At 41.8% G+C, this 1,153,433-nt stretch overlaps 4 protein-coding genes, 1 long non-coding RNA gene and 2 pseudogenes across 5 annotated transcripts; 3 read left to right on the top strand and 4 right to left on the bottom strand.

The window, feature by feature from the left end:
- Window positions 1-111,962: 111,962 nt before the first annotated feature.
- Window positions 111,963-117,183, bottom strand: COXFA4 (cytochrome c oxidase associated subunit FA4). The gene is made up of 4 exons (XM_090046915.1): window positions 117,024-117,183; window positions 116,773-116,861; window positions 116,067-116,127; window positions 111,963-112,190 (listed from the first exon to the last, which is right to left on the bottom strand). The coding sequence occupies exons 1-4, from the start codon at window positions 117,063-117,065 to the stop codon at window positions 112,134-112,136; spliced, it is 249 nt and encodes an 82-aa protein (XP_089903041.1). The 5' UTR covers window positions 117,066-117,183; the 3' UTR covers window positions 111,963-112,133.
- A 32-nt stretch (window positions 117,184-117,215) lies between these two features.
- Window positions 117,216-143,494, top strand: LOC149864850 (uncharacterized). The gene is made up of 3 exons (XR_016442305.1): window positions 117,216-117,350; window positions 142,663-142,701; window positions 142,821-143,494. It is a non-coding gene; the product is annotated as an uncharacterized LOC149864850 (long non-coding RNA).
- Window positions 143,495-162,877: 19,383 nt separating this feature from the next.
- Window positions 162,878-452,830, top strand: PHF14 (PHD finger protein 14). Its single transcript, XM_090046914.1, has 20 exons — window positions 162,878-163,042; window positions 163,216-163,326; window positions 184,087-184,730; window positions 192,442-192,586; window positions 213,406-213,565; window positions 229,025-229,136; window positions 232,915-233,052; window positions 239,211-239,357; window positions 245,487-245,757; window positions 246,473-246,579; window positions 247,695-247,790; window positions 250,601-250,704; window positions 251,810-251,941; window positions 263,985-264,153; window positions 292,782-292,832; window positions 292,976-293,097; window positions 356,747-356,864; window positions 383,377-383,439; window positions 390,648-390,761; window positions 452,647-452,830. Coding segments are annotated over exons 1-20 (2,880 nt in total). The 5' UTR covers window positions 162,878-163,041; the 3' UTR covers window positions 452,722-452,830.
- A 112,073-nt stretch (window positions 452,831-564,903) lies between these two features.
- THSD7A (thrombospondin type 1 domain containing 7A) lies at window positions 564,904-1,093,643 on the bottom strand. Its single transcript, XM_090046913.1, has 32 exons — window positions 1,093,196-1,093,643; window positions 1,089,273-1,089,333; window positions 1,083,301-1,083,344; window positions 933,171-933,686; window positions 779,492-780,323; window positions 748,225-748,473; window positions 746,022-746,203; window positions 743,868-743,936; window positions 737,844-737,999; window positions 730,358-730,561; window positions 683,256-683,447; window positions 675,625-675,859; window positions 672,903-673,018; window positions 668,453-668,585; window positions 664,731-664,834; window positions 637,968-638,162; window positions 635,469-635,732; window positions 619,539-619,717; window positions 614,390-614,395; window positions 613,627-613,760; window positions 608,477-608,630; window positions 605,808-605,949; window positions 604,362-604,477; window positions 597,472-597,589; window positions 593,597-593,742; window positions 590,697-590,871; window positions 587,030-587,203; window positions 585,889-585,984; window positions 582,068-582,150; window positions 581,472-581,679; window positions 572,314-572,401; window positions 564,904-569,234 (listed from the first exon to the last, which is right to left on the bottom strand). The coding sequence occupies exons 4-32, from the start codon at window positions 933,325-933,327 to the stop codon at window positions 569,150-569,152; spliced, it is 4,992 nt and encodes a 1,663-aa protein (XP_089903039.1). The 5' UTR covers window positions 933,328-933,686; window positions 1,083,301-1,083,344; window positions 1,089,273-1,089,333; window positions 1,093,196-1,093,643; the 3' UTR covers window positions 564,904-569,149.
- LOC149864848 (U4 spliceosomal RNA) lies at window positions 668,648-668,813 on the bottom strand (annotated as a pseudogene).
- On the bottom strand, window positions 796,879-797,009 carry LOC149864847 (U2 spliceosomal RNA; annotated as a pseudogene).
- Window positions 1,093,644-1,109,711: 16,068 nt separating the features above from the next.
- LOC149864845 (uncharacterized) lies at window positions 1,109,712-1,153,167 on the top strand. Its single transcript, XM_090049804.1, has 3 exons — window positions 1,109,712-1,109,799; window positions 1,110,014-1,111,895; window positions 1,153,042-1,153,167. Exons 2-3 carry the CDS (start codon window positions 1,110,309-1,110,311, stop codon window positions 1,153,165-1,153,167), a joined length of 1,713 nt encoding a protein of 570 aa, XP_089905930.1. The 5' UTR covers window positions 1,109,712-1,109,799; window positions 1,110,014-1,110,308.
- Window positions 1,153,168-1,153,433: the final 266 nt, after the last annotated feature.

The following is a 1,153,433-nucleotide window of genomic DNA, read 5'->3' as shown; positions in this document are numbered from 1 at the left end:
AATTGCAAAGCCAACCATTTGGGGATGGTCTGAAACCTCAATTTAATGACCCTGATTAAGCCTAGGGAAGCCATTAACCCACATTTAATAATACATTAAACCCACATTTAATAACCTAGTGGCCAGAGCAGAGATGGTTGTCATGGGTGATCTAAACTATCCTGACATCTTCTGGGAGGAACAATCAGCCAAATCTCACCACTCACGTAGGTTCTTAACCTGCATACAGGACCTCCACCTAACACAGGAGAGATGCAATCCCACTAGGGGAAATGTCTTGCTGCACTTGGTGTTAGCTACCAGATTCCCCTGGTGGGGAATCTGCAGGTACAAGGTAACCTAGGGGATAGTGACCATCGATTGATTGAATTCACTATCTGGCAAAGGGTGTGTAAACTAACCAGCAAGGCTGAAGTGCTAGACTTCAGAAAGGCTAACTTCAGTGTGCTCAGGAGATTAGTTAGTGAGGCACTAAATCTTAAGAGCATTGGCAAAATGGGGGTCCAGGAAGAGTGGTCATTCCTCAAGGGAGTGATCCTACAGGCACAAATGGAGACAATCCCATTGCACATAAAAGTGGGCAATGGGGCCAAGAAGCCCTCTTGGCTGAACAGAGAAGTCCAGAAAAGCCTAAGGGCAAAGAAAGAGGTATACAGGCTGTGGAAACAGGGGGTAGCTACCAAGGAAGAGATCTACATCCCTGGCTCGCACCTGCAGGGAATCAGTTAGGAAGGCCAAAGGAGGATTATAATTTAGGCTGGAGACAAAAATTAAGGACAACAAAAAGTTCTTCTTCAGGTATATAGGGAGCAAAATAAAGGTGCAGAGTAGCATAGGACCCCTACAGGACAAATGAGGGCAATTGGTGACAGAGAGGGTGGACAAAGCTGAGCTCTTGAATGAGTTCTTTGCATCTGTATTCCTAGACACAGACCAAGACAAATCTTCCAGTAGGATCATAGCTAGACATAGGAGGGACACCAGCCCACCAACTATTAGTGCAGACTTAGTGAAGGGGCACTTAGAGGGGCTGGACGTGTTCAAATCAGCAGGCCTGGACGAACTTCATCCAATGGTGCTGAAGGAATTGTCAAGTGTCATAGCAGAGCCACTGGCACAGCTGTTTGAGCACTCATGGTGCTCCAGTCAGGTCCCAGAGGACTGGAAATGGGCCAATGTGGTCCCTATTTTCAAGAAGGGGAGGAGGGAGGAACCAGAAAACTATAGGCCAGTTAGTCTCACCTCTATCCTTGGGAAAACTCTGGAAAAAATTATTAAGGATCACATTTGTGAGAGCCCAGCAGGGGAAATAATGATGAAAGGAAATCAGCCTGAATTAATTGCAGGTAGATCCTGCCTGACTAAACTTGTTTGTTTTTATGACCAGGTCACAAAATGCTTAAACATAGGAGTCAAGGTAGATGTCATCTGCCTAGACTTTAATAAGGCCTTTGATATGGTATCTCATTTTGTTCTTGTAAATAAACTGACAAGCTGCAATATAGATGATTACACAGTCAGGTGGATGGCAAATTGGCTTAAGGGTTGCACCCAGAGAGTGGTGGTAGATGGGTCAATATCAGCCTAGAAAGATGTGGGCAGTAGAGTCCCATGAGGCTCAGCCCTCGGACCGGTGCTATTCAATGTCTTCATCAGCGACTTGGACGAGGGCATGGAGAGCACCTTGTCCACACATGATACCAAATTATGGGGCAAATTTAACACACCAGAGGGTAGGTAATGGATCCAGGCAGATCTGGACAGGTTGGAAAAATGGCCAGAACAAAATAGGATTCAGTTCAACAAAGACAAGTGCAAAGTGCTGCACCTGGGCAAAAAGAACCACCAACACACTTACAGGCTGAGGGATGAGCTTCTCAGCAGCACAGCAGTGGAAAGGGATCTTGAAGCGTTAGTGGACTCCAGGATGAACATGAGTCTTCAGTGTGACAGTGACCAACAAAGCTAACCACGCTTTATCATGCATTAGCAGATGCATGATGAACAGGTCCATGGAGGTGATGCTTCCCCTCTCTGCGGCACTGGTCAAGCCACAGCTGGAGTACTGCATCCAGTTTTGGGTGCCACGTTTCAAGAGAGATGCAGAAAATCTTGAGGGCCACTCTGACCATACAAGGCCTGCAGGCAAGGCCCTACGAGGAGAGACTGAGGGACCTAGATCTCTTCAGCCTTTGCAAGAGAAGGCTGGGAGATGATCTTGTGGCTGCCTATCAGAGGATGGCAGCAAGGAATAGGAGATGCTCTATTTACTATGGCACACCCTGCAGTAACTAGAAACAGTGGCCACAAATTGACGGAGAGCAGATTTAGGTTGAACATTAGAAAGAACTTCTTGACAGTAAGGGTTGCCAGAATCTGGAATGGGCTTCCAAGGGAGGTGGGGGTCTTCAAGAGGAAACTGGACAAGCACCTAGCTGGGGTCATCTGACCCCAGCACTCTTTCCTGCCTAGGGCAGGGGGTCAGAGTCAATAACCTACTGAGGTCCCTTCCGACCCTAACATCTATGAACATGAATTAATGACTTCCCCAAACTTAATGAGAATAATTAAGCCATGGTTTCAGGTCATGTGGCAATCTGTGGGGAGGGGTGGGCCTGCTGGAGTCCCTCAGCCAATCAGAGGCATGGGAGAACCCTACCACTCAGCCCACAAAAATGGCAAGTGGGATCTGCCTATGAAATCAGCCACCTGCCTCCTTGAGTTCAGGAGACTCCTACCTATAGGCATCTGTATGTAACTAATTTAGAAGCACCTAGGATTAGGCATCCGCCACATCTGTATCTAACTAATGCCCTACATTTTTTTTCTCTTTCTCCATACTTACCTTGTCTCTCCCTTTATTCTTGAAGCTAATTCTCTGTGTGAATACTAATGGTTTTTAAACTGTTGTGAGGGAGGGTCATTTTCAGATTTTTCTGTGAAGAACTCCAACATGGAGCATATTCCCTTCCAGAATTCCTTTTAAAATATCCACAGGCATAGTCACTATTAACCTAGGTAACTTGTCTTACACCTGCCTTTAACCATCCTGGTTACCTGCTGCCAGGATGTAAATCTTTGTAAATCAGTTCCAATCAACCATATATTATTCTCCCCTAGAATTGTCTCATGAGACTACTCTACTAAATTCCCAAGTGTCCAGTTCTTCTTGTTTTAAACAAAAATCTTAATAGTTCCTAAGAAGGCTCAAACTGCATAATAATTTATGATTTATAAAGTGTAAATAGTATTATATATACTTCACAAACATATAGGAGCATGGGGAACTTACTTCAAAGAGCTTACTCTTTAGGCAGAATACGATTCTCTGCTGGAGTAAATCAGAATAGGTCCATGGTTTTCAAAAGATACAGTACTTTATGCCTGATGGGTGTGTGACAAGCAACAAAATAATTGAGGACTCTGATTAGTGCCACAAACTTTCTTAGAAGACAATTTAGTGCCTACATTTTCTAATATTTTGTTAATATTTCACTGAGGAGAAAGCTAACATAGACTGTTAGGGAGAACTAAGTTTTAAACAGGGTCATATGAAGGGTGGATGGAAACATGGAAAACTGATTGGAGATCAAAACTTTAGACCTACGTGGCTATATGAAGGATGGATTAGATCTGAGAGGGACTAGATCTCAAAGCTGCCAGTTGTGCAGTTTTAGCAGAGCAGGATGGATATGGATTTATGAATGTTGTTTTTTCTGAATCTCAATTTAGATTCAATTTATTCCTTTCGTCCTTCTCCTCTTAGTCAGTACAAGATGAGCTACAGAATAATAAAAAGAAATAAATCCTCCTACTCATTTTCTATTTTGAATAAGAATTAATTAAATCAACTGGTTATTCTGCATAATATCTTTTTGTTTTTACTATTTTTCACCAGCATATACAGGTTTGATATACTATATTATTATCTCCCTTTGAAAATCTCAGAGCATACTATACTTGGCTCACTCTTTTTTAAAAATAATGAAAGCAGATAAAGGTCAACTATATTCATGAGGAAAATTGCTGAAACAGTAGGATTCCCTTATCTTAGACATGCCTTGTTCAATTACATCAATGCATATATACATATGTAAACACATCCACACACACAGAGACATATATATATGGAGAGGAGATAGCAGAACAGGCTCCACAAGCATGAGTTCAAGCCTTGCTTTTATGCCAACAGTCAAACCAATTGATTGGGTACTTGTTCATTCAGACTGGCAGTCAACAGGAGCTACTAGCTATATTACTCCTTTTTGTGCTGTTGGCTACAGAAACAGGCGTATCTTAACCACACTTCCCCGCTATGCTTAGGAGGAGTGCCCAAGCTACATGCATGGCAAAGAAAGGAATTGGGATGCCCATACTGCTAGTGGGTGATTCATGCAGCCAGGAGAGTGGGGGCAGGTGCTGCACACATGGCTAGGGGAAGCTAAGCTACCTGTATTTGGGGGGCAGACCAGCACCCCCACACCCCCTTCCCCAGTTGCGCATTCTAAGTGTGTAGCCCCCCAGCTCCTGCCTCAGTTGCATGCACTGCATGGGAGGAGCCAGGCTCCTGTGCTGTGGGGTGGGGAGGAGGGGGGAAGGAAGCGGAGGCTGCACACAAGGCAAGCACAGCAGAGTAGAACCAGGGGGCTGCTTGCCTACCCACGTGGCATGTGGTCTCTCAAATCTGTGGCCCATATGGCAGGTAGACCCTGGCTGCCCAGAAGTTGCCACTTTTTAAGCCACTTTTTTCTCTGTATTATATAATTTAAGATCCCATACTCCAAATAATTACTGAAGATATTGAACAATACTGCAACTAGGACAGAGCCCTGGGAAACACCACTCAAAATTTTCTCTCAATTAGACATCGAGCCATTGATGGCTACTGTTTGAGCATGATGATCCAAGCAGTTACATAACCACCTTAAAGTACCTCTAGCTTGTATTCCCTTAGTTCACTAATGAGAATGCCATCGGAGACAGTGGCCTTGCTAAAATCATAGTATATCACATCTCTGGCTCTCCCCCCATCCATGGATGTCATCACCTTGTAGCCTATATTATATATTTAAGACTTCATTCTTTTGTTTGGAATTGTGGACTCTGACTCATAACAGCACTCCTAGCTGACCTTTTGCAAAGAGACTTGGATTCTAATTCTTATGATGCTTTCCCAGCTCTTCCTTTACTAAGGTGTAGTAACTACTATGAGAGACTCCAATAATATTTATTGATTTTCTGGACCATTCTTTCACTCGCTGATTACATGAACATGGAAAAATTAATTGCTACCCGAGACCATCTTAGCAAAACTTTCGTTTGCTTTGTTGGATAGTCAAGCCTAACAAGAGTAGTGAGGGTGGTTAAGGTACATCACTTTCTGTAGGATAAAAAAGAGGGATGTTGCTACCACCACACCCGGCCACATCAGGCTTTTCTGCTCAAATGACTAAGTACCCAATTGAGAACAGGACTGACTGAGAATAGCTTTTAGCATGAGTCTGGATCACGGCTTGAACTACACCTTTAAAGAGGCAGCAAAATGTTTTAATTGTTCATCCACAACACTCCTTGATTAGATCAACTATTCTACTAAATTTAACAGCAACTGCAGAAATGCATATGGTGCATCAAGGAAGATAAGTGATGATCTATATGCTATTTTGCACCAATTTTAGAAAGACTATATTCTAATATTGATTTTAGTTAGTTCAGTGTAAATCTAAGTAAAAGTAATCAAAGTTATCTATGGGAATATACAGCTTTAAATTTGGACAAAATATTGTTTTGAAAACAAAAATTGCAACAAACACATTTAAATAAAGTAAAATCTTCCAACATGAAATGAAGTACTTTTATTTTTCTTTCTGAAATAGCTTTTCATTTCAAAATGTATTTTATTCCATACATTGTATATTCTTGAAAATCACAATTCAAGTAAAATTATCCAGATCTTTCAAATTCCAGGTCTTTCGGTGTGGATCAATTTTTGGGTTGATCCACACTGATTTTTTTCATGAATAGTTAATATCACATGAAATTTGTAATTGTTTCATGTTTTTTCCTGACTTAAAGAAAATCTAAATACCAGAAAATCACATAAATGAACATTCTTGAGTTTGACTAGTTTTATTGTGGAATCTTATTTCTGAATAAAAGTGGATAACAGTAATTTAGTTATAATCATTATGACATTATTTTAAGTAACCTGGTATTAGTCACTTATATTCTAAAATAAGACTCTCCATAAATATTCTTTTTCCAAAATAAATACATCAGTTTTAATTCATGCTTCTTATCATTTTAGTGCAAGAATTTTCTTGACCAACAATAAGTCTGAAGTATGGAAAGGGAAAAGAAGTAAAAAATTGAAGGCCATGTGGTCTGACAGATTGAGAATGTGGTCTTATGGTCATTTATCAGCAATTGAGAATTAGGGTTCCTGACTTCAGAAATATCAGAAATATTATACATAATCTTATAAAAACACAATACTGGAAGGGAGCTCATTGATAAGAGTCCAGTAACCATCCCCTTTCATAAACTAATAATGTAACCTTACTGTCCTTAAGTTTCTCTCCCCTTAAGTAGTGGATAATAAAGTTTGCAAAACTTTCAGATTTATTAAGTTTAATTATTATTATTTACAAAATGTTTGTGTTCTTCAGATTAAAGGTGCTAAAGAATTTTAGAGCATTTAGTAGCAATGACAGTCATGTATCTACCATTTTTCTCTCTTGTTCTTTATCCCAGAGTTGTCAACTGTCCATAAATTTATGCACAATCCATTTTAGAAAGCTAAAAATGATCATTTGTAAAGTCCACAAAAAATTGAGCAAGCCATAAAAAACTAAGAAACTGTGAGCTTGACTGAAGCTGGATCCAAGTGTTGATAGATAGCACAGGGCAGCACCATGCTTCTGAGCAGGGTTGCAGGTCAGTATCCTGCAAGGAACTCTCTATTAGGGCTTTGTGGCCCATGGGAGCCTTCATAGCCCCTCGCCCACACACACGCTGCCACTGCCTCCCAGCTGTCCCCTGCCTGTAATGGCTGGTTTTCTTGACGGTTGGCAGGGTCACGTGGCCTGGGCCAGTCTGAGGTACCAGGTCAGACAGGGAGAGGGAGTGTGTGGCTAAGATGAAGCTGTGGGGTTTAGAGGGGAGAAAGGCAGGAGGTGGCAGTCCATGACTGGCCAGGGACCACAAGGGGTCAGCAAAGGTTAGAGTAGGATGGAGGCAGAATGGTATGGAGTGCAGATGGGTGTACACAATAATGGAAGGGTATGGGGATGAGTAGGAGACCCCTCAGGTGGGGAATCAAGTAAGACTTTATTCTGGGTGGGGGTTCCAGCCAGATTTAGAAATCCTGGGGTGCTAAATCCCTAAATTTGAACCCAGCTCTAGCTACTGGTGTCCAAAGCCTGGCAGATATAATGTGTTAATATGAGTAATACTATATATATTACTAAGAAGGTTTGGTTGTCAGTAAAAAAGTTTGTAGATTGTCAGTTTAAAAAACTTTCTTAGGTTGGCAACCCTGTGTGATCCTATTAATTTTCATGATACTTCAGCACTTCACTTACTAAATAAACAAAAAGAAACAAAAAACCCAGATTTCTTCATATGCAGTATTTATAGTCTGAGACATAAGCTTTATAAACATTTCAGAGGCACTTACATACATCACATCTGGATGCCAAATTGGAAGAGAATCAAATTATGAAAAAGAAATGTAATTCAAATAAAACAGATTTGCCAGTGTATCTCATATACTTTTCAAGTCCCTTAGAATAAAGTCTTCAACTTAGCAAAGCACATGCATGTATGTTTAATTTCAATGGGAATTCAGCTCAAAATTAAAAACATACTCATCTGCATATGGATCAGGGCTCTAAAAGTATAATTTTTATCAAAGATAGTAAAATGTGGCAATATGTCAAGGTTTACCATTGCATTTATTAACCACAATGCATGTCTACATTCCAGTTAAAACCCCTTTAAAAACATTCTCTCATATTCTCAAGCATCTGAAGTCCAAAGGTATTGAGCAGAAGCCCAAATCCTGCCTACTTTGCTCATATGTGCAACCCCATTTACATAGATTGGAATGCTCGTGTGTAGGGTGAACAGGATTTGGCTTATGAACTTCACTTCACTACTGAAAATCTTCAGTACCTTACCCCATGCATTTTTTAGGAGGCAGCTTGGCTAACCCACAGGAAAGTTACAGAACTATTTGCCTCATTTTATTCATATGCTACATGTCACATTTATATATGCAAGTATATTTGCACAAATAGGAAAAAACGATGGTGCATGTTGTCACAACAGCAAAGGTACTAAAAGCCTTCTTTAATTCTCTCCAATGGCTATATTAAAATGCAGACAGTAAATGGCATAAGTATGCTTCTTGAAATAGAATAACACATCTGTAAGTGTTTAAAGTAAGTGTTCCTGAAATGAAATACTCATTTCATGTATACCAAACCTGTTTGTGAGGGTGGGGGAAAGCAAAAGGAAGAAGGAAGGGGTTTGCAGAGCAACATTTAGTCCGTTAAACACCATGATTTCTCATAATGTCATGCATCTCACTCACAATAATTCTTTCTTATTAACTGCTTAGGTACAATTTATTTTTCTCTCAGGCTATGAAGGCAAGTGCAAGTGTGGCAGACTCTGGTTGGAGCTGATAAGCCATCCTATAGAAGCAACACTGCTGGCATGATGAGATTTGTTAAGAAGACAATATCCCATTGGCTCATACAAACCATGCTGTATATCAAACCTATCAACAATAATATCTGCAAAACAATGCTTTTCTGTGTCTGCCAACTTTCACAGACAGCTCTGTGGTGTTCCTTTGGAAATGTAGTTTGATTATTTTTTCAGTGTCGACATAAAAAACAGCTGAAAGCTTACCTGGTCCCGTTTTTTTTAATATGTTATAGTCTACAAGAATATGTTTAAACCTTGCTTTTTGAAAACACACAATACAGGACCCTGTGGTAAAAAGATGAAAAGATGATCAGTTTCACTGCATTGGGATTATGTCCACTGTATGTAAAAAAAAAAAATAATTCAAAGTACTCTTAATGGAGAAAGAAGATATTAAAACACTCAGTTAGTACTCAGGCTAAAGGCATTACCTAGGTAAAAGTTATTGTAACTAAGTTGGATATTTTATATCACAAAAGCAAAGGAAAATCTTCCTAATCGCACTGTTGATGTGACTATGCCAAAGTACTATAGTAATATAATAATACACTATAGTATACTATAAAGTAATATACTATAGTAAAAGAATATTTTTATTGTTTTTGAAGCTCTACTTCCCTTTTGTTTTAAGTTGTCTTACTGATATCAGGGCCATTTGACCTCCTCCTTCTTTTTCATATGGAATGTCCTTCAAATTTAGTGGCAACTAGTATATGTTAAGCACAGGTGGTTTGGGCTCACAGAGCAACTGCTTAGGCAGTCCTGTTGAACACCATGACAGTTTTACTGGAGAAGGTATGTTTGGATCTGAGAACACACAGAAAAATATGTGACGATACTACAGATATATAATAATCAATCCACCATAGAAATAAAAGGGAAATCAAGATTTACAGAAAACTACAGGTTCAAGCCCACTCTATATAATGAATATTGTGTAGCAAATTGTGGCAAGACAAGTGAGGATCACATATAATTTCAGGAAGAATATTTCCTGTCAGCTGTCTTGGTTGCTGCCAAGTAGTGGTGCCTGAACAGTTCAATAATAGTTTGAGTGGCAATCTCTTGAACAATTCAGACAGGAATTCCATTTCACTTCTCACACATTTCATTAAAATATATTTCTGGGAAATCACTTCTTATTTGAGAGGCACAGTTCTACAGCTTAGATCATAAATGTTAGACTTCCTCCAGAGCTTAATTGGCTCAAAGATAAAATTCTCTCTGCAAATATTCCAAGCAGACGAGTCTCCAGGTTTAACACACATCTTTCCTATTTGTAAAATGAAGAGAATGACACTTCTCTAGCACAAAGGATAGTGGAAGGATAAATGCAATAAAAACTAACGTGTACAAATACTGTAGCAACAGCAGCCACATAATAAACATCAAAGAAAAACAGACAAGCATTTTTAGCTACAACATAAAGCTAGTCTCATGCCCTGTACCATTTTCTTCTTCAGGGCTGAATACAGACATTAACGGTACCCATACCTAAACTATGCTTGTAAACAAAGGAAAATGCATATTCAAGAAACCCACTCAATCATACGGGGAATATAAATGTATGGAAGAAGAGCTAACATAGATTCTGTCTCTACAACAACGGTCTAACATAGATTCTGTCTCTACAACAACTGTCTTGAAAGAGAAATCCACATTTAAAAAAATATCATAGGCATTTCCATGGTTACAATTATCTCTGTCATTCTTCTACCCTTGGCACTTTGAAGAGGAACAGTTTGAACCACCTCTGGTGTTTTTATCTTTACCTTTCTTCCAGCTTCAGACAAGCAGAGCTGTTTCACACAATGAAGGAAGATGTATATATGTATTTTTGCCTTGAGCTTAGCAAACATAAAGAAAGTTCCTTCTGTTGTGTTCACACTACTTTTTTATTCAGCTCTCACACACATGCAAAAAAAAATTGTTCATTTGAATGTCCTTAAACAACAGGGTTTGGGCCCACAGGCAAGATTCATTTAATCACAGAGGCTTTCAGTTAGAAGGGTATGTTGGGCTCACTGAGAAAAGGGAAAACAGTAAGGGGCACAATGGAGCTCTTTAATTATGACGGTTTTAGGTCACAACCTAAAAGTAGTTTGTGACATCCTTTTAAAGTTCATATCATACTTCCTCCCATGTTGCCATTCGCTTTTATTAACTCAAACATTTTCATATGATTACCAGAAAGTCAGCTTAGAAGGGACCTCATCTAGTCCAGCTGTCTGCTCAAAGAAGGATCATCCCTGTCTAAACCAGCCCAGCCAAGTATCTGTCCGACATACTCATGAACACTTCCAAGGGTGGAGATTCCACAGCTTCTCTAGGTAACCTGCTCCAAATACTTGACCACCCTTATAAACCCTCCTAACCTCCAACCTAAATTTCCCCTTCTGCAGCTCAAGGCCAGTGTCCATAACCTGGTTCCTTATGGCCGCAGAGAAAAACCCATTTCCCATTTAATCACCCTTCAAATATTTGAACACTGTTATCAAATCCTCCCTCAAGTTTCTCTTCTGCAGACTAAATAACACTAGTCTTTTCAACCTTTCCTCATAAGTCACACTTCCTGGGTACCTGCTTATTTTTGTCACTCTCCGCAAGACTGTCCAAACTGTTGACATGCTTCTTGAAGTGTGGGGCCTAAACTGGACACAGTGCTCTAAGTGATCCCCTACCTTCAGAGTGTCTGTAACTTCACCCAATTTGATGTCACCTGAAAATTTGCTAAGCATACACTATCATCCCATCATCTAAATCATTAACAAGGATGTTAAACAATATCAGATTCAGGAACAGACCCCTGGGGGAAGCCCACTTGATACTTCCCCCTAACTAGACACTGATAACTACTCACTGAGCACAATGATCCAACAAGTTATCCATCTTACAGTACTTTCATCTGACTGGTATTTCCTTAGTTTGTTAATGAGGATGCCATGGCAGACAGTGTGAAAGCCTTGCTAAAGTCAAAATATTTCACATCCACTGCTTTCCCCCCCCCCCCCCCCCCGTCACCTTATCATAGAAGGAAATAAGTTGTTCAGGCATGATTTGCTTTTGATGAATCCATACCACCTGTTTCTGATCACATTGTTCTCCTCAGGTGCTTCACAATGGACTATTTGAAGATCTGCTCCATAATCTTTCCAAAATCAAGGTCCAACTACTAGTCTGTAATCCCCCAGAACCTCCTTCTTCCCTTTCTTAAAGATGGGCACTATACTACCGTTTTCCCCAATCATTCCCTCAACTGACCTCCACGAGTTCTCAAATGTGATAACCAAAGGCTCTGAGATTCCTCCAGTATCTCAGGGTGTATCCCATCTGGCCCTGCTGACCAGAATGCGTCTAGCTTTGCCTAGTAATTCTTAACCTGTTCTTCCACTACTGTAGCCTGTTTTCTCCTTCCTAATCCTTGCTACCAACCACATTCATCTTTTGGTGGTTGCCCCTATTAGTGAACGCTGAAATAAAAAAGGCATTAAATACTTCAGCTTTCTATGCATCACCTATAATAAGACTGTAAAAAGCTTATGGTTTTTTGGTCTTCCTCTTACCTTTGACAGATATATGTTTTACGCCTTTTATGTCCCTTGTCAGTTGCAAATTGTGCCGTGGCCTCCCTTATTTCTCTCTTCATGCCTCTTTTAATCTGACCAACTTTTTGTAGGATTTATTTTTGAGTTTCAGTGGAAATGGAGTTATGGTTACATCTCTTCCCATGTCTCACTGATGAGATGTGTGTAGAGGAAACATTTCATTAGCAGTCCTTATGCTCCCTTGAGTATTTAAGCTATCATTCTGGACCTCTATTGCTTTCTTTTTGCAACTGACTATGGCAGGGGAATAAACCAGTCCAAAATAAAGGTCATTTTGTGCTTAAATTCTAAAATTCATTCATAAAAGTTTTAGGTATCAAAGCCAAAGTTCACCGAAGTATTTAGGCACTTCCTTAACTTTAATAAAACTTGCTCCTCCTTAGATGGAGGCTTAAGTTACACTTGCTTAGCTTCTGTATGTCTAAGTCACTAAACATGATCTTATCCACCACATGCCAAAATTCTGCTGAGGCACTGTGACAGGCTCACAACCATTGAGTCAATCAATGGGTGTGTCTTGCTGCCTTGGCTATGTCACACTAGGGCTGCTCACCTGCCATAGTTTGTTGTTCAGTGAACTTTACCTCTGGAAGATGTTCAGTAGTTCTTCTGTGCCCCGGGGAACTCTGCTGGTACATCTTCTATGGGGCTTCTCTTGCCCTACACCCAACCACTTTAAATCTGAACAACTTGGATGATGCGACTGATATGGCAATGGGGTCCTCTCCTCCTGTGCCAAGGCCTGGCACCAGGGACAGCTACAGGAGTTCTGGCTGTGACCCTGTAGACTTGGCAAAATTTACAACAAAACAAGAATCCAACCTAAAATAGCTCAGATGTGGCAGTGGGCAGGGCAATGATGCCCCTGAGCTGAGCGCTTTCTTTCAGCATGTGGGGATGGGCATTGCCGAGCGCTTTCTTTCAGCATGTGGGGATGATCCACTCAAGGATGCCCCTCTTCTGATCCTGCGTGCAGGACTGTGCTCCATCCAGCCTGGTACTACAGTGTCATGGGACACATCCCTCTGCACCTGCTGTCTGCTCACAGCTCTGCAAGTCCCCTTCTAGGGCACTCTGATTCCATACACATTCGCAGGGGTTGTGTGCAGCTAACAGGGTCCCATGCCAGCTTCTCTTTTTTGGAGGCCTCAGCTGTGCCAATCGTCACCCTCTCCCAGCCCCAGCTGACCTTCATGCTCTGGCAATGACTCTCCTGGGTGCTGTGAGATGTTATGGGGTCATTGCCACCCAACTCACCAGCTGCAGCAATCCAGCTGATGTTGAAGGCAATGTCTGGTTCTGCCTGGGCAACCTGGGCTTTACCCCCTTTTCCAGGTATTTGGCCCAAGGAGAGTTACGTGCTCCCTGCTGGCAGAGGGACTGACCTCCAGGTGCTCCCTTGACAACCCATCAGTGTCTTGAGCCCATGCTATTCCTTCAGTTTTTCCTCTCTCTCTCCAGGCTGTGTTTCTGGGCTTCCTTTAAGCCTGGTACCTTTTGGCACCAGACAAGCTGGCAACACACCTGGCTGTGTGGTGCCAGCTGGCTCGCCCTCAGCCCAACCAGGTGGATGACCACATGGTGGCAAGTGATTCAGGGGCCTGTCACAGGCACCTAGATACCTTATGTGCCTCCTTTTTGCCCTGAAAAAGAGCCCTATGTAACTATAACTGGCCTAAAGTAGGTCCTGAGAAATGATCCAATATGGCTACCTATGGGTACATACAAAGGTTACATTTATATCACCCTAAATAAGGTTCAGGCCATTTAGAATGTTCTAACTTTAGCTAAGGTGATCTAAAAGGTCCAGTATGCAAGTACTTACATGGCTTAAGTCACCCCCAAAAATGCCATGCCCAATCTAACGGTGAATAAAGGGTTAGCCAAATCTAGCAAAAGTTAACCCCACATAGTGAACACTTGCATATGTTCACAGCACAGCCCCAGAGCTGGGAAAAAACAGCCACTTGCCACAGTCCCAGAGCTGTGCTGTTCTTACCCACTTACAGGGCTATGTCCCTCTGCCTCCTCTCCCTCTCCCCACACCCCAACTACCCTCCTCACAATCCAGGCAGCCCTCCCCATAGACCCGCCAACTCTCCCCCTGCAACCCACCTGAACCTGCCACTACCCAGCCCCATCCACCTCAACTTATTTTCCTTCATCTGCTTGTACCTCCCCTGGCAAGTGACAAACACTTGCACATGCTGCTCATGGCTCCAAGTAAGCTATCTAAACTTGAGCCAGGTCCTACAAATATTTGTTCACACACTGTCTAATTCCACTTACAATGTACTGTGATACAATTCCATTGTGAATGTCATAAATTCTTCATAAGTTCCCATATCCTTAGGCAAGCAAAAAATAAGTGCCAAATATGGGGGCACTTAAGGGAGCCCACCCCTGCCCCAGCCCTGGTACAATCTGTGGGCAAGGCAAGAGCCCCCAAGGGCACACTTGCCTGCCTGTACACTAATGCCAGGGGCCTGGGCAACAAGCAGGACGAGCTCGTCCTCCTGCTCAGTGCAAAGAAATATGATGTCATTGGGATAACAGAGACCTGGTGGGACTCCACCCATGACTGGACCACGGGTATAGAGGGCTATACCCTATACAGGAGGGATCGTGTTGACAAAAGGGGTGGGGGTGTAGCTCTCTATGTGAAGGAAAGCTACATGTCCCTGCAAGCTGATGTTGGCGACCGGCATGGACAGCTAGAGACCCTCTGGGTAAAAATTCGTGGGGAATTCAGCACAGGGGACACAACGGTGGGAGTCTACTACAGACCTCCCACTCAAAGTCCCGAGCTTGACCAGGAGTTCGCCTGGGAACTGACTGCTCCAGGACCTTGGTTGTCATGGGTGACTTCAATTACCCAGACATCTCGTGGGAAGATCACTCAGCTAAATCTGAGCGGGCGCAAAGCTTTCTGTCGTGCGTGGATGACCTCTACCTGACTCAAGAAGTCTATGGGCCAACGAGAGGCAAAGCACTGCTCGACCTGGTACTGGCTACAGGGGACGACCTAATCGGCGACCTAGTGATTGATGGGAAGTTGGGTGACAGCGACCACGAGCTGATCACCTTCACCATCCGCCGTAAAGCTGGCAAGTCAGTCAGCAACACAGAAGTCCTTGACTTCAGAAAAGCTGACTTTGATAAGCTCAAGAGGCTAGTCGGTCAGGCCCTCAGGGACCATGACCCCAGGGAGATGGGAGTTCAAGAAGAGTGGTTGCTTCTCAAGGAAGCGATCCTCAGTGCACAAGCTAAATCTATTCCAACATGGAGGAAAGGCAGCAAGAAGGCACAGCAGCCCCCCTGGCTCTCCAGGGACCTCGCGGACCTACTGTGGCTAAAAAGGAAAGCCTACAAAGGATGGAGGATGGGATTCACCCCCAAGGAGGATTACTCCGCACTGGTCCAGTCCTGCAGGGACCAAACCAGGAAAGCCAAGGCTGCAACTGAACTCCAACTAGCTTCAACCATCAAGGAAAACAAAAAGTCCTTTTTCAGATATATGGGGAGCCGGAGGAAAAGCAAGGGCAATGTTGGACCCCTGCTAAACCAGATGGGGCAACTGACAACTGACGCCCAGGAAAAAGCCAACCTATTAAATAGGTACTTTGCGTCAGTCTTTCATCAGTCACACGGGATGCCCATGCCTGCTATGGGACAGGAAATCTGGGTGAGGGGGATCCCCTACCCTCCATCAATGCTGACCTCGTGAAGGAACACCTTGAGAAGCTGGATACCTTCAAGTCAGCTGGCCCTGACAATCTGCACCCCAGGGTACTCAAGGAGCTGGCGAGCATCATAGCCCAGCCCCTGGCACGGATCTTTGAAAACTCCTGGCACTTTGGTGTAGTGCCCGAAGACTGGAAGAAGGCCAATGTGGTGCCGATCTTCAAGAAAGGGAGGAGAGTGGATCTGGCTAACTACAGGCCCATTAGCCTGACTTCTATCCTGGGGAAGATCTTGGAAAAGCTTATTAAGGAGGCCATCCTTGAGGGACTGGCCCAGGCTAACATTCTAAGGGACAGCCAGCACGGGTTTGTTGCGGGTAGGTCTTGTTTGACCAATCTCATTTCCTTCTATGACCAGATGACCTATCACCTGGACAAGGGAGAAGAGATTGATGTCATATAACTTGACTTCAAAAAAGCTTTTGATCTGGTATCCCATGATCACCTCTTGGCCAAACTGGCCAGTTGTGGCCTTGGCTCCACCACGATCCGCTAGCTGGGAAATTGGCTTCGTGGTCAGACCCAGAGGGTTGTGATTGATGGCAGTCACTCATCATGGTGCCCTGTGACCAATGGGGTCCCTCAAGGCTCTGTCCTGGGACCCATACTGTTCAACATCTTCATTAACGATGTGGACATTGGATTCAGGAGTGGACTGGCCAAGTTCGCCGATGACACCAAACTTTGGGGCAAAGCATCCACGCCAGAAGATAGGCGGGTGATCCAGGCTGACCTGGACAAGCTCAGCAAATGGGCAGATGAGAACCTCATGGTGTTTAACACCAATAAATGCAAGGTTCTCCACCTTAGGAGGAAAAACCTGCAGCACCCTTATAGGCTCGGCAGTGCTACGTTGGATAGCACTACAGAAGAAAGAGACTTGGGGGTCATCGTTGACCACAAGATGAACAAGAGCCTGCAATGCAATGCTGCGGCTAGTAAAGCGACCAAAATGCTGGCGTGCATCCATAGATGCTTCTCGAGCAAATCCCAGGACGTCATTCTCCCCTTGTACTCGGCCTTGGTGAGGCCGCAGCTGGAGTACTGCGTCCAGTTTTGGGCTCCACAATTCAAAAAGGATGTGGAGAAGCTTGAGAGAGTCCAGAGGAGAGCCACGCGCATGATCAGAGGTCAGGAAAAGAGATCTTACGATGACAGGCTGAGAGCCACGGGACTCTTTAGCCTGGAAAAGCGCAGGCTCAGGAGTGATCTGATGGCCACCTATAAGTTTATCAGGGATGACCACCAGCATCTGGGGGAACGTTTGTTCACCAGAGCGCCCCAAGGGATGACGAGGTCGAACGGTCACAAACTCCTGCAAGACCGTTTCAGGCTGGACATAAGGAAGAATTTCTTTACTGTCCGAGCCCCCAAGGTCTGGAACAGTCTGCCAGCGGAGGTGGTTCAAGCACCTACATTGAACACCTTCAAGAGTAAATTGGATGCTTATCTTGATGGGATCCTATGACCCCAGCTGACTTCCTGCTCTTTGGGCAGGGGGCTGGACTCAATGATCTCCCAAGGTCCCTTCCAGCCCTAATGTCTATGAAATCTATGAACTCTATGGTGGGCATTGCCCTAGAAGGAAGTCCTGAATTCTGGACCCCAGTGTCAGTTCTAGTTATCAATTTTGTCCAAAGAGTATGCAGTGCAAAATGTCCTGGCCGCAAAACTGCTCTCTATCCCTAACTACTAGGTTACAGAGTCACACTTCCTTTTGCTTGCTCACTGGATTGTTCATACATTTTATATTAGACAGTCCTTGGTTAAAAAGAGAAATAATCTTGGCAGCCCTCTCGTGTGACAATGAGAAAATTGTCTTTAGGTCTATCATCAAGTACCCTTTTTGAAAGGGATTCTCTTATAAGTTTTAGTTTCTCTGCCTTTGCATAGAAAAAAAGCCTTGGAATTGTCAGACTAGGCCCTGCATTATATATGTTTTCACAGTGCATAATGATGTTGCCCTGTGGGGTCAGGCCAACTCTCAGGATCTCAATATTGCATTGTTAGACAGGAGTGTGTGATGCAATTGCACATATACAAACACACAAATCAAGTAGGTGCATATATACACACACTACCAAGTCAGGCACATACACATCAAAACTAGTATAGGCACATGCATACCTATCACCAATTCAAGCATGTACACTATACACCCCAAAAGTTAGTCAAAAACCAATTGTCCATACCTGCACACTCAGTACACATACACAGATTGCTAGTTCATGTATCATGCACACAATGTGTATATATATATACACACACACACTTACCAGTTCACACACATACCACCCACCAATGCTTAAGTTCCTAACTTGGATGGTACAGTGTGTATGTGTGGGCTTGGGGTACCTGAGAGAAGGTTAAGGTGAGAGAGAGAAAGTTAAAGTGACAGTTGCCAGAACTGGGATTAGAACCGGTGGACTAGAGCAAAGCTGGCTGAGGAACTGAGGCTTGGGATTACTTAAGGTAGACTGGGCCTGGAAACTGAGGTAGGTAGAGGGGCAGTATGAGTCACAGGTTACACAACCAGGCATGGGGATAAGATGGAGGTTTGACATTACAAGATGGAAACTTGACATGACTTATGCTAACTTACATATATAGGCCTAAAACAGTAATCACAATATATAAAAGCAGTAAAAAAAAATCAATACAAACATAATAATTATTACTCATAAAACAGCGGATATCTATATCAAAATAGCAAGGCACTTACTTGCAGAGGGGAGAGAAAAAAACCATACTACCTAAAATCAAATGTTAAAGCTTATCCTACTCTTAGCTTGCTTATACTTATCTATAGGGAACAGAGAGGGAGAGACAAAGTCAGAAATGGTTGGGGAAGGGGAGGGAATGCATTTTAAAAGAAAAGAAAAAGGAAAAAAAGAAAAACTGAGGGTTTTGCTACAAGGCTCTTTCAGATAATGCAGCCTGTCTGTTGGCAGCTGCATGTGCCCAGAAACCCTGTGTCTTAATTCTTGCTCTCCTTAGCAAGAATGAAATGTTTCCTTAGGTATCATGTCTTTGGCACGAATGTCAATAGTGCCACAGAGCCAGGTGACATCATCCTTGCATTACCTTCCTGAAGGAAGGACTTCCTGAAGAGGAAATTACACTTACTGTCATATTCAAGCTGCCTACCTAGCTGCAACTTTGATTCATGCTGAGATCTAGTAAACTGATATATCACATTGTTTGTAGGCATAATGCCATCTTGACAGATGGAAATAAGTTTAGGCAGCCAAGAGACTGAATTTAAGTATCAATTGTAAGTGTCAGATAGTCATCCAGGAGCATTGTAGCAGAATCTTGTTTTGAACTCCTATGCCTATGGCAATGGAGACATGCCATCGCTGCTTCAGCTCTGTACTAGATTGATTTAGAAAATGAATGCCAATCTTTCATAAACACACAACTTTGGCTCAGGTGATTCAGGATTAGCTCTCTACAAGGAAGTTGTATTCTCTTTTGAGTCTTTACCAACGGCTTCCATGGAATTGGCTGCAAAAACTCCCTCTTCAGAGCAGACTAAGAGGATGAGGAAGACTTGAGAGAGCCGGGAATTAACAAGCTCTTGATCAAAATGGGGCTTCAAAAAACTCTACAAAGTCTGATGCCATAATTGTGGTGCAACATACAATGCTTAGTACCTCACTGAATTGTATGTCAAACATTAGAAGAGTTATAGTAAATTTGTAGCAAACCTTTTCAAAAGGACATTGCTAGTCTGTATAACAAAATATCCTTTAATTTTTTTTCCAGACAGAACTGCATGAATTCCCATAAGTCAAGCTTTTTACTGGTATCTCCGAAGAGGGCGTAAAGGTGAGTATCATAATGCCAAGACACCTTCCTAGAAAGAATGCATTTCTTTCTTCACTGGTGACTATGCTAATTCTGGCCTTTGTGCATAAAAAGGTTTTGTGTACAATTGTGCCAAAATATGTAGTACTCGTGTATGATTTAACTTTTGGTCCACATGGGACCAGGCCAGAGCAACCAAAATAATTTCACTCAGGAGAATATGGATTCAGCTACCAAACAAAAACAAGCTATTGTGAAATATGTTTTGCTGAAAATTTCAGTAGAAAAAGATTAATCAAATGCAAAATGAAAAGGTCTAATGCCTCCTGCTAGTTAAGCATCATTGTTGTAGCTTCCACTACCTTGTCATCCTTCTCTTTCAAATTTTAACTGAAGACAATCAGCTGCTGTGTGCATTCTTACAAAATTATTCAATATATTTTTTCCACTTGAAGTTTAATTATAAGGGTAGGAAACAGACCATTATTTTTGCTGGTATTTGTATCACTATATTTTTTTTCAACAGACCCATACAAAGATATGGTCTCATGTTATTTTTCTCTTTTGGCTGTGAAGCTGCATTCTTCTCTTGAAGCAGAATTCAAGAACATTCTTTGTAAATGTGCTATTTTTATTTGATTCTTTGCAAGTGTGGATCTCTAGTTTGATGCTCTGCTCTGCTTTAAATGGGATCTACATCAAAAGATAAACACAGTAAGCTTACTTCTGCAATATCAGACAATAGAGTTGCTAAGGGATAACAATGCCCCTTGGGAAGGAGGTAAAAAATTCATTTCTAAATTCTTACGAATCACGGCGAAGTTGTAATGTTCTCTGTATTTGGAAGCAGAACAACTTCAAGAAGAAACCGTCAGAAAAAGAGCTGCTGATACCACAGAGAATGCAAGATACCTATGTCAGATGAGCAGAAAAGATGTTATTTCATTTGTTATACCTTCAAAACATTTCATTCAAAACATACAATTGCACAGGATTATAAGTACCGCTTAACAAGCTATTGGTTCCAAGAAACTGTTTTTTAACTATTTATGTCATGTTTCTCCTTCATAAATATATAATGTATAATTAGTGTACAAATGCAAATATACAGGTATGTCAAATTACTCAGAAAGCTGTAATATAATAATAATTCTGATCTTCTGCTTAGGGTGTAATATTTTGCCTTGGAACTGCAATGATTGTGGGATATATTGAAAGGGTTTTTTTGTGTTATTGTTTTATTATCCCTGTTCCAACTCATCTTCTTTCAATAGACATGGGTTAAGGGGGGGGAACTGTTTTGAAAATGAACCTAAAACTGCTAGAATTGTCATAAATTTCAATAATCCTTTACTTGTTCCCATGCTTTTAAACCTGGATGTCTTTTCTTTCCCCCCCCAGATGAAAAGAAATGCATTAAACCTGATTTCGTTTATGCTTTTTAAAATACTTCAGATTAAAAAAAAAAAAACATTGAAGCTGTGGGTATTGTGTTAAAGAAATATTTTTCTTTAGCCAAAAAAAAATTTTTCTTCTGTACCAGTCATGCAAAAACAGAAAAGCAGATGCACAAAGAGAAGGAAAGCATGAGTAAAGAGATTCTATTTTCTTTTTCTAAATTTCATTGGTAGTGAGTTTCATTATCACATACAGAAGTAATTTAGCTCTCAAACTGATGAAAATTACTATGTGAGGGTATGTGCAGAAATTACATTTAGATTGACCTAACTCAACTTAGGTCAATCTAAGTGCCTATCCATGCAGACATTTGGAGAGGTTAAATTAGGCAAAAAATGGCCAGCCTGATCTAAATTAGTTCACCTCAGGAGAGGAATTAAGTTAGATTGGAACGGATTAGCCCTATCTACCAAGCAACTGCACATGCTTGGAGCACTGTCCCAGAGCTGGGAAAGCCCAGCCATTCACCCTAGTGCTAGGGTTATACTCTTCCTACTGCCCTGACCAATTATTTTTAGGCTCCTGACTTCTCCTGCCTCTGGATGGACAAGCCTTCCTGCAGACCCACCGTCCCCCCACCCCACTCCACAGACTTAGCAACCTACCCAGATCCTGCCAACCCTCCCCTCCAAAATCCACCACCTGCCCCAATCCCACCCACCCCAACTTATTTAGATCACATTCCTGGCATGTCTCCCAGCAACAGTGAATATGTGCAAGCCACTCTTGATCTATGATCATGCACCTTAAAATAAGCTACATGATTGTAGACTGGGTGCAACAAACATCTGCACATACCCTGAGCTACTCAGTATTGTTATTATTATTATTTAAACAAATATTAGAAGACATTGCATATTAGGGCTGTGTGAAATTTTGCCAGCTGTTTCATTTTGACTCATTTGGAGCTCAAAACAGCAAAATTGCAATGAAATGAAGAACTTCAAAACAGCCTCAAAACAAAATGAGGTCAGCTGAAATGTTTTGAAAGTTTCAAAAGTTTTCACATTTTGAAGCAGCCAGCTAGCTGGTGGGAGACAGGGGAGAGCCAGGGCTCTCCCCACCTCCCACTGCCAGGCTGTGCTCTGTGAGGCTGGCAGAGTCAACTGGAGCACACCACCTCCTGCCACTGGGTTGCACTCAGTCAGCTCTGCCAGCCCCATGGAGCTCAGCCCAGTGGCGGAAGACAGGCAGAGACGGCACCTCCCACCACCGGGCTGAGTTCCATGGGGCTGCAAGCTGCTGGGAACTGAGCCCAGCTGGGAGAAGTGCCTCCCACCACTGGACTGAGTTCCCAGCCCCTCGCAGCTGGGGAACCCAGCCAGGCTGGAGGAAGCGCCTCCCTGAGTTGGGCTGGGGAACTCAGCCAAGCTGGAAGAAGCACTTCCCCCAGCCCAGCTGAGTTCCCCAGCACTGCAAGGGGTTGGGAACTCAACCCAGCTAGAGGAGGTGCTTCCCTCAGCCAGGCTCAGTTCCCCAACACTGGGTCCCAGGCAGCAGGAGCAGTGACCTGTGATTCGAAAGGCAGATTGGGGGCTGTCTGCACCTCCGAGAGGGCTGCGGGGGCTCTGACAAACTTTTCCCAGGGGTGCAGGCCCCCAGTCTACAGGCCCCCAGGGGTGCAGGCCCCCGGATCACAGGATGCTGCTCCTGCTCCCCAGCTCCTACTTGTCAGCAGCCTGAGGTACAGTTTCCTAGAAAGCCCTACACTGATCTCTTTCAAGCTTGGCAGGCTTCATGCCCTCAGATGGAGTTACCATCCCTGCAAGTTTCATTGGAATCAGGCAAGAAATGACAAAGTTATAGGCTGTGCTTCCCATTATAGCCTACGGGCAAAATCTCAAAACAGTATCAAAACAGCAAAACCATTTCAACAAAATGGAATGGAACAGTGATTCTGAAATGAAACAAAACTATAAATGAAACACTGTTCCATCAAAATGGAAGTCAAACCAGAATGCTGCTGTTTCACACAGCCCTATTGCACATGGGCAGATACACATACATTTTAAAGTTATACTGGCACCGTCATAAACCATATCTTGAAAAGGCAACTAGAGACTCAATACTTGGAAAATTCACTTAGCAACTAGCACATTTGAAACAAAAGCTGGAGTATTTGATTAGATAATCATTACCATGCTCTGGGAACTGTAACTGTAGTTTGTGCTGTCACACAAGAATTCTCAGTGTGGGAGAATCCTTACGTGGGACAGCTTGAATCAACCCTCCTCCTGGTGCTTGTGCACAAGCCATGGCCACAGAAAATGGAGTATAGTCAAGATACCTATGTATCCTGCTGAAATTCAGCTTCTAGAAATGCACTTGTAGGTAGTCATTATTACTACTTCTCCTTCTCCTCTTCCCATTGCTCTCTTTTGCTTTACAGATGCTAGAGGTCCTTGAACACTCTCATAATTTGTCCCTACTTTGTTGTGTCAAGGACATTTTTCCCCCACTGCTGGAACTTCATCTTAGGAGCTCTTAGTTCTTCTTGTTGAGTTATTATATTTCAACTCTTTAGGCTCAAAATATGTTTGGATTCTTTGGAAACCCACAAGATCTAACCCATAAGGGCCTGAGCAAAACCAAGGAAGTCATCCTCCCACTTTGCTTGGCCCTGGTGAGACTGCAGCTGGACTACTGCACCCAGTGTTGGGCCCCTCACTTCAGGAAGGATGTGGAGAAGCTAAAGCAAATCCAGAGGAGAGCCACTCATATGATCCAAGGCCTGGAGGGAAAGCCGTATGAGGAGAGGCTGAGGGACTTGGGACTCTTCAGTCTGGAGAACTGAAGGCTCAGGGAGGACTTGGTGGCAGCCTACAACTTCATTAGAGGGGTACATTAGGACCTGGGAGAACACCTGTTCACCAGAGCTCCCCAAGGAAGGCTGATTTAAACTAGATGCAAGAAAAAAACTTCCCCCACAGGTGGTGCAAGCACCTACTCTGGACTCCTTCAAAAACAGCTAGATTTATTTCTTGCTGGGGTCACTTGGTCCCAGCTGACTTCCTGCCTGTGGTGGGAGGAGCTGAACCCGATGACCTCATGACCCCCTAATGTCTATGAAAAATCTATGAAAACTTTTCAAGGCAGATAAATGGCATCACAAGGAAGCCATTGTATAATGTGCAGTTTGGGGCAGCTTTTGCCAGCATCTGTAGCTCCATTTAAATCACCTGCCCTGGCATGGTACAAATTTCCACCTGGATAGGTACTACTGGTAAAGGGACCATGGCCACTAGCATAAAGCTACATGCAATTTCTGTCATCAGCCAGATGTCTGGAATTTTGCCAGCAAATTTATGTAGTGTAGAGCAGGCCAAGAAAGGTTATATAGTATAGTCTTCCAAGAGACACTTATCTGGGTTCCCTTCTGTCATCTTAACCACATGTCCTGTCCAATGAAGTAATTGAAATTTCACTATTTATGCTAGGTGTGGCCCTCCTCTGGACCCTCTTGAGTCTATTAACATCCTTCCTGAAGTATAGCACCCAAAACTGGATGCAATATGCCAACTACATTCTGACCAATGCTGCATAGGGGGGAAGTATCACCTCCTTGGTTCTATTTGTCATGCATCTGCATGTCCTTAATGTCCTTCATTTTTCAATTGTTATTAGTGATTAATAGTCATTGATATTTCAATAGGCAAAGTTATTATATTAAAGTTAATATAAAATATTCCAACTGCTAGGTACCCTTGTCCAAGATCATCTTCTCAGTTTACAACCATGTTTTGGTTTTCTTTTGATTGATCTTGCATCCCATATTTCTTACCACTTCTTTCAAATCTCCAAATGTCCTTTGTACCATATATGTTCTGTCTCCCCTTTGGTATCCAAATTAACTGGGAGGAAAAACCTGAACCATGCTTATAGGCTCAGTAGTGCTATGCTGGTTAGCACTACAGATGAAAGGAACTTGGGGATCATGGTTGACCACAGGATGAACGTGAGCCTTCAGTGTGATGCTGCAGCTAGTAAAGCAAGCAAAACACTGGCTTGCATCCATAGATGCTTCTCAAGCAGATCCTGGGACATTATTCACTGCATCCAGTTTTGGGCTCCACAATTCAAAAGCGATGTGGAGAAGCTTGAGAGGGTACAGAGGAGAGCCATGTGCATTATCAGAGGTCAGGAAAACAGACCTTATGATGAGAGGCTGAGAGCAATGGGGCTATTCAGCCTGGAAAAGTGCAGGCTCAGGGGTGATCTGCTGGCCACCTATAAGTTTGCCAGGGGTGCTAATCAGGATCTGGGGGAATGACTGTTCACCAGAGCGCCCCAAGGGATAACAAGATCGAATGGTCACAAACCTCACTGTGACGGATTCAGGCTGGGCATAAGAAAGAACTTCTTCACTGTTGGAGCCCCCAAGGTTTGGAACAGACTGCCGCCGGAGGCAGTTCAGGCAGCCACTTTGAACACCTTCAAGACACATTTGGATGCTTATCTTGCTGGGATCCTATGATCCCTGCTGACTTCCTGCCCCTGGGCCAGGGGGCTGGACTTGATGATCCTCTCGGGTCCCTTCCAGCCCAAATGTCTACGAAATCTATTAAATCTTTTCCTGGAAGCCACACTAATGTTCCTTTAGTAGCTGCTCTATAAGGAGTAAGTCTAAATAAAAGTATCAGATACACGCACTTATAGGCCAGAATAAAGAGGGAAATGCTAAATATTTCAATTGCCTCTTGGATATTTTCAAACTCTGCTTTTTCTACAAGCATTACAATCATTTGTTGTTTATTACAAACTTATCATTAAGCGCTCATCAAAGTACTACCTCCATCTTTAATTTTATTCTTTATACCTAAAATTTCCATTTTTGTCTGTATCATATTTGCTAATGCTTGATATCCTTTCCTGTGTATATTAATATCCTGTAGAATAACCTCACTTTAGCAGTACTTCTCTCCTACTCCACCTTCTCTACAAAGCCATGCAAATATTTTTATTTGCATTGTTTTATCAGTCCCTTGGTATTTATTTTATCTTTATCATATTTTTCAACCTGAGACATTCAGATTCTCAAAACATGCAGTCCTTGCTATTGTCGCACTGCTGGCAGCTGGGGTAAGAATAATTAGCCTTTTGGCTGTTTCATTTTGTGCCTTGTGCTCACACAAGCAGGGAGCCACAGCAGTGGCTTTATTCTACATTTTGTCTCATCTCCCTCTAAATTTGCAGAGAAAATAAAAATCTTAAACAATTCAAAACATCTGAGCCTTTATCTTAACCATATTGTAAATAGATTCGAAAGCCCCTGAAATTAACCATGTTTTTAAACATCAACCTGGTGCAAACAAGTTTAAAAAATTGTATAGTAAATACACACACAAATATATATGTGGAAAGCAAGGCAGCAAAGTGTGTGAGTTTTGCCTGTACATTTCAAGAAGTGAAACAGTTGATACATTTTGTCCATTAGGTCTTTTCCCCATCCCAGTTCTACTGTAACTGTATTGTACTCAAAACCACTAATCACAGCCATTGAGTTTTTACCTTCTATCTGCAGTGCCTTTCAAATACATAGGTGTTGAACAACACCTGCTTTCCATTCTTCCCCTGTAGCACTGCCAGGTAATTAGATTCTGGAAGGATGTGGGTTTTCTACATGAATATGTAGGACAAAATCCTTATCACAGCATAGCTCCATTCACGTCAATATACATCAAGTGAGGATCTGGCCCATTGATTTTTTAGAGCCATATGAGAGTAGTCAATGTCATTTATATCTTGCTACTAAGTACTAATCCTTGTTTCACATAGCCTTTTTTTTTGTAATATTTCAATTGTTTTTGTTGTTTATTGAAAAAGGAAGCTTGCATTATTGATTTCAATGAGGCTTAGAGTACTGAGAATCCAAAAACAGGATTGCATGGGAAGAGACTTCAGAATATATGTTTGTTGCTGCATATAAAATAGCATTGCTTTGTGATTAATTTGGGGAAACTCTAGGGATGCTATCTGTACTTTTTATCACAGAGATTGTTTTATAAAAACTAAAAAGCCCTATACTCTCCTCCACAGGTCTGTTGTATCAGTCAAGATAGGCTGTGAAAAAATTACCAGTAAAATAATTTAATTAAAAAACATTTTTTAAAAAACATAATCACAAAGGTAGAATTATCCAGCTAGCAATACATGCAAATATTGAATGACAATTCATAGAAAGCTGTTTCTCAATAAGGATCAAGGAAATTCTAATCCAATCATTTTTTCACATAATCAGATGTAAAAGGCGGAGGTCAGATATCACTGATCAAACCTATCCTGGACTTTGATTTGCAGGAGCACCAGAAAGGATTAGCTGTGGTTTCACATGGTGATTAGAGCACTATGCACTAAGTTAGGTAGGTGCAAGTTTAAAACCCTCTGAATCAGGGCAACCTAGAACCCAGATGCCTGGCTTCTTAGGTGAGTGATCTAACTACTCAGCGGTTGGGGCTGAACCACAGTCTACCATCCTCTTTCTCTGCCATTTCTTTGTGACTTGCATGCTGATAGCTGTCCAGAACCTAGCCTACTATTCATACTCAAAGTATGGGCATGTGCAGACATGTGCGGGACTTGATCTACAATGACACAATTTACTTTAAGCCTTTTAATCATAGATAGGGTTCCTGCTTGTGCAAACATTTGCCAGTGGCCATCAGGTAGATGACTATAACATTGCTATATTGTGCACAAAAGCAAACAAAATTCCTCTTTACATGTGGAGACTTACAAGAGATAAAGGATGGTTGGGACTACTGTCTTCTCACTAATCCCATGGCTAAATATGTTGAGGGCTAAAGGATAGCTACCTCAAATATTGTGGTTTAGGTGGCTATCCTTTAGCCCTCAACACATTTAGCCATGGGATTAGTGAGAAAACAGTAGTCCCAACCATCCTTTATCAAATATTGTGGTTTAGGTGGCCAAAACAAACAGCGTGCAAAAGGTGTGTGAATTGCTCTATCCCTCCCCCGATGCAATGTTCCACTGAGTTTTTTGATTATTGACTGTAAGTAGCTAGGCTTACACTGTCTTCATTGGGTGTGCCTACATGAGATGCCTACTGAGCATGACTCTAATAACAGTGTGTGGCTGTTAAAAATCATGCTAATAGCCTACTACACAGTGTTATTAGCCTAATGCACAGTAAGCATGACAAAATAACTGTGTGCTGGCACTACTGTGCAGTAACTCTAGTTATTGTGCACTTAGTAGTTTCTGAAACAAGTACTAAACTAAATGCACAGTATATAAGGTGCATTAATGAACATGTAGATGCACCCACTGTGTCTGAGACGCTGAGCAGACATAATTTAGAATATTTTAAAGGGAAAGATTGCTTGCTGCTCAAAGCACACATCAGCTCCTGAGCAGCATCTGCATCTATACCGATGTAAGTGAGCTAAGCTGACCCACTTAAATTGCTATAGAAGCAGACAAACAGCAGTTACACTATAGTATAACTGTTACAGCTGTTCACACCCTTAGTCTTTTTCCCAGCAGTATCTATTAAATAGGATGCTTGCACAGTTTCTTTTAATGTGACTTTGAAAGACTGTAGCTAAATAGCTGGTAATGTAAGTTATCAGTTCAGGCTTACTAGTTGGTGAGCACTTAGACACTAGATACATCAAGCAATGTAAATGCCATATAAAATGTTTACCAATTGTCGGGGAAAACCGAAGGATCGGGCCCCAAGGTCACGGTGGGCCGGGGTGGCAATTAGATACGGACAGGTGGGATTAGCGGCGTAGAGTCTGGAGTTAGGGACTCGGAGCGGATTGAGGAAAACAGGTGAATTTATTTGACTTACGCTTCAGGCGTAGGCAGAAAGGTCTTCAGTTACAGTTGGAACACAAACAAACAATTAACAACAAAGGGGTCTGTTGGCCCACGAGGTTCAGTCCGAAGACCTAGTCCCAGGGCTGGTCAACAGCTCATAAATGGGGATCACAAACAACGAAACAAACAATAAAACGAACTGTAACACGGTGATGTCGAACCGCGTGACGCCAGTCCACAGCAATGGACGAATCAGGTGGTCGTATGAGAAAAGCCGAGGTCAGTAGCCAGAAGGTGATGCAGCGGAGACGTCAGTTGGAGGGATGAGCAGAGTCGTAGTTGGTGAGGAAAGCCGAGGTCGGTGATCCGGAACCGAGTTAAACAAAGTCCATAGGGTGATCCGAAATCGTAAGCCGTTAATCAGTTCGAAAGGTAAGTCAGGAAGCCAGATGAACGTAGTCAAAACCGTAATACAATAAGCAATAAGCCACCGAAGGAGGAGATCAATAGGCCCTGAAGCCTGACTCAATTTTCCGTGGCATCAACCTGCATCAACCGCTTCTTGCAGACAGGGTACGTCTCCGGATGATAATACATATCTGTGAGGCCATGCCCCCTGCACCTGAGCAGGTGTCAGATTTAGAGCTTGGTGGGCTGGGTTCCACATGGCGTATGAGGCTCCGATCACTGTATACACCAGCGCGGTAGCACTCGCACGATCCGCATGTCCCTCGTGCCAGGTGTGGATCTTCCTCTGAAGTGCCTCGGTAACCAGAGCTGGAATGGGTATTGGCCAATAATAGTTGGCCAGCACTGGCACCGGGTCCACTACTTTCGCTCGGCTCCAAGCTGAATTGCGCACGAGCTGCAAGGCTTCATCTTGGTTGATTGTCTCACTCCCTGCTTCTGCTACTAGACGTCCCAACCAGGCAATCGGTGTTTCATCGTTTCGTATGCCGGTTTCCTTCTTCAACTCATTCATCTCAGAGCGCGTTCTGGTTCGTGTCGTGATGGTCTGTCTTGTCTGACCCTGAGGATCAGTTACCCATTTTTGGACTGCAATGGGAAAAGCAGATACTAATTCTTCGGTGTAATCATTGTGTTGTTGGCTTGGTTTATTTCGAGTTACTCTTAGGAAGTCGTTCTCAGTTTCATCAGCACTTATGGTTTCGTTTGTATAATTCATCTTGGTTACTGGTTTAGTCATTTCTATTAATCCGTTGCTTGTGTTTGTTCCGATGGTACTCGTCTTAATCGTTAAGCTTCTTGTTGTTACATCATTCGTATTGGTTCCAATAGTATTCGTGCTCACTCTTGATTTCCTTATGGTTACGTTGTTAGTCTTATCTTCGCTTGTTGTTTCAGTTGTTTCCGTTCCTATGCTGTGCTTAATTACTTTGTTGCAGTCTTCGTTATCCGTTTGGGTGCAATTCTCCCGTACGTCCTCCTGGTGGCGCTGGCTGACGTACGGAGGTGGTGGCTTGCGTACAGCAGGTGGCGCTGTTGCGGGAGGCCGGCTCTCGGTGGGCGGAACCATAGACGGGGTTTTTCCGGAAGGCAGGCTCGGGATGGGTGGAGCTGGGCGTCGTGACGTCAGCATTGGTTTTGGCGCGCTGACAGTTTGGTCGGTGCCATCTTGTAATGGCCGCTCGGCCAATTTTTGTGTCACAGCTCTGGTTGCTGCCATGAGCTGGGCCCTAGTGTCAGTTAGCTCCCTCAGTAAGACAACATACTCCCGGAAAAGCACATTTATTATACGGCCTTTCTTCCACCGGGGTCCCGACCATTTTATTTTTCTGCCGTCCTTCTCCAGGCACTCTCGTAGTTGGACCAAGAGCTCATGCCCCCTAGACCCGATGGCAAGGGTCGGGCAGTTAAACCCGTCAGGAGGAGTATCCTCACCACCCTCCTTCACATACTTTATGCACCGGGCAAATTCTCGATCCGGGCCTGAGGTTGCCATGCCCGAAGGTTTCTTACGGGCCAGGGCTACGGTCCCGGTCTCCCCCCTTGGGCGGTAAACGGCCCGAGGATCCTGGATAATGCAACCCAGCGCACTTGGGGTGAGCCGAACGGCCCATTCTTCCCCACTTTCTCCCCGGAGGGACAGGTACCCGCTCACAGTTCCTTCAGCCGGTGCGGTCTGATGGAATGCTATGTGGTCCCATAAGTCCTCGGCACCGATGGTCTGCCGGACTCGGTTGCTCCATGGGCAACTCCTTATAATCTCCGACTCCAATACGCCTCCCATTGATCCTGTTCGTGACGCCATGTCGGGGAAAACCGAAGGATCGGGCCCCAAGGTCACGGTGGGCCAGGGTGGCAATTAGATACGGACAGGTGGGATTAGCGGCGTAGAGTCTGGAGTTAGGGACTCGGAGCGGATTGAGGAAAACAGGTGAATTTATTTGACTTACGCTTCAGGCGTAGGCAGAAAGGTCTTCAGTTACAGTTGGAACACAAACAAACAATTAACAACAAAGGGGTCTGTTGGCCCACGAGGTTCAGTCCGAAGACCTAGTCCCAGGGCTGGTCAACAGCTCATAAATGGGGATCACAAACAACGAAACAAACAATAAAACGAACTGTAACACGGTGATGTCGAACCGCGTGACGCCAGTCCACAGCAATGGACGAATCGGGTGGTCGTATGAGAAAAGCCGAGGTCAGTAGCCAGAAGGTGATGCAGCGGAGACGTCAGTTGGAGGGATGAGCAGAGTCGTAGTTGGTGAGGAAAGCCGAGGTTGGTGATCCGGAACCGAGTTAAACAAAGTCCATAGGGTGATCCGAAATCGTAAGCCGTTAATCAGTTCGAAAGGTAAGTCAGGAGCCAGATGAACGTAGTCAAAACCGTAATACAATAAGCAATAAGCCACCGAAGGAGGAGATCAATAGGCCCTGAAGCCTGACTCAGAGAACAGTCCCTGCAGCAGCAGCCTCTGTCTCTGGTCCACGCGATCTCCCCTCACACACCACCACACACACCACACCACCCCGAGGGAGGGGCTCACAGAACTTTTATATCAATTTAGTAGCCAATCAACGTGCTCTCCGCAGAGAAATTTCTAGTCCGATTACCTCATGTCAGGTTCTGACTGAGCATGCTCTCAGTCAGGAGCTGACACAATCTGAGCATGCGTCTGTGGGGAAAGTAGGTCAACAATGATTGACAGCTCCGCAGGTCACCCAGGGGGCAAGGACTGGGTGAGCCTTGGAAATTTCCACTCACAGCTTCAAACCGCGCATGTCAGTTTAACCTCTTCTGTACTGGCAGCATACACTTAAAAATTTCCATGACACCAATATTGATAGTCTGGCTTAAAATGAGAAACACAAGGAAGTCAGAAGATTCACTGCCACTTGCCCTTCAATGTATTCGTTTGTACTGGTTTTATAGCTCTTTTGTACCAATTTATTCTTTTGTGCCTGTGTCCTCTCCCAAAAACCAATGCAGTAGAACAGGGGTCAGCAACCATTTACAAAACATGGGGCAGAACAACCCAGCTCTGGTCCGACATGGGCAGGGTAGCTTCAGTGATATGTTAATAACAGGGAGCTTTTTGCCCTTCTGCACCCACTCCAGGCAGCTTGGAGCTGTGCCCACACCACTGCTGCTTCTCCCAGCCCCACCACTCCCTGGCTGCTGTTGGGCGCAGCTTCCAACTTGTGGGGAGCTGTATGGGCATCTGCAAACTGCATCCATCCTGCTGCCACTGCTCCCTAATCCTACTCTCCCCCCAGCCAGCTGTGGCACAGGCACAGCTGGAAACCACAGCTAAGGGGGATATGGAGGGTGGAGGGAACGGAGAAGAGGCGGCCATGTAGACACAATTTGTAGATGCCCAGGTCCAGTACAACTCTTTGCTACCCAACCCCAATGTAGACATGGGGGTGCAGGCACAGGGAAGCCTTCCAGCTGCACAAGACAGATCTGGTGGCATTGCAGGCCAGATCTGGCTCACAAGCCATATGTTGCTGCCCCCTGCAATAAAACATCAAAGATAAAGTTGTGGCCAGCATAAAACTTGGCATGCAAGCTTGATTTGCTGGAAACAAGGGTGGCTGGATATCTAACCTCATTAATACATCAAATCACCTCATTAATAACCAAACCTCTACTAATTAATTTAGAAGTATTTTTTTATGATGTAAACCATGGTGCATTATGTGTGTAAAGAGTTTGCATATATACACACCCACATGTTTATGATACAATACATGACACCTGTTTAAAACAGCTTTTAAATACTCCTCCAGGAACACTGGGCCGTTCTCTTTTGATTTAATAGAAATTTGTTACATTCAGTGAAGTACACTGAAGTAGAGAACCAGGTCCTTCTTTTAAATGTGGGAAAATACAAGGCCTGTTACCTTTACATTTTATGAGTTGCTTGCTCTTTAGTGTTTGGCAAGACAAATAGAATTACATACTGTGAGTGACTCAGAACAGAATTTCACTATCAATCATCTGTCTGGCTCTGCACAAATTCTGTAGGGCATTCAGGACATTTTGCTGTCTATGAATATTTTAGACAAGAAGAATCTCTGAAAGCTTCCTGATGGATTAATACAGGAAAGTGGGACTTTTTCTTGTTTTATAGCTGTTTGTCAAAGTACTATTGCCATTACTGCTCTGCAGTAGAAGTGTACTTCTTTAAACAAACAGGAGTTGCCCAATGGAACATTGCTCACTCCCTGTTTCACCAACTCATTTGAAAGTAATGATATTTAACAGATTAATATTGCATGAATTACACAGAAGATAATGGAATGTTGTATTAATTTCCAAACCTCCAAACGTAGCTATAATTAAAGCAAAATAAAGTGGATGCTTTTGTAAAGTCAAGTTCCTGGTGTTCACACAAGGGAGAAATTCTGATCTATAAACATCTTACTTTACCTAGGAATTAAAATAGTTTAGCTTTATTTTAACTACCATACTGGTTTGATTACTACAGATGTGCCTAACAAGCTTTCTGCAATTTAAGAGTATGCACTTGCCCTAAAATGTAGCCCTTTTGATGAGCTCAGGAAATTAAATGTACCCTTAGCTATCCCCTCATTTACAACATAAAAAGCCCTTACATGCTGGTGGAACTGTCCATATGTGGTTGGATTAAATATCTATCTATCCAACAAGGTGCTTATAAAATATGCGTTATCACAACGTCCGATTTCCTGGTCAATCTATACTAATCTACATCTTTGAAAGCTGGGTGCAACAGGAAGTGTGATGCCATGGCATTTTTATTAGGACCGCATGTGGTAACAGTAACTTCCAGATATCCAAAATGTTTTGACCTGTTTTTAGATGTGCTCCAGGAGGAGCGCACTTTAATTAAAGCAACTCCAAGAGCCACTTTATTAAAAGGCCCACAGTTACTCATGTATCAGAATCCCCATGTTTCAAAATGGTGGCAGGGACACTTTAAAGCTCACTGAACAAGCTTTAGTTAAGGCCCCCGCCCCCCACTGCCATTCTGAATTGCACGAATGCTGATACACAAGACATGGAGGTTGCTGGAGGCATGGGCAACTGGTGTCAACTTGGGGGGAGGCAGCATATGCCCCCTCCAGTGACCAGTCAGTAACTGTGGGCGGGGAGACCCCCCCAGTCTTTCTGACCAGCACTCCCACTCCCCGGCTGGTGATCGCAGGGTGGGCACCAGCCTTAAGTGACAAGCGCAGCCAGTCAGGGGGTGCACCAGCGCTGTAGGGGGTGCACCTGCACCCCCTATGTGTCACCACTGGCTATGGGTGCACTACTTAGCATGCTCCAGCAGTTTTGATTAATCAAGTCTGCTTTGACACACTGTAATTATACTGCAGTGGAGCAGCCTCCCCACATGTCTACAGGCTCCCTTTACTACTAAAATGTCCACCCTTTTTTCAGGTGAACATAGAATTCTTGTCTGTTTTCAGCTCAAAATAATGTCATTATGTCTGCTGAACAGCTACTACATGCCACTGCAGTACAGATTAAATGATCTTTTCATCTCCCTTGACTACTTCCAAGGGATGTTTTCAGTATTAATTAAATTGTACAAAGGATTTTGAGGCATTTGGCTGCCTGGTACTTTAGAAGTACAAGGGAGTGTTAATTATGATTTCTTATTTAAAATAGAAATTCAGAGAACTGAAGGAGTTCAAACCAAAATTATGTCCAACCATTCCAGAATTTGAGAAAAGTTTGAATAAAAAAATTAAAGTTTATGGGTTGGGCACACTTTCAGTCAAAACAGCAGTTTATACAGAAGAGAAAATTATCCACAAAGTATTCTAATGTTAAACTTTGTCAAATGACAGAATATTTTTCTTTATTAGCACAACTATTAAACAAGATCTGACTAGTTTCACTGCAGTACATCTGTTGTAGTAATGGATATGAATTTGCCAAGCTATTCTCTCATTTTGTTGTAGCAGGAATAAAAAAGGCCCAACCCATTAACAAGAGCTAGTAAATGATCTCACTCCATCATTTTCAAAGGGACTGATGGAATGTGAAATGAGTTTCATGGCAGTAAGCATCATGATGTTACAGAAATTATCTTATAGATAGATAGATAGATAGATAGATAGATATGCATGCATGTGTTTGTACGCATGCATGTGTTTGTGTAAATATAGTGAGACAGTTATATATTTGTACGCCTATATATTTATGCACCATTAATGCAAGTTATATTAGTCATATATTAGTGTTATTAGCCAGGTCTCGTTTAACACATATGTAGTTATACACCAGGTAGTCATCCTTAGTGAAAGTAAGTCGGAATAGCTCTGTTACCTATATCAGCAAAAGACACGGCCTTGTGTGCATACATGTACCCACATACACATACATTATAGTATAGTATAGTATAGTATAGTATAGTAGGGCTGTGCGAAACAGTACCATTCTGCTTTGACTTCTGTTTCAACAGAACAGAGTTTCGTTTCAAGTTTCATTTCACTTGGAAAGCACTGTTCCATTTTGTTTTGTCGAAACTGTTTGCTATTTTGATGCTGTTTCAACGTTTCACCCATAGGCTATTCTGCACCCAACACAGGGAAGATTGGTCCTGCTGCAGACCCCAGGCAGCAGCACCAGCCTTCTGTCATCTGGCAGGCAGATTGGGGGGCTCACCTGCATCCCTAGGAGGGCTGCAGGGGCTGTGCCAGACTGCTCCCCAGGGTGTGGGCCCCCAATCTGCCTGCCAGATGACAGGAGGCTGCTGCTGCCAGCTGGGACTGATGCTGAAGCCAAGTGGTTTTGAAACTCAGAATGTTTTGAAACTTTTGAAATATGCTGACTGCCCTTGTTTCATTTCAAAGCTGTTTCAAAGGCTTTTGTTTCATTTCAATTTTGCTGTTTTGAGCTCAAAACCTATCAAAACAGCTTCAAAACAAAACACTGGCCAAAATTTCGCACAGCTGTATAGTCTAGCCTATTCTAGTCTAGTCTCATATATAGGGGTGTCTGGGAGAGGTAGCACCTCCAGAGAAAGAGTACTTCATGCTTACCTGAGTGACTCTTCCCCTGTTGGTCCTCACCAGCACTCAACTCTCACCTGTGGCTCCAAGCAGCTGTTTGCATACATCAGCAGCCACATCCTGGTAAACTGCCTCGATGGGCAGGCTAAACCAGGTGAAAGTACCCAGTCGGTCTTTTGACCTCTAGGGAGATAGGGGCATGCCTGCTCCTGCTTGCAGAGTCTGACTCCAACTGACTGAGCCGATGAGCCCCTCATATGGTCCAATAGCCATGAAGGCAGTACAGCAATGTGCCATGGATTGCATAACACAAGACAAGGCACAAAAGGCATCCCTCATCTGGGCCAATCTCCAGCTGTCTTGACACTATCCTGCCACTGGTTACCAATTGTCTCAGATGAGAGTGAGGCCAATGCTGCACAATTCTTCCTCACTTAAATCCAAATCTTGCACAATTCACATCCAGCAACAAGTCCTATGGCAATGGGCCAGCAACAAAGCAACAGGTGTGGACACACTGGAATCCATAACCACAAACCTGCACATAGGTGTTTCAAGGCTTTAGGTTGCTTTCTTTTGAGAAGCAGCAGTAGAACTCAGCAGCCCCCTGAGTGACTGAGCAGCTCTATTCAGGACCACACTGCTCACCTCCTAGAGTAAGAAAGGAGTTAGAAAAAGTGCCCCAAACATTGCTTGCTTCACCTTACCCTGGCCAGAATACCATGGCTGGCAGGGGTCCCACTATAGCAGTTGAAAAGGAAAAGGAAAGAAATCAATCCCCCTCAAGCTGGGTGCGTGGAACGTTCATACACTGACCGACGGAAATACCAACAGACCTGAAAGGAGAGCTGCCCTCATCAGGAGAGAACTGGGCAGATATAGTGCCCAGATCACTGCTCTCAGGGAGACTCACCTACCCAATGAAGGACAGGACACAGAAGGAAAAGCTGGTAACACATTCTTCTGGAGTGGTCGTGGCAGTGAAGCCAAATGGGAAGCAGGTGTTGGCTTTGCTATGCACAACTACCTCATCAAGAAGCTCACCTACCTGCCAAAGGGCATGAATGACTGACTGATGGTGCTCAAGCTCCTCCTGCTAGCAAAAAGTGCATCATTATCATCAGTGCACATGCCTCTACCATAACCAACTCCAAAAAAGTCAAGAACCAGTTCTCCGATGACCTCCACTCTGTGATCACTGCTGTCTAACTTCCTCATTCTCCTTGGTGACTTCAACACCAGGATTCACTCTGACTACCAGCCATGAGATGGTGTCATTGGGAAGCATGGGATTGTAAGCTGCAATAGCAATGGTATTCTGTTCATACTATGTGCTGAATATGAGCTTCTGGTTATTAACACTATGTTCCGTCTCCCCAACCAGAAGAAGACATCATGGATGCACCCTCATTAAAGAACATAATAGTGCTGTCACAGGACACTCCCGTGCCCTGCTCCTAGTGAGTTGTGAACTTAAGGCGGGGGGAGGGTGTCACAGGGCACTGAAGTGCCCTGCTCCTAGGGAAAGGTACAGGTACCGGTTGCCAGGGCAACCGCAGTTCGGTCAGCTGACCGGAAGGGGGCAGGGCCTGGCTTATATAAACAGCCCAGGCTGAGGCCAAGCAGGCAGTTCCCTGCTAACATCCAAGGGAGAAGGAGCTCTGCTGGAGTATGCAGCATAGAGCAGCTTGGTGGCCTGAATAGCTTCAACTCAAGGATACTGGGAGGAAAAAGCCCTAGTAGGGATTTGAACGAAGATTAGCCAGGTGGCATAGAGGTTTATGTTTAGCCATGAGGCGTAGTTTGAGTTGTAGCTGATTGGCTTATGGTTTTGCTTTATTGTTACACCGGAGGACCGGGTGAGGCTGTAAGGGTTGGAGGTGACCTCATAGGGGCTCCACAGTGGTGTGGGGACCCCGGTGCCAGAGAGGGCACAGCATTGAGGGGTGCACTGACCCCAGCCCTGAGAAGGGGCACAGTGTATTGGGGGCCAGGTAAGGTCGAGGCCGCCTGAGCCCCACAGGAGTCGAGGAGTCCCAGGGAGGGCGCACAGATGAGGAGCCCCAGGGAGGGGAATTTGGGGGCCAGGCACAGCTACTGCCTCCTGAGCCCCAATTGCGAGACTAGGCCCCAGTGCGGGCAGGGAGCACGAGGCTAAGCCCATTTCATGCAGGGAGCATGGAAAAAGGCCCCAGTGCAGGCCACGAGAGTCGGACGAGCCCAGGGAGCACCCATGAGGGTGTGGGCAATTGGGACGAGCCCAGAGGGCGTCTGTGAGGACATGGGCTATATCAAGGCAAGCAAGGGGCCACCGTGAGGGCACAGTAAGGGATTTGCCTAGACAACAGCCAGTACATCTGCGAGGCTTGGGGTGTGGTATCAGGGGTGGTAGGAGCCACGCATAGCCCTTAAGGCTTTAGTGCATGGAGACAGCTAAGACGGGGCACAGACAGGGATACATCCGGGGTACCATGTCCAAGGGGTCAAAAAGGCAGCCTCCCATAACACTAATACCATCAAAGATGTGGCAGGAAAGAACAAGGGTGCATTGACACCGACTTGGCATGGTAGGGGACAATAGGAGAGTTCACGGCCACCCCTAGGACCCTGCCCTGTGACAAGTGCATATTCAGCTTATTGTCCACTGTAACCCCCCAGGTCCACTGCTGCTTAGCCAATCTGTCCCCAGCCTGTACCAGTGCATGGGGTTATTCTGTCCAAAGTGCAGGACTTTCCATTTGTCCTTATTAAACCACATGAGATTTCTTTTGGTCCAATCCTAGCCCTACCTTAAAGCATATCTACTACTCCCCTCCAGTTTGGTGTCATCTGCAAACTTGCTGAGGGTGCACTTCATCCCATTATCCAAGTAATCAATGAAGATATTGAACAGAACTGGCCCCAGGACTGACCCCAGGGCACTCCACTTGATACCAGCTGCCAACTAGACGTCGAATCATTGATTACAAGCCTTTGAACCCCACGATCCAGCCAGTTTTCTATCCACCTTACAGTCCACTCATACAACCTGAATAGATTGCTACATAAGAAAATTAGAGTTTCAGGCTTCAATCACGAGTTCCTTGAATACCTAAAACTCCCACCAAACTGAGTGAGATCTTTGGAGTATTCAAGATATCTGGTTATAATTAATTTGAAGAGACACTCAATTATAGAAAAATCTAATCAAAACTTAATAGCACTAAATAAGAATGTAAGAAGTTACAGCAGAATTTAATAGTTTCAAACTGAAAGAAAAATTATTATTTCTGACACACAAGCACCAATTCTCAAGAAGCCGAATATCATCTCCCAGGTGTAAATGTGAACTGATCCCCTATTTCCTAAAAATCCCAGCTATTCATTGCACCATATTTCATGCCACATAATGCATTTCAGAATGTTATGTAAAATAAACTTTTGAATACAAATTCTGAGGTTTAATGTGAAGGTGTGAAATTAGTTCTATACCAGTGCATGTTTTTGATTGTTGGGGATTTAGAAAATCCAGAAGCTTAGCTACCTAAGACATAATTGCTCAAGTTCTATTACATTAGAGTAACAGTAATCCATACAGTAAAAGAATAAAAATCAGAATAGATTTGTTATAGAATCTACCATGTAAAATTAAACAGCGATTTTAATGCAGTGCTGAATATACAATGCCTTTTAAGGAAACCTTGGACTTGAGCACTGAATAAAGGAGTTGTCCTACTCATTTCTCCTAATTTTTCCTCTGAGACTCCTTTATATTGCAGTTATCACAAATTCTCTATAATAACAAGATCATTTTGTTTGCAAAAGCATAATCTTGCAAAATATTTGCATCACTAATGTAATTAAGCACTTGTGAATATGCTAATGTGTTCTACCTAATCTTAGGTTAGCAAATTTTCATTTCTGTGCAAGGGCTAGAATTATAATTTTTCCTTTTAGAAAATGCTTCAGGGTTTAATGACAAAAAATTGGTTGGATGGTATTATTGTATGCTGAGATACAGAGAAATCTAGGCTGCAGGGAATTATCCATCTACAAACAAACAAATAAAAATAAACAAACTTTCAATTTAAATTTAAAAAACCAAAAATATTAAGGGTACAATAGTCTTTTTAAAAATTAAGCTCCGATGCTATTGCCAAGTATTATTTCATGTTCTGACCTTGCATTATATGAACCACAAAGTTACAAGGGGCCTGATTAAAAGTAGACTGAAGTCGATGGACTACACAGTGCTGACTCTGATTAGGCCTCATCTTGCAACTCCTAAGCAATTACTACTCATTTCAGAGAGGATGCTCAGCACATTTTCTGAATGGCCCCAAATATGGCTGTGTTGTATATGGCTAAAAAGGTTGTATTAGGAGGCACTGACTCATAAGACATGTTTTAGCTATTCCAAAAATGAAATAAAACTTGGTTTGGATTAGCAAATTCCTGGGACCAGCCAGGAATCTACATAAATTGGTGAAGTTTCAGATTGGTATCTATGGCACTGACAGTATGCCCTTGTTGCCAAGAAGGCTAAAGGCACTGACAGAAATGACATGTTTTTTGCACAATTTTTTACCTGGTTAAGCGAGGGTTACTTTTTCACTCAAACAGCCATTTTGGAAGCACTCTGGAGCCATGCACTTATGTTAGGTCATGGCTGTAGTGCTCTACAGCACTGGGGACCAACAGGTAATGTAGGAGCCATTATAGTGGCTCTGAGACATTCAGCGATGACTCTAGGCCAGGGGTGAGCAAAATGCAGCCCAGGGGCTGGATGCAGCCTGCCAGGCCATTCTATCCAGCCCATGGGGCCCCTAAAAAATTTAGAAAAGAAATATTTATCTGCCCTGGGCTGCCTGTCATGCAGCCCTCAATGACTTGCCAAAACTCAGTAAGTGGCCCTTTGCCCAAAATAATTGCCCACCCCTTCTCTAGGCAGACAGAATCTTCCACTGATTAACTAACTTAGCTTTAGAACCACTTTTCTCCACCAGAGAGATTTAAAGCAACTGATATGTGCCACAATGTGACCCAAGAGTATAATATGAGGGCCCAGTCTTACCTTAAATTCCTACTTGCTCAGTTTCAATAATAAACATTGTAACATTTATAGTTACTGTACAACTGTAATGCCAGTCCCTGCACATGGGAACATCTATTCATTTCTTTCAAGATGAAAAGCACTATAGACAGGCTAGAGCTAGTTCAAGACTACAAAAACAGTACTTAAAAATATTTATTGGGATTTCAAACAGCTGCTCAATTTAAGCAAATGTGTATCTTTTCCTTAGACATAGCTAGTGAGCATTTTGTGAACGTTCTGGGTGGAATTCTGTTACTGTGCGTGTGCCAGAATGGTAATCATCCAACCACATAAGTGGCCTCTTGGCTCTTACAGACACTATGCAATTCTATTACCAAGCATGCCTTCAGTAAGGCATGGAGTTTCCACATTTAACAAAGAAAATAAAGCAAAACATTGGATAGCTGTTTACTAATAGAATGAGTATATAACATGAATTACATCTTAATAATGTACACAGCACTGGTGACAACTGTTTAAAAAATCTTTAAAGTTATGTCTTCAGAATGGACTATCATCCAAAACATACCACTGTAAAACTAAGGGCTTTGTCCCAGTATTTGAATCCTGGTAATCAAAGAGTCCCTCATTCTAGTACAGGCATTAGCTCACACACAGTTTGCCTGTTTTTTCTTTGCCTTGCATCGTTCACTTTAATACTCTAATTGAAACAACAATGTTTAATCAAACTGGATTCAATTTGTACCACTCACCAATCTTGCAATTCTGTTCCCCAGCATCAGAGTTCCAGTCTTCTGTTCTGTGGAGTTATTTACCCTGCCTGGTTTCACCTCTCCTGGCTTCTTGCACATAATTGCACAAAAGCCCACAAACATAGAAAAGCAGAGTGACTGCAGTGGTTTCATAGTGAATCTTGAAAAACAAAAAAAAGAAAAGAAAGAGTAAGAAGTTGTACTGAAGAATTTATATAGGTACTGTAATAAGCAAGTACATACACTTACTATTGTATCATTATTTCCTCCACAACTGTGACATGAAAGTAAAAGCCAAGTTGCTTTGGTAAAATCTGTAACAGGCTTCTACTTAGTTCCAAAATTGTCTATATAGTTCATCACTGCCCTTCCCTTGACTAGCACCCTGGAGTGGGGGACAGATGTGGGCCAATCCCAGGTACAACCTTGACCGCCCAAATGGAGAGACAAGGACACAGCCAAACTGAAGCTTCTACAGACCTGGCAGGCCTCTCTGAGGTAGGCACCTTTGAGCTAGTACCATACAAGGCCACCCTTTGATATTGATCTTCAGCAATGATAGAAGAAAAGATGGAGGGGCTTCTTTTATTTCCCTGTTGTGGTCCTTTTGAATCATAAATAGGGACCTACTTAAATTGTGGCAGTGCCTTTAATCTCACCCTTTTAACCTCATGCCCTAAGCCCCCTCCCCACCTCCTGTTGCTGAGTGGCTGGGAGGCAATTAATGATGTGATATTTCCCCCTGAGCCACTCAGTGTGGGGAAGGGCACACAGCAAAAAAAAAAAAGTGAGATTAAAGGCACTATGAACTTCCCACAAACTTCCCTAGGTAGGTCCCAAATCATAGAATCATAGAAAGTAAGGGTTGGAAGGAACTTGAGGAAGTTGTCTAGTCCAACCCTCTGCTTAAAGCAGGACCATCCCCAAATATATCAACCCAGTCAAGGCTTTGTCTACCCAGGTCTTCAAAACCTCCAAGGATGGAAATTCCACAACCTCTTTGAGTAACGCACTTCAGTGTTTTTCTGCCCTCCTAGTAAAATTTTTTCCTTATAACTAACCTAAACTTCCCTTGTGGCAACTGAAGACCATTGCTCCTTGTTTTGTCATCTGAGAACAGTCTAGCTCCATCCTCTTTGTAACCACACTTCAGGTAGTTGAAGGCACTATTAAATCCCCGCTCTTCTCCAAACCAAATAACCCTAGTTCCTTCAGCCTCTCCTCATAAGTCATGTACCCCAGCTCCCTAAGCATTTTCATTGCTCTAGCTCTTGTACAAGACAATTGTACAAATGGCAACATATATTCTCAGTGAGAAAAGCATGAATGTCACTGATTCATCCAGGGAAACATATATCCTGTTGTTCCTTGCCCTCAGGACCATTCTTTATAAGAAGTAATTGAGGGAAAATAATTGCATAGGAAAGTATCTACGCATACGTCTTCACATCTTAACTGTTGCCCACCATTTCAGTAAACTGAATCAATGCATTTTAGTGTTACTCAGTTAACTTAGCCCCAATACCTAGTAAGCATAGTCATCAGGCCTACTATCTCACACTACCTTAGGTATCAAAGACTTTGACATTGATTTCTACACATGACAGTGATCAATACTCACACTAATGAAGTATGCCATTAAAAATATTAGCTTTCATTTGTAACATACTAGTTTTCATTTGTAGTTGTTGTTTTCATCTGCACCGTGCAACCTTCCCTTTGTACTGGATGTCTACATCACTTCTACAAACTAAAGATTAGGAATGATTTTTACCAGATGGCAGTAAGTAACAAAGGCTTGTTCATGCCTTGTGGCAGAGTATGGATAAAAACACTGAAGAGAATTTTTCTGAAACATGAAAAATGTCATGTTGTAGAGAACCTTGGGCTGTACTTGCACTTCCTTTCCTAGGAATGGCTAATTCCCCCTATTCCGCTAATTCACCTATTTTATAGCCTTGAGAGTCTTAGCTATGTTAGAATCAACCTACTGAAGAGATCCTGGGAATTCTTCTGATTGGTCTAGTAAAAGTATTGTTGCTAGACAGTGCTCAAGAATCTTTCTTGAAAGAGTAAAAAAAAACCCATTTTGTAATGGATGTAGATTTTGCAAAAATCTAGTTGGTCTAATAACAGCTATCACCTCTACAATGAGTCCTGATTCCTTTTTGCCTCTAGGCCAATTCAGCTACAACCTAGGTATCTGAAATATATGAAAGATATATGAAAGATATTGAATTTTAACCATTTTTTTTAATGAAATGTTCATAATTTTACAAGGAGGAAGCAAGTTTGACAACCCAAAACCTGAGACACTGCTCCTGCCTTTGTTCAAGGTAATTGCATCATCACAGAGCCTCAGCACAGAGCTCAGAGACACTTACCACATAAGAAATGCCTGCCCAGAAAAGCATTCAATCTCTTTACTTCTCTGTGAAAGATGAAACACCATAACCAGAAGGAAATGTGACTACATCCTGCTTTGGTGGCAGTAGGGGCCACCAAACAACTTTGAGGTAAACAGACTATTCCAAATTTTCTCTGAGCCTAATCTGCATCTAAAATGAACCATTCATAGTTTCATAGTTGGTAGGGTCGGAAAGGACCTGAGCAGATCATCAAGTCCGATGCCCTGCCATGGGCAGGAAAGGATGCTGGGGTCAAACAACACCGGCTAGGTGATTATCTAGCCTCCTTTTAAAGACCTCCAAGGTAGGAGTGAGCAACACTTTCATTGGAAGTTGGTTCCAGATCCTAGCCCTGACTGTGAAGTACTGCTTCCTGATGTCTAGCCTGAACCTACTCTCGATCAAATTGTGGCCATTATTCCTAGTTACTCTGGGTAGTGCTTGGGGGAACAGGGCCTCTTGCGTTCCCTGCTGGTCCCCCCTGGTAAGACAGCCACAAAATCCCCTGTTAGCCTTCTCTTGTGGAGGCTGAACAGGGTCATACCCCATAGCTTCTCCTCATAGGCCCTGCCCTGCAGCTCCCTGACCATGCAAGTGGCCCTCCTCTGGACCCTCTCAGTGCTGTCCACATCCCTCCTGAAGTGCAGCACCCAGAACTGGATGCAGAACTCCAACTGCCTGACTAATGTCGCATAGAGGGGGAGGATCACCTCCTTGGACCTGCTCATGATGCATCTGTGGATGCATGACGAGGTGCAGTTAGCCTTACTGACCGCATCCTCACATTGGTGGCTTATGTTCATCTTGGAATCAATAATGACTCCAAGATCCCTTTCTGCCTCTGGGATGATGAGAAGGGAGTTCCAGCCTATAGGTATGCTGCTGGTTCTTTCTCCCTAGGTGCAGTACCCTGCACTTGTCAGTATTGAATCCCATTGTATTCTCATCCACCCACCCCTGTAACCTGTCCAGATCTAGTTGTAGCCTGTCCCACCCTTCTAGCATGCCCATCACTCCCCACATCTTAGTGTCATCCACAAAGTTAAGCAAGGTGCTTTTCATGCCCTCATCCAAGTCACTGATAAAGATGTTGAACAGTAGGGGCCTGACGACCAAGCCCTGGGGTACCCCACTGCCCACATCCCTCCAGGTCGAAAATGACCCGTCCACTACCACTCTCTGGGTATGGGCCTCTATCCAGTTTGCGACCCATCCAACTGTGTAGGCATCAATGCCACAGTCACCTAGTTTTTTTAATGAGAATGGGGTGATTGACAGTGTCAAAGGCCTTCCTAAATTCTAGAAAGACTACATCTACCACAACACCTGCATCCAAGGATTTTGTGACCTGATCATAAAAGGCAACCAGGTTGGTCTGACAGGATCTCCCCCTAAAATTGGGTTCCAAACAGAAGATTTTACCACACCTTCAACTGTCTTATGAAATATGAACTTTCATTTCTACCCAGGAGAATCTTTTCTCCTATGCCTGAAAAAGGGCTTTTGTGCATGAAAACTTGCAATTAAAGACATTTTTAAAAATCTAGTTGGCCTAATAAAAGATATCACTTCTACCACAAGTCCTGATTCCTTTCAGTAAAAGGCTAGGGACAGACATTCAAAAAGCTTGAGCCTAAAGTGATTCAATCTTTGCAGGTTAGTCGAACCTGGCTAGGCTAAACCAGTTTGTAACTGTACAGACATCCCCTCTAGACTGAAAAAAATACAGGCACATGCCTGCAGTGGCTCAGGCTAGAAGCCAGGGGGATGCTAGAGCAGCCCTCCTTTCCCTTCTACAATGCTAGGCTGAGGGGGATGTGGCCCACCCCGGCAAAACACTCTGATTAGGGAAAGGTTCCCCTCCCTCCTGACCGGTACAGCATGGAATTGATAACAGTGTTTATCACCCCTAACTCAGTGTTTATCACCCCATTAAGAAAACAACAGAGGGATATTACCAGCTACCTATTGATTCTGCTTTTGTCCCATCTGCCACAGCATGGACCATAGCCAGCATGTGGTCTGCTAGATAATGTTGTATGTCTGTGTAAGCCAGGAGGGGTGGGGGAATCCCCACTTAGAGAAAAGGGAGTGGGGGGAGCAGGAGCCAGGCAAATGCCTGCAGTCTCTGCCGGAGCTGGAGCCAGGAAGAAGAGGGGAGGAGCCAGCTCTGTTGTGGGGCAGAGCCCCACCCAGACCAGAGAGCATGCCGGGTTGCTGGGGGAGTCTGATTTAACTTAAACAGCAAGGGGCCTGGGACAGACATTGCATAAACCAGTTTGACCCAAATTAGTCAAGTATGATACTACATTCAACTAGGTTTCTCTGTTTTTTCAGCCATTTTCAAACTGGTTTATGTGCACTAAACATCTATTCATTTACAGGTTTAAACCAGTTTCCAATCACTTAAACCAGCTTATGTGTAATGTCTGTCCCTAGCCAAAGAAAGCACTCATACAAATTGATGTATTATAGTAACAGCCACCTATTGCAGTCCTATGATACTACTTTACTCACAGATTCACTGAAGTTTATGGCTGGAAGAAACCTCATGAAACCGTTGGGTCCAGCTCCCCTGCTCGGGGCAGGAAAGACTGCTAGGGCCAAATAACCCCAGCAAGGCATGTGTCCAGTATCCTTCTGAAGATCTCCAGGGTAGGTGCCTGCACCACCCCTGCTGGGAATCTATTCCAGAGTCTGGTCATATGAACTGTGAAGAAGTGTTTCCTTCTACCCAGTCTGAAGCCTTCTTCTAGGAGTTTATGACCCTTGCTTCTGGTTTTCCCCTACTCATATGAGTAATCCCATTCATGTGATTTGGAATTGTCCTGGTCAGATCCTTGTTGAGCATCACAAATAACAAGGAGCTAAAAACCCTTCGTAAAATATTTCTTTTAATCTTGTGGTTTTCTTTGATTGCCACCTCTTTACAACTAAGGCTCTCTCTTCATATGTACTAGTACAATAACCCACTGATCTTGAATGAAGTCTCTGTGTACTACAAGATTATCAATATTAAATGATAGCACAAAAATAAATTCGTTTTAGAAAAGCACTTGGGAGAAACAATCACATTTCTCCAAAGCTAATATACAGTTTCCTGAGAACATAAGTATGTTAAAATTTCACCTTGACTTTCCAATTAACTTTACTATTTGTAGATTATTTGGAATCTATTAAATTGCAACAAAATTAACATTTATTATGACTGACACTACAAACTGACAACTCATTTTATATATTGGCTGTTAGCTACATTTTTTCATAAAAATTCCATCCTGCATCTCTTACACTGGTAAGAGAAGGATTTGACCCTTCTTGCAGAAGCTGGTAGAAACATATATAAACTGTAAAGAAAAAGCTGGTTGTTCAAATAAACATATAAAAGCTGATTTATATTTAATAGAACTGCAGTACTTTGGGGTTTAAATCATAGTAATGTAAAAGCATGTTTCCTAGACCATTAAAGCTTAAATTGTGCAGATTAATATACTACTGCTTCATTTTGGAGGGTAACCAAATTGAAAATTCAGTTCATTGTGAAATAAACGTATTTTTATGATAATCTTTGATACAAACGGTCTTGTTACTAGCAGTATATATAGCCATTGCAATTTGAGACAATTGCAACAAATGAAGGCATAGTAGGCCAGATAATATATAAGACTATTTCATTCCTTTGTATAATGTCAACTTTTATGACTTCAGTATCCAGAACAGAATAGAACATATATGGGTTTAGATAACCACAACCCACACCCCAATTCCATTTGTGGCTTGCAGCAACTCCTTGATCGGTGCCAATAGATTACTGTAGTATATTTTTAAAGAGCTCATCATTTATATAAAAAGACAAGAGTTGAAATGAAAATGTGTAGAAGAAAACAGCCCTCATAAAATGAAAGAAGCACGAGATTGCTGCAAGGTGACATAACATCTATCAGTAAAATGAAACAGCTGTCTCAGGCAACAAAGATAAAAAGTGAAAGCCTTCAAAAAAAAGAGAAGAAAATTCAAGACCAAGAATGGATTCTTCAAACTTAAAGAACCCTCATAATAAATAGAGGTATTGGAAGGATAAACATCCACCATAAAATCCTGACCCCACTAATGGCAACAGAAACCTCCCACTGACCTCAATAGGATTAGGATTTCATCCATCCCCCTCCATCCATTGTCAATAACCAAACAGTCCAATGAACTATGGAACATTTTTCCCACAAGGTCACTAAGTGAAATCTAACACAGGTAAGCAGTGACCCTGCTCACTGTTAGATCTATATATAAAACAAATGATAGCTAGAATTGGGTTCCCAGTAGACAGGCCTCCCTGCAGTTTGCAGGACACTTATATTTTACACAAACCAGTACCTTTGCTGGAACTCTCAGCAGAAATATGAGGCTTTAAATGGGCATGTTGACTAAACTGCAATGCAGGTCATATTTCCACTAAAATATAACATCAGCAGAGAAAGCAAAGCTTGCATTGATGCTGTGTGTGTTACACATTTTTGCTTAGTAAAAGATATTGGTCACCAGGGCTCTTGCATGTTTTAGTTGATGATGCAACAGTGATAGGTAAATATATTTATCTGTGTTTTAAACACATAAATCCTTATACTTAAGTGTAACAGGGGCTCAGGTAGGAGCACCCATTACTGGGATAGTCACAGAAGCGGTTAACAGGGTGCACAGGTGGAGGAGAGGTCACACCAGGAGCTAGTCAGGATAATTAGTCAGATGTGGCTGATAAACCCAGCGGTGAGCAAGCACAGTTCGCCTTTGGGCACAGAGAGGACAGACTTCAGACTACAAAGAAGAGGAGAGAGAGAGAGAACACGGATCTTTACTTAGAAAATCACCAGAACTACTGGTCCCAGACAGACAGACATCGAGGAGAAGAAGAGCTTACAGGCAATCACAACCAACCTGGTGAGTCTGGGGAAAGCGAGGAAGCAGCGGGCTGAGGGGAACACCAAGGGAAAATGCTCTAAGCTGAAGCCCCACAGCAGGAGCAGCACAGAGCCATCTGCCCCACTGAGACAGATACAAATGGAGCCCAGTCTTTGTTGGCAGTGACAAGGAGCACCAGAGGCAGCTCTCTATCAGGGATCCAGGAAGGTGCAGAGAACACGCCATGCTAATGAATCAATTAGCAGGGAGAACTCTACTGCTACAAAATAACCTAAGTTGTTTAGGATACTTGGGATTCCCACACTCCTTATCAGCCATGCCAATGTTCCCTTGCTAATGAAGTAATTAGCGAGGTGAGTGCTACTCTGTAACCTCATGAGGGGAAATAAAGCTTGCACTGTGAAAGCATATCACCTGGGTGGTATGTGGTGTTTCTCACCCCAAAATAACACTGAACATCTCTTCCTTTATTCAACCCAAGTCACGGCAGGCGAGTTAAGCGAGCAACTGAGCTAGACCTACCTCACACTCTCACACTAAGAATTTGAAATAGTTCACTGTTGAGATTACTAGCATGCCAATTAAATGAAAATTAGTGTCAATTCCTTAGTTTCCTTGAAATTAGGCAAGTGAACAAGAACTAATGTAATATAGTTTGCAAAGAAATATAATTTTTAATGCCTTGCAGTAGATCATGCAAAATAATCTCATTTCAAACATTATGTCATTAGAGTTGATCAGGATGATTAGTTTTGATTGGGCGAGAAATAGCCCAACACCAAAAGTAAATTATCTACTCAAATGGAAAAATGGAAAAAGATTTAATTTGATAATATATATATATATATATATATATATATATATATATATATATATATATATATATATATATAAATTGTTAGAAATTATTTTTAAACAAAGTGGAAATTATGCCCTCAAAACTATATTTTACGTGCCTCATTATTTGAAATATTATCTCTGCTAAATTGTTATGTGGGCTTAAATTTCATTGAATTTCAAATACCTAGCAGTTTACAGGATTGGCATAGGGCCTGGACATTGGAAGGGTTGGAAGTAAGTACATTCTAGTGCCAGGTAAAGATGTAATTAAAGATAGTGCTAACCAACTGAATGACTTTTTTTTTTAAAGTATTTTTGACTTACTGCAAGACATCACTAACACATCTCTACTTATCAGAGCATAAAAAACTCACGCACTTGGGCAAATAGATCATTGGCAGCATTAGTGAAGGGTAGAATGATTAGTTTATTTCAGCTTTGTTTATTCCTTACTGTCTTTATACTGAATTAAATCTGGACTGTCGAACTTACAAGAAGCTGGGGGCCACTCACTCCCTAGGACACACCAAATTGAGCCACAGGTACCCTAAGCCACACACCCCACAGATGCCCTCCCACTATCACTGTACTTCATGCCTGCAACCCATTGCTGCACTGCATACCCACAACCCCTACCATAGCTGACTGAATGCTTGTGAGGGGACCCTCTACTACACCCTGTGCCTCACTTCCCCAGCTGTACTGTGAGCCCGCAACTGCTCCCACTAGTGTACAGCAAACTTGCAGCCCCCCACTGCACTATGTTTCTCTGTGTTTGTGTGTCTCAGGCTCATCTTCAGGTCCCCATGCTGCTGCACTGTCCTGACCCATGGGTGGGAGCAGGAAGTATCGTCTGGTAGAGGAAATGAGAGCCTGGAGATTATTGTAGCTGGAGCCATGTGGGGTGTGGTGGTCTGGCAGGAGCCCAGGGACAACAAGTTAATTGTATATGGGCCATACATGGCCCACAGGCTGATAGCTGGACATCATAAATTAAACTGGTTTTTACAGTAAAAACAACTGCATTTCACATCTTGCAAGCACTGTCAGAAATCATGCTATAGTATCATATTTCAGCTGCTGCCTCATTAAATAATAATACTATTCATTTTCATCATCATTTAGTACCTTGAAGCCCTAATCCTGGACCAAAACTCCATTGGGCTAAGCAAGAAGGAAAAAGCATAGAGCAAAAAGGCAATCTCTGGTCTAGGCATCTTGCCATCTAAGACTAATTAAAGATAACACATATCTATAAACAGATGGATGGATACAAGGAAACAACAAAACAATATTGGTCAGTATTATAGAAAGAGTTTTTAGCATCATCATGATCAGGATTCATCACCACCACCACCTTCAAGGTTTTGGAGGGATTATGAAGAAGGAGTGCTAAAAGAAGGCCCTTGAAAGAGATCCTAGTCAAAGATGGCATCCTGATGATTGGCCTGGGTGACAGCTACAATGCTGTTGTTATATACAGTGATCAAATAAGGAAGTAGTGGGAGATGTTTGGTGACACAGAAATATGAGCTCTATCTTTAACCATGTTCACCTGGTGATAAGACATACCCAAGGAGAAATCAGAAAGAAAATCTATTATTTGGGGGGTGGAGGTGGGGCTGGAGGATGGCAGTAGTGTCTTGTAGTTATTTGGTTATTTCATGTTCATCTTTCAGTGTCTGTCTCTTTTCTTTAATTATAAACCCTTTAAGGCAACCGCTATTGTTTTGTTTCATAAGTTGTTCGTAACTGGGTCCTGATCCATATGTAGGACTCCTAGGCATTTCAGTGATACAAAGTTTAGAAAGAAGGAATCTGATCTAGAGCTTTACTATCTGCTTGGAGACTGCAGTTAAATTTGTTTCTGATAAGATTTCTCATAGACAACATTTAGACAGAGAAGAGAAAGGGACCAATGGCAGAGAAGAACTTGAAACAATTATTTCTGTTGGGTGACCATGATGATTTAGAAAAATCTCGTAGCATCAAAGTTCTACCTGAGTGTCACAAACCCCACCAAATCCTCAGGGGCCTCTGGGGCATCATGCAGGCTTTCTTATATTTATTGTCTGATACAGCATGTGTGATCTCATTGAAAAGTCCATGTTATGCTATATCTATTAACGTTGTTTTTATCACTGTATAGATTATATTATGCTGTTGGTATATATTTCTATGCTTTTGGACATGGTCCAGTCAAAGGAACTGTTGTTAAGGAAAAAGAAAAGGTAACAGGCAAAACTGCAGCAATCTAGGGGAAGGACAATTGCCACTCCCAGTTACTGACAGGAGCCATTATTAGGATGGGCAACCAAAGCATTATCTGTCCATAACAGGAAAAATGAACCCCTCTATAGCAAAGGCACCTGGGACAAATAGGCCATGAGATGGGGAATGCCATTTGCCCTGAAAAGGGAAATTTCTAAAGGATTCTGAGATGCTTGGGCAATAAAGATTGCTGTATGCTGAGATGATTGGGCAATAAAACAATGCTGATGGGCTGGAAAGCAAGGGGCACAAGGAAGTTAGCTAGGAGTTTTTAAAGGAACAGTATTAAAGATAGAGAGGGTCTTTGGATTTTCCCAGGATCAACAAGGGTCCAAGTCCCCAGTACTCAGGGCTGGCAAGAAGCCTGATCTCTGAATACACTGGCAAGACTTTCTGAAAGGACTAGGTGGTAGTCAAATGAGAGGGTAAGGAACTTCACTTGATATTTGTTCCATCTTCAAGCTTATGGTCAGTTTTTCTGTAAAAAAAAAAAAAATAAAAAAAAAAAAAAAAAAAATTCTCCTATATAATAAATCCTTTTACTTTTTTGTCTCATTACAGATTGCTATCTTTAAAATCAATCTCTGGGTGAGTGATGCTCCAGGCTACTCTGTTCTACAGAAAGGAAGACCTAACTTTTCGTTCACAACCCAATGGGAAGCCACAGAGATTCCCCTCCTACAAGTGAGCTATATGGGTACTGGAGCTGATGGCTTTGTCTAAAAGAAAAACAATTTTCTTTGTTGCAGGGGAGGTTTGGTGTCAAAAGGTTCAATAACTAGAGCAATCTTGAAGTACAGCAGTAGCCCTTCCTTTAGAAACTTAGGCTGTATGTAGACGAAATGAGGGGCATGCATGCACAACACTTTAAAGTGGGTTAAATGCTTTTGCACCACTTTGATTATGTCGGTGTTTGCATGCATCACTGGCATATTACACAGTAATTCCAGCTGCTGTAGCAAATTCAGTGGCATAATGTTCTTTAAATAACTCAGAGTGCGGCAAACTAAAACTCTTCTGAGGAGTTTTGTTTGCTGCCCTATGGCCATGGAGCAAAGCACCAGGCTCCGTGCAGCTCAGGGCCTCTGCAGGGAGCCCATGCAGCAGAGGCGACATGTAGGAGGTAAGAGTGCCGGTGCGCCCTCTGACCGCGCTTACTGCTTAGGCAATGGGGGGGGGGCAGGCAGGAGCACTGGTGCCCGCCCTGCAAGTACCAGCCAATTGCTGCACCTACTCCCAGAAACTGCCACAGCCACTCCCAAAAGTGGCTGCAGCAATTGACTGCAGTGATTGGCCGTCCCAGGATCAGCCCTGTGTACCTCAGGCAGCAAGATGGCCATGTGAGATGCCCCCCAGTTGGTGGGATCAGCTGCAGGAGGACCCCCCCCCCCCCGGTTGGAACTAGTCGCAGCGGGAGGCACAAGCCCCCCCCAACTAAGGCAGCACCAGTTGCCCATGCATGCAGGCAGCCTGGCAGTAGCCTAGGATGGCAGGCTCTTCCCAAGAAAAGAGGTGAGCCTGATCTCTTTCCACACCCCCACCCCCGCCGCCCCAGAGCCTGCCTGATTTGCACAGGGGCCCAGTGCTTCCCTCCGCAGCTTCAGTGCACCCCAGGACTGCCTGAGCCGGGTGCCTGTGGGTGGGTGCTGCCTGGGGGGGGGGGGGCAATGCTGTTGCAGAGGGAAGCACCAGCCCCCCCTGCAGCCCAGGGACTGCTCCACCCACCAGCAGCTCATCCTCTCCCCTCCCCGCCACCAGAGAGGTAAATTTGGGTGTGTGTACAACACAGGGATTTAAAGGGCCCTAAATTGAAGCGGTGTTTTTAAAAACCCACTGCTTCAATTTAGGGCCCCTGTTTCATCTACACACACCCTTAAAAAACAGTTTTCAATTTGTTACTGAATTTCAAACTTTTTCTATCAGATAAGAGACCATATATTTGCCATCATGTTGTTTGCTAATGTCTTTGATATGCTGAAGGACAATTCATTGTTTTAATGTGTAATGTAGTGTAATTTATCATGCAGCAAGAACAATACTAATCACCCCTTTTGCTTGAATCACCCATCACTCTTCAGTCCTATTGTATCTGAATCAATGTCAGTTCATTTATATTAATCATGACTTGTTTTTATAGAAAAAAGTGAACCACAAATAGTATGCATAGGTACTATAACACAAGACAATACACTAAACAAGGAGAGTCAAGCATTCCAGAAGTCAAAAAAAAAGGACAGGTTTTCTCCCTTCCCACCACTGAATCTGAAAAATACATGCACTGGTTAAGTAAGAACTCCACTATAAAACTTCAAAAGCAAAAATTTACAGCTGATTAAAAAAAAAAAGCTTTCAAATTTTTAAATTAGCCAAACTTCTTAAAAATGAACTGCTGTTGTGTCTTTTTACAGGATGGCTCGAGACAAGAACTTTGAAAAGTTGTGCATGAATTCATTTATAAACAGTGTCAAATGAACAGTGTCTAAGAGTGGTCTTCCAGGTAATACAAGCTGAACTTTTTCTTTATACTAATCCAGGCACGAAGGGTTTCTTACGTTATGCTTCAACCCTTGCAATAAAATGTTGCTGTTTATGTAAACATATTAAAGTGAATATCTGAGTTTGTTTAAGCATTAATTAAATGATTATGGACAACTTAGGTTTGTGATCAACTCTAAATATGAATAATATTGGTACTGATAAATGATAGGAACTAAACATATACAGTATTACCTCATAAATCCATGTTTCAAAATTCCAGAATTCTCAAAAATCTGGCAGTTTTTAAAATACACTACATCGGGGAGTAGCAGTGGCCACACACAGAGCAGCAGCATGGGGTGGTGGATGGTGGCGGCATCCACCTCGTGCAAGCTTCCCTCTCCATGTCCAGGGGGAGGGGAGGGGAGGTAGCAGCAGGTGGTTGCAGAGCGGGGGTGGAAGGGTGGGGGGAGTAGCAGCAGCCAGTCCTGGAGCAGTGGCCTCACACTGATTTATGAGGTTATACCTAAATTTAAGCATGTGTCACTGAAATCAAGTAGATTGATCTAAAATTAAGTATGTCTTTAAATACCTTGCCAATTCCTGGATGTTATGATTTTTCATGGTATAATATGGCACAACCTAGTATCTTTTATACAATTCACTGCAAAATAGTGTGATGTAATGTCTTTCATGTATTCCCCAAGACATAACACACATTAGCAAGATGCAAAAGGTGCCCAATCATTTGGAATTAAATGAGTAAAGAATTCATGTTTCAGCTTAGATATGAATGTTTATTAACTTGTCAGCTTGGATGCTGACCACAGCCGATTTCCATGTTTCTGTTTGCAACTAGTAGTTTTTGCTGTCCTCAACTTAAACTGTTTTAACTTCAGATGAATCCTAGAGTTAACTGAAGACAGCAATATTGCAAAACACACCTCTTACATTGTGAATATGTTCCCAAGGGTCTATTCTCCTTAAGGCTCATGCATACAATTGCTATATGGTTTAACAAAAGTTAGACATGTCTACCAAGGGGAGAATAATTTGAATATCAATACAATATTTAATAGGAAACCAATGCAATACATACAACAAACTGGAGTAACAATAGGCTCAGGTTTCTGGCTGTGCTGCAGCCACCTTGCACTGATTCACTGGAATAAAATAAGTCCTATAGCTGATGAATCTTTTAATGGCGCTAATGTACCACAGTTGCAATGCTGGCCTCTCACATCCAAGCACTGGGATAATTAAGTGGAGGAAAGGAGTGGCTTGGATTGAAATAAGCAACTGGCTAGCAGTTAGGCAACCCAGGAAAGGAGATGGAGCCTGAGCTCCCTGCTTCCTTGATGCATCTTATGCGTCTTGCAGCTCAAGGTTTATTTCCTTTTAAGACACTCCAAAATGTTAAGACTCTAAAACGTAACTTTCAATCTTCCAAGACCCATATATGTGATGTAATATGTGAAAAAGACCCAAAATAAGCATAAAAAGCTATTCATATTGGTATCTTAAAGCTCTGTATGGCTCACGTATTTAGTGTAAACAACACTATATTCTTAGATTCAGGGGGTTTTTTTAGGTAAGTATTTGCACCAAAATAAAAACAGTGAGACACTGCCATTGAATGCATAGAACAGGGGACTAAAAACAAAATAAAGGAAGTGGAGAGAGCGAATTCTAGTAGTTTACCATGATTTAGGATCATATGACTTTGATCCTACATGGATATTTTCAGAAAAACAGTAACAAAGGGATTTAAGACGCTGTAATATCCTAATCTAGATATTTCAGAAACATGAGTTGCTATCTGTATCAGACAGTTGAGAATAGTGTTCTTTTAGGCAGAGGCAAAATGTGATTCTATGTATGCAAAATTGAAAGAGGTTTGCTTTTAAAAACAATGCTATTGATACTTACTACTGAACAAAGAAAGGGCAAATCGCTACATATTAAAAGATATGAGAATGCCTTAAAAGGATGCATCCATCTGAAACAAGATTAGAAAAGTCTTACTCAAAACACTCTTTTCAAGTTGATTATATGTTTTGCAATATGATTTATGAAATCAGGGATCCATCATCCTTTTTTCCTATAGCTAAAAGGAAGTCTTTGAAATAGCAGTTTTCTTCTGAAATTAAGATTTATTGAAGAGATAATCAGGAAGATTAAACTTGTCAATGTCGGCTGGATGCATGAACTAAGCAATTCATTTTTCATTTTAAGCCGAACAGCCCTTTCAGTTGATAAGAAAGATTGTTTTAAAAGTGCTTTGCATGAAGGCTTATTTTGTTAAGTTTATGATGGGAGGAACATCTGGGTTGTTACCCACACTTTTAAAATATGTGAATATTTGTCCTGGGTTCCATGTTTCTTCTTCATTTGTTTCAATAGTTGTAAACTAAAAAACAGTGCCAGGTTCAATACTCTCTGTATTTATTCATTTTTAATCTGTTTCATTCTTGGTAGGGGAAAGGGGTAATGAGAAAAGAATATGCTATAACACTTACCTGGTTAAAAAAATTGTACTGGTAGATACACTATTCTATCTATTGTATTAGTTACTAAGCTTAGATTTACATCAATAGCCCTGAAACATGGCAGGGAAGTAAATTTCTCCATGCTATAAATGGTAGCACATTTACACAGTTGTGTAATCTTTTTTCCCCCTTCATCTGCAAATACATTGATATTCTACTCAGATGTTATTTATTCATGCATTCTGAATTGTATTTTGCCTATTAATATTAAAAACATGAGCTAATAGCCTACAGGAAGATTTCACTTCTTTGGTGCCTTAAGGCTAGGGACAAAAGTTACACATACAGTATAAGTGATGGGAAACCCGTTCAAATCTGTAACACAACAGAAGTTCAGTGCACAAAAACCTGATTTCAGAATGACAAAAAAATAGTTTAAGTAAAACCTAGATGGATGTAGTATCACTGATTTAGGTTACATCAGTTTATTGAACTTCTGTTCCAGATCCCCTCCAATTCAAGTTAACTCAGTCCTCCAGCATCCCAGGATGCTTTGCACCTCCCCCAGAAACCTCTCCCTCATAGGGTGTGTAAGCTTGCCATGGCCCAAGCTATCTAGCCAAGTACGGAGGCATGCTCTACAACCCCCTGGCTTCTAGCCTGAGCAGGCATGTGGCTGCATTTCTGGACTCTGAAAATGCCTGTTCACCTACTTATTGGTTCAGTCTATGCAGCTTAGATTAACTGGCAAAGACTGAATAGATTCAACCTTAGGAACTTTGACCACCTGTATTTAGCTTTTAAGTCCTTTCTTGCTAAGCTATATGGAAGGATCTATACCACTTACCATTCTGGAAGTGGCAGCAAAGAAAAGAGCAGGTGCTCTTTCTATTACCTGCTGCAATTTGCTTCAGTGCCCAGGTTCTTTGAGTCAGCTATATCATGTGAAAGAAAGACATTGTTACAGAAAAAGCTCTGTTATCTGGCACCCATGGGGAATGGAGGTTGCTGAATAACCAAATATACCTGTTACCTGAGAGGCACGACAAGGTGTCTTTGCCTGTTCAGGCCGCCGCCCCTCCCTGGTGTCAATGTACTGAGGGAGAGGAAGGGGAGTCCCATGCAGGCTGCTTTGCCCCAGCCTGTGGTCCAAAGTGGGACTCAGCGAAACCAGAAGTGGAACTTCGAGTTTCACTTTTGCTGTGTTGAGTGGCATGCCAGTTAATGGAGTATGCCAGTTAATAAAGTTCCAGATAATGCGGCTTTTACTGTATCTAGTTGGATCTTTCCCTATGAACTGAGAGTGAGATCCTTTCAGCTGAATATTTCTCAATCATAGCTTTATCTGTGAATGGGATTTTGGAAGTATAATCAGATATTTAATATCAGTGGAGTAGAGTGTAAACCTAGTCCCAGTGGTAGGACTGGAGATACTAGACTTGCTTCTCCCCAGCTGGGAGACAACAGTGCAAATTCCAGTATAAATTTCACTCCTTGCTCTATCTTACAGCAAATTGAATTCCAAGGGAGAACAAGGTCTATTTGCCCTGCTTGAGGGTTCTGTGAGAGAAGAATATATTTAAGTCTGTTCTAAGGCTCTTCTGAAGCCCTGCTGGCAGAGCAAATTCGAGGGATCCACTGAACTAGTGCACAGCTGCATCCCTGTGCCCTGCCCATGATGTTTTCTTCTGAGCTGCTCCTTTCAGCCCTTAGTCAAGAAAGGGAATTCGGAAGTCTTGCACCACAGCAGTCTTCTGCATGTGGACTTCTTGTTCCTTCTGTGCTGGGTAGAGTGAATGAAGAACACACATAGACCTCAGGGCCAAATTTTGCTTTTGTAAGTATACACGTAGCTATAGCAGGCCCCCTGCCCCATTACTAGTCCAAGCCTCAGGCCAGGGGAGGTAATCTGGCTGTGGAAGCTGCTGAGGATGGAACCCTCTCTGAGAGGTGTGAGGACTGAGGCCCAGACTGCAGTGAGGGGACTCAGGAGGCAGCCCCAAGTGAAGAGAAGCTGGGAAACAAGCTAAGTACCCCTGGGCACTTTCTGTTTTGTTTTTCTTTCTACTTGGAGCCTGGTCCAAGGGCTGTGGCAAACCCCATGAGGGACATCCTTTGAACCAAGACTGGTGCTTGCATTTAGTGGTTTCTGTTGTCCCCCAAAGGGCTGCATTATGACTGAAAGGGATGCAGAGGTCACTGAAAGGGGTGACTGGGGACACCCTGAACTTGAAATTCCATCAAGTGGACAGCGGATAAGAACTAGAGTATGTTCTGTGGCTGAATGAGGCTGAGCTTCCCTGGACTCTAAAGCCTGAGTATTAAAGTATGTTCTATAGCCATATGAGGCTGAGCTTGCCTAGACTAGAAAAACAGGACTCAAGGCCTCTAACTGCTTATGTAGCAGATGTTGTGGGTTCTGGAACCTGAGACCACAGGGACCAACTGGAGCTGAGCCAGGAGCTTGCAGCCCTGAACAGTTGGCCCGAGCTAGAAGACTCAGTGAGAGTAAAACTGGGACAAGGCCACAGGGAAGCTTCAGATGAGACAGGGACCTCCTCTTCAAAAGTGTGCCTTACACTCTGTGAAGCCTCCCCTGGTAATTCTGACATCAGGAAGTGGCAAGTGAGACCACCGAATAGAGGAAAGACCAGAGGTGGTAGACCACTAGAAGTGGATTCCCTGTAGCAGCATTTGTAAGCGGCCTACAGTAGCATCCACTTATTGCATGTGGAATTTGACTATACAGCAAGGAGCTTATAGAACAAACAGGAAAAGTAAGTGATCCAGAGCTGTCTGTGCCTTTGGCTTGCTGAATGTTTGTCTGGTGGGCTGTGTATGTTTGGGGCATGTGCTCTGAGAAGCTGGAAATGTTGCTAGCTGAGCGATTGCTGCCTATATCTAACAGAAGACCTAACGAGGGGGTGGAGCCAGTCCAGGTCCAGCAGGGTATAAAAGGGGACACCCCAGGTGGCATGGGAGGGAGGGAACAGGCAGAAAACAGGGCAAGCAGTTTGCAGGCAGTTTGCTGCCCTCCTCCACCCCATTTTGAGGGGACAGCATTTCATCTTGGTGTGAGGAAGCAGGGGAAAAAGAACCCTTTGGGGCCAAGGAACAGTAAACAGACCAGCTTTCAGGTGAGTTTCCTAGGGAAGGTACACATGGAAGAAGAGCAGTAAGAGAGAGGAGGCAGATAAAGAGACTCAGGAAAATGGCTGAAGCATGTCACAATGCCAGAGCCAATGCCTCTGCTTGCAACTGTGAGGTTTCTGTCCAGGCAGGACTGCTTACTATCAACGTGTCCACGCAGGTCCAAGTTTGGTGCTGTGAGGACTGTGGCTTGCAGGTTCCTTCTGGTGATAACCAGGTTGAGGAGTACCTATAGTGTGAGCAGTGCCTCCTGGCGGTATCTGTCAGGGAACAGGGAAGAGAGCTACAGGAGGAGGTGGTGAGGCTCCACAGCATACTCCATCATGAGGAGTTCATTGATTCAATACTGGAGGAGACCTCTGGGACTGTGGAGGAAGAACTGCCAGAAGCATTGCTAAAGAAGGGAGTGGACATGGACTCCCAGGAAGGTGGAATCTGGAATCTTGTGATCTCTGGCAGCAAGTAGAAATCTTCATCTCCACCTGCAGCAGTTCATCTGAAGAATAGCTATGGAGCCAGAGGATTGAGAACTGCCACCAAGAAGAAGCAATGGGTGGTGACAGTGGTTGGAGACTCCCTTGTGTAGGATGGAGGAATCCATCTGCTGACCTGACCTGTTGTCTCAGGAATCTGCTGTTTGCCCAGACCCAAGATGTCATGGAGGGATTACCAAGACTTATCTGGCCCTCTGACTACTACCCTATGCTGCTTATCCATGTGGGCACCAACGATACTTCCAGGGGAGATTCTGAGCAGACTAAAAGTGAAGGAAATGAGGGCTCAGGTGGTATTCTTTTTGACCCTTCTGGTCAAAGGAAAGGGCCCAGGCAGGAGTGGGGGCATCTTGCAAATCAATGCCTGGCTACACAAGTGGTGTCACCAGCAGGGCTTTGGCTGTTGACCATGGGATGATGTTCCAAGAAGGAGGATTGGGAAGAGATGAGATTCTCCTGATGAAGAAAGGGAAGAGCATCTTCACAGACAGGCTCGCTAACCTAATGAGGAGGGCTTTAAACTAGGTTCACTGGGGGATGGAGATCAAAGCGCTGAGCTAAGTGGAGAAGTCAGGAGCTTCAATGACTGAAGGACTGTCATGGATGGGTATAAACTATTCAGGAAGGAACAGGCAGGGAAGAAGGAGGAGGAGTTGCACTTCATGTAAAAGGGCCATATGCTTGCTTAGAGCTCCAGAATGAAACTGGAGATAGGCCTATCAAAAGCCTCTGGGTGGGGGTCAGAGGAGAGAGCAATAAGGGTGATGTCATGGTTGGGGTTTGCTATAGACTATCAGACCATGAGGAAGTGGTGGATAAGGCTTTCTTCAAATAGGTAGCAGAAATTTCCCAATCAGAGGCCCTGGATCTCATGGGGGACTTCAATCACCCTGACATCTGCTGGGAGGGCAATACAGCAGTGCATGGCCAATCCAGGAAGTTTTTGAAGGGTGCTGGGGTGGCACCCTCCAAAAACACTGCAGCCAAGTGCTGCAGTGGCTAACTAGGAGCCATGCTCTTCTTGCCTGCTGCTCACAAACAGGGAAGAATTGGTGGGGAATATGCTAGCAGATTGCAACTTGGACAGCAGTGACCATGAGATGACTGAGTTCAGGATCCTGAGGAAAGAAAGGATGGAGAGCAGCAGAGTAAGGACCCTGGACTTCCGAAAAGCAGACTTCAAGTTGCTCAGGGAACTCATGGGCAGGATTCCCTGGGAAACCAGTCTGACGGGGAGAGGAGTCCAAGACAGCTGGCTGTACTTTAAAGAAGCCCGAGAGTGCAGGAACAAATCATCCTGATGTGCATGAAAACTAGCAAGAAGTCTAGTTTGGCTTAGCAGGGAACTCTTCAGTAAACTAAATCACAAAAAGGAATCTTATAAGAAGTGGAAACTTGGAAAAAAACTACCGAGGGGTATAAGAGTTTAGGCATGCAGGAATGAAGTCAGGAAGGCCAAAGTGGAATTGAAGCTGCAGCTAGCAAATGATGTGAAGGGTAACAAGAAGGGGGTTTCTACAAGTATGTCAGTAACAAGAGGAAGATCAGGGAAAGTGTGGGTCCTTTACTGAAAGGGGGAGGCAGCCTAGTGACAGAGGATGCAGAAAAGGCTGAAGTATTCAATGCCTTTTTCACCTCAGTTTTTATAGGCAAGGTCAGCTCCCAGACTACTGAACCTGGCAGCAAAGTTTGAGGACTTGATGAGCAGCCAACAGGGGTAAAAGAACAGGTTAGGGACTATTTAGAAAAGCTGGACATATACAAGTCCATGGGGTCAGACAGGATGTAACTGAGAGTGCTGAGGGAATTGACTGCTGTGATTGCAGAGTCACTGGCCATCATCTTTGAAAACTCATGGTGACTGGAAGAGGTCCTGGACAATTGGAAAAGGGCAAACATAGTGCCCATATTTAAGACAGAGAAAAAGGAGGATCCAGGAAGCTACAGACCAATTAGCCTCACCTTAGTCCCTGGAAAAAATCCTGGAGTAGATCCCCAAGGAATCCATTTCTAAGTGAGTGGAGAAGGAGGTGATTAGGAACAGTCAGCATGGATTGACCAAGGACAAGTCATGCCTGACCAACCTGATTACCTTCTAACATGAGATGACTGGCTCTGTGGAAGCAGGGAGCAGTGACATACCGGGGACCCTGAAACCCCGAGGACAACACCTGTATTTTCACCCCACCCAAATAATCTGACCATGGTGTGGTGCTGAGGCAAATCGGCCTGTGCAGAGCCGCACCTCCCACCCAATGGCATGTCCATGGGGGAATTACCAGTGCAGCACACCGGCCATGGGGGTAGGCATGCCAGCCAGAGTTTCTGGCTGAAATGGCAGGACAAGCCCACAACCCACCAAGCAGATGGGAGGTCCACACAGCAAATGCAGAAGGTACCCCAGTCTCTCCAGCTTGCATCCCGCTCCCAGGCCGGTGCCCAAAGTCCATAGCCCCTCCCCCACTAGTATGCCCATGACAGGTAGAACAACGGATGTAGTGTATCTTGACTTTAGCAAGGCTTTTGATACAGTCTCCCATAACATTCTCACAGGCAAGTTAAGGAAGTATGACCTGGATGACTACACTGTAAGGTAGATAGAAAACTGGCTGGAGCATCAGGATCAGAGGGTAGTAATCAATGGCTTGATGTCTAGCTGGCAACCAGTATCAAATGGAGTGCCCCAGGGATTGGTCCTGGTGCCACTTTGGTTCAATATCTTTATCAACAGCCTGGAAGATGGCAACGTGCACCCTCAGCAAGTCTGCACATAACACCAAGCTGAGGGGAGTAGTAGATATGCTGGAAGGTAGAGCTAGGATTCAGAGTGGCCTAAACTAATTGGAGCACTGGGCCGAAAGGAATCTCATGAGGCTGAACAAGGACATGTGCAAATTCCTGCACTTCAGACCAAACAGTCCCATGTACCAATACAGGCTGGGGACTAACTGGCTGGACATTAGCTCTACAGAAAAGGACCTGGAGATTACAGTGGACAATAAACTGAATATGAGCCAGCAGTGTGCCCTTGTTACCCAGAAGGTTAACATGCATTGGTAGGTGTATTGCCAGTAGGTCAAGGGAAGTGATTCTTCCCCTCTGTTCAACACTGGTGAGGTCACATCTGGAGTATTGTGTACAGTGTAGACTCCCCACTACAGAAAGGATGTGGACAAATTAAAGAGAGTCCAGCAGAGGGCAACAAAAATGGTGAGGGGCTGGGGGCACATGATTTCTGAGGACAGATTGAGGGAACTGGGCTTATTTAAACTAGAGAAGAGGATACCAAGAGGGGATTTAATAGCAGCCTTCAACTTCCTGAAGCAGGTTCAAAAGAGGATGGATCTAGACAGTTATCAGTGGTGACAGGTGACAGAACAAGAAGCAATGGTTTCAAGATGCAGCAAGGGAAGTTTAGGTTAGATATTAGGAAAAACTTTGTCATAAAGGTAGTAAAACACTGGTACAGGTTACCCAAAGAGGTTGTAGACTCTCTATCCTTGGGAGGTCTTTAAGACCTGGCTAGACAAAGCTTGGCTGGGATGATCTAGTTGGGGCTGGCCCTGCTTTGAGCAGGGTTTACACTGGATGAGATCCTGAGGTCTCTTCCAACCCTAATTTTCTATGGTTCTATTTTTCTATGAAAATACACACCTATTTACCAATTTCTTTTCTAATCTCTTTAAGCACCCTGTATTCATGAGTACACCCTAAATCTTTTTTATTACAGTTTTAACCCATACCCCCCCTCTGAAAACCCACCTTAAAAACACAGCAGAGACACCCCATGCCTGAAGAAGGGTGACTGCACTCAAAAGCTTGCCAAGAATTTTTTTTCCAACTACTCAGTTGGTCTAATAAAAAATATCACATCTACTCAAAGAACCTTGCCTACCTTAAAAAACACATTTCTTTCAGAAACTTATAAACACAAGTCCTCCCTTCTTTTAATTTTTAACCAAATCAACTGTTAACACTATAAACAAATAAAATTATGCAATGAACAAGATAAGTTAAACCAGCACCCTGGTCACTGTGTTTTTGTCATATCTGTTTTCGCATTCTTCATCTCTCTTTGTAGATTAAGAATTTATTGGGCTAGGGACCTTTTCTTTGTACTTGTCTACAAATGACTGACATTTTGGTGGTTATAAATAAATGTCCTTGTGTTGGTGTTATTTAGTATTTCTTAAGCGGGTAAAATTTGCTTCAATTCCAAGCACAAGGGAACACAGTCCCTGTTCAAAATAATCTAAATAATCATTAATATGATTTTGCTTCCCTGGAGAATGGGGTGTAAAACTTTTGTTCTGATCCAGGTTCAGAAAGGAGGAGGGAAAGGGGTAAATCTTCATCCGGTAGCTTCAAAGCCATGCTGATTTACACCAGATGAGGATCTTGACTACTGTTTTGGAGCAGAAGGTAAGTAACACACCATCTGTACTGCTTGGATTTCACCCAATTTCACTCCCTGGGTTTATGGGTATGCTCAGGGAATTGGAACCAATCACCTGTGATATAGAGCCTTATCCTTCATGACTGACTAAAGCTAGTGGAAAGGCATAAGGCACATTATTGATGAGGATTGTTAATAATTCTCCTCAAGAGGTCAAGCTGGAAGGCACACTAAAACAAGTAGCAAAGTCCTTGCCAAAGAAATCATCTTTAAATGTTAACATCCTCACCAGTTATTATTCCCTCTTGAATCTCCATTTTTTAGGAGAAGACAAAGAGATAGTAATGGATCATCTCCACGTATATTTAGATGGCACACATTTATTTTATCCCTTTAAGTCAAAGAGAAGGTCATTGTTTAGGACTGAAACTATATAGATATTTAAAATGTATATGCTTTTAGTAATAATGGATCAGAAGCTATTGTGATGATTTTATTAGATCTCTCAGTCGATTTGTTATCGTTGACTGAGGATGCTGTTATGGGTTACTTTTATAGCACTCTAAGTCTGTGGACTGCTAAGTGGTGCTAAAGTAAAAACAGTTTCAGAGCAGGTGTAGGGTAAGACTTAATACTATTTCTGACTTACACAACTCTGACTTGCCTTGAGTAAAGATATGGCCAGTAAGGCTGCGTGAAACAGCACCGTCTTGTTTTGATTTCTGTTTTGCCATTTTGAAGCATCTTGTTTCAACATTTCATTTCATTTCGAAGCACTGTTCCATTTCGTTTCATTGAAACTGTTTCGTTGTTTCGATGTTTTGCCCGCAGGCTATAATGGGGATTCATGAAAATGCTTATAACTTTGTCATTTCTTGGCTGATTTGAATGAAAACAGCAGGGATGGTAGCCCCTGCAGAGGCCACAAAACCTGTCAAGTTTCAAGAAGAAACTTGAAAGTAGGTACAGGCAGGGACATCCCCGGGGGGGTGTGAATCAGGGCAATCACCCCAGAACCCATGCTTTGGGGGGCCCCATGGAGTGGGGCAGAGCAGTGGCAGCACACAGCTGGGCGGAGCAGTAGCTCTGCATCTAGCTGCTCACTTACCACTGCCCCCCATGCTGCCAATGCTGCTGCTGCTGTTAATGGCAGTGGGAGCTTCTTTGGGTCAGGGGCCCATGGGATTGGAGTGGAGGTGGGGCCCCACATTAGCTGATTTGCCCTATGCCCTGCACCCTGCTCGGGTCAGTTCTGGGTGCAGGGGTTTCTGGGAAACTGCACCTCAAACTGTTGAGAGCAAAACTCGTGTCACTTGTCATTATGAAGGCACAGAGAAAGATCAGTTCAAACAATGGTTTTTATGCTGTTTTCGCATCCCCCACCCAGAGCCCTGGGATTGGAAGGGACCTCAGGGAAGGATCACAGTCACTGGCCAGCTACACAGTCAATATCAGAGTAGTCCTTCCCCTCCCTCTCCTCAGTTTCTCTTTAGCTCCAAGCAAGCCCAGCTTCAAAACATTTTGAAACTTCTGAAATGTTTCAACTACCCTCATTTTGTTTTGAGGCTGTTTTGAAGCCTTTCATTTCATTTTGATTTCACTGTTTCAAGCTTGAAGCAAGTTGAAACAGTGCTGAAACGAAACACCCAGCAAAATTTCACATAGCCCTAATGGCCAGGAGCCAGGACTCTATCTCTGTTCTGGAAACAGAGCCCTGGAGGTTAAGCATGACAAGAGTATGAAGCTCAGGAAGCATGCTCTCTGGCCTCCATGCTCTCCTGCACAGTCACGCTGCTTCCATTGTAGAGTTGCTAAAGGTTAACTGAGGTGACAGCATCCATCCCAAGGAAGCACACCTTGCTGGGCTCCATGCTCTTGCCACACTTGGCACTAGGAAACCCTTCCCCCACTTCTCTCCAGGAACACAGGAGGGCAGCCCCTTCCTTCCCCCCAGTACTTTTGGCTAGAGGACAGCTGCCCAGATGTGGCTTAGCCCTCTGGGAGGAGGACTGCATGCCTGGCTCTTGACCCAAGGCCCAGATCAGGTCTGCTGGGGTCTTCAGAGTTGTCAGCATGGTGTTGTGTTAGCTGGGGTCATATCCACTGGGGGCAGGTGTTGACTTGGGGCCAGTACCAACCCCTAGGCAGAAGAGCTTGGAAAGCTGAAAAGTTTGACATTGGTAGGAGGGCTGGGAACCATGCATGCAATGATGCTGGACGACTACAAATTGTTCATTTTATCTCTGTGGAGCAGACTAATTTAGCTTGAGCCAGGTAGAAGGGCTCAAAGATAACCCTGTCCCAAAATGACATGACTTTTAAATGCTTAGAAGGTACTTAGCAGTTTAACAACCTTTAATTGTGTGGATTATGGGAGTGCAGATGCTCCCATTTTAAAGGGTGAAGACCAAAGTGACAGTTTTTGCCTGATCTAGCCACAGAAAGCAATTTATAGCTGTAACCGGACACAAGTTCATGGCTGCAAACATTTTCATCCAGGTGGCCATTTCTTAAGTTCTGATCTCTCATTCTATGCCTTGCAAAACATAGTATCTTAAATAACTTGAATGTGCAGGGCTCCCAGCCAGTCAGTTTTCAGAATGAGTCAGGGAAGGGCGTGAAAGGAATTCACTTCCACTGGAGGTAGAAGTCCCCCTTCACCCCCAAGGTAGGAGGGCTCCAATTAGTTGACCCACCCCACCTTTCAGCACCAGCTGGGGAGCCCCAAGAATGAGCTCTCTTGGTTGCCTTTCCTCCCCTCTCCTATTCTAAAAACAGTGAGCACTGGCAGAGAGCCTGGCCATTGCTATGAGAACCTGGCTGCAGGTTGGGAGCTGGCAGCTAGATTCCCTTCCCCTCTGAAACCAACAGTGAACTTCTTTTTGATTTGGGATAATATTGTAACTCAGAATGCTTTGCAGAAATCCTTCTGAGCTACAGCTGGGAACCGCACTTCTGTCTTCACCCAAGTGCCTTTAGAATGGCTTACAGGGAACCTGTAACACCACCTTCACTCTTGCCAGATCTTGCAAAAGAGATAAGAATGCCCTTCAGCAGGTTATTTATTCATCTCCACAAGGTCAGTGCTAAAAAACTGTTTTTTTTCATAGCAAGTCTGTATATACAGGATACTTGCCACCTCTTCTGCTTAATATAATAATGAAGCCCAGAGCCAAACGTCCCTTCCCAGACTTCTTCCCAATACATATATAAGGAGCTGGATAAACCCAAACCAAACAAACACACACAAAAAACCAAGCTGCCTCTGACAGACTGGGGGGGGAAATGCAGAACTATTTGTAAATAAGAGCAAGTATACACAGGAATAGACAAAAATAAAGAATGCACACTCCTCTTCTGTCAGAAGGGTTTGCAGCCTCAGGATTCAACTGAACTGATTGCTGATTCTGGATTCTCATCAGCAGTGCCTGTAATAACTTTCACAGTGTATGACTGATCAGAGAAGCTTGTACTGATTCTTCTCTACAGAGGAGCTCACAAAGGTCCTCATCCTCCTCTCAGTACCATGCTTGTTACTGGAACAGCTTATATATAGTAGTTCACCAATCAGGGCAGAACACAGCTGCCATCCACCTGCATGACATTGGCTGCATAGGTGCTTAACACTGATGCTCGAGTGTCTGCATTGACTTTCCATCCATGGAAATCAGGGGGTTGGTTGTAATCTTCAAAGCTAATGACTTTCATATACAGTATACTTCAGTATCAGCACTGTACTGAAATGTCCCCTATTTCTGGGATGAGGAATTATCCAAGGAACAGATCTATCAAGGACAGTTTTTAAATTTTCTGGCCCATCTTCTATTTTTTCATTGATTTTTTTTCTGTGATTCTATTACCTCAGATGCAACTAACACCATCCTCTTTCAGAGAATGGGTTCAGTAGTTCCAATGAAATGGAGGCTAGAGTTATCAAGAACAAGGATACATTAATGGAGGACTCTCTCCATGTATCAAAAGCAGCGGGTAACTGAAAGAACCAAGAGGAATGATGTTAGAGAAATTGTTCTACCTGAGACCACAACACTATCAAGTTCTTTGAAATAATTTTGTTTACCTTGATGGGTATACAGGGTTCCCCCCCACCCCACTTCCTAGTATTGAATGACCCCACAATATCTTTAACAAGAGTGCAGGCTATGCTAGAAACTCCTGTACTGTCACAATTTTATTTTAATTTTGTGGCTAGGAGAGTTCTATGTGATGCTTTCAAGAAGCCCAACATATGGGACCATCAACCTAAATTATATTTTTTCCCAGAAGTTTTCAGTGTAGACTGAAAATGGAAAGAGTTTAGGAGGATCAAAAGTCCAGTGCTGCACAGAGAATGAACATTTATATATTTTTACCCTGCCAGACTCTGTAGACCACAAAGGCCAAAAACTTTGTGTGTGAAATAAGAAGAACTTTTATATAAAGCCGAATAAAGACAGAAATCCCTTGAACAAAATCCTCTATTTGCAGTCAGGTCACAAGTTGAACATCAGCTTTTTGGCAGTGAATTGATTTAAGAATAATTAACAAAATAATTCTCCTTGTACCAGTTTAAAATGCTGTGGAATACTCAATAATAATGAGCCTTGAAAAGCTTGTGAGGGTCCCTTGTGCTTAATTCTGTTTCCACATTAGTTTTAAATTGGTGCAACTCCAATTTCCTTGGGGTTACTCCTGATTTACTCATATATGACAAAGAGCAGAGCATACCCTCTTTCATACAAAGGTGTCTAACAGAATATGGATAATGTGAAGCTGAAAAAAGTTCTGAGACCAGATTGAATGATGTGCAAAGGTTGGGACATAATATTCCTTTGTAAAACACAAGAGTATCCTTTGGTAAATCCAAATCAATACAGCAGCAGAATCTAACACTTGCACAAACTTGGGAGTCTCTCCTTATCCCTCAAGAAACAGTTCACATTACTAAGACCCAGTAAGCTAGTTAGTATGCCTGCTGCTGTGTGAAAGGGCTTTGCTCCCTTAGGAGTTCTTCAGATTGTCCAAAGAATAATCCATAAGTAGGTTTGAAAGTCTGCAGCCTAGCTGTCTGCCTTTGCTCCCTTGGGAGCTTCACAGCCGGTCCCCACAACACCAATATATTTATACTGACAATATATATTTAATATATTCATTAACAAACTAGATTCAGGTGTCAAAAGAAGACTAGCTAAGTTTGTGAATGACACCAAACTATGGGGAAGCATGGTTACACTGGAGGACAAGCTGGTGATTCAGGCCAACCTGGACAAATTCACAAGGTGGGTGGATATAAATCTGATGTTCTTCAATGCAGAGAAATGTAAGGTGCTCATCATAGCTATAGACTTGGTAGTGCTTCACTCACCCCGGAGCCTGCTCCCCAAGGGTTAACCCTGGGGGTGCTCCCTGGCTTAGGCCTTCTATGATCAGATCACCAAACCATTAGATGCAGGGGTAGCAGTGGACATAGTCTTTCTGGACCTTTGGAAGGCCTTCGACACTGTCTCTCACCCTGTTCTCATTAAGAAACTGGGGGACTGTGGTGTCGACACCCATACAGTCAACTGAGTTGCCAACTGGCCGGAGGGCCGCACCCAGAGAGTGGTGGTAGATGGGTCATTTTCAGCCTGGAGGGCTGTGGGCAGTGGGATTCCACAGGGCTCCGTCCTCGGGCCCGCACTGTTCAATATCTTCATCAGTGACTTGGACGAGGGGGTAAAAAACACCCTGTTCAAATTTGCTGATGACACTAAGATGTGAGGGGATGTGGGCACTCTAGAAGGGAGCAATAGGCTACAATCAGACCTAAAACAAGGGTGGGTGGATGAGAACAGGATGGGATTCAACACTGACAAGTACAAAGTGATGCACCTGGGGAGGAACAACCAGCACCATACCTGGGTTGGGGAACTCCCTTCTTGTCAGTACAGAGGCAGAAAAGGATCTTGGAGTCATCACTGACTCCAAGATGAACATGGGCCGGCAGTGTGGGGATGCAGTCAGGAAGGCCAACCGCACCTTGGCATGCATCCACAGATGCATCTCAAGCAGGTCCAAGGAGGTGATCCTTCCCCTCTATGCAGCACTGGTCAGGCCGCAGCAGGAGTACTGTGTCCAGTTCTGGGCGCCGCACTTCAAGAGGGATGTGGACAACATGGAGAGGGTCCAGAGAAGGGCCACTCGTATGATCAGGGGACAACAGGGCAGGCCTTATGAGGAGAGGCTACAGGACCTGAACCTGTTCAGCCTCCACAAGAGAAGGCTGAGGGGGGATCTAGTGGCCTGTTACAAACTAGTCAGGGGGGATCAGCAGGCACTGAGGAAGTCCCTGTTCCCCCGAGCACTGCCAGGAGTGACCAGGAATAACCGTCACAAGCTGGTAGAGGGTAGATTTAGGCTAGAGATCAGGAGGCGCTACTTCATGGTCAGGGCGGCTAGGATCTGGAACCAACTTCCAAGAGAAGTGGTGCTGGCCCCTGCCCTGGGGGTCTTTAAGAGGAGGTTAGATGAAAACCTTGCTGGGGTCGTTTGACCCCAGTAATCTTTCCTGCCATGGCAGGGGGTCAGACTCGATGATCTACTCAGGTCCCTTCCAACCCCTGAAACTATGAAACTAGCTCTACATCAAATAGAGATTTGGGGGTCACGATTGACCACAAGATGAATGACCCACCAATGCGATGCTGCAGCCAGAAAAGCAAATAAAACCTTGGCTTTCATCTAGCAGTGAAACTCAAACAAGACCCAAGATGTAATGACCCACTTTTTTCAGCCTTGGTGAGGTCACAGCTGGAGTACTGCATCCAATTCTGGGCTCTGCACTTTTAAAAGAATGTGGAGAAGCTTGAGAGAGTCCAGAGGAGAGCCATGTGCATGATCACAGGTCAGGAGAGCAGGTCTTATGAGGAGAGGCTAAGAGGCATGGTACTCTCAGCTTGGAAAAATGTAGGCTCGGGGGGACCTGGTGGCAGCCTTAAGTACATCAGGGGTGTACATCAGGATCTGGGGGGAATGTCTGTTCACCAGGGCTTCCCTATGGAAAACAAGGTCCAATGGTCACAAACTGTTGGAAGACTGTCTTAGACTGGACATAAGGAAAACTTATTTACCATCCAAGGCTCCAGTCTGGAACAGACTTCCCCAAAAAGTGGTGCAAGCAGCTACTCTGGACATGTTCAAGATGTGTTTGGATGATTATCATGCTGGGGTCATCTGACCCAAGCTGACTTCCAGCCCTTTGGACAGGGGGCTGGACCAGATGATCTCACGAGGTCCCTTCCAGTCCTAATGTCTATGAAATACAAAAAGATACACCTTGGTCCAAACAAATGAGTAATGTGAACCTTTAGCAATTCTCTGGATGGTAGGAGAAGGCCCTTCAGCTCTGGCCCTTTCTATAGGCAAGCTCTGCTGGGTTTCAGTATGCTTCCTGCCCACAGACTGCTCCTTCCCCCAGTTCAAACTCTGCTTTTCTCCCTTTGAGCTTGTAATTGGCAGCTAATCACCCACAGCTGGGTTCCTACCCCGGAGCTGTCTGTCTCCCTTAAAAAGATACACTCCCTCCCCCCATTACAGACTCATTGCTACAAAAATATTTGCAAATGTTTACAATTACATTATAAATTATTATCATGAACAATTAAACTTGAGAACTTTTGAAAACAAATAAATAAAGCCTCGCTTTGTTGCCAATGTGCTAGGCTTGCCTGTTTTAGTTGGTTTATTCATATGCTTAGCAGTTGAAAAAGTGTTTTGCAGGTCTTGCATTAGTGACGGATATTTTCCCCTTTATTTAAATAGGAGTACTTTTTGTTAATTTACAGCACATAAAAGGCACCATTTTCAGTAGAAATATCAACAAGGCATCACCTCTTTAGGCAACTTCTTTTTTAACTCTGGGCTATCCAGCTGGTGGCCCACAAGGTGTTAAATTGTAGCCCCCAGGTTCCTACCTACAATAGCAGGCAGAGGCTCCAGGATCCCCCTCTCTCCTCTGGCTGATTGTTTTCTGCCCTCATCCTACTGAGCAAGGCAGTGCAGGAGCACAGGGAAGTGAGGGTGAGCCTTCAGCATGTGGTGCAGCATAGAGTAGGGGAGAATTTGGAGAGGGAGGGTTGTAGGCCTGCATATAGCAGTGGGACACCTACACACAGGCACACAGTGTAGTGGTGGGGGGTTGTAGGTATGCAGTCCAGTGGTGGAAGGAAAGTTAGAGGTGTGCAATTAGCAGGGGAAGTTGTAGGTATGCAGTGAAGCAGTGCAGGGAGGGTCAAGGGTTGGTGGGGAGTGTCTGTGCAGGCACACAGTGCAAGGGGCGGGGGGCGGGAAGAGTCATAGGCATACAGAATGGCAGGTGGGGGGAGGTTTGCAGACATGCAGTGCATTGGGGAGCTTCCAGTGCACAGGTCAGTGATGGGGAGAAGTATCCATGGGGTGTGTGGCCTGGGGCCCTGAAGGCTTGCCCTGCTGCAAGCTGTGGGTCGTGTGACTCCCCACAGCCACTTGAAAGCTGGACAGCCCCATTTTAGATGACTACCTCAATATCTCACAGAAGATAGAACTTACAGTTAATTACTTGACTTTACATGGGCATGCACATCCATGTCAAATCATTTGTAAGATCAGATTCTAACTCTTACTGCTCCAGACAAATCTTCAGGGACTTTCACAGTTCTTGTTGCAAGATCAGATCCTAGGAGAGACTAGGCAAACAAACAAAAGACTACACAGAAGACAACAGCTAAGAGAGGTTATCGCTGAAGACAACTGGGAAAGAAGTATTCCAATTCCTAAATTAAGTGGTTTTTAAAGGGCAGTATTGGAATAATGTTGAGCTTTAAGGGGTTACTTAAAAATGAAGGTTTTCATGTACCAATGATAAGAAATAACAGAGTCATTCAACAATGGAAAAGGAACATCTTAGAAAAAAAAGAAGGAAAACATCATTATTCTTTAATGTACTCTTTATGTTTCAGCTTCACAGTAGAGCTTCTGGCTATTACCTTTCCAAAAAACCTTGCCCTTCCTGGTTCTTGCAATAATATGAAGCCATACTGTCGGTTGGCAGGGAAGTCTTTTGGGATAAATTCTAAATTTACAAAGAAGAAAACTTTTCTTTAGTGGGATTGTCTTTAATTGCTGGCTGTTTCAAGCTACTTTAGGGCTTCTGCTCTAAAAGAAATCTTAGGGAGGTGGATTAGTTGGCAGAGGACAAATGAGGCACTTGGTGATGCATAACAAATTTATTTTCATATGGCCATTCATCATATGGCTGTGCAATTTATCACACAGATATAGCCTCCATGTATTTGACGTGCTTGTGTACATACATAGCAACCCTGATTGCTTGACTCATGACATTTCTGCCTAGTTGTCTTCTGAAATATGGAGACATTTAATGTCACTTCAAATATTTTCTGGTATGATCATTCATATTAGCAATATCAAAAATCCCCCATTTAAACCATTACACATTGAAAGGATTTAGGGAGACAGTTCCCATTGAGTTTAACAGGATTATTGAGAGTCTATTGTAGGCAATTCTTTGAAAATTTGGGTGGAACAGTTGAGCATTAATGACTATAATGGTTAACTGAAAGTAAATTGAACTGCACTATTAATATTGCCACAATGACCCCTTTGAATTTTATAAAAAGTTCTTTCTTTCTTTCCCATAAATAATATCTTACCGCAAAATTATGTGAAAATTCTCAAAATCTTCCAGTTTATTTCTCAGGGCTGATAGGAGACATCAGTTGCCATAGGAAGATTGTCTATAGAGCATTAGCACTCATCTAGTATTTGGGATGGAGCAAATCTGTTATTTTGTTTTATTTGATAATCTGTGACAAGTCTTTTACTGCTCTTAGAGCCTCTTATTTAAGTATGTGTTGTTGTGTCCTATACTGAGTTCCAAAGGAGGAGGTTATGTGTCTGGGTCTGGATCTGGGTCATCCTGAGCACTCAGAGGCCAGCTGAAATGTGGGAGAAATGGAAACCTCACAATGCAATAACGACATTGATGACAGCCTTTACTGGAAGCAGAATGGAGAATGCTCCTAGAGATAATGTATTAATTAACAATCCATTTATAAAACCAATGATACCAAATAAAGTAGGCAAACAAAAAGACAGACTCAAAACACAGCAAACAGAAAGAATCTGCAAAGGGACATATTTTGCCGATCTTAATAAAGAGGAATGATTAATTGTAAAAATAATGGTAAACATGATAAACTGTTCTCTATATCCACAGGGAACAGGACAGGAAGTAATAGTCTTAAATTGAAACAAAGGAAATTTAGATTAGATGTTAGGATAAACTTTCTAACTATGAAAGTGGGTGAACACTGGAATTGAGTACTCAGAGGTTGTGGATGTAGCATCACTGAAAGTTTTAAACTGCACATTAGGTCAGGGGTGGGCAATTATTTCATCTGGAGGGCCACTTAAAAGGTTTTGGTGAGCTGTTAAGTCTGCAAAGTAGCCCTTTCCTTTGATAAGTACCCCACCCCCTGGTTGCCATCTTGGGACCAGAAGTCCTGTCCCAACCCCTGACCTTTGGCACTGGAAGCCCCACCCCCCCACACCCCTCAACTCCCTTTGCCTCAGGAACTACTCCTTTTGGGAAGAGGAGTTTGCCATCTTGGAACTGAAAAAAAACCCAATTATATACTAAAAATAAAACAGCTACAATAACATATTTTAATTTTATATCAAAAATATTTTGTCCTGATTTGTGTGCATTTGCAGAGTGTACATAGAGGTATTGTATAACAGCTCAAAATGAAGTCTTACTCTGGTATATTGTAGGGGTTTGTGGAGGGGTTGAGGCGTGGGTGTGTGGGGAATTTGTGGGGGTGGGTGCATTTGGTTGGGTGGGTATTGATTTCTGGGGGCTGTGGGTATGTGGGGTGAGGGGGTAGGTGAATATGGGGTTCGAGGGAATGTGGAGAGGATGGGTATGGAGTCTGTGGGGGGAAGTGGGTGTGTGGGGGGCTGTGGGTGGGGGACCCACACAGAAACACCTCCCCATTGTGCACAGACCCTGCTGCCAGCAGCAGCAGCAGGCCATGGGCCCTCATGGCCCACAGCAGGTGAAAGCTCTGGCAGCACATGGTCCCAGTGAGACCCAGGACTGCACATGGTTGGGCCACCAGCTCCAGCACATGGGGTTCACATACTCAAGCCAGGGGGAGCCCATGCAATGAATCCAGTGGTGCAGGTCATGGGGCTCAGCCTAGGCAGTGTGGAGAGGGGCAGAGTCAGCCCATCTCTACAGCATGAAGCTCCCTACCTTTCCCCATGACCTGAACAAGGCAGTGAGTGCCTTCCCCACCATCCCCAGAGGCATGGATGGAAAACCCAGGAACTGCATGCGAGTCCTAGGAAGCCTTGCAAGATAGAGCCAGGTGGACCCCTGCTAGCCCAGGCTCCACACTCCTGCTGCCCTGCCCTAGGCCCCCACTGCCCTCAGACACTGACATCTAATGATAACTTAGAAAAGTTAGAAGCCAAACATAGGAAAAGCCATTAGATAGACCAGGGGCTGTAAACTGGTGGGTATGCATACCCTCAGGGCTACTTTGAAAGGGGCTAGGGGGCACACGCAGGTGAGGACGGAGCACTACCACCTACCACCCCATGTGGCCACCTCCCAGGAGCAGGGCTGTGGGGGCCAGGTCAGCAGCTCCCCACTGCAGGCCGCACAGGTGCCGCCCGGCCAACCAGACACGGGAGGATGGGGGTGGAAAACATGCACATGGTGGCCGCCACCACTATCCACCACCCTGTGCCTCTGCATGCAAGCCCCCCCACACACACACACTCTGTGTCCAGCTACTGCCAGACCCCACCCCTCTGCTTCACCAGAAGTGTACCCAGAAGAGGTATGCTCCTTAAAAAAAGGTTGAAAGGTGAAACAGTGTAAAGAGAAAGAAAAGATTGGGAAAGTGTACACAAATAGAGAACTGAGAACATATTTATCCCTTTCTTCTCCCCTCCAACACTCAGATTTATTTAATGGACTCCAATTCTAGCACAAGGGTTTGCTTAGGGAAAAAGGAGCTCAGACATACCTGTTCATGGCTCGAGCCAGAAACTTTGGTGCAGCCATGAACCCTTTTTCTAGCTGAGAGCAAATCCAAAGCGAGTAGATGAAGGAGGGAAGTAAATGTATCCCAGTGTACAGTTCCAAATTGCTCAAAAGTTCTGGGTTTCAGAGAACATTAAATATGTAAATGGCAAAAAGGACTAACTGAGGAGAAAACTAAAAATTCTATGTAGCATGGATGAATTTAAGAAAGGAAGTGATGCTCACCAAACACATCTAGACGAGCTGACTAATTAGCTCCATGGTAAATGTCCTTGCTTCTACATAAGCAGTCCTATTATGTTGCAGTACACTAATAAACTCCACCGCAGGCTAGTACTTGTAAATACAAGACACTTTTGATGCTGATGGGACTGGCTGGGGCACACAGGTGCTTCAGTGTGGGGGCTGCCTGCCAACTAGCTCCACACTAGAGCACCCTCATTCCCCGGCTAGCCCTTCTGCAGCACAACGAGCCAGGTCTGAGCAGCCCTGGACTGACAAGCTGATCCCCTAGGGTACCCTGCCAGCTGGGGCTGTTCCAACCTGGCTCAATGTGCTGCAGTTCCAGGTGCATGTTCAAACATGGCACCAAGCAGCAATAAACTCCAGTTCATATTGCTTCAAATTAATTGCACATATAGACGCGCCCACCTACATGTATTTAGAGTGTGTAAAGAGCAAGATGGAAACAATGAATTAGCACATTGCTCATTTTCTGACTTCCTCTCAATTACCACATCAAATTCAAGAGTTGAATCCTTGTCAATGCCTTACTCAGAAATGTCCCCAAATTTTGAGGGCTGCCTCACCCTGAAATATCATGAATTCACACAAACAACATACCCCACTGAAACATAGTACTGTAAGCCTCATGGGTAACATTTATGAAGGAGGAGGGCCCAACTCATTCCTGGAGGAGATCAAGAAAATTTACATACCATGGAGCTACATATAAATCTACTTCTTTGGTGAAGCCTTCCCAAAAAATCCCCCCATTACCATTAGATTGTAAAGCACTAATCATACATAAAACAAACAAATATTAAAGATACCCAGTTCCTGCTGAATGGAAGGAAAGGAAAGAAGGAACCAGAAAGAGTTTAAAGGTTATAAGTTTTGCTGCTATTTAGGTCACAAGAGCTAAGTACAGACAGCCAAGAAGCTCAAGGTTGAATCGATTCAATCTTTGCAGGTTAGTCTAAACTGCATGGATTGAACCCATAAGCAAGCAAAAAGAAATTCACTTTTGATTCCAGAAATACAGCCACATGCCTGCAGTGGCCCAGGCCAGAAGCAGGAGGGTGATAGGGCATGCTTCCCTGATGGTCTGGAGCAGACAACTTGGGCCAAGGCTAGCCTGCCTACCCTGAAATGAAGAGTTCACAGGAGAGGTGTAAAGCATCTTAGGATGCTGAGGGACTGTGAGTTAACTTGAATCTGGAGGGGATCAGGAATAGAAGTTCGATAATCTGATTTAACCTAAATCATCTAAATCTGATACTACATCCACCCAGGTTTATCTTAAACCAGTTTCAGCCATTTTGAAAGCAATTTATGTGCACTGAACTTCTGTTGTATTACAGATTTGAACTGGTTTCAGATCACTTATACTGGTTTATGTGTAATTTCTGTCCCTAGCCTGTGAGAGAGCAAAAATAGACAGTTGGAAGGGCGGAGGGAAGGATGAAGAGTAATAACAATGGAAGATGTTATCCTTTTCAATATTTCATATCTATGGGTCATAGACTTCAATCCTCTGCTCATGCCTGAGACCCACTAAAGTCATTTAGGGTCTGTGTAGGTGCAGCAGAGAACTCGCACACAATCAGTGGCAACACATAGGGGGTGCACAGGAGTACACATGCACCCCCTGAGAGCACCAGTGCACCCTGTCAGGCCATGCTCCCTGTTTAGCCGGTGCCCTCCCCTGCAAGCCCTGGCCAGGGTGTGGGGCCACCAGCAAAAGCGGCTGCACTGCTTCCAGAAGTGGCTGCAGGAGTTTCAGAAGCAGTGTGGCCGCTTTTATGGTGAGTGACCCTCCCCCCCCCAGCCAGCGGGATCGGCTGCCAGGGAACCCTCCCCCACCCGGTTGCTGACTGGTGTCGGGGGGGCACATGCCTGCCTTGGATCAAGAGGCACCATGCACACAATGAATCATCCTATGGCCACATGAGTAAATCCAAAGAATTACTTTTTCATATGTGAACTTCATCCATAACTTGCTTTATGCCAACAGATGTACTTGTCATATACAAGTAACTATGATAACGTATTAGCTGCAAACAGTTTCTGAATGTGCACAGTACCTATACTTTACAGGCTTGATCCCAGGAACATGCTTAGGTGGAAATAACTTTATTCATGCTTTTATCAAGTTATTCACATTGGCTTCAGTGGCACAGTTCATTTCAGTAAAGTGCACCTAGGTAAATGTTTTCAGTATGGAGCCCTGTTTTGCTCTGTCAATCAGTTCTTCCTTCCTTCCTCTCTCTCTCTCCTCCACCTCCCCAAATATGAAAGAGTCATTTTTTTTAAATGTTGCTTTTGGTTGTTCAAGCACACAACTCATTTAAAGCTAGTAAAAGCCTTTATTTATTTTTAAAGCAGATGCAACTTTAAAGTGGGTAACCTTCTATGTTTAATAAAAGAGTTAATTAAAATATCACTCCTGAACTGAGAACTTTTCTGTCACATTTCATCTTGATACAAATTTTTACAAATGAGTTATAAGCTCCTTGAATAGGGTTTTTAAAAGAAGTGCTGACACAACCTTAACTACAGGTATACAGACCTGATATTTTAATTGGTACAGATATATAGCCAGAAGGGTATCAGTTTCACTCCAGAGTAGTCACTTATACAGACAGCACGATTTATACACAAACTATATTATTTTTCCTTAAAACAGAGTTCTGTGGTGTAACATTTCATTTTAATTTGCACATACTTTATTTATCACTGATTAAATTTCTAAAATCATCTTTATTCTATCATCTCTGTTTATAGCTAGGCATAACTCACAAATTATTTTTGCTCAATTTACATCTTAAGTGTAGTGAAATATCATATCCCATAAGAAGCAGCTTTATTTTAATTACACTCCAAAGAGACTAACAGTCATGAAACCTGTTTCTCTGTTCAAATTAGCAACCGTTTTTTCTTTTTTTTTTTCTTTCTAGTTAAGTTAAATACACTGGTATTTCCACCTCTTCCCCATTCAGTTTATAAAGTCAACTATATGCATACACTCTTCAAATTCATTATTTACAGATAAGGTTTCTGTTTTTCTAAAAAAATATTTTCAGGACAATTTAGAGAATTTCTGCTGTTCTTCCCTATCTTAACTTCATTCAGCATACAATTTGGGCTAATTCAGTGACGATCTAGAGCACCAAATGGAAGCATATGACCACACTACAAGTTGTAGTTCTCCAAGTTAGATAGCTCTGGTTAAAATGATAGAGGGGTAAAGAGTATCAGGTTGAATTAACAGTTCAGCTTCAACTACAGACTCCCTATAAGCTGTAAATCAAGCAGTTAACCCTAATTGAAATTTGAGTTGCCTTGTCTTTGTTGTTTAACATAAGATGTCTAACTCAAGTTAATCAACCCCAGAAGAAAATATTTCTTTTTGCAAAGTAGATACACCCTAATGAGATCACTCATCATGAGGTAAATTCCTAAACTACTCATCCCAAACTAAAGAGCAACGGCCCGACATCACCTCTCTCCAAAAGGGTATTCCAGACACTGGTTAGTTACATGCTTTGATGTGAGAACTTTTGAGTTTAAACATCGCTGAACCTTTTATGTTGGCCTTGATAAAGCCTCCTTTGAACTAGTGCTGTTCTTGGTAGAAAGGAATCTGGAGTGTATTTGAGAAGCAAAAGGTTTGCAGCCAATTACAACAAAGAAGGAGATGTACTTCTGGAAATAGAAATGGTATATATAAAGAAGCAAGACAGAAAGTTATACACCTGAGTAGCTTTACTAGAAGAATGGAGCTTAGATTGATAAGGAACACAAAGTTTTACCTGGAGTGCCAATGTACCTAGGACTTACCTTTCATCCAGAGTTTAAACCAAATTAGATAAGGAATATAACCATCCATGTGTAAAGGAAAAGAGAGGCGTGTGCGCACGACACTTTAAAGTGAGTTAAATGCTTTTGCACCACTTTAGTGGTGTCATTGTTTACATGCCTGAGTGGTGTATTGCGCATTAATTCCAACTGCTGTAGGAAATCCGGCCTCGTAATGCACCTTAAATGACGGGGGGCAGCAAACTAAAACTCCTTCAAGGAGTTTTAGTTTGCCATCCCTACAGCTGCAGAGAGACGCACCGGGCTCTGTGCAGCTCCGTGGCTCTGTAGAAAGCCCTGCAGGCAGCCTGGCAGCATCCCGGGAAAGCAGCTCCACCCAAGAAAAGCAGCAAGCCTGATCTTCCCCACCCTCCTTCCATAGCCTGCCTGAGCTGCCCAGGGGCCCGGTGCTTCCCTCCATGGAGGTGGTGCCCTGTACTGCCCAAACTGGGTGTCTGCGGGCAGCCGCCACCGCTGCAGAGAAAGCACCAGCCCTGCCGCACCCCCCCAGTCCAGGGACTGCTCCACCCACCTGCAGCTCGCCCTCCCCTCCCTGCTGGAGAGACAGGTAAGTCAGCGGGGTGTGTGCATGACATAGGGGTTCAAATCAGCCCTAAATTAAAGCAGTGTTTTTTAAAACCCACCACTTCAATTTAGGGCCCATTTTTTTTCTCTACACACACTCCATGTTTGTACTAGAGGTGTATGAACCTGAAGAATTAAACGTCTTCCTTCTAATTACCCCCAAAACCTTTGTCCATTTAAAAAAAAAAAAAAAATCACCTGAGCTTTTTGTGAGGTTCTCAGATGCGCTAATGAGATTTTGTTCCATTGTTATATTCAGGTCCATTTCTAGCTTCTAGCTAAAGGCAGGATCCTGTGATTTTTCTAGAATCTTGCTATTCTGGAATCCTAACAAGAACCGAATTTCCCAACCCGAGTAACATCCTGAGCCGGGGTTTCAAGGAAAGAAGAGCACACTGGGGAGCAATTTTGTATAAATTTCCCACAGTACTAGTTAAATTTTGTAGCTGAAATCCAACAAACTAGATTTTCCAGGTTGATAAGTGTTGGTGTCAATGTGGGGACAGATTTTAATTAAGATAACTCCTTTTACTGACTTGAAGGAGAGCAAGCTTACTAATTTTAATGCCAGGTTCTATTTAGATCTACTTTTTCCTTGGATGGTATTTCTTAGCTCAAGACACTTAGCTCAAAACACCCAATTCACAGATTATTAATTCATCAAGAACCACGTAAGTATATAATCAGCTGATCATTGATCATCCATAGTTGCCACAAATGTTCTAGGGAAGAACTGAATATAAAATACATGTGCAGTTCAGATATTAACATAAAACCAATGTCAGAGCTATGTGGTAATACTAAGGAAAAAATATAAGTTGCCTGGATTCCTTATCACATTTACTTATAATCATCAGTTCTTTAGTTTCTACAATAGATTTATCACACTTAAAGTAATTCTTCAAAAAGTTAGGATGTACTGGCCGTAAGGTAATTTTAGGAATATAGTTCCTTTGTTTCTAATATATGTATGAAAAGGGCTAGTTTAAATCACAAAAGTAATTCCTTAAAGGTTTTTAAAGGTTTCTTTTACAAAGGAGAAACCTATGTTTCTTAATTAAAATCCACAGAAACATATTTTGGGGCCTCACTTTAAAAAATTTACACTCACCAAGGAACATCCAGGAACTTGTGTTAAAGAGCTCAAGGAGAAACACAATCTCCAAAATGAAATAAAATCTTTCTAGTTCTTTTGACCAGTCTCAGTTCCCCCAGGAGGAAGAGAGTCAATCCACCAGACCTGTTCTAGTGTTCAAGAGTGGCTTGAATCCCACAGTTTCTTTCGTAAATCCCCTAAACCGTTCTTCTTGATCCGCTAAGGAGGAAAAAGCTGTCGACATGGGCTCAGCAATCTCTAGGATCCCACCCAATGATCTCATTTTTATAGTCCCTGGTTCAGGGTTTGCTGAAGAGGTGATCCTTTTGATTTCTGTTCAACATATATCAAATGGCTCTCAGCTTTCAGTAATCACCTTTAAAATAGTGTGTAGCAAAACTGTTGGATCCTTTTCCTGTTGGAGGGGTTTTATGTTGTGTTCATTTCAAGAACTGCATTTCTCTTTATTGGCATTGCCTTCACTGCAAGCAATTTCTTTTAATATTTCAAATACCCTGGTTAAGCACTTATTGTTCCCTTTCTTCTTTGTGCCATACCATTTGTATTTCAGTAGTAGAAAGAAAACAAACAATTTCATACAGTGCCACTAAATTTTGTATATGCAATCTACACTTCTTTATTCTATATTTAATGCCTTCCATATCACATATTTTAGGGTTTGGAAATAGGATATGAAATACTGCAGTGGAAAAACAGGAATAACCTTAAACCTTCAGTTTTCCAGATCAACAATGTTCTTGCTCCCATCTCCAATATTTCATTCCCTGTAGTCAGCAAGATGAGAATTCTAACTACATGCAAATCATGAAAGATCTCTGCCTAAGAATATGACAATTGCTCAAAGACTGATAAGCACTGGAAATTTCATTCTTGGAAAACATAGGTTTAAAACTCAATTCAAAATATCTATGTTTAATTTCGCCTCTAGCTTTTGGGGAAAGAACTCATATCTGAAAGAAGGATTACTCAAATCTTGGTTTTCATGAACATGGAAAGAGAATAATTGATAGGCCTATAATAATGTTACCGAAAGTTATACATCTCATAATACATCATCACATAAAAGGAATAAGAGATGACTCTGGTGAATACTTTCCAGGAAGAGCATGTTGTATGCACTACAAACCCTTATTTCCCTTCAAACTTAATTTGCTTTCTCAAATCTCTTCTTACTTGTTTATGTGACAGCACATCTGTTTGGGATGAGACTTTGTTCAGTGTCTATGGTGTTACTGATAATCTGACTGTAGCTATTTTTTCACAGACCCATTTGCTTTAACATAATTTGGAAAAAAAAAATTCAGTTTTTAGCCCCCTTTTCCCTTATGTTCCATTGATTTGGTCTGTGTATATACTTTTTTCAATGTACCTTCCTTGTTCTTTTTATCCCCCATGTAACTGCATAGCTGAGTTTGAAGTAATTTTTGAATTTTTTTAATCAATGACAGTACTAAAAATAAATTGGGTCAACTTGATATTTTCAGCTTCAGGAGTCCATTAGTGGAATTTATAACCCACTGCACTATGGACCAGAGATTCAGTGAACTCTAAGCTTCTCCTCGGGCAGAGGAAACAACACTCATGCTTGTCAAGTAGATTAACAAGAAATCTGATTGAGTCAGGAAGACTATTGCTGCAGTGGATTACAAGTTTGATCTCCTTTTTTTCCTGGATAAACAACCTAGAGGGCTAGGACAGTGGCGGAGAAAAGCAGATAGCACCACTGGCTACAAAGAGAAAGCAGAACCAATGAAATGAAGGAGAAGTCAGTTAAATGTAATGATGAATGTAACATATTATTATTATTCATTGCTAATTTTGTATATTTTATGATTAATAATACATCGCTTCTCTTCTGTAGAAGACAGAATTTATCTATTTAGAGACTGCAAGCTCTTTGAGGTAGGTCCAGTCTCTTATAATGTGTATATATTGTGGCTAGCATAGCTGAGGCTTTGATGGAAAGGAGGGAAGGGAACTTTGTTGTGCTTGGAATGTAGTGTTGCAAGTGGGTTGCTTACCTTACTGCCTTAGACAGGTGAGCTAGCCCTGTTTCTCAAGCCAGTTTATTCTTCACCACGGCATCCTTAAATCCACAATAATCCAACCACAACTTTCTTTCCCTACATATAAAGAGGGCCAATTTGCTTCTCTCCTCTCAGCACTTCTTCCTGGGCTTTTTCCTCTGTTCCTTGAGGCTTCACCCTCATAACAGGTCATCACACCCAGGTGCCCCTCCTAACCACATAGGCTACTACCCACTGACCACCTGCAGCTGGGTTCTGAGCCCTTGAGTGAGCAGACATCTCCTTTCAGGTGCCAGTACCAAAAAGTCAGATTGAACTAGATCCATTTTAACATAGGAAAATAACTGGATGGATGTACCACCAAGATTTAAATATTTTCAACCACGGTGGAATTCATGAAAATGAATCTGTCAGAGGGTATTATGGAAGTTAAACGGGTAACATAGCTTCTGACATAAGAGTTAGGGTAATAATGATAGCCTGATTGGTTAATCTTTAAGACAAAGAGAATGTTCTGGAGAAGGAGATTTAATGTAAAACAACAGGGATTCTCACCAGGTAGAATATCTCCCTGTTGCTCTCTTGCTTCTTAAACAGAAGACCTTTCTAAATGGGAAAAACAGATATTGTTAAAATATATCTAGGCTCCACTGTATCTCTCTTTTTTTTTTTTGAAGAAATGATTTTTGTATTCAAGGGGCATAAAAAGAATGGGAGGGGAAGCACCAATCACCATACATATACATAGTGATCATCAAAACTAGGGCTACATACCTGCCCTAAGGTCATATAATATCACCTGGAAAGTAGATTACAATAACATTGTCTGAAAAATGTACATTTCCTTGAGAGCGCTTACATCTTACAATGAATGCAACTCCTGCCCTATTGAAGGCGGGAGTTGCGTTCAGTTGGAGGCACTGGATTCCCCCAGCAGGGGAGCATAGGGAGCGGGACTGCCAGCAGGCACTTCCAGAAAGACTGAGGCACCTGATTGGCTGATTGGGGCAGCAGCAGGAAATTCAAACCGTGGCCTTTAAAAGCCATGGTTTGACATAGCCCCTGACACTTGGGAGCCAGGAGCAGCGGGGAGAGGAGGGATCCAGGCACACGCATGTCCCTCATGCATGTGTGCTCCCTTACCAGACCTGAGGTGGAGGTGGACGCAGCAGCAGCAGGGGCTGCAGCAGCTGATCCCCCTAAGGTAAGTGGGCAGAGGGACTGGATGCAGCTGAGCCAGATCTGGAGGGGAAACTCCCTGAATCCCTCTTAGCTGAGCCAGTAGGGAGCCATGCTGCGTGAACAGAGCATGCAAACAGGCACACTCTCTAAGAGCATACCAGCATTTATGTCAGTGTTTGCGCCGGCGGGTGAGCAGGAAGGGCCAGGAGGGAGACTCCTACTACAGCCGGGCAAAGGCACTGCACAAAACTAAAAACAAGCAGCAACTTCTATGATGGTGTTGATGCGGAGTGCTGCCAGGACCCCTGCCTGGGGGAGCAGCCTACTTGGGGCTTGTCTGAGGCCTCCACCCAGACAGAGCCCATGGGGGAGCCAGCGTCCCCTCACCCCCTAGCCTGCGGGAGTTGCCCAGCAAGGCCCAGGTTGGCAGGGATTGGGGACCCCTACACCAGTCCCACAGGCACCCACCTTAGGGCCCTGGAGGCGCAGGTGAGGGAGCTCCAGGAGGAGGTTAGCAGGCTGAGGGGAATCAGGGAGGTGGAAGATGAAATTGAGGGCTATTTCCTTTCCCTGCAGGGCCACACACCCAAGGAAGAAGCACTTCAGGAAGTGCCCTCCACTGCAGAGTGGCAGATGGTCACCTCCAGAACCAGGGCTTCTCGTAACACAGCAGTACCAGTTCCTCCAGTCCGGCTGGAGAACTGGTATGAGGCCCTGGCAACACTGAAGGAGAGGGAGGGAGGGAGGGAGGCAACCGGAGAGAAGGCAACTCCACACTCTCCACACTCCGAACAGGCCGAAGGAGCTAAGCAGTCCCAGAGGAGAAAGCATCGAGTGATCGTCATAGGCGACTCCATCCTGAGAGGTACAGAGGGCCCCGTCTATTGCCAGGACCCCTCGAAACATGAGGTCTACTGCCTACCTGGAGCAAAGATTCAGGATGTGACGGGGATGTTCCAGACCGTGATCCAGCCCACTGATTACTACCCCATGATCCTAATCCATGTGGGTACTAATGATGCGGCCAGGAGAAGCCCTGATCACCTGACGGTGGACTACCACACTCTGGGGGGCATGCTGAAGGAGATAGGCACACAGTGGTATTCTCTTCTGTTCTACCAGTGAGTGGACATAGAAGATGGCATGAGATGTGCATCGCAGAGACCAACTGGGGGCTTCGGGAATGGTGTCTTGAGGCGGGCTTTGGCTTCCTTGACAATGACCTGGACATCAAGACGAGAGACCTGCTCGGGTGGGATGGGCTCCACCTTTCCCCTAAAGGTAAGCATGTGTTCTCTTCTAGGTTGGTGAATCTCCTCCAGCGGGCTTTAAACTAGGCTCACTGAGGGAAGGGGAAGATGAGAGAGGAGGAAGCCTTGGACCGCTAAACCAAGCAGCACTCACAAATACAGCCCAGCCTAGACCAATGAGCATAACATATACACAGGTAAGCAACAGGGGCCAAGGCTTCTGTGATTAGGGGGCCAGTGCACACATCCACAGGGGGCCTCAAATGCCTCTACACAAACACTGGTAGTATGGGAAACAAGCAGGAGGAACTTACCCTCCTGCTAGCTGACACCAACCAAGACATAGTGGGGCTCACTGAAACATGGTGGGACCCAATGCATGACTGGGTAGTGAATATCAAGGACTATAGGCTGTACAGGATACTCCCCATCTATGTGGCCCTGGTCAGGCCACAGCTGGAGTACTACATCCAGTTCTGGGTGCCACACTTCAAAAGGGATGTGGACAACATGGAGAGGGACCAGAGGAGGGCCACTCTCTCATGATCGGGGGCAGCAGAGCAGGCCCTATGAGGAGAGGCTACGGGACCTGAACTTGTTCAGCCTCCACAAGAGAAGGCTGAGGGGGGATCTAGTGGCCTGTTACAAACTAGTCAGAGGGGACCAGCAGGCATTGGAGGAGTCCCTGTTCCCCCAAGCACTTCCAGGAGTGACTAGGAATAACGGTCACAAGCTGGCAGAGGGTAGATTCAGACTAGACATTAGGAGGCGTTACTTCACTGTCAGAGTGGCTAGGATCTGGAACCAACTTCCAAGCGAAGTGGTGCTGGCTCCTACCTTGGGGGTCTTTAAGACATGGCTTGACAATCACCCTGCTGGGGTCGTTTAACCCAAGTTGTCTTTCTTGCCATGGCAGGGGTTCAGACTTGATGATCTGCTCAGGTCTCTTCTGACCCTACTAACTATGAAACTATGAATTACTTTTGAATGAGATTGTTGAGATGGATAAACCATAAATCTGTTTAAACCTTGTAACTTTTGTTTCTACCATGGATGCAGATCATCCAGCAAAGAGCTGCTGAGACATTTCCTGACAGTAACCTCATGCATGTTTCATAAATCTATCTTGCAGCTGAAAATATGCATTAAAAGGATGCAAATGCAACTTTACAAAGATGGACACTCATGATTTTAAAATAATCTAGGGTGAAATTTTGACTCCATTGAAGTCAAAAGTAAAACACCCAGAGCCTTTAATTTTTATTATTAATATTTCAAATGGGAAAAGTATGCAAATAAAATACTTTGTTACACAGATCTAATTACAAAATAGCAAACTTCTCTTAAAAGAAACTGTCCAAAGGTTGGTAATTTAAAAACTAAGTTTAAGACTGAATTAAATGCTTAGATAAAATTTATAACTGCCTATGGGATTATCTGTAGGATTTGGGTAGTGGCAAATTCTATGGCCCACTTCCAAGTCTCACTGTACAAAGGAGCTCACTCCTAGAATTCCTGTCTGTTGTTGGCACAATGCCTTTGGTTCTGCTATCAGAACTGGCTCTGCTAACCTTTCACACTCATGGCACAGGGAGCAGTATATATGCTGCAGATGTAACTGAAAACAAGAGCTGTGCAGTGCTCACTTACATGCTCCCAGCTTTGTATGAAACATATCTGAGTTCCACAATATTCAAGGAAATTATCATATGGGTGTAATATATTAAATCTGTTGACATGAAAATATGAAACGGTACCTACAGAAAATATTTATAAAAGTCTTCTTGCACAGGCTTGAAAAAAACTGCCTGCCTGATCAGTGTCTTTGTCCTCGTGTGATCCATCTCATGGCTGTTAAAAAACTTAACTATCAGGGTAAAATGCTGATGTCACTGAAGCCACCTACAATATTCTTGGATCTTAATAAGGCCAGTTTTATCCCACCTGTTTTTGTTCTTCTTTTTTGTGTGTCTGAAGACTAACAGGTTTGTATTACACTTAATGAGCCTGATTCGTAACTTCCTGGAGTTAACAGGAGTCTTTCCACTCATTTCCCTGAGTTTTGGGTCAGATTCTTTATAACATTCCACAATATCAGTCTGGAAAAAAGAGTATTTTTCTTAACCTCCACCCAAACCTTTCAACAAACCACAGCCCATCTTATGGCCTTGAAACTGTCATAGCTATTTATGCACCATAAAAAGGAAGGGCTCAAGCCTATTTTTACCTTTCTGCTTCCTTTTAAAGTCAAATCAGTTTTATTTAGCTATAATGAGGTAGCAAAATATGTATTCTAACAAGATTCATTCAGTGAAATGAGATTATTCAAAATTGGAATTCCTCAAAATGTATTGTGCTGGGTCCAGGATTTGTGCTATTTGTAATACAGATCAGCTTCCATGATACTCACTATTTTGAGGTCAGATAATTTTGAGTGCCCAGTCATTCATTTCAAATGTAAACAGAGCTTTACTTTAACTAACATATTTACTCAGATATGACACTTTATCTTTTTTCCCAAAATTGTCCTTTCAGAATTGACACTGACACTGTGACACTGTAAAGCTGCTACTTCTTTCACTTTTCTTTTATACTTGAGCCCTCCAGAGGCAGGATGCAGGGAGGGGCAGAGTCCAGCAAGGACTGATCCAAGGGAATGTAGTGGTGCTGTTCAGCATCCCTTTGATTCCTCCTCCACCCAAAGTCTAAAACTGACTGCCCAGCAGTAGCAGTGGCATTTTTATTCAGACAGTGTTGATGGAGTCAATTGATTTCATGGTTCATTGAAATTTACCTGATTTCTGCTAATCTCTCTTTATTCTACAAGTGTTAATAATCATCTCTCCTTTTTAATAGTCTTGATCAGGGGTAAGCAACCCTTTGGCACACATGCCAGAGGATAGTACACAAAGGCATTTGGCTTGACATGTGCACTTCAGGGAAGGGGCCCAGGTTGCATTGCCACAACAAGGATTGTGGGCCCCTTGTAGGCCCTCACTGTCTGCCCCTGGCATGCCAACATTTTACAAGTCAAGGTTGTGGGTGTTTTTGGGACTCTGCCCAAAAACATTGCCAACCTCTTGTCTTGATGTTCTCCTAATCAAGCTATCCTTTCTTTTACAATTGTGTTGTCTGTTAGCTACTTTTGATTTCTCTGCTCATGTTACACAGCCCTGAAGATTCGTTTTAGCTCTTTTTAAAATCCTAGATCTGCCCATGGAGTCCAGTCTTCAGTTTCAGCATTTGGCTGAGCAGCTAAGAGCTGCTGACAATTCAGCTGTGAAAACGTTAAAACTGTAGCTTTTGCCTGAGCAGAAAAGTGAGCTTAAGATTAGTCTCTGTCCTTGTTCTATGCAATCATAACTCTGGAAAAATCATCTTATTTGTAGGCATTAAATATGGTAGATCACGTTATTGCTTGTTAGAAATTTGATACTGGAACTGTAATGAGCTGCTGATGAGGAAAATACTAGTTTCTCTTTTTAACAAGCTAGATGCCAGAAAATTGGAAAACAACATAGCTTGGAAGAGAAATGCTACTGACAAGGAAATGTATGAGTAAAGAGGATTTCCTAGCCAAGTAAGCAGAAATCCCAGCTATCTACCTGAGAAAGGGATGAAAGAATAAAGACTGAAGACAAGAAAAATGGAGACCTTAGGCAACACATCTATACACATTTATATACTGCTGTCATTGATCTCTTCTCATTTTCAGTGCATGCAATATACAAACAAACAAAAATCCATCCAATTTCCAGTGTCGGCTTTAATGTACAAAAACATTTTCCTGTGACAATAATTTGTAATGGAGGAATTTATTACTCTTCTGCTGTATGTTTTACATCCTCCAGTTCCCTATGCTTGAGTGAATAGGTCCCTTCTCTCTCTCTCTCTCTCTCCCTCTCTCTATCTTTTCAGACTCCCTGCTTTGGACGTAACAAATCTTCTCTCTTTAAAACATCAAAAGAACATTCCTCTTTCTCAAAACCAGATCCCAAATGACAGGGGGATGTAGAAATATGTATATATAGAGAGAGATTTTTGGCCATAGCATTAGATTTATACTTTTATATAGCATAAGTTTCCATGCATATGTACTGTAGTTACGTTAAAGATTAAATAGTTCTATCAATTTTCAGTTTATGAGAAAAATCCATAATATGATGTAAATGAATACAATAGAAGAGGACTCGACTTGATGACCCAGAAAGTCTCTTCCAGCTCTATTTCTTATGTTCCTGTGGAAATCTGATCATTTCATGTATCAGCACAGGGTACATTTCCTCAGGAATCCAACCTTTTCCTTTGTTGAATAGTCCAACATTCTACAGTCACATTTTAATTTCTTCTCTGTCTTATTCATTATTAATTAAGGTAGGAGCAGTAAATTGTAAAATTTGATAAAAACTAAACTATATTTCAAATACTGGACTCTGACATTAGAGTAGCTTTTTTATTATTATTTTACATATACAAGGAAATCATTTAAAAAGCAGTTCAGTGTTTTTGGGCTAACTTGTACCACCCTAGTAGCACAAAGCAATTCTACTAGACCATAAAACTGAGCTTGTTATCTAGCTGTTTGAGAGAGCTCTGTTTCATAGATTTCATAGACATTAGGGCTGGAAAGGACCTCGTAAGTTCATTGTGTCCAGCCCCCTGCCCAAGGGACAGGAACTCAGCTAGGGTCAAAGGATCCCAGCAAGATAAGCATCCAAATGTTTCTTAAGTGTCCAGAGTACTTGCACCACCTGTGGGGGGGAGTCTGTCCAGGGCTTGGGGGCTCAGACAGTAAAGAAGTTTTTCCTTATGTCCAGCCTAAAATGATCTTATAGGAGTTTGTGACAGTTGGACCTTGTCATCCATTGGGGTGCTCTGGTGAACAGTCATTCCCCCAGATCCTGATGCACACCCCTTATGTACTTATAGACTGCCACCAAGTCACCTTTGAGCCTGTGCTTCTCCAGGCTGAAGAGTCCCATAGCTCACAGCCTCTCTTCATAAGGCCTGCTCTCTTGCCCTCTGATCCTGCAAGTGGTTCTCCTCTGGACTCTTTCAAGTTTCTCTACATCCTTCCTGAATTGTGGAGCCCAGAACTAGATGCAGTACTCCAGCTGCAGCCTCTCCAAGGCTGAGTACAGGAGGATAACATCCTGGGTCTTGTTTGATGCATCGGTAGATGCAAGCCAGAGTTTTGTTTGCTTTGCCAACTGCGGTATCACATTGGTGGCTCATGTTTTTCTTGTGATCGGCCATGACCCCTAAGTCTCTTTCGGCCATGACCCCCAAGTCTCTACTAGCAAGTGTAGCATTACTGAGCCTATAAGTGTGGTGTGGTGTGGTGTGGTGCGGGTCCCCCCCCATTCCCCTCCCCCCTGAGGTGGAGCACCTTACATTTCTCCATATGGAATGCCATCAGGTTTTAATGATTTCAGTAGCTTACCTTAGCCTCCCTCTGTAGCACAGTCGCTATCCAGAGCCCAAAGACCTGGGTTCAAGACAATTGGCTGGTATCCTCTCCTCAAAGCAGAGAAGAGAGGGCAGAGGAAGGAATAGGAGAGGAATCCCGAACTGCAGCCTACTCTCTGCTGCTGAAAGACTTGTAACTTCTGTAGACAAAACCCCATCAATAGCCATGGTAGAGATCAATTTTTAATCAAGAGGTTGAGCCACTGAGTGGCTTACCTTCGGTTAAGAAAGGCTAAAATTCTTCTCCCATACTTGGTCAAAACTGTCTGATGAATACATAAATCCAAAAAGCAAAACATGATCTATGAAAGTCAGCAAAAGTTTGTCATTGGTGGCCCAGATTACATCCCATAATAAATGTAATTTACTAGGTCAAATTATAGGCTTATCTATCCCAGTATCCTGCCTCACACAGTGCCCTCTATCAACTGGTAACCCGGGCAACTATGGGGCTATTTTCTCCCTCTTCATCTGTGCATGCCTCAGGGCAGGGTTTTGCTGGATAGTACCCATAGACTCCCTGGAATCATTAGAGGGGCAGTGGGTACTGCCCACACTGCTCTGCATGGTGTCCCCTCATGTAAGTCTTGTTATTAGCCTATGACCCACATTCCCATCCCTGTTTTTCTCACTTGTTGTCCCCAGAACTCAATTGTTATGCATCTAGTGGCCTCCACAGCTGAGTGTGACTTATAGTTATCTTAGGGCACCTACACTGAGGCTGCTGCAGACTCAATTAATCATGTCTGCTGGAGTGTGGTAATTACCACGCTCCAGCAGACTCCAGTGTCATGTATATCAATGTCCCTGTATTGAAAAAATGGCAGCAAGGGCGCTTAACTAAAGCTCATTCGACAAGCTTTAGTTAAAGTGCCCTGTGGCAGGGCACTGGTGGTGCTGCCACTTTAAGGGCTGAGCCAGGGCGGGGCAGGTGCCTGATGAGGGCAGCCATTTTAAGGCCCAGCTCCTTGAGCTGAGGGCAATTCATGGTTAGCCAGCAGAGGAGAAACATCCCTCTGCTGAGCTCTGCCAGGAACACCTCATAGGTAAGGGTGAGATTATGGGTATGGTTTGGAGGCCTCATTTGTCCAGGGCATAACCTAAAGCTACCAGGGGCAGGAAGGCCTGGTGGTGCAAGAGCCACCATACGAATGCCAGAAGTGATCACCTTCCCTGATGTAAGGCAGGTCGGGGCTCCTTAACCTCAGCCCCCACCTTTGGGTGGGTTATATAATGCAGAGAAGGCCAGGTAGGCTTCTTGAAGCACCTGAGCCTGCTGGGGTAAGTGATCCCATGGGGCCAGGCACACTTTGCAAAGCACCTGAGCTGGGAATGGGGAACCCCATGCACAGGCATGCAGCTTAGACCTGAACTGAGGGATCTTGACTGGTCCATGCTGGGGCCAGGAACCAAAGTTGGGGTCAAAGGACCAAGATGGCACCCCTTGTGATGGGCCCAGACTGGCCTGAGACAGAGACAGAGCCTATGGGGGAGCCAAAGGTCCCAGAGTGGGGAACACAGCTAATGAGATGAAGGGTATGGCTGAGTTAGTTGCCTGGGATGCTATCTGTGAGACTTGAGCTGCAGTGTAGGTGTGGAACGAAGCTGTAGGGGTTCAAAATAGGCAGCCGCCCGCCTGATTAACATCCCAATACCATCACATCAAGGTGTGGCAGGAGAGTGAGGTGGGTAGCTGGCCCATAGACAGGAGGCAGGCCAGCGCTTGCACCAGGTGTGAAAGCTTGCCCGTCATGTGCCCCTGCCACTATTTTTCAGTACGAGGACACTGATATACATGACACTCTAGGTGCTTTAAAGCTGCTCTCAGGGCCATTCTAATTAAAGCTTTCCCCTTCACATGTTCTAGAGCATGTGTATAGATGTCTAGAATAGCAAATAGGCCTGTTTGACACAGTAGCAGAACATGGTTGCCAGGGGAAAAAGTGAACACCTGACACATCCAGAACTTCGACTTCCTGCTTCTCTCCCTCTACAGCTTCCAGCAATCAGAGTTCGGATTTTGAGGCTGCATGCTACCTACCATGTTCAGTAGCTACTGATTGACCTTTCCTCTGAGAATTTGTACACCCCCTATTGAATCTGGTTAAGCACATTTGTCTAAGACTTTGATTAAGATCTTCTGGTAATGAGTTCCACAAGTTAATTATACATTGTGTGAAAAAATTTCCTCTTGTTCTTTTTAAACCTGTGACATAGTAGTTTCATTTTATGACCCCTAGTTGTAGTATTTTGAGAAATTAAATAATAAACCCATATTTACATCTACACACCATTTCATATGTTACAGACCTCTATCATGTCCCCACTCAACCCCCTCTTTTCTAAATTAAAACATCCTAGTCTAGGAGTTGGCAACACGCAGCCTGCAGGCTGGATCTGAACAATGGCATTTTGGTGGTATTCCAGCAGCAGGGGGCCCACCCAAACCTGTGCCAGGCAGCAGGGGCCTGTGCCCACACCACATCCAGGGAGCAGGGAGAAATGAAAGCAGGAAAAAGTGGCAGCAGCGGTGGCAGTTGGGTACGAATACAAGCCCACATGGGACTGGAGTCAGATTGTTCTGGCCTGCAACTCCAAAACATTGCTGACCATTGTACTAACCTATTTAATCTCCCCTCATGTGGAAGCCCTACCTGTAATGCTGATCATCTTTGTTGCCTTCTCTGTACTTTTTCTGGTTCTTTTATACTCTTTCTGAAGTGTGTGGACAAAAGCTCCCCTGTGTCTTTACATGGGATAATGTAGCAAAGCAGGGCTGTGGTTATTATTATGTAGGTATCATCACAGACAACTGTTCAGAGGAAAGCTGCCTGGCCTTGAGGATTAGCAACACTCTTTTCTACCTTGCAGTCTTTGATTCAGATTTTACAGATTAGATAACTAACAATAGATTTAAGATGAATAAATTACTTATCTTCAAAAATAACTTTGTAATGCAAAGATACAAGGCAATTGCATTCAGGGACTATGCTGATAAGTGGCAGCATAAAACTGCATGTCGGTACAGCGGTTTTTTGTGGAAGTATGTAACACAGTGTAAACATATACATAGCATCTGAATGTAATTAGTCTTGAAATTTTTTAATAGGTACGTCTGTGGTGAAAGTGTAAACATACCTGATGAAATTAATTTTAGTATTATATTAACTCGTTAATTGTATTAATCTTTGCTGATCTTGTAAAAATTAAGAAAGTGGCATTTTTACATTAAATTATACATAAATTACAATGATTTAATGTTGGCTATGTTTCTGAATAAATTTTTATTTAAGGATAATACGTAAAAAAAACCCAGCACTTGTTTTCAAACTGAATTGTAAAAACATTTTTAAATTTTCATTCATTTCACAGTTTTCCAAGAATGTAATTGGAATTTGTACTGCAAAGATTCTGAGTGCGTCTCACCACTCCCTTTCTTCAAATTAGTCTCCCACACCTTTCGGAGTTTTTATTTTTGAGAAATAAATTAAATCGGTTAGAATATTGCATTCTTCTTTCCCTCAACCTAATTCTCACTGCATCCTAATAAAAGATGAACAGTGGTTGTATCTAGGTATTATACATGAGTTTAAAATGGCTTTTGAATTTCTCATGAGCATGAACTGACAAATATAAGCAAAGCCTGACATACACAGCTTTTGTATTAAAAATGAAGAGTAACTTGTTTCAACTTAAATAACTAGTTATATTTTCTAGTGCTTTTTGGTGAACATGGTTAAAAATAAGAAGTAGGAATCAAGCCTATCCCTTTGCCAATGACAAAGAGATTTGGATGGTTGCACTACTTCACCTCTCTTGGGGTATAGCAACCTAGAGCGGGATGGCCAACCTATGGCACAAGTACCACAAGTAGCATGACAGTGAGTGGTGTAACAGGCCTGGGGTGTCTCTGCCAACCTGTCACCCCTTCCCCCCCCTCCCCAGAGGCCTGCTTAGTGCTCTCTGGCACCTGACAGAGCTTCTGACCTCACCTGCCATGCTTCAAATATAAATGTTATTCAAGTTATAAATGTTTGGTTTAGGAAAGGGGTGGGCAAAATATGGCCCACAGGCCAAATCTGGCCAGCCAGGCACTTTCATCTGGCCCACAGCACCCACCAGCTAATTATACCCTACCCAGCCCTTCTGCCCATGAGGCTGGGAGCAAGGTGCCCATGTATACATACCCTCTGCCAGCATACGCTACTGTGCCTCATTCCCATCCTTGTGGGCAGAAGGGCCTAGCCCAGCGTGAACAGTGTGTGCCCAGAGTGGCTTGGGGGGGTGGGGCACAGTTGAGCTGGCAGCAGTAGGAGTGTGGTGGCGGCAACGGGAACCGGGGAGTGGGGAGCTCTCACAGACGCCACCAGCACTGTCAGTAGTGGGGAGGGGAGGTGGCAAGTGCTGACCATGGGTTGGCAACCACCCGCATGCACCACTGGCAGCGGCCGGGGTGATCACAGACCATCCACAGATGCCGCCTCCAGTGCCACAGCAGTGTCTTTTTGCAGGGGGTACACCACCACATGCACCCCCTATGCATCGCCGCTGTGGCCCAGCCAGCACACAGCTTCCAGTTGGGGCTGCTGTTGGCACTGCTGCAGCTGCCAGGGCACCTACTTGGCTTCCCCAACATCCTGCTTATTCCAGGCAGCAGGTAGGGAAGCAGCAGGGGCAGGGGCAGAGGTAGAGGTGGTGGGGGAGCTGCAGCTGGGCAGGAACACAGAACTTGGGGCTTAGGCTGGCAGCAGTGTGGAATCCATGCCCGGGAGCAGCATCAGTGCAAAGCTCGGGAAGGCATGGTGTGGGTGCAAGGGAGGATAGGGGAGGTGGAGGGACCGCTCCCACTCTCCCCCCATGGAGCGCAGCCCCCACCGGTGGCAGCAGCAGTAGTGGTAGGCAGGGGTGCTCAGGGTGCTTGTGCCTGGCTCCGGCTAGTGCTGCACATCAGAGTGAGGAGTGCAGCCCAGGACTGCCCACGGCTCATGTAGAACTCCCACATTTTCGCACCACCGGAGGGAAGCTCCATGCACCGAAGCCAGCTGCCTTTGCTGCTCCCTGCTGTGCAGGACTCCATTGGAAGTGGAAAGGAGCCCCAGCCCCTGCTTCCCTGTGGAGTCCTGAGACCTGCACAGCAGGGAGCAGTGAAGGCAGCTTGTTCCAATGCATGGAGCTTCCCTCTGGTGCCATGTGACTGTAGGAGTTGCATGTGCCTGGTGGGGAGTCCCAGCAATAGAGGCAGCCCAGCCTGGCTGCACTCCTCACTCTGATGTGCAGCACTTGCTTGAGCCATGCGCCACCAGGAAGCAGTGCCTGTGCCAGGTGCAAGTTCCCTAATCGCCCCCACCTCCTGCTGCTGCTGCCTGCAGGGGCTGTGCACCGTGGGGAGACTGTGGGGGAGATCCCTACACCCCCCCATCATCCATCACACCCCACAAATGCCATGCACCCACACCCTGCCCCAACCCCCCTACATATACACCCTCCCATCATACCCTATTGGCCCACACACACACAGCCACACCTCCTCACAAAATCTCATACACCCTCCACCATACACCCCCCCACACACATGCATCCCCCACCCCACCATACACATACACCCCCCACACTCCACCATACACACACACACACACTCAGCCACACCTTCTACACAATATACAAGACTAAGACTTTATTTTTGAGTTATTATGCAATCACCCTATACACAGTATGCAAACACAAATCATAATAAAAATATTTTTTGTAATAAAATTAAAATCTTATAGTAGGTGTTTGACTTTAATGTATGATTTGGTTTTTTCCTGCATCCAAGATGGCAATCCCCACTCCCCAAAAGAGTATTTCTGGTGGGTAAAGGGAGGGACTTCTGGTGGCAGGGGTTAGGGGTTAGGACTAGGACTTCCCATGCCAAGATGGTGGCCAGGGCGCGGGGCAACTATCAAGGGGTGGGGTACACATGCAGCCCTTGAAAGCTCTCCAAACCTCATTAAGCAGCCCTCCATCAGAAAGAATTGCCCCCCCTCTAGTTTAGGAAGTTGCTCTCAACTGACCAGGTGCAAATCTTGGAACCCCTCTTCTCCTATCTCTCTCTTTCTCTCTTGTTTGCTCTCTCTTTGAGACCTGCCTAGAGTTGCCACAGTCCCCTACACAGTTTGTTGAGCTCTTGGGCAGTTAGCTCCCTTGGTCTCTGAGCCCCTGACCCCCTACCACAGTCTCTGGCCTTCTAGTTGCCCTCTACCTCTGTCTCAGGGCTTCTGGCACCCCATTTTCTCAGCTTTAGGAGTTCTAGGGTTGCACAACCAAGCACTCCATACCTTTCTGGTACTAAAACTGGCCTCCAGCCTCCCCCATAGCCACACCCATGCCTTATGGGTATAAAAAGTCAACAATATAAATAAAATATGAAACCTTATCACCTGTCTTCTGAGGAATCCCTTGCAGAGTCTTCTTCACTTCAGAGTCTGCAGGGCTTCTTTCTCTTCAGGGTTGGTGAGTTTTTCTCCTTCAGGTTTTGCAAAACACCTTCTTCCCAGGGCATATACAGTCCTGTTCCAGCCCAAAAAGGGTCCAAAACTGAGGCTCCCACCCCTGAAGCTGGCTTATACATGACTCTGTTCCTCCCCTTTCTGGCTACCTGACCTAACAGTTCTGCCTCCCTCTATTAGCAGTCTGTGGCTCATATCCTGCAGTCCACTATGCATACAGTGGAAACTGCAGCTCGTTTAGTTCTGATCCCTGGTGTTACTCCTGATAACAAGATTTGGGGAGTGACTCTCACAATGTTCTGGGGTCTGATATTCATTCCCCCCAGAGCTCTGAGCCTGGCAGTGCCCCCCGCACCCTTCACATTCTGAAGTCTGGCTTATATTTACAGTACAGTCTTCTTAAAGGTGCTGTGCCCCTCTCTGGCTTTCCCCCTCTCAGTAACAGCATAGGGGTCCTATTACAAAGACATCAAGTAGGACAGGTGAGGAACAGAAAGCAGAGCAGGAGATCAGGCAGGGAGCATGGGAAAGGAAGCAGAGGAGGAGACTGGCAGGGTAGGAGGTAGAGAAAAGAACAGCAGATGGGGCAGAGGAGGGGAATCTGAGTGGCACTCAGGGAGGGTGCAGAGCTAATTTGTGGCACACCTGCCAAAAAGGTTGGGCCCCAATGGGTAAGAGCATGTGTAGGGCAACCTTCACTTATACTTTTGCTGCTATTGATTTTTTAAGTCTTGTCTCAGCAGGGAGTCCCTGGTCAACTCCAGTGCACACTCCTACACACTGGCCACGTCTACATGAGATGCTGACTGCGCAGTAGCCCGCGCAGTAGCCTGCATTGCGTAGCAAAAACCATGACGCAGTACTACTGTGCAGTAGTATTAGGCTACTGCACAGTCAGCATCACAAAAAAGGCATTCATTAGCACTACTGTGCAGTAATTTGGGTTACTGCACAGTCCTTTAGTACTTGTACAAACAGTAATGTACTCCACAGTAATGACATCTCATGTAGATCTGGCCTGTCATTTCTTTCCTCTGGCCTGCCTATAGAACTAGAATGGTGATGCATATTTGGCAGAACTGACTTTACACTAGGATAGGGATGGCTTGCTTGATATAGGGCTAGCTTGTTTGATATAGGACCTCTGTATGCACAGATGGAACAACTTGGTTACATAGCAGTGGTGACTTTTCTTTTCCTAATGTTCCAGACCTGTCCCACTTACACTAGCTCAGAAACATGTGAGGCATGAGAACAATATCTGAAATAAATTCTTCTCTTAGTTATTCTAATGAAAACCCATAGACCAGGAATATCAAATTCAACCCACCTCCTGAGCTCAGTCTGAATCCAGATGCCACAGCCATGGGCAGGGGGGTGCAGCCACAGGGGACACAGTCATCTCTCAGCCCCTACTGCTGACACACATTGCCAGCAGAGCTCTGTGCCCCAGATTTCAGTAGCAAATGACAGCACTTCTCTTTTTCACTTTATTCCCAAATTCTCAGTCCCTCTCCAAGCCCTGAGGGCTAGACAACAGGTCCATGGGCCAAATCCAACCCAAGACCTAGAAGTTTGATATCCCTGCCATAAGCTATGAGATGTCACTGTTTTGACTTCAGAATTTGGCCCTCTGTAGTAGAACCTAGCATGAAATTCATCAAGTTTTCTTCACTATTGACAGCAAATCCTAGAGTTTTTCCTGTTGTTGGACCCAGGAATGGAGAATCAAGACTGGAGAAATATTAGCATGTTCCGCCCCATTTTTCAATGATTAAGTCCCAACTCTCCTCTGAGCTACAATGGAGCCTAAATACTAAATGGTAAGGGAGGGACAGCTGGAAGAGAATGAATGACAACCAGCTTTTTTACCATCTAGTCATCTTGTCTCATTACCTCCCCAGAAGCTTGTTTCATTTGCCTGCAGCAAGAAAACTAAAATTAGAAAACATTTTATGTTTATAGTTAGTTTATTCCCAATATGACAAAAACAAGCCTGTAAATTTGCTTATTGATCACACATTGTGCAGTTCCACTAAAAAAGTCCTTTTTACATTATATTGATAAACTGCATTTTTGTCCAGAGTAATTCAAAGTAATTATCTTAGAAATATTATTTGAGGTGCCTAAATTGTAAATCATTGTCAATACTCATGTATAATTCCAATTGGATTGCATTCCTATTTTATTTTATAATGAATGCTCTCTCAGGTATTTATAAAACAATTTTTGCCAGTCTTCCAACGCTAGTGCCATTGATATTTCTTTCTGAAATATCACTATTGATTCAAGACTCACATGGGTGTCAGACAAATGCAGCTCTCAGTCAAAAGTTTTGAAGCTGTGATTCTCATCCTGGCTCACGGATTCCTTAGCTGTCACTCCCAATTGTCAGAAGTGGTTAGAGCAGTTCAGTCTTGATCCTTTATGGCTGAAAACAGGAGGGAACAAATTATTCAGTGAATCCAAGAAGGGTGGAAGGAAGTAAGAGACAAGGAATGCAGATTGCTGTCAAGTCTTTGAACAGTCAAGTGAGATGGCCTCAGAGGATCCCGTTGGTAACTCTTGATAGTAACTGTCCTGTGATCATAGAAACTTTTTCTAAGTTTCTAATTGCTTGGTTATAGACATAAGTCTCCATCTTTTCATTTAGCTTGTATCATAGCTATACTATTTGTGGCAATAAGCAAGAATCTATACCCAGCTTTTTACTTCCAAGACGAACAGGCTAGCAGCTGTTCCTTAGCTATTGATTCTCTACTTAAAGAATTTTCAGTTCATAGATCATCCACCTAGTTACACAGGTCAAGACAAATGCCAGCGATGCCTCTTATTGTTTGTTTTCTTTTGCTCTGTTTGTATAGTAGAAAGATATATTCTTGACTTCCCATAGCCTAAGTTCTGTGCAAATAAATCTTTAATGACTTCAAATATCTGGAGTATTGAGGTCAGTCTGTATAGTTGATTGGTTTAAGGCACAAGGAAAAGGTTTTCTTTTATATTTAGGTGGAATTCCCGTTGAATAGAAAAATAATGCCTTTGTTTTTTAGATCGTAAATGCTTTCCAGGAGTAGCGATGGTATCTAGTTTCTGAATACAGAAACCCTTATGCAAGTTACAGACTAAAGAATGAGATTAAATAATGTGGATTTCATCAAAACATCTGATGACTAAATATTGATGTCAAGAACATTTCTAGGGAAATGTGGATTAATCATGTTCATAAGTCAAAGCAATACATAAAGCGAACCATAGATTTCTAAAATAATATTTAATAGAAAGCTCTTTCAGAAAAGTAATATACAGACATGCCATGACCTACGGAACTGAGGTGAGTATGTGGTTCCATTTTCCAGTTTTGATAGGCCTGACATGCTTCACTTCTCATTGTCCTAGGGGAAGTATCTTCCAGCTTACTCAGCTGCCTTACACTGATGGTTGTCACATCACTAAAAGGAAAAAAATATGATTCCTACATGCCCAATTGCATATATATCTCTGATTTTTTAAAATAACTGTTTTCATCCTTATATACACTGACACCCCCTCAAAGAAAATACTATAGTCCAGTCAGGATCAAACACAATTGCTAAGTTTTAAAAGTTAGTTGATAGCAATACAGTCAAACCATCTTTTACGCTTGAAGTCAAATGGGGAAAATATATTACAATGTGTTATTTGTCAAAAAGTCTTATGCAAAATTAAGATAATTTATTTCAATACCAAGCACAGATTTTAATTTGCATTTATTAATTTTACATTAATTATCACATCAAATAAATCCCTCTTATTTGCTCTACTATAAATACAATCACAAGAGCAGTAAATTTTAGTATATTACCTGGGATAAAGTTTTCAAAGGTAAAAATTTTGGGAAACCCCGATTTTTATCTGAGCTAGACAAAAGCAATTTAAAACTCGATCACCCTGCTGCTTATTGGGGTCACTGAATTAGGAGATAAAGATGTATTCCATTAGTAGCATGCTGATTATACCAGACGTAATGCTCTTGGCTCAAAGCATAATAGTCAACTTCTCACTCTGCAGCTCATTAACAATGCCTATAAGCCAGGTCTACCCGTATAATTCCAAAAACTGCTATCACAAGCACTAGTTCATTCCCATCAGTTTTTTCAAAGTTAGGAGCACAAGTGTGGGAGTGCCAGCTATTAACACTGTTTATGAGACAGTGTTCATGATACCTACTTTTGAGAAATATTATGATGGGATATTTTTAAATATTATCTAATAGCTCATTTATTCTAGGGCTCTCAGCTCCATGATTTAGACCTTGTTTAGAAAATATATAGCTTATAGAATAAAGAAGGAACAAGTGCCCACTCATTTGAAGATATTTGCTTTGGGGAAAAAAGTATATTGTTATTTGTGTATTATATAGCACCAAATATATTGCCAGCACAACAGCATGCACTTGAAATAGCCATAGTGTTAGCAGGCTTGCCCTTTGCTACCCAGTTTAACTACTTTAAAGTATTTCCTACTAAATATTTTTTACTTTAGCAATATTGATAAGAGCTGGTGATTTTCTCTTAAACTAGGTCAGGATAAAACGTTGAACACGTATGTGCTCAGTGCTACTGTGAATTGTCAAAAAGCACCATGGCCTTGTTTTGCTAGCAAGCAGGTTTATGAGTTCTAGCTATGGTGACCATATATATTATTTTTAAGGAAATATTGGACATTTCCTCCCTCCCCGCTGCAAGTCAGTGGCCAAACCAGTGGCCCCAATGCAATCCTACCACCCAAGGGGGCCAAAGCGATGGTGCCCAAGTTACACACCTGTTCTAGCTGCACAGGTGCAGGGCAAGAGGGGGGGTATGCTGGGGAAGGTCTAGGTGGGACAGAGCCAGCCAGGACCAAAGTCTCTGGGCAGAGCCTGGAGCCCACAGTCACCCTTCGCCCCAAACACAGGTCTCTGGCAGCTGGGTGGGCAGGAGGACCCCCAGTCCCCTCATGGCAAGGGTCTGAGCCAGCCCACCCCCACCTCTCTTGGGCAAGCCCTCCCCCCCATCTGGGATCCACATGGTGGCAGCTCTTCCCTGGTCCCGACTCTGCTGGGCTGCAAGTGGGTGAACTTGTTTGCTACACCCATGAGAGCAGCCTGCGCTTACAGCAGCACTCTCCCTCCACCCTGCCGCACCGCAGCTGATCCCTACCCCAGGCAGGAGGAGTGGTGCCAAACCCAGCCCACCCCCTGCCTCCAGCCACTGCTCAGGAAGAGCCAGGCTAGGCAGTGTAGGTGGGACGGTGACAATCCAAGACCTTTGGTTCAATTTTCAGGGCTGTCAGGACAGCCTACAAAATCCGGGACTGTCCCAGCCAAACTGGAACGTATGGTCACCCCAGTCCTGAGTAATAGTCTTTCTGTGGGCAGTGTAAGGGCATTTCTTGGATCAAGCAGGTCACATTTTATGTATAATAGTAGTAGGCACATTCTCTGTACTGTGTTATTTAAAGACTGGCAATCAAAACTGTAAGAGGTTATTAGAATGTTTCCTGGGTTTTTCATGGCATACTTGCTTTTGAAATTGAAAGACAAGCACGCTGTTGTGTCGGTTTGAAGTTCTGGTTGCGATTAAAAAAATAACAATGCTTTGATTCTGGTAGTAAAAGATTCTTTAGTTCCTGCAGTCATTCAGAAACATTGCAGAGTATTGAGGTCTGCAGTCCATGTGGCATGCAGCTCCTCACCCTCCAGAAGTTGGACAGCCATGGCCTCCCACAAAGAAGCTTATGAGAACACACAATGAGGATTTATGACATAAATTACCATATTTACTCGAACCTAAGATGACCCAGAATGTAAGACTGATAATTAGATTCTATACATGGAAAAATTATAAATTCTAATATAATAAAGGGCTTAGTCTGTCTGTGTGTCTGTCTGTCTATTACACTTTTGGCCAAGAGTTCATGTGCCGCCAAGATGGTGGGCGGCAAATGGCCGCTCGGGTCCAACTTGGAATCACTGTTGTGGAAGTTTGGGGTGGTGTCGGCAGCAAACACGCAGCAGATGACCAAACAATGGGGTTTCCCCATGCCACCCTGCCTGAGAGTGAAGGGGGCGATCATAGTGGCAGCACCCCACCACCGCCTGTCCCTGATGCTCCCCAGATCAACTGGCAGAGAGGGAGGGGATGTGAGTGGGGTGGGGAAAGGTAAAAGGGGGGGTCATGGTAGCAGCTGTTGTCAGGGCCAGGTGGTAGGCAGGGAGGGAAGGGAGAGGGAAGAAGGCCCCCAACAACAGCCACCAGGGAAGGGGAGGCAGCAGCAGGGAGGAGGCTGTGTGGGCCCAGATGGGGGGAGATGAAGGGGGGAGTCATGTTGGTGGCTCTTGCTGGGGCCAGGCATCACAGTGGCAGTGCCTCCTCTGTCTACCATCCAGCCCTGACAACAGCCAGCAGGGAGGGGGAGGCAGCAGGGAGGGGAAGGGAGGTTAGGGGGAATCCCTGCTGCAAGGCGGAGGCAGGCCAGAGGAGGGAGCCCCTGCGCCAGAGGCTAGAGAAGGAGGCAGTGGCAGGAGTCTTTACATGGCTGGCCCCAAAGGGTGAGCGATATAAACACTGAAATCCATCATTCCTGATGGGTAATTAGTCGGTTTGTTATAATTTTCCATGTATAGAATCTAATTACTGGTGGATCATCTGTAATTCTTCCTCCCCCATTGCTGCAGTGTGGCAGATAGGAAGATCATGCTTCTGTCTACTCCCTGCCTGCCCCTTCTCCCCTCTCCCTCAGTCTCTCCACTCTTCCCTCTCCCCAGCTTACCCTTGCTCTGTGCTGGCAGGCTCTGCCTCCATTCTAGCCTGGGGCACTGAGCACAGATGAGGCACTGAGCCTGGTCCCCATAGCACATGTGCAACCTGTACACCACTGCTATGAGTCTGGGCTGGGGCCATGCTCAGTGCCCCAGGCTACAGTGTGCATGGAGCCTGAGGGCAGAGTAAATGTAAGTGGGGGAAGGAGAGGAGCAGGTGGGAGAGCAGAGGCTGCATGGGGCTGGGGGAGATGGGGAGAACAGGTTGCAGTAGAAAGATGGCAGGGGTGTGGGGGAGCAGGCAGCAGCTGCAGCTGTAGCCCTGACCCCAGAAAGGGGCTGGAGTCACAGCAGCCACCTGCCCCACCTCCCACCCCACTGCCCTTGTACATAATTCTAAGACAAGAGGCATCCCCCAGTATTAAATGGGAGAAAAGCACCTCATCTTAGAATCAAGTAAATACAGTATATTAAAAAAGATAAGATTTTAGATTCTTGGAGAAATGCATCCAAGTGAAGCTAGCTTTCATAAGACAGGTGTGTTTATTTTTAATTATAAAAATTAAGTGAATGCTTACCTGTAACCTTGCCTTCCCACCATATACATACGCTTGAGTACCATTTATTTGTGAACTGCTTTTCAATTCAAGAGAATCCTAAGAATCATGCCCTTAAATCACATAAGAACTTCCACTTAAGACAATAGTAGGATGAAAATGCACTATACTCATTTACTAGATGCAGTTTCATTTCAGTGAAATGGCTCAGATTTTCTAAGTTTCAAATTAATATTAATTTCATCTCAATTTCCCCAAATTGTTAAGTTAGAATTAACCAGAATACCAATCAATTCCCATCCTCAGATGGGCAAGGCTTTTTTGTGCCATTGGGTGGCCTTCCTCATGGCCTTTGGAAGAGAACCTAAAGCCTGAAAGCTCATCCAACTTAAATCTCCTAACTATACAATTGGAACAGTAAGATTCAAAAAACCCTGCCTCTCACCATTCTCTACATTTCCTGGACCACCCCACCAATTAAGTACAATACAGTAAACTAGAGGCAATCCCTTCCCATCCACCAACTATTTTCCAGGTCACAAACTTCTCACAAACCCGTTTTAGTTTCTACTCCCATTATGTCCTTCACTTAGCAGTTTATCAGCTGTTATAAAGGATGGTTAAATTTTACTTCTCAAACATATTGTATTTACTTACATACCACACACAAACCTTTCCTCCCCAAAATCAGACCCCCACATTGGGTTTCATCTCTTCAGCAAGGAAGATGAGTTTCTGCCTGGAACAGAAGCATCTTACTTTGATACTTGCTCCAAAACCAACTGTCCAGCAGCAGCAGTGGCATTTCTATTCAGGCAGCTCAAGGAATCAATTGTCTTAATGTCTTATTGTTCTTCATTCCACAGATGTTACCCTTTATAATGGTCTTGATGTTCTGCTAATTAAGCTAACCTTTCTTCCAGCAATTTTGCTAGCTATTCCCTATCTCTCTTCTCCCATTTCAGCCTTACAGACTGTTCTTAGTTCCTTTCAAAATTGCAGATCCACCCATTCAGACTCGTCCTCAGCAGCAGCTAGGATTTCATGTTTTGCTTAAGCAGAAAAGGGAAGGTGATCGAAGATTAGGTTTAGTGCCTGCTCTGTGTGTGTACACAACTCTGGAACACTCCCCCCCCCCCCAAACACTGTTCTGCTTTCCCAAAAAAACAAGATCTCTTATTGGCAGCATGTGGTACGTGAGAAAATATGGTACTCAAAACATGGCTACCATTCTTTCACCCCCAAGTTTCACACTCAAAATTTTCTTGTGAGCATTAATTATGAGCTCACTGAAGCAGCTTTGGGCTCAGCTCACTGGCTTCTGTGGATCCATTTTTTGCATACCCAAGTCTCCCCAAACATTGCATCAGAGCCTAAATATTTATATTAGACTGTTAAGTCCATTAGGTAGTAAAGATTATGAACTACAAAACTAAGCTTAAGTCTATCTCAACTCTAACTCAGGGGCTAAGTACAGACGGCCAAAAAGCCCATGACTGAATTGATTCAATCTTCACAGGTTAGTCTAAACCATGTAGATTGAACTGATAAGTGAACAGACGTTGACTTTTAACTCAAAAAATGCAGCCACATGCCTGCAGCATGCCTCACTGCTTTTCTGGAGCAGACAGCTTGGGTCAAGGATAGCCCGACCACTCTGCAAGGAAGGGTTCCAAGGAGAGGTGCAAAGCATCCTGGAATGCTGAGGGACTGTGAGTTAACTTGAACCTGGAGGGGATCTGGGACAGAAGTTAAATAAACTGATTTAACCTAAACCAGTTCAGTTTGATACTGCCTGCATCCAGGTTCATCTTACATGGATTTTGACCATGCTGAAAACAGTTTATATGTACACTGAACTTCTGTTGTTATAAATTTGAACTGGTTTCAGATCATCACTTATACTGGTTTATGTGCAATTCCTAGCTCTAGCCTGGGTAATTTAACTTCTAACCCTATTCTTAGTAAACTCCTAGAGATGACAGCTGTTATACAGCAATGGTTAATTCATCCTACATGTAGCTGTTATAAGTAGCTATCAGGAAGAAAAACAATAATTGCTTGATGATGCAGGTAAGATATAATTTGAATATCCATTAGTAAGTTGCTTAAATGTAATTTAAATCAAATCTAATAGCAGTAATTTTATAAAAACATATGCTTAGCAAGTGCGATATTCCAGTATTATCACCAGGACTTAAGCCATTATGCTTCTCGGTTCTGCAGATCAAATTCACAAGTGTTTATCATAGTACATTCACAGTAAACTTAATCAAAGTCATTTTCATAATGAAATTAGGTAGTTTCACTGTTTTATGTATGCATCTAGGTGTATGAATTACCTGGCATACACTCTGAGTAGAGGAAATTTCTAATTATACTTACTATATTAATGCCATTATGCAATTTTCCATTATAATTTAAATACCTTAAAATAGTTCATGGAAATGGTTCATAAGACACAAAAAAATACATTAAAATAACTAATGCAGGTTATTAACTTTGAATCTAGACTTCTCTGTACAGGTCACAGCCGTATATATTGGTATGTTTCAACTTTAAAATTATTGGAAAACTGTAACAAATACTTCTCATTAGTAACTTTGATTAGGAGCTAAAACTAGCAATATGGTTTCTATTAGGTAGCATAAGTGTTCTTACCACACTATTCTAATTCATAAGGGTATATGAGTACCATCATTAGGGCTTGGCAAGGCTAGAACATGTCTCCCAAAAGGCATATAAAGATACATAGTTTAGCAAATTTAAGAGACTAGCAAGACATATTTCATATTATCTCCTTATAACATGTGCCAAAGGATGTGAACTGCAACAGGAATGTTTTCCTCTGAAGCGATTTAATAATTAAAGCTGTTTTGGAAACACTGTTTTGGAATGTCAACTAGCTTTCATCTTGTAACAATCCAATATTAAAATTAAAGCCCACAAACAAGTTGGATGTAAACATATAAAGATAGCACGTGGCCTGCACAACAAAAGGGAACAAATACCAATAACCTCTCTGGAAAACATATGGTGTTAACTCTTTCTCCACAAGAAAATAAATTCATACTAATCTGCTGTTGAAGGAAGCATCAAGTATAAAGTCTACTTTTTTGTGCACATTCACTAATAAAAATGTATTTAAGAGAATAAGAACCCCTTCCCCTCCCCATTCAATAGCCTAGGAACAAAGGACACTCAACTTTAGCCATACCCCATTCTAGAAAGCATAAAACTGAATTCCTAGTTCTAGGAATCTAACACACTCAGATCACAAACAATCCCAGCATTTCAGTGAAACCACCTACATATCTTCCTGGACTAGGGCTTGAGCCTTTAGAGAAACAGATCTACTGTAGATATGCAATATCTGGATATGAACCCAAGACTGAAGATTAAAGACCAAACATCTTTCTCACTTTCCTTGCTAAATTCTCTGTTGTTTGGTCAGCTTGTATGCGGTTACACGTGCTTATTTAGAAGTTTTAGTATACATATTTTGTCTTAGGAGTGAAATATATATCACAACTACTGCAAGAAACATGGAAATATTCTGAAATAATATGTGAATTCTGCATTTGTTGCAAGTGGTTTACAATAGAAGTACTTCATTGTTTTAAAATAGGATGACTATAAATATCCCAGGAAGAGTAAAATGTCTTCAAACAGCAACCTATTTTCAAATATTTGGATTTTTCACTAGAAAGAGAACCCCATGGGGCCTCTCCTGGCTCCTTTGATATAGAGCATACATGAACCATATTGTGGCAAACAAAAATGCTACCTATGAAGCCTAAATGTTAAGATTAAACAATGTTGGCTGGAGAAAACTGCCTTGACCACCGTTTATATTGTCAAAGCTCCAGAGTGGGTGAAATGCAAGCAACAAGCCTGGTATAAGGCTGCTGAAGTATGCAGGGAATAATACAAGGGTCAAGGACCCAAGTCATAGTACCATATCAGAGGTAAAAATGGCAAGACCCAATAATTGCAGAGCATTCAGAAGGACAAGTGCAGGTAGCTTTTAAGTACTGTAACTACAATCTAATGGAGATTCGTAAGAACCTTTTTGAAAGTGTCCACGGATTTTCAGGTCACACAAAGGAGAACTTTTAGTTAGAGAGGCCTTTTATATTTCTATAAAGTAGTAACAACATTCATCTGACAAATGCGACTGCCCTAAATGCATGATTGCAAGTTACATTTTCCTCTCTCACATTAGTGAGAGTCCAGAATAAGACAGTAAATAATATTCAGTCCAGATATCTGCACTGAAAACAGAGATTGAGTTTTTCACTAGTAAATAACACAAGAATATTCTATTGGCTGAGGACACAAAATTAAAAAAAGTGGTGTTTACGACAAAATTCAGTATTATTTAAGGCCCTATTATCCAGGAAGGGGGACTAAATAATTTTAAAGTAAACAGAAATGCAAGTTTTATGTTGCTGAACATTTGGAGCAAGCGACTGATATTAGCAGCAGGACTTTATTCCACAAAAGTAATGACATTAGACACTTCAAGTTTCAGACATTTATTAAGCCCCAACAAGCTACTCTCCAATACATGATTAAAGTGCAGTGTGAGGCAAACTTAATTAACATTTCCTGGATGATTAAGTATATCACTTGTGCGGACAGCTTCAGGAAGACCTCTGGTTCTGGGCAGCTTGTAAAGGGAGAATATCCTTCAGAAGTCAGGACGCTCCTTTTTCAGTTTACTGTAGTCAAGATTAACCGCGAGGAACTAAAAGAAAAAAAAGAGGAGGGTTCATCAGAAATTGACTTGACTGCACACACACTGAAAAGTTCAAATTAAAGCAAGAAGAGAGATTAGATATGTAAGCTATTACTCATTTCTTTAAAATATTTACTGTAGTCAAGTGGACAGATTTTTATTAGATCTTTGTGCTCTTAAATAAGCCTGTAATTTGGAAATCCTGAAGGTTTAGGTTTTCTTTTTTTAATCATTTCCTTGTTTTATTTTGCTACAAGAACCTTCAAATTATTTTACCTGGAAAAAAGCAAGCTAGTAGTTCTACAGTTGTGGCCTACTAAGAATCTCTAGAACCCACTCTTCCTGTCCCTAGGATTAAGGCCTTTGCAAATAAAAAATACAGCAAATTTGGAAGAGGTAGAAGGTTGTCTTGCTTTCCTTTATAAACATGCAAGGACGCAGCTAAAAAGATCCAATCAATTATTCAGGGGTTAACTTTAAATGGGGGAAATAATTTATTATTTCCTCCTTTTGAGATTTAAACTTATTGACAACTACTGTAAGTGTTTTTGTTAATGTATTATAAGCACATAAAACGAGGGATGATTTTTGTAATTGTAATATCCTTAATACATGTGAGGATTTGTTATGGAATGAAAATAAGGCAGGGAAAGAAGGAGGAAGGAATGGCTGGTACAGAAATCATTCGAAGCATGATTTAGAGAAGTTGTAAAACACAGGATGGTACCACACAGAAGTTTCATTTGGTCTTTCAGCTTCCATTATAAAGGCTAAATCCAGTAACAAGTCAGCCAAGCACAACAACTTCAGAGTTCTGGCCAAGTGCACCCTCCAGGTAAAACATGTTTAAGAATGTAAAACTGAGTTAGATAGTAAGCACATTTTATTGCAACTGAAAAAGTGAACAAGAGCAGCAGCAGTAACCCTTACAGTTAAAAGGGTATTATACTACTCATTCTGCACCTTGATATTATTCAACCTAAAATTACAGGTGAAGCCCTCCAGGCTTTTTCTTTGCCCAAAGGTTTTTTGTAAGAAGTCAGAATAAGTAATTCAGCTCTTGAGTACAAAAGTGAAAAGCTGCAACCAAAAAGACTTAATAGTCCTAGAACCTAAAAAAATGGGAATAAGAGCCAAAAATCTGAATAATATGTTAAGTTTTTTTTCAAACAAGAAAAAACATACTCAGCAATTTTTGTCAAAAGACTAAGTATCAAATCATGCTTCAGAGTCTTCACAGAGGTCTTGCCAATTATACAGACAGACTTGTGCCTGTGCAGAGCCCACTGATTTGGATGGCATGACTGAGGGTTCTGCCAGTTCAAATTAGCTCAGAGCAGGGGTCAGCAACAGAAGGCCCGCAGACCAAAATTGAGCCTGTGAAGAGCTTAGCTCCATCCACGAAGGCCTGATTTGGTGATGGCAGGAGGAAGCAGATTATAGCCTCATGTTCTGTACCTCACTGCTAACTTTGCTGGGCAAAGTTCATCAGGGTTTTAAGCAGCACCCAGTATGCTGGGGAAAGGGGGTGGGTTGGGGGGGGGGGGCAGAGCAGGGAAAAGACTGGAGTAGCAGGGGATTGGCAGTCCATGGCAGCAGCATGGTCACAAGCATCCAGTCTGCTGCTTTAAATGGTTACCAACCTCTGTCTTAACAGGACTGGGATCCATGGCTGATTTTTTAACTACATAGTTGTACATACACAATTCATTTTTGCAGTTTAAAAAGAAGAAGTGAAAAAGGTTAAGTCTGGAACTATAAAATATAAACTGAATGAAACCATTTTATCTATTGAAGTCATTTTTAAGCAGAAGCCAATCTTAGGAAATTAATGCTACATAAATACTGTAACTACAGCTTTCAGTTCTGCTTCTAGTATAATCTTTGAATTCTGCATCTTAATATTGCAGACATACAAACCTTCCTCAATCAATTTTCCTCAAGAACTGTTTTAAAGGAAAAAAATGTTTTTCTTTACATTGGCTAGTAAGTTCCTCACATAATTGCTAGTCAATATTATGCTATCACTCCCTCCTTCATTCAGTTTCCACAGTGCGCAGAATTGCTTTAGTTACACCACTGGAAAATACTGAGGGTAAACTAAACCAAATATGGTCAACATTGAAGTTTCTGTTGCTTGTACCAGGACAGGCTGGGAATACTATTCAAAGTCATGCTATTTAAAGAGAAGAACAACTTACGCCATGCTATTAATATCAAATAAAAAGAAAGCACATCTACACAAGATGTTTACTGCACAGTTGACTAATTAGCTCTGTGGTAAATATCTGGGTGTCTACATGTGTGCCTCTATTAGGCTGAAGTAAACTTAAATTTACGCTGCAGCAGGACAGTACTTGTAAATACAACTACCATGTACATACCTGCTGTGGGATAGAAAAAAGGCAGCAGTGCGCATGTAGACACCACTTAAGCTAATAGGTAGGTTATTGCTACATATTAATAGGCACCTGTAGACATGCCCAGGGAATGTGAGTTTGGTTCATCTAGAAGACAGTTATTAAGCACACGGATGATAAAGAATAATATAATGTTGAATGCAGTCATACAAAAGTTTCAATATTAGTTGTTTTCTTTTAGTAAGCATAGGAAAATGCTGAATGCTATACTGAAAATAGTGACCATATGCATTTGGTTCTGGTTAATTTAATTTCTGTTACCAGTCTTCATTACCCCTTAGTAAGTTAAATAGCCCCAGAATCCACTACTACTATCAAAGCAACCCTGAAGGAGAATGCCTTGTTTTCCAAAGCTTGTTTAGCTTTATCCCAACCACATAGCTGGCCCAATTAAAAAAGGATAACCCACAAAAATCCTTGCTTCACTACTATCATAAGGAACCTTCTAGATGCAAGTAAGCTAAGAAATAATATTTTGCATCTACAGGACAGTGCTGAAGGCACTTTATAAAACTAATCATAACACCTGTGCAAAATGAACATTCCAGACATTGTACTATTAGTTAAAGCTAGATTTATCTCATGCTATGCTTTGGGGATCCAAAGGAAAAAAAACCTGGTAACACCAAAAACTTTTGGGCCCATTCAACAACATAGGAAAGATTGAGAACTTTTCCTTCCAAGCATACTGCTTATCCCATCTAAGTGGCTTGTTTTGTAAATCTTGGGAATGCTTTACCTCCAAGCTATGCCTACAGTCCCAAAGTTCAAAAATAAAAGAAACGAGAGGTAGATATTACATGCAACATCATTAAATAAACTTTAATTTGTACAAAATATTGGGATCTTGGGTCCTTCAAAAAACCCCCTGAGAATACTGCAAAAGATTTCCTGTCCTCTGACAGAGTACATGCTGTATTGTTAAATCAAAATAGCACAGTTCAACTGTATGTACTTATTTATCAGCAACACTTTAAGACGGTTTTGGGGTCACTTTTAAGTTTAGTGAAACCTCTCTGCCTTGCCTAGAACTGGCACCTATTAAGTGCCAGTAATGTGCCCTCCCACCTCTCACAGGCATTTAGCCATTTGACCACTACTGTTCTGTGGGAGGAAACTGGAAACCTGTTAACAACAGCAAAGTAAACAAAGCAATACTTAAAACTCAACCTGCTCCAACCCTAAGCTTACTTTGTCCAAATAAACAAGGTAACATTCTGGCAGGGAGTCAGCCAGTCAGTCTGTCTTATTTTAATCCTTAATTTTGCCTAATTCAGCTTTCCAATTCAACCCGCTATTTGTTTTTAGGGCCAAACAAGCCCAGAACAGAAGAGTAAGTAAACTTCCTCCTCCTTAACCCATCTCTCTATAATTAATAGCTCAGTAATATCAGGGATCTCTGAAATAAATACCAGATGGCAGGTACCATGCATATGCAACATCCTGTTTTCTAAAAGCATCTTACTTTGTACTGGTCAGTGGGACCCAGTTTGTTCCAAGGTTCAGGGTTATTTTTTTTGTCCCAGCTGTCAGAAAGAGAGAGAAAAGTGTCAGAACATAGAGTGATCAGCCATGCCACTGTTAGAAGAAACAAGATCAAGATATGTTGATGATCACAATCATTTCTTTTGTTCGATGGCTGTGGAGCACAGTCACTGCTTTATCTTCATTGCAGCACCAGCCACCATCAGCACAACACGTTATTACGTCAACAGATCGTGTGGCTCCCAGAAGCAACCATCACAAGCTGTTTTGCCACCGTGGAAAACAGCCCATCTTTTGGCTCAGAGATCAAGTAAGATCAAGTGCAGGGGACATCCAACTCCCAAGACCTCCAGGCTTGGGACTACACGAAGGATGCCTGCCAACGGATTTGGAAGTATCTGAGAGTTTGGGATGGAGGCTGCTTGCCAGCTGTAGGGCCACACATGGTGCTTCGAACAATCGAGTTCTGCCAGCTCAATCCATACAGCTTTTGGAACTATCGTGTTCCGCTCAATCAGTTTGATTTAAAACCGATTTAGATAATTTGACCTGAAGCACAATATACAGTATAGGGGGGAGGAGTCTCCAAGGCAGGAACCCGACCCCTCCAGGCCAGGCCCAAAGCGGGCACAGCCTGCGGAGAAGGCGTGGAGCCTGGATGAGGGGGTGATACGTGCAGCACCTACCAGACGTCGGGACTGAAGACTGCCAGGCGCAGGAGGTAGAGGCCCGCGCCGACAGCCCCGGATCCGATGAACAGGAAGAGCGGGAGCAACTGGGACACGAGGGAAGGACACGTTAGTGGCCGGAGGCTCCGCCCCCCCGCCCAGAGGGCGCCATAGCAACAGACTAGGGGAGGGGAGGGGAGAGGCCGCAAGGCGCCCGCGGACCAGCCGCGCCCGGCCCCCGGGGGAGGCCACCGGGACCCACTACTCACGCTCGGGTGCCTGCGGGCGTGGCGGGCCATAAGGCTGAACATGGTGACGGCCTCGCGCTACACCGGAGTCAGTAGCCGTTACTCGCACGCTGTCACGTCCTCCTCCAGTCGCGGCCCAATGTCACCAGAGGCCCCCGACGCGCTCCGCCCCTGCAGCCGCCGCCCGGATGAAGCTGACTGTGGGGCTGCCTGCGCCGGGCCGCCGCCGCCAGACCCAACACCCGCACCGTCTGCGCTGGACTCGCTTGGGGTGGAACTCGGTTAGGCTGCCTCTGCGCAAGCTTGTCTTTCTGGGGCTTGCAGTCCTTATCGGGGAACAGGCACCAGGTGAGACACCCTCAGGCTGCGGGACGTAGGGCCCGAGGAGGAGACGGCGCGTGCCCGTGCCGGGGGAAGACGGGGTCGATGGCGCGTGTGCAGACTGAGTAGCGTGGTTGCGAGTGGGTACGAAGGGGGCCGCAAGGGAAGTAGTCGGAACTCGTTAGCGCAGCGCTGGGCTTAGAGTCTCCTGGTACTGTTGCTTCGTCTGTGTGTGTTTCTCCCCTTCTCCCTCGCTGTGCTTTACACTGGCAAAGAGGCAGTTAGCAGCCTTAGTCTGAAGGATTGGCTTCTAAGCTGCCTAAATCAGATGCAGGGTGCACCACAAATTTTGGGGCCCCCTCCAAGAGACATTTTGGGGGCCCCCCCACCCCTAAGAAGCTGGGGGTGGCAGAGGATGGTGAGCAGCACACGTAGGGGGCCTTTTAGCTGCTGGGCCCCCTGCGGCCACAAGTTTCACAGGATAGGACCCGCTCGCCCAGTTCAGATGCATCAGCTAGTGTGACCCCATGCTCACAGCTGTATCTGATGAAGCCACCTGCTGCTTACGAAAAAGCTCATACATCTCTGATGCAGTTTGTCTAGAAAGAGCATCTCAACTCTGTTCTTAACCTTTACAAGCCAATTAATCTCCCTCCCCCCCCAAGCTCTTAGTGGAAGGAATGGAGTAGGAAAACCCTAATCCTGCAAACACGTATACCCACACTTAGCATTTCTGCTGCCTATCCTGAGGTTCAAAAATCACCGAGTCTGCCCCAAAATCCCTTGTCCTAACAATCACAAGGGTTTGTTTGTTTATTTATTTCGTTAGCTCTGCAATAAATGAGAATTTCATTTTATTTTCCTATCTGGACCCTGAATCTGTAGGGTATGCTTGCGTCATACACAGTTCAATGACACTGGTCTCCGTGCAAGAGATGGTATCCACCTCGTGGGCAGAGGGAAAAAGTTCCTTGCCACAAGAAACGCTGACTTGCTGAAGTGGGCTTTAAACTAGACAAGCCCGAGGGAGAGAGGGAAGATTCCACTGCTGGGCATAAATCCTTTGACCAAGAGGACCCAGAGGAGGGTATATACATAGGGGACATCCAGATAACTACCAATGCCCACAGACACTTGCAGAAGGACAGAAGACCTGAGATGACTAGGGGTGAGCTCAGCTGTCTTTATGGGAATGCCAGAAGCGTGGGCAACAAACAGGATGTCACTCCTAGCAGATGAGGAATTTGACCTCATTGGATTGACAGGGACTTGCTGGGACAATACATATGACTTGGCAGTGGAGATTAAGGGCTACAGGTTTTATAGGAAGGACAGGGTTGGGAAGAAGGGTGGAGGGGTGGCTCTGCTTGCAGGTTACATTTGATGGCAGGGGGAAGTCCCTTGTGACCCTCTGGGGTGAGATACAAGGGGGCTTGGGAGAAGGGGATCTGATGGTAAGACTCTACTGTAGGCCTCCCTACCAAGAAGAGGACAGCAACCAGGTATTCTACAGCAACCTGACAGAAGCAGCCAGTACTAAAGACTTGATTGTCATGGGTGATTTCAACTACCCTGACATCTGTTGGGAAGACCATTCAGCCAGCTCCAGCAGATCAACCAACTTCTTAGCAACTATAGATGACCTATTCTTGACACAGGTTATGGAGGAGCCTAGGAGTAAAGCGACTCATAGATTTCATAGACATCAGGGACCTCGGGAGATCATCGAGTCCAGCCCCCTGCCCAAAGGGCAGGAAGTCAGCTGGGGTCATAGGATCCCAGCAAGATAAGCATCCAATTTACTCTTGAAGGTGTTCAATGTAGGTGCTGGAATCACCTCCGCTGGCAGACTGTTCCAGACCTTGGGGGCTCGGACAGTAAAGAAATTTTCCCTTATGTCCAGCCTGAAACGGTCTTGCAGGAGTTTGCGACCGTTTGACCTAGTCATCCCTTGGAGCGCTCTGGTGAACAGACGTTCCCCCAGATCCTGGTGGTCACCCCTGATAAACTTATAGGTGGCCATCAGATCACCCCTGAGCCTACACTTTTCCAGGCTAAAGAGTCCCATGTCTCTCAGCCTATCATCGTAAGATCTGTTTTCCTGACCTCTGATCACGCGCGTGGCTCTCCTCTGGACTCTTTCAAGCTTCTCCACATCCTTTTTGAATTGTGGAGCCCAAAACTGGACGCAGTACTCCAGCTGCGGCCTCACCAAGGCCGAGTACAAGGGGAGAATGACGTCCCGGGATTTGCTCAAGAAGCATCTATGGATGCAAGCCAGTGTTTTGGTTGCTTTACTAGCCGCAGCATCGCATTGCAGGCTCATGTTCATCTTGTGGTCAATGATGACCCCCAAGTCTCTTTCTTCTGTAGTGCTATCCAACGTAGCACTGCCGAGCCTATAAGGATGCTGCAGGTTTTTCCTCCCAGGGTGGAGAACCTTGCATTTTTCGGTGTTAAACACCATGAGGTTCTCGTCTGCCCATTTGCTGAGCTTGTCCAGGTCAGCCTGGATCACCTGCCTATCTTCTGGCATGGATGCTTTGCCCCAAAGTTTGGTGTTATCGGCGAACTTGGCCAGTCCACTCCTGACTCCAGTGTCCACATCGTTAATGAAGATGTTGAACAGTATGGGTCCCAGGAAAGAGCCTTGAGGGACCCCACTGGTCACAGGGCACCACGATGAGTGACTGCCATCAATTACAACCCTCTGGGTCTGACCACGGAGCCAATTTCCCAGCTAGCGGATCGTGGTGGAGCCAAGGCCACAACTGGCTAGTTTGGCCAAGAGGTGATCATGGGATACCAGATCAAAAGCTTTTTTGAAGTCAAGGTATATGACATCAATCTCTTCTCCCTCGTCCAGGTGATAGGTCACCTGGTTATAGAAGGAAATGAGATTGGTCAAACAAGACCTACCCACAACAAACCTGTGCTGGCTATCCCTTAGGATGTTAGCCTGGGCCAGTCCATCAAGGATGGCCTCCTTAATAAACTTTTCTAAGATCTTCCCCAAGATAGAAGTCAGGCTAATGGGCCTGTAGTTAGCCGGATCCACTCTCCTCCCTTTCTTGAAGATCGGCACCACATTGGCCTTCTTCCAGTCTTCGGGCACTACACCAGAGCGCCAGGAGTTTTCAAAGATCCGTGCCAGGGGCTGGGCTATGACGCTCGCCAGCTCCTTGAGTACCCTGGGGTGCAGATTGTCAGGGCCAGCTGACTTGAAGGTATCCAGCTTCTCAAGGTGTTCCTTCACGAGGTCAGCATTGATGGAGGGTAGGGGATCCCCATCACCCGGATCTCCCTGTCCCATAGCAGGCATGGACGTCCCATGGGACTGATGAAAGACTGACGCAAAGTACCTATTTAATAGGTTGGCTTTTTCCTGGACGTCAGTTGCCAGTTGCCCCATCTGGTTTAGCAGGGGTCCAACATTGCCCTTGCTTTTCCTCCGGCTCCCCACATATCTGAAAAAGGACTTTTTGTTGTCCTTGATGCTTGAAGCTGGTTGGAGTTCAGTTGCAGCCTTGGCTTTTCTGGTTTGCTCCCTGCAGGACCGGACCAGTGCAGAATAATCCTCCTTGGAGGTGAATCCCATCCTCCATCCTTTGTAGGCTTTCCTTTTTAGCCGCAGGAGATCCGCTAGGTCCCTAGAGAGCCAGGAAGGCTGCTGTGCCTTCTTGCTGCCTTTCCTCCGTGTTGGAATAGATTTAGCTTGTGCATTGAGGATCGCTTCCTTGAGAAGCAACCACTCTTCTTGAACTCCCATCTCCCTGGGGTCATGGTCCCTAAGGGCCTGACTGACAAGCCTCTTGAGCTTGTCAAAGTCGGCTTTTCTGAAGTCAAGGACTTCTGTGTTGCTGACTGACTTGCCAGCTTTACGGTGGATGGTGAAGGTGATCAGCTCGTGGTCGCTGTCACCCAGCTTCCCATCGATCACTAGGTCACCGATTAGGTCGTCCCCTGTAGCCAGTACCAGGTCAAGTAGCGCTTTGCCACTTATTGGCCCATAGACTTCTTGAGTCAGGTAGAGGTCATCCACGCATGAGAGAGAGCTTTGCGACCGCTCGGATTTTGCTGAGTGATCTTCCCACGAGATGTCCGGGTAATTGAAGTCACCCATGACAACCAAGGTCCTGGAGCAAGCGGCCTCAGTCAGTTCCTGGGCGAACTCCTGGTCAAGCTCAGGACTTTGAGTGGGAGGTCTGTAGTAGACTTCCACCGTTGTGTCCCCTGTGCCGTATTCCCCACGACTTTTTACCCAGAGGGTCTGTAGCTGTCCATGCCGGTCGCCAACATCAGCTTGCAGGGACATGTAGCTTTCCTTCACATAGAGAGCTACACCCCCGCCCCTTTTGTCAACATGATCCCTCCTGTACAGGGTATAGCCCTCTATACCCGTGGTCCAGTCATGGGTGGAGTCCCACTAGGTCTCTGTTATCCAAATGACGTCATAATTCTTTGCACTGAGCAGGAGGACGAGCTCCTCCTGCTTGTTGCCCAGGCTCCTGGCATTAGTGTACAGGCAGACAAGTGTCCCCTTGGGGGCTCTTGCCTTGCCCACAGATTGTGCCAGGGCTGGGGCAGGGGTGGGCTCCCTTAAGTGCCTTGGTCTGCTGGCTTTGCAAGGGTCGCTCAGTGGGCCAGCAGTGGCAGTAGTCCCCCCGTCCCCCAGCGGGCTTAGTTTAAATCCCGGTGGAGCAGGTCAGCCAGCCTGGCTGAGAAGAGCCTCCTCCCCAGGGGGGAGAGGCGGAGGCCATCTCTTCCCAGCAGCTCGCTGCCTCTCTCGCCAAAGAGTGGGCTGTGGTATTGGAAGCCAAAGCCTTCCCGATGACACCAGCTCCGCAGTCTTTGGTTCACTGTGTGGATCCTCCTCTCCCTCCTCAGCCCATAGCCCGAGACTGGGAGGATCGACGAAAACACCACCTGAGCTCCCAGACCCTTAAGCCCCACTCCCAAATCCCTGTAGCACCTTATGACCTGGCTGGGGTACTCCGAGCCGTGTCATTGTTGCCCACATGAATAAGGAGCATGGGATAGTGGTCTGTGGGCCGGAGGAGCTGTGGGATCCTCTACACAATGTCTTGGATGCGGGACCCCAGGAAGCAGCAGACTTCCCGGGCTAAGGGGTCTGGACTTGCTGCTGACCAAAAGGGAAGACATGGTAGGCGACCTGAAGATTGGACGTACTCCGGGTAACAGTGATCACAATAGTCAGTCTGACTTTAGTCCTGGAAAAATCTTTAAAAAAAAAAGGTCAAGGTCATCAACTACAAGCTTACAACTAGTCGGGTACTGAGAAACAACCAGCATGGTTTTGTTGAGGGGAGGTCATGCCTAACAAGCCTGGTATCGCTTTATGACCAGGTAACTAACCAGCTGGACATGGGACGGGAGGTGGACGTCATCTACCTAGATTTCAGCAAGGCCTTTGGTTCTGTTACCCATGAAACCCTCTCAGGTTAGAGAATACTGGCCTAGACCAGGCTACAGTGAGGTGGGTTAGCAACTGTCTCAGCGGCTGATCCCAGCAAGTGGTAATTGATGGGGTGGCCTCATCCTGGAGGGCCATCTTCAGTGGTGTCCCCCAGGGATCAGTGCTTGGGCCCATGCTCTTTAACATCTTTATCAATGACCTGGATGAGGGAGTGAAAAGCGCCATAATTAAACGTCTGCAGATGATACCTATGGGGACAAGCGGGCACTTTCAAGGACAGGACAAAGATCCAGGATGACCTTGACAGGCTGGTTCTATGGGCTGAACGCAATCAGATGAGGTTCAACAGGGACAAGTGCCAGGTCCTTCATCTGGATAGGAAGAACCCTCACCATATCTATATAATGGATGGTGGTCCACTGGCTGGCACTGCATCTGAAAGGGACCTGGGGGTGACAATTGACCAGAGGATGAATTTGACCCACCAGTGCAATGAAGTCACCAGCAGGGCAAATAGAACTCTGGCATGCATCAGCAGATGTCATCAGAAGATCCAGAGAGGTGCTCCTCCCTCTCTATTCGGCATTGGTGAGGCCACAGCTGATGGACTGTGTCCAGTTCTGGGCACCGTACTTCAAGAAGGATGTGGACAAGCTTGAAAGGGTGCAGAGAAGGGCCACCTACATGATCAAGGGCCTGGGGGATAGGCCTTATGGGGAGAGACTTTGGGATCTGGGTTTGTTCACTGAGTAAAAGAAAGCTGAGGGGTGACTTATAGCTATCTATATGTATGTCAAGGGAGAACACCAGGATCTGGGAGAGCAACTTTTCAGAAAAGTACCCCTTGGGAAGATAAAAACCAATGGGCACAAGCTAGTCAAGGAAAAGTTTTGGCTAAACATAAGGAAAAATTTCTTTTCCATATGGGTAACTAGAATTTGGAACACACTTATAGCAGAAGTGGTACAGTCGCCACCACTGATGGTGTTCAAAAGGAGGCTGGACAAGCACCTCATTGAGCTCATTTTAGCCCAGTTGCCTCCTGTCCATGGCAGGGGACCAGCCTTGAGGATCTTACAGGTCCCTTCCGGTGTTTTTTTCTATGATTCTATGATTTGTATTTTTTACACTTTCTCTACAACTGTTAGGGGTAAAAATGTAGACAGTGGGCTAAAGCAAATGTTTGGATGATCTGGGACTTTAAAAGAAACACAAAAAATGTTGAGAGACTACAGTTGTGTAAGTTGGGAATACTGCTTTCTCCATGTGAACAGTGGGACTGAAGTGTAGTTGTAGTTGTGATGGTCCAGGAAATACATGGCTTGCAAAGGTTTTTGGGTGGTATCTTTCATTAGACAAAGTATATAGTCAGGAGAAATATTAGACAACATTTGGAAACAGTGCCTTTTCTCAGGTCAGGAACTAAAATCAATGGGATGAGATGGTTGTATGAAGTTAGTCATATGCATATAGATTTGTGCCGTTAAGCCAGAGAACTTCACTATGGCTTCATTAATGCTTTAATTTCACTATAAGCCAGTACTTCCACGCAGGTATGCAATATGTAGGTAGCTTTGTGACTGCTCTGCTCTTTGAGTCCTCCACTACTTTGTGCTGCTGCTGCCTCTTGCACTGTTGGAGTGTTCTTGCAGCACAGTTAGAGTGAGGTATCTAGAACCCATGCACAGACATGCTGTTTGAAGGACCCCAAATACCTTCAAAGTGCTCCAAACAGCAAGGGTGCAGATGTTTGTGGACCAAAAAGTACTTCAGAATTGACCATTGAAAAAAGAGGAACATCTAAATAAAGCACTTCCTGAAACATCTACGTGTTTCAGCAGTCTTCCAGCAACCCACAGTGCTCTGCTTCCCATCCAGGAGGGGGAAGCAGGGCAGACAAGCTATTGAGTAGTTTTCGGTGCATTTAACTGTCCTCAGGAACCTTTGGAAACCAGCAACTGAGAGTTATGCAGGGATCCCTGCTCTCTAGCCCACTGCCTGGAAAGCAGTTCTGCTCTGAATATCTTGGCATTTATTTCGAAGTGATTTGCAAGTCATGGAGAGCAGGATTACATGAGGATGATGAATCATATTGAATTTCAAGGGCACCAGAATTCCATATTTGTCTATAGCCTTTTAGGTGCTAGCAGGAAGTCAGCTCATCCCATACCTGAGAACCAAACTGTAAAAATCCCCCTCTCACTATCTCTGCCTCTCACTATCCCATCATCTTTTCAGGTAACTAGAGACATTTTTAAACACCTAAATGCTCATTATAAATGAGACACTTTTCTCCTCTGCAATGCTAATAGTCAGCCATACTCGGTTTGTGCTGATGTATTTAATATGTCACTGGTGGATGGCTGCAGCTTTTCAAGACAACCTTTGGTTTACTGAGTGACTTGTTTCTGTTTTGGAGCAACCCAATTTTATCATTTGTGTTGCCACAAGGCCTCAGCTTATAACAGAAAGAGGTACTCCTCTGTAGAGCTCTAGGGCCAGAAAGCTATTGCTGAAGGTCTATCAACATTATGTTTTAGTATGGAAACATTCACAGTGCCAGGATTTTCAGGAACTCTATTTTACCGAAGAAAAACAGGGTGATTCATCAGCACAGCTAACAGTATAGACCAGAGGCTCTCAAACTGTGGTCCGCGGACCACCATTGGCCTGCAGAAAGATGACCTAAGGCTAAAGCTGACAAACATTACACCCGACTTCCCAAAAAAAAGTTTAAGTGGTCCGCCAAGATGCTCAGCAATTTTCAAGTGGTTCAGAAAAAAAAGTTTGAGAACCACTGGTATAGACAATAATAGTGTCTAAATTTCTACCTTTTCTCCTGAGAGACCATACGTATCCCTGTGGCTCACAAAGCCTTTCAATAGACTAGTGGTTCTCAACTAGGGAGTCCTAGCTCGCGCTCACCCCAGCCCTTGCTCCTGCCTGTGCCTCACTCCCTCCCTCACCACTGGGGCTTCAATCTTCCCCCCCATGGTGGTGAGGCTGGGGCTGGGGTAAGGGCAGGCACTGTGCAGCTGAGGTGGGGTGCGGGACAGAGCCACAAGTGTCTTGTCTGGGGGGTGCGGCTCCTGCTGCTATGTGTATCCCAGGAGGCATGGGGGGCATGTGCCCCAAGATACACTGACGCTGCGGGCTTGGGCCAGGGCTGCACCAGGCTATTCAGCCATCTGGCCAGGGACTGGCTGGGGTGGGCTGTGCTCGGAGCAGGCAGCAGTGGCTATGGAGGGATGGGGGGAGCTGCATCCACCCCAAAATTCACTGTAGCATCCCCAACCCCACTCCCAGCAATGCTACTGCCTGCCCTAAGCACACTCCAGCCCAGCCTCCCCCCCTGCCAGGAAGAGCCCAGTGCTTCTCTGGCTCCAGCCCGCAGTGGCAACCCTCCCCAGGCCTCATCCATATCTGGGGCTCACGACCCCCATGCCCTCCTGGGTTGCGCGTAGGGGCAGGAGCTGCCACCCCCCGGACCAGCCACTTATGGCTCCACCCTGCCCTTGCTGTGCAGTGCCTGCCCCAGCCCTAGCCCCACTCCCTCCCTCACCACTATGGGGGGGAGCGGACTGAGACCCCAGGGGTGAGGGAGGGAGCAGGGCACAGGCAGGAGCATGGGCTAGGGCATGGGCTAGGGCATGGGCTAGGGCTCTTGGGGCAGCAAGACTCTATCTGCAGGAGCAGTGGCCACTACCCTGTGCACAGATTGGGGGGAATGTGTCCCCTGGGTCTCTACTTGTCCCACTACCTGGCCCAGATGGGGACCCACTCACCCACCCCTGCTCCTGCCTGTGCTCTGCTCCCTCCCTCACCACTCAGGCCTCAATCTGCTCCCCCCCATGGCCCTTTCCCCATCTGTTCCTCCACAGATTTAGCTGTTGTGGCAGGGGGCGCATGTGCACAGCCCCCCCAAATAATTTTTTCTTCCTCTGCCTATGGTGCCATGAGACATTTTCAGGGGTGTTGCCCTATGCCTCCTGCAGAGCCAGATCAAGAAGTGTCTATGGCAGGAGAGGCTGCTATCATTGCAGCCCTTCCCAGTCCAACCACACTCAATGTCTCCTGGAAACAGAAGCATACAAGCAGGTGGAACTGACTTGGGCACCTCTGTTTCTGGGAGAAGCATGTGGGTATGGAACGAGAAGCTCTGCAGGAAAAGCAGGCATACCTTGCCACAGCAGTTTCCAAATCTAGTTCTGCAGAAGATGCACAGCACAGTTTCATACTTCTGTGATGGAGGCAGTGGCAGCAGCAGCACCCTGGCAGAGAACTGCTGCCCTAAGCCAGTGTTTACCAAACTTTTGATACCCAGGGCACACTTTTTCCCTGCATTAAAATTGGAAGCACACTTGACACACTGCTCTGTGGGTCCAATCTTTTGCACGATGTGGGCTTAGCTGGGGCCTGGTACGTCTGTATGGGGCTGACCCAGCTGGAGCCCTATCTTGCCATGCAGGACCATCTCAGCCAAAACCCCATCCCTCCATGTAGGTCTGGCTCAGCTGGGGCCTAATCCCTCTGCATGGAGCCAGCATGAGCAGGACACCATTCAGCCCATTTTTCATGGCACACTTCCGCCACTCTTGTGGCACAGCTCTTGGAAATCAGTGCCCTAAAGACAAGAGAATTCACTCATAGGCTGATAGAGCACATCATGGTATTTGTATGTTTATTATGGCAAGCTTTGTTCCTACTCAGACAGTCTTTTTAAAGATTTCACAACCTTACTTTCTGTAAATCCAAGAGGTGAAAATGTGTTACATAAGCTAGAACAAATCAAGTCAAATTGGCTAGGGACAGGAGTTGCACATAAACCCATTTAGGTGATCAGAAACTTGTAACAGAACAGATGCTCGGTGCATCTAAACCAGCTTTAAAAATAGCTGAAACTGGTTTAAGATGAACCTGGTTGAATGTAATATCAGACTTAACTGATTTGAATCAAACCAATTTATGAAACTTCTGTCCCAGACCTCTTCCTGGTTCAAGTTAAATCACAATCCCCCAGCATCCCATCAGGCTTTGCAGCCCTGGGCTGGGCTGTGCTGTCTGCTCCAGAGAGTAGGGCTGGCCCTGCCCCTCTGCTCCCTAGGTGGGGCAGCGAGGGCGGGCTAACAAGGGGGTGGGAGCCCAGTCAGGGCTGGGGGGAACTGCCTCCCCAGGCAAACTGCAGCTGGGGTTTGAGGCTGGGGGCAGTTGGGGTGAAACACCTCTTCCCCCACTCAAACATAACTGCTGGCTGCAACTGTGGACCACAAATCCCAGAGACACCTGGAAGCAGGAAGAGGAAGTGATGAGCAACCCTGCAGAGTGCCGCTGCTGTAATTCTGGACTGCAAATCCTAAAGCCCTCAGGGGCAGCAAGAAGAGGAAGTGGACATGCAGCCAAAGAGCTATGCTGTAGCACCCCCAGCTTCTGGGCTGAGCTGCTGCAGGCATGTGTCTGAATTTCCTGAATCAAAGGTAAATGTCTGTTCACTTGTGTTTCAATTTAATCTGTGCAGTTTAAATTAATCTGCAAAGACTGAATCAATTCAGCCTTAGCCTTTTGACTGCCTATACCTAGCCTTTAAATTAACTTTTACCTTTATTCCATTCACAAGAAACCCATTCATATTAATGGGAGTCTCTCACAAAAGCAAAAAAGTAGAATAGCACTTTATTTTTTTCCTAGCTAAGTTTAATTCCTATCTCAGTTAATGTGGTAGATATCAGGAATAATTCCATTGAAACTAATTGACAATGTGTTTTGTAAACAACAGAAAAATCAAATATCAGGCACGTGCAGGATTTTTTCAGGTTTTTTAATATGAATGTGGACAGGAACCAACAATTGCACTGTCGCTGTTTTGTGATGTTGTGGGAAAAGGGAAATGAGTCTAGTAAACTCCTTATTGAAAAAGGAGTTACCTTGTAAGTTGAGGCAGTACAACAGTGGTTCTTAGCAAGGATGCTGCCAAATTCAAGAAAATTATGGAGGGTTGGGAACAACTGCAATTGAATCATTTAACACAGGACTATTTTGCTATCAGCTAAGCAGCTGGAGGATCTTTTGGGAGACTGAAGGGGACATATTAGTTACTAACTGGAAGCCTTGAGGCAGCTAAAAAATACCTGCCTCAAATTAAAGCCATAGCTGTTCTGTATCACATCCATGGAAGCAAGGGAGAAAGCCTTGCTGAGGGCTGGGAAGCAGAGGTTCAGAGAGGCTGGAAGATAGGTTCAGAGAGTTCAGAACACTTTGGGTAGACTGCCTGATGCCTTCTCTTAGATGACAACTGCTAGGGACATGTTATTTGGGATGCTTTGCATACCAATTTTGAGGAATGAACACAATGTTTTTTATATGTATTTGGAGATTTTTTTTCTACAATGTTTTGATTTTGCTGACTTTATGAATTAATCTTTAATCACAGCATAGCTTTCATAGATTTTATAGACATTAGGGCTGGAAGGGACCTTGAAGATCATCAAGTCCAGCCCTCTGCCCCAGGAGAAAGAAGTCAGCTAGGGTCAAAGGATCCCAGCAGAGGATCCCAACATAACAGATGATCACAGGCAGTTTAGGTATAATCAATCTATAGAGTCTGTTTTGTGTACTTGGTGTATTTCCTTTATTCTGAAACCATGTGTACATTTAGCTTTTAGTGGCAGTGTAAATCCTTGGAACTGCAGGTCGAGTTTGCCTGGCTTTATATGTATAGAGGAGTTGTGCAGGCAACACATGAATTTTACAAACCACAATGCTTTGTCTGAGTCATGAAAATAATATACCCATGTAATTTAACATACGTTTAAAGACTTACTGTGCAACCAGTGCAAAGCACAATCTCTCAGGTAATATGGTACATAAGAGAAGAATTGCCATCTATCCTCCCTAAAAGTATTTACTCCCTTTTTGAGTCTTTCTTTACTACTAACCTTCATAACATCTAATGACAATGAATTCCTCGCATTAGTTATGGTAGTAGTCCAGCCACTACTTAAAGTGAAGTACTGTGATAAAAAATTAATGATGCTTAGAAATACCAGTTTAAACACCAACCACATACACACATTCAAATGACCTGGGAGAATTCTCTCAAGTTTGCCTTCCACCTAGAAAAACTTACCTGGGGTTGCTTGAACAGACATTTGAATGCTGGGCCCTTGAAGAGCAAAGAGCTTGCAGTATCGACACTGTATCCTTATGCGCACATCTCAGTGTGTTCTCCAGGCTCCCTCAGTCTGCCTACTGACAGATAACAGCAGTGCATAGGGCAGCCTTGATTGACTGACCCAGACTGCTTAGGGTCAGCCTGTGTCTCCCTGCAATGCAATGTGGGATTCAGAAGAGAATCTTGCGGGTGGGGAGAGAATGGGAGCAAAGCAGCCTTGAATGCTGGAAAACTGTACTGTGACTTCTCTGAGAAGGGTAAGTTGGACATACATTCACTCTCCTGGAACTGATTTTAACCCTGGTTCTTCTCAAGGCTTAGAGCAGCCATTTTTGCTCTGAGAGAAAAATCCTGAACATTTGTAAACTCATTTCTCCTCCTAGGGTAGCAACTCTTCCAGGAAAAACTGGAATGTCTCTTGCTATGTGGCCACAGTTTACTTGCTAAGGCTAGGGAAGCAGTAATGCTATTGTTATATTGATCTTATATGAAAAAAAGCAATTTTCTATTTCATTTCTAATGAAAGTATATTCTACTAGAGAGAGTAAATGCTAAATTAATCTACTGGATTTTACAGCAATATTAGCCATTTCCTTGCTGTCCAGTCCGAAAGTAAACACAATTATTTCTTTTTTAAAGTCTGGTGTATTTTATACTCGAGTCCATGAAATTAAATGTATGACACTTTAGTTAGGCTAGTTGTTCTCAAGGTTTATACAGTTTTAAAAAACAACATCCATAATCCTAACATTGTTTTGGCAAGGTTTTGTAATGAACCAGTCCATGAAGAACAGACCTGTAATAGTTCTCAGCACTTCTGAAAATCAGATTCATAGGTTTTCTAAGTTCTTTACCATTTGCTATTTTTTCCTCCTCCTCTTGTATTGTCCTGTATAATCACATCTTTTGCCTTTTCCTGCCTGTTGCTCAGTTCCCCTCCCTTTACTGGTAGTATATCTTGTTCTTATCCTCAGGCCCATTTGATCTTTTAGTTATGGTTCTCTTTTCAGAAGCCCTCATACTTTTTAACATCTATTTTTCATTCATGCTTTTTCATATATTCAAAGACAGCAGTGATGACATTGATCTTCAAACCAGACTAGATGGAGGCTTGTTCAATGTTGCAAGGTTTAGCGCAAAAACTAAGGTAAAAGAACTGGTACTGAGAGCCTTCCTGTTCGTGAATGATGCAAGATTCCAGTGAATCTTCCCTGGAAAATCTCTTGGGCAGATTTTCTGCATCATGCAAGAGCTTCAGGATGGCAAGAAGACTGTGATCATGTACCAAGGGATAGAAGAACCAATATCTGGCATCACTCTGGAGAATTAATCTTCATAGTTTCATAGTTTGTAGGGTCGGAAGGGACCTGAGCAGATCATTGAGTCCGACCCCCTGCCATGGGCAGGAAAGAGTACTGGAGTCAAACAACCTCAGCAAGGGGGTAATCTCGTGGTATCATTGACAGTTTTTGCTTCTTGGGTTCTATGATCAACAGGAATCTTGACTGTCAAACTGAACTGACTATCAGAATTGGAAAGCAGCTAAGAATTTCAGGCTATTACAGAAATGTGCATGGAATAACAGCAAAATATCAAAGGTGAAGATGTGAATCTATGAGACTTGTGTGTGGTCATCCCTGCTTTATGGTTCAGAAATGTGGACTGCTTATGGTATGCACATAAAGATACTGAACAGCTTCCACATGAGGTGTCTGTATAAGATCCTGAAAATAAAGTGGGAAGACAGAATACCAAACACAGAGGTATTGGAGCATGCAGGGCTTGACACACTTAGAAACCACTATCAAGAGCAGAAGGCTGTGGTGGATTGGCCATGTCAAGAGAATGGAAGAAGACCATATTCCTGAGAATATTTTTTATAGCAAGATTTGAGATGGCTGTAGGAAGTGGGGTCACCGTCTATGGTGGTACCACAGTGTATGCAAAAATGATATGAAGTCATTCAACATCAACATAGAAAAGTTGGGAGGAGTACGAAAAATCCCGTCCTATCTGGAGAGAACATCTGGCACTGGGTGCAGCTCAATATAAAACAGCTTTGATCCAGAGGATGGAAGCAAAGTGAGAAAGAAGAAGGCAGCATGCTGTCAACTTGGACTCCAACTCAGATAACATATGGATCTGTGAAACTTATAACAAGCTGTGTTACTTTTGAATTGGGCTTGTCAGCCACAAACAGATTTATCAGGCATCTGGCCAAACTTCTTACGTGTACACCATGATCCACAGGGTCAACAGTTATCTACTCTTTTTAGAAGCAATGTTCTCCTCCTTTGTCTTCCTGTTTCTAAAATTTTTCCATTCAGGCTGCCCTCCACTCTATGAATCACATAAACTGCAGATTTCTCCTACGTTTAATCTGTCATGCTTTGTTTTAAATGTTAGTTTCTATTAAAACAACGAGTTGTAACTAAAAGACAACTACGTGGCTGATTCCTGTAGACTTAGTGAACAGGGTTGTGAAGTCATATCTGAATCACAGTTCTCCTGAAGGAACACACTGCACATATTTGACAGGGTCAATCAGATCATATATTTTTAAAAGACATAATTCCAACCACTTTCAAAACCAGAGATATAAAACAAATAACTTATAAAAATAGAAATAAATGAAATATTAGACATGGAGACGTCCCTATTGTTCCTATAACTGTGAAATTAATGTATTCATTGCAGACTGGCCTTCAATCATCAGGGACATGTTTCTGTTAATCAAAGTGATGCATAAGCTGGGAATTCTCTGCAGGATATATCTGACTGAACGGTACAATAAACAGGAAAAAATTTTTAGTTAGATTTTTTTTTGCAAAGAAAATAAAAATAATTTTAAAAAAATCATAGGGAAAGCTCAAACCAATTCAAAATCTTGGATATATCAATGGATGTACACCCCAATATTTAGGCTAAAATATATCAATAATAAACATTTTAACAGTATTTAAAAATGGCTCACAGATGATTCTGTTTGGGGAAAAATATGTTGAAAGAGAATAAAATAAAAGCTTAAAGTACAGACACTATACATTTTATATTAAACATTGGCAAAACAATAAATATAAAGATAAAAGGGGTAACAATTAAATACTGGGCACATCTACACGAGATGCTATGTTGGTGTAGTGACAAGCTATAGCATCATTGCTCATCAGCGAGGTTCCACTGGCTCTAGGACACTGCTCCACTCCCTGGCCCTGACGCCACGTGCCCCCTCACTCCTCGAGGCCATGCGGGGGAGCGGAGCAGTGTCCCAGAGCCAGCAGAGCCTCACTGGGGCAGGCAGTGGCTTCTCCCCAAGGTGAGGCAAGGCAGGGATGGAGGGTGGCACGGGCTTCACCAGCTCTAGGGAAGTGCTGCACTCCCCGGCCCTGATGTGGGGGAGTGGAGCACTTCCCTGGAGCCTGAGGAGCCCATGCCAGGCTCCCACCCCAGCCTCTCCTTGAAAAAGCTGTGCATGACCACACTTTTAGTTGTGCGCGGCCGCACATGCACGCACCTTAGAGGGAACCTTGCTGTGCAGTAGCAGTAGCATCACAGTTCATGCCTGCTGATGCTACGTCACTGTAGTGATGAGCTATGACACTATAGCTTGTTGCTACACCAACATAGCATCTTGTGAAGATGTGCCTAGTATTTAATTGTTACCTCCTTTATCTTTATATTTATTGTTTTGCTGCACTCCCCGGCCCTGGTGCAGGGGAATGAAACACTTCCCCAGAGCCGGCACAGCCCACCCCAGCCCCTGGCCCCAGCCCCTAGCTCCAGCCTCTGGCTCCCAGCCTCTCTGCTCAAGCCCCTGGCCCCAGCCTCCAGTCCCTGGCCCCCAGCCTCTTCGCTCCGGCTCCTGGCCCCCAGCCCCCGGCCCCCAGCCTCTTCGCTCCTGCTGCCGGCCCCCAGCCCCTGGCCTTCAGGCCCCAGCCTCTGGCCCCCAGCCCCCCTTGATAAGTGTCCCACACCGGACCAAGGTGGCATGCTCACAGACTGCTGCTTCTTAGAGGGAACATAGCTGCATATAGCTTGTTGCTACTGTGCAGTGGAGTTGGAAATGACCCATGCGGTACCAAGACTGCACAGTACCAGTGGATACAGCAAGTATTAAATAAGTGCATAATACCAACTACACAGTGTGGCACATATGTAGATGTGCCCACAGAGTAGTAATTACATGTCAGGAATACCATTAAACAATTGAAGACTATAAAAAGGAATTTAAAAATATATAGTACTGAAGATTAAGGTATTTCAGTAACAGGCATGCTACATGCTGGCAGAATCATTTATCCTTGTAAAGTTTCAGTAGTGCTTGTAAACTGATGCATATCATATATTAATTTTTACATTACTTAAAATATTATGGCATTATGGTTCATCAATGGCTTGCTGTAATGTTTCCCCCCATCCCCCTTCAAAAGTTGGTGTTGCTGGTGTTGCAAATCCTTCCATGTGATGATCACAAAGAAAGTTGAGAAGTACGAAACACGAAAGACACACAACCCTACTAAGGCCACAGTAAGCCTAGAAGGTCAGGACATATTATGAAGAGTACTGGTGTCTTTGATGCTGATGGTAGTGAGCACTATACTCCATAGTGTTTTCAGGATCAAACACTTTGTTTTCCATCTTGCAGTTGGTACAAGACTTATGTTCCTATGCATAGCCTAACTGAAAACAAAGGGGCTGTTTCTTGACTCACGGAGTTGCAGGGCAGTAATCCAAGATGGACTGGCACCTTTGTCTGTAAGCTGTTTACAACAGGAACCTTGGTCCTCATTCTGTCCTCCAATACACCTGTCTAAAGCAGGGGTTGTCAACCAGGGGTATGCATACCCCTAGGGGTATTTTGAAAGGTCCCCACAGGTATACAGGGGTGGACAGGAATGGAGTGCTGCCACCCCATGCCACTGCCTCACAGGAGCAGGGCCAGGGCTGGGTGAAAGCAGGGCCGCACAGACACCGCGCTGACACCGCTCACCACCTACCTGCTCTGCATCCATCTGCTCACCACCCCTCTGTCCCACTTGGCATCTGGCTGCTCACCCCTTCCCCTGCACTTGGTGTTTGGCCACTTACCACCTCCCCGGGGTACACTTATTAAACAGGGGGATGCCGAGGGTACACTTACTAAAACAAAGTTGAAAACCCCTGGTCTAAAGTATAAGAAAACAAACCTCTTGTCTTCATATTTACCAGCAAAGCACGGGTATACTCTTAGCTCTTCATACATAATGATGTCAGTAATAAATCTAAGCTCAGCTGGTATCAAATTATACAAGCCCACGCGCGTTCACACACACACCCTACAGCAACCATACAAACAACATTTCTGATAAATAGGACCTTTAGAGATTTAGATCAGAAGACACAGTGATTATATGTTACTATTAATGTGTGACAGGAAATAAATGGTTTTCTGGAGGGGAATAATTTAATAAGTGAATCAAAGAATATAATTATATTCCTAAAAAGTGAGGACAGAGAGATTTTTTTTTTAATATAATTTTTGCATTTTTACATATACCTTATTTTTGGTAGCTAAATTGATACTACTTTTAACAAAAGTATAAATTATGCCTTTGATGGTTAATCAAGAGAGTGGTATCTGTAAACTTAAAGATATATATTTCAACTGAAAATATTTGGAATATAATTAGTTAATTACAGAATCTCTATTGGAAAGCCAAGGCTGCAACTGAACTCCAACTAGCTTCAACCATCAAGGAAAACAAAAAGTCCATTTTCAGATATGTGGAGAGCCGGAGGAAAAGCAAGGGCAACATTGGACACCTGCTGATGTCCAGGAAAAAGCCAACCTATTAAATGGGTACTTTGCGTCAGTCTTTCATCAGTCCCATGGGACGCCCATGCCCACCATGGGACAGGGAGGTCCAGGTGGGGGAGATCCCCTGCCCACCACTAATGCTGACCTCGTGAAGGCTGAGACCTTGAGAGGCTGGATACCTTCAAGTCAGCTGGCCCTGACAATCTACACCCCAGGGTACTCAAGAAGCTGGCTAGCATTATAGCCCAGCCTCTGGCACAGATCTTTAAAAACTCCTGGTGCTCTGGTGTAGTGCCCAAAGACTGAAAGAAGGCCAATGTGGTGCCTATCTTCAAGAAAGGGAGGAAAGTGGATCCGGCTAACTATAGGCCCATCAGCCTGACTTCTATCTTGGGGAAAGTCTTAGAAAAGTTAATTAAAGAGGCCATCCTTAATGGACTGGCAGATGCCAACATCCTGAGGGATAGCCAGCACAGGTTTGTTGCGGGTAGGTCTTGTTTGACCAATCTCATTACCTTCTATGACCAGGTGACCTATCACCTGGACGAGGGAGAAGAGATCGATGTCATATATCTTGATTTCAAAAAGCTTTTGATCTGGTATCCCATGATCACCTCTTAGCGAAACTGGCCAATTGTGGCCTTGGGTCTGCCACGATCTGCTGGCTGGGAAATTGGCTCCATGGTCGGACCCAGAGCTTGGTAATTGACAGAAGTCAATTGTCATGGTGCCCTGTGACCAGTGGGGTCCCCCAAGGCTCTGTCCTTGGACCCATATTGTTCAACATCTTCATTAATGATGTGGACACTGGAGTCAGAAGCATCCACACCAGAAGACAGGAGGGTGATCCAGGGTGACTTCGACAGGCTCAGCAAATGGGTGGACGAGAACCTGATGGTGTTTAATGCTGAAAAATGCAAGGTTCTCCACCTTGGGAGGAAAAACCTGCAGCTTCCTTATAGGCTCAGCAGTGCTACACTGGATAGCACTACAGAAGAAAGAAACTTGGGGGTCATTATTGACCACAAGATGAACATGAGCCTGCAATGTGATGCTGTGGCTAGTAAAGCAAACAAAATGCTGACTTGCATCCATAGATGCTTCTCAAGCAAATCCCGGAATGTCATTCTCCCCTTGTACTCAGCCTTGGTGAGGCTGCAGCTGGAGTACTGCAGCCAGTTTTGGGCCCCACAATTCAAAAAGGATGTGGAGGAGCTTGAGAGAGTCCAGAGAAGAGCCACACATATGATCAGAGGTCAGGAAAACAGACATTACGACGACAGACTGAGATCCATGAGGCTCTTTAGCCTGGAAAAGCGTAGGCTCAGGGGTGATCTGATGGCCACCTATTGGTTTATCAGGAGTGACTGTCAGTATCTGGGGGAACATTTGTTTACCAGAGCGCCCCAAGGGATGACAAGGTTGAACGGTTATAAACTACTGCAAGACTGTTTCAGGCTGGACATAAGGAAGAATTTCTCTACTGTCTGTACCCCCAAGGTCTGGAATAACCTGCCATTGGAGGTGGTTCAAGCACCTACATTGAACACCTTCAAGAGAAAATTGGATGCTTATCTTGCTGGGATCCTATGACCCCAGCTGACTTCCTGCCTTTTTGGGCGAGGGGGCTGGACTCGATGATCTTCCGAGGTCCCTTCCAGCCCTAATGTTTATGAAATCTATGAAAATAATGTGGCTCTAGCCCCGCGATGGACCTCATTCTGTGCCCACCTGGCATTCAGAACCCAACTGGATCTCTCCTTCTCAGGCCATTACTCTGCTCTCATTCTGGGTTGCCAAGTTCCCTGAACACTTTCCTTTTTGGCTGTGGCCTCCTCTGGGATCTTTGGCCACACAGGCCCTGGTCTCGCCTCTTAGGCCAGTCAGAACTCCAAGCCCCTGTCTTTGGGCATCCCTCACAGTGGGCACTCTGACCCTTTGACCATTCTGATCCTGGCCCCAGCATTGACTAGTTGGGGGTTTTTCTGCTCAAATTATTGAGCCACTTGTCCTTTCTCTCATACAGGTCTGCCTGCTCAGGCTCCTCCAAACCCAGGTCACTCAGTCTCTAATGCTGGCCTATGTGCAGTCCTTCAGGCCTGCCCATACAAACCCTACTCTACCTGGCCTTCTCACCAAATCGCTCTACTGCTTTCTCACTTGTTCTCTTACTGGGCCCACTACTCCACCCCCTCACTGGGACTCTTGGCCTTAGGGTCCTTGGGTCTCAGGCCTGATGACATTTCTGGACCCCTCACCTATTGCCTCAATGAGGTAACTCACCAGGTCATGGGGGCTGAGGCCCCATGCGGTGCCCCATACTCACCTTTCACTAGGGAGGCACTAGTGTGGCATTTCCTCAGGACCACTCTGCCACAGGCAGCCCCATCACACCATCCATCCCTAGCAAGGTATAGTTTTAGGTCATTCCCCAGAACCAGGAACCTCCTCTATCCCCTTAGTTCCTATCATTGACTTCCAGAAGTTCTTGGAGCAGCAGCTCCAGCTAGCCAGTGTTACACCTTTGGCTCCTTGCAGGAACTTGCAGTTCAGCTTTGAGAGCCTGGGTTTATATTGTGGCTGCTCAGCCCCGTCTTCCAATCCAGGAGTCCTCCCACAGTCATGTGACTGCCTTATTAGGCCACATTACACCTGCTGTTTGCTCCACAGCCTGCTCAAAAGTCTTAAAGTAGCAGCAAAGGTGCCCTGCCACAGTCACCAATAAATGTTGCATGCATGCATGCAGCTGCCATGTATGTGGCCAGGAATACAGCAGGGCAGCCTGAAGAGCAGCATCCGGCTGGTAAGTGTGTGGTAGGGAAGGGGTGTGGGTGAGGTTAGGAGTGTGGGGCAGAGGCTCTCACTGTGAGGAAGGGAGTGGGGTCGGGCAGGGGCAGGCACTGCCTAGCCTGTGGTGGGAGAGTAGGGGGCATTACTATGCTGAGCTACCCTCCTCACTATGCCTGACCAAACCCCCACTTTGGGTGTCTCCCCTGGGGTGCCTATATCCGGCCAATCCCTTTCCTGGATCACACCTGCAAGTCTGAGGTAATTGCTGCCACCACCCAGGCTCTGGTCTCTGTTAGGGCTCTGTGCAGTCCAGGGTACATAGACCCTGCATACTTTGGGGGTGCTTAGCACCACTGTGGTATCTTGGGTTGCTTCTGTTAACCTGAAGCACTCAAAAGTAACCTCCTCTACTGGAGGACAGTAAAAAGCCATGCCCACCTTAGGTAGTCGAGCAAAGAGAGCTGTAAAAGCTGTCTGGCCCCTCTCTCCTCTGGAATTCATGTGGCCAGTATGCCACATGCAGGTAGGTTTTGCTTTTATTAATTTGAGAGAGGGAGAATGGGAAAGGTGTACAAGATAGAAGAGTATTAGAAAAAATGCCTTGAGCAAAACTGAATATGCTTGTTGGCTCTTTTCACATGTGGCTAAAGATACATAACCCTAATTTACTGGCTAATTTCAGGTAAGCTACTTATGTATGCATCCAGAGAATTCTGGAGGCCCAAGTTTGTGTGTGTGTTTCCAAAATGCCTGCCAAAGAAAAACCCCAAAACCAGGTGACCTGACATTTAAATAACATTTTTGCCTTCATCACCTGGCTCCAACCAAAAGCAGGCATTATTTAAAACCAGCTGAGGCAGACCAGGCCTTTAAAAAAGTGGCCAGCAGTCCTTGGTGGAGTGACCCAAGTCACCAAACTGGTTCCACAGTTTACTTGGTGGGAAACTTAAGACGAGGGATCTGGACACTATAAGGGGGGAATGGGAGAAAGCAAAATGCACAGCTACCCAGAGGTAGTCACAAGGGGATTTCTTCACACAGCCAGGGTGGAGCACAGGGTAGAGCCACTGGCAGGTCATCCAGGCGGTGTGGGGAGCGGGGCAGCTTCCCCCTGTGCGCACCCCTGAAAAAGGCACAGGGGACATGTGCTCCCCAGATCTGTGCGTGGGGCAAAGGCAGGCTGCCATCTGTGGGCGCAAGGCCAGAGGCTGTGCTGGCCTCTTCCCAGTGGGGAGGCTGGGCCAGGGTTGTGCTTGGGGCAGATGGCGGCAGGGCTGAGAGGGGTGGCTATGGGGAATTTTGAGGGGTTCATAGCGCACCCTGTAGCCCACCGTCACTGCCATCCACCCCAAGCACAGCCCTGGCCCAGCTGCCCCACCAGGAAGAGGCCAGCACAACCTCTGGCTGTGCCTGCAATGGGCAGCCCACCCTTGCCTCATGCTCAAATCCAGGGGCTCATGCCTCCCCCAGGGGTGCACGCAGTGGGGTGGAGCTGCCACCACTCCCCACCTTCCCATGTCCCCTGGATGAGCTGCCTGTGGCTCCATCCCATGCTCTGCCTCACCACGGCTGGGCAGTGCCTGCCCCTGCCCCACTCCCTCCCTCACCATGGGGGCTTTAATCTGCACCCCCAATGCTCCTTTCCTCCCCTGTGCCTCTTCCCCACCCACAGACTTACCAGCAGGATGCTGGTCTCCAAGCTGCCAAGCTCTCAGATCACTATCAGCTGATATGGCTGGTTAATAATCGGCCATCAGTATTGGCCAATAAAATCTTCATCTGTGCATCCATACTAGTCTGGGGACCTAATGACCTGCCTTATAACTAGCTTCTATAACATGAAAAAAATGTTTAGAATTGATAGTGCCCCAGCTGTAGCCTACATAGGTAAGACTCAGTGTCCACAATGAATACTAAACATTTAAAAGCGTTATACAGTACTAATAGAGGAGCAAGAAAACACCATGTGTTTACGAAGTGTGGTTCTTACTGCTATGATATTACCTGCATGAGCTATGGCAACAAAGGATTATGCAGTTGGAAAAGTATAAATAGGTTTTGTATTCTCATTAATTTCTCTTATTTATTTTCTCTTTAATGAAAGATGCCAGTCTTTTAATGGAAACACAATTTATACAGAAAATAGAGCTCTTAGACTTAAAGCAACCAAAGGCCCACTCTTGTTCCCATTTAAGTTTGCGGTAAAAATGTCACTGCCTTCAGTGACAGCAGGACAAGACCTTGTTCTTTGACAGCATTATACTGTTTTCCAAAACAAAATTTATTAAGAAAAAATTCACCTGCTTTTTATCTAACATGACTCTGTCCACTGCATTCAAGAACTAAAGGTGATTTTCTTTTGGCAGCTTTTGGTTGCACTAAAAAAGCAGTTAGATGCTAAAATATAGACAGGTCCTTAAATATTGCAAGATTGTATTCAGTCACAAAAGGAATCAATTTGCCTTAGTTTAATGCTTCAGCTTTTACAGAGAGGTCAAGTGACAGGCTATTTGGCTCACTACAACAGTAGAAATTAGACAGGAGTTGCAAACCTGAGAAGGTTTGTTTGAGAAGGGACTGGGAAGAAAAAAATTTGAAAAATATGTTTAAAATCTCACATATTTCTGAGAGTGAGGCAAATAGGATGGTACTTAAGCCAAGGCATTTGCCTCTGACGATAAAACTAATTACAGTAGAACCAGATCATTTGTATCTGGGTGGTTCTCAACCTGCTTTCTTTGCAGTTGGTTGCTGAATTAAGAATGAACTGCTCAGGTGTTTGCTTCATTTTTTTTCTTCAAATAGCATCTTTTCTCCATTCAGTTGGAACTCATCAGTGGCCTCAAGCAGCTGATCAAAGAAGTGACACACTGAAATAAAAGCTTTGGCAAAAAAGCTAATAGTCCTGTGTAGCTTTGTCATTGTATCCCTCAGTTATTTTACAAACCTTCATCTTCACGGGGGGGAGGGGGGGCGTTAAGAATCTCACTCTATAAAGTATTCAGGATCTACTGTATTTCTTGTTTTGGAAATTTTCATATTAAGTGTTTGGTCTGGACAGAACTGGTAACAGAACCATGTCATCTTTTTTTGCTTGAGTTTTAGAGGATGACAAAGAGACTAGAGCTGCTAGGAGTCTATTGGGCTTGTGAGTTTTGACATGGGCTCCTCTGGGCCATTAATCCTATTGGAATTGCTTGTCCTTATGTCTGCGGGAGGATATGATGCCTACTTCTCTTACAGAAGCAGTTGGTAGATCCTCAAGCAATCATCTCTTTACACTCAAAGTTATCACATTCTCTTAAAACATCATTAACATGCAGAAAAGCTGCTTTGTACTAGGGTGTTTGGTACAGCAAACCCACTCTCAGCTGGGCCTTTTTTCACAGACTTGCACACAGGATAAACATGCTGTTTTCAGTCCACATTGGTGGCAGAAGACCCCTCATATTTTTGCCTGAATCTAGTTAGAAGAGTGGCATTCTTTGGCTTGTACTGCATTGGAATGCACAATACTAATTATGTCACAACTGGTAGAGCATTATTATAGAACCGGGTTTCAGCAGCACTTGCGTGAACTAGATCAAGGTTGTAAAAAATCTTAGTGTCCTTTCACTAAGCATATGGAATCCTAACATCAGTTCTAAATTTTAAGGGGGAAAGGTTCAGGGAATATGAAAAGAAGGAGAACTGAAGGAATTATTTGGGCTGCTCTTCATTTTAATTTGTGGATTTAGGAAATTTTCCTGTTCTATTAAGATATTAACAGGTATGGTATATCAATTATTTGTAGAATTTCCTCCCCTTTTCACTCAAATAATTTTTTTTGTCTTTAAAAACATTTTTGATTAAATGTAGGAGCTTGCATTACTATATTTCTGAAAGAACGATAATGGAATGTTTTGATGCGTTTACCAAGGCCTGTCTTCCATTTTTGAAGGATATATATAAGATGCCTGTAAAATTCACATTGTGTGATTGCATGTAATATATAACTGTGATAAGACTTCTGAGCCAGAGTTGCTTATCTTCATTTATTTGATCAACACTCTCTAGATTGAGGTGAAAATAATGTGAGAAGGAAAATGTAGCATATTTTGATATTGTACTTTCCTATATGTAATAAAACTTCAAATTTTCCTTGCAGGGAGGCTGAATGTGCAACGCAACACACTAAAATAAGCAGGTATTTGAAAAGTACTTGGGTATTATGGTAGCAAATGGAGTATTTATGTTATGTTGCACAAAAAAATCAGATGAATTAAAGGGAACAGACTGTTCTGTTTTGTTTACTTTCTGTTTCAGAGCATCGTCAACCCTCCCAGTTGATGCCATGAGACCTCCTGTCTTTCACTAACCTTATTTGCCTGACTAACTCACAAGCCTGTACACTTTCTGATGTTACTCTACTGATGCTGTCGCTGCCCATCTGTTTTTCCTCCTTGGGACTTGCCCCTTAAGAAACATCTCATCCAGACTGCCATCCCTCTTCAGTGAGACATGATCAAAACACCACTACTTGTCTGAAAGACCTGTCTAATAAACATCCATTACATTCCCAAACTGCTCAAGCACCCACTCCTCTCATCTTTCCTGCATGGAATGAAAAACAGATATGGGTAACTTAATGTAAAGAATAGATGTCTTTGTTTCATTGAGCATATCATTTTGACATGCTGGACTGCATATACCTTATGATATGCAATACTTGTTAAGGAAATAAATCAATAAAATACTACATTTTCCACAATCCTCTCTCTATCCCAATGAACAAATACATACATCATATACTGCAATTTAAGGAAGCCCTTCCAAACATGTACTACAATGATTTTTCAAAACTAAAAATAATGTAACCCCCGAGGTTTAAATCAGAAATCAATAGCCTACAGACCAGAACTTGCCTACAGGATCAGTGCATGGATCCCTACTGCAGTGCTCCCCTCCACTATGGAGCTTGCTGCTTTATCTCATCTGCGCTTTCCTTACTACAGTATGAATGAATACAGGCAGCTGGCTGCTGTAGGGGCAGCCTCTGCTCGCAAAAGGCTGCTGACCCCTGGTCTAAATGAGTTGTCTGCTAGGTCTCAACTCCGAACTGTTTAATAAATGGAGCTTGTACTAAAGCCAAAAACAATAGAAATTGTTCCAGAGATAATTAATTGTTTTAAGGTTCCAGCACAAACAGTTTAAAAGAAACAATAAACGTTCCTCTGAACTGTCTGACTAGAGTGTGGGTGGCTGTAACAGGGAACCCTAGCCCTGTTACCAGAAAGCAGGCCAGCCCCTTTAAGACCCGAACTTTCTGGGCACAGCCTGGTGGCAGGATAGGGGTTAAAGGCAGAGCCCTGCCAGCCTGGTCAGGTGACAGGAAGGGGGTAGGCCAGAACTATAAAAACCCTGGGCTGAGCCAGCCAAAGAGGCTCGGTTGCAGAGAGGTTGGACTCCTGATGACTCCCAAAGAAGCGTCGGCAGCGCCACAACAAGGAACACAGCAGATGGTGGGAAGCATAAGCACAGAGCCAAGGAAAACATGAGCTAGGAGATTGCCTTCCTTAACTTTATTTTGGTTATAGTCTAGGGGCTTACTATTTGTGTTTCATTGGTAATCCAGTGGTTTGTAGTTGAGGCTGTAGTAGAGGAGGAGGCCTCATTAGTGCCGTGGGGTGCAATCATAAAGGGTCACAGAGCCCAGTGCACTAGTGGGTGCATCTGTAGAGGGCCAGGGGCCCAGAGCTGACTGTGGAAAGACAGTTTGAAAAATTAGGTTGGCTTTTATGAAATTAGCAAGACCACTAAAGCTTACAAGAACTAAAATACTTACAGGAACACAGACTACACTCAGATTTGCAACCACATGTTGCAGCAATCATCCACTTCATCCCCCTTTACATCAACTTGAGGGGGCCGCAGGAAGATGAGAAGACACCACCCAAGCAAGACAGGTGACAAATGAAAGCAGTGCCCAGATAAGAAACAGGGGTCCAGACAGTCTCCCAAATCGGGGGGTGGCACATGCAGCTAGACAAAGCCTTAAATGCCTATATACCAATGCTCATAGTATGGGGAATAAACAGGAGGAACTTATCCTCAGAATAGCCAGTTCAGACCCAGACATAATAGGGCTTACAGAAACGTGGTGAGATTCATCCCACGACTGGGCAATTAGCATTAGGGGCTATAGGCTTTACAGGCGGGATAGAGAAGGACGGAGGGGATGGTGTGGCGCTCTATGTCAAAGACAATACCCATCCTCTGCCAGCAGAATGGGGTCAGAGGAGGGGAAGCTGAAGTCCTCTGGGTCAAGATATAAGGGGGCCATGGAGAAAGGGATCTAATGGTGGGAGTCTACTACAGACCCCTCCAACCAAGGGGAGGAGCTGAACCAGGAATTTTTGGGCCAGCTTGCAAAGGCACTTAAGGAAGGGATGTAGTTGTCATGGGTGATTTAAATTACCTGGACATCTGCTGGGAGGAACAGTCAGCCAGGTCAGACCATTCCAGGAGGTTCCTGGCTGAGATACAGGACCTCCACTTAATTCAGGAGGTGCACAGTCCCACCAGAGGAAACGCCCTGTTGGACCTGGTTCTGGTCACAGGCGGCGACCTGGTAAGGGGCCTCCAGGTTCTTGACCACCTGGGTGATAGCAATCATTGCTTGCTGGAATTCACCATCCAGCACAGGGTGTCAAGGGCCTGCAGCAAGGTGGTAGCCCTAGACTTCAAAAGGGCCAACTTCAACCAGTTGAGATTAGTGGGAGAGGCTCTGGGGTTCTCAAGAGCAAGGGAACTCTGCCCAAGATGAGTGGTTGTTCCTTAAGGAGACGATACTCAGGGACCAAGGGGTGACCATCCCAACAAGAAGCAAGGGGGGCAGGAGTGCCTGAAAGCCTCCCTGGATCACCAAGGGCATCCATGAATGCCTGATTGCCAAAAAGATGGCGTACAACCAGTGGAAGGGGGGTGCTATCTCCAAAGAGGAGTACACCTCCTTTGCTCGGGCCTGTAGAGGGCCTGTCAGGAAAGCTAAGGCGGACATAGAGCTAGGACTAGCGTCCAAGATCAAAGATAATAAAAAGTCCTTTTTTAAATATATAGGGAGGATGAAGGAAAAGGAGGAGGAAATGTGGGGCCCCTGCAAGATTCTCTGGGTAATCTGGTGGCTGCACTAGAGGAGAAAGCAGACCTCTTTGACCAATTCTTCACCTCAATTTTCTTGTGCAGGGACCAGGACTTCCCCACCATGATGCAAGCAAGACTGACTTGAGGGGAACACCTCCAGACCTCAGGTTGGGGAAGACCGGTTAGAGAGCTTCTGGAGGGGCTGGACATGTTCAAATCAGGAGGTCCAGATGCTCTCCACGCCAGGGTGTTGAGGGAGCTAGCAGGGGTTATTGCAGGGACCTTGGCATGGCTTTATGAGCACTCGTGGTGCTCGGGCCAGGTGCCAGATGATTGGAAGATAGCCAACGTGGTTCCCATCTTTAAAAAAGGGAGGAGGGACAACCCGGGCAACTATAAGTCCTTCAGTCTTACCTCTATCCTTGGGAAACTCTTTGAGAAGATCATCAAGGAGCACATCTGTGATGGGCTGGCTTCAGGGATGATCCTCATGGGCAACCAGCATGGTTTCATTAGGGGCAGGTCATGTCAGACCAACCTGACTGCCTTTTATGATCAGGTCACAAAAGCATTGGATGTAGATGTCGCCGTGGATGTAGTCTTTCTGGACTCCCACCCCATCCTCATTAAAAAACTAGGTGACTGTGGCATTGATGCCTACACAGTCAGATGAATTGCAGATTGGCTGAAGGGTTGTACTCAGAGGGTGGTGGTGGATGGGTCATATTCGACCTGGGGAGAAGTAGGCAGTGGAGTCCCCCAGGGCTCGGTCCTTGGGCCGGCGCTGTTCAATTTCTTTATCAGCGATTTGGACGACAGGGTAAAAAGCAACCTGTTTAAATTCACTGATGATACCAAAATTTGGGGTGAGGTGAGCACGCTAGTAGGGAGGGAAAGACTGCAGCAAGACTTGGATAGGTTACAGGGGTGGGCTAGCAAAAACAGGATGCGCTTCAACACTGACAAGTGCAGGGTTCTGCACTTGGGCAGTAGTAACCAGCAGGACACTTATAAAATGGGAAACTCCCTTCTTGAGAGCACGGAGGCAGAAAGGGATCTTGGAGTCATTACTGACTCCAAGATGAACATGGGCCGACAATGCGAGGTCACGGTTGGCAGGGCTAACCGGATCTTGTTGTGCATCCACAGGTGCATCTCAAGTTGGGCCAAGGAGGTGATCCTCCCCTTCTACGTGACACTGGTCAGGCCACAGCTGGAGTACCATGTCCAGTTCTGTGCATCCCACTTCAGGAGGGATGTGGACAACATGAAGGGTCCAGAGGAGGGCCACCCACATGATCCGGGGACAACAGGGCAGACCCTACAATGAGAGACCATGGGACCTGAACCTGTTCAGCCTTCACAAGCAAAGCCTGAGGGGGGACCTGGTGACCGTCTACAAACTCACTGGGGGGACCAGAAGTATTTGGGAGAGACCTTGTTTCCCCTAGTGCCCCCTGGCATAACAAGGAATAACGGCCATAAGTTGTTGGAGAGTAGGTTTAGATTAGACATCCATAAAAACTACTTCACAGTTAGGGCAGCTAGGATATGGAACCAACTTTCAAGGGAAGTGGTGCTGGCTCCTAACCTGTGGGTTTTTAAGAAGAGGCTTGATGCCTACCTGGCTGGAGTCATTTGAGCCCAGTTTTTCTCCTGCCCAGGAGGGGGGTCGGACTTGAAGATCTACAAGGTCCCCTCTGACTCTACTTCTATGATTCTATGAACTTAATTTTCAACAATTAACACTTGCTGCAAACTATGTGTGCAGCTATTGGCACAAAGATGACCTCTCAATATTTCAACCTCTTCATGAGCCACCTGGAAAAAGAACTTTTAGAAAACAGTGCCATCAAATCTGCCTTCTGTCTAAATTACATAAACCAGGAGCGCTCAAACTTTCAGCTCAAGAGCCAGATCTGGCCTCTGGCACCGTGTCATCCAGTCTGTGGGGAGCCATGGAGGCTGTGGCCCCTTGTACTAGATTGAGCATGCAGGGCAGTGATGCAGGCAGTGTGGGACCTGATCCTGGTGAGCAGCGGTGGCACAGGGCCCCAGGGTCCAATCCTGGTGAGTGGGATCTGGTGTAGTTTATGAACTGGCTCCATGCCACTCATCTGACATGCAGGGCCAAAAAGTTGAGCTCCAGTAATACAGACAAGATTTTCATCATTTATACTGAACAGCTCAACTCACTGACTCCCACTACACGTTGAACAACTCTCATCCCTTGATCAAACTTCCTCTGGAATATTCGCACATTAACATCAACTTTCCAGATACCATGATGCACATCTAGGTGACACCCTACAAACCACTGTATAAAAAACCCCGCAAACCACCACACTTGTGTCTACAAAACCAGCAATCATCCCTGGCATACCCAAAGAGCTGTAATCTACAATTAGGCTTTCAGATACTACCACATCTGCTCTGAGGAGAATAATCATGACAAGCACCTGGCCAGCCTGAAAACTGCCTTTATACAACAAGAATGCTCCATCAGAGAAAAGAATCACCGCCAAATCCTGCAGTAACCTGCTATAATATTAAAAGAAGCCCCACCCATGACTGCAGAAACTTGATGGTCACCTACCACCACCCCACACTGGAACCAACTAAAATAATCATTGAACAATTACAGTCTATACTCAACAAAGATCAGACCTTAAGAGAAATACTTCTAGCCCCTCCACTTCTGACTTTCAAACAACCCCATAACTTTGTCCAACTCATCATCAGAAGCAAACTCCCTACTGTTTCACAGACATCAAATGGGATGCAACCATGCATTAAAGACATAAAACCTGGCAGCACATCTCCACTTCTACAACAATCAACACCTCCCACAATGAACCCATCAGAATTCATGAATCCCATCCATGACTTGACCAAAATGTGATATATCTGATCTAATGCACCAAATGCTCTCATGGAAACTATGTGGGTGAAACTAGACAGAAACTATGCACCAGAATTAACTCTCACAGGAAAAATATAAAGGACAGAGACACACAAATGCTAGGTAAGAGCACATTTTTCACAGAACAGCTACTCTCTTTCTGACTTCACTATCCTTGTGCTCAAGGGAAATTTGCAGAACACCTTTCAAAGGTGAGCTTGGGAACAAAAAATATCATAAGCTGGCTGGACACACGGAACACTGATACCAACTTTATGGCATACTCTAATTGATCTGATTCATGAAATTCTTCTTTCATACTACAGTTGATAATGGCTTTCTCCCCCTTTGATAGGCCTTGATCTTCCATTAATCAAGCTTTTTTGTCAATTGTTTGTCTGCTACCTCTGGGAACCGACCTCTCCTGCAATTTCACAGCTCTTTACTCTTTTTTTAATCATCACTGTACCTGCTTCTCTCCTCAGATCTGATGAAGAATGCCTTGTATTCTTGCTTTGTTTGTCTGTCTTTATCCCAGCCATACAAGTGATCTAGTACAAGCTATCACCCACAAAGATTCTTGCCTTTCACATAATTCTGGGACCATTATCACTACAACATCACTCCAACACTATCAAGAACCTTGAAAAAGTCTTTTGTATTGCTTTTGCTGCCAGTTGAACTGACTTGAAACAATAACTACCAGAAAGGGAAACAAATGGAGTTAATTTGTTAGAATAAGAAAGAGAATGTTAAAAATTTAAAGATTGCATCTTAGCATCTATTTTCTGTCTGAAGTTTTTCCCCCAAATCGTTTCATAAAAGCCAAACCAGTTCAACGTTTGTCCATAAATATATATTGGTTATACAGAGAATGAAATACAGGACTGCAGAGAATAATTTGAATAGCTGAGGGTTGCATTTTCTCTACCAAGACGACTCACATAACTCTTGTAAAATTAATTCACTTTTTGAAAAATGAAAAAAGTCTATATAATAATTTTTATTAGCAGTGGCTGGTCTGCAGTTTTTCTGTTTGCAATGGAAGATGTTCTTTTGATTCCAGGTTTCTTCAGATCAATAGAAAATCCATCTGAACACTTTGTTGGATGAAGAACAGTGTTTATATACCAGTCAGGTACAACTTTATAAAAGCTTGAAACAAAGCCTAGTGAAGTCAGTAAAAGCCATTTAATTGAAGCATGGTTCCCATATCTTGTTAAGTGAAGGGTCTCCTTGGTACTTGGTAAAGAACATGAATATTTCCTTTAATAATACATTCCTATCATTAATTATTCTTCCTTGATTATACAGTCTCCTAAAATGCACATACAATACAAACAAAGAGAACATGTCTGACTTGAGGAGCTTATAATTGAAGGGCCAGCTGCTGCTGCTGATTGTTGTTATTATTAATATCTGCATTATAGTAGTGCCTAGAAGCTCAAGTCAAGAACTAGTGTCCTATCATGCTATATATCATACAAACACAATACAAAAAGACAGTCTACTGAAAATTCTTTAGGTCACAAAAGAACAAAACAAGAGACAACAGACTGATACTGACAGATGGGAGCATGCAGGGAAACAATGAGACATTATTGATTATCATAAATAACAGTGGCCAGAAGGCTCTATACATGCTACAGCCTGGGGCACTGAGCACAGTTTAAATTTTGTCAAGTTTTTTTTAGAAAGGTGAGGATTTTGGGGGGGTGATATATTTTATTGGACCAACTTCATAGTTGGGATAAAATTAGACAAGCTTTCAAATGCAAGACCTGAAGAAGCCTGAAGACCTAAAGAAGAATGCCTTGCATTCAAAATCTTGTCTAACTTTAACTGTGCAGTTAGTTCAAGAAAAGATGACACTTAAAAAAATCCTTGCCTCTTGCATAATTCCTGGACCATGATGGCTACATCACATTTTTTAGGCATCCTGGCAAAAGAGAATTTACAGGGAAGACAATGAAAGAGTTTCCAGATGTTTACTGTAACCTTCAAGTGTAAGAAATAACATGAAATAACACATAAAGGTGCTTTGAAAATGAGCCTGGGGTTCTTCTGCACCATCAAGATGAAATTTGGATTCCAACAGTCAGATGATTGTTAATTGGAGCTGGGTACCAAACTGGTACCAAGCCCCCACTGACAATCAGCTGATTGTCAGGACCTTACCAGGGTGGGAGGGGGAGATGGCAAAAGGACCCTGGGATCCCCGAGCTCTGGAGATGAGTAAAAACCCAAGTGCCACTCATCTGTGTGGCACACATGGTTTTATAGTTCCCTGTGGACCTATAAAACCATGTGTGCTACCCAGCTGGGCAACACACGGGGTTTGAACAGGTACTGATACTTGGAGAGTCTGGCACTGGGCTATGGAAGCTCAGTGTTGGGCTTTCTATGCACTGGAAGCCATGAAACCACATGTGCCACCCATTTGACTGTGTCAGCCCAGCTCACCCTCCACAGGGAACTATTCTAACTCTGTGTGCGGCCCAGCTGGATGGCACACAGGGTTTTTATCTACCCTCAATCATAGGGACTCTGGGATTTGGCTGTGGCAGCCCAGTCCCTGGGTCCCTCTGTGCTAGGATCTATAAAACTAGGCATGCTGCCCAGCTGGGCAGCACACAGTGTTTTGAAAGGTCCCAGGGTACGGGCGGCCATGTGTTCAATTTTAAGGAATGAAACAAATGATCCACAAAGTTATTCCACATTATATGTTAGAGATAAAGTTTGGGATATTTAAGGATAAAATGATATGGAATAACATTGTGGCTTATTTATTATCACACCTTAAATTGAATTTCATGTGTTAATCCTATATATAACGTGTCTATATATAACGTGTCAGACGCCTAAGATGATGCCTTGTTTGTGACTGTGTGTAACAAGTAGGGCCTAAGAAGATGAAAACATCTGTTTTACCCATATGGAGCTTGAATTAACACCTAGACATCCATGAAAAGATGCTGTTATTAATACTTACTCAAGTCAGAATATTTGTGTGAGTAAAAGGTTATGATGTTGGGACTTAACCTGACATGTCAATAGATAACTGCAAATATTGGGAAAAAAATGAATGGGATTATGAAGGTAATAGCAGGAATTTGTGTCTAATCAAAATTACCTGATAAAGAACTTGATTGCAATAAAAAATCAGCACTAATCCTATCAGTTACAGAGTTGTTATGTGGTGTTATTAATGGCACCAAGGGAAAACGACTCCTGAACCCCAAACTTTGCTGTTAAGGTAAACTTTTTTAAGGATTTAAATTTTGAAAAGATTTGATGGAAAGGCTGGACATTTCAGGCCTTATAAGTAATAGGCTTTGTTTCTTTCCTACATTGATTTTTAGGGTATGATTAAAGGTAACTTTGTTCAGCTCAGAGTCTCACAGAAGAAGCCCTGATGCAGTGAGAAAGTGACCATCAGCTGGTATTGTGTATAGCTAATTGCTGCCAGGTAGACAACTGTTACTGAGATACGGCTCACAGAAGAGAGCTATCTTGAATTCGTGCCTCCTTTACTCAGTCAAGATTTATCATAATGTTTTTACAGTGAAAGGCTGCTGGGTGCCATCTGTCTTTGATATGGCCATTCTATAATTACCCTCTGCTGTAGATGAGAAGATTGTCATGGCCAAAGAGACCTAATTTTCTTTCATTAGGCATTGAGAGACTGAATAACCACAACTTGCTGTCTGAAATAGGATGAAGGGATAACACCCAAGCCCCTTATTTCCAACCTTTGTATTTGAGAACTGTTATATATATCAGGGAGTGTGAGAAGGACGAGTGTCCCATTCTGCCTGTGATGTATCCATGGGTGAATCTAGAATTTTGAAAAGAGGGATACAGATGATGGGGTACATAATCACACATAACACAATACATATTTTTCTCCAATTTAAGAAAACCAGAAACTTTACTAAAAAGCTAGGGGCCTAAGGCTATATTATTCAGTATAAGATCAAAGCAGAAACAAATATAATTTTATTGGAATGTGCATTAATTTGCTGTATTACACATAATGTATAAAAACACAAACTAGGCAAAAAATACTTTAAAAATGTTGTTTTATTAGTCCTGTAATCATTAGAAATAAACATACATCTCTTTGACAGATTCATAAGACAAAATCCAGCCTTCTGAGCATCTCAACAAAGCATCCAATGCTTCACTGAAAGTTATTTCCACATCTAAGTTAATGTTCATCTGAGTTAAAGGTTTTCACACCTGAGTTAATGTTTAAGCTAAATATAAAAACAGTCTGCAGGGCTGTGAAATAGGAGCTACACGACTAGGAGCAGCTAACAGACAGTAGGACTGTAAAAGAAAGGCTTGATCATGGCTAGGCTTGATTAATGAAACATTAAGAGCATTTTAAAAAAATGAGAAGGAGTTGTTAACAACTGTAGAATGAAGCATTTAGAAAGAATCAGGTAAATTATAGTGAGCCATGAAGTAACTTGACTCCTTCACTGTTGTCTGACTAGAAATGTTGTTGCTGCCATTGCAGGGAGTTGGTTTTAAACTTTGAGTGGAACAGGAATCACAGGAGGGATGTAACTGCACCAGTGTACTTCCCTGGATCTACCCTTGGATGTTTCTTATTGTGGCAAATTCAAATCTCACAAATACATAAAATGCATAGTGCAAATGCAAATGTGATATACAGCTTATGCTGCAAGTGTTTACAATAATTTTGGACCTCTTTCTTCATCTGTAAGGAAATAGTATTATAATATATATGTGCGTAGGGTCAGAATGAATGTCGTTATCCTGGAAATACTTATGTTAACTGAAGTCAATGGGACTTCAAATACACATGTAAGTGTATTTAATGTTAAGGTTGAAGAATTCTGGTATTCTCTAACTTATAAATGTTTGACTTGGCATTCTATGAATATAGCTTGATTTGTAAGTAATAGATATATAGGGGGTTTAATTTGTTTTCAGGACTGTTTTATGTGTATCGCATAAACAAGCCAAGATGAATCACAATTAATAATCCGTCACTTAGAAAGGGCCGTGTGTCATCAGGGGCAACAAGAAATGTCTTATTTCATCATGGAAACATTCCACAGCAGCACTTAACTGCACTGGACTTTGTAGCAGTCTGAACTTTATTATTTCAGACTATTATTGTTAGGGACCATTGCTACTAGGTTCCAGCTCTTTGTAATTTAAAACATCAAAGACATCCGATTCAATTGTTCCCTCTCTGTACCATACAATAGAATAATAGGAAAAAGAGCAGAGATCACTCAAAAAGGTGCTTGCTGTAATGGTACAGTTAGAGTGTGAAAGCTGGAACAATTCCCTATGGGAAAATATTTGAAGAAGGTCAGCATGCCTACTACCACTGGTGATGTTTTGATGAGTAATAAAGGAGTTTGGTGTTTGGATTCAGAAAGGTAGGTCATGACTTTACAGTCTGCTCACTAACAGGAGAAAAATCCTTTAGATCTAAAATGTCTTATTGCTATTTTTGTATTCATAAATGATTGAAGGTTAAGAACATATTTATTTTCTGACTTCATTAGAGTTTTAGTTTCTCTGATTCTTTAAAATGAAGCCATATTTGAGGCTTTCTTTAAACTAAAAATGATATTTAGTTTGAAGGTAACTTGCAAAAGTACTACTGTGTCTTCTGCTGAATTGCTATTGTGTAACTCCCTTTACAAACGGTCTTTACCGAACCACAAAAAAACCCTATGCTTCTTGGAACATTAGTGCATTCAGAGGAATACCTCACCCCACCTTTTCTTCAGCAGTGAAAAAATATGACTGACATGGAGATCAGGACGCTCACTCTTTCAGTAGATTGTGCACTTGAAGTACAGACCTTAAAAGAATCACTGGAATGCTCAGATAATTGAACGACCTAATGTGCTGAATGTGACCTGATGTACTAAATATTCCAGGGCACTTTTTATATAGCTGTGCTGCTGTCAGGGCTATATGGACACTTTCATTCTAAATGATTATTTGAATCTGTTTATAACTTTATTACTAACAATGACACATCAAGATGAATTTCTTTCATTTTTGTATGGATTAAGTTCTTGGTAAAGATCATAAACTGAGAACACTTTCACCACAGAACAGGTAGAGCTTTGGCAGTAAGAGTGCATGGCTTTCCACACCGCCCCATCAATATCTCTGAACTTGTTGGAACAAGGGGACAGTATAGTATTCCAGTATTCTTAGTGGCTCTGCAAAAGCAATAAAAGAGAAAGATATTTTGGCAGGGCATTCTCTGTGAAGGCTCTTCTTTCCACCTCCTCTGAAAGTCCAGAGCTAGTGAAATGCAGGGAGGGCATGCTGCATAACTCAATCTTTAAAGGAGGCTTTTAGAAAGATACTGTCAAGGGATGACCATTAAGGAGCTATGGACAGTATATTTTCTGTGCCGTAAGGCTTTTATATGCATCACTATTTTGCTGGTAGTTCCGGGCAGCTAGACTATGAGATTAAAGGTGCCAACTCTGGATCTTATGGATCTAAGGAAACAAGAATGAAACGTGCCAGTTTCATTCTTGGAGTCTCAGAACAGCAGAGACTCCCTATGCCTGATGAAGGGTGACTGTGCCTGAAAACTTGCTAAGAACTCTTTTCCAACTACTCAGCTGGTCTAATAAAAGATATCACATCTACTCAAAGAACCTTATGTACCAGTTAGCACCAATTGTGGTGGGGGGGTTTTCTGATTCAGGACCTACTTACTAAGTACGAGATAGAAACCACCAAAATTATTTTATATGCCTCTGAACAAAGATCTTTATTAATTTGGCAGCATCAGAACACTTAATGGTGGGGAAGGGGCCAAAATCTGTTTTTAATTATGGCTAGTAGTCTGTAATACAAGTTTGAGGCTTCCTACTATCTCCTTTCAGAGCAATGTCCCACTGAGATCTGTGTGTGGCATATATAAGGAATAAGGGTAGAATATGGTTTCTATATTGTAATTAAACTTTTGATTAGTAAGAGGAAACTTGATTAAACCACAGTGAAAAATGAATGTTACTTCTCTATGAAAGAACAAGGGGACATGGTATCACTGTCCATGGTACCAGTATAGCACTGTCACTACTGTTGAAGTTGAGAACCAATTTCTGCTTAAAGGTAGATTTTTCTCCATGTTCTACAATCCATGAGCTTTGGCTTGCCATGAAATTTGGTGTGCATGCCAAGAATCCAGGGTAGAACTAATAAGCCATATTACTGTTATCTGAGCTAGGGATTTCTGAAATACAACTCTCCTGGTGAAGGGAGAATGACGTTTCCTCCCCACCACCACCACCAAAAAAGGTCAATGAATTCTACCCATGCTTTTTATACACACCTGGGGAATCAAAGTATGGCAGTGATTATACCCCAAATGGCTATAATTACTCAAAATTTATCCCAGATAGTTCTTACTGGAACTCACCTTTTTTAGAAAAGCACAAATTTTATACAGTATGCAAAAGGACTTAGCTCTCTAGAGGCATGCATCTAGTGGATTATACTGTGCATCTATGAATAGAGTGTCCAGAAGGGTTTCTAGCTTGGTATTTGTAACAGGGAACCCTAACCCTGTTACTAGAAGGGAGGTCGAGGGTTCAGAAAGACCCCAGACAAAAGAGAAGAGAGGGGGGTGTGTAACAGGGAACCTTAGCCCTATCACCAGAAGACAAGTCCACCCTTTTAAGGCCAGAACTTTCTGGGCATGGAATTCTGGTAAGGAAGAAGTTAAATACTGAGCCTGGCCAGCTAGTCAGCTGACCAGAAGGGGTAGGCCAGGGCTATAAAAACCCTGGGGAGAGCAGCAGTAAGGGCCAGCACCCAAAGGGGAAGGAATGCATCCCAGAGTTCCATGTAGAGGCCTGGTGAGCAGTATAAAGGCTGGAAGAGAGGACTATGGAAGCCCTGAGAGACAGCAGTCGCCCCAGAAGCCGATGATGGGAAACCAAAGCACTAACCTGGCATGTGGCTTTCTTTGATTACATTTTTTTTTCCCCTGGGGGCAGTTATTGCCCATGGATGGGGCTGTCCATATTTTTTTTGGTTATTGAATAATACTGGTGGTTTGGGTGAGGTTATTAAGGGAAGGAGGTGGCCTCATTTGGGGGCCTACTACATTGGGGACCCTGGTGCCAGCAAAAACATGGCTTTTTGGGGGTACATATGGCATCAGTGGGGGTGCAGGATTTTGGGGTGCACTAACCCCTGGTGCAAGAAAGCCACGACCTTAAAAGGCCAGGGTAGTCTGGTGCACCTAATGGTCAATTTTTATTTATTTATTTATTTTTAATTTTTTTTTGTGGCCCAGTTGGGGCTTTCCCCTGGCCTTGCACTTGCACTTGCACTTGCAGTGAGACTGGTGGCTGGACCTCTGGACCAGGAAGGCTGGGCTCCAGATTGGAGCAGGAAAGAGCCTCAAGACAACAACAAAAAAAGGCTAGAGCCTCAGAGTCAGACCCTGTTTGGTGGGTTTAGATGGGGAGGCTAGAAAAAGGCTGGGGTGAAAGCCTATGGAGGCTAAAGACCCCAACATAGGAAATACAATAGGCAGTCTCCCATTTTCAGGAACATCAGCATAATTTCCATCAAGACATGGCAGATGAAAGGGAAAGAGAAACCTTAAAGGGGACTCCAAGGGTGCCCCACATAGGGCATGGATAACAGGGAAGATGGCGCCGGAGAAGACAACCTGTTACAGTATTCCTGAGAGGTGGGTGTTATCTTAGTACAGCGGAAGTTTGTTGCTTTCTAAAAAGGAAAACAAGTCTGAATTTGATGGAAGGGGAAGAGAACAAGGTTGTGAAGGAGTTGCGGGGGGGAGGTAAAAGTAAAGAGGAGGGAGAAAAAATGGGGCCAGGAGAAAAGTCAAAAGGAGGCACAGGTTACTAGGAGTGGGAAGGGCAGGTTAAGGCACTAGAAGAAGACGTACGAGTGTGGAATAGGTGCTGCCTTGGAGGGGGCTACAGTACTCCCTAGGGCCATCCTATGCTTGCTCCCTTAGTTTACTTCCTCCTCTTGGGCCACCTCTACTCTTACCTGCCATGCCTTAATGTCAAAATTAACATATCATGTGAGGCTGCCTTCAGATGCCCACATTTTGGCTTTTGGTGCCTTGTCCCTCCTTGTCCATCATTAGGCTGTGAATCAGCTCATTTCCAACTAGGGTGACCATCATAGAGGATAGCCTGGCTGTCCTCTGTCAATAGAAAACCAGATGCCTTTCTTGAAGAGAAAAATAGAGGACATAAAGGCATGGGGTTTCATATCAAAACAGGACAGAGTAACAGAAAACCAGAATGTCCTCTATGATGGCCACTCTATTCCTAAACCCTGGTAAGGCTCTCTCCCTCTCCCTTTTAGCTCTAGCTGCCCACCAGGTCCCTAACACTAGCAGGACTCTCATTAGGCTTTAGTCCCTCACAATATGGGGGGGTTCTCTTGTGCACTCCCCCTGTGACCTCTTCTCTCTTGTCCTCTCAGATTCAACTGTCTGTGCCTGACCATCTGTCCTTGGCTCCAGGCACAGACTTCCCCCCCACCCAATGCCCAGCTGCTAGACCATGGGCATTGGCCTCTCAGCTGCTCCTGTACTTGACTGACTGTCAGCCCCTTGGCCCCTCAGGCACACGTCCCTCTAGGTCCCCTTCTCACTGGCAGTCCTAGACTGGCCACTCTTCAGAAGGCGTCATTGAGCTCCTGCCGGGGCCTTAGCCCTCTTGGCCTCAGCCCAGCTTACTCTGCCTGCCCCTTTTGCGGGGCTCAAAGCCCAGGTTGTCCCAGGCACCCTACTCAGTGACTTTTTTTTTTTTTCTTTTCCCCTACAGCCAGAACCTATTCCTCCAGTCTAACACATACCCCAAACAACTAAAACATAAAACTTACCTCCCACGTATGCAGCCTGTCTGTTGGTCTCCTTCTATATTGAGGGTCTAAGCTAATCTGACACTTGTGCTCCAAGTTCAGGCTTATATGGCCCTTGCTCATCCATCTTCTGGTCCCCTGACCTGGCTTGTTGCTATAGGGACCAGCTGCTGCTCATTCCCAATTCAAAAGGAAAGTGTGCTCATCTGTCTGCAATCTGCAAGCTGAATCCTGGAGCCTTCTCAACTAAGCTTCTTGCAGGCTGCACCCACTCTGCTCTTCCTTTGCCCACATAAGGTGGGGAAGGGTTCCATGTTGCAGAGTGAAAGAATAGGAATGGAACAGCTTGTCAGTCTCACATTCTCCCTTTCTATGTGTATCCTGAAATCTGATGGACCCTGTTCCTTTTCAGGGTCTAACTTTGGGGTCAGCAACCCCTGGCACATGTGCCATTAGTGGCATGTGGAGACATTTTTTTCCTGGCATGCCAGGAGATGCACAAAGAAATTTTTTGGTTGGTTGATTTGTTTGTTCTCTTTAAGTTCCTGCTCTGGGCTCTCCTGTGCAGCCACAATTCCCAGCACCATGGCAGGCCTATGCCCTCCAGCCTGACTGGCCCCTGGAGGGAGCTGCTCAGGCAGGCAGACACACTGTGCCACCCAGGGCAGCACTGAGGTGCCAAGTGCTGGGGCTGGGTGGTGGGGACAGGGCCTGGGCAGCGTGGGGGGAGGTGCTGTGGGCAACCCAGCCTGGTCGGGCCCTTTGGAAGGCAGGGTCTGGGCAGGAAGTGGGGGCTGCCATGGGGTTTTACGAGCTCAAGCTGTGGTGGGCAGGCAGGCAGGGATGCCCAGTGGCACCCGTGGTGGGGCCTGGCCTGCACAGCTCCGCAGGGATGGCCCACAGCCACCCTGCACACATGAGGATGCTGCCTCGCTAGGCAGGACACTGGGCTTTTAGGGGCTTCCCTCTCTGGGATCGGCCTCCCTGAACACTGGGCACAGCGTAAGCAGGGCAGAGCCGTGGGAGCCCCCTGGAGCGTGGGAATAGCCACGGCAGCTGCCTCAGCTTTTCCCACCCGCAGCTCCCTTGAAGGGCCCAGGGCTGGGGTAGGCACTGCACAGAGTTGCTGTGGTGCAGGCTCCTGGCTGGCTCGGACCTGAGCACCGTCTGCAGTGGCTGTTCCCAGAGCCTGGGGAACAGCCTGCGGCTGCAGCTCCCACTCAATGTACCTGGCTAGCACAGAGAGCAAGGGAGTTACCTGAGCCTGGCGTCCTGCCCCAGCCAGACAGTATCCCTTTGTGGGCAGGGTGGCTGTGCCCCATCTCTGCGGAGCTGTGTGGGCTGGCTGGGCCCCACCTCCAGTGCTGCTGAGCCCTCTGCTGTGGCCCAAGTAGTGGAGCCCTGGGGCAGCCCCACTCCCCATCTGACACCAGCTCTCCTCCAACTGCAGCCTTCCCGAGGGCCTGGCCAGGCCAGCCTGCCCGCAGTAATTCCCCCAGTGCCTGCTGCTCCCCTCTCCCCTTATCACAACATGCTTAACAACAAAAAAACCACAAGTACAAGGCAGTATATGAAGTTTTATTTATTGTCATCAGGTTTTGAATTTTTAGAAAGCCTGGTATTTATTGTAAATAAAGAGGGAAAAAAAGGGGGAGGGGCAACATTAATGATTATTAATTGTATTAAATATGCAGTGCATCCTGCCATGTACCCCCTCCACCCAGGCTTTGTTTTTGTGGTGCACTCTAGCACCTTACAAGGTAGACATCGTAGTTTTTTTCAGCACTCCGGCCAAAAAACATTGCCTACCCCTAGTCTAACTCCTCTGGTCCTCTCTCTGTTTCCAATTTAAGAGATCTAGGTAGGGCCTTTTCTCCTTGGTGATTAGGCCCCTCTCCCTGCCCCAGAGAGGGAATCTACCATATTTACTCAAATTCAAGATGAGTTCCCACATTCAGCATGGTGGGAGGACAGCCACTTGTCTTGGATTTGAGTACAAGGCTGGCCCTGACCTGGAATCGGGGTCAGAATCAGCTGCTCTTCCCCACAGGCTCAGCCCCCACCCCGCTCCTCTCCCACCACTTGTCTCCCCTTTCTCCCGCTGCCGCCACTTACCCTTAGTCGCAGATGCGGCCCTGCTCCAGGCCAGGGGTAGAGAGCACATGGTGACTATGCCCCACCCCTGTCTCCTGGCCAGGCCTTGGCTGCAGTCCCATGTATCAAATCTAATTATTAGGTCAGCTGAAATTTGCAGCTGTCTTGGATTCAGGTAAATACCATAGTTTCTGAGGGACTGCACTCTGTGCTGGCACTGGGGAGTATTGGAAGAAGGTCTGTAACCCTCTCCCTGCTTCATAGGTGAGCAAAAAATGTAGTGGGCTTTGTACCCCTGAAGAAACTGAAGCTCCTCTCTCTCTGACTTGCTGTTAGTTAGATAAGTCCTGAAGGTCATGAAAAATCCAACTTCTAAAACCAAGAAATTAAGGTACATATGGGTACTCCACAGCTTCCTGTGTGGTAGGCCAGAGTGGAGAAGGAGAATGGCTGAGCCTGGGGCACAGCTGAAAATGCCTGGCCAAAACAGGAACAGGAAATACAACAGCAGAGAGTTACAGGAACTTTGTAAGCCCGATGTGCAGCCCTCCAGTAAGCCAAAGCCTGTGTGATTGTCTGCAGTAATATTGCACACCAAGGAATATTTTTGTTCATTAGTGTCTAAATTAGGTGGTAAATAACAAGCTGGAAATACAGACAGGGAGCCAGGCTACCTGCTACTGGAAATGGAGAATGAGAGTACTTCTTTTTTTTTCCTCATGTCTGTAAAGGTTCTGAGACCACCATGCAATGAAACTTAAAACCTTTGTGACATAACCTTTGTTTGTGATTTCTCACTGGCTCTGTCATCAGCTATACATGCCAGACACTCCAAAGCACAACCACCCAAGTCCTTATTCTAGTGCATAGGAAGGAAAAGGAGTGTGGTTAACCTAGTGGAGATAATTCAGAGAGGGAGTTACAAATAGGGGCTTCTGTTCCTGGTTGAGTGATTGGGCTCTCAAGTTGACTTTGCAAGCCCTCTCATGTCTCTCATTGTCAAATGTGGCTAATGAAGCTATCCCTTGGAGCAGTGGTCTCCAAACTTTTTTGATCATGCACCCCTATCAGTAAAAAATTCTTGAGCACCCCCCCAATATATGTATATTTATATGAATAAAAATTCTAATATTTTCTTCCCACACCCCAATGGATCATCCCTGGGGACCACTGCCTTGGAGAACTACTGAACTACCAGTGTCCTAATGCAGGTCGGCATGACAACTACTTAAATGACCTGTAAAAACATGTTTTCAGCTACCAAGAGGAAATTAACTCACAAGTGCAGTTTCCATTTTCTTTCTGAATGCCTAGAAGACCAGATTTGATCATCTAAGGCCCCCTCTACCCAGGTGGATAAAGGGTATGATGAGATCTAATGTGATCCACACAATTGCCTCTCTTACCATGCCACACATGCATAGTAGGAGGTGATTGTGGGATCCCACATTAGATCCCCACATGTCCAACTGCTGGTGCAGGGGGAGCCCAATCTTGGGCTCCCCCTGCACAGGTAAAAAGAAGCTCTGGGAGCCCCTCAACTGGCTCTGTCATCAACTACACATGCCAACTATTATCCACTGAGGGGGCTCCCAGGCACAGGGGTGTTGTGCATGAAACCCCTGGGGATTGTAGTTGCCTCAATCCCTAGGGCTCAGGGGTATGTGAAACCCTTGGGGCTGAGGGATTGCAGCTGCCTCAATTCCCCAGGGCTCGGCAGCTTCACTCCTGAGGCTGAGAGCCCCTGCTACACATGCAAATTAAAACTAGATAGCAACCAGCTATAAAGTTAGCACACATTTCCAAGGTCTAACTTTATAGCTGGTTGGACCTTTTTATGGCCTGATGGCTACTTTGCATTTGTAGCTGGTGTTAAGGTGATTAACCAGTTACCTGTGCAATGTCCGTAATATGTAGAGGGGCCCTAAGTCCCCAAATGCCACTTATGCAAAGGTTGGCATTTTATTTCTGGGTGTGGGACCGCAGGACCACCCCGTGTGCACGGGAGGCCGAAGGCGTGGGGCTACCCATGTTGCCTCAGCAAGACTGTGCCGGTGCCTGGCAGACAACGAGACAAGCCAGTCCCAGAGCTGGGGACTGACCCGTGTTGCCAGCTATCTCACAGGTCTCTCTCTCAGCACGCGCTTTCTTTAATCTCCAGCTCCTGGAGTCACGGGCCTCGGCTGGGGGTCGGCGTTAGCCCCGGGTGGAGCAGGCATCTCACGTAAAGCAGCTTGGGCGCAGCGAAGCCCCCTTCACCGCCGCGCGGGCAGCAGCGCTCCGCCCAGACCCGACCCCGGGCAGGGAAAGGGCAGCGGCACCGCGGCAGCTTCCCTCTCCTACTGCGCAGGCCTGAGACTCGCGCAGGCGCAGCAGCTCCGCCGGCCCCGGCTCGCGGGCCGGGATTTGCATCCGGGGCACGGCTCTGCCCATTGTCTGGGTTCCCGGGCCCGGCGCCGGCGGGGCCTGCGGTGTAGCTGCCGCTGCTGGGGCCTGGACTGTGCCCCCGCCGCCCGGGCCGCCGCCGGCTCCAGTAAGTGGCTCCTGTCCCCGGCCACAGCCCGGGGCCGCCTCCCCGCCGGGCTCGTGGCTCTGGTCCCTGCCAGCCCCGGGGGTCCCCGCATGCTCCCTCCCCCCACACGTGCCGGCGGTGGTGGGAGCCGCCTGGCCCGGGCTAACGAGCGCGCCGTGTTTTTTTCCCCACAGTGGACCGCAGCTCGAAGAGGCGGCAAGTGAAGCCCTTGGCAGCTTCGCTGCTGGAAGCTTTAGATTATGATAGCTCAGATGACAGTGACTTTAAAGTGGGCGATGCCTCAGGTAAATGCCTCCCTTGTCTCCTCCTCCTCCACCTACCCCAGCTCTCACTTCCTTTTTTTGTTGCTTTCTCCCCCTCTGGCCCAGTGGGGTCGGCCCGGGTGCAGGCTGCCCCTCTGCTTGCCACTGGGGTGATGAACCGGGCTGGGACAGGGTCACCTGCAGCCCAGTCATCGTCTGATTGGCAAATTAGTAATCCCGGTGGGAGTGGGGGGAAAATAGAACCGCTGGGGGAAAAATAAAAGACTGTCCCCAAAATACTAGACCCCCTGTTACAACTTTCAAAGGTCCAATTTTATATAGATATGTCAAAGACTGGTAATTGACTGATTAAGTCTCTGTCACTGAAATGAGGAATGATATGGAGAGAGTCCAGTGGAGGGCAGCGAAAATGGTTTGGGGGCTGGGGTACATAATGTATGAGGAGAGGCTGAGGGAACCAGGCTTATTTAGTGTAGAGAAGAGGAGACTAAAGTGGGATTTAATAGCAGCCTTCAGCTACCTGAAGGGGGTTTCGGAAGAGACTAGAGTTGTTCTCAGTGGTGGCAGATGACAGAACAAGGAGCAACAGTCTCAAGTTGTAGCAAGGGAAGTTTAGGTTGGATATTAGGAATAACTTTCTCACTAGGAGGGTAGTAAAGCACTGGAATGGGTTACCTAGAGAGGTGGTGGAGTCTCCATCCTCGGAGGTTTTGAAGACCCAGCTAGACAGAGTCTTGGGTGGGATGATCTACTTGGGGCTAGTCCTGCTTTTAGCAGGGGGTTGGACTAGATGACCTCCTCAGGTCCCAACCCTAATTTTCTGTCATTCTATGTTAACAGTTGATTTCCCTCTGTGTATGGTGCCTTTCTTATGGCAAAAGGCTCTTATGGAAGTATACATTAGTTGTACTTCGGGAATAAGCCATTACCATTAGGCCATCATTTTATTCTGTATTCTGAAGACTACTTCATTCATTAAATTCTCCAAAGTGGATCTTTTCTAGACTAATTTCTCAAGCCTGGCTCCAGCTACAGATTGGGCAATTTGGGAGGAAAATCTATTCAGATTATAGATTTTTATGGCAGTAGCCAAATGCAGAGGCCTGATATGGAGTAGAGGCCTATTGTTCTGTCATCTGTACAAACTCCATGGTAAAACACATTCCCTTCTTCTAAGTATTTACCATCTAAAGCCTGAACCCTGTTATCTAATGCAGATGAATTGATCCCAGCACCTGTGTGGAACCTCCATTTACATCTGACATAAACCCAAACTCAGTAACTCATGTAAGAAACAAATAGGGAAGGTAGAAGTGGCAAAAATACATAGTTTGGGCCAGTGAATCTCGGCCAAAGTGTTGTGGCACATTGGGGTGCTGTGAGATCCTTTTAATGGTGCTGTGGGGTCCTGCACTGTTAGGTGTGCAAATACCTACACACAAACCCAGAGATTTCAAGTAGCAGTCTATAATGTCAAAAACATTCTGACATGCTGCAGATTTTCTGAGTTCATTGTGATAGGTGAAATGTTCTAGTGTTATTAAAAGCTGAAAGCTGGCATTTTCCTTGGGGTACTCAAATCTGAAAAGTTTGAGAACCAGTGGACTAAGCATTTCTGAGTGCACATAGGTCATTGTCAGCTTTCCAGGATAGGTGTTGAAACTAGGCATGGGATTGCAAATATACTGTTTCCTCCCTACTTTGTACCCAATTTTTAAAGATGCTGATATGGAAAGTTGTAGGATAGAACTTCAACAGCCCAAATGCTTTTCTTGTGAGTTTCTTTGCTAAGCGTCTTTGGAAGCAAGCACATTTCATCTTACAGAAACACTTGCTGTAGTAGGAGTTGAAGTAGCAGTGAAGCTAACTATATTATCAGTTTCCACTATTTAAATCATTTTTAATTTTTGTTCAATAGCATAAGGCAGGATTTGGGGGAAGATGAATATAAGCAGTATAAAGATAGTGTGAGGACCCAAATATTTGAAGAGAGAACTGGGGAAGGGACGAGGAGAGATTAAGGGATTAAACCATAATTTTAGGGTAATCATAACTTCAGTCACTAAAAGAAATTCAGAAATAAAGTTTTCCATCTAAAATATTGGCATTGGAACTTGGGGTTGAGATCCCACTGGACTATGTATGTTGTACTTGTGGAGATGTAGAGCTTGCTGTAAGTAACATACAAATGTTTAAATCTTTACTTCAGCGTAAGGAGCATGAATGGGGATTCCCTCAAGACACTTCTTTGAAATTGAAGCAGTTTGTGGTCTGTTATGGTGATGAAGAATTCATATTATGCAGTCAAATATTCGAATATTTTTGTGTTCAAGTGACTTGGATAACTTTGTTCTAAAACTTCAGAATTTGTATTCACTTGAAAGGGGAATGCTTACTTGGTTAAAACTGGAAAATAATTACACTTGAAATAAAGTTGTTAAGGTTTGGGGTAGGGAAAGGACATTTTTTTTAACACACAATTTGGCCTCTTAAAAAAACTAAGAACTGGAAGGGTAATGTAATAAATACTACTTCCCATGTTTCGTTATTTAAAAAAAAAAAAAAAAAGACAGTAGCCAGATGCTTGGCTGTTCTAGTTTGAATGCAACTGGTAATACTTAGCTTTCAGTTCAGGTTGTTGTAGGTCTGGTCTTTTTTTGATGGAAGAACTACAAAGGTAAATGGACTGAGTGGGACATGTGCATTATTCATGAGAGAGATACCAGTTTATTATTGTCTAACGTAGATTCCCCATTTGATCCCTCATAGTGTTGATCCTGCAGTGTATAGTGCATGGGTATTCATGCACAGGACCATTAAATTCAGTGGGACTTTGACCACAGGGGATCAGTCTGTGTACTGCTTGTTGCAGATTAGGGCCTGTACATAAAGACTTGAAATTCTGAATTCCAAAAGTTGTATGACACAGCTTCCTGTAGAAATAGATTTATCACAGATGTAGATAATCAGGTGGCTAAATGTAAATAGAGACTAGTCTTTCTGTGTTGTGTATTAAAGAAATTCAGAAGTATTTTTGGGTGGCTCTTGTATCTATGTATGTAAGGCTAAAGGTTGTTAAGAGATGTATAATATGAGATGTTAGATGCATCCAGGAGAACCTGTTTGATTTCCAAACCCTTATTGGTGCTCACAGTCCCACTGAAATCAGTGAAAGTATGTTTCAGTAAGGGTTTGTGAGCTTGGATTTGTGTTTCAAGGCAATATTTTAATTTTTGAATTTTGGGGTTCTGTAATATCTTTTCTTTAAGGAGGAAACAAAAAAACCCCATCCTTTTGTGTTTCAGTAGGTGCCTATAGTGGTTTGTTTCATTTATAGCAGTGTCTGTTACCTTGCTTGTAGGTTTCACGGTGGGTATAACCCACACATTAGTTAAGGTAAGAAGTTGGAGCCTTTTCTGTTTAGCTTTAAATGATTTTGAAACTTGGGAATTTGTAGGTATTCCCATTTTACCCATAAACCTAATCCTCAGCCTTAATGTTACATTTTCTTAGTTTTTTGTGATAAATGAAATAATTCTCTTACTTCACATGGTTGTTACCCCAAGTAGTGCCTCATATTATTGTTTTAAAGTTGCATTTATTATTCCAGTTCATATTTGTCTATTACACATAATTAAAAAATTGTTCCTGCCTGAAGGTTGGCATTATGAGGTCTTAGCTTGAAAACAATTTTAAGAAGAGTTGCTTTGGCCTTTTTATGTTATAGATGGAAAAGAACAAACAATGTTATAATTTGATTTTTTTTTTTTTTGGTACTCCATGCTGCCTTCAATTGAAGCTTTGCACTTTAGAGGTGATTTTTGAGCTTTGCTTTAAAAAGTAGCTAGAATATATTCTTATTTTTTAGTTTGAACTGATGCGTCCTAAGGAATGTTGATATCTAGACAGTGTTTATATGTTTTTCTCTACATGCACATACTTTCATAGACATCAGGGCTGGAAGGAACCTTGGGAGATCGAGTCCAGCCCCCTGCCCAAAGGGCAGGAAGTCAGCTGGGGTCAGCTTTATATGTGTATTCCATTTATTCTTCAGAATTTCAAACCTTATGGGCTTGTGGATGTGGGAGACTCACCTACCACTGAAAGCGAGCTGAGGGTCTGAGCCCAACACAATCCTTCGCATCAGGACTAGTGAAAAATAAATGTTGGGAAGAACATTACTTTTTTTCTATTGCACCTATGAGGAGAATTCTGAAACAAACTAGATGTAATCATCTACTTCAGAATTCATGACAACATGTTTAATATTCTTAGATTTTCTAATTTATTTTTCTCTAAAATTTCTAAACTGATGCTGATGGAGAATTACAGCATTGGCAGGAACTTAATGTGTCATTATCCAACCCTCTGCACAGATGCAGGCTACCCTGTTTCTGAACCATTTCCAATAGATGTCTGTCTAGCTTCTTTTTGGAAAAACTCCATGAAAAGAGGTTCTGCAAGTTCTCTAGGCAACTTGTTCTGTTGTCCTATGGTTATAACAATCATTAATTCTGAGATTTAATTAAAATATGCTTTGCTGCAGTTTAAACTTATTGCCTTGTGTCCTGTTTTCGTGGTGAAGGAGAACATAATATTTTGCAATACCTTTATGGCAGTCTTTCAAATAGTTGAAAACTATTGTCTTGTCGTCCTCCCCTTCCCCACACCCCCGAGTCTTCTTTCCTCCAAACTAAATTCCATCAATCTTTCTTCATGTTGCTTGCTTTCTAACAAGTAATAAGTCAGTAACAAGAGGCATATCAAGGTCCCTTACTGGATGAGGAAGGCAACCTAGTGATTGAGGATGCAGAAAAAAGGTTGAAGTACTCGATGGCTTTTTCACCTCAGTCTTCACAGGTGAGGTCAACTCCCAGACTATTGCAAATGGCAATACAGTTTGGGGAGGATGTTAGCAGCCAACTGTGGCAAAAGAACAGGTTACAGACAGTTTAGAAAAGCTGGATGTGTACAAGTCCATGGGGCTGGAGCGGATGCACCTGAGAGTGCTGAGGGAGTTGACTGATGTGATTGCAGAGCCACTGGCCATCATCTCTGAAAACTCATGGGGATCTGGAAAGAACCTGGACAACTAGAAAAAGGCAAATATAGTGCCCATATTTATGAAAGGGAGGATGAGGGAACTACGGACTGGTCAGCCTCACCTCAGTTGCTGGAAAAAACATGGAGCAGGTCCTCGAGGAATTCATTTCTGAGCGCTTGGAGGAGAAGGGGGTGATTAGGAACAACCGACATGGATTTTACCAAAGGCAAGCCATGCCTGACCAACCTGATTGCCTTCTCTGATGAGATGACTGGTTCTTTGGGTGTGAGGAGACCAGTGGATGTGATATAACTTGACTTTAGCAAGGCTTTTGATACTGTCTTGTGCAACATTATTGTAGTCAAGCTAAGGAAGTACTGGTTGGATGAATGTACTATAAGGTGAATAGAAAACCGGCTGGATCATCAGACTCAGGGTAGTAATTAATGGCTTGATGTTTTGTTGGCAGTAGGTATCAAGTGGAGTGCCCCAGGGGTCAGTCCTGAGGCTGGTTTTGCTCAATATCTTCACCAGTGATTTGGAAGACGGGATGGAGTGCACCTTCATCAGGTTTGCAGATGATACCAAGCTGGGGGAAATAGTTGATACACTGGAAGGTAGAGTTAGGATTCAGAGTGACCTAAGCAAATTGGAGGTTTGGGCCAAAAGAAATCTCATGAGGTTCAGTAAGGATAAATGCAAATTCCTGCACTTAAGATGAAACAATTCCATGTACCAAAACAGGCTGGGGGCTGACTGGCTGAGCAGCAGCTCTGCAGAACAAGACCTGGGGCTTACAGTAGGCAGTTCTGTTGTTCTGTTGTCCTATGGGTTGCATCAGTAAGAGTGTTACCAGTAGGTCAGGGGAAGGGATTCTTCCCCTCTATTCTGCACTGGTGAGACCACATCTGGAGCACCATGACCAGTTTTGGGCTCCCCACTGCAGGAGGGATGTAGCCAAATTGGAGACAGTCCAGCAGAGGGCAAGGGAAATGGTTAGGGGGCTAGAGCACATGACTTACAAGGAGAGATTGAAGGAACTGGGCTTATTTAGACTAGAGAAGAGCAGAATGGGGTGGGGACTTAATAGCAGCCTTCAACTAATTGCAGGGTGGCTCCAACGAGGATGGAGTTAGACTTTGATGATAGAACAAGGAGCAGTGGTCTCAAGTTGCAGCAAGGAAAGTTTAGGCCAGATATTAGGAAAAACTTTCTCACGAGGAAGGATGGAAAACACTGGAACAGGTTACCCAGACAGGTGTTGGAATCTCCGTCCTTGGAGGTTTTTAAGACCCAAGTAGTTAAAGCCTTGCCTGGGATGATCTAGTTGGGGATGGGCCTGCTTTGATCAGGGAGTGCTCCAGATGATCTGTGGGTCCCTTTCAACCCTAATTTTCTATGATTCTAAACTTTATCATCTATTGCCACAAAGAAGCCATTTATATAAAGAGAGTATACAACTGTTCAAGGGCTTGTTGCAGAAGAGAAGTGGCTCTTCTGAAAGAAGTTAGATCTGTTACTTATGGAGAAAGATTGCCCTCTTCCTGATCTAAATCTAGTTGCTGTTTGCTTCCTTCAGGTGTGGAGAACGCGTGGTATCCAACATTTGCATACTCTCCCAAGAGAGAGGGGGGAGGAAGGGAGAACATTGGGTCCCTAATAGCCCACCAAGGAGCAAGCCGTCAGGGATCCCTTTGGGGACACTGCATGGGACCCCCCCCCCCTTCCTTTTCCCACTAATAAGCTAATTGGTGAGATGGGGCATTCTTCTCTGGTGAGAATCTTCCTGGAGCCCCAGGAGGGTTGCTGCTGGGGAGACTGGTCCTGTGCCACTCTCCAGTTGGTCTGGAGGAGTTTGGGGAGCAACAGGTAGCTGTGCTGTGATGGCAAATCCCCTAGGGCTTCAGGAGGATTGCCTCCAAGGGAGAATGGTCCCCTGCCCCTGCATGTCTCCTGTTGCATTAGGGAGCTGGAGGGAGAGGAGCAGGATACAGCTGTGCCATGGCCGCAGGGATCTCCAGGCTCAGGCTTTCTCCACTCTACTTTGGCTCAGCCCAGTGTAGTGCAAGGAATGAGAACTGTTTTCCAGTTCCCACCGTTATTTTATGAGTTCTTACCACGGGATGATGGTCCCCTGTCCCACCAATCAGCTAATTGGCAGGATGGTGGGGGTGCAATCCTCTGGGCTGGTACCATCTCTGGGCTGTCTGACAGCTGCTGCTTTTCAGCAGCTGCAACTCCCAGCAGGGAAGAGGGCAGGTTGTCAGTTAAAGGCTTCCTAAAAGCAGGCGTGGCCAAGAGAGCCACCTTCTAATGTCCTGTGGCTGGAAAGCTCTAGGGTCTGGAATGTATATATGTACTAGCTCCTGGACTATTTTTCTAGAAACACCTCTCCATGCCTCTGTGTCACTTGCCTTTGTCTTCAGTTCCTGTATGTCCTTCAAATATAGTGTCCAAAACTGGACAAAGTACTCAAACTGAAATCTGAGCAGCACTGAGTAAAGTGGTACCACCACTTTCTGTAGCATGCATACAATGCTGCTGTTAATGCAATTCATATTATGGTGACAGAATTGCATAACTGATGGGCTGAATTTGTGATCCACTGAGATTCTTTTCAGCAGTACTGCTGTCAAGTCCTCTACCTCACTCCTTTTTTGTGCATTTCATTTTTAACCTACGTGTAGCAGTGTGTATTTATCTTAGAACTACATTTTGTTGTCTATAGGATTAAAAATTGCAAAAATGCTTCATCTTCCAAAACGCCGCCTCCCAGTTTTGAGTTGTCTATAGCTTGGACTCTTATATTCTCTACTAGGTCAAGTGTAGTTTGCTTGCTAGATTTTAACTGCTGTTTCCTTCATACCTACACTGAGCAATATTAGAGCAAAGCTAGGGGTGCACCGATAGATTTTTGCAGCCCATTTTTAAGGAGGCATATCAGCTGATACTGATCCATTTTCCAGTACCCAGCCCAGCACCATGGAAAGCTGCCTCTAGCTGGTAAGAAGGGGAGGGAAGAGAAGGGGCATGCAAGGGACAGATCAAGGCTCCTGTGGTGAGGAAGAGGCTGGGCCTGGGGCAGGTGCTGGGGCAAGTGCTACCCACCTGGGGCGGGGCGGGACGGGTGTGGCACAGAGCTGCGGGTGGCTCACCTGTGGGGTGCAGGAGGGGGGAGCGGCTTCTGCCAGGGGGCACACATCCCCCACCTACCTCCACCCCAGACAAGCAGTGAAAGCAGCGGCGGGAGCTGCCAGACGAGCAGGCAAGCACTGGATGAGCCACTGGACCAGCAGCCCCTGGACAAGTGGCACGCGGCAGCCAGAGCTGCTCTCCCACAAAGAGCTCCATGCTGTGCCTGCCCTACCTCGACTGGGTAGTGCTTGCCCCAGCCCCACACCCTCCCTCACTATGGGGGCCTTAATCTGCCCTCCCTTGCTCCTTTTCTCCCCCCTCCCCTTTCACCATACCAGACTTACCAGCTGGAGGCAGCTCTCCAAGCTTTCCAGCTGCACTCCTCGCCGCCTGTGCTGTGTTGCGACTGCATGCGTGCATGGGCCGTTTATTGGCCAAGTTATTGGCCTGATATGGCCGATTTTCAATACATTGGTCTGATATAAAAAAACTATATCTGCACCTCTAATCAAAGCAGTTATGCACACCACAGGCTGATGTGATATGTTGTCCCTTGGTTGCTACGGTTGGTGAACCTCTTAGTGGTAGTCCAGTGGAAGGCCTGCAGTTTGTCACTTGCTGGTGCAGGGGGAGCCTGGTGATTGTGGGATCTGGCCATGATCCTACAGTCAGCACCTCCTGCCGTGTATGTGTGGCATGGCAGGAAGTGTGTGTGTGGATTTGGCATCACATTCCATCTCTCCTTGACTTGCATGTCTGGAGGGGCCCCCAACTGACGAAAACCTAATCTTAATTTTAAACCACAGGCATAGTTCTCTTATTACTATGCTTATCGTTCTATTCACGACTGTTACAAGAACACTATCAAGACTGCAAAATCACGCATTGGAAAATTGGGAAATGTCAGCATGGAATATGTATATGTATTATGATACGTGTAGTATATGTATTATGATACATGCAGTAATTACAGGCTCGCATATTGCTTTTTCTACCTTACACGCTTTATTTGGTGTGCACTGGGGAGGGGGATGTGTACTGAAGGGTGTTTTTTGTCTGATGGAGCCCTACTACACCATCTCAGCATTTGGAAGGCATGAAGGTGGGATTCTAGGAGGAGAGGCTTGCATCATGGTTATGGCGGCTGAAAGCTGTTGTGTAGAATTGGGTTCTAGACCTACCTGTGCCTCAGATCCTGTCAGATTCCAGGAAAGTTCGAAACCAGACTTTTGATGAGCTCTAATTCTGGGTTCCTCATTTTCTGTTTGCCAGACTTGAGGCCCTAGTTGCAGAAATGCTGAGTATTTACAGCTGCAATTGAAGTCAAAGGGTGCCCTGTTCTAAGCATATAAAGTGTTGTGTTATCCTAAGTACTTTGACATATCTGGCCCTATGTATAGCCAAAATTAGCAGACTTTTAAAAATCTGTATCCTTATCACCTCCCATCTTTGAGTGGCATGCTACCACATTCACCTCAGGAGGGTGTTATGAAGATTAATATTTGTGAAACACTTAAAACTATATTGTATTTCCTATAAATGCCATACAAAAATCAGAGAAAATTAATACTTCTGTCTTCAAACAGAGTTTGAATCACATGATGTAGTAACGACATGGATTTATAAGTGCACACTGAGTAGGAAAAAACACTGAATAGCTTCTCATTAAGCAAATAATGTCAGTTCTGCTTGTGGAATAGAGGTGGGAGCCCTTTGTGGGGGAGAAAATATATGAACATATAATTAAAGGCCATATCCATAATGCATATGCACAAAAAAGCAAAATTATGTAGTAGAGGTATCTTTACTACATTTCCTGATGTTTCAGTGCTTGACTTCACAACTCATCACAATTTTTAATGGGGGTTTTTGGTGTAATTTCCTGTTGTTGTTTGGTTTTTTTGTTTGTTTTTTAAGTAAACTGAAAATATAGAAATTCCACCCTGGAACAGTATATTGATATCCCCATGGTTTGTCATCAGGATTGGAGCCTTTAGATCCATAGACTAGACCTCTGCTACTGGAGCTAATGGAGTAACCGATAGCATTAGATTGTTATCTGTTACTGAGGTTGATAGGGCTTTTTTAAGAAGTCACCAGAATGTTTTAATGTCAAATATGTATTTTTCTTTTGCCAAATTCTCAGAAACTTAAAAAAATCAATCTGGGGTGTAAGTGCAGCATATGATGCTTCTATGCAACTGGTTAACATTTGCAAATTAGTAAGAGCTGAAAACAGAGTCATACATTGGGAAGCATCAGGCAGACTTACTAGTTGGTACACCAGTTCCACCTTTAATGTTAAACACATTAATGTTATAGTAGTGCTTGACAGCTTCAGTCAGAATTGGTATCTTGTGCTTGACACGGTATAGTCATGAATAAATCACAATCCCTGCTTAGGATTCAAGGTCATTTACATAGTGGTAGCCCTGAAGTAGCAATATCCATTTACTAAATTATTAGTACTTCTGTTGCTCTTAGCATCCTCATAGTGACTAGACTAGATGCTTTTTATTTGACAGTTACAAAGGTAGGGGGGCTCTGGTTCAGTCATCACGGTTGCATTTTATGGCCTGTTCAAATCTGTATCTGCATTTGATAAAGGTCCTCAGATAATTCACTCACTGGCACTGGATGACAAAGTACTGCTTGTAATTAGTACAGTAATATTTTCTTGGGTTTTTGTTATACATTAACTGTGTCTCTCTTGGGTGGCAGCATTTTTTAAATTGAAGTGTATGGATTGAATCTTGAAAATATTATATTACTTATTCGTGAAACCTTCAAATTGTGCAAACGAAGTACAGGGAATAATTATGGCTATAAATAAAAGTGGCATTAGTCATTTAAAACTACGTCTGTAGTGGAAGGTTGCATAATAAAAGATACCATTTTTTTCCTTGTCATTTAAGATTGATTTACCCACTGTTATAACCAATATGCATAATTACAGATTGTGTCCTTATCTAATAGCAAAAAAGTGAACAAGGATTTGCTTCTAAAAAAGCATAAGTTACAATGACTTGAAAGTTTCTACTTTTCATATATTCAGATTGAAGCAGACTTCTTTGTCCTGGTTTGAACAACAAGCCATTGAAATGGTGGATTTCTAGTTCATTTAAAAAATATTTCTTCAGGATATTTCTAAAATTGTCCTTTAAAAATAAGAAAAAAAAGAGGTGCCCTGATATATTGGTACTATATCGGATTGGCACCAATAAAAGGAAAATTAACATTATTGGACTATTGGCTTTCTTTTGTTAGTGTAGCCAGTAATGTGACTGATGCATATAATATGCCATTTGGCTGTGGTCCCTGGGCACTGTGTGCATGTGTGCAGCAGCAGGTGCAGCATGCATGCTGCCAGGAGCACAACTGGGCACTGTGGAGAGCAGCTCCCTGCCGGTAAGTGTGTGGAGGGAAAGGGGCATGGGGGAGCAGATTGAGACCCCCATGGTGAGGGAAGGGGGTGGGACTGGGGGCACTGGCCAACCAGGGCAGTGAATGGGATAATGGGGTGGGGAGCAGGACAGAACTGTGACATGGGATCTTTGCTCCCTCAGATTTGTACGTTGGGCGGATGTGGGCTGCCTGCTGTGAGCTCAGGGCTTTCTGCTCTGCTGCCTTTGCCCTTGGAGCCATGCACTGGCTGTACGTTCCCTGCCCATTGGGCAGTGGTGGGGGTGATGAGTTGTCTTCTGGTGCTGGGCAGGATGGGGATGCATGGCCAGCGTGTGGCTCCCAAGGCAAAGATAGCAGAGGCAGCCTGCCTCTGCTCTCATCTCAGTCAGTTCAGCTCTGGTTAAAAGCGTCTTTGCACTTAAAAATGGTGGTGGCAGCGCTTGCACTAAAGCTCGTTTGACAACCATTAGTTCAAGCAATGCCGCCACCATATTTACGCACTGGGACACTGATCCCCTGGACCAACTGTCTGTGGCTCTGTCCCATTCCCTACCCCAGCCCCAGGGCTCCATTCACTGTCCTGGTTGGGCAGCACCCCCAGCCTCTGTCCCTGCCCACTCCCTCCCTCATTGTTGGGGCTTCCATCTGCCCCCCTCCCACCATGTTCCTCTCTTGTGCCCCTTCCCCTCCACTGACTGACTTGCCAGGTGCTGCTCTGCACAATGCTGGCCTGTGCTCCTGTAAACCTATCACCTTGTCGATATCAGCTGATATGCTTGGTGAATAGTTCACCATTAGCCAAGAAAATCTCTATTAGCAATGGGGGATGTTGGGGAGTGGCTTGCCACTGCTGCACATGTCCCTGGGGCAGGCATGGGTGATATGTGGCCCCCCAGATCTGTGCACAGGGCAAGGGTGGGATGCTTGGGGTCAGGGGATGCACTGACCTCTTCCTAGCTTGGTGGCTGGTCCAGGGCTGTGCTTTGATTGGACAGGGGTGGGGCAGGCTCAAGTGCCACAGAGCATGAGCCCTGAGCAGAGGCAGTGCTGGGGGAGGCTTGGGGGACTGTAGCCACCCCTTCCCATGCTGCCACTCACCCCTAGTGCAGCCCCAGTTCAACCTCTCCCTATCAGGAAGAGGTTAGCATAGCTCCTGGCCCTGAGTCTGCAATGGGCAGCCCGCCTTTGCTCTGTGCACAAATCTGGGGGGCACGTGCCCCCCCATGATTCACCTGAGGGGTTGCACAGCAGCAGGGAGTTGCCACCTGTGGTTCTGTCCCATGCCGCACCCTGGCTGGGCAGCGCCTACCTCTGCCCCATTCTGTCCCTCACTGTGGGTGACCTTGATCCCCGCCATGTGCTTCCCTCCCACAGATGTATTGGCTGGATGCTGCTCTCCAGACTGCTGGGTTGCATTCCTGGCCTCATGCGTGCTGTGGTTGTGCACATGCACGCAGCATCGGTCGGTGACATTGGCCAAAAAAAGTTGATTGCTGATAATGTTAATTTTCCTGTTATTGGTGCCAAGCCGATATGCCACTGATATATTGGTGCAGTTCTAAATAAAACTCTGTGTAAGCACCATCAGTATTAACTTGTTATGAATGTGTGTTCTATTATCATCATAAATTGCAGGCACAATACAGTACAGCCTCAGCATTGCTTAGTTTTAATAGCGTTTTAAAAATTGCTTTTGTGAAACTGCAACTGTATGAAACTATGATGATAGACTCTTTTTTTCTTTCATAATTATGGTGGCTGTAGTTCCTTTAACGGAAGGACTTGGTATATCTCAGGTCTTAAGCGGTCATTTTTCGCTTGCTACATTCTCAGTTCAAATTGCCCTGTATGTAAGGCATGCTTAAACTTGAATCCTGGAAAGACTTCTCACCCTGCTTCTTTTAAAGCAGGGGTGTCAAACTTGTCCAACCCCATGGTCTGGATCCAGATTGCAGGATTTCTTCTGGGCCAGATCTGGGCTGTGGGACAAGTGGTGGTAGCGGTCGAGTAAATGGTGCAGTGTTGTTTCTGTGAGCCCCAAGGATTAACACAGCCATTGCTTACCCTCCTGCTGCCAAAATGTCCTCAGTGGGGCTCTTTTCCGTGGATTTTGGTACTGGGCACTGGCCCTGCATACCCTATCCATGAATTACTTGCCCTTCCAGGAACCCTGCAGGGCAGATCCAACCTATGGGATGTATCTTGGACATTCCTCATTTAAAACATGTGAATACTTATTGACAGAATTAGGGGTTTATAAACTGTATTTAGTTGCATGCCCCCCGCACTGGTTTCCCTTAGACCATCCCTCCAAACTTGGAGTGCATATTTTAGGTAGTGAAGCTCATTTTTTGTTCTTCACTGGAATAGAAGCATGCAAACGCTGTATGTTAATGGCAGCCAAGGCGGCCACTTCTCTTTGGCCCCAGCAAACAGAAAAGACAGAATCCTATGTTAACCCTCTCACAGATGCTAAGGCACTTGTAGTACCTATTGGCAAGGGAGCTGCTGCATGCAGACTGTAGTATCTTGATGAGGCTTGTGTGTAACATCACTTTTTAATTTATGGAAACTTATATGAAGAACTATTTATAGTGAAGAAATAACAGTTTTGCCACTGCCCTTGAAAGGGTCTGGTGCCTAGAACTTGTGACTGTCTTGCCATATCAGAAAGTTCCTGCTGCTTCACCCAGACTGTCTTCCTGAGATGCCACACTTCCTGGACACTGTTTCCAGGAGGACTTACTTCATGCCACGCAGTTGGCCATGACTCTGGAAAAAAAAAAAAGTATTTTTCTACATTCTGCCTTCCAGTAATAAGGTGCGTGTCTTATTTTCTTGCATACCAGACATCCCTAAATATGATAGCTAAAGAAACTCTCCTGAATGGCGTTGACAGCTCTCTTCTATTTATCTTAAGCTTGATATGAATTGCTCCGTATAAGAAATTTATCCCAAAATGGAGTTTTTGAATTTATATTATTAGACAGTTGGTCTGTCAAAGAATAACCAAATAAAAATAAGCGAAAGGTAATTATGAATTTCTTACTCCACAGTTAAGCTGAAAACAATTCAGCCCCCAGATTGAGATTCAATTCTGTTAGTAAGGAAAGAACAGCATGTATGCTTCAAAATAACAGTATTCTGAGGACTGTATGAATTTTTTGAGAACTTTAATAGTCTATAAATATTGTGATGTGTTGAGCATATAAGGACTCATTTAAAATTTAATGTTAAGAAATATAACTTCTGGTGTTAGCCTTTTCTCTGACCGTAATGATTTTAATAAGATAATAGATGCTTCACACTTTTTGTATTAACACTCATTGAAATCTTGTGCACGCAATGTATTTGTAGAAACTTGTAGATTAATAGTCACTTTTCTACTACTTTTTACCACAAAGTTTTTCTTTCAGATAAGTGTGAGCCATGATATTTTGTTTCAGACAATTCTACAAAGCCCATATCAAATTCAATACCATACCCCATTGTGCTTGATGGGACTGAAACCACAGGCTGTACTGAGATAAATGGCACCTTTCACAAAATGTTTATTTCTCATATATGTTGTCAACAACTCTATGTGTTGCTCTGTGGATTCTGATAGCATATGTGGTCAGCATCTTTTCTGAAATCAGCTTGACTTCTGTCCCATAGGGAACAAGAGGAAATGGTGTAATTCTTCATGAGTTTCTTTGAAGGAGAAGATTTTATGCATCAGCTTCTGCTGACGGAAACTTTCACTTATGAAAAATAATGGCAAAAATGACTATTAACCCTAAATACTTTATAAAAGGCACCTATGGTATCAGATCTGTTCAACAGACAAGACTGAAAAGAAGGAAACGTGCAAGCATTTCAGAAATACTAAAATATTTTGGCTTGATACTAGCATTTATTGCAAGATGCTAGCTGTATAAAATCAATATAGTTCAATATGTAAGGGGAAGAATGTCAAGAGTTAGAGGAAGACCAAAGAAACCATAGATCCTTTATAGAATACAGAAGGGATCTAGATACAGATGATGCAGAAAAGATAGATGTTTGTCAGTGGTTGTCAACTGTGGGTTCAGGTACTCCTAAGGTTACTTAAAAAGATCCTAAGGGGTACACAGACCTAATGTGGCTGATAAATGCCGTGTATTAAAGCCGTACGATGCTTTGGTAGCTGATTCAATTAGAAGGAGATTCAGCCTGATTTGGCGGCCGAATCTCTGAAGTTCAGTCTAATTGGGAGACCAGTTAAAAGGTCTGAATTGAATCGGAAGCCTCTGAATTGATTCGGAAAAGATTCAGCGCCACTTCGGAGATTCGGCCATAGACTAAACAGGCAGCAGTCCTCACCATGCTAGACACAGCTGCCTCCAGCTGGTAAGTCTGATGGGGGGGGGTGGGGGGAGGGGAGGGGAGGGGCATGGCGGGTGCAGATCAACGCCCCCACAATGAGGGAGGGATTGGGGCTGGGGCAAGCTGCTCAGCTGGGGTGGGGGGGGGGGCGTGGGACTCAGGGAGGTGGGCAGGGGATGGTGCAGGATGTGGGCGCGGCAGCACTGGGAGAAGGGGCCCGCCCAGTGCAGATCCAGGGGCACACGGCCGCTCCCATGCCCTCCCAGACAGGTGGCACGCAATGGTGTGCAGTGGCGGGAGCCCCCCTCCCCGTGTCCCATGCCCCCCTGCTCCAGCTGGGGAGCTTGTTCCAGTCACAGTTGCTCCCTCTGGGGATGTTTCTGGGGATGTTTCATCTGCCCCTCCCCCTTCCGCCCACCACACCAGACTTACTGGCTGGAGGCAGCTGTGTCCAGCATGGTGGGAACTGCTATCTGTTTAGTCTATGGCCGAATCTCCAAAGTGGTGCTGAATCTTTGGATCCAATTCGGCCGTATCGAATCGGGACAGTGATTTGAATCTCCGAATCGAATCGCTGTCCCTCTGAATTGGCTGAATCTGAATCCGAAGTGAATACTTGCTGCTTTGCACTGGCCTACTGTGTATGTGCGTACAGCTACAGTACAGCATGCAGGTGGCCAGGAGAGCAGTTGGTAAGCATGTTGTGAGGTAAGGGGCCAGGGGAAGGGCAGATTGAGGCCCCAGCAGTTGGGGAGGGAGTAGGGCTGGGGCAGGAGCTGCTCAGCTGAGGTGGGGCACTGGCCTGAGCTGCTCCCACCACTGTGCACACCTCAGGAGGGCATGAGGGCGTGTACCCATGATCTGCAGATGAGGCAGGCTGCCACTGCAGGGTGGGCCTGGAGCAGTACCAGGCTCTTACCTGCAGGGGCTAGGTTGGGCTGTGCTCAGGGCAGGCAGCAGCGGCACTGTGAGGAGGGGCCACGGGAGGGGCTGCAGCCACTCCAGAATTTGCTGTAGACTCCTCCATAGCCCCCTCAGCATCACCACTGCCCACCCCAAGTACAGCCTGGGCCAGCCCCCCACCAGGAACAGCCCAGTGCTAGTCCCAGCCCACAGTGGCAGCTCACCCTTTCCTGTGTGCAGATCCAGGGGCACATGCCTCATGTCCTCCTGGAGTTCGTGCACTGGCATGAGCTGCCCCCTGCCCCCCTCTCCCCCCCGCCTCCCCCTGGGCAAGCTGCTCACAGCTCCATCCTGCTCTCTGCCCTGGCTGTGCAGCCCCATTCCCTCCCTCGCCGTGAAAGGGGCACATAAGCTGGAATTTTGAGAGAGAAGGGGTACACTTGTTAAAAAAGGTTGAAAACCCCTGATTTATGTGATGTTTATTTAGTTCAGTTTTCACAAATAGGTACTGGATAAGAGTTGGCAGCAAAGATAGGGAAGGAGCCAAACAGACTCGACTAGTGGAAGAATAAGTTAGGGATGCCTTAAGGAAGCCAAATCATTTCAGATAGACAGAGCTGGAGGGTATGTGTACCCTAGGGTATTGATGGAATTGGTTGAAGTAATTTTGGAGCCCTTGGCTATCATCTTTTGACAACTTGTGGAAGTTGGGGAAGGTCCCAGATGATTATAAAAAAGGCGAACAAAATGTCTATCGTTAAGAAAAGGAAGAAGGAGAATCTGGAGTATTACAGAATAGTCAGTCTTATCATGATTCCTGGAAAAGTCATGGAGTAGGTCCTCAAGGAATCTAGAGACCAAAATGATCATGAAGAGCCAGCATGGTTTTGCCAAGAGCAAGTCATGACTAATCAACCTGTTTCCTTCTGTAATAAGGTGACAGGCTGTGTGGATGGGGGGAGACCAGTAGATGTGATATTTTCTTACTTTAACAAGGCTTTTGGATTGCCTCTCATGACATTCTCATTAACAAACTGAGGAAGTACAGACTAGATGAAAGTACTGTAAGGTGGATACATAACTTTTTGAATTATTGTTCTCAGTTCATCAATGGCTCAGTGTCTAGTTGGGAGGAGGTATCAATCACCAGTGGTCTGCCCTGGTTCTGGTATTGTTTAATATCTTGATTAATGATTTAGATGATGGGGTGAATATGCTTAACAAATTTTCAGATGACACCAAGTTAGGTGAAGTTGGAGACACTCTGGAGGGTAGGGTGAGGTACTAGAATGACCTGGATAGACTGCAGAAATGGTCCACAGTCAACCAAATCTGATAACATTCTTCAGATACCTGAAGGGTGATTTTTAGAGAGGATGGCAAGTAGCTTTTCCTCTATGGAGGAAAAAGAGTAATGGCCTCAAGCTACAGCAGGGGAAATTTAGGCTGGAGATTAGGAGGAACTTCTTGACTGAGGGTAGTCAAGAATTTTTGGAACAGGCTATCTAGGGAAGCTGTGGTATCTCCATCTTTGGAAGTTTTCAAGAGTAGGTTGAACAGACATTTAGCTGGGATGATTTAGTCAGGGGTGATCCACCCTGCCTTGACCAGGGGACTGGGCTAGATGATCTTGTGTTGTGAGTTTCCTTCCAACCCTACTTTTCTGTGACCCTATCTCAATATCGGGGCCATCTGTCAGACAGCCTGTTACCTAATGCATGGTAAAGTGCACACGTATTGAATAAATAGGTAATTCACTCAACAGTGAAGCACAGGCCTGTCTGGGCTCCTGCCTAACCACCTCTCCCTATGTTGCTGTGGATTCTAGGAGGTTTAGGCTTCCCCTCCCTGCTTTGGATTACATTTTTGTCTCCTGCACCGTGGGACGGAGCAGTACAGCTAATAGCACAGAGCAGTGGAGGAGTTGAGGGTGGGTGCAAGTGGTGCAGTGGTTGCTTGCACACATGGAGCAGTAGAAGGCTGCACATGCACACAGTGTGTGGGGCAAATGCTGGCTAGTTGCCTGCGCCTTGCACTAATGTGGGCCCTGGTGGGGGGGGGACGGTTCCACGTCTTATGTGGGCCCCTGACTGCTTAGCATGGCTGGCAATAGCACAGCACGGGTGGCACAAACAGTGTTTCCTAGCTACACTGTGTTCTGGTTATTAGCAGTAGCGTAACTGATGAGCTTCCATCATTTTCAAGACTTTTAAAGCATCTCCAAAACTCCAAAGGACCTTGAAAATAATGGGTTCTAGTTGGTTTCAGACAGCAGTGAATGTAAACAGTGATTGGTAAACCCACAGGCTTTTCAGTTCAGACACTGTGGAGTCTTTCTTTAACTTGTTAATAGGTTTACCTAAGTTGGACATCCTTTCAGTCTCCCTAGATATTCTGAAAGGAATGATATTTTAAGATTGCAATTAAATGCAAGGCATGCTTGTAAGTGGTAGTAATGCTGTTATGTGTAGTAATGCCATTGAGTTGTTTGTTGCGCTGGATTCTGTGCCAGGGCTTAGTCATGTTTTGGTTTCTTGCTTGGCTCAGGTCTTGCCTAAGGGAGTATAATTATTTCTCTAGTAGTTACATGCAGTCCCAAAGAGACTGTAGACTGAAAATAAGGGAAGTGAGATATGGTGAGGGAGAAGCTGCTGAGAACTCTCCCATGCTGGGGAGAATTCTCAGTTGGAGAAATATTGCTGATCTAAGTCACTGCCTAGATCAGAGCAGTCAATGAATGTGCGCAGTGTACTGCTAAACGCTAACTTCTAAAGTGAATATATAGTTTTTCTCTACCTATGTCTGGATAAAGTTGGTCAGTAAATCTGCATAAGTGAATTAATGGCCACACCACATCCTAGCAAAATACTTAGGTACTTGGTGTACATGAATTACAGGGCCCCACTATGGTACTGATGTGGAGAACCACACTGTTTCCACTTACTGGCCTTACAGAAACATTATTATTACTGCGTGGCAAATAAAGTGCTTAAAGGCAGAGAAATATTTAAAAGAAAAATATCTATAAAATAGGGTTTATCTATTATGTGTGGCTGAAACAAAACATGATGGTTAGTGATTATTTGATGTCTCTGAATAAGTTAAATTACAACCTTTGCCTCTTTGGGTAAGGTGCACACCACAGGTGCCTTGCTTCATTAATTACATGTGTAAACTTTGCCTTTCATGCAGATGTTAGTCTTAATTACGTATTCATTTTTAACCTAACCTGTACTTCATATTGTGCAAGGTAGATGGTGAATGAAATAGGGGTCCAGGTCCTTGCCTTGTACAAATTGGACTGTTCGTAGCATTTGAGACAGGGAGCCACAGCTTGAAAATGGAAAGACAGTTTGGTCACTTGTGGTGACTGACTTGCATACTGAAGAGCTTATTCACTGATAAATAATAGTAAATTACATTGAAAATAAAAACTTTTACAGTGCCTAAATAGCAGGTGTCAGAATTCAGGTTATAGGAGCAACCTTACTTTGGAACTTGCTGACTTGTGATTGCATCATTTTATAAGTTAAAGAACAATAAAACCTATTGTAGTCTTGTTTTCAAGGCTTAGGAAGTAACTCCTATGATTTTAAAAAGGACAGTTAGTCATGTATAATAACCTCCCATGAAGACTATATCTATTTCTTACTGCTTTTTAAAAAAAAAATTCAACAATTCAGTGGAATTTTTAAGTTTCATTAAATGTATTTTTACCTTTTTTGTTTTTTGGGTTTTTTTTCTGTCATCTCACAACACTCTCATATTCAACAAGTTCTCAACAGTGCTACTTGGAGTAGAACTATTTGGAGACTAACTGACAAATAGGTTGATGGGAGGAACATACATCATTCTTTAGTTTAGCAATTTGTTGTTTCAGCAAGTTTTGGGGTTTTTGGGTACATTTGTTTCAGAACACTTTTTTTAAATTTTCATATGCTCAACAGATTCTGAAGGAAGTGGTCATGGGAGTGAAGATGCATCAAAGGACAGTGGTGAAGGTTCCTGTACTGAATCAGAAGAAAATATTTTGGAGGAAGTAGCAGCAGAACAAGAGAAAGTGGAAGAACAACCCAAAAGCTCTGCTGGAGAAGAGACACCAGCAACAGAGAAAGAGGCGATTAAGGCAGAAAAGAAAGATCAGGAGGAAGAGGATGAGAAGCCAAAAAAGAAAAAAGAGAAAGCCACTGAATCTGATGCTGTTGCTGATGAGCAATCAAATGAGCCAAAAAAGTGGAATTTGCGCCGCAATCGACCTCTTCTAGATTTTGTATCAATGGAAGAACTAAATGATATGGATGATTATGACAGTGAGGATGACAATGACTGGCGGCCTACTGCTGAAAAGAAGAAAGGAAAAAATGCATTGCGAAAGGAGGGAAGTGATGGAGATAATGAGGATGATGAAGACGATGGAAGTGGAAGTGATGATGATGACAATGATGAGGAGGGCAATGAGGATGATAACAGCAGCACTGCTAGTGATGGTGCATCCAAGAAGAAGAAAAATAAAGTTCTTAACAGGAGTAATGCTGATGATGAGGAGCTGACAAATGATAGCCTGGCTCTTTCACAAAGCAAGAGTAATGAGGTAGAGCAATCAACTTTCTATAATCTCTCTGAAAAATGGAAAATTCTCTGCGGTGCTGTTTTTTTTTAAATGAGTAATTTAAAAACTTAAACTGACAAATTGTTTGGTGTTTTGATTAATGAAGAAGCTGCAAAACTATGCTGAATGACGTGAAAACAAATGAAGTAAACTGGCCTTGGCTTTATGGTCCAATCCAACCCCTACTGTAGTCGATGGGAAGTCTTTTGTCGGCTTTGGTGGGTTTTGGATTAGCTCTTTAGCAAGTAGGCTAATCCATAGTGGAAACAAACCAAAACATGAATTTAGTTCTCTTATAGCATATATGCTATTAAACACAAGTCAGATTTGAAGTTATGATATAACTGTGACAGCCTAACAGATGCCAAAAAGATAGCAAGCCTTGATGTACCCCTGGACTGTAGCAGATATCATATAGAACAAACAAACATTACATTCACTGCTAACAACGTTCTTAATAGAAGGATGTGTATATGAGTTCATCTAGAATGTGTGTGTGGGGGGGTTCCTCCTTATATTTCTTTAGGGGAATTGATTGTAGTTTTTGAAGTGTAATGCTTTTTACATTGATTAAAAAGTGATCATGGGTAAGGATTAGTTATAGTAAATACCTTATCAGTTCAGAATGCAAATACTGTTTGATATTACACTGCTTCCCCAGACACTGTTCCACTGCTTTAAATAAGGTTTGCATCTGTGGAAGAATTGTTGTATTGGCTTGTTAAGATAGTTGGTTTCAGCAAACCTATTTGCAAAACTGCAATAAAAATCACTGGAAGTCTTTTTTTTTCGTAAATATTTGCAAGTAAACCCAGTGTTATAACAAGTGTGATTTCTGGATAAATCGTAGACGTATGTTGCACTATTTTAAGGTCTGCTGTTTCTGTTAAACCAATCTTCTGCTGATTCGCTTCTGCTGATTTTACTTTGTATTAAAAAAAACAATATTGAATTATGTTGGGCATTTTGGAATTTGGCAGAAATCTATTTCTGGGTTATATGGCATCTTGCATTTATGGATTTATTTTCTAATACAGGGGAGTGAAATTCATCTGGCCCTATGGGCCAGATATATGGCATGGGACCGGTCCATGGGCTAGATCTGGCCTACCGACTTTTTCCCCGCCTTATGCTAGATCCAGTGTCTGTGGCTCCTGCTCCAGGATATGCACTATACAAGATTCCTCCCCTTGCCCTGGCTGGTTTGGCAGGGAGAATGCCACATGGGCTCAATCTTTGACAACCTGTTCTAATACATTGGATATGGGCTGTGAAGATATTATTAACACTAATAGTGTCAGAAAAACAACTTGACAATTCTGGTCTATAGGTTTTACTCTTTTATGTGGGTCTTGGTTGTTTTTTTAAATCAAACAAGACAGTTTATTTGCTACATTATTTGCATTTTTATATGCTTAGTGATCTGGTGCTTCAGGGACAGTTATGTTCTGTGGTGAAAGAGACCAAAGTTGTACTTGGATGAATGTTTCATTTGAAACCAGAGGTGTCCGTCTCGCCACATTGCTGGTACAGTACTTGCAGTGTCACTGCAGACTGATCTTTTGATTTTTTTGATTGCCCAATCTTTAGGGATTGCCTTCATAAGTGAGAGGAGTCTATTTCCTATACATATTTAGTCCTTTGTCTCTATATCATTATCTTACTTGATGATATAACTGTGCTTTTTAACCTTTTGGTTGGTGAACTCAGGTACAGATTTTACAGATATTAATGCACTGACCTTACAGAACAGTATTCTAGGATAGGTAAGTGTTTTACAGTAGTTTCCTGCATTACAAATGGGGACTTAAAGGACATTAAAGAGATTAAGGTCTTGATGGTAAACTGTAACCCCAGTTTACAGTGATTTTAATGAGAATTGAAGATACTCAGTACCTTGACCTTGCAAGATCTGTCTTTGACTTCCAGGTTGAGCCACAGAATCTGTGACAGAGATTGGATTAAAACCTGATCTCCTTGTTTCATGTTTCAGGCATTCACCATGAGAGGATCATTCCTCATTTTCAAAATGCAATATCGTAACTGATTAAAAATCATCTTAATGACACTGTGCTTTAGAAACTAAGTATAACATTTTTAATTAAGCTACTTCTTTGTTTAGATCTTGGAGGAAACCCCAATATAAAGAAAGGTCATTGAATCTCTGAAAAGTGCCTTCATGGTTTTTAATTTTTTAAATCTAGTATTAACTTCTAAATTGACAATATACAAATCCAATTTCAGTTTTATGCTATTTGAAACCACCTGTTTTTTATAAAAGCGCTTCTGGCAGCACCACTGTAATAATTTTTCACTTTTAGTAAAAAATAGTTCCTTTAGAGTACAGCAGAATCTCATTACAATGCAGAAGCTGATGTCCTAGGAATACAGACTTCACAGTGCTTGATGAAAGGACAGAGTGTCTAAGCAACTAATTTTTAAGTAGCTACTCCTGAGGTCCTAAAGTTGTCTGGGTTATTTTTTTTGCTAGCTTTCAACCCTTTTTGCTCTTTTTTTTAACCCATTTTCATATTCCAAATATGGATTTCAGGACCTGATTATATAGTATTTGAACCTGTGTTGTAATGAAGTACCGTATGCTGTTCTACCGTATTAAGTGTAAGCAAACAAGCTTATGCTGTTACTGTTTCTGTCAAGTATCATCAATAGATAAATGATGCTGTTCATTTTTTATAATTGCTAGTACTTCAAAGCATTTTTTTCTTCCTCAATGGGGTCTCTTTAATTCCCATTAAATTATTAGCAGATGCATGTTTCAGTTTTATAGGTTGTAGCTGTGTTGGTCTAAGGACATAGGGAGGCGAGGTTCTTTGGGTAAATCCGATGTCTTTTTTTATTAGACCAACTCAAATAGTTGGAAAAATTCAAGTAAGTATTTGAGTTGATCTAATAAGAGATATCAGATTTACCCAAAGAACTTTGTCTGCCTAGTAGATGCACATGCATAGTTTGCGAGTTTCACTGCCTCCCACCCAAAGCTTGCATAACTAGATGATGATGACCATGATGTTAGAATCAGCCTCTCACCTGGCAGGATGTTCACAAGATGTGGACTGGAACGGTAGTTCTTGCTTCTGCATGAGGTTTCCTGGCCACCACCTAGACTATGGCACAATGACCCCTATTAAATAAGCACCCTCTCCCCTCAATCCCATCCCCCTAATAAACAAAGCCAAAGCCCCTAATCTTATTCAGCCAAATTTAACTCTCTTAGCACTGGTTAATTAACTGCTTTCTGCCTGTGTACATATACTTATTATGTATTGATAATGTCATATTAGTATAATTAATTTGCCCAGGGGATTTTTATTTGGAACCTGAAAGTAGCTACTTCTACAGTATTCCTTTTTATTTAAAATATGTAATCTTTTGTTGAAGTAAAATATGCATGTTACTCTTAGACTTCCTTCAGCAAAGATAAATAATCCTAAATTAATGGTTTTAACCAAATTGCTAGCTTTTTGTAGAACCTGTCCATTAGAAGTGCAGTTGTACTAGTACACAGTTAATTTACCTTACTTACGGATGTCTTTACTAATGTTTTCCTGTTTGTAATTTGGATGGGAAGCTAAAAGAATCTTTTTACTATTGATGGACTTTATTCGTAGGCGAAGTGCTCTAGTTACAAAATGTCCTTAAGTTAAAAAAAAAATTAAGTAAGGTATTAGGAGAGAGTCTCACGAACCCTGTACTAATTAGTACTGGAAAAAACTTAATATTCTTTTTTACTTCTATATTTATTTTCTGTATTTATTTTCTTTAAGCATAATACTTTACCTTAAAAGAAAACTATTTTATCCCTAGACTTCTTTTTATTGTCACCTTATGGCTCCTGACCTCTTGATTGTGAGAAGATGGATAGGAAATACGTTTAGATACCTTATCTTCACCGCTGAAAATTTTTTTTTTTCTTTGGGGCGGGGGGATTGTTTTCTTGTTTTTGTTTTAATATTTCAAAATATCTAATGCATTTGACCTATCTCAAGTAAAGGCAAATAACTACACAGCAAAGTTAACCCTATATTTCCCTCCTGTAGCTGATTATGTTTAGTTTAATCAGAAGTGCCTGGCCTTCACTGTGTTTTGGTTTAGGATAGCTTGCATGCATTGGGTATTTCAAGGCAAAATAGAATGCACTTTTTTTTTCTTAAAGCAGTGTTGGTAAGGTCATTGGGACAGTAGGATATAACGTTCTGAAATTTGCCTTCAACCTTGCCTTTGTGACATTTATAAATGCATAGTATGATTGTCTTGGGCAACAAGTATCAGTAGTCTTTTTGTAGAAATGAGAGGAGCAGCTGCAGTTTCTGATATGTAAAAACTTTGTTTGGATCCTCTCCTGTCTGCTCCTCTCCTCTGATTGAAAGAGTGATCATCCATCCACAGAAAAGATAAAAGCATCAAAAAAGACTTTGCCACATTTCTCCACCACACCTAGACTTCTGTGTCCAGTTTTAGAGTTGAGAAGATTATTAATTCTATGTGCCTTATTCCTTGGTCTGTCTGATCAGACTGCCAGCAGGGTGCCTACATTAATATTTTAATGCTGTTGATACCTGCAGCAGGATTGAGACCTATGGCCACAACTCCATATATACATACCACTGAACAGCCATCACAAAGCCATAAATTATGATCACTACCAACCATGGATAGATTTCGACTTGTAAGCTAGAAGGGAGAAAGTTAATATATTTATGACCTTATTAACAGTCTCCGTACCTGACCTTTTTTTCCTTGAACTTTACAAATGTAGCTGTCAAGTTTTCCATGTTTCACATACTGTTAGCAAGCTATTCACCCCCAAGAACATTTCATTTCTAACTTTTAATATACCATATTAGGTTTCTTTTTTAAAGGTGACTGAACTAGTCTTATTCCATGTACAGGTGTTCCATTTGTGCCAAGGGAAAAGCTTTCCTTCTGGCACAAACAGAGCTTTATAGAAAGTCAAGATTTCTTGCAGAAGCAAAATGGCTCTTCCACATGCAGTTAGACCAGGTGTCCATGAGGAAGATTTTCCTTTTCCTTATCTAAATTGAATGTCTGTATACTTTTTTCACTGAGGAGGATACATGATATCTTGTGGCCCTCTGCTCTCACTCCATCCCTCCAGAAGAGAGGGAGGAAAGAAGAGCCCTGGCTGCATGATACCAAGGTTGAGCTGTCAGGAAACCCCATGGGGACTCTGCCCTGAGGAATTGCTCTGCACCCTGCCAATCGATAGGGTGAGGCAGGCTGCCTTGCCATTTTTCAAAGTACCCCTGCATCCTCCTGTACTCCTTGGCTGCGTCCAGACAAGTGCAGATGTTTGGTTCCCTGGGGACAACTAGCAGTGATGCACCCTGTGCTGCCGCTAGTTGTCCCCAGGGAATGCCTGTGCCACGTGCTCTCTGGCGCACAGCAGGTTACCCTGGGTGTGGTAGGGGAGGCTGGGGTACGCGCTGGGCTGGCTCCAGCAGTCTGTCCTGGGGACCTCCTGGGGCTGCAGCAATGACTATCATGCCTCTTGGAGCCTGGCTAGCAACCACAGTGTGGCTCCAGCCAGCCAGGCTCCAGTTTTGAGTGGTATAGTCTGCCCCCACATGTGCCACTTCTCTTTTTTGCACAGATTTTTTAAATCCCTAGATATTTTATAATAAAATAATGTAGTAAGTTGGTTACTTTTGTGGAAACCAGGGTAGTTTACTTGTATGTAGATGTTGCATGTAGAGCTTTTTGTAAATATAGTTGAATTATAAATTTAAGTTGTTTATTTAAAATCACTCTATCTTGGTTGTAGTGTAGTAATGATTAATCCTTTTCCTTCATGTCTACAACAATCTAATTTTCAAAAAGTTTGAAATCTCCATGGCAGCTTTTTTGTCATAGGCTTGTTGACCTGCTGCTTAAAAAAAATTCTAGAAGGAGTAAATCCTCTAAAAATGAACTGCCATAGCAGGTGGGAAATGTTGACTCCATGGTATTACTCTCTGTCTAGTATTAAATTGCTTTTAACTATGGATAACATGATTTTTCAGTACATGATGCGAGGGTGGCAACTGACCCTCAGGCATCGGGTTATTAAGCAGAAAAAATGATTCTCAGTCTGGTCCATGTACCACAGCTGATCTGTGAAACTTTTTGGGGTGGGTAGCAGAAAAAACAAACACTTTGAGCCATGCTCCACAGGATTTGGAGACCCTGAGAAGACATAATGCATTCAGACCCTCTATTTAAGGTTGACATAATTCTTCTTTTTAAAAAAGGAACATTGTTTTTGTTAGCAGTAATGACAAACCAAGTCTCTAGGTGTTTAGGGTATAGTAATAGTTGGTGTGCTTGAAGCAATATCTTTTATTAGACCAACTAGACAGTTGCAAAACATTTTTTTTTCTTTATTTGTCAGCTTTCAAGCACATGTGCCCTTCCTCAGGTATAGGAGAATGCAAAAATTGTAAAATTTCTCCTAGGAAGAAATGAAAATTCATATTTCACAGGAGAGCTGGAGGGTGGTATAAGATCTCCTGGCTGGGTAAACTAGTGTGTGTTCGTTACTTTATTTAACCAGAAATGAGGGCTTTTGTTAGGAATAACATGTTTTAAAAGGGAGAGTTCTACCTCATTCATTTTCTGTTGCTGAAATGCACAACTGTAACATTTTGAGAGATGCTTAGCAAGCTAGTGGATTCATGTCAGATGTGAATTGCCAACCTATACTCTGAAACTGTTACAAGGGCTGTTTTAATCGGTCACTAGTGATGCTTTAATGTATCTAGTGCCTCATGTTTCCGTGTGCTTAGGTTTCATTGGTGAAGGCTGTCTAATTTTTGTCATTCTGTAGAAAAATAAAAAAATGCACTTAATGCATCCACAAATTTCTGCAGTCCAGAAACAGTGTAGATTTGTCATTATGGAGGTAATTTAAAAAAACACGCTAAATAGTAGTGCCACAGTATTTATTCCTTGCTCTGTATATCTGAAGTGTAAATGGCTTCCTGTTTTCTTCATGAAAAATTATTTGGTAAATTAAACAAAAGAATGCATCTATTTTATATGATGTCATTTTCCCTGCAGAATTTTAAAGCATTTTACAAGCTAAGTACTTGATTCTGCAAATCCTTATTCATATTAGTAGTCAAAAGAAAAGAAGTTCATACCAGACGTATGGTTTTTATATATACTGCATTGTATAGAATAGGGGAGCAGGCAGTTGCTCATAACGGTTCATTTGCAGGCTTAACAGTATGGGTTTTTGGAAAGGTGTAATGGTTGTCCAGTAGGTGCTGCATGATTTGTGGATGTTAGTAGGATTCCTGTAACACGCAGGTTTTTTGGTAAACCTTTGTGTATTTCTGGTGTATCATTTTTCTTTTAAACAGCACCAGGAGTTTAAATGAGGTTGCTGTATAAAGTTTGCAGGAAGAGAGACCTGTCCCAGCATGTCTTACAGTTTGCCCAGAGTGTCTCTGGTAAAGACTTTTTCAAGTCCTTAGGAGCAGAGGGGAAGGCTTTTATGAAAATGAAGCTCCTAAATGTTTCTGTATCCATAAAATTTTAAAGCATATACATATCTTTAATAAGGATAAATGGTTCTAAGGCTTAACTTATTTGGTTTCTTTCTTGTGGTAAAAATAAACATTTTTAGTGTGGTTCCTGGCTTACTCAATGCATCTTAATTTTTCAATTTTAGGACTCACTGATTCTTGAGAAGTCTCAGAACTGGAGTTCACAGAAAATGGACCATATTCTGATTTGCTGTGTTTGTCTTGGGGATAACAGTGAAGATGCTGATGAAATAATCCAGTGTGACAATTGCGGAATAACAGTGCATGAAGGTAATTCAGTCCGTTTTATTCTTTTTTCTTATTACCAGGAAGGAATATGTAAGAGTTGTCTTTATTTGTTACTGTGAAGTGAATAAATTGTTTGTTATGAGTGATCAACCATAAAAGCCTGATTTTAGTTTAAAGGATCTTTTAGTATCCAGTAGTATTCTGAAATGGTGAAACATTCACTGCAACAGAACAAAGGTGGCAGTTCAGTTTTTCCCTAGGCATCCATTTTATACTTTTGGAGATGAAAATTCAACGAATGTAGAGCAAGTTGATCAAGTAGCTTTAGCATGACTCTCATGTTGAAATTAAGTTTAGTATTTTCAAGTGTCCTTTTTGGAAGTTCTGGTCAAATGCTTCTGCTTCATAAATGAGGGCATAAAGTTAGGTTAACAGGATAGTAAGTGCAAATTTTAATAGCAATTGTTCATGGAGCTGGTTGGGAAGTAAGACTAGTTAGGGAAGGTTAAGTATATATGAAAGTTAGATTCCTTTTAGATACTGTGTCTGTGAGAATTGGTGAAATTACAAGGAATTTCAAACCTCTTTGAAGAGGGCAGTTTTAAAGCAGTAGTAGTAATACGCACATGGTACATCTTACTAATTGTTTTAAAAAAACTGTGTAGGGGAAGTCTTTTTGTACATTGTGGTAGGTGAGGAGGGAGCTCAGACATGTTTCTCATAGACACAGTTTGGTGCAGTTTTGGTAGCTACTGTGAACTGCCTGACACTGCCTACCTGCCTTGTGTAATTCTTGAAAATTTGTGGAGCTCAAATGCAGCTTACTGCTTAGTCTTCTCATTGAGAGTAATACCAGATTGGTCTTGTGGGTCTTTTTTGCTATGACTGCAAGATTTTCAGAAAAATATTGGCTGATTAAGTAAGCTTAAAGACAAACTTGTAAAAGGAAGAAAGTATGCAGTGTATTTGTTTTTCTTTCTAAAAACAGAGAACCTGATTTTTAAAATGAAGGGAAATTAATTTCTTTTTTTCCCTATTTTTCCAAGAATGCCTTTACTGAAAGGGAGAGACTGCGGGCGATTTGCTTCCCATTTGCCCCCGAAAGTTAAAACAGCTGGGCATTAAGTAACAAAAGTTATAGAATTTTAAATAGTTTGATTTGAAAGCAAAAGTGCTTTTTTATAATTGGACATTTTTTTTTTAATTTGGTTTCTGATGTCCTATTTTTATAATTTCTTCTCTTGTCCAGAATGTTTTCTGCTAAAACAAGGTATGTGACTTGAGTCTATAAGATGAAAAAGCAGGAGAAGAAATCCATATACTTCAGTAGCACAGAAAGGCAGTCTTATTTCCTTTGGAGGTTACTTTAAAAAAGGAGAATCTTGTTTATTTATTTTCAGTGTGGAAATGTTAACCTGTATAACTTTTTCTCATAAACAGTGACCAGGAGCTCAAGATAAAGTTAGCTCTTTGGAAGTTTATACTCTTTCTGACGAATTTCTAAACTCTGTGCTAGAAGCAAACTGATTTAAGATGGACAAGGCAAGGATTATTTGAGTTATTTAAATGACATAAATCTCATTTGGTCCATAAAATAAGTTTATGCCAAATAAATGGCATGCCTTCTTTGTTTCCCCTATGCTGGTAAGTAGCAAGCGACTGGGTCTGGGAGCCCCCTCAGCTGATGGGGCTCCAGCTGTGGAGGTGCGCCATGCATCCCTGCAGCTGGGAGTACGCAAGTTATGCAGACTTCTAGCCTCTGGGGCAAACCAGGCGTCCCCACAGCTGGAAGCCCAGTGGTCTCCTAGCTATAGACTTGCCTGGAGTGCCCCCGTAGCTGGGAGCCCACATCAACTGTGGGCTCCCAGGCTCATGGTGCATGTGGGGCTCCCAACCACAGGGGCCCCTGGTCATTCATTCAGTTAATGCTGTGATAGGCATAAGTCACAAAATTATTACACATTTTATGGAATAACTTTGGCTTATTTCTCCTTTTGTCATGGCATTAGTTGATTGAATGTTTGGCTAGGTGACACCATAAGATACAATTAACTGGTTCCATTTAGGGGTTCACCGATAGAGGTTTTTGGGGTCAATAATGATAGCCAGTTTTTAAGGAGGCATATCAGGCAATACCAATGCGATTTCCGATACACAGCCCAGCAGTTTGAAGTGCGGTGTCCAGCTGGTAAGTGTGTTGTGGTGGAAGTGGGGAGGGAGCAGATCCAGGTCCCTGCGGTGAAGGAGGGAGTGGGTCTGGGGCAAGTGCAGAATGGAGCTGTGGCTCATCTGGTTGGTGCAGGGAGGTGAGGAGAGCATGGTGTGCGTGTGCCCCCTGAATCTGGGTGGTGTGGGCTGCTGCTGAGGGCTGGGACTGCTCTGGGCTGTTCCTGGCAGGGGCTGGGTCAGGCTGCACTTGGGGCAGGCGGTGGTGGTGCTGCAAGAGGGGCTATTGCAGGGTGGCTGCAGTCACCCCAAAATTCACCACCACCTGGCCCAACCCCCTCTGGGAAGAGCCCAGCGCAAACCTGGCCTGCCCTGCCCGGATCCGTCAGACACATGCCCCCCATGCCCTCCACGGGTGCATGCAGCATTGGGAGCTGCCCCATCCTGCTCCAGCTGGGCAGCGCCTGCCCCAGTCCCACTCCCTCCCTCACCACGGGGACCTTGATCTGCCGACCTATGCCCCTTCCCTCTCCACTCCCCTTCTACCAGAACAGACTCACCAGCTGCACACAGCTCTTCAGGCTGCCGGACTGAGCTCCTCGCTGCCTATGTACTGAGCTGCACTGCAGCTGCACACATGCACAGGCTATTTATCAGCCACGTTATTGGCCACATCAGACCAATTTCCGATATTGTCAGTTTTCTTTATATAGGTGCCAGTCCAATATTGGACAGCTATATCAGTGCACCTCTAGTTACATTTTTCCAGACGTTGCATTTTTTTTTTCTTTTTCATTAATCACATCTTAAGTGTAACGTGGCAGGGACTTCAGACAAATCAGACACAACGCAGCAAGTTGGAATGTTTGTGATACTGTAGATTCCTATTTGAAATATCTTGGTTTATCTTGTGAATCATGTTTGCGCACTTGATGTTAACGTTGTATAGCACCCTTCCTTGAAAGGATCTCAAGGAACCCCAGGATGTCATGACATCCTGGTTGAGAATTACTGGCTTACAAATGTTGGTACAGGAGGGATATGCCAGTCACTCTGAAACACAGTTAGTTGCGTTACGGATTTCATAAGTTTTCTACAAATGTTATAGAGTGAATTTCTATGCCACCTGTCCAAAGATAAACTTTGGCAACACCAAAATATAACAGACAATGCAAATGAGAGGCTAGTTTGCTAATTCTCTCTGATATACAGTGGCTTCTGTTTTCATGTGCCTATATGAAAAACTGCAATACAGGCTTAGATTTTTTTCAGGTCTACAGGCAAAATCTTTTTGTTAGTTCTTGTTTCAATGGGCAAAACTAAAAAAGAAATCCCCTTATTTTAGAAATGAGGGGGGAAAAACCCTGCTTATTAGACTTATAACTATGTAATTACTTTTCAAAGTGCTCATTTCTAGATGTGCATAAATCCTATTTCCTTTTATAAAATCTTCTTTAGGCACTAATCTGTCACACTGCATAAAAGCTTTTGTGCTAAGAGCTCCTAACTGGCTTGTAATAGCAGGGCACCCCCAACTGTGATGTCAGTTTTTCTGACATATTGATTGCAGTGTGTCTGAAGAAAAATGTCTGGTACATATCATAGCATGTGACATAGCTGTAGGTAGTACACTTGCCAGTTATTGCCTTTGGGTTTAGTTGCTATAAATTAAATGAGATAACCTTTAGGCTTTCCCAGATCCTGCTTTTTTTTTTCTTTTTCATTGCTTGGTTTTGCTACTTTTGCTGTGATTCATGTAGTAGGGAACCAAACTTTTTAAGCTAAACACTGACATGTAGTCTTAAAGGCCTTTGATATGCACTAAATAATGTTAGTGTTGGGGCTTTGATTTATTATGATTTTTAAAAATTTTTTCCTAGTCTAGTGTTGGCTTTTTGCATAGAGTTTGCTTTGAGAAATTCTTATATTCATTTTCTGAAATAAAATAGGCATGCATTTGAATGTGTAGTAGGCCAATTGGTAGATAGGTATTTATGGGCAAAAAGAAGAACATGATTTTAAGGAAAATCTTTTACAGATTAAGATATCACAATCTCAGAATTTTTTGCATGTTCTTAATTTACTTAAAAGATTCTTTTTTTTAAATGTCTGATGGAATAAAAGCAGATGTGTTAGTGTTCAGTTACCATGGCTGACCAGAAAGCTTTTCTTTCAAAATGAGGCAGTCAACGTGGTAATGAATATGAGAGCTTAGTTGGAATAACTTCTGTGTTAGTGTTTTAAAACATATATCGTTTTCCATTTAAAAAAAAAAAAAAAGGAATTGCATGCAAAAACTATTCATATAATTTTATACAGTAATGTCAGGAAATGAGAGAGTTAGTTCTCATCGTAAAACCTTAGGTATTGTATACATTAAACAGTGTAGCTGTAGTCATAAAAAATTATAGGCATATAGTTAGTGAAAGAGTAAATGTTACTGAGAGAATGTTAACTTTTTATTTTCTGACCTTTGTGTGCTTTTAAACCATGACCTAGTAGTATAACATTTTATGTGAGAAGCATTTAAGGATGTGCTGGGCATGGAACTGCTGTGTAATATTCTAAGAATGCTCAGATATATAGCATTTTTGTGAGCACTGGAAGTGACCTAGTTGGTAGGTGAAATTATTGTTTATTGTGGGTTAAGGCTTCTCTATTGATCTAGTTTAATAGGGAGAGATGAGAGAAAGAAGCAGGAAAGCAGTGCAATAACATCAGACAAGAAAAACTCCAAAAGAATACTGGGGAGCAATTACAGAACAATAGGCTGGAGTACAGAAACAGGCTCAAATGACACAGATGTTTCTCCATCCTTATATGCTGGAAGTTGAAATGATGCTAAGAAGCCCTCTTAGGAGAGTTGGGAGCAGCTTGGTGATGTTGGTTGTCAGAAGCTCTTTGAGGGGGGTGGAGGTGGAAAGCTGACACAGAAGCTGGGAGTCTGAAGAAGTGGGGCCATCCAGTGGTAAGCCTTAGGAAGAGGTAAGCATGAGTATGGACTGTTTTTAAGTTCTGTTTTCTTCAAAGTGCTTTGGCTTTAATTAAATACTTTGCTTTAAGGAGGCTTCTTGTTTACTGGTTACTGTTTCTGGAGAGGAACACAACTGCAAAATCTAAGCTTGGTGAGAGGTAGCATCTGAACATTTAGCCTGCTAGCTTGTTCAGCATTTATCCTCTTGATTTCTAGGCACTCAGTGTATGAAAAAGACTAGTTACTAGAGCCCAGAAATATGCCGTTGTCCTATCATTGCCTTCTCTTCCCCCAGTGGTATTTGTGAAGTGTGCTTGCGTACAGCTATTATGTTGCTTTCCTGTTTGTTTTTTCCACAAGTTAGATGAATACATTTATTCAGGGGAGTCTTCAATGATAAATTCACCTGGCCAATCAGGTCATCTACAGTGTTCATAATTTTTTAAAATTTTTTACCATTTGTAAATTAATGTGGCAGCTCCATGTCTTCCACAATTTTTTGTAAGATGAATAAGAGTATGGGCAAATGCATGCTTAGAATGATTTCAAAAGGGGTGGGGGGGAACTACCTTTCTTACTGCACAGCAGTAATTACACTGCGATTGTTACATGTGCATGGGCCTATAGTGATACACTGGTGGTCTGGGAGTACCCAATGTCATCACTCTAGGGATGGGTAAAAGAAGAGATGCAAGAACACCTTGAAAGCCAGACTGAAGAAATGCTATATCAATATCTGGGAGACTCAGGCACTGAATCATCCACAATAGTACCATGATGTATGACAAGGCACGGACCATTTTGAACAAACTTGCCTCATTATGGAGGTGGATAGATGAGAGGAAACAAAGGAAAAGATATTGCCAGGATCTACTTCTTCCTCCCAGAGCTATTTGCCACATCTGTAATCGAACATGTGGATCAGTCTTCTCAGTCATCTATGGGCTTACTGATGACTTCCCATTTACTGGAGGACTGCCATCCTCACATTGAGGGACTGCTGACATTGATAGTGATACAAGTTTAACAAAACCACTCCAACTTAAACACCTGCTTCATCCAGGGTCAGTTTTACTCACTTGTATTGCTACAGGATCTTGCACGTGTTACAGAGCAGAGGTGTCAAACTTGCCTGGCTCTCCAAGGGTGAGATCCAGAAAAGGCAGTGGGATGAGAGCACTCATTTATGTTTCTGTTGCTTTAATTGCACCCTGCTGCCATTGGATGTCTGTGCCTGGATTTTGGTGAGGCCCCATCCAAAATTCCTGGCCTCTCTCTGAGCCCCATAGTCTCTGTGGGCTGGATCAGTCCATGGGTCATAAGTTGATACCCCAGAATTAGAGCATAAAAGATAGCTTTGCCTTTGAATGCAGCAACTTAACCCCTTCTCCTCCCACCATGTCCCAAGAATGCTGTTGTTCATACCCTAGGACAGCGGTTCTCAACCTTCTGCACCTTATATCCTACCAACCATTTTGTCAAAAAACTCAGGTCCCACCATGATAAAAACCCCACAAAACTGCACTGTTCAAGATATCTACTGATTCATCTATTTGAAGTGCAAACAACTGATTTTTTTCAATCGGGCAATGAGTTGAAGTCCTACATACACAACCTTCGTCCCACTGTTTGAGAAACACTGCCCTAGGACAGTGATGTGCAACCTTTTTCCCTGGTGGGCTGGATGGACAGTACTTGGCCCAAATCCTACTGGTGGTCCTGATCCAGCACTAAGGCTGTTGTGGTGGGCACTATATAGCCACAAGAAGAGGGGCAGGGGGCAGACCAGGCACATTCTAGCCCCATGCAGGGGAAAAAAGGGTTGGGGCTGTCCTGAGCAGGCACAGGCAGCCCCAGGTGGATTGTTAGCAGCTGCAGCACAGGTTGCCGGCAACGGGGCAGGCGAGGGGCCACTTTTCCCATGCGCAGCAACAGCTTGTAACCCGTTCCTGCTGGCAGCCTGGGCCTTGCACCGGCTCTAGGCTTGCCCATTGGGGCTGTGTGCGGTGGCAGCAGCTGCTCAGGATGGAGGAAAGCAGCTCCCCCACTTGCTGTGCCAGGCAGTGTTTGCTGCTGCTGCTGCCTGCCTGGAGCTTGTGCACTGGGCAGCACAGAGGCAGCAGCAGCAAACACTGTCCAGTGTGGCAAGTGTGGGGCCGCTTTTCTCCGTGCCGAGTAGCTGCTGCCACTGCAGCCCCAATGGGTGAGCCCGGAGCCGGTGCAGGGCCCAGGTTGGCGACAGGAGTGGGTTATAAGCTGGTGCTGAGTGTGGGAAAAGCAGTTCCTCGCCCGCCTCGTGACCGGTACCCCATGCTGTAACCTCTCACAGCCCACATGGAGCTGTCTGCCTGCTCAGGACTGCCCTGTGTGGGCTGCAAGCAGCTGCAGAAGGGAGCGCCGGCCATGGGGCGGGGGAGGGGCTGCTTTTCCCCGTGCTCAGCACCAGGTCCTTTCTTGCCAGCAAGCAGAGGGTTGGGGCTGCACGCTGCCCCCAGCCTGTACCGTGGGGCTGGGGGGGCACTGGGTGTGAGCGGGCACGGGAGTCAGCGGGAATATGGGGCCTGCACTGGTGTCCTAGAGCCAGTGCTGGTGGAGCCCAGAGCAGGGTGGCAGGAGCCCTATGAAGCCAGGTCAGGTTCTCCCTCTCCTTGCTGGTGTAGCTCAGCCCAGCTCTGCAGGCCCCTGCCAGCCTGTATCCTGCTCTGGGCCCTGATGGCTCTGGCCAGTGTCACATTTAAAAGGGTGATGATGAGCCAAACTCCACCTTGAGTCAACTAAACTGTAAGCATTTATTTGTTAAATTAAAAGGGCTCAACAGGAAACTCATGGACCTCCTATATCTAAAGACAGGCATATAATGGTTGGAGCAGAGGAAACACCATTAAGGAGGAGTATACTACACTGGTCCACACCTGCAGGAAGTGAACTAGAAAAACCAAGGCAGCATCTGAACTCCATCTGACTACACAAATCAAAGACAATAAGAAGTCCTTTGGATATGTGGGGAGTTGAAAGGAAAAAAAAAAGGCAACCTTGGACCCCTGCTAAAACAGCTGGGGTAGCTGACTACTGACACCCAGGAAAAAGCCAATCTGCTTAATGATTACTTCGTGACCGTTTTTCACCAGCCCAAAGGGACCATCCTGCCTAACATGATGTGGGATGACTGGGGGTGAAGATGGATTGGCATGGATCTTTTGAGGGAGCATCTTGAGAGGCTGGATCCCCCATAAATCAGCTGGTCCAGATAGGTTGCACCCAAGAGTGCTAAAGGAACTTGCAGATATCATAGTGCAGTCACTAGTGAGGATCTTGGAGAGCTTGTGGCACTTGGGCGAAGCACCTGAAGGTTGGAAGAAGGCCAGTGTGGTGCCCATCCAAAAGGGAGGAAACAAGACCCAGGAAACTACAGGTCAGTCAGTTTTACCTCAATCCCCAGGAAGATTTTGGAAAAAAAAATCAAAGAAACCATTCTTGACAAGCTAACAGAAGGCAACATACTGAGGGATAGCCGGCATGGTTTGTTGTGGGTAAGTCTTGCTTGACCAATCTCATTTCCTTCTATGACCAGGTGATGTATCATCTGGACAAAAGGGAAGAGATTGATGTCATATATTTGGACTTGAAAAAAAATTTTGACCTCGTATCCCATGATGTCCTCATGGAAAAATTGGGCAACTATGGCCTTGACTACTTCATAATTGGATAGCTGAGGAACTGGCTCTGAGGTCGAACGCAGAGAGTGGTAACTGATGGAACTGAATCAACATGGCACTTGGTGTTTAGTGGTATCTTCCAAGGCTCCGTTCTTGGACCTGTACTCCTTTAATGTCTTCATAAATGATCTGGAAACTGGTGTCAAAAGCAGACTGGCCAAGTTTGTTGACGACACCAAACTTTGGGCAAGAGTGTCCACCCTTGAGGATAGGTTGGTGATCCAGGCTGATCTCAATAGGCTTGCAAACCTTGCCAACCTCAGTAGGCTGGGTGGATGAAAACCTGATGGCATTCAATACAGAGAAATGCAATGTACTCCACCTCAGAAATAAAAACCCACATCATACTTATAGGCTCAGCAATGATACACTTGTTAGCACCATGACTGAAAGAGACTTTGGGGTCATGTTTGACCACTTCATAAATATGAGCCACCAAAGCAATACCACAGCTGACAAAATGAACAAAATTCTGGCTTGCATCTAATGATGCATCTTGAGCGAGACCCAGGATGTCATCCTCCCACTGTATTTGGCCTTGGTGAGGCCACAGCTGGAGTACTGCATCCAATTCTTGGCTCTACAATTTAGGAAGGATGTGGAGAAGCTTGAAAGAGTCCAGAGGAGAGCTATGCACATCATCAGAAGGCAAGAGAACAGGCCTTATGAAGAGAGGCTGTGAGCTATGGGACTCTTCAGCCTGGGGAAGTGCAGGTTCAGGGGTGACTTGGTGGCAGCCTGTAAGTACATAAGGGATGTGGATCAGGATTTGGGGGAACACCTGTTTACCAGAGCACTCGGGGGATGACAAGGTCCAATGGTCACAAACTCCTGCAAGACCATTTTAGGCTGGACATAATGAAAACTTTTTTATTGTCTGAGCCCCCAAGGCCTGGAACAAACTTCCCCCAGAGGTGGTACAAGCATCTACTCTGGTCGCTTTTCAGAAACATTTGGACGTTCATCTTGCTGAGATCCTTTGACCCTAGCTGACTTCCAGCCCCTTGGGCAGGGGGTAGACCTCACGATCTTATGAGGTCTGTTCCAGCCCTAATGTCTATTAAATCTGTGAAATTAGAGTGGTTGAATGTGCTTTAGTTCAAATGCCCCCGCCACCATTTTGAAGCACGGAGACACTGAATAGAAGTGATGGAAAGGCTGCCGGAGTGTGTTAATGTGCTCCAGCAGACTTGATTAATTGAGTCTGCTCCAGCATGTGCTAAATTGCACATGTTGGAACAGATGTCTGGCACATGTATAGGTGCTCTATGTGATCATTTGGGGTGAAGGTAGCCAGACATGATGCTAGCCATATCACTCCTTTGTGCTGTTGATTACAGGATTTGAACATGTTAACTGTGTTAGACCCATGGACAATCTAGGCTCGAGCAAAACCTTTTGACCTTTTTTGACAATGCTCTGCAGAAAATAGAGGTAGAATGTAAGGTTGTACAACTACAGTGGATGCTATGTTAATATAGTCTTGTAATATGCTTGGCCTTTGGTTCTTCAGTCTTTTTGTTATAAAATAAAATTTTAATAATTTTAAATTATTTTTTAAATCCCTGTTGATGAACCTAATGCAGGAATGGAGGTCTGTATTTCTTAAATAATTTCTATAACATTATTGCTTAGTGTTCTGAATTTAGTTTTAGGTTATTATGCAATATTTTACTTCTGTCACTAGAGGAGTTAGAGCACTATACTATTTTATACCAGTTAGTGGGTAATGAAGCACACTAACAAATTATGTTGCCATTTAATTGCAGAATTCAATAGTTTAACTGCTCAGCAAGCAAAAATGTTGACTGACCATTTTATTTGAAAAATAGCTGAATTCATTTTTAATAAGTCCTCTGTTTAAATATTGTGTCATTGTAATGCATAATATAGTTTTTTACTGAATAATTGGTAAATTTTCAAAGATAGACTTATCACGTACAAATGCAGTGTAGCCTTGAATTACTTTTGCTAGGCCAAACTTTCTTCCTAGTAGTAATAAGTAAGTTGAAATAACTGCTTGTTTTTTTTTCTTAAGTGGCACTTGCACTGTTCTAAAATTAAATTCTGTATAAAAAACTTGTGACACTAATTTAGCGTATGTTTAGGATTATCTCATTTTTTGATTGGAGGTAGCTTTACTATAGATTGTATGAAAATTACTGTAATATCAGCAAATTCTTAGGATAACTATCGTATTTACTGAATCCAAGACAAATATAAATCCAAGCTGACTCCCTCCCCCCCACCCCCAGTAATTGGATTCTATACATGGAAAATGTATACATTTGTTATAGTTTTGCATGCATAGAATCTAAATTCTGGAAGGCCGTCATAAATTCATCCCCACCCCACCAATGCAGCAGGGAAAACAGTGGCAGGATGGCAGGTGGTTAGCAGATGGTGGGGGTTGCTGTGGGGCAGGAGTTGGGAGGCTGGCAATTTGGGGGCAAAAGTTGGGAGGCAGCGTATGGGGTGGTGATAGGGGAGGTAAGCAGCCTGACCCGTGCCACCTGTTCTCCCTTTTCTTCTCCCCCCATCTTTGTACTCCCAGCCATCTGCCCTTCCCCGTGCCTTCCCCCATCTGTCTTCTTTCCTTCCCTCTGGCCCCTGCCTGCCACTTACTCTCCAGCTTTAGCAAGGCTCCACCCTACTCTAACCCAGTTGCTCCAGTTCCAGCCTGGTCCAGTAACAGCGGTGGCAACAGCTCTGATCTAGACTCTGAGGCCTGACTGCAGCTACTTCCACTGCAGTAGGTGTTCCTGGGCTAGGTAGGGGCAGGAGTGGGGCTAGAGCCATGCTTGATCTGCAGGGTAAGTGTCAGTGGAAAGTGGGGACAGAAGTGGCCATGGGGGCAAGGAAGAGCTGAGGCTGTTGGTGGTGAGGAGGGGGGTGGAGATGGAATAGCAATGGGGGCAGGCATCAGCTGAGGCTTCAGAGCCAAATCTGGAGTTGCAGCAACTGCCTGCACACCCCATTGGGTTTATACTCGAATCCAAGATAAGTCATTCCTGTGCATGTTCAATGGGGGTAGGGGAGTGAGGACAGACCTTATCTTGGATTATAGTTAATACAGTAAATTGTTCAAAATAAGCCCGGTGATCTTCTCACAGTCTATACCAAAGTAACTTTTATATTTCTATTTTCAGGGATTTCAATAGTCTGCTATAAAAACTGGTTTGGTTAAATTTTTGATTATTTTTGTTTTTTAGTGGTGTCCAGAAGTCCATAGATAAGCATGGCATTTTTCAGTGGCATCTTAGTTATCATCCTATAGATATTTTTGGAGGTACACTGATTTTTATGACCAGTTTATATAATAAATGCTTCAGAGCATGTACTGATTACATGCAAATCAAAGACTATTTGATGTCCTTTATTGAAAATAAATAAGTAAATAAAATGTATATCTTCCTGTGCAGGATCAGCCATAGGAAAATGGACATTATGGTAAAACGTGGAATCATATTTTGTTTAATTTAATGCGAATATTTTTACTTTGCTAGAAATTCAATTTATTAATCAAAACAGACTTATTTTGCAGTTATGCTTATGCTAATTCACTGAAATAATATTGTAATATTAACATTATGTTAAACTTGTTGATCTATAATAAAACTAGTTAAAGAATTAAATTACTTGCTATAATTAGCATTGCCTGCAAAATATTTTTTCACAAGGACACAGAAGAGGAAAGCAAGCATTACCTTTAAACCTTCCTTTAAGTCTTCATAATGATGTGGGTATATTTTATTTCTGCAACCATGTATTGAATTAGGCTTATGTACATTTATAGACTTGTCATGTGTTGGTTGTGCACTTACCTAACTTTAGAGTGATCTTTGACATTCTTCGGTTGCCAGTAAATTCTGTGCATGATTAGAGGGCAGAAAAACTATCCGCTACAGAAGCACTTTCTTCCTCTTGCTCATTCATTTCTGGTTGAATGAAAGTTTCAGCATGTTTTCCTATGTGCCATTCAGCTCTGGTTTACAGTGCCTTGTACTTGCATGTTACCCTCAACTTGAAATGACATTTTTTTTAAATTAAGCCCAAACATATTTTGAATATTGCACCTGCCTCCAAGTCTGTCTTTTGTTTTTTTTCATTTTTGCATTTATATTTCCTGTTTTGATACTTTCATACATAACAGCTGAGCATATGGGGGGAACTCAAAATGGTATTATGTGCAGAAAGTAGACTTAGAGATTTGTTTTTCCCCCCTAATGTTCCAGTTGTAATCTTAAACGGTACAAAATGGAGATATTTAAGTGATAGTATCTTTTTTAAAGGTAAATTTATTTTATGCCGAATGCTTTCTTTAAAAAAAAAATACAGCTTTTTGGGAGTATTCAGCAAGTTCCCTGTGAATTTCTGTGCTTTTATTGATAAAAACAGAATGGAAGGCTAAGTACTTTAATTGTGTATTGTAGTTTTCTGCTTCTAGTAGTTATCTGGATTTTGTGTGTGTTAATTAGACATACTTGTCCAAAGTCATTGGCAGGATGTGCAGAGCCTTTTTTTTTTTTATAGTTGTAAACTCCCTCCTCTTTTCCTTCTTATCAAATTGTCTTGAGATATTCTAGGATTTCACCTGTTTTCACAGATAAGAAATTACTCTTGCAACCAATTTGGACATGGACATAAGCTGTTCCATTGTTCTCGGATCTATATAAATGGGTAGGTTGCATAAGAAAATATAGTAATCTTTGCAAAACATTCCCAGTTATCATTTGCCTACAAATACATTTAAATAAATTTCATTTATATGTACAAGAAAATCTCCTTGATCCTGTTGAAAAACTTGTGGCAGTTTTGAAGCCCAACTGTTAACAACTTCAAATAAGACCTTTTGATTGCAAGCCAGTATTCTTAAGTGCTGTGTTTCAAGTTGCTTCTGTCTAATTTCAGTGAAATAGGAACTTACTTGAAATTCAAATTGTTGTAAGTAAACCAGCCATATTTCTCAACCTGCCCAAATCCAAATTTATGACAAAAACCAAAAATGAAAGACTTAATTCAGGAAGAAACATAGGAAAATCCAGAACATTTAGAAAAAAATATCATCTATCTAGACTCTGAGGCCAGGTTTTATCTTCTGGTACTACCTGGTAAGGTCCAAAATGGTTATAGGTAGTCTTTCCTTGTGCATCCAGTACATAGGTTAGGGATCACAATTTAATATCACTTTCATATTTATGAAGACAGTGCATAATTTGAATACTTGTTATTTGGACTGTATCTCTGGCTGTGAGGCTTCTTTCTCGCTGAAGTGTGCCCTCCAGTTTCCTCTTCATCCTGTCTCATTTGTTCAGGGATTTGGACCCGGCCATTCTGAACAGAGCTTCTGGGCTTGTGGTGGATACAGTACAGTGTTCTACTAGTTGAGCCCTCCTTGGAATAGTAGTAAATAGCATTATTAAAGTCATGAGCATTTGCTTTTCTTTGTGCATGAATGAGGGTTTGCCTAAGAGGCAGCTCTGGTTTAAGCCCTGAAGGTAGTATATGTAATTTTGTGGTTCTGCATTCAGCTGAAGTCACCAGGTGGACACAGCTGCTTTCTCTCATCATGGTTTCATTCGTTTTCTATCGTGTTGTTGTATCTGTGAGTCTTGTTTCTTTCCTGCTATCATATTTTTCTAACATGCACACATCCCTGAATATAATATACACCTTGTTTTTGTAAGGGAGAATAGAGAAAATAGATTTTTCTGGACTTATACTCCATAGAGCAGGGGCAGAGCCTGCTCTTCAGCTTGCTCACCCTACTTGAAACTTTAGTTTAGAGGTGGGTAAAATGGCAGATCTGGCCTGTATCCAGACTCGATTTCCCAGCAATCTCTGCCATGTGGCTGGGGCTGGTTTCCATGGAGACCCCAGCAGCAGTGGTGATAGCATGGGGCTGGAGTTTCTGTGGAGACCGGCTCCAACAGTGCTGGCAAGGTGTGCAGCAGGGCAGGAAGCTGCTTCAGAGCTGGGCTGGGATCTTGCAGTGGGGACAGTATGGTCTGGAGACAGGGCAGAGCTGTGATCTTCAGCCTGCGTATTCTTGGTAGGTGCGTACAGGCAGCAGATCGTGGCTGTACCCCAGCTCCAGACCACGCTTACTGTTGTAAAGAACCGGGGCAGAGCTGCAATCCGCTGCCTGCACACCCCTGCCTGGAGCATTCAGACTGTAGATCACAGCTCTAACTCGGCTCCGGACCACACTGTCACCACTACAAGATCCCAGCCCCATCCTGGAGCAACTCCCTGGCCTGCCATGTGCCCTGCCAGTGCTGCCGAGGGTTGTCTCCATGGAAAGCCTGGCTCTGTGTCATCACAGCACAGCTGCTGCTGGGGGTCTTCATTGGAACGGACCCCAGCCACGTGAGCAGGGCCTGCTGGGAAATGGAGTCCACTGCCAGCTGGATCCGGCCCATGGGCCAGACTTTGCCCTCTCCTGCCCTAGCTGCTGCTGAAGACTGGTCTGCATGGGCAGGTCTGTGACTTTGAAAAGAGCTACTCTTCAAGGTGGGAGCTGCTAGCAGAAAGCAAAATTGATCTAAGAAAGGTTATCTTGATAAGTAGAACATAAAGATCATTAAAATGGAGAGATGATTAACACTTCTGAAGTCAAGAGCAATTCAGTCAATTGACTCCTTCACCTGCCCGAACACTAATCAACACCAATAACACAATGGTGGTTGCACTGTGGAGTAGGAATCAAAGCAGAGTGCTTCTATTCTAGGCAAAATACCAGCTTTTTTGCTTAATGCGTGCAGCCCAATTTTGAGGCTGTGATTTGTTGGGGGAAAAGGTTTATATTGTATGCAAGAAAATATAGTGATTGGATGTCCTAACCTACTTTTTCTGTATAATGCATGACTTGAGCGGGTTTTTGTCACTGCTAACATTTGCTCTTTGCTGAAGGAAGTGTAGGAATGTGTTCTGGTTGGCAGAACCTTAGTCTTTTTTGTATTACTGTTCTTGGGAGTGTTTGCAGCCTGCAGATTCTCTGTACTGAAGTGCCCCTGCTAATTTTAATTGTAATTTTTTTTATAGACTGTCCAAGGTTGAAATTTGTTCAGATTAGAACTCTTGCAAAGTGTTTAGGGTACCATAGGGTGCTCTCTCACATAGGAAATCAAATAATAAAGAACTTTTAGAGGAATTTCTTCATCAGCGATTTGGACGACGGGGTGAAATGCAACCTGTTTAAATTCGCTGACGATACCAAAATTTGGGGTGAGGTGACCACACTAGTAGGGAGGGAAAGACTGCAACAAGACCTGGATAGGTTACAGGAGTGGGCTGACATAAACAAGATGCGTTTCAATACTGGCAAGTGCAGGGTGCTGCACCTAGGCAGTAGAAACCAGCAGCACACTTATAGAATGGGAAACTCCCTTCTTGAGAGCACAGAGGCAGAAAGGGATCTTGGAGTCATTACTGACTCCAAGATGAACGTGGGCCTACAATGCGAGGTCACAGTTGGCAGGGCTAACTGCACCTTGTCATGCATCCACAGGTGCGTCTCAAGTAGAGCCAGGGAGATGATCCTCCCCCTCTATGCGATGCTGGTCAGGCCATAGCTGGAGTACTGCGTCCAGTTCTGTGCACCCCACTTCAGGAGGGATGTGGACAACACTGAAAGGGTCCAGAGGAAGGCCACCTGCATGATCCAGGGACTACAGGGCAGACCCTACACTGAAAGACTGCGGGACCTAAACCTGTTCAGCCTTCACAAGAGAAGGCTGAGGGGGGACCTGGTGACTGTCTATAAACTCACTAGGGGGGACCAGAAGGGTTTAGGGGAGACGCTGTTTCCCCTAGCGCCCCCTGGTATGACAAGGATCAATGGACACAAGTTATTAGAGAGTAGATTTAGATTATACACCCGCAAGAACTACTTCACAGTTAGGGCAGCTAGGAGCTAGAACCAACTTCCTAGGGAAGTGGTGCTGGCTCTTACCCTGGGGATCTTTAAGAAGAGGCTTGATGCCTACCTGGCTGGACTCATTTGAGTCCAGTCTTTTTCTCCCACCCAGGTGGGGGGTCGGGCTTGAAGATCTACAAGGTCCCTTCTGTCCCTACTTGTATGATTTTATGATATGATTTTATGACTTCAGGGCCACTCTTACTGCAGACACTAAGTTTGTTACCAGACTATTCCAATTCTAAAATTCATCAGTTATGAATTCTTGCAACATTTCCTTAAGAGCTCTACAGATGTATTTTATTAGCTTATCTTTTTCTCCAGGTGATACATAGAGGTTGTTAATAATCATACAGGGGTACATTAATAACAATTTTTTGGGCTGGTACTGATGGCAGATTATTAACAAGCCATGATGGCGGATACCAGTCTGATTGCGATATGCAGCCTGGCAGACGAGAGGACAGACAAATAGTCTTAAGTTGTAGCATGGGAAGTTTAGGTTGGTGGTTAAGAACAACTTTCTCACTAGGAGGGGGAAGCGAAGCACTGGAATAGGTTACCCAGAGGGGTTGTGGAATCTCCATCTTCGGAGATTTTGAAGACCTGGCTAGACCCTTGTCTGGGATGTTCCGTTTGGGTCCTGCTTTGAATAAGGGGCTGGGCTAGATGACCTTCTGAGGTACCTTCCAACCCTAATTTTCTATTACTCTTTTCCCTTCTATCCTTTACATTCTGGCAGCCTTCCTCCTGGCATAATTATATTCTATGAAACGCTTCATCTGGGAGCCAAAAAGTCAGGACTGGAATAGGGAAAGATCTCCAGCCAATTCTTCCCCTCATGCTGATTCATTGCTCTGTCCCAGTTGCTTCACTTGAGAGACTAGCTAGACAGCCCCAATCTCAGACTATAGACAGATATTTTGTTTGAAGCACTCTGAACAGTGATGGTGTAGACATTTGTGACCAGAGTGCTTCAGAAATGGCCAGTGAGCTTCAGAAATGAGCCACAGAAAAGAGGTCCATCTTTGAAGCACTTCATTATGAAATGAAGTGAAATGTCTTCTGGCATCCTGCAATATTGTGCTACCCTCTTACCACCTCATTGATTCTTCAGAATTTCTGGAGACGGAAGGCCAAGAGGCAAGCAGGTACTTCTGTTCTCCAAGTGTTTCAAATGCAAGTCTGTGCATATTCTCAGACAAGCACCCACAGGCAAACTAAGCACCTGATCCAGGGCTACTCTAACAACTTTATTCTGGCCTTAATTTTGGTTGTGGAGTAGACCCAGATGTTCCTGTGAATGCAGTTTATATGTAAAAAAACAAACAAAAAAAAATTCCTTTCTGCAGAATTTCAGAAGTTATTGTGTATTCCAGTTCATAAGCTTCAATCTTCCAAGCCCATCACTTCTGTGTCACTTACTGTGACTAAACCAGAAGAAGTCATAGTTATAGTTATATTCTGTATTGGAACAATTGTAGTATTTGTAGTCTTTTCTACTGCTGGAATCTGTCAAGTTTAGAGAAGTTTTTCAAAATGCTATGGGCTAGACCCAGTGATCTGTGAGGTCCCTTCCAGCCCCTAACAATCTATGAATCTGTTCTGAGTATAAAATGCTTTAAACATTCAGATGAGAAGGAACAGCGGTGTAATGGACTGTGAACTTTATTATAATAATAAAGAGAGAGGTAGTACTATCACCTAACTTGGAGGTCTTCAAGAGGAGGCTAGATGGGCACCTGGCTGGGGTCATTTGACCTCGGTCCTCTGTCCTGCCTGGGGAAGGGGGTCGGACATGATGATCCTTCATGGTTCCTTCTGACTCTACAATCTACGAATCTATGAATATTTCTGTTTTAACATAATGTTATGCATCTCAGTTTCTCTGACTAACTTATAAAAGTGGGAAAAGATGGGGTTGTCTGGCAGACTGCTGTTCTACCTGGTAGAAGATGCATCCTTCCACAAAGATTTGAATATACTTGCTGAAATATTAACAGTGGAGTAGGAGGTGATGCCCAGGAGATTTCCAGGGAGACTGGAGGAAATAAGCATCACAATGGGCAGAGCAGCTGGAAAAAGAATGAATTGATGAGCTGGAGAATCTGGAGGGAGTCAAGAGAGCAAGTCAACTGCCAAGTTCATTTGAGGGCACTTTGAGACTGTGGGACTGAAGGGAGAACAGGTGAGCTAAATTTGGTGTGCTCAGAGTTGTGCAGGCTGGAGTTGCACTTAATTGAAGAGGGCAGAGTGTTTTTGCTTTAGCCTTTGCCCCAATATCCATCTTTATTGAAGAGAAACTGTTTGCTTTGCTGCTTGCATTTGGGGTGTACTCCTTTCCTCTAGCGGATAGGGGGTCAGGGACCGAAACGCCAGCGTCTCAGAGTTGGAAGAAGTCCGGGCTAGCATCAGGGCATACTTGGACAAGGTGGGGGCGGTCTGGAGTAACCACCCCTTGCAGATATCTGTGACATGTAGCTCATAACTAATTTAATTCTAGTATTCTTTTTTTTTATGTTAGAAGTCTGCAACTTCTGTAATATAACTGAATAGCAGGCATCCTCTATAAATTCTCTTAACAGTAAGAAAAATGTCTATTTTTTTCCCATAGCATATGCCTTGTGAGGTTTATTATATCTTTAATTGACTCCTTATTTGTCCCAGTATCAAGCACTCAAATGTCATTATGCTGTGACATGCTTCAGGGCTAGGTAAAAATTGGACTATGACTAGATTTTACTGACTTTAAAAATATTTTAGGATAACTTTAAGAGATTATATTATTCTTTCTGTGTTTTCATTAAAAACTGTGAGAATTTTGAGCAGACTTCTGTTATCTTGTAAGAAAAACATTGTATTCTTCATGAAAAAGAGGTTGTTGGGGAGCAGAAGAAGAAAAATACACTATTGGCTTACTGAATGATTGGGGAGACTGATAAGATACCATTGCATAATTACTATGTAGGGAGAAGACAGAAAAAGCTTTCTGTACGAAAAATTAGAGGTGTATTAGAAAAAGCGAAAGAGCTCTGTTTAGATTTCTGAGTGATAGTTGTGAAAATGGCACAAGAAGTTAGGATGAGTTTCAAAGGATGCCAATACGATATATTTCTCTGTGTGTTTTGCACTTTGATAAGGTTTTTGTTTTGTTTTATTTTCTTGCCGTGGTGATTAATGTTGTGGGTTTCTTCTTTTAACGTGTTGGTTTCTTGGTGGTGGGATAGAAGGGAACACTTCCATAACCTAGGTGCTTCTAATTGTATGGATGTAGACTAGCAAGACTACACCAAAAAATCCATCCTCTGTCCTGTTTAGGACTCATGACAGAACTCAATATCATCCTTGTTGCAATTTTTTAAATCCTGATTGAAAGAATCGTTGGCCCAATTATACTTCGGGAATATTATAAACAATGATATTTGTGTTCTCAGATGTCATTTTAAAGGAAAGGGGGAAATCTGCTTGTGCCCTTTCATTTATTTTTTGATCTGTAATGATGCAGAACTATCTAGGACCTGAATTTTTTAAAATTGTTTTGCTTTTTATACTAAAATTCTGTCAGGAAAACCATATAGAGCCTAATGCAATGTGACCAGCAAACCAGAATAGTGATTTTTTTTTTTTTTAAGTTCAGTTTAAACCTTCTTTTTAATATCAATTTAACTTCAGCTGCTAAAGTTTCGAATGAAGGCAGCTTTGTTATAAATTTCACACCCTCCATTATAGTTGAAATGTTAAGCCATTTTACTACCTCTCAGGTATTTTCTTAAGAAACCAGGGAAAACCCAACTTGACAGTTCCACATTAAAAATAGACAAACAAAACATCCTTTTTTAAAAAAAAAAAACCCTATGCCTTTTAGACCTCCTTGTTGAATTTTAAGAAGAGGGTTTAAAATACAACCCCTGCCCCCAATATTGCAGGTCACAGTTAAAGACCAAGAAGCTTGCCTTGTTTGTGTGGGTACAACTTTGTGCTTACAGCTATTTGCATCTGTAAAAAGCCTGTATAGATTAGTTGAAAATCTTTCCCTTTTAATGTTTCAAAACTCATATTATCTCCTTATTGTTTTCTATATCTTTAGGTTGCTATGGAGTTGATGGAGAGAGTGATTCTATTATGAGTTCAGCTTCAGAAAACTCCACTGAACCTTGGTTTTGTGATGCCTGTAAATGTGGTGTCACACCTAGCTGTGAACTATGTCCTAACCAAGATGGAATCTTTAAGGAGACTGATGCTGGCAGGTAAGATGTTAGAAATGATAATATGAATACTGAATTCAAATTATCTTAAATGTGTAAGTTAAATGTGTTTAAAAGGTGATCCCAGACCTATTCCTGTGTATTTCAGTAGGTGACAGGAACTTTGACCCTGGCACATGCTAAGTTTCTACCAGAAAAGTTGTTGCTTTCCCACTAGAAGCTACAGGTTTACAAGTGTTCCCTTAATTTCTTCCAAGGGAATCATGACCTCTGTGGGCAGAAGCATCTTCTAGGTGTTAACATAGATTTAACTTGAAAGAGAAACCTATGAAAGAATGTTTGTATGCTCCTCTTCCAACTTGGTTGGGGAGGGGAGTAGAACAGTGGGGCAAAAACCCTTGTCCTTTGCCCAGACTGGGGAGTTGGTGAGGAGCTTTGACTGCTCCATTTGCCTCTGAGACTGGCATGGGAGAGGAAGGGAACAAACAGCTGCTTCTTGCCCCTTGCCTGCTCCTCAGATCGCGGTCCACATTCTGGGGAGCAAACATGGGTTTTGTCTACTGCTACCTCACTATGCTCCTGGTGACAAGAGCAGAGTGGAGGAGAAGCTGCTCCTTACTCCCCTCATCTGTTTCACAAACTGGGCTGATCAGTCTGGAGAGCTAATGAGGATTTGCCTTGTTGCTTCATGTGGGCACTGGTGGTTAGGTGGGCTGATGGTGTGCCCTCTGTCCCTGGTGGCCTCGAGTTCCCCTCTTGGGTACCCTTTTCTGCTATGAAATCCCTGCTTTCTTATTCTTTCTCTCCTTTAACTCTTCATTCCTGGGCATCATTAATTGGTTTTCCTTGGTTGTCAGACTGTTTGCATTTTGTCCTGTTGGCATATTCCTTTATTCCAACATCCATCACGTGTACACATCTTCATTTGGTTATTTACCAGTCTTCCTAATTTGGTCTGGTCACCAAAGCCAGTAATCCCTAGGGCTCTGCAGTTTGGCACCGTGACCTGGCATCAATATTACAGAGTCCTTTATCTCTGTTTGGGTACATATTGTTCATGTTATAGAACAGTGTGGTACATGTCATCAGTTTCCCAGCCTGTGTATCTGCTGGTTTCAGACACAATGGGCCTTGAAAGAAACGTCACAGAGAGGCTTTTAGACGTCAATTAACTCTTGCCATTTCCCTGGATCATTGTTCTAATGCAATATTTACTTTACCTATAAGCCAGTTCCCAAAAGCAAATCTCTAAATACTACTTTCTAGCTATCACTTCAGCCTCCTCCTGAAACATTTCTTGCACCATTCTGGTCTGAGGGAATGGGTGCAGGTCGGTATGCATCCTTTCCTAGAAAGATTTTTAGTGATGGAAACTTCTCTGAAATTTCTGCAGGCAGAAATGAACACCTCTTTGAGGGCATGGATGAAATTTTATTAGTTGATCTCTTCTTATTTTGATTTGGAAGAGAGTTTGTATTGTCTAGTCTGACATTCAATTTTTGTGTACTCTTTTAACATCCTTCATGCCGTATATATTAAGAAGATGTTGACTTTGATGTATTTGAACATCAGGATTTATGGACCTGTGTGCTAAAGATTGACAGAGGTAACACAAAGACCAGTATTTCCCTAGGGGGTGATAAATCTTGATTGCTAAAATAGGAAGTCATCATACAGAGAAATATTCTGAATGTCTTGATTGGATATGCTAGGAACTCTTTTCTTCATAGCCCTGAACTGCTTGCTTGATGCAACTCTTTTCTGTAAAAATCTAATATTCTAAAGGGGAAATGAAGTTAAAGGTTCAGAAAGAGATTTGCTCCTTTTTAAAAATATGTATTTCAGGCTTTTCATCTGGGTTTACTACTAAGGCATCTGGAGTGAAGTTCACATTAAGATAAAAGCATTTCCCATGTACAGGAAGATAATATTAATGACTTAAAAAAGAAGCAAGAAACAACTTTAAATGACAGAACAAGATTAAATGAAGATTAAGTGGCCAGCTGGCCAACTGTTGTTGAAAACAATGGACAAAATATAATGTTGCTTCATGAACCTAGTCTTGGTTAATTTCTTGTGGCAAAGAAGTCCAAGGGAGAGGTCCTGCAAGTCACTTCGTTCCTTGAACCTCAGTCCTACAGTAATTAATCTCAGCTATTTTTGGCAAACAGTTTTTATGGCCAGTTGGAGGGGTCTTTCAGTAGCTGAAATAAAGAGAATTATTATCTCGATATTAACCAACACCTTGAATTTTACTTGCTAACCCCAACAATGTATTTTGGAACCGTTTTTGTGCCCTGCCCATCCTCTTCTCCTCTTAGTATTTTTTCTTTGTATGCATGGCAGCTTGATACTGAAGATCACGTTGACAGCTGACAAGCATATACCCTCATTTGAGGGACTGGTCAAAGATTTTATAATTTCTTCTGTGTATGACCTCAGTCTTTTCCAGACTGCTAGCTTTCATCTTCAACCTGATCTCTGCCAAATATCAAACATAGGAGGGCAAAGAAATATTTCAGTCTAAAAATCTGAGGAGCAGGTAACTAAGTAAGCTGGGTACCATCAGCCTCTTGAAATATTGTATCTCTGTCTTCTCCCAGTGGCTTTACATGTTAAGTGCAGTAACAAAATTTAACTAAAGTTGGATCTTGATCCTGACAGTGTTCAGACAAGCATAGAAGTTTCTTGTCAGTACTCTCGAGTCTTTGACAGGAATGAGCAGAACCATTCTAAAATGATTCCTTCTATCCCCATCAGACTCCACTAATAGATTAAGACACTGAATGGTTATGGTAATGAATTTTTTCTTTAAAAAATAGGATTAGTCTGACTTCTGTATAATGCCATTGGGATATCTTTCTCTGTATGCTTATACACATCTGAAACTTCTCATAGCCAAAAAAAACCAGGTAGGTTTTCATATTGCTGGGCATGTCATTAAATTTTCATCAAACTTCCTAGCAAAGATAGCCATTACAAATAGTTTGTCTGATGTAACATTACACAAGTTTCTGTCTTCAGTAAAGTAAATATAAGGTTAACAATGGCACTGATGGTTTTAATTCTGGCAGGTGAAATTGTGCTAGTGTCTTGAGTTAGGGGTATTTTCTTCATTAGCCTTTGATATTACCCTCACAGCTGTAGCTATTGGCTGAGCACTGTAGTTTGTGCTTGCAACAGCAAGCGCGCTGTTGGTAATATCCTGATGAGGCTTATAATGTGGAAACAACATTTAATTTACAGAAACTTATAATGAACTATTTTCCATAAGGAATTAACAGCCTTGTTACTGCCCCTGCAAGCACGTGGATCTAACCACGTGTGACAGAGAACATAAAAAGGTAAGAAGTACCATACTGGGTCTACCGTTTGTCCATTTAGTCCAGTATCCCTTCTCCAACAATGGCAGCATGGATGTTATAGAACATCGGAGTGGGGGAGGAGGGGCATGTGTGTAATATGGCCTGCAGTCCAGATCTGGTCCACCAATTGATTCTTTGTAGCCTGCTGCAGGTTCCTTGGCCCCATCTGGCCCAGGCTTGGGGAGGGCATCCCAGCCATGGCACATGCGGCTAGTCCCATTGGCCCCCTGGTGTTGAAGTGCTGCCTGGTGCAGAATGCATATCCTTGCATGTGGTTCTTGGGTATGCCAGGAACTGTATTCCACAGGGCTGGACAGCAGGGTGGCACGGTGGCTAGACTTGGGTTCTTGGTAGCCCCTGTGCCAGCAGTTTGTTCTGCCCTCACACTTCCGGCTGCTGCTGCCAGGCTCTCCCCAACCACAGCCCCGGACCTGCTGTCCATACACCCCACGCCCATTGTGGGCGAGTAGCGTCTCCATGGAGACCAGCCTGGGACTCCCAGGGGCAGGGTGTGCTCATCCAGGTAAATGGAATGGGGCTACAGTCGGGCAGAGAGTGGTGTCTGGGAGTTGGAGGGGTGAGTGGGGCCAGGTTCGGGGCTGGGATTATAGGGTGGTGACAGCATAGTGCCGGGGACCCATGACAGCTGCGATCCGCTCCCTGTACATCCCTGTGACGGACTCTGGTTCTATGGGCAGGCTGCTGCCCATGGAACCAATGGCCATCTCGGGGATGTGGGTGGAGCAGGTCATGGCTCTGCCCCAGCCCTGTCCCTGCCTCCTGCCCTAGTCCTGTATACTGCTCCCTGCCTGCTTGTGGTCCCATCCCATCTACCTGACTGAGGGCTCCCTACCCACAGGGGTCCCAGGTTGGTCTCTGTGGAGACCTCTCACACCCACCCATTCCATCTGGGGTGCTGGGTGCAGGGCTGATGAGCCTGGGGCTGGGATCAGTTGACATCTCCTTGCTCCCCCCAGATGTTGTAAAGAGCTGTGATAGAGGGCCAAGGTCAGGTCATTATTCTGCCCCCCCACCCAACAACTTACCAAAACTCCTTAAGAGGCTGTCTAGCCCAGATAATTCCCTCTCCTCCCCTGCCCCCACTGTAGAGTAGAGTAAGGATGCTCAACCTCCAGCTTTCAAGCCAGATCCAACCTGTAGCATAGTGTCATCAGGGCCACAGGGCTCCTCAAAGGTCCATAAATTTGGCAGAAAGGGAGTAGTGGCACCTGTGCTCTGCTGCCTGATCTTTGGATCTGTGAGGAGCCCCAGGTTCTCTGCTCTGGATCCAGCACTCAATCCCAGCGTGCATGGCCAGGTGAGGACAGTGATGTTCTCAGGACCCAGTCCCAATATGGGGACTGGCGGTGGGTGGTTGGTGGCATCAAGCATCCTGGACTCAGTCCCAGTGGGAGGGGATATTACCAGCCCCCTAAAACCCAATCACATTACTTACGGCATTGAAGGGGGTGGTACAACTCCCAGGGACCCAGTCCTTGCATGGGAGTGAGTGGTACAGTCTCCCCCCGGGACCTAATCCCAGTATGGGAGGAGGTGGTACTGGCCCCCCAGGACCTAATACTGGGGCAGGAGGGGGCAGTATTTGAATCCCAGGACCCAATCCTGGTGCGGGACGGGGCAATAGCAGTTCCTTAGAAATCTATCCTCTCTGGGCCCCAGTCCTGGTGTGCGGGGGCAGGAGGGAATGGTACTGGACCACCAGGACCCAATCCTGGCACACGGCACCACCCCCTCCCACCCTTCAGGATGTAGGGGAGTGGGAGGGGGTAGTGCCAGGCCCCATGGCCTGAAGACAGATTCTATGCCACTCATCTGGCCTGATGAGTAGTACAAAAGGTTGAGCGCTATTACTATAGAGGGAGTGCATTGAACTGGATATTTCTAGAGTAATCTGTTTCCTATTCAGTACCCTCCATTATTGGCTGAGAGATACCGGAGGAAACATCTTGAACCATTCTGTCGAATAACCATTAATAGATGTATCATCCATGAATTTATCTATCCCTGGGGTGGGTGCATAGTTCAGTTAGAGGGCTGCTTAACATCTTTTGGTGAGCTGTTGAGGGTTCCTGAGTGGCACGTGGCTCAGTCGCCTCTTCTCTTCACTGGTGCTTACTTGGCCAGGCCTGTGCTGACCTAAGTGTCACACCGCAAAGCTGACCCAGCTGCTGCTTTCCCCATGTGCTGCTTAGGCTGGGAGGGCACTGGCAAGGAGAAGCGGTGGCTGAGCTGCATGCTACTTGGGACCCACGGGCAGAGGTAAGGGAAGGCACGGCTGAGCTGTGTGCTGCTCTGACCAGACCATGCTGGTCCAGAGCGGCACTTGGCTCAGCCTTCTGAGCTTCTTTTCCTCACCGGTGCCAACCCGGCTGGGCCTGTCCCATCCCGTTTCATCTTGTTCTAAGTGGCATGCAGCAAAGCCAGCCCGGCTTTCTTGCATGCTGCTTGGGACAAGATGGGCCTGGGTAAATTGGCATCAGTGAGGAGAAGCAGCTGAGTGGTGTCCTCCTGCCACTCTGTGCAGCTCTCACTGCTTGCAGTGCCACTTCCCATTGCCCCCGTACCCCCTACTTCCAGCCTGACCCAGGAAGCAACACAGGGCTCTCAGCTATTGGGCTGTTCCAGCAGTCTCCCCCATACAATCTTAACTTATTTTGCGAGGCCAGAAGCTCCAGAGGCTTCTGGTTTGGGGCTGAGGGTTGGAGGGTTGACAGGCAGTGAGGGTCAAATAAAAATTAATTTTCTAAAGTTTTTAGAGGCTCCACAGGCTGGATAGAATGGGCTGGGCAGACTGTATTTTGCCTGCTCTTGTAATAGGCCTATCTGATAGTGAAAATTAAATATGCCATCTTTCATGTACCAGAATGGCGTTGTTCCATGTTGGGGATATTTTCCATACTACTGGTTCTCTATGTGGCAACATAAATAAGATTTTTCTTCCTGTTAGTAATTGTTTAAAGGAATGGACATTCCAGCTCATAAAATGTATACCATGGCAATTATAAATCAATGCAGAATAGGTCCAGGGCATAAAAGTTAACAAAGCATATTTTGATCCTGAATAAAAATGGGTGCCTGAAACACTAATCTGTTAGAAGCTGGAACAGGCTCCTGCAGACCAGTCTTTCAGATTTTTAAGGACTTACAGGGAGGGACTGTTTTGTGGTTTTTTTCAGTGCACTTCCTGATTGTGGCCTTAAGGTGTTACCACAAAATAACTGTTAATAACTAAATTCTTTTTATTCCACCCACTTGCACCTTTTAGAAGAAGTCTAGCTTTGTCAGATATGTAGCAGTGTTAAAATGTGAAAACACATATGACAAAATCTATTTGGTTTCTCTTCCAAATCAAGTCAGAATATTTTTTCTATTCCACCTACATGAAAGGTGAATAGTTATTCTAATGAGGTAGCTGTTTTCCAGAGACTCTTCTTTTGTGTTAACTGCTCAGTTTCATGAGCATAAATGTAAATTTATGAAACATTCTTTTCTTGAAGTGCCATTATTCTAGAATATGAATGTTGTCATTTTTTTGTTTGATTTTTTTCCCTTCTTCCCTAATCGGCATCTGTTATCATTGCTCCAAGCAAAATGGATGGTAAAGTAACAAGCAAGATTATTCTTCTTTGATTACCCAATTTGTCTTAATTACAAGGTTCTAAAACATGTTCAGCTAAAGAAATGAGCAGGAAAATATTTAGACCTGGTATAAAAAGCATCTGAAATTGCCTCAGCTGTGAGCTTGACTGACTTCTGTATGTTTTTTAATAAAGATTCAGGTTGGAGTTCGCGTATAGGTGGTTGAGGAAATGACACGTGTGCCAATCACACTGAAATGGCAGTTTAAATCTGTAATACTGTAATGCTTGCGTGACATGTACTAAAACATTTTGAGAAGGTCAGTATGAAGCAAGCAGCCAGCTGTTGGGTTTATCATAGATAAACTCCTACAGAGTGCAGCAGCATTTAATACACCAGTGGAGCATGAAAAAACTGTGCAAATTAAATTGAGAGGCAGCTGCTTGTTGAAGATGTGTATCTTTATATTGAACTCTGCAGGGTGCTTTTGGGAGGTTGTATTAAAACTTATATCAAAAATCTTAAACCAAAACCTTGGATTTTTTTAAACAGTAGTTGTGGCGATGTGCAACTATTTCTGCACATCCCTTGAAAAAAGTTGCTTTTAGTTTAACGCATTTTCAGTCAGTAGAATGTCAAAAGATGAAACCCACTGAATTCAGAATTCTTTTAGTAATGAAATTGAAGTTACTTTAAAAGAAATTCTAGGTTCTGCATCTTATTTTGCATATAGCCTTCTACTGAAAAATGTTACAAAGCTGAAACACTTGTGATGCACATAACAATTTTGACATCCATACATTGGAAATTTTTTGATCCTTTTAGAAAGGACAGGACACTTGCTTGGATTAAACAATATAATACAATTTTTAGATAAAATACTAGTTTAACTATGAGAATTCTTTGGGCTTGATTGTACCAGTGCACAGGACTGGCACCACAAAGGAGTAGAGGGAAACATCAGAGGCTGTAGGCATGCATTTAAATAATCTCCTGGGTGGGGGGAAAGGGGTGTATGTTGGAGGACCATGTTCTCTTGTGAGATAACAGACATAGATATTGGGTGTCTCAGGAGAAACTCTCCTAAGAGTGACTTAAACCTTGTTGTCTCCATGTTTTTCTTCTGGTGCAACCATTTTTACTTTGGAAGAAAAAGCCTGAAAGTCTTAACACTCATGGTTTCTCCTGGGAGAGCAGGGATTTCCCAGGAGAAACGGAACATTTGTACAGAGCCAGTGGCTTCTTACTTCCTGTCATAGTGCTGCTTCCTGTGCAGGGGAAGGAGATTTTATAGGGACAGTTCCAGTTGCCTTCCCAACAGGGAGTGAAAAGATTCTTGATTTTGTATGCCACCTGGCATTCAGCTATATAGTTATCCTGGTACATTTGGATGCTTGCACTGTGATGAATATGTTTGTGCAAATTTACACTTTATGGAGCAGTGGGAAAACTGGGAGGAACATTTGAGAGACCTAAATTTGTTTTAATCCTGGCTGCAACAGGACAGCATAACAATGCACTGTCCACTGCTGTGGCCAAGATCATAAGCTCCTTAATTAAAAAACATTAGAGCTGACCCTGATCAAGTTTTCAGTTTGCATTGGGCCTGTACATAATAATAGTTTATACACAAAATCGTGGAACCCAACTCCCATTTGTATGTACAGTGGGAGTTAGAAACAATGGAAAAACACATTTAGCTCACCAGAAAATACATTCACGTGTAATTATTTATCAGTTTTAAAACCAGATTTACTCATATTTTAAAGTTAAAGTTAATTTCTCTATTAAATTTAAGTAGCAGGAATGGTTACTGATCTGCTATCAAATAAAACTTTTCTAATTAATTACTGGCACAAGTGTGTTAATTTTGTTTGGCAAACTGAGTAATCTGTAAACATTCTGCTTTTCACTATTATCTTTTAGTACGTTTTCTATCTGATGTAAATACGACTATAAAATATATTGAATAGTAAGTGGGAAGTGATGAATATACTGTCTGATAATCTACTTTTTACACTGCATGTTCATTGCACTTGAATTGTAAAAAAGATGATTTTAATTTACTTCTGCCTCAGATTTCCAAGCCACACACTCAACATGATGGAATTTTTCTGTTTGGCTGTATGGCTATAATATGATAAATTTAGAACACACAAGTCCAAAATTTAGTAAATGTTCTAAGCATTATTGGGCCTATTGATCTTGGGTAAATGAGAAAGAGGGACACATGGAGCTCCTGACATCAGACTAATTTGTAGTCCATATTCTGTGTCAGTGATTTTCAACATTTTTAGATTCAAGGCATCCACCAAAAAGGGTCAGCTCCCAGTTTTCTTTCATTTTTTTGACTACAGAAAAATAATAGAACAGTTTTCTGTTGTGAAGAACTTGGAAAGACCACAGCAAATAATGTTTTTAACACTTTGATTTTGTATTTGAAATCCCAGGGTTTTTCTTGTGAATCATGTGTCCATGCCCAATAATGCCAACAGCTGTGGAACCCTGGTTGAGAATCACTGGGCATATCTAAATGAGACATTTACTCCAGACTTCTTAGCTCTGCAGTAAAAGTCTCATTATCTACACGTGTGGCCCTGTTAGGCTGCAGTAAACTAATAAACTCCACTGCAGGATAGTACTTATAAATGCAAGTACTATTCTGATGGTGGAGTTCTTTAGAGCACAGCACCTCATATGTGGATTTCATATTTTTTATAGACATTAGGGCTGAAAGGGACCTTGGAAGATCATTGAGTCCAGCCTCCCACCCAAAGGGCAGGAAGTCAGCTGGGGTCATAGGATCCCAGCAAGATAAGCATCCAATTTACTCTTGAAGGTGTTCAATGTAGGTGCTTGAACCATCTCCGATGGCAGGCTATTCCAGTCCTTGGGGGCTCGGACAGTAAAGAAATTCTTCCTTATGTCCAGCCTGAAACGGTTTTGCAGTAGTTTATGACCATTCAACCTTGTCATCCCTTGGGGCGCTCTGGTGAACAAACGTTCCCCCTGAAACTGGTGGTCACCCCGATAAACTTATAAGTGGCCATCAGATCACCCCTGAGCCTGTGCTTTTCTAGTCTAAAGAGCCTCATAACTCAGCCTGTCGTCGTAAGGTCTGTTTTCCTGACCTCTGATCATGCACATGGCTCTTCTCTGAACTTTCTCAAGCTTCTCCACTTCTTTTTTGAATTGTGGAGCCCAAAACTGGCTGCAATACTCCAGCTGCGGCCTCACGAAGGCCGAGTACAAGGGGAGAATGACGTCCCGGGATTTGCTGGAGAAGCATCTATGGATGCAAGCCAGCGTTTTGTTCACTTTACTAGCCGCAGCATCCCATTGGAGGCTCATGTTCATCTTGTGGTCAATAATGACCCCCAAGTCTCTTTCTTCTTTAGTGTTAGCTAGCGTAGCATTGCCGAGCCTATAAGGATGCTGCAGGTTTTTCCTCCCAAGGTGGAGAACTTTGCATTTTTTCAGTGTTAAACACTATCAAGTTCTCATCCGCCCGTTTCCTGAGCCTGTCCAGGTCACCCTGGATCACCCTCCTGTCTTCTGGTGTGGATGCTTTGCCCCAAAGTTTGGTGTCATCAGCGGACTTGGCCAGTCCACTTCTGACTCCAATGTCCACATCATTAATGAAGATGTTGAATAATATGGTTCCAAGGACAGAGACTTTGGGGGACCCCACTGGTCACAGGGCACCATGACGATTGACTTCCGTCAATTACCAACCTCTGGGTCCGACCGTGGAGCCAATTTCCCAGCCAGTGGATCGTGATAGACTGAAAAAAAATTTTCTGTGGGTGGGGAAGAGTGCAATGTAAACATTGACAGGGCTGGCTGGGGCATAAGGGTGCTTTATTGCAGGGGCTGTCTGCTGGCTAGCCCTGCATTTGAGCACCCTTGTGCCCCAGCCTGCCCCTCTGCAGCACGTTGAGCTGGGTCAGAGCAGCCCTGGGCTGGCGGGCTGACTCCCTCCTCCCCCTGCCCCTTTCCAGTTCCTTGCATGTGTAAAAATGCCCACTAGTTCATAGATCAGAGCAGGACTGTCCAACTTGTAATGCGTTGGGGATAAATTGCAACCCCTGGGCACCTGCCTGGCTGCTGCTCCCCCACATTGTTCTGGCTACAACAACAGCTAGAGCCTGTAGCATTTTTCTGGCTACAACAACAGCTAGGCATGTAGTGGGTGGGTGGAGGGAATGTCTGTGTGACGTGTGGCCTGCTGGCATGTGCTTCACCTTTTGCAGCCCATGTGGTATGTAACCCCTATGGCCCCCATGTGCTTAGAGGTTAGACAGCGCTAAGTTAGGGAACTAGTTGATGGCAGCCATTCACACTCATCCAACTCTGTATAAGTCACAGCTGAATGTAAATTGATGACCTCTTGGATGGAAGGGGGCAGAGATGTAATGATGAGTATGAAGGGTCCGTGGCATGGTGTAATTGGGGCAAAGTGACTTGCTGGTCAGTAGGGTGAGAGATGGAAACAAGTCATTGAAAATAAAGGATGTGGTAAGGTGGTCCACAGGGTATTTATGATAAAGCCTGGATGGATCAAAGATAATCTTTGTGTGTGCAGTGTATCTTGCCTACAAAGAAAAATCAATGATCAATGAAATGTGTGACTTGTACCAGTGATATACTTTGCAACGTGGAATTTTAACTATGGGGCAGAAATTGATGTGATGGATTAGTGATATTAAGGGCCCAAATGCAGAAGAAAAGTCCAGCTCCAACATTTACAGTGTTTAACTGTATCTGTATGATGTGCCATTTAGGACCCAGTAAGTCAGAAATGGTATCTAAAACTCTTTAAGCAAGCAAAAGATTTTGCAAGTTTTGATATCAGTTTAAGATATGTTGCTTAAAAAGAAGGCTGTTGTTTGCTGCAGTAGTTCAATTTTGGAATTGACTTAAGGTAGGTATTTAGCAGAGCACATTATAGTAGTTCAGACTTGTGAGACAGAGGCAGGTAAAAGATGATAGTAAGGGTCCACAGTTTAGAGCCTGTCACACTGCTGCAGATGGAAAATTGTCCTGTGCATCACTGCTGTATTATATTCTAGCAGGTGGGTGTCACAGTACATTATGAATTTGTCTGACAATTATAGATATAGCCCTTCAGTCAGACAGCCTGACACCATTATCATAGCCTCAGGTTATGCTGTGTTTGAGTCACTACCAGATACTAAGACTATGTCTTCACTGTAGTGAATATGGCTTGTGTAGCTTAACAGTAGTTAACCTGCGTGCTGCTGCCTATGTAGCAAAAGTTCAGTATAGGCTTGCAAAGCCTGTCCAAGAAGCTGGCTGAAGTTTCTGGCATTTAGTCTGAGCCGAACTTTATTGCTATGGGTTATACTGTTGGCATCAGTATCCAAACTCGTTAATTCGCTGCTCACATGGGTCTGTCTGTGATTGCCATGTTCATGTACCCTGAGCAAGACACTTAGCTGTATCCTAATTACCATATAAAATTGAGACAGAGAAATAGTTTCACGTCATCAGCAAATTAAAAACTCTTTACCCTCTACCCATTTGGGGGATGTTCCTGATGGTTTTCCATGCATGTCACTTTGGAGGTGTACTCACATACACAAGAGGGCCATTAAGACAGAAAAACAGCACCAGACTTGGAGCACAAGCCTGCTCTGCCCCAGACTTCTGGGTGACTTTTGGCTGTGTCACTAGATCCACAAATGTTTGCTATGCTGAACAATATGCATTGCTCTCAGCTTGAAATTCACAAGCTTTAGTTAGACACCAAGGGCATTTTTACACATTCCTGATGCAGTGCTGGGCACTTTTAATTAGCAAGCTGTGTTGGTTGAAGGTGTATAAGTGGTGCAGCATGCATCAGTTCTCAGAAAATGGTGGTGGTGTGGTTTGAACTAAAGCACATTGAATGTGTTTTAGTTCAAAGCGCACTGCCTGCCATTTTCTCAGTGCTGATGTGTGCTGCACTGCTTATACACCTGCACCTGATGCAACACCAGGCGCATTGATTACGTGCTCCAGCAGACTCAGTTAATCGAGTCTTCTCTGATGCACTGGATTTACAGCTCACATGCGTCAGTCTGTGATTGCCATGTAAGTGCCTCAAGGCTCCCAATATAAAGCAGGGGTAGACAAAATTGTGCCTTAAATCCTGCTTCTTTGGGGGACCTACTTAAGGCCTGGAAGAGGTGCTGCATACAGATGTTCAAATGATCTGGAAGAATGCTCCCTGTTTTGTCTCTTCTTTTTTTTTTTAACCAGTAGAAGCCTTACACAGAGATGTCTAAACAGATATTTGAATCTGGAGTCCTTGGAGAACAGAGAGCTTGCAGTGCTGATGCTGTGCATCCTGGGGGCCTCTGCGCATGTATGCTTTCTTGGCTCCCTTAGTCTGGTTAGGGACTATGAAAGAAAAAGACCCAGACTGCTCAGGATCACCTTGTCTCCCTGCAGCATAGTACAGGGATTGTGAAGGTGGTGTGTTCTGTTCCTAGCTCAGCTGGAGCAGTAGAATCTAGTGAGTAACACACCCTGGGGGGGAGGGTTGGGGGGAGAGCAAAACTCCCTGGCATACTGGAGCACTGTGTTGTGGCTTCTCTCAGAAGAGAACCCATATAGACATTCACTTTCCCGGGAATGATTTAATCCTGGTTGTCCCTGGCTTATTTTTCTCCTTGAGTAACTGCTTTTGCTCTGGGAGAAATATCCTGAACATCTGTACATGCAGGACTTCTGTTAAACGAGCTGTTCTCCCAGGAGAAAGAATGTCTGTATGGGAGGCAGGATTCTTTCTTGTGGCATTTGTCACTTTAACCTGATGAACGGGGTATGTGCCCTGCCTCTAGTAGTTCGGTGCTTAGAAAAAATCAACTCTTAGCTTTCACTGGATGTTTGACTACAGAAAAGTAGTAAACAAATTATTTTGTTGCAGAGAATTTAGAAATACCACAACAAGTTGGAATGTTTAAAACGGTATGGCTTCCCGTTTGAAATCTCTGGATTTATCTTGTAAATCATGTTTGCACTCCTAACAGTGCTAATGCTGCATGGTACCCACCAGCACCCCTGAAAGGGTCTCAAGGCACCTTAGGGTGCTGTGGCACCCTTGTTGAGTATCATTAATTAGCTTAGAAACAGGATTTCAGTGTTTGACAGTTGAGGGTTCAAACCAACTGCTCTGATCTCCCAGGGGACTGTCCCAGCCACCAAGCAATAGGCTATTTTGGGATTGAGTCACTCTCTATCTGTTCTCTTGGTTTTTTTGTTGGTTTTTTCACTTTGTAATAAAAGAATTCAAGATTTGCTGAAGTAGAGAGAGGGGAGTATTACTTTAACTTAGTGATTAGGGCATTCGCATAAGAGCTGAGATCTGGATTTTGATCTCTCTCTCCCCTCTCTGCTTCATGTAAAACTAAATTCTTGAATTGTAGGAAACCATCATGCCATTTATATAATAATACCATACTTACCCAAATCCAAGATGATTTAAAATATAAGATGATTCTATGCATGTAAAATTATAATTTTGTTATGGTTTTCCATATGTAGAATGTAATTATTAGAGGATTGTCTTAAATTCACACCCCACTGCTGTGGCAGGAGTGAGAGGCCAGAGCCCTGTTTTTTGAGGGTAAAATATACTTCATCTTGGATTTGGGTGAATACGGTGTATGTGAAATGATTTTCACCATATTCCTTTAATAGTCCTTATCAAGGAAAGGTATTCTATACTTTAATAAAAGATGTGATAAGTTGACATGTACTAGCTCTGAGAATATGGTTTCCTTCTGAATATAAATATTTCTTGCAACTTAATATAATTTTATTAAAAATAAAAAAATAATAAAATATTTATTTTTTGGGTCTTGTTCATTAAGCATTGGTTTCCAAAATTCAAATAACTTTAGGTTTAATACTTCTACTTTCTCCTCCTGCTAATCCTCCCTTTAATAAAGGAATAGAAACTCTGAGCCCTAGGATGCTTGTGTTATGTCTGTTTCATTTGTAGCAAATTGAGTAAAAATATACCATGTGGTGTTGCCTGTATCATTATTTGCTCAGTATTGTTGCTCTTGGGTCAGCAAATTTTGGGTGCCATTCATTGGAGAAAGGGAAGAGGAAGATAGGGTCTCTGTTGGTACTTTCAATACCTGATAAAATAACCTCTTTTTCTTTTTTTCTCTTTTTTTCTTTCATAGTTCCTTTCCTACACTGCTCACCAGAGCCAGCTTAAAAATTGTTCAGTGTTTGAAGTGAACAGAATTAGAGAGAGGGGGAGAGATTTATTTTACTTAGACAAGCAATGGATGAAAGACAATGTTGCCAGGACTTGTGTGTGAAGCGGTCTAAAAAAAATCGATAGGAGACAAGTGAATGAGTGCACAATACACCTCTACCTCTTGCTTGCCTTATGGGTAAAATGTGGATGCTATTTTCACTTCCTTCCAAAGCTGGGAGCTGTAAATGAGGAGCATAGTGTAAGAGCAAAGCATTGTTGATATTGGTGATAGCCAAATTTTATCTGCTGTTGTAGGTGGGTCCATATCGTTTGTGCCCTATATGTTCCAGGAGTGGCATTTGGAGACATTGACAAACTGCGGCCAGTAACACTTACAGAAATGAACTATTCTAAATATGGTGCCAAGGTAAGAGTAGAAAAAATATACTATGCATGGATAATTGTTCTTTCTTTACATACGATATCACATATTATATTTTCTTGCTTTTTGTAATTCCGTTGTTACAAATATAGTGGAATTCAGGATGAGAAATACAATAAGTTAGTTCTGTGTTGCTGCCTTTCTTCCCCTTCCTCCCTCCTCTTACTTCTCACTGGCTTGCCCCAGTTCCCTTGTTCTTTCTGAATATGCTAATTGCCTTTTTAAAAAATGTTTGTTAGTGGCAGTCTGCCAACGTGAATGTAAGGAAAAGAGGTTTGTATGGGAATCAGAATAGTGAAATGGAAAATGATGCGTAAAAAGAAAGGGGACAGATGTACATTCAGTGAGAACTATTTTAGGTTCTCTGGAATCCTAAATTAACAATGGATTTTCAAACAGATTGCTGCAAAGCACATTTTAGACAAAAATTGAAGGACATCAGGGCCCCACCTTGAACTGAACAACAGCCCTGTTTTTCAAAAGTAGACTTTTATGTGAAATGTAATTGTTCTTAGTCCAGTTCATAAGCGAACACATGTGAAAATCACACAATGTACCATCGTAATTGGCATAAAATGGTACTCAGCAGATACCAAAGAATTGCTATGTAGATGACCTATTCATTTTCTTACACTTGGGGAAGATTGTGGTGCTGCTGCTTTTCAGTGTTATGTGGTATGTAGAGGTAAGTTTCAAATAGGTACAAAGAATATGGAGATATTCTTAAGTGTCGGGTAACCTTTCAAAAGCAGGAACTTAAAAAAAACAAAAAACCTCTTCCCCTCCCCAACAATGCTCCCTCCAACATTTTGTGGTAGGCTGATATACAAAATTGTTTTATGTATTATAAGCGGTTCTCTAATGAGCTTACAGGGACCTGATTAACAAGAACAGAAGTAGGAATTTGGGCACGTTCTAAGGGTATAAAAAGGACCATAGTATAAGTAGACCGGAGTTATTAGCATTGTTAATAGCAATTGTTAATGGCTTAAAGCAGTGCAATATATTGACAGGATGAAACATTAACTATAGTACAAATATTTTTTGGGTCTCACATGCAAATTCTGATATGCGTAATTATATTTTGCCAAAGTTTCCTTTGCAGCTTCAGTAAATCACATGTTAAATGTATTGCCTAAGCATACTCTGTCAATCTTTGACTGTATCATTGTGCCTGCTGGGCATGGGTTCCTGTGTTTCTCGTAGTTCTACTGTACCATGGATTTTTTTTTCTTTAACTTCTTCTCAATAAAGCTCTTCAGGCTGTTCTTAGTCACTTTATTATTGCAGTGGAATTACTGTATGACAACAAATGTGTTACTCTCTAACAAAATATGTTACTCTAACAACAAATATAAGGCAGTTTCGGGTGAAGTAATTCCTACCTCATCTGAATAAGTCCTAAAGTTGCTGAAACTGTTGGATAATTTTCTAAATGAGCTATTGGACTTCATATGATTTATTGTGATTTTATTAGTTTTTCTGATTTTAAAATGGCAAAATACTTGGTCCCCATATGGTCATTTGTTGGAAATTCAGTGTATCAGTTTTTCCCTTAATTTGGAAAGGCATACTTAGTCACAAAGCAAAGTGACATGAGTATAACTTTGAACTTATCATGGCAAGGATACAGAAAAAAATAGCATTCCTGAAAAATTCCATTTGATAGATAATGATTTGTGTTCTACAAACTCATTTCTGTCTATATATTGCTGTAGAAATTGTGTAAGTACTTCTTTGTGAGTTATAGTTTAAAAAAAAATCCTGACATGAACTTTAAATCAGACTAGCTTGTTCATCTCCCATCTGTCATGTCTGACTCTTCCCTCTGTGTACCTAGTGTAGTCTAATTTTAAATGACTGCAGTGATCAAGGCTTTCATCATTTACTGTAGAAGACTATTTTACAACGTTTGGGAACTTTTTCTTATGCTTAAGCTAAATTTCTTTTCCTCAATTTCATTGACAAAGCTGAAGTGATCTTGAAGATTCAGTTGATGACCATCATAAACCTGTCTGCAGGAGCCCCACAGAGTCCCAAGTTAGTCTTCAATGTACCTCCACGTGCCCCTAGGAACATACTGAGGTTGCCCTGGGATAGCTTCCTACCCTGGCAAGCCTTAGCTCTGCTTCCTTAATACCAAACCCTGCAGGTGGTGAGGGACTTTCTGCTAGCCCCAGGTGGCCACATTGTTGGGTTATGAAAGAAATTATAGGTCCCCCTTCCTGTGGAAAAGATTAGCCTGGAGTTTCTCTTGCCCACAAAACATTCCTAGAGACAGTCAGTAAGGAGACAAAACCGCAAAAGGATTTATTTCATAGGATAAAAGAATTTCACAGGTTCTTCCAGTATTTCCAGAATTCAGCTTTCCTACAGATTCTGCCAGCTCTGACTGCTGGGGTCATTGAGCCCCCAAATCTTGAGATTCAAAGAGCTCTATTCTATCTGAACAGTTTTTAACCTGCAAGCCAGCTCCCTCATCAGCATTATTCCAATTGTCCATGAATCATCAGAACTCTTCAGAAGTTTCTGGCCTCCCTGGCTACCTGGCATTCCTCGGGCTGGAGAGGCCATCCTCTCAGATGCCTTTGCTTATAGAGGTTGATTACTTCATTACAGGCAGGCAGTGCCTTGGGACACATGTCTGGGCCTGGGAGTGCCAATTCTTCTTGCTCTAGAGTCACAATAGCAAGAGAGATTTAGCATTTCATCCATTCCCTTTCCTTGACAAGGAGAAACCCCCATATCCAAAACCATAAAGATGTATACAGGCAGCATAAAATAATATGTAATCTATAGTGATAACTGTTACATAAATGGATATAACATAGCATGGGCTTTCCAGTGAGATTATACGTGCCATGTGAATGACAAGAAAACATTCCTGCCACCTTGTGAACTTCACCCCCTCCCCAAAACATAATAGGGTTTGTGACAATGACATCTCTGTCTATAACTCTGGGGACACTGCATCTGATCAATGTAAACATTTCAAGGAATAGTCTCTGTATTAGTGACTCGAGTCTGTTCATTCTGATGCAAATTGAGACTCCAGAAAACTGATTGAGATGAAAAAAAAACAACCCATACAATGCTTAGTGCTTCAGACAAGAATTTCCTTGTTGCTGACTCCAAACATCAGAGGTAGTAATTTTACCTTGCTGTCCCCTTGGCTCTAACAGAAATGAGAGGGCATAACAAAACACCTGCAGGAAGCTATGAAGTATGTGGCCTATCATCTTAATGCTTGTTATTCATTGATCCATGACTTTCATATATTCTCAGTGCTAATATGTTTCAATTACAGCTTGATAGTTTGGACACATCCTCACTCCTTACTTGTCATTTAACTAAGAAGATATAGATTTAAATATTTTTTTAACATTCTAGTACTCTATAGAACACTGCTTGCTTATTTTTTCTTCTCTGAATTTTCTCTAGTTTGGGGGAAGTAACCAGTAACTCAGTGTTGTGTCAAACAAATCTAGGTCCTTGATGTGTTGACAGTGCAGTATGCATCAAGCACTGTTTCTGTTAAATAGTTAGGATGAAGAGGGAAGTGGGGCACAGTATCTATTTGAAAATTACCTCTGCATACCTCATAAGACTAAACTCATCTGTCAATAAAATTGAATACAAGTTTTGCCTGTGAAGAAATCATCTACATTATGTTTGCGTTATGCCAGATATCAAGTAAAATTATATTTGAGATCTATACTATACTGTTTACTCTGTACTTAAGTTTAGCTTTGTTTTGCTGTAGGAGTGCAGTTTCTGTGAAGATCCTCGCTTTGCCAGAACTGGTGTCTGTATTAGTTGTGATGCTGGGATGTGTAGAGCTTATTTTCACGTGACTTGTGCTCAGAAGGAAGGATTGTTGTCAGAAGCAGCAGCAGAGGAGGTAGGTTTATGTTGCACATTTTGTGGAAAAATATAAAATGTAAGTGTCGTAACAAAAGCTTGGGTGGGAAATTTAAAACTGTGTATTATTTTGGTTTCCAGGGGCTGATGCAGGGTTATCAACCCAGTAATTTTACTGACAACCATCCTTTTTAATGACACACATCTTTACTAATACGTTTTACGTAATGTAAATGTAATTCTGCCAGCTGCTGGATGGCATTTAGAAGGTTGCAATTTCAGTTTAAGGCTATAATAACAGAAAGCTTAGATGTCAGTAAATTTGCAGGTTGTCAGTAAAAAAATGTTAAAAAAATTCTTGCGTTGGCTGCCTGGACTCTGACATGACCAACCACAGATGCTATCCCCACTCTAGTCTACCCCCCAGCAGAGGCATAACAAGCTTTTCAGTGTCTGGGGATGGCAAGGTAATCCCTGAAGAATGAGCGGGGGAAGGAGAAAAGAAGAGGATTTTTCATAGTTGGTAGGGTTGGAAGAGATCCAAGGAGATCATCAAGTCTGACCCCCTGCCATGGCAGGAAAAAGTACTGGGGTCAAACGACCTCAGCAAGGTGTTTATCTAGCATCCTCTTAAAGACCCCTAGGGTAAGAGCCAGCACCACTTCTCTTGGAAGTTGGTTCCAGATTCTAGCTGCCCTGACAGTGAAGTAGCACCTCCTGATATCTAGTCTGAATCTACCCTTTGCCAGCTTGTGACCATTATATTTAGTCACTCCTGGTAGCGCTCGGGGGAACAGGGACTCCCCCATTACCTGCTGGTCCCCTCTAACTAGTTTGTAAATGGCCACTAGATCCCCCCTCAGCCTTCTCTTGTGGAGGCTGAACAGGTTCAGGTCCCATAGCCTCTTCTCCTAGGGCCTGCCCTGCTGCCCCCTGATTATGCAAGTGGCCCCCCTCTGACTGTTTAGGTGTACCTGCCGTGGTCTCCATTCTTTACTTCAAAGGCAGCTGCAGATGCTGCTATAACAGGAGGAACTCATGCTGCTGCTGCTGAGCCAGAGGCAGCAGTACAGGCTCTCTGACAGCTGCTTCTTGTGTCCTATTCACAAAGCCTTATAGGTCGGTGGAGGGTGTCACTCCATAGCCCGCTCCCCCTACTCCTTAGATACACTATGTGCCTTGGGGCTGTGTGTTATGGAGGCACTGGGGTGCTCCGTGCCTAAGAAGGAGATAAGGTGAGCTGTCAGTCACCAGGGCAGCTCAGGTGCTGATTGTCGGAGCTGCCAATCAACAGGGCAGTGCAGCTGCGGGTTGCTAGGGCAACCAGCCGGTCAGGTGGCCAGAAGGGGGCAGGGCCGGGCCTTTATAAATAGCCCAGGCCAGAGCCTGACTAGTAGTTCCCTTCTGGCAACCGCAGGAGCAGGAGCTCTGCGGCTGAGCTGAGCGGCCTGAATTGGTAGTGGCAGCATTGTGGTGCTGACTGGCTGCGATGATGCCGGGGATGAGAGCACCTTGACGAGAGGTATGGTTGGAAGCCCTGGGTGGGGGGGCTCAGTGTTTATGTTGTGAGCAGGAGGCTCTGTGTTTTGTGTGGAAGCCAGGTGGCTGGTGTTTTGGTTATAGTTACACCGGAGGACTGGGTGAGGCTGTAGGGGAGTGAGGAGGCCTCAGGGGGGCTCCCCAGCAGCTCGGGGGTTCCCGGTGCCCAGTAGGGGCATGGTGCCAGTGTAGCACTACAGTTTGCGCCGGAGAGGCACGGTGTTTGCCCAGTGGGGCAAAGGACCCAGAGAAGGGTCAAGGGGGCCAGGCACGGCTGTGGCCACCTGAGCCCCAAGCGCGAGGAGCACGGCATAGGCCCAGTAGGAGGGCAACCATGCGAGGAGCGCAGGCGTGGGCCCTAGAAAGGGCAAGGCCCCGGGCGGGGCAGAGAGCGCATGCAGAGAGCGCTGCGCAGGCCCAGAGGCAGGGCAACGGCTGCGGAGAGCGCGGCGTGGGCCCTAGAGAGGGCAAGGCTCCAGAGGGGGCAGAGAGCGTGTGCAAGGAGCGCAGGCGTGGGCCCTAGAAAGGGCAAGGCACCAGAGGGGGGCAGAGAGCACATGCAGAGAGGGCGGTGCAGGCCCAGAGGCAGGGCAACGGCCGTGGAGAGCGCGGTGTGGGCCCTAGAGAGGGCAAGGCTCCAGAGGGGGCAGAGAGTGCGTGCGAGGAGCGCAGGCGTGGGCCCAGAAGGGGGGCAACGGCCACAGATAGGGCGGCAGAGACCCAAGAGGGACGAGAGGCGCCGGAGGCGCGATAGAGGCCCTGAGAAGGGCGCAAAAGCCCAGACGTGGGCGATCCAGGCGCCGGTGACAGGGCGGCGGTGGAGAGCCAGGCCCAAGGGGCGCCGGTGACAGGGCAGCGGCGGAGAGCCAGGCCCAGGGGCGTCAGGCGGGTGATGAGCCCGGGGTGCTAGAGAGAGCACCAGAGGGCAAGGGACTGCACAACGTCCCACGCATACCCCTTAAGGGAGGGGTCCACAGAGGCACCCCATATGGAGTAGGGGCAGGACCATTACGTACCGTTCACCAGGGAGATAAAGGCAGCCTCCCATTTTAAACTCATTTAAGATCAAAGTCGCGGCGGCCGAGAATCTGAGGATGCTGAATACAGCCTTGAGTGACGGTAGGGGGGCGCTAGGGAGTTCACGGCCGCTCCTAGGCCCCACTCCCTCACACTGTGCAGGGCTTCTAGGGCTGGGCATCCTTAGCTGGTAGCTATGTTCAGGTCATACCTTATTCCTCCTTGTACCTTTAATGCAAGGGACTGTTAGAGGTGTCAGATGGGAAATGGGACCCAGTGGCAGCATGTGGCTCATGTTGGGGGAAGTGCTAAGAAGAGTTCCATACAGGGTGCTGGGTTGCCTTCAGACATCAAGTGGTGCTGCTATGCTCCGTCTTTTAACATTGCCTACATTTTTTTCCCTGGGACAGAGCTTAAAGCTCCAGTGGCTCCGGGTGTTCACGGAAGGCTTTTAATTGTTTATTTATTAACAGATGGTCATGGACAGGTGTTTTTAGGATGTTATCTTGTGGTGTCTGTAAATTTACTGTTATATGGCAACCCTGGTCTGATGAACATTTATTTTAAGATGCTGCTATGAGAATATAAGTGAGAGGCTTTTTTGGTAGTCTGAGAGTAGCACTAGGCATTTCGCCAGATTTCTCCTGTTTAGTTTCACCAGGAAAAATTTCAATCCGTCAAGGTTCCGATTTTAGGCTTGACATCTAGCTATGGTTTTAAAGAAACCATACACCAGCTGAGGCAGGGGAAATCCATTTGTCTGTCTTTTCATTTTGTCCCTCTCTTTCTGGAAGTGCCTCTGTGACAGGGATGAGAGAGAATGACATAGGTGTCAGATTTGGCAGTTTCATTGCAATTTGGAAGTCCCCCTGCTTTGTTGAATTTGCCAGTTTCAGCCAGATCCATCCCTTTGTGTTGTTTAAATTATATGAACAGCATCAAGCTGGGCCTGAGAATCTGGCCATGTTTCTATTCTAATATTTTGTGTATAAGTTTTTCAATAGAATATTTATAAGTGGCTATTTTTCATTGTTATGAACTGATTTCTGATTTTCCTTTAGACTCAACTTTTTCAAGTTAGCAATAATTTCATCCAGTTAAGGTACTGAAAGTCCATTCTCTGTACACACATTTAATCTTATTAGTTTTCTTCTTAATAATATGAACTAAGCACTCCGTATGACAAAATATTCTATTATATGATTTGTTCATTTGAAATATTTTTTTCTGTCGAGTGTCCTGGCCATAGTTTTGATATAGCAGTTCACATTTTTATTTATATAATATACACAACAGAAAATAAATTATGTATGAATGAGTGAGAGGTACACATGCATATACAGGCCTCTTTGCAATTCATTATTGACAACGAAATCTCTGCTTTTTATTTTCGGAAGAGCTGACCACTCGGACCATAATTTGCTTTCCATCAGAACTATTCACTAAAATAACTAGTTCCTGCAAGATGATGTTTTGGAAAGATAAATACTGTACTTTGAGCTAAAATGTGTTGGGAGTAATGGACTGGGTTTAACGATTATTAAAGAAGCCAATTGTGTGAATTCCCACCAGTTTTATGCCTTTGGCATCTTTTTCACCTAAAAATGTGTATATCTTTAAATAGCTAATTATAAACAAGTATACTTTGTTGAGGTTAATCTGAGAGAGCTGTTAATTCAAATTTCTGTGGAGGTAAACTGTGTCACTTATTATCCTACCTCTGAAATCTAAATATACAGATATATACATTTAAAACAAAATGGAATATTATACTTGTCTGTAATGACTAAGTAGGTGTTTCCTGACAGGCAAGAATAGTATTTTGTTTGTTCACTGCTGTAGAAATGGAGAATTAGCAAGGATGTGTGGGGGGCAGAGACAGGCATGGGATCTAGTGCCAGATTTTAATAAACCACAGTGACAAGTTTCTATCTTGAAAATAGCCTGGGTATGAAAGACTTTAGCATAAACTGTGAAGTTGCAGTCCATCTCAGTTTCAGCCAGTCTTAGTCTGCTCTTGCACTTTTCAGGCACTTAGGTCAGACTAAAAACATTTGAAGAAATTGAGAGAAAAATGAAACTGAAATAAAAATAAGTTATTTCCTTATAACTATAGCAAAGCATTATGTATAGAGTTTTACATAATGCCACTTTTCTTGGGAGTATCAGTGTCTGGGTTGTGATCGTCTTCTGTTCAGTATTTCTTCAAGAGAAGTTTGTGCATGCGTGCAGGTATGTGTGAAAGAAATATAGTTAAGGGTTTCCTTTCAGGACTTTTTCTGAAACGATCAAATATTCTGTTAAGCAGTTTGGGCACTAGAGTAGTCAATGGTTCTTGGAATTGATCAAACAGCAAGTAAGAACACTTTAGAAGGAATGAAGATGGTTTTTACATTAATCTTTAGTATTTAAAATATAACAGTAAACATATTTTTATGAATTGTTTCAAGGGAAAAAAAATCTGACATTAGATCTGAATGCCTAATCTTCATCAATTTCAGTACAGGAAATTGTCTCAGTTTTCTGATCCCTTCTTCATGACTAGTGAAATCATAATGCCATAAATGCTTTTTTGTGTGCTGCTTTATGTTGCTGTTTGAATTGCCGATAAAGCCTTTTGCATAGAAGTTTTCCTCTTGTTAACTTGCAGAATTGTAGAACAGCGACGTGCCTTGAATGTTGGTAACCAAGACTCAAAGCAGAGATGATATCTTTTATTAGACCAACAAGATTTTTGCAAAAGAATTCTTTAATTAAGAATGTTTTTGGCAAAAATCTTGTTGGTCTAATAAAAGATAGTATCTGTACTACGAGTCCTGATTGCCTTTTCCTTTAGACTAATACAGCTACAACCTGGATACCTGACACATTGAATGTTGGTAGGATCTTTCTCAGTGCTCTGTAACTGTGAGGCTTTAAACAACTTTTTTAAAATTGCATATGCAATGAATATGTTCCTAGAATAAATTTTGTATATAATTGATATTTGAATAGTATTTTAAAGTTTTTCACCTAAACTATCAATTGAGAGTATTTTATGTAAATAAATCTGTCTTTTAAAGTTAAACTTTTGAAGTTGACATTGACTTTTTAAAAACTGAACAGTCATTCTTTGTCTCCAACAGTTTAATAGGTGTACTTTTTGTGTGTGAAAACAAAGTAAACTTGAAACTATATAGTTTATGAATTTGGGAAGAAAACTAAAGTTTTGTAATAAGTTGTGGTGTTTCATAAACTGTGAAGTATGTAAAAAGGAAGTACTGAGCTTAAATAACAGTTCATTTAAACTAGTGCAGCTCTCTCACCTGCATACTCTTAAACTAATTTAAACCTGGCTTATATCAACTTAATTTGATTTCTTGATAAATTATGTAAAACCAGTATGCCCATTTAAAAATCTGAATGTCTATACAAGGGTTGCATCAGTTGAATTAAATTGTTAAACAATAAAAGAAAAATTAACAAAACTGATTGCAAGTTTGTGTAAGCGAGACCTAAAAATACTTATTTCTATTAAAATTATCTATTTGAATATGTGAAATGGTTTGCCAGAATGATGGCTATATATTCTATCGTATCCTTTTTTTTCTAACTAGAATTATTTTCTTTCCCCTCTCATCTCTCTCTTTGTTACTGAAACAGGATATAGCAGATCCTTTTTTTGCTTATTGTAAGCAGCATGCAGACAGACTAGACAGAAAATGGAAACGGAAGAACTATTTGGCTTTACAGTCTTATTGTAAAATGTCCTTGCAGGAAAGAGAGAAACAGCTCTCGCCAGAAGCACAGGTACTGTATTAATTCCAGAACTGCACATGTATGAATCTTCCACGTTTAATAAGAACATGAAAGGAGAAGGGTGGAATTGTTGTAATTAAAAATGAAATTTGGAATACACTTAATGGCATATGGTTAATGTGGCAGTAAATTATCTTTAGGTTATACACTCAAAAGAATTAATTCCTCCAAAATATAATATATGAAAGTCCTTTCAACTAAGCATCTGAATTGAAATAATCCTGACTAGTTTATTATAGTAGAACAACTTCTAATTCTCCTTTAATTCTGTATTTTTAAAGGAATCTTAAAATAAAAATTAGAGGAAATAAGTAAAAGCAGCGAGGAGTTGGATATTTTGCTATGTGCATGTTAAAGAAAATTCTTCAGTTTTTGTAGGTGGTAGCATAAGTACAGTTAAAGTTGCAGAACACTTTCTTATTGTAAGCCTTTTTTCACTTGCTGCAGAACTGGGTATGATTTTACTTGTGATTTCCTTACCCAGTATTCAGGGCATGCTGTGGGGCTTGGATCAAATTCAGAAGAAGGAAACTGTCTGGCTCTGTTCTGAGGTGGGGATGGCAGAGAAAGATTGCTGGCAGAGGGACAGCTGAGATGAACTGCAGGGAAGAGTAGGGGTGTTTGGGGAAAGAGAGAAGCTAAAGATGTATGTAAATAGTCACACACATTAGGAGCCTGTAACCAGTAGAAAACAGTGCCTCATAATCTGGAATAGAATCTGAAATCCTGAGCCTTAATACTGTGTTTTCAACTGCAAATTGACCAGCATGTTAAGTCAGCCCTACATTTTCTGACAGAATTTTAGGGAAAAGTTGAAGTGCTGTTGTTGTTACAAAATCCCACAAGTATCAGCTAACTGGGGGAAGAACCCAAAGGGATCAATATGAATCCCAGACCTGTGTGGTGTTGACAGTCTGGATCACTGAAAAATTGTGGCCCTTCCTTGCGTGAGCCGAACCATTCTTGCTACCATCATAACAGAGTAGATGACCCTGTATGGCACCTTTAGGGCCAGGCAGTGTGCCATGCAGGGTCATCTCCTCTGTATAGTATAGTTTTAGGTTGACAGCCCTTTGAGTGTGATTTTTTTATGTCCCTCTTTGGGAAATAAGTCTACTTATAATCGGCAAAATGGTATTTACTGTGCTGAGTAGCAGATTACCAGTGAGTTTCACAGTAAAGTGGTATTTTTTTGGTTGGTTCAGGTAATGAGTATCAATCTGCTACACCTATGAGGTAGCTTTATTAGCAAAGTTGATGCAAATCTGTATCTGAAGATAATTATGGAAACTGGTATACCTTTCATGTGATGAAACTTCTGGGTTTTTTTTGTTGTTTTCTAAAGACCTAGGAAATTATACTGAAGTCAAGCCCTCAAAAAGTAGGATGTGTCAGAATTTATGTTCCTTGTTCAGTCTTAGTTTGGCTGCATTGTACATGTACAGTGTAATCCAGTGTTTAATTACATGATTCCACATGGTATTTTTGAGTGCATCATATCATGCAGTCCATAGGGTGGGCTCTGATTTAGGAATGAATAAGGGCTGCAGAAGTTGGAAGAAGTTTAATGAGTGAGGTTGGATTGTAGCTAGAAAAAGGATGGTTTTATTGTTAAGGCAGTGAATGCTGTCCTGAAAAATTGGATTCAGCACCTGTCTCTCCCACAGAGTTTCTATCTGTAGTTTGGTGGGCAAATCATTAAAACTGAACTTTTTTTAGCTGGTCATTAATTGTGTTTTCCTGACATTTTCATTCAGGTTTGCAGAAGAGCTGAGCACCAACAAGCGTGCTTGAAATCGACAGGAGTGATTCACTATATAAGTAGCCAACAGTGCCTGACTATTTAGAATCCTGTATTCTAAATTCATCATTTGGAAAGTATACAGTAAATAGTATTTTGGGGCTAGGGACCATACAGACTGAATGAAGATCATAGAAGTGTGTGCTCATTGGGGCACAAGTCCTCTGGAAAAAAAATGGTGTGTGATCATATAATTATCCTAACATATGCACACAAGTGAGTAGAATGAAGGTTTAATGGACAGTTTTAATTCTGACATTTCCTAATTTTTGAGTAATAGACTTTAGTTTAACCTTAGTTTTCATTTACTTCAGGGCTTTTAATATTATTTTACATTACTGTAAAATTACAGGGGTTTTCAACTGGCAGCTTGTGAGCCTCCATTGGCAAATAAAGAGTTAACACCAGCCCAGAGACTCCCTGCCAGCTGCCACTCCTTCATTTTTTTTCTGCAGCTTCAGCAGCCAGGGTCTCTGGGTGGGGCAGGGCAGTATGGCAGGAGGGGGCCAGGAGAGCTCATGCCTGCATAGCAGGAGACCTGCATGGCAGTGGGTGATATTGCATTGCCTGTGCAGTGGGGGGCTTGGGGGTCCTGTTCAGTTGGAGGTCCCTGTGCTCAAATTTGGACATCCCTACTACAAATAATATCCTGCAGTTTTTTGGTATGAATTAAAATGAAATTGCTTTATAACTTTGTAACCTTTCTCAGAAATTTCTAACCCCTTTTAAAAGGAACTGTGTGGCTTTATAAGAACAGATCTTTTGAAACTATTGATTAATTGAAGAAAGTCATATTTAATATAGCAAATGGCCATGAGGAGCTTGTGTCAAAACCACTTAGAGATATGCTCAGAACTGAAGGGGTGGGTAGGGCTCACTAGAAGTGTCTGCATGTAGAGCTGGTATAGTAGTTAGTGTACTGTAAATTTACTCCCTAGCTTCCTTTAGGTTATTCTCTATGTAGACAAGTTGTAATCCTGTAAAGTTTTTTGGCTACTGTAGTTTTCTTGGTAGATTTTAACATTACAAAATTTCAAAACTACGATTATTGAGCTGGGGAAGGAATGAATTTCCTCGACTTATTCCCAGAATCCAAAGACTCAGTCTACATTGGATATATGTATACATTTTTGCACTTATAAAGATGCCCTGGTGCAGTACTTCCTTCACTTTCCCTTTCTCCCCCGACTCTAGAGTAAACCTAAGAGACATTGTGGTAAATATTGTAATAAATAAGAGTTAAGGGACCAAGGCAAGAGAAAACAAATCAATCCCCTGTATGTATAACTTCTCGTATCCATAATTTGATTCCAGTTCATTAACTTTTAAAAAAAAATTGGCAGTCTTCACTGACTCTTTCTTCCTATTATTAGTTAATATATTTCTAACTATAGACTGTACCCCTTCTAACTGGTAAAACTATTACATTTAAATTGGAGGCGTAATAAAAATAAATGTATTGATGACATGTTCTCCTGTCACACATGTCCCTCCATGTTTAGTGAGCACCTTACTTTCATTTTAATTCTTTTTACCCACTAACCCATTTGGAACTTGACCACCTCCTTTTTATCCCTCTCTTGGGGGTAATCTTTCCTTCCTTTTCTTGCCTCTCTCTGTCCTTCTCCCACTCTTTAATGTGATCTCTGTGCTTCTGGTTCCTGCTTCCTCTTTTTTCTTTTCTACTGCAGTATCCAGGCAGCTGCAGATGGATCCACTTATTTATTGCAGAGGGTGTTGTGGACTATAGAAAAGGTTTGCGGTGCCAGGTCATATCTGAAAGTCATGTGTTGGACATGCTCTAGATTTTGATGTACAGAAACTAGGCATGCACCGATAAAAATTTTTTGGGCCAGTGCTGATGGCAGATTATTGACCAACCATATCAGCTGACACTGATCCAATTGCTGATATGCAGCCTGGCAGCATGGAGAGCAACCTCTAGTTAGTAAGTCTATTTTGGGGGGAAGGGGCGTGGGGAAGGGAAGGGACATGGGTGGGCACATTGAGGCCCCCATGGTGAGGGAGGGCTTGGGCCTGGGATGCAGTCCCCACAGTGCCCTGCGCTGCACAGTCAGAGTGGGGTTGGGTGCCATGTTGGATGGAAACATGGCATAGCTTGTCCAGAGGACAAGAGAGGTGGCTTCCACTGCTGCACACCCTGGGGAGGGGCATGGAGGGCACGTCCCCCCAGATGTGTGTGTGGGGAGGGCTGCTAATGTGAGTTCAAGGCTGGGGGTTGTGCTGGGCTCTTCCTGGCAGGGAGGCTGGGCTGGGGCTGCACTTGGGGTGGGGAGGGTGGCGCTGATGCTGTGGGGGAGGCTACAGAGTGGGTTATAGCCACCCAAAAATTTGCCATAGCTCCCCTGTAACCTCTCCTTCCAGTGCTGCTGTCCACTCCAGCCTCCCCTCCTGCTGGGAAGAGGCTGGTGTAGCCCCAAGCCCTGAGCCTGAAGCAGCAGCCTACCCTTTCCCCATACACAGATCCAGGGGCCACATGGCCCCCATGCCTTCCCCAGGAGTGTGTGCAGTGGCGGGAACTGCCCAGCACCCCCTGGACGAGTTGTCTACAGCTCTGTCTTGTGCCCCACCCTGTCCTGGCTGTGCAGACCCTGCCCCAGCCCCAGCTCCACTCCCTCCCGCATCATGGGGGCCCTGAACAGCATCCCCCCAGACACCCCTCCCCGATGTCTCTTCCCCCCAACTTACTGATTGTCTCCAAGCTGGCGGGCTGTCCCCATGCATGCTGCTGCAGCACACAGCATTTATTGGTGACATTATCGGCCGCATCAGCCAAACAAGGCTGATTGCCAGTAATGTCAATTTTCCTTTTCTTGTTGCCAATATGATATGGACTGATTTATTGCTAAACGTCTGACAAATGCTAATGAGTCAGTGTGCAGAGTCAACTGTGTCTGTAATGTTACTATCAACAATGATGCATATAATTAAAGATGTGCGTCAAATGTAACCATGTACCTTATTCACCTGAATCGAAGATGTCTTTGAATTTAAGATGACTCCCCAATAATTAGATTCTGTACATAGAAAATTGTAAATTTTTTATTATTTTTCATGTAGAGAATCTAATTATTGGAGGGTCATCTTACATTTGTCCCTACAACCACTGTAGTAGGGGAGGGAGGGGGTTACCCCCCCCCCAGTGCTTGCCCTCCCTGCTGCTTGTCCCTCCCACAGTCGGGCTTCCTCCCCCCCTGGACACTTGTCCTTCTCCCTCACGCCCCTGTTCCATGTGCTGCCTTCCCTTCTACCACCTGCCTGCCACACTTTTGGGTGCCTCTGTTCTGGGTTGTGTGCCTCCCCAAGTGGATTCCTGCCGCCTCTTCTGTTTTTTCACTTGATACTTGATTCTGAAACGAGGCTTTGTTTTCCCCTTGAACAGGAAAAGAAAACCTCATATTGGAGTTGAGTAAATATGGTATATAAATACTGCTGCTTTTCTTTCATGGGTATCTTGTACCATGCGGTGTGGCAGTTGGATTAACGCCCTTTAGTTTAGTTTCGTTTTTATACAGGCAGGTACTCAAAATGCCAACTGGTATTCAGCTGGATTTATTCCTTTGAAAGTTTGTATGCTAGTGTCATTTTCTGCCAAAATTGCTGCTACACAGTATTCCTGCAGACAGTATTTCTGATTACCTGTTACAACTTGATCTTCTGGGACTGGTCTCCCAGATGGTCGCAGATACATAGATGCCATCTGCAATATATGCACTGTGCTTCTATTGTTGTTCCTGCTTTTGTTGAAATTGTCTTTGTGGCACATTAATATCAGCTAGTATACTAATTTATAAAGTGGAATGGCACTCTGGAAAGAATTTTTTTATCAAAAAACAGGGCAAAGGTGTCAGTATTTATGCTATACAATATGTATATCTGTTTTCTGAAGCACAAGCAACAGATTTTATCCACTTGTGAGCATAATACCATTTAACCTAGATATGACTGTTGCTACAGGTGATTGTTGGGAGCTGGCAGATTTATATTAACACTTTTGTTGAAGGCAGAGAGCTGTGACTGATAACAATTCTCTTACTGAGAATGAATTTTTAACCTAAGTTTAAGAAAATATACTGCTGCTGAATTGTAAAGTTTGGAAGTGAAATCAAATATATATCCATTTTTGTCTTTCCCTCTTGAGTACCAGATCCTAAAATGAGGAAAATGCTGATTAGAATGTGATTTTTTCATATTAAAAGTAATGCCTATGGTATACTTATTTCCAAGGGAGATTATATTTGCTGGCATAAATTACTTTGTTTTCTACTGTGTTTTGATTTATGGGATTTTGATTATAGGCTCGAATCAATGCTAGACTACAGCAGTATCGTGCTAAGGCAGAACTGGCTCGCACCACAAGGCCTCAGGCTTGGGTTCCAAGAGAGAAGCTGCCACGTCCACTCACTAGCAGCGCTTCGGCCATACGTAAACTGATGCGTAAAGCTGAATTAATGGGCATCAGTACAGACATTTTTCCTGTGGACACTTCAGATACCAGTTCCAGTGTGGATGGAAGGAGGAAACATAAGCAGCCAGCTCTCACTGCTGATTTTGTGAATTATTATCTTGGTAAGGAGGAGAACCTGATAGTCACGTTTCTAAAATTATATAGGAAATTCTGTACATATGCTTTGAGCTTTATGAAATTGATTTTTAAGAAAATATTTGATGAAAGAAAAATAGGAAGGCTTCATTTATAACAATCAGCTTTACACTTATGCATATATTATAATTCTATTTCCTTTTCTCACTGAAGAAAAAGCTAGCTATGATTTTGTATTCAAATGACTGCAGAGTTCAGCATTTCAAAGAATAAAAATGTTTGACTTCTTAACTTTTTTTTTTTTTTTTGGTAACACAAATTCCTTCAAATGTAGGGAGGAGAAGGGGAATTATGTTTTTTAGAGTGTAAGGTAGCTAGTTGGCATCTTTCTCTTTCTTCTTTGTACATGCTTTTTCCTCTTGACCTTAAGTCTTCTCTCAAAAGCAAAGGCTTTAGGAGCTCCTTTACTTTCTTCTATTTTTTTGTCTCAGACCAATGTGGACTATAAACTTTCCCCATGCATCAAAAGGACAGGCAGAACTGTGTTGTTGTTTTATTCCATTCCTAGGGTATTTAACAAGACTTTCGGTTGTCATTTGGCTACCTCTGTGTTTGTATTATAATAATTTTACATTTTAACTTTCTTGCTTAACACTTTAATATGTAGCACTTCTTTTAACAAATGTATAATCCCTAAAAATCCAGTTGAAGCTAGAGACTATTGGATTTTGTTTGTAATAGAGCGAAATATGCGCATGATTCAGATCCAGGAAAATATGACTGAACAAAAGAATATTAAAGATAAATTGGAAAATGAGCAAGAAAAGCTTCACGTGGAATATAATAAGGTAAGAAGTCTAATGCATACAACAGTGTACTGAATGTTGTATACTGATAGTGTTTTGCTATCCGGAGGGTTTTTTTTTTTTAAATGTGATATACAAAAGTTGTTTAAAATTGAAATAGCAGGGTAAAAATTTATACTTCAGATATCTTCCTTATATCTCATATGTAACTATAATTAAAACATTTAAAAAATATTGACTTGTTCCCATATCCTTCAAATGGCTTTATAGCTCTAGTAGGGTCCTGAATGGGCATAGACTTTTTGCATGGAACCACTTCCAGGGTTTGAGGCCTCTTTTATTGTAGTTTCTTTATTTTTGTTTGTGCCCTTTTTTTGGTTATTGTAACTTGATTTGTCTCATTCCTGATCTTGTTTTTGAGTAATTGCACTTTCTCTTCTCAGTGAAAATAGTTGTATTTCATTCCTTTGGTATGGAATGTGATTTTACCTAAGTTTGGGGGCCCATTCCTGTTCTGAAACAGAAACAGTTATAATTTTTCAGTGGATTATATCCATTTTTGCAGAATGGTCTAATACTTATGGTCTCTGTATTAGGCAGGTTAAAATTTATGAAACCATGGCATTTGAATCATGTTTTAAATTCATATTGTGAGAAATTCATACTGTTTGTTGAGGAATGCAGTTATTTTAAGAAGTGATACAGTATTATAACTGAGAATTACTTTTAAAAATACTCCTTTCTGCCAACATTGTCTTCTTTTAAGATTGCATTTATTTTGGAAGTAGAGGAGGGGACCAAACTTGATTTCCGGTATAGAAAAACTTGTCATAACTTTGCAGCTAGAAGTAGTAGTATATTCAACTCGTATGAAGTATTAGCATATTTTAATCTTGCTTTCTGATTGTACTTGTAGAACCTTATGCTGAATTACTTCAATCTGCTTTCTCAAAACAGATGGCTGCTCAGCTTTTCTTTGTAGTGCCGTTAAATGGCTGAATAATTCCATTGATCTTGGTGATATTGACATGACTATTGAGTTCTACTTTTTTTTAATTGTCTAATTCATAAAAGTTACAGGTAAAACACCTCCTGTAGATAGTAAATGTTAAGTAACTTCAGTGAATAAACTTTAACAGGGGCTTTTTACATTTCAGCTGTGCGAGTCTTTGGAAGAACTACAAAATATGAATGGAAAGCTACGAAATGAAGGACAAGGAATCTGGGCTCTATTGGGTAGAATCATTGGCCAGGTTTGTTTTTTTCCCTTTTTATTTTTTCACCTTATAGGCAGCCATGATATTCTGAGAATAGATTTTTCTGTTTGTATCTGTCACTTTTTGCAGTTGAGAAAAATCAATTTGATCAAATCCAAGCGTACTCTAGGGATAATGATTCCTGATTGAAATATATCTAGAGCTCTGCAAGTCACCCACTGGGAACCTGTGGCTTAATTTTGTTGTTGTAATAGCTATCTTGTTTGCAAAATTCTTTCATTTGCTGTAACTGATTGACCTGTCATTTGTGATGAAGCTAAACTTGAAGCATGAGTTAATCTTACCGTATTTTTTCACTTCTTTAGTAACTGTAGGTTTCAACCAGTATGATTGCTTGGGTTTGTAGTGACTGTTTATGAACACTTTATAAAGTGTACATGCATAAAACTGCACATTATTTGCAGCAGTGTTTAATTGTGTAGAGAAAAAGATTCACTACTTATATTTAGACATGAGTGCACAATATAAGTGACATGAGAAGGTTTTGATTATTTCAGCAATGGTTGCCTGTTCTTTTGCCATAGGCACATTTGAGCATACACTGTTTCATAGGCCTATGGGATTACAAAAACCAAAAACATACAGATTCTTTGAACATGTTCTTTGAAAGTCACTTAAGTTCAGCATGCAATATGGCAATGGACATTTACTTATTCAAAGATAAAGCTATTCCGAGTCATGGTTTTAAAGAAGGTTGAAGTTGCTTCTCAGTACTTGTATTGTTTTTACTCTGAGAATGTATTCATCAGTATGTAAATGCCTGGTTTTTTTGTTGGTTTTTTTTTTGGGGGTGGTGTTAAAGAAAAATCTAATAGGTCTCTATGGTAGTACCTCCCACACCCCCTGGGAAGTACCCAGATAACAGCCATTTTCAGGAAATAATACATTGGAAATTGATGTGCTATTGCATTCCTGAGAATTGTGGAGAATAAATATCATGAGGAATCAATATTTTTACAGGATATGAATAAAAGGACATTATACACCATATTTACTTAAATCCAAGACAAGGCTTTTTTCCCCCAGTAATCATGGGAGTGGGGGAGAAGTCTTGTCTTGGATTTAAGTACTGCCTTAGGCCCAGGGATGAAGCTGAAGCTGAAGCTGTGCCATTGCCTGCCTCAGGCCAGGATGACTGTTTTGGTGGGGGAGGGGGCTTGTGGCTGGGGGAGCGCTGGGGAGACTGCAGGTTGTGTCTTCTTTGTCTGCCCCCTCTTACTCTGCCCTGTTACCTTCTACTTTGGCTTGGGTCCAGCCTGCCTGAGAGTTGCCACTGCTTTTCCCAGGGCAGGCTGGGGTTGCTACAGCTTACTGCCCTGGAGCCAGAGCAGAGCTGCAGTAGAAGGTGTGGGGGGAGGGGTCACATGGGAGGGGCAGCCAGCAGGGGTCATGCACATTCACGGGAGGGCAGGAGGGCAAGGATACAAGGTGAATTGGGGTGAGGGGGCAGGCAGCAGAAGGTGGGTACTAGTACATGGGGGGCAGACACCAAGGGGATCAAGTGGTAGGGAGGCAGTCAGAGGGGGGCAAGGGGCAAGTAGGGCAGGCAGGCAAGGTAAGGGGTGGGGATATGGCCCCTTGCCTTCTATTGCTGCTTTCTCCACCACAACAGTGCGAGGGAGAAGAGGAGGAGAGGTGAATTCAGGATGACCTTCCACTAGTTAGAGTCTTTACATAGACAGTAACAACACATTCATAATTTTCCATGTATATAGAATCTAATTATTGTGGCGGGCGGGGTTCATCCTAAATTCTAAGCATCTTGGATTGAGGTAAATACAGTAGTTGAATCTTATAACCAACAATTTTTGATAGCCTTTGGTACTGCTTTTCTTGTAGTGTTGTGCTTAAAATGAGATTTAGCATTGAAATCCACCGTGATGTGTTTGTGGCTTAATTCTAGTGGGTCTCCAGGCTGACTTTTTTTTTCTTGGTTCCACTTATAAGCTTGTCATTTACAAACCCCCCCCCCCCCAAAAAAAACAAAAAACACACAAAAAAAACCAAACCACAACAAAAAAACCAAAACCTCTCTTCATAAGTTGAACCCGATTTGTCAGAAACAAGCATTTTACTTTTTTAAAATACTTTTTTTAAAAAGGAAAAGTTCAAAATGCATTTCTCAGTGTAAACATTACTAAATTAAAACAAAAAAGAAGCAAAAGTATAAGTAGAATTCATTTGCACAGCTTGCATGACACTTTTTTTCCAGTTGGTTGAACAGATGCAGGCCCACAGGGCCGCCGAGAAATGACTTTGATAGATGGTTGCTGTCTGAGAAGCTAGCATACTGCAGATTAGTAGAAACCCGAAGAGAATCTCGTCTGCTTTGTGGAGAGTTTGGTCCAATAAGATAATTTTTCTAATTAACCTACGGAGCACCAATGTAGCAGGGATGCTGAGGAAAATAAACTGCCTCAATATTCTTTTGTCAAATGCAGTGGGTTTTTTCTTTTTTCTTTCTTTTAGCTTTTTAAACCAACGTGTCCTTGTCTGTCTCTTAAAGCTTGGGAGGAAAAGTGAAAATGCCAGCACTTTACTGTTTGCATTTTTTTCAGTTTACGTTGAGAAATGTTAGCATGATTTTTGTTTTCTTGACATTAGTTTTGAAACAAAATTCTTGTCTGCAAAAATAGCTGGCTAAGCTGTTTTTTTTTTCTTGTAATCCTAATGTCCTCAGTGTGGTGAAACTTAACTGATTGTGAAGTGGTAAATAAGGGGATGGTGTATACTGTAATCCTCCTCCCTAAAACATGGATAAAACTGCATTTGTTCATATCCAATAGAAATTGAACATACCAGCAATTTTGCGAGCACCCAAGGAGAGGAAACCAAGTAAAAAAGAAGGAGGAACACAAAAGGCATCTGCACTCCCAGCAGTTCTTTATAGGCAAGTAGAATGGAGGTTCTGTATAATAGAATTAGGTTAACTCTGTAATATAAATGGATTAACTCTTATAATTGAAATGTACATTTCACAGAAATTGAGGAAAATATGCCTCACCTTTGTCTGGCTTGGTTTGGTGATAACCAAGATATCCTGCAATAATTTCCAGGCTAAGAAGCCAAGTCAGTTCTTTATTTTGGCTCACATATTTGCAGTTCTTTCTCTTAATTGACAGCGGTGCTTTAAAGGAAAAGTTACCCTCTATAGCTCATTTATCAGAATCTGTTATATCTGATACAGAAATTTAAAATCCAAGTTCTGGTCCTTAGAACTTAGCAGCCTATATAGCTATGGTGAGTTTGCTACCATTGTTTTTGTATGGTCTTACTGACCTGGTATACAAAATACTGTTTGAGGATTTTTACTCCTCGTCCTTATGACAGATCTTCAAGCTACTGTGAACAGACTTATTTTTACTTTTCTCTACCTACATATTTTTGTTTCTTTACATTATATGATTGATTAATACAAATTTGATATGTTTGAAACCGCCAGACTAAGATGAGAGTACAGGGACAGTAGCTCAATTAAAAAAACCTCCATAACCTGTATTTGTACATTGTCCAGTATAATTGGCATGTGGCCCTATTTATGGCATTGTAGTGTTACTGAAATACATCAATGGTTAATAGTAGTGGTAACATTTTTTGCATTACTATGTCATTCCAGAATGGAGTTAGTTTCATTAGTTCCTTTTCCCTCATGTGCTTGGTGTTGGGAGTCTCTGGATTCTAGCACCAAAAGGGTCATTGCAATCCTATTTTACTTAACTATAAATTTAAAGAGAATGGTAGATGTCAAGAAGAGAACATCATATTTAAAAGGTCATTATATGATGTGCCATTAATATTTTAGGATGCTCAGTTATAAGCTTCTTAAAATGCAATCTTGAAGTTGACTTAATGTACCCTGCAAAAATTGTACATCATCGTTAACCAATACTGCATTTCCTGTACTTCTGTTGTAACTAAGAAATACAGTTATGTATAGTTTATGCCTCACCATCTCAAATGTAATTTCATTACTTTTTTGCAACGTTCATTCAAAGTTGTGGAATTTGCAAGAAGAACCATGATCAGCATCTCCTCTTACTGTGTGATACTTGTAAACTCCATTACCATCTTGGTTGCCTGGACCCTCCTCTTACAAGGATGCCAAGGAAGACCAAGAACAGTTATTGGTAGGAACATTGTATAATACATAATTTTCTGCTACTGTTCTGCATAGCAAATAAGACATGTAAAAGCAGTTGTGAATTTTGAGTATTTAGACATTGGTAATACTGTGCAAATTAGGTTGTTTAACTTTAAGGTTGTTAATAGTAGGGACCAAAAATTAAGTTCGGGATTAGGATCGCATTTTTGCTGCATTTTCATCATCCCATGTCTTTCCGTAGAAAAGTAAAGGGAATTGAGCTCATGCCATTCACGCAAGATTCATATTTCATTCAGTTCCATATTTATTGAAGAACATTCGTGATATTTTTTTTAATCCCAAACATGTATGTTTAAAGAGAATTCAAACTAAACAGATAATTCTCTTTGAAACAGAGAAAATAATCATTTGACTATAGATTTTACTAAGTGCGTAGCTGAAATTCTTGTATTGAACAAAGTGTATTGGAGCTGTTATCTGTATTTGTGTGAAATATCATTTCTCAAAGTACCAAGTCTAGTAATTTGTAAAATTTTAATCCCCTGGCCATGGTCTCCAAAGGCTTTTAGCTCGAGTTCTAAAGCATGGGAGACCCATTACCAATATTTACAGTACTTCATATTGGTTTAATCTCAAAAGCAGGGCTATTTTAATGGAGGAGAGGAAAGCGTATGTTTAGAATTGATACAGATTATAGTTTAAGTATTTTTCAAAGTTAGTGTTACTGGGGGGGGGATCAGATTTCAGTGGATTTCATTGTTAGAACCTGGACGTGTTGTATCATTGCAGTTGCATATGCACTGGGATTCAATAGGGAAATGAATGATATTTTCAAATACCCATTGCTAGCTCCTATGTTACCAGTAATATTATAGCATTACTTTTATTAGAAATGTTCTCAGTCTTAAATTAATCTAATTAATTACAGTAGAGCAGTCTGACTCTCAGCCTCTCCCTCCCAAAGTGTTCCTACCTGGGCATCACTTCCTTCACAGATCTTTGATCACTATGTCCCCTCACTTTGCTGGCTGCTGCCTCTGGCCAGGTCTCCTAGTTCCTCCTGCCTCCTTCAGCTTCTGCTTCCTGCCTCAGCCTCTGGGGGCAGGGTAAGGCAGTATGTCCTGCATGGCACAAGGACCCCATGGCTCTAACACCATGGCAGACTGCAGAGTTGTTGATCCTTTTTTCCCCCTTCCATTTTCTCTTTCCCTTCTGCTTTTTTATTCTTTCCTTTTATGTATGCTAGATTGTTGGGTCTGACCTTTTTGACAGGTATGCCACAAATTAAGCCCTGTGCCCTGTCTGAGTGCCACTCAAATCCCTTTTCCATGTCTGATCTGCTGCTTTCCTTTCTGTTCCTGTGATGTGGTCCCTGCCACATCTGCTGCTCTGCTTTTTGCTGCCTGTCCCCTCCCTAAGCTGGTACATGCCACACGGAGACTGCCCATGGCAGTTTACCACCATACTTTAGATGTTTGCTGTGAACTTTCTGCAATACATGTAATCTAGATTCTAAGTTATTTTCTTAGATGTACCTCCCCTAATACCTTTAGCAAGATAGTTTAGTCTGATACACTTGTAGGCAGTATATTAATTTACTGCACTTAGAAAGTCAGTCGAGTTTTTACTTCATTCTTATGGCTGAAATCAGAAAATATTTATGCATGTGAATAAATTTACTTATTGGAATTAAATTAAATCTCCATTGAATTAAAAATATTTTTGTGTCAGTGGAGTGGAACAAAAGAGTGTGATGCTGTGGGAAAATGGGCCCATGGATATAAGTGCTGAGTGCTATAGTAGGATCAAATTTGTGAGAGCGCTTGTGTTCTTCATGGTCGCAAAATGCTCTGAAAAAATCTACTAATAATTTAATTATTTTCACCTGTTTCTCTTGTAAGAGGCTAATGTTAGAGTGTCCCTAGACAAGGGCTCTGAACATCTCAAGGATGAACCCTAATGCATCAAATTAGAGTATTGCAAGAACTGTTGCTGAATATAGATTTCCCCGTTTGGCTCGCATGATGGAAATGGAATTCCATCTTTTCCTTGCATGCCATGCTTAATTGTTCTTTCTGAAACTTTTTGGAAAGAGTTGTTAGGTCTTAATATAATTCTTTTTAAAAATTTATGTAAAAGATTGTGTGTGTTCCTTTTTTCTACTAGAAAATTTTGATAATTCTTTATTCAGCAGAGTAGTATCATAGAGTGATAGAGAAGTAGGGCTGGATGGAACCTAGTCCCACCCCCTGCCTGAAGTAGGATCATCTCTATCCAAACCATCCTATTCAGTTGTTCTAAACTTTGCCAGACTACCATGAATCCTGGCACAACTTCTGTTATAGATAAACACGGAAGTAATTTAGTGTTTATTCTTGGTCAGATCTTTAGTGATTTAAAATCGTTTTTTTCACTCCAGGAATTAATTTGTTAAATTAATAAGTAGAATATCCCTTTGAAAGATACAAACCTGTCAAAAGGTCCCACTACTACAAAATTATTTCTTTTCCACTTTAATATAGGGCAGCATCCTTAAATTATTTCTGTGTATTCTATGATATTGACCCTTTTTAATGATTTCTTGTAGCTTTTGAAACTCTTCATTTGAAATTCTGGAATGGCTAATTTAAATGGTTACATTACATAAAAGTAAATTTTATTTATTTATTTTTTATTGCCACATGCTTCCACAGGAACTTCCTGGTTTTGTTCTGCTTTTTAACCAGATTTAAAAGGCCTGCTAAAAGCCATTGGTACAGAAGGACATAGACTGTACTCCTCAGTGGGTGTTCAGGTAGAGTAGGTCAGGTAGATGGTAATGCTTTTATTTCAAAGTGCTAACTTATCTTTGCTGTGAATTTCACGCTTCAGTTACACCTCTGATCACAAACGGAGCTTTCACTTTTAATTAGCTCAGGCATATTCTGGGGGATAAGATTATAGCAGAGAAATTGAGCTGTATTGATTGCATTCTTTTCATCTTTGCCTGTGCCTTTGTATATTCTTTTCAAGTTCAGCAGAGAACATATAAAACAGGCCACTTCTCTAAGTTTGAAGTTCAACAGAAATTTTTCCCCTGCTGATCTGAATATATCTCCTATTTAAACATTTTTTCATTAACCCTTAAAACAGATTTTCCTTTTTTGATAGAAATATGTAATGAATTTACATGTAGTTGATTTGCATTTCAGATTTTGACTCCTTTCTTTAATGGGATTTAGTATGAAGCAATGCAAAAAAGACAAAGCAGAAAAAATATGAATGGCAGGAAGTTCTTTAGAATGTAAGAAAGAGCGGATTGATTTAAACCAAAGTGATTGTATAAAGTACTGGTTTTAATCTTAATTTAAATTAGCAAGCAGGAAGCCTTGATTTAAATAATAGATTTTTAATCTTGATTTGCATTTATACAAGAAATGTTGATTTTTCAGTGATTGATAACTAATAGCACAAGTTAACTTGCAGCAAAAGACATGCTTTATACTGAAGTTGGTATTTTTTCCCTAAGTAGAAAGAGATCCTTTATCTACACTCACTTATTAAAATAATCAGTGGTTTTTCATACATTCAGATTATGTTTTTACTGTTAGAGATGATGTATGAAGCATTTTATTTTTTTAGATGTTGATACATCTCAGTGTCAAACTACATTTGGAAACTAAAATGGACAAAATATTTTATACTTTTTCTTTAGTCTTCATGAGGCTATCTTGACTGTGTTGGAAATATAAGAAAATACCAAGTTTAGCAAATAGGTTTTGTATTTTAAAATAATTGATTTAGTGTATTAGACATGTTGCTTTATGATCAACATACCCATGCCTATTTTTGAACTAATAATTTGTACCTGATCAGAAAAAATAAATAAAACTTTCTTGGCTGTTCTCTCATTTTATGGAACATAGAAAGGTCCCTGTCCCTGTGTTTTCAACTTCCAATGAAATTCTCAGAGAGCTCAATTAACTGATTAATTCTGAAATGAAGAAATAGAAAGGAATAATTTCATCTGAATACAGAGAACAGAGAAAGGTGGAGGAAAGGAGTGTTAAACTGCTGAGAGAGGTAGGTTGAAGAGATAGTTGAGGAAATTTGAGAAATAATTCAGAAGGACCCAGAAGTAACAAGGTAGATCAGACCCTTGTGCCTGAATGGTAAGTAGGGTTTTTGATAAGAAAGTGACTGGTTAGTTAGTGTTTAGGACTTATTACTCTCCCAACAAGAAAGCATTGAGAGGTAATGATGCAGTAAAACTAAACATAAGGGATATTGGGATTTGTGGTAAACTGGAAGAGGGATAAGTAGATCCAGATACAGCAGGAGTTCAGCTGAGCTTTTGACTTTGCTACTGTTTTGTTTGACAAGTTTTCATATTGAGTTCTGATGAAGCAGTGTTACACAGCACTAGCAGCTTGGATTAAGGTATTTGCTGTGACAGGAAATGTTTGGTGAAATGGGGCTGCAAATCAGTCCTCCTAATGCAGGGGGGCTGGGCCTAATAAGGGGTACAACATTGTACTGCCAAATAGCAGAGACTGTGGTTAGATATTCAGGTTGCTGGATCTCTGCATAAATCTGGAAAGCTTACAAAATAGGTTGTTATATGCCTTGCTTTTGGGAAGCCTCTTCTATCAGCTTATCTTGGTAAGTCAGTGATCTGTCAAGATGATGCTGAAATAAACAAAATATATTTTGTGTTTCAGTGGGTGCTCATTGAGGGAGGAATTCAGTTCCCAAGTAAGAAAAGCATTATGGAGATGGAAAACTGACACAGCTGATTTTGACATTTTCAGCTGTAGGGTACAGATACAATTACCAACACAGAAATGATGATCTTACTGAGGGCAAAACAGGACCTGTTATTTGCTGCCAAGGAAAATGTCATTGGCATAAATGAACTTAAAATAGACCTTTGGACAAATCATTGCATTCTATGCATGGATCTTTATCAGGTTTTAATAGGGCAACAATCCTTGACTGGCATCACAGATTAGGAATTCTTACTCAAAGAATTATCATGTCAAATTGGACAAGCTAGGTTCAAGCATGGGGACCAAGTTGCTTCCATAGAATGGGTGGCATGGTGTCATTCTTCTAGGTCAGTATCATTTGCCAGGTCTTTTAGCACTTAATCATAAAGTTCATTAACTAAGGTAGCTTCAGGGCACTTCCAGTGCTTTATTGGCCACCGGACCAGGATTTAGAATGTTTTCTTCCAAATTTTGTTCTCATTTCCTTGGACAGATGGAAAGTGTGCCCCACGTATTCACAGAAAGCATGATGGGAAAGCTAATCAGTTGCCTTTCAAAACAAAACTGAATTCTGGATGATGGAGAAGCTTGAGAGAGTCCAGAGGAGAGCCATGCACATGATCAGAGGGCAGGAAAACAGGCCTTATGAAGAGAGGCTGAGAGCTGTGGGACTCTTCAGCCTGGAAAAGTACAGGCTCAGGGGTGACCTGGTGGTTACCTAAAAGTATATGAGGGGTATACATCAGCATCTGGTGGAACGCATGTTCACCAGAGCGCCCCAAAGGGATGATAAGGTCAAATGGTCACAAACTGCTCCAAGACCTGGAACAGACTGCCTCCAGAGGTGGTGTAAGCACCTATTCTGGACTCCTTTAAGAGACATTTGGACATTTATCTTGCTGGGATCCTTTGACCCCAGCTGACTTCATGCAGGGGGCTGGACTCGATGATCTTCCGAGGTCCCTTCCAGCCCTAAAGCCAATTAAATCTATGAATTCTGTCCAGGTTCTCTGTGAGTGCATTTCTAGGCATTAAGTTGATCCTCATGCTTCCCTGATAAAGAGAACATGGAAGTGTCATCAGGTGTGTTCACTTATGAGAAAAAAATGGTCCTTCTCCCCCTGTTTCTTTGTTACAAGTGAACTAAGTATATGGGGCATTCTGAGCAAAGTAGGAGCTTCTTAAATCTGTTACAATTGCTTGAGGGAGGAATGCTTCTACTCAAAAGATGTTTGGCTTGTCTTCTGTCCTGGCCACTGAAACTTTTCTTTCCTGACTGACTGAGAGGCTATACTACAGCTACTTAAGTATTTGCTGAGGCAGGTAGTTTCATTCTGTCATATTACAAGAACACTCTTTGAAATTTTAAAAGTATCACACTTGAAATTTTTCACACAAATGGTTTTAATCTATGAAGCTCTTGGTCTTGACAGTATCTTTTGACACACATTGGGATTGTGGAAAAAAGATTGGGTGTTTGTATGGCTGATGAGAATATGTAGAAGATGAGAATATGTAGAATTAAACAGTGTGATGAAAAAGAAAGAAGGCTAGAATTAAAATATAAACCCACATCTCTACAGTACATTCTTCTAGTGTGTACTGTAGAGATTTGGAAGAAGCTTTAAGTATGGGTAGCTTATTCCATAGTAGTTTTGTGACCATTCCTCTGAAGCATCTGATACCTGTCTTTTTTGACATAATTATCAATGAACATCAATGGACGGAAGGTGATTTTTGTAAGTGGGTTGCAGCCCTTATTTTATATTTCCACAAGGATTATAATCTAGTACTTAGTTAAAACAGTAAAAACTCATTAGGGAATAGCCGAAAGATCAGAGGAGCTCCTGTTCCTAAAAAATCATGTGAATCTCTTCTTTAATCCTGTCCCCTGCTTCTGTATGGAAGGAGACCTTTTCTTCCATTGTTTTGGGGATGGGGAAGAGACCGCTTTACTTCACAAGCTAACAGTGATGGCTATATAAAATACCTCTGCCTCTGAACATTTCAGAATTTCACAGACTGTCCTTTGGAAGAGTTCTGAGAGACCTTGTGTTGCCAAACAAAAGATTGTTAAAGCAGCAGTCTTTAAATGGTGACATGAAACCTATCAGCTGGGCATTGTCAAAAGGAGTGAAATTTGATAGATTCCAATCACTGTGTATAATGATGAGATTGCTACATCAGTTAAATTGTATTCTTAAGTCTTCTTCAGTCTATGGAGGTATCAGTATGCTCAGTTTTTCATAAAAGGCATGATAGGAACATACCACTAGTTCATCATGCTACTCAAACCTTTTTTCTCTTTGTGAAGCAATCATATCCCTGGAGTGTTGAATATATTGGTAGATCTGCACTTGACAACTAAACCCTGCTGCTTATTGCCACATTAGCATTGTTACAGGCTCCATATTACTTATGGGGGGGAGAGGGGACATTAACTGGTCCTAACATTTTCTCAAGAAGTAGCCTTATTCCGTCTCCTTCTCCTGAGAGGGGTCCCTGAATCCAGCTTCAGCATGGCTTTTTGAGGGGCAAGCCTCTGGCTTTGAGACTGTGGCTCTTCTCAGGCTTCCCTGACTTCCCTAGTGATCCATAACACCCCCATCTAAGAGCTGCTCCTTTTAAGTCAGCTTCCAGGAAGGAGCAGGTGTTTTCTTTAAAGAAGAGGGGTCAGACTATCCACAAACAGCACAACAGGCTCTGCTTTAAAACATTATTTGTGCCATCCCAGTTCCTTCTGCATTTCCCCAGATTCTACTTTGTCTTGCTCAAGTTAAGCTGTCATGAATAGGAGCATTCCTACAGCAGTGCCATGTCTTCTTTGTTCCTGCACTTCCTTGTGTATGTCTAGGGATGCATCTCTTGGCTCCTTATGCTGAGATCCTCTAGGATACAATTCCAGTTGTTTTGCTTTGGAGCATTTCCCTACCCCTTTTGCGGGGGAAGCTGTAAAGAGGGTTTTAGAGTGTTAGCACTTGATCTTGTCTTCTCTAGCCTAAGGTAAGCCCAGTCTACCTTTTAAAACATAATCTTTGCTCACAAGTAAGCAGAAATAAGCATGTGCTTTTGAGGGGTTGTTTTGTACGTGAACGGTAGGGGAGTTTGTGTAGAATCCAGTGTAAGAATATATACTATATCACTTACAGTGTAACATACTTAATATAATATGATACCCCCTCAGTAGAAAAAAATATTGTCTCTTAAGCTGCTCATTTTTGGGAAGGGTAAGAAGGAAATCAGCACATGCTACAACAACTTAAAAGAGATAAATGCAGCTATATTCCCAAACATTATACAATGTATACAAAAAGACTACCAAACATTTTATGCAACATCCATCCAACATAAGAAGAAATGGAACCAATTACTACAGGAACATCTTTTCCAGCCACAAAACAACCATCAGAGAAACAACACCAATATCTTACGACATTCCAACCTTATACTCGATGAAACTAAAGGAACCAGTCAACCCTCAAATATCTCCATGCACACTTACCAAAGCTGAAAAATTTGTCCTCTCTAAAAGCCTCAATTTCTGTCCAGAAAAATACCTTGTTAAGATACTACAATGCAGAGAACTATTAAAAATTTTCCAGCGCCTCCATTTCAAGGAATATTTTCACAACCAAAATGAATCCACTTCCAACAGTGCTTCATCCTATAACAATATTGAGAAAAAGATTAATGCCAAAAGAACTCAGATTGGGTACCTCACAATGGACGAAATCCAAATCTTGACCACTATATAGACTGCTTCAGGGAAAGAATGAATAATGAAATAATCAAAAACAAACACCACCATAACAACCTCTTCCTCTGAGAAAAGGGCCATAGACTCTCTAAGATCCAAACACAAAACAGTAATAAAACCTGCAGATAATGCTCCCTAAAATCCACAAATAAGGGAACCCAGGCAGACCTATAATATCCAACCATGGAACCCTAACAGGAAATATCAAGTTTTATCAAATGCATCCTAAAACTTCTTGTCACCCAGAGACTGAATTTTGTCCAAGACACAACAGGCTTTCTATGGAAAAAAAACATAAACCACCTTCCCAGCAAAACTTTCTTATCCACCATAGATGTAAGAGTTTTACCATCATCCCATATCACGATGGCATCCAAGCCAGCCTTATATATCTATCAGAGCAAGATTACAACTCAGAGTACTGCCTTCAAGAGATTACTGAACTTATACGTTCCATCCTTATGCACACCGACTTCAGTTTTAATAACCAACACTTCCTCCAGACCATGGACACAGCTGCGGGCACCAGAATGACCCCCACAATATGCCAAACTTTCTATGGCCCACCTGGAAGAATTCCTCAAGAACTGCATCATCAAACCCATGCTATACCTAATATATATTGATGACATCTTCATCATTTGGACTGAAAACCTGTATCTCTGATTGATTGATTTCCATCACAAATTCAGTAATTATCACCTCCCATCCGACATACTCCAGCATAAACATTTCTTTTTTAGACACTATGATCGATACCCAGAGTGGTAAAATACAAATCACCATATGCAAAAGAAACCCACAGACCAACGTACATATCTGTACAGAACCAGCAGTTATCCTAAGCACATCAAGAAAGCTGTAATTTGCAGCCAACCCCTCTGATACCATGAAATTTGCACTAAGGAGAATGCCTGCCATTGCCACGTTGCAGATCTCAAAAGAACTCTTACCCAAAAAGGACACATCTCCAGAGAGAGAGATCGCACTTCTGAGAGAGCCACCCAGATACCACATGAAGAATTGCTGCAGTACAACTGCAGTACAAAAAGAAAATCCCCATGAATCGCACACAGTTAGTTATAGCATATAATCCTTCCCTGGAACCTGTATGGAAAATCCTCAAAAATTGCAACCCATACTAGAAACAGACCCAATTCTCAAAGAGATCTTTCCAGAACCACCCATCCTAGCCTTTAATAAGCACTGAACCTTGCTAACCTCATCACCAGAAGCAAACTTCCTATGGCCCAAACCACACCCAATGAATCCAGACCGTGTCGGGATAAGAAATTTAAAACCTGCCAACACATCTCCACCACTCCCACAATAACTACCCCTCACAACAAGAATCTTCACTATTCCTGGTTCTTACACCTGCATCTCCAGAAATGTAATACATCTCATCTAGTGCACTAAATGCCCTGATGGAAACTATGTAAAGGAAACCAAGCAACCACATACCAGAATGAATGCACACTAAAACTCTGTCAAAGACAAAAATATCCAATAATCTGGGAGTGTGCACTTTTTGTAAAACAACTACTTTATCTCTCCAGTCTCTGTTCTAATCCTTGAAGGGAATTTACAAAACACCTTTAAAAGATGAGTCTACGAACTTCATATATCTACTGGATACAAAATATCATAGACACTGAATTTCTGATGCATTTATGACAAAAATAGACATTGAATTTATGGCACACTATAACCTGCCTGCCATCTGAGAACCCCAGGTAACCTCTCCACAGTTTACTAGCTGCATTCTGTCACCAAGTCAACATCCTCCTTTCTTCCACTTCCCATCCCCACACACTTATTGTGTACCTTACATTTGCTTCTTCATGGACCTGTATTTTTGTGTATTAGCTTCTCATCTACCCAGGAGAGCACCCAAACCAACAACAGACTCTCTCCAATGCCTGAAGAAGGATGTTTGTGCCTGAAAGCTTACAAAGAACAATTTTCTAACTATTTAGTTGATGTAATAGAAGATATCACATTTACCCAAAGAACTGTGTCTGCCTATGTCTTTAGACCAACAGGGCTACAACAGACATCCCTAAGGGACTCTTTGTAATGCAGCTTGGTTGACTTAAAAGAACTGTTGTTTGAATTGAAATAAATGTTTTACTGTTCACCAATCTGTTTCTCAAAACACAAGTGATAGCGCTGAATTTTTTCAGTCACTTACAATACTTAGTAATGGCTTGTTCACACTGAAATTCTAACAGGACAGCTATTTCTGTCCTATCTATTTCTTTTAGTGCTTAGCGTTATACATATTTTCTTTCCTTGTGCTAAAAAAGATCATTTGGAGTAATTTAACAAAAATCAATATTATTTTTAAAACATATTGTTAAGATAATTACATAGACACGTAAAATTTTAAATTTAGATTACACTATTCAGTATCTAGAACTGTTTGAAAGATGCTTATAGACAGCGCATTGGCATACCTTTTTGTCTCTGGAGTTCATAAGGATGTAGATATAAACGACTAAAACCACACATACTATATTTTTTTTGCTTTGCTGAAGCAAATTACGCTACCTTGTTTAAATGATTATCAATATATGTCTGTTAACTTAAAGTTCACTTCTGTTGTTAAATATTTGGCATGCTATTTTAGGCTGTTTTATAAACATAAAATAAGTGCTGGGGGTTGGAATTCGTTTGACAGAATTTATAGTGCAATACATTAACACTTAGCATTTAGTGTAATATTAAAATAATGTCTAAAAGTTATTATACTGCCTGTAACTAACAGGCTCCAAACTCAAATTTCTTTAACGTTTTAGAGTTTATGAGCAAACATCTTGGTATGGTGATTTGTTATATTCTGCAAATGCGAATATACTTAGACAGCATCTCATTTTGCTAATTTTCTTAGCAAAGTGAAGATTGTTAATGGCATGTGTCAGAGAAGTTCTGATGAATGTGTAATTTTTCAGAGGCACAACAGAGGTTTCTTATTTAACTGTAAAAAATCATTGTTAACATTTACTTCACAGCCTGCACATCCTTGGTTGTCTTTTAATGTCTTCCAGAACTTAAAGGGTGGCAGGACAGTTTTAGAAGTAGTATTTAAGTTTAATTGGTTGAATTATTGATATTTGTTTCCTTTTTAAATTAGGTAGTCTACCATCTTTAAAATGATCCATTGATTTCTCAGAGGCAACTTCTTTTTTAGGAATCTCTATCAGTAATTTGCTCAAGAAAGCAAATTCAGCACAGTGCTTCACTGGCAAGGATTACAAGTTGTAGCAGTTACAATGAACACATTTGAGCTCCATAAATACCTTTAAAAATAGGGCTACAGTAATACAAAAATAGTGAAATGGGAAGGAGAGTCTCTTTTTTTCTAATAGTGAAGCTACCTTCAATAGGTCTAGATTTCACTTAAATACTACTGAGAGAAATTTTAAAATAGGCTGTTCTGTCTGACCAGCTACTTACAGATCAATTACTTGACATTTTGGTGAGCTTGTTTAAATTTTTTACTTTAAAGTTGTTTTTGTTCTGTGGTTTATAATTTCAGTATACAATTTTTCTTTTTTTAGGCAGTGCTCTGAGTGTGACCAGGCAGGTAGCAGTGACATGGAAGCAGATATTGCCATGGAAACCTTACCAGATGGGACCAAGAGATCAAGGAGACAGATTAAAGAACCAGTAAAATTTGTTCCACAGGATGTCCCACCAGAACCGAAAAAAATCCCAATAAGAAATACGGTAAAGGATAACTTTTTTTTGGATATGATTTATACACAGATGAACATTTTGCTTAATGTAAAATGGGATATTCATGGAATTTGACATGAGAGATCTAAGTTATAGAACAGAAATAACAACCTGTGATATATTAATATGATATTGAAGATGATTTTCTTTAATTGTGGCATACTTTCTCATTTGTCTCAAATTATTCTGACCTCTGAAGAACATAAAATAATAATACTGGTAGCAATAATGTACCTAAAGGAATGGCAGTACAAAATTTAAAAGATTTTACAACTTGACTGATGTGGACTTTAAATGGGCAATTCTTATCGCCTAATTCAGTAGACTTGGTACCATAGAGCATTCCTGATTTGTGTGTTGGTGGTCTCAGTGGCTTATCATAGAGAAATGAACCATCTTTACCCCAGGGTAGTGGCTGCTCTGAGAAGATAAGGAAAGAGTGCACCCTTCCTACTTTCTCTTTTGTGGACACTTAAAGGCCCTATATATCCAGGATGGTCTCTTGGGTATATTTTGTACAGCTGATCTCCTAGTGAGCAAATATGAGAGGCAAGGACTTTTGTAGGTGATATGTTTATTGGGCGAACTGTATAATTTGGTGAAGCACTGGAACAGGTTACCCAGGGAGGTGGTGGAATTTCCATCCTTGGAGGTTTTTAAGGCCCAGCTCAATAAAACCCTGGCTGGAATGATCTAGTTGGAGATGGTCCTGCTTTGAGCAATAGGTCAGACTAGATGACCTTCTGAGGTCCCTTCCAACCCTAATTTTCTATGATTCTGTAGTTGGGAGGGGCCTAGACAAGCTTTCAGGCACCAAGTATCCTTCTGGTCTCTATTACAAACAAACACCCCCCCACTAATTAGCAGAAAAAAGCTTGTGTAAAACTCTTTGTGTAAATAAAAAAAATATATAAGAGACATTATGAGTTATCTCTAATGGGGAGATAACAGGTAAATAATACAGAAATGCTTGTCTATGTCTCTCCCAGCTAGATAAAAGATATCACCCACAAAAACCTTTGTGTTTTGTATTTTTCCAAGACCATGAAAGTTAACAGCATTATCCCAAAACTACTACAATAAGTAGTGAGGAAAACAGTTTTTTACAAATTGTTTTGAATTTGTTGTCCTTCAGAGTGCTACTAAGGAAAGAAGTGAGATACTTTGTTCTTGAAGTCTTGATATTTGTTACTCTACAAAAATAATCAAATAGACATTTCTGATTTCATTATTATAAAGTATTATTGACTTGTACAATGAATGATATTGTTTTTTCCTAATTAGTGCAGTGGACCTTTAAGAACTTTGGATGCGGGGATAAAAATAGAATTCCTTACATTTGGATTATGTTTAATAAATGTATAAAATAGTTATAATATTTATAATTTATATAAGTTGAACCTATGTATGTAATACTTAGCACAACTGTGTATGTGCTTCAGCATGGTTTAGATTGGGGTGGGCAAAGTAGGCCCACAGGCTGAATCTGGCCTGCCAACCGATTGTATCCTGTCTGCGTATGAGTGCCCACCAATTGATTATATCTGGCTTGCATATTTCCTTGCAGTGGTCTTCATGGGGTTGAGCCCCACCAGCTCCCACCTAGGGTAGCTCATGCTGTGTGCCTACCTGCACCCTCCCTGTGCTTGCCAGACAGCACTGCCCCAGCCCTGGCCAGTGCACACAGCTTTCCGGTGGGGCTGCTGCTGCAGCCACTTGGGTACTGCTTGTTTCCTTCCACCTCCAGCCTCTACTCTTCTTTCTTCTCCTATCCCTGCTGTGCCACTCTAGGCAGTAGATAATATGGAGAAACCATGGGAATGCATGCCAGGCAGCACATACCCAGCCAGGCAGGGGGAAGCTGCAGTTGGGCAGCTGTTGCCACAGCACCCAGGGCTCTGGCCCCAGTGCTCAATCACCTCCCACCCACGTTGCTGCACATATGATAAGCAGCCACCTGCTGAGTGGATGGAAGGTGGCCTGGAGCTGGAGCCCTGTGTGCTAGGGCAAAAGCTGCCTGGCTGCAGTGTACTCCCTGCCTGACTGGACATGTGTTGCCTGGCACACATCCCCACAGCTTCTTCACATTAGCTGCTGCCTAGAGTGGTGCAGTAGGAGGAAGGGGAGCCAAGCAATACCTGTGCACACTGTGGGAAGCTGTGCACACCCGGCAGGGCTGGGGTGGTGCTGTCTGGCAGGTGGGAGTGGGTTGTGGGCTGCCACAAATGTGAATGGGAGGGACTTGGCCCATGGGAGGACCACAGAGGCAGCCTTGGGCTGGATGGGGGTGGGGTTGGACTTTACCTTACATCTACTCTGCCCAGGTGAGTTCTGCTGCACATGCTTCTTGCTTGTCCCACACCCCTCTTGACTGGCTCCTGGAACCTAGCATGCAGGCAGCTCCTCATATGCTCTTGCCTACCCCCAACACACGACCACAACCACATGCACACCCCACACACACTCCCCTCCCCAAACCCCCCTCTTCCCCCCCCAGTACACCCCTCTCCCCCAGTATACAAGAATAAGACTTTATTCTAAGCTATACACTACTTAAAAAAAAATCAGGACAAATTATTTTTTGAAATAAAATTAAAGTATGTTATAGTAGATATTTGATTTTCAGTATATGATTTGTTTTTTTAATCCATAATTTGTTAAAATTATATCTTGTGAAAGACTTTGTGTGCTGTCTTCAACAGCTCACCAAAACTTGTTAAGTGGCTCTCCAGCTGAAATAATTGTCCACCCCAGTTTAGATTCTGCCTCCTAATGTTCTATTCTTCATTGCCTCCGTGCTCGCAGGGCATGGGTAGGAGAGGCTGTTGCCCCAAACTGACCCTGGCTGAAACAGCTTCCCTTTCCCTTGCTTAAAGTTGGAGCAGTTTTTTTGCTACATTTGTATTCCAGCTTGGGCATGCATAACTGGTAACAGCTGCTGTGTGCTCCTGAGCAGGAACTCTCTCTTTGAAACTGATCCAAGTGTACATTTGTGTAGTGTATTCAGATTTCACTTATTATTTTTGATAAATCTTAAATAAGACATCTTTAATGAATATAGATAGCTATTTCAGCTGCAAATGAGGACTTTGCTGACTTGCATCAGTGACATTCGCCATGCTGGAGAAGCCCAGATCTCTTACTCAGAGCTAGTACTGGAACACCTTCTATATCGTCAGAGGTGAAGACTGTTGCTTTGGTATATGTTTGCTTACTTGCTTTTCCCCCCACCCCAATCACTCTTACATTGGTTTGTACCCTGCATTCCAAGATAAAGTAAATTTTTTGAAAGTAGTGGTAGTGGTATAAATCTGAAAAATGTATAGGATTTGAGTTTGGGAGGCTTGTTTTCTGTTCCTGGCTTTTGCAGATGTCAGATCACTTAGTTGCTCTTTCTTAGTTTTCAGAGCTGAAAAATGTGACTAATGATAAACAACATTTAATTAGCAATTGTGGGGCAATTTGTGAATCTGAGTTTGAAAAATCTAAGTAAAAGGAGGATTGTATTGTATATTTTTCATTATTAATTAGCATCTCTTATTTTAATTTCCTGTCTTCTGTATCTTGATTATTTTTCGGTGAGATTTCAACAGAGTTGCTATTCAAATTAAACGTCATTTTTCAGTTAAATTCCTTGCTCTTTATTAAACATGTAATTTGTTTTCTTGACCAACCGAACTTGTTGTATGTAGACTGTTCCCTGTTGCGATTTATTATATTTTGCTGGACAGAATAAAATAATGGACTTAAGTTGCAACACCAGAGATGTAGTTTAAATATTAGTAAAATCTTTCTAGCTGTAAGAGTAGAGTTTGAGGAACCGATTGCCCAAAGAATTTATGAAATATGCGTAATTAGAAGCTTTTAAGTACAGGTTAGACATATTTGTCTAGGACAGGCATGATCCTGTTTTGAGAAGTGTATTGGATTAGATCAGGGCTGTCTAACTCAGACTGCAAGGGGTTAATTTGAAACCCCCAAGCTTCTAACTTGGCACCATTCCCCACACTGCTTCAGAGGCTGCTGCCCCAGGGTGTCCCCCTCCCTCCAACTTCTTGTTCCTACCTCTGGGGGTGGGGCAATGTGGCCACAGGTCCCAGTGCCCCCATACAGTGATGGCGGGGAAGACACCTGCATAGAGTAGTACAAAGGGAGGAGGGCACTGGGGGCCCACTGGCAGTGTGATTAACAGGGGAGGGACATTAGCAGTGTGGCAGGGGACCCCTAACATGTGCGACCCCCCCAGCACTCCAAGGTGGGGCAGCTGGGCTAAGTACAGACAGTCAAAAAGCCCAAAGCTGAAATGATTCAATCTTTGCAGGTTAGTCTAAACTGCATAGATTCAACTGATAACCAAGTGAACAGACATTCATTTTGATTCCAGAAAAGTACCCACATGTCATGATGCCATGGCTCAGGCCAGAAGGTGGTGGGTACTAGAGCACACCTCCCTGCTTGCCTGGAGTAGACAGCTTGATCCAAACCTAGCCTGCTCACCCTTCAAGGGCAGGGGAGGGGAAGGTTGCTAGGTAGGTGCAAAACATCCTGGAATGCTGGGGGTTTGTGAGTTAACTTAAATCTGCAGGGGATCTGGGACAGAAGTTCAATAAACCAATCTAACCTAAATCAGTTAAGCCTTACATCCATCCAGGTTTATTCTAAGCCTGTTTCAGCCATTTTGAAAGCGTTTTTATGTGCCCAGGACTTCTGTCGTGTTACATATCTGAACCAGTTTCTGGTCACTTATATTGGTTTATATGTAACTTCTGTCCCTAGCCCTCTAGGCTAGGTGATCTCTTGAGTTTCCTACTAGCCTTATTTTTCTATGATTCTGTGAACTATAAAAACATGCTGCTTATATTATTGCATTATATTTGCAAGCAGAGAAGAAGTAAGCATGTGGTAGGGAGCCGAAAAAAAATTATACTCAGTTCCTTTTTTTGTCCTTTTTTTACAGCAAACCTCTAAAATACAGGGCACAATTTACATCAGATTTCTAAAAAGATAGCTACTTTTGTATACATTTCCCAGATCCCATTTCTGTCTTTGTTCTGCTTAATTCCAGTTTTTTGTTAAATGTATATTTAGATTTTTCTTTAAAATTATTTGAAAGTTTCCTCTTCGTGTGATAGATTTAGACAAGTATATATGTCTCAAATTCTTGATGCGAAATCTAACAATTTACATGTAAAGTATGGGAGGAAAAATCTAGTCTGTTCTGTGGTTTTTGTTCCACCTAGTTAATTCCAGTGCTGTCACTCTTTTAAGGTACATAAAAATGATCTAACAGTATCTCAAGTCTGATTTTTATTCCTTTTATTTTGCACAGTTATTTCTCTTCATCTTGAGGCAAGAAATTTGTCATTATTGACCTTGGATGTTTAAGAAACACTGTTCTGTGATGCATTTAGTGTCTTTCACCACATGGCCAGTTTCACTATTTTATAATCTCTTCATTTTAAGACTTAATTGTTTCCCTTTTTCACACCTTTGGAGATGCCAATAATTCAGTAGCTATTCCTCCTACTCTGCTTTTGCTAATCTTCAGCTTTATCTCTCAGCACTTTCAGGTCTTTGAGTGCAGATTGTAATTTCTGATGCATGTCGACTCAATTCTTGGCCTCAGTGATTTGATCTTTAACTTACATGCTTTTGGATAAACCTTCTAGGGAGTCTAGTAAAGTGGAGACTGTCTTAAACTGAATCTGTGATTGTTGTGGAAGTGAATGCAAGATGTATGTATGTCTTTACCTTTTAAAATATAAGTCCCCAGACATCTCAGCCATCAAGGATGATTTTGTTCACTTTAATATAGAATAAAAGGATGTTTTCTTTGAACACGGAGATGGTGTATATTGAAAAATGTCCTTTAAATAAGGTCAATTAAATTCCTTTATGTAAATGTTTACTCTTTCCCATGTTTGTTCATGTTAACTAATTTTAAGTGCGACTTACACAAGAAGTAGGAAAAGTATCTGATTATGATGATTTATTAGATTTAATAATTGCTTGACTATTGAAGTGGGATTGCTTCTTATCTAATTGGATATAATTCTTAAACTATTTGACAGATCAAAAATAATGTACTTCATCTCCATCGGTGTTAAGGGGGATCTCCGTTTGTGTTAACTGGAGTTGATCATAGACAGTTTGGGGTAAAAAAGTCTTTTTACCATGTAGACAAGACCAGAAAGAGGATAATATTGAAATGTATGTCATTAGATTTCACTGTAATGATTCATCATATTTAACTCATTAATTAACTCTCTCTTTAGGTTCTCAATAGTTGTAACAATGTTTTCCAACAAAAAAAATAATCAACTGTTAAGTTATATACATTGGAAATACTCTATATTAGTGGCACGGGCTAGTCTGCCAGCCTAATGCAGTATAGGGTTAGTACACACAGTCAATCTGCAGGCTGGCCCAGCCCCATCTGGATCTGGTAAACGCCAAATACTGGTGTGATCCGAGGTGCAGGGCCATGTCATTCAGCCCCTGGAGCTTCTCACAGAAATTTGGCAGCAGGAAGCAGTGACAGGATTAATTGCTACAGCTGCTAGAGCTGTGACAGTTAATTCTGGTACCACTCCTTTGCCTCTGCAAGTGGATTCTGCCACCACTTCCCCACCATCAAATTTCCAGAAAAAGAAACTCAGGCTGGATGGTATGGCCAAAGGTTCAGCATGGCTGTTTAGTATACACATGGAATAACTGCATAACATGATGCCTAGTCCAGTTTTCCCAGCAACTGTTTATTAGGGTCGTGTAAAGCTTCGGTAGCTGATTCGATTCGGAGGAGATTCACCCCGATTCAGCAGCCAAATCTCTGAATTGAATTGGTAGACCAATTAAAAGATCCATATCGAATCAGAAGCCTCCGAATTGATTCGGAAAAGATTCAGCAATAGACTAAAAAGGCGGCAGTCCTCACCATGCTGAACATAGCTGCCTCCAGATAGTAAGTCTGTTGTGGTGGGTGGAGAGGGAAGGGAAGGGAGGGGTTGGGGCTGGGGCTGGGGCTGGGACAAGCTGCCTAGCTGGGGCAGGGAGATGCTGGACTCAGGGAGGGGGCAAGTAGGGGTGGAATGCAGGCATGGCAGTGCTGGGAGTGGGGGCTATGCCCTGCTGCCACTTGCCCAGCCAGGGAGAGGGTGGGGGGCGCAATTATTGCTTTCTTACAAGTTGCTATTTAATACAGTGCTGTTAAAAAGTTGTTTTTTTCATGTGCTGTCATCCTTGTTAAGTCCTTTCTTGCTGATTAGATCTGCTAGACATTCACAATTACCTTTTCAAAATATTTTGCAGGATATTTATTTCAATAAAATGGCTTTTTTGATTAATAATAATATAAAAAGGACATCTGTAGTAAATTCTGCTCATTAGGTTACGTTAGGAAGAGAATACTTGACCTATATATTACATTTTAAATTAAAAGTGGTACTTTGCTCGATTATTTTTACCCCGTATTGTTATGTACAACTCCAGAGTATTGTTATAATTGGAAAATTAGAAGGGTTGGGTTTTTTTTGCATTCTTTCAGTAAGTTTAATTTTGTACCTTGTGGCTGCAGTTTTTATGTATGGTATGTATTTTATGTTGTTTAACTGTTCCCTTCATGTGCTCAGACAACTTTGCCTGTCAGCATGTGTATTCCACATCACAACAATGATTGAAAAATTACCAAAAAAATGGACCAAGGGCCCCAGAGTCACATGTAGTATTTGAAACTACTTGTAACTTTTTTGCAAACACAAATGGGAGTAGCCATTGAACTCACTGAATTGCTTATGGCTGTGATTCAGGAAAACATCTGTAATTAGGAAGGATGCTTACAAATGCATTAAATCGTGATCTTACAATATGACCCTCCCACCCCCAGTGCTTATGTCTGCCCATGGCGGGGGGTCGGACTCGATCTGTCTAGGTCCCTTCTGACTCATTGATTCTATGATTCTGTGAATAAACACATACACAACTATTACCTTCAGTAAGGGTTGCATTTTAGTCCTTTGATGAATCAGGGTCCATGCAAGTAAAGCTATTCATGAGTATAAATGTGTAGCAGATTGGACCCTTAGTTTGTAAGCAGTTGTGGAAAGGGGTATATCATGCAGTGCCCAGAGCCTAACACATTGTTTATGCTACTGCAATTAAAATACTACTTAATTTTTTTTTTTTTTTGGAAAGTTTAATTTTGTATCCTTTTTGTACTGTTTGGAATATTGTAGAGTTCACTCATTTTCTAAACTTAGGAAATGGAAATAATAGTGGCCACAAATACAAGTGAGCTTTGCTTCTTGTACCTGCCAGTAATTTCCTTAAAAATAGAGGGAAATAGTTATAGTAAATATGTATATATCAGAACAATTTAAATGGAAAAATATTTAGACTGTATTTTACGTAATTGTATTTGCTGCTCAGCCATGTTTGACAGATTTGTTTTTCCTGGAAACCTTGATGATAAATGTTCAAAACACCATAACATTTTATATTTATTTGTTGAAAGGCATCCATATAGATAAAGATGGCTAATTCTTTATGACAGATTTTTTAAAATAAATTAGGTGCTCTAGATCCTAATTATCTCTTAGCTGCATATGCTCTTGTAATTATCTTGTGTTTATTAATGCTTAGTCCAGTTTAACCAAACAGAAATCACTCAAGAAGTTTGTCATTTTGCTTTGATCTCAAATTGAACACATCTAAATAATAATCTTTTTTCTCTACTATTTGATCATTCTCACTAAAATTATTCCTAGACTATATAAGTCTGTTCAGTAAGGTAATTCTATTAATCTGTCCTATTTTACTGAAAATAAACCCTTTATTTATATGAATAACAGGAAAGCATGGAACATTCTTTGTTCAGCGTATACTTTAATTACCTGGAAATGTAATTAAGAGAAATGAAGAAGACGCTTACTTTGAATAATACCACAATTAAGTCATGTTTTCTGAAACAGTGGTTTTATGCTCAGAACTTGTCTCGAGGAGAACTTCAGAGAAAATTTATATGCTGTGGGAAGTGGGTGAATGAGTTGGTAATACTTTTTCCCTGTCAGCATACCTCTCCACAGTGTGAAGAGATTAGCAACTGTGCTATTGGACATATAGTTCTGTAGTAAGCATTCTGGGCAGTCTTCGTGCATCCACATCAATCGCTTTGTGGGCTCACAACTTAGGTTCATGAATTTATTTTACAATCATTGTTTCTGATGCATTTCACTGGAAAGAAACCATCCATCCCATATTCAAGGAAAATGCTGATTGAAATAATTTGACAATTTAATAATTTGTTGAATATTTTAGATAAAAGATCAAATAATATATCACAATTAGATGATACTGGGTGTTTCTACATGTGCACCCAACTGTGCAGTTGTTACTTTAGCAAGTACTAAATTACTGCAGCAGTTACTGTGCAGTCATGAAGGTGCATGGGTTGTTTCCAGCCCTACTGTGGAGTAGCAATGAGCTGCTACTGCACAGTAGAGTCAGTGCCACGGTTTGTGCCCACTGATGCTGTGTCACTGTAGGTCATTGCTATGGGAACATAGCGTCCTGTGTAGATGCGCTCACTGTTTACAAATGAAAACCAGATAATTTATAGATTCATAGACATTAGGGCTGGAAGGGACCTTGGAAGATCGATTCCAGCCCCCTGCCCCAGGGGCAGGAAGTCAGCAGGGGTCATAGGATCCCAGCAAGATAAACATCCAAATTTTTCTTGAAGGTGTTCAAAGCAGGTGCTTGAAACCACCTTTGACAGCAGGCTGCTCCAGACCTTGGGGGCTCAGACACTAAAGAAGTTCTTCCTTATGTCCTGCTTGAAACAGTCATGGAGAAGTTTGTGACTGTTCAACCTTGTCACCCCTTGGGGCGCTCTGGTGAACAGACGTTCCCCTGGATCCTGGTGACTACCCCTGATAAACTTATAGGCAGCCACCAGATCACCCCTGAGCCTGTGCTTTTCTAGGCTGAAGAGCCCCATGGTGCTCAGCCTGTGGTCGTAAGGTCTGTTTTCCTGACCTTTGATCTTGTGCGTGGCTCTTCTCTGCACCCTCTCAAGCTTCTCCACATCCTTTTTGAGTTGTGGAGCCCAAAACTGGACGCAGTACTCCAGCTGTGGCCTTACCAAGGCCAAGTACAAGGGGAGAATGATGTCCTGGGATTTGCTTGAGAAGCATCTATGGATGCAAGCCAGCATGTTGCTTGCTTTTCTTTTTATGTAATTGAATTCTTTAAAAGCTCATTGAAAAAATAGCTTTTTTTAAAAAAAAGTCTGTTTTTCTTAAAAGAAAGCAAATTATTTTGTGAGTACTGGGCATTTGTTAGGACATGAGGAGGGAAGTCTTTGCCTCTGGAGGTCTACAGACTTAAGTAACTCAATTAAAAAAAACTAGACAAAATACCTGAGATCATGTATTATATTAATCATAGGAAGCATGGGTGGGTGGGTAGGTCATTGTTTATGGATTTCAAATGAAAACTGTTTTTCACATTGACATAATATCTTTTCCTTTTGTTTGGATTGTACAATAAAGAAGACAAAGGAAGAGAAGTAATTTCTTAAAAAATAAACTGGATTATTATCTTGATTCTTGTGGTATTTAACTGAAGTATTTCAAGCAAAACTCTTTCCACATATCCATTGTGTAACTTAATTATGTGATAATAGATATTATTTCTGAATAAACTAAATAATTAAGGAAGGAAACTAGTTAATCAGACTTCTTATAAATATAAGAATCAGTGCTTCTTGAATCCCTGGGGCCAATAATTCTTAAACATTTATCATTTGTTTTCAATTATTGATTTTCATATTGTATTTATCAATTATCATATGATAAAACTAAAAATAGACTTCATAAAATATTCAGGGTAATTGGCCACTTCATTTACATTGTTTTTTTGAACGAGTGTCTCAAACCAGTGGTGGCTAACCTGTGACATGCATGCTAGAAGTGACACAAAGCAGATCCACCAGGAAGCAAAGAGAACTGCGGCAGATAGGGTAGGGAAGACCAAGGGATGCAACAGACAGTGCAGGGAGGAGATGGTGGAGCAACAGCTCGGGCAGAGGTAGATGTTTGGACTGGTACTTGGGGAGGAGGTCAGGCCTTACTCTGTGACATGCAGAAGGGTTGGCCTTCTTGGTCTTAAAAGTATGAACAGAAATTGCATTTGTGCTGGAAGAAAGCCTGTTCTGAAATCTTACAGATGTACATATCCACTGTCCCACTTCAAGTCCCTCTGAAACTTGACAAATAAAATATAGTAACATTTTCCTGGGCTATCCTGTGTTACATCTCTATAGTTATTGTGGTTCATCAATGGACAAGCCTGTCATGCTACGCACTCTCCCTGGTCACCTACTGCACAGAAGCAGCAATGCAGCTTGGAAAGACAGCGCAGTCAGTGTGGTCAAATGAGATGTCTGTTTACAGCCTCAAAATCTTTAGTATAACTTTTGAATAGCTCTTTCTGTTTTTTCACTTTCTTTTTAATATTTAGTTGTTTAACAACTGATAGTACAACTCTGAGTAAAAATAATCAGCAGTATTTCCAAACTCAAAGGTTGTGGTTATTAATATGTAGTGGTAATTTTGAGGTTGCTATAAGGGACCACACCTGATGTGTGGATTCTGCTTTCCTCTCCCCTTTCACTATCGGAACTATGATTATAAGGGAAATAGAGACATTTTGAGGATTGATAGTACTCCGTCATTAGGCTTGTGAACAACTGCTCTAAAGCTTAGAAAGTTATTTAAGTATAAAAAACATGTTTTAAAAATTTGTTCATTTTTAGACAGTGAATATGATGCATCATGTATTATATTAGTCGTATTATATTATCTTTTTTTTTTTTATAGTATGAGGTCTGGATAATCTGGGAGACAAGTAAAAATGAAGGTTTGCTTTTCTAGCTACTAATGGTGATGGTATTATTAAAAGACATAACATGATGATTTGTAGCACCGTTTCTTTTGCTTTTAATATAGGCAGAAGCATGAAGAGAAAAAATGAAGTTGAAGTCATATACAAGTAAAAATGTGGAATGTATTAAGGGGAAAAAAAGCATTATTATTCTGTGAAAATCTTTCGTAAAATAATCATCCCCTTACCAACTCCTGAAAACTGCTTTTCTTCAGTGGTTTTGATTTTCCTCTTCCTGTATCTTCCAAATCCAGATCCTCTGGAGACCTTTTTTTAAATCCTTGTGGACCTCAAAAAATAATTTATTTTAATTCCCTGTAAATAAGACATTATTTTATTATTTGATTACTGAAAATATCTAAATCTTACAATTATGGGCAAAGGCAATATTCTAAAAATATGCTTTATCTTAATTATACAATTTCCAATGGGCATACTTGTAAAATTGACTTCCTTTACAGGGTGCACAAACCAGCATCTGCAACAAATATCACTAGTGGTTTAAAACCGACAAATCCAGCATATTAAAATCCTCTGCTGTTGGTTCACAAAAGAAAAGTTTAAGAATCTTAGAATTCTTGACAAATAAAAATGTTTCTAGTTAACACTGAGCTGGATGTCTATAATTAGTCCTGCTTAGTATTATGTTAGGAAAAATAACTCAAGTATTTCATTAAAGGGTCTTGGTTATAAACACATTCACACTAATCAGGGCTGGGAGGAGTTAATTTGTGGCCCTTGGGTTTCCCTGGGCAGCTGTTTCTTCTCTCTCCTCCCCCCACCCCCCCAACTTGTTGTTCTGGTTCCTCCTCCCTTCTTGGACTTTCACTTCCTGCCCCCCCTCCATGGGAACAGGACAAGGCAGTGGGGCTCAGTGCAGCCTGCAGTGATGGGAGCCCACGGCCAAGGGTGTAATGAAGGCAGCTAGCCAGCTCTCTGCCCACTCTGTGCAGTGGCAGGTGGGGCAGTGGGTGCCTGCCCACCCATGTGCATGGTGCAGCAATGGGAGGGAGCTTGCAGCTGAGGAGGTGAGGGGGAGGGGATGTAGTTCTGGCTGCTTAGAAGAAGGTGTACAGCCCTGTAGAGATGTATGATGGAACAGTGGAAGAAGATTGCAAAACTAATTTTGCTTTTCCACAAAGCCAAAATCCTCAAGAGGAAGAAACCAGGAAAAGTTTCTGTAATTCTCTATAATTAAGCTTTATGGCTCACTTGTTTTTCTTCCTAATCATATGTTGATGTCCTTACATTTGCTGGTATTTCTTTTTTTCTGGCACTTTCCTCTTTATTGATTGCTTTCTGGAAAATTAAAGAATTATTTTGGAGCCTTATTTTGAATAATACGGCCGGGTATATGGGTATATATTTTGATCAACAGCAAAGTAGTATTTTTTTTTTTTATCAGTACTGAACAAGTATGCCACCTGGTGTCTGTATTGCTGTCTTGCCTTCTCTTATAATACTTCCATTCTTGTGTGTTCACATTGGTAGAATATCTTTTTAATTTTAAACAAAATGAAACTTGTTTTTTTTTCTTAGGGCTGTTGAGGTGGCCTCATGGTTATAATCTATTTATCCTGAAAATAAACAGTTTTATAGTATTGAAATTATGAATGAGGAATTGCCATATTCTAGTGCCACAACATTTAGTAAGCACTTCAACTTTAAGGGAAGGGAGAGTACTTTATTTATATTATTTGCAAAATGCCAACTGTATCTGATTCTTCTCAGGCTTTTGAAAGCATGTAGTTTACTATGAGCATACTTAAGTATGTAACACTATTATTAGCATAGTCACTCCTTTGGTAATATTTGATTCTTTTTTGTACCTTGTTATAAAACTCTTTATATAGAATTCAGAACTACTTTTGAAAAGAGTCCCTGGTATTTATCCATGTTACCACTGGTATCAGATTGGTACAATGTCAGAATATATCTTATTTATCTGCAGCAGTATAAGGGTATTCTGACTGGTGCACCATATATTACACAGCAGTCAGTAGCTTACATGTATAATTCTGTCTGAAAAAAGTAACAAAAGCTTAACATTTGTCCTGTTATGGCATGACTGTCTGTGAGAGTCTGTTTCACGTTTTTCAATTTGTGGTTGAGAGAGTATTGTGTTTTGTAGACTCCAAGCTTTTATCTCATCCTCTTTCCTGCTGTACATTTTATGGTAATTTTTTTTATAATTGTACTTTTGTGATAAAATATACTTTTGTATTTTTTCATTAGGTTAGCACAGCTACATCTCAAGCTAACATTTCATTTGGCCACAGATTTATAAATATTTCTATAGGAAGTAATTTTTTTAGTAGCTATAAGACATTTAGGTTTGAAAAATACCAATTCTATACCCAAAAGAACAGCATTTCTTCTTCTTTATAATTATTTTGTATATCATCTACTTGTTCTAGATAAGTGTTCTAGCAGTGGTGTGCCAAAGACCCCTGTTCTGGCCCTCGTTCTAGATCATTTACTTGTTCTGGTATTCTCTGGGCTAGGTATTTTTCCTAATATTTCAGGATGGTTCCCGCTTTAGACAACCTCACATTCTAAGATTAAACAGTTAGGCCGAGTTCAGGGAAAGTGGAATAATAATGAGGAAGTTATTCAGGTCACCTCGTACTGCAGATAGCTATAACTGTAAGCTATAAAATCTAAATATCCAGACTTAGCAGATGAGTTTGAAGAGGTGGCACCCTATATAGATGCTTGTATTAGAAGTTGCTAATGGTTAGTTGCACCTGGCATGAACTAGAATGTTTATTAAGAAGTCAGACTGACAGAAAGAAAAGATGGGAAGGATTAAATTCTTAAAGCCTACTTACATTTAAAACAATATCAGATAAAAATCCATTAAAGAAATTTAGGAAAAGTTGAGATTATTCCAAAAAGCAAGAAAGACCAGTTTAGGAGTTCCATTTTGTATGGACTACAAGAGAAAAGTGTATTTTTTTTGTTTTTGCTTTTGTTTTGTGAGGATGGAGAGGAAGATATTGCAATAATCCAAGTCAAAGGCTATGAACAAGAGTTTGTTAGGGGGACATGGAGACAAAATTTTGGATCTTAAAAATGATGTTGAGAAATAAGCAGTAGGACTAGGAATGGCGTGGAATTTTAATTTACTCTAACTTTAATGTTTTCTTTCATGACAGCTGATTTTAAACATTTTAAATATAAACTTCTGCGGAAATCAGAGGTTTTCCTTTAAAGGAGCTAGAAAAGAAGATTGAATATTGGCACTTCATTCTTAATTCAATCTATTGTGCCAAGTTATTGTAAACAGAGTATCACTTGATTTTTGGATACAATTGCAGGGGAAGTTAGTTTTCTATAAATACCATAGAGTTGTTTATCGTTGAATTAAGTCAGCATCAAAAGTGCACTAAGTTCATTACAAAATTAAGATCTTGGGAGTTTGTCCTGGGATAAAGAATTTATATTCCACATTTATATCAGGATGTGGACCTAATTAGAAACATGAAATAGGACAAGGAAAGGAAAAAGAAAAGGATAGTGTAAAGGGAAGTAATGGCACTGCGTACAGAATAAGTGTGGAAGGTTAACTTTGGTTTACATTTTCAGGCTTTGATTTTTCCTTTGGGGATAAATGTAGGCCCTCTACTCAATGCAGGTCTTCATCTCAAATATGAACAAAAGACAAGGTGTAGAATAAAGCCTTCTGATCACTTTTTCCTAGCTTTCCATTAGTGGTGTTACCCAATTATTCAAATATAGGAGGTTTGTTGGTATTTGGTATGTCAAAATATTTTGTTTCTTAGCACGAATATAACCTCTTGTTATACTGCCACAATTCCTTTCATTTTATGGTGGTGTGCAGAAAATGGGCCTGGGTTTTAGTTTAACCTGGGAAAATTGAATTGATTAGGTTTTTAGAATGTTTTCTGATAAAATGTAAATATAGTTTGTTTCTTTTGAATCAAAAGCCAGATCAGTAAATTATGAGTTCGGATTGGTTCCTCAATCTTGATAAATTATCCAGAATACTGAGAGATGCCAGAGAACTGTATCTTTCCCATATCATTTCATAGAGCTTGAACATGTAACAGGAAGAACTTCATTTTGAAGCATTTCAGATATTACATTTGTGCATACCGTGCATCATTTGAGAGACCAGTTTGACTAATCTGTGACTTGACAAAGACTACTACTCTCTTCCTCCCCTCTCCAACATTATGAATTCAGACCTAGCCTTCCTGTGCCTCATTCTGGGTAGGAAACAATGACTGTATTAGTAAAAGATTGCAAGTAACAGTCAAAATTTGAACTTTCTGGGTTTTCCGCTGTATTTTAAAGAAGAATCACGTTAATCTCTTAAAAGCATGCATAGGAATGGCACCCTTGGTATTTTCCTAAAGTACATTAAGTGGTCACTGAAGTTAGTATATCTTCTGGATTAAATACATTCTTACTCAGAAGCTACAATTAGCTATCACTTGTATGCTAAGTCTAGAGAAAGATTTTGTGCTATTTTGTAAAGCAGTAGGGAGTAAAAACAACCACAACAAAATGCAAACACAGTGACACTTTTCTGAGAGAATTTTAAGTGTTATTTTAGTAGCAATAATTCCTTAAACCCTATGTCATGAAATAATTAGTCTCTGCTCCGGTCTAAGACTAGAAAAATATTTACACTCTATAGTTTCCTATGTACTTCTGCAGCTAGGTTGCATTGACCAGGGTCCTAGATTGGAAAGAATTTGGCTTCTCAAATTCTCCCATGTAAAGTTCACCTGAGCAGAAGGACTCTATGGTCTCACAAGCTTCAGGAATGTGAGTTTTTTTCTACAGCCAACTGCAAGGAAGTGGTGTGGCTATACTCCTGACTTCTTTTACACTCCAGCATGAATGAACCATTTAAAGCTGCGTAGGTTTTAGGAAGCAGGAAGCCTGTAGCCTTTGGCACAAGTCTAGAAGGAGGTTTGAATTTACACCTCTGGAACTGTAGCAGGACATCTTTACTGGTAGTACTCTACACCACCACTCTACCACTTCCACTACTGCTAATGCAAAGTAATTGCTTCTATTGATATCCTTACAATTCAAATTGATTACCCATTTTATTAATTTGATGCTTGAATAATGTGAACTTAATGGTTTAATTTTAATTGTAACAATACTCATGATATAGTTGCATTTTTAATTACTTAAGGTTTTATAATTGGGTTATATTAACTTGGTATGCTTGCAGCAATGCATATTTGTTGCATCTATTATAATAAAAATATCTAAAAATACCAACAGAATAGGTTTATTCTATCAAAATGCAGCATGGGTCATGAAATCTGAGGGCACAAATAAGTAACCTCAAGTGAAAGATTAGCAAGATGCTTGGTTTTGCTTCCAAATTAATATTTGAGTTGCAGTAGGAAGAGATGTTCTTGCATATAAAAACTTAAAAATAAGGATCTATTTGCTCTTCATGAGCACATAAATACCTCATAGGTGAGGTTCTTGCATTCTTCAAACTAGCTAAAATCCTGCTCGTCTCATTGTAGTCAAATGCACTGTATTCAGTCTGGCTACCATCCTCCATCATTAATGTGGTTTCCTTTCAATCCTGAAGTTAATTGTCATAAACCTTTTTAAAATTAGAAAAATATTTTGTGAATCTTTGCATTAAAAGGCATTACGTCAATGGAAGATGCTGCTGTTTGCTTTCCATATGCCTCCTGTTTTTTTATTAGGGAAAAAACTCCTAATTTTTTTATTTGAATTTGTAAGCTGTGCTGTGCTGTACTGTGTGTACACACCTCTTCTGTATTTGCATGCCTGTAACTGTAACTCAAAACAGACATTTCACTATGTTAATTTAACATGATGATATTTAAACTGACATGAAGTCTCTTTCTGGCCTCTTAGAACTCATCAGCATGGTTTTTTTTCCAATTAGTTCTTGGGGCAAAGTTTCAACACCTGGTATACTTTTTAATGTGTTATTTTCTTTTTATTTAAAATAAAATCTATGCACTGTATTTTTAATTAAAGTTGTATCATCAAATGTTTATTCATTGTTCTTTTGTTTATCCTGTGTTGCCTTTGGGATGTGCTGCTGATGAAATAAGACAACTTTTCCTGTGGTTCCATATCTGCTTCCAGGCTCACAGTTGGGGGGTAATGCCTCCACTGCAAGCCCCATCAGCTTCAGGTTTTGCAGCCGCAGGCGATAAGGCGCAAAGGGATCTAATGCATGATTACACAGTTGTGCATCTCGCTGTGGATGTGTGGCATGACAGGAGGTGCAGTTGTGTGGATCACACATTGAATCCTACTGTGTCTTTGCCTGCACATGTAGAGGGGCCCTAAGACACAAACAGCAGTGACCAGAAGGATCCACCCACCTCTGTGTTGATGGCTTTTCAGGGAGTCAGTCAGGTGGAAAGGGGATCACTTTAATGCTTAATATTTGGAATGGGATTTGGCCCCCAGTGCTTATGATTAGCCGGTGCTTGTTGGCAATTCAGTAATTAGAAACTTCTTTCTATAGTAAGTACTTAAACCAGTTTCTCAAAATGGTGCAAGTACTTGCTGTGCCTGGTGCAAGTATGGATGTTTTGCTGAGACCATAAATCCAGGCCCTGGTCATCATTTAGTATTAAAGATTCCAGGACCGTTTGTAAGAGGAGCGGCTAAGTTTCTGCTTGATTGATTTTATATACTTAACATAATCTGCCATGCAGAGAGAGCTCTTTGCTTCCTGCCCTAAGCTTTTGTGTTAAGTTGGCTGCTGCATTTTACCTCGTATATAGTTGTGTTTTAAGTCTGGCTGGGGTTATTCAGTTGGGGTGATGAACTGTTAAACAAACTTAGTCCTGCATGTTACTGTAGTATTGTTTTGCAGAATTTTTTATATTTATTTTTATTTATTAAAAACAACTGTTTCTGTACCTGATGTACTAGATGAAAATCACTCTACATTCTGACTGTTAAGCTCTCAGTTTATCAAAGTAGCATAATTTCAAATAAGCCTGAGACGGTTCTTGACCTTTAAATTTTTTTTCCCTGTAAGAATTTTTATATTTAATTATTACCTAAGAAATAAGCATAATAAGATGCTATATACTTTGAATCACTTTATTTCTTCAGTTCTCGGTTTTACCTCACTAGTTAGAAAAGTTACTCCAAATGTTTCATAAATGTAAATGTGGACATTTTTCAGTTATGCAGCCTTGAAACGAGGATGCAAAGCACCTTATGTTTTTCCGAACATTTTCTGTGAAGGTATGAGGTGTTTATTTTGGGGATTTCTGCATGTTTTTTCTGAAAATACACGTATAGCCTGAAAGGCTCATAAAGTGGAGGGTTTTTTTCAACTTTTTGTTATTTTCTACATTGTCATTTACAGCTGCTGACCCTGTGCTTCTCTATAAAGTAAATTAATGCAGTACTAACGCAATTTTCAGAAGTGAGTTAGCATTTTGGCACAGATTATGTGGATGTTTCAGAAAGGTTTTATCTGTCAAAAGGGATATGAAACGAATGTGAATTTAAGTTAAATATTTCATGTTTTATGGGTGTTTTAAAATATAATCATTCAGATATAAATACCAAAGACATTTTTTAGCAACATTGTTTAATTTAAGTTACTGGCAAAAGGCACATCTGTTGAGAAAACAATAATAAAGTAATTTCTTATTCCTGGAATACTTTGCTGACATGTATATGCAGTGTATATATTGGTATTTAGGTTTGAAGAGCAAATATTATCATCTTTCTTACAAACAGAAGTGGCACACTAATATTGATCTATCACAATAAACTTCTTATGTCTTCTGAAGTGTTGCTGCCAACTTGAAATTTAGTCCATTTCTGGTTCCTGGTTCCCTCCCCCGTTGACTCCTTTGTCAGTTTTGGTTGCAGTATTTTCCCTCTGTTTTGTACTAGTTTTTTTTCCTTTTATTCCTTTTTTTTCTCAGACACATTTGCCTTTAGAAAGACTCTCACAAATGGGAAAAATGAAGAAGACCCCAATACTAAAAATGTTGACATACACATGGATAACTTCACTCAGCTGACTTGCCTTGCTTGCAGTTTGGGACTGTTTACCAGCCTAGAGTTATCAAAGTATCTATGTATCTGCAGTAAACAGGACCTGAGTGACTTGTGATAGAAAGCTATGAAACTGTTGACCAATAAAATGTTGTCATATGAGTAAAGTAAATAAACTGAACAAATATTTTTTCCTAATTTCTGAATAGAAACAATAGAAAATTGTTAAGAGCTCAGTCCTTTAAAATTATAGATGAATTTTGGGAGGTTTCATAGACACGTGAAGCATTAATCAAATTCAGAAGTTGGCTTTCCTGGGCTCAACTTTCTGTTTTTCTCTTGAAGTATTGAAAGATTTAACTAACTCTTAGCTTCTTATTCTTAGAGTTATGCACCCAAGTAGCTAAGGTTAGGAGTTGTTTTTAAACTGATTTATGCTCTCCTCAGTTGCTTTCTGTTATGTTCATGTTTTGTAAATCACCACAGGAAGTATGAAAGGGCCCTTTTTCAAATTTACCTACTTTAGGCGACTGAAATTAAATCTAGTCTGCAATCCAGTTGGCTCCTGCTAATGGAGCTCCAAAAAAAGAAAAAAAAAAGGCTCAGGTCTGTAAGTGACTTACTTCTGCTATATGAACACTTCATCAAATTGATCTTCACAGCTGGGTTTGATTGCTGATGGGATAGATAAATGACAGCATCTAACCTTTTTTAAACCAACTTTTGTTTTGCTGTTTCATAACAAAGATTAGCTAGATATACTTTTCTTTTATAATTTACCTATAATTTATTTTTCAAGTCAAACTGAAGCACTTTGCTTTGAGAAGCAATATCATTGTAGGATCTGGTGGTAAATACAGTGCAGACAATAAAAATGGCCACGCTAATGGACATGTGGTAATAGCAAAAGCAGTTTCCCAGCAGAAATATGTGGCTACTACACTGTCTGATTTTTCCACATTCAAGGTTTATCATAAGTATTAAGGTCAACCCATTAGAGCTATTTAAACGTTTTGTTTCAGTTCACTTATCAAATCTAAAATAAGAGCATTTAGGTTGTATAATTAGACTGGGGATGTCAGTTAAAGGATATCAACAGTTTAGCAGGATGGTTCAAAGAAGGCATTTATATGGATGGCAAGATTCATCCAGGTTTATAATAGTTAATGCAAACAAGAATTTGGAAGGAATTTAAAAAAAAAAGTTTTTAAAGGTTTAAAGCAATATTTGCCTTTAGAAAGGTGCGTGGATTGTGTCCCTCTGGGAAGGTTATTTGGCTTATCTCTACCTTGGTATCCCTGCAGCTTCCTTGGAAGCAAATTTGGTTCTGGCAACCACCAGAAAAAGAATATTTGTATTAGGTGAACAAAAAGTTCTGACTAGGTATGGAAGTCCCTTTATCTGCATTGGTAAAAATAAACCTATTCTGATACCAGTGCCTGCTGTTGCTTTTCAGACAACCTCTCATGGAATACTTGAGTTACAAGTTATGTTAAGACAGAAGAAAATATGGAAAAATATCTTCTCACTAAGTCTAAGCAAAGTAATTCCTTCCTCTACAAAATAAAGTGTTTCAAATCAAATGTTAATATAAAGAAGTTGGTTAATATTGGATAGCATTGGTTAATATAAGAAGTCTGCATTTGCTTACCTACACTAAGCTGTGCTTCTATTCCAAGAAGAGATTCTATGAAATGCCTTTGTGCTGGTTTCCTAATTCCATTTCATTGTAAACTACATTTTTACAAATAAAAAAAACCTTTCCCCTGAGGCTAAATATAGATTGTCAAAAAGCCTGAGGCTGAATCGATTCATTGGTCACAGGTTAGTTGAAACTGTAGAATGAATTGATAAGCAAGTGAATAGACATTCCTTTTTGGCCCAGGGCAAAAGCTGGGGGATACTAGAGTGTCCCAGGGACGCAGAGCTTACCAAGGGGGAAGCCTCGTCCAGAGGCAGACCCCAGTTGAAAGCAAAAGAAGGAAAAAACCTACTTGTTGCAGGGGTCCAGAGAAGCGAGGAGGCACACCAGGGAAAACCACCCAAGCGTTTTATCAGCTGTGTCTATCTCCAGCTGGAGCCGGGTGATGTCACAAAGAGACGTTACCTAGTGAAGATATACACTGGCCCTGAGAGCATGGGAAAGCGGACTCTGAGTGCCAGAGGAGCAGCAGGGGACTGCCGAGAGGAGCGTATCCAGCTGCTGAGACCAGCAGCGGACCTGTGGGAGATCCCCATGCCGGGGAAGACCAGTGGGGATCAAAAGGGCTGGCAGTGAGGCTGGCAGTGGTGGCGGCAGCAGGAGCTGTGGGAGATTCCCACACTGGGGAAGACTGGCGGGGATCAGAGGAGCCAGCAGGGAGGCTGGCAGTGGCGACAGCAAGAGCCGATGCGGGAGCTCCTGCCGGAGGCGGCAGGTGCCATAACCCCAGGGTGGAGGCAGATCCTGGAGGGGATAAGAGGAACCCCAGCTGGAGTGAAGGTGTGACCCAGGGGACGCATCAGTGTAGGAGCAAAGGGAGCACGAGACTCTCCCCATGGTTGCTCCTCTTTTCTTTGTTTCTCCTCGTTGTCTCTTTCCACTTGTAGTCTTGTTTTTAATCCCTCTTCCTTTCACATTGGGTTGTTCCCATGGCGTGGGGTTTTCTGTTCATGTTTTTCTTTCTTAGTTGGATCTATTTTAATTCCCTATCTAGAGCAGGTTAGCCTAGCACACCACACCACACTTGGTGAATTAGAGACCCCATTTGGAAATGAAAGACCACGTGATAACGCGACGATGACCAACAGCATCGAGAATGTGCAGGGCATCGAGAGGGACAGCCCGAAAGGCAGAGTGCCACCAGACCCTCTGGGTCTGGCTAGAGCTCGAGGTGTCCGTCTGTGAGAGAGGACATGTGGGAACTGAGGAAGACATCAAAAGGGGCTAGCCACAAAAGATCCTGAGGTTCATCTCATAGGTTGGCGTATGGCTGGGGTTTAGGGAAGGTTGGAGCCCCATAGACATCCGCCACAGCGTGTGACAACTCTGGAGGTATCATCAGATGACCCCCTCCACTGAAGAACCATCCAAAGTCATGGCAGGCGAGTTTGGGGGATATCCAGAAGGTAATCGAGGTACCCTGCGGCATCTACACGAGGTTCCTTGGCAAATGAGATCAGCTGCCTGTGCAAAGGTGGCGCAGGATCTGGTCATCTAGCGGATATAGGCATATAGAGTACACCTCTCTATTCAGCATGGGCCAAGGCTAGCCTGACCACCATGCTAGGGGAGGTTTGCATAGCAGGTGCAAAGCATCCTGGGTTGCTGGGAGATTGTGAGTTAACTTGCATCTGGAGAGGATCTGGGAATCCTATAGCATTAACCCTGTTTGGTACTGTAGGGACAGCAGATGTACAAAAAGGCATTAAAAACTTATAAAAGTTCAATAAACAAATTTAACCTACATTAGTTGAATCTAATAGTACATCCATCCAGGCTTATCTTATATCAGTTTCAGCCATTTTGAAATTGTTTTATGTGCACTGAACTTCTGTTGTTGTCCTACAGATCTGAACTTGTTTTTGATCGCTTACACCAATTTATATGCAACTTCTGTCCCTGGCCCTGTTGTGTTATAGATTGGAACTAGTTCCAATTTTACCATATTTACTTGAATATAAGATGACCCTGAATATAAGACCCCTCCTCCCCCTAAAATTAGTTTCTATATATGGAAAATATATAAATAGTTATAATTTTCCAGGTATAAAATCTAAGTATTGGAGATTAGCCTTTAATGTTTTCCCTTCCCACTTCCACAGCAAATAAAATAAATCTCAGGCGGAGCGGGGGAGAGGGGTCAGGTGGCTCCTTGCCCTTTGCCCCCCCATAACCTCTTCCCCCCTCCCCCCACTTCATCCACTTCCTCTTCCTGGTTACTGTGACAGTCCCTGGTCTCCCTGAGCACACGAAAGTGAGGAGCAAATTTTCAAGTGCTGATTTTGAAATAAACATGCCTGTATTTTTGCATATAGGCAAATTATTTTGGGTACCCATAGACTTAGAACATCAAGAAAAGATGTTGTTTCCTTTTTTTGAAATTACTGCTGTGTTTAGCACAGGTGCCCCATAAACAAACATAATTTTATGTAGCATATTTGTATCTATTTACATATAGTACAAATTGTGATATTAGTTCAAAGCCAAAAGGCTCATGATTTTATATATGGTTTATTGAGCTGGGCCCCAGCAGAATCAACAGCATTTCAAAAGATGGTGACTCCACAGCTCAGCACTCCCTAGTATGAGTGCGTGCGTGCGCGCGCCAGATGACTTCTCTCTCTCCCCTCCAAGAATCTGTGTGCTAATTAGTCACCCACGCCTGACTGGAACCGCGTGTTCTTGTCATAAGCCCTAGGATCTTCCAAAATGTATATGCAGGTGAGGTTTAGGGCATACTGGTCTGGCGTTACCTCCTGGAGGGCACATAGGTGACAGGCAGAGATAGGGGGTGACAGGGATTTGGGGTGAACTGTTTAAATGATGCCAGTGATTTAAGATTTGTGAAGAAACGGTAATAATTGGAAATGGGAAAGAAAGGCACAGCTCAGATGCCGGGGTATTAAAGTAAAGGGGTAGTAAAATGTATTAATTGCAGTGGCTCACTAAGACTTGAAAAAGAGTCAGCACTGAGGGGGGTTGTGTGCAATGAGTAATACCATTCATCATATTTAGATGGGCTGCGCTAATCTAACGTTGTGGCAGGTTTTCATCAATCCGGGCCATGTGTTTTATAGTCATGCTTATTGTTGGCTTCATTTAATAAACTTTATAGTTGGTTTCCATTCCTGAGTACATGCTGATTTTTGGCAGCAGTTTAATTATAAATAATGAACTTAATGAGGTATGTGAATGTAAGATGAGAAGTTTGTTCCCTATGCTGATAGGAGGGGAAAAAAATTCATCTTATATTTGAGTAAATATGGTATGTAGCTGAAAAGAAATCAAGCATGGGATCAGAAAATTAAACAGATCTTTCCACCCATGTACATTCTTACTAGTAAAATTCTGCAGACCGTATTTACCATAGCATTTCCAGTTAGGCCTTTAATTATACCACTGTCTTCAGTGAGCTTTGACAGGAGTAACTCATTGAATCTTAAACACTTCAGGGGATGCACAAGTGGGCTAATGCTTTTAATTTCACATAGCATTAACCCTGTTTGGTACTGTAGGGACAGCAGATGTACAAAAAGGCATTAAAAACTTATTTGTCAATAAAGTGAGCAGAGCCAACTCTGCATACACACCTGATGAATTATATCTTATTTTCCCATACCAGTTAAACATCCTTACTTATTTAACTCTAGCTCATATCATTTTTTCATCTAAATGTCAGGTTCTGGGTTTCTGGTTTTTTAAATCCTGCTGTGCATGGTAGCACAACAGTTGCACTTGGAATGCTTCAGGAAGAAAAAATGTATCAGTTTGTCTTTCATAGATTTCATAGACATCAGGGCTGGAAGGGACCTCGGGAGATCATCGAGTCCAACCCCCTGCCCAAAGGGCAGGAAGTCAGCTGGGGTCATAGGATCCCAGCAAGATAAGCATCCAGTTTAATCTTGAAGGTGTTCAATGTAGGTGCTTGAACCACCTCCGCTGGCAGACTGTTCCAGACCTTGGGGGCTCAGACAGTAAAGAAATTCTTCCTTATGTCCAGCCTGAAACGGTCTTGCAGGAGTTTGTGACCGTTTGACCTAGTCATCCCTTGGGGCACTCTGGTGAAAAAACGTTCCCCCAGATCCTGGTGGTCACCCCTGATAAACTTATAGGTGGCCATCAGATCACCCCTGAGCCTACACTTTTCCAGGCTAAAGAGTCCCATGGCTCTCAGCCTGTCATCGTAAGATCTGTTTTCCTGATCTCTGATCATGCGCGTGGCTCTCCTCTGGACTCTCTCAAGCTTCTCCATATCCTTTTTGAATTGTGGAGCCCAAAACTGGATGCAGTACTCCAGCTGCAGCCTCACCAAGGCCGAGTACAAGGGGAGAATGACATCGCGGGATTTGCTCGAGAAGCATCTATAAAGCGTTTTGGTTGCTTTATTAGCCGCAGCATCGCATTGCAGGCTCATGTTCATCTTGTGGTCAATGATGACCCCCAAGTCTCTTTCTTCGGTAGTGTTATCCAACGTAGCACTGCCGAGCCTATAAGGATGCTGCAGGTTTTTCCTCCCAAGGTGGAGAACCTTGCATTTTTCAGTGTTAAACACCATCAGGTTCTCATTTGCCCATTTGCTGAGCTTGTCCAGGTCAGCCTGGATCACCCGCCTATCTTCTGGCGTGGATGCTTTGCCCCAAAGTTTGGTGTCATCGGCGAACTTGGCCAGTCCACTCCTGACTCCAATGTCCACATCATTAATGAAGATGTTGAACAGTATGGGTCCAAGGACAGAGCCTTGAGGGACCCCACTGGTCCCAGAGCACCATGATGAGTGACTGCCATTAATTACAACCCTCTGGGTCCGACCATGGAGCCAATTTCCCAGCCAGTGGATCGTGGTGGAGCCAAGGCCACAACTGGCCAGTTTGGCCAAGAGGTGATCGTGGGATACCAGATCAAAAGCTTTTTTGAAGTCAAGATATATGACATCAGTCTCTCTTCTCCCTCGTCCAGGTGCTAGGTCACCTGATCGTAGAAGGAAATGAGATTGGTCAAACAAGACCTACCCGCAACAAACCCGTGCTGGCTATCCCTTAGGATGTTAGCCTGGGCCAGTCCATCAAGGTTGGCCTCCTTAATAAACTTTTCTAAGATCTTCCCCAGGATAGAAGTCAGGCTAATGGGCCTGTAGTTAGCCGGATCCACTCTCCTCCCTTTCTTGGTCTTCCCAACCTATTATTCTTAAATCACCAAACCAACTTACCAAAAATAGCTGCACTTTTGGACTTAGACAAAGCATGAAGGATTACAATGAAAAAAGTTTCTAATTGAGTTATGAGCAACTGAAATTGGTATTAGCTTGAAAATTCTATACCAACCTTAACCATTTCATTGTTTTCTATGTTTGGCTGTTTGGGACGTGCTGGTGGATTCTGAAATTCTAGTCTGTATTTTTTTCAGCATTGATATACAGATTCATGAACCAAGTGAGACTGCAGCTAACCAGCAATGTGTTGAGACATTCTCTGTAACGTTAGTAGTGTCAAGCTATTGCTGATTAGTAGAATGATCACCACATTTCTCAACTTCATGTTCTATCCTTATATGGGTTTCAGTTATTGCTACTGTATGGGAAATAAAAAGGCTGTGACTCTCAAACTTGACTGCCATATGTGGCTTACTTGCATGAAAACCTTAAATAACACATTTTTGTTCCTGAAAATCTCTTAGTTTTCATTCATGTTTTTTTCCTCCTTGTCACAGTTAGAAACTAAATTAAATACATCACATTCTTCAGCCAGTTGGCAGTGCTGAATAGTTTTCACTTTTGATGATAACCATTCCATCTGTTGTGTGTTAGTAGCCAATGAAAACAGATGGCATTAAACTCACACTTTGCTTAAATATATTGCATGCACTTCTTTTTATATATTTGAGTGCTGGAGTTTATGATTTGTCTTCTGTATTTTGTTTCTTAATTTAAAGATGGTATCTTAGTCTTTCCATATGTATTTATTTATGTTGATATATAGTTTAATCCTTCGGTGTTAGAAACATCTGCCAAATAGCTATTGGCATCACTCCTTCCATGCGCTTCAGTCTACATAATTCTAAAGATGAGTAATTTGACAAAAGGTTTTAAGAGTTTGACTTAATTGTCCTAGTTAACACGGAATGGTTTGAATTTCTTTGCTGCAGAAGCATTTTCTTCACTTTGATATGTGTTGGATTAGGAGAGAAAAAATGTAAAGTATATGATTTACCTGTTAATATTTTCATAGTTAATTTGATAAAATGTTAATTAATTCTAGATGAGAGAAAATGCATATGCATAATCTCATTAGTAGACTTTTTATTCCCTATTCAGATCTAGAGTATTAAACTGTAGTATCTTTGAAGTGGGGGGGGGGAGGGGGGAGATTAAAAAAAACAAAACTCGGGTGTAACACACTTGCATGTAGTACATCATGTTATATGGGTTTGTAGATATAACAAAAGCAAAAAAACTTAAGTGCTTATGGAAGAAAACTTTATTATCACTTGCCATGCATAAAATATGTAGCTTGTAAGAGTGAAGTTAAGCTTTCAAAAAAAAAAGTAGTCCAAAGTTATAGACTTTTAAATTTACTTAAAGAAACATAATTGCTTATTTCATTGCTAAACTAGCCTCACTGGATTATCTTTGGAAATTAGGTTCTCACACAGGACTTAAGAACATGTCCAGACAAGCATGTATGTGCATTTTTCTGGGGACAAATAGCAGTGGCACATAGTTTTACCTGTAAGAGAGTCAGATTCCATCCCCTGAACACAAAAAAATAAAGACATGCATATTTTAGGTTATAGCTATATACAATATGGTGTCTAAAGTGATGTTTATAACAGTCATAATTACAATTGTACTGGTTCCATAGTTGTTTTAACACATTTCCTCAGGTATGTTGTTCCTCTTAAGAACAAAAGATAAATAGCGAAGACTTTGTGTTGCATAAAATTGATTTTTAAATGTATTTTCTTTTAGAGAACTAGAGGACGGAAAAGAAGCTTTGTTCCTGAAGAAGAAAAACCTGAGGTTGGGATAATAGCCTTTTTATTGTTCTGTTTATTTAATTTTTTAATCTAAGTTAAAACTCTAGGTGTGAAATGTTGCCTTCCGTACTGTAATTGAAAATATTTGCTTTCCCCACCCCCTTTCTTTTGCTGCTTCTCTGATAGGAACGTATTCCTAGAGAAAGAAGGCAAAGGCAGTCTGTTCTACAAAAGAAGCCCAAGTCAGAGGATTTAAGAACTGAATGTGCTACATGCAAGGGGACTGGAGACAATGAAAACCTAGTGAGGTAGGTTTGAGGTTGTGACCTTTTCCACATGGAATTAAAGTTCCATTTTCATCACTTTCTCATCATGGTTATAATGAAGAAAATCACAATACAGAATGATTTTAAAAAAATCTGATTTAGGGGAAATATTACTTTGGAAACATTGATTTGATTCACTTATTGACCTGCCACACACAGTTACTCTGTGGATTTAGATGTAAAATAAGCAAGATAATCTGTTTTTCTAACACAAGAGAATTAATTTTCTCTTTTCAGGGAGAATTGTCAATGCTTTATAACAACAGGTCAGAAAGATAAACAAACCAACAATTTGATAAGAGTATTTAAATACTAAAGTTACAGTACTCCCCCATATAAAATCTGTTAAATTAGTTAGCTATGTTAAAATTATTTTGAAATGAAGTGCATGTTATCTAGAAAAAAATACGTATTAAAAGTGTCAATAATACTTTTATCAGTGCACATATAATAATGGTTCTAATATGAAACAAAGGTTAAAAATGCTGCCCTTTGCATGTGATTTGGCAGGCACAGTATTATAATCAGGAGTCTAGACAACGTGGGAAATGATCTAACATTACAAGAGCCATTACTGACTGTCCACAAGGATGTGTTGACTTCGATTTTATATCTGGCATTTTGCCTTCATTGCCAAGCTGTGAAGACTGTATAGCGCTATTGTCCTGGGACAGAAATAATGGAGCTCAACTTTAGCTTAACTTTTATTTTAGTTAAATCAAGGGAAAACTCATTAAAATATCTCTTGGTAAACATAAATAAAAATAAGATGAACTTGTTTCAGTCTTACAACCTTAAATTGGGTCTTGTAACATAACCCTTTCATCAGCTTAGGCACAATTGGTGAAATTTTATGGGAATAAGAAAATAGAAGACTCACTGGTTTTGTAAGGAAATAGTTTAACTAGTCTGGGAATAAACACTATGTTTAGTCTAAACTTTCTGCATTGTTTTGGAATCGAATTTTAGTCTAAATATAGTTTTTACCTGACTAATATTTGTTTATTGCTCATTTAATTTGAATTTTGATACCTGAACTAGAGCATATTGTTTACATCATTATATATAAAGTTTATAATGTTGAGGTGATATTGTGGCCATGATGGTCCAGAAAATAGGCAAGAAACAAGAATTCTTGTGGGTGATCTTTTATTGGATCAACTGCATGGTTTGGATAGACATAGGCAAGCTTCCACGTGTCACAGTACCCTTTCTCAGGTCCGTCTCGTATATTTAGGCTTCAGTAAATTTGTGATTCCATATTTCATCACATTCAAGATGCACTTGGTAGAAATCCAGTACAAAAACCAGTGATGGGGATAGCAATGATCAAAAATCAGCCAGCTAGAAGACTAACTAGATTTAGGAAGGTTATTTATTGCGGAAGGAATCCTGGGGACCAGGGTTGTGCTTTACAGGCAAAAAGACAACAGATTTGCTTTGTATCTTCCAGATTCTGCATAAAGGTATGGAACTGATATATAACCAGTCTTCATTAAAGTTTTAAACCCTAGGTTTTGAGGGAACAAGATAAAAAAAAAAAATTATATAAAAGAGACTTTTGGTCAAACAGTTATAAATATAGTAGAGAACATATGGCATGCTTTATAAAGGGCATGAGAGAATCTGAAACCATACTTGTATAAACCCCAATACAAACAGTTCTCTGAAAACTGAATACTTTGATTCAACAATTGACTAGCAACATTGATGGTAGACAGTGAGAGAGACCTCAAACTTCTTGTCAATCTTTAGTTTTATTATTCCATTAAATCTTCACTAATAAACTTATGTTGTATTTCTGGGATCAGTTTTTACAAAAGATGCAAGTAATATATCTTGTTCAGATTATAGGGGTAGGCTGAAATATGGAAGATGCTACACCTGAAGTCTGGAAGTAGTATGCTTGAATTTTGAGAGAGACCTCATTTGTTGCTGACTGATGTATCTGGCTAGGAGAGTGAAAGCAAATGAATTTTTGAAAATATAACTAAAACTAGTTGCTCCTATCCTTTCTCAGCCCCAGTCACCAATAAAAGATTTCACATATTTGGGAGCTTTACTTCAGATATTTTTCTAAATGTACAAACCAAATATTCAAGTGAAAGGGAAAACCTATTAAGTTAAACAGAAACAGGCCTGTGCAAAGCAGCTAGTATTCACTTTGGATTTGGATTCGGCCGATTCGGGGAACAGTGATTCGATTAGGTGATTTGAATCACTGTCCCAAATCAATTCAACCAAATCTGATTTGGATACTTGGCTGCTGCTGAATCAACTGACTCTCCCAATCTAACAGGGCCCATCCCCCACCCAGCCCCAGCATCCTGGCACTTTAAAAAAATAAAATAAAAAGCCCTGCACTCACTGGCTCCTGCCAGGTGAGAGAGCGATACCTGCTGCTAACCACTGCCCTGCACTGTGTGGGGGCGGTCTGCCATGAGTCCTCAGAAGCCCTGATGGCTGCTGCAGCAGCCAGCGAGTGTGGGGCTTTTTTTTTTTTTTTTTACATGCCATGATGCTCAGGCCAGGCAGGGCAGCTATTGACGAGCTGACCAGCAGAGGGAGCAGGCAGGGGGTGGGGCCTAGCAGGGGTCCCCACATGGTCCCTTCCTCCCTCCTACAGCCACTCCCCCCACCCCCTACTTACCGGCATAGAGCCTGGGTCCAGCTCCCTGTGGCAGTGAGTGGGGACTGCCCAAATATCCAAAGCTTCTTGGAATCTTCTCCAAATTGATTCAGAGGCTTCAAATCGCTTCAGACCTTTTTATTGGTCTCCTAATTTGATTCAGATTCGGAGATTCAGCTGCTGAATCGGGCCAAATCTCCTCTGAATCATATCGTCAACCAAAGCTTAGCACAGCTGTAGAAACAAATGACCACTGAAACTGCAGAATTCAGTGGTGGAAATTCTTGAGGCTTTTGTTAGGTTTCTTAGTCTGACATTTGTCTCGCATGGAGCAGTTTCTAGTTCTTTACAGAAGTTTGTCTTTTGCTTTTTGTGGCTCTCCCACTTTGACTCATAAAAGACAGCCAACTAGAGGAGAAATACAGAAAAACACACAGACGCATTTCTCAAGGTTAGGCAGTGCAGCAGTGTCTAGTCTGAGGGTTTGTGGTTCATATCAGACATCTAGGTTGTCACGTATGGAGAGGTTTGAACCTCCATCCACTCTGTAGCATTCAATTTAGTGTCAAGCATCAGCTTTTCATTAGTAGCAGGTTTCAGAAGATCTTTACTGGTTGCAGTGATACAAATAAGTGGGTTAACTGTGGAAACTTGATGTTTTTCTTTCTCTTTTGTTCCTTTAGTTTTTTAAGGTGCCACCCTGCCTTTTGTCCTAGATCAGCAGTTCTCAACTTTTTAGACTCAGGGCACTCATAGTTAAATCCAAGACACCATTCCTTAACTTTTGTGAATTGAACAGCACCCCATTTTAAAAAATGGACTTGTTTATTAAAGTAGTTGCCAGCTTGCTGAGGAGCCAGACAGTGGGGTGGAAGGGCAGTCAGATAGGGAGCCTCTCCTTATTGGCACGCTTCACACTTTATTTATCTCCTCACATTTCCTGTGACATACTTCATATGATCTTCTGGCACCCCAAGGCTGCCTGTCACCCTGTTTGAGAATCACTACCCTAGACTTACCTTCCCTACAAGTCACTTTACATGTACTGCCATTAAGACTCTTGAGTTCTCTAAATTATGCAAAGGTACAGGCTCAACTTATGGTCTAGCATTTTAATTTGTTCCATTTGGTAACATAAGATCATAGTATAATAGAGCTGGAAGGGACCTCTTCAGGTCATCCAGTCCAACCTTCTGCTCAAGGCAGCTTCACTACAGGCAAGTGTCTATCTAACTTCCTCTTGAAACTGTTCAGGGGCAGAGATTCCACAGCCTCTCTGGGAAATCTGTTTAAAAGCTTAACTATACCTTCATAATAACAAAGTACTTATTCTCCAACCTAAATTTTCTCTGCTGCAGTTTGAAGACATAGTTCCTAGTCCTATCCCGTGTAGCCATAGAACAGTCAATCTCCACCTTGTTTTATAATCACCCTTCAGGTATCTGAAACCTGTTATCAAAGCCCCTCTCAGTCTTGTCTTCTGAATACTAAATAATCATAGTTTTTTTTCAATCTTTCCTCACAAGTCATGCTTTTGAGACCCCCCTCTCAGCTGAACTCTTTCCAGTCTGTCCCCATCCTTCTTGAAGTCTATGGTCCAAAACTGGACACAGTATTCCAAGCAAGGCCTTATCAGTGTTGAATACAGCAAAAGAAGCACTTCCCTTGATTTCCTACTGTTAATACAACCCAGTATACTCCTGCTTTTTGAGGGGGAATAGGGGAACAGGGAGGGGAGGAGTTTGTTTTGTTGTGTTTTTTGCAGCAAGACCTGTGGTCTAATAAGCTCATATAATGAGCTTATGGTTCTAGTAAACCACAGGTTGTTCTCCGAAGTACTACAGCCTAGTCAGTTGACTGTTTGGCTGTATTTGTGAAAGCATTTATTCTGTCTTTAGTTTATGACTTGTCCTAACTGATTTCATTTGGTTGATTTCAGACCATTTCTCGGGTTTATCCAGGTCATTCTGAATCCTCTGCTCTCCAGAATGTCTGCAGTTCCACTCAACTTGTCATCCAGAAATTTAAGTGTATACTTAGTCCATTCTCCAAATCATTAATAAAGTTGTTAAACAATCATGGACCCATGAAAGACCTGTGGGGAACCCCCTTTTATATCTTCTCTTAATTAGATATCAAGTCATGGATGATTACTCTTTGCGCATGATGATCCAGCACATTATGTTATTTACCTTACAGTACTTCATCTAGTCTGTATTCCTTTAGCTTATTTATGAGAATGTTGTAGCAGACAATGTTAAAAGTTTTGCTAAAGTTTAGTGCATCCACTGTCCTATACCCACTCCCACTGAGCCTGTCACCTTGTCACAGAAGAAAATCAGGTTGGCTTGGCATGACTCTTGGTTAATCCATGTTGGTTGTTGCTAATCACCTCATTCTCTTCCAGGCACTCCCGTATAGATCCCTTAATGACCTTTTCCAATGATCTTTCCAGGTACCAAGGTCAGACAGACATATCTGTACTTCCCCAGATCCCTCTTCCTCCCTTTCTTAAAGGTAAGTATTATATTTGCCCTTTTCCAGTCATCTGGGACGTCACCTGACCTCCATGAGTTCTCAAAGCCAGTTCTTTCAGTACTCCAGGATTTACTTCTCTGGCCCTGCCTACATGGAAGCATGTGGCTTCTCCAAGTAATCCATAACTTGTTTTTTCACTACCCTAGAGTTGTATGACTCCTTCTCTACCTGTCTTGCCAGCTGTACTCATCATCTTGAGAGGGAAAAGTGCCCCATAAGAACTATGTATTATTATTTTGTAGCTTCTGTTAATTGTTTAAACAGGGGCTTATCCATTTCTTCCTCCAGGTTCAGTGACCCATAACAGATGACCAGTGTGCCATCATCCCTACTACTCTTTTCCCTGACATCTACCCAGAGACTTTCAGCAGGCCTACCTCCTGCTTTATATTGTATGTTAGAATGCATGCACAGCATCTTTATACAAGGCAACACCTTCTCCTTTCTTCCCCTACCTGTCCTTCCTAAACAAAGTATGCCCATCCGTTATCCCAATTACAACACAAGTCTGTGATTGAACTAGGACCTCTAGTTTTTATTCCCTCTGCTTCTTGCATCAGTATATAAATATTTATGAAGTAATGACTTGGTTGTAATTTCTTCCTGAGAACATTCCAACATTACCTCTACTTTACATCTGCTCACTAGGTTCTTATCCAGGTCCTCTGGTTCACAGAATCATAGAAGATTAGACTTGGAAGGGACCTCAGGAGATCATATAGTCCAACCCCCAGTTCAAAGCATGATCATCCCCAACTATATCTTCCCAGTCAAGGCTTTGTCTAGTTGGGTCTTCAAAACCTCCAAGGATGGAGATTCCACAGCCTTTATAAGTAACCTGTTCCAGTGCTTTACTACCCTCCTAGTGAGAGAATTTTTGATCTCTAACCCACACTTCCTTTGCTGCAACTTGAGACCATTGCTCCTTGTTTTGTTATCTGCCATCAACGACAGCAGTTTAGCTCCATCCTCTTTGGAACCAACTTTCATATAGTTAAACCTGCTATTAACTTCCCATCCCTCCCCAGTCTTCACTTCTCCAAACTAAAGCTCAGTTCCTTCAGCCTTTTCTCATAAGTCATGTGCCCCATCCTTTAGCCATTTTTGTTGCCCTCTGCTGGACTCTCTAATTTGTCCACAATGTTTGTTGGGGGGGGACAAAAACTGGATACAGTACTCCAGATGTTGCCTCACTAGTGTCGAATAGAGGGGAATAATCACTTCCCTTGATCTGCTGGTAATGCTTTTGCTAATGCAGCTCAGTATGCTGTTAGCCTTCTTGGCAACAAGGGCACACCGTTGATTCATATTGAGCTTATTGTCCACTGTAACCCCAGGACCTTTTCGGCAGAGCTGCAGCTTAGCCAGTTGGTCCCCAGCCTGTAGTGGTGCATGGGATTGTTCTGTCCTGAGTGCAGGACTTTGCACTTGTCCATATTAAACCACCTGAGATTTCTTTTGGTCCAATCCTCCAGTTTGTTGAGGTCTCTTTGAATCCTAGCTCTACCCTCTAACGTATCTACTGCTCCCTCCCGCTTGGTGTAATCTGTAAACTTGCAGTGGGTACACTCCATCCAATCTTCCAGGTCGCTGATGAAGATATTGAATAAAACTGACCCTAGAACACCTCCTGGGACACTCCACTTTATACCAGCTGCTGACTAGACATCGAGGCATTCTAATCATTTGGGACCTCTCCTGTTCTCTGCAGGTTTTCAAAGCTAATGACCAGTTGCAATGCTATCACATCAGCCAACATACTCAGCAATCTTGGGTGCATCATGTCCAGCCCCATGGACTTGTACACATCCAGCTTTTCTAAATAGTTCCTAATCTTTTCTTTTGCCACTCTCAGTTGCTTGCCCCTTCCCCAGACTGTGCTTCCAGGTGCAGTAGTCTGGGTGTGAACCTTGCCTGTGAAGACTGAGGTAAAAAGACATTCAGTACTTCATCTTTTCCTAATTATATCTCACTAGGTTGCCCCTCCCATTCATTAAGGGACACTCACCTTCCCTGATCTTCTCACTGTTATCCTTCATGTCCTATGCTGGCTGCAGTTTCAGTCGTGCTTTGGTCTTCCTGATTTCATCCCTAGTTGTTTTCCCACATTTCCACTTCTGGTAAGCTTCTTTTTCGTGTTAGCTCATTGAAGAGTTTCCTGCTAAGTAGGGGTGCACTGATAAAGACTTTTTGAGCTGATACCAATGGCCAATTATTGACCAGCCATATCAGCTGATAATGATACAATTGCCAATATGCAGCCTGGCAGCTTGGAGAGCAGCATCTGGCTGGTAAGCTGGGGGGCCAGTGGTGGGCAGGGGGAACCAGGGAAGAAGGGTGGTTGGGGCCCCTTTTATCAGTGCTGATATGATATGGACAGCTCTATCAGTGAACTTCTACTGCTAAGCCAAGCTGATCTTTGCCATATTTTTTAGTCTTCCTGTGCATTGGGATGGTTCATTTCTGCATTCTGAGTAAGGTTTCTTTAAAGTAAAGCCAGCTCTCCTGGAGTCATCTTTCCCCTCAGACTGGCCTCCCTTGGGATCCTGCCCATCAGTTCCCTGAATGAGCCAAATTCTGCTTTTCCGAAGTCCAGGGCCCTTACTTATTCTTTACTTACCTTTCCTATATGTTTTTTTTTCTGCTGGAAGCATTTGTCCTTTCTAGAAAATGAATCCTTTAAAGACATGCAAATGAAACTTTTTAAGATAAATAGAATGAGTAAGAGTGATGACTTTCCTGTCCTAGTTAGTATTCCCTTTTGCAAACTAACAAGGCAGGTATGTGAGTTATTACTGAACTTGTTGTTTGCTAGCAGTCTTCTAGGCACTAATAATGAATGCGTCGTTTTATAAATTACAAAACAGATACTGTCCTATACAGAAATAGAGCGAAGCAATCAATATGCAGTTACAAAAAAACAATGTGAAGAAAAATAAACGGCAATTACTATATGTAGTAGGAATTGCTTTCTTGGCTTCTATCCAGCCTGTATGTAAGCTTGGACAAGTTTCCTAAATGCTTCATCTCAGCTTACTCATCTGTATAAAGGGTATTCTGCTTAATTTTTATGGATTTTAAGCTTTGAAAATTAGGTTGTGAAATGTAGTGCTTTGAAATACTTTATACTAATATACTAAAATGAAATGTTATGATAGTTGCATCTCTAAAATGTATCTTAATTGTTGTTTTGTCTGAAAAAATGTAATAAAATAGCAGAAAACTTGTAATTAATAGCTTTGTTTAAGGTAACATTTTGATGAAGCAACACTCTCTTTAATAGGTATGCTAGTATTGTCTGTACATACTGGTTATATGCATGTGATACGACTTTGTTTGACTTCATTTATTACTGTTGTCAGATTGTATAGATAGATAGCTTTATTGTTGTATGTTCCATTATCACTGAGAGGTTTCAGTGTTAGTCTAGTATTTCTAGTCATGTTTAGTATCTCTGTGTTTAGTCCTTTCATGTTTCTGGACTTAAGTGGTTTAAGAAGAATAGGAAGAGATTTCATAAATATGTTGATAGATAAAAATGCTTAATTGAATAAGTAAAAGACTGCCTATACCATTATAATATTTTTAAATTAACAAAATATGTCCTTTGGTTAAATTGAAGTAATGCTTTATAATAGCAATTCATTTTGGCAATGAGTGGTTCTAAGAAAAATAACATTTTAAGTATAGACTTATTTTATTGGTCACTTGAACTATTTAATTTTCTTGGGAATTAGCATTTTTTGGAACAAGTAGTTTTAGCACAGATAACTGGGATACTCTCAGCTTTCCAAAGAGTTAATTGCTTTGCTAAAAGTTATGAAGATGTCATTCTAATTTGCAATTATAATATTGAATGCAGAGGCTCTGTACTAGACAGCTCAGTCAGTTCAAAAGTAAGTAAGCATTAAAGTAAAGCAATAGCTATTTTGAGCTATTTAAAATAATAAAAAATTAAGAGGATTTTTAAAGTTCATAAGTCTTGACACAAAGACACAAGTTGTTCTTAAACTCCAAAAGAATGTTAACACGAGTAAAAGGGAGATTTGAGTGAGATGGGATGATTTTTACTTATTTATTTATTTATTATGAAATCATTGGTGAGTTTTGTAAAAGTAACAAATTCTAAAAGACAAAATACATTATACTGAATGATATTCTTTAAGGGTATAAGTAGTGTTCTTATATTTGTGTCCTATTTATAAAAGTTAAAGTGCATCTTAAGAAACTTGCTACAGTCTAGTAATACTTCATCATGAACTTATATGAATGGCTAAGTCGTGGATCCTGCCAAGGAATTGCGTGATTCGTAACTGTGTCCTTACCTTTTTATGAGGTCATAACTCACTAATGCACGTATTTAAAAAGTTCATTTCACCACAGTGTATAATAGCTATCTTGGGAATTTAACCATATCTTGTTGAAATGTGAGTCTAGATAAATTGAAATATCCTTAAGTGGCTTGATAAGCAATAAAAAAGTGCCTTCAGTTTAGCATAGTAGTCCAGAACCAATTACTACCAGGTTGTTAAGAGTATTCAATGCAATACATATAAGTGCTTTGATCCAACACAATATTGCTATCTCTTCTGATTAAAACCAAAAATCTCAGTGAACTATATGTTTCATTTGAATACATGTAACTAAGACTTTTTAAGAAAATTATCCGTGATACTCAAACATTAAACAATTAAAGCTAGGTTTCTAAATGACCAGTAAAATAAATGGCCTGATTTTGAGAATTACTGACCATCCAGCTGTTCCTGTGGTATTATTTAACATTAGTGTGGAGTATATTGGCTAACAAGATTGAAAGAAATAATACATTGGATAAAATATAGTGAGGAGGAAGATACCAACAGAGTGTTGTGGTAGGAAAATAGGGCATTTATACACATAAGTGTTTTAGTCCAAAAGCACACTGCTGCCATTTTCTCGGCACTGACGTGTATTTTGCCATTTATACAAATGTATGTGCAAGCATGTATACAAATGCCCATAATTATTTAGTACAAGAAAGCAATATGTCACTGGTTATATCATGTCAGTAAATAATTCTAGGTCTTCATAATCATTACCTGGTTTCTTTAAAGCACACATTTCAGAGCTAATCAATTATATAAAATTTAGCACAGTTGCATTTGTTTTATGGTTTATTTTATCTTACCTAATGTTTATCAGTTACCAAGATATATTAAGTGGTGCAAAACAACAGTGGAAACATCAGAATTAAAGATGAATTGACAAATTGTAAACTTCTGTTTATAAATACAAAATGCAAAGGAATCTAGAATATATATTTTTCAGCAGCATAGAATGTCAGTTTTAAAAGCAAATTACATATCACTAGGTTTTGGAACAAGTTATTTATATTGTATATAGTATTTGTTTCTAACAGTAGTGCCTGGCTCTTACGGTTACCAAGAGAGCAGATCTGAAAATAGTTGTTGAACCCGAACCAAATAAGACAAGTCTCAAACCAGTGTCACTTTCAGTTCATGAACCAAGCAGCCATGTGGGATGGAAAACAAGAAGAAAAGATGTTTTGGTAGGCATATTTTCATGGTTATTAATGGGAAAAAAATGTTGGAATATAGTTGTTGTTTCAATCATAGGCCAGATAGGCTGCTATGATGCATCTTTCATTTTGTGACCATTGTTTACTCCATTTTTTTCCTTATTTCCTTTCTTAGATTAATTTTACATTGGTTTTCCTTGCATCTGCTGTAGGAGGTGAGACTGTCTTCTCATTGAGGATTTGGATTCCATCTGTTTTCTATTGGCTGGGAATGAGCAATCCCACTGTTGTACTTTAGTTCAAATCTCTTCAAAAAACTAAAAGCAATCAAATTAGACTCTTTGATATGCATCTCAGCAAAATTAACTGTCCAGCATGGTGTACAAAATCCAGTTATTCTTAATAGATTTTGAAATTGCATCTAGGAGGTGCTAACAGAATAAGCATTAATTATAGTGTTACAAGAAAAAATTTTACATTTCAGCCAATATTTTCATGAAACTAATGTGTTATAGAGGATTACAATAACAATATTTTAATGGCCTTAAGTATGTAAGGGAGGTTTAATGCTCAATAATGTAATTAATTTTCAGTATATAATTTTCTAGGACTCATACTGTATCTTTTGATAGGTTCTCTACTGACAGTTTACCTGTTATAGCTGTAATTTTATCTCATTTAACTGGGTGTAAAACATGCATCTAGTTTTCATGTACAGTAAATATAGAATTAGAGTATTTTCTTCAAATTTGAAGAGCTTTTTCTTCATAGCTATTGAGTAACTGAAAGACATTGTGGCTTTTCAGATAAATTAGCACTGATGATCATGTACTAAATTATAGTACAAAATACTTTGCTTTGGAAAATTTTGCTTTGCAACAGGTCCTTTGATTTTATTTTTTTAAATTAACTGTCATGCTTGGTTCTAAATGGTTTGGTAGAGCTATATCATAACTGAGCCCGAGACAAACTCAATATGTGGATATTAAGCTATAGCATGAAAAGGAGAGCTTTTAGAATCCATTTGTCAGGATTGGAAGAACTATGTAGGGAGTTTTTTTTAAAGGGTATTTCTAGCTGAAGACAGTGTTTATTAATCCTTCTTTTTGGGAAGTAAAGTAAGTGACACTTTCATGGTGGCTTTCTTCAGTACATTTTATGATCCATTCCAAGTATAACTAAGGAAAGATCTGTTTTGGTTTTCTGGGGTAAGGCAGTATACTTCCCAACCAGAAGACTTTAATGTGGACTTTGGATATTTGCATTTATTAAAAACAAATGTGTACTCAGCAAGTTTTTGCTAAAAATGTGTATTGTTGTTGCACATTTGCCTTAGACATAAGATTCATTCTTGAATAACTCTTCACACTGACTTTTCACCAACTGCAAGCTGTCATCAGGCTTAAAGCTTAAAAGATGCTTCAGGTTGTAATGTATCAAAAACATGCCATTGGTCAATTTAAGTTCATTTCATTTGTCCTCTTTTTCCTTCTACTTTGCTGCAGTTTTTACTTCTACTGTTTGGCTCTTTCTTGATTTCCTCCCCCCCCCCCTTCCAATTCAGTGTGGAATTTGCATAAAGATTATCAGAAATCCTGAAATCTTCAGTAAAGCAGAGCACATTGGTTCTGTCTAAATATTTGGCCCAGTCTATAGGAGTTTTTCAGCTCTTTTTTAAACTTTTTCATACAGATTGAAACATTTGAAGTTGTTTGCTACAAAATATTTCCTGAGAATTCTAGGATAAAACTGGGGTTAAAATAATAACAAAATAGTCTATTAACCTTTTTGAATCACTTGTTGAACTAAATCGCTTCAGAATGGCATTTAAATGCATTATTAAAACCAGTGGGGGTCAGCCTTTTTGACAGGTATGCCACAGATTAAGACCTTGGCTCTTTCTGAGTACCATTCTGATCTGCTTCCTCTAGCTGATCTGATTTGCTTTGTGCTATGCCCTCCCCAATCTGTTGTGTATGTGCTAAACACAAAGACTGCCCATGCCACTTGTGGCAAGTGTGTTGCAGTTTGGCCATCACTGATTTAAACAAAGATTCAGTCGTTTTGCAAGACCTGAAGGGGAGATGATACATCCTGCCAGGAGCACATGGTGTTTATAAATGTGAACTTCATTGAAGGAATCACATGTTTGGTAATATTCCCTGATCATTTGTCTGTATAATATGCATTTTTCTGGTTGTCACATGATTTCACTCTTGACATTGCAACCTATAGGTGGCCCTCTCCAAACACAGGCTGTAGTAGGTAAACACTTACTCTGACAAGTGTTTGACCTTGACTGTTATTTTGATCATTATTGCAAAAGTTACTTTGATAGGAAATTGCCTCTTGCATATCTTAAAAGGTAGAGCTATATTTCATGGACCTAATGTGACTCTTGGCAGAAGAACATATTTTCCAGTACCTTTCCTGTTATCATTTCTAAGTCTATAATGTTCTCTTAAAATCTTTTTACAATACGTCTTGTGCCATTGATTAAGCCAATTTTCAGATTTGTATTTTGCAACAGAATCACAGTCATTCTCACCTTCAGCATGAGCCTGTGGGGAGGTAAACCACTTACTAACAAACTGAGGAAGTCAGTCAGTTATTGGTTATTCTCATTATTGTTTGTTGTGTATACCAATGAGGCCATGATAGCATACCAGAAATTAGCCCTAAACCCTCCCCAAGGGCCACTCCAATCTCTTTCCTTTACCTGATGTGCTGCTCGGCTTCTGCTCCCTATCCTATCTGCCACTGTGCTGATGGAACTGCAGTTCTGCTTTCTGTTTCTGCCCTATCTGCCCTGTGCTGCTTGTCCTCTTGCCAGTCTGCCTCATGCCAAAACATGAAGGCCACTTATGCCACTTTAAGCACCTAGGGAGGTTGGTCAACCATGATCTAAACTATCAGTGCTTAAGTATACTCTTTCTTCTCCAGTACTTTTGGCAATTAAATCCTCATTTATAGCATCACAGTGTTGATTTTTAGAGCACAGAATTTGAATTGCAGTGAATGACATCCTCTGAAAACTCACTACCATGGACCAACTTCAGTTGCTTTCTTTTCAAATGCAGGTTTCTGGTACTCTGATAATATCAGAGAAATCTTCATGTGTAATTTTAGCCCCTCTCTGATACTTTTGAAATAAGAAGCAAATTCCTTTGCTCCAGTCATTGGTCTAATGTTACAGTTAAGTTTCAATATTTTAAAATACTTCCACGTTGGTTGGCTCTTAAGATAGTTCTCAAATTATAGATGTGGGTAAGCTGCAAGGAACAACAGCCAAATCCCCTTCTAAAGCTCTGAATTTCCCTCCAAATGGCATTTTAATGTTTGTTATGTTGTGCAAAAATTGGTCAGTACATTGTGATATCAAAGCAGGAGCCACTGGAACCTTGTGCCAGAGGATGAGTTTACATTGACAGATAATGTTCACCTTTATGCTTTGGACTTCAATACTTGAAGTGGAAATTTCAATTAAATTCAACGGAATTGAAGCCCATCACTGCCTGCTAGGTTGCTTAAGAGTTTATTGGTGATGTGTGTGCATTCACTGTATTGTGTAATGCGTTTTCTATGGCTGCTTTTTTTTATTACTTTCTTGCATTTTTAAAATATTTTTTCACAATTGTTGAATTTTGTATAAATCTGTACCCCCTAAGGTTTAAAATGATAAATAATGTGTGGGTATACAATAACAACAGATACCTTTAAAGGTAGACTGTCTGCTCCTTAGTATATTAGATAATTGGTGAGATGTAGTTTTCCACATAGCTAGAAACAGAATGTGTCTGTCTGTCTGCCCTAAGGCAAATGCTCAGACAAACCTGTCTTCCACAATCTTAATATATGATCCTGGTAACTGATGACATTTCCCTTCTCAAGTGCTTTGTTGTTTTGTCACGAAATGGGCAGGTTAAAACTCCACAAAGGTTTTTTTTTCATCCACTTTGCCAAGCCTTTTGTGATGTACTGACTAGAAAAGAACTAATGCTGAGAAGGTGGGAACTTCATGAAAGCCTTCTCCATGATCAATAGTGTTCAAATCTAAGGTTTTATGTTGCATCTGTTTTCATTTACAGACTTTCTAGCAAGATATATTTCATAGCTTTGACATTTAGAAAGTTATTTATAAATATAAAAGCCAGTTTTTGGCAACATTACATTCATAGATTCATTAATGTTTGGGCTGCAAGGAACCTCAGCAGATCATCGAGTCCAGCCCCCTGCCCTGGGCAGGAAAGAGCTCTGGAGTCAAACGACCCCAGCCAGGTGCATATCTAGCCTCCTCTTAAAGACCCCCAAGGTAGGGGAGAGCACCATCTCCCTTGGAAACTCATTCCAGATTCTGGCAACCCTTACCCTACAGAAGTTCTACTTGACATCTAACCTAAATCTGCTCTGTCAGTTCGTGGCCATTGTTTCTAGTTACTCCAAGGGGTGCCCTGATAAACAGCATCTGCTATTCCTTGCTGCACCCCCGCCCCCCCCCCCGCCCCGTGGTGTAGGTGGCCACAAGATCACCTCAGCCTTCTCTTGCAGAGGCTGAATAGATCCAGGTCCCTCAGTCTCTCCTTGTAGGGCTTTGCCTGCAGGCCCCTAACCATACAAGTGGCCCTCCTCTGAACCCTCTTGAGGTTGTCCACATCCCTCTTGATGTGTGGCACCCAAAACTAGACTCAGTACTCCAGCTGCAGTCTGACCAATATCACATAGAGGGGAAGTATCACCTCCCTGGACCTGTTTGTTAAGCACCTGCTAATAATGCATGATAAAGTGTGGTTAGCTCTACTGATCGTTTCATCATACATTAAGTTTCTACTGGTTCTAAAAAAGAACATTTTAACAATTTTTTTAAGGGATGCATTGTTATTGTTTATTTGTTTGTTTTTCCTGTATTGTGTCCTGCTTGCTAAATTTGTGCTGCCATCCATATATTTATGCCTCATGGCCTGTCAGTATATTTGACAGTTGCCATCCATTCCTAAAATGGCTATGTACTTCAGGATTTATACATTGTTTTATCTGCCTGCCTTGAGGAATATATGCATCATTGTTCCACCCATCTTTTTCTTTTTAAAGAAATCCTGAGCTGCACAAAAATTAAGAAATTGCAGAATATATTGTTTTGCATCTTGTAATTATTAATTTTTAAATGAGAATAATAGGGAATTCTCAGAGAAGGTTTTTGAGTGGGATGCATCTTCAGACAGATTAAAGGTTAATTCTACAATATTGAAATGAAATAAAATGTAGAGAGCAAAAGTTTTTAATAAAGATATGACAACACAAAATGCTAATAGCAGACCAAACTTATTTCTTGGCCCAATCGCTTACAGCAGGTTACAAAGACTAAAATCTCTGTCATATGCCATGGGTCAGTAGCCTCTTACTCTAATGGATACTCTTTAAGATTTATTCCTTAAACCGTCAGCTGAGTATCAAATAACCCAATTCATTTGACATTTAAATAAATTAGACAGTGCATGATTGTAGCCAAATGGTTTTAGTCATTTGGATTGCAGCAAGGTTATCGCATAAGAGCATTTTGTAGTACAGTATCTTCATAAAACAAATGTCAAGTTCTTTATCAATTCAATTGTTTTGCATCATTAAGCTGAGCCATTCTTACAGCAGTCATGAAACTGAAACTTATACTTCAGAAATATATAACCTCAGAATGTTCTTGTTCAGATATTAAAATAATGCAGTGGTTTTAAAGGACCACAGGGAAAATAACCCTTGAAATGCTGTGCTACTTTAGCCATTATCATTTTAATACAGTAAAGTATGTTGTTGACTCCTGTATTTCTTAATTACGTACCTATGCAGACAGTTTTCTGAATGAAATACCTACCTGCATTTTCATTTGGATTGTGATAGACTATTGTAGTAAGTGATCCTAATATGCAATGCAGCAAATTCTTACACACCTGGCCAGACCTTTTACTAAGTCATTCATCTGTAAGTTATTCTATGAGGCCTAAGTCACGTATGTATCGGGGTTGGCAACATTTTCTGGCAGCAGGCTAGAATGACCCAGCTCAGCTCAAAGGTGAGCTGGTGCTAGGACCCAGCTTCTGCCATCCCCACTGCTTTTCTCTTTAGCCTACCCACAGTGCAGCATGGACAAAGCACCCAACTGCTGTGCAGCATAGCATAGCATAGTGTGCATGAAGGACTGTGGCCAAATGCCACCGGAGTCCTTTACTGCAGAAGCCCTCACTCCACAGGCCAGATTTAGCTAACATCCTATAAGTTGCTGATCCCTGGTATAGTGTGTTGTCCACATCCATTTTTCAAAAAGCTTTTGTTCTCAGCTTCACCTGACAGGACAGCATACATTTCTCCTGTGAGAGAGATCCAGCATGAAAAAGATGGCAGTAATAGCAATACAGGGAACTTAAAATGTAGTTGAGTCAGTTTCTATAATGTTTTTTCTAGTCTTAGCTTTATGATGTATGATGGCACCAATTTAAATTAATGAAAGTGAGAACAGCAGACTTTTTTGTGACTGGAACACAAATTGAATTTTAAATGAGCCTTACATACCATTCTTTTTACCATTCTTTTTACCGGCTTCTGCATGGCTGGACTGAGGCTGTGTTTGATGCCTCAGGCTACAGTGTGCAGAGAACCTGTCAGCACAGCTCAGAGGTAAAGGGAGGAGAGAGAGGGTCAGGTAGAGGAGCAGAGATTGCATGGTTGGGGGCAATGGGAGGAAGAAGCTGCAGGGGGAGATGGCAGGGTGCAGATGTGCCAGTTGGAGGGGGGAGGCAGCTGAAGCTGTGATCCCAACCCTGGGTAGGGGTTGGAGCCACAACAGCTGCCTCCTCCCCCACTGCTTCTGTACACAGTTCTAAGATGAGAAACTTCCCTCCTCCTGTGGTGGGGGGGGGAACTCATCTTGAATCAAGTATTGTAGGGAGGCAAGGAATTTTGGTTGTTTTATTGGGCTAGCTGCATGGTTGGTATGAAATTAGACAAGCTTTTGAATGCAAGGCATTCTTTATCAGGTCTGAAGAAAGTTACAGGCACAGGGATGAATAAAATCAGTGGATAGGGCTGTGAAAAGAGAGGGGAAAAATTCTCAGGGGTAGCAGACAAACCATTAGCAGAAGAAAAGCTTGATTAAGCGAAGATGAAAGCTATTAAAAGGGAGGAGTGTCATTATCATCCTTAGTGGGAAGGAAAAATTTCAGGAATTGGGTAAATTACAGTGTATGATAAAATCAATATTAGTGTTCCATCCTTGATTCTTAGTGTCCAGCCAACTTACAAATTTTTGGTCCCAAACTTGCCTCTTAAAAGTTTTTTTTTTTTTTTGGTAGATTTCCCTTGAGCACAAGGATAGTGAGGTTAGAAAGGGAGGGGTCATTCTATAAAAAAAACAAAACAAAAGTGTGCTCCTACTAGTGTTTGTGTGTCTGTCCTTTATGTTTTTCTTATGAGAGTTAGTTCTGGTGAAGTTTTGGTTCACTTTACCAATATAATTATCATGAGGGGATTTGATGCACTGGGTCAGGTATATCACATTTTGGGAAAGGCACGTGTAGAATCCATGGATTCTGATGGATTCATTGTGGGGAGGTATTGATTCTTGTAGCACTGGAGGTGTGTTGACAGGTTAAGCATTTGTTGTTAAGGCAAGTGTGTGGGGTTGGTAGATGACTATGTATGTCATGGGGTATGTAGTCATGGGGGCTGTTTCTTTTTGTACTGTAGCAGGTTACTGCAGTATATCTGGATGGCTTTTTCAAAGATAGTCTATTTACTGGAATGTACTTGTTGTATAAAGGCATATTTCAGGCTGCCCAAGTAGGCATCACAGGTGTTCTCAGAGGAGATGGGGTGGTACTGAAGGCTTGGCTGTAGATTACAGCTTTTTTGGAGTGCTTGGAGTGACTGCTGGTTTTGTGAACATATAGGTACTGTGGTCTGTGTGTTTCTTTTTATACGGTGATTTATAAGGTGCCATCCCAGATGTGCTTTGTGGTGTCTAGAAACTTAACGTTAGTATAGGAGTTATTCCATGGGTATTTTGGTCAAGGGATCATAGTTGTTAAAGTTGTGATGGAAGTCAGTAAGTAAGTAAGTCCAGATGCTCAATCTAGATGATGAAACACAGGGATAGTGAAGGTTTGATGGTGCAGTTTTCTAGAAATTCCTTCTCCGGGTGGTTTATGAAGATATTAGCATATTGAGAAGCCATGTTTGTTCCCATGTGTGGGCCAGTGGTTTGGAGGAATTTTTTAATATTCATGTCCTTCATCTTATTTTAATGAGCTTTGGTGACAAGGTTTTGCCATATTTTTGAGGGTTTTTTATCATTAATAAATTAAACTTTAGTTCTTACCCTAAGAAGGTATGAGGATTCTAAATTTTACTTGATAGAATGTCGCTTTATGTAATTTTCTAGATTGTTTTATCAATTGGAAGGATATTTAGTATATCTGATTTTCAGCATACCATTTAAAATTTCAAAGACAAAAGTGCATGTTAAAAAGGAACCAAGTATTACTTAATACAGTTAAGGTGGCAGAACTTTTCCTAACAGAAGCTTGTTTTTCTTTTTCTTGAACTTTCTAGGCTGTGTATACATCCTCTGTATTTGCTCTCAAAATTATTAACATTTTCTGTATTTGCTCTCTGAACGATTAACATTTTCTTTTTTTTAATGTGAACAAGTTCTCTTCTCGTATTTGGTATTGGAAGATGGGTTTTTCAGCTAAAATGTTTAACTTTTCACTTAGTGAATCCTATCAGGGACTGTACTTTATGCTTGTGTTTTCAGGAAGAGAGTGACTGACTATAAAGGAGAGGAAGACCAATAAAAATGTCTTTGAATTAGTCTCCTGACAAAGATTTTTAGCAGAATCTAATGTCAACCCGTTTCCTTCGTTATATTAGTGAACATGACATTGCAAGCAGCTATGAGTAAATTAATTTAGACTCTTTAGGCCCACTGGCTGCAGCTTTATTATATTTTTTTTTTCAAAGTTGATTCTTCAAGGCAAGTAGTTTCCACCTGAGAGATGGGGAAAAACTGTAGCTCATATCACCTTTCTGTTGCGGTTCCTCCCAAAATGTTCCATAAGAAAGGGGGATTATAGGTTAGTATTCTTGATTTTTAATGTTTTTGGGGTTTTATTTTTTAAAGAAAAATACCCTTTCCTTCAAAGATTATTTGAGACTTGACTTTTAATATATGTTAAAAGAGAATATCTTCCCTCCCCTCCAACCTCCCACAAAACCCTGGAACCACTAAACCATCATAAGCCAAGATTATGGTTCCAGTGCTGTTTCCTGTTTGTGTTTGGATAGCATGTTTCACCTGAGATGGAACCTCTTGGTACACCTAGAATATTAAAAAGTAGTGGAAATATTTAAAAGAACCCTCCCCCCCTGCATTTCACTCAGTTTGTCTTTGATAGTATTTTGTATACAGTCAGTGCCACTATTCTGTCTGTTATTTTGTGGTTTATGGACAGTTCAGGCAGAAGAAGTGAAACATTTTAAAATGTAATTGAAAACCACAAAAATGGTGTGAAGCACCTGAAAATTTATTAATCTTTCTCTCTCCCTGGAAGTTGACAACTTTCTTTCTCACAGTATTCTAGTTAGGTGCCATTTTATAAGAAACAGCTTGATGACTTTTTTTTTATGTTGATAGGGTCATGTCTTGTTACAAACTTGTCATAATTTTCAGCTACATTAAAACAACATCTTCAGTTTTTGAAACAGACTTACTTTTTTTGGAGGTCTAGGGACAAAGGTTTTTTTCTCCAGTTCCAAGTGACTTTGAAATCTGATGTAATGGCATCTTAGGGAAATATACAATAAAGAACAGAGTTGACATTGCAAGATGGTATGGTAACTGACTTTTACCATTGCACATAAACAGAGCAGTTATTCTAAATCATAGCATCACTTTCAGCCAGATAACCACTAAAATCACTGCACTGTGGTTTCCTGAAAATGCCATAATCCTTCAACTGCCACATTAAGCCCAGAGAGAACAACCATCAGTAGTGCCTGCACAGTTATATAGAGGGATGAGCCCTGAACCAAGTGAAAAGATGTTCTGGAAGAAAAGTAACCTTTCCCATGATGTGTGCATTTTCCATTACGTTTCTGACACAAAATGCTGTGAAATGATTTAATGGTGACATTTTGTTTTGCTGACTTTTCTTTTTCTCATTAAAAAGAAACAAAAGTTAGGTTAGGAAAGTAGAGGAAGAGTGACCAAGCATTTTAATTTACTACAGAAATTTCCATTCTTAAAAAGAAAAAAAGGAGGGGGGGGTGCAGGGAGGTAAAAATAAAAGTGTTTTTTTTTTTTAAAGGCAAATTATTTTCTGTGTTGAGCTTTACCTTTTTTTCTTTAAGTATATACCTACCCCCAGTGACAGTATCAAGCAGCTGTTATTTTAAGGTTAATTTATGTTGTTTCTTTGCAGTAATTGCAAGCAACAAGTATGATAAATCTGGAGAGTATTTTTTCTAATTAGCAGTCACTGAGACCTTACACATCAGATATACGAGAGCACAGATAGTACCCCATTTCTGCTTGTCATTTCTGATGTATATTACTGGATGCAGCTGTGAAAAGGAACAAAGTATAAGTAGACACAATACCCTGAAAGGTCACAGCTTGTCACTTGGAAGAAGATAAATTTTTATGGAGAGTGAAGACATAAAGCTACTACACATTAATATAGTATAGAAGCTTGTCTGCATCTAAAGTAATGCATTTAAGAGTGGTTGGACAGAAAAATTACTTAGCTAAAATGTGGTGTATGCATCCCTTGGCAGCATTAGAGTTTCTGTTTCAGAGCTAATGGAGAGCTTTGGTGTTTGTAGCATACTTGACAATTTTATCCTTTAAAAATACAGTCAGTTGTTTTAGGAGATGTACGGAGCGCTCCTTGATACCTAATTTCATGTTTCCCTTCTCCCCCTCTCCCCAGAACCCTCCATTCCCCATCTTTTAATTGCATTGGATGATATTTGTTGTCTCTGGTAACCAATATGTTTTGCCAGAGAGAATACGTAAATATGAAGAATTACTATATAGTTATAATTTGGAGTAATTTAGCTAAATTAGGGCTTTATTCTTAAGTAATATGTTAAGAGAGATGGAAACCTCATCCTTCCACCTTATAGAGAAGACTGAATGGAGTCATCCAACCCCATGAATGCAGGGAATTTGGGATTCATGTTTGACCCCTGAATAGTGCCTTGTTTGTCAAATAAAATTGTAGGTTGGCCTTTGATTGCAAATCAGAATATTCTCTTTTATTTCTGGACTCAAGAATCTTACTGTGTACAATTAATATCAAAGTGAGATTATAACGTGCATGTAACTAAAAATGTTATCTATTCATTTGAAAGTTAAAGGAGGATAAACAACCAAACTCCCCCATCTTCCTTAAAAGCTCATTCATACAATTGCAAATTTCTGGGTGTTGAGTAAGGTAAAGAAGACAATGTGGTATCTGATACATTTAACAAATGTAAGGTAGATACTTCTACTCTTTTAGGCTATTCAGAAACTCCAATGAAATGTAAATGCTTCTCTGCTGTTTTGTTTCTATCATTAAAGAAACAATTTGACACATTGCAACATTCAGTATAGTGCAGTGATCAAGTTTTAGTGAACAGGATAGCTTTATAAAATTTACAGTATAATTCAATTTTAGCTACAGTACACACATGCAGAGATTGTAGTGCCATGATAGCCAACCTCATAAATTGTGTTCCAATAAAAGCTTAAAATAATTGAAGAAATCCTAATGGCAGTAACCCAAATGACACAATTTGTTGACTTTTATTTGCCTATAATATATAAACAATGACTCCAAAGCAGTTTCTTACAAAAGGCTATTAAAAATGAAATAGGTGTGGTGAAATTGGTTTGGCAACCTTTAGCTGTTTGCTAACAATTTAATACAGCAATAAAAGCCAACAATAGCAGCACCAAAATTGCATAGCAGCAACCTCGATTATAATTTGGTAGGAAAATAGTGTGCAAATAAAAGACTGTGTGTTCTAGTAACTTCATCTAAGCTTTATCCTTGTATTTAAAAATGCTGTAAATCTGGTGAGATTTTTAAAGCATTCATATAACTAGAAGTCACAGAGAACCAGGTTGTGCCTGGCCCTAATCCAGTGTAATAAGGGAGAGGTATTAAATCCTCTGCAGATTGCACCTGCAAGCCTGGATGACATCTCTCTGCTTTGGTTGAAGGTGAGGAGAGATGGGAAGGACAGGAAGACAGTACTGCTGTCATGCACAGACATCTGGAATTCCCTGCATGAACAAATTAGTAAGGAAAGAGCAAAAGGGGACACTCAATGGAAAGAATCATGGTGAGATGCACAGTATTCTAGTCAGTATACCTGAACCAGTGCAAAAGGGTGCACTAAGTTCAGTATCCAGTAAAAAGCTATGGATTATTACCTCTCACTACTTCTGCCTTTCAAAAGGAGGAAGGAAGAAATGGGAAACAAACTCTGAATCTGGGTCACAAGTCCTCTCTAGGGTTTTTTTTTTTGTTGTGGGGGGAAGTGGGTGGAATGAAGCTAGACCAAATCTGGCCCATGACAGTGTGTCATCCAGCCCATGGGGCTCCCCACAGGTCTGGAAATTTGGTGGGGCAATAGACATCACTCTCTTGCTACAATATTTCCAAACCTTTTTGGAGTCCCAGACCCTGGACAATGCATCAGAGGCCCTATCCCAGTACACAGGACTGGTCAAAGGCAGTGCTAGACCCAAAGGCACTGGAAGTAGTGGTGCTGGGTGCCCCAGGACATGGCCCTGGTGGGAGGGGCTGGTCCTGGGCCCCAGGGCATAACCAACTCTCCTAGGAGAAACTGAATGTTTGTACATGGCCTAAAGGTGAGGGAGAGCAGAGCCATGTGGCTTATGGTGGATTCAGATTATAGCCAATATTCTTGACAGGGAATACAAAAAGGGTGGATGGGTTTAGAAAATTAACTAAAGGAATAACTTATAGAAATTAGTAACAGCCACCCTAAAAAACTAGGCATATAAAAATTGTTTGCTTGAGTAGTAAAGATAATTTTGGTGGTAAATGAAGGGAAGAATGACAAATTTTAAGTTAACCTATCTTGATGAGGACTAAATAGCAATTTGTCAAGCAGTGAGTATCTGAGAAGTTAAGTAATAGCAAATATAGAGAGACCTTACCCAGTTCAATATTTTTTTTTTCTGTTTGTAGCTTTTAATATAATACATGATTACACAATACATACCCTGTTATAAATACATATTTTATGTCATTAAAATGCACATGAATAGAATATAATCCAGATGGATAGGAATCAATCTAATATTTGTTTAATATTCCTATACATTTTGGAGAGAATAGATGAGTACTAATATAAATTTGGGTATTCTTGTGGGTAGGAAGAACCTTCACTATAGCTATAGGATAGGTGGCAGCCCACTGGCTGGCACAGCATCTGAACGGGATCTGGGGGTTACAGTCAACCAGAGGATGAATATGAGCCAGCAGTGCAGTGAAGTCACCAGCAGGGCAAATAGAACTCTGGTTTGCATCAGCCTATGTGTTGCCAACAGATCTGGGAAGGTGCGCTTCCCTCTACTCAGCGTCGGTGAGGCCCCAGCTGGAGTACTGTGCCCAGTTTTGGGTGCTGCACTCCAAGAAAGATGCAGACAAGCTCAAGAGGGTGCAGAGGAGAGCCACCCACATGATTAGATGCCTGGAGGATAGGCCCTACTAGGAGAGACTCTGGGAACTAGGCTTCTTCAGTCTGAGTGAGTAAGAGGAGGCTGAGAGGTGACTTAATAGCTGCCTACAAGTATGTCAGGGGAGTACACTAACGTCTGGGAGAGCAACTCTGCAGGAAAGCACCCCTTGGGAGGATGAGGACCAATGGACACAAACTAACAGAGGGAAAATTTAGACTGGGCGTAAGAGGGAACTTCTCCATAACTAGAACCTGGAACATACTCCCGGCAGAAGTGGTTTGGTCACCATCCTTGGAGGTGTCCAAGTTCAGCTGGATAAGCAACTCATTGAGTTAGTTTGAGCTCGCTAACCTGCCTACGGCAGGGGACCAAACTTGATGATCTTGCAGGTTCCTTCCAGTCCATTGATTTTTATGATTTCTGTAGAAATATAACAGTGGCTAAGCAACTGCTTACTTTCTTAATATAGCTACAAAACAAATAAAGGGGGGAGGGGCACTAAGTGTTATTTAAAAGTTTGCCTTAGTAAATATTTTCTAAATTTACATAGGAACAGCATGTTCTCTGCTAGTATCCATAGATGTTTCATGTAATTATTTGCTGTGAAAGAGTGGTATCTCTTTCCAAGGATAGAGGTTCCATAACTGACGCATTGTAGTACAGCCCAAATTTTACCCATTTGAAAAAAAATTTCCATTTCTCTTGATCAGTAGATTTTATGGACATTTAAGAACAATGGAAACTTTGTTTCAAATAGGTAAAATTTGGGCTGCATTACAATGTGCTAGTTATGGAATCTCCATCCTTGGAAATTTCCATGAGTATGTTGGACAGACATATGATTGGAATGGTTTAGTCTGGGAGGATCCTGCCTTGAGCAGGTTGACCTCATGGGGGGCCTTCCAGCCCTACTTTCCTATGATCCCACTCGCCTATATTTAAATTTTAAAATTTAAGTCATACACACAAAGTTAAAAATTCAGTTTTATGGTTGAAACTGATAAAGAATATAGGCAGCACAGTTATTTTCACCATAAATAGTTCTTTAATAAAATATTTAATATGCATTTTCTATTATAGGCTAATATTTCATATATAAGTGATAAGGTTTGAAGTATTTTTTACCTAATTAAGCTAAATCCATCCATTTAAAATGCATTACATTCATTAACTTAATGTATTGTTTGAAAGAAAGCAAAGGCAGCACTATTACTAAATACTACAATTTTCACATTTTACAGTATCTTCACTTGTACTGTTGTGTGTTCTATGCAATTCCCCAAACATTTTTTAAGACACATTATTTTTAATTTTGTTGAAATAAACCAAAGAAAACATTATAGCTGTAGACACCAAAAAATATTGTTTGATTAAAGTGTTCTGAATTTTTACTACCCCATGAAAAGATACAATTCTGCTCACAAACCTTAAAGAATCTTGGTAGGTTTTCTCCAAGAATGTGCCTGTCCCAGTCCTCACCCTACCTATCTCTGAAAAAGGGTTCTGTTTCACCAAGAATCCTGAGCCATGTGGAGTGCATTACTATACTTTATAGATGTCAAACTCAGTGCAGCCTTCTGGGCTGTATTGAGACCACAAAGAGCTTCACAGTCTAGACCTTGCCACTACTGAAATAGTTTCATAGTTTCTAGGGTCGGAAGGGACCTGAGCAGATCATCTAGTCCGACCCCCTGCCATGGCAGGAAAGAATACTGGGGTCAAATGACCCCAGCAAGATGTTCATCTAACCTCCTCTTAAACACCCCCAGGGTAGAAGCCTGCACCACTTCTCTTGGAAGTTGGTTCCAGACCCTAGCCGCCCTGACTGTGAAGTAGTGCCTCCTGATATCTAACCTAAACCTACCCTCTGCCAGCTTGTGACCGTTATTCCTGGTCACTCCTGGCGGTGCTCAGGGAAACAGTGACTTCCCCAATGCCTGCTGATCCCCCCTGACTAGTTTATAACAGGCCACAAGATCCCCCCTCAGCCTTCTCTTTTGGAGGCTGAACAGGTTCAGGTCCCGCAGCCTGTCCTCATAGGGCCTGCCCTGTTGTCCCCTGATCATACGAGTGGCACTCCTCTGGACCCTCTCCATGCTGTCGACATCCCTCTTGAAGTGCGGCACCCAGAACTGGATGCAGTACTCCAACTGTGGCCTGACCAGTGCTGCATAGGGGGGGAGGATCACCTCTCTGGACCTGCTTGAGATGCATCTGTGGATGCATGACAGCATGCAGTTGGCCTTCCTAACTGCCTCTCCACACTGCCAGCCCATGTTCATCTTGGAATCAATGATGACCCCCAGATCCTTTTCCGCCTCCGTGCTGACAAGAGGGGAGTTCCCTAACCTGTAGGTATGGAGCCGGTTGTTCCTCCCGAGGTGCATCACCTTGTACTTGTCTGTGTTGAAACCCATCCTATTCTCGTCCGCCCACTCTTGTAACGTGTCTAGGTCTGATTGTAGCCTGTTGCATCCTTCCAGTGTGCCCACGTCCCCCCACATCTTAGTGTCATCAGCAAATTTGAACAGGGTGCTTTTTACCCCCTTGTCCAAATCACTGATGAAGATGTTGAACAGTGCAGGCCCGAGAACCGAGCCCTGCAGAACCCCACTGCCCACGTCCTTCCAGGCTGAGAAGGACCCATCTACTACCACCCTTGGGGTGCAGCCCTCCAGCCAGTTGGCAACCCGTTTGACTGTGTGGGTGTCGACACCACGGCCCCCCGGTTTCTTAATGAGAATGGGGTGAGAGACAGTGTCAAAAGCCTTCCGGAATTCCAGGAAGACTATGTCCACTGCTACCCTTGCATCTAATGATCTGGTGAGGCTTTGTAGCCTGAAATTCAGTGGCAGGTTCTGCCCCTGCATTCCTGGCTACTCCAGGAGACCCAAGGGCCACAAGGCAGAGCTAGAAGTTTGACACCCCTGCTATATGCTAATAGACTGGGGTAGGGGGACTTGACTTGCTTTTATATAGCACAAAAATATACATGTACTTGAACATGCAAGTATTAAATGAAAACATTGCAATATATGCTTTATCTGGAGGTACATGCTCACTAACGGTAACAGTAAATTCAGGTAGGTGAAAGCACCATCTGTCAATAAGCTGGTATTATAAAAACAGGCATCCAGTTTTTTATGCTTTGCCATGTTTAGCTATTAGGACAGAAATTCTCCATGCTATATCTGACCATGGCTGAATATTCTGGGGAAATTTTCAGCAAAAAATTGTTCAGTTGGTTCTGAGGGTAGGGCAAGCATATCATTTTCCCATGTTTTAAGCATTCTGGTTATCCTTTCTATCTGAAGCTTTAGGGTTGCCATGTTTTTGAGAAGGAACTTGAAATTGGGCAGGGCGAATGTCTGTATCGTTCTGCCCAAAATTCTATCCATATTTCTCATTAGCCTTGAAAAAACATAATTAGCACATATTTAGTAGGGACTTAACCTGCTGTTGTGGTTCAGTCGTATAAACCTTGTTTGCTATGTGGTAGACCTGGGTTTGATTCCCAGATGTGCGTATAACTACGGGCACTGAACGTCTGGATTTAGGCTGGCCTTTGGATACTGTCCCAATGGTTTAAACGAGGGATGGAAGGTCTGGACAGCTTCCACTCCTCCATAACTCCTGCCTGTCTGTACACGTCAAAGGTCCTGGTGACCTCTCATGCATACACATGAGCCAGAAGGATTGATGGTTGCCTACTGTAGGGCTAACTTCCCTGATGGTTTTTTTGTATGAAGGACAGTTCAGCCTTGGGCTGAAGAGGGTATTTCCTGGAATTGTAGTTAGTTTTAATGAAGTAGGTTGCATTGTAAAGAAGACTGTGATAACCATACCTTGTTTGCTGCAAACACTGGAAGATGTGTAGGGAATGAGGCAGTAAATAAGTATAGGAAAAGAAAGGATGGTCTGATGTCTAGGGCAATTGAATATTTCTCTGTAGAATTTGAATTCTGTCAGTGGCTTTTGTATCATCTTACGCAAGTCATAATCCAAGCTTTTCATAGATTATAATAGGAGTCTACCTAAATCAGTGAGTGAAAGGGATTTTTGCAGGTTGCTTGTGGTGCACAGAGCCGATTTAGTGGCCTTTTTGCAGTAAGCCCATGCCTCACTGATGACTGGCCTAGGGCCCTGGTGGCCCCGCCGCTTGCCACTGATTGGCAGAGATAGGTGGACCTTCATGATGGGAAGCTGCCTCAGTCAGTCAGCAGCATTTGAGGGTGCATCTTGGTTGTTCCACTTTGTACTGGTGGCTTTTTCCTCCCTCCTTACCCCCACAGGCTGTAAGGCTGGGCTGCAGTGACTATGAGAACTGCTGGCTCCCACTGGGGAGCCAGAATTTTATTTTTAGTAAGCTTTTTTAATTTTTTAATTTTGCGCATTTCATGGACGATGCCCAATGTTGTGGGCAATATATATTTTTTCATTTTTTGTGAATTGGGTAGGTCCTTAATTATAAATAATGTTGCACTCATTTTGGTTATGTCTGATATAAGAACCCCTGGTTTGATTTTTCACACTTTTTTTCATTTGCATCCACAAGTAAAATGTGTAGGATCTATTCTCTGAATTTATAGTGTTACCTAATGCCAGGCCCTCCAAATAATCATGTCCTAGTTGTTTCAAATTCAGCAAGCAAAGTTAGTAGATACTTTTAACCTGTGTTCGTAGCTCTGAAAATTAATTTTTCTGAAACTCTTGTGTGTTATGGGAATGAGTGTATGAACCCAGAAAAATTTGAAGTGTTTGTGGATGTCATGCATGTTTTCTTGAGTCTTACTGTTACGGCGTGTATTCTTGTTCAAAAGCCAGTGTTATGTTGTATTTATGTTGCTGTATCATTTATGGATTATGCTGTGCTGTCTATATGTATCTTTATGCTTTGGGAAATGGTTTAGTTAGAGGAACTGAGGAATACAGAGGTAAGGAAAAGGAAATAGGTTAAATGGCTTGCCATTGTATTACAAGGGCATGAACAATTGCTGTACCCAAACAGGAACAGAAGAGGCTAAGATTGGTGGGATGGGGACCCAGGGTATTATGTGCCTGAAATGGGAACATCAAGTGTTCAATAGCAAAGGCATTTCAGAGAAATGGACCACTAACTAGAGGAATTTTGGCTGGGTCAGGAGGAAAAGAAATTTCTGGAGGATTCTGAGATTCATCAACTGGGATAATGCTGATGGGGATGATGGGTGGCTTGGAGGTATTTAGGCACTATCTATTAGAAAAGATCTTTGGATTATCCCAGGCTTTGCAGGAGTCCAAGTCTGTAGCAGCCAGGCCTCACAGGATCAGCAGGAAAGGTGATGTCTGAAAATACTGGCACAGCTCTGAGGAGCTAAATTGTAGCCGGATGATAGAGGAAGCAACTTCAGTTGTCTTTTTATTCTGTCTCCAAACTATATTGATAGTTTTTCTTGTCTAATTCTTTTCTTCTGTAGAATAAATCCTTTTATTGTTTTGTCATATTATTGATTGCTTATGGTAAAGCATGATCTTGGGGCAAGTGATAGCCCATGCTACAAAAAGGCAGGCCTACAACTTTTTTGCAATCAAAGGAAAAGCTACCTGCAACTGAGTGGTCTGGTATAAGGGCAGTGGATCTGAGGCTTGTGGAGATGAGGAATTATTCCAAGGGAAACCTTAGTCTGTTCCTTGGGAGAAGTAGCAGGATAACACAGAAAAACTTGGGGCTCCAGGGGTACCACACAGATAGGTTTGTGACAGTGAGCAACATAGAAAAACATCTGAGGAAATTAGTAATTTCCTCTGAAGAGCAGGGTTTGAATAGTGCGCAACGAATTGAACACATTGAATAGAAAGGATAGAACAGAATATTGAATACCGTATTTTCTTGCTTACAACACACTTCCCTCCCCCCACAAAACCAGCAGCTGGAAATTTTAGTCTGCATTATATGCAAGAAATATGGTAAGAACAGTTTTTGCTGGTTATGGGTAAAAATGAAAGTAGAGTCTGCACATTACATGCAGGGAGCAAAACAATGAGCTGGCTCAGCTCCATATCTGCTGCTACTGAGGCTAAGAGGAAGATCTTTTTTTCTTCATTTTGCCTTTCAGATATCAAGTGTGAATTAAATTCTGGGGCATGTTGTATGGAAGAAAATATGGTAATTTCCTATTAAGCAGAAATGTATCTATTTTGTTCATTAAATTGGGTGCAGGAAATGTAGCATACGACTGTGTAATTAAAGGCTATATCATAATGCTTATGCAAAGGAAGCTGAAACTGGGTTTCTTAATTCTGGCATTTCTGAGCTTTTGAATCCTTGACACCACAACCTTAATAATGTTCCTTAATGTAGTTCTGTGTTTGCACAGTGTGTGTTTTGGTATACTCAGTAAGAATGTTAAGAGACTTCAGAAGACAGTGATTACTTGTTGAAGTTTAGAAGTTGTAAGGACATTGAGAGTTGTGTTTTAGTGAATCACTTGAGAGAGGATATTCCAAACACATCTACTGCTATGAACAGGAGTTAAGATAGAAGTAGGAAGTTAAAGCATCATAACTGTTTTTGATTGGAATGGACATATTCCCTAAATAAGACATGAACATAAGGATCGCTGGGTGCTTTAATCGGCTATGATGAAATGAATTTAAAACAAAGGGTAGATTTAGTAAGTTTGAATATTTGCATATAAGCAATTCATAAAATGGCATATACGCAGTTCAGAAAAGCCTTTAAAATCAAAATTGCACCTCCCTTTCTACAGGTTATATGCTTACCTTACAAAATAATTATGTTCTTCAGTCTGAGAAGCTCACCTATTGATACTACCCTAAACTGATTACGTTCCATAGTTCTGCATATGCAATTGACTGGTCAATGATAGCGGAAAAAGGATGACCAGGCTCTTCCCTAATAGACTGAGCTGAATTCTTTCTAACATTATTGATCTGGGATAAATAGGATTTATTCTGTACTGTAGAATCTTCACTAATGGGCCAATTAAGTGATTGTACCAGTAACAAAATGTTATGTGGGCTGCTTATAATATTTCTCTAGATATTGAGAAAACATTTAAGTTTGTACACTTGTTATTTATGTTGGAAGTACTGGAGAGATTTGGACCTGGGAATACATTTATCATTAAGTGTAGTCACAGTCAGTTATCCCCACACATCATTACTTACCACCATAAATATTCTCAAGGGACTCTTCTCTTGTTAATGCCTTTCTTTTAATGTAATCTGAATACCAACAATGCGTGCAGCAGTGTAAAAGATGCATTAAATAAAGACTCTGCTGTAACCCACTTTCCAGCTAAAAGAAAAGCACAAAAGGCAAGCTGCACTGGGGACTTGGGAGAGGAAGTTAATCTGTATTTTTCATTTTGGCCCTTCTAGCATTATTGAAATCTCCCATAACCAACTTTGGGTGCTATCACTAAGCACCATGGTTTTGACTAATCTTGCTAACTAACTTTGCTAATTAAAACAAGAAAAAAAACACTGGATGGGCTCCTGCCTGGACAAAATGAATTGTTTTCATTTTTTAGCAAAATGGAATGCATTTAATACATAAAATAAATAATAAGCAAAATAATAAATCACGACTGGGGAAAATAAATTAAAAAACAACTAATGGGCTATAGGAAACATAAAGGCACCTTCTACATAGTTGATCTTTTTTTTTGTTGATATGTTGATATTTATTGATACAGTTTTATCAAGTTACTCATTCAGTGCCTGAGCTCATAAATATATGCTGGAAATTCACCAGAAATTCTGGATATACCCCTGCTCACTAATCAAAATTATGTGTGGAAGAACTGTCCCTACAGAGATTTTTTTTGGCTGAGCTCATCAGATGTTATACTAACTTAATGTTGTTTGTTTATCTTTTTGTACGAAACAGTAATTGTTGAATTATTATCAGTTGATTCCAGAATTGCAGGGAATGTTTTAGATGTCAGTGTTCAGAACTCGTATGATTTAGGGAAAAATTAGCCAATTAGAAGAGGGCCAGTGAGGGACATGTGGATCCCCTTACAGTTATCAGGGCTGATTCAAACATCTCTGAAATTGCTTGTAGATTAAAGAACCATTCACTTATCCATTCTCCCAATAGACTTCTAACATGTTGACCTCCTGACTTTATTTATTTTCTGTTTGAAAGAAATTATGGGATTGGAGTAGAAGAGCACAGAACTCATGTTTTGAATGGTGAAATTGATGGACCTTATTGGAGTGATTGGACAGGGGAAAGATTAGGACTCATGGACATCAGGTAGAAGGGGAAAAGAGAGATGGCCCCTAGCATGAGGGACAGGAAGTCGTAAATTGACACAAAGGAAGTTTGTGGGAGTGCAGAATAGAGGAACAAGCTCAGGCTACAGACACTGTGAAGTGTGTGATTTTTCTGTAGGCATATTGCTTTAGAATATAGTATATATCTGCACTACGAGCTGTTAGTTACAGTCCCTAATACAAACATCATTTACAAATCTCTGAATAATCCTAGCAGTAACCTGTCTTATTGCACCTCAGGGAATTATGCACAGAAAAATTCAACATTGTGCAAAATTAATTACTTTTTATTTTTTACAAGTTAAACTAAATATAATACTATTTGAACCTTCTTTAGAACTAAATCCAGTTACTTTGGGGGTGGAGGGGTTGGGCAGGTGTGGGGTGGGTGGGTTTTTGTGGGGGGGTGTATATGGGAGTATGTGAGGGTTTGTGGGTCTGGGTGGGTGGGTGGGTGTGGGGTTTGTGGATGGGTGTGTGCCCTTCTCCACCCCACATTTCCTACCCAGCATGGTGCACATCCGCCACCAGTGGTGGCTCAGGAGGCAGCTGACCCTCAGGGCACTCTGGCTGCAGCAGGCAGAGCCCCCAGCAGTGTGGGACTCTGGCTGAGTCCTGGGGGCTGCATGTGGTGGCACAGAACCAGCTGGTCCAGCTCTGGCTAGTTGATGCACACAAGACCAGTCTGGCTCAGTGCCATAATGTCAGGCTCACAACACTACAGGTGGGATACTCATGCCAGCAGGCCAGGCCGAGCTGGCTTCTTGCCTTCACATGGGGCTTTCAGCACTCCAGAGGGAAGGAACACATGGGAGCACGGTCAAGCACCATTGAGCTGGATGGGCTCCACATGTGGCTTCCTACTGGAGTGCTGGAAATCCCACATGGAGGTGGGATGGAGGCATGGAGCTAACCAACTTGGCCTGATGATGCATGGCCCACACCCACCCAAAAACCCACGTCTGCCCTACCTTTGCTCCCCCCTGTAGATGACTGGACAGGAGTTCCCTCCTCAGTTACTTCCTGTCCAGTCGTGCACCACTGTGCTCAGTGCCTTCACATGGGGCTCCCAGCTGGAGTGCTGGGAGCTCCGAAGAGGTAGAGGCACATAACCTGCCAGAGTTAAATTATGCAAAATTAGGCAATTATGCAAAAATGCATGGTTGCATAATTCTCTAGTGTGTATATTGTGCAGGCAGAAATATATAGGGCCTGAGCTGTATTTGGATCTCGTTCAGAATAGATGTGCTATAGAAGTTAGGCTTATATTGTGTGTGTGTGTGTGTGTGTGTGTGTGTGTGTGTGTGCGCGTGCGCGCGCGCGGTTCAAGGCATGAACAAATGTTCATTTCTACTGGTGCAAATTTCTGAGTGGACAGGGAGCAGCCTTCTCCATTCTGCTTCTGCTTTCTGGGAGCAGTGCAGAGTGAGTATTGGAGCACAGCCCTCAGCCACTTTCCTAAGCTGGAAAGTGCCCCATTTGGGAAAGAGACAGGAAGTAGTGGTGTCTGCTCCCCTCCTCCTGGATGAGTCCAAAAGGAGAGCAGTGAGGCAAAGCCCCTAGTTCTTTCCCTAAGTTGGGCAGTTCTTTGCTCTACTTCCCTCCTCTCCTGGGACCAGTTCAGGAGGGGAAGTGAGGAGTAAGGCAAAGCTCCCAGCTCCTTTTCCTTACATTGGGCACTGCCCAGCCTGGAGGAGGCAGGGAGCAGTGGCAGCTGCTCCTGTCCTGTCTTGTACCCTAGTCTGGGAAACAAGTGGGAAGCAGTTGCTTCTCTGCTTTGCCCTCAGTCTCAGGGAGCCTACCTGTTTCTCACTCCAGGGGCTAGAGTGAGAAGCAGGAAGGAGGTGGTACTGCTCTCTCTCTACTTTTGCATCTGGGCACTGGGAGCTGAGCAGACTGAGCTGTGTGGCAAAGTCCCTGCCTGCCTCAACACCTGGGACTGTAGTGTGAGAAGTGGGTGGGTGCTTTGCTCCATTATCCTGGGAGACCCACCCCATCCCTCCTGCCCCCATGCCTCTCAGGTGGACAGCACTTGCAGTGATTATAAAGATAGTGGCTAGGGACAGACATTACACATAAACCAGTTTAAATAATCAGAAACTGGTTTAAACTTGTACAAGAACAGATGTCCAATACACATAAACCAGTTTGAAAATGGCTGAAATTGGTTTAAGATAAACTTGGTTGAATGTAATATCACACTTAACTGATTTAGCTCAAACTGATTCCCCCTTGCTGGGGCAGGGGGCTGGACTCGATCTTCCAAGGTCCCTTCCAGCCCTAATGTCTGTTAAGATAAACCAGACACCCCCAGAATCCCAGCATGCTCCCTGGGCTGGATGAGGTGGGGCTCTCTGTTCTACAACAGGGCTGGCCCCTCCCCTCTGCTCCCTGGCTGGAGCTCTGGCAGAGACTAGTAGACATAGCAGGGTCTGCCTGGCTTCCCCCTGCCCTACCCTCCTCCCCCACCCCCACCCCCGTTGCTTGCTGCTTAAGCAGGAATCTGCCCCCTCCATCCCTCCATCCCTTCCATCTCCCATCACAGCAGAAACACCAGTTCCATGGTCCCTAGGCAGGTTGTATGCTAGCTAATGCTGAGAGGTGTCTGTGTGTGTGTCTCCAATTTCACTGGGACAGGCAGAAAGTGACTGCTTACAGCTATTTGGAGGTAATCAACAGGTCAGCCAGTAATCTGTTTAACGAGAGTGTGAAGTAATGGAGAGAGTCTATTGTTTTGCTGATGAGGTGATAATAACTGATTTCAGCCCCCTGCAGGTTTGTTCACCTGTCTGTTTGCTGCAGATGGTATAAAGAAGCATGGAGAGGGAGATTGAAAAGCTCCATATCATTAACGGATGCATGCACTGCACACACACCCAGAGTGCCTCAGAGTGGAAGCCCCTGAGGCCTGGCAACACTCCTGCCCCTTGAGCAGGCAGCGGGGAAAAGCCTGAGGTGGTGCAGGCAGACCTCCCTAATAAGAGGTCAGCTCAGTTCTGTTCAAGGGCAGGGAGGCCCCCCAGCTTCTAGCCTGAGCCACAGTAGGCATGTGCCTGAATTTCCTCAGTCCAGAGAGAATATATGTCCACTTGCAAACTGGTTCAGCCTCACCAGGTTAGATTAACCTGCAAAGATTGAATCAATTCAAGCTCAGGCTTTTTGAATGTCTGTCCCTAGTGGGGCCACAAACTGAGCTTGGGGAAACTTTCCTGACAACCAGTCCCAGGCCCATCACCTTTTAAACAGACACCCTGTCATGCAGATGGGCACTGGCAGGAGAGAAGGGAGGGGGTGGAGGTAGGCACAGAGGGGGCAAAGGGAAGCCAGAGGGAGCTGGTGAAATCCTTGCTTTTTCACCCAAGCAAGGACTGCCTGGTTTGGGGAAGAGGCAAGGAACGGTGGCTGCTGCTCTCTTCTTCTCATGGAGTGATCCAGTGAGGCAGGGGAGCAGTAAAGCAAAGCCCCCAACCTGCTTGCTCCAGGACAGTTCTGTTTTCTCTTGGGAGAATGGGGTTTCTCCCAGTTTGTGTGTGTGTGTGTGTATATATGTGTGTGTGTGTGTATATATATATATATATATATATGTGTGTGTGTGTATATATATATATGGGAGCAAGTGGACTTCTGGTTACTGTATTCTGTTAAATATGCTCTCACAATTTCTCAGTTTCTGCACTATATATTTGCTTTGGGTGTGCTGTTTTCGATATGTGCATATGTGTTTTTGGGATTCAAGCTGTGATTCTGGACATGCAGGCACAAAACATAATTGCAGTCAATATATTTACAGTTGCCATTTTCAAGTTACTGATTTTGCTGTGGTATTGTATCAGTTATGCTCATTGTATTGATTGTGCTTACCAAACCAAAGACCAATGGAAAAATGTTAGTGATGATGCATATTCTCCAGTGGCCTCAGACAAATATAGCTTTATATTTTGGAGGAGGAGGATGATGACACTTACAATAATATCGTATTGCCAAATCTAAGAAATGCAGAATATGTTTGTGTCTTTCTGTAATTCTTCATGTTTAAGACCCAGCAAGCATACCTTGAAGAAATAAACATACATGTGTCTGTTGAGGTTCAATAACCCAACATTACGTATGGAATAGAGTAATGTAAACAAAATGCAGATTGAATAAAATGTACTATTTCTTGTTTCCAAAATAAAATGTGTTTGAAGGGTGAAAAGGGTCCTCAGTTTTTAGATTTATTCAGAATAGTTCACATTATTCTTTGGACTGTTCCTCCTGTGAAACCTAAAGTTGTTATTTTTTTGTTCTGAGTGGAGGATTGTTCATTCGAGATTTTTCCATCCTTCTGACTTCACTGTCTAGTTAATTTTTTTCAGTATAGTTTGATTTAAGTGGTGTTGTATGTTTGCTTGCAATGTATTCAATTAAATTACTAAACTTCAAACTGAGACACATCTAGACAGGTTGGCAAACATTAGTGAACAGTAAATTCATGGCAGTATTCCTTTTGAAGTCTGTGATGCTGCCATGAATCTCTATGATGACTTATTTTAGTGTTAAGCTGGATCTTGTTTAGATAGGAGACTGACACCCAATAAATAGTATGATCTTCTGACTAGTTTGTTTCTTTTTATTTGACTGTAAGCAAGCACCTCTAAAAGAAAGATGCATGCCTTTTTTTGGTTTGTTTTTCAAATTTCATAAAAATTCTGACCAACTTTAAGGCTTCCCAAATGTATTCTTGCACAAGACTTGCACTAAATTTGAATACATAACATCCTCTATAGCAGAATTCTGTCCTATGACATTTAATAGCTTTAACATACAATAAATGCATGCAAGATGTCAGACTGAGTTTATTTTAATTCTCCCATGAGATAGTAAAATCCCTGTTTCCTACTAGCTGGCACACTCTATTAACTGGCACCACGCCATGCCACCACCATCCACCACTCCACACTGCCGTGTACAACCACCCTGCGCTGTTACCTCACCGCCATGTCCACCACCCTGCACTGCTGCCATGTGCAAGTCCCTCACTCCAGCTCCAGTATTTTTAGATAACTGGCATTTTTATGTTATCGGCACCCGGCATTCCCCACTCAGGCCGTATGACTGAGATTTTACTGTACCTCTCCTTTATTGTTGTGGTTGTGAATGAAAAAGAATGCTTTTTTGCACTGGAAAAGTTGGAAGCTTTTGTTGTACCCGTCTGTTTGTGCTGATTTCATTGCAATTGTTTCATTGCAATTTCTAGTCAGTATGACTATTCAGCACAAATTGTTTAGGTATAGGCAAAACATTCTTTTATATAACATTTTATTAACCCACTCTGCACACTTCTCTTTGTGTGCATCTTAACTGCTACCAGTGAAACTGATTGGTAGCTTACTGCACTTAATGTAATTTACCAGTGCTGCATTTTTCTATTCTAATTGAGGTTTTATAGATATGATTCCATGTAGTTCTTGTTGGATGTTTGATGTGCATAGAAAATTCCAGTAGCTGTGCTGTTGTTGTATCATGGTTCTATGGTATTCTTAAATAAAACAAAAAAACCTAGCTGTTGTGTCAAGGAAACTTACCTTTCAGTATTTTGAAATATACATGTGGAAGAAATAATTACCATTTAGCCAAGTTCTAATTGTGTGCAGAGAACTAATGCGTTGATTTAGCAGTCTAGAAGTTTTGTGTTGTCAGATTTACAACTTAGAAATAACATTCACTTCAAATCATGACAGGGAAGTTTTTATGTACAATAGATATTTGAATCATAACATTAAAATTTATTTATGTTCCATCGGCATAAATACTTTGTTTCATATATCGTTTATTCTGCCTTAGTCTTGGGATTGTTTGAGATGTTACCTTATTCCCTGGGATTTCTAAATTTGTGTTTTATGTTTCATTTTATTAATGTCCCTATTTCAACTGAAGAGTTTTGTGTAATTTTTCCCGTAAAAAAATCAGCAAAGGAAAAGAAATGAATTATGAAACTGCTGGGGAAAACTGGTGATATTTTGACCTTGGAAGTAAAGTAAATATATTTTGTAAGGCAGTTTTTCTATCCATTGTAATTTTATATTAACTGGTCCCTTCTGAAAAAGGTTTTTTGGCCTTGCAAGAAACGCTCTGTTAATTTGGATGCACTTACATTCCTGAATTTGAAAATATAAATGTGTCACATAAATAAGTGGGTTTGTACTTTTTCCATATGTTTCTTTTTTAACCTTTTATGTAGTCTTGTTTACAGATGTATCTAAGAAGGTTTAGTTAAGGGAATTTCACATGGTTTGCTATTTTTTATTGTAAATATAAGTAATATAAACAAATGTTGTTCCAATTGCTATAAAGAACTCAGTATGCTACTATTTACAGTGCCTGTGCTGGATAGGCTTTTGGCTTTTACTTGTAGTAAAATATATTCAGGAAAATGTAAAATCAGTTGTCAGCTAATGAAGGGACTTTATTAATAGCAGCTGTCCTGGATTGCAGGGTGACACCAAAGGGCAGGCTCACTAGAGTGGTGGTACTGGGGTATTTGCAAACAGTGGCACTATTATCTGTCAATTCTAGAACCAGCAAGCACTCTAGTACTTGCAGCTGAGGCACTGCTATACCGCACCAATCTGAAATCTTTCAGTGCAGGTGTTTCAATTTAACTTCTCTTTTTTCCCAGCATCCCCACCCTGAGAATAGAGATTAAGATTGTTGAGGCATAATGGTTGAACTGCAGATTATGCTTTTTTTTTTTTAGTAGCAGGTATAGAGATACAAATATGCTTTTGTTTCATCGCATGGTTCAGGGGTTCCCAAACAGTAGTCTCTGCAGGGCTCCAAGCCTTAACTAGCTTTAGGTTGGCTGGTGAAGTCAGTGTGTGAGTATATGTATATTTAAAAAACAAACAAACAAACAAAAAAGGTAGCCATGAGACAGGCCTTGGTATTTGTCTCCTTTATTGTGGCCATGATGAAGAATAATGTCATATTTATTGCTATTTCAGTACTCAGGACCCCATTTTGCTACATAGATAAGGTTATGTAGTCAGAAGCTAAATTCCGAGTGTTAACTTTACAGGGTTATGAAGTAAATAATGCAGTGACATTACACTACATGCTAACCATGGTAATGTCCTCTGGTGTCTGATGTAATGGCCATTTTCAGTTTGGGCAAAATACATAAGTAATGGCTAGGGACAGAAATGACATATAAAACACTTCAAGTGATCTGAAACTGGTTTAAACCTGTAACAGAACAGAAGTTCAGGGCATATAAACCACTTCCAAAATGGCCAAAACCTGTTTAAGATAAATCTGGTTGGATGTAGTATCAGACTTAACTGATTTAGGTCAAACCGTTTTATGGAACTGCTGTCCCAGATCCCTTACTGATTCAAGTTAACTCACAGTCCCTCAGCATCCTAGAATGCTTTACAGCTCTGGGCTATGCTGTCTGCTCCAGTGGAGCAGGGCTGACCACTTCCCCACTGATCACAGAGCTAAGGTACTAAAGCCTCAGCTCCCAGCCAACACCTGTCAACCCAGTGGGACGAGGGACCAAGGGAAGAGGCCCAGACCAGTGGGGGCTATTCATTCTTGCATCAGCCAGGTGAATGGGGTTGGCATTTGCTCAGCCCCACACCCTCCCCAGCCCCAGCCTGTGAGGGGGGATCCACACTGGCCTGGCCCTTCCCTGGCCAGGTTCTGCCCAGTGCAGTGTGGGGAAACCACCACCAAGAGCTTTTCACTCTCCACAGCCTGGCTTACCATGCTAGGATCCGATTCTGGGAGAGATTCTCAGTTGGCTCTCCCTTCCCTGTGGCTGACAGCAGGGGGGAGGAAAGGGGGACAACGTTTGCCGAGCAGCCAGTCAGGCCTGGGTTGCCACTAGGCTGGGTCCTGCAGCCTTAGGCAGCTGGCCATTGAGGGGTGGTGTGTGAGAGCACCCCTGTGTTTCTGACCTAGGCTAGTGCAGGCTTCTGTCTGTCTTGGCTACCCAAACACTGAACATTGCTTTACTTTGTAATAGGTTCAAGCTATGCGGCTTAGAAAAACGTGAAGATTGAACAGATTCCACCTCAGGCTTTTTGAACCTCTATTCTTAACATTAATGTTTTAAATTCTAGACTGACTCAAAGTCAAAGCAATTCACAAAATTAAAATCTCTTTGGGAAATACAACCTAGAAATATCCTGGAGCAAGAATTCCAGTTTTAAATTGTTACTTTCCCATTAATATTTAGATACAGACTTTATTTTGATTGATAAATAGATGTCACAGAAGTTCTAAATTTTGCAATTTTCAAGAAATTTACAAAACAATGTAGCATTTTTTTAAAACTTCCACTATTGAACAATCTGTTTAAACGGCTGAATGCTATTTCACCTATTAGATGACTAAATGAAATTGTATGCTACCTCGCTTGAGTCCTTGAAAAGCTGTTACTGCACAAGGTGGGTTGGGTCCCCTTCCTCCTTGCTGCTTTTTGTGACTTAGCTTTAAAGTTAGGATGAAGGCACATTTTTAAAAAGAACAACAAAGCAGCAAACAAAAACCGTATCCCACTTTTTCAAACTTTGTTTCTCTACAGTAAAGATATATCTTTAATTGCAAATTGTGACCTGTGTAAAGTCTTAATTCATTTCCTTCTGTGTCTTCAACAGAAAAAAGAAACAAAAAAATCCCAACTTTATTTAAGGCAGCGATTTTCAACCATCTTTTATTCAAGGCACCCCTGAGAAAATGCCTGCTCTTAGTTTTCACTCATTTTTTGACTACAGAAAAATAATAGAATAATTTGTCTGTTGCCGAGAACTCAGAAAAACCATAATGGGTCAGAATGTTTTAAACAGTAGTCCTATTTGATTCCTCTTTGAAATCTCTTCTTATATTTTCTGTATCCACTAATATGCATGAGGTTAAAAGGGCACATTATATCTTAGATAGAGTATTAAGTTCTTCTGAGGACCCCTTCCAGATGCTTCCCTAGTTGCAACATTTTTACAAAACTGAGACAATATTGAACAAAAAGGTGGTATGTGGCAGAAGCAGGATCCTGGGAGGTTGTCTAGAGTTGCTTAAATTCCACTGCTTCAATCAATTCAATTCCTGGGTCCATTTTATCTTCCTGACTTTATCACATGGTTACTTTTGGCTTAATTATACTTCTGTTCCTGTTCTAGTGATAAATCTTTCCTGTTATCACAGTAATTTAAAAGACAGTTGCTATTGATTAAAAGAGGAGATTGTAGCCAATTTATTATCACAATGTGAATGCCAAATACCATTCTAATTCTCAATTTTGTAATTTTAGATCAGGTGGATTTGACTCATAAGCACCCTAACTCTTAAACATAAACAGGAGCATCTTATCATCTTATAGAAATGTAAAGCAATAAGGTATATACAGGTGCCTTACTTCAGTGCAGTGGAATTATGTACTTAGGAAATACTGTGTGGCTGATTAATATTTTATAAATTACAGACACAAAATCTGACATTTTAAAGAAACTGTTGAAGGGATGATTTTATAAACTGTATCATTATTGATTTCTGTCCTATTAATACTATTTTATTGTATTGTATAGACATGTTGTATTACTTTGACATTTTATAAAAGAATACATGTATACTTGTTTGTGTATGCAGTGTTTCTGACTTATCTTTATAATGGGTTTCTTGTCACAATTTAATATACCCGACAGGCAGACAAAATATTTTATTAATTGTTTAAAACATCAACAGAAATCCTTTAAGTAAAAAGCAGCCTGATGCACACTTTAGTATAGACTTAGAAGAACTTTTTTCTGTAACATGCATAGTAGAAAAAAAGTACATTTTAAATAAAGTTATTATTCTCACATAAGGAAACCATACCCTGGCCATCTGGTATCAGACGAAAATTTTGTTTTTCTCTAGCATTCTCCCACAGTATTAAAACATTTGAGAGATGTTTTGCTTACTAGGAGGTTGTTGACATTTTTTAAGAGCCATTTTTAATATCTTTATTTGTTAAATGTTGGTTAATTCATATTTTAGCATAAGGGATAAATTAAGGAATATGGGAGGAAATAGAATAAGACATCATTGAAAGAGGTGCTTTCCACTCATCTGCTACACAGGATATGCCCAGTGGTGCATCCTATAGTAACCACATCCCAACACCATAAGAAACTTGTCTTTCTTTTCAATTCCTAGGTTTTGCCAGCATATGGAATTGTTATATTTTCCCAGATAACCAATTCCCAATCAGGCTATACAGTGTTTCACATGGACAGCACTTTCAGAGAAGCAATTAGAACTGGCTAGTTAGGGTTTGTGTTGCACTCTACTGCAACCTACTTTTTGCACTCTTGGAGAGGACAAGTTGCCACCTACTTAGGGCTGTTATAGTAAATGTTATTTCAGATTTGCATGACGCTTCTAAGGTAAGATATTGATGCTGTAGGCTCAGTTTCCAGGAGTCTGCAGATATCACACAACTTTGTTCACAACTTAGTGACATTTTGGTCACTCAACAATCCCAGTATCTAGACAAGTTTAGCACATGGTTGAGGGGCTGATTTTAAAACCTAATAAAACACAGATTATGCTGGATAGTAGCAGGAAGCAATTTAAGACTTTATGCTGTAGAATCAAGTGGTGAGGCTAGTTTGTAGGTTTAATTCCTTGTTTTCATCTAATTTTCATGCAGCTGCATCTATACAAAATAGGTTCAGCCATTTTTGGTTGGAGAGAGGGACAACTTGCCATCCGTGTGGTTGATAGTCATTGGCATCATTATTATGACCTTGGTCATATTTTGCTTATAATGCAAGGAAAAATATATTATAAAAGCAGATGGAATATTAAAATAAGATATGAAACAAATGATATCCCACCTTAGCCTTGTTTACTAAATGCTTGTCCAAACAAGGTGATCTTACTGTGTCCAGGCTCAGGCTCCAGCGGGTCTTCAGGGGGAGAACATTGCAAAGCTGAAGAGCAGCTACTGAAGATGACCTCTGACTAATCTCATTAGCATTAACCCTGAAGTAAGAAGGGTTATAATGGGAGTGCTTTCACCATATATATTTTTTCACTGTGTGATCATACAGGCCTCGCAGTTATAATAGTTTTACAAATAGTATCCTTTTATGTCTTGCATATCTAGCCACCCCCATCCAGTTAATGCAGCAGCTGAGTTCCAGCCTGTTTCAGGTCCTTCATATTGGCAGTCCCTTAGAGTTTTATCAGGGGGAGAAGCTGCTTTTGTAACTGAACTGTCTATGAGGAAAATGGACTTTTGGATCTGCCCTCTGGTTACTAATGAGGAATTTAAGCCCGAGTTCTTAAATCAGAGGATCTTACATATTCCTACTAGAGAGACAGTTACTTCATTCCTATTTCATCAGAAAAATCAGCCAAATAGACCTGATCCATTCTATTGGCATTTCTTGGCATAGTTCATTTAGGTTGCACCAAAGAGAAGTATTTGTTTAACCAAAAATTGACAACAATGTCTTGTCTGAGATGTTGTAGTAAAGGTTTTCTCACTCAGAGATAGTAAACTTTAAACATACTACTCTGAAAATTAATTTACCTTCTAAACAATTAATGTGTCAAATTTTGTAGAAAATTTGGCCATTACAAATAACTATAATATACAATCCATCCTGATCTAGAGACACACTGCTACCCTTTCATACCCCCTTAACACTGAGGAAGGAGTAACTGTGCCAGGCTTATAATCACTGCACATTATATGTACTGGCACTAAGTGGGCTGTACTATTTTGAAGGGGGTGTCTTGTAACTCACTACCATCTTGCATCACCACATGAGCTAGGGTATGATTCATTTCTAAAATATAACATTAACTATGGAGTTTCAACTTCAGTTGATGTTGCATGAATAAACCGTGTAAAAAATGCATTTATTTCATATTTGGATATCTTGCCTGTTTTTACAAAATATTTGCTAACATTGCTTTTCTCCCTTTGAATATATGCAAAGTCACTTTCAAGATTCAGCATTTCATAATGTGGAAGGAGGGCTGAGAATTAATTTCATATTATCATATATTGTTTATATTATAAACAGCCTAACCTGGTGTCTTTAAGGTACCAGTGAAATTTTCTTGTGGGTTTTTTTGTTGTTGTAATTATCACCATGTAATAAATAAACCACCAAATTTGGTAAGATTTAAAGAGTAGTATTCAGTTGAGCATACTTTTCCTTATAGTGAATACAGAGAGATTACATTTTAGAGATCTCTGATCCTCTCATAGTATGCTCATTCTAAATAATAGCAGGTGGAAGGAGGAGTTTTGCTTTCAGTGAAAATGGATAGGCAGTCCCGGCAATTGCACATTGAATCAGATAGACAGAGACAGCTGCAGAAGGAAGATATGCATAGCAAAAACCAGATCAATTGGATTCAGTCACATCCAAATGAAATTACATCAGTCAATAACCTTCCTTTCAAGTGACTGAAATCTTTCTGGCCCAAATTTTTCTTGTCAGGTTACTCAGTTTTGCCAATGATTAAAGTATCTTGAAATTGCTTCGATACCATCAAGGACCTTGTTGTGACAAGGTCTGTAAATGCAGTCTCTTAGAAGAGAAAGCTGGGCTTCATGTAGAGTATTGAGTGTATTGACTGAAATATTTTCTGTGAGTCTTTAGAAGCTCTTGTTCTCAAAGACATCATAGAATGGAGGAAAACTACACTTTTCATATTGAAAGAATTCAATTCCCTGGTCTGATATCTATATTTTATTCCATTCTATGTAAGTGGGTGTGTTTTGGGTTTTTTTTTGAAGAATCATGCATTTATGTTGAAGTGAAAATAGTGCAGTATAGTGTTTGAAATGCACAGTTCTATAGATCAATAGATGATCTTATTTTTAACTCAGTATGTTTATACAATGACCCATTTTAAAGGTCACCATTTTCTAATAATTAGCATAATGAATTAAAGCAGTTGCATTTTCTTCTGTCAGTACTTTATGAATGCTGGTATTTGATACTGTAAATAAGGTTTTTTCCCCCCGGTCTGATCACTCTGTGTGTGTGTGTGTGTGTGTGTGTGTGTGTGTGTGTGTGTGTGTGTGTACACATATGCATACACACACACACGTTGACATAAGATTTTTATATAAACAAAATCATCTAGATTGAGATTATATTATCAAATACAGTTTTGTACTAGTTAAGGCAGCATTTGTAACTGATTGCAACAGTTGTTTCTTAGTGAGACTTACTTCAGTATGCTGCCTAAGAAATATATTGTATATCATTGGGTTTTATGTATATGTGTATATATAAAAGATTTTGATTCTTGGAAGTGCTGAGTTTTCACAACAACCATGAATTCCACTAAGTATTATAAATACTTGTTACATCTTAGAATCAAGAGGCAAATATTGTTTAGACAGGAGAAAGTGAGCTTTTAAAAGATGATGTTGGCTAGTATTTTGGGCTACTTACCATCTAGCGTAGATACCTACCTAGGTAGTTTACTACCTTTAAAAACGTGTCAGTTTGTCATAGCCAGCTCTTTTGCTGTGGTTAATGGTTTCAATTCCATTCTTGTCCATTGTCCACTACTGTGATATCCCATCTAAATATTCTCTCCTCCACACCCCAGTACATCTTGAAATTTGTCAGAGTATGCAAGAGCTGGCTGCTGTACTTCAAGGGAGCAAAATTTACCTCTGTGAACCTTTATTACGCAAACCTGCTTAAATTTGCACACCTTATTCAAAGATTTTGCTTATGGTTGAAAGTTTATCTCCCATAAAATTCATCACTCCCCTTCCCAGTCCAAAACATTATTCTTCCAAAAAAAAAGTTAACATAGTATTTTAAAAAGTTTCTACAAATGAATAAGGATCCTTTCATTTTCCTACTAGCTTAAAACTTTATATAATATTAAACCCGCTGTTCTGTAAATGTTGTATGAAAAGATCAAATCAGAAGGGTCTGTGATCCATCCTCTCCAAAATCTCAAAATAAGTTGTTCCATCATCTGTTTCAAAATTATTTCAAAGGAGATTTTACATAAAAACTACCTATTGTTACCTGACTGAGGGAGAAGGGTATTGAAATAGCCAGAAGTGTGGGCTAGGGGGTAATGATTTTCACTGTGTGCTTCCTCCTGTCTCCCCAGAATATGTTCGAATATAAATTCAAACAACTTTGAATTTAAGATGACTGACACCCCCCCAATAACTAGTTTCTGTATGTGAAAAATTATAAATTCATTAAAATTTTCCATGCTTAGACTCAATTTAAATTTGCATTTTGCCCCCTGCCACCAGTCGTTATGGCAAGAAAAGCAGCCCTTTAGGGTAAGGGTCCAGACCCCTTCCCCCCTGCTCCTTGTCCCTGCCTCCCCATGCATGCCCCTTCTGCTGTCTGCCCCCCACCATGTGCCCCCCTGCCATATGTCCTATGCTGCCTGCCCCTCTGTGCCTCTGCCCACCCCTGCTGCCTGCACCTGCACCCTTGTCCCATGCCCATGCCTGCACCTGCCCCCAATTCCCTTCTTCCTCCACTTCTGCTTCCCACTGCAGCTTGCCCTCCTACCATTTTTGTGCCTATCCCTCCCTTCTTACCTTCTGCTGGAAGCAAAAACCTCATCTTAGATTTTAGTAAATATAGTAAGTGGGGATTTGTCTTCATTTCTGTCCTCGCTGGGAGAGAAGACAGAAGAATATAGTTCTTCCTTTAGAGGAACAAAAATGTATAAGAAACCTTTCTGGTTAAAATAACTTTCACCTTGCCTATTTCCACCCTATTCTATTCTCTGAGAGGAAAAACTTCAGAGCTCTTCCTCCTGTTTCTGTTTCAGATGCTGTTATCTAATAGGTCTCCCTTTAGCAAAGTTTAACGTTTTCTCTGAATCATAAAAAATTAGGGTTAGAAGGGACTTCAGGAGGTCATCTAGTTCATCCCCAACTACATCATCCCAGCCAAGGCTTTGTCTAGCTGGGCCTCCAAAGATGGAGATTCCCCAAGCTCTTTGGGTAACCTGTTCCATTGCTTTAGTACCCTCCTCATGAGAGAGTTTTTTCCTAATCTCTAACTTAAACTTTTGTTGCTACAACTTGAAACCATTGTTCGTTGTTTTGTTATCTGCCACTACTAAGAACAGTTTAGTTCAAGGGTTGGCAGGATTTTTGGTCCGAGTGCCAAAAACACCCCAACCTTGACTTTATAAAATGTTGGTGTGCCAGGTGTAGATGGAGGAGCTGTGAGGGACCCGATGCTTGTTGTGGCAGTGCTGCCCTGGCCCCTTTCCTGACATCTACCCAGAGGCACATGTGTACCTGCCACCAGCAACGAGCCAGGCCAGGCTCTTTGTAACCACTCTTCAGGTAGTTGAAGGCTGCTATTAAATCCCCTTTGTCCTCTCTTCTCCATAATAAATAACCCCAGTTTCCTCAGCTTTTCCTTACAAGTCATTTGCCTCAGCCCTCTAACCATTTTCATTGCTCCCCACTGGACTCTCTCCAATTTTTCCATATCCGGTCTGTACTGGGGCTCCAAAACTGGACACTACTCCAGATGTGGCCTCACCAGTGCTGAATAGACAGGAATAATCATTTCCTTCAATCTGCTGGTAATGCTTCTGCTAATGCAGCTCAGTATACTGTTAGCCTTCTTGGCAACAAGGGAACACTGTTGGTTTGTATTGAGCTTATTGTCCACTGTAATCCCCAGGTCCTTTTCTGCAGAGCTGCTGCTTAGTCAGTTGGCCCCCAGCCTGTACTTATGCATGGGGTTGTTCCATCCTAACGGCAGAATTTTGCACTTGTCCTTATTGGACCTCATGAGATTTCTTTTGGTCCAATCCTCCAGTCTGCCTGCCTTTGAATCCTAGGCCTACCCTCCAGCCTATCTACTACTCCCCCAGCTTGGTGTCATCTGCAAACTTACTGAGGGTGCACTCCATTGCATCTTTCTGGTTGTTGATGAAGATGTTGAACAAAACAGGCCAGACTGGCCCCTAGCCCAAACTGACTCCATTTGATATAAGCTGCCAACTAAACATTAAGCCACTGATTACTACCCTTTCAGCCTGACAATCCAGACATTTTTCTATCCACCTTACAGGCCATTCATCCAATCCATACTACCTTAACTTGCTTGTAAGAATGAAGTGGGAGGCCATATCAAAAGCCTAGCTAAAGTCAAGATATATCACATCTACTGCCCTTCCTGAATCCACAGAGCCAGTCATCTCAGCATAGAAAGCAGTCAGCTTGGTCAGGCTTGACTTGCCCTTGCTGTATCCATGCTGACTGTTCCTAATCACCTTTTCCTGCAAGTGCTTAGAAATCTATTCCTTGAGACTACCAGTCAGCTTTGAAAATTTTAAATAGGAAAAACTGGCTGCAGAATTGTATTTGGTGACAAAATTTCCTAGATACATCAAAATGAAAGACAAGAATGCACAAGGGAAAGTCATATCACTCAATATGATCAAACTACGGGCACGTGTTTTAATAGCAAAAGCAGAGAAGAAGCATATTGAGGTTCCACAAATCATTAAAGTCAGTAATCAGTTTCAGTTTGTGGATAAGAATGAGTTCTTGTTTGTATGTTTGTCTTCTGTTGACATGATTCATTTCATGTTTGGGTTACTTCTATATGTAGAGAAAATAGGGCTGTGTGAAGCTTCAGTCCCTGATTTGATTCAGTTGAGATTCAGCCTGATTCAGTGGCTGAATCTCTGAATCTGAATTGAATCAGAGGACCCTTTAATCTCTCCAAATCAAATTGGAACCCTCTGAATCAATTTGGAAAGATGCAGAGATTGAGACACAGACACGGCTTTAAACGTTTTTTCTACATACCTCTAGGTAGCAAGTGGCTCATGAATGCTGCAATGCTAGGTCACATGGAGCCCCCAGTGCTTCTGTGGGATGCTCTCCAGCATGCTTGGCAGCAGACCCAGAAGTGCACCAGAAGTGCTGCTGGTCCACTTCTGGGTCCACTAGGGAGTACGTGGGCCCCACTCCAGCTCAGTGACTGGTGCCTTCTGGGTCTGGAGGGGGTACCCAGGGTCCCCCTGCGGTTGATCGCCGAGCCGGGGAGGTGTGGGGGACTCCCCGCAGTGTGCTCCCTGGCAGACCTGGAAGTAAACTGGAAGTACTTCACTTCTGGGTTCACCGCTGACCACGTGGAGAGCCCCCTGCACCCCTGTGGGATGTTCCATGTGCCCCAGCATCACAGTGATCATGAGCTGTGCTGGTACCTCGAAGTATATTTTAAAAAAAACAACCCCTCTTAAAGCTGTGTCTATGTCTGAATTGCTGATTCTTCGAATCCTCATTGAATCTTCAGGTTCAGATTTGGCTGAATCGAATCAGGGACAGTGATCCAAATCAACAAATCAAATCACTGTCTGTGATTCAGGCCAAATCTGAATTGAATAAGGCCTGCTTCACACACCCCTAGTAGAAAGACATTTTTTTCTTCAAATAATCAGTTATCAAATAAGTGGGGGTTTTGTAAGAAATAAATAGTTGACACAGCCCAAGCTGTACATGTGAAATCAGAGTGTAGTTCGTTAATAATTTATTTTAAAGATGAAATTATTTCTTTTTTTAATATCAGTACCAAGGTAACAACAATAACAAATTTTCATCAAAAGTATGCAAGGCAGAGAAATGTTACTATAGATCCCATGTTGCTATTTTTATGCATATGCTGTTCATATTTTTTTACCTGTTACTGCTCCTCTTGCATGAATGTAGATTCTTCTACAGCTCATTAAAAATATACTTTCTTTATAGGCTTCCTGCAGTTCTAGAGCATTTATTCAGTACTGTTTCATTTGCGAGCTTATTATTAAGTCATAATTCAATATTAAATACTAAATTCAGTTCAGTGCACTTGATTTAAAGATCTAGCCACATCCAAGTTGATCAAGTTCAAATGAGATGGGAGAAGTGAAGTGGATTTACATGTTACCCCCCACCACCACCACAACCGCACATCAAAGAAATGGCCCCTTAAATCCAATATTATGTGAATATTGCTTCAAGCAAACTGCTAGTGAAATCTGTGGCAAAACATTCCTGTCAGGTTTTTTTCAGGGGCTAATTTTTCTTTGACCCTTGCCCGATAGCAGCTTCCAGACTCATTTTACTCCTTTCCATTTTTTAATTTAATTAAAATAGAATTGCAACATACAAATAAACTCTAAAGCTGTTATACTGGAATTTCCGTATAAAAATTGATATGAAACTGCTCTGAGAGCAGATTCAGAGAACACTAAATATCTGGTGAAAATCCCATAAAGTGGTCCATGTATTTGTATTTATTCATTAATCTCTTATAGTGCAATAGGTTCCTTTTTTTTGGAACGAGTATGGAAAATGAGGCTCACTAAAATTTACCAATGTCCATAGGGAAGTGAAGAAAATAAAGAAAATACTATCAAGAGTAAAGTTTAGCATATGTAGCATGCAGCTGTTAGTAGAGGGAGAGAATGCAAATAAAACTGTGAAGAAAACACAGATGAGCAAATAACAGAGGAACTGTGAGCCAGAAATCTTTTTAAATGGTTGGCTCAAAGAGGCAACCATGTTAAGAGTAGTTTAGATACCATAATATTTAATAAGCTGAGTAGAAGGAGTTGATTCTCTCTTGAGAGCGGAGCTACAATAAAAATTAAAGAAACTTATTTCTGAACCTCTTTCTATAAAGCAAGCATCTTCTCTCGTTTAAAACAAACCACCCAAAAAGCATAGACACTTGGTTATGGTTTCAAATATGAGGAAAATTATAACGTGTATGGTCATATCTGTCTGAATGCAGCCATTGCTTTTTTGATCAAAACCTTTTCTTTGATCAAAGTCTTTTCTCTACAGTTCTATGGGTAGCTTCTGTTTTTGACCTGTAGAAAAAGGCCCTTATGAGCATGTCATTAGTCTTCAACTGTCTATTTGGATCTGACCATACATATTAACTGCATCTAGTATGGTGTTAAAATGTTTCATAAGACAGAAAGCAGAGCTGCTATGATCTTTAAATGTTAATATTCTTTTCTTATCACTTTACTGTGTAGATACCCTTCATGAGACACCACTCTGCCACAACTCATCCTCAGAAGCAATCCTGGAAACCTCTTTAATAAATGTGATTTTTTAAAATGTGGATAAAATCCTCAATAGAGTACATAAAGTAAAGGAAAACAGCTATCTTGTCTTTTCCATAAGCTTATTATGACAAAAAGTTGAGTTTGCTTGTCAGGTTTGGATAGAATGTAATTGATTGGTTTGTTACTTGGACTGACAAGGCAGTTAATTTGCTTACATTTTTTTGCACTAATCAGGAACATTTGATATGTGCATTGTTGAAAAATACCGGATAAATGTCTTGTCAGAATTGTCCTATTAAGTAATGTCTTTTTCCCCTGTGTTTCCTTGGCAAATGATGATATACAGTACTTGGATTCAGTGAAGAGTGACAGAAGCCTATGGGACTTAAATGCTGTGTGTTCCTCTGTGGTGGTGGTGAATGAAAAAAGCAACGCTTTGCTATCAGCCTGCTGCTCTTCTTTTACGCAGTTTAATAAGACTATTCCTATTTTAAAAACTGCCTTATACATAGACATTTATTTAAAGGATTGTTTCCACTAAATGTTGAGTACAGTGGCAATGAGACGTGTAACACAGTTGATAATTTTTAATTTTGAAATAATAGACATGCTACAGAAGAACTGATTTTTTGCTTATTAGCATGAACTAATTGTTTCCACTTTCATCCATTCAAGTGTAAAAAAATATATCTATATTCCTTTCTGGATCACTGCAGAAACAATGAGGAAGACCTGAATATATACAGGCCTTATTTTGTTTGACTGACTTTTCCTGTGGTATTCAGGTCAAGTTTCCTTTCCACCTACCCCCATTTAAATTAGAGATTATATAAATTGGGGGAGGAATGAAGAACTGATCTCATAGCATGCCAGCTGAAAGATCTTCGTCTTCATCCATTTGTATCCAGATAGATACAGACATAATATTTTGATCTGCAAACTACATTGATCAAGTTCTTAAATCTACAACTACACTATATTGACATCACCGTCGTTTCAACTTGAACTTGCCAGGAGGTGGGGGGAGAATTCTGCTTAAGTAAAATCAATTTTATAACTTTGCAACGTATAATCCTGGAATTTCTTGGTACCTGGTGCAATTTTTGTCATCTATTATGATATAATTCTAACTGAAAAATGCTTTTAAACTTGAGAAAGCAAAAGAGGGAATAATATGCTGTATTAAGTCAGCCGAGAAACATCAGTTGGTGTTTACTAACCTGCAACTCGTGTCTTAATTGGGCATCATGCGTTCGGATATATTAAATAAAATTAACTTGATGTATAACAAGTTGTAGTGTTTAAAAAAAAAACACCTTATCAAATTCAGAAGTTCAAGCATAGATACTTAACATTCTGTAAGACATGCAACATTCTCCTTGAGATGATGAACTATATATTCTGAGAGAGGTAAATTTTCAAGTGCAAAAGTTTATTTTCCATAAGAGAGGACAGAGTTTTGATGCTTCTATTCTAGAATTCTGAAATACAGTTGACTAAAAAAAAAATTATATCTTCATAGGTAACATTGTGCAAGAAACTAGTTCCTATTTGTTATCTGGCTAGGAATAACTAATGATTTTTAAAATATATTTTACTAGAAAACCAAAGATGGTGTGACTTTTGGTCAATAATAACCTAGTGCTTTACTAGTTTTAGTCCTTAGTGAAGCTGTTAGGCTTTCCTTCTCCTTTGCATTAGTTAGGAGATCATCTGAGATAGAGAATGACAGTTCTTGTTTTTAAGTTACTATGTCAACTCTTCTGTTATATAGTAGTCTTTTCAATATCTAATAAAAAGAATGTCATTCTCCATTGTGTTATAGATACCCAGGTGCTTGGCCCTGGGGTGACTGTTGGTCAAGTAGTTTGTATTCAAGCCAGTGTCATATCCAGAATGGGTATGGTGGGGTGGTTGCACCGCGCTTTCAGACCATACCATGAGAGCTACATCTGTGGACATGTTTGAGTCCACAAATCAAGTAAGAATCCCCCTGCTTCCTTTCCATGTTTGGTGGCACTTCTTCCCTCCCCCTCCCAACGCCTGTTGCTGTCACTGTCCCCAGCTGACCCAGGGTAAAGTGAGCTCCAGAATGCTCCTGTTCCTGCTTCATTCCAGCTGGCTTGTGCAAGGAACCAGGATCACCTGGGGACAGTAACAACAGCAAAAGCAGGTTCCTCCTCCCTGCCTGGTCCCTCCACATATACCCTACAAGAGCAGGGACAGGCTCTGGGAGGGGCAACCTATACTCTACCACCACTGCCACTGTCCTTGGCTGAGCCCAGCCCAGCCCCCCCATGCATCCAAGCTGGAATGAGGCAGGGACAGGAATGATTCTGGAACTCCCTCTACCCCCATGTCAACCAGGGACAGCAACTGTGGCAAGTGCAGGAAACAGGAGGAGAAGAAAGGTACCACCATGCAAGGAGTGGAAGGGAGGGGGTGCCAAGAGTGGATGAGGGAAGATTCTTACCTGAATCTGGGAGGTTTAAAAAGTCACTGGCTGCTATACCTGCAGTGTGGTCTGCCTGTTTTAGTTTGGGAGTAATAGGGGGAAGGTGGGAGCAGGTTTGCCACCACCCCTGCAGTGCTGGTTGCTGCTCCCATACCCCCCTCTGCAGCCATGGAGGATGCAGGATTTTGTAATCATTTTATAATTTGTAGACACTGAACTGAAAAGTGTAGTAAGGGAACTTATGCATCAAGACAATGTTGAATATTTTCCAGCAAAATCAGACCTAAAAGAGTGAAAACTTGTAAGAAAGAATACTTAATGATTTATAAAATACAATTAAACTGTATTCTAGAATATGTATCAGAAAATACTGTAACATGAAAGTGTGAATGAGAATTTGGGAATAAGCAAACATGAAATATTAGAGGGTTGAATGATAACATTTTCTGCTTCACTAGCAAAATAAGCTCTGTGTAAAATGTTAAACTCATTTGAAGTATCTTTATCTTTCGTTCAGTGTGTTATTTCATTTGCTTTTTCCAATAGAAAACTGGATAAAAATATTGCATGTTTCACCTTTTGAAATGTATTTTCCAGTGACCTAATCCCTAGTGGACATTCACAGTAATCACTAATAGCACCCAATTCTGTACTGTTGTGTAGTAGTCTGAGCTCCTGAAAAACCAAAGCTGCTGGCTTGACCTGAATATTAGAGGTCATAATTGGAAGATATCTCTAGGGAGGTTAGTACAGTGCATGCTAATTGTTTGTCTGCAACTAACAAATGTTTCTAGATCCTAATTTTAATGGCTGTCCCCCATCTACCAAAAATAAACCTTCACTTTCCCCTGTCTCCAGCCCTTGAAAAGAAAAAATACTCTCTGTCTGTTTTACCTTGGTATCAATCTTTCTGGTACTCTTTTTTATAGAACTAGTGTAGGTGCGCAAGTAAAAATAATGTAAAAGCATGAAATATACTGAGTTTGTATATGTGCTTTATGCAATCTATAATCTTATATATGTTTGAGATTTACATATACACTGTAGATATCTATGTGTTTAATTTACTTTGTGCATGCATTTACTGAAAATTTATATGTAATATGTATAGCAACAAAAATGTATTTCAGAGTTTATGAAATACCATAACTGCTATGAGAAAAAGTAGTGAGTACATACTTTTGTTCTAGAAAAATGCTGTTGTGTTACATGTTTGTTGACATTTATTTCTTGAAAGTATTTATACATTTTATTTTGTAAACATTTAAAATAGTTTATTTTCTTTGCATTTGATTTCTGAAGCAGACAAAAGATTATTCTCAAATGACAGAGCTTAAAAGTATTATGTGAAGCCAGCCAGTATATATCAAGAAGTTTAGTTCTGAAAGTTGAAGATAAACTCTGCTTTGGGTTGGTTGTTTTGTTGCTGGTTTTGCTTGTTTTTGGTTGATGAAATTGGCTATCTAGATAGCTGACAGATATTTTAATTTTCTTTTGCTCATCTGTGGTAGGGATTACTGATCATTATAAGCTGCTTAGACACTGTGGTGATAAGCACACCTAAAAAAAAAAAAAAAAAAAAAAAAAAGAAAAAAGCTAGGATGCACTAAGTGCCTGATCTGAGTGAAAGACTAGGCAGGCGGGCTTTGCTTGCTTTGTTCTTAAATTACAGAATTGCATCTTCCTCCTTTAGCAGTTTTAGATGATTCTGGTATATCATGGATCGTCTTTTTTTTTTTTTTTTTTTTTTAATTGAAACAGAATACAATGAAAAATCTACACATGGAGCCTTAGTTTGAAGAAATACTTGGCTTTCTTGAGTACACATTTACAGTGTGACCATAACTGAAGGACTGGGGCCACAGACATTCAGTATCTACCAGAAAAATTGCCATTCTTCCAGTAGAAAACAAAAATTTGCAGATGTTCATACTTTTTTTTAGAGCTCAATTCAGCCTGGGGGTATGGAGGTGGCAATATAAAAGCCGGAGGGGCCAGGAGCCAGTTGCCAGTCTCAAGGAAAGCCTAACTCCCAGGCTCTCCAACTTCCCTTTGTTCCCCCTTGCTGCTCAGCTTGAGCAACAGGAATAGTGATTTAAAAGCCAGTGGGGGGGGGGGGGGGGGCTGGTGTGCAGAAGCTTTTCCCAGGCCTGGCTCACTGCCCTGCCAGGTTCCCATTGCCACCCAGCTAATCCAAAACAGAGCAGGACAAGGCAGCCTGCTGCTGTGCTGATTTGTCTGATTTGCTGCTGTGCCCCTGCAGCAGGGCTTCCAGAGCTTTCCCACCATAGCTGAGTGCTGCCTTCCCTTTCCCTGAACTGCTTCAGATCAGCCTGAAGTCTTGCAAGGAGCAGGTGCTGTTCTCATGCAGAGGAGAACCAGAAGGGTTCCTACCACAGGAGAATCTCCTTCCTCCTGTCTGCTTCCTGCGAAGCAGCTGATTGGTGGGGTGGGGATGCATTCTGGTGCACAAACCCTCCTTGGCTCTCTGTGGCAGGTGCTGTTTTTCAGCAGCTACCAGCTGCTACTTGACAGTGTACCCCTTTCCTAGGTACAGAAGAAGCCAGGCTGTCAATTAATGGAGCGCCCTAAGGGTGATGGGTGGCCCAGGGAACAGCCCTCTAGTGTCCCCAAACTGGAGAGCTTGCCTGCAAACTTCTCCAGCCACGGGGTTGGAAGAATATCTGTATAGTCCAGCTCCCAGGTTATTTTCCTATCAGAAACCATGTCTTCCAGTAGAAGTGAATGTACAGGTAAACATTTTTTCCAAAGCACTCAAGTACCAGTTTCAAAAACCACTTAGGCACTTTTGAGAATTCTTCTTATTTGTACTTACTTTACTACTTCACATCTTGGCATCTTGAAGGCATGAGCCTGTTATAAGGGTGGGGAAGGCATGTCTTCCCCACCCTTTGGTCCTGGTCAGAGCAGGGACTGTCTCTCACACATTTGGATTGTGCCTGAAGCTCTGGACACATTTGGGATCCCAACTTAATGCTGTAGTACAAAGAATTTTAATATTTTGCATTTAGTCCCCAAATTTGATATATAATTTTTAAAATATACCACGGGCCTTCCTGACAACTATTTATTAGTTATGATATCATATGAGACAGAGAATGACAGTTCTTGTTTTTAAGTTACTATGTCAACTCTTCTGTTATATAGTAGTTTTTTCAATATCTAATAAAAAGAATGTCATTCTCCATTGTGCTATAGACACCCAGGTGCTTGGCCCTGGGGTGACTGTTTTACTTAAACATGAAAATGTTAGTTCCTACTGTTTTTAACAGTCAGTTTACAATAAATGTTCCTTCATAAATTAGTAAATTTAAGGGCAGTCCCTCAGAGCGAGCTGGCCTCTAGCAATTGCGCAAAGGCTGCTTAAAATTATGCTGACAGCAGTGGTCCATTAGGATGGTTGTATGAATCAGACATGCAACCCACTTTGTATGCTTCTTATATTGTGGGGATAAAGAGAATTATAGGAGTCAGTGTAGAGGAAATCATTTCAGTTTTACAACATCATGAGATTCAGAAAAATAAGGGAAATCCATACATATCTATTCAAGACAGAGATCTTCCTGTCTAGTGCAAAGGAGCCCAACCAGGTGCTAAAGATCCATGTATATATTTTAGATTGTGCTGTGCTTAAACGCCAATTTATCTTCCATTTTCTTTGTGCTGTTTGTTAAATCTATACATTGAGTTACATAAATAGTTTTATTGTAATCTATAAGGTTGAATTGTACAATTAAAGTATGTGAAATACAGAAATCTTTCCATTTTACTTTGCAACAACTGCTTGGAGTGGGAGATGAGGTGGGGTGGGGAAGGTGAGCTCTCCTAAGAACAGCATATTTTCTCAATATTCCGTGGTGAAAGTGTTTTCATTTTTTTTCTGGCACTCTTCCTTTATGTAGGGAAAATAAACACGCAGGGTTTGGTTATGCTGTCTAGCAAGTTCAGCCTTTTCACCTCTGGATCCTAGCTTCAACTTCAGTTTCAATTAAGAGAAAAAAGAAATATGGCAGTTTTATTTGAATCACCTTTTGTACACTTCATAAATTTACCATTGATGTTCATAGTAGTTGTGTAGTACTGTTATAGGGACATGAGTTTGATTGATTTATGTCCTTGGCAGGATTGGCTGCCCAGTACTTCAGGGAGGAAATTTGCACGGTATTAAGAGCACCTTAAGAAGAAGTGAGCGCTAACTCTAGTCAGTAGTGCCAGGTTCTAGTTAAGAGAGTGTGGCAGTTATGTCCTCCTGTTGTTGGATTAGCAGGCATGTTGCACCTCTAAATTTAGGGTTGCACATTTCTGATTCTGACTGCATGTGTCCCCAACTCAGGCTAGCAATCTGTTTGATAGTATATTGTTTGTAAAGTTCTGTATGGGATCACTTGGAACTTTGCCAAAGGGGACTCTGTATGATAGAGTCCCGTAACTCAACAGATGATTTGTTTTGTCAGAAGGCAAGGTAGATACGCACCTTTATAGACTAACTAAATAATACCGAGAGAGAGCGAGCATAAGCATTCGTAGACCCATGTCCACTTCATCGGATTTGTTTTGTGTCATAGCAAAGTGCTATGAATCCTCTTCCTATAAAATGTATTTTCTTTCTAAGCTATTACAGTAAGCAGGGTGCCAGTATGTATATCTTTTTTAAATGAGCTGCAATTTTACATTTTTTTTAACATATAGTACCTTTTGGCATGGCATTGCAGACAATGTGCAGTGGTGTGTATATAAGTGAGAGAGATTTTTCCACAGCCTCTGAGGCATATTTGTGAAGTTGTATTTAAAGATTAGCTTATTAATGTTGTGTTTCAGGGACTTGAAGGTAATTACTTTTACAGCTATAGATGGGCACTGCTGTCTTATGAATGCAAAATAGGGTTGTTTTTTTCACTGTGCCTGAGTCAGCTCTTTGTGAATTTTCATGATATAAATGATGGTGACTTGGAAATATGTCTATGATGGCCATGCTTTGCTTCCACTATTTTTTTTATAAAGGCACAGGTCTTTTTCCCTAGTGCTACCTATAAGACTTCTGCAGGCCAGCTGATAAGACTCCCTCCTGCGCAGGTAGATGCAATGTAATGAAATTGGATGTGCGTGCTGGGCTTTGTAAATAAAATGAGATTGACCCCCCCAGCCATTATCTCATTTATCTGATTTACATTGTAAAATCAGGATCTACACTATTGATTAGAGCATAATTAGTTAATTATGAACAGGAAAATACAGAGTTATGTGAGGCTAGAACACAGCAGGCTGTACTGCTGAAAAAATTTCAAGGACATGAGCAGATGGAGATCACTTTATTAAAGAACAAAGCAGACATGTTTCAGGTATGGAAATATCTAATCAACCTTTCTTGCTGTGAAGACATGCTTGACCTCCATTTTATGCTTGCATCTGAACAATGTTTTCTTTCATCTGTTGTTAGCATTTTACTTGTTTAACTTATTAACCTAACTACTACAAATCTTGCCTGCCTTCCTCAATTTATCCACCTTTTTCATACAAAAGCAAGAAATCAGGTTCCTACCTTCCTTTTTGGAACCAGGGACAGAGCACTTCCTAATTTGGTATATGATGTGACTTTGAGAGTAGTTACATCTCTTTGGTTTTAAGCTAGTCTCATTCTCCAATTTCTTCTAATCAAAGTTCCAAAGCCAATAAGATGCCGGTCTACTTAACTGCCCCAAAGGTAATCTATCTGGACATCTCAATGGTGAATAAATCTCCCACAAATAATGACAGGTTCAAAATTACACTCATAAGCTATGAGTGCAAAAATGAAGGCTTGGTTTGAAAAGCTGGCCCTTTATGTGTACCATAAAGGTTTGAGCCAAATTAGTAAGATTAAAAATAGATAGAATGGAGTAATTTATTCTGATTTACTCTTTCCTATGATACAATTGCTAATTTCCTATCCAGAGTACTTTGTGGGAGAGAGGGGTGAATTCAGTATCTCTAGGAATTCGTGATGCAGCGTGGCTGCTTTTATCTATCGCTATTTCAAATACAGCTGGACCTCTTTAATATCGTATGAAAATCGCCAGCAAGGGATTGCAGAGTAAATAGTGGATTATAGAGTCACACATGGTCTTAACTATTAAAAATACATAATGTTAAACTTGTAGCATACTTGTATAACAGCATCACAATTTGTGCTAGTCAGCATGTTACCAACTTGACAGAAGACAAGAACTGACATGTTAATTTGCCTCTAGAAAACCTCTTAGTAGATTGTGACTGAAGTACATGATTCTGGGTGGAGAAGCCTGCCCTATCAGTGTGCAGACTTTGGCTAATCTACAAATATAAGTACTGTACAATGGTGGGACTTTCAATTTGGTGCCTTTCACTGTCACCAGATTAATTAAATTTTTAATGATTTGAAGTGATTGTATGGCTTACTTTGACGGTCCTGTTTTCTTGATCTCTCTGTACATCCTTACCACTTCTTTTGGCTGGGACTACAGAGCAGGAGAAGTGGTTCATCTTGCAGATCTTAATATGGACTTCGTCGGTTGCCATTGTAACCTAGCTGTCCAGCATAAGGCCACTGAAATTTTTTCCTCTGAAGCTGCTGCAAGTGCTCGACCGTAATTCATGAGAGGTGTAATCATTTTGTTTTCAGAGCTGAAATATATGTGAGCTACCCTTTTCTCCAAAAATTGTTCAGTCTTCTATATGTACTGCACAACAGTAATGCCGGAGAGTTGGTTCAGCATTAAATACTCTGTTTGATGGGTCCTGAATTTTGTTGTTAGACATTGTAACACACAGTTGTACAAGCCTGCTATGGTAGAAGGCAATGGCCAAATCCCATTGATTTTGATAGGAATAATATATAAAATCGCTATTTTAATTGATTTTTAGATTACATAGTGCATTTGTCATGTTGCTGTATTCCCCCTCTTCCCTTCCCCACCCCTGGATCACTCTAAATTCCTGTGTTGAAATCCCAGATGTAGGTTCTACTGTACAGAAATAATTTTATAAAAACAATACAAAAGCAGTCTTTCATGATGGTATAGATCTGGATTGTATAAAGACACAGCACTGGATACTTTTGACGCATTTTATTTGTGGTTATGTGCATGTGGACTAATGATACATGTATGTTCACCAGTTATATATACATATTTTAAATAAAAGACAAAATACCTTAGTCTTTGGAAACTTCCATATACAGGTTTTTAATTTGGTCTATGAATGATAACTTTGTGCTCAGACAAAATAAAATATTTTTTTTTTTAAGTTCTTTGAATACACAAACAAAACTTGGCTGTAGGGTCCTACATCGTGCATCTGTACTCATAATGTGTTGGTCATTCAATTCTAGTTTACATATACTTCTCTAATAGATATCTGAAACGTGGCTTCAGGTGAAATCAGAAAGTTGGGTATTCTAGAAGCGTAGAAAGGAGATTTCAAAGTGTGGTTTTGAAGAGTAAAGATTTTATTTTATTTAAGAGAATAATTGTGTTAATTATCTTTTTTTTCCAAGTGTTAAATGAGAGGTAAGTGCTTTGCTAACAGATTCCACTGTAGATTTTTAATGTAAAACTGAGTATAACTAGTATATATTAAAGTTGGATTGAAATGTAATGTTTGAGGATCTCTGAGTGTTTAAAAAAATGTGCTGTTAGAATATTTGAGTGTATGCTTTGCAGACTAAGTTTCAAGACATTGAATTCCTATTGGTTAGTAATACTACAGCCCTTCTCAATCCAAGGCAAAAGGCAGATAAATCACTTGCCTAAGGATGCAAAAGTTATTGACAGGAAAAGGGTGCATGAATCCAGGCTCTCATCTCCTGCCCTGCCTCTTTTTTGTAGTCCCTGCTTATGTAAGAACTTTCAATTCTTTGTATTCCTAGTTTTTCCTGGAATATTCACTTAGGAAATGACAATAACATATAAAGACATCACTGACAAGTGTCTTGGAGGGTCAGAGATTTCATTCTTAACATATGTCTATTAAGAAGTGGAGTCAACTCTAGTATGTGCACTCTTAACAGAAACGGTAGAGAAATCTTTGTTTAGGTTACTAAATACTGCCACAGACTGGTTATTTGTTCATGTGAAAATTATAGTTTAAAGACAAAGAATGTGAATGTTTTTCTTCTTAATAATGATTGTAAATTCTTTTTGTTTAATCCTTTGTCCATTATGTGCTCTGTGTTCTGTTAATAATGCATTAAATATTTTTATTCTTGGTGTGATAAGAAATGCACTGTACCTTTATTTTAATGCGTGTGTAAGGGGGCATTCTGCAAGTTGAAGTTACAATTTTAAACATTTTTAAAAATGTTTACTTTACAAGTTTTATTTTTGGATTTCTTGCCTTTTGAGTTCTTAATTCAAATATTTGAGACACCTAAATCAAATAGAGAGAATCTGACAAATTAATTTTAAAAAGCATTCCCTTTTGTATAAGAGGACATAGGGCAAATGCAACTAAAGTGAAGACAACTGCTTCAGTAAGATGAATGAATGTTCACAATCTGCTGTTAAATTTTTTCCCTGTTGAGCATGTTGCCTACTATAATTCTCTTTTCATGAAACACTGTAGTATATCTATTCAAATACTGTTTCAGTAGATGGAGAATGTCTGAGTAAAAAATAGCTGTGATGGATATTTCTGTCTGTTGTCTGACCTACATGTAGTAAAAAAATACTATCAAAAGGTTTGTTAGTAAGTCCAGAATTGTGGTTTTGTCAGTTATAATAAGGAAAAAGATGACAACAACATATATTTAAATAAACCTTTCCTAAGTAGAAAATCTAATTCTTACTGAATATATGTGCAAACTTTTATTTCTGCTAATTCATAAAATTGTGAACTGTGTATTATTTGGTTTACTAAATGTATGAGGCGATATTATGAAGGTTTGGCCAGGAAATGTGTAATGTAAAAAGTGCTGTAACTTGGAAAGCAAACTCTGTAAATTGTTGTTGCTTATACCATGGATTCTATACAACAACAATGTAGCTTGAAAGAAAAATCCTGAAAAATTTACAAATTGTCCTGCAATATTTTTGGTTGATCATATATTATAGCATTTGTTTGCAAAACTATTAAAAGACATATTTTCTACATCAATGGGTGTTTGATAAAAATGCAGAATATGTGCAGCTGTCTCCATGTTTTCTGCATCAGAATATTCCAAATTGAATAGAAAAATGTTTGAAATGTGTGACTTGTAAATGTAAATGGCCCTTCCTGAAAATGTTTTAAACCAAACCAGTGACCTTGAGATTTCGGGGTTCCATGTGTGAACAGCAGTTTACCCTAAAGTGCTTATAGAGAGGCTTGATCGAATTGGTGTAGAAATGCAATATGTTTTTCCACCTGCAGGTGTGATGAATGCAGGCTCTGCTACCATTTTGGTTGTCTGGACCCTCCTTTGAAAAAGTCTCCCAAACAGACTGGCTATGGATGGATTTGTCAAGAGTGTGATTCTACATCCTCCAAAGTAAGTTAATTCAGCCCGTGAAAACTCAGAGGAGGTACTCTGTTTTTGAGCAGCCTTTTCACATACACGCACGCACACCCCATCGCACATCTCTTCATTTTGCATTTGTGTTTGAATGCTATACATAAACCTGTGCTAAAAATCTTTGAATGTATGACAGTAAAAATCTCACTGTAAGGTTTTTATATTTGCGTTAAGTAAAGGAAGGAAAAATACAAACTGGAATTGTATTAATTGACAAAGGGTGGTTTATTTCTCAACATAATATTTTTATGAGATCAAAATTATGGTGGTTGCCTTCAAAATAAAATTAGTAAAATGCCATTTCATATACTGCTCATTAAAATATGGGAAAAAATTTTAAGTTTTTAATAATGCAGAAACCTTTAAAGATATGAATAGTAGATATTAAATAGTTGATATAAACATACTTATGAGTGTTGTGGAAAGAAACCTCTGTTTTTCCTTCAACATACATCATTTGCAAGGGGTATTATTAAGTTATGATACTGTATGTTTATAGGACAAAATCATAGCTTTTTTACTTAAAATTCTAATTATTCAAACTTTCTTGTACTAATGCTTACAATATTTGTCCACTTCTGCCATGTTAGGCCACAAAGGCCAGATGTTTTGTTTTTACATTTTCCTTCATAGTACCTGCTTTAGTGTTGCCATGGCTGCCAGTAACCTCTGCATCCTTTAAAAAGATGCTACCAAATTGATTTCTCTAATTGGTTAATTAAAAGAAATAAGTTTCTGATAGAAAATAATAGAGCTTTTAAAACTTATCTGAAATGTATAGGATTGTCTTTTGTCCTGATGAGGCAGGATGTTTTCAGAAAGGGAAAAACTCAAAAGCTGACTATACAGGGAAATGACTGCAAAAAAGTGTAGTCATGGAAATAAAGTTAAACAAAAAATAGAGCATCATTTTCAAGTTAACTTCTTTAGATTTTAATATTCTTTGGGAATGTTTTTTGTAAGCATAGTTGATATAAATTTTTGAGGCTTTGAGAAATAGGTTTTTTGGATTACTGGTATTCCTTTCCAGCAAGTAAAATAAGGCACTCTGCTTCACCAGGGGGTTAATCAAATCATTCTTTCTTAAGATACAAAGATAGACACTGGAAATTAGCTGTCTACTATGGTTTGGACATCAAGCAATCTTTCTTGAACACCACTTAAATACAATGGTCACTCCTAGAGTGAATTAAAATTGATATCGAATTCCTGTCAGCCTCTTAGACCAAAGGGTTTCTTTATAACATTAGTTAAAATGTTCTGTCTCCTATTTTTTTCAGAGTATTTCTACAAAGGAACTGTTATTGCAAAATGTGTATTTGGGGTACTTTGCCCAACTACATATTCAGATAAAATGTTGTGTTTTTCAAATAATTAACTGGGAATTGATTCAACTTCTATTGCATTTTCTGTAGTGAATCTATTCATTTTAAGATTTCTTTTGTAAAATACCAGGGTTTTGGTGGGGGGCATGGAAATAAATTTACCAGGTATAATGGCTGTGTATTCTCTCTGTTAGGAAAGGAATCATATTTGAAAACAATGCCTATTGGCAGAATAATTTTCATTTTTAATCCATAAGGGCCCATATTTAAAATTAAAGTTTAACAGGAAAAGTCTTTACTTTATTGTACTATTTTAAACAAAGTTTTAATTATTATTTGAATAACAAAGTAATGAATATCACGGGTACTGAAAAGTTGTCTTATGGGGACTCCTTGTGGTTTTGTTTAGTTACTTAACTAATTTCTTTTTTCTTGCAGAGCCATGCAGGGTAACTTATTTGAAATCCATGTTACTATCCATATTTAGAAAAGCCTTTATTATTAAATACACCACGTTTTTCTTTATTTAACACTTCATTGCATTGTAAAAATGTAGCAGTATCATGTTAATTGACTTAAACTTTTCTTATGGACTTCCTGTTATGTGAAGAAAAATTTTTAAAGGTCTATTTTTTTTTAAAAAATTTTTTTTCAGTGTCAATCTAGTGTGTGGCTCTATAGTATACATTGTACATCCAGTACCCTGCATGTATTCTCATTGCCAAGAAGAATTCAGAAAGTCTTTTTGGTCTCCTCCCTCCCCTGTGCTAGAGGGGCGGTTCCTTGAATTTGAATATAAATCCATTAAAAAGGAACAATGTGAGGAAACTTGCATTGTTTGCTGCACTCTGTCTGACCTATGGATGAATAGCAGACTTGGGCTAGCAGCATTGTCCATCTCTCACTCAGCCACTAAATCCAATTTTTGGTATGTCACAGCAAAGTTTCCTGTAAGGATTATGGCAGTGAAATAGGATTGTATTTTCAGCTTGTGCCAAGATGACTATTATGTAGCATCCTTCCCTTCAGTGGAGAAATCAAACTTTATAAAATAATATTTCTAACTGAAAATTAATAAAGAAAACTTATTTTATTCCTTTTGCTGTTCATCTTTTTTGATCCAATTTAAATAATTACCATAGTATGAATGTTAATATGAACCAGCTTTCCATATGTGTATTTTGCATAGCTATTTTAGCCCTAGAAAAAACTGACAGTTTATGTTGGGTGAATGGTCATTTATGGTATGGAAGCCAATACGTATTGTCCTAATAAAAGTGATTACATTCTCTGCTTTTCTAATTATAGTTTTCAGACTTAAAAGCCCAGTAATGCTTGCATAGTTTGCATACTTGTTTGCCTAATGAGTAAAATGATTTTTCAGATCTTACTTAAATGAGTGCAAATGGGAGAAATGAAGGAAATGTAGTGGTAGTAAACATATGTTATCTATCACAAGCACTGTGCAGGCTACTTCCATTTTGCTCATAATATGTCACAGGACTCTGCAGCAATCTTGTCAGTTATTTCCCCACCATTGTAACATATTCCCATATTACCCTGTCTGTCAAATAATAGACAGACAGTGACTTTGCTGGAGGGCATGAGGGCAACATCTTCTCTGCCGGTAATACTGCCTGTCACTTTTATGGAATGGGTGATGCTCACTACTAAGGTCTGACAAGCTTTCTCATCTCAAAAACATTGTAGTTTTTGTTACATCACATGAAACCTGAAATAAACCTATAAGCTAGCCATTTTCAATAACATTACCTACCTCCCTTGAAATTAGATTCCTCTGCACTTTCAATAATGACAAATATTTGTTCAAAATCATGAATTTTCCAATATTTTATAATCATAATAGTATAATATATTTGCATTCAACAGCAGCTTATGTCTGATTTATATATTAGTTTATTAAGGTGCAAGGTCTCTTTGTAAAGAGAAGATGGGGGATAGTGGGATACACTTAATATATTCCCTTCCCCTTCTTATTTTTTTTCCTAAATAAAAAAAAGTACTTTTTAAGTGCCTCCTCTCAATTTAAGTTTTTGTGAAGAACCAGGGCAGCAAAAGGTTTAAACATATATCATATTAGTTACGACGACTTTGCTACTTACTTTTCCATCCTTTCATCCTTGTTTAAGATCTACTTTGTGAAAAGCTGCAGTGTACATGACAGGTCATTATCTGACTGTTGCAAGATGAGCTGCCTTTGCCTAGAGACCTCTATTTAGTTCACTTTTATTTCATCTTTCTCCAGTACTGCACTTTTTTAGTGGAAATAAATTGTGAATGCATATGCATAGAACTCTCATCTAAATCCCTTATGGAATATTTTTTGAGCTACAAATCCATGATACACAAGCTATGGCAAATAATAGTTTTTGCTCATCTTCTTTGCTGGAAAGCAATCTTGGATGGTTTTGCCTATGTTCCAGTACTGAGTTGGACATTTCCTGCAATAAGTATCTTGCTTCAACACAATGAACAAGCAAGTTTAAATGGACGTTATGATATTGGAAATAGACTGACTAATCTTTTATGCATTATGAAGAATTAATTAGTATATTCATTTTATTGCAAATCTCTAACTTTTTCATAAAAACACTTTTTAAGAATTCAGCTATTTATATGGGATTTTCTTCTAATTAAAATTAAAATGGAGAGAGAAATGAAAATACTTAAAATATATAAAATGCAGCAAAAGGGAAACTAACTTCATGTCAGCTATTTTTATAAATTATACAAAATAGGGTAGGGTCTGTTACATAATAAATGAACAAGACTGCAAGCCTTTCTATAGGTGTTGGTAGAACTGAATACTGTTTAAAGTTAACACTTTCTTTCATAAGACTCATTTGCTTATGGCTCTACAAAGCTTTCAGTATTTGGTTATAATTGTTTTCTACTGCCTAACTCAAGGTGAGCTTTTTTTGGAAAATTTCAGCCAGAATGTTTGTGCCTCTAAGAACATTTTTTTTTTGCCCATATTAAAAAATATTTTGGCAGGCACTTCGAAAAGTTCTGGTGCTGCCATGCTTTGGAGCACGTACTTGATATTTGGCTGATTTATCTTGTGTTGCTCCTGTGAAACACTCTCATAATTTTACCAAGGAGTAAGCCTTTGAAAAATCAGAATTCACACCTGCTCAATAAAGACTTCTGTGCAACTAAAATCCATTGGAGCTGAGTAGGACTTGTTTTGTAATTGCAGAATCTTGTAGTTGTAGATGATTCTGCATCCGTCCCTAAGAAACATGTAAGCCTGAGCCTGGAATGTGTGGGCATGTTATAGGAACCAATGCGGCTTGAAAAAGGAGCCTGGAAGGCAATCCAAACATTGATCCAGGTGTTGAGAGTACTGGGACTGAAGGTGAAGTTGCTTGTTACTCTTCGACCATGTGAATGGAACTATAAAACAAAAGCGTCCACACATTAAAGCTCATTAGCCTGCACCCAGTACATTCTTAGTATCTCAAATAATGCCACTTCGGGCAAAGATTTACTCTGGGCCATGGTACCTAGCTTCTGCTAAGGTAACTTTTATCTGCTCCACAGAGATAAAATGAGCAATTTGCAATGCTACAGCATCCCAGGAGGCCCAGTTTTCCCTCTTCTCTTTCCCCCAGGGTAAGGATAGAGCTCACAGGTCCTGGCTTCTAGTCGCACCCCTGCTCACCAGCCTTCTAAAGGCAAGTTCAGACTGTACAGGCAAGGAACAGTTTTAACCCGTAACTGCTCACAGCACGTTCCACTTGTAACGCTGTTTAACATTCCACAGATTTAGTATAGTTTAAGTGTAATGTGTCGCTTCATCCTGAGACTGTTGTGTAAAGAGACTGGCCCAAGGGACTGATGTGGTGTTACGAGAATCCCAGATAGGGTGTCTGGGTCTCATAGCTAGAGGGATTGTGGGGGCATAGGCATAAGGATTGACTGAAGGACAAAGGAAAAGTAGGATAAATCAAATGTGCCTGAGGAAAAAGCTAGGACTGCCTGAGAAGACAGTGGAGGTTGGGATGAATTGCCAGAGTGGTAGATGCTGGGACTGGGACAAGGAGTCAGGTATGAGTCAGAGACACGAATGGCAGAGGGACAGGCTGATGGGAGGAAAAAAGGGCCAGAAGGGTCCAAGCTAGGAGGAAATGGCCAGAAAATCTGTCCATTAAACTGTGGTTCCCTTCAGAGGCTGAAAGATTCACTGATTTCACCACTCCTCTAGTGTCTGCAAACATTTGCATTTGGGGAAATTATATCTCATCTCCTAATGCTGATCCCCATGGGGAAACCAGTCCAGTACTTTTAGGTCTAATGGCAAAAGTCCTTGAGGTGAATCTAAAAGTTGTAGCCCAGTTTGTGCCAGTGGGCATGTCTACGTGAGATGTTTACTGTGGGGATGACTAATTAGCTGTGCAATAAAGCATCAGTGTTTGCACATGCAGTGCTATTAGGCCCATGTAAACTAATTAGCTCTGCAGTAGGATAGTACTACCCAATACAAGTAGTATCCTACAGTGGAGTTATTTACTCCACCACAGTGCAAGTGTAGATGCTGACCAGGTCTGGCTGGAACATGAGGGTGCTACAGTCCAGAGCTAGCCAGCAGGAAGCCCCACAGAGTAGCACCCTCATGCCCAGCCAGCCCCTCTGCAATATGTTGAGCTGAGTCAAAATTAAATTAAACATAAACCAGTATAAGTGATGGGAAACTGGTCATATCTGTTATACAACAGAAGTTGTGCACATAATCCAACCACACACAAACCACTTTCAGAACTGCCGATACTGGTTTAAGATAAACCTGGATGGATGTAATGTCAGACTTAAGTGATTTAGGATAAATTGAGTTATTGAACTTCTCTCCCAAATTCCCTCCAAATTCAAGTTAACCCTTAGTGTCCCAGCATCTCAGGGTGCTTTGTACCTCCCCTGTAGCAACCCCCCCCACACACACACGGGGAGGGTGGGGGCTAGTCTTGGCCCAAGCTGTCTGTTCCAGCCAAGCAGGGAAGCATACTGTAGTGCCCCCTGGTTTCTGGCCTGGGCCATTACAGGCATGTGACTGCATTTCCAGAATCAAAAGTGAATGTCTGTTCACTTGCTTATCAGTTCAATCTACACAGCTTAGACTAACCTGTGAAGAATGAATCAGTTCAGCCTCAGGCTTTTTTACTGTCTGTACTTAACCTTTAGGAGCATAAATCATGATTTAACAGTGTGTTATCTTAAATTGTATTTAAAAATTACCTTTTATAAAATAAGCAAAAGAAACATTATTGTTAAGACTTCAACATTCACTTTTACCCATACCAGTTTTGTTCTTTCAAAAAAACGCTGATTTACTGGTGAAAAGAACCTGTATTACAAGGAGTGTCCACAACAACCTGAAATGTAGTTTAAGAGTTTTTTTATAATTTTGCAGATTAAAATATATACAGCATATCCTAAATAGCCTTGGAAACTCTGAATTTGGAGTATAATGACAAAGGTGAGTACAGTATTTTTAAAGAAGCTATGGCCATAGGCATTGTGGTCTTACATCACAGAGAATGTTACATTAGAAAGTCTTCTTTTAAGGGCACAGAGTACAAGCCAATAAAATGATAAACAATATGCTTGCTCAGAGATGATAAAAGAAGACTGCAGATACCTTTGCTTGCTGATATAGGCAGAAAATACTATGATGGACAAGAGTGCCTTTTTTAGCTCTTTTCAAACTCAAGGTACTAGTATTTAAAAAACCTTTACAAAATAATGAGTTTGATAGTGTAAGGCAGAGACTGTTTGCAAAAGAAAGATCCATTCTGTGCTCAGTAATAGTTTGTCACAATCTTGGATATTATAGCCTATTTTATTAAATGGTGACAAGGGATAAGAAGCAAACCCCTCAAGAGAAAATCCTATATTTAAGCGGGTTAAGATTAAGAAAAAGTAGTGAAAGCACTATACAAAGTAGATTGGAAGTGTTTATTGGAGTTGGATTTCTCAGTATTAGCAAATGGAAAATGATTATTCAGGCAAGAGTAATTAAACTGAGGTAACTTTAGAGCCAAATCTTTCTTCCTAGATTATTTAGATTTTCCAAAATGCCCTTCCCCAAATGAGAAATTCAGAGTAAGTGTATACAAAATTCTGTTAGACCTCTAGGGCACAAGAACGGCCTTCTTAAATAAGAGAAAATGCTCAAAGTCTATAAGGCAGCATATAAAGGTAAAGTGTATTTCTGTATGAAAGCTGAGCACAGGTCATATAAACCACTTGCACTCTACTTGGAGGACTTCAGTAGACTTCTGGTGATCCTTTGATTGGGGATGAATTTCACTGTCAGGTTGCATCAGGAGAGAATTTCATGTAATCACTTGACTGAATAGTTAGAAATTACTTTTCAAAATTCTCTCTTCATTTGGTATTGATAAAAGTTAAATTGACGCACTTTTTATCTGGCAAAGAGTAGACATAGCTATGCATCTTTAATGAATAATTTGTCCACAAAAGGAGTTTTAAATAGTGCCAGTCTCAAAATTAACTTAATTCTGGAATTAATTTATGAATAGAAGATAAGCACACCATAAGATTGATTGATATTAAATACCAAAAATTGGTCAAGGTAGTCAGGTATACTTACAGCGTCTGACTAGAGAATTTCTATAGCAGAGGAAGGAAGTTCTGATTTCACTGAAAAACAGTTTGAACTTTGAAATAGAAGCAACAATTTTATTTAGAATATCTTGGTTTTACCAAAATCAAATCCTATTTGTTGCACCAATTCTAAATAAACCATAGTTAAAATATAAAATAATACAGGTTTCCTTCAATTTATGCTGTACATGCGTTCCCAGCGAATGACGCATATATCGAATTGGCATAAAGCAAACCCACTTTACAGTGTAACAAATAGAGCTAGGTTCCCATGGCGGTGAGGATGTGAGGCTGGGACTAGGGGAGGGGTGTTGTTCCCAGAGCTACACAAGGCAGTAAAGCAGAGGGAACAGAGAGGCACTCGCCCCAGCCCTGGGTGCAGTGGCCCTGGGAATGGCTGGCGCCAGCTGCCTACAGCAGCTGGGCTGCACTGTGCTTTGCCTGTCCCCACTTGCCTCTGCTCCTGGGCCGTGCCATGCCCTGGTGTAGGCAGCTGGTGTTGGCTGCTCCCGGGACCGGTGCAGCATGGGCTAGGGTAAGTGCTGCACCCCACACTACCTGGGGCTCTGCTTGTCTGCACTCACCCAGCCAGTGCTGGAGTGGCCCTCGGAGCAGCTGACACCAGCTGCATGCACCACAGTATGGTGCAGCCCAGGAGTTGGGGTGATCCCAGGCATGGTGAGGACAATCAGAGCACGGTTCAGTTCAGCGACTGCTGCAGCCAGGGCTGAGGTTAGTGGGGCCATGGCTGTTTTCCCTCCCCCAACAGACTTACCTGCTTGGGAGGGGGGGCATCTATATTGATCACATAAGAGCAAATTTTCTTTGCATATAATGAATTATGGGTCTGAGTGTGCTCATTGCATAACAGTGAATTCACATATAAAGAACCCGCAAAAATCAAGGGAAACCTATATATAAATATATCTTAGTTCATGTAGTAATACCATTCAGTTAGAGCAACTAAATTGACTCGAATAGAAGACAGTCTTAATTATAAGATGATTCCCCCCCACCCCCAAAAAAAAAAACAATTATATGCGGAAAATTTATAAATTTGTTATAGTTTTCCAAATGCAGAATCTAATAATCGGAGGTTTGCATTGAATTTGTCCCCCTTCCACTGCTACAGCAGGGAAAATCTTTTTGGGACATCAGGTAGCCCCTTTGCTCTCTACTTCCCTCTAGCTTTTTCTCCTGACATCTCCTTCCCCTTCTTACTGTCAGACCTTGCTCCCCCTAGCACACGAAAATAATAAGCAAATTTGAAAACAGTAACCTTGAAATGAAACATGGCTGTAGCAATTTTCATATAGTACCCATATACTTAGCTTAGAATTGATACGTTACCTTTTTTTAAACTGCAGCAAGTTTTAGCACAGTTACCCCATAAACACACTTCCAAGCATCACTTTGGCACATACTTACTTAGGGTACAACCTATGCATGATAATAGCACAGAACCAAAAAGCTCATGATTTTACCTCATAGTTCACTGGGCTGGGCCCCACCAGAGGCAACAGCATTTCAAGTCATAGTGACCCCACATCTCAGCACTGCACAGTATATGTACGCTCCAGAAACCTCCACCCTCCACAAAGGATCCATGTGCTAATTAGCCCCCATTAATGACCAGAAACTGGTGTTCTTGTCATGAGTCCTGGAATACTCCAAAAATGTATGCGAAAATAAGGCACAGGACAATTTCATCTGGCTTCAACTCATGTGAAGGGCAGGGCCATGCTAATCGTGTATGACAGGCTGAGAGAGGAGATGACAAAGGGATTCTGGGTGAACTATTTGGGGTCCTGTTTGGTGAAATTTGCCAGACATTTAAGGCGGGTGAAGAAACAAATCATTGTAAATGGAAAGAAAGATATAGCTCAGGTATGGGAGTGAAGAGGAAGTAAAAATGTATTTAATGTAGTGGCTCACTATGACTTGAAAATGTCAGTAATGAGGGGGTCTACGCATAATGGGCACTACCATCAATGTGTAATGGGGACTACCATCAATCCTATTCAGATGGAATGCCTTAACCTATCTTAGTGGTAGGTTTCCAGCAGCAGTGTAGGCCATGCTCAGTGCTGGCTGCGTTAAAGCAACTTCATATTTTCTGTTGCTGAGGAAATGCTGCTTTTGGCATAGATAGTATATTTAGTGAGATTTTTCTTGTGTGTGATTACAAGATGTGGGACTTTTTTCCCCATGACAAATGGGGGGAAAACCCTTATCTTGTATTCGAGTAAATACGATCCGTCAGAGAAGTAAGGCTAGGCACAGGAAGTAGTTTATAATGTCATGTTTCCAGAACTTTGTTTGGATTGACATTTTTATGATTGGATATAAAGAGGAGAGGAGATCTGATAGCATCTGAGCATCTGGAAGTCTAAGTGCATTGAAATAGAGATCTCATTCTCCAATTTGATATTTGTACAGTTGTGCAAATATCAGGGAGCGATTTTTGACTTCAGGATGTGATAACCCAGAGAACACATTCATTCTCTCTCTTTCTCTCTCTCACTCTCTCTCAACACTGTGTTTCAAATTAATGCCTATCTGAGCACCAGTTAATAGTGCCACATAACTGAGATGCATGTTTCTTGCTTTGACTAAAGTATTGTCAACAACAGGTACTGTGAATCAGATGTATCCATGCTTGTGAATGCGCAGTGAAAGGGTCTAAGAATTTTCTTAGTGTAACTTGTTTATTTTACACACACAGTTGTTGAATAGGTATGGCCACAAGCAACATACAGGCAACTCTTGCTTTCAGGTTTCCAAGATACACACTAAAGTTTGTTTCCCAGAGTGCAGTTCTCTCTTCCGTAACTGATTTTGGAGAGATGAAGACAGAAAGAACTATTATGTTCAGGTCAGCCTGCAACTACCATCAATGGTTCAATTTTGCTAAGCAAAAATATGAGGGAGGTCATTCTCAGTAGTTGCCCCTCAGCTCTGGAACTCCCTCCCTCTTGAGGCCTGCCACAGCACAAGCCTGAACATCTTTTAGAAGCACTGTAAGACCTTCCTATTTGGGCAGCTGCTTAGCCAACAAAGCTTGGCCGGAGATATTGCATAGTGGGTTCTGTTCTGTTGTAAGCTGCTCTGATCCTCTTGTGGGAAGGACAACATATAAATCAAATAAATAAATAATGTTGCTTGCCATAGCTTCCTCCCACTGCAAGCAGAAATCGAACAGCATGACATATTTTTTTCCGTGATGAAAACCTTCTCACGCATTAAGAAGAAAACTCGTAAGACTGCCATTTCATAACTTCTTCCATGACGATGTGTTAAAAAGAGAGCGAAAGTTTGATACATCTCTGAAAGCAGTTGTGACCTGTCCTAGTGCTATCAAAGAACTGCACTAAAATGGAACAAATGGCTATGAAGAGTCTGTCATAAATCAAATTCCTGCTGAGGTGTTCCTGCTTTTTATGGATTATGGAGTGTCCTGTTTTAATGAGCTTCTTTATTTCTAAGGCCTCAACCTTTTTTCTTTTGTTACAAGTTGACTGACTATAATTAGATTTCTGAGAATAAATTTTAGGGTGGCTGAGTTTGGGAAGGATTTGGTCAATGATGTTTTGAATGAAGAGGAGAATTATTTTTGTACCTAATTTCTAAAAAACCTTTTCATTATTGTTCAGAACATCTAAGGTTACCTGGATGATAATGTAACTCTTAAAAACTCTTAGTAGTGCTTATGCATCTTTTCCTGTCCTAATATAACCAGGTACATTTTTGTGGGTGTGTGTGTAAATGTAACTGGTTACATATAAATATATGTAACATATTTCCATCTGTGATTTTAAAATTCTAATTAGCTGTCAACGTTAATAACGTTTTGTAGTGGACACTACAGGAAAGACAACAAGACACTAGTAAAGTAGTTTAATTTGGTTGTGACTTTTAGGTTACACATCTAGGACATACCTAGCAATAGCTTGTCCAGTGCTGCTTCCTTCCTTTGTTATCTGTTCTGCATGGGGAGTGCTACTGTCAGCCCTGCATCCCTCAGTTACACCAGTTAGAAAATTGTCATTAGTTCCCCCTCTTCCTCCTGCATCTTTAACTTGGTCCCAGCACCATTGATGGCACTCCATTTCCCTTTCCATAAAACAAGAGGTGAATGGACAAGATGAGGTTATATTTTCTTTGACACTACAAGCTCCAACTCCAGTCACTATTTTCTTTAGGAGATGCCTCCTACTAATCCACTTAATATCCCATTTTATCTGAGAACTAATTGCCCAGTGTTCATCTGTAAGGTATTGAACAGTTGTGCCAAGTTGTGGCTAAGTGGATTTTACAACCTAACGTACCCACCAGGTCTACCGAGAAGTCTATCTGACAGTTAAAGAAAATTCCTTCCCAGTTCCCAAAAAGACAACTGTTATCTCACCCAGAATAAAAGGGTTTTATTAATTCTCAAGGAGGGTATTAAAAAAGGAAAAATTTTACAACATAGTGCCAAATGGTGTCCCAAGATAGGAAAGGATTTATAAGCCCCTTCCTCCCTACTCATTCATACCCATCTTCCCACTTCCCCCAACTTATTCTTAAGTATGAGTGAGCCAGTAGGCTTTTGCCCTGCAAGTTGGACACAGAGACCCCACCTGAGAAGGCTGAGTGCCCACAATATGGGGAAGAGAGACCTAGGATTTTCTTTCCATTGCTTCTGCGCTAACCTTCTCAATGCTGGGGTTGCATAGGGGAGCTTGGTTCAGTAAAGTCCACATATTAACAATGAATTTTGTAGAAATGTTGTAGGACATTTGGGGGAAGTGGTCTTAAAATGGGCTTTCTCGGATATGCAGCCATATGCTTATTTTTAAATTAGAATTAAATCTTTACCTATTTGCATTTTCCTGTTCTCAAAATATCACTTCAGAAGCAGTCTCTCTCAAAACATATTCAAATACGCTTCATCAATCTAATTGCCTTCCAGCATGTGGAGTTTCTTAAAAATAAAGAATGCCTTTAAATCAGTGTACTAATAATTAAGGACATCATGCTGACAACGGAGTGATAAACAAATTTACCAATAAATTGTAATTGACCATTACCACTTTCTATTAGCAGCCCTGATTGCAAAGTTTGATTGTTATTCACTTAATTACTAGAACACGTATTGACTTTTGATACACAAATGGAATGACACTACTGAGTTTATATACAGCGTATAAATAAGTTGTAGGCCTTTTACTTTTTGAGCTTTGATTAACTTTTTAGTTTAGAATGCATAAGCTGGCAGGATGGGAGTATTGAAAAACATAAAGCATCCATGCCCTTTCCTTATTGAACATTAGCTCTGTAAAGTGTTTAGTATTTGCTTCAGATTCAGATTCAGATTTGGCTGATTTGGGGGGGACAGTGATTCGTTTTGGTGATTCAGATCATTGTCCTGATTTGATTTGGCAGAATCTGATTTAGAGATTCAACAGCAGCCGAATCTCTGAATCAGCCAGGCCAGGCCCATCCCCTGCCCCTCTCCCAGCCCAGCAATGGTTGCCCCACCTGCCCCAGGTCCCAGTACTTGAGGGGGGGGGGGAAGCCCTGGATCAACAGGTGCTTCCAGATGGGGGGGGATCCCCACTGTCCCATACTACATGGGGAGCTCTGCACAAGCCCCCAACCCCCCCCCACTCCCCCAGCCCCTTCAATGGTGCCTTACAAGGGCCAGCTCTGGCCCTTTAAGAAGAAAAAAACCCTGAAGAAACCCTAGGACTCGCCACTCCTCCCAGTAGGGTCGATCCCTGCTGCCCAACACTACATGGGGGGGCTCTGCAGGAGCCCCCTAAGCCCTGAGGCTGCACCAGGAGCAGTGAGTCCTGGGGCTTTTCTTGGCTCTTTTTTTTTCTTAAAGGGCCAGAGCCCCGGCAGGCAGGGCAGCTATGGGGGCACTGGGGGAGTAGGGGGGGTTGTGGAGGCTGGTGCAGAGCCCCCCCATGTAGAGTGGGGCAGTGGGGATCACCCCTCTGCCTGGCAGTACAGTGAGCACTGGGGCTTTTTTTAAAGTACCCAGCTGGGGTAGACAGGGGCAGCCATGGAGGGGGACTGGGGGAATGGGCGAGGGTCAGGGGGCTGGGAGAGAGGGGGAGTCAGGGAGAATGGCAGGGGTCCCCCCTGTGGTCCCCTCCCCCCCTCAGCCCCGCTACCATAGTATTCGACCAGCTCAGAGTAGTTGCAGCTTCCTGCTGCAGCCACCAGAGACTGCCCGAATCATCAAAGCCCTCTGAATCTTTGCCAAAGATTTGGAGAGTTTTGAATCAATTTGGACTTTTAAATTGGTCCCCTGATTTGATTCCGATTCAGAGATTTGCCCACCGATTTGGGCCAAATCTCCTCTGAATTGAATCGCCACCTGAAGCTTCGCACAGCCCTATTGAATATCTATGCAGAATTGAAGACTGAACAGACAGCCAAAGAGATCTATACTTTGCTATCCTATAAAACAAACAAGTGAGGGAACCTGACAGATGCAAAGTAGTAAAAGTGTCTACTATTAAAAGCTGATTTCCTTTCAACTCTGTTGTTTGCTTGCTGATTTATTTATATCAAAGTAGAAAAATGGATAATAGAAGTTGGATTTTAGATCTGAGTTTAAGGCTGTGCCCCCTGTGTGGAATTATTACTCTGAAAACTTTAATTTATCACAAGCATATTTAGTCTGTACTAGGAAAAAATAATCCTTGTACTGCTATTCTGTATCAGGTCTATATGTCTTGTCATAGTGGCCTCCTAAGCCATTCATGTTTCTTCAGAAAGTTGATTTTGTTGTAGAGACTTTCAAAGAACCACAACCAAATAAGTCTTTAAGTGATCTGCCACTCACCAATATGAATTATTAATGCTGTCCATTAAAAACTAATCTTACTGTATCAGGGTGAAGGAAGAAAAGCAGAGAAAAACCAAAATCACCAGTTTAAAAAACACTAAGCAAGTCCTGATTTAGCTGAGTCAAGTTTTGCTTTTCACCGTAACATTTGATAGTGGTAGTGAAGTATGAGAGAAGCTTTCTTTGAGAATGGAGACGAGAGCCAGCCACATCTAATCTTGTTTTGCAAGAGACAGCTGGGGACTGCTGATTTGTGCTGTGTCAGCCACTGTGTATGTGGAAAGGGGAAAAGTGTCTCATCAGTTGAATTTTAGCATTCTTTAGCAGAAAAGTTCTTTTCTTTTTAAAATTGGCTCAGCAAATGGGTTGTGTGTGACTAACCATAAGCGCATTATAATTAGCTCTACCAGGAGAGTACACAAATATTATGTGCAATTTTAAGGTGACTTTTAAAAAAACCTTCACTAAACCTTAAAGTGCATTGCATTGTTAAATTCTGGCAGCAATTAAGTTGAGATAAACTTTTCACTAAATGTATCTTTGGTAAAGGTTGAAAATGATTATCTGGTTCAGTGGTTTGAAAACTCCTTTGCGTATGTTTGGAGAGTTTTAGGTATTTTTCAGTTACTTGAGAGAGTTCAAATCACCAAGCAGTACTGGTGAACTTAATTCCCAAGGATGTTTTTGGAGACTTTAGTGATCTAAAATTGTTTTCTAGCTATTAATAACCTAAAAATTAAACAGTCAATAATTTTCAAATGTGACACAAGTAACCAAAGAAAGGAAGTGCCAAAATAAAAATGTAGGGAGAAGAAGGGAAAGAGGACTCCTATCAAACACAATATAAAATATGAGCATTTCTTGAAGGTATATTTAATGATTTCAGTGTTAACATTTCATAGTTTCATAGTTTCTAGGGTCGGAAGGGACCTGAGTAGATCATCGAGTCCGACCCCCTGCCATGGCAGGAAAGAGTACTGGGGTCAAACAACTCCAGCAAGGTGTACATCTAACCTCCTCTTCAAGACCCCCAGGGTAGGAGCCAGCACCACTTCTTTTGGAAGTTGGTTCCAGATCCTAGCCGCCCTGACTGTGAAGTAGCGCCTCCAGATATCTAGCCTAAATCTACTCTCTGCCAGCTTGTAACTCTTATTCCTGGTCACTCCTGGTAGTGCTCAGGGGAACAGGGACTTCCCCAGTGCCTGCTGATCCCCCCCCCCCCCGACTAGTTTGTAACAGGCCACTAGATCCCCCCTTAGCCTTCTCTTGTGGAGGCTGAACAGGTTCAGGTCCCGTAGCCTCGCCTCATAAGGCCTTCCCTGCTGCCCCCTGATCATGCAAGTGGCCCCCCTCTGGACCCTCTCCATGTTGTCCACATCCCTCTTGAAGTGCGGCACCCAGAACTGGACGCAGTACTCCAGCTGTGGCCTGACCAGTGCCGCATAGAGGGGGAGTATCACCTCCTTGGACCTACTTGAGATGCATCTGTAGATGCATGACAAGGTATGGTTGGCCTTCCTGACTGCATCCCCACACTGCCGGCCCATGTTCATCTTGGCATTGATGATGACTCCAAGATCCTTTTCTGCTTCTACACTTATGAGAAGGGAGTTCCCCAGCCTGTAGGTATGGTGCAGGTTGTTCCTCCCCAGGTGCAGCACCCTGCACTTGTCAGTGTTGAATCCCATCCTGGGGCTTGAGGGGGACCTAGCAGGGGGGGTGACTGTTCCGGTATCTGCTTAGGAAAATGGAGGCAAAGAAATCGTTAAATATGTTGACTTTGTCGTCTGGTGTAACAACCAAATTTCCTAACGTGTCTTGCAGGGTCCCCATGTTACCCGGAACCTTCTTTTTACCCCCTATGTATTTAAAGAAAGACTTCTTATTGTCCTTAATCTGGGAAGCTAGTCCCAGCTCCATCTCTGCCTTGGCCTTCCTGACTGCCCCCCTGCATCCCTGAGGAACTGCAGTATAGTCATCCCTGGTGATGGCCCCTCCTTTCCATTGGGTGTACGCCTCCCTTTTAGCTAGGAGACATTCCCAGATGCTTTTGATGAGCCATGGGGGCTCATGTGCCCTCTTGCTCCCTTTGATCTGCGTTGGGATTACCTCCCTTTGGGCTTGGAGGATCATCTCCTTAAGGGGCGACCACTCTTTTTGAACACCTGGCTTTCCTCCCCTCCAGGACCTCAGTGCTTCCCCGACTATTCTCCTTAGCTCATTGAAGTCCGCCCTCCTGAAATCTAGGGCTGCTGCCTTGCTGCAGGCCTTTTCCACCTTGTGCTGGATGGTGAATTCCAGCAGGTAATGATCACTGTCACTCAGGTGGTTGAGCACCCGCAGCCCCCTCACCATGTCCTCTCCTGTGGCCAGCACCAGGCCCAACAAGGTATCTCCCCTGGTGGGGCTGTGCACCTCCTGGGTTAGATGGAGGTCCTGCATTCTGGCTAAGAACCTACGTGAGCAGTCAGTTCTGGCTGACTGCTCTTCCCAGCAGTTGTCCAGGAAGTTCAGGTCCCCCATGACTACCACATCTTTAGACTTCACTACCTCTGTGAGCTGACCTAAGAATTCCTGGTTGAGCTCTTCCCCTTGGTTAGGAGGTCTGTAGTAGACCCCACTGTTAAGTCTCTTTCCCCTCGACTGCCTTGTATTCTAACCCAAAGCACTTCAGAGTGCTCTTCCTCTGATTCTTTGTTAATTGATGAGGATGGGTATTCCTCCTTAATGTAGAGTGCCATGCCTCCACCTTTCCTTCCTATCCTGTCCCTCCTGTACAGCCTATAGCCTATGCTATTGTTAATGTGTTATGCTAACACATTAACAAAAAATGTCAGTTTACCCATTTCTAGCAAGATTTCTGTAGCAAGCCATTATTGAACCAACAATTTGTTATAGTATTCAGTGGAGGGTTGTGTAGCATTATGGTAACACACATTTCTTAGAATGACTTTCATTTAAGTTATTAGGAAAATGTTACATTAAGTAAGCATATGACTTAACCTGAATGCTCCAGCCCAGCAGATATACTGGTTATCCTGATGAGTAGTTTGGAATGAAAGAATCGCAAGTTGTAAAATACTTGCAGAAGAAATGCCTCTTTTATTAAAATATAACTTTAAATATTTTTTAAAGATTATTGGCAACAAACTTTACATGTGATGTATGAAAAATGTGTGAATGTTTTCTGTGTTCCTTTATACAGGAGTCCAAGATCCCATTTCTCATGATTTCTGTGTTCTGTCTGCACATAATCTGTGTATCTCACTGTTTTGTCCACTTGCTTGTGCTGTAACCTTGGTGTAAGTACATAGTGAGTGGATTGCATTGAATCTCCAGTATGTTTCAGGAAATGGTGGCAACTAAGGAGATTTACATTAATCGGCACACATTTTTGCAAAATAATTACTTTTATGATTCTTTTCACGGTGTCTCTAATGGAGACTATCTGGGCAGATTTGATATAATTTATTTAGGCATATATGCTCCAGAGAAATGCTGGTACTAATCATTATTTTGGAAAATGTGAACCTTGCTTGTCCTCCAGTCATAATGACTAAGTAGGTTTTAATTTTCTGTAACTGTGCATGGTGTGGTATCTTTATTGTGCAGTATATCAAACAGTATTTGGAACCACTCATGCCCCCAAATGAAGACACAGCAATTCTGGTTTACAGTGGAGGAGGTGACTGCGGGAGGAAGGTACGCCAGAGTGTTGTGCAGGCCCCATGCCAAGCATAAATTGGAGGCAGGCTTGGAGGTTATGTAACAAGGATCATGATTATGGCAATCTTAAAGCTGCCCCAAACACTGCAGAGACGGGAGAGATCCTCCTGATTAGTAGCTACCTTAGCGTTATGCTCCCCATTTGGTAATACCGACAGTAGTTTTTGTTTAACACTGAGCCAGTTTTGTTCCAGTTAAGGCTACCATAATTGTATAGCTTTAGAACAAGGGCATACAATGTAAGATATAGTAGGCTGCATATAATATAAAAACCTAATTTTAATGCAAGCTACAGAAAATAGTGCACCAGGGTTTGCATGGCTTTGTTCTATAAGGACATGAGCCTACAGGATCAAAAGAGAACGACATAGGCATAAAGATATTTTTGTTTCACTAAATATATCTGTTGTTTCATTTTTGTTTTAGTACAAGAAGTTTTGGTCCCTTGACATGGACATGCAAAACAGAGTCAGGATTTTTGTTTTGAATTGCTTCTCACATTGGAACTAGTTCATTGTCCATTGAAGTCGATTGAAAGGCTTCCAATAACATTGTTGGACAATGGATCACATCTTTTATCATGAAATTGATTTTGTTCCCTGAAAAAGCTTTTTATGAGTAGTGAATATTGCTGTTGTAATGGCATCTTGAGATCCTCATCAGGATCATGGCCCCCTTATGCTGGAGCTAATACAGAAGTAGGTTATCCCACACCTGCCTATTGTGAAGTTTATGCACCTTCACCTGAAGAATCTGATGCTAACCAATGTAAGATTTTAGGATACTTAACAAAGGCTTGCCTCATCTGATCCACTGTGGCATTTTGTAAAATAGAAAAAATGATAAGATTCTATTTTATTAGATTTATATGCTGCCTCCCCCCACCAAAAAAAAAAAAAAAAAGCTCAGGATGATTTAAGCAGAATAAAATAGCAACAGAATAAATATTAAAATAAGAGTATACAACACAACAACATTCTCAAGTAAAAGACTCCCAAATTTAAAAGCAGTCTATCCTATTATGGTCCTCTGCCTCTGACCAAGGACAGTATTTCCCCACTTCCCAACTAACTTTGCTTCCCAATACCTCCATAAAAGATAACATTTGGGAAGGAGGCAGTTTTGTGCTCCATAGTTTGTAAAGGACTTGAAGAAGTTACAGGGGGTCCAGAGGTGGATGACAAAAATGATAAAAGAGATGGAAGGCAAGTCATACAAGGAAAGGTTCGAGGAAATACATTTGCAGCTTGAGGAAAAGGTGTTTAAGGAGAGACATGATAGCGGTCCTCAAATATCTGAAAGGGTATCAGAAAGAAGAGGGAAGAAACACCTTTTCTCCCCTTCTGCAGAGGGCAGAATGTGGAGAGATGCCTTTTAAGTTCAAGAAAGTAGGTTTAGACTGGATATCAAGAAAAACTTCTTCATTGTTTGAACAGTAAGGCAATGGCATAGACTGCCTAAGAAAGCTGTGGACTGTCCATTATTGGAGGTGTTCAACAAAAGGTTGGACCACCATGCCTATGCTCAACTATGGATATTTCTCAGGCTTTGGGGCTTTGCTGGTTGCCACGTCATGCTGGGAAAGGTTTTTTTCCCTCTCCTGTTGCTACATGGGTTGCTGGCTGCAACCAAGGCTAAGGTTTTTGACTGGGGTGTGCCAGTGCTCTTAAACCTAGAGGTTTTTATAGAGGGCCCTGCTCCTCTGCTTGGGGTCGAACTGATCACCATATCTGAGGTCAGGAAGGAATTTTATCCCATGGTCATATTAGTATGAACCTTGAAGGTTTGTGCCTTCCTCTGCAGGGGGGGAATCCCTCTTTCTTCAGTGTTTTAAGTGTATTTTAAAAGCCCTTGCAGCTGGAGGATATTAGCCACCATTGTCCCCCTGCCTTACTTGTGGTAGATTAGGGTGTTATGTATTGTGCTTGCGTCAGGGTTGACTGTGTAATTTTACAAATGGGTTAGACTGTGGATTTGTATTAGAAGGAGGATCATCCATAGCAAAATCATCCATCAGGAGGTTGGATTAGATAACCTCTGAAGGTCCCTTTCCCTACCTTTTGATGATTCTATGAGAGAAGCAGCTAGGATGGAAAAAGTCAAGAATAAAATTGAAAGTGAAATTCCAAATAGGGATATGTTGAAGAAGTATATATTGCACATCACTTTACAGTGTGCTCTTTATACTACCCAGTAGCCATACTTTATGCATGCAGTATGAAAGCAGTAGAATTGTATGTGGTATCCCAGAAGTCTTGTTTTCTGTGCACCATGCAGTGGCAAGTTCTATAATATAACCAGGAGTCCTTGAGCTTAACAGATGCATCAATTAACATCCTCCTCCTAAATTTTACAGCTATAATTTTAAGAGCCAGTCAGTAAAATATTTAAACAGTAATTTTTTGACTCTGTGTACATATAAGTGCTGAAAAAGAGAGGATTATCTCCTAAATGTAATGTAGCACAAGAAAGGCGAGTGTACAGGACCCTCAAGGAAAGAGAATAAGTTAAAACACTTCCAATAAATTTAACTTTATAATTCTATATATCACTTTCAGTGCTTTTAATTAATGAAGACTGAGAAATTGCCAGACCTTTTAGAGCAGTCTTTAAAGCAGAAGCACTGGTTTTGACCTTTCAGTTCCTGTGGGCTCAGCAAAAGATTGCTGATTAATGTCACATCTTAAACTGTGTCAGCTGAGCTGTTCATTTCCTGTTTTAATAAACAGCCCCATTTCTAATGCAGCAGAATTTGACGTGAAATATTCTTTATGTTTTCGATAGCCACTCAGTATTTATAATAGTGTCTGTATTAGTAGTTCAAAGCTTAGTAGATTCTAAACATAAATGTGTTTAAACATTTTACTGTTTGGTTTTAATGGCCAAATCAGGATACCTGCTGTCAAGTCACTATGTTGTTTGAAACTTATTGTAGGATACCCAACACACATACTTTGACAGAATCGAGTGTTAAAGATGCAAGGCATATAAGAAATTTTTAAAAATCCTTTTTCAGGAAGCTTATTTAGTATTTTAAGTAATCATAAATATTAATATTTTAATGCCGTAATTTATTGTAATAATCAGATAGGGTAAGATCTATGAGGCAGGGGATCAATTTCAGTCTCATGTGGCAGAATACTCCTCTGAATGGGAGACAATAAAGAAATATGACCTGAACTGAATAAAATTGAGATACACAAGTAATTAATAAAGCATGGAGTCTATTAGAAATAAGGTAGACTTCTGTAAATGTTTATATTCTCTGGGAGAGAGAGATATACGTATGGGAGAGACAGATGTACAAAATTTTAAAATTCAAGGTAAGAATTGTATTCAACGTGTAAACAATTTGATGATTAATGAAGTACATTGCAGTAATATTGGATAGTTAAACTTGCTGGAAATTTTCTATCTGTCCCTTCCCTAGCTAAGAATCTGTTCCTCTACAGATAGGACTGTCCTGCAAGAGATTTGATGTATTAGTGTCAGGACTTGCAATATATATTTAAATACTTGTTACAGTAGATTAATTAATGAAAACATCACAATTTAGAATTGTCACCACAGCTGTCACCATCATCTTTCTTCAACTCACAACTGATCCATATTGTCCTTGGAGTTGAAATAAATACAGGATGATCTGCTTGCCATTTCATTATATCATGCAAAAACAATGGACACTGACAGGCTTTCTAATGGATTGGTAAACTAGTTGGCCAAGTTCATGAAACCCTTACATTTAACTTCAAAGGCACTTCTCTGTGATAAACACAACAACTGATCAGTTCCAAAATACAGGAATGTTTCAAGTATGCATGGGAAGAACCAAATTTATTTAGGCAAAAATCAGAATGGCATCTGGTTAGCAGAGTCCTGGGTTAAGCCACCTTTGTAATTCTGTATCGATCAATGCATTTCTTGATGGCAGAAATTAACTTGTTTCTGCATAACTCTTTCTTTTAGCTTAGCACATGCTCTAATTGAGTTTAAAATATTGGATACTTTTGAAAAGGGAGGGAAAAAAGAAAAGAAAGAAGAATAGAAATGGTAGGGAATGAAAACAGGGTGCACAGAGACTTCACCCTCAATAGGAGGAGAATGAAAGGACTGTGCCATGTTGAAGGCGAGTAGTATGAGCAGAATACAAAGAAGCACCCTGACATAAAAGTCAGGGGCACACAACCCTTGCCAGAATATGGGGCATGCAAAACCCTAGGGGACAGGGACATTGGAAAGAGAACATGTACCTCCTCTGGGGAAAAATAGGATATATTCAGAGAGCAAAGGGAAAATAGAGAGGGGGGACAGTGATAGAGGGCTCATGGCATGGAGGCTATATATGGCAGTGAAAGAGGAGGCTCTGCTGTATGAGGTAAACTTAGGCTATGGAAATAACAATGTGTATAGTCTTTTACTTTCTTTTGTTCAAATTGATGCATCAAATAGGGGAATATTCCAGTTATTTTATTTGTGATCTATGCCCTTGAACAGTTTAGTGCTGCTTTTGGTGGTCTCCCGTTTTAATACCACCTTTTTGGGGGTTTCTGGTGCTTAAATAGCTAGAATCATTGCTCATGAGGATACAAGAAACTAAATAAATGTTATATATTAAACGATATGAGAAATAATAATAAAATCCTACCATGCTGACTCTGCCTTGAGAATAAAGTTAGATGGTGCAATGTAAAGCTTTGTTTCAACATCTGACAGACATGCTTTGCATTCTAATACATAATGTCTGAAGACTGTGCTTGAAAGAGTGCCTTTTCCAAGCCACTTCCTATCTGTAGCAGAATAGAGCAGCTGATTTTTAGAGCAAAAACCTCCTCAGGGACTCAATTCAACAGTGCAAATTAAGCATTAAACAAATATAGTATTGCACCTGCCAACGTCTTATCAACCAAACAGTAAACCAGATTGCTCAGAAATTGTGTGGATTTACAGTTTAAAAAGATAAGTGGTAGGAAGTTTGCTTTATGGGGTCCAGTTCTGATGTCCCGCATATTTGTATGCATGCTAGTTTAAAAGAGTTATAAGTATAAATCTTTGGGCTCAACTATCCTTACACTTTTCTTGCAGTTCATGTATGTTTTCAAGGGGATACAAATACAATCTTTGGATGATACTTCTATACTCAGGGCTGGAATAGATAGCCTTAGAATCTTGCACACAACTACCCAGAAAACTTGAAATTAGATTAATTCAAACCCCAAAAGGCAACTATAATTCTCACTTAGCTAATGAAACAGTTACAGCTGCACTTCTGCCCTGCACTGTTAATAACTCCCTGGTGACTTTGCACATTTGCTATTTAGGGGGGGAAATTAAATATGAAATCATAAGGGCCAGATGTTGCTCTGTAGGAGTATTGGAGTCAAAGATGTATGCAGAATACATGTAGCACAATAGGCACCACACTTGCTGTGCCTTGCTGAAGACCTTCCTGATGCACACCTGAGGTTTTTCTGCAGTATTTAATGTCTATAGGAGAAGGGATCGGGGAGAGTAAAGGTGAAACTGCATGCTTCTCATTCAGCATCAGTAAATAGTGTGTATAGTGTTTTGAATAGCTGATAAACGCATAGTAAACTTAAAATATCAAAAATAAAAACATCTAGACAAAAACATAATTCATTTTTCCTTCTTTACATGCTATTTTTCCTTGTAGCAGCAGACATATAAAAATGTAAAGAGTAAAATCATATATCAGATGAAGAAAGAGCTGTATTCCACTATAAAAATAGTACTGTGGAAGCATCTCTCCATTACTCTAATACTGCAACTGCTTCAGTGCACAATACATCTGCCAGAGAAAGAGAGGTTCTAGCACAAAGCAGTGGCAGCTATCTGCCTTTTTCCTTATGAGTGAAGAAAAAGGAGTTTTGACTTTCTTGTCAAAATCCTGCAAATGAACAGTAGGAAGGGCACCACACACCTTTGCTGGGTTATACTGAGCCAATAAAAATATGATTAATATGAAAATAAAAAACATATCCTTTTTTTTTTCCTTTCCATGATTTCACACTTAGCCTATGAGGCTCTTGCATTGGTCATATGCGATATAGCATTTACCCATTTAGAAAGCAGCAAATAGAATAATTTTACACCCTCACTTACTACTGCAAACAGCATTCCTGCAGGCAAAGCAATATTGGGCTTCAATAGCTGTACAGTATGAAAGTTAGGTTGATGAGAGCACTAATGCTTGAAAAACTTTCATTTTTTACTCTGTGCAAAATGTCTTACCCAGTGACAACATTGGTGAGCACCATTTCACCAGGACTTTATGTTCTTAGGTTAGTGATGCTTCCCTTTCACCTTTTTTTCCATTTGTATTAGCACCCAGAGATCCTATTCAACTCACATTGGTGAACTCTGTTGTGCTTGTGTCTCTACAAGTGCATAGAGTTACTCAGTTCCAGCCTTTAACAGAATACAAGGAATACAAAAGATGCTGACAGTTAGAAAAAAAAGCAATGTAATCTAAAAGCTGAAGCTAAATATTTTGTGTATCTTGCTAGTTTGAGGGGTGGAAGAGTTAAACATGTGTTTATATATTTATTATAGTTAGCTTGAAGGGCTCTTTGGGGATTCTTCAGGGATTCATATAAAGAATAGCTAGAGAGGGAAATGAAGAAATCAATTCCTGGGCTGCCTAGAAGGGCAGGCAGGGCCTGGCCAGGGGCTGTATGCTATTGTTGTTAGTGTGTGGGATCTGGGCTGTTGCCAGGAGGAGGGAGGGGTTGCTTACTGGCCCACAGCAGCTCCCCAGAACTGCCTATATGACATGTAGGTAAAAATAATTGCCCGCCACTGCCATAGTACATACACCACATGTGGCACTGGCAGCCTCTGTATGTAGCATGAAACAGATCAGGGACAGGACAGACCACACACTTGCATATAGGGCAGGAAGCAGAAAGCAGAGCAGCAGATCAGGCAGGAGAAGGGGAACCAAGTGACACTCAGGCTGCTGCAAGGTTCATCGATGGCATGCCTGCTGAAACGGTTAGTCCCCACTCAGCTTAACTCGCATGCAAACTATAGATGCCCTGTTTTCACTAGTAATTACTATGTAGTAGCCAGTATAGTAAGAACAGGCTTATTATTCTAATTAAGATGTTCCCTATTAAGGGAAGAGAGCAAGGAAGTGCTGGAACAAATTTACACAAGAGGTTTTGGCATTTAAATTGGTATGAAGAAACTAGTAACAAAGTGCCAAAATAAGATGCAAAGATGTAATCTAAAAGTGTTTTAAATACATGTTTTCTGACTGCAATGTGGAAGTTCTCTTCCCATAATTCTGCTGCCTGAAGAGTCGAGCTTCATGTTTTCAAAGGGCTTTTTCCTTCCATTACTCTGAAGAGGAGCAACTGTTTTCTCCTTTGCTGTTGTTAAAAGTCTTTGTTAGTAACTTTGCTTCCCTATTCATTACTGCAGTCATGTTTTCCAAGCCTGGTGTAGGAGATAAACCCTTTGCAAATGAAGACAGCATCCATTTTCCTTGCACCTCAGGCCACACAGAATTGATTGGGGTAATAAAATGACAGCACCTTGTAATATACTGACGGCTCTTTAATTTGAAAACTAGTTCCAGCCTGATTCAAAGCTTGTTTAAAGCTAATTTATGGCTTGCGTAATTTTCAGCTGGACCAAGGTAAAGGATGATGTATGAAAACTGATACGAAGTTAGTGTAATATATTCAAACCTGTCATGCTAAACTTGGGAACTGTGGGGTTTTTTGTTTGTTTGTTCTCATTTGTTTGTTTTTTAAGTAGCAGTACTAGGAAAATAATTTGCTTCACATAAATATCATTGTTTAAATTTCTCATCATCTTGTCTCAGATGTTACTTCATATGCTTTCTGTATATCTAAACAATGTAGCATATGTGTTCATTTATATTATGCTTTGAACAGTCTTCATTTTTTTGTTAAAATTAAAGGGCGTCTGCAACTTCGTTGTACAGCTAAACAGCTGCTGTGACTTAGACTGGGAGACGGTTATGGTATGTTTTCAAGTCATATTTGAAGTTGTCAGTTTTTTTAAATAAAATCTGTTTTGTTGTCCAGGGAAGAAAATTTTAGGTGCTCTATTTCAATTTTGTGTGTGCGCACACATGCCTACTCATAAAAAATGTATACACCTAAGTTATATGAAGTAAAATTTGGGGGCTTTTAAAACTTCTTTTTAACATTCATGAGCATATAGATGTGTATATATATGAAAGAAGTTTTACAAAATTCTGTACTCACAAATTTTAGAAATTATTTTGGAAAAAAATAGCTCCCAGATTTGGCCTACAACACTATTATGAAACAAGGAATGTTCTCTTTGATTGTATCTATTTTTTCCTCCTTAAATCTGTCACTTTTAGATGGTCCACCCACAATTCACATGTATTTTAGAACTCTGTTATTTCTGCATGCAATTCAAATGTATGTATGCACAGTAGAGAAGAAAATTAAAAGGAGCTATGTTGAAATGAACGCTGTCACATTAAAAAGCTAACATAAAATTGTGCCAAATATGAGAAATCTATGGGCTGTAATGACCTAATATTTTAATTTTTTCTGAGGGTTTTATATTAGAGGCTAAATAAAATAACCAAAAATGATTGACTCTTATCCAAAAACCATATAAGTATTTATCGACACTTTACACAAGAATCTTTGGCCAATTTTGGCCAGCTGTTGGTTTGTATTTTTCAAGGATTGAAATTGAAAGTTGTTTCATATTGCATCTTCTGTGTGACTGCCTATGGAAATTTGCTTTCAGTAGTCTTAATTTCAGCTACTGTCCTATTAGTATTATTTTAATTTTCATGAGCACTACAGTCACATAAAAGCCCTAGAATGGAAAGTGGGACCATCATAGAAAATTAGGTTTGGCAGCAGGTCATCTAGTTCAGTGGTTCTCAACCTTTTTTGTACCAGGACCCATTTGTAAACATTGATGGCCAGTCCTGACCTAGTAAATAATTTAAGCAGCTAGCCTTATGTCAGCCTGCAAGGCAAAACCTATGGCTTCCCACATTTTTCTCCTTTAAAAGAGAAAATCAGTGATTCTTCTGTGGTTTTTCTGTGATTGTTCACAACCCTTTCATATATTCTTGCACCACACATGTTGAGAAATGCTGATCTAGTTCAATCTCCTGCTCTCTGGGTAGCTTGTTCCAATGCTTTACTACCCTCCTAGTGAGGCAGTTCTTCCTCATATCTAACCTAAACTTCCGTTGCTGCAACTTGAGACCATTGCCCCCTGTTCTGTTATCTAGCACTGGTGAGAACAGTCTACCTCAGCAGTTCTGAAGTGGGGGTACATGTTCCCCCAGAGGGCATGTGAGATATGTTTCATACATTTCTAACACATGGCGAAGGGCCTAAAAAATTCATTTCCCATTGAAAGGGGGTACATGGAGTCTCACTCTGAGACCAAGGGATACATCTACTGAAAAAGGTTCAGAGCTGCTGATCTAGCTCTATCCTCATTGTAGCCACCCTTCAAGAAGCTGAAGGCTGCTATTAAATCTCCTCTCAATCTTCTCTTCTCCAGACTAAATAAGCCCAGTTCCCTCAGCCTCTCCTCACAAGTCATGTGTCCAGCCCCCTAAACATTTTCATTGTCCTCTGCTGGACTCTCTCCAGTTTGTCCACCTCCTTTCCACAGTGGGGAGACCCAAACCTGGACACAGCACTCCAGATGTGGCCTCACTAATAGAGGGGAAGAATCACTTCCCTCAGTCTGCTGCCAACACTCCTACTAATCTAACCCAGCATGCTGTTAGCCTTCATCGCAACAAGGACACACTTTTGGTTCATATCCAGCTCATTGTCCATTGTAACCCCCAGGTCCTTTACTTCAGAGCTGCTGCTTAGCTGGTCAGTCCCCAGTCTGTACCCATGCATGGGTTTGTTCCTTCCTAAGTGTAGGCCTTTACACTTTTTCTTACTTCATGAGATTTCTTTTGGTTAATCCTCCAATTTGTCTAAGAATCTGTGAACCCTAGCCCTACCCACTAGTGTATCTACTACTCCCCCCAGCTTGATGTCATCTGCAGACTTGCTGAGGGTGCTTTCCATCCCATCTTCCAGATCGTTGATAGTAATCTTCTGTATGTGTACATTGAACGGTCCCCTGTATATCAAAGAGAACAAGTCGCACCAATCTTGTTGTCTGGGGAGGCTTGTAGCAAGGTCAGATTATTGCAGTAGTTCTGTATTTTTAACTTGGGCACTGTTAATATTACCCCTTGTTTGTTTTCAAAGTGAAATTACCAAGTAGCCACAAATTGTGTGCATGTGGCATTCACATTCCTGTAAAAGTGACTATTTTTTCAGTAAACTGGAAGCTCTGCTTCTTTAACAGTGATTTCTCCTTATAATTTATTCATTCATTTAATAAATACTGTGGTCCATTAGGAAGATATATTATGGCTTCAGAATGCAGATATATGGCCCTCCATATGTTGGTCAGAAAATTAAATGGTACTTAATGAAACAAGAAGGCTTAAACAACAAAATGGGTATGTATAAAATAATTTGCATGATAAAGGCTTGCAAATAGTTGTACAGTTCTGGGGGAGGGGGTGTTTTTGTTTGTTTTTCTACCCTTCAAAGGATACAGATGAAAACTACCTTGGTACCATCTAAAAATTAGCAAGTTAGTTTCCCTGCAGCTTTAGAACCCTGGAATTCATCCCCTGCAGGGCTGAGGGACAAGTACCTTTATAAGAGGTTCTTATATTGCTATAAACTCTTAATAATCCCTCTTGGCAAACAGTGGACAAACACAATAGGAATTTAGAAAAATGAAGGTTTCTTGTGTTAGAGTTTAACTGACAAGGCTGTCTCAGCTACAAGTTATGTCTGTACTATAGATAGTGTGATGAAAAGAAGTAACTAGGGCCTGTCTGCCTAAGAGAGGAAAATAACTTTTATATGCATATTTTCTGAATGTATCTAACATTAGTTAGCTTGTGCAGAGGATGGGTCTGTATGTGTCCATCTCATTTCCATGCAAGTCAAAAGAAGTTCATTAACTAAAGTTGATACAGGAAGGGGTCCCAGTTGAAATGCAGGGGTTTTTTAGAGGTTTGTTGTGGAGGTTACCTGACGGACATTCATGCACTACATACGGGACAATCATGTGCTTTAACTTCTCACTCACAATAACTACAGTCTAGTTAAGAGTTTTATTGCTGGCTCTGTATTTAGTCTTCATGATACTGGAGCTTTTGGAAAGAGAAGTTTTGCAAAATTAATCTGGAGTATTGTGGCTATCAAAAGTAAGAAAAGGAGATAAGAAATTTCGTGATAGAAATTCTGCATTTTGCCATCTTTTCAATAGAAGGGTTTTTTTAAGGTCAAATAGTTATGATTCTGATACAACACTTTCAGATTTATTTTCACACTTGGGCTTTGGCAACCATGAGGCGTATCACCCCAAAATTCGGACTAGAGCTATTGCTTAGTCCTATTGTAGCTTAACACTGGTGAGAAGCCCTGATGAAAGGTTTCTGCACCTTTTGACATTTTTACTATTGTGTCAGGTAAACATTAACAGGAGCAGTAATCCCACATGATAATTTGCATTATATATGAGTAAACCAGCTAACCTAAAGGAGTCACCATGAGCACAGTATGAACTGCTACATTCTGGCATCATAGGACAGTCGGGATTTTGTGACAGAACTGTAGGAATTTCTGTCACTCTTACGTGACTGTTTCTTGTCCCTATCTCTTTCCACTAGTCAGGGAAGTTATTCTGTTGTGCTACGGAAGCAAGAAAAGAAAAACAAACTGTGCTGTAGATACTTATCTTTTTAGTTTGTTCATTTTTAGAGTATTTTGGCTATGCTGCTACTGAAACTCCTCAAGCAGTTGAGTGCAGTAGGTAGAGATAACACTGCTTTTATGTGAATCACAAAAATCCTTGAACTGGAAGGGCTTCTGTCACGGTATTGTAATTATTAAACTCAGAGGCCTGCATTCTTTACGTGAATTCAACAGACGTATTAAGTTATTCTATCTTCCAATCCCAAAGAAATCCTTCAGGCTGTCCAACCACATAACATGTCTTCTATTCATTCCTTCTCACCTAATTATTCATTTGTCCTCCTTAGGCTTCCCCATGGTACAGTGTGCTGGTCTTGTTACTCTAACCAGGGCACTAAAATCAATTTGAAATTAACTGATGTAAACTTACCAAAATAGTACTAAATTCAGTTTTTCTTTTGTCTTCTGTTTGCTAGCAATAAGGATCTGAATAGTGTTACCCAACTATTTGAAGAGAAACAAAAGGAACAACAACAAAGGAAATGATCCTTAGAGTAGTTGCAACATATAAATGGCCCAATTGGAAGCATAACAATGGAACAGTTATGAACAAAAATATGGATGGAATTCAGAGCCTCAGACCCTTTACTCTTTGTCTTTTGAATAAATAGGCAAAAGCAAACATATAAATAGCAAACACTTTATTTTATAAACCTAAAACTTGAATTTTTTTTGAGGTCATTATGTTAGAGAAACTTAATAACAAGCTTTTCAGCTTGGAAGTTTCCAAGAGTACACTGTTTGATTTCCTTGACTAGAGAAAAGGAAAGTGATACATCAAAAACATGTATTCTGCATTCTGTATAAAAACATCTAAAATAACTTTTGTAATGAGCATTACAACAAGTTTGCGGTAGGGTTAGCACAGATTAACAGATTGGTTCCATATTGTCAAACACTGAAGTGTAGTTATCAAGCCCACAATAATCGAGAAGTGTTATTTGTATGCCTTTAATTTTGGGCCATCTATTGTAATTTTGACCAAGCTAATATAAACAACTCCAGTGAAGGATCAACATAAAGTAATTTAGAACATAAAATACAAACTGCCTAAGAGTTACGCCCCTCATGTGATATTATTTTGCTGTAGTGTTAGACCTGCCAACAGATTCAGGAAAAGCTTTACCCAGATTCTAGACTAGCTGATTGTACAATGAGCCACAAAATAGATTTACATCTATTTGCATACAATAAATTATATTGTAAAGAAAACTGTTGAATTGATTGTACATTTGAAAGCATTAATTGAAAATGAAAGGGAGAATGAAATGGGCAAAATTCTGTTTTTAAGTATCCCTGAGTTTGCAAGTATGCATTGAACCATATGTGAACCTCGTATAATTTAGTAAAGTTACAAAGAACCTAAGTTCATCTATAGGGAGTGCCATACTGGGTCAGTATCCTGTCTCAGTGGTAGAAGTGGATGCTATAGAGGGAGAGCATTAAATTGGATCTCTCTAGGGTGACCTATCCACTGTTCCCTGACATCCACCTTTTACTGGGTTAGAGGTGCCAGAAGAAACATTTCCAACTCCAGTTGTTTTCAATGGAGTGAATTTTATAGTAGGATTTGTTTGTTTGTTTGTTTGTTTTGCTGTGAAGTGGCATGCAGGACAAATTTAACATGTATGCTGAGAGTATGTAGCAGGGAAAAGTACCAAACAAAACTGTGAGGCATGGAGAAGATGGGTCAAGCCTGTTATATTTTACACTTGCCTAGTAATACTGTTCTTGCTACAGTACTTTCTTCTCCTAGGTTTTAAATTAATTTGCATGTATAAAATAGTTTAAATCAGTCCAAATGATACTGTTTTGTCACAAAACATCAGTTTAAGACTAACCCTAACCCTATGTGCAGCTCTAGCTCTCACTGTGAATCGCCTTGCATCTGAATTTGTGCTAAATACCAATGATATTTTGACACACAAAGTTGACCCATAAAATTGGGTTGTATTCTTTCTTTAATATTATTTGCTGACTTAAATACTTACTACTAGTAGTATATTAATCTGTGTTTAATGTCTAATGGAATTGATTTTAAAATAATAGAAGAACATAGATTGCTAGCAGTAAATTATCTGTATATATAAGGCTCCAAATATATGGCATACATATACCTTACATGAAGTTCTGTATCTTCTGGTATCTTCCCCCACATTCCTAATCCACAGAATAACTGTTACTTATTTGTGTTTCCAAGGGGTAGTTACAAGATAGAAGACACCAGAGTTGAGGATAACCTTCAGAGAATATGTAAATATCCTAGATGTGAGAGTATATGATACTAACAGGTACAAAGAACATGTGTGATAATATTAGGGCAGTCACGTAAATAAGATGTGAGACGAGAATATTAGCTGTCAGTTCTTACAAAGGAAGCTAGAAGTCAGGGTTCTGACAAATACTAAAGTCTTGAACAGACAACAAACAGGCATGTAACCAACATCAAATGAACCGCCCCCCCCTCATTCTCACCCCCATCCTACTTCACTTCATATACAAAGATGTCTTTTATAGGTCCCTCCATTTCTGGAAAAGCTTTACAGTCCTAGGCCTATTTTATTTTTTTTTAATTATGATTATTCCTTGGGTAGACTTTCCTCCAGAAGATTAACCACTAGGGCAATTTAACCTGCCATCCAATTTTATTTTTTTTACTTTTACAAAAAAAGCACTAAGATCATTTCTGTCATTTTCCAATGCACCATTTGGAAATACATTTGGATGTACATTCTCTGCTAAGCAGAAATACCTGTCAGATTTTGTTTGCTGCCTTATAATTATTGAAGTCTAACCGTTAAAGTAATACCGAGCTTATTATCCCCAGGTCTCAGATCTTAGAATCATCAAATCATAGAAAATGGGGGTTGGCTGGGACCTCAGGAGGTTATCTAGTCCAGCCCCCTGCCCAAAGCAGGGCCAGCCCCAACTAAATCATCCCAGCCAAAGCTTTGTCTAGCTGGGTCTTAAAAACCTTCAAAGATGGAGATTTTGAAACCTCTCTGTTCACTCACAGCTGGTTGCAGCATTGTGCCCTTACTTATTCATATTTGAAGAAAGTTCTTTTCCCTTTGCTAAATTTGGAAACTAAGGTATAATACTTAGCACTTGTAGGGTACTTTACATTTTCAAATACTACGTAAAAATTTATTGATTCTCACAATACCACGGTGAGGAAAGTATGCAGTTATCCCCAATTTGAAGGTGGAAAAATTGAAACAGAGGTTATGTGGCTTGCCCAGGACAAAAATTTTTTTTTTTGAACTGTGGAGTTCTTGGCTGTTGTGCCTGTGCTTATACCACGGTCCCCCGAAGTCTATTTGATGGAGTACCGCTGCAATACACTGCTGAGGGGTCTATTTGTCTCTGTTGCCCTCAGGATTCCGAACCGTCAAATGAGGTGGTAGCAGAGGCCCCAGGTAAAGTGGTACCCTCTACCTCAAGAAGTAGCTCTGAAGAGCTGGTATCGGTGGCACAGAAACATCCAGAAGAGGTAGGACCTTCTGTGTCTATTTTATTCCAAACGTAACTGTTGAGAATTTAGATTTGCCGCAATTTTTCACTCCTGGTCTTGTTTTAGCTACAAAAAAGCTTTATTAAAAATAGAGTGCAGACCAGCCCTTCTACAACAATCCCGTTGCAATTTCTAGGGCCTCAAGTATCACTGCCTAGAGCTAAGGCTGTTTGCTCTGCTGTCATTAGTTGAGAATCTCATAGTAAGTGGCTGGAATTTCCAGTAATCTTAGAAAATATTTGTGTTCATTCCTTCTAATACATCCATAACAAGAGCTTATTCAGGCTGTGAAACAGTTAAATCCTATAGAACTAAAATTATTAGAAAGTTGTGTTTATTTATTTATTTTAGGGGGGGGGTTTCTTTGTTTTAGGCCTTTTGGTGTAAGGCTATTGCCAAAATTCTTAGATTTTGACTACATTGGCCATGATTTCAAAGAACTTCCCTCTCATTTTTAAAGAAAGCTACCAGGAAACGGAATTTAAATGTATCTAGCTACTGCAGATGCCTTCATTTGAGCACCAGGAGTTACTTACCTGGTCTAATCATACGGCCAAATTCCACATTGCTATGACAAAAATTTGGTTCCCTGTTCCTAAAAGTCCATTCAGTATTAGCTACTACATTATTAATCAAATGCCACTGTTTGTGTTTCCCTATAATAGAAAAAAATGTTGGAAGAATTCTTTTAAAATGTCATGATTGCATGACTGACAATTTATACTTCTCCTGTCTCTTGATATGAGAATGTATTTGCATGATAAAAATATAAGTGTTAAAAATGTCATAAAAGAAGACTGAGCTAAACCCACCATACTGCTAAGAGGTCAGCATCCAATTTCATCCAGTAAGTTTCAGGTCATGAGTTTATTCCAAAGTAAAGCTTAAGATGCATTCTGTTAACCCATGAAACGTACCTATTTCATAGCTAAGGGGTGGTTAGCTGTGTTAGTCTGAAGCCAGGCAGAAGGTAGGACAGAGAGGTACCTTAAAGACTAATTGGTTCACAGGGGCGTAGGAGAGAGAGAAACCTGTAAAATCAAAACCTCTTTCATATTGTGGAAGCATCTTTTCAGGGGACAATCCTCTCCCCCAACCCCAAGAGTCAAAATGTCTGCTTAGAACAGGAATTGTTGGTTTCTGAGAAATAGCCCTGATACTTCTACTTCACTCTCTCCTGGCTTATGCCAATTTTATATATTTTTCTTTTTATGACAGACCTATCAGTAAATGTTTCTAGTTGAATTGGACATTATATTAAAACCTATCTAGTCCTTTTTGACAGTTCCTCTAATTTCAGTTCTATTCATAGAAAAGGATATTAACTCTTTGCTGTTAAAAATATTCTTTATTAACTTCTAGAATTTCCTCTCTCCTCTGATTCTATATCTTGTTTCTATATCTAGTGAGAAAGGATAGAGTCCTCTCCATAGGCAGGTCAAAAATATTACAAAATAATGCAGATTAGTACTAATAACAATTCAATACATCTTGAATGCAAGAAGGAGATTCTTGGAAAGAAGGGAATTTGAATGACTAAGAATTTGCCCTCAAGAAAGTCTGTTAAAGTAGTTTTTGAAGGAATAACACTTTCTCCAAAAATGGTGACTAGTGTAGATAAGAATAGAGAGTTCTATGTCTGGATTTACGTGGGATATTTGATGTAGGACCCTTCACTGTAAGAAGAGGACCAATAGTATTTTTCCAAATTCATAGATGGTACCAGTATATTGGCAAATCACTATGATGAGGAATTAGGTTAAGCTACACATGGATGGCCAATGTTTTAACTTCTTAAATTCTCCTTTCAGTCAATTTTCAAACTGCAGCCCTATGCTTTTACTCGGTCTGTGTGTAAAATTAAACCAGCTAACACTTGGATTGACCTGTATTAGTTTACTAATAACTAGTTAATACCATAATTTGTATCCCATGTGAATTTGTTGTTGATGAGAGAGCCATTGTTCAGAAATGCATATAACAATGAAAGCTGAAGGAATGCAGAAGTTAAATGGGTAGTAGAGTGAAAGACTCGAAACTGCAAAGCATTCTAAAAGGAAGTCTGAATGAAATCAGTGGTGAAAACAGATTTCAGTTTTGGCTACAGAAGACCAGTTCATAGTGAAGATGCTTTGAAATATCCTAATAACTACATATTAGTGACCATAAACTAAAATTTTACCCTGACAGTGATGTTTCTTTATCTAAGATACATGGATACAAATGTAATGCTCTTGGGAGTTGTCTGAAGTTTGCCACTTTTTTTTCTGTTGATGATATTTGTGGGTTTTTTGGCCAGTCATCGTAGGTCATTCTGTTTGGCTTTGTTCTTGCTAATATAAGTAGCATATAATAAGAAATAAATTTGTAGCTTTCACTTCTCTCTGTGTGTGTGAAAATTTCATCCTAGATGAATGGGAGGATCAGAGGGACTCTCCCTGTCACCACAGCCTTCTCTCTTTAACCTGGTTTAAGGGAGGTTAATACCAGGTTTAATATCTGGTTTCAAATTAGATTATAATCTGTATGTCATAGGACCATCTCTACCTATGTGACTACTGCACATGGAGTATAGAGAGCTCTGAATTTTGTTTCGGGATTTAGACACATAATTAGAATAAAATCTTTTATTTGGTGTTTTTGCCTGGTTGTCATAGGTCATGAAAGACCGGAGGAAGTGTTATAGATTAGTGTAGATGAGTTATAGAAACCCAGCAGGTGAAGAAAAATAATTGTATCGTATTTTAAGATAGAAGGAAATTTGAAACTTTATTGAGCAACTATGCATTCCTTATTTAAACAAAATGATAAATGATTGTACTGGTATACCATGTCACTCTCAAAATCCACGTTAAACTCATTTTTTTCTTCTTATAATGGGGATTTTCTAGGGTGATGATTGTACAAGTTTCTATTAGAACACCACCATATTAGGCTATGTAGGCACATCTACACAAGACATTTAGTGCAGAGCTGACTAATTAACTCCACAGTAAGATTGATTCAGAGAGTTCCGATTCGATTCAGAGAGATTAATGGGTCTCCTGATTTGATTCAGATTCAGAGATTTGGCCACCAAATTGGGCTGACTCTCCACCAAATCAAATCAGGGACCAAAGCTTCGCACAGCCCTATTGTTTACTCCGCTGCAGCACACGTGTAGACACTGACGGGGCAGGCTGGGCACAAGGGTGCTTTAGTGAAGAGGCTGCCCCACGCTGAAGCACCCTTGTACCCCATGTGTAAACATGCCCCATGTTTGCTGACTATGAACTTGGAACTGAACTGCATGAGCCGCATGTGGTGAAATTTCCCCTCATGTCTGCATGACAGTTTTCTTATTTTTATTTTAACAATTATAGATCAGTTGCTTTTGAGTGAAAAGAAAGTAAGGAAATACTTTTCCTATTATCAGAAATAATTGTGACTACCCCACAGTCCAGTGGCTGTGGTTTGACTGGCAAAATTTTGTATGGGAATAGTCTTTTGGAGCAATATGGCCTCTTTTTAGGCTTTGTTTTAAGAATTATTCTGTTGAAGTAGCTGAGGGTTGAAAAAGGTTTTGTTTTGGAAATAACCTGCACAGGGTGCTTACAGAGGTGGGGGGGGGAAACAGCACATGTGCTGCGACAGGCACAGCACATGCGTCAGTTTGACACAGCTCTCCCATCACCTACATAGCTTGTATGTTTCAGCAGGGCTTTTTGGCACTTTTGTCTATAACAGCAGCACATCTCAGAAAAGCCATATTAAACATTGTATTCTTTAAATAAAAGTAAGGTAGAAATGCACATTATTTTTACCAACTTTTCATATCAAGTTAATCATGTTTTACTAGTGTGGGCCCACAAGCTTTTCCTCTTGCATGAATGTTTTACAAGTTCTTTATTTATGCATAAAAATAATATATATTAGCTCATAACTTTTAATTCTGATGAAAAAGTATGTTTTTGAGCCTTTAGGTAAACTATAAATGATGACATTGTAGCAGTCAAGTTTGAAAATTCTTTAACTCTGTTTTGCTTTCTAAGTACAGTGGTAAAACTACCAAAGCTGTGCAAAATATCAAGATACTGAGCTAAGAAGAGCTTAAAATAGGTATCCATTAATCTGTTTCTGAATTATTAGGCGTTTACTGCTTGCGGCGTATCTGGATAAAGTGCAGACTTTTTTCTATCAGCTGTAGTATAGTGTTCTGCTTTTTGGGGAAAAATGTGTCTTGTACTTAAGTCAACTGCTATTCATCATAAGTACTCTACGGGCAGCTTAAAAGGATTGTGGATATTGGCAAGCATCTTGCTAGGCATTCAAATCAATGCATTAGTTTTTAAAAGGACTAATGGAGCCTTCTGTATTATTTCAAATGTGAGCAAAGGGAATGTCCCTTCATTTTTGTGGCCATAATTGGCAGCTGACATTTTCTTTTGCTTTTCAATACTCTTCACTCTTTATTCTTTAAATAAAACATTGTTTTGCAAATCTTCCTGCCTCTTTTGAGATTCAGTAAGACTGAAAAACGTGTATTAAAAGTGCCTTCTAACAAGGCAAACCCATAAACATAATCAGCAGAGTCTCCATTCTAATCTTACTGTATTGTAAAGAACAGGGGCTTTTGCTTTTAAAAAAAGTATAACGTACCATATTCATGAACAAATTGAAGCAAAACGATTCTGTGACTAAGACTATAGCAATGCCCTCCCAGTGCTTTCTTCATCCATAACTATTAAATAACTAGATTACCTTGATAAACATATACCAATCTGAAGGTAATTTAGGGCTGGGTAGAATAAACAATGGTGATGGTCAAAAATGATTCACACACCCAGGGAGATGCAAGAAAATACTTAATAGTGAACATAACGCCATGCCTCTTGCTCTGATGAAGAGACATAAAGCTTTCATGTTTCTAACTTCAAAGAGAGTACAATATTTTTTTTCTGTTTCCTGGAGCTGCCAGCTTTAAACACCTCTAAGAGAAGAATTATGGCAGACTGTTGTTGACATTTCAGCTATAAAATTGTGGATATTTCCTAGATGAAGTTAATTGAAAACAGTTATCCATATAGTAAGGCTTCACCTACACGTTTTTCTTTTGCATCATATTTTTGTTGTCCTCTTTCTTTTTTTGGATCCTGCCCTACTTTGAAAAGTATTTGTACAGTTCCATGTTGATTGTAGACTCCCGTCTATGATCTCCCAGTGATTTCATATGAAATTTCTTCGGTCTGTGATTTTTTTTTTAAATGCCAGCTCCCCAGAAAATTGATCTGAAAGTCAAGTTGTGTTCTTTCCTTCTTATTTTTCATCACTAACAGTATAATTTTGCAAGCCAAATTGTACCTGCACAATTCACAGTTTCTGATGTTATCTTAGTCACAATTCTAATTTTATCCCATGTGGCCCAGTAAAACCTATCCTGTGCAAAAAACTGTTCCAAAGACCTATGAATGAGTTGTTTTTACCATTATTAAAGAATATATGTTGTGTTATTTTTGTAATACTACGTACTGCAGTAAACTGGCTACTGTGTTTGTTTACTGTGGCTTTTTGTTATATTAAAGTGGGGATCTGGTTGTCACAAAGTTATAGTGCTGGCAGCCAAAGAAGATTTGCCAAAGAAGATTTGCCCTTAAGTCAAAATTTAAAGACCTAAGGCTTTGGGACAGAAACAAATATGCCTTGAACATCTATGATGACTATGAAAATTGGTGTTTTCAGTGTACACCACATAGTAAGAATAGTAAAATACAATATGTAGCTATAGGATTTAGAGAAGGAAAGGCATGTTAGATCATGTATGTTATCTCCCTAGAAATGCAGGATTATTTCCATTAAAAATTCTAGTGTTTTATCTACTCTGGTTTTAAAAGTTCTAAGCAACGTGGGAGTCTTTTCCTCTGGTTCTGTGCTCTGTTCACCAGCTTCCTATGGAACATTGTTGTTATAGTCTTTCTTTTTTCATTCATGACCAGTTGTAACAGAGAGCCAGTCTGTGATGGCCATGCATTTGAAATAATCTTCTGAGAATATAGACAGTTCAGATGATTCATACCAAACTGTGTTTTAATCTGAAAGTTACTTGTAGTCAAGCTGTACATCTCAGGTTGCAAGGCCAGATGAACTGTGTCCTGAGTTAACACCCAAGTTATTCACCTGTCTAGAAATAAGTATAGTGCCTTGTCTCTTTAATATAAGTATTTCTTGTAATCTGATTACTGTTTCCCATTAATCATTTTTAATTGTCATGAGAGACAGTAAGCTGTAAGCTATATTAAATATTAGTGACAGCATAAATGTTATTTCTGTTTTCTTGATTTTTTAAAATGCTTATAAGTAATAAATAAGATATTAACAAAAATAAGAGTATTATATTTTGTATATTGAGTATTTTCATAAAGCACAACTGGAATGTACAGTAGTTTGGAATATGCATCACCTGAAAATAATTTAAGCATTCCTATTTTCATCTGAATCTATTAAAATGGTTATATTCTAGATAATCTCTTTAATAACAAAAACATAAAGGTCAGAAGAAATGGTTACAGAAATGTTGCCATACAATGTTGCTTTTGAAGGTAATTTATTATGTATGTTTAAGCTGTAAATAGTCTTACTGAGCCAAACCTCTTGAAAGAACATTATTAGTTTAAAAATGAATTAGCTCTGTGTAAAAAATTTTACAAATCCAAGACATTTGTCTTTATTTAACCTTTTCACAGACTCTGCCCTTCTTTAGAGTACATTCAGTCCTATATCATCCGTTACTTGGGAAGGTATTTAATACATGACTTGGCATCATTTGCATTATACAAGAAGATTAACTTTACAAGCTCTGCTATTAATCTGAGTAGCTCTACATATTGACCTATGAAAGAACATAATTAAGTTAGCTTAATTAAGTTAATTAATTGTCACACTCTGATGAACTTACTATTGAGAGGAAATTAAAGGCAAATAGAAATCGGCATTCATTGGTTTGAAATCATATTTTAAAGGATATTAACAAAGATACATTATATTTAGATGACGAAAGTATCTATTGTGTAATAACCAAAGTACAAGCAATTAAAAATGTTAAAAGCTAAGAATCCCTGGAGTGACTTTATTGACTGATATTCAGACTCACTTCCCAAAGCAGATCTTGAAAAATACATGCTAGAAGTTCAGCAAATAAGAGAGTAATTTTTATAACCAAATAATTATATTTAAAAATTGATTCCATATATTAACTAGAGAAGGATACCCCATGAGGAAATTTACAATCGGTACAGCCTGATTCCAGATTTATTTTTCTTGGGAAGAGTGAGAACGGGGGGACAGATGGAACCTAAACCCTGAAGTACACTGGTGCATTCCGGAGCAGGAGTATTTGGCTAAGCTTGGGAGAGAAAAGGTGAATTACACTTCAGTTTAGGGAGGTAGCTACAAATACGTAGGGGGAAAATGTCTGAGTTTGTAGCAAGAATCCAGTAAATAAACATTCCACATGACTGGAACATCTTAGAGCGTGTTCCATCAGTCTTTATACATATGTATCGTACATGCAGCCATATGTATGCAGATTTGGTTGTACATCAGTGTCACCACTGAAAACATTCTGTTCTTACCAGACGTAATTAATCAAAATATATAATAGAAAAATGGAGATGTGTGCTAATATATGCCCGCTATGTTGCCAAGTGAGCATTTCCTGGATCAGTAATTTTACCCATTTCAGCAGTTTCAGTTTTCAATTAATTGCTTGTCTGGGTAATGTTTATTTCTTTTTTTTTATATGTGGGGTTTTTTTTTTTTAGTATATGAGTATTTTGGGTTAAATCATAGGAGCTATCATTTTACTCTGTCCTACTATTGTTAAAATAGTTATTTGTATCCAAGTAAACACAATGGAAACCTTGAGGTTTTAGATAAAAGGGTGCCTGTAGACATGTGGGGATACTGCTCCAATACACTGTAATTACACCGTGGTGGATAAGACTAAATAGAGTCTGCTGGAGTGTGCTAATTAGCTCGCTCCAGCAGCCTCTGCATCTCATGTATTCAGCATCTCTGCACTTCAAAATGGTAGTGGGGGCACTTTAAGTAAAGCTTGTTGAAGTTAAAGTGCCCCTGCCACCATTTTGAAGCCTGGATGTTGAATACACGAGAAGCTGCGGGCATCTTTATGAGCACAGCTCTCGGAGCCACTCTAATTAATTAAAGCACTCCCCTTACCCCCACCCCTGGAGCACATGTAAAGATGCACTATGATATGTGTTCTAGATAACAATGAGGAGTTAAGTATCTATACACTCATTTTAGTATGTCACAGTGACACCACTAAAACCAGTAAAATTACAATATGAAACCAGATTTGTTCAGAAGTATAGGCCTTGTAAACAAAATATGTTTACAAATAACCAGGAAAACCACTCTTCAAGCAAGAAGAAAATACTTTTCTATTCCTGCATACTACTGTTTCTGTTTTATTAGCATATTCAACCTGACATTCTGATATAAGTGTACAGTTTTTTAAAAGTCAAAATTATCATGTAATTAAAAAATTTTCATTTTCTTCTTTTTTTTTCCCTTTCAGACAACTATCCATGCCACATTCTCTATTATAACACACTTTGATTTCAAACAAATGGCCTGGTTTATGTTTTGCTTCCTTTTCAGGCAAAAGGTATATCTGGAGCCTATGTTCAAAAGCTAACGTCCATATTTTAGCCTAATTTTTAAATGTTGTTTTTTGGTCTTCTCACTTATCTGGCATATTTGAATTAAAAAAATTTAATCACATAAGTTCTTTGTCACTATACCCCAGTATGACAAAGACTTTCTATTTTATGGTGGGATCAGAGCCATGGTCCATTTTCATAGACAATATATAATCTCAACAGATTTGGTTTTATTTTCAATGTCATACAGTGCAAATATGTTGTAAGTGCGTTTAAATCATTGTAGTACAGGTGTCAAACAATGGAGCTAAAGTATTATTGAAAATTTCAATGTCATCTTTTAAGTTAGTGGAGACGAGAAGAGGTCAGTCAGTAGTCATTAATAATATACGTTATATAGATTTCCTCTCCCCCCAAGTGTGTCAGGATTATCTCTGAACTGCAACACAGTCTCTACACTATCACAAGGCTGTTTATGTGAATTTAAAATGCTGATGCTTTCAAATAAACTATTTAACCAGCCCTGAATGATCCATAATACGAAAATCCTTTAAAAGAATAACATCACTTAGGCAGATATGTATGTTGTTTATGTGAATAGCCGTCTTTGTCATGAAAAATCCTTTTATTATTCAGAAAACCATAATTGTAATTAAGTTTAGCAGCAAAAATATGTACATCTTCTGAGGACTCGCTTCTAGACTTCCCTGTGTTTCCCCCCTTTTTAGTCCACTTCAGATGCAGAATATTTTTAAATACATATTTTTCTATTTTGTTTTCTCTTTAAGATTTTACTTAAATATTTAATTTTTCAACATTTCTGCTTCCCTTGTAATTACGTATTGTGACTGTATCTTTCACTCTATTTAAAAATGTGAAACATCATTGTCATAGCAGACTTCAGTGAGACTTTGAAGGAATATAATAAATGTTAATATCTTCAAATAAATGAAATACCTAAGGGTCAGTTCTCAGGTCTTTAATCAGGTAAAACTGTTAAAGTCAATGAAGTCAGCACAGAGGCCTATATACAATGTGGAGAATATCAAGATAACATTCTGCCAAGATATGTCACCAGTCAATGTGTCCCCTTATCTTGGACTTCATGATTTTGTTGGATAAGAGCAGCCCAACCTGCAAACCAAAAATCCTTTCTGGTTTTTCTCTCCAGTACAAAAGGTGACTGACTGTTCTGAGGGCACATCTCAAGCAGTGGGAATGAATGTCTCTCTTTAGCTTATAATTCATTCTTCACCACACCACCATCTTCCACAGTGGGAGATTGCTTGGTGTTTAACTTCCACAAGAGCAAGTCACAACTTAACTTTTTCTTGGTTAAGCTTCTGAAGATTGTGCTCCTGAAGATATATTTGCCAGTTCTTTGATCTTTCTCCTTTCCTTTCTCTGAAACCGCTCCAATTTTTGAAGTCCTGGAATTATGGATCCTCAACACAGTATTCCAGTAGTGGCAGTATAGGGGTGGTTTATAAGGACAGGGACATTCATGGCCTTGTATCCAAGCCAATATGTGGGATTGAAGGTTGCTATCACTGACATTAAAAAGGGCCCTGATGAGGTCTTGCTCAAGTCAGCCAGACAGCGGCTTGAAATTTTCAGTTAAGCAGTTTCCTTCAGTCTGTATTAAACAGAAAGTGGCAGCTACACAGTGCGAGAGAGAGAGAGGAGAGGAAAAAGAAGCATCCAGGGAACTAAACATATATGAGTTTTATATTCTCTAACCCAACTCTGGTTCTGACTTTTTCTGTGCCCTTGATCAAGTCACTTGACACTTCTGTCTGACATTTCATCTGTAATATAGAGATAATATCCACTTTATAAGGGTGTTGAAGTGATTGATAGTAAAATGCTGTAGAAATTTTGTTAGATGTGCAATGAGAGAGGCATGAAAGGCAGGTGGGAACAAAGAGGGGAGAGAAACTAAGCTTTCACTAGTGAGTGAGGAAATTAAGGTATGAGTCTCTTGACAATTTAAGATTTTGCTTTGAAAAGCATTCCTAGTGGTTGGAAAATAATCTTCCAAATGGGAACAAAGTAAACTGATTCAGTGTTGTCTTCCAGAGATTTTTGGCAACCCTAGAGCCTCGGTTACTCATATTTTAGCTAGGCAGCAGCAGAATAAAAATAGCCAGACATTTTTTAAGAGCTTCATGCTGCTGCTGGGAAAGCAAATGTCTCAGCAGAGGCACTGATAACACGTCCAAAAAATATTGATGAAAGATGGGTGAGTAGAAAAGTCTCCTTCTTCCCCTAGCACTGTCCCCATTCACTCCTTTTCCTCAGGTTTGGAGCAAGGCAGAGTACGAGAACTTCTACATAACCCTCCTACTGTCTCAGAGTCTGGACAAATACACATTTTTGGTGCTTTAAAAGTGGTAAGAACAAAGGAAGGAAACTGCTGGTTGGGAGCATGAATCAGCTGTTACTTAATTGGTACATCTGAAAGATGCCAAAGAGTTCCAGCCTACAAGGGGCTGCTTGGGGATAAGGAGAGTGGAAGGAGTGTGATCAGATGGGGTGCCACATGCACCTATGTGCACACACATGCACATGACAGTCAGGCAGTGTGGAGACACTGCCCACCACCCCACCTCCTCTCCAGCTCCAGGGTAGAGCTCTGTGGCCTGAGGGGAGTGACAGCCAGGCCATGGTGCTCTATTCCTTCCCCCACCCCAGTCTGCTACTCATGCATTGTGACTGGCACACGAGTCCTAGTGGTAGTGACAGTAATGAGTCTCACTGCTATGCTTTGCCCTCCTGCATTGCGTCTCGCCTGCTAGGCTGTAGAGTCAGCCCATGCCAGTCCAGCTAGGCTGCATCTCCATGTCTGCTGTAGGTGAACAAATCCGGGGGCCCACATGACCCCCCCATACCCCTTCCCCACCGCACCCCCCCATCCCACATACCCACCCACACACTGGTGGGCTGGGGCCTGAGAAGAGCGGGTCAGGAGTGATGGGTAACAGCAGGGCTAGGGAAGTGGAGGCCTGTGGGTTGGAAGTGAGGGGCTCCAGCAGGGCCAGGGGGCTTTTTTCTACTTAAACTATTTACTGAGTCAGGACTGGCCATCAATGTTTACAAATGGATCCTGGTACAAAAATGGTTGAGAACCACTGGACTGCATGGCTCCATGGGCTGTAGACTGAATACTACTGATCCAGAGAGAAGTGTTTTTATGCACATATCAGCTAAAAGCTAAGATAAATGCTGGAAGCCATCGCTTCTTCCTTTACAAGAACCAAATTTGCACACACATAAAAAAAAAATAAAACCAAACACAAAGCTTGACACTTTCCCATACATGAATAAAGGAAGATTAGAGGAAGGCCATTTAGTTTCCTTCTGTCTTTTTGTATACATGCACCTTTTATTATTCCTTTTTAAAAACTGTAGGATATTACATACAGACATTTAGGATTTTAATCTTAAAGTTGAGAAACTAAATGCTCAGAAATTACAGTATCCTAAAAGTTAATGTTAAATATTACTGTTTCTTCTCCTGTTAAAGGTAAACATTGATACATTTTACTTAGTATCTTATCAGTGAATTTTGAAATACTTTGTATGTCATTGCATAATATAACATATAGTCAATTCAGAAAATAACCTAATTAATTTTTCCAGAGCAGTGCAAACTTTGGAATTTTCACATAATGCATGATTAATCGCAGCCTTGTATTTATGCTAGTTTTCTTTTCATTGAACATTTAATTTGAATAGCATATGAAAAATTGTTAAGTAGTAAGTCAGGAAGTGATTATTACATGAATTATGAACTGTCTGTAATTTTATATTAAACTTTCAATGTAGTCATCTTATAAAAAACTAGATCCATGTTATTGATTCTTTGTTTTTAATTTATTTATTGGTATCATAATTGTACTTAAATTTCAGTCAGGGCTAAATAACCTAAAACAAATAACAGAAAGACAAACCTTCTATCCAGGAACTTTCACTCTCAGTATAAGCCCCCTCCCCTTTTTTATTTATTTATTTTTAGATGTAAATGTAAAACTTTGAAATTTTATTACACCTTTTCTTGCATGTTATATAAGTGCTTGCATACCATGCCTTTTCGTTTCCATCTGTAATAGAAGGAAAAGAGTGTGTGAAGATGTTAGTATTGATTGAGGTGTTTGGGGGGGTTTTTTGGCTTTCCTTGTACTTGACTTTGTTTTCTTCCTTTTATTCTTCTGTAGGAAGATACGCCCTATTTAAATTTGGAAGTGTTGCTTGAGAGCTTCTGTACCTCTGGAATCCATGATAGTCACTATACATTTATGTTCTGAATAGAACAACATTAAGGGAAATGAATAAGTTGCTTGCTAAAACAAATAGGTTTCTACTCTCATTAACTCAACAACCTAAAGCTAGACAAGTATTGCATATAAAAGCTGAAGTAGCAAAAGCTGGTTTATATAAACACTTTGCCCATGGTAAAGTTTCTTATTAATAGACATTGTTATCAAATCATGCCCAATCTGTATCAAACAACTCTATCATCTATGTATGGTTGAAGTGAATGTCATAAAAATCATTGGGCTTAAATGCATGTCACTCCAGTGTGATAAAATTACTGCATTTTTATTTACTCAATAACCTTAGGAATCCTCAAATTAAAAAAAAAAAAGGCAAATGTTTCATGCCCTTTGCTGTTCTAACAGTGACACATATAACAATTATTCATCATCCCATAATGGATCATTTTTATCAGTCCTGTGTCTCTTCTGTATATATAGAATAAATATTTATGTTTTCTCATTTTTCTGAGCTAGAAGATACAGATAGAATAGGTTTGAAGTGTCAACTATAATTCATTGCCTGCAAAGAAAGGCCTTATACTGATATTGTGTGGAAGGAAAAAAACCTATCTAAATCATTTCAGTGGCAAGCTTATAACCAAGATAACATCAGCATTTTCCTTCTTGAAAATATATCTGCCATAAATTAAAGGAGGTCTTCAGTATTTTATTAAAATACTTGTGACAAGTTTAACCCTATCTTCATCAGAAACCTACGTATGAGTAAGAAACCCAATGAAATCTAGAAGGAAGGTCAAGTGAAAGTTAAAATGAACTTTCTGCTCATTCTACAAAAAATAATGTTAAAAAACCCTTTAAAATTAGATTAACCAAATAAGTCTGGGAATAGGAAGTTTTTAGATAGTAATTTTAGTCTATTTGTTTATTTATTTAAATTGAAAATTTATTTTATACTTCAATATAGTTTATCAACACATTTGCAACAGTATTGACATTATTTGGTTAAATGTACTTGACTATTAATTTAAGGTGAACTGGTTTTACTAATGATGCAGACAATATGACAGATGCTAATATTAGATATTCACACTTTTTAAATAGGTAGATAATTAAATTCATGTAGCAGAATTATAATTAGCTTTTTAACATTTTTGTAATAAAGAATTATTTTCACAAATACTATAAGAAGGTTCCATATTTGTTTTGTTCTATTCCAGCACATTATTTTATTGTACAACAGTTTTCTTAGTGATCAGGATTGGTACTATTCATGATGAAATTTAGTAATAGAAAAGGAAATTCTTATGTAATACAAATATTGCTAATGCAGCACTATGCCTGTTCCTGGGCAAGCAATCTACTCATAAGTTATTTTTCTTATTATGTTTGACCACACTGGCATCATTGTTAACACTATATTTTAATGGTTTGTTTTGTTTTGTGATAAGCATCCCTATTATACTTCTTAGAGGCTAAACATGAAGTCTGTAAACAGAGATGGATCCAGTGTGGGGTACAGTGGTGCTTCTCTCCCCACTCTAGAGCTGCTGCAGCTGTGAGATGTGGCTGTGCTGAGTCCCAGTCTCAGCAGGGGGCAGCAGCAGCAGCACACAGATTCCTCCTTCCAGCACCCGCGGTCTGCCCACTCCACCCTCCTTCCCCCCCCGCCCCCCGCATGAACCTCAGAGCGCTCCTGACCCTCTTTAACCCCACATTGCAGAGAACAGTTCATTTGGGGACAGCAGGCACAGTTCATTTGGGGACAGCAGCGGCAGCACACAGATTTTCCTTCCAGCCCCTGCTCCCAGCCAGCAGGGAATGCCAGAAAGGGAGGTGGCGGGTGGGGGGTATAGGCAGGGATCAGGGCTGAAAGGAGGAAACTGTGTGCTGCCACCAATGTCCTTGGCTGAGGCTGGCTCCCAACAATCCCAACTGATACAGGACAGGAACAGCTTGATCCCCCCCCACCCCTCCCACATACCTTCTCCCACTGTGCAGAGCAGCCAGGGACAGTGTCAGTGATGTTGGTGGGGGTGGGTCTCTCCGCTTTGTGCGCCTGGTCCTGCCCAGCTCCCAGCTTCCTCCTCACGATGCCTTCCCCCATCCTCCCATGGTCCGTGGGGCAGAGTGCCATACCCTCATTTAGTAGATCCTGGATCCAGCCATGTAAAAGCACAAGAGCTAGGTTAAAGAGGTCCTAGAAACCTTTTATTTGGCTGACCAAGGGTTCATCCTGAGCAGGCACTGTGGCAGACAGCTGAAGTCCTTTTTCAAGCAGTAGGCATTTTAGGGGCACAGCCTCTGGATATAGCATTGCAGAGGTTTCTGGTAGCCTTTTGGCTTGGGACTACTGTAATTTAAACAACCCCCAGAGCTGTTTCAATTATTCTTGGGGCCTCAGAGAAGCCTAGGATCAGAAAGGTACAAAACTGGCATTTTATCAAGTTTCCCCACCACCAAGCTTTTGTACTGTACCTCTTAGAGTGTTTCATAGCATCTCAGTCCAAACCTACACATCTAAATGCAGGTGAGTAGTTTTTAAATATGAGTAGTCATTTGGACTTCACCTGTGGATTATGTTGCACAAAATTGACATCTTAGTGCGTAATTGAAGTATCCTGTAATTTCTTACATTTATTTACATTAACTTTGATAGCAATGTTTATATGGATAAGTAATGACAGATATTCTTGGGTCCATTGTAATGTTAACTATATTTTGCTAACTATATATATTTTTTTAAATAGTGATGTCAGTGGTCCCTTGGTTCTGTCAGTAATATGTCAGTGTTGGCTTGGGTCCAGGAAGCATTTTCTCTTTATTTCTTTTTATTGGAACAGCAGTTGTCAAGCCATGTTGCCTTTTGTGTAGAGACTCAAGCTTGGATTGCTAAATAGTTTACTAATCTAGATAGGGTATTGAAAGCAATTGCTTTTTAATGCTTTTTTAACATGTCTTTACTGTTTTCCTAACTCAGAAAATTAAGCAACATTCTTATTTTTCTTCAGTGAGTTTTATGAAATTAACCATCTAATATGCCACGATTTAATTTGCTAATAATATATGTGTCTTAATCTCTTATAACCTGCAATAATATTATGTTTTTGATTGCATTCAGTAAAATTAGAAGATGGTTTAAGAAATCTCATGAAGTTTTCCTAGCCATGATTGTCAGAATGCTGCAGTTTTTAAATATTTTACAGATAAATTGGAAACTGAGATGAAATATTAAATTATATGACAGTTTGACTTCAGTGGAGAAAGGACTTTACCCTGAAGGTTTGCTGTGTAATAAATTTAAATATTAGTTATGAGATGAGCTAGGAACAAAGTGAAGTAGAGTATCAGTCTTGAAGTGACCCAGAAGACTTGGTCAGTCAGTTTTTTTGTACCATTGTCCATATACTCTGAGGTATATATTAAAATGTGGTTTTCTTAGGTGCAGATAAATTTTGGTGTAGAAATAATATGTTTTCAACTTGAAAATAAGTTAGGAAAAGTAAAGAAATACAAGGGAAAAATCTTATAATTCCATAGGATCTGGCCCTTATTCTGGAGATTATCAGTATCCTACAAAAATAATGAATGTAAGCCAAGAGTGTTCATGACCCAGCTTGCAGAACTCTTATCATTCAGCTTGTAGTGCTGCCTCTGGGTCTTGGACTGAATCAGCACACTGATATGTGGCATGTACTGGATCAACCCTGTACATAACACACACACCAGTCTGGCATGTAGGGCTGGGGCATGCTACATACTGCACTGATGGCCAGGACCAGGGCACACTGCACATAGCATGCCGGGCCCATCCAGGGCACCCACTGCACATGGCGCCCATGCAAAATCATCCACACACATTGGATCCAAAGCATGGGGCCAGTCTGTAGGCCCCATCTAGTCTGCTGGCTGGCCCCATGCCCCCATTCGGCCTGCAGGGCCAGATCGGTTTGACACCCGATGTAAGCAATACATGTTATCTTTTTAAGTGACATGAATAAACTAAACAATCGTGATATTTTCTGTTTTCAAACTGCATTAGCATGTTACTGATGATAAGAATGTCATTAATGTGATATGAAAAATTAATTACTTTGATAAGGGAATGAAAATTGTTTAATGATGCGTGATCAGTAACTTGCAGCTTACATTTTGATTCCTTTTGTAAATATGTTCAGTTCCTATGGACTCTACATTTTTTTAATTTTACATTTTATTTTCAGTTAGGAAAAGGACCCAAATGCATTCAAGGAAAAAATTGTTGCCTGACTCTATTTATAACATAACTATCATATAATTTTTGACCAAAGGCATGCACATGGAGGATACAGCGTGAAGTTATTACAGTGTATCTAACATTTCTCTGTGCTTTATATGCTATTTTATTTTTCTTTAAATAATTTCATTAATAGAATGATCCTAGGGTCACAGAGTGATTAAAACCTCCGGTTGTAATCAGTTGTAATTCTGCATATAGGGCTGTAAGAAAGAGTTTATGTCAATCACTGAAGTAATGAACTCAAATTTGTATGAAACTTTTTTTATGAATGTGGTGTTTTTGTCATAAAAGAAACTGAAAATTTCTTATCTGCTTTAAGGACTACCTAGCATACATATCACTTGAAATCTGTGCAGTTATGTGCTTGTAAAACTGCTGAAGGAATTTAGCCTCCACCCACAGTAGATCCTTGTCTGTTAGAAAAAATCTTAACAGCAGTGACATTTGGAGTAGCCACATCTATGGATACAGGACTCTTTCCTGGTACCAGCACAACCATGATCTCCAACTGAATAGAAATATATTGGCTTAATTTGGACCCTGGCTAGCAGATGACCAAGCAAATATGACTTGTTTCCCTGTGGACTGATGGGGTCTCTTTATTACAGGAAAAATGTGACAAGCTAACAGTGAGAAACAGAAGTGAACCAGTCTCCTAGTCTTCTATAAAAAGACCTAGGGAGATTCTCTCCTACAAAGATTTTCATTTAAAAATATTCTAGTTACAAGAAAAATTTCATTATACTCAAAATTAAAGTCTTCAAATCAGGAAGCATCAGCACAGTCTAGAAACTATAAAATTCTACCTCCTTTCCATCCAAAACATTAGTCTGACAGCAGCTCTCTCTAATCTGTTTCCAGAGAGCTGTCTCGAGCAGGGTTTTCAACCTTTTTTTCATTTGCAGATCCCTAAAAAAAATTCAAATAGAGGTGCAGACCCCTTTGAATTGTAAGTGTGGGTATTCACATACTTTTGATTTATCACAGTCGTCTTTCACAGACCCCTTAGATATAGTCTGCGCATCCCCAGGGGTCTGTGGACCACAGGTTGAAGACCACTGGTTTAGAGAGTTGAATTTTCCATTTCCCATCACATCTATTCAGATAAATTCATGCTAAAATCTGATACTGGGGATTGCATACTCTGCTTCTTTGTGGGAATTCATTGTTTCCCTTACCTTGATTATTTATCTCCTCTCAAGTTGGGTGAGCGATCCTATCAAACAGTGTTGCTATCTCTGCAGTGCAGTGAATGCTTGCCTAGGCAAACCCATCTTTAGCAGTCCCCACATTGCATTGCCATCCATATATATGTTACATCCTGTATAGCTGTGTCCACAGTGTTGCTTCTGTTACAGGGTTTGTGCATGTATATCCCTGGTTTCCTAGCACCATTCAGAGTGGACCCTTTCTAGGGATTGTCATGGAATATGGTGAAATGGTTTCTTTGCTTCATGGGTTTGAGAGAGAGGGGATTTTAGCTGAGGCTCTTCTGGTTCTACAAGGTCCTTCTGTAGCATCTGTACTGTTTGGCTAAGCGATTAGTCCATTAGTTGAGTTGCTTCTGATTGAGTTACAGTGATTTAGACTATGGGGCATGCACTCTAATTGATATTCAGTGGTATCTTTCTAAAATATGTGAAGTTGCTGAACTTAAAGCATAAAGGCAAGGCAGGCTAGCAGACATGCTGAATGGCACAGTTGCTAAGCAATCCCATATATACATGAGTACTTCTATGGAGCAGAACTACCACAGCATGGTGGGGTCATAGGCTGCCTATACATGCAATTCACGTGATTAAATGAGTCTACTCCGTGTTCTATTTAGAATGCTGTAGCTAGTGCATCATGTGTGTAAGCCTCTCTGGGTTTAAAAATGGCCGCTGGGGCACTTTAACTAAAGTTTTTCAAATAAGCTTTAGTTAAAGCATCTGTGGCCATATTTAAACATGTAGGAGCTTAATACATGTGGCGCTGTAGTGTTTTAATTAAAGCAGTTTTCCAGGAACCATTCTAATTAAAATGCCTTCCCTGTCCCACTTCCAAGCATGTGTATAGGTACCCATAGTGTCTTCCAGATCTTGGATTGTGGTAGAATGTATTTAACAGGATGAAAGCAAACTGATGCTCCCTACAAAACTATTTGGATGCCAGTCTCATAAATGTCTTGTGTATAATAGTAGCCTCTTCTGTTCTGCACAACATCTGCAGAGCTGAAGGCAAAAAAATTTGCACAATACGTCTTGGGACACTAAAGCCTTCTGGAACTGAACTACACCCAGGAAGAGCACCTATAAAGAACTAGTGTAGGTTCAAGGAAGGCAAAGCATACACAAGGGAGCGCCATCTGTGCCGACATTTTAACTACACAAGGCACTGTTTATGAGTAATTGACTGGGAATACGTGTGCTGCTTTTTTGATTAACTTGATTGGGGCACCTGCTGTTTTCATTTTTATCTACTCTGCATGTTATTTAACTTCAGATTCAGTGGGTGCTCTAGGAAGACCTAGGAAATTAGTCACTGAGGAATTTATCAGTTTTGTTCCAGGGGCTTTTACTCTGGTAGAGCTGATATAAAGAGGATTGATTACAATAGCACCTTCACAAAAAATGCCAACTGCTGGAGTATCTTCCATTGTACAGACTGAGTGCAGAGAATGCTGATTGCAAACAGGAGTTCACAAAGTGGAAAATAGAACAAATTATTAATAATGTATAATAGAATCCATGGTAAGTTCTTATATAGCATTTTGGTGTGTATATTGGTAGAGCCCCTTTCCCAAAAGCAAATTTTTGCAAATGAACAACTATGCTAGCTAGCCATGCAACCCATTTATCATGGTTAACATAGCAGTGATGGGACTTTGAAGAGTGCTTGCAAATTTATTTTTTTCCTCCTACTTGACAGCCACCTTGGAACTTAACTTTTTTGGGCAGCATGCTGTTAACCTCTAAGGTCCTTGATCCGTTCTTTGCATTGCTAACCACCCTGGTAGTTTCCAAAAGATGACCTGGTACTAGAGAACCTTCTTAATTTTGCAGTTGAAATGTCTCAGAAATGTTCTCACCATAATCACTACAGTGTAGATACCTTCTTTACCTTTAATTTTAGGTCATCTGGGTAATCAACCCAGTACTAGAAACCTTGGAATTCAAACTGGATTTCATACAAGAACAGAATTGGAACATAAGTCCTATACAAACCAGGCCACGCTTCATTCTTGAAGGTGTTACAGGATTTAGTGCTTCAGTTGCTGAGTTACCATGAGTAATTTTCAATATTCCTAAGAACGCTTACACTTTTCAAATTGGAAATGATGCCCATCATATATTCCCCATATCAAATTTTTCCCTCATCCATCTGGCCCTCACATGGCCACCTTGCAAATGTATGGATCTATTTCCTGTCAAACTGTTCATAAAGGTTTATTTCTTAAGTTAATTCAAGACAATTGCAGTTTCATTCATAAAAAACAAAATGGTTCTAAATGTATAGCTTTGGTTCAACAATTCTGTATTCAAATGTAAGATGCAACATGCTATTGTACTCTTGTTTCTAAGATATTGGAGCATGCTGACCAGTTTCTGCCCTGATCTCAAAGCAATCCAAAGTCTAGGATTAATTTGGGAGCTAAAGTCCAGGATTTGTGTGTCTGTAGGCTGGAACAAGGCATAGTTAAGAAGATGGAATGGGATTTGGGAATTCTAAGAAACCAGGAAAAGGGTTAGCATCTCTAAATGAAATCAAGGATAAGGCAAGACTAAGAATGGTTCTTCTGGTTGGAAACCTGTGAAGTGGCCTGTGAAGGTCTAAAGGGAAAAAAAAGCTTGAAAATACAGGGGAGGAAAGAATTTATGAGGGGCATGAGTTGTTTAATGGAGTGAAAGGCTACTTGTTAAAACTTTGAAAGAGATTTAGATGTGCTGTAGAAGTAACCAAAGGAAGCGATCTTGGGTTGTGTGTAGGCAAAATGAAGGGCATATGTGCATGGCAGTTTAAAGTGGGTTAAATGCTTTTGCACCGCTTTAATGGTGTTGGTGTTTGTATGCATCGGCGGCATGTAGCGCAGTAATTCCAGCTGCTGTAGTAAATTTGGTGATGTAATATGCCTTAAATGACTTGGGGTGCAGTAGGGGTTTGCTGCTCACAGCTCAGGGCCTCTGCAGGAAGCCACTCAGGCAGCCTGGCAGCAGCCTGGGAAGGCAGGCTCCACCCAAGGAAAAAAGTGGTGAGCCTGATCTTTTTTTCTCTTGTCCTGGAGCTTGCCTGCCTGGTGCTTCCCTCTGCAGCTGTGGTGTCCCCCAGGACTGCCCGAGCTGGGTGCCTTTGGGCAGGTTTCTGTTGAGATCATTTTTGCCAACTCTTGCAGCCCCTCAAACAGTTCCAGGGAAGGAAAGTTACTCCAGTGAGTAACTGTATCCTAAATGTTGGTAAGGAAGTCTCTTATGTTTTGGCAGTTTAAAAGTCCAAATCTTAAAGAAGGATTTTTGTTCCTAATGTATCTTCCTAAGAATTTCTCAGCTGTACAACTGCAAGATAAGCAACAATTTATTTTTTAGTAGAAAACTGTCTAAAATTGTGCTATTGAAAGGAAGTTTTATAAGGAAAATAGTTTCAGGAAAAGCTGTAACGGTGATTAATGCTGAGTACATAATGAGTTTGTCCCTACTACAGAATTAACTCATACCCTGTTAGTTAGGCTATCAAAGGAGAATAACCACGCTACAACATAGTAATCGAGTGTTGTATTGTCCTGCTGAGTACATTGTAACTTTACATACTCATGTGTAGCACTATGACTTCTGGGGCACATCCCGTAGTTAATAGCATTTTCATAAACTATGTCTTTCTATGAATATTTTTTCAGTATATTGGGCCTTGGGGATCCTGAGTGAAAACTGTATGAACCCAGCAACTCATTAACATTAATTATTTCTGGCTTGTCACGTTCCAAACTTCTGCTTGATGCCTTTGTTCCAGTTAGTGTCAAGGCATGGGTCCAACTAAGAGCAATGACCTGAACTAAATGTTGTCATAGGTATAGGTCTTATTTTGGCAAAAGGATGATATGGGGGATGATGACGGGCATTTCAAAAGTGACTTGATGCCATGAGAAAGCAGTAAAGAGTTTTTTTATGAGAGTGCATTCAAGCCTTGTGCGGAATTAGAAAAGTGGAGAAAGATGATGCAGCTTTCAATGACTGGCTAATGAATCCCTCCGCAGTTCTGAGGAGGCCAATAAACCTGCAGTAAGTGGCGCAAGCTTTCTCTCCGTGGCATGAGCTTTCTGTCTGCGATGTCGCATTCTTTGTGCTGTGTGAGATGTTTGCTCTGGTCTTCTGCTACCAGCAGTACATTATTCTGCTCTGGAAGCTAACTAGTGTGTTACTTATCTGTTGCTAATTAGCTCAGTGTTGACAGCTTAGCTGTTGCTTCTTGCAGGCTATGTTGCCTGAAAAATTGATTTGTTTCATTTTGGGTGCTGGCAATGGATAATTCCACTTAGTAATAATAGTTTTGGCAAATGGGTTTCCCCATCCTACTTTTGTGGAATTGTTCTTCTTCTTGCTTATGACTTCAGAAAGTCGACTCCTACAACCATTTAAGAGCAGATCCATCAATATTGCTACAGTCTTTCAGACTGGTTGCTCCCTCTGGTGGACCATATAGAGCAGTCAGTTAGTATGGGCTGTCTCCTTTGCCACATGGGCACAATGGCAAGCTTATAAGACCCACTGTATGTTTGATTTTATTGAAGGCTCCAAAGCCTGATCAAAGTTGATTTAGGTTTACCTATGCCTTACATGGGAGTTTTTGACCAGGAGGGTGTGAGGATGGTAGATGTATGTAGTTGTGTAGTGGGGTATGGTTATTATTCCATTGCTCTTCCAACCTTCTCTGGCACCATGATGACAGTATGGTGTCTCCTGCTTCCTTCCTCCATGATGTTTCTGGTGGATCCTGGTAGAGGTTTTCTCCTTCTCTGGAGTTGTTGATGGCACACATGTATGTTATGGTATAGAAGCATGATCCATCCAGGGAAATTTATGGATAGTGATGTGGTATGCACTTGCAAAATACTTGATGCCATTGTGTTCTGGAGAAGTGGTTTACTTAAATATGGACAAACAAGTTTCTGTTTTTCCCAAATTATGTACAAAAGAGTGTCTGACCCTCCACTGTTTTTTATGTAGACCCAACTTACCACCTGCTCCCCTGGGTCATGAGGGCCCTCCTGATTTGTGAGAATCACCCCTTCTGTTACAATCTATTGTTTGGTAATCTGTGTAAGGCCGTTTTTTGGTTAAACTCCTAGGGTATGACTATAGGATTGGATTACTGACTAGATGAGATTTGTAGTACAATTAATTTCTATCTGTTCTCTTCCAGGATTGTTCCCTCTCCATTTTAGCATATATTGAGGTAGAAATTGGATTAGAAGGAACCAAGCATGAGGTCTTTTTTGCCCAGGCAAACAAAATTTTAGTGCCAAATTTCTTCTGAATGGCTGCCACTGAAGAGACTCCAGGTCTTTCTACTAATCCACAGAGAGCCCATGAGCCTTTCAGTTTAAAGGCTCAGTTTCCAGAGGCTATGCACAAGGGGTTCATAAAACCCTGTTAAACAATTGTTTTTTGTGCATTCATCTCTTGTCTGTTCAAACTATTAAAAATGTTGTCTTCCGTCTGGAACAATCCCATTCAGGCAGAAATCACTTTGCAAAAATACATATTCTGACAGCTCTCTTCAGAGCTGGTATTTTAACCTGTTAAAGCAAAACAGTACTTGGCATAGTCTAGTTGAAGTTTTAAATATTCAAAAGAAAATGTTGCCCTTTTATTTTTTGTTAGCTGAATACATGGTTTTAAAGAAAAATCTAACTCTTAAAAAAGTAATAAAAGTAAAAATAATCTCTACTGCACCTTGACATTTTGTGGCAACAGGGCAAGTAGATTATTGTTTATGGAGGAAAAGATGTCTGTATATGAAAAGTCTCCTGTCTGTTGGTGTAAAGCATAAGCAGAAGATTGGATCAGATTTATTTTTATAAATTTTTATTTTTCTTAAGTTCTAATTATTTTTCATTCAAAACAATAAAATAACCATCCTAAATGGCATGATCCTACTACTGTATTTAATCAAATCCAATATGAGGTTTACTCCCTGCTTAACATGGCAGAGTGCCCCTCATCTTGGATTCAAGTACAAGGCAATGCAGAGGGCTGCTGCAGTTCCAACTGTACCCCCTACCAGGGCTTGATGCTGCAGCTACTGCTTTACCTACCACCTTGTACTCCAAGATAAGTGGGTTTTTTTCCATTGTCAAGTGGTGGGAGGCAGGTGCCAGGAGTTTCTGGCATCATGGCTGGTACAGGCACAGAGGCAAGTTCAGGGGCAGGCATGCAGAAGAAAGTAGGAGGGGGGCAGGGAGCAGGCCACTTGACTTCCCCACTGCCTGCCCCACTACCACTTGACCCCTTACACTAGCTTATCCTGCCAAAACAGTGGAGGGGACAAATTTAATACAACCCTCCAATAGTAAGATTCTGTACATGGAAATTTACAAATTGATACATTTTTCCATGTCTAGAATCTAATTATTAGGGGGTCATTTGAAATTCAAAGTTGTTTTGGATTTGGGTGAATACATTAATATTTTTTAAAACCAGATTGTATAACCACAGCTGGAATGGAATACAATGGAATCCTGGAATATGAAAGCAAATGCAAATCACCAGAAACTTGATATCCAGTTCAAGAAATGTTGACCATATCCACAGAAGTCATGGAGAGGTATGGATGTTCAGCAACTCATAACAATCATGTCCTGTGCAAAATGCAGATGTGAAAGAAAGGACAGACTTCTATATTCTTTCACAGTGTCTGATTTACACAAGTAGGTTATAGAGATCCTCTAATGTCACACCAGGCCAGACAACTTTTGCCTTCTTGTTCTGATTGGTCTGGGACATATGTCCAATCCTTCAGAAATTAGAGCCATGCAATTTTCTGCAATAACTCCATTTATTTTATCTATTCTTTTACTAGGTTGAGATGGAACAGGTGAAGGTCTGCACTGAAAACATTAATGCCTTTAAAGCCTTCTGTATTTTCTGAATATAATAATAACTATACTTCACACTTTATAAAGCTTTTTATCCATGAAATTCTTTACTGGGGTTGGTAGGTATTATTATCCATTCTTAATAGATAAGTGCTTAACTGAAGCAGTGAGTCCAGCTTTTTCCAAGGACCAAAAACAGAGTACAAAAGGGGACAAAAGACAGAGCTGAGATGAGAGCTCAAACATTCATAGTTCAAATCCTGCCAGATCTAAGTCAGTCCATACCTCTCTAAACTCGGACCATATTTTCTTACACACAATGAATTCCTGGATGCCCACTTTGCTTCAGTATTTCACCAGACCATGAGGAAAGTCAAGTGAGATAAGGGAGCATGCCAGGACCAAGGAGGTGATCCTCCCCCTCTGTGTGACATTGGTCAGGCCACAGTTGGAGTACTGTGTCTAGTTCTGGGCACTGAACTTCAGGAGGGATGTGGCCAGCATCTAGAGGGTTCAGAGGAGGGCCACTCACATGATCAGGGAGCAGCAGGGCAGGCCCTACGAGGAGAGGCTATGGGACCTGAACCTGTTCAGCCTCCACAACAGAAGGCTGAGAGGGGATCTGGTGGCCATCTATAAACGGGCCAAGGGGGACCAGCAGGCAATGGCGAGTCCCTGTTCCTGCAAGCACTACCGGGATTAACAAGGAATGATAGCCATAAATTGATTGAGAGTAGATTCAGGCTAGATATCAGGAGGCACTGCTTCACAGTCAGGGCAGCTAGGATCTGGAATCAACTTCCAAGGGAAGTGGTGCCCACTTCTACCCTGGGAGTCTTCAAAAGGAGGCTAGATAATCACTTAGCCAGGGTCGTTTGACCCCAGCATCCTTTCCTGCCCATGGCAGGGGGTCGGACTTGATAATCTGCTCTGGTCCCTTCTGACCCTACTAACTATGAAACTATGACTGACAGCCTCCCCACTGTGGATGCTGAGCAGATGCAATACCAGCTAGAAAAGCTAGACGTTTATAAGTCAGCAGGACCAGGTGGACTCCATCTAAGAGTGCTGAAGGAGCTGGCTGAGGTCATTGCAGACCCCTAGCAAAGCTCTTTCAGAATTTGTGGCACATGGGAGATCCCTGAGGATTGGAAGAGGGCCAACATTGTGCCCATCTTGAAGAAGGGAAAGAGGGAGGACCCAGGCAACTATAGGCCAATCAGCCTAACCTCTATCCCAGGAAAAATCCTGGAAAAGTTCATTAAAGAATCTGTGTGTGATACGCTCCCAGCAGGTAAGATTCTGAATGACAGCCAGCATGACTTTGTCGCAGGTAGGTCTTGTCTTACCAAACTCATCTCCTCCTACGACCAAGTCTCTTGCCACCATGACATAGGAAATGTGGTAGACATTATATACCTAGCTTTCCAAAAGGCTTTTGCTCTAGTATCTAGAAAACTAGAAGATTGTGGGCTCAGCTGCTCAACAGTTCAGCAGATGGGAAACTGGCTACTGGGTGGGACCCAGAGAGTTCTGTTGAATGGATCTGTGTCATCCTGGCGCGAAGTGGCCAGTGGTGTCCCTCAGGGGTCCATACCTGGACTGGTGCTTTTCTACATCTTTATCAATGTTTTGTATGGGGGAGTGAAAAACACCAAGTTATGGGACAGTGTGGCCATGCCAGAAGGTAGCTTGCTGATACAGGCAGACCTGGACAGGCTAGAGAGTTGGGCAGACCAGAACCAGATGAAGTTTAACATTTCCAAGTGTAAGGTGCTCCATCTAGGAGCAAATAACCCTCAACATATATACAGGCTCAGAGGTGACAGCCTGACTTGCACCACAGCTGAAAGGGACCTAGGCTATGATGATTGACCATCGCATGAACGTGAGCTGTCAGTGAGATGCAGTGGCCGGCAAGGCAAACAACATACTGGCATGCATCAACCGATGCATCTCATGTAAAACTAAGGAAGTGATACTGCGGCTGTACTCAGCACTGGTGAGACCGCAGTTGGAGTACTGCGTCCAGTTCTGGGTGCCGCACTTCAATAAGGACGTGGAAAAACTTGAGAGGATCCAGAGAAGAGCCACCCGTATGATCAGGTATTTGCAAGGCAAGCCATATGAGGAAAGGCTGAGGGACCTGGGCCTCTTTAGCCTAAAGGTGAGAAGGTTGAGAGGGGACTTGATAGCAGCTTACTGCTATATCAGAGGAGTGCATCAGGAGCTCGGTGAACAACGGTTCACTACGGCACCCTTGGGAAAGACCTGTACCAGTGGATATAAACTGAAAGGCTGCTTCAGGCTTAATGCCAGGAAAAACTCCTTCACAGTCACAGTGTCCACACTGTGGAATAAACTTCCTCCAGAGGTGGTGTAGTCACCTACCCTGGAGGTTTTCAAGAGGAGACTGGACAGTTACCTCACTGGGGTCACTTGACCCCAGTTGTCTTCCTGCCTAGAGCTGGGGGGCTGGACCCAATGATCTGCAAGGTCCCTTCCAGGCCCTAACCATCTATGAATGCATCCCAGAATAAGATACGGATGTCGTTTTTGAGATCAAAGAAAAACTTTTTCTTGTAGTGATAACCAAATAGTAGCATCTAGGGAGCCCAGTTTGCTCATTGTTCTGTTCCCTGTGAAGCACAGCATACAGAGTTACTTTAGTTTTTGCCCAACAGAGACTTAAGCAGTGAAATCTGCTTTTACCATATTTCCTTACATATAACGCACACTACAATTTCTAATAGCTGTTTTTGGGAAAGAGGTATATGTTATATGCAAGAAAATATGCTATTTGTTTTGATACCAGTGCTGCTAGCATTTTTTTAGATTAGAAAATTTACCATGCCCCTCTCAGCCACCTCTTCCTCTTCCTGTGTCTTGGCTGGTTGCCTCCCCATTCCATTTATTAACCTCTCACAGAACAGTTTAATACTTTCCACTCTACTCTTTGTAAATGCAAAGCTGTCCTTGATCTCATTCAAAAGCCCATTTCCTCTCTGTGTTAACGTTCCTTAGTACCCTGCTATGACATCTACAGTGAATTAGTCAACTGATAATGAAGGATTTTCGGATATTGCTGCCATCTATAAAGAGATCTTTAATCTGTATGTATAGAATGTTGTACACATTTTAATGACATTCTTCATTATTACTTTACATCTCACTTCTCCTTGTCCCCTAAAGAAAAAAAAAGGAATACAAAGAATGGATGAGATGTGTGCCCATTGCTATCCTGATCACTTTGCTTTTATGTTATTTACCTTTCTGTAGCATGTCAGGGTCCCAGGGGCTGCTGTGACAACCATGTCAGGGTCCCAGGGGCTACTGTGACAACTCTCTCTAAAAGAGAGTGTCTTGCAAATCAAGGGAAGTCATTCTTCTACTCTCTCTGGCACTGATGATATCTTATCTGAAGTATTGTGTCTAATTTTGGGCTCATACTTCAAGAAGGATGTGGACAGATTGGAAAGAGGCCAGGAGAGAGTGATAAAAATTATCCAAAGCCTGGGAAACATGATTTATAAGGAAAGGCTGAAGGAATTAGGACCATTTAATCTGAAGAAAATACTGATTTTGATAATAGTCTCCAAATGCCTGAAGGGAAGTTTATAAGGAGAATAGCCATTTCTCTCTGTGACTGTAGGCAACACAACTAGGAGCAGTGGCCTCAAGCTGCATCTCAGGAAATTTAGATTGGAGATCAGGAAGAAGTTTCTGACTATGTGGGTGGTCAAGCACTTAAACAGACTAACTAGAGAAGTTGTGGAATCCCCATCCCTAGAAATTTTCAAAAGCAAGTTAAACAAACACTTGACTGAGAAGGTTGAGCAGGGGGCTGTACCAGATGGCTTTGTGATGTCCCTCCCAGCCCTACTTTCCTGGGCTCCTGTGAACTCTTAAACTACAAATGAAGATGCCAGATTCATATACATAGTTACAGTTATGGAAGCAGAACTTGGATCTCCTGGCATTCAGCCTCTTGCTTTATTGATAGCTTAATATTTTTCAGTCTACATTGCAGTGGTCATAAGGGGAAGAGATATATTTATTGAAATGTTTACATGATAAAATTTAGAAAGTATTGTGCTATGCTTAGACTCCTTTGGAAATCATTTTAGAGTTTAATATGGCTTCATTCAGTACCAGTGGCTAGTTGGAGTCATCTAGAAGGATGCTACCAGACCAATATACACCATTTGGGTGCTGGAGAGTTACCAGATTAGACAGGTTTTGGAGGGAGCTACAGTCCTTCCAAGGCACAGATCTTGGATAGCTGTTTTGTTATTAGGTGAACAGGAGAAAGAAGATCCAAAAACATGTTTATTCTTTCTTTGATACAATCTTCCAAATTTTTTTTATATGAAGTGAGTTTTAAATAGTTTATTGCAGAGCTAGTCAGAAATGATTAATATGCCACCCTCACTCATGTCACTTAAGTAAGGAAAGAGATCACCAGAGGATTAGGGAAATCTGGAGTTTTTGGAGGCAGAGTAAAATTCAGTGCAATAGCAAATGTTGCATGATAGCATGTATTGTGTTTTTATTCTAGTCAGTTTTTTAAAATTGTTATTTCAGTAATTCCACCAGTTCTAAATTTCTAAATTTAAATGCAGTGGATATGAAGCCTTGAAAAGCTTGTATTAAATACTTATTTCTATCATGCTGTCCATGGTATGAGTATGTAAGAGAGAAACATGAGTAGCAAGGGTTTTCTCAGTTGTGGGTAACAGTCTTTACTAGAAGCATGGAGTTTTGACGACTGTGGCTGTAGGGGTAGAGTAATGGTACGTATGGCTGAACATTCATTTGTAGTGGCTTTAAAAAGAGAGGGAGAGTTGCTGCTAGGGAGCATGCAGCAGCTGTTATGCTGTAACTGTTGCATGTGCATGAGCCTCGTGCTACAAGTAAGCTAAGTCACCCTAGCTTTGACACTGAGTGAAGTAGGGTTTTGCTTCACTTTTATCGCTATAGGGTAGGGGTGCTCAATCTCCAGCCTGCAAGCCAGACATGACCTGCAGAGCTATTGCACCTGGCCCACAGGACTCCCCATGGGTTGGGAAATTTGGTGGTGGGCAAAAAGTGCCATTAATACTGCCACCCTCCCCCACCACTGCCAAGTTCCCATGCCCCTTTTCCCCTATGCAGCTGGATTGGGGCCAGGCTGCCCACCACCCTCTTCCCTGCCAGGGCATGTATAGCATGACAGTAGGTGCAGTTATGTGGATTATGCATTAGATCCTACCACACCTTTCCCTGAATGTCTAGAGCGGGGGTCGGCAACCCCTGGCACGTGTGCTGAATGTGGCACGCAAGACCATTTTGTTTGGCACTCCGCGGCCAGCCTCGGCTCCAGGAAGCTGCTGCCGGCGACGGAGCCCGGGCTGCTCTGAGCAGGGCTTGCAGTGTCCCAGCTGCCTGCTGGGAGCAGCCCAGGATCCCGGTAGGCAGCAGCTCCCCAGAGCCAGGGCAGCTGCAGCCAGGAGGCTCCAAACAGCTGTGCCGGGCTTCAACACCCGCTCCGCATTGGTGCAAGCAGGCATGCCTCGGAGCGGGCGGTGGGGGCAGGGTGTGAGACAGCACAGCCCTGGTCTCTCCCCTGCTCCTGGCTTGAAGGTGATGAGCCTGGCGCAGCTGTTTGTGGGCTGGGGGCCACGGGCTGTGGGTGGGTGGCAAGGGGCAGTAGGGCTGGGGGCAGAGGCTTTGGGTGGGGGGCAAGGGGCACAAGCAGGGTATCCTGCCATGTACCCCTTGCTCTCATTTTGTTTTTCTGCCATGCTGGCACTCCAGCACCTTCTGAGGTAGGCATTATGATGTTTTTTGGCACTCTGGCCAAAAAACATTGGCTACCCCTGGTCTAGAGGTACCATAAGTAATTTGAGTAAATAAGCATTGTAGGCAAATAAGTTACAATGTATCTATGCAAAAAAGAATCACATAAGTTCAACATTATAGCAAAAAATTGAGGAAAATGGTGGCAATTATGTGAAACAAACTGATGAATAGTGAAAAATATTTCAAAATAACTCCAAATTAATGTTTAGTTGTATGAAAGGTTTTATAAACCATCTCCCTGTTAATAAGAAATCTGGAATACTGTCGATAGCTATAAGTTTATACAAGTTGGGTATTCAGTGTAGCTAGGTCCTGGTTCTGCAGATACTTGTAGAAATAACTTTTCTCAAATTACTAGTGCTAGTGAGTTCAGTCACTACAGGTTTTATCTGAGTTCAGTAAGAACAGCAGCATATCTAATGATATAGACAGGCCTAAAAACTTTATCACTTATCATAGGATACAAATACACCCCCTTAGGATACAAGTGCAGCAGAGTTAGGGCAGTTTGCTAATATGTCGTGCAGATGTAACAGGTACAGTGTAAAAACTGTTGTGCACTCCTGAGCACCTCCTTTTCTTCCTTTCAGGTTTTCATAGATTTCATAGACATCAGGGCTGGAAGGGACCTCGGGAGATCGAGTCCAGCCCCCTGCCCAAAGGGCAGGAAGTCAGCTAGGGTTATAGGATCCCAGCAAGATAAGCATCCAATTTACTCTTGAAGGTGTTCAATGTAGGTGCTTGAACCACCTCTGCTGGCAGACTGTTCCAGACCTTGGGGGCTCGGACAGTAAAGAAATTCTTCCTTATGTCCAGCCTGATACAGTCTTGCAGGAGTTTATGACCATTCGACCTCGTCATCCCTTGGGGCGCTCTGGTGAACAAACGTTCCCCCAGATCCTGGTGGTCACCCCTGATAAACTTATAGGTGGCTATCAGATCACCCCTGAGCCTACGCTTTTCCAGGCTAAAGAGTCCCATGTCTCTCAGCCTATCGTCGTAAGATCTGTTTTCCTGATCGCTGATCATGCACGTGGCTCTCCTCTGGACTCTCTCAAGCTTCTCCACATCCTTTTTGAATTGTGGAGCCCAAAACTGGACGCAGTACTCCAGCTGCGGCCTCACCAAGGCCGAGTACAAGGGGAGAATGACGTCCCGGGATTTGCTCGAGAAGCATCTATGGATGCAGGCCAGCGTTTTGGTCGCTTTACTAGCTGCAGCATCGCATTGCAGGCTGATGTTCATCTTGTGGTCAATGATGACCCCCAAGTCTCTTTCTTCTGTAGTGCTATCCAACGTAGCACTGCCGAGCCTATAAGGATGCTGCAGGTTTTTCCTCCCAAGGTGGAGAACCTTGCATTTTTCGGTGTTAAACACCATCATGTTCTCATCTGCCCATTTGCTGAGCTTGTCCAGGTCAGCCTGGATCACCCGCCTATCTTCTGGCATGGATGCTTTGCCCCAAAGTTTGGTGTTATCGGCGAACTTGGCCAGTCCACTCCTGACTCCAATGTCCACATCATTAATGAAGATGTTGAACAGTATGGGTCACTGGTCACAGGCCACCACGATGAGTGACTGCCATCAATTACAACCCTCTGGGTCTAACCATGGAGCCAATTTCCCAGCCAGCGGATCGAGGTGGAGCCAAGGCCACAACTAGCCAGTTTGTCCAAGAGGTGATCCACTCTCCTCCCTTTCTTGAAGATCGGCACCACATTGGCCTTCTTCCAGTCTTCGGGCACTACACCAGAGTGCCAGGAGTTTTCAAAGATCTGTGCCAGGGGCTGGGCTATGACACTTGCCAGCTTCTTGAGTACCCTGGGGTGCAGATTGTCAGGGCCGGCTGACTTGAAGGTTGCTAAAGTTGTATGTTTTTCCATATTCCTAAATATACACTTACATGTTTATGTGATATGGTACTGAAACTGGTGCAAGGAGGAATGAATTGGTTCAGTGGCACTGAGATATAATATTGTTGGAACTTGTCAGGCAAAAAAATCTTCTGAGTGATAGTCAGCGAAGGTATGAAAATGATCACATTGCATAAAGACTTTCAACTAATGTTATTAAATGGCTGCAATATTTCAGGATAGGGTAGCTAAATAGTGATTTATAATATGAGCTCTGTAAGGAGCTGACCTACCATACAAATGCAGAACTCTAATTAGTTTTTGGTAAATTGCACCTAGCTTTGGGAATCTGTCTGATCGTAGCTTTACTGTAATTGAATCACATCGAAGTGTCTTCTCCTGAGGCAATGGCTACCTGAGGAGAGATGCCCAGATAGACGGCATCTCAAAGCAAAAGCTTGGAGGTTACTGTGACTCTAACAGCTGTCCCAGAAAGAACCTACCTTGTCTTGTGAAGGAATTACCTTGGCTTATAAATGGAGTAAAATTGTTCTTGCTGGGGCAGATTTACCTCAATTTGAGGGTTTGTATCATATGCTTAAAACTTTATTTTCTCTTCAGGGCTGCTGGCTTATCCTGTTTGTGACACACAAACAGGCCTAAGTCAGAAGATACAAGGCTGTGTGTATTGCTGGGTGCATGTACATGCACTCATCTCAAACTGCTAGACACTTTTCATTCTGCTTTGTGGAAGAATAGCTTTGAGATTTATCACAAGTAGGTGCATCCAAATCATAAGTCAACAGCCCTGTTCATCCTGGTTGTCCAAACTGGGACAAAATCTGCTGTTGCATTAGATTTGACATATTGATGGGTCTTCTGTCTTCTTCTATGACCCCCTCTACACATGAAGATAAAGGCGCAGTGGGGTCAATTCACCCATGCAATCCAGGAGAGGAGTCCCCACCTGAAGGGGTACCCCACGTACCCCTTGTACAGGGGGATCATGATCCTGCAGTGATTCTACAGACCTGATGTTCCCATATCCAGAATCACCCCTAAGGTGATCTTCTGGCCTAGGGGTTTCCTGCACCCTTGAGAAGGACGGTATTGCCCTGCAATGATCCTTCAACCCCAGAGGTTTCCCCACACCTCTGAGATGAGGGGTTTGCCCCTGCAGCAATTTTCCTGCCCTGTGAGTTTGCTGGGAGGCACACTGCAAGGACCCATCACCCACAGCTTTGGGACTCTGCATCTCAGCAGCTGCAAGGTGCTGCCAGGAGCCACAGTCTGCAGCTGCCAGGGCTAAGAGGACTCTTAGCCCCAGCAGTCACAGGATCCCCAGCCACAGCTGGTCAAGGTGCACCCCTGCAACTGGGAAACATGGCAACTGACAGGACTCCCAGCCACAAGGGAGACCCTGTTACATGTGCAAATTAAAGCTTAATAGCAATCAGCTATAAAGTTAGTACATGTTTTCAAAGTCTAACTTTATAGCTGGTTCGAGCTTTTTATCATGATAGCTTCTTTGCTCATGTAGCTGGTCTCAAGGTAATTGCGTAGTTAGTTAATTGTACAATACCTATAATGTATAGAGGGGGTCTAGATTAACTAAAAAATGTTAATTTAGATCATTTTTCTGAAGGTTAACAGAGATGCCCCAAAGTATATTTTAAGTATAATAGTACTTTAAATGATTGGGAGTTGTACTGGTTCCAACAGGCATATAGTTATTTTGGTATAACATAAAAAGTTAGCTCATATTTGTGACTATTAAACATTTTTTTATTGCAGTGTACAAAGTAATAACAGCACAAAACATAAATAATATAGGCATTAAAAAGTGTGTCAGTTTTTATAAGACATAAAATGATAGGCATAATTACTGTCTTCCCAAATATATTCACTCCCCAATTATTAACTCATCCTAAATGTACCCAAGGAATAAAATGGCATACAAGAATATTTGATTAGAAAATACCAAGAGCTGGAAGGAATGTTCAAGTTAATTAGTCATATTTTAATATATAATGCATTCATTCTTAAAATTTTGTGTTGATTAACAGTCAAGCTTTAGTACATTAAGCATAATAGTTTAACACAAATATGTCCATTTGCCTACCACCTGCCATAGTCCCTCTTCCTGCAAATATGTGAGAGCCTTTATTGAACTCTGTGGACTACTGAGGAATACAAGTGACACCTTTCCTAGATTAGGGCAATAAGTCATATCTTCAGATAAAGTTTGGGTAAAGGATTGAGTAATTAGGCAAAAAATACTTGTTCAAGTATTTTAGTAGGGTATAGCTGTGGTGAACTTGCCTCTTAAATAATTTAAGCATTAATGTATTAGTACAATAAAGAGAGCCTTTCATTTCAATTTAAGGGAAAGGAAAGGAGGTTGGAAGCACTCGGGAAAGAGGAGCTGGATAGGGGTTGCCAGCTCCCAAGGAGTGGGAGAATGAATCTTGACTTCTGAAGTACTGGAGGTGAAAGAGTCCTCATTACTGCCCTAACTAACTTACACAAGGATATTCTTGGCTTTGTGAAAAAGTAGATCATGGTCAAATAATTATTAGTTCATCAGTCAATTGCCAGGTATCCTAGTTTATACAATAACAAAACTAAACCTGCATTAAAATAAAAATACATTAAAACGTGCAAAACCTTCACAATCTTTCCTTTCCCCGAAAAAAAACTCGGTGCCATCTCTTGCAGCTTCCCTCACTTTTTTGATTAAGTACAGACAGTCAAAAAGCCCAAGGCTGAATTGATTCAATCTTTGCAGGTTAGTGTAAACTGCATGTATTGCACTGATAAGCATGTGAACAGACATTTACTTTTAATTCTGGAACTGCAGCCACATGCCTGCAGTAGCCTATTCTAGAATTAGAGCACACCTCCCTGCCCAGCCTGTGAGGTGGGGCGGGGGGAGACTTGAAGGGGAGGTGCAAAGCATTCTGGGATGCTGGGGGATTGTGAGTTAACTTTAATCTGGAGGGGATCTGGGACAGAAGTTCAATAAACTGATTTAACCAAAATCAGTTAACCCTGATACTTCATCCAGGTTTATCTTAAACCGGTTTTGGCCATTTTGAAAGTGGTTTATATGTACTGAACTTTTGTTATATTACAGATTTGAATGGGTTTCCAATCACTTACACCGGTTTATGTGTAATTTTTGTCCCTAGCCTTTATGTCCAACCCTTTGAAAGTTATTGGAGTCCACTTGGTCTAACTGAGGGTGTGTCTGCCCTGCACACGAAAGCTGGGGCTTGCATAGCCATAATTCCATGGTTCTTTGGGTCTTCTAAGCTTCCTGGCCAACACACCATTTTTGTGAGTGTGTGTCTGGGTCTGCTTCAGTTTCCCCCTTTTTGACTCGCCTGCCATGACTTGGATTAAAAAAAGATGTTCAGTGTTATTTAAAGGAGGCTGAAACACCACAGACCACCCAGAAGGTAAATTACCCGGTGCAAGTTTATTCAGAGCTTGAGGTTACACAGATACACTCACCTCATTAATTACCTTATTAGCAGGGAAATTCAGTGTAGCAGCTATAGTCTCTCTAAGTGCCTGAGATACCTAAAGTACCCTGAGGCAATGCTTCCGGCCAGTTGCAATCTCCCCCGTCAATTAACTCATTAGTGGGGCATGTTCTCCTCACCTCCGCTTGTTCCAAGCTGGGGCTGCTTCCACCATCACCATCCTGATGAGTCATCTGGTAGACTCTTCTTTAAGCCTGTCCAGTGGTGTGGGTAATCCCACATCGCCTCTGTGTGGGCCCCGCCGCCCTGGAGCCCTCTGCCTCTGGATTCTCCTTGTCAGGATGATATCCCTGGATCCTGCTTCCCTCCAGGACTCTAGGGTGGGTACCCCGTATTCTTCTTTGGTCTTGCCATCCTGAGTTCTCCGGGTTTGCCAGTCAGGTTCTCTTCTCCTTCTCTCTCTCTCTCATGGTTCTTCCTCCAGTGCCCGAAGGGTGCCCCCTCGCCGCCGCATTTATTCCAGCCACAGAGTTAATAACTCTTATCTTCACCCAATGTGCAGTTCCCTCCAAAGGTGCTAGATGCCTTCTACGGCTACCCACTCCCATGGCTAACTAGTAATGGGGCTCCTGCCTGAGCCCCTGTTACAAGCAGGAAAGACTGCTGGGATCAAATAATCCCAGGAAGATGGGCGTTAAGATCTTTTTTGAAAATCTCTAGGGTGGATCTTGTCTTCTGCAGGGAGCTTGTTCCAAAGCCTTGGCACTCAGCTTATAAAGAAGTTTTTCCTTATGTCTAGCCTGAATCGATCCTTAATCAGCTTGTGCCCATTATTTCTTGTCCTCCCCTGGGGGACCTTGGTGAATAGATACTCCCCCAAACCCTGATGTACACCCCTGAGTCTTCTCTTCTCCAAGCTGACCAGTCCCAAGTCCCTCAGCCTCTCTTCATACATCTTGGTCTCCAGGCCGTTAATCATAAAGTTCACCATATTATCTTTTCCTAAAATTCCATGTCAATACACAGCAAGACAAATAGTTAAATGGCAGGTGCTTACAGGTTTCAACAGAGGTAGGCCCTTATTGAAAGGCCAAATTTGATTTGAAATTCTGAATTCAGCCTTCTAATGACATGGATCCAAACAGCTTTGATTTTAGCAGTTCAGAGGCCAAATTTTCTTGATTCTTTGAACAAGTGTGTGGTTATATTTACATAATGGTTATATGCAGCTCAGATACGACCACTCCTGAAAGTATAAATAAAGTGCATTCAGCTAATTCATATTTTGGAAGAAGGAAACGTGTTGTCTATTAAATATTTTGAACTTAAGCTTACATTTGTTTTTCAGTTGTATGCTAAAAGTCTTCAGGATCATTTGTCTTTTCCAAATAATAAACACTGTTGAATGTATTTAAACCCCATGTTTGGTTTTTTGTGGGTTTTTTTTGTATTTTCAACATCTGCACTTCTGAAGTGGATCCAACTCTCAGTGGGTGCATACACACATACTAAGTTGACTGAAAAGAACTACAACACATCAGAACAGACTCGATTAATCCAGTAGACTCCAGTGTCATGTATCAGCATCACTGTGCTGAAAAATGGCAACCGAGTGCTTTAAACTGAAGCTTGTGCAACAAGTTTTAGTTCAATGCATCCTATCACCATTTTTCAGCGTGGGGATACTGATGCATGTGATGCTCCGGGTGCTTTTAATTAGCATGCCTCTTGGTGCCGCACTAATTAAAGCGCCCTCCCCCCCACCTCTTGGATCATGTCTATAAATGCCCATGGTGGCTTAGTTAAGTCAACTTAAGTTAGCCCACATCAGAGTGTACACACATCCAGCTCCTTGACATGGTGGTAGTCATCTTGTGAGCTAAGTTGATTTAACTAATGCAATTCAAGATAATACACCTCGGAGGTGTATCGTCATGCGCTGCATTTAAGTTTACTCTGTTCCACTGTATGTCAGCTTAACTGTCAGAAAGTTAGTACATGTGTACATACCCAGTGTGGTCTTTTGCTGGCTTACTTTGTGAGCTGTTTCCTGGCTCTGTAGCTCCATTGGTGACCCAAGATTTTCTACCTCTCTATTCCCTTTAAGATCTTTTCTCCCATTCCACTGGAGCAGAACTGGAGGACACCCAACCATTGTGACAGTTCCTATTGTAATCTGAGCCCATTGCTACCATGATGAAATGGATCACCCTGCTCAGCATCCTGAAGAGTAGCGTAGCACAAGAACCTGTGTAGGATGCTCAAGGGTAGCAGAGCAGATGACCCCACACTGTCTCTTACAGAATCTACAGATCTGTAAGATCAGATTTTCCATCAGCCTCCAGGTTACTATGCAGAATAATCTTCATGAGACAACAGAATAGATGACCCAAGGACAGTGGAACAGATAACCCAGGTGTCTGGCTTTCAAAGTTGCAACTGCACAGGGTCAGTTGCTTGGGGTATTAATACAGGGTTGCTCTGAGTAGAAGTCAGTCATGATATTTATGGTTCTTTTTGAAGGGAAAAATGCAAACTTATTGGAACAATATTGTATATTTCATATTAGGCACCACATACAACCATTCTTTGTTTTCATAAGCATAGTTCATTTAAATAAATTGAAGGTCTCTTCATCTTGGTGTGTGTATATCCAGTCCCTCATTTCTTGTTTTAACGGAATCATTGAAATCAAAAGAATGTATTTTTAATCTATGAATTAAATGAAATGCTCTCAAGCCAGTGTTTCTTAACCAGGGTGTTACACTACCTTAGGGTGACTAAAGATTGTTTTAAGGGCGTTGCACAGTATTAGCAAACACCTACACATGATTCACAAAGTAAACCAGAGATTTCAAATCTGAAGTCATAGAGTCAAAACATTTCTGACCTGTCATGGTCTGAGTTCTTTCCAAAAATGAATTGCTCTATTATCTTCCCATAGTCAAGAAATGAGTGAAAACTAAGAGCTGGTTGAGAACCACTGCTTTAAGCAAATAAAATATCCAGATGTCCTGGGAGCTGTATATTTTCCAAAAGCTTTAAAATAAAGCCTAACAATACAGTATAGGAATCTACAGTAAAATACTCGTACTACACTCAATTTTTAATTCATTTGAATTTAGCATTAGTTTTTGAGTCATGTATTGTGTTGTGTATGTCGTTCGAGAATTGGATGCTCTAGTCCACGCTACTCATTAATTGCAGCAGTACCTGTACTAAAAGAATTGCTTTTTATTTCAGAGCCATAATTGAACATTGCTGCATATCTTGTAAAATCAACTACAGGGACAGATGTGTCCTGATTTTTAAACATGGCAATCTTTAACTAGCTCAGAATCCTAAATGCCTAAAACAGTCATTCTGTGACTAAAACACTCAGAAGTATTCATAAAACTTTTAAGGACATTGCAACACAAATGTAATTCTGGCTATAGCATAGAATTTCCTGGTTTTTCTGTGGATTTTACAGATTATAGATATGAGAGCATTTTAATTTAAAAAAAACTAGGTAAGATCTCACTCTTAGCTCATACTGACCTGCATGCCTAACACTGTATTTGGGAGTAGTCTCATTACAATCAATATTCCTTTTCTCTTGTAACTTCTAATGTTTAATAATAATAGATATCTGTTTAATATTTAGGTTATGTTTGAGCCCAGGAATGCTTATCACAGTTTGTGGAACATATTGTAGCAGAGGTGTTTGTTTTCTTGTTGCAAGTAATTAATATTCAAAGAAAGTATATGTGATCATTTATACATTTTAAGTATTAGATATTTCAATTTTGCATTAATGTGATACTGCAACATTTTTAGGTAGAAAATAGACCCCTGAACTCCAAAAGATAAGTGTAGGTTTCCTTCTAAATGTGAAATATTTGTTTTTTAAGTCTGCACACGAAGAGCCAAATTCTATATCCCTAGAGCCACTTAAACACTGAACATGTATATCAATATTCTGGCTATTCCCTCCACCACCCTCTGTTAGAACTGTGAATAATTTATATGGGACAAGAAAGTTCTGCCTATCTTTCACTGCAAGATTGGGGATTTCGAAACGTAAAGATTTGGACCAAGTCTTTGCTCTAGGATGTTCTTTTGGAGCTGATCCAATACGCATTGAAATCATTGGAAAGACCCAGTGACACTGGTGGTCAGGCACTGAGTTTGATCTTAATAGCTCCTGTGGCAAACAAAGGGTAAAGTGCCCCCATTAGTTTACTATGCAGAAATTGGAACAAGGGTGGAAAAAAAAATGGGAATTTTCAGCATTTGGCATTCAAAATTTGCCCTATGCTCTCACAATTAATTTGTAAGTGTAACTTCTGCCTAAAGCAGTGATTCTTAGCTGGGGTGCTGTAGTCCCTGTGAGAGGAGGTAAATTTTCTCCTCCCCCTATACAGCAGCATGTGCTTCCCCAACTATTCCAGTATTGCCTGTGGCTGCTTCTCTGAGAAGTTTGGCCTCTGCTACCACCCCCAGCCCTCTGCCCCTGTGCTGGCTTCCACACTTCCTGCTGGAGTCGCACTTTGCAGCCTGGCTTGGCCCTCTGCTTCTCCCACCCTCCCAGGGCCATAAGGAGAGTTGCCCATGCTTTAGACACTTCAGAAGGAGCTTCAGCAGCTGGGGCTTCTTGCCTACTCAAGTGCCCTGGTGGATGGGCAGGGGACAGACAGTGAAAAGAGTGGCTAGCACATGGCAAGGTTACATCCTGCCTGCACTGCCCTCACCTGGCACCAGCTAAAGCAGTAGTTCCCAACCTTTTTAGCTTCAGGGCTTCCCCTCCATATCTTTTCTGAATTTAGATTCTAGCTCAGTAATTCTCAACTGAGGTTTTGTGAACTTCAGAGAAGTTATAGAGGGGTACCTTGAAGCTGACAGGCTGAGAACCACTGACTTAAAGAAGTGCTGCTAGTAGTTATAAGACACAAGAAGCCAGATTGTATCTCCTATTTGGAGTCTAAATATCATCCTATTCCACCTGCTCTAACCCCTGAAAAATAGTTAATGGGCTTCATTCCACAGTCTTCATCTTAGCCTTAGCATTAAGTCATGCAAAATCATGAGGATCAAATGGAACATGTTTGTACTTACCATATGTCCTACACAGCAGCAGCATGTCCCAGAAGCGGCACTCTCAGGCAAGTCCAGCTTCCCTATTACCGTTCAAATCTAGAAATGTGCTCATGAGGCCACTTGGAGATGTTCCTTTTACGGCTGCTTTTGTGACTTCAGTCTGCAATGAACTTGAGAACAGATGTTTGGTACTACCCCAGTATGCCCCAGGCATTTTGGGGTTTGACGTCTGCATACAGGAGTGCATGGGTGGCTGGTGCCTCCTAAGACTGAGGGGGCAAAGTTTGTGAGCAGCAGCATCAGCTGCAGGGTGGCGAGGGGCAACTGCTTGCAGAAGCCAGCAATGGCATTGGGGGGGGGGGGCAAGTGATGACTTCCTGCAGAAGCCAGCATCGGCAGTGGCCAATCTCTGGAGGGTCACATGCCCCCCCACCACCACCAGCCACCTATGCAGGAGTGGGTGGACAAGATGTGGTTGGTGGCATGCATGTCAGGACACTGTCAACACTGTGTAGGCATATCTTTAGCTGTCTAAGTGCCACTTACCGCTTAACTGGCTGGAATAGGACTTGGCTTACAATACGTGGCATACGATAAAGCTGCCTTGAGGTTTCTTGTAACATCATAAAATAGAACAAGGCTAGACTGATTTGTTTGTGTCACCTGAAGATGTAATGATGGTTTTTATTTATATGTATTTGGCTATGGGAGTTACATGTACTACATATATTTAAAAAAAAATGTTCCTGCTGTGTGGTTCATTTTCCATCCCTTGTCCTTTACAACAGGATAGGCTTAGCCTGTTTCCATATCTTTTCCATTTCCTCTACCTCCGCAAGTTTCTGGTTCTTTTCTCATTCTTCACTTATAACTTAACAGCATGATTTAAAGTATATAAATAGTTTATATTCCATAAGATACGAAAGCTTTTATTATGGAATTTTCCAACATCACTTTTGGAAAGTAGTAAGACACAGAACTTTATTGAGTCCTATGTTGCAGCATTTACTACATAATAAGATCCATCTTTTATACCCACACATGTAAAAAAAAAAAAAAAAAAAAAAAAAATCACTGCAGTACACAAGTGAAGTATTGTGGTTAAATGCAAGAGATGAGATAAAACAAGAAAATCTTTCTTGAAGAATTTATATGCTGTTAAGTGTCACACTTATTGCACACACTTCAGCTGGCTTTGCTAAGAATTCCCAAGTTATTTTAAATTTATAATACAGCTTTTGACTTTTTCTAATTAAATATGCATTCTCTCTTGTCATAAGGAAAGCGTTCATTTTGCTTTTTACAGTAATTTAATTAAGCGTTTCCTGTAAGTTCATTTCAGTATCTATCATGGCCCACTAAAGTTGGAATTCAGTGTAGAATGGTAGATTAATTGCCTTTTGTCTTAGGTGAAATAAGAATTCCAAATATGCAGAGTCATGAAGTTTAATTGTGTTCCTCAATTGCTTATTCAATGCATTGGAAAACTGAATCGAAATACAGAAGAAAAGGGCCAAAGGTTGTTAAATGTAGCGCATAACACAGATTTTGAACTTTACTTAATGAACCGAGTGTTTATTACTATGAAATAAATGCACCATTTAAAGAATTATGGTGGAATTGTAAAACATTAAAACTCTAATTAATTTTGGTCAGAAGCATGCAGTGCACTCATTTTCCCTAAAACGTGTTCATTATGGTCCATATTTTCCCAGTTATTGAGATAAATTTATCCTTTTCATACAGTAGTAACATCTCTTGCAGTTTAAGCCATGCATTTCACTGGTATTTAGGTAATGTCTTTCATCTGCCTTAGGTGCATAAACTTCTTAATCATAGCTGTATTGCTTCTCTGCACATACTCTGTTATACAGTTTCATTTTAAGCTGAAATGGCATGGTCAGCTTGTTTGTCTAGGTCCATTTGTGAAAGTAGTTAAAACATGAACAAGGCCTTCAACTATCGTTTTAAGTAGTGAGTAAATATTTAGTGAATATTCAGTTGCAACTTAACATTTTGAAAGTAGCCTCTTAAGATTTTGTTTAAATGTGACTTTTAAAACTGAAATTGCTTGAAAGAGTTACCCATTAGTGTTATGACTTAGCAATTTTTGCCTTCTTAGATATTCTGAGCTTATCAGATATCTGTACTTACCCTTATTGTTAGACTACAGGCAACTTAAAGATTTGCTGTGTACAGTGTAGATATGACAAGTGTGTAACTGACATAAATAAAGGTGTTAAAGTGTATTTGAGTCCATTGTATTTGATTTTGACCCTTATACTTTGTACAAGTAATGCAAATACCCCTAAGGAGCATAGGACAGACTGTAGTTAGAGAGGAGCCAAATTGTCTTTTCATTGCTCAGCACTTATTAAAAGATCCATTTCCCACTAATTTCTTCACAGAATGATCAAGACCACAAATAGTGATTTGAGTCATCTGTTTCATTCTTCCCACAAGAACATATCCTGTACTAATATGGGGTTTGATACCACCTGCCCATGACAATGCAGATCTTATTAGAGTGAATTACAGTCTAGTAATGGCCTCTCATTTGTGATTTTGTACTTTGGAGAGAGAGGTTTCTAAGCCAAAAGAACGTGTTATTAAGCTCAAAAAAGAGGAAGTTTGAGAGAATTGCACTGCTTTCCTACCTCTCTATATGCTGGCATCCTTCATTCTTAAATTTATATCTGTTTTAAATATAAAGATAATATTGAATTAGTTATTGTAAACACATTTTCCTAAACTAAATTTGTCTGCAGGAAAGTATAAATGTGATTTAACCATTGACATAAAGGTTTATTTGGAGGAAAAGAGGCTTCTAATAATGTGCTTCTTAGCATATCTGATAGGGGTACAAGCTCTAATTTTTATCCAATACTTTAAATGTCTTAATTGAACTAAAGTGCTCACATTAAGCAGCTCCATTTCAACTCACATAAGCCTTCTCATTGCAGAATTTGGTACAGATAAAATCTGCCTTTAAAAGTAATTAGATTTTTTTTTTCCATTTTAAAATGAACCATGGGGTCAGCACCTTATAGTTCCACTCCGTACAATAAAAATGGACTCTGCCTTAGATCCATAGATCTTTAGTGGTGCCAGAATTGCCCTTCTACTAGTCTTATTATATAAATGGATAAAATTTTATCTGAGGCTTTTTTTGCTTTAATGCTTACATTTTTGAGGTGTTTATTTCTACTCAGATGTTTATTAAAATAAATCCAGTTATTTAAATGAGAACAGTACTTCTAATTTATATTGAATTAAAAATCCTTAGTCATTTCTTCCTTTCGTTTCCAAACTCCAATACCTTGGATTTATCAGTGTTGATTTCCAAGCTGTATGCAACACAATAATATTGAAAAACATCTAAGTAAGCTTTGGAGACCTATTTGAGATTGTGAGATTAATAGCGCAACATCTGCATATAGCAGGACTGACATAGAGTCATTTAATATTGTGGGTGAATTGAATCGATTCCCTGTTAGCACATGCTTTAGATCATTTAGGAATAGATTAAATATTAGTGGAGAAACTAGACATCCTTGTTGTAACCTGTTTTAGCAGGGAAATTATTGGACAGGGCACCACTAATTTCATATTGTACTCTAGACGCTGCATACGAATTGTAAGTGATGAATGGTTGTAGGAAAGCTTTGTTAATTGCTATTATTGCCTGATACTTCCATAATTTTAATCATTCTATGGAGTCAGAAGCTCTCTTGAGATCTATGAAAGCTATAAATGATTTTGTCTTTTCACATATTTTGTTGCCACACAAAGCAGTGCCCATGCAAAAATATCATTCTCTGAAACGACTCTGCTTTTCTCCCAGAACGTTATTTTCAGAGATCCATCTTTGCGGTTGAAAGAGTGTCTCCCAAATATTTTGGCTGGAATACACAAGCCTAAATGGATGATATATTGCAGGATCTCTCTTATCAACATTTTTAAAGATGAGGACTACTATATTTTCATTGTAATAATTAGGATAGCCGTCTCCTAAAATGGTTCTATTAAATTTTTTTGTCAGAATTGAAGACCACCAATTGGTAAAATCCTTGAAGATTAGAGGAAGAAAATCAAAGCCCAGGGGCCTTTCCATTACTCAGTAAGGATATTTATGATCTTACTTGAGTTTCAGAGGTGTGGTAGTGATCTGCTTCTGATTTAACAGATAAAATTTCCTTCAGGATACAGTCCTTACATCCCTTAGCAGCTGCAAGTAAGTTGTTAAACTTAATTTTTTTTCAAAACAAAACCCATGTGCTGCTTCAGGAATATATGCATCAGGGATTAAGCTAAAAAAGTGTTGTTCCTTTGGCTATAATCTGACAAATTTCTATTATCTTTATTTTTTCCTGTGGCTTCCAGTTCCTCACATGGCTTCATTTGATACTGTTTCTTCTTTCTAACTATTAGTTTTCTATAATTTAATTTAATCTTCTTGATCTGTTGTAAACTGGCTCAGTCCTTTTTATATTCCTTCAAGGCTTTCATTAAGGATTCTTTAGCTTTAGAGCAGCTATTGCAAACCATAGTTTGTGCCACCATTGCGGATTCCCTACAAATACACTCTTTTTTGTGAGAGCATTTTCCAGCTATTGAGCAACTATTTCATATTGAGTAATTGCTTCTTAGGATTCTTTTTCTTCAAGAATGTAAGATGAGTGGCCCGAGACAGTATCTTTGAAAAGAGCAGCACATTTCTCTCTTAGCTCATTGTTCCATTTAATTCTCTTCTTATTGATTACTTTTAAACAAGGGAGCTAGTTGTATAGTTTGTAAGGAAGACTCTTCATAAAACTCTAATTGAATTTTTAGGGAGAGGGAGAAGTGGTCTCCATACGTGGCAGAATTTCAAATATTTTGTACTTATACCACATATGTATTTCTGTTAATATATAGTCTCTAATGCTTGCTCCTTTAGTTGTAACAAATGTGAATGCCCCAGGTATACTATTTCCAGTTTGTCCATTAAGCATTATAAAATTATCCTCTGCAATACATTTCAACAAGCATCGCCCTCCTTCATTTAGTATCTTTTCACATAAGATTCCTGAGAGGAAGGGGTAGAATGGAATTCTGCATATATCATCTTCATTAGCTCCCTGCAGGTCTAGTCCAGCTCTTAAATCCACAGACAGATAAGTAGGACAGTGATTGGTAGGCGCTGAGGCCCTTGGCTGTCTACCATATATTCTTACTTGGGAATGGTTGCATACCTTCTTTAGTTTCCATTCCCTAAAGAGAAGAATTTCTTACCCTAATTATTCCAAGATGCCTAACATATAAACTCCTAAAACCAACTTTTGGTGAGGGGAAGGGGATACCTAGCGGATCCTCTTAAGGACTGCAACCTGGATTTATAAATAATAGCTTTCCAAAAACTAAAAAATAATGTAAAATCTTCTGGATAAAAATTGTGCAAATCTCTATCTCAGACTAAAAAAAAATCTCTGTAGATAAAAAATAATAAAATACATTGCACGCTCAATCTTTTGTTTCAATTTGTAATGGAGTTATTCTTAATAAAATAGAGGAAGCTTTTGGTTGGTCAGAGACTGACTCTGTCAGTTCCTCAAATGTAATAAAATCTTCACTCTTCAGAACTTTGTTTTTTATTAGACCTATTTCATTTATCCAGGCTTCATGTTTATGTATCCAGGTCTTCTCTCCTAGAAGAACAGAGCCAGGCAGGGAGTTCATAGATTTCATAGACATTAGGGCTGGAAGGGACCTTGGAATATCATCAAGTCCAGCCCCCTGCCCAAGGGGCAGGAAGTCAGCAGGGATCATAGGATCCCAGCAAGATAAGCATCCAATTTACTCTTGAAGGTGTTCAATGTAGGTGCTTGAACCACCTCCGCTGGCAGACTGTTCCAGACCTTGGGGGCTCGGACAGTAAAGAAATTCTTCCTTATGTCCAGCCTGAAATGGTCTTGTAGGAGTTTGTGACCATTCGACTTCGTCATCCCTTGGGGGGGCTCTGGTGAACAAACATTCCTCCAGATTATGGTGAACACTCCTGATAAACTTATAGGTGGCCATCAGATCACCCCTGAGCCTGCGCTTCTCCAGGCTGAAGTGTCCCATAGCTCTCAGCCTGTTGTCATAAGGTCTGTTTTCCTGACCTCTGATCATGCACGTGGCTCTTCTCTGGACTGTCTCAAGCTTCTCCACACCCTTTTTGAATTGTGGAGCCCAAAACTGGACGCAGAACTCCAGCTGCAGCCTCACCATAGCTGAGTACAACGGGAGAATGGTATCCTGGGATTTGCTTGAGAAGCATCTATGGATGCAAGCCAGCATTTTGCTTGCTTTACTAGCTGCAGCATCACATTGAAGGCTCATGTTCATCTTGTGGTCAATCATGACCCCCAAGTCCCTTTTATCCGTAGTGCTAGCCAGTGTAGCACTGCCGAGCTTATAAGGATGCTGCAGGTTTTTCCTCCCAAGGTGGAGAACCTTGCATTTTTCAGTGTTAAACACCATCAGATTCTTGTCTTCCCATTTCCCGAGCCTTTTCAGGTCAGCCTGAATCACCCTCCTGTCTTCAGGTGTGAATGCTTTACCCCAAAATTTAGTATCATCGGTGAACTTGGCCAGTCTGCTTCTGACTCCAATGTCCACATCATTAATGAAGAGGTTGAGCAAAATAGATCCAAGGACAGAGCCTTGAGGGACCCCACTGGTCACAGGGCACCATGACAATTGACTTCCATCAACCGCCACCCTCTGGGTCCGACCACGGAACCAATTCCCCAGCCAGCACATCGTGGTGAGCCCAGTTTTGCCAAGAGGTGATCATGGGATACCAGATCGAAGACTTTTTTGATATACAACATCAATCTCCTCTCCCTTGTGCAGGTGATAGGTCACCTGGTCATAAAAGGAAATGAGATTGGTCAAACAAGACCTATCCGCAACAAACCTGTGCTTGCTATCCCTCAGGATGTTGCCATCAGCCAATCCATTGAGAATGGCCTCTTTGATTTTTTTCTAAGACCTTCCCCGAGTTAGAGGTCAGGTTGATGGGCCTGTAGTTTGCCAGATCCACTTTCCTCCCTTTCTTTAAAATAGGCACCACCTTGGCCTTCTTCCAATCTGGGCATTTCACCAGAGCGCCAGGAGTTCTTGAATATCCATGCCAAGGGCTGAGTTTGGCAGCCAGCTCCTTGAGTACCCTGTGGTGTAAACAGTCAGGGCTGGCTGACTTAAAGATGTCCAGCCTCTCAAGGTGTTCCTTCACAAGCTCAGCATTGATGGAGGACAAGGAATCACCTCCCTGTCCCATAATGGGCAGGGCGTCCCATGGGATTGATGAAAGACTGATGCAAAGTACCCATTTAGTAGGTTGGCTTTTTCCTGGGCATCAGTTGTCCCTTCTGGGTTAGCAAGGTCCAATGTTGCCCTTGCTTTTCCTCCAGCTCCTCATGTAGCTAAAAAAGGACTTTTTATTATCCTGGATCCTAGTAGCCAGTTGGAGTTCAGTCGCAGCGTTGGCTTTCCTGGTTTGCTCCCTGCAGGTCCAGACCATTGCGGAATATTCCTTCTTGGAGGTGGATCCCATCCTCCATCCTTTGTAGGTCTTTCTTTTTAGCCCCAGGAGGTCCGCTAATTCCCTGGAGAGCCAAGGGGGCTGCTGTGCCCGTTTGCTGCCTTTTGCTCCAAGGTGGAATACCATTAGTTTGTGCATCAAGGATCACTCCCTTGAGGAGCAACCACTCTTCCTGAACTCCCCTCCCCTTTCAGTCATTGTCCCTTAGGGCCTCACCGACAAGTCTCCTGAGCTTGTCAAAGTCAGCTTCCCTGAAGTCGATGACTTCTGTATTGCTGTCTGTCTTGCCAGCTTTACAGCAGATGGTGAAAGTGATCCGCTCATGGTCACTGTCACACAGCTTCTGATTGATTGTTATGTCACCTATTAAAGTTCAAACTCTGTTTCTTATTAGAATCAAGAGTTAGGGGATAGTTGTGCATCTGATAAATCTATGTTAAAATTTCCTTTTCCCATAGTACCTGTAGTCAGTAATATGGTAAAAGAGCGTTTTCTTTTTTCCATTGATCTTTTCTTCTGATGCTTCAAATTATCTAAATTGTACCCTATTACTTGGTTGGAAGAAAGAGGTTCTTTTTTAACCATAGATTTTATCATTTTCAACTGTAGAAAGATCTCTGTTTACTGACAGCAAGGGTGTAGAAACAATGGGTGCTTCTATTATGGGTGGACTAGTGATCAAATACTGTGTACAGTGGTCAGGGCTCTCAGTTATTCAGATGTAGGAATTCATTCCTTAAACACACTGGATCTTAACAGACCAACTAAGAAAGAGCCAATTCCTGCACAATCAAATAAAGAATATTTTAACTGTAGGTTACATATATTAGCAATATATAAAGGCAAACCAAATCAGAACTAAAATAGTTCAGGCTTATGAAGTGGCCAGTATCTTTTGGCTGCACCCTGTCACCTAGGGCAGCAGCTGTGGAGCTGGAGGCAGGAACCCAACCAAGACTCTCCACCTGGGTGAGCTGGAAACCTCCTACATTTAAGTGTATAGATGCAGAGGTAGGATCAGTAACTTAATGGTAAAATGGTTTCTTATTCATAAAATTAAAACAAATAATATAGAGCCTACCCTTCTACATGTACAGGGCAATTTTGCTTGATTTACATTTATTTAATACTTGACATTAAGATCTGAAAAACTGTTTAAGCATTTGCTCATCAAGTGTGAAACATGTCAGTCCGATGCCTCCACAAATTAAAAACCAGGCTCGAACTGGTAAAGGACAAACATTTCCTCAGTGTTTTACACAAAACAGAATCAGCTGAACTTGTAAAGCAACTGTTTGGTTCCCAGTACCACCTGCCCAGCAGAAAATCCCAACTACAGTGGCAGTCAGCCAGAGGGGCCAGTCAGTGCAAGGGCTGCCTCCTAAGAAGAAGGAGAAACAGATGGAGGGTTTGAAAGCTAGCATAAAATCCTGCTGCTGTAGTGAGTATTAAGTGAAATGTGGTTATAAGGAATCTTGCAATAGTACATTTATCCATCTAATCAGAATTAGAAACCAGTAGATAGAAAGTACAGAATACTGGCAAACATTTTAAAACGCCTTCAAGTTCTTGAATCAGTACAAGTTCAGGGGGTTTGTTTTGTAATAAACATGCAGCTGCTTCTAGACACTGAGAGGCTCTTTGTTAGAAAAAGATTTTTCCTGGTCTTGCATTGCCACCTAGAGTACAGAGCCATTTACTACATAATGTAGTCCAAAGCTGTTCTTTGGAAAAAAATATTCATCACTTCAGCATTGTTCTTGAAACTGAACAAAATGAGGGTGGAGAAGCACAACGAGTTAATTGATGTCATGTTTACTTTACAATACAATGTTTAGTTCATTCATAGCCTCCATTTTTAATATATCAGATGCGGAGCTTTCTGTAGGAAATTGGTGGGTTTGGAGATCAAGAATTAATGGAGATGTATACTAAAAGGTATGACTGTCAACTTTCCAGTGGTCCCAGAGGATGCATTTTCTTGATGGCTGCTTCAGAATACTTTGTGAAGCAAATGTCAAACTTGTCGAGGCTGTCACTATGAAAATGATCCATGTAGCAAGGGTCTTCTTTCCTTGGGAAACAAACAGCTGCCTTATCACTGCATAGCTGCAGTGACAGAAACCTGTCATCTATCATAAGGAATTTATATCTGCTTCTAATATCCACTGGTAAAGAGCTTTTCCAGTTGTGCTCTGTATTCTTGTATGACTTCATTATAAGGTTTGTCAGGAACACATTTTAGGAAGATGGGCATGTGAGTTTGAAAGAAAAATACCAAGCACTGCAGCACAGGTTACTAAAGCACCATTTATATTGCTTAACAGATAGCATGATTTATAATGGAATCTATAGCCTTTTGAGCCCATTTGCCCCCAAACTTGACCTATTATGTTGGAAAACAGGTAAGTATTAATACAGAAAAGCAGTGGTACCTCCTGAAATCCCCTCCTGAGATTTCAAGATTCCTTCTTGGAGGCACCTTGAAAACATTTGCTATATTTTCCTGCTTCTAACTTATTTTTGTTAACCAGAATCTGTGTGATGTGATTGCTAGAATAACTGCTTTCTGGTTCAGACTTGAATACTACAAATATTAAACCTCATATTTTAGGGAAGTTTTCATATAATCACACTGTTCTGAAAAACCCTAGACAGTGGAAAAGTTAGGGGAAAAACAAAAGATAGGAGAGCTGAAAAGATTTTAAATAGCATTCGTTGTTGCTCATGTGCATAGTTTATATAAATATTTCTATAGGGTTAGTGAGTTAATGTATTAGAGTATTATCATGTTCTAGTGCATCAACATTTTAGAAGATAGGTACCTCCTAACCGGAAAGGGAATACATCCTTCTGCACAATCTCAGTGTAGCTGAGGCTCTCATACCTTGAGACAAGCACTTGCCAATATCTTGCCACACATTTTTCAAGTCACTCAGAAACTGTTTCCTTGAAACATTTAATTTCAAGAATTTAAAACTCAAGGCATCTGCCTTGCCATAGGCTTTATTTAGTGCCTCTAGGCATTCAGTGTGCCAGCACCACAAAAGTAGCATATCAGAGCAGGGTTCCCATGGAACTCAACTGCATTAAGTGATGTCATAGATTATCTTTCTGTGAGAGCAACATGCAAATTCACCAACTATTTAGAGTGACTCTCTTCAACATACAACAATGCATAAAGCTGCTATGCTTCTAAGTAGTCTGTAACATCTACCAATTCTGTCTCCAGTCATACATTGGCATGTTATGCATTAAGGGCAATTTATGGGCAGATCAGTGAGCTTCACAATACTTTTGAAAATAGCATATAACTAGACTCTAGACTGTCCAGGTCCGATGAACTGTCAAGATAGAGAGACACATTTTCTATTCATGTATTATATTAAGTATTCTTGGCATATACCCTATAATTATTATCCTTGCTCTTGACGATAGAAAATAATATTTTCTTGTTTTTGTTTGGTTTCTTGCTATTTAATTTTCAAGATTTTATGGTTGTTAAGGTAGAAGTGCCCTCTCTTTTTATGTCTCTGGGCTTTAAGTGTAATGATCATCTTTACAAAAATGTAGTGCCTCACTCCATAAATCATTTAATAGAAATCAGTACATCTCCTCCTGGAGTAAGGTAGAATGCAACATGAGTATGAGCATGTCTGAGGCAGTAGTTCTTTCTGTATCAAATCCTAGGATATGCCATATCCCAGTGAAACTTTTAGTCAGTCTTGGGAGTACTAGTTTTTGCTTATTCTCTTCTTTATTGGGATTTTCATAACATTATACCACTAGCTCCATGTTAGTCTTTTACCTTAAATTTTATGAATCACAAAATAACTATCTTAGTATCTTCATCAAATGTTTCTTTGTAGTAAATGTTATTTAGATGTCTGTTTCTTCATCTTGACATATGACAGGTATCTTGCTATTTTTGGTCCTGTAACTGTAGGCTTCAAGCTTTTTCTTATTTTTTTTTCTTACATATAACATACAGAAGGACAAATTATAGCTATGGTTTAGTGCACAAATCTAAAAATTGTGTCTTTCCTAGTGCAGTGAATTGATGGATGATGTATAATATGTTCTATATATAGAATTATCTCAAATCTCCTCTAGAGTTATTAATTGTCTGATTCACTTTTTCTTTAAGACTTCATGTAATTAGTTGATGACTATAAATGATGATTAGTTAGTGACTATAAAAGCAGACACAGAAGTTTTTGAGTGAAAGGGATAAAAAAAGAACACTTAAACCCAGTGTGTAGTTCATCTCTTATCTCAGGCTTTCTCTGCATGAAGCAGTGCAGAACAGCTAGTGAGCGACTTTCCATATGGACAGTCTTGTTCTGCACTAAGAGCACCTGTTTCTGGTTAAAGTTAACTTGCTTCCAAAGTCAATTAATTAAAACTGGGAAAGGCACCTATATTTTTAAATAAATATCCACTTAGAGAACTAATCCATAATAGTTGTCCTGCTTTTAAGTTCACAGTCTATCTTGCTCCAAAATAGCTTATCCCTGTAGGCGTGTCCTAAGATAAGCAACTCTTCGTTACCTCACCCCTCTCTGTATAGGGTTTGGGGCAAAATGACATGATCGGTACTTTTAAAATAAACCACACCACTTGTTTAGGTACTAAACTTTACAACCTTATTTTTTAAATTCTTGGTGCTTATTAGCCGGTATAAGCCATCAGATCCAAATTCCCAGATTTAGACGAAGGTTTCTGATCTATTATTACTGCAGCTTTAAAAGAACAGCTATTCTAGGACGATGATATTCTTGGTCTGTAAAATGTAAATATGTATTGGTTGCATATTTGGGGATATTTTTAGGAGATTATTTGTAAGACGCACTTCTCCATAATTTGAATCTATGATTGTTATTCAGTAAAAATGAAAGAAATTGTGATGGGTTTAAGCTGGGCCTAGCTAGGGGTGGGCAAGCACGTCAGTGGGCCTGCACATTGACTTATATGTAGAACCAGAAAGACAGTCTCTGAGTTGTCCATCCCATGGCAGAAACAACAACCCTGTGCCACTCCTTTAACCAGATACAGTCAGGGCCACTGCCCTGCTGCTGTAGCAGCAGCTACTGGAGACTTGGAGTCCCCAAGGCAAGTAAGACTGATTGGTCTCCTCACCACGTCCTCCTCCACTGCCCAGTGCTTGGCACCCTTCGCCTCTTCTCTCCAACATGGTTTTATCCAGAACGCTAAACGTGCTAGCTACGTCTCTGTGCACCGTCTACTAACAACAGTTAATTGAATCTTTGTCATATTTGGGTGCGTATTTAAAATGTTAATCGATTCAAATTTTTCTAAGATTTAACAGTGCAAAAAAATAAATCAGACTATAGCAGGCTCTGAGCAAAAGAATATAAAATGGAAATGAGTGTCAGTACTGCCAGGTGTGAATTTTTCCAATTGCAGTGATTAAGTTTTGGAAAACTAGGATATTGCCATTTTCACATAAGCCTCTAAACCAGTAATTGTTAACCTTTCTAGACTCAAGGCACCCCTCATCTTTTGGCTATGGAAAAATAAAGGAGCAATTTTTCTGTTTCAGAGAACTCAGAAAAACTGGAACAAGTCAGAATGTTTTTAACGCTGTGGATTCATATTTGATATTTCTAAGTTTGTCTTATAAATAATGTTTGCACATCTAACAGTGCTAACACAGCCTGGCACACTGTGACACCCTTAAAAGGCTCTCAAGGTACCTCAAGTTGCCACAGCACCCTGATTGAGAATCACTGCTTTAAACAGTCCCCAATAAGAGCAGCCTTTCTACTCTGGACTGATTTTTGAATCAATAACAAAATGAAAAGCTCTCTGCTGGGTAATTATTTTCCCACCTAAAATTTCCTTTCAAAAAATTCTTTTTACTTCTCTCAAAAAAAATCTAGTATCTCTGACATAAAATAGCTGTTATGTCCCATGTGTGGGTGAGGGAATTCTATATGTGTACTCCGTATAGCATGAGTTTCTTCAGGATAAGAAACTGTATAACTGTAGGTGGTAATTAGTAAAGCAAATACATTAAACTTGTTTAATCTTCAGTCTATTCAACATCATTCCATGATAATTAAGCTAAATAGTCCATTTAACTGAAAATTCAAACATTATGAATGACATTAGAAACTACAGCCAGTTAACTATTCTCTATACAATAAGGATGCCTCCTGAGGTACAAGAAAATGTGTTTTCAAATATTACATTGAATCTTTACAGGATTATTGTAACAGCCTGTTTAGAACCTGAAGGAATATTGAAATTTGCCAACTTGGAGGATGGTACCATAAATTATCTGGAATGCTAGTCCAAATCTTTCCCAAGTAAATTGGCAGTCGCATGCTACTTTCTAATTAATGCACATCACATCGATTGCAATAAGTAGTCATGAATATTGTTTATTCTTAGGGCAGGAGTGGGGGAAAGCGAGGATGGGGAGAACAAGAACTGAATAGTAATAGCTACCTAATATAAGTGTTTCCTCCAGTTTAAGGTTGAAGCGCTTTGAGGCAATAAAAGGAAGTTTGCACAAAGCAAGACTCATTGCTGCAGTGTTTTAACTCTTAACTAAACATATATATGTGTGTACTGTATATACCTAACATGCAATTTTCAGAAATTCAGACTACTGTCAGATCAAAATTGTTTTTATTGTCTCATTCAGGTGGAGGCCTCCTCAGAGAAGTCTATTTCCAGATCATATTTAAATGTTATGCTCTATGATATTCAGTAACTACACCAATTCAAAAACAAATGGGGATGTGGCTGGGAATTCCTTTTCTATTGCAGAAAAGGGTAGATTTTTTCCCCCATGCTATTTGGTGGCATGGGTGGCTTTATACTCAACACAGATCAGACCATTTTTAATCAGTCTTTCTACAAGATTCACCTGAGATACTAAGTCTGGAAAATTTCTGCTTGGAATGTGATAGAAAAGAGAGATGTAAATCGTTTATACAAGCTTGGCAATTCCCCATTGATTCTGCTATAAAATGGCACTCAACATTAATGTAAGTGTTTAGAATTTGATGAAGTTAAAAAAATAGCAAACTAAAGATATGAAAGAGTATGGTGAGGGCACAACTTTTTCTGTCCACAATTTTACATGCAAAAGCCCATTTTTTATATTCTGTTTGTATTTATCAATAGGGTTTTAATGCAAGGAATTTGTTTCTGTTTTACCCTCATTAAAGTCAGTAAGGAGACAAAGTATAAATAAAAACAAAAGCAATTAAAAAGGTGCATTCCTCTTTACCCAGAGCAACTTCTATATTTGCATTTCCCATTGAGGAATCGTTCTTCCAGATCCATATAAAAAATCACTGAATGCTGCTGTTGCAGCTAGGCAGTTGTGGAGGCAACAAACACAATCCCCTTGAGCATACAATTCAAACATTTCAAGCCTACCTAATCCCTGTAGTGTCTGATACTACACGTCTTTGCCCAAGTAAAGTAGCACCCAAGAGGCATAATACTCAGTATCAAGCAAACACTGCATTATACAACTGCCTTCACCACAAAAATTGATCAGCAATGGCCCACAGTCAGAGGCACAGTCATATGCTGAGGAATGCAAGGCTTTATAATAAATACCTCGGTATCATTAAAGACATTAGTATTCAATCAAATAACATCAACGATTCAATAATAAGGGAACTAGCCTCTTCAGGATACCTGCTACATCACAATCTAAGAAAGGTGGTATGGCCACATTACATTCATCCAATCCCAACTTCAAAAGTAGTTCTGCCTGAAAATGAAAGCATGACAACAAGCTGGGAGAGGAGGAGAAATAATGAATCATTGACAAATAGGAATAGAAGGGATCTCTAGAGGTCATCTAGCCCAACCCCTGCCTATTTTAAACAATCCCAGGCAAACTCTTGGCCAATATCCTGCTGCTGCAGGGGTTGTTAAAATACACTTGAGAGATCCCAGGAAGAATGCCATGTCTCCTACTCCAAAGTAAGGCAAAAAACATCAGTCTGTATAAGTCGAACCTATTGTGTCCCCTCGTAAGTACTTTTTCTGTAAGATGAACATGCATATTTCCTTCAACCTCTCCAAAGGTTATACAACAAATAATGCCGTTTTGCCGCCCCTTTTCAGAGCTGGTCTTGGGGTATGCAAAAAGTGTGGTCGCACATGCTTCACATTGTAAGTCCTGAGAACCTGCCCACTCACAGCTGAGGGAGAAGCATCTGGAAAGAAATATCTGTGGAGGAAGGAAAAGCCTGCAACTATTGTTTAGTATGTTAATTAATATCCCTTCCCCAGTTCTTCTTTATCTTTAAGGAAAATAAAGATCCCCAACTTCCTCTCCTTTTCCTGGGGCACACGGAAGGAGGAGAGTGAAATTCCCTTGGGTTTGACTATCAGTGTATGAGTTTTTTTCTTTAGATAGGCAGAAGCCCAGAATCCAGATTACAAGGGGAATGAGCTGAGAGAGGGGTAGCTATGTAGGAGTTGGAGGGTATATGTGAGGAAGCAGAAGTAATTATGTTGAGAGCTGGTGGCCAGAGCTGTGTGCAAGCATTCATTTCTAGCAGTGAAAAAATTCCACTGCTACAGAAGATTCTGGGAGAGGGAGCAGTGCAGGCATTCAGCCTCCAGCAGTCCCCTTTCTATATGCCTTCCAGAGACTGTGGTGATCCTGGTCTGGGACAAGCATGGGAAACAGTGAAGCAAAGCCCCTATCCACTCCTCATATTGGGGACTCTGGTATGAGAAATGGGCCGGTGGCTTGCGAGACAACTCCCACAGGAGCCAAGCAAAGGGAACAGCCCAGAGTCCCTGGTATGTGTAGAGCCAGTGGGGAGCAAGGACTTTTATCAGGTTAGTGCTGAGTTCCTTGGAGTTCGTTTTCTCTGGAAACTGCCATTTTTGGTTCAGGAGAAACAGTGTGAACATTTGTACACTTGTGATTTCTACCAGGAGAATAATGATTCTCCCAGTGAAAATAGAAACACTTGGACATGGTCCAGGAAAGATTATTGAATAGGGGAGGTTGGTTGAATGGAGTGAAGGTCACTTGCACCAGGCAGTTTGGGGTAACTCCTGAACAATTCCTGAAGAACCTAGCTTTACAACCCCCCTGTAGATGAGTCACCCATTAAGGAAGATTTCCACCTCCCCCCCCCCCCGAAGAACTAACATAGCTTCTACTAGAGTTTTGTTTGAATATCCCAAGATTCATTGTCTCATGTAGACAATTCCTCTTGCATATTAGCTTTAAGATACTTGGCAGTATGAAGTTGTGGACTTTTCATGGGCTTTCTGGCCTTATATTATCTCTTATTTTCAGTCTGGGGTTAGATTTTGGAAGTGTTCATTCTTTTCAATAGAGATGATTTTTTTTTTATCATTTCAGCAGATTAAATAAGCTGTGGTACTTCATCCTCCTATGATACTAGTTCCTTTGGCTCTAAAGACAAAAAAATAACCAACTCACCAGGTCAAGAAATGAATAACATAGTAGAGCATTACAGCTAACTTAACTTATCTAAAACAGATATTTCTACTAACACACCACTTTAGAAGGCTGGTTCTTAAGTTAACTGAGTCAAATGTACGAGAGAGACTTACACATCCTGTTCACAAATTATCTTCCTCGTTTTGATCATTATGTGGAAACCTACAAGAAATCCCATCTAAGCAACAGCTTGTTTGTGACTTTAAGGTTATAAGGCGTCATGTACGTCACTATTAATGCAGTGACGATAATGCTGCAAAAATACAGAAGAAAGTGAATGGACCTGCATATGACCCTTAGTGGTCAATGTATGCCTGAACATTTCTTGCCAGACTGTATTTCATATGCTACACTTTTAGTTTTTGGTAATAGCACAGAGCAGGAAATGCTACATGTTTTCTCAACTAGGTATTTTCTATTGGCTTTTGTGTGTATGTGGCCCCCATAACCCCAGAAATGGAGCAACTCACTTAATGTAATCATCTTTCAGAATACTTTCAGATTGAATCTGAATTATGGAGAGAGGAAAAGCCAGATCGGTTTTATATCTCCTTAGACATTGTCATATCAAAAAATAGGCATTCTACCCTAGAAGGAATACTTAAATTGACATGGTTAGACATTTGGGCTCCTGGAGTCAATGGAAAGGTTTTGCATGGTTCCAGAGGACCACAGCACCTGAGAGCTAAGCAGGGAGATGCCTAGAATCAGCTATTAGGAAACAGTAGGCAGAGGCATGTCAGAACATCAGGTCTCCACCTTTCCCTCTCCCCCTGCCAAAAAAGTGCCAGTATCACTTGATATTCATAACCCTACTTGCTTGCTCTCATTTTCTCCTCATAAATTTTCTAAACTCTTAGCTGTCCAGTAATTCATCTTTAATAGCAAGGGGTGAGGGTACCTCCAGCCAGATTATTTTATAGTTTAGTAGCTATACCCCTCTCCTTGAAGGTAGGAAATGAGAGTTTAAATTCCTTTAAACTGAGGAGGACCTAGAGCCAAAGCCTCCCACTTTCTGGATAGGTACTGTAACAACTGCTGTATTGTGCAAAGGGTAGGAACTGGTTTCTTGAATGAATGACTGTGGGCGCTGCAGTTTGCACTCTGTGTTGTCAATGTGAGTTAAAAATGCTTTCTGAACACCTAATGGATCAGGGACCTACGCTCCTCCCAGCTGCAATCAGCATCACAAAGGAAGGTTAGCTCGGAGTTAGGTGCCTGGGTTTTAGATTTAGGTTGTTTCTGAGCATGCTCAGAAGCCTCAGTCTGTGTATTTAGGAATTTTCCAGCCAAAATGAAGACTCAGTGATTTTCAGCACCTAAGCAGCTTGTTCTATCTATCGTGCTGTTGATCTAGATTGCTTTTAGTGATGCCGTAGGTGCCTAAATCTTGCCTACGTCCCATTTATGTGCCTAATAGCAATCTGGATATGGTCTGCAGTGAGTTGCCTAAGGCAGGGGTATCAAAACCATCTGGCACTGCAGGACCAAGACCAACTCCCTGTGCCGTAACCGCAGCATCAGGTCCAGTGAGCACACAGCATGCACTGGCCTGGGGCTTGCTGTGCACATAGCACAGTAGCCAGCACAGATGTACACTGCCCACAGCATGCTAGATCCAATGCCACATGTAGCCCAGGAATGGTCTGGGCTGCCAGATGCAGCCTGCACCCTGGACCCCCTGTGTCACATGGAGCTCTGGGATCAGACTGTGTGCCGTGGGCAGCATGTGCCCTGCACCAGGGCCATGTGTTAGCAAGTGCCTCGGCCAGTGGCTAGACTGGGCATGTGCACTGCACACAGTATGGGGGACAGCATCGGGCGCACGCTGTCTCTGGCAAGGTCTGATCCAGACCAGCCCTGGAGCCAGTATGGAGGGCTGGTCGAGCAGGGCCCTCTGTACTGTGTGCAGAGCGTACAGTGCCAGGTCCAGCCCATGCACAGCACGCAGCGCACAGGGCCAGGGCTGGCATGTGGGGTCAGTCCAGAAACCCATGGGATGGATCATACAATTCAATAAGCTGGATCTGGCTCATGGGTCATATGTTTGGCAGCACTGGCCCAAGGAGAAGCAGAAAGGTTTTAGTGTAGTAGGTGGAACTGAAACCAATTTTCCTGAGTCCCAGGCTAGCGTCCCAACCCTTCTTCCTTTTCGTGGCAATAGCTCTGTACTACTGACCTTGGAAAAGTGTGTTCAGAGCACTTCTTAACACCTAAAATTTCAGTGCAGTGTTCCTATCTTTTTATTGAGACTGACAAGGATTTCTGGTTTTGTAAAGCAAAATGCAATCTGTAAGAAGTTAGTATGCATTTTGAATGTATTCAGAGGCCTATTTATGATGAAAAGGGTTACAAATTATCCTATGAAATATTTCTTAAAGCTTCCATAATTTATACTTTGGAGGTCACCATTTAGTATTGGACACATTCATTTCTATAGAAACAAGCATTATGATGTCACTTCATTTATTCAGTGTGATCCAGAGGAGCCTACTGTGAATTATGAGCCCAACTCTTAGAGCTGAAGCTGTAGAATATTGTAAGCATGCTGCTGCCTGACATGCTCATGTTTCCTATTTTAGACCTGACTGATCTTCAGATAACATATGGTGGTACAAGTAATTGGAAAATTGGCAGACCTGTCAAGAAAATATGCTAGATGGGACAAAAATACGTTGCTGCAGCACATAAAGTGTCTCTGAAGTTAAATTTATTGTCTTTTATCAAATGGTGAAGTAAACGTATCTGGTCTCAAAAAAATGAAGCATTTTTCAATGGCAGATGCTTTTCAAAAGTAATTTTTATGACAGCAGTGGAAGTTTTTTGCATATTAAATGGAAATTAATGGAAACCTCTAATCAAGAACCAAAAACAAAGATGTGGGAAATACCTTTTCGTACAAAGTTTAAATATCATTGAACTCTACTTCTGTGTTTTACTGGCTTCCTTTATTTAACACATCTCAAAACAGCTAATAAATCAATTGACCCTTCCTAGGTAATCTAATAAATTGGGGTTACCTAATAAATTGCTATTTTGCTAAGAAGATAAGTGGTTAGAACTATTTGAAATCTAAGGAGTTTTTCTTTACCGATTTCTCTTTTGTCTGTAAACTAAAATCAGGTTTCTAATAATTAAAATCTTACACTTATTTTCTGTCACAGAATGACAAAATATTGAAAGGGTAGGCTTTTATACATACTGGTGTCCCTGCAGAATATAAGTCTCTTCAGTAAATCAGATTTTTTTGTGTTGTTTTGTTTTATAGGAGGATGAAAATGAAGCTGAGGACGAAAATCTATCTCAGGAGCTGAACATGGAACAGAAAAATTCAAAAAAATAAAGATAACTGTCATGTTTGAAATATTTGCAAGTTGTGTATCAGTGGTTAAAGTTTCTCATTGTAAAATTAAGAGAACATTCTCAATAAAGTCATTGAAAATTAAAAGTCATGATGCACTCGGGAATTGTTTAAATGGCTCTTGGTGACATTTATGATTATGTTAAAATTGAATTTTTAAGATTGGAGGTAAAGATCTGTAAAATTATAGACGGTTTTAGAAGAAAATGCAGAAAAGCAATGTTAGATACTTTCTTGGCAACACTTGCTCTATAAACTTATTAAATGTTTTTCACAATGGCCAACAGCGTACGTTCTGGAAAGGGCAGTAGTAACTCACACTCATTCAAGTATCTCTGAGCACAGATGCATAGTTATTTGCATTTGACACTTAAGAGTTTGTTAAAAGTATGACCAATTAAATGAGTACATGAACTTTTCATCTTACCAGCCACTGAAATCAAAAACAGTTGGTAAGACCATTCAGGTCCTTCTTTCAAGAATTTTCATCTGGCAATAATTTTATGTTTTTATTGCATGCTATTTGAAATTTTTCTGTGTTGCACTGCCAGAGAAAACTTTTCCCTTGGGTGATCACAAGATCTGTGACAGAATGTTGAGCTAATCCCATTATTTCCCATTGCATATGCTCACACAGATTTAACTTGTCTGTAACCATTCTGCCAATCCAAATAAATTAATCTTCCTTCTTCCCCTTGTCCCTGCTCCTTCACAGGTATCTGCAAAAAACTTCCTGCTCCAGGGCTGTGCATATTGCTTTACATTTTTTCTTTAGACTGTCAGCCAATAAAAAACTAATATAAAAACTCCAAATTGAGGTTTCTTGCATGATGGTATTGAAACCTACATCAGGATATGAGTAACACTATTGAAGTCATGTGGGGTTTACTTGTATTCTGCTCTGCTAGAATCAGGCTTTAAATTGATATTTGTATTTTCTCACTACCTTGCATTTCTGTCAATGTGTTACGTCTTGTTGGTGTATTTATTTACTCCCATCCATATCAATAACAAAAAACTTTCCATTTAAATTGTTGAATTCGAGAGAATGTCTCACAGAGCCATTCTTCTAGCCCAAGGGTTCCCAAAGATTTTATGCGGCGGCCCGGCAAACCATGGCCCAGAAGTGGCCACAGCCTGGTAAAGCACAGCCCAGCAGTCGCACCCAACCATGGCTTGAATTTCTGGCCAAAAGACAGGTAAGGATACCTCCATCCCCGGGTAAGGGATGAGCCAAACGTTGCACTGCCATGGGCCCTGCATGAGGAACCACGGTCTCTCCGCCTGGCTCTGAGGGGCCGCAGTTTGCTGGTCCGCAGCCACTTCCGGTCTGGCAGCCAACCCACTACAGCCCAGCGATTGAGAACCCCTGTTCTAGCCTATCAAACTCATCTTTTTTCTATAGCATCTATCACAATGATAATGAATTTTTGAGAACTGTGAAAATCAGCACGTTTGAAAAAGTAACTGGTAGTGATGAAAGAACATCAGCCAAGTTTGAAGAGTGAATGGGACATAAATACAGAATTTAGAGGACTTCGTGGGAGACTTAAGAGAAGTTAGCCCTACTACAGCTGAAAGCTGGTGAAGAAAAAAAGCAGTTTCTGGCAGTAGGACAGACCATCTTTTCAGAGTCGGAGAGTATGATTTCTCTGTACAAAACCTCATCTGTACAAAGCTTCATTTCTGTCAGCTACTCTGTCTGATGAGACCTGCTTCCATTTTAGCCTTTCCAGAAAAAAGTGTTAAATAGTTTCAGCACAGCTGCACCAGAAGACGTAGGTGCAGCTCCAAAGTTTTATAGAAAGGACACAAGATCACCTCAGTGGCTCTTTCCAAAATCCTGTCACCAGTCCTCTGTAGAAAAGAACAGAAGGGTGAAATAAATATTCTTTTTTACAAGTCAACCCAAAAATGTCAAAGCCAGTTCTAACAGCATGATTCTTACAGACAGTAGAAAGAAACAGCAGAAATTTTCTGACAAAGAACCCAGAGCAGTGTCATGGTGAAGAGCAAGATCGAGGACTTTTGAGAAATGGTAAGCTTAGAAAATTAGGCCCCTTTAAGGAGTATGTGCATGGTCTTAATATGGTTGCAATGCATGATGGAAAGGATGGAGGTTTATTTCAGAAAGGGATGGTTATTTGCTGAAAGGGAGTGTGGATGTCTGCTTCTGAAGTCCCAAGAAGCTAAAGGATGCATTTCATCCTTGTATACCCCAGTGCTATTTAGTGACTATAGCCCCAGTCCTGTAAAATAATCTGTTTCAACTTGGACCCATTGAAATGAATTGATACTATTACTGGTCTGTGTATGGCTGTATTTGTTTTTAGAGCTCTTAAGGGTTGTATTTCTGGTGAACTTCCCATTTGCCTGAAAAATCTTACATGGAGTTCTCAGATATACACCCATACTATGCATCATTTATAGACATCAATAAGCCATTGAAAACTCCTTTTTACACATTAAAAACTGGTGAGCTGGTATATATATGTATCTTTTTAAGTAATTTTTCTAAAAATTACTACATTATAATTATATACAAAATAGAATCAGTACCAGAATTCACCAGAAACCCAGCAGACACATATTAAAGGCCACTGAAAAACATAAACAATTAGAGCTGATAACCAGATAGGAATCAGACTAAAGACTCAAACTGTTTAATTTAAAACATAGTAATAAATCATAAATAAAAGATTTCAACTACAAAGGAAATAATTAGCTGGATTTGAGAAGAAAGTATAACAATGGCCAGGAGCATTGGTCAAAATTCAATCCTAGCTTCATCCTTTTCAGGAAAATGGAAGAATAATAAAGATATCTGCTTTAATATCTTTACTACATACAACATTTTTTGATACAGGTCAGTTTAAAATAGAGAGACTATTATTGTCACATCTAAGTTTCGTTTTTGGTGCAAATGATTTCAGTTGTCTGAACAAGCCTCTCAGGCTGTCTTGATTGATTTACTATACCTTAAGTTTCATAAGGATAAAATATTGTTACATCCAAAATTCTTCCCAGAAGAGAGGCGTGAATTCTACCTTCCTCACATCTTGTGTGCATATTTCCCCATATGCACAAGATGAAGTATTCTTCATTAGCTGGGACTTGGCTTTTATCTCCAGAGAGTTAAAGCCTTTGAAGTCCATCCTATATATACTTGAAGCCCATCCTATGTGTACTTGAAACATATCCAAAAAGAATAATATTTTTGACTAGACTGGAAGAGGGAGATGGGAAGCAACTGAAACTGCTTTCATTCAGCTGGTCAAAGCTATTTTTCTCTAGGGACCTATTCTACACATGTATTTTGAGCCTACCTTAATTTGTCCTGTTTATTTTTATTCACTTTCCATTGTATGCAGTTATGTCATTTCATAATGAACTAGGCTGCTGTAAAAATCTGGATACAGGACTGCTATTTCCCATCTTCAGTCTTCACCAGGCAAGTCAGTATGGTGGCATTATCCTGTTGAAAATAACACATTTGTCTTGTTCTGTAGAGCAACAGCTGTTTTGAGGTAGGGGGATGTTATTTTTCTCTGCTTGAGAAGGGGCTGTTCCACCCTTCATATTACAGCGACCATGCAGCTTTCTCTGTTGCTTGTACTGGATTTGTATTTATTTTTGTTACTGATGTTATTCCTCCTTCTCACCCCCATTATTTAGCAATTTAAAAAAACACAAGAAACATTTTTAGACACCAAAACTTTGAGTTTATTATACATGATTACTTAAATTCAGAGAAAAGTAAATCATTTATTCAATTACAGTAATTTATCTTCTCAGAAAGTGGTTAATTAAAATATTTCTCAATATCGATCTCTCTAGGAAGAACTGGGAATATATTGATTGTATTCATTTTATCAGTTATCTGTAAGAGACCACTGATAGTTATAGGCAATTTCTGAACTTTGTCTCCTAGCAGGTATGTGCCACTTGCTTGTATCTTGGATAACAGGGTCAGTAATTTGAACTATGGGAATGCTGTCAGAGATGTACTTCCCCCACCATGGACAGTACATTTTAAGGTTCAATCCTAGCCATATCTGTAAACTGCATATACTTTTTCTGCTTGACTTCCATTATAGGCAGCCTCAGTGATCAGATAATAAATGTACTTCTCAACATGAAATACCTTATGCGTATCACTCCAATGCAGTAGGTTGGATAGCCACACTGACTAGCTGCTGACCCAGTGCTAGAAGTAAATCATCTGGCCCACAAGAAGCCCCATAGGCCAGATTTGGCCCTTGGGGTCAATAAGTTTGACAATTCCTATTTTAGAATTTAATAGATAATTGCATCTTTAAAAGAATTCTGTAGGATGGTGTAAAAATTCTTAGCATGGGATTTGATTTTAATGAGCCCATGTTTAATTGAACAGAACATTCAATTAAAACATATTCAGATGTAATTAATTAGAACTATATAATTATAAATTGTATTTATTCTAATGTATAATCTATACATATACAATATGGGATTCATGTTATTGTTTAGGACCTACTCAGTTTGCGATTTTGTGGATTTCATGGAAATTACAAAATCGAGCAATGTCCACGAAATCCATAGGGGGAAAAAAAACCAACAAAAAAAATTACTAAAAATAAAATGCTGGCTCCCCAGTGGGAGATGCCAGGACAAAGGGAAACAGACAAGATGGTGGCTGGCTCTGCCCCTTACTACTGACTAGAGTAGGTTGCCCATTGATCAGCACTGCCCCTCTCAACCAGTGAGCAGCAAAGAATGGGCCGCTTGATAAACAACTCTCTTTACCAATCAGCTGCAATGGACGGCCACCAGGACCCCTCAGCCAATCAGCAGCATGTGGTGGGGAAGAAGGGGTTGGTACTGCAATAAACTTGCGAAAACAGTAACCAGCGCAGCAATTGGCCAGCAAAATCAGTCACCTGCCTGCAGGATTTCAGTAGGTCTCTAGTTATTGTTATGTATGCGATAGTGTAAAAGTGATGTTCTGGACAATATGGTCCAGAAATTATGCAAGAGGCAAGGATTTTTTAGGGCAATATCCTTTATTAGACCAACTGTGTATTTGGGACAAAGTCAGACAAGCTTCTGAATATAAGACATGCATTCTCAGGTCCTGAGAAAAAATGTGTTGCATTTAAAAACTTGTCTGAGTTTATTCCAGCTATACAGTTGGTCCAATAAAAGATAATGTGCTACGAAATCCTTGCACCTTGTATTGTCATACATTACAATCATAGTTAAAAATGCTCATGTTAAGGTGGTAGAATCATAGAGAAGTAGGGCTGGAGGGGACCTCCAGATATCATCTAATCAACTCCCTGCTTGAGGCAAACCTATCCAAACTGTCTTAACAAATCTATTGTCTAACCTATTAGTCAAAGTGATATTCTAAGTTTAAAGTTACCTGTACAATTGTTTTAAACAAATTAATTCTACTTTGAGGTTGTTGACATCAGGTGTCTAGCCCCATAACCACTGCAAATGTATTTGTGAAAGTCTTCCACTGATCATTCGTATCTACATCAAAAGGTATTTGGCTTTTTCAGTGTATTAATAACCATGCATGTGCAATATCCAATGCATTATGCTGAGAATATACAGTAGTTTACACTGTCCATTACCCTGTTAATAATGTCTCAGAATATGATACTCACGAATCTGTATTACTCTGTATATTTACTGTGCGTTGTCGCAAAAGTGGTAGCTTCAGAAATACAGATTAACAATTTATACAATACCTAAAATAATTTTTACTTTCTGCTAAGCATTATATAGGTTTATACCTTAATATAAGGTAAAACGATACAAACAGCTAAACCTTTATACACAGAGAGCTTTTGTGGAGGAGGAACATATATGAGATAAAAGTATTTTAGTTATTTGCTGCTGCTGCCTTCTGTATTCTTGGCTACTGCAATGCTATAAAGACTCTTGCCAATTGGTTTTTTGCCCTGCATCAGGCTGAAAAGACTAACTCTGCCTGACATTAGGCTGAATAGGCTTCACTCTATGAAAAGTGAAGGTTGATTAGAAACTGACTCCATTTTACATCACGTAAAGAAAACAATTTTTACATAGCAATGAACGAGCAACTTCTATCACCTACCTAAGACTATAGTGTGCAATCGTAGCAGGTAATAAATGTTTCCCCATGGTGAGTTCAATGTGGATTCTATGGTTATGTTATCTGGAAAAGAAAGTAACACGCTGAAGGCAACAGCATGAAAATGCATGCAACTATGGCATAATTCTGATTTGTTTTAGAAGAACTATTAATTTCCTTGTTACAAAGCCAAGTAAGAGCAACCCTTTAAAACTGTTGAACCATGAAAGCCATTTCCTTAAGGGTTTTAAATTTGGGAACAGACTCATGAAATTTATAGCTTTGATGAGATATTCTTTGCCTGCAGTCAAAATGAGAGCCAGATCATTGGTTTCCCAGCATGACACCTATGTATTCTTGTGTGCACTAGATATCATTAGGCTCATAATAACACAACTATCATCACATTAACGTCTGAAAGGTTCACTTTTGATGCTTGGTTTAAGTCTTTCTTTTATACCTACTGCATACTAAAAAGCTGAATGAAAAGAAAAGCCATACACTACCTATATTGGACTATGGTTTCTGCAATTTAACCAAAAACACTGGTTTTATGCCTGATCTCTTTTTTTTTTTTTTTTTTTTGGCCAGGTCTCATTTATTTTCAAAGAACAGTCATAGTTAGTATCAATAAATGAATTAATAAGATACTGTGAACACAGCGGTAGGTGACAAAATAGTAGCAACAGTTTATTCCGGTTCACGTACAAAGGACAGTGCTGTACATTGCATACATATTGCTCTAATTATTTAATTTGTGAATTTAAAATTTAATATTTAAAGTTTACTTACTATGGACAGAACTATTTCTGGGACTGGTGAAGGTGATTGTTAGAAAAAATAGGTAGCATTCCACTGTCTAAAACTTTGCATATAAATGAATATGTACTTTGGTAGATCATAAACAGGGATTTGGGTTTTCTGATTACCACAGAGATCATCTGGCAGAGTTCCAGCCTGCAAGGAGCTGGGGGGAGTGGGAGGAGAGCGATCAGTAGGGAGTGCCATGTGCACATGCACAAGTACACATGCATGTGACTGCCAGGCAGCCTGGAGAGCAGCTCCCTGCAGATAAGTCTCTGGCACTGGGGGAGGAGGGGAGTAATTGAGGCCTCTGTAGTGAGGGAGGGCTGGAGTTGGGGCTGCTGTCCATAAGCAGGGCCCAGGGGGCTGTGGGTTGGGGGAGTGAGGAGCACCAGTAGGTCCGGGGGGGCTGTGGTTGGAGAGTGAGGGGCACCAGCAGGGTTGGGGGGGGCTGTGGATTAGCAGTGAGTGGCAATGGCATATCAGGGTTAGTCAGCACCACAAAGCAGTGTGTTGGTAGACAGCCGCAGCTGGACCTGCATCTAGGTGAGTGAAGGGGGCAGGGGGAGCTCTGATTTTCCATGATAAAAAACCCCCAAATCAAATGCCATAATGTATCATTATTTAGAATTTATTTTATTATAGTGATTGAGGCACTGGTAGGCTTCCAAATTGCCTAAAATTCCAAATATACCAATAAAATATTATGTTCAACTGATACCTAAATATATAGTGGTGTTTCATTTTAATCACAGAAAAATGCAGATTTGGGGATTTTTAAATCAAAATTTGTGATTTTTATCAGAGAATTTGCAATTTTTAAACAGAGAAAATCAGGATCCCTGAATAAATACGGCAATGAATACATAATACATCATAACATATTTGTGAAATAATTAAAATACAGTTTTCACAGCTGTAGCATATGTACACATGCTATGTTCTTGAGAAGAAAAGAAATGAATCCCCTTAAAAGTATGCTTCCCTTCCAGAGTCTATCATTGTCTCTTCCTCCTGATTTGCACCATAATCTATCATCTGTTTCTATGTGTTTTGATCTCATTTATAAGTCCAACAGGGTATGCATTATATCTGCTTTTATTTTACTTGCCTTCTATAAATGTCACAGGAGTGCCAACTTTTGTGATTATATTCAATATTTGATGTATTTTTTAAAGCTTCCACTGCTGGATTCACATGAATAAGTAGTAATCTCAGGGTGTTTTTTAAGTGCATCTCTAGCCACATATGTGCATTCCAGAGAAGAGATTAAAAGCCTTGGCAATGAGATGCTGCCCACTGAATTGAGAGAGAGAGTGTGAGGGAACTCAGTGAGGTGGTGGCAATAAAGCTGGCCCTGAACTAGACAGAAGGTAAGAGGGAGCATTGGTATAAAATGAAACAAAAATGTGGAAATACTAGACAATAGAATCAGAAAACATACAACTTTATATGTAAGGGTCAGATAAGGAAAGAAAATCATGAAGGTCTTTCATAGTAGTACTTCGATGACGTCAGGTTTGGCCAGAAATTTCATTCCTGACTCAGAAAAATATACTGCATAGATTATAAGAAATGCCATTTTTACTAGATCGAACTCTAGGTCCATCTTACTCGGTATCCTGTGTCACACAATGGTAAAGAGTGGACACTGAAAGGGAGTGTGAACTTGGTATAACCAGGGTTTTATTGCTCCTCTCTCACTTGCTTTATCTATTGTTCCTCTCTCACTTGCAGCCTCCAGCTGCAGTCTCACTATGAAAATAGTTTCTTGTCTCATGCTCATACTAGTGAGAAAGCAAGTAATTAATTAAAATAAAACCTCAATCTCACTTTTCATAAGGAGGGGAATGAGGTATGCCTGAAAAGAAGAAATATTGCTATTTTCAGGGCCTATTCCTTTTGGCCTCATTGAACTTATAGAAAATTATTTTATCCACCTATAGGATGGGCTAGAGGTCAGAAAACGTTTTGCATTTGACACAAGGCCAGATGAGCGTATTAAGTACTTTTCCCATGTCTATCAAACAATAATGTTGCTATCTAGTCCCCTATGAAATATCCAGTGAGGATCATCTCAAGTCAGTTCTTCCCAGTATAAAACCTAATACTCTTCCAGGAAGGAAGGATGAGCTTACAGGCAGTCCATCTCGCTAGCGAACTTGACATATGAAGCACTTGCAATTATTCCTCCTGGAAGATGTTATCCAGGGATGTAGTGGATTTTCTGTCACTTGAGGACCTAGATAGAATTGCTATTATAATAGGGTCTAGATAGAAAATTTAGATGCATGTAGTGGAGGAGGGTATTGTGCCTGTGGCTTTTATAAATATTGTGCTTTTTTTGCTACAGCGGTGAATGCCTTAAAAAACATTGTTCAGTGTTTACATTGTTGAATGAACAAAGGAATCCAAAACCCATTCTGTGCACATAATAAAATGTGGTTAGAGAAGAGTACAATAAAAGAAAAAATATTTTTCTGTTTGCTGCCACTGGAATTAAACGTCCTCTCTAATTCCATAAGAAATTTTTTCTTGGGCTTTTTTGGGCTTTTTTCTCACACTTTTTTTCTCTCAGCTCTCAGTAATCTTAACCTGTTTCTTTCTGGTAGAAAGCAGCAGTATAACAGCTGCTCTCTGTATAAATCTAGACTGATGAATAATCTGCCTACTTGGTTTTAATATTATTCTCATGTTCACTGGTAGAACTTCCAATTATGTAAATTAAAGATAGTATGATTGAATGAGGAGTCAAGTCATCTTGCTATGGCTCCCAGGCTGTGACAAGTCCCATTTTGAACTCTTGACAAAGACTGCCTCCACTCGACTTGTCTGTAAGTGGGTAGCTTGCAGTGCAGCTAGGGAGTCAAAGGTGGATTGACACGTTGCTTCTGTATAGTTGCTCCAGTAACTGGTTTGCCTTAACCTGAACTGCCTATTGGATTAATGTAGTTAGGTTACTTTAACCTACTTTGAAGAATGTGGTGGAGGAATTTACATGATGATACAGTTTGTATGCGTCGGACCTTAATATATGTCAGCTCTGAAGCAACTATTGCCAGTGATAAGGAAAAAAGTTTGAGAGGACTTTGATCTTTATTCTGCAGTAAGTTCTGTAAAGCTCTTAAGAGCTCCATGAGACACTACTCAGCAAAAGCTTAAGATCTGTGGGGAGTACAAAACACTAATTAGCTGGTGAAAAGATAGAACAAATTAGCAGTGGTCTTACCCAGGAGAATGGCTTTGGGACTTTTCTTGTTAAATTTATTGCAACTATTGGTCCACTATGAATGTATAACATCATTTTCTTTAAAGAGCAGCTTTTCAGAATCAATATCCAATTTTTTTTTGGTTATCGATGTTAAGGAAAGCATTTAATTTTCATAATTTAAATGTCACTGTTCCAGTGTTTACTTAAATGATAACATTAAAATATATATGAAAAAAGAAACTAATTGAAATCATATTTCCTTCAGATATCATCAAGCTTCTCTTTCTCCTGTTTCAGTGATAAAACCAGCTACAGCACACTTCAGTGAATTGGCCTTTTAAAAAAAAACAAAACTTTTTTATTATAAACATCGCATAAAGGCTTGATGTGAAAAAATGCCTATTTAGACCTTCATTTATTTTCTGCCCTGCTCTCAAGCCAAGCATTATCCAGAAAATAATTGGTAATTTTTAGACCAACTATTCTTTATCCCACATTGATCATCTTAAGGATGTGCTCATTTAATTGCTAACAATCCTCCTGTAGACCCTATTAAGTAATTTTAAGATTCCTCTTTAGCTATAGCACCAAACTGCTGATTCACACTTTTTATCTTCTGTTTTTAGCTGATACAATGCTGAGGTTTCTTTCCTAATAGTTAGGCTCTCTATTTCAGCTGGCAGCTTGACATTTTTCCCTTCTTTCCTTCTGAGTGCCTCCAGAACGTTGAACAATCTCAGCCCTCTTGGTAGTAAATATAGCTGAAAATTAAGGTCTTTCAGACCAGCTTGTACAACAGACTCTCTCTAAGAAATAAATAATTGATTGTAAATTGAAGGTTTCTTTTTGAACAGTCAGAGAAACTGTCACACTCCAGAGCAGTCTTTTCAATTGCTTTGAAACTGGGGGTTTCACACCAGCTTCATCTGAGGTCTCTGCTGATGTCTTTGTAGTGCCAACAGTGGCAGACAGAGCATCTCCAAGAGGAGGATTGTATTGTCCCTGCACACTTCATTCCACTATAGCCAGCACGCATAAAGCCGGAGTATACAGGGCTTGCTGGAGAAGAGGCATGGTTAGGGTTTGTCACACATCCTTATGTAGTCTCTGCAGAGTTATTCTTTTTTTTTTTTTGAGCCTCTGCTAGAAAAACAAAGGAAAGGCATGTTGCACTGCTGAGTACTCCAGAGGCACAGCAGACCCGACTGGAATAAGGAGATGGGATTTGCACTTCACTGTCTCAGCTGATGCAAATTTAGTCCTTTGGGGCCAACAGTTTAGTAATAAATTTATTCAAAGCTAACCTTCCCAAGACAATGTCTGCAGACATTCTTTTGAAACTATATCTCACATGCTAGAAGGGACTCTGTTCATCATTACACACTAGAATTAATGCACAAATTTACTGACATGTGGAAAGCCATAAAGATGTGAGAAAAGAGCTGTTGTACCATTGATCACAAAGAGGGGTTGATTCACCTGTTGACTGTCTTCAGTAGACAGATTTAGGGAAGTTTAGGACTGGAAGGAGCCATGTGAGATCATCGGGTCCAGCTCCCCTGCTCTGGGAAGGAACGACTGCTGGGGTCAAAACACCCCAGCAAGGTGTGTGTCCAGTCTCCTTCTGAAGACCTCCAGGGTAGTTGCCTGCAGCACCCCTGCTGGGAATCTATTCCAAAGTCTGGTCACACAAACCGTGAAGATATTTTTCCTTATATCCAGTCTGAAACCTTCTTCTAGGAGTTTACAACCATTGCTCCTGGTTTTCCCCTGGGGTTCTTTGGTGAATAGTTGTTCACCCTGATGCTCACCCCGATATATTTGTAAGCTGCCACCAAATCCCCGCAAAGTCTTCTCTTTTAGGCTGAATAGTCACATATATAGGCAACCCCTGCTTAGCACTTTTAATTGATTCCTGAAAAAATGAGTGTTAAGCAAAATGAGCGTTAAGCGAAACCGAAAGTATTTGACGGCCCAAGATAGTGACTGCAATTGTTTTTAAGGATCTAAGATGGTGACCATGAGTGTTATAACAAAATTCACTGAGTGCTAAGTGAAATCAGGTATCACACTTGCCATTAGCTTTTAAGGTTTGTAACCTGATGTGATTTTAGACTTGGCTTCTGAATGCTAATCGATAATCATATGGCAGCAGTGACCAGGCGACTTTATCTTCTGCATTTGGCTCGGAGGTTGAATCCATTCCTGTGGGCACAGATTTTTCCGCTGTTGTGCATGCACAGTGTGTTGTGATGCACTTTGCATGTGACTACTACTGTATTCAAAATTATTTGAAGGCTAGGAAAGAACCCAGTGATTCACTTAATGACCAGAGAACAAGTTAAATCGGTATTCCAGTATCTGCACTAGCTGGCCACTGACATCCAGATTGAATTTAATATGTTTGTACCCTATAAAAATCCTGTGTACCCTGGGGTTGTCTTATCTAGAGACTGCCTCCCTTCTGATGCAGTACTGCTATGGTTGCAGTCAGTCCTCCCTCACTATAAAGGACACAGGATGGCTGTTTGGGTGTTCTCTGTTAAAACTCCACAACGCTGAAACTTGCTTCTTGCCTTGTTGCTAAATTGCCTTATTTTGATGACCTTCCAGCCATGCTGCAAAAGTTGTGTTTGAAGGATGTTGAGAGAGAGCTGAGGATGTGCTTTCCATAATAATGAAGGAGTAAAAACAAGTTTCTGTAAATAACCAGCTTGGCTGAATTTGTTGGAATAATTATTTTCATACTATTGGGATTTTTTATTAAGCAGGGTATTAAGGTACATAGAACTTGGGATAGGCGGCTTTTAAAATTATTTTAAATCTAAAATATATATATTTAATTATATATTCTCCCTGCGCCTGATCGCACCGACCTGGAAGTGCCAACAGCATGCCTGGAAGTGCCAGCAATGCTTCTCCTGGTGCCCCCATTCCCCGGCTGGTGCTCTCAGGGAGGACACCAGCACTCCCGCCTGCCCCTGCCCATCACTTAGGCAGGGAATGCTAGCTGTCAGGGGGTGCACCAGTGGTCTCAGGGATGCATGTACATCCCTGTGCACCCCCCTACACATCACCACTGGGCCCCTCTTTCTTTCAAAAGGGGTAGGATTTATTTCAACATACAATATATCCATGCTCTAAGTCAGGGGTTCTCAAGCTGTAGTACGTGTACCCCTAGGGATACACTAGATACCTCATGCGGAAAAGCAGGAGAAATTGTGGAATGGCGGATTTCATTTTCATTATAATAATAATTGGCATATAAGGCGTTAAGGTAAATGAATTCTGATAGGGGTATGCAGGCAGCTGGTAAATGTGGAAGGGGTACACAATAAGAACAAGTTTGGAAACTTCTGCTCTAAACAAGAATATGATACTGAAAATAGTATTCTGCAACAGAAATTAAAGAAGATCAGCACCCTGTGAGATTGGTCTTAATCTTTCAGAGATCCTTCATTGTAAGCATACTGAAAATACAACATAGACATTAGACAAGCTTAAAGAAGATTTAGGTCACTGAAGGGGTTAAATCAGTAAAATGAAAAAGAAAAATACTTTGAGACGTAAGTGGAAAACAGAAAGTTTTAGCCAAGGGATCAAACTAAAGAGCACATGCTAGTGGAATCATAATGTAGTATTATGAACAGGAAAGGAATATCGAAGTTATTATTAAAAAATCTCTGAACATGAACATCCACTGTGTATCTACTTTAAAAATAATGAAAGCAACATATTAAAACTGAACCAGTAGAGGGATAGAGAGAAAGCAATGTTAGCATGTATAACACGAGTTCAATATTTTCAGAAGCTCAAAAATTTCCAGAAACACCTAAATACTGGAGATTCCCAAATCCTATTTTCAAAAGTAACTTAGTCACTTTGGAGTTTAAGTCTCCTAGAGAAGAGACAATGCTTTTGAACATGTTGCCGTGCCTCTCTCATATTCCAGTGAGGTTTCCTGACCTTTAAGTAGGAAAGAATACATGGAGAGAGTTGGCTGTCATTCAAGGTCTTCAGAATTTTTGTTTTAAATTAAAAGTGGTAAGACTGAGTTAGAAAAGGAGCAGCAGTTTCCCACACAGCATTCCCTCTGCTGCCCCAAGGTTTCATGTTTGCTAAGCTGAGTCCCCACGACTGCCCAGCAACTTCTCCCCCGCTCCCAATGTCATAACTGCCTGGTGCAGTCAGTGTCTTTCTCCACTTCCTTAATGTTACCTGAGAAGATGGTTCCAAGTTCCCGAGCGGGCAACGTTCACAGTTTTTGCTTAATAAAGCACTAAAAGTTTGACAGCTTCACCAGTTGACTAAAATGACACAAGACTCTTGGGCTGCATTTCCCTGCAGCCCTGATGTGTGACCCTGGTAGGGGCTAGGGAAGAGAAAGATATGGGGATGGTGGTACCCATGCATGATGTAGGGCTGGAGACCTGTTGGGGCTGGAGACCCATGGCCCAGTGCCAGGGTGGGGGCACTTAAAGCCTTCCAGCCCTACTCATCCAGGGAGGGGGTCCTAGTCCCTGTGCGTGAGGAGCTACCCTAACTATTTGGAGGCATTTCATTTTGAAACACTTCTATACGCTTTGTGGGACACAGCTTCGCTCTGGGTTCTATTCCTTCCTCCCATACCTGCCTCTGCTCCTCCCATGGGGGAATGGGTAGGGCAGCAGGGTAGGCAGCTAGTGTGTATATTCTCCTGTGTTCTTGACTGCCCCTCAGTGGCAGTCTCCTCTCTACCTCTAGTCTGCCACTTCCAGCAGGGGGGCACAGGGCCTCCAGTCTCCCAGTTCTGGTGAGGGACCACTTAGGTGTCCGGATAATGCCTTGAAAGAAAATTAAAAGCTAACTCTGGTCTGACTGTTCAGAGTCCAAAATATATGTGTGTATATATACTAAACATAAATCAGCCTGGCAACATTTGATCCAGAAATCAGTGCAAACACAATATGTCAGTGGTGTAAAAAAAGTCCCTATCAAGACATATTAGGCATAATCACTGTCTATCATAATTCTCTTAATCTTGAAACAGGCTATCTTTCAATATTCTCATGGTAAATAACATTTTAAAAAAATCTAACAATACATGATAGATATCTAGATAGATAGACACACAAGCTGTTAAGCACATTGTATTAATGAATTCATATATATCATTAATTGTTAATTAATTTGTATGTCACATATTGTTATTGTGTATTGTTAGGTAACTTACTATTGAAAGAGAGCCTGTTTCAAGATTAAGAGAATTATGATAGATAGGGTTTATGCCTCCACATGTTGTCCTCATGAAGACTTTTTTTACATAGTTGACATATAGTGTTTGCACTGATTTCTGGATCAAATGTTGCCAGGGTGATTTATGTTCAGTGGGCTGGGGGAAAGTGCTCTTCTAGCATTAAAGTATGCTGTTGAAAAAGAAGGGTCTGAGGAACAGTCCAGCTTCTGTGACTACAATATAGCATTGCAACTCTGCTCTACTTGAAGCTTTATGGGAATAGATCAGAAAGTCCAAATACCCAAGTATGCAATTAGAAATGTCACTGCACTTCATGCCTATTGCCCCTAAAAATTTCATGGTTAATTTGCTGCATTTAAAGAAGCTGTCAATGATGAGTTGCTGGGATACAATAATTAGACAGCACTTTTGGTTGCAGTGCAGTGCAACCTGCATAGGTGGCCTTGCAGAGAAGACATGATGGACTGTTACTTTCAGAAGATCTCTATTTTCAAGGAAATTTATTTTCTCATCATGAGCACAGTGCCATCAGAAAGACAAATTAATTTAACATTTCTGACTTATGGCTCCCTTATGAATTACTTTCCAGTTGCTTTTAATAGCATTGTTTTATCTACAGCCCAGAGAAACAAAGCTGACCTTTATCTGCCTCTTTTACAAACAGTTCTAATTTTAGTACAGATTCCCATTTAAGATCTCTGTCTCTTGACACCTTAAATCCAAGCTCCTCTGAATTGATGTCCAGCTGTTTTCCAAATGATAGATATCAATTAATTAACATTATGTACTTAACAGCTATATACAGCCATGGAAGATGAGGGCAGTCGCCTGTTATCTCCAAATAAAATTGGTGGGGTTTTTCCACTTTGGATGAGGAGGTGTCACAACTCTACTTGAGCTCTCGCTTCTGAACACTCGCTAGATTCCTGCACTGTACCCATATACTTAAAGCTTTCTGCTCCTGATAGCGTCCAGGCACTGCCCCTGGGTTTCTGGATGCATTCTGCATGCACAGATGATCTAGCCTACCTTTCCAAGACTTAAAGACTCCACTGTCAAACTGCCAAGACTCTGAAACTCTCTTACCAGCTCCCCCAGATTCTCTAGGAGCCTAGGAATACAGGTTTCCAGGGCTGAACGTTGTGGGACATTTTGTTTGCAGGTTTTCCTTTCAGGGACTGGTTATAATTGAAGTTAAAGGATGCAAGCTTTACAGAGATTTCTGACATTCACTCTTTATACAGAACAAGAATTGGATAGTGCAATAAAACAGCTTCAGACTATCCCCTGCCTCAGTGTCCTCGTAACTCTGGAGTGTTTCCAGGATTTAGAAGAGTCCTTTTAGGAGTCCAAGTCACAACCCCTTGGAGACTATTTTCTCCCTCCCCTGGCCAATTTTCTTCTGACTTGGCTGGTCCCACCACCAGCAAAGTAGAGTCTCCCTCAAGAAGCATGTATTCTTCTTGGTTCCTTCTGCCTTGGTTTTTAAAAAAATGTCCACCAACACCTCTATTTCTTTGTTTTTCTCTTCATAGGGGATTTTGCACTCTCTTCTTCCCTAAAGATAATATTGGTCAAACTGATTTTCTTCAAGTTTGGGTATCCACTTTGGTATACTCATCATATTGCCGATGTAGACTTTTCAAATGCTAGGGCATTTTGATAGTTCCCCTACCTAACCCAGTCCGTGACACTTAACTCAAGTCCACTTCTCACTTATTTCTCCTTCCTGGCAAGTGCCTTTAGATTAATACCCTGTGTTCTTGAGGAAGCAAGAAACTCGAAAAATGATCATTCATAAACATTGAATGATGTGTATGTGTTCTGAATGACTCCTGGAACTATTCTAATTACTCCTCTTTTTTTTTTTTTAAACTTCAGATACGTTCTGACTTTAACATCATGTACTATGAGGCATAACAGGCATAAGACAGGCAGTCCTCGACTTACAGCATTTCAAGTTACAAAGTTTCCACTTACAACATTTATAAATTGACACCCTGTTTCAACTTTCTGACATGAGTTTCAACTTTACAACACTTGATCTGATGCCACACCACGCCAGCAAACAAGTTTGCTGCATCACACATCTCCCTGGAGGACATCGCTTCAAACGTACTTGGACACTTTCTTTAAGAAAGCAGACGAGTCTCCAGAAGAACCTGTAGCCAAGACTCCTGAGAAGACTCCAACCAAGAACGCTTCAAAGACTCCAGTGAAGTCACCTCAAAGAAGTCCTTCCCAATCAATATGATTGCTATTTATAGTATATATAAATTAATGTACTATATTATTCATCTGTAATTGATTGAGTACAAAATTCTGGGTTATTTTTGGTGAAAATAGTGTCTTTTGTACTTTACTTTCTTTGTGGCTCAATTTCCCTCCACCTTCACAGCTTCTAATACCTTTACCCACATAACTCACCAGGCCTTTGGCAGAAGGGGTAAAATGTACAGCTTCCTTCTCATGAAGTAATCAGGCCTTGGTTCAGGAACCAGTCCCCCATTTATAACATTGTTTCATATGGGAAAATCAGTTCTAAGTTGCAACATTTCAACTCAAGACCCGGTTTGCAGGAACCAATTGTGTCATAAGTTCAAGGACTGTTTTACCTTCATACAGCCTGCTATTAGTATTTAAGGAATAACTGAACACGAATCATAGCAACTTTTACAAGTGGTAACCTGGTGAACTCTGCTATAGCTGGGACTTTATAGCATCTTTGTCCTGTGTCAGGTGAATTAAGACTAAAAGCATTGCAAAAGTGACATACACAGGGCTGTTAAAGACAGTGCTGACACTTATTTACTACCTTTTGTTCGGTAGCTTATCTTTGTAGCACTATTGATTACCTCATGAGAAGGAAGCTGTACATTTTACCCCTTCTGCCAAAGGCTAGGTGAGTTATGCGGGTGCCGGTAATAGAAGCTGTGGAGGTGGAAGGAAATTGAGCCACAAAGAAAGTAAAGTACAAAAGACACTATGATAACCAAGTACAAAAGTAAAGTACAAAAGACACAGAAAAGCTCTGTGATAAAAAAGAGGGGAAAAATCAGAGCAGCAGTGCACTCATCAAAGTACAGCCTACGCTGGTATGGAAAGCAACAGAACCATTCAGACGACAGATTATTATACAAGGTATTTTGTTTTGCCTTACTAAATTATTCTGTACCTGTGTCTTGTGAACAAGCAGATTTATTGGGACACCAGAAGTATATCACCAAGGAAAAGCAGTTCTAAGGAACTGTGGGTAGTATGTCTTTTTGCTGACTTTAGCTAGCAAACTGCTCCTTTATCTCAAACACGTAAGGTGACTATGGAGGCTACCCAGGTTCTACTCCATTGCATTCATTCCTCACAGTTATTTAATGTTAATTCATTTACATTCTCTGTGTTAATATAATGCTTTTGAACAGTCTCATGACCAGGAATGTCCACAATGGGTGACCTTGACCCCCTGTCCAGTTGGGTAGCGTTCAACATTGTTAAAGGAATATTGATTGTAAGCATAGTCTTGTTCAAACTAATAGGAATATTGAGAGGAAAACAAAGGGACCAGTTGCTATTAAGTATTTTCAGCTCTGTGTCTTTTCTAAGAAGCAAATTCCATTTGCTATAATTAAATATGATTATCCTGATGAAGTCAAGATACTTTACACATGTAATTAGTCCATGTCAATAGTTTTATTGAAATATTTAATACTAGGTGTCTGTTAAACACTTTGCTTAGTGAAGACAAGTGCTAGATAGATTGATAGAAACTATCATGCAGGTCTCTGCCATAACACCACAGTCCTAAGCTATAAAATGTCTTCTGGGCTCCTTTAAAGCAGAGGTTAAAAATATTTTGTGGGAAATTGGTGGATAGTTTATAAGGATGACAGTTGTCCACAAGGCTTTGGCTGACCTGATTAAACACTTGCCAACTTGAAGTCCAAGTGGAAACTGAACCTAAAGTAAGCCTATTGCATCATACTACTCATTGCAAAATATTATATATGAAAGCTGTGCTTCATTATTATACTGTAAGTTATATATATTATTAGAAGTCTTTATTGTGTTCATGGAATCATAGAATTAGTGAGTTGGAAGGGACCTAGACAGATCATCTAGTCCGACCCCCTGCCATGGGCAGGAAGGAGCGCTGGGGGTGGGAGGGATCGTAAGACCCCAGCCAGGTGCCTACCCAGTCTCCTTTTGAAGATAAGCCCAGGTGGCCAGCGTGTTATATTCTACCAAGGACAGATGTAAAAAAAAAAAAAAAAAAAAAAAGCTAAAAGAGATTGAATGGACAACTCCCATTTAAAATCAATGCTAACTGGAGCTCCAACTTTCCATTTTGTCTTTGAAAATCATCTTAGCTGCCTATTTTAGTAGCCTGTATTTATAATATAGGCTACTTGCAGATGTTAACAAAACAAAAGCACTTTTTGTATTTGTTTGTTTCTTTGCTTTTAACATCTGCAAGCAGCCATAGGTATAACAAAACGTCTCACAGTCTACTGCTCTCTCATGAAGGTGATTATGTAGATTTCTAGTAGTGATAAAAATTAAAATGGTTCACAATTTTCTATCAAATCTGTATTCATGTTAAAATTCCTTCAAAATAAAGTCAAATTATATTTGTATAATTAAGTTACATTATGATAGGACTATAATCAAATCACAATTATTTCCATTTAGCATAACAGTAAATTTCTAAGTCTCATCATATAGCCACCTAAGTTTACGAACTGAGGGAAATGGTTTGTTTGTTTTCTACAGGGCATAAAAAAACATTTCTGTATTGTCGTGTTGTTTTTAAAGATATTTACAAAGTAAAGTTTTAATAGCTATCCAAAGATAAACAAGAGAGTGATTTTCTTGCATTAAAGGCCACTGCTTTCATTTCCTTCCTCATACAGTTACTGATTTATTCAGCATGTGTTGATTCAATTTACTCATAATTATACCACACTGAATAAATCAAACAAACTGAAAAACAATTTATCTTGGTGTGCTAATTATGCACAGGGAGACAGAGATGCAGAAGATTAAGGGCAGAATGTTCTAGCTCATGTTATCGTTTGTGTGTGCATTTTTTATTACCCCTGCCCACATTCACATTACAGAATAATAGGGTCACTGCTATGAGAAATGAGGGCAATTTGTATTTAGCACTCTAAAAATGGTTGAAAGAAAACTGGAAAAATGTAAGAGTTAAATGACAAAGCAGTAGACCAAAGGTATTCTATGTGATGGTAGTATATTACAAATTGATAGTTTATTTTGGAAATTAACTTATTGAGAGAGATTTAAAAATGTGTGTGTTGAGTTAGTTTAGGAATGAAATAGCCTGTGTCTTTTAGCTTGGATCTGATATTGCGTTGTTGTTGGGGGTGTTTTAAGTTTTCATATAAGGCAGTTTTTGAGGCTGCTATTCGGCATTAGACATATCTTAGTTACGTCAATCACTACACAAATGAATTTTCATTGCCATGTGATAACATTCAGTAAAGAGTAATTTTAATAGCATCAAGCATTACCAAAACATGTTGATTTCTACACTGCCGCTATTTATCTCAACAGGAAAAGTTCTTATTTTTAAATCCCTTAGGAACCAGCTCTTGTTCTTGCTAATTACTGTACTACTTCCCTGAAGCTTATCATGACTTAAGTTTCTGTTAGAAAGCTTGACTATAAAGGAAAGCACAAATAAGGAAAAAATTTCTCCACTGATAATTTGTAAATTATAGTCTACGTTTTCATCATTGTCTGCTTGCATACGTAGGTGCTACTATGAATGTGTGCACAATCACACACACGTACACTTTGTGAATAATGAGAATGCATGTAATTACAGAAAATGCACATTAAAATAACCACTTGGCTATCCAACTGGTCATTTGCATGTTCACTTAATGTAGTCTCACGAACAATCACAGTAACTGCACACAAAATTCTGTAGCTATGACTGGATATATACAATTAGGAAAATGTGGGCCTATATATTTAATGTAATTCAGGGGAGATTAAGGTTTTGTGGCAGTAAATCTTTAATAATGCATAATCACCAAAAAAAGTCTTTATATGTTATTAGGTACACTATGATAGATGTTAAACTTTAAAGGTTGTTATACATAATGAACACAAGTTTATCAGTATATATTATTTTATTATAGCATCTAGAAGCTTGATGGATCAGGAACTCAATTCTTAAGACCCTTGTCTTGCATGGGAGTGGTGGGATGGGGGGTTGGCAGGTCACAGTTCCAGTTCCAGCTTTGGCTGTGGCTCTAACCCCAACCTGGACTGCATGGGTGACTGGTGCCACCTTAGTGGGGAGGGGCACATGCCCCCCCTCAGTGACCAGTCAGTGACCGGGCAGGGAGTACCCCTATAGCCGATCTCGCTGACTGCAGTGGGTCCCCCCCAGCCAATTTTGCTGACCGGGGGGAGGCACCTGCAGCCAAGCTCGCCATCAGGGGTGCAGCAATCTGCCGCCACTGCAGCCACTTCCAGGATCATCACTCCCTGGCTAGCGTTCGCAGGGTAGGCACCAGCGTTCCTGCTTGACCCCCTCCGCCTATCACCTAAGCGGTAAGCGTGGCTGATCAGGGGGTGTACTGGCACTCTCAGGGGGTGCACATGCACCCCCATGCACCCCCTATGTGTTGCCACTGCTGGCCTGAGAGCCAGAGCTGCAGGAACTGCCCTGCTCCCTCATGTTTCTCCTGCCATCTCTACCACCTCTAGCCTACTGTGCACCACTTAAACTCACCCATGCTGCCTTGCTCCCTCCTCTCTGCTGCTTACCCTGAGTAAACTCCAGGTTTGGGTCCAGCCTGGGGCACAGAGGTACATGCTGGCTCTGGCCCATGGCCAGCTAGAAAGCAGCAGCATCTCCTACCCTAGCTCAGGATAAGTGGCAGCAGTGTGGGGGGGCAGGCACAGGCATCATGGATAAGAAAGGGGGAATGGGGCAAGCAGTAGTGGGAGCAGGCACCTTTGGAGGGCAAGCACTGGGGGGGGCAGGAAATGCAGGCATTGGGGGCTAAGTGGTGGGGGAGCCAGGTGGCAGAGAACAAGGGGCTAGGTTGCTTGACCCCTCTACCACCTTACCCCCTGCCCCCAATGTTGGCCCTACTTCTACTGCTTTCCTTGTTGCAGCGATGGGTGGGGGGGTGTAATTTATGATGATCCTCTAATAATTACATTCTATATGTGGAAAATTACAACAAATTTATAAATATTCCATGTGTAGAATCTAATTATTGGGAAGGTCATCTTCAATTCAAAGTTATAGAATCATAGCAGCATACAAAATTTGGGTTGTGAGAGACCTCAGGAGGCCATCTTGTCCAATCCCCTGCTGAAAGCAGAACTATCCCAAACTACATCATCCCAGGGGCAGGGCATCTCTGTAATGAGGGGGAAGGAGGTTTAACACCCTCCCCCTCCCTTTCCCTGGCCCCAGACCACAGTCAGGGTTTGCTTGGGCAGAGGGGGCAGAGACTGCCCCCCCCCAGCCCTTCTTTGCTAGAGCAGGCAGCACAGCCCATCCCAGGGCTGGAAAGTATGCTGGGGGGCTGTGATTTAACTTAAACCAGGAAGGGGTCTGGGACAGAAGTTTCATAAATCGCTTTGAACCAAATCATAGTTTTGAGGGTTGGAAGGGACCTGAACAGATCATCAAGTCCGACCCCCTGCCCTGGGCAGGAATGAGTGCTGGTACCATATTACCCCAGCCATGTATCCATCCAACCTCCTGTTGAAGACTCCCAAGGTAGGGGAAGCCATTCCAGGGCACCACCTCCCTTGGGAGCCCATTCCAGAGCCTGGCAGCCCTAACCATAAAGTAATGCCTCCTGATATCAAGCCTGACCCTACTCTCAATCAATTTGTGGCCATTATTCCTTGTTATCTCAGGTGGTGTGCAGGGGAACACAGCCTCACCTATTTTTTGCTGGTCCCCCCTGGTGAGTTTATAGACGGCCACCAGATCCCCTCTCAGTCTTCTCTTGTGGAGGCTGAATAGATTTGGGCTCTTAAATCAGTTAAGTCTGATACTACATTGAACCAGGTTTATCTTAAACCAGTTTCAAACATTTTGAAACTGGTTTATGTGCACTGAACTTCTGTTCTGTTACAGGTTTAAAGCAGTTTCTGATGACTTAAACTGGTCCATGTGTAACTTCTGTCCCTACCCCTGATGTTTGAGGCTCCAATGATCTCTTGATGTCCTTCAAGCACTGACATATTTGAGCATATTCTCATCAGACCTTTCTTCTGTTTTTGACATTGCGTTGACCCATAATGATGGTTTTTCTAGTCTTTGTAACTTTGCATTAGTCTGTCTAGTACTACTTGGTTTGTCTGGTACTACTTAGTCTGGCTCATGTTTTTCTATCTAGTTAAGGAATTATTTTGGGTGGCTAAATACCAAAATGATAAAAACAATTTAATAAATGCAAAAATAGGTAGCCCTTTCATCTGAAGTTATTTCTGGGAATCCCCAAATTTCCTTTTTGGAGTGATAATTTGCTTTATTAGGAACTTTCATTGGATAACCATAGAATCATAAAAGTAGGGTCGGAAGGGACCTTGTAGATCTTCAAGTCTGACCCCCCGCCTGGGCGAGAGAAAGACTGGACTCAAATGAGTCCAGCCAGGTAGGCATCAGCCTCTTCTTAAAGACCCTAACATTTAGTTTATTCTGCCTGTTCTGATACAACCTGATAGATCTGTTTTTGTTCTTGCTGTTCCTTTAAAGGAATACGTTGACTGACAGCTATTTGTGCATTAAGGCACTTTTCCTAATGTGCTTTTACCTTTTGTACCTACAGTCTGAGGTAGTAAATGAATGCGCATTAGGCTGCCTTAATACACAGTAACAAATAAGCATCGTTTTAAGTGATGTTTAATGTGAAGTACCTTATTTTACTGAGCATTAGCTTAATCACAGTTTTTTACATGACACTTTAATGAACAGTAAAATAGGATACTGTGCATTAAAGTGCATGTGTAGACACATGTGTAGACACACCCATTCATTTACAGATATTTAGGGGCACTTCTTTTCATTCACCCTGTTTTTTATTTACTTCTGTGTATGAAACACATATTGAAATGTTAAATCTCTCCAGATATGATATAGCTTTAATAGTTCTATGGGCTGTGGCCTAGATCCATTACCCATTAAAATAGGTGTCTAACCTTCTGCCTGGTTTCATTGAGTATTTTGAATCTGATTCTGCAATTGAACCCAAATAGGTGGCCCCTTAAACATACTTGGAGCTGTAATGAACTCATCTAGAATGGCTTTCTGGATCCAATTTCAGAACTGGGGCCCCTGGGCAAATTATCTTAGTAGTATGCAATGCTTTACTGTTTGCAGACTCAGGGCTTTAGAGGAATTTTAATTTTAAGGTTAAATAGGCAGCTAATTAATTTAATTGTGTTTTTAAAAATTGTATTAGTTTTTACAGTGTATTGATTTTGTACAACGTCTTGAGGTGCTTGTATAAGGAATGCAATTAAATTGATCCTTTACACATACTTCCTCGGCACGAGCCTTGAGAGATAACAAGCCAGAAGAAGTAAGGAAAGCTGTGTTTCAAAACAACAGTGGCACAAAAAGAGTGAGGGATTACTTGAATGGTACTGCCAAGATCACTTCAGCAGCATGAAAACTGCTGATAAACACTGAGAGAAAAAACTGAAGTCCCCAGTTCAATAAGGTCTGTTTGTCCAGATAGGTTTGGATGACTGCCAGTGGATGAATCAGATGTCACTTGGGTTTACACTATAGGAGACAATCTTTTCCAGCAGCACTGGTGCCTGAAAAGAAGGAATGAATCAATAAGAAGAGGTTCCATATACATTGTCCTTTTCATGTTACCAGAAAAACCTGCTTTATGCCAAATTGCCATGGGATCAGGAATATTCTGTTTACTTTATTAGAAAGCAATAGCTCCCCTTTATCAATCAGTACAGTACTCATTTTTATTCTAATCATTGCACTAATAAAACGTATATGGGTTTGGTGAGCATACTGTTAAACTAGCTTTCACTCTAGCAGATTTTTACTGTGATGACATACACACCAGTCTGAAAATAGTGTTGAAAAATAATTCAATCTTCAGACATTTTAAACTCTGCCATTTTCATTTTAAACAGGGGAAATTTTATCTCAGTTCTCTCTCTGTGGTACTGAGTACCTCGCTTGATGCTAGATTGAGTCAAAGTAAAATAAATTTACCTTCATTCCAAATCCATGATCTGACACCTTCCTCTCCCTGTGTCTCATGGGTACTCTTGCTAGTCTGAGGAGCTGAGTATGACCGAGGTCATAGAAAATGACAGGCTGCCTGCCAACCTTATATGTTTTATACACAGCCTTTGCTTATATATTTGCCAAAAAGGGTTTGTTAATGCCCTCTTTTCTTCCAACAATATGTAGAGATTTTCTTTTGTGCTATAAATATGTGATTTGCAGAAAGAACTACAAACCTGAGGCAGACTCAATGGCTGAAGGGAGAGAATATTTGATGAAAGTGTAGTAGACTAAAGTTTAAGACTAGTGTATAGGGGGTGAGGGAGGGAGACAGGGTGGTCCAGAATAATCAGGACAGCATATTTCCAGCCCATAATCAATTTAAAAGAGTGTTTTCCATATTATATGTCATTTGGAATAACCGAATAAACAGGGTAGTGATTCTTAAGGTGTTACAGAAAAATACATGTAAAAGACTATATGAAAGTCAAAACAAGCTAGAGATATTTATGATAGCTTTGGTGACATTGGGGAAGGTATTAAGTCTTGTTGTATATTCAAAAACACAGGCCAAGTCGAGAAAAAGCGGTTTTGTAAATTGCATAGGAAAAATATCCCCTGAAGCTAGGTAGTTATACCTTTGTTTACATGGGCAGAGAAAAGTTAGGTAGATTTTATTTTCAGTTCCCTATGATAGCTTTACTAGAAGGCATTACAATTTAACATGTTGTGCATATCAAATCTATTTTTACTAGACATGATATATCTGGCATTGTGATGTCTAACAAGAAGCCACAGTTTAAGCATACTACAGGTTTTAGTCCTATAGACTCCATGTCCCAAATCCAGTAGAGTTAAGAACAGCATCAAAATAATAAACATCTACTAAAAAAGGAGTTTGAATGAATGTCATTGTAGTTGTGATGGTCCAGGAAGTCTACAGGAGGCAAAGAGTTTTTGTGTTATCTTTTAATTGTGCCAAATGTATATATTTGGGAGAGTTGTTGGACAAGCTTTGGTCATCCAGTGCCCTTCCTCAGGTCCAACAGCTCTCCCAACTATGCACGTGGTGGAGTAAAAGATATTACAAAAAATCCTTGCCTCATTCTGAAAAAGGCCCTGGTACCAGACTCTGATTTGTATTTAGAACAGAATATTACAGACTGGCACAATTGTAGCATGGTTTGCCACCTGCTGATATGTCATTATCTATGATGAGGAACAGTGATCATAAATATCACGGCAATCACAAAAGATAGTCCTACAGCTGTATGAAGTTGTCAACCCAAGCAGACCCATGTTGCTTAGAAACAGACATTGTGTCCTTCAAATCCTAGGAGGCATGGAGAGAGATAAAGGACACTGAATTAGTCAACTGAGAAAGTTTCACCCAGGCAACAACCACTACAGGTTGAGATGAATCGTCTTCAGGACACATCACGAAAAAAGGAGTAAATGACTTTTCACCACTTAATTACAAAAGTTGCTGATATCGCAAGGGAGACCCACAGGTTCATGCAACACTACAGGACACCTCAGAAAGTAACTGAATTCTGGTAATTAGTTTAGTAAAGTTGTTGATCATAAGTATGTGAAATTTGGTATTATTATTCTTGTTTTTGTCTGGGAAAGGAGAATAGGTGAACTGAACCTTTCAGAGGCTTTGGCATTGTCCACTTGAAATTGGTTGTCATGTTGTGCAGTGGCTCATGATACACACTGATCAGTTAGAGATCAGATGTGGAATGAAGCAAGTATTTTCAACCTCCTTGGTCCTAAGTGATTTCTGAACAATACAGCCTACATTACACCCATCACCATTCAGTCTGCCTCTTCAATATTGATTTTTTAATGTTGACAACTTTATCTTAAGCTCTCTTTAAGAAATCTGTGCCAGAAGTTATAGACAAGGAGCCAAAATGTGTTGGATTATCCATTCCTCCTGTCTCTCAATGAAGACATGTTCCTTGAATTGTATTTTATTCTATGCATATGTTACTGTTACTGTGAAGGTAACATGCTTTCCAGACTTGTAACTGATCATGTGTAGGGGAGCAGTTAGTATCTGGTGGTTCCAAAGTAAGGGGACACATCTCTAATTGTTAGTGTTGGCAATGTTCCTTTGTCCACTTCACAAGTTTCTACCTAAGCATGTTGCATTAGCTAATTTTTCAACCTATTACCTGTACAAGTGCTGTTGCCACAGCAGAAAAGAACAGTACGTGGAAGAGAGACTTAAGGTTTGTTTATCTGAGAGCAAATCCCTTTCCATACTTTCCCCAGTGTCCACTGCTTTTCTTCATGGTGTTGATACCTTGACAACTTCATATCTGGTAGGGGCCTCAGTCTTTGATCCTTGTACCCTTTCCTCAAAAGTGGTCTTCCCTCACCCTCCTTCCCTAGCTCATTGCAACTTAACTTTTTTTTCTGTTATTGATGGTTTATGGTCTAGTTCAAAGCTCAGTATTTCAAAAGTTCAAGATAAAAAACAACATGTTGGCAATATCTACAGATGTGACAAACTCTTTCTAAGCTGGCTATTCAAATGTCTTCAGTAGTGGATCATCATTCTAGTCTTTACTAGAAGACTAAAGCTTGTCTTCTAGCAAAAGTTCATCAAACATATTTTGGTGCTGTAACATCCACACATTTGGGATGCTGCTTAAAAAAGTGTCTATATACCTGCAGGGTACTGGTTTCATTGTATAGGGTAGGTGGGTGGGCACAATGCTGGGGAAAAGGAGCATGGGCAAGGCTAGTTTTTGTCTCATATTTTGGAATGAGGTTTTTGGTTCTGGTTGCAGTCTGGGCTTTCTGCAGTGGTGGCTGAGCAGCTCTTCTGTGGCAGCTCTAGGGTGGCAGGTATAGTGGTGCCTTTCCATGGAGCTCACTACTGCAGGGAGGACGTGGTCCTGGAGACCAATCTCCAGCCTCTCAGAGCATCTGTGCAGCTGGCTCCTTGCTGCCCCGGTGTCACAGGCTGCATCCATCCTGCAAGCACCTACAAATCATGCTACATTTTCCAACACAATAGCTTTCAGAAGGGCTGACTGAGTGAAATTTTCTCTGTCTAATATGCCTGGATAGAATAGTCTGTTGGCCTTTCTCAATTAGTTGTAATGAGAGACACTTAATAGCATTATTGGAAACTTAATATAATTATTGGATGTTCTTTTGGAAAATGCAGCATGATTTGCAGCTGCTTTCAGAATTTAATGAGATCCTTTTGCTTGCTTTTGTTCACCGACTCCCATTTGCAGCGGGGTTCAGTGCATGTTATAGAGAAGTAGGGTTGGAAGGAACCTCCAGAGGTCATCTACTCCAACCCTGATTGAGGCAGGATCATCCTTTTTCAAAGCATCCTATACAATCCATAATCTAAACTGTATGTAAGAATACTATAGACCTCTCACAACACAGACATAACAACCTAACCTGCTGCAGGTAAAGTACGGCAGGGGTTGTCAACCCAGGGTATGCGGGAAGGCCCCAGGGAGTATTAATGGGCAGGCAGGAATGGAGTGCTGCCACACATTACCCCGTGCAACAGCCTCCCAGGAGTGGGGGGGGAGGGCAGTGGCATCCCTCTGCAGGCCACACAGGCACCACCTGGCAGGCTGGACATGAAAAGGAAGCTCCCACACAGTGGCCGCTGGGGCCACCCACCACCTCGCGCTGCCACAACTCTGCATGTAGCCACGCGCCAACCCCTTCCCCCCTCACCCCCTGCTCCAGTCTGGCCTTTTTTTACCTATTTAAATAGGTTGAAAAGCCCTGAAGTAGTGGATCCATGACAGCCAATGTCTTGCTTCTATAAAAGGTTGTCAATATACACTCAAGAGATCCCAGATACAGAGATGTTTCATTTCCCAAGTCAGAATGAAAGAATTTGTTCCCAATTCTTAGGGAAAATCTAATTCTTTCATGTTAAGATTTCATCTACCTATTAATGAATTGCCCAAGAAAACAATGTTTGTAGGATGTGGTGATTTGATTTCTCACCCTACTTTTCATTAAGATTAAAAAGAAAATGTGTCTGGGGCACAGGGGCACTCTTTGCACACTTGCTGTTGTTGTGCATGCTTCATGTTCCAAAAGTGGTGGAGGTGTGGGTGTAGTTTGTGAATAGCTCTCTTGAGCAATGAACTCTTTGAGGACTAGTGCTCTATGTTTTAAATCCCATAACAAAAATATACAAGCATGTCACCTCTAACACAAAAATGGCATGTATGAGGAATAAAAGTGGGGACTCTTGTTTCTGTCTCCAGACTGCAGTTTTTAGCAAGCTGTATTCTCTGATGAAACTTTTTAAAGTAATTGTTTTTATGTTATATAATATGACCCAAATATTGTATTTTTGTCAGCATGTCTAATAGGTTGCTCAATACCCTTGTTTTCTACAGGTCATTGGGCCCATTCATGTTCAATGATATACAGTATGAATGTTCATGGATAGTTTGATACATCTCTAATAGAAGGTGAGGGAAATGGCACAAGTTTGTTTTTGACTTTCTAGAAGTGCATCTCAGTGGAGGTGTATTTTGTTTTAAGTATGATTAGTGAAAGGAGAAATTCTGAAGAAGAAAATAAAATGTTTAATTAATGTGAGTAAAGCTGCAAGAGCTGGACACTCATTTCCTGTGATTAGCATTATAAAGGGAATTATAAGAACATTTGTTTTAGATAAATTACTGGACAAAGTGAAAGGTTACCACAAGGAATTTTTTTTTAAAGGAAACCCCATGAGTCATGTATTAGCTTTGTTTCTTTAATGACCTCTTCTTCCCTCAGTGCAATGGATAAATTGTTCTGCTTAAGACCCTTAACTAAGCTATGCAGAAGAAATTAAAAATATTTTGATATTATTTTACTTGTAATCAAAGTTGAGTACTGGTAACTATATTTTTAAAGTGCATAATTTGGGGGGGTGTTAAACTAATAATGAGTTAATGTGAAATTTTGAAGAAATAGTAAGAAGAGAATATATAAAAAAGGTTATGTAATGAAACAAAGTACAAAAAGGCTGATGTCCAAACTGGAAGACGTATAATAACTACTTATGGCAAAATTTCATTTTCATGGCATTAAGGTTACTCACTGGTAATACAGGTCTGTTCAGAACATCAAGTTCAGCAAAACCAAACTTTAAAACGCAGAAATGGAAAAGCCAAGGTATACAACTACAGGAAACCCCCACTTAGCACTTTTAATTGGAACCTGAAAAACAGCGTTAAGTAAAATAAGTGTTAAGCAAAACTGAAAGTATATGACGACCCAAGATGGTGACCACAAGTATTTTTAGTGACCCAAGATGGTGACCACAAGCATTACAGTCCAACTTGCTGAGCACTAAGTATAATCAGGTATCAATTTAAAATGAGCATTACAGCGAAATAGCACTAAGAGAAACAGCATTAAGGGGGGTTGCCTGTAGGTAGCCTTAACACTGGCCCATACAGAACTGTCAGTAACAATGCAGTCATCCAGTTGCATTTACTACATAAGGGCTGAGCCATGAAGCGATTAGTTGGAGTAGTTTGGTCCATTGTGATTGTTATAATTAGGGACCTACTGAATTTGTGGCAGAAGTAGAGTACACTGCGGCTCCTTTAATCTTGCATGTTGCCCCCCCACACACCTTGCCCCCTGCCCTCCCTCCCCCCTTTGCCCCTGATTAGTGGAGGACCCCATGGCTCCCTCCTGATCATCAGGGAAGCTAAAATTGTGGTTTTAAACATGGCTCCATTTTTGCCTCTCTGCCAGTCAGCAGCAAACAGCAAGGCTGTCTGGGGCCTCTCAGCCAATCAGTGGTGGGAGGCAAAAATGGTGCCGTATTTAAAACAGCAGTTTTCACCTCCCTGCTGATCCCTGCAAGCTGCAAGCAGGGCCCCTCCACCAGTCTGCAGGGCGGGGGTAGGGTGAGGCTTCAAGATTGAAGGAGACACAGTGTACCCCGCTTCTGCCATGAATTTGGTAGGTCCCTAGTAATAATGGACAATCTGGGAAGGCAGTGACCCCCTGGAAAGCAAGATAGTGTTTGGCACCTTTGTGAAAGCAAAAGAAAGAGCTGTATATGTCCACTGAGAGATCTAGATTGCCTGTTCATTTTAGAAGCTGTTAGAAATAAAATTTCTCTTTGCTGTTTGATACTCTCTGCTCCTGCCAACAGCAGTAGCTTGCATACACGATGCATACACCTAGCTACGCACTGAACCAAACCTTGTACCCTTGCTATGTCTGCCACCTGAACAGGTTTGCATTGTACTTCAACCATTCTTCCCCAGGTTTTCCCAGGCAGCTTTCTTCCATTCAGTATCTGTCTCCTCCTCCTGACCTCTGTCCAATTCCTCACTACCACTTTAAGGTGGAGTGCACCTTAATATTGTATTGCTTGGATTAACTGAAAGTCACTCCGCTCCTGACTTGAATGGGATGGGGTCAGTCCACAAGAGGGATGGAGCTTCCTTAGATCCAGGAAGTAGGAAGAGAGGCTCAGACATACAAAGGGAAAGGAAGACCCCGCAGCTACTAAGACTCTCTTTAGGGGCTTATGCCTAAAGCTTAATTCTTTAATATCACGCTCAGTATTGGTACAAAAAGGGGCCATGGGTGCCATGTTTTCACGGGGTAAATGTCAAATGATTGAGAATTTGAGGGGTGGGGCTTAGAGCCATGGTTTGATTCTGCTCAAATGAATATGCTAAAATGAGTTGGCAGAGTAACTGTCTTAAGAAATGGCATTTATTGGCAGGGCTGGATCTAAAAAACATCCAGCTCAGCTGACCCCAAATTTGTCCCACAGCCCTAGGTGGAATCTCCCTAAGGCACACCGACTTTCAGCATAACCTGAGTAAGCTCTTAGATTTTCGAGTATTCAAACAAATTGACCTTTAAAGAAAAAAATGGTTTTTAACTTTAATTATAGAAGAGAAGCTGCTTTGCTGTAATAAAATGTCACCAGTATCTAAGCAGTGGGAAATATGCTTTCCTCTTTGACCATATAATTGTGTAAGAAGGTCACACAAAATTGACTAGCTTTGACCCTCATCTATAAGCTCCACACACAGGCTACTACAGTAGTCTGGAGCTCAGTGGACGACTAGAGTCTTTGTTCTGAGCATTTATTTGGAAGCATTGTATTGTGGTTAGGACATAGGTCTTCTCAGCTCTCTTGCTGATTCTCTTTGTGCTTTGAACAAACAAATTAACCTTTTTGATCCTCTATTTCATTTGTTAAAATGAGATGCAGCCCATACTGCAAAGAGGTATTGTGATATGTATTGTAAATAAAATGTTTTAGGTCCTCGGATGACTGCTGTGGAAATAACATATAATGGTGTTGGAAGTTTTTCACCAGTAGTGTCATGACTGTGGAAATACATAGGGAGGTGGCAGGCTTTCAGCACAGCTAGCTTTTAGTTTTTGTGTCAGTGCATCAGAAAAGTGCTATGGTAACTCTTTGTTTTTATAATTATTTTTTTTTAAGAGGTAAAAACACCAACCCAGGGTCTTACTTTGGTTAAAAATGCTAGCTGGCAGATGGGTGGCCTGTAAAAAGCTTGTAACATTGGAAAATTGACTAATGGACAATTCTCTGATATGACCAATGTAAACCAGATGCTACTGTTTTCTTTTTAGGAAATGCAGTGAGGAAAGTACAGTAGGAACAGCAGAACTCAAAAAGTTTACTAAAATGCCAGATAAAACATAAGGAACAACACTGATCGGTTTTTTAAAGAAAGGGTTTAGAACAGAACTTGTCTAATTAAAATATCACAGAAGTTTAGAGATCAAATAAAAGATCTGCAGTATTTACTTTAAAAAAATGCCTCATTCCTGTTTTTTCAGATCTGTTTCCAAAGATCTGATCAAATTTTCACTGCATGTGCTCTGTAGCACTTTTTTGTTTTCAACCTGTTTCCAGATGAGCCGTTGTTTTTAAAGTAACTCTCTTGATTTTTTTTCCCACCCAATGAGAGTTGATAAATCATGCCACAATACATTATAAGGTATTATAAATCTTACTATGTATGTGCCAGTGTCCTATAAATTAGTCTTGTGGGTATTCATACTAGGGCTTTGCCAAGACATTGGATCAACCTCAGTGTTACCAATGTGGTGTGTGGGGTTTTAAACTATTCTCTCTCGCTTTTCGCTACATCTCTAGCTGTACAACATTGGGATTCACTAAAAAACTATGTATGAATGTGCTGTATAGGACATGAGAATTTTGACTGGATCCTGGATAGCAAAATAAGAAAAACTACAGATGGAAGATGCAGAGATAAGCAATTTTAATTTAGCGGTGATGGATCTTACTGATAGGTGGTGTAACTGGAAGACCTAAATTTGCCCCCTCGCAATGTGATTTACTTAAATGAGGTCTCAGGAGGTTTGAAAACCTTGCACTTTGATACTTAGTGATAGATAGAGAAGAGAGGGGGAGAAAGGATACTACAGTAATATTAATTCTTTTGTCTCTGCTTTACCAAGTTGGATGATGATTTGAATCAAGGGACCCTTTCTTGACCTGAGGGTTTTACATAGACAAAATCATATGATCATTAAATAGATTTCAAAAAATGTCTTTCTCCTCTTTCCCTTGCTTTTAATTTTATTCCACAGGGCAGTCTTGGCTGGCCACATGCTGAGTCTCCTCATTCAATGCAGCATTTAGCAAGAACCCAGTGGCAGATAGACTTGGCTTATGAATTCATTTTCATAATGTTCAAACATCCACATCATGGTTCGTGCCTAACAAGTGGGGAATTAAAAAAAATTTAAAAATAACAACATTATAACCCAGCAGGAGAGATCTTGCACAGTTACATTTTAATGCAAGAATTACATATTAGGAGTGCTTTAGGTCAGTGTAATCAAGCTGTAGTTTTTGGGTTTCATTTTTTTTAAGCCTGTCATCTTTTGATGAACCATAGCACTTATACCGCTTCACAGTCATCACAAAGAGTTAGCATGTGTGCAAATGATAGAAAAGTTGGAAACCTGAACTGAACTGAAGACTTTTACATGATTGGAAAATATTAGCCCCCAGTGCTGGGAATATGTGTGTGATACTTGCACCCACTCATACTGCACTTCAGAAAACTTAGTTGAAAGTCAGGCCAGAGTTATACACGGCCAGTACCTAAGACAGTTTTGGGATGTGCCTAAATCATTGCAGTTTTGAATAGAGGTATTATTATGCTGCCACATCCCCAGCCTAGCTGCCTAGTGCTAGCTGCAATTCAGAATGTCAGCTCCTTGCCTGATTTTTTAGCTGCTGTAAGTTACAACAGGCAGTGGTCCATGATCACTATCTCATAACAAGCCTGGCGAGGGAGAGGAGTGGGGAGGAAAAGGTAATGGGCTTGTGTTGAGGGGAAGAACATGTCAGGGTTAAGCTAAGAGGCTATCCCAAGGTGTGTAACATGCAGAAGACGTGGGCTGGTTACACTGACTTCCTTTTAATTCCATACTCCTTGCACCAGATCTCTAAAGTATAAGGCTCTCATTTCTTTACTAGAAAACCAAGCCACATCTGAAGGGAATTCACTGAAGTTAGAGATGCTGAAGTAGATATTCATGACAAGGAAAGATTAAGTGGCTGGAGATAGGGCTGGCATTTCACAGTCTCTCTCATTCCAAGCAACCTACTACCAGATGTTACAGTGCTGAATATTTCTACCACAGCCCAAGAGTTGCCAAATGTTGCTTCTTCTATAAATTGATGAATGGGTTTCTGAGTACTTTACAAACTAACTGGGCCAGTTGAAATATAGGGCCCTAGAGCTATAGAAAAGCTGTTATCTACTTTCATGTGTGTGATAGGATCTACTATCTGGGACCATCTTGGTTACACTAGATGTTGAATTTATGTTGCTTATTAATAATACCATAAAAATCTAGAGACCCTGTGACATTACATGCTAGATGTACTGGAAATATAGTTGCATCTCCAAAGAAATTAAAATCCAAAAGACAAAAGTTAAACTGACTGGATTGCAGAACATTTTGTTGTTCTGATGGCATCGTATTGGAGGAAAATCAAATATATGGTAAAACTTTGCCTGGGTTATGTGCACAGCCCTCCTCCCACTGATATGGCCCTGAATTGGTATTTCACAGGAACAATGTACATCATGCAACATTAATGTCTGAGGTATAACTGTTGCTATAAAAATGGCTTTTTATACTGTGGTGTAAAATCTGAACTCCCCTGCCATCCCTTTCATTGTTCATTTCTTATTACAGCTGTGTGCTGATATTTTGTGGATAGTGGCTGCTGCCAATGAGAGGGAAAGGGAAAAAGCTCTTGCCTTACTCTCCTTCCCTATGCTCCAAGCTGATGTATCGCTTATAGGAAAACTGTGTTGCTGATTCTGACCATTGATAGAAGCCAAGTGATAGAAATGGAGCAGCACTTGAACTTTACGTGGTTAAGTACCTTAAAGCTAGGAAATTTGAGAGTTAACTTCGCTAGTTCAGTCCTCATCTCCTCTGAAGTTTTATATATTATATCTATAAATAAAACTGCATGTGTGATATATAAATCACACATCTGTCTATCTATACTGTGTGTATGTGTGTATGTATGTGTATACACACACACACACACACACACACACACAGAGTGCATATTTACTATTTGAATGTCCATTCCATTCTTAAATTCACCCCCCCCCCTTTTTTTTAAACCAAGTCAAGGCACAAGTCCTCAGTCATGCATAGTATGCCAATTTTTTTTTTCAAATTTCCTGTGATTGTAAGCTCCTGTCTCTGTTCTGCATTTAAACAGTACTTAGAACTTTGAGTCATCATCAAAAATTGGGGTTCCTATATACTGGTTCAATAATATTAGTAAGTAACAATACATTTCAAGCTTCAGCTATTTTTGTTTTAGCTATGTCTAAAATATATCTATATAAAATATATTTTAACTATATATAGTATATTTAAAATATAGAGCATATTTTAAATGAGGGGGGAAAAAAACTTTATTGCCACTCAGTGAGTTCAAATAGTCAAAGGGTTTTTGTGTGCCCACATGCACAATCTTTCCAGAAAAATTCACTTTGCAGGAGACACCAAGGATAGCAGATTTCAAAGCAGCATTTAATCGGGAATGCAATGTGTATAAAAATAGCAATGAGTTATTATGGAAATAGTAATGTAACCTACTGTCTCTATCACTTATTAATATAAAATATTATATTGTGCACATAACACATGAATAGGTATTTGTCTCTTTCCTTTCCCTTCCTTCTCCTTGTCCTTCTCCCCCCATCATTTGTAACACTTTCTAAAGAACTTCAAATCAAATAAAAATCATGAAGGCATTTTTCTTTTAGCTAGTTCCAGTAAACAGGTCTGTTTAGTCAGAAATTTGAAAGGCTTCTTGTCCATCTGTTTTCTTTTGGGTCTTTGGCATTTTACCCACTGTGATTTAATGATCTAAGAGGCAACATCTGTACCCTATCCAGACCTGAATTAAAATGTTGGGGGAATAAATACAGGAAATTATACAAGTTGAATTCCACCTAAAGTTTTGAAACCGAGGAAACTATTACTTTCTGTATGTGTATGCACATGAAGTAAACACTGTGAAACCATAAACTGTTCTCTAGGCCTAAATTTATGATGGCAGAAACGTAGAGAAGATATTTTCTTGGTTATTTCAGATTGAAGGGATCTTGGAGGGTTTTTTTCCTGGCTCCAGATCTGCTGTGGTTAATGTGATTCTCTTGTCTTCTGCACTAATAGCAAAAATGTTCCCTGAGAGTCAAGAAACTTCAACCACCACCAAAAATGCAACTATCAACAAAGGGACAGCAGAAAAACAGCCCCCTTCAACCAACTCCTCTTAAGGTGGCACTTTGACATACTTAGGGTGCATCTACATGTGTAATTAATGTGCAGCAATAAACATGCTGGAGTCTATGTTCCCAGCTGCCACATTAACATGTGCACCCAGGGCTGCAACATGTTTAGCCAGGGCAGACCAGTCCTGACTGGCAGGAGGCCCAGGGAGTCAGTCTCCAAGCCTGGGCTGCTCTGAACTGGCTCACTGTGCTGCAAAGGGGCTGGCTGGGGCACAAGGGTGCTACAGTGTGGGGCTAGCCAGCAGGCAGTCCCTGCACTGAAGCACCCGTTTGTACCAGGCAGCCAGGTCAGTGTCTATATGTGCCTTACTGAGGCGTAGACAACTCCACCATAGGATAGTACTTGTGTTTACAAGTACTAACCTACTGTGGAGTTAACTAGTTTACTCCATCCTAATAGGCCTGCATATTTGGATGCTGAAACATTTAATGTGGAGCTAATTAGTCAACTGCAATAAATATTAGGCCTATGCGAAACGGCAAGTATTTGCTTGAATTCAGATTCGGAGGGACAGTGATTAAATTCAGACATTTGAATCACTGTCCTGATTCAGTTCGGCTGAATCAAATTTGAAGATTCAGCGCTGCTTCAGAGATTCAGCCATAGATTAAACAGACAGCAGTAGTCATCTCACTGGACACAGCTGCCTCCAGCTGGTAGGTCTGTTGTGGTGGGCCTAGTGGGAAGGGAAGGGGCATGGGGGAGGGAGGGATTACGGCTGGGACAAGCTACCCAGCCAGGGCTTGGGACTTGGGGAGGCCACTTGCCCAGTCGGGGGGGGAGGGGGGCAGGATGCGGGCACGGCTCGTTCTGGGTGGAAATAACAGTATGACATAGGCCCTGCTCCCAGCACTGCCATGCCCACCTCCCCCCCCCGCTAGGCAAGCAGTGACAGCACCCACATCCCCCCACACCCCAGCAAGGTCCCTTGCAGATTTCTGGGTCTGGTCAGGGTGGGGGGGGGAAGGAGAAGACTGGCCAGGTCTTCATGACATGGGGGCTCTCTTACTCCACCCCATTTCCTGGCATGGTAAAAAGCCAGATGCAGCAACCCTGTGCTGTGGCCCCTGGATGCAGCGGTCAAGAAACTGGGAAACAGGGGGAGGGAGCCCTCATGCTGTGAGAACCCCCCGAAATTGCTGGGGAGGGTGGGCCAGGTATCTGTGACAGGCGTCTCTCTCCCCGCTTCCTGGCCTAGCCTCTAAACAGCTGCAGCCAGGAACTGCAGCATGAGGCTGATAAGCCTGGCTTTTTGCTGCACTAGGAACTAGGAGTGGGGGAAGGGAGCCCTCACCTGCACAGACCTAGCCCAGCTCTCTCCAAGACCCAATTCAGAAATCTGGGGTGGGGAGCACATGGCATGGGGACTCCCTGCCCCTGCTCTCCCTCCTTTCTCCCCTCCCCCCCCAGTCACCAGCTAGTGGAGGGGTGGGGCTAGGAAGAGGGGTTCCTCCAGCAGTCTCCTGGGAGGCATGCATGAGCTTGCCCAAGCTGCTGACCTTGGCCAGTATGGGCAGACTCTGAACTGCCCCCACCACACCAAACAGTGAATAGCTGTTTGGTTTGCTCCTACTCAAACTTATAGTGCTTTAAGTAAAGCATGATAGAATGCTTGTGCCAGGGCTTTTTGAATGTCTGCACTTAGTCCTGATGACCAAGCATCGCATTCTCTTATAATAACGCATGGAGAATTAAAGCATTTTAGAAACTTGATACTTGAAATACTTGTTAGAAATGGCTAAGAGCAAAAATTATATTTTGTAAAAAATATACAAGGCACTTATTTTTGTTCTGCATTGGAGTGAAAAGTAGACATTTTTGGGGTAGAGGCATGTAACAGGCAAAGACTTCATGAGTGACCATGATGACCCCTGGTGGTCACCCTGGTTCTGTTGTGCTTTAGGTCTTCTAAGCACTCTCCCATTCTTCTCACTTGTCATATCTTGATATAAATAAGTACTTAAAACAGGAGGCTGCCTTTTGGATCCCTGAGTAAGATCTTTAACATGCTTGAACTTTGGTCTGAATATTCAGTGCCTTAAGGGCTTATTATGTGGCTCCAACCACCCCTTCCACCATGCCCAGGGCTCACAGATGTCACTGCACAGTTAATCCCTTGTTGGTGCCTTGGTCCTTTCAGCTTTTACCCTTTTTCTCTAGCCTTCAGCCCTGACCTACTGATTTGGGTTGGGCTTTCTTGGCCTCATCCTCTTAGTTGTAAGTGTCCCTGGACCTCAAGCCCCTTTCTCTCTTACCCTGGGCCCCTGGCCCCAGTATCTGCCCCTTCTCAGGCTGCTGGGCCTGGCTGGTCTCTGCCCTTTTTAGGCTACTAGGCCTCTGGCCCCTTGTCTCTGCCTTCCTGGGCTGCTGGGCCTCTGGCCCCATCCTTGCCCACCTCTGGGCAAAGGTCTGCTTTGGCTCCTCCTGCCTGAGCCACTGGCAGGAGGCTCTTTCCAGTCCTAAGCTATGAGTTTGCTTTGGTGCAAAGCCCATTATCTCAGGACACCTGCATGCCCTCAGACACTATTGGGACCTTTGCCAACCCCTAATAGTCCCAAACGCAAACCACTGGTTAGAAAACAAACTGAAGATCTGGGTCCCACCTTAACACAATGCATCCTGCCTCAGCGTGACAAAATGTATACTGTGTCTCCAACTCAGGGGTGGGCAAAATGCAGCTGTGGGCCAGATGTGGACCATTCTATCTGGCCTACAGGACCCCTAAAAAATTTAGAAAATTAATATTTATCTGCCCCAGGCTACCTGTCATGCAGCCCTTGATGGCTTGCCAAAACTTAGTAAGCAGCCCTCCACCCAAAATAATTGCCCGCCCCTGCTATAACTCATGCAACCTGGGGTCTGTCAGTCCCAAGCCAGCAGCAGAACTGGCTATCAGGGCAAGTGAAGGCCATCTTAGCATCTCCCTCCTGGGCTTCTCACTGCTCCGCTCCCAAGTCCAATCTCCTACTGGGGTTCCTCAATTTGGTCTGTCTCTTTTGCCCTCCTTATGAGAGGCCTCCATTTCTCCACAGGGCTGTCTTCCCCAGCTATGTCACTCTAGTATCATTCCTCTGCCACATCCCTGGCTTCCAAGCAAGGCCTTATGTCCATTGGCTCATTATCACCTTCAGACAATTACTCCCCAGCCCCAGGTGATGGTCTTTCTAATTAAGGAGTAACGGGTAGCTTCCTGCAGCATCTTATCTCTCCAGCTTGTTTGCTCAGCCCGTGGCCATTACAATGTATCTGATCCTGTTTTGTAGCAGGAGGCTCTGGCTGGCTGTTAAAGGGAAAAAGAGAAAGGAAGTAGAAGAGATATCCACCACCATATGAGGTGAATTCACTAACCACTGGATTAGTGGCTGTTCTTGGACTGCCTAGTCTTTTTTACTATAAATTCCATCTAGCACCTGTGAAATATTTCAGCAAAAACTTGGTTGAAAACAATCAGTTTCTGCAAAAAATTCTGTCTTGAGTTGGCACTTTCTAGAAGGAAAAAAAATATTTCAGGAACAAAAAATTTCCCAACCAGCTTTTGTCTACAAAGATAATCTGAACAGAGATAGGAAGGGAAGGATGTGAATGGCATAATTTCAGCAATAGAATCATGCTTAAGTTACTTGTACTTCTCTGTTGGTGGCACACAAGTGTCTCATATTAGCAAACACAAACTGAATGCTTTTGAAAATGGAGAAATACTTGCACAAGGACATGAGAAAAAAATACCAGAGGGAATAGGAAAAAGAGGGCTTTCTTAATTTGGTTGAAATATTTTCTCTTAGCATCTTGGAAGATCCAGAATTTTCCTTTTAAGATTAATTAAACACATAAAACTCTTGTTTTGCAGCCCCTACCCTTCCGACTGGGAAACATCTGGCTTTGAGATATTAGAGATCATAACTATGCTAATAAAGAAGAGATTCTGAGAGTAGCAAAGATTATTTAACATTTATCTTATGATGGATGTAAATTGTCTGTTTCAGCTTTGATAATTAAAAAAGAAAGTTTCAACAGATAATAGAGGCCAAGGCAGTTTTAAATACAGAGATGTATTTCCTTTCAAGTTCTTCTTTTATGAAGGATGAACGTTGCCCACTAAATCATGGGCAAGAAACTTTTATAACTGCATACTAAAAACCATCTACATATCACAAACTGCTTGGGTCATCTCAGGACATTGGCATGAAAACCCGGCACTAGATAAACCCAAATCAAGATACAATCAACTTGAGTCCCCTAAATTCAGCAGACTCCTTGAAGATATCAGAAATTATTTTCAGCTGACATATTACCTTTGGTCTTTTATATGGAGACATTTTTATAACCCTGCTTTTGATACAGTCACTCTGTTATAGTCTGTCCTAGGACTAATAAGAAGTTATCTTTTTATTTCAAGTGTTCTTTATGTAAATTATAGTATGGAAAAGAGAGCAGTTTTACATCCTTTTATTGCTCAGTGCTTCATAATATGGAACAAAGGTTTTATATTGTTTTATGGAGACACTGATATTGGGGAAGAGGATAAAAAGACAAATACCTTCTCTAGTTAGCCTTTTTGCAAAGGAGATGGCATATATTAAATTGTTTCTTTGACTTGACGGAGGTAACCAACATGTAGTTTTTTAAAATGGTTTTAAACTGCATGTAGGAGCCATCATTTTTCTTATTTCTTCACACTTTCAAACACTGAAAACCTTTTTCTTCACTGACCTCTCCAGAGTGTAGAGGTGAAATCTCTGTTTTTATGTAATTTGCATTTGAAATGTTACAGAATAATTTGAAATTAACTTTACTCCAGTTTGGGGTTTGTTTTTTTTTACACATTTTATGATGTGCCACTTAATTTCTGTATTACTTTATAATAGAAATTACATGGTAGAGAAGTATGGCACTAATTTGGTTTGAACAGTCTGCATAATATATTCCCATCATTGCCACTCATGCAGTAGAGCAATCTGACAACTATGCCACAATGTTATGGTCTTTTTTCAGGAAGATATAAATATCGTGAATATGTTTCATGGAGGTAAGAGGGGTTTGTGTCTACAGTGACACTATGCTGGTCTCAAGACAACCAACGGAAGATAAAATTTTCTACACTTCTGCTCTGCATTCACAAAACCTGGAACTGAGGCTGTAAGGACACTCTAAGGATACCTCTCTAAATCTATCTCACAAGATTTGCACTGGTGAAAGCTCCTAAAACTTGCTTACAACTTTTTTTCTGGGTTCGAGAAACTCTTGTGGAAGCAGGTGGCTGGGGCTTGTTTTCTGAGCAGTCTTTAGAAAAAAACAGCATTTCAAACTTGCACATAGTATTCACTTAAATGCTAACATCTACTGTTAATACACTGCTCAGCTTGAAATACTCATACAATCAAAAGTCAGTTGATTCTAAAAGTTAATTTGTTGCCTCAGCATTAATTTATCGATAGCGCACACTCTTAATCTCCCTATATTTCCCATTGCTCTTGTAATAAGGCATATGGTGTTAAGTACAGAAAATATCTGTGGTTGGACCTCACACAGTTTCTGTTTGGGGAGGGCTTGCTGTCAAGAATCCTATCTTTTCTGGAAATGAGGTACAGATACTAGCCCAGCTGAGCATCAGGACTGGGTTGGCGTCATTAAGGCAATATATTAAGTATGTGAAGTGGTAGTTATTGTGTAGCTATAAAGGGCAAAGGGCAGTTCTTTGTTTTGGAAGAAGAGGTAAGCATGCCAGAAGGCAGAACGGACTGGATGGCTATGTGTTATAGCAGATCATCATTACTGTGTTATTTAATGTTTAAATACAAACAATGTCGCTGTTAAATATAAGTTTTTTGTGCCTGAGTGATCATCAGGACAGTGGAGACGTATTAAGATATTATGGATGAGTATACTCAACTTCTGTGCATACATGTCTTAAACTACTGAAACAGAGCAGAAATCTTCTTACTGACTTTTTCTTCCACAGTCTGCTCTCAGAATAGAGTCCCTCCCTTCTTTTTAGGGAGAAAATAAGATTCCTGATACCCCTCAAGCATTTGCTTTCCAGTAGTACTGAACTGCTTTACCTGTCTTCCCTCCATCTGCTCTGGCTCCAGTCCTGGTTCCTTCACACTCTTAATTTTGACCTTACTGCATAATTTGCATTTTTCTTACAGTGAGGACAAGCCTGTAAGAGAGATGAGCCAGCAGCAGGGAGAGGATCTTTGACTAGAAGGTAACATAAAATAATCCGCAGGAGGAGAAAGGTAGTGACTCCACGTCCTTGTCTTCCGATACCTTGAAATCCTCAGTTGCCCTGAACACCTGCTTATGTGAATTGGCATCATTTTGTGTTGGATTGTTGAGTTTCTGCTTTCATTTAATTTCTTGCTGAATACAACATTGAGTATTTTTGCCCTGTTTCTTAAGAAAATGTTGTGCTGCTCCCATTGTCAGGTGATTGCTGGTCATGGAGGCCAAACACAGGTCATGGTTTCGTTATGGTTTCCCAGATTTTTAAGAGCCAGGTGTAAGGCCACCCAAATAATATGAATGTCATAAAATAATATTTGTTTTAGTTTAAAAAAAAAAAAAAAAAAAAAAAAGTTTTGGTGTATTTTTTAATCTTTGAAACATGACCCAGTGCACAATTTTATTAAGTATATTATGAGATAAAATTAATATTACTTTAAATTAAAGCTGATTTCCCAAAATAACATCACTCCCAGAACTGAGATTTTTTATCAGAAAATAATGATTCGTAAGAAAATCATTAGCACTGGCAACACTACATTTTCTCCATATTTGAATGTTTACAGTTGACAGGATTAACATTTGTATCTTCTGCTTCATCCTGAATATTGATGCTTACATTATTGTCTTGTAACTGGGTTAAGTAGCAGTAACTCCCATTTTCAGTTGGCATCTTGCCGCATACCAGTTTTTTAACTGTTATCTCTTCTTTCTTAAGTTGTTGTCATCTATGTCATAAGATTAGTCAAACAAATAGCAGATCCAAACCTAAGAAAAGCCCCTTAACCTGAGACCCTGAAATCAGGATGGGAGAAAGGGAACAAAAAATATCTTTAAATATGAGGAAAATGAAAAGAGTCTAGTACACTGGGATGGGAAACTCAGTTTAAGAATATCTTCATTATATTCATTAATGATTTGGAAGATGGGAATGGGGTGCAGAAAAGGACCTGGGGGTTATAGTGGACAATAAACTGGATGTGAACCAACAGTGTGCCCTTGCTGCCAAGAAGGTGAACAGCATACTAGACTGTATTAGTAGGAACGTTGTCAGCAGATCTCAAGGGCATTGATTCTTTGCCTCTATTCAGCACTGGTGAGGCCACATCTGCAGTACTGTGTTCAGTTTTGGGCCCTCCACTACAGAAATGATGTGAACAAGTTGGAGAGAGTTCAGCAGGGGGCAACAAAAACGGTGAGGGGGCTGGGGCATGTGATTTACAAGGGGAGGCTGAGGGAACTGGGCTTATTTAGTCTGGTGAAGAGAAGACAGGATTTGATAGCAGCTTTTAAGTACCCGAAGGGTGGTTATAAAGAAGATTGAGCTAAACTGTTTTTAGTGGTGGCAGATGACGGAACAAGAAGCAATGGTCCAGCAAGAGAAGTTTAGGGTTAGATATTAGGAAAAACTTTCTCACTAGGAGGGTGGTGAAGCACTGGAACAGATTACCTAGTGAGGTTGTGTGATCTCCATCCTTGGGGGTTTTGAAGACCTGGCTAGACAAAGCCTTGGCTGGGATGATCTAGTTGGGGATGGTCCTGCCTTGAGCAGTGGGTTGGACTAGATGACCACCTGAGTTACCTTCCAGTCCTAATTTTCTATAATTCTATATGAGTAGTATGGAAGAGTACGTGAGCAAAATGGAAGGGAACATGAACAATAGTGGGACACTAGTAGGACAACAGTGGGATAGACTTAATATTCAGATGCTTCTGATTGTATGTATATCAGTACTGATCTAAAGCCCCTACACTGTTAATTTTTACTGGTTCTGTGGAACAGCCCATTACAATGCCTGTTTTTATTGTCTGATACTCTGTTGCAGAATACTGTTTGCAACATTGTCGTTTTAAAAAAAAAAAGAAATATACGGTATCACAAAGTATTATACCTCTAAAAATCAAGATTTATTATAGCTATTTGAAGCTTCCACCTGGGGGAATTTTCTGCCAGACACCTCAAGAAGTTCTATTTGTTCTGCCTAGTTTAGCTTTTCTCTCTACTTTCATTTTATTCAGCAAAGACTCTTTCTTTTAAAAGCAATTTTCTCAAATCCTCTACAAAAGTAAAAATCAGTGGTTTTAATGATTCCTTCAGTAGCTGGCACCTTGGGGAACAATGCAGCAATTATAAATAATGCTAATATGCTGTTCTGATGGTTTCTGATAACAAGTCATTTCAAGAGTTCCTTTTTTCTTTTTATAGCATGGGGCATTAGTTGGCAAGAAAAGAACAGAGCAGAATGTAGTGTATCGCCTGCATGTGAGAGAGAGATTACCTGTGATCTGAGCTACAGTGTACAGCATATTTGGAGTTTTTTAAAATGCATTTGCTTATAGGTATTTCATAATCTTCATCAATACAGTGCAAGAGTTTGGAAGTATATACCATTGAAAATAGTTATGACATTTTCAAATGGAGTAATTAGCAAATCTAATGAATTGGCATGTGATAGTATGGCAGAGTCCCAAAGTTGACATATGCAAGCTACTCAGAAATCAGCCGTTCTAGGTGCCCAGATACCACACAGGCATCTGACGTTCCATGTGTGGGTAGCCAACATATTTTGACAAGTGAACCCAAAATCTGAGGCACTCAAATCACAATTATTTTTTACTTGGTCTAAAAGAAGGAAATCTTGAAAGTGATGCCATCAGATCCGCATTATTATCAGCACTGGCCAATCCCCTATATACAAGTTGGTCTCAATTAAGTGAAAAGGTCTGCCTCATGGTTATGAGAATTTCCTGTAGTCTGGAGAAACTAGTGATGTCTCCTGATCATGGAGGGATTGAGCGTACAGAAGTTCATTCTAATGACAGAAATTTTCTCACAGTGGAGATCTTCCAGGTGTCAAAGAAAGATCTTTCTCTTGGTTGGGGCATGTTTTCTCCAAAAGAAACCAATTGAAAGTCAATATGCTGGCAGTTTCTAATGGGAGAGTAGTAAAAGCAACCCCCACTTAATGCTGTTTCACTTAGCGCTATTTTGCTATAATGCCCATTTGAAATTGATACCTGATTTCACTTAGCACTCAGCAAGTTTCATTATAACACTCTTGGTTGCCAACTTAAGTCATTAAAAACAATTGTGGTCGCCATCTTGGATCATCAAATACTTTTGGTTTTGCTTAACACTCGGTTTTTCAGGAACCAATTAAGGGTGCTAATCGGGGGTTGCCTGTAATTTTCCTGGTCAAAATGTCATACCTGTATGTGTATTGGCCTCTGGCTGCTTTACCACTCCATCCAAGAAGGGCACAAACCACCTTCAGGTGCTTCCTCAGCCGGATGAAGGGTGTTTGTACCCAAAAGCTTGCTAAGAAGAATTTTTCCAATTATTTGAGTTGGTCTAATAAAAGATATTGGATTTACCCAAAGAACCTTGTATACATGTATGTGGCCTTTTTTTAAAGGTAATACCTTTCTTTGTTCTCTTCCTCTTCCTATATTCTGTGATTTTAAAAAAACATATTGTGTTCTTTTTGGCATGTTACAGAAGAAGTTTGTAGGAGTTGTTTGTCCACCATGATTCCTGAGCCCTTTTCTGTTGCCTGACACCATGCCTCATTGTGTAAGCAAAATTTATATTACTTTCCCTAAGCGAGACCCTGTGTTTTACTGTATTAAAATGCATGCTGTTTGATTGCATCCAATTTACCAAACAATACAGACTGCTCTGAGAGATCTAATTGTTCATTCCTATTCCATTTTTGTCATTTTAAAAACATTGCTTATAATTTTTTTTGAAAAGATATCTCCTCCAGTAAATTGTTTAAAATATTAAAGACAGTTGGTCTAGGAACATAACCCTGCACACCTGCTCAGTGATGATTCCCCATCAAAAATTACACTTTGAAATGTAATAACCAATTTTAATCCATTTATTATGTTTCATTGATAGTGCTTTGCAACATGCTGAGTTAAAAAGCTGTTAAATGTCTCTTGGAAGTCCATGTATAGTATGTTACATCAGTAGTTACCTTTATCAACCAAACTTGGAATCTTATTAAAAATTATTTTGTCTTGGCAAAATGTTTCCGTTCAGCTGGGTTGGACATGGTACAGAACAACCGAGCATTTGGTCAGTGTAAAACTCCTTTCACCATAATCTTCCTTGAGCACAGTGGTGGGTTAGCCATGTTAGTCTGAAGGCAGAAGGTAGAGACTAATTGTTTCAGAGATGCATGAGCTTTCATATGAAGCAATGTACTTTGTCAGTTCTAAATTCAAACAAGTTAGAGACGGACTGAGGTTCTGGGTCCAGATTTTCGCAAACACTTTTCTTCATTCACACTTACCTTCTAAGTAACCTACAAGCAAATTAAATGGATACCAGCTGTATCTTTAAAAAGCTAGCATTACTGAAAATATGTATATGGTATAAAATCAAGATTTAAATATAAATATTCCAAAAGTAAAACCAGGCATCTGTACCATGAATTTAACTGAATGTAAGAATTTGGATAGTCCCAAACTCTAGTTTATTTTTGAAAATTGAAAACACTGTTGACACTGAAAAAGTGAAATCAGTGGTCATGTTTATTTTTCACAAATGATGTCAAATGAAAGAAACCTGAACCATTCAGCATCCAGAAAGTGCATAAAGTATGCCCATAACTTTTTGTGAGAAATAAAATAATCAAACTTCTACAAAGGCATTTGCATAAGTATATCACTTACATGTGAACCTGGTGCCACCCTAACCTTTCTGGATTAAAAAAGTGATATATAGTAGACTCAAAAACATTCTGAGATACATCAGTACTTCATAACCTTTAGGGATGTTGAAGTCAATGGTTTACACTTGTGTATCGTCAAGTCTCAAACAGTTGTCTAACATAAATCATAACCCTAAATATCTTAATCCTGAGCATAAGAAGCAGGTTGAGAGAAAATGTGTAATTTGTGAAAAATGCTTTCTGAGAGAGGATTATCTAAAATGTATAAAGAAGGTTTAAAAAAAATGTGAAAATTCATGTTTCAGTGAATTGAGGCTTAGCAGAACGAGTCGAAGAAAATAATGTAGACTGAAATAGTCAAATAGAATACTGTCTTTTTTAAGAACAGGGCATAGCTCTGTAGCAATGCCATTGAGAGTGTTCTATTACTAAAAGTGTGTGTGTGTGTGTGTGTGTGTGTATATACATGTATAAAATATAGTTTCATAGTTAGAAGGGTCGGAAGGGACCTGAGCAAATCGTCAAGTCCGACCCCCTGCCATGGCAGGAAAGAGTACTGGGGTCAAACAACCCCAGCAAGTCAATCGCCAGTGTTTCAGAGAAGTTATTTTGAATGAGGCAGAATAGCCAGAAATACTACTAATTTAGCCTTGTAAAAGCTATTAAAGAGTTCCTTTAATCGAAGGCCGGACAGGATTTGAGAATTTCAAAAGCTCTGTGAGATAAGATACTGAGAAGTAATGTGCTCAGAACTTGCCTTTATTTATTTATTTTTTTACACTAATTTATTACAACTTATTTCTGAAAGTCATTGTTCATAGAAAATTGTCTTAGAACTCTTTCCTGGAGATAATATTCTGTGAGCAAATACTATGTAAATTACTTGGGGTACAATGCAGACAGGTACATTTGTAGAGGCTTTAGCATTAGTAGATGAATGTAGAACTCACAGATCTCAGGGAGAATTACTAAGCAATAAGGAATGTGAAAAGCTTGGAGTAGATTTTGATTTTTTTTTTCACTAAAAAAATTAAATCTGAGATGGGATTTGAAAACAAGCAGGTAGTGAAGTTCAAAAAAGGGTGGGGGAGGCAAAAGTAGAGTGGAGAAAACTAAGTGATTCTGATTATCTCTCCCACTTCCCTTTTCTCAAGGTTAATTCTCTAAGGAACATCTGGAGTATTTTTAAGGCTGCATCTTAACTGGCTCAGACACTTGTCTTATATGCTGCATTCTGAATGGTTACTACAAGTATAGCATCTGTACATGTGTTATTTTGCTAGAAACTGGTTTAAACCTCATTGGAACTGTAGGTTTAAGATAACTGTAAGGGACAATAAAGCATGCATTTCCATCTAAAACAATTTTAAGGCTGCCAAGGAGGAAATCAAATGTTCTGGGCTGGGTATTGTTTTGGGGAAGTGTATGTGCATGGAAGAAGTCACTAATTTATGTTCCTGACAACAGTGGAAAGAGGGATCTAGGTTTTGTTGTATTGGTTAAAATAGTTTTGATGACTTATTTGTGAAAAACTCTGGTGGCTCAATTCCTCTTGTGTTCAAAAAATAGGACTTAGTACTTTTCTATAATTGAACGGTCACATTAAAGGTACCTGAATTTTTGTCATTATTTCTCCTTATAATTGGAACAGGCAAGACCCAGAATTTTAGTTAGTCACTAATGTCAAAAGGATTAATGATCCTGTTATACTGGGAATGGAATAAAAGGTAGTTGAAGATAATGGGCATAATGTAGGGGTGGGCAATTATTTTGCCTGGCGGGCCACTTAATGAGTTTTGGTGAGCTGTTGAGGGACGCAAGGGTAGCCCTGGCAGGTGCCCTGCCCCCCTGTTCGCCTTCCTGGGATGGAAGTTCCACCCCAACCCCTAGCCATTGCCACCAGAAGTCCCTCCCTTGTCCCCTGGAAGTACTCCTTTGGGGGTGGGGGGGGAAGGGTTGCCATCTTGGAGCCAGAAAAAAAACAAATCATACGCTAAAAATGAAACACTATAACATATTTTAATTTTTATTACAAAAAATATTTTTGTCATGATCTGTGTTTGCATAGTGTATAGAGAGATGATTGCATAATAACTCAAAAATAAAGTTTTACCTTTGTATATTCTGTGCGACAGGTGTGAGATATGTTTGTGGGTGGGTGTGCATGTATGGTGGAATGTGCCATGTGTGGGCGGATTTGTGAGAAGGTGTGGCTGTGTTGGGCAATAGGGTATGTTGGGGTGTTTGTGTATGTGGGGGAGTTGTGGGGGCAGGGTGAGGGCGTGTGACATTTGTGGGGTGGGTGGGGGGTGTGGGGACATCCCTCCCCCCATGGTGCACAGCCTCTGCCACTGGTGGTAGAAGCAGCAGCAGCAGGCAGTGGGTGCTTGAGGCACTTGTGGTTTGCGCAGGTACTGCTTCCCAGTGGTTCATGGCTGCACATGGTGGCAAGGTGTGCAGCCAGGTCGGCCCCCCTCTAATGTGCAGGGCTCTCTGCAGCTTCTGGGTACTCGCATACCACCAGGGGAAGCCGCGCACCATGGAGCCAGCTGTCTTCACCATTCCCTGCCATGCCAGTCCCAGGACTCTGCCAGGAAGCAGGAGGCGGGGAATCCCTCCAAGTCCGGTGGGGTCCTGGGATCTGCACAGCAGGGGGCGGGGAAGGCAGCTGGCTCCATTGTGTGAGGTTTCTCCTGGTGGTGCATGAGTGCTGGGAGAGTGATAGAGGTGGGCCAGTCTGGCTGCACTCCTTGCCACCATGTGCAGTGCTGGCCAGATCGATGTGGCAGTGCCTGCACAGGCCATGAGTATCCCAGGTACCCACTGCCTGCTGTTGCTGCTGCCACTGGTGGTGGGGGCTGTGCACCATGAAGGGGAAGTGTGTGTGGGGGGGTCCCTGTACCCTCTCACTTTTCCTCACACCCACATCCTGCCCACCTGAGCTCCATATTTCTGCCACCTCTTGGGTGTGGACTTCATGCTGCCACGAGCCCCATTGGCCATTCTCCCACCCACCCAGCTGCAGCTCCATCTCCCACCCCTGTCCCCACCCTTCTCTTCCTAGTGCCTGGAATGAGTGAGATGCTGGGGGGGGCCAAGCAGGTCCCCCAGAGGCTGCAGCAGTGGCATCAGCAGCCCTGCCCAGAAGATGCATGCTGGCTTGTCTAGGCCCATCTTCCCATGAGAGTGGGAGCAAGGTGCATGAGCTGGGCAGGGTACAATTAGTTGCATAATTAGTGCCTTTCATTCAGGATAAATGCAAAAGTAGATGGCTGAAACAACAAGAGAAGTGACTGAAAACACAGGCCACATAAGGCCAGTCAGGAACAGAGCTATGTGGGCAGAGGAGTTTTACTAGGGACTCATTTTTTGGTCCCTAACAAAAGAGGTAAATGAAAGAGAGAAGGTGCACAGAAGCAGAATAAACACCAAAGAAACAGACAGAGAAGGTGACTGAAAGTCAGTGGCAGACAGAAAAACACTTGTAGGTTGAACCTGAGAGACAGTTTTAAGACACTGGGCTTCATGAAAAACTGGCTTGAAATAGCAAGGTAGGAAACGCTCATGTTGGCTTTTCACTGTAATCAGGGAAATAAGAATTTGTAAATATATTCACTATAAATAAAGAGGACTGTATTGAAGAAAAACCTGACTTTAGTATCTGTTTTCCTTCCAACAGAAATGATATGCAAGAACCCACATTTTCAGTTGAACAGGTAGGCTCAGTTCACTTGCTCTCATTGAACAGAGCCTACCTGTATGCACAATTAAAAAGAAAATGTGGATTTATGTGCAGGCCCATGATTCTCTTTTTATACTCATGGCACCTCTTGGAAAATGCCAGATCTTAGTTTTGACTTTTTTTTTTTTACTACTGAACAATTCAGTTGTTAAGAACTCAGACCACACAACAAGCTGGAACATTTTTAACACCATAGATTCCTATTTGAAATATCTGGGTTTATCTGGTGAATCATATTTGCACAACTAACAGTGCTACCATTATGTGGCATCCTACTGCACCCTTGGAAGAATGTCAAGGGACCCTAGGGTGCTCTGGTTGAGAATCCGTGGTGCAGGCAGAGTGATCACAAATGCTTTCATAGTCAAAGCAGACACTTGACAATGTGCGCATATATTTGAGCTTACCTAATTTAAGTCTACAAATATAAGCTGGAACCTTGCCAATCAAGTATTTGCATGCTCATGGTGTAGGGCACATAAATGAAACTGGGTAAATGCTCAGATTTGTATACCTCCATCTTTGGGCACTTGAAGATGTTTAAGCTTAAATGTGAACATTTCTTGGGGAACTATTGGAAGTTTTACTAATAATGCATTAACTCATTAATGTGTCTTATCTAAACAAGTTATGAATTTTAATTATATGAATACCATATGAATTATATGAGGAAAAATTTCATGTGGTGGTACCCTCTTTCTATGGGTTATTTGAGTTACTTCATTATAATGCAATGTTCTGTTAATATTGCCATTGATCACTGTCATATACTGATAAGGATAAAATTGCTAAAAACACACAGAAGCTATTTTTTTAAAAAATATTTGCCTTGTCTTTCCATTAACATAAAGCGAACTCTGTAGTCTCTTTGTGATGTCCCATGCACAAAGGTCACTAACAAATTCTATGTCATGTCACCAAACACCAGGATTACAAGTTGACCTCCTCAGTGGCACCAGACCCTTGATGACAGTATCCCCAGTAGCAGGTGTTGAACAGTCTGCAGCACATTCACAAATTACATCATGCTGTCAATTCCTGAAGCCACATGTTTATATAATACAATTCCAGTAGTTCATTAATCTCTGGGTTTTTTTAAAGCATCTTTCACCATCATTAGTATATTTGAATGTCAGTATTTTCCAGAGCACTCCCTGATTGAATCGGGGAACATTTTATTTCTCCCCATGACCCATCAAAGATAAAGAATTTGTTTACTGTAAATTGCACACCACTCACTCCTATATGCCATCTGCCATGCTTAACCACAGAGAGCTACAATTTCTAACAGTAGTTCCTTTAACTTAAGAAAAACCATGTGAGGTGTTTGAACATATTAGAGATGTATATTTACAATTACACTGTATAAGCTGGACCCAACAAAACCAGATTCTTGCCATGGGAACCAGAACCCTTTGATAGATGCCTAGGCTCTTTATACTTTGCATGCACGTACCCCCAGTTGATAACCCCTGGCCTAGGAAAGGCTGCATTAGGAATGTGTCTGAAATTGTTCCCAACTATGAATGAAAAGATTAAGAAAGGCTGTCTTGTCCAGTAAGGCCTTGAATCCTAAGTGCTTCTCCTAAGGAGGACTCCTACAACCATTTATTCAAAACAGTGAGCAGAAGTTGCACTTTTCTTTTAAAAATGTGACTAAAAGAGGCAGATGTGTTACAATCCTCTGATGGAGCAATTTTGGGCATGTAAAGAACAGAAGTCTTGTGAATTTAAAGTCAAACAGAAGTGCCTAGTGATCTTAGACTGAAAGACTGAAGTGGAGCAGAGGGATCTTTTGAGTCACAGTTGTAGATTTGGGTTCCTGGGACTTTTGCATTTCACTCTTTCTATGCATTTTATGTCCAAAAAACCCATAGATTTGTATGTTGATAAGGGACTGTTTTAATACATTTTTGTTCTGCAGAATTCTTCTTTCCCCAACTACATATACGCTGTATGAATTGCATAAGAAAAACGTATGTATCAATAATGAGCAGGAGCCAGTCCCTTATGTGATCCCAGGGTCCTTCCTATCTCCAGTCAGCTGACTGCCTGCAGATGCCTGCTAATTGCTTCATTAGTCCGTTGCTCCAGTGACCTGCAGCTGCAGTGTCCTGTCTAGCCTGCAGTGCTCCCTAGCTGAGCTGCTATGATCTTAAAGTAACAGAGATCCCCATATCTGTTACAGATATACCTGGATATATACATGTGATATACCTTGACTTTAGCAAGGCTTTTGACCCTGTCTCTCACAACTTTCACATTAACAAACTGAGGAAGTGCAGACTAGATCAAAGTACTGTAAGGGGGATACATAACTAGTTGGTCATCAATAGCTTCATGTCTAGTTGGGAGGAGGTATCCCATCTGGTCAGCAGCAAGTAGCAGGAGGCAAAAAATGCAGCATATTTAAAACCATGGTTTTCGCCTCCTGGCCTTCAGAAGCAAGCAGTAAGTGGTAGGGCCAATGGGGTCTCTCCACCAATCAACAGCAGGAGGGCACACAGGGAACTCCAAGATGAGTTGCCACATTGCAAGCTGGGCTTACAATTTAAACCAGCCCCTACTTGTTCGGGGTGTGCAAAGCAGGCCCTATTCAATTTGGATTCAGATTTGGCCCGAATCAGGGACAGTGATTCAATTAATTGATTTAGATCGCTGTCCCTGATTCAGTTCAGCCAAATCCAAAACTGAAGATTCAATGCTGATTCGGAGAACCAGAGATTGGAACACAGAAACAGCTTTAAAAGTTTTTTCTACATACCTTGAGGGGTGGGTTGTGATCACTGCGATACTGGGGCACACAGAGCATCCCACAGGAGTGTGTGGGGGCCCTCCACATGGTCAGCAGTGAACCCAGAAGTGGACCAAAAGAACTTCCGGCCCACTTCTGGGTCTGCCAGGAGAATCCCCTGAGCCCCCGGCTTGGCAATCTACCCCCAGACCCAGGAGGCACCAGTCACTGAGCCAGGGGGCACGGAGGGTGGGGGGGCCCAGTGCACTCCCCAGTGGACCCCTAAGTGGACCAAAAGTGCTTCTGGTCCACTTCCAGGTCTGCTGCTGAGCACACTGGGGAGCACCCCATGCTTCTGGGGGACACTCCATGCACCCCAGCATCGCAGCATTCATGAGCCCCTGCTACCTAGAGGTATGTAGAAAAAACATTTAAAGCTGTCTCTATGTCTGAATCTCCTAATCTTTCCAAATCTCTCCAAATCAATTTGGAGGGGTCCAATTCAATTCAGAGAAATTAAAGGGTCCTCTGATTCGATTCAGATTCAGAGATTCAGCCACCAAATCAGGCCAACTTGAATCAGGGACCAAAGCTGCCCACAGCCCTACTACTTATGGGGCACTATAACTAAAGCTTATTCAACATTTGGAGCTCACTGGAGCTTGCTCAAGCTTTGGTTAAAGTGCCCCTGCTGCCATTTTGAAGCACAGGATACAGATACACAAGATGCTGCGGCGCTTTAATTAGAACAGCTCTCTGAGTACTATCTAGTACTATATATATGGTACTAGATAATATATAGTACTATACTAGATATATGGTAATAAATATATATTACTAGATAGATAGATAGATAGATGTCAATCTACAGTAAAATCCCTGTTATCTGGCATTCTACTACCCAGAATGCTTTACTAGCCAGAATTTCCAGCCGGATACAGGGGCAGGGGGAGGGGAGCTCGCAAACGGTGGCTGCTGCCACCACTCACCACCCTGTGCTGTTGCTGCTCCGCATGCAGCTGCTACTACCCTCCCCTCCCCCTGCTCTACATGTGGCTCTTTTGTTTCTAACATACCATATGTTATAATGGTATGTTATTCTTTGTATGTTGTATTTGTCATTTTAGCTGTGTTGGGGGAAAAATCACTCTTTTCGACAAATTATAAAGCAGGTCCAAACAGCTGCTTCCTCTTGGATCTCTCCCCAGAAAGGTATGGTGGATCTTCACCCTGTCCGTATCTATCACTGAGTTTAAATTAATAACCACTAAGGGAATTGCTTGCAGTACATGAATAGAATGGTTTGTTAATTAACACACTTTGGAACAAACTGCAAAGTTAACTACAAAGTATAAACACAGAGAGAAAATTCTATAAACCCAAACTTTGTCAAAGACCAGAGAGATTCAGAGAAAGATTTGTTTATTGAAGGCTCCGCCGACGTTCGGCTCTGTCTCCCCTTCAACCCAGTACTGGAAGCTTGCTTGCTTCTGTGTGGGTTACTGGTCACTTGCAGGGTTCCAGGACAGTGAACCAGTATCCAGTCCCACCTAGGAGGGGTGATACTTGCACCAGAATCAGGGGAGCCGCTACTATAGCACGGTCATGTATCTCGCGGGGACTTGTCAAGAAGCCGACTCCTTCCTTACTTGAGGAAGCCTCAGCGATGTATGATCCCTGGTGATGAGAGGAATCTCAGCTCCACACTGTGGTCCCATTCATATTCCACCTTTCACCCAGTCACTCACTCCATCCCATCTATTACTCTTTCTCTCTGTCTCTGTCTCAGTCTATTTCTCAGTCTGTCCTCTACTCGGTCCCCTTCTTACTCACTCTCTCTCTCATATCCTTCCTGTCACTTCTCTCTCTCCTCACTCTCTCTCTCTCTCTCTCACACACACACACACACACACACACACACACACACACACACACACACACACACACACACACACCCCCCCCCCCCGAGAGAGACCTGCCCTCACAGGGTCTCTTAAAGGGCCTTTGCACACATTTCTCCAGCGGGTAGCACGACACACAAATGTACACCCAGCTTCTTAGGCAATGACCCAAGCCTAAAGTCCACTGGATCATACAGAGTACGTGAACTGGCCTACTTACAACAAATCTCAATGAAATCCCATAGAAACCATAACTATACTACAGTCATAGCTCAGTCCTGGTCTCACCCTCAACAGCTGACACTTTATATTGAATTGAGAACCTGGAGGCAAAATCATAAACCTCCCCGCTTGTGCTGAAGAACTATTTCCTGTCGGAGAGAGCTGTAGCTGGTTTCATCCTCTGTTCTCGCTGCCTGATGTACCAAAGAAATTAAAATTGACCAGGGTGGTATTATGGAGTCCAAAGTTATTTAATTTTTCTTTGTCTATTTGTAATGGGAAAGGATTATTATTTTATATAAACGCTGTAGCTTCATGGGACTAGCTTTTACTATGTTTAAGCGTGAATTTCAATAATTTCATAGATTTCATAGACATTAGGGCTGGAAGGGACCTCGGGAGATCATCGAGTCCAGCCCCCTGCCCAAAGGGCAGGAAGTCAGCTGGGGTCATAGGATCCCAGCAAGATGAGCATCCAATTTACTCTTGAAGGTGTTCAGTGTAGGCGCTTGAACCACCTCCGCTGGCAGACTGTTCCAGACCTTGGGGGCTCGGACAGTAAAGAAATTCTTCCTTATGTCCAGCCTGAAACGGTCTTGCAGGAGTTTGTGACCGTTCGACCTCGTCATCCCATGGGGCGCTCTGGTGAACAGATGTTCCCCCAGATCCTGGTGGTCACCCCTGATAAACTTGTAGGTGGCCATCAGATCACCCCTGAGCCTGCGCTTTTCCAGGCTAAAGAGTCCCATGGCTCTCAGCCTGTGATCGTAAGATCTGTTTTCCTAACCTCTGATCATGTGCGTGGCTCTCCTCTGGACTCTCTCAAGCTTCTCCACATCCTTTTTGAATTGTGGAGCCCAAAACTGGACGCAGTACTCCAGCTGCGGCCTCACTAAGGCCAAGTACAAGGGGAGAATGACGTCCCGGGATTTGCTCGAGAAGCATCTATGGATGCACGCCAGCATTTTGGTTGCTTTACTAGCCGCAGCATCGCATTGGAGGCTCATGTTCATCTTGTGGTCAATGATGACCCCCAAGTCTTTTTCTTCTGTAGTGCTAACCAACGTAGCACTGCCGAGCCTATAAGAGTGCTGCAGGTTTTTCCTCCCAAGGTGGAGAACCTTGCATTTTTCGGTGTTAAACACCATGAGGTTCTCGTCTGCCCATTTGCTGAGCTTGTCCAGGTCAGCCTGGATCACCTGCCTATCTTCTGGCGTGCAAAGTTTGGTGTCATCGGCGAACTTGGCCAGTCCACTCCTGACTCTAATGTCCACATCATTAATGAAGATGTTGAACAGTATGGGTCCCAGGACAGAGCCTTGAGGGACCCCACTGGTCACAGGGCACCACGATGAGTGACTGCCATCAATCACAACCCTCTGGGTCCGACCATGGAGCCAATTTCCCAGCCAGCAGATCGTGGTGGAGCCAAGGCCACAACTGGCCAGTTTGGCCAAGAGGTGATCATGGGATACCAGATCAAAAGCCTTTTTGAAGTCAAGATATATGACATCAATCTCTTCTCCCTTGTCCAGGTGATAGGTCACCTGGTCATAGAAGGAAATGAGATTGGTCAAACAAGACCTACCCGCAACAAACCCATGCTGGCTATCCCTTAGAATGTTAGCCTGGGCCAGTCCCTCAAGGATGGCCTCCTTAATAAACTTTTCTAAGATCTTCCCCAGGATAGAAGTCAGGCTAATGGGCCTGTAGTTAGCCGGATCCACTCTCCTCTCTTTCTTGAAGATTGGCACCACATTGGCCTTCTTCCAGTCTTCGGGCACTACACCAGAGCGCCAGGAGTTTTCAAAGATCCGTGCCAGGGACGCTCGCCAGCTCCTTGAGTACCCTGGGGTGCAGGTTGTCAGGGCCAGCTGACTTGAAGGTATCCAGCTTCTCAAGGTGTTCCTTCACGAGGTCAGCATTGATGGAGGGTAGGGGATCCCCCTCACCCAGATTTCCCTGTCCCATAGCAGGCATGGGCATCCCGTGTGACTGATGAAAGACTGACGCAAAGTACCTATTTAATAGGTTGGCTTTTTCCTGGGCGTCAGTTGTCAGTTGCCCCATCTGGTTTAGCAGGGGTCCAACATTGCCCTTGCTTTTCCTCCGGCTCCCCACATATCTGAAAAAGGACTTTTTGTTGTCCTTGATGCCTGAAGCTAGTTGGAGTTCAGTTGCAGCCTTGGCTTTCCTGGTTTGGTCCCTGCAGGACCGGACCAGCGCGGAGTAATCCTCCTTGGAGGTGAATCCCGTCCTCCATCCTTTGTAGGCTTTCCTTTTTAGCCACAGTAGGTCCGCTAGGTCTCTGGAGAGCCAGGGGGGCTGCTGTGCCTTCTTGCTGCCTTTCCTCCATGTTGGAATAGATTTAGCTTGTGCACTGAGGATCGCTTCCTTGAGAAGCAACCACTCTTCTTGAACTCCCAACGCCCTGTGGTCATGGTCCCTGAGGGCCTGACTGACTAGCCTCTTGAGCTCGTCAAAGTCGGCTTTTCTGAAGTCAAGGACTTCTGTGTTGCTGACTGACTTGCCAGCTTTATGGCGGATGGTGAAGGTGATCAGCTCGTGGTTGCTGTCACCCAGCTTCCCATTGATCACTAGGTCGCCGATTAGGTCGTCCCCCGTAGCCAGTACCAGGTCAAGCAGCACTTTGCCTCTTGTTGGCCCATAGACTTCTTGAGTCAGGTAGAGGTCATCCACACATGAGAGAAAGCTTTGCGCCCGCTCAGATTTAGCTGAGTGATCTTCCCACGAGATGTCCGGGTAATTGAAGTCACCCATGACAACCAAGGTCCTGGAGCAAGCGGCCTCAGTCAGTTCCTGGGCGAACTCCTGGTCAAGCTCGGGACTTTGAGTGGGAGGTCTGTAGTAGACTCCCACCGTTGTGTCCCCTGTGCCGAATTCCCCATGAATTTTTACCCAGAGGGTCTCTAGCTGTCCATGCCGGTCGCCAACATCAGCTTGCAGGGACATGTAGCTTTCCTTCACATAGAGAGCTACACCCCCGCCCCTTTTGTCAACACGATCCCTCCTGTACAGGGTATAGCCCTCTATACCCGTGGTCCAGTCATGGGTGGAGTCCCACCAGGTCTCCGTTATCCCAATGACATCATATTTCTTTGGACTGAGCAGGAGGACAAGCTCGTCCTGCTTGTTGCCCAGGCTCCTGGCATTAGTGTACAGGCAGGCAAGTGTGCCCTTGGGGGCTCTTGCCTTGCCCACAGATTGTGCCAGGGCTGGGGCAGGGGTGGGCTCCCTTAAGTTCCCCTTTAAGTGCCTTGGTCCGCTGGCTTTGCAAGGGCCATTCAGTGGGCCAGCAGGGGCAGTAGTCCCCCCACCCCCCAGTGGGCTTAGTTTAAAGCCCGGTGGAGCAGGTCAGCCAGCCTGGCTGAGAAGAGCCTCCTCCCCAGGGAAGAGAGGTGGAGGCCATCTCTTCCCAGCAGCTCGCTGCCTCTCTCTCCAAAGAGCGGGCTGTGGTCATGGAAGCCAAAGCCCTCCCGATAACACCAGCGATGTTTTTGTGATCCAAAAGCAAAAAGAGAAACCTTTCCTTCTCCCCAATTTTAAAAAATTTCTAAACCTAGAAGCCCTTTGGAGTTGTACATGATGAGTGACAGCAAACACTTGAATCACTTTAGTTTGCTATTAAAGCATAAAAATAATCAGCTTAACTCAACGAATGTAAGGTTAGTTGCCTTGGTCAAAAAAGCCTAAGATAATCTTTTTTTTCCCTCCAACTTTTGAGCTCCTTGAGTTCCTTTTCAGCATGTTGTTTATTGTCCTCACTGCCACCAGATTAATTCTGACCTTGACTTTTTCCTTATCACCATTCCTAATTGACTTGGTTTCTATGGATTGGGAACACTAATCCTTGCTGACTTAAATTTTAATTGAGTAGAGTCTAATGTCAAAAAAGTAAAAATTCCTTGTCTACTTTTAATCTAATGCATTCAAATACACACTCAATTTGAATTTAATAACAAGAGGGGAAAAAAATTCTTAAGGGTTGAGACCCAGTCAGCAAGGCTAGACAGAACATTCCAGTCTCTAGCTAAAAGCCCATTTTCTAAACTATTGTATACATAGTATTACAGCATAAATATTGTTTCATTTTGGACTATGATTGTTGATCTATGTGACTAGGTATTTCCTCTTAAATTGAGTCTGCCTGAATGTTCAGGGGGGGAAAAGTCATATTATGTAACAAGCATAGATTCCCTGCACTTGCAAACCTATGTTTAACTTAATATATTGTAAGTACTCTCATGGAAATATATTAATGTAAATTCATGCACTGTTAGTAGTCCAAAGTGTGTGCATTTTGCTTACAGATTAAGCCCTCAGTTCTGCAAAGCAATATGAAAGTTAGCATTAATAAATAGGCACATCAATAGAATTAAAGGCATATTCTTTAAAAATGCATACTGCTGCTGGTATTGTATAAATCCCAAAAAAGAAACAGCAGTGTAGAAAGGACCGTGTGGCAGTTCTAAAATACAAAACCAAATGATCCAAATCCAAATGTTGGTTTATGCAGGAATAGACGAACTTGATAGACTCACTCAGGAGTTCAACACTGGCACTATTTCAGTACCTCAAACAAGTTTTGTAAAGCATGGGTAGATGCAAGCATTCATATGTGGATCTATGATTTCAAAAAGGGGAGCAGGCAGATGGCATAGCACATCATCACATAAAACAACATTTTTCTCCGGTTACAGAGAAACTAGATGCTGTACTACCATGCTAGGGGACTAGCACTATATCATTCAGTTTAAGATTGAAGCAAAAACAAATTAAGGCGGTCCTTAAACTTACATTTCGAGTTACAATGTTTTGCACTTATAACGTTTATAAATTGACACCTTGTTTCAACTTTCTGACATCAGTTTTGACTTTACAATGCTTGATCTGATGAGATGCCACACCAGAAAACAAGTGCACTGTGTCATCCATATCCCTGGAGAACATCTGTCCAAACTTCCTTGGATACTTTCTTTAAGAAAGCAGACAATACTCGTGAGAAGGCTCCAGCCAAGAACCCTTCAAAAAGTCCAGCAAAGTCACCCCAAAGAAGTCCTTCCATATCAATATGATTGCTATTTACAATATAAATACATTAAGTAGCTATATTACTCATCTATAATTGATCGAGTACAAGCTTCTGGGGTATTTTTGGTGAAAATAGGGTATTGGGCCTTGTTTCAAAAACCAATCCCACATTTATAACAATGTTTCTTATGAGAAAATTGGTTCCTAGTTACAACGTTTCGACTTAATTGGTTCCTGAAAACCACATCTTGTGTCGTAAGTCCAAGGACTGCCTGTACCTTTATTTCAGGTTTTCTCTCCATTGATACTTTATTTTTTCTAGGCCTCCTCTTATTTCCTCCTAGAGACAGGAATTATCCCTCATACATACATGTTTAAAACGCATTGAGATAAAAGAACATATCAATTGCCTTACTGGTTCATCCACACGGACTGCCACATAGATAGTTTAGTCTTCTACTTCTGACATTAGATACTTAGAGGAAGCATGTACCAGACAAATGTGGAATAGTTGCCCCCTAGTTCTCCTATTCTAATACTTATTCCTAACACTTGGAATTTAATATAAAACATGAGGCTTTATAGGCTGTTCAAAATATTTAGTCATATTTTACTCTAATGTTAGTGGCAGTTACTGTTATCATCTTAAATCTTCAATACAGTCATACTTTCAATATTGCTAAATCCTTAGGGTTGATGGCCATGTTATCTAATTGAATGTTATGGAAAAAGAAATATTTGCTTTTATCAATTTTTCAGTTTCATTGATTTTTCCCTTGGTTCTTGTGTTAATGAGACAGGGAGAGTGAGAGCTCCCAATATGCTTTCTTCAAGCCATTCACTATTTTTTATGCTGTTGTCACATTCCCTCTTATTAATCTGTTTTTCTAAGGTAACCATCTCCAACTTTTTAAATGTTTTGTCGTTCTTTATTGTTCTAATTTTTCTTTTTCCCCCCCTAATGTCCCTGTAATGCTGCAATATCCTTTTGGTTGTCTGTGATCACATTATACATTATTCTAAAATGAGGCTGCATATTGGATTTACAAAACAGAATTTTATTATTTTTTTCCTATTCTATTTCTTATGCACCCTAACTACTTGCTCATCAGTAGTAAATTTACTGCAAAATACAGGGGTCAGCTGGGATGTAGGCAGCCAGGCCTGAGGTAGGCCACTAGGAGTGGCCTAAGGGGTGGCAGGGCAGGAGCGCAGGTTACTGGAGCCACGGGGGTGATCCAAGTAATATAGTCCGAGGCTTAAACCAAGTTTAGGAGCTAGGAGTCAGTGCCACGTTCCAAGGAAGATCCAAGGTCAGGCTCAAGAAAGCCAAGTCAAGTCAGGATGCTGGGGAAACCAGAGAGAGCAGGTTCAGTGCTGAGGTTCAGGGGAGATTCAAGATGAGGGTCAGAGAAAGCCAAAGCTGAGTCAGAAACCACAAGCACCATACAGCAGTGAACACAAGGCTTGTCAGAACAGGCGAGGCTGTGTGAAGGGATGCCTGCAACATGAGGCTGCAGGTAGGCTTATAAAGGATGAATGGCACTTTTGGCAGCCAATCCAGCTGCAGAAAAGTGTGGGAGCTGCATTAGCCAGGGTTCAGGGGAGGGTGTGGTAGCTTAGGTGCTTGGCCCAGCCAGGCATCCCTGATCAGAGGCCCTGACACTTATTTTAATAAGAGTGGTGATATTTCATGGATAAATGTTTCATGGTTTCATAGTTAGTAGGGTCAGAAGGGACCTGAGCAGATCATCAAGTCCGACCCCCTGCCATGGCAGGAAAAAATACTAGAGTCAAATGACCCCAGCAAAGTGATTGTCTAGCCTTGTCTTAAAGACCCCCTAAAGGTAGGAGCCAGCACCACTTTGCTTGGAAGTTGGTTCCCTGACCGTGAAGTAGCGCCTCCTGATGTCTAGTCTGAATCTACTCTCTGCCAGCTTGTGACCATTATTCCTGGTCACCCCGGTAGTGCTCGGGGGAACAGGGACTCCCCCATTACCTGCTGGTCCCCTCTGCCTAGTTTGTAAACGGCCACTAGATCCCCCCTCAGCCTTCTCTTGTGGAGGCTGAACACGTTCAGGTCCCTTAACCTCTCCTCATAGGGCCTGCCCTGCTGCCCCCAATCATGCAAGTGGCCCTCCTCTGGACCCTCTCCATGTTGTCCACATCCCTCCTGAAGTGCGGCGCCCAGAACTGGACGCGGTACTCCAGCTGCGGCCTGACCAGTGTCACATAGAGGGGGAGGATCACCTCCTTGGACCTGCTTGAGATGCATCTGTGGATGCATGACAAGGTACGGTTGGCCTTCCTGACTGCATCCCCACACTGCCGGCCCATGTTCATTTTGGCATCAATAATGACGCCAAGATCCTTTTCTGCCTCTGCACTGACGAGAAGGGAGAATTTTTAGTTAAGAATTTTGTTAAGAATTTTTATTTTAACTGGGTTTGTGTAGTAAAGACTGGATTTTTCTCTGAAAGAAAATGGATTACATGGGTGCTTCCAAAGAGAGTGTGATTATTATTATTATGGTCTTTGCTGATTCTATGATTCACAAAGAACTTTTTAACAAAAGCTGGCCATCATGCAAGCCAAAACATATACTTTAAAGTGATGTATTAACCATAATTCTCACTCCCCTGTGTAGATCAGCAGGGAATATTGAAAGACTTTAAAACACAAGTATTTAAAAGTTAAATCCGATGAAAGCTAGATTACCAAAACACATTTCATAAAATGAAATGAAGGGATTTACTGACAGGGGAAAAAAAATGCACAGGGATTCCTATACAAAGGAATATTTTACAAGCTGTACTTTGCTTTCAAATATTTTTGTACTCAGATATTCTTGCTGATTTTTTTTTTTTTAAATATGTACATATGGGAAAATAGAAGCCAGATCTACTTTCATTTTTAAGTTCACTTATAATAAATAAATGCCACAGGGTGCTAAATTAGTTAGATCCAAAAGAATGAGAGATCAAGAGGGCAAGTGGCCTTCAACTAACGTCTGGACATGGAGATCTATAGTCTGATCTTAGTCCTCACAGGCAATACTATGCAACCTAGAGCAAGACACTTAAGGTGAGAGTCAAACTGACCTATTGACTATCCTCTTAATGCTCTGCAATGCCAAAAATTGTCTCAGGAGGGTGATCCAAATCATTGGGATTAGGTTAATGGGACTTTTATGCAGTGAATGGGGTGCCTTCTAAGGGTGATCCAGAGAGCCTCTTTGCTGAGCAGGTGACCGATTGGAAATGTGAAGCAGAGATGGATCCAGAGGGGCTGTGGCAGTGCTGTGCACCCACCCTTCCTCCTTCGGCTGAACTGCAAAATGAGCTCTTGGTGCAGGTAGGGCTGAAGCCTCTGCTCTTGCATAGCTCCAGGGGCTCTTGCCAGATTCCACCCGAATCAGCTGGTGAGCTCGGAGATCATAGCTCATGTGAAGCTCCAGCAGGAGCCTGTGCTCCCTGGACAGTGAGCAGAGCTCACTGCACATGTACAGTCTAGCCAAAGAGGGAGGCCTGACCACTCCCCACCCCTTGTCTCCTTCCTTGGCCTGCTACTGATGCTAGGCATAGGGTTGAATCTGAATTCTACCTCCTTTTCTTTAGAGCTTGGATATTTAGCTCAGGGCTTTGCATTAGGCACCAACAAATAGTGTCCTGCTGTTTTGTTTAAAAATCCCAATAGTTTCTAATGTAAATTGCTTATGCTGTCCTGGGAACAGAAACCAGAGCCCAGAACTCCCATTTCCTCTCTCTGTCCCGAGAAGTACCTACACCCTTCATTGCGTTACAGTAATTCTCCAGGTTGCTGTGGCACCTGGGGGTGTCTTAAGATCCTGTCAAGGGTTCCACAAGGTGCCATGAAGTATTCACACTGTTCAGTGTGAGTACACAATTCATATGATAAACCCAGAGATTTCAAATAGGAATCCTTAGTGTTAAAAACATTATTCCCTTCTGTGGAATTTCTGAGTTCTTTGCAATAGAAGCATTGTTTTTATTTTCCTCTAGTAAAAAATAAGTGAAAACTACAAGTTAGCATGTTCCTGGAGGGGCTCAAGTCTATATGGATGTGCCTTGAGTCTGAAAAGGTTGAGAACTGATTTTGCATATTCATGGACTTATTTTCCTTTCCTATTTATGCATTTTAGATCAGACAGACATTAAATAAAAACAGAAGTAAGCATGGCAGCAGGGACAAGAATGTAGTAGTATACGACAGAGAGAGACCTTGTTTCCAATGTGTAATCACTCAAGAAGGTTTTTGTCTTTACTATATCTCGATACAGAAGAAAAGTTTTGGTAACATTTTTATCGAGATTTGATGAACTACAAAAATGGAAGGTTTTCTCTGAATTTAACCAGAAGTCTCATTCTCCTCCCATACCACATACTATATTTTGTTATTTATAAATAATAAAGAGAAAGGTCAATGCACATAGGCCTGGCATACCCAGTGTGCCACTGGTGTCACACCTGGGGCACACTACATAATACTTAATTATCATGGCAGGAGCAGAACACAGCCTCAACCAATAATGTTTTCTTCTCGGGCAAAAGCTGTTGGGCATGATTACAAAAAGGGATTGAGAAATCCTGGTATGTCTTTCTGGATCTCTCTGGCACATCTTGCTTCAAGCCAGTAGTTATAGTCTCTGAAGAAAGGTGTCTCTTTTTCTATGTATTTTGCATACTACTCAGAATCTGTTTCTGCAACCATGTTTTGTTAGTTATTAAAGTTAATAGTGAAACAACTACTTTTCAAAATTGCACATTATATACAATTCTATATTCTAAACAGAATTATTTTAACTTGAAAAATAAGACTATACTCTTGCTGGCGTCATGGAAGTGATAGGATATAAATAAAATGGTGCTTTATGAGCATTTTCTCCAGTTAGTACAACTGATTTGGTATTTAGTTATTTGAGCATCCTACATTTAATATCTGAAATAGTTCTGCTTGCTTGGAAAGAAGGCAATGGCATGACAGTAGCAGACTGAAAACTGGAGGCAAAAATGAGTTCCAAGCTAGCCAGCTTCTTTAATGAGAGATGCTACTGTAGAGGACAAGAGTGGGTAAATCCAGATGGCAGCTGTAAGGTTTAAGGACTGCCTGAACTCATGCAAGAATACACCTTTTTATCAACATAAGAGAAGTCCTCCTAGCTGTGAACTTTTTTGATGAAGAGTCTCCTTGCCTGACACACATAATGAAACCCCAGTGAAGAATTGCAGGCATGTGGTGCCCTATGTCCCAAATCACTATCTCTTTAAATATATAGCATTTTGAAAGGAGCTACCTCATCTTAAGAACCCAACTACTGTGCCACTGAATATTCAGTCTTAGGCGTGCAAAACTGGAGGGGAAAAAGTAAAGGCAAACAAGGAGACACCAATCTATGATTTCTTAAGCCATTTAAAAAAAAAGTGATTTCTTCTTTTTGTCCAATCCAGTCTCATTTGAGAGGGCATCATTCATGATTTGTTAATGTTTGCATTTAGTAATATTGCCATTTATGGCCCTGCCACATTCTCCTTTTGCACTTATCACTGGACATCAGCAAAATTGGATGTGGCAAGAGAAAAAACTATCAAACAGACTCTCCTGACAGGCTGAAATCATGGCTCAGTGATGGAGCTAGTCATTGGATCTGATCACCTTCCCACATTTACCATCATGGAAGGATGAGGAGGGATTCCTTTGTTACTTTGTGTCAGTGCTCCAGGTGGTTGCCCACCTGGTCAGATACTGGATGGTTGCGGGTGTAGGGAGGATTGCCAACCAATGGCCAGTGTCGAACTGGTGAGGAAGCACCTAAAGCAGCTGAATGTCTTCAAGTCAGCAGGACCAGATGGACTACACCTGAGAGTGCTGAGGGAATTGCTTGGAGTTATTGCAGAATCATTGTATTTGAAGTCTCATGGTGCTTGGGAGAGGTCCCAGAAAACTGGAAAAGGGCCAATATGGTGCCAATCTTTAAAGGGGAGAAGAGAGTATCAGGGAAACTATAGGTTGGTCAGTTTGACCTCAATACCAGGTAAAATTTTGGAAAAAATTATCAAGAAGTCCATTTGTGAGAGACTGGCAGAAGGCATGATGTTAAAGGATAGTCAACATGGTTTAGTTGCAGGCAGGTCTTGTCTCACCCACTTCATCTCCTTCTATGATCAAGTAATGACCGCTTAAATGTGGGAGATGTGGTTGACGTCATATACTTGGATTTTAAAAAGGCCTTCGATATGGTCTCCTATGATGCCCTTATAAAAAAAAACCAAAAACAGGGATTGTGGGCTGACAAAGTCCACAGTCAGGTGGGTTGGGAACTGGCTAAGGAGTTGAACCCAGAGAGTGATAGTGGATGGGTCTGTATTGTCTTGGTGGGAGGTGGTCAATGGTGTCCCATAGGATTCAGTTCTCGGACACATGCTGTTCAACATCTTTATCAATTATTTAGATGAGGATGTGGACAGCACACTGGCCAAGTTTGTGGATGATACTACATTAAGGGGGAAAGTGGTCATGTGAGGAGGTAGGATGTGGATCCAAGTGGACCTGGACAAGCTAGAAAGGTGGGTGGAGTGGAACTGGATACAGTTCAGTAAGGATAAATGCAGAGTGCTTCTTTTGCAGAGAAGTAACCAGCACCATGAATATAAGTTAAGAGGAGATGTCCTGGCCAGTGCAATGGCTGAAAGGGATCTTAGGGTTATGGTTGATCACAGGATGAACATGCCCCTCCAGTGTGATGTTGTAGTCAACAGAACAAATAGCATACTGGAATACATTAGCTGATGCATCATGAGCAGGGCTAAGGAAGTGATACTGCATCTGCTCGGTGTTGGTGAGACCCCAGCTGGAGTACTGTATCTAGTTTTGGGTGCCACACTTCATAAAAGATGTGGAGAATCTTGAAAGTCCCGAGAAGGGCCATAAGAATGATCAAGGGCCTGGTGGACAAACCTTATGAGGAAAGACTAAGGGATCTGGGACTGCTCAGCCTTGGGAAGGGAATCCTGAGGGGGGACTTGGTGGCCATCTATAAACATGTAAGGGATGAATATCAGGAACTGTGAGAAATTGTTCACTAGGTTGCCCCAGGGGAGGACAAGGAGCAATGGCTATGAACTATTAAAGGTTGGTTTCAGGTTGGATGCAAGGAACTCTTTATGGCAAGAGTGACCAGAATCTCAAACAGACCTCCCAAGGGGGTGGTGCAGTCCCCAACCTTGCAAGTCTTCAAGAGGAGACTGGACAGACACTTTACTAGGATCACTTGATCTCAGCAGTATTCCTGCCCAGAGCAGGGGGGTTGGACTCCATAATCTTTCAAGGTCCCTTCCAGCCCTTGATTTCTATGATTTCTAAGTCAGTTCTGGGAGAATAGTGGTGAAGAGAAAAGAAGGTTGTGTGAATTTGCATATAGGTGCAACACCTAATGCTTAGACTTTTGAGTACCCGCTACACATGCAGGGAAAGACCAGATTAGATCTAATACTTGATCCACACAATTGTACCTCCTACCATGCCATGCATGCATGTCACGAGGCACAATTGTGGGATCCCATATTAGATCCTATCACACCTTATTGCTGGTGCTGGGGGAGCCTGATCCTGGGCTCCCCCTGCATTTGGCAAGAAGCAGACTCCCATGGCTGGGGCCAGGTGCAGCCAGGACTGAGAGGCCCACACCTGGCAGAGTTCTCAGTTCTGGCTGTGCCACATGCCTGCTCTCAGTCCCTCACTTGCAGCACCCATCAGGTGTGGGACTCTTGGTCCTGGCTGTCTGTTTGGTACAGCTAGGGCCAAAAGCCCCATCAGGTGTGAGTCCTGGTTCCTGCAGCTGTGGGGTGCTGCTGCAGTTGCCCCTGCAGCTGGGAGACCACATTGGCTGCAAGTTTCCAGCCCCAGGGCTATGTTGTACTCCTCAGCATCTGGGGAATTACAGTAGCTCTGATCTCCCAGTTGCAGATTGCCTACACATGCAAATTAGAATCTGGATAGAAACCAGCTATAAAGTTATTGCATATTGTCAAACAATGACTTTATAGCTAGTTGGACATTTTTAAGGTGGGATATTTAATTTGCAAGTGTAGCCAGTCTAAATGTATTCTGCAATTCACAAGGTAATTGCACAATAGATATAACATGTAGAGGGGGGATTATGTGCACAAAACCTCCCTTTCATATGCCCTCTGAAAACTTACTGCACAAGCTATACCCAAATAGCCCTAACTAAGGCCTTGTCAGCATGGGGCCCACTCCAATTCACTTCCAAAGTGAATGAAGCTAAGCTGAATTAATGCTACTTTATTTCTGAATAAGAGTACGCCTTTCACAAATTGGTCATTAATCAGACTATTTTTTCTGAAAGTTCATTGTGTAGATGAATACAAATTGTGTTTGGAGGGAATACTTTGGCAAAACATCATTATGAAGGGAATACTAAAGATTGAAAAACAGTCCAGTGGCCATTTTACTATAGAGTGTTGCTGGAAACTGGACATTTTTAAGCTGAACAGAACTGAAGTTGAGGCGAGTGTTTGATAGGTATGGAAGAAGGTGCCTGGATCAAGAAAATAAGATCTGTTTAAAGAAGCCGGAAGGTAGCCAGCCACTGCTGGTTGCACTGGGGGTGGTCTTTGGCACAAATCTAGAGCAGGACTTTAATTCACACCTCTAAAGCCATTATTGCATAAAGGCTTCACACCATCCCACTTGTTAAGCACTCTAATAGAGATAAGCTATCTAATTTGTGTACATAGGCTGGTAAACTAAGTAGGTGACATAACTAGCACATTAAATAAACTATAAAACCTGTGGTGGGGGGAGACTTCCTATGCTGGAGGGAATGAATTCAAGTACCTGGAATACTGTTTGTGCTATATATCATAAACGATTACAGCAAAGATAAAAAAAAAAACAACAAAGATTAAACAGATGTGGCTGCAAAGAGTTAATGAACATCCAGAAAAAATGACCTCCAAGAAAAAGCTGAAGATGACAAAAATAGATCCCAGAGGAACTATCTGTCTCATCTGGGAACTCTGGAATGTACAGTTGAGTGTGGCAAAGAAGAGGAATTTATTGAAGTCAGAAGTTTTTTCCAGAAGAAATGAAGGACAAAACCCCTGTGACTGAAGGAATGCACCGTATGCCAGCTCAGCATCCACCTTCTGGCAGCATCCCCAAGACCTTCAACTTCAGATGCCAAAATTTCAGAGAGGGATAACATTGCCACTTTTATGAGACAAGAAACATATTTGCATTATAATTCAGCAACAGTTTCCTCTTACATTTCACTTAGTATAGGTATGTTGTGCTGAGAAAACGGACAGGATTTCTCAAAATAAAGCAACTAATGCAGAAGCACAACGTACAGTATGATGCACTATTTCCATCAAAACTTGGGACTGGCTCTTGCATGCAGTGTTGCATTTTTTTTCTCATCTGGGAAAGGACTGTGGAATATAAAAACAAAATTACTATCTTCAAAATTCTTTTTTCTTTTTTGCAGAACAATCACAAAAAGAAATGATTCCAGATAACCATTTAGTTAGGTCTTATTAAGGCAATGTTTGTATAGTATTTATAATATGAAGTAGTGATATTTATATTATTTGAAAATCCAGAACTAGGCATAGTCTACTTAAATTAAACAAGCAATGGTGGAAACTGAAGCTGAGTGATACACTACATATGCTTTCCAGAGGCCTGAAATCTCTCGAGCAACATTATATCCCCCACCTCAGGTAAGAAAACAGAAATCTGTAAATGAGAGGCATTGTTTAGGACAATGGTGCTCAACCTTTTTCCTTGGTGGCCTGGGCGGGCAGTGTCCAGTCCATCCATGGGCCAAATGTGACCATTGACCCTGATCCAGTGCCCAGAGTGGGTGTGGTGGGGCCTCTTCGACCATGTGGAAGGTGCCAGGGGGCAGCCTGGCCCCAAGCCAGCCCCACAGGGGGAGGCTGCTGCCAAATTTCCCTGCCTGTGGGGAACTCCACAAGCCAAATGCAATGGCTCTATGGACTGAATATGGCCTGCAGGCTGGAGGTTGAGCGCTCTTGGTTTAGGAAATAAGTACTGCATTTACTGGAATCCAAGATGAGTTATTAACACCCCCTCTCCAGTCAACACGGGGTGTGGAGGGGCTGGGGGAAGCAGCTGCAGCTCCAACCCTGAGCCTGGGGTCAGGGTCAGAGCTGGAGCCACTGCTGGTGCCCCCCACAACCTCTGCTCTTTTCCACCTCCACCCCACCCCTGCTCCCACCTACCTCCTCCTTGCAGCTCCAGCAACTCCGGTTTATGTTCTAGCCAGGGCCAAGGAGCACAGAGCATGTGTTGCCTCAGGCTTTAGTCAAGACATGCAGTGGTGGGGCGTGAGCTGGGGCTGGGGCTACTGCTGCCACAAGAGCTACAGAGGTGGGCAACAGCAAGTGGCAGGTGGGCTAGGGGTACAAGCATTGTAGGGGAGGTGGGGGTAGGCATGGGGCATGCAGGCATCAGGGAGGGGCAAGCAGCCAGGGGAGGAAAATGGTGGGGGGAACAGCTGGCAAGGTGAAGGGGCCAGGTCCCTTGAGTCTCCTACTGTCTGCTCCCCTCCTACTGCCTGCCCTGCTGCAGCAGTAGGGGACAGATTTAAGACAACCCTCCAAAATTAGAATCTAAACATGGAAAATTTATAAATTATTGACCTTTAAACTCAAAGTCATCTTGGATTCAAATAAAGACAGAAAGTTTTAGTCAAGGGTGAGATTGCTGCAACTAGAACTCAGATCTTCCCCTCCATAATCTTCAACAGAAGAACAACTTGTTAATACAAAATGTACCTATTTTAAATCAAATGCAAAACCAGTAAAATAACTTAGGATGGGGCAAATGGGGGGCAGAAGCCACAGCTGCTGTCTTCGTTGGGAGGCGCAAAAATATCTATTTCTGTGATTGACACCCTAATCATTGGCATTGCTTTATGTGTTGTGGCTTCCCTGGGTGCAGAGCTGTCTTGATACTTTGCTGTGTAAAGCCTTCTTCTTGCTGTGGAAAAGCAACTGAAATTTATAGGAAGAAATTAGGAAGGTGGGATGTCTGTCATTAGCAAAAGCAGAATCTTATAAATATCAAACAAAGATGCATGTTTTATAGTATTGTACATAGTCCAAATACTGCCACTGAATGAATAGGTACTTCTCATTCTGCTGGATATATCCAAAGGCCCAGAAATGAAAAGTCCTTGGAAAAAAAGGACTCTTACACTAATGTCTTTTGGCAAATATTCTGGTTATAAAACAAGTAACGGGATTGTGCAGCATGACACTGAAGTGTTTCTACATTTCAGCCTGGGTGACACCATACAATCCAATCACTCTTACTTGGTATCTGTCAGGGCTGTGTGAAGTTTTGGTAGCCAATTTGATTTGGAGAGATTCGGCCCAATTCAGTGACTGAATCTCCAAATCTGAATTGAACCGGGAGACCAATTAAAAGGTCTGAATTGAATCAGGGCGGGGGGCGCACGATACAGGCGCGGCTCTCTCCGAGTGGAAGGGGGCAAGCAGAAGCAGAGCATAACCTGCTACTTGCCCAGCTGGGACGGGGGGTGCAGATGTGAGTGCTGCCACTGCTTGCCCATCTGGGGCAGGGGGGATGCAGGTGCAGCAGTGCTGGGAGTGGGGACTATACCCTGCTGCCACTTGCCCCCTTCTCCCCCACCCCAGGTGGGCAGCTTGTCCCACCCCCAGCCTCATCCCCAATCCTTTCCTCCCTGCTCTGCCCACCACAACAGACTTACCAGCTGGAGGCAGCTGTGTCTGGCATGGTGAGGACTGCTGCCTGTTTAGTCTGTGGCCGAATCTCCAAAGCAAAGCTGAATCTTTGGATCCAGTTTGGCCGAATTGAATCAGGACAGTGATTCAAATCTCTGAATTGAATCACTGTCCCCCTGAATTGGCTGAATCCAAATCTGAAGTGAATACTTGCTGCTTCGCACAGGCCTAGTATCTAGCCTGCAGCTCAACCCCCTGATACAGTCCTGACTCAGTTTTGGCACCAGTCTGTTTTTACTTTCAAGAGCCTATAGTAGCCTCTGTTTGAATTAAGTCAGAACTCCCGTCTCAAAATAGAAATTATTTATTAATTGTTCAAAGCATTTAATGCAACTTTTAAAAGTATTTAAAGCAAATGCAAAATCAGTAACATGCCCACATTTATGAGTTTTTTGTCTAAACCTTTTATGTCTCAGCTCAACTAATTCCATCTCTGAATTGGGAGAATCAGGCTGCACCTGCTCGCAGCATCTGTGTCTCTGTATGAGTTTGCCTACCTGTCAGACATTCACTGACGTGCTGAGTAGCTGCTTTTAACTTTCCCCAAACTCCCCTATATCTTGAGGTTTTATGTCATTTTTTGATCCCAGATTTAACCTAGGAAGAATGGGACCATTGTAGCCTGGCTATATATTTAAGGGCTTTCTTACTTATTGATGATGTAACCATTGTATTGTGTATCTACTGTGAAGCTGTTTACTTCAGGTGGCTTGATTTTTTTGCCCATCATTTCAAAAGGCATCCCTTTAAGTCATGTAGGTTATTTTGAAAACTTTATCCAAATCCCTTTTCTCAACATTCTTCCTCCTTGGATTTCTCTAAAACGTTACTGGCTTGTTTGAATACTTTAAAGAATCTGGGAACTTACATAGAGAAACATTAGGGGAACTAGGGACAATATACTGAATTTTCTCCCATACAATAGACATTCTCACATAGGTTACACACTTTATTTTTGAGAAGGCAGAATGAAAAAGAAACAATTTTTCCACAGTTATGGCTGCATAGAACAGGGGCAGAGCTAAAATGTCTGCAAGGCTGTGAAATAGGACGAGAGAGACCAGACAGCAGTCATGGAAATAAAGGTTTGCTTGAATAGTGGAACATCAAGACCATTAAAAATTAAAGGCAATTGTTAACACCTGTGAAGTGAAGAAAAGTTAGGCATTAGTCAACTCAACTAGGCATGAGTTCCCTCAGCTGCTGGAAAAGAAATGTAGCCATGCTGTCTTGGGAAGTTGGTTTTGGAGCATGAAACAAGCACAGAGCTGCTATTCTTGGCAGAAAAATCAGCTTCCCTGCTTAAGACATGCACTGCAATTTTGGGAGGCTGATTTTTGGGAAAAAAGGACATGTGATATGCAATTAAATATGGTTATCACTTTTCTCAAGCCAGTGGGTTAGCTGTAGCTATTTGCTTCTTCCTAGGAGTTCAAGTTGTCAACAACAGCTGATTGACACAATAGGTGAAGTCCCATTTCATCTTTATGTGCCTAATTGCCACTTGTGCTGCCACATATATACAATTTTTGGCACTTATACAGATTTTATATTCTCTTTCCACCTGTGGTAGAAGATGGTACCTGAGTATAAATGTCATTGCCTGAAGGGCATAGGAGGACTCTTCCACTTTTTAACCCAACAATCTAATTGTTAAGGCACTTGCTAGGCATGGGGGACAGTGAAGCAGAAACTATGCTGCTGCTGTTTTTCCATGTTATTAGATAAGGTGTAGAATGATCGCTGGAGCTGTCCCAGGTTAGTATCCATATCACTGAGCCATGGTTCTTCTGGACTGCCGCCTTTCTGACTACACATATGCTCCCCTCTTGACTGACCACTGGCAGCTTTATGAGAAAAGCAGGAGGGTGCTCTGGGGTATGACTAGTCCATGGCTTTCTGTTAGAGCACTTAGCTGGGAAGTGGGAGATGCAGATCCAGATATCCTCTGGGTAAGGGAAACTTAGAACCTGGCTCTCCCAATCCTTGCAAGTACTTTAACCAGTATATGCAGGAGGTAAATGTTAGGAGGATTTTCCTCTTTCCCAATAGTTGTGGTTTTTCTCTGATCATGCTTTGGGGTATTGCATGTTGTTAGGTGCATATTTGGTCACTCTGCTCATAATAGAGGAGCCTTCCAACTGCATTCAGAAGGCAAGCATGGAACTGAGAGTAGATAGGCAGGTGGAAATACAAATCAAAATATATACATATGCCAAAATGGTGCTGGTATGGCTAGATAAGTGTGTAAAGGTAACCATCTTCTTCAATGTCTTTTAATAATGTTTCTAGGTTTTTCACACATTTGTCGTCACAAACTAGTGGTGAAGACCTGGTGTAGGAGGTAATTACCAATGACAGCATCAGGGCACTCTATCTGCTTCAACATTGAACTGAAAGGGAGTCCTCTTTTTAATCTGAAGGCTCATCATGGCCCTTTCAGCAAGATCAGTCAAATTCAATTGCCTTACATTGAGTGGAAAAGTCTCCTTGCCTCAATAGGGAGCTATAATTAATTAAAACAACCTAGCCATTCTACCTTATTGCTAGAGGAACTGAAACATTCCCCAGATCTGTGGGATTTGTACATAGTGTTGTAAGGGTGTATTAAGATACACTGCATTGAGTATGTTATCCTTCCTTTCTTCTAGGGGGACACAGCTATTCTCAGAACATAGTTATGTAGCTATTCTTTTACATGGTTTAACTGTTGCTGTGCAGGGTTATGAAAACTTCAGTGCAATTACTGAGATTACTTCCTGTCCAGTGTATAAAACACCTCAATAATGCACATCTGTAAACCCTTTGTTTTATAATAATAGAGATACTTGCTCTAAAAAACTTGGCATGTTCAGCATTAAACTTTCAGATTCCCTTTCCATTCATGACTATAAAATTACCTTTCAAACAAATTGGAAACTGTTATAGTTTATTTTTTATTTATATTGCTCATATTTCTGTGTGTTTCCAAATACAAATGACAGGTTCTGGCATATGTAAAAACCCCCCCTAAACCTGGGGACCATCCAATTCTTTCCTATGAGGTATTTAAGAATCTATCTGGAAAAAACAGGTTAACATTTTAATAAAGCCTTGTCTAAGTAGTGACTTACCTTTTCTGTTCTCTGAAATTGTTTTCTTCTTATCCTGCTTTGCGTGTCATAAAACCCTCTGTTTGTGTAACATGGCTTTTGATGTTGCTATTTACTAACTGTCTGGGCTTGTTTGCATTCATCAGCTCTTTGCACTGAAATGATAATGTAGTGGGAAAATGAGGAGTAGTGTAGGAAAATGATCAGGTCTCTTTCATTACCTTTTTCAAAACTAAGCATATGCTGCTCTCTTGTGGAATTTCTGCAGTAATTACCAGTACTAGATAAAAGTAATCAGAACTCTTGGGCTAGGGACAGACACTACACATAAACTGGTTTAAGTGATCAGAAACTGGTTTAAATCCCATAACAGAACAGATGTTCAGTGCACATAAACCAGTTTGAAAATGGCTGAAATCGGTTTGAGATAAACCTGATTGAATATAGTATCAGACTTTACTGATTTGGGTCAAACTGGTTTATCCACTGTCTGTCCTAGACTCCTTCCTGGTTTACGTTAAATCAGAGTCCCCCAGCATCCTGGCATGCTCTCTGGGCTGGGCAGGACTCTCCCCTCTGCTCCTTGTCTGTTGCTCCAGGAGAGACTAAGCATACAGTAGGGTCTGCCTAGCTTCCTCCTTCTCCCCTCTTCCTCTCTCACCACTCCCTCCTAAAGCAGAGATTCCTCCAGCCCCTCTGCATTAGCTATAGGTAGCTGGCTGGCTACCACATGCTGGATACAATTTGTGCTGTGGGAGACAGGACAAAGACAGATAGGACTGTGTCAGCTTAGGGCTTCTTAGAGCTAGTCAACAGGTAGCTGGTAATATCCCTCCATTTCTTCCTTGGAAAAGCTGTTTAAGAGCTTAAACTAATGGAACGAGGCTTTGTTTTCTGATGGGGTGATAAACACTGAGTTAGGGATGATAAATACTGTGTTATCAACTCCCTGCTAGGCTTTTCAAAAAAGGGGGGATCTCCTCCCTAAACAGAGTGTCCTGCCAGGGTCTGGCCATGTGCCCCTCAGCTCAGCACTGTGGAAGGGAAGGGAGGGCTGCTTTAGCACCACCCGCTTCTAGCCTAAGCCACTGCAGGCATGTGCCTGCATTTCTGGATGTCTGCGTGGTTACAAACTGGTTTAGCCTAGCCAGGTTAGAGTAACCTGCAAAGATTGAATCAATTCAGGCTCAGGCTTTTTGAATGTCTGTCCCTAGCCTTTGGGAGGTGATGTATTTTATTAGACTAACTAGACAGTTGCAAAAAAAAAAAAAAAAAAAATGAATACGGACTTCCTGGCTGGCTGTCTTGCTTGTTTGCCTATTTGTTTCTTAAATTTGTTCAGTTATTTAATGCTGCTGGAAATGGATTTTCTGTAGATAGTTTAGTGTTTATTTATTTATTTACAATCTTATTTTGTGATTCAAATACTAGTCTTCCTGGTTGTTTCACGTCATCACATTTTTTTTCTTTGCTAGTTATCTGATGCATCAGGATCTTCTGGACATGGATCCATCCCCTGCCTTTGGCTTAATCCCTGATTTACCTCAATCTGTAAAGTAATGTGTATTTGTTCACATCAGCCATTTCACTTTTCTGTTTCATGGATAACAAAGAAAAGTGGCAGTTGTAGCTTGCATCATTTTGCTGCTAATTAAATTCAACAATAAAAGGATGTTTGTGCAGTGAAAGAAGTTATAATTTATAGATAATCCCTAATAGGAGACTGAGGAAATTAGGAGATGGTCCCTCAGGTAGCAGCTAGCTAGTTAGTGAGACAGACCAAGATTCTGCAGACATTCTCTTTTGCTTCATGAATAAAGTATTTTGTAAGTTCTTCTCATGTGTGTCCATGTTTGTTGATTTAAATGGTAACAGGAGTTGGGGACTAAAAGCAAGAGGAGCAACACAGTCACATGGAACAAAAAAGGCTTCTGTAAGTGATCTTCCTGCATAGTTAAGTAAAAGAACAACTAGTCATGAAGCTTACAAACTCCACCTGCTCTTCTGATGTTGGGCAATGTAGCAGCAAACAGAAGGGCATTCAGACATAGGTTTGAGTGGTACCTAGCAGCGAAAGAAGCAGAAGAGAAAAACAAAGTCAAATCCTCAATCTTTTTACATACGGGGGGAGGGGAGGCCTGGCTATTTATAACACCTTTAGATTTGCAAAAGGCCAAAATATGCAGTTAGGTATAATAATGTCCTAACTTGAGGACTACTATGTGCTAAAAAGCAATGAGACTCTTGAAAGACAGATTTTTTTATGTGGAAACAAGCAACAGGAGAAAGTATATATAGCTTAACATGTTACTGAGCTAAAGAGGCTGACTAAGAAGTGGCCTTTTGGGAACTAGAGAGATAGGAGGAAAGAAAAAATACTACATGAAGGATATTTGTCCCTAGAAACAACTATCCAAATGTGCTGGGTAATGGAAATTATGAAGATTTAGGCTGTAGAGCTGAATTCACCAAAAGGGGTTATCCACGCAGTAGGTATGAAAGCATGTGGTCAGAAAAATACAACTCAACTAGGTCAAATTTTCTACTGGTAAGAAGTTACTTCCACAGAATGGAATTTTTCATTGTCGAGGAGCATGCAAAGGGGGAGAGAGCTTACAGATCATGTGGCAGGTGTGGTAAACAACATGGCCCCAGATGCTGCACTGCATTTGGAAAGCGCAATTAAATGCCACGAGAGGAACCATCTTGCCAGGTGCTGCAGATCCCAAATACAGAAACCTCAAGTGCATAGAGCTGAAAGCATACCAGAAGAATATTTTACAGCTATGGTAGAATCAAGCTAAATCAACAAGAGAGATTGGATTTGCAAGTGGAAGTACAAACAACAATGGTTTTATTAACACTGGACACTGGAGCTCAGAGTAATATTTTACCTGTGAATGAATAATAGAAAATTAAAATTGAAACCAAAGGTGAGTCCAATAACTGGCTACAGATACAGGAACAAAGGCTGTCTAAACATGTGCTCAGTGGTGGGGGAGGAGGGGCATTTTAATTAGAATAGTTCCTGGAGATCTAGTCTAATCAAAAGCCTCGTCGTCACTTGTATTAAGACCCCATTGGTTTCAAAATTGCCCCAGGATGCTTTATCTAAACTTCATTCAATAAGGTTTAGATAAAGCACCCCAGTGGCCACTTTTAAACCCATGGGGGGGTTATACATGTGATAGTGAGGCCACAGTGGAGCATTCTATTTTGAACATGAACCAGCACACGTCAAGGCAACCAAATATACCAGTGAAAGGGAGAGGCATTGCTAGCATCCAATGAAAAATAAACTATATAACCTCCCATTCATCATGGTAGCTAGGGAGGGGACATCAATTTTGGGTCTGGCAATTTGTAGGAAACTGTAAGTTTAACTAGATTCATTTTCTCTAATGTGTGCTTCCAGGAAGAAAAGACGCAGCATTCTTGGCTCTTAATGGTCTTCTTGGGCTGTCTTGGTCCAAAGCGGGACAAACTTGTTAGGAAGAAATCAAGGGCTCCAGAACACAAGCAACCATGTACTTATGGGAAGCAATGTACCTACAGACACAAATGCAAGTATTATCATACAAAAAGAAGAAATCAACCTCAGGGGTTGGTAGCTAATGAACTTTGTGGTTTGTGCAGAAGCACAGGTGCCAAAATTGGAATTCAGTTGGATCCCAGTATAAGGATTCAAGTCTATGAAGGAAAAGCTTTAGAGGAAAAGCTTCCCACTTGCAGAGCCTTATTAAAAGAAAAGGGCAATGGGAAACTGTGCGCTAGTAACCTCTCCTCTGTAGATGGGTATTAACTGATTTTTGTGTTAATTTATTTCTTTGCTTTCTTTCCTTTTTGTTAAGAAGGAACATAGTAATAAAAGTTTATAATTTGTTCTCTAACAGGAGACTGAGGGAGTTGGGAATTGGGAGATGGTTCCTTAAGCAGCTGCTAGCTTGTTAGTGAGAGACAGACCAAGAGTCTGCAGAAAGTCTCTACTGTTCCATGAATAAAGTTTAGGGCAAGTTCTTTTCATTCATGTATGCCTATTTTTATTGAACCAGGTAATCACTACAGGTTGACATCTTTTTGTTTACTCCAACTTAATTAGGGCCAAACCTTTCAATAAATCTGATCAAAGTGAATACTGAGAAGAGGCATCTAGATAAACATCAACAAAATATATTTGTCTGGTTAATGATGGTTTACTTCCAGCTAACCCAGAACATTTCTCATAAACCCTACAATAAAAATGCACTTATTTTTAGCATCTTTATCCATGAGGATCATATATTACTTTACAAACATCTCTTTGATCCAGTCTGAGGATTTCACTGTATAATTTATATTGTGTTCAGATATGTTACCAAGGTACAGAAAATTGAACAGCAGATTGAAGAGGAATGTTTCATCTTTCCAAAACAAGTCCTCAGTGGTAGTTAGGAATTAAATCATCATCAAGTTCAGATTGATAGTGAGAATTGTGAAAACTATACCCAACTGAAACCAGAAGAGATTTTTAGGTAAGAAGAATGTACTCAAGTGTGAATTTGGCAAGGATGTTGGGATTAGTGCCTACATTTTTTGTGGCAAGGGAGAGGAATGGAAATGTTACAAAGTCTTTAATAAAAATATACAAACCGATCCTAAGTGACGCATAGCTGCGAAGTGGCACCATTAATCCCACAGTATTCCTTTACCCCCTTGCTGAGAGAATGCAAGGAATTAGTGCACTGTGAATTCACATCCAAGATCACGGTACACTAACTTCTCCATGTAAGCAAGCCCTGGATTCTGTTGCTGGCAGAGAAGGGATTCTCTAGTAAAAGGATGCTGTCTAAGAAATCTAATAATGATCAGCTTGCTTTTGTGAGTCCTGTGAAATAGACTGAGAGATATACAAAGGAAATGGAAGTGGATTTGGGGTGTACACTATTTCGGGAGAGATTGGGAGAGGGCATTTATAATGTTCTATTGTGTCTCCTTCTTTCGAAGGAGACAAAACAGCGCCAAAGGAATGCATTCCCAAAGAGCTATTTGTTCACAGGATAGATAGGAACGGACATGCGCACCATCACGACTGCTTTTTTGTCCTGGGAACTCCAGGTGGTTTAACAGTACAGACAAGGTGGCATTTTTACCGAAATGACTGTTTACTCCATTTCAGATAGCTGCTGTAACTGAAGGTAATTTTAAAGGAAAGAAAAGGAAGGGCCAGAATACATATATGCATGTGTAACAGGGAAAGGGTTGGGAAACTGTGCAAAAGGAGAAGCTGCAGATGTGCAGAAGTATTAGTATTAATGCTGTATGGCTAAAAACTTTGGAGAGTTAGGCAAAGCAAGAGTTAAGGTTTCAAGAGTAGCATTACCTTGGCTGTATTGTATACTGTGTGTGTGTATGGGCATGTGTGTATATTGTAACATAAATAACAAAACTGACCTGGAAATCCTTGCATCAGGATTTTCCTGTGACATTCATAGAGCTTATTATTTTAGCCAGGCCAAAAATACCTCAAAATAGACGATTTCTGCTTTCAATGACATAGTATATCTTTACTGTAAGTTGATTTTCTTTATAATGGAAATATTACACAATTTTAAAAGCCATTTTTTGTAGTTCATTATTTCTCCTTCTGGCTCTGAACAGGTTGTGCAGGTGGAAACCTGTCAGAGTTGCAACTGAGAAGGTAATATTTTCCCCTCTCTTCATTACACAGTGACATTAGGAATTACAGTTATGGCTCATTTCTTCTCCACTGAAGACAATGGAAGGCTTGCCCCCAATTTCAGTTGGAGCAGTAGCAGACCCTTATTTACACTTAAGGAAAGTATTGTGGTACCTCAATTGCTTGTGAGGAGGTAATTTAGAATAAATATTGACTTGTTAATGGCAATTGTGTATTTACCTCCAAATGTTTGTGTTTATTTGCTATTAAGTTTCATGGGTGACTTCCTAATTTATCATTTCCTAAGTAACACTAAACTCTCTTTAGGTTTTGAAATATTCGTGGAAAATCTATAGCCAGTTTAGTAGCTGGTGGTACCTTATTCAGCCTCGAGGGAGAAGTGGTCTGACTGTGCAGATATCATCTTGGACTTACTCAAAACAGATATGTATTTTGGCTTTCTTTCACAGTTCTTGTTTTGTTAATTTCATAGATTTCATAGACATTAGGGCTGGAAGGGACCTTGGAAGATCATCGAGTCCAGCCCTGCACCCAAAGGGCAGGAAGTCAGCTGGGGTCATAGGATCCCAGCAAGATAAGCATCCAATTTACTCTTGAAGGTGTTCAGTGTAGGTGCTTGAACCACCTCTGCTGGCAGACTGTTCCAGACCTTGGGGGCTCGGACAGTAAAGAAATTCTTCCTTATGTCCAGCCGGAAGCGGCCTTGCAGGAGTTTGTGACTGTTCGACCTCGTCATCCCTTGGGGCGCTCTGGTAAGCAAACGTTCCCCCAGATCCTGGTGGTCACCCCTGATAAACTTATAGGTGGCCATCAGATCACCCCTGAGCCTGCGTTTTTCCAGGCTAAAGAGCCCGCATGGCTCTAAGCCTGTCGTCATAAGGTCTGTTTTCCTGACCTCTGATCATGTGCGTGGCTCTTCTCTGGACTCTCTCAAGCTTCTCTACATGCTTTTTGAATTGTGGAGCCCAAAACAGCTGCGGCCTCACCAAGGCTGAGTACAAGGTGAGAATGACATCCCAAGATTTGCTTGAGAAGCATCTATGGATGCAAGCCAGCGTTTTGGTCACTTTACTAGCCGCAGCATCGCATTGCAGGCTGATGTTCATCTTGTGGTCAATGATGACCCCCAAGTCTCTTTTTTCCGTAGTGCTAGCCAGTGTAGTACTGCCGAACCTATAAGGATGGTGCAGGTTTTTCTTCCCAAGGTGGAGAACCTTGCATTTTTCAGTGTTAAAGTTTCAGCATTTAGGAGAAATGGCAAAGTGAATCATATTATATGAGTTCTGCTATAGAATGTTAATTATATTAATAATCTTTAGTAGGCTGCATAGACATTTTAATCACAGATGTCTGATAACTGGAATAGGCTGCTGTGTATCTTTTCTATCTAAAATAAAAATATGTTTGAACGGGGGTTGGCAAACTTTTGCTACTGTGAGCTAGTGCTTATGTGACTCAGTCCACACTACATGCTGCAGATCTCAGTGCACTCTGGCAATCAGCAGATGCTGAGAAGGGATAGATAGAAAAGGACAAGTAGTAGGATACTGGGGATGCCTCCCTTGCTGCTTTGGCCAGATTGTGGTGTCGATTCCCTGAGTTGCTATGGGCTGGCTCAGGGCTGTTGGCCAATCCTGTCAGTTAAGTATACCAACAAAGGACAAATAAACATCCAATCAGGATATGTTTGGTCTGACTTAAGACCTCCTTTCAGAGTTGACTGTGAAAACTGTAGACTAAGACCATGGTTTTGAAAATACTCATTACCTCCTCAACAAAATTTATGCCCAAGGCATGCTCTGGAAAAAAAGGCTATATTTTCGCTGTTTTGCTCTGCCTAAGAATGAACTATGGGAGAAAAAGAAATGCTAGTACTCATAATAATTTTGCATGTAGCTTAATTTATGGAATTTTAGTTTACAAGATTGTTGCATCTTATGAAATTTATTTACATTTTGTGTTAGAAATGTGCTCAGGACATGTCAGCTTCAGGATGTTTGCACAATCAGGGTAGCAGGACAGATTTAAAAAATTGGTTGGCTGCTGGCACTAATTTGACCTTTTTTGCAAATGTACGATTATTAAAATTTAGATGGAATTAATTCTTTATAAGTTCTTTGTTTCACTTACAAGCTTCTATGTCAAATGTATGTGGGAAGCATACTTGAAATATCCTGTTTTTGGGGACTCTAATGAATTTTAATAATCTCATTTCTCTAGGTGGACTTTTTCAAAGGAAGGTGGTTGCCCAGGTGGCATTTGTTGCTTGGAGTGAACAGGCTTATTTTAAAGGTTTCACCAAGGAAGTCTGTGAAAGGGGAAGCAGAAGCCCCCGCAGCATAGCCCAGACCCCTGGTCAGCGCACCCCGGCACTTACCTTAGGAGCCGGGATGAGCGGCAGCTGGGAGGAGACGCAGGCGCAGGCTCAGCAATTCTGGGCCTTTTTTTTTAAAGATTTGTTTTGATATGGTCAGTTTCCCACTTTGCATATTATTAAGAGGAAGAATTTGCTTTATAGTTCAATATTTTTGTTTGGCTTAAAAATACAGTGAATTGATTATTTCTAATTTGTTTTTGTTTGTTTTCTTCTGTTTATTTTCTGAGCCTTTTGGTTACTCATCTTTACAGAGGAATTGAGCTGACTCTGGGCAAGTGAGCTGCTGCATGCAGTCTGAACTATCTTGATTAGGCTTGTGGTATGGAACCAACACTTTATTATTCACAAGAACTTATATATGAAGCTACTGACAGCAAAGAAGTAACAGTCTTTCTACTGCCCTAGCACCAGGAAGTTTCTGCTGCCTCAGCCATACCGGGCTTATCTACACGTGAATTTACTCAAGCCTAAACTTAATGCGCCTTGGCCTAGCATGCATTAAGGTAACTTAGGTTTGCGTCTATACATGTAATTCTTAAGACGCCTTAACATGACTCACTGGACAAATGCTGGGCAGCACCCCGGATAACCTCTGGAAGCCCATAGCAGTATAGCTGGGCAGTGCAGCCCAGCACCAGCTGAGTGACAGGGAGCCTCCAGGCCTCCCAGATGTGATTGACTCGGCCCTGGCCCCAGGCCCAGCTCTAACCCTCTCCCCGTGTTCCCAACCTCAAACAAGAGCAGGCCAGACCCAAGCTTGCATGGCCCCACACTACTGCCAGGTATCACCAAGAAGAAGATGGAGCAGGTGCTGTTCTCCGAGATGCAGCTGCTGGAGCTGGAGCAGCAGTTCTGGCAGCAGTGGTATCTGTCAGTGTGCCAACCGATTTGGGGCTAAGTTGGCATGTTACTTAAAATTGCCAACAGCTCAAATTAAGAGCGAGACCTTAAAAAATGGGGTAAGGCAAAATACTGTGTTTATTGATTACATGAAGCAGATACATAAGCTTGGAAACACCAGTCGTACAAGCAGCCGTACAAACAGACATACGCAAGCATTCGTACAAACAGATATAAACAGTCATACAAACAAAACCACTCCAGTAAGATGTTATAGTTACCAGCAGATGTTACTCAATATTAGCACTGGATGGCTGGGTCCAGGCTTATTGAGGATATGAGTGGGGGTATACAGTTATCCATGCCTGTGCTCCATGAGGCTACAGACAGTGGATTCCCCATCTTGGCTTTGGGGTTTTTCCATGCTAAATCTTTAGGTCATTCTAGTGTATCTTAGATGAGGTCATTCCAGTCATTATGTAGTTGGTATCTTTGCCTTGAAGCATGATGTCCTTGAATCATAGTGTAGTTCAAATGGCAGGCAAGATATGCAGAATTCCTACTTCTCAATATCTTCTTGATTGCAGACCAGTTCTTCACCCATCCATTAATTAGCTTAATTAGTTTACTGTCTGGTGACTTATACATCAGCACCTTGTTGCTTATACAGTCAGTTAAATCTTCTGTTTTCATACAAATAGTTACCATTCTTTCACCATTCACCCTCGCACACAGTCACTCATGTACAGAGGGCATACAAAGTTCATCTACTCATGTCAAGGAGGGAACAAGCACAAAATGGAGTTTTAGTTGTTCATGCAATCATAGAGGTTTATCAATTCAATACCATTATCATTTAACATAATAAATAAAGCAAAAGTTCATACTACAGGCAGAGGGGAGCAGGAAGCAAGAGGGCTCCTGTCAAAGGAAAGCCCCCCCATCTGCACCTCCCTCCCCCCCCGTGACTCCCTGCAGGGAAAGGGGGCAGTGCAGTGTGGGCAGGGCTTTGCTAGTGGCTCCCCTGTGCCTGTCCCTCAGGGCAGGTTTGCTGACAGCCAGGCAATGCACCCCTGCTGGGGTTGGATGCCTCGCTGTCTGCCTAGGATTCAGGCACTCCTAGAAGCTTGTGCTAGGGCTCCTGGCTGGGACTGCATCTGCCCTCATGCCCAGCATTGCTTTCCCTGCCCCAACCACCTCCATCCTGGGCAAGTGCCTGACCTCCTTGCCAGACACTGCCTGTGGGAGAAGCAGTGTGAGCTCCTGGGAGCTCTCTTTGTCTCAGCCCCAGCAGGCTGGGTGCAACACAGGTGGGTGCTCGGCCTTGGATCAGGCGGGCTAACAAGAGAGCCTAGCCTCCACCTGCGTTGCACCCAGCTCGCTCAGGCTGAGCTGAGCAGAGAAACCCGGTGCTCATGTTGCCTCTCCCATGGGCATCATCTAGCATAGCGGCCAGGTGCTTCCCTAGGATGGAGGTGGGTTGAGCAGGGAGAGCCATGCCGGGTGCTGGGACGGGTGGGCGAGGAACAGGCGCCGGAGAAGGACGTGGGTGCTGGGGGCAGACGCAGTCCCAGCCCATCTGCTGTCCTGGGCAGAAGCCCCAGTGGAGGCTTCAAAGGGTGCCTGAATCCTGGGCAGGCAACAGTGTCTCACCCTGAAGGGCTGCATTGCCCAGCCAGCAAACCCACCCTGAGGGCGGGGTGTGGGGGAGCCACTAGCAAAGGCCCTGCCTGCAGTGCGCTGCCCCCTTCCCCTACAGGGAGTTGTGGGGGGGAGTGTGCTTTCCTTTGTGGTTTGACAGGGGTCCTCGAGCAGCACCCACCACATTGTTTTCTTGATGGCACCCAGTGGCAGTGTGGGGCCCTGTGAGCTCAGCTCCAGCCCACTGAGGCTATATAGACAGCGTTAAGGTGCCTTAAGGAATCTACATCTGGGTTAAGGTGCCTTAATTAATTGTGAGTAAATTTGATACTTGCTTTATGTAGATATCAAATTTAGGCATGATTAGTCTAAAACTGCCAATTTAAGCACATTTAAGGCTCATTAAGGTATGCACATGTAGACCCGTGCCCTTACTTTACCTTAAAAATGAATAATGTGCCTTAAATTGGCATGTGTAGACATGTCCACTGTCTCCTGGGATGCCACGCTTCCTGGACACTTATGTGTCCAGGAAGACATACACGGTCACACAGTCAACCGTGACTCCAGAATTTGTTTTCCTAATTCTGACCCCCAAGCAAGGGGAGGGGAGGGTGGTATGCAAGAAAACATGCTAATTATTGTGAGGCTCAATGTAATCACCAAAGTTCAGTTTACTCTTCAGTTAAATAGAGACGATCATTGCCAGAATGGCATAGTGGGCCCCAAGTACTGCTCTGAGCCATTTCTGTGGACAGCTAGCATGCATTCTTATAATAAGGGTTTTCCCATGGCCCTTTCTCCTGATCTGTTTCAAGTCCTTTTTTTAATTCTGCCCATTTTTTTCCCCTTTTTTCTTTCCAGCCTTTAACATCTAATTTTGTTGTTCTTGTCTGCAGCTGCTTCATGTCCACTGAGCTGCTACATATTGTGCTGAAGGGATTTTACTGAAGGATGGTATTTCATCCAATTCATGTATGTGGGCAATGTTTCCAGCAGGTTTGATTTAACACAAAGCAAAATCAGAGCGCTGTGATAGCTCGGGTAAGTAGAGAAACAGCTTGGATGGTTTTGAATTTTAAGATTGTGCTGCAATAAGTAGAGCAGCGCAAGGCATCAGGCCTGATATCTGATGTAATGGAGCAAAGACTTTTAGGCCCCAAAGTGTACCCTCCCCAATGGAGCAATTATTCTGTGGGGTTCTGGATCATCTTGCTCTTACTTTCTTACCAGTTTCACTCTGCGTATTTTTAGTGGAATTTGATTCTTTTCATCTAAATTCATATTTTCTTTTGTGTAATTCTTTATCACACAATGTGAAATTCACCAGCCTTAAAACTTCCTTTATTAACAAAGGATTTCACAAACAACTCTAACATTTGGCAACTCTGCCACCTTGTGGAAAAACTGACCACTGTCCTTCACTATATTTTCAATGAACACTGTACTCCATAAAACAGGGCCTTGTGCTGCTTTGGATGGCTTCTTTGTTAGTATTTGGAGCCTAATTTGTTCCTGATTATTGTGTGATATTTGATCAATAACATTCAGTAAAATTGTAGATGGCTTTCCTCTAAGTAATGATACATTAGTGGTAACAGCAAGCAGTGGACAGTCTAAAGTTGGCAAGTTTGCTCGACAGCAGAGTTTGGTTTTGTTTGCAGAATTTAACTCTTATTATTACTTTTACCTCTTGATAGCTAATTAATGCACTGATTTTCTTATTTCCTTTTATATGGCTTGATTATTCTTCTCTCTAACCTCCTATGGTTACAGCTTGAGGATTATCTACCTAAGGTAGGAGGAACTTCCAAAACAGTCCTGGGACATTTGGTTCCTGCTATTACAGCTATCATTTGTGAATGTTTTGAAGCTGTGAGAATATAATGAATTAAAACTTTCTTCATTTTGGTGCTTTACATGTGGCCTGAGTTGGCTTGCAATTTCTGGGTATTTTTCAGCACCTCCTGAGCAGAAAGTCTTCTCATCCCTTTTCTCTGTCACTTCAGCAAGTAACTTCCACTTGTCCAGATGGACTATGAGGGGAATGGGTTACCCGGGGCAGGACCTTGTCCAATGATAGAGAAATGGACCAACTGGCTGCTCAGTTAGCCGTTGGAGAACATTTATAAGCATGCCTGACCACCTGGCCTGCTCCTCAGGTGATGGCTCAGGAACAGAGTATTTCATGGTTTGGAAGTAATGAGCACTTCTCAGTCAAGAAAGTTGCTAACAGTAAATCAGGAAGACGAAATGTCTGCTGATGGGCAGACTCAGATACAGACTGGGCAATATTAGTAATGTGCTGTTTCCATATCAGTCAGATAATTCTGCCTCCTAATATATATCATCACAATCAAAAACTGGTGTATTTACATTCCCACAGTATTTGTATCATCTCTGGTTCTTCACATTTTCTGTCTTAAGAAGAACTCCAGACCTCAATGTGCTTTAGATTTTATGCAGTTTTACCTCTTGGTTTAGAGGGGGAAAAAGTCTGTTGCATTGGTTTTAATACTTACTGCCAAATATTTTTTTCTATTCCTATTTAAGTCAATTGGGCATTTCAGTCAGTGCTGCTAGGCATAACTAGCTTAGCAGAAGTTTATCTTAGTAGCTATTTACTATAATTTGTGATGTAAATTGGAGACACTTCAGTTGTCTGATAGCTACTTTGCAGTCGATCAGAAATAGAGCTGTAATTTAATTCTACATTGGTCCCATTAGAACTTTAGAGCAATCTTCTAAAGAGAGCAACAAGCCGAGAGCTGGAGAACCTATACCCCTGAGAACTAGACAGGCATTTTAGCAGGGTAGATGCTGTATAGTTTTGTGGCCTGTCCATTACTCTCAAGCCTGGCACAGGAGATCATTTATTTACAAGGGCATTAGAAAATATGTATAAAGACATTATAGTAATGCCTGAGCATTAGGGAGGCTAATGATCATGATAGTATTATTACACAGGTCAATATCTTTCATGTGAAAAACGGGGAGATTTAGCACTCCATAAATCTCAAATAGTATAGTTTATCCTGGCATTTCTCCAGCCAAACAGTTTAGGGGGTCCTGCCCATCGCTCTTGGTGAAGCAGTCTTTAATTCTTGCAAGGTGGGTGTGGCAGACGTTCAGTAAAGAGCTCCGTTCCTGGAGTACCAGGTAACAAGACTGAGGAGAGGCAGGTCACCCCTTGCTCTTGATTGTTTTTTTTTAATGGTGCGTGTCCAGTTTTAGTGTGTATCTCATTCAGGGCTTCTGGGCGCTTTTTTTGATAAGTCAGTGTTACTCTATATTTTGAAATAATATTAACAGTAAATTCTGGTACATACTATGCAAATTGATAGTAACTTTTCAAACTAGTGAAAGTACACACTCTGACTATATGATGCCCAGACAGCACAGTTTATTGTCAAAACATACTTTAACAGTTCTGTGAATACCAGAATAAACATTATAAACAGTAAACTGTGGAGGGAAGCCAAGTTATTCATCTACAAAGGAAGAGATAGTTAAACTACACATGGAATAAAAGTCTATTCCAAATAACATTGCATATGTGAAATGTGCAGGTGGACAGGAGTGATTTACTCTGGTGTTTTGACTGGGTTATGTGTGTTCTGTTCTGCGTGTGTAGACTTAGAAAATGAAAACTTGCTGAACCTCATTTAGTACCTTGCCTTTTGCCACTACTAGTCTTTTTTGCAATCACAAATTGCTGCCTCCTGGTGTGGTCAGTGTTTCTTTAATCTTTTTTAAGTGAACGGCTAGTATGTAGGTCCAGCTCCCATGGCTACCCTTTAAAGTACTTAATCAAAATGGTCACATTTAAAAATGTTTTAAGCACCCAGCTGCTCTTATTTTTCTCAATGGGAAGCTAGTGAGTGCTTAACACCTTTTGAAGTCTAGCCATTTCAATCAGTTACCTAAGTGGGAACTGAGGTCTTTGCAAATGTATGTTGTTGGTTGTGTGTGCAGAACACATTTGTAGTTCTGGCCTGGGGTGTTTGTACCAATGCACTGTTACAGGAGGACATAACCTGGCATATTTGAAGTTTTCCTGTTTTTTACATTTGGTGTGTCGTTTGAGGTATCAATGCTTTATTTTTGGTAGGAACTCATTTTACTAGATGTCATGCAAACACAACAAGAATACAGTATCTACCCCAAGGAGTTTCCAGTAGGTACATTGGACAGATGGGGAAATATAGAGAAATGCTAAGACAGCACTGGCACATCATTGTTACTTTTTTGTAAGACCATAGAAAAGTACATGTTGAAGAAGACTGAAGAAAGATCATGAATAAATTTACAATGATTTCCTTGGGTTTTTGGTTGTAGCCATGTTGGTCTAAGGCCATAGGCAGGCAAAGTTCTTTGAGTAGATGTGATCTCTTTTTTAGACCAACTGAGTAGTTGGAAAACATTCTTAGCAAGCTTCTGGGTGCAGTCACCCTTCTTCAGGTATAGGGAGCCTCTACTGTTTTGAGACTCCAAGGAAAGAGAGAAGCTAAAAGTGTGGCAGGATGTCAGTGAAAATATAAATAGGTAGAAAATAGAAAGACAAAAGGTAAGAGAGGGGGAAGATAACGGGGAAAATGGTCAACGTGAGACATTGCAGTGATAGAATACAAGGTAGAAAAGAGGCTGTGAAAAAGGAAATCGTAGGATAGTGGTCACCAACTAGTGGATCTTGAGCCACCGGTAGATCTCAGAGCCTCTTGGAGTCAATCTGAAGCTGGGGTGGGGGGGCTGAGTGCCTGCATGCATGCACGCACATGCCCCAGCCTAGCAGGTCAGTCTGTGTGGGAGGGAAGGAGTGGGGGCTAGATCGAGATGCCTGCGGTAAGGGACAATGCTACAGGGGCAGGAGCAGGAGTAAGTTGAGTGGGGCCCCAGCTGAGTGGTATTTGCCTGCTGGTGGGGCACACCCCCAAATAATGTTTTCTTCCTGTGCCTTGATCTGCGCCCCCTGCCCGCCTGCCCTACAGAGTTACCTGCTGGGTGCGGGGCGGCAGCACACAGTAAATCTTGGGCTGTTTTTAAATGCCAAAGATGATCTCCTACTTTAAAAGGTTGGAGACCACTGTTGTAGGAGATCAAGAAAACAGAGTGAAACAAGCTAAAAGCGTGACAGGATGTCAGTGAAAATAAAAATGGGTAGAAATTAGAAAAACAAAAGGTAAAGCAGGGGAGGGAAGGGGAAGAAAGCAGGGGAAAACAAGGCCAAAGGGAAACACTACAGTTGTAATAATACAAGGTAAAAAGGAAATAATTGGAAATCAGGGAGACAAAGGGCAGAAAAGTAGGAGAAGGGAGCGGGGAAAAGAAGAATGTAACAGGTCAGGTCAGGAAAATCCTACTCCCCTTTTCTCCTCAAAACTCAAAGCCCTTTGTCTCCCTGATTTCCAACTATTTCCTTTTTCATTCCATTTTTCCTGCCACATTTTTATCCTCTCTCTTTCCTTGGATTCTCAGAGCAGCGGAGACTCCCTGTGCCGGAAGAAGGGTGACTGCACCCGAAAGCTTGCTAAGAAGTTTTTTCCCAATGAGTTCCTTTACACCTTTCTCAGGCTTTCCAGGAAACCAGTCAAATGAATAAGGGTAGAACTAGACAGGAGGGCACTCTAGCAGTTCACAGGCAGTGAAACTATCCCATCTTCTGTAAAAGAGGTCTTGGTTTATTCTGAATTACCCAAATGGTAATTACCCATTCCAGTCTGTATCCTACTCAAGGACCAGTCATAAAGAGAAGCGGCTTTCAGATACCTTTTTCTTGTCTCCCCTGGCCATATCTTGGGCCACTCAGCCAGACCTGGGAATGGAGTCCAATATCTTTTAAAATCAATAGTCTGATATCTGTTATACCCAGTAGTCTCATGCTAGTAGTTTTTTAAAAAGTTTTTCTCAACTCAATTTTCTGATGACTAAAAGTGTTAACTTTTATTGATGCCCTGCCGGAAATTTAGCACTTTAATTTGCACCTGTGCTTCATTAATTATTCCTCTTAGACTGTTCATGGGGGGTTTTTCAACATTTTAAGGTTCTTTATTCCTCATCCAACATCTTTGATGAAGCCAGGTTCTGCTTTGATTCAAACGAATCAAAGTTAGGTTGTGAGGTTTGAAAAACTGCTGAAGTTTTTTTCTAGCTTAATTTTTGAAGTTATTTTTGTTTCAGTTTGTTCAGTGGTAGGTCTCTGTTCAGCTAATGGGCTGATTCAAGAGCAGCAATGACTTATGGATACCACAGAGGTAAAGATAAAAAAAAAATCTGTTGCTTGATTCCCTTTAGAAAACAGTCAGCTGGTATTACCAAAGTTGCTCCCTCCAGGCCTTTTTTCCTTCTCTGTGTATACTTAATCACAGAGGGCATAAAATTATGAAGGCCTTCAAACAGACACAAATGCCAATTAGAGTTGTTTATCACATGTTATCCCACATACTTGAAGTGAGACAATGGATATATATGTCTGTAAGACCCTGGGACAAAATGCTCCCCACTCCCCCACCAGCAAATGCACTTTTTCATTTTACAGCCCAAGAAATGTGAATTTGTTAAAACCAAAAGTGTTTGTGAAGCAAGGTAAATTTTAACAAATATCCTAAAAAAACTCACCTGATTTGAAATATTACTGTAAAAGAGTTGCTAAAACAGATTGTCACATTTCAAAATGGAAAGCTGTAGCCTTTAAAGTTGGAAGTAATTCTCACATTCAAATTTTAGTACATTTAACCTAACAACCACTTAAAACATTGAAACTAGGGTTTTTTTTTCAGATTTCGAGTTTGAAATATTATAAAATTTTGCAACTTTTCATTTCAGCCTGAAGTGCAAAAATTTTATTTAGATTCCATGGCACAGAATCTGCCTAGTGTTGTACTGCATGCACAACTTAGGAACTGTTCCCTCTTCAAACTTAAATTTTGCTTTGTTTTAATGTACTGATGCTTTCCAGAAAGGCATTAGTTTCTTTGTCCAAAAATTCAGATAATTTTTGTTTTGGGCTTGAGTTTGGAGAACTTCATTTCTTTTGAAGCCTGCAGACATGTTTTATTTCCCTAGTCTAATTGAATCTCACTCATTCTCTTTCACGTAATGCATAATCTTATGACATTAACATCAGAAATTCAGCATGTGCTGTTCATAGTTATATTACAATTCTGATAACAACAACAGGAGAACAAAGATTTTCCTCATGCATGTTTTTAGAAGATCTGAGGTTTCTGTAAGAAGATCCTATTATGAAATTTCCAGTATACTAAGTATATTTGTAGTGCTATTTATTCCTCTTACAGAGGAATCCAAATAACACTTCATTTACTGTCTTCTAAATTAGCAGCAAGAGATAGTCCATTCTTTGTGAACCTGGGGTTATAAACTGCAAGGTAGTAAACATGAAATTCTCTGACATTTTCTCTTGTTAGGTGCTGCTTGCACTAGGGTTTTTTTGCACTGGCCTTTACATCTTTTGTGTATGTGCTTTACCTTGTTTTCCATTTGTACAGTACAGGGTTATCTTTGAACTGCCAACTATTGTCATGAAAATGTATGTTTCAAGCAGTGAAAGAACAGTCTTGAGTGTTTTGACTTCTGCATAACTTCAGAGTTATTTCTTGTATCGGTTTCATGATATTGTCACAATACTTTGGTGTCTGTAGTTGTTCTCTCCACTGAAACAATAATTTGAAATGTACATTTTAGGATCAAGTCAGCCTGAGTCGATAAGTGGTTGTATTTTCTTTGTGCTGCATGCCATGCATTAACCAGTCCCTTGCGATATAACTTTAACCTTTCTCAACCTGGCAATGCTCTCTTTATTTCCTCAATTTATCCTCATATTCAGACTTTGTCTGTCTGGTTATGAAGGTGGGAATACTCTACAGTTATTATTGCACTTCTGTTTGGGCTATGTGGTTTCTGTAGAATTTTGACAACCTTAGCATTTTTTTCTGATAGTTCAATAGCAGACTACTAGTGCAGCAAATTGTTTTATTGTTGTACTTGGTAAATCATCCAACTTGTTCACTGTTTACTGTTCCAGTCTCTTGATATAGGTGGCCAAGTCATCTGTTGAGCTGTCCATCTTATTTCCCCACCACAGTCCAATATGTCTAACTCTTTTCTGTCTAGGTTACAGTGTTTGTAGGTGGTTGCAGTTGTGAGGTAAAGTTTTTAAAATTAATTTTCCGTAGACTTATGTGGTCATTCTGTTGTATTTCTGGGTTTGCATCTCATCCTAATAGCCATTCATGCCTCTATCCTTTCCATAACATAAAGAATATTGGACACCCACAGAAACACAGCTGGATTCCAAGTCACTTTTGGAAGAAGAGTACCTGTTGCTAAAGAAGGTTTCTAATGTTCTGCAAGCATGGGGACCTTCAGGCTGACATTTTCAAATGTTCCTTCAAGTTCCAAATAATTTTTGGAAAAACTAAAAGTATGGAAGTTGGCAAAATACAGTTGGCAATAGCACTAGAATTAGACCAGAAATAACCCCTCTTACATAAAAGATCAAGCTAAGTCCAGCATCTAAGTCATAATCTGAGACAAGGATATGCAAAACGGATTACAAAAGGAATAGTGACACCACTGAACATAATTGTTGCCAGAGCTCAATTGACTCACTTATGACCTTATTGCACATCAAATTTAGGAGGCTCCTGGAGTTCTTAACCCCTGGATTGTCCATAAATTAATACCTGAAACTAGTTTTAAATACATTTTGGGCAGCTTAAAATTATGCTATCCCAGGGCAGGTTTATCTCTGGTCTGTGTTACCCAGCTCCACAGATGAGCCGCCCAAGTTGCAGACCTCCAGCAGCCCAGGATGCAGTATCCCTTCCCCTGCCCTCCTGTTCTATGTGGACAAAATTTCCACCCCTGAATTCTACTGCCAAGGGATCAGTTCTGGCACTAAGCCAACTCCCCCTCCTGCCCCTGAGAGTGTAACCTTCCCACTTTCATGGGTGAAGCTCCATGCAAACAACCTGCAGCGCATATGCCACCTAGCTAAGACGCAGGGCATGGTCAGATCCAGGAATGGGGCAGTGGCTCCCCCAAAACCACTTCCCTCACTGCTGCCACATCCCAGCCACCCCAGGAAACATGACCAGCACCCCTTATGCCCAAATCCTAAATCCCAATTTATTTAAATGTGAGACCTTCTTTAATTTACATCCTCTTTATTTCTTTTTAAACCAATCCTTTTTTTAAACTTATTTTTATTTTACCCTTCAGTGGCTGACTTCCTTCATTTCACCACCATTATTGGGAAGAGTGTTGTTGACTCTTCATTAAGGGAGCCAGAGAAATTGTGGGGTGAGGGGAGTAGAGTGACAGTAGCAATTGCTGCTGGGAATATCTCCAAGCACAGAGTGTAAGAAAAATAGGTGTGGCTTTGGAAACCCCAGTAGCAAACCCTGGTGTTCCTGAAAGGGAAAGGAGAGCCACTCTCACCCTGGGGAACTCACCTCCTGAGTGGGCTGGGGTGGAACAAGAGCTGTGTTAGCCGGCGTTCCGCTGGCTCTTCAAATGGCTGCTTCCTGGGTGGGGTGGCAGCCAGCTGATTATGGCATCTGGAGCTGCCACTGTGTGGAATTTAAAAACCCCACTGGAAGCCAGCTGGGAGTGTGCTGGCCAGATGGAGGCTCTGTGTGCCAGCAACAGCAGCTTTGGAGACACTGCCCCATGGCAGAGGAGAAGGAGCAGTGCCTGGCACTAGGCTGGGGACAGGCAGTTCCCAGTCCCTCAGCATTAAAGAAATCCAAGTGGCATTCCTCTTGGGGAGGACGCCTGGCACCTGTGGCTCAGACCCCTAAGCAAGGGGCTGAAGATCCAGGTGTGCTCAGCATCTGGATGAAAGATGATTGTTAGAGTCATCACTGGACCCCATAGTCAAGGGGTTGACATCTCATTGGGATGAAGAACCAAGTTACCCGAGCAGTTGGCGAGTGGGCAGGGTGTAGGGGAGGCGGAACCCCAAGGAACACTGCGGGGCACCCATGAGTACCCCATCTCTGGGACAAGAGGGGAATAAAACACCACTGAACCCCCTCCTTCTTTATACATATCAAGTCATGGCAGATGACTTGGGGGACCCCAACCGTGATGTGGAGCTATACTCACAGCATCTACTCGGGGCTTGACAATAGGAAAGGGAAGAACACTGTAAGTTATATTCATGGGAAACACTTGAGCTGAACCCTTGGGTGGAGAACATCCCATATTCTTTCCTATTTAAGGTCTCAGGGCAGAAGTCTGTAGTGGAGTATTCTGGCTCTTCTGTTAGTAAAGAGGTAATGGTGATCATCACTGTGACACAGAAGTGAAGAACTATATGAACCCTGCATGAAAGGAATATTAAAATATTTCACCCAGAGAGTTGACAATTGGAGTCCTGTACCGAGAAGTGAAAACTGACCCAGAAAGGCCAAGAACATTTTGGATTTTGTTTACCTTAAACCCTTCTAGCATTTACTTCGGCAAAAGCAAGGAGAAACTGAGGTGGCAGGCACATCCTAACACCAGATTCAGTAAGCCACTATTGGCATGAAATTAAAACTCTCTACTTTACAAGATAAGAGTGCCTCAGTGTAGATGAAAGAAATGAACAGACCTCTGTATTTAGTACAGAAAAGCACAGGGTAAATATTAGTTTTTCTCTGAGAAACAAATTCAGCTGTAGCTAGATCCTGTTCACTTTGAAGTCAATAGGGAAACTCAAATTGACTTCAAAAGCAAATGCTAGAGCCCATGTCAGGGAAATGAATAACATTAGCATGTTAGCATGTGTGTTAGCATGATTGGTTGTGCAGGGAGCTGTATAGGGCTTGTGCCTTTCTAGGCAAGAGGCATAAGATATCTTTACATTATTAAAAAAAAGCATGGCATGTGAAATAACCTGTCCTAATTACATTGCTGAAAATGCCAGGAAAGTGAAGCCAATCTAAATAAGCTCCTATTAATTCATTAAAAACAGCACTGGATGCCATAAGGTAAAATTGCTTGGAAATAGACTTGCAACAGGGGAAATATTTGTGGGTAGATTGTCTCTTTTTAGCCAACAAATTAAAACCACATTTGAAAAGTCAACTTAATTTGATATCCTTATTAGTGCTAATTTGGAAAAAAATAACTAGCACCAAGTAAACTTCATAGATCTGAAAGGAAATTCTTCAGTGGTGAAATATAGTTATCATCTTGACCTATTTAATGAAATTATCTATTTCATGTTGGTCATCAGAAATCTACCATTAATACATTAAGAAATCTGTACAACAGTGTTTGGAGCTGACACTGTTTTCCAGGATTAACACTGCCTGGGTTACACTAATGGTGGCAGAGAGCCATTGATTTTTCCAGACAACAGAAATAGACAACAGTTGATCAGCATCTCAAGCAGGTCCAAAGAGGTGATCCTCCCCCTCTATGCAGCACTGGTCAGGACGCAGTTGGAGGACTGCGTCCAGTTCTGGGCGCCACACTTGAAGAGGGATGTCGACAGCATCGAAAGGTTCCAGAGGAGGCCACTCGTATGATCTGGGGACAACAGGGCAGGCCCTGTGAGGAGAGGCTACGGGACCTGAACCTGTTCAGCCTCCAAAAGAGAAGGCTGAGGGGGGATCTAGTGTCCTGTTATAAACTAGTCAGGGGGGATCAGCAGGCAGTGGGGGAGACACCGTTCCCCCGAGCACTGCCAGGAGTGACCAGGAATAACGGTCACAAGCTGGCAGAGGGTAGGTTTAGGTTAGATATCAGGAGGCGCTACTTCACTGTCAGGGTGGCTAGGGTCTGGAACCAGCTTCCAAGAGAAGTGGTGCAGGCTCCTACCCTGGGGGTGTTTAAGAGGAGGTTAGATGAACATCTTGCTGGGGTCATTTGACCCCAGTATTCTTTCCTGCCATGGCAGGGGGTTGGACTAGATGATCTGCTCAGGTCCCTTCTGACCCTAGAAACTATGAAACTATGAAAAAGGGTAAACAGGATCATCCACAAAAATAGAAATTTAAGATTTGCAGTTTCACAATGAGAGACCTCTTCCCCAGTTTGAGCATACTGAAAATGTGTTGTGCATATTGGAAATGTGTGTGCTTTTAAATTTAGGGCTCTGCTCTCCAAGGCAGGAATTTTTTAAAATGGCAAAACACTCTTCCCCCTCCCGTCCCCCACAAGTATTGTTCTGTGAAATGGTCGAACCATTTCAATTGGAACTGTCAAAAAACCAGCAAAAGACAAACAAGTTTTCATGGAAAATGACAGCTTAAACCGTTAATTATGGCAACATTTTAAAAACAATTGAAAATAGTATTTTGTTCAAAAACCTTAACCATAGGCCATCCAACCTCCATCTGTAGAATCTTTGGGGAGGCAAAGATTTTTGGGGGGTGATAACTTTTATTGGACCAACTGTTGCTGGACTAAAATTAGACAAGCTTCTGAATGCAAGGCATTCTTCATTCAAACTTGTCTAACTTTATGCCAACCATGCATCCCACAAAGTCCTTGCTTCCCACAAAATTCCTGGACCACCACAGCTTCATCATTCTTTACACTACTATAGAAACACGAGTCATTTCTCATCCTTTGCTGCTGTTGCCTTGCTAAATACAGTGGTCTGTGCAGCATATACTACATTGTTACATTCATTTCTGTTACATCCACCCTGTTACATACATTCACTGTAAGTGATTCAACAGATTAGGCTTCTGTTATATTTTTGGAAAGATTCTCTTGTGATCCTTCTAGAATTCATGAATACTCAATCTGAATTTTTCTCAGCTAAATTTCATTTTGTGATTGTAAGATGAAACCCACAGAACTATTTTCATCCTTTGTATTTACACTTGTTCTTGATTACCCTATTTCCCTCTAGACATAATTTAAGTTACTGAAACTTATTCTATTCTTTTACTCATCACATCTTTACCATGGTATTTGAGTGCTTTGTAAAAGTGCATTATATACTATGACTTTGTTCTCTCTCCCTTTCAGACACAGGGTTATATGTTTTAGAAGAGGGGAAGCTGGGTGTGTATCTTAGGCCCCCTCTATACATGCAGATAGAGATGCAATGGGATCTAATGCACAATCCAAACAATCATGCCACCTGCCTTGCCACATGTGAAGAAGTAGGTTTCACATAGTTTCATGTACCTACAAGCCTGGGAGTTTATGGTAACCACAGTTCCTCAGCTCTGGGGGCTTCAGGCACACTCAGGGCAACCACTCCCCTTGGCTGCCAGGATACAACTCGGTCCCAACATTCAGCATCTACAACTGTGGGACTTTGGGTAGGTTGGTCACCCATCTTTAACTGGGTGGGACAGTCCTGGAATGGGATCATCAAGTCCTGGTCCTAGGCTGCATGACTCCAGGACAGGATTTGCCCCAGATTCACAGTATCCTGCAGGGGTTGGGAAATGGTAGGTTTCCCTTTGCAGACTGGCAGAGTTCCAGCCTGCAAGGGGCTGCTAGGAGTGGGACTCAGAGGGCTCCATGTGCATGTACATGTCTGTACACACGCATGTGGCTAGGAATACAGCCAAGCTCCCTGCAGGTAAGTCTATGGGGGGAGGGCATGGGAGGAAATAATGGGGCAGATTGAGGCCCCCACAGTGAGGGAGGAAGTGGGGCTAGGGCTGGGGGTACTGCTCAGCTGAGGCAATGCATGGATTTAGGGCTCAGAGTGGGGAACAAGACATAGCCACAGGCAGCTTGTCCATGGGGTGTGTGGGGATAACCCCAGACTGCTGCGCGTACTCTCAGGAGGTGCGTTTGTGTGCGGGGTGGATGTGGGCTGCCCAGTGTAGGCTCAGAGCTTCCTGCTGCCTTTCCCTCAGGAACCCCGTGCCAGTCATGCATCCCATGTCCACTTGGCAGCAGTGGGGGTAGCAGTGGTGTGAAGTTATGTCCCCCACTGCTGCTGGGTGAGCAGGGAGTGTGTGGCCATCACGGGGCTCCTGAGAGAAAGGCAGCAGGGCAGAGATCCCCAAGTCTGCAGCGGGCAGCTTACATCCATTCCTGCTCCACTCGGCTCTGTTCCATCCATGCCACCAAGAGGAAAGGGAAGGAGAGGGGGGCATGTGCCCTGCCTTTCCATTTTGATAAGGTGGCCACCTTAACTCTGAGTCCCCACGCTGCTGGGAACCAGAATTAGTAATTGCTTGGTCTGAGAGTCCTCCTAGTTGTACCCCCCATGGTGCACCCCTGCTGCTGGGAGTTATGTCAACTGATGGGGCTCCAAGCTGCAGGGGAGACCATGATACACATGTAAGTTAAAGCTGAATAGCAACCAGCTATAAGGTTAGTACACATTTTCAAGGTCTAACTTTATAGCTGGCTGGAGCTTTTTATGATTTGATAGCTATTTTGCATGTGTGGCTGGTCTTAATGTAATTGTGTAATTGACCAATTAATTGCTCAATACCTGTAATGTATAGATGGGGCCTAAGGTATACATTGTTATGCACTGACATTAAGGCAAGTCAAAGAATTGTTGATGCGCAGAATGCAAGGCTGATGACCTTTGTTCTTTCCTTCTCATACGTTCTTTGCTTAGTTAATTTTATCTTCTCTCAAGATCTGTTCTCTTACGTCCATTTTATTTTTGTTGTTCAAGAATTCCCCATGAACTTCATGTCCTGTGATGTCTTTCTATTTCAGAGCAGGTCTGAAGAAGCGGGACTGTGATGTGTTCCATACTTGTACAGTGCAGAATGCCAGGAGCTTTTTTTTGGGGGGGGAGGGGTAGGACACCCTATTAGACTGCAAGTCCTTAGTTAGTTTGAAGTCTTTTTATTGCACAATTTTTCATGCCTCTTTAGGAAGAGGTCTTGAGCTGCATGTTTTATAGCTATGTTTATGTTCATACCAGATATAATTGTGCCTCAGTGTTTTCTAGTATATTTCTTTGCCATTATTTCTTCCTAGTGCCATCTTGCAGGGCTCTAAGCTGAATTTATGTCACAATTTCTCCTGTTCTGGTACTGATTTTGTTCTAGTTACTTCAGAATGTTACTGTCTGCTTCCTTTGCATTGACTGCTCAAACATGCTTGCCCGCTCAATATGTTTTATCATTAGCAAATTATATCTCCTTACTGAACATTTTTTCCTAAATAGTATATGCATAAAGTGAACAACATTAGTTGTTGACTATCCTTAATGCTCTGTATTTGTCCATCCAAATCAAACTGCTATGATTTTTCATTCTGGTTTTTACAGCATAATATTAAGGTTTCCTGCTAAATTGTGTTGTCCTGACATTAGATAGATAGATAGATAATGTCAGGACAACACAATTTAGCAGGAAACATTAATACTATGCAGTATCAGCTATAGTAAAAAGGGAAAAAATTTAAATCTGTTATTTGATTAAGGACACAATCTCCTTCCCTCCACCCCAAATATATTGATATCTATATATCAATATATTTGAGAGGGGTGCAGGGCATGTCCTTGATGCAATAAAAGATTTCAGGTTTTTCCCTTTTTTTGACTGTAGTTGATCAGTGTTTCAAGTCTCTGCCCCTTTTAAGGATGTGAATCTTCAGTTTGTCTAGCAATCTGAGTTTTATTTTTTAATCCTTACATGATAAATACAGTACGTCTGACACTAACTTCCTCTGGTTCATGTTTTATGTAACTTTACAAGTTTTTAAAAATTTGTCTGCACTTACATTTTATGGCACTTATCCTAGGATTGCTGTCCAGTCCCTGTTTATAGAAAATGTTCATATCAGTATTCTGGTTTTCTGACATAATCTTGATTTCCTTTACTATTTTTCTTTTATCTGAGGACTTGCTTTAAATCAAAGACATATTTTCTGTTCCAGAGATATGAATTAAGTTACCCTTCTTTTCAATATAGTAGCAATTGCAGTAGCAGTTTTTTGTAAGAATGTCCACATCTAATAAATTATCCTTTTTTTCATCTTTGGGGAGAAAATGCTGGTTCTTTTGTTGGCCCCTGGTTGTTCCTATACTTAGAAATATTGTCTTAAACTGTTCAAGAATTATAGCGTTGGTTTTGTAATCATTTGTATCATGAATAATTTTATAGTCGTCCCCTACATTGGGGTTTACATTGTTTCAAGCGTTTCCTTCTTCCATTGCTTATTTGTTCTCTCTTTACCTACTTAGACTTTCTAAATGGCTTTTGTCACTCCTCAGGATGTATTACACCACAAAGGCTGCATTGACACATGCCGTTTAATATGCAGTTGCCTATTTTACTGCACGTTAAAGCATCACATAAAAACATGCACGTTTGCTACTGCTCACTAGGGCAACCTAATGCACATTTATTTAGTACCTCATATTAGAGGTACTTAATTTAATGCACATTAGAAAAAGCACATTAATGAACATGTAGATGTTCCCAGATTACACATAACTTTAGTTCTCAAGGCATCTTAATGGTAGGATTTAAGGCAGTTGGATGGAAGCCAAGGGTTAATATTCTTTTGCAAATTGTGTATCTATTTTTAAAGTTTACAATATACATAAGAGACATTTCTTCTGCTGCCACTGGCACTGCTGCTGCTCGTGCTAGTTTGGAAGCATTGTGGCTTTGGCTGTATCTTTTAGGGCCACTGCTATGAAAGGAAGAATGGAGTTCACAGCTTCAGTGACATTTCTTAGATGCGCGCTGACTGACTGAGGACTCTTGGGAAATGCTAAATTTTTAAACCTGTGAAAAAAAGTTTGAAGCCTGCACACTAGAATAGGCTACCGTGCATTAAAGCACATGTGTAGATGCGCTCACTGGGTACATAACAATGCAGATCCTACCTCATTTTGAGTTACTTTCCTCCCTCTTGTGTTTGTAAAGTCTAAGTAGTGACATTTTGGTTTTCCCTGCGTATACAATATGAACTCCCTTTTGAACTTCTCCAACACTTTGTGCCCCTGGGTGTGAATTCAGAATCTGGCCTTCAGAGTTAGTTACCTGCTCCCAAGCTCTGCACTGTATTACAATATTTCCTTGGAGAAGCCATCTCTTGTAGGTTATGCCGCTGTTGATCAGGTTCTCTAACTGGTTGCTCTCCAAATACATTTCATACTTCATCTTCCAAGGAGATGCTTTCTAAGCAATGCAAAAAAATTTACTTTTGCTTCAGACACTCCAGTGCAGCTCTTGCATAATTTACTGAAACAAATAGACATTCTTGAAAATCTCTTTGGGTTGTTGCATAAAAACACATTTCTAAGAGTTATTTCATACATCAACAAACCTCTCACCCATTGACTATGGTCTAAAAACAAGCTAAGGTTTTTCTAGCAAAGACAAATTGGTAAACTGTGCCTGCAGGATTTGTTCCAACTAATGTTCCCTTCTTGTTATATTTCACATAATTTTTATCATATCTTGCCACTATAATAAATGCAGAATATATTTGACAGGTGATTTATAGCTAAATTTTATATGCAGATTGTTTATGACTTAGGAATCAATTTAAGCTACTGTAGTGTCCAGGAAATGTTATGGGAGAAAGTAGGGAGGAAGCCAGCACACTTGAAGGGTCTGCTGTCCTATGTTATGGTTATAAAGGAGGATTGTTGGAAGGGCAGTGAGATAGGAAATGAGTGGAAAACTGCTAAAAACCGAAGAGGAGGAAGAATACAAGGAATTAATTAATTTGACTCCATTGGTCTTAGAGATCATATGGTAAATGCTGAAAAATCTGACATCACTGAGCCAGCATTCTCTTTGACCAATTTCCAGGTCTGTGTAATGTGTCATCTCCACCAGGGCATTAAAGTCCACGACAGGAATTGGCTCCAACAGCTTGAAGAGAAAAGAGTCCACAGGAAGCAAGCAGCTCTTGAACGACCCAACCATGATGTACACACTTGCAACCACTGCCACAGATCACGCAAATCTTGGATTGGACCATTCAGTCCTTGAGACACCGCAAACCATCTATGCCATAGGCTGCCATAACCACTGTCTCTTCCAAATTAAAGGATGCCGATCAGGTTGTAGTGTTTCTAACCCAAACACTACTTTCCTACTCAAAGGGGAAGTCTACTTTTGCAGTTTTTAAATCTTAGGCTTGAAATAAGACTGATTTCCCCTGGGACAAAGTCTTTATTCTGGGATCCTAGAGTCATAAAAACCCATTGTTCCACCCTAAGTACTTGTGAAGAACACTTTTCCTTGGGACAACTGGGATGAATTTGAGTTAATTATTCAAGTTGCATGTGTAAAGAACTGTCCCTGGCCTGTCAAAGCTTGGAACAATCAAAACCTGTGGTCTGTTTTTAGCCTTAGACTTTTGCCCTGTTTGCTTCACAGCACTACATCTGTGGAATTAAACTCCAAAGCCAGTTTGACATTAGTAATTAAACCTCTTGCTTGTGCTGGCAAAGCATTATTTTATGTCCCTGGAAGACCAAATTAATGACTGCTACTAATGTTTTGCTCATTAACTAGTAAGCAGAGGCCATCATGGGCAGAAATATAAGATTTAACTCCAGCTGCTGTTTCTAATGTTGCAGAAAGCTCTCTCTGCAGTTCATTAAATTCAACTTCGGGCAACTGCAAAATGCTAGGCCATTATTTTTTTTTCCTTCCTCTTTAAATCTAACCTTATGTCACCAGTATTCCCTCAGAGGCTGGAGATGTGGGACCCTCTTTTCTTTCTTGAGGGGACTAAAGAAAGAAAACACCAAGGAGAAGAGTTGATGAAAATTATTTGAATGTCTATTGATATTTATATCGTAAAGTTTTATTCTGTGTCTCATCCTAATTTCAATTGCTATTTTAAATTCATTTTCAGTTCTGGACAGGAATGGTTATCAACTTGTGATCATTACAGCCATGGCCAATTCTGATCATTAGCAGCTGTCCTTTGGCAAACAGTACTTACCAGTTGTTCCCTCTCTTCAGTGCCATCCATGTGCTGAAAACCCCCTGCACCAGAACAACTAAGTTAATGTATACATGGTGCAATGCAGCTGCGTTAGCTTGAGTACTCTGCTTCTCAGTAGCATGAATTAGCTAAGGCAGAGAATTACAACACAGTGCTTCTGGCACACAAGCTGCCTCATTCAGAGCTCACTTGGGTGTCTTTGCATGAGACTGTACTATTAAATTCTCTTGTAGGAGAATCCATTGGGAGGCGGATCTATGGAGGGATAAACTTGTGTGCCTGGATGGTTAGACCAGAGATGGGTTCTAGTCCCTGCTCTAAATCTGATAGGGCAGGGATTTGAAAACAGGTGTTTTACACCTTGGGCAAGTACCAATTATTGGGCTCCTGAGTATGTTGGGAATCAAAATGTTTTTTTCTCCATTTTTTTTTTTTGTGCGAGATATCAAACCTCGTTTAGGTGCCCAGCTGCAGGAAAGAGAGGATTTGTGGTTGAGCATCCCAGAGTTGACATATGAGCTTCCTTCTTCCTACAAGAAAGATAGCCAACTGCCTTTAAGGTCTGGAGCTTAGGTGTCTACCCTCACTTGGTAGTTCCTATTGACTAGTTTAGGCAGCTCACCCACTCAGTTTGCTGGATTTTGTTACTCTCACATGCAGGCACTCAGCAGTGCTTCACATGCAATGTTTTAATAACCCCGGGTGCCTTACTCAGGCAAGTGCTTTTGCGTGATAGGGGTCCTGGTTCATGTCACTGGAGCTGGATTGTTTTGGCCCACAGCTCTCAAAGGTTATTGATTGCTCTGATAGGTATCATTAGACAAATAACTTCTGAAATGTGCAGACATAACTCCAAACAGGGATTAAAAGGTTCTTGAAAAAATGGGTTAAAAGGTCAATTATAAATTTAAAAGTTTATTAATAATAAATATGTTTTATAATGCAAGGGCTTTCGCATTAACAACATGCTTTTGCTTCAAGAATATCAGTTTATCTGGTGAGTTAAACCAAGTTAACCGAATATAAAAAACAAGGGATTGTGGGTTTTTAAGTTTTTGTTGAATTATGGCTTAAAGGTTGAAATAGGTAGTCATTGTGTCAGGACTTCACATTGTGCAACTGCAATAGAAATTGCAGTTGATATATTTACACGTGGGATAATATTTAGACCTGTTTGTTTATACATGGTGAGTTAACCCATGCTGAGCTCTAAGGGTGCCTATACACGAGCAGCAGAGCTGCTCTGACGTGTTGGAATTCCAGTGTGTCAGAGCAGACTTAAATAATTGAGTCTGCTGGAGTGTGGCAATTGGTGCCCTCCAGCATCTTGTGTATCAGTGTCCCCAGGCTTAAAAAGAGCAGCTGCAGTTCTTGAACTCAAGCTCATTGAATGAACTTTAGTTCAAGTGTCCCACCTCTATTTTTAAGCACAGGGATGCTGACACACGAGACGTGGTGGTGCCCCCCCACTCTCAGGGCATGTGTAAAAGTGCCGTATGCTACCACAGATCGAACTGTTAGACCAGCGCCTGAACTACTTAGTTTAAAGCTATCCCAGTTATACGTGCAGTACAGTGCTACCACTGCTATTAATATAATGTATATCTCTCTAAGGAGATACATTCATTTTTGGCAGTTCCTGGAGCTGTTAGATTGTCCACACATTAACACCTGAAAGTAGATTTAAGTACACTTTAGGCAGCTTAAAGTTAGGCCACTCCAGGGCAGGTTTATCTCTGATCCTTATTTCCCAGCTCATGTGCCATTAAGGTGTGGCACTCCCCACAGATGAACAACCAAGTTGCAGTCCTTCAGCATCCCAGGATGCAGTATTTTCTCTCCCACCCTCATGCTTTGTGTGGACAAAATTTGTACCCCCTTGAACTCTACTGCCCAGGGGGAGGTTCTGATACTAAGGCAACTCCCCCTCCATGATGTGACCTTCCCACCTCCATGGGTGTAATGCTGTGCAAACAGCCTACAGAGCACATACCAGCTATCCATGTTATGGGGCACAGATGGGTCCAGGAGTTAGGTGAAGGGAGAGTGGAGGGGGATGACAACATAGGGGGTTAGATCAGGTTCCTGAGAGCTGGGGATTCCTTCCTGGGGCAGGAACAGTGGCTCCTTAAGTGCCTTCCTTCACTGCTCCCACATCCCAGCTACCCTGGGAAGCACAACCAGCACTCTCTACACCCAAAACCCAAATTCAAGTTCATTAAAACATGGGTGCATCTGTACAATATGCTAGAAGCAGAGTAGACTAATTCTACTGCGCATTAGTGCATCACAGCAAAAGCTGTGCTAAAATGCTAATGCACATTAGCATCACCTAAAAAATGTGCACTGGCACAGATTATAGTGCATTAAATTAGAACCCATTATTACAGGTACTAAATCTAATGCACTGGAATTATGACACATTATTGCACGCATAGATGTGCCTCATGAGAATTTCTTGAATTTAATTCCTCTTTATTTATTTTTAAATTCTTCTTCTTTTTAAATTTCTTTTTATCTTATCCTTCAGTGGCTGACTTCTTTCATTTCACCACCCTTCCACCACCCCCATTTCCTTTGCACATCCCATTTCTTTACCCATCTCCACCCCATTAACTCTCTGCTTCCCAGCTTCATTTTCCTGCTCATCCCTACCCCCCCACCCCCAACTCATTTCTCATAGCCACCCACTTAGAGTAAGAATAGAAACTTGTCCTGGCTCACCAGCTCTGGAGCAGCAACTCTTAGCTGTAACTCCTAATCAGGCCCCTGCTCACCAGCCCTCTTGTGACAAGTCGCAGCTGTGTAGGTGGAAGACAGCCAGAGAAGGTTTTTAGACTTAAGGTGTAACAGGGAGCTAAGATACATCACTGTAAAACTAGAATTTGGCCTATGTCCATGTATATAGTGTGTGTGTGTGTGTGTGTGCGCGCGCATGCGCTTTAAAATCAAAGCAGAGATTACAAACATTTATACAATTTTGTAACAAGAAAAAGTGTGTGTTTTAATGGCACCTCAGCTTCTACTATTCACCTACATTCGTAAGTATTTTAGCAATGCCTATTAATAATTTTGTAAGCTTAGGGTTCAATGAGGATGCCACTCCCTACAGTAGGGCACATGCTGATTTTCTTCTTTTTAGATGCACCATTTTTAAAGCTATAAAGGAAACTCCTGTTAGTTTTGTATTTCAGTTGAGCATTTAGGTTGACCATCATCACTATGAAAAGAGCCAACCAAGAACACTAGCCAGAATGGTGTGGGGTGACAGACTGAAAGAGATCCTCTCTCCCTCCCACCCCAACACACTTGTATTAAAGACTGAAAAGACTGTAAATGCTTGTCCAGGGTTAAGTCCAAATAGTACTTAACCCTGGGCAAATGTAGATCACATGCTAAATGCAATGCCTCAGTTTGCACCTCATAGTGCATACTGTACTAGTGAAAAAAATATTTTTTAAATTCAACAGTACCTTACCTTGGGCAGATATTCACTCTATGCTAAACACAATGTTAAGTTGGCTTTACCATCCTCCAACTATGTAAAAACGTAGTTACCATGTGCAGGGTTCTGCTTCTCTTATAATTTTACCATATCATGCAAACATTTTTTGATTTTCAACCTTTTTTAAATAAAGCTTTTAATTCTGTATTGGGACCAGAGGTATTTAGAATACATATGCCTTATCATCTTCCATGTGGACATTTAAGAAAGGATGTCATCTCCTCTTGACAGCTTTTCAGAGGGGATTTCTCAACTGAAATGAAACAGGAATGGGAGAGAACTTCTGCATTTAACATGAACAAGTAAATTTGACAGCATTATTAGAGTGTTGTATACTTTAAGGGTATTCATGGTAACTCAGTTGTCATTTTTTAAGTTATGGTCTGAAGATCAAATTAATTGTTCCTGTATTTTCAAAGGCTATGAACCATGTCCAACTAGTTTTCAAATGCAATCATTTACCAGACAGTAGTGTTTTGGCCTTCAGAATACTTCCTTCGTAAAATAATCCTTTTGCTCTTAAGGAGACATGAAACAAGACTGTAATGCTCATGCAGCTACTGATTTTGGAGGAATTGCTTTTGTCAGCTTTTCTCATTGTCCTAAGAAATATTTCCACACCTCTCTCATTTCTTATATATTATGTCCTGTCCTGCTGTAAGTGGTTTGTAAAGTGAATGAGATTGCTTCATTTTCATCAAGGTGGTTCTTTTATATTTGTTTTGATTAATATAATTTTGGATCATGCAAATGACACCCGAAGTAATTCTTGTTTAGCACATTAGCAATGATATACAAAATATTACTCATTTTACAAACATCAGCTATTTTTGAAGTACCAGGAGTCAAAACCTGTCTCCAGCAATGACAGGATCCTGATGAAGATATTAAGCCATCTAGCACTATATTCTAGACAGTTACTGCAATTAAAATTGGCCAAACAACATAAATTATGCTGGGTAAATATTAAGAAAGAAAAATAACAGATAGTTTATTAGAACTGAAATTTTAACAGAAGGGAGTGTGCTAGTAAGGGAGAAGCATATTTTACATTTTCAGAAAGGAATCTTTGCCACGAGCTAAAATTATAAAAAAGTAATTTGGTCCTTCTGAGGCTTACACTGGAGCAGAGGTTCCTTACCACTAAAGTTCAAAATGTTAAACTATATTTCTAATTTAATTGGCTGGTTTAGACACTTCCTTTAATGCCATCATGACATGATCACAGTGGGCTTGACAAGACAAAGCAAAAAAGCACTGCATTGGATTTCAAATGGGATATCCCTTTAAATGGGTCTCTTACGTACTGTCAATTAACTATATATATTTGACTGTTGCTGTTAAGAAAGAAGGAGAGAGGACTGATGGGAAGAACTGCAGTAATGAGTCAGCAAGGACATTATAGACTAATTTGCATAGCTCTTCTAGGATGCAAATAAATCATTTAAAGAGAAATTAAGCTATGGTACATTTGTGCAGGTACTCTTTAAACAGGCATCTTGTTGTCCTGAAATCTTAATTCAAAATGTGCCAATTTTTATTTTTTAATGAAAGTAAGTCTTATCATAACCAATTTTCAAAGGAAATCCTAATCAAAAGAATTGTGTACCATGGCTTTTACATGAATAACGAGCAACAATATGGTTTATACATTTACATATATTTAGCTAATTTTTTGTAAATACTACGAAAACCAGAATGCATGCTTGATGACTTGCTCATAGTACTAATTCAAGATGGTTTTTTTAAATAAAAATATGTTGGTATTATAAAAATAACCTTGCATCCCAGTGTTGACTAATCCTTTGAACACACAGGATTGAATGGGATGACTGTATCTGTTTTTTACTGAAACACCTGACTGTAAACCTGAAACTAAATACAGATATCTATTAAAGGGAGTTTGAAATGCTCAGTTTTAGCTTAATTTTGTGATCTCTGAAGTCAATGGGAGCTTTTCCACAAATTTTTGTAGGAGCAGAGGGAGGAAAATAGTGATATTTTTTGAAACTCATATCCTTCAAGGAAATATTATAGACTCTTACAATGATTTTTGAGACAATTTAAAAAGTGGACCTGTAAGAAGCCAAGATAGTTACTATTACATTTAGACCACTTTGAAATGGTGAGTAAAATATGCTAGAGCAATAGTCATTAAAAACCATAATCTGAACTTTATTGATAACATGCAGATGGAATACAAGTCTCCCTCCCTCCTTGTCATGCCCCCCTGTCCAAAAACCTCCCCTAAACAAAGCAAAATTATGAATTCATTTCCATCTTAGTTACGTTTTTTAGGTGCTAGAAGCAACTGGGATTAGTTTGGCTATAGCTTGCTCAACAATCAAACTTTAAATGATAAAGTAATCCATCATAGTGTGGGGGTTTATTTAAATTGTTTTTGTTTGTTTTGCTTCAAATCTTTACAATGCAGAGACAGATCCAGCTTCATTGATGTGGATGGGAGTCTTAGTTGCAGGAAGATTGGCATTACCTTTTTACACCAGACTTTTCCATAAAGATATCTTCTTGTCTGAATTCAAAACTTAGCAGGTAAGGAGCAACAGTTTTTGAAATAGGATTTTTAAAAAGTATTTATACCTAGTAAAGCATGACCCCACAGTCCATATTTAAGTCACTGTGACATTTGAAGGAATTGTTACCATAGCAAATCAAACATAATTTTCATTTTTAAATCAACATACTTGCAACTTGTCTTCAAGTAGAAAAGAATATTTAAAAGATGGCAATATTTTAGGGAGTTGGGCTTTTGTTGTTAGTCTCCTTCCACCATGGGGCAGTATAGTATATCAGTTAAAAACAGGCATGAAAATGACTTTGTGTTTATATTTATTGTCAGCAATACATCAGTTATGTAAATAACTCATATGAAAATGTAAGACTTCAGTTACATTTTCATGTTATCTGTATTAACTGAATAAAGCTTAGTGACAATATACACAAATCTGTGGTAGTTGTACATAAACATTTTGCGCATTAAAAAAGAAATATACATAATTCATAAAATAAAATGCAATACACAATTTACAAATTAACATTAACCCAAAAAAAAAGGTAAACATTCCTCAGACAGCTGCTGCGTCCTCCTACAAAATAAATATTCAAGTAAATTAAGTTAGGCAAAATAAACTCTCAACTTTGGGTAAGCACAATTTACATAAAGGTAAAAAGACAGATTTCAGTATATTTTACAGTAATTTATACACAGAATGTATGAATTGGTCTTTTCAGGTGACTGTATTGTGAAATGAATTTTTACATTTTAGTAAAAAAGGGAATTTTAAATCTGTGCCTTAGGAGGACAAACAAAGAAACTTGTTCAGTAGCACCACAGCTTTCAAAAGAAACTGCTCCAGGACTCAAAGCAGACACTGTCATCTAGAACTACAGATTTTAAAAAAGAATTTACAAACCACCACACCAACAAGAAAATACCTACTTTGCTATTTTCTGAATGGTTTAGAGATATCTGATCACTGGAAATATTACTTTCACAAACTAACAATCTACAGTAGTGACTGCTTTAGGCACTGGATTTGTAAAAGCGCTGATTTTTTTTAAGCAAATTACTTTTCATTCTGTATTGAGATTTCCTTATTTATTACTGGTTGCAGTGTTCTAGGGCTTGGCCGGTTTTTGAAATTTGATTTACAGACTTACAGCATAAGCCCTTCTTTAACAACTTTTTAAAATGAAATCTTCACAAAGGAAGAAGCAGCCATTCTGGCATGAGTGTTATGTGCATGCCAAGTTTTAAAGTTGCACGCCATGTATGAAATGTATCATTTAGCACAATGTAAATATCCACCAGTAACATTCACTGGCCAGGCATCAATTTTATTTTATATTAAAATAACTTTATGGACTGTAAAAGCCAAATATTCCTTAATTTTCTTTAAGTTCATTAATACTGATTTTTTATATAGGAAGAAATATGCAACAGCAAACCTTAATAATTCTGAAATTCTGGGTGTTAAGGTCAAATCGGCATCATGGTGAGAGCTACAGAAGAGCTCCTGGAAGAAGGCTAGGCAGTGGAATCAATAATAGCAACTCATTTATCAAGAAGATAATTTCTACCTTCCTCCCCAGGTTGATATTGGCTTGAAGTAATTAAACATCCAGAAATAGGCTTCTAAAGGTAAGCAATTCATGATTCATTTGCATGGTTTAACATCCCAGAACTGTTCCAAGATTTCTGTTTGTGTGATTAAGGTACGACCTAACTGTTTTTCATTCAAGCATTATAAAAACATTAGTTTTGTGCATAAAAAGAAATGTTTTTGCAATGATGTAAGATTAAGGCCCCGATCCTGCTACTTGTATGAAAATGAACCTCTGCCATGGGGAAATATCCTACTAACTGCAATAGATTCCTTTGCAGGTGGGGCAGTACAACACCACGTTGCAGAATCAAGGTGAAAGATGTAAGCTAAACCTGCACAAATACAGGTGACTATTAACAAAAGCTCATTTGTTCTTCTCATCAACACATAACTAATGGGATTTATCTATGCATTAGGGCAGGAGGATCAGTATCTTTATATGACACTAACACACTTTATTATTATGAATTAAACTGAAATCTGACCATATTCTGCTTTTGATCTTTACACAAAATTTACATTAAGTACGATTGGAAAATGGTGCCCAGGTCAATGGGGGTCCATTTATTTATTTCAGTGGATCCAGGTCAAAGTTTAATGTCTGTGTAAAAAACTGGTGCTCCTAGAACAAATACTGTGAGGGATAGGTAGGAATGGTTTGGGTTATAAAAAAGACCTGAGAACCTAATACTGAACTTTCCAAAATAATTATTTCTTAAAGGTTGCCTGGTAAAGTTTTCGTCATGATATTGCTTAGCGATGGCACAGTCATTTATATTTTTCGTTTAGTCTACACACAGAAGCCACCTAATGAGAATAACCCTTCTTGGGTCAAGAGTGACATCTGTAACTGGTGTATACATAAAATGATAGCCTGCTACTGAAAAGACAGTGCGAGAGACATTAACAATGAGTTATGCTGCGAGAATTAAGAAGGAAAAATACTTATCCAACTGTTTTACCATAGCAACTTTTTTCATATTCTTCTTCATTAACCAGTGTACTGGTACATTGAAGACTTTAGCTGATTTAAAAATTCTGATTAGATCCAATTACCCTAATTAAAGAGGCTAAAAGGCTGAATTTTGCATGGTTAGCAACAGTGAAAATTCTTTCTTTTATAGATGGAAAAGAAGCAATAACATTTCTTCTTTGAGCTGAACAAATAATCAGAACATTTCATCAGACAAACAGGCAATTAATTCACTCAAGATCAGTGAGCATCCGCTTTTCTTTTTTTAACAAAGTTAACAAATATAAAAAATCTAGTCATAAATAGCCTTCAAAGTACAATTAGAAACCAACTGGAGGATCTATATTTGTAGGTAGATGGGGCAAGAAACTAGACACTTATTACTGCCATGATATAGACTACAAAATGGCCGCTGTGACGACAAACAGTGTATCTAGTACACACGTCTTAGCTGATTCCATCTACTTGCAGTCCAAACTGAACTCTACTCTCTTCAGGATTCAAGACCTGTCTACTTGACACTCCTAGCACAAGACGCATCATCATCCTTTTTGAAAAGAGGCAGTTTCTATGGCAATACTAGTTAAGTGCATATCATGCTGCACTAATATAGTGCAAAAATTTGCCTTACATGTAGCAAAAAAGATGCAGGCAACAGTTTGAGAGTTAGAGAAAGTAGAAACCTATTGTAACATTTACACTAGGTATTAATTTTTCCAGACAGTAACCACTAAAAAATACTGAATATTTTCTTCATAGATACTGGTATATATGAGGCATTGATACTTTGGAGTGATAACAGATCAGTCTTGCAAGTGAGTCTTTACCCTCTGAAATGCAGGTAGTACAAACTACCATCAATTGCCAAGAGGCTCAACTTTCTTAGTGAGTTAATCTTTTCTCAGGTAAAGGTTAACATCTTACTAGCACTAAAATGCTTGTTAACACGTATATAATCTGACAGTAATACATATGGTTCAACTGAGTATATAAGCTATGCTTGAATATAAAGAGTTATAGACAGTGTGGTACAAACTCTTCATGCTTGCTGATTATACTTGGTTAATGTTGCAGGTTAAGTGTGGCATGAGGGGCTATCAACTGTGAATACTATGTCAGCTACAGCGCTTGGAGACAGAGGTGGTTTTTATAGTTTGTAAGTTGCAAAATGGTCCACGTAAATATCTCCAACGGTAGTTATCTATTAAAATGGGTCTCCCAGAATTCTCAGTGCTTATGGTCAGGAATAAAGCAGTAATGCCATGAATATCCATGGGCTTTCTGAAATCCATTCTTCTTTACTTACGGTGCAGTTTAAAAAATTACCCCAAATCCACTCCATGGCATGCCCCTGTGACCTCTGGTTACTTTGATTTTAAAACCATAATGTAGAATCCACTTGTTGCTGTGGGAAGTTACATATCAGCATCTCCATCATAAGCCAAGGTTAAAGGTTTCAACCGGTTGTTCTGTCTCCTCTGGGGTTTCTTTGGCTTTTTGCTGTAAGAATTAATAAAATAATTAGAGGGGAAGAAACTAGATATTAGTAGTGATGAGGTTCATTTTTTGTAATGGTTTATCAGCTAGCTGTGTGGATGATTGGTAAAATCTAAACATGATCCTTTAAACAATAGGAAGTTGCCAAACCCTTCAAGCAGAAGTTCCTGGAAATAGGCTGAGGGGTTAAGATTTAGATCTAGCTTAAAAGTTAAGTTCTGACATGACTGCACCAAAACATTGAGTTGGGTGAATAGTCCTGAAATATGATACCATTTTGATTGGTGTTTGCTTTAAAAAAAAAAAATGGCCCAATCAAAAATGAGCACCAGGCTCCTTGCAGCACCAGGTGCAACTTGGAACCTTGAATCTTAACTTTTCTTGAACTTTGAAAGGGCTGAGATTCAAAGCCTATCTCTGGTTACTAAATTGTATGTCCCAATCAGATTTTTTTCTAACCTACTCAGAGATATCTCATGTCAGAGGACTTGGTCCACTACGTTGCTATCACTTTTTACTGACAGACTGGTGCAAAATGCCACAAGAAAAGTTGAGCCGAGCACATAGCATTTATAGTAAATATAAGTAGAAAATGGTTTTTCCATGCTATAAAAAAAAAATTTTTTTAAATTCCAGGTTTCAAAAGTTTTCCTATTCTATGTCATCAGGGGCAACAGTGAGATCTTTTGGAAACAGAAGAGAATATTTTGGGGAAAGAAGATAATGTAACCACTCATGACAAATATAGCTGAGAACCGGGTGGCTAATGCACTTACTTGGGTTCAAATTCCTGCTCTCAATCAGGAAGACCAAGGGCTTAAACCTGGTACTTGTAGCCCACAGCTGAACTTTTGTTTTCACTAGAAATTCTATCCTGCACCTGAGAAACTTCAAGAAATATTTCAGTTTCATCAAATTTCCTGATGAAATGCTAGAACTGCACTGTTCTCAGTGGTGGCAGATGACAGAACAAGGAGCAATGGTCTCAAGTTGCAGCAGTGTAACATTTGGTTAGATATTAAGAAAAAACTCTCTCACCAGAAGGGTAGTAAAACACTGGAACAGGTTATCCAGAGGAGTGGTGGAATTTCTATCCTTGGAGGTTTTTAGGAACTTTTAAAACCAGTTCTAATAACTTTATAGTCAAATTGTACCTGAGATTCCCAGTAAGGTGTTAGGACAGTTTTGCCTGAAACTCTTGGCATTCTTGCAATACTTCGTGGAATATCCATGGGGAATAGGCATTAGATTACCTTTATAAGGCAATTAAAATTTACTGTTGTCTCACCCCTCCCCAGCAAAGTTGCTCGAGTGTTATTTTGACTGTAGTTATAGTGATCATCAGAGATCCTAGATATCTGTTTGCCATAGAAAAATGTAGAAGTTGTGTTTTTACAGAGAATCTTGAGAATCCACACAAAAGAAAAAAGAAAAAAAGAAAAAAACAAATATCTTACTGAAAATTAAATCCTGGCTCTCTAATGGGAGGTTCTTATGGCTGCTGTGGCAGCTCACCTAGGGGGAAAAGCCTCTGGCACACAGGGAAGCAGGCGCAATGGCGGCTGCCCCTCCTCCTTCGGCCACTGATTGGCAGAGATGGTGCGGCCCTGCTCTTCTCTGCCAGTTAGCATTGTGGGGAGCTTGCCATGGAAAAACGCAGATTTTTACGTTTCTTTTTTTTTTTTTTTAATCAGAGAATTATTTTTTTTTAACCACAGAAAACTAGGATCCCTGATGAAAACAAAGAGAAGCCCCCAAACTAACTGCCTTTTGGATATACTTAGACCATGTCTATTAGGGCTGTGCAAAGTTTTGGGTAGTGATTTGATTTGGAGGAGATTCAGCCCAATTTGGTGGCTGAATCTCCAAATCCAAATTGAATCAGGGGACCAATTAAAAAGTCCAAATAGATTCAAAGCTCTTTGAATCTTTGGAAAAGATTAGGAAAGCTTTGAGGATTCGGACAGTCCCTGTCTGCTGCAGCAGGGAGCTGCAGCTGGTAAGTGAGGGGGGCTGGCGGACAGGACCACGGGGGGACCCCTGCCAGCCCCTTACCCCTCCCTGCTCCCCCAGCAACGCACCCCCCCATGGCTGCCCCTGCCTGCCCCAGCTCCTAGTGCTTTAAAAAAAAAGCCCTGACTCACCAAGTGCTGCCAGATGGGGGGTGATTCCTGCTGCCCCACGCTGCATGGGGGGCTCTTTCATGAGTCCCCTGACCCCACCCCTGATCCTCCAGCCCCTCCCCCCCATGGCTGCCCTGCCTGGGCCAGCTCAGGCCCTTTAAGAAAAAAAAACCTGAGAAAAACCCTGGAACGCACCGCTCCTGAAACAGCCTTGGGGCTTTGTGGGGGCTCATGCAGAGCCCCCACATGGTGCAGGGCAGCAGGGGGAAGCATGAATGCAGGGTTTTTCTCTTTTTTTTTTCCTTAAAGGTTCAGAGCTGTGGCGGGGGGTAGCCATGGTGGGGGCTGGGCAGTGGAGGGGGAATCATGGGGCTTGTGCAGAGCCCCCCATGCAGCGTGGGGTAGTGGGGGGCAACAGGGATCACCTACCACCCAGCAGTGATTTGAGGCTTTTTTTTTCCGTTGTGCTGGGAGCTGGGGCAGGTGGGGCAGTCACTGCCAGGCTGGGACAGTGGGCAGAGGATGGGCCTGGGTGACTCAGAGATTTGGCAGCAGCTGAATCTCCGAATCAGATTTTGGCTGAATCAATTCAGGACAATGATTTGAATCACCGGATAGGCCTCGTGTTTATATGGTAAACTTACTACACCTGGTAGTGGTGCATACATAATGAATGCATAACTGCATCCATTGGGACCTTGGGTGGACTGTTACCCAACACTGCTAACTAGCTTTCCTAAAGTATCTTTAAGGTAGACCAGATATAATTCCAGGCCTGAAGAAATCTGGTTAGTTGAGCAGCTACAGAGAGACAACTGCTATTTGGGGGCAAAAGGATATGAAAATCAAACCATGCGGTCTGTACAAAAACTACTCATCATTCCCACATATGAACAAGAGTCCATGAACTGCTCAAATTACAGCACCTGTTTTTGTTTAGGAATAATTAAAGAACTCACCAGGCTAGATAGATCATAGAAACAATAAAGATGAGTAAAACAAATGCACCAGCAGCTACACCATAAACCCAGGTCTTCAGCCTGCCATCTATAAGGAATGAATGTTAGTCATTAGTTTGCACATTAGTTTTGTTGATTTATAAGCTTTGCTATAAGTATTTGTTGCTAAAAATCAATACATGTATAGAAACAATTAATTATGCATAAACAATATTAAGTTACTGGGTTACAGCTTGTATTTAAGACATTTCTAGTCTGCTACGCAGGAAATTAGGCATAGCAACTTTGGTTTGATTCACAAATATACACAGCCATATTATTTGTTACTTTGAGCATCAGGCTACTGAAAAGAACCAAAATTTGTTTTCATATTGTTTTCAATATTCACTTATGTATCTTTCATTTGACTTCCTGCTCATCAAGATGGAACAGACGGAATAGGGGAAAGTGTATGTGACAGGATTTCACTCATTAAAATGCAACCCTTTGAAGTAGGTGGTAATGAATAGTGCTGTAGTGTGATTATAATGTTAAGAAGTCCCCACCCAGGAGAAATGGGGAAGCATCTTTTATAGGATCACTTAGATTTTGATCCCTCAGCCCTAATAGCACTACTTTCAAACTTAACTCTTATTTTAGAAAAAAATCTGCTTGTTTTCACATAATTTGCTATTGTATTTGTGACCATCTTACGTCATCAACAATCTGTCTAAATGTGCTGTTGTTCTCAGAATTGCACACCTAGAACATTGTATTTCAAATCCTGCCAGTTTAGCTGCATTTCTATCATGAGAACCCCTTCCTCCCTAAACAAAAGTCACAGTTAAAACTGGTCTGAAACATAAATGGAAATACATTCTGTCTGTTGGTTTGTTTTTCAGCACAATGAGGTATATCCCAGACTTATTTCCCCTGACCTGAAATAAGCACTAAAACCCTATATAGGGAAAGATGGCCAGTCTAACTCTCTGCTGGGTCTTGGCTTTCTATTGCAGTCTTATTTGACTACGGATTTCCTGAAATTTGAAGACAGAAGATGACTTCCTGATTTGAGGCAAAAGGATGGATTTCAGTAAAGTTCTGAGAAAAGGAATTCTTTATTCACATTTCCCCCTTCCTTTTTTTAAAAAAAGTTTGATTTTTGACTGAGCCTTAGCCTCAACCAGTTCAGCTACTCCTAAATTGAATCTTATATTTGCAAACAGATTGTTGTTTGGGAGAATGGATAGCAGATGCACCCATTTTTTTGTTAATGCACATGCAAAAACTGCCATTCAGATTTGGATTTTTTCATATAGTGGAGGCCAAATTCCTTAATTACACTTTATAAATACCTCACAACATCAAGAGTGATGTTGGGTTTAAAGCATGTCATGGCATAACAAGACTCATAGGATAGAACAGATTAAATTCTGTCCATCCCATTCACACAACATTATTTCCAATATTGCACCAAGCTAGTAAAATTATGTGGTCATGACTTATTAATATCTTTGTAGACCCAGAATGCTATTTTATTGCTAGTTGAAATGGAAGTTTTTACAGCTTAACAGTGATGAATGTAATGACACTTATTTTTGTTTCATAAACCTCATAGGAACCTTCTGTGCTGTTGCATAGGTAGATGCAAGTTTTATATCATCTAACAACCCATGATCTTGCATTCATGCAAATAACCTGATTGAGATTTAATTAATACAAAAGAATTATAGGTGGATTAGTGTAATAACATTTTACAACCTGAAGTAATGAAACAACTGATCCATTAAACATGGACTGAGAAAGTAGATTTGCCCTGACAGATCCAATTTTGGAAGTGATGGTGATTTAAGATATCATTATGACTATTTCAAGTTTTTCCCTCCTTGAGTTGTTTTTGTTCACTTAGGCATCTTAAAAAAAGTGCACTTTATTTTCATTATACTTTTCATGTTTAACATTTTTTTTTAATGAGAAAAGGAAACCTCTTCTATTTTCTGATATCTAACTGGGTTTAGTCTCTATTTATATAATGGCACCAAGAAACTTCCAATAAATCATGAAACGCGATTCTTTAAAATATAAACTGAATTATTTTGAGAGACGGGAGGATTGCACAGACTGGAACAAAAATGACCTAAAAATTCAACCAAAACTACAAGTGAAAGGAGCACACCTAAATCTTTCAGAGTTCATATATTTGCTCGCTTGCTTTTCAAAGTTGTTCATACTCAGCTGATTGTCACCAGGAGGGAAATAACTAAATGAACATGATGTTTTCTTTTGCCTGTGGTAGTGGTTTTTCATTTGTAGTAACTGGCATTTTCTTGCTACCTGAAATTAGGAAGTTTGATCTCATAAAACTTCCAACTATTCCTTAATCATAAAAGGATAGTTGACCTTGGGATGAGTTTCTAGATCCTTATTTGAATAGTGGTTTCTGTCATCTACTTATTGCCAGTCCTTTTGTTCTAAAAGCACTATACAGGGACTTGAACACAGAGATTTAAGGAAAAAATCATTATCAATGAGTAGCATGAAATACTTTCCGAAAACTAAAAGCATCCTGAACCTCACAGACGTTTCCTCTTGGGTTCAAGATCTACTGGTGTTTATACTGGAATATTTTTCCTTTACATTGATATTATGTTTTAATTACTTTTGGAGTCCCTCTACATGTGCAGGTAGAGGTGCAATAGGATCTACTGCATGATCCACACAGTCATACTTCCTGCCATGCCACATGTGCATGGCAGGAAGCATTATTATGGGATCATGCATTTTCCATCGTGCTTTATTGCTGGCACACAGGGAGTCTGATCCCAGGCTCCACCTGCACTGGCAGGAAGCAAATTCCTGTGGCTGGTAGACCCCTCACCAGAGGGATTGCCGCCTGTAGGGTCACCTCATTCACCACTATAGCTGAGAGAGGCAACTGCTGCGATATCCGATCTATGGAGCACCCCTGTGGTGGAAGATCACAGCAGCTGCTGTCTCCCAGGCCAAGTGGTGTGTGGAGCCCCCCAGACGGCTGGGAGACTGCAGCTACTGTGATCTCCCAGCCATAGGGGTGCATCGTGCACCCCTGGGGCTGGAAGATGGCAGCAGCTGCAGTCTACTAATCATGGGGGGGCTCCATGCACCCCTGGGAGTGGGGGAGATTGCAGCTGCACCCCATGGCTGCTGGACTCCAGCATTGGCAGCTGTGGGATGCTGGGTCCCTGCACTGGGGGATGCTTCCAGGACCCTGGGTTTGCAGCTATAGGATGCTGGGTCACTGGCACCATGGGGCACTGCTGGGACTGAGTGTTACTTAAATTGCCATTTGCTCAAATTATGAGCAAGGCTTTATAAAGGTGGATAAGGCAAGGTGCTGCGTTTACTGATTACATGAGTTGGACATAGAGGTTTGGACACACCATTCATACAAACACACACAAAATCATCATACACATCATTACACACATATACACAAAATAACCATTGCATCCACACATACCAGATATAGTTACCAGCAATAGTTACTTAATATCAGCCCAGGGTGGCCAACCCAGGCTTACTGCATAGATGATGATGATTTGAAGATAGCAGATTTGAAGATAACCGCTGGAGCAGGATGAACAGATGCATCTGTGCTCTGATGAAACACCAGTAGAGAAAGAGACTCACACAACTTGGCATTTTTAAAGTGTTCTTTTATAGGAATTGACATCTTTTGTTTCAGTGCTTTGGGGTTTTTCCATACTCAGCTTTTGTTTCTGCAGTTGTTTTTCTTTTGTCTGCAGCTTATCTCAGCCTTGGAGTGTTCTTGCTGCCCGTCTGGGTGCATTCCTTGTCCTCATTATTTCCTTTGTGCCCTAGACCTAAAAGGTATTCTTCAGCCATTCAATAATTAGTTTGCTGACTGGTAACTTACCTTTGGCACTGTGTTGCTTACTTAGACAGTTAAATCTTCTTCCTCTGCCTCTGCCATTCTTTTACCATTTACCCTTGTCCACACACTCATACATAAAGGCTATACAGGGTTCATTTACTTATGTCAAGCAGAAGGATACAAAATGGAGTTTTTAAGTTGCTTACAGGACAAGACAAACATGGTTACATTTTGCTACCATTACACTCTATGTTAACATCAGCTACATTAGTTCAGTTCATGCTACCTGTCCCCCCTTTGACCCTTCAAACATTAGAGATGAATGGGTCATAAACTACATTTTTTTGATATGAAGATATTTTGTTTTTAACTGCAGTTTTTAAAGTTTTGGATTGATTTTATTTAACAACACATATAATACGTGACAAGAAATAAACATTTTATTATCATAAACAACATTATTATAGGGTGCAGCATGATATTAAGAATAGCCATTTCTGAAGAAGCCTATTGTGTGAAGAAGTTATACCAATGATATGTAACATTTGGCTTATTTTGAAACCTTCAGGATTGTTTTTACCTAAATGCAATATAGAAATACTGTGCACTTGTGTGTTATTATGACTAGCCATGGTTAATTGGGTTATTTGCAAATTTTGAATTTTGAATTGGGTTATTTGAAATTTTAGAAGATCAAGCAGGTTGTTTAACTGACTTTTATAAAAACATTAAAATTTAGCAAATTGTTATTTTTTATATCTATATTTTGAATAATTTGTTTGGTGAAATAATATGTGAAAAATGGAGTTTGAATAACAGTGATAGTACACATACATTGTTGCATGGGAGGAACTGAAGCATTTTTTTCCTTGTTAAATAATTTGTTTGAGTCCTATTAAAATACAGTTTGGTTGTGCTATTATTCAATTTATTTTAATAAAGTGGATAGTTTGTTGCTCTGGAATAAACAGGGGTTTTTCCAAGAGTGGCACTGTGGGATATATTTATGGATAATTAGTTCATTTACTATATATATACAATGACTGACACTTTTGTTTTGGTTATTTGTATATTTGCCAATTAAATGAGGGGTTCAGATGTGCTTTTTTTGAACAAATGGAAGGGTTATGAATGACCATAACATTGTTGGGTGTGTGTGTGGTAATGTTTGAATTATCTGCATACTTAAGAGAGTAGTTAGGGAGGTTACACACATTTTTTAAATTAAGGGTTTACTTAACAAAGCAAACCCCTCCCCCAAACAAAAAACCCAAAAAGCAATAAGCAAAGCTAAGTTAAAATATCATGACATACAAATATATTAAAAATAGAAAAACACAACAACAAATACAAATTAACACTTGTTTTTTTATCGGTGTTTAACAGCCACTGGTCTTTTAGTTTATTAGTGTCATTGGCATTCTGTGGCTTTTAAATAAATTTAATACATTAACTTTCATACACCACTGAATAACTTTAACTGAAATACATGTACCTATTTTGATTTTTTTTAAATTGTATTTTATATACCACTGTACTAAGATAGTTAATGATACGCACTAGTTTAATGTAACCCTTTTTTTTTTTTTTTTAGGTCTTACCTAACTCTTAGTTTTTCTTTCGTTAACAGATTTTAACCATAACCCTTTTTAGGCTACAGGCTTTAAGTTCATTTTTATTAGTGGCCCCTTCTTGCCTTCCTTTTTGCAAACCATTTTATTAGCAAATCTTTTTTTTTTTTTACAGCTGCACACTTTGTACTGGCCTTGCCTTTTATAAACTAAAACCAATTTTTGTCTTTTTTTCTTCTTACAGACACAAAGTTCAGTAAGCTTTATTTTAGCTTCCTTTAAAAGATTAAGGGTGATGAACTGCACACCACACACAATTCCTTCAGAAAAACTTTTTGTACCTTAAAAAGGAACCTTTAAACTATGCCTCTGAAGAGAAAAAACAAAACATGCCTCTGATAAGCTTACTGCTTTTTTCCTGCCCAGAATAACTCAGAGTAATTTTGGGCACTGATTTCTGTTTACAATGCTGTACCCTGATGTTTTTTAAAACCAACTGTTATGCTTCTGTAACAATTTTAATTTTTTAGGTCCTTTACTGTTCCCAGAGGGGGGTGGGAAGAACCAAGTTTCCCCTTACTTTCAATTACAAATTTTCTGCTACTGCCTGAGCAGATGTTCAGTAACATACCTTGTTTTTTTCATGCCACCGGCTGCCTCTATCATTTTTTTGGCACACAGAATTCCAAAGTATCTGTTTTACATTTTTTTACTCACCGTTGCTTTTTTGAAGCTGCACTGCCTGCATAACACTTTACCTTGCCATAACTTACACCTTACAAACTTTACAGAAATGCTCTTGTAACCATCCATAAAAGACTATAACCCTTTCCAAGGACCCTATCATTTACACAGCCTTTCCAGTAGAGAGATGACTTGTTTTGCTCTTTTTTAGCTTTTTATTGCAAACACAACAGGAGGTGTTTACTTAATTCCAAGTGGACCACAGCATGTACTCATGTCTGCTACTCTGCCTGACCCAGACAAACAAAGTTTTCTGGTCAGCAGTAACAAGCTACTTTTTCTGCACAAAACTTACAACCCTAGTTATAATTACCATACAACTTTACCTTACTACAAGTTTTAGCTAACCCCTTTAAAATGCCTCTTAACAGTTAGACGGAGGAAGAGATTTTTCGTAGCTTCCCATAAAACCCACACTGCTGCAGCCTCCTTTTTTATGGAGAGTGGTGGTATATAATATATTTGCATATAGTTTTTAAATTTGTCTTTTAAATCTACAATGCTATAGGCGACTGTTACTGCCTGTTTGGTCCATGGGCTATGTTCAAATTGCTGCAGCACTTGATTTAAAAGACTCATATCTTGCAGATATGTAGGCAGGGGGTCTTTGACATCTTTCACATCTGTTTTACTTTTTACTGTTTTTCTTTTGAACATCTTAACTTCTGTCTCCTTTATTTTTTTTACTGCTTAAAGTTAGTTACTGGTCGTTATTATTTAAATGAAGTATACTAGTTTGTAAGAATGTGCCAAAAAGTCTTATTTTTAAGATAATCAAGTCCAAAAACAAAACTTAAACTAAAGCAACAGACCCCTCTTTATAGGCAGTCCAGACTACCCTGGCAGTCCATAACCCACAGGTGGGCTTTTAAGTATTTACAACCCACAGGTGGCCTTTTCAAGTCAAACAAATTGTCTAAATATCCAGATACCCACAGGTGGGCTTTAAATTTTTCAAGTCACAACAAATTGCCTATCTTCAGACATTTCTCTATTTTTTTAATGTTGTCGGTCTCACCCGAGACTACTATACCCAGCACTTCTAAAGGTGTGCACACCTTTAGATAGACAAACACATACACAGACAAAACTTACTATACAGATAACATACCACTGATTAATAACTGCAGCATACAAATTTATTCACCCCCACATGCATTCTCCACCAAAAAATGTTACTCAAATTGCCAATTGCTCAAATTACGAGCGAGACTTCATAAAGGGGGATAAGGCAAGGTGCCGCATTTATTGATTACATGAGTTAGACATAGAGGTTCGGAGACACCATTCATACAAACACACACAAATCATCATACACATCATTACACATAGGCAGGCATGCACATACACAAAACAACCATTCCACCCACACATACGCTAGATATAGTTAGCAGCAATAGTTGTTCAGTATCAGCCCAGGGTGGCCAACCCGGGCTTATTGAGTAGATGATGATGATTTGAAGATAACAGCTGGAGCGGGGTGAACAAATGCATCTGTGCTCCAATGGAACAGCAGTAGAGAAAGAGACTCACACAACTTGGCATTTTTAAAGTGTTCTTTTATCGGGATTGACGTCCTTTGTTTCAGTGTTTTGGGGTTTTTCCATACTCAGCTTCTGTTTTTGCAGTTGTTTTTCTTTTTTCTGCAACTTATCTCAGCTGTGGAGTGTTCTTGCTGCCCTTCTGGCAGGATGGGTGCATTCCTTCTCCTCGTTATCTTCTTTGTGCTCTAGGCCTAAAAGGGATTCTTCAGCCATTCATTATTTAGTTTACTGACTGGTAACTTACATTTGGTGCCTTATTGCTTACATAAACAGTTAAATCTTTTTCTCCTGTCTCTATGCCATTTGTTCACCATTGACCCTTTTACACACACTCATACATAAAGGCTATGCAGGGTTCATTTACTTATGTCAAGCAGGATACAAAATGTAGTTTTTAATTTGCTTACAGGACAAGACTAACGTGGTTACATTTTACTACTATTACACTCCGCTCTATGTAAACATCAGCTACATTAGTTCAGTTCATGCTTCCCAAGTCCCTTTAGCTGTAGGACTCCCAGCCCCAGCTGGACATGGTGCATCCCTGAGGCTGGGTGGGAGCCTGATTAGGTGACTGGGCTTCCAGCTACTGGTAAGCCCTGCTACACATGCAAATATAAGCTGGATACCAACCAGCTATAAAGGTAGTACACATTTTTGAGGTCTAACTTTATAGCTGGTTGGACCATTTTATGGAGTGTTAGGTACTTTGCACATGTAGCTGGATCAGTTAATTGTGCAACTGACTGGTAAACTGCGCAATACATGTAACGCATGCAGGTAGCCTTATGCAGAAAAATAGCTTCCACATAACACTACTACTTGCTCAGTCATCCCTAAAAATAGAAGTTGCTTTTTGTAACAATTTAGGTCTGGTCTATGCTGAGTACTGAGATCATTTTAGCATTTGTTAGTTCCTGGATCTTGGCAGAAATGTGCTTACATGGGAAGACTGTACCCTTAAATTTCCTCTAAGGCTAAGACTGTTTTAGCTGTCCCAGTGGTAGGCATGGTGACAGATTTTAGGCATTCTTATGCTTCTTAGATAGTAATTCTACTTTCTGACAGTTATATCAGTACTGGCTATGACTCAGACATGCTAATTTAACATCCCAGACTTTAATAGTTGTTAGGACTGCAAGATACTCATGTTGAATTTCCCTCTACAGTATTTCTATCTGCAGTTTTACCATGAGAACATCTTATGAACTGTCTTAACGAATGCCATGGGAAAAAAAAAATCTTTCATTCATGTAAGGTTTAATTAAATATACTGATGCAGCAGCAGTGCAGGTTAAGAGTTATATAAGCCTCCTTTTTTGTTCAATCTATGCAGATGGCTGTCTTAAATGTTCAATGATTTTCTTTCTTGAAATCAGAAACATTTTAAGTGCCAAACCCTGTAGAAATACTTAGTATCAACAACTGTTCATTTTATGACTTCACCTGGTCCAAAAGGTTGCAGAAACCAGGTCCTTCCCCGTCCTGACTGGTTAGATGGCTGGGTAGGGTTCACAGCTCGACTTGTTTTCACATCTCCCTTTTTGTCCTCAATGGTGGGGATCACTACCACTGGGATGAGAGTGCACTGCTCAAGTGTGCCATCTGAGGACATTACTTCAGTGTATCCTTCTTCACAACTGCATGTTCTAGTCTGTAGGGAACAAGTGTTTTTACACTGTGTAGCAGAAAGCTCTGATTGCTATAAAGTATGACAACATAGATGACTGGAACTGGAAATTGCTCTGAGTGCCAGTCTGGAAGGCCACTATGTATGTTTGTATAGGATCTTCCTGATCAAAACAATGCTTTACTCACAGAAATACAGACAAAGGGACTGAGTTTGATTTAAAATACTAGGCTACTGAAATTTCTGAAAATGCTTCAGAACTAATGACATAAATGTTCAAAATCATGTGAAAACTAATGAGAGGCCATTCATTGACTTCTTAAATATATTAAGGCCTTGTGTTGTAATGTATAGTAAATGCAATGGAAGAGGATAATTTGGTATGTTTGTATTCCAGTGGAGTGACACATACCTCACTACAGTAAGAATGGGGTTCACTGCACGTTGGGTTACATGACCTGTCAGCATCTGGTTGGCGCATCACTAAACATCCCCCTGTAGGACAGAAAATCATATTTTGACACAATATCACCTCAGCCTAGTAAAACTACTGGATTTAGCCATGAAACTGAACTCGACAAAGTGTCACATGTTAACATTTCGTCAGTACAAGGAGTTTGCTTGCTTAGGTGGATTTAAGGTGTTACTATTCTACAAAGTACGGGATAATGGTTTTCTACATTTTCCATGTTTTTGTTTTAATAGGCAGAATACATCATTTATTATATTATATATATTATATTATGTACACACTAGAAGAGATTTTTGTAGGTTGTTTCTAGTTGCTGGATTGTTTAGTTCACTAGATGTACATAATTGTGTTCATGGCAGTGTTTTTGTTTTTATTTATATGTTAATTATATTTATATCCCACCCTATCCAAAAGACTTAGAGCTTCTTAATGCTTTTTGTAGCTTCAATGCTTAAGCAAAAGCTATGAAAAAAATAAACCACATTTTTGTCTGCATATTATGACTTTTGCCCATTAATTAGTCTCCAAAGGAGAAAAGTCTTTCAATCTGTAATCTGTTATTTGGCTTTCATTGCTCCTTCAGACTTTTAACACAATGCTGAGATAAAGAGGTAAAGCCTATCCTTGGTTCTCTCATCTCTCAAGAAGTCACCCTTCTTGGAGCTATTACCAGATGTTCCGAGGAGAAAATGTCTTAGGGAACCAAGAATAAAATTAATATTGAGACTTTGACAGCAAGACTTGAGTGGGTGTTCCCAATACTTTTCATTTTATTATAATTGTTTACACTCATTGCAGATTTATATACAGTGTAGAGTTATTGTTATGAATCAATGCAAATAATCAGGCTTTCATCATCATTTCAAACAGGCTTCTTTTTATTTTATTCAGAATCAAATGTGTATCTGACAGATGTCTATCCTACAAAAGAGGGATCTGTGTCCATTAGTTTAAAATTTTTACACTTAAAGCCCAACTGGTGCATATCAGACTCTTACACAAGTTGAGAATGATGATGAAATTCTGAAAAGCAAATTTTAGTATTACTGCAGCAGATGTAGTTAGATATAGCCATGTATTAAAAGGAGGGCTGATGAAGAATGAAGGAGTTGTCTTAAGAAATTTTACCCAGCCCCAGAAAGTAAAATCGTGTGACCTTGCATACAAGACGCATGCTTGTGCACACCCATGCAATAAAATATCAGTCATCCAGGGAGCTGCAGAAGGAAAGATCTGTCTCATCACCCTTTTCATTTTGAATTAATGAATCTGTAAAAACAATACCTCAATATAAAAAAAACCTATTCACAATAATTATTATGTGACATAATAAAAATAGAATCTTAGGTGGAAATAAACACAAACGCAAACACAATTTACCATAGAGAGAATATATCTAAATAAAATATACTACTTCAGAGCCAGCTGAACAATAGCCTGGCCAGACATTTTAGACAGAAGAAATATATTGGGTCTCAGCCACAGTTTGTTCTTGAATTATCTTCTGCCCTTATAACATATACTACATCCCTCTTATTTCTCAAGAGGCCACTGTTCCCAGGCAGGTTTTCTGAAGGGAAAATGTCTTAAGGGACTGAGAACAGAACAAATATTGAGTCTTTGATATCAAGATTTGAATGAGTGTTCCCACTCCTATTAGTATACGTACAAATCTTCATGTTCATTGCATTGTGCAATGTTTACATACAGTTATGGTTATGCATAGAGGTCTACCAAACTCAAGAAGGTGACTGGCTAATTTTGCAGGCAGATTCTAGCACCGGCCACCATTTTTTATGAGCTAAGTACAACGGGGGACCCCCCTCCCACACCTCTGAGGGGTCCTGGCAGTCCCACTCTCCCCAGAGATTGCCATGTGGCTTCAAACTGTAGCTTAATTACCCCGATTAATCCTGGAGATGCAATTAATCCATGCTAAATAACATGTGGATTAATGGCTTTCCCAGGCTTAATCGGGGTAATTAAGCCATGGTTTTGGGCCATCCCCATGTGGCGGGCTCAACTACTTGGGCAGGCTCACTGCAAAAACCAAAAAACTTATTGGAAAGCAGAGAAACCCTACACCAGTCTTGGTGTACAGGTGGCAGGATGGAGGGTGGCAGGGAGAGAGCAGAGGCAACTTAGGGCAATTGGGATAGATCCTGGATGATTGGAAAAGGGAAAATATAGTGCCCATCTTGAAAGGGAAGAAGGATGATTTGGGGAACTACAGACTGGTCAGCCTCACCTGAATTCCTGGAAAAATCAAGGAGCAGGTTCTTAAGAAATACATTTCTAAGCATTTTGAGGGGAGGAAGGTGATTAGGAATAGTCAACATGGATTCACCAAGGACAAGTTATGCCTGGCCAAACTGACTGCTTTCTATGAAGAGAGGACTGACTCTGCAGATGCGGGAAGAGCAGTGGATATGATATACCTCGACTTTAGCAAGGCTTTTGATATGGGCTCCCACAACATTCTTACAAGAAAACTGAGGAAGTATGGGTTGGATGAATGCACTGTAAGGTGGATAAAAAACTAGCTGGATCATTAAGCTCAACAGATAAGTAATCTGTAGTAGTCTCGATAGCTAGTTGGCAGCTAATATCAAGTGAAATGCCCCAGGGATTGATCCTGGGGCTGGTTTTGTTCAATATATTCATCAACAAAGAAGATAGGATGGAGTGCACCCTCAGAAAATTTGCAGATGCCACCAAGCTAAGGGGAATAGTAAATATGCTGGGGTGTAGGGCTAGAATTCAGAGACCTTGACATATTGGAGAATTTAGCTAAAAGAAATCTCATGGAGTTTAATAAGGACATTTGCAAAGTCCTGCATTTAGGACAGAATAATCCCATGCACTAGTACAGGTTGAGGACTGACTGGCTAAGCAGCAGCTCTGTAGAAAAGGACTTGGGGGTTACAGTGGACAATAAACTGAATACGAGCCAACAATGGACTCTTGATACAAGAAAAAGACTGAGGGTTGGATTTAATAGCAGCCTTCAGCTACCGGAAAGTTTGTTCCAAAGAGGAAGGAGCAAGATTGTTCTCAGTGGTGGCAGATAACAGAATAAGGAGGAATGCTCTCAAGTTGCAATAGGGAAAGTTAGGTTAGATATTAGGTAAAATTTTGGGTAGTAAAGCACTGGAGAGGCTACCCAGAGAAGCTGTAGAATCTCCTCAGAGTTTTTTAAGACCTGGCTAGACAGTACTCTGGCAGTGATGATATAGCTGGGGATGGTCCTGCTTTGAGTAGAGGGTTGGTCTCCTGAGGTCCCTTCCAACCCTAATCGTCTATGGTTCCATATTGTATGAAATAGAAAAATATGTTTTTCTCCATTTCAGTGTTTCTCTCTCTCTCTTTCTCTGTGTGCAGGTGTAATATAGTTCTGTACATAATAGGGAAATCGATTACAATTTGAAATTCTAGAACCCGGATGATGAAATTGTAAGATGTAAAATACTTAGTCCGTCCTAAGGAAGGCATTATTTTGCATTCAGTTACTCTTAACTGTCATACTGTGGATGGTCTTTCAAGTCCTATTTTGTAACAGACTGATGATCCATAATATACTAAATACACAATCATGAAACAATGGTAATACTGTGCTAGTAAATCTGTAGTACTATTGGAAGATGCAATATTTGACCATTATTTGCAAATCTTTTGGGAAAACCAGCAATATTTCCACTCAATTTTATTCTTTCTAGACCTGACTGACTTCTGTGTTAGGAAAAAATAACATTAGTACTTACCCGTAACATTTAAACCATCTGATCTTTGGCACCACACTGTCCTAGAAGAACCCTTCCATGGGCTAGCCATCCATTTGTATTCATAACATTGGCCATCTGCATATAAAATACTGACACTTAGGGCTTTGTTAAAAAAACTTTCTTTGGACAACACCATGCTGCTTACCATTGACTGCCAATTATTTATAAAGAGCACACATGTAAACAAAATTCCAATTTAGAAAAATGAAACACTTATAAGCAAACCTTATTTGGATGATGATTTGGGGGCTATTTCAGATATATTAAACAACTCAGTAGTAACTCAGTATTTTTTGAAGGCTGTGTGCAGACTGGGTAGGTGACTGATGGAAGAATCACCCAGTGCCAAATAAGTCTCAAAACACTAGTTGGAGAAAAACACAAACAATAGCTGCTGTAGGAGGAAGACCACCTGCCTCCTCACATTTTAGTCTAATAACCCTATGGTAAAGCAGTTATCAGTAAGCAGGGGAACCAAGTTCTTGGCTCTCCTCAGTCAGAGAGAGTTTGAAACTGTCTCCTGCTTTACTATAAAGTGCTTAATGTCCAGGCCACAGCTAATTATTACTCATAGCATTCTCCAGACCTTCACTTAAGGTTGGCTCGCTTCACCTTGCAATTAACAGTAATTGGACAAATTGAATAAACAGCACTGCATTAATGGAAGCATAGGCCCAGGCTACAGCCTCCATCTCACTGATCTAAATAACCTCTGTGTTATTCTTCTCCCCTTGGGTGTCCTTCAAGAAGACAGAATTACTATTTTCTCACAAGTTTTGCTATGCGTAAACAGTGGTTACTCAGTAAAAAAACCCAAAACAATTAATGATATTTCTAAAAAAGTGCAAAATTTAAAACCTTATACTGGTTTAAAAATACTATTAGAAATGGGCAAAGCTCTTGGAAGTTTTGAGTAAAAATCCTAAACAGCTTTTTATACAATTATTAACATTTTCAACATTTTTTCAGTAACTAAAATTTGGCTAAGAAAAAATCAAATGCTTGGTCTTTCTTAGTAAATACAAGTTTATCTTGATTTCTTCAATTAACGGAACATAATACTGCTCTTATCTTACCTTATAACAGTAGAAACCTATCTCCTGTGTATTTCACTACTCACCACTACATGATCTTGTTTCCAAAGCCTGTTCTGGACAAAGATGTTGGTTTTCCAATTCCTGAATGATCACTGCCCGGGAACGGACTTGTATCCCCCCAAAACCAAGATCTTCACCATTAACACAAGTCAGCTGACAAAGACTCCATTCTGACCACTCCTTCAAATAACAATCACCTGTCCAACATCAATGATATAAGAAAGCTGAAGATGCTGCTACAAAAAAAATTTGGAATGTTAATTATAAGAGCTGTATAATTTTGATTCAAATTGGCCCACTTACCTCTCCCTCAACTGTGAAGGACATTCATTTTAGAGTCATACTTACCTTTATTCTAAGACAAAATTATTATAATATCCTATCCAGCAGAAATGATTCATCAGGAAATTTAAGGTGACACAAATTCTTATTTATGCTAATACATTCCAAGAGTTTGTAGCATTAATATGTCACCCTAATTTTAGGTCTCTGATTAATATTACATCCAATGATTTAGCTTTCAAAAAATGAGAGGTAATGTATGTTCCATCTTAATTGTGATGTAAACATGATCTGTAGGATAGCTTTTACCTCTTCTTGGCTTGGAAAGAACATATCTTGCTAGTTGCTAAGATAACATAAATTGTTTCATAGTCTGTACTGGTTTAATAAACAGATTGTTATCACATAAAAGCATTGAGGAAATGACCAAACTGCAGGGAACATTCTTTGTTCGGAAATGAATGGACTATGTGACCTGTGAGTTCTATGACAAGCGGAATCTGAAGAATGTTATCCAATCCTTCAAGACAAAAGAATAAAATCTCAGTAGCTTACTTATTGGCTTTACAGTCAATGACAATCTGAGTCATGGTATAAAAAAATTTTGCTAATCATTCTGTGTAAAAGGTAACTAGAAAACTAAAATATACAAAGAAGGACTGAATGAACATCTTCAACTTTAATTATTTCAGCAAGAGGGTAATTAAAAATTCAAGTTACCTTAAATTTGCTGATATCAATTATAATCATCATTGTGTTGACCAGATGCCTGATTAATGAAGGACTTTTATTTGCCCACATTACAAAATCATATAAAGAAATACATTATTGAAGAAGTGACACACAGATAATAGGAGGGCAAATAGTTTGTTTTTGGAAACATTAGCTATAGTGTATCATTAGCATATTCACCACGGGGCAGTTATCCTCATTGGCTAAACATGAGATAGCTTGAGCAAAGGTTGTTGCTCAGCAGTTTAAAAACCAACCAAGAATTGATATTTTTCTTAAAAATATGATTAACAAATCTTAGATCACCTTAGTCTTCTGATTTTCTACTAGAAAGTGAAAATATGTAAAGACAAAACATTGGATTAACTAAAATATCACTGCATTTGGGAAATCACAGCTGTCTCTACTCTGCATAGTCAATAAAGTTCCATGAAACTTGTAATGTCTTTGGGCAAAATATCTCCATGGTCCACTACTGTGTAGTGTGATGTATGTCAACCATTTGCAGGGATATCCTTCCATAGCTCTTTCAAGTGAATGGGATTTGCCATTTGTATGATCCTTTATATGATGAAAGGTTCTATTTATAAATTAAAGTGTTAGGGCAAGGACACGTGTAACACTTAGACCAGTTTTGATATGGTTTAAACCTGAAATGGACAGACATACAAACAAGTTTAAAACTACCGGAAATGGTTAAAAAAATACCTGGAAAATCTCTTTTGAACAGTTTCCTAGTGCACCGGGTCAGTGATTATATGTGGACATGAAGACTTCCATGACACAGGTTTGGTTGGTTCTCCAGACATCCCAAACTGCCTTGCTCCTCACTCTCCCCTTTCCCCCCACTGCTGGACTGACTGCTTTGATATGTAGCAAGAACTCTGTTGCCCTCTTTGTTCCCTTTTGTTGGCACTTTTTAAAAAAATCAACGAGTTCCCTTATGCTGCTTGTTCAATAAAAGCACTCTAACATCCAGCTGTGTCCTTACTCTCTATTTGACCACATGCTCCAAGTATGCCCTCCCTCCAGCATCTGGAAACCCAGAAATGTGGGTCCGAGCCTAGCCCCCCACCCTACCCCTCCCTGTGTCAGGCAGTACTTGGAAAACTTCAGTCAATTGCAGACAATTAAAATGTATGGGACTCATGTTTGGAAAAGAAGGGATAGTAGAAAAGTGAAAACTGCCTCAACCACAGGTCACCTACCTCTGGGAGCTCTCAATCTGTGATTACAAGCACCCACCCCCAGCTAGACCATTGCGAGGCATGATGGGCTGTGGGGTCATTCTCACCCCCTAGTATCAGAGCCACAGCATTTCACAGGCAATTGGAAATTGGTTCACAATCAGTGATATTTGGGGATGCTTGTGTTTTCTGTGTCTACAGCCTTATTTTAGCAATTGCAAAAAAGTATGTTTTTTTTAAGAGATACATATACATTAGAACTCAAACAGTTACACGCTTTTTTCCTTTTCATTTTTACATCATATAGACAGGTGTTTGATTTTCAGCAAAACCTTTGCAATTCATCTTTAAAAGCTGTTATCATCTATAGTTCTTAATTTAGTTTTCCCTACTGAACAAACGGTATTCATGCATGTGTGACATGATTGGTAGGGAGACGTGATTGGTAACTCCAGCATCTGATCTACCTGCACTAGCAATAAGGGTGATTGGATCCGATGCTGGATCAGCTGTTTGGCCTTGGAATGCTGCTGCCTCTGTGAGCCTTGTCAGCTGCAGGGCTGGTAGGTGGTGCACCACTGTGGCTGGGAGCTGATGAGGCTCACAGCAATCCCTGTGCTGCCCCTGCTAGGAGCCCCACGGCTAACGAGGATCATAGTGGGGGTGAAAAATTAAAGGGGAACTTGGAGGGTGGGGCTGATCCACCCATGAGACAAGAGCCCCCCTGTAAGAATTGAAAATCATAACACGGCGGGGGGGGGAGGTCTCTGATTGGACTCCTCCTTCACTTAGGTGGACTTGTTAATCAATGAACCAGTTTAATTTTTTTCCAGACTACCCCAAGAGTGAAAGTGTAATTTGAACCCTGCAGCTGATGAGGCTCACAGACTTCTTCCCACTGCCCCGCTCCCCACCCCATGAGCTCCACAGCTGATAAGGCTCATGGGGGGGCATAACGGAGGGGGGAACAACCAGGAATGCTGCTGCTACTCTGAGCCTTGTCAGCTGCAGGACTGGGGTCCCATCAACTGAGGGGTTCTCAGCCACAGGAAGACCCCTGGCCACACATTCAATGAATGTTGTGATAAGAACAAACTACATAGTTATTACACATTTTTAGTGGAATAACTTTGTATCTTAGTGCTATTTTATCACCCCATTAATTGGTTGAATGTGTAGCTGGGTCACAACTTAAACATAATTAACTGGTTAATCACACCTTAAGTGTAACATTTAGATGGGACCTAAGCATTGCTTTTCCCTAGTCACTACATTTGTATTAGAATTGCAAGGTAGGAATGTCCAGTCACTATTAAAAAATTCCTACTGAAAAGTATTTTTTTTAAGTTTGATGGGTCAGTGCTATATAAATATGTAGAAGATACTTAATAGCTTGTAGCTGATCATTTATCTTTGTTTTCAGTTGTATATAACACCTTATCTTAACCAGCTTGATATGGAACTACCTTTATCTGAATAAGCATGTTACCTGGACAAGGAACGGTGCAAGCTTCTTCAAGTACCATCTTCTTATTGCCATCAATAATAGGCTCTATTTCTCCACAAAACTCCTCATCTACTACTTTACCAATATCCTCAGTGGATCCGTCATAAACCACACAGGAAATGTTCCGGATTCTTGTCCCCTCTCCACACTGAGCATCCTGAGGAGGAAAGAAATAAAAATGTTGAACAGAAAAAGCTAGCCTTCATTGGTTACATCATCAATACTTATTCTGATAAAGTAGCAATACTCAATCATTGTTTTATGCCAAAGATTTGGAAAATAAGCTGATTTACATCCTGTAGCATACAGTGCTTGAAGCAAGAGTACTTTGAGATGGAAACTAGCAAGGCAATTAGAAAGGTTTTACAAGTATGTCAGACAAAAAAGGAAGGCCAAGGAAAATGTAGGTACTTTAGTAAATGCAGAGGGCAATCTAGTAATAGAGGATGCAAAGAAAGCTGAAGTATGTAATACCTTCACAAATAATGTCAGCTATCAATTTATAAGACCAGTTAGCAGCACAGATAGGAGAGGAGATAAGCAGGGTTTCCCATGTCCCACAGAAAAACAGGGATTCCTCCCTTTACCCAAGGAAAATGTGGATTTTTCATGTTAATGGAAAAACCCATGGATTTTGCACTTTTGCAAAGAGGAAAAGCCATAGAGAAGGTTATCAAGGAATCTGTTTCTAAGGGCCTGGAGAAAAACAAGGTGATCAAAGAACAGCCCACATGGATTCATCAAGAGCAATTCATGCCCAACCAACCTGAATTCTTGCTATGACAAGGTAACAGGCTCTGTGGATGAGAGAAGACCAGTGGGTATGATATGCCTGGAATTCAACAATATTTCTGGCATTCTCATTATAAGCTAAAATAATAAAGCCCAGATGAAAGTATTGTAAGGTGAATTCATAACTCAGGCAGACTCAACATGATCCCTTTGGTGACCCATCATGGTATGACCTCCTGGGTGGCTCAACTCAGCCTGACCCATGAGTGATCATTATGTTCAAAGAGCTGTCAAAAATGGCTCAATGTTTAGTTGGGAGGAGGTAGGGCTTTCCAAGTGCCTGTTCTCGGTCTAGTGTGTTTAACATCTTCATTACTGATCTGGAGGATAGGATTAAGTACATGCTTATCAACTTTTCAGGCAATAGCAAGTTGAGTGGGGTAATAGGCTCTTAGGGCATCTATACACATGCTCCAAGGTGGAGGGGTGTTTTAACTAAAGCTTATTAAATGAGCTTTAGTTAAAGTGCCCCTGCTGCCATTTTGAAATGCAGGGACACCAAATACATGCGACAAGGAGGCTGCTGGAGCATGCTAATTAGCATGTATCAGCAGACTTGAAGCAGAGTTGATAAATCAAATGCTCCAACATGTGCTAATTAGCACACGTCAGAGCAGAGCTCCATCACATCTATAGGTGCCTTTTGAAGGATAGGGTTAGGTTTCATAATGATCTTAATGCACTAGAGAAATAGTCTGAAATCAATCAAATGAAATTCTACAAGAACAAGTGTAAAATCCTGCACTTTGGATGGAACTACTGCATGAGCACAAACAGACTGGGGCCTGACTGGCTCTGCTGCAAGACTGCAGAAGAGGATGTGGGATTACAGTGGACTGCATACTGAATATGAGCCAACAATGTGATCTTGCTGGAAAAAAGACCAGGAGCATACTGGGCTGTATTTATAAGTGTCACTTGTAACTCCATGAAAGTGGCTCTTCTACTCTATTTAGTACTGGTGAGGCCTCATCTGGAGTGCTGTATCCAGTTTTGGGCTCCTCACTTCAAGGAAGATGTGGGTAAGCCAGAAAGAGTTCAGTGGAGAGTGACAAAAATAATTAGAAGTTTGGGAAACGTGTCATGAAGAAAGGCTGAAAGAACAGGTTATTTCATCTGGAAAAGAGAAGACGGGGTGGGGGGTGGGAAGGGGAATTGAAGAGCAGTTCTGAAATACCTGAAGGGAGGCTATAAAGAGGATGGAGATAGACTTTTTTCTATGGACGAAGGGAACAGGACTAGGAATAATGTTCTTACATCACAGCAGGTGAGATTTAGGTTGCATATTTCTCATGAGAATGGTTAAGCTTTGGAATAGGCTACTCAGACTTTGTGGAACTCTATCCTTGGAAGTTTTTAGGAGCAGGTTAGACAAACACTTGCCTAGGATAGTCAGAGATGATCCTGCTATGAGGCGACCTCCTGTGGTTGCTTCTGACCCTATTTTTCTCCGATTCTATGAACAGCCCCTAATCATTCTAGAGGGACCCTCAGTGGTTGTCAAAAAGACAAAAACAAAACAAACACCTATGCTGCCATATTTTGACTGCTTTGACAATTAAAAATAATAGTCCTAATGAGGAATAACCACTGGACAGAATTTAAAACGTCACCTGCAGAAGGATTATTTTAGCCATTCAGTAAATCAAACAAAAGAAAAGTACCATATTTCACCCAGAACCCACCACCAAGTCCCTAACAAAAAGATTGTCTTCCCAACATTTCATGGAAGTGAATCTTAGAGCCACAGTACTGTTACAGAGAACTCGAGCACATCTGTTAACCACACATGTCATAATATCATATACAAAAATATTTTCTGGATTAAGGCACTCTCTTACACAGGTAGATGCCGACCAGTTATTTTACTATGGAATTATAGCTCAGATATCACCGTTTATGTCTGTCTTAGAATAATAAGGTCAGCTATAGAAAAATATCAATGCTAAAAGTAACAACCTGTGTTATGTTCTTGGATACACAGATACTGCATACAATTGTTAACCATTCTGTAAAGTTATACGTGCACATCACAAACATCCCTGAATGCAGAGAACAGAGTAACATCTAATGTTCATTAGAACTTTTACCTCAACTTTGCACTCAGCCCACTGGCCATACTGCCATCGGTAACAAGGCTTTACTGGACAGGGTTTGAATTGCTCCATCTGAGAAGGACAAGGCCTCCCATCGCCCTGGAAAGGCTGATTTACTGTCCTCCTTCGTATCATCTTTCCTTTAAAGAAGAGAGAGTGATATAAGCAACTTTGAAGTGGATATATTTATTTGTCTGTTTCAATCCCTAAAAACTATGAGTACAATTTACTGTTACTATACTTCTGGCAAAGTGGACTATACAGCACACCTGTTGTCTTATGTCCGCTAGGTGGATTTTTAGGTTTCCTTGGATATGTACTATCTACATTGTTATTTGCATGTACTGGGTGTAATACAATACAATCCTTGATTAGGTCTCATTATGTGTTGTTATAACATAGTGACAGTGGTAGCAATAATAATAGTTTATTATTCAGCTGCACGAGGAAAAACAAAAGGTACCTCTTTTTGATTTACTATTTTGTTCATGGCATCTCTACTGAAACATGGGAAACCAAAATTTCTTATATTTGGAGTTCTGTTGCTAGAATGGAATTATTAAGACTTTTAATTCACTACGTTTTCATTGGATTTAATCTAGAAGTCCTTTCAATTCACAAGATGCTAGTTGCCTTAGTTCAGCAAACAGAGGGAGCTTGCCACTTTTGCTCTTTGTTTCCCTGGGTATTATCGTAATGCAGAATTCTCAGAGGACAGAAGTGTTTCAGACCAAAGGAAAATCATAATGTCATAAAAACTTGGCACTTCAAGGGATATCTTCAAATATTGCTGTTTTAAAGCACATTTAACTGTACATTTATATGGACAAAGTTGAACATGAAACTAAGTGACTCTGGGAGCCACTCTAATTAAAGCACAGCCACATCTCACTTAAAAACTGTGGCGGGGATGCTTAACTAAAGCTTGTTCGATGAGTTTTATTTCAAGTGCTCCCACTGCCATTTTTAAGATACATGAGATGCAGGAGGCTGCTGGAGCTCAGCAATTGCGCAGCAACTGGAATTCCAGCATGTCGGAGCAGCCTTGATACTCATGTATAGGCACCCTGAAAGCCTGAGGGCAGAATTTCATAAGAGAACAGGAGTGCTTAGTAGTTTGGAAAATCTGGCCTTGGATTTCCATCTTGAAATCATCCTGTTTCTATCTAAGCAACTAAGAACTCTCCAATTGGATATCCTGTAATTTATGTGCAAAGGATTCAGATATAAAAGTGATGAGGACCACTGATTGCTTATAAATAATCAAATACTACAGCAGCAAGCTATTGACTGTAGTAACAGAACAACTTCATAGTTGTAACTGCATTCTGCTTTTAGACTTACATTTTAGGCCTACATGTCTCAGAGAGGCCTGAGGAACATACTGTGATAGCAAAGCTTGCCTATGTCTATCCCAACCATATCATTGGTCCAATAGAAGATATCACCCATGAGAATTCTTACCTCAGAGGCAGATATAATCTTTTATATGTTTGGACACTGCTTAGCACAAATGCATCCCAATCCCTTATGTGGGATACCAAGGGTGGGATTCTGTTTGCCTTTGGCCCCTGGTACACATTACACAATTAACTGGTTAACTGCACAATAGACTTAGACTGGTCATACATACATTTTTATTGTGCCATAAAAATGTCCATCCAGCTATAAAAAGAGCCAACCAGCCACAAAGTTAGTGAGTGAAAATATGTAAAACTTTATAGCTGGTTTCTGTCCAGCTTTACTTTGAATGTGTGGCAAGGCCCTTTGAGTATCTACGTGACAGTTTTAATACTCACATGCAGGTTGCAATTCTGTTCCTGGACATGTTACCCTGCATGCATAGGCAAATATGAACACATGGACCAGGATGCAAATCCCTAAAGCAAAATGGTAGAGGAGGATGGCATTCCCAGGTTTTAGCTCTAACTAGACACTTGTCTGGGAAGCAGGAGAGCCCAGTTATAGACTCCCTTGCCCAGAAGGAGTTTGAACCTACCTCTGTGTGATTTCCTAACACAGTACTAAAATCACAATAGAACAGGTCAGGCATTATTCAGGGTCAGCTCTAGTGCTCCTTTTGAAGCTAAGCCACCATCTCTTGCATTTAATATAGTCATTGGAAAAGTGGACAGAGGCAGCACAGTGGGAAAGTATCTCTCTCTCAGTAGGAGCAAGGGTTTGGCTAGAACCCAGGCCCTCTCCTTTCCAGACCAGCAGCCATCTCAGTGAGCCACATACCCTTAACCTTTTTTGTTTCCTCCTGGCCCAACTCACCTCTCTTTTGACTGACCAGCATGCCAACTTTAAAAAGGAGTGCTGGAAAGGGAATCTAGTATAATGTGTGACTTGTGGCATGGTGGTTAGAGTGCTGTGTTGGGATGGCAAGTCCAAATACCCTCCAGGCAAGGGGAACTAGAACCTCGGTCTCTCATTTCCTAGGCAAATGCCCAAACCACTAAACTGTTGGGGATAAAACAGAGGGAAGGGTCTGCTACCCTCCTTATTCCACAGAGTCTAACATCCCCTTAGTAAAAGGTTTAGGACTACCTACATTTTCAGAAATTGGACATGGGTGCACATGCATGTGACCATGTATATGCATTATGGGGGATTAAACTTCCAAGAGTCCAACACAATGCATTTAATATTTTTGTTGTTAACCTTAATTGAAGTGATGCAGCTATCATATTTCATGGAGTATAAGTCAAGGTTTGAAGCCCAAATATTGATCCTTACATTTCTACCTTGACTTATACACGGTATACATGGCCCAGCTCAGTCCGCATGCAACTTCCAGGCAGGGCTGCTGCTGCCACTGCTGCAGCCACCAGGGTACTCAGCTTCCCTGGCATCTAGCAGCTCTTTGTCTCCCAGCTGCAGTGCTCATGACATCAGGTAGGGAAGAGGCAGGGACAGGGGAGCTGCAGCACACAGCATGGTGCTGAGGTTGGTGGGAGTGCTAAGCCCATGGTCAGGGGGGTGGTGGGAGTGTGGAGCTCAAGTGGGCAGGGTGAGGACGTGGGTGCATAGTGTGGGGTGTGAGGGAAGGTGGGGGGTGTGAGGGCTCCCTACAAATTCCCCTCCATGTTGCACAGCTGCCAGCAGGCGTTCATGGCCCATGCAGGCACTGCTGCTCTGTGGCATGCGGTTCTGCTGGCACTTGGATGTCACTGGGGGAAACTGAATGTATTGGAGCTAGCTATCTCCCTGCTCCCTACTTGCATGCACTGGCAAAGAGTGCATCCTGCCCGGCCAGCCCTCCTCTTTTGCACTTCTCACAGGGACAGGGCTTGGCCGGCTTGGCCCAGGCCGTGCCAGCCCTGGCCCCTGCAACCAGCGCTGCCTGGGCTGCACCAGCCGAGTGCCAAGCCCAGCCCCTGTGAGCAGCACAGTTTGGACTGCACCAGCCAAGCACCAAGCCCCTCTGGCCCCTCTGGTGGCACTGGTCTCACACATGTCCACCCCTGGGTGTCCTGCCTGCAGTGAGGGTGCACAGGGGCTGGTATAAGTCAACTCCATATTTCTGATCCAAAAAGTCAGGTTGACTTATACACCCAATCTATGAAAATCCTAAGTTTTTTGATACACCGTGTCGACTTGTATACCATGAAATATGGTAACCTGCCCTCCCTCCCCTGCCCTCCCCATTACTGGAACATGAAAATGTCCCCATCTGTATCTAACGTACTAAGAACAACCAATGTCTCATGACAGTCTCATATGTCATTCACCACATCTCCTTTCTATGTTGAGTGGAAGACCTTCCTGGCAAACTGGTGTGAGCTTTCGATGTTTTAAAACAAAACAAAACTAAACCCAGACTGAAAGATATTTGCCCTGAAGATATTCCAAGAACGGTAACTTACCTGTAAGGCCACATGTCTGAGAGCATTCAGACCATGGAGACCAGTCAGAGAGCTGACAATTAACAGGACATTCTACCACACAAGAGGTATTCATCTGCCATGTTTTTTCCAAGCCAAGCTAAAATAAAAGATGCAATTGTTAACATGGAAGCTATGACCTGTCCCACCCGCATAGCTTACCTTACTGAGAATCTAGGAAAGCTGAGATGAATTTATGCTCGACTGAGGATTTAGTAAATTATTTAAAAGAAAGGAATATATATATATATATTACTCTGTGTGTGTATTACAGCTCCAATTTTTATATATACATATATTATATATTATACATTATAATTGTAGTCATATAAATAGAGCCATAGATATATAATGGCTCCAATTTAGCACAGTGCTGAAGTATGTCTCAAAATACATGTGTGTATGTACTTAAAAATGGGGATGAATTCCTCAGAGTCCAAGAATGGAGGATTCCAGTTTTGTAATTTTAATTCAGACATTGGCTACAACTAAATTAGGATAAATCCATTTCTCTGCTAATATGTATCCTAAATTACAACAGGTAGCAGTTGGCAAATGAAATTGTATGACAGTATCCTGTACAGCTGCATCATGGATGAAAAAGACAGGACTCATTACAGGAAAGTAACAGCGAGTGTATTGAAACTAGCTCCTTTAATATCAAGAAAGTCTAAAATTTACTACTGTGAAAAATTCTCCTCTTTCCAGGCACTATACAGTGAGTTAACTTTCAAAAGTGAATATAATAGCTCTAGATGAATTTACTGCAATACAGTTAAAAAAAAAAAGACAACTGAACATCATTTTAAGATGATCAGACATGTTGAACCTATTATAAAATGGCTGCAATAGTTAATGAACATAAAGCCAGAAATTAGTAAGAACATTAGTAAGCACTCTATAAATATTGTACTGTGTATATTGTAGATTTTTGACCCTGATACATTGGCAGCCTTGAAATTTACATTTGAAGTATCATTTACTGGGACATATTAGGCTGTTTTGTTCTGTTTTATGTATCTAGCAATGAGTAGCTGTTTTTCCCTGTTATAGTTATTCAAAGCTCTTAGGGGACATCTGAAAACTTTGATTAGTCTGTGTTTGGATAATCAGGAAACTAGCTATCAGTCTTTGAAGTCTTCATCCCAGTCAACTCTTCTGAGTATAGACTCAAAAGCCCATTGAGTTGATTTCTACAACTGCAGAAAACGCAAACCTGGACCACTCAGCAGGACTGCTATAGCTGAAAGAAAGCTCCAAAAGGCAGCAAAAACTGAAGGTAGGAACACTAAGGTCCATGTTACAAGGATCTGGCTGGCTTGCTCAAGATTTATGTGCTGAAATGCAGCCAAGCCAGCCTTGGGAAAGCCAAATGGCTCTTGAGACTCAATTCTTTCCTATTCATCTATTGTTTCCTCCTTGAGCCCCAGGTGAGTCCCCATGGATGGAAGCTCTGTAGCCTGATATAATGATCACGTGGCACTGGCAAAAAGTGTGATTCTGTGGATTGAGCATCAGATCCCTCATGTACAGTGTCTTATAAATATATTCCAGGTATGGAAGCTGCCCTATGTGTGTTCAAGATCAACATACCATATTTCTGCCTGCACTTGGCAGGGCTAAGCAGACTGTTAGACAAGGGTCTCTTCAAACAGTATGACTTGGGGTCCACAGAAATTATCTGCACATGTCAGTATGTATATTTGTTACTTAAGATATCTTTGTGTAGCCTCTGTTTTAGGTTAACTGTATAAACTGACCAACTTATACGAATACGGTAGCAAAGCTTGTTTTCTGATACAGACAGAAGTTGTTCCTAAATTTTTCTGCTTCATAAGCATGGGTAAATGAATAGCAGTAAGTTGATACGTGTTGTTGCAAGAGAGGGACTATCCTTTCTTCAAGGATTTGTATTTTAAATAGCTGAAGAAAAAGAAGGGAAAAGCGCTGTGATGCGTTCATTTTGCAGTAAGCATACACAAAGAGACTCACTGCTACAACAAGTTATTTTAACATAATGACAACTTGATAATAAGCTCTGGAAACTGATTATCCTGGCAGTAATCAGGATGACTGCAGCTTCTTTAGCTGATTGACCAACTAATGCAAGATTGTATAAAATTAAGACAATAACCACTGGTATGTAAAATGCAGAATTTTACTTTGCCTTAGCTTGTATCTGGGGTATCAAATGACAACTCTGAAGCTCACCAGATAAGATTTTAATTGGCATTGAGGATAATTATATGTTCTGTAAAATTTTAAATAATGGTATATTTACTGCTATGAAATTTGAGTTAAGGTTTTTAAAGTCTGATTTCTCTTATTTGAATATTCATATATATTCTGTCTCTTTTCAATGAAGTGTTTCACTTACCCTTCCTAATGGAAATATGCTACCCTTAAAAATGCAGGGGGGTTGGATCAAAAAAGTTTTGCTAAAAAGAATACAAAATGCACCATGAAAGCATGTGATCAGATTAGAGACAGCACACAAAGTGTATACAAAAAATTGTTAAATACCCTTTTTGGGGGTGTTTTTGAAGTGGCTAATTTTCTGTTTGGCCACAAAGTTTATCATAAGCATGAGAACCCTGCAATGAGATTTCCATTTAAAAAGTAATAATTGTATGTCCAAGACATTACCTAAACTCATAGCTTGTTGATGGATATACTACTATGGCTAAATTATTTCATAAAAAAGCCTTCATTCTACTGAAACATTCATGTAGACAGACATCTATCTAACATCTCATTTTATAATAATAGTACAGTCTTGTTAAAATAGTCTGAGAGCCAAATTCTGTCTTCTAACATACATAAACAGCTGTTATTATGTTGTGTGACTAGCTGGCAGGCATCCAAAGGCTGAATTTGTCTCTGACATTTCAAAATGTAAGTTGTCAGACTCATAGGCCTGAATATATTAACATGACACATGTGCAAACGGAACTTAGGATATGGACACACATACATTTGTGTCAATCCAGAAGAGTGGGGAATCTTGCCCTACTTTCTAACAGGCACAGGTGGTTAAGCCTGGATTGGGTACAATTGGAGGAAAACAGCTCCAACTTTAACTCTTCCTTATTCAGGGTTAAAGTTGGAGCAGTTTTGCAATGTCTGTATTGCTCCTGGCTTATCCACGTGCAACCATTAGAACATAACAGATAAGCTGTGCTGCCAGTTATCACCTGCCCTTCTGAAACATGCCCTCCCCCTGCCCCCACTTTTGAAAGAACTTCAAATGTACATGTGCCCATCCCCTCAAAAAGAGAAAGCATGTCAGCTACCTGAATGTCACTTGACTTTGCCTAGAGACTGCAGGTTCAGGGATTCACTTGTAAACTGAGCTGGCAAGGAGTTGGTAGGATCAGGAGGGACATACATTGCCTCTCATCTCCACCAGTCTTGCAGAATTTTCCTCTGAATTATAACACAGTCCAAACTACATTACCATATGAAATTAAGGTGACCTTGAATATATGACCACCTCCCAATAATTAGATTGTATATATAGAAAAGTTATAAATCTGTTATAATTTTCCAGGCATATAGTTTAATTATTGGAGGTCTGCCTTGAATTTGTTCATCTCCCAATGCTACAGCAAAGAAAATGGGGGGGGGGGGGGAGATCAGGTGCACCCCTTTTCCTCTGACCCCAAACTTCTTCCCCCTAAAGCCTTCTCCTCCTGACCTTACTATCAGGCCCTGATCTCCTTGAGCATGTGGAAGTGAGGGACAAATTTCATAACACTGGTTGTGTTCCCACAAGCAGGGACGTGCGGTTGCCACAGGGAAAAAACAGCTGCACAGATTCTTGCTACTGTTTTTTTGCCCCAGTGCACATCCCTGCACATGGGGTTAGCATGCAGAAAAATACTCTGGGTGGGGTAGGGAAGGCTGGGGCCAGCACCAGGGCTGCCCCAGCAGCCTTATCAGGGACTCTGGGGGCCCCCTGGGGCCCTAGCGGCAGTGATCTGGGAACACGGAGCCTGGCAAGCAAATAGAGTGCGACTCTGGCCAGGCAGCTCTCGTTTTGAGCAGCACATGCTGCTGCCTTGTACGCTGGCCCAGTTTTTTTCTGCATGCTTTTTTTTTTAAGATACTAGGTTTTCCTGGTATCTAAATTTGACACACGTAATTATTGCACATGAATAAATTCTGAAGCATGTTCCTCTACAGTCTTTTCATTGACAGCACACAGAACCCAGTCAGAACAGCCCAGGCTGCCAGGGGACAGCGTCAGCCTGCCAGCCCAGGGGTGCTCCAACTGGGCTCCATGTGTTGCGGAGGGGCTGGCTGAGACTCAAGAGCGCTTCAGTGCAGGGTTAGCTGGCAAGCAGCTCTCATGCTGAAGCAGCCTGGAGCTCCAGCCAGCCGCGCTGCAGCACATGGAGCAGGGGGAAGCAGCCAGCCTAGGGCTGTTCCCTCTGGCCCAATGTACATCTGGGGGCTAGTTGAGGCACAAGGGTGCTTCAGTGTGGGGCTAGCAGGCAGGCAGCCCCCCTGTTGAAACACCCTCATGCTGCCAAGAGGCTGGCTGGGGCAGCACCTACATGTACACATGAAAAAACTTTGAAGCAAGGTACTTGTATTTCATAAGACTACCCTGCTGCAGGGTTTATTAGTTTCATGTACCGTAATAGGGACATATATATAGATGCTAAGATGTTTATTGAGCACTTAATTTGTCAACTGTGTAGTAAATATCTCATGTAGACGTGCCCACTGACTTTGAAATAAACATGCCTGTAGTAATTTTCATATAGGAAAATTATTGTGAGTACTTACAGATTTTATTCATCCAGAATTGATACATTTTACCATTTTTGAAAGTGCTGCACATTTTAGGACAGGTACTCCAGAAACACATTTCCAAGCAGCACTTTTGTACCTATTTATTAGTGGTATTGTGAAGCTTCAGATAGGACTTGGTGATGATTTTAGCCTGGATGGTTTTATATACCTGGAAAAGGAGATCCCTTTTTTCCTGGCTTTGAATGACTTGGTGTAGTTGAGCGTGGAGACCTGTCCATTGCCCTATGGGGGCACCTCTACAAGAGTCTATTATATTCTCCCAGTGGAGAATATAACTACACTATTTCTGGGGATGGGGGATTGCTCTCAGGTTCTTCTCCAACTTGCTTCTATGGCCTTTTGACTAGGAGCAAGCAAGACTAGGGGGCATCTCTATTCTAAGCCCTCTGGGCTTGGGGCTTGCACACTGGATGCCTGCCGTAGATTTGGGAGTATCTAAAGTCCCAGGCTGAAGAGTCTGGGAGGTAGGATACTTGCCAGTGGTAGTGCCATGCAGACTTGAACAATTGAGCTCTGCTCAGTGAATAGATTGTGGAACTGATTTGGCTAATTTGGCCTGAGACACAAAGTTAATATATATATAGTACAAACTATGAATATTATTCCAAAACTAAGTGGCTTATGAATTATCACAGAGTTCATTGGGCTAGGCCTCAATAATGTTGATAGTGTTTCAAGCCATGGTAATCCCACAGCTCAGCACTGCTCAGCATGTGTGTATACTCCAGATCTGCCCCCACGAAGGATCCATGTCCTAAAGTAGCCCCCCACTCATGACTGGAACTGGGTGTTCTTGTTATGAACCCTGGAGAAAAAAAAATTAATATGCAGAAGAGGTGCAGGGCAACCTGGTCCAGCTCCAACTCATGGAGGACAGGGCCACACTAGTTATATGCAACAGGGTGAGAAGGCCACAGGGTGAACTGTTTGGGGCCCTGTTTGGTGATGTTTGCCAGACATTCAAGGCTGGTAGAAAAATAGGAATAATTGGAAATGGTGGTAGTGGTGGGGATACGTAGCTCAGGCATGGGAGTAAAGAGTAAATCAAAATGTATTAAATGCAGTGGCTCACCATGACTTGAAAAAGACTCAGCACTGAGGGGGACTGAGCATCTTCTGCTTTTGGCAGCAGTTTAATTGTTGACAGTGTATTTAATGAAGTTTTCATTCAAGACAAGCAGCTTTTTCCTCCCTTACTGACTGGGGGGAAAACCTATTTTATATTTGAGTAAATATGGTATTTTTTTTGCCTTAAAGATAAGGCTTAGGAAGCAGATGCCAGCTAGGGATTCCACTGGAGAGGGTAGAGGGAAACTGGTAACACAAAGCTAGTGCGGAGTTCCCAGGATGAGTCTGCCCACAGATTACCATAATCTCTTGCTTTCCTCCAGAACATGTAAGTAGTTTTGTATCCTGATTAGTTTAGTGAAGGAGGGAGCAAGGCAAGTTCAACAATTTTCTGTTGGAACAACTGTAACAGGTACATGCAATTAAGGTGATGCATCTGCTAAAGTGTACTGCTTCAAAACATGCTTATTGTAAAAACCTTAACCTTCTTGATATTGCAATTTTCTCTCACCAACTTGGATTTCTCTCTTCTTACACAGCTGGGTACAAGAAGCAAGCACACAGCCTAGCTGCAGAATGGCATAAACCAAATGTTTCATAGAACACTGGATAAATGAATGCTTCTGGCACCTGGCCAAGGCACTACACGGAAATCACACCAAATTAGACTGATGATTAGCATTCTGATTAAGATTTATTACCTTTTATTCACCTTGATTGCTTATTGTTTCCAAATCATTTCCTTCAGGATATAATAATTAGCATACCTTTGTGGTTGCACTCTTAAGTAACCAGGGAAATTATATGAAGAAATCACTAATAGTGACAAAGACTCACTTCAAGAGGTACTTAACAGTCCATGAATAGTGTTGAGAATGAGCTGTCAAAGATGGGTTGCATGGAGTACAGGTCACTTGGTACAGCATGAATTGAAGCTATTAGGGAAGAATTTATTCATAAAGTGAAAAATAATATCTACTCACCTCCTCACAGTACTTCAGATCAACTGATCTGCCATCACTGCGAACACAATCTAGCATTCTTGTTTTGATACCGTTGCCACAGACAGCCTTCTCACTGAGCTGACAAGTACTCCAGTCTGGAAATATAGGACTCCATCAAGATAGCATGTCAACGATGTAGCTTTTCAATAATAGTTAAATGATTTTAGATGAGGAAACATTTTGATAATAATTTGATTACACTTAGAGGACGAAAGGCTGAAAGAAATAGGGTTATATAACCTGGAGACGAGAAGACGAAATGGGGATTTGATAACAGTATTCAAATACCTGAAGGATGATTACAGAGAGGATGTAGATGGGCTTTCCTCTGTGGCTATAGGGGAAAGAACCAGGAGCAACAAGCTCCTAGGAGCTCAAGCTTTAGCAGGGGAAATTTAGGCTGAAGATTACAAGGATCTTTCTGCTATGAGAGTAGCCATGCATTGGAACAGGCTACCTACAGAAGTTGTGTAATCTCCACGCTTGGAAACTTTCAAAAGCAGGTTATAAACTTGGCTGGGATTGTTTAGTCAGGGATGATCCTGCCTTGAGCAGGGAGCTGGACTAGAAGACCTTAGGTGATCCCTCCAACCCTACTTTCCTATGATCTGAATTTAATTTTTAATTCAAATGACCTAAAATACTGCTAATAACATTTTTGTTATAGAAACAAAGGATCACAGAGCCCACTAACAAGACTGGAAAAAAGTGACATTTATTCTATGGAGTCAGAGTCTTTCTGAAAAGTCAGTTATTGTATTCATCAAGGAAAAGAGGAGGGGGGGGACACAGAGAGAGAGAGGGAGAATGGCTAGAGAAACAGGTTTTCTAAGAGGAGGGAAGTGATATTTCCACATTATACATTCACCCAAGAACATTTTCTCTGAATAAGACATTTTGAATTGGGTCTCACTGCATAATACATGACCTGCAACAGAACAATGGGCTCAAAAACCTGTATTTTGAATACAGGGGAATCCATAAAGGCAAATTAATTTTTCCACACACAAAAAACCTTCATGGGTAACAGGGTGTTATTGTATAAGTAAAAGACATAGATAACAAAAGATACCTCCCCTTCACTCTTGAAAATGGTGGTAAAACAGGGATTATTGTTAATGATCGGGTATGGGTAGAAAGGGGTATGTGTGGCATCTGTATCTGCAGCTCTTGGGAGAAAGGGCTGTAGCAAAGCCATCCCAGATTTTATTTAGTTCCTGATAAGAGCAACTTTAGAAAGACTCTGAGGGACTCTGTTTAGCTTATATTTGTCAAAATATTTGCCCTAGTTAAAAGTCAGATTCTAATTAAATGAACCTGCCTAATGCATTATTTTTTTTACATATTTTGCAATGCTAAACTGCAAATAGGTAGAGATTTTACATTTTTTTACAATCTGTTATTAGATCATAACAAGCATAATACCTGTCACATTATAATCATAGTGGTAGCAGTTCTTGTTCAGGCTGCAGAGTTCTGTCTCAGTAGCAGCAGGACAACCCTTTCCATCATCAGGTAGTCTTAAGGGTTCTGCTGACCTTTCACGCACACTACTTCTATTGCAGGGCTTGAAAAAGAAAACAGAAAAAAAAACCCTCAACTTATTTTAATCCTTTCAATGTCCCTTTATGTAAAACCATCTGTAATCTTTTGAAAAAATGCAAACATTAAACAATAACATTTTCCCTTGCTTAATAATCAGAATAGAGTTCATTTTAGGAAAATACATAGCTTGTTATTTCAAACTGGTTTTATTACCTATTTATGAATAATAATGTTGTTAATAGCTTAGTATTTCCCTGTATAGTTCACATTTCACTGACAGTGCTTTTAAAATTACAGACATTGTGAGCTGTCTCTCCAGAATCTGTAGTGCACTGACTCTGAGTCCCCAAATTGGGAAGCTCACTTTCATTCTATGTTGCCTGGTATTCTCACTTGAATTGTAGATAGACAGGATACATGGGGATGATGAGCTGAGCTAACTTTTTCAACTCAGTTTTTTGCCTATAGCATTTTGCTCCTTACCAGTTATCAGTATTGGCAGTATATGCTTATGGCCACATCCAAGTCCAAATTCACCTCTTAAGAGGATCTGACAGAGTTTGAAAATATTAATTGCATTCCTAACCCTACCTGTGCAAGAGACACCATACCATTTGGACATCTAGATCAAAAAATATTTTTTTAATGACAATTTGCACCTCTCTTACTGACAGAAAAATGTTTTTACTGATGTGATTTTACTGTCATTTAAAGAAAATCTTGGGTTGGCAGCTCCCTGTGACTGCAGAAGTGGTTTTACACATTGCTGCCCACAACAAAAGGCTCCCCTACACTACTGACAGTGCCTTGCAGATCCTGCCCCCTCCCATTTCTCCTGCCAGCCTGACCCCTGTCAGTTCTGCTCCCCCTGTCCTGGAAAAACTCCCACCCACTGCCTCTTCCCCTCCCAGACTACAGCTTCATCTTGGCCGTACTCCCCTCCCCCACCCATAACTTGGATGCAAGGCAGGAAATGGGCACAGCAATCTAGCAGCAGCACATTGCTGGGGGTGCAGGTGTCTAGCAGGCTCCAGTGAGTGCAAACTTGGTACATGCAGAGTGCTGTACTCCTGCTTGAACAGAAGGTCACATTGCTGTGCTCTGTCTTTCTTTCAGTGCTGGTCCAGGTTTTTCTTGTCATGGAGCTTAAAGCTCCAGTGGCTGTGTGTTTTTATGGAAGGGAAAATGTTTTTATGGACATGACTTTTTAGCGAGGTTTTTTACAGAGTGTCAATACATGTATGGAGAGTTGGCAACCCTGATCTCAATTCCACTGTGGGCTTCTGAACATGCTCAGAATGGCTCCACTGCGTAGTCTTATTTCACTCTCATTCTCTGCTATAGAAAATATCTAAATTCCACTTAGGTTCCAAAATTTTTGTTGGAAACAAAATCTAAGTAGCTATTGGCTGATGGAGAGGAAAGAGGTCCTTTGTCCTCAGCTTGTGCTTCCAGTATGTTTTCTGTATTTTGCATAACGTGGATAAAATGTAGTAACAGCGCTGGGAGCAGGGGCTAGGAACAAGAACTCCCACAGCAGTGCCCACCTCCCTGGGCAAAAGAATTACTCTACAAGCTCTTTTTGTGGACCCATGCCTCTTCCCCTCTTTTTGTCCAATAAGCCAGCTTCAATAGGAACAGTTCAATGTGCCCTTGGCCCTGCCTACCCCGTGGCTAGATGGTTTGGACACTTTGAGGGATGGGAGATGTGGGTTCAAACAGGCTCTGGCTCAGAAGGACCTAGAATCTGGATGTCATGCTCCTTAGGCAAGTGCACTGATCACTAGGCTTTGGCATGGGTGAGCTCCTTTTCCCTGCTCCATGTAGATGTTTTATGCTAAAATCATTTCAGTGTTTTCCTCAGAGTGAGCTGGACCTGGGATCCCTACTGGATATAGCCATATAATTATAATAGAGATACCTGTACTTTTCCAAGTGGATTAGGACAGATGAAGTCTGCCTACTGTCTGAATAGGAGCTATGGTATCTATTCAGGGCAGAATAGTATTGGTCACTGGGGACTCACTAGACAGTCAGCCTTTTCTCTCACATTGAGAGAAAAGGAGCTAAATCTTATATCTCTGGGTAGATATAGATTACACTCTAAGACGGGATGCATAATTTTGTCACTCTCTATGGGAAGGATTTAGAGGTGGATTAGGATTTGAATCCTGCTTTGTTATTATGGGAAGTCCAAAATCAAGATTGAGCAGATCTAAGAAATGTGCTGTCTCTAGATATTATGAAAAATGACTCACCCAGAAATATCCTCTCCTGTCACTAGGACACTGTCATCATTAATAAGTCATTTCTTGAACAACTGCTTTAGATGGAGAAATGCAAGCATCTTACCTTTTGGAAGGAACTGTTGACAATTTCCCATTGACAATCCTGCTGATAATGGAAACTTACAAAATTGTGTATCTGTATTTACTGCTATGTACAACATCTTCACACTGTAACTTCAGGCTTTTCCTTATTCAGGCATTTTTTCTTTTTTTTTTTAAGTCTTAAAACTGTAACCGTCAGATTGTTAACATATTTCTTACCAAGGAACACCTAGACCACTGGCCCCATTCAGACATAACACAGTCTTCAGGACATGGCAATGTGCACTTTCTAGCACCAAGAGGCATCTCTTCAAGGTCACACAGGTAATCCTCCACAGTGTCAGAAGGGCCATCCACTGTATTTAGCATGCACCTGGAACAAAGGATTCTATTTGTCGTGGACTTCCTAAAACCGCATTGATTAAACTACACTAATGAGAAACATTTAAATAGTTTATCCACAGGGAATGAACAGTCAACAGATTCTTCAGTGTTCTTGATGTAACCTAATTAAATAAATAACCTACAGAATATGCAGGAGAGTCTGATAAAGCAGAAATATTGCCAGCTCTTATGTAGCACATCAAGTCCAGCAGTCCAGGATATTGTTTGAAACTTAGAGGTCTTATTGGTCCTAACCCTGTGCTGTCATAGACTTACTTAACGAAACTGAGGAAGTTCATTGCCTTAGTATAACCAGTGTATTGGGTAACCCATCTTGCTTACCTCATAGTGGTCCTGTGTGGATTATTTTATTAATGTTTTTAAGTAGTTTTGAGACGACTAAGCAATTGTTGTTTGTTTTTATTTGTATTCTTTATTTTTCACTCACATAGTTTTTTTCATATCCTAACCTATTCCTTTTATTGTTCACATCGTCTTTAAGTATATCACAGATCACTTTGAGGTTAAAAAGGGAGTTAAGCAAGGCTGCCTCATGGCTCTAACACTCTCCTCAATATTCCTTACGGTGATGTGACATCTGACCACCAACAAGCTTCCAGGTGGAGTGGAGCTAAACTACCAAATGGATGGTAAAATGCTTAATCTCAGCTGACTCTGAGCCAAAACCAAGACAACCCCAACCACAATTATTGAGCTTCCAGTATGCTGATGATGCTGTAGTGTGTGCTCATCAATGTCTTTACTGAGGCACACAAGAAGAGGAGACTTCTGCTTAACATTCAGAAAACTAAAGTCTTCGGAGTTGCAGCAAAGTCTGTCAATCCCAAATTGGTCTCCTCAGCCATCTTCAGATCCACAGATAAAGCAGTCATAGAAGCCACACATCCTCCAACGTGAGGGATTGCCAATGATTGTTCGTATCACCTTTAAATATTAGTGAGGAACCAATCCAGGCAAGAGTGCAATTGTGTCAGATGCTATATTTCCACAAAGGAAAACAAAGAAGTTCCACTCAAAACAGTTTTGCCTTTCTTATCCCTTCTGCTGAAAAAGGACATAGGTAATGATGCTCAAATGAAAGGTGTTTGCATTTACTTCTGAACACTGAAAGGGAGAAGCCCATACTAGCCATTCAACCCATCACTCTGACTGCAATACTTTTGAAACTCTGCCATTCTATTACATGGCCATTTCCCAAACACCTATTGTCAGACTGAAGGCATTTTAAACAGATTCCCTTAAATGAACATACGCATACTATATCTGCAGAAATCTACTGTATGGAATTAGATCTCTAATGATAGTATATGGATGATGAAAAGAAAGGAGACTTTTCTCTGATAGTCCCAAAGGGCAGGAAATCTATTTCTTTAGCATCAATAATATATTTTCTTCTCTAACTTTGGTGGTAATGTCAAAACCTATTTGTGTGTAAGCAGTAGGTCAAACAGTCCTCATTCCTTTTGGGTGCGTGTGTGTGTGTAGAACAACCCCCTGGCAGAGCATGCCAGATCAATATAGTTGTTACAGGAGAGTAATTATGCAAAATTTTATATTTGTGACAAACCTGACAGCTCTTGGCCAGAAAAGTCTGGGTACGTGGAGAAGCTTTGAGAAGCTGGAAAAGGAATAGCTGATTATCTTTGGGCATGCTCCGGGCTGTACCATCTGGTTTGGGGACAGAGAGACTGCTTAACTCCTTTGGAGGGGAAGAGAGCTTCTGGCTGGCTGGCCTTTGCTCCAATAAAGGCCTTGACTAAAAGAAACTGTTTGCTTTGCTCCTTAGGAACTGTGGGTTGTACTGGATCTGCCCAACAAGAAGCAATGTCCCGGTCTCAGGAGAGGAACTGAATGCTCACTCCTTGAGTTGGGGCTACAAAGAACCAGGGAAAGTGAGAGACTGAAAGGTTGGGGGTCTCAGAGTGGGAAGGAGGCCTGGGCTCCTCCCTTGGTCTAGAAGGGACCTTCTAGGCTGCCTAGGCTGGTTTCAGGGACTCTCTCAGACCCCGGACAAGGCCTCAGCAGTCCTGAGCAAAGACCCCCTGGAGGGCACCCTGTAAAACCATAATATATATACATATATATTCAACACCGCACTCTTTGCTGTATTTTTTACTATGAGAAATAGGTTAAATAGGTTAAACAGGTTTTTTAAATAGGCTTATAATAGCATTGTAGTGCGATTGGTAATGGAGTATGTCTGGAAATTTATGGACAATCATATTTCATTAAACTTACTCTTTGACAATTTCATGTAAACGGGGAAAAAAAATAAAAATAAGATTCCTAACAATGTATCCAATTTTTAAAAAACTAAACTGAAATAAAAGGGGCAGCTTTTCTTACCCAGGCTGAGAACAATATGGAATTACTATGCTGTACCAGAATTTCAGATTAACTCTCCTGACGGTTCATTTTTTCAATTTGTCTCAAAGACAAGCATTGAGCAATTATGGAAAGTTTTAGGTATTTTCATGTTTGCTTTTAGATTAACAGAATTCACACTAAACACTTAAAACAAAAACAGACATATAGCCATATAGATCTGTGGACACACTAGAAGTATCAGATTAATTAATCACACAAAAATCACGGTTGAGGCAATCAGCTTTTCAAATAGATTTTTGCCCCCTCTCTAGTAATCTCCCCAGCACACATCTCAAACTCAGTATCTTTCATTTTGCTTTTTAAGATGCTGTATCACTGCTGGTTTTAATGGCAAGTGATTACCTGGGTTCACAGAATACCAATTTAGTGCATACTAGACAATATGAAGGGAGCAGGCAGGATGGGTACACAACAGCCTCTGTCTGGAGTCCTTCCTACAAGTCTAATGTCAGTTCTTCCACAAGGGAAAAAATGTTTAGAAACTTAGCAACTATATGAAGGGGCACAGTCTCTCTTTATTGACTTTAATGGCACAGAGCCAATTAATGCAACCAAGGAATTCCCTTCCCCTGACCTCTGCCCCCTAATCCCCCCCTTATTCCTCTACTAAACCACTCCAAGACATTGCAAGTTTAAATTAGGGTTAAGGCCTTGTACCACATATATCATTCCAACAAGAACACTGGCTCTAGTTATTTTTATACTGCCATCACAGGCTTTATTGCTGAAATATACAGTTAATAAAGAAGATTAGTGTATTTAATGATACTCCAGAGTTCAGTATTTAATGACAACATATAAGAATCTGCAAAATGCAATGACCTTTTTTTGGCCTGAGGTGTAAATCTGAGGCCCAGGCTGTAGACAAGTTGATTCAGTATTGTTCAATAGCTATTAGCTACAATGACCTGGTCAAATTTTGGGATATTCCATGTACCTTAGTTCTGCATTTTCTATTTGGTATCGTTGTTGTATTATAGTAGCTATAATTGCTTTAATTGCTATTTTTTAATAATGAATTATTTAGCCATTAAGATAAAGTGAATCTTGTTATGATTTATTTTCCATAATATGTTTCTGGAATTAATCATCTATTTTAAATTTCCTATTGCTTAGCATAAATATATTTGACCCATTGATTTTAAAATCTCATGATTTTAAAACATAAATTTGGTATAAGAAAAATGCTTATGTAAGGTCTGTGGTAATACTGGCATGTTTGAAAAGAGGTAATGAAAGAGTGAATGATGTATGTATGTGACAATGTGAAAGAAGACAGTCCTCTTGCAGCAGGTGAAAATAGCCTTCTGTGGTTTAACAGTTAAAGGTTGCAGTGACATCGAGTCAGCTGTTAAGGATTACTATGTACTAAATCATGCCTTCACCCTGATGGCTGAAGACTACAAGCAACAAGCCTTCTGAAGATTGCAGACGGCAAAGCCAGAAGATCATGTCTACCATCCCAGCCTGCCAACAGGACAAGGAGGATGACCTTCGCATCTGACTCAGCAGAATCCATAGGCTTGTATGGATCACAGCTATCGCTATAAAGAATGAACACAAAGAAAAGGCTTTGGGTCTGTCTACCTGCAAGAACGAGTTTTGGGAGTGTCCTTCAAGACCTGACTCCATTCCTCGTGATCAGTCCAGTTGGCCACCAGACTGACCTGAGCATCTTTAGAACTTGGTAACACCTTAACTTTTGCAGGACTGTCTAACTGTGTGTGTGCGTGCGCACGCGCCACTGTATTTCTTTTGTATGAATGAATGAAAGAATGGATGAGTATGTATGGGAATGAGTGAAGCAGATAACCTTACTGGTTTTTATTCTTTTCATGTTGTATGTTTTATGTTCTAATAAATGCAGCATTGTACCTTATCCCTTGATTAGATTCCTGCTTGTTTTTAATTCACACTGTACACCTTATGTGGACAACATTCTCTCCTGTACTTTCTGTCCTGAAAATAATATAGACTACTAATAAAATGAGTACTACAGTATTATTTGGATATATATATAGATATCTATTGGCCATGTCTAGATATCTAGATACAGATATCTCTCTCTATATGTATTAAAGAACAAGGGGCTGGATTCTCAGCTGAATATTGGTCCAATATCCTGTAGGTATATTTGTATTTGTACTTAATTTGTATTAGATTTGCATTTAAGTGTCTTTGTCTCTCATGGCATTTTACTTCTTTAATAAAATCATAGGGTATTTACAGACGTTCTCTGAGAGATGCAGGGGGAGGGGTGCTTTAATTAGATAGGCTCCAAGAGCTGCTTTAATTAAGGTGCACAGAGTGTCACGTGTATCAGTGTCCCCATGCTGGGGCACTTTAACTAAAGCGCATCATTTGCCTCTACCACCATTTTTCAGTGTGCAGATGCTGATAAATGTGACACAAGTCTGCTGGAGTGCAGTAATTATCATGCTTCAGCACTCGATTAATCGAGTCTGTTCCAATGCATTGTAATTACAGTGCATAGGATCAGCCTCTCTGCATGTGGATAGGAGCCCATGATTTCTAGTTGTGTGGGTTCTTTAATATAGAGAATAATTTTGTATTACCTGACTTTTCTGGTTTGAACACCTTCTCCACAGTTCTCCTTCAAGTCCACATTTGTCACTTTGCAGACACTCCAGGGTTCAGTAACCCATATGTACTGGCTACAGTCACTGTGGCATGGGACAACCTCATATACCTGAAATCCACACATAGTGTGAGCAAAATGTGGTTTTCATTCCTTGTAAAGATCACACGCAGTTAATCCACACACAAAATCTATATATGAAAAGAGTTGAAATGCTTAAGGTTACAGCACACAAAATATCTAACACAAGCGTTCAACAGCAAGGGAAAATTAAGTCCTTCTATGCTCATGGACTTTACCTTACCTTACCTTACCATTGTCATTGCTAACTTACATTAAAGCTTACACATAACTTTACCTTCACCTGCAGGGAAACCTGCTTTCTATTATCTCCTTTGACATGATGTTGCTCAGTCTTTCATTCTACACTCCACATACCTCCCTACTCGGTGCTATTATTTGTTGGTGTTTAGACAAGGTTGACTACAACAGTATCACCTCCTAAAATCACACCAATTTAAGTAAAAGCCAGAGCTGGCCCCTTAAACTTATTTTTTAATTATAACTCTTTAAAGTTCTACTGAAATACATTGTGCGTTATTATATTTTCCTAAGAATAAATTGTTTTCTTGATATATAAAATGTAAACAAATGCAACAGAAAAGGGAAAATAATGCACCTGGGACAGTTTGATCAAGAAGGATGCTTTAAGGCTATATATCAATTTTAGAAATTCTTACCTGAGCCTGGAATCAGTGTTTTCCATGAATCCCATGGGACAGCCCAAGGTGTCAAGAGTTATTGAGAAACAGAGAACCAATAGTTAGTGAAAAACACAAATATCTGAACAGCAAACATTTTCATGCTTCGTCTATTAAAAACAATAGTATATGGCCTCTACCAAACAGAAGACCTAAATACTTACATCATGGAAGATGCAACATTTTATCCTTCATCTTTATTAATAGAATTTGCAAGATGCCAGGATTTAAAAGAAAGAAAAAATTCTTACACATCACTTTGACGGAGAACTAGTAGTGCATGCTTGTTTCTTTCTTCCTCAGTCCCTAGCACAAAAGTAAACTATTATGGACATAAATTCTTTACAACGTGGGAAATTCAGTTCCTCTAGGATTAGAAAGTATTTTGAATGTTTTTGGACAAGAGATTACATTATATTTAAAGTGCAGTCATTCTGTTGGTGTAGTGTGGGATAGGTACAAGTCGGGGGAAACAGACAAAAGTCCCCAGGGCTGTTAAAAAATCCTTTACAGCCTGTCCTAATTTTGTGTATATAGGAGACTTCTTAGCTGGTGTCAGAACAAGTATGTTTAAAATATTTAAAACCTCATCTCCCATCCAAAAATGGCCCAATTTCTCCAATCATAGAAAAACTGGATACCTTGTCAGACAGCCAAGACATGGCCAATGCCCTAGCTACACTTGTTTAGTGGAGTTCTCCTGACATTATTGACACTTGTGTGATTGTCACTGATTGCGAGCAATTAAAGTTACATGCAGTCATGGACTCCAGGCCTATGTACTAGGTGGAAAGGCAAGGAATGCCTGCAGCCAAAGACGGAGACACTATTTTCCTTTAGAAACTGGGGATAAGTCTTTTCAGTAGCAACTCACTAACATATTTAATTAAATGCAATATTGAACCCTAGTATTAACACCTGAAATCTTTACCAGCGCAGAGAAGATATTTTTATTTTCTTATTATAGATGTTTAGAGGAAGGAGAGCAAATGTTCAAAGTTAATTTCAACAATTAAAGATATATCTTGAATAGCTAAAGATATTAAAGCTATTTACCCATCTAAATGTTATACTTTTCTTCATGAAAATGTCCTGGGTATGTATAATTGAATAATAATAAGAAATACACATTTGAAAATTATTTAAAAGAGAAAATAGAACTTATGAGTAAAAATAACTCTAGAGTAATGATCAAATTGTGGTCAGTTTTGGCGTAGATATGTGTGAGAGGAGAGCAAATTTTGATGCAACCCATGTGGCCTAGGTACTTGAGAGTAGCTGTTGGGGTTAGCCCACGACTTGAATATCTAGGCCTGCTACATTTGTTCTAGGTGTATTGCCTGACACATGAAAAACAAATTATTTCCAATTCATCCTTAGCAGTATTACAGATTTTTGAGGCAACTACACTCAACCTATTTCTAGTATACCTTTGGGTACCAAAGTCCCAGCCTAACCACTTCATTTTATATTATTATATTATAAATTGCCATGCTTATTCTGAAGTTTGATATTGAAGTACACACATATTCTCCACTAGTCTATTTTTTCTAAGCTGTGTATCAGGTGTAGATTAATTAAAAAACATCTTTCTAGGGTGTTTGGTCATTCCCCCATGGCAGGTTTGTGGGCACACCTTTACAGCCTCCTACCTATGCAGTGTTAGTGTTCCATTTTTATTGATTTTATATATACATATATATAATTCTTTTTTTTTTTTTACTGTCAATTTTGAATACATCTCCGCAGCAAATTGGATCTCAGTTCAAGAATCAGTAGAGGGCAGTAGTGCTACATAAGAGGAACAAAATTGAGTCTCAGGATACAAATATAACAGCTTCACCTTGATATGCTGAAGAATAAGAGACTGCCATAAAACACTGTGCTACATGAATATTAAAAAAGAAGAAAGAAATTTTTGCATAAACTATAATTTGATCCTACTGAAATGCATTTTCTTTAATTTAAAACAGTTTCAACGTGTCACCCAAATCCAACAGCCTTCATTCTAACTTTGCATGTTGTATTAAGGTGGATTATAAACTTAGTTTATTAGCTGTAGTTTAACACTGATTTTGAACTAAACTAGAACTAATTACATCCTCTTAAGTAGAAAATTAAATCAACAAACCATTTCATTCTGGGCTGGCAATATGTCAATGGGATGATATTAAGCATGTGCCTTTTATTTAATTGTGAACAAACAGATTTTTTTCACCTGTGAATATTTATTGCAATGAATATAAGGCTGTTCAAGATGCTATTCTGAATGTAAAATTAAATCCAATTGTAAGGTGAATATAAATCAAACCTAGAGAAAGACAAGTGCGTTGAAAAGGCAGTTTTTGTTCTAAATCTGTCTTAATGAACTATGCAAGTAGCAGGCTTGACATGTCTGCCATCCCTGTACTTATATTTATAAACCTTTTTTTGAGAGTTGTGTCCCATCTGTGTAACTATACTCTTTATCTCTAGACACCCTATAACCTAAAATGCCATGAGAGCTTATCCCACATTACTTTGACTGCTTAGGCAGAAGGCAAGCAGGGTGGACCTTAGAGACTAACTGCTTCAAAGACACATAAGGTTTTGTATGACACAGTGTACTTCTGAACCAGTTAGTCCAGGGCATCTATACACATGCAGGGCAGGCATATACAAAGGCACTTTAAGTTTAGTGCTTTCTATAAAGTACTTTAGGTTAAGTGCTTTAAAAATGAATATGCGTGCCATGGCTTCATTCGAGTTTCATGCCTTGCTGTAGTTCTGTGGAGGAGGTGGCAGGGGGTGCCAGATGCTACATAATCTAATTTCACTGTTGTGAGTGAGTGAGCCAGCAAGCAAAGTGTGCTATCACCTTTGTTATAAGAAAAAGTAAAGGAACAGAATAAAAATCAACTTGGTCAATCTTTTTTAAAAATAATTTTTACAACACCCTCCATGGAGGAAGGCAAGGAAAGAGGGCGTGAGTGAGCAATGGAGGCAAGGGGTACCGATGGAATGCTCCCCACTGTGCCATTCCAGAGAGCTCCTCAGGAGCTGTGCTGGGAGAGGGAGAACACAGGAAGGGGTCCTGATTTGGGGGCAAGAGCCCTCCCCACCCCTATGGTCCAGGAATCCCTAAGGACTTCTGTCCCCATGGATATAAGAGGGCTTCTCTGGTCTCCAATCTGTTTCCCAGAGCCAGAGCAATGATGGGTGAGTTCACACAGCGAGGACCAACTGGCACACCCCTTAATGCATGAGTGGGCAAGCCCCTTTCCCACCCCATACCCCACCCCTGATGATCACCCAAAAAGGGGCCAGCCACTTGAGACCCCCTGCAGCCAGCCCACTACATTACTGGCAGGCTCACCCACAGACTCCCCTGCACTCAGGAGGGGCGGGGGGCAGGAAAGAATGCACCCATGCCCCACTATCACTGCATGGCCACTGCACACTCCCCAAAATGGGGAATCCCCCAAGACCCCTGAGGCCCCCCAAACCCCTGTCAATCAGACAACACTCGGTTCCTATGCACAATGGGGCCCACTGGGCAATACCCACCCCCCACCAGAGACCGCCCCCCCATCTTGTGCACACTTTGGAGAAGTGGCTTAAACACCTGTGTTCCCCTTCACAGTGAGAGGGGAAACCCCCCATGAGACCTCCCCAAAGTCCCCCCCCCAGACTCCCAAGCAGCATGTGGATTGTAGGATGGGAAACTGCCCCCCAAAGAAATGCACTCTATGTCACCGCCACTGCTGCTCCCAGCACCAGAGCTTGGGCTGCAACTCAGGCTGGGGCTTCTGCCTTAGCTTCACTCCAGTGTCAGCTCCACCTGCAGCACTGGGGGAGGGGGGTGAATTCTAGCTGCACTTAGGGTTTTAGGGGATTTAAAGGGGTCTCATGGGGGGGTTGTTTCCCCCCCCAGTGGAGGGTTTCCCTTGCAGGCTCCACAGAGCAGAGCTTGCAGCCCTGACTGTAATGCACTTGGGGTGGAGAGATTGGTTCTCAGGTTCTCCCTTTTGCACTCTCTTTTCCACACCTAATGGTATGTTTTGAATAAATAAATAAATAAAATCTAACTAGATAATGATGATTATTTTTATTTTTGTTTTCTATTTTTTCAGTTACACAGAGCAGAATGATTTGAAACAAGCTGATACTGGTGGCTGCTGGCTGTAGAGCAGGGATGGGCAATTATTTTGGGGAGAGGGCCGCTTACTGAATTTCGGCAAGCCATCGAGGGCCACATGACAGGCAGCCCAGGGCAGATAAATGTTAATTGTCTAAATTTTTTAGGGGCGCCACAGGTCAGATAGAATGGCCTGGTGGGCCACATCTGGCTCCCGGACCATATTTTGCCCACCCCTGCTGTAGAGCGAGCTAGCTACACCTGGTGATAACAATTACCACTTAAAAAGTCCTGGTTAAATACACATGCAATTAAGTAGAATTAGGTGTTCTGACATGCGCTACCACATTTCACCTTACATTTAAAACGCATCCAACCAGCTTTAATTAAGGTAACTTCTGTCACTTTAAAAGCACTCCAAAGTCCGGCACATTTATTAATTGATGACTTTAATGTGTTTTAAATGGCAAAAATCATCTTGTGTATAAATGTTCTGGTTCCATCCTAACCTGCCTTCTGTCTGACTTCAGACTAACATGGCTAACATTGTTTGCCTGATGCTTAAGGAAGGACTCTACATCCGTTTAGTCATCAGTACAAGCTTCAATCTCAACAGATATCATTTAAAATAAATTCTTCCAAAAGGCTAAAAACTATTTTGACCAATGGATACTAGAAAGGACTAAGGAGAACATAACTATTTTGAGGGCTTCTAGGTATTTTTGTTTTCTTATCTTTAATATCTGTAGTTCACTGAACAAGAAATCTGGTAGTATGGGGGCCTATACAGTTTGCCATTGCAATGCAACATACTGTATACAGTTCTTTTAAATGCCCCAGAATAAAAGCCTTCATTTTGCAACTGAGGACTTTTTGTTCTCTATGACTTTCAGTGCATATTACGTAGTTGCTCAGAAAGGAAGGATCCTTGATTGATCTGATTAATGCGCTACACCTGTGGAATAGAGAAAAGATAAATAAGTGAATAATGTAGAAGTGAGCAAAAATTACCTGATTGACATGATCCAGCTTGGGACAAGGCCGACCGCCATTGTACGGTTTCTCACGGAGCCACTTAGACCTAACTTTTACCCCGCTCCCACAGGATTTACTACATCGAGACCAGTTGGACCATTCACTGAGCTTGCAATCTGAGGGACATGGAATTATGCAGGCTTCCTCAATGTAACCTGAGTGAAAGGAAACGAAAGTGAAATCTCTTCAGCACGTCATTCTGCCACTTCTCCCCTGAAGCCTCAGTCTAATTCATTTAAAGTGTCCAAAGTTTGACTTGACAGTGATGTGTGAATGTAGAGATTTCTTCATCATTAGGGCTAAATTAAATTCTGTGGGAAACTGACATATACAGCTAAAGTCTATGTCGGAATAACAGCTGAAAATCCTCAATATTATCTGATTAGGATTCATACTCACCGGATTTCAACATTCTACATTTCTGACAGCTAGAGTGTAATTGACACTAACCTGTCTCTTGTTCCATCATTCTTATACTGCACAGATGATAGCTATGTTAAAAATCCCAGACTCCAGTTTAGTTATAACTCCTTACAGGTGTATATTAAGTAAATCCACTGCCATTGTATCTATGTTGACAGTGTAATTGGACCAAAAGATGTGTGTATTATCAATGGTGAAATGAATGAACATTACACTTTTTTTGACCCATTCCTGACTAGAAAAAGAGACCGGCCTACCACAATAAAGACTTACAGATTAACAACAATCTGCCCCTAGTTGTGCATAGAGCAACTGAAGGGGAAAGCAAATGTTTTTATTTGGATAACACATGCATCCTGAGAAACGGGAGAGAGGAGAGGCTGAATGTATAGGGAGAACCATGGGGAAACTGCTTCTGTTCATGGAATGAGTGAGAACCTATTTTTTACATAAGAAGAATATGTCACAGTTTTCCAGTTTGTGTAGTGTAGATCCACATTTACAGCAGAAACCATAAAAAGTCAGTTACCACCATACATTTACTGCAGCTGTCTTCCTGAATGTATACAGGCTGTCTCTAAAAAGAAGATGAAAAACTGTTGCATCTTATGTTCCACAGTGTAATTGTTGGTAAATACTATTTTTAAGTACAAGTTATTGTATATGGAGTTGACATACTTAAAAAAAAATTAATTGTAATGCAGTTCTAAAGCATGCCACATGTACAGTGTAAAATTCTCATAATATCAGGAGGGCTGTCTGGTCAAGGTTTTAAGTTTGTTGTCTTTCAGGTGGATTAAACGTCCCTAATTCTTGTATCATGAGATAACATATTAGCCTTCTCTATACTATTCATTAGTTTGAATACTTGTGTTTTGATTCTCAATCTCTTCTCTACAGTAAGCAATCCCACTCTTTTCAACCCATCTGCATATAGAAGTCTTTCCAAGCCTGTGCATCTGTTATCCACCTTCAACTGCCCCTTCCCATTTCCCTCTTCTACGGGTAATAGTAGGGCTTGAATTGTACCAGCTCATGCTAAGTGAGGACACTGGCAGACATTGCATTTGTTATGTGCTTCATGTGAGAATTGTATGAGAAACTGTAGCATGTCAGACATCAAACCAATTTATCCTTGGATAAAAATGGTGGATCAGCCACAAAGAAATTGCTCATCCAAAGTATCCCACCATAATGTTAACTTCTGGCCTGTTGGCAAGTCACAATTTGTATCATCATACGTGCATGTTACATGTGCTGTGTGTTATATCTGCCAGGGAGCAAAGTCTGCACTTTTATTGTTGAGACTTCCATCCTGTTCTGCAAAGGCTTGGTTTTCCTAAAAGACCATTCTAAGCATTATGGTTGTAAAGAAAACTTGAAAACATGATTTCAGTGTAATGTACAGAGCAATGTCCACCTGAATCCACAGAAACCAAGAAATACTAACTCTGAAAGATGTAGACTTTCATTTTCTCTACAGGGTGGTACCTGAGATGCCTAATGATAATTCACTGTTAAAACTATTACCTATTATCTAGGGCTATTGATCAAAGAAAGCCCCTATTCAAAAAGAGAGGGGATTTTTTTTATGATGATGATATGCACAATATTTTAGTGCAATGAGTTGTGCTTGAGTCACTGCTGCTATGTTATCACCTTGATCCATGGAATCAAACCAGTCAAACAATTAGGAGCCTGGGGAACATTTGAGATCAGTGGAGAAATCATGCTTACCTTTCCCTTAGGAACTTAAGTCCCCAGAGCAGCAGGGCATTAATCTGTTTTGAAAATGCTTGAGCACACCTTGTTATAGGGGTACCTTCCTTACTGCAGAGATTGTAGGTTGATATTCTCTGAAGACCAAGCCAGGTATCACTGCTATAATCACTTAGAGATTAAATTTACATTTAAAAACTTAGATTCTGATGCCAGTACTTTACTGGGCTCTGGGCACATATCTGTTTTGCCTATGCCTCAATCCAGTCCAACCCACAAGTACACACACACCAATTAAGGGTAAACCAAACATGACAAGTTTGGGTGTGCTCATGATCATTCTCTGAACAGCTGCACAATCTCCTCTGCATGACATTCATTTTAGCTTCCCAAGCCAGTGGAGCTTGTCTTGTGGACAAGAAAAACAAGTCACTACTTTTGTCATCTTCAATCTGGGTCCTGGATTACAGCACAGTATTTCACATAAGACTACCCCTTGATAGATATATTGGTGATACCATGTTTTAATATTTGTTTTATTATTCCATTCCTTATGCAGTCTAATATTTTCTATTACTTTTTTATTCACCATTGCATCTTGATGGCATCTTCACGAACTGTGATGTTTGCAACTATATTTGAAATGTTAAGTTCTATATGAACTTCAAGGTATCAATTTTCTGTCTTTTCTGATAAAATTGTTTCTGAAGTCAGTTAATGCCAAACACTTATGTACAATGTAAAGATGCAGGGCCACTAAATAGATTTTATTGCCAAATATATAAATACTTTTCAACAATTTATGCACAATAGAACACAATGCACAACAGAAATAAAAAAGGGTTTTTGTAAAGTTAGAGCATGAGCATTTTACTACACATTCAGAAAAGCTCTGAATTCTAGCTCTGTTTTCTATAGCTTGCTGCTGTCTGAAAATGTTAAATGATTAAATACATGTGCAGAGCCTCTCCCAAATTGGGCAGATCTACAATGATTATTCAGAGAATGCATCATCTTGTTAGATGTCAACAACTTTACTGAACTGAGTTATGAACTTGTTCGTCAAGTAACTATTGTCACTTGACTGATTTATCAAATAATACTTTATGAAAGGTATATTGTCTTAGATATAATATATGTTTGAAAAACATACAATATGCAATGGCATAGACTGCCCTGAAGCAGCATGGATGCGACTGATTATGGTTCACCTTACCTGACATCTCTCGGTTACTTTTAAAGATAAGACGTATTTGATTTCATAGCCCCATCCTAGGTTAAATTTTGTATGCAAGTAGTAAATTGTAAATTTTCACCAGATGTGTATTTCAAATGAGTTGAGATTAGTGTAAAACCATACACTATTTAAAAAAATAGAATTTGAAAATGGATTTTACAAGAAAGTTGAAAGAAACAAAAGTATAATATCTAGCATATAGCTTACCTTTAATTTACTTGTTATTCTAACTTCCTGTATGTGTTACCTAAAAAACTTCGAATTTACCTTTGTATATTTTTGTCCACACTGACCTACACATTTTTAACAGTAATGCACAACTTTAGTAATTTGTTAAATTTGTTTCTGTCCAATTAATGTTTTGAAGAATCAAATTAATCTTTTTTTTAGGTAAATAATTCATTTTTTTAGTAATTACTTCCGATCAATCAACAGAAACTGGCTCAGAAAGACCACGTATTAAGGCTTTTATATGAAATGCTAAAGTATTTTAACTTTCCTGATTGTAACACAATGGGATCCTTACCATCTGCCTCAGTCATAAATAAAGGCACAGTCTGAAATAAGTAACACAAACATATTTAGACTCTGGAAGATGGACTGGTTCCTGCGACAAGGAAAAAATTGTAGGAATATATAGTTTCTTAAACCGACTACCAGATTAGTACATATTTATCTTTGTTTCCCTGGTCATTGACCCAAAATAGAACCATAAAGAATTTTTTACCTAAGTTAAATAATGTTTGCAGATGATTGTATGTTAAAAAACTCAATCAGCAATTTGCAATCTTGCATTTGGAGGGATATCAGATAAAAACTATTTGTTGCAAGTCATAAGTAACACGTTATAATTACATTCAGCTGCCTTTAAAATATAAAATGCTTCCACAAAATGACAAAAGAATCTGTGCTGCTGCAATCTTTAATCTCAAATACACTTCAGTAAATATCTCTATGTACTTGTACCAGTCGGTTCAAAAACTTTAAATCAAAATGTAATAAAGCCATAATTGTGTCTTTACTACAACATATTTAATCTCAATAAGATTCATAATACAGTACATTCTAGTTCATTTAATGGTCATTGGACATGTTTCAGGAAAGGATTTGGTAGGCCAACCAATATAAGCAACTATTCTGTAAACACAGGACTGAAGCATTACATTTCTTTACTCTTCAAAGGCTGATGGGGCAGCATCTGCTCTCTAGATAAGATCTATTCTTAGCTCTTCCACACAGAAGACTTTATTTTTGGGGGAGGCAAGGGAGCGTATCCCTATTTATGTGGAAATAAACTAAATGGAAAGACAAGGGGAAGCAAGAGAGGGAGTGTATGGGGAAAAGACAGAACTGGAAGGGCAGGTGAAGATGAGCTAGAAAATTGAAGATAAGGTCAAGATAAAGCAAGAAGGAGGGAGAGAACTAGAGCAAACAACCAAAAGTCAGAAAATATCTCAAAAAAATGGTAGCTCTTGAGGAAACATGGTTGAAGTGAAGAATGAAGAGGTATTTTTAGGGATCCAGAAGGGTAGTGGGGTGGGGTGGGTAATTACCCTCTTTCCCCAATGCAGTGGTCCTTACTTTCTACATATGGTTCCACCAGATGGTGTTTATAGATCATAAGTTTGTGAAGTGGACAACTAGTATGAACTAGAGTAAGACTACTACGTCAGGTCAACTATTATAACTGACCCATATTTGATCCTTAATGTCTTTCAGCCACTACCACTTGAGAAGAATTCAAAACTAGGGAAGATAACCACCTGGGGTGGTAGCATAAAGTCATTTAAGGGTATGAGGAGTCATTTGTTACAGCAGCTTACATCAATTTCATATTTTACCTCATGACATGGTCATCATCTAATTGGTCTAAGATCCTCTCTCTTTGAATGCTGCACATGTTAGTGCATAAAATCTGACTCTTTTTTGGTTGGTTTCATAGTTTATAGTTTCATAGTTTCTAGGGTCAGAAGGGACCTGAGCAGATCATCTAGTCCAACCCCCTGCCATGGCAGGAAAGAATACTGGGGTCAAATGACCCCAGCAAGATGTTCATCTAACCTCCTCTTAAACACCCCCAGGGTAGGAGCCTGCACCACTTCTCTTGGAAGCTGGTTCCAGACCCTAGCCACCCTGACAGTGAAGTAGCACCTCCTGATATCTAACCTAAACCTACCCTCTGGCCAGCTTGTGACCGTTATTCCTGGTCACTCCTGGCAGTGCTCGGGGAAACAGTGACTTCCCCAATGCCTGCTGATCCCCCCTGACTAGTTTATAACAGGCCACAAGATCCCCCCTCAGCCTTCTCTTTTGGAGGCTGAACAGGTTCAGGTCCCGCAGCCTGTCCTCATAGGGCCTGCCCTGCTGTCCCTGATCATACGAGTGGCCCTCCTCTGGACCCTCTTCATGCTGTCGACATCCCTCTTGAAGTGTGGCACCCAGAACTGGACGCAATACTTCAGCTGCGGCCTGACCAGTGCCGCATAGAGGGGGAGGATCACCTCCTTGGACCTGCTTGAGATGCATCTGTGGATGCATGCCAAGGTGCGGTTGGCCTTCCTGACTGCCTCCCCACACTGCCAGCCCATGTTCATCTTGGAGTCAATGATGACCCCCACATCCCTTTCCGCCTCCGTGCTGACAAGAGGGGAGTTCCCCAACCCGTAGGTATGGTGCTGGTTGTTCCTCCCAAGGTGCATCACCTTGCACTTGTCTGTGTTGACAAGTTTCTTTCATTCAAATGTGGAGAACTGTCTTGTGTCTTATAACCGTCTCGAAAAACATAGTACTTGGACTGTACACCTGTCCTCCTCCTTGAGATCAACATCAGCCCACTTCTTTGGATTTTTGAGATTTGGAAAAAAACATAGCTCTCTGAAGTTCTCTTGGCTTTAAAATGTAAAAGGTACACATTCATTATCTGGGAGTGGTTACATTTGTGACTATTATACAATGTCTATGGAGTTATCGTTTCTCCCCCCCCCCCGCAGGATTCCTCTTCAAGACTTATTAGCTACTATAAAAAATTATTATTAAATTGATAATTTAACACAGTGCAATTGCCACATTATTATTATCCAACAATAAGGCCATAAAGAAGTTCATTCAAAATTGTCACAAATGCATGGGGTAATCTATTCCAGGGCAGCATACAACCCGTATGAAAGCTAGTATTATAAATACAGAGAAATTGTTAGCAAACAGATGAGGTATGTCTAAGTTTCCATACCTCACTCAACATTAAAGTCATTACAAACATTGCCAATAATGTTTGTAATGACTTTAACGGTAGTATTGAAGGCCTAAATACCTAGTATTTTGCTGTATTGCATAAAGCACAACCAGGAAACACTCTAAGAAAGCCTCCTTAATAGGTAGTACTGTGCTATAGAACCTCCACTTCCATTTGTAAGTTATATTTCTACTCTTACAGCTGCAATGTTAACTAAGTACACAGCTCAAAACAACATCTTTGAAGCTATAAACAGACATCCTTTTTAGAGAAATATCAGCTGTGCTGGGATTTGTCCGGACACAATTGATCTGTTTCACTGGTGTGTCTAGATGTTGCTACAGCACTGCCCCATAGGGTTGGGCCTCTGACACTCTTAGGGATTCAGGGGCTCGATCTTGGATTAGACTTGAATTAGAGGGTTCTGTGAAAGAACATAATGTGTTTCATAAGGCTGTGGTTAATTTAAAAAATAAGACAAAATAAAACATTTTATCTTAACTTCTATGCCTACAATTTTCCTTTTTTAGATATGCAGAGCTGTAGCTTGTGAATACTGGAAAAAGAAAAAAAGATTTAAAGAAAAAAATATTATAAAAATGTTATCAATTAAGCAAGTTATAAATTAATGGCCAAGACCACATTTTGTAACATTTTGAGATTTGACTGTCAGGCACATGAACAATTAAATAAAAAATTCCTTGTTTCACATAGATACTCCCAACATCTGTTGCAAAAATATTCAATGATACACAGATAGCCCTTTCTAATCCCCTGCATAAGCCTTGTAGCCATAGAGAGCTTTGTAGAATCAGCACAAATCAATGCATCTCATTTAATTAATGCTAAAGGGGGATATAATCTCACACTAATAAGGCAACAGACAAACTACCCTGGACTGGTCAACTGTGCCTAAGGTCTTAACAATAAACTGATGTGAATTAAGAGGGGCAATATGACCTATATACAAAATGTTACATCTGTCTGCCATGCCTTCTCTCCCCTCAAAACATACACACACAAACAAAATACCGTGTCTCAGTTTATGTGGGTCATGAATCCTAATTACAATATGAAGGACAGAAACTAAATACTGTAGCTGTAGAATAAACAAGCCATAAAATAAAATGGTGATCAAGACATAGATATAAACTTTTGATTCTGTTGCCGTGTACATTCTAATTTAAACTTTAAATCACACAGGGGTTTGGCATTTCTGTTTCCACTTCCTTATCAATAAGCTGTAGCGATACTGTGGTAAAAAAAATCTTGCCTGTTAAAGAGAAATTATTCCCTCATACTGAAAACACACTGAATGTGTCTACACATACAATTAATGTGAAGCAATAAACTCCAGAGCAGTTTGAGTTGGAGTAAACTACTTTCAGGAACAGCATCTACACATGTGCCCAGTTTGAGCCAGGGCAGAGCATTTTACACCAGGACTGTTCAGCTCCAGGCAGCTATGTTGGATGGAGTGTTCAGCTCCTGGCAGCAATGATAAAGTAGATGGCAGGGGGATAAGGGTGCTGAAAGTGCAGAGCTTTATGGCTAGGCAGCAGGCAGGAGTCTGGCCCCCAGTTAGCTGGGCTGACCAGGCACAATTTACACCCACCATCAGCATCTATGCATGCATTTAATCAGAGTAAATTACTCTGGCATAAGATAGTACTGTTCCTGACCCTCCTCATTCTTTCTGTCCTCCATCTAACACTTTTTAGATGCGTTTCTTTGTGTTTTTTCTGACTAAAGTGTTGGTACTTACCCAGAGTTACAGAGTGAAACATCATTACATTAGTACCTAGGCAATTCTGTTCCAACTGGATAACTACATATCATAGATCAGTCTGTTGAGCAGTGAAGTAGGGACCCACAGGTTTAGCATGAACTCCTACTTCTGTGCAAGTGTCAACTCCTACTTGTGTGCAAGTGTGCTTGTGCAGTTAAGTGACTATGGCTAGGGACAGAAATTACACATAAACTGGTATAAGTGATCAGAAATAAGTTCAAATCTGTAACACAAAAGAAGTTCAATGTGTATAAACTGCTTTCAAAATGGCCTAAATCAGTTTACAATAAACCTGGAAAGATATAGTAACAGACCCAACTGATTTAGGTTAAACTGGTTTATTTAACTTCTATTCCAGATCCCCTCCAGATTCAAGTGAACTCACAGTCCTCCAGCATTCCAGGATGCTTTGCACCACTCTCACAAACCCTCTCTCACAGAATGGGCAGACTAGCTTTGGTCCGAGCTGTCTGTTCCAGCTGAACAGGGAGACATGCTCTAGAGCCCCCTGGCTTCTGGCCTGAACCACTGCAGCCATGTGGCTGCATTTCCAGAATCAAAAGTGAATGTCTGTTCACTTGTTTATTAGTTCAATCTATGCAGTTTAGGTTAGTCTGTAAAAATTGACCCAATTCAGCTTTGGGCTTTTTGACTGTCTGTACTTAGCCTATGTGTGTACAACTTGAGGATTTGCCTTGGGTAGTTAAAATACAGAGAGATTAAATGACTTAGGAAAAATGACATGGAAAGCTGATGGAACAGTTTAGCACAGAATTTGTCTGCTCTGAATTTCAGCACTGAATCTGCAGAACCAAGCTACTCCCCAAACTCTTATCTCACTAAAATCACATCTGATATTTCCAATAGCAAGGTACAGGATATGTTTTCTTTATACACACACTATGTAAAGGAGATAACAGAATCACATGCAACAGCAAACATGCACATAAAACAAAGAAAACATCATATTCAGCACCTTGCTATTTAGCTACAAATGGCTAAAGATAATAAAAAATCTGTACTATGCCTACAGTTGAGTACAGTACTTACTATACTTAATTTGCAATGGAGGTATTAATTCAATGGGCCTGAAATACAAATGGTTTGAAATGGGTAGAAATAACATTAGCTCAAGAGCTAAACGCAAAAATTGACGAGAAGCTGTAATGTATACTGAGTTAGTGAGCACTATCCAATGGGACACCACTGAGTTCCCTGTTAGATTTAGTCTAATTCAGCATCTTTTATTCATGATTTGCAAGAAGGAATAAACCACACATTAAAAACCACATATGATACCAGATTAGAAAGTCTTGTGTGCTCCATAGAGGACAAGAAAGTACCATGGGATTTAGGGGGTGTTAGAAGTATGTCCAAGACACAGAATAGAATTCAATTGTGAAAGGACTAGCTAATACCTAAGGAAAAGGAAATTAAACACTGTGATATCAAATACCAATACAATACGACATGAATGGGAAACATGAAAGGAAATTAGAGAAGGAAAAGGACTACTAAGCCATCTAGACCATCCACATTTTAAGTGGAGGGATATATTTGCTTGCACTAAAATCTTCAGGTCTGTCCAAATGGTGGCCTGTTAGTGGTTAAATCATGGCCCACAGGCCCAGAAATTCTTCAGCAGGGCAAGGGTTGGTGGTATTAATCCCCACGTGGTGCTGCTGTGTCACTGAGACCAGCACCTGAGAGAGAAGGGTGGTTAACTTTGCTGTTGCTCACCCCACCACAGAATTTTCAGGATGAGATTTCTGCTGGGGACACTTTTCAGCAGCAGCATGGTGAAGGGGGATGTTGTCAACCATAATGATGCTAGTCTGAATTTCCAGGTTAATATCCCTGTTAGGGATGTCTTTCAGCACTGAAGCTAGTGGTGGCAGTGTGATTAACATTCAGGGGTTAATGCCATTGCTACTTGTCCCACTGCCAGAGGTGGGTTGTATAGCCCATGACAAGTCCCATGATCCAATCCAGCCATCATTCCAAAAAAGATGGACAGATGTGTGCTAGGTAATGTAAAAATATTGATGAACATTTCTAATACAATAGGTGAGCTTTTAGCAACAGGGACCATTTCTTATTGTATGTTTCTATAGCACCTACTATAAATGGGGTTCTGATCTTTTAGGAATACTTGCAATATAATCAGTATTCTGGCATGCACAAGGTAAACAGGATTAGCTCCACCATGATTCTCAGCTGTATCTGTCATCTCAATGCATCTCATCACAAAGGATAAGGAGAGTTTCTCTCTTAAATAGTGCTGCTGAGGTGACTCTTAGAGTATAGAATATAACTTGGGGAATTCATTAACATAAAGATAAGGAAAAGAATTTATCAAAGAATTAAAGACAGTTTAGAGAGACTAATGTATGAGGAAAGAATACAAAAACTACAGTAAAACCTATAGGCTTCCCAACCAACAGTTAAAGGATATTATAACTAGCCACAGATATGTCAAGGGAAGGAGGGATTCAAGTATGCAGTAAAAGCACAGTTATGAAACCAAGCAAAGAAAAAAACACTCATTGAATGTCACAATAGTTCTCTCTGGGGTCTGTGAGCACTTGTAGTACTCATAGCAGTAGTAGTCATTATGGGAGATTCCAAAGCAAAAGTAAATGCAAATATTTCATTCATCACATGCATTAAACCGTCTACTGAGATCACTGTGGGAAGATGCAGATGTAATACAGTAGGTCTTACTTCCCCTTTCAGACCTCATCATGGGAACAGCATCCCAGAACTTTTTTTAAGTCCCAGAATCAGGTATGAATTTACCCTTTCCTTTCCTTTCCTATCCATGCTGCTCAGTGGCACATCCCTTTCCCTCCCATTCCTCACACCCCTGCCTGCCTGCTGCTGCCACTGCCCCAGCTAACCTACCCGGGGTGGGGGATAGGAGAGCTGAAGAGGGTTCAAAAGAGGATGGAGCTAGATTGTTCTCAGTGGTGGCATATGGCAGAAAAAGGAGCAACAGTTTCACGTTGGAGCAAAGGAAGTTAAGGATGCATATTAGAAAGAACTTTCTCACTAGGATGGTGGTAAAACACTGGAACAGGTTACTGAGAGGTGGTGCAATCTCCATCCTTAGAGGTTTTTAAGACCCAGCTAGACAAAGCCTTGGCTGCAATGATCTAGTTGGGGATGGTCCTGCCTTGAGCAGAGGGTTGGACTAGATGACCTCCTAAGGTCCCTTCCAACCCTTTTTATGATTCTACCACCAAGATGCCTACAACCAGGACCTGTACATCCTGTAAAAGGACAGAAACAAATGTTACTGCTACAAAAAAAATTATGGGGAAAAACTCCTTAGTTTTTTCCACAAGAAAGTTCTGAAGTCCACAGCCAGTGAGTGATGAAGTATATGAGGTACTGACAGTAGACAGGGAAGTTTACAACTCTGAGGGTGCAAACTGATGTTACCCTTGTGCTACCATAAGAATTTTTACAGCGGCATAAGTTGCAAGCAAAAACACGTCCTACCTCACTACAAGTGTCCAAAAATGTTTCTGCAGCCAAAAGACAGTCATGGTTTGTGGTGCCTTACACGTCTGTTTGCTTACTGTGCACCACAGAAATTCCCTTGTAGAGGGTTCCCAAGATATATGTATCTTGTTGCCATGTCCTGAGTTGGGGAACATCATCCAGGGCTGCTGCCCCACAGGATTGAGCCCCTGAATCCCTAAGAGTATCAGAGGCCCAACATCTAAACACACCAGTGAAACAGATCAGTTGTGTCGCGACAAATCCCATCACAGCTGATCTTTCTCTAAAAAGGATGTCTGTTTATGGCTTCAAAGATGTTGTTTTGAGCTGTGTACTTTGTTAAAATCGCAGCTATAAGAGTAGAAATATAACTTACAAATGGAAGTGGAGGTTCTATGGCACAGTACTACCTATTAAGGAGGCTTTCTTAGAGGGTTTCCTGATTGTGCTTTATGCAATACAGTGTCTTTTATACCATGACAAGATTAATGAATTTGTAACAAATTAATAGGTAGTACTGCCTATTATTAAAGTTGTCCTGTGTGAAAAAGGCTCTTTTTCAGCTGTTTATAAATTTGCCAAATCTTTGGACATTTAGACTCAAGTTTTCCATACCGATTGCATGTCACAGGGGGTTCAGGAAACTGGAATGAGAAATCTGGAGATGTAAAACTAGATGTAAAACTTACTATTCTGGGTTTTTTTTTACAAGATGCCTACTAGGACTGTGCGAAGCTTTGGGTGCTGATTCAATTCAGAACAGATTCAGGTCCATTCAGTGGCTGAATCTCAAAATCTGAATCAAATCAGGGGACCAATAAAAAGGTCCACATCAATTTGAAGCTCTCTGAATCTTTGGAAAAGATTCAGAGAGCTTTGATGATTCAAACAGACTCTAGTGGCTGCAGCAGGGAGCTGCAGCTGGACTCGGAGCAGGTAAGTACGGAGCAGGGGAGAAGGGGCTGGAGAAGAGGATAGGGGACCATGAGGTCCCCTATTGACCATGACCCTGCCAGGCCCCATTCTCTGCCAGCTCCCCCCACACCACTGAGTGCTGAAATCTGAATCTGAAGTGAATGCTAGCCGCTTTGCACAGGCCTAATGCTGACCTTATTCAGAGTAGATATTAAAATTTTTGTTTTATTTTTTGCGGTGCAAAAATAAGGCCCCATAACTTATTTACTACCGTTATTGAAATCTGCCCTAAAATCAGATGTTTTAATTTCCTTGTGGGCTTTCTTTCATTATATTATCAGTGGGGGTCACAAACATTATTAGTTTTCAAAGCATGCTTCTGAGGTAAGGGATATTCACTCCCTTTCTAGTCTAAGGATGTCCATGACCAAAAGCAGAGAGAAAATTATCCCTCTCACCCTACTTAGACCTTTGAGGAGTCTGAAGGAGCAGGAGAAGCCTGCTTATGAATTATATGGATGGAGATTGAGTTGGAACAAAGATTGTAACTTTTTGAGCCCACAGTAGGATCCTGAAAAACATCTGTAAATGAAGGACTGGGTAAAGAGGAGAGTGTCTTTACTTTCCAGGTAGAGAGAAAAATGTCACTGAGGAGCTACTGATTACATGGGGATGAAGTAGGTAGGAATTACAGCTCCAGCCTTGGCACTAGGAAGGAATCCTGTAAGGCTGCTGAGATAGTCTGGAAAATGTCAGGCTTGGAGATGATAAGGGAGCCCTAAAAAGCTGATGCAGTAGTGGAGGGTGGATGAAAGTGTGATACTTATTATACTGCAGCTGACTTGAGGCTCACTGAAAAGGAGGAGGCTGACAAGCAGCGAATGCTCAAAGAAGGAGCAGCAGCAAACAAAGCACGTTTGTCATTACATCTCATGGACTTATTTACTTAGAATTAACACAAGGCCCTTCAAAGAACAAGGGAAGAGTCAGACAAGAGAAAACAACAAATTCTGACCATGCTATTAACTGGTTATTAAATGGGTGTTGGAAAATGGAATCCAAGATTAGTCAATTGTAAAACTGTTAGACAAGAGTATCTACATGAGAAAATTTGGGGTCCTGATCCTATGCCACATTACAAAGCATGGAGGAAAAGAGCAGAAAGTCTAAGTCTGGTAGGAAGGGTGCATGTACACATGCTTTCCATTTTCTTTTCCGTGTGGGAAAAGTGCATAGAACATGGAAACTAATGGTTTTAGGGAAAGCTGGAGGCATAAAGAGTTAGTTCTGATCCATACCAAGAGTAAACAGAGATCATAAGAAGAGTAACTCAGTAGTGTGAAAACTGGGAAACAGGTACTCAGGTGACTTCCTGTATGTTGCGGAGTTTAATCACTTGGGAGAAGACATCAATTCTGCAAGTGCAGAGGTGGAACCTGTCTAGGGCCAGCTGGACAGCATCCCATTCTGGACAGAGAAATAATTCTGTCACTTTATTTGCCCATTAACTGAAGCAGCATGTTTCCCAGCATGCACTACATCCACAATTTGCTATTAGATGGATAACTCCTGCTTCCTATGCACATTGTCTCATAGTAGTTGACACAAAAGTTGACAGTCTCTATCCTGCAATTTAACAATGATTGGCATTAGCCCCCCCAGCTTCTCATGGACTCAAGTTCTTTTATTGTTTTACACTTCCTACTCACTAAAGTCTCTCTAGGGTCATGATAATTCATGTCTTCAGAATATATGCTTCCTAGGGTGAGTGTTTCTCAGCACTTTCAGCTCTAATTAGCAGATCGGGGGGGGAAAAAAAACAGATCTGTGAAAATTCTTCGCAGGCTCACAGACAATGATGAAAATAAATCATCAGTTTTTGACTTGCTATATGTAACAGTCACAACAAATTAAAAATGTGACCTGAAACAGCCATCGCAGAACAGGACATGGAAAATTTCACTGATATTTAGTTTTTATTTCATAATTTTCTAAAGATAACTTCATATCCAATCAAGCGTTATTCCTCTTCCTCCTCTGCACTTTAAGGCAAATTTAGGCATTTGGCCCAACCCTGCAACCAGGTGAGAAGCTTTTAAAGAGGACTGAGGATTCTCAACACTTAGTTCAAAGAGCATTAAAAAACTCAGTTGGGAAGGAAAGTGTTTCCTCATATCAATCACTTGTAACTTTTTGAAATATGTTTCCTCATTCCAAAATGTGACATATGGCAAAATATTAAACATTTTTTTTTACAAATCAATCCTCCCCTCTCCCACCAAAACCTTCCCCATATAGGTGGCATCTAATAACCTTGTTTTGATCATTTCAATCTTTTAACATGTTTAGCTTGTTCAGTATAAACTAGTGGAAATTTCACAAAGAAAAACTCTTTGTTTGAAAGACTTTCAAAGGAGAAGGTCAAAATATTTTGGCACTTCTGATTTACTTTTCAAATTTCTTTTTCTTGAAATGGGACATCTGATGACCCTAACGCTTTCACAAAAACTTCTTTGGTTTTGGTGAACTGAATTTTTCCAATGAAAAACCTTTGATCAGAAAATTATTTACAGTTCTACCTAGAGCTGCTAAGCTTAAGCTTTGGGTTAACTAGCTACTAAAACAAAGTAGTTGTTAACATTTGTCATGCTTCTGCCTGATGCAGTCAACATCCTATAACTTATTATAGGCCAGTGACTCCCAAAGCATGTGCTCTAGAGCAGCAAAAGTGTGCCACGAAATCGATACTTTATCAGCATCAGATCCCGCCCACAGAACTGTGTCATCCAGTTCATGGGGCTCTTCTAGTGTCCAGAAATTTGTTGGTGGGGGTGCAGTGGCAATTAACACTGCCACCCACTCCTGCTCCATTAAATTTCCAAGCTCCACATGCAGGGATCAGGTTTCAGTTGTATCAGCCCTGCATAACTTGATTGAGCTCCAGATATGCCAGCCAATGTAGCTAGAACAGGCTCCTGCCGCACCAACCTCACACAGCTTAAATGGGCTCCAACTGTACTGGCCCTGCACAGCTGGATCAGGAAAGACAGACAGGCAAACGTAAGAAAACAAGTATCTACATACCATGACTATTGCATCGTGATGTTTCCACAAGCCGACTATTTTGATCGTAGCATGCCATGGCCTGGTAACGATAACCTTGTCCACACTCCTTAATGTCTCCTTGTACTTTCATTCCCAATAATACTTCCACTTTGCCTTCTGGTAAAATACAGTCAGACCAGTTTCCCACGGGTTGAGCGCTGTACTTGTCACATGGACAAAACTGATTCTCAATCAAGGGATACATCTGTGAGTTTTTGCATTTGTCCCTCTTTTTACTTTTTCCTGTGGGGAAAGGTTGGGGAGGATTATATCATTTTTTTAGACACTGCTTTTTTGTCATCTTGTATCAAAAACTGATAATGTCAAGTAATGATCTACAAATGTACAAGACCGTATGACTTAAGGCCAAAGTTTTCAAGTGCAGGTACCCAACACTAGGCATCTAACTCCATAGCCAGTCAAATTAAGTGGTCTGATTTTCAAAAGCATCAAGCCCCTTTGCTTGCCTTAGCTTCAGTACTTTTTAAAACAAAGCCATCTATTATATTTGAATATGGATTTAAGTTCTTACCTTGTGACACCCCAATGCAAACATTTTAGCAATTCAATAACAGGATGTTCTTTCCTTTCTAAGTCAGTAATGATGCAGAGAGCAATAGCAAATAAATTTTATTCATTTCTAGATAAAAAATTTTCAAGTTTTAAAATTTTTTTTGTAAAAGGAGAGAACACACATCTGTATACTAATGCACTCTCTGATGTTGTAAAAATCCCCAGTTTAGATTAAATATTGAAACTCAGCCCATTAATGAAATGAGCTCCTTTTGATTTAGTCCACTACCTTGTTGTATTTTTTTTCCAAATCTCTTCTCGAAACTAATTTAAGTTCCCCCCATTACCTAATATCCTTTTTTCTCCTATTGTTTGCAGTTTTTAATCTCCTCCTTTGTTAAGTTTGTTTTCTCTTTCCCCAGTATTTATTATCATACCCTATTGTCAGTCCTATTTTTATCCTATTTTTAATGATGATGAAGGTTGGAAAGAAACATTTTATAAAATACCTGGTTTCAACTAGACGATAATATAAATAAATACTCTGCGTGGGTTTCCTTGACTTTCAAATTTCACACTTACATATAAGGAAACACTGACGTGACATAAGAGCACTGTTCTACTAGCCACTGATTCAATATGTAAGATGAACATGGGATTTCTCCTTCTGTTCTAATTAGATAGCATCATATTGAAAACATGCGAGTTGCTCCTCTTCTTCATCTTCCCCCAAATGAATAATTAGGCTTTCATGCTCAATTAGCTCTGTAGATTGGACTGGATAACAGTTTGCAAGATGAAATTTATTCATTAAGGGCCAAACCATGATCTCAGCACCCGGCGAGTAGCCGAGCTCAGTAATGAGAGGTACAAAGGGACCTATAAGTGTCCAGGTTGATAGGAGCTCCTCTTTGTTTAATTTTGAAGGTAATGGCCATCTCTTTCCCCTATGAAAGCAATCCTGACATAAACTGTTTACTAGAATTATAAGGGGTTATTGTGAGTCTTCTCAAAGATTATGACTCATTTGCTATCCTTAGCTCTTCCAATTTTGGTGAGTATCATATTACAGTGGTAAAAAGCAGCCCCCTGGGTAAGTCAGTTGCTCTGGCTCTAGTGCAAGGTTGAGGTATGTGTACCACAATGGATACCACAGTGGCATGGGCAGTTCTGGATTCAGAAGGGGGCCGGCAGCAAAGCATGAGATGGGGCATAAAGCAAAGCAGCAAACTGGGCAGGGAGCACAGAAAAGGAAGCACAAAGCAAAGCATCAGATGCAACTGGTACCACAAGGCCAGGAACAGAAAGCAGAAGAGCAGATTGGGAAGGATGTCAGAGTGGCACTTGGGGGGGGGGGGAGGGCTTATTTGTGGCACACTTTCCCAAAATGTTGGCCTTCCAGACTGCATCTCTTTCAACCACAAAGAAGAGTCATCTTGATAAGTTAAGAGAAAGCATAGCATAAGGTGTCCTAAGACACCTGGAGACAGGCTGTGGAATTACATAAATATGAAAGTCTTCAAGTATTCAGTAATGACACACATTAGGGCTGCAGGAGATAAGTTAGGAACTGAACAAAAATATGTAGAAATATTCCCTTTAACATCCATAGGCTCTGTGCTACTTTGAAGATTTCAACTCAATTAATTTTGATAGTGTCGACTTGCCCTTCAGAAAAATAAATAGTCTACTAACTGAGCCATTCTGAAGTCAGTTTACTATGGAATTTTTACTTTTCCTCTGACCACTACTTTACCACAGTATCCTTTACATATATTTTCCTCCTCAGTTCCATCAAAGTTGTGTAGTTTAGGCCCATTATCTACCTGGTAGTTCATCCTGAACATAGAAATTCCTGGTTGTTTGTCATCTGGTAATCCAAGGAAGGAAGTATGTATGTTTAAAACACAATAAATTACAACAGATAATAATAATAAAAAACCTTTGTATCCATATGATTCTTACCAACAAGAGTGCGTTTTCTTGCCCTGACGCCTCCACAGTCCCCATTGCAGGAAGAAAATTTTGACCAGCTTGTGAACTGACAGTCATCTTGGCAAGGGATTTGGCAGCTCTGTGTTAATGGTGGTAAGGGGCTGGCATATTTAAGGCACTCGCTAATGTCAGCTTGTCCCCCATCTTGTCTACGACAGGTAATTGCTGAAAGCAAAAAAATGATGGGATTTATAATGAGTTGGCAGGCTTGTAATTAGTCTATAATATAGCAATTGACCAGGAATGTCTACATTTGATTTGATATAGCATGTCAGACAATATTCTGCTACTAAATCACATCTTAAATCCAGAACAAATATGTGCAGAACCTAGTTTTTACAGTCATTTATATATTGCACTTTAAATGTATACATTTGAAATTTATGAGGGGCTTTCTTTGTGCTTTATTATTTCTTTATTGACATTTATTGGCATCGAAACTTTTAAAAACAACTTGAAATATTAGAGTATTACAGCAATACATATTATCAGTAACTGCTGCCTGTTATAGCTCTTCATATAATCACATTATATTACGCTGTTCATTTAGAGATAGTGTTACGCTCCCCAACCCTGAATGCAGGCAGGGACATACTCCTGGGGTACTCTCACATATTCAGGTTACCCTTCTGCCCCAAGCCCCTCGTTGCTGTCTACTGTTTGACTGCTGTGAACCAGCTGAGATAGGCTAGGGGCCAGGTCCTTCATCTGCAGTGCTTCAGCCTTATGCATTGCACCCAGGTCTTCTCAGCTCTTAACAGAGGGGATTTTACCAGCTAGAAGAATCATACCTAGGTCCAGTCATTCACTCAGAAAAAATCAAAGGCCACCCTCTTCCTTGGAAGAGGCCTGCCTGTACAGTCAAATGCTCAAGATTCAGTTATCCCTGACAATAAGTGATTAAAAGATTTACTGTAGAAAGAAATCCATAGCCATATGCTGAGATGCATCCAAGAGTGAAATTTCTACTCAACCCTCTAGCCAAGGGACTCCATTGTTTCCTTATGCTGAGGCAAGGCATAAGTACAGTTTCATATGTGGCCATTTACATTAGGACTGTGCAAAATGCCTGTGTTCTGTTTCAGTTTTGGATTCAGCATTTTGGAGGGACGGTGTTTCGCTTCGGTCTTTTGTAGGGCTGTCCGAAATGGCTGTGTTTCATTTCATTTTATAGTCAGCATTTCAGAGGGACAATGATTTGTTTTGGTGTTTTGAATCACTGTCCCATTTCATTTTGGCCGAAACTGTTTTGGAGCTGTTTCAGAATTTCAACAGTCTTTCAGCCATAGGCTATAATGGGGAATCACAAAATTGCCTATACCTTTCTCATTTCTTGCTTGATTTGGATGAAACTTGTGGGGATGCTAGCCCCTTCTGAGGCCATGAGGCCTGCCAGGTTTCAAGGAGGTAGGTGCAAGGATTTCTGGGAAACTGCACCTCAAATAGCTGACAAGCAAAACTCATGACATGTGTGACTTCATGTATGTGTTAAGGTGCAGCAGGCTGAAAACTGCAGGGATGGTAGCCCCTGTTCTCACCCTCTAGCCCCTGTTCTCACCCTCAACTCCAGTGCAACCAGTAAGCCTCAGGCCTCTCAAAGATCTTACAGGTCTCGTCTTTTCCCCACCAGGACAGTGAGGTGGCTAGATGTTATCAGGTGCCTCCTGCTTCTACCCGCCTTTCACGAGGGAGGTTCACAGTCCTGGCACTTCCTGGGGCTGCCACGCCACCAGCAGTCCCACTCAGGCCTCCCTACTCTGGCAGGGTGAGGTTTTAGGTCAGGCCCAGAATGATGTGGGGCCTCCTCCCCATATAGCCCCAACCCTTATACTTCCAAGTTCTTCCTGGCATGGGAGCTCAACAGGGAGATGTTCTTCACCTATTGGCTGGTGAGAAACTAAACTGCCACCTCCAGCTCTGAGAGTGGGGCATTAAGTGGCCGCTCTCGTTAGCATCTGTCCTGCCACATACATGGCCCCTCATGCAGGCATGAGAGAGGCCTGCCAGATTTCAGGCAGAGTGGTGCAGGGGTTTCTGTGAAATTGTACTTCAAACTGGTAAAAGCAAAACTCATGTTATGGGTATGTTAAGGGGTGTAGGTTGTAGCCGTGTTGGTCTAAGGACATAGCCCAGACAAGGCTCTTAGGGTCAAGCTGATCTCTTTCATTAGACCAATGGAATAATTGAAGAAATTCTTCTTTACAAGCTTTCAGGTTTAAAAACCCTTCATCAGGCTAAGGAAGCATCTAGTTGGTGTGTGTGTGCTGGTCCTGGATGGAAGGAATAGTGAAGAAGCCAGAGGTTGGTATGCGGTACACATTAAATGGTTTAAAAAGAGTGCACACACACCAACTAGATGCTTCCTCAGCCTGATGAAGGGTTTTAAACCTGAAAGCCCATGCCTTGTAGATGGCATTCCAGGCAGCTAAGCTCACCTGAAGCTTCACAACTTCACTGCAACCAGCAAGCCTCAGGCCTCTCAAAGGCCTGAGGCTTGCTGGTTGCAGTGGAGTTGTGACTGGGTCTGGCTCTGGGCTTTCCCCAGCCAGGACTGTGCATGCATGTGGTGGCTGGAGGTTATAAGGTGCTTCCTACCCACCTTTCACCAGGAAGATCCTTGGTCCTGGCATTTCCGGGGGCTGGTGCACCACCAGGCCTCCCAACCCTGGCAGAGTGCAGTTTTAGGTCATACCTAGGACCTGGGACCTCCTTCTTCCCCCAGCCCCATCCCCTACCTCCAAGTTCATCCTGGCATGAAAGCTCAGCAGGGACATGTTCTTCCTCTGCTGGCTAGTGATGCAGTGAGTGCCCCCTCCAGCTCTGAGAGTGGGGCACATTAAATGGTTTAAAAAATAATTTAAAAAAGGAAATAGGTGTGGATGGAGTGAGGAGGGTGGCACTCACTCCGTCTACAGGTGGAGCTTGGGGAACCCTAGCAGCAGGAGGTACACCTTCAGGAACACCAGCTGCTCCACCAAACCAGCATGCAAGGAGTGGGGTGTCACAACATCCCCAGGAATGCTGAACACCCTTTCATTTGGAACACTGGTCAGTGGACAGAACAGGTATTCCTGGGCAACCGTGTCCAGCTCTTGCCACATCTGGCTGTGGCTTGCCCAATAGGCGAAGAGGTCACAGTCCAGTGGCTCCATGTCCTCACCAAGATAGGTAGTCACTGAGGCCTCAGGACTACCTGCCTGATGCTGGGGTCTGGTGCGTCTGGGCCCCACCATTGAAGCCATGCCCTTGGCCCACATTGGCAGTGCCTGTCATGGAGGAGACTGGCTGCTGGTGGGAGAGCTGGCACAGGAAAGTAAATCCCCCTCTTCCACATCCCCCCACCTGTGCTCTTCTGCCTCCTGGACTTAGTTCACCAGCACCTTCATCCAGTGATCTAGGGTTTTGCTGGTGCACGTGCTCCCCTTCATCCTCAAGTCACACATGGCCACTAGCACGTGGACCCTACTGGACCACAATGGATGTAGCTGTTTCTTGTTGCCCTCCCTCAGCTGCTTCACCAGTGTCTGCACCTCTGGTGACAGCAGTTTGCCCCATCCAGGAACACTGATCCTTTCAAACTTCTCCATTTGGTTCTCAAGTTCCCTCACTTCGGGGATCACCTGGCTAAGGAGGGCATTGCCAGTGCTGAGGGTCTTGGTGGCCTCAAGAAATAGCTTGAGGACCACCAAGATCTGGGAGCTGGAATTCCACTCTGTTTTGTTAAGTGGGTCACTGATCCCAATCTCCCCAACCAAGACCATCTCATGGATGGCCTTCTGTTGCTCCACCAGCTTTTCTAGCATGAGGGATGTGGAGTTCCACTGAGTCTCCACATTCTGAATGATTTTGTGCTGCAGGACACTCAGATATGCCTGTTTGTCCCATAGCATCTTGCCCACCTTGATACTGTGGTGGAAGTAGCCCACCATCTTTGTGCACTTTGAAATGAGCTGGTCAGTTGTGACAGTGCCATCACCAGCAGCCCTGTCCCCCTCCAAGGTGACTGCAAGGCGCAGCTTGTGTGCCACACAGCAGATGCCAACAAAGTTGGCATCACGCACCACCTTGACCATTGTCAGTGACCATGAACTCACAGATGAACTCGGCTTTCCCAATGAGCCACCCCTGCACCATACAGTTCATGGCCCCCATGATCTCCCTTGCCGTGTGGGACTCATCCATTACCTCAGCTTGAAAGAGATCCTACCGATGGCCTGACTGATGGCACCAGCACCCTGTGATGGAGAAGTAGGCATGATCTCCACCCTGGCTGCTCCAGATGTCTGAGGTGAAGTGCAAGGCCACTTGCAGACCTGCCTTGCACAGCTCCTCCCTCAAATACTTCCTGCATGCCTCATACAGGGAGGGCACCACCATTCAGCTGAAGGTGGTACATGTGGGAACTTGTTAGGATGAGGCCATGAGCTACCTTAACCCTGGCCGCTCAATTAGGGAGAAGGGCTGGCCATCCAGAGCAAGGATCTCCCTGATGATCTGGGAGATCTCACTCACCTTTGCAATGCGCCCCTGCCCCGTGTGCCTGCCTTTCCCCCACTGTTTTAGGATGGCCTGTCTCTGCTTCAGGGGGATGGGGGCTTTGGAGTGAGAGGGGGACTTCTTTTTGGGCATGCTCCCACTGGTGCTAGGCTGAGGAAGAGCAAGGACAAGGGGATGGTGCCTGTGGAGATGCATCGGCATCCCCGTGGTGTCTAGTGTTTCTCCTCCTTGCCTCTGCTGGTCTTATATCACCAGTGCAGGCAGATAGCATATCTGGGATCACCTGCCACCTCAAAATGATCCCCCACCACACTACCCCCTCACTTCTGGGGTGCAGAAGTGAGGGGGTAGTGGGGTCCTGCCTGATCCCCCCCCCCTGCAGGCAGAGGCACAACAACAGGAGTGGACTCAGCTGAGCCACTTGCCTCCACAACTTCTACCTCAATCTCCTCTGAAATGCCTTCCAAGGAAGGAGACCTGGTTCTAGGGGAACTTGGAGTGAGTAGAGAACAAACTCAGACTCCTCCTCGGTCCCCATAATTTCTTTTGCTAGGGCATTCAGGACCCCTACTTCCAGATCCAGATCCTCCTCTGGCACTGGAAGGCTCAGGCTAGGAACTAAATGGGGTGGAGGAGACTGCCATGCTGGTGCTGCTTGTCATGCTGGTGGGGGGCTGGGAGTTATTATTATGGCTGGTGTTATTGGAGGGGGTGCAGATACAGGCACTGGTCCCATTTCCTTGCTACCACCACCAGCAGAAGCCTTATGCCTGCAAGTGCTAGGGAAGAGGCTGTGTCTAAGTTGTGTGGGGGGGGGGACTTACAGCTCTCCCACTCCCTCCCTGGCCAGAAGACCTGGCACCTGCCTTTCCAGCTTCATATTTCATGTGCTGGAAAAAAGTGTGTGTCTGTGTGAGAGCGTGTGTATTAAATGTAGATGTATTGAGTGCTTTCCAAACAAAGCACTACTTTCTTTTTGTTTGGCAGGGGGTACAGGGGTGGAATGAGAAGAACAAATAACATGATCTTTGGCGAAGGGCAGGCAAGGGTAAATAGGGAAGGATTAATGGCAATGGCTACAACTTGGTAGCAAGGCACTACCAAGCTGCAAGCCAAGCTCACAGGTGCTGCTCTCCGTTGCTATTCCAGACACTCACAGATGCAGCTGCAAAGTGACATACAAAAGTTCACGAACAGCCTTTTTATGATGTTTCTCTGTCCCTCCCCCAGAGCATTGCAATTGGACCTCAAAGACACATTCTTATCACTGACCAGCTACAGATGTCAATATAAGAGCAGTCCTTCCCCCCATCCCCTTAGTTTCTCTTTCCCTGCAAGCCCACCTCCAAAACAGCTTGAAATAGCTCTGAAACAGCTCCAAAACATCTGAAACAGTTTGGATGCCCATTTTGTTTTGGAGCCTTGTGTTTCATTCTGGATTATTTGGTAATTTGATTGTTGATATGCCTGAATACAAAATGAAACAAAACAGCCACCAAAACTTCACACGGCCTCAATTTATATATATTGCTCATTGGATTTATGGGGAGCCAACACTATGTAGATAACTTCATGCCCCCTGAAAAGTGCACATTTATGAGACTAAAGTCTTCCATGATCTGGTTAAAACCAGGGGAACATTTGCATCCTTTCAGTCTTGAAAATTACTAATCTAGTATCCTAATCCTGTCTCTCACCTTCCCCTGAGGGTTTTGGGGGCTTGTGCAGACTCCCCATGTGATGTGGGGCAGCTGGGGGCAGTGGGAATTACTCCCCCACTGGCTGGAGTGGGCAGTGAGTTCTGGGGGGTTTTTTTGGGGGGGCGGTTCTTAAAGGGCCAAAGCTGGCCTGGGCAGAGCACCAATGGTGGGGCTGGGGGAGCAAGGAGGGGAGTTGGGGGGTTTGTGCAGAGCCTCCCATGCAGCATGGGGCAGTGGGGGCAACAGGGACTGTCCCCTGCCTGGCAGCACCCAGTGATTCAGGGCTTTTTTTTTTTTTTTTAAACAAGTAAGTAGCTAGGGCAGCCATTGCCGGGCTGGGAGAGGGGCAGGGAATGGGCCTGCCCTGGCTGATTCAGAAATTCAGCGATTTGGCTCCTGCCAAAATATTAAATCAGATTCAGCCCAATTTGATCACTTTCAAATTGGGACAGTGATTCGAACCACCAAATCGAATCACTGCCTCCCGAATCAGCCAAATCCAAATCTGAACTGCATTCTAGCCACTTGGCTCAGGCCTACCAGGTGATAATCATACTGGTCCCTTCTTTTAAAGAGGGAATTTGTCATTGCCTAGAAGGGCCTACTTGATGAGTAAAGAAATCTATGTCAGATGCTAATTCTCAACAATTATTTCTCTCAGTTGTGAATAGGTAAAGATCATCACTGCCCCATTAAACAGTCTTGGTTACAACATAAAAATATATCTAAATGTTAATTATATCGAATACTACAATTTACACAGACAATGATAAAATGAAATACAGCTTAGCACTGCCTTTATGTGGACATTTCACATTCCATATTAGAAAAACAAACTCAAGAAAACATACATGACACCTGACAAACCTCCCAGAACAAAGCGGGGTTTGTGACAGACGGGCCTATTCATAGACATCAAGTAATTAGCAATTAAATCCCCATTTTGAGATCTTTGCAGAACCAGTGAAAAACGGTGATCTCTGTGATTGCCACAAAAAATGGAATGCAGTTTTCCTGAGATAATCAACAACAAAAAAATTATAAAAATAAAATACTGGTGTCCCAGTTGGAGCCAGCTGTCCTTGCTGCTGCTGCAGCCCAGCCTTACAGCTTGCCTAGGAAGGGAAGGCTGGCCAAAATGGCAAGAGCCCCCTTATGCCTCTCTGGCAATCAGCACCAGGGGAAAATGCTGCACAAAAGGCACTCAGCAGCTAAGATTTCATAGATTTCATAGACATTAGAGCTGGAAGAGACCTCACTAGATCATTGGGCCAGCCTCCTGCCCAAGTCAGTTAGGATCAAATGACCCAGAAAGACAGGCCTCCAAGTATTTCTTGAAAGTGTCCAGAGTAGATGCTTTGCACCACCTCTGGAGGAAAACTATTCCAGGCCCTAGGGACTCAGACACTAAACAATTTTTTCCTTATGTCCAGCCTAAAATGGTCTTCCATGAGTTTGTGACACTTGGACTTTGTCTTCCCTTGGAGTACCCTGGTAAACAGATGTTCTCCCAGTTCCTGATGCAGACCCCTTATGTACTTATAGGCTGTCACCAAGTAATCCCTGAGCCTGTGCTTTTCCATGCTGAAGAGTCCCATGGCTCTCAGGCTCTCCTCATAAGGCCTGCTCTCTTGTCCTCTAATTATGCATATGGCTCTCTTCTGGATTCTTTCAAGCCTCTCCACATCCTTTCTGAATTGCAGAGTCCAGAATTGGATACAGTATTCCAGCTGCAGCCTCACCAAGGCTGAGTAAAGTGGGAGGATGACTTCCTGGGTCTTGCTTGAGATGCATCGGTAGATGCAAGCCAGAGTTTTGTTTGCTTTGCCAGCTGCAGCATCACATTGGTGACTCATGTTCATCTTGTGGTCAGTCATGACCCCCTAAGTCTCTTTCAGTCATGGTGCTACCTAGTGTAACACTACCAAGCCTATAAATATGTGGGTTTTTTCTCCTGAGGTGGAGCACCTTGCATTTCTCTGTGTTGGCAGCTGCCCCCTCCTCCCTCTGGGGCCTCTTTACCAAGAGGTGGGGCTGCCATGAAGTAACAATGAAATTATCTCTTCATGGCAACCATGCCATGAAAATTGCTTTCTCTCGTTGTAAGTAGGTCCCTAATTATAATTTCTGGAATAGCACAAATGTTACAAAATTTGAACAGAGATTTTAGTAATGCATTTTATAGAAGATGACAGCAACAAAATATGGATCCATCTCTGGGTCCAGATTCTGGATTCCACAAACTTTGGAGTAATTAGCGAGTGTCAGTCACTGACCTCCAATCCATGTGCTTAATGCAAACCACATATGTGCTGTTGTACTGTATGATGAGATTTAGAGGTGTACAGACCATTTAATACTAGGATGGCAGTATGTTTAGGTACACTATAAATATATTTTGTGTTTATGAAAACTTGAATGTTTTGTTTGATTAAATAAAACATAGAAATTTCACACATCCCCAAAAAGCAGCAGGATTTAAGAAAAAAACTACAGTTGCCCATATAACACCAGAATATAAAGTCACTTTGCACACTTTGCTCCCCATAGCCCCTTCAAGAATAGTTGAATGCCACTTTATCTTTGCTTTTTTCCATAACTTAAAACTAGCTCCCCAGTTACCCTGTCCATGGGCATCTAAAGAGCTTCAAAAAACAGTTGTGTAGCTGGGACTCCCAGCTGCACACCTGTTTCTTAAATGGCTGGTGTGCAATATACCCAAGATCAGAGAGATGCTCCCTGATGTTGGGCTCATGGTGCACCCTGCCCCACCATCTGCCTCTGGGGAGTGGAGTTTCCCAGGTCCAGAACCTAGTGCTGCCCACAGCCCAATCCCCCTGATTGGAAAGGGGATGACTATGTCCTGGACTTTGGTGTTACTACATGTCAGATCCCTACACTTAGCTGAGCATCAAGATCTGTCATAAGTAAGCCCTTACATTTCATACATTCATCTTAAGACATTATACACATGAGCAACAAAGATGTTATGTATTGTGGGTACTTTTACATGTGCTCTGGGGGTCGGGGCAGCAGTGCTTTAATTCATAGATTCATATTTGTTAGGGTCAGAAGGAACCTCAGTAGATCATCAAGTCCAACCCCTGCCCTGGGCAGGAAAGAGTGCTAGGGTCAGATGACCCCAGCCAGGTGCCTATTTAGCCTTCTCTTAAAGACCCCAAAGGTAGGGGAGAGCACCACCTCCCTTGGAAGCCCATTCCAGATTTTGGCAACCCTTACCATAAAGAAGTACTTTCTGATATCTAAGCTAAATCTGCTCTCCATCAGTTTGTGGCTGTTGTTCCTAGTGACTCCAAGGGGTGCCCTGATAAACAGAGCAACCCCTATTCCAGGGGCAGGTAATTATTTTGGGTGGAGGGCCACTTACCCACACCCACAAAACATCTACTATAACTTATTTTAATTTTATTTTAAAATATTTTTATACTGATTTCTGTGTTTACAAAAAGTGTATCTAAAGGTGGCTGCATAATAGCTCAAAATACAAACCTACACTGTGTTTTGTATGGGCAATAAGGGGGTATAAGTGGTGGGGTATGGTTGGTAGGGGAGAGAGACAGAGAGAGTGTGTGTGTGCACGCGCACGTGCAAGATGGGGTATAGGTATGGTGGCTGGGTGTGGAGTTATGTGGTTGAGGTGGGGGCTGTAGGAGAGTGTGGGGTTATTAAAGTGGTTCTGAGAGCCACTCTAATTAAAGTGCCGCAGTGCCTTGTGCATTAGCGTTCCCACACTTCAAAATGGTGGCAGGGGCATTTGAACTAAAGCTTGTTCAACGAGCTTTGGGTAAAGCGCCCCTGCTACCATTTTTTAAGTGCAGGGACACTGATAAATGAGCCATGGAGGCTGGCTGGAGCATGGTAATTATGGTAATCTATGGTAATCTATGCGCCAGCAGACTTGATTGAATCTGCTGCAATGTGTTGTAATTACAGCATGTCAAAGCAGCCTCCACACTTGTGTACAGAAACCCTAAATATAGACTTTGTGGTGCATTTAGTATATTATCATGCCATAAACTAGTTTTAACATAAGACCAGCTTATGATTAATGGCCTATCACCATAATCATGTCCTAAATGTAACGTGTGCCAGGACACTGTAATAACTTACTTCCTCTGTGAACGTAAGAAGGAAAAGAAACATGGAAAATCTACTATTTAGTGCTCGATTGGGTAGGGGACAGGAAGTCAGCCCATTTAGGCTAACTCCTCATCCCCAGTGCTGGGTTGGGCTAGGGGTGGGGAGTCAGGACTTCCCATCCCCAGCAGGACTGACTTCCCATCCCCAGAGCTAGATCGTGTGGGGGGGATGGGAAGCTGGGCTGACTTCCCAACCCCAGCACTAGATTGGGTGGGGGACAGGGAGTCAGCCCAGTAGGGCTGACTCCCCATCCTCAGTGCTATACCAACTTTTGAAATGTTTCTACTAGCCTCATTTTGTTTCAAGGCTGTTTTGAAGCCCTTTGTTTCATTCTGATTTTGCTGTTTTGAGCTCAAAATGAATCAAAACAGTGTCAAAATGAAATGGCCAATGAAATTTTGTGTAGCCCTAATATATGTATATATAGATTGTTATCAAAGAAAAACTATTGTATATTTAAATTGCTCCCACCTATAAGAAGTTTATATATCTCTATAGCCTGAGGGCGAGCAGTACTTTGTGGGGGTGGGGAGGGCGCTGCTGCTGTGAAGGGAAGCACCAGCCACCACCCACAGCCCAAGAACCACTCCGCCTGCTGGCTGCTTGCCCTCCCCACTGGAGAGGTAGGTAAGTGGGGTGTTTTCACAACATGGGGGTTTAATCAGCCATAAATTGAAGCAGTTTTTTTAAAACCCACTGCTTCAATTTAGGGCCCCTGTTTCATTTACATATACCTTATATCTGAGAAGTAGGGACTAATTTCAAAATTTACCTACCATTGTAGCACAACTCCTCACACCATCTTTTACCAAACTCTACCATCAACTCACATCTATTTACTTTTATTGATATATTGCTTGGTGTTTGCCCAGGCCTCACTGAGAGGAGAAGAAAGGAACTATATTTCCCACAGAGTAGTTTAAATGTTAGAAAAGAAAAGAACCCCAGTTTTTTAAATTATTTTTTCCTTTAAAAAAATAAATCTTCACATTAAAATGGAAATTCTGACAACTAATGTAGTATAATGTATTCAAATTATTTAGATAAACAAAAATAATATGGTACATCAAAGAGTTCTGTTCAATTTTTAATGAAATACAGCTGCTGCTTATTTTAATTATATATGAAATTAGGGGAAACACAGCTTCAACTTCTGAAAAAAAAATCAGCTTTATAAATAAGTAAAATGTCACATACTGCTTTAACTCTATATTGTTTGCAGTCTTTATAGCAAAAAAAACCTGCTTGTATTTACATTTTTTCCCAAATATCTTTACTTTTGGTTTATATTGTATAGAAAAACTTTTTACCTTAACTACTTCAGTTTACTTGGCAGGTACAGTCTTTTCATTTCATTCAGTTTCTTCAAAAGTTGATTAAGCAATAAGTGCTGAAGAAGCAGTGAAACTTGCTTCTTCAAATGTATATATAAAAAACAGCTGGAAGAAAATGAGACCTCCTAATTCCAAAAACCTGATAAACATAAGGTCATTTTTCAAAAGATTCAGATAGATGCCTTAGGCAGGATAAATTCAATTGAAATATTTTGGAAAATATAGACCACAGCAAGCAAAACTAACTTGTCAACTCATGAACTTTAGGTAATACTTCTTGTGCTCAATGAATCAGTTATTGTCTAATGCAAACTTTATTTGACTGCAGCCTGACACAGATCATAAATAAAAGTGATCATCCAGCAAATGAAGATTTTTTAACAAAATGAAAAATGTATGAAATAAGAATGTGAATAAATATGTTAAGTCATGTAATTACTTGGAAAAAAAAGTGTTTACAGGATTGTATTTTTCTCCCTATTGAAAATAAATACTACATTTAGTGTATAGGCTGTATTTATTTTAAAAGACATTTTATGCAAAATGAGATTAAAATTGGCAATTGGAAATCACTTTCTTTAACAGAATCTACCCAGCTTCCAGAAATTCCTTCCTCTCCCATTTTGTCACTGCATTTGTCCTTTTCACTATAAGCACAGACTACCTAAACTTTTTGCTCACTTAAAACTGGAAACAGAAATAAAATGAATAAAAGCCAAAATAAACATTGGTTCACGCACCTAGTTTTGTATTTTACATAGGCTAAACTAAGCAAGTGATCTCCACTTCAGTTACAGAAATGAAACACGTTACAAAAAACCTCAGTGTTACAGTTCCATGTGTACACCCCAGGGAACTATGCAATTATGCGCCATGCAATTTTATGCATAAAAAGCATGACTGTACATAATTGCATAATTGTACCCCAGTGGGCTCTGTGTCTTTGCTTCCACAGGGCTCCCAGCACTCCAGCTGGGAGCCCCGTGTAGAGGCACGAACCATGGTGGTGCATGACTGGACAGCTGGTAAGGGGAGAGGGGACCTCCTGTCTGCAGGAGGTGGGGGGTAGGCATGGGGGAGTGTGTGGGTGGGTGTGGGCTATGTGCCATTGAGCTGAGCTGGCAAGCTCCGTGCCTCCATGTTGGGCTTCCAGTACTCCAGCAGGAAGTCGCTTATGGAGGAACGGAGCCCGCCCAGCATGATGGCACATGATTCCATGCCTCCACGTGCGGCTTCCTGGTGGAGTGCTAGAAGCCCCACATGGAGGTACAGAGCTGGCTGGCTTGGCCTGATGCTGCACAGCTCCTGCCTGCAGTGTCATAAGCCCCTTGGGTCTGGTCTGAAGGTACATAGCAATGGGTTGGACTGGGTCAGCTCTGTGCTGCCATGTGCAGTGCCTGAGACTCAGCTGGGGCTGCATGCTGCTGGGGGCTCTGCTTGCTGCAGCCATGAGTGCCCCAAGGGCCCACTTTCTGCTGTTGCTGAACTGCTGCCAGCAGGAGCTATGCACCATGGTGGGGCGGGGGACTGTGTGAGAGGTCTTTCGTTGTACATGTGCCTTCAAGAAGTGGGCACTGCAGCAAGTGTTGCATAGTCTGAGGCACTGTCCCACAGTCAAAGGTGTCTGAATCAAGGGTATAGCCCCACTTTTCATTAGTTCCTTGGAGTGTTTGATTCTGGTATGTAGGTGGTTGAGAAATTGCCACTTTTGCCATGATTTGTCAGCCCCTGGTGGTAAGTACTCAGCTGCTGAATGTCCATTTTTCCTCTGTCAGGTATTTTCTTCAGTCTCTTATTCCACATCTGTAGTTGTGTCTCACTGGATGTGGCACTGAGAGGTTGGATGCTGGTGTGAAAGCTCCTGCGTGACTTCAGAAATTTGTAAGCTGCAAGATGGTCATACATCTTCAGTTTGTCTCGATCATTCTATGCGGCTGGCCATTGCTCTTCTGTCGTCAGGCTGGCAGGCTTCAGATGTCCTGTGATGCATCAGCAGCTATTGTTCAGAATAGAATTGAGGCACTTAGTGTGTACAGGTCTCTCTATACAAGGCATGCATACTCAGCAGAGGAGATACTGAGAGCCAGAGAGTGGTTTGGATTGTTGAGGGCCTAGCTCCCCATTTTGAATTGGTGAGCTTATATAGAATGTAGTTCTGAGTGCTCACCTTTGCTTTTGTCTTCATGATGTGCTCTTTGTATGAGAGTGCTCAATCGAGGGTGACTCCTGGGTACTCTGGATTTAGAGAGTGGGACAGCAGGGTGCAAAGACCATGTAATGTTGAGCTGGCAGTTTGCCTCATGGCTTTTCAGATGGAAGACACATATTTAGGTTTCTGCTTGATTAGCCTGTAATTGGTTTTCAGTGTAATATAAGGTTAGGCCAATTAGCGTTTTGTTTAGGGATTTTTCAAAAAGGTCAAAGCCAGTGTTTTGGGCTGTTATGCACAGGTTGTCTGCATAGATGAAATATTTTGTTTCCAAATTGATTGGCTGGTCATTCATATAACAATCATGGAGCAGATCCTCAAGGAATCCATTTCTAATCACTTGGTGAAAAAGGTGATTAGGGACAGTCAGCATGGGTTCACCACGGGCAAGTCATGCCTGGCCAACCTGATTGCCTTTTATGATGAGGTGGCTTTGTGGATGTGGGAGACCAGTGGATGTTGTGTACCTTGATTTTATCAAGGCTTTTGATACCGTCTCTCACAGCATTGTCCCAGGAAAACTAAGGAAGTATGGGCTGGATGAATGGACTGTAAGGTGGATAGAAAATGGGCTGGAGCATCAGGTTCAGAGAGTAGTAATCAATGCCTCAATGTCTAGTTGGCAGCTAGTATCAAATGGACTGCCCCAGGGGTCAGTGTTCAGCCAGAATTTGTTCAATATCTTCATCAGTGACCTGGAAGATGGCATAGAGTGCACCATCAGAAAGTCTGCAAATGACACCAAGCTGGAAGTAGTTGATACGCTGGAAGGTAGGGCTAGGATTCATAGATTTCATAGACATTAGGGCTGGAAGGGACCTCAGAAGATCATCGAGTCCAGGCCCCTGTCTGAAGGGCAGGAAGTCAGCTGGGGTCATAGGATCCCAGCAAGATAAGCATCCAATTTGCTCTTGAAGGTGTTCAATGTAGGTGCTTGAACCACCCCCAATGGCAGGCTATTCCAGACCTTGTGGGCTTGGACAGTAAAGAAATTCTTCCTTATGTCCAGCCTGAAATGGTCTTGTAGTAGTTTATGACCATTCGACCTTGTCATCCCTTGGGGCGCTCTGGTGAACAAACATTCCCCCAGATCCTGGTGGTCACCCCTGATAAACTTATAGGTGGCCATCAGATCACCCCTGAGCCCGCGCTTTTCCAGGCTAAAGAGCCGCATGGCTCTCAGCCTGTTGTCATAAGGTCTGTTTTCCTGACCTCTGATCATGTGCGTGGCTCTTCTCTGGACTCTCTCAAGCTTCTCCACATCCTTTTTGAATTGTGGATACTGGAATAATATTTCCTTTTTATCATGCAGGGCATAATTTTGGCATCCATAGCTCCAGCTGGAGCCACTGAGGACTCGGCATTTCTGCTCAAGCCCACGGCTTTATAATTGTGTTTTGTAAGTACCAGCTGAGATCAATGATCAGCTCACTATGACAAGTAAAGTTTTCAACTGCTGTCAAAGCACACAGTGCCAGAGTAATAATTAACCCTCCCCAACCAAATCAAATTTATGTATTATAGTCATAAGCAGTGAGAGGAAATAATGTGATTCTTCTCTTACTGGATTAAACCCAAATAAATGTGAAGTACATAAGCACAGGAGTACAGTTAACAGAAAAATCGAATTTAATGTGGATGCAACTCACTTAAGAAACTGTTTCCCTATTTAACAATTAGTATCTCCCAGAAGAAAAGCATGAAATAAACTACTCTCTAAATTTTCAAGACAAGGGACTTTGATGTAATTAAAGCTTTATCTTATACTATTGCTTGAACTAAGCCACAAAGGACCCTAAACTAAATACATTTTGTTGTTAGGGTAATTAAGTTCTAATGGTCTATTTTAGTAAATGTGTCATTATGTACAAGTAAAAAAAAATGCCAGTTTGCACATTCTACTGTAGCATGACCAAATTTTTCTGAGAATAGCTCATAAATGCTGTCCTGCTGTCCCCTTCTGGGGATAGCAAGGCAGACCCTATAAGGAGAGGCTACGGGACCTTAACCTGTTCAGCCTCCACAAAAGAAGGCTGAGAGGGGACCTGGTGGCCATCCATAAACTTACTAGGGGGAACCAGCAGGGAATGGGAGAGACCTTGTTCCCCCGAGCGCCTCCCGGAGTAACAAGGAATAATGGCCATAAGTTGTTAGAGAGTAGGTTCAAACCAGACATTAGAAAGCACTACTTCTGTCAGGGTGGCTAGTATCTAGGACCAATTTCCAAGGGAAGTAGTGCTGGCTCCTACCTTGGGGGTCTTTAAGAGGAGGCTTGACGATTACCTAGCTGAAGTCATTTGAGTCCAGTTTTCTCTCCTGCCCAGGGCAGGGGGTTGGACTAGAAGATCTGCAAGGTCCCTTCCGACCCTACATCTATGAATCTATGAGGTTGTGTCATCATCCGTCTTCTTTACACTGGAGTTGTACTACTAATTTTAATTTGTACTAAGATACAAATTATCCCTGTTTTCTTTGTTGTTTATATGTTCAACATGAGTGCTACCCATGTTACATCACCAATGCTTATTTCCATCTCTGTGAGGTCTCAGGCACATGGGACCTGTGCTTTAAAATATTTTTAGTACCCTCTTCAGAAGCAGCATGTGGCAAACTATGTAGTGTAAGCACAAATTTGGATATTTTTGTGCACAGGAAAAAGTATGGAATTTGGCTCCTGGCTATTCAGCAAATATTTCTTTCTTACTGGCAATTATAAATGTTTATTTTTAGTACTGTTCTTTTTCTTGGTGTGAATGCATAATCTGAGGCTATTCTTCACCCTCGGTGAAGGCTTGGTGCCAGTTTTCAAAGGGGATGGTCACATCCATGATCACTATTTTCTTGGTCTCTTCATTCGTGATCACAATGTCTGGGTGCATCTGGCTCTCGCAGCCTGGGACAGTATAGTTCACAAGAGATCTCCCCTGCTGCAGCTGGGATGGCACTCACCAGGCAGTCCTGGACAGCACTGTGGCGGAGCTGCCAGGCTCTGACATGCAGCCTGCAGCTGCACAGCACATGTTCATATAGCAGGTTCTGTATCTTTCAGTGAGAGGCTTTTACATGTCACTGGGACAACCCTGTCCTGTGAACACACACACACACACACACACACACACACACACACAAAAGAATGATGATGCAATTAACCCATTATAGATTTGGTAGTGGAGTTTTATTCTGAATTCTCAGATAGAAATACTTTTGACTAGGCCCAGAGGCTATTCCCAGACTAGTTGCTTCTACAAAAGCAGAAAACAGTTTAAAAAGCGCTTTTTTTGTCAATGCATTTACTAGCTACCATATATGGCTTTCATACCCTGTTCAAAATGTTGTTGACCTCTTTCCCAAATTTCTCCCAAATTGCTAATAATTGTCAAGTCATGAGGTATGTACATGTCACATTGGTTCTTTTTTTATTTTCCTTTGTAGTCAGAAGCACTTTCAATAAACATTTTCTATTGGCTTTATCAAGCTTTTGCTATTTTTCTCTAATTTTGTTTTACCTGGATTTGCCTTTCACTCCACACCTTTCAGTCTTGGATTTTGATACTATTTAGGGATGAGCAGTGAGGATTTAGTATACTTTATGCCTCTTAATCAGGAAGAGGAAATACCTAAAGAACAATAGATTTGATACTACTGCCTAACTGCATTTTCTGTCTTGGTTTCTGCAACTGGTTCATATCACTGTGTGTGAAAGAGTAAATAGTTCACACAATTGGAAATCAGAAGGCTTTAGTTATGTGCTAATGGAGACCCAGAAGAGACAATGCATGACTCATGGTCAGGTCCTCTTTAAAGTTCACGTGCATCATAAAAAATGACAGTTTGATACGATTGTCACTCTGTTCAAGAAAGACTCAAGATTACACTACCAACAATTCTGTAGGTCAGACATAAAGTGCTTTTGAATAGCTGCAATAAGGGAAGCCTCCATTGCACTACACCTGGTTTTTGTTAGGAACATCAAACCATCACTTACAGGACCACTGGAGTTGAGTCACCTTTTTCTTCTTTATAAAAAATGCACGTTTATAGAACAAGCCCTCTTGTTAACACAGTTACAAACTTTGTCCTCATTCCTCCACACCAAACTGAAGTTCCGAAGTTGTGACATGGTTATGTAAACTGATATGATTTGCAATAAAAGCTTAATCATACAGGATAGCTAGAAAGAGAGCTGTCTAGGGCTGAGTAAAGACAACCAGAAAGCCAGAGGCTGAATTGATTCAGTGTTTGCAAGTTAGTCTAAACTACAGAGATTAAACTGAGAAACAACTGGACACACATTCAATTTTGATTCAGGAAATGCAGCCACATGCCTGCAGTGGCTCAGGCCAGAAGCTGGGGAGGCGCTAGAGCATGGCTCTCAGGCATGTAGCCAGCATGGACTGCGTGTCAGCTTCCTCTTTGTGCTTCCCCCAAGGTCTCTGGGACCTGCAGTCCATGTTCACAGTAGCATAACTCTTTCTGGTTCCAGGCATAGGCAGGGGCTGCTTCCAGGTGTCTCTGGGATTTGTAGTCATCAGTAAGTTTGAGCAGGGGAAGGGGTGTTTAACCCCCTCTCCCCCCCGCGGCTCCAGACCCCAGCTGGGGTTTGCCTGGAGTGGGGGAGGGTTGTCCTTGCCTCACCCCCTGCCTCCAACCATACTCTGCTGGAGCAGATAGTGAAGCCCAGGCCAAGGCTGGAAAGCATACTGGGATGCTGGGGGACTCGGATTTAACTTGGACCAGGAAGGGGTTTGAGACAAAAGTTTCATAAACTGGTTTGACCCAAATCCTTTAAGTCTGATATTACATTCAGCTAGGGTTATCTTAAACCAGTTTCAGCTCTCAACTAAGCCTAATGTTATAAAAATGCAAACAAGAAATACTGGGTTGCAATATAAAGTTAGGCATGATTTTACTCTACCTCCAGCTTTGCATTTTCAAGACCAACTTCCTCTTAGTCATTTTTAATGATTTCTGTCTTCTAATTTTCTTTTCTGATTTAATGACTATTTCTGACTAAGGTGTGTTCACAGTATTAACAGTACAAAACATCGTTTAAAACAAAATGCTAATGAATGCAAGATTTGCCCATTCTTTGCAATGGCTTTAACACCATGGCTGATGTACTATGTACTTGATACTAAGGTCTAACGTATGATTTTCTTTACACACCAGTACAGTGTGTATGTTTCCACATATAGCTGAGGAGAGTGAAATTTTATGCACTCAAACTGCAAGATAAGAAATTTTATGGATGAGATTTTTTCCTCCAAGAGGAGATATCTATATCTACATTTACAGACATATCTCTAAGCAATAACATGAATAAAAATTCAGACAACTGTAAATGTACTAAACAGAATATCTATCACAAAAAAACAACCATTATACCATAAACCCATACAAACAAAGATTATGGTGATCTTCACTCTGAAAGAAGTGAAGTGAACTGAAGTGCCCTGATGGAAAATATGGAGAGACCAAACAACAACTGCTCACCAGAATGAACGCACACAGGAAAACCCAATTACATGTGAGGGCACATTTCTTACAAGAAAACCACTCTCTCTCCAACCTCTGAGTCCTGATCCTCAAAGGAAACTTACAAAACACTTCCCAGAGACGAGCCTTTGAACTCCACTTCATCAACCTCCTGGATACTAAAAATCATGGACTAAATATAGACATTGGATTTATGATGCATTATAACCTGCCTGACTATTCATCCCCCTTCTCTCTACCCCACCCAGCCTGTCTCTCACCCAGTGACTCCTCAATCTACATTTTCACTGACTACCTGTCTTGTATGCACACCAGCCCAGCCTCTGGCTTCTTTACTTTTCATTCCATCCAGGAAGAGCACACACCAACTGCTGAAACTTCCTTAGCCTGACAAAGGGTTAAGCTTGCTTAATAATTGTTTTCCAACTATTTAAGTTGGTCTAAGAAAAGATAACATATTCACCCAAAGAACTTTGTCTGCCTCTGAAAGATCAGCATTTCGGGATTTTGAGTGTTTGAATTAAGACTATATGCACAAAAGTAGCTCTATACATTTCCATCAACAAAATGCCTTTCATTAAAAGATCCCAAGAATAACAGCTCTAAGAGAAAGTATTATCATGTAGTATTTTCATGGCCTATGGCAGTTTTGGCTCATCTCCTGCACACCATAAAAAACATGAAGCTCCACTTGCTAACCTTTACAGCTAACAAGATCTGAGCCAAGGTCTGTGATATCCTACTTCAGCCCATTCAGAACTTCATGATGATTTCCAGTACAAAGCCAGATGAGGCAGATGTTTGTTTATGGGGAAGCCTTTCTTAGCTCTGCACTAGTATGAAATGACTCTTGTGTTAAGGACCAAAACAAAATATCACACTTCTTAAATTCTATATACCATATTTACTAGAACTCAAGAAGAGGATTTTCCCCCAGTCAAAGTGAGGAGGAAAAGCTTCATCTTGGTTTCAAGAACCATCTGGGGCAGGCAGCTGTTTCATTTCTGGCTCCAGGCTGTGGGTTGAAGTTGAAGCTGAGCCACTGTTTGCCCTTGGCTGGGATGTCTCATGTTGAGGGAGACAGGGAGCATGGCAGGGAGAGTGTGAGGGAGACCACGTAGTAGGGGCAACATGGGGGGATACTGTGTAGTATAGGGGATGGAGCCTCTAGGGAGTGGGGGGTGACTGAGAGAGACCCACAGTGTGTGTCTCAGGGGGAAACCTGGGGGAAACTATGCAGCCTGTGTCCTCCCCATCACCACTTAGCTCCAGTGCTAACCTGTCCCAGCCCAGAGTTACTGCTGCTTCTACTGGCTGGGCCAAGTCATGGCTGAGACCACATCTGCTGACTGTCCCAGAGCCAGAGCCGCCACAGAAGATAAGCTGCCAGGGGGAACAAGTGGCTGGGAGGGACAGGGTTTGGGGGAGCACAGGCAGTGTGAGGGCAAGCGGCTAGATGGGGCATATGGCAAAGGGGCTTGGGAGGACAGGTACCAAGAGGGAAGGTGCAGGCATAGAGAGGAAATGGTCTGGCAGTCTGTACCCTCACTGCTGCTTTTCCCACTGCAATGATTGGGAGGGGGACAAATTAAGATATCCCTGCAATAACTAGATACTATACATGGAGTATTATAACAAACTTATACCATTTCTATGGATAGAATCTATTTTTGGTGGGGTTTGTATTACATTTGAAATTGCCTTGTATTCAGGTAAATATAGTAGGTCTTATTTTCAAGGCTAACACTGAAACACTAGGGATAAATAATTCTGAATGGAAGTGAGTTTCACCTTGTGTGAAACTTATCAAAATGTATAGTGTGTGCTCTCTGTGTGATTTTCAGAGGTGCAAAACACACTTAAATCTAAAATAATTTCCTTTAGAATGTACAGAGATACTTCTTAAAATGAATTTCTGAGCCAGAGACTGACTTCCATTTCTCAGATACTTCTTCACTGAAAAAAACTATTTCTGCCCAGATGTAAGAAGAGCTGAACTAGTTTTGCTTATTCCATATACAATGATAGAATGTGTGCTTATATTAACACAGTATACAAATTACCTCACAGAGCACATAAGTAAGTTATTTTCACTGTGTTCTGTATCCAAGACCCTTAACCAATCTCATCTGAGAAAATACTGGAATAGTTGGTACAAAACAAAAAACCAAGCCAAAAGAAAAAAAATAAACACCTGAAAAGTCATACACTCACCACCATAAAACCAGATTGATTAGAATCCCAAAGGCTCTTGATAAATGGGAGAACTGGACTACAGGTAGCAAAAGAAAAAAAAAAAAATCAACCAAGAAAACCTAAGTCACTGTCCAGCTCTACTTTCCTATGATACAGTGATATAGGGAAGCAAAAAAAAAAGCATAAATACATAATCGGAAATATGATTAGTATTCAGGCTAGGCAGCACAACTGCTGAGAAGCATCCAGGGGTTAGGGTGGATCACAAACTCAAATCGAGTCAATGTGGTGCTACCATAAAAAAAAACAATTACAGCTTTAGACTGCATTAACAGAAGTTTTGTATGCAAAAGATGGTTGGGAGTATTGTATCCCAACAATAGGAGGAAAAGGATGAACTGGAAAGGATGCGAGGGCAAGTGACAAAGATGATAAAGAGGCTGGAATATAGGCTTTGAAAGAAAAGATTGAGAGAACTAGGTATATTTATCCTGGAGAACAAGAGAAAGGGGTGGTGGGTTTCATCATAGTTTTCAAATATTGAAAAGACTGCTAAAAAAGAGTGATCTTTCTTTATTACCACAAGGGGCAGCATACAAGACAATGTGTTTAAATGGAAACAAAGCAGATTCATATTAAAGCTGCCTTAACAGTAAATAATAATAAGACAATGGAACAAATTGCCCTAGGGAATGTTCTTCCTTGGAGGTTGCCAAGAAGAGGTTGAGTAGATGGCTTAGGAATAGCAAAGCCCCCATTTGTGCATAGGGTTCTACTATATAGGGTGACCAAACATCCCAGTTTGGCTGGGAGTGTCCCAGATTTCATAGGACAGTCCCAGCCAGTTGCTGAAGATTAAAACAAGCATCCTGGAATTGCAAGGGCATGAGGCGCAGTCCAGTGGGGAGGCAAATTGGCTCAGTGCACAAGGAAGGCGGGAGGACAGGTCCCTCTGCTTCCTGCCTGCTCAGCACACTGCACCACTCCACCTCTGTTTACAGTGGCACCATTGACTTAGGAAGAGAGGGAGGCAGTGTCCAAGATTTCCCATGGTCCGATGTGGTCACCCTAGTACTGCATGACCTTTGAAGTCCTCTCCTGTGCTATATTTCTATGAAAACCTTGCTGTCTAAATCACACAGCCACAAATCACAGGATTAACCATTGTCTGCTTAAAACTTATAGAACAACTTTTATTTTCCTTCTAAAAACTCATTTGTACTGATCTCTAATTGAGTCACATAAAAAAAGAAAAATGATATTCTTGTTCTTGGGCTCATCAATGCCATACATCACTAGCTGCCATAATCATACATCCAACACCACTTTGCCCTACATTAACTTAGAGGGAGAAGGCTGCTGGATCAATTTACATGAATAACATTTTTTTGCAATAGTGTCCAATCCTATCTTTAGTTTTCTCATATACATATATAGAAAAAAGGAAGATCAGCATGCAAAAGGCTCAGGCTTAACTTTCAGAGATGCTGACCACTCTTAACTTTCATTGCCTAAAAGCTAGGCACTTGTTACTAATACCTGGATGCACAAATTAGCACAAAGGAGAGAAAAATTGATGCTAAGGTACCCCTTTGAGTGCTCAAAATGGAATAGGTCATCATTAAAAGAGAGCGGTTATCTTTCAAAAGTAGTATATATATTTTACACAATCAAAAGCCTCTCATGCACCCTAGCCTTGATTTCATTTACCACATTTACTTGAATATAAGGCAACCTGAATACAAGACAACTTCCCAATAATTAAATTCTATATATGGAAAATGTATACGTGTCTTATGATTTTCCATTTATAGAATCTAATTATTGGAAGTTTGCCTTGAATTTGCCCCCCACCGACTGCTACAGCAGGGAAATAAATTTGGGGGGCTAGGTGGCCACTTGGCCCTCCGCCCCTCTCCTAACTTCTTTTCTCTGCAGCCCTTTCCTCACTTCCTTACTGTCAGACTCTGCTCACTGTGAGCACATGGAAGTGAGAAACAAATTTAAAAACAGTGACCTAGGAATAAACATAAATGTAGTAATTTACATATAGGGACATTACTACAGGTACCCATAGACTTATTTCATCCAGAATTGATGCAGTTTGAAACCCTTTTGAAACTGCTGGAAGTTTTAGCACAGATACTCCATAAACATACTTTTAAGCAGCACTTATGTCCCACTTGTACATAGTACAAACTATGCATGGCATTAGTCCAAAGCCAAAAGGCTCATGATTCACCATGTAGTTCATTGGTCTGAGCTCCAACAGAGACAACAGTGTTTCAAGCCAGAGTGACCCCATGGCTGAGCACTGTTCCTCCCCGTGTCCCAATTAGCTCCCCACTCATGACTGGAACTGTGTGTTTTTGTCACAAGTCCTGGAATCCTTCATAACTTTATATGCAGATGAGGCATACGGCAACCTGGTTTGGCTCCATCTCACGAAGGGTGGGGCCACACTAATCAGAAATGAAGGGCTGAGAGGGGAGGAGACAGAGAGACTCTGCATGGGACTTTTGGGACCCCATTTGATTATGTTTCCCAAACATTTAAGGCTAATGAAGAAACAGGAATGATTGGAAATGGGAAAGAAAGGTGCAGCTCAGCTGCGGGAGTGAAGAGGAAGTCAAAATACATTCAATGTAGTGGTTCACAATGACTTGAAAAAGAGTCAGTGTTGAAGGGGACTGAATGCAATGGGCACCATCATATAACTTGTTCAGATGGGCTGTACTAATCTACCCCTGTGGTAGGTTTCCCTCAGTATGTTTCCTGGCAAGGGAAACACCATGTATCTGAGTCATGAAGGCAGTTTTCCTTAAGTGTTCACATAGATAACTGTTCTTCTGGCATAGTTTAGTACCTGCTGAGGTGTTAGGGCTTAGAACCCACTTTATGGAAATGGGAATCTTCTCCCTAACTTGCTCCTGTGGCCATATGGCTGAGGGCAGGCAAAATTTGGGGGCATCTAAACCCAAGCCTCTGGGTTGGGGCTTGCACGCAGGATGCCCACGAAAAGCCTTTGGAAATATCTGAAGCCCCTGGTGTGGGTGGAGGATGTTTGCTGGTTGTAGGGCCACTTATGGTTCTGGAATGACTAATGGATTTGGACTTGGTTTGGCTGATTTGGCTTGAACACAGAACAAATAAATAAATAAAAAATTTGCCTTATATGGACCACGTGCTTTACACTTATGCTTAGTATTGGCTGCATCTGATCCACTTTGTAGTTGGTTTCTATTACTGAGCACATGCTGCTTTTGGCAGCAGTTTAAAGATAGACAATGTATTTAATGAAGTCTCCTTGAATGTGAATGTAAAATGAGGTGCTTTCCCCCCCATGTTGTCTTATATTTGAGTAAATACTGCGTGTATTGCATTATATACATATACATACATGTACACATACACACACACATATGTTTAGCTCAAGGTTCTTCCTCAGTCTCGGCTGCTCCTACAGTTCCTGATTCTAGACCATCAATCCCATAAGCTAGTGAATCTCCTCTGGAAAGCTATTACCAAATCCCTTATATCTGAATGTGCTGGCAAGCTTCTTGCTTGAATAAGTCTGTAGAACCACATTACCATTTCTCAGCATAATCCAGAGCTTCTACCAGGGAAGTATTTCAGGAAAACAGTGGAAGTCAGTTACACTAAGTTTGCAAATATCTGTCCACTGAATTTCCAAAACTATTATTTCCATGTTTGGATATTGTGTGAATGGAGGTACATATTAGAGTACAGATAGTACAGCTGTAAAGCATTCATGGTGAATGGAAAAAAAAAATCTTTGCACTGTGATGATAGAGCACATGCGTCAGTCTGACTGAGAGGCAAATGTCAATAATTATGCTGCAGATTTAGATACTACTTCTATCCTGACAATGCAGGAGGCAACATTTTATATTATCCCGAATTACTGCTACCAAAGAAATAAATCTTATTTTCTAAGAGCATAATCTAATTACATCCTCTAGAAGTCGATGGGCCCAGAAACAGATTGTGTTAGTGATGTGCTGTCATGAGAATTACCGTCATCAGAAGATTTTTTGTATTAACAGGAGCACCTTCAGGTTTTATTTCAAGTTATACTTTAAACTGATTTTGTTTGACACCCTTAGAATCATTTACAGAAACTACAGCTTTAAGATTTATCATCCAAAATGTCTAAAGTAAATCATAACATACTTTAATATAACATGCAAGTTAAAAACCAGAATGCATCACTGATTCCTGTTCAGGAAATGACTGTGTATTCTGCTAAGTCAATACTTTTATAATGGATTGGAACTTGTACTCAAAAAAGGAGAAAAATCTCTTGATGTTTAGGGTTGATTGGTAGTTCACAATAATTTTATTACTGTAATAAGACAAGAGGCAATTTCAATTTTTGTAATAATTTTCAAAATTATTTCTTACTATATATCATGCAGTCACATATGCATGGTTGTATTAACTTTAAAAATTCTGTAAATAATACAGGTGACACTGAAGCCAAGATTAGACTGCTAAAAGTAGACACTATCATATGCCAGATATACACAAGAAAGAATCTCAGATTTGGCTACAGTGTGTTTGCCCACAGAAATGTACAATCCCCCTTCCTGCATTGAAAACACAACATTTGCACAGACAAACCATATTTTTCATGGAAGACAGGTTAAGAAAATAAAATTCTAACTAAAAATAAATGTGAAAAATTACCATATTTTTTTCATGAAAACACTGGCTTTTCCACTGCAGACACACTGGAATATTTGCCTTAATTAATGAGAATGATTTCTGGGCTCCTTTTTCTCATGGCAAAGGAAAGTGGGTTGGAAATTACTAAACCTGAAATAACCTTATCCTTAGCCACGAACATGGCAGAAGTAAATAAAAGATTTAAAAATTCTATAAAAGTTAAAACAGTTAATTTATGAATAAAGAATTGATACCAAGCCAGAAATTTAGTCTTTGCACCTGCTGGCTGTCACAAATTTTAATAAAAATTAAGTTTTAAGCTTTTATATTTGCAATTACAACTGCTTATGAAAGAGTGCACAATTCCTGTCCCCTCCCTCCCCTCCCCTCCCTTCCCCCTGTTATAACCCAGGACTTGCAGGGAATTAAGACTAGAAATGCTTGCTCTAACCTCTTGCTTGTAGTCCTGGCCCACATGTTTCATGTGCCCCTGGGCTGTCTTGGCGAACGTTCCATGGTACTAGCTGGCATCTGCGCCATTTGTGGGTCTTCCACCTGAAACAAGGAAAGCAATAAACTAGAAACAATTCATTTAAATTAATATCTGCCATAAGAAATGGGAGTAATTGTTTATTGGTTAATATTCTTAACCAATATTAACCACAACAAAACATAGTATGCAAAGAACTTATTCTTTCCCTCTGTGCTCCACTTATTGTGCTCACTAGTTTTATGAGAGTTGCAGGTGCTTGACACTTCCCTTTATTTGTAAGGGTCTCTGGAAGCTGGCCATGGTTTTCTTTACATATCTGAAAGCTCTGGAAACACAACTCATTGTTAACAAATATATAGTAAACATATCAACAAAAATCATATCATTGCTAGGATTTGTGTAAGCTGACTTTGTCGTCTACTTTGAAATTTTACCTCAAATTCGGCTGCACTATGTCCAGAAATATTGGTGCCAGAGGCAAGTATTTCTTAGGGAAGGATTTTTTAGGCAGAGTTTCCAGGTCATTTAAGGAAGAATGTCTTGTATTTGAAAGCTTGTCCAACTCTCTCCCAATTACACAGTTGTTCCAATAAAAGATATCACCATAAGAATTCCTCTTGCATAATTTATGGACTATCATGCCTAGAACATAAATCTTAAATTGCTATAGCTATGTTGGTATCATTCTGATCATATTTAGTATTATTCATAGCACATAATGGTCTTGATTTGTGCAAACAACTTAATTTAATGAAAGAGCTCCTTCTGTATGATTATATGCTGAGAGCATGTTGCTATTAGTGATTAAAAGTCCACAGTCTACTGATAACTGAAAATGTTGGAGGGAGACACAGAGGGTTATATCTGAGTCAAATTATGCATTTTAGCATATTCTTTGGGTGGAAATGCTGGATAACATGATTACATAAACCAGTACAGGGTCCCAAATAAACTATTATACAGGTTTACAGGTACCCCTCTACCCAGAAAGATGATGGACACCTTGCTGAATGACTATACTGAGATGTCACCCAGACAACCATTTGGAGTCAATGACTTGAAATAATTCTCTAGTCTGATGCGTTTAAGAGGGGTTTTTCTTTCCTGCACAATGATATGGAAATGGCAGAGAGAACATTATTTGGAGGGAGGGGGTTGAAGATTCCCAAGCTGAACACAGAGAAAAGCAGAGCTTGGCTATATATAATGGGGAAAAGGGGTTGGGCAGGACAGCCATTGCCACATGTACACCAGTAAGCAAATTGCTGGACCAAAAGCACTCCTCAGAATATACAGTGAAACAACTTGCAAGAATGGGAGAGCAATGCTTTTTCTGAAATACTGTTTTAAACAAAGTACATTTTACCCTCATTGAACAAATCAATTGCATATTTAATTCAATTATCAACTAAAATTCTTCTGTATCAACAGAATTTATGTCTAGATTGCCCTGGAAGTGCCTAAAAATCCCAAATCCTGGGCAGGATGGCTACTGTCCCAATCCAGCTGTGATCAAAAGTGACATGAGTGTGTGCGGGGGAGCGGGATGGGGAGAAGTTATATATTTCCAAAAGATGACCCATGCTGCCAAACCATGAGCTCTGGTGTTTAGAGTGATCCAAAATTGCTGATTCATGCTAGATACTCCTTTTTCATAAGCTTCAACTTTCAGTGTAACTTGCCCTACCCTATACTGGTACCTGAACTGAAGCAGAAGTAGATATAAATGATGCTGTTAACACTTCCTAGGAAAAAGTTTTAAAATGATATTCCCTACCATTTGGAGTGCTGAAGTTTAGCCGCTTCAAGAACTGTACACCCTCATATATATTTTTCAGCTAGGTACATCACAATCTGCTGATGGACCAGATGTCATAATTCAGATGAATGAGAAATGTTAAAAAAAAAATCAATGTAATATAGTGCTTTTATAATTTCATATATTATTGAGGCTGGCTGGGGCTGGGGACAGTGGCTTTTCTGGCTTGTCTGTGACAGTCCGGGGGTGGGCTGGTCCTGGCCTGGTGCTTGCTGGAGCAGACAAGCGTGAGCCAAGACTAGTGTGCTGTTCTATGAGGGTGGGTTAGTGGGGACCCCCGAAGCAGCCTGGGATACTGGGGGACTGTGACCTAAATTGAGTCAGGAAGAAATCTGGTACAGAAGTTTGATAGACCAGCCTAACCTAAATTGCTTAAATCTGATCCAGACTACATCCATCCAGATCTACCTTAAACTGACATTTTTGTTTATGTGCACTGAATTGTTCTGTTACAGATATAGACCATCTTTTAATCGCTTATAACAGTTTATGTGTAATGTGTACCTAGCCATAGCTGCTGCAGAAAGCTGATTTCCATAGGAGGATCTATTTTGCTTAAAAGCTAAAGAGATGTGAAATAGGAGAAGAGACCGGGAGTACTGTCAGATGGCAAAATTGTCCTGATATGAGTTAACTTTATTAATGGAACATAAAAACCATTACAAAGGAAAGACCATTCTTAAATACCTCTGGTTTAAAGAACAATGAGCCATTAAGTCAATTGATTCCCTCAGCTATCTGAATAGTAATACCAGAGATGCTGTACTGTGTACCAAAAATCTGAGTAGGGTGCTTCTATTCTGAATAGAAAATCAGCGTCCCCACTTAATATGTGTACCCCAATTGTGTGGGGCTGATTTTTCAGGAAAGCATGTGTATTGTATATGAGAAAATACGATACATTCTGAATCAAACATTTTTCCTTAAAACTAAATATTTTATAAAATATTTCCCAATTACATCAAAATATTTTTTCTGTTATTTAAAAGTTTCAAACATGAGGGGCTGGATCCACCTGTGCACTATGACTGTTGTGCACTGCACTGGTACAGCAAAACAGCCTAAAGCTTAACTTAACCAACTACTTAAGGATGCACTCTGCTTAGGGGAATCCTCGGATGACAAAACAGCTGTTATAGTAGCTTCTGCATTGACCTACTAAGGTCCCAAGGGGCAAGGGAATGGTCAGGGAAAGGGAATAAGGCCAACAGACTCTTGTTCCTGGCAATCCCCACCTCCTAGAACAGTCCCTTAGGTCCACTGCTATATTGTATTTGGTCTGTGAGGGGAGTTAGTTGATGACTAGTTTTACTTTGCAAGGGACTGAGATGAAATGGGAAATTTAAAACTTCCTTTGTGTATACACACTTTCTAAGTTGTTGTGCAATTCCCTTTCCCTTTACAAGCTGTCACCCTCTGTTATGGAATATGGTGCATTTCAAGGGGACTATATGTGTTTAGTTTGTGAGGCCTTCTGGAATAATTTAGAAAGTTTTACAATTTGCAGCTAATCTACAGCACTCACAAAGGATTACTAAGTGATAAGTATTCAACCTCCTAAAATTTAGTAACTAAAACTGTTGATATTTGAGTATGTTTTACATTTAGCTGCAAAAGTCAAAGCCTCATGATTAGAAATAGAGCACTGGAGTAAATGAATTATGGATGGATTCCAGATATAAACGAAACAGAATGTTAAATCACCGAGTCAAATACAAGTACAATGTAACCCCATCAAAATCAATGAGATTTAATCTATATTAACTTGGCTGAAAGTGGGTGTATTTTACCTAAATTTTCAGTTCATCAGGCTTGCAAAAGGTGTATGCTAAGCACAGTTCTCTTAAGTAGTTAGCATTACCTGTAGGTATAGCAGACAGGGGGAGCTTCACATTCCCTCTCCTCAGATAATGCATCTGGGCACTCACGACCACCATTGGAAGGGAGCTGGATGATGACACGATGGCGAGACTGTTTCCTTACTGTGGCAAACCCTGCAAAGAGTGGAATATTTTGGTTCCTTTCCACTCACACACCAAGGATTTCTAGAATGATGATTATACTGCGATCACAGTAATTAAGAAAAAATAATGTATTAAACAATTGACTCTATTGATGGACAAGGTCAAGTTATTTTGACCATGACAGAAAAAAATTTCAATTAGCAATAATCGCGCCTTGGATTAACCTCATTGGCTACGATACTGCCACTCCACTCCTACACTTTGATTTTAGCCAAAAGATAAAGAAGCAGAACGGCACTGCTTTCAAACACAATATTAATGCATAAAATGTACAACTTAGCAAAATGTTGGCAAGGCTTGATATGCTACTATAGTGTACACTTTTACAGATTACTTAGTCCCTAAAATTAAGAAACAGAAATAGAAATAATATGTAATGTAGCAAATAATTAAGTCCTAGAATCTTCCATTCCCTAAATAACAGAATCACAAAATCTAATTGCTTTTCTCTTATCTTCACACCCAGCAATTAGATGGATTTAATTTATGCATTTGTTTTTGTCCAGGGTTTGTTTTAATGCCATTCACTACACACTTGCTTCCCACATGGGACCCATAGTACCCTATCTAGATATACAAAGAACTTTTCGAAAGAGCAAATCTAAATGTGAAGTTTTATTTCCTGGCTCTTGACTTAATTTACTGTTCACATGTTTTAATTATTATAGCTATTTATTATTCATGATAAATAAATTATTCCAGGCAGACTTGATTTGAATCATATTCCAAAGATCAGAGCTTTAGGCAGAAAAATGAGAGAACCATCATTCTGTAGTCACTCTCAGAACACAACAGTTATTTAATTTTAAAGCTACTATAATCTAGCAGTTTTAAACTAAAAAACTGGTTTGTAAAAATAGATTTAGAAAACCTAATGTGGATAAACTGTTGAAATATGATCATAAGACACAACTGAGAATAATATTTAATGGATCTGTTCTGAGATGTACTAGCTGAGCTAGTAACAGCTGCAAATGGCTTATTAAAGGATCTGAAACTTGGCTAGACATGTAGATTCCTAGGCACTCTGCAACACCAGCGATTGAGAGGGAGATGGTAGAGAAGCCACTAAAAAGGATCCTGCCACTTCACTATTCAGTAAAACTGCCATAACAAAAGCTAAGATCTCGCTCCCAAAAAGCAAGGAAGAACTGAATCCCAAGGGTGCTACTGACAGAATCAGCTGAAATTGGTAAATATTTTGAAGCAAACATTGCTTGCATAGTATTGAAGCACTATTTGGCTCATTGAGTAGAAATGTTATTTGTGCTCTTCAACAGATTTGCCACCTCATTTGCTCATGCCCATTATTTGCATTCAGTCCGTCTCAATTTGTAGTGTATATACTTCACTGCATTAAGAACCCTCTTTAAAACAATGGACATAGAACAAGACAATTGTGCATCTTTGTCAGAAAACAACAGATCCTGAAGAAGCATCTCAGTAAGAAATTGATAATTATGCCACAAAGTAACTGATTTCATGTTTTAAGCCATACACCCAATGTTTCATGCTGTCAGATTGATTGGTTCCAGCTTTGTGTCCTTTTTATTGTTTATACATTTAATCTGCTTAAATCCTTTATTTGTTGTAAAAAGATCTAATCACTAATTGGAAATTCCTTTAAAGTGGCTTTATAAATGTATCCTTATTAAAACATTGAGAATTGAGCATGACATTTAAAGAATATATATATTTCATAGATTCAGAGATTGTTAGGGGCTGGAAAGAACCTTGTAGATCATCAGGTCCAGTCCCCCTGCTCTAGGCAGGAAAAGACAATTGGGGTCAAGTGACCTAAATGAGGTGTCTGTCCAGACTCCTTTTGAAGATTTCCAGGGTAGGTGATTGCACCGCCACTGGAGGGAGTTTATTCCACAGTCTGGATACTCTGAATGTGAAGGAGTTTTTTCTGGAACTGAGCCTGAAGCGGCCTTCCAGGAGTTTGTATCCATTGCTCCTGGTCTTCCCCAGGGGTACCCAAGTGAACAGCTGCTCATGCATTCTTGATGTACTCCCCTAAAGTAGCAGGAAGCTCCTACAAAGTTCCCTCTCAGCCTCCTCTTCTGTAGGCTGAAGAGGCCCAAGTCCCTCAGCCTTTCCTTGTATGGCTTGTCTTGCAAGTCCCTGATCATATGGGTGGCTCTTTTCAGGACCCTCTCAAGTTTTTCCAAATCCTTATTGAAATGAATGCCCAGACCTGGATGCAGTACTGTTGCTGTGGTCTCACCAGTGTCGGAGTACAGTGGGAATATCACTTCCTTAGTTTTGCATGACATGCAATGGTTATGCATACCAGCGTGTTGTTTGCCCTGCTGGCCACAGCACTGCACTGTCAGCTTATGCTCATGAGATGGTCGATCACTACCCCTAGGACCCTTTTGGCCATAGTGAAAGTCAAATTGTCGCCACCGAGCCTGTAGGTATGTTGGGGATGGTCTGACCCCAGACGGAGCACCTTATACTTCTGAGTGTTGAACTTCATCTGGTTTCGGTCTGCCCAGCTCTCCAGCCTGTCTAGGTCTGCCTGTATCTGCAACCTATCTTCTGGCATGACCATGCTCCCTCATAACTTGGTGTTGTCTGCAAACTTGGCCAGCGAGCTTTTCACCCCCACATCCAAATCATTGATAAAGATGTTGAAAAGCACCAGTCCAAGCATGGACCCCTGAGGGACATCACTGGCCCTGATGTAACAATCTCATACTTTTTGGTTTTATAAGTGGGTCTCAGTAATCACCATGTCTCATAGGAGGATTAACATACTTGGAACATGGAATTACATTATTGACTCGCTCTCTCTATGTGCATATTACATGGAAACCTCCCATCCTGCTTAAGAAAAAAAGGGGGTAAGGCAGAAATACCTGGACAACATGAATTCAATCAATGCTTTTGCTCAAACTATAATGTCAATTCAATAAATATTCTAAGAGCTTTACGGTATTTAATTTTCTTATAAAAATGTTGACAAACACATTGAGGCCTTCTAGTGCATTTTTAAGTCAGACCTTAACATAAATTTGAATGCTGGTTATTTTTAAAGTTAAACTTCCTTTGATAGCTTTTAAAGTACTATAAATGGAGCAAGAGATGAATCTCCTGCTGCTAATATAGAATTTATATGTTAGAGGTTAACACCTTAGGGGGTAGTCAATACAGTCTATCATATGCATTTTTAAATGCAACAAATTCCATCCTTGAATGCTCAAGCTCCTCCAACAAAATCAAAGAAAATAGCATACATGCATCCAAAGGCAAAATCTATCCTGTTAGGTAATCATAGAATATTGTATTAGCTGTACAATATGATGTTATAGCAATGAATTCATATCTGTTGTTTGGCTCATTAGCTGTTTGAAAATGGCAGATCCAAAGAAAATATTATAATAAAAAAGCCTGCAGCAAGAGGAAAAAAAAGAACTGTTAAAGGAAATACTTAAGAACAGCTAAGAAAGAAAATGTGGGAGTATCTGCCCACGGGCCACAGAGACTGCCAGCTGTAAGTATAATGTTACAATGGACTACATATGGTTTTAAGTAGTGGACAATGTTCTGTTGCTCAGAAAAAATGATCATGTACTATAGAAAGGGTGTCAAAGATCTGGCCCGTGTAGCCCTATCATCTTTCCTATGATGCTGCCTGTGGGTCTGGGAGTGGACCCACATACTTCATGCAGTGCATGCTGGACCCCAATCTAACCTGCAGACCAACTCTATACCCAACCCAGCACCCAGGGCCCAATGAGCTTGACACCCCAATACTACAGCAAATGCTACTTCATCTAATCTTTGATCTAGCTCTGAGAAAGAAGGTAAACCTCTAAGGTAGTGATTCTCAGCCAGAGTGCAATGACCCTGGGGTGCCATGGAACCCTTAAGGGAGCTGCAGGGTGCCACAGAATATTAGCAGTATTTGATACGGAAGCACCTATGCCCGATGAACAAAATAACCCAAATACTTCAAGTGAGAATCCATCATGTCAACAACATTCTGATCTATTGCTGTCTTTGAATTCTTTGCAACAGAAGAATTGCTCTATTCTTTTTCTGTAGTCAAAAAATGAGTAAAAACTAACAACTGGCATTTTCTGAGAGTGTCTTTGGTCAAATGAGGGTGTCTTGCATCTAAAAAGGCTGAGAATCACAGCTTTAAGGGAAAGAACAGACCAATACCAATCTATCAGAAATCAGTACAGTGTCTATCAAAGAATGTGGTGGTGGGGAGGTTTATTTCTATTTGACTTTTTGAAAGTCTGTCAAGTGATAGACAGTAAATCATGTTACCTTCTTGACATGAAGAGGGACATGGTGTCCACTCACTGAATGGTGTCACAATACAGTCTTTTCTACAAGGAAGCAAACAAGGCCTCACTGCTTCTGGTCGAAGGTTTTCAGGGCATCTAGAAAAAAGGAAATGCACATAATAAAATGAAAGATCATTCTGTAACAGAGTGCTGACGTGCGACCGATGCTGGAAACCTAGAGATGCTGCACAGGAGCTGTAGTTGTTCATACTTCCTTTGGGCTCAGAGCTAGAATTTCTTAGCATTTAAATTAATTCCTCTAAATTTGTGAATGTTATACAAGGTTCTAGGTGCATAAGTAGAATTAGTGGAAGTTTTGGCAAGGACCCCCTATGGTACTTTTACAAATAAAAGGCTTAGAGTTACCTTTACAAACAAACAAACAAACCCTGCAGTTGGGAAGCAAATATTTTTTATTACCAATAACAGAGAACAAAGTAACCATGGAATGAATGTGAAATTTGGGGAGCTTGAGAAAACTAATTTAACAGACTTCTTAGCATGACTCTTAAAATCTACAATTTAGGCATGATTTATTGTTAGACCTTGTCTACACCAGAAAGGTTTTCTGGTACACCTATACCAGTAAAGTCTTTTAGGAAGAGAGATGGCTTATACAAGAAAAAAACCCAGTTTTACTGAATTAACTAATACCATTTCCCAAAATAAGCAAAAATAAACTGTACCAACAGAAGGTTTTTTGACAAAACAGAATTGGTAATTGTCCCCAAATCACTCCTACCTAAGAGAAAATCTCCACTGCTCCCAATAGGACAAATAGGACTGTTGAACTGCTGCTCCCAATAGGATAAATAGGTCATAGTTTGTAGAATCAGAGCTTGTGAAACACGCTGAGTCTATGTGCCCAGTTTCTGGAAGATGGGCATGCTGGAAGCATTATAGGCAGGTTATTGCTGAGAAAAAAAGCCTATTAGTGGGTCCACAATGCCACAGTAACATAGCTACATTGCTGTGGTGCAGGACATTGAACATGCAAAAAGCAGCATAGTATGTCTCTGCAAGGAGCTGCCTGCCTTTCACTGTATAGACATACCCACAGACACAGCTACCTTTAAATGCACAAAATAACCCTAAATGCTACAACCATGACTGTATTTAGTTTGTATGAGAGCTTGATCTTTAATGAAAAATGAAGGCTCCAAATCCTGTGGCAAGACAACTGGTTCAATTAAAATGCCGCTTCAACCTTTTATGTTGTTTGTATTTAGTATATGTGGCTTAAAGCAGATTATTGATTTTTTTCCCCCCAATCCTTATTCAAGGTCAAATTAAACATAAATGATATGAGTTGAGATCTTGTACTTGTAAAGTAGATAAGGACAATAATATTGATTTTATCATACCGCAGTAATCTTTTTATTTAAGGGGAATTTAAAACAAAGTTCCTATTTACATTTTAATGTCAAACGTCTGCTCTTTAAAAATGATTCAGTGAATTTAACGTGACAGTTTGAAAGTCCAGTCAATACTTTTTTGTTCTTATTTCACAGGATTTGTCTATGACATAATACAACAGTCCTCCTTCCAAAAAATGAAGGTCAAAATAAATTCAAGTACTGTAATAGCAGGTTTAAACATCAATGGTAAGCTCACTGTAAAATGACTTAAACTGTAAACTGGCTGGCAACAAAAATGTTTACTAGTATTACACAACTGCAGAGAACGCTACTAACAATGGCTGAGTGTGGCGGCATGTATGTTATAAAATATGTGGTATGCAAATTACTATGCATAAAATTCTCCCCGTCATCCCTCTTCACCCTTCCCTGTCAAGTGAATTTCTTGACCCTAGTTCTAATGAAACAGGAAAACATATGAGAACTTCTGTTCTTGCTCTGTAATGTACTACCTATTCCACCTCTGAATCTCTCCTGACTAGAGTAAGCTAATCATACTACAAAGTAACAAACTGTAGGGAGATTTTATAAGATGCTGTCACATTCATTTCACCTGCAACTCATTTGTATCTGAACCCTCACCATACACCACAGTAGATCATTAGAGCATTGGGACATAGGCACCCCTTGTGAAATATGCAGGTGTGGTAAGGCTAAAAGCTTGAGATCTTTACTCTGGCTCTGCTAGGCTTCATGGTAAGGATCCAGCTACAGTTATACATCCTCCTACGATCCACAGCTTCAGAGTCCTACTTGGATCCTGAGGTACAAACCCCTATACACCCTCAAAGACAGCAAAGGCTTTCAAGCCACTGTATTCTCCCCAGTGGAGAGTTTGCTTCCCTCTCCCCATGTCCCTAGTCTACTGACTGCCTAATAAGATAATCAGGTGTCATAGATAGCTCAAGAAGAAACACTGCCTCTCAATGATTCACTGAAAGGCACAGGGTCATACAGTTGCTCATCAGCAACTGTAGAGATGGATTTGGCCTGGTGTCTGTGTCCCTGCTTGACGACTCTGCAGTGGAAGCGTCAGCAAAAACTACCATAGTGAGAACTCTCCATGGCAAACAAGGGAGAAGAGGAGTTCTATAGCTCTTACACTTCTGCTAGCATGTTAGTTTTATACCTTTAAGAGTTTAGTTATTTAAGAACAGACGTAAAAAAAACAGCTATATCTTTTCCTTGTGCGTACCAAATTCACATATCATTGAATTATCTGCATCGAAAAAACAAAATATAGAGATCATTTAATTTAATAAACAACGCTGCACAGATCCTTACTTTTTTGGTCCCACTTGTCCCACATTCACTCTCACACAGATGACTTTTCTTGTTTGCATCCCAACAGAACAGGTGGCTTCTCCATTCCAACTAGTAGATGAGTTGAATGCAGACACAGACACATCCTCTATACATTGGCCCCAAGGTCCAGTCTGCCAGTGGTATACAGTGCAAGGGTGTTCGTTGCAGCTGCGGGTTTCCTGTAGCACACTACTGTTTGGGCAATGAACACCTCCTGGAATAACAAAGCAGTGCAAATGTTCATAATGAAGTAAGAAATAAAATGCTATAAAATGTAACTGAAAAATAGTTTACATATGTTACGCTGTCTGGAAAGTACAGTGATGAACTATATGCTTGTTACATGGCATGAAGCATTTGTTGTTTTTCTCTCGAAAACAGAAGCACGTGCTCTTCTTTAGGATTTATGAGGAAGCATATTTGCCTCCCTGCCTGTCACCCTCGGAATTTAAGTTGGCATCTTGCCCAATTGCTGCACATCAGGAAAGGAAAGGGTATATTAAATGCTCAGTGATGAGAGAGATCAAGTAGGCCTCTAGGTCTAATAAAAGAAATGATGGGTAACTTCCTCTTTCCCACATAAACAAGACAAATGTCACAACAGGATCAAATTCTCTACATTTTAAATAATCATTTCTTTGAACAGCTAGTCCCAGCATACACAAGAGGAGAGGTCACTTTTAACCAAGTTCTAGGACGAAATCCCAGTTTTGGCAGGCACTTATGCATGTTCTATCCCAGTAAGGCTTGACTTTTAGAGTTGGTTGAAGAATTAACTTTCATTGAACTTTTCATAGAAAATCCTGTGTGATTAACTTTAATTTTACAGAGTGTGAAACCATAGCAAAGACTAGTACTGTAAGTCTAATCTTTAGAAAGATTATACACACAGACGCACACACACACATATACACACATATATATGCATCTATACATATATATACTCATACATACATACACACACACGTATGTATGTAAATGTATATGTATATATGTGTGTGTGTGTACACACACACACACACACACACACCCCTACCAGAATTTAGTCACAGATGGTACAACATGCATAATTTCATATCAGGACAGCACATGCATAGCCCTGAACAAAACCCAGAAGCATAGGGCAAGTAAAATATATGGTTAAATGAAAAGATCCAAGAATTTATTCAAGGCAAATACATTCACTGCAGAGAAATGAAAGCCCGGTGCAAATAAAACCAGCACACAGAAATACAAACTATTTCGTAGACTCATATAGCTTAGTAAAGTAGAAATTTAGAAAGGAAATAAAACCCAAACCAGATCAACATTCTCAAGTTGATCAGAATAAACTGGTGAGTCTGCTACAGTATCAGGAAATAAAAGGAATGATTAAAGAAGATAAAGATATTGTGAAAGAACTAAATGATTTTTTTCTATGGGATTGTACTATAAGGGCTACTGGCAAGACAGCATTCAAAACCTACTTGTTTCAGGTAACAATGTTTAGATAGTGTTGAATACTGAAATGTCAGAAGAGGAAGCACTGAAACAAAGTGCTACATAGAAAGACTGGGGTACAGTTGATCAGTAATGAAGAATTCTGAAGAATTTTAGGAATAAATTCACAGATTAGATTCAGTACTGACAAATATAAGGAAATTCATATAGGAAAAAATAATTTTATGTAGTGTGGGTTCCAAATTGACGAGGGACCTAGGACTATATTATTCAGTTAAAGATGGAAGCCAATATAAATGTATTGGAATGCCCATTAATTTTCTATATCTTCTATTATGTATAAAAACATAACAGACCAGGCAAAAAATAATCAAAATATGTTGTTTCATGAGTCCTGTTGTCATTAAAGGTACATCATTGCAGATTCATAAAGCAAATCAAGCCTTCTTGAGGGGCTTGACAGTTCTTTCAACACCTGAGTTTATATACACCTGAGTTAACACTCTAGCTAGAGTTAGCAAACAGCAGAATGTCAGAAGAAAAGATAGTTTCATCAGCACAACATCAAGACCATTAAAAAGAAGAGAGGGTCATTAATGCCTGTGGAATGAAGAGTTTAGAGGGAATCAAGTAGATTATAAAGATCAGCTGAGGGCCCTGTGATGCATGGTGTGCCTCTATGGTTGGGAGCCCAGACCCGCTGATGTGGTTCCAACCTATGGGAGCTTGCTACTTGCCAGTGTGGGGTGAGCTCAGGATCACACTCTTGGGCCCCCTGCACCAGCAATAAGGTGATGGGATGTAATGTTGGATCCTGCAATCACACCCTTGCCATGAATGCGTGGCTTGGCAAGAAGCACAATTGTTGGGGATCTTGCATTAGATTCCATTGCACCCACTTGCATGTCTATCAGGGGCTAAGTCTCACTAACTTTGATCCTGAATGAAAAACAGTTAAAGTTGGGGTGTTTGTGCTACACTTGTATTGCTATGGAATCATGTAGGTATAACAGTTGCATTACAATTGCTTAATTGGTATTCTCTGAAAGTATTACAATTGTTATGCCTGTCTATACCATCAGTGTCTACTTATTACTTACACCAAATATATACCAAGCATTAGGGTCAGGAAGAAAAATCAGATGCATCCCTACATGGGATGGAAAGACGTGAATGTTACATAGATTAAAACTGGATCTCTATGACAGCTGTGTGATGTGTGAGGTTACTGACTTGTCCTTTACTGTCGTTTTAAATTTTCAGACAATGATTTTCCTGAGTTTCTAGCTGCATAGGGCAGATTAGCTCAGCATTAACACAAATGAGAAACTGCCTGACTCACAGGAAAACAACTTCATAAATTAATATTCGCTTCAACTGAAAAGAGGAGAATGATTCCAGAAAATATGAATAAGCTAGTGCATTGGCACTAGTTTACACATTTCAAATGCCATGCAAAACCTGTCTTGGGAAATAAGATCCTCTCTCTGAGAAGAGATCCATTCCTGATTTTCATAACCATATAGCATATACAAGTAGGTGTAGTTTATCTGGGTCTGGAAAAAATGCATGCACACCCTAGATCAGATTCTCAATTCTCAAGTCTGCTTCCTACAGGAATGGAGATGATTGCGCCAAGGTGGAGAAGAGAAGAGAGGAATTTACTGCCTTTGTGCTTCCTCCTCCTCAGCCTTGCCTGCAACCTGATTTAGAGCAGTTTCACACCTGCTCAAAATTTATGCTTGTCTTTTCTTTCAACCAAGAACAAGTGAATTGCAGCGATATACTCTGGTCGTATCCTTTTCCCTTCCCATTCCCAAACCACAGTACATCAGAGACTGTGAAAAGGGCCAACAAGTTTTTACACCATGGATGTGTCTACACATGCAAATGCTGTGGTTTGGGTTTACTCCAGAATAATTTACTGTGAAGTAAACACACCCTGGGCAGGCATCTACACATATGCGCATTTGGAAACAGATTTGATTTCAATGGGAGAAGCCGGAAAGGAATGCTCCCACCCTGCTTCTCCCTCCTCCCCCCTTGCAGCAGCCAGGGGGAGCTCTAGGCTCTCCCTGGGTGCTGCCCAGGGGCTGGCAGGGAACACAGGGCCAAGAGACAGTTGTTTCTTGGTGGGAGCTGGGAGATGGTTCCCTGCCCCAGGAGCTGCCTGATGTTGGGTGGGAATGGGTGGCAAAGCCTGGGCATAGACAATATCGCCCTGCCCTGGCAGCAGGGAGCTTCCAGCCCTGGCTCCTGATCAACAGCAGGGGGCTTGGAAGGAGCTGTGGGGATTCCCCACCCAGCCAGGGGCTTGCTGCTAGCTGCCCCACTACCAGATCGGGGAAGGGGGCTAGGACATGCCCCTCCTCAACAGCTCTTTCCAAGCCCCATTCTTCAATTGCCTGAATGGGGCATGGGGCTGGGAAAAAGCTGTGGGGCTGGGACCTGACCCAGACTAGGACAATTTCTGGCCAGACCCAGGCTGCTTGTGCAGACTTCCCCACAAAGCCTGAGGCTGGCTGGGAACTGTTCCAGTCTGGGGAAGGTCCCAGACAGCTCTAGGCTGGATGGGGAACTCTTCCTGTGCAGGGATCTCCCAGCCCCTATTCCACAATAGGTGGGGCAGCAGGCAGCTTCTGGGGGCAGGGAGCAATATCCCACCGCTTGGTGCCCAGCTGACTGGGAGCAAATTTGCTCCTGGTCAGCTGTCTACATGCATCTTACTGTGCAGTAGTAACAAATTTAGAGGTAGTAAATGAACTGCTGAGTAGAGCAAATTACTGTGCAATAAGGGTCTTTATATGTAGATGATGATGATTATGCACTAATTTGCTCTATCTACTGTGTGGCAAAGCATCTTGTGTAGATGTACCCCATGGGTATTTCCTGGTGTATGGCCTTTTCAGACCACATGGACACCATAAAAGGGCTTTAATAACCAAGAATCAAGATACTATGGTATGCTCCTTCCATGAAACTTGTAAGTATAATATGGGATTGGACAAGACTTCAAAAAGAGTAAAATCCAAGTTTTGACTTAGCTTTAAATATATCAACATTAAGAACCAGAAAGGCAAGCTACGATTTTTATTTTCTTTCAGAAAAATAGAATGATCAAAGATGTTATAATTATGGTGACCATACATCCTGGATTGGCCTGGAAAAAATGGCCAGATTTTGTAGGGTGTTCTTGTGTCCTGGCCACTTGGGGTAAATTCAAGCAAAAGCCCTGGGTTTTGCAGGAAGAAGGCAAAGGCTGCTGCCACGTGCACTGCTCTTCCAGCCTGGAGCAGAGACTGGTCAAAGCAGGGTGGGGTGGGCCAGGGAACAGGGCCTGAGCTGGGGCCAGCCACCTGCACGGAGCAAGCCTGAATGGCTGCCCACTGCTGGTAGCCTCGTACCCTGCTGCTGTGGCCACTGCTGAGGGCTGGGCTGTGTGTGGTGGCCTTTAATGGCTGCTGGCAGCAGGGAGGTGGGGCCACTCCCAGCCAGGTTCAGCTTCTGTGCATGGGGAATGGAGCCCAGCCATGGGCCTCTGTGCTGTTCTGCCCTGCCATCAGGGCTACTGGGAGTTGTGGGGTGGGGGGAGTAGTCTGTGTGTGGTGTGTGTGTGTTTGTATGTTCGCCCAAGTGTGTGAGTGCATGGTGGTGTCCCTCACCCCGTCCTGGATTTCCTTAACAATTATGTGGTCATCCTAGTTATAAGAAAAAACTTATTCAGGCCTTGAAATAATACAGTTCTTTAAAGATAAAAGATCTTAAAATAAAGTTAATAGAGTCAATTTAGTTATAGTAGTAATGGTATTTCAATCCTGGAAGTTTGTCTTTTATTTTTAAATTATATACAGTTTATTGAAAAATGATTCAGCAAACAGACTCTTAGGACAGAAACAGACTTTGCTTGACATTGCCTTTTTATAGCAACACAAATGGTAAGCAAACAGACATCCCTACCCCTTGTTACGCCCTGGAGGGGCCTGAACATGTGTACTCTGGGAACTCCTAGGGTTGGGTAGGATTAGGCCCCTCAAGAGCATCTGCCCAGATTTCCCTATTTATAATGGCATGCCTTGGGGAATCTTGGGGTGCTCCACCTACACAGACCAGCTATGAGATCTCCAGGAGCACATCTCTGTAAGTGGGGAAAGCCCTTGCAGGTCTCAGTCTGTAAGCATGGGACCTTGGGAAACCCTGTTGGCCCATGTCACCATGCCAGGATCCATGCAGTTCTCATGTACATCCATCCTGGGTCTCATGTTAACCCATGGGAGGAGGCATGGGGCAATACAGGACTCAGGAAATTCCTCTGCATGAAGCATGGGTTGGTGTCAGACCCAGTGCAGGCTCCAGAGTGGAGACAAGGGCACCAGGAATTCCCCAGAACCCATGCCACGCTGAACTTCCTTGCCAGGACATTCACCAACCTGTGCTTCATGAGGAGGCATGGGTCACCGCGGGTCCTTGCATGGAGACATGAGGGGGTAGGGATTCCATTGGTCATGTGCTGCTCCATGCCTCTGCACTGGGACCCTTGCTAACCAGTGCCTCATGGAGAGGCATAGGCAGTGTGGGACCCAAGCCCTGGCAAGGCAGTATGGGTCAGCAAAGGACATGGGAAATCCTGGGCAAGAGGAACTTGTCAAATGTTACCCTGCATTGGGCCTCTGTTCACTGCAAGACAAAGGATGCTCTACGTTTCACCCAGTAAACTGGATCAGCTATGACAGAATGTGTCCTGCCACAGCATGATCTGCTTCATTTTATAACATCTGTTTTTACCTTAGACTGAAGCAGTTAATCCCACCCCTATTTAATAAAGCATATTCTTAATTGCTTTGAGGCTTCATCCAACTCCCCTGATTTTCAGTAGTGTTCAACCAAGCCTTTAAAATTCAGTTCATGCTTAAGTTTTTTTTTGATATATTGATGCCTCAGGTATGAGGGTGGGAGGTGTTGAGCACCCACTTCCAGGATTTACTACCTACTTTTTAAAAAGACATTAATGAAGTTAATGAAACTTGGGGGCATGATTTCCTTCTATAAGGATCAGATTTATATTTCTGTGGCACAAAGTTAGGGTGCATTTCTGTTTCTTGCAAAGTAAAATGAGCACTTGAAAGGCAAATGCCTCAATATATGCAGGAAAATAAATGGCTCATGAAAATTATTTTTAAAATTATTATTGGAAAATGCATTTCTAACTTACCTTATAAAAATTGTCAATATGTATTTTTTATTTATATTAAAATTGTAATAAATATGACAGCATTGCCATTGCTTGTTAATATATAATATTGACACATACCTACTATTTCTTTGTTCAATTGAAATGAATGAAACAGAACATGAGTTGGAACAATACAATTCCTGTTGGTTCTGTGATTTTAGAAAAGTAAGACTGAATACAACAGTATACCACAGAACAATACATAAGCCACACAAGCATTTGAAGAATGGAGGTTGGATGTCTGGAAGCTTAAATCAAAGTTGCACAGTCCTTATGAAAATACTGTATGTTCAATCACACAGAAGCAATCTTTTCATTGCCACTTATTCTGGCACTGCAAATGTATGAAATTGAACACCTGTGTCTAGCCCTAGTGATTTAAGTCAGAGCACTGAATTACATTAAACATAGCTAAAAGGAATACAGCCCTCATGCATATAACTTTGGAACTCAGACTATATACTGGCAGGGAGAGGGTAATTTGAATAAACACCTGCTTGGACAGCTCTTGATTAGTAGCCCTCTTCCAATAGAAATGTGTCCGACTACAGAGACCAGCTATGAGAACTCTATGAGAATAATTCAGGACAATGAAGGACTTTCCATATACATCTTGTACTGGACATTATTTATGGTAAAACATTTGCCAGTTTAAATTAAAATGCAAAACAGAAAATCTGTATTTGAAATAAGAATACAGAGAACTTGTTCAAGAACAAAGAGTAGCCCAGATTAGTTTTAAACATACCAAAGAATCCTCTGATTTAAATTATACAAAGCACAAAAAAGCTTTTACTTATATATAACAGGTATTTTAAATAAGAGGAGGAGTAAGGATGCTTTGTAATAACCAGTTCCCTCTGATCATGGAATTATTTTATCACTACAAAGAAAAAAATTCATAATCAAACACAAACCCTGGTGAAGTATGCATCCTTACCTTCACCTGCATATGCCAAAATAGAGCGGGCACGCATCTGCTTTCCTTCTGTGGTTTTTCCTGAGCAGGTGTGTGAGCAGGAGGACCATCCAGACCACATGCTGAGAACACAATCCTTTGGGCATGGAACTTCACAGACAATGGGGATTGGGTAGATAGCATCTCGACACAGCTGTCTGTCAACCTCTTCTCCTGGGAAAGAAAAGGCCAGTAACAGTCTATCATTTGTTAAATTAATTTAAAATGAGCAATCTAGCCCAGATGGGCACACAAATAAATTAGATTCTGTTGTTGTGTAAAAACTAAGTAAATAGATTAGTTATCAAAATGACAGTCTTCTATGGCCAAATGCTATGAAAAATGCCACAATACTCATATGTATTCATGAAGCAGAAACTGAAACCCCACTAAAGTGGACATCGACTTAGTTATTCTTTAGCCTAGTAACTGTGTTATTCAATATTTTAAAATATATGAAATAATTTAGAAGCAACTTAATGCTAGTATAGTGCACGGTGTGCAATCTTGATGGAGCTGAAAAACAGTCTATTACAGGGCTGGAACCAAAGGTCCACTGAGTGATTCCATCTAGTCCACAGAAGCAGGATATCAGAGACAATTTGTCAGCAAGTCTCAAGTGCATTAGTGGTAATTCAGTGGTGGGATGATAGGCACCAGAGAAATTATGGTAGTGGGTTGAAAATGCTATCAACTTATCCTCAGAATAAGTTGTTTTACTTTGGCCCAACATTCCTATGAGGTTGCTGACCCCTGGTCTTTCACATTATGTTATGGTCTATCACAGGGTTGTCCAACTTCTTGCAAACCCCTGGGCTCTCGCCCACAACACGCACAGTTCAGATCTCACCCTGCAGTGCAGACTCACTCTAGCTTGCAGGCATAAGCTGGAAGAAGGAGGAGGAGGCTACAGACTGGTTTCACCTTGTGGCTCCTTGCAAACCACAACCCACTGATTGGTCTATCACACGGGTGGGCAATTATTTCAGGTGGAGGGCTGCTTAACAAGGTTTAGTGAGCTTTTGAAGGCCACATGGGTAGTCCCACCCATTGACAGCCCTGCCCCCTGGGCACTGTCTTGGGACCAGAAGTCCCACTCCTAACCCCTGACCTTTGCCACTGGAAGTCCTTCCCCTTGCAACCCCCCCATGCTCTTGGGGGGGGGAGGGGGCTGCCATCTTACAACCAGAAAATAAACCATTATCATATACTAAAAGTCAAATAGGTATTATAACATATTTAAATTTTATTACAAAAATATTTTTTCATGATTTGTGTTTGCACACTGTATATAGAGTATAACACAAAAATAAATTCTTAGCTGTGTATATTGTGTATGGGGGTGCAGGGATGTGGGGGGGTGTGTGCATGTCTGTGTATGGTGGGGTGTGTGTATGGGAGGCATTTGTGAGGGGATGTGTGTGGGGGTATAGGGTATGCATAGCGGCTGTGTATATGTGAAGGTGTGGGGGCAGGTTCTGGGAGTGTGGCATTTGTGGAGTGTAAGGAAGGGTGGGGGTATGTGAGGACCCCCCATATTGTCCCCATGGTGCAGCAGCAGACAGAGTGCTTGTGCCCAGTGGCGTGCAGCTCTGGCTAGTGCTGTACATTGTGGCAAGGAATGCAGCCTCTGCCAGGCCACCTCTATCACCAGTGCTCCCTGCCATGCATGCGCAGCCCCCACACTTGTGTGGCACAGCAGGGAAGCCCCCCACACTGCAGCCAGCTGCCTTCCTCACTCTCTGTGGAGCAGGTCCCTGGCAGCTGCAGCAATGACCATAAGGGTGGGAGCGAGGCTCACTAGGGTATGTTTGGGGTGTGTGTATACATGGGCGCCTTGCTCCCACCCTCGTGGGTGGAAGGTCTGGGCAGGGTACAATTCATTGGTGGGTACCATGGGCTGAAAGTGCCTGGCAGGCCAGATTCAGCCCACACGTTGTATTTTGCCCACTCTGGTCTACTGGGTCAATCATTTTGTTTTAATAGCTAAGAGCAATGAAGTATTTTCACTGATTTTAAATCAGGGTTGAGTCCTTAATACAATAAAGCAGTAAAAATGGTCACAATACTCTTTTCCAGCAGTAAAGACACCTAGTCAATAGTAATAACTAATGACCCAATTTTCAAAGGTTAACTGTAAGAAAGTTGGGGGTATTAAAAGTCAGGACATAAGTCTATAAAAATTGCTTTCTCTTAATCCTAACATTATCTTTTTATTACTGAGTAGATCTTAATCCATTAAGAAATAATCTAACATCATTTCACAATGATGTCAATTTTGTTGACATTTTATACAACCTTAAAACCTCTCTCTTATATGTTAAGAATCTGTACATCAAGTTCAAAATTTGAAAAAGTTTGTATATGAAGAGGAATTCCTGAAAATAGGGTTTTGACAATGATCTACATGTACAGTTACTCACAGTAACATTAGTGTAATACTATAATATGAAATAAGATCACAAAATTAAGTGAGGTGGCAATGGCGGCGGCTTGTTTTCTTTTGGCGCTCTGTTGTCTTCTAACTGGGCCTTGAACAAATCTTTTATTCATACATGAACTTGTGACACAAGAGACAAATCAACAAAACTCAAACTCTCAGATCTAATAAAGACTGTAGTCCTGCAGCTCATGTTGTTTATGATCCTAAAGTATTGGTACTTATCTGATTTATATGAACCTTTGAAATAAAATCACCTGATTCCATGACCCTCGTTTTCAACCCTGATAAAGGGCATCCCTGTCAACCTTTTTCCATCAGTGCAAAACCTTTTTAAATTAAGCCATTATGGAGGGTCACTGCTGTAATACAGTTGGATTTTACTCTGTTCCATTGAGATGAAACCCAATTGTTCAGAAAAGAAAAGAGTAGATGAGTTGTCTGCAATACCTGTCATACAATAGGATGGGGATCGGACTCGATCTACTGAGGTCCCTTCCGACCCTAAAAATCTATTAAATCTATGGCCAGGGTGAAAGCAGAAAAGCACAGTACCATGTTAAAACTTCCTTATCTTTCTCCTGTTGAAGTACTGCTTAATTAGAAATTCAAATTTGGGGTCATTATCTGATGTTTAGCTTAATTTCATGTCAGTGTGTTTCATAGTTGAAAAAACAAAATCAATCATCCCATTTCCAAATCAGTCTCCTTTATTTGTCATTTATCTTTTCTAATAGATACACTTTCTTCTTTTTATAAATCAAATAATTTGGAATCCTAATACATTTTAACATATTAAAACCAAGTTGTCCAATTCTTAGCTAACTGAAGGCAACAGGATGAAAAAAAAGAATTAAAAGTTAAAAGGTACAACTTGATAACAGATATTTCATATCTTAAGGGGGTTATTCTAGTTAGATTAAATTATTTCTGGCATTTTACTAATGATTTTATGACCATATTGAACTTTGTTGCCATCCTTTTTAGAATGCATAACATATTAAACTACCGGGAACCATTCAACCATACATTGGGAAGAATGCCAGTATAAAGACAACACCCTTTTGGAATATATCCCACCAGAAAAAAGCTGATAACAATGCTCAAATATTTCATTTTTATTTTACTGTTATATATTTATGTAGCGTGACAAGTGAACATAGCACTTCACAGACATACATGACAACTGGTCTTTGCCCTGAAGAGGTTACAGTCTAGACATTATACCTAGAAAGAACTGATACAATAGGATGGGAAGAAAGTGATTTCATCTCTCTCTCTTTTTCAGTGGGACTTTTCCTTTAGGTATTGGTTTCCTACCTCTCTCTCTCTCTCATCAGCCTCAGTCAAAGCCCCAGCTACAGCCCAAATTAAGGTGACAAAGTATGCCAATGATATGACTTTTTTGTGAGCAGTGAGGATGGCGTGCAGTCCTTGACTGAGTACCAACAAGACTACAAGAATGCCTCCTCAGCCTATATCAACTGGGCCAGAAGTGACATACTGTATTTCTGTTGGGAACCTGGGCCGACACTCAACCCCCCTCCCCCTCCCAACCTGCCTGAAGGCTTGTCTTGGTGCCACAATAGCTTCAAAGCCCTAAGCTATCATGGTCAGGTCCTGGTCATCAACAAACTGGAAGCTGCTACTCTAAGGCACAGGTGTGTATTCCTGGACCCACCAATGACTCTGCTCAAAAGTATCCAGAAGCTACTTGTGGACTTCTTCTGGAATAGGCACCACTGGCTCCAGCAGGGTGTTCTGCACCTGTCCACCAGTGAGGGAGGTGGCTACCCTCTGCCTGCAAACACTTCAGCACCTGCTGTTTGCTGGGGCATGCCTCCCTTGGCAAAGACTGGCTTTTGTTTTCCTGCATTACATGGGGGACCTCAACCTTGTTTGGGAAGTTTTGTTGTTGAATCTCAACTGCCTCAGCAAAGATGCCTTATCACTCTTCTACTTCAGCCTTGACCAGGATTGGTGGGCTTACCTCTGACTGAGACACCAGGGCAATTTCAAGAGCAACTACAGGAGCCCCTGGGTCCATATCTTGGCCTTGCAGCAGGAGAAACCAAGCCTTACCTCTAGAAGTCTCCCTGCTTTCTTGGTTCAGTTGCACAAGCTCTTCTAGCTCAGCTTGGTCTGCCTGGCTCTCAGCCAAAGCCCTGGCTTTTTGGCTGGGCTGCAAGCTATCTGTCTTGCTTTGCACCTCTTGTCTGAAGTGAAAACTGTCCTCCCAGGGGATGTGCTTGCCACCTTAGAATACTGCCTCCACACAATTCGAGCCCTCCCTGATGGCAGCTCACTAGACAGACCCCTTCTAGAGCTGCCTTTTTCTCTTGTTTTGGACAAAAATGAGAGTTCTAGACCCAGCACTTTGCTGTTCCTCCTCATGCCCAATGAGAACACAGATAGGATCTGTCTTGAGACCCTTTTAAGGTAGGTGCTGTATACATGGACAGTCAAAGTGCATCATACCCATGTTCTTGCTCCCCATCCTGTCACAATTAGGAGACAGTGCCTAGTGGCACAACACCAGAGCAAGCAGCCTGGCACACCGTACACAAGCTATTCATCACCAGGAGAACTGAAGACTTCCAGTAGCAGCTGCTGTATGATGCCCTGGCCATGAACACTTTTGTCCTCTATTTAGACCTCGCAGCATCAGTTGCCTGCCCTTGCTACCTGGAGGAGGTAGAGGAGACTCTTTTCCATACTTTCCTGGACTGCACCAGGCTGCAGTCAGTTTGTTGCCCTTAGCACCCTTTCTGGCATGGTGGACTTGGAATTCTCTGAGACTGTGTACATCTTTTCTATCCTGTACAAAGTAGCCAAGGGGACCATGATTTGCCTGGCCGACTTCCTGCTTAGCCAGGCTAAGATGGCAACTCTGAAAAGCCACAGAAACTAGTTCATAGGGGCTGGCTCTGAGGATGTCCTCCAACTCTTCTGCTCACAGATTCAGGCATGTGTCACGTTTCAATTTGGACACTTCACCTTCCAACAAAATGTGAAACAATTTGTGTCATGCTGGGCCATTGAGGGGGCCCTCTGCAAGTGGAAGATGGACAGCTGCTCCTACACATGTAACACCATAAGGAGCATGGGAGAGGGTATTTCAATCCCTGGTGACATAGTGTGTTTTGTTGCTTGGCCCCTGGGAGGGCCACACACCTTTGCACTTTCACCATTTCTTTTAAACATTTGTATAATAAAGTTTAAACAAAAAAGAAAATTCTCTCCCACTCTAGACTATTATTTTTTTTTCTCAAAAATCAATTCCTTTATTTAGATATCTGAAGCCATAAGTGAGCTGACGCATACATCCAAATGTAGCTCCTAATGATGGTTTGCATTCACAGGCAGAGGGAGAAAACATTATTTGGAGGGGATGAGTGCATGGCACATGGGTGCATGCACCCCCCCAACAGGTGAGACTTTGGGGAAAGGGGCTGAGGGAGGGGAAAGGGCTTTGAAGAGGGGCAGATTGAGGCCCCAGTGGTGAAGGAGAGAGTGGGGCACAAGCAGGAGCAAAGGCTTGGGTGAGTTGGGCTCTGGCCAGATCGGGTGATGGGACAAGTGGAGGCCTGGGAGCCATGTACCCTCCTGATCTGTGTGTGGGGTGGAGGCAGCTGCCATTGCATGCTGCACTTTGAACCCCAATGCCCTGAGAGCTGTGCAGTGCCACATGCATCCCACCACCAGATGGGCAGGGGGCATGGGGCAGCTATAGCAGGGAGCAAAGTGCAGTGCGCAGTGTCAACCACTTCTGCACCACATACAGACTGGGGGGGCATGTGTCCCCTGAGCCTCTGCTTGTTCCACTAACCGGCCAGTCCCTGCTCCTGCCTGTGCCCTGCTCCCTCCCTCACTGCTGGGGCCTCAATCTGCTGCTGCCCTCCCTGCCCCCATGGTGGTGAGGGAGGGAGTAGAGCTGAGGCAGGCCCTGCACAGCTGGGGCAGGGCATGGAACAGAGCTATTAGCAGCTCACCCAGGGGTCACCTGGCCTGGGCAGGGGGTGGTGGCTCCCACCACTGCATGCACTTTGGAAGGACTTATAGTAAGGCCTTGTATGAGGCAGCAATGAGGCCTAGTAAATTTAGCAAGGCCTTGTAGAAGTAGTAAGCTTTGTGGTATAGTTAAAATTAACCTTATCAGAAGAATGCAAGGCTTGTATTGCTACTGGTTAGTTCTAAGAATAATTATAATGAGAGAATCTGGATGGCTTTAAGTTATCAGCATAGCTCAGAAGTTATCAATTGGCTGGCACATCCAGAAATCATTTAGAAGGAAGATGCAGCTCTGTGAAAAAAATTACTAATTAGCTGCTGACCTGGATCAGTGGGCCCGTGGATCTCGAGGCGCCTGAGGACTGAATACCAGGGTCCTTCCTGGTACCCCTCAGACAGCACTGATCAGGGATGCCTGACTTTGCTGAGTTTGCAGAAGAGAAACTTGTCATATATCAGGCATCAGAGGGGACTGCCGATAAGTTGCTAACGCAAATTATTACTGTCTGTCCTTGTTTTGTTACTATGCGTAGTCATGTTTTTGTTAAGTCAATAAATCTTTCTTACCTTTCTACCCCCGAACACACTCTCAATCCTGAACCCTCTGCAGGCAGCTGGGACAGCTAAGTACAGACATTCAAAAAGCCGAGGCAGAATGCTCAAATCTATGTGGGTTTCTGTAAATGCTCTAGTTTAAGTCGGCAGCAAACAGAAATTCACTGTTTGGTGGGGTGGTAGCAGGGCATGAGACTGTTTGCACTGGCCAAAGGCAGAAGGATCGGGGCACTTGAGCACACCTCCCACCATGACCCACAGCTTCCCTGGGCACGACCGAGTTAATGGCAGACATCTTCAGCCTGGTCTGCTCCCTGTTACTGCCTCTGCTCACAGGAGGCATCTGGGTCTCTTGGTGGATGTGTGGGAGCCCACAGACAGCCCCATGCCTCTGAAGAGCAGACACAGAGACAGGGAACCACACAGCCTAGAGCTGCTTTTCACACTGACTGCTGACAGGGGATGGGGGGTTAGGGATATCAGCCATGACAGCAAGATGCACATACACAGTTCTTCAGCTCACTCATGCAGAGATGGGGAAGGGGGGCACTTGCTTTATTCTTGCTTCAAGACACAGGTGTTGCCTTGGCCAGAAGAGAAACAAGGATAGAGATGGGGAGCAGCTGAGTCCACACCAGGGAGACTGGGGGAGTAGAGGGGAGGGGAGAAAAATACCCCAAGCAGTGACTCTTGTAAACATGTTGCCCTAGGTTCACACACATCTACACACACACACACCCTGGCCCTGCCATCCTGCCCCTTTCACTATGGCATGGAAAAGTGCAGAGGCCAAGCATGGCAAAAAGCCATGGCTGGGCTGTTTAGTGCAATCTCGCTATGAATTTACATTTAGGCTTTCTACATTTGGAATTTAGTGAGTATTTCTATTGTATTTGTTCATGACTGAATTTTCATATGCTACTAACTTTATTTTAAAAGCTTCCTCCCCAATCCCCCAGTTTAGGAAAGAACTAACTCCAGACTCAGAATTATTTGCATGCTATAGTTTAAAAGTGTTTCCAACATCCCTGAAGAAAAATAAATTGAAAAAGAAAAAGAGGTCAGAATTTTTAAGTGGGGAAAAAAGTTCTTATTTTACTCCCTTATCTCAAAAATAGCTAAAATTACCTCTGGGCAAAGAGTAAACAAAGGAGATTTCAGTTCAAAATGTAAGTGTCAGAAAATTAAGAGCAGGTCAAATGGGATTTGTAATGCTGTAACCCTGCACTAATAAATTTTTTATTGCACAACTATGAAAAATTCCATGTGAGGAAAAGTTCAGGAAAAGTTGCTAAAGGCAAAAAAGGAAAAATAAGGGGAAAATCCTACAAACCTGGAACAAATCTGAGACTAGCAAAGTAGAACATTACCTTCAATTATTCTGTCTTAAATTTGGGTGTTTTCAATGAAAATACCCAAATTTAAAGCAGCATAATCATGTCTATTCCAAAATGGACACTTATTCAAATTAGGGGAATGCACCATGAGTAAAGTTCCAGGTGACTGGCAGCCTTTCCTTATGAGAGTTATAATAATGGAGCACCAGGCTGAATTAACATTCTCAATTTAGTTTATGCTACATTCCTAGGTTTCCCACCAGGAAGCATATACAGTCTTCTTTCCCTAAAAGAGGAAAGTCCTGCATGCATAGTACTAAAAACCTGGCCCTATAGTCAAAACTTTCACTAGTGTCTCATTTCAAATGATATTGCTACAGTCAGTAATATCATATATTTTCTGTACTGAACAGGGAAGGAAGAGGAGGACATTATTTGCAAATGGCAAATGCAATGTATGGAGAAGTCCTCCACCAAGCAAATGGTTTCTGCTCTTATGCAAACCTGACTGCTGCTAGAGAAACACTTTGCTGTCTTTTATTTTTACCATCTTACTTTGACTTTCTCAAAGGCACTGAGATAATATCCAGTATAAACCACGACTTAGAGGTAGACTGAAGCTTCTTTTACAAATTGGTATGTATTGGAGAAAGCTGTCTCTCCCACATGCATTGCTGGCAGAAGCTGACCCAGTTTTTTCCTGTAGAAGGTAGCAGGGAAGTTAATCGCTGGAAACCTAATCGAATAAGCCATTGTACATAGAAACAAATAATATTTACTTGAAATTCATCATTATTTATAACACTCTTCAAAGCCCCCCATTTTTTAGCAGATGCTGTGGAGATAATAAATAGCACATGTAGCAAAAACTGAATACTATAATATCTCTTACACTTATGTTAGCTCAATCTTTTACGTATTGTAAATATTTTAGAAGACATACAAAGAATGGTAAAATGTTTTATTAATCTTAGCAGTATTTATAAATTATGAACACTTTTTCTTCTTATCTGTTACTAAAGACCAAAAAAAAGAAGAGTCCACTTCAGCCTTAGTGCTAATAAAACAACATGGTAGTGTCTTATTAACAATAGCCACAGTACTTCTTTTCTCCATGAAATTTATTTCTAGCCCAGTTTTTGAATAACCATTTCTATGGTGTTTAGGAACCTCTCTCTATGATCTACATAGCAATTTTTTAGCTAATAGACCAAAAAAAATTGGAAAATCACTGATCTAAAGTATGTATGTTTTATACAGCTGTGTTTATCTAAGTGCTTTCCAATAATGCGATGATAAGAAGCCAGTGTTTTTCCTGAAGTGGAAAAGTACAGTCCTTTAAAACTTCTCCACAGTAATTCACCAGAAACAAAGTTTTGATAACAGTTTGCACAAGTATCAGCATAAAAACTGAAGAAAAGTCAAAGCTTATCTGTGATAACACATTTCCAATGAAAGACGAGCTGAATCTATCAACAACAGAAGTACTTCTAATGGATGTAATGTCAGCAGGATTTGGAGTTTGGCTGGGTACAGTTTTAAAGAGAAAGTTTTTCATTTTGTTTAATTTATTTAAGAAAAACATGATAAACTGGAAGATTTTATAATAGGATTTTTGGGGGGTTGATTTCTTAACACTTCTTGGAAAACTGAAGGATTCCTTAAGGTGTGGTGTTATGCAGTGACTTACTTCCCGTAAGAGAGGATCACAGGATCATACGCAAATAGGGCTGGAAGGGACTTCATTTAGCGGAGCTCTCTGCTCAAGGGAGGATCATCCCTGACTAAACCACCCGGATAAGTGTCTGTCCAACTTGCTCTTGAACATTTCCAGGAGGAGATTCCACAACTTTTCTAAGTCTGTTCCAATACCTGACCACCCTCAGTTAGAAAGTTCATCCAAATCTCCAACCTAAATTTTCTCTGCTTCAGCTTGAGGCTATTGCTCATAGTCCTGTCCCATATAGCCACAGGGAAAAGGTTATCTTCATCCTCATTATTATCGTCATTTAAGTATTTGATGACCATTATCAAATCCTTCCTCAGTCTTCTCTTCTCCAGTCTAAACAGTCCCAGTTCTTCCAGTGTTTCCTTATAAGTAATGCTACTCACGCTTCTAATAATTGTGGTTCCTTTCTGCTGGACTCTACCCACATTTTTCTTGAAGTCTAGGGCCCAAAACTAAACACAGCACTCCCGGTGAGCCCCCCTCCCCCGTGCAAGAATAGGGCAGACGAATCACTTTCCTTGAATTGCAAGGGAAGTCCTAGACTACATGCACAACTGTGCAGTGCATTTGCTACCACTGTAGCAGAAAAAAAGTCCCTTCAGCTGTGAAAGCTCTTGCATTCTGTTGTACTGCTTAGATGCTTAGCTTTTAGCTAGGTGGATTAACTCCATTACTAATTCCCCTATCGCATGCTTTTCCCTCAATTGCTTCAGTTACACAGCATTTCTATTCAATTGTCTCAATTAGCTCACAGTTAATCTTCTTGAAGTCATATTCTCTTAAGAAGTATAAATAGAAATGGCATTGATTTCAATGAAACAAATATTCTGCTCTACTCATATGCTGAGGTCTAAGAAAGTTTTTGCAATAGTGTAAATTTCTGTGTTGAGATCTAGCTGATTAAGTGGCTATCTGTAACAATTTAGTCCACTTCTGGTTTCCAAAACAGAATTTAAACATACTGGTGCTGTAATAGTCCTTCAGTTTATACATGCTGTTTTTTATTACTAAAAACAGTAATAAATCATAATAAGCACTATGCTAGTTTGGACCACTGTTTGCAAAATGCTAATTTAGTAATGGCAATGTAGTAAATAATAGTATTTAATTTTAAATAGGAATTTTGCATGCATATATTTACATGACTGCGTGTTGTGCACTCAGTTACCATGGCTGCACACCAAAACCAGATACTGCAGGGAAATGACTACTGAGTCACTTAATTTGCCCTTTGCATGTGTAAATACTAGATCCCATACACAGCTGTGCGTGTAAGTGTGTGCTATGCACAGTAAGAATATAAAATGGGTTTCTGTCTTCACTTTTTAAACAAATACTCATAAAGAAATAATATTACCCACCCTGAAAGATTCAAGGATTAGACAGAAAGGGTGAAAAACAACCACACCCAGCTGTTTCCTAAATCAAGGACAAATTGAGAATAATAGGTTGGGAAAGAAGGTGTTTTAAACAGAGGAGTGAGTTACTGGGCAGTGCTCTTGGGGTATTCTGATTGTTTTAAGGCATGGAAGGCTTCATTCTGTGGCAAGGAACCTCTTAAAGAAGGTTCAGGAGTTATAAAAAGCAAGGGCTTGCAGAAACCCAAAATTGATGGGGAAGTGTACCTCTAACCCCTGCATCCCAAAATGTTTGTTCATCTCTCTCCTATCTCTCCACAGGAAAACTTATTTTTTAACCTCCTCACATGGCTGCACATTGGCAGCTACATTGAGTGCTGGAAAAGCAGTTTCTTCATGTCAGGTAACTGATAGAAATATACAGAGCTGAAGAACAGTATGCCCCCAGGATGAAATGCTTTTTAGCTCTAAATTTTGCTGCTCTGTTCTTGAATCCACAAAATGTTAGTCCTCTGTTTCTAAAACTGTGTCCTTGCAGCCCGTGCATGGTAAGTAGCCCATAATCAGTCCACAAATTGCAGCAGGAACCACATACCTTTTCAGTGTTTTCAGTTGAAAGTTTGATGATAAAGGTCATCATGAACCCACAAAGCCCTATAGTGAGAATGACATCTAGCTATTCCAGCTATTCAAGGGAGAACATTTCTCATAGTTGGGAAATTAAATTAGACACAGTATCCTTGGGCTAAGTCTGAAAGGATACAACTCTTCTTCTAGTCATAATAATTAGATCAGAAAGGACTTCTGATAAATAAATAATGGGACAATGGATAAGGTATGTAAAATGGCCAGATAAGAAACCATACTTGAACAACCATAGCTGAACAAATGTTTGTCTAAAGTTTCTTGGGCATAAAGTGTTTTGATCCCTCAGTCAGTGGATTTGGTGGCCATCTATACGTTTGTAAGGGGTGAATATCAGGAGCTGGGAGAAAAACTGTTCATTAGGGTGCCCCAGGGCAGGACAAGGAGCAATGGCCATGGTAAGGGTGACCAGAATCTGGAACAGACTTCCCATGGAGGTGGTGCAGTCCCCAACCTTGAAGTCTTCAAGAGAAGACTGGACAGACACCTTGCTGGGATCATTTGATCTGGCTGGAGGTTTGTGCATTTGATCTCTCAGCAGTATTCCTGCCCAGAGCACAGGGACTTGATGACCCTCTGAGGCCCCTTCCAGCCCCTAGTTTCTGTGATTCTATGACCGAGTATAAAAGGCTGCCAGGCAAAGTTGCAGGGAGCCCTGACACAAAGGTCAGAAGCAGTAGTTGCTTTTTAACTTGTTGAGCCAAGTAGAAGTTGCAGTCTTAGGTTTAAGATGCAGGGTAAAATTAAATTATTGTTCTGAAATTTTCTTTCTTTATTTTATTCTTATAGCTCTGTCTTTATTTCAATATATGGTTACTGGTGTCTTATGTTTGCTCTTATTTTCGTAATAAATCTTGAAAAAAATCTTGTATAATATAGTCAATGATAACTGTGTTTTCAGAGCATTTGACCACACAGACAGGCCTCTTCTATGGGGGGGAGGGGAAAGATCTAAAATTTCTAAGCACATGATCAGGCAAAGCTGTGATTCTTTTAGCTGGAAGACCTAGGTGAAGAGGGTAAAGCTAAGGTGTCATTAGTCAGGGAAACTGCTGGAGCATCTCAGGCTGCTCTCAGGGGTCAAGCAGCAGACAGCAAAGAGGAGTTTGGGGCTGACATATCCTGAAAAGTGTGAGAACACCTTAGGAGTCTCTCTCAAAGGCATGTCTGGTGTCAGGCTTTGTCATTAAGTGGATCTGTGAAAATTTGAGTTGTCTATTTGTCCACATAGTTTGCGAACCACTTTTACCGCTTGCTTTCCATAATAACCACATCTATCCTGATCCACTCAATCTGTTTTCCTTCCATATACTGTAATTGTATCTAAGGAATAATACCTGTTATGAAGATGAAGTCATGATAGCAATAAAGGAGCAAGCTTAAAATGAAAAGGCAACAAGAACACACTTTAAAAACTTTTATCTTCTTTAAATATATTGTCTTCTGAAAAAAACCATTGTGATATATATTTAGCATACAACCAGTGAAAAATAATGAACCCATATTTGAGATATAGTATTATTCTGTTCTGTAATCCCATTGTCATGTCTGGAAATTGGAGAACATATGTATCTACATTTATATTACAGTCATTTATCAGGATTAAAGTTATATAGATATAATCTACACTTGACAGGGGGAATAAAAACAGGGAAAGGAGCAATATTTTTCCCATCCAAACAATTATTTTTATATATAAAATGCAGTGCCATCTGTTACATATGTGGGTGGACTAAAATAAGGAACAAGAAAAACATATTCTTTAGCTTTGTTAACTCAGAAATGTATTTAAAAATTACCTTACCCTCAGATATTCATTGGGAAAATAATAAAATATCCAGCAACAAACACTTCTCTTTTGAAAATACAAATCTCTGAATTCTGTTAGTGCAGAGTGAAAAAGGAAAAACAATTGAGGCCAACAGTAGAAAGTTTAGACAACAAAATTCAAGTTCTGACAAGACAAGTACATCAACTACCCTTGAACTGACAAAACCTCAAATTTTTATCAGCTGATTAACACCCTTCCCTGAACTCACTGCCACCACTGATTTAAGTTAAATTGGTTTACTGAACTTCTGTCCCAGATCCCCTCCAGATTCACAGTACCCCAGCATCCTAGGATGCTTTGCACCTTCCCCACATAACCTGCCTTGCTGGGTGGGTAGGATAGCCTTGGCCCCAGCTGTCTACTCCAGCTGAGCAGGGAGATGTGCTCTAGCACCTCCCAGCTTCTGGCCCGGATGAATGCAGGCATGTGGCTACATTTCTGGATCAAAAGCGAATGTTTGTTCACTTGCTTATTGGTTCAATCTAATGCAGTTTAGACTAACCTGTGAAGATTGGTTTGATTCAGCCCCAGGCTTTTTGACTGTCTGTACTTAGCCATGGTGGTTAATAGAAAATATGGGCCTTGTTATACATTGTGCTTTGAGCTGCTCAAATGTTGATTGGTATTAGTGCTAGCCTGAGTTTGTAGCAGTCACATCTTGACTAAGGACAAAATTTACCCATAAACCGGTATAAGACAACAGAAATTCAGTGCACATAAACTGCTTTAAAATGGCCAAAACTGCTTTCAGATAAACCTGGATGGATGTAGTATCAGACTTAATTAATTTCAGTTAAATTGGTTTATTGAACTTCTGTCCCAGATCTCCTCCAGATTCATGTTAACTCAGCCCCCCCCCAGCATCCCAGGATGCTTTGCACCTCCTTCACAAACCCCTCCTCACAGGGTGAGCTAGTGGGCTAGCCTTGGCTCAAGCTGTCTGCTACAGCCAAGCAGGGAAGTGTGCTCTAGTGCCCCTCAGCTTCTAGCCTGGGTCACCAGAGGCATGTGTCTGCATTTCTGGATTCAAAAGTGAATGTCTATTCACTCTATACAGTTTAGACTAAACTGTAAAGATCAAATCCATTCAGCATTGGGCTTTGGGACCTTTTAGCCCTTAAGGCTACAAATCTTTTCTGTCTGCTCAGGCTGTGCGAAGCTTTGGTTGCTGATTTGATTCAGAGGTGATTCGGCCTGATGTGGTGGCTGAATCTCTGAATCCAAATCCAAACAGGAGACCCTTTAATCTCTTCAAATCAAATCAGAAGCCTCCGAATCGATCCAGAGATATTTGAAGCGACTTGATGATTCTGCCATAGACACAGCTTTATATGTTTTCTGGCCAAATTGCCAATTCTCTGAATCAGAATTGAATCTACAGATTTGACTAAATCAAATCAGGACAGTGATCCGAATCTGTGAATCAAATCACTGCTATCCAAATTGAGCTGAATCCAAATCAAATAATGCCAACCTTGCACACCCCTACTTACAGCCCCCCACCTGCACAACAGTGACTTGCCTCTAGAGGGCTGGAGAGCAGGAGCCTGACTAGGAGCCACAGCTGTGAGTTGCCACATTGCAGCTGGTGAGCCAGAACAGGCTTCTAGCACAACTGTAGGTTGGGGGGGGGGGGCGGTGAGAAATGGGGTGGGGTTGTAAACATTAAGCTTGGAGGTACATAGTTAATAGGATGGGGGTGGGTAATGAAATGGGCAGTGGAGAGGAAATGGGGGTGGGGGAAGGGTGGTGAAATGAAGGAAGTCAGCCACTGAAGGATAAAATAATAAAGAACTAAAAAAGAAAGACAATTGAAATAAACAAGTAAATTAAAGAAGGTGCCATGTTTTAATAAATTAGGATTTAGGATTGGGGCATAGGGGGTGCTGGTCATGCTTCCTGGGGTGGCTGTGAGGTAGGAGAAGTGAGGGAAGGTGCTTTTGGGGGAGCCACTGCCTCTGCCCCAGGAAGGAAGTCCCAGCTCATGGGGACCTACAAAGGTGTTAGGCCCCATTACTGCAGGGAGGAGTACATCCAAACTGCTTTCAAACCAGGATGGCTCCCCCCGCTCCGTGCTCCAAAACAGATGCAGTTTCATAGTTTCTAGGGTCGGAAGGGACCTGAGTAGATCATCTAGTCTGACCCCCTGCCATGACAGGAAAGAGTACTGGGGTCAAATGATCCCAGCAAGGTGTACATCTAGCCTCCTCTTAAAGATCCACAGGGTAGGAGCCAGCACCACTTCTCTCGGAAGTTGGTTCCAGACCCTAGATGCCCTGACAGTGAAGTAGCGCCTCCTGATATCTAGCCTAAATCTACCCTCTGCCAGCTTGCGACTGTTATTCCTGGTCACTCCTGATAGTGCTCGGGGGAACAGGGACTTCCCCAGTGCCTGCTGGGCCCTACTGACTAGTTTGTAACAAGGCCACTAGATCCTCCCTCAGGCTTCTCTTTTGGAAGCTGAACAGGTTCAGGTCCCATAGCCTGTCCTCATAGGGCCTACCCTGCTGCCCTATGATCATGCGAGTGGCCCTCCTCTGGACCCTCTCCATGTTGTCCACATCCCTCTTGAAGTGTGGTGCCCAGAACTGGATGCAGTACTCCAGCTGCAGCCTGACCAGTGCCGCATAGAGGGGGAGGATCAACTCCTTGGACCTGCTCGAGATGCATCTGTGGATGCATGACAAGGTGTGGTTGGCCTTCCTGACTGCATCCCCACTGGCCCATGTTCATCTTGGAGTCAATGACGACTCCAAGATCCTTTTCTGCCTCTGTACTGACAAGAAGGGAGTTCCCCAACCTGTAGGTATGGTGCAGGTTGTTCTTCCCCGGGGTGCATCACTTCGCACTTGTCGGTATTGAATCCCATCCTGTTCTCATCCGCCCACCCCTGTAACCTGTCTAGCTCTGATTGTAGCCTATTCCTCCCTTCTAGCGTGCCCACATCCTCCCACATCTTAGTGTCATCAGCAAATTTGAACAGGGTGCTTTTTACCCCCTCGTCCAAGTCACTGATGAAGATGTTGAAGAGTGCGGGCCCGAGGACAGAGCCCTGAGAAACCCCACTGTCCACATCCCTACCACTCTCTGGGTGCAGCCCTCCAGCCAGTTGGTGACCCAACTGACTGTGTAGGTGTCAACACCACAGTCCCCCAGTTTCTTAATGAGAACGGGGTGAGAGACAGTGTTGAAGGCCTTCCAAAAGTCCAGGAAAACTATGTCCACTGCTACTCCTGCATCTAATGATTTGGTGATCTGATCATAGAAAGCCACCAGGTTGGTCTGACAGGACCTGCCACTAATGAACCTGTGTTGGTTGCCCCTAAGCATGATCTCCCCTGCTGGCCCCTCGTGGATATGCGCCAGAATAATTCTCTCAAAAAGCTTACCCAGGATCGAGGTAAGACTAACTGGCCTATAGTTTCCTAGGTCCTCCTTCTTCCCCTTTGAAGATGGGAACCACGTTGGCCCTCTTCCAGTCCTCTGGCACCACTCCAGAGCACCACAAGTGCTCATAAAGCTGTGCCAGGGGTCCTGCAAGGACCTCAGCTAATTCCCTTAGTACTCTAGGGTGGAGATCATCTGGACCAGCTGACTTGAATATATCCAGTCCCTCCAGAAGTTCCCTAACTAGTTCCTCACTAACCCTTGGCCTAGGTGTGCCTCCCCTGGGGCCTGAGGGGGGCCCAGTGGGGGCGTGACTGTTCTGGTCCCTGCTTAGGAAAATGGAGGCAAAGAAATCATTGTTGGCTTTGTTGTCTGGTGTGATGACCAAATTTCCTAACGTGTCCTGCAGGGGCCCCACATTACCCGGAACCTTCTTTTTGCCCCCTATGCATTTAAAAAAGGACTTCTTGTTGTCCTTAATCCGGGAAGCTAGTCCCAGTTCCATCTCTGCCTTGCCTTCCTGACTGGCCCCTTGCATCCCTGAGCAACTGCAGTATAGTCATCCCTGGTGATGGCCCCTCATTTCCATTGGGTGTACGCCTCCCTTTTAGCTGGGAGACATTCCTGGATGCTTTTGGTGAGCCATTGGGGCTTGTGTGCCCTCCTGCTCCCTTTGATCCGTGTTGGGATTACCTCCCTTTGGGATTACCTCCCACAGTTGCATTGTGGCTGCACCACCCAGCCAGAAGCTGGTATGGCGGGAACAGCCACAGTAAACAGGAGGATGGACCACAGAGACTACAAAGGACCAGGTCAAGATAAGTGCAACCTTTTTTACTTCTTGTTATTGATTTGTATTTTCAGTTATAGACCTGAGGCAGGGAGCCCAGGGCCTGAGAAGAAGCCCATCATCTGAGGGCAAGTCTTAGGTGCAGCTGCTTGGGGAGGCCACGGTGCTGGTCTGTGGATCCTCAGCCAACTCACTGTAGCTAAAGTAAAAGGGGGAATACATCTAACAACATGCCCAGCAGCACCCCTCCTGAGTTATGGTTGCCCACATGGCTCACAGAACCCAATTCAGCCTAATCCCTCCCCCCCCAGGACTACCACTACTGCTGGCCTGCTCAGCAACCCATGCAAAGCCAGTAGGCCAAAGTACTTAAGAGAGCCCACATCTGCCCCAGCCCTGGTACAATCTGTGGGCAAGGCAAGAGCCCCCAAGGGGACACTTGCCTGCCTGTACACAAATGCCAGGAGCTTGGAAAATAAGCAGGAGGAACTTGTCCTCCTGCTTAACACAAATAATTACGACATCATAGGGATAACGGAGACCTGGTGGGACTCCACCCATGACTTGACCATGGGTATAAACGGCTATACCTTGTACAGGAGAGATAAAGTAGATAAAAGGGACAGGGGTGTAGCTCTCTATGTTAAGGAAAGCTATGCATCCCTGCAAGCTGATGTTGGTGACCAGGGTGGATGACTGGAGACCCTCTGGGTTAAAATCCATGGGGAACATGGCGCAGGGGACACAACAGTGGGAGTCTGTTACAGACCTCCCACCCAAAGTCAAGAGCTTGACCAGGAGTTCACCCGGGAACTGGCTGAATGCTCCAGGACCATGGTTGTCATGGGTGACTTCAATTACCCAGACATTTCATGGAAGGATCACTCAGCAAAATCCGAGCAGTCGCAAAGCTTCCTATCATGCATGGATGAGCTCTATCTGACTCAAGAAGTCTACGGGCCAATGAGAAATAAAGCGCTGCTCAACATGGTACTGGCTACTGGGGATGACCTGATTGGTGACCTAGTGATCGATGGGAAGCTGGGTGACAGCGACCATGAGCTGATCACCTTCACCATCCGCCAAAAAGCTGGCAAGTCAGTCACCAACACTGAAGTCCTTGACTTCAGGAAAGCTGACTTTGACAAGCTCAGGAGTCTTGCAATGAGGCCCTAAGGGACCACAGCTCAAAGGAGGAGGGAAGAACAAGAAGAGTGGTTGCTTCTCAAGGGAGCGATCCTCAATGCACAAGCTAATTCTATTTCATCTTGGAGGAAAGGCAGCAAGAGGGCACAGCAGCCCCCCGGCTCTCCAGGGATCTAGCAGACTTCCTGAGGCTAAAAAGAAAGGCCTACAAAGGATTCACCTCCAAGGAGGAATATTTTGCACTGATCCAGTCCTGCAGGGAGTGAACCAGGAAAGCCAACTAGCTTTGAGTATCAAGGACAATAAAAAGTCCTTTTTCAGATATGTGGGGAGCCAGAGGAAAAGCAAAGGCAACATTGGATCCCTACTAAACCAGATGGGACAACTGACAAGTGACGCCCAGGAAAAGGTCAACCTATTAAATGGGTACTTTATGTCGGTCTTTCATCAGTCCCATGGGACGCCCATGCCCACTATGGGACAGGGAAATCCCCTGCCCTCCATCAATGCTAAACTCATGAAGGAACACCTTGAGAGGCTGGATACCTTCAAGTCAGGTGGCCCTGATAATGTACACCCCAGAGTACTCAAGGAGCTGGCAAGCATCATAGCCCAGTCTCTGGCACAGATCTTTGAGAACTCCTGGTCCTCTGGTGTAGTGCCCGAAGATTGGAAGAAGGCCAATATGGTGCCTATCTTCAAGAAAGGGAGGAAAGTGGATCCAGCAAACTATAGGCCCATCAGCCTGACTTCTATCCTGGGGAAGGTCTTAGAAAAGTTTATTAAAGAGATCATCCTTAATGGACTGGCCGACGCCAACATCCTGAGGGATAGCCAGCACGGGTTTGTTGCGGGTAGGTCTTCCTTGACCAATCCCATTTCCTTTTGTGACCAGGTGACATATCACCTAGACAAGGAAGAAGAGATTGATGTCATATATCTTGACTTCAAAAAAGACTTCAATCTGATATCCCATGATTAACTCTTGGCAAAACTGGCCAATTGTGGCCTTGGGTCCACCACGATCCATTGGCTGGGAAATTGGCTCCGTGGTCAGACCCAGAGGGTGGTAATTGACCAAAGTCAACTGTCATGGTGCCCTGTGACTGGTGGGGTCCCGCAAGACTTTGTCCTTGGATCCCTTTTGTTCAACATCTTCATTAATGATGTGGACAATGGAATCAGGAGTGGACTGGCCAAGTTCGCTGATGACACCAAACTTTGGGGCAAAGCATCCACACCTGAAGACAGGAGGGTGATCCAGGCAGACCTGGACAGGCTCAGGAAATGGACGGATGAGAACCTGATGGTGTTTAACACTGAAAAATGCAAGGTTCTCCACCTTGGGAGGAAAAACCTGCAGCATCCTTATGGGCTTGGCAGTGCTAGCACAATGGAAGAAAGAGACTTGGGGGTCATCATTGAACATGAGCATGCAATGTGATGCTGTGGCTAGTAAAGTGACCAAAAAGCTGGCTTGAATCCATAGATGCTTCTCAAGCAAATCCCGGGACGTCATTCTCCCCTTGCACTCAGCCTTGGTGAGGCTGCAGCTGGAGTACTGCATCCAGTTTTGGGCTCCACAATTCAAAAAGGAGAAGCTTGTGAGAGTCCAGAGAAGAGCCACGCACATGATCAGAGGTCAGGAAAACAGACCTTACGATGACAGGCTGAGAGCCATGGGGCTCTTTAGCCTGGAAAATCACAGGCTTGGGGTGATCTGATGGCCACCTATAAGTTTATCGGGGTGACCACCAGTATCTGGGGGAATGTTTGTTCACCAGAGCACCCCAAGGGATGATGTGGTTGAACGGTTATAAACTACTGCAAGACCATTTCTGGCTGGACATAAGGAAGAATTTCTTTACTGTCTGAGCCCCCAAGGTCTGGAACAGCCTGCCATCAGAGGTGGTTCAAGCACCTACATTGAACACCTTCAAGAGCAAACTGGATGCTTATCTTGCTGGGATCCTATGACCCCAGCTGACTTCCTGCCCTTTGGGTGGGGGGCTGGACTCGATCTTCTGAGGTCCCTTCCAGCCCGAATGTCTATGAAATCCATGAAATCTATGAATGCGTGGACAATCCAGGAATTAAGAGCTCCAGGAGCTGACGAAATTGAATGTTTAACAAGGCCCTTAAAATAGGTAGTCCTTTGTTTCTGTTGGCTGACTCACCCCAACCAGTGGTTTGAACCTTTCTGCCAGAATTCAAGATGTCTGCAAATTAGCTCTTCCTTTCAGAGTCCTCCACTGTCTGGAAGCCTTTCCCATGCCATTCCACAAACACTTCAACGGGAACCACTACAGGAACAGTATGGCTGCACAGTGTAATGGTGACCAGCAGGGCTCACTTTTTCTGGGCCTTTGTCAAACATAATTTACAGATCAGCCAAAACCATAGCAGCCTGCAAAGACATTTTCATTTTTAGTTATAGATCTCTCAGGAATCGCCTGGCATTCCTCACTCAGAAATTTTTCCCTCAAAAAGGACACTTTATTAAACTCTCAGTGGCAAAAGTAAAAGAGGTGTCCTGTAACAAGCTTTCCCTTGCAGGCAATCTGACCCTGCACTTAACAAGTTTAGTGGCCAAAAATAGGGAGGTTTTATAGTTTTTATTTTATTTTGTGTTCCTCCTCTACATCCTACATTCTCCCTGCCTTTTTTTTTTATCAGCATCCTCACACATGGCAGCCTTGAGAAGGGCACCCTTGAGAACAGCAGCAAGGTGGATGGTGATGAGCTAGCAGAATACAGCATGTATTGAGCATGTAAGGAGGACGAGTGTATGGAACTGCTGAAATGCAGAGGGACAGGTACCCTGGGAAAAGGAAAGAAAACATGGTTTCTAAGAACAGCAGAAAGAGAGGGAAGAAAACAAACATATACAATATACATGGGAACATCATGCTTTTAATTGAGGCAGCAGACAAATGCTGCAGAAACTGATAAACCACCAGGTCCAGCACACAGCACTCAGGCCCCACATCACCCTGTACAGAAACACTCCATGTTTCTCTGCCTTTACAGACATTTCTACCAGCTATAGGAATACTACTCAGTGTGAGCATAGGAGAAAATGCACTATCGTTTTGCAAACATTAAGTGTGCTACAAAACACTTCGTTCACGACTTTGCAAATTCCTTTATTTTTTAAGTTTGGTTTGCCATTACTTCTTTGTAATGTCCAATTGGTCACATAATGTTTTTTCTCTGATCTGTTCATTCTTCTCACACCTTTGGCATTCCACCTCTGTTTAATGATATTTGGAATAAAAGCTTCATTTGGGGATTCCAGTTTCAAATATGATTATTAAAAAGCTGATGTCTGACTACATATATGAGCATGCTACAATCAAGGCCATGTTGTTTTAAAAGCTATAAGCATTCCAGTCAAATCACAGGACTTGTGTGGCTTTCATGCGGGCCTCAGTTGCATATTTGACAGGAATTTTAAATGTTTTTTAGTCTTCATTTGTTAATGTAGTCATTCTGAGAATGATAAGAAGCAGTGAACACCAGTGTATTGATCACAACAAAGTATAATTGCCTTCTGCCTTCAAATAAGCCAATCAAATGTCATCCTGGTATGATATGAAAAAATAAGTTTGATGACAGGATAAGGTCCCATTGGGAATAAAATCAATTTTAGTCATGGGGTTAAGTTGATCAGTATGTCAGACCAATAGGCCACATTTAAGCAGAATGGGGTGAGGAGAGGTAAAGTGCTGACGGTGCTATAAATGAACAAAAAGGCATAGTGCTCTTTAAAGGATTACACCACTCAAAAATTTCAAATGTGTTTCTAAAAATGTTTACTAAACATATTAATGCATTACTCATAAGCTATTTCAAATACTGCTGTCAGCTGGATATCTTCAGTTTCTTACAAGAGGCTTTGCCGAACCAAAATTTTCTATGGAAAATAAATTGTGAGAAAAATATATAGAATAACGTTCTGAGAGATGTTTTTTATATATTCACTATAAAGTCACAGGGTTATTCTATTACATTTATCAGCAATGCATACAATTTACTTTGATCAGATTTAGGGTTATTCTGGCATAATTTGGAAGATTTGCAACAACAACATATTTCATATTCAATTCCTTTGGAAATGCATGCTTTTTTAAAAATTCACTGGGCATATACACATATTATTTTTCACTGTTGGATATTCACCTAGCTTTTAAAGCTATCATGGATACAGAAAAAGAGACCTTGGTAGCAAAAAGGTTTCACAGGCCTTATTACTATAACTATTGGTAAGTACAAGGTTTCAAACATTTTTCCCTGCAATAAACCCCAAATCCCTCACTGCAACGGGATAACATTTTCAGGGAAAGATGATGGAGTGTTACTGAATGTAAGCCTAGTTCATAGCAATGGACATGAAGTCTAATATTTAGGCTTGAATTGGATTTGCATTCAGGAACTGTCATCATCAAGACTATTCTAAAATATATAAGGGAAACAATTAGAAAGATCATACCATGAGCATGGAAACAATACAGTAATGGCATTTCCCTAAATGCTAGCACTGTAGCAATAATTTCTATAGCTACTCTTTTCACTCAATTATCTGAAATTTGGCTCTTTATAAGTAGACAGCTACCTTTAAAAGACCTGATTTTGCAAAGATACCAAGTATTCACACTTTCTATTCACTTCAGTGGAAACTGCACATATTCAGCACCTCTGGGAACCATTTTTCTAGTGCTGAAATATAGATTTAGAAGCCTAAGCATTCCAGATCAAACATTTTGACTTATAACTGTATACCAAGTCACACTTTGAATTGATTCATAACACTTTTCAGCACAGGGCAGTGAAAATGTATTCTCTAAATATTTCTCCATTAATATTTCAAGATCTTTCCTTTCTCCAATTATGAAGCATGACAAAAAGTGACAGCAGAAAAAGTGTAACAGAGGATTGAAGCAGGTACCACAGAACATCTACAACAAATAATCAATTTGATAAACTTGTCTGTCCATTAATTATCTGTTATAAAATTTCACTAGGTATGAACATTTTTAGAGTTTGCAATTCTTCTTTCATAAATATTGATGTTATACTATTCAGGCATATTTTTTGTGAACACCGGCTTGTACAAATGTGAGGGGAACCAAATAGAACCCATACTTGAAAAACAGCTATTTATTTTTGAAAAGATGTTTCCAGGTTGTTATTTTAGATTATGCATTCAGCTTTGCCCAGTGCCATGCTGAAATTCCTGCTACAACAGTGACATAACTCAAATCATTCCCAATCACACAAACACTGAGGCAGAGGTGTTTATTTATGACAGGGCTTTTGGCCATCACTACACTGTTTGGATACTTTTCAGATTATTAAAACTTCTTAGTGAAGTCCTAAATTTGTTACTCTCCCGTTTCTGCTTGAGTAAGGCTATCTTTGGAGAATGATGGGGAAGGAGATATTCATCAGTGTATGTCCTTCCTTCATCATTACTAAAAAGATGGCAGAGTAGGGTGACACCTTAAAGACTAACCAGTTCAGAGAAATATAAGTTTTTGTAGGCAACAGCCTACTTTACCAGATGCTATGAATAGGGACCTACCCGAGTCATGGTAAAACAACAGGTTTTTCACAGCCTGCTCACACCACTTCCACGGGCATTTTGCGGCAGCTCTGCCCCTTGCCGCTGATAGGCCCCGGTGGTCCTGTTGCTCACCGTTGGTAGAGGGGGCCTTTACTCAGTCTACATTGCTATTGCTTTTTTTGTTGATTTTGCAGGAAATTGCAGCCAGTGCCGGATTTCCCAGTGACCACAGAAAATGTTTTTCGCTGTTTACACAAAATCTGAGAAACCACAATTTAGGTAGGTTCCTAAGTATGAATGACACCTGATAAAGCAGGCTATTGCCTACAAAAGCTTACACCTTTTAGAATGAGTTTCTCAGCATGCCTTGCAGGTGCTCAGATTGTAAATTAGTCATCTCTTTTGGAAACAATTCCATAATTGATTCCTTGTATTTTTTTTTTGTTTGTTTTTTTAGAAGACAAGAACTATACAGTCCCTCCTATTTATTCTCTCCTTCAGGTTCCTCTGCAGCAGAGAGTAACAATCATTAGAAAATTTAGAGTAAGAGACTACTCCAAACAAACAGAAATATGTAGTGCTACATATGACAGCTCTAAATTAAACTAATCTAACAAAGTACAAGAAAAATGTCAGGCAACACAAGCAATAGTTACCAGGGCTGTGCAAATTTTCGCCCAGTTTTTTGTTTTGAAACTATTTTGATGTGTTTTGAGCTCAAAACAGCAAAATCAAAATGAAACAACAGCCTTTGAAACAGCTTTGAAATGAAACAATGGTGCTCAAAACATTCAGAAAGTTTTGAAACGTTTCAAGTTTCGAAGTCAGGCTCACTTGGCTTTAGCGTGGGTCCCAGCCAGCAGCAGCAGCCTCCTGTCATCCAGCAGGCAGATCAGGGGCCCTCCCACACACCTGGAAGGGCTTTGGGGGTGTGCTGGACTCCTCCTGGGGGTTTAGGCCCCCAGCCTGCCTGCCAGATGACAGGAGGCTGCTGCTGCCAGCTGGGATCAGCACTGGGTGCAGCCTGCACCCAGCGGTGGGAAAATCAGTGTTGCCGCTGGTCCCAGGAGGCAGCAACAGCCTCCTGTAACCCAGAAGGCAAATTGGGGGCCCGGACCATTGGAAGGAGTCTGCAACAGCCCCTGCAGCTCTCTTGGGGGTGCAGGCGAGCCCCCTATCTGCCTGCTGGATGACAGGAGGCTGGTGCTGCTGGCTGGGGCCAGTGGCAGCACTGATCTTCCCAATATGGGCTGCACCCAGCACTGGGCCCAGCTGGCAGCAGCAGCCTCCTGTGTTCCTGCAGGCAGATAGCCAGCTTCCCCCCCACCTCCGGCATCCCCAGGAGGAGTCAGCAGAACCCTGCAGCCCTCCTGGGAGTGTGGGGGGCCCCGATCAGCCTGCCAGATCACAGGAGGCTGCTCCTGTTTCCTGGGATGGTGCTGGGTGCAGCCCGCACCCAGTGCTAGGAAGATCAGTGAAGCCACTGGCCCCAGCCAGCAGTACCAGACTCCTGTCATCCAGTAGGCAGATCGGGGCCCTCTGGAAGAGCTGTTGGGGGGTGCTGTGCTGGACTGTTCCCAGGGCTCTGGGCCCCCTGATTTTCCTTCTGGATCACAGGAGGCTGGTGCTGCTGCCTGGGGCTAGCAGCAGGCAAGCCTGGGGCAAATCAGCTCATGTCAGGACCAGCCCCGACCCAGGGAGGGGTGGGGGTGCGTCTCTGCACAAGCCAATATGCCCTGGGCCCTGTACTGGAGCTAGACTGAGGAGGGTGCAAGGCCCGCAGCACCTGTCATCTGGCAGGCAGATCAGGGGCTCACCTGCACCCCTCTGGGGTAGCTGTGGGGGCTGTGCTGGACTTCTCCCAGGAGTGTGGGCCTCCAATCTGCCTGCTGGATGACAGGAGGCTGGTGCTGCTGGCTGGGGCCAGCAGCAGCACCAATTTTCCCAGTGCTGGGTGGGAAAAATGTCAAAACAGCAAAACAGTTTCGATGAAACAAAATGGAACAGTGCTTTTGAAACAAAACAAAACTCAAAATGAAACACTGTTCCACTGAAACAAATTCAAAGAAGAACAGTTCTGTTTTGCACAGCCCTAATAGGTACATCAAACATAGCTGTGATTATGGGGAGTATTGTGACCTTTATATTTTTGGAACAAGTAATTAGAGATTAAACCAAAGATTTAGAACTGACATTACTTAAAAAATCCAGCCCAAAAAAGGTGGATGACATAGGACACTGTTGTCACAAAACTTAGCAACTTTGGCTTCCATTAGCATTCTCCAGTTTCTATGCTGCAAAATTTGCTATTGATGCTATCTGAGATGCTCAGAACAAGGCACTTGATTTCATTATGATTTAACATCTCTTTGCAAGTCCTAATGCAGTAATTTACTGTTATAGAATAAACTCAGTATTAGACAGAGGAGGTATCATATCATTTGCAGCAAATAAAAAGCAAAACATTTGATGATTACGAAAGAGAAATTTTCACAGCTAATCACTCTCTCTCTTACACATGCACACGCAACACTCCCAAGCCTATACTATGATAACAGAACATTAACCATGTGAAATCAAGCACACAAAAGCAGGACAATCCAGAACTAAAGATACTTGTGCATATGCACTATGATAAATTAATACATTCCATGATCACATACCATATTTTTCCACAGGGCCCAATATTATTCAGTGAACAGACTGAATGGTGCTCATCAGTAACCACCTATTCAACATTTTTGTTTTATCCTCATTGTTTGGTGTATAACTATATGCCGTATTTACCTCAAATGAGTTAAACCAGACTACAAAAACACAATTACCAATTTTCTTTAGAGTTTTTTCATGGTGATCATCCCCGTAGATGACTGACATAGAAAGTGAATTTGAAATGAGGCAGAAAACTGGCATAGTCTTTATCTACATCACAGTTGACTATGACACTGTATAGCAAGGCCTCAAATATAAACTACAATGTTATCTGACTGCAAGCTATGTGCTTTCATCATGAATATGATCTCTAGCAGATCATTCAAACTACCAACTACCAACCAAGAAAAAAAAGAAGAGTATGAACTCTGAAGAATGGAGTCTCCCAAAGGTCAGTGTTAGCACAAATACTTTTACAACATGTATACCTCCGACTTCCTGTATACAACACCTAAGCAATGCATGTATGCTGACAATGTGACCATAGTAGCCCAAGGAACAGACATGACAGAACTGGAAAAGACACTGAGAACTGACATGGAACTCATTGCTGACAAGTGGCACTTGAAGATGAGCATCAGTAAATATCTTCACTCTTCTACCTAGACAGTTGTCGAGCCACAAGCATGTTGAATATTAGAGTAGGCAACCATGCCTTCCCCATGAACATACCCCAACCTGCTTAGGAGTCACATTACACTGTTCCCTCACCTATAAACATCACATTAGGGAGGTCAGCAGTAAAGTCTCTGCAGGGTAGCTGCCTTAAAATGTTTAGCCAGCATGACATGGGGTGTCAACTTCAAAGTGCTGAGAACCACTGCACTTGCAATGGTAGGGTGTGTTGACATGAGATGTTTATTGCACAGTTGACTAATTAGCTGCACAGTAAACGTCTTTACATGTACACATACACCCCTATTAGTTTGGAGTAAACTAATTTACTCTGTAGTAGGGTAATTCTTGCAACTACAAGTACTATTCTGTTGTGAAGTGAAAACTGTTGTAGTGCACATGTAGACATTGCCCAACTGACTGGGGCACAGGGGTGCTTCAATAAGGGGGCTACCTGCTAGCTAGCCTCGCACTGAAGATCCCTTGTACCCCAGCCAGCCCCTTCAACAGCACACTGAACCAGGGGGATCAGCCCCAGGCTGACCACCCCTCCCCACCTCCTGGGTTCCCAGCCAACCAGGGGTGATCCACCCAAGTTCTGCATGCAGAGCTTATTGCTCCCGAGTTAATTGCTCCCAGGCACATGTTCAAATGGAGTGCCAGGAACAATTAACTCCAGAGAAATAAACTCCACAGTTTATTCAGGGGCTGTAATTGCATGTGTAGATGTGCCTGTACATGCCCCAGCACAGTATTGTGTTTCTGCATGGTCCAGAAGTTGTCACGCTAAAAAGACTGACACTGTACTTAACAATGAGCTGAAACATAACAGGCTGCACAACTTACACACACACAGATGCACTCATTGTACTCTTGGGTATTAGACGAACTGATATAAGAAGACAGACCTTAACACCATTACTAGCAATAGGAGCAAGAGATTACGAAAAACACCTGCTCTATCAACTGTTAACCAAAGAACCAAGCAGATAGAGACTTAAGAGGCTTAAAAGCTGTAAACTGTACATGAAGCCCACAAGCTCCTGGAGGAGACCAAACCTATGGGCAGCAACAGATTGGACCAACTGCTGGAAAAGATCAGAACTATTCCTACAACATTTTATACCAGCACCAAACAAGTCTCCCACCAGGCACAACCTTGAGAGAAGCACGGGTCAAGTTGAACAGACTGAGATCTGGATATGGACTCTTCAACACTTCACAAGATGAACATCTTGGCCATACCCCTGTGTGAATGTGGTGTCCAAAAACCAGTGCTGCACTTAACTGAAAGCTGCAATCTTTACAAATGCCCACATGGGATCAATGGAATCCACACATTAAGCAATAATATCAGAGATTGGCTCAAAGATTTGAAAGTTGATATCTGACCCCACATGAAAGAAGATTTCCATAGAGATCTGAGGGAAGACCCTGGATGTTTCCTAACCTTTAATTACCCCCGAAACACCCACGGATGGTGAGGCAGTAACGTTATCCATATTTTATGGGTGGGGAATTAAGGCACCAATAGGGCAAGATGAAAAGTTTCCACTAAATGTGGATGTCCAATTTGACAAGACCACAGCTTAACTCTTCAGAATTTCTAGCAGCATGCAGTATTTTATATATCTAAAGTACAGCTTCTGCAAACCTGACTATAGGGCATTCAGATCATACAAATCTGATGTCAGCGTCACATACAAGCTGGGCACCCAGAAAATAAAATACAATCAGGATATGATCACTGTCACAGCACTGTGCCCCAGCCACCATGCTCCTGAGGATGCCCTATACATCTGCTCCTGTTTTCATGCTACAGATGCAGAACTGCACAAGTCAGGCACCCTTCTGCAGTCATACTTGAGACCTCGGTCTCTGGCCAAGCTATCCTTTGAAAATTTGAAAATTGTGTCCAAATGTCACATCTCTGCTCCAGAGCATGGGAGCACTAGAGATGCTCAAAGAAGGTTGCCAAACTATTTAAATATGGACATATAATCCTGTTTCCCATATCCTCATTCTTGGAATCAAGAAAACATTCAGGTCAAAACACTGGGTGCAGACAGAAGTGCAGTTCCCAGCTGTAACTCAGAACATATTCTGCGAAGTCTTCTGAGTTACAACATTACTCCAGACCAAACAGAAGTTCACTTTTGGTTTTGGGAGGGGTGGTGGGGGGAGTGAAAATCTAGCTGCTGGCTGGAAGCCTGCAGCCAGGTTCCCAAAGCAAGCTCTCTGCCAGAGGGGGGAGTTCATTCCTGCAGCTCCCCAGCTGGTACTGAAGGGTGGGGTGAGTGAATTGGAGCTCTCTCTCCCACCATGGGGAGGGGCTCCAATAGACCCACCCCACCATCCAGAGAGGCTGAAAACCCCCCAGACTGAACTCCCTCTGTTCCCTTCCCCCCCCTCCCATTCTGCAAATAGCGACAAGCTAGGAACTCCACAGACACGAGTTACAAAAGATGCTACATTTTGAAATGTCTTTATCTGATACCTCATGCAATAAGGCCAGCCCCCCACCCCCCAGTCATCTCTATGTAAGGAAAGGGAGGGCTGCTCTAGGGCCCCCCCCCCCGTACTTCTAGAGTGAGCCACTGCAGGCATGTGCCTGCATTTCTGAGATGTTTATATGGTTACAAAACTGATTTGGCCTAGCCAGGTTACACTAACCTGCAAAGATTGAATCAATTCAGGATCAGACTTTTTGAATGTCTGTCCCTAGCCCCAAAGTACTGGGGCTCCTTGTGCTCTAGGTGGGGAATGACAATGTTGAAGTGCTCCAACCAGAAAGCTCTACAGGGCCTGTATGCATGTCCAGGAGCTCATAAAAATAGCTTCTGAAATGCTTGCAAGTTACATTTGGAAACATTTCAACTCTGTTTACACCCATAGTTGAATATATATATAACCCTGAGCATGTACGTATTTCCACTAAAGTCATATAACTAAGTGTTTTTTTAGATCTTCACTTACCCCCACTTCATTCATATTTCTCCTGGAATGTGTATGAAATCAATACTATGACATCCACAAGAAATGATTTCAAACACGGAAGGGAGCTACTGCAGTTTCATTTCACTTGTATCACTACAGGTTCCTTCACAAGTACCTGCTACAGTTTACAGCTACACATGGTAGTATCTTCCTTTCCCCTTTTGAAACTGCTCCAAAATATGTATGGGTATACCTTAAGTAACCTGTAAGGCCTTCTTATTCCTCCTGCTGGCCTACACACTTGTCTGACTATCCTTCAGGGCCTCAGTACCTTGTAAACGCTTTGGGACAAGGACTCTGTCTTATTTCTGCTTGGAGACATCAGCTTAATTATGAATAAATATTAGATTAAAATTATATGTCGAATCACATCTTATCTATTCAGTGAACTGAAGAAGACAAAAATATTGACTAAATTTGTGTACGTTGTAATGTCTTAGAAATAATTTATGATCTCTTGAAAGCTTATCTACAGGCTGGCTTCTTCAAGCTGTATCACTTGAAACGTGTCTTTCTTCATTTTTATTTAAGCTGTTAAATAACATTCTTTGACCCAGTCTGTTGTGACTACAACTCTATCAATTATGAAATGACATACACTATCCTTGGGTCCTTCAAGCTGCTACTCTACAATGGCCATCTTGTGACACCAGATATGCTTTGGCACAAAGCGTGATTTTACACTAATCAGAACTCTACACAAATTATGATCTGAAAGAAAGGTCAGACAGCAGCTTAAGGCTGGAAGAATGAGAATAACATTCCAATTATGTCAAGCCAAAAGAAACAACAGGCTAATGAGACTGTTTCGATCGTCTCAATTTATCAACATTTTATTTTCAGAGCTTCATAGCTGGATAACATTTATTAAGATAATTCATCATCCCCATGCAGCATGTCATAAAAATATAATTATAGTATTGTGCACAACTGGAATATAGTTATATAAAAGAACACGCTGGCAAAATAAAACTGTGTCTGTACATGTATTTTCCTCTCAATATGTACAAATATCACTCTCAAACTATCTGGCACAAATTTTTCAGAATTCATTAGTACTACACAGGTATTTAATTTAATAGATACAAGTCATTTAAAAGATCTTTCTTCAATATCTTTTGTATAAATTTGTAACATATTTGCAGCGTTTAATCCAGTTATTTCACATTTGGAGAAAATAAGAATTAGAGTGTTAAAAACATCCACATCCAAAAGCAAAGAAATACAGCATAAAGGCTGTAAATCCAGTCCAGTAATCTATCTATAATCCTACAAATCATGCTATTACGTCTTTTCCACTTGTTTTCTTAATGGTATGGTTGAAAGTGAGAATGGCAAGAATGAAAACTGTTATATTAACCTACCTTAAAAACAAATGTTTTAAAATTTCTCCACAATTGTTACAGTTTATTATAGTATTAGTATAAAGGTGGAAGCTAAAGACCCTAGTTATGAACAGGCTCTCATTTTACAGGGTGCTGATCAACCACAGAATTTAAAATGGCTCAATCAGCTCTTTCTAAAAAAAAAATCCTACCTGCAACATAACGTATTTTCAACTAGCTGCTCCCTTGAAAAATAGATGCAGGATTTTGGGAGTGCTCACAATATGAATCTCAGAGCTAAACTCCCAGTGCTGTGCTAGAAGACTGTACATATTGGTGCTTTTCAGGCAAAACACAGAAGTCCCAGAGTTCTCCAGGCAGCCCTTTGATTTTGAGCCATTCTTCCCATTCTTATTGTTTAAATCAGGGCTATACATCTAAGTGGCCAAGGCCCACAGGCCACTTTCCATAGAGACCATATGCTATGCCATGCACATCTCCCCCCTGCACTCCACTGATTCCTCTGTGTTGTGCCACATTGCCACCACAGGAGCTCCTACCTGCTGCACCACATAGCAGGTGAGCTCTGCCACACTGTGCAGCATCCTCAAGTCCCTCCCCTGCATGGGATCCCTTGGTCCTAGCAATCTGCACCGCCACACCTGAATGGCTGAAGACTGGAAGCAGAAGCTGGAAGAGAGAGAAGCAGCCCAGAGACTCCAATGACAGCAGCAAAAGCAATGTGGGGAACAGCACTTGGACTGGGAGCCTGGGATTAACCAAGGGGTGGGCAATTATTTTGGCTGGAGGGCTGCTTAACGAGTTTTGGTGAGCTGTCGAGGGCTGAAAGAGTAGCCCTGTCCTTTGACAGGTGTCCTGCCCCAACCCCAAAACCTTTACCACCAGAAGTCCCTCCCCTAGCCCCGCAAGTACTCCTTGTGGGGGGTGGGGATTGCCATCTTGGAACCAGAAAACACACAAATGATACACTAAAAGTCAAACATCTACTATAAAATATTTTAGTTTTAATTAAAAATATTTTTGTCTTAATTGATGTGTGTTTGCATAATGTACATAGAGGCGACTGCATAATAGCTCATAATAGAGTCTTGCTCTTGAATATTGTGTAGAGGGAGGTGGTGGGGTGTATTTGTGGTTGGGGAGTAGGTGAGTGTGGTGGAGTGCGGAGGGGTTGTGTGGGTAGGGAGGTGTGGGGGTATGTGTGTGGGTTAGATGGGTGTGTAGTGGCGTATGGGGGGTGTGTGGATGTATGTGTGGGATGTGTGTGGGGGGCTCCTTGGAGTCTGCAGAGCATGCAAGTCCCTAGAGCCACATATGGTGGCAGCATGCAGGGCCAGCCCTACCCAGCCCCATAGCGTACAGCTCCCCACACTCCTGAGTCCCCAGCTGCATGTGGCAGCAGCATGAAGGGCCAACCAGCTCAGATGGGCCCCATAGTGCATGGCTCCCTGTGCTCCCAGCCTCCTTTCCCATAATGGGAGTCCCTGGCCCTGGCCTGGTGGAGCCCTTACCTAAATTTGCACTCCCACAAGGAGGGTGGGCTGGGAAACAGCCACAGGGCCACCAGGCAAAAGCCACTGCCAGGCAGAAGCTTCCTGTCTCCAGTGCCCCACCTTGGGACTTGGGGCAAGCTGGGTCGGGTGGCTTGACCCATCTTGCCCCAAGTCCCAAGGTGGGGTGAAGTGGAGGGTGGGGCAAGGTGGGTCAGACCAGGCTGGGGTGGGACTTGGTTGCTTAGCAACCAGAGCCAGGGCTGTTGCTGCAGGGATCACTGGCACTTCGAGGGCCAGGGCAGGTGATAATTGTCTTTTGGCTTTCAGAGGGGTCCCACCAGCCCACAGGCTACATTTTGCCCATCCCTGGGTTATCCCCTCAGAGACTGCATGTGGCCTAAAGCCACCAGTTGGAAAGTCCCAATTTAAACAAACAAGCAAAAAACAAATATGCTAAACTTAGGGGTTGAGCTTAGGCAGCTAATTCAGTAGAACAGGCTCAAGACAGATATTTGGAAGCCAAGTTCAGCCAGCCACTTGAAACTTTATTATACTCTTTCTCAAAATTGATATCAATACTAACTATTGGCACAAAAGCATATTTTAAATTAACTACAACTCAAACTTTGAAAATATTTGACAAATTAGGAGCAAAGGTTCATTGCATTCTGATCAATGGTAACGGTATACTGTATCATACAGATGCAACTTTGGTTCCGCTCTATTTATTCTTTTAATTGAAATCAATGCATCACCCTTCCAGATCAACGGAAGAGGAGTTGGGAAATGCAGTGTTGTATTTTAAGTCAAGTCTCCTAATGAACTCCCATTAGTTCATAGGATCATAAGAAAGTAGAGCTGAAACGGACCTCATGAGGTGATCTAGTTCAGCCCCTTGCTCAAGGCAGCACCATCCTTGACTATACTATTCCAACCCAGTGTTTATCTTAGCATTATGTTATACAAATGTAAAAGCATCCATTCTGATCCAGGTTGCAGTGGAGACATGTCCACTTTTCTAACACTAATTTGAGAAACTTGAGGAGGAATTGGCTTCTCTTTCATAGATTCATAGACTGTAGAGTTGGAAGGGACCACAATGGATCGTGTCTGACACCCCAGCCAGGTGACTATCAAGCCTCCCCTTGAAGACCTGCAAGTTAGGTGATAGTACCACGTCTCTTGGAAGCCCATTCCAGATTCTAGCCACCCTTACTGTAAAAAAATTCTTCCTAATGTATAACTTAAATCTGCTCTCTACTAGTTTGCACCCATTGTTCTTAGTTACTCCCTGGGGAGCTCTGGTAAATAGCACATCACCAATTCCCTGTTGTCTTCCCTTGATGAACTTGTAGGCAGCTACAAGGTCTCCCCTCAGCCAACTCTTGTAAAGGTTGAAGAGATCCAGATCTCTCAACCTCCTTTTGTAGGGTCTTTCACGGAGGCCACTAAGCATGCAAGTGGCCCTTCTCTGAACCCTCTCCAGATTCTTGGTGTCCCTCTTGAAGTGCGGCGCCCAAAATTGGACACAGTACTCCAACTGCATCCTAACCAATGCCACATAGACGGGGAGCATCACCTCCCTTGATCTGTTGGTCATGCATCTGCTAATACATGACAAGGTGCGATTGGCTTTGTTGGTGGCCTTGTTACACTGCCGGCTCAGGTTCATACATTGCTGGCTCATTTTCATAAGCTGGCTTGTCTTCATGTTAAAGAAGTCTTTAACTTGCTTAATACACATCAAAAGATTAAACTTTCCCCTATCAGTGCTATAACCCTGTACCTTAAAAGAGCAAAGTCTATTGAACTATTTTAAAGAACCATTACAAACCTGATATGAAAGCCACTGCATATGGTAAATCCCACCCGCTGCCTCTGCTTAACTGCAAATGCCCTAGCAATCTAGCACTATGACACTGTGATTGGGTATCAACTTTAAATCTTTTTAAAGTACTACTTTTTCTCCTCAATGATTTCCATAACAAATCCTTACTTACACCAAATGTCCCTGAAAGATATTCAATAATTCCATGTGGGAAAGGATTTGATTATAAACATCAATCCAGTATGTTTTACTGTAAAGAACGAACCCAAAGAATGCTTCTGAAATATTCTCTATTTGTATTAAAGGCAGCATGATGGTCAGACAAAGCTGTTAACCAGGAGACCATTTCTAATCAATCCCATAATAACATTACCTAGGGAATTAATCTTAGAAATGATGACTAATGGATACATAACTTCAATTCCTGTAAGTATTAGGTGATTTGCTGAAGGAAACTGTCATTAGATCGTATGTTTTTGTATTGCCTGTAGGCACTTGGCCAGTTTCTGATGGGGGCTCACTTAAAGAACAAGCCCAATAATTCAGTCTAACTGAACTCTGAATCTGGTTCACGACAACATTTAAAATTAAGCTATAAATCTGCCTAAAAAACATATTTCTTCTGTTATTTTCTTTTTAAATATTAGAATAAACAAAATCAGATACAAATAGTTTCCTCAATCTATGCTGCCTGACTATTATGGCACTGAACCAAAACACACCAATATCAGTGGGATATCTATTAACTTGGGAGATTTGGATCAAGCCCTAATTATACAGAAGGCAACAATTTTCAAATCTGTAGAAATATTTTAAGTGCAACCATTATAATGTTAATTCCCAGCAAAAGCAGCTCCAGTGATGTTATGATGCTACTAGACCATAAAAAAGACTATTTATTGCATGGAGGTACCCCAAGACAAGGTTACTCTGGAAGTTCACCTTGTGTCACGCATGGACTTAGCTCCCAAATTAGGTTTGCTGTTGTAGTATTTGTGTCTAACTGTAGCTTGTGCAAAACTGTGTCTCTACTGTTCTCCTATCTATATACGTTATAGTATTTGCTATAAACTCAAGCTTGATGCAACTTTATGTTTCAGCTAAGGTCCCATCAATAAGGCGTTGATTAATTTGAATTGCCCATGACTGTCCATACTTAAAAGAGTCAATGGATGAGAATTAGCATTTGACTTGGTTTGTGTATTGGTCCTCCAAGCAGATGTGCTCAGAAGTACTGGAAGCCTGAGTCTGACCAGACAGTGATATATTTACATTTCAAAAGAAGCCTAATACCTACCTGGTCAAACTATCATATAGGATAGAGAGCAGATCAGATCAGATCAGATTAATTACTCAAATCTGCATGTCTAAACAGGATGCAAAAATATAGCCTAGTAAATATGAACCTTTGGGGGATCAGGAAGTTAGTGGCACAATGTAAGCCCCACAGAAATGAAGTGTGATATACTTTAATACCCAGACTAGCAAAGATACTTATGGCACTACAGAGTATGGCTGGGTCTTCAGTCTGCCCAGGTACAAGGTACTGACTAAGTCCCCCAGCCAAGGAGGCTGGGTAAAACAAGCTGATGGGAATGCAGGAGGCCCAGCAGGCAGGATCAGAGTCAGGGTCTGCACTTAGACCCTTGACACTGATTAGCATCTGCATATCTGGATTAAAGGTGTAGGGTAAGAACAGGTCAATGTTCTGGTATTTTCTTTTGTTCATTTACGCTTTTATCTCTGTCAGTATGTCAACATATGGTTACTGGTTTCTAATGCTTGCTCTGTTTTTATAATAAATCATTTTATTGTATGTCTCCTTACTGGTTGCCTGTGGAATGAGTGACTTTTGAGCAGGTGATATCCAGGCTGACCCTCTTCATGGAGAGGGGGACCTATAATTTCTTCTTTCATAATCCAAAAGTGGTGACCACTTGGGGATGGCAGAGATTCCTCGCTTCAGCTACACAGTCTAGTGTAAGAGCAGAGAAATGTTGCTGCTGGGACAGGGGCTTATCTCAGGTCAATCTCCCTGCCTTGAGGCAAGAAGCAACACAGTGAGGAGAAACATGGGGCTCCGGGAGGTTTTGTGACAATAACTTTAAAAGGAAATTGACTGGAAGTGACAAAGCCACAGGCTACAGATTCAGACCAAATGAAGAAGTCAGTCATAAAGCTCTCTCAAGTGAAAATGTAAGAATTCCCACGCCACTGGAGCTGACAACTATTTAAAAAACACCACAGATTTCTTAAAGAAACTGGGCTCCTTTGAAAAGCTTCCAGCAAACACCATATTACCCATTATGGATGTCACATCTCTGTATACCAACATCCCCTATGAGGAGAAGCCAAAGAGAACATTATCCCTGATGAGGACACTGCTTCTATTTCCAAACTATCCTGCTTGGTCCTCACACAACTATTTTAGATTTGGGGGATCCCTATACCTACAAACAAATGGCACAGCCAGAGCACATATATGCTCCTTTCTCCCCATTCCAGCAATAATGCAATATATTTATGACAGAACTTGAGGTCCATTTCCTCCACAGCTGCCCTCTCATCCCCCTGATACACCTAAGGAACACAGATGACATCTTCATCATATGGACACTTGTGAAAGACTCTCACAAGAAATTTCACCTGGACTTTAAAAAGTTTCACCCCTCCATCAGACTAACTCTGGAATATTCCAGCCAGCAAATCCATTTCCTAGATACCACAGCAAAGGTTTGTAATGGCTACATAATCACCACATTGTATCGGAAACCTACCAACTGCTACAGCTACCTTCATGCCTCCACAGTTTTAATCTTAAGCACGCCAAGCTCTACAACCAAGGTCTATGCTACAATTGATCTACTCTGATCCCACTAACCACAATGTACACCTTAACTATCTGGATTGGGGATTCCTGCAATTACAATACAATCACAAAACTATAGTCACTCAGATCAACAAAGCTAGACTCAGACCTTGCTGCAACTAGTTACAATACTAACACTGAAAAAGAATCTCTCTGGCAGTCACCTACTCCTGCTAAAACACCATGGACACATCATAATGACCTTCAGCATGGGAACAAACCAGTCCCAGCTTACAGATACCCCCTAAACCTCAAACATTGTCTCTAACACAACAGGCTATCTAACTCCTGATCTCAGGCACCAGGCCTTGCAAGAGACCCAGATGCAAGCTATGCCCCCTCATCAATACAGACTACACCATCACTGGACCAAATAGCATAGATTCTAACATCTGAGGTTCATTTAGTCGCACCTCTACCAGTGTTATATATGCCATTACCTGCTTACGGTGCCCCGCTGCTGTCTGCATGGGACAGATGGGAAGATCCCTACATGTAAGACTCAATGAACACCAATCTGACATCAATTCCAGCAAGTTGCACAAACTGGTGGCAGAACCCTTTAACCTCCCTGGACATCCCATTGTGGACCTCACAGTAGGTGATCTTAGACAACAAACCTTTACAAATAAACTTGAATGTGAAACTACAGAACAAGAAATCATCCATAGGCTGGACTGTGTTCAGTATGGTAAGTACTTATCCCATTACCCATCCCATAAGTACTTATCCCATTACCCATCTCATCCCATAAATTAAGTATTTATCCCACTACCTGGATTAGCTTTTGTGACCCATTTGTCCCTATGGGTTTATTATGTTTGCTTCTCCCAGCACTGCTCTCTCTCCCCTTCCCCACTTTTCTTGTCTTTTGTATGCAAAACCCTCTTTCTATTTGATAAACTGATATGTACAAATCATTTCACAGCACCTGATGAAGTGAGCCTGGGCTCCTGAAAGCTCGTACTTTACATCTTTGATTTACTTAGTCTATAAGGTGCAAATCTGCACTGCCTTCTGCCTGGCTTCAGACAAACATAATTAACTACCTCCCTTGGGCCTCTTATCTTATCATCCAAGAAGGCTTAGTTCAACAGTATCAATAACAACTAGAATGTCCAGATAATAATTACTTAAAATACTTTGGGGCTACAGAAACAAGAAAATAAGTGTAAATATTCAGAACAGTCAGGTACCTCATGGTCCATAATATTTTTTTCTTGATATTATGCAGATGGCTCATGATTTGAAAATGTGGCCACAATTAACTACATTGCAGCATATTTATTTAATTGATACTTCATTCATTGGATGCATTCAATTCTTTGACTTTCAGTTGGAACTTCCAGCCTGAGTGCCACTTTTGGTTCTGTACTCTGTAGCAGGTCCCTATGTTTTAGGAATTTGTTTCACACAGGCCAGTATCACATTGAGCTCATAACTCTTGTGTCAACTAAATACACAAAGAATAAAAAAATCATGCCCTCATTTATATAACACAAGTTTCTACCAAGCCAACTTACAAAACAGTTCATTTACTTCAATCAACAGAGGGAGTTAACAGGCACAGGCAGCAGTCGTAACTCAAAATTTAATGAGGGGCATTTGCAAGGCATACTTTCCAAGGAGTGCTATCCCTGGTGGAATCTGCTCTACTCAGTTGTAGGCTCTCAGGACCTTTGCAAGAAGGAAACTCCTTTTCAATGTTTTTATTGTTTAATAAAGTGGTTTAATGACGATTTACAGTGGGCCACTGTTGTCCTGGTGGGCTGCATGCAGCCCGCAACCTGCATGTCATGCATCTGTAGTCAGATTGTCGTCTCAGTTCTCTCTTTGCTGGTTCTGTTGGTTATGTTGCAGAAACCAATCAGAGGTCCTTCCCTTTTTCTTGTTCCCCTTGGGGAGACTGTAACCCAATTATTAGTGAATGTGCACAAGGTCCATGGAGAATTTACCCTTAAAAACTGAAGAGTATTTCATCCAGTAAAGTGCAGTGGTACACAAATCAATGGATACATTAAGAAGGATGCTGTGCTTTTCACTTGAAATCACGAGTATGACTTGGTTCTATAACAGCTTTATCTGATACTGACCTGTGTGAAATGAATTCCTAAAAATAGGGCCAAAAGTGGTACTCAGGCTGGAAGTTCCAACTGAAGCACAAAGAACTGAATGCACCCAATGAATGAACTACCATTTAGCAGCCATTTTTCAGCATTGGTGCCACCATTGATGTACGCATGCAAGACAGGATACAGTGGCAAAACTGGTTGTGTTGTATTGAAACAAGAGTTTACACTACAGGTAGCAGTTTGAGTATTGAAACCCCATTGGTCATTGTCCTACCAGAGGCTCAGCTTCTAAGGAATAAGGAAATATTTTTGAAAAAGAAGACTTTGGTATCCATGCTGTGCCTCATCTATGGATAAATGCACAGCAATTCACTTTACGTTCCCGTCGAATGACCATCTCTTAACTGTGCCAAATCTACTTACAATTAAACAGGCAAGGTCCTTTGGTTAGATGTGAGATCTTTTATTAGACTAACTGAGTAGTTGGAAAAAAGTTCTTAGCAAGCTTTTGGGGGAGTCACCCTTCATCAGGCTTAGGAGTCTCTGCTGGTATGCCCAGCCTCTACTGACCAGATCAGCAGAGACTCCCTATGCCTGATGAAGGGTGACTGCCCCCAAAAGCTTGCTAAGAACTTTTTTCCAACTGCTCAGTTGGTCTAATAAAAGATCCCCCATCTAATCAAAGAACTTTGCCTGCCTCTGTCTTTAGACCAACATGGCTACAACCAAAAACTTTACAATTAAACATATATTTGAAAAGAGGAAAAAGCATTTAAAAATCTAATTTAAACTCTGCATGTAAGCTTAACATTGGAAGTCACCCTTTTGTTCTCTAAAGTTAATCTACATGAAAAACTTTTTGTCAATCATTGTCAACCTCTAGCAAGGACAACAATATCAAAACCACAAATGAGATCATCCTGGATCCAATTTTAGTTGTCCTGCTTGAAAAAACTCCTTGTTTTTTTCTGAAGCAGTTCTGTTAAAAGAAGCCCTGCCTTAGAATAAGTAGATAAATATTCTAAAAGGGTTCCTTGTCACAGAAAAGGGCTGAAGTTCCATTTTTATAATAAAATACATCAAAGTTCATTGTTATCTACACAATGACAATCTGGGAAACTGACTGTCAGATTTTTCAGCCTGAATGAAAATTCTGATTTCTGCAATCCACAGTGGAAAAAGAATGACAATCACAAGCCTCCAGTAAAACTGGAGGATAATCTATTGCCTTGTATTGTCTCAAAGGCTGTAATGACTCTTATCTTTCCAACAAACTGAATAGACAACCTCATTCTAATTATATGCAACAATCCCACAAACACTGTTATTCGATTTTAATTGTAAAATAAGAGACCGCATGTTGAAACACGATCCCCTGGCTAATTATACTACAAAAATATTTAGTGGTGCAAGTACCAACAGAAAGAGAAAATATTGATTTGTTTTATGGTTTGGTTTATGTTAAAGATAGACATGCTAGCCTGTGGCAGAACACTTTAACCTCCATGGACCCTCCATTGCTGACCTCAGAATTGATGTTCTCAGGCTGAAAAAATTTAAAACCCAGTTTGAATGGGAAATTACCAAACAAGAACTCATCTACAAACTGGACTGTGCTAAGTATGGTCTACAGGAAACTACAGATTATCCATTACCTGGATTAGTTTTTGTGACCCCTTTGTTCTTAGGCGTCCTTTACTTATATGCCTCCAACATCACTCTCCTTGTTCCCTCCTCCTTCCGCTCTGCTTTCTACCATATTGTATTCTAATTTCCCATTCCACTTAATACTCTGCTCTATGCTATCCTTTCACAGCATCTGATGAACCTGGGTTCAAGAAAGCTTGTGCTTTCTCTCTATATATATCTTATTTAGTCTATAAAGGTGCATTTCTATCCTGCCTTCTGGCTGACTTTAGACTAACATGGCTAACCACGTCTCTTGGTGTATGTTAATCTAATGTAGCTATAGTATGGCACTTATTTTCAATCTAAAATCATCAGCTTCTTTCACTATGTAACACTGAAGCATACAAAAATACAGAGACATATAAACATACTTACGCATCTTTGACTGATTTTATATTTTTAGAGGTTGACTTAAGTTTGGCTATTTAATTTGCACTAAATTAAATAGAAGTCTTTTCAGAAGAGACGGATATTTGAAGGAAAGGTTTTGATCTATTTAGTTTAGTTCAACTTTTGAATTTTTATGCTAATTTAAGATTCAATGTTTTTGCTAGTATCGTTTCCTTCCTCTACACGTAACCCAAATGACATGAAGCTCACTGTCTGGTATTTAAATTGAGCTATGAATTATTATTATTATCATCAACATTGTTGTTGTTGTTATTATAATTAATATTATTCACACTGATGTCACCTACCCTACTTTACCAATGTATTAAAGGAACAGAACATGATATATGATGACCATGATATATAGCCCTAGATTACTTTAACTTACTATAACCCTGGGAAAACTCAGAACTAAAACTCCACTACTGTAAGTGTCTTGTATCTTGTGCCTTGTGCTAACAATTACTACTAGCTCTCCTGCCACCAAGGTGCTGTAATAGTATAGAGATGCCACCTGCAGATCAAGCAAGACATATATTGCTGGGCTAGAGGAGTAGCTGCAGGGAGGGACCCACCTCAACCTTAACAGCAGCCTGTAAGACTGGGCTACAACCTAAAGCAGTTACCCTAAGAGAACTGTCCATCTGTTTGCTCCATATACTGGTGTAACTTTTATTAATGTAAAACATGATGCAACTCACCTCAGAGTGCTCAAGTTTTGTGCCCAGGCCATAAACTGTATATTGCCCAAAACCTCTCTGGATAGGCAGTGGATTCTGCCTAAGAAATTCTTAGTAGATGGAGATATACAAAATATAGCAGCTGGGGTATCCAGATGATACAAAATAGTTAGGTGAAGCTGGGTACTAGAAGACATACCCGAGACTAAAACAGGTGAGCTGCACATGACCTCTCTATGGTGGGAAGCCTGTGGCTTTTTAGGAAGTATCTGTTTTCAGGAGGGGTATTGGCAGTTTCTTAGACAGTCCTGTAGAGGGGGGTCCTGGGATGCAGGTGGATGGAGCACTGCCTAGGCTAGGGTTTGAGCAGAAGCTGGGGGGATGGTGTAAACTAGAGAGCTGCTAAAATAGAAGCTGTTTTTGGACTGCTTAGACAACTGTTTTTGAAAATCTATGTCTGGGGAATCGCCCTTCTCTTTCTGTTCTTGCTACATCTGATTATTTCCAGCATTATTCTGAATTCGTCTTTAGCTGCAAGAAAGGGAGTAGAGATGCCACCTGCAGATCAAGCAAGACATATATTGCTGGGCTAGAGGAGTAGCTGCAGGGAGGGACCCACCTCAACCTTAACAGCAGCCTGTAAGACTGGGCTACAAAAGCATTACAGGAAATGACATTTGAAAGATTCATTCATTACTTCATGGTGCTTTACTGTAGTCATACATTTCAGAAGAAATGCACATAATTAAATGAACTGACAGGTTCAAACAGTTTTAGAAGATTGTGGTGGGAAAATACCATGTAACCTATTCTAGTACAAATATTCAATAAGAAGCATTTGAATTCAATATAGCTTCTGTGAGATGAAAGACTGTAGTTATGCAAATAGATTTACATTTATTTTGTTACATTATGACATCTTAGCCAATTTCTAATACAAGGGTGGTATTAACTGCAAATCAAAGATGGAAACAGCAAGTCAAGCAATCTCCATGTAAGCTCCTACTTTTCCTGATGTGTGCATGACAGTGTTCATGATGATCTCTGTGATAGTCATAATTCTGTAAGGATAAGCAGCCACTACTCCTTTTCTGTAGAGCTATAACTGCTGACAAAAATGCTGTTTGTGCTCCAACAAGACTGAATGTGGATGACTCACATTCCAGGCTGCTAATTTTGAGAACTATACTAAGCTTCAATGTGTACATTTGCTGGGTCTGAATCCATGGCCCATTACATCATCATGTGGTAACAACATGCTTTCACAAAGTTTTCTTTCATTTCATTACTGACACCTAAGGGCATTAGACAGCCAAGTGGCATCAAAGAAGCTTTTCTCTCCTACTCTTTTTGCTCTTCCTTTTGAGGTACTGAAATTACATCTCATTGTGTAATATAACTTTGGACCCCATACTACTACAACAATGATCAAACAGCATTTCCCTTATGTTGAACTGTGTTCATTTTCCCACCCATTATCAAATACCAACATGCTTGCTGGTAAAATGGACATGGTCAGTAGCATAACTAGGAATGGCTGAGATTCACAGGAGGCACCAGACTGGTAGCCTCTAGGAAGCCCAAAAAGGTGGGGACTGATTAAGCCCCTGTATGTGGAGTCTGTATTGCTGGAGTTGTAGCAGCTGCCTGAGCCAGCCATGGTAGGAGCCCTGCACCCTTGCTGGGTTGGTAATCCCGTGCCTAGCAACAGCACCCGGGATCTTTGAGTCTCTGTCTCTGGATGGGGTAAAACTTGCTCACAACCCACTCTCCTCCTCTCCCGCCCTTGTTTTACACAACATCCTCCCTCCCCACTCTGCTTTGCCCAGGGTGCCAAAATAGTTAGGCTTCTGCATGTGGTCACAGCAGTAAGCTACAGGGGTGTACAGTAACAATTCAGAAAGGTTCAGACAGAAGAAACAGAATCAATATTACAGGGAAAAGAGAAACATGAACTCAGCCCTTCCACTTCAAATCTGGCTTAGCTCTGTCACATGGGACCCATTCCAAAGCCTATTCAAGGCAATGGAAGGAGTCTCTTTGAGTCAGAACTTAATGGAAAAATATTGCCATCTCTGCAAGACACAGGGCAAGGTTAAATGACTTGATTGCATATTCCCAGCTGTATTATAGTTATTCTTACCCATGTCAGTGAACAGGAAATATCATACCATTACCAACATACTAAGCTGATTCCGAGTTAGTGTGTTCAAACTCAACCCTTTCAAACAATGCAAGTAAAACATCAATAAAACCAAAATAATAAATAAAATGAAAAGCAGCTATATTTTAGTCTATGATAAATTTTTTGAAAAGTAAAAAAAACCCCCATAAAAAATGTTTAACAAAAAAAATTCGTCTCTGAAAGACCAATTTCATCAGAAAAATAATTTTATGCATAAAAAGCCTCTAAAATAGTTTCAGTTTTCCTACCAAAAGGAGCAGAACAGCTGTATCTTGTGTGAAGAAAACTTGCTTTATGAAGAATATAACATGCGAGTCATGTTTTCATGTCATGTTATACTATTAATCTCATTATGGGGTGTAGGAAGTGTCAGGGCCAGTGGACACATAATTCTCTTTGCTCTGTACACAAAAATAAAGCTTACACTCTAATTCTTCATTTTCCCAGTTGAGCCCTAAACTCAATTACGAAACAAAATCTAGAGCCACAGCTCAAGCCTAGATACAGAGTCTGCACAAGTAATCAACTCCAATTCCCTCTGCCCACTGTAATTACAAAACAACATTTGGCACAGCTTCTAAACAGTCACCGGGTGACCTCTTGGTTAATATGATATGAGGTACTTACAGGTCTCTTGTCTCTGCTACACTGTAGTCAGTATGATTATTTTTAATTTATATGCAGCTCAATATAGGTTACAATATCACAAAAAAATAATAATGATTCTCCCGACATTGAAACTAGAGCCTCATGTCAATAAATATATTTTAAGAGTGTAGCTTTCAAAGTGAGTAGTTAAGATTTTACGCTATATATAATGATTTTTTCCCATATATGAACCGTAATTGAAAATAGTGGTATTCTACTTGCCCACTTTAATTTATTACAGCTAGAAGGACAAACAAAGTGAGGCAGGCTGATGCATGTCACAGGCTGTCAAACCAACTTCATAGCACACATCACACTTAGCTTTTTAATACTAAGAGATTGTGTAGCTCCCAGATATGTAAGGCATTTACTTGGCTCACCCTTTAATATTTATTTAGAATTGGATTCAGTGGGCCAAACTGGCATTGGAATTACATCAGGGAAGTTACATAAGGGCCTTTTTTCCTTTTCTATGAATTCTGATTCTTTTTTTTTTTTTTTTTATTTACTGTGTCTTCACAGCTTCCCCTTCCTGCAGAGGCTGCTCACAAGCCTTCACCTGAAAGTGTGTGGGAGAAAAGAGTTCACTGCTGCATATAGCAGAATTTCTACTCCAGCTGGCATATACAATAGCACATGATAATTTTAACTGGCTGGCTTTGAAACCCAAATGAAAAGAACAAAATACATTACCACCTTACTTTGAATTTTAGCCTCCGAAAAGTGAGCAAGTGAAGCCACACATTTGTTGAATAGCCATCTTACCATCACTGTTGATACAGACAACCACTGGAACTTGCGTGCCAGGTCCACAATGCTTCTCATTATCTGGTATACATTTTTCTAATTCCACTATTCGCCAATCATAGCAAGAAGGCTCCTCACATGGGATAGCTTCAAGAAGATGAGGGCAGTTTCCAGTCCCTCCTGTAGGTTCATTTGTGATGCGTCGTTTCCTGAGTTTAAAACCTAAAGTGCCGGTAGAAGATAGAAGTCAGAAATAATTCTGTGTGAAAGGCAAAGTGAAAAGTGAGGGCTGGGTCATTTGTTTTGTTCTGCTTTTTATCTACCACCAACCATTTCTCCTACAAAGGGTTTTGTGTTTCTGCTGTAACACCCAGTGATGTCACTACTGTGTAAAGTAGTGCAGGGAATTGAATGCTTACACTGCATAGGCAGTAGATGTTTCCAATTGCAAGAAATACAGAACAATGAAAAGCTTGGCATGCATCATGATTACTGGTCAAGCCATGCCTTACCTCTTTCTGTCCTTTGGATAACTTCCATTGCTTCCTGCATCTTACTGTGGCCTGAACTCTATGGTCCAAGATTTTTTTTAGACTGAATTTCTCAACCATGTTAAAGCAACAGGACCACTAAGATTGGTACCAGGAAATTCTCTAAAACCATGTTGCCTCATTTTTTGACACTTGGGGTGCACTCTTTTCTGGCTTAAAAATGGTGGCACACTTTACTCTTACACCTCAAATGTTATATATGTTAGACTAATGCAGTGGTGCCCAACCTTTTTGCCCTGCATGCCAGATAAGCGGTATTGGGTCGGTCCACAGGGCAGTACCAGTTTATAGGCTCAATCCCATGCCCAGGTCTGCCCAATTGGAGCCCAGTCCCAATCCCGCTGCATGGGGCTAGCATGCCCAGGACCTGATTCCACTGTATGGGGCTTGGAAATTTGATGGTAGGCGAGTGGTGACAGTGTTAATTGTCATCACTGCCCCCCCACTGTCAAACTTCCATGAGGAGCCCTGTGGGCTGGATCACGTGGCTCTGTGGGCCAGATCTGATACAGATAAAGTATCTTTCTACTGCTCTTGTGATATAATCTTTGGGAATCACTACTCTAGAATCTTGCAAACCCTGCTGATTAGCACATCAGAACCAGTTTATTTAAACCAAACAATTTCTTATTCCTTCACCCAGGGACACAGCAACTGGCTTCATAAACAAAGAGTCCTATGTACATACTACCTTTTAATTTTCCTATACACCCCACCCCCCCATACACACACCTATAATTTTCTTTGGAAGTGTTTTTAAAATGCACAGCTAGCACCTATCTTTGACTGGGAAGTGATGACCCCACCTGCAGCATGGTCTCTCTGTCTTGATCAGTGTGGGCATCACCCCAGTATATTAATAACCCTCTTTCCCAACACTTTGATTTCTAGATGGTATCTTTCAGGTTTGGCCTGGATGCTTGATCTAGGAAGACTATACCTCACCAGACTAATATGATCCAAGCAGGTAGGATCGCCCCACTTAACAGATTTCCTATTGGCTTGCAAAGGATTTCTTTTATACCTTATCTGAGCATATCCTTGCCACTGTTTCTTTTTTTTATTGGTTTCTGTCTTACACCCTCCTTTTATTTACCTCTATGCATTCAAGCAGGATAATATCATAAAGATATTATAAGGAGCATGGGATATTTATTCCAGTTTTCACAACATGAAATATACCGATGAGTTTTCAAAACTAATTATGTATTAATGTCAATTCCACACAGAACACTTTAGGTTCAATAAGGAGGTTTTTTTTTTAATGTATCATTATTTTTAAAAATAATTTATAAATAATATATTTCAGTTAATCTTTTTTTTCTGGGATTATTTGAGCACAATTCTATAAAATCTGTGTCTGAAAGAATCTGTCACAGAAAACGTCTGATCTGGTACAAAGTTGCTATGATTGCAACTATTACAACCCCGGAGGCAACTGAGAGTCAGCATGTGAACCAGAAACTACAGAAAGCCTATTACTGAAATATGTAGAGCAATCAGTTTCTACTTCCAAGAGTGCCCTTAATACTTTAAAGATAGAGGTATGGCTTCTCTGAATCACACAGAAACTGCATCAGTTTTGATGTAAGAGTACATTCCATAAAAGTAGTAAGAGATGCCAGAGGAGGAAGCAGCACTGACATGAAAACTGAAAGAAGAAGAAAGAAGCGAAGAAGAAACAGTGCGGCAGGAGAAGAATGAAGCAGAGACTGGAGAAGGGTAGCGATGAGGGAAATACAGGAAGGAAAGATGATACATGAGATAGGAGGGAGAAATGATGAGAATGAATGAATGTAAGGATAAAAAAGAAGGAACAGGCTGCCCAAAATCATGTGTATGATTAGAAAGGGAGAAGAAAAAGGGAATGCAGACTGTAAATAGGCAAGAGGAAAATATGAATTGAAGACAGGGGGTTGGGAGAAAGGGAAGAGGAGGAAAAAAGAAGCAACAAAAAAAGAAAAGGATACCATTTGGGGTACCATTTCTCCTTTCCACAGATTAATATGACAATAAATATAGAAATGTTTCAATCTAAGCTGCATGTGTATCAAGGTGTTTTCTAAAGTGCTTTGTAAATAAACCAATAAGCAAGAGAGTACTGGTGAACAATATGCTCACGATATAGGGTACGTGAAGATATTACATTTTGACTGATGTAACTAGAGTATGGTTGATCTAAGGGCCTTGTGACATGTTAACTTTGGGTGGTTCCTGGAGCTTTAACCTCTGGATTGTTCACATGTTAACACCTTCAAGTGTCTTAAAGCACTTATTATGAGGAACAAAGTTATGCCACTCCAGGGAAGGATTATTTCATGATCATATGCAATGCATGCCTCCTGAGGCTGGGGGGGCGCATGGTGACTGCCTGAAGGCAGCAATGCAAGTGTTGGCAGTGAGGGCTGGGCAAGCGGGGACAGTCTGCAGGCAGCTGTGGTGGTATCTGTGGCAGGGGAGGGGGCACCAGCGCTCCACCTGCCCCCCCTGCCTGTCACCTAAGCTGAGAGCACTCACTCTCATGGGGGGCACCAGCACTCTCAAGGGGTGGACATGCACCCCTGTGCACTCCCTACACATCGCCTATGTTCATGATCCACATATCCCAGTTCCTGTTCCATTGAGCTGTGGCCACTCCACACAGATGTGCCCCTCAAGTTGAAGGTATGACCACAAGCTAGCACTAAGCTAGCTCACAGCGTAACATGTAACAAGGCCTTAAGTGCTAAACTCTACAGATGTTCAGGGACACTGAATAAAGCAAAAAAATGGCTGGCCTGATCCAAGTTAGCTCACCTGAGGTGGTAAACTAAGTTAGACTGGGAATGGGTTAAGTCTGATCTACTGAACAACTGCACACATTCAGAGAGCAGTCCTGGGGCTAGGAAACCCAGCAGCTCATCCCAGCTCTGGGGCTGTGCTCTTCCTACCCCTCTGACCCTGACTAGTCTATTTTTAGCCACCCCATTCCCAGATAGATAACTTCCCTACAGAAACCCCACCAAAGACCTACTGGCCCCACCCCTGCAGAGCCATTACTCCACTTCTGATCCTGCCCATACCTACCCCTATGTCAGGTTATTTAGATCAAGCTTCCAGTGTGGCCCATGGCACCAGCAAATATGAGCATCAATCACTCCTGATTTACAATCATGTGGCTTAAAGCAAGACACATGATCAGAGATCAGGTGTGGTGAACATCTTCACATAACCCATAAATTCTGGAATTTTGTGGTCTCACTTTCAAGGTGCCTTTGCTTTCAGTTACCTTGCAAAAGCATGCGGGAGAGAAAAGAATTCTGCATCAAATTTATGGGTATATAAGAGCAGAAATGTGTTTTTACATGGAAGATTCAGGTTACTTTACAGGAACACATTGGTGATATTTGAGTTCCTCTTGACTTATGAATGCAGCAGTTTCTCTAAATTATCAGCCAGAATTAGTCACAATTAGAGGGAAACAGTAAGTGGAAAGTTTCCTTTAAATATTGATAAGCAATAAAAACACTACAGTGCACACTGCTGCCTCTCCTTAATCTACCAGTTAAGTAATTGTTATATATCACAATGAGATAGTGACTATGCATATATGAGAGAGACCTTCACTGGTGTACCTATTTATGATACACAGAACTGTGTCCATGAGTCAGCTATTCACCTAATACAAATCACTTCAAGAGGCAAAAGTCATATATGGGAGCAAATTGCAAGGCTACAAATGAGCAAAATTTTCCCGTGGAACCAAAGCTGGAGAAGGATAACAGAACTTTAATAGACTTTTTCCTGCATTTCAGATTGTAAAATTTACCCAGCCATGCAGCCTCCTAAGATCAGAAGTTCAGACTCCCATATTTCACTGTTATCTTTGTCAGAAACAACTGGATATAAATACAGCAAGCCATGTCATTCCAAAACTGCAAGATAAATATTTATGGGGTGGAAAATTAAACAGGTCAACGGAATGAAATGCCACTCCCAGGGCATCCCTAATGGCAATGAAATTGTTAATGCCTTTCAATAAAAATAGGAAGCTGAGTTTACCAGCACCAAAGAAGATGACTTCTAAGCACCTACTTTCCAGGACACACACTGCACCACCCCTTCACCACTGAGATAATTTTCCTACATATTACCAGCTAAACTCAGCCAACCTCAATATCTAATGGAAAGGATATGAAAAAACAAATCATCACACATGCACACATCAACTTTTCTTTAACCTGCCTGTGGAGTAAATGCTTACAGAGTTAAAAACTCATACAACATCTTTCACATATAGTTTGATACAATCTCATCCTATTTTGTTCTATCAGGGCTTTCAAAAAAAATGACACACAACAGAAAAAGAACAGATTCAGAATAGCAATGAAGAAATGCATTGCCACTCTCTAAGTCCCAAAAGTAAAACCCACACTTACAACATAGCTAAGCAAAACAATAAATAGGAGATATGGACTAGACTGCAACTCAGATCACACTATCTCCAGATGTCTAAAAAAACCCAAGCTATAGCTACACTGACACAGATATAATTTTAATACATTGTACACCACCAAGATATGTGCTGGGGAGGAAAAAGCAGAGCTATCATGTGTACTGCTAAAGTTTTAAAATCCAAAGGGTATAGTTCACCAAGGCCGTGTCTACATGAGATGCTGATTGCACTACTGTGTAGTAATGCTGCATGGCAAAAACCAGGATGCAATACTACTGTGCAGTAGTATTAGGCTACTGCGTGTTGTGTCCGAGGACCAGTGTACCCTTGACCTGCGAGCCTGGGTCAGCACGACTGGCTGGACGCAGGTGGGGTAGGTAATCAGGCAGGTGGGTGAGCGGGAGGAGTCAGGAAGTTTAACGCGTCTTGGTTATACAGAAAGTTTATTTTTTCATACACTACAGGAGATTGCAGCGTAGGGAGAAAGTTGTGGTTGCGCGGTGTAGAAAGAGAAGTTGAGCTATTCAGTTCAGCAGGCAGATGTTTTCACTGCACAGATTACAAACTGTGTGGTACAGATTTTAAGCAAAGCATACAGGTAACTTTGATCTGAAGATTTTCGTGAGCTCTTGGCAAGAATGAAAGAGCTGGCAGAACAGATACACCTGAAAACTTTTGCCGTAGGTGGGGAAAGGTCAGCGACTGGCCAAATCGCTGACTATGTCTCCTGGGCGTGCATGGAGGTCTCTGCAGAAGGCGGAAATCTTTCCAAAGTTATAGTTTACCGGGTAGCCTATTACAACACGCCAGGCTTGAATAATTATAGGACTGCCAATCATGACTGTGAACAGACTTTGTGTGTTCTTAGGTTTCATGCGAGATAGACTGCTCATGTGTTTTACATTCAAGCTGGGGGTGGGGGAGGGGTTTGGATATGGAACTATAATGACAAAATATGTCAAAATATGCCTTTTGACCTTTTTGCCACCGGCATCTGAAACCAAAGATTTTTCTTTGACACTGTGGAATAGCACTACAAAAAAGGCATTTGTTGGCACTACTGTGCAGTTACTCGGGTATACAAGTTCTAAATGAACATGCAGTAACTTGAGTGACTCTGCAGTAGCACTGACAAAATACCTTTTGATGAATGCCTGCACAGTAGCACCAATGTCATCTTCATATACAAGTACTAAATGGCTGCGCAGTCAGCTTCTCACATAGACACAACGCACAAGTGTTGGAATCATTCTGCTTATACAAAGAACTAAGAACTTGGCCTGCCTTCGGTAACCTTACCACTGATAAAATTTGCTTCCGTGCCGAAACTTTTACCATATGTATTAAAACACATAGAAGGGTTTCCTGAGATCTATCTTCAAGTTTTTTAAAAATGTATAAAATAAATTGATGTACTACAACATATTTCTAGTGGGCAGGTACCCAGGTAAGTCACACAAACATGCCCCCACCCACAAACACCTTGCAACTCTTTGAGCGGTATAGAAAAAAATTAATTAATTACACAGCTGCAACCTTGGTAATGATAATAGGCAACCTTGTCACTATCCTCAGAAGAGAGGCCAAGGTGTGAATGGACACAGAAACTGACTTACTCTTTAACCTCTAAAATCAATCAAAATTGAATCATATGGGCCAGAAGGCAGCAGTAGAAAACTTGTACTACCATCGCAGAGAGTAATGTGATGCTGGTAATACAGAAATATAAGGCACCTTATTGCTGCCTTATTAAATAATCATGTGTGCCTACCATTCATTACAAGACTTAGCAACCAAGGTGATTCTGCTGAATCCACAGCTGATGATCTGTGCTCATGCTGCAGTAGGGACTAGGGCCGATTCTCACAACTACGGGTAAACTTCAGTTGTTTATTTGTTTGGACCTCACTACCATGATTCATGCCTTTGGAACAGGGTACTTGTAATTCGATCTCCATGAGCTGTTCCTACTGCCACGTACTAAGAGACAAACTTGTAGAAGGCATTAAAATGCTAATTACGCAATGCATCTCACCACAGGCAAATGATTCCAGCCCTCCAAGTACTGGACTGGCTGCCTAATGTTCCTCATGAATTTTAAGGTGGGATTAAGCTATAAAAACCTGAGTGGCTTGAGTCCTACCCAGCTCAGATACTGCCATACCTATGAACTAGAAAAATACTCAAGCTGGATTCCTTTCAATCTGAGAGGCAACCCCAAATCCAGAATTTGAGGATAAGTTCTTATTCATGGATCTAAAGAGCTCATTTAAAAACCTATCTTTTCCACAAGCTTTCAGGGAGGAAGGAAAATACCTGAAGGATCATACTTACGGTAGATTTTGGAATTGTTATTTTCTGATGTTCTGGATGCATTTTTGTTGGTACAAGCAAGAATATGCTTGCATAAACTAAATTTTTTAGTGTCTTGGATATTTTTTCTATTACTGTGTAAGCCTAAGTAAATAATGATGAAACTGAAAGTTTTTTAAGAAAGAATTTTAAAATATGTACATACCCTTTTTGGCTTGTTGGTCATCACAGCTTTCGTGAGTACATGGTCCCCAGGCTGACCAAGCGGACACCTCACATTCTATTGGGCAAGGAATATGACACAACTGGGTGGTGCTGGGTACAGCTCCTGTACATAGTTTCCGATCCACTGGTCTGGATGCTGTATAAGATCAAGGCAAAAATATTTCTTATAATTGCATAAAGCTCTGCTTGCTGTATGTTGACATCCACTCTGGTTAGTCAGAGAATCTGTCACATCATTTTAATCTGATTAAGTGCTAGTACAACTACCACTTTAAACAATCTAGTGAACAACAAATATCATTGTATCCTCTAGGACCTAGAGGAAACCTTTAATTTAATTAATAGATTATCTTACTACAGTGAGTCTTCACATAGTCCTCCATGTAAATCAATATCCTACTGTCTTAGCGAAAGCATCATGATTGAAAAAATTGAACTAACAGAAATGTAAATTTCTATTTGCTGTATACAGTGAGAGCTTTCCTAACTAGGCATTTGAAAATGTAACACTTTCAAATTGCAAATCAAAATGGTGCCACTGAAATGTACTAATGACAGACAGTAGAGTCTTTGTTTTCCTAAAACTGTAAAGTCCTTCCAGGCACTGAAAACAACATCCCCTATAAAAGCTGTGCATTGGCAGTCGCACAATTTATACATTACATGTATAGCTATGTAATTTTAATCCACAGATATAATTACTTTAATATATTACCTTCAGTAATTTGAAACCAGACTACATTAAAGGTATTTTTACAGGCATGTACCTCTGCTATCTGAGGACCAGGCAAAGCCCATTCCAGAGCAAAATCACTCTGCTTCTCCTACCAGGAGACATTCCTATGCTCCATGTCCTAAATTTTGTCATCCCAGGACTTATGTGTAATTGGGCATACTCCTTAACAAGTAAGATGTATGCTTACGCCACCAAAAAAAATGACTTACTTTAATATAAGAGAGATTATAATCCTTTTTACCACATCTTTAAACATAATTTGGTTACTTGCAAAATACACGAAACCAATCAAAATATAGTAAAATATCAATCACCTGTATCAGCTTGCTGTTTCTCTGTTCAATTGTTTAAGAGAAAAAAAGGGAGGGTGTATGTTCCCAGTTAAAATTCGAGTAGTGTACCTGGGGGGGGGGGGGGATATAGGAAGGGTGCTAATTTAGATGGGTACAAGAATGGCGGCGCCTGGGGAGCCTGTGCCATGGCATCAACACCCACACTGTAGAAGCAGTTTAAGCAGGCTGTGCATGGGAAGGTAAAACTCACTCAATCCCACATCTCACTCAGTTCCCAAGGTGCTAAATTCCTATTTATGCCTCTGGAAAATGCTATAACTTCACACTTGCAAGCTGTGGAACTTTAAACTAAACATGTGGCATGACCACACTCCAGGGCTGTCAGGAGCCTGATGCCAACAATCACCTGGTTGTTAGCCTTGGGCCCCAGGGTAACCCTGTGTCTCCAGTTGGGCCCAGGGCTGCTCTGGTCCTGCACTCCCAGCACGGGCAGTTAGGTGTGAGTGATTAAAAGTTCATGGTGGGTGGAACCAAGGGATCCCCCTTCCCCTTCTAGGAAATTTAAACCGCTTAGCCCAGCAGCCCAGCCAGTCTGCCAGTAGTTGTACGATTGGGATCTGTCCATGATCCCCATAATTTCATGTCCTGCCATGTACATTTGGCATGGCAGGATGTGTGATTATTGGGATCATGGATAAGTAACCATCATATGACTATTTTAATAGCTACCAGGGAGTTTACGCTGCAAATAATCTCACTGATCACAAATATTTTTGGAATAGAGAAGAACTTTGAGGGAAAAAGAGCGACAGAACAACTCTCTTAAGAGTCAGTGACAGAGTAATAAAAATGGAGTTTGGGAAATAAGTTGAATGAAATGGTTAAAGAAATAGAATCACTTATTCCTGTGTATGCGTGTTGCATTTGCTTGCATGTCCTTGACTCTGGCCTTTCAGGATTTACCATATAGTTCATTGGGCTGGGCACCAGCAGAGTCAACAGTGTTTCAAGCCCTGGTGACCCCACAGCTCAGCACTACTCAACATGTTTGTGTACTCCAGATACCCCCCCATAAAAGATCTATGTCCTAATTATCCTCCCACTCAAGACTGGAACTGGGTGCTCTTGTCATAACTCCTGGAAGCTTCATCATATGCAGATGAGGCATAGGACAACATGATCTACCTTCACAGCATGGAGTGCTGGGCCGCACTAATCATATGTGGTAGACAGAGAGGGGATGAGAGAGGGGTTCTGGGTGAACCATCTGGGGCCCAGTCTGATGATGTTTGACAGACTTTCAAGGCTGGTGAAGAAATGGGAATAATTGGAAATGGGAGGAAAGCCACAGGTCAGCTTGAAGAGGAAGTCAAAAGTTATACAATGTAGTGGCCCACCATAACTTGAAAAAGAGTCAGCACTGAAAGGGACTACTCAATGGGCCCTGCCGTATACTTTATCCAGATGGGTTGTACTAACTCATCAACATCTCAAATGTAGTAACTCTAGCACCAAGAAAAAGGTGCCAGGGTTAGCTCTGCCCTCCTGGTGCCAGTCTGGTGGCAGTTCTCTGCAGAAGGAATACCTTCATGGTTTTTTTAACAGACACACACACACACACACACAGAGTTCCTATCAGCATGTTTGTCCAAAATGGGCCATGTACTTCACAGTCATGCTCAGTGTTGGTTGTATTTAATAGACTTCCATTGCTGAACTGGTTTCCATTGGTTGGTTTTTATTACTGAATACAAAAGCCTTTAGCAGCAGTTCAAAACTAGACAGCATATTTACTGTAGTGTCTTTGTATGCATAAAATGAGAGGGTTTTCCCCATGCTGACTGGGTGTAAAACCTTGTCTTGTGTTTGAGTAAATATAGCGAGTATTCATTTGTGCCTTTGAGATGCAAACCTGCTTCAGGGGCCTTAGAGTCCCAGCAGGAGCAAAAGAAACACTCTAAAGAAATCTTCCCATTGTTTAAAGGTGCATAATGACAAAGCATCAACTGTTACACTCATCCATAAGACCATGCAATAGATCCCAGTCCATTATATTACTATTCCTCTTCATTGGTACTTTGACCTATCATGCACTACTATTGCATTTGGGAATGAAGAAAATGTTCCTGAGCATCTGCAAAAGTCATCATAAAGCAGACTAAGGTAGGTGGGTTACAACCAGACATACTCTAACCCACACTAAAGACTTTAGTTTCTCATCTATTAATAATATCAAGAACATTTTTTCATACAAGTCTACTTACTTATAGACAATATCTGCCACTTCCAATATTCATATATAAGGCTTCAAAAGCAAAACGTATATGGGCTACATACATAGTACAAATAATTCTCTCATATTACAACAACATTTTAAAGTATCTTATTATCCCTAAGTGTAATACACAGTCTAAAGTTCTTAAAAACATCTGTGTCTGTTACCAGCTCAATCCTTTCGCTCTCAAACTACTTAACTAAAATAATGCAATGGTAGGAGAGAACAGTTCTTTGCCAGGTTATCTGAATTGTGTGTCATACTAGATTATTCAGAATTATACCTTTTAGCTGATTGGAAAACAAGAAAACTTATCCCTAGTCTGGATCTCCTCTTAGTATCTCACTCCCATAAATCTCAATTGATTTTCTCCAGCTTTACCACAGTGTAAATGAGCTCAGCATCTGCCTTTTATTGTTTGGCTCAACATGATTTGAGAGAGAAAGCTGCTGAGTTCAAAAATTCATATTTAAAGAGGTTTTTTTTCCTGCTCATTGCTGGTTTTTCAGACTTTTTTCCTGTGGTTTTGCTTTGGGGATGAGAATAGTGCCTTTGTTTTATGGCAGCTGTGTTGAGAACAGGTTACAAACTACTTAATGTTGCAGACATCAATTTAATACTTAGTTATTTTGCTCAAATTTGAGGTGTATTTTGATAATAAGCTTTTCCCCCATCTGCTAACACAAAAAGTTAGCTTCAGATTTGGAATGGCTTCCAGATTCAGTCGAGAAAATCTAAAAATGAAAGATGTAATCTTCCCCTGCTATTGCATTCTGTTGCTGTACAACTTTTTCTTACTTTGCTTTAAAACATCTAGAACTTGCCTTCTGCCCCAAAAGCAGGAAAAGGAATCAAACGTGAGGACCTGAGTTTTTATGGATTCCTATTTCACTGGGCTAAGTGAAAAAAATTGCTGCTGTGTTACCAGCAGCAATTACCTGGAAAATAATTATCTATCCTTCCAGGTAGTAACAAGAAGCAGCCATTCCAGAGTTCCAGCCTGGTTATACAGACTGCTGGAGAACTTCATACAACAAGGCAGCAACCTAGGAGCAGGAGGATCTGAAGAGAAGCCACACTTTGTATTTTTCTAATGATTTTTAATTTCACTTCTCTTGCTATATTCATGGAAAAATCTGTAATGTCTTCTCCTCTGCTGGGTAATCACAGCTACCAAAGTGGCCAAGAAAGGGTCACAGCCTGAAGGGTACGGAAGATGAAGTGATTCATTGCATTTTCTGAGGCAATTTTGCCAATCTGATAAGGACAATTTGCTCTTGTCTGCTTCAAGCAAAAGTAAATTCAGTTCCTCATTTTTCTGTGGCCATTTGTTGCACAATTTCAAAACAGCAAAGAAATCACCTTTAGAGATTGTTTAAAAGGCCATATTAACAAGAGTGGTGAAAGATAATATGATTTTCCTACCCAGTTTTCCTTTTATGATTTTCTTCCGTACTCCCAATGCTGAGTGTTACAGCCAAAGTGTAATGCTAGTTTTTCAGCATCAGAGCCTGAATTTACTTACAAACCTGTATAACTCCATGCATAGGATAATCTCTTTGAGATCAATTGGGAAGACATATATTCTTTCTTGATCAGGGTCACCATCTGCTGTAACAGAAAACCATTTTTCCAGGGATTTCCAAACACTGTACAAATGTTAAAGAACCTGCTTCACAGGATGATTGTGAAATCAAGTTCACAGTTATAACATTTGTACAGATGGGCAAAAAGAGGTTGATTTCTTTGACTTATGTCATACAATTCAGTGGCAGGGATTATAGGAATCCTATAGACTACAGGAATCTTAATTTTGAGTATCCCACTTTAACTGCTGCATCCAGCACTTCATAATTCCTTCTCAAATATTTACTGGGTGTTTGGTTGTAACCGTATTGGTGTAAAGACATGGGCAGGCAAGGTTCATTGGGTAGATGTGATATCTTTATTAGACCAACTGAGTAGATGGAAAGAAGTTCTTAGCAAGCTTTTGGGTGCAGTCGCCCTTCATCAGGCATAGAGAGGTTCTGCTGGTCTGAGACTCCAAGGAATGAGAGAAGCTAGAAGTGTGGAGGGTTGTCAGACCAGCAGAGCCTCCCTATGCCTGATGAAGGGAGACTGCACCCAAAAGCTTGCTAAGAACTTCTTTCCATCTACTCAGTTGGTCTAATAAAGATATCACATCTACCCAATGAATCTTGCCTTGTCAAATCTTTGTAATTTCTGAAGATAGCTAATTGTAATTTCAAGATAATTCATTTCTGAGCCTGCCTTGGAATTCTGATTCAGATCAGTATCCTAAACTCAGCTTTTTATCTGAATCTAATATGAACTACGAAAGTCTTTTAAAACTGCAAAAAATCTGAAGTAGAAAGGGCCACTGGAAATATGAGAAGAAAGAAATTCCTAGCACTTTCGGACCAGAAGGTTCAAAGGATTATGGATGGCGGTGGTTCTTACTCTATCAAAGTTGATCAATCCAGCATATTAATTTGTATTTCAAGCCTGTCACTTGATATACTCATGTCTTTATTTATTTATTCATGGTATGTGTGAGAGTCCATTGGGTTGAAATGAGATAAACTATTTGAGAGAGTTATCCTTTTAATTTACATACAGCCAACATAATTCCCCCAAAAGGGACAGTGCCTCCTTGCACATTTTTGAATGAAACATTAGGTACAAGACCTTAATACCTACCTGTTATTTCAAAAGTGATTGATAGAAGTGGAGCAGCACTAGACTTCGACGTGCTCTGAGACTGACTTTCTGAAATAACAGGGAAACACCACCATGAGTATGTGAGAACGGAGGTTTCCAGAACAGCCTTATTGAATTAAAACTAGATGTTATGAACTAAAGAGCTACATAGTAAACAAAGGCTTGCCCACTGCTAAACTTTGTAGCTTTTTCCCCCCACCTTTCCTTCCTGAATCATTCCCAGGTCTTAAATCTCATCATTTTAAGAGGCATTGTTTCTAAGAGTTGCAGTTCTCCTTCCACTGGCTTAAAAAAATAAAAGCAACTTCAAAAAAAAAAATATTCTCCTTCTACAGAAATGTCCCCAGAACTTGTAAAACCCACTTCACCCCTAGTTTGAGATCTTGAAAAAGTATCTCATGTTTATGCATCCAAAGACTAGTTATAGTTACATTTTAATCAGCTTTCTTCAGGGTATAAAGATTACCTCCTGATGGGTTCTGCATATTCCTGTTACATTCTGATAAGGCAGATTTCATGCCAGCCTAAGCCAGCAAGACTTTACAGGCTACAAACTCCTGCTAATCATTTTGAACAGGAAGTGATTCCAGATTTTACTGTTGATCACCCTTAGATGATCAACACCCTTACTCTTTACTTCGAAGGCAGAGCATCTAAACTCTGTCCCACTGAGGTGATTTGACAAGAGCCCTGGAGCTACAGCATATTTTCATTAAATGAAGCAGCTTGAAGGCTCCCTCCTTCTGGCACATAGAGGGACAGTCCATAGGATGCCAAAGTCTAAGCAAAACTACTCCAGCAACAGTATTAAAATGGATGCTAAAACCCTCCACAGGCTGCACGTCTATATTAGGCATGAAAGTTACCTTGTCCTATGCTACAGTACTTTGTTGGATGTAGTTAAGTCACCTCTGTTCTAAATATTTAATGTGTATGCCATTCCCACGTTAAGGATGTCCCTTTTTCTGGACTATGTGGCTGTATTTCTTCATAGCAATGTAAATTTGCATAACCCAGATTCAGAATACAATGTTTAAAAATAATGTTAGAATAATGAACTAAATGCATTTAGCATAACTTATCTTGAAGGTTTTATGAATTATTAGTTGATAGACCTTCAGTATAAATTTACTTTAAATAATGCAAAATACTGCATATTAATATAAATTTATTCACTCAAGTTATGTTCTTCAAAAAAAATATAATTATATCACAGAAGCTATTGACATTTATTTTATGTTAACTATCTATATTTAACTAAGTCTTTGTCAGACTCAAATCACCACAGCAACTGGTAATTTTTATTATCCACATTAGACAGATTGTAAATTGCAGTAATAAGAACCAGGTATTGAACCCAATCTCACAAGCCTTTACTCAATGTACATTAGCTAGATCATAATATCTTCCTTTATCCTAAGAACAATTTTGAAACTCTCATTAATGTGTGTATCCTTGTTATACTGGGAAAATAACTTCCAAAGTTTTCCTCTCTTCACTTGAGGAAATTTAGGGGACACAACAGTGAGAAACTTTTTGGTTTCAGTTTGCAGAAGTTTTCTTCACTTTAACTTTGTTTCCTATTTCAATTTTTAGAAATACAATGCCATACAAATGTCAGGTAATAGGTCTGCACAACAATCTAGAATACAGTACTTTTCTGAGTCTCTACAGCAACTTCCTTTCTATACATTTCCATATTGCTTTTAAAGCTATATTTTTGTCTACAGTGCATGGGGGAGGGCGAGGGGGGATCTACAGATGCATGGAAAATTTAAGTGATTTTTACAAGGTAACACAGGAAACCTACAGAAAAACTGGGACTACAGCCCAGGATTCCCAGCTCTCAGTTATTTGTATCTCTTTCTTATCTTAAGCATATCCTTCAGTGAGGATAAAAACATTTTTCAAGAAATCTTATAATTTTAGTAAGGAACTGACATTTGAAGAATGGGGCACCGAATCCTTTTACAATTCAATATTTCCATTTCAATTAGATTTTTAAACCACAGATCACAGTAACCTATAATGAAATAAGGCACTTGTGACAGATAACAATGGAGGTCAGAAAGTTCTGGCATGCTGAAGTGTTCACTTGTCATAGTAATTCAGTTGTAAATGAATCAAATTTACCTTCTTTTTCCTTAAGGGTATTTAAATAGGAGAGGAGATTTTCATTAGCTTGCACACAGTACACTTCACGGGTCTGAATCCCACCTCCACACAGAGCTGTCTGATTTCCTCGTCTTTTGTCCTGTTGGCTAAGTAGAGGGTCAACACGGCATTCAGTCCATTCTGTAGTTCTCCAGCCATACCTGAAGCAAAGTAATTGAACCTTTAATTAAGTTCTTAAAAGAGTTAAAAACTTGCTATGCAATATTTGTTTGCAAGAGAAAGCAACATATCTTCACTCATCTTCTAAAAGTAGTGGACCCCCCGCCAAATCTAGGATGCACAGCTATGCATTCAGTTTGGTATTCTGTGCAGATTGAACTATTTTTCCAACATGATACATTCTTGCATCACATCTTTAAAAGTCCTCCTAAAAATAACCTTTTCAAAAGCAAAGTACCATACTTTCTTGCATAAAACATGCCCCAGAATATAATACACATCTTGTTTTTGAAAGACAGAAAGAAGAAAAAAAGTTTTTTTTTCAGAGTTATGGCTGTGACAGAGCCCAATTTTCAGCTGACTCACCCTCCTTTTCCTGTTTAAGTTAACAAGAACAGCTAGCAGACAACAAAATCATCCTAAGAAAGATTATCTTGATTAGTGGAACATCGAGAACATTAAAAAGAACAGATGATTATTAACACTTGTAGAATGAAGAACAATGGGCTTTTAAGTCAACTGACTCCCTCAACTGCCTGAACTGTAATGTTGTTGCACTGCAGAGTAATAATCAAAGCAGAGTACTTCTACCCTGGACATAAAATCAGCTTCCCTACTCAAAACACGTACCCCAATTTTGCGGAGCTGATTTTTTGGGGGAAAGTATATGTTGCACATGAGAAAATATTGTACTTTGCTTTTGTAAAGGTTACTTTTAGGTTTACTTTTCAATAAGTGACACGTATTATAGGCTTAATTATTTTACTAGAGGGAAGGGGAAAAAAAAGTCCATAGGAAGAAATGAAATTTGATATACAAATAAGCTAACCTTTGGGCTTGTGACTCATAGCTTTATTTAGAATTAGGCAGCTAGAATAGAGCACTGTAAAACAAAATCACGTAAGTATCAACAGTGAGAAACATGAGACAAAGAAAAAAAAGGAAAAGCCTCCAATTCCCCTTTGATAAGAAGTATAGTTTCTCTTGCATATCAAGGCAAAACTATAATTGTATGTTTTTTCATTAAATATTTCAGTGAGTTTTTAAATGCCTTTCCTGCAGCACTTGAGCTTCCCTGCTGGGTACTGATGAATGATGAGAAAATGTGAATTCTCTAATCAATGAGTGCACAGGAAAAAAGATCTGTGACTCCAAGTTAAAGCCCAATCAGGCTTATGAAGTGACATAAATGACACAGGATTCTCTGCTCAATAACAAATTTAAGGAGATATCAAGGGAACCATTTCCCAATGCTGCTGAAGATAGAAGATGATGATATTTCTCCTCTTCAGGGAAAATGATGTTCCACAATCAAACACAGAGCCACAAAATTTGTATCATCAAATGCCATTTCCCCAACACTTCTTTTTAATCAGATAGAGGAAAGGAACTTCTCAATTAGATGATGATGATTAAAGCAAGCTCCTGAATTTAAAGTGCCATTCCTCCTAGACTCTAAACAGGGTTAATTTATTTACTACTTTTTGAGTCTTTTCTCCTGTTTATTTAGGGCCTATATCTGCATTTGTTGAAGAAGCCTAATTCCCAATGAAATCAAAATGGAATTTTGGCTTTTCATGGAATACACATCCACTCTTTACTTCCTGCAACACCTTGTATGTGCTTATGTATCCAAGACGTCAAACACCAATAAGGTAGGGGGGGAAAAAATCACCAATTAAATAATCAATAAAACTAATATAACATATCCTTAAAGCTGGTCCAAAGGAATGCACCTAAGTGTGTCTGTATGTATACTCTCCTTTAAAAAAATACCATTTACCCACTTAGAAATTATTTCTCTCTATTCACACTAAAAAAGAAACTTCATTATAACTGTGTCTACATACAAATGCCACTTTTTAGTGATCATAGTATACACATATATGTAAAAACAAATGTCCTCATAATATCAAAACAGTCATTATGAATGTAGTCACCCATTCAAAGTAAACTGTTCATTTCATTAGGATTGAAAGAGCAGGAGTGAATTAACACTTACGTAACACATGGTGCCACACCATCTCCTTGAGAAACACATTGCTCAGTTTCTTCTAGTTCTGGGCATTCACCTTCACTGCCAATAGGAAACTGCTTAATTGTCCGTGTTCTCGTACGCTTTCCTTTTGGGGATGTCATATCAAAACAGGTTTTGGAACATGGGCTCCACTCTGACCACTCTGACACCTGGCAGTCCTTAGTGATCACACAGGACTGGAAAGTAATTGGCAACTTCTCTTGTTGGCAAAACCTGTAAGAAAGCATTAAGATTTTCAGCACATGTATTCACAAGCACTTATGAACAGGATAATCACTGCATCATACACTACCCTGAATGCACCTAATAAATAATTATTTCTGCATGCAGCTTGTTATGACTTATGCTGCAAGTTCTTCCTATCACCTTACTCAGACGAAACTATATTTGACTTAATTGGTTAAGTAAGAGTTGGCTAAGAGCTGCTTTATACGGCCAATTACATAATACCACAAATAAAAACAGCAGCTATTGTTTAAGGAGGTACTGGATCATATCTTAATTATATATTTTCAGTTACAGATGAGAACTGATGTAAAAGAGAAAATAGCATATGCTATAAGGGAAAATGCATCGGGTTTTTTTAGTTCTATGTTTATTTGGTTAGTTTTTCTTGGGGGGAAAAAAGAATGCAAGTGTGTTATCAACAACAGAGAAGCTCACAACGTGTCATGAAGATTACTGAATAGTCAAGGAGCACCTCCTCATTTTGAGATGATAATTTGCTATAAAATATTACAAATACATTAAATCCTTTCCCAATATTACTTTTCCATTTAAGTAATTGGTGTATTTCCACAGAAATGTTACATGATCTGTAAGGTCATAAAAAGGGAAGTGGTAATGGCCCCTGGAGATACTCTTCCTATAATACTGTAACCCACACCATGACATGGAATAACTGTACACTTACATTTCTTTCCCTTTGAAGTCCATTTTTCCATTCCAAATGTAACTGGCTTCACGCATTAGATAAACTTTTAATAAGACATATGTACCTAAGTGCCTATACATTTTTAAAAATGTACAAGTTAAATAGGGTTTTTTTGCTTTTTTGCTTTTCAGGTTGATTTACAATAAGAAAAAATATACAGTAAAAATAAGTTAAACAGCTCAGAAGATTAATTCTTCAACTGAAGTTACAATATATACATATATAAACATGTATATCATGTTAATTTTAGTATACACAGCTGCATTTTGAGATAGTTATAACTAGTTTACCTACCACTGCATATAGCTCAATCAAACACTATCAAGTCATTGGATGACACTAAGATGTGGGGAGAAGTGGGCATGCTAGAAGAGAGGGACAGGCTACAAACAGAACTGGACAGGTTACAGAGGTGGGTGGATGAGACTAGGATGGGTTTCAATACTGACAAGTGCAAGGTGCTGCACCTGGGGAGGAAGAACCAGCAGCATACCTACAGGCTGGGGAACTCCCTTCTTGTCAGTACAGGGGCGGAAAAGGATCTTGGAGTCACTGTTGATTCCAAGATGAACATGGACCGCCAATATGGGGAAGCAGTCAAAGGCTAACTGCAACTTGTCATGCATCCATAGATGTATCACAAGCAGGTCCAAGGAGGTGATCCTCCTCCTCTGTGCGACATTGGTCAGGCCACAGTCGGAGTACTGCATCCAGTTCTGGGCACCGCACTTCAAGGGGGGGGATGTGGACAGCATGCAGAGGGTCCAGAGGAGGGCCACTCATATGGTCAGGGGGCAGCAGGGCAGGCCCTACAAGGAGAGGCTTCAAGACCTGAACTTGTTCAGCCTCCACAAGAGCAGGCTGAGAGGGGATCTGGTAGCCATCTATAAACTTGCCAAGGGAGACCAGCAGGCAAAGGGAGAGTCCCTGTTCCCCCTGAGCACTACCAGCCATAAGTTGACTGAGACTAGATTCAGGCTAGATATCAGGAGGCACTACTTCACAGTCAGGGGGGCTAGGAGCTGGAACCAACTTCCAAGGGAAGTGGTGCTCACTTCTACCCTGGGGATCTTCAAAAGGTAAGTTTAGATTAGATAATCACCTAGCCAGGGTCGTTTGACCCCAGCATCCTTTCCTGCCCATAGCAGGGGGGTCGGACTTGATGATCTGCTTAGGTCCCTTCGAACCTTACCAACTATGAAACTATGATATAAGTCAACTCTTAAATCATTGCTGGTTGTATTATCTCATTTGACAGTTATTTTAGGGGTGAAACACACGCACATGCGCACACACACACATACCCCCTCTTTCTTCAGTCCAAAAACCAAACTAGTAGGGAATTAGAAAAAAACTGTTCATAAATATTACATTATTTTACAATCATTCCATATAGTTTTTATGCACCTTCAAAGAATTTCTTACTGTAAATCCTATTTTTATAACATCAGGAGCATATATATTAATTCTGAACCTTCTAATGAATGTGAACAAGAACTGTGTTCCATGTGAATTCTTTTATGTACAGTGTTCATGAATCCTTTTTGATGGAACGTGCCGATACCATTATCTTTCTGAGTCATCTACTGATCTGAATGGTACTTGTAAATGATATGAGAACAGAAACTATATACATAAGGAATAAATGTATCTATAAATCACATTTTTACCCATACTGTAAGAAAAAATAATTTACTCCAAGTAATATTTGTGTCTCAGCCTTACATGGAACGAAAGGTATGGAAATTTTGGTGGGAATCAATAGCAAGATATGACCTATTAAAATGACAGAGCCAAATAAAGACAACACTGACAATATGTGTTGTACCCTCTTGGCAGCAGATGAGTCGAAAGGTGATTTCAAATCACTTTTACTTCCTTATTGGTTTGGGATTCTGTGAGATCTGGCATAAATTAGAACAGCGAAGACTCTTTCTTCATTCTCCTGCTCCTATAGTACCTGGGAGTAGTGTAGGCTTTGATATGCCCTATGAGGCTGCCATCTTGTCCATGGCCTACTTGTACACAGGGTTTATGCATAGTACTATTTATAGTAGTCCTATATAGCACTTAAGGCTGCGAAAATCTACGCTATCTGGATGTTGGCCTTCTACAGCTCTCATATCCTTTGCAATGTTGCAGTAGCATTACAGGTGATGTAATCAGGGCCAGAAACCATGAATTTACCATTTCAAGCAGGACAGTAACTGATTTATATATGAAAACAAGAAAAATGATTCTAGTCAGCAGACTTTGCCACTGGATGAGCATCACTTTTATAGTGCAATTCAGCTTTGACATCTAGTACTAAAACAGCACAAATTGTTATCTGTGAAACCCCATACTTAATAAGAACAAGAAAGAAAGAAAGAAAGAAATACAATGGATTATTGCGCAATGTTTTTAAGACTACAACTGATATAAACACAGGCTGAAAATTAGAACTGAATAAAATTTAGAATTTCCATCCCATGGGAAATTCCAGCATTTCAACTTTTGTTCCAAACTGGAACAAAACATTTAGACATGCCCAAAATTGAACAAATTCATTTCACTTTGTTGAAATGACCTGAAACATCAGTTTGAATTTCCCATTATGACACACTAGCTCATGAAACTGGTTCAATAACTGGATGTCCATATTCTTTTCTATAGGATAGGCTATCTTTTCTATGATCCATCAAGAGTCATACAACTTCTTGGAGGCACCATGGCACTAGGTCAGAAGTAAATCTGCACTGTGGGATAGACGTAGTTTTCTGCAGATCTTGCTAATAAGGAAGAAAAGTCCTGAATCAGAATTCTTCTCAGACAAGGTGCTGATAGAGATTCCAGTTTAATATTTTATTAACCCAAGCATTTTAGGTTAGTTCAACAACATGAATTAGTGTGATCATTCATGAAAATGATTCTGATTTAAATACAAGTAGACCCAATACTATGTATTTCATTTCTTTCTGAAAGAAAATTTTAAAAAGCAACAGTTAAATTTTCCACCAGAAAATTTAAATTTTACTGAAGCTGCATTTTCAGTTCTGTATAAAATAAAACACTAAGACTTATTTCACAGGAAGTTCTGAATCCACTGAAGAACATCTTTGTCCATTTGCACAAGATCCCATGGGTAAGTCAACTATGTCTCATGGTTCATTATATGAAAAAGCTGCTGATAGAGCTAACAAAATTAGAATGCCATTTTAACCTTATCCATTACTAGATCAACCAAGATCAATACAAATACAATTATTTTCAGATCTGGGCTTGACCCTCCGTGACTGAAGGGTGAAAGCAGAACTAAAGATGGTTCACCCACTATTCTATCAAGTTACCATTCCCATTATTTATTATTACATTACTATTCTCAGGAAACAGAAGCAGCAGCTATAATGGGCCCAAATCACAAGCAAATACTTAAAAAAAAATATAGTAGGGATCAATCTTTTAACAGCTGTTAAACAGATCAGGTGTTTATTTCTCTTGGTCACAATGCAATTATCCTCAAAGTAGGCTAAAATATACGCCTGAGAGGTTTATATTGCTGGCTACTAATACTGTGAGCTGTTAACACTGTTTAACTAGATTAACGGACTAAAAGCAAACCGACTTGGTAACCCATTTCTCTAGGGTGCCTGCATACTAACACCCTTCAATATTTGCAATTTTATCTAAGTATTGACAAATAACTGCTAAATTACTGACACACAATCTTTTTACTGTCTTATTAACCTTTACTTTTCGTGAAGTGCCACAGCTTGTTACAATTACTAAAAGGAGTAGGATAAAAGCAAATTAATGGCTGTGTCTTGCTTCAATATTTGCTCTTCTTTAACCAAATTAGAAAGCAAACTGTTAGGCCTAATTGCAAATTGCCACTATCAAGACTTTTCTTTCATTTTGTAAGCAGAAAGAAAAGACATTGGATTTCAAGACCTATAAGTCTCAGTGCTAGTGTAACAGGTCTAAGCTCCCAGTGGCAGCCAATCACACCCCCTGGTGGCCATATGGCTCATCCTGCCTGGCTCAATCTCTAAAGTAGGCCTCCCTTGATTACTGACCTGGCACACCTTGTTCTTATTAAAGATTAGGGAAGGGAGCTGCCCACCGGCCTTAGAGTGAGCCCGAGTCCATTCAAGTCACCAACAGGTCCCTCCCAGACCCTACTGGTCTAAATTTGCCATTAAGTAAAAATGGACCCTTTCAGCCCGTCTGTGCCTCCAAGGCGCTGCAGCCTTAAGAACTAATTACATTGCTCTGAACCGCCCCTTACACCCTAGCCATGCCTTCCAGATGTCACTGTATCATCATTCTCCCTTGTAGCCTTGGTCCCTTTTTCTCTTGCTGGGCCTTTTACTTCAGGCCCATGGTACTGGACCTGGCTTCAGGGCTGGGCCCCTGTCTCCAACCCTCTTGGGTGCTGGGCCTTTGGCTCCTATCCCTTCCAGGGCCTTCCTTGCCCCTCTCAGGTGCTGGGCCAGTGACTTCTATCTCCAAGCCTATCCTTCCCAAGGCCTGCCTCACCAGGCTATGGGCTCACCCACCCCCATTCCCACTCTTTGGGCTTGCTGCCCTCTCCGGTGCCAAGTCTTTTAGGCTCAGGCTTAGCCCCTCTTTGGGCTCACTGCCCTCTTGTACTCTGGGCCCTTTGGCCCCCAGCTCTGCCATTCCCCAGTCTCCAAGCCATCTGGAGTTTTAGAAATTCAAAAAATTGCCCACCTCTAGTTTAGGAGAATTAAAAATGTTTACCTGTATATGGACAAAAACACTGTTAAAATAGCCTTATTATATACACATATTTATTCTGCAATATATAAAACTATTTTCAAGAGTTTTGAATATGTAAAAAAGATAGAAAAGTGTATAGAACAGCTAGTACAGTACAAAAGAGGTCAACAGCATTTTCCTTCCATTTTCACAGTTTCCTACTGCCTAATTGGATCCTATTTCTAATGAGCCAGCTATGAACGTATTCCTGAAATTAAAAGTGCATTAGACACATTAATTTACCAGGCACTTTTATTTCAAAGAGGGGAAAAAGTCTATAACTACTGGTCTCCCCATTTTGGAGATGGATGATCAGTGGTCTCAGCTCAGGTTCCATGTTTAATTTTTACTCTTGCAGCAATAGATTAATAATGTATAGTTATTTGCCTGTACACAGCCCACTCTTAGGACAGCAAAGCACTTTCAAAACAGCAATCAAATCCCTCAGCAGTCTTTTAAGGTTGGTTTCTGTAGGTAGGTCATTGGAAAAGATATTATTTACTGCCATAGCATCACACTGCCTTGTTGCTTTGCTAAATGGAGCAAATATTGTAGGAAGTTTGGGCATGCCTGCCAGCGAGGAATCATGACTTAAACACGGTATTTAGGCCCCCTCTACAGGTTACAGGTATTGTGTAATTAACTAGTTATTTGTGCAATTACCTTGAGACCAGTTCCATGTGCAAAGTGCATATCACTCCATAAGAAGCTCCGAAGTTATATTTTGAAAATGTGTACTAACCTTACAGCTTGTTGCTACTGAGCTTTAATTTGCAGGGTAGCAGAGTGTCCCCTGCATCTGGGATGCCCATTAGTTGCCAGGGTACTCAGCCACAGGGGTGCCCCAGGCTCAGCTGGGCCTGGGAGTCCTGCAGTTGAGGGGACTCTTAGCTCCAGCAGCATTGCTCCCAGTACCAGGACCCAGCAGGATCTCAGCAGCCACAGGGTACTGCTGTGTTCTCCCAGTCTCAGGTGGGCATGGAGACCATAGCTGATGTGATACTCTGTGGCTGGAAGATCTCAGCAGCTATATCCCTCAGCCACAGGGGTACACGGGACACCCCCATAGATGGGAGCTCCTCAGCTGAGCCCAGGATCAGGTTTCCCCTGCACCAGCAATAAGGGGTGATGGGATCTCATATACAATCCCGCAATCGCACCTCCTGCCATGCATGTGTGATCCCATGTGCCTTAAGCTGCATGGATAGAAAGGCCCGTAGTATAGTATTCATACAATTTAAAAACATGTAGTGGTTTTATTCAAATATCATGAAGAGCTGCACTTGTTATCTTGGCCCAACTAAGGCAGTAATTATTGCCAATGTTGTCTTTTTTTTAGTTTTTAACTATTTTACTATTTCCAGTAACAGTTTATACAAACTACCTACAAGGAGTATGCACTGATTGACAGAACAATTCACTGATTCATCAATATTCTAATAATAATGAACATGTTTTCTCAATGAGTAAGCTACTGTGACTCATTTTAATCAATGAACTACTGGTATTTTAAAATTAATGTACAATTAAGATTGTTGAGGGTTTTGTCATGCTGTATTGTGACCAGTATCAGTAAGGTATAGGGGAGGAAGAAATGCTATGCAGGTTTACAGGCCAACTGGGCAGTTCACCTAAGTGCTAGAGAACTGATTACAACTTTAGGATTCTCTTTGGCAAGCTGGAAATTAAATTAGTACATCTGGCCAATTTAAGGACTAACATTAGTAGAAAGATGCCTTTAACCTTTAACATTTTCGGAGACACAATTCTGCAGATCAAACAAATTCATCTGGGGCTGTTCCCATTACATTGACTGCTCTTGATGTTCAAATACAAGAAAGCTATGACATGGGGCTTGCAACTTCAATATGTGATTTCACAGTGGGGCACACACATCACTCACAATAAAGTCAGTTTATTCACCAGAACCAGAAAAGAATTAAAACTTGCTTTCCCTACTGATACAATATAGTAAGGTACCAAGAAAAATGAAATCAAAACATCTTCTTGGTAAGTGTTTACTCTACATTTTACTTTGCCCTCCTTTATTAGCTATTTTCAGCATTCTCATTTTTCTTGTTTGGTGTTTTCTCACCTATCACTCACTATTTTCATTCAGTACATATATTTCCTTGGCCTTCCAGGTCACTTACATTTATTTTTCTTCTAGCTGATTTCCCTTTTGATTACATACAGATTGTTGCATTGTTCTGAAAAGAATAACATGGCTAGAATTCAACAGGGAGATTTCTGCCGACATAAACATTTGGCACTTATGAGATACAAAAGCAATGAGACCTTAAATTCTTTTTGGATCTGTCCCTAAGCAACTCTTGAGGGACTTAGGTGTAATTTATACATTTAAGTTAAAAAAATGTGGGTATAATCTCACCATTGTCTTTGGAGTGGGAACAACTGTGCCAGGATGCACCCAAGCACAGCTGATTCACTTCACTGGCATCTACAGATGTTGTCCAGGGCTGTAATCCCACAGAGTCAGGCTCTTGCCACTCCTGGGGCTTCAGGGATCCAATCCTGGAGAAAGACAGCACCAGATACCATGCCCTGAACTGGGCCGCACATCTTCAAGCGAGGAAAGTATCTGCAAACAGTGTTTAACATTGCAGCCTGCAAGAATGGAGGAAGTTCCCTTGCTTGCAGATGCACACCCCGAGTTGGGGTTCAGCAGTGTGATATACATGCCACAGAAATCCTCTGCAGGGGTACCCAGGGTGCGTATCTGTAAATGTGGAGAAGGAACCACCCCTTTCTGTGCTTGTAGTCCACAGTGGGGAATGCACAGCCCAGGAAATCCCTTACAAGGGATTCCCAGCATGCATTTCATGCTGCTGTGCCACACATCTATGAACGGGGGAACCCACTTCTTTCCTGCTCCTTGCCTGCAGGGGAATTCCTGGGGTGCTTATCTGCAAACACTGACAGGAGACGCCCATGGAGTTTCCTGCTCTGCACCTGCAGACAGGGACTACAGGCTGGTGTCAGGTGCCCAAAGCCATTGTCAGGCAGGATCAGGTCCCTGTAGTCCTTGGGGTGCCTGCTCAGGGCAGCTGAAGAGTATAGGGAGCCTTGGACTGCCCACAGACTTGTGCCATAAATAAATGGGCGTTCATTGTAATTAGGCAGCACAAACTGTTATTACAAATTGTTGCAGCTACAATTTTGTGTATTTGGGGGGTGAAAAGGGGAATGGACATTTGTCTGGCTGGGTTTTGTGCCACCCTAAAAATATGTATGGAAAAGCCCTGCTCAACCTGGTGGTAATTAAATTCCCTAAGTGCCTTAGGTTCAGACTTTAAATCACCAGATGTTTCCTTCCTCATGCATAAACTCAGTTGGCATTATAAAAAACAGGTGTTCTCCCACTTAAGTCCCCAAAGATCACAGTTTGGTACGTTTTCTTAGAGCACACCTAACACACACTCAGAAGCAAAACGTAGTGTTGGTGCCCTCCATTTCATAGAATGCCTTAGTAGTCTGAACATTCACCCAGGAAGTCCTTCTATTGCCTGATGGACTTCAGACCCATATCTGTTATCTCCTTAGAGTATACCTTCAGCCCCAGCCTATAGGCTGCTCTCAATGGTGGAACTTTTCAGTCCTCTGGTCAAGCTGTTTCAATGGGTAGACAAGAATTAAAGATCTGTTGGATAAAATATGGAAACAGTCCTGAAAGCAGGTACTGAAACTTAGTATTCTCATTCTTCTTGGGTGAGTGTCCTAACCATTCGGCTATAGGGACTTGCTCTGCCTCTCCCTCTTGCCCAATAAATCTTGAATTCATTTACTTCTGGTGGAATAGCTTCAACAGATGCGGAGTGTGGAGACTGTGCTGAGGCATCAGTAGCCAGATCAGGGAAGACTCCCAGGGCTCAGCACCCCCTCTCTATCCTCTATCCAGGGTGGCCAATCCAAGAAAAAAAAATAATGAAAATTTGCCAACTTCTTCCTGAAAACCAAACTGTTTTGCTGATGTTTTACATAAACCCTGTGCCAGGCCCTGGATGGCAATAACAAAGGCTAGGTTCAAATTCAGCGGTTCCACAGCAGCTTTCTAAATGTAGCTTCAGCCACCACCCAGAAATGTAGGATAAACACTTTTAACTGGGTATTCTAACATGAACATACTTCCCCATTCATAAACAATGTTCAAGTAATGCAGATTTTATTACAGGAGGAAAGGGAACAAACACAAGACCCTCAAGAAAACCTTAACCATTAAACATTAAATAAACCCAAATGTTAATAGCCTCAGTCTTGACTGCAACAATTGTTTTAAATCATGCTGACCCTACACCAACTTGAACCCACTTCCAACCTTACCACTGCTGGCCCCATTTCCCCCATCTCAGCATACACCCACCGCTTTTCCCTTTTCCCAGACCTGCAGCTCTGTCTCAGATGTACTGCCTCTCTCCCTGTCCCACCCAGTGCCTCAGACTGGCTTGGGCTGAGTTGCTCTTCCTACCTTCAAGGCGAGCAACCACTGCAGGTAGGCAAAGGCTGACACAGGATATAGTGGCAGCAAATGGCTGGGATGGGGGCTGAGGCTACAGAGGGCAACAAAGCCCTGATGGAAAGCTCCCTGCAGGGCACCAAGCTCTGCTCCATCACTATTTGCAACCATCCTTATTCTGATGACAGATATTCAATCAAACTTTATTTTCTAAGTTTTACACACTTTAGAGATAAGCTTCTTTAGGTTTTTTTGGACTATCTGTAAATTTATAGACATTTGGTAACTGTCTCCCTACCCCACTCTCCAGCATTTCTGTCCAGGGTCCAAAATTTGCTAGTTAGGTCTCTGTTCCTGTGGAAATATCCTCTACCCTTATATGACATTAAAACACCTCTGAAGGCCAATTATCTGACTTCGGGGCGGATTCTTTCAGCGCAAAAATTGTAAGGGAATTACAAAATCTTACATTGGCCCAGGGCTATTTATATTGCTAGCAGTGATTCCAGTCCCTGTAACAGCTCAGGCCTGGGAAAAGATAAAAATACTCTAGAACTGCCTAAATCCAGACAGGTTCTTTTCTGTGCCACTAGAGTATATAACGCAAAATCCTACTCTTCACTATAACTATTATAGGTTACATTAAGATGGAAAAAGAGGGACTGTTCTACTCACTTTTAGTTATTTGGCATGTTTTGCGATTGACATTTTAGGATTATCCAAAACAGTGGTGCCCAACCTTTTTGGGTGGGTCTGATGGGCATTGCCTGGTCAGTTTTCAGGCCCGATTTGGCATTCAGAGCAGTTGCAGCAGGGTCCCATCAGATCGCATGGCTCCATGGCTTAACTCCGACCTAGCCCTGCAGGGAGGAGGGGGCATGACCCAACCCCAACCTGGCCCCACTGGGGTTGGAGGGGACATGATCCAGCCTGGCCTGGCCATATGTAGAGGAGGAAGGGAACATGGCTCAGCTCCAACCCAACCCTGCAGAGGGGACAAGAGAACATGGCCCGGCTTGGCCCTGGCCCGGCCCTGTGGCAAGGAATTGGAAGCAGGGGGTGGTGGCCGTATTGCCACTGCTCCCCCTGCTGCCAAATTTCCCAACCTGTGGGGAGTCCTGCGGGCTAGGTGCCATGACTCTGTGGGCCTCTTCTGGCCCATAGACTGGAGGTTGAGTAACCATGATCTAAATGAATAGTTGTTGCAACTGATGACATTACACTATTTATTTTTAATGCCAAAATGCCAAATTTACAGTGCCACACAGGAACATAGTAACGGTCATTTTGGAGAAGGCCCTAATAATTCAGAGGAAGATGCAAGACTCCAAAAATAAACAGATGTGGTATAATTGTCTTATTCCTTATAGCTGACAGTTGGTTTGTGATTCTGCTACAAGCAATTTCTATTCACCCCCTGAACTGTTTTTCCCATTAACTAGTATAAACTCTAGCTACTGTTATCCCTTTCATGTCCTCATTGACATCCTGTGGCAATGAGTTTAACAATATATTGGGTGAAAAAATATTTCCTTTTTTACCAGCCTGAATTCACAATTTTTTGGTTAAGTGAATGATTCCTCATTCTTGCACTGCCTTCTCAATTCCTCCATTGTTTTTATAAATATTTTAAATACTCCCTTCTAATACCACTTATTCAAAGTAAAGAATCTCTGTTTTCAAACTCTTCATGCATTTGTCACTATCTCTGAATCTGCAATGGTGGATCTGTACTACACATATAGTATTTCTAATATTGATTTATATAAAAATGCATGTATAAAATTATATATTTTGCCCATCTTGTTCCATAAGTGCTGTAATATCGCTTGCTTTCTAGAACTAGAGCAGCATGCTTCATAAGCTGTTCACAATGACACCCAGTTTGATATGTTGATATAGAACCCGAGGACATAGCAAGCTCATTTTTTTCCCCCTCCAATGTACACTAGTTGTTTTGTTTTTTTTATCTTCCCTGGAAGTCCAAGAGAAAGCATCCAAGTTACTTGCTAGATTTTTTCAGAGAGATAAAAATGGAGTCAGTCAAAGACCCCTAACTATCCTAACCCTGCTATCCAGTCTGTACCTCTGTTGAGCAATTCCTCATGGTCCACCATATCAAAACAGTTGTGGCAGTTTGGCAGTCTGTCTGGATTCTCAATGGTTTTATAAAATTTTCTGTGCCACTGAATGCCTTAGTGAATTTGGAGTCACCCATCTGCACAGTTAGATTCAGACCATGAGGGCTCCTTGCTGGCTGAACCTGAACTGGGCCAAGTGACAGTGGGGAAAACAGGGGTGGACAAGTGGTGGCTGGCTGAGAGCTGTGCTAGAAGAGTCCTTCTTGGCTCCTCTGCTGCTGATGGCCATGCCCAACAGGATCCCATACCTCCAGATTCTGTATTAGGTCCCACTCCTGAATTCCCTGGACCCCCCACAGGCTAAAGGGAATGGCTTGGTAGGCTGGATCCAGCTTGTGGGATGCATGTTTGATGCCCTGTGTAACAGGAAGTCAAGGGCTCCTGTATCTTTAAGAAAGAGCAGCAAAAAGAGTCCCAGGCTGTTACACAGGGGTTAGCTGGAGGAGGAAAGGTAGCAAGGGAACAACTGCAGCCTAGGCACAGTAAGCTGCCCATTAAGGTAGCTGATGAAAACAGCCAGAAGGGGAGGAGCACAGGGGATATAAACCTGGGTCCCTGAGACACAGGGCAGTGCAGCCCTGAACTTTGCAGAGACAAGAGCTCCCACCAGCTCTGGCTGGTAGGGAATGGAAGATACTCGGCTGGCAATGGTAGGATGACCTAGAGGAGGCACTGTGAGTTAAAACGTTGCTTGAATTTTTGTTCAAGTTTATACTGGACCGAGTGTGGCTGTAGAGGGGTAGAAGGGAGGCCACAGGGGTGCCTGGGGGGCATGCTATAGAGCCCTACCAGGGGCAGGGGCAGGGGCGGGGGCACAAGGCACAGGCAAGGCTGAGGCCAAGAATGTCAGGGCCTGAGCCTAGAAGGGGTGTCAAGTGGCCAGAGACTGAAAGGGCCACAGCCTGAGTCTGGAGTGGGTTATGCAGGTGGCCTGGGCCAGGCCAGAGCCAGAGCCAGTGGGCCTAGGCTACCAGTCAACAGTTAAAGTCACCTGTAGGTTAAGGCTAAGGCCAAAGCCTATACAGGTAGATGAACAGTGACCAAGTGAAATCTGCGAGGCATGAGCATGGCTATGGAGGTGGCACAACTAAGAGACCACAAGTAAGGAGGACACATCTAAGAGCCCTAAGGCTACCACCATTTAGGCCATAGGTGGTGATCACTGGCTCAGTGCTAGGTAGGCACCAGTAGGTCCATCAGTGTGCAAGAGGCACCTGTGGAGAACTACACGGTTTTGGCTAGTGAAGAGAGGCCCCAGCAATCACAAGAGATGAGTCAGGTTAGGTAAAGCACCAGTGAGGGACTCAGAGGCAGCTTTCCAATAAATACAAGAAACATCAAGGCATGGTAGGAAAGATAAATAGGGGCTTATATAGAGGACTGGGAGTACAGGCATGATTTGGGTGGCCCTACATTGTGCCATGGCCACCACAGCCCCCATCTTGCTAGGGGAATGAAATTGGCTAAATTTGTCTTCAGAGGGATAAATGCTGGAGCAACAAATTTTTTTCTCGAAGGGGAACAAAGAAATCAGGAGACAGCATTTCAAATCTCAGCAAAGGAATGCAAGAGAACCAAAAAGAGGACTTTTAGAGTGATAAGAACCTTTTTGTCTGTAGGGTCAACCAGTATTAAAAGAAGCAGTCCGCAAAAGACGAGTGTGTGATTCCACGATTCAGAAGAGAAGCCTGACTTGGAGGAATGGAATCTTGGGGAGAGTTCCTGCAGCCCCAGAAAGACTTGCTCCAAATTTCAAAGCATACTTACGAGTGGTGAAAAGAAATTGAGCTTCAGAGTCCCAGCTCTCATAAAGCAGGTTAGAATGGAAGATCTGTATACCAAAAACATGCCCAGAGGCAATCAGGCCAAAATCACTCAGGTCCTGTGCTGAGATCCAAACAGAACCCTGGTGAATCTCCAGCAGAAGTCATTTAATTAGGGCTGTGATATACAACTTTTGTTCATTATCAAGAGTCAGTCATTAGCCAATGAAATGAAAGTTGTTTCTACTATAGACAAGACAGAGCCAGGAAAGGTAAGAGTTTCTGTGTTACAGTTTTTACAATAGCCTCCTGAAAAAAAGCCTAGAGGAAGGATCAGAATGGCCAATGTCAAAGAGCCTTCTATGATATAACAAATGGATCACAGTTATTTGAAAATTTCACTAAAATCAAGCCCGCCAAGGATCAGGGAGGAGAAATATTGTATTTACACTCAATATATGTAATTGAACTAAAGCATCTAGTCTGGTTAAAATCCCAATTAGTCTCATCTTCAAAATAGCCAGAAATCTTTTTAGAGAGAGATTACATCTCTAAGTAAACTCTGATTTACAAGACTGTTGAATAGGTCCCTGACTGGGACTTCACTAATTTTATGATACACAGGAAAAAGCAATAGCACTCTTTCCTGCAATCGCAGTGTTTTAGAGCTTTTTCAGTCAGAATCAGAGCATAATTTTCCATTTGAACTTTTTTTATTCGCTACCTGACCACTAATGAGTCTTTTCTTCATTCCAGTGCAAAATAATGTTTAGTTGGCAATTAGGGCCTAAGCTGTGTAGCTGGCAATAAAGCTTATAATGTTCCAACAGCCTATTTTACCTGCTGATGCCATTTTCTATCAAAGAACTTTGAAAACTTACTGGGCTCCCTAGTCTCCAGGGGAGACACTTTGTTCTTTCCTGGCCACTAGATGTCCACATTGTTGTCTATGCACCTAAAATGCCATTTATGCACACATTAGAATTCTATTCCTGCATACATAGTCCTCCAAGTCTAGGAGTGTGTACTTGCAAAAAAAGTGAGATAGAGAAAGGTACCTTCCATCTTCTCTCCAAATAAACAAGTAGCTAAGGCATTTACCTAGGAAGCTAGAGGCTGTGGATACTGCCCCCAACCTCCAGAATGGGGGTTAAACCTCTGACTTCCCCACATAGTACCTGACCTACCATATAACTGGTCAGCCATTATTGAAGGCCTTCTTCTAAAGCTCCATTTGAAGCTGGCCCCCTGGGTAGCAACACAAAGGAGGTATACAGGAGATACATGGGGCCAGGAGGAAGAAAGCAAGCAAGCCAATGGGTGTGTGGCTTAGTGAGGTAGCTGCTAGCCTGGCGGGGGTGCTAGGTTCTAGCTAGGGCCCTTGCTTCCCCTGCATTGCCCTCCATTCTTTTTCCCCCAACAACTAAGTTAATGTCCCAGTTTGAAAAGAGGTGTGGGATAAATGACTAAATAATGCCTTGCCTGTGGTATAGTGGTTAGACTGGGAGATTAGGAACACGCAGGTTTAAATGCCATCTAGGGTCTAGGGAAAGGGGCCCAAAATCTAGGATCTTCAGTTTCCCAGACAAGTGCCCCAGCTACTGAGCTATAAAGGCAAAAGAAGGACATGCAGCCCTTTTGCCTGGTCTAGGGCTAGATCTGGTAGTCATTGGTTTTTGGCCAACTTTATTTCTTGCATCTAAGACTGCTATACCTCCAGAAAGGGCATGACTACAAAGTCGCACATAGTGTGCAGGGCTGTACAACCAGGAATGGTATCCAACCTGTGTCTTTGACCAGGAATGGAAGAGAATGTCATCCCATGAGCTGAAAACAATAATTGTCCCATGGTATTCTTGGAGGAAAGGCATATATGCAGTGAGAAATGAAAAAAGGAAAGAAAGATTCTCTATAAAAGTAAACTATTTGTTGTAAAAATAACATAAAAATAATAGCAATCATGGGTACGTTATCTCCTCAGAAGAACGCTACTTGAACTTCGTTTAGAATCAGGTCTTACACCAAAGTAAAAAATGGGTGCAATTTAGAATCTGATCCCGTTATCAATAGCTGTATAAGAATTACACTCTACTAACTAGTATACACACTTGTTTATTTTAGGAGATTGTTGAAAGCCCATTTGTATTTCTTCCCCATGACAAATGTCACAATATTCATCATGAGATGGTCATAATTAATTTTCATTACAACTGCACTGTTTGTTATCATTCATATTGTATATTGTTGTGCAGAAACTCTTAATTCCTTATAGTATAATAGGCTCCTATAGTCAAACAAACAATGGAGTCTCTTTTATTCATTTACAATTCAATCACTGTCTAGATAAGTGCTTTTTCACAGGATTACTTTCCCATGATCATATAAAATTTTAACTATTGCTTCCAGCAAAGAAGCACTGCCAAAATATTTTTGAACAAAAAGAAAAGAAAAGCTGTCCTATATTATTGGAGAAAGAAAAAAAAGAGAACACAGCATCCATGTAGTGCATGCTCATCCAAACAAAATTATGTGTAATCTGTAATTTTCTAAGACTACTTAGGAATCATCTGGGCAGAATATTTATCAACTTTCTTATCGTGGTTTTTCTTTTCTAGTGGAGAAATTTCTTCCTGTTCTTAATAATGATATAATATGTGCTTGATCTGATGCTAGAAAACATTGTGTTACCATCATAAAATTAATAGCATTCCTGGCTAAGAAAAAGCAACAATTAACACTTTGATTGTAAACAAGGATCTGAAGGTCAATCCCCTCTGTACAAATCAGTGTAAAATGAAATTCCAGTACATGGAAAGTATCAAGCTATTGAAGCAAGCAGAAGAAAACACTTCAGTATGTTTTAGAAAACAGGATGGGAATCAGTCTCTACAAAGATTCTAGGCACATGTGGAAACAAAATAAGTTTTCTTAATTGTTATATAAGGGATTATTTACCTCTTAGTCACAAGCATGAGGGAGCATGTAAGTGTGTTGCATAAACAGCATGGAAAATGTCTAGGTCCTTAACTGAAGCAAGCTGTTGAACAAACATAATAGCTACTACAGAATATTATACAACTTAAAAAGAGCAAAAGTTCTAATGAGTGGTAAAAGGATGATGTTTGTTTTAAAAACACTTCATACACCATCTAACAAAACTTGCAGAAAATTCTGAACTTGAATTCTGCCTTGTGGGTAGAGTACAGCTATTGTTTTTTAAGCAGCAAAGGGAAGGGAGTATAAGCTTTACACCAGGAGGGGAAAGTGCAAGACATATCAACCTGCCAGACATATAGTCACAGTTATATGTAACTATATCTCCCTGAATTTGTGTGCAAGTGTGTGGGTTACAAACGCCTCAGTAGTCTGGGTATTGGGCACATTTATTTCAGTTTTGAACAAACGGAATCCCAACTCATCATGGGAAATGACAACAATATGAGGTTTTGATATCCCCATGAAGCAAAATTTTCTTTTCCAAGGTAACTGAATCCCATGAAGAAAGTCTCCCATGGCAAAGTGTCTGCACTGGGCAAATCAGTCCTCCTATGAAAAGCCAGTCCCAGTCTTCTCACTCTCCAGTAACTGTTATGACCCACCATGCTATCCATTATTAATTTATTTGAAAAACCACGTGGGCAGGTGGTTTGATCTCTCCCCCTGATCATGCATATCTGTAAACTTCAAAGTCTTGAGTCCTCCTTTATTGACAATCCTAATTGCCCTGATTTAGACTTTCTTATAGTCTCAAGAAAACCTGCTACCAGGGCTCTGATATGAGGATATCCTCCTGCAAACTATGTTGCTCAATAGATGATCCAAGAAATTATATAAGGTGTACCCGTAACATCACAGAGCATAATATTTAACATGGAATTAGGGCAATTCTGAAAGGGTTTGTTACTACCAAGGACTCAAATTCTGCCTATATTCATAGTGAGCTGGAGAACTAACAGTTACCAACAGGGACCACTGATTGCTCGCGTTTTACCTGAAAATTGCCTCTCACTCTTGACCTTATCCCTGCAAATAGTTGCTGCCCCAAATCTGAAAAAGAACTTCAGAGAGTTTTGTCTTGTCATATTCCCTCAACATGTGTATGTATTACATATAAACCAGACCTGATGCTCCCAAATGCATTCAAACTGGTTGGGTTGGGTTGGGTCTGCCATGCACTTGTTCCTTTTAAACTGTGATGCACTGATTCAGGAATGTTCAGCTTTTAATAAATCCTTCAGTTTTTGCTCACCCTTAATAATAAATTAGGCCTAGCTATGACTGATGCCAAGTGAAAAACAGATCTAGAAGGCATCTGGGGTGTGAAATTCAAGATAACCAAGCTTGTGGTTCCCATTAAGTAAATGTCTTTAATGACTAGTAGGACTGGCACAACTCCTGTCATTCTTTCTGTTTATTAGAGCTGTGCAAAGCTTCAGTAGCTGATTTGATTCAGAGGAGATACGGCTCAATTCGGGGACTGAATCGCCAAATCTAAATTAAATCCGGAGACCAAGTAAAAGCTCTGAATCAACTTGAAGCATCCAAATCGATTCAGAAAAGCTTTGGAAAAGATTTGGCCATAGACTAAAGAGACAGCTGCCTCCAGTTGGTAAGTCTACTGGGGGAGGGAAAGATTAGAGCTGGGGCTGGGACAAGCTGCCCAACTGGGGCAGGGGGAGCATTACTCAGGGAGGAGGGCACAGCAGTGCTAGGAGCAGGGGCTCTGCCCTGCTATCACTATCCCACCCATGGGGGGTGGGGCAGGGAGCAGGATGTGAGTGTGGCTCATTCCAGGTGGAAGGGGGCAAGTGGCAGCAGGGCATAGCCTCCACTCCCAGCACTAATGCAGGCACAGTAGCACTGGGAGTGGAGGCTATGCCCTGTTTGCCATCCAGAGCGAGCTGTGCCTGCATCGCGGCCCCGCGCCGACTGTGCCAGTGGCAGCAGGGCATAGCCCCCATGGCTTCCCCCACTGGGGCAGAGGCAGGCACAGTTGGAGAAGCCACAGGAGAAGCCCCCATGGCTGCCCTGCCCGGTCCCATCTCCCGCCTGGTACAGCTTCCTGGCACTTAAAAAAAGTCCACACTCACTGGCTCTGGCAGCAGGGATTGGGGCCTCTGAGGGCTCATGGCAGAGTCCCCCAAGCATCATGGGGCTGTGGGGGGCAGTGAGGATTGGCCCCCCTGCCTAGCATTTGCACAGCAGCTGTTGTCTCACACGGGTGTAGCATGGCTCAGCAGGGCACCGCGTGCTGTTTGTGAACTGGGGAGGCTCCACAAGTCAGCCGGAGCCTGGCAATGCTCAGCCCCAGCTCCCAGACAGCGTGCAGCACTCTGCCAAGCCATGCTGTACCTGCGCTATGGGGCAGCTGCTATATGGGTGCCAAGTGGGGGGGGAATCCCTGCTGCCCCCCACTGCCGTATGCTGCATGGGGGAAGCTCTGCCATGAGCACCCAGAAGTCCCAATTGCCACTGCTCACTGGTGAGTGTGGGCCTCCTTATTTTTATTTTTTTTATTTTTTTAAGTGCTGGAACTAGGCTGGGGCCAAGCAGGGCAGCCATGGGGGCTTCTTCTGTGGCTCCTCCTATCCGGGGAGAGGCAGGCACAGCCAGAGGCCCCCCACCTGGCATCCACACAGCACTTGTCGCATCGCGCAGGTGCAGCGTGGCTTGGCAGGGTGCCGCAAGCTATCTGGGAGCTGGGGATGTACCTGCCTCTCCCCAGCCAAACCAAATCACCAAATCTGTCCAAATCTTCTGAAGGTGATTTGGCTGAATCAATTCAAGACAGTGATCCGAATCTAATCACTCACTGTCCTCTGAATCGACTGAATCCAAATCTCTGAATCAAATCACTGTCCTCCAAATCGGCCAAATCTGAATCAAATACTTCCCTATTTGCACAGGTCTAGCGTTTATTAGAAGTGAATAAAGATAGCCAACTCTGCACTTAATGCAAAAGCTTTTTACAAGTCAGTCTAATGATAGCAGCAGCCTCTTTCTTCATTTAATTTGCTGGCAGTACTCCTAACCTATCAGTCAACCTGCAACATAGCTAACATCTCTTCAATCTATATCAGTGCTGCAAATGAAAGAACTTCCAGGATATCATCACCTGTATCCTGCTGTAACAGGGAGCCCCCTTTGTACACTCTTCTTCTGGGCATTGATTAACAGCCTGCAACACCACTTCTTGCCTGCAACCCTCCCCACCACATACTTTTTGTGCATTTCTTTTTCCTTCTAACAACTGGCAGAGACCAAGAACACTCATTGCATGGGTGTGTTAAGGCTCAGAGCAAGCCAGCAATGTGAAGTGGCTTTCTGTAGGAGAAACCTACAAACTACATCTACATATCAATTGAGCTACTTGCCACTAAAGAAAACAAAAGAACTAAAATATTCACTTCATAGCAAAGCCTGTAAGAGACGAGAAAAGCCAAGGTGCATTGAAAGCATGGCTCCAAATATATCCTGGTGAACACATTCCCCTTTGATTAAGACCTATTTCCCAAAGAAAACTTCCCATATCTGTCTAAAGTTTTATGCTAAATCAGTCTATGTGACTATCTAACCTAACTCACTGACTGTCCCCAGTGGACTTTGATCCTCACTACCACACATTGCATTTTTATACATCTTACAGTGCATTTTTATATTTCATCTGTCTCATCTTTGCCCTGGCATTCTCTATCTTATGTTTTATACCTTTTAACTCTTAATGAATGTATTCTTCTTTGTAAGTTGTACCTTGTATTACTAAAATTATTATTGTAAGAATGCATTGGAATTGTGATCACTGGAATTGTATAGCTGTATTGGACAGCCAAGATGATGCTGGGGGATCACAGAAGTCTGCCAGAAAGGGATAAAAGGCAGTGAAGTGTGACCCTTGGTAGCATCCTCTTATCCAGCACCCGACCTACTGAGACAGAAGGACAAGCAGGAGAAGCTGACCATCTACAGCAGACTCCAGAGCCCCAAATAGGTATAAAGCAACATCGGTGCTATTGCAGCAATTGCATGTGTGAATATGTGTGTGTCAGTGTGTGTTAAGGTGGCCAGTACGTCTCATAACTCAATGTTTGCATTGATGATTTTATTGGTAAGTTTGCATCCCGTACTATAAGTTAGAATTTATTATGATCCTGTGAGTTGGTCCTTTGTAGGCAACCATGCCAACCCAATGTGCATGCTATTATCAAATTAAGAGCCCACTGAACTTTAACAAGCTTTGATCACAAGCACACTTGGACAATAAAAAAAAGTGGATTAAAGTCCAAGGATGTTTTGGGGTGCTGCTTAATGATAACTTTGCTCTGAATCCATAAGCCCATGCCATGCTTAAAATGGACCAAGGCATAATAGAGTTCATTATTCAAGCTTTCGCTAATATCCTCATATTACAGTAATGGTTCAAGTAATGTTCTCCAGATACTTTTTTTTATATATAAACCTTATCTTTTACTATGAAACCTTCTAAATTTTAAGTTTCCCTGAGTGAATGCGAGTACGTATGAGTCCCATTGTCACGGGTGGGGCCTAAGAGCGGCCATGATCTCACTAGCGCCCCCTGCTGTGTCAATCAGGCAATCCAGCACCCTCTACTCGCCCGCTATGTCTTTGATGTTATAAGGTTCAATATGGGAGGCTGCCTCTTATCGCCCTGGACACTGTGCTAATACTATTCCCTGTCCCGAGTGGGTGCCTCAATGCACCCCTGCCTTATGGGCAATGTGTGCCTCTTACCTCCCCTTTAGCACGCCCCAAGCCTCGCAGCTCTTCCTGGACGTAATCTGGTCCTTAAACTTCTGTGCCCTACCTGGCGCCCCTGGGCTTGGCCCACAACCAGCGCCCTTCTCTGGTGCCCCTCTGCAGTCTGTATTAGTTCTTCGTATTCATTATCTGAATCAATTGTCAAATTAGGTTCAGGCGACCTAAGCCTTACCTGGCCCCTCTGGCCCTCCTGGGTCCTGTCAATAATGCTAGTCCAATTAGGATCAGGCGACCTAAGCCTTACCTGGCCCCTCTAGGCCCACTGGGTCCCGTCAATGATGTGAGTCCAGTTAGGCTCAGGTGACCGGGGCCTTACCTGGCCCCTCTGGTTCCTTGGGATTCCTATTGCTGCGGAAGTGCTCTGGAACCCCTTTAGACCGCACCCATCTTGGGGTGGCTGTCAATCGTACATGCACACTCCCACGGCTTCCCGGCACCTTCTCCGGGCCCTAACTAGCCCCGGGTCGCCCTCACCAGGCTAATCGTCTTTGCAGCACCCACCCTAGGCTTCCACTCATGTGGCTCCCACACCTGGAGCCCAACATGAGCCCCTACAGGCTTTACTCTGGTGCTCAGCCTCTTGAGCGGGGTCCTCTGCCCTGCTCGGGCCTCTCACTAGCCTTCACTCAGGGCTACCCGCTGTGCCGCCTCAGCACTGAATAGCTGTGCCACCCCAGGCACCACTCTGTTGCCCACACAGGGCACTGGGAACCCCCACACAGCTGGGGAGATCCCGTGAGGCCTCCTCACGCCCCTACAGCCTCACCCGGTCCTCCGGTGTCTCAATAACTAAACCATAAGCCAAACGGCTGCAACATAACAACAAGAAGCCTCCTGGCTTATAGTATAAACTCCGTGCCATGCTGGCTCTCCTCAATACCTCCTTTAGGGTTCTCTCTACCCCGTATCCTCATACAGCCAGTCCAGGTGTTCAGACTGCAACCATTAACCGCGTCTGCTCAGTTCTCCCACAGAGCTCCTGCTCCTGCGGCCACCAGAAGGGAACTGCTCCCTAGGCTCCGGCCTGGGCTGTTTATAAAGGCCCGGCCCTGCCCCCTCCCGGTCACATGGCCCGCCCGGTTGCCGCAGCAACTGGCACCTGAGCTGCCCCTGGAGATTGGCAGCTCCACTTCTCCATTACTTAGGAACAGGGCACCTCAGTGCTCCTGTGACACCCATACACACAGCCTGCAACCTACAAGAGGTTGAGCTCCCAGTAAATCAGTATTTTTTTAACATTTGAGTGCTTTCCTTTGCAAGCATTATGACCTTTTGAAATAAGATTTCCTATTAAAAACAAACAAACAAAATGTTTAAAAGCCCCAGGAATTCTATTACTGTGTATAGAATCATGTTGACTCCAAGTATGAGCCGTTACCAGAACTGGGATCTTTAAGTGTATGGCATAGACCATTATTACGTGGCTAACAACTGGTAACAGTAATAGTTTATTACGTTATATGTGGTCCAGGTGCCAGAGGAGATGAACTTTGCTGGGGAAATAAAACAGAAGGGAACAGAGAGACTTAGAAAGGAATTTCCTGGGTTCAGTTCCATGTTCCGGAGTGGAATGTTCTCTAGTAAGTACAGATTCTCATGTCTCTGTACCCAAACCTGTGTCTCTTCCCTGCCAAATTTCAAGTTTTTTGTTGCACAACTTGCAGATGTTTGAACTTCTCGCATAAATTTTTGAAAACACTGGTTAAAAAGCATGGCATTTTTCCTAATTTTGTGCATGGAAATGGCTGTCCCATTGTAGCTGAACATTTTAGAAAAACAGTAAGTCAATCTGAGTGTTAGGCATTCAGAATATAAAATCTCAGCCCAAATGCTTAAGATTTGGGAACACTATAAACACCAGAAAATAGGATCTTAAACTGGAACACAGCCAACCTCAATAATACTCTAAACAATAGCTCTCACCTATACAGTGAGGCAACATGATGAGATAGCTATGTAAACTAAAAGCAGCTTTTTACAAACATTATTTATATTTTTCTTTTGTGGTCCAGCTGTTTTCTGTGGTAGATCTAGCACCTCCTTTCCCACCAGTGAAAACGTCTGTGAGAGACCAATAGTGCCAGTGGTATTTCCTACATTTTGGGGAGTAGTTAACTATTTTGTAAGGTCTGCCTTGAATTCTTGATTCTCTCTTCCTGACAATAATTTGCAAACCTGTTTCTTTAGTTCCTTTCTTGGGCATTTCAAATGAAGCAGGACTCAAGCATAAAGCAAAAAGAAGAGAGGAAGAAAAGGAAAGCGTAACATGCATTTTATTGCAGAGTGAGCAATACAAAGTCCAATATTCCAACCTTCATGGGAGACGTGGGATTGCTCACTCTGCAATAAATTATGTAAGTTATAGTTTGATTTACTTGTTTCACTTCTCTGTACTATGTCTGTTGTGCCGATGTGTCTAGAGAATTTGCTTTTTTGAAGTCTTTCTGACAGCTTTACAGAATCATTACCTCTGGAGCACCCATTTGAAACTTGCTAACTGTAACCCTTTTCATACCATACCAGTTTTATTGCCTGTGCAAAAATGTTGCTGTCTGGTTCTTTTTTTTATTTAAAAAAAAATTAGACTTGCTGCCAGGAGGCTGATTGCTTCTCACTGTCAGAGTTAAATTTGCTGAAAGTGGACTGTTCAAGTTGAAGAGCATTTCACAAGCATGGCAGATTTTCCAGACACCCTACTTGTCTGCATTGTTTAGCAATCCAGTGCTGCTATATGATGGAGATTATAAAACTATCATTTGAGCAGACTGCACTGACAGTTTTGGTGGAAAAAAACTCAGTTATTCAAAATGCAATCACAAGATAAGCAACTCAAACACCATAGGGAAGAGTGCAGTATAAATGAATAGACAGATATATACACAGATGCTTCAAAAATTGAAGTATGCCTGCCAGGATTTTCTACCTACAGTCTTTTAATCATCCTTTTCTTTGTGACAACATGTAACAGGACAAAAAAGCCTGTATTGGGCTTTATGAAAAGAGTATTGTATTAAAAATCTTTGAATCAAATTACCAGGATATTTCTTATGGCTGAAAATATCCATTGCATCACCTGTCCAATCTTCAGACCAACAAAGTATTGCTTCCTGAGGTATATTCTATATTGTGCCATTACTAAAGGCTTGCATCACCCTTGCCTTGAGGCTACTCTTCTATGGACTGATGTAGATATGGCGTAGGATTCTAATATGCAATGTTACTGCGTTAAGTGTGTTCAGGTGAAAGTGGAAATACAATATAACATAAACCTAATATAAGACAGGCTACTGAGTGCAAGTTATACAATGTTTCCTTTCCTTTGCCATTTGGCAATTCCTGTCTCACTGATGGACAGTCTGTCTGAATTTTTTTCCTTTCTTATTTTAAAATATTTTATAATAATAAGATAATTTTTATTATTTATCATTTAATATTTATATTTAATATTCATAAAATAATATTTTATTTTATTCATTCTGCAAAGAGCTGGGCACCTTTAGGCATAAAAGAAAAAACTTCTTTTTAAAATAAAATAAGTATGTGCTTAACCTTTGTTTTAGGTATGTTTGATAAAAAAAAAAAAAATTCTGTTTGAAGGATAATGCCATGTTTCAGCTGCCTAGTCTCAGCTCTTGTCTCTCTTTCATGAAGTGATTTGGGACAACATTTCCATGTTTTCTCTAAGTTTTGTTATCTATTTGTCCAGATACCTGGATTAAAATAGCCAGTGAACCTCTGAAATTCAGACCCCAGTCTAAGTATAGACAGTCAAAAAGCCCAAGGCTGAATTGATTCAACCTTCACAGGTTAGTCTAAGGTAGGGGTTTTCAACCTTTTTTGGTTGGTGTATCCCCAGCAACCAGTCAAAAATCAGGAAGTCCCTTAGCTGATCGATGAGCAGGGGTCAGTCTGTGGGGAGATCCCCACACATGGAGCTGTGAAACCGCACCAATGGCAAGCCTGGAAGCACCAGCAGTGAAACCAGAAGTGCTGGCAGTACAACCAGAGGTGCCCCCCATTTTTCCACACCGCTGCTGCATACTCCCTGGGGGCTTACCAAGTGCCTCTGGTCTAAGATGTGCAGACTGAACCGATTAGCAAGTCAAAAGACATTCACTTTTGATTCCAGAAATGAAGCCACATACCTGCAGTGGCCCAGGCCAGAAGCTGGGGGGACACTAGAGCACGTCTTCCTACTCAGCTGGAGCAAACAGCTTGGGCCAAGGCTAGCCCAACCCTGCGAGGGGGGATTCCAGGGAAGGTGCAAAACAGCTTGGGATGCTGTAAGTGAACATGAATCTGGATGGGGATCTGGGGCAGAATTTCAATAAACTGATTTAACCTAAATCAGAAGAGTCTAATACTACATCCATCCAGGTTTATCTTACTGGTCGGGGCCATTTTGAAAGCAGTTTATGTGCTCTGAACTTCTTTTGTGTTACAAATTTGAACCAATGTCTGATCTCTTATACCAGTCTATTTATGATTTCTGTCCCTAGCCCAGATGGGGCTAGACACTTTAGACACTTTTGTCAGGCTGGACACTTTAGACACTGATACATCTGCATCATGTACTTTCTAAGACCTCTGTTTGGCCCCTTCCCTGTAAAGTGATGATAATGAGACTTACTCACTTCAGAGTAGCAGTGAGATTCATCAGTGAAAGCTATACAACCTATATAACTGTTAGGTGTTGTTATTAGGACTGATGGACCTAATTATTGTGACTAATATTTTGGGGGTTATTACAGCCAGGCATGGCTGCAAAATTAGAAAGTAAAGAAGACTTTAAATGATGTATTTGAACTTTTGTGTTTTCTCCCTGGCAGCTTAATTCACTTGAAATATTGCATTACAGGCCTTGCAGAAATGACTGAACTAATTACCCTTTTTTAAACTGAATGAGGAGTTAAATGATATATTAAAAGTTAATTAATTTGTAGCCTACTGGCATTAGGTTAACTCACCTAGAAGGCTCCCTCATTTAACAGTGTGCACCAACTTTGTTAAACACATGCTATATTTGAGGGGAAAGAATAACAAGGCTCAGAATATAGAAGACAAAAATGGAAGGAAGATCAGTGAGGAAAGGGAAAAGAACTAAATAAAATATGCTGGGAAGTAAAAGCACAAGTTGGTGAGGGAGGCACAGGTAGAAAAATAGGAAGTTTATCTGTTAATACAACCCAGTATGCTGTTGTATATGTGTGACTTGAAAATAAATGGAAGTGTTCAGCATTGGTGAGGCCTCACTTGGCATGCTGTGTCCAGTTTTGGGTTCCACACTTCAAAAAAGATGTGGACAGGTTGGAAAGAGTCCATGTAGAAGAGGAGGGGGTGCCAGGAGAGGAGACTTCCCACACACTTCCTTTTCCCTAGCCCCTAGGAACCAAGCTGCTTTTCCAATGCTGGAATGAGAACCCACAGTGGCCAGAGTTGGGCAGCGAGCAAACCAGCTCCAACATGGGTCTCCAGAGAAAATCTGGAGTAGAATCAGAAACCCCAGAGGTAAGGACCCCATACTTACTGGCTCCATTCTGCTTAGAGGGCAAGAAGACCCGTTGGAGCTGAGACAGGCTGCAAGGACACTCCGGGGCACGCAGCAGCCGGCACAACCCTGGTCCATTGCATAAAAGGATCCTCCCATGAAACAGAAAGAAAGGCCCTATCTGGGACCACAAAGGCTGGGAAATGGCCACTTGAGTGGTAGGGCCCCTAGAGAGGAAACACCTGAACCTCATTTGACTTGCATGATTCATTCCAACGCAGGGATCAAGAACCACAGCAGAGGAGTGAAAGCTACCAAGTGGAAGGGAAAGGAGACAGAAAACTTCCTTGGCTAAACAGGGGAATCCAGGGGCACCTAAGGGCAAAATAGAAGGCATACAGGCAGTGGAACCAGGGGGAAACTACCAAGGAAGAGTATACTTACTTGGGCTGCACTTGCAGGGAGGCAGTTAGAGAAGTCAAAGCAACTACAGAGCTAAGGCTGGCAACACAAAGACAACAAAAAGTCTTTTTTTTAGGTATGTAGGGAGTAAAAGGAAGGCATAGGGCAGCATAGGGCCTCTACTGAACAAGAAGGAGCAATTAGTGACAGACGGGGGGATAAGATTGAGCTATTCAATGAGTTTTTTGCCTCTGTGTTCCTGAACAGGGGTCAAGATAAGTCTCCTCATGGGTTCTTAGATAGGCATCAGAGGGACACCAGCCCACCAACTGTCGATGCTGAATTAGTGCAGAGTCACTTGGATGGACTGGATGTGTTCAAGTCAGCAGGCCCAGATGAGATGCATTTGAGAGTACTGAAGAAATTGGTTGATATCATAGCAGAACCACTGGCATGGCTGTTTGAGCACTTGTGTCGTGTCTCAGAGGACTGGAAAAGGGCCAACGTGGTCCCTATTTTCAAGAAAGGGAGGAAGGAGGATCCGAGTAATTATAGACCAGTCAGTCACACCTCCATCCTTGGAAAAGTCTTTGAAAAGATTATGAAGGATCATATCTGTGGGAGTCCAGTGAGAAAAATAATGGAGCAGGGAAACCAGCATGGATTCGCAGCAGGTAGATCATGCCTGACCAATCTGGTTTTGTTTTATGACAGGGTCACAAAATGCTTAGATGCAGGAGTAGGGGTGGTTGTTGTTTTGTTGGATTTTAGCAAGGCCATCAAGACGGTATCTCATCCCATTCTCCTAAATAAATTAAGAGGCTGTGATATAGATGTTTACATGGTCCGGTAGCAAATTGGCTTAGCTGTTGCACCAGAGAGTGGTAGTAGACGTGTCGGTATCAACCTGGAAGGATGTGAGTAGTAGGGTTCCGCAGGGTTTGGTCTTTGGATCTGTATCTTCATTGCCTTCATCAGTGACCTAGATGTGGGCATGAAGTGTACTCTGTCCAGGTTTGTGGATGATACTAAATTGTGGGGTGAAATGCACACTCCAGAAGTTAGGGAACAATTCCAGGCAGACCTGGACAGGTTGGAAAAGTGGGCAGTACACAATAGGATGCAGTACACAGATACATGCAGAGTGCTGAATCTAGGGCACAAAAATTTCCAGCACACCTACCGGCTGGGAAGTGACCCTCTCAGCAGCACAGAAGCAGAAACGGATCTCAGAGTGGATTCCAAGACGAACATGTGTTGTCAGTGTGACAAAATTGTCAGCAAAGCTAACCGCATTTTATCATGCATCAGCAGATGCAGGACACGCAGAATCAAGGAGGTGATACTTCCCCTCTATGCAGCATTGGTCAGACCACAGTTGAAGTACCACATCCAGTTTTGAGCACTGTACTTCAAGAAGGATGTTGATAGACTTGAGAGGGTCCAAAGGAGGGCCACTTGAGAGGGTCCAGAGGAGGGTCAGGGGCTTACAGGACAAGTCCTATGAGGAGAGACTGGGGGACCTGGACCTCTTCAGCCTCCACAAGATAAGGCTGAGAGGTGATCTTGTGGCCACCTACAAATTCATTAGGGGGACACAGCAAGGGATCAGAGATGTTCTGTTCACATCTCTGATATCAGGAAAAACTGCTTCATGGTAAGGGTGGGAAAAATTTAGAATGGGCTTCTAAGGGAGGTGCTGCTCTCCCCTACCCTGGGGATCTTTAAGAGAAGGCGGGATGGGCATCTGGCTGGGGTCATCTGACCCTGGCACTCTTTCCTGCCTAGGCAAGGGGTCGGACTCAATGATCTTTTGAGATCCCTTCCGACCCTAGCATCTATGAATCTATGAAAGCTGGCTCTTATAGGCTGGGAGAGCCCCAAGGAGACCCTAAAGGGACACCAGAAGTAGTGGAAAAGGAGACCCTCCACTGGAGAGTTGGTCACAGAGGGTTAGGGGCAGTATACCTGCCCATATTTCTTTATCCTTGTGGAGAACAGATTTACAAGAATTCCCAGTAGCCATTCACATAGATATGGTGCCTCACTCCCAGCTGTGAAGCCCTAACAGTGGGAATCAGCATATAGACTGCGGAGGCCTGTGGCAGGGGTGTAGGATCCTCCATTATAGACCCTAGAGGGTCTTGCCAGAGGCCATAGTGATCTGTTGCTTGTGAGAGAGTGGCCCTTATGGTGGTGTCTTCCTTCTCCTCTGGGACAACAATTACCATCAAGTCATGGCAGATAAGTGTCCCACGAAGGTAGGAAGCTCTCTAAGGGACATGCAGTGCAGATCATGCCATTCAGAAGGAGGCTCAACTACAGTCCAAGAGAGTGTGACAAAAATGATTAGAAGCCTGGGAAGCATGACTGATGAAGAAAGGCTGAGAGAATTAGGATTTAATTACTATCATCAAATACCTGAATGGTGATTATAAAAAGGGAACTGGAGATCAATAAACTTCTCTTTGTAGCCAGAGGGGACAAGATTAGGAGCTTTCCTCAAGCTGCAGGAGAGGAAATTTAGGTTGGAGATTAGAAAGAACATTTGAACTATGAGGGTGGTCCAGCATTAGAACAGGCTACCAAGAGACGTTGTAGAATCCCCATCCTTGGAAGCTGTCGAGAACAGGATAGGTAGATACTTGGCTGGTTTGGTTTAGTCAGGGGTGATCCCAGCTTGAACAGTGGGCTAGACTTGGATAGCCTCATGAGGTCCCTTCCAGCCCTTCTTTCCTATGATCCTCTGAAAGAGAATATCTGATAGGAAGGGGCCATTAAAACCAAGGGTTGACTATAACTATTATTGACACTACTTCTCTTAGAAAAAGACCATAACATGGGAAGGAGAGAATATCACAGGGTAATGAAGGAAGAGAGAAGGTCAAGATACATGGTAGCAAAGTACACAGTTTTGATATTGTTATCTTTTCAGGAGTTCCACTGTAGGGAACAACAAAACTGTGGTAACAGAAACTGATCATGAAAGGGTTAAAAGTATGTCAAACACATTGTATAAGAAAAAAATTCTAGGATATATCTTGCCTTTTTATGTAGATTTTAAGTGCGTGTCTCACCCTTCTCCCTTCATTCCTACTGGATCCCAAAACTTTAAACCCGATAAGGTGGATATCATCAATTCTCAAGCATACTTCACTTGATACAGAAAACTGTTCCAAAACTCCAGAGAAAGAGGAGATATTTGATGAATAATTTCAGGACTTCAGTAAAACTTCTGGGAAAACTAGCTAGATTAACAAAGGCTACCTAGTATATAAATGCTTAATAAGGTATGATCAACTGCATGTATTAAGCTTTTTTAAATTTCTTATGGAGCTTTTTAAACTTGACAAGGTGAGCTATAAGTGGAAACAGATCATGCTGTGCTAATATCAAGATGGGAATACAGCTACTAGGAAATTACATACAGATTACTTAAAGGTCTAACTTCACAGACAGACACAGATGTTCAGATAAATAAACAGTGATTACCTCAAATCTGCTGCTTTCCCATTCCTGTGAGTACATGTAACCTGCCTGGTTTGATACCCAATCTGTATGTCCCAATATTTGTTCTCCTGTCTGTTTTGTCTATTTCGATTTCTCTTTTTCTTAATAAGCTCACGAGCCTCAGGATCCCGTACTCCTTTTTCTCTGTCCTTCTCTTTTTCTTTGTTCTTTCCCCGTTTCCTTGCTTGTCTTGTATGTCTTGACTGGGGCATAGAACATGCGCTCCAGGGTCCCACACTGAGGCTATACATGCTTTCTTCAGTAGCACATGGGCTAGACTGACAGATCTGAAATTCAGTCAGGTTAGGACAGGCAGAGCCACCAAACCGAGCTGGAGCAACAATGTGACGAGCTCTGTGTTGAAGCCCATTGCCACAGGTCTTGGAGCACTCTGACCAGGGGGAGAATTCTGCCATGATGCAGTCCTGACGACAAGGGATGAGACATGCCTGCTCTTGGCGAGGTTTGGGCTCAAAGTAGTCACATATGACATCCTCAGCTGAGGCCCCGTTTGCTTTCTGTATGCAAGTTACATTTCTCATCTGGATTCCTTCTTCTCCTTTGATGCATTCTACAGGTTTTTCAATGTTCCTTGAAATAACTGGCCGGCACTGATTCCAGCTGCCCAGCTGCCAGTCATACAGTTCTTTGTGCCAATCACAAACCCTGAAACAGTTCTGTTGGTTCTCAGGCCTCTCAATCTGTTTACAGTTCGTGGGTAGGGTTGTCCATCCTTCCACATGGGCACACCACACTGCTCGCGTTTGGATACCACCTGGACCACATTCATCTCCCATACACCTACCCCATGGACCTAGAAAACATAATAAAAGCCGATATAACATTTTAAATTTAATTACTGTGTCATTATTGAAATCAAGATGCAGCTACAAGGCTCAGGAAACAAAAGCTCGGTATTTCCCAGTAGTCCTGTCGAGCTAAGACCTCAACACGACTTGTGGGAAAGAATATTAATCTCAGAAAGACTCAGCACAAAATAATCACAGGATTATTAATCAATTTTCTGGTCTTCTTACAATTTTACTATTTTTTCTTTAAATGTTGAGTAAATAAAATATTTGCACTGGTAGAACTCATTAGGCATTGGTCACAATAAAATTAAGAAATTATGCAGATTGTTTCTTCAAGTCCTGTTTGGCCAGCATAATGAAGGAAAATCTTCTCTATAGCTTTCAGCTATAGATAAATTATGGTTTTAATTTTTTGGGGCAGTTTTTTGGGGCAAATTATGGTTTTAGTTTTTCTCTTTTTGCACCTGGCTTCACACACTCATTTTATTTAAACTGTGCCCAAAAACATAACAAAGATATAGCAGACTTGAGAAAGCATCAGTAACTTCAGGTGGGGGAAAACCTATTTCTTCATTTTATTTCCTCCCTAACATACTAAAAATATATGGATTAATTACATATTCATTCTGAATTACTCATCATGAATGGTAGCCAGACACCAATATATGGTGAAATACATATATCAGACATGATTTCTTACTAGCTTATGGCTATTCATAGGAAAAACAGAATTAAGAGAGAAAACAGATCTTGTAGGAAAACAATGCCCCACCCCCTATCTTTTTTATTGATAAAAAATCCATAGAATGGGATGGATTTGAAAATTTACAATGTAAACTCTTTCTGTGGTTTAAAAGAGCTGACATTTGGCAGTGTGAATTAATAATACTCAGGTTACATGGGTGAGAGAGATATTGACAAATTTCCTCTGGACACAGTTGCATTTTATTTTCCTGAGTTTTGTCAAATTTTGTACAAGCTAAAAAGATGCCATTTCTGACTGCCAAAACTGCACATCTGAAACAATAATGAAAGAACATGTAGAAATACAAAACCTAAATGTTTTATATCATTCTATTCATGAAGTAAACAAACTTTTTTTTAGAGATTTTAGCAAGAGACCTTTTTTTCCCCCATAGATCTCTTGGTAAACCAAAATAAATTCAAGATTATGCTTCCATTAAAATGTGACTTGAATAAAGAAACCCATGCTAAAAATTGAATGAACATAGTGTTATCCTCCATGTACCATTCCACTCCCTAGCCCATAGCCTAGTAGTTAGAGCACTTTCCTCAGAAGTAGGAGATGTGAGTTCAGATCCTTTGAGGGGGGGGACTTTAACCTTCCAACTTCTGGGCAACTGTCCTAGCCACTAGATAATTGGGCATAAGGTCAGTGGGATGCCTTCCTTTTCCCTCCTACCCTAAGATGATGGAAGTAGGTATTGGGCAGCCCTGCACTCCCCTCTCCTCCAGACATGTGTACCATTTCCTACTGCCTGGCTGTTAGTGACTCCCTGCATGCTTTGGAGATGTATAAGGTTGACCATAATTAGAATGAGCAAGCTATGACCTTCTGCAGCTCTGAGCAAGATTGTTCTCCTGAGGAATGATATGTATTTTTTGGCCATGTGTTAGTGTGGGCTTAGACATCTAATAGGCGGAATAGGATCTTGGCCTTTTGCATCTGTATTCCTTGCTAGTTTATTGTTGAATAGATACTTGACTACAGTATACAGAAGAGACAGTACAGTTGAACAGTTTGTCTGTGGATTCTAAAATCCTGAGCATTATATACTTGATAGCAATGCCAGCTGGCAGAGACAGATTCAGCACATGAAAACTTCTGTGCTGTTTATTGCAGATTAAGTCTGATTTAGAGTTTCCAAGCTTTAGCTAGATACCCAGAAAAATAAATGTATATTAAGTACAAATACATTTCAGTCCCCATTTCAGCTAGATTACCCTAGTTTATCTCTAACCAGCCTTCCGTAAATGAGATGCTTGTGTTTATTTTATTAAAAATGCATTTATGTAGAGTACAAAGAAATTGCACTTCTCCAGAAAATTGCATGGAGTTCTACTTAAGAACACCAACCAAGTTTAAAAGAAAGGAATAAGAACTGCATAAAATCATCAGCTAATGGAAGGATAGCAATATAATCATGACGGAACATAAAGAACTAATATATTCACCTTGCAGATGGCAAACTCCTGTCTTATCACATCACTGCACCTTGTGTATATCATGCGTGTCCAATTAAGAGACTTTCTTTTAAAGATCAGATCTTTGCTACACTGCTCCAAATAAACAGTATGTACTTTGGCCTTCCTACAAGATCCAGAATTATCGAGTATTCAAGAGACAATGCACCATATCTAAAAACTGTTTGTAATAGTTAAGCATTGTCAGTCCAATTAACCAACTTGTTCATAAGTAATTAAAATGCTAACCAATCAAAGAGCTAAGGCTGTAAAGAAACTGCAGGAAGGTAAACAGAGAGTGTGCTTGAAGTGCTGTATGTGAAAGTGATAAATTAGCTTTGCATTTGTCTGTGGAATAGTATAATCTTGCTCCATAATATTAACTGCATTTTGTAACGGTGCTGTGTCTATGAGTATGCCAGTGCTTTAATAGTGTTACAACATTTGTTGTAGGATAAGGATTGAAACATAAGGGCACAACAAAGAAGAATATTAAGAAAACCCAACCACAGAAACACAACCTTGTCCAGTTTTAAGATAATTTAAAATTCATAAAAAACTAATTGCATTAGCTTTTGTTTTTGCTTGCTAATACAAATTTAGACTCTGGAAAGTGATTTTTCCAATATATTCAGTCCTGGATGAATAAGATTTAAGGCTTCTCAAAGTAAAGTGTCATGCAAATACAGTGCAAGTTTTGGGCACTGCATTCTAGGAACGATGCAGACAACATGAGAAGAGTCTAAAGAGGAGCAATAAAAATGATGAGAACGCTGAAAAGATACAACTTTATCCAGCAGGTGACAACCGAAAGGGCCTGTTCACATACATTAAGTACCAGAATGTGTCCTTCATCATTTTCACCTTTAAATATTTAGCCTTGTGGGCCACCATTTCTGAAAGGTCCATACAAATTAATAATTTTTGTTAATTACATGTTCATCTACATGAATCTTCCTAAGTCTCTAAATAAGCACTAGAGCAAACTTCACACTTTTTTTGGGTGAAATGATGAATTTTTACTTAGGATTATCAATCTGGCTAGCATCAGTTTGACTGTGACATCTACCACCAGTTTCTGAGTGCCTTTCACTTAAAATTAACAGCAGCAATATCCACAGTACATATGTACTCACCAATATGCTAAATGAACTATTCCTGAAGGTAAAAAGTAGCAAATTGTATTTTCAGTGCGAGGGGAGAAAAAGAAATCTCATAATAAAAATCATGGATCAGGCAGGCCCCCAGAGATGCCAAGACTTAAAAATACTAGTTTGGCATTCTATTAAATTTGTTCACTGGTTTATAAATCTTTTGAGCTTCCACATAGACGCTTTCCTCTACCACTGTGAGTTCCTTAAACTTTTTTAGTATTAATTAATTTTGTCTGCAGTTTTAAAAGTTGAAAAGCTTTAAGAAAAAAGCCACCAAATATCACACACCTTGTCATAATATAGCAAAAATTAGCAATACTTTTACCATTCAGCTGGATTAATGTCTACTTGTTTACTTAGTGACTGAGGACAAAATGGGTGCTAGTTAATTGTGCAACTCTGCTTATATATATGTCTGGTCGCATGCTGTGATAAAAGAACTCTGTTCTATTATGTGTTCTAAAATTTGCATAATTTCATCTGGCATGCCAGTTCAAAAGGTTATGAGCCTGTTCATGGGCACATCTAGGATTTTGAAAAAGGGGGTTCAGAAGGTGTAATGCACCATCATATATAACACAACACATTTTCCTGCAGATAAAAAAAAGGGAACTATAAGTTTTAATTATATGCTAGGGTTCTAGGACTATATTATTCGGTTTAAGATCAAACCAAGCAGCTTGGGATATGAACAAATGGACCTACTTGAGCTGCTGCAGGACAAACGAGGACCTGAAAATGTAAGGTCAAATGCTCCGACAACCTGACAAGGAGCTGCAGCATCTTCAGGCAGTGTAACCTCAGAGGGGTGCCTCTGAGTGGTGCTTCCTGAGAGGTGGTGAAGACCCTGAGCAGCAGCAGGTAGCAATCTTTGGCTCAGAGTGGTGGTAATGCCAACAGGCATCTCAGGGCAACCCTGGGATAGTAGCCAGCAACATGATCTCTTGAGGGAAATTCCCTCCCTCCTGGACTGGGTTAAGTAGCAACTTCTGGGGGTAGGGGAGTTTCAGATAAGGACTGAAACTGAAAGACCAAGGGTGTTTTATACGGCTGTGTGATGCTTCGGGTGGCAATTCCATTCAGAGGAGATTCGTCCCAATTCTGTGGCCGAATCTCTAAATCTGAATTGAATCAGGGGATCAATTTAAAGGTCTGAATTGATTCAAAGCTCTCCAAAAGATTCGGAGAGCTTTAATGATTCAGGCAGTCCTCAGTGGCTGCAGCAAGGAGCTGCAGCCAGACTTAGAGCTGGTAAGTACTAGGGGAAGGGGAGAGGTGGCTGGGGGAGGGGACCAAAGAGGAACCACTGCCAGCCCTGCTGACCCCCGCCCACTCTCCCAGCCCCTCCCCCCCAGGGTTTCCCCACCCACCCCAGCTCCCAGTGCTTTAAAGAAAAGCCCCGGTGCTCACCAGGTGCTGCTGGGTGGGGGGGGTTGATCCCTGCTGCTTGCCACTGCCCCATGCTGCATGGGGGACTCTGCCATGAGCCCCCTGGCTCCCCCAGCCCTCCCCATGGGTGCCCCACCCAGGCCAGCTCCAGCCCTTTAAGAAAAAAAGAAGAGAAAATCCCCGGGACTCACGGCTCTTGCAGCGACCTTGGGGCTTCAGGGGGCTTGTGCAGCGCCCCCAGTGTGGTGCAGGGCACCTGGGATCACTCCCTGCCTGCAGGAATGCTAAGTGCAGGGCTTTTCTCATTTTTTTTTGTTTCTTAAAGGGCAGGAGCTGGCCCAGGTGGGACATCCATGGAGGGGGCTGGGGGAGTGAGAGGGGTTGTCAGGGGCTCACACAGAGCCCCCCATGCAGTGTGGGGCTGTGGGGATCGCCCCTGCCTGGCAGCACCTGCTGATCCAGGGCTTTTTTTCCCCAAAGAGTCAGGAGCTGGGGTGGGCAGGGCAGCCATTGCCAGGCTTGGGGGCATGGGCCTGGCTGATTCAGAGATTTGGTAGGAGCTGAGTCTCTGGACAGTGATTCGAATCACCGAATCAAATCTCTGTCCCCTGAATTGGCCATATTGAAAACGAATACCAGCTGCTTTGCACAGGCCTAGTGTTTTATTAGTTGAATTACTTAAAAATAGGTGTGTTTGATATTTGGGATGTTTTAATAGCTGGGATGTTCGACTGTTGTGGTGTTTGACATGGTTTCATTGCTCTCCTTTCCCTTTCATTAACTTTTATTTTCTGTTTGATAATACATTTCTTGTGAGTGGGGAAATTATTTCAGGACTCCCAGTGAAAGATATTTTTCCCAGATTTCTCAGGGGGGGTTCAAATCACAACCCCCAAACTTTAACGTACCCCTTGTACTACCAGCCAGGGCCCGGCAAAAGGTTTACAATTCCAAGCATCATGGCCATTAGTTGATAGCACTAGTAGATAATATGAAGTCTGGAAACTCTTCTGAGGAAAGGAATCCTAAGTTTAGATGTTCTGGAAACTAAGGTGAATGGAGTCCTTTATTTTGAGACCTAACAGAAATTTATGTGCTGGAAGCTCCAAACTTGCTATGTTGCATGAGAGGAGAGCTCCTTCCAGATGCTATTAATCATTGCACATTTTGATATTAATATATACTTTGTAAATCTAATTGTTCTATGGTATATTCTTGAAAAAATACAGTTGTGTGGCCTTCATGAACACTGGTTCCGCAGCAAGTGTTTTGACCCTCTGGCAGCTCTACTTCCCCCTGTCCCTCCTCCCACCCCACCAAAAGAAATCTAATGCAACTAAGATTCCTGCAAAGCAGAAAATTTCCAAAGTAAGTGAACCATTAGGGCTCTGGCCTGGTATGTGATAATCTGTTTATGATGTTCATTGTAATTCAGGTTCTGACCCCAACTATATCTATAATAATTTCAAGAAAGAGCTTGCCTTTCTTTTTTAATATAAACTCTGTTCTTGTTCTAATGGGTGGGTTTAGCACCGACAATAAGCCTCAGCCAAAAGAAAAATATTTCAAAAGCACATTATGCAAAGAGTAATTACTAGGCATTTACATTCATTCCTAGCTCTTCAAATGGGCTTGACTGTAAAATATGCTTGCATCCTTCACATAAACTCCATTACTGTCCTGTACTGAATTAAAAAAAACGTTGTTCATGACAATGAAATTCTCCCAGGGTAAAAGAACCATGAGAGGAGCAAACAGATAACTTACTGATGTACTGTAGCCTATTTGCTGAACTGCACTATTCTACTTTTGCTCTAAGGTATCATACAATTTTATAAATGGATTGCTGGTGATCAATCATTGTTATAAGAACTGATGAGCAGAACTACTTTAGAGAAGATGTTTGGAAGATGTTTAAGATCATCAGGTCAAAGAGATGCTCTCAGGAAAGATGGCAAATCTAATCTTTTTTCTGCATCTTTTACTAAAATCTCCCTTATTCACTTAATGGATGTTCTTTTTTCATGTAATGGTCATGTATTTGATACTTATGATTAAATTCACTGAAAATACTGGTAATTACAGTAAATGCATAATATCTATAGGGGCTGTGGGATCTCCAGAGGGAGTTTTTAAATGCAGGTTAGACAAGCACTTGACCTGAATGGTTTACACAAGGGGTTGGACTAGGTAACCTTCTTAGATCCCTTCTAACCCTATTTTTCTATGGTTCTACAGTAAGGATGTGTTTCAGGAAATATTTTACAGGAAATGTGGCCACTAAATAAATATATATTATATGTATGTATAATTATGTATAATAAATAGACTGAAAAATAATGCAGTTCTCACTGAAATAAGTATAGGATAAACACTATTGTGTAAATAATAAAGAAAAGAGAATAATAGAGTGCTCCATGATTGGGAATCCATTTAAAGTAGATATTTAAGTACCTACATGACCATGCTGTTTATAGGAAACAACCATTAGATTGCTTTAGAAAGAACATTTCATTTATAACTTTGTTAGGTCTTAACAGTGGCTGGCTGGATCCTATGTAAGTTTAATGCCCCAGCATATCTAAAGATAAGATGTTGTTTACTATGGAAATTGCGTTCTGAAGAAACTGGATAAGGGATAGAATTTTTTTTCTTCTATTACCTTGTATAAAATAATAATTCACGCATTATACACCACTTTTTACTCATACATCTAATAACACTTTTCAGAGAAGAAAAAACAGTTGAGTATGGTAATGAAATGACTTGAAATGTTGTGCCAAGCATCCATTTTTTCAAGTCAGAATGACTGTTTGATGACTCAGACATAAGTGTTGGATCCAGCAGCTGAGGAGTGCCCCTTAGCTAAAGGCTTTTCAAACGGTGCACATCGTTGCTGCTATGCCAAACCTGTCCTGGCAGCCAGCAAAGAGGGTATCTAGAAGACTTCTTAACTAGGGTGCTAAACAAGACCTGAAATAATCCCTGGGGTAGGGAGGTGTTACTGGCAGATAGCACAGTTAAGAGAAAAACCTGGCATTTATACACATACTCCTGGAGTGGGGGGCACCTTAATTAGAGCAGCTTTAATTAAAAGCACCTCCACCCCTGGAACATGTGTATAAAGTTCCAGTTTTTTCTCTTAAAGCACCTCATGTATCAGTGTCCCTGCACTGAAAAATGACAATGGGGGCATTTTAACTAAACCTTGTTGAATGAACTTTACTTAAAGTGCCCCCACCATTTTTCAGTGTGGGGATGCTGATACACAAGACACTGGGATCTTGGAGTGTGGTAATTACAGGAAATGTGGTCACTAAATAGATGTATATTATACAGTATGTATGTATAACTAGCAATGATAAATTAAGTCTGCTCCAACACGCTGTCATTACAGCATATCAGAGCAGCTTTGCTGCACATGTATAGGCACCCACTAAGTCTGCTCTAATCTATCCAAGAGACCACACCATCACTAAACTTGTTCTTGGATTCAAAGGGAGTACAGAAAGGGTATTCTTTGTTCTTTCTTCCTAGTATTACCTACATACCCTCTTGAATCTTCTCAGTGAGTCAGGCTCTCACGATGAAGTCTACTGGCCACAACAAGACCACTAAAGCCCAAAGATGCCTGAAAGTCAACTTCCTCTTCATGCAGAGGATTGCATTTGTAATGTGTTGTAAAAAAACCCAATATTTTAAGTGAGTGAAAAATAAGGGCTACACTCTATGACTTGACTTTGATGACTGTAAATTTGAGCTGTCATGAACATTTTCAAAAGGAGTCAGAGTAAGTAGGAAATTACAGGTATTTGCCATAAATCACTGACTGCAATTTACACATACCTATTTGAAAAAGTATGGGGTTAACACTATTTTCAACAGTAAGAAGCAGTAAGTGAAAACTTACAAGTTTTGAAAACCTACATTTAAAATTGTTGTAATGCACATTTGTCTAAGACAGAATAACTGGCTTTGGGGACCCTTTTTGATCTCTCACAGATTAATAATTTTAACAATAATTATATCATTTATTCACTAGCTATGCCACATTTGATCCCACATAGTGGTTTATGTTGTATGCCCAGGATATTGTCAGCTACCTCTCTGTTGTATACTCACTGGAACCAAGTATCCATGAAAGCTCAGGGTAGCAATCTTTTGTTTTTGATCTGTGGGACAGGAGGATGGAAGAGAAGTGGGGACTCAACAGTAGTTTAAATATAGAAGCATTGCTATCATAGCCAATGTAAATGTAACATATCTTGTTTGAAGCTAATACTCCAAGGCAAACACCTAACTTGTCTCACAGTATATGCAAACAAACCACCAGGAGGCCTTGGTTTGACACTGTCTTCTCATTGACAAAGAAATAAAACTGAAATTACACTTTTTTTTAAAGTAGAAGAAAATCTCAAATATGTTTCTAAAATTATGAAATTTTTTTGCTAGCAGTAGTAGTAGTAAACTGTAGTTTTCTTTTGAAAGCAATTTCTGGGTGAACTCCCTTATTTCAACAGGCATGTTCATTTTTAATTGCATATTATTCTGGCATGATATGCATTTTCAGTGATCCAAAGCTCACCTTTAGAGATGCATTTCCTACCCTGTATGACAAAAACTTCAAAGTCACATGGAGAAACATTGTATATGAATGTAAAAATCTGTAAAATAAGACAGATGATTGACCATGTGTTATATATGCAAAACTGTTTTTGGATGCATGTAAAGGCAGATGCCCTTTTAAAAAAAAAGTCCCATTAAATGAGAGAGAATAATTCTATTTACTTTATCACATCTAGGAGGTCTTAGTCAAGATTTCACTAAGTAATACTAGAGTGCCATAAGAGTGAATTAATTAGGAGTTCCTGTACTACATTGGCTGAAACAAAGATAAAAGGATATTTGCATATATTGCATAACATTCTATGTAAATCTGGTAAAAATTCTGATGTGAATTATTCACATTATATCACACTGTCTCTGACACTTTTATATTGCATAAGTAGTTGAATAAACAATATTATAGTTAAGGCAACCCTATTTATCTTTGCATCCTTCTTGTAAATAAAACAGCAGACAATATTCCTGCCACTTAAACAAAAGACATATTGATGCTGAATTGCCAAAAGTCATTTTACAGTACTAGGGATAATTTTTTTTAATTATCTACAAAAGGAGCTAATTGAATAGTTCTGTAACCACATCCATCAAAAAAAGGTGACAAATGCCAAACCGAGGTTTGTTTGGGGAGCAGGAGAGGGAAGAGAGGGAGGGAGATCTTGTGATATAAAAGAGCATGTTTTAGGAATGCAGGTAAAACACAGTCTAGGCTTAGGGATAATTTGGGGCAGATCTGTATTCATTCAATTAACATGCAAGGGAACTGCAAATTTTGTAGGTTCTGTAGTATGAACTTATTGCATACACAAGGGGTTCCACTCCCCTTCCACCCAGCACAAGGAATTTTAAGAACATGCCTCACCAACTCAAAGCTACAGAAAACGTGGTCCCAGTAGTGTTGGAGCTGCTCTTTATGCACATCCTTTCTATGTCCTGCCCTGCTGAGGCAGCATCATGCAGTTTCCCAAATTTCCCCAGAATGCAGTGATCCAAGCATGATTGGTCAATGTGATGTGTAAGCAAAAATGTGTTTTTTTCATGAGCATGCTACTGCTTATTGACTCATCTCAGCCACATTTGTTTTAACACGCTGATGAGCATGTTAGGAGCTGATTACAGAAACATAGCTGTGCTTATAGCAGGAAGTGTCCTCATTTGTTATGTATTCTGTTCACTTCATATTTGAACTCAGGAATCAGACAGCACTTTCACAGCATTTATGTGAGAGTCTCCATTGTAATTGTAGAGATTTTAAAATGTATTTGCGATTCTTTGTATTTCCCAATAATCTGCAGAAAACAGTCTAGTCTTAAAATTCTCCTTCAACTCCCAGAAAATAAATATTTATTTTTGGCTGCAAAACAGATGGCGAACTAACCTTTAAAGAAAGTTTATTCTGAACTTCCAGGGAAGCAAAGTACCAAGAAAAAGATACCAGAGATTAAGACCAATATAATGTACAAGTACAATACTGTGTTAGGGTGAAGATAGCACCACCCTATTCCTAAAAGCAAAGCAAATTGCTACATTTCTTACACTGTTTCAGGTGTTAATAGCAACACCTAAAGAAGAATACAGAACCTTTAGCTGTCATATCGTTATTTTTTAAGGTGAGGACCACCGGTCTGTGCTTAATCCTATTCCAATGGCTGAGAGTTTTGCTACAGATTTCCTGGGAATTTTGTCATGGCTATAATGGGAATAGGCTTGGACCCATAGGGCACGTCCAGACAAGTGTGCACGTGCCTCTTGCCCCGCCTCAAACGCCTTTGCAGCGGGGCAAGAGGCTCATGCAAGAACGAAAAGATGGATATCAAGGAGTCTAAAAAAAACCAGACTAAAAAAAGTGGGGCAGGGCAACAGGAGGCTGGGTCCTCCACAGAGATGCTCTGGCTGCTAGAGTGTCTCCATGGTTGGCCCCTCACCCTGGTGCTGAAATGCACAGCTGGCCAGATTGCATGTTCAGCACCAGGGCTCCAGTGCTGGTGCATAAGGGATCAGAGGGGCTGGAGGAGGGAGGGGACTGTGGGAGGGGACACCCGCCAGCTCGACCTACTCCCCCAGCCCCCCCAACTCTGCCCTGCCTGGCCCCAGCACTTACCAGCAGTTGGAGCTGCCATATGGCTGACTGGGACTCAGCCCACACACTTCTGGGCAGAGAGGCAACCCCACCCTGTGCTGCCCAAGGGGGCTCTGCTAGGAGGCCCTAGAGCCCCCCCAACCCTGCTTCTAAGGTAAGTAGAGGCTTTTTTCCCCCCCCCCCTTTTTTTTTTTTTAAGTGATGGTGCCGGGGTAGTGGGGGCAGCCATGGGGGCCTAGGGGTGCAAGTTGGGGGGTGACGCTGGGCAGGGCAGCCATTGGGGGACTGGGGGAGTGGGGGGTGAGGCAACCATCGGGGGAGGCTTCACAGCTGGTGGGGGATGGGGCCAGGTGGGGCAGCAACCAGAGGCCTGGGATGGGGCATGTGGGCTTTGCAAGGGGGATGGTAGCCCCCGTGGGGGCCATTTAGCGCCTGTTGGGGGGGCTGTAGCCCTGTTGGGAGGCCATAGCCCTTGTGTGGGGCTAAGCCCCCTGTTTGGGGGCCAAATCCCCTGTTGGGGAGGCCCTAGACCTTGTGTGGGGGGCTGTATTCCCTGTTGGGGGGCCATAGCCCTTGTGTGGGGGCCGGATCCCCTGTTGGTGGGCTGTAACCTGTGTGAGGGCCATCGCCCTTGTGGGAGGGAAGCAAAATAGATATTCATGAATTCATGAAATGCATTTAGAGTTCACTTTATTATTATGATAAAAGACGTGCCGTAACACTGTAGATATATCAATAAAACATTGTCCAACTGATCGCTGTTGCTCTCTCTCTCTTTCTTTATAGTGGTCTTTTGTTTTACTTGTGGAGGAACATGGATTTTGGGGTATTTTACAGAGTGACTTTGGGATTTTTTTTATTTATTTTTTTAAATCAGGGATTTTTCAGTTTTCCAATAGGGAGTACCAGAATTCCTGCTAGGACCTTGCCTGTTCAGCGCTGGCACCTTGGACTCAGCTGGCTGTGGCTGCCCTCCTGGCTAGTTGGGGCCAGGAGGACAGGCTTTGACAGTTCAATGCAGGCCACCACACCCAGAACATCTTTCAGGCAATAGCTGCCCAGGCGGCTGGGCAGGGGACACATGTGGCAGTAGTGCCGCACAGAGGCCAACCTTGCAGCCACAGCCCACTGGCAGCTGGCCCAGAAGGGTAGATGCCTCTGTTGGCTGTGCAGTCCCCATCCAGGTCTGGCAGGTGCACAGCAGGTCACAGCCAGGCAGCAGCCCCCACTGCCAGACTGCTGCAGTGTATAGAGGGTGGAGGGAACTCTCAGGGCTGCTTCAGCAGTCCAGCTGGGACAAGGGGTAGTGTCCCCAGGTACCAACTGGCTGTACCTCAGAAGCTCCTGAGAGTTAGTAGCCCTGAGCTACTTGCCAGGGTAGCTTTTTATACTGCTGGGGACAGCACAGGTGTCTAGCTCCCCCTGGCTGCAGATCTGGGAGGAGCCAGGCAGAGTTATTTTGCCCCAAGTGGCACAGTTTGCTCCATAACAAAGTGCATGTCTGAGCATGTGCACTGAAGCAAAAAGCCACAGCTCAAATTTGCACAACTTCTATTTGAGCTACTGCAAGTTCATGTGCTTACATGTGTGGACATGCCCATATTGTGTTAATGGTTCAGCTTCTTAGTTTAATGTCAGAGACTGAAAGTTGGACTGAATTAAAGAGTTAGCAATGTAGCTATGATTGAATCATTAATTAGTATGTGGAGAGAATTATATTTAAAGAGCTGATTGCGAGACCAGCCAGAAGAAATCTATTTTCTTTATGGTCAGAGATATGAAAGTCTTCAAAAAATACTGGACACGTAGGATATTCCTGATATTGTAGGATGGCCCAGGTAAAGGGCAAGGGGGTAAAGTAAGAGATGAGCTTGCCTGAAGTCAAAAGATCCAGTGTAAAATGTCACAAGTCACATGTTTAAGCTGAGACGCAAATCTTGAAGGGAATCAGAGCCACAGATCAAGAAGTCTTTGGATGATTCAGAGGACAAAACAGAATATACACTGCAGTCTTTGATGGCTGAACCAGTCAAGCAGCAGAATGAGCAGCAGGCAGCAGACAATGAAATAGGCAGATTTAAAGCATCGGCCAAAACTAAGTGTAGATCTGATATGTGAAGCTAAAATTAAAATTGCTTCACAGATATATTTTTAATAATTCACTTAGGTAGAATTTGATAGGTTGCAAAAATGGATCTTGAGTAGTGCTGTTGTGACAAACAGAAAAGAGCTTTTCTTTAATAGTAAGTTAGTACTGTATGGGGATTCACTATTAGCATAGTGTTTCTGTACAGCATGTTTTAGCTTTTCACAGTATGGGGCCAATAAGAAAATGGACTAGGCAGGAAGGAAGAGAAGTCTTTAAATGGTCACTTAACAGCTTTAACTTAAGATTAGTTAAGGAACAATATAACAGTTCTGACACTGAGGCCCCCTGAGAGATGCTACGTTTAAGAGTGCTCACCCAGGTAATCGCTGTCATAAGTAGTAATCTAGCCACATCTTCATTTAGTTAAAGGTGTGATAAAACATGGAAAAATCCACAAAGTTATTACAGAAAAAATGTACAGGATCTTAGTGGCTGATTCCCATTGCATCATAAATTGAATGGGAAGCACAATGAAGCCTTGAAAGGCTCAAATGTGCCCTTGCACCTGAGCACTGGTCACAGCTGACTGGGGCTCCCAACCATGGAAGTGCATGGGGTCCTTGGCTTGGATGCACACTGATGGCTGGAAGACCTAATCAGGTCTTGTGTTAATGAGGGAAGAAGCAAGTGTCCCATGTCAAGTGCCTTACAAACAAGTATGACATTTCCCAGCTGAGAACCATCATTGTCATAATATCATAACACACACTGGTTCCTTGTCCCAGAACATGAGAGCTTTAGCTTCTAATCTCACATTTTTATTTTCACAAGTAAAATTAATTATTTTCATGCTATTTAAATGTTTTAATATAGCTTTGACACAACCAGTTTTGAAATAATGGATCATCTGAGAATTCATGCAAAGGAAATGATTTCTAAGATAGATATCAGGTAGCACATGACCCCTTATACTGAATTTTAATTTGTAGTTTGTGAGATAGCTTGTACACAAAATTCAGTGAATGCACATAGCTTAAAACCAAGAAAAAATGTTCCTGGGAAAAAATATTGATACACACAGCAGATTCTGAATAGGCTTTTCAAATTTTTCCCTCCCTTACAGAGAACTAATCTAGGTCTGCTGCGGTCAAGGCTATCAATTTTTTTCCCAGGGCAAGAGGGAGAAACATGCTCTCACTGGTAAGAATTATTACTATAATGGAGTTTTAGTTGACAATTCAACTGTTTAGTTCTGATCAAAACCTCTATAAGTATTAAACTTATTTCAAGATTGCAACAAATTGATTCAGATTGTCCAAAGTGACTTTGTTTTGTTCTGTTTTTGCATCTTTTCAGTAACTATGAAAAAATGATGGCATATAGCAGCATATTTACTGTGTTCTTATTTGCCTTGTAGAATCCTGGCCACCATCAAGCTAATGATTTCCTAATGTAATTTTTAAAGTTACCAATGTCTACATACAAGTTTTAATTATTTAGAGCACAGTACCATCCAAAATGTTCAAAGTGCTACACAGGCAATAGGAGACCATCTCCGCTTCAAAGGGTAAACAATTTGAAGAGAAAAAAAACAGCTGAAGAGTAGGAGGAAACTATGCAAAAAGATACAAGGTAACAAAGTCATTCAACTTATTTACCAAACTGCAAAGTTATCTACTGTGCACAGGAAGCAACTTTTTTTTTTTTTTTTTTTTTTTTTTTTAAGAGTAATGTGACTGACAGGGGTTTTCTATCAAAGTTGTAACTTGAAGTAACAAAAGACTATATGCATGTATTAAGACTCTTCATGAACACATAAGCAAGTTTAATCACCATCACTAGCTGAACAAAAAAAGATTTGTATCCCAGCTTCCTATGAAAACTATGGACCAAAAAAATACACACACATATATATATGTATATACATATCCTTATAAGTAGTTTGTATTTCACAATATTGAGGATTTATTATAACACGACAAAGGGTTCAAAGCCATGTAATTGATCAGCAAAGCATAGAAAGTTCTATTGCTTTTTAAAATTATACTGCTCATATTATGTATTCCATTCTTGTTCAATATTCAGCATACTCAATCAATGTTTCTTTTTTCTGCTACTGGTAAGCTGCAATTTATAATAGGAAATATATATATAGAGGATATAAATTCATGCTGAAAAAAAAGCTTTCTGAGGAAGAAATATTTAAAAGTGGAATATCGTTTTTGAGGACTGACTTAAGTTACAGCAAACCAAAAGAAAGCTGTGAAGCAAAGGTTGTGATGGAAATGCTAAGCCAGATTGTTTTGTGTTGTGAGCTGTCAGCATTCATGTACAGATACTGATAGAGGCAACGATGATATCTTAGGGTGATACCAGTTAATTGAGCTTTGCCCTTAACTTCTAACCAGGGTAAACCCCAAATACCATATTTACTCAAATATAAGATTAGGTTTTTTTCCCCTTAATCAGCATGGGGAAAACAGCTCCTCATATTACTATTTGCATACAAGAAAACATCATTAAATACATTGTCTATCATTAAACTGCTGCCAAAAGCTGCATATGCTCAGTAATGGAAACCAACCCCTGCATTGATTAAATGCAACCAACACCAAGCATGACTATAAATAGTGTGACCATATGTCCTAGTTAGCTGGGACAGTCCCAGATTTCAGAGACCGGTCCTGGCCAGCTGTTGAAAATTATAATGGGCATCCTGGAAATGCAGGAGCACAGGCCAGTTTGGCTGGGAGTCAGAGAAACAGGAGCACCTTGCAGGTGGGCATGCGGACACTGCTGCCTGCCTGTACACCACACCTCCACTACCACCTACTCGTGAGACTATGGGAGGAATGGGGCGGTGTCCTAGATGTCCCAAATAAATGTTCTGGATGTCTTGGATTTATTTATGGTCAGCCTAACTATCAAATATATGGCCCATATTGGGCAAACTTGCTGATGGGAACCCTTTTATTTTTGGTGCTTAAAAAAACATGGGTAGGTGTTCCCTCTACAGGGAACTGACGCTGGGCCTAGAGGTACAAGACCAGGCTGGCACTGGGAAGGCCAGAGCCAGCCCTGACATCCTCCCCTCGGTGCCAAAAATGCTACGTTACATTTGATCTTAGCCAAAAGGCTGAGATGCTGATAGAAATCTATCACAAGGATAGGTTTATGCAACCCATCTGAATAAGATACATGACTGTGTCCATTGTACTCAGTCCCCCTCAGCACCAGCTCTTTTTCAAGTCATGGTGGACCACAACACTGAATATATATTCACCTTTCTTTTCCATTTCCAGTGATTCCTGTATCTTCACCAGCCTTAAATGTCTGGCAAACATCACCAAACAAGCCCCAAAACAGCTCACCCAGAATCCCTCTGTCACTCCCTTTCTTGGCCTGGTGCAGATGATTCGTGTGGCCCAATCCTCCATGCAATGGAACTGGACCAGGTTGTTCTGAGCCTCGCCTGCATATACATTTTTGGAGGATCCCAGGACTTGTGACAAGAATATTCAGTACCAGTCATGAGCAGGGGAATAATTAGCACATGGATCTGGAATAATGCTGAGCTATAGGGTCACCATGGCTTGGAATGCTGTTGACTCTGCTGGGGCCCAGCCCAATGAGCCTTTTGGCTTTGGATTAATATCATGCATAGTGTGTACTGTAAGTAGGCATAAAAAAGTGGTGCTTAAAAGTGTGTTTCTGGAGAATCTATGCTAACTTGCAGTATTTTTGATAAAAGGTAACGTGCATCAATTCTGGATGAATGAAGTCTATGGGAACCCATAATTATTTTCCTATATATTTATTTCAAAGTCAGTATTTTCAAATTTGCCCCTCACTTCCATGAGCTCAGCAACAGCAGGGTCTGACAGTAAGGTAGTGGGGTAGGGGGGAAGAAGTTGGGAGATGTAGAGGGCAAGGGGGCCACCTGACTCTCCCAGATTTATTTTCCATGCTGTAACAATGACAGCATGACAAATTCAAAGCAAAACTCCAATAATTAGATTCTATAAGTAGAAAATTCTAATATATTTATAAATGTTCCATATATAAAATCAAATTATTGGGAGGTCACCTTATACTCGAGAAAATATAATAGTTCAAAAGGTACAAACTGTTCTTAGCCCTTGTCTGTACCTAGGGGGTAAGCCTCTGCATACTTAAGTCAACTTCTATTCCCATTCATTTGCTGAAGTTATTATTAGGTAAAATACAGAGTACACTGTATTCAGTGTAATCAGCCTGCCTTTCCAGCTTGTAATGACACTTGAAACCAAATGACTATCATTGTGAAAGTTCTACATATCTCTAGTTAGTAAAGTAGGAGAATGTGATCCAGCCTTTTATAGTATGCTAAAGCATAGTTTTCTTTAAAAGTATAACCTATTGAACATGGAAGGGACTAAATATTTCCGCTTTGATTACAATCGAACTCTTCAGCTGAATGGCTTTTATTTTTAAGCCTTTGTCCAATTTTCTGCCCTTCACTTCATGCATCTCTCTCATCACAATTCCCTACTATGGTGCCGAGAGCAATAACTGCAGGTTGTTTTGAGACTGGCACTGCCACAGGGAACATCAGTCAACACCACTCTTCCATAATGCTTGTGCCAACCCAATGGTTTGTACTCCCTGTCTATGTTTACATTAGCCAAGGGCAAATAAGTCAAAATAACCATCTCAGCTGAAATATGAAGAAATTCACTACTACAATTTTTATGATGGAATTCAAATAGCCTCTAAGGCTGCTTGCAGATGTGCTTGTGGGGTGTGGGGGTGGGAAACAGTGCTTTACTTTAAACTCAGCAAGCCACCGCACTGAGCCCAGTACATACCCAGAAGAGGCAGTGCATTAGTTGCACCTGGCTTTTCCAATGTCTTTAGGTACCAGGCACTTCAGGGGGCTTTTTTGGTGCTTTTATCTAATGGCCAATTGATTCAGCATTAGCTAAAAGCACCAGAAAGCCCCACTGAAGTGACCAATCTATACAGACGCTATACAGCCAGGCTGAAGTAACGTGCTGTTGCTACTGGTAGATCGCATTTTAAATTTTTTTTCCACATCTGTCAACACCCTTTATGTCCACCATTATATTCATATGCAGTATCTTTGGGTGCTAGAAGTAACTGGGTCAGATTTACTGAAAATATTGTTTTGGAAAAAAAGGTTCAGGTGCTTGCTAGCAAGAAGTCTGCTAAAGATCAGTAACTGCTGGAGAAAAGAAGCTACCAACTCAGTGACATGAGGCTGGAGGGGGTTCTACAAAAAGTGGGCTGCACCTGCTGAGAAGAAAGAAGGACAACAACAGACAACAATGTGGGATAACTTAGTTTAAACAAACACAAGCCTGTAACAAGCCTCATGTATAAAGTATACCTGCCCCTTCAATCTGATGCTGAGGCTAGTAAAGCGAGCAAAACGCTGGCTTGCATCCATAGATGCTTCTCAAGCAAATTCCAGGATGTCATTCTCCCCTTGTACTCGGCCTTGGTGAGTCCAGTTAGTGTGTCCAGTTTTGGGCTCCTCAATTCAAAAAGGATGTGGAGAAGCTTGAGAGGGTGCCGATGAGAGTGAGGCACATAATCAGAGGTCAGGAAAACAGACCTTATGTTGAGAGGCCAAGAGCTATGGGACACTAGCCTGGAAAAATGTAGGCTCAGGGGCAATCTAGTAGCCACCTATAAGTTTATCAGGGGCGTTCACCAGGATCTGCGAGAATGATTGTTCATCACAGCACCCCAAGGGATGATAAGGTTGAACAGTTATAAACTCTTGCAAGACAGTTTCAGGCTGGACATAAGGAAGAATTTCTTCACTGTCCAAGCCCCCAAGGTCTGGAATAGCCTGCCACCAGAGGTGGTTCAAACACCTACACTGAACGCCTTCAAGAGAAATTTGGATATTTATCTTGCTGGGATCCTATGACCCCAGCTGCCTTCCTGCCCTTTGGGCAGGGGGCTGAACTCGATGATCTTCTGAGGTCCCTTCCAGCCCTAATGTCTATGAAATCTATGAAATCTGGCAAACGGAGACTAAGGAGAACTGTGAAATCCTCTCCAGAGTACAATGGGACAGTGTTGACATAGGGAGGTGTAAGTTAAACTTTTGTGGGCCCTTTATTTCACATGGAGTCACTGGTTTCTGAACTTCTTTATCCATGACACCATTTACTGTGGGCAGGAATAAGGGGAAAAGGCATTAATTCAACTCTAGCCCCATGGCAATTCCTGAGGTGGGTATCTCTGCAGCCACAAGGATGCAAAATACAAAGAATAAATCATGCTTTTGTCAAACAATGTCAGGGGAATAAAGGGAGTGGGCATGAGAAAAAACATTATAAGGACCTACAGATGTACATGGGTTCTGTAGCCAATTCTGTGGCAGTGGTGTTGGAAGAAAATATAGGCTTGTGGAAGACTCAGGTGAATGAGGGGGATATGGTCTGCACTACAACAAACTGACAATAATGACAGAAGTTGAAATTCAGAAGGATGACTTGTAAAATACTTGACTGCAAATCAGACCTAGGCCATTGGTCGTCTGTCTGCAAGTTATTTCACCTCCCTATGATTCAATTTCTCTAACTGTCTGATAGAAATAAGGGACATTTATACATGTGCTCTGAGAGTGGCGGGGAGGCAACTGTTCTAATTATAACACCTGAAGCATCATGTGTATCCAGTGTCCCTATGCTGCAAAATGCTGGCAGGAGCACTTTAAATAAAACTTGCCAAACAAGCTTTAGTTAAACCACCCCTGCCACAATTTTACATGGGATGCAGGTAATTACCATGCTCCAGCAGACTCAATTAATCTGCTTTGACATGCTATAATTACAGCACAGTGGAGCAGCCTTGCTGCACATGTATAGTCACCCATAGATAATGACCTCTTGCAAAGTGCTTTAAGGTGAAACAGTAGTAACACTAAGAGCCATGTCTGCTCTCTTCTGGTTTATAGTTTTCTCGTACAAAGGTTGTGTCTTTGGATTTTGCGCAGAGGACCAGAAATACACCTTAAATGTGTCCATTTGAATAAATGAGCAGGAGAGTCACATAATAAGGCACCCCTGCCTCTGTCAGCAGAACTCTTTAATAAAAGAACCCCCCCCCCAAAGCCACACACTTTCCTGCCCATCTATGTCTAAAGCCTCTTCTCAGCTTCTCCTGCTTTCTTGTTCCCAGAAGAGCTAAGACAGAACTTCAAGGATCAGCAATCAAAGGTAGAAAGGAGTCAGTGCTTTGTGACTGGTTCTCTGAGGCCCCTGGCATAAGAGTCTTCAAAGCAAAACCAGAACCTAATGAATAAAGCTTTGATAACTCCCTGGAACTGCCCTTGTTCTTTCCTGTACTTTATTTGAGAAAAATGAATGCTATCTATCTCACCTGCCAGTTTCATAAAATTGCCTTTTCTTATTGCAGAATATTATGCAAAGTTGCAATTTTATTTTTTAGTATTTACTCTTCAATATTTAATTATTTAAATTGTCTAACTAACACGTAAATAAACACTCCAGTCACAAATCTTTTGAAGTGCACTAAGACTTTATATCTTGCTGAGAAACATTTCCAAGCATATCTTCTGTCCATTCATTATTCATTATCATCTGCTTTTTGCCTAAATTCTGTGAAACTCTTTTTCAGCTTTTAGATGACAACTTTCCACCTACAGTCTTATTGTTTATTTCATACAGATACAATACTTAAAGCTACAGAAAGGAAACCCTGTTAAGCTATGCTAATACATTAAAAATAAGTGTGTCACTGTGGATCAGACCCAGATACATTTACATTAATTGTGAGTTCTTATAAGGACAGCAAACTAGACCCATTTACAGTTGTTTGCAAAGCATGAAATGACTTCATGTGAGCAGTGCAATCACACATAAACAAGATAAGAAACCCAATGAACTGAATAATATTGCTTCTTTTTTCCCTATGAATAAGTTATATAGTCATATTAAAATAAACATGACAATAATTTTGATGGTATGGATGAAAACACAACTCTTACTTCACATTTTTTTTATTGTATACGAAGAAAGATTTCAACATATATCATTACAAGAAGGTGTAAAGTTATCCTTTTTGCAGTATAGGTTAAAGACTTTTACAGTTCTCTTTTATCACGTCTTGATGATATCTCTCAAATTTAAAAAGTGGCTAGTTTCCACTAAGGTGTGCTTAAAGACTTTGACCATAGTCAACATGAGAAGACTCCTGTGGGCTAACTTGTAAGATTAGGGACACTGTTAACACACAAGATGGAAATACCTTTCTCCTTGTGCTAAAATGGAAAAGAGCAAAAGTTATATTTTTGTATTCCTCTCTTCTTGTTCTTGTGACATATAAAGAATTTTAAGAAACCTCCTAGAGTTTGCTAGGATTTTGGCTATTCTTGTAACAAAGGTAGGTTAAAAAATTTTTTTGTTTGCAGTTCTTGTGATGATGGTCTAGTCCTATTTTAATAGGACTTCCTGAGGGATGTCTTGTTATAAAAATGAGAGCCGATAAGTACCAGATCATAGCATCCATTTTAAAGCAGAACACCCTGTTGAGATAATGGGAGTTCTCTTTTAAAAAATTATATTATATGGTCCACAACCTCAAGACAAGTTTCCATACTAATACATTACAAAAATATTATTTATTTGTGTGACAAAAATGTAAAAAAAAACTTATAAACAAGGAAGTTGACAGAAAGAGTGCTGTTTTCATTCATACTATCAAAATTAGATGAAAGAACACATTCTCACTCTTATTTTAATAAGACTATATATGTTCATCATGTGAAAAGCAGCAATATTATTCAATCAATTGACGTTAAACGTGCTTAGTTCTGACTTCTTAAAAATAGAAAAAAAATTAAAGATGTATTAAAGCTACAGCATTTCCCTTTTTAAATTCACTCTAGGGTGTTGGCCTGTGATTAGTCACACATGCTGTGTGCCTCTAGTTACAGCTCTCCACTTGGCTGGAGACAAGCGCCCCAAATGTTTGAGAGGTCTGGCAACTTACTTTTACTCATTTTCTCAATGCCAATGACTGAATTTTTCTTGCTGCTTCTGAGAATGGGAACATTTATTCATGTTTGATAGAAAATTTTTCTATTTCAGGTGATCTACTTGTCTCTAGCGGGTGTCAAATCCATGAAATTTATTGCATAAAAGGAAATATTTAAGTAAGTATAGATATTTTTCCCTATTCATCATCTAGATAGGATCCACATATTTGTTACAAATGGGTTACAAACAGAAATACCAGAAATAAAAAGGTAGATTTTGTATAAAATTCTCCTCGTAGAATCATAGAAGTAGGGTTGGAAGGGACCTTATAGATCTTCAAGTCCAACCCCCTGCCAGGGCAGGAGAAAAAACTGGGCTCAAATGATCCCAGCTAGGTAGGCATCAAGCTTCCTCTTAAAGACCCTCAGGGTAGGAGCCAGCACCACTTCCCTTGGAAGTTGGTTCCAGATCCTAGCCGCCCCGACTGTGAAGTAGTTCTTACGGATGTCTAATCTAAACCTACTCTCCAACAACTTGTGGCCATTATTCCTTGTTATGCCAGGGGGGGGCTAGGGGAAACAAGGTCTCTCCCAAACCCTTCTGGTTCCCCCTAGTGAGTTTATGGACTGTCACCAGGTCCCCCCTCAGCCTTGCTGAACAGGTTCAGGTCTCGCAGTCTCTCATTATAGGGTCTGCCCTGTAATCCCCAGATCATGTGGGTGGCCCTCCTCTGGACCCTCTCAATGTTGTCCACATCTCTCCTGAAGTGGGGTGCACAGAACTGGACACAGTACTCCAGCTGTGGCCTGACCAGTGTTGCATAGAGGGGGAATATCACCTCCTTGTCCCTGCCAGAGATACACCTGTGGATGCATGACAAGGTGCGGTTGGCCCTTCCAACCATGACCTTGCATTGTCGGCCCATGTTCATCTTGGAGTCAATAATGACTCCAAGATCCCTTTGGAGCCTCCGTGCTCTCAAGAAGGGAGTTTCCCATCCTGTAAGTGTGGTTCCCATCTTATAAGTGTGTGTAGTCCTCCAGCTACCTCTGGGGACTACAACATGGAGACTTATGACTCTGACAGTAGAACTAATACATACATAGAACACGGTGCACTGCCTAGCAGATAATAATATATGAGACATGACTACTCTCCCTTGAGATTGTCAATACTTAAGAATAGGGTTTGTTACTTAACTAAAGAAGGGGAGTTTCTTGACTTGAAGGAATGTTTGTCATGATCTGTCTAAATTAAAACTACCACACCCAATCTTCAAGGGAGAAAGTTTCCAGTTTCAAATAAAAAAGAACCCTCACTGGACTGAGTGCAATAGCCATTGGGAGGCCTACACAATGGGCAGGAAATAAAATGACATTTTCTGCAAGCGTTAAACTGGATATAATGGTAAGTGGCAAAAATGTAGGTCCAAGTCCATGATCTATCATCTCATCAGACTGAAAAACATTTGATGCCAGAAGAATCCATTTGATGCTAAGTTATGTATAAAATTTCTTTTTATTGAATATGCTGAGAACATCTTATAACATTACATAATAGGGCTGTGCAAAGTTTTGGTTCCTGACTCAATTCAGTGGAGATTTGGCCCTATTTGGTGGCCAAATCTCCAAATACAAATCAAACCAGGAGACCCTTTAATCTCTCCGAATTGAATCAAAACCCTCCGAATACATTTAGAGAGATTCAGAAAGATCTGGAGATTCGGACATAGACACAGCTTTAAATGTTTTTTTTTACATATCTCTAGGTAACAGGTAGCTGTGAATGCTGCAATGCTGGGGTGCATGGAGCATCCCACAGGAGTGCGGGGGGCTCCCCAGTGTGCTTGCCAGCAGAACCAGAAGTGGACCAAAGTACTTTCAGTCCACTTCCAGGTCCACTTGGGAGTGTGCTGGGGGCCCCCCCATGTGCTCCCAGCTCAGTGGCTGGTGCCTCCTGGGTCTGCAGGGGGCACCTGGGGTTCCCCTGTGGCTGATTGCCAAGCCAGTTAGGCACGGTAGGGCCCCCCCAGCAGTGGACTGGAAGTACTTCCAATGCACTTCCAGGTTCACCGCCAAGCACATGGAGGGCCCCCTTGTACTCCTGTAGGATGCTCCATGCGACCCAGCAATCACGAGATGCACCTGCTACCTCGAGGTATATAGAAAAAACTTTTAAAGCTGTGTCTATGTCCAAATCAGCATTAAATCTTCAGAATAGTATTTGGCCAAATCAAATCAGGGACAGTGATCCAAATCAACTAATTGAATCACTGTCCCTGATTTGGGCCAAATCAGTATTGAATAGGGCCCATTTTGCACATCCCTATTATATAATGATATATTATCATTCATGCTTTTTAATTTCTATCTTTCATATTCTTTGTAGAGGGAGGGAAGGAAGGAAAAGGGATGAGCAGTGGAAAGGATAGCTAACCATGGTGACTTGGCCCAGCATTTCAAAATGACAGTCACTACCTTCTATCCCCAGTCTTGATACCAGACTTTTTAATACATTCAATAAACATTGGATGCTTGTTTTTAAACTATATATTTTCCATAATGGCAATTGATTTCTTCTCTTGGCATTTTTCTGAGATGATTCCATGTACCTGTTAGTACTTATTTTTGGTCCAAGTCCATGATTAACTGTTTTGCACCATGGTTCTATGTTTGTTCAGAATCCAAGACAATTTAGAAACAATATCACTTTGCTGCAACTTGCCGTCTCTGACGAGCCCTGATCAGAAAAATAGTTTTGTAAGAAATTAGTGAATTTCCTTAAAAACTATATTATTGCCATCATAAACCTGGACAGACACAGCAGCACAAATAAAATCAAGTAGTCATGTCTAGTGGTACAGACAAATTATATCTCTGTCAAAAGGTAGTTTTTATTCCCAAAGGGGATACTGAGCTAAAGCAGGTCTGAGACTGGCTGCTTGTGGATGGCCCCAGTAGTGAGAAGACATTTGACTGCAAATCTCTTTGTTAGAAATGCCATGAGCCTGATCATCAGAGAAAACAACCACCTACCACTAGTCATAAAAGTTACATTTTCACTTGGGTACTTTATAAAGCAGAGTCTGGGAGGAAAAAAAGAGCTATTTTTCAGTGATTACAGTAGCTGTTTACTACTGTATCTGATAAAGTGAACTTGAGTTTAGGAAAGCTTATGCTGTACATATGTGTACATACACACACACACACATATCAAGGCTGTGCAAAACTTTAGGTGCTGATTCAATTCAGAGGAGATTTGGCCCAATTCAGTGGTGGAATCTCCAAATACGAATCAAAACAGGAGACCAATCGATTTGAAGGTCTATGAATCAATTTGGAAAAGATTCATAGAGCTTCAGTGATTTGGGCAGTCCCCACTGTCTACAGCAGGGAGCAGGACCCAGACTCCATGCTGGTAAGTAGGGGGGGGCTGGGGAAGGGACCATGGGGGGTGACCCCTGCCAGGCTCCATCCACTGCCTGCTCCCCCAGCCTCCCTAAGCATCCCTTGCCCACTGTCCCCACCCCCCATGGCTGTCCTGCTTGGCCCCAGCTTTTTAAAAAAAGCCCCTATTCACTGGCAGCTGCCAGGTGGTGGGGCCAATCTTCACTGCCCCCAACTGCCCCATGCAATGTGGGGGCTCTGTCACAAGCCCCCCATGGCTGCCTTGCCTGCCCCAGCTCTTTAGAAAAACAAAACAAAACAAACTCCAGATTCACCGGCTAGTTTAGCAGCCTCGGGGCTTCTGGGGGCTCACAGCAGAGCCGCCCACACCATGCGAGACAGTGGGGGAGCAGCAGGAATCACACCCCCCACCTGGCAGCAGCTGGTGACTAGGGGCTTTTTTCCCCAAAGAGCCGGGAGCTGGGAGAGCGGGCGGGGCAGCCACTGAAAGCGGGTGGGGGATGGGGCTGATTTGGCTGCAGCCAAATCACCAAATCAGATTCAGCTGAATCAGTTTGAGACAGTGAATTGAATCACCAAATCAAATCACTGTCCCCCGAATCGGCTGAATCTGAACCCGAAGCAAATACTAGCCACTTTGCACAGGTGTAATACAAACACACACACCTTATTCAATTAGTTTATAACAGTGCTCTCCAACCTTTTAATGGTGAAGGTAACTTTTTGTAAGTAAAAGGACACCCCAGGATCTACTGCCCCCACCCTACCCCGCCCCCTACCCCACCACCCGGCCTCCGCCCTGCTCTGCCTCAGCCCGCCCCCTGCTTCCCAGACAAGCCACTTGGGCTGTAACTCCAGTCACCCAGCCTGGCCTGGGGGGCAGGGGCATGGCTCAGCCCAGCCATGTATGTCTTGCCACTCCCAACTGTGGAGCCTCTGACAGACTGAGATCTACTGTCAGAGGCTCCAAGATCAACCAGTCAATCGAAATTGACTGTTTGGTGACCACTATAAGGCGGCACATCTACCCTGCCTTCTGCCATTTACTACTTGCCAGTTCTTTCACATGTGGGCTTCAGTTCTTCTCATCATTACCGTGGATGATGATCCTTAAATGTAGCAACAACTGAGAATGACACCCCAATATTTTCCCTACTTTCAGATGTGGCAAAATATTTCAGTCCCTTTCCTATACTTTTCCAGGCCGCAAGGGAAGGGATATATGCTACAGCGATTCTAAAGCAGCTGCAGACTTCCTCAGCATAATTTCATAGTACTCAATTTATGCATGCCTGAAAGAGTCTATCTTCCTTTTTGTTTTCTATGTACATTTCTTTTGTTATTTTTTTTTTTTTAAGTATTTGATTATTTATATCCTGTAAATTACTTGGCTTTGGACTACAGATGTTCAACATTTCCCCTTGGAAAATGAAGAAATAAATGTATGCTTAAAGGAATCAGCATTTTGGCTTGGTTTTTCCATTTCTGGATCTGCCATATTGCACTCTTGTAAGGATGAAGAGGGAAACCCTGCACTGGAAGGCAATTAAAGGAACACATTTTTATAATTAATTCATTTTTTTCCTTTACATTTTTCTCCACAATCTAGTTTCAGCCATGTTCCCTTTTCCTCTCTGGCTTTGTTCTGCCCAAGTTTACTCCCTGAAACTTCCAGACAAAAAAACCACTGCAAACAATGCAATATAAGCAGGGTAGTGCAGCACTGGAAGACTGTGAGTTACCCAAATGTTACTAAGCCATACTTTTAGTCTAAGAATTTGAAAAAGCTTTGGATTTCCTTCATAAAATCCATGTAGCAGGGAGACCTGGATGAGCTACCAGCCACTATGCAAACCAAAGAAACTGGAGATAAATTTCAGGAAGCAGGACATTCTTTGATTACTAGTAACTGGTGAAATAAACCCATCCATGGGGTACCCCCAAACCCCAACGTTTTGCCCTATTGTCCTACTACTTGTTTCAAGGAACAGATCAAAGTTTGTCCTGGGATAACTCCTTATCCATGCACACCTTGGCTCTGCTTCCCTTACACCAGACTGTACAAGTGCAGCAGCGAAATCTCTGCCAGTTCCAGGCAGCTTCCCCTTAAGTTGTGAAAGAATTTTAGCTCCTCCTTTCTATAGAAGGGGCTGGGCTGGAAAATCACTTGCTCCAAGATCACACTTCACCGCCTTACCACAGTTAGGTGACAAAACAACAAAATAATTTCTTTTATAGGAGAAAAGAATTATACAAAAACAATGGACCATATAGCTTGAAGACAGCATACACAAAATCAGGTAACCTTTCCCACCCTCTTTCCTTACTAAAGTACCATTATCCAGAGAGTCCTGTCAAAGTTTCCAGACATTTTTTCTGCCGAGGTCTTCTAGTCTCTGATCACTGGGGCCTCACCCCCAAAGCCTGGGGTAATCCAAAGATAATAAGTAGCTCATAAGAAAGATACACTGATAAAAGGAACATACATGAATACAGATCAGCACTGACTTTTGAATGAGACCACACTCCAGAGTATTCAAACCAAATTTGGGACAAATACCCTAAACCCTAAAATCATTCCTGCTTTTCAGGGGTAGGGTTTTGTGAACCCTGACAAGTCTGTCTCTTCCCCAAGCTGAAATATTCATTGTAATGGCGCCATGAAGTTTAGCAAAATAAGTAAAATAAGGAGTCTGTCTGGTATGTGCTGTTACAATAGGGATAGGAATGGGAAAAAACCCCAACACTTCAGGTTCCTCCATTCTCCAAAAACCATCCAGGATTTAAGGACTGCATTGGTTTAGCTTGCCAACTCAAAGATAAAAGAAGAGCGAAGGTTTCATCTGCCATACATTCTTGTGCAGGAGGGAGCTGTTCAGGGACAGAGGAAGACTGGCTATAATATATGACAGTTAATATAAACACAACCCATTATTCAATAGTAAAATTGTATTTTACACCATTATAGAGTCTTTCACCTCAAGGGATCCCACAGTACTTCACAAATCATGGGCTAATACCTTAGTCCTTACTGATACAACATTCTCACCGACACTTACAAATTGCTTCACTAACCACTGAGGTACAGCCATCCCCAAGATAAGAAACAGCAACATTTTTATCATGGTACAAAAACATCAAATGTCACAGAATAGAACAAATGTATATAATTGCAACTGGAGGAAGAATTTTGAATACAGTAAAATGTTAACATACAAGCTTGAATTTGGAAAGGAAAGAACATTTTTTGCTATTTTTTCTAGAACCTCATTCTAACTCAGCACCACTAAATCCATCACATGACTGGAAAAATATGGGTTTACAAATAGGTGGAATTCCTTACAGACAGTAATAGTTTAGATTCATGAAATATTTTATTAAATATAGCATCTATATCTTTCTAGGGCAATCAAGATAGAGAAAGGACCACATTTTTAGAAACACCTCCTATATTCATGAATAAACTCTCTCCCAAAGAATCAATGGGAAGCACAATTACTTACGGAAATAATCAATAATAATTTAACTATGGGATTAATGACCATAAGTGTAAAACATCATTGGTATCCATAATTTATTAGATACTACATTTTACATTCATATAAAATTTCAGTTCTAAATATTTTAGGATTATTCTTTAAATGAATTAATTGATCAAAGGTAAATGTACAAATAAACATAGTGGATTTAAAGAAAATGGGTCAAAATAATTGAATAAGTAATTAATAAATGAATACCTCAAACTTTTATTGTCCCTCTAAGCTTTCTCTCCCCACCCCATAAATCAGCATATTAGTTATCAGTCCTTACTGTTACCAGATAAACTTAAGATTGTTTTCCATGCCTAGAAGGAAAAGATTATATGCATCATTTTAATTTCAAGATGGGACTATCTATTGGAAAAGATTTACACATTTTACTAGGGCAATTGATCATTTATGAGCACTGGTATAGCATAAAGTTTAGGATGCTGAGGTCACTTAAAGTACTGGAGTTTGAGTGGAAAAATGTATTTAAAAACTTGTCTACAGAGTAATTAAGATAAATTGGTGAAGTCTACTGAAATGTCAGTTGTGATATCAGTTCAACCCCCTAGCTAATTAAATGAGTATTTCACAAAGTAAATCCATAATAAAGAAAGAATGCTTCATGTCCATCAACTTCTTTAATTTGCTTGTTTCTGAATTACTAGACACTAACTTTATAAAAGAACTTAACCAAAAGGAGACAAATCTGACAGTGTAACACCTTGGGGATTTTACAGTATTCATTAAAGAAAAGAACTCAGAAAGGCAACTGAAAATAGATGAAGAGTCTTCACTCCTTGATTCACAATGTAAGGGCAAAAGGAGGATTTTTGTTCTCGCCAGACTTAACAGGAAAGGTTATCCTTTTAAAAGATAAAACTAGCATTGTCACCCTTCTAAAGCAGCTTCTTTGGCTACATCAGTTAAGATATTAGAAATGTCATTCTCTGTTTCAATTCTCCTTCAGGCAAGTAGGTTAACTCATTGCCAGGGAAATTGTAACAGGTCAGATCTTTCAGAATCAATAATGAATTGGGCTGAAGATATCTTTTAGATGGGATAAGTTCAATTAAAACAACCCTCACCACTGATAATGAGTAGAGAGGGAAGGTTAGTTTTGGACAAAGAAACACTGGCCCTCTTGCCAAATAGGCGATGTGAAGATCCATATCAACCTGAATTACACTGAAAACCTTCAGCTTAACAAGAGAGTCTGAAAAATGTAAAGGTCATTTGTTTCAAGGAGACTCTTGAGAGAGAAAGAAAGAACAACATGAAGTAGACTTGAAATATTTCTAATAATTTCTATAACTAATTAGCATGAAAATATTCTCAGAGAATATTCAATGAGGAAGAAAAAAGAAAAAAAAATGTATAATCACTGTGCTTTCAAAGGCACCAAGGATATTTACAATGCTCTTACAGTCAGTATTGTTCTCCTAAGCAGCTTGACAGAATATTTATTTATTGACTTAGACTGGATTGATATAAGAGCCCCAAAACTCAGTCTCCTTTTCAGGTGCAGAACATTAGAAATAAATATTGACTTAAGATGGCAATGCATTCATTCTATCTGGCTTGAAGCAAAGACAAAATCTTGTTTCTTATTGTTTAATTGTGTTACAAATTTGAAAAAGGTAGTTGTTTGGGATGGAGCCAGGAGTAGGTGAAGGGAATGCAGCCACCCTTTCCTGCTTTGGCTGTGCAATGCATGTAGCATGAGCACTCTAACTTCACCAGCTTGTTGGCACAAGTTTCAGCTAGTGCCACTTGTTTCACAAAGCTCCAGAGCCAAGGAGGTGAATGCCACCATCATTTTCCTTCCCACCCCACCAAATCTGGCAGTAGAAGAAAAGGAGGTGGGGGGGAGAAGAGGTGTTAATACCCTTGGCTAAGGAGCCATGTAAAAGCACCAGCTCCAACAAAAGCCCATGCCAACAAGGTGCTGATCTCAGAGAGCTCACAATGCATCACAGCAAAAATGGGGAAGCAAGTGCATATCCTTCCTTGACCCCCTGGCTCCACCACTGGATACAAGTTATTTGCATCAAACTAAGAAGGAAGTCACCCAGTCCTAAATCATAACTAGTGCTTCAAAATGAGCCAAACTTATGGCAATCCTCATCACCACTTTTTCCCCCCTTTGCTCTTTGGAAGCCAAAAATATGTGTGGTCATCTAGGGCCCCGGCCACACATTATGCTTAAGACATGATTAACCAGTTTGGTTGTGAGGCAGCCACACCTTCAATCAATTAATGGTGTGATATAAGACAAGGAATAAGCCACGAAGTAATTTCCCAAAAATTCCTGCAAAAGTTATTCCCCAAAACTTTGTGATTGGTTCCTAACAACCATTAATTGAACATGTGACCATGTGTGCCCCCATGATGCATTTCCTTGCTGGGAGCTCACAACTGATCCAGAGGCTGGGAGCCCGCAGCTGATCTAACTGAAGGGGCTCACAGTGTCAGAAGCTTGCTACTTGCTGGTGCAGAGGGAGCCCGGGATCATGATCCCAGGCTCCTCCTGTACTGGCAATAAGGTATGATGGGATCTGATGCATGCTCCCGTGATCGTGCCTCCTGCCACAAATGTGGCATGGCAGAAAGCATGATTGTGTGGATCATGCATCAGGTATTATGGTATCTTTACCTGCACATCCAGCAGGGGACTAGGGCAGCATCTTAGGAAGGTCACAGATGCTGGATTTATAGAACTTAACACATTAAAGGAGAAGATCAACTAGTGTTGACACTGTCAAAAGAAAAGTCAGCTGTGTAGCAAAAGGATATTTTGTATTCCTCATGTATTAAATTATAAGCAAATCATTGAGCTTTGTCTAATTAATAATATTTTCCTCCCATTCTAATGTTTAAAAAATAAAACTGTGGAGGAGGCTCCTGCAGATAGATATCTTATTTATTGCAACCAATCAGATTTCCAAAGAGCTCTATAAGATAATACTATTTTTTTCAATATATTTCAGAATGAATAAAAATCTTGTCAAATATCTGTTCAGAAGAAAAAAGTTAAACAGCACTCAATGCCTGAATACTAAAACTAGACAAAATGAAAAGAAGTGACTTTTAATGAAAGCATCATTTGCAAGACACAGGATGTGATAGCATCACTCTAATAATTGATAATTAAACCTCAGCTGAAGTACTTGTCCAATAATGGCCACTGCATTATAAGATGGATGCAAAGAAACTAGAGAAAAGCCAGTCATGAGTTCTGAGGAGGATAAAAGGACTGAAAAGCAAACTGTACAAGGAAAAGATAAAAGAAAAAGGAATTATTATATTGGAGGAAAGGAGGACATGAAAGGAGTTTTCGAGGACATAAGGTTGAAAGAAGATGGAGACATGCTGTTCACTCTTGAAAGAGGGCAAGATTCGTAACAATGGGCTTAAACTCTGTCAGAGTAGATTTTGATCAAATCTCAGGGGGAAAAAAATCTTAACTTTAAGAACAGTGGGACAATGGAACAAACTACCTAAGACAGCTGTGGAGTTTTTCAAAAAGGCTGAGTAAGAGGTTCAAAAAACTCCAAAGTGGAATCAATTCAATCTTTGCAGACTTTTCTAAGTTGCATAGATTGAACCGATAACAAACAGAACTGATGCTCAGTGTTTGGGTGACCAGCACAGGCAGAAGCCTACAGTGGCCCAGGTTGGGAGCCTGGGTGAACTCGTGCACCACCCCTCATGGCAAAACTGCTTAAGGCTGCTGAACCCAGTGCCATGGCAGCCTGGCTGAGATGTGGGGTGATAATGCACCCCCTCCCCATCCCCCCAGTTAATCAGAACAGGATAAAGGAAGCCAAAATTATATACGTTTTCCACAGGCTCCTGCTTGTCAGGTCCTGCAGCAGCTCTCTCAGACTGAATTTTCTAGCTTACTTGAGTAAGTGGGTGAAATTGTTTGGCTTGTGTTATATAAGATTGCAGTAGATGATCACAATGTGCATACACATGAAATGTTTTTCAGGCATTATTTGTGCTAACCAGTATAATTTTAATGCACACATTCTACTTTGTACACCTAGAGTTGTTAATGAAAATGTCAGTATATAGAGTCAGACTTATACAAATCAGAAGTCAAGTTGAAGGCCCCTTTAATTATATTCCTAGCTGTATTGAAAGTAACATTACTGGCAGGACAACTAGTACTCGTGAAAAGCTCAATTTCAACTTGAAAAATTTCATGTTATTAAAATTTGGTTAATAAAAATATTTAGCTCCAAAAATGTATGTGAAATTTTACAGGAAATTTGTTTTTCTGCAAACACACTCAAAAGTGGGGAAATGAGAGCACAAATACAATCTAAGGATTCTTACTGTAAGAATAAATTGACTGAATAAAACATTTTTTATGGATATTCAATATTACTTTATGCATATTAGAATTCTATATATTAAGACAAAATTCCAGTACAAATTTGGTTTAGTTTGTGAATCTATCTGATACAGGAACTGATAAAATAAAATTGAAATTCTAGTGTGAGATTTCAAGAAACCTATTACATGCTTTCAACTAGTTCCAACAGTAATAGCTAAAATCCTCCAGGATAAAAATCAGACAATGATTCTACTACTCCCCTGGTAGTCTTTAAGATCATGGTTTCAGCCTCTAATCCAGATGTTAACAGACTTTCCCCTCTATTACTCAGAATGATATCAGAAGCTCTCATAATTTCTCTGGGACAGATGAAACATTTATCCTTAGCAGTTGATAATTAGTCACATGTTTCTCATTACACAGTCCTAATAACCAACAGACTTTTCAGTAGCAAATATGGTAATCCCATTAGACAAAAACTCATACAACAGAAATAAAGAAATCCAGGGTGAAAAAAACAATGGCAACTCTACTGAGGAAACTGACATTCAATCAGCCAAACCAAGCTACATTAAAAAACCCTGCAACTACTAAATATTCTTTAGCCTCTCTGTGTTTCTGATCAAACATAAGTGTAAGGATACGATTATATACCAAAACGGTTCCTGAAATATATTCCCCATATATGCACAGTAAAGCTAAGTACAGACAGTCACAAAGCCCAAGGCTGAACTGATTCACTCTTTGCTGGTTAGTCCAAGCAGCATAAAGTGAACTGATAAGCAAGTGGCTACACATTCACTTTTGATTCCTGAAATACAGCCATATGCCTGTAGTGGTCCAGGCCAGAAGCTGGGGAGGCACTAGAGCATGCCGCCTTGCTCAGCTGGAGCAGGCATTTTGAGCCAAGGCTAGCCTGCCCACCCTGTGAGGAGGAAGTGCTTGTGAGGGAGGTGCAAAACATGCAGGGCTTCTGGGGGTCTACGAAGGAACTTGAATCTGGAGGGGATCTGGAACAGAAGGTCAATAAACTGATTTAACCTAAATCAGTGAAGTCTGATTTTTCAGTTTATCAAAAACTGGCTTTGGCCATTTTGAAAATGGGTCATGTCCACTGAACTTCTGTTGTGTTATAGGATGCAGACAGAAGTGCAGCTTCCCACCATAACTGAGAACACTTTGCAGAAGTGTTCCAAGTTACAACGACCCCTTGGAATAAACAGAAGCTCACTCCTAGTTCCAGGGGGAAGGGGAGTCTAGCCGCCAGCTGAAGCCTGCAGCTGATTTCCCCTAGCAATGGCCTTTCCTCTCTCCCAGCCTGGCCTGGTTTCAGAATGGAGGAGGGAAATGGAGGAGAGGGAGTTCCTTCTAGGCATTCCCCAGCCAGTGCTGGAGGATAGAGTTGGTGTATTGGAGCTCCCCGCCTTGGAGGGGCTCCTGTACACCTGCCCCACCATCCAGCAGGGGCTGAAAAAACCCCAAACCGAACTTCTTCTGCTCCTTCTACACCATCCCATTCTGAAAACAGCTCAAAGCTGGCAAGCTGTGCAGAAATAAGTTTCTGAAGAGTCTCTGTTTTGAAACATCTTCATCTGACCCCTCATGCAACAAGGAGCCATTCTGAAGATGTGTGCACCTCTACACTTGGGTTTGGTCACAGCTATAAACTGCTTTGTCTGGCCAGAACAGGTGAAAATGATCTCTTCTGCCTGAGCCCATATATTTGAACCAGTTTCTGATCACTTATACTGGTTTACATGTATAGCCCAGGTATACTCTAGTATATACTCCCCTTCTCCAATTGAAAGGAATTGTTAGCTGGCAGGTGTGCTGTAGGGGGAACTGCAGACCATGGAGTTTCCCTCCATCCATATAGAACCAGGCCAGGACAGTTAGGGGGCTAACTATATACGCATTTATTTACATTAATGTATCACAAGGAAAAGAAACATATATATATGATTTCCAAGCAAATAACATAAACAATACCTTCTAGGTAAATGCTATAAAACCTTATACCAGTGCTCCAGATACAGATAAGCCACAGGTAAGTATCTGAGCTGAAACAGATAAACCCCAAAATAAACACAGATAATCAACAGATAAACTATAGGTAAGTATAAGTAAACAATAAATAAGCCACAATACAAATAAACAACAGGTGAATAACAGCGAAAGGGGATCCCAGCAGAGCCCTACTCAGTCATAAATTTAAGACTCTACTCATCTACTAATTTACAAACATGAGAGTTTACAAAATATAAGGCACAACATCACACCACTTACGGTGCAAGGACCTCAAAGATAAACTTAATCCCAAGGTGAAACCCCAATGCCCCTTGGCTCTTTTCCCAAACCCTTCAGGGAAGCTGCACACTGAGAGCCTAGCTGCAGGAGCCATCTGCCTTTCCCCGCTGATAAAAGTCTTCAGGGGCTCTTCCAGGCTGCTGCTTTGCCCTGCTGAGCAGCTCTCCTTAGCTCTTCTAAGCCTTGCTCTTCTCTCTTCTTCATCCCTGATGCATCTCCCGAGAGCTGGACATGCAGCTCCTTTTATTCTCTTCAGGAGGCTCCCCAAAGTTCTGCCTAACCAGCAGAATGCAGTCTCAAACCAGGTCTGATGCTCCTTTCTTTTCTTTTTTTTTTCCCTCTTTGCCCTGAGCAGGGGTGGGGCAAGCCTGATGGGCTCCACCAATCACAAAGACGATTTTCTGAGCCCAGACATGCTGGGCTGCATTGGTAAGTTTGCTACACACATAATTTCTGTCCCTAGCCTAAGAGGGTTTTACTGGTCTACAGCTGCTGGCTATGGCAGGGTGTACACATTTCACTTGGAGCATCATGAAAGTGCATACCCACACCATTGCCACTGCATCCTCATACTAGCCCATGTATCCTAGATAACGGATACAGGAACCAGGCCATGGTCTTGTTGTTGCTGCAATGGGTCTTCTAAAACTAATTTCCATGGCACTGTTCCTCTTGCCTTTGTGTTTCCAGTATGAAAGGTGCTACATAGCTACTGTGCAGCAGGAAAGATGGCTCTGCACTCTTCATTTGTAAATGTAAACACTTGAATGGAGATAAGCACCAGCTAATGCATTTTTTTAACAATGTATATACAGCAGCTTGGGATAATGGGTCTGCCAGGTGGTCCACAGCTATAAACCTTATATTTAATATGTGAATACATGCATGAATGCATACATGCTCACACATACTCATTTATGAACTTCATAAAGGTTATCTGTTGAAAACATATAATACAATTATATATACATACACACACACAGATGCCCATGCCTTTTATTGCATATATATATATATATGGCTTAGACAAATTTTAAATAATAGATTCATTTCTGTTCAGATGCTAATTGGATGCTTGCTCAAAGTGGCCAGTTTTCCACAGCCTGAAAAACTTGAGTTCACCATTTTTTTTGGTAACACCATGTAATTGTGGATATTCTTATTGTCCAGACAAATACCTAGTGCCACTAGAAAAGCGCTTTCCAGTGACAGACAGACATACTTGGTGGTTGCTTCCATCAGTAGAAAACACCAAGATACTAGATACTGTAATGATGATACTTTTGTTTACAAAAAGCTATTTTAGATTATTTATAGAGGGTTCTAAATAATTCTCTCTGATCCCTGTACAGCTGGGATTCACTATGATTCTAGCAACTATATTTATAGGCAGAGAGGTCAAAAAAATTCTGTCTTCCTCCAGACATACATCACAAATGATGGAAAGATGCGATGCCACTGGCATTCATTTGGGATGACCTGCATAATTCATTCATGGCAAATTTGATCCCCCTTCAGGGAAATTCCCAGGGCACACAGGATCAGGCCTGAAGCCCTGGGAGTGCCTGCCCAGAGCAGCAGGAGTGTGGGGGCATCTCCGGACAACCTGTGCTTTCCCACCCTAAAACAAACAGACATCTACCACAAACTAGTGGTATAAGTTTATACTACCTTTTGTTGCAGCCACAAATTTTGGCATTTCAGGTGTGACAAAAGGCACGGACGTCTGTTTACTTCCACTCTGTATCATCGTAAAAAAAAATTATCGTGGCACAAAGGCAATGTCTCTTTGCAGCCTTAGTTCCCTGACACATGAGAAGTGTAGGTCTTAAAATCAACTCATGCTGCAAACGTGCAGATATAACCATTTTGTCAATTGTAGTGACAATTCATAGGAAGAAGAATTGATTTTGAGCTGTTCAAAGGAGGAGACAGAAGTAAAGGTCCTGAAAGGTCTCACTAGTGAGTAGGAGAGAGATTATGAAAGGAGCGGGACTTGTTGTAGGCTTTAACAGCGAGTCTTGGACACTTTGATAAGCCAGTTGCCAAAAGACTGCTTGGATAAGAGGACTTTCATCTAGAGTTATTTAAGACACTCCTTGATGGACAAGTGAGAGAAACGATAAAATTAGTCACTGAATCAAACCATGGAAGAGGTAGAATTCTTTGGAGTGGGTTGCGGAAGAAGAACTTGTGTTGATGGAAGATGTAAACTCTCAAGGATCAGACACATTTTAATATAACAATGTATACACAAACATATCAGGTGTTTTACTATCTAGCATGGATTTCTAATAAAGGTAAAGAAAAATTCAGTTCAGACAGCTTATATTCTGTATTTGACCTATTCAGGAAGAAAAAGAAAATGAAAATTGAAAAGAATCTCATTCAATCATTAGTGGCATTAGTAGAAAAAAAAGACTCAAAAGATTCCTAGACTGAACTGGTTTGAAGCTGCATAAGATATATTTTCCAAGAAAATTCAAAAAGAACGCCTTTACCCCCCCACCCCAAAAAAACCCAAACCAATGCTATTCAAGGATCAAGAATCTTTTTTTTTTTTAAACATGAATATTTTAAATTTAAGGAAATTAAACCTTTCATTTTTGACAGCAAGTACATGCTGTGGAATGTGTTAATTGGCTGCACCCCCTGGGCACTACAAGCTCCCAAGCATTCAGCCTTTTGCTTCATGCCTGACTTTGCATCTTCGTGTGAGGTTATATCACATTATTCCCTATTGTATGAAACTGCTTGTGTAATGACACTGCGAATCCAAAGTGACTGCAATGTACTTTGACTGGAATGTCAGCACAAAGTTCTTGTGATGTGTTGTCACATGAACACAATGCGATAATACTTCTCTGTCCATTTTACTTGCAGTGCATATATATGCAGAATGAGGTCACAACTTTCCAGTTTGACTATCACAGCCATTCTATAAATGTCTAACTCTATTCCTTCCTATTAAAAAGAATATATGCTTTAGTTTTTCATTTACTTATATAGAAATACTCACCAGCTTTATGAAAACAGAAGTACTATAAGATTATAGTAAGAATTACTTGTAATTTCTTAAATATTAAAAATTAAATTAAACAAGTTGGATGTGATGATAAACCATTTAATGAGAGAAGTACAAGTGTGAACACAGGACCTGAACTAGTTGTCAACAAGCAAAAGATGAGAAGGCTGTTTGAGAGAACTAAGAGGGATGCACTTCTGATGTGTCTGGCTGTAAGATTTAGTTACTGCAGAATGACTTGCAGAACTTCACAAGGTGGGGAGGGGGAAGGGAGGACCCCTAAAACACAGAAAAAATGAGACATAAAATGTACTCTCCTCCCACCCCAGAACATTAATACCAGACAACCATGTGTGTGAAACCTGGGCATGAGTTCAAGAGCATCAATTTTGTGTTCACTGAACCATTCCATTCTGTTGCGATGAACCACACAATTCTAAATTCATGCAACTGTGAAGACTAACTATATACATCTTTTCTAAGCCTTCCTGAAAATCATCAGGAAGAAATCTATTTTATCAAGAGTCTCAAGAAATCCTAGCCTCTGAAAGCATACATGTTAAAAAAAGAAAAACCAATTTCAGGTTTCTTTAGACCATTCAGAAGTGCCCATTAAATAAGATATTTGGGGGGGAAATTCTGTCTAGTATTACACCATGCAGCCTTAATGACCTTAAAGGTCATATCATTTAGGGGAGATGTTTTTTTGGTGGGGGGCAAGAGTAGTAGAAAATGCTTGAATGTAAATTTTTAAAAACTTAATATAACACTATAATATAATTCCTGTGCAATTAATGAAACTTAAAAAATATCTGAAGAGTCAACTATATTGGTTATTACAGAGAAAAGCCATATTCTTGTGGCTTCTAGCATTTAGACAATGCAAAATGGTAGGATTTTGTTCAGGAGAGAATCTGGGCTGTACAGAATATCAAATGCCACATATAATAATATACACTATATACAACGACATGTATTATAGCCTAATAATAAATAATGTTGCAGACACTGTAATATATATAGCTTATAGAGTAAAAAAAAAGCAGTATAGTTTCTCTCCAGAATTACGATATAATTACTTGTTTAATATCTACTATAGTTGAAAATGTTGACTCTTTGGAAGTCACATGTCAAACAATGCTAAAGGAATGCAATGGCATGGTTTAGAGTATTTTATCTACTGTGACTTTATGTTTTAAGTGTTTAACATGATATGTCTTTTTACTTTATTTTTTTCCCAGTTGAACAAAACTTTTTAAAAGTTTTCACAATTAGAGTTATTTTGGGGATTATTTTAAAGGATTGTATTGATGCTTGCAGCTCTGCTTGGGTAATGATAATTTGCCAAAATTGCAAGCCTCTACAAACCTCAGATCTTTATTATTATATCGTCAAATGCCAGGCTGATATTTGCATATAGTTTCTATTTGGAAACACAAATAAAGAAAATAAAATTTGAATCAGTCTAAATCACTGTTCTTTTTCATCACTCTCCCCATAACCCCCCTCCACAAAAAAGGGGAAAAAATGGAAAAAGATGGCCACTACTTTCATTGAGCTGGCACTTCTTTGACAATAAATCATATTTTAGATGCACATTTGTTTAAAATAGTAAAAATAAATGCACTTATTCTGGTTCTTCAGTTGCAATCAGTGATATCTCACAGAATTACAGTAGGTAATTCATTAACAGTGTATTATTTACTTTACGAAAGAGAAGGGAAGCCGTAAATTAAGAAATTCTAGTGAATTCATATTGGCCTCTTTCTTTTGTTTTAATAGTGCGAAGGAAAGGAACTTCATGCAATGGTTTTGACAGCATAAAAGGAACTAATTGGGCTATAACTGATAACAGCTACAGGCTGAAGGAGCAAGCAAAACAGATTTCAGAATGAATTAGCTTATCACTTAATTAGTGGTAGCTCTGAATCATAACACAATAGATACTTAATCTCCCTAAATAATACAAAAAATATTTCACTAGTAAGTCTAGCCCAAACTGGGGTTTTTTCCACATAAAGTTGTTTAAACCTTTTTCCATAAATATTTCCATTCAGACCACTTTCCATGTAGTGTCTATGATTTATAAATGAAAATAAGCATATAACAAAGATAGGTGTGATGTTTTCCACGTGGCATTTTGTTCCTACTATGCAACCCAGAAGTACAAAATATAAAACCAAGACATTTTAAATGGAACATTTTGAACAAAAATATTATTCAATCAGTATTACACAAACAATGTTAAGAAAGCGTCACAACGTTACAGCTGACGTGATAAAATAGTAAGATCACAAATAAACTTTATCTACAGTATTTTAAAAGGTGTTTATTTCCTCATATCTGTGCACAAGTGTTAATAAGTGCCCTTGCTGTTATAGTTTATTGTCCATATTATGGTGGTACTGGGTATTGTAGAAATATTGAATGAAAAATAAGATTTTCCCCAAAGAGTTTATAACCAAACCTAGAAAAAAAATTAACACATGGGTAATATAAGAATAGGCAAGTAGGGAAGAGGTCGAACAAAAGTCTCAAATAAAAGGGTCCAAAATCTGTATCTGGCATAATGACTGTAAGGGGCTCAAGGAATGAGCACAGGAAGTTCAAGTTGCAAGAAAGCTGGGAAGGAGATACCAGAGACTCAGTGGAACAGAGATGGAGGAAAACCAGTCAGGAGTTCAGGCAGAATTGAGAATTAGCACAGATGACAGCTGACATAGTTAGAGGATGAGGTTGCATACAGCAACGGTGAAAAAGAAAGGAGGGGTGGAGTAGAGGAAGAATGTCTTGCAACTAATGGCAGACCTTGCCTCTGCTCGTGTTCTACAATTACGATTCTGGGCCGCCCATTAAGAAGCATCACCACATCAGCTAAACTGGACAGTGATTTTCTGATGTGCATAAACACACTAGAAAGTCTTTTTCTGTTTCTGAAGAAATGTAGTATAAACAGACAGTACCTGTTTGTTTGGGGAACGCACGAAAGTACAAAATAATGTGATGTTACTTTTGACACACATTCTTCTGTGCACCTACCAGACCCCTGCATATGTTGAATTGTGAACAGATCCAAACAAGGATGCTGCTGTTGCACATATTGGGATTGTGGTCATGTAGAAACGGATGTTGTTGTAAGCACCAGGGTAGTGGCAGGATTTAAAGCTGGGGGAAGCAAGTACAGGTTAGGACAAACCAGGAATTGGGAGTGGGTCACACCTATCAGGTCCCTCAATAGTCTAACTCATTGTAAAAATGTGTGCATATGCATAAGGTAAACATATATTTATATAGAATTTAAGCCAATATTTTAATTGCACTTTAAAGCTCAGTTCAAAGATTCAGAGATTGTTAGGGGCTGGAAAGGGCCTTGTAGATCATCGGGTCCAGTCCCACTGCACTAGGCAGGAAAAGACAACTGGGGTCAAGTGACCCAAATGAGGTACCTGTCCAGTCTCCTGTTGAAGACTTCCAGGGTAGGTGACAGCACCACCTCTGGAGGGAGTTTATTCTACCGTCTGGACGCCCCAACTGTGATCGAGTTTTTCCTGGAATTGAGCCTGAAGCAGCCTTCCAGGAGTTTGTATCCATTGCTCCTGGTCTTCCCCAGGGGTGCCCTGGTGAACAGCTTGCTCACCAAGTTCTTGATGTGCTCCCTTGATACAGCAGTAAGCCACTACCAAGTCCCCTCTCAGCCTTCTTTTCTGTAGGCTGAAGAGGCCCAAGTCCCTCAGCCTCTCGTCACATGGCTTGTCTTGCAAGTCCTTGATCATATGTGTGGCTTGTCTTCAGACCCTCTCAAGTTTTTCCACATCCTTGTTGAAGTGCACATCCCAGAACTGGACATAGTACTCCAGCTGCAGTCTCACCAGCGAGGAGTATCACTTCCTAGTTTTGCATGAGATGCAACAGTTAATGCATGCCAGTGTGTTGTTTGCCCTGCTGGCCACAGCATTGCAGTTAGTTCAGTTATTTGTAAAAGGTGGAGTTGGATGTAATTCTTTTATGTGGTAAGGGAAGATCTCTAATGTTTACTTTCTCCCACTGGCATATCATTTTTGTTCCCTTCTTTTTTCCCTTCTGCAGGCAATAAAATTACTTATAATATACATCTCATATGGGACCTTCTGTCAAGCCACTGACAAACGGTATATACCACCTTGAATCACACTGTTTTGGACCTGGACACTACCAAACAAACCAGCTACTGCTTGGTTCAGACTAAGCGACTCAGCTGAGTTGGCTAAAAGACTATTTATGCAAATTCACTTTCATAAGTTTTTCCCATAATGGCCCATAGCACACAGACCCAGGGATCCTCTGCTTTGTGCATGTATGTTTTAATTCCTTTTATTTTTTATATAATTAATTTTAATTAGTAAAGCAGGGCTAGGATGTGACTTCTAGGTAAGAGTCTAGTCCCTTGCTACACAGTTAACCCCATCATATAATCCTCTTTATAAACTGATCAAAATCCATCTTAAAAGTAATTTAGCTTTTTGCCCCAACTATTCCTATTGGAAGTTTATTCCAGAGCCTTCTTTTTAATTTCCAAGCTAGCATCTTTAGTGTTTACCCCCAATGATTTCTCTGACTGTCAATCATCATTTCCTCTCAGCCTTGATTTTACTAGGCTAAACACGCAAAGACACCTTAGTCTCTTCTTGTAAAAAGAAAGATTCTCCAGTCTCTCAATCATCCTAGTTGCCCTTCTCTGCACCTACCGTATTTCATAATGAGGTTCTCCCTCATTTTTGTAAAAAACAAGGCCCTGGAAAATTTCATGATGAAATGACGGCTTTTAGCCACCTATACATTGTAAGCCAGAACAGATAAAGATGCAAGGTGCAAGCAAACACCAGACTGACCCACCCATGACAATTCTGGCAGTTTCACTAGCTCTTTTCCCATATAACTGCAGCACCTAAAAGTCATGCCCGGTAGAAAATTCCCACCAATTGGAGGTAACTGAAAACATTCACTGCTGTCTCATTCAAATTCATTTCAAAACAAGGTATTTTTGGCTAAACTTTACATGATTTTTTTCTCTGAGAATTTTCACCAGAACTAAGGCATTGAGCATGATTATTTTGGTCTTTACAATCAGTTGCAATGAGATTTTGTCTAAAGAGAGGCTACATGACTACTTTCATAGTGCAAATCTCCTAGCGTTAAGTTGGTATGTGATTACATTTATCAGTTATACGTGACACCAGCTCAGAATAATCCTGATTTATTACTGGATTTCTACATGCACACACATACATACATATAATTAGGATGGCTATCACACATAATTTTTTTCTGATTCTTCCGTTCTCATTATTTTAGGTGCTTTCATTCACTTTTACATTTTGTACCTTGTGTAGCAACTCAAATGCAAACATTCAGCAAGTTATTCGTAAAAGGTAAAGGTAAATATAGTTACAAATTCTGAATTATGGGAGGAGGACAGGCAAGCATCAGCAAAAGTTACTTAAGTACACTATAAAAATGCTTAAGAAAGTAGCTTCACATACATAACAGTACTGTGGATGTCCTCAAACTGCAAAAAAATCCTTATGTGCATTTTTTCTGCTAATGACCCCTTATAAACACATGTACATTTTTCTACTAAACTATCTTCGATGGAGATCAATACTCTCTTGCCCATTTCTATTTGCAGCTATTCCACAGTTCAGATTGAACTGAAGCTGCACAAGTGAACGTGTTGAGAGTCTCCAATTTAGATACTAGCCGCTAAAAAGACGAAACAAAAACACCCCCACACTAAAAAATGACCGATACATTTTGATGTGATAACCACTACTACCTGATTCAATCCCAAAGGCCATACTCAGTGCAGTCCAATCGAATCTGTACCAAGCAAAACAGTAATCACCTTCTGAGAAGACCATTAGCAGATTAAGTCTAGGATAAAAAAAAGTTGCATGTGCTTATCAAAAGACAAAAAACCAATGGCTTGAATGTAAGTCATCTTTTCAATTGTATTTAGGCAAGTGATTAGTTTTCCCCTTATCACTATCATCTTACTGTCTGACTTCATCAGGGCCATACTGTGACCCAAATACAGTAGATGTATCAGCAACCAGATCAAGCCTAATTCCAGCTGCAGGCTTTTTAAGGCCACTGATATATTAGGGATGACTGATGGTAGCTCTCCTGCTATGCTTTCAAATTATTTACATTTAATGTGAAGTGCATCTAATGGAAAAATAACCCAGTCCGAAATATTTTGTTCTACTAGTATAACATTCAAAACAAAAGAGATTGGATAAACAAATACCTATAGTAAGACTTGCAAATTAATATATTTTCAAGTGCTCACTAGTTTTATAATATGCATTCTGGAAACTGGGTTACAGAGCTATCTGACTGGTTCCAAATCATTCAGTACCATATTCTACAGGCTTTGAACAAAATGTTGATACTAGCATAACCCAAGAGACCCAACTATGTGACATTTTCCTGAGGATTTTCCCAAAGCCATTTTTCTTGTGGAAAGGCAATGAGAATTTCTCAAATTAACCAGATAGCTGTGTATCCAAGGTTTCATCCTTGAACCCTCTTGATCTTGGAGACCCACTGACTGTACCTGCACAGAGGCTCTGTGTTCCTGCCCTGGCTTATAGCACAGCCAGCTATGCTTTTATCACTGTCCTTGAAATCCCTCCTCCCACACCGCACCTGTGGAGGATCAGGAAAACAAGGGGAGGAATTCTATCCTTGGGTTAATACAGCCTTAGGAAGAATTAACTTAAATGGATTTACCTCCATCCATGTCATTTTCTCCTTCCAAACTGCTGAGAAAAGCTGAGCTGTGCTTCCTCTTCCACAACCCACAGATTCAGTCACACCTTGTATTGACCGACCAGTCTGAAGCCACTGCACTTCACAGAGCAGTTCACAGGCAGGGCCCAGAGAGGGGCTGTATGTGCTGGGTGCTGTGAGGCTGTGCTGAGCAGGGAAACTACTACAACCTGCAGCTCAGACACTGCTCCCTGTTGTGCCAGGGGATGAGGGCTGGAGCAGGAATAAGGTCTTTTGCGGGGATTGCAGGGGAGAAGCCAGCGCCTGCTGCACTGAGACCCCTTAAGCTTCAGCAGCAGAGACTCACCCATGGCTCCTGTGCCAGGGACACAGAAGCAGTCCCGTTCCCTGAGAAACCAAGCCCAGGGGCAGTGTACACAGGGTCCTCATAGTTACCCTGGAACATACAAATTCTCGACTGAGTGTGCAAATAAGTTCTTGATGGTTTATTAGTTGGTGTATCTATTTATTTATTAGCTCCTTATTTAGCATGGGTAATTTTTATGCCTTTCCCTGGCGTAAGGTATATCCAAAAGCATTAACCCTTAAGCCACCATCACCGGGTTATGTTGTGTAACATTATTTGTTTTATTGTATTAGTTATATGTTTTTTGTAAATTTAAATTTTGTAAATAGTTTTATAATGGCCTGTAAGGTTGTTTTGATCATCAGGGGAGGCGCTTTACTTGGCTACCCAGGGAACTGAGCAGGGCCACCAGGTACCCCAGGATCCCCCTATTCAGGTGAAGGTGCAGGGAGCATCGCACCCAGGGTTACACATGTAACACTGAGGCGATCCTAGGGCATTCTAATTAAAATGATTAATAGAGTCTACCCCAACGCACTGGAGCACATGTATAGGCACCCTGTACAATGTTTAACCAAGGTGTGCACAGTTTCAGTGTACCATCAACCTTTGAGTACCTCTCTTTTGGTTTAAAGTAAAAAGTCATTGCAGATCTGGCTGTATCATAATTACTACAGTATATACAGAGGTGTATACAGAGGGTTGGAGTGTGGATTCTGATGCATGAATTTTATACACTCTCTTTGTATCTGTACTCCTGTAACTTTGTGGCAGCCCAGCCAATGGGGAGCTTCCTGGCATGTGTCCAACAGGGAATTTATGTTGTTATACCCTAGTTCAGAACAGATGCTGCATTTCAGATGCTTAAAAGCTGTCTTTGGGAGTCATCTGTGGGCTGGAGCTTCCTTAGTTGGGTTTGTACTTCCATGGCCAAGCCCACACAGGCCTTTTCTTCTTACATAAAAGACACAGGATAGTTGGGTAGTAGGCATGTCCCTTGGATCTCTCTGAGCCAAATGACAATGTCAGGATGGCAGAATTACAGAATTGCTTCAGACTTGTACTTTGTGTTTAACCTGTAAGCGTATTTAACATTGGACTCCTCAAATGGTTCCCAGTTCTTGTATGTCAGCTCTTATTTGGTTAACAAATTTCAACATAACCCCTTTTTTGCGAGTCCTCCTATATTTGTTCCTGCCTGCCTCAGATGCAGCAGGGTTTGTTTACACAGTTGTAGTAAACAGGAGTCTTGGAGAATGGCCTTGGGGCCTTCTTTTTCAGGAAAGGGAATAGATACCACATCTAGTCCTTCTCTAACAGTTTATTCAGTTCAGTACTCATCACAAAAGCACATAATCGCTCCCATTCCTAATGGGAGGTAACACTTTAGAACTGATGCCATCCAACAGAACAAATAATCAGGGTCTCTTTCCACCAAGAAGGTCAATGTGCTATTGGTATTTGTAACAGAGTTTCATGGTTACTCAGTCTTCTGTCTCATTAGGTATCGAAGCCTCCATTTTTCAACTCCTTCTCTTAACTCTGATATGTACCTGCTAGGGGTGCAGGGACAGAGATTTTTGTGGCTGATGCTAATAGCTGATTTTTTTAAGGAGGCATATTGGTTGATACTGATCCAATTTCCAATACCAGCCTGGCAGCTTGGAGAGCTGTGTGCAGCTGGTAAATCTGGCGTGGTGGGTGGGAAGGGGCAGGGGAGGGAAGGGGCATGGGGAGGCAGATCAAGGCCCCCACAGTGAGGGATGAGTGGAGCTGGGGCTGGGGTAGGGGTTGGGTCAAGCGCTGCCCAGTCGGGGCAAGGCAGGCGTGGGACAAAGCTGTGGCTCATCATGGGGGGAAGGGCAGGTGCCACCACTGCATGCTGCTCACCTGAGAGCTACTCATCTAGCACTTGCCTGTTCATCCAGCAGTTCCCGCTGCTTGTCCAGTGGGAACTGCTCTGTGTGCCCCAGATCTAAGCAGGGAAGGGCTCTGTGTGCCCCAGATCTAAGCAGAGTGGGGCAGGATGGGCCAGGAATAGCCCATTGTCCAGGATGGGCCAGGAAGAGCCCCTGCCCTGGCACCAGCCTGCCCTGCCCCACGCAGCTCCAGGGGCAGATGCCCCCCTTCCCCCGGACAAGCTGTGGGAGCAGTGGCAGGAGCCACGCCCCCACAAAACCCCAGATGAGCTGTGGCTCTGTTCCACGCCTGCCCCACCCTGGGCAGAGCTTGCCTGTGCCCCTTCCCCAGCCCCACTCCTCCCTTACCATGGGGGCCTTGATTTGGCCCCCCCACACCCATTCCCTCCCCACTCCCCTTCTGCCACACCAGACTTACCAGCTGCACACAACTCTCCAAGCTGCCGGGATATGCTCCTCGCTACCTATGTACTGCACTGCAGCTGCATGCATGCACAGGCACTGATCAGGCAAATTATTGACCACATCAGGCCAATTTCCAATATGATCGATCTTCTTTATATTGGTGCTGATCCAATATTGGACCAATGTATCGGTGCACCTCTACTGCCTACCAGCTTCATCTCCCCTGAAAAGCCTTTTATGCATCAACTGCTATTTTTTCCACACCCATTCTTGCTGCTTTAGAAGTCTTCATCTTGGTCCTGGTCTGGTGGTTTCCCACAACAGAGGCTTCCTTGGTTTTTTGCACATCCTTTATGAGTAGAGGGAATAATTGCTGAAGCATCCTCTCTCAGGAGAAGCAGGTACATTTGGCTAGGGACAGAAGTTACACATAAACCAGTTTAAGTGATCAGAAACTGGTTTAAACCTGTAACAAAACAGGAGCTTGGTGCACATAAACCAGTTTCAAAATGGTTTAAGATAAATCTGGTTGAACCAGATGGATCACACTTAACTAATTGGGGGTCAAACTGGTTTATGAAATTTCTGTCCCAGATCCCTTCCTGATTCAAGTTAAATCAGTTTCTCAGCATGCTTTGCAGCCCTATCCTGTGCTGTCTGCTCCAACAGCAGGGTGATCCTGCCCTACCCAGGGCAGTGAAGGCTGGCCAACAAGTGGGTGCAGGGGGGCAAGCCCAGCTGCGGATGCAGCTCAGTCTACTAGTGGGGGGGGGGGGGGCTGCCTCCCCCACCCAAACAAACTTCGGCTAAGGACTGGGGCCAGGGAGGGGAATTGAACCCCGCTTCCCCTGCTCAAACTTACTGCTGGTTGTGACTGTGGACTGGAAGCAGGAAGAGGAAGTGATGAGCAACTCTGCACAGTCCTGCTGCTGTGATTCTGGATTGTAAATCCCAGAGACCTCAGGGGCAGCAGGAAAAGAAGGTGAAAAAACAGCCAGAGACCTGTGCTCTAGCACTCCCCAGCTTCTGGTCTGAGCCACTGCAGGCATGTGGCTGCATTTCTTGAATCAATGGTAAATGTCTGCTCACTTTTGTTTCAATTTAATCTGTGAATCTGTGCAGCTTAAACTAACGTGCAAAGACTGAATCAATTCAGCCTTGGGCTTTCTGACTGTCTGTACCTAGCCAGTATGGCTACCGGTTCTAATTTTTTTCTGATCAGAAGTATATGAACCTCCATTGTTAATCTTTTATGAGCGTTTTGTAATGGATGTCTACTATCTAGCTTTAACACATTGATGACACTTTTGGCTTTGGGTTTTGGAGTATGAAGTGTAATCCCCCTGGGGCACCTCATGGTAGCCTGCTGAGGGCAATCAATCCTGTCCTGTTGGCTCTCTCCTTGTCCCAGAATGCCTACCCATCTCCCACCTGCCATGACTTGATAATACAGAAAATAGAAAGTAGACCCTCAATCTTATAGGTGCCTCTCTCTATATGCACATCCCTGGGCCTCCTTTGCCCTGTCCACTATTGTGAGCTCCCTGGTCCTATTCAGCAATCCACAGGATAGACTCCCTCTATTTGGTTCCTTCACTAAGCCAGAAAAAAACTAGGTTGGATCAGGTTGGGATAAACACCTGGTCTTTGGATCTTGATATTCCCTCTCCCTGTTGGTTTACTCTCAGAATTTCCATCACTTTCCACTCCAAGTAATCAGTTCCATGTGGTTCAGCCTCCCTTGCACTTGGTCCTGGGTTCTACCTACTGAGGCAATCCCTACCACAACCCTCCTACTCACAGCAACTAATTCCCAGCACTGTTTCCACTAGCTGCCAGCAGGGAGCTCCTTCTTCCAGATCTTTCTATTAGGCTGCCCTTGTGCCCCAGGAGCTAGGCTTCTATGCCCAAGGTCCAACTCTTCTGGCCTCCCAAGACCTCACTTGAGTTGCAGTCCCCATTTCCCTACTCCTACTCAGATTCTCTAGTAACAGGGCAGGGTCCTGTTACACAAGTTATAGGTCTTTATAAAAGAGTCTTTTCTAAAAATACCTAGATTGTGTCTAAACCTCATTCCCCACTGTGACTACTGGTTATGTAGATATACCTGAATTATCTTTGAATTAGCTAGCTAGCATACCTATGGCAGCAAAAAGCTCAGTACAGGCTGCCAAATCACCAAAGAAACTAGCCCATGCTGAGCTCCAGGTTACCACAGTTGCACTGCTACCAACACCTGAATTAGCTAGTTCAGGTCCCCCATATGTGAGCTACATGACCTGCATTCATAGCTGCAGCACTGTCAGCAATATAGGTTATTCTTACAGAGTAGCTCAGTGACAGCATATGGGATCAGCACATTACTGTAGAGTCCTTGGGTCATGTGCCCCCTGCTAAATAGTTAGTTTGTAATGTTTGAGTGTCACAAACTACACACACACTGCCCTTGGACCTAGTAAAGTTCAGTACTGTTTATTTCCCTAGCTGTCCTGGCACAGGTCCTGGGCACAAGCTCTTGGTCTTTTTTTGCTTTCACAGAAATTAGACCTCACAGGACACCTTCCCTGGGCCCTAGACAAATGCTGATTCTCTGAGGCCATGGACAGACATTTGTAATGTCTTTATAAAGCTACAAAAAGTTGGAGGGACAAACCTGCACACTCCCTGTAGCACTTCAAAGTTCTGTAGCATTTATGGCAGTACACATATGCTCATCTGTCCATAGTTCACCTCCCCTGCTAATTTCAGTGCATGTATTTTCTGAAATCCATTTTGGGGGAACGCTCCAGAGAAATGCAGAAGTTGAAGCATCTAAGATGCACAGACATTGCATAAGAGTCTGAAACAAATTGCTCTTTGGTTAGATGGCAGAAGAAATAAAGGCAAAGACAACAGATCCAAAATAAAATAACTCCCACATCTGCCTCAGTTTTCTCTCTACTCTGGACTATTCTCCAGGTCACTTGTAGCATCAAGGATCATTCTTCTACAACTCTTGGTTTCTTTTCTGAATCATGAACTCCTCTGCCATAGAAATATTCTGATCTTCCCTCTAGCTCACAGCCTCTGACTCCTTCAAAAACTTAGCTGTATGGGCTGCATTCACACTTAGCTGTATGGGCTGCATTAATTCAGTTTAGTTCTCCCTAAATTGAAACGATGGATTTTTAAAAACACCACTTCAATTTGGGGAGAATTAAAACAGACTAAACCCTTGTGGCATGTACACAAGGGTGGAAGACCTATCCTTACCTGCCTCTTCAGTGCTGGGATGGGGGGAATGAGCTTCTGGTGGGCAGAGCGGCCCCTGAACTGCATGGGAGACCACAGGCAGCAACTGCTTGCTGGTACCTCACCCAGGCAGTCCCAGGGGTCACCACAGCCACCGAGGGAAGAATCCCCACCCCCCCCAAGAGCTGCAGAAGGAAGCACTGCCCCCGCCCCCGCAAGCTCAGGCAGGCTCCGGGGAGAAATAGAAAACAAAGATCAGGCTCGCCAGGTCCTACAGCCCGAGCTGCGCAGGGCCCACCAAGCCCCAAGCACATTGGCTTCCAGTGCCCCATGCACTGTTGCACTTTGTTAGGTAGCAAACTAACACACCTCAGAGGTGTTTTATCTTGCTATGTACCAATGTAATTTAAAGCAGAATATGCCACCAAACGTGCAAACAGAAACACCATTAAAGCAGTGCAAAAGGGCATTTAAGCCACTTTAAAGTTCAATTTTGTGACATGTACAAAGGCCCTTAGTCTTTTCAAACCATCTGCTATCTGTATTCAATTTGGGGAATTTTCCATTTCCTCCTTCTTGCGGAATAGCAGAATTACATTAGATTACCTGTTCCTTCCCCTGCCCCTCCCATAAAGGTCTTTATACCTAAATAGGTAATCATTACAATTTAACAAGCCACCATTGTTTCTTGTCTCACAGACACATGACACAGCTCCCGTCAATAGTAAACTCCCTATGCAGACATTCTGTGTTACAGAAAGTTCAGATTAACTAGAAATTATAGATAGTGCTTAGGTAGACTGTCTGAAATCATCACACATTTACCTTTCAAAGCAAAAAAATAAAAAAGAACCCTTGCCCCTCATGTTTGCAGGTAAAAATTTAAAAGCATCCAAATAACCTAGACTTAAAAACCAGAAATCAAACAAAAATAACTATTTTTGTCTCTTTACAATTCTGGATGCCAATTCACAATTTTTCATTGCTCAGTGTTAGAAGTACCATTGTCCTACTGCACTGACTCAGGTTTTTGGTTGTGTTTATGTATATTTGCCAGGAGTGGAAGAGGAGTGAAATAAGGAAGCTCAGGCATAAGGTAGCAGTTTTCCAATTCCTGTCAAAATTACAACACTTGGCCATGGAGCTACTCATTCTTTTATGTTATTGGCATACCAAGCAGACCATCATTTTTGCTGAGCATGCTGGTCTCCTGCAGCGCCAGGAGCTGTTGTCTTCTGGGGATTGCAAAACACGGAAGGATTTAGTCATTTGTTAATAAACAAAGCCCCAAGTGAGTTATTTAATTACTTTGTGACTCACTGGATCTAAGCTGCTGCATTTCTACACCTAGAAGTGCCTGAATTGTTTGTAGAACCAAGCACTTCATTCAACTCTGAGATAATTATTTTTGACTCATTTAAAAAATGTACTCCAGTACCACAGGCCACAACGCCCTAATGAACCCAAACTGAAGCCTTTTGCTGCTTGCAGCATATCAGCTCTTTCACTCCATCACAGTTCACTGCCTTTGATCTCTGTTTGAAAATCATTTGGCTCATGCTAAACTTGCTCTCAAAAGAAAAATAAACATTTGAAAAAAATTCTATATGGTGTCTAGTTGACTTAATTACTTTCCTCAAAATGAAAATATATCCTTTCATATTTTGCTTCATTATTATTAAATGCATGTTTGGTGGCTTACAATGCATTTATCATGAACATTAATAAGTTTTAAGAATGAAAGGTCAGTTGGGCAACTTTTTTTTTTTTAAACAGGATCATATGTCCAGTATGTTTCACCCACCATGCAAACAAAGGTTACAGGAACAGTGTTTACTTTACTTTTGTCTATCCTGTTAGGAAATTGTAAATTTCCATAATAGTGATGTAATAAATTTTTTTCACCAATTGGAATGTGTTCCTATAGCTTGCACAGAATGGGGATCACAGCAGTATGCATCCAGTATATAAAAGAAACATTATTAAATGAATAGTAATGCAAATATATTGGTTTTTACTAGATGTATTTTCATGTGCTTGGCTGAATCATGTAACTTGGGCCAAGGCTCTCTCACCAGTGATGGATGGGGTGGAGAGGGAACAGTTTGCAGGGGAGGTGCAAAGCATCCTAAGATGCTGGGGGACTGAGAGTTAATTTGAATCTGGAGGGGATTCTGGAACAAAACTTCTATAAATCAATTTAACTTAAATCAGTTAAGTCTGACACTACATCCATCCAGGTTTATCTTAAACTGGCTTCAGCCATTTTGAAAGCAGTTTATGTATGATGAACTTCTGTTGTGGGGGTGGGGGTCAGCAGGTAGGAAGGGACCTGAGCAGATCATCAAGTCCAACCCCCTGCTTTGGCAGGAAAGAGTACTGGGGTCAAATGACCCTAGAAAGGTGTTCATCTAACCTCCTCTTAAACACCCCCAGGGTAGGAGCCTGCACCACTTCTCTTGGAAGTTGGTTCCAGACTCTAGCAGCCCTGACAGTGAAGTAGCACCTCCTGATGTCTAATCTGAATTTACCCTCTGCCAGCTTGTGACCGTTATTTCTTGTCACTCCTTGTAGTGCTCAGGGGAACAGGGACTCCCCCAATACCTGCTGATCCCCCCCGACTAGTTTGTAAATGGCCAGTAGCTCCCCCCTCAGCCTCCTCTTATGGAGGCTGAACAGGTTCAGGTCCCTTAGCCTCCTCGTAGGGCCTGCCCTGCTGACTCCTGACCATGTGGGTGGCCCTCCCCTGGACCCTCTCCATGTTGTCCACATCCTTCCTGAAGTGTGGTGCCCAGAACTGGATGTAGTACTCCAGTTGCAGCCTGACCAGTGCTGCATAGAGGGGAAGGATCACCTCCTTGGACCTGCTTGAAATGCATCTGTGGATGCATGACAAGGTACAGCTGTCCTTCCTGGCCACATCCCCACACTGTGGGCCCATGTTCATTTTGGCATCAATGACGACTCCAACATCCTTTTCTGCCTCTGCACTGACAAGAAAAGAATTCCCCAGCCTGTAGGTATGGTGCTGGTTCTTCCTTCCTCGGTGCAGTACTTTGTACTTACCAGTACTGAAACCCATCCTGTTCTCATCCGCCCACCCCTGTAACCTGTCTAGGTCCGATTGCAGCCTATTCCTCTCTTCTAGCGTGCCCGCTTCTACCCACATCTTAGCGTCATCTGCAAATTTGAACAGGGTGCTTTTTACACCCCCATCCAAGTTGCTGATGAAGATGTTGAACAGTGCAGGCCCGAGGACAGAGCCCTTCGGAACTCCACTGCCCGCATCACTCCAGGTGGAATAAGACCCATCCACTACCACCCTTTGGGTGCGGCCCTCCAGCCAACTAGTGATCCATTTGACTGTGTAGGTGTCAACGCCACTGTCTCCTAGTTTTTTAATAAGAATGGGGTGAGAGACAGTGTCTAAGGCCTTCCTAAAGTCCAGAAAGACTATGTCCACTGCTACCCCTGCATCTAAGGATTTGGTGACTGGGTCATAGAAGGCCACCAGGTTGGTTTGACAGGACCTGCCTCTAAAGAACCCATGTTGGTTGCCCCTAAGCATAATCTCCCCTGCTGGCCCCTTGCGGACATGTGCCAGGATAATTCTCTCAAAAAGCTTACCCAGGATCAAGGTAAGATGGACTGGCATATAGTTTCCTGGGTCCTCCTTCCTTCCTTTCTTTGAAAATGGACATTGGCCCTTTTCCAATCCTCTGGCACCATGCCAGAGCACCATGAGTGCTTGTAAAGCTGTACCAAGGTTCCTGCAATGACCTCTGCTAATTCCCTCAGCACTCTGGGGTGGAGATCATCAGGACTGCAGATTTAAATACATCCAGTCCCTCCAGAAGTTCCCTGACTAGGTCCTCACTGACCCTAGGGCTGGGTGCACCTCTCCTGGGTCCTATGGAGGTCCCGGTGGAGGGGGTGACCTGGTCCCTGCTCAGAAAAATGGAGGCAAAGAAATTGTTAAATAAGTTAGCTTTGCTGTCTGGTGCGACAGCCAGATTTCCTGCAGAGGTCCCACGTTAAACCAGAGACCCTGGTACCTTCTTTTTACCCCCTATGTATTTAAAAAAGGACTTCTTGTTGTCCTTGATCCAGATAGCTAGTCCCAGTTCCATCTCCGCCTTGGCCTTCCTGACCGCCCCCCTACAGTCCCAAGCAACTGAGGTATAGTCCTCCCTGGTGATGGTTGTGTTACAGCTTTGAATCGGTTTCCAATCACTTACACAGGTTATGTGTAATTTCCATCCCTAGCCCATGTGTCTAACTTGAGCAAGGTTATATGACAGACATCAAAAGTGTATCTATATGTGCAAATAACGCAGAGCAATAAACTCTGGCACTTATTGTGCCAAAGGTTATTTTTCCCAGGCGTGCCATTTGAATGTGCACCAGGGACCACAGCACATTGAGCTGGGTCATAGCAGCTCTGGCTGTCAGGGGCCCTGGGAAGTCAACTTGCCAGCCTGGGGCTGCTCTGACCTGGCTGGGACACATGGGAGCCACATCAGCATCTACATGTGGGATCCTGCTGAGGAAAAAACTCTACAGCAGGATAGTATTTATATTTACAAGTACTACCCTGCTGCAAATTTTATTAGTTTCCTGAAGCCTAATAGGACCACATGTATAGATGCTGAGACATTTACTGTGGAGCTAATTAGGCAACCTCACAGTAAACGTCTTGGGTAGACGTAACCAGTGAGTAATAAACAGCTGGAGGTTTCAACTGAATCAGACGAAAAAGCCAAAACATTCTCCAAACATGACTGGGTGTTTGTTATCTGTGTATATCTGTTCTGCTTGCTGTTTTCAAGCCTCTGTCTCAAAAAAAGAAGAACAAAATGAAAAGCACTTGACGTCATTCCCTTAGGATGAGCCAAGGATAGAAATGATTTAGATGATGTATTATTTCGTCCAGAACATTCTTGTTGTTGATAGGTTTTATGTCAAGAGCCATGAGGCCAATATTACTAAGTAACTGAAAATTCTTCCTGAAATTAGTGACCTGCAGGTGCTCAGCACTTCTGAGAAACTCATGCCAGTTTAAAATCTTGTACATATTTGGACTTGAATTTAAAGTGATAAATATGTAAAAATCAACCAACACTCAGCATGTTCTATAAAGAAATATTACAAATGTGCACTTCAGAATGATCCTATAACTAATTCATGGTGGGAAGAACAGCATGTATTCTAAAAGCAAAGGATAACTGTACCATCTTGAGAGACAGTTACATCTATTACCCTCAGAATGAAACCTTAACTTTGACAATTTTGTCATGTGGGAAACCTCAACCTATGAATAAAAGTGTAGTTGTTATCTTCATCCTTTACAAGACTTTTTTTTTCAGAGAAACCAGTCTCCCTACGCATATAATTGCATTTGCCTTTGTCTCTTCTTTATATTCCAAGTATGTTGCAAAATACTGATTTGTTTTGGAGTTTGTCAACTGTAAAGTCAAATGGAGGTTACACAATTCCTTTGGGTCAGCTACTGCTATTAATGTCAACCGGTGGAGAACACATTTCTGGGAAGTTCAAGTAGCTGCTGCAATCATTCAGCCAGGTCCTAATAAGGCATTTCACAAGTCCTTTCTTAAGGGGTTAAGGACATGCAGCAATATTGTTCAAGGAGCTTCATTTATCTATGATTAACTAAAGAAGTCTGCTTTCAAAAAAGAGCCTTTTCTTTTAAGAAAAAGACTTGAGCAAAGGTTTAGGGAACTCAAGTATTAATATCAGTATGTGTATGTACACTCCTGTGTGTATTCAAACCATTTCTTCATATTCAAAACAACAGGTCTGGCTGAATTAACAATCATTGAGATCTGGCTTAAAGAGACAGCTGGTCAGATCAGTTTGTTCTTTTTTAAATTTAACTATACAAGCCATAGGCACTATACAGAGATACAGTCAGAGTGAAAATAGAAAAACAAGAACTCTTCAATCAAACTGGAGCATGACAAAGACCAAGGAAAGAAAGCAAAGCATAATACTATAAGGATTAACAATAATTTGCCTTCTCATACAGCATATCCATGTGTTACTGTGGCTCTACTCCAAAGAGTGTTGTTGCATGGGTTTCTGGAGTGCTGTTACTAACCAGCTGTATCTACCCTTGCAGAACTCGGACATGTGTATCACAAGTTCCAGTCCTGCTATTGCAGAAAAAGTCATGCTTCATAACCATGCAATACCATAAAAAGCACTTGGCTTGTCCTTATGGATGCTTAGGGGCAAATTCAATTTGGGTGACTCTCTGTGGGGCTTAAACTCCTGTCAGTGGAAAACTTATTCCCTGGGATGGCTCTTCACAAACTCCAATTGTCACGACCACTGGAGCAGTTCAGCATATTCCCTTCAGACACACTGGGAGAGTCTACACATTTATTAATGTGCCCTAGTTCCTGCACATCAAATTTAGTACTTGGTTAACCAACTAAGTAAATGTTCAGTAACTTGTGCTATTCTGCACTAGCATTGGCACATGTTTTTTTTGTGATGCTTACTGTGCAGTGATGGTTTGAAAATGGTATTAAAAGGTTTGCTTTTTGGGAATTGGCTTAAATGTATATGTATATGCAGTAGAGTGGTGCAGGATGGGCAGCAGGGGTTAACTGATTTCTAAAACCCTGGGTCTCACACAGCCTTCAGAAGCATTTGCTTGTCTTTATGGATCCTTAGGGACAAATTCAATTTGGGGTGACTATCTGTGGGGCTTAAATCCACTTGCACTGAAGCAAGTGCTTCAGAAGCAGACAGGCTGTCTAACAAATAAGGTCATAGAGTCTGAGAAACTGGGGACATGTACCACATTGTGACATAACATGAAATAAGGTGGCACCAGCTAACAAGGCCCCAGAGCGAGAGGGCCTGAGTCCTGGTTTTAGAGGAACAGACCAAATTAGGAGAGGGTCCAGAAAGACCAAATTAGTGTGTGCATGTGATGGGCTTCGAATATGCTGATGAAACAGAACATAGACAATGTGATGACCACAAAAAGACCAATCAGCAATAGCCCCGGATGAAGAGTTATCAGGAGAAAAAAAGAATGCAAAAGCAGAGACTTTAAAGCAACAAAGGGACTGGGTCCCCTGTCCTCCTCCCTGAGAGGGTACCCCATCCACATCCCCATCCTCCGGGATGCGTTCCCTGAGGCCACCATGGACAGAGGGCATACCACCAGCCTCTCTCAACCACCCCACTGGGAGGCTGGGCCTTAGTATCCCACCTACTGTCATGCTGACATCTGACACCTACAAGAGCACCTTTCAGTGAAGCCGAGTCCTGGCCAGATGTTTCCGACTCTGACGACAACTCAAGGATTGGTAGATATATAAAATTCCTTGACTGTTTGTATTGGTTCTTTTCTGTTATCATTGTGTATCAATAAATTTGCTTATTATTGAATGGAAAGGCCATGGCCAGTCTGAGGGTTGGATCCCCCTCCCTGTCAGAACAAGGCACCTGGGTCCCAAATCCAGAGCCAATACACAGCAGCCTAATAAGACTGTGCAGTAGCATATTAGCACGGTTTTTGACCAGCACGCTACTGTGCTACTGTGCAGTAAGTGTCTCGTCCAGACGCACTCACTGTAGTTCAGAAAGCAATTTTACTTCACAGAAATGGTTTCAGGTCCAATTTTTTTTTTCTGAATTTTCTGTTCACTCCTTTAATAGCAACTGCACCATTTCTTTGTCAGGCCAGTGGCTGCCCTCACCTAATCCAGAAATGAAGACTTAAATTTGATTCTAAGAGGTAGGGAAGGGACAATTATTTGGGCTGGAGGCCCATGCAAGGAGTTTCAGGGAGCTGTTGCGGGCTGAGTGGGAGGGTGTTGATCTGGCCCCATCTCATCCACCCATCCGAGTGGGCCAGAATCCATGGAGACCCCGTCTGTCCACCCCCTCCACCCAGTGTCCCTAGTGATGGGTGCAAGGCAGATTGGCAGTGGCAGCTGGGCAGAGAGTGTGCCACTCCCACCCCACTGTGCACCCAGGGTGACAACCCTGGCTGCCTGCACCACAGCCCAAGTTGCTCCCTGTGTATGGGCTAGGTGGGGCCAAGGTACCTGCCACGGGCCGGATCCAGCCCATGGACTGTACTTTGCCCACCTCTGAGTTAGAAGCAGCTGCTTTTCCAGAAAATGCATGGTCTTCCTTCAGCGACCAGAAAAAAGTACCCTTAACTGCCTTTTGTTTATAGCTACCTACTCTCTTTGGGTTCACTATAATTTAAAGTGGATCTGTCTCCACAGCCATTCTGAACAAGATTGTGTTATAAAGAAGCTTGGTTTTGCCTTTGCACATGGAACTACATCTTGTTACCACCATATTACATATACATATCACACCTGTGACAACTCTGTACAATCTGTTTGGGCACAGCTGAACAGGCAATATCAAACTTGTTTTATTAAAAACATTCCAGTATGATTTTCTCTCATGCACATGGAGCACAGTACAGCACCTAACACAATGATACCCCAAGTCCTGGGGCCTTACGCTATAGTAATATTCACTTAGTTCTTTATAGTGAATTTTATCAGATCTCAAAGGCAAAGGTGCTACAGAAGGAGAAAGTGAGGCACAGAAGTTAAATGACTTAATCAAGGATATCCAGCAAGCCAGTACCAATGCTATGGACAGAAACAAGGTCTTCTGAAATCAAGTTCAGGGCCCCAGGCAAAAATGGCTCTCTCACTAGAGATGTCTAGGGGCAGCTCTGCAGGGAGTGCAGCAGTCTGGTCACACTCCTTGCTTGGCTGTATAATGCCTATGCACTGAGCTCCCTGGAATGTCAGTGCAGCTCCTGCTGGGACACCCACATGTGCTGTGCAGTCCATAAGATCACCAACTAGTCAGTGTGGCATCTGCCCAGATCCTCTGCTGACATCCAACTCTGGAGACCAGGGTGTGAGTGGTGATGCTGCTTGCCTCTCCCACCCCGCCTCACCAAATTCACCAGTAAGGGAAAAGAGGGGATTAGCAGGTGGCAGCAACACCCAACCTCTTCTTTCATGGAACATTAGAGGTTGAGCACCATGGTCTGTCCCCTCTTTCCTTCTCATGGTGAGTCCTCAAAAGACTACAAGATTATGATCAAATAAAATATTCATGCTTACATGTACTCATCAGCAAAAACAAAACAATTCTGTAAAAAAAGGGACAGTTGATTGTGTCTTGTGGAGGCAAGAAGAGTATCCAACGCTTTTTGCAAGAATCAGTTGGCTTGAGCTGTATTATGGAAAATATCTTTTCAAATTCCATTGTGATGTATATGTGTGTACATTTGGAAATGACAAATTACACTTTATTGATTTCACCTATTTTGTCATCTATTAGACTCTGGCAGGAATTCAGTGTACCAACTAATCAGACAATGCTAATGAGTTATCCCAATGACTGATTAACCAGACTTCACTGTATACCTGTGTAATTCATTCCACCATTTTCTTAAAACAGTTAAAAGTTGGTGAATTAAGAGAAATACCCAAAGTATAATAGATCTCTTGACTGAATTTCCAAATTTCATATTCTTCCAAATAATGAAAGATTTTATTTACAAATAATTATTAGAATATTATTATGAGAAAAATACAAAGCAATGTTTGTTGAATTCTGAGAGTCTATATGACAAGTGAAACAACAGAAATATTATTCATGCATATTTGGCAAAAATGCTGAAGTTCATCAGATACATTATTCATTTTGAATAATGCAAACAGCAACATTCCCACCTATATAAATCCTGGGAGAAATGTGAACGTTGCTAGAATGTGTATATTGCTTTTAATTTAAAAAATAGCTATTTAAGGAAAAGGTGCTTCTCCTAAAAAAAACAAAAAAAAACCCTCCAATACCACGGCCTGGACACTCATCACTGATCAACACTGTAAAACTAGAATTATAAAGTAAAGTCTTTACTCTATAATTAAAGACTTTTCTTTACTCTATAATTCTAGCTTTAGAATTAGTCTTTAGATTTAGAATCTAGTCTAGCATAGCAACACTTTCATCATTAGAAAATCTGTAACTGTAAGAAACATAATTAACTCTGCTTTAACTGGATAAAGTTGCGTGTATAATAAGAATGTATACTTGCACATGTATTACATACATACAATTCAGCCCAGTTAAAAAAGCAGCACTATTTCTCTGCATGCAGCACTAGAACTTCCTACATCATATTTAGAATGGAATTCTCCAGGGATCTCTGAAGCAAAGCAACATCAGTTTAGCATTACAGATTAAATAGCATAATAGAGATGCCAAAGGCCATTATATGGCATAAAAAGCAGGCAAAGGAAAAGACATGATGAGTGTGATAATACAAAAGAGAATATGCTCTTGAAATCTCTCAGTCTATTAGATTTAATTATTTAATTTTATTTAATAAGCTAAACAAGTGTTAAACTGGTTAGCAATGTTAACACTACATTAAGTAAGATCCCAGACTAAATTCAAGCAGACCCAAACTGAGACATTTTATCCAGTCAAAGCACAGCATATTGACATTTTGACTTCTGGTTTTAATGCAACATGTATTTTTGCAGTAAAGTTAGTGCAAAGATCAGGAACTAAATTATTTCAAAATTATGCTGTTACTCTAATCTCTTAAAACATCTACAGTCTAAGTGTAAAAATATAGTGTTTTTAAATAAATAAAAGAAAGTTTGGATTACTGGCTTTTAGTTTTAGGCTCTGTATTCTGAAATCTATTCTTTAGAAATAAAGATATGACCCTATGTTGCATACATACAAACACATTAAAGTTTAATTGTGCTCATTGTTTAGATTTTTCTCATTATTGTTTCATCCAGCATTGATTATACTACTGGTCTCATTCTACTGATCTTTTCAATTATTCATTATACAATTTGTGAAGTCATAGGCAAGATGTTGTAACATATTGTCTTGAGACTGAATTCATTGCTTGCATTTTCTGTGGCAATTAAGACAATACATCCAAACAAAAGTGCCTGAAAGTTGGGCATCTACATCCATATTTAAATGCCTAAGGCCCCCTGGCATATCCAGGGCTGAGGGTCCTGTCAGCTGCGGGACTCACAGCTATAGGAGCAGGGAATGGTGATCCCAGGCTCTCCCTGTACCAGCAATAAGTCATGATAGGATCTTATGCGTGTGTGGCATAGCAGGAGCTGCGATTTGTGTGGATTGCACATTAGTTCCCATCACACCTTTATCTGCACATGTAGTTTTTTGGGGGGTTTTTTAGTTGTTTTTTGTTTTTGCTTTATCAGGAGTGCAGATCACTTAATGTGCCACTGACATCAGTTGAAGCTTAGCACTTCTGAAAATGAGGACAATGGAACTACTCGTGAGTTTGAAGCTGGAAATTTATTTTAGATACTTTACAGTACCTAAGTAAAGAGCAATGAATCAAATTTTCACACAATCCACATGTACATGGCCATTTTTTTACTCCACCTCAAATAACTATAAAACAGGGAAAACTGAGTTTCTGTACTTTATCTGACTTCTTAATAGTAAAAAAAATTGAACTTAAAACTATCTCCTAAGCTATATTACTTTTACCGATGTTTTATAGTAACCATGCCAGCTCTCAGACAGTGTTAAAATTCCAGCTTAATGAGTAGAATGAAGTCTCCTTGTGTTTCTGTCTTTACCATAGACACACCCAAGAGATCTTGTTTTTGGCTTCATCTGTTAAAAATCTCTCATTACTATTATACTCAGTTGATCAATTTAAATTTTTACTACTACAGAATTTTCCACTCCTCTTGCTACCAGCCTTTTGTTCATATGGCTCTTTAGATGTGTCATTTACACCGTCCTGAGGCAACAGGGAGCAATAAGATCACTAGCCTATATTCTAAATACCAAATTCAGGTTGCGCAAGGACATAAAATATACAGGCAGCATTTGTTTGACAATTTAAAATGTCTCTTAGTATAGTGCCAAGTTCTTTGTTAGACAGTCTCTTCTCCTCTCCCTTTCTCTCTCCCTCCCCCCTTCATTAATTAGCTATAAAGTCCAAAAATATTGAAGTGCTTAACAAACATTATGAATGCCATGGGATGCCTTTTAGTAAACAATAAATAAATACAGAATATTACCCACCCACAGAGCCAGAAAACCAACTATTTTAACTGATGCCATCAGACCCCTTGCTCTCCAAAAAAAATGTGAACAGAGCCATACAATGCTCTACATGCCAATTAATCTAAATTATTTCACGCTAAGTTTTTGTAGAACAAAATAACACCATTACCCTGTATACAGAAGTAGCAAGTACTTTTGAAAATATTTCCTTTAACTTTATGGTACTGTATTTTCTATATATAATGAGTAAATGGAAAAATTATATATGGTCAATTGTAGTAAAAAAAAATTACATTGAGCCACACATTAAGTCAGAATGCTACAAGGACAGCATGGCTAATTACATAATACTTATTTGTGATACTTAATAATCATATGACTTTACATGTAAATAATCCTATGATGGAACTGGGCCAAATGGGGGAAGAGAGGCCATCATCACATTGCCTGATGTTATCTGGAAACTTATGTCTATGTATGGCATGAATTGTGCAGAGGTCAGCAACCTCTGGTCCCTGGGCCAGGTCCAACCTTGGAAGAGGTCCAATCAGGCCCAGGAAGGTCTGACTCAGCCTGGGGCAGCCCAGAAGATTGACTGGCATGCAGCTATACTGAACAGCCCATTCTCTCCACTTTACCCTCCTCCACAGAGGCCAGGTATATGCACTGTGGGTAAATGCAGGTGGCCCGAGTTCTCTGGTTGGGGTGGGGAGGAAGGGGAGGTGGAAAAAGAAGAAGGAAGAGGGGTGGGGGGTGGATGTGACCCGCAGCGAAGGGCCAGGTCACAAACTTCAGCCCACAAAGGCAAAAGGTTGCCCACCCCTACTCTTGGCAGTGAAAGACTAAAAGCGATAAATGATCTTGCTATACCTCCTGCTTCCTATATATCCAAACCAAGTTGGAAGAGAGAAACTAACTTCTTCTTTCATATGGCTGACTTGGAGCACCAATTATAAGTCCAGTGAATGGTTAGTTAACCAGTCTAACGCTCTGGAAGAAAGGGAATGCATCTCTGCAATGTCATCATGAAAGCTGTATAGAGGGCAGAATGTGGTCCATACTTTGAGCAGGGTTGCCACAGTCACATTCTGCAATACTCCTAGTACACCATATGTGCATCAAGTGCCCTTAGCGGCCATGCAGCCAGAGACTAACTTGTAGGAATCTAGGGCAAAAATTCACTTCACTAATGCAGATCATGAAGCTAGGAGACCTAACCAACCCCCACTTGCAAATATTAAGCTTGCCTTCTGCCTATGCACAGTGGACACAAGAGAAATATCTTGTTTATACCCTCCGTCTCCTGAGAGAAAAATAAATTTAGCCTTTCACGTGTGTTCTTTCACAATTTGTTTTAAATGCAATGCCCTTGTCTAAGAAGAAATAAAAGAATGGCATGCGATTAATAATGCTAAATGGTCTGCCTTTGCTTTGAAGGTCACCCCTCACCGAGGTGAATGGACTGAATTCCTGCCTTTTCTGCTGCTGGATCTCATTATGCAGCTTTACATGAGACGAGATATAAGACAGCAACAGCTCAAGTGTTTATGTTATGTTGTTATGAAAATGTATTTTCATAATGAAAAAAGATGAAAGCTTTTATTTTAAAAATAAAATGTAAAAACAGTTGAATACTATAAAATGCTCAAAACCCACTAATAATGTGTTCAGTTGTTTTTGGTGCTAGGCATAAGGTTTTTGCTACAGTATATTAACAGTATTTCACTTGAAACTTCATAATCCCATATCGTCTAAACTGTATCTAGAAAGCAGGAACTTCTGTAAAAAATGCGAAGAGAAAGTCCATGGATACTGGTAACAAAAGGGATATGGAATATTAGTGCCTGTTAGAAATTCTTAACCATGTCTAGAAATTATTTTAATATGTTGTTCAATTTTATTATTATTTAATTACCATTCCTCAACAATTCTCTTTTTGATTAAGTACAGTGCTGTGCCCTACCAAGTCTACATTCACACGGCTTAGTTTAAAATTAAGTATACAATAGAAATAGCTCAGTCAGGGCCAGGGGGTGGGAATAGCACAGCGCCCGGGCTGGGGGGAATGGGTGGGCATTTCCAGCACTGGAGCCGTGATGAAAACTCATACAGGCCCTCTCAAGATCTGGTTAACTCTTTCTTAGACTGAGTCAACCTGACGTTGATCTAGGTTAACACACCTACTCACGTGAAGTCTTACGCATGCCTGCATTATTGGGCATTTAGATCAACCTACCTCTGTATGTGCCCCTTGAGGAAGATAAGGAGCCAGATATCTTAGTAAACATAGCTGGCACAACATCAATTTAAATGGAGCTTTGGTGATTTACACAAACAGGGAATTGGACTATATGATCTTGTCAAGGTTTCAGATTACAGAAATCCTTGCAGTAGCCTCGATCCAAAAGCAGTTGAAAAAATTCTTATTATGGGAAATGTAGATACTTTTCTTCATTTCAGCTATTGCTTAAATATGTCTGACTTTTTTAAAATTTGAACTTTCCATCAGAAATCACCCAAGCATGGAAAATATGAATGTTTCTAAAAATAATAAGCATGTGAAAATAGGGTATTATGATCAAAGGGCTTTTTAAAATATATAACTTGTAGAAAAAGCCACAAAGGTCTTTTTTAATAGCCATATTCAATTTAATTTTGAAAATCCAAAGAAGTGACCCAATATATTATTACAATATTGGAAGCAATATGAAATTATAAAAAGTTATTATATTCACTAAGAACTTTCTTTTCATTTTAATCTATAGGTTCCTCACTGCAGGTCAAAAAGAGTGGTTATGCAGCTAAGTGAAAAGAAAGAAGACAAAGCCTGTAAACAGCAAAATTTCTCATTTTCACTACCAGACAAAGCTATTAAAAAACAGCGTTTAAACCAAAAAAAAAAAAAATTAAATTAATTGCACTGAATGTTCTGAAGACCTACTGTGAAAAAGTCTTCCAGTAACCAAATATGTGATTTGAGCATTTTACAGATTAATTAATAGTGTAGGGTAGAACTTATTGTATTTATTCATATAAATATAAATGATGCTGGAATCTCTGAATGAGACAGATGAACTGAGAAAAACTAATATTACCAGCTAATATAGTGTAAGAACTAAACATTTTACACCTGTGGGATATAGAGGCACACTTGCAAACTGGGTATTCATACTTTGTTACTGTTTATGACTCAATTCAAGAACACACTTAAAAATGTATTTTCATTTCTCTATGTGGCAGAGATAGTGGCCATATTCATAAAATATTTGATGTTTGTATAACTGTATCAATTCTTTCTGCTCAACACAGCCATACATAATTGCAAAACAATTCTGCTGCAGTTGTAAAATTCACTGATGCAAAATGAAAGGGTCATTAGTCACATAATAGAAGCTGTGCTAAACTATTTCATAATGAAACAAAGAATTTCCCTTTTGACTACTTTTGATCCTCAATCTATTTTGGCCTGAGGTCAGCTGGCTGACAGATGCCTAGAATTGATTTTGTGTGGTAATGATTCCCCTTTCTATCCTTTTGCTCCAAATTGGTCTAAATGGCCAATGACTTTGATTATATTCATGATCCATGCTGCTTTTTACATGATCTGTGAACATTCTGGGAGGTGCATATTTTGCAGAAGTGCCCCACAGCTAATTGTTTCATGCTTAATGATTTATCTACAATTATGTACAAGTATAGTGTATTCTTCCTGATGTCACAAGGGCCTACTAAAATTAATCATGCCACTGTTCTGATCTGCATAACTTTAATGTGTGCTTTCTTTCATACATAGCAAATATATTATGCCAATTCATGGATGCAAACTCTACTTCAGTAGAGTGAAAAATTTACTAATTTAGTAAAATTCAAGATTTTCTCACCCACAAACACAAATCTAATCTAATTCTTCAAAATAAATCCTAGTATCAACTGTAAATCATAAATTGAGGACAACCCACAAGAATGGTGGCTGCTGCCAGCTGGGCCACCACCACTGTCTCAGCCACTGCTGCCAACCAGGGTGCAGAAATTGTGTTAGTCCTCTGTTTTGGGTGGCATCATACATCAGTGTGAGAAATTCTAGGCGTGAAAAATGTATTTCAGCTATGATATCATACTATCACCTGGTCAAAACTATTATTTATGCAGCATTTTATGTAGAAAAATAATTTCTAAATTCCTGTAACTGATTCATTTTTATCTGGTAATTAGGGCCCTAGCATTATTCAGCACTGATAGTTATACAGTAACAGATACAAAATAATATTTTTGTGATAATGAAAATAAGAGAAAGCAGAAGTCATGCAAACTGGCTTAAATTTTACTTTCTCCAGAAGATCATGAAGATCCATTGATCTTCCCATTAATAACAAAGATAAGCACAAGTGGACATAATCAACTTGTATTTCTTTACAATACAATTCCATCTGGGCTGAGTTATGGTCTCTCTGCAGTCTTCCCCCAAGGATATTTTACCACACTAAGCATAAACAGAAAGTGCAGGGAGAAAGTGCACGTAGTTACTTGCTGAAGTGAAATTTAATACTGCTTTAATAATGCAGCATTTAAAAATAGGAAGTTACGATAGGTAAAGAATGATGCAAAGAATTTTCTCCCTGTTATTCCATATTATACAGGATTCGGATATTTGTTGGCTGAATACAGGGAGATTTAAAAGCAAAATTAGTAATATAAATTTCATTATACCAATGGTCTAGACATACAGCTAATTCCAGAGGTGAAATTATGGTGAAACTTCACTGGTGTTCAACCAGGTTCTATTTTTTTGACTTACTTGTTTGCAACCTAAATTGAATAGTTTCATGTAAATACTTGGCAGGATCTTCCCTGACTAAACCGAATCAGCCAAGTGGCTGTCTAACCTGTTCTTGAAAACCTCTATGGATGGAGATTCCACCACTTCTCTATACAGCCTGTTCCAATGCTTGACCACACTCATAATCAGGAAGTTCCTCCTAATTCGCAACCTAAATTTCCTCTGCTGCAGCTTGATGCATTGCTCCTAATCCTGTCCACAGAGAAAAGCCAACCTCTACCTTCTCTATAATCACCATTCATGTATTTGAAGACTGTCGTCAAATCCCACCCCGAGTCTTCTCTTCTCCAGATTAAATAACCCTAGCTCTTTCAGCATGTCCTCAAACATTTGGTCTCCCAGGCCCTGATCATTATTATTGCTCTGCAATTCACCCAACAGTGTCATCTACAAATTTGCTAAGTATGCACTCAGTCCCATCATTCAAATAATGAAAATACTAAACAATAAGAGACTAAGACAGACTCCTGGGGAACCCCACTTGATATCTCCTCCACCTAGAAATCAAGGATAGGGACAGACATTCAAAAAGCCAGAGTCTGAACTGATTCAATTTTTGCAGGTTAACTAAACCTGACTAGATTGAACCAATTTTCAAGTGAATAAACATTTGCTATTAGCTCCAGAAATGCAGGCAGTGGTTCAGGGGGGAAGGAGTGCTAGAGCATGCCCTCGGCTGCAGGGAAGCTGGCTGGGGGAGGCATAGCCAGCCCTGGCAGTAGCCTAAAGTGAACTGGCCAGGAAGGGGGTTTAACTCCCCTCTCCCTGTCCCATCAGCACAGACCTGGGCTGGGGTCCACCTGGTACTCCTCCCTCTCAGCTACAGTGGCGGGGGCATGGGCAGGGCAAGAGGTGGGCCGGCATGGCCCCCCAAGGCATAGGGGGCAGGAAAGGGGTTTATTCCCTTCTCTGCCCCCAGGCGACTGCAGCCAGAGTCTGCCTATCCCGACCCCTGCTGCCGATTGCTCCTTCTGTGGGGTGAGAGGCAGGATAAGCTCCCTTCCTGCCACCAGACACTGGTGGGAGAGGGAAATAACTCCTCTCCCTGCCCCCTCACCTAAGGACCATGCTAGCTGGCATCTGGCCACACCCCTGCCCCTGCAACTGAAGCAGTGAAGGGGCAGGGCCCTGAAAGGGGCAGCAGCCCCTTTCACGGTTTGCTAGAACATGAGCCTTTTCCCAGCCAGGGGACCATGCTCCAGGCAGGAGCAGGAGCAGGAGCAGGAGCAGGAGCAGGAGCAGGAGCAGCAGAGCTGCCATGGACTGCACAGGGCAAGTGATGGCAGCACTGGGGAGGTTTGCAGGGCTATAGACACCATTATGAGCCCTGGTGCTGCTGCTCGCCCTGCACAGTCTGCAGCAACTCTGACCACCCCTGCTGGAAAGAGACTTGCACTCCAGCAAACCATGAGATGGGCCGATGCCCGTCAGGGTCTTGCCCCCTCACTGCTACAGGAGCAAGTGCAGGAGCTGCAGCTGGAGGTCAGGGGAGCACAACAGCACTGCTAGGCCAAGGCAGCTTCCCCTTGCCTTCAGCCACTACTCCCACTCCTGCTTCTGCCCCTGTTGTGCCACTCCAGGTGGTGGTGGGATGAACTTCAACCTGAGTAAGCTGGCTTGGCCAGGCAGAGCTGTTCTACTCCCCATACCTCCAGCTGTGGCCCTTGTTCATGCCAACTCATGCAGACGCACTGAGGTACGGGAAGCTTCAGCCCTGTGGCTTCAGCCCAGTGCATGGAACTCTGGCTCCAGCTCTGGCTGCCTTCTAAATGCTCTGCCCACACAGTGTGATGACAGCCCCTGCAGGTGGAATGGGCAGAAGGCATCCAGGACCTGGAGTCAGAGCCCCTTATGCTGGGCAGAAGCCATTGGGCTAAGGTTTCCCACCTGCCAACCTACTCAGAGCAGTGCCACATGGCAGGGATGGTAGAAGCAGTAGTGGCAGCAGCAGCTGGAAGGGAGGGGGGCAGAACATCATTATGCTGGGTCTTTGTCCACCCACAGTTTGTGATGTGGCTACAGCCCGTGGGTGCTGCACAGAACAGGGGGCACGGCCACTGCCGTGGTAGGCAGCTGCCAGGCTATGGGTCTGCTGGCACCTCCAAGCTTACCCAGGTAATGGGCTACCTGGCCAGCCCCGATCCGTGCTGCTGGACTGGGCTGTCACAGAGTGGAAGCCACTGGGACATGACAGTCCCTCCAGGCCTGGATGCAGGGAGCCAGGAGCAATCTGGAGGCACAGCCCCTGCAGCCCCATCCTGAGCTGCAGCCCACTAGGAAGGGTCCAGCCCCTGTGGCCCAGACTAGACCAGCCCCTCCGCATCTGCCCTCAGCAGCACCCACAGGCTGGCCCGGCTCAGACCCACAGCCCCAGTCCCAAACACTGGTGAGGCAGACAGGTGGTAAAGCCATGCCAGCCAGCTCTAGCCATGCTCCCTCCCCTTCCACTGGAGTGGGGAGTGTCTGACAGGGGCTGCTTAGCAGCTAGGCAGACCTCAGCTGCCAGTGGGACAGGGGTTGGAGGGGGAGATTAAATCTCTCTCCCTCTTCCCATTTCCTTCCAGTGCTGCTAGACCCCCACTGTGGTCCTCCAGAGGAGAAGGGGAAATAAACCTGCTCCCTGCTCTCTTTGCTTCGGGACTATGCTGGCCACCATGTGGCCATGCCCCTGCCCCTGCCCAGCTAGGGAGCAGAGGCATGGGGCCAGCCTTGTCATCTGGAGCAGACAGCACAGCCTAGCCCAGTGCTGAAAAGCATGCCGGGATGCTGGTGGAGTCTGGTTTAAGTTAAACCAGGAAGGGGTCTGGGACAGACATTGCATAAACCAGTTTGACTCAAATCAGTTAAGTTTGATACTACATTCAACCAGGTTTATCTCAAACCAGTTTGGGCCATTTTGAAACTGGTTTATGTACAGTGAACTTCTGTTCTGTTACAGGTTTAAACCAGTTTCTGATCACTTAAACTGGTTTGTGTGCAACTTCTGTTCCTAGCCCAAGCCGTTATGGACTGCTCACTAACTAAAATCATTCAATCAGATGCTTATGCCCTTATAGTACCTCCATCCAGTCTCCATTTACTTAGCTTATTAATAAGATTGTTGTGGGAGACAATGCCAAAAGCCTTGCTTCTATTAATAAATAGCTGATTTCATTTTGCTTTTCCCTGAATATGCACTGTAGATAAGAGAATCCAGCACGATTCTCACCCCCATCTTGGGCAAAGAGAGAATGAATTCAAAAGAGAAATAATATAGCTAAAATAAAAAGTAGATCCAACCTTAAGGGCACATGTAGACTTTCCTAGGATCATGCACCTTACTTTAAGCCAAGTGATTGTAGATTGTGTTCATGGCATGGCTCCTGACACCAGTGAATGTGTGCGCTTGTAGGGACCCAATCTAAGTAAGCTGGGGTGGGAGGGACTGTTGAGTCCATGAGGGAGCTGTCTGTCTGGGGGTGGTGGGGTCAGACAGCTAAAACCCAAAGCCTGGTCACAGTAGGGGAGGAGACAGGAAAAGTGCAGCCCCAGAGCTGCTCTCTGAAAATGTACACGTTTTGTTAAATCAGGCAATGGTTAGCCCAACCCACATAGTGCATGTCCTTAGGCGAACCTAGTTAGATCAAGCCAGCCATTTTTTGCCTGATCTACAGTCTGTGAACTTATGTAAAGTTCAGCACTTAGACTGACCTAAACCTAGTTAGGTTGATCTAAGTGTAACGTGCATGCACTGTTAGTCACTGCTAAACTTGGAAGTTAAAGTCTGACTTTTACTGATGTTGTTTAATAGGTCACAGCAATTATAGAATTCAAATGGAAAACAGACTTTAAAATTTTAATAATTTTTATTTGCTAATTTTTTAGAAGGTAAGGTTCTAATCTTATTTTAGTAACATCCTCATTATAGACTTTTACAACTATGTGACATAAATATAACATTTGGATCCTCAAATTTTAAAGATTATACTTTTATTTTGCCTATCCCCCTCAAGTTAGTTGGGCAATTTACAAGGGATAAATTATATAACTGTTATTTAAGTTAAATTAAATGGATATTTTAGTGTCCACAAAACTGTATGCAACAAAATAGGATAACCTATTCTTCAGTGGATGCTAACATTATAAAATTTAAAATATGAATATTAATTCTTGAAAACACATTTTTTTTTAAAGAAAAGCACATATATATGAAAACGAAACTTTATCCCCAAACCCAACTTCTCATTAAATTGGTGAGCTTCAGACAATGCTGGTAGATTCTGTGAAAGTAGCTAATCTTAGAAAACAACAGTAAAATTACATAAACATTGTGTTTTTATATGCATAGAAAACATCTCCCAAATACATTTTCTATATTTTGGATTTTTGCATTTGCTTTAAAAAGACAGTCAATATTACCTGCATGACAAAATCTGCATGTAAATTGAAATAGATTATATATATTGTTTTAAAGCCCTGGACCAAGGGCTAACTGATTATACACTGCAGCAATGAAAAACAGTAAAATAATGATTAAATGTTTTTACAGCTGTTTTAATCCTCAGATCTCAAAGCATTTTTATACAAGTGAAAGTATAATCATAAATATAATAATGTTGACTGAGTTATAAGAACACAGTACAAATATATATTTTAGACTTCCATTGACAGCACCATGAAGTAGATGGCTTGGTTGCAGAAGACAGCTCTTCAGGTACAGAACTAAGAAAAAAAAACTTTTATCGTCTGCAATTTATGGATAAGTGAAAAGGCCAAAAAATGAAAATAATTTAAGAATGATCCAAAGCCATTTTGTATTGTGATATTTTCCAAATACATAAAAAAAAGGTTTAAACCAAACAAATAGTCTGACGGCATATTTATTAAAAGCCAAGGGCTAAATGCACAAAAAAAGAGGTGGTCATTAGGGGTGTGAGAAGCAGGCTGTATTCGATTTGGATATTCAGCCCAATTCAGGGGACAGTGATTCGATTCGCTGATTCAGATCCCTGTCCCAATTCGATTCGGCCAAATCCAAATATGAAGATTTGATGTTGATTCTCCGAATCAGTGATTCAGCCATAGACACAGCTTTAAATGTTTTTTCTACATACTTCAAGGTACCAGGTGTAGCTCGTGAATACTGAGATGGTGGGGTGGATGGAGTGTCCCACAGGAGCACAGGGGGGTCCCTCATGTGCTTGGTGGTGGATGCAGAAGTGGACCAGAAATCCTTCTGGTCCACTTCTGGTCCCACCGCTGAGTGCGCTGGGGACCCCCTACACCCCTGTGGGATGCTCCATGCGCCTCACTATCTCAGTGTTCATAAGCCGCTTGGTACCTTGAGGTATGTAGAAAAAAATGTAAAGCTTTGTCTATGTCTGAATTGTCAAATCTGTCTGAATTGAATTGGAGGCTTCCAATTCAATTTGGAGAGATTATTGGGTCTCCTAACTCGATTCAATTTGGATTTGGAGATTCAGCTGCCAAATAAGGCCAAATCTCCTCCAAACTGAATCAGCGACTGAAGCTTTGCACAGTCATAATTAGAACTTCTATATTCCAATCACTTTTGAGGCAAGAGAACAGGATTCAAATCTCTTCCCACACTTCAAGGCAGGGAACCATTTTGACTACTCCAAAGCTTTTTTTTTTCTTTTCATTCCTTTGCTTTTTCTTTTAAGTTTGGACACCACTTTTTGCCAAATTCAGGCATATACTGAGTGTCAAATGAAACACACGAGCATGAAATCAGATACAGGCCTTCTCTGTGTACTAAATAATTCATACTTCAATTTCTACAAAAACAAGAAGAAGAATGATCAGAACAAGATGGTGATTTCAGTTTGCAATGAAAAATGTTAAACTATGAAAGCCTAGATTACATGTGGTAAAAACCAGAGATCATCTTAGATCTACTAAATAAAAAGTTAACCTAAATACAGGTCAGGGCAAAGCCATTCACCATTCTGTAATGTAGAAAATCATAGGATCAATAGATCAAGTAGGGCTGGAAGGTACACTGCAAGGTCATCTAGTGCAGCCCCATGCCCAAGGCAGGATCATCCCTAACTAAACCAAACCAGCCAAGCTTCTGTCAAACTTGCTCTTGAAATTTTTCAGGGATGGAGATTCTACAACTTCTCTAGGCAGACTGTTCTAAAGTTTGGCCACCTTCATAGGTACAAGGTTCCTCCCAATCTCCAACCTAAATTCCTTTTGCTGCAGGTTGAGGTCATTGCCCCTAGCCCTTTGCCCTTTGACCACAGAGAACAGTCTATATATGGAGCAGGCAATTATTTTGGGCAGAGTGCCACTTACTGAGTTTCAGCAAGCCATTGAGGGCCACATGACAGCCAGCCCAGGGCAGAGAATGGCCTGGTGGCCACATCCAGCCCCCAGGCAACATTTTGCCCACCCCTAATCTATATACATCCTCTCTAGAACTACCCTTCAGGTATTTGACCCTTCATATCAACTCTTGCCCCCCACCCAGGGTCTTCTGTTCTCCAGACTAAATAACCCTACCTTTTTTATTCTGTCTTCATAAATCATGCTTCCCAGGGCTTAATTATTTTTCTCACTGTCACTGGACTCTTCCCAATAGGTCCACATCCTTCTTCAAGTGTGGGGCAAAAAACTGAGCACAGTACTCTGGGTGGTTTCACAAGTGCCAAATAAAGCAGAGGGATCATTTCCTTTGATTTGCAGGTGACACTTCTGTTGCTACAACCCAGTATGCTGTTGGCTTTTTGGCAACAAAAGCACACTGTTGGTCCTTATTCAGTTTATGGTTCTATATATGGTCCCAGGTTCTCCTCTGCATTCTATCCCATCATTCCCAAGTCTTGGCACTTGTCCGTGGCACAGGAGAAATAGAAAATTCCAGCCTTTTCTTTTTCACTAATATATTAATGGTAAATAATTGTGCATTTTTTGCACAATGCTCAGTGCATGTTGTTTCATTTTCTTACATTCTTCCATTTCTAATGGAAGTCTAATTCACTTATATTAAAATTTTACTTTTTTTCTACTCTGAAGAATACCTATGAACAAAACAAGATTTTCTATATTACAGTATCATCATCAATGTATGCACCACTGACTGAGCCAAACCATGACTTTCTCAGCTCACAGAATTAAGAGTATTTAGACCATCCCATCTGGATAGAAAATAGTGGGCATGTCTACGTGAGATGCCACTGCATAGTGGTTATGGTGCATTTAGTACTTGATTATACTCGTATAATGAAATACTAAATAAATGCACCATAACCAGAGTTACTGTACAGTAGGCTGGTGAACACCTTTTAACTGACACTACTGTGCAGTAGTCTAATACTGCACAGTAGCATATTCACACCATTGGTGCTGTGATGTGCCACTGTGCAGTATTATTTGGCTATGATGCAGTTAGTGTCTTGTGTAGATGCACCCAGTGCTCTACAATGAGAAACAAAGTATCTGTTTGTGGCTACCTCTGCAGTCAGAATCAATGACAGGTGACATAGAAGGCCTACCAGAAAGGCAAGCCCTCTACCTAAAGAGTGAAATCACACTCCGAACAGAAATTTGTCCTCAGATATTGGGCAATGGGGCTTTCATAACTTTTATAATAGAAGAAAAAACTGCCAACTGGAGAAAAATAAGAAAGCTGCCCAAAAAAAGGAAGATAGGGCAAATGATCATACTTTCTTGCAAAGAAACTACCAAGATAGAGTGCTCTTGCAACCAAATCTAATTTCTTTTATGCAACTAAAAGATATTGAGCACCACATCAAATATATTAAAGGAAATAATAGATGTTAATATCAGTAGACACTTTATAGCATGACAAAGTTGCTTTCCTTGTCTACTGTAGAGGATGCTGAGGGTAGAAACAGACAGAAATTACCTGACATCTCATTTGTGCTGCCATAACATGTTTTATGGTGACACAAATTATGAGCACATAGACATTGTTAATCTTTGTCCATGCCACTGATTTTCCTTTGATATGGCATGTCAAAAGGTGGTAATAAGACTTGGACAGTTTATTGTCTATTACCTCTGCGGCAGAAGAGTACAAGCAGCCTAAACTGCTCATACTCTCCAGCCACCTCAAACAGGTGCTCTGGGCCTTGAGGACCTCTCAAGCCCTCACAGCACCTGCTTACTTTCCCCACTTACAGAAAGGCACCCCAGGGAATCTCAGACAGATTCTCTACAAGCAGGGAAGTCAGGGTTCCCCTCTCGCGCAGGTCTAGCTGACTGAGTCTGGCTGAGAGGGGAAAAGCCATCAAGGGTGGCACAAGGGGTGATGTGCATCTTGCCCAATGAAGTGGATCAGCTGTGCTAATACACTGAGGCAGAGCTGATCCACTTCATTCAGTAATGTCTATTTCTAGCTTGAAAGAAGAAAACAGCTCCAAAGACCAGAGCCCAGCTAAACTGTCAGCTGCTCAGTCTGAACTCACACAACCTGGTATACAATCAAGTTTATGCCACAGGACGTTATCTGTAGAAATATGCATCATAACACATTTAATAAAGAAACATGCATCATCATCATCCAATACATTGTATAGCAGGAGTATTCAAACTGTTTTTTCACTCTACCAACCTATGAAAGTTTGCAAACCATCTAAAGCCAGGGAATAAGAGGAGCTTTATATAAATATATACAAGAGACAAAAATCGGATTAGAGCACAACAATGCATCAGACTGTCACCTTAATTTGGGTTTCTTTCAAGTGTGTTTTCTAAAAATGTGCAAGTTAATCATTCTATTTAAGTAAAAAGAAAGACTGTTTGTCATTTCTTTATTCCATGGATGTAATATATGAAAAATGAAGCATGGCCAGCTCATAAATGGAGAGAACATCCTAGGCAATAGACATTTTCTAAGAGTCCCTGCAATGCCATGCAAGATTTTCATACTTAAGAGCATGAATCCTACACCAGTAATTGCCAAGAAGATCTAGCAGAAAATTCATATCTTTTCACAGAAAAAAAGGAAACTTCTGTATGGTATCATTTGCTCTTGAAGTGATTGCTAGGAAAACTGAAGGTTGTTATTAATAAGGATCCCTGCTGTTGCTGCGTTCAGTAATTTATCACCTTCCCATCTTAGTGGGAGGAGGTCAGGCTGAAGAGGGGAAATGATTCATTCAAGGTGGCATTCTTCTTCCATAGTCAGGTACTTAGAAAAATAGTAATTCATACTTAATTAATGGCTGTCTATAATGGCATTATGATCTTGTTCATTCAGGTTCACAATAAAAACTGCTGCTCTAAAACATAATTCTTGAGTGACATGACTATTAAGTACAGAAATGTACCTCTGCAATCAGGAAACCTGATTCTTCCTCCTCCAAGCACCCAGCACAACCTAGTTATCATATTTCACATCCTAGTCTCATAGCACATAGAAGATTACAGAACTTCATGATTTAGAATGCTATATTAGAGATGATCACATTTTACACTGTGATTTAAGACTACTGGATTAACAATTTGTTTACCTGTTCAACTCAGATAATGATAATGAAGGCTTACCAATATTTTTATAGCATTGATGGATGATATACCTAGTAATCTGTTGTTAGTTTATGTCATTTGTACAAAACAGCTTAAGAAATGAACAATTAAGGTGTTCAAAAAGCAACACAAAGGCTCCTTTTCAAAAATATTATGTTGCCTAATCTTTCTGATGTGAAAATAGTGGTGATTTGGAAAGAATTTATGAGTCATGAGGCACAGAAGATATTTCTTCGCATCAAAGTTTGGTTTTCTCTTAATCTTTTTTCATAACTACTATACTTTATCAATTTTGTAAAATATTGACTGAGAAATGTTTTTCTATAACCAGGAACCAATAAATAAAACCAAAAGGCTTTGTTCCTACACATCAGACACATTCTAATTTTCTCTTTAGTTCAATAACTGTTTTATCTTCTTACCATTTTTGTTATGTGTACCATTAAAAAAGTTATTGCAATTTTTTTTTTATAGAATGGCAAGATTGTGGATTATAATATGAAAAATATGGCAATTTTTGACAGAGGCCTGATATGCAAAAAGTATTTGTTATTCCTCAATGAATAATCATCAAAATAAAATTAAAGCAGCCTATTTTACACAGAACTGTTAGCATGTTTTATTTTAAACTGAAAATAAAACAGAATGCCTATAAAATTGTAAATATATACAGAAACTCATTTTTCTCCATGACATGATACAGAGGTTGGCTTCCAAACCTGGAGAACTTTCACTAAAAGTAATTAGTGTTTCATGTGGTGCAGTTACCTTGCTCTTACAAAGTTTTCACTAGAACAAACTGACTGGGTGTTTAAGCGCCTTTGGATTTTGACTCCTACCAAATCAAAAAATCTAAAACAAATTCCAAAAATCAGAATATAACATTCACATCCTAGGTAAAAGGATCCCATTTCAGCTTTTTAAGTTTGGCCAGTCTATACCATTAGAATTCATTTTTATAACCTTTTTTGTGGCAGCTTATTCCTCTTCAGCCACAAAGACAACATGCCAACAAACAGGGCAGGAAAGACGAATGGATAGATATGTGCTATTGGTAGCCATGGATCTATTCTTTTGAGAGCTCGTTTTCCATTTCTCTTTTTTGCCTTCTAAACAAAGGAGACTGGCTTAGCCAGCAAAGCCTGCATGTTTTGAAGTGCTACTGTAAGCCAATGATCAGAGAGGTAGCTAAAACAATACTTTATTGTTGATACAAGTTTGCGAGGTCCTACAGTGACTCATGAATCAAAAGCTTACTTTCCATGTAAAAAGCTTAAAAAGAAAAGCCTCCCTAATATATACCTTTCCAATTTGGTTTTATTTTTTTGTGAGTCTGTAATACAAGTTTTAAAGGGTTTTTAATGGTGGATGTTACCACAGGACTAAGCAGACTAAGGTCTTTCTACTCAAATCCTCAACCATATTTCACTACTTAATATGAACTTGCCACTGTACAGTACAAATATTTGACCCTCTCGACCCCTTTGTTTAATCAAAATTCACACAACAGTTCACCCAAAATATGTAATTGGAGTTGTTGTATACAGTGCTGTCTGGCAATCTCTTTTCCAGTTGTTATCCAGCAATCTTGGCAAGCACTGATCTGCAGACATGATAATAGACTTGTTACCATTACTGTAGCCTTTTGTAATTTATTACATGTCTGAAAACAAAGCTATAGAGGAAAATATGGACAGATGAAGAGCCAAACCAGAAAAGGAGTCTAGCTGAGCTTTCAGCATCAACTTCCTTAAAATGTCACTGTTCTTATGTGTAACAGAGAAGTATTTCAATATATTACTGTAGAACAGCGATTCTCAGCCAGTGCTGTGGCACTCTGGGGTGGCTTGAGATTCTTTCATAGGTGTTGCGGGGTGCCACAAACATGAGTCACAAGATATACCCAGAAAGTTCAAGTAGTAAGCCAGAGTGTCAACAAATTGCTGTTCTGGTCTTTCTGAGTTCTCACAACAGAAAAATCACTCTATTATTTTTCCATAGGCAAAAAAACCAAACAACCAAACAAGTGAAAATGAAGAGCTGGCATATTCTCAACCTCAAGTCTAAAAAGGTTGAGAACTACTGACCTACAAGGTCAGAAATTGCTCGCATACTGATAATTTTGACTTACTATTTCTTCCACCTCACTGTCTTTTAATTCACTTGCTTGACTTGTAGAACATATCAGGGTTGCTGTTGTTTATTCTTTAAAACACTTCCAAATAAGAATAAACCTTTATAACCATTAACTTATAAAAGTTTTATAAGCTACCTTTTTTCTAGTCTCAAGTGACATGACACTCTAAAGCATACACATATATGATGCTTATTAAACATGAGAAACATTTTCAAAAGATATCTATTTCTGGTTTTCATGATTCTTAGGAAAATCACTCCTAAAGAGACAGTAAATTACAGAGGATTCACTGATGATACATTAAGTCTTAAGAGAAGTTGGCTTAGAAAGCAGGCAGAATTTCCAAAGGGCACACTTCTCCCTCCAAGAGAGATTAAATTTAGGAACGGTCCTACTTCAAAACACTTTGTGTCATGTATCAACAAAACTACAAGTGAAAGAACAGGTTGAAAGAAGATATCTGCAATGAGGTAGGCAGGGTAGAAATCTGGGCCCACTGAACTCGTAGGAAAGCTTTTCCATGGACTTCAGTAGGACCAATGCTAGGGTTACCGTATTTCCAGTATCAAAAAACAGGACACCTGTGGTGAGAGAGATGGGGAGAAGGAGAGGAGAAGGGGCATATGATTGCAGGAATGGGGGGGAAGAGTGATATGCCCATGCTCTGCTTCTGCCCATCACTCCTAAAACCACAGCCCCCCCAGCTCTGCTGTTGCCTCTCACTCCTGACCCACTGTAGTCTGCCCCCAGCCCTGTCAGTGCCCCTCACTCCCAAACGGCAGCCCCTTGCCCCTGCCAGCCCTGCTGCTCACAGTTCTCTCTCTCCTGGCAGCAGGTCCTGGGGCCAGTGCGCAGAGCACATGATCCCCTGACAGTCAATCACCTTCCCCCGCTGCCCCCAGCAGCCAAGCAACAAGTGCAGGGGACAAGTGAAGGCAGAGCAAACACCTGGACATTTGCCTGCATTTTAAAAACCCATCTGGATGGAGGACAGAGACCAAAACAGAGGACATGTCTGGGAAAACCCAGACATATGGTAACCCTACTGCATCCAGAGCTTTCAACTTCAGACCATTGGTTTAAAATCTGCCTGCAAGTAATAATTTTCAATTAATATTATCTGCTGCCTTCAAAGCCTTCTATGAAAAATGAATTAGTATAGAATCTATTTATAAAGAACCATCTCACTAATACTATTATTGTACAAACTGTATTTACATTTTTACCTATGAAAGCACATTTTTCTTGTGCATATTTCAGGGTCTTTTTTATTATTTTTTAATTAGACACCTCATTAAGTTAATTGTTAGCTTCAATAGTTCAGATAGTTCCCAATCTATTTATTTTTGGATATTTTTTCCTCAAGTGGTCATAATAAAAATGATACATAAATGGAAATGAAAATGGGAAATAATTTTCATCTGTGTCTGGACATGCCTTTTCATATGTCTTTGGGGATTATTGATGTGACTGCATGGGGATACATTTAGATGTTGTTCCCAACACAGCTCCATTCACAAGAATGAGTCTGATTTGTTTAACAAAAATTTACAGATAAAATCCTTTTGAATGATAGGCCTTTGCAGTTAATAAGATTACTATTTTTAGATAATCAAATGCAGTTCTGCCACCTAACTGGCAACTAATGCCTGATCTAGAGGATATTATTGGCATGAAAGATATGATGTTCCTAGTATAAATTAGCAGTGTGCAAGGAGAAGCATTATTCCATTAATCCCACTCTCTAACTCTTGGGCTGCCTATACACATCCTGGGTGGGGAGGGGAATGGCATTTTAATTAGAGCAGTTTCTGGAGAGCAGCTCTAATTCAAATGGCTCACCGCCATGTTTATTAATCCCCACGTGTTTCAAAACACCCACAGGACATTTTATCTAAAGCTCATTCAACAAGGTTTAGATAAAGCACCCTCACAGCCATTTTTAAAGGTATGGAGGCTTAATACAGGTTGGTGAGGCAATGCTGGAGGGTTCTAGTGTCCCCTCTTGATTACTCTTCTTTATGGCCCCATTAATCTTGCATTCTTGGCTGCCAGCTTCAAAAAACAGGGGTGAGGATACTCACTTTTTTCCCTCCAGACTATTCCACTAACAGACATCAGATTTCTCCCAGGACAAAGCCTTTTATCCTGGGAACCTACAGATGGCCAACCCTATCGTCTCCCATTAAGTACCTGTGAAGTATTCAAATTAACCCTCTGACCCAGGAGATTCCTGGCTAATTTAAATTAATTGTTACTCAAGATGTGTGTGTAAACAACTGTCCCACACCTGTATTAATGGGAGTCAAATCATTCCCAGATTAAAGCCAAATATGACAATTTGTGAGTTTCTCTTGGGAGAATGAGAGCACTGACAGATGTGAAGAAAAAAAAAGAAAAAAAAGAAAGTACTTTACCAGAAGCAGCAGCACATTACTTTAACCCAGCTCTGCATCCTCTGTATAGATCAGGCACTTCAGTGGGGCTTTTTGGAGCTTTTATCTAAAAGTGATTCAATCAGCTATTAGATAAAAGTTCCCAATCTATACAAGGGAAAGCCAAGTGCAACTAATGCGATGCCTCTTCTGTGCTTGGCATGGAGGCGCAGAGTTTAAAGTAAAGTGCCAGTTGGTTTTTCCCATCCCCCATCTGCAAGCAGCCTGAACATCTGTACAGATTACCCTTCTGAGAGAAGCCACAATACAGTCCTCCAGCATCCTAGTGCTTTCATTCTGCCTGCTCCCCTTGGAGATGGTGGGTGCATCTACACAAGACACTTTACTGTGCAGTAGAACTAATTACTGAACAGTAAGCTCCTGTGTCTACATGTGCAGATGGTTACTGGCTCTAATCATGAGTAAAATTTGTTACCTGCAAAAATGCAAGTAGTAAATTTACTTGTGATCAGTAGCACACATGTGGATACTTGACGGGAAGCAAATGTGTTCCTGGTCAGCCAGGCAGCAGGGGTGCCTCCGGGAGCTGCCTACTGCCAGGGCGGGCTCTGGCATTGGAGCCCTGGTGTGGAAACTGTCTCCCCGCCCCAGCAACAATCATGGGGTCAGAGCTAGGAGATCTTTCTCTTCCAGTCTGAGTCCCGTGGTCATGGGGTCAGGGCTGGAAGATCCTTTTCTCTCAGTGCCAGCCCCATGGTTGCGGAGCAAGCAGTAGGAGAAAAGGATCGTCCAGCCCAGGACACGTGGCTACAGGGCTTGGGCTGTGAGATAAGGATCTATGAGACTGGGTCTCTTAATTGTGGGGCTCAGGCTGAGAAATAAGGATCTCCCAGCCCTGCAATTGCCAAGAGGGGGTTGAGAGATCCCTGCTGCCAGGGTAGGGGAACATTGTCCCTGCACAGGATACAGTGGTGGAACTTGCCCCAGCAGCAGGCAGCTCTGGGGGACAGGGAGCAAAGTCCCAGCTCCCACCAGGAAACAGCTCCTGGCCCCTGAGCTAGCACCCAGTACTACTTGTAGTGGCTGTTTGCAGGGCTGCAGAGAGCAGACATAATCTGCTGCTAGAAGCAGCAAATCAAGTCCCGTATCCCTGCAGATGTAGACATGTCCCCGTAGGAGTTTATTCTCAAGTAGTTTATCCAAGAGTAAACTCCTCCCAGTTTATTTGCATGTGTAGACACACCCAGTGTGTTGCTCCCTGAACTCTGCTGCTCCAGTCAAGCAGGAAATGGAACATGCCCCTTCATGGTCCCTACATTGTGTTGCAAGTAGACACAGGGTGTCTGGCTCAAACAATCAGGGCTGTCCTGTACACTGCTGTCATCATGTTTTTGGGTAGGCAGAAGCTTAGGTAGCATACCGAGCTGTGTCCATAGGGTTCCCCTGGCTGTGCAGTCAGCAGTCCAAAATTTCTGCTCTTTAGGGACTCAGCATTTAAAATTCTGTTCAGGTATCTCTGGGCAAGCTTTTCTTTCAGGAAAACACTCTTGGGAGAATTCTCCCAGATTATTTGAATATGTGTACACAGCCAGGAACTAAACCCCTTCAACACCCCCAGTGAGTAGTAGACAATGTAAGCAATTTAGGGGGTGTCTTGTAGCAACCTTAACTCACCCACACCTTGTTACAAAAATTCTAATCATTGCCTTGGCATGTGCAGGAAAACGGAGCATGTTTTAGTAAAACACTCCCTTGAAACAGCCTTATTGACCCCGCTTTCCCCGCTCCACCCTCCCCTACATAGGAAAGACTACAGTATGTCATACCAAAGATGTGTGCTATCTGAAATAAAATTTAATTGAGATTTGATCAAATTTAAAAGATAGAAAGCAGTTTGAAGGGCAAAGTTATATACAGACATGTGCAAAGGTAGTCTGTTTCTGCAGTCAGAAATGTTGATCCTACATTGTATTATTACTTCTAAGAATTCAGCAATTAATAGAAAAAATATTTACAGCTGATATAAACCATTTACATTAATGTTTAGACTGACTAAAGTGTCTGTTTCTAGCGATAATAAAAACTGTGATAAAGGCCAACTAATCCTGCTTCCAGAAAGGGATGTTGTCTGTAACCTTGCTGCATAATATTTTACAGCAACTGCTGTGAAAAAGAAACAAACAGCTGTGAATATTTAATTCCAAACTTTAATTTCAACTAAAACAAAATGAATGTTTCATGACCTTCAAGTTATGAATATTTGTCTGGCAGAGAAACACTAATGGTCTGTCCTCAGTACTAATAGCTATTGTTCTGCATCTGTGTAGATAACAGTAATCAGGCTGTTCTTTATAAACACTTGCGAGGTAATAAAAATTGAGCTATGTAACAGTTCATACTTACCTAGCTTAGTTTACTGAAGGCCAGTAGTTCTTATTCTTTTTTTTCTGTGAACATAAGACTATGCCTGTTTTAGGTAACTCATCAACATATAAAGTTACAAAGGGAGAACGCTAGTTCAATTTTTTATTCCTACAACTCAATATTTGAAAAAAAAGAAAGTTCTGAAGTGAAAGAATTACAGCCAAATCAAGAATGTGGATAAAAATATACCAGATTTACTTGAATACAAGATAAGGGTGTCCTGTCCCCCCTGCCAATCACCATTCTCATCTAATATTTGCATACAATGAAACCTCATTGAATACATTGTCTATAATTAGACTGCTGCCAAGAGCAGCATGTGCTCAGTAATGGAAACCAAATATGAAACTGATTAAATGCAGCCAACACTGAGCATAACTATGATGTATGAGTTCCACATTGGGCAAACATGCTGATAGGAACCTATCACAAGGATAGGTTAATACAGCCCATCAAAATATGATATAGAACAATAGAAAGTTAGGGTGGGAGGAGACCTCAGGAGGTTATCTAGCCCAAGCCCCTACTCAAAACAGGACCATCTCCAACAATATCATCCCACCCAAAGCTGTCTAGCCAGGTCTGACAATCGTCCAAGGATGGAGATTCCACAACCTCTCCAGGTAGCCTGTTTCAGTGCTTTACTACCCTTCTGCTTCCTTTGCTGCAGCTTGACACCATTGCTCCTTGTTCCGTCACCTATCACCACTAAGAACAGTCTAGCTCCACCCTTTTTGGAACCACCACTCAGGGGGCTGAAAGCTGCTATCAAATCCTGCCTTGGTCTTCTCTTATTCAGACTAAATAAGCCCAGTTCCCTCAGTCTCTCCTCAGAAATCATGTGCCCCACACAGTACTCCAGATGTGGCCTCACCAGTGCTGAATAGAGTGGAATAATCCCTTCCCTCGATCTACCAGTAACATTCCTACTAGTGAAACCCAGTATGCCATTAGCCTTCTTGGCAACAAAGGCACACTGTCAGCTCATATGCATCTTATTGTTCACTGTAACCCCCAGGTCCTTTTCTGCAAAGCTGCTTCAATCAGTCGCCAGCCTGTACCAGTACATGAGATTGTTCTATCCTGAGCACAGAACTTTGCACTTGTCCTTCTTGAACTTCATGAGACTGTTTTTTGGTCCAATCCTCCAATTTGCCAAGGACTCTCTGAATCCTAGCTCTACCCTCCAGCATATCTTCTACTCCTTCCAGCTTAGTGTCATCTGCAGACTTGTTTAGGGTGCACGCTGTTCCATCTTCCAGGTTGTTGATAAAGATATTGAACAAAACCAGCCCCAGGACTGACCCCTGATGACTTGATGCCAGCTGCCAACTAGACATCAAGCCATTGATTACTACCCTATGAGCCCAACAATCCAGCCAGTTTTCTCTCCACCTTACAATCCATTCATCCAATCTGTACTTCCTTAGCTTGCTTGCAAAAATGTTGTGGAAGACCATATCGAAAGCCTTGTTAAAGTCAAGGTATATCACATCCACTGGTCTCCCTGTATCCAGAGTCAGTCATTTCATCATAGAAGGTAATCATGTTGGTCAAGCATGACTTGCTCTTGGTGAATCCAAGCTGATTGTTCCTAATCACTCCAAGTGCTTAGAAATGGATTCCTTGAGGACCTGCTCCAAGATTTCTCCAGAGACTGAAGTAAAGCTGACCGGTCTGTTGCTCCCCAGATCCTCCTCCTTCCCCTTCTTAACGATTGGCACTATATTTGCTCTTTTCCAATCATCTGAGACCTCTCCTAACTACCATGAGTTTTCAGAGATAATGGCCAGTGGCTCTGCAATCACATCAGCCAACTCCCTCAGTACCCTTAGATGCATCACATCTGGCCCTGTGGACTTGTACATGTCCAGCTTTTCTAGATAGCCCCTAACCTGTCCTTTCACTACTGTCAGCTGTTTACCTCTTCCCCAAACTATGCTGCCAGATGCAGTATCCTGGGAGCTGAACTTGCCTGTGAAGACTGAGGTGAAAAAGGCATTTAGTACTTCAACCTTTAACCATCCTCTGTCACTAGGTTGCCTCCCCCATTCAGTAAGGGACCCACACTTTCCCTGATCTTCCTCCTGTTGCTGACATGCTTTTAGAAACACTTGTTGCCCTTCACATACCTTGCTAGCTGCAACTCCAACTGCACTTTGGCTTTCCTGATTTCATCCCTGCATGCCTGAGCAATATTCTTATGCTCCACCCTAGTTGTTTGTCCATGTTTCTACTTCTTATATGCTTCCTTTTTGTGTTTTAGCTCACTCAACAGTTCTTTGCTAATTCAAGCTGGTCTTCGGTTTGTACTTGCTAGTCTTCCTGTGCATGAGGATGGTTCATTCCTGCACCCTCAGTAAGTGTTCTTTAAAATACAACCAGCTCTGCTGGATTCCTCTCCCCATCAGACTGGCCTCCCAGGGGATCCTGCCGATCAGTTCTCCAAGAAGTCAAAGTCTGCTTTTCCAAAGTCCAGGGTCTGTACTCTTCTGTTCTCCTCAGGATCCTAAACTCAATCATCTTGTGGTCACTGCCATCCAAGTTAACATTCACTTCTACATTCTCAACCAATTCTTCCCTGTTTGTGAGTAGCAGGTCAAGAAGAGCTCGGCTCTAGTCCACCACTCCAACACTTGCAACAGGAAGTTGTCCCCAGTACTCTCCAAAAACTTCCTGGATCACCTGTGTACTGATGTACTGAAGATGTCAGGATGACTGAAGTCCACCATGAGAACCTACGTCCTGTGATTGGGAAACTTCTACTAACTTATTAAAGAAAGCCTCATCCACTTCATCCTTCTTTTAGCAGACATCCACCACAACATCACCCTTGTTGCTCTCCTTTCTGACCCTAACCTAGAGACTTTCAATAGGCTGGAGCTCTGAGCAATCGTACAGTATTTTTACATGAAGTGCAACACCTCCTCCTCTTCTCCCCTACCTGTCCTTTCTGAATGATTTATACCCATCCATGACAGTGCTCCAGTCATGTGAGCTATTCCACCAAGTCTCTATTATTCCAATCACATCATAGTTTCAGGACTGTGTGAGGACTTCCATTTCTTCCTGCCCGTTTCCCATACTTCATGCATTCCTGCATAGACACCTGAGGTAACTAGCCAATTGTCCCAACTTTCCCAGAAAGAATGAGAAGTCCTCCCCTGTTCCCTCCTCCTACTTGTGTTTCCTTCAGGTCACCTGCTTCCCCACTTACCTCACTGGTTTCCATGCCCCAGCAAACCTAGTTTAAAGCCCTCCTCACTAGGTTAGTTAGTCTGTGAAAAGTGCTCTTCCCTCTGTCAGGTGGATTGTGCCTCTTCCTAGCAATCCTTCTTGGAACAAAATCATGTAGTCAAAGAAGCCAAAGATCTGCTGGTGACACTATCTGCATAGCCACGCATTGATCTGCAGGAAGCATCCTCTCCTGCCCAGACCAGTTTCACCAGTTTGCTTCTGTCAGGCCACAGCTTTGCACCTGGCCACAACCTGCCCAACGCAGTCATTCATCCAGGCCTGTTACCCCATGACTGACCACCCAGATGGGGCAAGGCTAGTCTAAAACCTCCAGCTAGGCTTAACCCTCCCATCCACTCCCTGTTACCAGAATGGCAAGTCAAGGTCAGCTGACCCTCTACTTCCTCCATATAAAACACATCTGCACAAACTCTATTTATCCTCCAGCTAATGGAAACCTGCAGCAAACCAGTCCCTGAGAACCCTCAGTTGCAGATGTATATGCACCTCCAGGTCCTGGGTTAAATCTGGCTGCTTCCAGTCCTACCTTGCTGGACTTTGGGACAGAGGGCAATTTCATTGATGGCTATGGCCTGCATCCTATGAATTCCATTACAGCAGCAGTCCAAGCAAGAGACCATTGAGACTCCAGATGGCTCACCCCTGCATCCAGCCTTATGGACTGAGAGAGCACCACCCTGGAGGTAAACATTCACAAGCACTATGAGACATTATGCTTTGGGGCAATCAATTCTCTGCATTACCCCTGGCTTCTGGGGTTCCTTTAACTCAGATACCACAACCCCCCCCGGTCAGATGGAAAACCCAGAATGTTCACTTTGATTTCAGTTACTGCCAACAACGCTGCTGGAAATCTGGGAGGGTATAGCACATGAGGTAACTAGCTGATTTGCCCTACTTTTTTAGGAAGAACAAGACCTCCCCTGTTGCCCCCTTTTACTTGTGCTTCCTCCAGGTCACTCATGCACCTCAGGGCTTTGGTCTCCATCTCCCAGAGATGGTACTACTATATACAGTAATGCCCATTGAGCACAGCCCCCCTCAACTCCAACACTTTTCCAAAGCACGGAGAGCCACTACACTGCATATATTTTGACTTCCTTTTCACTCCCATAGCTCTCTGCGTTTCTTTCCCATTCCAGTGATTCCTGTTTCTTCACCAGCCTTGAATGTCTGGCATCACCAAATGGGGCCCCAAAAAACTCACCCAGAATCCTTCTGTCACCCCCTCTCTCAGCCTGCTGCATTTGATTAGTGTGGCCCCACCCTCCATGAGATGGAGTTGGACCAGGTTTCTCCGAGTCTCATCTACATATACATTTTTGGAGGATCCCAGGACTCATGACAGGAACAGCCAGCTCAAGTCATGAGTGGAGGGCTCACTGGTATATCAATCCTTTGTGGGGGATATCTGGAGTACACATATAGTGAACAGTGCTGAGCTGTGGGGTTATCATGGCTTGGAATGCTGTTGAATTTGCTGAGGCCCAGCCCAATGAATTGTATGGTAAATCATGAGTCTTTCGGCTTTGGATTAATATCATACATAGTTTGTAGTATGAGTAGAAGCAAAAGTGCTGCTTAAAAGTGTTTATGGAGTACCTGTACTAAAACTTGCAGCAGTTTCAAAAAAGGCAAAACATAAATTCTCCTTTAACTAAATCTACGAGTACCTTTAGTAATTTGCCTATATGAAAATTATGCAAATCACAGGTACGTTTATTTCAACATCAGTGTCTTCAAATTTGCTTCTCACTTCCTTGTGTTCAGGGACAACAGGATTTGACCGCAAGGTCATGGGGGAAGGGGCTGCAGGGGAAGAATTTGGGGACATAGGGCAAAGTGGCTACGTGACTTTCCCCCTCCTGATTTATTTTCGCTGAGGTAGCAGTGGAAGGGGAGCAAATTCAAGGCAAGCCTCCAATAATTAGATACTATACCTGGAAAATTATAACAAATTTTCCATATACAGAACCTAATTATTGGGGGGTCATTATATTCATAGATTCATAGAAGCTAGGGTCAGAAAGGACCTTAACAGATCGTTGAGTCTGACCCTCTGCCTAGGCAGGAAAGAGTGCTACAGTTAGATGACCCCAGCCAGATGCCTATCTAGCATCTTTTAAAAGACCCCCAAGGTAGAGGAGAGCACCACCTCCTTTGGAAGCCGATTCCAAATTTTGGCCAGACTTACCTGTAACTGTCTTATAGTTTTTAGCAAAGACTTTATATTATTTTCTCCTTTTTTGTGTAACTGCCGCGCGGCACTCTCACATTTATGTAACCTTGAAGTAGACTGTTAATCAAAATGAACGCTTTGTACTTCTCTCCACTGGCATTAAGCTACACATGCGCATTCTGTAAATTTCATTTCTTATCTAAAAGTGTCATTTTTGCAGAAATGAAACTTATGTAGAAAATCTGCCTAGCAATAATTATGTAAAAGAAAATTATCCTATCTGTATACTATAGTTAGTGTCATAGAGGCAGTCCAACAAACATTTATAAAAGAGGCAAAAAGCAGGAAGCAGCAGAGACGACAACTGGAAAACTCTGTGGGCCTGATCACCCCGCAGACCGGTTCTCAGCCTCCCCGCCTGGGCGTATCCCAGCGAAGATAAAGGCCTCAGAAATCCGACAACAGACAACGATTCACTGTGTTACAGTATTGCTTTGTGTTTCCCAATTATGAGCCGTTGACCAGTTCTGGGACTTAAGGAGTCGGCAGCCGCACCTAGCTTTGGACTTGTTCCACTGTTGGAACGCAAGGACTGGCTCTGGAACCTCGTAAACCAACGGACACCCTATAGAATATCCCATTCATGAGCTGTTGACCAGTTCTGGGACTACGGAGTCGGCAGCTGCTGGCTCTGGAACCCCGTGAACCAACAGACCCCTTTAGTATCCAGCATACTGTAACTGAAGAAACATCGGAGACTCCGCTTCTCGACTGCCTCTCATCGTAGCTTAGACAGCATATCTACGCTCGCTATACTTGTATTTACTGCAACTTCGTTCCAACCGGCCTCCCCTCTTACTTGTAAGAGGGTGAGGCCAGGTGAGTGAATAAATCTTTTTATTTTACTCTATATCTACTCCGTAATAACTTTTATGACTAACATTCCATATCAATGAGCCGTTGACCAGTTCTGGGACTTAAGGAGTCGGCAGCCGCATCTAGCTTTGGACTAGCTCCACTGTTGGAACGCAAGGGCTGGCTCTGGAACCTCGTGAACCAACGGACACCCTATAGATTAAGAGACACTAACTACTTACTCTAAGTCGTCTACTTGTGCCAACTCGGCGAACCTCGAGGGCGGCTAAGAGCTACCTCAATCCCGCCCCACAAGCCGCGCGCTCGCACAACTCCGCAAAGCCCGCGGCTCCCCTAAGCGGTGCCGGAGCCGCTAGCCCGGCATTCCGCCACATTACCATGAAGCAGTTTTTCCTGATATATAGCCTAAATCTACTCTCTGTCAGTTTGTGACCAGTATTCCCTGTTACCTCAAAAGGCTCCCTGGTGAGCAGAAGATCTCCGATCCCTTGCTGTGTCCCCCTAATGAATTTGTAGGCGGCCACAAAATCACCCCTCAGCCTTATCTTGTGGAGGCTGAAGAGGTCCATGTCCCTCAGTCTCTCCTCATAGGACTTGTCTTGTAAGCCCCTGACCATACGAGTGGCCCTCCTCTGGACCCTCTTGAGTCTATCAACACCCTTCTTGAAGTACGGTGCCCAAAACTGGACGTAGTACTTCAACTGTGGTCTGACCAATGCCACGTAGAGGGAAAGTATCACCTCCTTGGTTCTATGTGTCCTGCATCTGCTGATGCATGATAAAGTGTGGTTAGCTTTCCTGATGATTTCGTCACACTGACAACTCATGTTCATCTTGGAGACCACTATGACTCCAGCTGCTTCTGTGCTACTGAGAGGGTCACTTCCCAGCCAGTAGGTGAGATGGATATTTTTGCCCCCTACATGCACTACTCTGCACATGTCCTTGTTGTACTGCATCTTATTGTGTACTGCCCACTTTTCTAACCTGTCCAGGTCTGCCTGCAATTGTTCCCTACCCTCCAAAGTGTGCACTTCACCCCACAATTTAGTATCATCCACAAACTTGGACAGAGTACACTTCACACCCACATCCAAGTCACTGATGAAGATATTGAAGAGTACAGGTCCAAGCACCAAACCCTGTGGGACCCCACTACCCACATCCTTCCAGGTCAACACCGACCCATCTACCACCACTTTCTGGGTGCGACTGCTAAGCCAATTTGCCACCGACTGGACCATGTAAACATCTATATCACAGTCTCTTTATTTATGAGAATGGGATGAGATATATTCAAGGTTATCTTACATTCTAGAAAATATGGTATGACAACCAAATAGCTATAACCAAAAATTTTATTTAGAAATACCTGAATTCTAAAGTTTGGATCATGATTGTAACTTCTCCTCAGACTCATGGAACTTATATATTGTACTTGACTCCATGGCCACTTCAACTTTTGCATTAAATAAAACCCCAACAAAACAAGTTCTTCTAGCAAGATAGAAGCCTGCAACTTATATAAGCAATATCAATCTTACTGAAAAGTTACTGATGCAAGAGAATACTTGCACAAAAACAAAGATTAAATAAATGTTGGTTTACCACAGTACCCACATCAAAGCAGGCAGTATACTGCAAAGGAGAATTCAGTCCCCTTTGGTACAGCTATCACTGGAAAACAACTCTAAAGCAGCTTTTGGGGTCAAAAGACTGTATTCAATTTTTGTTAGTCTTTTTTTCCATCTTTCCCTCTCTCTTTTCCTTGTCAGTCTCTGAATATTCATTTTCCCCTGTACCCAAACTTTCATTACTTATTGTTCTACTTTGCACTCAACATGCTTTTCATTTTTGTGTAAATATAATGGAGACCCAACAGTATAGTATGCAAACATTTGAGTACAGTATTTGAGATAGTTTGACATAAAGCAAAATACATGTACTAATCCCTCTTGCTAAATAAAAAGATAGCAGATATGTTTACATATATACTTATATTAGGTATAGAGTCTACTTCCAGTTAAGCTCTTTAAAATTTTCTATTTTACTGTTTTTATTAATAGTTCTACTAGGAATTATTTATGTTTACTAAAATCCCAAATTTCTTCAGCTTTTCATCACATCAGTCATGCCAATATGCAATGCCTAGTAAAGTATAATTTTCTATTGTGTCTAGGGTCCAATTCTTTAATCCTTTGGTCCTTTTTCATGATATGTTGAAATACCACTTAGTCTTAATTAGCTCTATTTGTCATATATGTTGGGTTTGTTTATTATTTGCAAATGTTACTCACAAAAGAAAAGGTCATTTTTGCATAAATATTTAATATTCACCTTAAAAATAATTCGGGAGCTGTAGCACAGGACAGCTCCAACACTAATGAAACCCCATCTGAGCTATGGTTTTAGATGATGCCATTATTATCCTCATTAATAATAATACCAAATATATAGAACAATAAATATTGAACTCAAAGAAACAAAGACTGGGAGAGCATGACATAATACATTCACAGTAGTGATAGCATGACATGATGCACTTTCAATAAGGAGGCGAGTGATTTACAGATTGATTGGTACTAGGAAAATTCCAACCCTAAATGTTCTTTGCCTTACATATACACTAATATTCATACATCTGAAAGCCATTCTGCCCCATGCACTTGCAGAAACATTGGATGTTAAGATTTGCCGTCTGCAGTCATACAACAAATTTGGAACTTTCCTAAAAAAAAAAAAAGAAAACACATACACCACCACTACCATTAGCAGAAATAGATCTATTAGGAGAAAGTCTGAAATATTTATTATAGATTTCAGTTTGTGCTTGTTGTTGGTAATGTAGCAATCAGTGTATACAAGTACGTTTATCGATAGAAAGTGGTACCTTAGCAATAAGTTGTTCTGTTTTAAAATTGCGTGGGTTTCCCCAAGTTAGGAAATAGAAGGAGGTTCAGGTCTACTAGACTGTGCTGGAGCTGATACTTGCACAATTCCCATAACTATTTTGATTCATACAAGAGATTATTACAACTGGTAGCAACAACTACCAGGTGATGTGAAACACTTCTGCCCAAAAATAAATTTCCTTGTAATCCTGGTAAGACAGAGAGCATTTACAAACTTTAATTTCTTGTTTTCCTGGAGATGTATGGATTAATAAGAAAACAGCAGTGAACCAAGCAGGTTTTATGAATGGAGTTGCTCCTGTAACCCTGTGATTGTCCATTTTTAAATACAGGGGGCAAGCCAACAAGAAGCAATAGAAAGAACCATAAAGTCATTTGTATGCACTGAAGAGTGTTCAATAGGGCTCTCCCTGCCATCACCCCGACGAGGAGATGGCTCACATGACCCAAAACCTGCTGCATGGAATTTGGAACAAATCTTATGTGAAAAGTCAGCTTGTTAAACTTTAACTGCAGGTGAAAGAACATAACATATTGAGTAAGCCTATGAATGAGCTTTTATGCAGTTACACATGTGAAAACAAATATTTTTGGGGGGTTGTTCTTTTTTTGTTTGGTTTTTTTAAGCGTCATCTGTTAATTGCCAGTCTTAGGATGGCTCCTTTATACCAGATGTGTCACTTCAAGAAATGATTGCTAGTGAAATGGCTAACAAATAGGAAGAGGATCAGGTGCAAGCTATTTGCAGAAATCCTGAGAGACTGAAAAGAGACCCAAGTGGCCCTCAGGTCAGATGAGATTTGCAGCAAAGATCACTGGAGATGGAATTTCCTAACCATAAGGAAGTCATGGGGGTGGGGGAAGAGTATATCTACATGGCAAAATGCCTGGTGTGCAGCTGCTGGCCAGAGATACCCCCTGTTAGCTAGCAACATGCTAACCTTGCAATGAGTTTCTCAGTGCTGGGTTTGTACCCAGAAGCAGCATGATAGTGATTCTGGGTACATCTACAAGTGAAATTAATGCAGCACAATAATCTCTGGAGCAGTTCACATCGGAGTCAACTGCTCCTGGGCACAGCGTCTACATGTATGCCCAGGAGAGGAGCAATTTGAACTGGGGTGGAGCAGGTTCCCAGCTGGCTGGGCTCACCAGGCACAATTTATACCTCCAGTCACTGTCTATATGTGCGTTTTGGCACAGAAAAGTACTCCAGCATAGTACTGGATACAGTACAGGATAGTACTGTCACATGATGGAGTTACTTAGTTTACTGCACTCTAATACTGGTGCACATGTAGACTGTGACACTTTACTGTGAAGCTAATTAGTCAATTCCACAGTAGAGCACATATGTGAATGCATGGGCTGTGTCTGTGCTAAAAAAATCCTTTTTGCTTTGTTTCTTTAAATCACAGGTAATTAGCCCAGGCCCTGTAAAAACTTGGACTGTCCAAACATTCATTCAATTTCTCCCATACGAAACATGGACCCTCTGGAAGAAAGATCATTTAGGTTGACACTAGGGCCCTACTCAATTCAGATTTGAATTCAGCCCAAATCTGGGACAGTGATTCAATTCGTGGATTCAGATGACTTCTTGGATTCAATTTGGCCAAATCCAAATCTGAAGATTCAGTGTGGATTCAGAGAATCAGCGTTTCACACACAGGCACAGCTTTAAAAGTTTTTTCTACATACCTCAAAGTACTAGCGTGGCTTGTGAATGCTGAGACATTGGGGTGGATGGATTGTCCCACAGGAGTGTGGGGGAGCCTCCATGTGCTTGGCAGTGAGCCCAGAAGTGGACTGGAAGTACTTCTGGTCCACTTGTCAGCCAAGGAACATGTTGGGGGGCCTGCCCTGTACTCCCGCAGCTTGGTGATCGGCCAAGGTATGTAGAAAAAACATTTAAAGCTGTGTCTATGTCCGAATAGCCAAATCTTTCTGAATCTCTCCGAATCTATTTGGAGGGTTCTGATTTGATTCAGAGAGATTAAAGGGTCCTCTGATTTGATTCAGATTTGGCTGCTGAATCAGGCTGAATCTCTGCCAAATCAAATCAGGGACTGAAGCTTTGCACAACCCTAGGTGACACTTTGAAGATCTTCCCTGCAAGAGTTTCTGTCATAAGAATAAATGCCTATATAATATAATTACACCAGTCCCCTCCTCGCCTACTCTTAGAAATTTCTATAACGAGAAATGAACTTTTGTTCATACCGTAAGTCAAGTTTGAGAATTACAGACACCATATATATATATATTTTTTTTTTAGAAAACATGTCAGGAACATCTGATAGGAACAGAAAGACTTTTAAAAAGTTTTAAAAAGTCTTTAAATTTGATAAGAATGTCATCAGTTTTCTGGAGTCATAATCAATGAAGATGAGTTAGAACCTCAATCCCAGTATGCTTGAAAGGACTGAAAATATCCCTACAAGCCTAGAAGAGATACAGCAGTGTTGCAGTTTTCCAAGAGGTCCACACAGTATTTATATAAGATTTTATAGAAGGCAAGTTAAAAGTGCCTTATACAAACAGAGGACTTCAAAATCATAATGTACTTAAAACCCTGGTTCTAGCCCAGCTATTCATGCTTTCTTGTGATACCTCAAAATTTGCTCTTGGATTTGCTTTTGAACTGATGCATTTTGTGCACGCTAAGTGGTGTTATTAAATGAAAGGGAAATCAAGTATTTAGAAATGATGACAGTCCAGGTCCTTGAGGCCAATTATTTACATTGTCAGAAATCACAGCACGGACACTGTGCACAGACTGAAATGGCTTCTTATGATATACTATGAAGAAGGACATGTAAAGAGATGATTCAAACTGTCCAAATATACACAGTATACATACACCACATACTTACCATACACCTGGAAGGCAAAATACAATTAGGTGCTTTCATCTAAGCCAGAACAATGAAAAAAGACTCAAAATGACAACTTGAAGCAAGAACTGTCCAAGGAAGATAACTTACTTTTGGTGTCCCAACAGATCTTCAAGAAACCCAAACTTGGGAGGTTCACCGAAGTTTAAAACCTATTAAACTATTGGTCCAGCTAGTAATTGGATAGCATATGAGGGTAACAGGACTGTTTTGCCAGCAAGCATACAATGAATTATGTACCCATCCAGAAAAGGAAGATACAGCTAAACATCTAGAAAGTCTTGGGAACACTCCAAGTTTACTCTGTTAGAGGGAACCTTATGCAGTAATTTAAGCTTGGTAGTGCAAAAAACAAATACTTGTCTTTTTGCAATATACTGAGAGCTGGCACACAGTAATTGAAAGAAAAGACACTACTGATACTCAAGAACCATTTCAGGAGGATGCTAAGATGGTTCAGAAATATCCCAGCAGATTCTTATAGCTCATATTAAGAAATTGGTTGCAAAGGAATTGCAAGCATGTCCTCAGGAACTCAGTCTTCAACATAAGGTTTGATCACAACAAATAACCTAGAGGACATGAATTTGTGCATAGCTGATAATCTAGATCCTGTTAAGAGCAACATTCCTATGTCTGAATATGCAATACAAGAGGACAAACCATTTATATGAATATGGGACTCAAAGACTGCCTCTGATTGAAGTCTGGCCAAAAATAAGTTAAGTCCTGCTTGAGCATGCCACACTTCTTAATTCATTAAAGCTTTGATTTCTGTGGGAGTAACAGAGTAGTATGTTTAAGTGAGTCTAATGAGTCTTCAGAACACAGGTGAGGTCAGGATGAGGAGCCCATAAGTTTGTCGTCTTAGGTAATCTCTCCCAACCAACGGCTACTTTTCCTAGGAAGCTCAGAAATGCCTTTATGTAGACTAATTTGAAACTAGAGGACTCATTTTAATAAAAGGGATATTCACTGAGACTCTCACAATTTTTTTCTTGGCAGAACAAAAAAACGCAATAAAATTATACCTGGGGGAAGAGTGAATACAGTAGATAACAAACCAATTCATGTCTGTGAAATTCAGGGATTCCTCTTCCTTCACACATTATCAGGGAAATTATAGAGATAGACCTGAATATATTAGTTCGGAGCTGACAAGCAAAGTAGCAGTCCCAGGAGTTCTGTTTTATATATTCTTCATCTAGAAGCCTATATAAGTGGAAAAACCTTAAAATGTATTCTAGGTTCTTTGACCTTGGATACTAAAATCAGTCATGGGAGAACATTTTAAAATTTAATTCACTATTTGTTGATGCTCAGGACAAAGCATAAGGGCTGGGAAAGTTTAAAATATGACACTTTTTCCAGGAGACATTCAGATATTACCTTTGTCTACTCTTATACTGTTCACATTTTTCACCATATATGCTTATTTCTATATATTTTCTTCCCCTGTGACTTATTATTGAAGTAATCCATAACCATTCAATTTTTACCTTCCTTGCCTAGATATTAATGCTAGATTTACTGTGATTTGGGGTTTTACATGGACTTGTGTTTTAAGAGTTGCAAAGCTCTGTCTCTTATTCCTAATCCTCAGAGAGCTATCATCTATCATGCTATTTTAGTTGATACACCAGCTTTGCTGTAAGGGCAAAACATACTAAACTAATTTTACTGCTCGACTAGCCTAATAACCCAAGATGTCAAGCTCTGCCATACAATTTTGCTGCATAGTTCTGAAGTGAATTTTCAATATTTACTTACATGTTCATTTGCCAGTCCCCTTGTTCATTTAGTATACAATGCTGATTAGCCCATTCATAACACCATGTAGATATGGCACCCTATTCTGGCTTTCACTGAAGCAATCCATGTAGAGCAGTATAGTGTACTTAAGGGTACCACTATAGAGCACAGTAAGTTTACCATATAGAACAGTTATTCTCAACCAACATACGGTGGCTCCCTGGGGTGCCATGAAATATTAGCACTCTTAGTTGTGCAAACACCTACATATAGAGTGCCTATAGATGTGCTTGTTCATGTTATAATTAGTCTGCATCTAAGCAGACTTGATGAATTAAGCCTGTTCTGCATTCTACCTGGAATCCTCCAGCGTTGTCTCACCATCATGTGTATTAAGCCCCTGCGCCTTCCAAAATAGCCACAGGGGCACTTTATCTAAACCTTGTCAAATGAGCTTTAGATAAAGTGTCCCCTGGCCATTTTGAAACACACAGGGGCATGGGACAGTGAGCCATTTTAATTAGAGCAGCTGTCTGGGAACCACTCCAATTAAAATAGCCCCCTCTACCCCTGAGCACGTGTACAGGCAGCCATAATTTACCAAGATAAACCCAGATATTTCAAAGCAATGGTATCAGAGACATTCTGACCTGCTGGGGTGTTTCTGAGTTCTTTGCAGCAGAACTGCTCTGTCATTTTTCCCCACAGTCAAAAAAAAATGAGTGAAAGTTGAGAGGTGCCATTTTCCAGGGGTGCCTGGAATCAAATAATGCAGAAAACCACTGGTGTAGACATCCCTTTTCCTTACAGTTGCCAAGCTTTATAACTGCTTGAGCTGGGTGTCTGCCTGCAACTGAAGTTTTGGGATAACTGCAGGCAAAACAGTTCAGCCATTACTAAATCTGAGATTAAATAGGGGAAAAAAGGTTGATGCTTTAAAATAAAAATCTTAAGACCTCTTTGAAATATGCTTCTTACTCACCAAAGTGTGAACTTGAAATTTGGTGTTAATGGTCATAGAGTGAAGAATTTTACTTTTTATATTCTATAATGCTAATTTACAAATGTTGCCAATTTACAAGTCACTGGAAAAAAAAGTCACAGTTCATACATAAACAATAGAGACTTGTTAGAACATAGCAGTTTACATCTCTAAAGATTATGTACACACTAAACATGTTCTAGCCTGGGGCTGAATAGTATTTTCTTTGCAGTTGATGCTCTGAAGCCTATGCCAGACATAGAAGAGAGACCCTTTCATTTGTGTATCTCCCTGTATAACACCTAAGTAGTGGGGGGAAAAAAGGCAAGTGTAGACGAAAGACTCTGAATTTAAAAGCAGCAGGAACTAAAAGAAACTTTTGGCTGAAACAAAGTACTTCGGAGCTAAGAAGTTGGGGAGATACAGGGAAATGACTGAAACCAGTGTGAGCGGAGGAAAAAAGATAAACTGGGCATAAGAAGAGAGACAAAAACTGGAAGTCTTGGGGCAACAGAGATCGGATCAAAAGTCAGTGAAAAAAAGAGTTTGTAAATGTCCAGTTTATAGCAGGACAGTCACAAAAATTGGAAAAAAAAATCACATCATGTAAAATTTAAATTGCTCATTCATAAATACTAGAATTGCAGAGACTGAAATTGCATTTGCATCTTATGTGAGTGGTACAAGGAGAAACATTCTGATTCTGGGACTGTTGTTCCAGAATACACCTGATGTACTTCTCTAGGTAGAGAAAGGTGTATATCAAATTTCTTTAAAACATTTCCAATTTATTTTAAAATGTCATAAAAAGAAAGCTAGATCTTTCTACTTTGCTGTGTATAGATGACAGCAGAATTAATGCTGTATATTTTTTAAAGTTGGAAGTTATTTTACAAAAGAAAATTTACAACTTATTTTCCTGTGGGTGCATTTTCCATGTGTACTTACTGCATAGTAACCTATTTTACTGTGTATCAGAGTGCCATGGCAAAAACCATGCTCATAGATGTGTTAATATGCTAATATACAGTAAAATTAAAGTTACTGTGCATTAAGCATCACTAAAGAGTCATGCCCTTTTGCTACTGTGCATTACAGCAGCCTAATGAACATTTAGTTAGTACCTTACGTTAGAGGTACTATATTTAAATGCACAGTAGCAAAAGCACATTAATGAACATGTAGACATATCAACTTTTATCTATTTGCATCCACACTAGATGCTTCTTTTGAGGAAATTATTCAAATATGCCCAAGGAGGGACTATGGATCACTATAATACACCACACTAAGGCATGGTGGGATATACTTCATCAATAGGGCATCACAAGAAATATTCAACTTAATCAGCAAAAGTAAGCATAACTGAAAGTATAATCAAATCTATGTAAAAATTACATTTTATGCATTAAAACGAAACTCCCTGACCATGTCATAATGCAGGATCTTGTTGCCAAATTCTATTTTGCACCTATTGGTAAGATTCATGCCTCCCACTATCGGGTAATAATCTTCTCTTCTGTTGCAGCTCCACGGCTGTAGTACTTTGTTACAGTTGGGCCTGCCTCAACACTGGATCACGTATCCACATTCTCATGTTATTAGCTGGATCCAACCCCATTGTTCTTTTGGTCTTAGTTTCCCAAATAAACCTATAAGAAACCCCTTATGGACTAGACTCTTCAGCATGATTAACAATATCCTAAGCTCCTGATCTGCTTACTGAAGAAGACTGATATAGCAGAGGTGGGTGCTATGGTTCCGAAGAGGGTGTTCTCCTTAACCCTGCAGCTATATTACATATAGTAACCATATTTTGTTATAACCCAGGGATGAACAAAGTCTGGCCCACAGGCTGAATCTGGTCAGCAGTGGACTTCATTTCCCAGCCGCCCCTGTGCATGGCTGAGGCTGGTCTCCATGGAGACCCCAGCTGCACTTGCGCTGTAAAAGCTCAAGTCTGGGGTGCCTGTGGAGACCAGCCTCAGCCGCCCTGGCAGGAAGCACAGCAGAGCAGTGCAAGGGGCTGCTTTGGAGCCACTAGGATCTTGTGATGGGGGCAGCTTGCTCCGAAGCCAGGCCAGAGCTGTAACCTGTAGCTTGCATGTTCCAGGCAGGGGCACGTAAGGAGGGGATCATGGCTCTGTCCTGGTTCCTTGCAGTGGTGACAGCCTGGTCTGGAGCCAGCCAGATTGGCCATTTTGCCCACCCCTGTTATAGCCTATTGTTTTTCAATTTTACTTGCACAGAATTAGGCAAACAGACTGAACAGAATTAGGCTTTGCTTCAGTTTCTATACATCAGTTCACCGTTACAGTGTTCATAACAGTTTGCTTAAATAATATTTTGTAAACAAGAATCTTAATGCACATCTCTCTTCCAGTTTGAAGAGCTGTCATGCAAAATGCTGCCTCGTTCTTACTTCATTATGAGCAGTATTTTATAGCATTAGCGGTATGTTGTGGGGGGTGGTGGAATAGCTGCTGAAGTACAATTCAGTGCTATAACAATGATTCAGGAACAATTCCAAATCTCCAGCTTCAAAGTAAGCCTAACTCTAGCAGGCCCATGCAATCACAATATCTATAGCTGCACTTTCATTTGACCTAGATACAGTACTGATTACTACAACTTTTGGTCTGCAATACTAATTCTGGCCTATTACACTAGTAATTTTGCTGATGGAACCTAATTAACAGTCAGACAGACTACACTCTCTCTCTAACATGACACTGTTAACAAGCTCATAATGAAATTCCAATCAAATTGCAATGAAAAAAAATATTGAAATTCTGATTGTAACCATATATCCCTATAATTGAGTAAAGGTACATTACAGACAATAAAACACGCTAATTACACTAGGCATTAAAATGTTCTACATTATATATAGCAGTGCCTTATATATGGCAGTGCCTTCTTATAAAAAAAAGGCAACTGCAAGGAAGAAAAATTAAGGTGGTTATGTCTACATCCTTGCAGCAATACATGTAGACAAATGTTTAAGCATAACAATGCAAATGAGACTCAGAGGCCCATGTAACAAACATGGGTTTTGTAAGCATTATGCACCCATAGCTCTACAGAAGTCAGACAAGACTGACCTTGAAAAAAAAAAAAATCTTAATGTAATATAGCTTCATTTTTCCAATGCTAGTTAAGAATTGAATTAAAAAGAAGCTTCAGTTGTACTGCAATAGAAGGTCAGTTACATAGAAGGAATTCAAATAGCAACAGGCTCTCTTACTTATCTCCTACCTCAGTTTTTTTTTCTTTTAAATGTCAGTGTCCTAACAACTCAGAAAACAGAAGAGAACATCTTTCCAACAGGCTTTGGATCGAATGAGCAGATACAGTGTCTTTGGGAATAAGCTTAATCAAAAACATAGTAGTGTCACTGGTCAGAGCCCGTTTGAATAGTTAACATTATAGGGTTGTGTTACAATGGAAACAAAACTTTTCTGTTTGATAATGCATGATACTGAGAACTCATCACTCATGGTTGGCTCTTTACACTCACTTCCTGTTGAATATGGTCCAAGTGGGTATATAGGGAGTAACACAGACAGAGAGAGGAGGAATACAGTCTACCAAAGGTAATGCTAAAGGATCAGGCATAAAAAGTAGGAAAAGAATTTAGAAGAGTCAAAGAAAATAACAAGAAAGTTAATTTCCAGAAAAAGCGGATGGGTGATGGCATCAAATGTAGTACAGAATATGATAAGATAAGACAACCCTTAGAAATGAGTAGGATTATTGTCAAGTGACTTTTGAATACTGTTTCAGTGAAGCTGGCAGATAGAAAAAAAATTGGAGGGGAATCCAGATATTGGTAGCAAGCCACTAATTCATATTTGAAGTTAAAATGAAGAAGCCAACACAGAAGAAAAATTAGTACTGATAGCAGAGAACCCATTTGGGTTAAAAAAAACTTGAATGAAAGGAAACAGAATGGGTGAAATGAGCTAGAGTTGTCAGAGAAAAACAAGGTAGAAACACAAAAAAAAATTTTTGAAATGAAATCTTCATATTTTTCCAAGTAGGAAACAATTTTGACCATCTGAAAACCTACTCCTGCCTTTGTCTGAGGTCATTTGCATCATCACAGCCTAACAGGGGAGCTGAGACTCCTTACCAGCTAAGAACTATGGCTCAGAGGGATTTTCCATCTACTGACCCGTCTGAAATGCTATGAAATACGAACTTTCATTTCTACCCAAGAGAACTTTTACAATCTTTTCTCTGATGCCTGATGAAGGGTGTTTGTGCCCAAGATTGCAATTAGATCATTTTTTTTTTTTTTTGCAGAAATCTTGTTGGTCTAATAAAAGATATCAACTCTGTTCACACAAGCCCCGATTGCTTTTTCCTCTAGACCAATACAGCTACAACCTGGATACAAAGGAATTTATGGGACTAATATTAATTTTAAGAAATTGAAATGGCCTGGAAATTGAAGACAGAACAGGAAGAGTTAATGTAGAGATTATATTAAAGAAGTTAACCAGGTACAGTTAAGGAGCTCAAACTGAACTCTAATAATTTTTATACAAAAGAAACAGCAACACAGAGAAAAAAAACTGAGCATCAGAAAAGTAAGACTTTCCAGACCGGGTATCTGGAGATGTCTCAAAGCTTCATTGTTTAAGAGCTGAAAGAAGGTAAAAGAATAGACACAGGATTATTGCTCATGCCAAAAACATAGGATGAATTCATAGTTTCACAGTTAGTAGGGTCAGAAGGGACCTGAGCAGATCATCAAGTCCGACCCCCTGCCATTGGAGAAGGTTCTGGAACTTCCAGAAGTGATGGCTAAGCAACTATGGGCGCGTCCACACAAGTGTGCATGTGCCTCTTGCCTCACCTCAAACCCCTTTGAGGCAGGGTAACAGGCACATGCAAGAATAAAAAAAAATGTTCCCCGCGCTGCAAACTTGCAGCGCGGGAAGAAAATTAGACCCCTGGTTATCCAGGGGTCTAAAAAAAGCTAAGTTTAAAAAAGCGGTGCAGGGCACAGTCCCCAATCGTGCCCTGAGGCAACCAGAGGCTGGGTCCTCCATAGAGACGCCCTGGTTGCCAGAACATCTCTATGGTTACCCCTCACCCTGGTGCTGAAACACGAAGCCCACCAGGCTGCATGTTTCAGCACTACGGCTCCAGTTTTGGTGAGCAACGGGTCAGGAGGGCTGGAGGATGGGGGAAGGGACTGTGGGGGAAGATCCCTGATGGCCCCGCCCACTCCCCCAGCCCCCCCGACCCATGCCAAGGTTGGCCCCTCTCCCCACCAGCCCCCCCCCGAGCCCCTGACCCGTGCCCTGTCCAACCCCAACCGCCCCATCCCTGCCCCCCCATACGTTAAAAAAAAAAAAAAAAAAAAAAAAAAAGAAACCCTGGCACTTCCAAGCAGCTGCAGCTGCTGTGTGGCTGCCTGAGGCCTTGTTGGCACAGTGCAGGGCAAGCTGACAGCCCCAGCAGCACCAGCCTGAGCCCTCCTGCCCCTCCGCTAGTCTGTGCTGCCTGGGGGGCTCTACCAGGAGACCCTCAAGCCCCCCACCGCTGCTTCTATGGTAAGGCTTTTGTTTTCCTTTTTTTTTCCCCCTCTTCTTTTTCTGGGTGTTTTTTTTTTTAAGTGATGGTGCCTGGGATTGTGGGGATAGTCTTGGGGGCCTGGGGGTACATTTGGGGGCTGGGGCTGAGTGGGGCAGCCATTGCGGGGCTGCAGCAGCTGGTGGGAGATGGGACCAGGTGAGGCAGAAAATTGGGGGGCTGGGGTGGGGCATGTGGGCCTTACAGGGAGTGGTGATAGCCCCTGTAGGGGCCATTTGGCCTGTTGGGGGGCCATACCCCTTGGGTGGGGCATGAACCCCTGTTTGGGGTCTGAAGCCCTTTTGGGGGGGCCAAACCCCACGTTGAGGGAGCCGTAGCCCTTGTGTGGGGGCCATTGCCCTGTGGGAGGGCAGCAAAATATGTATTCATCAATTCATGAATCCTGTATTTAGAGTTTACTTTATTATTATGATAAGAGACTTGCTTTAACACTGTAGGTACATCAATAAAACATTGCTCAACTGATCGCTGTCTCTGTCTCACTCTCTCTGTCTTTATAGTGGTCGTTTGTTTTACTTGTGGAAGAACATGGATTTTGGTGTATTTTACAAAGTCACTTTGGGATTTTTTTTTTTTTTTTTTTAAATCAGTGATGTTTCAGTTTTCCAATAGGGAACACCAGAATTCCTGCAAGGGAGGCCAGTGGCAGGACCCTGCCTGCTCAGACTTGGCACCTTGGACCCATCTGGCCGGGGCTGACCTCCTGGACAAATGGGGCCAGGAGGGTATGCCTTGACAGTTCAAATCAGGCCACCACACCTGGAACATATTCTGGGTGATAGCTGCCCAAATGGCAGGGCAGGGGGCACAAATGGCAGTAGTGCTGTACAAAGGCCAACCCTGCAACAACAGTCCACTGGCACCTGGCACAGAGGGGCAGATGCCTCTACTAGCTCTGCAGTAGAGGCAGGTGTGCGGCAGGTCACAGCCAGGCAGCAGCTCCCACTGCCAGACTGCTGTAGTGGGTAGAGGGTGCAGGGAATTCTCAGGGCTGCTTCAGCAGTCCAGCTGGCACAAGGGGTAGTGTCCACAGGCACCAATTGGCTGGGCCCCAGAAGCTCCTGAGAGCTAGTAGCCCTAAGCTACTTGCCAGGACGGCTTTTTATACTGCTGGGGCCAGGACAGGGCAGCTTTTTATACTGATGGGGACAGCACAGTTGCTGGCCCTGGGCTCTCCCCGGCTTGGGTTCTCCCCCTGGCTGAAGATGCGGGAGAAGCCAGGAAGGGTTATTTTGCCCCATGTGGCACAATTTGCTCCACAACAAAGTGCATGTCCGAGCATGTGCACTGAGGCAAAAAGCCCCGGCTCAAATTTCCACCACTTCTATTTGAGCTGCTGCAAGCGCATGTGCTTGCATGTGTGGACGCGCCCTATGAGTGGGAATTAGTAGGGCAGAAAGTAAGAATGAATAGGAGAGCAAAGAAGCCAAAGATACAGTCAAGCCGAATGTGCTGGATAATCATCCCAGGATAACGCAAAACTGCATCAACCTACATCAAATGCAGGAAGGAGGCACTATTCCTAAAGTCCACCTCCTATAAGAATCTAATTTTAAATTACCAAAGAAACCCTCAATCATAAATCAAATTTGTTACTTTATATTTGCTGTTCATGGTCTCACCCTGTGAAACATTTATTACCTTGCAAATGCTGCAACCCTTTTTTGGAAATGAGTGTTTTCAGAAAGCAGGGTTTTTTTTTTGAAATGTTAACGTTAAGGCTGGTTCTTTTTCAAGGATCTCTCTCTTTCTCCCATTAAGAAAGATAACAAAAACACTCTTCTGCTCTGCATTGCAATATAGATGCATTTCAGCTATTTAATCAAATCAACAGATCAGCTGCTTGTGCATGCAGTAACAATAGACTACTTCTGTGGCTAAGGTAAACTTTTATTCCTGCTAAACCTGAAGAACCACCATAAGTAAGAGTAATAAGACTGACTTTATCCTTTTGGTGGCAATGTCTAAAATGTGTTTACTAATAATCCTGCACCTGTGGAAGCTCAATATATGACAAAATAATTGCACGTACCATTTTTCATATGAATTGTGATGGCAGTTCAGACCTATTAATCTGGTAGCTACCAACTACTTCCATTGAAATACAAGGTGACATTGGTGTTATGCCGACGAGTGAGAACATTGATGAAACTGCTTGCCTGCTAAGAGCCCCTTACGGTCAAATTGCTGGTTTCAAAGTGATGGACATAGCAAGAAAGTCACCTGATAGTGATACTCCAGACTTAAGTCCTTCAACCTTTCCCACACTGCTTGCATTCCAAGCTTCTTAAATTTGTGGTACTCCTCCAGATCCTCTCTAGTTTGGCCTGTTCATTGGTTTGGCTGGTTGGTTCAGTGACCTTGGATTTATGAGAGGCTGTGTTCTTTATCCATCTTATTTAGTCTATAAAAGGTCCATATCTACAAAGCCTTCAAACTGACTTCAGACCAACAACACTTCTCTGTGATTGAGTCTCCCCATTAAAGACAAAATACTAACAGGAAGGGCCATGAAAATACTGATCCACTGGCTCCCTGTGGCCATACAATTTACCTTTGTTCAAAAATGTTTTTATGTCATTTACCTGCTGCCTTCCAAATTCTGCATCCACCAAGTTCTGCTGGATTCTCAATTGAAAATGTGGACAAACAAATGAGCTCACTGAAAAACTTGAACTAGCCGTGGTTTAATGCAGACGGCAATAAGTGCCTTCTTTCCCATTGGTCCCTGATGGTTGGACGATACTGAATACAGCAAAACAGAGAAGCTTTTTCTTGACTGGCTTGGCAAGATATGCATTTGTTAAATGAGGGCCTAATTTGGCCTGCGGAGTCTTTATTGTTGGCAGGAATGTTGAAGAACTATAAAACCCAAGACTAATTTTTAAGCACAGGTACAATTTTCAGGGCTGAGGTTTAATATGATTTTTTTTTTTTTTTTTTTACTTGCAAGCTGAGAACATTAAAATATAGAAGCAACAAGGGCTTGCAAAAATGGAATCCCATAACAATGGGAGTTTTTACACATGTTGTGGTCTGGGGGCTGGAGATGTGCTTTGATTAAAGTGGCTCTGAGAGCTGCTCTAATTAAAGCACCTGGAGCGTATTAGTGTTAGTGTCCCCACACTTAAAAACGGCAGTGGGGGCTCATTCACTGAGCATTAGTCAAAGTGCCCCCACCGCCATTTGGAAGCATGGGGGTGCTGATACACAAGACACTGGAGTCTGCTGGAGCAGAGCAATTACCATGCTCCAGCAGACTCGATTAATCAAGCCTACCCCAACATGCTGTAATTGCAATTGCAATTGCACATTGGCAATGTATAGGCACCCAGAATATTTAAAGTCAATATTAAAAGGACTACTACAATTTGACAAGGTACAATATTAGAATACAGTCATTGCCAACCTTTTTGGCAAGCATACCACAAATCAGGCTTGTGCTGTCCCCAAGTCCCATTCTGTTCCCCTTATTCTACCCAATATCCTGCTTTGCTTTCAGCTTCCTGTCCCCTCCCTGATCTGCTGCATCTCACACACATGCCAGTTGTGGCACTTGTACCATACATAGGCTGGCCACCCCCATTACAGTACATTCTATATTTAGGGTAAGCTAATTATAAAAATAACAAACCTCAACTGCCTGAGAATCTCCTGCCACAAATAATTTTACTGCAAGATTCATAGCAATTAATTGTAAATATGCTTTAATTAAACCCACATATGCTTCAGAAAACAACATCAACAGTATCTCCCCCTCTATTTTATCTACTTCTGTAACCTCATGTTTGATGACATTTTGCTCTAGTGTATCACTAAACTTGAATACTTTTCTGTTTTGATCCAAATCCCTTGGCAGCAGGATTGTTTAAGAAGAACATGTATACAAATATATCTAAACCAGACCACATTTAATCACGTGTCACTGCCTGACATGTTGCAATAAACCTGGGCAAAAAAAATATACATTTCCTAATAACTAGGTTAGTTATTTCTACTCTAATAGTCCCACACAACTTTGTTTTAGAACTAAACTGAATTATATAATTGTTGTAAAAAGTAAAACATAATGGAAGAAAACTATTATAAATCAGATATTCCAGTGGCCTGGTGCTCTTTAAACATTTTCTATACCATTGTTGCAGACTATCAATACCACAACACTTAGCTATGTAGCTATATCACACCACTTTTACAAATGAAAAAGAAGACTAGATTTAAACAATTTAAAATCACGCTCTTTGACCTTTTCTTATTACTAGTGCTCACTCAACCTTTTCAAGATGAATGGTAGATATCTTTGTTTAAGACAGTTCATTTAACAATCACAATATTTCCTATAAGTTAGATAAATTGAGCGGTCACTTAACAGGGAAAAAGGCCAACGTCAATTGCACCAAAGGTCGTTCAGTCCAGTTATCATGTACTGTATTAAATTGTCATCAGATCTGAACAGCAATTTCATCAATAACCCATCCAACTAGAATGACTGCCAATTTTAGAACCTATCTGCCATATGAAACACAAAAATACTTGTGTACTTTGCACTGCTTAGTAATACTAAAAAAGGGCATAACACAGACAATTTATAGAGAACCTAAGACCTAATCACTTTAATTCAACATGGCCATGGGGGCAGTGGGGCATGGAAGAATCACATATTATGTAGCAAAGTCTTTTCAATCTATCAATATATATTTTAGATACATTTTAACTTTTTTTTTTTTTCCAGATGTTCCACTTACTTTGGATGTCTCAAACCCTGTCACAGAATATTTTCAACCCAGATTCTGGGAGGAAAATGTGCTATCCTTGTACAGTCTACATTAAATTAGTGGAGTCACAGAATAATAGAAAAATAGGGTTGCAATGGACCACAGGAGGTCATCTAGTCTAACCGCCTCCTCAAAGCAGGACCATCCCCAATTACATCACCCCAGGCAAGAAGGTTTTGTCCAGCCAGACCTTAAAAGCCTCCAAGGATGGAAATTCCACAACCTCTCTGGATAACCTTTTCTACTGCTTTACCACCCTCCTAGTGAGAAAATTTTCCTAATATCTAATTTAAACTTCCCTTCCTGCAACTGGAGACCATTGCTCCTAGTTTTGTCATCTGCCACCCCTTTGAACACTCCAACTCCATCCTGCTTCAAACCCCACTTCAGGTAACTGAAAGTTGCTATTAAATCCTCTCAGTCTTTTCTTCTCTAAATTACATAAGACCAGTTCCCTCAGCCTCTCCTCAGAAGTCATATGCCCCAGACCCCTAACTGTTTTTGGTGCCCTCTGCTAGACTCTCTCCAAATTTGTTCATGTTCTCTCTCTAGTGGAGGCCCAAACTGGACAAAGTACTCCAGATGTGGCCTCACCAGTGCTGAATGGGTGGGAATAATCACTTTCATTGATCTGCTGGCAACACTCCTACGTCTACATCGAGCTATTGACTACTACCCCTCTGAGCTCGATGATCCAGTCAGTTTTTCTACTCACCTGGACTTCCTTAGTTTGCCTGTGAGCATGTTGTGGGAGACCATATCAAAAGCCTTGCTAAAATCAAGGAATATACCACATCCACTATTCTCCCTGCTTCTACAATGAGATGATTGGCTCTGTGGAAGGCAATCAGATTGGTCAGGCATGACTTGCCTTTAGTGAATCCATGCCAATTACTCCTAAGCTCTTCCTCCTTCTCCAAGTGCTTAGAAATGGATTCCTTGAGGACCTGCTCCATTATTTTTCCAGGGACTGAGGTGAAGCTGACTAGTCTGTAATTCCCTGGACCCTCCTTCTTCCCTTTTTTAAATATGGACACCATACTTGCTCTTTTCCAATCATCAAGGACCTCTCCCGATCACCAAGAGTTTTCAAAGATTATAGCCAGTGGCAATCATATTGACCAACTCCCTAGGCACCCTCGGGTGCATTGTGTGTGGCCCCATAGACTTGTACACATCCAGCTTTTCTAAATCATTCCTAACCTGTCCTTTCACCACAGCTGGCTGCTCACCTCCGCCCTAAACTATAGGGAGCTTGTCTTGCCTTTGAAGACTGAGGTGAAAAAAACACTGAATACCTCAGCCTCTTCTGCAACCTCTGTCACTAGATTGCCTCCCCTATTCAGTAAGGTACCCACTTTCCCTGATCCTCCTCTTGTTACTGATACATTTGTAGAAATCCTTCTTGTTACCTTTAACATCCCTTGCTAATGGCAACTTCAGTTGCGCTTCGGTCTTCCTGATTTCATCCCTGTATGCTCAAACAATACTCTTATACTTCTCCCTAGTTTTTTGCCAACGTTTCCACTTTTTATAAGCTTTCTATTTGTGATTTTGCTTATTGAAGAGTTCCCTGCTAAGCCAAGCTGGTCCTCTGCCATACTTGCTAGTGGGGAAGGCTTATTCTTACTGCATATGGGAAAGGTTTCTTCCTGCACTCTCAATAAGGTTTCTTTAAAGTACAACCAGCTCTCCTGGACTCCTCTCCTCCTCAGACTGGCTTCCCAGGGGATCCTGCCCATGAGTTCCCTGAGTGAGTCGAAGTCTGCTTTTTCAAGTCCAGTGTCCTTACTCGGCTGCTCTCCTCCTTTCCTTTCCTCAGGATCCTGAACTCAGTCACATTGTGGTCACTGCTTCCCAAGCTGCCATACTTTCCCCACCAATTCCTCTCTGTTTGTGAGCAGTAGGTCAAGAAAGCCTGGCCTCTAGTTGGCCACGCCAGCACTTGCATCAGGAAGCTGTGCCATACACTTTCCAGAAACTTCCTGCATTGCTTGGGCACTGCTATGTTATCCTCCAAGCAAATGTCAAGAGATTGAAGTCCCCCATGAGAACTAGGGCCTGTGATCAAGAAACTTCTGTTAGCCTTATCCACCACAGCCTCCTGGTTTGGGGTCTACCACAAACCCCCCACCATGATACCACCTTAGTTGCTCTCCCCTTTGACCCTAACGCAGAGACTTTTGACAACCCTAGCTCCACTTTCGTACTGGAGCTCTGAATAATCATACAGCTCTTTTACATAAAGTGCAGCTCCTCCTCCTTTTCTCTCCTGCCTTTCCTTCCTGAACAGTTTATACCCATCCATGACACTACTCCATTATGTGAACTATCCCACAAGTCTCTGTTATTCCAGTGACATCTTAGTTCCATTACTGTGCAAAGACTTCCTGCTTGTTTCCCAGACTCCATGCCTTTTGTGTACAGACATCTAAGGTAACTAGCCAATTGCCCTGATTTCTCAGGAAAAATGAGAACACCTCCCCTGTTGCCCATTTTTGCTTGCACTTCCTCTGGGTCACCCACTTTTTGCACTCACTTCATGGCTTTGTTGATAAGTGACAGAGATAAAGAAAGGGAGAAGAAACAAGGTCCAGCTGAGACAAATGAAGGAAGAAAATAAAAACTAAGTAACTCAGGTCCCTTGCTTCTACCCTAGGAAACGGAACAAAAGTTCATTTTGTTTGCAGGCTCTTGCTATAGCAAATAAGAGGAAGAGAGGCACATTTGCAACATATTTGGCAAACAAGTTTACAGCAAAGCGTTGAGATGTCTTACACAATCAAACCATCCCTGAAGCAAATGCACAAATGGCTAATATGTTTTTTCTTGTTGTTTTAGTCAGTTCATTACATTAGGATACTGTAAAGCAGCCAAATTTAAGGTCAGTAGAAAGCACATAATTTATATTATTTTCTTACTCAGCATTTAAATGCCTTTGAGAATATGAGCACAGACTCATATATTAGCTCACTTCCTTAGGGTATCGCCACAAGAATGCACTGGAGAGACAAACTAAAAGCTAGGAAGGTGGCATGCCCTCTCTTCCTTTTAGAACCATGGCTACAAATGCTGCATCACCCTGAAGTTGAGTTGCACTCTGCTCACTTCAGAGAAGCTCTCTGAAGCAATTAAATGCAGTATAGAATATTGTCAACAGCATGACTATAACAGATTTAAAAAAAACACCTCATGGATTAAACTGTTCCATTCATTCATTTGTGGTCCAAGTGTTCCAGAGTGTCTCATAATTCCACATTTCCAGGCCCCCCACCCCCACAAGAGCTAGATTTTGAATATGAATCCATAATTTAACTGAAAGCTGTGTTAAACCTCATATAGCCAGTCAGGTACCTATTGACTACATCTAGGGAGATTCAGGCGCATACTAGCGGTGTGCAAAATGGGCCATATTCGATTTGGATTTGGCTCAAATTGGGGACAGTGATTCAATTTGCTAATTTGGATCACTGTCCCTCTTTCAATTCAGTGGAATCTGAAGATTCAATGCTGATTCAGAGAATCAATGATTCGGCAATAGACACAGCTTTAACTGTTTTTTCTACATGGTTCAAGGTACCAGGCACAGCTCATGAACACTGAGATGGTGGGATGTATCCCACTGGAGCATGGGGAGCCCCCCCGCATGGTCGGTGGAGAACCTGGAAGTGGACTGAAAGTATTTCCAATCCACTTTTGGGTCCCCCGTTGAGCACGTTGTTCCTACCCCACCACACCCCTGCAGCTCAGCTATCGGCTGCAGTGGGATGCTGGGTGCCCTCCCCCCCCCCCCCCGACCCAAAAGACACCAGTCACTGAGCTGGGAGGGTGGAGGGCACCCCCCCCCCCCTTGTGCTCCCTGGCAAACCTGGAAGTGGACAGGAAGTGCTTCTGGTCCACTTCCAGGTCTGCTGCCAAGTGCGCTGGGGACACCCCCGAGCCACTTGGTACCTTGAGATATGTAGAATAAGCATTTAAAGCTGCGTCTATGTCTGAATCATCGAATCTTTCCAAATCTCCCCAAATTAATCTGAGAGGGTTCCGAGTTGATTCGGAGAGATTAAAGGGTATCTTCATTTGATTCAGATTCGGAGATTTGGCCACTGAATTGGGCCAAATTGAATCAGCGACCAAAGCTTCATACAGCCCTAGTGCATACGTTATTACTATTGAGCCCAACTGTAACTAGCTCACAGTCACTGATTGTCTTGAGACTGACATTACCCGAGATTGCAGAATAGGGCATAGAAAGGGTTTGTTTTTTCCTTTTGGACAAAATACCCAGTTGTGATCACATAATATTCCTAGTGACACTCGATATAGAAAACTTGCAAAAGACATATGAGACTGAGAAGAAGAGAGCAGTTTATAAGTGGATTACAGGGTTGACCTTTCTGAGAGCGACCTTGGGGCTGTCTGAGAAGGTTGACCTCAGAAAGTAAAGGCTAATCAAACCTGGTCAGTATACAAAGGTCAGAACTTTGCTTATAAGTATTAATTATCCACTTTAAATGGAATGCGCTTGGAGCGGAGCACAACATTGGCAGTCAGACATAAATGAAAGTTAGACAAGCTCTTTGTTATACAATCTTTCCATGCCAAAATATGCAAGTTATATTACCATGTGTTCTATTTGTATTTTTAGGCACTTTAAAAATAAGGATTCATGAAACAACTTCCTGGAAAAAACAAAATAACTACAGTATTCATTTCATTTTAAATTTAAAAAATAATTGTATATTATGAAGGGAAAACAATTACAGAAAAATTCAAGGTTCTGCAAACATGTTATTCTAATTCTAAGTGAAGGAAGCTGGTGAATATGTCTGAAACACAAACTTTTCATCCTTAGCAAATAGTTAAAGGTACATGCTTTCTACGTGAGGTTACCTAACATATATGTAAAGTGGTATGTTGTGAGAAATACAAGATCATACAGCAGTTTTCAGTACACCCCACATTTTCTTTCTATGCTTAGAAGAGGTGAAAGCAAGCAATAATTGTTATCCCTACTTCACATTATAGCTGATGCAGAGACCAAGAAAACTAGTTGAGATGAGTATAAAGTCTTCCTTAAATAGATTACAACATGACTTCATCAGTACTTTAGGAAACTGATTTAGACATCAGCCTGAATCTCCTGGTCTAATCCTCTGCATAATCAGTGATATGGTCTTTAGAAACTTAACTGTACAAGGGTGAAATCTTAATATGCTTAAGTAAATTCTTCATCTTGAAATATGGATTAAACTAATTGTCATGGAATTGCTGTCATACAGATTTTAAGCAGTTCTCATCTGTCCATTAGACCTTGTTTTCTTGCTGACAGTTGGTAGATTCTGTTGAAGCTAGAGTTAATATAAATCCCATTTTCACTGGGGCAGTTCCATTTTAAACACCATTCCCTGGCATTCCCTTGGTTTGTTTAAATGAACATTTTTATTCCCGTTTAGCAGGAATGAGGCAGTGCTTACTCTGCAGCCAAGGGGCACCATACAAGGCTGCTGGTCCTCTGCTCCATCCCCCTCAGTCTCTGACCTGCAGTTAAGACCAGAGCTCACAGACAGCAAAGTATGCTGAAGAGCAGAGTGATGCAGAAGTCCAGAGGTCCTTTGAAAAGGAAACATTTAGGTAACCCCCCCAACCAACGGTACACATGATGTCTCATTTTGACACTAGTTAACTCTGGTGGCTAGAAAATGGTATTTGGAGGTTTGCTTTTGGGAATTGGCTTATAGGTAAAGTAGATGTGCATTAAAATAATGGTCCAGGGCAACAGCAAGAGTTAATTTATTTCTAAAAAGCCTGTCTATGAGAAAGTTTCTCCAAGGCCCTCTGTGTCTGACACAGGCAAGCAACAAGCAGACACACAGGCTGGGAAATTGAAGACATGGTCACACTGTTCTATAACAGACCAAACAAGGAGACCAGGAGAGTCCAAACTAAGATGTCTGCATGCAATGGATTTATGAAACAAAGGAATATGCTGATAGGATGGAACATGGACAATATGACGACCATTTAGAAACCAATCAGCGATGGACAGAAATGAAGAGCGTCATCAGGAAGGGAAAAGAATACAAAAGAAGGGATTTCAGAGCAGCAAAAGATCCCCAAGAGGGGAACCTGAGGCCACTATGGACAGAGGGCACACCACCAACCTGTCTCAATCACCACACTGGGGGGGGGGGGTGACCTTCAACCTCCAGGCTGCTGACATTTGACATTCAAGAGAGAACCTCAGGGTGGAGCCCATGTACTGGCCAGACATACCTCGACTCTGATGACAGTTCTAGGACTGGTAGATATAGAATTGTTCGCATTATTCTTATCTGCCATCTCTGTGTATCAATACATTTAGCCTATTAATTGAATGGAGAGGTCATGGTCAGTCTGAAGGAGCATGGCATCTGGGTCTTAAATCTAGTGCCAACAGTTCCCACTCCTAGAAAGCTTTACTTCTCTTATGTCTTTTTTTTTTCTCCTTATGGCTCCAGGAAAACTACACACACACACACTACACACAATTATCCCAAGAGCAGTACTACAATCTTCTTGATCATGAGAAGGCTGGGTGGATATGCACCTCTGCCTGAATAATGTCTGAACGACATTTTCCTACTTCCTACTTTAAGACAATCTACTTCCTCTCCTAAACAAAAGGATCAACAGGCTTTTCAGAAGCCCAGAGATAACTTTTTGTTGCCTTGTGACTTTTGTAGAGTCTGCTGATATTTTTTTTTTTTTAATTAATTCATGTCAACTGTGCTTGGACCCTTTTTGTATGTTCATGACCACATGATCACTGCCTAGATGCCCTAGATGTTACATAAAATTAGTTTAACAGAAAATATCATTGTAAACATTCACAGAAACACAGTTGTTAATTTATCCTAACCATGCATTCAAAAATGTAACAGTGGGTGTCTCAATGAAATCAGAAAATAGAAATATTGCAGCTTATTTTTCCAAAACACACTCCAAGCCATAGGTGTAGCAGATACCCAGTTTACTACTTGCTGGGATCATGATCCTGGGCTCCCCTTACACCAGCAATAAGGCACTATTACAATCTGATTCCTAACCCCACAATCATGCCTCTCCATGCATGAGTAGTATGGCAGTAGGCATGATTGTTGGGATTGTGGATCAGATCCCATTGCACCTTTACTTTAATGGGGTTGAACTCTACCAAAGTCTAGCAATGATATTTATACCTGTAATTTTTAGCAAAGAGAAATAAATTTACTGCAAAAAAAGAGAAAAACAGGCTAAGTGCATAGTTAAAATCTACCAATTTATTCTTTATATTTGGTTTCATTTCACTATTAGGATGAAATGGATAGGTGAATTAAAATATAAATTCAGGGTACGCAATTAGGAGTTGACTAACTGATTCATATTGAATGACTAGTAACTTCATAAACAACTGATGAATTTATAATGCAATTCACACTCATTGTTTAATTTCGATAGGTTCCCTGTTATTTGTGGAAGGCATTCTTAAACCAAATCAAAATTTTCATGAGTTTCCCTGGATGGGTGGAGCCTTCCTGCAATGTACCTGGTTCTAGGTAAGCTTCACCCAAAACAGGATACTTGTATTGGCAATTAAATCATTTGAAGTTAATCCTCTCTGGCACTGGGCTCACCGCAACCCTCTCTGGTGCTGGGGTCTCCACACTGTAGTGTGCCCCCATGGCCTCAGCCAAGTCCACCAATTTAAATAACAACAGAAAACACAAGCCCCTGGGCTACAACACAACAATAAGATAGGGTCCACACACTATCCATTTTAAGAAGGTTTCTTTCTCAGTTTAATGGGCCTCCTCCCTACCAGCACTTATAAGCTCCTACAGCCCTTTAATCCTACCAGCAGCAGAACAGGCAGTCAAGCATCTCCAAGTAGCTTCCTCTGTGAGAGCTCCTTCCCCCTTGGCGACTGCCACAGAACTAGCCCCTACTGGCCTCATCCCAGGCGCTTATGTGCGCCCAGGGCCCTCACTCCTTCTGGTCAGTTGACCAGGTACAGGTGCCAGCCAATTCCCTCACTAGCCTGCTGCCACAGCAACCTGCACCTGTGGGATTTCTGCCTGCCTCCTAGGGCCCTCTCTCTAGGCTGTGTCTGTCCTTAAGGAGAAGGCACACCCTAGTGCCCTGCAACACCACCTTGTAGACACTGCATGCTAGGTAGCTGCAAGGGTCTCATGGGGCTTAATAGTGCCAGTGGCCCCAAGCTACCCACAGAGGTTGATGTGATCAAGCCTGTGAATCAGGCTTGTGACTGAGGGGCAAACCCTAAAGAGCCTTAGCTACCTGAGGGTAAAGAGGACATATCTGTACCTCACCAGAATTAATAAAGTAATACAACATAAATATGTTCATCCTCTGTTCATAGGCCTATCTTCAGCCTTACAGTATGTCATTGGTGGTAGAAACTTGCCAAAATAACAAAGTTCAGCCATCCCACAACAGTCCCAGATCACTCTGTTTTGCTTTGTAAGTCAGTCCTTTTTTCCATTACATGACCCTGATACCATCACAGAAACACCTAAGTGGAAAGGGGAGGCAGAGTCCCACAGAAGATGCTCAGATGCTGAGACATGAACCCATCTCAACCTACTGCATTACAGTCAGGTACCACCTCTTGATATCCTTTTAATTAAAATCAAGTAGTGGCAGGCGGGATATAAAGATAAAAGGGCAAAACACCCATTCTGAGTGCAGCACCCAGGCCCCTCCCCAGTGTGACCCCTTCAGCCGGGATCCTACTACATGATCTTAACTACAAACTTTGATTATCAACAATTTGCTATCAGTTAATACCCAAGAATTGATACTGAGTTCTTACAAAATAGTAAAACATTACTATATTTTACTGAAACTATAAAGAACTTAGGAAATTTAAAACAAATAATTCAGATCCATGTAAAATTCCTAAAAAGACCCTCCCTTAATGACCCAACTCAGTACTTAGAAAAAGTACCTCTAACATTTAAGAAACTGGTGTGGTTTGATTCAGTAGGTGAAAATCTTCATACTGCTTATTATTGTGCCAGTGTCCCAAGAGGCAGAATGCTTCTGGTGATTCTTGCTGGCTAGATCTTAACAACCTGTGATAAGTGAAAATCTATTCTACCTGTAAACCTTTAAATTATATTTGAACATAACCCCCCTAAATTCCAGCTTTGATTATATACATTTTCCATTTTCCCAAAGCACTTGTTTAGCACCTCACAGTATGACACTACTGTGGCATCCCTATATTTTTGTTTTAAAAGTCCTCCCTTCCCACCATCTTTGAAACAGGGCAATAGTTGTAGAACCTACCCAAGAAGACTAGGTACTTATAAAAGTGTGAGAATATACAAGATAGCAAACACTACACATGAATATTGCAGCAAGGATTACTCAAACTATAGGCAGGTATATTTAAGTCTTTTTTGGTAAATCCTACTGATTGAATCCAAAAATATTAAAGTTGTTCTTGCATCTTGCCTGCAAAGTTTAAAAACTCAGAGGACCACAGCCTTTAATAAGAATCACTTGATTTAAGATATTACAGCTGCAGTGACATCCAGAATCTCTGCAAGTTTTGCACATTTATAATTAGTCATTCTTCACGTCATGTAGACATCTGCTCCTCGAGTTCTGTGCATCATGAAGTACCTATACTCATATGCCATCTGTGGATTAAAAATACCATTGCTGAAGTTGATAGGTGATTGGGTCTGGTGCTCTGGTAAGGGACTATGAGTGCCAGGAACTTGGTCTCATTTCATTGTTCCCCATTATCCTTCTGCCATTCCTGAGGGCGCTTATAGAACAACTACTATTGATCTTAAATATTAAATTCCACTCCTTTGCTTTCCCATTTCTGGTAGGACATTTTCATGTTTAAGTTTGGGTTTTTTTAATTAGTCTATGCTTGTTTATTTTTCCTGAGCACTTCTGAGGGCTTGGGTAGGTCAGGGGAGTGTTTCTATACAAGTAAATTATTAATATACAGCCATACTTAATTTACCCAAAATTCCATTTTCTCCATGAGAAAATAAATGGAGATAGTACTCTCCCCATGCCAGGAAGGTGAAGGACAGAAGAACAACAACCTCTGTGAAGAAACTGTACAATTTAGGATGTTCAAGAGCTGACATTATGACTAACCTAATTCTACACACAAATTCAAACAGGATGAAACCAACTTTTTCTAGAAACATCCTATGAACCACTCAAGTCCCAGGCATTGGAGCTAAAATGGAGCTGAAGTGGGACACTGGGCTGGTCTTTTGCACATAGCCTGTTCCCCCTAATCCTTATTTTCAAAAATAAAAGCCAGACCAACTGAAACCTCTACTGGGCTCAGAACAGGCATAAAATCATGGTTGTTCTAAAGGCCTAACAGACTGAAAACCTTGTTTTGACAAGATAACAAGGACTATCTGCCTGTGAAATAAATTTCATACTGAAATAGTACTCTAACTGTAGCACACAGTCCTCCATTTAACCGTAGTCTCCTTGTCCATAGTGGAGATTATCATAACATTGCATCAGAGCAGTGCAAAGACTATGTTCAGAGTTGGTGGAACGTTTCTGTGGTTACTGGTTTCCAAGACAGACAGTTGAGGTGCAAGACTGCATAGCAAAGAAATAAAATCTGTTAAGAGATAACCCCGCCCCTCCAAAAAAAACCCCAAAACAACACTAACCAAAACAAACAAACTGAATGAACATGATATCAATAATTGTCCCAAGCTAGCAATGACAGAAGTTCTATTTATAACCACAATTCATAGTTTTATCATTTTATTTTGAAATACAACTGCAAGGCTATATCAGAGAAAAGTGAATAATAGGAGAACACACTAAGTTGAACAGAACAGACTGGACAGAAACAATAAGCAACATTAATGGTGCTGTAAATGTATCTATATAAAAGCTAGACAAAACAAGAAAGTTTTCATTACAGGTGTTGTATTAATGGCTTCATTATATGTATTTTTTAAACAACCTCTTCAGTTCCTATACACAAAATACAGTTATTTGTATACTTGTTTTACATGTCCTGATTTATAAATCATTACATTCTCTTTTAACTAGATCATGAATCAACCACAAAAAAACCCAGTAACTTCACAGGCTTATATTTTGCCCCTATCTGTTTCAACTACTCTTAAGAACATTTATTTACAAATCATAAAAAAGCTTGAACAATTTTAATTAAAGTATTTTAAGACACTGGTCCTAAAACTGACTGGTCTTTTAGTAGATCCTGGGCTGGAGTGGTGCGGGGGGTCTCCAACCCAGCATGTCAGTCTGGGGGGAGGAAGAGGTAGGAGCCAGATTGAGACCCTTCCAGTGAGGGAAGGATGGTGCAGCCCAGCCAGGAAGAGGGGAAGGTAAGTAGGGCCCCAGCTCAGCCGGTTGGTGGGGGAGAAGATACGAGCAGGGTGGGAGGGAGGGGCCACCACCTGGTGCACCCTGGTAGAGGCTCTGGAGCCATGTTCCCCCATCTCTTCATAGGGCAGAAGTGGTGGAGGTGGCTGCCGCTATGCCTTGAGCCTCACTGCAGCTGGCCACATGCGAGTGTAGCCATGCAGCAGGATGAGCATGGGATCTGGCCACTCCCAAACCAGCTGCAGCAGGGCTCAGGGTACTAAGCCCAGCCTGCAATGGCAGCTGCCTCCACCACACACAGATGTGGGGGCATGTGCCCTCTCAATACGAGGCAGCGTGGGTGGCTTCAGCAGTGATGAGGGAGGGAGTGGGGCTGGAGCAGAGGCAGGCCCTGCTGGCAGGGTGGGGTAGAGTGGGACAGAGCCACAAGTGGCTCATATGGGGGGGCACGGGGCACACATCCCTGGAGGGCACAGGGGGAGTATGCCTCTGCATCTGCACAAAAGGGCAGGGCAGGGCGGACTGGCCCACTGGGAAGAGCCCGGCCCATGGTGGTGGCACTGGGAGTTGAGCTACAGGAGGGGCTGCAGCCACCCAAAAATTCACTGTAGCCCCCCCAGTTCCCCCTCCCAGAGCCAGTGCTGCCCACCACAAATGCAACACAGCCCAGCCTCCACAGGGAACATCCCAACACAATATCCAAGCCCCAGCCCATAGCAGCAGCCACCCAGCCCTGTGCATATCCTGGGCATATAGCTCCCATGCCCTGGGGCTGGGGCAGGTGGAGCCAAGCTGTTCCTGGCAGAAGCTGGCCTGCACTGTGCTCAGGGCAGGCAGCAGCAGTGCTAGGAAGAGGGTTCTGGGGGCAACAGTTAATTTTCGGGTGGCTGCAGTCCTCCCCATAGCCCTGCTCCCAGCACTGCCACTGCAGGCCAAACTCTTCCTGGCAGGCAAGCCCCTCTCCCACCCCCCTGCTGGGCAAAGCCCATCCCTAGCCCACAGCTGCAGCCTTCCCCATCCTACCCCATGTACAGATCCAGGGGCACATGCCCCCTATACCTTCCCAGGGTGCCTGTCCCCCTCCCCCCCGTACCCTCTGAATGAGCCACTCGCAGCTCCATACCGCCCTGTCCCCGCTGCGGAGCCTGCCCCAGCTCCAGCCCCATTCCCTCCCTCACTGCCTTTGGAGAGGAGGGGCAGATTGAGGCCCCAGTGGTGAGGAAGGAAGTGGGGCTAGGACTGGGGTCTCAATCTGCCTCCTTATGGCTCTTTTCCCTTCCCTCACCCCTTCCTCCACAGACTTACCTGCTGGGGGGGGTGACCCAAATAATTTTTTCTCCTTTTGCCTTGATCTGCACCTCTTTCCCTCCCCACAGGCTTACCTGCTGGAGGGGGTGGGGGAATGGCAGTATATCTTGGGTTGTTTTTTAAATTCCAGAAGTGATCCTCTACTTAAAAAGTTTGGAATCCACTGTTTTAGGGAAAGCCAAGCCTGTACTTACTCTTTATGGGCTAGGAACAAACTTAAATCAAAGTTCTGCCTTCATTCAGAACCTAAACAGCCTGATTCCATTAACAAGAGTTATACATAACTATTTTATCCAGTTCAAAGTTACTAAAAATGAAAATTTCATACAGATCATTGATATATAGGTTCAATTAATGTAAATAGTAACTTTTTCTGCTTAGTTGTCTTTTGATGCAAAGCCTCCTAGTTCTCACACACTTGTTAACTGGAAGTTAATGGAACTTGCCTACAAATCTACAATTGCTTCCCTAGAATGGAAAGAGGTTTTTTTATAATATTTCTGTTACACTTAAGACCATAGACCTGGAAGGACTTTCCTGGCACAACAAATCCAGTTCACGGCATTTGCCTACACAACCACTCAGTCAAAAGGATGATCTTTCTCACCCATCACAGCTATAAAGTACTATATGAAAAAGAAAAGCAAAAATATAAAATGTCATAGGTAAAGAATAGGAAGAAAAGAGTAATATCAAGACCTTGCTACTGCAATGGCAAAATTTAAAAACCTTTATGCTTTTATGCTAATTTATCATGTATAACCCAAATCCACAGTGATAGTTGGTATGATTTATACTGGCATTTACTGCACCAAAGAGTACACTATAAAGTAACTTTTGGTAGTAGGAGTGAATCCATCTGTTCCACCACTATTCAATAGCTAAGAATGAAGCAGACAGCAAACCCAAACCTTCAGTTTGAGTCTGATTAAAGACTGAGTCTAAGGCCATCTGCTGAGTTACAATAATCTGTCAGGATGTCACAAATCATTAGCTTGATGGTGAGAGAAATGGACAGCAGAGATCTTTTAGTGATGAAAACTATATTAAATGATTGCACAGTGCCATTATAACTGAATAGGTATTTCCAAGAGACTACTTCTATTTAATTACTGAAATGTATTTAAGCATTTATAAAAATGTAGATGCTGTATGTCACACCAGTGCAACATATTTTTACAAACATGCCTAAAGTAAGAAAGCAGAGAAATACAAACAAATAATATTGTAAATTTAGCTGATTAAGAACTAACAATTGTATTGGCAGGAAAAAGAACAATCATGTCAGATGAGCTTTGTTCCAACATTATTCTTTACTTGTAAAAATAATTCAGAACAATTAAGAGATACTGTATTGGCTATCTTGAACAGCTGCCCCATACATGTAAACGAAAACTATACATACAACTGAAATAAAGGTCATGCATTTATCTTGAGCTTTGCTTAGATCTTTATTTTTATATTAATTTAGAATAACTAGCCTCTCATGCCGATTAACCAAAAGCTAAACGGAGATACGAAATTAATACGTACAGTAATGTCAGTTCAAGATAAAGAAAAGCAAGCAAGCCTAACTAAAATTATCAAAAGTTAATCATTTAATTACCAATATATCATATTGCATTGTACATGCATGACCTTTTAATTTAAAAAATGGAAATGATTTTATGCCGCTGGAATTAATTTCCATATCTTTATTAGCACCAAAGAATGAGATGTTAAATAATGGTACAGATAAGAGCAAAAGGTTTGGATTGTACTGTGGATTTTTTCTTCTCGAATAAGTACTAGTACAATTTCATAAACAATGATTTTCTATAAAATGCTTAAAAACTAGCTATTCTTGTATTGGAGCCATTCTTGATAACTAAAACCCCTGGCAGATGTTAAAATAAATGGAGTGATAGGACTGCACACATGTATGTCAGGACACATGATTATTAGAATAAGGGACCAACCTCAATTGCACCATTACAGGCAACCCCTGCTTAGCGCTTTTAATCGGTTCCTGAAAAACCAATTGTTAAGCAAAACAAGTGCTAAACAAAACCAAAAGTATCTGATGACCCAAGGTGGCAACTGCAATTGTTTTTAATGACCCAAGATGATGACCGCCAGTGTTATAACAAAACTCGCTGAGCGCTAAGAGAAATCAGGTATCAATTTAAAATGAGCATTATAGCGAAATAGCGCTGAGTGAAACAGCATTAAGCAGGGGTTTCCTGTATTGTAATAGAAACCTTGCAACCCAATTAGGACTGGCAAAGTTCCTGTTAGGGGAGCTGAGAAGTTTCTTTTCACTGGGGAGCTTAACCTTTCCCTGTGCCAAACAGCCCAGCTGCAGGGCAAAGATCATTGAAGTGCTGCGTTAAAGTGAGCCTTCCAGTTCTCTATGATGCCACATGTTGCTTGCTTTGCCCAGCAGGTCCTGAGAGTTGCACTAATTCCCACAGTTCACTGCAGCCCATCACCCTGGCTAGGCTGATGGGCTTCTTGTGAGTCTACATGCTGAAAACTTCACAGAGCAACCTTATGCAAGGTTGTACCACACTGTTGTCAGTCTGGGAAGGGGTGGAGTGCAGCCCTACTCAGGCTGTGCCATGTGACTGCAATCCAAGTCCCCTAGGCAGCCCAGCATTGGGCTGCACCACAGAGCTACACTGCCACACATTCAATTTAAGGCACAAGAGAAACCACATATTTTGTGGAACATTTTGGTGGCTGGTTTCTCATTTTGCTTTACTAAATTTTTTTTTACTTTACTTATTTTAGTGCTTTAATTAGAGCAGTTCGAAGACCCTCTGTAATTAAAGCACCTGTAGTTTCTTGTGTATCAGTGTCTCTTCACTTAAAAGTGGTGGCAGGGGCACTTTATCTAAAGATCATTCAAGTGCTTTATTTAAAGCTCACTACTTCAGATAAAGCACCCCCATTGCCATTTTAAGTGCAGGGACACTAATACACAAGACATTGGAGGTTGCTAGAGCATTGTAACTACCATGCTTCAGTAGCTTTGATTAAAAGAGTCTGCTCCAACATGCTGTAATTACAGTGCATTGGAGTAGCTTCACTGCTCATGTATAGGTGCCCTTAAATTTCTTTAATGAGAATCTAATTTAGTCTTTCCCTGACAAATCTGAATGTATTAACTCACAACAAGTCTATAGGGATAAATGGTTATTTTTAATGTTGTGGGGTGTGCAGGGGAAAAGAAAAATTCTCATAGCATCACATTTCTGGAGAATTATTTGGAATAAAAAAAGCAACTCAGCAAATTTATTTGCAGAGCAAGAAATAACTCTCTGCTTATTCAAAATTGTCAACTATCACTGTTTTATTGGAAGTTTTGTGCTATACAAGGTTTTTCTTAAAGCCCCAGATCTTAGATGCATATCACAATTTCGAATCCCCACCGGTTGATAAGAATAGTCTGGAAACTTCAACAAATACGGTCAGGAACCTCTCTTTTCTTTTCTTTTCTTAAATTTTATATGGTATTTAAACTTGATGCATGATTCATAGATGTTATGGTCAGAATAAATCTGCTCTCTGTCAATTTGTGGCCATTGTTCCTAGTTACTCCAGGGGATGCCCTTGTAAATAGAGCATTTCCTATTCCCTGCTGCCTTCCCCTGATGAATTTATGGGCAGCCACAAGATCACCTCTCAGCCTTCTCCTGCAAAGGCTGAAGAGATCTAGGTCCATCAGTCTCTCCTCTAAAGGCCTTGCCTGCAGGCCTCTGACCATATGAGTGGCTCTCCTCTGAACCCTCTCAAGATTCTCCGCATCCCTCTTGAAGTGCAGCACCCAAAACTAGATGCAGTACTCCAACTGAGGCCTGACCAGTGCCGCATAGAAGGGAAGCATCACCTCCCTGGACCTGTTCGTCATGCATCTGCTAATGCATGTTAAAGTGCGGTTAGCCTTGCTGATTATTTCATCACATTGATGACTTGCGTTCATCTTGGAGACAACTATAACTCCAAGATCCCTTTCCACTGCTGTGCTGCTGAGAAGGTCATCCTCCAGCCTGTAAGTGTGTTGGTGGTTCTAAACATATGGAGATAGCAATACTATTTATTATTCTTTCCAGAATAAAACTGCAACCCTTTCCCATTTTCAGCTGGTGACTTCACTGGGGTTGCACGGAATTAACCAGGGGTAGAACTTGGTTCTCCAATTACCAGTTAATTAAGTTGTAATGCATGTAAAGATATAGGCTGAAATCCAGGCTCCAATGAAGTCAGTGGCAACACCCATTACTGATTCCCATAGGACCAGAATTTCACCGATAGAATACAGCTTAATGCACATGCCAACAACTCTTAAATACTGCAGAACAGGTAGGAAGAAGCCAAATTATGAATACACCATTTCTGGTGTATTCCTAACCTCAGACAAAACCCACATGATTTTGGATGTGACCAATAGGCTCTCTTGAAACTTCCAAAATATTATTAGAATAAAGAGTCAATCTCTGTTGATCTGACTGAGGAATGCCCACTTACCTGAAAAATGACACTCTTCCTTTACCTGCTGATGTAAGCCATGCAAGTGCATTTTTTTTCTTCTGACTTATTTTCTCTTTGCACAGATTCTGAATAGTGCTGTTATTGGAAAGGCAACCACTATTCAGCAATCTCAAAGTTCTAGCGAAGAATTAAAATGAACATTTCATTGAAATATAAATTTACATAGATTAGAGAATTACTGGTAGAGCCTATAAGGACAAATGGATTTCTGAAGCAAAGGCAAAAGCACAGCAAAATGGATAGCCATAGTGGATGATTCAAATCTTGAAAAATAAGCCAATTAAATCTTTTCCCAGTTTCTGAATTACTATCAATACTTCATGTCACATCTGGCTACCTTACTGAATATTCCTTGTGATTTTCTAGGTCATTGAAAGTTCTGGACTTGGACAGATCAAAGTAACGAGGCTTTTTAGCAAAGCTAAGAAACTTGTGCTAGTCTCAAAATGAGCAACACAATTAGTGTGCATTGATTTCCATTATGCTTATAAAAGTAAAGAAAATGCAAGTAGTTCTTCAAAGGCACTAAGCAAAGCAAGGAACACAATTTGAACTATGCACATATTGGATTGCAAGCATGAGTAATTATCTTTAGGGTCCATAATTTTTTTATCACAATTTATATGAATGAAGATTCATTCTTTTGGTAGATCACTGCCCTTTTGCCCATATTTTTAAACTACTCAGGGGTATTTAAACTCTGGGGCATTTTTAGACTATTCAGGGGTATCTCAAGTTCTTGAAATTGTTAACAAACTCCATCTGTGCCTATCCAACATATAAGAAAGGTCATTTTGCTTGGCAATGCATTTATTACATTGAGATTACCTTTACCTTTCCTTTGTGTTCACCATCTCTGAGACAATAGAAACTGGAACAAGTTCATATTGGACACCGGAGAGGGACAAGTGAAGGAAAATTCCCAGTTGCTTTTGGTGGCCCTGATTAGATAGGTCCATTGGAAGTAGAAAAACAAAGGCTTGCCCTTGGAAAGCTGGTGAAATGATAAGACAAAGACGCTCCAACAGAAGTAGGGGCATTTTTACACATGCTTCACGGGGAGAAGGGGAGGCGCTTTTAATCAGAGTAGCTCAAAGGGACGCTGTAATTAAAACACCCAGAGCTTCTCGTGTATCAGTGTCCCCATGCTTCAAAATAGCAGCAGAGGCACTTTATCTAAAGCTTGCTTGTCAAATGAGCTTTAGTTAAAAGGACCCTGCTGTCATTTTGAAGGGCAGGGAAACTGACACATTGAAGGCTGGATGGAGAGTGGTTATTACCATGCTCCAGCAGACTCTATTAATTGAGCATTGGAGCAGCCTCCTGGCTTGTGTATACGCACCCTAGGAATCTAGAATGATAGCATATTAACTCCTCTTGTTTTTTCTAAGCAATAACAGATATAAAAGTTGGATGTTGTGGATATTCTGTTATGAGTTCTACAGATGAACACAAAGGAAATGTCACCTCAGCCCAACAGCTGTGTTGCCATATAGAACAACTTTTCTATAACCAGTATCTTAGATTGGAACCAAAGTGTCCCAAGAACTCTTTCTCCAGGGGATAAGGATCCATGACAATCTACTCATGTAGATTCCATTAACAGTGACCAGCGTAATAACCTCTTCAGCTACTAAATGTAATATCATAAGGTTTTTACAATATATTCAGGCAAGGTGGGTCTTTTGCTGCCACAAGAGACAATAAAAAATGGTTAACCTAATTTTAATCAGCAGTACAGAAATATTTATGAAGATGCAGAGTGGGCAGTAGGTCAAATCATCATTGTACCATTCAGTTACTGTAGCTTAGCAAAAATATTTGCAACAATGCAGTATTTATTTTGTTGCAAAGCCAGTTTTTCTGTATACTGTGACCCTAATGAAAGTTTTAGTTCCAACACGTGCCAACCAGACTTCATTAGAAGTCATAAACTACTTAACAATTTGAAAGTACATTATTAGAGCAATGATTATGATTTAGAATAAGATTAATCCTTAAACTTAGATAAAGGTTAAAAATAGGACTACTTTTTAGATAATCATCAGATAAAGAGATGATACCGTATTGCTCTGCATAGTACGAAGTGCTTGAATTATTATGGGAGACTAAAACAAGTTAAATAAGTATTAGTTAAAAAGGTATGATAATTATTCTGAAGCATATGATCAGTGAGAATGGAGAAATTTAGGGGGAATGCAAAAAAATTTTTTTAATTCTGATAGAACCATCCTACATTTTATCTAACAACAAAAAGACACACAGGAAAAACAAACAAACAGTGAGTCTGTGGTGTAGTGTCTCAAGGGAAATGAGAAAAAAATACATTGCTTGGCACTTATAAAACTAGAGAGAACAACCGCAACATGGAAAAGGCAATACAGATAGGAAAAAATAGAATAATTAATTCATTAGAATTATTCATAGAACGAAAAATTCAGCCTCATTAGACTTTGCATCAGAAGATCTGAAATGTCATGGTTAGAGCATTTCCTTTTTCATTAGACTGTGTTTTAATACCAATATCCTATCAATTATGTTCAAACTAATTCCCCAAATACTGTGGAAATGTAGCCACTTTCAGAAATTCTTTCAGATTAATGAACTGCATTATTATTTCATTAAAAGCTGCAGTGTGCTCTTTATGAGATAAACAGAATTTAAAAAAATGAACATAAAGTATTCTCCAAAAAAGCCCCTAGCTTCCTTAATGAGCCTCTCTTTTCTCTTATCTTCAAGGAGTCTTGTCCATCTTTACTTTAAAAATGCATACTACAAAGCAATGCCACTACTTCAGTTGCTACTTCACTGCATGGGTTATGAGCTAAGAATACAGCATGTACTGTATATGCCTAAGCTCCAAATACAGGTGAGATGACCCATATTACAAACAGAATTCATACTGGCTTCTAATAGTCTTGCTATTTTTCTATTTTGCATTTTCTCAGGAAAAACACATGAATAAACAACATATTATCTAGGTCAAACTACCTCAGTGGCACTCTGGAGACTGAGACAGCCTTAGCCAGTTAGAAACTTATTCCCTTCTAACATTCTCATCCCAGTCAGAGGGAGTTTAAAATTAGAAATGGAACTCATTAAGAAGTCCCATATATGAACTTTTTCTTATTCTTCCTAACGAGGAAATCTTTGATTTAAATTCATGCTATGATGCTTCCCTATACAGAAAAAATGCTTCTCAAAGACTAACACTTGCTTAAAATACCAAATTGAAAGATTCTTCTAATGTGAAACTGAATTTTAGCCAATAGAGGACTTCTGTGATTAGGTACTAAACTAGTAGGCATCTGGCAATATCGTGCATGGGACTAAGTTAGGTGCCTTAGAGGGACAATCCAAAAACCTGTACACTAAGGCTGAACACAAACATTCACTGCACCCGCTTATGATCAAGTGTGTTACTTTAAGCCAGCCTGCCTGCCTGCCTGCCATTTTGGCCTGATTTAAACCCCCTGAATGCCTACACAGATGTGTATTTAGATCTATATAACCCTAGTTAGGTTGATCTAAATGTAACACCTATACATACCCTGAGTAGGGAGCTGCCTGGAATTAGTTAATAGTAAACAGCGAGTACATGGGGATGGCTGAAATTGCTGTCTTCTCTAGAGCTTTGATACTTGAATTGGGCTGTAGGCAGGTATTCCATTCACAATTTTCTCCTAAAAGCAAGCACATATTTCCAAGAGAGAAATGAGCATGGCTTGCTATTTTCTTATTAACAAATGTGGTAATGGTTGCTGCCCATCTCTTTTATATAATACCTGTGGTTAAAGCAATAACACAAGAAATGGACCTAGACTTAATTCATCAGCCTCAAGGGAATCAAGCCTCCATCTCCTCCCTCTCAGGAGAGTGTCCTCACAACCAGAGCTGGGACTCTACTGGGTAGGGTCACCTGCACATCTGTTAAAACTGTGCCCTTATGCAGAAAAGAACTTAAAATACGTTGAACCAGAAAGACAACGGGAAAGAAGTACAAGTTTGTGGCCTAGCAAGTAATGCACTCGCTGGTATAGGAAGAAGAAGAAATCCTGGGTTCTGATCCCTGCTGCTAGGACTGATTGTGCTTTTTATTGTAAACATTCACTGGATAAACTAAAGAAAGAAGTCTGGAAGCATGGGTCAGGATTTTGCAGTTGACTTAATTACTGTGAGATTGTAAGCACAATATCCTACAGGAAAACAATCTAGCAAACTGCAATTTGTATCCAAAAAACAGGTCATCTAACAATGTGGAAACTATGATCTTTAAGGTTGCTGCTGCACACTAACAAAACTGCACAGCATAGGTTTCTGAAGCAACAGCAGGTTGCAAGAGATGTGGAAAACACACACAGAATTTTCAGGTGACAATGACACTACTGATAGAGCTACATGTTCTGAACATAATGAGCTATGAAATACCCATCTTGTGCAATGGGGATGAGCAACAAAGGCAACCGTGATTGTACTTACAAGACAAAAACAAACAAAAACAAGCAGCCTAATATGAATAAAAACAAAACGTGAAACTTCTAGATTTTAAAATATTTAAAGCTAGTTTATCACAGAAAAATTGACATAGAATCTAATAAGGCATGGTGCAATACCTTTAAAGTTAACTTTGACTTCACAATAATACAAAAGATACTTGTTACTTTCCTGAAGTAATCTGAATACAAACTTCATAATATACTGAACAAGGGAGAGAAAAGACTACTAAATGTTTTCCCACTACAAAGAAAATGTAAATGTAAAGAGGACTGTAATACTTCTTTATTATCAAAAAGGTCCCTTTAGGCACATGCTGGTGATGTTTTATACTAGTTAGCAGAAAACACAACTTTTTTTGTAATAGTATCTGTGAATATATGAATCACATTGGAAATCTGTGGAGCAAGACAGATTATACATGTTTTCCTGCTTTGTTGTCTCCATGCAAAGATCACTGAATAAAATGGAGAACTTCTTCTCATGCTGTAGGTACCAAAACTAACACCCAAGGTGCTTCTGTCCATAAATCAGGTTGATGTATGGAGAGCCAGGAGCCACTTGTCCACGCATAGTGGGGAGCTACAAAGCTGCCTCCTGTTCTGATGCTTTATGACCATCTCCCTCCTTCCCACTTACTCTTTGCTCAGAATCCTTTTAACTCCCTTCCCCAGGGAACTCAAATGCCCCGATGATCTTGGCCTGCCACTGCTACAGCCTCCCTGAAGCTGCCACCCGCAACCTGATGCTGAACTCTTTGCTTTTACATTTCAGCACCCCAAACTACATGTCCTGTTTCCACATTTCAACCTTCAAGATACCCTATTCTCACAGAACTAAGTGAGCATGAGTGGATCTGGTGTTCACTTTAAAAGTCAGCGGGGGTACTAACCAGAATTTGGGGTTGGGCATACTTACTGTAAGCTGTGAAACTGTTGTGCTGACATAACCACCATGTGAACACTACAGTTCTACTGGTAAAATATATATTTCATGATAGTGCCATTACAACCATATGGCTTTGCCCCATAGTAGTTGTAAAGTATCACGTTTCACTAAGTGCCACAATATAAATAAATTATTTACATACATAATGAGAAATGTCAGAAGAAAGCATGTTCAGGATTATCTTCAGAATCATAATGGAAAATATAATTGCACTGGCACACTAGAGAGCTAATGTCTTCCAAATAAGAAAAAGGATGATATCCATAATTGGAGATTTTGTCCTTGCAAAGGCATCGCTCAGGATTTAAAATATTATATACATTTGAAAATATACTGGGACCTTCTTCAGGTATTAGTAGTTAGGAAATTCATCTGGCTTCCCTCCATTTCCATTCTCACATTCAATGTATTCTATCCATCCCTCTGAGATTTTCTCAATTTCTCTCTCCTGGCAATTCTTCTGGTAACACTACACTAATGCCACAAACTTTGAAATGGGTTAGGGTTATAAAGTCTACATTTGACATGATGATGAATAAAAATACTTTCTTTTAATTTTATTTCACAAACCTCAAAAAACTCACTCAGACAACTGTCATTAGCATCTTTCTACATAAGAAGAAAGTGGGATACAGAGATATAGTGATTTGCCTAATGTCACCATTTGCAGAGCTGGTAATAAAACTGTGATCTGATTTCCAATTCAGTGCCCTATCCAGTGAGTCATAACAACAAATAATAATATGACAGGAGAGCTACAGTACTAACTCAGTAGTGTTACAATCTTAAAGTTCTCCTCCGCAAGAGGAGACTGAGGGGGGGATCTTGTGACTGCCTACAACCTTATCAGGGGCGACCAGCAGGGACTCAGGGAAAGTCTGTTCACCAGGGCCCCCCTTGGAGTCACCAGGAACAATGGCCACAAGCTGAGGGAGGATAGGTTTAGGGTAGATATTAGGAAGAACTACTTCACGGTAAGGGTGGCCAGAGCCTGGAATAGGCTCCCCAGAGAGGTGGTGCTCTCACCTTCTCTGGAAATCTTCAAGAGGAGACTGGGTAGGCACCTGGCTGGGGTCTTATGACCCCTGCCACCCTCAGTGCTCCTTCCTGCCCATGACAGGGGGTTGGACTAGAAGATCTGTCTATGTCCCTGCCAACTCATTGATTCTATGATTCTCCCCTTTTCCTTCCCCCACTGCATTTTTGTTCTTCAGAGTATTTAATTATTAAAAATATCAAAACTCCTTCAAGAATGTAGTGTTTCTATTTTATGCATTATGCACTACATAATTATGTGCTTCACCCAGCAACTAGCAAAATGCAAGTCAGAGATGTGTACATACAACCACAAACTTTTGAAGTCATTGGGCCTGCTTCTTCAGCCAGTGAGCTCAACAGATATTTTACTACAGACTTTAATAAAAGTATTGATCTACACCACTGATTCTCAACCACCTCCAAGGAGCAGATCCTTTCAAGGGTGCAACAAGATGTCACACAATGGTAGCACTATTAGGTGTGCATACATGATTCACAGACATTTCAACCCAGAGATTTCAGATAGGAATTCATATTGTTAAAAAAAAATCTGACCTGTTGTGGTCTTTGGAGGTCTTTGCAACAGAATTGCGTTCTCATTTTTCTGTGGTCAAAAATGAGTGAAAGCTAAGATCTCACATTTTCTGAAGGGTGCCTTGAGTCTAAAAAAGTTGAGAACCACTGAACTACATCTCTGAATATGCAGGCACTGTATAATATTTCATGATATCATATATGATTTCATGGTTTGCTTCTTACCATGAATACTTCTCAAAGTGAAAGGAAAACATTTGAAGCCATTTGATTTAGCCTTTTCTTATGCACCAAAGATCTCATTCATTTACAAAAACAAACATTTTCCCCTACTTAGTCTCAGGTACAGTATAACACTGACTCTCAGCTGTTCAAATTATTTCAGCTCTTAGAGATTTTTTTGTTTGTTTAGAAAGTTTCTTGAATTCATCTAGATAGTTTTGTTCATGTAGCATGAGCTCCTTTTTATTTATAGCAGGGATGAAAAAAATCTCATCTTGCCCCATGGGACCAGTGTGGCAGGGTATAGCTTTTGGTGTACCCCCTGGGCTGGTCCCTGGTGCCATGAGCAGCACACACCATCCCTGCTCTGGGGCTTGTCCTGGACCCAAGGTCACAGGCACTACACATGCACAAGAGGCCAGTGCAGGGCATGTACTGCATATAAATCCCTGGTAGACTGGTCCTGTGTGCTGGTTTCCAGCCTGGCCCAATCCTCCAGGACTAGCCCTGGAGCCAGCATGCAGGGTTGGTTTGGTGTGGGTACCACATACAGTGCATGTCCCAGACCAAACCCCGACACTGCATGTAGTGCCCGGGGTACCCCATCTAGCCCACATGCCAGACTTGTTTTGCACACTGCATGTGGTATGCAAGGTCCATCTGAAAACCATGGGCTGGATCATATAGCTCCATGAGCCAAATCTGGACTACATATTTGACATCCCTGTTTTATAGTATTATTTTATGTTCTCATAGCACCTGAGACACCTGGATATAGATGAGCAAGCAATTTCGCTAGGTACTATACAGAACAAAGAAATATTGTTTTATGGCAATATATTCCTTACTTTTGTAATGTTTCAGTGCTAAATCCTATCATTTGCAACACCTTAAGGAAAAATTATATTAAATGTTCAGTTAATAAAGCTATTTCATTCTGCATAATAGAAGGAGCAGAAACTAACAATGTCTCTCATTAAGGAAAGAAAGAATTTCTTGTTGGACTAATAAGCTCCATTAGTCTTTTTTAATGTGTAAATATGTCTCTAGCTGCATCATACTAGAAAGCATATCTAATTAACATCCTCTAAATAACTTTACAAAATATAACAAGTCTTCAACAAAGCTGCTATATTATTGTTATTAATTCTCTCTCTCTAACACACACACACACACACACACTCATAACATGATACCATGCAGAAAACATTTATTTTTTCTATGGGTTTGAAGTTTCTGCTGATTCTGGCAGCATTCTACTTCATGATTACGCAAATTTCTTGTTCTAATGGCTAAACAAGGCCTACACATGATGGTAGTTACAGGTGTTCAGAGACCATTGGTAATTAAGCAGAAGAACCAATAAGATCTTGGAAAGGAGACAAAGACAAGACAGTGCTCATGAAAGAGAGAAGTGAACTCCAAAAATACAAAATCAAACACATTATGTGGATCTACGTCTTGAAACGACCTGAAAATTTCAAAACAGAACAAAATGCATCTACCTGAGTGGCAAGTGTTGTTTACTTCTGAGAACGTTACACAGCTGTTGCCTGTTCAAAAATGTATATCCAATCTGTGTTCAACTGTACTGGTAAAAAGTTGGAATTTGTAGAGAAAATATTTAGTGCCTATCCACAATTTTATGTGATTTTACTACTGCAGATATTTTTCATGATTTACATTGCTGATAGGGCATTGGGAATATTTAGATATGAATTTTTAGGCTAGGGACAGACATTCAAAAAACCTGAGCCTAAACTGATTCAATCTTTGCAGTTTAGTCTAACTTACAAAGCTTAAACTGATCTGGAGGTGGCTACACATTGCCTTTTCATTCCAGAAAAGCAGGCACATGCCTACAGTTGCCCAGGCTGGAAGGTGGGGGGTGCTAGAGCAGTCCTCCCTTCCTTTTCACAGTGCTGAGCCGGGGGTAGGGGCATGGCCAGGCCCCAGCAGGACACTCTGACCAGCCCAGCAGGGAATTGATAACAGTGTTTACCACCCCTAACTCAGTGTTTAATCACCCCATTAAGAAAACAACACAGGGACATGACCTGTTGATTCTGCCATTGTCAGAATGGGCTGGAGCTAGCATGTGGTCTGCTAGATAATACACAGATACCTCTCAGCAAGGCAGAGGGGAGAGGGGAATTCCTGATTAGCAGGAAGTGGTAAGGGAAAAGAGGGGAGCAATCTGCAAGTCTCTGCTGGAGCTGCAGCCGGGGAGCAGAGGGGAGGGACCAGCTCTACTGCGGAGCAAAGAGTCCCACCCAGCCCAGCCCAGAGAGCATGCCAGGATGCTGGGGGACTCTGGTTTATCTTAAACCAACAAGGGGTCTGGGACAGACATTGCATAAACTGGTTTGAGCCAAATCAGTTAAGTCTGACACTACATTCAACGAGATTTATTTCAAACCGCTTTCAGCCATTTTCTAACTGGTTTATGTGCACTGAACATCTGTTCTGTTATAGGTTTCTGCTCACTTATACCAGTTTATGTGTAACGTCTATCTCTAGCCTTAACATTGGTTTACAAATTAAAACAGAGAGAAAGGTATTAATTTATCCCTAAAGTTGTCTTTTAAAAATGTTCTTGAGCCACCAGGAAGGTATACTTCTAGCACTGTATTAGTGGTGTCCAGTACTTTCTGGCTATGGACAGACATTACACATAAACCAGCTTAAGTGATCAGCGGTGGGGGTGTTTTTTGACTCTGGGAGATCCAAGGATCAAAAAAACCCACACAGAAAAAAAGCAAGGCAGTGCATGTGGAAATAGTGCGCACTGCACAAAACCAGAGCTTTGCCAGCTAGAGCTATGCTTCAGCTGCCAGCCAGGCTCCAAGCTGCATGAGTGACACAGCTGCAGCTACCCCAGCCCTTACCCCAGGTAAGGCTGCTGGGGCCAGCAACTATACAGACTCCAGCTTCCCCTAACCCACAAGGGATAACCTGCTGCACGGCACAGGGAACATGGCATGGTCATTCCCCAGGGGTAACTAGAAGTGGCACAAGGTCCCACTGCTAGTTGTCCCTGGGGAACCAAATGTCCATGCTCGTCTGGATGCAGCCTACCATGCCTATCACCTAGGCCTGTAACAGAAATGCCTTATTTGCAGCCCACTCTAGGCCTTCACATCCAGCATACATTTTGGTCTCACAGTTTTTCTTCATAGCAAACATACAACACAGTCTTTCTACATAGAAAACCCCTCAGGCTTTCATCATCTCTTATGTTTAAAGCAACATCCATCTCTGTGGACTTTATATATGTAGTATTTTCACAGAATGCTATTGCAATACTTCTTTTCCTAGACCTCACCCCTGCCTTATGACCTTCTCTAGCCTCCTGAACACAAGATTTGCTTTCCCTCCCTAATTGTAAGAGGTCAGTTCCTGCCTCTGATTAGCCCATGCCCACCTCCAACATTCATTTGTTAAGTTGTCAAAGAAGCATTTTTGTGCTCTCTCCCATGCTGCCTCTCACTCTTGGCAGCAGCTCCCTATACATATACACAAAGGCACTTCATTATATCCTCCCCCACCCTCCACCTTAATCTCTTGCTGCAACGCCTGCAGAAATTTGACAACAATTAGATTATTTTTGTGCTGAGAACACTGCTTATCAGGTTGATCAAGCTTGTTTTATTGTCTCCTTTTATCCTGCCTCTTTCTCTGAACCTATATGCTATCTTATACTAAGACTAGTGGATTGCCCGTCAAGAATGATGGGGGTGGGAGCAAGCGAGCAGGGACAGTGTGCACTACCACCCAGCACCACCTCCCAGGCACAGGGAGGGGGGGAAGTTTGCATGCGACAGCTGCTGCCAACAGTGTCTGACCTCACATCACTCCCCCCCATGTCCAGCCCCACGACATTCCCCACTCCCCCACGTTCAGCCGTGTGTGTGCGCGCGCGTGTGGAGCACTCTGTGCAGTAGGCATTGTGACTGGCTGCTGAGACAACCAATCACAGTGCTTCAAGAGCAGTACAGACAGACACACAGACAGATGGATTAAGCCCTTATATATACACACATACATACATACATATACACACACACACACACACACACACACACACAGAGAGAGAGAGAATCGTTAAGTTTGTTAGAGCAGGAATTGTTTTTTGTTCTGATCATGCCCAGTGCCTAATACAGTGGAATGCTGGTCCATGACTAGGGCTTGTACATTACTGTATACCTAAAGGGCACTTTGTGGCTGAAATCATGTCCAAAATGTCTCCCAACTACAGCTGGTACAATAAAGCATATCACAAAAAAGACTTGCCTCTAGAGCTTGTACACCAATACAAATAAATAAGAATAATTATGACTGCATCTGTCACCAAATTCCATAAAGTTAAAGCCTAGTCTACATTAAGAGATTTTTTTTTAATTTCATATTAGAATTCTTTATGCCAACATGTTGCAGAAAAATGATCCAATCCAATTCTATTATGGAGATACCTTCAGGGCAAAAGACTTATGAAGACTAAAGCTATAGCCTAACTGGAACTCTTCCCAAATCTATAAAATATTGTGTAGCCAGGAGGAAAAGGAGTTAGAGCAACTTAATGTGCAGGTTTCTGTCAACCGATGAACAATTTATATCAATGAAAAAGTAAGTTCTGAATATATTCTGATACATTTTGAACACTATACTAAACATAGGAAGACTCTGAAAACATTTCATTTAAGCAGAGACAGCAATGAAAAAAACTATAGGATTACATAAAACATGCCAGATAGTCAAAAGGAGTACATATAAAGTATATCCTAAAAATATATATGTTTCTGTTCCCTAAAACCACGATGTGTGTTACTTGCTCTAACTCACTTATCCATAAAACTGTTCAATTTAAAATACACTTCATAAAAGCACTGTGGGGTCACAAAATCAACTGTTTAATTCTTCAAACCATATCTAAAGGATTTTGGAAGGCAGGGTACAGATGCATCTTTATACACTAACTTAATAAGCTCTACAGAGAAAGCATAATCTTTTGTGGGCTGACAGTCACTTCATCAGATGCTATTCTTTGAATTTGTACACAAGCTTTCCTACTTTACACTGGCAACTTTAAGAAATTTGTATTTTACAGAAAATGCCAAAAGCTCAGGAAGTATTTTTCATTTTTCAATAAAATACAGTTGTAGCGAACAATTGTAAGAACATAGACCAAAACCCAGTTATCCCAACCATTATATGCTTACATTTTCATTCTGGCCCAATGTGCTTAATGGCATACTTCCACTAAATGGAGTGAGAAGGTATCCCTTCCCCACATTTGACCCATGTAGGCCTATAAACTGGCACTGACTGATCCCTCCCCCCACCCAAGAGATGTGGGCGAGAACTCCTTCAGACTGAGATGGAAATTGACTTTGTGCCTCCTACCTCCTAGACATCAGATCACAGGCAAGCAGATCTGGAAAGTACCTTACAAGGTATTTTAGTCTAGCCCTCTGCTGAAGGCAGGATCATCCCTGACTGAATCAACCTAGCCAAGCATCTGTCCAATCTGCTCTTGAAGATCTTCACAGCTTCTTTAGGTAGCCTAGCCTGTTCCAGTACTTAACTATCCTTATAATCAAAAGTTCTTAGTTTCCAATCCAAATTGCCCCTGCCACAGCTTGAGGCCATTGTTCCTAGTCCTGCCTCCTATGGCCATGGAGAAAGCCTATTTCCATCCTTTCTCTAATTCCCCTTCAGATATTTGAAGACTATCAACACTACCCCCCTCCTACTCCACAGTGTTCTCTTTTTAACACTAAATAACCATAGCACATTCATCCTTTCCTTGTAAGTCTTGCTTCCCAAACTCCCAATCATTTTTGCTGCTCTGGACTCTAATTGGTCCATGTCTTTCTTGAAATGTGAGGCCCAAAACTGGACATGGTCCTCCACACAAGGCCTCTCCAGGGCAGAACAGAGTGGAACAATAACTTCCCTTCATTTGCAAATGTCACTACTGATAATACAACTCGGTATGCTGTCAGTTTGTGTTAATACTGTTGACTTACATTCAACTTATGGTCTACTGTAACCCCAGGTCCTTCTCTACAGTACTGCAGCCTAGCCAGTCGTTCCCCAGTCTGCATTTGTACATGTATTTATTCCATCTGAAGTGTAGGATTGAAATGTTGAATTTCATCTGATTGACTGCAGACCATTTTTTCAGATTATCTAAGTCATTCTGGATCCTAGCTCTCCAAAGTATCTGCAACTCCATCCGATTTGATATAGTCTGCAAATTTGAGACTGTGTTCTAGCTATTAAATGATTGTATTTTAAATATAAAAATAAATAATAAAAATAAACAAAACCTACCTCCTTGCAGCCCTGGTCAGGTACCAAAATACCATTAAAAGAAGCAGGAAGATCACTCTCTCCTCCCCCATTCCTTTTGGCTATTCTCTCAATATGCTGTCTATTGCAAATACCATTTGGATCACCTAGCTCTGTCCATGTGTTATATAGAGAGTTCTGGATTTAATTCTGGAGGTCAGGCACCTAAGCAGTAAGAATGGCAAAGCTGAATATGGCTACACCCGAGTTACTTTGTGTATCTAGTGTAGCCCAGGCAACTGGGTATATACTCCTCTTCTCCAATTCAAGGGAATTGTTAGCTGGCAGGTGTGCTGTGGGGTGGGAACTGCAGAACGCTCAGTTTCCCTCCATCCCTATAGAACCAGGCCAGAGAGTCAGGGAACTTAACTATATACAAATTTATTTACATTAATCAATCACAAGGGAAAGAAACATGGATATAAATATATGTACGATATATGATATCTAAACCAGTAACATAAACAATACCTTCTGGGTAAATGACATAAAACCTTATACCAGTGCTCTCACATACAGGTAAGTCTCTGATCTGAAACAGATAAACCCCAAAGATAAACTTAATCCTGAGGGGAAACCCCAATGCCCTTGGGCTTTTCCCAAGCCCTCAAAAGAAGCTGGTAATTTTAGGGGGGCCCTCTCAGTGGGACCTCCCCTAACCGGGGGGGGGGGGGTGGACTCCCCTCCCCTGTGGGAATCCTCTTTTCCCTGCCACTCATGGCTCCCAGGGTGGTCCTCGTGCTCTGTGCCAGGCTGCTGCTCTCTCGCCTGCAGTGGGCTTTGTGGGGGTTGCTGTCCCCCACAGGGATCCTCTATGCAGGGCTTCTGGGGCATCTGGCTTGGTCCCGTCTGCTGGCTCAGTAGCCTGATCACTGTCTGGCTCTCTGGACTCAACCTTTTGCTATGGGTCGGAGGCCTGGGCTGCCTCATGCGGCAACAGGCTTGGTCCACTCCTGGACCCTCTGTCCAGCGCCTCCTGCACTGAGCTCCCAGCCTCATTCCAGGGGTTGAGGACCTGAGCTGCTCAAGCGCTCCAGAGGCCCTACTCCATGCACCGTCTTGTCTGTGGCCGCATGCCAAAGGTTGCACACCTGAGTCACCTCATGTAGCTCCCAGGGTCTGGATGCCATGTGCTGTGCTGCACACCGAGAGCCTAGCTGCTGGAGCCGTCCGCCATTCCCTGATGATGGAAGTCTTCAGAGGCGCTCCTGGGCTACTGCTTTGCCCTGCTGAACAGCTCTCCTCAGCTCTTCCAAGCCCTGCTCTTCTGTCTTCTCTCTCCCAGATGTGCTCTCCTCATGCTGGGCATGCAGCTCCTTTTATATGCTCCAGGGCTCCACCCCTGAAGTCTTCCGGACCTGAGTGTTGCAGTTTTCAATCAGGTCCACAGAGGCGGAGGGGGGAACTCCTCTCTCCCTCCCCTCAGGAAATGGGTGTGACTGCACTCCTCTTGCTGCCTCCTGATTGGGGGATGAGCTCCACCAATCAAAACAGCAAGATTTCAAGCCTGGGACTGCTCCAAAAAGGCAAGCCTGCTACACTAGTCTCAAAATAAATTAATCACTGAACTTAACTCAGTAGCACTGGAGTCAGAAAAGAATACTGACAGGGAATCGAGGCGGGCATTCTACTTTAAGGGTGAGCAGTCTGTGGTTAAGCACATAGGTCTTTGCAAGTGCCTAAAAGCTAGCACTACTGTTGGCAGATTTTGATGTGGTTAAGTAGCTGAGAGAGAAAGCTCCTGCAACTTGCTTCAGTCTATGCAACTCTGGCTGCAGCTCAGTTCAAATAGGTGAAATCTTCAGGCTGCCAGCAAATTATTCCTCAATAAGCAACAGTGTGTTAGAAGAGTTCACAGAGAGAAAGAACATAAATAAAGTGCCAGTATCTGAAGTGAACTGAAAATGAGACCAGTGTGGTAAATGGATGAGACAGCCCTTGTAAATGCTGTTTTTGAAAACAAAACAAATGCTATTTTTTATCTGTTCTCTCTTATAACACCAGTGCCTATGCAAAATATTGCCTTGCAAAGAATGAAATACTTAAAAAATATATATATATATTTAGCAGAAGGGGGAAGAGAGGAAACCAGAAGTTTTTATGATCTGGTTTCAGTTATCAGTACTTTATTCTTTCCACCTCTAATAATGACTTCTAATTTACATCACAGTTGTATCCCACACAGAACTAACGGCATATACATGCATCTGCTTACAAAACAATAATCTTAGAAGTTCTTTGTGCAGATACAAACATTTGGAGAGGAAGAATATATCAAAGAGGGGGAGGGGCAGGAAGAAGGGGAGAAAGGACAGGAATACATGCACACATGGTAGGAAGTTCCAGTCCAACCCCTACCCACGTACTGCATCACAAATGGCTGTCAGAAGTACAGAGAAATAAGCAACAGTTACTGGGAGACTGTAAAGTGCATCAAATAATAGCCCAAAGCAAGTCCAAGTACAAGCAGAGCACTTTAGGTCCGCATGACAGTTTGTAGACTGACACTTGCATCATTCCCTTCATCTTTAATCTTTGCTAAAATGTTTACAAAGTTTTCCTTCCTTTACACCAATATATTCAAAACCATAATTCCTTGCAATGCCTAGATGGTCAATTTGCTAAACTGATTCAGTGCAAGTGCAAGAAACAGTTTATGGTGAGCACTTGTGATATATGGTAAAATACATATCCTGTGCCAATCTGGGCATTGCATCCACAAGGTAAGGAAAGAGATGCAAAAGGCAAATCCTGTTATTTGTGGTTTCAGTCAAGGAATGTAGGGCACGACAAGAGCACCACTTCCTCAAATGGCAACTTGACATCTGTAGGTTACAGACAGTATTTATGCAACTTTTGCATTCAAATCTCTCACCCAGCAGCTTTCCTACTACTTAAGAGTTGTCTTTAAAGAAACTGAGATACTCTGTTCTGGTTTGATTCAGGAGAAGAAAAAGTAGTTACCTATGGAAAGTTTAGGGCAAAGTCTTCATGGAGTTTAAATGAGAAAGTCTTTCTGGGAAAACTGTAAAGCCAAACAGTTACTTATCTTTTAAATACAGTTTTAAAATGTATCCAACTGAAATGATTACAAAGACAACCAGATCCTCAGATAGCCTAAACTGACAACGCCTAATTAAATTTGGTGGAGGTTACACCACTTTACACCACATGATTACTTGATCCACACTCTCTAAGGCACACATAATTAAGAGCGAAGTTCTGTCTGTTGCTTCTTTATGTTAGTTTGTTCCACAAATCACAGTCCAATTCATTTCAAGTGTATATTCATTGCTTCAAATTGTCAGAGAAAGCTATGAGGTCAAACCTTATCTTTATTCATGCTTCTCTTCAGTAATTACACTAGCAAGTTGCAAGCAAGGCAGCTGACCCGATGCTGACGGCTCATTGCAGTTCACAGTGTCAGTTGACTAACGAAAACTAATGAAGCGCAAGGTACAGAGAAGTGAAGGAGAAGTCTGATGTTGGCAGGAAATGCCTATACTCAGACAGTTGCAGGAGACCAGTATGCATGAATGTAGTGTTATAAAATGACAGTTACAAACAAAGGAAAAATTGTTTGAATATATACATTTTCTCTTCTGGACGGAACTGGAAAGAAAAAATATCAGCAACGTTCACATTTTGTTCACTATCTGTCCTAGAGATACAATAGAAAATTAAAAGATGTGTGTGTGTTATACTGGTTATATCAATTTAAAAATTGCTTAAATACTAGATACTTGCTTCTCTGAAGCTCGTGGAACTGTCCTCTGTTCATATACGAGGAGAGGATTATTTTGCTGGTGTGGAAATTGTCCTTTGCTGCTTGGATAATCACTCCTCACTGTTTGACTGTCATTTTCTTGTGTCAATGTTGGCCAGGGCTGCATAGGTGTAACAGAGGGCAGAATCTTGCTAACAGCCTTCAAGAAAGTTGGAAAATATTCTAAATGAATGAGCTATTTATATAAATACAGTAGACCCTCACATATCTGAACCTTGTTTACATGTATACTTGAATATATAAACACATCCCAGTCACTGGAAATGCAAAAAAGTGAATACCTGTATAAGCACACATTTTTTAATTAGGCTTTTTTTTTATTGTTGCGGTTGGATTTTGTTTTTTCTTCACTGTCTTCTTTCTATATTATAGAGGTCTCATAAATTTTTATATATATATATATATATATATATGAACAAACAAGGTTCAAATATGTGAGGGTCTACTGTATTTATATAAATAGTTCATTCATTTAGAATAATTTCTAACTACCTTGAAGACTGTTAGCCAGGTTCTGCCCTCTGTTCCACATATGCAACCCCAGCCACAACTGACCAAGAGAAAATGACAGTCAAATAGTAGTGAAGAGTGATTACCCAAACAGCAAAGGACAATTTACACACCAGCAAAATAAAACTCTCCTCTGCAATGGAATGCAATAGTCATTTATATGTACCATATCCCGTATTTAAAACAGTATCTAGTTACAGACCTCAGCTGCCAAAGATGTTAGTTTAATAAACTATCAATATAGCCAAATACAAGAGTACCATTTCTTGCAAAAAGAAATGTCACAGTATCTTGAAACACAACATAGTCACAGTAGCTGCTCTGTGACTTCACTAGCAGCTAGAGGATATTAAGTATTTTGCTAGAGCAGCTATTCAGCACTGACATACAGGACATAGTAAAGATTTAAACATCACTTCCTGAAGCACCCCGTTTTGTCCTAATGGCATGCTCCCATTCTGGCACTGATCAGGACTATTCTGACCCTAAGTTCGCTTTTATGAGCTAAAAAGATCACTTACTGTGGTCCTATAGTCCCAGAGAGAAAAAAAGACAAGACAGTATATTGACATGTCAAACTGCAAGGCTGAACACCATGAAAGACTTTCAAGCACAAGTGAGCAGGGCACACAAAACAGTCTGCAGCATTCTTAAGTTTCTTCTGGAATGGGGTAAAGAATATATTTCAAAACAAAACAAAACCTCCACACAACATATAAGCATACTGCCTGACTCTGACAAATAGCATTTAAGAGAGGTTAGAAATCAACAAGTGTTTCTGGAACCAGCTCTGACTAAATACTGACTTTAATACAAAGGCTAAGAAGGTACATGTGAAGGAGAATGTAGTAGGCAAATCATAGCTGGAACAGGAAAACAATATGGATGTTAACACTTAAGAGAATTTCCTGGAATATCTTTATAAGAATATACAAGGTTGGTGTAATAGAAGCTAATTTTAATTGGTGAACAAAAGCACTATGTTTTTTATACTGGATTAGTGCTATCTATAAGGACTGACATGTGGCATTCACTATTAACTATCCTTTATACTAAAAAGTTGCCCAATTGAAGCAAAATTCTTTCCTTATTATATAGATAGCCAATTTATGCTTTTTCCACCAATGTTATTCACCAGCAACTCAAAGCTCAACATCCATATGAGTAGCTTAGCTTATTTTTTCCAAACATACATTACTACACACGGCAAGTTTTATTCTCCCATCTTAGGCAAGGTGTACCCTCAAGAGGGGGGCACGGAAAACGATTCAAGGAAGTCCTTGAGGACAACTTGAAAAAAATGTAACATACACATCAACTTGTAGGAGACTACTGCCCAGTACCACCCCAAGTAGAGGAAGAGTCTGTTACAAGGATATCAGTACTTTGAAACCCTATGATGACAACAGGAGACAGAAAAGCAGGTGTGGCAGAAACAATATGTTGTGGACTGAATCAAGAACCAGAGCCACCCACCCCACACACAAACATGTGGCTGAGTTGTAGCAGTTTGTTTATCCTGAATTGGCCTTGTCAGCCATCTTCAGACCCGCAGATTAAAAAAAATCATGAAAGACAAATCATCCTCAACTGCAAGATATTGCTGATTTTCTTACTGTTGTTACCACTTGCGAATTTAACCTTTCACAGTCCTACCCAACACATTAGAGTCTACCAGGATGTCCTAAAAACCCCAAATAACTATTACCAAATAAATAAATGTCTTTGGTAGCCAAATATCCCTAAACGTTAACACATTACAGAACTAACTTCACTTTCAGCATCTGGCCTCCATCTAAAGCAAGTCAAACAAACAAAAACACAGCTTTTTTGTTGGTCAATGCTATGTCCAATTTTCACATTCAAGGATCTCTCTACTCATGAGTGAATTTTTGCTATCCACTTTCTTCACAAATCATTAATAGGTAGTGTCTACTAATAAATCATTGCACACTAGTCCATTAACAGTAATCCTGATATAGAGAGTCATCTGGATCATCAATGCAGAATTTCACCATTTTGATGCAGAGAAGCCCTTACATGGAAAAGATGGCAAGTCTAGCCACCAAGAAAAATAAAACATGGGTGTATAGTTTTGTATGCAAATCAAGAGTTCTTCATTGCATGGTTTGTTAATCTTTAATGAGACTGACTCAAAACTAGTAAACTATGGTTATTTTATGATAATTTGTATGTAGCATTTAGTTCAAAAGCAAAGTTTGCCCAATTAAACATGTCAGAATACAGTCATTCAACTTTGTTTTTTAAAAAGTATTTATACATAATATCAACCATCCATCAGCTCATTTACCTGTTCTCAGAACAGATGCAAATTCCAGTGCCTAGAAGGTCAAATTTGGATATTTTCAAGACACAGGAAGGCAAAAATTAAATGTAATTAATGTTGCACTAGTTCATAAACAACTAAAGCCAAGAACTGCTAATCCAAGGACCCAGGATGCAGCCATTGTTATGGTCTAGTGCATAATGGCCAAGTGCATGATGGTCCCAAGGTATTTATAGGTTTGGGGGTCAACAGCTTGAACTCTAATAAGAAGAGGGAGAGAGAGGGACAGAGAGGGATTGTACAGTGGAGATATTGAAAAAAACCTCATACAATACACTGCCAAAATTGATACCATCTAAAACACTAGTAAACTCATTTTATAACACCAGTAACTTTTGATTCAACATTAAGTGCATCCCTATGAAAAGGACACTGTGATAAATCAATATAGAAGCTGCTTTATAAAATAAGTGTGTTTTCAGCTCCTGATGCCAGATGAATTGCCAAGAGCACATGAGGAGAGGGTAACAAAGATCCTTAAAAACCACAAACTGCTGATGTTTACTCAACAAACAGATGCCAATAATCCTACCAAGAAATACACACAAGTTCTAACCTCCTACCTACTAGTGTAGGTAGCTGGAGCTGCTCATGAGAGCCAGGGGCTCCGGGAGCCTGCCCCAGTAACCCTGACCACAGACACGGGACCCCAGGGCAGCTAGGGAACTTACCTGAAGGTAAGCTGGAGCCAGAGAAGGAGCGACATGTGATGACGCAGTGCTGGCTTTTGAACCAGCTGTCAATCAAGATTGGCAGCACCTTGCTGATGATGTCAGCCTCAGGCACTGACACATGGAGTTTAAAAACCCCGGCAAATGCTGGGCAAGGGGGGAGTGAGTGGGGACCTAGCCTAGGGCAGCCTGGGGATGCCCAGGTTATGGGTCGTACCCCAGTACACTGTCCCCATGGGATCTGAAATGGGGGCAGATGCAGAAAGGCCCAGGAACACTTCCCCAGCTGGGAGTAGTCCAGAGTGAATGCTAGGGGGAGGCTATTTGTTTTTCTTGTTACCCTTTTGCTTGTTTTGTTCTAATGTGGTTGCTGCTTGGAAGACCGAAGCAAAGGCGACCACAGTGGAGGTGGGCAGAGTAGATTTTTAAGCCCAATCCTCCTGAGACGACAGCCGATAGTGAGCCCCCAAGGGGAAGTTCCAGGGGCCCAAACCACCGGCTGCAGACCACAGTGTCCTGACTTGCCTGGTAAGAGAGTGGATTGGGGGTAGGGGAGGTGGAGCTCCAGTACCAGCCACACTGGCAACGTGAGTACTATTAGCGATGGGCATGAGATAACACCACTGAACCCCTTCCTATCATATTTCCATGAGCAAGTGTGGGAGCCCGCCCCTGGGTGCAGGAAAGGACACGTAGGACTCAAGCCAGCGTTGCAAGGACCTTTTTCACAACTAGCATCATCATGGCATTAGACAATAAAAATCCAGAGAAGTTGTTCTCAAACCCCAATCTGAGCCTGGCACTAGGAAAACAAAGGCATACACCAGCTGGATCTGATGAATGAACAACTGTCCAAGTTAGAAGGATAGCTGAAGAGCTTTGTGAGACTTCATATTTAGAGATCCCTCTAGACAAATGAACAGCAATTGTTCTATCACTCCCTCTGGGACCTTTCAAGCAGGAAAAAACCTCATTTTGTCAAGAAAAGATTAAGACTCTTGGTATCAAAGGCACATTACTTTTGTCCATTACAAGGAGAAGATGCCTATCCGACAATACTATATTACCATGCCCTTATCCAAACTCATTCCAAAAATGAACTAAGAAGCACTCAGACATGCGGCATCTAGTGTGTTCCACATTTACTTAGGCATCATATTGTTTTACAATCTTTTCTATAAAAGGAAAAAGAAAAAAGACAAGGTAATAACCAGCAAGCCCGTCAACATCAGGAAATGTTTTTTTGAAAAAGGGTTTTAAACTCTAAAATCATCTCTCTCCAAAAGGAAGCATGGAACATTCCAAACCCAAATGGATTTAATACCTTCTCACTTGATTATACAAGCAAGAGTCATCCTCACATCACAAAAATTTTTCTTCTAGTGCCCTCAGTGCTTAACAAAACAAAACTAACCTAACCTCAGCAAAAGAAGTCACAGCCTTTCCCTTCTACTAATACAACAGTAACTAAATCTATTCCAATCACACTGGAACAAAATTTCTGACTTTGTTATCAAGTGGAGCTAAATAGCTATAACTTACTAGGCTGTACACTACTTCTAAGAGTTTTCCTGAATAAGATTTAGTGGGCTTAAGCTAGACAAAAATCTTTCACATGCCCTTTCACCTATAGATCTCAAAGTACTTTACAAATTTTATCATTTTCTCTATTATTTCTCTCTTCTACACAAGGAGAAACTGAAATGATGAGTCACAAAACCAACAACAGTAATAAAGGCTAAGTACAGACATGGTCAAAAAGCACAAGGATGAATTAATTCAATCTTTGCAGGTTAGTCTAAACTGCATAGACTGAACTGATAAGCAGGTGAACAGCCATTCACTTTTGATTCCAGAAATGCAGCCACATGCCTGCAGCGGCCCAGGCAAGATGCTTGGGGGTGCTACAAGACACCTCCCTTCTGGGCTGAAGCAGACAGCTTGACCCAAGCCTAGCCTACCTACCCTGCAAAGGGGGACTTGCAGGGAGACGCAAAGTATCCTGGGATGTTGGGGGACTCAGTTAACTTGAATCTGGATGGGATCTGGGACAGAAGTTTAAAAAAAAAAATTAACCTAAATCAGTTAAGTCTGATACATCATCCATCCAGGTTTATCTTCAGTTGGCTTTGGTCATTTTGACAGTGGTTTATGTGCATTGAACTTCTGTTGTGTTACAGATTTGAACTGGTTTCTGATCAGTAATACCAGTTTGTGTGCAACTTCTGTCCCTAGCCTAAATCAGTGCAAAAATAATTCAAGTCTATTGGTACCCAGTCCCATGATCTTGTTCACTAAATGATGCTTCCAATGCTTGGAATTAGCCACTGTTATAAGCTCCAGATTTTGAGATTTTATTCTAGTGTTAAATTGCTGCTTTTATGTTATGAACATTAAAGCCACAAGCATTTATTTTAGTCGTCATCCTGAACTAAGACTCTAAAAGATCAAAATGTAAGAGCTAGTCCAGTTTCATGTGAGAGCATGCCTACTTTAACTTACTTAGATCTGGAGTCCTTGTAGTTTTAAAAATTGCCTTTCCAGGAAAAAAGTGAGGCACCAGGAAGGCTAATACACTATATACATAATCAATGGAGTTATTCTTTCTATAATTGCAATAAATAGCTCTTTGCCATTATAAAATCATTTCAATTTGTTAACTACAGTTGTTACTATTCTCAGTCTATATTGCCATTTTTCACCAGTTTTAAATACCAGTCATTAAATTACTAAATGGAGGGGTAATAAAATGCTAGACAGTTTATTCTGCTGATGGCTTTCAATTAGTTTAATTAAATGTGAAATGCTTTATAAAAAAGCTCTGAAATTGTCATTGTGGTTTTGCAGAGAAAATAAACTAGACATGTCTATTTTTGGGCCACTTAAAAAAATCTTGTGATTAAAAAAGCTCTTTTGAATTTGCCATTACTTAGCTTGAAAAAAATTACACAGAGTCAGTTAAGTTCATACTACTATCATTATTCCATCAATCTTCAATACCAAGTGACAGTTGTAAAGAATTTTTTCCCCTCAAAATCTCTCTTTCTAGTAGTATTGGGAAGCTTGTCTACTAGTTTAAATGAAGACTGCCCCTTTAATCTCCTCCATGAGGTGCTGGGTAGATGCAACCTGTTAAAAAATTCAGGATATCAGTGTAATTGTAAACTGTAAATTTCTATCTCTGTGGCAGAAATTGAGGGGCACTCTTCATGCAGGAGAAGGACCCAGTCTCCTCAGACTCGTTTTTTGATCAAATGATTAATTCACACTCTCTCTGGCTCCTACATTATCCTATTCATGAGAAAGTATTTTGGAAAGAATCATGGCACTTTGTATGTGGTTTGTTCCTGACAATATACAAAAAAAGAACAATTCCCTTAAAATATTTATTGGCTTCAGATGCTTCACTCTTATGTTTGCTAAATGAAATCTTTAGAATAGGACACATGTTAAAGTGCTATGAAGTACCAATATATTGCCAACATGTAATTGTGTTGGCAATTTGTACAGTGTACTAACAAAAATACCAATTTAATAAAAAGTTGAGAATGAGAAGAGCTATGACTACGCAATCCTTAAAACAGACACGTAACTCATTAGTGACAGAGCAGAGGAAATAATCTGTCTGGTGTGATGCTGAATCCACATAGCCTATTTGCTTTCCCCTCTTTGACTATGAGGTCTGGCATCACTTGGATTATTTCACCTAATCCATCTTTAGCTTTCACGTGTCCTATATACTGTGCAAGAAACCTAAATTTAACAAACCCAACTCCTCATCCATTACCACACTGAATATATTATTATATGTCATTACAGAACATACAAGAATACACATGCTGAACTACATCTTTCTTTGTGAAGCATTTATGTTTTCAGAACCCCATTGGCACTGCTGGTTTCTTTTATAACAGTTTTTACCTACAATATAAATGGGAGGTTATGACCTGATCTATTCTATTCATACAATATAGACCTATTAAAACACACACACAGGCGTGTGCATGCACACACGCGCACGCACACACACCGCAAAATTCACTGTTTGCGGCTGTTTTTTATTGGTCATAGTACCTTAGATAACAGCATTCTGGAACATTACCTCATTTATTGCCCTTGAAAGCAGTCAATAAATTGTAAAGATTTAAAATTCTAGTCTAAGAACCTGGGATTAAAATATTAACATTTGCTACTGGAAGTAGATGCGCCGAAATATATTAATGTAGCACTTCTTACTTACCAGTCTTCCACAAATATACAGATGAAGTTTCAAATTCACTTTGTGCTTTAGCTTCCCAGATTCCAAACAGAACCACAAGAACTCCAACGCACTGGACTGAAACAGCCAAAGCCCCTGCACCACCGAATAAAACTGTGCTTCCTTGTCTCAACCCCATGCCTTCAGAGCAGGCTGTTTCAGTGTCAAAATCTGCCGCACAATGGGTAACCCTTGTTCGAGTAATTTTCCCCTCTTCAGAATTTCTTCACAGGGAGGAGTAGAATGGAAACCTCTTCCCAGCTATTGTGCATCGCAGTTGAAAAGGAAAAACTGTTTAACACCAGGGAACAATAGAGCCCTTGCTTGCTGCTGCTATTGCTGCTGCTGCTGCTGCTAGTCTGGTTTTTGCTGCCACTCTCTTCCATTCAGTGGTTAGTAGCGGTTTTCCATCAGCTGAGAGACAGCTGTCCACAGGGGGCTCCAGCTGACTGAGCAGGTTATCTTGGTCTGTGAGGCAGCAGCACTCATTTACACCAGCTGGAGAGAGTGAGAGAGAAATGAAGAGAAACACAAATAAGCAAATGCTGTAATCTCACTGCACAGAACTACTACATCTGCCTGGAATACCATAAAAAACACATCCTAATAAAATAAAAAACAAAACAAAAAACACTCAGGAAAGCTTAGGAAGGACTCTTTAAATACATGATTTCCTATGCCTTTAAATCAGTCAACACACATAGTTTATTTGACTGCATTGGTACAGATACATTTAAGAATACAGAACTTTAGACAAACATTATCCCATAACAGCAAATATACTCTTTCACTTAAAATATACTGAAGATTTACCACCTAAATTGTATAGAGCTGTAGCAGACAATCCAGGATGCAAGAAGGAAACACAGCTTTTATTTCTTTTTAATGGGGATCTTTATTTTGCATATCTTTCCCTAATACTGAAACAAGGATAAACTTGTTAACCTAGTTTTTCATAATCTACAAAAATTGAAAGCCAAAAGAAAAGAACTGTTCTCAGATGGGCCAACCTCATACATAAAAGTGTAATAAAAAACAAAGAGGTGCCTGTGTCCAAAAGCTTGCAAAGAACAATTTTCCAACTATTCAGTTGATCTAATAAAAGATATCCTGTTTACCCAGATAACCTTGTCTGCCTATGTCCGTAGAGCAACCCCCCCCCCCATAAAAAACAAATGCATTCTAACAACACATCAGCCATAGAGTTTTAAATGATGAAATTACTGTTATTGAAAGGGGAAACCTTCAGGAAACCTCTCTTGGGATACCTGTCATTTTGCAGAACCTTCCCAGACTCAGCCTTTTCACATGCATTAGATTAAAATCAGCCTTGATCAAATAATTCCCAAGTCCTTGCCTATTTAAATATTCTGACATCAGAGCAAATTAGCAATGTTGAAGGTTGCAAATTCGTCTTTGTTTACTTTCCACTCTGTTACGCCTCTAAGAGGGAATTAAAGGCTCAGGGAGCTCTAGCACTGTGAGGCTGTGATTAAGAGAGATAAGCAAGTGTGGATTACTGTTCCTCAGCTGTTGAAAAACAGGCAACAATCAGAAGATTATAGGTTGATAAGGGATACATAGAAAGCCATGATCCTAACAAATTTATAGCATCCTGATGCAGAATGTGCATCAGCTAAGGTGTAGTGAAAATGGGTATTCTTCATTTCTGCTACTCAGATTGTGTTGTAGTCTGTTTGCAAACCATATAATTGTTCCTTTTAGTTCTTTTAAACCAGAAAGAGCAAAACAAAACCTTGAAGTCATAGCATAGCCTATTTCATACCAGAATTTTCAGCTAAGAACAAAGTGCTAATGTTCAAGGCATTTTATTGGTTATTAGGGGTAATAAACTGATGCAACATTTACAAGGAACAAATTTAGACATTATAAGAACAGATTTACAGTTTGTTAAAATATCTTTTGTAGTCAATCTAAGGCAGTTGTTTTTTAATTATGCAAGCAGATAAAAGAGTTTGCATAATTCTTTCAAAGATAAAGAGTAAAAATGCTAGCTAATAGAAAATCTGTCACAAGGGAAAAATCAGCCTTTCAGAGTTACCGAGACTAAAGGGTCCCTTCTTCAAAAGCACTAAACACTGAATATTTTACTGTGAGTACATCAGTACCTTACCTAGACTCCTGGCGGCCCACGCAAACTTTTAGTATCACACCCCGCTTCACCCCCTCCTCCTGCTTCACTAGAGATACTGATAATAATAATCAGACAATGGGGGGAAAATTGCCATTTTTGGGCCCCCTTTCTGTCCCGGTTGCCCATGCATGTGTCCAGCCCTGGAGTGCATATGAATCTAGTAAGAATAGCACTGTATATATTTCCTATGTTACCTTAGGGAGACAGACTGGCCACGTAGTTAGTAAAGGGGAACAAACGGGGTCTCGGATAGTTTCTAATATAAACAAACTTATATCAGGAGAGAGTACATCCCCCCACACAAACAGACATCTCTCTATTTTTATGTATATATAGCTCTACAGCAAAGCACTCCTGACAATTCAATACAAGCAGCAAATTACTAACCATCAACACCATCAATATGTACACTTATATTTAATTTCTGAATAGGGATGAAACCTTTTTCAAATGCTAAACATACACAAATATACATATTTATATTAATATAAATGTGCAGACAAAAATATGGAAATAAATGAATTTTCAAGAATTCCATCTTTGATTTCTAGTGACAGACTACGAATGACGTTACTCAGAAATACTTATTGGAGACTACATGTTCACTTGGTTATTGGCGTTTTCATTGTATTAGTTTAGTACGGGGATATTTAAATAAGGAAAGAATGTTTAGGTTTAAGAACGTGGTATAGTCATTTTACATACACCTCTGATCAGACTCCTGAAAAGAAAACATCTAGAAAGGAGATCTCAGTCAAACCTGTTTGGTAATAATGGTTCATACAAATATCAGGGCTCAGTTCAAGGGTGAAAGGATTGACAGATTCTATCCAAGGGAGGCCACAAGGTCTCTCTGGGCAGTTGAAGACAAAAGGGTACAGATGAGGGTAGCTTTGTAACCAAGACACAAACCTCACAGAATCAAATCAATCAATTAATGGAATTCCAGTTTTGTGATAGACAAATTTTTAAATATTATATGATATACCAGGGAAGTTCAACTTCCAACGGACCAGGGGTCACACCCTACACAGACAGCAATAGTGTGAGCTACACACACAGGTATCAGTTCCCTCCCCTCCTCTACCACATACATGTGCAGTCCTTGCTGCTCTCAACTCAGCACACATGCCCCTCCCCGCCCAGTACTGGGCAGCTCTGTGCCACACAGTGCAGCCCCCTTGGCTAGGCACAGACATTACACTTAAACTGGTTTACGTGATCCAAAACTGGTTTAAACCTGTAACAAAACAGATGTTCAGTGCACATAAACTGGTTTTAAAATGGCTAAAACTGGTTTAAGATGAATCCGGTTGAATACACACTTAACTGGCTGAATCAGACTTAACTGATTTGTGTCAAGCCAGTTTATGCAATGTCTACCTCAAACTCCTTGCTGGTTTAAGCTAAATCAGAGTCCCCCAGCATCCTGGCATGCTCTCTGCACTGGGCGGGGATCTCTATTCCACAACAGGGATGGCCCCTTCCCTCTGCTCCCTGGCTGCAGCTCTGGCAGAGACTTGCAGGCACAGCAGCATCTGGCTGGCTTCCTTCAGCTCTCCCCCTTCCTCCCCTCACCACTCCCTGCTAAGCAGGAATCCCCCCATCTCCTCTGCCTTACACAGACACCTCAGCATTAGCTGGCAGTGCACTTGCAGGCTACGGTCTGTGCTGCGGCAGACAGCAATGTCGGCTTAGACCTTTTTGAAATAATCAACAGCACAGCTAATAATGTCCCTCCATTCCTTCTTTGTTTAAGAAGAGGTTGAACTAATGAGAGAGGCTGTTTGTTGTCTGATGGGTTGATAAATGCTGATAGCAGAACTGATAAATGCTCTGTTATCAAGGAGGGGGGAACCCCCCCAATCCTGCCGGGAACTGGCCATGCCCCTCTCAACTCAGCCCTGTGGAAGGGAAGGAAACACTGCTCTAGAACCCCCCAGCTTCTAGCCTGAGCCACTGCAGGCATGTGCCTGTTTGTCTGGGATGTCTGTACAGTTACAAACTGATTTAGCTTAGCCAAGTTAGACTAACCTTCAAAAACTGAATCAATTCAGGCTCAGGCTTTTTGAACATCTGTTCCTAGCCAAACTGGTTTAAATCTGTAACAGAACTGATGTTCAGTGCACAAAAACCAGTTTGAAAATGGCTGAAACCAGTTTGAGATAAACCTGGTTGAATGTAGTATCAGGCTTAACTAATTTGGGTCAAACTGGTTTATACAATGTCTATCCCAGAACCCTTTGCTGGTTTAAGCTAAACCAGACTCCCCCAGCATGCTCTCTGGGCTGGGTAAGGCTCTCTGCTCCACAGCACAGCTGGCCACTCTCTTCTGTTCCCTGGCTGCAGCTCCAACAGAGACTGCAAGTACAGCAGGGTCTGCCTCACTTCCCCCAGGCCCACGTCCAACCCTCCCACTGCTTGCTGCTCAAGTAGGAATTCCCCACACTAACACACACATTCCTATCTCACACAGCACAGCCCCCAGCCCCACAGACCCTATGCGTGCGGTATGCTAGCTAATGCCTAGAGGTGTCTCTGTATGTGTCTCCAATTTCACTGTGACAGGCAAACACAACAGTGACTGCTTAGGGCTTTTTGGAGCTAGTCAACAGGCCCACTGGTAAGCTATTTAAGAAGAGTCTGAACTAATAGAGAGAAGCTCTTGTTTTGCTGATGGGATGATAAACGCTTATTAGCCACCTGCTGGCTTGCTCACCTGTCAGTTTGCTGCAGACAGTACAAAGAAGCAGGGAGAGAGATTGAAAAGCTCCATATCATCAACAGATGCATACACTGCACACTGCCTCCCTTGCCTCAGAGTGCTAGCAGGGGGCTGGAAACACTCCTGCCCCTTGAGCAGCGAGTGGGGAAAAGCCTGGGATGGTGCAGGTAGACCTCCCTAATCAAAACGTCCTGCTGGGCACCGGCCACAACCCCTCAGCTCAGTGCTCTGGGAGGGAAGTGACAGCAGCTCTACCACCCCCCCACCCCCCACTTCTAGCCTGAGCCACTGCAAGCATGTGCCTAGATTTCCTCAGTCAAAAGAGAATGTCTGTCTAGTTACAAACTGGTTCAGCCTAGCCAGGTTAGATTAAATTGCAAAGGTTGAATCAGTTCAGGCTCAGGCTTTTTGAATGTCTGTCCCTAGCTTTGAGGCAGGCACAGGAAGTAGAAGTCAGAGATGGGAGGGGATGACTGGAGTCCACAGCTGCTGCAACACCTGGAGCAATAAGGGTGCAATGGCTGGACGGAAGTCCCAGCACTGCAGATTAAACCCCTCACCGGCCACGTGCAGCCGGCTGGACAGCCCCAACCCAGACCATAGCTTTGACTATTTTAAAGTTATAGTAATAATCAAAATTCCATTATAATTCCTTGTGAACACATGCAGCTTTCTGACCATGATTGTTCATTCACCTAAAATCTTCCATGCTTAGTCCCCGCTAAAAGGTTCTGAGAAAAATCTGTTCACTCATTTTTAGGTTATGGAAAGATCTGAATTTTCAGAAAAATGTTAATGGTGTTTTACCCTAAGATTCAGAACTTAATTGTTAAAATTTTAGCTTTTATTTCAAAATTAAGAAATTAACTATTTTATCATGATCTCTACATATCCCTTTCCTACCTGTCACAAAAAGGCAGTGGCTTTGATAACTGTATTTGAAAGTTAACTTTAGAGATCTGCATCATGAACAAGCAATGAACCATAATTTCTCACTGATTTCTGTTCAAGGCCTTTTATAGTTCTATGTGCCTACAATTTGGCAGTTGTCTTGAACTCTTGCCTTTTCACTAGTTGTGTTGCTAACTCAGAGTTGTCAATTTGCATCTCACAGATGACAGAGACACACAGATACCTCACCACAAAAGAAATTCCTGCCCAAAACAGCTTTCCATTTTTTCACTCTTCTGTGAAATATAAAAAAGCATAATCTGAAGGAAATATACTTCTACATCCTGTTTGCCACCAGAGAAGTCTGAGGTAAAAAGACATTTTCAACCTTTCTCTGTACCTAACCTGGCCAAAATGAACTATTTCAAACAGGAAACATTATCATACCTTCAGCTCTCCTGTGAAATATGAATTTTCATTTCTACCTAGGAGAACTTTTACAATCTCTGCTCTCTCCTCTCCTGATGAAGTATGAAACTGCCCAAAAGCTTGCAAATAAATAAAATATTTTGTTTGCAAATATCTAATTAGTCTAATAACTCATGGAAGAGTTTTGATTCCTTTTGCCTTTAGACCAATATGGCTACAACCTGGATACCAAACTCAAACGTCAGCTTTTGTATTTCAACAACTTCATAGATATCTGTACCTTCATAGCCAATTTACAGAGATGGTGGAATGATGGTGCAATTAAAAGGAACCTGCTACTTTCAATCATGAAAACACACATCTCTCTAAAAGTACAGGTCATACGGCAGCAGAAGCTGACATAAAAGTTTGCTGCAAAAGCCCCTACAATACTTTGTCACTAAGGGACCTGCAACCAGCCAATATACAACCCCAAAACTAGTCAAGCAAGTATGGATTAGAAGGATTTTGCACACCCTGGACAGCCCCCATCACAGACAGAGAGTTTAAAGCTCTGCTTCTCTTTCAGAAAGAGATTATGCACAGTTACTATAAGAGAGTACAATTAGCATTCCCCTACTCCAGAGGCTGTAAATCAAGCCTTTAATATTTTGTCAACTAATCCAGTAAAAGGAATCACATGAATCTTTTTCTTCTTTTGCATGATGTGAATGCCACATCAACATTTGCTTTTTGTTCAAATAATTAGTGATCACACTTTTGGGCAACAACCTGAAAATTAGAGCTTCAGCGACAAAAATTTTTTTATCTATGGCCGGAAACTGCAACTCATTTTCCTCCTATAGAAAAGAATTGTTCTTAAGCTTTTCCATGCCAGGAAACTCCTTACCCTCTGACCTCTTTCCAATTTTGCTACGTTCTGGCTGGAATCTGCCCCAGTGTAGGAAGCAATGCAGGAAGTCTACAGGAGCCATGATGCAGCCCTCCAGTTAAGAACTCAAAAGGAGTTATTAATGCAGGACTCTTAATTTGACATTACAGTTGGACATGACTTTGGTGTTCTAAAACAAGTATTTACTAAATCTAGAAGAGACACCTCTGGACAAGGTTATAGAAACAAAATCATAGCGTCTCTGTCAATGCTCCATGGTGATAGTTTAACAATGTCAATATTGCACTTCAAGATACCAGCTAATTAGTCCCTCTAGATGTGTATTCAGCTGCATTCATTTGTGCAAGGCACTGAAGCCATTTGGACAAACTCTATGAACTGCCCTATTAAATGACTGCCGATAATCCCTTTTTGTTTTTAGCACACTCCCCAAAAAAGGAAAAACTAAGAAAACCCCTTTCAAGGGTTTTAATTATTGTTTTTGAATATATGTAGCACCAAATTTCCCTGAAGTTGAGAACTCCACCATGAAAGCAATAAGCCATGATTTTTATTTCATTTTTAGAAAGTAACAATTAATGCTGAAATCTTATGAACATGCAATGCAGTTTAGAGCAGAAAATCTCGTAACAGGCATATAAACAATTAAAGAGATAATAATTATTTTATGCTGATTTCCCATATTAAGAACAATTAATGGATTACAAAAATTGCAACACCAGACCATTAATGCAAACATATACCATTAATATGCTTTGTGTGATAATTATTCAGACAGAAAAATGCTGAGTCAAAAACAAATTTCTTAGCTAGTGCTTAAGAATTGCCAGCTATACTAGTACAAGAATATCCCATCTACTCAGAAAACACTACAGCTGAAAACTTCAGAGTCATATTTCCTCATCTTATGAAGATTTTATAGTCACTTATACAAAAATTCAAAGTTCTGACTTGATCTAGGTGGCACACTGGGCCTCTACAAGAGGAAGGCTCAAAACGCATGTTTCTGGATCAGTAGCAAGGTGGCTAAATTGCTCTTCCACTTCCTGCTGCATACATCCACACTCAGATTATATGACAGAATCAACAAATGGAGGCAGAATGTGACTTGGGTAAAATGAGTATTTTCTTTCTTGAATCATATTGAAAACATTAGCTAAAGTTAAGGACTCGACTTCAATACCCCTTGCCTCAATTTAATTTCTTAACAGCAGCAATTTTCACTTCAGTAAAAGGAACAGTTGTGGCATAAAAGGGACAAGTACTGCAAAGATAAAAAGAAGACTCACCAAATATCTGTCCAGAAGATAATTCCCAAGCAACCTCTCCATCACACTGATTATATAAACTTGCCTCTGAGTCTCTCAGTTTGACTGCTTATGTGGGTAGACTTTTTTACTTTATGTATACTCCTGAGCAAAGGGGAGAAATAATACTCTAAATGACCCTAGGCATGAGTTGAGACACCCAAAATATGCAGTTTGCCCTGATTCCCAATTCATCTCTGTTGTGGGTAATTTCTTACTGCTCTGTATATAGTATTCTCTGGTGTCACCTTAAACAGGAGAGCTCTTGCAGGAGTTAATGGATGTGCAGCTTTTGCTTACTCCTATATGCTCAGATCAAAAACCTAGATGATCTAAAGTGTTTTTCATTCCCTATTCCCTTGTGTGGGAGCAATTCCTACCCTATGACTGTATTTGGTGTTGCTCATGTTCTCTTGCACATGCCTCATTGTAGAAAGGAATCTCCTTTAGTGAAGCTACTGTGGGATCTGTAACTCTCACAGTAGAAGTCTTGAAAACCATTTGATTAAGGTAGACCCTAGAACAGGGGCAGGCAATTATTTCAGGTGGAACTCAGACTGGCAGGGGTCTGTGGAGCTCGGCTGGACTGCACCAGCAGAGAGAAGGGGGAGCTGGCCCGGCTCCATAGAGCTCCTGCCAGCTGGGCCCCTGAGCTCCTGCTCTGGGCCCCACCGGAACTGACCCGGGGGCACCAGTGCAGCCCCCCGCTTGCTCCCCACCCACTCACACCCAGTGCCCCCCAGCCCCACGGTACATGTGGGGGGGCAGCGCACAGCCCTGACCCCCTGCTTGCCAGCAGGGAAGAAACTGGTGCTGAGTGTGGGGGGAAACCAGCCCCTCCTCCACCCCATGTCTGGCACCCCACGTTGCAGCCACTCGCAGCCCATGCGGGGCTGTCCAGACCAGGCACAAGCAGTCCCAGGTGGGCTGTGAGTGGCTGCAGCATGGGGCACCGACCACATGGCAAGTGAGGGGCCGCTCTTCCCTGTGCTCAGCACCAGCGTGTAACCCGGCCCTGCCACCAGCCTTGCAGTGGGGCTGGGTTACAAGGTGATGCCGAGCGTGGGGAGGAAGCAGCCCCTTGCCCATCCCATGCCTGGTACCCTGTGCTGCAGGCACTTGCAGCCCACCTGGGGCTGCCTGTGCCTGCTCTGGACAGCCCCACATGGGCTGTGAGTGCCTGCAGTGCAGAGCGCCAGCTATGGGGCAGGTGAGGGGCCACTTTTCTCTGCACAGGAAAGGAGCCCAGGGCAAAGCTGAGCGCAGGGGGGGAAAGTGCCCCCTCCCCAGCCCCATGGCTGGTACTCCCTGCTGCAGCTGCTTGCAGCCCACACAGGGCTGTCCGGAGCAGGCACAGGTAGCCCCACAGGAGGTGTGAGCAGCTGCAGCATGGAGCACCTGCCACAGGGAGGGGAAGGGGTCACTTTCCTCCCCATGCTCCTTCCCTGCCGGGGTCCCCCCAGCTTACCTGTGGTTCCAGCAAAGGGCAGTCACATGCTCCCAGGCCAGAAACCCCAGCTGGGGCTTCCAGCTGGGGGGGCCGGGTTGGGTGGGCCCCACTGTTGTTGGAGCCTGCTGAGCTTCCCCTACATCCTACTGCCCTTGGTTCCTGTCATTTGAGAGGAACCAAGGGTAGAGAAATATTAATTTTCTACATTTTTAGGGGCCCCATGAGCCACATAGAATGGCCTCGTGGGCCACATCTGGACATTTTGCCCACCCCTGCCCTAGAAGTAGAGACTCTGGAAACCGGGCCTGTTCAGCTTAAGGAAGAGAAGGCTGAGAGGTGACTTGATAGCTGCCTACAAGTACCTCAAGGGGGAGCATGAAGAACTAGGAGAGCAACTATTCAGGAGGGCACCTCAAGGAATAGAGTGTAAATTCAGGTTGGATATAAGGAAAAACTTCTCTCTAAGGGTCACCAGAATCTGGAACATGCTCCCAGCAGAGGTAGTGCAGTCACCCTCCTTGGAGGTATTCAAGACAAGGCTGAACAGGAACCTTGCCAAGCTCATCTGAGCCCAATACTTCCTCCCCATGGCACGGGACCAGAATTGATTGTACAGGTCCCTTCCAGTTCTATGATTCTTTACCTTAGAATTCTTTGCTCTAGGTTCTTTTAGAGTTGGCTTCAAGGTTTTGAGCGTTATACATTGCTGTGTGGAACTCTCTATATGTAAGTTAGTTAGACCAGAGAACAGTGCTACAAAATATACAAACAGACTGAAACAGCCACAGCTGTCTTTTAAAATAGAAACATTCCTTTTTTAAAAAAAAAATTGCAAATCTCGGAGCCACAAAAGAAAGTAACAGTCATCCAAATGAAAAGAAAGGCATTTTTAAGAAATTCAGTATACGTGGCCTCTAGGTGTCACACTTGACCATGTTTAGGTCATTAATATATTTTCTGTGGATTTTTTCCATTATTCCATGACAGGTCAGGAGAATACATTTATCTTTTTATTTTTTTCTTTGAACACACAACATTCAGACTCCTCTCCTTTTTAACCTCCAGATAAATGATGAGTTAAGCTTCTGCCTCTTTAAGACTTTTGTGAGCCAGATTTTTGTTTTGCCCAGTATACCTAAAAAATATTCACTTTTTTGATTAATAAAGGTTGCTCAATATATGTTTGTTATAAATAGATGACCCTTTTTTCTCCTCCATTAAATCTGGAAACAGGAATGTCACTAGCAAGGGAATGAAGCAGAAAGGTAGGGGAGGATGGCCAATGATGACTAGAAAATGATATTTAGAGAGTTCTTGTTAGGAACTGTCTTTTAGGTAAAGTAGATATGCATTAATATAATGGTCCAGGGGAATGGCAAGGGTGAATTGGTTTCTAATAGCCTGTTTGTCATAAAGTTTTCTTCAAGGCCCACTGTGTCTAAAGCCAAAACACACACAGGCTGTGACATGGAAAGCAGGTACCACACTGTCCCAAAAAGAGATGAGAGACTCTGCTGTGCTGTCTAGGTCATAGTGCCCAGCTGCAGAGCCCTTGGGATTTCTGGTTTTGGTGAATGGACCAAATTAAGATACCAGTAAAGGACCAAATTAATATGCATGCATGTGATGGGTTTGTGAAGGAATATGCTGACGGGACAGAATGTGGACCATATGATGACCACAGGGAGACTTATCAGTGATGTCTGGAAATGAAGAGTCATCAGAGGAGAGAAAGAATACAAAAGGAGGGATAGAAGAGCAGCAAAGGGTTCTCAAGGGGGAAAGCCGAGGCCATCATAGACAGAGGGCACGCTACCAGCCCATCTCACCACCCCACCCAGGCGAGCAAGTAGTGGGGGGCAGACGGAATGGGCCTCAGCCCTCAACCTCTGGACTGCTAACATCTGACATTCAAGAGAGAACCTCAGGATGAAGCTCATGTACTGGACAGATGTGTCTTCTTTGTGACAGCCCTAGAACTGGTAGATAAAGAACTGGGGCAGGTTTGTTTGTCTTGCCTGCATTATTCTTATCTGCTATTACTGTGCATCTATAAAATTTGCCTATTCTCAAATGGAGAAGTCGTGGTTAGTCTCAGGGTTTGGGTCTACCAAGAACAAGATATCTGGGTCATAAATCCAATGCCAACAGCCATGTCCAGAAGACATAAAAAAAATTATATTGACACATGCATACTCTCTTTATTGCTCCTCCAAAATGTTGCGAAAGCTACAGAATTACATTAAGGATAATTCTGTTTTAAAAAAATAATTTGCAGCCAAATTCAGTTGCATTACTGCAATATACGACACACCGTAGGCAGACTTACAAGAACGTTACTGAGACTAACATTATAAATGTCATGTTTTCCACAAGGACAAATGAATATTTCCTTGGTAAACTCCCCTGGGGCTTTTCTTTTTTAAAAAAACAACAGTCACTGTAGCAAAGACTATGTAGGTCTCCATTTACATCTGATATTTTGCATCTCCTTTGCACTATTTCTAAACAGGTATATCTTGTTTTGTTCCACTCTTTTAATGCAATTTCCTCTGCCCAGTGTGATAGCATAACTCTTTTAACAGCAGTTACATTCATGGTTGACCCAGTGTGTAAGCAATGACACCAGAGAAAAAGCACCGAGTACAAAAAAGGCTTTTAAAAGTTTATAACCATCGCTGCTGTAACAACTAGAAATTAAAGGTACCATTACATTCGCATCTAATTTGTTGGAGGGTGACTGACCACTAAAACAAACCAGCAAAAGCAGTCAGTTCTCCCAACTTTGAATGTCTTCAAATCAAGATGTGACAGCTTTCTGAAATGCAAATACAACCTACGGGCCTGAAATGGATGGGCAACGTCATACAATATAACACTTTTTGATACAGAGTTACAGGCTAGAAGATCCCTTCTATGAATCAACATTTATTCTCCCCTACCTTCTACACTGTAGTAACTGAAGGTATATAAAGATAACAGCTTTCCAAGCATCAAGATGGCTTTGAAAGACTAAAGGTCAACCACATCAGCAAGCACATATTGTACTGAGAGAATTCAGTCTTCATACTCTAATTGCTGATACTGGCTTCTAGATAGCAGGGAACACTCTGAAAAATACATTTTTCATTGGGGCTCCAAGCATGTTGAACATATGGCACTCTGGTCAAAGAGAATTTTCTATTTGTAAACAATTACTACTTGTGCTCTTTAATTTATAATCAAGTAAGTGAATTCTACTCTTCCCAGACACCATGCATCCTACATCTTTCTCTCCTAATCATGCACACAAAGTTCAAAAGCAAATTTAATTATAGATGAAGCTGGTAGCATCGCCTCTATTAAGGTTGCCTAATGCTTTCTGTTATGTTGTCAGGTGTTTAATAATTTGCCAAATTTAAACCACCCGGGATAAAGTTTTCAACGTCAGATATCTTCTTCTTTCTCTTCATCTTTTGATTTTTGGCCAAAAGAATGAGCCATTTCAACCAAGAAAAAATAGATGAAAATATATACTTTCATCCACAGTTTAAAAAGGAAATATTAAAAGGTTTCAATTAAAAGTTCTAGAGCGTTCACTCTTTGGAATGTGTGCTTGAAATTTGACACAAGGTAGTGTTAAGTAAAAGAAAGCACCAAAAGAAAGTCCTATGGCTACCCTGCCAAAAAACCCCCAACTTGGCCAAATCATAAGCCCTCAAAAATTAAATTTTGTACACACTTAGTACACTGAACATGCTCCAACTGAGGATTACTGGATAACTGGAAAAGGGCAAACATAGTGCCCATATTTAAGAAAGGGAGGATCCAGGGAACTACAGACCAGTCAGCCTCACCTCAGTCCCTGGAAAAATCATGGAAAAGATCCTCAAGGAATCCATTTCTAAGCACTTGGAGGAGAAGAAGGTGATTAGGAATAGTCAGCATGGATTCACCAAGAGCAAGTCATGCCTGACCAACCTGATTGCCTTCTATGATGAGGGGGCTGGTTCTGTGGATGCAGGGAGACCAATGGATGTGGTGTACCGTGATTTTAGCAAGGTTTTTGATATGGTCTCCCACAACATTCTCCAAGGCAAGCTAAGGAAATATGGGATAGATGAATGGACAGTAAGATTGATAAAAAAACTGGCTAGAGTGCTGGGCTCAGAGAGTAGTAATCAATGGCTTGATGTCTAGTTGGCAGCCGGTATCAAGTTGAGTGCCCCAGGGGTCGATTCTGGGGCTGGTTTTGTTCAATGGCTTCATCACTGACCTGGAAGGTGGCATAGAGTGCACCCTAAGCAAGTCTGCAGATGACACAAAGCTGTGGGGAGTTGTAGACACACTGGAGGGTAGGACTAGGATTCAGAGAGACCTAGACAAATTGAAGGATTAGACCAAAAGGAATCGCATGAGGTTTAACAAGGACAAGTTCAAAGTCCTGCACTTCGGACAAAACAATCACTTGCACCAGTACAGGCTGGGGACTGACTGGCTGCTCTGCAGAAAAGGACCTGGGGGTAACAGTGGACAATAAGCTAAATGTGAACCAGCAGTGTGCCCTTGTTGCCAAGAAGGCTAACAGCATATTTGGCTGCATTAGGTGTGCTACCAATAGGTAAGAGGAAGTGATTATTCCCCTCTATTCAGCGCTGGTGAAGCCACATCTCAAGTACTGTGTTCAGTTTTGGGCCCCCAGTACAGAAAGGATGTGGACAGATGGCAATGAAAGTCCAGCAGAAGGCAATGAAAATGGTGAGGGGGCTGGAAGACATGATTTATGAGAACAGGCTGAGGGAACTGAGCTTATTTAGTCTATAGAAGAGAAGACTGAGGGGGGATTTAATAGCAGCCTTCAGCTACCTGAAGTGGGGTCCAAAAGAGGATGGAGGTAAACTGTTCTCAGTGGTGGCAGACAACTGAACAAGGAACAATGATCTCAAGTTGCACCAAGGGACATTTAGGTTAGATATTAGGAAGAATTTTCTCACTAGGAGGGTAGTAAAGCACTGGAACAGGTTACCCAGAGAGGTGGTGGAATCTCCATCCTTGGAGGTTTTCAAGACCTGGTTAGACTACAGAAAGCTTTGGCTGGGATGATGTAGTTGGAGGTGGTCCTCCTTTGAGTAAAGGGTTGGACTAGATAACCTTCCAACCCAAATTTTCTATTATTTCTACGCTTGCAGGAGTTAAGCAGATCTTTCCCTGAATCTATGCCTCTAACAACCTAGTGCCAAGCACCATTACAGCTTTGAAACTGAAAACAGAAAACTTTCTTTCCTGTCCTCCACACTCCTACTGCTGGTGTCCAGGCAAAAGGAGGAGGAACAATTTGTTAGGATCTGGGCATTACATTTTAGGAAGGATGTGGACAAATTAGAGATAATCCAAAGGGAAACGCCAGAAGTTATCAGGAGCTTGGAAACCAAGTTACATGAGGAAAGATTGAAAGAGATTAGGAATGCTTAACTCTGGAAAAAGATTTGAGGGGTGGTATGATCACAGTTTTCAACGAATAGATAGTTTGACAAAGAGGATGGCAAATCATTGCTTCCCTAGATTCTGAGACTTAAGCTAGAGCAAGAGAAAATAAAGGTTAAACCTCAGGAAAAACTTTCAAAATGTTAGAGAAGCTAGATATTGGAACAAACTATGCCAGGAAATTGTAGAATCTCCTTCACTGGAAGTTTTCAAGAGGAGGCATCTGATAAGGATATTTAGGGCACAGTAAAACCTTTCCTCCATGCACGGACTTGGACTAAAAGACCCTTGATTCTATAAAATAGATGGGAGTCAACTAGAGTCTCAGGAAGGTGAAGGGTATAGGTTAGAAAACAAGAGCATGGTCTGCAGGAAAAATGTTTGGTAAGAGACTGGCAATAGACAAAGAGATTGGGACTGGAAAGAGAGGAAATGGAAACTGGCAGTGAGAGTACAACAAAATCATGGAGTGAGTGAGAAAGGAGATTGAGACTCCTACAGAGATGCTAGGATGAGAGGCTTGGAGAAACAAGACTAGGAACAGGTCAGAAGATCAGGGGCATGAAGAGTTCATGACCATCAAAGCAGTCCAACAAACCATCATTTACACAACCCCAAATTTTCAACTCTAACCATTTCTTTGCATTCAACAAATACCTATAAAATCATAATCAGGTGTAATCGCTTCTCCTACAGAAAGGCAACCCGCTACTGCTACTTCCAACACAGATCAACCTGTGCTATGAACCTAACAAGTTCAGATTTGTCAATGACCCATATAGGTGTTGGTATGACTTCATATGAGAATGTGTGCATTTTTAAAGTTTCCTTTGGTGCCAGGCAAACCACTCACAGCAAGAGGTTGTTAACCATGCATTTCTGACTTTGTGGATTCAAGACCCAGGGGCCCAATGCTCACAGCTACACATGAATTTAAAGGGAGCTGTGCTTTGAATGTATAAAATTCTATACAGTTTTAAGTATTCCATAAAGTTGGCACCTATGCATCTCCAACTGGGCAGGCAGAGTGAGTGGACAATCAATAAATCAATCTCTATAGCTCTGCATTTCTCATCTGTAAACTGTGGATAATATCACCACCACAGGGGTGTTCTGAAAATGAATTCATATTTGTGAAGCACTTGGATATTACTTGATAAGCCTGATAGTAAACCCCATGAAAAAATTAATAATTCTGCATTCAGAGCACAGGGAATGGAGGGGGTGGGGGGACACACACACATTGTTCAATGAGGAAAAAGAAAATATTAAATAGCTTATTTACTGAGCTTCATTCATCCTGTGCAATGGATGATTTTTTCTCCAATAGAAAATAATAGTGATCACATAATTAAAAACTGTAACACAATGCATATGCATGAGGAGAAGGATGAATTTAGGTTACATAGACAACTTTCATTCTGGTATTTGGTTTGAATTACAAATATAAATTAAGAGCATAAAAATCATAAATATTTTGTGTTTGCTTTGAGCTTCATCACTTTTAGAAAATTCAAAACCAGTTTCATTAGTGCAGAAAACCAAATCCATGTCAGTAAAATTATCTTCAGAGACAACCTGCTGTGGCCATGCCCTTGTACTGAAATACTAGACTGACAGGATAAGTATAAAGAGCTGACTAGGTCAGTAAATAATTTTTGCAAATTTAATAACTGGGAAGTTTAAGTCACCTTTGGTCCATTGTCTTTCAGTGGCTTTGTGCAACTAAGTCCTTTAGAACCTCCTTTTGCAAATTCACCTTGCCATGTATAGGCCAGGGAACACTTAACCCACTTGCCTAATATGAAGTCACAGTTAAAATCTGACCAAAAAATTCAAGTTCACTGGTGATATTTGTTAAGAATAATCTGTTCAAAGGCAATAAATCAGAATATTTTATCACTGAGAGGGGGAAAGATGTTCAAAAAGACACAGGTGCGCTATGAACCCACTGAGGGAAAAAAATTATCAGACATGAAGGTTGAGTGTCTACTCTCCTTCAATGCCACTGAAAATCTCCCCCCACAGAAAGCTCAGTGGTCTGCTTTGTGCACACACATTTAGTCAATTCTAAAACTTCACCTTATTAAAAATCCTATTGATTATTCATTTTTCATTCAAGACTGTGACAATCCAATCTCCATTTCCAGGAGCAGAAAATGCTGTCCTTTTGCTAGTCAGAAATCAATTCAAACATTCTGTTATCAAGCCTCAAATTAACTAAGTAGTATGAATTATCAAGAAAATTAAATAAAGGTGATTGTTTCAGTCTTTAGTAAGTTAGGACTGTGTTTTTAAAAAGATCAGCCAAACCTTTAATACTTTTCAAGGTATACTTACGACAGAAGTAATGACAAACACAACCAACCATAATGGTCAATTAACTACTCAGAGCTCCATGTCAGTTGCGTAAGGGAACCTAAGTATGTTTTCTGCTGATTTCATTGGATCAATGATCACCAAAAGAAAAATCATATAGGAAATAAATTATATAAATATCTTCATAAATTATTGATGTGGATTGACTTTAAAAAAATGCACAAGAACAGAACTTTAAATGTTTATTCTTATGCCTATACTGAGTAAAGTATTTTGCAATTTAAGAAGGAAGAGTCAAATTTGTGATTGACTCTTAGTAATTACATTTTCTCATATATAAAAACAGTCTAGGATGCGTGTAGAGAGGGAGATGTCAGAATGTTAACTTTTTCTCTAAAAATTTAATCAGAGTTTCACCTGTATATCCCTTTTCTCCTATATCTATTTCACTCATGCACCACTGCTGAAACATGAGTTATGGATGCTGCTTTCATTACAAATTAGATGAAGATTAAAATCCAAGGTTCCTATGGCTAGAGTTACCCTCTACATCACAAAGATCTCTCACTGAAGTCAATGAGACCTATATCTATCTCACAGAATATGTTGGCATCTTATAGATTTGAGCATCAGTGCATTATTCTGTATAATCACATACTCGAGAATAAACACGGAAAGAAAATTAAATGCCCCAGAAACAGACATTGTTAATTTCCTACAGAAATAACTATAACATCAAAATCAGATACGAAAGGCAAGTGACAGTATAAATGATGAGTGTTGAGCTCAAGGTGCTGAAACCATGACCCTATACCAGGGATGGGCAAAATACAGCCCATGGGCTGGATCTGGCCCACCAGGCCATTCTATCTGGCCATGGGGCCCCTAAAAAATTTAGAAAATTAATATTGACAGACGGCTAGGGGCAGATAAAAGGTGACGGCAGAGATGGGTAGTAGGACCCAGGGGAAGCCATGGCAGGCTTCTGCAATAGCAAGGTCCACACAGCCCACCCACTAGACAGAAGCCCCTGCCTGGCAGGGGCTTCTGGCCTGGGACCATAGGGCTGTTTATCCCTCCCTATGCCAGAGCAGGAAATTCAGGTAAGGGGAAAGGGGGAGAGGGGCAGGCAGGAAAGTGGGAAAAGGTGGGGGGGGAAGGAAGCAGGCAGGAGCACAGGGCCTGTGCTGGTGTCCTGAGGCTAGCACCAGCAGGGCCCAGAGCAGGGCGGCAGGAGCACAGGGCGTGGGCTGGCAGGGGTCCATGGAGCCAGGCTGGGCTGTGCCAGCAGGGAGAGCAGGGAGCTGGCCCAGTTCCATAGAGTCCTTGCCAGCCAAGACCTTGTGCTCCTGCCACCCTACTCTGGGGCCGGCCGGTGCTGGCCCCCAGACACCAGCATGGGCCCCGCAGTCCTGCCCAGCTACTGTGTGCCTGCTCACTCCCAGTGCCCCCGCTCTAGCCCCACAGTACAGGCAGGGACGACTATGAGCAGTCCAGACCCTGCGTGCCCCATGCTCACCTGTCCAGGCTGAGCAGCAGTGATGGGGAAGAAACTAGTGCTCAGCACAGGGGAAAAGTGCCCCCCTCACTGCTGCCACTGCTGGCACTCCATCCTGCAGCTGGCCAAAGCCCACATGGGGCTGTCTTGCCTCTGCTGCGTCACTGGCACCCCACGGGGCAGTGGTGGCAACAGAGACCAGGCACAGGCAGCCCCACGCAGGCTCTGGCTGGCTGCAGCTCAGGGCTCCGACAGTGGGAACGGGGGATGGGGGAGCAATCTTCCCCCACACTGACCACCAGTTTCTTCCCTGCTGTTGCTGCTAGCCTGTGCCCTGCACTGGCTCCAGGTCACCCGGTGGGCTGAGTGGCAGCAGCAGCTGGGCACAAACTGCTGTGGTGGCAGAGGAAAACACCCCCACCCTCACCACCGCTGGGCAGTGTTTGCTGCAGCTGCCTACCCAGAGCCCTCACCTTGTTAGGCTGGGGTGCAGCTCCCTCACCACTGCTTGTGAGCTGCCCCGTGTGGCAGCAGTGGTCATGTGGAACAGCCACAAGGCATCTCACAAGCAGCAGTGAAGGAGCCGCACCCCAGCCTAGCATGGCGCAGGCTCCGGGCAGAAAGCTGCAGTAAACACTTCCCGATGATGGCAAGAGGTGGGGGTGCTTTTCTTTGCCCCAGCAGCAGTTTGTGCCCAGCTGCTGCTGACACTGCCACTCAGGATGACAGGTGACCCAGAGCTGGCACAGGGTGCATGCTAGCAGAAGTGGTGGGGAAGAAACGTGTTCAGTGCAGGGGAAAAAAGTGTCTCTCTCCCTGCTCCTGCTGCTGGTGCCCTGCTGTAGCCCACATGGAGCTGTCCATGTCTGCTCTCTGTTGCCATCATTGCCCAATGGGGTGCTGGTGATGCAGCAGAGAGGCAGGACAGTCCCGCATGGGCTCCGGCTGGCTGAGCAGGGAACACCAGTGGTGGAAGCAGGGAGGGGCTGCTTTTCCACCCGTGCTGAGCACCAGTTTCTTCCCCACCACTGCTGCTCAGCCCAGATGGGCTAGAGCAGGGCATGCAGGGTTGGGGCTGCTTGCAGTCATCCCCACCTGTACCACAGGGTTGGGGCAAGGGCACTGGGAGTGGGCAAGTGCATGGCAGCCAGGCAGGAGTGCAGGGCCTGTGCTGGTGTCCCAGGGCCAGTGCCAGCTGGGCCCAGAACAGGGCAGCAAGAGCATGGGGTCCTGGCTGGAAGGGGCTCTATAGCTGGGCTGTGCCAGCTCCCCACTCTCCCTGCTGGCACAGCCCAGACCAGCTCCATAGACCAGGGGCTCACAACCACCGGGCTGTGGCTTCTACTGCCAGCAGTCATCTGCAGGAGGCGGGACAGGCCCAGGAGGGAGGCAGCTGGGTCTATGCACCCAGTCCTGCTCCCACTGCCATGGCTATGCCCAGTAAGGTGGACCAGGTGCCAGGCCCCGCACTGAGCCAGGCAGAACCCTCCAGCCCTGCCTGCACCTAGGACCAGGGGGATGTGGTCAGGGAAATGCCTGGGGCAAAGGATGGAGTGGCAGCTCTGCTGCTTGCTCCTAGAAAAGGCAGCAGAGCCCCTTTTTCTTGGGCAGCCCGAGCTGAGTCCATTCACCTGCTGATTTCCACTCCCCTCCCTGCCCCCACCACCACTTTCCCTACTTTGCTGCCTGCCCCCAGCCACTCTGCACCCCGTGGCTCCCATACCCACAATACCCTACACACACATCTCCGAAAAACCCTATACCTACCCATTCACAGCTCCTGCTCCCCACAAACCCCAGACCCACCCATATCCCCCCAACATCCCTGCACACCCCACACAATATACAAGACTGCATTTTGAACTAACATGCTATCACTTCCATATATACCAAACAAACACACAAATCTGGACAAAACTATATAGTTTAAATTAAATTAAAATATATTATGTGTGTTTGAGTGTTAGTATATAATTTGGTTGATTTTTGCCTAAGATGGCAAACCTGCTTCCCCAAAGGAGTACTTCCAGGGGAAAGGGGATGGACTCCAAGTGGTAAAGGTCAAAGGTTAAGGGGGCGGGACTTCTGGTCACAAGATGGTGACCAGGGGGCAGGGCACCTCTCAAGGGGCAGGGCTACCCACGCAGCCCTCGACAACTTGCCAAAGCTCGGTAAGTGTCCCTCCACCCAAAATAATTGCCCGCCCCTACCATATACTAAACCAGTTAACTATTATCTTGTGGGGGCTTTAAATCTAATCTTGGGATCAAAAATACGGAGTTTTTTCATACTATATTCAAATTTTCACTTCTATGAATGCTGACTTTTTTCCCCTTCTCCTGCTGCTGTGGTACTTTCCCTTAAAATGACTGTACTTGCCATCTACTCCATCTCTCTACCAGCAGTGGTCTTCTATCTTATTCTAGTGGCTTCTTGAAGGCAGAGGGTGAATAAGGAAATGGCTCTGGCCCAAACTGCATAACTGATAGTGGTGTCACAACCATATATAATGGGATTATCTGTGTGAAGACTGTAAATATACTTATCATATTCTGTGTGATAGAAAGAAAAAAACTCTACTAACTTACCAGAATTAACATTAAATTCAGTGGCTCACTATGGGAATCAAACTGAGCTTAAGAATGAGATGTGAATTTCATTAAATTAATACTATTGTGCTTCCCTATGGTGACAGCAGACATCATTACCAATTTTCTCAAACCACTATATTACTTCCCTAACTACAAACAGAATGAGAAGTCTTCAGATTAACTTCTGATGGCAGCTCTGGTACTTTTTTAGGCTCCCCCCAAGATACAGAAAGATAACCTTGGTCTCCACAAATGACAGTTACATCTATATGTTTTAGACTCAGGACATGGTTACATTCTTTGGCGTGCTAGTCAGTGAAACAAGAAACATTTTTAGCAGAACAGAAGAGATGACAAGGGAACAAGGTTTCAGAATGAATACTATTCCAAGTGTATAGGGATCCAACTTCCTGAGTGGCAGCTGAACTAAAGTCTGGCCCTTAATCCATCATTATCTGAAGGTCTCCCTTAGAGAGGGATACAGTTTATACAGCTGAACAGACAAGTGACAAGTGATAAGAGAGTAACCAGCCACAAACTACCATAGTAAAGTTTGGAAAAGAAAGAAGAGAAATAACTTACGAAAAGGACTACAATTCCACCCACTTTTACTTCTTAAAAATCCCAGTTAAGACCTACCACATGTGGTAAAATATGCCTCACAAAAGTTCGAAAACATCTGAGCCCGATAGCAAAGTTTCACTAACAGTATGTTTCTTTTGTACTTACAAAGTATAGGGATAGGGGTTTATTTTGCTGAAGAATATAAAAGAAGCAAGCCAGTTATGAAACAAATTATGCTTTAAAATGTTCTTCAATCAAATCATGGGGGGACTACTGCCACTGCTGGCCCACTGAGCGACCTTTGCAAAGCCAGCAGACCAAGGCACTTAAGGGAGCCCACCCCTGCCCCAATCTGTGGGCAAGGCAAGAGCCCCTAAGGGCACACTTGCCTGCCTGTACACTAATGCCAGGAGCCTGGGTAACAAGCAGGAGGAGCTTGTCCTCCTGCTCAGTGCAAAGAATTATGATGTCATTGGGATAACGGAGACCTGGTGGGACTCCACCCATGACTGGACCACGGGTATAGAGGGCTATACCCTGTACAGGAGGGATCGTGTTGACAAAAGGGGCAGAGGTGTAGCTCTCTATGTGAAGGAAAGCTACATGTCCCTGCAAGCTGATGTTGGCAACCGGCATGAACAGCTAGAGACCCTCTGGGTAAAAATTCATGGGAAAAATGTCACAGGGGACACAACGGTGGGAGTCTACTACAGACCTCCCACTCAAAGTCCTGAGCTTGACCAGGAGTTAGCCCAGGAACTGACTGAGGCCGCTTGCTCCAGGACCTTGGTTGTCATGCGTGACTCCAATTACCCAGACATCTCGTGGGAAGATCGCTCAGCAAACTCCGAGCGGTCACAAAGCTTTCTCTTGTGTGTGGATGACCTCTACCTGACTCAAGAAGTCTATGGGCCAACGAGAGACAAAGCGCTGCTCGACCTGATACTGGCTACGGGGGACGACCTAATCGGCGACCTAGCACTCAATGGGAAGCTGGGTGACAGCGACCACGAGCTGATCACCTTCACCATCCGCCGTAAAGCTGGCAAGTCAGTCAGCAACACAGAAGTCCTTGACTTCAGAAAAGCCGACTTTGACAAGCTCAAGAGGCTTGTCGGTCAGGCCCTCAGGGACCATGACCCCAGGGAGATGGGAGTTCAAGAAGAGTGGTTGCTTCTCAAGGAAGCGATCCTCAAGGCACAAGCTAAATCTATTCCAACATGGAGGAAAGGCAGCAAGAAGGCACAGCAGCCCTCCTGGCTCTCCAGGGACCTAGTGGACCTCCTGCGGCTAAAAAGGAAAGCCTACAAAGGATGGAGGACAGGATTCACCTCCAAGGAGGATTATTCTGCACTGGTCCGGTCCTGCAGGGAGCAAACCAGGAAAGCCAAGGCTGCAGCTGAACTCCAACTAGCTTCAAGCATCAAGGACAACAAAAAGTCCTTTTTCAGATATGTGGGGAGCTGGAGAAAAAGCAAGGGCAATGTTGGACCCCTGCTAAACCATCTGGTTTAGCAGGGGTCCAACTGATGCCCAGGAAAAAGCCAACCTATTAAATAGGTACTTTGCGTCAGTCTTTCATCAGTCCCATGGGATGCCCATGCCTGCTATGGGACAGGGAGATCCGGGTGATGGGGATCCCATACCCTCCATAAATGCTGACCTCGTGAAGGAACACCTTGAGAAGCTGGATACCTTCAAGTCAGCCAGCCCTGACAATCTGCACCCCAGGGTACTCAAGGAGCTGGCGAGCATCATAGCCCAGCCCCTGGCATGGATCTTTGAAAACTCCTGGTGCTCTGGTGTAGTGCCCGAAGATTGGAAGAAGGCCAATGTGGTGCCGATCTTCAAGAAAGGGAGGAGAGTGGATCCGGCTAACTACAGGCCCATTAGCCTGACTTCTATCCTGGGGAAGATCTTAGAAAAGTTTATTAAGAAGGCCATCCTTGAGGGACTGGCCCAGGCTAACATCCTAAGGGATAGCCAGCATGGGTTTGTTGCGGGTAGGTCTTGTTTGACCAATCTCATTTCCTTCTATGACCAGATGACCTATCACCTGGACAAGGGAGAAGAGATTGATGTCATGTATCTTGACTTCAAAAAAGCCTTTGATCTGGTATCCCATGATCACCTCTTGGCCAAACTGGCCAGTTGTGGCCTTGGCTCCACCACGATCCGCTGGCTGGAAAACTGGCTCCGTGGTCAGACCCAGAGGGTTGTAATTGATGGCAGTCACTCATCGTGGTGCCCTGTGACCAGTGGGGTCCCTCAAGGCTCTGTCCTTGGACCCATCCTGTTCAACATCTTCATTAATGATGTGGACATTGGAAGTCAGGAGTAGACTGGCCAAGTTCGCCGATGACACCAAACTTTGGGGCAAAGCATCCACGCCAGAAGATAGGCGGGTGATCCAGGCTGACCTGGACAAGCTCAGCAAATGGGCAGACGAGAACCTCATGGTGTTTAACACTGAAAAATGCAAGGTTCTCCACCTTGGGAGGAAAAACCTGCAGCATCCTTATAGGCTCGGCAGTGCTACGTTGGATAGCACTACAGAAGAAAGAGACTTGGGGGTCATCATTGACCACAGGATGAACATGAGCCTGCAATGCGATGCTGCGGCTAGTAAAGCGACCAAAACGCTGGCTTGCATCCATAGATGCTTCTCGAGCAAATCCCGGGACGCCATTCTCCCCTTGTACTCAGCCTTGGTGAGGCCGCAGCTGGAGTACTGCATCCAGTTTTGGGCTCCACAATTCAAAAAGGATGTGGAGAAGCTTGAGAGAGTCCAGAGGAGAGCCACGCGCATGATCAGAAGTCAGGAAAACAGATCTTACAATGACAGGCTGAGAGCCATGGGACTCTTTAGCCTGGAAAAGCGCAGGCTCAGGGGTGATCTGATGGCCACCTATAAGTTTATCAGGGGTGACCACCAGTATCTGGGGGAACGTTTGTTCACCAGAGCGCCCCAAGGGATGACAAAGTGGAATGGTCACAAACTCCTACAAGACTGTTTCAGGCTGGACATAAGGAAGAATTTCTTTACTGTCCGAGCCCCCAAGGTCTGGAACAGTCTGCCAGCGGAGGTGGTTCAAGCACCTACATTGAACACCTTCAAGAGTAAATTGGATGCTTATCTTGCTGGGATCCTATAATCCCAGCTGACTTCCTGCCCTTTGGGCAGGGGGCTGGACTCGATAATCTCCCGAGGTCCCTTCCAGCCCTAATGTCTATGAAACTATGAAACAAATGTTTCTAGAAAGGGAGCGCAATTTTTTAAACGTTTATATATTTGATTCCTCTAGTGAAAAGCCCTCTAACTACTAGGACATAAAGTAGGAATTTTAATGCTAACTATTCTACATTGTGTTCCAAATATCAGTGTTTGCCATGCAATAACATAACCCATACATCTGATCATCCAAAAACTTTGCAGTTCATGGAAGCTATGGAGCAGGTGGCTTTGTGCTTGTGCAAGATGGCAAAAGAGAAGTGGGGAAGCCTCAAAAAATGATCTGTCACTCCTGACTCAACATTCAGCAAACAGGCTACAAGAAACTGGGACTGTTTAGGGGTGCACTCACATGAATTAATTTCATTCATCAAGGCCAAACTGCTAAATCACAAAAAGACTACCTCAGATTGAACTCTGAAGGAACTGAGGAAAGCAAGGACTCTCATCCACCAAATCTCAAGATGCTGTGCCAATGATTATCAGATGCAACTGGGTGAGAAAATTCAATCCACATTTTACAATGGGAACATCAGAAACAGCTCTTAACTCTACTGAGAGTTTGTCTGTCCTGGAATAGCTTCATGATAGTCCAACTGATGCAGCTGGGGAGGAAGAACCGGCAGCATACCTACAGGCTGGGGAACTCCCTTCTCCTCAGTGCAGAGGCAGAAAAGGATCTTGGAGTCATCATTGATGCCAAAATAAACATGGGCTGGCAGTGTGGGGACGCGGTCAGGAAGGCCAACCGCACCTTGTCGTGGATTCACAGATACATCTCAAGCAGGTCCAAGGAGGTGATCCTCCCCCTCTATGTGACACTGGTCAGGCCGCAGCTGGACTACTGTCTCCAGTTCTGGGGCTGCACTTCAAGAGGGATGTGGACAACATGGAGAGGGTCCAGAGGACCACTCGCATGATCAGGGATCAGCAGGGCAGGCCCTACGAGGAGATGCTAAGGGACCTGAACATGTTCAGCCTCCACAAGAGAAGGCTGCGGGGAGGATCTAGTGGCCTGTTTCAAACTAGTCAGAGGGGACCAGCAGGCATTGGGGGAGTCCCTGTTCCCCCGAGCACTACCAGGAGTGACAAGAAATAACAGTCACAAGCTGGCAGAGGGTTGATTCAGGCTAGATATCAGGAGGCGATTCTTTACTGTCAGGGCGGCTAGGATCTGGAACCAACTTCTAAGAGAAGTGGTGCTGGCTCCTGCCTTGGGGGTCTTTAAGAGGAGACTAGTAGTAGACCCCAGTACTCTTTCCTGCCATGGCAGGGGATCAGACTTGATGATCTGCTCAGGTCCCTTCCAACCCCACCAACTATGAAACTATGAAACTGTTGAGGACCTAAGTAAGGCCATAAATAACCTGGCCAGTGGGAAGTCCTCACAAAAAGGCAGCAATTGCATGGAAATGATGAATTGTCAGAAATCTTTGCTTCTTCCCCACCTATGTGAGCTTCTTACTCCCTGCTGAACAGTAGATATAGTGCCACAAGATATGCGAGATGCCAATACAGTGACTCCCTACAACAATGGTCTCCAACATTTTTAAGGTGAAGATAACTGTTTGAAGTAAAGGGTGACCCAGGATTTGCAGCTGCGGGCTGGGGCCAGGACTAAGCCGGGCTCTTCCTGGTGGGGGAGTTGGGGTGGAGGGGCCAGGCTGCACTCAGGGTGGGCAGTGATGGCACTGGTAGCAGGGGTCAAGGGAACTATGGTGAATTTTGGGATGGCTGCAGCCCTCCCCATAGCTCTGCCCTGAGCACTGCCTGCCCCAGCACCTCTTTCTTTAAATTGCCAATTGCTCAAATCAAGAGCGAGACCTTATAAAGGAGGATAAGGCAAAATGCCATGTTTATCGATTACATGAAACAGATACATAAGCTTGGACACACCAGTCATACAAGCAGACATACAGACAGACATACACAAGCATACAGAGAAAACCACTCCAGTAAGATGTTATAGTTACCAGCAGAAGTTACTCAGTGTTAGCACTGGATGGCCAGTTCAGGGAGCGGGGGTAAACAGACATGCCTGTATCTTGTCACATTTTAACCTTTTTCTCTGCCCCAACTTTAGGAAATGCCTTCATTCAACTGTGTGGGTTAATTCCATCATTCACTCAATCCCAGCAAAACTTTAACAGCTGCTACAGCTTTCTTTCTAGGATACCAATACTATACCCACATTATTTCTGGACATCTCACCCCTATTACCAGTAAGAGAGTACTTTTACACTTCTAGCAGTCTCTGCCTTGCAACACACGCACAGAGCAAACACACAACACTGCTTTATTCGCTGTTTTGCACAAACACCTCAACAATCTCTTCAATACAGCCCACTTCTTAGGCTTACAGGTGTTACAAACATTCACAGTTTCTAGCACAGAACTTAGTCTTATCTGCTGCCTCTATTCTCCAATGCACACAGGATCCTGAAGTATCTGTCTCACATTCCTCTATCTCTGATCTCTCTGAAGCCGCACTGCCTGCATAACACTCTGCCTTATTATAACTGCACTCGTAACTTACACCTTACAAATTCCACAGTGAACACATACCTGCTCTTGTCCTCTCTCTACAAAGGACTGTAACTATTCCCAAGGACCTTAGAGTTAAAAAACCCTGTTCATTCACACAACCTTTCCAGAAGAAAGATGTTGTTCTCTGCTCTCTAGCTTCCTATTGCAAACACAACAGGAGGTTCTTACTTAGTCCGAAGTGGACCACAGCATGCAACCATGTCCGCTACTTTGCCTGACCCAGACAAACAAAAAAAGTTTCCTAGTCAGCAGTAGTAACAAACAGCATCTCCTGCACAACACTTACAACACTAGTCACAATTACCATATAGTTCTACTTTACTACAAGTTTTAGCTAACCGCTCTAGAACAGATCACCCTGCATAACAGAACCATCTCATCCTGACTATTTGTCAGGTGAAGGAAGAAGAGTTTTAGAAGCCTCCCTCAATAGCCAAATCACTGCAGCTTCTTTTCTCATGAAATGGGGAGGCTTATACAATTGAACATATTTCCCAAATGTTTCTTTCAAATCAGTAATAGTGCAGGCATCTGCTACTGCCTCTTTGGTTTAAGTGCTATACCCATATTTTTGCAGGGTTTTTTTCAATAGACTAACATGAAGGGTAAGGTTCCCTGGCTCTCAGTACGACCCTCCTGTAATATCTTTTTTTTAAAAACATGTTTTCTGCTACCGTGTTTAATCTCAGTTACTAATACCAATAGCCACAAAATCAAAATCATAAATCAAAACCATAAATTGGCAACAATTCTTATGTCAAAACACTTCATAAAGTAAGCAAAAAGACTCAACTCCAAAACTACTGAGGCCAAGGGCAATCCAAAACTACTGATCCTTTTTGTGCGGTTGGTCTAACCCAGAACTACAGTACCTGCCACTTCTACCACCGGGTGGTGTGCACACCTTAGACAGACAAACAAATCAATAGGAACAGCATTAAATCACGCCCCCCAACACATTCTCCACCAAAATGTTACTTTAAATTGCCATTTGCTCAAATCAAGAGAGAGACCTTATAAAAGATGATAAGGCAAAATGCCATGTTTATTGATTATATGAAGCAGATACATAAGCTTGGACACACCAGCCATACAAGCAGACATACAAACAGACATACACAAGCATACAGACAAAACCACTCCAGTAAGATTCTATAGTTACCAGCAGAAGTTACTCAATGTTAGCACTGGATGGCCAGTCCAGGGAGTGGAGGTAAACAGACATGCCTGTGCTCCATGAGGTTGCAGAGAGTGGATGTCCCATCTTGGTTGGTCTGCATCTCATTTTAATAGGGATTTCAAGTCTTTGTTCAGCATTGGGGTTTTTCCATGCTCAGTTTTTAATTAAAGATTGTTTCTTCTGGTTATCTCAACTTGAGGTCATTCCAGTAAAGTTGGTATCTCCGATGAGGTCATTCCAGTAAAGTTGGTATCTCCATTGGTATCTCTGCCTTGAAGCACTGTGTAGTTCAAATGGAAGAATATGCAGAATTCCTTCTTCTCACTATCTCCTTTGCACTTGATCACAGACAAGTTCTTCAGCCATCCATTAATTAACGTAATTAGTTTACTGTCTGGTAATTTATGCATTGCCATCAAGTTGCTTACACAATCAATTAAACCTTCTTCTGTTTTCATGCAAATAGTTACCATTCTTTCATCATTCACCCTCACACACACTCATGTACACAGGGCATATGAAGTTCATCTACTCATGTCAAGCAGGGAACAAGCACAAAATGGAGTTTTAGTTGTTCATAAAAGACAAAGAAAAATAAAGCTAATAGAATCATAGAGGTTGATCAATTCAATGCTATTATCATTTAAACCTAGTAACTAATGCAGAGACTCATACTACACCTCATCCCCCTGCCAGGAAGAGCGCAGCTTAGCCCCAGCCCGCAGCTGCAGCCCACCTCCCCCCTATGAAAATCTGGGGGCACACCCCCCCCAAGTCCTCCTGGGGTGTGTGCAGTGGTGAGCTGTCCCCCACTCCCCATGCCCTGCACGCTCCCAGATAAATTCCTTCCAGCTCCATCTCACACCCCAAACCCACTCCCACTTCCTTGCCACCCTTGCTGTAGCTCCTGGAAGCCTGTGGCTGGGCTGCCTTGTGGCCCTACCACTGCCCCACATTTGGGGGGGCTAATCTCTATTAGCCCCCCTTCCACCACATACCTATGCCCAGGAGGAACATGCCCCCTTGATCTGTGCACAGGTTGAGGTGGTTGCCGCTGCACACTTTGTGCCCAGAGTGGCTGCAAAGGGGCTCAGGATGCAAAGCCCAGTGTGTAGCAGCAGCTGCCTCACCCTGTGCACAGATCAGGGTGCATGTACCCCCTCAGCCTCTGCTGGGGTGCGTGCAGCAGCAGGAGCTTCCCTGTGAACCTGGACGAGCTGCCCAGGCTCCAACCATCTCCTATTCCAGCCCTGCTGGGGCCCCACTTACCTAGTGGCAGGGGGCATGGAGGAGGATCATCCCACTCACTTGACCCAGCCCCGGTGGCAAGGGGTACAGCTCAGCCCAGCCCAGCCACATGTGTCCCACTGCTCCCAGACTGCATCCCAGCCACTCCCCACATGCATCCCGCTGCTCCAATTGTGGAGCCTGTAACAGTCGATCTCAGTCTGGCGGGGCTAAAGTCTGGCAGGGCTAGTGGTTGGTGACCACTGCTTTACAAGAATAAAGGCAACCACAGTGATTGCAACAACTATCATAACATTTCAATATTAAGCATGGTTGGAAAGATTGTTGCTTAGGTGGTGTTCAGAAGACTTCAGATCCTTGCTGACGGTGTTTACCCTGCATCACAGTGAGGCTTCAGAACTGGCCATTATAGACCTGAGCAAAGCCTTCAACCCTGTCAACAGAAAAGGCCTCTTCAAATTATTTGGACGTTTTGGTGTATGGCCAGTTCTCCTCAGCATAATCCACTCTTTCCATAATGGAACAAGGGGAACAATCAGCTATGACACATCAATGTCTCAGGGTTTTGAGATCTGAAGCAGAGTCAAGCAGGGCTGTGTTTTTACCCTGATCCTGTTCAGGATATGCTTTTCTCTTCTTCTGATGCAAATTTTTGGGACTACCACTGACACAATCTATCTATATACACAGCCAGATGCAAAATTATTCAGCTTCACAGTCTTTAAAGCAAAGACTAAACTACAAAAAGCTTGGGATTGATGAGCTGCTGTTTGCTGACAAAGCTGCACTTATAGCCCAAACAGAAGGGCAGTGGGGTTCCGCAGGGCTCGGTCCTCGGGCCCACACTGTTCAACATCTTCATCAGCAATTTGGACGAGGGGGTAAAAAGCACCCTGTTCAAATTTGCTTATGACACTAAGATGTGGGGGGATGTGAGCACACTAGAAGGTAGCATCAGGCTTCAATCAGACCTAGACAGGCTACAAGGTTGGGCGGATGTGAATAGGATGGGATTCAGCACTGCCAAGTGCAAGGTGATGCACCTCAGGAGGAACAACCGGCACCATACCTACAGGTTGGGGAACTCCCCTCTTGTCAGCATGGAGGCGGAAAAGGATCTTGGAGTCATAACTGACTCCAAGATGAACATGGGCCGGCCATGGGGAGGCAGTCATGAAGGCCAACCATACCTTGTCATGCATCCACAGATGCATCTCAAGCAGGTCCAGAGAGGTGATCCTCTCCCTGTATGCGGCACTGGTCAGGCCACAACTGGAGTACTGCGTCCAGTTCTGGGAGCCACACTTCAAGAGGGATGTCGACAGCAGTGAGAGGGTCCAGAGGAGGGCCACTCGCATGATCAGGGGACAGCAGGGCAGGCCCAATGAGGAGAGGCTATGGGACCTAAACCTGTTCAGCCTCCAAAAGAGAAGGCTGAGGGGGGATCTAGTGGCATGTTATAAACTAGTCGGGAGGGATCAGCAGGCATTGGGGGAGTCACTGTTCCCCCGTGCACTGCCAGGAGTGACCAGGAATAACGGTCACAAGCTGGCAGAGGAAAGGTTTAGGCTAGATATCAGGAGGCGCTACTTCACGGTCAGGGGGGCTAGGATCTGGAACAAACTTCCAAGAGAGGTGGTCCTGGCTCCTACCCTGGGGGTTTTTAAGGGGAGGTTAGATGAACATCTTGCTGGGGTTATTTGACCCCAGTATTGTTTCCTGCCATGGCGGGGGGGGGTCAGACTAGATGATCTACTCAAGTCCCTTCTGACCCTAGAAACTATGAAACTATAAGAATGACCTTCAAAGCCTAATTTCCACTTCGCAAGAGTTTGGTCTTACAATCATCATGAAAAGGACCAACATTATGAACCAGAACAGTGATTCACCATCAGCAATCACAATAAGTGAAAACATATTAGACGTAAATAAATTTACATGGCCTGGCTCCATTGTAACCAACAACTTGTTACTTGAGTCTGAACTGAATACCAGTATTAGAAAATCATCAGATGCTATAAGCATGCAGAGTAAATGAGTGTGGAACAACAAAAAGCTGACTGTTAAGACCAAGTTCAAAGTGTATCATGCTTGTATCATCAACACACCTTTTGTAGCTCAGTGAATCCTGGACCATATATTTTATTCAGAAAAGGCATCTCAACAGCTTTCACTTACGTTGCCTTTGCCAGATTCTAGAAATTTCCTAGTGGAACAAAGTTACTAATACTGAGGTCTTTAAATATGCCAACATTTCAAGAACCTATTCTTCTCAGTTAGCATCAACATTGATATATATGCAGAAAATGGATGATGGATGCATACTCAAGGATCTTGAGTATGAAGAACTCTTCATAGGAAAAAGACCTATGGGCATCTGCGACTGGTGTGGCACCTGGAGGTTGCCATGATGCCCCCTGGTGGCCACCTTAATCCTGCCTGGCTCTTACCCTTGACTTGTTCTTAAAGGTAATGATGGGAAGCTGCCCTTGGAGGCTGGTGAGTTGAGGGGGTCTCTTCTTTCTCTCTCTCAGTTCATTGCCTTAGATCCTACTAGTCTTAGGGGCTAAATTTGTGGACTCCTTGACATTCATGCCTTGCAGGTGTTACTGGTTAATCATTATAAAGCACATTCCTCCAATACAAGGTAAGGCCCCCAAGCCCTTGTCTGGGTCTGAGCCTTTCTGGTCTCCATCCCTTTTCTCTAGCTTGGATCCTTTAGCCTAGGCTCACTGAATCCAGTCTTAGCTTATGAGCTCCAATCCCTATCTCACCTCACCCTGCCTCTGGTCCCTGGCACTGGTTTTGCCCCTTTCAGGCACTGGGCCCTTGCCCTAGTTTTTCCCTTTGGGCTATGACCCCTGGCACCCTCAGTCTCATGCCATTCCTGGCTTATGTCCTGCCCTGGCAGGGTCCTAAACCTTGGTGCATGCCCCTCCAGCACCCCACCATGGGCTCCTCATTCACCCCTTATAGCCACACCCAGTTGACCAGTGATACAAAAAGACAAATTAAACATACATTAGTAGCATGAAAACACACACACACTGCCTGTTCCTCCCAAACTATAATGTCCCTGGGCTAGACCTGTTCTTCCCCTTGTGAGCAAGCCTGTTGCCCTGAGGTTGCTTCTTGCAGTCTACTTCTCTGTAGGAGCTCCTTCCCATGCCACCTGCAGAACCTGACTGACCGCTTCAGCTTCTGAACGGGGTGTATGTGTTGCCTAATCACCAAGCATCCCCGTCAGCCCAACACAGAGGTCTTTAATCTCTCAGTCAAGGGACAGCTCAGCTGGCACTCCTCTTAAAGCATAGGGACTCCAAGGTCCCTGGTGCGGGTCCCTTCTGCCAGGATCAGCTACCTCTATCTCTCTCTCTCTCTCACTGAGAGTTCCTCTCAGCTCTCCCTTTTGATTCTACCTGTTTTTTTCTGTTAAAAAAATCAAAACTTCTCTGATAAAGAATGTAAAATCCATGTCTTAAATTTCACTCTGTATAGATGTATCAGTTGAACACAATGTTTTATTGATATATTTACAATTTCAAAGCAATTTGGAAGCCAACCAGTGCCTCATATGTGTACACATACACACTAAGTTTCACTGCCCTGCTCTACCCTCCCACTGGGCTGTCAAGACACTTCCTTCCCATTATGAAGCCCCATGCCCACTGTGGGTGCAGAAATCTAGGGGAGTATGTACCCCTCCATATCCCCCCCATGTCACCTGTGCCCCCTTGACCTCCACACGTTGCCTATGCCCACCCCATCCCCCCCAGGCCTCACCTATGCCCCCCAATAGACTTACCTGTGGGAAGCTGTGGGAACTGCTCTCAAATGCTGCTTGGCTGCCATGTGCATGTGCACATGGCACCCCCTGCCTGTGATCACCCTACTCCCACTCCCCGCAGCACCAAGCACCTGCTTGCAGGCTGGAACTCTGCCAGCCTGCAAGGGGAAACTTGTGATTTCCTGGGTTTTTCTCCTTTAAAAAAAATCATCCACATTTTTCCATGGCAGATGGAAAACCCAGATCCCTGGTGTTCATACATTTTACCAGTGAGAAACAGAGGTAACAGAGCTCTGAAAGCCTGAAGTTACCCCCTAAATAGGGAACTGAAGTTTCCTTCAAAACAAGCTCATACAAAGGCCTTGATAATTTCATTATAGTAAAATCCCTGTTATCTGGCATAAATGGGGAGTGGGGGCATGCCAGGTATCTAAAATTGCCGGTTACCTGAGGGGCATGGGTTTCTAGATGGATGTGGAGTGGGGGGGAGGGGAGGAACTATGGCAGAAACTGTACATGGAGCGGGGGCTGGAAGGCTGGCAGCGGCCATACAGAGTGGTGGCAGTGCAGGGTGGTGGCGGTGGCTGCCACATGCAAGATTCCCACCCCCCCCACCACATCTGGCCAGCCAGCTGGTAATTCCAGTTACTAGAGTGCGTCTACATGTGCGGTCATTTAGTACTTGATTTAGTAAATACTAAATAACTGCAGTACCTGCTGGTACTACACACTCCTGGCAGCACACGGGTCATTTCTGTTGCTCATTGCTCAGTAGCAGTGGCATCATGGTTCATGCCTGCCACTCCTACGTTGCTGTAGTGACGTAGCATCTCATGTAGACATGTCCATAGTTCATTCAAAATGTACCAGATATTTGTCTTCATTTCATATATTTTCACCCAAAGGCTCAGTGAAAATAATGACATTACTTGGTGTCTTCCGATATGTGTAAGAAGGTAGGTTATATATTCATTTTTAAATTGCAAACTTTAAAAAAAACACTCTATAATATTTTTATCCTTGATTATTTAATAGTCTTAAATTGCCTTTGAATGTTCTCATGAGGAAAATAATGCAATAGCTGTAATATTTTTAAAACTACTTTACTTGGACTTCAGTTCCCCAACTGAGAGAGTAAATGCAGGTTGCACAATCTATGTTGAATCTATCATGCCCCAGGCTTCTCCTCAGTAAAACACCACATTTTTTATGGAAAGGGTATGGAAGAGAATTAAATAGAATTAAACAGCATCCAATTTAACTGTACTTGCAATAAGTTTCAGTTAATTCTACAACTTGAAAGTGAATTAAAAGCTTCAGTTCATGCTGTGAAGAAATCTCTCTCTGTCTGTCCCTGCTTGGGTCAGTCCAGCTACACCCCTCTCTTTTTCACCTGTTTGCTCTTTGGTTTTAACCTGGTCACCCAGGTGACTGGGCTGGATAAATTTCTGAGTGGAGGAGGAGCTCTCTCTCTTCCTCCCACAGCATTTTGGAACACAGAGGCAACAGTCTCCAGAGACTCTCTTTGGATTAATCAGTGAGTAAAGACTGGAAAGATAGCTAGTAGATTACAACTAAGTAATTCAGACATGTATAAAATGGATTCCTGTAAATTGGGACCAGACGGGACCAGACCCAATACCTATAAAGACTCACATTTTCTAATCCCTTTGTTCTACCCCCTCCACCTCCTACTTGATAAAGGGTTACAGCATGACTAGCTGTTTCACTGAGAAGGGGCCTTTCTGCTCCCTGCACAGCTTGGCTGTTTATGCTACCTCAGTCATACCTGGGAGGCTTCAGGCTAGAAGTACCCCAAAATATTATCAGTAGGCAAAGCACCCCCAAGGCTTGCCAGGCCTGAGCACAGAGCCCTAATAGAGACCAGTGCCCAGGTGGAGGCAGTGTTACCCCAGGCTTGCGAGTGTTCTCCTGGAAGGGGCCAGCTGGCCATAGGCTCACCAGGGGAGACTCCCAAAGCATGGTTTTGAGCCAGGCACAGTGAGATGTGTGGCTCAGCATAGTAGCACCCCCTACTCAGCCACCACACATGCAAGCAGCATCCAGCTGTGATTTGGGGATAGTTGTGAAAAAAGGGTTCCACTAGCACAGTAGCTTTCAAACTTCCTACAGTCACAAACCCTTTCATTTTATTTGTGCTGCAGAACACTACCCTAGCTCTGCAAGCCATGTGAACTAATACAGAACCAGGCAACTTGGGCTGGCAATAGCAGCACCGTGTTCTAGCCCATTTTGCTATTTCCCCCAATGCGGAACCCCTGCTGACCGTGAAACACAATTTGCAGGCCATTGTTCTAGTATATAGCATCAAACACTACATATGCTAATGTAATGGGTTAACCTTGATACCCCAGGTATCTAGATGACAGGCACTATAACAGTCACCATAGGTTTTGGGATCAGAATAAGCAAGAGACTGAAGAATGGGAATTCATATCTGGTGCCTCTGAGACAGTTACATAAATCTGAAATTATGCCTCGATTAAGACAAATATAAAATGTGGGAACCTTAAACCCATACTCTAAAATAGGCCTAGAATCAAAACTATAGTGGGTATGTAGCAGGTATTAGCAGTTCACTGCTTTTTGGCCTTTTCTGTCTTCTGTCCAAAAACTGGAGAGAGCTTGGGATCTGCAGCCGTGTTACACAAGTATTATACTTAGTGACTATATTACCTGAGCTACATTAGTCTTTAATAAATCCTATCTGCCAACATTTTGACCAATATTTTCATATCTCTATTAAATTAATTCAAGTACATTATGAGATCCCACCCATTGCTGAAGTCAGCTTCTGACTCCATTCAAGGTGGTTGATGTGAATGCATACTTGTAGCACACAGAAAAAGATACACACTGAATCTTTGCAGACAGAAACAACCAATCATCTTGTATCAGCTCCTACTTACTAGCAAAAAGGAATCCTAAAAATATCAACTGCTAGTGTTAATTAATATTTTCCAAGTGATCATATAAATTCTTTACCAAGTGTTAGTAAGGAATATGTAAAGAGATTCATAAAGAAAAGAGGAACAAGTTCTTTTCCAATGTTCTGTTGACCAGCAATACTATGAAAGAACTTAGAAAAATTAAAACATGAACAGGGAATAAAATTATCTTTGCACAGTCCAATATTATGTATATATGTATGCAAGAATATTAAATTTTAGGAACAATCTTCTTGCTTTGTTTTAAAGAGAATATCCCTCTGCCACCAAGCATTCTTATCTCTTCCACCCCTTACAGCAAACTTCAAGTAATGGTTTTCCAGAGATATCATACTGAAGCGTTTCCAAATGTGCTCCTGTTACTGACAGATTTCGAATAGTTGGGTTTTTTTTTACTTTACATAAATTGAAGACCAAACACTGCATATCATTATTTCAGAATGGACCATTAGACTTTATTCTTAAGTCCTGAGAATGAAAAATGCCAAACCAAGCAACAAACAAACCTAACATATACCTCTGAGCAACAAGTAATTAAAATAAAGAGTAAACATTTGCTTTATTGACTGCTTTTTTTACTAAATTATGATTTTGGTAACATTTCTTTAAAAGGCTTCCACGTCTATTGCATTGCAAAAATGTGTTCATATTCATTGTGTGTAACTCATTATATCTCAGCTGATTGTGTTTTAATTTTTGCAACATACAGCAATGTCTGATGTGCCTTTTGCAATCCAACATAGCTAGTGCATGCTGAGAATAATTAGCTTCACTATGGCAGAACAAATGATTTCTTTGCAAACACACACTCTGCTTTTTCATAAAAAATCTAAAGTATGTCATGTCTTACAGGAAAGCAACCATTTCATTTGTAATTAACTTTTTTGTATACTGATTTCCTTAATGACCATAATGACCAATGTACTACCTGATAACAAGTGCTTCTCAAAAGATCTAAAAAAACAAAAAAGATACTTTTTCAGTGTAGCAGTGCTTTGTTTGCTATACTGCAAGTGTTCAACAACGCTAATAAATGTTACATAATTTTTTAAAGTTTCATTCTTAGTCACAAATGCAGTGCAAAATACAGGTATCTGTTTAGTTCAGTTTCCTATTTAAGAGAGAAAATGTTGCCCAGCTTGCTGCAAAGATAATATTTTATAATGTAGTTATATCATATATGATAATGAACAATTATACTCATCTCCCCTTATGTACTATATTAGTTTACTTTTTTGTTTACAGGGTTACAATATCTGGGACTATGTACATAAAAATAGTAAAGTTTATTAAATCCAATTTCTGATTCTATTTATCCAGGTTCCAAATGAAGACCTGATATCTGAGGTCTTACGGAACACCACATTAAATCTCTATTAGTGTAATAATAGGTAAGAGTAGAGTTTTTACAGCAAGCTAAGTCACTGGATTCAAGATTACTACTACCATGTCGATTTTCTTTTCATAAAGCAGGAGAGGAATATGTTTCATTCTTCACAGAATTGCAGAACTCCACAATAGAAGGTAGGTGTATTCTGCCCAAGCTTTGACTTCTGATTGATCTTCAAAAGTAGCTCCATGATGATGGCATAGCAATAATACAGTCTTGTAGTCAGTGATACAAATAACTTTTGTAAGGGCAGCACCAGAGAAAAGTTAAACAATCTGGATCCCTGGCTGCACTTGGTGTGTGAAGCACTTTCAAAATATAAGCCTTCTTGCCAAAATATCATAACAGCAAGAGACAAACACATTTTCTAAAACTTTCTTTAAAACCTCTCTTGAATGTACCTAGTGCCACTGCCACCTTTTTTCAGCCTTACACAATTAGTTGTCATCTGTGCTAACTACTAAGCTTGATGACAAAATCCAAGTTTGGGAAAATAAGTTATATAGTTTCATATCATTAATCAAGTCTACTTCAACACATTCCAATTAGAAAGCATCAGAACATGTGTATAGGCACCCCTAGTGTTTAGAAAAGTAACAACAGACATTTGAGTAAAAAAGCTCTTTAGTGAGAAAAGCAATTGTTAAATAAAATAAAACCCTCATCTAAGAATCACTCAGGATTACCTTGGTTAGGATCAGTGGCCAAGTTAAAGAAATATTGTGGTGACCTATATCAACAAATCTGACCTCCAATCACTGCTTGAAGACCAATAAACTGGTATTCTGTCTCTACCATACTAGATCAAAAGCCTCATTAAATCTGGTCAAGGGAATGAGGTCTCCAGATGACAAAAACTGTTTAAATACAACTTTACCAATACACTTAAAGCAGGGGTGTCAAACATATGGTCCAATAAGCCAGGTCCAGCCCATGGAGCCCTGCCATCTGGATCCCAGTGCTGCCCTTGGGTCTGAGCAGCCCTAGATGCGGCATAGCATGCTCCAGACAAGCCCCACAGGGACCCAGGACCCACATTGCATTCAATGACTTCCCCAGCTGCTCCAGGACTGTGATGCACAGGCAGGCATATTGCACAGATCCCAGAGTGGCTGACACAGGCACCACATGTGGCACAGTCCAGCCACGTACATATAGCATGGATCCCAGACTGACTGGAAAAGACACTGCACTAAATACCACGCCCATCCCAGCTGGACTACACAACACACAGTACCTGTTCTAACCAGTCTGGGACTTATGCTGCATGAAGTGCTTGTGAAAGCCACATGCAGCCTGGGTCCTGGAACTGCCACAGAGGGCACTATATGCAGCACAGTTCTCAGAGTGGGTACCATATGTGACACAGTCCACCTGGAGCAAGCAGCATCTAGCACAGTGTCTGCTCTGGCTGGTTGGGAATCTGTGCTATATGCTCTGTAACAGGGAACCCTGGCCCTGTTACCAGAAGGCAGATCAAGGGTTCAGAGGGGAAGGAAAGACCCCAGATGAAAGAGAAGAGAGGGAGGTGTGTAAGTGGGAACCCTAGCCCTGTTACCAGAAGACAGGTCGGCCCCTTTAAAATCAGGACTTTCTGGGCACAGTGCCCTGGTAAGGTAGGGGTTAAAAGCTGAGTCATGCCAGCTGGTCAGGTGACCAGAATGCGGCAGGCCAGGACTATAAAAGCCCTGGGCTGAGCAGCAGTTGGGGGCCTGGTAGCCAAGGAAGAAGAAGTGTGTGAGAGCTCCACAGAGAGGCTGGATGAGTGGTCCAAAAGCTGAAGGAACTGCTGAGGAACTCAGAGAAGCAGCTGCAACCCCAGAGGAAGGATGGTAGCCAGGAGCTTGGGCAAGGCTAGTGGGGAAGGAGGATGCCTCATTGGGACCCCACTACACCGTGGGGGCCTAGCACTTGTGTGGGTGCAGGATCTGGGGTGTACTGACCTCAGTGCCAGAGAAAGCGCAGTATTCGGGGTATATAGGCCCTGGCACCAGTGTGGGCATGGGATTTTTTTTGGGGGGTGGGGGTGGTACAGACCTTGGCACCAGAGGGTGCAATCCTAAAAGGCTGGGATGGTCTGGTGCCCCCGAGGCACAGCTTTTTTTTGTGTGTGAACTGGGACAGTGTGGGTTCTGGGCCGTTCCCCAGCCTTCAACTTGTGGCCCCCTGGATGTGGGGCCAATGGCTGGGCCTCTGGACCAGGGAATCTGGGCTCCAGATTGGAGCAGAAAGGAGGGCCACAAGCCTTGAGACAAGGAAAAGGGCTAGAGCCTCAGAGTTGAACCCTGATTGGTGGGTTTAGACAGGGAGGCCTAGCTAGAGAAAGGCAAGGGGTCAAGGGCCATGGAGGTGGAAGACTCCAACACACAAAATATAATAGGCAGTCTCCCACTTACAAGAACATCAGTATAACAATTTTCCATCAAGACATGGCAGGCGAGCAGAGAACGGGACACGAGAAACCTTAAAGAGGACTGCAAGGGTGCCCCATGTAGGGTGCAGATAACAGGGAAGATGGCACTGGGGAAGGAAACCTGTTACATTGGTGCATTGGCCGGGAAACTTCCTACAGTAGTGTGTACCCCAAGATGATTTGCCAGAATGAAAGAAAGAACTCTTGCGTCCAAAGAAAGGACAGGAAAGACAGGGAAGATCTAAACCATGGATCTAAGGGCACAACAACAGATATGGGCACTCCTGCGCCCAGTAATCCAAGGTCTGCATGAGCAAACAGAAAGGCAACAGGCGTTATTAGAAAGGATGGTGAGAGACATACAGATAAAATGAGTTACCCATGAGGGAGTTTGTGGATCTAGTACCAAGGTTCACCCCGAGCCAGGAGAGGAGCAGCCTTCATTAATGGTGGATGTCAGGCTTGAAGGTCAAAACGTATGTGCTATGCTGGATTCCTCACACACAATGGTGTGGAGAGATGCGTTACCCAGAAGAGAGGGGGGAGCTACAGATCAGATAACCGTGCAGTGCTTGTGTGGAGAAGCCCAAAGGCAAGCCAGAGTGTGGGTTACTCTGCAAGTGGGTGAGAAAATGTGCCAAATGCTGGTCAGGGTAGCGGAGCACTTACCCTTCCCAATGATGCTGGGATGTGACTGGCCAGAGCTTCTGACAGTCATAGCCCAGGTATATAGTTTGAGAAGGGTGAGAAAAACAAGAAGTGCCCCACAACACTACCCCATTAGGACAAGGGGGAAAGCATCGGAAGAAGTCAGAAGCAGGAGAAGGCTGCAGTTGGAGACCCCTAGAAGCAGGAAAAAGAGGATGTAAGACAGAGAGGTCTGAAGGGGTACTTGAGGATGATTTTATGCGGAGGAATTCACTGGTGAGACTGAACAACCTCCATCAGATGAAGAAATAGAACAGGAGGTGTATGTTACGCAGCTGTGGGAAGATGAGCATTTCCGATTGGAGCAGAGCCGAGAGGAAGGGTTTTGGTATGCATTCCAGGAACACCTAGCTCAGCGAAATGAGGTGAGGAACGATTTCCTATGTAGGGTCGAACATGAAAGAAATGGGAGTGAAGAAGTGATACAATTGCTGGTACCATGGCGATACCGGAGGGCCCTACTGAAAGTAGCTCATGAACTCCCTACGGGTGGACATTTGGGGTGAGATAAGAGCAAGGCTCGCGTTAGGGGAAGGTTTTTTTGGCCGGGGTTAATACAGGAAGTAGCAAAGTACAATGCATCTTGCCTCATGTGCCAAAAAGTAAACCCTAGTCATCCTCCAAAAGCACCATTAATACCACTGCCCTTGATGGACACAAGAAACCTTAAAGGGGACTCCAAGGGCACCCCATGTAGGGCACAGATAACAGGGAAGATGGCACTGGGGAAGGCAACCTGTTACATGCTCCCTACTGGACTGTGCCACAGGCCATACCTGTTTCAGATACTCTGGGATTTACATAGCATGCAATGTAATCCCAGACCAGCTCCAGTAGGTGCCAGATCCAGTATGCTGATGGAGAGGGGAAGGAAAGGATCTATGGGCCAATCTGGTCCACAGACCAACCTCATGCCTCTCATACAGCTCACACATTTGGCATTCCTGACTGAAACTATTATGCAAAACTTATATCATGAATACTTGAGTACATATTTATTATATCATCAGTGCCATGGACAGTATCAAACGAAAATCTTTTTAAAACCCTGCAAGCTCTGACATTCTTATTCTATAATTTTAGCAATTGGCTCACTAAACAGAACTTGTACTGCAGTATTTGCAACACATACTTTAGTCTTACAAAAAAAGTTTAATATTAACTATACAATTCACTGGCAAAACTAACTGAACTTACATTTACCTGCAACCTCTTGAACTTGTTTTCTGCAACCATGGAAGTTATTATTTTCTAATTATTCACTACTGTTTTTCTTATATGACTGTGCAAAAGGCTAGAAACTATTTGAATATTAGTAAAAGCAAGATAAAGAATGCTGTCTTTAATGTATAGCAATGCTGTCCTCAAAAGCAGAAGTTAATCTTCAGTTTCTGTTTTATACCCACAATCCTTTTTCTTCAAATGTTTCAAACTGCTAAACCATACTTAGTTTGAATATTCCAACTGACAACTGTCATGCAACTGATGATTAATATTTGAAGCAGAGATTACAGAATTATACTTCAGAGAACAGAAAAAATAGCTATTATGTTAGTTTTAATTTTAAATATTCCTTTTATATATACTAGTACTATTAGACAGCTCAACTCAAAGTGCACAGAACAAGTCTGTATTCAGGGTTTGTTTTTGCTTTGCTCCCAATATGTTTAAAAGGAGAAAAACAGCACAGTTACATTGAAATGAAACAATATGTAGAACTGAATAACTCAAATCACATTTGAACTAAATATAATTCAGTTATTTGCAGTAAAACTACTCCATACACTCTTAATACTGAATTTAAAATAAAGTTATCAAAATGAGTATGACTCTTTAAGAGGTTTCTAAAACAGAAAACAAATCTTAACAGTTATAGAATCCCATGGTTCTGTTGAAGTAAGCTTTTTTTTTTACTGCAAATTAAGCTATATTTTTTTCTTGGAAACTTCCTCACAGAGTAAAAGTGCTCCCAACCATCTTAATAAGAAATACTTTGCAATTCATTCTGAACAATATGATGCTGAAAAGTTCTGATCATTGTTGACCAGTCACAGATGGTCCTGGCACACTTCAGATAGAGCTCAACTCTTCATAGAGTAAGTATCATCTTACCAGAAGAAAGTCAGATTCAGTAAGAAGGTATTTCTGCTTACAACACCCATACTCTAACCAAAAAAACCCCCAAAGTACTTTATGGTATTCAATATAATGCTGAGGAAAGAGTGTACACTTGTGGGGAGGAGGAGGGGATTATTTCATTGTCAGTAATTGTTGTATTATTCTGTGACTTTCCAAGAAATTAGAACACCAATATCAATTATGGTATCTGTTAAATAATGCTATGGAAAGCTATTATGAAATATCTTTTCATTTCTTATGGGGTTTTGTTATTTTGTTTGTTTGCTTGGTTAAGCTTTTCCAGTAAAGGTAAGTCTGTTTTAACTTTAAAAAAAAATGTTCTCTTTGATTCAAGTATTTGGAATCTAATTCTATGAACTGAACGGACAACAATATACCAAGGCAAGATATTAAAATTGCAAGTGCAGAAAAAGTCATAAGTTTATTATGAAATTCAAATCAGAGTGTTGTGAAAAGAAACCCATTTATAAATAAGGTGAATTTCAGCTTTTTTACTGCATACGTATTGTATTTATTCCCCATTTTGTTGACTGGAAAGCAAAGGGGAAACCTAGATATCAAACAATACGTATTCAAAAAGTTTTCGCTCTAGAGAATAAATGCCGATTATAATATGCAACTGTAAACCATTGTAATGCTTCGCAACATTCGTAAGGTTTTATCGAATCAGTTAAAAGTGTTATCCTAAAAATCAGTGAAAACTGAATAAAATTTAAATGTCTCATTATCATGCAGATTACACTAGGTATAATAGGGAATTTTTTTGCTGACATTTAACTCCAAGAAATCAATATAAAACTAAAATAATTATTTATTAGAGAGGGGCTTTTAAAATGGACTTTAAAAAAAAATTGCTACTTGGATCCTCCTGCAGGCCATTTCAGAATGATTGCAGCTGAGGGGATGAGACAGCGGGGAAACCCATTCAGGCTGATCCAATTTAGATATGCAAATTTTATCTTGTGCGTTTGAAAGGAACATTATGCCACAGCATAATTTGCACCTTGAGTGCTAAGGAATAATATTTCTAATCTAATGAAAACATGCCTCCATTGTTCATTTTCACACTCACCAGGTTTGATCCAGTCCATTGTTCATTTTGCACATTAAAAATTACTCTTTTCCATTTGAAACAACTAATTGCTTTAAAAAGAAATATATTTATTACTGTACCTGAGTGCCCACAGAAAAGGAAGTGTTGTAATGGACTATCGTGATAATTCCGTGTAACAGCAATGGGACTAGTATAAACCCTAATACAGGAGGAAATGCAGTATGAAACGCATGAAATTTAGAATCTGTAATCAATATATTGCTTTCAGCTTATTTTCCATTGACTTGGAATATGAATAAATAAATTGGGAACTACAAAATTAGTCTATGCTTTACAAGAGATATTACATGGACCTATGGGGTTAAATGCACCCCTGGAATTGCCTAACTGAAGTCAATGAAATAATCACAGATTAATCAGATTGGTTAAAACTCATATAGATAACTGTAATCAATTTTTCAATACTGAGGCATTTTTGACAGACAACACAAGACAGTACGCATCAACCAGCATCAGGCCTGTATCAGTGATCCTAAACTATTAAACAGGTGCCTCCTACATTGTAAAATGTAATGTATAAAAGCGAAGTTCTTTTCTTCCTAAGCAATAATCAGCTCCCTCTACAGTCTGAACATAGCTATTCAGAACAACCTCTGGATTCTCCAAGCATGTTCTCTTCCCCATTTTTCTGTAGGCTCCTCCTGTCCCATAGGAAAGCAATCCCAAAAAAGAGATAGAAAAAATGGTTTTACATTTTCAGTATTCTGGTCTGCTCTTGGGGCCACAATAACAATAGGAATGCATTTCACACAGTTGTCCTTAGGGTAGCCCATAGCTTGGCTCCATAGTCTGGAAAGACTAGAATATCTATTGTAGAAGGCAGAGACTGGTAGCACCTTAGGGACTAGCTAGTTCCACAAGGCATAACCTTTCATAGACGACAGCTATACTAGTATGGCATCTACTGATGAAATACGCTGTCACCTACAAAAGCTTATCCCTCTCTAAACCAACTAAGTTTCCAAGTTGCTACCTTGCCCTCTATCATTCAGATTCTCTCCTTGTCTAAAATGTACTCTCCTTCAACTTCTACATCTTTACATCCATTTAACTGTCACTTTGTAGTCCTGTATTCATTTGGCCTTTAATAAATAATGGCTGTTAATTATATCAAGGGAGATTCAAGTTAAGAAGAATGTTTTTTAACAACGAAGAAGCAGATTAAGCAGTAGAACAGATTAAATTTCAGTTGTGGGATATATGTCATCAGACATTTTAAAGAGCAGGGTAGATAAACACCTTTCTGGATGATCCTATCTAAAATAGGGGACTGGATAAGAAAGTTTCCTGATGTCCCTTTCAGCCCTATTTTTCACGATTCTGTGATTTTGGTAGCTTTGTAACATAGCATCTTTTTCCTATAAAAGGCCTTCTACAGGATTAAGGAAATGGACTGTAGGAAGAGGTGAATCAAAAAGGCAGATCACTATATGTGCAAAATGGCTAACTACTAGGGCTGTGTGAAAAGCGTTGGTCCACTTTGACTTCCGTTTCAATGGAACAGTGTTTCGTTTTGAGTTCCATTTCATTTCAGAAGTACTGTTCCATTGAGTTTAGTCAAAACTCTTTGGATGTTTTGATGTTTCACCCATACCCAGGAAGATCAGTGCTGCCGCTGGCCCCAGGTGGCAGTACCAGCCTCCTGTGATCCAGGAGGCAGATCGGGGGCCTACACCCCCAGGAACAATCCAATACAGCCCCTGCAGCCTTCCCGGGGGTGTGGGTAAACACCCAATCTGCCTGCCGGATGACAGGAGGCTGGTGATGCCAACTGGTCACAGATCAGTGCTGCCACTGGCCCCAGCTAGCAGCACCAGCCTTCTGTCATCCGGAAGGCAGACTGGGGGCTCATCCGCAGCCCAAGGACGCCAGCGGGGGCTGTGTCAGACTGCTTCTGGAGGTGCGGGCCCGCCATCTGCCTCCTGGGGAATATCAGCTCGTGCGGTGACCCACCGCTGCCCTGATCCTGAGGTGGCAGCAGGTCCCCACATGAGCTGATTTTCCCCGGGCCCCACACTAGAGCCGATCAGAGGAGGGGAAAATCAGCTCTGGTGTGAGGCCTAGGGAAAATCAGCTGATGCAGGGACCTGCCGCTGCCTCAGGATTGGGGAGGCAGCAGATCCCTGCACAAGCTGATTTGCACCAGGCCCTGCAGCCTCCTCCCATCGGCTCCAGTGCAGGGCACAGGGAAAATCAACTTGTGCCAGGATCCGCTGCTGCCTCAGGATTGGGCCAGCAGCGGGTCCTCACACAGCTGCTTTGCCCTGGGCCCCACACCAGAGCTGATCCAAGGAGGCAGGGAGAGCCAGGGCTCTCCCTCTGCTCTCCGCAGGGCTGAGCCACATGGGTCTGCGGAGCCACTTTGAGCACAGCCCTGGCTCTCCCTTGGCTTCCACCATCAGGCTGCTTCAAAATTTGAAACATTTCAAAAATTTTTAAACATTTCAACTGGCCTCATTCCACTTTGAGGCTATTTCAAAGCCCTTTGTTTTGCTTTGGTTTCGCTGTTCTGAGCTCAAAACAAGTTGAAACAGCGTCAAAATGAAACAGCCAGTGAAGCTTCACACAGCCCTACTAACTACTAATAAGTTTGAATCAATATTATTTAAAGCCAACCAAATAGTTTAAGATAATTTCTTCATCTAAGGTATGCTACAAAAATTCTATCAAAATAAAAGTAGATTTAAAAGATTACTATTGATTCATACAAGGATTATTTAAAATTGTTTTTAAACTTTAGGAACATTTCCAATTTATTAAGGCCACATATTTGGCATGCGCAAGTATTACACTTAATTTGCTGTTTATAAGAATACTACATTTAAAAATGATTTTTTGTATTATTTCAGAATTTGAATAAAATGAGGCATTTTCCCCATTCATGATAAAGCAAATAAGGTATGGTAACTTCTACAAATAACAGTACTGGATAATAATAGTCTCTTAGCACTTTGCAGCCAATACTAATCTTCAGCTATTATCAGATATGCACGCAATAGTTTTTTTAAACTTTATAAATATTTCTATTGCTAAGAATGACTTATAATAAGAATTATGTAAATATTAATAAGGGGGGAAGGAACATTTGGAAAGAAAAAGTTGTCATTAATATTGATGTTTCTTTAAAATATTTTTTAAGACATCCATTTCAGATTTTTATGCTAACAATAAAATTCACTGCTTTGCAATAGCAATAAAATTTGTAAGGTTGTTTAATCATTAAAGTTAAGAGAGGGTATGTGTTACTTCATATAATGCAAAATGAAAAGGACTAGCAACTAAATTCAGTTCCAACAGCTAATCTACTTGGACTGTTTTTATTAGTAGTACAAAATAATATAAAAATGCTTTTAAATCAAAATGACAAGAAATTGTTGCATTTTACGCAGTTTAAGTTTACACTTTATACACACACATGTACTATGCATTACTATTGGAAGAAGCACAACCAATGCATTACTGTTACTTAACTCTAGTTCAGGGCTGTACAACTGGTGGCCTGCGGGCCAGATGTGGCCTGCGGGCCAGATGTGGCCTGCAAGGGCATGTCCAGAAAATCCCACACGTACCTCTTGTAGCATCTCAAACCCCTTTGAAACACTGCAAGAGGCATGTGTAGGAACAGGAAAAGGTCCCATCCACCCCCCGAAAATTTGCAGTGTAGGGGCAAAATTAGACCCAGGGATCAAAAAAAAAATGAAGCTAAAAAAAAGCAGGGCTGGGCACAGGCCCGGAGTGTGCACTGAGGCAACCAGAGGCTGGGTCCTCCACAGAGATGCTCTGGCAGCCAGGAGCACCTCAGCACCAGGACTCCAGTGCCAGTACATAAGGGGTTGGGGAAATGGATGAGGGGGGAAGGGACCCCCACTAACCCCAACCACTCTCCCAGCACCCCAAGCCCCGCCCTGCCTGGCCCCACCCCCTGCCTTCCCCCCCCCCCCCCGCAAAGATCTCCTTGATTCCTTCCCCACCCCCTGCCTGCCCTGCAAGCCTCCCTGATCCCTGCCCCCCACCCCAGCATCCCTACACTGAAAAAAACCCAACCAAACAAAAAAACCCCCAGCACTTAGCAGCAATTTCAGCTGCCATCTGGGTCTCTGGGGCCCAGTCCACACAGTGCAGGGCAGGGTGACACCCCACCAAGCGTCCAGCCCAGGCCCTGCTGCCCCCTTCTGCCCTGTGCTGCCCAGAAGGGCTCTGCCAGGAGGCCCTGGAGCCCCCACAGCCTCTGCTCAGTAAGTAGAGGCTTTTAAGTGCTGGTGCCTGGGGTTGGGGGATCAGCCATGAGGGCCTGGGGGTGCAAGTGGGAGATGGGACCAGGCAGGGCAGCCATTGGGGGGTCTGGGGGAGTGGGGCTGGGTGGGGCAGCCATTGGGAGGCCTGGGGTGGAGCATGTGGACCCAGCAGGGGGTGGTAGCCCCTGTGGGGGCCATTTGGCCCCCGTTGGGGGGGTGCTGTAGCCCTTGGTGAGGGGACAGAAAAACATATAGGTATTTACCATCATAATAAAATAAATTCTAGAGAAACTGTCAGGTGTCCAAATTGCTTTAACGCTTTAGATATATCAATAAAACATTGTCCAACTGATTGCGTGCTCGCTCTGTGTGTGTGTGTGTGTGTGTGTGTGTGTGTGTGTGTGTGTGTGTGTGTGTGTGTGTGTGTGTGTGTGTGTATGTATATATGTACACACACACACACACACACACACACACACACACACACACACACACACACACATATAGTGGTCTTTTGTTTTAATCATGGAGGAACATGGATTTTTGGGTATTTTACAGAGTCACTTTGGGATTTTTTTAAATCAGGGAATTTTTCAGTTTTCCACTAGAGAACACCAGAATTCCTGCAAGGGAGGCCAGTGGCAGGACCCTGCCTACTCAGAGCTGGCATCTTCAACTGAGCTGAAGGTGGCTGACCTGCTAGTCAGTTGGAGCCAGGAGAACATGCTTTGACAGTTCACAGCAGGCTACCATACTGGGAACATCTTGTGGGTGACAGCTACTCAGATGGCTGGGCAGGGGCACATATGGCAGTAATGCTGCACAAAGGCCAACCCTGCAGCCACAGTCCACTGGCAGCTGGTCCAAAGGGGCAGATGCCTCTACTGGCTCTGCAATACCAGTTTGGGTCTGGGAGGTGTGCAGCAGGTCACAGCCAAGCAGCAGCACCCCACTGCCAGACTGCTGCAGTGGGTAAAGGGTGCAGGGAACGCTCAGGGCTGCTTCAACAGTCCAGCTGGCGCAAGGGGTAGTGTCCCCAGGTACCAATTGGATGGGCCCCAGAAGCTCCTGAGAACAAGCAGGCCTGAGCTATTTGTCAGGGCAGCTTTTTGTACTGATGAGGACAGCACAGGTGCTGTCCCCAGGCTCTAGCTCCCCCTGGCTGCAGATCTGGGAGGAGCCAGGCAAGATTATTTTGCCCCAAGTGGCACAATTTTCTCCACAATAAAATGCATGTTCGAACATGTGCACTAAGGCAAAAAGCCCTGGCTCAAATTTGCACTGCTTCTACTTGAGCTGTTGCAAGCACACTTGCTTGCATGTCTGGACATACCCCAAGAGGTTAAATTGCAGCCCCAGGGTTCTTACCCAGCCACAACTCCTGTTATTGCTCCAGCTGCCCCTTCCCTTGCAGAGCAATACAGCCAGAGCAATGAGAAGAGTGGTGCTCTAGTTCATACATCTCATCCTTTCTATTCTTCTCACTTATCCTGAATAGTCTGCAGAGGTCTATTATCATATATTGTCTCAACTTATTTTCCTACATATACACTATATCAATATTTTGGTTTTTTGTTGGGATGATTTCATTTTGATTTGATTTTATGAAGATACATTTCTCCACCACAGGAATTATTTGAATTTTCATCTTGTTACTATAGACCATGTTATTTATTGCAAATGATATAACCCTTACTTCTTTTTTGAGAAGTTTTCCAACAGGATTAAGTTGCTGAACATATCAATGATGCCTTGTGTATGGAGATCTGTTTTTTCCAAACAAACGCTTTAGCAGGAAACAAACTCCTCAATTACTACATTTATCTGGATATCACACTCCCCCCTAAATAAGACACATTCCTGGTTTGGGAAAGGCAGAATGAAGAAAATGTATTTTCTGAGTCTTACCCACGAGGTCACTGGCTCATCCAGGGGAGAACCCACCAGCAACAAGAGGTACAGGTGGAGTCCTATCATCAGCATCACTTCTCTCCCTTTGCTGCGTGGCTAGCAATCACTGCCAATTTAATAGCAGCTGTGACAGGATTGGCCCTTAAGCAAGGGGAAGGGGAAGTGATGCTGATGCAGACTGTGCCCCTTCTATACACAGCTAAGTGAGCTCTATGCAATCCTGGGTGAGCTACTGATGAGCTCCTTGAATCTATTCCAACATTCCCCAGACTCCATTCTAGCACAGAGGAAATCAGTTTGCTTGCTTAAAAAGCCCCTCTACATATGCAGGTAAAGGCACAATGGGATCTAATGCATGATCCACACAGTTGCACCTCCTGTTATGCCACATGTGTATGGCAGGAAGCATGCTGCCCCCTGCTGTGAGCCTTGTGAGGAGTGGGGCTCATAGCGGGGGCAGTGGAAAGAATGCTGCTGCCACTGCAAGCCTTGAGGTGCAGGGCTTGCAGAGGCGGCTGTGTTCCCTGGACTCCCCCACCTCGTGGGCATTAGCAGTGGAGTTTGTAGCAATAGGAGCATGGGGAAGGCTGCTGCAAGCCCCACACCTCAGGAGGCTTGCAGCAGGGAGAATACTGCCTCCACTGTGAGTCCCACACCCCACAAGGCTCACAGCAGTGGCAGCATTCTCCCATCTGTCCCTGCTGTGAACCCTGTGGCCAATGATGCTGCTCTCACTGCCTGCTCCACAGCCAATGAGGCTCACAAGGCAGGCTGCATTCTCCCCCTGCAAGCCCCACAGCAGATAATGCTGACACCATTGCAAGCCTTGTCAGCTGCAGGCCGGCAGTGGGTGGTACACCCCTCTGGCTGGGAGTCCCTCTATTGATGGGACAATAATGCATCAGTTGCAGGAGAGCACCTGGCCACACATTCAATTAATTGTGTGATTAGATCAAGCTACAAAGTTATTCCACAAAAATGCAACATTTAGCTTATCACTTGTTTTATCATGCCATTAATTAGTTGAACTTGTATCTGGGTCACAACTTAAGTCATGATTATCTGCTTAATCATGCCTTAAGTGTAATGTGTAAACTGGACCTAATACTAGGGTTTCCATATTTCCAATTCCAAAAAAGAGGACACCTGTTGGGGGGACACTTCGCTCACAACCTGCAGCCCCCGGTCCCTACTACTGCCCTTCACTCCTGATTTGTGGACCCCTGGCCCTGCTGGTGCCCCTCACTCCTGACCCACTGTCTCTCACTCCCCCAGACTATGCTGGCTCCCCATCCTCCCAATCTGCAGCCCCCTGGTGCCCACAGCCCCCCACCTTCCCAATGCCCCTCACTCCCAACTCACAGCCCCCTACTCCCCCCAGCCCTGCCAGAGGACTGTAAAAGAGTGCAGTGACTCCTATTCATGGGGGATGGGGGGGTGGAGTTAGTCTGGCCCTTGCACAGGCTTCTAGAAACAGGAGGAAAGTCCTGTGGCACCCCTCTCCCTTGGCTGAGGCTCGTGCATAGCACCAGTTGGCCCAGCTATGCCTCCCCCCCAGGCAGTGTCTCCAGATTGCCTTGCCCCTGCAAGCATGGACACTAGCCCCAGTGCTGCCAGTCTGGCCATAGAGGTCCCCATTTCCATCAAAGAGCCCCCCACCCCCTTCCACCACAGGAGGGGCAGGTGTCTCCCCCTCCACACTGCTGCAGCCCCAGTGTCTGGGCAGTTTCACCCAGCACTGGCAGGTACCCACCTCCCCTCATACACCCATCCCTTCCACATAACGCTACCACATGCACACACACACACAACCTGGACAGTCCCCAAGCCTTGGCCCTCCAACCCATGCTCCCCACAGACTTACCTGAATCCAGCTGCCAAGGCTGCTCCCACCACCCTGCCTGGCTCAATGCCAGCCACATACATGTGCACTCACATGCACGTGGTGCCCCCTACCTCCACTTGCCCACCACCTGCTACTACCAGTGGAGCAGAGCTAAATCCCAGACATCTGTTCCGATTTCAAAAAATTGCCTAGACAAAGATCGGAGGACCCCAAAAGAGGACATGTCTGGGAAAACCTGGACATATGGTAGCTCTGCCTAAGAAATACACCCCAATTTGGGATGGCTAATGTTCAAGAAAAGGGTCTTGTATCTCGTGTGCAAATAAACACAGTAAATTAAAACAAACTATTCCTTCAATTTTGTCAAATTGATAGACTTCTTAAAAGCAGCTGCAAGATATTAATTCCTCTGTAAAAATAGTGTAAATAACACTGTATATAATCAGTTTGTTTTTTCTATCAATAAAGGATATATTGCCAACTACAACATGACACTACTGGGTAAAGTTTCATTTGTTTTATTCTACTGTTCTGTCACTTAAAATTTGTCGTTCCAAGACTTTCCCTTAGGAATCTCTCAAACATCCATACGGCTGCATGCTGTAGCCTCTTACAAGAACAATACGCTTTACGTTTTCTAAGGAATCATCTTTATTAAGAGGCATATTTTTTACCAGAAATCAGAGATGTGTATTGTATCAAACAAGCCAAATTATCATTCATTGTTATTTTTAAATTTTATCTGATTCTTAATTCAGCTCAAAGTAACTGCCTTTCAAATCTTGATCAGCTTATCTAGTCACAGCTGTATATAGGACTCCTTGTCTAGTAAATATTTGCAATACATTATATTCTCTGCTTTGGTGATTAACAATCCATAAAGAGATTTTAAGCAAAGCTATCAGTTTAATCTAGCAAGGCTTTCTATCTAGTACATCAGGCTGAATCAGACAGTAATAGTAGCAAAGCAATGATGCAGCCACAATTTCTGGACTAAGACAGTGAATTTTTAAAAACCCAAGGGAGTTACAGCCTCATTTCCTCCATCTGTGATATACTATGAAGGGGAGAGAAACAAGAACATGGTTTTGTACAAATTCATCTACAAAAATGTAATGCTGCTTTTGCAAACTTAAAAAAAAAAAAAAATCACAGAATACAACAGTTCCTATTTTGGAATATATGATTCTCAACTTAAAAATTATATTTTGAATACTCATAAAGCCATTTCATTTATTCTGACACAGTCCACATTTTGTTTCTAAACACTCTACAGAGCTATTTTAAAAATTAATCAACCATTTCATTAGCAGCTAGTTAAATATTTCTTCTGCATTACACACAAAAGCCTAATATTCTCTTATCAGTAAATCTAATCAGAATGATTCAATAGCACTTAGGCCCTGATCTTAGATTCCCAGGGCTGTCAAGATCCAGTCTGGCTCAAGGCACATGTTAGAGTAGCCTCAGGTCTCCTCTAAAATTTCACCATCTGGTACTGTCCCCAAAGGGGACATAATGCCAAACTGGAAACGAAACATGCAGTCTAGGAGTATATCTTCTTTCCCAAGCATGAATTCAAAATGCTCTGTACACTTTAGGGTTGATGGAACCCAAGTTTGTCAATCCAGGTTTCCTTCGTTGTGATGATCTTCAGTTGACCAAGTAGAGCTCCTATTTACCTATTTATATTGATCTCATTTCTACAACAAAAGGGCTGAAAAGGGGCAGTTACCCAGGCAAGAGATCTTACTGTTATGACTTTAAAAACAGCAGAAACTCAGGGCTATGCACAAAGATGCGAGTATAGCTTCGTGGCTAATTTTTGCATACAACTGTCAAAGTGACAAAATGCGGAATTTGTACACGCAGATTGTCAGCCGGAGATCTAAACTCTTGTACTCTTTAGGTTTTCAGTGTTAGAGCCTCAACATACAGTTACAGTAAATATAAAACATTCCAATTTATTTACACATAGCATTTACTTTTTCCCTCCTTTTTAAATGTAAATTATTTGAAATTTCAAAGGATGCAAAAAAGTTCAAGGACAACCCCCACTTTTTTCCCCTGTACTAATCTGGTCAGCCAAAGGCCATAGGTTTCAGGAACTTGGGACAAGTTTCAGGTCAATACTGGTTGATTTTTTAAAATTTGCTATGGAAAAAGGGAAGGCATTTTCAATAGCAACCACCTGAAAGTTCTTTTCTTGTTTCAACTCAAATACAGGCAAACTACACATCTTCCTTTGCAGAGCTAAAGAAAGCTCAAGTAGCTATGAAGCCATAATGGACAAAACAGGATGAGGAGGTTTGTACAACTGAGATGACATGATCAGATTACACATGGCTTGCCTAAAATCAAGTTGTCAGGACTCCTGGAACTAAAGGATGACAGTACTTCCAAACTATAAGTGAAGCTATAGAAAATCTGAAAAAAAAACCACGGGTAGAGAGACCCTTTCTTTGGTGAAACACTTTTAAAAAGTAGGTTGACAAAAGGGTGATAACTTTCCAGTGATTTTGATTGGTGAAAGAGACATTTATAAATGCATCTAATTTCAGACATCAAAATTACAGAGATGCTCGGAAACCTTGCAATGCCTTTCCAACATCAAGAGATTAATGAATTAATAGAGATTGACTTGGTTATACTCCAGATGTCAAAAATATAATTTTTCTTTCTGAAAAATCAGGCTGCCAGAATAAAGTGCTTGTGGAATTCTTCATGATTAGCAGATAAAAACAGTACTTACAAAATCAAGAGCCAACTTTCAAGTTTGCTTGTGAACATCCAAGAATATTTCCTGGCTTTAATTACGATTATACCATGAGGAGAACATTGTTCAAAACTTGCAACATGGGACTTTGTGAATTTTAGGACAACTTGAGATCTGATGTTGTTTTTCCCCATGTTGTGTTGGCCAATAGTATTTTAGTACTCTAGCTCTTTTCCATGACCCAGATAATATTTGCACTTAAGCTCTTATATGATCAGCTCTGGTTCAGCAGATATAAAAAAAATCCCAAGTCAAAAGAATGTTAACCGTGGGCCATGTATCACCTCCCAACCTTTCCTTTCTGATTTCCCTTACAGTCCACCTTTAGTCAGCAACCTCACTTCCCCAGGGTGAGCAAAATAGAGATCAACTTCTAAGCTTTTAAAAAAGTACCTTTATGTATATTTTCAAAATTCAGAGACTGTACTTACTATCCCCCTTGCCTCCTGTTTGCTCAAGTCTATAGAAAAAAAAGCAAACAGGGAACAAACCAGTGTCCTTCTCTGCAACCAGATTCAAGGGGTAACAGTGGCTCCACAGAAGATTAGATTGAAGAGGAGAGAGAAATGTGTGCCTTGACTTGCTACCCTGTCTCTAAAGGAACAGAAAAAACTTAGGTAAACTATTACTACAAAGTTGGAAGAGAAAGTCACAATAGAGAGTTATGGAGATATATATTTCCCACACAAATGGCAAACTGTATAAAATTAAGCAAGTTTTCCCATTTTCCCTTTGCTGCTTTCAGAATTCCCAACAGGCCTCCCAAAAGTTTCCCTCCCACTGTCCCTTTGGGGGAGAGGGATATCAAAATAGATGGCAAGAGTGTGCTCCTCTCCTGGGTTCTCATTCTCCCTCCTTCCAAATTGGAATATACAAATCTCCTGTTACCCCTTTTATTTGATTATTCTTTCTTTAAGGAAAGAGCTTTAAAAAGACCTGACTGACTTAACTGTGAATTTTAAAAGTGTAATTTAGACACTAAGTTTCACAGGAAATGTGTAAGCATGTAAGGGTGTTTCTTATACCATACCAGCCAGAATGAGAAGCTCTATGAATGCCTATCTCCCAAAGCAGAAACAATTTGGGTGCTGTAACACGGCACTAAAGCAACCCCCCAGTCCCTGTGCTACAATCTGCCCAGGCACCCACACTGACCTGGGAGTGCACATAATCTGCTTCTCAGAGGGTATCTGACCAGGAGCCAGGCTTAGTCAGAACTGAGAGTCCACCCGACTCCGAGTATGACTCCCTCTTTTATACCCTCCTGCAGGCCTGCTAATCATACCGGAGCAGGGTCAACACAGCCCAACAATTCTCTTTATTCCCTTCCTCTCCATGGGTTAGCCAATCCATGCCATCACAGGTACTGAAGGAAAAGAGGAAGAGACTAGTGACACCAAATGCTGCAGTAAAAGTTGTTACATTTTTTTCAGAATGAGGTATGGACAGCGTTGGCTGTTTTCAGTGGGCCTAGGCCTAGCTGCAGAAGAGTGGCTAAGCAGAAAGCCACAAAGGCATTTTTCCCCCTGCTCTCTTCCCTTTCCCCTGTCTCCTCTCTGCTTTACCTTTTGCCTCTCTAATTTCTACCTATTTACATTCTCACTGACATCCTGCCACACTTTTAGCTTCTCTCACTTCTTGGAGTCTCAGAACAGCAGAGACTCCCCATGCCTGAAGAAGGGTGACTGCACCCAAAAGTTTGCTAAGAACTTTTTTCCAACTACTCAGCTAGTCTAATAAAAGATATCATATCTACTCAAAGAACCTTTCCTGCCCTTTTATAGGACTAATCATTTGTAAATATTGGGTATAGGTTGGAGGAAATTTGGAGAATGTGGCAAATTCAAGAAGACCTGCTGCCAATCTTCATGCCACCCTCCTCCTACCTCTCGAGTCTCCCCAGCCAGAGTTGGTCAGAAGCTATGTTGTGCTGTCATGCATACCCAAATAGACTTTGGGATAAATGTTTGTTATTCTGTTGTGAAGTGCAAGCAAAAAGAAGGTTGGGCTGTAGACCTGTTTCTTCTCATTTTATAAGTACCTAACCTGCAAAGGATTCCTGGGTAATCTGGGTAAAAGAGGGCATGCAGAGCCCTGTGGATCACTACACAGGGCTCAACATAGGCACCTTTCAACTCCATATGGCTTTTCCTTTTTCATATTTTAGAAAACATTTATAGGCATACAGACTTCAATTCTCTCAGGGCATGGACAGGGCATTCCCACTACTGTAGCAGGAGGGACGTTCACAGTGATGCAGAATCAAGCTCAACTGTTGTCTGCCTGTTCCAAACCTACAGCATGTGATACTAGACCCCATTCATTTAGGGGTTAGTTACTGCTGTTTACTTTCACTTACTGGTGGTTAAGAGTTACCAGATAAAAATAGTTTCACTGAAATCAAGCGACACACTCCTGAGTGGTCCCTCTACCACTTCAATATTAATATCTGTCTATCTGTATCTGTTCATGCCCTCCTACTACAGCTGTGGAACTGTTCATATACAATAGGGATCCTTATCTCTTTACAAGGACTTAACATTGTTTCTAAGGACCAAGTGGACCCCAGTAACTTAAAGATTTTTTTCCCTATCTTCAAATCAATTCTTAAGAGTCACTATCCACAAAAACACCCAAGAAAAAGAAGGAAAGAGAAAAGAAGAAGAAATTACATCATCTCAAAGTGGCAAAAAAAATAAACAAGGCTCAGCAGAAGTGTAATCATTTTCTTGATTACATTTGTCCAAAACCTACAAGTTATAGCTGTGGCTCTGACGTGCATCATTAAGATTAGGCTGATAGAGATCTTTTTTCAAGCTAAAATGTAAGCATAAGAAAAGAAATCTGCAAAGCTATGCATATCTATTATTATCTACCATCACACTTTAATGTGCTGTAAAAACTTAAATTTTGTGACTCCAAATGTGGAAAGAACAAAAACTATATTGCTGCAGTAGGATGTAGCACACCATATTTTCTTGCATACTACATGTACCTTTTTGCCCGAAAGTCACTCCGCTCCACAGCCCCTCCCAAATTGATGTGCATGTTTTAAGCAGGGAAACTGATTTTTCTACCCAGAAGGGAAGCACCCATTTTAATTCCTGCTCCAAAACCAACTGCTCAGCAGTAGCAGTGATATTTCCCTTCAGGCAACTGAGGGGCTAGGAACAGACATTACACACAAACCCGTTTAAGTGATCAGAAACTGGTTTAAACCTGTAACAGAACAGATATTCACTGCACATAAACCAGTTTCAAAATGGCCAAAACTAGTTTGAGATAAACCTGGTTGAACACTGCATCAGACTTAACTGATCTGGCTCAAACTGGTTTATGCAATGTCTGTCCCAGACACCTTCCTGGTTTAAGTGAAACCAGAGTCCCCCAGCATGTGCTCTGGGCTGAGCTCTCTGATCCAGCAAAGCAAGGCTACACCTGCCACTGTGCTCTCCAGCCAGACTAGGGACAGGCCAGGATCAGGCAGGGGTTAAGGTCTGGCCAGACACTGTCCCAGGAAGGGAGCAGGGAAGAAGTTTATTTTCCCCCCTCCCCTTTCCTACCAGCACATACCTGCACTTCTCTGTGCTGGCTGCTCCAGTGGCAGCGGCATGGCCAGCCCCAGCAGTAGCCTTGACTGAACTGGCCAGAGGGGTTTAATTCCTCACTCCCTGTGCCATTGGCAGGGACCCGAGCCAGGTCTGCCGGGTGCTCCCCCCATCACTGCTATAGCGGTGGGGCCAGACATAGCCAAATGCCAACCAGCATGTCCCCGGAGGCAGAGGGGGCAGGGAGGGGGGTTATTCCCTCCTCCTCCCCCAGGGGATCACAGTGAAGTCTGCCTGCCTTGACAGCCACCACCGCTCACTCTGTGCCTGGGGCAAGTGGCAAAATAAGCCCCCTCAGCCTGAGGGAGAGGACTTGCAGGTATGCGGTGCCAGTGTTAGGGTAGCTTGTCACATTTTATGCTTTAAAAAGTTGCACCAGTTTATGGAGTGGTGAATTCTAGTATTGTTCAAATTTTTATTTTACATTCAGCCTAAAGTTCTGCATAGCCTCGTTGTTATCTGAAATTTTCATTTTGCTGGTGTTTACAATTTCAGCGGGCCTTGCCTCTTGCAAGCGGCTTATGGCCTTGAGTTTCCTCGTATGTTTCTTTCCTTTTCTATCACTGTGAGAAGTTTTTCTAACACAGCATAGTAATAGTTTTGTTACTAGCTCAAATTAACTGAACTTGGCACTAACAAGCTGAATCAGAGGGATGAAATGATTGGATATGTTAAATGAAAGATGATAAAGGAAACCAATGGACAATGGACAAAGACACCGGAAAAAGGCCAAATTAAGGAGGTGTGTTCATGATAGGTCTGTTAAACAAGGAATACACTGACTGCAGAGAGACCAATCTGAAAGCAAGGAGTCATCAAAGGAGTCAAGTTAAAGAAAAGCATAAAAAGGGGGAGCAAGAAAGTTAAGTGCGTGTCATTGTCATCATAAATTCAGCTTTCAACACCTGACTGGACTGTCCCAGCCAACAACGCATCCTTTGCTTCAGGAACTGAGTGGCCCTCTTTTCTGTGAAGCAAAGTAACATCTGGGATTGGGTGAGAACACTGTACTAAGTGCTTTTCTCTCTCTAAATATAGAAACTACTAAGATAATAGTTCTTGTACTAATAAAGTTAGACTTCGATTTTAGGACACTGAGTTGTCTATGTTCATATTTCACATCCCATTTAAGGGTTAATTGTGCTTTAATGATCCCTAAGCACTGTCTGGTGGACTGTGGTGCTAACACCAGGGTCCTTTTTGCTCTCATGGGAACTCTCTCTGGTCCTACGACTCTCATTGATATCTGCCAAGTGGCCAGTTACAACAGAAAAATGGAAGACTCCTGCCCTGCCTAGCTTATGGCCTAGTGGCTACAGTTGTTTTATGAGGATAGGACATATGGATTTGAGTCCCTTTGCGCTAAGCAGAACCTAGAATTCAGGTTGTCTTAGGGCAAATGTTTTCAGGCTATTATGTAAAAAGTGGCACCATCTCCACTCTCATTTTTGAATGATGGTGGCCAGAAGGACTGCACAAATTCAAGGGCTATCAATATGATGCTCTGAGCACAAATAACAGATCAAGACTCTCTGGGAATGTATGTAGAATTTAGGAACCACCCTGGTTTCATTCTGGATTGCAATAAAGCTTAGGTTGGAATTAGCAGCAGGGATGTTTCTTCATATGCTTAGAAATTCACATTTATTCACAGAGACTTTTTCAAAACAAAATACAGACATCAAATATAGGCCAGTGGACTGGAAGTATCATGGGTCACTGCCTGTTTCCCAAATTCCCCCTAGTATGACATTTTGTTATTGCATGAGTTCTTAAGAAAACTTACAAGACTTTTATTTATTAGTCATTTCCAGGGTTCCTAGTTTTCTCAGTTTAAAATTTGCAGTTTATCTATCTGATTAAAACTCTCCAAATCCACCCTTTTCAATTATTAAAATGAAATGCTACTGTATACATAGGTATAAATTGAACACAATGTTTTATTGATATATTTACAATTTTAAAGCAATTTAGAAGCCTACCAGTGCCTCAATCGCTATAATAAAATAAATTTTAGTGTTTGATTTTGGTTTATCACAGAAAACCAGAGCTCCTCCTGCCCCTTTGCTCACCAAGATGCAGGTCCAGCTCCAGCTGTCCTCTCTCACTGCTTTATGGTGCTGAGCAGCCTTGATATGCCAGTGCCCTGCCCATGCCATTGCCCCTCACTCCCAGCCCCCAGCTGTCCCAGCCCTGCTGGTGCCCCTCACTCCTGACTCCCCCCCACCCACCCTCCAGCTCTGGGAGCACCCAGCTGCTAGGGTTATGGGCCAGGGACGTGGTTCTACAGCCCCTGCCCCCCACCGAAGCACCTGAACTCCAGCTGCTGCCCATGGGAGGCAGTGACTGCTGCGGTAGAGTGCAGTGCAAAACTCAGTTCCTCCTTCCCCATGGGCAATACAGCCAGAGCAGAGCAGAGCCCAGCTCCCCACCCTGTTGCCCTTGCCCTGGGGGTGCCAGAGCAAAGTGGGTGGAACCCAGTGTGGTAGGGCAAAGTGGGGCAGGATGGGGAAGCTGCAAGGAGCACTGCTGCTAGGTGGGCAGGGATCACTTCACTTTGGTGATGCGAAGCTTGCACCAGTGGCACCGAGCTTCCCCATCCTGCCTCACTCTGCCCTGCCACACTGGGTCTCACCCACTGGGCCGTAGAGGCCATGGGTGGAAGGCAACATGGTGGGGAGCCCTGAACCTGCAGTGGGAAGCCTGCCCTCACTCTGTGCACAAATCTGGTGGAGAATGTGCCCACCATGCCCCGCCAGGAGTGCATGAAGCAGCAGAAAGCCAGCCCTTCCCCTGCTGCCCCTGGATGGGCTTCCTGTGGCCCCATTCTGCTCCCCACCCAGGTCCTGTGGCTGCGCATTCTGGGCCTCAAGTCCCATGCACTGCTTGGCTGGCCAGCAGCCCCAGCTCCAGCTCTGCCCACCTCCCTCCCTCCTTCAATATGGGGGCCTCAATCCTCCCCCCCCACCTTAGCTGTAGGAGTTGCTCTTCAGGCTGCCTGGTGGTACTGTGGGGGTACAGCTGTGCTCACTGTGTGCTCTACCTCAGCTGCTGCTGCTATCAGTGATTGGTGAGCAGCAGTGACAGCCTGCCCAGTCCAATTTCCTTAGCACTTTCATAGTTTCATAATGCTTAGGGTTGGAAGGGACCTACACAGATCATCAGGTCCAAGCCCCTGCCCTGGGCAGGAACTAGTGTGGGATTATAACACCCAAGCCAAATATCTGTCCATCCTCCTCTTGAAGAGGCCCACGGTAGGAGAGAGCACCACCTCTCTTGAGAGCCCATTCCAGAGCCTGGCAGCCCTAACTGTAAAGTAATGTCTCCTCATGTCCAGCCTGAGCCTTCTCTCTAACAATTTGTGGCTGTTATTCCTAATAACCCCCAGTAGTGCCCGGGGGAACAGAGCCTCACCCAATTTCCACGGGTCCCCCCTGGTGAGTTTGTAAACAGCAACCAGATCCCCTCTCAGCCTTCTCTTGTAGAGGCTGAATAGATTCAGGCCCTTCAGCCTCTCTTCGTAGGGCCTGATCTGCTGCCCCTTGACCATGTGAGTGGCCCTCCTCTGGACCCTCTCAATGCTAGCCACATCCCTCTTGAAGTGAGGTGCCCAGAACTGGATGCAGTACTCTAACTGTGGCCCTGCCAATGCCACATAGAGGGGAAGGATCACATCCCTGGACCTGCTTGTCATGCATCTGTAGATGCATGACAAGGTGTGGCTAGCCTTACTGACCGCTTTCTCGCATTGGTGGCTCATGTTCATCCTGGAGTCAGCAATGACTCCAAGATCCCTTTCTGCCACCATGTTGACAAGAAGGGTGTTCCCCACCCTGTGGGTATGTTGCTGGTTCCTTCTCCCTAGATGCAGTAACCTGCACTTGTCTGCATTGAATTCAATCCTATTCTCATCCAGCCACCTCCGTAACCTGTGTAGATCTAGCTGTATTCTGTCCCTCCCCTGCAACATGCCCACCTTGCCCCACATCTTGGTGTTGTCAGCGAATTTGGACAGTGTGTTTTCCACACCCACATCCAGATCACTGATAAATACTTTGTAATACTACAAGTGAACATGTAGGCACAGCTAAAACAAATTGTCCATCTAAAACCCAAACTTCACTCCTGTGTTCTGACCATCTTTGGGAAGTGTCAGAACTATCACAGGAAGTCTTTTAAGATCATTCAGGTAAGTACTGAAAGCTACCCAGGTCCCTCAAAATACAGTAAATTCTCTGTGATTTGAACATAAACCTGGGGTTATATGCAAGTATATGCTAAAAATAACTTAAGCAGCAATAGTTTTATGGTGGAATTTAGAATTGTGGATCAAATGCATTTACTCGCAACACATTTCCTAGCAGAAGAACAAAGAACAAGGTAACATATGTACAAGATGAGCACAAGATGAACTGAAGCATTCATTCCTGTAACTACAGTACACAAAACTTGCTATCATAATTATTAATACCTTATGAGATGCCTAATTTTTCAAAAGTGTGCTCCTTTTGGATGTAAAACAAAGCCACAAAAATTGGTAGAGTGTGCAGAAAACAAGGACATAGTAAAAAGTCATGGGGATTGCAGTGAAACACTAATCTCTTCATTTACATTTAACTATCAACCAGGCAAAAAATGAGATCCAAAGTAATGTTTGCCAGCAGTTGAGGACAATAGGTCATGGCAGAAGTTAATTGAAAGTCAAAAATCATACATGAATGTAAATTAATCATTCGTGAGTTAAAATAAATATGCAGACTTAAGCATCCAGCAGATGACATAGTGCCTAATTCTGCTCCACCAAAATCAGTTTTAGACTAATGTAGTTTTATTTACTGTAATTAAGTTACTCTAATAAAGCAATTTACCCTGAGGGAAGTGTTTAAGGAAACAGACTCCATTTCAAAATAAATGCAAAATCTGTGATAAATTCAGCCACAATGAAAATCATTAAAGCTCATTTGACTTGGGTAGAGTTAGGTATATGTAAAACAGGGTATGACTCAGATCGCCTCATTTGGAAAAAGCATGTTTCGTCTTTCTTTTTTTGTATAAAAAACGTATTTTTGACTGTGCCATTAAGTATCACCACATCCTTTGGTAAACTATACATTTTTTATTCAAGCCACCAGAAAACGATGGTAAGTCTTTATCTCTTTCATTGCTACAGGGAAGGGCCCCATAACTACCAGACTACACTTCTAGTATTGCTGGAATTTATACCAGATATATCATTACTCCTTACTCATTTCAATAAATTATCAACAGACTGCAGCACCACGTACTCAAGTAAACAATCAAGATCAAAGCAGTGAATGATTAAAACAACAAACCATTTATTTAATAAAGTTATAAATTCTTATGACATACACAAGCAGTTTGCGTTACCAAAGTTCCCAAACACCATAATTCACAATGGGAATGGAAAGCTCAGGAAGTGAACAACACAGGAAGCTGCATTTCAATTAAGAGCAAAGGTAAGCATTATTTTCTATAGTTTGTGGTCACACTAGTATTTCAAGGTTTGGACCCCGTAGCCTTTTAACCTATTTAAGCTGTATTGTTTCCCCAGTAGCATATGATTATATTTTACCCCAAAACTCTGAAATACAGAACATATTACAAGCATGGTACCATGTCATAGTTTCCTTAAGGAATGCGAAATGCAGCAGCTGTTTTTTCATCATGCCTTGAGACCATGATAACCAATACATTAAGCAAGAACACATTCAACAGACACATGAAATAGAAGTATTTTTTAAAGCACATTTTAATGTCTGAACACTATTACCTTGATGTGGGAGTGCAAACCAAGTAATACTTGTTCCCGGATTTTGGTGAGATAAGTGATTATTTTGCTTAAATTATTCTGTATTAACACAAACTTGCCATCTTAGGAATCAAAAGCTTCCTTAGAATACACAGTACTCAGAAATAGCTAATCTTTGTATGAAGACCTGGAAGGCCATGTGTATAAGGACTAAAACAGTAGTCATTAAATCAATCTAAAACCCAAATGTTTCTTTGATTGGCAAAAGGACAAGATTCCCACTGACCTGAAAATGGGATATTTAACAAGTGACACATTTATCATTGATAATTTAAAGATAATTATTCTGGTCTCAGTTTTAAGATATAATTTTACAATGCGTGGATACATTAAATGACTGATTGAGTGATACTGATGAATTTAAGTGGAACTTCTCTTTGACTTCTACGGGGAGCAACCGTATGTTAAGATGCATTTAAAATCTCCTTCACTCTTAGACACAAACCCTGAAAATTATTTGTAACCTTAACCTAATTATTGCATCTTCTATTACAGCAAATGGAACTGTGTGGTATTGTAAGAAGTACCTTGTAAGTTCACAGAGGTAAAATAACCAATTCAATTAGTGCCAAATCATCTGGGATTCCAGTTCTTTTAACCTGATCAGCAAATACTCAGGAAAAGAAAAAAATAGGATCTTTGAATTGTGTAAAGTTCTTTGTTTTACCATCTGGTCTGGAAAATTTGGAGTCACCGATTCCTGGAAAAGGTTCAAAAAATAGCTCCCATAGGTGGAATCCTAGTACATTAAGAGAACTTAATAATTCACAGCACCGACCAGTCTGTCAGTGTTATGTCTTTTAATGAATAAACCATCACATTCTGTCAACTGATTCATTCCAATTTTTAAAAAAATTCATCTCTAATTTACTCCATGGCTTTAAAAATGGCCAGTATACAGAGATCTGAATAGTCTGGCATGACTGCAAAGAAAAATCCTTTACATAGCTAGGACTAAAAACAGAAAACCTCTCTCCTTAAAACCATTTTTTTAACTTCTTGAATTTAAAAATCAATGTGTCAGCGTTGGGTAAAAACGCTTTAAATTATAGAGATGTGTAGCAACTGTGCTGCAAAAAGAAGATACTTTCCAGTTATCAAAAGTCTATAATTTACTGTACATTTCCTACTGCTCCAACACACCTTATGCTGATAAACTTACTATTCAAGCTAATACAAGGTCATACAAACACTGAATATATATATTCATTCATATGCATGTGAATTAAAATTCCCTAAATTTCAATATCCTGTTTGTGTTCAAAGTAATGAAAAAAATAACAGTGTCTTAAATTATCAACAAAAAAAACACCCTTTAAACAACCCATATCATAAAAGAAGAACAATGCATCTTAACTGTTCCAGGAAATGTTAGAATAAGCTAATTAGCAATGAAAAATAATAGCACAGAAGGCTCCTTTAAAACTTTCTCTAAAGATAAGTAGCAAACAATACCTTAATAAATATTGAGGATTAATACACACACCTAGGAAATTCACTTGTGTTAAAAGGATGCTGCCTATATAAATGAGTTCACTAACTTATTAATACTATTCTCCCTCTAGCTAAACTGCAGCTGGGGGTTAGTACTTTCTGTTGCTATATATGAGAACTTGAGACAAATCTGATCAATTGTCTCCAGGATAAACAGCAGGACTGGGGACAAAAGTTGTATATAAATGGTTTAAATAAACAGAAACTAGTTTAAACCTGTAACAGAACAGAAATTTAACCACATAAACCATTTTCAAAATAAACTGGTTTAAAGATAAACGTGGTTGAATGCAGTATCAGACTTAACTGGTTTGGATCAAACCAGTTTATGGAACTTCTGTCCCAGACTCTTTCCTGGTTTCAAGTTAAATCGCAGACCTCCAGCATCCCAGCATGCTTTCCAGCCCTGAGCTCGGCTGTGCTCTCTGCTCCAGCAGAGAAGGGTTGGGAGAAGTGGGAGGCAGGGACTATACTCACCCTACCCCCCCGACAAACCCCAGCTGAGACCTGGAGACAGGGAGGGGGCATTAAACTACCCTTCCCCCAAGTACAGAGCTGCCCTGCCCTGCCCTGCTAAATCTTACTGATAGCTTCAACTGTGGGCTACAAATCCCAGGGGCACCTGGAAGCAGAAAGAGGAAGCGATGAGCAACCCTGCTGAGTCTTGCTGCTATAAATTCTGGACTGCAAATCCCAGAAACCTTTTGGGGGTGAGCAGGAAGAGGAAGTAAACACACAGCCCATGCTGGCTACATGCTAGAGAGCTGTGTTCTGGTACCCCCTGGCTTCTGGCCTGAGCCTCTGTAGGCATGTGGCTACATTTCCCGAAACAAAATTGAATGTCTGTCTAGTTGTTTCTCAGTTTAATCTCTAAAGTTTAAACCAACCTGCAGAGACTGAATTCATTCAGCCTCAGGCTTTTTGACTGTCTGTACTTAGCCCAGCTGGACAGACTGAAGGATACACCTCAGCTTACAAGAAGAAACACTTCCTGCAAATTTCCATTTTATTGACTTGTTCTTTTAATTGTTTCAGAAGGAATTTTTACTCATCCCATTCTGACCAGCAGTCAGAGACATGTAACATAAGAGCACTTCTCAGTATGAATCAGTTATAAAATGCATTGAAACTAAATTTTTCATTGATAAAGTGATTGTTTCTCAAACAATTTCAAGAGCACTAGGCTGAGAAAAATAGTTAAAAAAAAAAAGTATACCCTTTTCCAGAACTGCACACATTGTGATAGAACTTTATACCACTATATAGCATGTGGCAGATCTTTAGTGAAGTATCTTATAGCCTTGGTACATGGTAACTTTGAGTAGCTTGTGGAGCTCTTAACACCTGGATTGTCTCCACATGGACACCTGAAACTGATTTTAAGCACTCATTATGTAGCTGAAAGTTACACCACTCCAGGGCAGGATTCTCTCCGATTCATTGTTATCCAATTCATGTTACATTAAGGTGTAGCCACTGTAGGCTACACCTTAACGCAGGGACAGGCAAAATGCAGCCCATGGCCCAGATCCAGCCCACCAGGCCATTCTATCTGGACTGCAGGGCCCCTAATGTATTTAGAAAATTAATATTTCTCTGCTCCTGGCTGCCTGTCAAAGATGACAGGAGCCAGGGCAGGAGGACCCAGGGGGAGCTGGCAGCAGGATGTAGCAGCCTAGCCCTGCCCCGCCCCACCCCCAGCAATTTCCCTGCTTTTGTGGCCGCGGACTGCTCCGGCACTACATGGCTCCTGGCTGAATTGCCAGTTGGGAGGACAGGGCCCACACAGGTACCCCAGGTTGTGCATGTGTGGGAGAGGGGAGGTAAGGGAGAAGGAGCAAGAGTGTGTGTATTCGTAGGGCAAGTCCCACATGTGCACCCCACCATACACATGCACCCACACTCCCTTGAACTGTCTTATACACAGACCTTACATCCACACCCCATCACACACTCCAGCCAACCTTCCCCACACAAACCCCATACACACCCACACCCCACATATGCACACATATACCCACATGCTCCCTCACTCCACATACACACAAACCCACAAACCCCCAACCCCATAGGCACCCCCCCCACATCTATCCACCCCCACAAATCCCCCCACACCGCACATATCTATACAGCCCCCACAAACCTATACCCACCCCCCTGGAGTGTGTGTAATCCAGGGGGATGGGTATAGATGTGTGTACACATCTGGAGTGTGTGCACTCCAGATGTACCCTAGAAAGAAACTGTGTCCTAATTAGCTCCCCAATCACAACTACAACTGGGTGTTCTTGTCACAAGTCCTGTGACCCTCCAAAAATGTATATGCAGATGAGACACAGGGCTGTCTGGTCTGCATCTACCCTATAGAAGTTGGAGCCACATTAATCACATGCGACAGGCTGAAAGAGGGAGCACCAGAGCCTCAGAGCTACGCAGAAGTTTGGTGATGCTTGCCAGAAATTTAAGACTTGTGAAGAAACAGGAATCATTGGAAATGGAGAAAAAAAGGCACAGGTCAGCTGTGACAGTGAAGAGGAAATCAAAACATATTTGATGCAGTGGTTCACTGTGACTTGAATTAGAGCTGGTGCTGAGGGGAACTGATGACCATGGTCACTCTATCTTACTCAGATGGGCTTTACTAACCTAGCCTTATGGTAGGTTCCCATCAGTATGTTTTATGGGCATGCTTAGTAGGAGCTGCGTTCATCTGGTTGGTTTCCATGACTGAGCATATGCTGCTTCTAGCAGCACCTTAATGATAGCCAGTGTATTTAATTGGGAGAGTTTGTGATGAATATAAAATAAGAGACTTTTTCCCCATGCTGATTGGGCAGGGGGGGAAGGGGGGAAACCTCATGCATCTTTGCAGTGGTGTACCTACCATAGTTTCATAGTTTCTAGGGTCAGAAGGGACCTGAACAGGTCAAGTCCAACCTCCAGCCCTAGGCAGAAATGAGTGCTGGGAACATAATACCTCAGCCAGATATCTATCCAACCTCCTCTTGAAGAACCTTTATGGTAGGGGAGAGCACCACCTCCCTTCGGAACCCATTCCAGAGCCTGGTAGCCCTCAGGAGCTAGGAGCAGCGGGGAGAGGAAGGACACAGGCACACGTGTGCCCCACACACGTGTGCCCCCTTCCCTGACCCGGAGCGGAGGCGAGAGCAGCAGAAGCAAATGGAGCAGCAGCGGGGGCAACAGCAGCTGATCCCCCTAAGGTAAGTGGGGCAGAGGGACCAACGCAGCTAAGCCGGATCCGGCGGGGAAGCCCCCTGGATCCCTCTTAGCTGAGCCAGTAGGGAGCTGCACTCCCAAGCCGCATGAACAGAGCGCGCCGGCGTTTGTGTCAGAGAGGGAGCAGGAGGGGCCCAGAGGCTGACTCACGTTAGCGCGGGCCAGAGGACCCGATCTCAGCTGGAAACTCAGCGACTCCTACAATGGTGTCGACACGGAGTGCTACCAGGGCCCCTGCCCAGGAGGCGCAGCCTTCCCGGGGCTTGTCTGAGGCCTCCACCCAGACAGAGCCCACAGGGGGGTTGGCATCCCCCAACCCCCTGGCCTGCGGGAGCTGCCCAGCAAGGCCTGGGGGGCAGGGACTGGAGACCCCACACCTGTCCTGCAGGCGCCCGCCGTAGGGCCCTGGAGGCGCAGCTGAGGGAGCTCCAGGAGGAGGTTAGCAGGCTGAAGGGAATCAGGGAGGCAGAGGAAGAAATTGACAGCTATTTTCTTTCCCTGCAGGGTTGTACGACCAAGAAGGATGCACCTCAAGATGAGCCATCCACTGCTAAGTGGCAGACGGTCACCTCCCGTGCCAGGGCTAGTCGAGACATGGCAGCACCAGTTCCTACAGTCCGGCTGGAGAACAGGTACAAAGCCCTGGCAGCCCTGGAGGAGGAGGACGGAGAGGACGAAACCGGGGAGGAGGCAACTCCACGCTCACCGCATCCCATGCAAGCTGAAGGAGGCAAGAAGGCCAGGAGGAGGAAGCATCGCATGATCGTCATTGGTGATTCCATCCTGAGAGGTACGGAGGGCCCCATCTGTCGCCGGGACCCCTCGGCACGCGAGGTATACTGCCTACCTAGAGCGAGGATTCAGGACATGAAGGGGATGCTCCAGACCGTAATCCAGCCCACCGATTATTACCCCTTGGTCCTAGTCCATGTGGGCACTAATGATGCGGCCAGGAGGAACCCTGATCACCTGAAGGAGATGGGCGCACTACCAAGCTCTGGGGTGCGTGCTGAAGGAGATGCGCGCACAGGTGGTTTTCTCTTCTATCCTGCCAGTGAGTGGACAAGGCAGATGGCATGAAACATGCATCGCAGAGACCAGCTGGTGACTACAGGAATGGTGCTTCGAGGAGGGCTTTGGCTTCCTCAGCCACGACCAGCACATCATGACGAGAGACATGCTGGGATGGGATGGCCTCCACCTTTCCCCTAAAGGTAAGCATGTGTTCTCTTCTAGGTTGGCGGACCTCCTCTGGTGGGCTTTAAACTAGGTTCACTGGGGGAAGGGGAAGATGAGGGCGGAGAAAACATCAGACTGCCAGACCAAATGGCACCCACAACTACAGCCCAGCCCAGACAAATGAGCAAAGTGAATAAATAGGTAAGAGATAGGGGCCAGGGTAATGCTGGGACTAGGGGGTCAGTACACACACCCACAGGAGGCCTCAAATGCCTCTACACAAACACTTGTAGTATGGGCAACAAGCAGGAGGAACTCACCCTCCTGCTGGCTGACACCAGCCCGGACATAGTGGGGATTACGGAAACGTGGTGGGACACAACGCATGATTGGGCAGTGAATGTCAAGAGCTATAAGCTGTACAAGAGGGACAGGATAGGAAAGAGAGGTGGGGGCGTGGCACTCTATATTAAGGAGGAATACACATCCTTGTTAATTAGCAAGGCGTCAGGGGAGGGGCACTCTAAAGTGCTTTGGGTTAGAGTACAAGGCAGTCGAGGGGAAAGAGACTTAACAGTGGGAGTCTACTACGACCTCCCAACCAGGGAGAAGAGCTTGACCAGGAATTCTTGGGTCAGCTCACAGAGGTAGTGAAGGCTAAGGATGCGGTAGTCATGGGGGACCTGAATTTCTCAGACATCTGCTGGGAAGAACAGTCAGCCAGGTCTGAACGCTCACGTAGGTTCTTGGCCAGACTGCAGGACCTCCATCTAACCCAGGAGGTGCACAGCTCCACCAGGGGAGACGCCTTGTTGGACCTAGAGCTGGCCACGGGTGATGACCTGGTGAGGGGGCTGCGGGTGCTCGACCACCTGGGTGACAGCGATCATCGCCTGCTGGAATTCACCATCCAGCGCAAAGTGGCAAAGGCATGCAATAAGGCAGCAGCCCTAGATTTTAGGAGGGCAGATTTCAACGAGCTAAGGAGGATAGTTGGAGAAGCGCTGAGGTCCCAGAGGGGAGGGGAGCCAGGTGTCCAAGGAGAGTGGTCGCTCCTTAAGGAGACGATCCTCCAAGCCCAAAGGAAGGTAATCCCAGGATTAAGGATCAAAGGGATCAGGAGAGCACACAAGCCTCTGTGGCTCACCAAAAGCATCCGGGAATGTCTCCTTGCTAAAAAGGAGGCTTACACCCAATGGAAAGAAGGGGTCATCACCAGGGAGGACTATTCTGTAGTTGCTCGGGGATGTAGGGGGGTAGTTAGGAAGGCCAAGGCAGAGATGGAACTGGGATTAGCTTCCCAGATTAAGGACAATAAAAAGTCCTTTTTTAAATACGTAGGGGGTAAAAAGAAGGTCCCGGGTAATGTGGGGCCCTTGCAGGACGCCATGGGAAACTTGGTCATCACACCAGACGGCAAAGCTAACATGTTTAATGATTTCTTTGCCTCCTTCTTCCTAAGTAGGGACCAGAACAGCCACCTCCCTGCTGGGCCCCCCTCAGGCCCCAGAGGAGGCACACCTGGGCCACGGGTTAGTGAGGATTTAGTTAGGGAGCTTCTGGAGAGGTTGGACGTATTCAAGTCAGCCAGTCCAGATGATCTCCACCCTAGAGTTCTAAAGGAACTGGCCGAGGTCATTGCAAGTCCACTGGCACAACTTTACAAGCACTCATGGTGCTCTGGTGAGGTACCGGAGGACTGGAAGAGGGCCAACATGGTCCCCACCTTCAAAAAAAAGGGAGGAAGGAGGACCTGGGAAACTATAGGCCGGTTAGTCTTACTTTGATACTAGGCAAGCTGTTCGAGAAAACTATGCTGGCACATATCCATGAGGGGCCAGCAGGGAACTGCATGCTTAGGGGCAACCAACATGGGTTCATCAGTGGCAGGTCCTGTCAGACCAACCTGGTGGCCTTTTACGATCAGATCACCAGATCATTAGATGCAGGGGTAGCAGTGGATATAGTCTTCCTGGACTTCCGGAAGGCTTTTGACACTGTCTCTCACCCCGTTCTCATTAAGAAACTGGGGGGCTGTGGGGTAGACACCCACACGGTCAAATGGGTCACCAACCGGCTGGTGGGCTGTACCCTGAGGGTGGTACTGGATGGGTCCTTCTCAAGCTGGAAGGACGTGGGCAGTGGGGTTCCGCCGGACTCGGTCCTCAGGCCCTCACTGTTCAACATCTTCATCAGCAATTTGGATGAGGGGGTAAAAAGCACCCTGTTCAAATTTGCTGATGACACTGAGATGTGGGGGGACGTGGGCACACTGGAAGGATGCAACAGGCTACAATCAGACCTAGACAGGTTACAAGGGTGGGCAGACGAGAATAGGATGGGTTTCAACACAGACAAGTGAAAAGTGATGCACCTCAGGAGGAATAACCGGCACCATACCTACAGGTTAGGGAACTCCCCTCTTGTCAGCACAGAGGCGGAAAAGGATCTGGGGGTCATCATTGACTCCAATATGAACATGGGCCGGCAGTGTGGAGAGGCAGTTAGGAAGGCCAACCGCACCTTGTCATGCATCCACAGTTGCATCTCAAGCAGGTCCAAAGAGGTGATCCTCCTCCTCTATGCGGCATTGGTCAGGCCACAGCTGGAGTATTGCGTCCTGTTCTGGGCGCCGCACTTCAAGAGGGATGTCGACAGCATGGAGAAGGTCCAGAGGAGGGCCACTCGTATGATCAGGGGACAACAGGACAGGCCCTATGAGGAGAGGCTACGGGACTTGAACCTGTTCAGCCTCCAAAAGAGAAGGCTGAGGGGGGATCTTGTGGCCTGTTATAAACTAGTCAGGGGGATCAGCAGGCACTGGGGAGTCACTGTTCCCCCGAGCACTGCCAGGAGTTAGTGCCAGTTAGGGGGCATGAGTTGAGGCCCTAGTGAGAGGGGCATGCAGCTAAGGCAAGTTTTCAAACACCTGCAGCCAAGTTTGGACCAGAGGCTGACTGCAGCCCAGCAATGGGGCCAGGGGAGTTAGGAGTAATTTGGATGCCATCTGTGAGGCATGGGACATGGTAAAGGGGAGGTCAGAACCATGAATTATGCCCTGGCATTAGGCATTAAATGGGAAACCTTCCACCTTAGAAACAACTTGTTAATTCCATCAAAGGCATGACAGGTGAGTCAGGTGGGCAGACTACCCTAGACAGGTTGGCAGGCTGACATTTTGAAAGGCCCCTGAGACGACCCACTGTCAATGTCTTATACCTAAGTAAATACAGTAAGCTATATTCTTTCCCTGCAGCTTCCCAGTATCACACACAAGGAGCCCGTGTTGAGCTGCCTGTCCATTAGAACCCCTACATCCTTTTCAGAACCACTGCTTTCCAGGATGCAATTCCATTCCATAAATATAAAATGAACAATCTCTGTTCCTATAACTTTGCATTTGGCTTCATCAAAAACATATTAATTGTGTGGCCCCAGTTTAAAAAGTGATTCACACTATTCTGTATGGATGCCCTAACCTCAGTACTCTTTACCTGCATCAACCTGCAAGTCATCTTCAAATTTTAATATCAGTGATATTATATTTACTTCCAAAGTACTGACAAAAATGTAGAATAGCATTTGGTTTAGTATCCATCTCTGCTGAATGCCTTTAGAAAAACACTTCTATTCAAAGAACATTCCTGACAGCCTACTGGTAGAGCAAAAGCAAAGGAATAAAGGTACAGAATAAAAATAAAGACAGGCCTATAGTGCATGTACAGTTTACCCTAAACATTTCTCAGAGCCAAAGAATGCAAACCACACTTGGTGTCAGATGAAGAGGAGGCTGATGGAACAATTTATTTTATTTCATAGAGCCACCAAATTATTTCTTTCAAAACAGCCTCTAATGTTTAAGAATATGTAGGGAACTCAAAGGAAGTCTTTAGTATAAAATGATAGTATTTGAATGCCATATGCATTTTTCTGCAGAATAGACCCTATCTGAAAATAGATGGCACCTTATGCAAAGAACTGAAACAGAAGCTTTGTTCCTTGAAAGCCAAAAGAGAAGTAAAAAAACCTAACAGGAAGTATACTTGTTGCAGTGCACTCAGGTGCCCTGCGCCTGAGAGCAGAGACTGCTCTGGGGAGACCCCTAGTGGCAGAAAGGGGGAGGCTCAGCTGCCAGTCACCAGGGCTGCACAGGTGCTGGTTGCCAGTGCAACTGGTAAAACCAGCTGACCAGGAAGGGGCAGGGCTTATCCCTTCTTAAGCCCAGGTAGGACCCAGGAGGGCAGTCCCTCTCCAGCAGCCAGGGGAGTAGGGACTCAGCTCTTACAGAGGGGAGGACTTTGGCAGTGAGAACATCCCCTGGTTGCTGCTGAGGTTGGGGAGCCCTCCTTCCCCCCCGCTCCCTCACTCTCTAGTAGGGAGTAGATTTTTGTTTGACCGGACATTCTAGTTTTTATGTTGTAGCCCGGGGGCTTTATGTTTTATGTTTACTGTTTTGACTGGAGGACCGGGCGAAGTTATTAGGGGTGGAGGAGGCCTCATAACAGCTCCACAGTAGCATGGGGTCTCCTGGCACCAGAGAGGGCGCAGCTTTGTTTGGGGGCGCATTGGCCCCAGCCCCAGAGCTAGGGGGTGGCGAGGAGCCCTACAGCAAGAGACGAGGGGGGCAGTGAGGAGCCCAAGGAGTAAAGAGGAGGGCCAGAACATAACAAGGCCCAGGTCAAACCATGTCAACTCCATCTGCGAGGCTTGGGCTGCAGTGTAGGGGAGGAAAAGGAGCCGCAGGTAGCGCCCCCTGTCACTGGGGTGCAGAAAAATGAGCAGCCTCCCGCTGATTACAACCATCTTCTAATCAAATAAGATCAAGGCGTGGCAGAAGAGTAAGCAGGCGGTTGGCCCATTACAAGAGGGCGGAGCCACTCCCAGAAAGGCTCCGATATTAATACTCCTGTCACAATACTTCATAACCAGTCTGGAAAAAAAGAACCAAGTATAAGGCTATTTTTGTAATACATACATACATACATACGACTGCTTTTGAAGTATTGTATGTATTTAAATATTTTAAAGTAAAAGTGTATTTATGTTTTAGATTTTGAATTAGAAAGCCACATTTTGACTATAACCAATGAGGTTTTAATTGCAAGATATTAATGCAATTACAATTCAAATATAATTCTGCATTTAAGTAAAGTCTGAACATAAGTACTATTTTGAGACTTAGAGGCAGTCTCAGTATTAACTGGCACATTTTAGAAGTCTGTATGGATCATTATCAATGGGGAAAGAGATCTCTCTCAATGTTACTATTGGTGTTTTTTCAACATTATATCTAAAATTTGAAATAAAAATGAAGAAAATAATTTTAAGAACAGGTCTTAGTACTACATATGGAGCAGGAAGAACTGTAGGTACAAATTCCAGAAAAATGAGTAAAATTATGTGAGGGGTCAGAAATATCTAACGAGCACACTGTTTAACATAATATTTTAAGGATGTTGTATTGTAACAAAAACAAGTAAATAAATATTTCAAGCCCAAAAGATCCTTGAAAGAAATGCTAAAATGTTTAAGAGATACGAAAGAGCATTTATATACAAAGAGCAAGAGATTATTTTTAAAACAGTATTTCTTAGCCTCAGCTTTCATAAAACAGGACAGGTAAAAGAAGCCAGGAGCAACATAAAATTTCCCAGGGAAATGAAAAGAAAATACTAAGGGAAATGAAGAAGAAAATAAGTGATTAAAAGTCAGAGTTGTCCCAAGACTGACAAAGACTGAATGAATATACAGGATGCATTTGGGACTTGAAAATAATGCCAAAAGAAACAAACAGTATCTTTCAAAACTATGCGAAACCACTTAGGGGAAAAAAGTAGAAAAACAGAGATCTGAAAAAATAACATGGTACAATTTTGCCTCTGGAGACGGTTGACAATGTATTATAGGTGGTACACATTTATAAAAAGTCTAACTATGAGATGGTTTATTTTCTAGGTATATTATAAGTGTGGTTCCTGGAGGTAATAACTATGCTTAAGATTAATAAATACTTTTGATTTCAGAGCAAGTGCTTACAACTGTCAATTCTAAATCATCTCAGGCTGTAATTTTTCCTCAGTAAGTGTCTGCCTGAGGGTCTTTTTATTTTTATTTAATTCAGCTATTTATAAAAATGAATCTGAAGAGAAAATAAAATGTTTTGCCCAATTGTTGAGACTTCCTTCTGTTACATGTTATCCTTCCCATGTGTTAAGGGCTCTTAAAACTGGTGTATCCAAATGTTAAGGCAGGAAAGGACAAGCTAAGTGGTCTCTGAGCATCTCAGAGAGGATTTTCTTCCAGGGTAAGGGTGTAGTTACATATTAAAATTAGCATGTGCTAACTCTAAAGAACGTTATGGTGTATTCAAGTTAACAGAGACTTTTTTTTGCAAAAATCTTGTTGGTCTAATAAAAGATCTCACTTCTACTGTGAGTCCTAATTGCTTTTCCTCTAGACCAACATGGCTACAACCTGGATACCGGACCATTTTCCTTGTGAATGTTAGCACAGCACATGCTAACTTATCAATGTGAATAACTTGTAAACGTACCTTATGAATAACTTGGTTACATTCAAGCAAACAAAATAGGGTTGTACAGGTATAATTTTGGCCATAACTTATGTAGATATCATAGTTTAATAAGTGGACCTACAAAATGAATGTAGTTGATTATTTACCTGATGATGCATGAGTTCAGTTCGCACTCTCTCAACTGTCTGAGGATCCCAAGGCTAGACGTAGTAAAAGTAACACAATTCCCCAACCAAACCAAACAAGTAGACATAATCCTATATTATAAAAGAAAGGAAGGGGACATCCTTATATAGGTACTCAGGGGGGAGAAACAATTCCTAATTTTAACAGATCTTTTTGGCATGTCTTTAATTTGCTTTAGTCTTGATCAGAATCTTTTATATAAAAACTTTCTTGGTTGGTCTCTACTTTTTTTTTTTTTTTTATTACCCTATTAAGTGAGTTAGTATTTTGCGTTTGCACTAATAGCAGCTGTACCAGAGCTGCAGGGTGAAAGAATAAAAGCCAAAAAAAAAAAAAAAAAAATTAATAAAACATTATCTTTTCCATTTAACAAGCCTCCTTTCTTTTTTGATGGAAACATTTTATTAGTGGATATTATTTCTGCATGTTATAGTAATAAGTCACATAAAACCTTCTATTATTCAAGTTGACTGAGCTGCCAGAAAGAAGTATCATCAGTCACTAATGCACCGACTTGCCCTTGAGCTTTTCTAGTTTTATGATATTTCTAGGAGAGTCAGTTTATATCTGAAAATACTATTCAACTTGTTAAAAGTCCTGCAAGTGATCAGGAAACTATTCTCCCTGTAACCATTTTAAACAGGAAATGTTTTAATGCATCTAAACTGCTAACTCACTTCACACACACATCTGAAGATGAGAGTTCAATTAATTTAAAAAGGAAGATGGGGATTCAATTGGTGTTTTTTAAATGTAAGCCATTACATATACTCCAGAAAACAGTTGCTGAGTTTTAAATACATGTTATACAACTTTGATACCATTCCTTTAACACAATTTGTCGTGCCATCTGGGTACAGACTATATAGCTGGGTTATAGTATTTCTCTGCAAAATATTAAAGTAATTCAGTAAGCTAGTGTTAACTTTGAGCTTGTTTTCCAAACAGTATACAATAATAATGAAAAACAGAGATAATTCCTAAGTAAACAAAAAACCACAAATGGATTCAGCTTTATGGCATTAAAATTGAACAAGCAGATCACATAATCATTGCCTAATTGTTGACTGCTGGGTCAATATAACACTAACCTAATATTGTACCACAAGACATTGATGGGTCCTACCATCCTTTCAGAATAGTTAGTGTGGCAGAATGCCATCTATGTCTCTCCCTATGTCTCTGCTATCAGGCAGATGCCTATTCTGACAATTTGGTTACCATGGTCACCGCAGAGAGCAGACACCTCTACCCCATCAGCTTCAGATCACCCTGAGTCGTTACCACAGCTGGATACATTCCTGAGGGAGGTGGAACCTGCTCCCTCTGCCTATGCAACTGGCCTCACACACCTGGGTGGGGGCTTAAACTCCTTATTGTTCTAAGTAATGTCATCATGACTGGTAGGGGGCTAGAGATCCTGCCAGTCTACCTGGCAACAAGTGGTGCATTTCAAATTGGTTAGCTGGCAGCCAACAGCTGCTGGCCTTCACTGGGTCAGGTAAAGGAGGTCGTAAGGTCTATATAAGTTAAGGACTGCCCAGGAGATAGGGCAGCAGCCATGATGATAACTCCCAGAGAAGCTAAACTATCTGAAACTCAAAACTCATGTTCAATGAACTGCTGCTTCCAGAGGGAATCTCTGCCTGCCTCTGGATAATACTTGTGAGTAAGCTTCTTGAGATCTAACTAAATATATAACTTGCAGTAACTCAGATGCATTATCAAAGGCTACCGTGCCACAGTTTTCTCCAAGGAATCTAGAAGGTGGTCAGGCACAGTGAAGTGGATGGTTCAATGCAGGAACACCCCTTACTGGCCCACCGCATAGAGTACATTAGGAAACTTGAGTGCCATTCCCTGGCAACAGGAAAGGCTTGATTTGGCTTATGCTCTTGACCCAGTGGAGTCAGAGTTCAAATAAACTGTACCTTTCTGTCTGGATATATTTTAGAGGCTTTAGGCCAAAGCCTACAAACTGCAATTTGTTTTGGCAGTGGCTCCCCATGTACGTTCCATTATGTAACTTTTGTTTGGCAAGGACAACCCACTGCAGGGAGAAAATAGACTTTAACTTTGTTTCAGAGATCCAGAAGACAACTTATTAAAACAGACTGAAAAGGAACCTCAAGATGTATAACAAAATAGAAAAAGTACCGTGCAAAGTTCCTGTGTTAATATTAGTTTCAACTCATTTGAACATTCCTGCCCCCCTTAAAAAAAAATTCTAACCATTTACAAGCAAATTCTTAAATTACTTATATAAAGAGTGAAAACTCTTTAACAGAAAACTAATGAAATAGGAAATGTTTGAAACCAAGAATCCCCCTCTCCCCCATATTAAGTACAATAGTATAAAGAATAGTATAAAGTTATTTAATTGTCATTATCTGCTTATGTTGTGAGGAGTCTATATCTATCGGAAATCCTCTGCCTAGAGTTTGCCGTCTCCTGGATATTTTAAATGTTTACTTTTGTCACAAAACAACCTGAACATTTGACTTTTCCATTTATTGAAAAAAATTGAAATCACAAAAAATATTAAGAAACATCGTAAAATTTCACTATAGCATTTTTCCTATCACTAATGGAATCATTAGCATGTTTAATATGTTTTGTTCTATTGTGCAGCACAGAGCCCAAAATTATTTCAAGTCAGATCAAAATTAAACTAGAGTTCTCTGGTTTCATGAGATTTGCAGTCCAAGCCCCACACCTAAGCAACAGAGGCGATGCAATCCAGTTTGAATGTGGTTTAAACCTCAAGTGTCCAGATGTAAGAGTCCATTAAGAATGGTTTAAGCCTCCTAAACTGTTTAAAAATGTACCTGAAAAATCAAGTACTCTGATTACTATTTTTCACTGGTTCAGTGTTATGTGTGGACATCAAGATTTCTGTGACTAGTTTCTTGTCAGTCCTTCAGGCATGCCACACTACACTGCTACTCACCCCCTGACCACAAACCTGGACAGCAAATGCCTGTCTGGTAAACAGTCCAAACTCTATTGCCCTGACCTATGTTGCCTACACTTGACTGTAGTGTCCCCTGGCTGGGGACTTTGGCGGCAGCTCCCCACTGATTTTAAAGAGCTGGTCAATATCCTTTCATTGGTAGTAACTGACCAGGGCTTGGTGCATCCCATGCTTATCTGGGGAGGGAAATCATGCATTTTAGACTTACTGGGGATGGGAGGTGGCCAGGTGTGAGGCAGAGAGAAGGATCCCTGTTTCTGTAGGCCTTGGGCTCTCAGGGGCAGCCCAATGACTTCACTTTAAACACCAAAAAGCTATAGACATAAACTGTAAATAGTAGACAAAGATTTAAATGGTAATCAATACCCACAGGAAACATGAACATCTTTAAAAAGGACAGTCAGATTGCCATTCTTTCTGTGACTCATGAAGACCTTAAACAACAACAGTTGGATTCCAAAATCCACTAACTGTTGCAAATTTCAGTTTTGTGATACTTATTCAGGATATCAATTATCATGCTATGCAACTGTTTGCATTTGGATTTCCTATTTATCCAATATCGTGCAAAGTATAGCAGGCCTGGAAGTGTCTGGGATGGCCTGCCACCCCTGAAGGACAATCCTTGTCTGCAGGTCCTCTACTACATCTCAAATTCCTAATTGCTTCTCACCTGCCGTGAGTTGATGGTGTTTATAATGAGGGAGTAGGTCCTCAGTTCTGCCACCTTGGATGCCTCTCCCTGGGTGCATCTATATATGCGCTTTACTGCAGAGTAGACTAATTAGCTCAACAGTAAAGCATAACAGTCCATACATGTGCCAGTATTAGGGTACAGTAGATTAATTAGCTCTGATGTAAGATAGTACTGTCAGGGACCAAATTGTTTACGTGTGATCAAATGCATGAGTAAACTGTAACAGGGGCTGGCTGGGGCACAAGAGTGCTAAAGTGAGGAGGACTGCCTGCCACCTAGCCTTGCACCATAGGGAGGGCTAGGCAGGAGAGAGGCTGCAACTACGTTTAGACAGACTACAAAAGTGGGCAGACAAGAATAGGATGGGGTTCACCGTAGACAAATGCAGGGTGCTGCACCTTGGGAGAAGGAATCCACAGCATATGTACAGGCTGGGGAGTTCCCCTCTTGAAAGCACCGAGGAAGAAAGGGATCTTGGAGTCATTATTGACTCCAAGATGAACATGAGCTGCCAATGCCAGACTGCAGCCAGCAAGGCCAGCCATACCTTGTTATGCATCCAAAAAGGTGCATCTCAAGCCAGTCCAGAGAGGTGATACTCCCCCTCTATGTGACTTTGGTCAGGCCACAGTTGGAGTACTGTGTCCAGTACTGGGCACCACACTTCAAAAGGAATGTGGTCAGCCTGGAGAGAGTTCAGAGGAGGGCCACCCACTCGGTGAGAGGGGAGCAGGACAGGCCTATGAGGAGAGACTGAGGGACCTGAACCTGTTCAGCCTCAGCAAGAGGATGCTGAGGGGGGGCCTGGTGGCTGCCTACAAACTCATCAGGGGAGATTAACAGCAAATAGGTAGAGCCCTTTTCTCCCCAGCACCAGCTGGGGTGACAAGGAACAATGGTAATAAGCTGATGGAGAACAGGTTTAGGTTAGAGATCAGAAGGTAATTATTTATTTATTTTTTACAGTTAGGGTGGCCAAAATCTGAAATCAACTTCCCAGGGAAGTGGTCCTTGCCCCTACCTTGGGCAAATTCAAGAGGAGGTTGGATGATCACCTGTCTGGGATCTTGTAAACCCAGCATTCATTCCTGCTTGTGGCATGGGGTCAGGCTAGATGATCTGTTCAGGTCCCTCCTGACCCTCGCTGCTATGAAACTACTATAGCACCCTCATGCCCCAACCAGCCACTTCATGACTTGATCCTACCACCTGGAGCCTGGGGCTGATCCTCCAGGCCCCTGCTAGCCCAGGGCTGCTCCACCCCAACTCAACATGGTGTGGGCCCAGGCACATGTGTAAACACTGAACCTAGGAGCAGCTGACTCCAACGTGAACTGCAATGAAGTTTACTGAATCACACTAATTGCACGTGTAGCACCAAATGCACATGCAGATGCAACCTCTGTGTTGACATCACTGGGCCACTCCTGCTCAAGCTCAAACAACATTTAGTCTTAGGGGACCTTGCCCCATCCACTATCAGTCCTACAAGCTTTCATCCAATCAGCTTTTTCAAGCTCATCAGTGTCTCATTAGTCTCACTCTCAGGTCTAGCTCAGCCCCCTAAGCAGTTTCATCAGGTGCCTTTTCCCCACCTCTCTCCTGGCTCTTCATCAGTTTTGCGGAGGCTTTTCCCCCACTGTGAAGCTCCTAGGCTTACTCACTGCTACCATCTCCAGTTCTGCTTTTCCAAGTCTGCAACAGAGACCTCCCTCCCCTAAAAAGGCCAGGGCCTAAATGACTGCTCTGTCTCCATGCTAAATTTGTGTATCTCCAGGGCATGCCCTTCAAGAATCTGCCTTAAGGTGCATATCATATTTTCTTATTATTATTCTCACTCTCTAGTATTTGAGTAGAGGTTCCCTGTTGCACAAAGCTGCAAACTGTACAGCCACAATTCTTCTTCCATGGAGTGTCTGGCTTTCAGGATGTTAGGAAGGCTGATATTTCTACTATTACAACGATAAACATGGGATGGAAAAGTTAACCCTACTGAGAGCATAGACAAGATTTGAGGCATAGAAGGAGACAGAGGGAGCTGGGAGGAGAACCATGCTGGAACTCTGAGCTCAAAAACTAGATTTGAAATTTAGGCACAAAATTAGTTGTTGTGCAACTAATTATATTTCTTACATAAGACATTTTAGTACTATATCAATAAAAAGACTTAATTTTTTTTTTAAATCTAATCAGATGCTTGTTAGCAAGAGTCAGGAGCCTTATAACAAATCTCAATCATGCTTTAAAAGTCTTTCAGATAACAATAGAATATTATACCTTTCTATTCTAGTCATTATAAAGTATTTACTTAATATTTAGACAGTCAGGAAACACACTTTCCTTCAACAGAGAAAATTACTTCATGAAAATCGGAGTTGTTAAATGTCACCTCATAGATTTATAAAATAAATATAGTTCTGGGAAGGCTATTTATGATACTACACAATGGCTTTACTATAGGAGAAAAAAAGAAAATACCCAGACCGGAGTAAAATATTAAGGACTATGAAAATGGAAAAATTGGACATGTTCACCAGACATATATTTTAAAAACCAGGTGCACTTTTAGAAACAGTCTGATGTTTGCAATAAATGTCTCACTTCTTTGGTGATGAGATGATAGTATTTAGTGACACTTATAGCTCTCTTCAGTAGAAGTGAACTGATACATTGATCCGATATCAGATTGGCACCAATATAAAGAAAATTGGCTGTATTGGAAAGTTAGCCCAGTACAGCTGATAATTTCGCCAATAAATGCCTGTGCATGCATGCCACAGTGCAGCACTCAGGCAGCGAGGAGCACAGCCTGGCAGCTTCAAGAGCTGTGTGCAGCTGGTAAGTCTGTTGTGGTGGAAGGGGAGGAGGGAGGGAAGGGATGTTAGGGGGCAGATCAACTCCCCCTGCTGCCCAGCCAGGGCAGGGTGGGGCACAGTATAGAGCCACGGCTCATCCTGGGGGTCCAGGGAGAGGCGTGGGCCTCCCAGATCTGTGCACATTCGGACAGACGGGCTGCAGCTGTGGAGGTTATGGGGGGGGAGGGGGGCTGCAGCCACCCCAAAGTTCACTGTAGCCCCTCCACCCAATGCAGGCCTGGCTCGCTGGGAAGAGCCAGGTGTGCGCTAGGAGGGTGGCAGCAGCATGGGGGGGGAGCTATGGTGAAATTTGGGTTGACTACAGTCCCCTGTAGCCCCCTCCCACCACTGCTGCTCACCCCAAGCCCAGCCCCCACTGAGAAGAGCCCAGCACAGCTCCAGCCCACCTGCTCTGCCCCACACAGATTCATGGGATAAGCACCCCACACACCCTTCTGAGGCATGTGCAGTGGTGGGAGCTGCTGCCCCCCACACCCTCCAGATGAGCTGTGGCTTCATTCTGCACCCCACACAGCTAGGCAGTGCCTGTCCCAGCCCCTGCCCCACTCCCTCCCATGGGGGTGTTGATCTGGCCTCCCCCCTGCCCCTTTCCTCCCCACACAACAGACTTACCAGCTGGATGTAGCTATATGAGAAATCAAATCTGCATCAGTTGATACACCTGCTTAAAAATTGCCTATTTGTATCGGCCCCCAAAAATCTCTATTGGTGCACCCCTATTCATAAGTTAACAAGACATCACAAGTTTCAAAAGTATTTTCTGCCAACACATGGCCACGAAACATTATTAGGCATATACTATACCTCTGTAAGTATGCTCTCTTCATCCTGATTTCTAAATGTAAAATGTATATTCAATGACCAACACAAGAACAGTGGGCACCTTTTGGTCAGGCATACCACATATTAACCCTGTACTCTCCCTGAGTGTCACTCTAATCCCCTTCTCTGCCCAATTTGTCATTCTGCCTTCTGCTCCCTATTCTGCACTCCCTGCTTGACCTCCTGCTCTTCTGCTTCCTGAAGAACAAACAAGAATATTACTTAGTCTAAATTCTTACACCATGCCCTTTAACATTATTTCTTCATTTGTAATTTTGGTTGATGCTATGAACTGGTCAGAATTCCATGGACAATTGAGTTGCAACAGCCCTTATGTTAGGATCATCTAGCACTATATTAAAGCACATTTTCTAACTATGTTTTTAACTGGAAAGAAATTTAAAAGTTCTGATGTCCTTTTCTTAGCACCACAGAAAAAAGATCAGAAATCAATACAAGATTGGTTTATACTTGTATTGATGTATACTTTATTATTCAATACAAAAAAAAAAAAAAAAAACTTTACACATCAATACAAGAAAAAAAAATTCCTTTCAGCGTGTCTCTATTTTCAAGGACCCAAGGAAAACTTGGTGTGTAAAAAATTGTTTAGTGAAAAAAACATTTTTTAAAATTGAAATATTTATGCAAAGTCAAACTCAGACTGATGCAGAAAATATCTGCAAAAAATGATGAAAGACTTCAGCTGCATGCTCCCCAAAAGCGGTCAAACTTTAATCTTAAGAAAAGTCTCTAAAACTTTATACTATGTTGTAAATCTTTCAACAATTCATTTTGAAGGAACATTTCAAAAGTAAATGCTTAAGTATTTGGAGAAAAAACAAAGAAGAATAAAACTATAGTGTACATTCTTCTCATCCCTAATTCTTGACTGAATTTAATGCCTTAAAACAGATGTCAAGATACATAAGCAATAGCAGAGGTCTGCTGGGTTTAATATTAAGCTGTTTCTTTTCTTCACATGTCATGTTTATGAGTACCATAAAACATACTAGAAGCTCATGTTTCTTCAATTAATGCCAGTCAGCTTTTGTAACTGGATGCTCCCATACTCTGATTAGGATTGTTTTTGACCTTCGTATCATGGACAAGAATATTATTATAATAATGAAACCAGTATTTTATACAATATAGCAATGAAATAGACTACCATTTCCTCCTTTTTTCATGATAATAAGTAAGCATTCTTCTTTTATTCCATTGCCAATTGCTCCTATATAATCAGTATTAAAACTTTACTATGCATTTTGTCTAATTCTAAAATAAAATTAAAATGGAGGGCAAAAAAGCATTAAAGCTCTAAGTCAGAGTGTTCATAGGAGCATTTGGTACTTGTGATTTTTGTCAAGGTTATTAATTTATATATATTGGGGGTGCACCAATAGAGCATTTTTGGGCCAGTACCAATGGCCAATTTTCTTTAATGAGCCATATTGGCCAATACTTATCCAATTCTGATCTGTAACCAGGCAGCATGGAGAGCAGCATCTGGCTGGTAAGTCTGTTGTGGGGGAAATGGGGAGGGGGGAGGGAAAGGGTGTAGGGGAAGATTGGGGTCCCCATGGTGAGGGATGGAGTGGGGCTGGGGCATGTGCTGTACAGCCAGGGCAGAGTGGGGGAGAGAGACATGAGTGGCTTGTCCAGAGGACACAGAAAGGGGGTGGTATCTCCCACCACTGCATGCACCCTGCGAGGGCATGGGGGCATGTGCCCCTGGATCCATGTGCAGGGTGAGGGTGGGCTACTGCTGTGGGTAGGGGCCAGGGTGGCACCGAGCTCTTCCCAGTGGGGTGCTAAGCTAGGCTGCACTTGGGGTAGATAGAGGCAGCGCTGGAAGGAGAGAGTTACGGGGGGACTTCAGCCACCCCAAAATTTACCATAGCCCCCCCCCCCCCCAGTGCCACTACTGCCTACCCCAAGTGCAGCCCCAGACCAACCCCCCACCAGGAAGATCCAGGCACTGGCCCTAGCCCCAGCCCACAGCAGCTGCCTGCCCTTGCCCCGTGTACAGATCTGGGGGGCACCCCCCCCATGCCCTCCTGGGGTGTGTGCAGCAGTGGAAGCCACTCCCCCATAACCCCCCAATAAACCACATGTGGCTCTGTCCCACACTCTGCCCCAACTGTGCAGCACTTGCTTCTGCCCCAGCCTCACTTACTCCCTTACCATGGGGGCCTCGATCTGTCCCTCCCCCCACACCCCTTCCCTCACACAAGACTTACCAACCAGACCCGGCTGCTCTCCACGCTGCTGGGCTGCACTCCTGACCACCTGCATGCACAATGCATTTATCAGTGGCATTATCAGCCATGTCAGTCAAAGAAGGCCGATTGTAATACAATCAATTTTTTCTTATATCAATGATGATACAGTATGGGACCAATGTATCAGTGCACCTCTAATAAATAAATAGATATATATTCACCAAAATATAGAATACATGATAACATGGTATGAATTTGAAGTAGCTGCATATATGCTTATTATTTCAGGCAAATGCCAGTGATATCATGCTACCACCATACTCTATTACATACTTTACAGACAGAAGGCAGCACAGAGATGCATAACTTTCATGAGCAAGAGTTTACTTCATCACACGCTGACATTCACTTTCTGCCTCACATGACTGACTACCTCTCCCATACCTTACAGCAGTGGCCTCCAAGCTTTTCAAGTAGGAAATCACCTTTGGCATTTAAAAGCAACCCAAGATCTACTGTGCACTGCCATTAGCACTGCCCCCCCACCCCCTAGCCCAGTAGGTAAGTCTGTGAGGAGGGAAGTGGGGGTGGGCAGATCAAGGCAGAGGGAGAAAAAAATTATTTGGGGATCCCCAGCAGATAAGTCCCACCTGACCAGGGCCCCACTCAACTTACCCCTGCTCCTGCCTCCAAGGCACTGTCCCTCACTGCAGGGGCCTCAGTCTAGCCCCTGCCCTTTCCCTCCCCCACAGACTGACCTTCTGGGCTGGGGCATGCACACAGGCAGTCAGCCCCCCACCCCAGCTTTGTGTTGACTTCAGGAGGCTCCAAGATCTACCAGTAGATCAAGATCCACTGGTTAGTGACCACTGCCTTAGAGAAATGCATTTTTTAAAACAAATTAGTTTTTTTAAAAGAAATCAGAAAAGACAGTTGTGATCTTTTCCATGATAAACCCAGTCCAGTCAATAGTTTCTGCATCAAGCCTGTTCTTTCACAACTGAAGGATTAGAATTTAGAGATGGTCCCATCTCAATTTAGACTTGGTTTTCTCCCTCAAGTCACATAATCATAATACTATACAAGATACAGTATTGTGGTTATGCAACTTGGGGGAGAAAATCTGGGGAAAGTAAAAGCTGAAAGTTGAAGCTGTTCTCTGTGACTGTTAATAAACAGTTTTGTTTCTCATTCAACGACTGTTGTTGTCCCATGAAACCCTAAAGAGTATTATAAATTCCAGTCACTTGTGTTTGGCCCTTTATTGCTGGCTTTTTTTCCCCTCTCATAGTCTTATGCCTATAGAAACAAAGTGCCAAATCTCCTAGGCCAAGCATAACATAAAGGGATACAAACTAATAAATACTGAACACCTCTAAAATGACTTGAATAGATTTCCTCGCATTAAAAAAAAAAAAAAAAAAAAAAAAGTGTTACAATGCTGTATCTGGGGCAGAACCTGAATCTCATTAAAACATCTATTTCTAAACTTCCATACATATCCCTAAATTTTTCTGTACATAAAAATATATGTGAGACTAAAAATTAATCTCTCTCATCCAAGAAATTGAGGCAAATTCTACATGAAGGAGAAAGAGAGGAACATTTATCTGACAGTGTTGGTTTTTCTAATGGAAAGAGCTAAGGGTTTCTACTGTTAAAACTGTGATGTGGGTATATGTATTCCTGAATTGTACATAGAAAAGATCGATTTGTGACATGAGACAACTAATGTGCAAAACAGCAAGATAGATATTCCCCAGAGGATACATAGCTTCCCTACTCAAATGCAATATTTATAATTGGAGCAAAAAGAAACTTTCTAAATCTTTCCAAGTTTAAACAAGCCATCAGGTTAAAGCTTGTCCTGGTCCATGTTTTCAACTGTTTTGAATCAAATTAAAAACAGGTTTACATAGAGTAGTCCTTATACATACAGTTACAGCCCTCTTATTTAGGAAAAATAATTTCTTGCTACTACTGCTTAAAAGTTTTATATTTTTCAACAAAAACTACTAGTATATTAGATACAAATTAGCAGTCCACATTGATCTGTTCCATTATTAAAGATAATATTTAAAAAGCCTTTCTATAATAGAAGGAATCCACCTCTAGTGCTGACCAACTGCAATAAAGATACAACTATTCCATGCACATTGAGAAATAGTACATAAGCAAAAAGCCATGCAATTCCAGGGTAATACATTCAGCAACAACCTGAAATGAACAAACTAAGAGACAAGACAGATTTCAAAAAGGTATCTGTGAAAGTTCCTCTAATAATTCTAAGAACTAGGGACATAAATTACACATAAACTAATATAACTGATCAGAAACTGTTTCAAAACTGTAACACAACAGAAGTTCAGTGCACATGAACCACTTACAAAATGACTGAAAGACAAAGCGTATAAGGAAGTATATGCTAAAGATCATAAATACACATCTTGTTGTGGCTTATTTGCTTTTATTGACAAATGATAAGAGGTCAGCATAGCTATGTCAGCATATTGAGGGTTCTGAACTCTATTTTTCCAACCCCTTTACAATTCTTTGTATTGACACTTGTTATAAATTAATTTGCTATTAGCAGCCTAATTTTTCTAACAAATTACAAACAGTTTCAACACAATTTTTTTTCACTTAAGTGCAAGGGACAGACCTTGTCATTGAGATAAATACACAAACTCAAAAGATAAAATATAAGTTAAGTAAAATAACTTAAAATCTGCATGCCTTGTGGCTCAGGATCAAGTGTAGTCCTTGTATTTATCCATATTTAGCCAACAAAGGGACTTTGAGTTTGGTGGGATTCTCTTTGGATACAAGGACCTGCCCAGGCACATCTCTTTAAATAAGCAGCTCCAGTCTTGGGTGAATGACATGAGGGGCAGGAATTCCAAGAACTGGACTAGAAAAAATACTAAGAAAAAGAGAACTCAGGAGAGAATGTTTCATGAAATCCTGATACTTAATCCGGAAAGCATATAAAGACATACTGTACTAGTTCTGTGCCTTACTTATGCACGATATTTATGTGCTCAAATCAGGAGATATTATGAGGTATAGTGTCAGTGGAAGTGGGAATTTAATATATATGCTAATTCATGCATAACTGTCATGTTTGCAGAGTGCTATGTGTGACCTTTCATACAAAACCATATAATGGACTAATTTGCATATACGTGAATACACAAATCTAATGCATTTGAGACATAACTAGTTGACATTTTCCTATACAGCTAAGCTTCAGTTTATGCACCTATTGGAAAGCTTAGGGCCGAGTCAGCTGGCTGTCTCATGGCACTGGAAAACCTGACATCTACTGGGAACTTCCCCTCATTTAGTTTAGCTGCTGCTCTACCAGGATGGCCGTTTCCCACTGTGACCCAGTAGGGAGAGCAGTGAAAGAGGAAAGAGCACTGGCTGCATGCAGAGTATGCCTAACAGACATCTGAAAGACACTGACAGCAACTGCTGTCATTCCTGCAACCTGACATGTATGTGTGACCTCTCAGATAGGTGGGCTGGGGCTGCCAAATACACAAACATCAATAGACAATTCTATTTGGCAGCTGTGTTCATATGCTAGACGTGGTGGTAACATAGTATTGGTATGTGCAAAATAAAACTCCTCACAGAAAACAGAAACCAACACATTCAGCAACCACTTCTTAAATCTGAGTTATTCAGGTCTTTTGGGCTAAATACAGATAGTCAAAAAGCTCGAGGATCGAGGCTGAATCAATTCAGTCCTTACAGATTAGTCTAAAATGCACAGATTAAATTGAAACAGAAGTGAACAGACATTTACCTTTTATTCAGGAAATGTAACCACATGCCTGCATTGGCTTAGACCAGAAGCTGGGGGGCACTAGAGCACAGCTCTCTGGCTGCTGCTTCTGAGGTCTCTGGGATTTACTGTCTAGAAATCACAGAAGCAGGACTCTGCAGGTTTGCTCATCACTTCCTCTTCCTGCTTCTAGGTGTCTCTGGGATTTGTAGTCCACAATTGCAGCCAGCAGTACTTTGAGCAGGGGAAGAGGTATTTAACCCCACCCCACCCTGGCCCTAGAACCCAGCCAGGGTTTGCCGGGGGGGGGGGGGGGGGCAGTAGACCCTGTACACTGGACTGCATTCCCAACTGGGCTTGCCCCAACCCCCATCCCTTTGTCAGCCAGCCCTCACTGCTCCAACTAGCGAGCAGAGGGGTGGGGCCAGCCCTGATCTCTGAAGCAGAGAGCCCAACCCATGGGCTGGAAAGCATGCTGGGAGATTCTTGATTTAAACTTAAACCAAGAAGGGGTCTGGGCCAGAAGTTTCATAAACTGGTTTGAGCCAAATCAGTTAAGTCCAATGCTACATTCAAACAGGTTTATCTTAAACCAGTTTCAGCCATTTTGAAACTGGTTTATGTGCCCTGAGCTTCTGTTTTGTTACAGGTTTAAATCAGTTTCTAATCACTTAAACCAGTGTATGTGCAACTTCTGTCCCTAGCCTTGAAGGAAATATTCCTGAAAATATCAGGATGGGCAGTTTTAAATAATTATTTGTTGTATTACTACTACTAAAATTAATTACACTATTTAATAACAGGTATAGAAGAAGAAAAATTTAGTGGAGGACTGATATTTCACATGGCAGCATTCAGCAAAACACAAATGTTTTATCCCTGAAAAATGGGGCTATAGCAAAGCATTAACAATTTTTTAACAGTGTCTTCTGGAGGGTGGATTATTATTCTTGCCACTTCAATACAAGGCTAAAAGCATGAATTAATATCTGAAAATTTAATGCAGATCATTATCAGTAATTATTACATTATATGTTTTTTCCACAGAATGGATAATATGGAACAAAAAAACAAAACCAAACCAAAGACTACACTCTTGGCCCTTCTTAGTTTGCACTGCTCCACATTTTAACAATTTGTCAAGGCCAGTTCTTCAAGAATAATTAAAAAAAAAAAAAGATCATTTTTTTGCACGAGACAGTAACCTAAATTCTGTTTCATCATGCAACCCAGCTGCAGCATTGTGAGGTAAAACAGGTCCTATACACTTTAAGACCTGATACTCAGTCCTAAGCAGGGAAAAAAAGCTAGTTTTAAACATTTCATCAGTGGTTAATCAGCCCTAACTACAGAGTACTCAACTAAAAAATTCTGAAACCTTGTTAAGTGTTACTTACTGCGATGTTACTATTTAAATACCAAATCTACACTTAGGTCGAAGTTAGACTGACAGGAACAAGAGATATAGTTGTGTGTGTCTAAATTGCGTCTCAGTTTAGCATTCTAACAGATGGAGGATCTCTGGGGGAAACTAAGTTGCTGAAGTAAGATCTAAAATGAACAGATGATTCTCTGACCAACATAATAACCTCAGTTGCTAACAGAGGTATCAAACTCATTTAAGACAAAACATTGTTTGAAACAGTATCATCTTTCATTGAAACAAGTGTTTTTCTATAGAGAGGATGTATTTTCTTCCCCTGGAAATGGAAGAATCCAGTCCTAAGTAACCCATCTTAGATTTATCTTTTAAGTAGAAAAAACACTAGAACATTTAAGAGATATAAAGGCAAATACTATTCTTGGATGATGCCATGCATGTATGCAACATATCCCTTCTTCCCTCTACTTCTTTGAAAGTTAATCTCTTACATTATTTCACTCTCTCACACACACGTACACACACAAGCTCTCTCTCTCAAAGGCAAATGAAAGAAGCATTACAACTGATGAACTCATGACTCCTTGAGCAAATACCTGTTTTTTGGCTTATAACCCTTACTGTGGCCAAGATCATTATAACACACTACTTACTGTTTTTGTTCCTTTGATCATGCTAATTAATAAAAGCTAAAACTTAAGAATTTTCCATCAAAAAACAAACAGACCAAACAAAACAAAGACAAATATCATAAAAGCAAAACTTTCTTCAAAAGAAAAGTTAATCTTTTCATAAAAGATATGATATTTTTTTTGTTGGGAAAATCTGAGTTAAAGGCTGTTGGGCTCCTAAGCAGCACATTTAGAAGTCTTCCAAGAGCTTGTCAAGGTCTCTATCTACCAGACCTATCCAGCTTTGTAGCCTCCCACCCTAATGGCCACCCTATCACAAAACTGTCTTACTCATCCCCTCCAGCTAGCAACATATGATATTTAGGCTAGGGACAGACATTCAAAAAGCCTGAATTGATTCAATCTTTGCTGGTTAGTCTAACCTGGCTAGGCTAAACCGGTTTGTAACAGTACAGACATCCCAGAAATGCAGGCACATGCCTGCAGTGGCTCAGGCTAGAAGACAGGGGCGCTAGAGCAGCCCTCCCTTCCTTTCCGCAGTGCTGAGCTGACAGGCAGTATGGCCGGGCCCTGGTAGGATGCTCTGATTAGGGAGGGGGTTCTCCCTCCCCACCCCCCCAAGCAGTCATTCAGGGAGTTGATAACACAGTGTTTATCACCCCTAACTCAGTGTTTATCAGCCCATTAAGAAAACAAAAGTTTCTCTCCATTAGTTCAAGCTCTTCTTAAACAACCTTTTTTCCAAGGAAGTAATGGAGGGACGTTACCAGATACCTATTGATTAGCTCCAAAAATCTCTAAGCAGACGCAATCCTATCTGCCTTTGTCCACTCTCCCACAGCAAGGACCATGTTGTATCCTAGCTAGTGCTGAGATGCATCTGTGTAAGGCACAGAGGACAGGGGAATCCCTGCTTAGCAGTGAGTGGTGAGGGGAAGTGGGGAAGCAGGGAGTAGCCAGGCAAGCACCTGTAGTCCCTGTCAGAGCTCCAGAAATGGAGCAGAGGGGCAGGGCCAGTTCTTCTGCAGAGTAGACAGCCCAGCCCAGAGTGTATGGCAGGATGCTGGGAAGTTTGGTTTAACTTAAACCAAGAAGGGGTCTGGGACAGACATTGCATAAACCAGTTTGAGGCAAACCAGTTAAGTCTGATACTACATTCAACCAAGTTTTTTTCAAACTAGCTTATGTGCATTGAACATGTGTTCTATTACAGGCTTAAACCAATTTCTGATCTCTTAAACTGGTTTGTGTGTAATGTCTGTCCCTAGCCCTAATGGCCAGCTCAGAAATCCGATCAATTCTGGAAAACAAAATTCTGGCTTTGGTTCTCTAGAAATTTTTCTAGAAATTTATTTCTACAAAATATTTCGTGTTCATTTAAAAATTTTTAATTCAAATTGGGACAAAATGAATTATCTGTCTTGTTCTAAAATCTTGTAGTATATATACAATAGAGCTGTACAAAAGCTTCAGTAGCCAATTCAGTTCGGAGGAGATTCAGTCCGATTCAGCAGCTGAATCTCCAAAACAAATCAGGAGACCCATTAAATGGTCCAAATCAAATTGGAAGCTCCTAAATCAATTGAGAGCGATTCAGAGACTCGGACATAGACTATACAGGCAGCAGTCCTCAGTGACACTGGACACAGCTGCCTCCAGCTGGTAAGTCTGTGGTGGGTGGAGTGGGGAGGGGATGGGCATGGTGGGGGCAGAGTAATGACTCCACAGTAAGGGAGGGATTGGAGCTGGGGCTGGGACAAGCTACCCAGCTGGGGAGTGGTGGGGCACAGGACATGGGGAGGGGGGCTCCCACCCTTGCGTGCCATTGGTCCAGGAGATGCTTTTCTGGTGGATCCTCCAGTGTCTCTCACCACCAGTCTGGGAGGGCATGGGAGCAAGCGTGCTTCCCCCCAGATCTGCATGGGACAGGCTGCACAAGGCTGTGCTCCAGGAGGCTAGCCCTAGCCACCCACCACTGGGCTGTATTCCATGGGGTGGGTGGAACCAGGGCTGCACTCCGGGTGGCAAGCCCCACTTCTGGGTGCACTCTGTGGGACGGGCAGAGCCAGGGGTGCGCTCAGGGGGCTAGCCCCAGTTGTCCACTGCAGTGCTGCACTCCACATGACGGGCAGAGCCAGGACTATGCTCTGGGCAGCTAGCCCCAGCCACATCCCAGAGCACAGCCCTGGCTCTGCCCGCTCTGCAGAGTGCAGTGGAGTGGGGGCTATGGGGAGAGGCTGCAGCCACCCTAAAATTCCCCATAGCCCCTGCTGCCAGCCCCACTCCGATCCGAGTGCATACACCTGCTCTCATGCCATGCTACTGCTCACCCAGCCACGGCAAGGCGAAGCCGTGGCTTATCTGGGTGGTGCGGGGAGACTGAAGCGGTTTTGCCACTGCATACCACTTGTCCAAGGCAACACAGTGGTATCATCCTGCACCTCCCCATCCCAGCTGGCCAAGTAGCAGGAGGGCATAGCCCCCGTGCCCAGTGCCTTCTGCCACCTATCTGAAGTATAGCCCAGTGCAGGCCTCCCCATGAAGATCTGGGGGCACACACCCACTCCCATGCCCTCCTGAACTGGCAGCGGGAGCCACTGGAGGAGCCAACAGAAGAGCAGCTCCCAGACTGGTGGTGTGCAGTGGTGGGAGCCCCCCTCCATGAGTCCCACACCCTACCCCACCCCAGCTGGGCAGCTTCTCCCAACCCCAATCTCTTCTTCGCTGTGGGGATGTTGATCTGCCCCCTCCTACCCTTTCCCTCCCCCCTTCACCCACCACAACAAACTTATCATCTGTGCCAGCTGTGCCTAGCGTCATCGAGGACTACTGCCTGTACAGTCTATGGCCAAATCTCCGAATCAGCGCCAAATCTCCAGATCCAAATCAGCCATATCAAGTCAGGACAGTGATTCGAATCACTGAATTGAATCATTGTCCCTCCCAATCAGCTGAATCCAAATCCAAAGAAAATATTTGCTGCCTCACACGAATCTAATATACAATACTGTTCAGTCAGAATGCTCAATTAAATGGCATCTAATTACTGCTGACAATAGCCCTATAACAGGTAAATATTATCCACGCTGATTTGCTTAAGCCAAAAAGCAAATCAGTACCAGATGGTACCCTCAAAAATCCTAACTGCTAAGCCTATAGATCCTACTGTTCTACTGGAATTGATTTCCTTTAAACCCATTATATTCAGCAATTGTTCTTTATTGGAAATTACATCCAACAGTTGATGCTCCAATAGAAGCATTAGGGCTATGTGAAGCTTTGGTTGCTGATTTGATTTGGAGAAAATTTGGCTCAATTCATCAGCTGAATCTGGATTGAATCAGGAGACCAATTAAAAGGACTGAAATGAATCAGAAAAGATTCAGAGATTCAGGAAGTCCCCACTCACCGCCACAGGGAACTGGACCCAGGCTCTATGCTGCTAAGTAGGGGATGCGGGGGGCTGGAGGTAGGGGGAGAGGAGCATGGGGGGACCCCCACCCAGCCCCAGCCCACTGGCTTAAGCAAATCAGTACCCTGTCACTTTAGAAAAGCCCCACACTCACTGGCTGTTACGGCCACTGAGGTCTCATGGCAGAGCCCCCCACGCAGCATGGGGCAGTGGGGATTCCCCCTGCCCCACCTGGCAGGAGCCAAGGAGTGAGGGTTTTTTTTGTTTTTTGAAGTGCTGGGATGCTGGGGCTGGGCAGGGGAGCCTTTGGCAGGGGTAGGACAGTGGGTGGGGGAAGGCGCCTCTTTGATTCAGATGATTCAAAGGCAGCCAAATCTCTGAATCAGATCTGGCCAAATAAATTCGGGACAGTGATTCAAAATCACCAAAGTGAATCAATGTCCCCCCAAAATCGGTTGAATCCAAATCCAAACTGAATTCTAGCTGCTTCACACAGGCCTAAGAAACATCCATTTTTGATGAATGATGGATATTTCTTTGTTTTCAAAGTTAATGGTTGTTACCTTTTTTCCATATTTTTGTTCTCTCTAGATTTATTTTCAGAAATGTCTTTGACATACGTATTCCAATAGCACAATAGATTACATATACTTAAATGTTTTCTGAAACTCCTACACAAAAAAACCATTTAAAAACAACCTGTTTTCTTGTTATTGCCAGTTTGAGGTTAATCATAAAATGTGAACATTTCTAGGTTATTAAATTTTAAAATATTCTCTCCTTTTCTCAAGTGTCGTTAACTTAGAGGAATTACAGCCTTCTAATGTACATATATAATACCACAGCATTTCTGAAAATCTAGATTTTTCCTTTTTTCTGATTCTAGCTCTATAAAATAATATAGTTAGCAGCATTGTCAAAAAAAAGTAGGAAGGCTATATGTTGAGTTTGTAAGCATTAAACCTAATCTGTTACATGTGCTGCATAATGAAACAACAAAACATTAAATCGACCCATATTAAGCAAAGGATGATTAAACATGTGATAACAGTTAAACCTCATAAGCTCATTAGCAATAACTCTCAATGGAATTAAACCCAAATTTGAGCAGAAAAATCAGATCTTGAATTCTCATTGCTTGCATTTAATCCTGTGTTACGACCAAGTGCCTCAGATATAAGTGAATAGGAACCATTAATCTTAAATCCTTTATCTTAATCTGGCTCTCATCACTATGTTATTTAAATGCCTCTAAATAATATTCTAATAGTAATGGAGAAAAACAACCACTTCAGTAAAACTACCCTTCAAATTCCTCTTTACGGAGATGTAAATTTGGAGAAACAAGAATAGGGAGTAGGAGAAGATGAAGAGGCCATTTGGGGTAAATGTTTATCATCTTAATATAGGGAATCACCACATTAACAAAGTTGCATTTTGGGAATGCACATATTACTGAAAAATCCAAAACAAAGAGCATATAATGAGATATTATTGATGTGATATATTCTGTTAAGGACTTTGGGTTTAATTTTAATTGTGGCATTTTAATTCCTGCCATCCAATCACATTCATGACTTTCTGCGGAGACTCTCAATTTATATCAATAGGCCATAGTGTGCCCTTTTACTATGCATTCAAACTAAATGCTTAGTGTGGATAGGAAATTTTTCCTAACACTCAAACCTACCACACTTGTTTCTTAGTTGGAACAGGGCTGGAGCGTTGCTTTTGGAGCCACTTACATCTAAGCAGTCAGGCAAGCACTGAGTGACACTTGTGTGAAAAATTTAGACACATCATCATAACAATTACTATAAAAGAGTCACCATAGATAAAAGGAAAAGGGCAACCATTCAGTTTCTGTTTCAACATTCACGCAGACTCTTATTATGTGCCATTGTTTTCCTTAGCCTTCATATATTTAAGCAGCATGAAGACGTGAAGTATTTAATTTTGCACCATTTTCATTTCCTCACATCCTTACAATTTCCAGATTGTTATCTGCTCTATTCTGTATCTCTTTCTGATAGCATTGAGTGATTTGCTTTAGGAAAGAGTAAAAAAAAATCTCCAGAGGGAATTTAACTTATGTTTCTTTATTCTATATTGTCTGGGGGGAGGGAGGCGGGGGGAATCGGCACAAATGGAAAACGACTTGGAGATTGTCTTGTATAAGATGCCAGTCACTGCATTGCAATTTGAATGTAATTTGGCACTCACCAAGGACTGAGACCATAATTTATTTTTTGCCAAATATATGGTAATTAATTCTAATGGCATTAAAAATAATCCCCTATTTTGGTGCCATCATGCAACAAAGTTAATAAAAGACATAGCATTCCTACTAGACTTCATATCATAACATTTATAAGGCATTAGTTGCAATTATATTTTGCAACAAAATTTCCTCAGAGAGAAAGTCAAAACAAACTCTGAAATACAACATAACAAACACTGATTCTTTTCTGATTTATAAGTCGTTCCTTTTAGATACCTGAAATAGATTTGCCATAAGAGGCAGTCTTCATTAGATATGGACCCACACCACAATCTGATCTTGGATTCCAGTTTCCTTTGGGTTCCAGAATAGTCAACCTGATTGCTCACTACAGTTTGTACTATTCTTCCTTAATGCTTTTAAAAATCTTATCTCTTCAATCACATTTATATCATAAGCAATGATTTAGATCCTGAGATGTGCAAGTTAGGCAAGCATACACATGAGCAAAAAATAGCTTAGCACACACCTTTGATATCCTACTGCTACTTCTTTGGAGTACCAGAATTCCTCCTTTCCTTAGAAGAGCCCAAGGCTAGCTCTAATTGTATGTGAGCCACTTCTCCTTTCTTTGGCCAGTAGTTTTTTCTTACTTACATCTTCCTTGACCACTTCACAATGATGTGCTATACACCACAGAAAACTGCATCATCTTCCCTGGAGTCTTGAAGTAAGATATGTAAAATAAGGGATGCCACCTCAGATAACCTGGCTGACTCGCTGTGAAATACTGTTCAAGAACCAAATACCACACAGCTTACTCATACAATTAGTTTCAATTTCAAACCATATCTCTCCATTAATATTACCTAGGTGTCTCTTGGAAATACAAGCAGGGAGGCAGGCCCACTGTTCAACATGCTTCCACAATTTCCTGCTGACAGACAGTCTGTCTCCCTAGCTTCCCTTGTATGAGGCATAACAGTGTGGCTAGGCTTCCTGGGCAGGTGCCATACACAAGGGCAGCAATAACTCCTGGTTTCCACCATGCTACCAATGCAACTGCATAGCTGTGGCCACAGCTGTTTCCCTCCCTCCTCCCACCCCATACTATACCCAGGATGGCTGCCCCAGTCATCCCACCCTTGTTATGGTACTGCTTCTAGGAATTAAACTTCCTTGGGAGGTACTTTTCCTTAGACCCAGCCAGCCTCTCCCCATTGTAGCTGGCCAGCTGTAAAGGAAAAAAATTGGAACACTGTTTTTGTTTAGAGAAAAAGAAAATTATATATAGAGAAAACACATGCTCCTCTAACTAACAGCTGTTTATAGGACCTTGATCACTTATTGTCCCGTTCAAATACTACAAAGACCTCCAATACATGACTTCAAATTCAAATATTTCTAAATCTGAAAAAATTGAAAATGAACTGCTATTTATATGCAAACATCAGAAAGAAACCCTTGTCCTTCCATCATTCTTGAACTCATATTCAGACTGTCAAGACTATTCTAAAGCTGGAATGACAGAATAATTAAAACAGAGCTAACACTGTGATTATTTGACCCCTTTCTTTCACATTAATATGATTTAAGAAAAAAAATGCACAACACTATCATCTTCACAATAAGATTGTATTATGATTTAAATTTCTAAAACAACAGGGCTAGGGACAGACGTTACACATAAACTGGTTTAAGTGGTCAAAAACTGTTTAAAACCTGTAACAGAACATAAGTTCAGTGCACATAAACCAGTTTAAGAGCAACTGAAACCAGTTTGAGATAAACCTGGTTGAATGTGGTATCAGACTTAACTGATTGAGCTCAAACTGGTTTATGCAACTTCTGTCCAAGACCCCTTCCCGGTTTAAGTTAAACTAGAGTCCCCCCACATCCTGGCATGCTCTCTGAGCTGTTCTCTCTGCTCCAGTGGAGCAGGGCCAGCCCACCCCTTTGCTCCCTAACCAGAAAAGGGTCAGGCAGCAGTAGGGGCCTAGCTAGATGCTGGTCCTGGAAGTGAGCAGGGAAGAGGTTCATTTCTCCCACTCCCTCCCCAGTCCCACAAGCAGAGACCTGCATTTCTCCACTGGCTGCTCCAGCAGTGGGGGCATGGCCAGCCCCAGCAGTAGCCTGAGGTGAACTGGCCAGGGAGGGTGTTGAATTCCCCCTCCCTGTCCCACAGACCTGAGCTGGGGTCTGCTGGGGGCTCGCCCCTTGCTGCTAGTGGTGAGGGTGCAGCCAGATGTCAGCTGGTATGGCCCATTAGGCAGAGGGGAGGGGAGGAGAGGGAGACTGCCTCTCTGAACCAGTTATTCCTCCCCTCCCTCTGGTGTCTGGCAGAGGGGAGCAGAAGGGGGCTTATCCTGCTGCTTGCCCCATGAGGGGAGTGAGTGGCTGCAGTGGTTGGGGTGGGAATACTCTGCTACATTCCCCCGGGGGCAAAGGTGGTGGAGGGGTACTGCAGCAGAGTATTCCCACCCCAACCACTGCAGCCACTCACTCCCCTCATGGGGCAAGCAGCAGGATAAGCCCCCTTCTGCTCCCCTCTGCCAGACACCAGAGGGAGGGGAGGAATAACTGGTTCAGAGAGGCATTAGTTTTCATAGGCAACAACCTATTTTGTCAGATGATAGGAATCGACTGTGTATATTAAGGGCACATGTAAACATTACATTTAGATTGTTCTAGCCAAGGTAAGGGTAATTTAAATGGCCCAGCATGCTGGTCATGCAACAGTCATAAACTCCTGCAAGACCGTTTCAGGCTGGACATAAGGAAGAATTTCTTTACTGTCCAAGTCCCCAAGGTCTGGAACAGTCTGCCATCGGAGGTGGTTCAAGCACCTACATTGAACACCTTCAAGAGTAAAATTGGATGCTTATCTTGCTGGGATCCTATAACCCCAGCCAACTTCCTGCCTTTGGGCAGGGGGCTGGACTCGATCTCCTGAGGTCCCTTCCAGCCCTGATGTCTATGAAATCTATGAAAACCCTGACTGAGCTGGTCCCTACCCATTTCTAACTAACTTCCAAACTGGGCAGCCTGCCCCTCCATGGACCAGCCAACACCCTGGACCCACCAGCCCCTCCCCTCTGACTTATTTCTAGCTGCCCAGCAATGCTTGCATGTGCTGTTCCAAGCTCAGGTTTAGACAGGTTTAAACTAAGCCACCTAAACTGAGCTAGGTCCTGCAAATGTTCGTTTATATACTATGAGTGAATCAAAGTGTGTGGGGAGGGGAGGGAGTTCTAGGTCACAGTGAAAGAATCTAAAATTTGTGATAAAGTTATAAGGATTGTGTAGTTCAAAAAGAGAAGTACTGGTAGAGAATATGAAATTTCTACTGTGTTTGGGATGTGGGATTAAGGCAGGGAGATATACTAACCATGGTATTTTTCCTTGTGTGTATGGGGAGTGGGGGAATGGTACTATGATTGTGGAATTCTTAAAATGGGACAAAACGGCCTTCACCAACATTTTGAATACGCTAATGATGTGAGAAGAGTCAGAAAATATGGTACAATAGGATGGGTAGTTGCTCAGCAGAGACGAGAAAAATAGATCAATGGAAGTAAAACAAAATGCATTTCTGTTAGCCAACAAGTGGTTCTTGAACAAATCCAAGTAAAATCAGGTGATAGATATCAACTAGTTAGACTATTTAAACACTTAGGACTATTAATTACTAACAGCAGTTTGACAGGGGGGAAATAAGGAATAGGTACAGAGCAGCAATATGTGATAATTTTTAGCTCCAATCATCTGTTCAGAAAAGCAACGTTTCAGATATAAATGACCATGCCTATTGATTTACATGTTCCATGACCTGGTCAATTACTAAGAAGAAAGCAAGCCAGCTAAACATTCAGTATAAAAATAAAGATTAATTTGGGGGCCATAAGGGAAAATAATGTGTACAGAAGATCTGACAGGGATTTGTGGGAGGCATGTGAAAAATAAATTCTAATATACATAGTTGAATTCTCAATGACTTTCAGTGCACAGTGTGGTTAGGATGAACTGAAAGCAAGGCAAAGCATTTCATGGAATGCCATTCTTATTGTTTTCAACCTCATGACCTGGCCAGGGGAAAATGGAGGGGTCAATGCTAAATAGAACATAAGCACTCTTTCATGTGAATTATCAGAAGAGGGAAAAATACACTTTTGACAGAAAGAAATGAGGGCAAACTGAGATGATACTAAGGACATTTAGAGTTTAAAGCACCAGGGAAGAGGGCTAGTAATTAAAATGTCAAAAGCAGAAAAGAAATTAAGTACCAAAAATACAATTTCAAACCAACCTATTCTGGAAGAGGGAAAGAATCAACAGCCATATAGTTTCAGTCGTGGTTTCAATGCATCTATTAAATGCATTTATATTTTATGAAGAACTTGGCTTAGAATAGTACTGGGCAAAATTTTCTTCATGTATACTACATTATTTCTCAAAGGTAACCAAAATACTTACTAAACAAATAATGCCAGTTTTCATCCTAAACCTCTGAGAATGTTGTTCATACCTCTAAAAATGAGGGGTGGGGGGGAACTAACTCAGCTAAAAGTTTTCCTTCAAGGGAGTGTAACAATAAAGGCCATTATTATTTTGTACATTGGTCTACTACTACAAACAGCTTAGGTTTTTAATAAGAATGCAAGAAGAAGAAAGTGACAAGTACTGTCAATGTGCAAATCTCCTTTTTCTATATGGCTCTGTTAATTTACAAACTCAAAAAAACCTTTCAAGGGTGTAGAACATTAAATTCATCTACACCTAAGTATTCTTTCCCTATGCATCAGTGTAATGAAGACTTGTTAGGGTTTTTTTTCACGCTAACTGCACTTAATCATATGCAACACATATGGGGAAAAGGCAGTAGAGGAAGTCATTAGGATGAAAACATTTTATGTTTCTCTACCCCCTACAAAGACAGCCTCAAGGGAAATAGCATTCAAGATATGCGAACCATCGTCTCCATGAACAATATCCAGCTATCCAACTGATTGACAAGTATTTTAATCCAAGCGTTTTCATTCCCATAACAGATTACTCACAAATCTACCAGACGGTCACATTAGTTTGCAAGGGACTACTTCTTTATATTACATAGCCTCCAGACTTTATCCTTTCCATCACTACAGTCTATCTTTCTTGCTCTCTCTTATTCTTTGATATCACTTACTGCATAGTTTCTTAACCCAGGGGCATGCAAAACACAGGCAGGTGGTACGTGGTCACCAAAAACCCCCATAGCAAGGGGACACTACCAGTCCCCCTGCTGCCACTGGGTTCACATCTAGCCACTCACCCCACACCCCCAAGCTGGCCACAGGCTGCTGCAGGAGGGGAAGGGTAGGCACATAGTGTAGCAGCGAGTGCAGTAGGAGCAGGGCACTGCCCCGCTCCCTCCTGCACTGTGGGGATTGCCCCACAACCCGGCCTGAGACCCAGTTCACCGAGCATGGGAGGGAGCAGGCTGCCGCTGCAGGCTGGGGCTGGCAGCGGCACCAGGTTCTTCCCAGTGCTCAGGGCGGGCTGCAGTGATGGGAGGGGGGCTGCTACCACCCCAGTATTCACCCTAGCCCTCCCCAACATGTTCCCCCAGTGCCACCACTGAAAACCAGAAAAAGCTGGGTGCCGCTGCCGGCTCCTGCCTGTAGCCAGCCTGGGCTCTGGGCAGCAGGTAGTGGGCAGTCTGCAAACAGCTGCTCCGGGCTCCACAGCCCTTGCCTGGGTAGCTGCAGCAGGCAGGCTGCAAACAGCAGCACTTGGCTCTGCAGCCCCGGCATCCACTCCATGCTGGCAGCGACTGCATGTGCCTCAAAGCAGAGAGCGGAAATAGGGTCTGAGGCAACACAACCCTCCCCCACTCTCTGCTCAGAGGTACTTGTGTAGTCACTAGTGTGGAGCAGACGCCGGAGCTACATAGCCCAGTGCAGCTGTTTGCAGCCCGCCCTCTGCCTGCTGCAGCTACCCAGAGCCCAGGCTAGCCACAGGCAGGTGCTGGCAGCAGCACCAGGCTTTTCCGGGCTGCACTGCCTCGGGGCATCCCCCACCTCCAAGGTGCGGGATGCTGGAGCCCAGAGCAGCTCTTTGCAGACAGCCCAGGTTCTGGGTAGCTGCTGCCAGCCACAGAGCCTGGGCTGCTTGCAGCAGGCCTTGCAGCCTCCCAGCCACCAGCTGGGAACAGCCCAGGCTTCACAGCTGGCAGCAGCTGCCTCCTTGTCCGTCTCTCGCTCTCTTTTCCTTTTCTCCTCCCTCCCTCAGTCAAATTTGGTGCACTACACATTGCACAGTGCTTTAAATTCCCCAGTAATAATTTGGCGTGCTGTGCTTTGTGCAGCACTGGATTCAGCTGTCCTAGCTTTGGTCAACATCACCTCTAGCCCAGGTACATACTTGAGTTGTGTACCCCTTGTATAAAAGGTGGAAACCCTACCCACATCAGATCAGACATCTCTCATATCATGGCCTTATATACACAGCCCTTCTTCCTACATATGGCACACATTAGTCTGTAAATTTAAAATCCCCTGGAAAATTAAGTGTTAGGGTACTCATTAAAATTTTCAGAAGTTAAGGGGTACCTGCTACTTAAAAGGCTGAGAAACACTGATTTACTGCAGTTCAAATCAAACCCTTTCAAAAGATTATTATATCTGGTATTTTTGGCTAAGGACATGATAGAAACTACCAACTGCTAAATTTAAAAAGCAGAACATGACCACCAACTTCTAGAGATCCTGAAAAAAAGAGTGTCCAGACCATAAGCAGTTTTTGTAAATTTAATCACAGATCTTAAATTTCAGATAGCAATACAAGCACTTACCATACATTAAAACAGTTCTTTCTGAAATTCTTAGCACCAGTTTGCCTAACTCAGGTAATTAAGATGAACAAGTAGTTCCTCTGAGTAGGCTGCTTACATCACTCTCTCAACACAAGGGAAGCAAAAGCCAAAGATTTGCAAACAATGCCTCTCCATTGCTGTGTTGTGACTGGCTAGCAGTCAAGTGCTCCTTGGCTCCACCTCCAGGTATGCCATGCAACAGAGCTATGCCAGTACAGGTAGATCACTAAGATGCCAGAAAGAAAGCTAGTCTGACTCATTTCCCCTAGGGAACAAAGGAAAAGCATAAAGTGAATGGAGATTCCCTGCATTACCAAATCCAATTCCATAGTATTAACATACAAGTAATGTGAGGAATGTGTGTTGTGTGCATGGTGAGGTATCTTGCCCTATAGGACATTTCTGCTTGCTCATGTGCTGTGTTTAATATGCATCTTTGTTTTGAAAAGCAGAAAAATAAATCAAAGAAATGCACCTTACATTGAGAAGAGAAAGTGGTGAGGTTTCTGATTGTCATGATTTGTAGGAATTTGTTCTCCCCCCTAGAAAACCCCACCTCCCATAGAGACAAGCTTTGCCTTTATTGTGGTAAACTTCCATTCATTATGCAAGTGAAATGTAAACTATGGTCTTCATCTGAGAAGTGTAGGAGATTTTTTTTTTTTTTTTATATATACCTTGGGCCCTAAGGGAGAGAGAAGCCTGAAGACAATTTCCAAGACCTCGATCTCAACAAGAAACCAGCATAAAGAATGTAAGCCAGTTTTCATGCATTATATTTTAGGACACCACTCCTACCACATTGTCTCAAATACAACACATACCTCCCCCTCCTCTCCCCCCCCAGAAAAAAAACACGCAATTGGAAATTTTAATGCACATTATATGCACAAAATTCAGTAAGAACAGTTTCTGCCAGTTAGCAGACAAAAGTGAAAGTAAAATCTGCATGTAGTTCAGACACTGGAACAATGGGCAGGTTTGGGCTCAGCTTCCCACCTGCTGCTACTTAGTTGTTTGCCACAAAGAAAGATTATTTTTGAAAGGCAGAATGAAGGAAAAAAAGTAAGTAGAGATTTTGTTTTGGGGTGTGTTATGGGCAAGAACATGCAGCATAGGCTGTCCCCAATTCCAAATAGTAACGTGACAGTCCAGATGCTTCAGGTGTACTTGGTGGTGTCTCTGACCTCCTATCCAAATGTGTGCTGTCTGATCCACCATGAAAGTCACTTTCAGATCTTTCAGTTATTGACCATTCATTTTATTGCTGTTCTGAATTTTCCACCAGTTACTCTGGACTGCTCTTTTGACACAACTCCATGGTGTCTGTGTCAGTCAAATCTTTCCTCAGTTACAACATGCCTTTGCTTCCTCCATTCACTCCACTTTTCTCAGATACTCAACCTTGCCTTTTCTCTGGTATTTACTTTATGAAATAAGAGGGGGAATAAGAAGAGAATACTCTCTCTCAAACTAGTAGATTGAGTGAGAGACTGGGGGTTTAGAGGCTCCCACCTTGGTGGGCAGCTCCAATCCATGCCCCACCCATGCAAACTAGGCAAACCCCAGACTGGAGCTCCCTCCCCTCCCTTTCCCCCTCCCATCCTGCAAACAGCACCAGAGCTTGGGTGGGGCGGGGGCTGAGCTAGGGAACAGAGGCTGCAGATGTGCAGTTCCTCCTGGATTGGCTGTAAAGTGGAGCTCAATTCCTACCTCCCCCCCCATAAACAAAAGCAAACAGCTATTGGGGTGGGGGTTGGGGGAAGTAACTGTAACTCATGGCGCTATCTGTGAAGCACCATGTGTTACAGTAGGAACCTGCACATCTGTCAGCACCTATGGTTACAGAACTTATGTTACAAAGTGGTAGAAAAATCTCAGTTTCTTTAATGATATAGCAGTTAGCATTTTTCATAAATAGTTCCAAAGAAAATGATACAGTCAAAAGAGCTTTTTTTCTTAGAAATCAAACTTTCACAAAATGCTTACAACAAGTTCACTTTTGTGAACTTTTCTCAATATTAACACAATATTTGTGATCAACAAATTAGTGCATCTTTCTTATAAAAACTATTTTGATTGCCTAATTATTTTGTTTGAAAAAAACTCCAGTGAAAAATACACTTCAGTAAATAAAAGCTTTGAAAATGATGTTTGCAGTGCAATTGATGAATTTTGCAAAAATAAAATGCAGCAAGGAATTTTTTTTATGGGTTTTATTTTATAATGTGTGAAACATATTTACAAAGTTATTTACAGTTTTAACCAGTTCCATTCAAAGCAAATAGTGGGGAGGAGGCACCTTGGTAGAAGGGTGCATTTAAAAGTAGCATTCGTGGATTGCAACAAATAATCTATTATATATTTGAAATGTATTGAAGGAATAGTCTACAAAAGTAGAGACAATGGTTTCCATAGAAACAAGAAGCTTTTATAGAAAGTTACTCATTGCTTCCATGTCCCAAAGCCATATGAGTTGTTATATAGAGCATGTACTCAATATAAACAAATTTTGCTATCTACCTTTTAACACAATTGAATCAAGCTTACTAACAAGATCCCCATTGTTATTTATTCAGTTTAGTGTACATTATGGACCCATACGTTACCAAGTAAGTGTGCAGGTATTCCATTATTTTGGCACCGATTTCTGACTCTGGAGACTAGCTGCGCAATGAATATCTAATTAAGAGAAACTGCTGTTCAGCAAAATGCTATATATAGGGTTCAGGTGAGTATAATCAGTTACAAATAATTTAAATAAGAACAAGCAGAAAACACTCTGTTTGTCCATAATTTCAGGAAGGTCTAGCATGTTTTTCCTTACTTAAGGTTGTCATTTATAACACTATTTCCAGGAAAAACAAGCACAGATTAAAATTTATAAGAATTCAAAACAGGAATATTACATTGTATGCCTTTATTTTTTCTAAATTTCATGTTCTAGACTTTCCCTCAGTAAAATTTTCATTTATCCTCCAGATTACAAATCAAGCAAGGAAAAAAAAAGGAAGAAAATTGTCTAACTTAGAATAATTGAATAACATTTGATCTATCATACTGCAATATCTAGAAAAAAGTATAACTTCAATTAGTTTCTAAGTATTTTAATGGCTCTCATGGTTAATGGTTCTCACTGTTCCTTAGCCTTCAAAAGCTTAATCTTGCATGTTATTTATATTTACTAGTAATGTTTCTTCCACATTATATATGTTGTGTAAAGAGCAAAAAGGGCAGTGAAACAGGCAACAGAGGCCTAGTAGATGAAAAATCTAAGAACTACAGCAATTGAGATCAAGTAAATTGCTTTTTTGAAGAAAAAAAATAAAGAAGTATTTAAGAGATTGTATTTACTCTGTAACAGGGGGCCTACCGGGCCTATCTCTGCGTGGCCCACCCACCTGTTCTTGGGCTAAACACCTGTCTTCTCGCCCACCACACCTTCGTCTTAATTGATTAATTAATAGATGTAATTAGGCAGGAGGCTGCCCATTTACTGCCCCGCTGCTAGGGGGTGCTATCTGCGGCTCCATTCCTCCCCTACACCGCAGCCCAAGCCTCACTGATGACATCAATGTTCTCATACGCACCAGTACCCCACAATGGGGCCCAGAATCCTGCTGTAGGACCCCCCAACTGAGTTCCTTCCTTCAGGCGGACTCTGCCACCATCATACCGGGCCATACATCTTCCTGCCACATGCAGCCCCTGCTCACATTGGGGGGGTCAGGCCCCCCCACTCACACACTGCCCCCCCCCTCACACTGGGGGCTCCACACTGCTCATAACACCCCCTTTACTCAGAGTCTCAGAGCTTCCCTCCACAGGTGGTCTCAGGTGGCCGTAGCCATGCCTGGCCCCAACTCTCCTCCTTGGGGTCTCGAACCCCCACAGGGCTCAGGTGGCCTTAGCCACACCTGGCCTCCAACTCTCCTCCTCGGGGCTTGTACCCCCACAACTACCTCTGGTGTACCACCACCCACCCAAAGTTGAGGGCTAGGGGTTAAGGCACCCTGACCTGCCTCTCACCAGGGTGCTCACTGGTCTGGCATTTCCTGGGGGCTCCTACACCATTGGGAGCCCCACCAGGCCACCCACTCCTGACAGGGTGTAGTTTCTGGTTGTACTCAGGACCAGGAGCCTCCTACCATCCCCTACAACTCCTCCCTTACCTCCAGATGAAACTCAGCAGCCCTCACGCCAGGCAATGTTGTTGCCTTCCCTCCAGCAGCCAAACTGCCTTGTTTATGTAGGCAGCCCTAAGCCTAAAATGGCTGCCCTCATTAGGCACCTGGAGACTGCCAGCTCCAGGGCCTTAAAGTGGCAGGCACACATAGTGCCCTGCCACATACTCACATCCAAGATGAGGTCACCCTCTATCCAACAACCAGGAGAAATCCCCTCATCTTGGATGTGAGTATGGAGGGGGAGCCAGGGCAGGATGCTACTGCAGCTCTGACTTCAGCCCTCAGTCCAGGTCAGGGCAAGGGTCAGAGCTGCAGTAGCTACCTCCCACCCTCCTGCCTGCCCCCTCTCCCCTTGCTTATTTAAGGTACACCTCCAACTCTGTTCCCTCCCAGGGCATGAAACACATGGAAGCTCCTAACACCTCCCCAGCCACACAGCAGTATCTGGGGGCTAGGGCAGCCTTGGCCACTGCTACATGGCTAAGCAAGAGCCCGAGCTTCCATATGCTCTATACCTTGAAAGGGAAGCAGTGGGGCAGGAAGGAGGGAGGGGAGAAGGGAGACAGGGTTTGTGAGGGAGCTGGCAGGAGGCACAGGCAGCAGAGGTCTAGGCACCACAGTGGGGAGACAGGCTATGGGTGGGGGGAGGGAAACAAGTGCTGGTTTGGAACAGAAGGGTTCCTTCCCTGCCACTGGTTTCCCTGCTGCAGAAGTGGGGCTAGGGTGGAGGATGAATTTAAGATGACTCTCCAATAATTAGATTATATACATGGAAAATAATTAAAACCTTTTAGTATGGCTATAGAATGAATACTCAACACAGCACAATTCACTCATTGAATGACTTTTTGTTAGGTACCCAGGAAGAACTGAATATAAATCTCCACGATTGAAAGATATTACTGATAAAGATACAGGGTTCATTTTCATGACACATACTGAAGTATTATTCATGAAATGGATCAAAATAAAGTACAACCACTATTTTTAATAAGAGTGTATCACAACAGAATACACCCTAGAAATCTGCCCTCAGCTGCACATGTGCAATCCATCAGGACAGTTTGAACAGCTTTAAATAAAAGTGAGCACTGACTGATCATCACATAAAATGCTTGTCATTTAAAATACTTATTAACAGCAAAACACTCTCAGAAATATACGATTGTACTTGCATTTTTTATTCTTTTTGTCCTCTTCAAATAATTGATTAAAAACTTACATTTCTGTTCAAAATTCCCATCACCAGAATATATCTGGCAAAAAGAATGTTGTGGAAAGCACCAAAATGAGATTTTGTCCATGAATCCAATTTTCTCATTATCTTCTTTTAATAGATAAGGTATCTTATTTCATCTTATAAAAACTAACACAACAAATGTGCTATGAATTTGGCATGGCATTTGCAAAGATGTCAGACATATCCATGGAAAATGCCTTGAGCTACTAAGAAAGTCATGGCAATTTCTAAATACCCTAAAGCAATGTAAGTACCTTAGAGTATAATTGTGTCAATGCATTAGTGTTCGGTGACATCAGTATCCTTGCCTGAAGTTTTTGGTTCAGGTGAAGGTTTGTATGTATTCATAAACAATTTTCAAATACTTAGAAGCAAAGATAGGAAACTGAATTACTATAGTTTCCATAAAGAGGAACATTCCATGTTTTATGATCTCTAACAGATTTTCTACTACAACAAAGGTATGTTTTAAATGCATACAATAATATTTTATTTATCTTATTTTAATTAAACTGTTAACAGCTTATTAATTTTTACCTTTGTGGTTTCTCTGGGTTCTAGTTTCCCATCCTTTCTGTTGATGGGTAAATACATGTATTAGAGTAAACAGATGTTTGGAGTTGCAGTGTCACAACTGATACAGATTATACTCAACTCTGCTTAGACTTGTCATTGAGCCCAAGTTTTACAGTCTCGTTACTTTCACATTGCTTCAATCAGAGAAGGGATTTGTATGTGAAAATGAACTGGCTAATATTATTTAAGGTTTTGAAACTATGCCCATCACATTACTTGCAGATCTTCCAAGGACAAATAAGCAACGTGACTATCATTTATCACAGGCAGTTTTTCTCCATTCCTCCCTACAAGGCAACTGTATTGTTAGTTCTGCAGCACTAAGGGTGCTTGTACACATGACAGGGATTTAGTCCTCAGGGTTTTATTCTGTGTTCCCTACATTGAAATGGTGGGGAATAAAACCCTAAGGACTAAACTGTTTCAATTTTTCCATCATGCTACAGTGAGGGGCCTGATTCTTTTTTTTCTTTTTTTGTCAGAGCCAGAGCCTGCCAGTGGCCAGGGGATGAGCTGCCAGTGGGCTGAGCAGCCCGTGAGCTACAGGGACCCTGGTCCTTCTCTCCATGGTATTGGTGCCCCCTGGGGCCACCCGGGCAGGCTACTAGTGGGCCTGATCCAGCTCTTTCCCAACCCCAAACTGGGACAGCCCCAGCCTGCTAGCAGCCTGTCCAGGTGGCCCCAGGGGGTGCCACTACTGTGGAGGGAAAGAACAGGGCCCCCCACAGTTCAAGGACTGCTCATCCTGCTGGCAGCTCATCCCCCAGCTGCATGAGAGGTGGGAAGGCTCCTTACCATTTCTGCCTTCAGCAGGCTCCTGTGGGCAGCTCCTCCAGAAAAAAAAAGATCAGGCCCCTTGTTGCTTCTGCTTTCAGCAGCCTCACGTGGCTGGCAGGATACCCAAGGCTGCCTGTGAATGGGCTGGCTTGCCCCTGGGGCAGCATGGGAAGGCAGGAGGAGGGCAGCTGGAGAAGGCAGCAAGGATGGTGCACAAGGGCCACCAAGGTTGGCTGTTAGCTGGCTGGGTGCTGCCCCAGCTCAGAAGCACCAGATCCAACTCTTCCCCAAGCCCACCCAGGCTTCCAGTGCACTGTGCATTATTCCCACCACCTTCTCTGGCTGCCAGCACACCCAGCTTGCCTCTGGGGCAGTGGGGGGAGGTTGCAAGAGGGAGTGAAGGTGTCCATAGAAGGGAATGGAGACAGTGCACGGGGAGCTGGAAGCCGGGACAGGCTTGGGGAAGTGTTATATCAGAAGCCTCCGAGCTGGAGGAGCACCTGGCCAGCTAGCAGCCCACCCAGGCTTCCATCACCCCATGCAACATCCCCACTGCCTTCTCAGGCCACCAGCAAACCCAGACACCCTCTTGCTGCCTTCCTGTACTGCCCCAGGGGCAAGCTAGCCCATTCTCAGGCAGCCATAAGAGCCTGCTGAAGGCAGCAGTTGGCAATAGGCCCAATCCTTTTTTTTTTCTTTTTTTTTTGTGGAGCCTGCCACTTCTCCCACAGCCAAGGAGCAAACTGACAGCTGCATTGTTGCAATTTGCAACATTGCAAACTCAACTACATTAGGATGTAGTTTAGTTGCAACAATGCAAAATCATTTAAAAACCCCCAAACCCTTGCATGTGTATAGTGGGATGCTATTAAGCCACACAATGGCATATTCATTACATGCACACGGTAATGACATCACGTGTACAAGTGCCCTATGTTTTTAATTAGTGGAGGAATTCTCTAGCCAAGTTGTAGACTATTTCCTCATTATAATGGAACCTTTTGCTGGTCCTACTCACCAGTTAACATTAGAATGCCATCCAAAAAAATTCTCCTTCTACAGTGAGTTGTATTGAAGTGGGGGCTGGGCTACAATAGAAGCTGTTTAATGCTGAAGTCAACTATGAAGGGCACAGGGCACATGTATAGGCACATGTACTTCCAAAGCCATTTCAAAAGCAGAAGAAGGACTCTTGCTCTGAACCAGGCAGCAGGTGTTGTATTCTAACACTTAACTTGTTGACAATCTAGGAATAATTCAAATGTGGCAGCACTTCTCCAATTTTAACCCTGGGTGCAGCAGTCTTCAGCTGGAGCTGTTTTGCTCACGTGCATCATTCCTGGCTTGTTGAAATGTAATAGCTGCTGTGCACTCCAGATCAGCAATGCCCATTTTAAAATGGCTCCAAATGTATGTGTGTCCATTTACTCAGACACTATCATTTTTAAAACCTGACTGGGGCCAAGTACAGACAATCCAAAAGCCAGAGGCTGAATTGATTCAATCTTCACAGGTTAGTCTAAGTTCCATAGATTAAGCCAATAAGCAAGTGAACAGACATTCACTTTTAATTCCAGAAATGCAGCTACATGGTCTGCAGTGGCTTAGATCTGAAGTGGAGGGTGCTAGGGCACACCTCCTTTCTCAGATGGAGCAGACAGCTTGGGCCAATGCTAGCCTCCCCACTCTGCATGGGGGGTTTGCAGGGGAGATGCAAAGCATCCTAGGATGCTGGGGAATTGTGAGATAACTTCAATGGAGGGGATCTGGGGCAGAAGTTCAATAAACTGATTTAACTTAAATCAATTGAGTCTAATTCTACATCCATCCAGGTTTATCTTAAACCAATTTTGGCCACTTTGAAAGCAGTTTGTGTGTACTGAACTTCAGTTGTGTTATACATTTGACCTGGTTTCCGATCACTTATACCAGTTTGTGTCAGTTCAGTCCCTAGCCTAGGGGAGAATATATGGAAATCTTGGAAAGATTATAGCACAACAAGTTATAATAAAAAAACTAATAAGGCATATATTCTATTTTTTTTTACAAAAAAAAATTGGTAAGAGTCTAAGAAGCAGATTCTGTCATCCAGTGAATATAAGTAAACTGCTAAAACTGATTTGAGGTTACAGTACATTTCAGAATCCCATAGATGAGTAGGAGATGCATTGTGTGCTCAAGAAAAGTTTTGTCTTTTCCTGTTCCCTTTTTAAAAAATCATTTTCTCTAAAAAAAACCAAACTTCTCCAAAATAGAATCTTAATGCTTTATAGGACCAAATTAATCCTTTACATGAGTGTACTAAAGACTGAGGGACAAAACTGGCAGACTAAATTTAGCTTTGACTACACAGAAGAGCTTGAAAGATACACCAACCCCTCATTAATACAATATCAAGTAAAATGACTTATTAGGAAAAAATCATGGAACCTGAAATTAATTTTGGTCTTGAAACCATTATCATTATAACTAACATTCAAGACTACATTTGAAAAACCAACATGGAAAATAAAAAGTATATTGTGAATGGACTTTAGCAAAGTTGCTTTACTTTGGACCACTTTAGACTTCTTTACAATCAAGAATCTCATATATAAAGTAATAAAAATTACCTAACAAAAAAATAAGTCAATTGGGAAAAGTGCTTGAAGTTTAAATATTTAACTATTTTCCACAAATAAAACTTGAATTATTGGCAAAAAAGTCACTTGCTCTTCAATTAAGGGGCAAAAAAGCCCAAATGGCTTGAAAGTTTCATAATTGAAAACATAGCACTTTGCTTCATCTCTAGCATATTTGCAAAGGATGGTCCGAATGTGATCTTTAATTCATTGAAGTCTTCCACCTAAATGTAATTTTGCAAGCTGTTCAAATCAAGGTGGCAATGCAGTCAGTACCACACTTTCCAGTAACAAATGAATGTTCTATCAAGTGAACAAAATGCATGATAATCATCCATCCTTCTACCTTTGCTCTGTAAAAGTAACAGAGAACATCGTCGTTGTTTGCCCTCTTGTTGACAAGGAAAAAGCTATCCTGTAATAGGTGGCGGAGGAAGACCTCTCCCCACACCAGGTTAAAGAAGAAAAAAATCTATTTCAAAATTCATTCCTATTAGCATAGGGGGAAATTCTGCATTATGTATTTTATTATTTTCCTCTTATGTTCCTAAGATTAAATTTCATAAAAGTTTTTAATTGAAAAAACAGTTGGACTACTCGGTAGATTATATTCTGCTCTAAGATAGGAAAGCTCTGCCAGAAATTTCAGTATTTGTCAGCTGGATCTAGATAACTTGCCAAGCATTTAAGAGTTTCATGTTAAGAGTTCTTAACAGAGCATGTTAATTGATTCTTTCATTGTTTCAGTGATCACAAAGCAATGCTGAATATACTCAGCTTGACTGTAATGTTCTACAGCCAATAACCTTAATCAACATTTAAAATGATAGCATTATTCTAAATTAACCAAAAATCAAGCTAATAGTCATGTTGTCATGTTCTAAGCAGTGTGTTTAATGTTTTCTTTGGAAGGTTTAATTTCAAATTGCCTTGATTATATACATCATTGCTATTATTTGGCAGCAGTGCTGAAGCAGGTGCCAGAGAAATGAGTCAGGCTGTGCTGAAATATAACCCACACATCTCTATTCTGTATGTGTGGCTATTGATTTGTGTGACACACTTGATTGATAATCTCTACGTCTCTCTTTGTAAAGTGAAGTTGCATGTTTCTGAGATGGTGTCTCCCACAAATAATCTAGTCTAAACTTAAATATCCAACCTAAACTTACAGCATAAAACAGTAGAATTTAAAAATATACTAGATAATTTAATTACTAGCCTACATACTAGCAGAGCAGAATTTATTTCTGCAGTTCACATTAAACATAATTTAACATTGCAACTGACTGCTTACACCTGAGTCTTATTCAGTATGGCCCACATTCAACTACACAAGTCCAGTACTTAAAAATACAGGCACAAATTTTGCATTAGTGAAAGATGTCAAACTGCACTGACTCCAGTGTAGTTGAGGCCTCTTATCCCAGCAATTTACTGGCTCTATGGATCTCCTACACAAAGGTCAGACTATATGATACACTGCCAGTGGAAAAGCAGTCCTTGTGCGTTTGTACAACTCATAGCACAGTGGGAATCTTAAATGCTGCTGCAAAGCAAATACAATCGATGCATCTCCAGCTAAACCAAAGAAGTGATTCTTCCACTATACTCCTTTAACAAGGACATGGACAAGCTTGAGAGTCCAGAGAAGAGCCACCTGTATGATCAGAGACTTGCACGGCATATGAGAAGAGGCTGAAGGACCTGGGACTCCTCAGCCTGAAAAATTCAAGGCTGAGAGGGGGACTTGGTAGCAACTTGCTGTTACATTCAGGAGTACATCAAGGGCTCGGTGAACAGCTGTTCACCAGGGTACCCTTTGGGAAAACTAGGAGTAATGGCCACAAACTCCTGGAAGACTGTTTCAGACTCAACAATAGGAAAAACTTCTTCACAATTAGGGTGTCCAGACTGTGGAATAAGCTCCCTCCAGAGGTGGTGCAATCACCCACCCTGGAAATCTTCAAGAGGAGATTGGACAGTCACCTTCCTGGGGACACTTGACCCCAGTTGTCTTTCCTGCTTGGTACAGAGGGCTGAACTTGATGATCTTCTGAGGTCCCTTCCAGCCCCTTACAATCTATCAGTCTATCAATCTTAACAGAAACCTTCCTGTCTTTTACAAGCATGCTCATCCCTGAAATTTTCAGAACCTACGTTTCTTAGAATCGCTACCTATACTTAAAAACTGAGCATATAGTGATCTGCACAATCATATCACAAGTGCAATGCAACATAAACTTTAGGATGAATTTTTGGCCTGCCAGCTTTCCCTTAACCAAAAAGTAACATGTGATATAAAGGATTTTTCTGACACTTGTTGTAGCTATACCACACTGAAAAGTAGATTAACCAACAGATAGATAAGAAGATTCATCAAAGTGAAGGAAAGTACAGAAGATCTGTACAGAGAGACTGTACAGACATTCAGGAGCAAAACCTTGTGAAATCATTGATTCATCATGATTTTTTTAAATGTTCCTAATTGTTTTAAGTTTAGCAGAACTAAAGCTCGTTTGACTCCAGGCAAGTGTCTTGACAGCTAGACTGGTTGTGTGGGATGTGTCCATTGTGCCCATGGCTGCCCAAGCCAGTTCAGAGAGGACAGCAAGCTCAGAGCCCAGCAGCCACCTGCATAGGGGTTAGTGTGCCCACAGCTGCCCACCATGCCCCCTGCACAGAGCTTGTTTGTCCATCTGAGCAGGCACCATACAGAGGGCATGGTGGTGGTAGCTACAAGCACACGAGCCCCATGGTGGGCAGCTCCTGGGCTCCAAGCCCACCGGCACCTCTGAGCCAGCCAAGGCAGATGTGGGCATGATGGACTTATCCCATGCAGCCAGTCCGGCTGCCAAGGTGCCTGCCTACAGCTGCAGTGGTGTTGCCTCCACACCACTGCCCAGCCAGCTGCCACCCATGTGCAACAGGCTGAGCATTCACAAAGCAGCAGCCACTTGGGAAGGGCCCTACCTCACCTAGAGCTGAGTGGGGGCTGGCTGTGGGCACTGCTGTTAGTGGGCATGCAAGGGTTAGCCCGGGCCACACTATGGGGGCAGGGCCCTTCCCAGCTGGCTGTGGCTCCATGACAGTCCACCCTGGTCTAGGCATGGGGAGCTGGGACCAATCTGGATGCACAGCTCCTGTGGCCCCAGCCCAAGCCACAGCCAGCTGGGAACGGCTGTACTCCCACAGCCCAACCCACACTGGCCCTTCTGTGCCCACACTCAGCAGCACCTGTGGGCCAGCCCAGCTTAGCTCCCCAGCCCCAGCCTCAGGCAAGGTGGGCGGATGGCAGACCCTGCCTGTGGTTCCCCAGGGGGAGATGGCAGGAAGGGAGAATAAACCTGTACCATGCTGGCATGGGGGCCATGGCAGCTGGTATCTGGCCATGCCCCTGCCCCTGCTCTGGCTAGATATCTCTCTCTCTGGAGCAGATAGCACAGCCCAACCCAGAGCTGAAAACCATGCTGGGATGCTGGGGAACTCTGACTTGACTTAAGCCAGGAAGGGGTCTGGGACAGAAGTTCTTTAAATTGGTTTGACCCGGATCAGTTAAGTCTGATACTACATTCAACCAGGTTTATTTTAAACCAGTTTCTGCCATTTTGAAACTGCTTCATGTGCACTGTACTTCTGTTCTGTTACAGGTTTAAACCAGTTTATGTGTAACTTTTGTCCCTAGCCATTAACTTTACTCACTCTACTTTGTTTTGAATTTTGCTTTTTGAATAAATTAAATGTGCAATTTAATTAAATGTATGCTATTATGGCTAGCAGTGTAATAAAAAGTGAGCCAAGTTATGCTTTCATTTCCAAGTGTATGTAACATTGAGTTTAGGTGTTCAAGTGACAGTTATATTCTCACTCATGTTCTTGTTCCTATTGGCATTTGTAGTGTCTTACTGTACTGTGTCTTTCCTAGTAGTCCCTTTATGCCCAACATCTCATGTTCAGCACTGCAGGGTTCAGTTTGCTCGTGGCAGTTTTGCAGCACAGTTCTCTGCCATGAGGAGCCAGAGGCATTCTTGGTTCCTCTCCCTGCACAGGACTGGACTGGGTCAAGTCAGAGGCAGAGCAGGTATAAGTTCTGCATATATGTACAGTAAAAGCTGAGTTATCTGGCACTTTACAAGCCAGCATGCTCTGCTAACCTGCATGCCCGCTTGTAAGGACTTGTAAGAGAAAAGTGAAACTGGAAGTGCCCACTGTGGCACTTCCAGTTTCATGGAGCCCCCACGGCCAGGGGGAAAGCAGCCTGAGTTGCCAAGCTCCCACAGCCTGGGGCATAGCAGCCTGTGTGGATCCCCTCCTCCCTGCCCCTCAGGGCCCATGGGGCCTGTGGGAGAGGCAGCGATGTGGCAGGAGGGCTGACAATGTAGCAGGAGGTGCAGTGACACCCCAGATGCAGCGGGACAGGCGGTAGACGCAACAGGATGGGCAAAGACGCCTGTTCGGGCCACTCAGTTATCTGGCATATTTTGTTATCTGGCACCCTCCATTCCCAGTGGAGATAACAAAGCTGTTACTGTACTGAGGGCAACTGGTAAGATCCACCCTGGATATAATTCCAGAGAGTTATAATAATAAATGGCTATTAGTTCAACACAGCAGTGTCCAGAGTGTTGTTGCTGAACTCACAACATATCAGTATTATTATTCATGGTTATCAAAGAGCTGAGAGAAAGCAAGCTCTGAGTAAGTGAGTCTGAGTGAGCTGAGTGAAAGTTGCACATGAGTGAGCGAGTAAGGGCTGCAACATGCCAGGGATGCTAGGTGTGCCTTGCAACTGTAGGTCTGAGACAGAAAGAGAGATTAGTTTGCTCAGAAAAAGTTGCTTACTGATGTTCATTAGTGATTTGTTCCCTCTGTCCTCTATTGTACGTAATTTTCTTAACTGTCTTACTGCATATAATTAATCTTGTGTGCATTATTTTATGGATTTACTCCATGTATTGTTGTCCTTCCTTCTTCCCTGATTTAGTAATATCAAAATCTCAGCCAGACAACCAGTTCTAGTAGTAGTTAGTTCTACTACCAGGGTCTCCTAACCAGACTTAGTTCCAAATTCTTGAACCCCGTCTTGGATTGGCTGGAGTTTATTTGCATAGGAACCTACTTACTTATAAAAGTGTACTGATTATCTCATTGAATATTAATTGGTTGCAACGGCCAACATTAATTATGCAAATAATGTTAACCACTGCAATCATCCAAGCTAACTATGATGAATACTTGACCCTGAAAAAAAGTTCAAATTACAAATATGCTTATAAGTGATAATGATACATACACCTGTAGGGCCTCTAATACCAAGAAACAGACTTTCAAGGGTAAGTCCAAGAAAGGTAGAGCACTTCCATTTTGTAAACAACCCTTTTATGATAACTCCTGTTCAATTATTTTGGTTCTATCAATGAAGTTGTTGTAGTTAGAAACTTTAAAACAAACTAAACAATTATAAAATGTGAAAGTTTAAAGAAAAAAAGTAATGAAAACATTTCTACTGCTTTGTCTTTATTGTCTTGAAGTTTACAAAAAAAAGCACATTGCAGGAGTTTTCTTAGCTAACACTGAATTTTATGTCAATCTACATTTCTCTATACTTGATTAAAACAATAGAAGGGAAGTAGATAGATGTTAAAAGGTTTTAAAAATAAAATGTCTCTATTTGCAGCCAAAGTGAAATTGCAAGTTTTTCAATCATCAAAAAGTCATTTTATGTTGTTAATTACTCAGTTAATGGTGCAATAATTCAAGGGACTACTTGCAAGAGTCAAGGCAAGCAGTATTTGGGCCTAAGGGTAGGAGTATAATTGTCTTAAAAAGAGATAACAATAAAAAAATGCTTAAAGCATGAATGGATTGAATACCATAACTCGTATAATGTCTTCCAGAAAAAAAAGTGCAGCTTTAATGATTTATGTTGTATGTAACTTGCTATTGCAGATAATGGGAACAGACATAAAAAGGACTGGGCTAAACGTAAGGATTTTTATTGAGAGTAGATCATCATAAACTCCTTGTTGTACCCATGCATGCTTATTATGAATGTCGTCATATCACATCAATAGCTGTGTCCTGTTTAGAAATATACACTTCTATTCCTTCTGACTGAGTGTTACCATGTTTCTCAGATTAAAGTAGCAAGGAATGCAGGTTAAATCAAACACTTGATGTCTTCTCCCTCTGTTACACCCAACTGTACAAAATTTCTTCTGCATTTACATTTTTAAGTCATAATAAAACTTGTTAGATTAACAGTTTCATTTTTTTCATTAATCTTCACAAAGAGAATCAACAGGCAATTGTTACAGACTGCAGAAGTATAGAATTTCAGAGATGTTTATCAAACATGACCTACAAGCTTTCATCTGTTTTGTTCCCATTTGTAAAAAGCAGCTTTATGCTTTCTGACAGTAAGCCAATGAAATATGCTTTTTGAAGACTATTTTCAACATTAGCTTCTCACTTGTAGGTTTAAGTGACATGTCTTCTGTTTTCAAGGTAAAAGCCCAGAGGTTCTTGAGCATTCCACTTAGTAGCTAAATCACCTGATAGGAAACCTTTTAGGAATCCTACTAAAGAAAACTAAAAGCTATTAAAAAAAAAATGCGAGTTGTATTAGAGAACATATTTTTTAGGCAATTCCCTGACTTATCATATTGCCTTCGAGTAACCAGCAAAATCCTTAATCTTCCCATTCTCTTATCTTCCTTCTTTCCCTCACCTTCCCCTCAATAAAAAAATAAAACGTGAAGAAGATTCCAGTCGGCCCCAAGAGTGGCCCCTTAGAGCATGTTTAACTCTAAACACAGAACTCTAAGGTTAGGGCATTCTTATATGTTTTCATATGAGCTACATTTTAAATACATACATATAGTAGCTTTATCACTCTCAATTCCATAGATATCTTCCTCTCCAAATGGTCTTCTGAAATCATCCTCAAGCCAACTCCAGAGACAGCTTATGTGAAATAGTGATATTAAATACCTAATATAGCTGTAGCCCCATTTAATGCAAATTAGACACCAGATGTAAGGAAAAGTCTGCATCAGGTGGCCAGCCAGCTCTCCACAAACTACCAGCAAGTGCTCCAGAAATCACAGTTTCAATTTAAGAAGCAGGGAAAAAAGACTGAGCTAGATCCCTCACTAGTAATAAAACTATCAACATTACACCTGCACTTCCAGAAATGTTATACATTTCATTGAGTGCACCAACTGCCCTGATGGCACATATGTAGGAGAAACGAAACAGCAACTACATACCAGAATGAACATACACCAAAAATCTATCAAAAACAAGAATACCCAGTTACCGGTAGGGGCACACTACTCACAAGAAAACCACTGTCTCTCAAATCTCTCAGTTCTAATCCTCAAAGGGAATTTACAAAACACCTTCCACAGATGAGCCTACAAACTTCATTTCATCAACCTGCTGGATACAAAAAATCATGGACTTAATACAGACACCGGATTTATGACACATTATAACCTTGGATAACTTTGAGAGGGTCCAGAGTAGGGCTATTCGTATGGTTAGGGGTCTGCAGGTAAGGCCCTACGATGAGAGATTGAGGGACCTGGATCTCTCCAGCCTCCACAAAAGAAGGCTGAGAGGTGATCTTGTGGCCACCTACAAATTCATTGAGGGGTGGGACTAAGGAATAGGCGATACTCTGTTTACCAGGGCACCCCTTGGGGTAACTAGATATAATGGCCACAAATTGACAGAAAGCAGACTTAGATTGGACATCAGGAAGAACTTCTTTATGGTAAGGGTTACCAGAATCTGGAATGAGCTTCCAAGGGAGGCAGTGCTCTTCCCTGTGCTGGAGGTCTTTAAGAGGAGACTGGGCAAGTACCTGGCTGGGGCCATCTGACCCTATTGCTCTTTCCTGCCCAGGGCAGGGGGTCAGACATGATGATTTACCAAGATACCTTATGACCCTAAAAATGAAATCTATAACCTGCCTAACATCTGACACCCCAAGTAACCTCTCTACTGTTTACCAGCTATGTTCTTATCACCAGGTCTACATTCCCCTTCCCACTCCTTGCCCCAACCTGTCTCTCACCCATTGACTGCCTCAGTTTTCATTTTCACTGACTGGCTCTCTCACATGCATACCAGCCTTTGGCTACTTTTCTATTTCATCCATGAAGAGCACACACCAATTGCAGATAGGTTCATCAACCACAGTCATCACAATACTACCTGAACCTATACTGATAATGCATTGAACATGATGATATCTACCATATTTGTCCATTCTCTTTCCACCCACCTCTTTCCCACACTCCCCAGAGAAGTACATGTGCAAAGTGAACCGTCTTATTTTCATACGGAATTTTGGTTTTAGTTTTGTTTTTTTAATAAGCATACACAATGCCACTTATTAATGTTAATGAAGGCAAGGTCAGAGAAATGCACTTAGGACAAATGATAAAAAGCCCCTGCACCACGCCACATTAACATGACTAGACTGCTACTCTAGGGATGAACAAGTGTTCACAGAACTTGGCTCAGGCTTAGACAGCTTAATTTAAGACCCCTAAACCTAAGCCAGGAGTGGAGCATACAGGCATTTGCTGCTTCCTGGAGCAGCATGAACAGCCTGAGGTAAGTAACTCAGGAAGTGGGGAGGGTCTGGCAGGTCCATAGAAAGGCTACCTTGTCAGGAAGTATAGCCAGGGATCTAAAAATAGTTTGATCAGGGGAGGGGTAGAGAGTAGCACAGGCCTGGGGCAATAGCACGTGGCTGGGCCTTCCCAATCCCTGGACTGTGCTGTGAATGCATGGAAGCATTCACTAGGCTGGGTTAACCTTCTCTAAGTTGGGTTAACCTTCTCTAAGTTGGGTTAACTTTTTATCAATCTTAAGTTAAGTGAACTGACTTTAGCTTGGGCATGCCATTTTTAGGACAACCTAAGTCCTGTGAATGCTTGCACACTGGGACATTTAGATTGACCTAACCTATGACTTAACCTACACTTGTATATACCCTTAGTTTGTTAAGATAAATATAACTCACAATACTACAGCAAAGACATGCCTGTGTTACTGATAAGCAGAGATCCTGGCTTTCTCTGTTGAAAAACTCAAATTCTCTGATAAAAATCCAAAATTCTCTGATGAAAAACACGAAAATCTGTTTTTCCACAATTAAAGTGAAACACCACATATATATAGGTATCAATTGAACATAATATTTTATTGATATATTTATAATTTTAAAGCAATTTGGAAACCTACAAGTACCTCAATCATAGAATCATAGAAGTAGGGTCGGAAGGGACCTTGTAGATCTTCAATAATAAATAATGATTTTATTTATCATTATAATAAAATAAATTCTAAATGCCAGTTATATTTTGGTGTTTTTGTTTTGTTATCATAGGAAGTCAGAGCTCCTCCTGCACCCTTTGCTCCTTAGGAGATGGCTGTCCCCCTGCTGCTGCCTCCCACTCCCAACCCACAGCTCCTTGACCCTATCGGTGCCCCCTCACTCCCAATCCACAGCCCCCACAACCCTGCAGATTTCCCTCACTCCCAACCCACAGCCCACCCAGACCTGCCAGTGCCCCTCACTCCTGACACACAGCCCCCATCTCCCCGCTGGCACTCCTCACTCCCAACCTGCAAATCCCTGGCCCCGTCGGTGCCTCTCACTCCCAACCCATAGCCCCCACTCCCTGCCAGTCACCCTCACTCCAAACCCCCAGCCCCCTGACCCTGCCAGTGCCCCTCAGTCCTGCCTGATCCACAGCCCTCCATACCCCAACCCTGTTTAGTGACCCTCACTCTCAACTCACAGCCCCTTGCCCACCCCTCATCCCTACAGAAGGGCCCTCAATTGCCAGGGATATCGGACCCGACAGCTACTGCAGCCAGAGCGGAGTGCAGAGGTTGGCCCCCTCCTTCTCTATGGGCAGCACAGCTGGAACAAACTGAGCAGAGTTGGTGAGGGTCGAGGAAGGATGTAGACTCCCACCAACTCCCTGATTAGCTTCCCATGGCTCTGACCCACTCCCACAGCCCTGCATTTCCACCCCAGCTGGGCAGAGCCTCCAGGCCCAGCCACAGCTACCAATCCGCCCCACTCCCTCCCTCAACATGGCCACCTCAATCTGCCCCCCCATTGCCTATGACCCCCACCCCCATTCATTGCCTATGCCCCCCCATCTCCCCACTCATTTCCTGTGCCCCCTCCCCCCATAGAAGTACCTGCAGGCAGCTGGGGGAGCTGCTCTCCACCACTGGCTTCCTGTATTGCTGGTGACATGCATGTGTGCATGTGCAGCCCCATGTCCCCTGTGTCTTGCTCCTCCCAGCTCCAAGCAGCCTCTTGCAGGCTGGAACTTTGCCAGCCTGCGAGGGGAAACCCATGGTTTCCTGTGTTTTTCCCCTTTAAAGGAGAAAAATCTGCATTTTTCCATGACAAACAGAACACCCAGATCCCTCCTGATATGCTGCAATGACCTATACCACCTGAAGTTTACTAAACAGCTCAAGGCTTCATGCTCTAGCAAAACCGAGGTAATAAAGGTGTGAAGAGTAGAAGTCAGGTCATTATTCACCGGGATGGGACAATCTTAAACAACTGAAGATTACATAAAGTGTTACACCTTAGGGCTACTGAGGAGTTCAACTACTTCTAATTACAGATCAAAGTAATCAATTATGAGTTTGTGTACCTTCAATTCACATTAACTGCACAAGGTAAAATTTCCTTACTTCTCTTTATTGTATTGCCATAATTGTACCAATACTTGGTACATTACACTCCAGAAATAACTAGTGAAGAGATGTTTGAATACAGTATATAATATGACAACCTTTGAGATACAGGTCCTCTAAATGCAAAAAGTTTCATAAGACTCACCTTTGATAATATGCATTAATTTTTAATCAAATCACTGGGTTTATTCTGCCTTTTTGGTTGAGATTAGTTTTTCTTTTCTTTTCTTTTTTTTTTTTTTTTTTTAAGACAGAGTACAAACAGCTATAACATGATATGTCCCTAAAAAAGGAGGTGGTCATATTACTAGAAGATACAGCAACTGAGTCTTAATGTAAGTTAATTTTTCCTGATAAAGTCACATAATCCGATTTTTCCCCTCCTTGCCTAGATAAGAAACTGGAACACCAAGTACGGAAATTAACTTTGCTAAATACAAAAACACAATATTGGCAGGAAACATTGTTTTCAAGCCTGTAAGAGAACAATTTCAACAAGGGGATAATTAAATTATTAAAATACTATTTGTGTGCAGGACTGTAATGCTCATTTATGAAGTGTTCTTTTTACTTTAAAAACTAAAAGCAAATGATAAACAACAAAAACAGTTTAAAGGACTCAAGAATATAATGAAAGGAAGGATTCATACAGTTCTGAATTAGAATATATTGTAAACTCACTCTGTTTCTAGTACGGTGGGTTTTGTTGTTATTTTTAAGTGGTACATATTCTCTATTAAACTTTCCTGTTTTATAAACTTTCCTGCAGTAAAATGAAAGAACTGATCTGTCTTATAAACGGACTACTTGCATTGCAGTGACATTTCTTGGCAATCAAAATTACTCTTGTAATAATGTTGATTTCTATGCTACAAATTGTCTGCTTCAACCAATTTAAACTGAATTCTTTTAGGAGTTTCTATATCACTTCAGTGCATTCCAGCATTTTAAATTCTGCTTCCTTTCAGAATACAACTTACCAAATAGTTTATTAGAATAAATTAATTTACAGATCAATTCATGCACAATAACAAAATCAGTTAAGAGTGAGGTTTAAACTGACAAAGGCCAGGAATTTTAGTGTTATGTTTGAAACGCCATCTTAACTAACCCCTTCATGTAAACAAATTTCAACAATGTGTGCTGTTAAGTTCATGTTAGAGAGCTTCAAGACTATGGGTTTGTTATAAAGAGAGGAAGTTCTTTTTAAGAAGAATGTTCATTTTCAGTTTAAACATTTGTGTGTTTTTATCGCAATGCAAAAGAGAAAGACATGTTCAATAAATTCTGATTGTATATCCAGACCTTTCTTCTTCTTCTTCCCTCACTGATCCTATCTACACAGGGTCACTGTTGTGGATCCTGGCTCTCCACCAGCTTTGGTCATATCTTCTTCCAGCTCCTTCTCTCTCATGTCCCTCTCCACTATATCTCTCCATCTCATCTTCAGTCTTCCTCTTCTCATTCTCCCTGGTAGTGCCATTCTGGTAACTTCTTTTCCCACGTATTCTTCTGGACTCCTTTGAACATGCCCGTACCATGCCAATCTTCTCTCTTGTACTTTCTCAGATGCCTCCACTGCTTCCACCGATCCTCTGATGCAAGTATTCTTCACTTTACTCATGTTGATCGTTCCAGTCATCCATCGGAGCATTCTCATTTCTATCATGTTCAGTCTTGTTTCTTAAGTTTTCTGCAGGGGCCATGTCTCTACTCCATACAACAGTGCTGGATGCATACATCATGTAGACTTTCCCCTTCAGCTTCACTGATATTGTCCTGTCACATAATATTCTTGTCACCAATTTCCACTTTGTCCATCCTGCTGTTATTTGATGGTTCAACTCTCCATCTAACTCTGCATTCTGCTGAATGGTTGATCCCAGATACTTGAACTTGTCAACTTTTCAAACGCGTTTCTCATTGATTATCACATTTTAAGATCAGGTACTTCAGAGAAATCACAGTACATATATTCTGTTTTGGAATAAATTTCATTCCTCTTCCCTCTAGCACTTCTATCCATTGGTCCAATCCATCTTGCACTTCCTCCAGTCTCTCAGTGCAAATGACCATGTCACCTGCAAACATCATATTCCAGGGTGGTCTCCATCTTATTTTCTCAGCAAACACATCCATCATGACCACAAACAAGAATGGGCTCAAAGCTGACCCTTGATGTATGTCCACCTTCACCTCAAAACTCTTTGTCTCTTCTGAACTGCTGCTCACTTTCACTGTACATTTCCATTGTACATTTTCAATACATGTTCTTGATGGTTCTGACACATTTCTCTGGCACCTCCTTAACTCTCAAACAATCCCATATTTCCTCCCTGGGAAATACATAAATTAAATATATAAATTTATATATAAATATATATAAAATTTTCCTCCCTGGGTACATGATCATAAAATTTCTCTAGATCAATAAAAATTAAATGGATATCTTTACAACCTTCTCTGTCTTAAAACACTGCAAACACTGGATCCATGGTACTAGCCTTCTCCAATGATCATCTCAGTTTTTAACCAATTCTCCACTACTCATTCCCATGCTTTCAGTGTGGGACATACATTTGACTCCCTGATAGTTGCCACAATCCTGGACATCACCTTTCTGTTTGAATATAGGCACCAACACACTCCCTCTCCATTCATTTTGCATGTGGTCTATTGCAAATATCACTTTAAACAGCTTCCACAGTATATTGATTCCTTCTTCCCCCAAGGCTTTCCAAACTTCTAATGGTATATCATCAGGTTCTGTTGCTTTCCCATTCTTCATTTAGTTCAATGATCTTTTCAACTCCATTCTCCTAATGTCAGTTCACCATGCCTTGGTTTTCTTGGGTTCTTTTTGGTCATCTGATCTTCAGAATAGTTCTTCCACCTGTCCTTAATCTCTTCTTTATTTGTCAACAGTCTGTCTCTTCTTTATTTGTCACACATGCCATATGTACTTTTCTCCTTTTCAACAAGTCTGCCACTTTTCCCCATCATACTCCCACAGTAAGTGTCTTAACTTTCAAATCCTTTTTTTGGACTAGCTTATTTTGCTGCACCCATCCTTTACCCATTTCCCACAGAATCTAGGCATTGATCTTGTGCATCACCTATAGGGTACACCCTAGCTAAGTTTGTTCCTTGAATTCACATCATGATGATTTGGCAGAGGTTTTTACAGCTGTCTGTCTTTCCTATGGCTAATCTTCCTCCTTTATCCATGCTTAGGATTGGTACTGGATGGGTGGAATTGCTCATCCATGGCAAAATTAGCTTTCTGGACCATTAATGATGATTTAGAAAAAAAGAAAAAAAAAACTCTAACAACAGCTACTTTGGGAATCTAGATTAGTTCCAAAAGGCTGGCAAAATACCCATGTTATAACAGTATTTCAAAAGGATAAACCTAAGAACATAAGACGTGCTATACTAGGTCAGAACAATTGTCTATCTAGTCTGGTGTCCTGTCTCCAACAGTGGCAGGAGCGGATGCTGTAGAGGGAGAACACACATTTGCCTTTGGGGAGGGCGGGGGGCAGTACAAGTCTTAGACCATGTTCCGCCATTCTTAAACTAGACTGTGTGCGCCAGATTTCTGACAAAGATAAGACCAATCTTGTTTCTTATTCCCCATCTAAAACCACAATCATATGCAACATAAAAATTAGCTTTAGAGGTGACAATTATGTTAGTGTGTTGGGTCTGCAGAGTCAGCAGCTAAGATTCTCTAAATTAAATCAAAACAAATCAATTTGTAAGTCAGGATAGTTCCTTAAGCATAAACGAGAGACAGAGAGAGAAACATCAGCAAAATTACTTTTCAGAAGAATTATTTTCTTCCAAATGTTCTAGTATCAGTGGATCTTTATCATTATTTGCATTCTGCTTCCGTATGCCATTAATGTTCTCTGACAGCATTTGCCGATTGTAAATTATTCCCAGGAAGAGACATTTCATGGTGTATTTCTCCCCATAGCACTTTTCCTTTTAAAAAAGTAAATTAAACCAATAACACTTCCCTAAAAAAAAACAATGTTTATAATGGAAATGCTGACAGGACCCTTAGAGGGACAATGATATTGCTGGTAAACTGAAATTGTAAGTTACCGGCTGTGCAGTAAGATGAATGTGCTTTAGATTGCAGGCACTGACAAGAGCACACTGGGAAGAATGCTCAATCTATCTGGCTTCCTGTACACCATGTCCTCAAGGGAATATAGTATGCCAATTAAGGGGCAGCAAGAGGCATACAGTAGCCAGGGGGTGCACACAGCTTCTGATCCATGGAGAAGCACAGCATGCTTCATAACACATTATACTGACCCACCACAAGTTATCCTGCAATGCAGTTTCATGGTTCTTGTGAGGATAGCAGAGCCAGCACTTCGCACTTGGCACAGCTTGCTCAGATAACGATAAGATTTAGCAGGTTTCTTAGAGCAATTTTATTTGTTTAATATCCTGTGGGCTGAAGTTTATGAAAAAGCTGCAGAAAATACATGAATTTGCAAGGGCTATCTGTTCAGACTCTTACACACAAGATGACCCAAACCACAAGCATTTCTACAGCTCTGCCATTCTGAACATGGGAAATAGAAAGAGTTCCTGGGTTTACCCTACACAAATATGATAAAGTGCATTACTGTAGGACTGTTCTTTAAAGTTTGACTACTAGGCCTAGGGCCACCAAGCACATGATTAACAAGAAGGCAAATAGATTATTCTGGAGAGACTTTTTTTTTAAAAACTTGATATCCTGCTCCAGTATAAAGCACTTTAGCATTGTACAGGCACACAGGCCCCACCCAGCTAAAACAACACTGAGTTAATGCTATGGTAGAGCTCTGTAGCCTAAGGATGCTTTTAAGGCTCAAGGACTGCTATGTGGCGAGAAGAACCCATTGACTGTCTGCAGCCCCACTGGCTGACTGCTTGTGCAAGGTACTTGCTGCCAATCCACCTTGGCCCACTTAACCTCAGGAGGACACCTCAGTTATAGAATCAGGCATGAGCACCTACCTTGTTCTTGCCCTGCAATCCCTGACTGAGCAGAACAGAAGTGAGGTGCTGTGCCTCCTATCCTGCTTGAGGCATAGGGTCATGGCCTACCTGAGCATATTTTGTGTACTTTTTCCAACTCACCTGGCTGCTAGCATGCAACTGTCTGGCCCTGCATGGCACCATGTATGAGACCTTGAAAATGCACTTCCTCAAGATGTACTACATGCTTTGCATCACCAACTAGAATGTGGACAAGGACAATACCATACAGGACATCGTGGAGACCATCTACAGATCAAATACTGGCACATCTGGGAGCAAGGGAGCATTAGATTGTGGGGGCAATGTTTTGAAACAACAGGACATGGGGTAGTAAGTACTAGACACACTACTTTAGGGTAAACTATCACTTTATGGAGATGTGCATCAAGCTGACCTCAATGGTCAAGCAGCAAGCCACCAGCACTTATTATGGAGAAGCTAACCACTCCTGACAGCCTCCAGTTCATGGAGTCTACATGGCTAAGTAAGAGTTGGAGTGGAATGGTATGAACTGAAAGAACATTTAGTAAACAATGGAAACAGCTGTAAATTTCTGTATTTTCCCAGGAGGACTATGAGAAAGGATTTTATGAACTAGGAATGGGTATTTTGTCAATTTAAGAAAGGGGAAGGAGGGGAGACGCCTTGTCAATACCAGGATACACTCCATAGGTGCCTGAGGGAGAAGACTGGAGGAAGATGGCAGTGTCCTTTGATTTGCTGTGGCATGACAGCATGCTACCACATTGAGCAAATGGGTTAAAAGCACTTGAGTTCTAGACCATGCCTCCCCCACCTTTTCACTGGAAAAGAATTCTCCCAGAATCTGTAAGGTAGAAGAAAGCTGCTCCAGACCCCAACTCCTCAGTAAAAGTCAGGGTCCTGGAACACAAGCATACACAGGAATAAGTGCTGAAGGTCTATGTACCAGAGAAGGATGGAGGGATGGCAATGAAGCATGGAAGGACTATGAAATGACATGTCCATAGTGTGGTTGGGACTGTACCCTATCATTTGACTGGTGCCCTGGTTTCAAGCTTTCTGTGAGGCAGAGGGGAAGCTCTGGGCATGGGAGATTAGGAACAGAAACCAGACTGGAGCTGCCAGGAGGAGGATCCTGGGGAACAAAGGTCTGTCACTCAGTAGCTGGTAGGTGGGTAAGTGGTAAAGCTGAGAGTAATGGTGGGAAGTGGTTCTCAAATGCTGGGGTGGGTAGGTCTGGGTGAGGTGGGGTGGGTGGTGGGAGTGGGAGAAAGGTTGGTGTTCCAAGGTGCTATTGAAGGTAGATGTTGGGTTCAAATACAATTCTGTAGGTCTGTTACAAGTAGCTCTGGCCCCTATGAGGGCCTAATGGAGGCAGCTGTTGCTGCTAGGCCTGGCCCTGAGCCTGTAGGCTAGTAAGGGAAGTTCCTTCAATAGAGTTTTATGGAGGCGGGTTGGGCAGAATAACATTTACTTTATTGAACTACTGGTCCAGCACAGATACAGAGGCTCCTGCAGTTAACCGTAACCCCAGTGAATATACTGCTTGTCCTGGACCATAGGGTGGGGGGGAGAAGAGTAGAAAGGAGGTACAGCTGAGGCAGTAGAGGAAGGCTTTGTGTGAGAGAGCTTTCTTAATATTCTACATCTGCCTGTTGAGCATACCTATAAGAATTTTCTGGGTGTCCCTCAATTTGGAAGGTGTCCCTCAGCATGATCACATTTCTTCTGGTTTGGAACACAAACATGCTCCTTGCCTGGAAAAGCCCTGCCTTAGTAGGTCAGTGCACCATTTCTGGTAGGACTCTATCCTAGCCTTCCTTTCTTCTGCAGCATCAGCACTCCATTCTGATGATGCCACCAAAACAGCCAGCACGTACTCCTTGCTGCATCTTCTCTTCCTTCTGTTTTCTGCAGCTCCGTGCTGTGGTCTCAGCACAGTTGTGGGAGCATCACTTACAACAAGTATTAGACATGAAATCACGGTAGGGAAACATTCTCCCTTTGTTAATTTTTTTTGATGTTAAGACAAAGGTGATGTATTTTCCAGCATGCTTTGGCATCCTATTTTAGAAGCTTCTTAACGTTCATTCCTAGCTCCCAGGATGGAACTCCCTCTGCCCAGGCACTCTGGAACAGGAAAGATGGTAATCTCTACGTTCTGCATCCAGACAGAGATCCAGTTTTGGGGGGGGCCTTATAATTTTTCAGCTCAGAATGTTTGCCCCTTACTGACTTACTCTGATGTCACTCTGCAGATGGTAGGGGATGATAAGCAGTGGTGGCTGGCACCTGGGTCAGGAATGTTCTCCATTTTCTTCCTTTCTTCTGTAGGTGCCTCACCCTTCTCTACAACATTATGGAACACAGACAAAAGTTGTTTATAGCACTCAGCACCCCCCCCCCCACACACACACACACATCCTACTCAGTAACCTTGGAGAGGGGAAGGTTGCTTTGATGATTCTTAGGAAAGAAGAGGGCTGTCTTTCAACAAGGTGTTGCCTGACAGGAAAAGTTTCAGTACCTGTCAACAAATGACTGGGAATCAATAAAGAATACCATTGACTTCTTCCTTGCTTGGGAGTGCAGCAAAATCCCTGAAGTGATTGCAAACACTGCACAGGACCTTCAGACACAGGGCATCTCTCCCATCATAGCTGCAAGCTTCCAGAGGACCCTAAGTTTCACCCCTTGCCAGATTCCCCACATATCTTCCCTGTTGAAAGTCTGCTGTGTATTCATCTGAACCCACCACCAATACAGAACCTACACCAGACTCAAGGCATGGCAACAGAAACCACAGAAACCCCCACCCCCCACCACACTTATACACACACTCTCCATTGCATTGACCAATGGTGACATGAGTTGCAGCCAAGGAAGGAATCCCAGGACATTTTAAATTTATGCCAAGGTAGAGCTCTCTGAAAGGACTACCCTCTATGGCTTTGTGTTGTGCTGTAAAAAACGTAAATATATCCATCCCCCACATCCTATACCCCCTCCTTCCTGTTACCTGATTCTAGAAATTAAGAAGAGATTGGGGATGTGTAGGGGGAAGAAAGGGTTTTTGTTGCAAGGATTTCTTGTGTTCTCCATGTGTTAACACAATGTACTGTGTGAAATTGTCTCTAGGATGAGTGTCTTCAGAAAGTTTTCACTGCTGTGAGTAACAGTGATCAACTGCTACCAGAAACTGCACGTGGAGGAAAGGCCATAGTCTGCTGGTAAGCATGGGTGTCCATTATTGCTTTCACCAGGGGATGGATTCCTGGGATTATCTGCAGGTTTGCTATCTCACTGTGTTTGTCCTTGCTTGCCTATTCAGCAACCCTCAAGAAGCATGGCTGGAAACTGGCCAAATTGCAGGACTGCTAGCCAGGCAATACCAGCCATTTTCTAGAGGCAGTCCCCAAAGCGGGGTCACCACCCACTGTAACACTCATTTAAGAGCAAGGAAGAAAGAAGAGTGAGAAATGAGCAGGTAGAGTTACAGCTTTCTTGCTTCCTAAGTGGTGAAGGAAGGATATAGTCCCCTTCATGGTGCAAAAAAAGTGCTAAGCTGCCCATTGGCGAGTTATATGATATCTGCAATTCAAGTCCACAAAAAATTCTCTAGAATAGGCAGAAGGATTTTCCAGAAAGATCCCCATTGCTCCTACACTAAAACCCAGTCATATGACTCTCCCTTTTAGTACAGATAGTTTATTGCTATGTTGTGAGGACACTGTTTACAAAGCCCCCAGGTCACAGTTCCATGAAGAAATTCCAAGTCCCCAAACAGAGGACAGTAATAAGAAAATATGTTAGCACCCCCGCTGCTAGATTTGCTGGGCATGTCCATCCACCACTGGTAAGCCCAACTTTGAGTAATTCAAAGCAAATGTAGGTCCAGCCACCTTCAAATACTCTGGGTACGTGAAGCTCAATTGGGCCACATTTAGTATGAATTGAATGTCTCCCTGGTCGGATGTACTGTCCCTGTGAACTGGATGAGGGCTGTAGGGGTGGTCCACTAGCCATATGCAATCTGTGAGCCCAATCTGGCGCATCCCAGATCAGGTCCTGATCCCTCGGACCTTACTGAGGTCACAGCCCTCTGCCAGATCAGACCAGCCGCCTCAACCCCAGCCCCACATGGAGATTGGGTTGCCTTGGCTCCACCTGTGCTGGATCAGCTGGATCAGGCTCTGCTGCCCCAGCCTCTTCCCTGACCCTGCATGTGCTGGACCAGGCCCTGCCACCTTGCCCCATTCGTAGTCCAACATGTGCAGGGACATCTTGTCTGACCTGCAGGGCTTGGAAATTCAGAGTTCATGAAACAATGGCAGCATTAGTTGCCATTGCTTCCCCTACTAAATTTCCAGACCTTTGCAGAGCTCCATGGACATGGCTCCACAGCCTAGGGGATTAGCAGCCCTGGTCAAAAGGAATCTGAAGAGAATAACTAGCTAGAAGGACGAGCTGGAAGAGTGCAATAAATGATAGGCCAATCTGACCTGCGAGCAGGATGATCAGCTGGGATGAGTTGGTCGGGCTAATGTCAGTAACATCAGAGCAGATAGGTCCAAGTAACTGATAAGCGCAGTTTGGAGGAGGGGCAGAGGGTGATTTTCACAAAGTTGTCCTTGACCCACCTGTGCCTGCTACTCAGCCGTGACAGGGTTAGGACCTGGAGGGACTTCCTGTTCCTCTATGGTCAGCATCCTTAGAATTGCTGGAGGCCTCAGGATTGATCCCAGAGCCAACAACACAGCATTACTTCAATAAGTTGTTGCCAACTAAAATCCTCAACAGCTCCTCATATGAGGTGCAAGTCACCTTATAAGCACCTAAAACCTGACTAGCATCGCGGGCCTTCTTAGACTACACTCTCAGTACTTTCGTCTCCATGTGGCACTAGTGTCAGTCATGATTGTGCCCCTAAGCAGTTATGTCTAAGGCAATGATTCAATAGGCCACTTAGTTGTGGTAAGTTCATCATTAGCAAACAATGAATGTTCTTGTTGCCTCAGATAGTAAGGAGGTCCATTAGTCAACCAGCTGGAAGCAGGCAGAAATATCTCACAGATGTACCAGAGGATGGTAGGGCTGATGTTCTGGGAACAAGCCACTTGACATGTTCTAAAGGATCCTTAGCACTGTTCTGGCAGGGGAGAAACCAATTCCTCAGGGTCCAGCAAAATTAAGGAGGGACATTTCACTGTGCCAGACCAAATATGTGAGGCACATGCCATCCAGGTCCTGTGACACCAGTGCAGTGGAGTTCAGCACAAGTCAGAGGTTGCTCCTTGAAGTCATGGGGGTGGGATGTCAGAAGACCAACTGATTTCCTATCATGCACTGCTGGAGGATGCAAGCTTAACATGAAGTGCTTTAAAAAGTGTTCCCATTTTTCTCAGAGTCATTTTTGAGGAAGAACAGCACTTTTTTTTTCTTTTTTCAGTGCTTCATCAGCAGTGTATGCCTGCACCCTTGCTTTGTAGAAGATTTTAAAGGCACTTGGAGCACTTTAAATGTTAGATCTGTCCAGATCATAGGTACTTGAACAGGATTACTTTCTTGTTCAAGCTAAGTAAGGTCTTTCTTTACTGGATTGAGATGAAAGAGTGAAATCCCGGGGTTATTGAAATAAATTTCTCCTAATAGGATTGGGTCTGGGTTTTCATCAGCAGCATAATAAAAACCTTCTAATAAGTCAGTGATACTGGGGGGGGGGTTTCTGAAGAGTTACCTCAAGCAATGAACAACTGATTCTCAAGTAAGCAGTATGTAATAACAAGCAAAGCAGGAAAAATCACATAGATAATATTCTCACTTATACAAAGAACTCAACAGCAAGTATTCTGTATTTCTATTCAGGTATGCATATGGGTCATGAGAAAAAAGAGAAGACAAGAATACAGTCTAGTTAACATCCACAAGGCAAGCAAAGAAGTTCCTTTTGGTCTAATCCTCCTCCTTTTATATTCAGTGAAAGAATTCTCATTGGCTCTGGTGGCTACAGAATTTTACCTTTAATTTTAGGTTATAGGAAGTGGTCCCTGCATGATCTGTTTATACCGGCTAAATCCCTGCTGTTTTGTTTGGAAATCTGCATGGTCTCCAGAAATTTCTTAACAACTGTATACCATGCCTATGGGCTTGAATTGTTCCATCCATTCAGCTTAATAATAGCCACATAACAATAACAACCTCACAAAGTCAAGTATTCAAAAGTCAGGAAAGGCCAGAATTAACATTGTAGGTACAAAGTTTGTTTCATTTCAATTTTATTGACTCTACTTATGTTAGATTATACCATAAATTATAACGTAGCAAACTGAAAATGTTAAAAATCAAAAATTTTAATTTCACTTAATCTTTTGCCAAAAATCAATATACTCACACAGAATATTTCACATCAATTAAATCAGTATTTTCCCCTGGAAAAAAGGGTCCATCAAAAAATACAAAAATTAGAGCTAATAAAGATCAAAGGAAACCTCTTCAGGTTCCCCAACACAGCAAAGTCCAGAGAAACCTACAATTGTAGGGAAAGCCCTGACATACTTCCAGCATGCACAGAATCTTCAGATAACTTAGCTGATAAAATTTAGAAAGTCTCTGTTAAGCAGATGTTTAAAGGTTTACTGTTTGGCCAAATTGGCAGAACTAGCAAGAGTCTCTGTGCAAAGAGGTTACAAAGAATAATGTTCACACAGGATTGTGAACAAGTAAACACTATTTAAGTGATGCTCCCAACTTTACTAAAAAGCACTTATTTGCTAGGTAACATTACTTAAAAGGGGACAAACAGTCAAAAATCTCTTGAAAAATTCTAGCTAGAGGCAAAATTTGCCTAGCACAAGGGTTTCATTCAAGGCCCTGTAAGATTTACAGTGATGAAACCATGTTGAATGCTGCAGAGAAGAACTAGAGAGAACTTCTTACTACACACAGCTAAGAGTTTAAGGGAACTATTTAAACTTTATAGCATCTTAAGAAATATAAATAAATAAAACGGTATCTTTATGTGCATATATATTATACATGCTCACACACAATACATATTATAGATTTACATAAACTTATATACTGATCCACCCTGAACTAAATGAAAACACGTGGTCAGGGCTAGTTACCCTAAATAAGAATAGCAGATTCAGGGAAGTTTCCAGGGCTATTTGCAGAGCCACAAATTCCATCTTTTGCTTTAGCAGAGCTGCAGAGGCAGCACAGGTTACACCATGGACATGGAGGAGAGAAGCATGGAAAGGAGATGTGTTGCTTGGTACTTAATTAGATTTTTCAGTTTTTGTATATTTGTGTGGTGGTGGGTCCTGGAGCCAAGGGATTCAGGTATACCCCAATCATGTCCTGTCCATTCATGTCCACAGATGCTGAGCTCTCCCTGCACACACTTGTAAGCTCTTGGCCTCCAGCAGAGCTAACAGCACCTTCTGGGGACAAGTGCAGAGCATCCTCAATAACAAACTTCTAGGTTCAGAATGCTGCAGTCATGGCCTAGCAGGGTGTATTTAGCCCTTTCCTCACCAGGGCCAACTGCCAGTGGAGTACAGACAAGCCCTGTGTCAATTGACAAGAATTGTTGAAAAAAGTCACTGGTGTACAGCAGTTAAAAATTGGAGGATCAGACCCAGGGACAGATTTGGAGGAGGTGGGAGGGATACAACTTCACCCCACACCTTTCAACTGTACAGTGAATTCTGAGATCACCAGGCTGCTTCTGCCTGTAACGAACCAAAGACCAGCTGGGGCTGATCTGGTCCCAGGCTCCAGGTGGAGGTGATCAGTCAGTCAACCTGAATCATACCTCAAGAGCAGCAAACAGATGTCACCCTTGTGCCACCATATACATTTGTTGTGGCGACATGAAACTTGAGCACATGGACAAATGCCCAGAACTGTGGCAGTGACAATTTGTCCTCTATTGACCTGCATAGAACATGACCCTGAATGTAAGACAACTCCCCACCATTACAATTGTCCTGGTATGGAATCCAATTATTGGAGATTTGCCTTGTATTTGTCCCCATGTCAACTGGGGGGGGGAGGGGACACTTTTTATTTGAGAAAATATGGTAATATTTTGTGCCATCTTTTTGCTGTGGACATATGTTTTCTCATAGTATGAAATTCAGGTGCTAGTGGCAACTGCCTGCAGAAGCTGGCCATGGCTTCAGCGGCAGCCAATCTCGGGCGGGGGGGGGGGAACATGTGCCCCCCCATGACCCCTCTACTCATCACCTATGGTGGTGGGAGAAAAGCACCAGCATTCATCCCATGGGTTCCAGAGCTGCGCTAATGCAAGTGTGACAAGGGCACCTTCCAGGCCCAATGTTATCTCTGGTCCGCCCCCGCCTCTGAGCAAACAGCCCATCTTCTTCTCCTGCCATGCCTTGTTGTTAAATAATTAGGATGTTAAATAGGCAGGAGGCCTATTGATCTGAGTTGTAATAGGGCAATGTTTACATGCTCCAACCACCCCTTATGTGACCTATGCCTTGCAGATGTCTCCTTCAGTAGTTTGCACTGAGTCTTTCTTTATACACACAAACACATTAGGCCTGTGGGAATCAGCAGCGATCTGATGTGGCTTTGGATGGCTGCGATCCAATCCGGAGCTCTGCACCGGGTTTCCGCCTCAATCCAGATGAAGCGGCTCCAAAGCTTTGGAGCTGCCTCAGAGATCTGGCCATAGGGTATAATGGGGGAATCAATGAAATAGCTATAACTTTGTTGTTTTCTGTCTGATTTGGATTAAACTTGCCAGGACGGTAGCCTCTGCAGAGATCATGAAACCTGACAAGTTTCAAGAAGATCAGTGCAGGAAATTTGGGAACTGTACCCCAAATTCTTGAAGGCCAAACTCATGTCATGGCTGTGTGTTACAACACAGGGGGGTCAAAACTGCAGGGCTGGTAGCCCTTACTGAGGCCACAAAGCCTGCCAAGTTTCAAGGAGATCAGTGCAGGGGTTTTGGGGGGAACTGCACCTCAAGCTGCAGACAAGCAAAACTCGTGCCATGGGTGACACTGCGTGTGTTAAGGCGCAGCAGGGTGACAGCTGCAGGGATAGTGGCCCCTGCTGTGATGCCTGCCAGTTGTCAAAGAGGTCGGTGCAGGGGGTTCTGGAGCCCTGCCCCCCTAGCTGCTGACAGGCAAAACTTGTGCCAAGACTGTCTCTGTCCTGGGGCAGTTGATTGTCTGTATTGATTCTTTCCTCTCCTTAGCCTGGTTTTGTAGGTGCTAATTGATGCTCGTTAAGTCATTACGTAGTAGCTAGGTCCCGTGTATTGAGCTGGTCCCTAAGTAAATCATGATTGATTGACTGGTAACTGGAAACACAGTAGCTTAGCAGCCAGGCCTGCAGCAGTGTCTCCCCTCCCCACCCTAAGCCAGAGACAGTCCTACAAGCACCCATGTCACGAGTTTTGCTTGTCCGCAGTTTGTGGGGCAGTTCCCACCAAACCCCTGCACTGATCTTGAAATTTGGCAGGCTTTGTGGCCTCAGCAAAAGCTACCACCCCTGCAGTTTTCACCCCCCTATGTTGTAACACATAAACCTGACAGGAGTTTTGCTTTCAATAATTTGGGGTACAGTTGCCCCCAAACCCCTACACCAATCTTCTTGAAACTTGGCAGGCTTTGTGGCCTCAGTAAGAGCTACCACCCTGCAGTTTTCACACCATTATGTTGTAACACCTAGACGTGACATGAGTTTTGCTACCAAGAATTTGGGGTGCTGTTTCCTCCAAACCCCTAAACCGATTGTCTTGAAACTTGGGAGGTTTTATGCTCTCTGCAGAGTCTACCATCCCTGGAAATTTTATCCAAATTGGACAGAAAACAACAAAGTTATAGATATTTTATTGTTTCCCCATTATACCCTATGGTCGGATCTCCGAGGCGGCTCCAAAGCTCTTTGGAAGCTCCAAACCACTTTGGGAAGCCAAATGAGGAGGCGCTTCCATCCAGATATGCTGCTTCAGACCCTGAAGTGTCCGAAGCTTCTCCGGATCCAAAGCTCTGTCCCAAGCCTCGCACAGCCCTAAAACACATACATACAAACAAATACATACTGGGCTCCAAGCCCTTGGCCCCCTCACTGGGGCTCTACTAGGGTCATCTACCCCTTGGGGTTCAGGTGGCTGCAGCCATGCCTGGCCCTAGGATCTTACATCGCCCATACCACCCCCTTACTGGGGCTCGACTGGTGTCTGCCACCCCATCTGGCTCAGGTGGCCAAAGCCATGCCTGGCCCCCTATCAAGGCCTCTGCAACCACAGGATTCTAGAAGAGCCTGGACACTGCTCCAGGTCTCTCCCCCAACCTGGGCCCTGCCTCTGGGCTCCTGTGAGCCTGAGCTCCCCCTGTGCAGACTGAACCCACCATGGGCTGGGTTTTTTAGCCTCCCCTCCTCACCTTTCACTGGGGAGGTAACTAGCCTGGCATTTCTGGGGAGCTACCCCACCACGGGCAGCTCCACTGGGCCACCCTTCCCCAGCAGGGTGCAGTTTCATGTCATGCCCACAACCAGGTGCCTCCAAGCCTTCCCCATAGCTCCTGCCCTTACCTCCTGGTGCCCCAGGAGCAACTCAGCCTGATGTTACCTCCTTGGCTATGCAACCCAGACTGATGCCTTTCTGGCCTATATTTGGAAATGGCTGCCACAATCAGCCAATTGGTGGCTGCCTGCTCCAGCTCTTAAAGTGACAGAGTCCTAAAGCTGCTCCATTACAACAGGATCTGGCAGCAACCACAGTGACAAACCAGGGAGCTTGGAACTGGCTGCACATGCAGCACACAGCTGAAGGCGGGGTCAGGGGGAAGAGACTATACACACCCATACCTGCCCATGTTCAGGCCTATCAAAACCAGCCTTGATAGGGTACAGAATGTGTAGACATTACATTTAGATTGACCCACTAGGACTAAGTCCGCCTAAGTGCTTATCTGAGCAAATGTTCCAGGAGGTTAAAACTGGGCCAAAATGACAGGAGAGATCCAAGTTACTTCACCTGAGTTGGTGAACTAGCTTACATCGGGAATGGGGTTAACCCAATCCAGTGAACATCTGCACACGTTCAGAGTGCAGCCCCAGGGCTGGGAAAGTCCAGCCACTTGCCCCAGACAACCCCCACCCCCAGATCCACTAGCTTTCTTGATCCCACCCACTCCTCCCCAAACTACTTATATCAGGTTCCAGCATAGTTCCCAGCACCATCTAACCTCTGCACGCACCATTCCCAGTATACAATCATGAGACTAAGTCACGTGATTGTAGACTGGGTGCAACAAACATCTGCATACACCCTTAGGCACTTGCTCAAAAAGGTAGAAAAATGTTGAAAACTGTAATGGGTGAAGGCCTAACTTTTTTCTATGCCTAGAAGGGGCTACCTTTTTTTTATACCCCACTGCATTTTGAAATAACTAAACAATGTTTAAATCTTACATTCTGTGCCGCTTGAAACATCTCTTGCACACTGCTATCAGAGTTTTGCATCTGTTTGGTACCCCATAGGGGGGTTAATGGCAAACTTAACCTTACATCTCAAATACATGAGTTTAAAATTTCACAGAACAAGAATGGGTGAATTATCTTTCCGCTTCCCAGTATACAGTCAATCATACTGAGTAATATGTTATTTCAGATCATGGATGTGGAATTGCACATTGTATTAGCAAGAGTTAAATGAGCACATAGCATTATTGCTGAGAGTTAATAGTATCAAAACTCTATATTGATAGATTTATGGATTTTTCATGCTTGTCTTTTTTTAAAGGTATCAAGTATTGAAGTAACAATGAAGTGTTCAGTGAGTGATCTGGCAGATGCCAAAATAGCTATTAAACAGGTCAAATTAGAAAAAAAAATTCTTCCACATTCTGATGGTGCTATATTCTCTCTTCCAGATTACAATAAGAATATTCTGAATTCAATGATGCATGTAATTGTATTTGTACCTAAATTTCTGAAGCACTTAAGTTTCAGCTCTCTGTTTCCAATGCATCTTAGCCACGAGGGCACTATTAAATGTTTCATTTTCATTGATTTGGTATTACATTTACAATCAGTTCGTACTTTGAAACAAAACTTACAAGGACTGCACAGCTTTCTAAAATAGATATGAAACACCTGATTGCATGGTTCAGCATAAAGGTTTTTATCAGCACTTAGAAATGAGTTGCATAGGCCATCTCAGAAGAACAGTAATTTTTCATTATTATGATCCCAGTGAAAGTCCTGAGTTTTCACCGTATGAATCCTAGTTCAAGGCTTATTTGCTTCAGGGAGCCCGGTTTAAGGCACTTCTGGAGTGGTTAGTACATATATTCCTCCCACAGAATTTCTGGAGGTGTCATGAAAGAAATCTCAGAGTGCTCGTCCACTTTAAGTGGACAATCTTAGTTTAAAATGAACCATCTCAAATATCATCTAAAGTGTGGTTTAAGCTGCTCTGAGATTCTCACAACAGTATTTTGTCATATTGAATGTAATAGTTTGAATTCTTCTAATAACTGCCCCTTAGCCAGTTTAGACAAAAAGGCAAGGTTCATCTTCTTATCGAGTCCATTGTTTGCTTTGCCTGGCCCTCCAACAAGTTTGCTTAAAAGTCCTTGGTTCTCAATCTTCTCTTTAGAGGCCTTTAACAAGTTAACCTAAGAATAAGAAAAATGACCCTTAAGCAATCATTCCGAGAGATCAAACCCTAGAAGCTTTTGAAAGGGGGTTGGGAAAGATACATCACCGCAGTGGTATGGAAAGTCTCAAGAATTTAAGATAAACTAAATAGTCAGTGGACAAATTCCATTGCGGAAGACAAACTGACCACCCAGAAAAAAATCTGTTGAGTAAGATCCAAGCCCAATTTGGGAACAGTGACAGGTTTGGGTAGGAGGGGCCCATGACAGCAACTCACCCAGTATATAACCCGTAACCTACAGTCCCAATTTGGAGTTAACCTCACTTGCAGAACACCGAAGGAAGAATCGTGAGTGTAGGCCGGATCAAACTGATCGCCTGAACCACCCTCTCCGTGAACAAGAACTCCCGTTCATGCTGAAGCTGTGGAGCACCCGAGTGGAACCGAAGGAAAGAGACTTGTTCCTATCACTCCTGAGACCAACCCTAAAACCATAACTAAAGAACGAAAGTATATCTGGGGATTTGGTTTCTCAGAATTCTACGATTGTAAATATCTGTTTTTGTAATACTAATTCTTATAGTATTACTTGGGAAGGAAGTGTGTTTGGAGCAATGTTTTTAATATATGTAGTTTATGTGTTTTTAATGTTTGTGGTATTTCTTAGAGCTAAGCAGTATTATATGCGTAGTAAGGCGTTTTAATAAACATATTAAAGGAATAAAAATCGTGATCATTGTAAAAACGAACAGGGCTCAACCTCACCCCACCAGCATACCGACTTGAACCAATATATGGTGTGGGACTTCTCTCTATTCTGTAAACCCATAAGAGACATTCATTGTAAACGTTTGCATATTTGTAAACTATGATGTAATTCTTTCCTAACTCAAGAAAATGTTTCTCCCATTGGAGGAAAAAAAAAAAAAGAGTATAAAAAATTTTTGCAACAAGAGGAAAAGAAACACACAGAAGTGAAGTCCTTGAAATATGCTTTACTTAAGACTTTTTACATTAAAAGACTTTCCAGAGGTTTAGTAAGCTAAAAATTGCAGTCTTTATGACAAGACCAGTTAGATCAGTGACCAAAACCAATCTTCTGTCGCTACCTGAAATTTTTAACGCTGGACATCAAGTAAAATTTGGACCTGCTAGACCCTACTAGCTATGGAGACCTGACCCAGAAATTGCATGTACCCCTGCTACCTCCAGGAATAGCTCTAGAAAAATCCCTTTCAGGCATCAGAGCGAAAGCAGACTTATTTGTTTAATCAGCAAAAGAAAAGAGGGAGACTCTTCTGAAAAAAGATTTTGAAATAAACCAATATAGCTTTTGGCAGCTATCAACTGGCCACTCATTTCACTGGAAACTAAGAATCAGAAAGCAACAAAAAATGATTTGTTGATAAAGTCCTATACTGTAATGAATCAGACACCATGACTAAAGTATATGAAACCTGGATTCAGGGAGCCTGATCCAATGAAAAGGCCATAACAGAAACGTTCATAGTGCAGCCCTGTCAGATTCCAATGAAGCAGCAGAATTCTGCTAAATACCTTGTCACAAGGACACAAAAAAAGAAAGGGACCAATGAAAGTCTTTCCATTAACTTCATCAGATTTTATATATGGGCGGGATCCCCTAAGATGCCAGTCTGAGGGGCAGAGGAATACAGGAGAGCAGGCTGTACTTTAAAGAAGCCTTACTGAGAGTTCAGGAAAAAAACCATCCTGATGTGCAAAAAGACTACCAAGTATGGCAAAAGACCAGTTTGATTTAGCAGGGAATTCTTCCATAAGTTAAATCACAAGAAGGAAACTTATAAGAAGTGTAAACTTCAGTAATCAACTAGGGAGAAGTATAAGAGTATTGTTCAGGCATGCAGGGCTGAAGTCAGGAAGGCCAAATCACAGTTGGAGTTGAAGCGAGCCAGGGATGTGAAGGGTAATAAGAAGGATTTCTATGACTATGTCAGAGGAAGATCAGGGAAAGTGTGGGTCCCTTACTGAATGGGGGAGGCAACCTAGTAACAGAGGATGCAGAAAAGGCACAGTCTGGGGAGAACATAAGCATCCAACTAGGGCAAAAGAACAGGTTTGGGGCTATTTAGAAAAGTTGGACATAGACAAGTCCCTGGGGCCAGATGGGATGCACCCAAGGGTGCTGAGGGAGTTGGCTGATATGGCTGCAGAGCCACTGGCAATCTTTGAAAACTCATGGTGACCAGGAGGGGTCCCAGATGATTGGAAAAGGGCAAACATAGTGCCCATATTCAAGAAAAGGAAGAAGTCATCTCCAGAGAACTACAGACTGGTCAGCCTCACCTCAGTCACTGAAAAAATCATGGAGCAGATCCTCAAAGAATCCATTTCTAAGCACCTGGAGGAGAAGTTGATTAGGAACAGTCAGCATGAATTTAACAAGTGCAAGTCAGGCCTGACCAACCTGACTGCCTTTTATGATGGGATTGCTGGCTGTGGTTGTGGTGAGACCAGCAGAAGTGCTATATACCTTGACTTTAGCAAGTCTTTCGATATGGTCTCTCAACATTTTTGCAGGCAAGCTGAGGAAGCATAGGTTGGATGAAAGGACTGCAGAGGTGGATAGAAAACTGGCTGAATCATTAGACTCAGAGGGTAGTAATCAATGGCTAGATGTCTGGGGTCAGATTTGTTCAATATTTTTATCAACAACCTGGAAGATGGGATGGAATACATCCTCAGCAAGTTTGCAGATGACAACAAGCTGGGGGGAGTAACCCTGGAGGGTAGAGTTAGGATTCAGAGAGACCTAGACAAATTGGAGGATTAGACCAAAAGAAATGTCATGAGGTTCAAGAAGGACAAGTGCAAAGTCTTCTTTGAACAATCCCATGCACCAGTACAGGCTGGGGGCTGACAGGTGAAGCAGCAGCTCTGCAGAAAAGGACTTCAGGGTTACAGTGGACATTAGGCTGCATATGAGCCAACAGTGTGCCCTTGTTGCCAAGAAGGCTAACAGCTTACTGGGCTGCATGGGTAAGAGTGCTGCCAGGAGATCAAGGGAAGTGATTATTCCCTCTATTCAGCACTGGTGAGACCACATCTGGAGTACTGTGTCCAGTTTAGGACCTCCACTATGAAAAGGATGTGGACAAATTGGAGAGAGTCCAGGAGAGGGCAACAAAAATGGTGAGAGGGCTGGACACCTGACTTATGACTAGAGGCTGAGGGAACTGGGCTTATTTAGTCTAAAGAAGAAAAGACTGAGAAGGGATTTAATAGCAGCCTTCAACTACCTGCAGGGTGGTTCCTTGTAGTAGCAGCACCAGCTCCCTGCCACTGCTGCTACAGGGTCATGCTCCATACTCCAGGCTAGAGCAAGGATGGAGCCTGTCGATGTGGAGCAAATGTAAAGGAGAAGTGCAGTAGAGAGGGACAAAGAGAGAAAAAAGGAGAAATCATATAGCACAGTGCCAAGGGGGAAGGGGTAAACCAACCAATGCCTCATGCTTGATTCTAAGGTGAGGGACTTCCCCCTCCCCACATCATGTTAAATGGGGGTGAGGGGACCTCATCTTTCAATAGAGTCAACACAATAATTGGGGTTTCTCAAACAGCGAGGTACAACTCTTCAGACATTCACTTCTTGATAAGCCATTTTACGACATTCCAGTTGAAAGAATTGAACTAGGTCATGTTGTTAATGAGACAGCACAACTGTTCCTGTATTTAATGTACCTTTAGAATTTGCATACCTTGCTCTCTTCACCGCCCCCCACCCCAATACTTTATAAACATTTCGCTAACGGGTTCAGACTCATAACAATCACTTTCCACAGTGAATAAATATTTAATCCAATCCAATTCTACATCCAGTTAGAGATATAGGTATCTTTGCTGACAACTAACACAGTTAGAAGTAGAGCTCAGATTTTCCCCAGAGCTTGGCTATCTCCACAAGAAAAACAAAACCAAACCAATAACAACCTCAAGAGCAGCCAATAATACAGATCAAGCTTCATTTTGCCCCAGAAATTTCTTGAGGTTACCTTGCGTTGTACAAAAGCCTGTCCTATTCTGGGTTTAATTGGACCTCATATAAAGAAACAGTATTTCAATATGTATCTACCCACTAGACATTTCAACAAGGCATCATCTACTACTTGCATCATCTTTATAATACCAATTTTAAAAGACCATTAACCTGATTACACTGGGGAACTCCTACCTAATTCTTGCTTGATTCATGAGAGAACATCTACAAACTGTTCTGTGTTTCTGTAATAATCAGAACCAGAAATCAGATGTTTAAAACAAAGACAAGAATTTTTAGAACTTTCTTTTCGTCCTGTATCAAAGCAATACTTCCACAAAAACTGGGAACAGCCTGATTGTCTTTTTAGAATTTTCTACTGAAAATAGAAATAATACTAGTGAATTTAACCTTCTGTTTCTACATGTTTGCTTTGTACCCAGCACATACCACTGCCTAATTCCACTTTGAAAAGAAAAAAAATACTATCATAAGATTGTTTCCCCATTTGGGAAAATTAAAAGAGGGACTGTAATACACAGTACTTTATTTCTTCAAATAGCATGTAGTTTGAAGCACTTCCTGTTACCCTACAGCTGGTCCAAATTCTACTCCTAATGGAAATTTTCCATGATAAAAGAAAAGTTGCATTCATTTTTTCCAGTGGCGATTTCCACCAAAAATTCTAGTTCTGGGCTTCAATGTTTCTTTATAGAAAGATGATTTTTTTTCAGAGAAATAAAGACCACCAAAAAAGTTTTTTTGTTTGTTTGTTTTGATGTAGGGGGAGAAGGGAGGGGAGAAAGACCCTTCATTTTCTAATCAAGGAACACAGTTTCGAAAGATTTTTAAACAATCCAGCCTAAATCCCATACAATTCTGCTGACTTCAGTGTGACAAGTAATAACAGAAATTGACCTATTCTCTGTAAGCCCCTGCTGTTCTTATGCTAGTTACATTTTCTTTTGCTCTAGGTTCTAGAATCCTAGATGTAAGCAAAGCTGCCCTGAAATTCTCAATGCAAAAAAATATCTTTTGAAAAGGATGACTGCTACTGAAATCCACAAACTCTCCAGTGCCAACAGTTCCTATTACCATAAATGGACTTGCATAGCCCTAGAACTTCTAATCATAACTCCTGCATTCTGATTTCTCAGCATTTAGAGCATTGCTACAAGCAACATAGCTCATTATTAACAACAGGCTAGCTGTGAAGCTGATTTAATAAAAAAAACAAAAAAAAATCCCACACATATATATGCACGTAGCACCATTCATCATGAACTATATCCCAAGGTCCCTCAAAAACGTTTATATTTTATACATGTGGTAAACTCCAGTGAAAAAAATGGTCATTAAGAGGTATATGGCACATTATATAGAAATCATAAGTATTTTTGTAAGTTTGTGTTCAGCTTTGATGCTTACATTTAAGGCAGAAATTTTGTTCTAAACTATAATTTTCAGTAATCAAATAATTGAGGGCAAACAAATAGAAGTTTCCAATAGGTTTAAGTTCATGAAGTAGTGAGAGGAGAAACATCCTGAAAAAATGTGCTGTATATATTAATAGTTACTATACTCAAGTTATTTTGAATCACAATATCAAAATTAAATTTTAATGACAAAATCATTCTTTCCACCAATAATTCCTCAGTTAGGATTTAACAGTGATCAGAGGTTCCCTCAAGACTCCAGATTTGTTTTTCTGTCATGCAACCTGCTCTCTTGACTTGCAAGAGCTCCAACTCTTCATTTATTTATGAAAGAATCATGGTCTACTGTCTCTCAGTTGTACGTATTCCAACAGCTACATTGATAAGGCAGTACTCTAAAATAAAAGTTCCTACTGAAATTGATAGGAACTTTGTACATGTCCTGAAAGCTCTACCCTGTTAAAAGTCCGTAAGCTTTATAACTGGTATGAAGTAGTTTAAGAACACTACCATATGTAATCATTACAATATTAGAAACGTTTTGTTTGAAACAGTCTCACTGGCTCAATATAGAAGGAGTTTCAGGTGCTTCTATCAAGTACTGAAGTCAACAGAACCATATCAATTAACTCCAGCTTAGAGTCTGGTCCAATGATTTCAGTTGTGAAAATTACAACAGAAACAGATATTTTCTTTTGAATAAACACACTTATTTAATTTGTATCCATAGTTGCAGGATAAGGTGATTATTATACAGAACAGTCTTTACTAATGTGGGCCATCTTATTTTTGTGTATAATTTCAAATTTGTATTCAAGAGATATTGGCATAGGCTGAGAATTTCAAAACTGCTAAGGCCAAAATGTCCCATCCCACTCAAAGCTCCCCACTGGCACTTCTAAGAAATTCCAGCCATAGCTTTTTCTAAATATTTTAGGTATGCCTGATATATAACTGTGACTAGAAACTTTGTAAGGTAATTTAAATGAAAGTTACAGTAATACATATTCTACAGGAAATACAAGCTATAAAACACATTATTTGTACTGTCTTTTTCATAATATTTTTTTAAGGTAACACAAAGTTGCTTTTACCTCTGTTAACTTTCAGCTGTGTTGATGAGCATTGAACCCATAGCCTAAAAAATTTGGAAACACACATAAAGTTATCAGATAAAGAGCATAACATACTCACACATGCACATGAGAACAATAAATAAAACGCACACACTCTATTTAGCAATTAAGCAAAAGTTAGAAGAATAATTCATTAATTAAAAGGCCAGTTCCAAAATAGCATAATCAGTCATTTAAGCCTCACAGCTAGTTTATGAATGAGTATCTTGCATTGGTTGATGTCATTGACTTTAATATGTACAAGATTTCCCCCTTCAGATTAGGGAAGAAGGGAACATATAACAACCATTTTTTATCAGCTCAGTCCTTGTAAGTTCCATAAATGACTGAATCTCCCCTCCCCACAATTACTTTAAAAACTAACAATAACATATGCAGCAGTGTCAATATTTCATACCATTTCCAGATGTACTGACCCTCAAAATCCAATATTGATTTTAGCTTTACCTTGATCAATACTAATCTCTGAGATAAATTAGTCTTTACATTGACCTAAACAAAAGTCATTACATGTATATTAGTGAAACCCCACAACATATATTTAATTAATTTAAGAGGCCACTAAAGGTTGGAAAAAATACACTTTTATACCTAGGATTTCCATCAATCACCCTTAGCAAAAATTTAAGTGAGACTAATAATTCCCATAATCCCATAGTGTCTAGAATGATTTTTCAAAACACTTTGACCTTCTTTCCATTACTTTAAGACTAATTTTCTTTCTTGTATATAGCATATTGAAGAAATATCACCATATTATACTGTTGTTGGACTATTAGGATCCAATTTCATTTCCATTAAAGTCAAGCCCATTACAATGAATGTGAAATGATTTTTCCTTTGCTTTTGATGAGCTTTTGGCAATTAAATTTGTTTTGTCAAGAAATAAACAGAGCACCAAAAGTGAGGTAGATTTTGTTGGTTTTTTTAAGCATAAATTAAGAGCTTTTCCCTTTCACCCCTAAGATACTGGTTAATTGTGGAAATAAGACCATAAATTGATACAGATTTACTAAACTTCATTTAGTACAAACATCCTTCTGCAATATGTCATCTCCCCCAACATCAAGCATTAGACTTCAAAAGGAAGTACTTATCCTTCATAAATGTAAGCATACAAATAAGATTTTATATGATGTGGGCCCTAGATTATATATTATTTGGTGGAATTATATTATATTCTCTCCCTAAAGCAGTCCCCCCCTAAGTTAAGACTGGCATAGGAAACTATTTTCATATAAAGCTAAAGCAAAGTAGATATTTATTCTGACTTGCCCCTGTTTAAATACAGAAATACTAAAAACAAGATAGCAAGAGAAGATGTAAAGAAAGAAAAGAAACAGAGAAAAGGAACAGAGAAGGGACAGAGGAAATGAAAAGAGACGAAGAAAAAATAGAGCAGAGAGGAAACTGGGGCAGGAGTGAACATTTAATAAATATATTCAGCTACTTCCAGTAAAGTACTTTGTATCATGGACATTTCTGTTACAATATATTAGACTTTCCATAGTGACCAGATATACTAGGGTCTGTGCTTTACTCTAATTTTTGGATTTCTAGAACAGTATCATTTCTTCACAATTGCTAGTGCTTTGTTGAACCAAACACTATAATCTTTACACAGCTTGCACCAGACTTGAAAAGAAAAAAAAAAAACATAGGCAAACTTGTAATACAGTTTTGATAGGGGAAAAAACAGTTTTGCAATTAAATATTGCAAAGAATGTGTTAAATTAGAGCCTGACGAGTCACAGGATCATCATTTCTCTTATTTTGTGACTCTTGTTTTAAATCATTGGGGGAAAGGGTTTCCAATACATCTTCCAAAAGATTTTTTTACTAACTTAACCTTCAATGGCAGTCCAAAAGCATGAATGAAATTATTAAGTGCTGTACAGTGACAAAGACAAAAGTCCAGAATAGAAGGAGACCTCTCTGATCTTCCATGCTGGTCTTCCCTTTTCATGTTAAAGCTGCCTCACTATACTTGTTTTTTGTTGCTTTCTTTTTAAAGTTCTCACAATTGAACCAAACCAATGATGAAGTAGACATAACAGCAGCTGGAATTCCAGGGCTGACCAGGTTCCTGGCTAGTGTTCTTAAAAAAATGTTGTTTAATCCCCATCACTTGCTAGTTTCAAGCCTTTTCTCAAATCTATAATTATGCTTTAACATTTCTCTGAACAAACTAGAGTTTGAGATGGTTTTAAATAAGGGTGTTTTCAAAAGCCATAATGCAAGGCAGGTAAGGAAAGGAGCTCCAGTCACAAGCACAGAGTAAGGGATGGTACAACAGGATAAAATGATTAAACTGGCTGGCATCTTGTATAAAATGAATGGGTACCAAAGGAGAAATAAAAGGAGACAATAGTAGAAAGGCAAGTTCTGACCCTTTTAATGCAAACTTTAAAAAAACCAAGAAAGAAGTTTAAACTTAATGCCAAAGGAAACACTAGATATAGTCGGAGAAGCAGGAAGGCTAGAGCAGTTTTAGAGTTACACACTTTCCTTTGGACAGTTTGAAGGAAATAAGAAAGTAACAGAATACAATAATTTAGATGAGAACTAGTCATGGACAAGAGTTGAAAATGTGAATTCTGAGACAAACAAACAGATTTGGCAGAGTAGAAGTGTGGCAAGGCTGTAAATAACCTCAGCATAACAGAAACTGGAGAGACGGGAGTTAAAACGCCAACGCTGTAAAACTGAGGGATAGGAAATTTAGCTGAAGTGTCAAATGTGATAGAGAATAGCCAGCTTGGGGGAGGCTAAGGAGAAGTTAACAACTGTTTTCTTCCAAAAGGTGCCATTGCAACCAAATTATCATGTGACCACATATCACAAATCCATTTAAAATGCATGGAATTTTAAATTAATTCTCACAGTTTTTATACTATTTTATAGTATACTTTTCTTTTTTCAGAGTTAGGGCATTGTTTCCATATTCTTAATATATGACACCACTGACACAGGATATAAACTGTGTTCCTGGTTCATTTTACTACTACTTCAAATACTGATGGGTAAAAAAAAAAAAAAAATCAAGCAAATGGGTGGCTGGGGAGGGGAGGGCTAAACCCTGAAATAATTAACAAGTGAGCACTCCATCATTTTATGATCAGACCTAAAGACAGACAAGCTATCATCTTCCTGCAAGGAGACCATTTTTCTCCCTAATAAATGAAATTTAGGACAAGAGCACACACAAAGGGATGCAAGACAGATTGCATCACAACAGAAGGCAAAATATTTCCTCTCTTAAAATAAATATTTACTGAAATACTGATTGCTTACTTAGAGTTCTCATTCAGTACTAACATACTAACAGACTAAAAGTAGAACAGCTTTAGAACATCTTGGGTACGTAACTTCTTGCTAGTTAAAGGACATGCTTCTAAGAATAAGAAACATGATTTAGACCAGAGTGGGCAGAATATGGCCTGTGGGCCAAATTCAGCCCACCAGGCACTTTTATTAGGCCCACAGTGCTCACCAGTAAATTGTACCCCACCCAGCCCTTCCGACCACGAGGGTAGGAGTGTGGCATCCACATATACACATGCCCCCAACATACCCTATTGCCCCTTGCTCCCACCCTCGTGGGCAGAAGGGCCCAGCTGGGCCAGCAGGCAGCTTCTGGGCGGGGCTGCTGCTGCTGCTGCAGCCACCAGGGACCTTTTTGGCTTCCCTAGCATCCTTCTCGTTCCAAACAGGAGGTAGGGAAGTGGTGGTGTCAGAGGCTGAGCTGCAGCTGGGAAGGAGCATGGGGCTGAGGCTGGCAGTAGCATGGAGCTCACACCCAAAGGAACGGCAGCAGCATGGAGCTTGTCTAGGCAATGTGTGGGTGTGAGCAAGGGTAAGGGGTGTGGGGACCCCCCCCTCCAAATTCTCCCCATGGTGCACAGCCCTGGCAGGCAGTGGCAGTAGCAGCAGCAGCAGGTGAGGGTGCTCTGAGTGCTCAAGCCCGGCACAGATCCTGGTGCCCAGCAGCACGGAGGTCTGGCCAGTGCTACACACGGGGGTGAGTGGCACACCCCCTACCAAGCTATCTCTATTGACAGTGCTCCCCAACACACAGCCCCAGCACTCACATGGCACAGGAGGGAAGCCCCGTGCACTGTGTTGTATTGCAGTAGCTATAATTGCTTTGATTGCTCATATTGTTACTTTTCTTTTTATGTATTATTTAGCAATTAAAATAAAGTTAATTTTGTTATGATTTACTTTTTATAATAATTTAATCAGTCATTATCAGCATTCTGGAATTAACCATCTATTTTAAATGCCCTATTGCTTAGCATAAATATATTTGACCTATTGGTCTCATGATTTTAACACTTAAATTTAGTATAAGGAAAATGCTTATTCAAGGTTTGTAGTATGTCTGGCTTATGTGAAAACAGGTAACGAAAGACTGAGTGATGTACATATGTGTCAGCATGAAGGAAGACAGTCCTCTTGCAGCAGGTGAAAATAGCCTTCTGTGATTTAACAGTTAAAGGCTGCAGCGATGTCAAGTCAGCAGTTAAGGATTACCAAATAGCATGCTTCACCCTGATGGCTGAAGACTGCAAGCAGTGACCCCACCCCCCGAAGACTGCAGACCACAAAGCCAGAAGATCATGTCCTACCAATCCCAGCCTACCAACAGGACAAGGAGGATGACCTTTGCATCTGACTCAGCAGAATCCATAGGTTTGTATGGACAGCTATCACTATAAAGAACAAACACAAAAACAAGGCTTTGGGTCTTTCCAACCGCAAGAAGGAGTTTTGGGTGCATCCAACATGACCTAACTCCAGCCCTTGTGGTTATTCTGGCCAGCCACCAGATTGAACTGAGTAACTTTAGAACGTGGTAACACCTTAACCTTTGCAAGGCTGTCTACCTGTGTGTGTGTGTGTGCGCTTGTTTCTTTTGTACGAATGAATGAATGAATGAGTATGCATGGAAATGAGTGAAGCAGATAACCTTACTGTTCTTTATTCTTTTCACGTTGCATGTTTTATGTTCCAATAAATGGGGCATTGTGCCTTATCCCCTGATAAGATTCCTGATTGTTTTTAATTCAGAACAACTGGAGCTGACTGCCTTCCCTGCCCCTGGACCTGCATGGCAAGGGGTGGGGAAGGGAGCTGGCTCCAGCATGTGGGGCTTCCCTCCTGTGCTGAGCAAGTGCAGGGTCTGCGCTTGCATGGCAGGGAGTGCCAGTGATAGAGATGTCCCAGCAGGGGCTGTGCTCCTTGTTGTAATGTGCAGCGCTGACCAGATCTGTGCATCACCGGGCACCAGCACCTGAGCCAGGCACGAGATCCCTGAACATTCCTGCCTGCTGCTGCAGTGTCATGGGGGGGGAATGTGGGGGGTTCCCACACCCCACAAATGACATATACCCACACACTGCCCCACAATCCCCTACATATACACCCCCAACACACCCGACTGCCTCCTCACAAACAGCCACTCCCCAATACCCCCACACACCTACCTAAACACCCCCACACACAATATACAAGACTAAGAATTTATTTTTGAGTTATTATGCAATCACCCCTATACATAGTATGCAAACACAAATCACAACAAAAATATTTTTTGTAATAAAATTAAAACGTGATAGTAGGTGTTTTACTTTTAGTATATGATTTGGGGTTTTTTCCAGTTCTAAGATGGCAACCCATCCCACTCCCAAAAGGAGTATTTCCAGGGAGCAAGGGGAGAGACTTATGGTGGCAAAGGTCAGGGGTTAGAAGGTGGGACTTCCAGCCCCAGGATGGACACCAGGCGGCAGGGCAGCTGTCAAGGGGTGAGGCTACCCATGCAGCCCTCAAAAGCTCACCAAACCTGGTTAAGTGGCCCTCCACCCAAAATAATTGCCCACCCATGATTTAGATGGTGAATATTTGTCACTTGCAATTATGTTTCTTACCCATCCAAAGGGCGGAAAGGAAAAGCCTCCACTCCTGTAGGTGCACCTTTTAACATCAGCTCTGAAAAGCAAAATGTTGTTACTGAGGAGTGGAGAGGAAGATGTAACAAGATCCTTGTTGAACTTGTAAGGCTCCTCTAGAAAGAGCAGTTGCTAAACATGAGCCTATGGAATATTTCTGAGGGAAGAAAATCAGCTGAACAATGCCTGCATCAGGAAGAAAAGGCATGTCAACAATATCTTAGGATATAAAAGTCACCTTAGATATCATTTTCATATATTATATATAGGTATCTATATCAACCATTAGTATCAACATATTGTCTGTTCTGTACATACACTGGAAATCAGACTGTTTAAAAAGTCTGAGCGATTTGTGAAATCTAAGCATTGACAGAGTTGTCCCTATAATCTCTCAAACTTTATTAAATAAAAGTACTTGAGATGAAACCTGAAGAGTCAAGAGATTAAATGGCCAAACAGTTTCTAGAACGCAGGTCTAAGCACTTGTGTCAGGCAGGGCTTGCCACAGATATTGAAAATGTTAATGGTAGTCATCTGTAGTAGGGCCCAAAGCCTTTCTATCAGCCTTAATCAGTCACAACTGTGCTTCAAACTCACCGATCATTGTTCTTTAACAAAACTGGGTGAGAACCAATAATCAAGGATAATGTATTTCTTATCTTCTTCTCTGCCACTTGACAGAGAAACAAGCAGGTCAGTCCACATCACATTGATCTTAGCTGTGAAACAGCTTAACAGCTCTTCGCAGTTATGAGTCAGCTACAACATCTATGGGTGCTTACACAAGTCACAGTTTCATGCTGTCAGACCTCTGAAAGTGCTGTAGAACTACCGTGTATCACACATGCACAGCTGTGGAACGCTTTTAAAAGGGCAGATTGTGGAAAAAATTAGCTGTAATCAAATGCAGTATTACATTAAAGCACTCTAAAGCTGAATGCATTAAGGCACTTGTGTTTCCTCCAGGGTTAATTTTTCACATGTCAGCAGGGGAAGGAAGGGGAAGAGGAGGGAGCTGCAGGCTGCTTTGAATGGCCACAGCAGGAGAGGGAGGGAGGGAGAGAGGGAGGTTGAACCAGGCCCAGTTTGTCTCCCCCAGTACTGCATCCGGGGTAGTTGGGGGAGGGGGGAGGGGCTGCAAGGCAACAGAGCTCCATTCCACCCCCCACCCCACCCCACCCCACCCCAGTGCTGGCCAAAGTAGATGGCAGCTCCCTTCCCGTCCTCTGCTGACAGCCCCAGAGCTGGTGCAATGAGTGGGGGCTGGAGAGAGGGGCAGTTGAGCAGCCTCCTCAGAAACTACTGAAACATCCCAGCCTGCTGGCCAGGAACACTGCAGGTTGGCCCCACCCAACCCAACAGGCAAATGTCTGTTTGGTGGGGGAACTAACACATGGCACTTTATGTAAGTTACAGCAGGGAGCACCATGAATTAGAGAGGGGCCCTAATGTCTGTAAGCACCCCCGGTAGTTAGGTTTCCCAAAGCTTGAAACAGTTTCTCTAGCTGGAATTTTGCTGAATGTTGTGGCAACTTCCACTGCCATAGGCCAGTGGGGGCCAATCTTTTTGGCAGACATGACACAAACAAGCCCTGCACCCTCCCCTAGTGCCACTCCCATCCCTTCACCCTGCCTGATCCAATGCTCTGCTTTCTGCCCGATCTGTCACTGTGCTACTTGTCCCAAATTCAGCCCTGTAGGGGGAGGGGCCATGGCCTGACCCCGATCCTACTGCCCAGGTGTAGGGGCTGTGGCCCTGACCTTGTGGGAGGAAGGGGGCACAGCCTGGCCTCAATCCAGTCCTGCAGAGGGGAGGAGGAATGGCCCAGCTCCAACCTGCCGCATGGGTCTTGGGAATTTGCAAGTGGGAAAATGGAGCAATATTAGTTATCAGTGCTCCCCTGCCCAGTTTCCCAACCCGTGGGGAGCCCTACAGGCCAGATGCCAAGGCACTGCAGGCCACATTTCGCTCACGGGCTGCAGGTTGAACACCCCTGGTCTAGGATAACATGATAGTTACCAGAAAGACCATGAATCCCTCACATTAAATATGATAAAGACATCAATTGCTTCTAAAAGTCATTCAGAACAAGAAGCCTCAGTGCTAGGCTGGACAAATTTGGGATGGAAGTACTAGGAGGAGGAAAAGGAAGTTCTCTACATTATCAAAATGCAAAATCCATGTTTTTTCCAGTACCTGAATATTAGTTATAGCCTCCTACATCTTAAAATTAAAAGAAAGGGAGGGTGGGAAGAAATGAAAAGGCAGAAGCATGACCATGAAGAATCTCTAGTATCATGCTTACAACTATCAGTACAAAATACTGGAACTCTGCTCTTCTAAATGATTGTGCAAGTATGAGGGTCTTCTTAGAGAACCAATCGTTGCTATGTTTCTAAATATAGCGTTGCTGTGCTCCTAAAATAAGGTTAATAACATGACCAGTGGAACAGATACTTGTCAGAAAACTATCCTAATATATTGTCCATTACAACCAAATATTAGAGCACTGAATTTTGGAAACTGCCCCGCACATCCTTCCTTGTCATTCCCCTCCTCCCTCCCCTCCCCTCCCCTCCCCCTTACAGATCTACTTTCCACCATCTTTAAAATGGGTCTAATTTCTCATTAGATGATATAGCTGGGGGGGGGAGTGTAGGGATAAAGATACAATAATGAAATAAGATACATCTGTAGAATCAAATTCCAGAAGCAGATATTTAGTGACAAAAGAAATTGTAGGAGTCAAAAGCACATTTCTAGTGCAAGCTTGAAGCTAAAAAAGCCAAGTCGCATCAATAAATAAATAGTTTGTCATAAACTGAAATGTAAAAGACTCATTAATGTAATTTGCAAGGTGTGACTCAAAAGCAGGCAGTATTAAAAATAATGATCTGACTTTGTTTTACCTTTCTATTGTGCTGTTTTCTGTGAACTTACTAAATTAGCAAATGCAGCAAAAATAAACCCAATCCTTTCCTTGCATCCATATGCACTCTAATGCTAAAACCTGCCAAAAACTTTTAGATTAGAATTTCATTTTAACGGTTCTGAGAAAAACCAATTGTTCGATGCCTTTCCCTGACAGCAGATTCCACGTGATCTCGTCTGCTAAAGGGAGCCATGGCACATTTCACAACTTTCCATTCCAAAAAGTTCAAGCTGAGAAGAGCATTTTTTTAAAAAAAGACAAAATCCTAAAAAAAAAAAGAAAACACTCCATCATAACTCCTGCCCTGTGCTACAGAACACCATCACACTTGACTGGGTTGATCTAAATATCAAGAGAGAGAAGTGCTCCAGATCCTCACCACCACTCAGTCTCTCAGTCTCTCTCAATATTCAGAAGTACTGCAAATCATCATCAGGACTGAGTCTCTCTCGATATCTAGAAGTCCTACAGACCATCTTCACCACCCAGCCTCAGCCTTAGCCATACTCTGGATATTCAGAAGTGCTACAGCTCACCACCACCTCTGAGTGTCCGACTCCCTGCCCCGCTCCCCGCCCCCCCGGCTCATCTGCTACTGTTTCAGGGTCAGATCCGCAAGGATGCTTTTGTCGCGCATACACGGGGGAATTCCTCCACAGGCACGAAGCTGAGTTCATGCTCGCACAGAAGGAAAAAATAAAAATAAAATAAAACCGAAGTGAAAGAAACACTTTCCATCGCTTTCCCTCACCATCACCTTCTGGTAACACTAACATGAAAGCGGGGGCTAGGTGCCGGGCAGATCGGACCAGGAGGGGCCGGGCTGAGCAGGCACCTCTTGCCCCCCGAGCCCCTTTGCTGTCCGAGCCGCACGAGGGGGGAGGGGGGGCGGAGCAGGGCGCATCCCCCCGCCTCGGCCTCTTGTCCCCCCGCGCCCAGGACCGCAGGACGGGGGTGGGAGCTCACCTGAAAACTGGTTTTTGCAGCCATGAGGAGGGAAGAGAAGAGGGACAGGCCCGGGGCCACTCGGGGACGCAGTGGCAGCGCCGGGAGAGCAACCCCAGAGTCCTGCCCGCCCCGGCCCGCACTTACACGGCGTCTCGCTGCAGGCGGCGGCCCCGCTTCTCAGTCCCGAGCGCCAAGTCGCTGCCCGGCATCGGGCCCGCGGGCGGCGGGAGCTCCCGCCCCTCGCCCGCTCCGCCCCGCGCCGCCGCCCCCAGCACCGCGCCGCCTCCTCCCCTGAGAGCTGCCGGCTGCAGCCGCAATGCAGCTGCGCCCGGCTCAGCACCAGGCGGGCGGGCAGCGCCAGACACCTGCCCCGAGTGCCCGAGCGCCTCCCGCCCCGCCCCGGCCCGGCCCGAGGGGGGGAGGGGACACCGCCCGCGCGGAGCTGACGGAACTCGTGCCTCAGGCGGGCTAGTCGCCAGGATTAGGTCAGCGCGGCGCCCGCCAGCCCGGATTCTTCTCCGGCCAGGGAAGGGGGCAGCTGAGGGGGCGAGGGTGTTGGGGAGGAAGGGAAGAAGTCCTTTCACCCCTGCCCCTGCCCCTGCCCGTGCCCCAGGATTGAGAGAGGGAGGTCCAAGCCTGGCTCGGCCAAACAGCGTGCAGGCCACTCACCTCTTCAGAGGGAGGCAGAACGGGGCTGGCGGACCAGCTGGGACTGTGGCAGGCCTCAAACACTGGGCAAATAACCACAGGAGCCCACTAGTGAGGTCTGTTACTTACTACTTACCTGGCCAGGAAGGAAAACCATGTGGTCAAGGAAAGCTGGCATTTTTCATCATAGCCAATGCTACTAAAATAGATATAACCCTTGAAATTGTCCCGCCCCCCACCCCCAAGTGAAATATGGCCACTGGTTCAGCTTCTTCAGATAATAAAAATGTTGGGCTTATATTTATAGGGGTGTGGGTTGTTGCCCGGTTGGTCTAAGGACATAGGCAGACGAGGTTCTTTGGGTGAATCTCATATCTTTTATTAGACCAACTTAAACAGTTGGACATATAGGGCTTATAGTTAGCTTTCAAACTGGAGCAAGGAGGCCAGGCTCCGGGCAGCTGCTCCTGGACCTGGACAAAGAGCAAAATTAGACCCTTCACTCATAGGCTAAGCGGAGGCAGGCAAAAGGCCTGAGGCTGAATTGATTCAATCTTTGCAGGTTAGTTTAAGCTGCATAGATTGAACTGATAAGCAAGTGAACAGACATTCACTTCTGATCCTGGAAGTGCAACCACATGCCTGCAGTGGCCCAAGCCAGAAGCTGGAGCATGCCTCTCTACTCAGCTGAAGCAGACAGCTTGGGCCTAGGCTAGTCTTGGGGGGAGTTTTCAGGGGAGGTATAAAATATCCCAGGATGCTGGGGGACTTGAGTTTTAACTTGAATCTGGAGGGGATCTGGGACAGAAGTTCAATAAATCTGTTCATCTGATACTACGCTCATCCAGGTTTATCTTAAACCAGTTTCAGCCATTTTGAAAGCGGTTTATGTGCCCTGAACTTCTGTTGTGTTACAGATTTGAACCGGCTTCTGATCACTTATAGCAGTTTATGTGTCATTTTTGTTCCTAGCTGTAAAGGCAAAAAAAGGTGAGCAGACTGCGGGAGAGCCTCTGCGGAAGCACCCCTGCATTCTGCAACAAGTGACAGCTGTGAGTGAATCATTGTCATTTCTGGTACATTTATCATTTAGTAATGCATTTACCTTTAGTAATGATGGAAACTCTACCAAGATGGTGTGTCTCAAAATAATACAGGTATTTGAGCAATATAGTATTTTCACTGTTTTGTTAATGAGTTTCACAAGGATGTTAAATGTTCCTTGGGAACTGAATATTCAAGATGGTGGCAAGGTCTGTTTCCCTCTCCTCCCTAGCAAGTCAATCCTGAACTTGTTTTGCATGGCAAAAAATGAACTGGGGCATGATCAACTTTAGTCTTTCCTGGTATCACATTGACTGATACATCAAACACTAGTCTAAATAAAAGCTTAGCACTGAAGTCTATGATTGAGTAATTGTGAGTTGGATTGCATATCTCAATCGTGTGAGCAATCTATAGTGACACCCAGAATTTTGGAGAATACTGAGCTATAAATTGGATGGCAGCTTACATATTACCTTAATGAAGGAAAGGAACGACAAAGAAAGGAAAGGGAGCATAGAGTTTATTATGAAGGGTTATAAAATTGATCTAAGTTTTGTTTAAAGCAGGATTGTATTTCACAGTTTTTCAAACAAATTCTGCCTCATGCTCAATTGTTTTAGTACTAACCTACCAGTTCAACTTTAAACCATAAAATAATTATTCCTTTTGCTTACCACTAATGGTCACAAAATGCTTCAGAAGTCCCTGATTTGGGGCCTTCCAGTAATCTTCTTTAAACCCTATTAAATTACATTTAGTAATTAACCAAACAAAAGTCCTCTAAAAATCTCTTAAATCTATTCCCTGATTTGACATGCCTGAGCAGTTTGCCCTTAAACCTGGTCTTTTGAAAGACTAGGAAACAAGGAACAATAGCGTAGCTGTAAATTTCCATTTCCAGGCATAATACACAGAAAAAAACAATAGGAAATTTAAAAAGCTAGCACTTTCAATGGAAAATGGAGTCATTACTATGACTCAGAGAAATGACTACTTTCTCATCATAATCTCTCATTTCTTAATTATAGGTAATAACAGTTTTGTTTTACATCTGGGACATGAGTAGCTGTTTGTTTATGAATAGCACATATGTCCATACCACCTTGCAGCCTTCAAGACAAATTTAGATCTCTCAACTTCTGCAAGACTCTAATTTTACATAATTTTTCAAGGTGTATATCTCCCCTAATAAAATCTTTCTGAAAGATATTTTCTGCTTTAAAATGAAATCAGCCTGTAGGAAACAATCTTCTTAACTCATTCCTTAAGAATCCAGTGTCAAGTTATGCAACTTGTACTTCAATCCAGGCATAAGAAAGATAATCTTTACTAAATCCATTTTCTTTCATGTAAGCAGTTTATTGCCTATCATGTTTCCATCTCTCAAAATATTAAAATGCATATCCAGATAGATAATCTCATTCAGAGTTTGCATGTTCTGAAAAATGTATCTCCTCATAAAAAGTTCTGTTAATGTTAATATGTAAAAAAAGACTCCACTGTGGATTGTTTTCACCGCAACAGTTGGCTCCGGCATTGCAATACCTAACTCTACGTTCCCTGCCATTTTCTGATACCCTGAGCATATGAGTGGTTCCTGGGCTGTGGCAATGGGAGTGCAGCCACTTCCTCACACCCCCTCCCCCTTCAGCTTTGTGTCATGTGCACAGTGAAGAAAACTCATTGTGCATGTGTCACACAGCTAGAGGAGGTGTGGCTGAAGCCCCTTTCTGTGCTCTGGGGTGTCAGTGAGCTCTCAGTGCTCCCCAGCATGTCAATACAGCTCTTGCCAATTCTCCACGTGCTGTAAGCAATATGAGCTCTCTGCCTGGTTGGCGTGGGATATGCCCAGAGTCCATGCTTTCAGCTTTGGAGCCTGCTGCTGTTTGTTCTTCCGTTCTCTCCTTCCCTGCCCTACCACCTGCTCTGGATCTGTCCCTGTCTGACTGCCACGGTACCATACATGGGAAAAATTAGGCACTCAGGAAGGGCTTTTCAGAAACTAGCTGTGTAGGGAACTCCAAGGCTAGCTAGCCATAATAAAATATGAAAGGAAAAAAGGTGTGTAAGCTCTCAGGTGGCTGACCAGAGATAGGTGTCTTTCTGTCCAGGCACATGGCTCCTTTCACTAAGGATCCCAAGCCATGACTCGTCACTTGGAGCATGACAGGAGAGTTGAAGAAGCATATAGTGGTTCCCAAAAGCTTTTCTGTGTCCCTCCCAATTATACAATTGATCCAATAAAATATATCATCCATAAAACTCTTTGCTTTCTGCTTATGATGTAATTTTTTAAACATTCAAAAACAATTCTCATACACACCCATGAGGCAAGGATGTGATATTTTAAATGGACCCATTAAGAATGCCAATTGGGTTCAAAAGAGAGAGAGAGAGAGAGAGAGGACTTGGCTAATGGAGAGCTGAGAACAAAGATGACTTGGTTTTAATTGATCTCTTTGTCACATGCAGTCCCTCACATAGAATCCAGCAGGCCTGCCAACTCCCACAGATCAAGTAAGCCTAGCCGTGGTTATATTTGTAAATGTTATTAAATTCACCCATCTCTTCAAAATATTTTAAAATAGCCTCTGTAACATACATAGATATATATTTTCTTTAATCTGTTCTGTTGCTGTCTGTATTGTAAATAATATTCATAAATCTTAATATTTTACATAATTTTTCAAGGTGTATATCTCCCCTAAAAAACCCTTTCTTTTGAGTCAGATTTTTTTCAAAGGGTCTGTATATTACAAGTAGAGCCATCTAACATATTAATTGGACAGAAAGGCATAGATGAAAGGGTCATTGTACTTCATTCCAAGACAAGCCTTGGAGCCTGTGATAATAGAAGTCCAAGTTTGCTTGTCCCCTAGCTCTTTAAGATCCTGAACAGGGGTGAGGTCTGAGCAGAAATTGGAATAAGTGTTTTGAGAGAGGAGTGTATCAAGAACCAATTGAAAAATTCTTCTAACATCTGTTGCAAAAACTATGTAGAAACCTTTGACAATGTTTGTAATTATTCAAAAGTGCCATCAGAAAATCCTCTCTTACCAAGGGGCTCCTTGAGACAAGATAAGTGATCATAGACAGAGATGTACAATCACCAAGCAGCTCAACAAATTGGAATGGGAAAGGGAAGCTTTCACTTCTAATTTACCAATTCAAAATTGGCCTAAATTGACTGAAAGTTATTACCATTTTACACCTTCAGTGGCCTATGTGAATTAATTAGTTGTTTCACTCCAATTTCCAGTAAGTAGATGGAAATCTACATAACAAACCACTATCACAGCTGCCAGTAATTGGCATCCCTGCTCAGTCTCTGCAGAGAGTACGTAGGTTTATGTGGAGAATCATGTACAACATATAGTTGATCCCATTAAAACAAGTATGAGGCTCAGGTACAAGGCAGTGCAAAGGCTTGCAGTGCTTGTGCCTATGAGGTAGTTGTTCTGTTGTGTTTTTACACATTTCCCAGTTTTTATTAGTAAGAAATGAGATCACTAAATGTATGACAGTCTGTGTCTTGCATTGTTTCTTCCACTTGAGACCTATTCCCTAATGAAATTCTGAAATGAAATTGTGATTCAAGGACTGAAACAATGACCGAGATGACTATTAAAGAACAATTAATAATTGGTTTGAAGTAGAGGTACCATATTTCCCTGATCTCAAAGTGGAGACCCTCCATTCCCTCCTACCACTCTCCAGCGTGCTCAGCTAACTCAAAGCTCTGGTTTCAGTTGTGCACATCATATAGCAGAAAGATTGAGTGCAATGTGCCAGAGAACAGGATGGTCCCACGTTAAATACTTGTCCTAGGTATCCCTCTGAAAACTGGACAAAAGCATTCATTTGATCAAAACGATAGGACATCCAAGATACATGTTTAATATGTGACTGTTCTAATAAAAGTAATAAAAGTACAGTTACCTTAGCTTAAAGGGACTCTTTTTGCCAGTTTCTCCATAGTTACAGAAGCAGAAGAAAAATACTAGCCTACTTTATTTTGGGGGTCCCATTTGCCTGTTCTTATGTCAGAATACCAAGAAACAGTACCACATCTCTTCTATAGTATCTGAGTGTGAATACACACAAACCAGAAAGACTACCTATTTGTCTTTGCACTATAACAGGCTTGCCTTTGGAAAGGAATCCAGCTATAGAATTTTCTTTTCCTGGAATGTGAAATGGTAACAATTCAGTGGGCTTGTTCAACTGAAAACAGAATTTTTAAAGACTGTATTTGGAAGGAAACAGATGTTGGCCCCTCCTTTCTTGTTCAAATAAGCTATTTTTGTATATCTGATAAAACTTTTATGTGCTGACCCTGTAGTAACTGAAGAATTGAATCCAGAACTCCCTGAGCAGCTTACAATTTCAATCTTTTTTAGGTTTCAGCTCATTCTTTAATTAAAGACCTTACCTGAAAAAGTGGCACTTAAACCATCTTTCAAGATATGTCCCAAAATATTAGTTGGAGGAGAGAAAGAGAGAGAGAGAATAGTAGGTATAAAATATCAAGTTAGTGCTAAATAGGCTGCTAAGGTCAGATCATGAAACATTTTCAGCCAAGAACTTTATATTAGGGGGGTAGACCTCTTCTAAAGTTGTCTAATGTAAATGTGCTATTTCATAAGCTGGCAATAAACCTAACACTGGCTATAAACGATAGTGAGAAATCAATTTTGAATCTATTGCTTGTACTTAAGATTAAAGCTACTCTAGCTTTCCATTATAAGATTGATTTTCTTATAAGATTTCCTAAAGATCAAATATGTTATAGGTAGCATGTCTCAGAAATTAAGCTGAACATGATTTTTAAAATCATTATAATAGTTTTTGGTTCATCTATCTTCCCAAATGGCTCAGCCTAGAATTCCACTTTTTTTTGTTTTGCCTTGTTGTAGATAAGTGCCTTTCAGCCTTTTTGAGAGTTAAAATGTAAAAGAGTTTTAAGATATATACATAGCAATGGTGGTGGGTATAATAGTAAGGGAGAAGGGTACGGAGAGCAGGTGCAAAATTGCTGTGAATGCAGCAGTGGCTGATCACACTGCTTCAAACAGGACTGCAGTATCTGGCGGTGCTGTGGGCATTGCACAGCTGCCCAGAGTACAGAATTTCCTGGCTATGCCTCTGGATATAAATACTCATAATATAAGCTAACTGTGTTCTGACTTATCTGCTAAGCTGAAATTCTTATTGGGATGAGTGAGAGACCAGGAAGAAATATAATGGAGATAAGAATCTGAGAAATTATATGGAGAGTAGAGCACAGGACCTGGAGAGCTTGTGAGAGAGGCATGAAGCCGTATTCCCCATTTTTAGAATGGGCATGGGGAGGGGTAAAATACTTCTGGGGCTTGGAAGGCAGCTACAACTTATTGAGGGAGGAACAAACAGTGTGGAATTAATACATGTAAGACTTTCAAGATAAGGACTAAGTTCACTCCCTATATCCATCTTAAAACAAATGGATAGAAGTTAGCCAAATAACTCTCATAAGCAAAATACCTTCATAAAATAAGAGCTATAATACTTGCATTTATAAATCTGGGCCACTAAAACTATAAGCACAGCACAGGGAAATTAAGGATTCAATGGCAAGTGAAAGCCCATGCAGATAATACAAAGCCAAAGTTAGGGAAACAAGAAGCGAGAATTTCTTAGGGTGATCTCTTTTATTGGACCAACTGTGTAGTTGAGATAAACAGACTTTTGCACGCAAGACGTTCTTTCTCAGGGCACACGAAGACACTTGTGACGACACTTAAAAGGGAATATAAAGTTACCTAAATATTTTTAGAATATTGACTAGATTATAGGCCACATTTTGTAAGTGCTACAGTCAAATTTCAACATATTGAAGATATGAATAAGATATTTTGGTGTAAAGAATATCAGAGTTCATTCTTCTACCATTTTTAATAGGGTTTTATTAATTACAGGTTTAATAATTAAACAATCATGTTTTATGGAGATTATACTTTTTAAAGCATATGGAAGTCGATTCTTTCTATAGATTTTTTCCCAATTATTACATACATTTGGCAAACAAGGGAGAAAGATATAGTTATCTTTTTTTTTTATTTGTTCTGTTAATAGTTACAAAAAAATCATAAGGGATATGTTCCAAAAAGGGAGGAAAATACATGGTTTCATCCCAACTTCATGCTAATATTCTAAGGCTTCACCTTTAAAGCAAAGGCCCAGCTGTGAACAGAAGGGCTGCCCCCTCCTGGATTAACCTTTGTAAAAAACATTCTATGATGAAATGAGTGGTCTTCTTTGGCAAGCACTTAATAGGAAAGTTAAAAAAAAAGTCACTTGATGTACGTGCCATATATGCCAAGCAAAAGGCACAACAGCTTTACCATTATAAAAATTGATTGATGACAACAACCACCTTTATCTTTGGTGCATGGTCTTTATACTTGCAAGGGCTATACATGAAGCCCTGACTGGAAGCTACTTTTATTAGTGGTAATGAAGCTTCTTAGCATTAGATAACTGCTGAGTGATTTCTTGTCAGTGAAAAATGTTTACACCACAGTTAAATTGACTGAAGAAGAGCTGCTGAAATGTTAAATTGCTCTCCAAGTACAATTTGCAGATTACAGTAACTCCAGGGAGTTACCAGTGCAAATTTAAAGGTCAGTTTCCATTAACAATTATTATGAAAATACACATGGAAGGATGGAATTTTCATAAGAAGCAGAACCACTCCAAGCCAGTTGCTTTTTAGCCTTACCATTACTCAAGAAATGTAGAAAGTTCCGTATATAAAAAAAATTAGAAAAATAAAACTTAAGCTGGCCTTTAAGTGTACTAAACTTCCTATGGCATACTGTGGATTAAAGAGATGCATTTCATTTCCTAAGTCCAGAGCTTTAGAAATGTAGGCTTGATTAGAGAAAGTTGCAGAGTCCCTCCAAAATCATCCTGTGTTCTGTGGAAAAAACACTAATTTGTAACAAAGGAAAACCAGATATTTACTACTAATTCTAGTAGTGCCAGTATTTCTTGCTTCTCAAGGGAGTGTTTACATGTAGTCATGTACAATAAGATTACTTTTTAAACATCTGGGAGTAAAAAAAATAATGTGATAAGAAAATATCCCCCAGGTTCCTTTTGTTATTAGTTACAGCCATACAACTCAATTGAACTCTCTTAAGTGGGACAAACATCCACTCAATACAAATGCTAAAAGTCACTTACGGCCCTGGCAGATGTTACATTTATTCTGCAATTAATGCATTAAATGGGTGATAAATTGTAACATGACACACATTCAGATAATTTATGGCATAATAAAATGACAAACCAGCCACAAAGATGTCCCACATTAAATGTGTCCTGGCATAATTATTGGGATCTGGGATAAAAATTTTCAGGCTCCATCACACCATTCTTCTTCTTTCGTATTACATTTTAGAATTACAACATTCATAGATTAGTATCTAAATTTGATAACCATTCAACTGCTTCAGGGGTAGAGGCATGGATTGATTTTAGATTGCCATTAAATTATCTAATTGGGCAATCATTCACAATGTGTTGCAGTGTCTGAAAAATAGTACCACAATCACAACCTGGACTCTCTTTGATTCTCCATTTATGGATTAGGTGCCTATATTTTCCATAGAGTGTCCAAATGCGATTCAGGGAAGATCAAATCTTTCTCAGTAGGTCAAATTCTGGCTGGGAAATTATAGTTTCATAGTGCTTAGAGTTGGAAGGAACCTAAATAGGTCATCAGATCCGATCCCCTCCCCCGGGCAGGAACCAGTGCTGGGGTCATAACATCACAGCCAAATATCCAGCTTCCTCCTGAAGACCCCCAAGGTAGGAGAGAGAACCACCTCCCTTGGGAGTCCATGCCAGAGCCTGGCAGCCCTAACCATAAAGTAATACCTCCTGATGTCTAGCCTGAACCTTCTCTCTAACAATTTGTGGCTGTTACTCCTAGTAACCCCGGGTGGTGCCTGGGGGAACAGAGCTTCACCCAATTTCCACTGGTCCACCCTGCTGAGTTTGTAAATGGTCCCCTCTCAGCCTTCTCTTGTGGAGGCTGAATAGATTCAGGCCCTTCAGCCTCTCTTCTTAGGGCCTGACCTGCTGCCCCTTGACCATATGAGTGGCCCTCCTCTGGACCCTCTCAATGCTAGCCACATCCCTCTTGAAGTGAGGTGCCCAGAACTGGATGCAGTACTCCAACTGTGGCCTGACCAATGCCACATAGAGGGGAAGGATCACCTCCCTGGATCTGCTTGTGATGCATCTGTAGATGCATGACAAGGTGCGGCTAGCCTTACTGACTGCTTCCTCGCATTGGCAGCTCATGTTCATCCTAGAGCCAACAATGACTCCAAGATCTCTTTCTGCCACTGTGTTGATAAGAAGGGTGTTCCCCAGCCTATACATGTGTTGCTGGTTCCTTCTCCCTAGATGCAGTCTGCGCAGACCCTACGCTCATCTGTGTTGAATTCCACCCTATTCTCATCCGCCCACCTCTGTAATTTGTCTAGATCTATCTGTATTCTGTCTCTCCCCTCCAATGTGCCCACCTCACCCCACATCTTGGTATCATCAGCAAATTTGGACAGCACACTTTCAACACCCACATCCAGATCGCTAATAAAGATTTTGAACAGGCCCCAGGACTGGGCCCTGGGGGACACCACTGCTTACATCTGTCCAGGTCGAAAACATCCTGTCCACCACCACTCTCTGGGTGTGACCTACTAGCCTATTTGTCACCCATCTGACTGTGTAGGCATCAATGCCACAGTGACCTAGCTTTTTAAGAGAATGTTGTGAGAAACAGTGTCAAAGGCCTTCTTAAAGTTCAGGAAGACAACCTATTCCTCAACACCCTCATCCAGGGATTTTGTGACCTGATCATAAAAAGAAACCAGGTTAGTCAGGTAGGATCTGCCCTCAATGAGCCCATGTTGGTTGTACCTGAGCATTACCTTCCCTTCTGGGCCCCTGCAGATGTGTTCCTGGATAATTTTCTCAAAGGTTTTCCCAAGGAACGAGGTAAGACCGACTGGCCTATAATTGCCAGGGTCCTCCTGTGCCAGGGGCCCCACTATGACCCCCGCCAATTCCCTCAGCACCCTCAGGTGAAAAGCATCTGGATCTGCTGATTTAAACACATCCAGCACCTCTAAAAGTTCCCTAACTAGGTCGTCCTTGACCTTAGGCATGCCAGTGCCTCCCCTGGGTCTGTCCATAATTCTAGTGGGGGAAATGTCCCGGTCCCTGTTCAGAAATATGGAGGCAAATAATTCATTAAAGAGGTCAGCTTTTTTGTTTGCTGCAATCACCAGATTGCCAAGCCTGTCCTGTAGGAGCCCCACGTTACCCAGTGCTTCCTTTTTACTCCCTATGTATTTGAAAAAGGACTTTTTGTTATCCCTAATTCTGGTTGCTAGCTCTAGCTCCATCTCTGCCTTGGTGATAGCCCCTTGCTTCCACTGTTTGTACACCTCCTTTTTTCCTCTCAGGCATTCCTGGATGCCTTTGCTGAGCCATGGGGGCTTTTTAGCACCCTGCCCACCTCGGTGTGCATTGGGACTGACTCCCTTTGAGCTCAGAGGATCGTCTCCTTGAGGAACAACCACCTGTCTAGGACTCCAATGCCTCTCCTACTAATCTTCTTAGCTTATAGAAGTTGGCCCTCCTGAAGTCAAGGATTTTTGCCTTACTGTTTGCTTTCACCAACCTGCACTGGATAGTAAATTCCAGCAGGCAATGATCACTGTTACCCAGGTGATCGAGTACCCGCAGTCTCCTCACCAGGTTGTCACCTGTGGCAAGGACCAAGTCCAGCAAGGCATTTCTCCTGGTGAAACTATGCACCTCCTGGAGGTCCTGGCTAGGAACCTACGTAAGTGGTTAGACCTGGCTAACTGCTCCTCCCAGCAGAAGTCTGGGTACTTTGGGTCACCCATGACAACCACATCCTTTGACTTTACAGCCTCCATGAGCTGACCTGAGAATTCCAGGTCCAGCTTGTCCCCCTGGTGAGGCGGTCTGTAGTAGATGCCCACTATCAAGTCCTTTTCCCCATGACCCCCTTGCATTCTTACCCAGAGCACCTCAGTTTGACCCTTCTCTGACCCCATCCTGATCATCAAGGCTGTGTATTGCTCTTTGATGTAGAGCACTACACCCCCTCACTTTTTTCCTTGCTCTATTGCACCTGTTCAGCCTGTAGCCCTTGATATCCACTGCCCAGTCATGGGTAGAATCCCACCGGGTCTCTGTGAGCCCCACTAGGTCTGGGTTTTTGCTAGCTAGCAGGAGGGCAAGTTCCTCCTGCTTATTCCCCATGCTTTGAGCATTTGTGTAGAGGCATTTGAGGCCTCATGTGGATGCATGTGCCACCCCCTTGTTCCTAAGCCTGCCCTTGCCCCTGTCTCTTACCTGGATACTACCTGCACGTCACCTGACTTGACGGTGAAGTGTCCTCATGTTCCTCTGTGTCCCCATCCCCTGTGAACCTAGTTTAAGGCTCACCGTATGAGATCAGCCAGCCTGGAAGAAAAAACACGCTTACCTTTCGGGGAGAGATGAAACCCGTCCCGCCTGAGCATGTCCTCTGTGCAGAAATGTGGGTCATGGTCCAAGAACCCAAGGCCCATCCCTCCTGAACTGTAGGGTCGCTGATGCTGTATTTCTGCAGCAAGTTGGTATTTGCCCAGGCTTCCCTCCATTGTTTTTCACTGCTCTTGTTATCATCATAGAGCTTCTTGGCATATTTCCAGAAGTGTTTTCTAGATTTGAGCTTATCTGGTGGTGGCATAGTGATGTCATAGTTTCATAGATGTTAGGGTTGGAAGGGACCAATTAGATCATTGAGTCCGACCTCCTGCCCTGGCCAGGAATGTGTGCTGGGGTCAGATGACCCCAGCCAGGTGTCTGTCCAGTCTCCTTTTAAATGCCTCCAAGGAAGGGGACAGCACCACCTCCCTTGGAAGCTTATTCCATATTTTGGCAATCCTCACTTAAAGAATTTTTCCTGATGTCCAATCTGAATTTTTCTCTTCCAGTCTGTGGCCATTATTTCTAGTTACCATAACAGGCGCCCTGGTAAACATTGTATCCCCTATTTCTTGCTGGCCGCCCGATAAGTTTGTTCCCCTGATGAGTTTGTAGGCAGCCACGAGATCACCTCTCAGCTCCTCTTGAGGAGGCTGAAAAGGTTCAGGTCTCCCAATCAGTCCACATAGGGTTTTTTCTGTAGGTCTTTAACCAGATGAGTGACCCTTCTCTGAACCTTCTCCAGCCCATCCACATCCCTCCTGAAGCACGCTGCCCAAAACTGGACACAGTACTCCAGCTGCGACCTAACCAGTGCTGCATAAAGGGGAAGTATCACCTCCCTAGAACTGTTTGTGATGCACCTACTTATGCAAGAAAGGGTATGGTTAGCTTTACTTATTACCTCATTACACTGGTGACTCATGTTCATTTTGGAGTCGACTACAACTCCAAGGTCCCTTTCCACAGTTGTGCTACTTAGAATGGCACATCCCAGGCTATAGGAGTGTTGATGATTCTTCCTCCCCAGGTGCAACACCTGACACTTATCCTTGTTAAACTGCATCCTGTTCTGTTCAGCCCATTTCTCTAGCCTGTCCAAATCAGCCTGGATTCGCTCCCTGCCATCTAGTTTGTGTACCTCCCCCCATAGTTTGGTGTCATCAGCAAACTTGGACAGGATGCTTTCTACTCCGTCATCCAAGTCACTAATGAAGATATTGAATAGTACCAGTCCCAGGACAGAGCCTTGGGGGACTCCACTGCCTACATTTCTCCAGGTAGAAACCAACCCATCCACCACCACTCTCTGGGTGTTTCCCATAAGCCAATTTTCTACCCACCAGACTGTGTAATAATCTATATTGCAACTGTTCAGTTTATTTATCAGACTTGGGTGCAACACTCTGTCAGAGGCCTTTTTAAAATCTAAGTATATAGCTTCTACCTCTATTCCTTCATCCAAGCATTTTGTGACCCAGTCATAACATGAAACCAGGTTAGTCAGGCAGGATCTGCCTGCTATGAACCCATGCTTATTGCCCCTTAGCATCATTTTACCTGCTGGTCCCCCACAGATGTGATACTTAATAATTTTCTCAAAGGCCTTACCAAGGATAGGGGTGAGACTAACCAGCCTATAGTTACCGGGTTCCTCCTTCCTCCCCTTTTTGAAAATAGGGACCACATTGGCCCTTTTCCCTCCGGGACCCCTCCTGAGCACCACAAGTGCTCAAATAGTTGTGCCAGTGGCTCTGCTATGACTCCAGCTAATTCTGTAAGTACTCTAGGATGAAAATCATTAAGACCTGTTGACTTAAATATATTCAACCCCTGCAGGTGCCCCTTTACTAGGTCAGCACGAGCAGTTGGTAGGTTGGTATCTATACTGGGCTTACCTAAGGTCCCCATGGGATGCATATTTGTATTCATGTCCAGAAACACGGATGCAAAGAAATCATTTAGAAGCTCTGCTTTGGCCATCCTATCTGTTACGAGTTGCCTTAGTTCATCCTGAAGGGACCCTAAGTTACTGTGTACCTTCTTTTTGCTTCCTATGTACTTAAAGAATGACTTTTTGTTATCCTTAACTTTTGCTGCCAGCCTAAGCTACATTTCCGCTTTGGCTCTCCTCACTGTTTCCCAGCAAGCTCGAGCCAAGCTGACATACTCCTCCTTGGTGGCAGCCCCCTGCTTCCACAGCCTGTAGGTCTCTTTTTTTCACTCTAGGCTCTCCTGGATTTCTCTGCTCCACCAAGAGGGTTTCTTTGCTTTTTTGCCCCCTTTTATGTGTACTGGGATGGTCCTTTTCTGTGCCTGCAGGATTATTCCCTTGAAAAATGCCCACCCCTCCCGGACCTATCTCTCCAAGTCTTTTACCAGTCAGCCCCTCCCTAACTAAATCTCATGAGCTTGTTGAAGTTGGTCTTCCTGAAATCTAGCACTTCTGCCCTACTAGTTACCTTCCCTGCCTTTCTCCAGATAGTGAACCTGTCACTATCCCCTAGTTTACCTTGCACCTGCAGATCCCCCACCAAGTTGTCCCTTATGGCCAGTACCAAGTCTAGTAAGGCATTTCCCCTAGTGGGAACACATACCTCCTGCGATACGTGAAGGTCCTGTAAGGAGGTTAGAAACTTTCGTGAACTGGCTTGTTGATTGAGAAGTTTGGGTTACCAATGGCATTCCCTCACGCATGCAACATTGTGGCAGAGCTGTGGGGGAGCAATGCTTGCTAGGATTGGAATCCATGGCAACAGTGTACTTTTTAGCATTCCTGATATAATCCTCATAATTGCATATGACTGTGTATCAACAATCTTTTCATGCATGCTTTTGTTCCAGACTGGGGAGCAATGTTCTGCTGCAGAGAAGAAAAGTACTAGAGTAGTTGTTTGAAGCGTGGTTGCATTTGCTGCCCATGTTGTTCTGGCCAGTTTATGCCCAAGGTTAACTCATGCTTTCATTTTTTTAGCAACATTCTATAGATGTTCATGAAAGGTGAAAACTGTTGATTGGGAAATCCCCCCAATCAACAGTTTCTCCAAGATATTTTGGGAACTTCTCATGTTTAACCGCTTCTCCACAGAAAGTAATGGTGAGTTTCTGGTCAGCAATAGCATTTTTTAGATGAAATGATGAAATCACACCATTGAATTAATGATTCTCAATGACTGTAGATTTAGCTGTGTAGTTTAAAAAATCATAAAGGGCATAAGGCATCATTGCAATTAACAGGAGCCTCATAAGAATTGATATGGAACTGGGAACTTTTATATAGTTTCATAGTTTCTAGGGTCAGAAGGGACCTGAGTAGATCATCTAGTCTGACCCCCCGCCATGGCAGTAAATAATACTGGGGTCAAATGACCCCAGCAAGATGTTCATCCAACCTCCTCTTAAAAACCCCCAGGGTAGGAGCCAGGACCACCTCTCTTGGAAGCTGGTTCCAGATATATTGCAACATATCTTGTATATAAAAAAAAAATCTTCATATATGGAACACCCATCTCTTAGGGGAGAATTGGCTTCTTGTATTTGTTTGCTCAGACTGCTCCATCAGGCAGCTAGAAGACTGGGGTTGGTGTTGACATCCTCTTGGAATCAAGGGATATGGCTTTTCCCATAGTCTACCTTTGGCACGCAGACTTTTTTTAATTGTGTTATTCATTTAAACATTTAAAAAAATATATGATGCCTACTTGATTTTAAGTTTAATCTATTATTCAGAAATATTTTAGGTCTTCAATGGAAACTTCTTTCACTTTGTCCCTACAACATGGTGCGTAACAGTGAAAGTAAAATTTATCTTTTTAACTTAATAATATTTTAAAAGAATGTTTTTATAATACTATAGAGAGAATCTGTCGAGTTTATAATTTGTTATAGTTTATAGATACAGGGCTATAACTTGCAAATATGACCTGACCCGAGTGCAGTGCTGCATTAACCCTACCAAAATACTGCTTAAACAGGATTATTGTAGAAATATAGGTTTTTAGCCTCTTCATGCTATTATAGAATAGATCTAGAAATAGTCTATTATGATAGTCTTATAATACTTTAAATGATAATACACTGTTTTGTAAACAAATAGCATTACATAAGCACCATCAAGGGGAGATAAATCGTAAGTTGACTGATAGAGTTGGTTTCAGGGCTACGTACAGAACTATGTCCGGATCTCCTAAAATCCCCCAGATGAAAACCACTGTACCTGTCAGTTCATATGACTGGGGCTTCTAAAACCTTAGTGTAATTCCTTCTTCTGGCTACAGAGGAGGAAGCGTCGCGTCATCGTGATTGGTGACTCCATCCTGAGAGGTACGGAGGGCCCCATCTGTCGCCAGGATCCCTCAGCACGTGAGGTATACTGCCTGCCCGGAGCGAAGATTCAGGATGTGAAGGGGATGCTCCAGTCCATCATCCAGCCCTCCGATTATTACCCCATGGTCCTTGTCCATGTGGGTACTAACGATGCGGCCAGGAGAGCCCCTGATCGCCTGATGGAGGACTACCATGCTCTGGGAGGCGTGCTGAGGGAGATGGGCGCACAGGCGGTCTTCTCTTCCATCCTGCCAGTGAGCGGACGCGGCAGACGTCACGAGATGTGCATTGCGGAGACCAACTGGAGGCTACAGGAATGGTGCTTCGAGGCGGGCTTTGGCTTCCTCAGCCATGACCGGCACATCGTGATGAGAGACATGCTGGGATGGGATGGGCTCCACCTTTCCCCTAAAGGTAAGCGTGTGTTCTCTTCCAGGTTGGTGAACCTCCTTCGGCGGGCTTTAAACTAGGCTCGTCGGGGGAGGGGGAAGATGAGGGCGGAGGAGACGATGACATACCAGGCCCAGCAACAGCCAGCGAGCCCAGACCAATGGTCAAAACGGAGAAACAGGTAAGCGATAGGGGACGGGGCATTGCTGAGACTAGGGGGTCAGTGGGCACAACCGCTGAAGGCCTCAAATGCCTCTACACGAATGCTCGAAGTATGGGGAAGAAGCAGGAGGAACTCGCCCTCCTCCTAGCTGTCACCAGCCCTGACATAGTAGGGATCACAGAAACGTGGTGGGACTCATCGCATGACTGGGCGGTGAGTGTCAAGGGCTATAGGCTATACAGGAAGGACAGGATAGGAAGGAAAGGTGGAGGAGTAGCACTCTACATCAAGGAGGAATATACTTCCTCGTTAATTAGCATGGGGGTAGAGGGGGGGCACTCTGAGGTGCTCTGGGTTAGAGTAAAAGGCAGTCCAGGGGAGAGAGACTTAACGGTGGGAGTCTACTATAGACCTCCCAACCAGGGAGAAGAGCTCGACCTGGAATTCTTAGGTCAGCTTACAGAGGCAGTGAGGGCTAAGGATGTGGTCATCATGGGGGACCTAAACTTCCCAGACATCTGCTGGGAGGAGCAGTCAGCCAAGTCTGATCGCTCACGTCGGTTCTTAGCCAGACTGCAGGACCTCCATCTAACCCAGGAGGTGCACAGCCCCACCAGGGGAGACGCCTTGTTGGACCTAGTGCTGGCCACGGGTGATGACCTGGTGAGGGGGCTGCGGGTGATGGGCCACCTGGGAGACAGTGATCATCGCTTGCTGGAATTCACCATCCAGCGTAAGGTGGCAAAGGGCTGCAGCAAGGCAACAGCCCTAGACTTTAGGAGGGCTGACTTCAACAAGCTAAGGAGGATAGTTGGGGAAGCGCTGAGGACCCAGAGGGGAAGGGAATCAGATGTCGAAGGTGAGTGGTTGCTCCTTAAGGAGACGATCCTCCATGCCCAAAGGGAGGTAATCCCAACAAGGGTCAAAGGGAGCAGGAGGGCACATAAACCCCCATGGCTCACTAAGAGCATCCGGGAATGTCTCCTTGCTAAAAGGGAGGCATATACCCAATGGAGAGATGGGGTCATCGCCAAGAAGGACTATGTTATAGTCGCCCGAGGATGTAGGGGGGCAGTCAGGAGGGCCAAGGCAGAGTTGGAGATAGGACTAGCTTCCCGGATTAAGGACAATAAGAAGTCCTTCTTCAAATACATAGGGGGTAAAAAGAGGGTCCCGGGTAATGTGGGGCCCCTGCAGGACACGATGGGCAACTTAGTCATCACGCCAGATGACAAAGCTAACATATTTAACGATTTCTTTGCCTCTGTCTTCCTAAGTAGGGACCAGTTCAGCCACCTCCCTGCTGGGCCCCCCTCGGGCCCCGAGAGAGACACGCCTGGGCCAAGGGTTAGCGAGGAGTTAGTTAGGGTACTTCTGGAGAAGCTGGACGTGTTCAAGTCCGCTGGTCCGGACGATCTTCACCCTAGGGTTCTACAGGAACTGGCTGAGGTCATTGCGGGACCCCTGGCACGGCTCTATGAGCACTCGTGGTGCTCTGGCGAGGTGCCGGAGGACTGGAAGAGGGCCAATGTGGTCCCTATCTTCAAAAAGGGAAAAAAAGAGGACCCGGGAAATTACAGGCCAGTTAGTCTGACCTCAATCCCGGGTAAGCTCTTTGAAAAAATTATCCTGGCACACATCCAGGAGGGCCTTGCGGGGGAATGCATGCTCAGGGGCAACCAACATGGGTTTATCAGTGGCAGGTCTTGTCAGACCAACCTGGTGGCCTTTTACGATCAGGTCACCAAATCATTAGACGCAGGGGTTGCTGTGGATGTAGTCTTTTTGGACTTCCGGAAGGCTTTCGACACTGTCTCTCACCCTGTCCTCATCAAAAAGCTGAGAGACTGTGGTGTCGATGCCCACACGGTCAAATGGGTCGCCAACTGGTTGGAGGGCCGCACCCAGAGGGTGGTAGTGGATGGGTTCTTCTCGACCTGGAAGGATGTGGGCAGTGGGGTTCCGCAGGGCTCGGTCCTCGGGCCTGCACTGTTCAACATCTTCATCAGTGACTTGGATGAGGGGGTAGAAAGCACCCTGTTCAAGTTTGCTGATGACACTAAGATGTGGGGGGATGTGGGTGCACTAGAAGGGTGCAATAGGCTACAAGCTGACCTTGACAGGTTGCAACGGTGGGCGGATGAGAATAGGATGGGGTTTAACACTGATAAGTGCAAGGTGTTGCACATGGGGAGGAAGAACCGGCACCACACTTACAGGTTGGGGAACTCTCCTCTTGCCAGCACGGAGACGGAAAAGGATCTTGGAGTCGTCATTGACTCCACGATGAACATGGGCCGGCAGTGTGGGGAGGCAGTCAAGAAGGCCAATCGTACCCTATCATGCATCCACAGATGCATCTCGAGCAGGTCCAGGGAGGTGATCCTCCCCCTCTATGCGGCACTGGTCAGGCCGCAGCTGGAGTACTGCGTCCAGTTCTGGGCGCCACACTTCAAGAGGGACGTGGACAATATGGAAAGAGTTCAGAGGAGGGCCACTCGTATGATCAGGGGTCAGCAGGGCAGGCCTTATGAGGATAGGCTACGGGACCTGAACCTGTTTAGCCTCCACAAGAGAAGGCTAAGGGGGGACCTTGTGGCCTGCTACAAACTGGTCAGGGGGGATCAGCAGGTATTGGGGGAGTCCCTGTTCCCCCGTGCGCTGCCAGGAGTGACCAGGAATAACGGTCACAAACTGGCGGAGGGTAAGTTTAGATTAGATATTAGGAGGCGCTACTTCACAGTCAGGGTGGCTAGGGCCTGGAACCAGCTTCCAGGGGAAGTGGTGCAGGCTCCGAGCCTGGGGATTTTTAAAAGGAAGTTAGATGAGCACCTTGCCGGGGTCATCTGACCCCGGTGCTCTTTCCTGCTAAGGCAGGGGGTCGGACTAGATGATCTACCTAGGTCCCTTCCGACTCTAGCTACTATGAAACTATGAAACTATAAGAAGCTTTCAGTGAATTACTGGAACCTATACTCCATCATAACTGGACCAGCTTTCCTTTTCTGAAAGGAAAGCTGACAAGATGTAAATAAGGTTCAGCATATCATTTAGCTTAGAGGAAGGTGTCAGGGTTGCAGCATATAGTTGTGTACCCTGGCAAATGGATGTTCTGCAAGTTGATACCATAAGGAAGAGCTTTTCTGCCCTGTATAAAGAGCTCTTCTACCCAGCAATGGTAACCTGGTTCTCGCCTCAGGTAAGTATTTAACCACACTAGACTTGGAACACAGCTTTCCTTCAGTGCTTTTCTTCCTTTCTTCCATCTAGCCCAAATTTCTCAGAGTCAGGGCTTGATTCTGCATGATATTCTCTCATATTCAGGAAGCACTAATTAAATTAATTAGCAAAAGAACAAAAGTATAAATGCCGCTAGGCTATTCCCTGCCTTCACTACCATTCTAGTTAGATTGGTCAGCACTTGGACCTTTCTTTCCTTTCCCCTTCTCGGGTTCAGCAATCCCCTAGTGCCCTTGCATCAAAACACATTTTAAATATTTAAAAAAAAGGGGGAGTAAAGAAAAAGGACCTTCCCATCAGTCTTGAGACTCACAATCTCTGCAGCTCAGTCCTGGCTGTCTCTTCAGCTGGCAGATACCTCCAAGTACTTCTCTCATTGTTCGAGCTCCTCCAACCTCCAAGACCATAATCTGGTCTCCTTCCCTATTCCCAAAGTTTCTCCATGGCATTCAGGAAGAAGCAGGTGGGAATGCCAACTCTCTCTCTCTCTCGCTCTCTCTCTTTTCTCTGGCTCTGGCTCTGGCTCTGGCTCCAGAAATTGGGTTCTCCACTTGGGAAATGCCAATCCAGAAGAACCAGCAGTTAATAAAGTGGCATTCCAACAGCTGCCACATCTCCCACAGCTGCTCTGTCTCCAGCATTTCAGGTAAGTCATTTCCCGGTTCTCTGTTCTTTTCTGATAAGATGAGGGAAGCCTCTATATAGTAGGGCATAACAAAAGTGCATAATCTAATGAGGCAAGCTTCTGGGATTGATTTGCTTTGTACAGGAGAAGTATCTTAAATATCTTTAGCTCTGAAAATATCTCAGTGATTACTCAATGAATACAGGAAAGAACTTCATAGAAATCAAGCACTTCTTGCATGCGGAATCTAATGAGCAGGGATCCAAGTTTTCTGTTCACCATGGAAAATATGGTAAAACCTGGATTTTCTCATTTTAAGGAGAGAAACCCAGATTTTCTCTTTTGAAGGAGAAAACAAGGGAAATGGTAGGTTTCTCCTTGCAGGCTGGCAGAGTTCCAGTCTGCAAGGGACTGGGGAGAATAGGAGGAGGGTGATCAGGCCAGGGGTGCCATGTGGATGTGCATGCATAAACATGCACATAGCAGCCAGGCAGCATGAGAGCAGCTCCCACAGCTCCCTGCAGGTAAGTCGGAGGCAGGGGGATTTAGGCACCCATAGTGAGGGAGGGAGTTAGGCAGGACTGGAGCTGGGGCTGTGGTGCTGGCCAGCCAGGGTGGTTTGTGGGGCTTGGAGCCTGGGACCAGAATATGCAGCCACAGGGCCTGGGCAGGGAGCGGGACAGAGTTGCAGTGAGCTCATCTGGGGAGCGGCAGAGGGGCTGGCTCCTCACCACTGCTCATGCTCCTGGGGGACTATGGAGGGCACATTTCCCCCAGATTTATGCATGGGGCAAGGGCAGATGTGGATTGTTGGCTGCAGGCTCGGGGCTCCCTGCCTAACTGCCCTCTCCCGGGGCCACTGCAGCCCAGTGGGCTGTGTAGGCCCCAGGAGGAGGGCAGCAAGGCAGACAGCCCCAAATCTGCAGCCACCAGCCCACATCCACTCCAGTTCCAGTTGTGCCACCCATGGGGAACAGGAAGCTGGGTTCCACGCTCTGCTCAGGCCATAGCAGCCACCACCTCCAATGTTTGGGAGTGAGGGGCACCAGTAGGAATGTGGGATTGTAGGTCTGGAGTGAGGGGCAATAACAGGGCTGGGTGGCTGTGGGTGGGGAGTATGGGGCACCAGCAGGGCCAGAGGGCTCTGAGTCAGAAATGAGGGGCACCAACAGGGCTGGGGAACTGTGGCTTAGAAGTGAGGAGCAATGGCATGACCAGGGCACCGGCATATCTGGGCGTTCAGCACCACAAACCAGTGGGAGTAGGGGACAGCCACAGTTGGGTTAACATCCTGGTGAGTGAAAGGAGTGAGGGGAGCTCTGATTTTTGTTGATAAATAAATCCAAAATCAAATTCCAAAATTTATATGTATTTAGAATTTATTTTATTATCATGATTGAGACACTGATAGGCTTCTAAATTGCTTTAAAATTGTATACATATAAATATAACATTGTGTTCAACTGATGCCCATATATATATAGTGGCATTTCATTGTAATCACAGAAAAACTCATATTTTGGCTTGTCTAATTAGAGAATTTGCCATTTTTTCCCTTTAAAGCAGAGAATTTGCAATTTTTAAACAGAGAAAATCAGGATCCCTGCCAATGAGGTCTAGAACTGTTCATTCTTATGGTTACAGCAGTAATTTATGTTTACTCTTACCTTATGATTGTTGCTTTATTCAAACAAAAATGTGTGTTTGTATCAGTGTTCCTATTACCATGCGGCTTTTGTCTTCAGACGCCACCCGCTTTTGTTTTCAGAGGCCAAATCTTACGTTATTTTTTCAGGAAAAACTCTAATAACTTATTCTTCTTACTGATGTAAATGAGATTACTAACATAATAAAATAAGATTTTACTCAACATGAGAAAACTATTAGAATCTAACCCATTCTGAAAATTAATCCCATTTCTGTTCCATTACAGCTAATGGCAACACTTCTTTCACTCCAGTGAGAGTTGCATTATCTGAATGTCCTCTTTTTTGTATAACTTAATACCAAAAAATTGGGACTGAAGAATGTTAAGAATCTTCTAATAAAATGAATTCACTCATATCAGATTATAATGCTTAAATAGCCTAACTAGAAACAACAAAATATTGTTGAAAGAGTTAAAGCTGCAAGGGGAACATGAGCTATTTTCAGTTTAAAACTTCATATCTTCTTGCATTTTTTAAAAATAATCTATCTAAACTGAAAAAAATTCCAAAGCTGCAGATTTGGATCCTAGCTGTAAAATCACTCAATTGGAAGGAAGATGGAGACAAATATTCCTGTGCAACTAAGTAGCACCTTATCTTCTGCTGGTTTAACCTTATGCCATTCTCCTGGTACATATTATTACTGCCTGAAAGCTATCCTTAACTATGCAAAAGACTATTTCAGCAACTGCTGAAAGCAAGTTATGAATCCCACTTATGCTATTTTTTCCCAACTACGTAAGCTACCTCTCCATGAGGCTTATATACAAAGGAAGAATCCTCCACTGCTGAGATCTGCTGGCTGTAGTGCAGATATGTGCCAGCGTGCTGGCACAAAGATGTTCTAATAGATCAGATAATTTAGCTCAAGGTTCTTAGATATCTTACTCTGTAATTATGACATTCTAAATATAAAGTAGAAATGCAATGGACAATTATACATCTTAAAACTTAACACCAGGAAAAACTTTTTATTAACCTTTGTCTTGGAACTGACCATTAAAACTTATGGTCTAAAAGTTATGAACTGGTGATAAATTGTTTATGGATAAAAATAACTTTTTAATCTTAATGATAATGCCTTCTCTCTTCCATAACTATTGTTCTTTCCTTTCATTATGGATTTCTATGAAATAATATTATTAGGAACATTAATTAATCCTCACATCACTTCTACGGTGAAAGTATTGTCCCCATGTGGCAGAGAAAAAGGGTAAATTACTTGCTGGGGCAAACTAGGAATAACAACTGAGAATTTTGTTAGCTAATTCACTGCTCTAAGGATCATTACATCTCTCCCAAGTGTAAGATTTATTTTTGAAACCTTTAAGATTAGCTGTTTGCCAACTAACCACAGTTATCTCAATACGATATCCTGCAGAAAGATAAATTGTAGACTGAGTTGTCAGCAAACAACTTTCCAAAGTACTGGATAACTCAGGAGCCTAAGGCTGTATTTCAAAAGGCACTCAGCAGGTGTGTCTACATGAGATGCTAAATGCTCAGTAGGCTAATTCTAGTGCGCATTAGCATGGCAGGCAAAAATCATGCTAATGCACTAATATGCAGTAGAATTAGTCTACTGCTCATTAGTGTCACTTAAAAAATGTGTCCTGGTGCTACTACACAGTAGTGCCAATTGCAGCACATTAAGTTAGTATCTGCTATTACATGTACTAAACTTAATGTGCTATAATTAAGGCACATTAATGAACGTGTAGACACACCCAGTGGTCTACACATGAAATTAATGTGAAGCAATACATTCCAGAGCATATCACACTGGAGTTTGTTGCTCCTGAGCATCTCATATTTATGTGTTTAGGGCCACAGCACGTTGACCTGCATCAGAGCAGCCCCAGCTGGCAGGGAGTATAGGAGGTCAGCCTACTAGCCTGGGGCTGCTCTTACCTGACTTAAAAAGCCATGGAGGGGTTGGCTGGGGCATGAGGATGTTCCAGTGCAGGGCTAGCCAGCAGGCAGCCCAACACTGAAGCACCCTCATGCCCCACCCAGCTCTGTCAGTGTCTATACATACATTGCTGTGCACTAAAGAATGCTGCGACAGGATAATACTTGTATTTACAGGTACCAACCCATGGCAGAGTTAATTAGTTTCCTGCAGGTTAATAGGGCTGCACACATAGACATTGAGACTTTACTGTGGAGCTAATTAGGTAGCTCTGCAGTAAACATCTTGTGTAGATGCACCCAGTAGGGACTTGCTAAGTCAATGGGGCTTATGCTTTTTAATGTTTAAGTTCTTTGGAAACAGGACTTAAGCAAAATTTTCAGAAGTACCTATCATGTCAAGGCAATGCTTTAATGTAGCCTGAATAACTCCTAAAATATCTGACATATTCAGACGGGGGGGCGGTGTCTGTGTGTGGGGGTATTGTTTGTGTGTGGAGTCACACAGTGAAACATATTTCACCAAACCTCTGGTGGCACTAATGATGCTATCACTCCTTTAGTTGAACTGTCATTTTTTCTAATTATCATTTATATTGGATCCTGTTACTTCTGATATAAATGTTGCCCCATATACTTGAATTGTTAGGCAGCACTATGCAACTTATTCATAAGGGAATTGTAGGCTACCAGGCCTCCTAAAGCCTTGAAATTGTTGATGGATGTCTCTGAGATGATCCTTGCTTGATGATTATTACCAGGGGAAGAGTTTGCTGTCCATAACACCTTTCATTTATATATGGAAATAGTTATTGTTTGTTGAAAATGGGTAATTGAGCACTTAATTAGTGAGTACCTGCTTACACACACAATTAGCCAATTTGCAATACAGACGTTGGTTTGAGAATACACTCAGGCTTGTTGCAATGGTGCATTATTGCAAGTGTCTCCCTGCACCCATATTTAATAATCAGGTTCTATGTTGGAACCTCTGATTTTTCCAGTGGAAAATATTTGACATCATAACATAACATAACATCATGGGTGTAGCGAATAGTCTAGTATGTCAGGAGCTTGAAACCCCCCAAAAGAACTGACTGAGGCAGTGGCTTCATCTGCCTCCTAACAGACATAATACATTGGGGTTAGTACATTAATCATATCCCCACCTTCAAAATATATCTTGGATAAAGAGACTAATGGATCAAAATGACCAGTTTTAAGTGCTGAGCAACATTTCTTGTAATTCAGAGGTCCATGAAATTGCTATGATAAAACCTACTTTTAACTCTTTAATATATATATTTTTAAAGATAATAATATATATATTATTTAAATCCGTAGGCTTCCCTGTATAATCTAGACATTGTTGTCTATTCTGTCTGAACGTGGGTTGGTTTGCTTTATTTTTGCCAATTAGTTTTCCACAAAGCAAGTTTGCTGATTGCATGCTTCCACCACTCAATCTTAAGTCACATTTATTCTTTTTAATAGGGTCAGTCACAAGTTGCCCTTTCATAGAGCAACTAATGTCATTACCATTCTACACTTCATTGGAAATAAAAAAAGTGGTTTAATCCTATAGAAAAAGCAAATGCAAGTCCCAACTCCAGCTCATTATCCTCACAGGGTTGCTCAGTCCATTTACCATAGCTGTATGTGTCATGTCAGCCTGAAAATTCAAAGTGGAGGGAATGAAGAATAAAAATGCATTTTGAACAAAAAAAAATCTGAAGTGCATTAGTATAAGCTGTGGCTCCTACAGGAATGCAGGTTTTTCATCCAAATGTGTTCAGAAGGAGATATTTTAATAATTCCATTTTATGACTATCTATGTCAGTATGAGTGCCAGTGTATCACACTGCTAAGATATTTCAAAGGAGAACTAAGCCTGCAGGATCCTGCTACAGTATTTAGAAAGACCCTTTGGGACCTGTTCCCAAAAATCCTGTTGGTTATATGAAAGGAATGAAATGTAGGACAAATATTTTATAGTCTGTCAATAGAAAGAAAAAGTAACTGTCCTTACAACAAGAGACCTTATAAGAAGCTTGGACAAAATTCTGCTAGTTATTACATGAAACAAACTATGCACTAAAAATACAAGCAAGATGTCAAACTTGTATACTCAACTGTAGAATCTGAAGTCTACATCTAAGATTCTGCTCTCAACTGCACATTACCAAAAGCAATCACAAAGGTTCCCAGAAACCTGTGTTCTGGAAAAGCTGCATATTATAGTAGACAGATGTATAGATTTTCCAGATTCCTGAAGTTGAAGATCATTTTGCCCAAGCAAGCATATCTGAAATAGAGATAACTCAATGTGGTGGGCTCGCTGCTTTTGCCTGGCAAGCCAGGCTTGGAGAAGGACACTTTGGATTGGTGGAACATTTCCACCAATCCGGTAACCGTTGGGAAAGGCTTGCCCTGCCCTTGCTCAGAGCGGTGGGGGCAAGCAGCCCCTGAACCTAATCGAAGACTGCGCTTTGCAGGTTCGGAGGACTTCAGGGCAGGGCCTCTGGTATAAATAAAAGCCCAGCATGCTCGGCATTCTGAGCAGATGTGGCGAAGGATGGTGAGGAGAGAGGAGCTCTGGAGAAGACCGTCAAGACCCCACCTGAGCCTCACTGGTGTACGGATTGGCTTATGGTGCTCAGGCTCTGGGAGCCGCTCCAGGCAGCTTAAGCCTGCCAACCCGGCAAGTGGCTTGGTGGGGCTGGCCCTGGAAGCAGCTCGAGGCCCCACATGGTGTGCAGGTCAGTGTGTGGAGAGCCGGCCCTGGGAGCAGCTCAAGGCTGCTCAGGCCCCACATGGTTCACAGGTCGGCATGTGGAGAGTCAACCTTGAGGCTGCTCAAATTAGCCCTGGCTCTAGGCCAGGTAATCAGAGCCCTGCAGTGTGACTCACCATTAAACTGAAAGAGCCCCAGTGACCAGAGCAGGGCCTGGGAAGGGAAAAGACCCCTGGCATAAGGCCGGGGAACCGAAGCCAGTGGGGGCTTGGCTCCCATAGGAGTTCCCTGTGTGCCCAGCGCAGGGCATAAGGCCCAGAGGGAAGGGCCTCCAACTCAAGGCCTATGGCTCCCAGAGGCCTTAGATGGTGTGGGAATCCAGAGGCCCGATCGACAGCCGCCAGTGAAAGGACTGTGAGTTACCAGGAACCCAGGTCTCATAGGGGAGGCACCCCTGGGCAAGGGACCCTGGGTAGAGTGGGCATGGGGGGAAAGGACCCACATACCCTCTGCTCTCCAGGATAGGAGGGGAGGATACCCCAGATATACACTGGGGAGGGTTCTGTGGAACACCCAGGGGCATAGGGTGAGAAGACCCTATCCCATTTAAGTGACCAAGTGGATGGAACACAGATATGGTGCATCTAATATCTGGTACAGTTATGCTTCCTATTTGGTATCTATTGCTATGTTGGTGTTATAAATAGTTAGGTGTATTAACTCTAATGGGCTCTGTGAGGATGTCTTTATTAGCTAACCCACTTGTGGTATAAACTTACTGGACTGACTGTCCATGGATCCACACCTCTTCTGGGCCTGGGGCATGGGTACTTACCTGAATGCCCTCCTTGGGGCAGAATTCCTCTTGCTAACAGACCTTTATATGTATATTTGTATCTATACCTGTACCTGTATCTATTTTAAGGAGTGTTATATATAAATGTTTGCAACTCAATAAGGACTTTGGACCTGGGCTAACTCTATAGAGGAAAGAGGGATCCCTCTCACAGCACCTCTGCCTGCCTACCCATCCCATCCAACTGAGAATAGGGCACACCCTTGGGTGTACTTGACTTACATAAACAAAGCTTAGTCATTCTAGAAACCTAAGTCGTGGTGACTGAGGGGATATGCCAGACAGTCTCTCTAGGCTTAGGATTTTTTTTTTTTTGGTAGAAGAATGAGATAGCTATACCAAAGGGAGGCACTCACATGAATCATCATTACAGTAAGTCCCTGGCCCTCTTCCTCTTGGTTATATTAATTGGAGGAGGAACTACCTCACCCAACTATTCTTGCTTTAGGGAATCTATTATTTGCCTTATGAACCATTTTTGTTTTGTTTTTTGAAATCTAGGTTTATAGGATCCTTTTGAGCTTACAACTCTTTTTCTTCCTCATGTCAAATAAATCTTTGAAATGAGCTCCAAATCAGGTCAACCTACCTCATAACATCCCCATCTCATAACATCTCCATTTGTGGAATTTACCCAGATTTTCACATGAGAAAGAGACAGCATTAGCTTGGTGATTCACTCTCAAAACACCTGGCCCTTCAAAATGGAGGAATTAGTATTACATATACACCTGCCATTCTTGATTATACTGATAATTGCAATCATCGAGTTATCTGTGTGGGAGGATTGAGCAACTTGGGACAGCCATAAAGATCTGCCACTAATCTATTCCTGTTGTTAAATCTTATTAAGAGGTAGGGAATCTCCTAGCTTAATAGACTTTCCTTTTTCCCACGTGTATATTATTGAACTTTGAGGCACAATATTTTGTTCCCTATTGTTGGTATTACACCTGAAGCAATGAGATCTCAGTCCTGATTCAGGCCTTTTGGTTTTACTGCAATACACAAATTAAATAAACTGGAGTGTAGATTTCTGCTGAAAATGTCTCCATGTAGCAGGACACTGGGAGGTACCTGCTCCCTTAAGAGTAGGTGGCAGAGGGGAGTTAATGTGGGACTAACCTGACCAAAAGAGGACTCGGTGGAGCTTTATAAGCCCAGAGCCTGCACCGGTCAGTTAGTCTCTCCCCAGAAACCAAGAAGTGAGGAGCTCCTGGCTATAGGCTTCCTAACAGGACCTAGATTGAGTTAAACTGTTCTGCAGGCCTGGTAACAGAGGCAAGTTCCCGAGGAAGACAAAGGCTGGATTACAGGCAAGTGGCTTTGTTTTATGTTAACCCCTAGGTTTGAGATGCCTGCTAGAGAGTCCATGTTCCCAGGGAAGGGCAGGAGCAGAGGGTCCAAGGGGGCCAAATGCATAGTCGAGGGCAGAGGTTCTCAAACTGTGGTCTGGGGACCACCGCTGGTCCACGAACTCCATTCAGGTGGTCTGTAGAAAGGTTACAGAAAAATTGAAACTATCTGTTCTTGTAAGACTACTGATATTAAAATATGAGTTCTACACTTTGATTTGTAGAACAAAAAAAAGTTTATTAAGTGTTCTGCTGAGACCCTCAGCAATTTTCAAGTGGTCTGTGAAAAACAAAAGTTTGAGAACTACTGGGTTAGGGCATTCCCCTGAGCTGGAAAGAGTACTTGCTGGGAGATGAGGAAAGTTTGCTTTCTTCATGGGGCAGAGGGCTGCTGCTGCTGTTGTTTGTGTTTCAGTTATAGCCCAGGGGCTTATGTTCATATTACTGTTTGCACTGGTGGTTTTTGTTGGGACAGTAGGGGATGTTGTGGAGATCCCATTAGTGCCCAGAAAATACGTGACTGCCTTGAGCCATGCCTGGGGCAGGCTCAAGGCCTGAGCTATTACTGAGCCCAGAGAGGGGAAGAGTGCAGTTACACAGGGGCCCGGTGCCCAAGAGCAATGCAGCGAGATAGGGGCCAGGGGCCCAGCGCTGTAGGGGAGTGCAGTTACACAGGGGCCAAGGGCCTGGTGCGCAAAAGCGACTCAGCAAGATAGGGGCCAGGGGCCCAGCATACATTCATAAGGCTTGGGGCCTGGTGTAGGGAAGGAAAAAGAGCCACACAATTTACCCTTAAGGCTACAGATACTTTACAGGGGCCTAGTAAGGCCAAGAGAGACCTATCAGACCTGAGGGCTGGATTGAGACCCAGTGGGAAATTATTAGGAATAAGGCTCATTCTAAGGCCTGTTGACAACCTGCCTTAATCAACCTTTAATTAGAAAGTATGGTGGGCAAGTAATCTAGGGAGAGCAGCATTAGAGTCTGAGTTGGGCAGGAGCTGTGGGACCACTAGGGGGCATCATAGCAGCTCCTTTGGCCATGAGACCTGTCACACTCAAGTACATAACATAAGTTTAACATATTTAATAGATTTAACATAAATTACCATCCAGCGTGATGTACTGCTTTAATTGTATTAAGTTCTATATTGGGTTTGTTCTGCCACTGTAAAATACTGACAGTTCATTAATATTTTGCTATACGCAATTTAAAGTTCTCTAAAACTATGCATTATCTCTGCTCAACTTGTATCATCTCTCATGTTTTATCTCCTTACTTAATCCCATCATTCTTTTAAAAACCTAAAGCCTTAACTCTGAACAACTGTGCCCAAACGTTTTCATACCAAATCTTATCTCTTCCATTTAAAATCATGCACAGAGGCTTCACAAGTCCTCAGCACCATATGTCACCTTCTTATTGATATATCCAATTTCTCCCTTTGAAAGGAAAAGTTATCTCCCACATTTCTCTCCTTTTCCCGTCTAGTATATAAGCAACATACCTACAGAGGGAACATATTGTTTATGTGCAGATGATCCTTTCACTGTATTTTCAGGTGGGTTATCACTTAATTATCTTTCTTGAATGTCAGGGCTCACAGTCAAAGAGTACAAATCACAGAAGTATTCTCTCTCAGCTCCACCCCCCAAATTAAAGTGATATATGCTGGAAAATCAATTTTTTTGCGGAAAAGTATCTTAAAAGAATATTTAAAAAAAATAAAAGCAGCCAGGTGATGTCATCTAGTTGTCCATCCACCCATACAACTCTAACTGGTCTAATAACCAGCAGTGCTCAATACTGACATCTCTTTGAGTCCACACTTCCTTGTTCAGCCCTCTTTGTCTCCTCTCAGCAACTTCTGGACACTCAAAACAGGTGACCAAAAATTCAGACATACAACTTACTGAGATTCATATAAAAAGACCCAGTTCAGGTAGCTGTTTTCCTTCTAGCTCTGGCTCTGGTCCTTCTATAGAGGAGCTTCAGGACACACCATTGCCAGCAGAGTCTCTTTTGGCTTGGTGGCAAATATTGGACCAGACATTGCCAAAAAAAGAGGAGTAAACATTTTACGGAAAGATCATAAAAGAGAGCAGAACAGTTGGATGAGTAGAAGAATGTAGTGAAGGGATGGAGTTAAAGAAACCCATGAATCTTGCTGGTCTTAAGTTATATAAATGGGCCCTACTGAAGAGGGTATATTTTGGTACTGGACTAGGGCATGGGAGGTGCAGCCACAGCTCCTTTGCCTGTGCAGGAAATGCACAGAGAAAGGTGCTTCCTTATTACACACGCCACACATCTGAAATGGATGTGGCCACAGCTCCTAGCTGTGATCCTGGATGTCACTTTGCTCTCCAAACTCATTGCTTGTAGGTGTAACTCCTGCCAGAGATGTTTGTGCTGTGAGGTCTATGAGTTCACTGGCTGCCCTGTGCAGGATCTGAATAAAGACCTTGCTTTCAGGTCCAGAGCCTGCTACTAGTCACTCTTCTCTCACTGCTACTGCCACTGCCACTCCTCCCCTTGCTTTCCCCTGCTGCTGAATTCCAGTGGGGGGTGGGGAGAGGAAGGAAGGAAAAAGCAATAAGGTCAGGCTCTAGAGCTGCTAGAAAGCAGGGACTCTAGGCAGACTAACCAGTGAACTCCTAGAGCTTACAACACACACAGAGCTCCCAGCAAAAGCTGTGCTGACATACTGGTGAGCTGGGAGAGCTCACTGCTCATGCAGTGCTTTGCTAGAGGACAGTGCAACTGCATCTCTGTGGATCTGCCCCTGGAACAGGGAGAAATGGCTATAACAGTAGAGGCTGCATGTCATCTTAGAGCATCCATGAGCAACAACTACAGAGGATACTGTTCTACTAGATTGTGCCTTCTGAGCACACTGTGAATTTCAGCTTGCATTAAGCCTTTTCAGCAATTGGGATCCTTATCTTATTATAAAGGATTTATTACTTTTCCCCCAGAAGGTATGTGGGAAACATCTGCTGTATATCGTCATTTAAAAAAACGGATTAACATATACAGTATGTGCACATCTCCCTCTTTACTGAAACAAGAGAAAGTTATTCAAAAGTGCATTTGTTTGTGAAGAATGGGAAGAGCACAGCTGCTCTGTTAATTACTCTGAAACAGAACTAGAGCTTTCCATAACTTTAGGCTCTAGCAATGACTCGCCTATTTTACGAATACAATCCATTTTCATTCCAGATCAATTCTAATTTTGTTTCCTGCAGAGATTACTTTACTGGTTACATTTGATTCTCTTTGAACACACTGAAAAAATAAGTGAATTTTCTACAGAGCTGTTGGCGTTACTCGACGAGAGGCTTTTTTCCCCTGTACCATTTTGCAGAACATAATTTTTTATTCTTTCTTTAGGGATCTATTGTAACAAGATAGGCTTAACTATTCCTTGAAGCAATTTGTAAAACACCTGTTATGACAATGATGCTTATGGAAGGGAAATATATTAAAGAAATTGTTGAATGAATGCGTGTGCATTATTTTAAAGAAACTGCTAAAAAGAAAAGAGTGGGAAGTAAAATAAGAAGGAGCAAGCTGTTGGTGATGTGCTCACTGGCAAAAATAGAAGGAAAAGTTGAAGTGTCATGAGCAAAGAAGCATTGTTTTTGGGAAAGTCTGTGTGTTTATTCACAGGTAGCTCAATGGATGCTGACCCTTTCATACCTGCAGAATAACCAGTAACATAAATTACATCAAACTGTAATTAAAAGATGCCAGCAGGAAGCCTGCCAGAGCTTCTGGTTTCTCTAAACTCATAGGTAGTCCAGCCAGTAGAATGGAGTGATTAGGAATGAGCACTTCTACCACTAGTTAGCAAGAATCTTTTATTACATTAGCAACTAGCTGGAACAGAGAAGGAAGCTTGCAAAGTTGCCATCAGAAAACTTGGAGTATTCCACTCAGAGACATAATTTGGGATGGTGGGCTTGCATTGATGCCAAGCCTGGTGCATCGGAAAGCAAAGAGAGGTGAGAGACTCTTTGCTGTCAATCAGTTCTACCAATCATTTGTCCAACAGCTAAATGTGAGTACAGTAATAGTGCAGCAGAGATTCTAGTAGATGTGACTGAAGAGGCTAAGTGATCCAAGTTTTAGCCTGGTGAGGAACAACTTGTGGAGGCTTTACTGTTGATATAAATATTTACTGTAAATGTTTTACAAGTAGCCCTGGGGTGAAAAGAACATCCCGATATCTTAATTACAGACAGTCAAAAAGCTTGAGGCTCAATCAACTTGATCTTAACAGGTTAATCTAAGTTGCACAGATGGAACTGATTAAGCAGGTGAACAAACATTCACTTTTGATTCTGGAAATGCAGTCACATGCCTGCTGTGGTCCAAGCCAGAAGTTGGGGAGCACTAGAGCACGCCTACCTGCTTGGAACAGATGGCTTGGACCAAGGCTCACCTGCCCACCCTGTGAAAGGTGGGGTTTGCAGGGGAGGTACAAAGTATCCTGGGATGCTGGGGGGACTGAGTTTCGAATCTGGAGAGGATCTGGAGCAGAAGGTCAGTAAACCATTTTAACCTAAATCAGTTAAGTCTGAAACTACATGCATCCAGGTTTATCTTAAACCAGTTTTGGTCACTTTGAAAGTGGTTTATGTGTACTAAACTTCTGTTGTGTTACATATTTGAACTGGTTTCCAATCAATTATGCCAATTTTTGTGTAATTTCTGTCCCTAGCCCAGGGGGAGATGGCAGTCTGGACCTAGCAGTAGGCTGCTGAGATTGCTGTCTGATGGGTTCTCCATGATATTATGCTTAATTTAATTGTGTTACGTTGGTTCCTGTATTGACTGCCATTGTTCTGTAATAGTTTTGTTGCAAGGATGGCCGACTGTGCCTGAGGATGCGTGAGGCTCTGAGTAAGCTGAGGAGAGAGAGAGTAGTCCTAGGGAGGACAAAAAGCTGGAGAGAAAAGAGTAGTTGCAGGGAGTACAGAATAGAGTCTGAGGAAGGACAGAGGGAACTAAATGGTACAATAAAGACAGTTTTTTTGGAGCTAAGCTGTGCAGTTTGGGATGTTGACACTCTGACATGCACCCCACTTCCCTTGGGCTGACCAAAAAGAAGGAACTCTTCAAGGTGGGGTACTATGGATAACAAGGAAGTCAAGGACAAAGAACAACTAGTGACTGAAAGCCAAAGCTTTGCCCCTTGAGGGCATGTCCCCATGAGCGTGCATGTTCAGTTTGTGGCATTGCAGACCACACGTGCCACATATGCAAGTGTTCAGCACACTGCTAATTTGTGTGGTGGATTTTTTTTGACACTGGGAGATCCTGGTGTAAAAAAGAACAAACCCTCGCCATAAAAAAGTGGAGTGGTATACATGGTGGCACCATGCATAGCCTAAAACTGGACCCTTGGTGGCCAGAGCCACACACCAGCTGGCAGCCAGGCTCCACATGACTGGATCACTGCTGCTGGAGCCCTGAGAATCCCCAGGAGCCCAAGTGCTGGTCCCAGCCTCTCCTACTCCATCCTGGGGCAATTTACTGTGCATCAGAGTGTATGTGCAGGGGTATTCCCAGGGACAACTGGCAGTAGCACAAATATGTGCCAGTGCTAGTTGTCCTCAGGGAATGGACATTCCTGCTTATGGGGATGCACACTGTGAAGCCACACCAGGGCTGGCTTCAGGTTCCTTTAGAAGGAGAATAAGGCTTCTTCTTGAGACAGAACATCCCCTGAAAGAAGTGTGATCCATGACATTGTTTCTGCTTATGGACATGAAATGAATAAGGATTTGACACTAAAGTGTAACAATTCTGATGTAATGTTCTTAAAATATGAAGCAGATAACTATGAAAAAGTAACATTCTATTTTCTTAGACGAGGCAATTCAGGGTGTTCACAGTGTTATGAAGTTTGGAGAGGCAACAAAGTTACATATTTTGCAAAAACCTCTTAAAATATTGATTTTTATATGCAAAACTTGTGGAAACTTTGGGCCTTAATCTTCAATTACTATTAGCTTCCAAATAGGAATGGATCTTTTCTCTGTTGAAAAAAAAATCGTTATTCTACATTTGCAGATGTAATAGAATGTAAACTGATATAACTGCTAAGTATTCTGATTATTAGTAAGAAGTAGAACTTTAACCACAAACAAATATTTTCTTTATACATACAACCTGTATTGCATTAGTTGAGAACCAATAATGTAATTAGTTGCTTTAGTATATCTTAGATGCTGCTATTTGTGCTGCACTTAAGCACACTAGTTAGCAAGAACCTCTTTATATCTTAGCAACCAACATCAATCGTTTCATCATTTGTTCCTATTATCAGGCTTGATCATTAGCTTTTGGGTTTTATTCCCCCCAAGAGTTTTAATAGTGTGCTGCTAAGTGCTAGAAGTGAAATGGTCAGTATGTAACGAACAGTATACTGATGACCTACTGACTGTCATGGTTTCTTGTGTTTTTCCTCCAGGGTCTCACACAGTTCCACAGATTTATAGTTTTCACAGAACCAAGATAAACATCAAGCAGATTTCTGAAACTGTGTTTGTTAGATGAGAATAATAATAATTTTACAATTTTTTGATTGATCAGCCCATCTCTCAACACAATTATAACACTTAAAAAATATTTATAGAAAATTTCCATTATCCAATTATCAGATTGCCATGCAAAATAAAATTAATCCACCAGATCCTGAGACTCAGCTAAGTCACCACATCAGATTGCTGGCTCTTTCTCCACCTAAGAACCTATAACATAGCTATTAGTTATTCCTTTAACTCATCTGGTAAAGAACTGCATTGTGATACTGAAAACACCTGGTCCAAAATCTGCTGATAACAAGTAGTTTATTATGATAGTCATACATGATGGAAGTTCTGTTTTCTGAGCTTTCTTAATTAAAATAATCAGAAATGGCATAGAAAAAACCCACTTCCAGAACCAAATCAAAATTCCTATATTAAAAGAATATCAAGGGTAAATTGTGGTTTTACCACAAGCCTTGAGCAAGAACTTCTTTGGGATGTACGGATGTATCAGCCTTATATATGTCACAGATTAATTCCTTGTGATCTCTCTATGTTATAGTTCTCCACATCAATAACAATGGTGACCTTCAATCAATGTCTGGAAATTTTTTCAAAAATTCCCTAGTTTACCCAAAGCTTTAACATTCAACATTTTACTACTTCTACTTTCATTTCTGAGGGTGATCAAACAAAGAAATTAAAATGATTATTTAAATAGATAAAAGTTAATTTAGTCTGTCACACTAGAACAAATGGAATTGAATTATACAGTCTTGGATAGCATGAAATGAAAATGAGAAAGACGTCAGGAATCACTTTTCATGCAGAAAAATCATAAAAGTGTATAATGGTCTACCCAGCAATCGTGCTGCTGAGATTATGATGGGAGGTTAAGAAGCAGACCTCCCAGATATTACTGATATAAAATGCAGTGAAAAGGAGATGGTCTCAGTTGGGATAACGTAGCATGAATATGAAAACAGACATACAGCATAATTCACACACACATCACTTACTCCTTGAAAACTACCTATCCTTGGATTTAGGGGTGTACTTGGTAGCCATGTTGGTCTGAGACACACAAAACTAGAACTCTTGGTTCCAAAATGATACCTTTCATTAGACCAACTGGAAAATTGCAAGAAAATTGTCCTTTTCTGCAAGTTTTCAGGATCAAAGTCCCTTCGTCAGGCTCTGGGACAAGTGTAGATGGTACAAGATATTAAAAAGTCCCCATAGGTAGGAAATAAACTTAATTTTTGCACAGAGGGAGCTGAAGATGGAATGGACCCAGAGGGATAGACTTCCATCTTCAGCTCCCTCTATGAAAAAATGAAGCTTATTTCCTACCTATGGGGACTTTTTACCATCTTGTACCATCTACATTTTTCCCACAGCCTGACAAAGGGACTTTGAGCCCGACAGCTTGTAGAAAAGGACAGTTTTCTTGCCATTTTCCAGTTGGTCTAATGAAAGGTATCATTTTGGAACCAAGAGTTCTAGTTTTTTGTGTATCCTTGGATTTTGTACTTTTATAATTGATTTATAAACAAGATCTAGAAGTTCAATATCTTATTTTAGAACAGGATTTTACATATTTTTGTATTTGTCTATGTCTGAAGCTGAAAATAGTGTATCCACAGTAAGATGTTAATTAATTTTTTCAGGCAAAAAATAATTGATTTTAAAAAAACACCCTGGACCCATAATATTACAATAGATTTTATTCTGAGTCACTTTAAAAAAGTCACTTATCCACCAATAAACTTGTAAATCCTGTCCTTTTTGTCTTAGGGAATGACAACAGTTTAAATCTCCAGGTATAAATGAATACATATTTTATTTCAGGTCATTCATTTTGAAAATGACAAACTAATTTTAAAAAGCACCATCTCCATCTGTGGGTTGTTGCCTCTAACTGCATCTTCACACACTCAACTTGCTGTTGGTACCCTGACCTTCTCGCATGTTGGTTCTGGGCTTTGCAAGTTCTTTCTAGAGACAGACCCTGATCCTAGTAACAGTTATGCATGTGTTTACCCTTAGTGGTTAAGTCCAGTTGTTAAAAAAAACTTGAGGTGGTATTTGCTCAAATCTGTGTGGGTTTCTGTAAGCAACATAGCTTGGGGTGGGGAGGGTGAGCACATCTCTTAGAGTTACCTGAAGTCTGTCTGGGCTGCCAGGGATTGCCGAGTACTGCCGAGTCAATGACGAGCATTTCCAGCCTGATCTGCTCACTGTCACTGCATCTGCTTATGGGAGACATGTGGGTCTCTTGATGGGTGTGTGGGCACAGTGCAGGCTGGACATACGTGTCATGAAGATTGCTGACAGGGAAGTAGGGATTGGTGTGACAGCATGGTGCACATGCACAGCCCTGTAGATGCCACCTGCACAGAGATGGGGAAGGGAGCACTCACTTTGTTCTTGCTTCAAAACAGAGGCGCTATCTTGGCCAGCTGGGAAACAAGGAGAGAGATGGAGCAGCCAGATCTGTGCTGGGGAGACCAGAGGTAGGGAGGGGAGGAGACGGAGGCTGGAGAGCCCCCAGCAGTGACTCACATGAACCTGACAAGCATGTGTGTGTATGCACATACACCCACACACGCCCCTCCACCACCATGCCTCCCTGGGCCCTTGCACTGTAGCATGGAGAAGTGCAGAGGCCAAGCACAGTGAAAAGCCACCCTGGCTGGGCTGGGAGATGGCTGCCATGGAGGGCAATGTGACACAGCTCCCCAGCACGATAGGAGTGGGGTAGGTGGAAATCATCACCGTGGTGGAGACAGCAAGGGAAAAATGAAAAAAAGAAAAATAAAATAAAGAAACTCATCATGGCTCAGCCACCTGGTGATATAAGCAGGCAGATAACACACATTTCATAGAGAAGTATGAAAGCAATCATTTAGCCCAACTGGGGATCAACCCTGCAACCTTGGTATTATTAGCACCACGTGCTAACCTACTCAACTAAACAGCTGTCTCTATTTTCTTGTGGGGGCCAGCACCTTTCACAGCCCAAAAGGCTTTAGGAAAAAAGCAAAGAACTGAGGTGAGAGATGCAAGATAGAAGAGGGAGGAGATTTGAAAAGACAATTTTTCTTTCTGCTTCCCACACTCTCCCTATCTATTCCCTTCACTCCTGTGCTCCCTCTCTGGCTGCTTCTCTCTCACTCCCTCTCACAAACACATGCACATACTCCGTACTTTCCCTCTCTCCTCCATCCCTCTCCTGATGGCCATCAAGGGGGTGGAAATTAAAAAAAACCCTAATTTTAATCCAGCCCAATCAGTTTTTAACACACAGGGAGCTAGTCCCCATACTTTCTCCCCCTCCCCTGTCAGCAGTCAGCATGACAGGCATGTTCAGCCTGCACAACTCCCTGTCACTGCACCAGCTCATGGAGGGCATAGGGATCTCTTGGTGGGCTCCCACATACCCACTGAGAGACCCCATGCCTCCGGAAAGTGGGTACAGTGAAAGGGAGGAGGGCACAGCTGATCTGCCCTCTCTCCAGCCATCAGCAATCAGTGACTGACTCCCTTAAAGGGGGGGTGGGGGCTTTCTATTCTATGGCTGCTTCCAGATGTGGGGGGGAAAAAAGGTGCTTTAAACTTGGTGCACTCCCATATCAAGCCCAGTGCATACCCAAAAGAGGCAGTGCGTTAGTTGGACCTGGCTTGCCCAACGTCTGTATATATCAGAAGCTTTAGTGGAGTTTTCTTCGTGCTTTTGTATAATAACTGATTGAATCAGCTGTTAGATAAAAGTGCCAAAAAGCCCTGCTGAAGCACCCGATCTATACAGACGCTGTGGAGCCAGGTTGAACTAATGCAATGATGCTTCTGGTAGAGTGTGGTTTGTTTGTTTTTTCACATCTGTCAGCACCAAATGTGCTCCAAACTTCTATCCTGTTACAGGAATAGACCAGTTTCTGACCATCTAAACCAGAAGTGTAATGTCTGCACCTGGCCATAAAGATGCTGATTTCAGTGGGACTATTCATGTGTAAAGTGATGTTTGTGTATACTTGTTTGCAGAAACAAGATCCTAATTATCATATCCTTTTCTAAAATAATATAAATAATCTACTTTACCTCTTATTTGCCTGTTTTTAAGATTGGAAGTCTAACATAATATTCTACTAGTTGCTACTTGTCATTTCTCTCTTTATTACACTTTTTAGTTCGCATAATTTAGGACAATTTTTCTTTTTGTCACCAAGCTTTGTTTTACTTCTACCCAGAAAAAGATGCAAAAATGATTTAGAATGTCTGTGTCTAAGACAAACTTAGCTTTTATGAGCCACCTCTGTAAACTGAAGTCTGGAATTTTAAAGATGGCTTTTAAAAGGTTTCAGCTGGTAGGTAGGTTATTACATACTGTACATGACTGGACAGGATGGCAGCACTTTTTTTTATCATCAGAGGAGTAGGAACCATTAGCTAGAATGCTATTACTGTGCAGGAGGGAGAAGGAATAATTAAGCCATATAGAAATAAGCTCCCATCCTTTCCAATCTCTGTGGTAACAAGAAACAATGGTGACTCATTAAATCAGCAACTCACTCCTACACTTACATTTATTAAATTATATATTCACCCACATTTTCTCCATTGTGCAACAATGCGTACTTAAAATGTCTATACTCACATATTATAGCTGGATGCTAAAAGGGCTGAACAATTTTATGACTAGTAGAATTTGTATCTATCTAAGCCAAGATGGGATAATCAAATCTTAGGCTTCAGGATGTAGATTGTTTGCCACAGGGGTCAGGAGTCCCAAAACACCTCCACAGTCAGTATTACAAAATATGGTGGGAGTGTCATGGGGTACTTTTTCCTTCCTCTGTAATATCTGTAATTAGCTACTGCTGGAGGCAGGATTTCTCAGTTACTAGACTATGAAACATGCTAGAGCTAATGTGATATATCTCTATGGAATGTATCTGTATCATAAATGCAAGGTTTAGGGGAAAGTTTTTCTGGTAAACTCACAATTTTTCTGGGATAGATAAGTATAGATCTGAAACTACAATGTGTGATACTAAGATTTTTTTTATATGAATGAACTATTATTGGGGGGGAGTGACTGGAAAGTGGCAGAAACCCCACTCATTGAATCAGAAACGGATAAGTAGAATGCGACAAACAAACGAATAAATAACAACCTTTCCCTAGATGCAACAGACGAGATGAAAGTGGAAGTGATTTTTTTAAACTTCTGTTTGAGAAAAGATGAACTTCACATTCATTAGATTATATTCCTTTTCCAGCAGAACAGAGGAGTAGGTATATACTTTCACTTTACCTTTCCTAACTTTCTCAACTGTAGCCTCTTTGGTTTAGCAGTAAGAAATTTCTTTTCTGACTGCTTTGTTCCCAACTTACATCATCTTCATCTGTCTTAAAGACTTCTAGTACTATCCTCCATATCTGATTTTTTAAGGCACAGAATGTGAATATTTGTCACTTACAAAATCAAGACTCACCTCTGTGATAAAGCCTTCATCATCCAGTAATGACATCCTCCAATTTTCATTTAAATAGCAATTTTGAATGGAGGTATTCCTTCCCACTAATGAATTCTAGGTTTCAAATGGGGCACGTTTACTGTCATCTTCATAGTTCCAAGAAATCTCTAACTTGACACAAGTCCTTGTAAAAGCAAAAAAAAAAAAAGGGGGGGAAATCCCTGAGTAATGTGAAATATAAGGTAACATGGTTCATATCTAAATAAAATCCAACCTTAGGAAAATGAGTGTCAAAACACTTGTTTGTCCAGAATAAAGCAAATATATAATGCAAAGCTGGAATTTAACAATAAATGCGATAAAATGCTGTTGTTCATATTCATTATGCTTTTCATGCACAAACAGAAGTAATGCATACTTACAGCATATTTAGAGGCTATCATCTTTCTTCCATTAATCATAGATAAATCCACTGTTTCAAAGACATGCAGCATAGACAGATGGTCTTAATACACATCATTTTCTAGTACTTGGGATTGTCTTTTAAGTGTAGCTGAAGCATCTCTACCACCTTTTATGATTATTTATAATGCATGTGGATATTAAGTTAAGGCTTTAACAAAACCGATTTTTATTGCTAGCACTGTGTGATAACTGAAAACACAGTTCTAGAATTTCAGATGGAGATGCAGCAGACTAATGTATTCAGTTCAGCTAAACTCCAATTTAATCCTAAAGGAGAAGGTATATATTTAGTACAAAATTAGTTAAGTAATTATTAAATCTATACTAAATTATAACACATCTTGTAAACATAAAGCAGGGTTGGTTTCACATCATGCTCTTCCTGTAAATCCTAGTTTCAGGAAGGATGGAGGATTCCCATTCCCGTTCCATTTCCATTCCTTGAACACATTTCTCAGGCTTACTCTAAAAGATGTTTTTAGCACATCCTTTTCTAGCTGATCTATAGTGTTGCTGGCAGCCTTGGAAGACCCTTTAGACAATGCCTGTCCAAGAAGACAAGAGCAATCATCTTTTCATGGAAAATAGTAGGCTAAAGACATAAAGAAGGAAAAGACAAAAGGAAGAGGTGGACAGAAGCTGAAGTTTAAAGGCTAGATCCTCAGCCTGAAATAGAAGGGACTATGCTATTTTATGTTGAGGATCTAGCTAGAGCTGGCCTTAGGGAAAATGTTGCCCTGCACAAACTTGTATTTTGGCACCCTCCCCCTTCTGGTGCCTCCCATCCCCCTCCCCCCTGAATTAGCAGTGCTGCCGCAGGCAGAAGACACAGGGCACAGTCCAGCAGGGAGGCAGGTGGGCAGACAGGCATCATTACTGCTGCCTGCAATCCCTGGCCTGGCTCCTCCTGAGCAGCGGCTGGAGGTGGGGGGTTGACTGGCCCGGGCACCACTCCTCCTGCCTGGGTCAGAGATTGGGCAGGGCAGGGGGAGAGCAGTGCTGTGGGCATGGGCTGTTCACACGTATGTGTGTGTGTGGGGGGGCCCTGAACATGGTGCCTGGGTGGTTGCCCATGTCACCCAGTAGAGATAAGATTAAGGGTTTATTTCCATGAAAATCCTGCTGCTCTAAACCTTAACCATTCCACATTAATTTAATCCTGACATGAGTTGTGTTTTGAACAATCTCCTCTTTCTGGTTCATTTTTTTCTAGCATGGTATAGAAAGGTTCTAGCTAAGGGTAAAATGTAAACTTGTTTACATATAGGAGCAGACTGAGAAAACTCTTCTTACACCTCTCAAAATGTTGTGAGAACTCTTTTTACACCTCTGGCATTTTTAAGAACCTCGCACCCTTACCACCATTAGCAGTTGTCTGGCCTGAGTTTCTTCTACTTTCAAAGACAGAGAATTATCAACTGACTTCATTATAATGCTCAGGGAGTGCCTCTCATGAAGCCCGTTAATCCCCGCTTAAATGTCCATAGCCATAAAGGAAAACAGAAAAGAACATACTGGGCCCAATCCACACAGTTTCTAAATCCAGCCTGCTGCCCCAGCTTACAGGAAGTCTTCAGGCCTCTGGTACTCACTGCTGCAAGGCCCCCAGATGATATGGCCCTGCAGGGCTATCTGCTTACACAGTCCCTAGTTCCTCCCCCCCAACCCTGCAGCAGGGCAAAAGTCACAAATAAAGAAAAATAAAACACTTGATCACAAAAAGAAAGAAAAATAATATAATGCTGTCCATATCAAGCTGTTTGCCCCAAACCCCTCAAGGTATCCACAGATGGTCTCTCTGAGGAGGGAAAACCACCCCCCTCATAGTAGCTTCTTGCTACTGCTCCTCTGGTGGCTCCCTTCAGCTTCCTGGATGTAGTCCTGTGCCCTTGTCAGCCATGTTTCCTTTAGTGGTGATCCTCTGATCCCCTGCCTTTTTCCTGAATGCCTTTGCTTCATCCCTCTCAGCTGGCAAGCATTGGTTGGAGAACTGTCCTGGTGTCCTGGCTCCAGCAACACTGGAAGCTCTCCCTGGATGCCCCTCTCCAGGGCTGGAAGTACTTGCCTGGTCTCTCTGTGGACCAAGCATTAAGGAGCACTCACTCCAAAAACACTGCTTGCTGCTTCTTGCCTTCCTGCACACTCACCTTCCTCCTGGGGTAAGCATAGAGGGCTTATTCTCCATTTTGGGGTTCACCCCACCCCCCCAATCTTCCTCCACCATGCTTAGCTTGGGTCCAGTGAGACCAATCTAACTGAATTTCTGTACAGTTACCAATGCAACCCTGGGGCTTCAAAAGCCCAGCTGTTGGCCCCAGCCCTGGAGTTGCACTTTTCCTAGCCCATTCCTGGCACTGAGTTATTTTTAGTCCTCCCCCACCCACCCCATCCCCAGATGAATGATTCCCCCCCAGCCCATCAAATCCCCCATCCCACAAGCGAATCCTAGTGCCAGTTTTATCAGCATTCACGAATGCCAGGAGTGACAAAGTAAGTCCCAGTGTGGGGAGAGATGGGGGTTCACCAGGGGCAGGGAGGCTGTTTAGGGATGGGGGAGGTCAGGGTCTAAAAACAGACCCTGGTCCCAGGGGGTGGGGAAGAGAGCACCCATCCCTCCAAGGCCCCTTGCAAGCCCCCTGATTCTGCCAAAGCCTTCCAGACCCCAGAAACCCTTATGTGGACCCCACCTGCCTCTCCAACCCCCCAGTGCCCCTCCCATGTAGACTCCACGTGCCCCCTCAACTCTCCTTTCCCCCCCCATTGTACCTCTGGCACTTGCCTGGACAACCCTATTTCCTCCCAAAAGCTTCTTGGGCCCCCAATCCCCCCACCCCCTCTTCTATACCCTGCATCCAAACTTACATTGGATTAGGTGGTTATTTATGATGCAATCTAACCTCCCTCTAACCTCCAAAAATGTCTTTAGGCAGCCCTTATATCTCTTGTGGTATTTTTAGAGTATCAACTGATGGTTAACAATAACATGTAACGATATTCATTATATACATTTGTGTATATGCCAAATAATAACAAAATTGCTAGGCAGTGTTTTCTTGCCATCTTAAAATTGTTTGGTGTCCCCATAGAAGCCAAATAGTGGACTGTCTACAGCTTTTAGGGTGCACTAGTTAGTTCCAAAGATGCATAAGGCACATCAACACATTACCCTTTTTAATAAAACATCATACACCAGTGAGTTTTTCATTTGGATTCTACTATGTCAAGGGTATTTGAATCTTAACTAATTTGATGATGCCTGTGGCCCAAATATAAGTGAGAGCAGGAGAGGATTATTTAACATTCTCCTTTAAAGATATGATCTATCAGAAGGAATTCCAATTAAGAAACCCCTGCACATAAAAATCTCTCTCATACAAAAATTGTCAGTTTGAAGTTGAAGTATATGTACTCGCCTTTCAAAAATGATCATTAAAAACAAAAGATCCTAATCCTAGAAGCCTCAGAAATGCTTAGTTAAGGATGCACTTCTCAAAGAATGCAGTAGCTCAAAATCTGCGAAGGACACCAGCATAACCACAGAGAGAGGACCTTCCATTTGATTCACCCCCTGTTAAATCTTTCACTTCCCAGACAAATACCCTTCTCTTCCCACCCTTGTCTGTTTCTTTCATAGGCCCTATGTACCATACCTAGGCCCAAGGATTGAATATTAGGTCTGTGCAAAGCTTCGGTCGCTGATTTGATTTGGAGGAGATTCATCCCGATTTGGTGGTCAAATCTTCAAATCCAGATCAAATCAGGAGACCCTTTCTCTCCGAATCAAATTGGAACCCTCCAAATCGATTCAGAGAGATTCGGAAAGATTCAACAATTCGGACATAGACACAGCTTTAAATGTTTTTTCTACATATTTCAAAGTACCAAGCAGCTCGTGAATGCTGAGATGGTGGGGCAGATGGAGTGTCCCACAGGAGTGTGTGTGTGTGTGGGGGGGGGGGGTCCCCAGTGAGCTCGGCAGGAGACCCAGAAGCGCACCAGAAGCACTTCTGGTTCACTTCTGGGTCTGCTGGGGAGCATGTGGGCCCCCCCCCCCGCGCCCTCCCCAGCTTGGCGGCTGGTGCCTCCTGGGTAGGGGGGGCAACTGGAGTCCCCCCACAGGCAGTCACTGAGTCACAGGGGTGCGGGGAAGGGGGGCATCATGTGCAGCGGCGGAGCTGGAAGTGGACCGAAAGTACTTCTGGTCCACTTCCAGATTTACCGCCAAGCATGCAGGGAGGCCACCTCATGGTCCTGTGGGACGCTCCATCCGCCCCACCATCTCTGCATTCATGAGCCATGCCTGGTACCTTGAGGTATATAGAAAAGACATTTAAAGCTGTGTCTATGGCCGAATCACTGATTCTCTGAATTGGCATAAAATCTTCAGATATGTATTTGGCTGAATCGAATCAGGGTCAGTGATCCAAATTAACAAATATTGGTCCCCAATCTTGGCCCATTTTGCACACCCCTATTGAATATCCCATGTCCCATTCTCGTAATTGCTTCTTGCTGCTCCTTGACATTCAAGAAGAATGTTTTTTTGACCTTTGGAATTACCTTTTTTGCCCCTCCCTCTCTCGTACGTAGAGAATTGTTGACTCTGTAGTGCTGTAGGTTTAATTAGACTTTTCAGTCTCAATTTGAATTCCATAGCTCAGCAAGTATCTTTCATGTGAGGTACAGACTCCTTGTCTGGAACACAGGGGAAGTTGGAAAGGAGTCAGCGATCATTTGGATATACGTTCTGGGAATTCAGTTAGCAAAAGAAGGTGGTAGGAATGTATGATGGCCTTGATCTACTGCTCCCACGTCTATAGCCTCATTCCTCGGACGCTTCAGATTTCTAGTATTATAGAATTATAGAAAGTGAGGGTTGGAAGGGACCTCAGGGGGTCATCTAGTCCCTGAGCAGGACCATCCCCAACTAGATCATCCCAGCTAAAGCTTTGTCTAGCTGGGTTTTGAAAACCTCCACGGATGAAGCCTCCCACCACCCCTCTAGGTACCCTGTTCCAGGGTTACTGCCCTCCTAGTAGGAAAGTTCTTACTAATATCTAACCTAAACTTCTCTTGCTGCAACTTGAGACTGTTGCTTCTTGTTCTGTCATCTACCACCACTGAGAGCAGTCTAGCTCCATTCTCTTTCAAACCTCCCTTCAGGTAGTTGAAGGCTGCTATTAAGTCTCCTCTAGACTAAATAAGCCCAGTTTCCTCAGTCTTTCTTCATCATGATCCTATGATCCCTGCTGACTTCTTGCCCCTGGGGCAGGGGGCTGGACTCGATGATCCTCCAGGGTCCCTTCCAGCCCAAATGTCCATGAAATCTATGAAATCATAAGCCACGATTCTGAAGGTCTTCAGTGGATGAACTGGGATAGAGTTCTTTCCTTGTGGAATTCTGCAAGAGATGGCTTCCACGTTACTGGAAATACTCAGTGTTCTCCAGAGTCTCACTGTGAATCTGAATTACTGGACCTAGGGACTTCTCATTAAGACCTTGTTGATTAAGACCTTAGTCTTCTGAATGCTAAGCATCAGTCCCATTGTCTTGTATGCCTCAGTAAAGATGTCAATGATTGCCTGAAGGTCTGCTTCTGAGTAAGCACAGACAATAGCATCATCAGTGTACTGGAGCTTGATGACTCATGTTGGGGTGGTCTTGGTTTTGTCTTGGAGACAACTGAAATTAAACAGTTTACCATCCATTTAGTAATTTAGCTCCACTGTGGCTGGAAGCTTGGTGGTCAGAGGTAGTACTGCTGTAAAGAATATCAATGGTTGGAGCGATGATGCAGGCTTGCATAACTCCCATCTTAACGTCAGAGTGGCCTGCAATAGATTCATAGATCTGTTATTGAGAACCACTGCTTGCATACCATCGTGGAGCAGGTAAAGAATGGTGATGCATTTCACTGGGCAGTCATACATCAGAAAGATCCTGCACAATGCTTCTTGGTTAACAGAGTCTAAGGCTTTCATGAGGTCAAGGAAGGCCATATAGAGAGGCTTATTTGTTCCTGGGATTTTTCCTGCAGCTGGTGAGCTGTGAAGATCATTTCAATTGTGCCTCTTGATGCGCTAAATCAATACTGAGATTCTGAATTCTTCAGCAAGTGGAAGGAGACAGTTCAGGAGGGTTCTCATAATGATCTTTCCTAGGGTGGACAGCAAATGATCCCTCTGTAATTTCCACAGTCCATTTAGTGATTTCCTTGTGGAATTCTGCAAGAGATGGCTTCCAAGATACTGGAAATACTCAGTGTTCTCCAGAGTCTCACAGGGATGCACAGGCTGAGGCCTGTCTGAAGGAGATATAGTCAGCTCAGGGAAAAGAGCTAGAATATCAGGCCAGTCCGAGGCCACCCTATGATGATCAGTGTGAAATGAAGCACCTAAGACCTTATCCAAGCCTCTAAGAACTGTATCCATAATTTATATTAGTATTTCCACAAGGTGTGGCAGGTGGGATCAGGAGGGTACTCTAGTGAGACCAGGTGAGAGACTGTTGGCCAGATTAGTTTGGCTGTCCTCAGAGGCAGGTCTTATTACTCCTGCACTGTGATATACTAGTTGCTTCTTGGCTCCCTCTCTCATCTCAGCGCTAAGGGGATAGAAAAGATACTGTAAGACCTGCAGGGTCTTGTGTCACAGCAAAGAAAATAGGTTGGTGCAGCCATTGCTATGTGAACATCCTTGGCCATGTGACTATTTGCATACATTAACGGGTATCTGGGAGATCTTCTCTAAAGAAGTTCTTGGGAGTTCTTAGTCTATTGCACCCCTAAAGGCTGGAATCAGAAACCTGCCCCTGTCTTATTTATGAGTTTATTTTTATTGTGGTAGCAGTCTTCACTTGCTTGGAGTGCAAAAAATACAACAAAAATTCAGTGAAACTGACTACCCTGTTGTATTTGTCCAAGCCAGAGAAGGGCAGAAAGCAAAGAAATGGCATAAAGGACAAGTAAATTTAACATTTTAAAATTCTTTCATCTATAATAATCTAAGGAATGCTTGACCCTCAGCATGTCAGCCAGATCCAGTCTTTGGCACTGTGTCATCCAGCCTTCAGGGTTCTCCATGGGTCTGTGGGGAGCTTTGCAGGCTGTGGTCCTGTGTGCTAGATCAGGAGTGCAGGGTCCCAATTCCAGGGTAGTGATTCCTGGGAAGGCATTCTAATCCTGGGTGGCAGACTGTCAACTTAAAGAATGAGCGTGGTGTGGGGCCTTCCAAGGGTATGTCCCATTAATCCTGGCATGTAGGGTCAGATCTAACCCATGGACTGGCCCTGTACAGTGGAGCCAAAAGATTGAGTAGCACTGATCTAAGATAGTGTCAGCAACACAGCTAGAAGAAGAGCATTTTAAAAACTATATTATGAGCTGCCCTCTACACATTATCCTCAAAGGTAAGTATATTTAAAGAAAAAAGGTGAATTAATTCAGATTGCTATCCTGCCGCAGATTCATTGATATAGGTCTCCTGCAGGTAAGAAGAATAGCAAGGAAAGCTATCAGTGGGTATTTGGCTTATATCCCTCTGCAGAAGCTTGTTATAGATCAGAAGGCAAAATCGGACTTTGATTATTTTATTTTGGATTCTGTGATCTCATATTTTATTTGGATCTTTCATTTCATATTTACATTTACAAAGGAAAGACCAAAAAAGAATTTTTGGCTTTCATTTTCTTTTCTTTTTTTAAAAGAGAAAGAGCCAATAGGCATGCGTTAATTTTCCAACTGGCATTTTGACTGCATCATTTCAGTTCTTCATTGTTCCTTTTGTTTATACTCATCCTAGTGAAGCTAAAGCTATGTGCTTGTCTTCTGTACTTTAAATTTTTGCCTATGTACTAATGAATCTGACTTGGTGCCATAGTAGACACTAATGAGCATCACCAGCTTTCATTTAACTCTACTGCTCACTACCATGCACTCTAGAAAATCTATTGGTTTATTCATAACAACCACTAGAAATTCTTTTTCATTAGTAAGATACTAGTTTTCCCTGTTGTACATTTTGTTATTATGGAGAAGTATGAAATGTTAATTCTGCCCTGAAAACCCAGGGCAGAAATGCCCCAATCCTTTTTAAAATGCAATCACTTGCATAGTAAGTGATTTCAAACATCTGAGCACCAGCAGAAGCCTTTTATTGAAAAAAGGGAAATAAGAAGAAAGCTCATTGCAACTTGGGTGTCCAATTTACCTTGTTATCTGCATTTTTTCATGGTGAAATCAAGCAGCAGGACTGCAATTATAAAATAGACCATAAAGTACTGTTAAGAACTACTGCATTCCTAACAGGGCCCTTAGCTTTGGTTTTGATATAGAAATATTTATGTATTTCAAGACTCTGGCTAGAAATCTACAGATTTTTCTCTTCAATGCTTCCTGATCAAGATAAGCAACCTTCTTTGCAATTTTTTATTGTTATAATGGGACAGTTTTATTCACAAACTTTTCATGATCTCAAATACATATCTAAGAGGAGCTTATTGTTATCACATAGATAATTCAAGTTAATATGGAGGGGTTCTGAAACTTCCACATTTACTGACTTCAGAAAGAGTTGATGTTAGAATTGAGTGAACATTTTCTACCAATGACTTTCTGTTTAGAAATGCTCTTTTAACTTAATTATGTTTGTAAAAAAAAAATAAAGCTTGAATAACTTGAAATCTAATACTTTTGGTTTAGGGGTGTTGGTTTATAGTAAATGATTTTTCTGTGTTATGAATTGAACCTGGTTGTAGGAGGTCAAGGTTCAGGGGTAGCAAGCATCCTGGGGAGTCCAAGAGCCAGGATTCCAGACACTAGGGGCTAGGCAGGGATGCAGCCAGGAGCTAAGCAATAGTTTATGCAGGAGCCAGGGGGCTGTAGGAACTGGGCTAGAAACTCAAAGCAAGGAATCAAGAATAAGGACTAGGTAACAAGATAAGTGGGGCTAGACCGATGGGGATACTTGCCTAGCTGAAATCCGGCAAGGGCTGCTGCTGCTTAAATGTAGTAGCTACACCCAAGCACTTGAACAGGGGCCAGCTGGGGCCCAGCCCCTCCCCGGCAATTAGGGCCACCTGAGGGCTTGTTTGTCTGCCTGGCGTCCTGACTCCTGACAGCATGCCTATATCAGGATGAGTTTTGGAGAGAAAGAAATTCAAGGAAAAATTCAGCTGCTTTTAAAGCCAGGTTAGAGAGAAATACAATTTTTCCACAGTGAATACATTTTAGTAATCTTTTATTTAGGAAATTCTGATTCCTGTTGTTGCACATTTCTGACCAGAGATCTCACACAACCATACTAGAAGTTAGTGTAAGGTTTTATCTCTGGAAATACAGGAGCGAATTTATGTTTCTGCCCCTTCACTCTCTGCCTCCCCCCCCCCAAGTACCTTATACTCTATCCAAGATCCACAACTCTGGGAACATAGGTCTCTCATTGCCTCTGGCATTGGCACCATCACAAAGGGAATATCTGGCTACAGAGACTCTCTCCTATTTCAGTATGCCACTGGAGCTGCCACCTATTTGAAAGACACCACAGATTTCTTCAGGAAACTAAACTCTATTGACAAACATCCAACAAACAGTTTATTGGTTACCAATATCCCCCCACATGAGGACAGATTACAAGCTATAAGGAACACAGTCCGCAATGACATTACTGCATCTGTTTCCATCAAACCCTCCTGCTTTTTCCTCACATGCAAATATTTTAAATTTGGAGATTCCCTATACCTACAAATACATTATCACTACCACAGGTACACACATGGTTCCCCAACACACTGTCTCATTTATCTCAAAATCCATTTCTACAACAGCTGCCCTCTCATCCCCCTGGTATACCTGAAGTACATTAATGACATTGTCATGTTGACATATGGAAAGGAATCTCTAGAGAAATTCCACCAGGACTTTACCACCTTCCAGCCCTTAATCAAACTCCTTCCTTGTGCACCACTGTGAAACTTTAGAATGTCTGCAGCGTCATCACATTGTGTTGAAAATTAACAGACTGTTATAGCTACCTCCAGTTTCCATCTTTCATCCTAAATACAAATCTAAACTCAATGTAGTTCTGTTGTCTACAGCCAGGATCTGTATTATAACCACATCTGGTCTGATTCCATTGACTGGAAGGCATACCACAGGAATCTAAAACATGGTTTCCTACATGGAAGGTGTAAATGAACATCTCATTTAAGGAGGTCCTGACTGTCAGGGGTTTTGACTGTGATCAAAACAGGTATGGCACTGCCCTTTACAGCCATTGTTTGTCCAAGCAGCATTTTTGCTTATCTACTAGTAGGTGGCTAGAGAGCACACAGCCTGAGCAGGCTTGTTCCCAGGATGAGCCACAGTTAAGTTAAATGAGCCACAATTAACTTACAAATGCACACAGCAATGCAAGGAAAAAGCATTGGTATGTTTTACACTTGAAGGTGTGTTACACTTACACCATACTAAGGGAATGTAAAATGTGACTCTCCATAACTAAAGCTTGTTAACTCATGCTTAGTGCCTCTGAGCATCTCAAAGTTACACTACTTAAGGTGAGGGTTAACTCTGGGCCATACTACATAGGCCATGCTGCATACTCATAGGCCACGTTAGCTCATGGGCCATGCTCATGTTAGTGTAACTTCAGTCTGTTCCATAGAGATAAAACGAGCAATTTGTAATCTTCCAGCATCCCAAAATACACTGCTCACAGCCCCGTTCCTGCACCCTCATCCAGAGCAGGGCTAGAGTCCAGGTGTCCTGCTCCTACCCATGTCCCTGCTTGCCAGTCCTCTAGTAGCAAGTCAGAGCTGTGCAGGCAAGAAACCGTATTAACTGCTCACAGCATTTTCTAACTTAACGCTGCTTAACATTTTACAGATTTAGTAATTTAGTATGGTCTAAGTGTAAGATGTAACTTCACCCTATGTGGCATACTTCACAGACATGTTAAGCAGAACAATGGGTATAAAATTTTGTAGGTGAAAGGCTTTCTCTTGGGAGGAAGGCAACATCTGTTCATGACAAACCTGTAACAGTGACAACAGAAACCCTCTGGTTGACTCTTAAAGCCCTCAGCTTGGAAACCCTAGATGCATCAATGATGACTTCCCACCATGCCTGAAAAACAATGAACATCTCAAGCTAGCCTTAGGGGATAAACCTGTTCTGGCTTACAAGTAGTCCCCACAGCTTCAAACTATGCCTCTCCAGCAGCAGACTAGCTAGCTTGAATTCTTATTAATCCATCAGGTATGGCTACAGTCCCAGATGCCAGTTGTGCCTCATCATCAACATAGATCACATCATCATTGGACTGAGCACAAAGTATAATATCAGGATTCACCTCTACCAATATTTCATATGTCATCACTTCCTTTCAGTGCCACTTTAGCTGTCAGTGTCCATTCATTCTTTTACATGGGGCAATTCCTATGTAAAAAAATGAACAGACACTGACTCAACATCAGTTCCAAAAACACATAAAACACACAAAAGTCTGTGGCTTGTTATTTGGTTTTGTGTCTCTTGAGTGTAAACCACAACAGCTTGCATATTGGGTCATATTTCTATAACTGTGTTTAAAGGGCAATGAGTCAAGGTTAGATTAAAACATGAATGAAAGTAACCTCTTGTTCCTGTAGCATTTGCTGTTGTTTTATACAATCCCAAAAGTTTGAATATCTCATTACATCATTAACTACGAATCTTTCATCAAGTCCTTGAGAAAACAGCAACCTGATCCTATTTTATATTACAGCAGATATATTCCTCTGTGGGCACGTCTACATGTGCAATTAATATGCACAAATAAACTCCACAGCTAGTAGCTCCAGACTTTTTTGCTTCCGAGTGAACCATGTGATGTGCTCCCAGAAGCAAAAAGCTCCAGAGCTCCCTGACTACACATGACACCTGGTTGGGAGTAGCCCTGGGGCTGGCAGGCTGACCCTTCTAGCATGTGTATGCAAGCATGTAATGAGAAACCTAATGGAAATGCTGCATCCTATGATATTATCCTGATAGGCAAACGTTTTATATAAATCAAAGTGAAAAAAGTGTTAATTAAATGTAGGTAGATTCTGTAACTTGAACTGCTGCCAGCAAAAAAGCTGTTTCTAATGTGTACGAGGAATGTGAATACATTTATTCTTATTAAATCAGTCCCTATCTAACATGTCATTACTTACCCTACAACTTTCTATCTTCCATCTCAATCTTTCTTTTTTTTTCTAGTTAGTTCATAGACTTTTATAACTGTATCCATATAGCCCTTAGAACTCTTATCATGATTAGGGATTTTGTGTACTAAGCAAATATTGAATATGAAAAATAAGCTACTTTCTTCAAAATAAACATTATATTTTCTTTCCATTTAACTCAAAGCTTTAGCTATCCCATACACAGGGTAATATGCTTGGAAATATGTTCACTACACCATGGGGCTTTGAATGAATACTGAAAGAGAATGCAAGATTGCATTACAGTTTATTTAAAAACCCATCATAGAATGGCTCGATGTACAGCAACTTGCATTGTAGTGCCTGTTGTTGCATCCATTGTTTACTTGATGTTCCCACCATATAGCAATTACAGAACTGGAAATAGATTTCTCAGTCCAAAAAATATCATTATAAAGAAAAGAAAAAATGGAAGCCTGGGTCCAGCTCAGAACTATTCTTTGCTTTTTACATATAGGGGTATAATACTGAACAGAACATTTGAGTCAAAGTACAGAAAAGCATGATCTATAGGTCTATTCATAAACTAAAGTTGTGTGCAGCCTTTGGGACTGTGTTATTGCTTGTAATAAGAAATTTCTTAATTATTAAATTAGAAATGATGAAGCCTTTTGGAGTAAACTGCAGAGGCTTTACAAGTAAGTTCAAGGAATGACTTCTGAATAAATCACTGTATGACATAAAAATGTGGAGACAGAAGAAAATTTCAGGTATAAAAGAATATTATGTTTATTACATACCACAATTTTAATAATTGAAGAGCTTTCATGTGCAATAGAAATCCTAGGCAGATACATTGTAGGCTACAGTGCAAAGCAGTATCCTACTGCCCTCTTCAGCAGAAACTATCCAGTTAAATAAAAGTATTAATTCACCTCTCCCACAAAATATTGACTTCAGCTAGATGAGATCATCCTTTCCTACAATAAAATGGAATATTTAAATAGTAATGATGCACTGCAGTCAATCTATCCATCATCTAATCTGGTTGCAAATGTAGCACTAATAATTTGTTGTATGAACTAGAACATGTTCACAAAATACAAATAAAGTCCACTGCTCTAGTGGCTTAGGAGACAATTATTTTAACAAATTAAGATTACCCAACTGCAAGGCACATCCACTTGGACCAATACTTAAACCAAATTATGAAATATATTCTGACTATGATAGCAAAATGATATTGTTGTGACTGGGTCCACTGACACAACTTCATTTGCCTTGGAGTCAGGCTCTAAGAAACATATTTTCATGCTCAATTAGAGTTCTTTTTTAAATGATTGAAATATTTGGGCCCAACTCTGGAACTACACTAAATCTAGAATTTCCTACTATAAAAAGACAGTACCTATTCCTGTTTTCATCTGTGTAACTGCATTGTCTTTGGTGGCAAGAGTAACTAAGAGCATAATTAGTCCAGAGATTTTCTTCTCCTCTTGTATTTGTCTGGGTGAATATGAAGATAATACAAATTGACTGACAGTTCTCTGAAGATACTGATTTGGAATAAATAATCAATTTCTTTATGTTCATAGTACAACAAACAGGGTATTGTGATATCAAGATTAATGGCTCATGTGACAAACGTAATTCTGGAATGATTGTATTTAATTGCTAACCAATTGTTTACAAACTAGATGATCTCAGCAGTGAAACATGATACAAATTCTCTCAGAGGGTAAGATAAGGAGGGTATATTTTTAGAGAATGTCATTATGTGAACGGTAGACTTTAAAGAAATGGGGGGGTCTGGATACTTCTATTAACAACACAGAAGCACCACTTTGTGTTTGTTAAATTTCAGTCCTTTTTTTCATTGTAAACTGAAAATAAAGGAGGTTTTTCAATTTATATTAGCTAAAAATAGATCTCAATAATTCCTGAATTTTTTGTTCGGAATTATTAGGAATATACATGCAGTAACGGGGGACAGGGACTGGGGGAGGGGAGTAGGAGGACACACAAAACCCCTTCTCATCCAAAAAGGTCTCCCAGTAATTTAAATGCATGCAGCACTGTTGGCAAAGTAAAACACTGCCAGCCATATAGAAACACTAGAGACTGACTGTCTGATAAAAAGAAGTAAGTTGTCATAAGAAACCATTCTCTTGAAATACACAGACATTGCTCTTTTGTGCTCATTGTGGGTGTGTGAAAGCATTCAAATGAACCAGTAGAAGTTAAGCCATTTAGTTTAAGCAGTTGGAAACTCATCTGAAAGAATATATACATAAGTTTATGGGGTCAGCCACTCACTCCGCCAGAAGACTGCATTGCCCATGGCAGCCAGCCAGGGGTCCCAGAACATCTTGCAGGCTCTGTGGTCTGTTTGGACATGGTTGACAACACTGGAATGTCTTCCAGTGTTGTCATGTCTTCCCCACAAAACTCCCTCCCTCCCTCTCTCTTCAGATTACAGGTCCAGAGTGTCTGTGTTTTCAACATTGTCAAATTCCCCTCCAGTGCCCAATGGATCTTTACCCCTCTGGCACCAGCTAATGGACCCAGTTCCAGTGCAGGTTGGCCAAGTCTGATTGGGGTCAAGTTCTGTCAGCCTGGGGTTGAGTGCTGGCTGGTTGTGTGCTGGTGGGTCCAGATCTGGAGGTCCTAGTTAGTCTGGTTTGGTTTCATGAGGGGGAGGTTTCCAGTCTCTATCGGTGAGTTGCAGAGAACAATAGGCTTCATTCCCAGCAGCAGCATGGCTCCCACCAAGAATAAACCTCCTCCCACCCCTGACAATGATTGGGAGCTGCCCTTCAGGTAGAGTTCAGGCATGGGGGGAGGGAGGGCTCCAGCAACAAGGTGGGGGGGGAGGAAGATCAGACTGGATCAGTGTAGCAGGGTAGGGGAGTAGTTGTGGGCTCTGGGAATGAGCTAGGGGGCTTGAGGGCTCAAGTGCCATGTTGAGAGTGGGGAGTTTGCTGCCCCACATGACACTTCAAGCTGGCACCTGTGTACAGGGCTGAAGGTAACAGCTTTGTGCCTTTTGAGGTGCTGGTGGGTCCAGGGGGTGCTGGTGGGTGGCTTCCCAACCCTGTCTCCCGCCCACCTCCCAGCACCCTTCCTGCTCACGGTCAGGTTTGTAAAAACTGCAGCGATCTGGGGGTATGGATAGGGGCTAGGCTTTCCCTTACAGGACTGGTTACTTACAAACAAATACTTAAAACAATTCTCATGGTGGCCAGTTTGCCAACAATTTATAGACACATATTTTTGATAAACTTTTGGAAAAATGATTTCAAATACTGAAAAAAAATGTAAATGTTAAACAACTATCAATTGTTTTAGGAATGTATTCACTTCTGGCAAAATTTCATTAGCATGCAAATAAATCAAGCCAAACTTATTTTTCCCAGTGACCCTTTTAACATGTTAATTACTAGTTTACCCTAGGGCTCTTTTGCGCTACAAGGGAATAGAATTTTGAGTTACAGTTTAAATGCAGAATACTAATATTAAAAAGTGTCCCATCTATACAAACACATCAGCTGTTTAAATTAAAAGTGGGTAGAAGAAATAACCCATATTATTTCATAATAACATCAAAATATGTAATAATATAATCATAATATAGGAAGCTTTTAATAAGCAGTCCCTAGCTCTGGTAATTCAGATTTATGTTGAGACTCTGGAGAATGCTGAATATTTTCTGTACATTGGAAACCATCTTTCACAGGAGACTGACATCAATGAAGAAATCCTACATTGCCTTAAAAGTGCAAGTGCAGCCTTCAGATGCTTGAAGAAATGGATGTTCAAAGATCATGACATCAGATCTGAAACCAAGCTCATGGTTTATGAAGCAGTCATGATCCCCACTTTACTGTAAGGAGCTGAGATGCGGACAACATACAGGAGACATCTTAAGTCACTGTGGAAGTCCCATCAATGCTACCAGATCCTTCAAATCTAGTGGGAAGACACATGCACCAACATTAGCAATCTCTTGTAAACAAACACCATGAGCATTGAAGTGATGATCATTTGACATCAGCTTTGCTGAACCAGTCACATCATGTAGAAGTTCAGCTCCAGACTCCCTAAAGCCAGTTTTATTCTTTCAGCTCAGTCAAGGCATACACTCAAGATGAGAGCAGAAAAAGCGCTTCAAGGATGCCGTCAAGGCCATCTTGAAAAAAGAAGTAACATTCACATCAACTTGTGGGAGACTGTCTCCCAGGACCACCCCAAATGGAGGATGAGTCTGCTGCAAGGATCTCAGTACTTTGAAACTTTATGACGACAACAGGAGATGGAAAAGACAAAATCCAGAAACCAGTTGCAACAGAGTCTACCAATCATGCATTGGCCTCGTCAGCCATTTTTGGACCCACAGATAAAGCAACCATGGAAAACAACCATCCTTTACTGCAAGGGATTGTCAATTATATACAGAAAACAAGAGAAGAGCCCGCTGAAATCTCTCAAGTTACTTCATATATCCCTTATTCCTGCATTGCTTCTATTCCTCTCTTTCCTCTTACCATATACTACTCTTTCCATATTTTCTGTGCTCCTTCATTCTTTCTTGTTCTAGCACTAAAGAGCTTTGCCAGGTCTATCTAGGATAGAAATTTAAAAATATATTATTTTAAGTTTGAGTTGGCTAGCAGCTTGAAACATCACTTAGCACCTTGATTAAATTCAGTATAACTTTATTCCAGTGGTGGCTAGCTGGTTGTGTTGTAACCTATATTTCTGTGCTTTTCTTAGTCTAAACAGTTCTACTGTGATGTAATGTTGATATTATTCGTTTTTATCATCTGGGAAATCTTGTAGTCAGTGGGTGTGTCTACATGTGTCCTTACAGTACCTTTGGTACTGTGTCATCATTTAGGAAGCACTAAACAATGGTGCAGTAACAGCCCATACTACACCATGTGTGCAGCGCACGGTTATTTTTAGCTGCTGCATCGCTGAAGTAACACTCTATAAAGAGGAAGCACATTGCCACAGTGACATGACTGCAGCGTAAAGGTTCTTGCCCAGAGATGGTACATCACCGTAGCACATTGCTAAAGCAACATAGTGTCACATGTAGACACACCCGGTAATGCATAATTTATTACTTTGATGCTTATCTGGATATGTGGAATGTTTGAAGGGTTCCTTTAATTCTGTCTCCATTCACACTGTAATGTAATGCCTTAATTGGTATTTCTCCATACATATAGAAGGAACTAGAAGATAAAAAAAGGGAATATAGTAACTTCAAGCATAAGGTAACCCTAGCTACTTGTGCTTAAATGACATATTTTGAGGGAAACCCCAGCTCAGTAAAGCATACAAGCCTTGGAAGTAATCCCATCATCTTCTCTGCTCTTGAAAATCTAGTCATGCCTGCTTTATAAGTAATTTGGCCTACTTGGCACTCATTCTAAAGTGTCCATTTGTTGCAATGCACATAAAAAAACCTCATGACTAAAACCACAAGAGAACGAATAGACTTGTTTTTGTAGTAAATGTAAATTGCTTGCTCTATTATGCGCTACTGATTAATTTTGTTACTCCCCCGTGAATTTGTTGAATAAACATAATTTATCTGTGAAACTGCCAATTGCTTCATGCCTAGATTGCTGCCATTGAAAAGAAAATATCCACATTGACAGAACCAAGAAGATCTAACAAACCAGACTTTGTTCTTACACATCTGCTTCACTGTCATATGACTCTCTACATGGAATCCATCACAGACTAAGTTTAGATGCTGGCAATCCATCAGCATTTAAAGACAGAATAACCAATCTGGTAAGGGAAGGGTAGGGGGAAGAGATAAATCACTCACACTCTTACACCTGTGATCTAAACCCTATTCTGCAAGCAGTGCTAAGCCCTAGGGAGTCCACATATAATTAGTCTCTGTGCTCAATTAGTCTGGGGTCTGGGTGAAACAAGATCTGCTAATTTAGCAAAATTATACTTTTAAAATTGACGTTCTCTAAGGAACAGAATGGAGACTGAAAC

The sequence above is a fragment of the Crocodylus siamensis genome, chromosome 5 (genome assembly GCF_052110815.1).
Source record: "Crocodylus siamensis isolate JL-2025a chromosome 5, ASM5211081v1, whole genome shotgun sequence".
NCBI classification, from domain to species: Eukaryota; Metazoa; Chordata; order Crocodylia; family Crocodylidae; genus Crocodylus; species Crocodylus siamensis.
Note: the sequence above shows the minus strand (reverse complement) of the source record. Positions and strands in the feature narration are given on the sequence as shown.

What these genes read in the sequence shown, in the direction of transcription:
- COXFA4 (XM_090046915.1), bottom strand. Translation starts at nt 117,065, where the DNA reads ATGTTCAGCCTTATGGCCCGCCACGCCCGCAGGCACCCGAGC. An exon ending in ACGCCCGCAGGCACCCGAGC is followed by an intron (nt 116,862 to 117,023) that starts GTGAGTAGTGGG and finishes CTCGTGTCCCAG; the next exon opens with TTGCTCCCGCTCTTCCTGTT. An exon ending in GTCTTCAGTCCCGACGTCTG is followed by an intron (nt 116,128 to 116,772) that starts GTAGGTGCTGCA and finishes TCTTTCTGACAG; the next exon opens with CTGGGACAAAAAAAATAACC.
- PHF14 (XM_090046914.1), top strand. An exon ending in GACAATGAAAACCTAGTGAG is followed by an intron (nt 293,098 to 356,746) that starts GTAGGTTTGAGG and finishes TTCCACCTGCAG; the next exon opens with GTGTGATGAATGCAGGCTCT. An exon ending in TAGACTGGGAGACGGTTATG is followed by an intron (nt 383,440 to 390,647) that starts GTATGTTTTCAA and finishes TGTTGCCCTCAG; the next exon opens with GATTCCGAACCGTCAAATGA.
- THSD7A (XM_090046913.1), bottom strand. Translation starts at nt 933,327, where the DNA reads ATGGGGTTGAGACAAGGAAGCACAGTTTTATTCGGTGGTGCAGGGGCT. An exon ending in TGTCTGTATCAACAGTGATG is followed by an intron (nt 683,448 to 730,357) that starts GTAAGATGGCTA and finishes TTTCTTTCCCAG; the next exon opens with GAGAAGAGGTTGACAGACAG. An exon ending in AGTGGTCTAGGTGTTCCTTG is followed by an intron (nt 605,950 to 608,476) that starts GTAAGAAATATG and finishes TTCTTTTTCAAG; the next exon opens with CCCTGCAATAGAAGTAGTGT.
- LOC149864845 (XM_090049804.1), top strand. Translation starts at nt 1,110,309, where the DNA reads ATGGTCAAAACGGAGAAACAGGTAAGCGATAGGGGACGGGGCATTGCT. An exon ending in ACCCGGGAAATTACAGGCCA is followed by an intron (nt 1,111,896 to 1,153,041) that starts GTTAGTCTGACC and finishes CTTCATGCCTAG; the next exon opens with ATTGCTGCCATTGAAAAGAA.